Source organism: Calonectris borealis, chromosome 7 (genome assembly GCF_964195595.1).
Source record: "Calonectris borealis chromosome 7, bCalBor7.hap1.2, whole genome shotgun sequence".
NCBI classification, from domain to species: Eukaryota; Metazoa; Chordata; class Aves; order Procellariiformes; family Procellariidae; genus Calonectris; species Calonectris borealis.
This window is the reverse complement of record NC_134318.1, coordinates 35,003,745-36,157,177: the sequence shown is the minus strand read 5'-3', so window position 1 is coordinate 36,157,177 and position 1,153,433 is coordinate 35,003,745. Positions and strand designations below refer to the sequence as shown.

General features: G+C 38.0%; 6 protein-coding genes across 7 annotated transcripts; 3 read left to right on the top strand and 3 right to left on the bottom strand.

Annotated features, from left to right (window-relative positions):
• The first annotated feature begins 22,428 nt into the window (after window positions 1-22,428).
• On the top strand, window positions 22,429-169,461 carry GFRA1 (GDNF family receptor alpha 1). The gene is made up of 9 exons (XM_075155135.1): window positions 22,429-22,934; window positions 24,022-24,324; window positions 25,616-25,699; window positions 114,909-115,248; window positions 132,092-132,201; window positions 137,351-137,485; window positions 141,920-142,098; window positions 166,334-166,390; window positions 168,413-169,461. Exons 1-9 carry the CDS (start codon window positions 22,895-22,897, stop codon window positions 168,572-168,574), a joined length of 1,410 nt encoding a protein of 469 aa, XP_075011236.1. The 5' UTR covers window positions 22,429-22,894; the 3' UTR covers window positions 168,575-169,461.
• Window positions 169,462-228,393: 58,932 nt separating this feature from the next.
• ATRNL1 (attractin like 1) lies at window positions 228,394-771,401 on the bottom strand. The gene is made up of 29 exons (XM_075155134.1): window positions 771,066-771,401; window positions 727,713-727,796; window positions 725,568-725,681; window positions 723,019-723,147; window positions 719,625-719,833; window positions 707,616-707,790; window positions 706,380-706,467; window positions 692,764-693,019; window positions 684,872-685,055; window positions 680,329-680,483; window positions 665,750-665,834; window positions 663,692-663,900; window positions 661,073-661,191; window positions 652,761-652,893; window positions 651,252-651,433; window positions 639,769-639,982; window positions 635,737-635,925; window positions 629,609-629,827; window positions 624,655-624,792; window positions 597,047-597,140; window positions 562,177-562,229; window positions 538,261-538,355; window positions 537,542-537,620; window positions 536,159-536,316; window positions 481,817-481,878; window positions 459,837-459,915; window positions 360,027-360,134; window positions 281,961-282,075; window positions 228,394-229,599 (listed from the first exon to the last, which is right to left on the bottom strand). Exons 1-29 carry the CDS (start codon window positions 771,365-771,367, stop codon window positions 229,475-229,477), a joined length of 4,152 nt encoding a protein of 1,383 aa, XP_075011235.1. The 5' UTR covers window positions 771,368-771,401; the 3' UTR covers window positions 228,394-229,474.
• A 55,210-nt stretch (window positions 771,402-826,611) lies between these two features.
• On the bottom strand, window positions 826,612-861,920 carry TRUB1 (TruB pseudouridine synthase family member 1). Its single transcript, XM_075155133.1, is given in 9 exon segments — window positions 826,612-833,593; window positions 833,595-833,797; window positions 835,177-835,233; window positions 836,343-836,482; window positions 837,772-837,844; window positions 843,077-843,158; window positions 856,308-856,363; window positions 859,856-859,948; window positions 861,724-861,920. Coding segments are annotated over 9 exon segments (894 nt in total). The 5' UTR covers window positions 861,869-861,920; the 3' UTR covers window positions 826,612-833,548.
• A 27,043-nt stretch (window positions 861,921-888,963) lies between these two features.
• FHIP2A (FHF complex subunit HOOK interacting protein 2A) lies at window positions 888,964-925,543 on the bottom strand. Of its 2 annotated transcripts, XM_075155130.1 has the most exons (17): window positions 925,284-925,543; window positions 917,205-917,283; window positions 915,080-915,249; window positions 912,795-912,899; window positions 912,324-912,446; window positions 907,679-907,972; window positions 906,621-906,817; window positions 905,327-905,441; window positions 905,145-905,221; window positions 904,859-905,051; window positions 903,478-903,647; window positions 902,478-902,621; window positions 900,670-900,760; window positions 898,811-898,954; window positions 894,337-894,477; window positions 893,171-893,274; window positions 888,964-893,077 (listed from the first exon to the last, which is right to left on the bottom strand). In XM_075155130.1, the coding sequence occupies exons 1-17, from the start codon at window positions 925,326-925,328 to the stop codon at window positions 892,972-892,974; spliced, it is 2,298 nt and encodes a 765-aa protein (XP_075011231.1). In that variant the 5' UTR covers window positions 925,329-925,543; the 3' UTR covers window positions 888,964-892,971. The 2 variants fall into 2 exon arrangements, with proteins under 2 accessions (XP_075011231.1, XP_075011232.1); XM_075155131.1 differs by lacking the exon at window positions 894,337-894,477.
• On the top strand, window positions 925,413-943,132 carry LOC142084545 (uncharacterized). Its single transcript, XM_075155391.1, has 5 exons — window positions 925,413-925,539; window positions 925,586-926,177; window positions 926,356-926,457; window positions 927,714-927,797; window positions 941,665-943,132. Exons 1-5 carry the CDS (start codon window positions 925,413-925,415, stop codon window positions 941,687-941,689), a joined length of 930 nt encoding a protein of 309 aa, XP_075011492.1. The 3' UTR covers window positions 941,690-943,132.
• A 92,802-nt stretch (window positions 943,133-1,035,934) lies between these two features.
• Window positions 1,035,935-1,146,051, top strand: ABLIM1 (actin binding LIM protein 1). The gene is made up of 23 exons (XM_075155132.1): window positions 1,035,935-1,036,069; window positions 1,051,593-1,051,776; window positions 1,054,379-1,054,488; window positions 1,069,175-1,069,301; window positions 1,070,437-1,070,530; window positions 1,093,143-1,093,230; window positions 1,098,147-1,098,205; window positions 1,100,664-1,100,726; window positions 1,107,360-1,107,437; window positions 1,110,261-1,110,416; window positions 1,114,970-1,115,005; window positions 1,116,295-1,116,424; window positions 1,126,497-1,126,601; window positions 1,128,932-1,128,979; window positions 1,131,255-1,131,401; window positions 1,133,614-1,133,705; window positions 1,133,841-1,133,937; window positions 1,136,105-1,136,166; window positions 1,136,473-1,136,533; window positions 1,137,530-1,137,537; window positions 1,138,804-1,138,878; window positions 1,141,879-1,141,959; window positions 1,143,261-1,146,051. The coding sequence occupies exons 2-23, from the start codon at window positions 1,051,670-1,051,672 to the stop codon at window positions 1,143,372-1,143,374; spliced, it is 1,938 nt and encodes a 645-aa protein (XP_075011233.1). The 5' UTR covers window positions 1,035,935-1,036,069; window positions 1,051,593-1,051,669; the 3' UTR covers window positions 1,143,375-1,146,051.
• Window positions 1,146,052-1,153,433: the final 7,382 nt, after the last annotated feature.

The window sequence follows — 1,153,433 nt, the reverse complement described above, 5'->3', positions numbered from 1 at the left end:
TTTTGTGTGGTTGTCCTCCCCCTCCCGCTGGCCACCCATTGCACCACAGGGCGGGATGGAGCTGTTCTGTCACTTCCATTGCCTCTGTCCTACCTAGGCTGGGTGGGATGAGGGGAGCACAGGAACAGCAGAACAAGCACTTGGTGGTCTCTGCTTGAATATATTTGAGTTCCTAGTAATAAAAAGAAAAGAAAAAAAAAAGAACTCAACTACTTCTGAAAGCCTAGAGCAGGACAGCAGAGAAGAGGAATATTAAAATGCAGTAATAACCTATAATTTACAACCTATCTCTAATTTCCTGAGGAACTCAGGTTAAACACGGTCTAGTTATTATCTCTGGAAGAGTGAGAGCAAACCGCTAACCCACAGGCTGGAAGCTCTCCATTTCTAGTAGACTGCTCAACAAGGGACTCATGAATGGACACCCTGTTTTCTCCTTGTAACAGGGATGAAATAAACTACAAAAATTCATATAATAAAATATAAAATAATGGAAAATGTAGAAATAAATCCCTAGCAAATTATATGGCAAATGAATACAGAATGTTTCTCAATGCCCCAAATCCCTATTTGTCTGTTTTTTTCAGGTGACAAATTTGTGAGTTAGTGAAAAGCTGTGTGTGTTTATAATGTATTAAGGAACACGTACTCCCCCTAACACGTCTGGCTGCAATGGAGAATTAGCTATACTCTTTTCCACTTTGGTAGGAATATAAACAACTTCACAACAGATGTTCTTTCTAAGGACAGAGCCTGCTATTTGCATTGCGATATCTCCGTTTGAGTCTTATATCCAAGATTTTGTTTAATTCTATCTGGAAAGGCTTCATTGGATCCCTTTGGGTTACAAAAGCAAAGATTACTCTTTTATGTTTTTAAATCTAAGTTTTCTGTTGTCTTTGGTTATAATCACACAACGCCTGCATTCTTTGCTGATTGGTAACTATGCTGTTATATAGGTATCCACATTGTTCCTCTGTAGTGCTTGAGAGCCTTAAATATATTTCAGTTGTCTCTTACTGGATCTAAAAGTCTATCCTAAAATTTTTTTACCCTGCTATTCTGTAGTATTTGGGTAAGTAACAAATGAGGCTCTCATTTTGAAACATTTATCAGAGCTCTTATTTATCTTGGCATAATGGTAGTAACTTGTCTAATGGAGAAAGAATTTTTTGGATCTGGAGTGCATATCACAGTACAAAATACTGCCTTGGCTTTGCATTTTCATAGTAAATTTTCTTAATTATTTGGCTGGAAAACGGCAGTTTGCTTTACATCAATACTGGTTATCACTAAGTTGGCACCCAGCGGAAGCTACAACAGAAACAGTGAAAAAATACTTTTTAGATTTTAATTGTTTGTATCATCCATTTATAAAAGAGATTGGTTTTTTATTTTGTATTAGCAGAAATGTAAATGAATTATCGATTATATTGTAATGTCTTATAAGAAGATGGGTGCCATTAAATCTTCTAAATAAAGGGCTGTTAAAGAAACATTTTGAGGTCTGGGACTTTCGTGCAAGAGATATAATCTTGGATTGAAATGCATTAAACAATCTGTTGAAATTACTTCATTTTAATCAATTAAGTATAGTATGTTTCCTATAACCATGTAACGCCAGTGTGCTAGCTTATCTCTTTTTGTCACATAAATTTTATCTTAATCATAGGAAAATCTTAATGGACACTAAAACATAGAAAGTAATAATTTTACAGTTAGTTCATCACAGTAAAAAAAAATCTTTTTTTTTTTCATTTCAATTGATTCTCAGAAGTTCAGACACAATACTGCTAAACTATTACATGAGCAGCTGTGATTATTTCTTCTAAAATATTTCAGGAGTTTTAAAATGTTTATGTTTGTTCTTTAAGCTCCGTTTCTACTTGATGCTGCAACTGTAGGAAAAAGAGTATGTGTAAATGACTGAAATGAAACTACTTTATTGTCTTTATTCATAACAGGAGCGTTATTTAGTGCTGGGTTAGACAACTCTTATACTTTTGCTGTATGCATTAAAGCCAAAGGAGTTTCTCTGCATGCTGAAAATAACTCTTACGTGAAACCAAGAGTTATCCATTACACTTTTAGGCTTCTCTGCTAATAGTTTTCATAAGATTAATTTCACAGTTCCATCCATGTTCCTGCTTAAAAATATGACAGTTTTCTTAGACATTTGGAAGACTTGGATACATGCCCATGGCCTGAATTAGGCAGCAGTAGAGATTATTCCACATTCCATGCAAGTGCGCAAACCAAGGAAGTTCCACCTGTTTGAGGAAGGGCTATCTCTGTTTGACTAAAACATATATCCTGAATCTGAAAACCTGCTCTTAACATAACTATTGAAACTGCATGGTCTCATAAAACCTCTCATCAAAATTGGGCCAGATGGTATTTTTTAGTGACAAACTGTTTTGTAAGAAAGTTCCCAATTCTAATTATTTATTCACAGAAAAAGCTGTTGTCCCTACTCCTTCAAAATAACGTGAACAGTTTTCAGAATACTTCTTTCCTCCAAAATATTGTGGAAAAGGTATGTTCTACCTGCAAGTTTTAAAAGCTGCTTTGTAAAATCCAATCTAATAAATAGATCTCTATAACACTGTTCCCTCTATTTTCTGTACAGCCCTTTGTGGGCAGAGGAACATATTTAATGAAGACTTAACAATGATAAATAACACTATATAAATTTAACTGCCTATTGATACAGATGTTATGCTGTGATTTCGTCTTTTTTAAAGATGACATAGAAAAAAGAGAACATATAGTTGTGCTTCTATTCCTTCCATATTCCTTCCCACTGATGCTTCTGGGAGATTAGCTGTCTTTAATCCTGAAATATTCAAAGCCTTCGTGGCACATATCTGCATACATATGCTAGGACTCGGCGCATAGGCAGGATAATAAAAGCATTAAATTAAAGTAGAGTAGAAAATCACAGCTGCGGTAAGCATGTATTATCAATTGTACCACATTCATAAATTAATAATTTGCATTGTATTACAGTGACTTCTTCTCAGAAGCATTAAACATGTCTATTCACAGATTGTGTGAAAAGTATGTAAATAATTCTTGTGGGTTTGTCTTTTTAGAAAGAAGATAACAGAAAGAAAATGAATTAGAATAAATAGCAAAAATGTTGCTTCCTTTAAAATAATTACATTTTTCCTATTTTGATAATTAAATCAGAATATTTAAAATACCCTCAGTAAGCCAGTTCTTTGAATACAAAATTAATATTAATTTTTTTGGCGCCGCAGGGTTTACAAAAGTGAATAACACACAGCATTTTCATATGTGTTTTCACATATGTTTTGGCCTGTTCCTCTTCCTTTTGTAAAAAAATCATATCATAACTATGCTGCTGTTGGTGGGATGCCGCTTTTAATCCTTCTCTTCCACTGCTAAAAGAAATAAACATAGCTTAAATACCAGTTTAGAAGCAATTGTTGTTGATTGTGAATACCGTTAGATCTTCCAGTGCTGCAAAAAGAAAAAAAAAAAAAGAGAGTTCTTTAATCAAAGGACTTAATGATGAAGAGCCTGATGCATACACATATTTACATTTGTAATCTTTATTTATAGGAATAATCCAGTAAGACATACTGAGTAGATGACATAAGAATCATAGGCATGGAGGGCTGAAAAGCGTAGCAGGGGATTGTCTGTTTTAACTCTCCAGTTAGGACAGAAAAAGCACACTGGGGGCTGCCTGACTCATGGGGACAGAGAACTGCTGCATGGGCATAGGAGCTTTTCAGGAAGACCTGGCAGATTGCTGTCCTGCCTGGCGCTCCCTGTCCTGTGTTTATTATCCGGAGTAAACGCACCCAATTCCTCCACTCTTTCTGCATCAGTCATATTTTCTTAGCCGCTTGTCTTTGTTTCTTTCCCTGTATTCTCCATCTTTGGTGTTCTTAGATCCTTTTCTGCTGGGCAGCTTCTTGGCCAGACATTCCTTATCCTGCATGTGTGCATTAGATTTATTGTCATTAAATGTACTGTGTTGCTCTTGCCCTTAGTGAATATTCCACATAATCTTTCCCATTTGACATGGATTTCTGAATTCTGATTCTTTCCTCCAAAACTCTCTCTCTTCCCTTTCTCCAGCCTCTGTCCCCTCCTCAGTACCATACATTGAGTTGCACACATTTTATAAGTACACTATCTATTCCTTCTTCCAAGATGTTAAAAACACTGAATAGAAATTGCACCTGGCTCAGACTTCTGTGGGATCCCTTTTGGAAAGTCCTGAAGAGTAAATAATTGAAAACTATTCACCACGAGCAAGTTTTCAATCAGCTATGCACTCTGATAATAGTGAGTACTGTAGACCATATGGAAGACCAGGACCACGGTTATGCTGGCTCAGACCAAAGGAATACCTAGCCTCTCTGCGACAATGGCCAGCAGTAGAAGCCTAAGGAATGTAAAAAGAAAATAGGTATGAGATGCCTCTTGCCCCAGTATAACCCTATATTTTGCAACAATTTGGATTTAGAAAATAGTTTGCTTATAAGAATATGATATACTTATAAGAATATGATATAAGACAGTGTGAAAATCCAGTGTCAACATCAAAATCCTTTACAAAGTCAAAGCACAACACATTTACTGCTTCACTTTCATCCTGCTGGCCAGCTGCCACATCAGCGAAGGAAGTTAAATAGTGTGACATGATTTGTTCATGACAAATCAAGGTTGACTGGTGTTTTATATTTGTTAATTTTTCCTCCAAGTATCTGCAGTTTAATTGTTTAATAATTTGTCCTAGTACCTTTCTTAAAACTTAATCTGTCTGGTGTAAAATTCTTCCAAAGAATAAAGACAAACACTAAGTTTAGCCTGTCATATTTCTCTGGGAACTTCCAAGTCCTCTGTGAATTCTTTAAGACAGGCTCTAGCAATTCAGAAATATCTTTGAATGGTTCCTGCAAATTTGTAGGCTGAAAAGGATGAGGTCCTATCAGCATGAATACACCTAAATATTTAGCAAATTCTTTCTGTGTTATGGCCAGTACTCCATACTCCTTGTTGAAGTTTGTGTAATTACGCGTCAAGGCACAATTCACTTTTCTGGAGAGCACTAAAGGAAATAAGGAATAGAAATGTATCAGTGTTCTCAGTATCATACTCCACACCCTTTCCTAAGTCACAATGGATCTTCTCAAGAGTGATATAAAAATATCAGCATGGCCAAGAACTTAGCTGAGTTGGCTTGCACAATTAAACCAAATACAAAATCGTTCTTCAGACACATTAGTAAAAGGGAGCACAGAAGTAAGAAGTAAGAATACCAGGAATGAAATGGAGATTAACTACAGGTATGATTGAAATAGCAAATGAATATTTTGTCTCATTTTTCAGTAGGGATAATATAGTGACTAAGAACAGTAAAAAGATGCTTAAGAGAATGAAGACAGAACAATGGAAGTTTCCATAAGTGAGGTATTAGCTAAATGTAGCCTACTTACTGTGATGAAATGGAGAGGGTTAAATAATAACTGTTTCAGGGCACTGAAAATATCCGCAAATGCAAATGCTGATTTGCACAGAATGCATTTGCAGGGATTTTATGTGTTCAATTCAGGGCTAGCTCAATACAAATAAAGAATAACAAATTTATTCCTTGTATTCAAAAAAGGGAAAAGAGGTGGTCAAATAAAATGCAGGCATGGTAGTTTGACCTCAACACTATGCAAGGTCTTAGAGTAGATTTTGAAGGAAAAAATTATCAAGGACCTGGAGGTAAATGGAAAGTGGAAAAAACTACAATATAGTTTTATCAAGGGCAGATCGTATCAGACTAACTTAATATCATTCTTTGATAAGATAATTGTCCCAGAGAAGAGTAATGCAGTAGACCTAATCTACCTTAATCGAAATAAGGCATTATATTGTTCCTTGTGGGAAGTTATTTAAGGTGGAGAAGATGGGCTTTAATGCAAGAATTGTAAAGTGGAAGAGGAACTGAGTAAAGGGTTATATTAAAAGAGGGTTCTGTTAAAAATGGAAATATCGAAATGAAAGGAGTTTGCTAGTAGAATTCCTCTAGGACTGATCTTGGGACTGATTTAAGTAGTATTTTTGAACTTGGTAAAAGTAGGAGAATGGATATGGCACTAAGAGATGGCACAAAATCGGAATATGACTAGCATATCAGAAAAAAATAAATGACCTTATGGACTGACAAAATGGAAACCTAATAGGTAGGGAAAGTAGAGCTGGGTGCTTGGGGATTAATATCATGTTCTTTTAGTGTAAGCTGGTGTCTTGATAATTACTGGCGATACTAAAGGGAAGAGGTTTAATGCATTAGTCGGCTGTATGGTGACTATGAGCCATCATTATGTCACAGCCATGAAGCGGTTTCAGGGTATATTAGATGAAGGATTTTCAGTGAAGACAATAACGTGTTAATATTGCTTTACAAGGCATTGTAAGACAACACTCAGAATATTGTTTACAGTTCTCATGACCCACATTGATTCACAGCAGGTGCAGAGTGGGATGGTTATGGGAAAGGAGTACCTATTTTCTCAGCTGAGATGAAAATAGCTTATCTGGCAAAACAAAGCTTGAAAGGGCATATGGTTATATCTTTATAAGTACGTGTGGGGGTAGACGTGAGGGAAGAAGACTTTTATGTTAAAGGATAACACTATTTCAAGATCAGATACATATAAACAATTATGAATACATGGGAAATTTAAAAGAAGGTTCTTGGCAAGCTGTGCAAAGCTCTGGAACTGTTTTCCAGACAAGGTCATGGAGGCAGGGACCTGAATTACTTCCAGATGGAAATTTATAAATTAATGAAAGGATATGTGTGACATGGTGAAGAAATGATCATGAGTCAGAATATGAAGTTTGTGATATAAAGCTTTGAATATTTACTGACATTGCCAGAGAAGTTTAATGGGAAACTTGTTTGTGTACTTTTCTTACACAGTCCTTAAACAGAAATGTCTTTATCTGGTTCATGTGCCAGTTCTTCTGCACATACCAGGACTTTTATGTTGCTTCTTGGTGCATAGTATAGGAGAAGGGGACTGCCCTTTCTTAAATTATAAAAGACTGGCAGCAGGTAAAAATGGGGCAGTTGGTTACGGTCTCAGGTGTTAACTGGATATAACTTGCTTACATGCTCAGGGTTAAATTGATCACCTGATTGGGATCAGGAAGTAATTTTTCTCTAAGTCGTATTGGCTGGGGTTATGGAGGGTTTCCTCTCTATCATAAATTGTCTGGAATGAGATGTGAGTTTTTACCTTGTGAAGGACCTGCTCTTGCAGAATGCTAAGATGTGTCTGGTCAGGAAATCTCATGACTTTAGGATCTTCTACTGTCCTCTGGCACACTGGTGTTTTTCAATCTTTTATTCTCCTGAGGTACAAGGGGGTGTGAATATAATGTAGGACATTATTTCAGTATGTTACAAGACTTGATTCAATGTTTGCCTTTTCAGATCTTTCAAGAGCTTCCTCTGAATACAAAAACCTTACTTTTTTTGAGGTAGCATGGAGTTGAATAAGAGGCAGTCAAGGATACTTCATATGTATTGGTAAGTTTTGAAAAAAGAAAAGGTTGATCATTTTTGTGGTCTAAATATTCCTGAGACCTTATAACAGAAAAAGTCCTTTAATTGATGATTCTAGTTCAAAGAATTTAAAAAATTATTTAGAGGATATAATGTTTTGTTAACTGGGATTCTCAGGGCTTTCTAGTTTAGGTATTCCACTAACACACTTACAGATACCTCATCTTATTATTAAATGATTGAGGTTCTTTATAAAATCCATTTTACAGTAACTACAGACACATTGTTTTTCTTCCTAATTTAGTTTCTTGACTACTACTACCTGAAAAGAAATACTTGAAAAGTGAAAGTGATACTGCTTTATCTCATTAAATTTATAAGGACTCTATGGCAATTAGGTTCCTAACTCACCTGTCATAGCTAAGGATGTAAATGTACTGCATTTATAATGTTTAGTTCCAAAGATTGCTTTTTACACAAATATGGATCCTCAGACTAGAGGCCACAAAGGACGTAATGGTGTTAAAAATCTACTAGGTAATTCAGTGTGAATTATTGATATACCTATGCTTGTAGTGGCTATGCTGACATCTTTCTTGCCACTAATAAAACCGAGATACTCAGTTTATCTCCGAATTGCTTCTTGAATTCTGAATAAGTGTACTCTGAAATTGTGCAGTTTATTTCTCATAACCTGTACAGTGGTATCAATGTATCAGTTCTGTAATGTGGTTTATCTCTTACAATCCACGAAGCTGGAGTTTGAAAGTTTTTCTTAAAGCACAGATTACTAAACGTCAGTATAATCTACTGCTACTCCTTAATTTCCTGTCAGAGAAATAAAATAGCAGATTCATAAGTCAGGTCAAATCTAGTCTGTATTTGTTTTCTTGAGTCCTATCTTGACATACTCAGATAAATTTATCTTTCAGTGAAGAGATGGCCTGAAACATATATAGAAAATGAATGTCCCTAAACCTGCCAGTCCTCCAAAATCCTCATCCTAGTTACCTGCTAGTGATGCAAACAGCAAAATCACCAAATTAGGTTTTCTTTATTCTTTATATCAATGTCTCTGTGGAGTCCAGTGTTACAAGCCATGGAACCTTTTAAGAAATAGTTGGCAGTTGCATGGCATACATAACTTTCTAAATCCAAACCCCTCATAGATGGAGAATGGTTACTCCCACGTTTCTCAGTCCCTTTTGGGTACCATCTGGAACAGCAATAAAATAAAGCTAACTCTTTTTATTATCATCTTAGGTACATAAATCCAGCCTTTTCTAATAAATCTTGTGATTAAATTTAAGTTGAAAAGTTTCTGCTGAATCATTTTAAGTTTATTTGGTTTAAGTTTTGGTTAGAAATACAGGATTTTTGAAGCTGATTCTGTCAGATTGTTTTCATTTTAGATACCATAATACCCTTACCTCATAAACACACATTACCACCCTCCCCCCCCCCATTATTATTGTTATCTAAGTTATTGTTATCAGACATTTATTTTCGTTTTATGCCACAGGAAAGCTTTGATACATAAATCAGGATTTGGGAATCCTTAGGTTCCTGATATCAAAAAAAGTCCTCCTGTTAAACAGACACCAGTATCTGTTGGCAGAAAGTTAGTTACCTCCTCATCCTTTTACTTGTGTGCTGTACATGTGTCCCAGGTCGTCTCAGCCTGAGTAGCAAAGTGTCTAGCCATCTCCTTTCAAGGTCCCTGTAGTTTATATTTAAAAGTCCGCCCACAAGATGGAAAATGAACTCTACCATGTATAATTGAAGAGGAGTCAGTACAATATTTCAGTGTTCATTTTAATTGCCAAGATATTGTGTTTCCCTGCAAAAGTATTGGATTGAGATCTTGAAATGTGATAAGAATACAGTGATTTGTGTTGAGGGAGAGGGAAAGGAGAAAGGCTGATCTCTCTGAGAAGCCTGCATTGTTAGGAGCTCTCAGAGCACGTTGTAGCAGAGGTATTGTAGAGGCTAGAGTATTTGCCCAGGACAGGAAAGTTGATTCTGTTCTCTCACAGCACTAGGGAATTAAAAATCTTGATTTCCTGGCATATTACCAGGCATCTCTTTCAGATAGGGACATTGGACACCAAATTGTGCAAGAGTTATGGGGTAAGAACAACAACAACCATGGTGTGGTGCAACATGGTATGTTAATGTTTATGATACTGTGGTTACAGGACGGTTCTTATCTGACAATTGTGCAAAATATATCTAGAGTCTTCAGAATGCTTCTTCCACTTCTACGTATTAAGTCTGAAGTATATTCTTAGTTCATTATAGACCAGGCTTGTCTTCTGTGTAGTATCACAATTGAAATGAGATGGGCTTTACCCATACGACAAATGGTTTTAAGAAATGGGTTACCTTGGGGAGAGATTTAAGAGCATGGATTTGGTATTCAGTGGACCTTTCAAAATCTGGCATAAATTTTTATTCTTTGCCTTAGATATCAATTCAGTAACAGTATTAGTCTGAGTATATATTCCTAATTAAAATATAATTCTTACTTTTAAGTCTAGAGAAATTCACAAACCCAAGCTTCTAACAGATTCCAATTGTAATGGGGGGGAGGAATATATTTTTTTATTTTCTTTCCCAAGGAGGCCTTATGTTCTTGTTGTCATCTTATTTTATAGTACTGGGTTCCATTTGGGCCAAATATACATCTGGTACTCTGGAGTCAGCAGTAACTTGTATGCTGCTTGCTCTGAATCACTGGCAGCTGGCGGGTATAGAGAAATGGCTAGTATTGGGGAGGAGGAAAAGGGAGAGGATCTTTGAGCGTGGTTTCTATAAAGCTCTAAGATTATGAGTGTTGACAGGAAAGTATTGGTATAGGACTTCAACTGGGGGAGTGCATTTGAGACAAACTATAATCTTCCTTTTGATCCAGGATCAGGGTGCGCAATTCAAACAAAGCAGAACAACCCATTACAGTAAAACCAAAATGTGTTTTAGTAGCTCAGGCAGATGTTAGGCAGGCCATCTTAGATGTTCACCTTAGTAATACTTCCAGGCTTTGCCTAAACACAGGTCTATTATATGCCTGTATTTTCTTAGACTAACCTCTGGAGTCTATACAAACAGATTTTGAGGATGTTGGGCATTTTTCCAGGTTTTCTAGATATCTGGTCTTGTCAGTGCCTCATATAAGCTTCTAGGTATCTGAACAGCTAGAATAAATGGTCCCTGCACAGGAATACATTGCATGGCAAGCCCAACATTAGATTTATTTCATAAGAGCTGCATTTGCACAGCATAGGCATAGATACTCTTGTGAATCTTACACAGAAATGTGGTGACCCTGCCTTGGTAAAGTGGTTTGCAATACAGCACCTAGTTCTTTCTTGTCTTTAAAATTTTAGACTTCTCTGGGAAACCTGGCTTTTCTCTAATTATTACAGAAATAAAAACATTTAAAGTACAGTAAACTCAATTCAGCAACCGAGTGCTTTATTTTAGAAATAGTTTTATTTCAGAGGCCAATCTGTCTTCCAAGTTTTCTTCGTTTGTTTGTTTGTTTTTTTTTTAAGTACCATTTAAATGTTAAAAAAAAAAATCTTGTGCAGATAGCTTTGACAATCCACTCACATAAGTATTCAAACCATGAACACCACTCTATTAGTTCTTTATCACAAAGCTCAAAGTAGGCCCTTGTTGGCCCCCAACCACTGGAAGATTTCTGTTTCGACGTATTCCAAATTTACTGGCCAAGTCTGGGCTAGCATTGCAAATTATGTTCGGGAAGGTACCCAGAGAGCCTGCATCAGTTTGCCCCTCTGTCTGACTAGTACTTGTCAGCTTGGCCATGAAGTAGACAGCTGAATATATTTAGGCCTCCCAGTCATGTATTCATATCCTGGTAAGCATCTTCCTGTCTCAGTATGTCACAAGATTTTGGATACCAACATCTTAGCTGGATTCAGAACTGTAACTAAGTCCAAGTCTTTTTACCGATCTCTTCAGCCATTCTGTTTCACCTTCAGTTTAGGATTTATTTCCTCAGGACTCCTGATAGTTAAAGTTATCACTTAAAGATGTTCAAGGGAGTTAAACAGACTGAGGGAAACTTCTGTGTGCTTGACGCTTCTTTTAAACATTTTTAGTCAATATTCGACAACAGGGACATTCCACATAAAGTGGAAATCTTACAGAAAGAGCACTCGTGGCTATTTGTGGAAATCTTACAGGAAGAACAGTTTTGGTTATTCCTCTGGGGAGGAGGAATATTACATTATCTTCCTGCAGGGATTTTTTTTTTTTTTTTGTGGGATAAAAGATGATTGAAAAAGTAAGTTAATTTTTTTCATTTTTTAAAAAGGTCTAAACCTCAATTTTAAATTGATATTGACTGGTCAATACATTTTCAGCTTTCCTTCAACACAGTGTCTCTATGCTGAAGTGAGCAATTTCAGATGTCTGAAAAAGTATTGCTTAATGCCTGTAAGCACTGCCAGAAATCAATAACTTTGAAATTTGTGATATTTGTACTTTAAGTTTGGCATACCACTTTAATTCAGTCTGTTTACGGTAGAATAAAAGTGGGTATGAACAATTGTCACAAAGCACATAAATGTGTTGAATAATATTCCTTTAAATTGTAGAAAGAATATAATTTTGATATTTGCAATATTAAGTGTATCTATCTTTACTGAAGCTCTTCAAAAAAGTGCAAATTCAAAATATCATAGGAAATAGCATTGTTTTTGTGGTTACATATAACCTGTGGATAGTGACCACAATCACACTAAAATAATTTTTTCATGTTTAAAATATAGGACTTTGATCATCTATCTGGGGAATCTATTTAGTGATAATGGGATGATTCTAGGCATTTTCAACAAGTAAAATTTGAAGAAGTTAAGCATCCAAATGTGAGAATTAAATTAAAATATAACAGTATCCTATCTGAATGTGAATTAAAAGACTTAACCAATTAGGCTGAATATTTAGACATCTTAACACATTCCACCAAAAAGTGCAAAATATAAATTTTCAACTAAGACTGTGGTAATGCAGTGAAATAAATACACTGGGATGAACAGCTTTCTCCTTTCTGCTTCTCCTTTTGTTCTCTAGGTCTTCTAAAACTACTGTGGCCCAGCTAACTATTCCAAAAGCAAATAATTTAATGTGTCATCACTTACCAGTTTTGTTTGACATTTAGAATGAAGATTCTCTCTCTCAAAATGTTTTCATCAAAACTTTTTGTAATGTTATAGTAATTCCCACGGTTCTAGGCAAAACTGTAGCCTCCTTTCTTACTCTCTGAACAGTGTCAAAGTAGTGCCTGCTTCAAAGCACTTACAACATATGTAGTCAAGACCAAAATGGAAGGCAATTGTTATTACCCAGTTTACAAAGACAAAATCTGAATCTCAAAGATCTAAGTACAAGGATACATTCTAGGGAAATGCATAAGTTTCTGTTCATGAGGATGTCATGATTTAGGTCAGGACAGACTAAATGCATGCATGAACTAACATGATAAATGAAACTATGTGAGGTATTATTCTGTGCATTAATAGTCACTCCATCACAGAGGCCACAAATATCCAAAGTTATAGGAATGTGGTTAGTTCTGCTTCCCCTTTCCTTGCTGATAGGAGCTGTGGTTATTAATAATCTGGAGGAGCAGGGTGTTATGCGTGGTGGTTGTGAGCTTGGTCCTGTGCATCCCTGGAGGTCCTCTACACTCAGGTATCCCTGAAAATTCAGTTGTGCTGCCCCCCAAATTGAAACTCCTTTGTTCCTGTTTTTTTTTCTTTTTTTTTTTTCTTGCTTCCTTTTCTTGATGAATAAAGAAGGAAAAAGAACTCAGATGTGCTGTGCTGGTGTTTCACAATATCCTGACTGTGCATGTCAGGGTGCTCTGACTAGCTCCAGTCTCACGTTATACAGATCAGAATGTAATCAAGATCAGAAATCATTATATTAATCACAATTGCTTTGGATTTTTGTAACTCTGGGAACATCATGCTTATATTTCATACTGGCAAGATGCCGTTATTGTACATATTTAAACAAGTTTGCATTAGTTTGTTATAAATAGTGACCTACTGGATAATTAACAATTGACAAACTTGGAGTGGTCATGCTGTGGGCATGTAAATAATTTGTTACAGCTTTGAATTTATTAGAAAGTATTTACATTTTATCTTAACATTTTGTCTGCAACCATAGTTTTTTCTGCTTTCATAAATTAATAACTCAGAAATTCCTATTGACTTCATCAGAAACTTCCTTCTTTTCCTTACTTGGGGCTGCAGATTTCCAGTCTTTTTGCCATTTATAAAATAAATTATACAGCTCAATTGCTCATATCTATAGCTATTGCTGCATTCAGAAGTATGGCCTTTAAAAATGTTTTTCAGGTATGGTTTGTAAGAAGCAAACAAATAGACATTTGACAATTTGTATGCTGGATGCTCTTCCAGTTTATGTCATGGGATTGGCTGGTAACCATTTTTAGGGTCAGAACATTGTCCTTCCAAGTGCGTTACAGACACAGTATAGATGAACCTCCATAGTCTGGAGCACATTATTCCCGTTAGTGGACCAATAGTTATTCATGAGTGGCCAGGAAAACCTGAGCTAGTGTGATTTAAATGAAGTAAAATTGAAGGTGTAAATTAAAATAGATGCTTATTTAACCTGCATTTTTTTCAAAGAAACTGCTAATTGCTGGTTTCGAATGCTATGCCAAGTGTTAGAAAGGTGTTCCAGGACAACAGAAAAGATGCCCATGTGTTCTCCTCGGCCCGGCTCCTGCATCCAGGCCATCTAGAGGGAGGAGGAGCAAGAAGCAAGAAGCTTCTGCAGTGGATGGCAAGGCAGGCATGACAAAGTCAGCAAGGGCTGGGGAGATGGATACTGAGGGTTTCTAAGAAGCACTGAGGCTCCTCTCTCTGTGTACCTGAATAGACCCAGAGGCAAGCCTTGGAGGTGATGGCAAAAAACAAAAGAGACTTTAGTAACTCCAGGAGAATCTGCGTAAGCTTTGTTCAAGTCAGGAAACCACCTGGAGGAAAAACACTCATGTTCCATCCATGCAGTAGTGGGGGAAAGATTTGTTTTCAAACTCTGCATTTAGTCTGGCCCACCCAGCTAAAATGAGCTTTCTCTGCTAAAAAAGAAAGCTTAGTCTAATCTGTTATTTTCTGTTCTAATAAAATATGGTTTTGAGATTAGAAGGCTTTGGTGTGTCTGCTTAAAGAAAATGGCAAATCCACCTTCATATCCCTCATGGACGGACAAAAGTGTGGAGACCTTTACATTTGGTTACTTTTACTGCCAAGTTTGCATACAGTTTATTTAGGAATATTCAGGATGCAGTTACATGTAAATGACTTGAGTCAGGATCAAGTTTAGACAGTATCCAGGAAGTCTGAATAGTTCACCTTCATAATTTAAAAGTATGCACTGTTGTTTTTCATCTGAATTATGTCTGCTAGCAAAGCTGCAGGATAGATGCAGGCATTCCATTGTAAAAGCTTTTTTTACTGGTGTTACCGGCAGGTATCTATATCCATCTAAAGAAAGTGCTGTAGATTTAACTGCGCCTCACATGATTAAACCAGGAATGTTTCTTTAACAGATAGAGCTGTAGCTGATGTAATGAACGCTTGTAGAAAAGTGTGGAGGGAAGAAACTGCAAGTAACATCGGTTATGACTCTATCTTTCAGACTCGCCTTTCGGAGTGGCCTGTCGTGTTCACTTCTTTGGAGTGTACAGTCCCCAATGGGTATTCTGCTGTCAATAGAATTTTACAGAAGTAGTAGCAGAGAAGCCAAGTAATGGGATTATCTAGTATTTTATAGAACAAACAGGTCTTGATTTTCAACACTGTTTCCAGCTGATAATCAGTTGGATTACAGGAGAATTATCTCATCATAAGGTTCTTCCTAAACTATAAAAGTGCGTGTGTTAATTAAGGAGCCGTTGTTGCTGACTCAAGAAATATTTAGTCCTGTCATCCCATATGTACTGAATACTTTTTATGACTAAACATCTAATTTCAAATTGTGTTCTGTGCATTTATTTTTCCTGAAGTATTTGCAGCTATTCAGAAAATTGTGTAAAAAAACCAACCCCTCCCCCCAAAAAAATCCAACACCACAAACCAACCAACCAACCAAAAAAAACCCACAAAACCACCCCCCCAAGCCCCAACAACTCACAAACACCCCCTCAAAAAAAACTTAAAGCAAACAACAAAAAACCAAATATCACTATATCTTTAATAGACAGGCTGCTACATGCAGCTGATGGCAGATATCTGAGAATAGTCAGTTTTGCTTTCTCTGTGGGACAAATTCTCAAGGCATTTACAACATTAGTTTCTTCCACTCCCATTTTTTTTTCTTGATCTCCCTTCACCTCAAATATTTTGTACCCTAAATTTCTCACCTCAAAGGAAGACCGTTTGAACAGAGAGTGTAGAAATTAACACTGACAGAGTCGTTAACCTTTTGAGAAACTTCCAATAAAATTACAATTTTGGAGATATTCACCATCAGGAGAAAAATTTATTTTACTTGTCAGGGCTAGTCTAGCAAATGTACAGAAAATACAGTTTTGAAAATCCAAGGTGATAATTTTGCCTTTGGTCACAAAATTCTAAAATGACTTTAACCTCCATGCATCTTTTTTGACTTCCCTACACAGGGCAGAAGTCAGGGCAGATTTGGTCCTACAACTTAGAATAAGATATGTACAGTAAGTGAAAGCAAAATGTTCCTCTATGATTTAGTATTCTTTGCTCTGTAAATGTGTGCATATCTGGTGTAGCATGAACAGTGAAAACTGAATACCTATCACTAGCTAGAGCTGTGCACATTTGAAAAGAAAATCTTAGCGCTTTTTACACACCATTCTATACAGAGACATTTTATCACTTTCAGTGAAACATGGGAGGGGAATGAACCTATATGTAAGTGAAGTAGTATGCAAATGGAAGATACCAACATTCTCATTTTTTACATGGGTTTTCTCAGGTGCCGTTCAAGAATCTGATTGAAATGTTCTGAGATGTTAATGCTTTCCACAATTATGTTTTTTATGTTGCCTGAAATGTTATATTCCTACAGCAATAGACTAATTTACAATAAGTCATTTTCTAGAGCTTTAGTTTTTCTGCAAAGACTATGAGGTTCACTAACATAAGTATATTTTACATAGTATAAGGCAGGGTTTCCTTTCCTGTTGCTCAGGATTGCATGGTTTCCACAAGACCAAGTTGCTGGTAATCACAGAAACTTAAAAAGACAAAAGGTTTCAAGTTAACAAACTGGATTGTGACCTTAGTTGAATCACATGGGATCCCTAATGCCCATGGGATGCTAAAGGTTGATGCTGCTGGCATATTGTTTAGAAGCTGAAGTTTCAAATAATGCTGTTCTAGCATCTGAATTGTATTGCTCTAGATTTTATAGACACGTGAATTACTACTACTTAATATATGATATTTCATATTTTTTTCATCTTTTGTACTTTTATCTAACTGCGTCACATCAAGATTCTTTGCTGACTGTATCCTCTTGTGCTATGGAATTTAGCACGTTGTTTTGCTGTAGAGGTATGAATCACCTCTCCCACGTTAGCATGAATTGCCTCTACGAACAGCTAGGGGGCTGTATTATTCCATTTTTAAAGCAACAATACATAAATCGAGGGATACGACTATTATCAGTCTGTCTTACCAACTTTTTCCTTACCAGTTTGGGCAAACATCAATGTCTATGCCTGTATATCGGTATTTAAAGTTTGATGGAATCATTTGTATAAGATACAGAACTTCACAAGTGGCTGCAGTTTTGTCCATATTTTCAGATCTTTAAGGGTAACTTAAAGATCTTAACTGTGTTTCTTAACTACAAACTCTCTGAATTACATTGTACTGTTTTTATGTATCTATTCTACTGAAATCATAATCAGGTCACATATTAGATATGAATTCACAGAGGAATTTTGAAGCTTTTTTTTTTCTTTTTTTTTCTTTTTTTTTTTTTTTTCTTCCAGGTGGTCTGATACTACATAAACACAACCTCTGGTGAGGACAGGGAAGCAAGAGTTTAGGAAAAACTTCCTGGCCAAGAATAGCTGTGGGAATTCACTACCAGGTCTGATTAAAGCAGGGGAGGGACTTTCTTTTCTTAAACTTTTGCATCAATTAAGTCACTCAGTAATTTGGATTGCACTTCCACATGTTTTTTATTTGATTACTGTGTGAATGCTCATTGCTTACTTTGCTTTTGTTTTATGTTTTTCCTGATACTTGCTGAAAGCTCTAAACCCAAATAAATGACAGGTTCAGTAAAAACTCAATCTTGCTTTTGTGCTGCAAAAGTCCATTCAAGTCTTCATAAGCCCCTCAAAATTGATTTTTGGAGCACTGTTATTTAATCTGTCTTTACAAAACTTTAATGCCTTGAGCAAATCCTTCTTGCCTTATTCCCACCACTAGGCACTTTGACTTCATGGTAAGCAGATAAATGTAAGACAAAAAATGCCGTTCAGATTGTTCCCCCAGTCCCTAGTAATTCTCTAACTTGTCTGTTCTCCCTTTCTCGTTATTGAATAAAGCCTCCTGTGTAAACACTACTTTTTGTGCTCCCATGGCACACAGACATTTTCCCATCAGTTACTTGCTCTCCCCCACCTGCTATATCTGACTCATTAGTTCAGCTTCAGCTTTGCTTCACCTATTCATTCCCCAAAGAATTGTATTTAAAGTTCATGGCACTGTTCTTATTCTCAGCATACCTTCTCTTCACATATCTACTGGGCCTGCAGATAATACTGTGTAATGTTCCCTGGGCTCAGTGGCTCCAACTTCAATATTTTCCTGCAGGGTTCAGTCTTTAAAAGGAGGTCTACCGCAGAGATGGCAAAGGGAATCTGCAGGCTAACTGTGGCCCAGTCAATGTATTAATTCAACCTTCTTGTCAGCTTACCGTTACATTGTCATCTAAACTGCTGCCAGCCATGACAACCTAATGCAGTGCTCCAACACCGCAGCTTTTGCGTGTGGGACTGGCTGCAAAACAACATCGACTGCATTTGAGTCAGTTCTTTTTGCATGTGACACCCTTCTGAGAGTTTGCTGTCAACCGTTAATTTACATGCAAAGGAGGAGGCAGAAGAAAAGCCAGTAAAACTGAATGCAGAAAAAACAGTATTCTGACTTTGCACATCTTGTACGGCTGGCCTCAAGTACCATATGGTCCTGACTACAGGTGCAGTTTGATGCTGTTGCTGTATTCAGAGCATTTGGGTTCAGCCTGTAAGGTGACAGGAAGCTTAAAAGTGCCCATAGTTAGGGGTTCACTTATCTCAACCTACTTTGAAAGAGCAGTGTTTGAAGCACTGTTTTTTACAGAAGCTTTAGTATCAAATAACCCCTCTATCCTCATTACTTGTCTTTTCTTTATTAAAAGTTTTCAATGAAAGAATACCAGCTAATGTCGGTAACTAGAAAGAATCAAGTAACTAAAATTATGTAAGGACTGAAGTACTAGCAGTTAATGCTGGCAGTAAGTAGCTTGAAGTAGTTAGTACTGTCTTCCACATTATTTATATTGTAATGGCCTTTTGTCGTGGTTTAACCTGGCAGGCAGCCTCTTCATACTAAATCCAAAACACAGCACTAGGAAGAAATTTAACCCTATCCCAGCTGAAACCAGGACACCTTTAAACACTAACTCAGTGGTGATCATGTTGTCATCTATCTTCTAATGAAATGTCTGTCCCTACCAGCTGTACCTTATATTTTATATTAATTTTTCTGGAACTTTTTTATAAAACTCAATCACAGAATAGAAAACCAGCTTAAATATCTTTAAAATGTTCACATTAAGGACTTCTGTATGGGTTTTTATTATTATTATTCATTTGACTGAAGAGCCTTATGGTTTGAGTGACTGTCAGATACAAATTGTAAGGTGGACCTTGGTTTGACATCCATTGACTTAAATTTACCCCAGAGGAAGTAAAAGGCAATTGGAAAAGAATGTGCAAAGAACAGAAGGGTTATGACTCCAGCCACAGAGTGGCTTATGGGTTTTTGTCTGGCATCTTTTTAAATTCTTAAAAAAACTGAAAATGATTTGTAGCTACGATTTGCGGCAGAGTATACATAAGCAATACTAATACAACATGGCACTTCAGTTCAGGAAAGCTGCATACTTTGTGTGTTAATGTGACACCAGTCCAACACGCAAGTGACTTCAGCTACCCAAAACCACGGTGATCCTCTATGAAAAAAGTAAAGTAACTTGTGTTGTCTCAGTGGTAGCAGGACATGGAAATTAGTTTAGTGAAAAATGGAAAGGATGGCATACTGGAAATAAGTTGACAAAACTTATCAATAATTCCATCTCTGAAAGAAAAAAAAAATGGTAATTTCTGCTGTGGAACAAATGTCCTTGTGATTTGCAAGAAGCTTTCTCACACCTACAGTCCTGTTAAAGACTGCGCAGCGGTTGGACATTCGGAGCAACTGTAGGTAGCATGGACTGTCTCCTTGGATTTTTTTTTTTTCAGAATGTGGTTGCATTTTAAAGCTTTCTTGGATTAAGACAGTTTAACCTTTTTCCACTTTTCACTTTGGGTGATAGTTTTCCAGAGATGAGTCAAAACACCTGCAAGAAGAGTGTTTAGTGACAATATTCAGAATTTCGGATGCATGCTTTCCAACTGTCTTGTTATTTCTGAACTGTCAGTAACATTTTATTTGATTTTTAACACTTAAAACATGATTTCAGTTTCACTGTAGTAGTAAACACCCCACAAAAGCTGTGTTTTATAACAGCGAAAGTAGCTATTAATGCAGAGATTTGCAATGTGCTGCTTTTATATGCCAAACAATACTGTGTGTGTATATATGTGTGTATATGTATTCAGGACAGTAATGCATGAATGGTTTTGTAAATAGTGGCCTGGATTTCAGTCTTATTTTCACTTGCCTTGCTCTGCTGTGAATGTTGTAGCTATTCCTGACTTACTTAGACTTGTAAATAACAGGAGAATAATGCTACCTGTGCATTAAGGCGTACATATAACTTCTGTACAAAGATAATCACGTGCCATAATGGTGTCAAAATTACCAGTGAAGAAGTAATCATCTCTTTATATCACCCAGTTCAATTTGTATTGAAGTGTTTAGAAGGCCAACTTGTTTCATTACATACCAGCTGCTTCAAAAGCTGACCCTGACTTGTATCATCAATGCCATCACCAACTTAGCACCTTCTAATTATCTTGAAATACTCCAGAAATCTGGTCGTTGTCTTTGTTTCTCCAATTATATCCTTGTACATGCAGCAGATAATAGATTTTGTGACCATATAATAGTACATGCCCTTTCATATTAAATGAGCAAAACACAAACAGTTGTGACTTAATCAGTTGCAAATTGGCATCACTATCATGGCTTCATGGAGAGAAACAGGACTCTGGACAGTTTTGCTTTTTTTTTTTCTGTTTTTGGTAGAAATAGAAATCTATCTGCTAAGAAAAAGTGGCAGGAGAGGAAAACAAAAATAAATATAAAGCTTCCACTCGGGTTCTGTGAACGTCCTATTCTCTGAATACCAGGGCATATGCTAAGCTTTTCAGTAAGTGTTTCTGAAGTACCTTACAACAGTTTAGCTCCATGTGCCATCCAATTTTCGCTATAAAAGTGGCCAGCCTGATCATCTTCCATCTCATGAGACGAGGCAAACTCCTGTAGGCAAAATTTATTGTGAGGAGAAGTAAATTCCTTAAGTCAAATGGGCCAAATAACTTGTTGCCAAAATTGCCAAGTAAAGTATATACTGATTTTATTTTTACGTAAAAAAAAAAAAACTTGGTTGCAGCTAAAACATAAAAACACCTGAATCAAATTTTCCGCCTATGAAAACAAGGAAATCTGGAAACTGACGCTATTTTAGGCTAATTGCATTTTGTTGGGTTTCGGGGGAGCGCTACATAGTAGCAACTGTGGGAAAACCACTAAATAGTTCTCTGTTTGAACCATCTGTCACGAATATGGGACATATGTTCGCTTTGTTTATTCAGGAGCCAAGTGGAAGCCGACACACTCAGCTCGGCCCCGGCCGAGGGCTGCCCCGCGCCGAGCACCGCGCCGAGCACCGCGCCGAGAACCGCGGGTCCCGCCTCCACCGGCCGACGGAGCGCAACCTGCGCCGGGCGGCGCTGCCTCCGCGCGGCTCCGCAGGCGCGGGGCCTTGCCCCGAGGAGGGCTGCGGGGGAAAGACGGGCGATCCCCCCCGCCGCCCCTCGGGGTCGCAGCGGGACGCCCCGGGCTTCCCCTGCGGGCGGCGGCGGCGGGGCCGGCAGGGGGAGGCCGTCACCGCCGAGCCCCCGCGGTAGGGCGGGGGCGGGCGGGCAGCGGGGTCATCCCCACCGGGCGCGGGCAGCGGCACCCGCCCCGCCGCCTCTCCCGCAGCTCCGTCAGTTGGCGGCGGCTTCCGCTCGGAAACGCGCCCGCCGCGCCGAGCGCCCCTGGGGCGCCGTGCCCGCGGTGCTCCCGGAGCCGCGGCCGCTCCGCTCTGCTCGGCGGAACGGGAGCAGCCGCCTCCGCCGGGGCTCCGCGTCTCCCGCTGAGCTTCCTTCTCCCCCACCCCCGCCCGTCCCAATTTCCCCTGCCAAACTTTCCCAGTCGCTGCCGGCAGCGCGGCACCTGCCCCCGCCGCGCCCCGACCCGGCGGCGGAGGCGAGCGCGCCGCACAAGCTGCGCGGCCCCCCGCGCACCACCTCCCCGCCCCGGCGCAAACGACTAAATAAAGTTGCGGGCTGGGGGGTGGAAGAGGCGAATCGTCCCGGGGGGGTCGGACAGCCCTGGGGAGCCGCAGCCAGGGGCTGCAAGTGGCTGCGGAGCTGTCAGCGGCTCGCCCCGGCTGCGGGGCCGGGGGCGGGCGCCGCGGATCTCGTCCCCCCCACCTTCGTGAGTGCTCTCGGTCCCTCCCTGGGAACAGGCGCTGCCCACCCAAGGAGGCGACCGGCGCTCCTGCCCCGCTCCCGCTTGCTCACTCGCACACACATATACCCGTGCGTGCGCTTCTCTCGCTCCCTCACTTAAGTCAGTGCTTGTGTTTCCAGGTTGCTCAGACCTGAAATCTAAGGGAAAAAGCTCAGCGTTTGCGTCGCTGCTTCTGCCGCTGGTGGTGGTAGCGGTGAAGAGGAAGAGGGTTTTTTTTTTTCCTTGAATTCAATGGATCTGAACTTGGAGTCTTTGGACCTCGGCGGTTTTGGAATATCTACATGCTGATCCTCTTTGTTGTGGCACATCAGCTCGTTTGGGGAAACTATCCGAAGACAGCAAGATGTTTCTCGCTATCTTGTACTTCGCTTTGCCCTTAGTGGGTAAGTTGCTGGCATCTGCTCTCTCTCTGTACATTGCTTCATAAAGCAAAGCATAGGAGTTACGGGATCGGATGTCTGACGGTTGTCAGTCTATTGTTTAGTCAGAACAGTGAAGTTACCAGTAGTTTTTACGGCTCTGCCTCACATCAGTTAACCCAGTCTATATTTAAAGCTCTGGGAGATTAGAGATTTAGATACTTGCCTGTGTAGCCTCTTGTTAAATTGGGTTCTTGCAAGTTACAGGGAAACTTTTGATTTTAATAAAATAAGGCTGCTTGGGGAGGGTAGGGGGTGACAAGGGCCAGCTGAAGGATTACATCTTCACCTGAACCTGGTAACCTGCCTGACTGTGAGTGGTTTGCAGCCCAAACTGGTTTCCTTTCCACAGGAGATGTTTGCGTTTCCATCTGCGTGTGTCTGAGGGAGCGTGACAGGGGGCACGATGGAGAGGAGAGAGTTAATGTAATTTGCTTTGTTCTCCTGCAAAAGCATCATACGTGGAGAGAAATGGAGGGGAGGGAGTCATAAATTCTACCTTTATACATGTAGAATAAGCAAAAATGTGTACAGCCTTTAAAAAGTGACTGACGCAAAAAGAGGCTAATATCAATCAGTGAGGATACTTATCTCTTTGAGTGGGTTGTTTGTGGATGTAATTGAAATTTCAGCAAAGCTCTTGTGGAAAGTGAGGCCGAATATTTAACCCCTCAGTTAAACACTCGAATGGAAAGGTTATTTGTTTCACCAAAGTGGATCTAAGGAATAATGAATGCTTGTTTTGTCAGGCACATTAACCCCTGTGGGTTTTCTTTCCTTTTTGTGTTTTCTCATAAATCAACCAGCAGGGTTAAAAGGTACTGTTTCCTTGGACTCCCACAAAAGTGGATCTAAGACCATGAAAACCCCGTGTGCTTTTTCCTAAGGTGTAGTGTGAAGCCCTGAGGTTTGCAAGGTGCTGCCTGTGGGGCTGGCTGCATGTGCTGCGTCAGGAGGTGCCTTGTGCTTCCCGGATGCCTGCTTTGGAGCCCTGGTTAAATCGTCCTCATCCCTCAACGAGAGTTTGTTGGTTTGTGTCTCCTCTCTCTAGATGTACTTTTGTCCGCAGAAGTGAACGGGCTGCCTGGAGGGGACCGCCTTGACTGTGTGAAAGCCAGCGATCAGTGTCTCAGGGAGCAGAGCTGTAGTACTAAATACAGGACACTGAGGCAGTGTGTAGCCGGCAAAGAGAGCAACTTCAGCCGGGCGACAGGCCTGGAGGCAAAGGACGAATGCAAAAGCGCCATGGAAGCTCTCAAGCAGAAATCTCTGTACAACTGCCGCTGTAAGAGGGGCATGAAGAAGGAGAAAAACTGCCTGCGCATTTACTGGAGCATGTACCAGAGCTTACAGGGTATGTTGCAAAACAAAGAAACGTTACACTCCCCTAATGCAGTGTGTGATTTTGCAGCCCCTCGCATCCGCAGCTAGCTACCGCCACTGAGGCTAAACCGAGAGTCTGACCCCATAATTCACATTGTGCTCTTCAGCTGCAAACTGAGGACCTTTCATCCGACTCAAGAACAGCTGCTGCTCCGTCTCCTGTTGTTGGGAAATCCACAATGAGGGTTTCCTCCAGGGGATCCAGCTGACCTTTCTAAACCCGAGTCAAAAGATAAGGGCACTAGCAAGTGCAAAAGCTACAAAAACAACCATTTGGAGACATTTTCCTAATAATATTTAAACTCCTTAATTAGGACTCACCTAACAAGATCACAGGACACTGGAACTAGTTTCTTAGCTTTTTGCTGAAAGTTAAATGTAATATGAAGAGGAGCATTGTTTTAAGGAAAAGTTTATTCTTTCCTTTCCTGTATTTACTAGCAATATTCCCTGGGCGTGCTGAGGCAGAAAAAAAGAAGTTTGTGCTTCCTAGATGGCCGGTTAGAAGGCATATGACAGTGATTGACTCGGGACTTCTGTTCTTGATGTCACTGGCAAATTTCCCATAGTCTACTGAGAACAGTCAGGTCCTTATATAAGATAAATAATTTTTAGCCCTGTTTTGCTCTGGCCCTGGAGTTGAAGATGCAATCTGTCACTTCGGTGTGGTCCCCATTTAACTCTTTTCTGTAGCTGCTTCTGCAAAAAGGGAAGGCATCCCTTTCTATTCATTTATCCAGGCACCAACTGGAATGTCTTAATGAGTCAGTATATATTTTTGTTCTAACTTTCATAATAAATTACACTACTCTTGGACATTTTCTGCATCATAAAAAGTTCCCTTCCAACAGCATCTTGTTCGGAGTGTTTTATTCCAAAGATGCTAGTTTTTGGCTGTTACCTGGGCTGCTGCTCTAAAAAGAGCTCTACTGTTAGGGTGAATGAAGAGGAACATCCCTGCTACAGCGTCTCTCCTACTGGCATGAGATGGGACAGTCCCTGTGATGTCACAGGCTGTCTCTGCAAATTATGACCTTATCCATGGATGAAGGAGAGGAAAGAGCTAGTGTCAGGGATAAACAACTAGCTGCTTTCAGGTGTTTTTACAGATAATGCTTTGAGGAGAAATAGCCACATAAACAGATTAAAGGGGAGTACCTTTTGCTGTTACAGAGTAACTTTATTTCAGAGTAAAAGTAAACAACAAAATCTTATCTTGAATTCTTGTATAAGAAAAAAATCCAAATATTTTTTGTCTTTAGGAAATGACTTGCTTGAAGATTCCCCTTATGAACCAGTTAACAGCAGATTATCAGACATATTCAGGCTAGCACCAATTGTATCAGGTAAGCAGACTTAAAATTCTTTATCCAAAACATGATTACAATGCTGCTTTGTAGTGAATTATGGAACTTTCAAGCAATGGTCTCGTAAATAAAAAGAAATGTTAATGGCTTTCTGGATTTAGGAGTTCATGATATAGTTGCACAAAAGAAAATACTAATTGATTTTGAAATAATAACTAAAACTGAAAGAGTGCTTGACTGGATGGCAATTTGTATTCTTTTGGAGTCATTCTTGACAATAAATGCTAAATTTTCCTGTAGGTGGCAATCTGATTCCCTGCGTTCCTAATTTACAAATCAGTTCCTTTTTGGGAATGTGGTCAGTGCAAGTTACCTCCCATTGACATTAAAGAAGATCAGAAGATAAATCTTTCAAATGTTTGCATGAGGGAATGCTTTATAGTTTCATACATTTTTGTTTAAAAAAGAAATTTCAGAATTAAGGCTTATCTTCTTTTCTGGAACTGCTGCCTGTTTAAAGAGCCTATTCACAACTTCCTTCTTTTTCTAGTTTTCCTCTGAACATTTTTTGTTGCTGCGTGGCTGTCTTTCAGAACTTGTTTGTAGTAATTTGAATGCGTTGCTCGGTAATTAAACTATGCTGTTTGGTTTTTTATCAATCTAAATTATGCCAATTTTGGATCATATTTATTGAAACAATGATTTTTGGGCATTCACAGGGGTTACAAGTTGGAATTAATTTTTTTTTCGGAGTTTCAGAAAGTCTTATGAGGATGCAGTCGGTACTCAGGACCTTTATTTGCTTAGTTACCTACAAAAATTGAATGTGCACAGTATAATGTGTAAGTCTGACAGTGTTGAAGCTGTAGTTAACTGACATGCTACCGATAAGCATTAGTAGATGGCTTTTTAAGAGAAAGAAGAAAAGACCAGAGAGAGTAGCTTGACCAATTTTCAGAAGTACTTACACTTTTTAGGACCCTAAGTCTCATTAAAAGCCAGGAGGACTTAGGTTGTTAAGTATTTAATGGTACAGATTTTCAAAGGCATATAGACATATAAAATGTAGATAACTGCCCATTGGGATTTTCAGAAAGGACTAAGTGATTTAAATAGGCGTTAGATGCCCAGGCAGTTTTAAAAATTCTAAGTGCTTAATGCATCTTTAGGTATCTTAATGCCTTTGAAAATCAGCCCTTTAGTTACTTTTCAAAATGTGACTTCAGATCCAAATCACGTACATCTTTTGAAAGCATTATCCTAGTTTGGTGAGGAGAAACAGTAGAGAACAAAGATTAATTTCTGAAGAATCTTTGTTTATTTTATTTTTAATTGCTTAAAAACCGCAACTTAATACAAAATCAAGACAAAATCAATGCAGGGGAGTTCCAGGCTGTTTTCTCAAAGTTTATGGTCAACCCACCTCAGCAGTTTTATGATCTCCAAAGAAATACCCTATGTACACTCTGCCTTTCTGTTATTTTTTAGATTCCTCATTTACTTGCAAAGTAATTATCTTAAAAATGTAGTAATTTCTTTTTTCTACCTATTCTGTGCAACAATGAAATAAGACATAGTTGCCAACAAGTGATGTCCATCCTACCAGCCACTCAGATGCTGGTGGACTGGCTAGTGCACCCCAAATTGCTGTTCACTTTGTCAGAAGTTTCAGGTTTACAAGGACTGGAGGCCTAGATTCACAATGAGCAACAAACAAAAGTTGTAATACAGTGGAAAAACACCAGTATTTGAAAGTATTGTTGTCTGAAAGAAAAAGAGTAGCAAAAGCATTTTTCTTATCGTCATGGTTACTACTGCATGTTACATTCTTTAAAGCTGCCTAGTCTTACAGATTTTTTGCAGGGCTCTGCAAATACCCCGAACAGCAGAACTTGGTAAGATTTTTATATCTTGATTAAAACAAAACAAAACAAAAAAACCCTGTACAATCAGTGTTGGCAGGGGTTTCATAACTGGTGTTCTGCTAATGTCGTCATTGTGTTTATAGATGTTGCTGCAGTATTCACTCTCTTTAAAGTTACTTGGGTGTAATCAGAAGCAGTGATTAACCCTTTCATCTCACAAAGGCCATTCTGTGGTACTGTATGACTTCGTATATATCAAGTTTAATGCTTTTGCCATCTTTTTAATTTATTTTTGAGACAGTATAGAAAATCACAACAGTTGTCTTTTATGGTACGTAAAAGGGGAAAAACATTGGCTAAGATGACTGTTTTGCGTGTTACATAAGTCTTTCGTAGCGTACATAAGTATAAGAAATGGAGGTCAGTTTTTAAAAGCAGTTAAAGTTGATCTAATTCTATACTGAAAGATGTTCAAAATTGCATCCTCTATGGAAACAGCATGCCACTTTCTCATTAATCATTCAAGCATCAATATGTTGATTTAAAACAAAAATCAGGAATATATTGCTAAACCTGTTACTAAGTTTGTAGTTTCTCTCCAGTTCCCATTATGTTAATGGAACAAGTAATGCAGTTGTGTTACTAAAGTGAAGCTTTGTTTTATATTTTCAAGTGGTCTATGTTATACCGGGACTAGTGGTGTAGTTAGTCTAGAACTAGAAGGACAAGCTAAGTGTTCTATATGAAATTTAAAACAATGTCCAACAACACAGAAAAGAAAGATCTAAACCCATAAAATTATTTATCGTAGTACTAGCTGTTAAGCCCGGGGTATCATATATTTAGACACTAACAAGTGTAAATTTTGCATTTGAATCACTGCTAAATTTGCAAGGAAAGTGTCATTTTTTAAAACAAAAAAATAATGATGGCTAAAACAGGAATGCGAGTTCAGTGTTTGATTTAGTTGTGATGACGTATCCTGAGTATTCAAGGTTCTGATCTTCCTTCCTTTCCGTCTACACTTAAGTTCATAATTCAGCTCGTTCTATAAAGTTAGTCCTCTGACACCTCACATGGCCAAATCCAGCACTATGAGTCTTCCCAGCTGAAGGACAGGGCTGTCTTGTTTTTTTGTTTTGGGCATGTCTAGGTCTGAATTTTCTTTAGAACTACTATGTCTGATGTGGTGCTTCTGCCTCAAGGGTGTGAATTTTTTGCTGGTAGGCAGCTCTTCAAATTACTGAAGACTTGTGTATGTGTTTTAGAGAGTAACAGATTTAGGTTAGTTGTTATGATGTAAAGATTTTGCTTAAACAGACATTTTTGCTTAAACCGACATTTTTGCTTAAACCTTAACAACTTCTGAGAGGTGAAAACATTTTAAGGCCATTGACTTCTGTCACAACTACAGTAAATGCAAAATCTGTTGATTGGATTTCAGAGGTGAGTTTCACACCAAATTAAGGATAGATGCTTGAATCAGTTACTTGTTAAAGCTATCTACAGCTTTTTACTACCTGGGGAACAGTTTGCCGCTTGAATTTGTATTGTATTTGACATTGAGCCTTGCAATGAGAAGATATCTTATTGTTTCGGTATCAACTGATACATATAGTGGTCATCTCTGTGGCATGTTGTAAGGAAATATCCTGCATAAAAACGGTAGCTTCACATACCTGTAGAAATACTTACAAAATAAATGTTTCTGAAATGTCTCATTCTTTTCAACACAAAATGGAGAGCCCCTAAAGCTGAATAAAATGCCTTAACCCATGTCTGTGAAGTGGTGTAAATAGAATACTTAATATTAAAAAGAATTGACTATTTAGATTAGCGTATTTAGGATGACATAATGCTCTCCTCCCATGGATTCACTTTTAAGTTAATCACAGGCTTATTATCCCATTGTTCAGCTTTGTGTATCTTTTCTTCTTTCTTTTACATCTATTACGTTAAGAAATAATTTTAAAGAACAAGCTACATAAATCAGAATATTTCTTAAAATACATAGGTTTTGCTGGTAATCTGTGGAGAATTGGTTGGTTACATGCTGCTAGTTACATCTTGTTTCTAGTTACTAAAATGCAAGACAGGTAGAAATGAATTATTTTGCCAATATTTCTTTTTAGTGTAGTAAACTGTTTTTGCAAAGTGCTGTTTGTATCATTAACAAATGAGAGGAAGAAACGGGCTCATATGATTATATGTTAAAAGGAGCGTTTCCTGATTCTGCTGTTCTCATGAGAGGCTGTTTACTCTTTAAAAACTCTGGGAATCTTCTGTCGCAGAAGGTATCTGGAAGCTTATATTTAGAAAAGGGTATATTTTGTATTTATTATGGCAATTCGTTAAATAAAAACAAGAGTTCAGTAGACAGCACAGCACATAGGGCTTCTCACTGGAGTGTGTCGTTCCACATTATTACATGGGTAGCACAGCACATGAAGTTAGCATCTTTGATTTGCATGCTGAATAAGCTATAAGTACAAATCCAAACAATTATGGTCAGTGAGTTGGCCTTTTATTGTATTTAAAAAGTTGAGACTATAAAAAGTTAGCAGTGCTGGAATTCTCAGAAGGGTGTGTGTGCTGGTGGCATTTAAATCGGGCAGTCTCATGTACACTCTTTCAATAGGATTTTGTGAAGATGGATCTGGGTCTTCCTCTAGGATCTCTACGTTGTTCAGAAGGAGAGTGGGTTAGTTAGTAGTTTTCCCTTCTTCTTCAGAGTTTTTCACAGTCTTTTAGGCACCCTGTATCATTGGTGTCCACAGATCAGAAAGTCGATGCTGGGAAAGAATGAAGTCCAGTACGCAAAACTTCCTTCAAGATTTGACAGACTTTTTTAAGGGAAGACTTCCCTCTCCCCAGCATAAAACCTGCTTTGAGTATCGATGACAGCTATCTGGCCCCTCCCCATTGTTTTGTCCTTCCCAGGGATGGGGTAGAGACATCACAGAGAATGGACTGCAAGTGTTTCCTTTGGAAAAGTTGCTATCAGCAAAGGTTGGGGAGGAAGGTTGGGGTTTTTCAATGTGAATTCTCAGGATCCAGAGAAACAGAGCTTCCTTTTCTGCGTGCTTAAGGCCCTTTAGGATTGCTCATACCTTCTCTTTCTGCTACTTCTGTAAAGAGGGGCTGTAGAACCAGGAAACACTGTGTCGTAGTGAATTAATTTTGCCCAAACTTTCATAACCCCAAAATTCTTTTAATCAAGAATTTAATGTTTCTCCATTCATTTTTGCAATTCTTGAACTAATGTAAAAGCTGTGTTCTGGGTAGCCGGTCCCTGACACTTTAATTATCATTTGCCTCTTTCTTTCCTACCTGGTAAATTACTTTTCTTTTGTAGAATCCATATATAGCATTTTTTAAATTGTTTATCAAAAGGATAAGTTAGAGTCCCTGTCCTAGCCAACAGATTCACTGCTTTTTCCTTTGGGGGTTTCTGGCATGTGAATTAGTGGCTTCTCCCATGAATTAAACTGTATGACATCCCCAGTTCCTACAGCCTGAGGCCTCTAATCCTGGTTCTATTCCTAAATCTGTGTATATTTCAAATGCTACATATTTTTCTAATTTAACACTATGCCTTTTTCTGACATTTGTGTACGAATATTTGAGATGCCACTTTTCTACAAAGGCAATCGAATTTACAAAATATTAAAAATGTTGATTCCTGTTGACTGTTTACAATGCTCTTATTAGCTCTTACCTCCCATATTGTTGCAGTGTATTTTAAAAAACCGAGATACTTCATGTTGGGTACCTTGCACATTCACCCAATTTCATAAACAATAAACCAGATCTTATTAAGGACTCCTATAAGTTAATAGGAGTCTTGTAATCTGATTCTGTTCCCACTGAAGTAAGCATAACACATCAAAATCTTTTTATTTTATTATGATGTATTCTGCTTCCTGTTGTAATTCTTTGGCTTAGTTCTGGTTTTCTGAAGGTTGAGCCTTTTGATAACAGAAAAGTAAAAACACATTGTTAATTTAGCCTACATAAGATTGTCACATGCACAACTATATTTTCCTTTGTAAAGTAATACATTAAAATAATAGCCCTTGGACCAATAAATAATATTGTTTTTACAGTTATAAATCAAGACTAACTCTTCTTTCCCCAGTAAGAATTTGTGTCCCTTTGCCTGTTGCAAGAAAAAACCCAAACAACACAGGCATCTATTTTAGTTGCATTTAACAAAATGAAAATAGTTTGACAAAAATAAATCTAATACGAGCATGTACAATATTTGTGTTCTTTGACATTTCTGTCTGCAGATTTTCTTTGCAGAGACAACTAGGCTGGCTTCCAGTCAGATAACAAGTTATCAAGAGTGCATAGATACTAGTTGCTGATTTCCACCTCTGCATTTTCATAATCAGATTGGACTTCACAGAAAAGAAAATCACTTTGGTGACTGTTAGCTTGCAGGAGCTTTTTGAACTTCCTGTTTTCTACATTTCTTGAGCTAGATCTGATTATGAGAGGGGAATTAAGTATCTTGCTGAAGTAACTGGTTGACCAGCTTATAAAGGCAGTGCTTACACACTTTAACTTCAGCAGGAACATGAACAGGCCTTGAAACCCCAAATAGAAATATGTAAATATCCTCAGCTTAGTCCATATTTCTTTCCTTGGTGAGATTATTGGAACTTTTTTGCTAATTTCTTTGAAGACCTGTAAGACAGAAGAAAAGGTCTTTGTTCCTCAAGTATTTAAAATGCACAGCTTTGAGCAAAGGTAGTTTCTGCTTGTCCGAGCAGTCTAGGCAGGCTTTGTCCACCTGTTTAACAAGATGAAATCCATTCCATGGAAGGAGGAAGCATCTGGTGATACAACACAGAGTATTTATGCATGAATATTCAACGTCTCCTTGAATGCTGGGAGTAGTAAGAGAGTATATTTAGGAGTCTTTGAAGGAAACTCAAAGGAGAGAAGTATTCTCCTGAAGCCTCAGAGGAAAGTGTTGGGAGGTGGATAGTTGAATAAGCATGGCCATTTTGCTTTCAATGTATAGCATATACAGTGACCCACGTCTTTTCTTTGTCTAGAGTAGCATCTTTGGAGAGCAGACTTGCCATCCCTTTAATCTGTGTCTTCACAGGAAAAGCTCAATTATAATGTGGTGGGCCAGATATCAAATGAGCAAACGCGTATGTGCTTTTAAGCAGCAAATTGTATATTCTTCTGTTTCCCATTACAGGCTAGCTTTATCGTTTGCACAAATGCCATGCTAGTTCCTATGAAGTAGGAGCAAAAGCACACAGGTGCTGCTAGTGGTATTGGTGGGATTAAGTGGAGAGATCGGGTACTTACTAGTCACTGAGGAGGGAAGCAGAATCTGGTTATCTAGGGGAGAGGTACCACCATTTCAAGGACGTGGTGAGCAGGAACAGGCGTGGGCTGCCAGGGGACCTTAGAAACACAAAACTGGCCAGGAAGTTCCCAGTTTTGTCAGGTATCTACAGACTCTGCTGTCTTGCAGTTGGACACAACCAGCCTGCTAATGGGGCTGCTGAAGGCATGACACGGTGAGAGTGAGAAAAAGCCCGTGGTCCATGTGTCATAGCTTTGGTGCAGCGCTGAGCGTACTGTTGGGAATACTGCGGTGATAAAGACGGTGCAGAAGAGAAGCCTGCGCTGAGTGGGCATATTTCTATGGCAGTCTTCCTCGGAGGGGTCCTGAAGTGCCTCGTCTGTAAGCTGTGTCCCCTGGTGAAATGCAGAGAACAGTGCCCAAAAGAGCAGCATCCTGCAGCTTTCTGTCTCTTGATGGCACAGCAAAGTGCAGTTTATGGCAGGCGATTTGCACTCTGGCTCTTTACATTTTAAAATATTTTAAAACTTTATTTTTGTAACCCTATTTGTATTTGACTCTCAGGGATAACTTTGACAGTCTTAGAAGAGCCAGTGGTGTCTGTCAGGAGCTCACAGTATGTTAAAATCACTAAGAGTAAAATGTTTGTGTGTGATGAGAAGAAAGAAGAATTTCTGGATTGTAAGGCAGAACTTACTTGTGACGAGTATCCAACATTTCTTATTTTAAGTTGTACATTATATTATTTTAACCTGAGAAAGGAATGTGTTTACAGCTTTGATTTTTAGAAATGTGACCATTTTTGTTTATGAAAACTAATAATTCTATAATTTATTTTATATTTTTTGGGTATTATTTTTACATTCTTGCATATTTCTTTTATATTTCTTGTGGATGAAACTAATGCGGCAACAATGCTGTCAGTATAGTTAGGGCATTAACACAATGAAGTTATTTTTGGAATAGTTCTTTAGTTACTATGATGCTCTGACAATTTTTATAAATGTCAGGCTGTTGTCCTACACAATCTGCACTCAGCCTGAAATTTAACGTGAGAGATGCATGACACAAAGTGTAATGGCATAGAGATAGCTCTTCCTGCATAGAAATTTGCAGAAATGATGGGTTGTAAAGAGAGTTGAAGATATCAAACAATTTGAGTAGGAACCTATAAATAAAGATGAATCTCTGCATTCACTGGTTATACGATTTTATCACTGTCTGGTGTCCATAAAATGCATCTTCCCATTAAAGTTTTGTCATGCAGCTGATGAGGTTCAGAAGTGTTAAAAGCTTCCACTCTCTTCCTTTTAAATTCTGCACCCTAATTCAGTACTAAAGCTCAGTTCAGCAAAACCAGAAATCGCCGTCTCCGTTTCTCCTCCGCAGGAGACAGTATCTGATTCTCCCTGCTCCCCAGTCCCACAGCCTCCAGCTCACTGCTGACGTTTCTTACATTTAACCCTGACAGTCAGGCAGTGCTAACTGCTGTCGCCTCCTTGAGCTAATAACCACGACTCATTCCTGCCTTGACATACCTTTTCCATATACCGCCGTGCCTTCTTTGATTGTCGAGTTTGCTCTCTGTGAACCGTAACTCCTCCAACAAATCCCCTCCGGCTGTAGGACTTCCAATGGTTTCTTTCTCTGTCACTGCAGCATGGAGTGGCTCAGCTTTCCACCTCAGCTATATGTTTCCCAGAAATCTGACTACAGTTATTCCCTTTCCTTTTTTACGACAGCCTTGTCTTTGCTCTCCTGTCTGATGTCTTTGCTTTGTGGTCTGCCTCTGCCCTCCACCCTGCTCTCCCTTTCTCCGTTCCCCCAACGCCTCCCAGTCCTCCCTTGTTTGGTACCTCTGGTGAGGCAACGCCTTCTCTGTTCCTTGAAAGCTTCCCTTAAACTCTGCTTTTTCCAGCATTCTCCAAATTGTTCTCTCACCCTCCCTGTAAAGACTTTGAGATGTGGTCTAATAAAAGAAATTGTTCCTGAGTAATAGAACTAATAAAGCCTGGTTTCCTACCGGAGTCCTCCATCTCCTGGATGCCCCCGCTCTCTGCACAGACAGAGCTCCCATCTTCTCTCCCCGTGCTGTGCCCTTTCCACATGTCCCCCTTGTCTCTTCACTAGTCCTTAACTCTGTCCCACGTCTCTTGTCTCTGTGGGGCAGCACGTGCTGCGGCTGGCTTGGTGTTAGACACGTACTGAAGGACTGTATGGGTGAGCAGGCAGCAGCTCCCTCTTGGAATGGCTCAGAGCCAGAGACATGCCTGCCTTCTCCTCGGCAGGCAGGTCTACGGGGGTCTAAAAACTGCAGTTTTTCATAAAATTTGTAAGAACTTCATATTCATTCCTCTGTCAAATTTCTTTGAGTGTGTCCTATGGGTGAAAAAATCGCTGGGATCTGCAGGGGTGTGGAGAAGATAGAGGAGACTAATACTCAAATTACCTACATTTCCTTGGAAAAATTAGGATTAAAAAAAGCAAGTATCATTCCTGTCATATCGCTAAGCATTAGACTGTGACATATCTCATTTTACTCTAGTCTCATAAAACATCTAGTGTGTTGTGCAAGTGATATAAATAAACATGCAGTGGACCTGAAACATATAGCCAATTAAGTATAGTTGATGGCTGACAGTTGTATTAGATAATTGAGCATCTCAGGATTCTCAAAATGGGAAATAATTCATGCATTTACGTTAGTTGGTATAAAGATTATTTATTCAGATTTAGAAATGAAACAAGGAAGAAAGGACCCATCCAAAAGCTGTTGTATATGAACACATATATTGCATTTGACTATTTGGATGATACCACATTGTATTTACAAATGACACTGCACTTTTTAAAGTCATCTTCTTTTTCATGAGGAATATTTTTAGGATTAAGGATTAAGTTTTGTTGATGTTTATTGTGGTAAGGTCATAAACAAAATTGAGAAAGGTGATACTAGCATTTGGTAGTAGTTTCAAAGAATTCATGTCCAAATACCTGGACTTCCCCAGGCTTGTGGCTTGCAAATGGAGTGGAATGTATTCTGCACAGCAGTGGCTTTGCATTAATGAATGCTTAAGCAGCAGATTAAAATGTCTGTTTAAAAAATAGGTTAGGATTATATAATAACCCAAGTCTGGGATAGTAATAACAGTGAAGATAATTTTATTGAGCAGATTAAGTGCAATTAGATCTCAACTACAGAATATTTAAATACAATACCAGATCAAAACCCAGTCCCTGCAGCTTTAGTTGCTTTCCTTCACACCTACAGGATCAGCACCTGACAGCAAAGTAAATTATCATTTTTATTGTTGTTCATTTTATATTGCCATGGGAATGTACATCATGTTATCCATTAGGACCCAAACAAACAAGTCTTTTCTCCACATACAGAGTCATGAAACAAGACATGATTGAAGACAGCGAAATGTCTGCACTATTTGAAATTCTATTAGAAATTGATAAATTTGCTTGTCAGATTTCTTCAAAGGATTGGATAGATAAGAACTGCCTATAGCATTCTCATATGAAAAGTCGTGAAAATTACAGCTTTATAATAAACCCATATAGACTGAGAAAGTGTCAGTTCTTTCTCTCATAATCTATTTACTTAATTTTAGTCTCCTAAGTTGTGAAATGGAGACACAAACTTGCAGCGGTTGATAACGCTTATGACCTGATGAAGTAAACTGCTTTGATCCTTTGGGAGGTCAAACTGTGTGTATTTCTAAGCAAACATTCCCCAAGGCTGCTGATGTGTGAGATGTCTCTTCCCCTTGCCAAATGTCCTACCTTCGCAATAGAAAATTAAAGGAGACTTGCAAAGAAACGTGGTGTGTTAGTGTGTTTAATCTTGTCTACAAATTGGTGTGAGAATTGTTGAACACAGGGTTTGGTGGTTGTTTTTTATTTAATTTTTGCAGCGTTTAAAAATATCTGGGCAACTCTCTTCTGGGTTGGGTAGAAAGTGAATGTATTAACTCTAACTGCGCTAATGTTTAGGGAGAAACGCATACAATGTTTTTTAATTTAGTAAATAGAGAATGATTCTGAATCTGACTTGGAGCTTCATTTAGCTTTTTAAGATATTTCTGCTGTATAGCTAAAAATATCTTATCTTCATGCCCTTGACCTTTCTCTAAGAGCTACGGGAAGATTCAAAAGCATAAATGAGAATAAATTTAGAATTAGCCTATTTGAAGAAAAATGGTACCAAATGCTTTAGCTATCCACAAAAGGGTATTCAATCCTACAACATGTCCGGTCTGGCAGAGCTAAGCAAAGCAACCTGCTACTAGAGCAGGGCTGTGGTAGTCCTAGAAATGAGAAGGTAGTTAATTTTTCATTCCCCACTGAATCCTTCCTCTCCTTGCGGAAGCTGCCAACAAAGGTGCCAATTACAATGATGATTTCTGTAGCTCAGATATCTATCTCTTAACATACCTCTTTCCCCCCAGCTTGTTCTGTGTAGCTCACCGTGCAGCTGTATAAATACTTTCGGTCATTACCCTCTTGGACTGTATTTGAACTAGCAATTAAAAGGTGAGGTTGTCAATATATTAAAGACCTCGTTAATGGCATAACTACAGCCATAAACGGTGAATAATTGTGATGGTTGAGCTTTATTTATTTATTTATTCATTACAAAATGTGTCGGTATCTGGGCATCTTTGACATTATGGGGATACTTCTGAAAACAGATGACTTTTAGTGATATCCACTGCAAGCAGCCACTCTGCAGTGTTTTTAATTATCTACTTTAAATTATTCACTTAACAAGACAGAGAATGGTTGCACTTGTGAAGCTGTCATCTTTAGGGCTTAGGTACTGCATTGCTGTGCAATAATTATACAGTCTGATACTAGCTTTCATTTATGCTAATTGCAAGTAAGCTTATAAATTCCTCAGATTATTAAAAAGAGAATTATCTCCTTCCTGTTGCGTTCAGTCAAGGATTTAAATGTTGCAAACTTTCAGTCCTGCTTTAAAGAGAAAATATCACCATAAAAATATTTCAGATATCAATACTTTGTCAAACTAAGAAAACAAGAAACGTTACTCTATTTTGCCTTTCAAAATTGTATTTGTAGCACTGTAACTGTATATACTGATTTTTATCATTATTTTAAATTAGTTTGGTGATTTAAATAGGTATTTAATCCTACACAGGCAGACATAATAAAGCTAAAATCATACCTAAAAGGTAATTAATAAGTGACTATCCCTAGGACACTAACAGGAGCCAAAAGAAATTGATTTCATAAATGGCAATGTTTTCTCTAAAGCTGTTCTCATTAGGATCTTCAGGAAAAAAATCACAGATTTCTGTAATGCAGGCAGTATGCAATATCTGGTCTAGACTGTGAAGAGCAATGTAATTTACAAGTTACAGAATGAATTATTCTGTTGCAAAAAGAATAAAAGAGAGCCAAGAGTTAGCTCCCCCTGAGCAGCAATACGTGCTAATTGAGGGACTCAGGATTGCTTTGTAAGAGTCAATAGTCAAGCTTGTAGCATACTTAAAGTGACTAGTTTCTGTCTTTAGCCAGAATGAGAAATATAATAAATGATTCTGGACCTGGACTGTGGTGAGAAGAGCTACTTCCCACTGCAGCTGTCAGAATGGGAGACGTGTAAAGCACTTGTAACAGATAGCTCCTCTATCTACGGAGCAGGTTGTACTTCTTGTATGGCAAAGAGCGTCGCTGATAGATTAGGGTGACAATTCATAATGTTCCTGAGCGTGGATGCTACATGTTGAACAAGATCAGAGTCTCAAGGAGCATGTCACAGAGAATTAAGGTTTATTACTTATACTTCCCCGTGGTTTTCAGAATTTTAAAAGGATTTATAATATTTGAAAGATGTTTAAACTCAGAAAACCTTGGTATTTCAGAGTAATACTTTACAAATCATCTTTTCCCCAGACTGTAGCTGAGCGCAGTGGTCCAATTCTGGGGAATGACTTTTTGTTGTGTGACATGATACAATAACAGAAAAGTATTTTAATAAAATTCTAGAAATTACTGTGCATATTAGGAATGATTTATTATACTCTATAACAGGAAAGCTAGAAAGGTTGTTTGAAAGTGTTAACTTCTCAGATATGTATTATTAGTGTGCAGTAAATGTATTATTTTGAACTATTTATTTTTAAAGAGTGGCAAAAGTATTAAAATACATCTCTAAATCACTCCACAGCTATTTAGAGACAAGGTTTTGGCTAGCTGCCCAGAACACTGCGTAGTAGGTATTTGGGAAGAGAAGGTTTCTTTGAGGTATTTTTACCACTGGGGGACTCCTGCTGTTCACATTTCTTCCGTACAGTTTGGAGTCCCCCAGATTTGCTTTAAATGATTGAGTTCACCTGAAAGGTGGGGGATGTACTGGTGTTGGAAGAGGTGCAGCCAGCATATTTGTCATAAAAGATCCTGTTAAGTTTAATTGGCAAATGAAGTGTTTCTTTATTTCATATTATAACACCCAAATGTTAACCCAGGTTGTTTCTCTTTGTATCTAATGCAGGAGAAGCTGCACAGTTTGTAGAAGATGTGGCTGAGTTCATTCTTCTGACTGTTTTATCCGTAGTTGTTTTAAGACTTGACTGAATAGATGCTGGCAGGACCTTAGCTTTTTTTCATATTAAATGTAAAAGCTGAGCTAATGTATATTTGGCAGACACAAGCACTTGGAGGTCAGGAAACTTATGACTTCAACTTTTTCTCTTTTGTACTATTCCTTCTGACACAGGCTTGAAATGACATTCAAATACTCCTTTTCCAGTATGTGCTATGACTCAATATTGTACCAGTGCCTGAGATCACCTTTGCTGATGTACTTAAAATCTGACTAATACATTTATAAAAGGGAGAGTTAAGGTACAAACACATCTCTAATTCTGGGTCTGTCTGACTGGAAAGTTTCTTTTCATATATCATTCAACAGCAGGTTTACTGAAAGGAAGGTTAGGAGCTCATTTGTATAAACTTCCAGACCTTTTTCCCAAAATAGCTCTTTTCCATTGGAAAAAATGCAGTTATCCTAATTTCCTGACGGTACTCTAGGTTGGAGACTGCGTTTTGTTTCCTGTTAGGAGTTTTCAAAACCTTTACAGGTGGTATCAGAAGGGCCACCAGTTTGTGCCATAGTGCTTTTTAGGAAGGACTGCACAGAAGAGAGAGATGTGTCTGTCTGAATCTGTTCATACAGCTGAACAACAGTTTGCAATTTGTAAAGAGCCAAACCTTCCTGTTTGTAATACAATGTGGTGTCCTTAAACCATAGGATATTAGGTCAGCATGTCTTTAAAGACACTAGCAGCATAAGGCCAAATATTCTCAGAGCAGTATTTGTTGCTGTTGGATTGCAATCTACATCACAGTTTATTTCATTGGATTAATTCTTCTGTCTGTACCTGTTGCATCACAGTGAAATGAGTTCAAGGGTGTTAGTTGGTAGGAAACAAGGATGCGGCAGTCCCATCTCGCAGCTGGCTTTCAGAGCCCATTTATTTTATTAAAGTTAATAAAGTGAATTGTACTTCAGATAGACAATCACACCGCTGTTTTATTTAATAAAACAAACAAGGAAGAACCAAGTTGCATTTGCTTCATAAGGAAAATCTGTCTTTTGCTGTTTAGAGAACGTATCCTGTGATGACTGTCATACAACATTAATTTTTATGCTGTACTTAGAATTGAAATACCTGAATCTCTGGCAGTTTCTTTTCTTCATTGGTGACAAGTAAATGCTGAATAATCAATCAAAATATAATTTTTTAAAAAGTAACATCTGAAATGAGGCAGGCTAGTAGAAGGGAAGAAGGCAACATTTTGCGTGTGAATAAAACTCAAGAGTTTTTCAAACTCTAAACTGGAGAGCTTCAGGTAGTGTAAAAGACATATTTAAACAGAAAATCCTCTGATCGTTTTCACTCTCCTTTTACGTGTATAAAAAAGCTACTCCACTGAGTACCAAAGCTTGAGAGTTGGCAACATTTCCCTGGAGGAGAACGTGTATTGCCTCTATTTGGTGTTGGAGAGAAAGACATGACCAGTTTGCTTTCTAATGTGGTAGAATTCCATAAACTCTGGTGTTACGTTATATTCCAATACGATCAATCCTAACATGTAACGAAGCATAAACATTATTCTATGTGTTGCTATTTTCACTAGTTGTCAGTTGGTCGCTAATGGGAAACTCAGAGATATGTTATGGAGAAATTTGGTTATATGGAGACGAGTCAAATCGCAGCAGCCATTTTGTAAGCAATGTAGTAGTTCTTAAGGACACTTGGCAGAGGAAAAGAAGTGATATTTGCATGTTTAAACCTGTTTATTTCATTAGGTCATGTTGTTCTTTGAAGAGTATATGTTGCAGTAATTACAGTAGTATGCCAATTACTTCTTTTAATTACAGATTTTTTTTTAATGTGGGGGTTAGATCAGCTCCTGTGAAATCGGCTTCTCGTTGTTTTTCCATTCATATATGGTGGAAACACTGGGGCAAAATACATTTTGTATTATTTTGTCTCTTCATCTGAAAAGATTTTTTTTTAATCTGGAGAACCCATATTCATAGCATTAAATTATGACAAATATTTATTGTAGAATATGTTTTATAGTTAACTGCAGAAGAGTGTTTCCTCTTGCTTTTAGTCACAGGATACCCATCTACATTCTATTATCAGGGTCTTGTTATGAGTACTGTAGGCCCTCAGTTACCATTGAGTCTCCAGTTGTTTTCCATCAGAATTGGATCAAAATCAGCTTCTTTAGATCAGATTTTCAGTCCCTCCTTCGGCAAAATTTTTGATAAGATCAAATGAAGCTTTCCCAAGCAAGCTGCAGAATATAATCCCTGTCAACAATGATGTTTCTCTGTATATTCTAGATTGCAAATATACCTTGTCTGTGCAACCTCGAGGTGTTTTGATTAATTGCGTCTTTTGGAACTCCATATGTGTGTTGTGTCTGCTTTATTCACACATTAAAGGGACACAGCTATTACCTTCCCTCTAAGTTATGTGAGGAAAGAGGATTGCGTTTACTCTCTATGGTATATTTCTAAGCTCCGTAACATTTTAAAAAATATTTTTCATGCCTTTGGTCTAATTCTAAATGTTATTTTTCATTAGTCATAAAAAATACAGGTTAAAAGCTCTCAGAGGTTTTATGTAGGCGTTCATGCAGTAGTCTGATGCCTCTGACAGATAATCCTAGAGAGATCTCTTCCACAGAACAGGACTTGTTCTTGGTAATTATTCTCATATTACGACTACTGCTTCTTTGCTTTGAGCAATCTGATAAGGAGACTACATCACACAGAGTCAGGAAAATTCCTTCCAAGTAGAGGAGATTTTCCATGTGGGCAGCTCTTGAAATTAAAGATCTGTAATTATTTACAATGCATAGGATGTTCCATACCCTCTCTTACATTGATAAAAGTTCATCTGGTAGTAACAAGCGTCTGTCACTGTTCAATACTTTACTTCCTGATCTTCCATCTCATACTGCTGTAAGTTCTTAAAGACCCTTTCAGTGACAAAATAGGTTTTTGTGGAGTGCTTTAATGTCCTATTTGTGATGCTCATCATGCATCTTGTGTGTATTTTAAGCACTGCTGTGATCATCGTCTGACTCTTAAAATTGGTATTCACTTCAGGAGAGCAAGCAAGCTTTAGACAGTTACGGTATAGAAGCTATATGCCTTGCTCTATCAGGAACAAATAGTACTGAGACCTTGTATGAAATCCATTCATAAAGATGATGCCTGCATTTTGCAGAACAGAATTGGTGGCCTTATGTTTTTCCCCTAAACTTCATGCTACAGATGGAGAGGATTATTTATGTGGAAAACTCAGTTTATAGCTCAGCAATCAGACAGCAGCTGTATTTTCCTCCATTGCCAGATCCTCAGCAACATCTTGTCTTGTTTGTAAAGCCATCTAGTTTATGAAAGTTAGAAGGCTCCCAAACAGAACAAGCTGCTCGTATTTGTAAAGAATACAGCTGCTAGATCCAGAGCTGATGCACTGGGAGAGCAGTATTCCCATCTTTGTTTAATTGATAGTGTTGGCACTTTTCATGCCACCACTCTGAAAAGACTGCAGCTTAGCAGTCACTCTTGCCTGGCTTTATGCTGGCATGCACCCGAAGAAAAATAAGATAGCTCTCCTACGGCCGCTTCTGTTCTTCAAGATGCTTTAGTCAGTTGAAGTACACTGCTAACAAAGGATTTGAATTACAAGGAAAAGGAGAGAGAGTAACTACTTCTCCACCTTCTAGCTCTCTGTGTAGAAGCACTGAAAGTTAGAGGTCCTATATGTAGCAGTACAGAGTGCTGGGCAGAGACCTTAGAAGGTCCCAGGGTCAGACAGTTGAGGTGCTTGCCTACTGGCAATGTGTTGTAGTGCAGCCCCATTGACCACCATATTGCAAAAATCACAGATATCTATGAGGCAATTATTATTTTTCATATGGTAAAGCAAATTTGGGTATATTTGTCACAAATACACTTTTTAAGTACCTCAAATTTCCAGTATATAAATGTTATTTAGAATATATTTCTCTTTTATACTGGTCATTTTTGTCATTATAAAACTTGCCTTCATTTAAATCATTTAAAAATAGGTTGTATAAAACTTTGATAATTTTTCAATGTTTGATTTAAATTACAAAGTTCAATAAGGTTTCTTTGCCCAGCTTATCTGTAGAAAATATATGCTTTATAAATACCCAGTGTACCAATATTTAAAAGGCCATGTGTTATCTGAGAAAACTCATGCAGAGAATCAACGGCTCTACCATAGGAATCAATCAGCATAGTACTGCAAACAAGGGACCTTTTGTACCTCTACAAGTGCAGAACAGCATGAATTTTACAACTGCTGAGTGTACTCTTAAGTTAATTACCATTTAGAGTCTAAATAAAATAATTCTCTACAAAAAATTGTGTTGAAAAAAAATTTAGTGGCATATAGCATCCTATTTATTATTTGTTCAACTATAACTGAAGTGTAATCAGAAATCGGATTTGAATCACAGGCTGTGGGGAAAAGTGCATCTTTTCAGTGGAGTTAATGAGCTTGAGTAGAACAAAGTGCTAACACAGCTATCTGGAACCTGAGTTATTTTATTCAACATATGTTTGTGCTGTATAGACGCACCCTATGATGCCAAGGTCTTATATTTAATAAAGGGATTGAGAGCAACACAATTGGACCGCTTTAGGGATTTAATCAAAAAGAAGCAGCATCGTTCCTTAAGAGTTGTTTAAAACAGTGCGGTATATAGTGTGCACAGCACTGTTTTAGCGTGTATATTTAGTGTATAGTGTATATAGACTATACACTAAATAGTATATAATGTATATAGACTGCAGGAATTATCCTCTAGTGGTGGATATGTGATTCCAAATGTAACTTACTGAGGAAGAAAAGATGCCACAGGTGGAAGAAGGATTAGAATCATAGAATCATAGAATCATTAAGGTTGGAAAAGACCTCTAAGATCATCGTGTCCAACCGTCAACCCAACACCACCATGCCCACTACACCATGTCCCTAAGGGCCTCATCTACACGTCTTTTAAATACCTCCAGGGATGGTGACTCCACCACTTCCCTGGGCAGCCTGTTCCAAGGCCTGACCACTCTTTCAGTAAAGAAATTTCTCCTAATGTTCAATCTAAACCTCCCTTGGCGCAACTTGAGGCCATTTCCTCTTGTCCTATCGCTTGTTACTTGGGAGAAGAGACCAACACCCACCTCGCTACAACCTCCCTTCAGGTAGTTGTAGAGCGCGATGAGGTCTCCCCTCAGCCTCCTCTTCTCCAGGCTAAACAACCCCAGTTCCCTCAGCTGCTCCTCATAAGACTTGTGCTCCAGGCCCTTCACCAGCTTCGTTGCCCTCCTCTGGACACGCTCCAGCACCTCCATGTCCTTCTTGTAGTGAGGGGCCCAAAACTGAACACAATATTCGAGGTGCGGCCTCACCAGAGCCGAGTACAGGGGCACGATCACCTCCCTGCTCCTGCTGGCCACACTATTTCTGATACAGGCCAGGATGCCGATGGCCTTCTTGGCCACCTGGGCACACTGCCGGCTCATGTTCAGCCGGCTGTCAATCAGCACCCCCAGGTCCTTTTCCTCTGGGCAGCTTTCCAGCCACTCTTCCCCAAGCCTGTAGCTTGATTCTTCATGAAACTCTTTCATGAAATTCTTTCATGATTCTTCATGAAACCCTGAACTGAGTGGATTAATTGCGAGGCGGAGGTGCTGTGAGTGTTTTCCCCTATAGTCCACACACCGTCCAGTGAAGCTGCACCGGCTGCTGACTCTCACTGTGCAATCCTCAGCACCTCCAGTGTCTTTGGTTATGTTCAGGCTTGATTGAGATCGAACTTTGCAAGTGTAAGGACAGAGTGTACTTTCTGTGAGGTATCTGGCAATTGCATTTCCTTCTTCCATTGACTTTTAATTATTATTATATTTTTGCCAATATTATGGAGCTTTCAGATATTTTGCGTTGTTTCAAAGGTTTGCTTCCATATTAAGCTAAATAAAACTTGTCAATAGCATGCTCAATTTTTATTACTCTGTGTAATCAGTGCTATAGACTATATCAGATTTCTAGTACTCTCAAATTCTTCTCTTTCAAAGTACCAGATCTTCTCAGTCAATGTCTGTTGACTCACTTCCAGAGTTGTTTTTGTTTTTAACCGAAAAACTTTAGAACTACTTTTGTCGTAGTTTTACTTTCTCATATCTACTTTTGGAGAAGTCCCATTTCTCTCAAGCATTTGACTTGCTTGTTGTGTGGTTGAGCACATTGTATTGCGTCTTGCCATGTAAAGCCATGAAATGTAACTGATGTGGACAAATTGAGCACATTATAGTTTCTAGGGCAGTGACATTGGAAAGCACTCTATTCTATTGCTTTCAGGAATAGAGAATTGCTTTTAAAAGTCTATAAAATGGCTGTGTTTAGTATTTAGTTCCGACTGGATTTAACAAAAAATTCTGTGTTTTCAAGTTAGAGTAATTAATGTCTGAATTATTTTAGAAAGCACTTGACCACAAAAAGTCTTGCTTTGACATAGACTAGAAAACTGATGGAACATAGGAAGGGCGCATGGATAATTTGCATTCCTTTTCTTTCCTTCTGTTTTGTTTCTAGTGCCAACACATTTTGGTGTTTCTTTGTGTTTGGAGGCTTATGAGTATTCTATTGCAATGCCCAAGGGACTTGACTGGGCATATTGTGAAGTTAATATCATTATTACTGTTACTAACAAATCCTTGAGTTTCCAATTTCAGAAAGAGAATACGTTCTAGGATGTAAACATTTAAGAATGGGAAAGAAAGAGGCAAGGAAAACTAACTGAATCCTAACTGCTGGCACCTCAGGGTGACAAACAGGTTTCTCAGTCTTTCGGTTGACCTGCTGCTGTATTTGGTATTTCCTTGCTCAGGAAAAACTATGACAGTATATGGGAGAAAACAAAACTGGTCTCATTAAACATTGTTCGGGGATCTTCATCCCACAGACTTACTGAAACCAGCTGCATCTTGTGGTATTACTGGGCAGAGAATTCATTTATTCAACAGAAAAAAAATGTAATTCCTCATATGTTCTGCTAAACTTCCTAAAATTCCCATGAATTTGTATTTCCCGACTCTTTGTGGAATCTTTGCTGTGGTGTCATGTCCAAATTAAGATTTTTTTTTCTTCTGTCTTTTGAAATCTTCCAACTCCATTTTGTACAGCAGTCTTCATTTTTAGGCCTGTTGCTGCGTAGCAGGACTATATCACCTGCATCCTCTTAAAAAATGCTTGGGTATCAGTGATGTATAAACTGATTCTCCCATTAAATGTGTGTGTCTTTGGTAAAATACTGAGAATTTTTCTGAAGGAAAGGTGAGATATAAGTGTAAAATCATTATCAACGCAGTTACCATTTACACCAGTAGAACTTTCTGGATATCAATTAAGGCTGGAGCATGCCAACAAGAATTTGATACTAGGAACTGAATCAGTATCTAAGCTTTTATTGCATTTCACATCCAGAGATTCTGATTACAAAATATTTTGGTGCCAATTTAGTATCGTAATGATTACTGGCATTCTTCTAGATTTATTTTTGAAATAGTGTGTTGAAAAAAATGCTAAGTAAGAGCAAGACAGTATGTGCAGTGAGTGTCAGTCACCATCCTTTTTGAATTCAGACCTCACTTGCTGTAAACGTTAAATAGGATCTCTGAAATACCTCATGTATTCTCCATAGGGAATATAAAGATGTGATTTAATTATCAGTTGACTTGTAAATACAGCTGAAAGAGCATTTCTCAGAAAGTCAGAAAAAAGATCTGTGAAGTTTAGCAGCTTGAATTGTTGACTTGGGACATATCAATTGTACTGGAGAAGTATTTCCCTCTGGCTTGTGATTTTGGAGAAAGAAACGGAATATCCGTTTCAAAGCGCAGGGTGCTTAAACAAGGTTATCTTACTACAAATGCATGTTTATATCTGCTTGGCTTTTTGCATGTGTTTTTATTTTCATAGAGGATATCACATTGTAGTTTATTGTTTAATGAAACACTTGTATTTTCTTTTTCAGCGGCGTAACTTAGAGTAGTGCATGTTTCGGGAAAGATCTTATTCACAATACATGCCTTTTTGGGGACAAATTGCAATCTGCTGGTGTGCTGCATCTGTTATACTATGGAATTTGTACTGGTTCTCAAGTAATGTTTGACTATTCTGGATAGCTGCATTTACAGAAGCTCTTTTCATGACAGAAACTATAAACTATTGCCTTTCTGTCTGATGTGCAGCTGCTTCACATCTTTGTTGGGTATTTCTTTGATGCAGTTTCAACAATGATCAAATTTGTTGGTGACACAAAACCAGATGGGCCAAGAAAGCTCTTGTGGCCAGGCCAAAATGCAATGACCTTGAGAGATTAGAGTGGCAGAGGCCATGGGGAGCAAAGGGAGATTAACTGCTTAATAAATATAAAGTTCTGTAAGGCAAGGGTGAAGAAGGTTTGCAAATGGGAGGACCTGGCCACTTTGGTCACATTAAGGGAAACTATTTTCCATATCGTTGTCTCAGTTCTGTCCTAACATGTCTTTTTATGGAAACAAACATTTCAGACTTCACAATCCTAAAACAGCACAGATGGAGTGAGGGGGAGCTAATCCACAAAATGAAAACTTTTGAGGATACTGCTGTAATATAAGTAATTTACATTTCAACTCTCAAACAAGTGACATTGCCAAGGTATTTGGGAAAAAAGTAATCTATATTGCTTTGCTAGACTCAGATAAGTCATCAGTAGCTGCTAGAGGGATGGAGTTTGATATATTTTTATATCCCGGAGAGTTTAATAATACAGCCTAAATATTTGTACTTTAATTCCTTATGCCTGAATTACATGTATTGTAATTAAAAAGTAATTCAATTTAAGAAATTTTAAGTGGATATAAAATGTGGTATTCGCATACTTCTACTAATAACATGCCCTGTTCTGAATTGGGCTTTTAGTTTTTGAACAGAAAAGAGCATTGCACTTCAATGTCTGCATTTAAAAACATCACTACTAAATAGGGTTGTCTTGTAAATTTAGTATGATCCATAACAATGAAAGCCTTCCATAAAAATTGTAAATGTATTACTAGTTCAATGTATTTTAAATATTTTATTTTTACGTATGTAATCTGTTAAAAAATCAAAGCTATAAAGCATTATAGCAAAAACCAGTCCATTCAACATAAGCAAGTGTATGAGGGATTTCTTTTTGGTAATATGTTTTCTCCATGGTTCTTTGAGAGCACAGCTAGCATTTATAGCTCTTGTAATACAGAACCATACTTTAAAGATTTGAAGAAGGAGAAGATAAAACTATGGCAGAATGGTCTTGTATTTTGCACCATATTGAAAATGGGAAGTGTTTTGGGTCTGATATTCTGAAACCTGTGAATTGCAAGGGATGCTAGAAAAATGTCTAGAAAATGAGTTCTGACAGCACTGGACTGAGATAGTGGAAAACATATTCAATTGTACTACTTGGAGACAGAATAGACACTGAAGCAAAGAAAATGGCAAACAGAGGCTTGTTCCTAATTATAGAAAAAGAAGGGAGTTCAAAAGCAGAAAAAATGGCAGATCTTTTTACAACATGTATCAAAAAACATGATAATTCAGTGGAGCAAAAATAGAATAATACTGCCATAATTGGTTTCCATGAGGCAGAACAAAAGGAGACCTGAAGACCTAGGGAAAAGAATTGTACTTTTCTTGTCCGGAACCTTTAGAGTTACTAAGAAACACAGGCCTCTTCCTCAGAAGAAAAATATTTAGGAAACATTGAAATTCACAGATATTTGCAACCTAGCAGCCCAATAAATACAAATTAGTCTGATTAGTCTGATTTTTGAGTAGATGTATTTAAAAAAACCCTAATTTTTTCAATTTTTTTCAAAAATTCTGCAGTAGAAAGAATTGTGTTCTAAATTTTAAAGTAAGACTTTAAACTTGTCCTAACTTTGCTGCTGACTTATTGTGTCCTTGTGAAGAAATCATACAGCTCCTATGGTTGAATATTCTCAGTAAAAACAGGTGGGTATAGAGGAGCAATCTTTTTAAAAATTTTATGAGGACTTCAAATGATAGGCGAAGTGTTTTGTCACTCCTTTTCTGCAGCAGTAGTTATGCTGTACAGTGAGATTGAGCACTGCTATTTTTTTCTTTTAAATAGATCCACATTGATTCATCCTACTTCATCCTTTCTTCATTCAGATATATTTTGTATAAAGAGAAAAGCATGTTAGAATTTCTGTGATTTCTCTCAAATAAAATATGAAAAGAAATATAGTTAGTTAATGTTTTGCTTTTGTACAAAAGACAGATCCTGAGTGGTATTATAAAATGTATTTAGTCCATCTTTGAACGGTGGCAGAGCTTTGGCTCTCCAATCTAGGATACAGTGGAGAGAAGAGATTCTTCTCCCAAGATGCAAGTTGCAGTGAAGCTGGGATGCGGTTTGTAATGCTCTTTGTGTATAGGAAGAGCTCTTTCTCACTTTGTGCAGTGCTGTATTCAATACATAGAGATTCTCAGTCCCTCCCTCTCTCTTTCTCTCTCTCTGTATCTGCAGAGAGATATCTATATTTACATATATACCCATCTATACATCTATAAACAACTGCCATAGGCAACTGTGGGTTGCAAACTGAACAGGGTGCAGGCAGTGGTGTGTCACAGTGCTTCAGAGCGTATCAGTCTGAACTGACCATCTTTGCAGTTCAACTGCTCGGTTTGCTGCTTCTCAGACTAGGCAGTAGTAGGGGGCAGGGCAGGCAGGAATTGGATGTCTGGATCAGAGATAAAATATGCCAATCTTCGCTTTTTGTGAGTTGGTGTTAAGTATCATAAGCACCCATGCCCCTACATGAAAGAAATTGCTTCTCCTCCTTGTTCACAGACCCTATCTCTCATCCCTAAATTACATCATTACCAATGAATTCCATTTAATACAACTAATTTCTGGCAGGAACCCCATAAAGTCATAATGTAATGATCTGCAGCAGGGTGCTCTTTCCTCTGTTGTGTCTTGTTGTATTATTTCCTTCTGAATCTTATTTTCTAAAATGAACTGAAAAAGTCGTTGTCTTTTGGGGTTCATATTTTTATTTTATTTTGTTTATAAGTGCATCCTGTTCCATAATCTTTCTTTAGAATGTTCTTGTGGGTGGAAAGATAGTTGAACATACTTATTAAGAAGAGATGAAGAAGCTTTATCAGGTGCCTAAAATGTTTATAATGTCTAGATATTCTATCCTGTTGTCTTAATTAGCTTTATGAACTACGCCAATTTGCACACTGAGGTTGTCTGGATATTAGAAAGTATTCAAGTGTAAAATAAGCATTAGGCTGATGCTCTTATGCTATTGTTTTAGAAATACCTTTTGGTTTATTCTAAGAAAAGTGGTTTGTTTGGGCTTTTTTATCTTAAGTTACAGCTTTTATATCCCTGCACTCTATGATATGATTTACCATCAATTAAGTGGACTAATTAAATTAATATCCTAATGAGTGTAGTTTATTTTGGAAGATGGATTATCATCCTGTTTTGTTACCTTTCTAGATGATTTCCCATATTCAATCGAATCATTACCCAGTTTTGGGGGACTTCTGAAATAGGTTTAACTTGTATTATGTTTAACTTCATACATTTGAGCAATGTGTTCCTCTTTTTCCCCAGATCATGCACAGAAGCAATATAAGCATTCATTCTGATACAGCCTTTAAACATAAGAAATGGTCCCATTCTTGCTAAATCAGGATTTAGCCTTTCTGTGGAGACGATCAATAAAGTGATGGGATTCTCCTTTTGTTGCATGCTGTTAGCATTAGAAACTCACCCAGGGATACAGCTTAATGCTTGCTTACTTGCCAAATGTGATTAAACTCTGACTTAGATAAAAGGAAAATGAGAATAATTGTATGGTAGAGGCAGCAAGGCATAAGATGAACTACAGAGATCCTGTAAAAGAGCACATGAAACTATGAAATTTGTGAAAGCTCAAAATAGGGCACTGAAATGATCAAGTGCAAGGGGAAAGCTTCGTCTGGGACGTCATTTTGGAGGAAGAGAAAGGTTTTGTTTCTTTGCCCGATTTACTTGCCGGTGTTTACGGGGTAGAAGTTTGACCTTTGCCTGGTTGAGGAAGAAGGTAATGTTTCAGTATGGCAGGAGGAGATACTCCTTAAGCAAGGAAGTCTCCTTCTAGTTCATCTGATCAGGTTCATCTGATGCAGAAATGAACTGGTTTTGTGTTATGTTCCCATCCAGCATGACTTTTTCCCTGTGCTGCACCAGCTTCTTGTATCTTGTGGCTTAAGACAGAGAACTTTGTATCCAAATGTACATCTACCCAATTTACTGGAATGTTTTTAAAATTGGAGAGAAATCTTTTCTCTTTGACCAGACTGGTTAAGATCATGTGGGTCTTCTCTCCTGAGCTGCCCTGTGAGGATACAGGACAGAGAAACAGACAGAGAAAATCAGATCTAGGATTTTTTTTTTTTTTTAATACTACAGTTGGACAGAGGACATGTAGTTCATTGAGAGCTGCATCTCTGTTCCCAAACGTGAATGACCTCTGAGATTTTTTTCATGGTAAATCTCAATTTTCTTAGATAAAGCAGTTTGAAATGTTTGGGTCTTCTCTTGGGTACTCTTGATCCTTATGCTTATGGGAATGAATAGAGCTTGAGTGGGAGTGGAAATTAATTACTAGAGACAGAATGTGAAGGTGTGAGGGTGAAAGTTCTTGCAGGAAAGGGAAATTGTTATACTCCCTGAAAATAGGAGACAGGTGATATAAATATCCCATATAAATTTCGGGAGACAAAATATATCTGGAACAGGCAAAGGCAATTAAAAAAAACCCCAAAAAACAACAGAAGAACCCCCACATAACTCTTTTAAAAATCTCATGACTATGTTGTACACAGCTGTCTGTGGTTCACTGGACATGTGTAAAGGAAGAATTCTTCAAACAACTTCTGTACAGCAACTTTGGGAAAGAGTCCAGGAATAGATATTTTGTCTTCAGAAGACCCATGTCCCTAGGCCTAGGATTCATCTTTCATATAGAGTTACCTATGGTTACTTGCTGCCAAGATCATAAAATTTTACATTACCAGCATTTTAGAGAAAAACATTTTCAAAAGCTTATTCAACATACAAAAACCTTGTGCTCATGCTTTCATACTGTCCTCTTTGTTTTGAGACCAATAGCTTTATTGGTATAATAATGGATCTTTGGATAAATTAATCCTAACTGATTTATTGGTTCTATTACTATTGTATGAGAACAAAGGAGAAAATTTTGTGGATTGGAGTTAGTTCAGTGCCCACTTAAAAGAAGATACAGAGAGAAAAAACTGTGTTCTGGATTGTTGTTGTGTAAGGCTCTTTTTCTTATTCGGTCACAATTAACATTTTAGGATATTCTTGTAAATAGGAGGATATTTTTGTAAAAGCAGAAATGTAATTTTGTAGCATGAGTGGTGATTGTAGTCAAATCTCTGCTTTTTTTTTAAAGGCAAATTTTTGTTTTTTGAGGGGTGCTCATTGGCAATGTACAGCAAGTGCCATCTTGATTTACACAGAAGATCGAGACGACCTTTAGTGCTCATAGAGCAGGCAAGGCAGAATCTCCCAGAGATGGAAGATGTACTTGGCTATTAAGAAGGAAGTGGACCTTATGGGCAAAGGACTAAATTCGGCTCCCCAGCTATGTTGCCCAGCATATCTCCTGTCCTCTGACGGAGTGTTTGTTAAGCCAGTTGCACACGTTCTCTATTTGCTTAGGTCCCTGCAAGCTGCTTACAAAATGTACAGTGTGAAGTCCACCCTCCATCCTTGGAGGTTTCAAAACCTGCTTGGATAAGCCCTGAGCAACTTGGTCTGATACTGCAGCTGACCCTGCTTTTAGCAGTAGTTTGTACAGAGACCTCTTGAGAGCCCTTCCAACCTGAATTATTCTATGATTTTATGAACGAACAATCAACAACATTTGAGAATACGTGTATATTGCGTTTGTTAAATAAGGCAAAACTTGAGTTTTTCCTAAATGGTATCTGGATGTAATCTACAGATCGCTTTATGCTATAATATGGCATTACTCTGTGTATGAATAACAGATTGTAATAGAAGGCCAGTTCTTCATGGGTAAAAGTCATTGAAAGTTTTGCCATCCACAGAGGGGAGGTTCAGAATCCTCATTCACAATTCATGAGTCATATTCTCTATTGCCTTCTGCTTTATGGAGTCACTGTCCCTGTGCACAATGGGCAGAAAACATGTTATCAAATCAGACTGGGCCTAAATGTTTTTCACTGTGCTTTCCAAGGACATTGTGGGTAAGAGGCACAGAGAAGGATGACTCATGTTTCTTCTCTTCTCACTGATTTGCGTTGTTTCAGAGACCCTTCAAAAAAGGGTATATGCTGTGGTGGGAAGAACTGATCCACCAAACGAGTGGCGTAGACTTCAGTGTCTCCTTACTGCTATTGCAGATCCACGACATCCATTTCTGACATCCTTTTGAGACTAATAAATGCAATACCTAACTTTGGGAATGGATAGCTATAGACATGTTGATGTTTTCCCAAAGATTTGGGAAGCTGGTACGTTAATTAAATTACTTAAATAGTGAATACACTTTTCATTTATATAGCTATCAAAATGCAGTCCATAGCAGTCTATTTATTTACACAGTTGTCTGTCTGTCTTTTGAACATCAGGATGTATTAATGATTACTGGGGGCATATGGTATGGGAAAGAAGATGCTTACTGTTTCTAGGCTATCCATTATTTATTTCCAGCGGCTATATTATAATTTTTTTTCCTACAGAGACTTTCTATGTAATGCATATAACCCAACATGCTGTAAGTTGCATTAGAGGTTATATTTAGTTGAGGTTGAACAAACAAAACTGAAAAGGGGATAAGGCTGTTTTTTTAATGAACTATCTGTTGTGGGAATGCATATCTATTGGGAATCTTTCTAATTGGCTTGAGCCATCTAGACAGCTTTGGTTATAATAGATTTTATAAATTAGAAATAACCACAATCAAGAGTATAGACTGTATTTCTCATGTTACCACAGTATCTATTTATACTGTGAAACAGTCTTTCTGTGTGCAAAACACAAGACAGATTTATCATTTATGATGATAAAATCTAAGTGCTTTATTTGTGAGCATCATTGAAGTGCAAAGAATAAATTTAGGTTTATTACTAAATAGCTTGCCATACTTTGTAAAATTTGCCATTCTGTTGGCAGGATTTGCCAGTCAGTAACATGATATGCTGTTAAACATAATCTTATGAAAATTTCTCGTAATGGGAAACTCAGTAGCATTTTTTTAAAGACTGGAGCAGTTGTTGTTATACTGTTATTTCCTCACATTATTATATAAGAACAGTTTTCTTATTGGGAGGATTAATATTACTAACATTACAAACACTAAAGTACTAAAAACATTTTAAAAGTTTTTACTCTGTGCAAGGCAGTGCTGTAAGAGTCACTGTATAAAGGCATAGAAATTCTGGGTTCATAGTTTTCTTTGGTTTTTAGATGTAAGGCAGTTAGAGTTGCTGGGCTTGATATATGGTTTATTGCTCTCACTATTTTAATTCAATCTTTGCTTAGAACATTGAAAAAAACAACTAAAGTTGGTGTTAGGTTCAGCAAGTGTAATTGAAAAGTTAAAAATACAATCGCTTTCTGAATGACACATTGCATAGTAACGTGCTGGATGTTTGGCAGTATCATATAAAATCCAAACTTTGTATGTAACGACAGCTTAATTCTGAACTCCTGAGAGAAGAAATATTAAAAAAGCAAGGAAGAGTGGTGGTGTAGCTTGTGTCTGAATGAAAGGGCCATAGCCAGGCCCCTGAGCACTGCCACGTTTGCACATACACCCGCAGGTACATCAAACTATGACAGACACACAGCCAGTATTTTTAGGAAGTTTTCAACGTGGAGACACAGAGGACTTTTGAGATGATTTTTGGATATTTGAAACTGGTTAATTTTCAACAAATACTGAGGAAATGGTTTTTGAGAAACTTAAGAATTTTGAAAATTGTCTATATTTGTCAGTATCTGCCAAATTGCTGCTCAGTCCCAAAATATCGAATTGTCTCTTGAATCTGTAGTACATATTTTTTCTTACTTTCATTCCTTTTATCCTTCTTATTTCCTTCTCTGATAAGTTTCTGGAAGGAATGGGTTGATAATTGAAATGTCTAGAGTTCTGAAATTTCTCAATGAAATAGTAAAATTACAAAGTGTCAGAAGTACTCTTGGATGGGATGAAACCTCCAAAGAAGTGACAACTTGGGCAGGCCTTGAAACACTCGTGGGAGCACACTGCACACATGGACTGCAAGGTCTGCTGATGGCATTCTGGTGTTGAGCATCAACTGATGTAAGTACAGCCTCAGCTCGCTTCAGCAGCGACGATGAGGGTGCCCTTCCTCACGCCAGCAGTATTTGGTGTCTCCCCTTCCTCATGGCATTTGGTACAAGCTAAATAGGGGGAAGTCCTGCTCAACACTTTACTTGGGCCTGCAGGATGTTTGCTTTGCTGCATCACCTGCCCCGTAGCTTTTCAGGGCTAGGCGGCCAGCAGCGTGAAGGTCACATCAAGAGTTTTCTTTGGCTGTAAATGGAAGTAACAAAAACTTAACAATATAAAAGATGACTGTAGCCTGCAAAATAGCAATATCAATCTTCCTGTTGCCTAAAAGTGCTGAGCATATACCACTTTCAACTGCAATATCTACTTCATTCTTACTTGAGAGACAAGGCAGTGACTGAGCTTTCATAACTCCGGCCACTGAAGTTGGAGCTCTCTGGGCTGGTGACTCGATTTCTGCTTTAATGTTAGTGTGAGACAGGGATCAAATTACAGAGGGGAGTTCCTAATGCCAGTGAGAAATCTTCAATTAGACAATATTGTCAGAAGGCTACGGAAGACCACATGAACATAGGTGCAAACCCAATTTTTGGTTAATGACCTTTTGTGCAATAGCCGTCAAGTGGATGAAGGAGCACAGGTGGGCTTGTGCTTTCCCTGAATCTGAAAGCTACATGAAACTTGCCTTCTCCTTGTCTCTCTGGATGTCTCCTCCTCATACCCCTAGACCTGTACAAAAGAACCAACCCACTTGGGTGCCTATTTTTACTTTAAAACTTGTCTTCAGAGTATCAGGAGGACACCATTTGCTTACTGTATTTCAGGAGACTGCTTGAAAAAAGTTGTACCAACAGGAAATGTTACTTTTGCTGGATTTTTTGTACAGCTCTGTAGCCCAAACAGTGCCTGTTACAAAAATATAGTAAAAAGTGTGTTGATATGAATGAACATTTTTTGTTATCAGCCTATGCCAAAGAGCTAACAGATACGGAACCTGAGATTCCGGGGAGTCTCCTAATGTATCACTGCTTCAGTAACCTGCATTTATAGGTGAAGGAAGGATTGAGAAAGTTGTTAGTGACTCTTGCAGTCTACATATGTGCATCTGAAGCAAAGGAATGTCTGTTTGGGTTGGTTGCCTGCCTATGGTGAGTGAGAGTCAGTATCTAGTCTAGTATTTAAAGAATGGAGAGATAAATGCTGAAACAGTATTGCGGTTTGGCAGTATAATGGTTTAGAGCAGAAAGAATTGGGAGCAGGTAACCTTTGATAAAACATTGTAGAAAGTTTCCCCTGAGTAATCGATATGTATTTACTGCCTTAATTTTGTCTCAAGTTTTTTTTTGGCACATCTCCAAAAGTTCAGTTCCTCTCATTTTTCAGATCTCCCTTATTTCCCAAATGCCTGTCTGATCTATATTGAACAGTTTGGGGAAAAAAAAAGAATCCCAAGTCCACATGCCACAAATGAAAAATGTAAGACAAAAGATTTTAGTGAAGGAGGGAGGAAGGAAAGCAGAGTTTTAGTAATATGGCAAGGGGAAAAAAATTGAATTTATAAACCATTTCAAACTTGGCAGTGTAGGAATACATTTATTAATTTAGTGTCAAATTGTTACTTGAAGTGTTATATCAGCATTGGGACTAAGGAGGAAAAGACAGGGTAATGGCATCACCATCGTGCTGCGGAGAGCAAACTCGGGGCGGTACAATGGAGCCCGCGGCGGGGAGTAAGGAAGCTGCCCTGGATGGGAGCTCATTCATCTCGCTTCCCCACTGGAGGGAGGGACTGAAGCGTGACTCTCCTGAGGCACCATATCTTGCATTGCTGCCAAATCTACTGCTTTTGGCAGTAGTCTAACACTTTTATGAGTCATCTATCATCCTACCATTTTTTCAGTTTTTCTATCACCAGTGTGAAACAACAGATTGTCCCCTCCTCCTTTTCTAATCCTGCCCTCGCTCTCTGTTTCCAGGCTGCTGTATGAGCAACATGCATGTGCTCATCCGTCGCTGCCCAGTGATGGGAACTTGTCCCTTTGTCACCTCCCTAAGTGCTGGATGGGTTCCATTCAGCTCAGCTTCCCCATCCTTTTTCTGAGGAAAATAGCTGGCAGTTTCAGGTGCCGGAGCATGTGTTAGGATATAGGTTAACTTGTACTGCTGTGAAATGTATCCCAGTCTGTGTGTGTGTATCATCCATTTAGTAGGGACGGGGGCCATGCCAAGGGCAGGCTGGCACCTAGCCATCACATCGGCTACTGTATGAATTTCACATATTGCTAGGTAGGGGCATGGCTACTCAAGGTCCTTTACTCAGGTCTCAGGCTAAAGCCATGATCTGTCCTTAAGCATTACGGGAAGCTGCCAGTGCTCCTGCGATTGTCTGTGAAACTCTTGTTTTGACACCCATACCGTGTTCTTGTAAAACATGAAGATAAAAGTTCAGTATTCATTTCAGCAAACAGGAGAATTGAATTCTCTCTTCATTAGCAGTGCGTGAAACAGTGTCTGCTGGTTGGTTCAGGGCTTTGATTTTTATTCTAAACCCAGATGGAAATATTTGCATAAGTCCTACAGTAGTCCTTTGTGGGGGCTTTTTAGTTCTTCTCACCCCAGTTAATATTGCAAACTTAAGAAATCCTCTAAAATTAATCTTTTCCATTATGCCTGTTTCTGAGTATTACGAATATGACAGAAAGATCTAGAAATCACAGCTAGTGCTGCTTTCCAGCAGGCTGTGAAGCTGCAGTGATTATTTGTGTGTCGTGTGTGTGTGTGTTTATCTCTTTTGGCTAGTGAGACCTTCCATGTTTCCCCATTTTTATTTCCCCTCTCCACACACTCCTTCCCAGCTGCCATAACCAGTGCAGCACTTACCCTCTGGCCAGTATGCGGAATAAGCTGTTTGTGAGGCTGCTGGTAATGCCTCTCAGTCCGCCACTAGACAGGACACACGCAGAGACGCTTGGCATCTGCGCTCCAACTCGCTATCTAGCAGCCTGGTACCACCTGGTACCCTCTGGTCCAGAGTTTGCTGCTGTACTTGGTCCTGAGTACTCTGCAAAGAAACCCTCCCGGGGCCAAACGCATCCCCAGAGTAGCTTCTGCGGCGTTGTTGTAAAAAGGATACATTTGGCAAGTTTATGCTTTGCGCTGCTGGAGAAGCAGGACGTTGAATAATATTTGTTGTTGTTTCATTGAAATTCTACTTACAGCTGCAGCTACAGCTCTTAGCCTGCATGGAAAAAATTAGTGATTTCTTGGGTTTTCTTTTTTCAACACAGCAAATCCCCCTCCCTGAGAGCCACCATGCTTGGGGTTGTCTTGTCTCCTTCTATTCTCAGTGTGAGAGGGGAGTCTATGTATGCTTAGTGCCCCATACAAGGGGTAGAAACACTTACTGAGACAAGGCCCGAAGGATCCGGAGGTTGAAGAGGGAGGGTTTTTTATTCAACATGCTTTATTTTATTGGAATGGCTATTTATTTTACTTGTAAAACATAAGTGAATTACCTTTTCACTGTTGCCTCTTTTTACCCTACTAAGGATTTACTTTCCATTTCTATGTTGAGTAGTATGATGCCTCTACAGTATTTATTTTTAATTATGTGTTTGTATGTGTTTTACTGTTGAACATAAATAACAGCCCAGCGCCTCTCCAGTTTAGAAATTCTGCCGTCCAGGCTGTCACAGAGATCCTTTTATGAGCCATATCCTTCTCAAACTCCCTGCAATTGGTTTTCAAATGCTGCGGCCACTGGACCGTAAGTTTTAGAGTTGCATTTGTTGATGCCATTTTGCATTCACTGAGAAAGTGCTGTTGCATTTTGACACCATTTCCTGTTGCCCTGTCTCCTGTTTTAGACCAGTGTGGAACATATTCAGAGATGTGTTTTCTGAAGTGTAATAATAGGTATATAATAGCCTAAATTACCAGGCTGCTTGGCTCTGTATGTGTGTGTACATGTGTTTCATAAGCAAAGTCTGTATTCATCCTGAAGTACTTTCTGCATTACGACAGCATGGCAATCAGCATAAAATCAGGAAAGGACGAGATGAGCACTGTACATGCAGTAGTTGGTGGATTTTGAGTTCATTTCCAGTTGCCACATATGTAGCTGTTTTTAATATCTTTCGGTGACAGCTTTTATAACATTAGAGGTCAGAGTGAAATTGTTATCTATTTCATCCTTCTAAAAGCATATAGATGTAACATCCTTTGGACCAAATCCAATCTCTCTTTCCCTTGGAGTGCAAGCATTGAAAGTATGAAAAACATCACAGCTGCAGTGTTTAGATGTACGGGATAGGTGCAAGCAGTAGAGAGCTGATAACTTTCATGGTAGCTATTTTCACAGTGGTGTGTTGAAGATGTTGAGAAGGTTGGCAGTAGCAGTTAGTGAGCCTGCAAGCATACAAATTACTGGCCAGTGCCCCAGCACAACATCTACATAGCAGGCATAGATATGTCATAGCTCCACAGCTGTTCCACCCCTCCTGTGCCATTACATATGGTGAGTGAAGCCTATCCAATCTCTGCATTGAGCTTTTCTTCCTCAGGGGACTATCATTGGACTCTCTGACCTAGCAGCCTCAGTATATAAAATTTTTTTGCCAACGTTAACAATGTCCTGATGTCACATTTGATAATTCTGCAACTTTGGACTAGAGGCTGAGTGATATCCGTTGTTGTCCTCCTTTCTTTTTGCGCCTCCCTGACACCACAATCCTCCTTTTGCCCATTGCCTACCTTTCTCCTTCCTTCACATTTTTCTTTCTCAGCATGCCTTTCAACATAAAAAAATACCTACCCAAACTAACTCAGAAGTTGTACATATGTGATAACTTTGGGTTTTCATATTACTAGTATTATCCAAATCAGGTTACCCAGCTGGAAGATAAATTATGGGAAAGCACATCTCTGAGTGGAAGGAGGTGATGATACCCATGCAAAGTAGTTAACAGCCACACAGAGCACTAGAAACGACTCTTCCGAAGGCCCAAGAGGTTGTTCTCACTTGTATTTCTTTGATGCTCAACTGAAAAAAGGAAATTTCTCCACTTCTCTTTAAATAAACTTTTTATCTGGAATGTCATGGCTGCATGTCACCTACTATAGCTAGATTTGTCTAACTTCTTGTCAAGTCAGGGTTTATTTGTACAAACCTAATTTTAGGATTTTCTTTTTTATGTAAAATGTAAGGGTTGGTTGTTTCCCTTTGACTTAATTTGTCAGTATCATGTAGCATTTCTGCCTCCGTCTCTGTATCCATCTCTAGTCAGTTTGTGGATGATGGCACAGATTTGACATTTGGGTTTTTTTCATGGCTTATAGTGAACTAAAAAAGGCTGACAGTCACTGGCTGATTGGTGTGATAGGAGAGGTCAAATTTAGGATGAAGATCATTTTGTGTAAAAGTAAATAAAAGACCACTGAATTTTTAGCTATTTGTGGTATACTGAATTTGGACTTTGGTATACAAACTAATTAGAGATAGAAACACTTGATAAAGAATGTGAAATGAACTCAAATATAATCCATGTCAATATTTATGGAATTGCAGAAGCAATTTTTTTTTCATAATTATGGATGCAGAAACTATGGATGCATAACAATGTGAGGTCCCAGTAGGAGCATAATTACTAAAAGTCTTGCGCAAAAGAATTATTTTCAAATTGCAATAATTCTACCAAACTGACAGCACCAAAGTGCTGTGATTTGTTTTCCATAAGTATGGATAAGTATGGGATAAGAAAATGCATGGTTTTAATCTCCAAGTATAGTTTGTACCAGTGGTGTAAATACAATATCTGAAGTTCCTATTTCTTACAGGGAAATTTATACTATGTGCTACCACAGAGCCAGAAACTCTCTTATACTGTGTGAGCAGATTTTAACCTGAGACCAGCATCAGACAATCATTTTTGTCTTTGCCTTTATTTAAAATATGACATACACAAGTATAATTTGGTTTAAGGATCAGAGACCAATTTATGTTTGAAGTACTAGAGTAAATAGTTTTTCTGTTGGCTTTATGAGTTACACTGAACCCTTATCCAGCTGTCACAAGGATAAATCAAGCTAATATAAAGTAATCCTTTACTTTTACCAAATAACACCTTTTACTATTTTACTTTACTGGTCAAGTCTTGGAGAGAAACTTTCTAAGTAATCCTTTAAAAGAGGGGAGCTCGTGACAGAGCTATGAATTCTCTGTGGGTTTAGGAATTCATCATTAGATTGCCTATATTCATTTCTCTAGGAAAAGTAGTCATTTCTTGAGAAAGAGGTAGGAAGTTAATTTAAAAAAAAAACCACAATAACCCACCAACAGGTGCTTTGAGTCCCCAGTGATGAGACTCAATTGAAAAGGCTTTCCACACGTTGTGGATAAGTAAACAAATAGATTGTTGAAATTGTTGCAAAACCACAAGCTTTTGCCTTAGGATTGGTCCAGAAAGACAAGAAAAAATGTAAAATGCACCATATTTTGAAGTAGCATATGCATAAATTCTTGCCTATTGATTACAGGGTAGAATCACTTTAAATTCAGTTTCACTTGAGGATACTGGCTAATTCTTAAAAAAGGAAACCACAAATGATATTTTCTTGAATCACTTAGTGATACCAAAACACAGATCAGAATTCTAATTTCTCTTTGTCAGTAACAGATAATATAGAGATAAAAGCTGTTGTAGAATATGACTATTTAATTTGTTAACCATATTGAAAAAGCCCTTCTGACCACTTAGCCCTGTGTTTTTGAAGCAGTATTCTGGGAAGTAGCTGATTGAATCCCATTAATTTAAATGACAGTCTGTATGGACCTCTTTGAAAATTCGAGGTTTAGTTCTTTATTCTTATTTCTTTCAAACTATTTTAGAAGACTTTCATGTATTTAGTGGACTTTCAAAGGCAGACATATATAGTGCAGTTAAAATACTACAATTTAGTACTTGCACCGCCTAAGTTGTCATTTCCTGCAGAGTAAAAGAGTATAGTCAAAACGTGTTGTTTTATTTGATGTTCTAAGATTTAAGGCTTCTACTTTTTCACAGTGTAACTGGTGAAAACTTTATTGCCTGTTGTCAAAAAAAGCATTTTAATTTAATTTTTGAAACTTGAATCTAAATCTTAGATCATACTTCCTTTATAATTACACACGCTTATTGGAACAGCATATGGTGAAAATATATAGAACTTTGCGATAGAAAAGAAAAGAAGAGAAATGCTGGGCTTTTATGTTGATTGCACCTGTATGGGGGCTTTATAAGCTTACAATCTGAATCATTTATAGATACAGACTCAACATAGCTCTAACATAACTAGTACTGCAAGGCTTTTTTTTTTTCATTTTTTTTCTTTCTGCTGACTAAATGATAGGCAAAGCAATTTTCAACAAATGTCTCCCAGGAGGCTGTCATCATGGAAGCCTTGTAATGTTCCATTTTAACCTTAGCACTGGCGTCTATCCAGAAATTATTTCGTTTATGCCAAACTGTTCTGCACAAGGCACTTGCTCTTGTACTATACGGGAAGAGAATAAACTTTAAAACTTCACGTTCCCTCCATCTTCCCATTGTTTTATCAGATCTTTTTCATCCATGTTCTTCTATGCTTATGAAGATGTAGCAAAAAGGAAATAGCAACATGTCCCTTTTTTTTCTTGGGGTAACCTCAATTTCATTATGGAAGGAGAAATTTGAAAACTCCCAGGTGGCTTAGGTGCCTAATTGCCATTTGTACCTTTCAGAATGTTTAGTGTCAGAATTTGATGATTACGAGAATAAATTCTACTTCATTATATCCAAGATGTTTTCTCTTTAGTAGTTTGGTTTGTTTTAAAACTCTTATATATGCCCTAGTGCAGGGACTCAGGTGGTAATATTATTGCCTTCTGTAAAATCTTTTTTAGTTGTTGTTTTATATATACCCAATAATCCTTTAGTGCGGGCTAAGCTTTTTAAAAAAAACAAACTAGAAGAGAAATGATCCCTTAAATTAAACCTGAATCTAGATTTTATTCAGGATCAAGTCATGAATAAGCTGGTGTTCAGGTCTGGTAGCTGTAAAGCCTCATAGATTCTCTATGCCCTATTTCCTAAAACTTGCACTCCTAAAATTCCAGCAAGCAAAGTAATTTGGAACTGAAGGTGTACATTTTAGCTAATCTCTACTGTGAAGTATAGTTGTCCTGTGTAACTAGGTAGAAGATACATTTTGGGTTAAATTAAGAAATTCTCCTTGAATTAATCTTCCCATGTGATCTGCATTTCTTTATCAGTAAACACTGTAATAACTTACGGGTAGAGATGAGCAGGTATTTGCACAACATTATGTTATCCCATACATATGAAATCTATGGTGATAGACTTGTTGGCAGTATTTCACATTGATTTTCACATAATGAAAATGCAGTTTTGAGTTATTCCACAACTCAAAAAAACATCATTTCCAAACTCTTGACAAATAGCCTCTTGCTCTGTTCTGTGCCAAGGTAGTCTGAACTGCAGCATGGTACAAATAACAGCTTCAGAGAAGACCATGCTGGTTAGTACTTTTATTGCTCCCATTGTGGCAAGGAGATTGTGTCTGTGTTCTTGCAGATCTTCTCAAAGACAGTATTCAGAGAAAAGATCTTACCTATAAATAATGCTTTGTGTTAGAAATTGATCCACTCCTTGAAATTGTTGTCATATCACAATGGCTCAGGCAGCCAATATTTTCAGCTCCTTCTTCTACAGAATTCTTTTTTTTTCTTTTTTCTTTTTTTTTTTAACCTCTCTCTTTCCATGAGAGGAACTTTCAGTCATGCATTAAATGATTTCTGGTTAGACAGTGCTTTACCACAGATAGGGCATTGGCCTTAGAGTCACCACACTAGATTCTGTTCTGAATTTGGCTATTGACCAACAGAACAACCCGCAACTTATAATTAGATTCATTTTAAGTATAGGTCAAAGTTGTTGCAGAAGAGCCAACTACTATTTGCTTAAGTATTTAAATATGGACAAGGAAGCCTAATTTGAAGCTTCCTGCTCTAGGAGTCTTGATCTCTGTGGTTTCTTTGGTTTTATTTCCCCTTCAGTTTCCAGTGTTCAGAGACTCAACTACACATAATTTACCCACTGTAAAGTCAAATATTTTCAATCGGTCAGTTCACTTACTAAGGTTACTGATGCCATTTTGTCCAGTATTTTTTCTGGTTGCGGTAGTGGAAACATAAAATTGTCTCAAGAACAAGGGCATTTGATAAGGGTCAAAGCAGTGGCCTCTGTTGCCAGAATCTTTAGAGCAATACAAGTAAAAAAAAACCCTAAACCACAACCCATGAACAACCATGGTATTCCAGTGGCTGAGACCTTATGCTATATAATAGTTCACAGAAAAATTCCCTCACATATCTGAAGTGTGGGAACAAAGAAATTAAGAACAGAATTCACAGGCACCCAAATTCTCCAGAGATGACCTTCTGAGATTTGGTAAGTGGAAAAATAAAACCATGTTTAGTAAAAATAGAAAGGAAAGGAGAATTCTAGAGTTCGACTTTATTTATTTAAGAGACTTCAAACATTTTGTAGTCAGAGAATTTCCCTTTCTTTTTCCCTTTCCCTGTCTGTTTCTTTTATGTCAGCGTGTTTGGTTCCTGTACATGATTTCTACTGCCTGAAGAGTATAATTCACCAAATATGGTTGGGGAAAAAGGCAAAGTTTCGCTAATAAGAATCTTACATAGACTATTAACTTAAAACTTCCAGGAGACATTATTAGTTCCAGGGATAAGGGTCAGGTCTCTTTGTGGATATATCTTCCGTTGGCTTTCAGCCTAACAGCTTTAGGGGACATTAGCTTGGAACTGAGCAATATAAGCAGAAACAAGTCTGTTGCTGCTGCCTGGTGGGAGCTCACAGATGCTTGTAATAAAAATTGTTAAAAATTGTTTCATTAGTTTGCAAAAAGCAGATTTCTTGGAATACTGTACCCTCTTTTGCCAGGAATATTTAATTTCTTTTATCTTCTGTATGTGATAAACGCAAGCAGAAGCTAGCTCACAATTAATTATGGTGATATATAGGACTTAAAATGAGCACTCAGCATTTTTCCATTTGCATGCTGAAAACAAAAGATAATTGGGTAGAAAACAATATGGCATTTAATACAACTGTTCCTTTAAGCAGCACATTTTTCCAAAAGATAAAGAGATATCAACCTTCTGGAATTACATAATATCATAGACATATAAGTAAAACTAATCAGATATGCCACGTGCCCTCATTTTGTAAGTGCAATAGCTCATTTAGCTGTTAGCAAAACCTTGCTTAGTGATGCATCAATAATTAGAAACTGTCACTATCTATATACGAATAACACTTTTTCTCCCTTTTGCTATTTTTTATTTGGAAAAAAAAAAATCACATATCACATTTCATCTGTCCTGGAGTACAAACATAGTTGGACACTTCAAGATGTCTATACAGAATTGTTAAAATATCGCCAAGTGTAGAGTTTTTATATTAACAATTACAAACATGTATTTTTATCCAGTAGGCATATATGAAGGTTTGCTCTTGAGGTAACACATCTCCAAAGCAGCCTACCCTATGTAGTGTTTAATTAATATACTTAGTTTTCATACAACTGAAAGCGTGTATTTTAGAACTGAAAAATATGTTATTTTCTTATGTTAAAGGAATATTTGTAGTTAAACCTGCTTAGAAGGTCAATGGCAAGCCATTTACTGGTGATTTTTTAGCAGACGGGCTTCTGTGAGCTCATAGCTGTTCATCCATTAGGGGGAATGGGCACAACGGAGGGCACAGAGAAGTTATGTCTGTCAGTACCTAAACTGCCAGAAATCATTAAACCACTGTAAGCATGGGCTGCAAACAAGATAGACAATCTTGCTAGATGATAGTTTTTCAGTATCCTTTTCTCTGCAGATCAAAAGTGTGTCCTTGCAAACCTACCCTGTTACAGATCACCTTTTATGAGGACACAATTCCTCTGTTCTCCAAGGCATGTGTTTTACATGCAACAGCACTTTGTGCATAGCCTTCTTCACTGGTTCTGTTGCAGCCTTTCAACTGAGCGGCAAAGGAGGGACAATATATCTAGATGTACAGATTTGGGGTCAGGCACATTGCATGAAACTACTTTTAATTCATATTTGGAAGCCTATCCTGTTCCTTTTAAAATTTGTTGCATAAAGAAAAGAATCTCAACTAAACTATTATTAAAGTGAGCAGATTTAAACCAAAGCTACTGCAAACTTTCCAACAGCTCTGTGACAGTGATATACATGCGTTAGTGACCTACCCGTGGACTCCAGTTGGAGTAGGTGGGAGACTTTCCCTTTTCCTTCAAAGAGATGTGTAAGTCGATAGTGCTGAACATTTTTTCATCCCATTTTTAATGCTTAGCTGGGCCATGATCATTCCTTGGTGGGATCTTTACTCATCTATGTAAAAACAATGGGGGAAGAGTAAGATTTAGCCTAAATGACATTATGTGAGTGACTCTGAGCCATGCTCTTCCACTAAAAATGATGGTGGTGCAAAGACTTGCTTGCCTGAAGCTAGGCAAGATCAAAACCCAAGTGACAATTAGATAACTCAGGTAAATGGAGATAAAACCGTTTCTCTGGGAGGCGCATAAAGCCTAGCGAACCCTCCATGCTGGGGAGAGCTGATTTAGGATATTTACATCTATTCAGATTTGTAAACAATAACCCTTAAAAAGAATTTGTTGACACTATTTTTTCAGTCTACTCGCTGTAGCCATTTCTCTGTGAACCAGTTTATTTATACCCATATGAACCCCGCATTTCGATATGGCAGTGCACCAAAATGTTCTGGGATAACTCCAAAGGTTATTTGGAAGCTCACAGCTAGTCCTCAGTGCAACTGTTCACATTACTTAATGGTGGTACATTCAGAGAGTATATCACACTACTTCTCCAAAGGAAGACTTGGCTCCCTATTCACTTGTGTGCCATTCAGGCTGGTCATACAAATTTAGGAAGCCCTCCTTGAGAGACAGCTAGCCTCAGATAGTGCTACAGAAGTGTGGATCACCTAAGGTATATTCCAGCCACTATTTAGCTGTAAATATCTGGGGACTGCATAAATTTTAGCTGGCACTAAACCAACACTAAAAGATTTGGTTTTAATATATAAACTAACTATTTCAAATTCTTTTTTAATGGAAATCTAAAATAATGAAATAATAGTGTCGGACTTGAGAAATTCCCAGTACAACTTACTCACCTGTTCCAAATTCCTACTGTCTCCAGGCTGGTGGGATTTCAAAACTTGATTGAAAGACCAGCTGCCTGAATTTATAGGAAAGCTATTAAAGGTGCATGATGTCATGGACTCACATGCATACATATATGTATGGATAATTGGATGACTGTAAGAATATGGACATAGTCCCTTTGTCTCAGATGGTTCCATGACACACAGTGCCAAGACATTCACTCCCACACATGGGCTCTGGAGGAGAAATTTCCTTTTCCTGCTGCTGTATGTAAAAATATGAGAGAGGATTTTTTTTTTAAAGCAATGCTGTTTGTTATTCACAATCCGTAAATATTTATGGGCTGTAAGAAAATACACCTGCTACTTATTGCTGCATGTGAAACAAAAGCACAGAAAAGAAAATGCTATAAAACAAAGGAGATGCTGAAATATATTTTATCAATTACTGATAAGTACTAGAAGTTAAAATTAAATTTTCCAGAGACAAGATTAAAAACAGATAGCAGTGGAGTTAAACCCATGCCATTGAAGAACCTGGCTCCAAAGGCCCTACTTAGTAGAAGTCATAAAGAATGACTACAACATTCTCAAAAATGGATGACAGTTGAGTGGATTGGAAAAGTAAACTCTTCTCAGTACGTTTTCAGAGATGATTATGGGTAATCTGTGTAGACAAACCTGCTTGAGGAATCCCTTTTATTACAAAGCTAAGGGGATTTTATGATCAGGCTCATATGAATTGGTATATGACTGTGCACCGCTTTATAGATTAATCTGAGATCTCTCTGAGAGATCTCTTGGTTTAGATGGGCTGTGTCTACATTGCATTCAGTGTGCAAACATTTGAATTAAATTTGGATTTCGGTGCCATGTAGCCTCAGTGGCGTGCAAAATTGACTGGACTGCAAAAGTACATCTGGGAATTTGGGAAAAAACCTTTTTTGAATGCTAAACTTTTACTGTCTTGGCTACATGATTCTCAATACCAAAACTAGCTATTTGAAGCATTCGGGAGAAAATGTGTTTATTTTTATTAATGAAATGCCTACATGAAGAATTCATAATGTTTACGAGGATGAAAATGGTTAGGTAAAATTAAGCTATAATGTTATAGTAAGATATCTTCTCAGTTAGGAGTCTCATAAAAGAAAGCTTTTTTTCTCCCCAGATGTTAACATGACCCATAGGTCAGAGACAGCTGTTTGCTGTCTCTAAGGTAAACACAGTCATTTCCTACCCAGGTTTTCTGTAGATGGAGCTGGTGGAGTGCCATTTTGTTGCAGTTGTTGCCATTTCTAGTTAATGTGGATAGTCCTGCTTGTATTTTATGAATAACAGAAGACAATACTGTGTGTGTCTTGTATCTCTTCCAATGGCAACAAGAATGATTGCAGTGTTTCAAAATCTATTGTGCAGTAAAGGAGCAAGAATATGCTGTGATTATCACTTTTCATTGCCAGGAGCATCGTATAAACTGATTTGAAAACTTCCTTGAGTTGTTCTTGTCTCGGCTTCTAAATGTTTGCAATGGCATCTAATAGCTTTACAGTAGTGCAGTGCTTCTGACATGGCAAACTCCAGTCCAGGTCCAGACCACAGGCAAATTTTGCTTGGAATTGCCTCTGTTGTAAGTGTGTGATGCCTGTAACTTTCCCATGGGAAAACCTATATTTTTTACGTGTGACATCGGGAGAAGCTCCCGCAAAGTGACAGAGCTCTGAGCTTTGACATCAGCTTGAAGTTTTTTTTAGCAGGCCTGGTAAAGTTGGAGCTGGCTCATTGCTTTCCGCTGAGCAGACTGTGGTAAGGTCCGAGCAGACCTTGGTAAAAATTACTGGATGCTGGCAAAATTAGCTTGTGGGCCTTGGAAAATATTAATTGAGTAGTCTTCTAATAGTACATTGTAATTCAGCTTAAAGAGCTTAATCAGAATCTATTACATGCTGCTAAAGTGGCTCAATAATGGAGGGCTGATTCATAACCATCATAATCACTTCATTGCACTTTTAGTTTAGATCTATTTTTCTTCTTGCTTTAGTGCTCAATAGAGTCTTCATAGCTAGAAAATCCTTTGAATTAAATGTTTGTAATATTAAAATTTTGGGTTGTACCTATGAAATAATGAAATAGTAAAAGACTTAATTGAAGGGCAGTGCACTTCAGTGTTACTGCTTTACTTGCATTTGTGGTGTAAAAAGACTTTCTGACCAGTATACTGACATTTATATTTAAATCTTTTCTATCATCTTGGAAAATCCTGGAGTTGGACATTTTTGGGGAACTGTCTTTCATTTTTTAGAACGTTTTCCTTGCTGTACTGCTCTAAAAACACTGGCTTCCCGTATTGTCTGAGCTGATCAGGAGTTTGAAAACACTGCTGAATTGTAAAATAGAATATAATAATACTCATTTCGCTCCTTTCCAAAAAATCTTTTGCCCCAAGTAAGGTGTGGCAACAATCAGAAGTGTAGCTGGAGATCCCTCTGGTGTCCCCGGGGGAGCAGCTGGTGAAGCTTAAGAAACTGCTGGGCTCAATTATTCTTACTACTCCTTTGCTGGATGTTACCTTTCCCCATAGCTGAACTTCTGTAAGAGGTCATGGGATGATTCTGAGTCTTTTTTCTGTAGAGCTAACTTTGAATTAGTACTGCAGGGTGATTTCATATGAAAGACACATAATCCATTATAACGTCTCTTCTGTAGGGGTCATGTCAAGTGCCTTTTGTGGGTGACAAACCGTTAAGTCACTATAGCTGTTTCTGGAATTATTGTATATCCATGCTCAAATAATTTATCTGGAAAATGGTGATTATATGATATTGAATTTGGCCTGTTCTTGTAGTCTTTGTTCAGGTTTCATGTCTTCTGTTGTTGGCTCAGTAGCAATGTCCAAATGTGCAGCCAAAAGACACAGTGTTCAGGGGGGCTCAGCTGATGACCATCACCCTTGCTTGTTCTTTAGGGAAGGCAGAGCGGTCTGATCAGCAGACCTTAGTTCAAGGCTTTAAATATGCCACTGATTTACTGACTGATATCTCTGCCTCAGCTTATCCATCTGTTTGATGGGAATAAAATCACTTCAGCTTTCCTCCAGATCAAATTGTGTGTGAAGCTTTTTATAAAGAACTTTGAATATATGCATTGCTATGTAAGCAATGTAATGTACTATGGTATTACATTGGGCCAGAATGGATTAATTTAATTAATTAATCTTTATTTAAATCATGGCTTAAAAGTAGCCTCTATTTGCATAATTGATTTAAATTTTGCTTTGTGTGTTACTGTCTCATGATTTTTCTAAAGAAAATTGATTTTTAGTTGTTAGTAAGCATTGATTTTCAATGAAATACACAGTGGATTAAACTGATTATTTCTGTTTAGGAGGAGAGGGTTGTGGGGGTTTTTTGTGTTTGTTTGCTTGGGTTTTTTCAAATCTTTGAAGATGTCACTCTTGTAGAATGATTTGCTTGTACTAGTTTAAGAGAAAAAACTCCAGGCAGGAGCAGCAGAACCACTCTGGACAGAATAAGAAGTGGCTCAATTATGATGCTTACTTCCTTTTTCAAAATAAAGTTAAATATTCTGCTGTTTAACTGCAGGTGAAAGGAAGCAGAAGATTTTAAGAAGAGATACCCGAGTAAGCGTGACAGAGTTGTGTTTTGGAAGGGAAGAAACAAAGATATTTGTATATTCAGCATTGTGGTGGCATGTATGAGGCTTTGAGGGAAGCAGAAAAACAATAAGGAAATATTAAGTCAGTTTGTAGGAAACAGAAAGGAGCAGAAAAGGAGAGAAAAAGTGTGAAAAAAATAATTAAGAGTGGAGATGTACAAGACTTTGGAAGTAAGAGTCAGGACCTTGAGCTTAATACAGGAAGTAATGAGTAACTTCACGTAACTTTTTTTAATGGGTGACCATAGTGATATGGTCAATGCAGGCAAGGAGGGTAATTATTTTAGCAGCTGTATTTTACATTTTACATTGGAGCACGGGGAAGAATTTGCTGTAACTGATGCAAGTAATGTGAAGTCTTGGACAAAGATTTTAGTGGAAGGATTGGAAGGGAGAGGGTGGATATTGGAGATATAGAAAAGTACCGATAGGATTTGATGACAGCTTGAGCTGTGATCAAGTGATGGAGAAGAGAGTTGAATGGACCATGAAATTTGAAATCTAGAAAATTGAGAAAGATAGTGGTATTGTCAACAGTAATGGCAAGGAGGTGAGAATTGGAAGAAAAGATAAGAAGTTCAATTTTCAAGAGGCTGACTTTGACATCAAAATTGTGTGTTTGAGAAGCAGGCAAAGAAGTGAGATAGCCTGCAACGTAGGGGAAATGAAAGATGCAAGTGAAGATCGGTGATTCATCAGTGTCAAAATGGTGCTGGAAGCTGAAGGCAGGTGAACTCACTGAGAAAGGAGTAGGGAGGAGGACTTGGACTTTGCACTGGCTATCAATGAAAACAAAAGGAAGAAAAAAGAAATGCTGACCTGTCAAATCTACAGTGGACAACCATGGTGGGAAAGAGGAGCAAATACCAAGTATTATATAGCTGCTCCACAAATCAAATACAAAAATGAAAATCTTATCGAAGATGGAGTTTGGAAGGGAATTGTAAATGGAATATTTAGAATAATTATGGAGCCTGAAGACAAAAAACCCCAAAGTGCATATGCACTATACCTGAAGAGACAAGAGAAGAAGTATTTTATAAGTAGAAGACCTTCTCCATTACATATGTAATTGAAATGCTGGTTTCTGATTTTTAGGAGAAGGAATCTAGATTAATTAGTGGAAGCCCAAATGGGACATCCTGACATTCCATTCTTGCTGCTTAGAAGTGTCCTTAGATTTTGGTATAATTATTCTATCCAATGCGTAGGATTCATTCCTCAGGTCAGGTTTAACTTGATTCAGGTTATTACCATTGGGTGAGTAGAAAAAGATGTCAGATGTTGCTATCAACAAGTAGATAAAGAACTTCTAAATTTTCCTTCCATGATTCAACCACTTTATTTTCAAATATAACTGTAAGCTATTAGCAAATCTTGTATTATACACTAGAATAAATCAAAACTCTCACTTAGCAATGTTAAGATGATGTAAGAATTGAAGACTAAGGTTTTCAAATGTGAGTAGAGACTTTTTCTGTTTCAATTTCAGAATATTTTTTAAAATATATTTTAAAAGGGCCTTCACTTCTGTAAGTGGATACTGAGAAAATCAGGCTGCTTCGGCAGTGTCTACTAGGCACTTTTTGCCATGTGTAACATACCCCAAATCACTATGTTTTAAAAACTCTTGCTATGCTTTCAAAATCTTAAAAACCTTTCCTTTTCTGATAGTTCATTGTATTGGAGGGAGCAGTGCGGATACACTGCAATACTGGACTGAGTTCAGGTGCTGCACTGGGTGTTGCTAATGAAACTGGAGCTTTTTTGCCTTGCTATGCAAAACACAATGTCGGTGCATACGCTTGTCTGTCTTGGGTGCTAAGTTCCTCCCTGAGATCCTTTTCTTCGGCAGCACAGGCAAGAATTCCTGGGTTTTATCATAAATTGTAAACAGTCACCAGCTCTTTACATGCATGAAAATAATTTGATTAGAGGCCTTTGAGAGAAATGTACATGTATTATCTTTAATTTATGAAGCAAGTACATCTTAAAGAGCATTTACATGATCAGTTCCCGCTAAGTCTCAGATACCTTATGGCAGGACTTTTGAACACATCCAATAAATCCGTAATTCCTTCTGAGACACTAAATATTATTTTTAGTTTAAACATTGGGAAAGAAATCATTTTTTAAAGCTTATTAAAATGTTATATGAATATTTTTCAAATATAATTTATATTATCACTGGTGCATAACCTTTCAAATGAATAATTCATGGCAGTGAGTAGTCACTTTTGATAATCTATAGTGGTATATTATGTTGGTTCTGCTGAGAGATTAACACTTATGGCCTAAGGAATAAAACTGGAGAATCTAATCCATTTGTTTGCCTATTCACAGTGACAGATATTTTCTTAAATTAAAACCTATTAGTCTGAATTCTGAATCTTAAAATTGAATCTGTTTTAGCTCATTTTAGACTTATAAAACAGGATTATGATATATAACATATTGCAAGCAAAGAAGTATGCAGACTATTGATTTTCAGCACAGTTTTCCTATCATAGACAATGAAGAATGTTTCTAACAAAAATTTATAGGATATTAAGCAGAGAAATGGTTTCAAAAGGCTATTGGAAGATGCAGGAAATGGGATAGACCCTGTCTGTTAATAATTGGGTGTTATAATTTTTCTGAAAAGCACCTGAATTTGAAATGGTTTTTCATCACACATTATGATGGCACATCTAATACAAAAGTAAGCAAAAATGTAAATGCTATTTTAGTAATATTAGTTATGTTATAAAAGTATGCATTTAACTATAAATAGTTACCTAGTGGAAGTTAAGGTTTACCAGGGAAAACAGTGGGATATATGCAAATGATATCATTTATGTCTGTTTAACTTCTTCCATTTCTGGTCAATTAAATTTTAACTTCTGTAACTGAGAAATGTTAGTGATGTACATTATTGCCTTTGTTGGTTGGTTTTTGGCTGGAAGCAATGGGGCACCCACTGGTATTGTCTCCTGGCAGATACTGTGCAGTACTGCATAAATTTGCCAAATTTAAGGAATACGCAGATGCTTCTGCGTGGTGGGACAGGGAGATACTAGAGCCCTGGACCAAAAGATGGTTTTAGGAAGCACACTTCAGCAGTAAGGGGGAGGCTTAGGGAAAGCTTTTTTTCTGTTTAGATGTTAAGGAAGCTGCCTCATGTGAATTAAACCCCTTGTTCATCAACACCTTCCTCTTCACCTCATGGTGTGGGCAATGAAAACAACCCAAACGTGCAAATATTGATCTGCTTGAAAAAGTATCAAGGTAGATGGAGACTGAGTCTTGCAGCAGGGACATGTTCAGAAGACATGGATGTTGATTAAGGTACATAAGCTAATAATAAAAACCAACTGCTTGTTGATCTAAAAAAAACTCCAACAAACCAAAACAAAAACCCCACAACACAAACACTTATTTTCTTGCATTATGCACTTTTGAAGAGACAAGTCTTTATGGTTTTCACTATGAGGTAGCCTGTCTAAACAATATTGTAAATAGCCCTCAAATCAGTTGCTTTAAACACTTTTAGTTCCAACAGTTAAGACAAGTGGCAAATTAGAGAAAAATACAAGATTATATAGTTAGTGGAGCTGCACCTGCCGAAATTGATTGTGAATTTGGTCATAAATGAAGTTGGACAGACATTTGGGGAGGGGGAACTTTTTAGGACATGCTCCCAGCATACAAGTGACTTTCAAGCATAATGTAAAAAAATCCATTTCCTTTTAGGAAATAGTGGCTATTAAAACCACTTTTTAAAAAAGACATATTATATGAAATGTGGTTTTGGGTTCATTCTTGGAAAAAAAAGTTGCCCCTTTTTGGCACCTTATTATGGGAACTATGGTACCTGATAGAAGATATAATAGCTATCTAAACCTTTAATTTGAAAAAGGTATGCTGCTTATATTCCACAGCATAGAAATTGCATGTCAGTTTAGTTTTGAACAAAGTAGGTGGCCAAGTCATACAAGAACCAGGTAGCTACATCAGTATTGGAATTGATATACTGTGTAGTTCAGCAAAAGATCTTTCTATTAATTTATCTCTTCCTTTGTCAGAAATGCTTTGAATAACCTTGCAAACAGCCTGTTACAACAGGCTCCCACTTTTACTGGATGAACAGGGAACAATCTCTGGAAGTTGGTTTGTATTGTATGTAGTGCAGCTATTACAGGACCCTGGGTAAAATGCCAGGATTGTATAAGTCTGCTAATATTAATAAATCATTCAAAATGTACGGGTTTGTTGTTTTTTAAATGTCAAGTAAAGGCTGTGATTTAATTACCACAAAGTATTTCATAAAGGAACAAATTTTATTCTATAAGATATTACTTTAATAAGCAATGAAAAGGTAATTAAATAACTTGAATCTGTTTTCTGAACCAGAACTGGCATTCAATGTACACTTGAAAACTACTGGCAGAAGAGATGAAGCAGGTACTGTTGTAAGTTTTGCATAAAGAACAAAAGCTAAAGTTTTTTTAAACTGGATCAGAAGGATAATTAGAATTACCATTGGGTCACTGTCCTGCCTCTGCAAACCCCCCTTCCCCAACCTGATAAAACTTTTGAGTACAGTCCCTGATCATATGCTAAAAGAGAAATCCTCCTCTTTTAAAAAAAAAAAAAATCTGTATTATTTGTGAGTCTGGTCTAATGTGCCTAAATCAGAAGTAAATGTATAATTAACCTTTTTTCATGATAAATTAACATTAATTTTCTTAGGATTAGTGGGAAATAGCACAATATAGGGCAGGTTTAGCATTCACAGTAACTGTCACATGGGACCTTTAACACTCTTACAGGATTAGTGCAGCCAGTGATTCATCCTGTTACCATGCACACAGAAATAGTGTGCAGCTTCTGACCATCAAAGAGGCTTTCCTAATTATCAGCTTTTACAAGGGAGCATAGAAAGATTAGAATATAAATATGAGGAAGATGGCTTCAGAGTTCTTGCGGGAACAAGATAAAATGCACTCTTTCCCCAGCGAGTGGTTCGATTTTGAATGAAATTTTGCAGTATTGTTTGAGAACCCATCATTAGGAAGATAATGAATGAAAAGGCCTGTTGTTAGGCCTAAGTGAGTGTGCTGTCTGTATGTCTGTCCCTCTCTCTTTCTTTTACAAGGGCATTTCTTCCTTGTCTTACTAATCTGAACATTCTTTATGCAAGGAAAAAGACGAATAATTTTTGAAGAGTCGGAAAGAACAGTTGAATTTGCAAAGCATTGGTTGAAAGTGTACAGCTTTGATGATACTGAGAAACAGGCCAGCTCTGTTTAGGTACTGAAATACAGATTCAGTGCGTAATTTTTGGAATCCAAGAGCCCAGAAGCAGAATTCTTTTGCTTAAACACTTGAACCAAGATAGGAAATGAAAATACAGTTGCTTTAGAAGCATCGTTCTGGTAAGTCATATTAGCCGCCAGAAACTCCTCCCCGAGCTGTGCTGTGATTCATGTTTCTCTGCAGCCTGCCAGAGAAAACTGTGGTTCAAGAGTTAAGGACGGACGTGGTCTGCCCTACCTGACGCTGCTCCCCCAGAGCGTGCAGGCACACAGCGATTGCGGCTCAGCGGAGGTAACGTGCTAAAATGTTGTGTAATGTGCAACTCGATTGTAGATCTGAGTCCATAGATGAAAGAGAAATTTTTCAAGCAACCCACTCTACTTTACGTAGATGTAAAAATTTATTGTCTGTAATACAGCAACCCTGACCTGCTAAGCTGGTGCTCCTTTGTGCCTCCTTTGCTAAATATCAGCCCATGGAGGAGGAAATGTGGAACTGCAGCACCTGAGCAATACCTCAGGAAGACGAAACATGCTTATGCATGTAATGCACTCTTAATATATCGAATAAACCCTTTTACAACCTGGTGAGCTCTGCTTCGTAACTCAGAAAGAAAAATCAGTGGGGATCGTGGCTCCTCTCTGAATATAAGAGACTCTGGATTGTTTGGGCCATTAATCCACGTCGGCCACCAGTCATCTGCATTCTCCTGGACACATTCCCTTTTGCATGCAGAGTTCTTGTCCATGTAGATTTCAAGAATTTAACAGATTAGTCTGGGTTTTGTGGATGTCCTAGAAGTTTAGATGCTACTGTGTAGGCTGCCATATGTCCGTAAATCTCAGACATCTGGCAGTCCAGCTGGAACTGGTGTGCACATAAGATCTCGTATAGCCCTGCACAGCAAACACTGGGAGGAGCTGGATTCCCTCCCTCCACATGTGCTACATGGTTGACTTGTGCACGGAAATGTCCTGAGCTGTTGGACTGGTTAATTGCACATGGACAGGAGTACCTGTAATCTGTTTTTCTTCATGGTTTTCTTTTTTTCCCTAAACCCTGCTACTTTGTGCAGGACAGCCTGCGTGAATTTAAATAAATAAGGTAAAAACGTTTGTTCATATGTAATATATATGTGGGTTCAGGCCTTTGGAGGCCATGTATTTGAATATGTAGGGCTGGATTCTGATTTTACAGACTGTAAATTCAGAGCACCTTTTGGATCTCAGTGCAGTTTTTCTAGATTTACATCTTAGCAGCACAGATCAGCATGGGAACGGCTCAGTGGGACCTTTTTTCCCCTTTCTTTTGCTATCCTGAATATTCACCTTTACCAATATTCATGAAAACCAAGAAGGTTGAACTTGTATGGTGTGTGTTGAAAACAAGCCTTTTTGTGCTTAATGTATATTGGAGGAATTGTTCAAGAACCATTTATCCGTAGATTGTCACTGCAATGCTTTCAAGGACAGTTTCATCTTGGGTTATCGGCTGTTGTAAGTGCCAGTTGCACAAAGGCATTTTTAACTTGTGCGCTCAGTTTGCTTTATAGTCAGATTTTGCATTCATGAACAGATACAATTTGCTTATTGTTTGGAACAGTTCCTTTCCTTTCATGTAAATTCTTCATCTTCTCTTAGACTGCCATACCTCTATTACATGTCAAACAAGAATCTGATCATAGGGCAAGATGCCTATATGTGAAATAGAAATTGAGTGTAGGTTGGGGCAGCTGGGTTCCGTTGTCTTTTAAAATACAAATTACATGGAAAGTAAAAAGTGTTCAGCATGTATGTTCTGCTAGAGGAAGGCTATAGAACTGCAGCTTTCTAGGTAGATCCCCTCTGAATTTTGCACAAGGTAAAACCTACATATAAATATGAATCCTGATAATATGAAGCTAATTCATATGAAACCTAAATGGTTGCATGAGGTTATTTATGTAATTATCTGCAAACCCACAGAAACACCTACACATAAAGTTCAGCACTTTGTATATGGATGTATAGGGTAAAGGTCTTCATCTTCATCTTGTAGTGCCAAGGAGATGGTGGCTTTGTGTTGTAATTAAAACTTTATAATACCAAGAAGAAATTACTGTGCTCCAATCCGAAAATTCATTGTGCAGCTAAATGCTTCTCTTTGCATAGAAACTGTTTATAATTAATAATCTGTTTGATGGATTATTAGTGCCAGACTGGATTGGCATCTGCACTTTGGACATGATGTACCTGATTGTACTAACAAGTTATAACAACATGTATCAACTACTGTAATTATCATATTGCTGCTGTTTTCTACAGATGTAAAGATACATAATTCAAGCTGACAAGCCCAAAGATTTTATTGGAATGACCTATGATACCCTAACTTCTCATTAATATACAGCCAAATGCACAATATCAATTAAGTATAAGATACAACCTCAGGGCTTCTTAACATTAGTAGCAGTTAAAATTAATAATGCAACAGAAGTTCTTACTATTTTATTTTCCTACCATGTTGAAATGAAGAACTTTGCAGTATAAAAGCTTTCTTAAAAATGTGTGTTTTTAAATAGTCAGTTCTTTTTTGTGTTTTCGATTTTTACATTAGTATGGAGTAGGAGTAAATAGCATTTAAAATGAAGCCATTGTTTATTCACAAATCAAATAAGCTACCGACAGCTGCCCTAGTGGCTTCCTCATTCACTTAAATTAATGCCTAAGGCCTTGGGGTGAATAGTCTTCTGGGGAGAATGTGGGCATTTATTTTCGATTTCCATTCAATGTTGGGTCTTTTAATGCCAAATCCTATTTAATGTGCACATGTTATGTTGAACTGTGTGCAAATTTATTCAATGGACCACTTGACAGAATTCATACTATTAAAGTCACATACAATTTGTACTCGAAAAATAAGGTCTTTACTTCTCTTTTGAACAAGCAGCATACAGTTCTGTCTTTATTTTAGTTTAAGATCTACATAGCACTGAGAATAAGTCCTATACAATGGTAGGTACTTTTTAACTAAGCTTGAGGTTTGATGTTTTGGATTTGTTCCAAGCCCTGTCCGTTTAATCAGGATTTTCCTGTGCCCTCAAGTGTTGAGACAGTGCTGTGATGGATGCAGTTCAAGAACTTGAGGGGGAGGGTAGTTTTGCTAGGTTCAAGTATCCTTCTTTTCTTCCCCCCCTTTTTTTTTTTCCTAGTTGGAAACTGCTTAAATGTATTTAGACACATTATGTCAGCTTTGCAAAATTAATTAGGCCCTATGTCCACATAAGGACTTACACCCTGTGACAAAAAGGAGATGAGAGGATGCAAGAGTGATAATGATTCTGTAACCTAGTGGTCAGACTTCTCCTGGGGAAGTGGAGTACAGTTCCAGTTCTGCTCCAAGGCTTGCTTATGCATTTAACAGAAATAATTGAATCGGATGACTGTCACTATCTCATTTTCTGTCCTGGCCCCGTGTTACAATGACTACATTTTTTGCAGCACCCAGTTTATTAAGCATGTTCAAATAAATTCCAGTAGACTTTAGGCTTTTTAGGTCTGGGAGAGAGAACATGTCCCTGTGGATCTTGAGGGACTTTGTTATCAGCTAAATGGAAAGCTGCTAACCCCAGTAACAGTGAGGTTATGGACAAGTGCAGAAATTGAACTCAGAATACAGTTGAGTAACATAAGAGTGGCAATATGGCCATGACCGAAAGTCCAAGGTCTAACCTCAAACATATGGAAACTTCAGGGCTGTAAATAAAGTACTTATGGCCTTTATGTGTCTCTCTTTTGTAGCAGCTGAGCAGGGGCCTGGAAGTTCATAATTATGGATTAAAAGTGCTTAGTTTCCAGCTAAGAGCCAGCGCAGATATGTTTGAAAGGAAAGCTGGTTCTAAATGGCTACTAACAGAGAACTGCATTTAAATTTGAGAGAGAAACCAAGGGCCAAAAGTTTGATCTTCTGACAGCCCCTCAGAGGGAATGTAATTTTCCTTCTTTGCACTTGCACCTTTCAGCAGCTTTTGTTTCAGAGCTCAGTCTAAGCCTAGATTTGACACAAACTTTTAACTGGTAAATCTCTGATAGATTGCGCCTCTTTTTGTTGGTTTTTTTCTTCTTTCTGCTTTCTTCTGTCTATTCAAATTCTCAGATTTGCATAACCATGCCTGAAGTGGAAGGTGACGTGTCCTTCTTAGGTTGTTTCTCTGCCTTCCCATTTCTACCTTTTCTGCAGTCCTTCTGGCATAGGTAAAAGTCATATCCCCTCTACTGTTTAATATTCAGTCCCGCTTTATTTTCTGGATTTAGAAAAGAGGGGTCTCAGCCACTATAGTACTCCTCTGGCTCCAATTCTGCTGTGTTTTTTTCCCTAAAAAAGTGAAGTCGGTGCTAACCTGTGCTTCAGTTCCCAGATTTCCCAGTTTACAGCAGCATGAAAATGACATGACTTTTGAAAGCTTTGCAGAAGCCCTGCATAGTTCTTAATAGCATCCGTGTTATGACAGGAGTGTTGACAATTTTAGGTTTTTTTGCCACGTTAGAAAGTTGTAAGCAGCAGCTGAGAGGTGGAGGTTGTGTTGTTTCCTCAGTTATTTTTTGGTTTGGGGTTTTGATTTGTGTCAAACACCTCCACCCCAGCAGCTTCAACAGGACAATTCTGCATTTGCTTTATGTGCACTTCACTTTTAGAAGGTTATCTTTGTAACTGGGGCAACCCGTGGTATCAATACAGGCTGGGGGATGAAAGGACTAAGAGCAGCCCTGCCGAGAAGGACTTGGGGATACTGGCGGTTGAAAAGCTGGACATGAGCTGACAGTGTGCGCTTGCAGCCCAGAAGGCCAACCGTATCCTGGGCTGCATCAAAAGAAGTGTAGCCAGCAGGTCGAGGGAGGTGATTCTGCCCCTCTACTCTGCTCTGGTGAGACCCCACCAGCAGTGCTGCGTCCAGCTCTGGAGCCCTCAGCAGAAGAAAGACATGGACCTGTTGGAGCAGGTCCAGAGGAGGGCCACGAAAATGATCAGGGGGATGGAACACCTCTTCTGTGAAGAAAGGCTGAGAAAGTTGGGGTTGTTCAGCCTGAAGAGAAGGCTTCGGAAAGACCCCATTGCAGCCTTTCAGTACTTAAAGGGGGCTTATAAGAAAGATGGGAACAGACTTTTTAGCAGGGACGGTTGTGACAGGACAAGGGGTGATGGTTTTAAACTAAAAGAGGGTAGATTTAGATTAGATATAAGGAAGAAATTTTTTACAATGAGGGTGGTGAAACACTGGCACAGGTTGCCCAGAGAGGTGGTAGATGCCCCATCCCTGGAAACACTCAAGGTCAGGCTGGACGGGGCTCTGAGCAACCTGACCTAGTTGAAGATGTCCCTGCTCCTTGCAGGGGGGTTGGACTAGATGACCTTTAAAGGTCCCTTCCAACCCAAACGATTCTATGACTATTCTATGATTCTATGATAACCATAAGGGCTGGGAAACAGTGGACAAATCTGTCAAGCCTGCATACGTGAAGGTAGGCATTTCAGTTCCTCTCAATGTACTCAGATCAAAGTCATTTTCAGAGATGCCACATTTCCCCAGCTAACTCAGGATAAGCTCGGTTTGTTGAATATCTCGAGAAAAAATATTGCTGTTATTGAGAAGTGTAACATGAGGTAACTTGGTATACCATTTTACTCTTAATGTGCTTTTTATTTTAGTAAAAGCTTTTATTCTGAAAGAATTAATGGTTGCAATTCCTCTCTTGCCAAAGAGAGCTTCCAGCTCAGTCTGTAGTTGGAATTTGTCCATACTTGCTGGAATATCATTTGTCCTTGTTTGCTTTTTTAATATTGTAACTGTGTCCCGAGAAATGGTAAAAAGTGGGCAAAAATTCTGTACCTGTAAGAAAAGGGAGGAAAAAATGGTGTGTTTGAAAAACTTTTTTAATCTATGTTTTGTAAATCATATTTGCATATTCAGCATGCTACATGTAAAAAATGTGTGTAGTCTTTTTAGATATTTTTTCTTTTAAGCAGTGCTTCCACATATTATATGAATATTTTTCTAAACATCTCATATTGAGTGATCTGTTACCTGCTCATTGTCTTCTGTTTCTGTGTTAGTTCAGCATATCTTTACACATGCCATTTTCTACTTTCATCGCCTCTCCTCTGTTACTCTGTTCCAAAAATACCATCATTCTTCAAAGCTTACCTACCTTGTACATGAACTTAAGGCTGCCCTTTTCCATTCTTGAAAGTTACTCTGTCAGGAATACAGAATTCTGGAGCACGGGATGCAGAGAGACCCTGTTACTGTAATAGGAGTAATTCTATGGTAATGTGGTGCCCCTTGCTTAGGGTGTCTACCACTGGCGGTGTGTCCCTGGTGTTTCGTAGTTGAGCTGTGAGCTGCTGTCTGCATTTGCCTGTGCAGTGGCCCTTGCACCAAGTTGTTCTGAAGGAAACCACAGTCTTCTGGTGGTTAAAGTTGTTCTTTCTCCGCTTCTCTGGAGGATAGAGTTGTTTCTTTCAAGTGTGCCAGCTAGAAATATTTCCCATATTACATTAAACAATAGAAGTATTAAACAGTTTTTTATCTTAGAGTGAGAAAATAGAAAATACAAGTCGATGACACACCAGTGTTTTTACCCATAAAATCTATGGAATTCTTCTTTGTGAGCTTAATGAGAATTGGCTTAAACTCCAGATCCTCAGTCAGAGTACCTAGACACCCAGTTACTGTTTCAGCCGCTGTGTTTTCACCCTCTTGGGAGCCTAAATACTTTGGATCTGGACATAAGAAAATAAAATTAGTTATAGCTGTAAATCTCAAATAAGAAGAATCTTTCACGAGATTGAAAAGATGTTTTCAGGACATAAGATGACCAGCTTCCGTTGGAGCTGGTTTCAATGTCAGATCTATAGTATGTCTGACTGATACAGTCCTTTTGTGGCATTTACTCCAGCCCTAATTAAGTAGGCCTAATTAAGGTTAGACCAGATGATCTTTCGAGGTCACTTCCAACTTGGGCTGTATGATTCTGTGTTTCCAAATTATCCCAGATAAATTCCAAAAGGAGTTTAACCAAACTCATCTGTTCCTTGGAAGTGCATTACTCGTTCTCTGGGCTAGAGAGAGAGAGAATCTAGCTCTATTTGGCCCTTGGCCTTCTGCTCCCTAACAAGGTGGCCGCTGTGCACCGTGTGGGGGATGCACTACCTCCCACATGCTCCTTTGCTTGGGCTTCTCATGATACAGATCTTTATCAGTTCATTATAATGTGCTGAAATTTGAAATCTCAGAATGGACTGGACTACAAAAGGAATAAGAAATTTACATTAGCTCTTATCCCAACTACCCTCTCATTTGCATGCACAAATGATAAATTCCATCTTTTCTATTGCCTGGGATATTGATTTTCTTTTTAAATTCCTCTTTCAGGATACATATCTATTTTCCCTTCATTGCTCTTTTATGCACCTGTTTAAACACACCACCAAGAACCCCTAGGCTTGATACACAGAAAACAAATCCTTTGTGAATTTTTAATTAACCTGTCTATGTGATTTGAACCGAATAAACAAAATTTCTTGCATATATTTCCATTAACTGGCCTTTTGTATTCTCACAGATCTAAGCAAAAGCTTTCTGGGAGAAGACTCAATTAGCATTTCGATCTCTGTTTCACTTGAACAGTTCAGCCATGTTTTTAAGAATGTAGTCTTTTGTCTGCAGATAAACACAGAATTAAAATCCAACCTAGTATATCAACTAAATTAAAACTGGACAGATTACCCATAACCATCAGATGTGACCTATGGAGCATGTTTTCTCCTTGCAGCCTGACAACTTAAACTCAAAAGTGGCTGTGTGTGGCACTGCATTCTACAAGTACCACAAGGAAATGGGTTTGTGGGTCCTTGGGTGCATGGGAGAAAATCCAGACTAGGTTACCACACCAAAGGAAGATGGGAGCATATGTTAAACCTCCCTTATATAGGAATAGTCCCTTCCAATCTGTATACCTTTTTCTGTTTGTCCCCTTTCTGAAGACATTGGCATAAAAGAAAGGAGAAATCTGTAAGCAGATAAAAGCCCTTAGGCGTTCTTCTTGGAAACACCTTTGTATTGGGTAAAAATTGGCTTGTACAAATCCATGCAGTAACAGATGGAAATGAAAGTATGAATTTCTATAAACACAAGCTATGTATGCTGCTGTTTTAAACAGTGCTCTCCAAGATACAGTTATATTCTTCCAATAGAGTTTAACACCTCATTTACTCAAGCGTAAATGTTATTTTATAATGGCAATCAGTGTCATTCATTTCAGTGTTCCTGTGTACAGATGTAAACAGATCAATTCATTTTGGTTTTTAATTTGTCTTATGTTTTCTCTGCTGTGTTATAATTTAAAAGCAATAATTAAGTAAAGATGTTGCACTGTATTATTCTAACAGGCTGAGGGAAATAGCCTTAATTCCCGAGTTCCATATTCAAACAAAATAGTGATAAATATGGTGGCAATAGAATGAACACTAGTTGTTTTTCCTACAAAAAATGAATCCAGCAGCATTCCTTGACTGCAGTTAGCCTTTGGGTCTACAAATAAACATCCCACATCTACTTCAGATGTAGGCAAAATGCAGTTGACTAATTCTGCAGGCAGTTTATAAACATATTTTGATAGGTGTGTCCTTCTAAATCTTAAATCAAATGTATGTCACACAGCATGACCTAGCATAGCTCAAAGCAAACTAGCACATGCAGAATTCACATATGCATTTGCAGGAGAAATACAGTGTATTTGTTTGTACGTTGTCTGCTGCTCTCTATCTTTTCATCTTTACTGTAATGCTGAAGATGTTTACACTAACAGTCCAAAACACTTCACCAATGTTGTTTGTAACCAAAGAGCTTTTGACCTTTCCAAAAAGCCACTGAGGTTTGCTTGTTTGTTTTAGGGGTTTTTAAATTCAACGTGAAGTGCACGTATGCACAGATGAGAAGAGGTTGAATCTTGAGGCCCTTTACTAATTCAGAGTTCCCACTAACCTTGAATGCCTTTAGAAGATGTTTTTTGGAGTAAAGATTTTCTTGAGTAAACTGGGACCTGCATTTTGCTAGACCTCTGAAAACAAAGACTTTCTTTTATATGTGAAGTGTTTTTCAAATGCCACATCACTAAAATTCCTATTGTTGTCCTTTACTGCTCTTTCAGCCACTCGCTTGGCTGGAGTGTAGTTATCACGATGAGAATCTATAAGAGAAATACTTTGACGTGGCTTTTTTTGGCCCAGGAGAGGCTATTGTTGTACTAATATCCCTAGAACTGTGTCTGAGGCTTTCAAACTCTTTGGCTAGTGTTAAGCTGCTTTGCTTTTGTGAGTGTCCCTTTTTGGCAGGGAGGACATCCATGTGAGCACCCCTGGGGGGTTACTGGTTCTTGTGGCTATCAGTATCCAACACGCAGCTGTGAAACCTGCAGCCGCTCTGCTATGTAAACAGTGTTGCATAGTGATTTCAGAACACTTCAGTTTATAACCTTTCTTTGAAAACCAACTCCCTTAATGATATTTAAACATGGATTCCAGATGTGGCGGTTAAATATACTCACCCCTTGGGAAATTAGCAGTGGTTTTTTTCTTTATTCATTACTAAGTGCCCTCTGCCATTTTTCACGCTCTCCCTCCCATTGTCTCTCAATCTCTCTGTGTACTCCACACAGCAGAGACTGCTGTGTTTTGGTACTTACATTCTCATGAGGTAATGGAAGAACAGCATTATCAGCTTACTGTAGCAGCTGGACAATGTAAAGTCGCAGTGCACTTAATTCTAGTTACAAAATGTTACTACATAGCAATATGTTGAGATTCACGTTCCACTGTATACCTAGTGTGTGTATATGTGTGTGTCTCCGTATGTTGTTGCATTTATGCACAGTAAGAACATGACCTGTTAAATGTCCTTTTGGTAAAAACGTGCAATTTTTGACCAGCAAAGTTTCTTTTTTTCCTTTTCATTCCAAGTCAAGGATGGCTTAACTGAACAGTCTTAAAAATAAGTGGCAGCTGTGTAACCATGAGTTTTGATCATGGATGGAAATATCTTATGTCATGTCTCAGCTACAAAGTGGTTTGCCTTAGTTTTCAGAGTAGGTTTGTTTGAAAGACTATGCTAGAAAGTAACACATCATGCCAAGCTGGAATATTGAATAGCATGCTAATGGAGTTTTTAAATAATACTACCACAGAAGAGTATTAGTGACAAATAGGAATCTGATTAACTTCTTACGAATTGTTGTAGGATCCAAAGGCACTGAAATAGTTTTCCCAGATGCTAATGAACTTTGAGTATCTTTGTACTACTGAGAGCATATTTCACTTATCAGGCACTCAGTTCTCTATGTCTCTGGTTGATTTGGGCACGGACTGTTCCCTAGGCACCAGAGCTGATATATAAAGACCTACAGAGCAGACCTGATGCCATCAGACCTTTTGGCAGGGCATTGCCATCTACAGATGCTGCATTTTGGCTTCCCAAACCTCTGCCTATAGATGTCCTCCCCCTGACTCCTTCCTTCCTTGAGTTCTCTCACTACAAATGCGCACGTGGAAGGAGGTCATCTTTTTGGAGGTCTATTCTATTCAAACAGATTTCATCTGTTTTTTCAGAAGTCTTGGATTGCATGCCATTGAGATTACTTCTATGCAATGCAGTGCAAAGCTGAATCTCATCGATCTCTGTTTTCTTTAGTGTCCTTTCATCTTTTTTAATCTATACTTCAGGGAACCACATTTTAATAATGAAAAACATCACTTTGTTTATCAAATGAATGTAGACAGTGACCTGGCCCTCTATTAACATTTGTAATATACTTAGGGCTCAATTTAGACAAATTTATGTTACCTGCTTAGTAAATTAAGATCCTATAATAGAAGAATTAATCATTCATAGTTGTTATCGACATATGCCTTTCTGCTTTCAAAGAGAACATGTTAAAATAATACCTAATTAAAAACAGTATGCATAAGAATATCATGAATCTATGTATGGCTAAATGCCTAGTGGTCCATACTGCTTTGAAATTTCTAAATGTATGGTGGCTTAAAGACTATATATATATATGTTCTAAACTCTACATTGGTCATTGATTTTTAACCCATTTAGAATTATAACTCTTACAGCAAAGTAGACTTAAAGTAGTCTTCGTCATGCTGTATAATGTTGTGTACTGGTTTACGGTTTATGGACCATTGTTTTACCACTGGCAAGTGAAGTGTTCAGCCTTCTCAAGTTTGTTTCCTGAAAAACTGTCATGGCCATTTTAAGAAGAAAAGACTTAACTGGGGTAAGAGCTCATTTCAACTGTCCACATTTGTACAAAATTAACCTTGGCTTCCTCTGTAAATGTTACCAGGAAGTCTGTCAGACTGGGAATGTGGCTTTGACTGATGAATCACTAACTGGATGAAAATATAAGTTTCAAATTTACTTGTGACATCATTCAAGACTGGTTGGGATTTTTTTCTCTAAAATGCATGAAAAAGATTTTTTTAACAATGTATAAAGTTACCTTAAAAGCTTTATTAGAATTTGGATTTTGGGACCCACAAAAGAATAATTCTTTTAATACTGCTTGGGACAATGCCTAAGTCCATTTATTTGCAATGTCAACTAAGACCTTAGGATATATCAAAATTTTGTATGGAAAGATGGTGTTATGATTAAGAAATTACTGGAGGACCTAAGATTTCTGCTCAAGGTATCTCTTAAACCCCTTGTGAATACACAGATTTCACGTGTGGTCTGACCAAGTCATAAATACGTTTTCTGTGCCTAGAGTCTATAGCTATAAATTGGACTTATAATGTTGCCCCTCTGAGATGTAATGAGGATAAATGATAAATTCATTAATATTTTGTGGTAGTAGGAAGAAATATGTAATGATTAAAAAACCAGAATTACTCAAACATCAAATATAAAAATCTATGTTTAGATCTGGTGATTTGAACTATGATTTGCGTGGTTCAAATCAAATACAAACCAGATTTTGCAAAAATCCATTATGACATCTCATCTTCAACTTGCTGGATTTCATCAATCTTTTTTTTTTTTTCAGTAGTTTGAGTCAAGAGATGATTTAATTTTACTTTAAAGCAACTGCGGATAATGGGGCAAAATAATCGCACAGGAAGATTCCAAAACACCATGCTGTCATGCTGAAACCTGACTGCATTTGGGAGATGCTCTGTGGGGTGGGCAGAAGGGTTGTATAGCATGCAAAGGAGCCACTCTCTGCAGCAGCCTTCCAGGTGCAGGATAGCACTCAAGTATTTAGAGTACCAGCATGATGTGATCTGAATTGGTTTTAACTGACACATTTCTTTCGCACTGTGACTTGAGATGCCTGGATTTAGAGAAGTCTTGCTTTATGCCTTCCTGTGTTTGCTAAAGAAAAAGTAGTAGGCTCCCTCTCTGCCCCCTAAAGAAAACATTTGCATAGGTGTATATGAATAGATGTCCTCTTTCTCCATCCGTCACTGTCTTCTGGGGCATCCTCTGCGCCCCTGGTGGCTCCATGCTTCCCCTCTGTTAATGCTCTCTGCCATCCTCAGTAGCAGAGAAAATCTCATTCCTGCCATCCAGTTAATTTTTTAAAACTCTGTGAGTAGAAACGTATGAAATTATTCATTTTTGGCAGGCTAGTGGTTTCTTTGTTTTTGTAAGCTTTGTGCATCCTTTAGATCTTCTTATCTTTTACCAGATCACATTCAAGCTCTTTGTCTCTAGCTTTAAACCTCAATTGCTCTCACTCTCCCCTACATACATATTCTGCCCAAACTGCCTCTCCCCATGTTATCACATCCTTCCGTTTTGCTTTTCATCCTGTTCTTTTACATTGTACTTTCCCTAAGCTGCCTCTTCTGCCTCCAAAATCTTTGTTTTCATCCTCTAAACTCTTGTGCCTTGTCTTGCCTGTCATTTTTTGTTTGTATCTCCAAGGCACAAAACTTACCCAACTGTATGTTTACTAAAAATCTATGTTAAAAAAAGGGACTTATGTGTATAATTATATTAATAAAAAGAAGTTTTATTCATAGTAGATTCACGAGGGTTTTTTTTTTTCTTTTCTAATCAATCCAGATGTTGTATAATCCAACAAAGCGTTATGACTCACGCTTGTCGGTTTCTGAGTTAAAACTAGTTGGAGGCAAGAAGAATGGTGTGAGATTTTAAATAAAAACATAAGATATTCAGAGAAAAATATTTGATAAATTCTTAGCAAAATGAAGAAAATAATTTAAATCTATAACATAATTTTCACTTACACTAACGACCTGTAATTTCCTTCTTCTGAAATGTGGCCCCATTACATTAATCAAATTGACATTGTCATGATATATTACACTCATTAAAAAGGGTGATTCTTTTATTCTAGTTAGTTTACAATTCAGTATCCATGCTATATATCTAGTGACAGTGCTGTACAGAAAATTAGAATTTTGCGGGTTTTTTTGTTTTCCCATTTGGCTGAGCCAAAACAGCTGTGGTTAAGAGTTGGCAGTAATATCATACTGTATTGTTTCAACAGCTAAATGAAGCAATTTTTGAATAAGACATATATAATAGTGCATACTACAAAATATTTAAAATATATCAAATAGTACGAGATCGAGCACCAATTTGTTTTATTGTCTGTTGCTTGCTTTCAGCTATTGTGCTGGAAACTGATTTGAATAAATGTTTCTTTCTTTCTTTCTATGGGCCAGATTCATAAACCAAAGTTGATCTTTATAGCCATTTGTTTTTACCAACTCAATAAAGCTTAATAGATCTGTCCCAGTGAATAATTCAAGTATGTATCTAGGATGGTAACTGTGCCATGCGATACCCATGCCATCTTAAATTCAGGCAGCCAAGCTTTAAAATTTTCACAGGGCACTAGCTGAATTGTTGTTGAATTGAGAAATTTAACTCATTTATCACTTTCAAAGCAAAAGATTTGTCCACTTTTTATTTTATTTCTGTGACTGAAAACATTACTTAATAAATATATTATTGAAAATTAGCAATGAGTAGGGCAAGTTTTTAGAAGTTTTTCTGGCGATGTTTTTGTCCAAGTTTATTTTCCACTAAAAAGAAAAAAATCATAATGTTCAGATATAGAGTAATCACTCTGTTCAACCTCTTATGATTTAGGCATATGTTAGGAATTTAAGAATAGAAGGATTTCTGCAGTGAATCAGAACAGATGTCCATCTATCCCTGTCTGACAGCAGCCAATAACAGCTGCTTTCCAGGACATTTTTGTACTGTTTTCCTCTCCATTGAACTCCACTGTAGCAAGACAGGTGTGTATGTGGCATGGTATCAATTAGTTTGCTGTTAGTACAGGTGGAGGCAAGACAGGAAATGGTAATTAAGAACTAAATCTTGGATTCTGCTTATAAATTCAGTATTTGTGTTTGAGTTGAGGCTCCTCCATGGGTGTTAGAACAGACTTCTTCCCCAACTTAATATATAGATTTCTATTACGCATTATTTATGCAGAGAAAGAATAAATATCCTTATTTTTTCTGTGTGATGCTTAAAGAGCTGTATATTAGATTTCTTGTTCTGTGTTGGTCTCTTCTGAAGATGGGAAAAGGCTATGAAATGAGGCAGAATTTGACATCTTTCAGTGAAGGAACAAAGTTACTCTGGATTTTTGAGTCTAATTGCAAGCAGAGAATGTAGTTCATTGTATTCTGCAATTACATTGAGCATTTTACCCTCAAAATTCATGGGAAACTCCTAGACTGGAAGTTTACAATAAGTGTACACCATTGCTACACACTGCCACTGAAGTGTTGAAAGAGATTCCTTCAAAAGGTATTATCTTCTGTCACTCTTTGTAAGAATGGAGGAGATGATTCCCATATGATTCATGTTTATTGTATAACGTTCAAGAGCCATTTGGGAACGCGGTACAATTCTGCCAGGCTGTACACAAACATGGAATACAAGATAAACCCTATCCTGATGAACTTACAAAGTAAATCACTAGGATACACAGAGGGACAGAGCATGCAAGCAGTGAAGAGTGTGATAACTGCAAACACTATTTTAGTTCTATGATTGATTGATTTAATTTTATTAAACCTGCATGTTAGTGAAGACTTGTTTTTCTCTCTTACATGTCCACTATAAATATGTTTAATCAAGGAAAGGGAAGTAGAATGAAAAGACAAGTGTGCCTGACATTGATAGAAATCTTGTTTGGAGAAATTGTTCAGGAACAGTTCATCCATGTAAAAATATGATCCTTGTAAGACTGCCAAGGTCATCGAGGCCTGTGGTGATCTGATGAGTAAATGCTGGTCACGCCTGGAGGCAGCTTTAGCTTCTGAACTCAATTCTTCAAAAAATGTAAAACAGTTTTACAGAAAAGAATGTTTGTCATTAGCCTGTCAAGGCCATTTCCTCCGTGTTTTCTTGGTGCCCTTTTCAACAACTGTATACCCCTTTACATACCTGTCAGCTGTCCTAGATACATACAGATGGCAGAAGTGCTGGTACTGGTGTGCATTCTGCCATTTGGGAGGTAGCTCAGCCGCCTCGTGGGATGTGAAGATGTGCATACATAGCCCTTTTTAATGGCGGGTCATCATCAGTCTTTTGTACCAGTCCATTGTGGTTGGTATGCCCATACTAATGGTTACTCCCAGTAGATTACAGCAGTGTGGCCACCTTAATGAGATATGCCATCCTGATGTCTGAATGAAAATATATGGTAGTTCAAGATACTCATATATTCACATAGAAACAGGCCAAAGTCTTTAATGAGAACAGTACTAGGTTATTAGAAAGATTAATCCTTTCATTGCTGGTCCTCCACCATCCCTGCTGATTTGCCATCAACCATTGACATATGCAAATCCCCAAAATATTTGGTGCAACTCGAATGCATCTGCTTCTCTCCCAGACATACTAGGCACAGGCGAACAGTTCATAAAGAATGTTTTGTTCACTACAACTTCTGGAAAACTTTACTACACATACTTTGGTGCAAATGTGTCTTCATTCTGTAGTGTACCTTGATGTTTGAATTTGCACATGATTTAACATCCCTTCAGCATTCATATTTTCTTTGATCCCCTTGCTTATTAAAAAATGCAAATCTAAATTGTATCTTATTAATGTGCTTCTTTGTGCTAAAGCTGTGGGGGGTTAAAATCCCAGCTTTGGTAACGTATTTGGATTCTTAATGTGCAAAGTGCAAAGAGAGCTAGACTTTCTGCAGGCCATATTTTCTAATCAACTGTTATGAAAAAGATTTTTATTGTGCTTCTATTTCTTGCTCTCATGGAATTTACAGAAATAAAGAGAGTAATGACTTCATTGTTATACAAAAAATATTTTCAATCATGGATAGAGATCCTTATTAATTTGCCGTAGTTTCTCAAAAATGACAATGAGGATTCTTGGATGAAAATTCAGAAAAATATTTATTTTAATATATGAAAGCCTTTTAGCTGGTTGATTGAAGTAAATAGTAATTTTTTGTCATGGACCTAGGGCCTAGATTTTGTAGCAGTAAACAGTGGTCACTCGTTTTTCCAGTTAAATATAGTAGCTTTTAGGTACTGACTACATCCTTTCACTACAAAAAAAAGCAAATGCTGTAAAATTACTGATGCATTTAAGGCCATTAAACTGCTCCTTGTCTTTCCTTTTTGCAGAACTTGACCTATCCCTTTGCCCTGGTAAAAGCTTTCTCTGCATGTTTAATGGCTTTTTTCTTAGTGTTACTGCTTGTTTTCTGAATTGCTTCTTATACATCTGCTTAACTTGTTGGAAATTTGGGTGGGTCATTGTGACTTAGGATTCTGCATTGCATAAAAATATTATAGCAAAATGTAAAGCACCTGTGAGATTGGTTAAAAGAATGTAAGAAAATGTTAAACTTGATTTGATGTAGTGCCATGTTACTTCTTCACAACTTACTTTGCAGCAAGGTTTACATACAAATTGAGCTTTTCCAGAAGCAGTCCAATCATTAATGTTTTACAGAAATATTTGGATGAAGGTAAACTAGAAAAGTTGACTCTCTAATTTTTTACAGAAAGGCAAAGATGACCTTAGGAAACAAATAAAATAGGGAATTATGCAATTTGTATGTTTGTTGAAGTAGCTGATCCATGTGTTGTTTCTGCAGTAGCTGCAATTTTAGGACACGCAGATCCACAGTAAATTGTTGATTATAATAAACTGTGCTTCCTTTACTTTCCCCTTCCTGCTCTTGCTGCTTCAGAAGCCTTGAGGGATCCAGCTGTGGAATCGAGATGGCATGGTCTACCATAATGTGGAGTGGATACCCTGTTATTGAGCTTATTCTAAGATTTTGCAAACTCAGAGGAGAAGAGAACTCTTCTAAGAGCCATTCTAACAGTAGTAGCTCTATCCCAACACTTTAATTTGCCTTGAAAAGAATAACTGATTAGGGAAGGACAAAGTGCTTCATCCAGGAACTAGATCTCCTTTGTTTATAGTAGGACTTTCCATAGTTTTGCACTTGGGGGATCATTTAATGGCTATGGCCCTCATCAGAAGGCCATAGATTACATTTGAGTTGAGGTGGTATTCCCTGATCCCATCTCTTTTCAGCTTCCTATGGCTCAGGGGCTGAATGCTGAGCAGACTGACACTTCTTCCAGGAGCCCTTCAGAAATGGAAACTGATGCTCCTGGCACTGTTTCTTCACTAGCTTCGTGCGATTTTATAGATGAATAGGAAATGCTAAGAGAGTGGGTTTGGAGCTCCCTAGGCGCTGACTGGCTGACAGCTCTGCGGGGATAGGGCTTTGGGGTGCTGATTAGCTCCTCTAGTCCAGTTGTTTTCACTGCTTTCCTGAACAGATAGAAGAGGCCTTAATATCTGTAAGGCTCAACAAATCATCTAGTTTTGTGGAGGAGAGCTTCTGTGAAAAAGTCCCTTGCTGATCTGACTGTAAAGTACACATTGTGGAAGTCCTTGACTTGCTGGGTCCACAGCCATGTAACGCTGGGGATCATGACTCAGGTACTGTCTTTGCTGTGGGCAGCGAGTTATCTTATTTGTGCTGTCTTGCTTCCCATTGTTGAGATTCCACATGGATTTGCTGTGTTTCTTCAGCTGTATCACATTCTTTATAGCAGTAGCCTTAGCCACTGTTGTCCTAGCTCAAATAGTTTGCCTGTATGTTGACCAGAAGAGAGATTAAGAGAGATTCCAGCTTCCTGCTCAGGAAAATAGGAAGGAAGGTAAGCAGTTTCATGCATTTGAGATTCAAGAGGTCCTTATTTTATTCCTCCTGCTGGTCGGATACAAGTTTAAGAGAGTGACGGGGCAACTGGTAGTGGATAGGTTGTCCTAATCTGGTGGCTTTGTGGTCTCTTTTGAATAAGGACACTTTGGGGCTTTGAAGCTCTAGAGATGTGAGTGCACATTGGAAGATCCTGTTTTTGCCATAGGTGGCTTTAGTTAATTTGAATAGAAAGGCTATCCATTTATGTGTTTGATCATAAATGAAACAACAGTAATAAAGTTTTGGCCAACTTTGCTCTGTTTCAGAGTCTGCTTTATGAGAATGCGTCTACTTCTCTGGGCCACTGTGGTGAGACAAAGTCACCAGAAATCTGGTTTAACTTCTCAGTTGGGGTGAAAGTTTGTTTTCCTTCTCCAGAGTAGCAAAAAAACAACCAAAGACTGCCAATACTTAGGCCTGTGTCTATTTATTTCTTGATGACCTGTATGTATTGGAGGTAAAAAAGACAGATTTTTGACTTTGAGAACTACTATTCTCTACTGATAAAAGATTGTCTAAAAAGTATTCAACATAACTTGAAAAGCAATTTAGGAAGGCAGTTTTAAGATGTTTGACCTGCAACATACGGTATGTTATCACATGACGTGGCACCAAAAAAATGTTAAAGATTTATATTTCCTTTTTAGTTTCAAGTTAAACTGTGTCTTGAATAGAAAGGAAGAAAAACAGACAGAAATGTTAGGTTTTTTTTCTTCTGATGGCCTGAAAATACTCCAAAAGTCTGATGAAATTAATTTTAGAGTACTTAAACAAGCTGAAACTGTCGCTATACCATTAGCAATTATCTTTGAAAACTCAGAGAAGAAAGAGGGCATCCCAGGGGGCTGGGGAAAGACTAACATAGTATCTACCTTATTATAAAAATTTTTTTAATATAGATATACACACACACCATGAATAAAATCAAACTAGGAAAAAGGCCCAGGGAATTGTGATCCAGTTCCCAAACTCAGTGCTTGGAAGCATGATAGAATAGGATATTAAAAAAATTGATTTAAAAGCATCCAGGGATGTAAGGTGATAAGGAGGGTCAGTGTGGATTCATTAAGAACAAATGTCAAAGCAGTCTAATATCCTTTGTGACAGGGTAATTGTCAATTGGTCTGAATTGTAGTATGTGATGTTTAGGTTAGATATTAGGGAAAAGAAATCTAACTGTAAAAATAACTAGGCACTGTATGTAATACCCTGGAGGCTGTAGCATCACCTCCACTGGGAGATATAGACAGATATTTTGCAAAGGATGGGCTCGGTTTGGCTTGCCACAGGAGGATGAACTATATAGCCACTACAGTTCCTTCCAGCCTTGAATTTCTCTGATCTTGTTAAGATTTCACAGCACAATACAGGTTTTGAACTGCTTGGTAAAATAATTGACAATGGGGCTTTCCTGAATTTATTCATTAATGTTTGCAGTAGGAACGGACAATACTTTTTTTTTCTGCCATTTCCTATGGAAATTAATTGAGGTTTTTTTCTCACACATTTACATAGACTCTGTGAATGTACACTGTAGTCTCAGGTAGATAACTTCCATCAGCAAGCAGTTTTTCATGTTCAGTTATATATTTGTGTGATGGCTCACCACATGCAGGCCAGGGTATTATTTTCAAATATCTCCTTAAATCAGCAAACCTCTGTGTCCTTATGGACCCTGTTAGGTGACAGTGAGATGAGTGTGACTGTAAGAGCTCTGGCTATATGGATCAGATTACAAGATCATTGGTTTAATCCATTTTTAACTGGATTAAAAAAAAAAAGAAAAAAACCACCGCTCTTTCTACTATACATTTCATTTTGTCCAGCATTTGAGCAGAAGGCCCCAAAGTACAAAACTACTGTGTCACAGATTCCTGCAGGTGGGAGTTTTGCCTTTGTGTCCTTTCTTTATGCATTCTGCAAGAGCATAAAAACATGAACTTTATCATAGAATCATAGAATCATAGAATCATAGAATCATACAGGTTGGAAAAGACTCCTAAGATCATCGTGTCCAACCGTCAACCCAACACACCATGTCCACTAAACCATGTCCCTAAGCACCTCATCTACACGTCTTTTAAATACTTCCAGGGATGGTGACTCCACCACTTCCCTGGGCAGCCTGTTCCAAGGCCTGACCACTCTTTCAGTAAAGAATTTTCTCCTAATGTCCAATCTAAACCTCCCTTGGCGCAACTTGAGGCCAGTTCCTCTCGTCCTATCGCTAGTTACTTGGGAGAAGAGACCAACACCCACCTCGCTACAACCTCCCTTCAGGTAGTTGTAGAGCGCGATGAGGTCTCCCCTCAGCCTCCTCTTCTCCAGACTAAACAACCCCAGTTCCCTCAGTCGCTCCTCATAAGGCTTATGCTCCAGGCCCTTCACCAGCTTCGTTACCCTTCTCTGGACACGCTCCAGCACCTCCATGTCCTTCTTGTAGTGAGGGGCCCAAACCTGAACACAGTATTCGAGGTGCGGCCTCATCAGTGCCGAGTACAGGGGCACGATCACCTCCCTACTCCTGCTGGCCACACTATTCCTAATACAGGCCAGGATGCCGTTGGCCTTCTTGGCCACCTGAGCACACTGCCGGCTCATGTTCAGCCGGCTGTCAGTCAGCACCCCCAGGTCCTTTTCCTCTGGGCAGCTTTCCAGCCACTCTTCCCCAAGCCTGTAGCGTTGCCTGGGGTTGTTGTGGCCGAAGTGCAGGACCCGGCACTTGGCCTTGTTGAACCTCATACAGTTGGCCTCGGCCCATCGATCCAGCCTGTCCAGGTCCCCCTGCAGAGCCTTCCTACCCTCCAGCAGATCAACACTCCCGCCCAACTTATCCATTGTGTGCAGCTAAAATATAAAACTGAGTTTTGCTTTAATTGTCACTGTTACAGTTACCTCATTCCTCTTGTAAAATAATGAGTGAACGCACCCCTTTTGGCTTAAAGCAACAGATCTATATCCAGTTAATTTGTGGATAAATATGGGTTTCTGCTATTGATGTTTCTTGATCCACACAAAGTGGTTATATTAATACTGAAACATTATTAATCAATAGGTAGCTCTTTAAAAATACATCACTAAGACTAGCCAATTACCTTTAAGTATATATCAAAGGCGACAGAGCAATTTGACTTACACTCATGGTCCATTAGAGAGTTCCAAACATTTTAATTATAAATATATCTTTATCTGCAGTGAAACATACAAAGCAAATTTCAATTTCTCATTCTGGCCTCAAAAAATTAAAAAAACTCCCAACTGGTTCTTCAGGGGTTTTTTTCCATTCAGGAAAGTACAAAAATATGCTTAAATTCATCTTAGTCTCCTGAATTAAAACTAAATAAACTGTGTGTTATCTCATGCTATTTTTAAGAGAGTCTGCTCAGTAAGATCACAAAAGTAAGTTATAAAGACAGATCATGTCATTGAAGTGTATAGTTCTGTTTGGTTTTATAACACTAATTAACTCTATTGACTTTCAGTGAAATTGCATTATTTCCCCCTCTACCAAAGGAAAATCTGACCAAAGCATACAATCTACCTGTAAATTCTCAGAAATAGGTTCTTTATTCAAAGAATGTAGGCTGTAATTTTGAGAAGCCTGCAGTGTATTTTTTATACCTTGCTGAAAGTTTAAATACCTGTTTGAAATATAAAACCTACTCTTACCTATTTATGGAGACACTACTGATGCTTTTGCTTCTGCTTTAGGAAAGGAATGTGCTGGCTGAAGTAGAGTATTGCGTTGTGTTTTACAATCAGATGAGAAACTGTGTGTTTTCCTTTGAGATTATCATACCATTCTTCATATAATTTTCCTTATTTAAGTAGAATATTTCCCCTCTCGCTCATGCCCCTCAACGATTACCCAGCGCAAGCAATCTACGGAGAATAGCGTGAGATGTGGCTGATTGTCATTCAATGCAAGTGAAATCTTTAGGTGAACATTAGTCACTCTTTTAGACATGTTAGCTTGAAGTGGAAGCAGTCAATTATAGAGTAGAGGCTTTATGGCTACATTATTACCATAATACTATTAGGTTTTCGGCAGTAGCATTTTGTTTGATCGATCCGTGCCAAGACATTGATGGATAGTTTTGTTCTTCAAATGTCAAATATGTGGGACTTTTGTATTTTATTTATTTACTGGTGCACTACCGTACTGTGGATATCTCTCCTTTCTACATCATTCTAGCTTTAACAGCTAATCATGATTCATTTTATTTGAAGTTTTGGTGTTGATTTCAATAGAGTTCTTAATCTTTCTTTCTCATGCTCTTGAATTATAGAGGGAACTATACTATTGTATTGGATGTACACTTAATCAGACGTGTGAAAGTTTCATAGTTGTATGAGGGCCTTGGAGAGCAAGAGTTGTTGCTGACTGAGAAATGCATGTGCACGGTGGTATCCAATGTGTAGTGAAATTCGAGATTCTGTTCTCTCAATGCTTCTATGTATTGTGCTTGTTTGGGCAGTTTGGGTTCTTTATTATTTTATGTCTCTCACATACATCACATTAATTTTAGAACATCACTAGCTTCAAGATGCAGGTTTAGGTTAGGTCACAGGCTTTAATCTGAGTACTATTTTTTAACTAAATATATATGCATTTGTAAGTATATTCAAAAGTAAAAATACTGCTGTTGACACGAATCAATAGGTATATAAGCAAACTATTTTTTGGTTTGGATGGGGATGAAGAAGCATGTAAATACAAAGAGCAAATATACATAGGGTGCTGTTAATCTCCTATCACTGACAGGACTGAGAAGAAACAACTCCTCAGCCTGTTTGTGAGGGGCACTGGTTCTAAGTACTTTAACCTTCTGCCAGGATTTTCCTAAAAGTGTTACTGAATCCATTCTTCAAGAAAAAGAGAGTGGAGAACAATGGGAAACTGAAAATCGCCAGAGTTTTCTGCTCAGTTTGGTTAAACGTCAAGGTTTGCAGACAGAAATTAGCAATACAAAGGCTCCGCGCCCATTCTGCATCCGTGGGTTCTGTGACACAGAAGGTCAGAACAACTGTCTAAACTAGAGCTATGTTTATGCAAGGAGGTTCAGGGAGCTGTAATCTCCATGGTACCACATCATATAGTGATCTGTGGGCTGTGCCAGAGGAATGACTCTACCACTGTACAACTATTGTGCACTGTACAATTGCTGTCTCTGCAACACTGTACTGGCTGTACCCACAATGAAGGGAATGTGATTAATATTGTTAATACCTGTGAATTAGTATTTCAAAACCATCCATTTAGGTCAATACTGCACAAGTGTCCCAGCAGTGAGTTGGGATGTCAGTCTCATGGTTTGAATTCCTGGCAGCAGTGACACTTTTTACCTGATTGGGAGTGTTAATGTTGAAAAAAAATAATAGTGATTTGGATAAGTGTTATAGTTTTGATTACAGGAGTATTATACACTTTTAGTTCATCTCCTATCTATATCCCTCCAGTGCCTCTTGGACAGTGTTACTGGTGCTGGATAGGTATAATTCTCCACTCCAGAACACTCAGTAGTGTGCGTGTGTGTGAAGTGACTCTGAATAAAATAGACTATTTAAATGTAAATAGTGTTGTCATTTTACTTAGTGAGGATCACTCCTCACTAATTAGGAAGACTTTCATTTTACTTTAGTGTTTGAACATTGAAATAATTAATTTTAGTGTAACAATCGTTTTCTCTTTCAGGTTTTTTTACGTTACTCCTATGTACGTGTGCATTCACATATTTGTAAACATGTACACTAAATAAAAGCCAATGCATTCCATATGTATTTTAGAGTTAAAATGGAGCCAAGGAGAGTGTAAGCTGATGCCCAGTTCATGATAGTACTTAATCAAATGCTTAGTTGATTTAAATGGGTTTAAAGCACAGGCTGAATTAGAGCATAAAACCTGGATCCAGAGTTTATTGAAGCAAATGGAAGTCAAAATACTGTGTTCAGTGGGCTTCAGACTGGACACTAAATGGCAGACAGCTGAGGCATGGAGGTAGCACCTCGAAAAAGAGGCACGAGTGCTATAACACGAGTGTAGTTAACAATGAAGTCAAAATAATTTGATTTCCTGCTTGCCTTTTTTCAGGAAGAACTACTTTTTTACATTTGGAAAAAAAAGAGAAGTTGCACATTTATAAGAGATAAGTAAAGGTAAATCAGACTAGCTCAGGGAGAGGGATCAGCAGAGAACAGGGGAAAGACCAGACCGCTGAAGACAAAACAGAAAGAAGCTTTCTGTCTATTGCCACGTATCGTACGTGGCATAAGTGGAAGTGAAAGGTAATTTAGAGTAGACAGTAGGCAGTGGTCTAATTATTAGTGTGGTCTAATTTATTAAATAACATACTGATTTCAAGTTAATAAACCCCCAGTTACATGTATGTAAGTGATACACATCATACACAGCTGCCTTACCTTCATTTTGTACTGCTTTATCTTCTGGCCACACAGTAGGATAGTGACCATCATAATCATTATTAAATCACTAAGTCAGTATCATTTAAGTTACTTATTTCCAAAGTATCTTATTTCCCTTGTTCCATTAAGTGCACCTGCCTCAGTGCACAAATCTCCTTGATCATTGGTTTTTGGAGTCTCAGCAATGAGACTTAAGATGAAGTCAGCAGCAACACAGTGACTGCAGCTCACATAAGCTTCCTGAAGCTGATCCACAGCAAATCCATGAACAGCCAAGAGTTACCAGTGTTACCCTCTTCACATTATGGTGAATTTATTTGTATTCAACAGGATTGCGTTGGGACCAACTGATAGAGAAAAGAAGAGCAGCTGGTGGTGGATTAATGGAATGAGGCTCATATTGTTTGGTAGATAGGCCAGATAACTGCCCCAAATGGTTTTCACTAGCAGCAGGGAAAGGGGGGATGATTCGGATGATCCACAGCTGCTGTGACTTTTGCTGTTCTCTGACTCTATTGCTCTCTCTGCTGCCATGATGGCAACCTTTGTCCCACCCCTACTGCTGCTGTCACTAATTGAGCATCTGCCCTGTTTCTGTTACTGCTGCTTTTACTATGATTTTAGCCTCTTCTTTTACTTGTGCTAATGTACTTTTGTCATGACCATAGAGACATCTGTGTCTACCTGATAGGAGTTGCAGGAGAGCTTTAGAGAAGGTAGAGCTTTCCTCTTGTTATGCTGGAGAGAGTATCTTTCTGCACTCTCTGCTTTCAAATGTTTCCTGATTTATCCCATCAGCTGCTGTTGTCAGACTTGATTCACAGTCATTTCTCCAGCCCTCTGTCCTCTCTTAATTTTCCTGGTGAAAGAGTAATACTGCAGAATAAGCAGGATAGCTTTTCTACTAAGATTTTATATACTTTGACTCTTTTCTCAGGTTATAGCCATCAGGAGCAAGCTGCTGTCATAGATAAGCTAATATATACTTCTGCAGTAGACATTCAATGTGTGTAAACCATCCCTACCTACACTGGTATTGCTTGAGGCTGGAGTAAGCTATGCTTCAGCAGCTCTTGAATTAACAGGTTTTGTCTGTCTGTAGCGATCTCCAGAGTACAACTCGTACAGTAACTCTTGGACAATGGATCTTTTTGTAATCTCCATTTTTTTTCAAATCTGAAATAAAATAGCGTAAGTTTAGATATCTAGAAAACATGACTTAAGTTATGAAGAAAGAATTAGTAGATTGGGGAGGACTGGCTTAAAAGAAGAGTGCAGTGATGGGAGAATGACAGTCTTCACGCAGTTAAAAAGACATTACTAAGAGGAAAGGAGTAAAGTTAGGAAGGAAACAGGGAATTATGTTGCAGGAAGTGATGGTTAGATTAGATACCACGAAAAAATTTTAATGGGATGCATAGGGAATACTGGATAGCTATTTGGAGAGGCTGTGGAGTTACTGAAAAACAGGTTAGAGCATAGATTAAGCAGATAATTAAGGTAGGAAGAGACCTTTGGAGGTCATCGAGGTCCCACTCAAAGCAGGGCCAGTTTTCACCTTCCACCTTTCCATCCTCCTATCCAAACTCTGTTTTTCCAATTTGGCTGCAAGGATTAATATGGGAGACTGTATCAAAAGGCTTGCTAAAGTCAATGTAAATTGACACTGTGCTCTCCCTCTGTCCACTGAACCAGCCATCTCAATGTAGAAGGCAGTCAGGCCTGATTTGACCTTGGTAAATCCATGCTGACTGTTTTTCATCACCTTCTTACCCTTTATGTGAATGAATATGGCATCAAGGAGGGCTTGCTCAATAATCATCCCTGCAACTGAGGCTGGGCTGACCCACCTGTTATTCCCTGTATCCCTCTGTTTGCCTTTCTTGAAGATATTTGTGACTTTGCTTTACTCCAGTGTCGTGGTTTAACCTGGCAGGCAGCCAAATCCCACGCAGCCGCTCACTCACTCCCCCCACCCCCCCAGTGGGACGGGGAGAGAATCAGAAGGGTAAGAGTGAGAAAAACTTGTGGGTTGAGATAAAGACAGTTTAACAGAACAAAAAAGGGAAAATAATGATAATAAATAATGATAGAATATACAAAATGAGTGATGCACAATGCAATTGCTCACCACCCGCGCTGACCGATAACCAAGTAGCGATCGGTACTTCCTGGATCACGCCTACCGTTCATATACTGAGCATGACGTCACATGGTATGGAATACCCCATTAGCCAGCTGGGCTGGCTGTCCTGATTATGTTCCCTCCCATCTTGTGTACCTAGCTCAGTCAGTAGGCACAGGAGCTGTCCTTGGACTAGGAGGGCACTTAGCAACAACTGAAAACATCAGTGTGTTATCAACATTCTTCTCATACTAAATCCAAAACACAGCACTAGGAAGAAATTTAACCCTATCCCAGCCGAAACCAGGACATCCAGTCATCAGGAAGTTCCCCTGATCGCCAAGACCTATGAAAAGATCAGCCTCACAGTGACATAGGCCAGATCCCTCAGCACTTTTGCATGCAAACCCTCTGGTCCTATGGACTTGGGTATGTCTAAGAAGCATCAGTCAGGGTTTTTTCTGGCTATAGCTGGTCTTGCTGTGGGGTGGGAGGGTGGATTATTTTATGAAATGCCTTCCAACCTTGCAATTCTAAGATCAAATATGAATGCCAGCTTTATAATGTATGAGGTCTTGTTTTTCTAGAATTTTCTTCCTGCTCTGGCAAGCTCTCCTTCCTTGACATCTCCTTTCTCTGCTTGAATCTAAATGCTGCAAGTTTTTTAGGGCTTTGGGCAGACCAAAGTCTGCCCAGCTGAGGAGCACAGAGAAGTTCCTTGGTTCCTCTACTGTGCATTTATCCATCTGATGAGCTAAATAGTGTTCCCAGTTGAACATTTGAGGAAGAGTTTTTATATCTCCTGAAAAGAGTTGCTGTGGGTCATATTTGCCTCTTATTTAAAAAAAAAACCCTGAAAATCCTGCCAGTTAATTTTTACTTATGCACCATTTGCTGAGCTTCTACTTGTGCTTTGTCCATGGACAAATTTCATGTGATGCCCAAATTTGGACATATGGATTTATACTTTTATTCCTGGTGTTGGAGTTGTTCCCATTTCTATGTACATTTATAGTCTAAGTTGAGGGCTTTCTCAGCCCTTTTCCTGTTGTGCCAGACAGTATTCATGTTCCCATCTTTGACCTCTTTCCCTTTGGTTCACCTATTACTCTTTCTTTTGAAAGTGTGGTTCTGTTTGTCAAAAAGCACCACTTTATTTTTTTTAATATATCCTAACACTTTTAGCGTATTCACTTCCCACATTTTAACAGCTTTATTATTTAATGAAATGAAAAAAGTAAAACAGAAAAATACAGCTTTATTGCGAAAGCCATTCTTGGCATCTAGCTGAAACACTAAAATATGTGTTGGAAAATTTCAAAATATTAAACCTCAAAACAGACCCTATGTTTACATTTTATAGCATATATTATGGCTGAGACTGAAATAGGACAAGGTACAAAAAAGTAATAATCATAACCTTAATATTTTGCATATCAAAAATATATAGTTAGTTGATTAAAATGCTCTAAAAATCCTTGTTACTAATTTGAAGTCCAGTTATAGTTTTAGAGTTTTTCTGAAAAATGTTTGGATGTTTTGCTTGAGCCTTTGTGAAAGTTTGTTTCCTTTTAGTCTTTCCTCCTTCCATCAGACTTACCGTTCCAATCACGCCGAGTTCAAATATCTTAGAATCAGCCTTAAGTTAAACAAAAAGACTTGGGTTATTTCCCATACTTATTAACAAATATATAAGTAGCTTTCTTGTAAAATGAGACATGCAGCCAAACAGTATTGAAACATTCTATGCACATATACACGTGTGTATACAAACATTCTATGTACATATACACATGTGTCTGGTCTGTACACATATATATGAGAAAGATCTAAGCCATTTTAAAGTAAGAATATACTGTAGTCTCAGTGTGTATAATTGTAGAACTCTGATTTTGGTGCACCAATGTAAAGAAAGCAAAATCTCATGTTGAATTTAGCTTCAACAACAGGAAGCTAGTGTGGTTAGAAAAAATACCATATTCAGGGCCAAAAACCTTTCCTCGTCTGAAATCTGTGGTTATTTCAGGTTTCGATGTCATAGCTAAGAGCATATCTGGCCCCTTCTTTTCTGTAACTGGCATGACTTCAGGAATAAAGCAGTTGTTAGTGAGCAGAGAGAGGACTCTGGAATTTCCTGCACTCCTGCTGTGTAGATTCAAATGCTAAGCTTAAATAATGGATGAAGCTAAGATTATTATAATTGATCATTGTATGATTTATATGGAGTAATTATAACTAGGTTGAGAAAGAATTTTCAAAAGCTAGTTTCCTGGTAGCCAGAGCCATTAAATAACAGTGTGCTGCCAAAACAAAAATTAGGTGGGAATGTAGCCACAGAGTTCAGAATGTCTGTCCTCCACCTGATTTATAACTACCCTTACGATGACAGTATCAGCGGTATTTTCTTACTAAGAACAGTAAGAGTTGTTTGAATTGTTTTTCTTATCTTTCTAACACAACTCTGCATTGTTTTAAGCTTAGTCAAGCATAATAACTGGAAAACTGCAAAAATCTAATGTATAACAAAACTAAAAGGTGCAAGAGGTTGAAAAGGTTAATTAAAAGTGTAATGATCGCATTTACTGAGACAGTCCAATTAATCACTTTATTCCAGTGGTCATGGAATTGCTACAGAGAACTGATTTCTAGTGCCGGCATACATGGTCTGAGTTCATTAAAATATGTATTTTTCTATAAATGGAAATGTAACTTTTTATTTTAAGCTGCTTTTATTTATTTGAAAATATTTTAAAATAGAAGCTAATGTTTAACTCTCACATAATGCTTTCTCCAGCTATACTCCCTCTGATCAGTATGGGAGCATTGCCCCCTTGATACTTGTAGTCTTACAGCCCCACGGGAGGTTTGCTTACGGCTTAATGGGGTTGTAGGTATAGAAGAAATAAAGCCCTAGAAATAGATCATTATGTAATGTGATCTCTCTGAAACAGTGTATATGACCAACAAAGTGAATTCTCAAGTGTCAACAAGCATATCTAAATGTAATTTTTACCACGTCAACTGGAAAAAGGCAAAAAGAACCTTGAAGGATCAATTACAAGGGTCATAACCTTGTATTATCTGATTTGCTATAATATTCACACAAGCTTTATTGGAATGGAACATAAATTTGAAAAATAGTGAGATTAGAAAGGATTGCAATGCTAGAGCAAAGAGCTAGAAGCTTTCTCCTGGTTTATTTTGCTGGGGCAGCACTTTAGAGGGAGCCCATTATAAGCAGGAGAACAGTAGTTATGTTAACACGGTAATTAATCAAAGGAAGAGGAAAAGAGGAAACAAGTTGTGAATTCAGTTCTGCAGTAATAAAAAGAAATGCTGAAAGTTGCCCTGTAAATTGGCATGACTTTGGTAAACAGTCCCTCACTGTGTCTTGAGAACTTGCATGCAGTAAATCACTTCTCATGGCAACCGTGTAGGTTTGAGTATTTTCACAGGTTTATTCTGTATTTCTGTGTGTGCTAGTTCATTCTCAATTCTGTTGACTTAGTATTTAGCTAATAATAATACTGAACTGTATAACATGAGAGCATATGCAGTAACACATTTTCACTTTGAATATTTTAATTAGAAGAACTCAGCTGAAACCGTGGTGATAGTCTTCCACATCACAAAACCAGCCTCTGACTCAGTACAGAGCATGAATTGTATATGGAATGACTGAGATCACTCCCTCAGAAAAAAAAATATTCTGTATATGGTCCCAGTCATGCATAATCCATCCCTAATGCTAGTGCAGTGTAGATACGTTAAAATGACCTTTACACCCTAAAACTCTTTAGGGTAGAACTGAAATCGTTGGTGCAGTAATGTGAGAAACAGTGACTGGATCAGTTTGCAATTGGAAGTGTCTTTGTTTAGCAGCCTCTGATTTTATTCATACATTTCTGCCTCCTACATGAGATATCTTGGAGAGAAGAAGTAAAAGTAGCGTTAAAGAACCAAATTCTTGAACTTAGATTATTGGAAATTCAGAATAACTCTAGTGAATAAAATGGATTTAACTTTGCTGGCATGAATATAATGCAAAACTGCCATCCTCAGTGCCACGTGGAAAATCAGGGACCTTGGCGTAACCTTTCATTAGATTTGTAGCAGAAATGAAAGGTGATAGATCAGGATATTTGTGTGAGTGAAGACAGAAAGAATTTCAGCAGCAGACGGCAATGTTGTTAACACTGGGGAGCAGGGTTTCCTCTCCCTCGCTGCTCTCGTGGAACAAAAATGTAAACCGGTTCACTGTAGGGTTGCAAGGCTTTCCTCTCACATAACCTGAAAGTTGAGCAGATGTCCCTCAGCCAACGCCACCTGTTTTTTTCTGCGCAGCCTTTCCCCATTCCTTCCCAGAAAAGACTGAAAGTACCAAAGGAAATCTTAAGACATCATTTCTCCCCTTTTTCACCAACAAATATCCAGCATAGGAGTTTTCTCTTGCGGTCTTTATCTGTAACATCTATTAAATGCACCAGGAAATGGTCAACTAAAGGTATCAGGATCTAACTCTAAATGGAGACAAGAGTCCTGCTAAATGTTAGAGGCCAGATCCAGTGGTGAGCTTGGGCAATGCAAAATGCAGCATGTAGGGCATGTGGCCCTCTTAGTAGAATTAAACGTCCAGAAACAGACCAAGAGATCATAGAATCATAGAATCATAGAATCATACAGGTTGGAAAAGACCTCTAAGATCATCGTGTCCAACCGTCAACCCAACACACCATGTCCACTAAACCATGTCCCTAAGGGCCTCATCTACACGTCTTTTAAATACTTCCAGGGATGGTGACTCCACCACTTCCCTGGGCAGCCTGTTCCAAGGCCTGACCACTCTTTCAGTAAAGAATTTTCTCCTAATGTCCAATCTAAACCTCCCTTGGCGCAACTTGAGGCCATTTCCTCTCGTCCTAGAGATAGATTTAGGCATGTAAATTCAGGAGCCCCTGCTTCCAGGTGATATCTAAAGATGGCCAGAATCCTTATAAAGTGCACAGGGAATACTGTGTAAAAAACAAAAACAAAACAAAACAAAAAACCAAAACCAACCCCAAACAACCAACAAAAAAACCTGCACAATAAATCTCTAGATGGACGATAAGAAATACAGAAACAGATTTCTTGGAAGACTTTGAACCTGAGGAGCCAAATTCACAGCCTCAGGCAGGTGCGTCTGTCCACACAGCAATCGGTGTACGCTCCTGGTAGTAGAGAGCCACTCTTCTTTAAATGGGCACCTAGCAGAAGATATCATGGTGCTTTAGTCATTAAGTTAGTGATCAGAATAGTCTTTGAGGAACTGGGATGCCTGTGCTCTGTGCTCTGTGCTCTTCTCTATAGGTTTTCAGAAAGCCTGGGAGACTACCCTATGGATTAGGCAGTAGGTTGGTCTGGAAGGAAGGGGAGGAGCTGTGGTATCGAAAAGATTATGCTTTTTTAGAAGGGATTAAAAGAAGAGAGCACAAGTGGCATCACGCCTCTGCAGACTTACAATTAAGAGAGTCATCTTCAGGAAGAGTGTCCTGGTTTCCAGTCATTGCTCTTGTAAGAGAAATAACTCTCTTTCCTGGGTGCAGGCCAGAACCCAGCAATCTGCCTCCCGGGGAGAGCTCTCACCCTTGGGCTGAAACATCATGCTCTCTCCTGTGTTTTGCAAAACGCACTATTTCCTGTGCACCTTCTTGAGAACACCCTAGAGCGAGATATTTGAGAACCCTTCTGGGAAATGAGAACAGCGGTTCTGAGCCTCCAGGTCAGGGAAGGCATTGAACCAAAGTCTCCTAGATCCCGACTGATGATTCATCAGTGGAGTCTCATAAAAACAAAGACCTGGGTGTTTTGAAAAAGACTTTGGGTGTAGCAGTTGTGCAGAACATGGTAGTGATGAACACTTCCAAATCATGTCTGTTGGTTCACACTAAGCAATGTAAATGTTCTTGATCTCTATGGGGATTGGCCAGGAGATAGTCTTTACCTCCTCAGGTGGATTTATGGGTGTATTCAGAAAAGAATTCTAGGCATGTGTGGAATTTGCATTATCAAAGACTTGCATGACCAGCATTGGGGAGGACTGACTAGGAATGTAAAATGTTCCAGCGTTGGTCTCAGGAACCTAAAGTCTCAGTTTAGGCAGTTTTGTTTTAGGTCCTTTTGTTGCTCTAGCCCTGGGTGTGCTCTTCTGCACACAGGAGTCAGTCTCAACATCCTTGTCACCTGGTGTACCTACTGCTGCCATCTATTGTAATTTCAACATGCATATTGTTGTATTTGGTAGTACTTTGAAAGCCCTGGATAAAGCTGATAATGTATTAGCTTTAATTTTAAAAAGTAAAGCACCTGCTTATGATGATTATGGACAAGGTTTGAAGTAGGCCTGACTGTTCTCTAAAGGCTGAGTAGGAGACAAGTAGAACCTCAGGGTAACATGAACATGTGCATCAGTCTCATGATTTCTCAGGGATGACTTTTTTTTTCCCTGCCATTTGAGATTAGAAATAATTTGTCCAGGAAAATGGTAGTTTATTTGAATCCATTAAGATGCAGATGACAATATTTCCCATGATTTCCTTATTTTTATAATCTGTTCTTCTTACAAAGCAGAATTACTTTGGTGAACCCCATAGCAGCACTTTTGTTAAAGTGGGATCGTGGTTCTCCTCTTTATTCTGGTCGTTTTTTGGTTCCTATATGCCACACCTGCATTGAAATAGGCCCATATCTGTGTGGTCACCTCTATCACTTTGTAATTTTGCCTTCCATCACATTAACATTTACTGCTCTCTTTAGAGCATTCCCTTCACTAAAGACCCTAGAAAACCTACTAATGCTAATTACTTGCAAATAGTAATTGTAAATTTAATGGCAACCTTGCTTTTTATGTACTGTAAGAAAACTGAAAACTAAGTGTCCATTTTGCTGTTTAATAAGAATCTTATAGAACAAGTAACAGTCCTTTCACTCCTTCCATCTAGTGGAGCACGAGTAAGAAGCTACCAGTATCCACTGAGAGTCCCTTCTTGTGCACCATGGGGTGAGCAGGCGCTGAGGAGACAGCCACAGGCTCAGTAGGTGCAGAAATGAAATAGAAATGGAAATGCAAGGAAGATGAAAGATTAAGGTGAAGAGACTGTGAAAGAGGGTGAAGCATAAGGAAGGTCACACAGAGCAGAGGAAGCCCTATTAAAACTTCAGAAACATCTCTGGATAAAAGACTGAAGCACTGGCTTCTTTCTGCTGTCATACGGGAGCTTGAGTCCAGAACTGTTGCAGCTGTAACAATGTTGGGCCAGGGTTGGGGGCGGTTCAGGAGATAACAAATACCAAAGTGGTAACACCTTATACTATAATACAAGGCCTGTTTTTTCATCAATAAAATTTATCAGAAAAACATCTCACCTTGCATGCATGCGTTACATGTGCAGTAGAAGAGCTGATCCATGTAGGGGTAAGGTATATCAGTAAGCAAATTATTACTGCCCCAGAGTTTTTGCACATAGTGTTCAGCACGCTGCTTGGTAGGAGGATGTTTTTAGGCATCCTAACTCTGTGGATGTTGGGAGCTGCTGCTTTCCCACCAAGGCAGCAGCTCCTGGCTCTGGCTGTGTTCTGCCATGACTCTGCCTGCACCGCAGCAGGGTAGCACCCGTAGCGGCGAAGCAGCTCGCAGCTGCTGGTGACTTCTGCTGGGAGGCAGCATCCTGGTGTTTGCAGATCTGCTCTGCTGGGCCCCTTGCCGCGGGTGGGAACCAGGCCTCGCACGCAGGCGTGAGGCATCACTTATCACCTGTCTGGAAGTAACTTACCTGGGAGTCTGCAGTGGGTTGGCAAATTTCTAGAATGGACCCAAGAAAAGCAGGAGGAGAAGAAGCTCTGGGTGGGAAAATGGTAGTGGGAAGGAATCGTTACTTGTCCCAGGCTGCTGCTCTGACCGCCCTCAATCCATATCCCAGTGCTCCAAGAGAGGGGGGAACTGAAAAAGGATCTCCTTACACAGACCTTTCCCAAAGGATGCTGGCAGGAAAAGTAGCTCTGGATTAGATCCATTTGCTCTTAACATAGTCAGTACCTACTAAGAGCCAAACTCCTGCATGTCTTAATAATTTAAGCTTTGCAGAACAGAAGCTGGGTGAAATTTTGACCTTATGTATTACTGCTGCGTAAGTAATCCTCAGAAACTCTCAGTCTTGTTAACTGTTTGTAGTTACCACAGGACTTGGGAATAATTATGTTGTACTTTTGCAATAAAAATAAAGCATAAAATGTGTTCTGGATTGTAAATTTTGCATTAAAACATGATTTAAAAGCTTGGGAGAAGCTGGTATTAGTGAGAAAAGTTGGTTTAGGCAGTCTTGTTTAATTCAAATGCAGTTAATGCATATCTCTTATGTGCTGTATGTTAGTCTTGGTTTTAAAAGGTAGAAATAATTTGTATAATGTGATGACAATATGCCAGGAACAATAGCTAGAGACATATGTATCAAAATAGAAAAGGCAAGTGGCAAGTTACAGCCAGGGGTAGTTCTAGGGAAAAAACCAAAAACCACCTGGTCCATCCTCAGACTTGACACATAGTCATGCAAGTCTAGCTATAAATTGTATGAAAGATATGAATGAGCATAACTATTGTTTATGAACAATTTGCACCTAATTCAACTTTCATCCAAGATAACTTTCTCTGCTGTTCGTGTGGTCAGTGAGTTGGCTTGTGCTGTTTTTTAAAAAGATTGATTAACCTGTCCCTTTTGATTTTTGAGGTGTTCATATTCACAGTGCTTTTTAATTCTGTATCAGCAGTTACTACATTTTGGATCCTTAGTGGAAAACATGTATATGATTATCAACAAAGAGGTGCTTTACTACATCTTGGGTTTCTTTTAATGAATGCTTTATAATATATCATACAGTAAGCTGATGTCTGTTCGTATTAAAATGCGCCATTCAGAGCTCTTCCACGGAATCTTGTTTTAAGGAGTGGAATTCAGCAGTTGACTCCCAGGCACAAATAACCATGTAATTACTCTGCAATCACATAGTAATTAGCATGTACTATTCATATATTGCGTAATTATATGCCCTGCAGATTACATAGTAATTATATTTGTACTAAACATATAATTCTATATACTGTATAAAAAAAACTTTGAGAGTTCATAGTTAAGATTATAGTTGTATGCTAATGTAATACAACATTTTATATAAAAATGTTACAATTTTATGAGAGGGTTGTATTTTGGATACCTCATCTCTTTTGCATCTGGTGTCGTTTAAACTGTGGTAGGCTGCTATTATAAGAAATGCTTGGCTCTGTTCATTTATAGTCGAATGTTGCACATTTATAATTTGGGAATTTGTGAAGATAAGAAGCAAAAAATTGCAGTTTATTGTGCAAGAAACTGGGATTGGGAAGGACTTGGAGTATGAATGTTAAATATACCAAGGTTAAATGTACAAACCCACTGAACGTAGTTACACCATATCGCTAGAGTGAAAAATCTAATGCTACTTATGCATTGCGTTATTTCTGGATATGTAAAGTGCATGGGATAGTAGCAGGTATATATTTGTATAAGGTGAAGTGTGTGCTAGCATCCAAGGACCATCCTGAGCACAGTCAGTTCAAGCAAATGCAGTACCTTGGTGCACCACGTCAGCCAAGCTACATCATCTTTTCCTGACATGGAAAAAGAGAGAAGGTTGATGTCCTGATCTGGGAATGGGAGGCAGAGTAGCAGGAGAAGGGAGGGGAGTGGCACTGAGTTGTAGAGGGGCCTTGGACTGAGTTTTTGGGAAAAGGTGGAAGATCTAGAAAAAAAGCTTTTTCTAAGAGGAACTTAGAGCTTTTTAGATCATTTGAGATGTTTTCTCTTTGGCCACCCCCCCTAAGAGATTGCTGCAGAGTTTTAGTTATTTGCAAAATGTTTTGTTCAGCTTGCAAATTCTGTAGCAATGGGAAGTTAATGTATTTTCTTGGATCTGTGATGTTGGCATTCCTAATATCCAAAGCAGCATTATAATTATTCTTAATTGAATTTTGCATTCTAATGCCAGTTGCCTTCATTTTCAAGCAAAGCATATATTGGGTTTTAATATCTGGATAATGTATTGCAAAATTAAATGTGTAATTACAGTCTTAACTTTTATCTGAGTTTAATTTTTTCTATAACTTCTTGTAGTGTGTGCATATGTGTGTGTGAGAGAGACATACTCCTTGTTTTAAAACGTTTCTTTCACAGCGACTTATTAATTCTACATCAGCTTTTTCAAAGCTTGTGAACTTCATAAAACTTCCAGGGTTCAGGTGGCATCTATAGATCTCATAACAATGTCTTTAACTAAGCATGGAGCTTATCGGCCTGGTGGGTGGCCTTAGAGAGCTCACAGTCATGGGGCTGCACCTGCTTTCCTTTCTGCCTGGGTGGGCTGTTTTCATACCTCAAAAACTGTAGTGACAGGCATGTGGCTTTTACATTCTGCAGAGTACACAAATTACATTTAAATGTTGTTACCTGGTGTAGACACTGAATGTCATATATGCTGTTCAAGGAAAAATAAAAAATGTCAGAGCTTTACAAAACCAGAGTTAGGAGCCCACGTTCTCACTGTGTTCTTGTGTGATGGGCCAAACGTATCCCTTCCAATTTACCAGTGATTTTAATAGCTTTTTAATGAGGCCAAGTCTTACCCAATAGTCATCCTGCATGTCTGCTACAAAGAAGAAGTACAGCCTGCCCGGTGTAACTGTCATTTATTTGCCGGCATTCTGACCTTAACGCATGCCTGCGCTCTTGTTCGCTCGTTAAACCATTACCCTAAGAAACTGGTCGCAGTTTCTGGCACTGAAAGTTTTGTACGTAACAAATATATAATCAGGATCTCATTAACAGTGAAATAAACACAAACATCAAAACACAATATAAATGTGACGCATTTCTTACTGCTGTTGTGTTGTTTTTTCTAGTGGAGCCAGTACTTTCAAAGGGGAACAATTGCTTGGATGCAGCAAAAGCTTGTAACCTAAATGATACCTGCAAGAGGTTCAGATCTGCTTACATAACCCCCTGCACCAGCAGCACGTCTAATGAAATCTGTAACAAGCGGAAGTGTCATAAGGCCCTCCGGCTATTTTTTGACAAAGTTCCCCCAAAGCACAGCTACGGGATGCTCTTCTGCTCCTGTCGAGACGTAGCCTGTACAGAAAGGAGACGGCAGACTATTGTTCCTGTGTGTTCATATGAGGACAGGGAGAAACCAAACTGCCTGAATTTACAAGAATCCTGCAAGAAGAATTACATCTGCAGGTAAGATAGCACACGGCAGGGGAGTGATTAATGAGGTACCAGAGAGAACTTTTTGGTACTGCTGGGTTTGCCAGGACTAAGGGTCAGAATATCCACTAGGGAAAAGGATGAATCAGGGGCAAAAAGCAACCGCCTCCGACATCCTTAACAGAATAACAAAAGCCTGCGTCTGGTTACAGTGCGTGCCTTCTCCAAAATTGTTCACAGCTACTTCCTCGCATTACAGGAATCTTTAAACCCGCAGTTTAATTTTTACAGATTTTTGTTGGAAACATTTTCATTACCTGTCTCTTTGAAATGATGTCTCAGAATGATTTTTATGTCCCATTAGGGACCAGGTGAAAATAGAGTTATTCATTATAATGGAATTTATTTTCATTGTAATCTTACGTGTGAGCACTAATAACGGAATACAAGCCACATAAATCGACGTCATAAATAGTCACAATACACAGACTACTTGTGGGTTTTTTCTTCATTGGAAAAAAAGGAGTCCACACTTGTAGACTAGATCCCACTATCTTCATAGAGCTGTTTTAGCCTTGGAATTGTTTTATCTCCCCTCCCCTTTCAAGAGTGCTGAGCTGATACAACTGGAGGGTCATTGATTCACTGACCCGATTCCCAGCCTCTTTCCTCTGTGCGTTCAGCCCGGAGAGGCAGCGCAGGGCGCTGCTCCACTGGACAAACTGGGTCCTTTCGCCTTGTTGAGTTCCCCGCAGGTTGTCACACAACGCTTATTCAGTGACATGAAGAACCTCCTCTGCCCTTAGGAAATGCTTTATTCCTACTTAGGGACATGTATATTTATATTAGAACGTTACTGTGCTAATGTCGTATTTATGAAGTTACGCCCAAGAATCTTGCTCATTTCTAATGTGTAAATTCCTTCTAGATTATCCAATTCTGTGAATTAGCAAGCAAGGAAATAAACACTATTGTAAAATGTCAGGGACACTGAAGATATAAATCTTAACAAGTACTTACATATGCCTGGTAATATATTTACTTTGAAGCTTGTTTATGAGATCTCCACTGCTGATCTTAAGCGTTTAGCCATAGCACCTCAGATGTGCCCGAGCGTTGTTCAGAGGTGAGGAGGCGAGCAGCGCCCTACCCTCGATGGCTCAGGGGAAAGCTGGAGCCAGTTTCCTGCTGACCCAAATTAGAGCAGGTTTAAATCAGAGCAGGGTTCTCATTTCAGTCCAGTGAGTTGCATTCAGCACCTTCAAGATGATGCTAGTGCAGTTTATGAAAGCTGGATACATGTAGTCTCAGAATCACCTGTTTTCCATTTCCATGTTGTGCCATTAGTCTTTTTGCGTATATGTATTTTCTTCCCTACACAGGCCCTGTTAATTAGTAGAGTTACAGTATCTTTACTGTGTTTTCTGCCAAACTTCCAGTGTGTTACAGTGCCAATGAAACGGGAGAGAGGATTTTATAGGGAGATTGCTTCCTATTATTCAGGTTGTAGTTGTTCAGAAATTACTTAGTTAAATTAATGCCATTACTTCTCTCATGACTGTGTTTTCCTTTGGTCAGCTTTGATCTAATGTTGTCTCAGCAGCTAAGTTTTTAATGGCATTTTGTTTAGTTTGACTTCATGAGTCTGGTGGCGTGCTTTCTCCATTGCAACGCTGCAAGGAAAGCTTGGTAGAATCCCTGCTCCCCCTTGTCCAGAGTTGCGGTCAGCACTGGGGTGAAAATGGATTTCTTTGCAGGTTCTTTCTGTGGCTTCTTTTGCTTTAAAATGCTGAAATTAAAAAGTTTGGATTCTTCCAAACTCAAGGCTCAGTGAGACCTGGCTGTGAGAGTGAGGGGCAGCACTGGTAGAAGGGAGTGGGTGGGCAAATACCTGCGGGGTCTGGGGCAGAGTCAGTCAGTGCAGCACTTAGGTCCTACGCCTGGAGGTAAAGCAAGCTTGATGTGCTGCTGAGAGTCATCGCACATAGGTGTTAATACCTCCTGGGCTGTCTAAACTGCTAGTGTATTTAATATCTTCCCTCTCTACTGTCATGGAGAGGAGGAACCAGCAGCAGAGCTATTCCAGCTTATCCACAATACCATGAAAGACATTTTGTCTCTGTGACGACTTGTGCACTTAGAGGGAGTTGGTGTGATTTGTTCTCCCCTTGTCCCGCAGGAAAACAGGGACTTGGGCAGGAGGAGAGAAAGGGGAGATGATCTCCTCCCTGCTATTGAAAGTATTGGCACTGATAAATACCAGTCTACATAGTAATTCCAGATATGTTTAGAATAATTAAAAGCAGTAGTCAGTAGGCATATAATTCTAACTCTGATAACTTCTATTTCATTTTGAAATCAGAAAGAGTATCTAAATGGGAGAATAATTTGAGAATATGTTCTGCCTACTGTGAAACCGAGTCATTTAGCGACTATCATTTGAGTGCCTATTACATCTATAAAAGCTTCTTCATAATGCTAGTTAAGACAGGGGGGACAAGTTCTAAAGGGTTTCTGAAAGTATGCTCGCAAATGGTTTATGAATGCTGCTTCCTCAGAAATGCAAGATTTGAATCTGCCCATGCTCTGTATAAAATATCAACTGGGCCTGTGCAAACAAGTATTTAAACATTCAGTTTTGGATGCTCTTTAAAAGCTTTGTCCTGGATGCATATATCACTGAGTCTGTTTTTGAAACAAGATTTAAGAGCAGGGAAGCAATTTGGCCAAACTGCAGGTACCTCTAACTGAGACAGCAGGATGCTTTGCTTATGTTTTTCTTTTTTATTCATTAATCTATCTGTTATATAACATAAACTCTCGACTGAAGAAAAAAGAGACCAGAAATGTCAGGAAATGCAAACAAGTTCTGGCTTATGTAAACAATCCTAATTTTTCAACTTCATCAGAATATTGAATAGTTCACTTTCATTATCATTTTTCTGCTGCTTCTACTTGTACCCCAGACCATCTCCAGCTTTGAAACCGATTGGAGTCTCTCAGGCATGCCTGTCAATGCTCACTGAGAAGAAAAGCAAAAAAATAAAGAACAAAAAGAAGCCATTAGAGTTCCTTTTTATTATGAACATAAACAAAACTTCTAAGGAAAGTCAATATACTGTCAAAAACTTTCACCAATGATGTTGTCCTGGAATAGCCCAAACCTCTGAGGAACCTCCTGTTCTGATCACTTCAGTCACCAATTAAACATCAGAAAGTTGATTGGCATGTTTTAAAAATATCATTCTGCTGTAAATGCAGGGCAGTGTGCTTCATTTTTGCCACTATCACATTTGACAGTATTTCAAATACTATTTTCTTTGAGTAATGAAAGTGTGAGTCATTAGTTTGGTCTTTTTAATGATCTGTGTTTTGAATTTGCATACTTCCTCTGTCTTCTGGATATGTTCAGAAGGCACCGACCAGAATGATAATGATCCAGACACATTATTTATTAAAAGAACAGTATCAATCCAGTCATGTGCTGCAAAGATCTGAAAAGAAGGGTAGCATAAAATGAGGCATTTTTTGTTAATATAGGAATCTAGTACCAGCACGTTTCTTGTCCTCCACAATTACTATATTCAAAATGGTTGGTTAAATCATTGAGGCTCATTTTTAAGGTGAAATAGCCAGAAAGTAGTTCTTGACTAATTTCAGAAGACAGCTGTTTGGACCTTTTTTTTTTTTTTGGCTAAAATAAATACTATTCTTAATGTCTTGCCTTTAGTTCTGTAAAAAGCACATGTTGCTGGCTACAGCTATTTGACAGTGCAAAAAAAAAGATAAAATGGCTGCATAATATATTTAAATAACTTTTCCTCATGGGATGTCTGAAGGATAATAATGAAATGTTCTGTTAGGTTTCAGTAGATGGGTCATCTCCCTGAAAATACAATAAAGATATTTTCCGCACTGTGTATTCAGAGAGCTAAATCTTTATAAACGTGCTTTCAATGGTGTGTTCTTACCTCTTGACCAGTTTCTGGTCACCTATCCTATCCAGTCTTAATTCTGTTGCAACCACACATACAATTCTGTATGAAAGAAATCTGCATCTACAGGTATAAGAGCACTGTGTGAAGATATGCAAACACTTTCATCAGTGCGTAAAAAGTTCATCCACAGTAAAAGCTAGAACAAAAACTCAGCTGCTTGCTACGTTTCCTGAAAATGTAAGAAACTTGCCAAGAAATTAATTTTCCTTCTTTATATTCTGTTGAACATTTTTAATGATAATTTACCATGGAAAGGAAGTCACTGTATCTGTGCTCCTTTTCCATAAGGCATGTGCAAATCTGCAAGTGCTTTATTGCAGTACCTGTTTGTAAAAGTGGCTTCTCTGCGTAAGACTTCTGGGCTGTTCCTGCAGCGTGTACCGTTACTGACTGCTCACCCTACACCCTCATGGATAAGATTTGCCAGAGGAGGGGGTGGTTCAACGCTGTAGGCAAGTCTATGATGAGATGTTATAAATGTGCAGTCAGCCTTTTTTGTCCTGCTATAGGAGAGGGGGAGCCCAGCATCTTGTGTTAGGAGGGAGCCTTCTTCAGCATTCGTTACAGCATTTACAAGCAGCAGGGAGGAGAGCACTAAAGGGATTGGGGGGGGGGGACACGGAAGAGGGGAAGAAGAAATATGCCCTTTCCCTCAAATTTTCTATTCCTTAGACTTCTCTTTCATTTTTCTCACTTTCTCCCTTACTTTTTTCTCATGCCTCTTCCCCTGGCTTAGTCTCCTTTCGTCTCCTCTTTCCAGGTCTCCCAGTCATTATCTGACTTTCACCACCTCTCTGCCATGTTTGAATTCTCTCTGTTACGGCCACTTACAGTACCTCCTCCTCTGCCTGTCGTTCTTGTCCTCCCTCAATATCCTGCCACAGTCCGGCGATCGTCTGTAATTCAGCAAACGAGAGAGCCTTGTAGCTTATGTTGGTTACAATCCAGTTGGCCAGCTACTAAGCTCGACTGCTCAGTCTCAGACTGGTTCTAGCTTTACGTGTTAAAAGGACACTTAGTGGATATTTTCATGAAGGACACAGTAGCATTATACAGTTCTGTATAACGGAGCTGGATTTGCATCCCTCTGGGGTATTTATATCAGTTTGGCACTTAAAAGTGCCTGGCAGCTCCTTGAGATGATTGTTTTGTTGTGGGTATGCAAAACCAGGACAACATCATTATTTTTCTAATCCTGTTAAGGACATTAAAACAGGGACACTCTTGATTTCTAGAGACGTGCAGGCTATGCCTATACTCTATGTTTGGAGGCTGAGTCAGGGAGTGGGCAAAAAACCTCGTGTGCTGCCTGACTCACCCTGCACTAGATGTGGGATGTCTGCAGTGTGATAGGGTTAGCTTGAGCTCAGGCAACCTGCAAATCCTCCCTGCTCTCTCTGTGCGTGACATCAGGAAAGCTCCTGTGTCTGCAAAATACCAAGTCGGATAGGTAAAAATGTAAAGCCACCTTTCGACTCATATACTGCAGCATGCCCGGAAGCTCACCTCACATCTATAAGCATAGCCTGAATTTGAAGAAGAATGATTTTTATATGTATATACAAGAGTATGCATATATGTATATATTGCTAGAGGTACCATATTTATTTAAGTGAAAAAAACCCAGGTATTAATTCATTTTAATGAATTTTAATGAATTAATAGTGAGGAATGATCACAGTTCAGAAAAGTCAAAAAATGGGATCTGGGGAGATGTGGGACAGAAGCTGGTGGGCTCTGCAGAGGAAACATAATGGTGTAGTGGAGTATGTGTGTGGGGAATTGCTAGCCTGGAAAAAAATATTAATGCAGTCTCTGCAAAGTAAGCAAAAACCCTTTCAAGTCAAGGCAAAGTAAAGATAGAAAATGCTGCAATATTGTATTATTTTCTTCCCTTCTAGTCCTTTACATGATTCATTACATTGATGTCTTTCATTAGCAGGCAGGGTATTACTCTCCCCTTCCCCCCATAAACAAAGGTCATTTAAAATTTCTTCCCTCTGAATAAAACTCCAAATGAATCAAGCAGTTCCTCCTTAAAACATATCCATAAATCCCTTTGGAATCCAAAAATCAGAACACCCAGCAAACAAGACTGCTTTGTCCCTGTTAAAGTGTAGATGGATCTCATTCTGTGGTCCCAGGATCCGCTTGGCCAGTTTTCCTTTATACTGTCTGTTCTGCTTAAGAGGCTCTTGAAGATTAAAAACTTGGTGGGTGATTGACATTTCTCCGAAAGAAGCAAAGACGCAAGGATTGCTAATTAGAAAAATGGCTCAGGTTTATTCCTGCACCCAACTTTCACATCGCTTTGTGCTTTAACAACGAAGAGAGCCTCACGCACAGGGGGTTTATGCTCCAAGAAGCAGTAACTAGACAGTATCTTTACGCTGAGGTCCCTTGTCAGGCAAGCTTGAAATTCTCCAAGTGGCATCCCTTCAGCCGGCTAGAAGCTTTGCTGATTCCTGAAACCCAGTCTCCGCAAAAAGGGAGCGTAATTGTTTTGTGCCCATTATCTGTAAAACACAAGTTATGCCTCAACATTGGCAGAGCTGCTTGATTCAGACGACTTCTGATCTGCGTGGGGTAGCTTTGGCAGCATCCCTGAGGTGGCTGAGGTCCTGCTAGTCCTTCTGGTTACTTTTAAGGTTAAGAACAAACCGTGGCACTGAATACTCATTATTACCTGTCTACAGGGTTGAAAAAGTGAAAGAGGGAATAAAGTATGTGTGTGTGAACATACAGCAATCATAAAATAAACTTGGATACAAATGATTAGCGTTTTACAGGCTGTATTTAGATACCCTGCCTTCCATGTCAGTCCCTTTTTAGCCAAAACGATTCAGTGGGCCACCAGTAAACTTCAGCTCTAAGAACTTGGTGACATTTGTATCATCCAAATGTGGTCCTTCATCTCTGTGTATCATGTTGTCTGAAAAGGCTTGTTTTGTTATTCTAAGTGAGAAAAGAAAACTGGCTGTGTAATATAAGAAATAAGAAGACTACAGACTAGAAAGACGAGCCAGGAAGGGGCTCAGGGCAAATGTGACCCATTTTGTTTTGTTCATTTGTCATGGGGGAAAGATCAAACTACATATATTAATGAAGCAGTTTCACCCTTGTTTAGTCAAAAATATTGAAATCCAGGAAAGTTAAATCTGGCATTAAATTTTAATAGAGATCTAAATTTGGAGCTACTCATGTTCTTACGGATAAGCAAGCACTTAATTGCTTTGCTGGATGGGGTTCCAGTAAGAGTACTGCTACCGCTGATTTGTTGAATTGTTAGTTGAGAGATTTTTGAAGAGAGCAGGAGTTTAGCATCCACCGATTTGCATGAGTAGTTTCCACCCACTAATCTGTTAAATCTGGTGAACAGAAGATTTTTGATCCCTTTTAATGTACAGCCAGTCACATTTGGCTAACTTGCTGTTTCTGGGGCAAAGAAAGGGTGTATATATCACACAATAGCATTTACTTAAATAAATCAAAATGTTTTCTCGTTTACCTCAAACCATGTATATGCTACAGGCAAGAAGCTGCTGTATGTTTAATGTGAATAACAGAGCTATTATATCAAGTCCATTCCCAGTGTGCTTCCTCTGACATCGGTGACTTCAGTGGATTTATTCCAGGGATGAATTTGGCTATTCCTGTTCTGTGTAGGTAAATCTTCAGGCAGTGCTAATTAAAAGAATGTCAACTGATTTTACCATTCCATTATGCTGGACTTTGTAAAGGTTATTTATATCATTCTACATCAGGCCCCAGTGAGAGAATATTTCTGGTGGCGGTTCATCTATTAAAATAGCTGCAAGAAAACATAAGCACTGGAACTAAAAATAAAACTTTGTTTCTCACAGAGCAAGTGACAGCCACATGCATATTTTCAAATTTTAGCATTTTAATGTTTACTGAATAGAAATTGCATTGCTTTCATTATGTTTTAAGCACTACCATGTTACTGATGGAGTAACTACTGTTAAGTGGAAGCCAGATGTAAATGTGCCAGTATCTGCAAAGACTTCTCGGCAGAGGTGGTGGTTGCTTCCTATGCTTTCATTATCTGCTGGCTTTAAAACAAGTGACACAGAAAAAGTTTTCTGGTGTGTGTTTACTGTTGAATATAGATTTTCTGTGTGAGCTGACTGTGACCCTTGCCTAAGATTATTAATAGATGACCTTACTTTCACATGTTTATGCTTACACTGTATTCGTTCAATTCTATAAACCATTACAAAAAGCTTTTCAATTATAAACCACATATGACTAAGACCTCTATTAAATTAAAACTTGACTGTATCGTTTGAATGTTCAGTTCACTTTCTTTTGTTGCAATTCAAGCATAAATTACAGTGGTTGTCCTTTCAGTTACGATGCTCCCTTTTCTAATTAGGCATTGTGAAATGCAGGAGATACATCTCGGTAACTGGCCATCATGCAGCATTGCAAAATATTCTTCAGAATGGACAATGTCTTTCAGAGCAACTTCTGTAAACATCTGGATATATCACAGGCTGTCAGCTCTCAGCCTCAGTGGCCATGTTGAGGTATTTTGGACAGTGGAGACAAAAATACCCTCTTAAGACAGCCACATCATCCTGGTAAAAATGGTTTATTTCCCAGTCTTATACTACAAATCAGTGTTTTTTGTACTAGCATTATATATCCATATAGCTTCTAAAAGCAAGTAAAACATGTTGAATAAGATCAATGCTATGGTGGTTTGCTAGTGGTAGAACTTTTCGACTTGCTGTTTGATGGGGCTTGTTTTGTGCATGGAAAATAAGGGCTCTCATAAAAGAGACTAATCTCCTTTTATCTGCTGTAGTTCTGATTTTATATTTGTTGTCTTACTCCTGAAGTCAACAGTTTTTAGAGTAGCTTCAGGATGAGTTTCAGCTGTGCTGGCTGCCTACAGACTGAGCGCAAGGACACACTGGGCACCTTTTCTTCCCTTCAGCCAGGTCTCTGACAAGGGGACACGGAGCTTCCCTTCAGGAATGCCACCACACATATCACAGTGCCACTGAGGGATTTTCCTACGCAAAAAGCATCCCTACATAACCTTAGGAGACCTGATGATCCAGTGCATCTGCCAACAGAAACTTTTCTGGTAGAGAGAACTTGTATGGGACTTTTTAGATTATTTTCTGTCTCTAAACTCCACAACGGTTTCATGTTGGAGCCAGCAATATTCTATTACTGTTTATTCAAGTGGTTACAGAGAATATTATTGTCATGGACGTCTTTCTCAGGTACTTGGAACCACATCCTTTCAGTGTGCACTCATGATATAGTTGTTAATAAACACCTAGGCATCCAGTGGCACACTCAAGGACCTGCAGTGGCACTAATTTCTTTGGCTTGCTTTTTGAGAGTGACAATGATTTTCTTAGGTTTCCAGCTTGTAATTCAAAGACACTCCTGTCTGCCCAGCTAATGAAGTGAGAACAACTCTATCTGTAATGCACTAGTTCATTCCTGAGTAACATGTTATCAAGAGACACTCTGAGGCTTGGACATCTTTAAACATGACAGTCATTTATATGTAGAAGCTTCAAATTAAACAGCACAAAGGAAATGAAATAAAATGAAAATATACAAATTCACGGTACTTGGAAAGCAGCTAGTGGATTCGTTCATGTTATTGGAGAGCTTTGGTACAGAGACAGATAGACTAAATAGAAATCTTACAAGCATCCCCCAATAGAAATCACAGACTGACAGTTCAGCCCATCATTTTGTAGAAGATTCTCAGAGAAGTGTTTTCTTTGCAGCTGAGAAGACAGAAACGCATTATGCATGCTTAAAGTCAATGCAAGGAAACAGAGCCCCGCAAAACATATTTAATATAGGTTTGATTTCCTGTGGAATGCTTTCCAGATGTTCTCTCAAACAGGCCTCTAAAAAATGATGTGAGGTAATTTTTTTTCAAACAGAAAGAGAAAATTCTGTTTTGTGTCACTGCATCTGAGAATCACTGTTCTAATTCTTTATTGCATTACCTTGTGCTCAGGATTTGCACCGTATTTTTCAAAATTGGTTTTATTACACAAAAGGTCAGTAGTATAAAAATATTTATATTACCCAATTGCAAATAAATCATATTTGTTTAGAATCACATTTGAGCTTAGTAGTTTTCCTTAAACCTAAAGGAGACCTAATATATTAAATTAAAATTACTCTTATCCACAATCTTGAGTCATTTAGAGGATTTCACTAACATTGATAAACTGTGAGATTAGTGTTTTGTTAAGTTCTTTTGATTTTCTGTGGCAGGCATTGTGTAAAAAGATCTAACAGGTCTCTAGCAGATGACATGAGCAAGGGCAAAGGATAATATTGACAGAAAACGGTATATAACTTTATTTTGCTTTGCATAAAATACAGTAATAGAACACGGGTGTGGGGTATGTTTATTTTAGAGCACTTGTTACTCAGAAAAATTAGTTTTGTTAATAGAAGAATAGAAAGAACACAGTGTTTGTAATGTTAATTTTAAGATATAGATATGCATAGGTGGAAATATTTTTCATTTTGCATGACTGAATTTCTGATAGTTAGTCCTCCATTATCTGGGGTACTGGATGTCTAGAAGGCCCCTGGTAAACAAAAAGCCTGTATAACATAAGTACTGGCAGACATGGTGGGGAACACGGTACAGACAGTTAGCTAGCCAGTTTGGGTCGAGTGTGGGTGCTCAGCTGGAGGAACCAGCTTTGGTGGACTGTCGTGTCCATGCCTGATGCTCTGAGCAAGCGTTCGTGATGCTACGAGGCATCTGAATGAATTTTGTTGTCTCTGGTGTTTGTTTCTGTATCCAGTTATTCCACAATCCAAATCGGCTTCCTCTGTATAATTGGGGATTGTCTGTATTTTACTTCCAGATGAACAACACAATTTTCAGAGTTAAATTGGATCCAGAATCAAATATCTGCTTGGGCTTAGGCTGCCAGTCATTCAAAATAAAAAAGCAGAAGCAAAAACCAGCTTCTTTCGGTTAGTAGCTGGTTTAGTAGCTGGTATTTGGGGTCCAAGATCCTGTAATGGTTTCTGCCAGTGTTGCAAAAGATTTGGATCAGCTCATGTGAGAGAAACTGTTTTCAATATTCAGGTCTTGGGAGCCAAATGGTCTGCCATCAAATCTTTACTTATTACCCTTCCTTCCCACTTCCCCAAAGGTACAAATGCTGAGCTGTGTGTCAGGGCACAGCGTGGGCTGGGGGCTGCTGGGATCTGTGGGGACCCCCCTGGGACAGGCAGGGCAGGACCTTGCAGGCAGGGCTTGTCCCACCACCCCAGCGGGGCAGCTGGGGCAGCCCTGGGCACGGGGCTCCTCCCTGGGGACAGGCTGGGACATCAGCCCATGGGTGGACTTGGCTCAGTGGGGCCCATGGCTGGGCAAGGCAGGGCAGTGGGGGGCTGGAGACCGAGGTCCTACAGCATCACTGGGGCAGGGACTGAGGCTGGGGGGGCTGGAATGGGGTCCTGGGCCGTAGGCTGGGCAGGGGAAGCCCTGGGGGTGGGCAGGGACATTAGTGCCCTCAGAGCCCGGACACTGCCATTGTTTGAGAAGGAGGGTAGCAACCAAAGAAAAACTAACCTTTTGCTGAAAAAATTAATAGAATTGCTGTTTAATAAATATATGTAAAAATGACCATTTAAAAAAACTGTCAAAATTTATAGTTGCTCACAGGTGCTCAATAGTGTGTGTACATAACTAAGGAGGTATGAGATGGATTAGTATTACACAGCTCTAGTGTCTTTTAATGAAAAAAAAATGGGTCAAAGCTATATTACTAGGTGCTGGGAGGGTCAGCTCTCTTGTGGTGGAGCCGCTTTGAGGCTTTTTTCTGCTCACTGCTTGATAGAGTTTCTCATGTAACCTTTGCCTCATTTTCTCACTGCCCACTCACTGTGTGTTTATGAACCGAAGAGAAAATGAAAAGCTCCTCCAACAATGAAGCCACTGGTTTGGCCACGTATCAACCCCCCTTGCCACTGTTGCATCCCAGCAGAGGTAGCACCAGCCAAGCTATACGGGAGCTATTTGTAGCTACAGAGGAGGATACTGCATTTGACCCCCACTAAAGAAGAACAAGTATTTTGGCTTGTTTTTTTTTCTATAACGGTGTCATTTATCACTATGACACATATTCATCGACTTAGTCTGCATTTTTTCAGTGTCAGATTTATACTACTTTGCTGTTTTGAATATTGATGCAGCACTTCCCCTATGTGACTATACTGTGTCTGCCAAATGGTGTCTAGACGCTAGAGCAGCTTTGACTAATTAGTGTAGTCACCCCAGTCGCTCAGCTTCAGCATTTACGTACTCTTAATGTTACTGCTGTTGAGCCATAAATAGGTACCTAAACACAAGCAGCGATGTAAAGAGAGGTGGTAGTGAGCATGTCCAGTCTTCACCCAGCGTCGCCGAGGTGAGCGCAGAGGACAGCAGCCGTCACTCCCTGCATTCCCTAACAGGGCAAGTCGTAACCACTCACTTGGACATCACAGCCTACGGGAGAGCCGGATTCAATGTCTGTCCCGGTCTGAAGATCACCGATGCAAAGGCCTAAGGCTAAGAGAGGTTTCTCTCCCTCTCGGCTCAGCCCCTGTGTACCGGCAATTCAAGACGCATACAGCCAGAGAGAAGAAAAGAAGTAAGAGAAATCAACACCTGCCCGCCCAGCAGTGGGATCTGGGGAGGACTCGTGTCTGGTTCGTAGAGCTGCTTTCCAGCAGGCCATGATTTACACAGATCCAAACTAAAAATGCAGTTCTAGAAATTTTCTGCAACTTCATCATTTATATCATGCTTTTAAATATTGCACCAGTACTGAAGCTGAGTTGATCAACTTTAAAGAGAGAGAACTGATAAATGTGAAAGATAATTTTAGAACATCAAAGAACTTTTATAAAACCTTGAGAATAAAAAATAGTGAAAACCTAATCAATGTTGCCTACGCAACAGGCTGTGCTAATATAAAATTAAATTGCCTCAAAAATTATATGCAGATTAAACACAATACTGCTATAAACAAAGCTTATTTGTAAGCAAAATTTGAAAGTTTTGATTTATCCTGCTGAGTATTTAAAGAACCACTATCATAAGGAAAACAAATTAACTTTGTTTTCTTTGTGTTTTTAACTGCTACAAATGATTTTACTGGTGCTAATACAAAGCATTAGAGAATAGCATGTTTAGGATTTTTTTCTCTTCTTCTCAGAAAGACTGTTTGTTGTTTGAGCAGATTTTCTCTGAATTTGCCAATAGGATTATTCTTATTTTTTCAGTTAGGGGTATATAAAATATTTAAAGTAAGCTTTCCAGAAGACCTGCAGTTTACGCTGGGATTTTCCAGGGCTAAAACAGGACTCATTTAATTCGTGGGGTTTTTTGCCCTACGAAGAGGGGAATTTTTTTTCTTCCAAGGAAGAAAATTCTGTGTGGTTCTCTTCAGTTCCTTTTTTTTTATGCAAGGGAAGGGAGACAATCATTAATGCTGCTGTGCACAAAGAAGATTTGTGATTCTTCAACAGAAAAACAAATTAACAGTTTCTTTTACATGTGGTCCTGCTACATGTTATGTACAATATAAAACTGCCTGTTTCTCTCTACCCAGCCATCTAGCAAACAGATATGTACATTGCACATGTAAAATTGTGCACACCTTAAGGCACACATGTTGCAAGCTCTGTTTGTCCTCTAGGTTACCAAACTGCTCGGTCATGGGTTAGACACTTACCCACAGGTTACTACCCCACAAGTTCCTTCCTGCTGAAGGAACACGAAGTTAACACAGTATGCATATTTTTCTAGGACTGCTATCATCTGCTTGCTCTTTTTCAGCATACCGAAAAGGATTGTCTCTTTTACCCAAACAGTTCTTAATATCATGTGCAATACTTAAAGGTAAATGATAATATGGTTTCTAATTAGGCTAATTTGTCTCTCTCTAGATAAATAGCAGTACCACTGTTTTGGTATTGCCGATGAGCATGCTTTCATCAGTGCCACTCTACTGGAAATGTTTGGGGCTAGATCTTCAGAGTGTTAATCCGCAGATTTTCACTGATAATGATGGAGTTATTTTATGGCAGATGGAGGTCTGTCTCTGTTTTTATTTGCTGGCCTTGACTTCATCTCCAGTAGAAATGAATCCACATAAATATCAGGTGTAGTTAACAGCTCAGGAGAGAGTGAGAACTTTGATAGTATGAAGTCTGCATGACTCACAAGGGAGGAGATGTATGATGATACCCAGTAATGCTTGGACCAGAGCTATCTGAACTATATTTGGCTTATGAAAACTTAAATGTGCAACATTGTCAGATCATTACCTTTTATGACCACAAACATTCTTCAGAAATTAACATAGAAATCAAGCTGTATGCAAGAGGGATCAGCAGAGCAATTTTTAGCCTCCTTTAGGGTTTACAACAAATAAATTCTTTAAGCAGACTAGGTAGTAAATGACTGGTATTATTCCATAGTTATCAGTCCTTAAAAACATTTAGAGAAGAGGAATGTATTAAATGGTCTCTGGACCAATGCACCTAATAATCTATGGGAGAACTGGACGTTTAAGAATGATTAAATGATTGCCAGAAATGTTTTCAGGATTTTCAAGATGCTGATCGTCTAATTGCAGCTCCAAAAAGATTTATTTGTGGTCTCATAAATAATGAAATTTAAATCTGAGGAGCTATTTGTTCTAGAAATGCAAAAATACTGCACATAGAGCAGGCTTGCTCCTTCTACCATGGCAAAGGTTTTTCATGCTAGGTAGATGTAATAGGCTCTTTTCTGTCCTAAACCAGACTTCATCCAGGTATTATATTAGTAGAATTTGTAAAAACCTTAGAAACTGTCAACTGCCTTTTTTCCCAATTGCTCAGAAGGCTGGATCCGAGCCACTATCTTAATTATAGACTGAGAGAGGAATCACTGCAGTGACATACGGTTTCCTTGCCCAGATTTTCTTCATGGCGCTGCTATTTATCTCTTCCCATACCTTGGAATCCATTTCTTCTCAGCCTGTCCCCTGGTAGGTACAGTATATATTCACCAGCAAAGTAGAGATTTTTATGGAAATTTAGAAATTTATGTATACATATAGGGTATCTTGAAGGATCAGTAGAGAGCTTGACTTTTTAAAACTATTAAAGGCAACTGGGTAGAGATGTCCATCTCAAGGTTAAATGGTTAAATAAGGGAAGGGAGAGAGCGAAAATCTTACAGTTGACTGTGGTTTAAGGGCAACCACGGATTTGCTGGTGTCAGTACAGTTAACAACGGATGGAACTAAAAAGAGGTCATGAGATAGCTCAGATAAATTCAGGTACAGTTTGCATACAGTCTATTTATAGGATGCTTTCTCAAACTAAGCCTGTGAACCTTTTGAAGTTTGCCCATCACTCTTTCAGGCCAATTAATGATGTACATCCATTCCCATTGTGAGATAGGTAAAACAATAAAGCAAACAAAGATAATTAGTCTCTGGAGCATGTAAACAAATAAAGTAAATCACTTGCAAATCATTAGTTTCTGCTAACTTTTGTGTTTTTGTTGCAAAACTAAAAAAGAGCATTTATATTGCAAATCTACATAATGCTAGAGCAGTGCTGAAAATGCATAGATTGTACTATTCTGATTTTGAGAGGGCTTTGCAAAGATTAAGCACCTGATCCTGAAACATCACTGTGAGTTGTTATATGCAAAAGAACATTTTCATCCCTTTTTCGCAGAAGAGAAGGTCGAAGTACGGAGGTTAAATAATTTTGTTCACGGAGGTAAAGGTCTAAATGACACTTTATAAATAAACAAGAGTCACTGCTCCAAGTTTACAAGTCTAAGTGAAAGCACTAGTGGAGCTGAGGAGAGCAGGCCAAGATGGGCAGGAGAGCGGTTGTAGGATGTGGGACCTTGACCCACCTCAGTGATGCCTCCCAAATTTTACAGACCTGAATGGGAGCGTTATGTGGCCTTTAAAGTGCAAATAACCAGAAGAGTTCCTGACTGCTAGTCAGTTTTTTTGTTTTCCAACATAGTAGTAATCTATTAATTGCAATACCGCTTCAGTCCTAGTCTTTAAGCACTTTCTCTACGTAAGCAGTGCTCTCCCGCTCTTGGACATGGGGTAATTGAGGTAAGTGAAGATAATATGGCCATTCAGCAGCAGAACTCGATGCAGAGCACACACTCCCATCTTCTCAGGCCTGGGCTGAATACCGTAGCTTTTGGAGAAATGCACATTTTACAAGAACAAATAGATTCTCAGTACCATGGCTCCAAGGGCCGTGGGGACCATGCCATCTGGATCTGCCTGCTACCCCAGTTCAGCCAACTGGTTCTGCAGGCCTGTCCCGAGCAGGGGTAAGCCTGTTCCTTGGAAACTCAGGGCAGTACCAAAGCAGGTCCTGCCTCCAGTCATGTAGTAAGAGGACTCTGTGAGCACAAACATACGGTTTTGTGTAATCAGTAAAACAGCAGAAACTGTGCTTGGAATCTGTAGAATAACAGAGTCCAGTTAGAGTTCAGATCCAGGCAAAATGACTGCTCATATGATAAAATCGCTCTTTGTCTTTTTTTTGGCATGAAAACGCAGAGCATTTCTTTTAGTAAAGGGCAGGCATTTCCCTGTTGTTCTGTCCCTTTTTACTGTTTTCTTACACTTTTTTGTTCTGACTTCAAAAATGGATTCTGGAAAGAGATACGTCTTAGAAAGAGACTCTCATCAGCTGAAATGTGTCCAATATATATTTAAGTTAAAGAATATTAAGCCTTGTCCAAAAATAAAAAGAGTGTAAAAGGTAAGAATGCCTGCAGGCTCGATTTTTAAAGATATTCATTTTTCTTCATGTTGCAGATCTCGTCTTGCAGATTTCTTCACAAACTGCCAGCCTGAGTCACGGTCTGTCAGTAGCTGTCTGAAGGAGAACTATGCTGACTGCCTCCTCGCTTACTCGGGGCTTATTGGTAAGAAGTCAGGGAAGGGTGGGGGCTTGCTCCATCTAAGAAAAACACCCAAACTATATTTTGAAGGCCCACATGAAATAAAAACTGTGGAATATAATACTCTACAATATACTACTAGGCAAAATTCTCCACCTAAGTGTATTGGCCTTGTTTTACCTTGCAGTGATTCCTGGGGTAAATTTGTACATTGCAAGGAAATTAAGGAGAGAAGGTAAGGAGAGAAAGTACTCGAATTTGAAATAAGTTCAAGCTTACAAAGTAAAGCTTATTAAGATGGTTGAATTTGGACAGGACCGTGAAGTAGGAAGTTAAAAAGAACAAGTGAAACTGCAGCTTGGTTGATTTTGCAGCTGTCTTCACAAGATTGGGTAAATACCTCTTGGTCTTCAGGGAAAGTTTGCAAGACATTTGAGGAATGAAACAACCCAGCCTTGTTTCACTTCCAGCTGCTATTCTTTCCATGGTGTCCTTCTGTCCACTCTAAATGTTTTCTGAGATGCCTGTCAATGGAGGTGAACTGAGACCAAATTTATCTTCTGAAATCCTCTTCCCTCCCCAACATAATTCATTTTGTTTGCTGTCACCTTCCTGACTGTCAGCAGGCACAAGGATGCCTTTATGCAAGCCAGGTTCCATATACCACACACAGTATTTGATTCCTGAAAGAGAATCTCGGGAAGGTGAACTTGTTGTAGAAATACCATGGTTGGGCAATAAAGAATAAGTGAATGTCAAAACTCGAAACAAACAAATTTTAAAGGCCACCAGATAAGTTGTTTTTAAGCTTACAGCCTGCACCTGCTGCAGTGCAGTAATATCCCTTTCTGTTGGGCGTGAAGGTCCCAGCTGAGGCCCTGAAGCAGATCCTGCTGTTAAATAAATGTCTCTGGAGATAATATCCAAAATCAAATATTTCTAAAATAGGTTGGTTTTGCTGAAAAATGACTGAAAGCTATATTCACTGGCTTATTGTTATCATTCTTACTACTCTAGCAGCTAACAAGTGAGGTAAGTCCGTGTGGCAACTGGTAAAATAAGATGTGATGGTTTCAAAGGATATGCTTCTATGACTTAAGAGATGAAGACAGTATGCAAGGGGTATAACACATGAACAGTTATGACAGAATGTCTTTCGACTCTAAAACAAAGAATTGAATAGCCTTGAAATCTGATCTAGTCAATGAGATTAAGAAGTCTAGCGCTGGCAAAGTGTAACTGTTACTAATAGATACTTCTGGGTAAGAGCTGCCAAGAAGTTCTTGCTGGACCTAGTGAATTTTGCTGGCAGTTTTGTTGGATCCATTTTTCAATTTAACCCCAAGGATGACCCAGTTCCGATAGTCATGTGTTTTTGTGCTACTGTGGATGACCACGCAGCAAAACACTGTCACACATCAGAAATGTGGAATGGATCCCTAAGGAGTTAAAATCAAAAGTTAAAATCTAATTTTCAAAGGGAAAAAAAAACATTTTTCTTCCTTCCTGCTAGCCCCTAGACACATGCAAAAAGATGGCTCCTGACTAGTGTTACAAGAGTTTTTACTTCTTGGTAGTAATTCTGATAAACCAAGAAAATTACCAAACCAAAAATTCTATGTGCTGAAGCAGTAAATTCCTGCTTCTGATATCAAGCTAATATAAAAGTGGAGTAAATTATGTGAAGATCATCACATTTGTAAGATGCTGAGATAGAAATCAGAGATACAATCTTTCAAATGTCTGCTTAATATATATAAAACACAGGAAGAAGAGATAGATAGACTGTGAGTAAGAAGCTGTTACAGATCCATTCATTCATCAGAGCTTCAGGATCTCCAGGTGTTTTAATTAAGATAAAATATTGTTCATTTAGATAAAATATTATTTCATTTAGCCATTTCATTAAATGTAGCAAAAATTGTGGCTCCATAGAGTTTGTTCAGGAAATTGAGGATTCTGTATGGAAGGTACAGTGGATGTGATTCTGCTGCCACATACAGTGATGTAAATCAGTGTTAACGTCACTGAAAGAGTGTAATCCCACCTGAAATAAATTACTTAAGTGGGAATAGAGTAAGGCAGTTTTTGTATCAGGTGCTTTATCAGTTAAATGGAGAACAGTCTATATAGGATTCTTTAAGGTTTGCATCAGGGTGTTATATATATAATTTTAAAGTTATGCGTATTTTACAGGAATTTTGAAAATCTTAATTAGGCTCCTTGTTATAGTAATAGGGATAAATTAATATTAAAAAAAAAAGGAAAAATAAAAAAATTATTAATTGTAGAATAAGGTTAGAGATAGCCACGTTTGAGATTCAGTGTTTTGGTTACAGCCTAATTAAGCCATCTTGGACCTGTCTGCACTTCCACGACAGTTAGGTATTGCTCTAACTGCTGACTTCAAGATCTGCTTTAGCATTCACTTTCTGCCACATTTGCACTTTTTTCCCATAAAATCCAATTTTCCTGGGATTCCCAGGAATTCCATGAGAGTTTATGTGAATAAACTGGAGTTGCATTGGGCCAAAGGAACTTCAGTCACATACCCCTCCTCCTGGACTCACCATCCATCTCCTCATTCTTGATCCTCATTTGAGGAATGTCTTGGCTGTGTTCAGGTCAGCTCTGCTTTTGTCTAAAATATGGAGACCTGACTGCCTACTACTGAGACCATCACAGAACTATTTGATAGAGAGGACACAGAAAACCAAGCATGTCCTATTTTACTGCCAACTTCTCTGATTCGTTCGTGTCCTTCAGCAGAATTTCCAAGATGCCAGCTAGCGGGGGGGGAGGAGGGGAAGGTACACACATTGCAGGGAAAAAAGAAAATCCACCCCAGGAAACCAAGCATATAATCTGCTTGGGTTCACATCTGCCCCCAGGTTTAAATGACAGGCTGATTTTCTACTAGCTGCTCTTTCAGCCACTCTGTTTTTGCTGGATGTACAGTTTGTGTGCTGTGTATAGACATTCCTTCTCCTGCCTTTCCTGTATTCATCAACCCTAATCGTGGCTTGGTATCTCTTACACTTTTAGCCACTATCTTGACCCATTTTAGTTACCTTATTACCTCTCCGTGATAAGAAAGGCTTACTTCCGTTATCTTTTTAATTTCCTCAATAGCTTTCCGTTTTTTTTACCCTTCACTAAGCGTTTGCTACTTAGCCTTTTTTTTTTTTTGAAGCATTCTGTTTTCTTCCAATTTCCAAAATCCTCTAGATTTTTGTTTTCTCTCATTTATTTTCAGATCATGTCACATGGTTGAAATAGTGTACTGAACCATCACATGGATAATGGACAGACATTTTCATTTGTTTTATTTTAATTTAACATCATTCCTCTTCTTATTTATCTACTGTCAAGTTTTCATTAATGGTGCAAATGATATTTGCCTATTTTACTAAATTCTCTACCTGTGTTTAATAAATTTTGAACTGTGCTATTTACTCATGTGCTAATCTCATATAGAATTTGAGCAATTATTACTGCAACTATCTGTTAAAAGTTGGAAGTAGATAAAGGTATGGGATTGCATTCTAATTTAAGAACATCCCAAAACAAGACAAAAGATGCTTCTTGTGAATTTGGCAGTGGGACTGCATTCATTTTCACATACATTACTGCCTTTCTCAGACCAGCCCTTAATGTCTCTTCTCCTTTGTCTCCCACGTCATGTATGAAACAGTTTGCATGTTGATTTGTTCAGTTCCCGGGACTGCCCGGTGACCGAAAGCCCACTTGACGTCATTCTGTGATTTGTGTTATTTCTAATGTTCCTTTTTTTAGCTTAGTGTTTGATAGCCCTTTCCTGTGTGGTATTGCAGACTCTGGGACTCTGGACCTATAGACCAAATTTTCTCTGCTTTGGGTCTCTAATATTTACCCTTCATCTATTCCATCTTCTTAATGACTACTTTGATGTCAGTTTTGAGGAGATGTGATCACATTTCCTCATGATATATAGTCTGTCCTAGAACTGTAGATTACCAAGTGAGGAACGTGTTTCCTGAAACAGCTGTCATCAGTACAAGTCTGGAATATCTGCCCCTTTTTATTTAATTTTTCCTGTTTGGTCAGAGAAATAAAATAAAGGTTCAAACTTCTCAATCCTTAGGGAATTTTGAAATCTCTGACCTGCTGGGGCAATGCCTTTACTGAGACTACTGGTTTGAATAAGTGCTGATCATATAACAGTTGCCTGATCCAGATGAGTGATGAGTTGCTGTGTTTCTTTTAGGACAGAGAATGCATTTTTTGGTTTCACTTCATTCTTGGTAGCCTTGAGTTGACATATAAATGTGAGAATATTTACCCAAGGATTTGTAATAGAGTTAGAATGAACCTGTGGTTGCAAGTCGTTGACAATGTTTAGGAAACAATCACTGTACTGAAAAAGTAGTGACGCAGCAAGATTAATAGTAATTTATTACCTGCAAAGAATTTACTGTACCGTTTTACGCATGCTGGTTATGTTTTTGCTTTGTTCATCGCCATAACCCACGCTGTTGGCAGGTCCCTAATGAGCACCCTGGGGTCAACCCTCCTCCAAGATGTGTTAGGGCTCTTCTCAGCATGAGTAGCATTCTCCTTGCTCATGCATTTCAGAACTGTTTTTCTAGGCTGGCTGCAGACTCAAGGAGGAAGCTCAGGTCTTGATGTCTAGTTTCAGCCATTTATTTGCAGCTAGAATGAAAATGAGAAAAAACACAAGTGAGGAAGAAAAATTGGATTTTTAGAGTGCAACTCTAAGGGCGCAGGTCCACATATGTTTGATTTGGCAGCAAAGCCCTTTTAAGAGGTTCCCACCTTCTCCCAATCCATCCCTCCCCTGTCAGTTCTGTTGATGCAGCTCTTTGTGGGAATGCAATATAAACCTTTTTGGAGGAAAGGAACGGGTCTTTAATGTGTGAGTCATGTTACAGTCCCTAAAGTGGTTGCATTCAAACAACCGAGGGTGTGAAGTGCAGCACAGGGCTGGGTGTCAAAGGGCAAAGGGAGCCAAGAACTGTTAAGTTTGGGAGTTAGAGCCCTGCCATGGGTATGCATTGTGAATCCATCTCTGAATACATGACTTATCAAGTGCTGTTTGCTATCTTCTTAGTATGGAAAGAACATTTCGGTACAAAGGTTACTCACAGTACTATACTTCACTCTTTGTTAATAGGCACAGTGATGACACCAAACTACATAGACTCAAATAGTCTCAGCGTTGCCCCGTGGTGTGACTGCAGCAACAGTGGTAACGACATAGACGAATGCCTGAAATTTCTGAATTTTTTCCAGGACAATACATGCCTTAGTGAGTATAAAATTAGAAGTCTTTAAATATGCTTTAGCATGTTTTCTGGAATTTCTTTACTGTTTAAGTATGTTATGATACATCAAGGCCATCTCTTTGCACTTTGTAAGCATGGTTCTGCTGTAAGTGTAAGAAATAAACAGACCAGTAAATATTCCTGACACTATGGTTTATGGCCAAGATTGCAAACATAAGAAGTTATTGGAAAAAAATTCAAATAACAAAGTTTTATCATATAGAAATACGTTTACATCACGGATCGTGTTCGGACCCTCACAGTCAGGCAGCATCTGTACCAAAAAATTGCAACACCTGAGGGGCTTCTGTATAATTTAAGAACTTCATATAAAAAAAGACATGTGGTTTATGATATGAAGGATTTGCTGTAGGTAAGTATAAATTGGATTGTGCTTGCAATTTATAGCCAAGCTTCAGGTTTTTTAGGCTACTTGAACTCAGATACCTGGTTTTAACAGAGGTCTGGATGGCACCTATTTTCAAGATTTTGTTAAATTATTGATTTTTTTTTCAGTCAAACTCACTTCCAAATTAGGGACTATTATAAATTTCAGAATGGCTTAGTGGAGTCGATTTTGGCAGGTTCTCTTTTCAAATTTCCTGTCTGCCTGGAGCAGCATAATTGGATGATGTGGAGTGTGCATCAGAGTTTTAATTTCAGATAAATGAGGAGACCAAAAGAGCTTGGCTTCCCTAGCCTAGCAGAACAGAAGTTGAAAGGATACGTGATTGTCCTCTGAAATTGCATTAGAGGGGCAAGCCCAGAGAGGGAAAAGGATTACTTAACCTAGAGGACAATGTTGGCACAAGATCAAAAAGGGAGATATTGGCCGTACATATTTAGGCTCGAAATTGGAAAATTTTTAACCATCACATTAAAGTTGAGAAATAGGCTTCCAGCAGGAGTTTTGAGGGCAAAAAATTCTTACTGGTTTTAAAAGTCATATTTCATCAGCTTATGGAAAGAAGCATACATCGTTGCTTTTTTCAAAAATGGCGAATGAACTCGATGATCCCATCCAACCTTATATACTTGAGCTAATGCTAATGCAGGGTTCAGTCTGTATTTTAGTATAGAGTCTGAAAATCTCCATTGGTAGCTTCTCAACAGGCAGCATTGTTGCGAAGACATGGGGAGCTTTGCGTACAAAAAATGAGTGACTTGAGTTGCTATTTGACACACTATTTATTAAGCTTTGGAAGAATGAATCAATTACTCAAGATCATTTAACAAAAAAGCCCAGAAAACAATTCAGGCTATGATTGGGTAAAAAATAACACTATAGCATCAGACCTTCTTCAAACCTAATGGGACTGCTATTTATATATGCTGTAATACATCAGATTTTATTCATTTGTGAATGTAGTAATTGCTAGAATGTTACAGGTTCCTTTTAGAACATAAAGACAGAGCGATCCCTTGTCCTTTCGTTTGCTGTTGGTATAAAACCATTAATGAAGACAAATCAAAGACATTAGAGGTCACTGTGAGACAAATTGTAGTCATCCTAGCTGTAAGAGATGTCTTCTTCATGAAGAAATTAAAGATGTTTCTGGTTTAATACAAAGTTTTTTCTCTTACAGAGAATGGGAAAAGTTCCAATTTTTTTTTTTTTAATGGTTATTGTCATTAATGGGCCTTCCAGTGCCTGGAGAAAATGTCGTGTGTTTATTGGATGAGAGTAAAATCCCTCCCACTTTTTTTAGACAAAACAAAAATCGCTTTTCCACAATGGGATGAAACTAGGAATTTCTTGCTAGTCTGTTTTGCTAGTCTGTTTTTGTTTCCCCTTCAAACTGGAAAATAAACCAGTGATTTGGGGCATTTACAGAAGATGTGGAAAACCGAGCTGAAATGTTTATTCAAAAACCCATTTGGTTATTTATGCAAAGTAGAATAGCTGAGACTCTACCCTGAGGGCTAGGGGACTCAGAAAGCTGGAGGCTTAGGTTCACATTCATACTGTGCCTGGTGTGGAGCTGGGATATGAAGCTGAGTTTACCATGTCCCAGATACACACCTGAAATCCTGGTCTTTCTTGCACCTCTGTATGCACTTGCCTAGAAATTCCACTCTAGAGTTGAAAAGCCTTTTGCAACAGATGTTAAGTTGAAACCAGAGTGGAAATTTTGATTTCAAAAGGTGGGTGTGAAAATACTAGTGAAAATTCCAGTCTGTTTTTATAATTAGTCCAAATAAAGACAGACATTGCATTGTTTTCTTTTTACATATATTAGACAAAGTGTTTCTTTATCTCAGCATTGTCCTGCAGAATATGGCTTTATATCAGAACTGTGAAATTGGCCCACTGTCAAGAAAGCTAAAAATCCAGATTAGTAGGCCCCAAATAAAATATATTCCACCCTAAAATTTGAGGCTGTGTATTACCTTGCTTAAATTGTTATCCTCTTTATTAGAAGATGCAAGTTTATTGGTAATATTACAGTGGTCCTAATTGCTGCCTCTCTAGTTAGGGTTTGGCCAATCTTAAATTCTGGAAATCCATCTTAAGACTTTATTTTAGCTACTCTGAAAGTGAATGTCCTGACACTCATTTACATACTCGAGAATTCCTACTGAACTGAATGGAATTCAGTATATCTATCTATCTGTTCAAAGGATTTGTTCACACCTGCTTTATACTGCAGTAAAAAGAATTGGCAAGTGGGAGGAAAAGCATAAAGAAGTGAGTTAGTTAATAAAAATTATTGAAAGGACCTTTACTAGAGCACTTAGACACTTGAAGCACCTCCTTACACTCATTATATTTTTTGAAATATATTATGTATGAAAATTGTATACATAAAATACATATTTTAAATATGATTTATAGGTTTGAAATATTATGAAAACATGAGGAGGGATGGAACACTTCTATGAGGAAAGGCTGAGAGAGTTTGGGTTGTTTAGCCTGGAGAAGAGAAGGCTTCGGGGAGACCTTATTGCAGTCTTTCAGTACTTAACGGGGGCTTACAAGAAAGATGGGGACAAACTTTTTATCAGGGCCTGTTGTGACAGGACAAAGGGTAATGGTTTTAAACTAGAGGAGGGTAGATTCAGGCTAAATATAAGGAAGGCTTTTTTTACGATGAGTGTGGTGAAACACTGGGAACATTCAAGGTCAGGCTGGACGGGGCTCTGAGCAACCTGACCTAGTTGAAGATGTCCCTGCTCCTTGCAGGGGGGTTGGACTAGATGGCCTTTAAAGGTCCCTTCCAACCCGAACCATTCTATGATTCTATGATTCTATCATAGAATCATAGAATACCTCAAGTTGGAAGGGACCCATAAGGATCATCGGGTATGATTCTATGAAATAATTAAAGAAGACTAATTATAAAGACCACTTTTACTTAGAAAACTGGAAGCATTGCATGTATTTCTGTGATCCTTCTTGCAATAATGGAAACAAAGTTACTGTTAATTTAGGAAATCATAGGAAAATACTGCTTTATATATTGCCTTATTCAGGTAAAAGCAAGAAAAATTCATTCCACTCTCCCCACTTTGTCTCCATCAACCCAGCTGATTGTGGTGCCTTTTACAAATTCTTCTCTTTGCATGCTGGAGTTCTAAGAACTAATATCAGAATAAAATACATTTTTTTCAGATGAGAATTAAATGTAAATTCTTTTATCAGGCAAGGAATACCACTGAGAAGAAGTATTAATAACTTCCACATATTAGCCCCCAGTGAAATTGTTTGATTTCTTGTACAAAGAATTTGAAATAAGAAATCCCTAAATCCATGTTGAATCCCCAAAGACCTGATTAAAAAGTGTTTTTCTATTTGTTCATAAAAAACCCCAACCAATTTACTCTTGCCATAAACACACTCCTTAATCCCATGAAACTATGATAAGCTTTTTAACTTCTATATTCTAAAGTTTTAGTTTAAGCATGCTTCCCTCGCTTAATTATGCAGATTTTGATTGAAAACTGTAAGGAAAAGATTGTCTTAGTTAAACCATTTTGTAGTTATAGGCATATTAGTTTTACTACAGCAAGCTGTAGAAATAAGTTAATATTTTGCCTGCGCTCTGTTTTTAGTTTGCTATGTAACATCACCTGCCTGAATTAGGACATAACATTGAAACTGTATTTTAAATCTTGAAAGTAAATTTTTGAGGCTTTTGGATGGTAACAAATATGATTACAGTAAGTCCTAGGGCTTCTGTCAAGAATTGCTGGGAACATTACAAAGAAGAGGCTGCACCAGATAATTATGTGACCCCAGACTCTCAGTTCATGTTTCTGATATGTTCAAAATTAAGACACATTTTTCAGCATAAAAATTGAGTTTCTATAAATACACATTTTCAATGGAATAATAATAATAATAATCATTAAAAAGTCAGTTCTGCTTTCTGCCATTTGTTTAGAAATAGAAAATTGCCTGTAATTTATTTTTACAGAAAATGCAATTCAGGCCTTCGGCAATGGTACTGATGTGAATGTGTGGCAGCCAATCTTACCAGTACAGACCACTACAGCTACAACTACAACAGCTTCCAGACTTAAAAACACAGGTTCAGAGACCACCAACAATGAAATACCCACCCACAACGATTCACCAGCATGTGCAAACCTGCAGGTAAGAGAGTCTTGTACTTGCTGCAGTGCATAAATGAAAGTTTTTCATAGATATGTATACAGAGTAGTCTCCTGCTGCATAAATAGATGTCTGCTTAAATTGGAATATCTGTTTATTCCCATGTTGTAGTTACAAGCTGGATGTATTGTAAAATATCAGACACTCTTATTTTAAGTCAGAAAAATGCATGTTTCAAAGAGGACTTTATTGCCTCTCTCACTCAGAAACAGGGCATAGTATTGGATTTGTTATCACAGGTTTGGATATGAATGTGGCACTTTCCAAACCCTGCCAGAATATGTCAGATTAAATTAATCTCTTGAGTAATCCAAATTCAGAGGGAACTCTTAATGTCAGCTAGCATGTCCTGCTGCCTTCTTTCTTATGTTATTGGCAGTAAACTTAAGAGGTTTTTTGGCTGAGTAGGTCTGGATATTGGAGAATATGTGGTGCTACAAACTTCATGGTGAAAAAGCTGGACAAAGAAGCTATTTTCAATTGGGCGCTTTCCTGAGCTGGGGTCAAGGTCGTGATGTGATTTTGGCCAATGGCTGTAGTGATTTTCTTCGACACTTAATTAGGCTATTCACGGTGCATCATTGATTCTGGATTTAAAGAGTCATCACTTGCTGAAGGCAGTATATGCAGCCTTAGAAAGTTTGAAGAACTTGGGCAGGAGACAACGGCAAAATCAAGGCACGAAAGAGGTAACAGGAAATGTAAGATGAAAACATCCTTAGGCCAGATTAGAATCTTGGGTTATAAAAATTTCTGGTGGTTTAAATGCAAAATTAGGTCAGGGATAGATCAGCTTGGCCTGTTTATTTTTGTCTTTACAGAAGGAAAATTGTTATGTGACACAAATGAAAGTGTCCAAGTTTTACGGTCTCATCTGGTATTAAGATACTTTTTTTCTGGATTCCCAGACTCTTCCACACTTGTAGCATTCACATTTCACTTACTTATAAAAAATTGATTTTGTATTCTTCATATTAAACTGTATCAAAGTTTCCATCTTCACTAAAACGCACAGTTCTTATCCTTTGGAAATGTATTTTGCTTCTTAATTTTTCCTGCACCACTCTCTCATCTTCATCCTTTTCTAGTATCTCCATTTATTTTGTGTTGGCAAATTGCATATGAATTAACATTTTTCAGAGTCGTTACTGAGTCACAAAGTATATGGGACTAATGGTAGATGGTGCTGAGTTTAGGTCCTTCTGTTTTAATCCTATTTTTCATATCTGTGCGTTCATTATTAGTTAAACTTTGTAAGTTATTGATGAGGGGGAGACGGTTGTAAGCATATATTTCTATATGCAGTAGTCATTTGGCCAAATAGAATATGCCAAAAGGAAATATAACCTTTTAAACCTGGAACTTGGAACATCTTACATTTAAAGCAAGACCTTGATGAGATATTATTAATTCACTTCATGTTATATTAAAAAGTTGTTTTATGGGAGAGATCACATTTTCCTTCAGTGTTTGTACAGTCCCCTATAGAGTAAGGCCTCCAGATGCAACCAAAGTACATATGATAAATAATGAACTGAAGAAATGGCAAGTGATCACAAATCCCATTGGATTCAGTTTGATTTGCAAAAGTTCCTCAAGCCTAAATAGACGTTCCAATGTTTTGAAAATAAATGAAATTGTTCCCTGTCCTTACTCCTGTTACTCTGGTATTTTGAAGTCACATCCCACATGAGTTTATCAGCACTGGTTTAAAGTTATGTTATGACTTCAAGTGCATCCCTCATATACTTGACACAAGAAGAATAGGTCTGTTTAAATAAATGATCTCTTCTATTTTGTAGAAACTATAGATAAGTCTGCACTACAAGGTCACTGAAGTTATGTGAATCAAGCAGTTTTATTCCTATGAAATACAACGTTCTGGTGCTCGCTACTTCCTTGTGTTAGAACTGAAACGTGAAGAACAAAGCTCTTATATTTTAACACATTTTTCAAAAAATAACTTACGAATAGAGCCAAAACAAGCCCACACTTTTTTAAAAAGAAACCTGTGTTTGTTGGACAGTATGGTGCCACTTTGCGTGTGAGACTTAAACCTCAATGCAAATTTTACAAAAGAACTGGAGGCATTCATATCGCACTTGGAGAAGGGTATTCATTCCAAGGCTCTCCTCCCATGAAAAATATGCCTTTGTAGTATTTTCAAAACATGAACTAGTGCGACCAAAAGCAATCTGAAGGGCTTTGTTATACGCTTAGCAGTTGAACTGAAAGGTTTCAGAAAGGCAATATAACCTAAACACTGTGAAAAGTAGAATTAAATGCATTAGTCTCAGCACAAAAAGACAACGGCAGAGAGGGGATAAGGAAATGATCACTGAGATGCTACAAGACTGCATATCCTAGTTAGTGGGTTTAAAAATACAGTGAAGGAAGAAAGAGCAGGAAGTGATTGATTAGTATAAATTGCCATAGAAATGAACAAATACTAACCTCCTGGGGTTGTAAAATACAGGGCACTAACCCAATCTGCCAAGAATGTCGCCAGCTGAGCAGCTTTTGATACATTTTTTTCTGACGTGTTCAGAATGGTTGTATGAAAAGCAAGAATACACTAATGGTTTTGTCGCTGTGCCATGTTCTCCTGCACACATGCAAACCTGGGAATCGGAAGGGTTGTGAATGCTTAAAGAAAATATCAGATACTCTTTGTTTACCTGTACTCAATATCTATTTTGAATAGCTGTTGAAGGTTTGGACTTCTAAATAATTTTTGTTTCAGTGGTGCTGTTTAGAAATCGTTCTTCAACTTACCATTGCTACAAGAATTTACAGTTCTCCCATTATGGTGGTATTTTCTTATTTCAAATTGATACAGACAAATGTTGATTTCTGATATATGCTTATTTTATGTTTAATTTTTATTTATTTATCTATTTATTTTAATGTTTATGCTTATTTTATGTTTACCTATGCATGGATTTGTGTAATATACTCTTTTTTCTATCCCTAAATTAAATCAGCACTCCATCTTTGCTAGGAAGATGCTTAACTTCGTCAAGCATCCTATAAACTCTTTTATAAAGCTGGCTTCTAATGAAGTTTGCTAAACACAGAGAGTAAATAGTGGTTAGTTTTATAAAAAGTGCTGAATTCAAGTATTTTTTGAGGTGCTTGACATCTTGCAAAGATGTCCTCAGCACCACATAAAAATAATTTATAAAATACTGTGGACAAAAAGGAAGATGAATGCCAACAGTGTGCTCCTTATACAGTCATATTTTATGAAGTAATTGCCATCCCTCTCTTTTTTCCTGATAGCTTCACTCTAATGTTTTCTATTTAACTGACATATTTGTTTATCCTTCATTCTCAATCGTAACTTGTGTTTAGTATGCCAGTCAAAAAATGGTTACGGTCTTTCAGTCTCATGCTCTACCACCACTGCTTGAACCGTCATGTTGGATTATTTGAAAAGGACAAAAGAATGAGTTTGGATGTGTACTCACACCATGTATTCTTCAAGAAAAATGCTGCCTCTGCATTTAGGAGAGATACATGGAACTGAAAGATGATAATGAAATAAACTTCAAGTGATAGATTAGACTAGACTAGAGCAATTGTTACTACATCATCGGCAGAGATAAATAAAAACCTAAGACTTTCATACTGGGTTTGCTATAACATTTTAGAAGACATTTTGCACAAGACAAAAATGATAAAAGTCAAGATGGTTAAGGATGTTGAAGTCTAAATTTATGCATTGAAATCTATCAACTCCCTAGTTAGTTCTATACTTTGTTTTCCCACGTTTGTTATAAATGTCTTGCTCCAGTTAACCTTAGTTCAGCATTCAGAGAGAATTTAAGGTTTTTGTGCTTTGGAAGAAGTGTGAGTAGTGGATGCGTGTAATTGGGATACATGGCCCTTCAGACTGAAGGCAAGTACTTTTCAGTCAAGTCCAGTATGTGAATTTCTCTGTACTCTCAGAAGCAAAATTAAAAAATTATGAGACAGGAATTAAAAAGCTCCAACATTTTGTGGGGAAAAAAGAGGAAAAGAGAAATCTAGATACTTAAATATGTTGATTCTTTCTATTTGCATGTAAGATTAGTGAGTGTTTAGAACAGATGTGGGTCATATTGCAAGCTTCATATAATTCCACATAAACTTGGGACTTTAAAAAATATCTATTATGGCGAGTCTTAGGATAAGAACAGGAGACAGGGCTCACAGTTCTCTGAGGGGACTAGGACTTAAACGTGACTCACAGACTGAAAATGACTGTGCTTTTCCCTTGTAGGTCTATCTGTTGCAGATCTTCAGCACTGTGTAAGGATCTGCTAATCTGGTGTTTGAAGTACTGTCTATAATTATTTAATGTAGCTTCCTGTGTGCTAAATATTATAATTATAAAGCACTGTGTAGGTGTTTGGAGAGGGTTAAAAGCTTCAGCGTAGTGTTCTGAGGATCAAGACCCAGCAAGTGTGGAGCTTCATGGACTGATAATTGGGTGGTGGGTGAACATAAGCAGGAAACATGGTCAGCATGTAGGTGTGTTGTTGATGAGGGGGTAGTACAACTGCTGAGATAGTACACTGGAACAGAGACAAAGGGAACTTGATTTATCCCCTGTGCACCAGTATTAGCTCGCCCATATGCCTGGCACCATCTTTTCCCCATCCCTTCACACAGCCTCCGATTGTTCTGTTTCTTTTTCGTTTTGAGAAAAACAAGCACTGTCCTTTCAAATGCCCTGCCTGCTCTGTCCCTTGGGAGAAGTTGTACTTGGACCTTTTCCTCCAGACATTGCAACTACGCAGAAAGTTATATTCTGGGGAAAAAGATGGGCAGGAATATAAAACTCCCAATGCTGTGCCAGAACAAAATAAAAAAAAAAAAAAAAGAAAAAAAGGATATTGACTAAATGTTTCAAATGAAAAGATTTAAATTTGCGTCCTGTATTTCCAGGATAGCTGACATAATGGGGTCAGCCTGCTAGTACAAGTGATTTAGAGAACACCTATTGGCAGCTTTTCTCCTGAAAAAGCAACGTCTTTAATTTGCTTCAGTAGCAATTCCGTTGTACCTAAAGAAGTCTTGTGTGCTTTGCGTGTTCAGATTAAAATCTGACAGCCAGAGATAATTTAAAGTTTCATCTTTAATCTTATACTCCTAATTTGGGGAACACTGAGCAAAATTCTGTGTTTTACCAAAACAGAGACTGCTTTGTCCATTGATTTCATTGACATTGATTTCAGCAAATTTAATCCTTGTTTGCTTCAGCACCACGCTGGAGTGGGTCCTCAAAAAATGTGGAAATATAAAATTCCCTGAGACTGTACTGATTTACTTTATGGCTCTTGCACCTTTCAGACAGAACCAGAAAAGGTCAGGTCACCATGAGTGAGAGACAGGTTCGGGTTTTCAGTCTGTATGGCAGTCTCGGCGTTCATAGGCAGGAAAGCAATCGGCAGTCCGCCTGCATTACTATGCAAACAGTGGACCTCAGTGGCAAAAGGCTGCTTTGCAGTGAATGTATACATACATATGTACTAATGCTATAATCATGCAGACTGCTCCCACTCGGAGCAAGGCTGCACTTGGGTTCTTCACCATCTTTGCCAAAGAATTTCAGGACCACACAAGATAGATCATTTTCAAGCTTGTTGAAAACCTGCTGAAGTTAAAGATCTGATTAATACACCTGATTAATTTCTAAGTACAGAGAGTCTTTGCCTCTCTTTTGAACATCAGAGGAACAGTTTGAAGATGTAGCCAAGTATCATACCTATAGGCTCAGATGTATCATATTCGTGTCAACGTTGCTATGAGACATCAGCCATCAGTAGTCAGTAGAAAATTGTTCTCATTTACCAGCCTCGGTTGAACTTCTTAGTTGAACATCAGGCCCCCTTGCAAGATCAGTCACGATTTGTGGAGTAAAATACTGGCTAAAGCTCTCCGACAGTGTAAGTCAGCACATCTCTGTGTTCTCATCAGAGCTACACAGATGTACACTGGTCAACGTTCAGTCTCTTTGGCATGTAGAGCTCTCTGTAAGACCGGACCTTATATTTAATGATCAATAGTCCAATGAAACATTTTTAATGTTGGAAGTCGGGTGTAATAAGCTTCTGTTTAGACAGCAAAAGACAGCAAAATGGTTTATTTTGCATATTAGAATTACAGTTTAATTTATGTTTATTTGATTAGCGTGCTTTTCATTATACCAAAGTATTGCGCATGTATACTGCTGGAGAGCCTAATATTTCATCAATGATAAAATATTTTACAGTTCATTTAAAAAAAAAGTTTTAATAGCCTGAGCATCTTTAGTGTATTATAATAATACAGCGCTTTATAGCAGACTGTAAAACTCCAGACTACAGTTTTAGGAATCATGCAATTTTGTTTTATAGTTTAATAATTATTCAATTGAAAATGAGTATGAGGTTACTAAAAACCAATTTAATGACTTACAAAAATACAACTTTATTAAAATGTACTACACACCTTTACAGAAAATTGAAATTTCTATGGACAGATTATAGTTCTTATCCTCAGAAAGAATTTTGCAAATTATTGCTACTAAAAGCAGATGTAGCATTTGCAGTGTTCCCCTAAGCCACAGTTGTTTCTACATTTCACATCAGTATCCACTTATAGGAATACCCACAAAAATACAAAGTGCTAGAATAAACCAGAATCAGAAAATTGGATCACCTCAGATAAGCCAAATCAAACTATTCATAGCCCATGTTATTACTTCATCTGGTTCTTCATCATATTAAAGGTATCCCTAATGTCAGCCAACTTTAGTTCTCAATCAAATATCTAGTCCATCATGTATTTCCCTTTTAAAACAGATAGCTCGCTATAGCCTGCAAAAAACAGTCATAAAATGGAGTACAGTATTATAATTTAATTTTAAGGCATAACTACTACTAATAAAAATTTTAGGTCATTGCATTGTGATGGTAGATGTTTAATCATTTTGTCTTTGGAAGTATAGTTCATAATATATTGTGCGTTTATGGGACTTGACAAAGTGCTTTGTGTAAGACATATTGTTTGCTGTTAGCAAATACTAGTTTTAGCCACGACTCTGCTTCCATTTATACTTGTGCAAGTGAAAGTAACTCTGGTTATGCCAGCAGGCTGACCCTGTGGCAAAGCAAGGGCGGGCAAAAGCGATCGTGCCACCAGGTTTCTAGCGGAACAGGGAACAAGAATAGAAACCTTGAAATCATTAGTACTTTTAAATGTTAACTGGAATAGCTTGCAGGAGTCCTACTTATAGCCCCAAATCCCATCATACTAGCTATTCCACAGGCTCATAATGAAAAGGTACTCCTGATTTTAAAAACCTAATGAATTAGAGTTAACTTCGGTGAAGCTAAGATATCACCTCATAGCCTTTATTTATTCTGAAAACCACAGAGTGTATTTGAGTGCTCTAGAAACAATAAATATTTTACTATTATAAACTATGTTAATGCACTATGTTATCCTCAAAAAGTATATCCGCAGAGATACATGAGGAAAACCAAAGTGAAAGACTGGTACTATCTCAGACAGTTGATACAGTTGCCAATACAGAAATGTTTCTTTCTGAAGTACGAAAATAGCTCGGCAGTTGCCAGAATTGATCCAAATTTAACAAATAAAATCTTTCTTTATCAATTCTGCCATTTTTGCAAAGAATTGTTATTTTCTAGGCAAGCAAAAGGATTTCACAAGACTTTTATAATTGAAATGTATGTTTAAACACTGTTATTGAAGCAGGTATTGATGTTTTTGTTTTGCAATGTGACAGTTTAAGACAAATGACAGTGTGGAGGCTAAATAATTTTGGATAGCAAAGCACTTTAATCACAGATGCATACAGTTTTATGAATTACACGCCTTCTCCGTCTCGTGGGTGGATAGTGCAGGGCGAGTGAGAAGTCAGGGGAACAGCGTACCAATTTGTTGCACAACCTCATCATTCCGTGGGGGAGAAGGCTCACTCCTGAGGGGGACCCTGATGCATTGTGCACAGTCCTGGGACAGGGTTATGGGTTTCCCTCATCTCTTTTCCTCCCTGAAATCCCCAGAGGTTGGAGAGATGGTCCCAGATCCTGGAGTAGGGTTGTGGGGCTGCCCAGAGTCTTCCCAAAATCTTTGTTTTCTGGTATTTTTTATGAGTCCTTAAGTATATGAGTGGGTAGAGAAGAGCTCACGGATGACTACTGCATTCAAATTGTGCTATAATTCTCTGATTTGCTGTCACCCTTGTTGGCTCTTGCAATCTGCTTGTTGCAGACACTTCTGGACACTTGCGCTTCGTAATGATCAACAGGTTGTTTGCATAGATTAGCTACCTATTTCCTAGAGCGCACCAAACCTATGCTGTTATTGGGACAAGTCGATTGTATTTTGTCTACTGCCACAACAAAGTTCAATTAAAGTTCACTGTCTTATGCTGACAGCTCTGTCTGATTTATTTTCAGTCCAAAATAATTTTAAAGAAGATAAGAATTGGGTAGTAGGCAGAAGCCACTGCCCTGTTGTGGTAGGTCATGAGCAGTTATTGGGCAAGTAGAGTTCTCCACAAGCCTCAGGAGCCTTGTGCACATGTTTAATTGTCTATTTCTTAGTAGTTTCAATCGTTCAGATTGCCTTGTTGCTGGTTGTAGCTGAATCATTAGGAAGAATGTAATAGAGTTAAAGCATTTGAGGAAGGTGTATGAATTTGCGTACTCCACTGCTCAGAAAAATAGAAAGGAAAACCTGATGTTACCCACTGGATGAAAATGGGCTTGAAGGTATTTACCATTCTCTCCTTTTACGCATCTTGCAGAACATGCCAATTGTGGAAGTGGATGTGACAGCTTTGTTCATCCTCTTACACTCAAGTCTCATGGCAACATTACTTTCCCTAGCACAGAACTGTAACCTTTCCTCTGGAGGTCTAAACACCTCTGTAGTACCAGCAAAGAAAATCACAATGCTTTTAGAGAGATAGATTCCCTTAAACTCATACACGGATAGCAGATCTAAACAAAGATCCTTTTTAAACACCTTCCTGTACCCTTGGAAACCCTCCCTATTGGAAATAATAGAAATTCAAGAAATAGACTGTTTTATCATGGAGGAAAGTTCCCCTTCAGGAAACGATAACCAAGACTAGTTCTGCCTATTTATGTGACGTGAGTTGTTAGACTATTAGTCTCAATTTACTGGCATATCTACTCCATCTCTGAACCTCACTTCCAGTTAAGTCTTTATTAGGTCCTTTTCCTATCTGTCCTTTCATCTTTTTTTTTTTTTTTGTCCTTTCTTCTTGCAGATCCCCTCTATAATCTTTGGGCACTCAACGGCCTCATAGACTTATGATATGAAATTTATCAGTATATATTTTTCTATATTCCCTGTGTCTGACGTAATGGCTAAATGCCGATTCAGGGGAAAAGAAGTACTGCACAAGACTGAGCAGAAGGGATGTTGAGCCTGTGTGGCACAGGAGGAGTCACCGTGCCATCACTGGCTTGGCTGCCTTGGAAGCTACAGTGGGCAAAGGGGAAGGGGCTGGGGGTTGTGGCCATACTGGGGGTGCAATAAGAGATTGGAGTAGGTCTGTGTTTTGGTTGGAGAAAAAAAGTCTGAGGCAACTCTGCTTCCTTATCCTTGATTAAAGAGGATACATTGCCTTCCTCTGCCAACAGCAAACCTAAGTACATGAAGTATGTTTACGCATATAAAGTCATTTAATTTGAGTCTAAAGAGGCAATCACACGACCTAATCAAAATCTGCTTTTGTTTATACACTCGTAAAAATGGAATAACTCCATAGTTGTGTACATTGCAATTATCCTTAAGTATACCTTGTAATTATCAGTTACTCCTTAGATATTTATACATCATTCCTTGATATTTCTATGTAACCCATAAACTAATGTTCTTAAAAAATAAACTACCCAGACTCACAGTTATCATGTGGCAGATATGATCAAAAGCATTTCAGTGATAATAAAGAAGATTTTTTAAGAATAGTTTCCTCCTTGTAACCAGGAGCAAATGAAATATAGAAAAGCCCAATGGAAATTAGAATACAATAATAAGTAATCATTCTAAATCATACATTGGTGACAAGGCAGCATAGCTGCAAAAATAGTATACTGTTGAAGAACTAAAATTTGGAACATTTTCCGTAGCGTGCCTAAATTTTTCAAGTAGTCAAACCAAGTTTATAGGACAGAAAATGAAACATAGCCTTTTATCCAAATTGGCTAACATATACTCTTAATAAAAAAAAAAATATTAATGATAACAAAACATCTGAACATAAATATATTTTTGTTCTGCTTTTAATCTGTCTGCTTATTTTACTTATATCTTCACTGTACATTAGTAATCAAATAGTGGGAATAAATCACACCCTTTGTCTCCTACTTACTTTTTATCCCTATGACTTCTAATCAGCCGTCTTACCTGAATAATAGATCTCTGTGTTACCCTCAAACCATCTATTCTACAGCTTGCTACTTTTTCAACTTGCTGTTGAGTTCCAGAACATGAGACGCTGTCACCCATTTCAGTTCCTTGCCTTCAAAATCAATAGTTCAAAATGTTTATTTTAATCTGTACTTTGGAGGCGAGCCTAACAATTCCACACTAAATTGTAGTTCTAATCAGTGGACTTGGCCTGATAATCCCACCTCAGGTTAAGCCCTCCTGTGTGCTTAGCCCTTTCTGCGAGCCACAAGCAGACTGACTATTGTGCATAATGCAGGATATTTTTTCATAGGTTCATTCAGCATGTGTCCTAAAGAATTACAGGATTATCCTCCCTCATGTCTTTCTTAAAACAGAATTAGGTATTCTGGGCAGTAATTTACTAAATACTGCATAACATGGTACTACATTATTTTTCCAGATTGACATTTTCAGAAGCCTCAAGTTGCCTCTAATTCAAGACTAGATATGCATTACCACATGCACATAAACATTTGGATGTACTGAATTCATGCTCAGATTTGAAATGTGTGCATTCAAATTTGTTATGTAAGACGTGTACCAGGTAGGATCTAAATAGCTACCTGCAGTCATAAGTACCTCATTTGTGCAGAGAGTCGGATAAGTGGGCATATAAAATAAGTGTGCACGGATGAAAGCAAAGCAGTCACAAGTATCTGTGAAAACCCATTCCTAAATTTGTGTCTGCGCAAACGTAAAAAGGTGGTTTGATCAGAACTTTTCAGATCAACAGTGTTTACTATGTTTTTTACAATGGCTTGCCCTCCTCTAGAAAAAGTAGTGCATTAAAGGTTGCACGCACCTGAGTTAAATTCTTGAAGACCATTATATAATGTATTCTATGTTAGTATGCTACTCTGCACACTTCAATAACATATGCACTGTAATTATCTGGTTCTGAGGGCAAATTTAGGGATCTGTTCCTGCAGGGAACTAACTGCCTGTATACAATTTCAGAATTCAAATGCAAATTCAGAAGGAAAAATTGTCCCTTTTTTCATACTGATTTTGAACATAATTAGTTTGACAAATTCTTGCAACTATCTGCAGAATCCTGCTCTCATCAAGAGTTGGCCTAAGCCCTATTACTTTTAATTAAGACTTCCTGATTATTCCTAAGGATTCAGTCACGGTTATTTGCAGATGAGAAATTCAGATTGTTATAGGCACAACTGAAAAGGTTTAGATAAAAAACACACCCGGTCTATACCCAGAGAACAGCTTAATGAGGATACTTAGGAATCATTAATTAAGCAGAGGCTTTTCACCTTCAGGCTGATGGCTGAGATACAATATCGTATTTAGTAGCAGTACAACTCTTTGGTAAGTGCCCTTGGTGAGAGAGCTCTGCTCTTTGGAAGCTGAACTGATCGCCCTGGGTCCACATCACAGGGACAGCCCCTAAAATACAAGTCATGCTGGCTCATGTCGGTGTAACAGGAGACTGGACTCTGGTGTTTCATGAACATTTAAAGAGAGTAACTGGCAAAGCTGCAGCTCCAAATAATCTCCAAGCCAGTGAGATGCATCTGCTCATATATGCTCTGCAAGTCCTCATTCATCATCTGCTCCCCTTTGTTATGTACAAAGCCTGTTGTAGTGCAATTATGTTCATCCATGCACAGCGTATCAGAAATGCGATGTCCTATGCTGTTCAAGTGGTCACTGAGTGTGAGCAGCATAGTGATATCCCACATCCCTTTTAATCATGCTGCTCTCCAATACTAGAGAGGCTAATCCCATCTTGGCCACTGAACATGGCATCTCTTCAACCCATTAAACTCACTTCTCACTGGGACAGCTCAATACACTAGTGCAGTATCGGTGCTGGTGTGCATATGCAGCCTGCAAACACAATATACATATGTTAATATACAGTGGACACCATCTGCATTATACTCATCTCTAGTAATGCTCTCTTAGTTCTGACTTTCCACCCACTGGTCTGGAGGTAGGACTAACACAAGAAGCCATATTGTTGCTGTAGTTGACACACACCCAAGATGTATTTTTTTGGAATGCTTCCTCTTTGGAAACTTGATGACAACGTATTGACACTGAAACTTGCTAGTAAGACAAAGCTGATGCTTGCGAGTATTAGATGCATGAGTTGGTAGTTCACAAAAAACACCCCTCACTTGGTGCTGTTTTCTACTTGCCTCAGCTCAGTCCAGAACTATTAATAAAACTGTTATGCATTCAGGGAAATATTTGCTGCCAACCATCATCCATCAAGATTCTCTTCAGATAGCACTCTCAAGATGTTTTTCTAGATGAAACCTTCTAATCTCTCTCTTGAGTCTCACTAAAGGATGTTAAAATTTGGTAGCATAGGGCACCTTCAAGATTTTTCTTGTAGGGTTTGCAATGGAGGGTATAGGAGGACTGTCCCTTTTTAACAGAGCAGCTTATCTCACAGAAAGGGAAATGAAGGGCATGGGGAAACATCCTGAGTGCTTTGCGATGTTATAAACCTATATCCCATTAATTCTTCAGTCTCTTCGATGAAGTGCACTGCCTGAGGTGCAAATTAGTGCCACTTTTGTGCATTGAACCTGTCCTCTTAAGAGAAGAAGTGCTCCAGAACCGCCTCCTCATTTCAAAAATACTACAGACTAGTTGTCAGTATTGACCTGAGCTAGATTACACTAGCTACTTCGGAATATAAAGCTGTATATGCCATTAATAATCCCCTGAACTATCCAGTCTCCCACAACATAATACTTCAAAAAGTAGGCAAACTACTCACAATAAATCTGCTAAAGCTTCTTCCAGTTTAGTATGGAAACCTTACAAGATATACCCAAAGTGATCCTGTTGATCTCCATTACTTGCATTATTAGCATTCGTCTATCTGTATTTTCTGGCTTATTAAATGTAAATATAAATGTAAACCTTCTGTCCTTCTGTGAATGATTTGCGTGATGAAACAAAGCAGGATCATATCCTGTGAATACAGTTTTGCATAATCTGATAATTATTTGCATAATCTGTTTATTATAGGCTCAGATTTGTTTTAATAGGGTTATAATGGTTAAACATCTAACATTCACAGTACTTTTTGTGTCTTAGAAATTGTTTCAGTGATGGAAAAAATTTCTCAGTACTTCTTACTGAGCTCAAATTTGAGGCCATATATGCAGATGATATTAGGAAGTTACCTTTCATTTTCACTTGCTGCTGCCTGGCCAGTGGAAGAATTCCTGTTGGTGCAGTGGGATCAGGGCAGTAAAGAATAAGGCACCTTTCAAATAAGGTCAGGGTTCTGCAGTGTCCTCTTACATGAGAGTTTCTCTGCGTATCTGAATAGCTTCATTAACAACAGTGTAACTGTTGTGTGTGAGATCATCACTCATGTGTAAATAATGGATATGAGGTAGGCCACTATAATATCATCCATTAAAGTATAGTCCGCTATAGTATAGCCCATTAAAGGGAATTAGTGTTAGGATTTCACTCCTAGTATTTTTGAGAAGGGATGATTCTTCTCTCCTTCACTTACTTTAGCAGGGGAAGAATGAATGTAGGATGCTACATCAAAGTCTCTTGCAAGTATTGAGTTTTAAGATCCGTACTGCAAGGGCCTTTTAATAACGTTTAGGAAGCTGACAGGACAAACCAAGGTCTAGCTTAGCTAATGGAGATCTGTGCACAGGACCAACTGGGTGGGTTTTTTTTTTCAGTCATGACTTAAATCTGTTGAAACATATGCTTGTCATAGAAAATAAAATGCCAACAATCAAAGTTGTATGATATTAATTCACTTTTAGAAATTAAAATGCTATCAGAATGTATTAATCACGAATAGTAACAGTGAATTTGAATACCTTTCTACAAAAGTATAAAGGCATATATTCTAATGAAACTAAAAATAACCATAGACACAGCTAGCAGCTATGCTTAAAGTCGACATTGTCTTACATTTCACGTTAAAAAAATCCTGTATTCAGTGACTTTGAACTTTGCCAAAACATTAACTATTGGGGTGAAATTTTTCATATTATGTGTGTGGCCCTGGCTGAATTCCTGGGGAACAGCTGCCTGTCAAAACCACAGTATGCCATAGTGTCGTGATTTAACCCCAGTTAAATGGGGGACCAGTTGGCAACCAAGCCCCACACAGCTGCTCGCTCACCCTCCCCACCCCCGGTGGGATGGGGGAGAGAATTGGAAGGGCAAAAGTAAGAAAACTCATGGGTTGAGATAAGAACAGTTTAATGATTGAAATAAAATAAAATAATAATAATCATCATCATCATCATAACAATAATAGTAATAATAACAACAACAATAATAATATTAATATTAATAATAATAATAATAATAATAATAATAATAATAATAATAATAATAATAATAATAATATTGTAATGAAAAGGAAAACAACAAAAAAAGAGAGAGAGAAACAAAACCCAGGAAAAACAAGTGATGCAACTGCTCACCACCTGCCGACTGACACCCAGCCAGTCCCTGAGCAGCGATTGCTGCCCCCCAGCCCTCTCCCCCAGTTTATATACTGAGCATGACGTCATATGGTATGGAATATCCCTTTGCCGGTTTGGGTCAGCTGTCCCAGCTATGCTCCCTCCCAGCTTCTTGTGCACCTCCTCGCTGGCAGAGCATGGGAAGCTGAAAAGTCCTTGACTTTATAAGCACTGCTTAGCAACAACTAAAACATCAGTGTGTTATCACATTATTCTCATGCTAAATCCAGAACCCAGCACTACACCAGCTACTAGGAAGAAAATTAACTCTATCCCAGCCGAAACCAGAACACATAGCCTGGGTTTGTTATAGATTCACCTTGGTAAATTTGATTGCATTATTTAAAAATAATCTTTCTGATATTTTTATTCTGAATGGTATTTTCAGTGCTAGAAAGGAACGTGGATATTGAGGCAAGTACTGTAGCAACTTCACTAAAATTTTAGCCCTGCCAGTTCTGAGGATACACCTGAGCACCTGCAGAATTCAGCTACAGGGTTAGAGGAACAGGGAGGAAATGCTTTAAATTTTTATTTCAGTGGCACTTCTGGAGAGCAGATTGTGCCAAAAATGCAAAATTCACCAATTAATCCAGATGACAGCTGTTCAAGATGGAATTACTTTAAAAGAAAAAGAAAAAAAACAGTCTCTAAATGATGTCATGATTTAATGGGACTCGGGTACAGGCAGAGTCACAGAACTGCGGATGTAAGGAAACTGATACACCGGGCTGGAAAGGCGTAAACAAAACTGAGGAGGGGAGGGCATAGCTGTATGATGGGCACCTCAGCTAAGCGGCTAGTTTCTTCTACCTTTCTGTGCAAGGTTACTTTAGTATCTGCAGCCTTTGCTTTTGCCTCCCTGTAATTGCAGCGAAGGCACTTGTTATCTGAAGTGTTTTGAAATCCTTTTAGGGCTTTCTGTGTTTTCTTTCCGTGCGTAACCATGCCAGTACTCACAACAAACACACACATACACATACGGTTAATAAAGAGAAAAGTCTTGAACATTTTTAGTCACTTAACCAAAAGCAGATGTTCATGGTCATTCTCTTCCCTTCCCTTTTAAAATTTATGAGTGAACGCGGTGCTCAAGAAACCAGCAGTAATATCAGTTGCTGAAGGTTGCCACAGCACAAACAGAAGCTTCCTGTAACGCTCAGCGCTCAAGGCCTCGTGCAGACTGGTGTTCAAGCAAGCTTGCCTGATCTTTCCTTCCAGCTGCAGAACCAGAGGACACCACCCCTGGTCCTGCTGCCCGAGTGCGGAGGCAACACGTGACCTTGTTCTCTTAATCTCTTCCACCTGCTGACAGCTCAGAGCTGGATGTCTCATGAGACCGACCGATGCGGTGAGCGTCCCTACCGAGCTCTCTCCCTGCAACTCTGCTTTTGGCTTGGGAGGCTCCCAAGTTTTTCTTAGCAGAGAGCCCCAGCGCAGACCGTCCCGTCACCCGCTCGGTGCGAAGGAGAACTTGCCTGCCGGTAGCAGGCGTAGCGCACGCTGCCTCGCGCAGAGCAGCACCTCGCAGCCGCCCTCCAGCCCGGGCACGCCTGGGGGTGTGGGATGCGGTGTAGAGGCACTGCAGAAGTACGGTGCCTCTTTTCAAGGCTCATTAGCGCAATGCAGGCCTGGGCTGTTCTGGCTGAGCTGCTTTTAGTCCCCTAGTAGCCGTGGCTGACAGCTGCTCAGGAGTGTTTACACCACACTCCAGTGCACCGCGTAGCCCGGTCTAATAGGGGAGGTAGGTACTTCGCCTGCTGCCAAACAGAACAACTTTGTTTGCATATTCGGACACGCAAGGGCACACACTCCCGCCTGGGGAAGTGTTGTGGGATCTGTAGTTCTTCAATGGCTTACCTTTGTTCAAAATTAAAAGCTGAGTATGTCTTTTAACTGGGATTGTAATGGCTTTGTGTTCATACTGCTTTTCTTTAGATGCTGTTCAGTGCGCGACAGCCAGATGCTACCTGTAACCGCTGTGTATGGCACTGGGTTGATAGCTGTGGTGAATCACTAGGGAAATGGGTTTTAATAATAAAATCCCAAACATCTCGTCTTTGGATTACGTGGCTGTTCAGCTTTATATCTAGAGAAGAAAAAAAAGAAAACCTAGGCAGCCTATGCCATTGAGATATTAACCTAGCACAACTTATTCCGTCTATGCTTTTTAGTATTCTGTTTTCTCCTCTGCCCTTCTTAGTGCAGAAATATTTGCTTGAGGCAAATCCATAAAAAGACCATATTAGGAGAATTGCATAATATAGCCTAAAAATAGGAAGCAAGAATCTAGGACTATAGAAATTCATTTTACTCAGATAAATGAATGACTGAACATGAAAACAAAATTGTTAGCAAGTTACTTGCCATGAAAGGCAAGTCAGTCAGTTCAGTTGTCTTGGCTGGGTGTCATGTTTTGTGCTGTGCTCACTGGGAGACTAATTGCTTGAAATAAATATTTGAAGATCTCTGTGTCTGATCCTTGTAAGCTGTTTGATCAGTTTGGTGTTTCTGATAGGATCTGTTTTTTATAAAACCTTTAAGATTGCTGTTAGGCAGTTTTTGTACCATATTGTCCCAGCCATATAAGTGCAGTGAGAGGTAGGGCTTAATTAAGTCTCATCTTTACTAACATAAGGATCTGGGAATGGTCCAGCAATAATTCATACGGCACAGGTCATCTTTCCTTCTTTCCACACTTGTTTCTGCTCGTTTGGGGAGGATTACTCCCAGCCCCCCGACTTCACCCCCCAATCAAATTTTGTCTTAATTTTAAGATTGAAGAGGTTGGAGAGAGGAGGTTTTTCTCTATCTGTATTGCACTTTATCAACTTTTAGGACTGTTTCTCAGATTTCTGAAGTGATGTCTGCTGCTAAGTGTGTTTCCATCTACAACTATCAAGAGACCCAAGTCTCTGCACTGGACACCTGTTAGACCAGAGCTAATTTGATCCATCATTACCCACTGGTCTGGGGAAGAGACACCATTCCCAGCCCACCTGGCCCTGTCCAGAAGAGACTGGGCAGTGCTAGCTCGTTAGTGACTGAAGAGCTGGAAAGCTGGTTTTAGCAAAACAGGGACCTACATGCATCCCAGCCCCTCTTCCCAGAGGATTCCTCTTGCCTGCCCTGTGGTGAAGCCTTTTCTTTTCAACCCCCTTTCCTCCTGAAGGAATGTGTGGAAACGATCTCAAGAGACCCACCATCCCTTTTTCCCTTTCCTGACCTGAAAATAAACAAACCTCCCTGCTTTGAGGTTGCCCTCTATCCCTTGTTTCTGATGCTTAAGTACTCAAAACCAACAAGAATCTATTAATGTTGAGGGATAAGGGGACTTTTTAAATGCCATGTGCTCTCTTAAGAAAGCCAGAGCTTTGTGAAGGTGAGCTAGATGGCTCTGTCACTGCGCAGTGTTGCCCACTGAGCAGCTGTCTGCTGGTTTTGGATGGGAATGCTTGAACTGGCAAACCAGAGGGTGGCTGCCCGAAGGCAGTTGGGGCGTCCTGCAGTGCTCAGGACTGCCTGGGGTCCGCCGCCCTGCCCAGCTGCGGCAGAGCTGTGGGGGGAAAGTCAGACAAGACCCTTGTAGGAGAACGGGGCAAACTGTGTGATTTTAGGACAGGTACAAAGCCATGGGGGACAGGAGCTGAGGGATGGGATCTGAAGGGACTGGCTGATAAACTGTTCATTGCACTGCACTGCAGCCTGTAAAACTCTCTGTGTGTTTCCCCAGTGCATATTTGGGCACAAAGGGATAATTGGTTTGCTTTATTTAATGTCTCCCAGCTGAAAAACTTGTGATTTGATTCTTACTGTGCTGGGTGTTATCTATATAGCTTTGCAGACTAGTGCCAGCAGTGTCTTGGTAATGCTTGTTTTTAAAAGATACTTTCTTCACTCTACAGAGTGGGATGACAGCACTGTCGTGCTTTTATGCAGAATGACGACCAATAATTTCATGCCCCAAGCTTGTATCTTGAGGGCTGATTCAGCACAAAAAAAAAAAACCAAAACAAACAGAAAAAAAGATCTGACTTCTTTTTTATAGGTTTGTGCAAAGCTGATTGTTTTTATAGCTTAAATAGCTTTGTACCCTGGCTGTATGGTATGGGTTTCAAAATTACTCTGTGCTGAATTGGATCCTTATTTTAGTAACCTGTGTCTCTGACCCGCACTTTGCTTATCTTCCCTGTTGAAAGTAATTTATACTCCAGCATGGCATAGTATTACTGTGTAATAAGAAAATACTATTGACGATTGTGATAGATGCCCCCACCGCTTAGTGAGTGCAGAAGAGTTAAACTGATTGCATTTTTACAGTCTCTGTATTTCTGTGCTTATTGTTTGTGTCCTGCTGTTGGAAAAACAGGTTAGTTGCAAGTAAATATCTCTAATTAGCACAAGAACAAAAAGAACAAGCACCCTCATTTGTTACAGCTACTTCAGAAGCGTGGTCATTTGAAGGATGTATTCTGGGAGATTTGTCTCTCTTCTTCAGAAAGGCTTGTTAATATGGGCATAACTAACCAGGCATCTCAGGAGAGGACAAAGGCACACTCATTAAAATTAGCTAAAAAACCAACCCACATAACAGATATCTATCGTAATGATACTTCTGTTGTCTCTCACTGTAATGTCTAAGCAATATGTTCCATAAAGCACATAAGGCCCAAAGTGTGTAGCTAACAGGAAGGGGCTGGTTTCTGAGTTCGGATGCTCGCTCTGTGCCTGTTTGCATTCAGGTCCAATGTATGCAGCTCCCTTTACATGCTTCTCCTTCCCTCCCCTCCCTCCAAATTAAAGCTCACCTCTGTTTGGAGCCGTCCCCAGTCAGACCTTTTGCTTGCTGTGAGTAACATAGGTATGCATGCTGTAGTGGTTATATAAACATATTGCTGGATAACAAGCCATAAATAATGTGTGTAGGACTCCTAGTGAGACAGCGCTGCAGCGTTTAATGCATTTATTAACCACATAGTGCTGTGATTTGTAGAAGCTGGATGCATAATTGCAAGAGAGCATTTCTGTCTGCAAAGGATGAGGTAGAGGGATTTGGGGGACGGGAAGCAGAGAGTTACTAGGTTTGGGAGGATCTTACGATGGTTATTAGGTGCAGGACAAGAGAAGACTAGGTTAGGGTGTGTCTGAGCAAGGACATGTGACTGGACTCATCTAGGAGCTACTGGGATTAGAAGGAAACATGGAGGTCCACAGAGTCCTGTGTCTGGAGGAGAAATATCTCTATAAGCAATATTCCTTTCTCCTTTCAGAAAACCACTAGCTCCTCTGCTGGCCCTGATTCTTCTTTCTTTCTAGGAAAGGAATAAGTGATATTCTGCTTCTGATCATGAGAGTTTTTTCTTTTCTGGACATGCAGTTCGTTTCTCTACCAGCCCTTGACTAAGACCAACACTTTAGTTTGAATATTAAAAACTAAAGGTTGCGAAGACCAAAACAAGGCTTGTGTGACTAACGTACAGGATACTGAAGAGCTCATCGGGAGGTGCATGAATATGATTAAATATCATCTGTTGCTTGTGCTACCACAGTGATAAGCTGCTCTGGAAAAAGCAGATGTTCATTTTTACAGAATATAAAAGCTTGAGTGAGTGCAAGGTTGTTGGCAGTATGGGGGCAGCTTCGTCAGAGTAGCCCACGTTACTGAATTATAGCTCCCTGCGAAGCCGGGGTGAGTGTCAACCCATCTTACATAACTTTGTTCTACAGTCAGAGGCATGTCACAGCGGAGCGTATAAGTCATTAGCAAATGCTGTTTTACCTCAGTAGAAAAGAACTCATACCTCTTTCCATATGTTTAACCAGTTATTTTAAGCTGCTTTTCCTTCACTGGTTTTTTATTATTATTTTTATCAGCCCAGCCCTGCTTGTGTTTTGTTTAATGACAAAATTCCCATAGATCTTTTTGTCATCAGATAAGAGCTTTATATTAAAATTCAAAAAAATATAAATTTGAATACAGACTCATTAGCCGTGTGTGTGCTATTTTACTCCTGTGGAACTAGGTACTTCTAGCACATTTGAAGGTACCTTCTTGCCTGTATGTTAGGCATGTAGGAGACCTGAGAGGGGGGTTGGCAGTGAACCTTTAACATCTTGCATAAGAACAGCTCTCATTTCCCAAATTTGTTGATGGCATAGATATTCCCTTCAGAATTGTCTGCAGCTGTCCATGATGGGCACACTTTTCTATTGTTTAATTCTTTAGGATAATGGAAGGAGTTGTAAGGTAAATATCCAATGGCTGAGGATATCTTTTATAATTCAAATGCATGTCTTCCAGTCTGGTTGTGTTTCCACCAAGGCTATCACTTCCAAGCCCTGATTTTTTACCTCTAGTAAGGTGTTCACTCACTGTAGCACAAATACAGCAGTTCTGCTACATGTAGAATCCTTTCTGCCCGAGAGTAGGGCAGGAAGAATTGTCTCCTTAGGTTGTAATTACAGGACATACACTTTCTATAGCACTCTCCTCAACATGTAGGTGGGTTTTTTTTTTTCCATTACTTGTGATTTAGTGATGCACTGTTGCATTATAGTGGTGCAGCCTATGCCAGCATTTCCATTATAACCTGTTTTTACAGGTTTATAACTCAACAGTAAAAACGTACTCTTTCAATTTGAAACTTGGCATATAATGTCTCATCTCATCCTCAGAATGATAGTTTTTTCTTTCCCTCTGCCTTCCACCTGCCCTCCCTCCCCCCCCCAAAAAAAAAAAGGGGTTGCGTTTTTGCTGTATTTTTAAATGGAAGATATTGTCCTTTCTGTTTTGATAGGAGAAAAGCCTGCCTGTTTATTAAAATTATTTTTCAATTCTAAGAAAGGAGATATAATAGAGGATGCATGTGAATAATTGTTGTTGCTGTTAAAATGACTACATTAAGTACATGGATACAGAGAAGTATTACCTTCCAAATGAAAGCTAGGGAATATTGAAAAGCTTTTTTTATGTTGATTTTGTTTCTGTTGATTTTACCCTTAAAATAGTGTTCTCAAAGGTAAATATGTTTTAGCTCTTGCACTCTATCAGGCTCAATGAAGTAAAGGAAGACTGCATATAGACAAAATGATGATATTTTTCTCTTTTCTCATTTAAGAAACACAGTACAGAAGGAACGTAAATTCCAACTTTGGCGTTGAGACCGACTACAAAGAGTAGACTTGTAGTTAGCACAGTGTTATGAATCCAAAGCAGGCGTAAGCAGCAAAGAACAATGTTTCCAACAGACAGATGCTTGTGTGGACTAGGAAATTTAGCACTGAATGACAAACTAAGAAATACAAGGCTTGTATGATCCTTACAGTTTACTCTGTCACGATCTGAACCTCTGAACCTGAGGCCTTCTCTGAAGCCTCACGTTCCAATTCAATATAGTATGGGTGTTTAGGATATAAGAAAATCAGGATTGAAATCCAGTTTCTCCTTCTTTACCCGTCTCCTTGGAGCCAACCATTTAGGAGTTGAAATCTACCCAGCTGCCATTAAAGGAAGTTTCCTAACCTCTGTGAATACCACCACCACTGCAAACACCGCAGGAAGGCTTCACTGTGTTGCTTCTTGTTATAGCGCACTTACTTCCAGGCATTTCTTTTTCCATTTAGATAGTTAAATTTATGCTTACTGTAACGACTTTAATGGTACTAATTAGAAGAAGGGGTATGTAAGAGAGAGATTCCGTGGGGGGTGTTTATTAATGAATTGAGCTATTATTTTGTCATATATTTGAAAACTATCAACATATATACAGTGTGCATTCTACGATAGCTAAGCTGTCTTTCTCTTAAATCCCAGCTGTTTTAGTTTTTCAGTTGTCTCTAATATATCTATCTATAAATATAAAAGTATCATGAAAAGCAGGGAATGTGCTTCCTAATGAGAAGTTCAGTTTCTTCATTTGGATTCTAAAATCAGTAATTAGGTCAAAGAATATTTTATATCCATAGGCAGCATCAATGGCTCTCAGATATAAAATAAAATAGCTGTACGTGGAAGTGAATTTGTTGAGAGTATAAACTGAGAATGCTCAGCACTTCCTTGCATCAGCCTCAGTCCAGTCCATCTCTGCCAAAACCAGTGGGATTCTGCAGTGTAAAATGAATGCAACACAGTGAGATTCAGATCGCCATTTTTTGCAGGAAATAAATTGCAAGTCCAACAAAACTTCCAGGAAGTGTCAGACATGCTCAGTGCAGTCAACAGTTTTGGTGTGTAAATCCAAGTCTTCTGTTAGAAGACTTGATTGTACATTTAACACTGGTAGGTCCATAAAAGACTGCTGTTTATGTTGCCGGAATATACAAAGAAAGAAATGATATTGAGAATCACTGAACCACAGCACCATTTATTGAAAATATCTTCAGCACCATGGGGACTGCTATTGCTATTATAGAAAAGCAGAAAACTCCCAGCCCAGTCATGTTCACTTGAGCAATGGAAATATTAAAACCTTATGCTGCTAGACAGAGTGCACACTATTGCTTTCATTTTGTATGATGCTGCCACCAGAAATGTTTCTCACTTGCGTCGGTGTGGAGAGCACACAGTTATAGCAACAGATGGATGCTCAACATAAGACATGGCTGAAGATATAACAGATTCATTTTTTAGTCTTTGATCATCTAAAATATTCTTGCATTTAATAATATTCCATGTATAATAATCGGTGAACGCAATGTAAACAAACAGCTCAATTTGAATTACAGGTATATATTTTAAAAGACATTAAATGTTCCTTCTGGAGGAGACTCTGTGGCAGCCATGCAATGTATTAAAATTATATTTTCATAATAATACATGGAGAAATTGCAAGAATCATTAAGGATAAAATAGTCCTGTGTTGTATATTTTCCTGAAACTGAGGCATCTGATAGATTTTTTGTTAATTTGCAGTGGTATTATGGTAATTATTAACTGTCATATTTCATTTCTTCTTATGAACATCCAGCACCATTTTTAAGGGGCTACAGAACATAACATGTTCTCTGCGGCTGATGGCACTCATCATTGTAATTACTAAATACCGTTAGCTGACTGAAGTTTTGCTGTAAATTCAAATCAGAATGTGAATGTTACTGGAAAACATGCAGTTACATTTGGAGAGTTTATTTGCTAATCGTGCAAATCACTGTCAAAATTATAGGAGTATGACAACCCATGCGAATTTATCTAATTGTTTTGTGCTGCTGTATGGATAAATTGTACAGGGAATAAATTTTGCATTTGTTCGTAGGCACAGAAGAAGCGGAAATCCAATGAATCTGTAGATACAGAGCTCTGTCTTAATGAGGTAAGAATGTGGGTCCTGTACATTTCACAGCACAGGTGTCTCCCCATAATACAAAATGTTCAAAGTCTGGCAAGATTATAATGGGCTTACCTCACATTAAAGTCTTGTTAGCATTGTTATGTTTGGATACCATAATGTATTAAAAAATGATCTTACTCAGAAATCTGGAGCTGGGCTCAAAATGGCCTCCACTGACTTTATATTTTAATAGCTGTGTAGTACATGTTTAGGCAGATCCCATGGCAATTACCATTGCACCTAGCAAGTATAATTAGTTAATAACCTGCAGGAAACACAAGATGATATGGCTTTTAACAAATACACAGACATCATTCTGTGGCTAAAAAAAATGACCAATTTAGAGCATGAGATGGTGTTCACATCAGGATATGTGATGCTCCTACGTCAGGAGACAGATTGACAGCCCCAAGAGACATGAACCTCCCAGTGCTGTTTGAGTAGTCTGCTCAGCCTGACCTCCAAGGCCCGCTTTCAGACGTAAACATTACATCAGTTTCCATGTCTGTCAGTCCATATCCTTTGTACCGAGTCTCTCAGGAAGCTTAATAATTAGTGATGTACATAAATTAATCTTCACAATGTGGAAGCACATAGCCTAGACATTGGAGCAAGACCAGCTGAACAGGCATAAGCCACCAAAAGGATGTGACCATATCTTTCAGGTTCACCTTCACCAGTCCAGATTTGCCCAGTTCTTCTAAACAATGACAGTTCCATAGCCTATTCCTAATTCTCTAAGTTCTATTAAGAATTTCCTGCAGATACTAGAATGAAGCCTGATAACGTGTGAGGGAACCATGCAGTAATGTTAACAGATCTGTTGACATCTTGTGCTGGCTAAAAGACCTTACACAAGAAGGCCCTGGTAACTGTAGCTTACCATAAAAACCACTGGTCCGTCTTATCCCATACTCTGTCTGTGACAGTTTCCAAAAAAACAGATGCCCAGGGCTGCGTATATGAAGGAATGTTGTGATAATTCCCCCAATGCCTCTACTACCTCAAGAGTTTGCATCTCAAGGCCTTCCAGTTAGCCAGTCCTAGCAGGTGATAGCAAAGTGAGGGAATGGCATGGAGATTTATCCGTGAATGCCTCTCTGGCTCTGTAGACAGTCATTCCTGTGGAAAGTGATGCTCATCCTTTGTATCTGCTCTTCTGGGTACTTCGAGCTTGTACCTTGGCCCATTGCCTCTCCAGGACAGGGGGAGGCTTGTCCCCTCCATAGGGTCTGAGCAACTTTGCATGGAGTAGGTTGGACTTAATGACCTTAGAGGTCCCTTCTAGTCTAAATTGTTCTGATTTTGTGATTATACCTGTTTGTTTGGTTTTTTTTTTAAATGAGGATGATAAGCAATGGGAAATACTCCTGTTGCACCCCCTCCTTAAATAGCTCGCTATAATCTGCCAATCTGTACTTGCATATGCATACTGTTTAATTATTGGTAGCAAAGACGATAAGGAATGTAAATAATGCAGCAATTAAGGGAAAAAAGGCATGAGAAAGATAATTTTTCATAAGCTAGAAACCTCTGTCTTTTCTGATCCCATAGATTAGATTTTATCTATTGTTATTCAGAAGTAACTTATCAAAAAAAGTTGTTCTGTTGACTGTGTGAAAGTTGCAGTTTCTCTGCGGGTCCTGGATTTGCTTTATAAAATAAACTGGCATTGATAAACACAGATTGCTAAAAAAATTGCCGTACTTAACAAGGGTAGTTTTACACACGGAACCACTGCTAAAGCAGGGATTTTTTAATACTTTCTTCTTTTTTTTGAATTGTGCTGTACTGATGGTTTTATTCTTTAAACTAACTTTAAAATACTGTCATTTTAACATCTGGTTTTATACCTTTTGTATCTTTCGATCTGTGACAGTGATATATAGGTAAGAGTGGAGGGTGGGACACGAACAAACTACAGATGAATTTTGTGATGTAGATTTAAATATTTTTGCAATGAAAATGTGTAATGGTGACCAAAGAAAGTATTGTGTCTTGCAGAATGCTATTGGGAAAGACAGCACAGCAGGAGTCTCCACCAGTCACATATCTTCGGAGAATTCGCTCGCTCTTCCTAGAAGCTTCTATCTAAGCACACCGCTCACTCTGATGACACTTGCACTCTCACTCTGTTTGTTCCTAAGCTCATCAGTCGTCTTGTAGCTGCATTACAAAAGGACATGTTAAAAAAAAAAAAAAAAAAAAATCTGTTTCCTGTCCTCTGTTGTTTATCTGGAATTCCAGGTCTGGGAGCTAAGCTGAGGCACTCCTGCTAGAACAGTTTCAGTCAGCTGGAATTTTTTTTTTTTTCTCTCTAAAAAAGCTTCTTGTGATATTTAGAGGCTTTGTGAAATACTTGGTGCAGTGCTACATTCCAAACCCAAAAGGCTTTTGGGCATGCAGTGTTTTAAAGAGACAGAGTGTAAATTTGCCTGTAAAGCAACCTGGTTGGATTATTTTAATAATTATTATTTTGATTCTGGCTTTTACCTGAGAAGGAGGATTGCAGTTTTCTTAAGATCCTATTTATCTCATTGAATGGTTTTGGTTTTCAAATTGATGGAACTTCAGACTGTCAAGGATGCCAGGCTTTTGTCTAATGGTGAATGTTCTCCCAGAGAGTGGACTTTATGAAACTTCTTCATTTGATAAATTGCTACTGATGTTAAACTCTTTCAGTGTATTAGCATTTTCTCTTTAAATGTTTATGTACTGTAAGTGATTCTGCGTTCCCTGCTGAGAAGCCATTAATTCGCATACAGGTGTAATGTACGTCTTTCAGTTAAATTCTCATAAAAATAGTGTGGCATAGAACTTTCTAACAGTACATTTATCTTTTAATTATAATCATCTAGCCTTAACAAGGGTGAAGATTCTTTAAATTAACAAGAAGCAGCCATTGTGAAAGCTTGATCAATTTGAGGATAAGCAGTAGAAACAAATTTTGCGACAGGGTTTCAGCTGTACAGTCTATGGTCTTCTATGCTTCCATTGTGATAATATAGTCCCGTTATTATACTGTTCGTTTAATAAAAATTACATACAATTTATTTGTTCTGCTAAAACAGCATTATCTGTTTATACATAGCTGATAATGTCAGCTCAAAAAAGTTACAGGAACTTCATGCCTTACTTCTCTTATCGCAACAGTGTAGAAGGAAAAGAGGTAGTAGGATATAATTTAAACTGTGTTTTATTTCTTAGATTGCTAAAATCAACACAAAAGAATGGTTGATCCAATTACAAGGCAGCGTCATGCACACTCTCCCATGCGACAAGCTTTTCTCACCCTGGTAGTTCCTATTGCAGACCTTGGCATTGCTGACATGATGAACTGTTTGCAAGACCAGTTCCATAAATTGTTTTAACGGTTTCGATGGCAATATTGCCGGTATACGTGATTTGATCGCTTTGGTTTTCATTCAGTGACATTGACAGCCTGTGCTGGCTCATGGTGATTTTCTGTGGTATCTAGAAGGAATTCTTTAAAGCTTTAAATGTCATCAAATAGGCAGCATTTCTCCTAAGGGCTGTCTTTATACCTTACTGTGATGGCTTGTTGACTGTTACAAGCAGTTATGTCTCAATGATCAACAGTAATCAGTTTTTGTTTCTGTGGAAAGTAGAAGATAACTTCACCAAGCAAGGAGTTCATCATGTTGAATTTACAGATTTACATTGAGACTTACACCATTATGCCCAGGCCTGCTCTGAAATGTCCAGATCTGTTATTTGCAACACAACTATGAAGTACAAATTACTGTTTTACAAACTTCAATGAAGTTTGGGAGTGTGCAAAATACACATCTTACTAAGAGATTATTAAACCTATTGATAAGTTCATCTTTTGAGCTTTTTCTTAGCTAATAATAAACGCTTTCATAAATTCTGAAATTTACTTATGTACTCTTCATTATGGTCAAATAATATAGGTTTCAAAGCACTGTGTATGTGATAGAATTCTGGGATACTCTGTGCCACTGAACATAACAAATTAGACAGTATTACTCTTTAATTCTGTACTGATAAGAAACTGCAAATTACTTTCAAAGGCATCAGAGCTGCTTTCAGAGAAGAAATATATAGCACATCATTACCAGCAAAGCCCATGTGGTTCCTGTTGCTCTTCTTGTAGAAGCTAATCAAATTATTGAAAACTAGTGACAACAGAAAAAAGATTACGAGATTCATGATTTAAAAAATAAATCAAATTATTTTATGTCAAAAGGAGTTGATAATATAACCTATTGAAATGCTAATGAACATAGCATTGTAATTCAAAAGTCTGACATTATGCAATTAAAAATATTTTCAAAACAAATTTATAAACATTACAATTATTAAATCCATCTTTGATCCACAAAGCTTTCTTTAAAATATCATTTGTATTCAGCACATTAAACATTTTAAGCAGTATCGGGAATTTTAATAACCTCCCAGTATAGTACATACTTTTTGAAGATTTTTTACATTTGTTTGATTACATTATCTCTATTACATTTAATACCAATTATTAGAGCTTTGACACTGTGTGATCCAGAATAAAAACTATTGATCACTTATACTGTAAACAACAACCTAATTAGGTTCTGATTACAAAAGAAATTGCTGATTCGATGAGAGTTACCTTTGGAAATACAATTATATATGTAGTAGAGGAAGAAATGGCGTTTCATATGGCTAGCCATGTTACCACAAACAAAACAGAGCACTCAAGCTTTTTTCCCTGTGTAAATTAAAAGCATACTGAATTCTTAATTAAAAAAATAAATTGCTTATTAAACAGGCAAGAGAGAAAAAAACCCTAAGAGTCTGACACTTAATGAGATTTTTACAGGCATCACCATGCAAATATTGGAGGATTTTTAGAAGTTGGATGTGGTGTGGATGATGTCAATTTAGCATGGTGACCTTGTCAATGCAGTCATTTGCTACAGTACTGAAGTATGCAAATTGTTTAATTTTTTTCCCCTTTCAGTCACTAAAATGCCATGTGTTGAGTGCTCAATGAACAAGCTTAGGCTGGGCTTTATGTATTCCTTTAATACATTAATTTTATCAATATAAGAATAATATAGGAGCTATCTAAATACAGAATGTACATACAGATGAACTACTGTTTAAATTGTAAATTTAACCAGTTCAGTTGTGTGTGTAAATTAAATCATGGGTTACCGTAAACACGTATAAATCATCTTTTTCATTTAACATAATGGAACAGACATTGTCATTAGTATTATTAGGAGTGTGTATACTCTGCTATGTCAAATAACCTGATTACCGCGCTTATGTTTCTCCTTAAAAGTAGTACACACAAAGAAAAAATTCAGACTGAACTGAAATATATGGCTAAGCTTTGCACTATTTAATATTAATTCTACAAGCTAGTCCAATGAAAGAGGCACTGAAGATGAACCTTTCCGTTATTAGTAGAAATAATAGCAATTGAGGCTTCCCCGGCCCCAGTGCAGGCAGTGACAGCCACCAGCGGCAGCAGATCTCCAGGAGTGTCTGTGCAGTGACTGGGTCAGTAACGAGGAGCGCAGCCTCGTTTCATTGACTCACGGCTGCTTCAAGAGTGCAGGGAGGTACCGAGCACGGAGCAGGAGCCGTCCATCTGTCTTCACTGGGGCACTGGCTGCTTTCCACTGAACAGCTTCATTCCCACTGTGTCGTTAGGAAGAATTAGGAGGAACAGGAATTCTTAATCATTTCAAAGCATTGCATAGATAGACTCTGTCTGGAGACCTATTCCCAGCCTTTTCTTTTAAGGGAATTATGTCCCTCTAAGACCCAACCTTTTGAACACGAGGCTGTTCACAATTTGAGGGATGTTGCAGTTTGAGTCAGTAGACTGAGAACATGAAAATACACACCTTTGCTAAGCCTGTGCAATTAGTCTGGAGATGAAGAAAACAGAGGAGGAATCACCTTGAAATCTCAACCTAATTTTAATTTGTGAGTGTTGGCTTAATCACGACGATATTTGCATGGAGGGGAGATGGTGAGAAACCACTGAAGGAGAAGAGCAAAACTCAGAACAGCTCCCTGAAGGGACATACATTTTGTGTATGTCAAGTGACAGGAGTATCTCATAGTTAGCGCTGGGACTCACTGAAATAAAAGAGCTGGATTCTGCTAGGAACAGCAGCTCCTTCAGAGCAAGCAGTAAAAGATGGAAGGACGAGAATTTATTTGTACAGCAATTATAACTTTCTTTTATCAAATGCAATTGTCTGTCTTCAACACCAAGGTGGATCTACCTCACTGAAAAATACATGTTCGCTGACAGGACTTCTGCATTAAAACTATTCTGGGCTAAAGAGGCCTCCAAGGTTGTTTTATGCCCATAAGGTTAGTCAGATTCTACCTGATGTCCCTGACATCAAATAGAAATATATTTGCTTCTGATGAACTTGGCAGAGAAATTAATCCAGTGACTTGTTAAATATTTCTCATCTTTAAATATTTGCTTTTTCTTACCAGCTCAGTTCCCCCTAGGACATTTCAATTATTGGCTATTTCAGCTTCTCCTTTAACTCCGGAAGGTCATTTTCTCCATACTCTACAGTAATCCACTTTATAGATTTGCCTCAGTGTAGGGTTTTTTTTTTTAATTACAGCCTTCACTTCTGAGAAAAAAAATGTGATCAGGAATATGTCTCTACTGAACGACCAACACCTTTAAAGGGGGAGGAAATTGCAAGTTCCTATTTTATCTGTTTAGCGCTGGTTTGACTAGAACAAGCTAAAACATGATGTTGTTATTCCCCAGATGGAATTTAAAATTTGGTACTGAATAAGGATGAAAAAGTTTTAAACTCTCACAATCTTTTAGAAATATTTAAATACTTCTAATGTATTTTCCAGTTGGAATTTCAGTCAAAGAGATAAAGTCTCACTAAGTAGTATTTTTTTCAAGAGTAAGAAGTTTCATTGGGAAATTTTGATGGGTCCATTTTTAAGGTAAAATCAGGGAGGATGGTGAATTCCCATTTTTAACTCAATATCATCTTGACTTTCATACACCCTTGTTCCATGTTCTCTTCATCTGAGTATGTTTGCCTTCAGGGGACGGTTATGCTTAATAGATACATATTAGATATGGTCACCTCAATAATCAGAAGCCAAGTCCTGCAATTCCTACTTAGATGCTCCATCTCTTTTATCACTCATGAAAGCCAGAGCAACAAATCCAAGATGCGGCCTAAAGATTGTCTGAAGTTTAAAAGAGCACAACCAATTTATCAGTAGCATTTCTTATCAACACAGATTGTGGTATTATAAATTGGTACCATCTAGACTACTCACTAAAGTTCTCTGAGCACATTTAACCAGAGCAGCTGCAGTTTCTGCTGTTTTACCTTTGCCAGGTGCCAATAGCTGAACTTTGCCGTGCATACGCTTAGAGCTGAGTGCTGCCTAGATTACAGCAGCCAACCTGATCCCTCTTCAGCAAGGGTTCCCTTTAGCCCATTTTCCCCTGCTTTTAGTGATTCCAACACAGTTTAATTCTTTTGCACTACTTTTTAATCTGTCAAAAGGAGAATTTCCTAGAATCTAGGAGAAAATGTGTCATAAATTTAAGGGCAATTTTCTTCAAATTCCTCCTGCCAAAATACCACAATAATTGACCTCTTACGGACTTCTACCTTCCAAAGCATTGAATGCCCCCTGCCCAGCACCTTCAGTCCTTATGAAACCGAGCAGGAGTTTTGGGGATTCAGCTTCCAGTAAATGAGGCCATGTTTGTTTTCAGGCTTCTTCAAGCCACTCATTCTGTGAATTGATGTTATGGATAAACATAAGTAATTAGAGATGGTGGCATTATGCTGCTCCCCATTTTGGCCAGCTCATGCCTAACAGTTTTGCAGCGTTGGTACCAATGATGCAAAGTTCCTCATGGCTCCTTCAGCTGGGGTTGCTTTCAACAGTAGGAGATGACATTCTAAGTCCTGCTGTTGTAAGTGCAAAAATGTTATGCCTTTTATTGTTTTATTCTTGTCTGAAATATAGCCCTCGTCCCACCCTTTTCTGAGTTCATTCTTCTGATCTACTTGGAAGTGCCAAAGAGCTCAAAATGGTTGACTGATGCCACCCAGTTCTTGGTATCAGTCTCAGTAACCCAAGTCCATCTCAGATCATTAATCTCAGTCCGTATTTACTGACCAGTTGCATAAAAGCAGTACCACAGTGGGCACTAACAGGCAGCAGAATTCTTCTGGCTGACCACAGATGCCCTTAACACGCGGTATGTTGGCACTAGCTGGTCTGTATTGTACCTAGCCTTTGTGTCTACTGCATCACCCGGGCCTGTCTAGCCCATGCGAAGTTCGCTCAGACCAAACTAATAAACCTTTTCAGAGCTACAAGCTGACAAGTAGATCATGCCAGGCTTGCTAGCTCCAGCTCTTCAGCTGGTCTGCAAAGAATAAGAAGTTGATTTTGACCACTGCACTTGTCCTTAGGTGGAAGCTTAAAAGGTACAAAAGCTAAACCCCATAGATTTACTGAATCACAGGGAGATGTAAACTCCTTCAAGCACAGAAGCCAGCAAATCTGCTGAAACTCTGGAGTAATTTTCAAATTAAAATTAAAGCATCATGGTCCTCTCCTGATAATGTTTATGGAATAGGATATATATGACAGAAGAGAGCTTTTGTCAAGAACAGGAGAAAGCCTGAAAATGCAAAAATTACTGTTTAGGGAATCACCATTTATTCTAGCAGGAAATACTGCAGAGAGCACACTGCTGGGAAATAGAGATGTGTGTCCCGATAGGTAGAAGACAGATAAATCTTTTTTTTTTTTTTATTTGACTTCATGAATTGGCCTGCGGAAACTGTTCCCCTTTTTGGGAGGTGAAGCAGTTCTCTTACGAGTATGCTAACCAAAAATGCAGCTGATGGGAACACAGCTGATTATCAGTAATGACATCCTCTGCATGCTTTGAGGTGGGGCAAAGGCTTTAACCCTTAAGTGAAAGTTAATTCAGGAAGAGTGTTGGTAAGGATTGTTAGCGGTGGAACAAAGCCCCACAGTGGATTGCATCTGGCAGTCGGGAGTGCGCAACCCGGACTGAGCTGAGTCACACACTGCTTGGAAAGAAAAGTAAGTGGAGGTAAAAACTGAAAGCAAAAATATGGTCTTGAATTTTACATTATGTCCTCCCTGGGAGGGTCACAGTAGAAGTGAGGCATAAACCCAACCTCTACCTCTTCCCAGTACCCTCCGTTGTTTCTGCATAAGAAAAAAAAAAAAAAATTCCAAAAGGCAGGTAGTAGAAGAAATTGCTTCAAAGCACTGCAACACGTGGGAAACTTAACTGGTGGCAATTACCAATGTCCGTGTTCTCCCCTCCCCCAAAATTATTGCTCCTGAGTTTGCTTAACAGGGTTTGTAGGAAGGTTTGTGTAGCATTACGTAGTGCTGAAATGATTAGCTGTGATGAGTACCGCTCATGCTGGGAAGGTGTATGTGTCTTTCACCTGAGGGTATGTCTGAATGTGCACTTTTTGATTAAAGTGCAAGTTGAGAAGAGCTGCAGCAAAGAGGAAATAGCAGGGGAAGGCTCAGGTAAAAGTAATTTTTGTTACATCGCAATGGTAAAGGGACTAATTGAGGGTGGGCAGACAGGGTGCAGATAGAGGTAACTGGTAGCATTTGGACCCAGGAAGACTGGCATTCACTGTGAACTGAGGATATCCAATGTTAGTATTTCCCTGCTTTTTTTTTGCTTTTTTTTTTCCTCTTTTTCCAAAACTTTCTGTCTAGAACACGCTTCCATTTTCTGGAGGAAATTCTTACACAAATGGTTACCTTCTTGTGTAAATTCTATGCTGTCTTATGGATTTCTGTACATCTCACTGCAGGTTATTATGTGTCAGGTCTTCAGTCGTAATGGCTGGTAATTTGTTGTAAAAAAAAAAAATCACTGTTCACTTGTTCCTGTTGACTTAGACATTGCTCTGAGGACATTGCTCATTGCTCTTTGGACTGTCCACACTTTGGAGGTCAGTTCATGATGTTTGGCGTTTTCTGTTAGCATAATCCTCCTGCATTAGTATTGTACATATCCAGAAAACAATCCCTCTCAATAAAACATTATTCTCTTTTTTTATTAAAAAGCATGTTTTTGTGAGAAAGATTTCCTGGTTGTTTGTTCTGTTTTGATTTACACAAAAGAAAGGAAGCTTGACTGGCAAAAAAAAAAAAAAAAAAGGAAAACAAGCTTATTAAAGGTTGATCTCATTGTTCCCTGTTGTTTTACAGTCCACGATGATCTAAGAAAATAAGAAATAAAGCTTTTCCCTTTAAATATCCATGCATTTGCTTGCTCCCTAGTCTTTTTGTGTTAGTGAATGTGGCCTGCAAAATTACAATGAGCAGGGAATATCAGATGGAAATGATGGAAAGACGGGTACAAGAGCGGCCAGCTGGCCCTATTCATACTTGTTCACTCTCTGGCACGCAAACACGCCTCCACACCCATCCCACCCCTTCATCCTGCCAGGCCAGAAAGAGAGGGCTCGCTCCTATTTTCACACAATGGGAGCAAAAATGCTGCAAAGGCTTCGAAGACAAAAGGGTCTGTGGGGTGGGGGGGATATTTTAGGAAATGCAGAGTGTGCTGGAAGGGGAACGGGAAGGTGGACAAACAAGCGTTCATGATGCACTTGCTCGTGTTGATGACTAGAAACCAGGAAAATTATTTCAGGATTTAGTCATATTCAAACTGAGACTTAACAAATGAATATATTATGGGCAAAGAGCAATCACACCCACCCGTGAAAAAACTGCTGCACAGCAAAGGGCAGGCCAGAGCCTCCTGCCATTTTAAGGCCAGACAGTTTCAACTGCTGTTGTCTCAGAGAGGGAAAGCAAGGTTTGGGGGCAGGATGCAAGAAGGAAAGATGGGAGTAGTAGAAATGCATGTAATCCAAGAGGAAAGGGCTGCTCTTTTAGGGCTGAAAATATTTTCCCAACTAACACAGCAGCAGGTCACCATCCCACATGTTCACCATCAGGTTTTGGCAGCTCCAGAAGGGGCTGGAGTTGCATGGGGTGATGCAAGCAGGAGATGTTTAGCTGTCCTGGCATCCTTTGCTGCTCAGATGATCTGTGTTTTTGGAGGGGAAGGCAGCAGAATCTGTATGGGAGTATCCAACAGCTCAGCTTGGGTTCCTGGACCACCTATTGAGGTTGCTTGGATTTAGGAGTCACTCTGCTGCTATCACGGTCCTGAACATAAAGTGCTGCAGGTACTTCAGCTCCTGCAGTGCCATCTCCAAGTGTTTAACCATTTCAAAGGCACAGAGTTCGGGAATGTGATGCACAAAAGCAATCAAAATATTTGACAGTACGAGTTAGCATTAGGCTTTCCCTCTGCCTGCTTTCCCTCTTTCTCTCTGCTGCCACAGCACCAGCGCTGTGGAAGAGGAGAGTAGGGAGGGAGGGACAGCAGCGAAGCCTCCGTTCAGAGGGACAGCTCCATGACAAACTCGCTGAGCAGCAGCCTCTCCGGGGACAGAGGAAACCAAGCTGTGTTCGACACCACTAAGCAGCCAGCTATATGTGACCAGATGGGTTCTTTTGTGTGCGTCATCTGTGGGTTTAATTTTTAGGTTTTGTTTTGTTGATTTTTTTTTTTTATTTTAATTGCTATTATTCACACACAGGATCCCTTTGACAATTTCCCTCTGGGTTGAGAGATAATGGCAACAGGGCTACTTCTACTGGACAAAGGCCAATTGGGTAAATTAGTACCAGGGTTCTGCCTAGAAGGTGCACAAACATAAGCCGTTGTGCCCCATTGCCCTTCTTCTGCATGTATATATTATGCCATTAGTAAAGAATGATGCCTCATAGCATCAATCTCTTGTCATGCCAGAAAGGACCAGTGTTCTCGTGAGGAAATTGTATTCTCTCTCCACTGTCCTGGATGCTACGTGTTAAACAAACAACGCCCATCGCACCAGGCAATTTGTTTGACTTTTGGTAGGAATATTAGTAAGGGCTAGTGATGCCCAGATAAGTAGGGTTATCTACTTTAGATGACGTTTATAGAATCATTTCAGTTAAATGGGTTGAGTTATGCAGAGACATTTTAAATGACACCCTGGTAAGCAGATGAAGAAAGCAGTTTGACATCTTCAAAGCAGGCACATGTTGGACACGTTAGAGGGGGCAAACTGGCCAGCTTCCCGCTAGGAGTTTTCTTAGAGGTGCAGTTCCAGCATGCCATTAAATCAGTAGAGGGTCTCAGCTGCCTAGGACATGGATTTTGAAAGGTGGTCTTAACCCTTTTCCAAGCAAGCTCCTACAGCTCTCCAAACCACTCTGCCCAAGCAATCGGCCAGCCCTGACACTTGCACAGCTCCTGCGTTGGCAACAAAAACTGTCTGTGTTATTGTCTGCTTCATGCTGAATTCTGTTTTGCATTCAGAGACAGGAGTATGATTTCCTGAAACAATTTTTTGGTAACAATAAACTCAATTGTTTTGGTGATATGCATGTCTTTTTTGGCCCCGAGTACAAATTACACCCTCTAATTCTGCATAGCCAAATTTTTTTATCTATATTAATTACAGAAAACTGCAGAGCAACAGCCAGGAACAAGCCAAAACAGGGTCTGGGAAATGTTGCTCCAAAGTAATTGTGCAGAAGGTTTTTTGTTGGGTTTTTTTTTTTTTTTTCCCAAAGAGTCTGCTAGAAAATATGCTGCTTTGAGGTAGAAAGCATAATTCACAGAGTCTCTAATAAAAAACACATTTATGTTTTGTAGCATTATAAAATAAAGACTGGTAGTCAATTGCTTTGGAAGGACCTGGCATTCAAGCCTCTGAATTGCTATTGTATATATTTTTTAAAAAAAGAACAATATTCCACCAACATTCTCAGTGAGGTTAGCTAAACAGATGATATTTATCTCTGGGTTTGCAAGTGTGCCACATCCCTCTTGCTTTCAAAAGAGACATTAATGCAAAAATCTTAAAGAGAGGCAGTTGCGAAAGTGTCTCACAAAGTACCCACACAGAGATATAGAAGCATAAAACCAAAAATTAAAAAATAAATCTACATTCACCAATGCACCACTGGCTTCATTCTGGATTGGAGAGGCTTCAAAGGTAGTATTAACCTGGCTGAGCAGTAATATTTGCCTGTTTGTCAGAGGTCAGAATCTGTGGCTGTAAATACAATTTAGCTTTTATTTGTCTCCAAAACAATATTTGTCAATACTGCAGTGCTGTTTTGAGCAGATCAATGGCTGCACATAACTCACTGCCTGAGGGCTTTATTATTAATACAAATGTAGGTAGGCTAAATATTGAGTGACATTATTAGAAAGGGATTGTCCTTCCCTCTCTGACTTTGACTGATGTCAAAAGCTCCCTAACACATAGCCAGGATTCTGTTCGTACTTGGAAGAAACTGTCTCTGCCTCTCTGCCCGTCATGGGAGTTGTTGGAAAATCTAAGGAAGATTACTCAAACTGAGTTTTGGAGTGTTAGCAACCTGAGTTAGCATATAGAAAGACGTTTGCCGCCTTGGGTGAAGGGCTGAGTCATCTCCGCTCAACATCCTCAGTGGGACGGGATTAGACCAATTTCTGAGAGGCTCCAGAACCTTCATCCTCCTTAAACATAACACGCGGGGCTGTGGCATAATTAAGAACTAGCGTGTCCTGGTGTCTCTGGTTTAAAGTAATGTCTCATTTCAAATAAAGAACGAAGCACATGTAAAAAAAAATATTTACTGCTGAAGCAGGAGACTTTTCCACTTACAACCTGGTACCCATGTCACCTGAGACATTGCGACCCTTGCACATCGGGGTCCACATGGATGTTACACTGCCCCATTAATCTGACCCGAGGTTGGTCACAAGACCTCTTAGTGCAGTCCAATGCCTACTGCGCCTCAAATGCCACCACTTGCTGCAGCCCCAGTGAGCATCAGAAGCAGCCAGAAGCGAAGCTAAGGAAGATGCTTTCCAGGCACACAACTGGCTGTAGAAACCGTCCTGTCAGGCCCGGTGGTGCCCAAGTATCTGATACGTGATTAGGCGACTGACTGGTGAGCTGTGCTGTGTTGTTCCCTTGAATAATATTTAACCTGAGTTCATAACAGAAATTCTGTTGACCAAAAAAGAGATAAATAGCTACATATAATGCCCTTGGTTGCTAGCACATTAAGTATTACTGTGAGATTTCCTCCTGAAGTAAGCATATATATGCATGTTTAGATAACCCTTTTTTTTTTTTAACCAATTTTTATAATAAATGAGACAATCTTGTGCTTACTTGAAATGTAGCAGTGAGATTTTTAAAAATGCCACTCAGTATAGAAAAGGAATATTTTTCTGCTGAAGAACACAAAATTTGTGTAGTCAGGGGGTTTCTCTTATGATTACAAACTATCTTAACTTAACTTTCAACACCCAGTGACATTAATTTCACTTGACTTCCTGTCTTAAGGTCAAAAACATTAATCAGCACTTCTATCATTAGCTTGGTTTCCTTTTCTATTAAGCGATTATGATCACTTACTATTAATGAGTCGTGAAGTTTTAATAAATTTTTGCTAGTGTGAAATTGCTAAACAGTAATTATGGCATATACTGTATGGATGGTTTGTTCCACAATGTACATTTTGCTTAATGTTGGTTAGAAACATCTACAAAAAACAACAGAAAATAATTAACTAGTTACGGCTGAGGATGTAGAATGGCCTTTTTCACCACATTTATAGTCAATAAAAAGACAAAGCAGGTCATTTTTTTTGTCATTGCTGGAATTATTGTATTTCTGGACCTTGTGACTTTTGCAGTTCTTTATATGATTATGGCACCACCAAGGCTGCTTGCTGAACAGGAGATGAAAGAAAATATCACATCTTTTAAGAGCTATTGTTTTAACTTGTGTTATATTTCTACTGTTCTGGCATTGAAACAACAAGGTTAAAAAACAAAAGCCAGACCCTTTCCGTTAATACAGAAGAGAAATAACACAGCAAGTCCCATTGCCAAAAAGTAATGTCTGAATACTGGCTTGGCTTTCCTATAGCTTGCCATTACTCACAGACCCATCTAAACAACCAATGCCAGACGCTCATTTGGAGCTTGGCTGAGGTTTTTATTGGTTAACTGACTTTTTTAAACACTTGTCGACCAGGAGCTGGACTAACAGTGGCTGATGAACTGGAAGGTAACTCTGAACACTGAACATATCAAGAGGGTATATTAAAGAAAACACAGGAGGTTGCAGCAATAACACTCTACTTTCTCTACTAACTGCCCCCCGTTCCCAATTTTCTGGTTTACTGACATCAGTGAAATTTGCTGAGAAGACTATATCTGCTAGAGCCACTGCAGACGTACTCCCTTTTGTATTGAAGCCAAATTTTCTGGACCACCCAAGTGGAGGAATGGAGTCAACTGAGGCACGCTGGCTTCATTGAGCGCTATTTCTGTGACATTACGCCCATCTCACAGCAGTCAGGTACTTAAAAATGTAAGATTAAATCCTTTTCAGTGTTTGCTGTTATACTGATAGTAACATGCATGGAATGGAAGTTGTGTTGCCTGTTTTGAAAGCCCTGAGTGGGAAGTCATTTGGGTCAGTACTGTCCTTTTTCAGTAAATCTCATCAAACTGGTGCTGAAAAATTGAAGATGGTTGCAAGAAGAGCCCAAAGGATGATGCTAAGAGTCTGTGAAAAGCGTGGCTAATAGTACATCTCTAACAGTGCAATCTCATCACAAAACCACTATGTATTGTCTTGAACGCTGACTGTAGTACCTAACAAGGAACAGAAATTAGAAAATAAATAGAAAGTTTTCCATCCAATAGACAAAGCTTTAACAAGGCTGGCTGGTTGGATGTTAAATCTAGACCAGTTCAGAATAGAAAAAAGTGTCACATTGTTTTAGCAGAGAAGGTAAGTAAACATAGGAACAAGTAAACAAGATTTGTAGTGTGTTCTCCACCATTGAACAAAATCTTTAAAACCCAACAAGGTGTTTTTCCCAGAGAAAAGCTGTGTCCAAAAAATAATTCAGGAAAGTCCTACACCTTGCATAGTGCCAGAGGACAGCCTCTTAGTCTATAATGGGTAAACCCATTTCTCTAGTATATAGTTCTCTAGTGTTTGAGGTTGCCACTTTGAGATGTCAGAATGGAGTCTTTGAAGATTCTTTGTATTCTAAAATGAAAGAACAGGACGCTATTCTTCTGGTTATTTCAACCATGGGGCAATCACAGCAGATCTTGACTGACAGCATACGTGTATGCATGGGAAGGCTGCCATTGTGTAGATCTGCAGAGTGTCTCATATTAGTTCACTCCTGTACCGGAGAAGGATAACACCAGCAGGGTGCAGTCAGAGATGTTGCTCCAACAAGTATTCTATCATACCACTGTAGAACTCGGTGGCATGATTCACAGCTGTATTTCAGTTCAAACCTAGGGTTAGTCTATCAGATATTGAATAGGGCCTCGCTTTCCATTATAAAAATAGTGGATGCCCTGGATCAGCAGAAGACAATGTCTTGCATAGCCTAGGATTAAATAGAAGTAAAAACAAACTAATCAGCTTCCTGTGTCTTCAGCAAAAGCTGTAAATAGCAGTTCTGTCCAAAGTACACCTCTGCACCATACTGATGGGACAAGGTCATAACTTTATTGGTAGCTGAGTGACCATCTGTCCTTGCAGATGTTAGAGTGTCAACTCCTTGGAGAGCTATAAATCAACATCAGTCCATACTGGAGGAGCTGCATTGCTCACCAGCAGTTACTGGGATCCCTGCCTGTATGACTTGTACTAATCTGAGGAAGATTATTAAAACATTAATTCATATCTCTTGTCTTCGTCTTCCTGGCTTGATTCTCACAATGTTCATTACTAGGTAATGTGCAGCTATATCATCTAAGTTTTATAACTCTCTGAGGATACTTTGGGTCAAAAATGAGCTTGACATTCCAGGGCACAAGAGAAATATAATTTTTATCTGAAGAAACAACAAAGTGTAGGGAGAAATATGACCAGCAAAAGTCATCATAGCCAAGTATCTACCAAAAGCAATTTTACTTTAATTGCACCTGAAACTGACAATTCCTGAATATGTAGAAAGGCCAGTAATTGCTTTGTGGGGATTTACAAGGAGCCACTGAACGGTGCCTTGGTTACATGCACTGTATAGGATTACTAGGAAAGCCCAGCCATGCATATAAGGACATCCAGTTAACTTAAAACACATAGTAACTCCTATAATCAAATTTGTTGCATAAAGATTAAGCAATCTCAAGAATGAGCAGGTGATATTGGATCATTAGACCTTTCTCTCATTCATTAAAGATCCCAAGACTCCTTAGTAAGCGTGACTGGTGCTGTTACAACACAGTAGGTTCCTTGCTCGATAGTTGAGGTGCATGACACAACATTCATATTTGTGTAGCCGTGCTCTGAAAATGCCCCTTGGATAAGTGGGCAGCCAAAGCAGGTGCAGCAACATGCAGGGCTTGAGACAACTGCACAATGACGTTTTCAGCACTGTCAAGAGTTGAGCCCTAAGCTTCTCCAAAAACCATTCTCAGTACCTAGGGACTGCTGAAAATGCAGGCTCAATCCAGTTTTCAGGGTTGGCAGTGGCTGAACAAGGGTTCAAAACACTAAAACCAGGCTTGGAAACTTAAAGCACTAAGAATGGGGGCAAGTCTAGGCACATACGTCTTTTAAAGAAGGAGCACAAACACCTCTCAGACGCAATGGGCAGATCACAGGACTGCTTTTTATCCATATGTAAAAGGAGGTGATAAACACAACAGGCCTTTAATGGAAAGTTGTCACCAGCATATGGTGACGTCTGGCTAGGGCGTGAGATTGTTTGACCAAGCAAGTGATGCTGAGGCAAAGTCAAAGCTTGTTTCAAAGCTCATTCCTCACATTTGACAAGAGTTTGTGTTGCCAACTTCATTGTTTCCTCTCTGTATGCTAGTTTCTGTCTACTCTTTTCATGGCTTTGTACTCAATTACGGGATGGCAGAGTATCTCTAGGTTTAAAATAACAGTGTATATATTTGCTGTAAATTCACATTAAAACAGATGTCAAGTTGATAATACTCCCTACACTTGCTCAGAGAAAAAGCTCTACATTTTAATCCCCTTCAGTTTTGAAACACTTTCAGTCCATTAGAGCCGCATAAATACAAGGCACAAAACAATAACAGGCTACAAATCAATACGTTTGCACAGCCAGACCTAAATAAATATGATCCAATTGCTGACTCGAAAAACTGAGAAGAGTCCAAAGTTTCCAGAGTAAAATGCCGTTGATGGAATAACATTCAACTGCGTGCAAGAAACCCTGACCCTCTTGTCAGGCGGCACATTCGGTACAAGGTATTAGGAAGGTATTTGTCAACAGGGGAGACCAATCTTCTGATAAAGTAATGGAACAGTTAAAATTTACCACGGTGTGAAGTGGGCATGGTTCAGCGTTAGTGTGGACAGTATGCTGATAAAGTGGGTTGTTAAGTGGAATGAGACACGTTCAGTTCAAATATTCAACAGTGATTTCTTGTGAAGCAAGCATTAGGCCTAGCAGGAACTTTATAAATAATACACAATAAAATCATAGTCTTCAGTTAGGAAATTGGTACTAAGCATACAGACATAAACATACTCACTGTAATCACACATGATTGGTATCGCTGCAAGGGAACCTCAGAAAGCCTATAGGAAGAGACAAATCAGAAAGAATGACAACCTCTATTCATTTTGCCTTATACATCTTACATGTTTCTGCTCTGCAGCTGGTTTTGTAATAAACAGCAGAGGATGCTTCAAAAGATCGTACTTCAAACACCTAGGAAAGAAAACCAAAAAAAGAAGAGAGTGTTTTGTTCGCTTTCAAATTACAAGCAATAAAGTCCATTGGATTCAAGCCCCAAGTAGCAATTTAAAGTTCAAGTCATTTTATGCCATGATATTCCTCTCGTGCTTAGAGTTATCACTTCCCGATCCTGACACAAATTAACATTTTAGTGCATCATCCATTAGTAATGGGCAGAAGCATCGGAAGGGATACACACATGAGTAAAGGGCAAAAGGCAGAGCAGGCACGAGCGGAATAGCTCCTTTGTACCTCTGGGCAAGCAGGTACCGTCTGCTCTTACGTATGCAGTTCAAACTCATGTGTGTCCCTTCTTCTGTACGATAAAAATACTCTGATAAAGAGTAGATGTGGCCATATTTCACACTGGTCAAAGTCTATAAGCACATATCATAATAATTGGTGGATTTGGATTAAATAATTTGTGTATGAAACAACAGGGTCTTTTTCTTCTCTCTGTTTCCATGAGAAAGGGAGGACTGAAAGGCCTGGGAATTTTTCCATTCTTTTTGGGGCTCAGAGCCCAAAGACAGTGATCTGAGGCATCAGCTCTCTCCCTAGTGCAGTTGCCCCTACTCTAGTCTTCTCGCTGTGGAAAAAATAAAATAAAATAAAATAAAATAAAATAAAATAAAATAAAATAAACCAAACCAAACCAAACCAAAACAAATGCATTCCCCAGGGTGAAAATGTTGGACTGCTCTATGCATATTTATACATGTACCTCTACATTTGATGGGTTCTGGCCCCACTGTTTCTGCCACAAAATATAAAGATTTCCTCTGGGATACCCCCTCAAAAGTGACCTTAGTGATTCAGTTCTTTCTGGCAAAATAAACAAAAGTCCCCTAGCTTTTTAAACTAGAGGGTACTTATTTACAGTATTCATAAGATCTCATTCGTTCTAAAGCACACCACCACCTTTATGGGCTTATTCAGATGTCTTGAGAGGCAGGCAAATGCTGTTAAATCCTTTTTATGGATGAGGACATAAAGATTCAAACAGTCTAAATAGGGATTAAATTGAAGTTAGGAGCCAGCCTCTCAGAAGGTGATGTACAGTATTTGCTCTCCACACTGCCTGGTTCCAAAGATTACTTAATTCAGCCAGCACCTTCACGCTGGACTCCAGGGCTCATTAAGCACTTTTGCATGCTGGGAGGCTCCCTGGGTGGAGCAGAAAGGCGCCTGTCTCCCTCAGCTAAAGTGCTATCACACCTCAGGGATACATGGAAAAATACCTCAACTCTGCCCAGGATCTCAATGGAAAATGCTGCTGGGGCAGGGTGCTGTGTGGTGCTGCCTCCTACTGCTAATTTCTATTTCTTAAAAACTTCTGCAAAATGTGACAAACCCAGAGACTAGGCCCTGCTTGGCCTGAAGAAGTTCAAATTCATACCGTGCCCTTCAGCAGAGGCCAAACCATGGGGCTGTAGCCAAAGCCAGGCCCAGTCATGTTGCGTTCCTGTGCTGAAGCTGGTGCAGAAAGCAATGCTGGTTGAGTTAGGTGTTGTTTCCTTGTAGCTGGTGACCCTCACTGAATTCCTAATCCGAGGGTTTCAAAATTCACAGAAATCACATAGAATTTTCATTGAAATCGGGAAGAACGTCTACAAGTGTTAATCAGTGTTGTAAGTGTTGTACAAGCTACAGCAAGATTATGACCACTGTCTTTCTGCCTTCTCCTGGGAGAAAGAATTCCGATACATTCAAAGACGACTGACGCCTTTGTTCTTCATTTGTTTAATTTCCTTTTGCATGACTTCGCATAAGAGATGGATGGTCTGCAGTGAATTGTGTCTCTGAAAGTTTCCCTGAGTGGCTACATCCTACAGAAGATGCAGTTAAAACACATTTTAAAAAATACAGACAAAGAGCATAACTATCATTGGTGCATACTGTAACCACTTTAGGAAAATTATCTGGTAGCATATAACTCATGTTAGATGACAGCGTTTTGAAAAGGACAAGATAAAAGGTTAACTCATGAAAATCCATTACTAGTGGCCCTTTTTTGACTTCTCAGAGGAGTTTGCAGGCGTTCTGGAGTCCGACCCAGTGAGTTTTCGTGAATAGGTACTACCCTTTCTTCTAAGCTTTATACACCACAGACTCTCCTAGGCTAGTCATATCTCTAAACACAGTAGATGAAATCTGGCCCTATCTACCTTAATAATAATTTGAAAATCTTCACAGGCCTACATGTCTTTTGTCATGGCTGATGTCATCACAGCTTTAGGAAGTCCCACTGTGTTTATATCGACGCAGTTCAGCTCAATGTATAGTGGCAATACTCCAATTATCTTGGAAGGAACTGTACCGGGTGCTCTACAACTAACCTGTGTGGTACCTTAAAATAGTCATAGTGCATGCAAATACTGCATTTTCTTGCACAAATATTCTCTTAATGACCCCAGAGGCTTGAGATGCACTAAGATTTTGGCTCTATGTCTATGATCTTTCTTCATGGAGAAATTCTTCTAGTTCTAGTGATCCATTGTGACCACACTGGGACAATCCCCGCTGTGAACAATGAAGGGCACTGTCTTTACTAGTGGACCTCATCTTGATTTCAACAAAGCAGAGGTGTAAAGGCGTGCCCAAACCATCCACATCATTCTGCAGTAAACAACATATTACAGTTCTGGAAGTTCTCAATATTGTGGGAGGCTGCCCTTTCTTCATAGGGTCTCGAATTCACTATCCCTCTCCTCTGCAACACAGAAGGTTATTAGAACAATTTCCCTTCTGTTCATTTAATGAAACCAGTCATCAGGAATAGTTAATTAAAAATCCATCCTTTGAACTCTCAATTTGGAAAAAAGAAAAGAATTCCAAGTAGTTTAGCTCTCTCAGGAAATGAGGCGAGATGAAAGGAGTACAGGCATGATATGGAAATGCATTGATAAAGGACCTGTGGGACAAATGAAGTCATCAGCCCAAAGAGAGAAGAATCATTGTGCAAACCCCAGAGTGAAGATGATTTTGGCTCAGGTTTGAGACATCTTAAATGCTTCTAATCTTCCGAGGTTAGGCATTCAACGCTAGCTGAAAGCCAGATCTTCTTCTAGGTACCTCTTATCATTAGTCGCTTCTGAGAATCCAGCCTTGCTCTGCTCTCTTCAGCCTGTTCTCTCCTCCTGGACTTTGATTCTATCATTTTAAGGCTGCATGTTCCACCTGTGAGAATGCAACTGCGTGTCATGCACACCGTTTGTCACAAAGCTCACCAATTTTTCCGCACAAGAAAAGCATGGATATAATAATTTTCAAATAGATTCTGGAAGTGACTTTATTCACAATAGTCAAATCAAGCCTAGAAGCCCGAGATTAATGATATGATAACTGACAAGGAATTCTTTCTACCCTTGCTGATGGAAGTAAGTAAACAAATAGGCATAAAATTCTATATAATTCGTAAGAGACGAAATGCTTTCTTAAACTTTGCAACTAAGAGAAAAATAATGCAAAGAGAAGCAGAAACAGAAGATTGTTAATGGGCTTATCTCTACAATTTCTGTTGGGAAGTTTAAATTTAGCAATATTCTCCTTATGAAATTATTTCCTTCCCCTGCCAGTAATTTTCATAGCATATATCCCCAGGTATGGCTTTTTTCTGATTAAAAAAATGCTTGCTGACATTGGCCAAACTGTTGATCAATAGGTGTATTGTTAGTAGCTCTCAGTCATTACCCTCTTGTCCTGCATGGAAGCTGAGGTTCCATTCAGCCATTCATTCTGATTCAAAGCAGCCCCAAATCTCAACCAATTTGCCTACGGATACAGAACAAACGGATCTAAAAGATGTGACCTTCATCTGTCAAAACAGCTACCATCTGGAGACCATAAATGTTGTGATCCTACCTAGCATAAGCTCCTGCACAAGCATGCAAATTGAAGTCAATTTTGGTAACTCGGGCGTAATGAGGTTCAACAACGTTTTAGTAAGATCACTGTTAAAATTACAGGCTACAAGCTGGAAAGCGGGCCACCATCCCCATTCACTCTCTAAAAAAGAATAAAAGGAAAAATAAAAATTCATGAAAAGTCATCTTATATAATTATTCCTTTCTATTTGATGTCTTTGTTTATGATTTCTCAGGGTCTGTTTTCAATGCCCCTCCCTCTTTGTCACAGTGTGTCACATGTGTCCAGGTGTCTTATGTTTCCTAGCAGTGCCTCCAACTCCTAGATACCGTGAGATGAACATTTGAATTAGCACAGATATTCTCCCAAGGAATGCTATGCCATGAATAGCCTTAGGAATTTGTTATGCACCCAAATTCTTAGGAAAGCACATACACTCAAGCAGCTAACAAGATGACATCAGGCTGCACGCAGTGAGACCTGGGTCATTGCACTGCGTTCTGGTTCAGCAGCAATCCCAGCCTCAGAAGTCCCTGCTCCCCAGCTGCTCGTTCTGCACGTCCCCTCCTGACCCCCGTGTCTGATATGCCTCACTTGTGCCATCATCGTTGTTTGTGCAGTTGAGCCGTAACCTGGATTCCTGAAACGAACAGCCTGAAAATAACTGTTAATAATAAACTATTGTATCAACACAGCTGAGGGGTGATGAACTGCAAGAAGGTAGGTGGGAATCGGCCAGGGGGAAAACGCGTCGTCGGCCAGGTTTGCTGCTGAAACCCATATCTCCCTGATTGCTCCTCCTCCCAGTTACAGCAGGGGTGTCAGTGAAGTAGCATTGATGGGATATTAAGATATTAATATCCACACAGATATTAAGAAGCTGGTTCACGGGGACATTTAAACCTTTTATTGCTGTTACTGCTGTGAATTTAAATAGCACACCGCTTTCTGCTACACTTTCTTATAGTACCTTTGAGGACGACAGGGAATTCAACGCCAGAGCAGCCTGTGATCTCTGTAGTCCAGTCCCTTGTTGTAAACACTGGTCAGCAAGACATTTCTAAAGAAAGTCTCTACAGATCACAGCTGCAGTTAAAAATGAACCTGTTGCCTGGGGGGTTTCTTACTGGTTTCAGTGTTCTGAAGGCGGCTTAAGATTATCATGAACACCCTGCTCTTTAGAGACGGGCTCATACCTAGTTTACTGTTTTAAAAGCATGGATTGTAACTGATAGGAAGAATACAAATAATCAAAAAATCAGTAACACTGAGGCCAGGTAAACTGTGCTGTTTCTTCTAATTTCAGATTTTGAAGCTCAGGTGCAGTCTTACATATTTACATTCCTGTGATTATGCTTCGAGAGGAACGGCTGTGGATGTGTTTGCATCCACACCTAACACCAAGGCTTGAAGAGCTGCCAGTCCAAATAGACTAGAGAAAGGAGAAGACATATGCTTAGCCTTACTTTACAGATAGAGATCTAAGACAGAGAGAAATGAGAGACCTACCTCAGGTCATAGAAAGAGTCAATAGCAGGAATTGAACAAAGATTGCCTGAATCATGCCCAGCGCGCTAATATCTTGACCTTTATACCAAGACATTTACACTTCCATAGGAAAGAGTTATATAGATGGCTGAGGGAAAGCAACATACAGACAATTAATTATGTTTTACCTGCCCTTTCTTTCCTTGTCCCCGGTTGCCTTCTGGCCCCACAGCCTGAATCATGAATTCTTGAAAAATTTTCTTCATTCAGGGAATCTATCCATAGAAGATAAATAGAAGCTGGAGGAAAAATGCCGAGATGATAGAGTAGGTGGAGGAGGTTTTCTATGCTACTAATGTATTTCAATATACTTCTCATCTAAGCTCTGTGCAGCTACTCTGAAGAAAGAGAGAAAAAGCCTGAATACTAGGTAACGGCTACAGACTGTAGGTGCCGAAGAGAGCATCCCAGCTCTTTAAAGAATGACTGATAAGGAAAGAGTTTTCTTAAACATAACAGGAGAAGAAAGCCCCTCTGCTATATTTCTTGCCCTGAGAACTTCTAGACATTCCCCAGTAGGTGCAAAAGACCTCAGGAGACATTGGCAGTGGTAACAGTAATGGTTGAGGGGGCCAGTGAGGATTTTTTAAAGCACTGATGGGATTTAGCAGCATAAGTCCCACTGACAGGTATTATATTCCTTAGGTTCGCCTGAAATGCCTCACCGCAATTAACACCTGGAACAGCAGATTTTGTGCATTATCCTTCATAACTGCAGGTGATGTTGGATTAGATTTAATTTTTTATTACACTAAGAGATTTTTCACTTGTACTGGGAAAGAAGTTCTGCTCTCTCAGCCCTTCAGAGGCCCGCCTTCACGTTTCTAAGGGCTCTCAGGCACGGGGTGGCTGTGACTTGAACCGTACACTCATCAGAAACTCCCACTCCCAGCCTTCCTCCATATTCTCTCTCCCTGGTGATACCATCTCTCCAGTGTCTCCTCAAAAGACACCGAACCAAATAACAACATATTTAGCCCTCAATGCCAGGTACACTGAATTGTGTTGGATGCTGCTCTTTGATTTACAATTTTGCGTAAAGAAATTCAGCACTAGTTTTAGCCTTCACAGCCTCTTTGTGCTCTACTGTGCTCTCACTTGCGTGGATGGAAACCAGGAGCTATACAAGGGCGATCACAAGTGCCGCTGGTTTGAATAGCTTGTTAAAAAGTTTACATCTTGCACAAAGGCACACGTGCATGTGCAAACTGTACTGTCTGCTTCTTATATAAACCATATCTGGGAAAAGAGAAACTAATTGTAACAGACGAGTGGCTGCTTCGTCAGTGTCTTGCCCTTCACATGGGGAGCCACGGCACTTTCCTGCCAGCAGTCGTCTGTTCATTGGAGAAAGCTTTGAACAGCTACAATTCAGACACTGATCCCGCTAATCCCGCAAATCCCATGCCCTGATGGGCTCCATTAGCCTGTGACAGACAGACTTGGACTTTCACAACTAGTGGCACTCTGCGCTTCAGAGAGGTGGCTCATACATTTCCCCAGACCCAGCCAAAAGGGGAACAGTGAGGCTGCAGCCGAAGGAGCTGCACAGCGATTGTGCCAGCCCGTGGAAGGAGCTCCCGGAGGCCCGTGGAGGCTGGTCTTGTTTGTAACCATGCACCAAAAGTCACCGTCGGTCTCTGTGGCAGCTACACGTTTACATGGGAGAAACTTATTATTTCGTGACACTGTTAAGAGCAGAGTGAGCCAGCACTGTCACTGGAGTAAGTATCTGCTGATGCACAGGTCTGGCCTTCACCTTAGTGCCACCAGTTTCAGCAACAGCTTTTACATGGAGATACATATCCAACGTGGACTAGGTACAGTGGCTACGGTAGTGGAGCGAGAAAAACATTTCCATTTCTCTTTCGGCTCTCAATTGGCACTGCTAAGCACAAGTGTGTATTATCTTAGCCCACAAATGCTGCGAGCTTTCAGTTAAAGACGGCAACGTCTGTGTGGGAACAGTAAGTGAAAGAATCATTTAATCGTAAGGAAGCTTACAGGTAGCTAAAAGAAGTGAAAAGGTGCTGTGTGGATGCTTTATATATGTCTGAGAAAGGCACACTCTTCGTACTGATAAACTTTAAAATATGATTTACTCTGTGCAGGCAGCAGTCTTAGACATCAAAGCTTCAGACTCAGTGCAGTGTCGAAAAACCATGAAGCTTTAAGACTTGACCAAGCATTGACACCAAGCTGAGGCAGAAGCTTTTACTCTTGAGACCGCTGACTGAATGGATTAGATTAAAAAAACCCCACAACTCTAAAACTGTTTGTAGAAAAATAAATTACTAAATGTATGTTTGCTCAAGTACATCTTTATCCTGCTGCACTCTACACACCAGTATTTAAACTCACTGCATTTTAAATAGAGGCTAAAACCAGCTGTATATGCACTAGTCAATGAACTAATGATAACAAATGCATCCAGCGGAGGAGACAAAGGTTTGCTTTCAATCAGAGAAATGAAACAAAGACAACGTAACAGTGTATTAGGGATTTTCTCTCTTGCTGCAGAGTGAGTTGGCCTAGAGCCATGCAGCGAGGTACGGCTCTTTCCTTCGTGCATGCATTTTTACAGAGCCATTGATGATCCACCCAGGGTTATTGTACCAGATGTGTGATCAGGAATGGATCCAGTGGCTGGGCAGAGAGGGAAGGTGTTCTGCTGTGAGTGCTGTGGTAGATCCTGGTAACTCAAGGACAACAGACTGCTTAGGCCCTGTTGTCCGTATAGTAAAGCTGTGCCTAAAACTACTGTGGTGCCAAAAGATGGGACCTCCTTGTGCCAAGTGCTCTGTATGTGGTTGGAAAAAGCTCATTTAGCAAGGAACATACAGATCTAAACAGGCAATATACATAAACAGGGGAAGCAAAACCTAGAAGTGCTATCATTTCTTTTTTATATATCAATAATAAAACATGGCAGAGCTCCTAACGTTACTTAAGGCCTTTCCCTTAATTTCAGTGGGAGTTACATACCTCAGTGGCTCACAGAACCCTTGCCAGATAGATACCCACCCAAGGTTTTCACACAGTCTGTGAAAGAGATGGGAAATGACTACGAAGTCCTCTTGTAGCCATTACAGTCATATATTCTCCTCTTTAGAGCCGCATGGTTTTATCCTCAGATTTTGCCACCAAATGAACACTTGAGGAAGATGCAACCGGAGAAACTCAGTTCAATGTTTTGGACTTGTGACACCCTCTACTCCTAATGTTCCTGTTGAAAAGGGAGTGAAGTCAGTTTTATCTGGATTCTATACACTTGTATGAGAAGGTGACTGAACTGCTAACGGAGGACACTGCCTCGCTTTCAACAGCGTACTCGGATTTCCAAATAGCCCGCACCAGCTGGTGGGCTGCAGCTGAAATGATAGTTGGCATTAATGCTGCTTGCACAGCTTATCTACAGGTCTACTTTGAGAGGGTTTCATTATCTGGGCTCGAATTGGGCTCCTAGTATTCTGCACAGAAAAGGATTTCCTCCTTTCCATCAAGATTTTACAGACTGATTTCGTGTTAAGGGACACTGGTGACTCTTTCCCACAGTTTCTTTCCCCTCTCCACGTGCTCACAGATAGCAACCTCTCTCTGTGTACCTTCGTGGCAAATTTGCACACTTCAGAGCCTCTCACTTCCAACCTGCCTAGGGCAAATTGACAAAAAAAAAAAAAAGGCAAACAACAACAAAAATTGATTTCCTGCAATACAAAAGAAAACGGAATCTCTTCCTGTTGGTAGGTAAGCCCTGCTGCTGACAAAGAACAAGATGGAAGGGAAAACAAAGAGAAAGATAAAGGATTGAATGAAAATCCCAGCTAGAAGGTTGGCAGCCTGCAAAACTCCATCTCTCTGCAACTTATTAACACTAAGACCATTTAAGAGGCACCGCATTGTTATTGTTGTTGCAGGGCAGCAAACCAAGCTTAGTGGCATGGAACAAGTTGTCAATAGGCCTACAGATCTGCAGGAGGACTTTAATTGGGTAAGAACATATGTCAGGAAGGAGTGGAGACTGAGTTGTTCTTAAAAGATGTTACTAGGCATGTTAGCCTTTGAAAAGGAAAAACTTTTATTCCTTTGTCTCTTTTATCATAAAAATCTACTAAACCACAAACCGTTCAGCTTTGCAATGAGAGAGTGTCTTTTGTGTCATTTATATTACCCTACTGTGCTCTTATTATTAACAGTTTTATGCCTAAGAACAGCACTTGGAAAAACGTGCTCTTAAGACCTTGAAAACACTCCCTGCAAAGCTTTCTTCCTTTGCTCCCACCCCAGAATCCAAGTCAACAAATGGATTTTGTATTCAGGCTCCCCCCCTCCACCTACCCAGTCAGTTTTGTGAAATATTAATTCCTCCTCAGGTTCCAAAAAAAGCTATTGAAAAAACAGCTTGAGACACTTTACTCCCTCCAGGATATGACATCCAAGACCCTTAGGGTGTCTGGAGAGCAGGAAGGTTAGGGGGGTGAGAGGTAGGAAAAGTTATTGCCCTTTATGAAGGAATGATGAATCTGAGAGACAGTCAAGAAAAACCTGTCAGAACATGCAAATTTGCCTCACTACACTGAAGCGTATTGTCTCTGAGAAAGGTGAGGGAAATATGGCAATCCTAACTCTCTCTCAGGAAAAGAGGAGCTTGCCTGAGCATGTGTGCTGTTTGAATTCACAGCTCCCGTGCAGCTGAGGAATGATAAGTTATCACACGCTCTAGACTAGAGCAGACATATTTTGACCTTCAGCTCACTATCCTGCTACATGCTACAATAAGCATCTCTTCTCTGCCTTTCTTCCTTTTTTCACCTTAAGTTAAATTATTTTTGTCAGTGAAAAGTGTTGGCCTATCTGAGCATCATGGGATAGACCAAATTTTGGAGATCTACCCTAAGAAATAGGAGGAGAAGGGCCAGGACTGGCAAGTGATGATCTCTACCTATTTAAGATACAAGCAATAACAGTGGAACGTTTTCCACTGCCATCCCACAAAGTACTCACGAACACAATTGTTTTGTTCAGTAGAGCAGTGCAGTTCTGTGCTTCAGTTTGTTTTGTGGAGCAGTTTTGGCGCATGCCAGCTAGGTAGCATTCGGAGGCAGCTAAGCCTGAAGCTCCAGTCCAGGCATGTACCAAACACGTGCCAACCATTAATGGGGATGTGACGGTCTGCACCAACAACCGGGCCTTTGGAGAGCTTTTAAGAATGTGCCTGGTGGGGAAGTCCTATCGAGGAGACCAGGCAGACTACATCCGAAGTAAAGCCTTCAAGCTGCATACTGTGCAGGTGTACAAGTCTCGGCCCGCCTGACTCTGAGTCTGCCTGATAGATCCTCTGACTGATCTGCCCTAAGGATGCCAAATCATTATTGTACCTAAGGCCACAGCAAGTCTCCCGTGGCAGAAAGGAAGCCTGGAAAAGGACAAGAGGACTATGTAGTTTCCATTTTTTTTTTTTTTCAGACTACAAGCAGGGAAGTCAGATGCTTCCAGTGCCACTTGAAATGCTGAGGAAGAGCGGGTCTTGCTATGGTCTCCTCAGAGGCTTGACTGAGTCTCTATTCTGCCAGAAACTAATGCAAGAATCTTAAAGTAAGATGAGCTAAGACAACTGCAATGAAAACGTGGAATGGGCAAAGGATTGATGTTTTGGGGATCTTTCTTTTCACACTGTCCATATCTCACAGAGAGTTCCATAGTAAATGATTCTTAATTTCCTAGATGAACACTCATTTCCCCTGAGTGTGTCTTTTCAGAGACTCAGATAACACAAGCTCCCATGTATCTCTGGGTAACGTTTTGCCCTTTTTAGAAAAGACTTTGGACACGCAGCTCTGAAGTTAAAATTGCATGCAACTGATCAATGTTCATGGTTAAATATAATCAAATAAGACATTTCTTCTCTGATTAATTTCAAGTGCATTGTCAAAGGTGGTACAGATAATATCAAATTCACATTGCAAGGCAAAAGAGGCAGCACAATGTCTCTGTACTTTTCAGCTGTCTGGTTTGATGAGAGGGTAAGGATTGTTCCACTCTCAGCAGGGAGGAGCACATCTCACGTACATATAAAAAACCAGAAGGTGGTATTCTTCATGGTTCACCAATAGGGAACAGCCTTTCGCATACTTGTCAGATTAACATATTCTCGGATGGCATTTCCCGGAGGGAATAAAGTGTCTCAAGTTGTTTTTCAAGCTCCTGTGCACTGTCTGAACAGATAGTTATGAAATTGCATTGCTAATGCTTACAGTGGAGAGGCTTTCTATTATATGCTACAGTGAAAACATTCAAGACGTAGCTACACGTATTCACTGTCTCTAACGGTACAGAACAGTTTGCTCTGTCCTAAGCAGAATGCCATGCTGTTAAATGATGGGGCAGCAACCAGAGAATATTTCATGTGATGGAGGAGCCAAATTTCATTGTGAAAGCCCGTGCCAGCTCACCTCAGCCGAACTGGTTATGGTGCACTCTACCTACAGCTCATCAACAATATATCTGCTCTGCCTCTTCTAGAAATTTTCAAATCACCGTCTCTGTCCCTCTCTCAGCCCTTTTTCACTGTCTCCTTCCTTCTTCCCCCAAATGTTGCTTCCCAGCCTTTTGCCAAGCACTGTAGTTCTGTACCCAGAGAAACAGAAACATTTTAGTCTCTCCAAAACCATCCCCTCTCCCCTTGCTGTTTCCCCCTTTCCTCCCATCCTATTGGCATTTATGAAGGGGGAAAAAGATTCTAAGGTGGTGATGTTAAAACATGTGTACTTGGGTACATGTGTTTAATAGCTTTAATCTCTCCCAAACTCAGAAGCTAACAGGGTTACAAAGGTATACTATTTGCCAGACCAAGCTACTCAAAGGACAGTTTCTCCTTCCCCCTTCCTCCAGCCATGTAGGTATGTCCAAAGTCACTGTTTGTCATTCCTGGGTAGCATGGCTTTTTCATTACAGCCATCAGTTTCTAAGGTCACAGTTTGTTCTGTCTGGGAGCCACTTACAGGCTCGAGGTGAATGTAAAGGGACAAGGCTTATTGCTTCAGTTTAGTATATATTTTTATGAAACCTGTATGTCAGTAACAGTTGTTGCTTTGACTGATTAGACAGTCTCTAAGTACAATGATTAAATATGAATACGATGGGATATTTATTCAGACTTAATCTCTCTCTCTCAATCCTCAAGACATTATCTGTAGAGAGTTGCTAATGCAGAAAATGTTGGTGCTATCATCCCGATAGCAATCTGAGCTACCCCATGTAAAATTTGATGGATATACTTTCTAACAATGGGGTGGGAGATGGGCAGAAGGAAGGGTTTCCAAAGACCAGGTTTGAAACTCTATGCATCAGAGCTGTCAGCTAACTGCATATCAGATTTACTAACAAGCCTTACTGGGGCAGGGATTTCTAATTTATCACTGTCTTACACTGGAAGGAATGCTTAAAATACATGGACTGGGCTATTTTAGGTAAGACCTGGAAATTAATCTCCATCTTGTTGCATTCCCCAGATCTTTACAGTGAAAACACCTGCAATGACTGTAGTTGACAAAAGGCTGCCTGCTTCAGATCTGCAAATAGTATAACACCTATTGCAAGGGAAAAAAGCATGTAAGGTAATATCCCGCTCCCGTAGTTCAAGCCTACCTTAATTTCATAATGAAAAATACCCTGTATTTTGAATAATAAGTATCCACATCCATGATAGGCAGTCCACTACATTTTTCAATGTAGTTCAGTTCAGCACCTACCAGTCCATTTCTCAGACAGGCTAAAATCTTTTCAGGTCTCTTTGCCTAAAAACTTCTTACATTAGGGCCAGAAAAGTTACCCAGAAAATTCCCTCTGGCCAGAAATTTTGTCCTGTCTGTGAAGAGCTGGTTTCATGGCTCCTCACTGACTCTCCTTCATCAGAAACCCAGGGCTGGCCAATGTGCATTTAGGGTTTTGCAGCCACTTGCTTCCTTCCAGCCCCCAAACCCATTCATCAGGAATATGTACCTATTCTGCACCGATGGAAGAGCAGAAAATATGGCCCCCAAAAATCCCAAAAGCCTTAAAGTTATCCTTGACTTCTTCCCCTGTGTTAGATGAGATTCAGGCTCTAAGTAGAGCACAAATGCCAGGTCTCCTGTTCCTTCTCACTGCATTTCATCAGCAGAGCTCGGTGTTTGATCTCTTGTTGAGTGATTGAAGGCGGAAACAGTGTGGTCACCCTCGTGTTATTTAATGCTGTTTTTCCTCAGTTTAGCAATTAGCACAGTCACTGAGCTGTTTTACAGGAGGTGTTGCTATGCTGAATTGTTCTACAGCTGCACAGGATCAAAGAGTCACAAAGGGAGCCCAGTGCGTAGATCTGCCACATGTTCCTTTAACTCGGCTTTGGTTGATGTTAATAGTTCTGACTGTGGTCATTAACTCTCTCTCTCTCTCTCTAAGATTTTTTATTTCTTGCAACATGTCTGAGAGCTTTGTTCCAGACTAGCAAGCCATGACAGTGAGCCAGGGAAGATGAGACTGATGGAATATAGCCAGGGCTGTGGCACTGTCCTGCAGAAATATTTTACCCAAGAAAGGAAAGATCTCCCACTGTTTCAGTTACCATTATCGCTAGTGTACTTAAGAACCCTTAAGGATGTGTTACTTGTTTTCAAAAAACTAAATATGACTACATAACTAGTGAGCCTTAAGAACTATAGTTTTATAGGTATATCATAGAGAAGCATTAACGGAATGGACCCAATAAGGAGAAAACAAGTCAAAACTGAAAGAGCCAGCTGAGAAAAACAACACAAACTTCCCCCTCCTCCCAAAAACATTATAGCCATACTAGTTCCCATATTTTCTCAAGTTTAAAGCTTCCTCCTGTAATAAAGGTTTTGCATCAATAGATTTGTCTCAAATTGCTGTAAACTTTCAAAGCCAACAATGATAAATATGACATCCTAATAGTTTTGACCAAAGGGCTTTCCAGAGCTTTATGAGTAGGTGCTGCTGCTTATCTCTATACTCTCTTGTAACTAGGGCTCCAAAACATAGCGCCCTGTATAGTCTATGGCAAAAGGCGGGGGGGGGGGGGGGGGCAAAATGCAGTGCTGAGGGTAGAGAAAGGGGAAGGAGAGGAAAACAGTGTCTACGGTTACAAAAATGACAAGGAAAGTGGGAGAGGGTTTGACAGCACCAGCACATGGGGAAGATAAAGAAAACACATTAAAGTTGGATAAGATAATATACAGCAGATAGCATGTAAGCACAGCTACGAGCTATTGCTTTAATTGTTTTACTCTGTCAAGTTAGCAGTGAATATATATTTTACCGATTTAAATGGCACTATTAAGATTTTACAGAATTCTGGGCCTTCCTCAATTAACCCCATAAGGCAATATGCATTCTAACAGCAGCTTCGAACGTATGGCTTTTCCACACTATTAAACTCTATTAAGCTTGTACAGGTCATAAAACTGTAAACATGACAACCTGATTATCATTCATTTTATATTTCTCCTTCCTGTGTCTTCACCAAAGTCTATAGCCACTATTCATTTACTCCTGTGTTCTGCCACTTGACATGATAAGCTTTGCTCTCTTACTTCAAGGTCTGACTTACTTTTTAAAGACGCTCTATGTCCTAAACAACTTGACAAGATTGGGAAGCCCAAAGTCTATGGCTGGACTGTGACATAGAACAGGAAACAAATGAGCCTTGCCCATTCCATCATTTTATCTCGTGCTCTACACCTTTATCAAGGCAATCATCAGATGAAGGCTTGAGACAAAATAAAAACAGGGTATATTGCCAAATAGTTTCTAATAGTATTTTTGGCTTCTCCATTGTTCATTATTCCTTAGGAGGAGTTTTGTTCCTTGGCAACTAGATGTTGAGTGTTACTTCCATGCTGTGCAGGGAATTAAGACTTCTGTTCATAACCTCTTCTTACCTCCACAGGACTAGGGCAGCTCAGGGAAAGGTGTTTCTTAATTAGCAGAAGCACCAGAGGAAGACAAAACGTGGGCCAAATCCTGCTGTGCTACCTGTGAGCCAGGAGAGCTTGCCAGAGCCCCACAGCCTGCCTGGGTTCTGCTCCTGAAGAGAAGTAATCAGCTGTGGTAGAAACTAACCTGGGGGCTCCTCCGCGGTCACTATCCTCCACCAAAGAGGAGGTGGCCAAGACATTACATGGGAAATGTCACTGCAGCCACTCAAGCTCCAACACCTCCTTCTGGCCTGGAATAGGACAGAACTTTTCCTTCCCACCACTAAATGAAGGAAAGAGACATAATGAACGAAATCTAAAAAACTAAGACATGCCAGAGACTCCACAAAGTCCCCTCAAGACTACAACAGTGGACAAAATTATAAACTCTAAAAACAAGGAGGGAGGGAGAGAGGAAAACCCAGTCAGATAATGGACCAATAATTCACCATGTCTAAAAAATGTATACCATCTTGTTATTTGGTGCCCATTTTCCTTTTTCTCCAGTCTTCTAATGACTTGCCAGATGGACCATCCACTGTGCAAGTGACTATGTGTGCAGCTAGAGTTCCTTTGAAATGTCATTTGAATCTTTTTTAATATTGGCTTAATTTGTTGTCTGTATTATGCTCACCCCACTGCAATCCTAAATGGTTGTGGAAAAGGCTGCCTAGCATTTAGACACAGAATCCTATTTAAATTGAGTTCAATACTGGATACTGAACACTGTTTAAATACTTCTTGTGTTCCTCTGCTGCTTGAGCTCACGTGAGTCTTTTTGGGTTTCAAACAGTTTTAAACTTAGCCTGTTAATGAGACGCATAGCAGATGAGGCACGGGGTGTGGTACTTACACTCTCTGGATATAGCTGTAATTAAGCACTGCTCTGCTTAGCACCGGGACTTCCCCAAAATTTCATCTGGGTAGTGAAATCCTCCACCCCAAACATGGAACCCCATTAATGATACACCGGGGGAATCCTCAGTTCTGGGGAGGCAATATCCTCCTCCTCTTCAGCCAGAAGGTAGCTCTGCAGAGGGGCACAGCCACCACAGCAGCTCCCGAGAGGAGCTGGAGCACCCTCACGGCCGGCTGCGGTGCCGCCTGCCGGATATTGCCTCCGGGAAGACTTCAGATGGAGCACCCTCAAGAACCTGCTTCTCTGCAGCCCTCTTACCTCGGTGGCCGATGAGAGGGAAATCAGGCACTCAAGAGACATATGAAAGGATGAAGAGAGTGTGTTGGACTCACCGAGCTGCCAGGAGAGGTATTGATGTCAATCAACCCCACAAGAGCTTTTGAAGCAACTTGTTCTCTGACAGGCTGTGTATACCCTGAAATGACCGTGGCCTAAGTGACTAAATTAGATCAGTTCATTCAAAGATTTGAGGGCATGATGTTATTATGGTTTATGTGATTTCTCCTGAATTTCATACTCTTGAAATTTTGTGAAGAGAAACCTTGGGTACTACCTCTGGCAAAGCTGCATTGTGGAGAAGGGATGGAGAGGGGTGATGCAGCAATACCACAGCAACCTGCACACTTAAAATAGTCTCGCTGAAGTGTTGGAGCACTACTAAAACTCTGACTTAACAACCTCTCTCTTGTATTTTGTTTGCTCATCATTTCCACTCACTGTGCCCTATTTCAATTCAGATTGTAAATACTTCTGAACGTAAACTATGTCTTTATTTGTTTCTAACATGCACTGGGTGCCCAGCACTAATGATCAACACATCCATTAATGACTCAGAGGATTCTGAGTTCTGCTGTACTTAAAAGAACCTCAAATATCCCAAAGTATGGAAATAAGTTGGGGCTTTCAAAGTATTAATTAATATGTACCCCACTGCTAACCCCCAACTCCCCATCTCTGTTCCATTCACACTTACTTTGTAAGATGTGTTTATTTTTTCTAATCAGTTACTTTTCTTGCGTTGTGTAGGAAGGCTGCAGCAATACACTAAGGATATATTCCACACGGAAGAGCCACTGTAGTTGTACCAATTATTTGCGCACCACAGAGCTTTCCTTTTATAATTGACTTCATACATTCATGTCTTCAATGCTAAGTGCACAGCTTCATCACCACACTAATCTTTGTTCTGTTCAGAAAGCAAGTGCAATAATTTCCTGATCTGGGCCTGGGAGGTTTATTTATGCAGACATACTGTGTCCTATATCTAATGACATTTGTATAATTGGTGGTCCATGCAGAGGGAGCATTAGAGTCGTTGGAGCCCTCCATGGTGGCTCGGGCATGAGCTCCTCCCTGTCTCACTCGCTATTTGCAGGGTCTCTAACAATGAGTTGCCCCCAGATCTTCCTTCTCCTTGGCTGGAAAGCCTCAGGAATTGCCCCAATACCTCCCTCTCATTCTGTTCTGGAGGACAAAGTCTGAACTGGGAAGGAAAGCTTGCCGAGCCCACTATTTTCCTGATTGTGAGTGTGGAGTATATGGCCCCTACTTTTCTTTGGTCTGCATCTCTGGCCATAAAGAAAATTAGGGTTGGCAGAACTCTACTACAAGATTTAAAGTAAGTCACCAATAAAACAAACCTGTTTGTAACAGAAATATGAGATTTAAAGTACATCACTGATAGATAAAATAAGCCTGTTCGTAATGGAGATAAAAGCTGTTTATATTGCTGTGGTGCTGGGTAAACATATTTTTTTGAGTCAATAATAAAGTCACCAAAAAACACATTTTCCATTGTCCAGAAACTATTTCTGAATTCAGGTCAAATTTCCTAATGGTTCCAAGTGAGAAAAAAATATTGAGCCAGGACTCTCAGAAGAGATGGTAGATGGTTTTGTTACCTTTTACCCAACAGTTTAATGCAGACCCACTCAATTAATTTTTACTGAGGTCCACTTCCTCTCAGCAGAAAGCAGTATGCCATCTCTCACACTGCCAGGATTTGTGTGTTGTCTTTTCAGCCAAGACGGACCATTGCAGCTGTTCCCTCATTTCCCTGCCTTCCTGCCTAGAAAGGCGTTAGAGAATGGTAAGCGACAAGAAATTTGGGGTCTCTTGCTTGAATCGTGTATCTGGAACTGCAGTGATGCCTAAGGGAAGCGCACACAGGATCTGATTCAGCCCATGCTGGCGTGGCCTTGCTTTAAGGATTCATACATCCCTCCTGGGACATGAGGTAGTTTGTTCCGTGACATTGTCCATGCATATGTTAATTGGATCAAGACCTACAAGGCAGTTCCACATCCCAGCTGAAAATCCTAGGTGTTACACTGAGGTTTGCATGTTTTCCCTTCCTTCCCCACTCTTCCTAGGAGCCCTGAAGTGTTTCACACAAGTGGGACAGGCTCAGCGCATGGCATCCAGCAGCTGCTTCTCCTGGGAGGTGGGGAGGTGCTTTCTATGTCCGTCACGCAGGAAAGAAGCTAAATCTGGATCTCTGTCTTGTGGTGACTATTTCTAATCAATGACCTACTGAATGAGAGGAGGATCTAAACCCCTCCTACCTTTGTTAATTGACCATCACCTGCTTCTGTAATTAGAAAATGACAGATTTTGATTTAAATTCCATAGAACTAACTAAATTACTACATTTTATAAATTTGCATGATTTCTCACACCAGAGTGATACTTTGGTTCAATATTTCAATTTTGATTTCTTCTGCCTGAAACAGCCCTACATTGCACTCATCTTGACTTTTTACTGGACTTCTATTTGTACAGGGCTAGATGCATTACAGAGATGCTTTTAATAGCAATTTTCACATTTCTAATGTCTAAATTTTGGAAATGTTCCTGATAAATTAGCCTTACTGGTAGCTGGAATCTTAAAAAAAAAAACCACATATAAAATATGAGAATGATTTTTAAAACAACCTTGACAGAAGGAGCAACGTATCCTAGAGGGAACACTAGGACAAGTTGCAGGTGTACTCAGGAATTGAGAAAGTCTATATTACTTCAGCTTCTCAGTCTTCATGAGTTACCTGGGATTCCCTTCACTCGCCCTCCAATTCCATAACCCATGTGTCTTCTTGTAAATATTAGAAGCTGCTGCAAAAGTAATAGCTCAAGAAGAGATAATAATAATAATAATAATAAACAACTCCTAACCAAATCTACTCACCTACATTGACCGAAATCATAAGCAGTTTTGCTCTCCCCTTTTAGGTGCAATTTTCCAAAGAGTCTGTTTACTCGAAACACTTCTCCCAGCTTTGATCAAATGGCTGAAAAAGGGAGAGGCTGAGAACTGAGACAAGCAGTGAGATCTCAGGGATGCTTAACTTTAGCTTTGCAGGTTTGAACATCATCATTGTCAGAATATTAATTAAGGACATTTCTGGAGCGCCCAAGTGGCCATCTGAGGTCTGAGGCTGGGCTGAACATCAGCCGCACAACTAAACCCTTTGTGTCCATTAGCTTGAAGCTGTGAGTGAAGAATGCACTGGGCAAAACACTGACCTCGGTGAAGTGTCCCTTTTTCCTCTGGAGGCGAAAGGGCAGGTTGCAGGAGTTCACCTAGGATACTGTGTTGCCTATGGTTGTGAGATGGGAGGCCCCTGTTTTAAAAACAAATGTGCAATAGTTGAAATTGAGCTGGCAGAACCTGCCTGGGGAACAAACTCACCTTTTATTAAAACAAAAGAAAACTTGCCAGAGCTGCTAGGATCAACAGAGCTTGATTAAAGCCATTGGGGAATTTACCAATCAAGGAAAGGGCAGAGCATGGAAAAAATAAGAAGTGCTAGATCAGTTAAAAGTAGCTAGAGAAAACCCTGAGGCTGTGCAGCTGGTCATTACTGATGCAAGAGATAGACTGCCTCATGGAGAAGCGATATAATGGGAGAAGAGCAACACATTAATCTACAGAGTTCAGCATTAGGCTGACTAATCGCACACAGCACTGGCAGCTGTAGACCACAGACCACCTTCTCAGAGTAGGGGCACTGATATAGATCCCTGTTTGTCATCAAAACTACGTGTGTTACCATGTCTGCATGCCTTAAGCAATCAATGCAGCTCACTACTAACCTTTCACGCCAAAGAGGATTGGTGTGAAAAGTAACTCAAGACTGTCTCCACGCTAAGTGCAAATTGAACGTACTGCAGCGAGCTGCGCTAATCGAAGCATTGCTTAGTACTTTGGCGGCAGGTTATCACTAGCCCCGCTGGGCAGTCAGCCCTGCTGGAAATCATTATCGCTGGAGAGGCTTCAGCTAAAAAATCTCTCCTAAAGCCACTTTAGTGAAACAATGTTAATCGCTGATTCTGATTCCCTGCCTCCCCCAAGACAGCAGGACAGTGATGGTAAAAGGAGGATGAGCAAGGGAGCTCGGGTGTGTGCATTTACCTAGGGACAGATAAAGGGATAAGCACATACCTCTCTAAGTCCTTTTCACTCTCTCATCAGTAGCACTGGGATAAGAAATTCGAGGTTTCACCAAGCAGAATCCATTTCTGCCTTATTGAAGAACTACCTGACTCACATTCACGCTATAAACTAACACTGATTAATAACAGGACTTTAAGGCACAGGGCCATACACCTGGTCAGACCACAAACTTTCGCCAGGATCCTGAACTTGCTATATGAGAGAGAAGGAAGGGAGGCCACCGGGGCCTCATATAACTCAGTCGCTTTGTCCATGCCTCTCATGAAGACAGAGTTAGGCAATCTCTGTAGATGCATTTCAGGCCTGATCTCCTCTGCCAGAAAGGACGTGCACTGAACTCATTGTAACCTGCCTCCTAGTCACAGCCAAGAGACTCTATACCTGTGCTAGAAAGCAATTATTTTGTATTTGCCAGTGTAACAATACAAAAGAATGGCAACAAATCTTTTTTGCCCTGCCGCATCTCAGAGCTTGTACAACATTTTCTCCCCCCATCCACCTCTCCTTCTGTCTGCCATGAGAAGTGTCAGAAGATGTCAGATTCCAATGTCTAAATTAAATGTAGTAATCTGATCAGGATGAAATGCCAAATGAGTCACCTCCTCCCGCATCAGCCTGTGTGCCACCTGCCCTTTGCTCCGCTTCTTGGCTTTCATAGTTTGTTGCTCGGCACAGTGTTGAAGATAAAGAAGGGAAAAATGGATAAAACCTTCATGAGAGCTTTCAGGTAGAAGACTTTGCAGTATAAGCAGATATAAGTGATGACATTTGTGGGGAACCTGCCCTATACTTTTCCTTTTTAATGGGAAGAGTAAAGTGGATAGAATAATTCTCAATTTTTTGCCTTCTCTCTTCTAAATGGCACATCAGTGAGACACTGACAATGTTCTGACCATTAAACCTGACAGAGAAATACATGTTCCCTGATTCCAGAACGCTGCAATAATGTAAAAAGCGGTCTGAAGCTGAACCAGATAACCAGGTGGGGACCCAAACACAGAACAACATGGGATCAATAGCTTTTAATAATCTTGCTGAATTTGGCATCAGTGGTTGTTCCTGAACATCAAAGAAGAAATTAATTTAAAGAAGGGATCTGGATTTAAAAAAAAAAGAAAAGAGAGAGAGAGAACAACATGACAGTTTTTTTCTGCATCTTCTTTGACTTTACAGAAGTATACGAAATACCATCACCCGAATCAAGTTATTTTAGCTATTCTTTGCTTTCCCCCCTCTCTGAGGCCAGAGCTAAGTTTCCATATGGGCAAGATAGCTTTTCATAACCACTCATCTGTGGTATAAGCTAAGTGAAGGTTAGATCATTTAGGAGTGCTGTGCCTTAAGTTGAAGATGTTCAGAACACTGAGCTTTGGTGCTAACTGAAAAACAGAAGGAAAACTTCAGAAAACTGTCTGCCACCTTTAATTCCTTCTCATCAGCAAGCCAAAAGAAGTAATTCTGCACTAAAATTTAAGAAAACTCAAAAAAAGACCCCACCCGCCTACACACCTAATTTTTCTCTTTGGTTATGCACTGTATTAAGTTCAGTGTCACTCACTGCTTAGGCTTTCTGAAGTAGGACACCTTAGTAAGACACCACTGTACCTCCCAGGCTCTCCTAAAAAGCAGATGAGGCCTTTTCTCTTTTTAAAGGTTCCTCTTCTAAACCAAGATCTCTCCAAAATGACCAAAAAAAAACCCCAAGTTCCCCCCCCTTAAACAGTGTCTTTCTTGCTTCACGAACCTGTTCCCCATGCAGCCACAAGTTCTCAAGTCCCATGGCCAACACCTCCCATAAAATAAGATTTTATCAGTAATAACCATTTGCTGTTATCAAGGCTAAGGAAAAAGGCAAAGCAAGAGGAGGACTAGATGATGGGAAAGCCTGCTGAAAGAGAAGACCGATTCAGTGGAAAAATGGGCCATGCTAGGGGAAGATGAGCCTTTCACACTGCATACAGGAGTTTCCCTTCCCTGTATTCTTTGTCCTTTCCCTGTAGCTGGCTGGCTTCCTAAGGGTTAAGCCATCTTTGATAACAGGAAGGTAAAACTGCCCTAAATGTCTTCAGAAATCTGCTTGCCTATTAGTAATTCCCTAGTGACAATGTAAAGAAAATCAAACACCAGACTTCACATCCTGAGCAAGCCTGGTTATGCATATTTAATAAAAGGAAACATACTATAAGATAAAAATGGGTGTCCATGGAAACTGCATATCTAGTTTAAAAAAAAAAAAAAACCACATTAAATTTTACATATGACTTACTTTCACATACACTCTCCCTCTACCAGTTTTGGTGTTATGTATTGACTGTCAGAGACCTTCACTGCCTGACTGTTATTTTCACATCCCCAGGATGATCTCAGCATTGTACAGCTCGGAGATCTGTCATGTACTGTACACAGCTCGGGCTGCACATAGGCTTTTCTGCACTAGGCAAATATGGGCTGCAACAAAGCACTGAGCAGGATGGCTTGCCCCTAGGATTTAGAGCTCTTCAGTAGTTTTTGGTAAGGGGTTAGATAAGGGGAAAACAAAACAAAACAAAACAAAACGGCATGGGCAAGCCAGAAGCAGTCTGTGCTCTCTAAGGAGGGGAGGGGGAGCTGTGCTCCCAGCTCTCGCTGCTCCCTGTCCTCACACTCTGCATACACAGGAGACAAGAAATATGGGTATATATCTTCTCATGGAGTCATGGGCATCATCCATGGGTGATTTTTGGAGGCTAGCTTGAGCCCATGGTACTGTAACCGTTCAAACCTACAACCAGCAGTTGTCCTGGTGCTTTATATGGGGTAGCTGAACTGCAGCTCTGAAAGCTGGGGTTCAAGCTCAGGACAGGGTGTAGAGTGCAATGGTGGGGAACAACAGACACTGAATCATCTTGCGGTTCTCTCACTCCAGCCACCAGAGCAGTGCCCAGCATCAAGAAGTGCTCAATAAGCCTCTTTGTTCGCAGCACCAGCTGCTAGGCACTGTGAAGAGAGTTGCAGTAAGCAGTGGTTTGCAAGAGATGCATGTGCAGGGACAGCAAAAGAGCTCTGTTACAATTAGCACAGGATGTACAATCAAATTTTTATCAAACTGAAAGCAACAGTTGGCTTCCTCAACATTTTACCTTTAGCAAACAGGCAAATATGCCGACTCTACCAGCTGGCCCTAGTACAGCTCTGGGAAAATGGTGAGATGTACAACAGTGGGCCACGCTGAGCGATACACCGAGGCACCACCCGACTGGTGGTGATAGCAAAGGTCACCATGGAAAACTTGACCTCCTCCGATCTGTTTTCATACGGAGTCCCACTGTATAAATTGCCTTAGCACTCAGCAACTTTGAGGATCAGGACCCTACCAAAGAAAAGCCTGCGGCAGAATTGTGAACTATCACCTTATTACCATTGTTTCCAATAGAGTCACCATTTTCTCCTCTTCAGTAATGAGGCAATTAAATTCGATCCCCACTGCATTTTTTTTAATAGCAGTAAAGAATTTCCACGGTGGGATCAGACATTTAAACAAAGAGCAGCAGTTTCCCACCTCTTTCTGCAGAACGCTGACAAACCCAACCTCAACCCTCCTCCTCCTCCTCTCCACGTCTCTGCACACATTCGTTCTGTAACTGTTGCCTTTCATTTAACTTGCTCTTAGGGAAAAACTTCCCAAAGGTTTTAGTTGCCCAATTACTAGACAAACATAACCACACACAGCTAAGCTAATGCAAATAGGTTCTCTGCTCCTTCATCCAGTACACTTGCTTCAGGCTTTACCATGCATTCATAAGCAAATTCTGTTTCCTCCTTCCTCCCCTCCTGTGTTCATCCTGAACCAGTGAGCAGCTTTTATCCTGTTCCTTTGTTATTATACCGAGCATCCATAAATCCATTCCACTGCTTGAATCTCCTCATATTCCTGAAACTAGGCACCTGCAAAGTCTGCATGTTGAAGGTCCATTCCTGCAGGTAGAGTCATTCGAGAACAGAGCTACAAGCCCGTCCAGCAATGCAGAGGCTACCTGGCATTGTCCACATCGTCCTGTTGTAGTGCTCCCATTCGTGCCGTTTAGATCTCTGACTTCCCACACCCTTGTTCACCAGTATAAGGTTTTTGGAAAACACTCTGGCCTGTATGTCCCTGCTAGGGAAGGAGAAGATCTGGCCAAGGCACCCATATGTGAAATCTGCATGTTCCATGCTCTAAGACTTTCGTGCTTAATATCCACCACCATACATCTGACAAGGCCAATTAATAAGGCCTGCACAATCAAAGCACACACCGTTAGTAGCATGCATCTTCTTGTACACCACGGCATAAGCAGGACACATACTCTTCTCATTTTTAATAGGATGATTCCACCACGCTAAACCAGCCACACTGGCAGCTTACAGCCTGCAGTGCAGGAGTGCTCCTCTGAAATATTGATTGCACAAGTGTGGCGGTGTCCAAGAATGGGAAGTGCCCACAGAATCAGTCTCAGGTGCAAGCTTCACATGGTCACAGTCACTACCCACAGCATTTTCAGTTTAAAGATAAGGTGTGCTCCTAGACCATGGTTTCACAAGTGGTACTTTTTGACCGTGTGTGGAGATTAGGATACACGAGCAGATTGCGTATGGCTGCACTCCTCCTGCCAAGCAGAGCATGCCATTAGACTCACCAGAAGATGACAGCCTTGCTCCATGACCTTGCCCCAGAGTTTGCACAGCCTGAAGGTTATCAATAGTCTACTAAATTATGAGGAGGCCCACAGAGTACAGGAATGCAGGTGAAGTGAGCTGACACAATGATAGCTGGGTCCTGGAGGTCATGGTGCAGGGGCACAAGCCAGCCAGATCTGTGTGCCAGGAAACACACAGCAGCTCTAGAGGAACACCGATACCGGCCCTCGGTGAAAACAGGGTTTCTGGCCACAGAAGTAAATATGAGTCAGCAGAGGAAAGAGCACAACAGCATTTCTGATGAGAACTAGCTCTTCCTTCCCAGCTGTAGGTGATCCCATGCATTAGGCATGGCACCACCCATAGGCCATACGCACTGGCCTATCCCAGGACCATGGGCTTGATGAGTCCTGGCAACCTATGGGAAACAGGTGATCAAATGCTTCTATGAAGCTTGCAATACCAGTTATGCTCAAGTAAGCATAATAGGTAAGGAGGATGGATGGCAGGAGGAAGGGAAGAACTGTACTTTGTGGTCAGCAGCAAGGCTACAATGATACGTATGAAGCTGCTGGGAACCCAGAATTTTGGACTGTGTGTTGACCAGGACACCTCATTTCACTTATTATTCCATTTGCTCTTTTTTGCCATCTGTTTTGTTCCCAGCACCAAGCTCTTTCTATGTGACTTACCAAGGGTACATGCTAAATATATTTCTTCCTGTCAGGGTAAGAAATGGGTTAAGTAAGCTTAGAAGTGGGTTTGTTCTCCAGCTAGCATCTGTATGCCCTAATAAACTCAGATAACTGTATTACTGGGGTAGCTTGAAAACAGACAAAATCTGCTTTCTGTTTTTGCTAAATCCACAGCTAAATGATTTTTGAGGGGGATGTTTTCATGGGAGATAAAAGACAAAAATCAATGATAGGACTGTCTGAAGACTGAAGTTTCATTTTATCTCCACAAAAAAATCAGAAGTCAGCTATTCCAGTCGCTCTCTATTAAGTTTTGGTTCAAAAATGTCACTTGTACTCACAGCAGTGCTGAAAAGACTATTTATCTGAATCCAACAGTAGCATAAAGATTCTCTTGGAATCTTTTGTTTATCGAATTAGATAAGCATATGTAAGTAATGCTGTTTATTACAAGAAAGGACTTGTAGGTGATATGAAACCCAAACTATGATATGTGACAAAAATGAATAACAGTAATCATAAATGGTTATGAGAATGGCGTGAGGTCTAAAGATAACACATACATACACTCAGATATCAGTCTGTGGTTTAGGGAATTTAGGAGAAAAGTGCCTGACAGTTCAAAAATGAAAATTACCATCTCTTCCAAACACTTTTCAAGAACTGCAACAACAGTTTAATCCTCTAAAGTTTTGAACTTTACTGTCTAACCATGGTGATGGGTCTGCATCACAACTAAGTCAGAATAAGAACTCTGAGAAGTGAGAGAACAGTACAAGATGGAAGATAGTTAAAGACTTCACGATCTAAAGGGATCTATACTACATTGTTTTACCTTCCTGATTGTACACTACTGTGACATCTTTCCCAGAAATACAGCTTCTATAAAATGCCACCAAAGACTTGGTTTTGGCCCAGGTAACCGGGCAGGCCACTGGCGATGGTTCCTCCGTTCTGGATCTATCTGGCCACTAGACCCAAAGAAGAGCTCACAAGGGTTAGGCGACATGGTTGTCTACAGTAATTGGGTGACTAGAATTGATGGTCCTTGATGTGCTGGTCCTAAAATCCTAATTTCCCATCAGTCTTCCTTTGCAGCTGGCTTTGTCTAGAGAGTCCTGCAAGAGGAATTAGGATTAACTATTTATTTCTAGACACTATACTTTTTAAACACAGATCTAGCTGTAAAGCGCAACTAAGTAGAAATGAACCCCTGCTCATTTTCTCTTTGCCACTAACTTCTTTTTTAAAGAGCTCAGTCTCCAGTTCAGCTAAGCCTTTAATTGTGTGCTTAACTTTAAGTATGTGCTTAATGTCAATGGGACATATGGGTAAGTATGAAACTGTGTGTTTTGTTGAATAGAGTAAGTTACCTCAAACATTTAAATGTTTTGCTGAACTGAGGCCCTGGCAAATAGAAAAAGAGAAGACATTTAATGGGATACTGAAAAGAAATAGGATCCTAGTATCAGTTGGTAAAACTAGTATTTTACGTTTTTTCCCCTCATTGGTATAATTATATCAATAACTCATTTCTGTTCATCCTAGAAGGAAAGATTTCTTTGAACGTTAATTGAAATGTGGGAGCTTAAACTAAATAACTGAACTCTTTGCTTTTGGGTGTCTTTGATCAGAATGTCAAAGATATTTGGATAATTATTTCTATTACATCAGTGTTCAAGACCTTGCCATTAAAATATATATACATATCCTCTCATCTTCACTGCATTTCTAGGACTACTACATTCCTGTAGATATTCAGCCAGAAAAACGATTAGGGGAATATCATGCATAAGAATACTATAAAACCAACTTATGCACTCACTAGGATTTCAGGGCTGTTGTGATGGTACTCTGCTGAGATCCTTGCCCCTAGTTTATATACATTCTTGTTACCTAGCAGTGTTAATGATGGCTCTAAAGCAAGAGGAGAGGTATGAAATGATAAACTCCCTTTTGCTGCTGCTCCTGTTCTTGAGTCTGGGAAATTTATCTTCCACAAGTTTCTGTACTTAAGCACTTTCTTTCACAAGTAGTTCAGTTATTGCATTTACCATCATTTGCTCTGAAACAGACGCTACCCTGAATCAACTGAGGTGAGCAGTTTTTGAAAAGCTATACCTGGTAGACAAAAGCAGTCTGCCTTTTGGCAGCTCTCTTTCCTTTTCTATCCCTGAGCTCATCCTGCAGCAGAATGAGGTGTTACCCTGTAAAAAAGAATAAATGCTACATGCAGGGAGAGTGTTTCTCTTCTCTCTTGCTGTATCCAAATGTGTTCTACTCTTGTCTGTCCTATAGCTATTGCATCATATTCAGCCTCTAGTTGTCCTCTAAATCTTGCCAGAATCTACATTTTTGCCTCTTCAACTGAAATTAATGACCACACCTATTCATCCTTCTGACATGTCTGTTCTCATTACTTCTTCATCCTTTGACCCTTCCATGTGTCATTATCACGCTAATATCTTTTACCTTGTGTGTCTTCAGCAATGGGAGCAGTTCTTTCGCATGACTTAGTACAGAGCATTACTAGAGAATCAAACATTTTCTAATGCCTCACTAATATTTTTCTTCATTTCTTTCACATGACAAGCCACAGAAATATAGAGCAGTGATACCAATATTTCAAGAAATGTTTCATCAAAACTCTTTCATCTAATGGCTATGGTTTTATGTCACAATCTTGGCTACATTTCAGTGGTAAAAAGAGAAAGTCAGTGGCAAGTTAAAAAGAGCAATAAACAAGATGTATCATAAGCAATATGCCAATAATTATGCTATTACTGCATTCAATTCTTAGTGCCATACCTTCCCAGTTTGTTATTGTCCTTCGGATATTGGGACAGCTTAGACAGTTAGCAGAAAGTCACGTCACCGCTTTTCTGGTTTCCCTTTTAAATTCTGATGCATCATATTTGGGTTGCAGCTATCACTGGAGGTTTCTTATTTCTTTTAAACACTTCTCTTGGAGATTTAAAATGAATCAAGCACATATTCCTATAGGTCTTTCATTTTGTAAACATTTTCTTCTCCAAATAAAAATCTGCATTCTGGGTCATATTTGGAGATTTGTAATGTCTCTTTAATGGATTGTAAAACCAAAGGGATTGTTACGATAATCTATTTTAAATTAACTTCTGTTTAAACAATAGTACATTTTTCAAAAAGATAATCAGAGGGGGAAAATACATTCTGATCCTAGATAAATTGTTCTGGTAATCAATTACCCTCAGTTTTAAAACATTGTGTGGTTTATTTATGTCCATATTTGTTTAGCTCCAGCTTCCATTACTAGATACTGTTAGCCTTTTTAGTGATGTATTCACACTTCTTCACAATCATAAAATAGCTATTTTATGTAGATATTGAAGACTGGTATCAATTCACCTATTAACCTACTCTTAGATAAATTAGGTAGATTAGTTTTCTTAAATCACACATTATTACAATTTTTTTCCACAGGCTCAGAATCATTCTTTTGTTCCTCTCTGAACCTTTTCTGTTTTTCAGATTTTTTCTTAATGGGTGAAAACGAGATCTGGACAGAGAATGCTAGCAATTATCTCAGTCATACCATGAACTCATCTCCCTCCTGCTTGACATTCACTGCTTACCCATTCAAGGCTAATGTTTTTCTCTTAGCCCTTATATTGAACAGGGACCTCATATTCAGACACTACCTATCACAAACTCTAAATCTTCATCAGTATCACTGTATTTCAAGGGTACTTTTCTGCTATTCTGCACATGTGATTGGAATTCTTTGTTCCCAGGCATATGACTTTGTACTTGACTGTATTATAATGCATATTGTTCAGATGAGCTCACCTTATGGAATGATGCAGATCCAGAATATAGAAATGATCTGTCCTGTCATTATTTACCACTAATTTCTATGTCATCTGCAATATTTACCAGCAGAGATTTTGTATTTTTTTCCAGTTCATCGCTAAAGAATAACTAGCATTAGGCCAAGAACAGATTACTGCAAATGTCTCCACAGGATGCAGATTTTCAATCACAGTACTTTTGAAATCTATCTACTAAGTACATCTTTCAGTAAAGTATAAAAGGGTTTGGAATAAGCTCTATGTACACTATAAAATGGTAGGGAAAGGTTAAGCTGTTTTAAACAATAAAAATTTAGCTGACCAGGCAATAAATTGGAAGCTATTGTTGCCATCTAACAACATTTTAGACTATCCAGTCATAAAGTTTGAACATCAGCATGGGAATAAATACAAAATCACATTGTACAACTGGAAGAAATCCAGTCCCTTAGAAATAATGCAAGACAGCTTTCTCCTTCAAATGTATTAATCTGAGTAGCTTTGTGATAAATATGACACGATAATATTCAGTAAAAGAACTTTTAATATCCTACGTATTTGATAGAGAGAGGCATCTGCCTACTTTGTCCCCAAAATACAAGCAAAACTTGGGGAGCTCTTTGACTTCGGAAGGGCTGCACAGAAGCAGCACTATATATGCATCTCACATCTCAGCAATGGCCTAATATATATGGTAGCATCACAATAACCTAATTCTGTCCTTTCTTTTTCTTAGTCAGCACAGTACACAGTAATCTCACATGAGCCTGCCTCCTGCAAGTTATGTAGGGTTTTGGAAGAACTGTCACTTCCCTTACAATACAATGCATTTTGGGCTTGGATTCATTATTAAAGAAATACTATTTGTCTAGGATTAGTCAGTCCAAACGCAACGCTTCAGGTTTAATTTTTAGTGATTTATCTGGGTCATATATCAGGGTGTGATATACAACAAAACTGTATGTTTATCTAATCTTGTAGTAGGAGGGATACAATTATTATTGCAATATGGAATAACTCTAATAAATCATGTTCCCTCTGGTTTGGACAAATTTAGGAATAATTTTCAGCTGAAAAAAATAATTGACAAAGGTTTTGTATGGATTTCAAAACTGCTTGCCAAGAAAGTCCTCTATTTCCACTCCTCCAGCCTTCCAGGACCAAGACTCCAGTCTCTCATAATTCAAGAAAGTCAAATACTCTAGATGCTTTGTGCCTTATATTTTTGGCATTTTAAAATGGACAAAGAAATATTTTTCACTTTTTGGCTTTGCGGTAGTTTAGTCAAATAACTGTGGTTTGTCTTGCTTGTTACTATGATCCATATGCCACAGTTCAGACAAATAAATACGCTATCATGTTATTGTTAAAAGAGAGGTCAAAACTTGCTCTTTGTCTTGGTTGTCTGCATTGATGTAGGGCTCTGTCATAATGCATATTAAATGGGGGTTGAAGGTCTAAGCCTTTGTACCTTATCACCATAGTTTTGTTCAGAAACTCTAGAAGTCTTAATAGGTTAGCTATACGCAATATTTCTTCCCACTTCTATTTTTACTTGGTGTTACAGGATTCAGTAATCTATATGGTAAAAAGGTAAATATAGCATTCATAACAGCTCTTTCCTTCCCGTATGCTGTACATCTGAAGGGAATTAATATCATGAATAAAAACATTTGAAATGCGACTTCAGAGTCTCCTGGTTTTAAATATTACAGACTTTCTTATTGCCAATAACACAATGTAGGTATTTAAGTATTCTTCAACTTTACAAGCTTTTACTATGTTAAATATTTTTACTTAAGGCATATATATGTTTTAACAACTCTAGCATGTGCAAACCATTTTATAGCCCTGAGCTTCATGGAATTAATAGAGGTTTAAAGGTAATAAGGCTCATCTATTTTATGAAGGGGTTGAGCTACCTTGACATGCTTATATTTTGCAGGTACTAGAGTTTCCAGGTGCAAATAGAATTAGACAGATGGGGTGGAACTGGTAAGAAAACTGACTGAGTTTAGTCACATGAATTGGATTTTCTAAAAGTAGAAACATGAAATCACCCTTTCATTATCCTTGCATCTGACAAAATACATTATCATATGTTTTTGCTTGAACAGCGTAAAGATCATTCTAAACAGATACAATTGCAAATCAGGAAAGATCACACTTACGTGGAGCCCTGACAATGTGATCTCATCAAGCTAGAACTTGAAATTGCAAGTGTCACTTCAGATAAGATCAGAGAATGCTTCCTGTCCCAATGATGTGACATTATCGGGTTTGAGACTGTAGCAAAGGCACATGCACTGTTTTGTGAACTAACAAGGCAGATTGAGAGCACACTGGTTGGCAGGATATTTTAGATCCCGAGATTGCCTTGAGCTGGGCATAATTACAGCTCATTTTTTGCACATGGGAGAGCCATCTCGAAGAAGAGCAGAGCAGGGTACTCACTGAAGAAAGAAAAATGTTGATCTTTCAATTAACATAGGTTCAAGCATCTGAACTGTGTTTCACAGTGTATGGACAGCTTTTGAGTGAAAAAAAAGCCATCTTCTACAGAAAGCTCTTAAACAGTTGTGCTTCCATTTGTACAGGAATCATTTAACATATAGAATTCTACTTTTAGCTGTGGTGTATTTAAGCTTGCTTAAAAACAAAACCTGTAGAAAATTGAGTTTGCTGCTATTATATTGCATAAAGCTCATCCTTAATATAGGACATTAGGAATTTATTAGCAGGGTTTTTTCTGTTGATTTGGACTCCTGAATTACAAAATAAACACAGTGGTTCACAGTTATAAAGAAAGAAGGGCAAGGTGGCAGGAAGCCATCTGGGCTCTCTGCGTATTTTTGGCATTGTTTAGAGCTTAGTGCACAGCACTTCGCCAGAAAACGATTCAGAACTAGAAGTTAGGTACCAGTCCAAAACAGAATTCAAGCATTAAAAGCAGTAATTGGGAAGATGCTGGAGGTCACATGAGAATTTGCAATCTGACAATGTTTCCTAACACTAAAAACCTCAAAGCCACTAAATGCCTCTCATTCTAATCTGGAAATTCCTTAGCACCTACAATTTGCCTTTAATTGAACAGGTGCCAAATTACTGCTTATACAGGAAGATCTACTTTTTGGATTTAGGTGTCCTTCATGGCTTTAACTCTGTCAGATGGCTGAAGACCCCTGGAAGTCAAGGCTAGGGAGCACCCCCCCTCTGTTGAAACCATGGGAGGAGAAGATGCACATTGGTACTATTTGCATGGTGGAAGACACGAAGTCTATCGTGGTAAAGCAGCTGGAGGAGGCAGAACTGTGAAGTGCTTTTGCCTCAGTGCTATAAATAAATGTACTTGGGAATAAAACATTATTTTATCAAGCATATACATGGTCTACTTGGAAACCATGTGATTTCATGTAGCACGGGCTGCAGCATTTGAAATACTAATTCCATGTGCAGAAAAATACAGAAGGTCACTTTGCCCAACCTATGCATGTAGTGTGATACCAAAATAATTAAAAAATTAACATTTAAATGGAGAGCATCCTATCCCCCACAAAACCATTTTTTTCCTGTGACTCCCCAGCATATTAAGACCACAACAATTGACAACTTTCTATACTATATTTGACAAAACATGAAAACATAACTTTAGTGCGTAAGTAAGAACCAGTGGTGAATGTTTAATATCATGGCTCTTATTCCAGCTCCTCATTTTTGCACAAATGTTCACATCAGCTGGAGGAAAAAATACCGCACATTCTTCATCTTAACAAACTTTCTTGCATTGATTAACGCAGCGTTTTATGAGACCTGAAAGAACAAAGTTAAATGAACAAGAAGTGAAAACTTATGATGGATGTGTCCCTCACAGCATTTAGATCTTTTCCACTTGATTAAAAATTCCTAGTTCCTCTTCACTGAATTGTTTAGTTTTTTAGCAGTCTCTGTCCTGATTAAAACAAATTAGCATCAAAGATCCCCAGCTGAATGAGGAATCATTAATTGAGAAACATGCAATGATCCTTAATTACCTTAGAACAGTCAGAGAACAAATAATCTTAGGTTTCAAGGGGGTTTGCATGCACTGTGCACCATGGACTTATTCTCTGTGTCTGCTGGAATAAAAGTAGACTCGCCTATACCGTTGAGGGATATCAGTACAAGCCTCAGTAAACACATTGTAGATTGTTTATCTAAAGTGAAAAAAAAAAATAGCAAGGTAATGGCTGACTGGAAGAGATAGATGTTTCAGTTTATTATGTTGATCATAGCTTTCAATTTGCTTTGCATATGCCAACACTGACAGAAAGAATGAAAGCTGTTCGTTATTGATACCAATTTAAATACTTCTGGAGCTGGAGCATTTTACTCAGAAGCACCTAACAAAATGTCAGACACGTAGGTACAGAGAGTAACTGTGCAGCTTGAAATAGCAGACAAAAAGGCAACAAACTTTCATAAAACCTGGCTCAAAAGGAATCCAAGAAATATTTGCTATTCCTTGGTCACTTGTTCTTTAGTACACAGTTCTTCTGACTGTTGTTTTTTTTAAGCTATGACTCAGATTCCACAGATCAGCACAGTTAGTGCCAGCCTTCATAGGAGAAGGAGTAACTGACTTTTTTAAGGGCACAATATACTTACTAATATGAATATCTTAACATTTGTTTTACTTCACCAGCTCATAGAAGAAATCCTGCAGAAAAATGTCACTCAATAGCACTGAGTGTATTCTTGGAGTGGGGCTGTTATTTACACTGCTTTGGCACTAAGGCTAATCCAGCAAGTGTTGCTAACTTAGAAACTAGACAGCAAAATTAAGCGCTGTGTAGAACTACCTGAGCTAGCTGGGAACAAGCTGGCTTGTACCTGTGCCAGTATCCTGTGCTCTCTCACTGAGCTAATTAGCTCTGCAGAGCAGTAAGCTATTAGCAGGGCTGCAGTACAGTGCTGATGCAGCTATGCCCTTCTGGTACCCAGAGTAACTCACCTAGAGTTACCTGGAGAGATCTGCACTATAATATGTTATGTTATATAGGTGCATCCTTACAATCTTTGGCATACAAACCCCTGATGCAATGTAATACAATGTATGCAGGTGACATAACAAGATGATCCCAATAAATATAAAGGATAAACACCATAGTAATAAATTGAATAAAGAGTCCCTACACCACAGGAAAGCTTTGGGCTTGCTCCCAGTTCTTATAAACCTGTGCCATTCCTCTGTCATCAACGAATTTTTGCTGACGTACCTCAGAAGGGTGATTCTAAGATCCATTAAAGAAGCTGATCTGAATGTTACATTCTGGCCTTAGTACTCTGGCACCTGAAGGACAAGAGTGGCACGTTCAGCCTCTTATGCGAAGTCCACTTTGCTTGATCTTTTTTCAGTCCATAGCCATGAATTTCTGTCTAACTGGAAGCCTGAAGATTTCAAAGATCTCATTGAGGCTCATTCTTCTCCTAGATAAGGAAGGATAGTATCCACTCATAAAGCAAACCCCCTTTTTAGCTACAATCTATGTAAAAACTAGAAAGGAAAGTCAGAAAAATCCTTAAACCCCTGGAGGACACTGTTCTCTTTAAGCAGAAAGATATATATATATTTGCAAGCATTTAGTCAAACTTGAGCCAAACTAACACTTCTATAGATGAGGCACATATACAAATATGTGTGTGTGTGTGAGCACAAATGTAACATTTGGGGCAAATATGAGTTAGATTAGCACTTTATTTTTTCCCTCCTCCTGTGAAACAGAACTTCACCTGTACATCACACTCCTAACAATCAAGTGAGAAATCAGACGGAAAATGTCATGTTGTTTACTGGTTTAAGTTTTACTTGTCTAGAGTTTAGTGATGCTGGTTTTGTGGTTGTTGAAATGATAATCTGTGTGTGTACAGCTACTGATGCCCTTCCTGTTGGCCTTCAGTTTTAGAGTCTATGAACCAAACAAGTTGATCTTCCCAGACAGCAAAACTACTGCCTGCACATTCATTGTACTGTCACAGGAACACAAATAAAGAAACTTTTGCAATTCTATGTTGTTTGCCATCAAAGCATCACAGCAAGGTTTTGCAACGCAAGCAAAAGCCAACCAAGCTTTAAAGCACTCTTTTTGGGTGGTAATTTTTATAATAAAGGCAGTTTGTTGTAACAGAAGTTTGAGAAAAGACAGGGTAGATCCCAAGTTCTGAATGCTTCAATTTTGAGCTACCATTGAGCCATACAATTTTAAAGGCCGCTTCTGAAAAATGGATTAGTTTATAAAATAAACTAAATAATAACATAAAGTCTACAATTAGTAATATCAGTGGCTCAGTGGTGAAGAGACCAGAAAGCTGTATGTTTTCCTGTTGATGGGACTGGGAGAGGCACAGTGGGAGGCAAACAATATAAAATGGCCATCAGGTTAAGTAAGACGAGAACACCTACACAGCAATACGATTAATTCACTTAAAATATTTAAATTTGTCAAATATTCCCCCCTCACCCTCCAAGTATTGCACAAAACAACCCCCAGATCTACAGTACTACAGAAACTAGGCAATGGTTTAGCACACCTGCTCTGGCTGGAGTTGCCTGGATCTTGACATAACAGAATACCTTGGATACATGTGTGACTCCAGAAGCTCTGCTGACTGTGAAAACCTGGCAGGCTAAAAGAGTGGGGTCATATTAAGGTAATGTTGCTTGGATTTGAAGGCCTTTTCTTCACAAAGAAGCACAAAATCTTAGAAAACACTTGAATAAGTCTTGGGAAAGCAGATAAAACTGCAGAGGTCAAAGGAAAGGGTGGACACTGAGGACACGGAACGTTTTGAGTGCGGATGGTGCAAGAGAAGCCAAAGTGCAGGGTTGGGGAATGGGAACAACTATCTGGATATCAAAAATTTAAGGGCCTATACAGGAGACAGCCTTGTCCCAGCAGAGTCAAATTAAACATATATATGCTGCAAATAAAACTTACAAATTCTGAGGGATTCAGGAATCACTGAGTAGCAGCTAAGGACAGGTTTGAAGCTTTGGAAGATTTCTGTGTGAAGTGAGCAGATGATGCTGATACTAAGTGTAAGATGATTGGAGATACAGTAGGAGAACTGCTGAAGAAACCAGCATACTTCCAAGAGGAAAGATAAAAGAACTTGGAAAGGAATCAGGATCAGCATGCGGCAAGGACTGCATGTCTTCAGAACCTGGATCGGTTTCATGATGAGATTGAATCCAAAGAAAATGCCAAGAGAGAAAGCCAATGTGAAAGACAGTATTTGAATGGCATGGTGGAAAGGATGGAGCAGAGGAGGAACGTTAATGCCTGAGAAGAAGGCAGAATCTAAGCCTGAAGAAAAGGGTATCGTTTTCTTGCGAATCTGCTGAACAATGAAAACCTTTTATTTTCAAGGAAGGAAGTTACAGAGGGATGGACCCACATTGTTTGTGGAGCTCTGTTCTGAAGAGATCCAAGAAACAACTACAACCCTTTGGGAAGAGCTTGGCACCATGTGTTGACAGGGTTGCCATTAAATTATTGAAAGCAGGAGGAGGTAAATGAAGCCAAAGGCTGTACAGAGTAATTCTGTTGATTTCAAATATCTGAAAAAGTTTCAGAGCAACGGAAAGTGGTTTTCATAAATGCAATGTAAAAGCTAGTGTGGTGCCTGTCTTCTTCTTAAAATCTATAAAGCTTTCTCAGAAGGCTTTACTTTTTTTTTTTTTTTTTTTTTTAATAAAACAGGAACTGTTCAATAACACCGGTGGGGATTCTGGAGAAGAGTTCTACCAAATATTAAATATTTTCATGAGATATTTGATAAGATATAACACTATAATCAGAACAAATACGCAGACTTTCCGATTTTAAGAAATCTTATGATGTTATATCATGGCCTTTGAGCTACATTGGAGGAATTTATAACTCCATAAAACATTTTTAAAAAGGCATAGTCATTATTTGCAATGAAGAAGATGGACCATGAAGAGGGTGTAAAATCTCTGGCCCATTTAATATAAATGAGGGATTAAGGCACGGAACTGCATTATCCCCGATGTTCTTCAACATGGCTAAAATGGTACAATCACTGACATTTCAGACTACAATGAACGTCAAAATAGCGGAGCACCTTTGGGATCCTATGGTCTGGGCAACGGAGAATGAAGCAGAAGGTATTGTACAAAGAATGGCTACTTGAAGAAGAAAAACAAAGAACAAATAACATAAAATCAGACATTTAAGAAGCCTGATTAATCAAAGATATCAGTAAGCTCAGTAGATTAGTAAAATGATTTACAAACAATGGGAGAATTACCTCGATAGGAGAAATTGAGATTAAATTTTGTGACCACTATTGTGTGAAAAACCACAGAGTACAAATTATTTAATATCTGCCAGCAAATGTTTATTTTCTTTTTTTTTTTAATTATGCCTCAAGTTGTGATATAGAAAACTGCAACATCTAGCACTATTAAATAGATCTGATACTAAATAACTTAATAACTAAATATACTTAGCACTCATACAGTGACTGTTATTTTTAAATCACTAAAGAGCTCTGAATACTCTCTAAACATTAATTAATTAATCTTCAATATTCCCATGTCATTAGTAAGGTTAATTTTATCATTGCTAAGTATTCAGTTAGGAAACTTAAAGCAGAAAAATGATTTGCCATATTCCAACCATGTATTTAGAAGCAGAAACAAAATTACCTACTTTAATACATTTAGAAAGATTTTTATACCTGACCATTTGGCTCTTTGTACTTTGGGGAGGGGGGAAGAGGAGACTTGCAGGAATATTAACAGATTTCATGTCTGAGAGAAAGCTTTGGGACACAGACAATTTGGGCAGAGTTCTGTCATAAGAACATCCATAGTAGTTATTCTAACATTATGTTCCAAAACTATGTTTATTTTTTCTCAGGTATATTTTATAACTGAATATCATAAAAGAGCTTTAGGACCTCACATGAAAAAAAAATGTCCTTTATTAACCACTAAAAATCATGTTGTAACAATGATTTTTAATAAATACTGACCTGGAAAGGCATGTTAAAAAGACTCAGGCTTTCAGTATAAATAAGATGTTTAAGATATCTTCTAGGTCTGGAAGTGTATTTGAAGAGCTCCATCCTATTCTTTTCTTGCTTCTTGTCTAATAAAAGGTCTTTTGGAAAAAAGCATTTGCTAAAATTGGAAAAGAACATAGCTAAGCATTGTTTTGATAACATAGAAAGGTAAACAGTTACTGTTAAATGAGTAACAATTCTCTCAAACTTCAAATTCATATAAGCTTTCTGTATTATTAACTCTGACCTTAGCATATAAAAACTATTACAGGAAAATGTACTAAAAAATAGAGGATATAAAAGGATGGAAGGCACTTGCCTTACTTTATGCACTCAGTCTCGGGCTTGCTGAAAATACTGATAGCCAATTGATAAGCCCCTGAAATAACAATCTCTATACAGTATTTCAAACAGACTTCTATATCCTCACTTAGAAGGCTAAATACATTTAAGGTTTTATTTCTGTAGAAATGACCATTAGTATACACATAAATAGTCACTGATTCAGTAAAAGTTTTCATACTATTCAATATAAGATGTGAGAATATGTGCAGAAAGTGAGAAAATGTTCTGATTTAGATCAGCCGTGAAACCAATTACATAATTCCATATATATATATATGTATATATATGTATGCTTCCTGTATGTTTTAAAGAGGGTTGTTTGGTTTGTGTTTTTTTCTCTTTGTTCAGCATTCCCACCATTGCTTTCTTATTTTAGAAAAAGGAAATTTGGAACGTATCTGCAGAGGTGCAAAGAGGTGTGTTTTACCAAAACATGACTCAGCTTCAACTTGCATGACCAAGGAAGCATCATTTTAAAAAAGCCTGGGGTAATAATAGTCCCCTTTCAGTTTCACAATAAATTTCAGAGGGTCACTAGAATTTCAACTAAATATACAAGATGATGATTTTTTACATGAAAAATATCTGTAGCCATAGAAATGGCCACATGTGGCCATATATGTGGTCATAGAGAAATATAAGCATTCATTTTGAAAGTGAAATATCATTAAATAAGGAAAAGCTGAAACAACATAACGGCCCAGAATTATACAAGCCCAGGTTCTGCAAGGGTTTGCTTTTGCCAGCTTTGTTCTTCTTCATTAGTACTTAGCAAACAAGTACAGCTGAAGATAATAAGGGAAGTTCTGGCCACCTGTAGACAACAGTAGTTTTGCTATGATTTGCTATAAGCACCTAAAATAGCCTTAGGTATTCCATACTTTGCTCTAGAGATGATCTGAAATAAGTATCAGTAAACTACAGCCTTTCAGGTAATGCTGCACCTTAGAGACTGAAAAAATAGAGTTAACTTATTTAATTTTCCCCAGTAATGTCAAGCATTCTGGATAGGACAACTTTGCTTAAAAAAAAGAGAGGGATTGTTAATTACCTTTACCAGAGACTTTTCCTTTATTGTCAAGAAACCTTTCAGATGCTTTTTAAAAAACTGGTAATGAAATTAGATACATAATGATTTTATAATTTAGATGAATACTATGAAAGTTATTATGCATAAAGACTGAACATCTGTTAAAGTGATCCCAAACTAAAATTCTTACCATCAGGATTCCAGCTCTCTACATTAGATTATTTAGAAAATAATTATTGCTGCAGATTTTATACATAACAAATTCCACGTCCTGATCTGAACTTGTCCAAATGTTTTTGATTTGGGAAGATGAGAGGGGACTTTAACTATAAAGAAAGCAGTCAGCTATGAAAATTTTCAAATCAGATGAACCTGAATGTTCCTAATTAATGGTATCTACATGCCTTAATATATCTAGAATTTGGCCGTTTTTTTTCAGATATAATTTTAATAGTGGTAACATACAGATAACCATTCTTTTGTATAGCTAAACTAGCATTTCACTGCATTTCATAGGAATGTAATGAACGAAAGCAAGTATTCTAAAGTGTAATTTATATGTGCACAAATTTGATTTAAGTAGTTTTAGGACTTTATATAAATATACAAGTACAGAGAGGAACGGAAGGACTGCTGAACCCATGCTACCATGGACAGTCTACCTCATATTTTGAACAGTAATTCATAGCTGCTGAATTTCCATCAGCAGAATCCATGGACTGAGGGGGTGGAGATGGAATCCTGACAATTAGAACTTCACTGGGGCTTGCTTTCCAGAACAGCGCTTAGTCGTTTATTTTTCATCCAACATAAATCACATTAGGGGTAAAACAGGCCATTCAACATTTTGTGACTGTAAGAAAGAGTTCAAAAGTTGAACTGGAGAACAGAGTTTTTAAAAAATTGGCGTTTTCATGAAGCAATCATAATGTGACAGTTGATAAAACATCTCATCTGATCTACAGTGGTCATTATTAAAAAGTTTGGACTTGCCAACAACTAATAACATGTAGTTATCAGATATTATGCTATTTTTATAGCTTTAAAATAGAAAGCTGTAACAGTTACTCTGCAACTTTGGTTTGAGATGTGTTGGCAAACTTCTGGTATTTAAGTGTGGCCATTATATAAGTATTTTTATGTATTTATTTTATTATTATATGTCTTTACTAATTTTCATGCAATCAGGGACCCTGGGAGAAGAAAGATACTTTAGGAAAAAACATTCTCAGAGTGCATGAAAATGCTGAATGATCTCATGACAAACATGCTTTTTTTGTACAATTAAAATAACATTTTTAACTGTTAACACAATAAAATGGCTGATAGCTATTTGCCCATCTTCAGTGTTGCAATAAAATATTTTAATCCCTTTAAAACTCATACCTGCTTTTCGAGTAATTGTCAAACTGCGGTTGAGATACGGAGGAATGTAATCCTTTATGAGTGAGTACAGTCAAAACTGCTCTACAAGACTACATGGTCTTTCTGTGTATGGGGTTTCCAGTACATTCACAAAACACACACTGTATATTTCTTATGTGAAATGTTTAGGTTGAGGATAATACAGAGTTTGGAATATATTCCAGACAAGTGGTTCTTTCCTTTTTATAAGTGTATGCATCATATAAACCAGTTCTATTGGTTTATATTCATTTGACCAGGTCAACTTTAAAACAGACAGAAAGGGTTGTTTTCAAAATACCATTTTTTTCACTATGCTAAGTAGCACTCATTTAAAGTTCCCAACAGAAGCTTTAAAAAGGAATCTTTAAAGTTTTAAGATATAAGAGACTGAGGTCAGAATAGGCAATAAAAGCCACAAGATTGTGATGGCATTATTTTAGGACAATAATCTTATTTTAAGATATGAAAATACTGAAACAATCATGCCATAAGAAATAATTATATCATAATTCATAAGTGCATAATTTATCAAAACAATAGAGCAGTCATGGTTAGACGCAACCTAATATTTCTGTATAAGATATAACTACATACTGTACAATCATTCCTTTTTATAGTTATTTTTACATTTAGTCCTCATCCAAATTAAGCTGAGTACTTCTATGTATGAATGGCGTTAGGAAATAAACACAACTCACAACAGGGCTTTATTACTGCTACTGCACCACCATGGCATGCAAGTAACTATGTAGTCAACTATAAACAGTAAAATGTCATCATCTTCCTGAAATAAAAAGAACATGAAAAATACAGATATAGTAGTAAACATCAATTATCTTTTTATATCTTTCATATTTACCAAAAGTCTATCATTACATGAGGCATTTATACCTCTGTATCACTCTCCTGTACTAATATGGTGACAAATTTGGAGTTGAGAAACTATAACTTCAACAAGCTTGTACAAAACTACTAGTTTCATATTATACTGCTGTCAACATGTAATGTGTAAGTGAGAACATGACACACCTGCTACCTACCCCTTAGCATTCTCTTACTCTTATGTATATTCACGAATTCTGAGTAAATAAAAAGACTGAGGGCCATTAAAGCCGTTTGCTAGGTTATCTGTTGTGGTGACCAAGCCCCCAAAAGACTAATGTCCTATAGAAAGGAAACTCTCTCATCTGCTTTTTGCTGCTGAGTAAGGATTGTGTGAGGTCCCATAGTGGATGTTGGATTTGAGAACCACTGTTGGAAGCAACTTGGATTTCTGAATATTTATTTATTTGATTTTTGTTATGCAGGGTAATTCCTTAACTGGTGTGAAAGTGAGGATGAGACGAAATTCTGCAGCTGGGAGAACAAAAACCATACACATTTTATTATAAAAAAAAGGGTCAAAGTGCTGACTGGGATTCATTCTTCTGCTTGGAGGTCAGGACAATATATAGATACTAGCAAATTTCAGTATTGAAATGGGAGCAGGTAGAATAATAGCAAGTTAAACTCTCCTTAGACTTGCAGTCTTGGAGACTCTCTTGGAAAAAACAGCAAACTTGATTGCAAAAGAAGGTTTTCCATGCTCAATTAATTTTGCTAATCAGTTAGCTGGCGTGGAGGCCCCACACGTGCTCTTTGTAAAATATATTCAGAATTCAGAATAGGGTCTTAGGTACAGAAACATGAAAGCCCACCCGTCACTCTGCTGTAGCCCAGATTATGTTTCTGAGGCTTTTGCAAGGTAAAGAAAAATAATCATGAAATGCTCAAATCAAGTTTTTTTTTTATGGAATTATCTTTCAAATATTACACGTGGTGTTCTTGGGTTATACCTATGCTAAATTTAAAAGCTGCCTACATATTTTGGGCAATGACAAAATAACACCTAAATCCAAATGATCCTCTTTAGTTCCTGCTTGCTGGAAAGAAATCTTAATGTTGATTACAAGGAAAGACCTGTACAATTCTCATTGTTACATTAAGCTATACAAAAATGTCCTTTAGTTTCCTGGAATTTGCTTAGTTTTCAATTTTACAATTTCCTTCTACATTACAAAACAATGTACAGTTTTTCCTAGTTCTGTTCAAGGTTTTTCCCTGCTCTGATATGTTCAGGATTAAGAATACTAGGTATTTTATTTCATATTTTGTTGATACCAGGATCCACTCTTTTTATTAAAGCTCATCAAACATATTCATACCTACCAGAAGTTTGTTCTGCTTTGGGGTATAGTAGGCTGTGTGACTATAACAGAGCGCGATACCTCATATGTTCATTCATAGATTTGCCTCCATAAAAACTGAGGCTGTAGTATAGCTTTCAATGGAAGCCATTTAAAAAGAAAACATTACAGAATATACAATTGTAGGTTTTGAATCTCAGACACAAGTTCCTTGACGTGTTGAAAGATGATGTTTTCGATTTCTGACTCCTGAACTCTTATCTTTACAGTCCGCAGGCTTCTGTTGTGAAATGTCTATCAGTGCGCTTGCAATTGCAAGACCTGTAAGATAAAGGAAAAACAAAATTTAATGCCCAACATTCCTGAGAAAAGTTCCAGAGCTGTGTGATGGTTCCTTTCATGACAAGTTTTTGAACTTTCCCAGAAGTGATCAGTTTTAATTCAGCGTTAGATAACAAGTTCTCACTTTCTAAAATGCTACCAGGTAACAGTGAAGAAACAGAGGAAGAAAAAAAGTGCAGTAAAGACACTAGAATGGAAATCAGAAGAACTGAGTTCCATTTAAGTATCTTATTGATTTGTTGTGTGATCTTAGCATCACGTCTCTTTATCACCATTTTCTTGGTTATGTGGACCAGCAGCTCTCTGACATGGATTTTCTCTTATTAAATGTTTGTGCATTGCATTTAGGAAGGGATGAAACTATCAAATCAGAAAATAAAAGAGAAATGGAGACCGCAGTTAAGACAAAATTGTATCCTTGAATATTTCCCTTTGCAAGAGATATGCCTTCGTAATCTGGAAATACTCAGAGGTTAGTATTTGTCATGAACAAAAAGACATGAAAATATCTTTCCAGAATGCATGGATTTGTGAACAGACAGTGTACTGTGATGGTATTGGCCTGGATAAACTTTAAACGTTGTCAACTCACCAAAACTCTTATTTTTCAAATTCTGGTTAAGTTGTTGATATTTCACGACCTGTTATAATCTTAACAGGGTATTACAGAGGGCATGGACAGGCATGCTTAGGAAATTAGTAGTTTAAGAATTTACTCTTCCATTTGCTTGTTACTGCACAGTTGCTAGAAATTACTGACTTCTGCTGAAATACTGTGATTGACAACACACAATACATGGTAGTCCTGAATTTTTAAATTCAATAAATTCACAGGCAATATTGCAATGAAATGGATTAGGAGTATTCACATCATTCATATGTTCTACTCCACCATGGCTGCAATAAAACCATGACACTTAAATCTGCAAAAGCACATCTATATATACCTATAGCGTAGGCAAAGATGGTGCTGGTTCTCCATACTGCCCAGGTACATCTCAATATCTAACCAGTAACAGTACTACTCCACAAGGAAACCTTTGAAAATACTTTTCACCATGCTTAACAGGCAGTCTCTATTTTTTAACTCAGGCCAATATAAAACTCATTTTATCTATTACATAATCGAATTTTGGCAATATTTTTAATGCATTCCCTCATTACAACACTTACCTACTAAGAAACTGTGAAAAAAATATTTTTCACTTACAAGTGTTTCTACAGGCTTCTTTTTTAGTATATAGCATACCGTCAGATTTGGTTCAGGTTTCCAGTATCCTGAAAAAATCTATGCTATTGCACACTGTAACACCACCTTTCTGAATTCACAAAAATGTTGCAAGAATCAATTAATGTGCATACAGTTTTTTTGAAAATACTCAGCATTATGCTGTAAAACCCTAAGTACAATTATCATTGCTGCATTTCAGGATATGTAAGAGCCAAGATTAATTAAGTCGTTTTTCTCACATACACATATATTTCCTGGCATGAGTTAGCGATGCCTTAAATTGGACTTTGATAAATTGATTTTTTGAAATCTTTGAGGCACCTTTAAAGTACCAGCAGTACCTGGTATTAGCAAATTCAAGGATAAAAGCTAAATAACATTTTGATGGTTGCTTACATGTGATCCTTTCTTTAGCAGCTAGGCTTAGGGAGTATGCTAAATGGAATGAATATTACTAGGAAAACAGGTTTTCCATTTTTTATAAGATATTTTAAAACATACTTCGATGTATGATGCTAACCTCACTTTACATAACAATTAACAAAAAGGAAGAACTATTTCCTTTAAAACTAATGCTGCATACTGGAATATACTGGCATGCTGTTAGAGTTCCATTAAAACCGGGTCACTCTAGAAGATCATTTTTCAAAACGTCACACAAATCATCTGATGAAATTCATTTATTATGTTCTCTACGCCCAGCATAGTTCCTTGTTATCAAAGCAACACAATTAACTGGGGGAACAATTCATTATTTCAGAGTGGCAGTCTGAAGGAATTTCATTTACCAAGTCAAGCTGATGCACAGACACTGCAAGCAAGCAGAATTTACATCAAAATACAACAGAAGATTTGATTAAAATGCTGTGGCTTAAATATTTGTTAAAAACTCCCAACAAAACATTCTCTTTATTTTACAGGTTTTGTATATAAACAACAAATGTGAATACATTTATAGACATTAAAGTTGGAACTGTAAATCGTATAGTGTTCTATATCTGTAACCTCAGTTCATGAATTATTTCATTTACCTGCCTTCCCTGAATGCTGCCGTTTAAATATCCTACCTACCATCCAAACTGGTATTTTGCAAACCAGTACACAGTCTCTAGTTGCTTCTGACTCTTGAGTAAGGTGACAGAAAGGAACAGTGGAATGAGTAAACATGCCACATGGAGAATCAATGGGTCACCTCTAATAGTCTAATTTCTGGAAATTCAAGCCTAGCTGCAGAACCGGACCTATTTTTAAGTTTAGTTTGTTTTTCTACTAAATGTTATAGAAATAACCTGACCTAGTTCTATGCAGCTAAAACAATATCTAGCTTGTTTTAAGGATATGTTTGGAAAGATCATTAAGAAGAGCCCAGTCAAACACATAAGTGGAAAGTATATTTTTGTGAGAGATAATTGCATCCACAATGAGAAAAATACCAGAGAAAGCAATATGAACTTGGTTATCTTTAGCAGAACTATTGTCTTTCCTAATGGAAGTTAAATGGTAATAGTTTATTTTCAGGAAGTAAGTGTCTAATCATAAAATTACTGGTGTGTGAATTTTTTGTCTTTTTTTTACAATTATGCAAAACAATTAATAAGTACAGGAATAAAATATAGCACATTGAATGAGATTGCCTTGAAAAGTGCATTCCCGATTTATACACAAGCAGCACTTTAATTCTGCATTTGAACAAAAGCATCTGAAAAAGTCATTCATTTTGAGATGCTCTCCTCCCAGTCTCTGTAAAAACAGGCAGTACTATATATTTTAATTTTGCAGCAAAACAGCTTCATTAGGCGTGAAAGGTTAATTGCAGGTTTAAGTGCAGTTCAGGGAACAGTGCACGGGTCTGTAGTGAATAGCACAGTCTGCTATAGGAAGGCTGAGTGCTATAAACTGTTTGCCCTGCTGAAATGTTTTACTACCTCATTTACTAACTGTCTTCTTTTACTGCTTGTATTTGTAGTTCTTCTAAACCTTTAATAGCTACAGTTTTATTTCACTGTAATCAGATTTAAATGGAAATACCCATGCTGGGATGTTTAAACGTTTTTTCTCTGATTGTATACAGCTACATTTGAACTGATGTAAGGCTACATTATCTCTCAAAGTAGGAAAAAATCCTAACATTGAAAAAGTTAGTCTTACATGCTGGCATGCATATTTAAAACGTTTTTTTCCTCTTCTATTGTTCATTTTAATGAGAAATGCATTGAGTTCTTACTATCCCCTTTGTCAAAAGTAAGGGAACAAAGAACGACCTCAGATTCATGGTTGGGCAGGTAACTGGAAATGGTTTTTTCAATTTAAATATGTATTATTGGGAGATAACATTTGGATAGATGTCTTAATTTGATTAAATTCTACACGTTTTCATTATTACGCAGAATCAGAACATTCAGAAAGCTGAAGACAATAAAATAACTACAACTCAGGTAGATCAATTAGATTTGTTTGATATTTTAACCAAAATTATAGTCATTGCTTAAGGTGACCTTAAGCAACAAAAATAAAATCACAGCTGCCATACAGAGAGACTTAAACAGAAAAGACTGGGTAAATGCTATATATTGAAGTAATACCTTCATCCTTCAGCACCCAGCAGTCTTTGTGTCACTTCCATTTGTTGATTCTTTAAAGCTGTGTTACTGTACATGCTCACCTAATAGTGGACAGAGTCCTTTTATCATAAAGGATCTGTTATTCGAAGTCTTTCCATTGTAAAAGATGCAATGCCCATGAATATCCATACAAATTGATCTAAGCAGTTTGAAGACGTACTGAGTAAGTGATGAGAATTACAGCCTCTAGTGCCTCATGAGGATGACCATAGCACAGTGAAGCCAGTGAAGAAAACTTCGTGCTTATCAATAAAACTACCAGTTATTATGTGGGGAATTTTTATGAGTTCTGTCATTTATAATTATTGTAAGCCTATAAAGAAATTTTTGTAGATACTCAATGTATATTATATGTGTATAAATGACATTTATATACAAAACTACCTTGTTAAAAATGCAGTTTTTTAATCATCCATTTCTTAATTTGATGAAACAAGTCACATTCACCATAAACTTTGTGGATGCATACCAGGACTGCATACATTTATTCTTCATAGGAAATATATATGGTAGCTACAGTGGCTATAATGGCGGAGGAACATAACTTTCAAGAAGGTTGTTACTAGGCAAGTGTTTCTGAGTACCCACTGAAAAAATTCTTTCACTTTCTATGAGACATTATGCTAGGAATATTCTTATTCAGTTTGGTTGTTTGGTAAAATTTTCCGGATTGTCTCATACTTCCTATACTTTTCCTGTTTTCTCCACTGAACTTTTTCCAAATAGACTAACTCATGATTAATTTTCATGACTGAAAAGGCCAGAATGTTGTTTGTGCCACACACTCCTGTGCTATAGATCAAGTCATGTCTGGAGATATCCAAAAGGCACATAAAATGGAACCACAACAAAATTTGGGATTCAAAGGAACGATCCATAAAACCTTCTCCTAACCACATACAAACCTGATACTCAAGTGCCTACTTTCCAGGAGAAAAATTAAGAGTCATCTGAAGTTCAAGACTGTACATGGCCGGAGGAACCACTGTGTCTCACAATAGAGCAATCCAGTTCATTTCAAAGTCAGAAAATAGTCAAATCCTTCATGTGTATCTGAGGGTCCTGATATGGCAGGTGTGCCTAGACAATATCCAGACATCATGGACTTAGTCACAGAGAAAAACAATCATAAGCCACTGCCAAGAAGAGTAAGTAAGTATCTTCATGACCTGTCATATTGTGGTTTTTTTTAATTTGAATTAGAATTTTTAAAAAGGACAAGCTGACAGCACCTCAAAATCACAAAGTCTTTTTATAGGCTTCTCTTCCTGTTTGGTGCATGCATGTGTATTTTAAGTTGACACCACTCTTACTATGAGAAAGATATATTAAACAAACTAAACTAACTAGGAAATGACTTTGGGCAAGTAACCCCATCATTTTTTTTCAGTGATAATTTTTGCTAGATGGGAAGACAGCCAAGACGCCAGGAGGTATGTTTTCCTTTTCTTATGCATATAACTTAATTAAATAAGTAAAATATGAGACAGAGCTTAAACCATAACAATAATAAACTAAATAATGATAGTGTGGAATTAAATAGCCACACACTAGTAGAAAGGAGATGTCATGCTCCTTTGTATTATACCCTTGGTATTTAGTAATAACAGCTATCTATAAGGGGCTAAGAAACTCTTATTCCCAGAATAGACTTATAAATTACTTGCTGTCAGTTTGTGGGAAATGCAGACTATACAATAAAGGATCTTTTACGAAACGTTCAGCCTTTCCCAATTTTTCTCATTTTGAAAAGGAAATGGCCCTACATATTTGTGTGAAATATTTGTGCTCCGAGGAGCCGGGTAGTGATTTTTTTTTTTATACAGTCAGGCAGTTTCCCCTTCCCTTTCAGTGTGAGATATCTCTAGTTTAGTCTGTAATCCAAGTCTGTACAACATCTGGTGCCTTTAAACTATCCAGCCTGCCAGTGGCTAAGAGACAGCATGGGCTGTTTGGTCTCTCTGGCTATGGACAGGCAGGGATTGACAATGTGACCATGGTGCACACGAACTCCCGGAACAATCGGAGTCCACTTACTCCAGGCTAATCCACACTACTTTGGGATAGCTCCTGTCTGTTCAGCAGGGCAAACAAACACTGTAGTGATGAAGGGGACCTAGTGAGATGTTGGAGACACTATGGTAGTAGGTTGGCATTGGTCAATATAATGTTGATTAACTGCAGCTTTTTTCTCCCACACGCTTTTCTCAACTCAAGCCCTCCTGGAACACAAGAATCATAGAATAATTTAGGTTGGAAAAGACCCTTAAGATCATTAAGTCCAACCGTTAACCTAACGCTACCAAGTCCACCACTAAACCATGTCCCTAAGCGCCACATCTACATATCTTTTAAATACTTCCAGGGATGGTGACTCAGTCACTTCCCTGGGCAGCCTGTTCCAATGCTTGACAACCCTTTTGGTGAAGAAATTTTTCCTAATATCCAAACTAAACCTCCCCTGGCGCAATTTGAGGCTATTTCCTCTCGTCCTATCACTAGTTATGTGGGAGAAGAGACCAACACCCACCTCACTACAACCTCTTCTCAGGTAGTTGTAGAGAGCGATGAGGTCTCCCCTCAGCATCCTCTTCTCCAGACTAAACAGCCCCAGTTCCCTCAGCTGCTCCTTCACTGATTACTTTTAGAAGGAGCTAATATGAGATCGCTGCATTTAGCTGGACTGTATCGTCGACCTGTACACTAATCCGACCTGTGCACCTTGCCCAGGGAAGGCAGCACAGATGGAAGTAGAAATGCTTACTAGGTGGGAGAGAAAGACTGAGATAATGGCTGATCTGAGCTGGAAGAGGACTCTCATCTGAAACTGCATAAGAGATGATAGGCGGGGAACAGTAAGTCATGACGGCTCTTGAAGATGAATAATGATATTTGAGGCAATAAAAAAAGGAAGTGCGTGGAGCTACCAAAAATGATTTCTGTGACAAAAAAAAAAACTAGTCAAGAAAAAGGATCTGAAAGAAACGTGGTTAAGACAGCAGTTGTTCAATGTGGCAGTAATTCAGAAGTAAGCTGCAGAGATCCTGGGCAAGGGCTTTTGTTTTGGCAATGCAGAGAGAAGATGGCTGCTACATCAGAACTCAGCAAGACTATGCAGTCTGGTGGTGAGGAAGAAAAAGAATGACAGTCAAAGAATAGTTGGGCAAGACTGCAGGGACAGCAAGGGTGAGAATGTCATTAACAGAGACTCAAGGGAAAACAGTGGAATACAAACTAATATGAAGACATGCAAAATGTTGTGGGAATGAAAAATAAACTACATAAAACTGGTCTGTAACCTAACCTGTTGGTGAAGGGTAACCCAAATCCAGGTGTATGGAATACAGACTTCCATTAAAGTCAAATAAATGCATTTTCTACAAATAAAGGAAGAAATTGAACTACAGATACTTTCCCAAGATCTCTGACACATTACTTTGTCAAAAACTCTTTAAATTTGAAGAGTAAAGCACACCTGAAGCTATGATGGTTGAACAACATTACTAGGTATATTATCTGTTTCTTGGACCTTATTTCTTGGGGCTTCCTGGTAAAGCTCGTCACAGTTTTGTCCAGTGATATTAAGAATATGACTGACTCCACAGACTAAAAAAAAATAAAAAAAGAATTGTAGTTGACTGCTGAGTCTGAAGATAAAACCTTCTTCTCAAAATCTCTTATTGACTCACTTTAGATATTACAATAGGCTTGGGGAATGGTTACACTTAGACTAGTTTAGTAGAAGGTCCTAAAGCTGCAATACTTATCAGTACTAAATTTCAATTAATAAAACAGACATCACATTTAGTCAGGAAATATATTCTCACAGAATAGCAGAGCTAAGAGAATTAAAGCATCTAAGAAGTTTTACCTTGGCAGTAGTTACAAACAATATATTGATCTATTGTTAGACCATTATTTTAGTCCATAATTGTAATTTTTGGACCTTGGACCACAAAGGGTAATTACTGAAATCTGAGAATAGCCCCAACTATTCCATTGTCTTTCTCAACATGGCTTATTTTATACAAAAATGGTGGCAGATTTTTGTGTGCCTTTTTTTTTCCTTTTACATTAAAAAATAAGCAACAAGTAATAACTGCATGAATAATTATGCATGTGACCAGATTTTCTCTATCCTGCATTTCTTGAATACAAGTTGCAGAGTCTCAAACAAGTTTATCAGTAGCAAAACATGTTTACATTTTTAGGGGGAAAAAAGCAAATTTATAGGATACATAACATTTTCCGAAAGCTATCAATCAAATACATGAATGGCAAATCATCTGTAATTCACAAAATAATTGTTATTTTAAGTTATTAGCGAAAAAAGGGTTTTGGTTTTTAACTGATGGCTATTAAAAACACCTAAAAAGAATAATCTGCTTAGAATATGTGCAAACCTCATGCAGATTAATTCCTTGATGATCTCCCACTGCATATTACACATCATGTGTTAAAATGCAAGTAATTACACAGGTTTCTATAATGGACAGTAATATTTGAAACATTTGGATTTTTTTTTCACACAAACTATTAAATTTTCAGTTTGATTACATCTCCTTTCCATTGAATCATTTATCCATATGTTATGAAAAACATCTCTGTTCTTGTGATGTTGTGCAGCCGTTTAATTTGTTTTCAAGAAAATCACTATAAACTAATTTGCTACTCTGCAAGAATTTGGTGAGATGCATTAATCATGCCAGAATCTAATTTGGTCTTGTAAACCCATTTCTGTAGAAGAGAAAAAAAATCTACTTGGAGCACTGAAGAAACACTATTTTCACTTACTCTTAACAATACTTGGGTAAATACAAAAGAAATTATAATTGGTTTTGTTTAGAAGCCAGTATCACAGCTGTAACCCAGTTGGGGTTAGTTTATGAACCTCTCTATAGTAATTAGACACATTTGGATTGCAAAGGCCTCCTCAAGACCAGTACACTTGAGGTTACTTGTCCAGCATTATTTTATTCTTTGTCTCTGTCCTTAGCAGTCTCCTTTTATTGGGATCATGCATGTCAACCCGAGAAAAGTGCAGATCTGAAAACTGTAAAAAATTGTGAGCTTCAGTTACAACATTTTTAAAACTTTTAACCCAAATCCATTCATGCAGATTGGACTCTTCAACTACTGTGATGAAAGCTAAAGCCTTACTAAACATCGTGAGTAGGATGAACACGTGTGAGACAGAGATTTATCGTTTGTACAAACAGAGCGTGATCGACACTCCATTAATACAGTGCTGAACTATCATTTAATGCAATTAATCAATCAGAATATCTGCATATGCGTGTGTGCATGTATGTGTATGAGTATCTGGGAAACTCAGATACAGAAGTTTCAAACACAACCGAGCAATCAGAACAGTTAGGAGACAGGGCAGAGGTATTCACCAGGGTTTGCTTCCCTCCAGAGGGACCTTACTTGCAGGGGGTGATTTAAAGCAGATATCTTCCTGTCTGTAGAGGAAATCTGGGGTGATTAACCTCACTAGGTGAAATTCAGTTTTTGTGAATACCTCCCTAATGTTCCATCTGGGTCATAATGTATATTGTTAGATTTGCAGCTTTACTACTCTCCTCCACAAGACAAAGCACACAACCTTAAAGACAACAGGTTTAAGGGCCCAAGAGGGGCCAATTCTGCCCCCAATGGAGATAAAAAAAGTACTGCTTATATTATCATTTACTTTCAAGGGAGAAGATCAGAGTAATAATCCTCAAAGATGCTGTTTCTCTCTCTTGCACATTTATTTCGCAGGTGCTGATTTTTTTTCCACTGTCAAAAATTTTTATTTAAACCAGAAAGTGATGAATATGTTCATACAAACAAATGATTACAGTTCACCAGAAATTCAATAGGACTGCAGCTTAATCAGAAATAGGCATGCTATCTGCAGTGTTTTCCCATAATGCATTCTCACCTATAAGTTTTGCTTTCCAAGGTTGACGAAGTACTGGACTTTTTTTCCATTTCCAACATACTGCTGCAATATATCATCGCTCTAACCACTGTTTGGCTTGTAATTTGGTTCTGGCCAAATAACAATGCCAGTTTTTCAGTATTCTGCTGATTTCCACAATTAGACATTCAGTACATCCCCAGCTACATAGCCAGCAGCCACTCTGACAAAACAAACGATCTTGGGAGTGTAACACAGAATTAAGTCAACAGGACAGAAAGCGTGCCCAGAATTTTGAACCATATTTTGAAATATTACTAAAATGACAACTTTAGGGTCCCCAGGATCTCTAACATAAGGCTACTGGTAGTTTCAGTACCTATTAATGTCTGAGGAAAAAAGAAAAAGAAAGAAAAAAAGACACAAATGCCCTGCTGTCACTGTTAGGGTGGCTGCATCAACAAAGCTAGCATCAGCATATTAATTCTAGCAGAAAAGCTTGGTAAAAGACTGAAAAGCTCAAACCATAAAAATATTTTTAAAAACCCAAAGATTTTATACAAATGGCCCTACCAGAATCCTGGTCAGCACTGAAAGAGAATAATTCTGAATGGGATTCTAGCATATACAGGCAAGCTATATAGCTACTCATTTATTCTTTCCTGAATCTTCTATATTACAGTGAACACACTATATTATGACTTTAACAGGCAAAATGACACACTTAGACCTGGTTACTGTCAAACTGTATGGAAATAGGGTTCCATTTCAAACACTGCGTGTTCATAATTGATTACATATACTTGGTTCTGAACAGTCAATATAGATAAATATCAGTAAAATTAGAGTAGCAGAGCACCATTTCTGTTTGTGTGACATATGCAGGTAAAGCAAATGCCTGAAACAGTGAGATAGTAATACTATGACTGTATCACTGAAAATATATTATATACCCTAAGCACACTTCCTAGTTTGGAGAGGAAAAACTAGAACACTGACAGTAGATAGTCACAGCTTGTTACCTAGCTCTATGTGTACTTACACTCCCACAAGTAGCACTCATTGTCTCATTTATCAATCCCATTAAAAGATTTGAAAGAACTATTCTGGTACAAAGATTACGAAACCATAACTTTTGCCATTTAAAACATTCCTCTAGATGCCCCTTTGTATCTGGAGGATGTAACTGGAAAAACCCGGGAAAGATCCTCCTGACACACCAAATTCAGGTTCAGTGTTTCTCCTTTTAGGAGCCACATCCACAGGAGCTATGAAATATTCCTCCCTTGGGATCAGACTTGGCATAAATCTCAGCCTGATGTACACACCACCTTTTTATACAACAAAGTAAAATCTCTCACTCATTTCCTGTTGAACAGGACTTATGCCACTAAATGGATGTGAAAATAAAAGGTAGAAACCAAGTGAAAGATACAGTCCAGAAATTCTCACAAAGCCCATTTCCCAGCAATGTCAGCTCCCAGAAGACGCACTCAATGAAAATAAACCTTCAGATACTGAAGAGTTAGCACAGCAGCCCTTCCTCATCACTAGTCATGGGAGTAAGAAGTGGCAGAACTGAAACCAGGGATTTCACTGGCAAGAGATACACACTGCTTGGAGTTTTCCAGTGCTGGGATGGTTCTTTGAAGCAAAATTTAGATCAATTCTGTGCATTGTTTTCACAATATTTTCATTAAAAACAGACGTGCTGTATAAAGTGCCATGCTGGCTTTGTATTTTCAGGATGTGATTAGGAGTTAGTTTTCATTTACGTATTTTCAAAAAGTTTTTACTCTGTGATGAAGGAGAAACAAACCTTCAGCAGGACATTAGAATTCCTTCACTACAATTTTGCTAAGTCTTCCATCTGTTTTTTAAAAGCAGAAATTATGTTGAGTCTTCTATTTTCTATTTAACTGCTGACCTTTTCCCCCCTGTATTTTTTCCCATATGCTTTTTGATTACATGTGAAAAACTTGGCTTCAGTTCTCTCATTTCCTGATTTTCTATATTTCATTTATACTTTAATGGCTATATATACAGTGATGATGATACAAGAGTGTGTTGTGAATGAAATCTGCTTTGTACTATCCCAGCTTCTGAGAACTGCTACAATTTGAGTTGCTTTCTTCCGTAGCCTCTGAAGTGCCTTCTATAATATAATAATATAATAAACCCTGAATCTGCTCTTCCCTTTGCAATGTAGTCCAGCATTGTTTCCCATAATGCTGCTACATTATGATTTGCAACTATAAATAATTATCCTAAGTTATAAAGATAAAATAGAAAACTTTAAAGCAATACCATCAGACACCATACTCTTGAGACTTTGAAGCAGCCATAAGCAAATATTTATTTTCATAAAGAATAGAAAAAAAGGTGATAATGAAAAGCATGGTTCCTGCTTAGGATTAGTTCATCAAAAGCTTGCTGCAAGCTTGGGTGCAAAGAATGAAAATAATAAGTAATCAGTGGCAAACTGCACCTTGTTTCTAACAGGTGGGGAACCACATTTTATGACCTCTATCTTAAAAGGTGTGTGGGGGGGGAAACAGTTGTGGGAATGGGATTTGACAACGTGTGAGGTTCAGTAATAGAAGGTATTATTCCCCAAAGGGAAGCGTCAGAGACAAGAAGGACTTATCTAAACCTCTGTAAGGCTTGTGTTCAGATGCGTGAACTTGTGAGTTGATTTTTGTTTGTTCTGTCTTGTCTGGGCAAGCATTCAATATAACGACAGTGGAATATATAGGATTTCTCGTTTTTTCCTACACTATTTTTCATTGCCTTCCTTCCAAATAGCCCTCCATTTTCCATTTGTATTTTTGCTTCTTCTAGTTCTATTAAGCTTGAGTTGCCACATTATTTAGCTGCCTTTACAAAGTACTTGTTTTTCTCTACCTAGATTTCCAATAATCAGAAATTGTCTTTGTGAATCTGATGTTAGTTACTAAGACTACCCTGATTCCATTCCACGTTCTTTCATCTCTTTGGATTTTATTAGTGGGAGGAGGTGATAGTATGGCAGGTTTTAAAAGCTGCAAATATCTTAATAATCATTTATATCATTTGTCCTTCTCCTGACTTCTCATTTTAGTAGGCAATTCATTTCCAAGAAAAATACACGTGTCCACAATTTACAAAAGAGAGATAAAAATAACTGTTCACATTTGAACTATGATCTAATTATTTCTTTAAGTGCGATGAAGTAGATTGTGAATAATCTAAATACAGCCAGCCTTATTTCATTATTAGAGTCCCACATGTGCTTTAAGAACAATATTTACTTTCGAGATTTTAAAAACTGTGTGCTAACTAGCGCATATTTTTATGCAACTTTTCATCTTTGATGTGTTTAACTGTACTTTCACTAATCATTCTGCAAAAGTGACAGAAATATGATTTTCTCACAGGGATGGCCTCAAGGATACAGTTATCCTTTGTGCCAGTGTGAGATGTGCACGAAGCTGCTGAAGGTCCACAGAGGCTGAGGCAGTGTGGTTTAAGGCTTCTCCAGATCCACTGAGATGGATTTCAAGGGGAGAGAAGTAGGGCCGGGAGGCTCTCGCAGGAACAAACAGCCTTAAGGGTGAGGTACGTCATTGCTGTGCTCTGCTGAAGCTGCGTATGCTCAGTAATTTAGACAACTGGGTGCTTCATCTAGGACAAAGTCACGATGCAGTCTTTACATTTTCATGTGGCTTCCTACTCTTTGCCTTTCTATTTACCCAGGTAAAATCAACTCATTGCCCTGAGACTTGCCTCTTCTGGTCCATACCACCAGTTGCATTAGGTCCAGACAATGAGGACTTTTTAGTGAAGCAAATGCTTAACCATATATGAGCCTGTTAAGAGATCTAAAGCTTGGTAGGAGAAATCTGGTCCCCAAAATTGAAGGCCTGACTTAAACAAGTTGAATTTTCACTTTTTTTTTTTTGTCTTCCCCAAACACTAGTTCTTTCAAGTCATATTTTAGAGCTTTAATTTACAAAATCAATGTTTACTGACCTTTCCATAGTCGTTTAAACATGAAGAGATGTGTCCAGGGAGGAAAAATAGTATTAAAATACTGAGCTTGTTATCTCCAAAGTGCTACACACAAATTAACTAATGCATGCTAATATAGTGATTAGCTTGTTTGCCTAGGTTTAGTGCAATGACTATGTTTCCTAACGCCATCATTCAATGAGAGATGGTTTGGTATCACACCAAAGCCAGGACAGCTCTTCTTAAAATATAATGTGCTTAACATTTGTGTATTCCCCACTGAAAATAATGTAAATCTATTTAGAGTACTGATATTATTTGCAAAAGACAACTACTTTCGAAGAAACATTTTGAAATCAAGATATGCTTTTGAGTTACTGAAAGATTGCAATACTAGACAAAACCATAACGGATTGTTGTTGGCTAGGTGGGATGAGGATGGAGCTACAGACATTTCACCTGGGACGACTACTGTGTTCTTCATAGGCATTGACCCCTCACAACATCTTCTCAGGAGCAAATAGCACAGAGAGTATTTAAAGAAAAGTGCTGTTCCTTCTGTGGGGCTGTCCCTTCCCTCCTCCTTTGGAGAAAAAAGTAACAGACCAAACAGACTTTGCCTGTGGACTTCCCAGAGGACCACACTCCATGGACAGTTGCATGGCATGTAGAATTCCAGTGTTTGTGGGCTAGATTAGGTACATGTTTGTACACCTCGCAATGTAATGAGGTCCCAAGCCACAGTGAGGCCTCCAAAAGCCTCAAGAATATAAATAATAATAACAAAAAATAGTCATAAATAGAAATGAAACTGGTAGCATGACAGGTATTTGTGGAGCTTTGGAACGACCACAGGAAAGCTGGCACAATATCACTGGTACAATGTATACTGAAACAGCTTGGAAAAAGCAATCTGGAAAAAACCCAGTATGAATATAATGAATGAGCCTTTATTCCACATATGAAAGTGTTTCTGATACTGACAAAAGAAGGTACAATATTTATCATTCTAGGATCACAGGGGACAAAACAACAATATTAAATCATGAGAGGTTTTATTTGTGAATTGGCATTGTTTTCTGTCCCTTGTGTTACCAGAATGATAAATGCTTTCCTTTGTGTAGGAAAGAAAAGGTTTGATACCGGCTGTGCATTCTATATATTCATGCTACAATTTCTTGAGAGGTTTGGTTAAATCCTCAGAAATACCGATGTTTACATTAAAGTTGCTAATAAGCATTTTGGCGTGGTTGTTGTTTGTTTTTTTCCTCATCCACATTTTTACTTGAAAGTCCCCTTCCTGATATTTTATTTCTAGGACAGATGAAACAAGATTCAGTTATCAGAGTTCTTAGGATAACTGGTGGGAATATTGCAGAAGCACAATGTGATCAAAGCGGATGGAAAAGCAATCCCCAAAAGACTAAGGGCAAAACTGCACCAGTCCCAGAATTACAGAAAGAGCTGATGTGTAGGAGACATACTAAACACTTGCATTTGAATTTTTAATATCGAAAATAAATGTCACAGCATTTTCATGAAGAATCTATTTGTCTTCAATGCAGCTCATCTACTACTCCTTGCTATGGATTATACCTTTTATCTACCTTTAACTCCTGCTGAATGCTCTAGCAGTTCCAACATTTGATAGGAGGTTATGGGTTCTTTCATATTTTTCTTACATTTTATCTTTTCAAAAGCTAGCACGGAGCATTCCAGTGATCACATGAGAGTTAACTTTGTTGCCAATATTTTCAAATGCAAGTAATATCTTCTGGTTTGCACAATTCAGGTTGAATATGGTGCATCACTATGCCATCTAATGTGACTCAGCTTTGAGAGCTTCAGGGCTTGGCTATGCCTTCGGTGCCCTAAGTACACACGGCTGAATTTTTTTAGCCAGTAAATACTGAACGTGTAAATAAATATATAACTAGTAATCTGATTTCCAAAGATACATAACATGACCCCAAGAAAGGATTATTTTATAACGGTATAATTCTGTGAATGCTTTGAGTGCTGGGGAAAAATTCCTAGAACACAGCCAATTTTATCACACAGATTTCAATTGCTAGGTTAGATGCACTTAAGAATATTTAAAATTACACAGAAATGTATTCTAGGTATGTTACGTATTACAGCATGCATGGATAGAATGGCTCTTCAAAATAGCGTGATGGGTTTTCATTTCTTTTTCAGTGCAATTGCTATTACTGTTACTCAGACATCAACCTGTAACCTCTATCAGCCCCAGTCAGGGATACAGCTCCCACTGTGTTGGGTGTAATATGTGAGCACTGCACCAAAGAGCTTACAGTCTAAACAACTTTTCACTGTGCTTAAATTTTCATGTGAAAAGAAGCATATTCACAGACCTCCTTAACCCCCAGATTTCTAAAGTCAGGCTGAACATGAACATTTAGCTAGACTTTTCTTTTATGCAATAACCTACTAGGTAATAAAAGTTCTGCAAATCACTATCAGCTCTCAGCTACCTTGTGTAGTTCAGAGGCTTCAAATTGTGTTTCTGCCATCCTGTTACACAGCCACTACCGAGTAGACCTTTGTAAATAGCTATATTAATGATGTACAAGAAAGAACACGATCTACCTCATTCCTGCCTACCTACATTGGCCCTTGTAGTTCTAACACAAGTAAAAAACCACTATTTTACATTAAAAACTGTGAATATAAATACTACATAGATCTATGGAGCAATAAGACTGCATGAACCAACATTCTTTTTCAGAGAGAACTGGACTAAATTATTGTGAAAACTAATAAATGAATAAGCTGCAAAATTCAATGATTTGTATAGTTAATTTTAATATCATAACGAGTAAGTGAGTTTTATTTAAAAATAGTTATGCTTAGAGTTAAGCACAGAATATCTATGTAAAAAAAGATTTGTAGTTTTGAACAGATTGTAACATTAACACAAAATTTCTTGGAAATTTTTAGGACCTATGCAAACAAAGTTTTGTGTGAAAAGTCAAGAAGTTTCCAGATTTTGATAGATTTCAGGCTGCATGTGTCAAAAGATAAGCCCTGACACTGGCAGGCCGTCTCCCTTGAAAATTTAGACTCTATATACAGTGATCTTCAGGTAAACCAATTTCTACTTTCACCTCTGCCTCCAAATGCTGGTCTCAAAGGACTTCATTTCAACCAAGACCTGTCAAAACCCCCAAATGCTTTTCATTACTGAATTCCTTCTGTATGTTCTCTGTCAGCTGTGTTAAAATAATAAATTCACAACCGATTGATTTTTGAAAAGGAAGAGAACCACTTGAACTCACACACTGATCTTGTTATTTCAACATGTAAATTTTGGGGCATATTTAAAATTGTTGTTTGAAGCCCATGCTTCCCATGCCATTTATGGGGTTTAAAGTAGTAGCAGCTTCAGAAGAAGTTATAATAAAAAACATTTTCAGTAGGATGACTGCAAGACGTTTGGGGTGCTCCAGACAGTGCATATTCTTTTAAATCATTACTATTAATGGTAATTCACTCACAAACGTCCAGTACAGACTGGGTGCTTTGGTGTTCTTAATTGGTGCTTTGCAATAATAAAATTATTTTTTATATTCTGTTGTATCCTGGAATTCAGGACATTTCTAAAACTCCTTTGAGAGGTGATTCTATTCAGCTTTTGTCAGCATCAAGGGAGGAAAATACACAAAAAACATACTGCTAGATTAAGAAGGCAACAATGGTTATACTACCTAAAAAGCAGAAAAGAGTCTTTTCAAATTGTGTGTGTAGACAAGGAGCTTAGTTTGGATGAAGTAGTTGCAAGAACACCTTAATGGGGGACAAGAAAGCAATTAACAATGAAAAGTCACTGATGCACAAGATAGTCCTAGAGATTAAAATCTTATTGAAACAAATGCTTCTCCATTTGATCATAATGAATTGAGCTGAAAGATCTGCAAAACCAGTTCACTGAACACATGAGAAGAAAATAATAATTTGTTACTCAATTAAAGTACAAAGCTTTCTGACCAACACACTGCTCTACAGCATTAGTTAAATAGAAATAAGAATCTTGGGTAAACTGAATAACACAATAGGAGAATTAGGCATAGTATTATTTGAAATTGCAATGTGATAATTACAAAAAAATATACAGATATATCAATTTGTACAGTGCTCTAAAAACACAGGAAGAATGTGCTTTATCCCAAATGGATAAACAAAACAAGGGAACAGAGATTAAATGGGCATAGCAGGAAGGATAGGGCAGGGATAAATGAAGCTAATAGTGCAGGGTAGAAGGGTGCAGTGGTGGAACTAAGCTGAGCATGGGGCAACTGGGGAATATTCTGAAATGAGAGAAATGGCAGAAAAGGAAGTGTGAAAGAGGGAGAGAAGATTAAGAAGTGAAGATTGAGAGAGGTACGTTACATGTGTGGGAACAGACTGCTTAAATTAGAGAAATCCATCAGATCAAGGTAGATTGGACCTTTACAATGGGGACAAAGATTTCAAATTCATCCCATCGGCCTTTAGGTACCTAGCTGAGACACCCAAATCTGGGGAGTATCACATCAGTTTTGAAAAATCAGTGGAAAGGCATGTCCAAAGAGGAGTCAAGATTGTAGGTGGGCTGAATTGGCCTTTGACAGAAAATTTAAGAAAGAAACGTAAGTGATCAATTTCGTTACACATATAAAATAATATGAACGCATCATGTGAAACCATTGGATAAGATGGGACTGCTATAAAAAAGATTAAAGGAGGGAACAATAAACACAAATATCAGTGAAAATAGCTGTCACAGGGAATTGGTTTTGAACTTTTTTTTTACAACGCACCCTTAACAGGCCCTGTGTTTTTCAGTGTTGCCATTTATGGTAAAATGTGCTGATGACAGAGGCAGAGAAAACAGAACAGCCAGCAGTGGTGAAGATGGCGTAGGAAAAAAAAACCCTCTTTGTTATTTAAATGGTTTCTATTTAAATATTTTTTTCTTTTTAGTTGCTTTGCCACTATAGCCAAATATGAAGTTACACATCTGGAACAACAATGTGGGATATACTAAAATAAAGCAATGGCTTCAGAAAGGCTCTCCAATTCATAAGTCAGGTAAGGGGAAATGATTTTATTACATTTTGGAAGTTCAAAGAAGGAAAGATCATGTGCTAAAAGGGCTTTTTCATCCTTTCAGCAAGAAAGATTTAACATCCAGGTCTAAAGCCTGAACTCGGGAATGCTAAATGAGGGGAAATTAAAGGAATTTTGATAAACAAAATCAGAGTAGGTAAGGCAATGATTCATGTCTTAAACTCTGTGAAAATAAGGAATCAAGCAGATACCCTGAAAGGCCAACAGACTTGGAGGCAGACCATCAGAAGAAGAAGCATGGCAGTAAAGCACTGGAAGGAACATACATAGGTGGGAGCAATTACGAAAAAGCCAAAGTGCCTTATTAAAAATCAGTTATATATATGTACATATATAGAGAGAGTTATTCCAAATGAACATATTTCACTAATAATTTGCTGACAATTTATTCTGTCAACATCACAAACTGAAGAACTGAGAAAAGATATTTCAGTAATTTCAGGATGAAACAAATTATCTGAAAATGTGGATTTCTGCACTGTCTAGGTAAATAAAATATGAAATAAGCTTCTAGATGAGAAAAACAAAACTGAAATCATCAAACTATCAATACATTTTGGGTTTGTCACGCTGTGACAATTAATATAAATCTAATCTGAAATTAAGCTGTAAATATAATCTATTTTCAGATCACCCTCTACTTGCATTTCAGTCACCAACGTTTTGAAGAAACTCGGTTGTGTGTTTACACTGCAACTATGTTTCCTAATACTCCTGGTGATGTGCTACAAGCTTTATGTAATTAGGCCTGATGAACCTTGTCCCTTAATAGGGACAAACCCAAGGGTTAAAACTTAAGTACGAACAAAAGACAGGGTAAAAGGAAGGAGAAAATGTATTGCCTACAGAAAGGTCTACTCAGATTTGGAAAATTATGGGCAAAAGCTTGCGTGCATCAAAAGATATCAAAAAGAAGTTGTAATTCTTGTTTAAAAGAAAAAAGTTTTTTAAAAAAAAAAGTAGAACTGTAGCCCTTCAGAGATACCTTATCTTTATCTAGTGGTCTGCCATTAAAAAAGTGCTGTACTCCATGCCAGGAGTGTACAAACCCTATAGAGGGACCAGAGGGTGAACGTATAGTCGTACGTTGTGGTTCTTACTGCAATAATGAAATTAAGGTTTAGACATTTTCTGCATGACTAATCTCTCTTGATTACATCTTGAAGTTTTTCAATGAACATTTAATTAATGACGCGCAAAGCCTCCTCTGTGGTTCTGCTGTCTCCGGTATGAAAGGGTCGCTGGACTTTGATGCGTGGGCCTCCACTGTCTAGACTCGTCCCTATTAGATCATTCCTTGCCTTCCCTTGGAGGTGTGCGATAGAGGTACAGTGAACCTCAACACTGGACTCAGCACGCTGTGGAGCCATCAGCAGATGAAGTCCATTTCCACCTCTTGAAAAGGGAGCTTTTAGGGGAATTGTTGCTTTCCAAGACCAACAGCCTCCCCGCAACCCGCCAGATCTAAAAGGGGAAGAGAGGTGGGTGTTCAGTGCTGAATGAAAGGACAGGGCCTGCATGGATTTCCTATCTGTTGGACTTCGTTCCTCTTGATTTAAGAAGTATTCCTCATATTGTTAATCTCTTCCTGGAGATATGTACACAAATGCTTACCATCAAGACAATGCATCCTGCTGCATGCTTAAACTATTACACAGGCATCTTGATCAGGACCTTAAAGAGACTTATCCCGTCAATGGGGGAAGTATCTATCCCTTAATGGAAGCATCTAATAACACTTTTAGGAGAGCCACATTATTTTTTCCTTCCCTACAGTTGTCTTCCACAAATATATTTGTGGAAAGAGATGATCTGCCCACAGGTTTCAGGACACTTAAGATCAGAACTGCAGAATGACCCTCAACCATAGCGGACATTTGCTTCAAAACAATTGTCCATCAGCCTTGATGCAGCTGTGCACACAAAAACTTTCTCCTTGCAAATCTCTTTCACAAACTGAGGCTAATACCTGGCGTGTCTAGACCAGAAATGCACAACAAGGATGTGAAGTGCTTTATAAAATCTGACAGAAGGGAAATCAATATTACAAACGTACCTATAACAAGGGATCCATTACTGCTACAATATATAAAACAGCACTGTGCCATCCAGCAAGCACTTGTAAGGTACGTGTCAGGAGTGGGAAATTCTTTTTTCAACTCTCTGGGAATATACAGTGATACAATATCACTGAAACTGGAAAATATTATAAGCATACCCATATGTTCTTGTTCTTAACCTTAAACAGAGTTATCCACCACAGTATATTCTCCTGTGCTTTGGTCCCAGTATGGTAAAGTTTAATTTAGACTTTCAATCTGATCATGCACACCCCTAATTGTTTAAACTATAATTATAGATGTTAAATTGTTTTGCCTTCTACAAAAAATGTGCTTTGGAGAGACCAAAACAGAAATTAAATGCATGTAAAATAATAGAACTATTTCAATGGCACTAATTGCAAAACAATTTAAAAAAGCATCTTTTGATGAAATAATTGTTTTAATTATACAGTATACTTAGGTTTACCAACTATAAACACTTCTGCTTTTAGCGTTAAGATAATTTCACGTGTACTGTTTCCCACACTTCATTTCAGAGCGTAAATAAACTAGAAATATAAATTACTGCAAAAGGAAATCAGAACAAAACAGAAGGAAAAGTGGTGATCTCTCTACATATAACAGGGTACCATCATAGCATATTGTTAATGGATATAACTAAATGCAAACAGGCAATTCATGAATTGCCTAGGAGAAACCTTAACACTGGGGCACTAGTAGGGAGACCAAACCTTAGGTCGTTCAGAAACGCCATCTGCCCACGGAGGGCTCTGAGCGGAGCTCAGCAAGGTTCCTCCCGTTGTAGAAGGACTGCACCAAGGCAGGTCTTCTGGCAGGAGATTTCCTAAGTGGAAGTCTTCGCAAAGGACAAGGTTCCCATGCCTGCCTGCCTTAAATTCACAGATTCCTAGATGGTTCTTTTCAAAACCAAAATGAGATGCTTCTTGACTGCACACTGTGGCAGACCATAAGTTCGCCATGGTACATTGTCCACTGTCTCAAGAAAAAAATAAATGCAATAATTCTTATCTACGTGGCAGCAACTTTCCACTGGGTTGGTCTTAAAGTTTTCTTTGAGGGTGAGACGTCTAGAAAAGATGTTAAAAATAAAATATTGTAGTAGGGAAAATTTATTCAATAAAATGACTACTAAAGGTAATTAAATGATATCCCTAGCCAAATGTCTCAAATCTGGTATTGTCTTTATTGTCGAATAGGCATAGACATAATAAATGTCGTCTGACATTTGGTTAGAAGGGGAGGGGAAGGAGATATTTGTGACACAGAATGAACGTTGAGAGGAGATGTTAGAGAGACATTGCACTTGTAGACATGCTCTGGCAGAATTGCAAACATTTTTACAGCTATAAAACACTCAAATCTCTTCTGAGTTTAAAAATATGCCTGTAAACAACTACTTTATATTATTCTGTGAAACGACTGCAGTAAAAAAACGCTTGTATTCTCACTGCCTGCAAAAGCTCAACACACAGCAGTGAGGAGGTTCCTGCTTCAGTAAAAATCACAGTACTACTCTTATGAAATTTCAGAACTATCGGTCCTTTGTAAGACAAAGAAAAATCCTTCTGTGCTCTGGCTGCTGAATCAGTTAGTGTAAATAGAGCAAAAACAAAGGAACTGCTTGGCAGGATTTTAAGTAGTCTCTTATCTCAACACTGCATTCTTGCTTGTACTGCACCTCGGTACATGCACAACACTTTCGTGTTGGTCTTGCTCTCACCTTGTAATCCACCAATGAAACTGGTTGAAGAATGCCAGAGACTAACGTATCTTTAAACTTTCCCACCTGGTAATTGCATTTCAATTTTTTCCTAGCTGAAAAATTATCTCATCGAGCCTTTTTGTGAGGAATGTTATTTTAAATAGCATTACTGATTAATTCATATTTTCAACTCATTGAATTTCCACACTGCCCTTGAAATTTGTTCCATTATGAGGAAAAAAAAAATCTTCTACAGCGTGTTTTATTATGAAAGATAATGTTGAAGCCTTCAGAAGAGCTACGGGTCATATCTTCAGCTGGTATTAATGGATGCTCTCTACTACAGACAATAGGTTAATCCCAAATTTTGCTAGCTGGGGTTCTGGTTCTCCTTCTGCGTAGCTAGCAAACCACTAAAGCCCTAACTGATGTTACTTGCACTATCTAGGTATTGGAAATATATATATACACACACATATATATGGGTTTATTTCTGCAATTTTCAGCACAAACTTTGATAAGAAAAGATATCATTACTGTCTTGTACCTGTTTTCTTTAAAGATTATAATTTCAGAGAATTTGTGCTCCTCAGCTGCAAAAGTGTTATTTTTTAATTTCGCTTTTTGACTTTCTTTCCATTGTTTGTCAAATATTCCTTTTCTGGAATATATTATGTGACACTGGTCAAAACCGTGCAACAAAAATGTTTGAAAATAAAAAATGTTCTAAGACTGATACAATCTCTTTGCATAGACAGAGGTACCTGATCATTATGGGGCACATATTCATCACTAACAAAAGTTTATTGGCTGTATCTTTAAAACAGACAGTGTCTTTCAGGATCTATCAAATGTATCATAACATAAGCTATCAAAATGAATAAAATATAAAGTGCATAGTTCTTAGAGACATCATTTCCAAGCACGTAAACTTTTATCTTACTTTTGAAAAAATGTTAAATCACTTGGAGCAGCACTTTTAAAAATATGATTTATGAAAAAGGGTTATTTTAAAGGCTCTGAGAACTACATAAAAGTCCTTCAAACAGCAGGACTACCACAACTTTTAACAGAGAAAGTAGTAAAACAGGTGACGAATGGGAGCAGGTAAGACAGAACCATGGCCCCTGCACTCAATCAAATGCATCTGTGATTGGTAAAGAATTAAGAATTAAGTATGTTACAGCTGATGAAACACTCTTGCAAGTTCCCAATTTGCATTCAACAGATCAGGTGTTTGTAGCATAATAGATGCTGCCACACTTAGGTGCCAGCAGTAATCTAGTGCACAGAAGAGTGCTCTGAGCATACAGATAGGTGAAAACCTCACGGCTGAGGTAAAGAGGTTGATATAAGAACAGCCCAGTCATGCAAAAATATAGTGCTCTTTTAAGTAAAGCCTCTTCTTAATGTAGGAATCAGTGTATGATATTATTATTTACACAGCACTCCATATACTGAGTTCTTAATATATTGTTCTTACGTTACCTCAAACATTAGAGCTTGTCAAGGTGATTTCCTGTTAAAACTAGTAGTCTGTAGTTAAAACTACTAAACCTGGCCATCCTTTTAGCTGTATAACATCCAGGTTAACTAATACAAGCTATTTACCCCAGCTCTGATACAGGCTCTCCTTACATTCTTCCAATACTTGCTGATCGAAGATAAGTCTGCGAACTGCATCACCGTACTACATTTGACAGGCTGAAATAAAAGGCAATTCAGCTCAGTTTCAAAGGCTGTTTTTAATCTTGTCCAACTGGAGTTGCCTAGAGTGAGGTGACTAGGCTAAGCTAATCATCTAGACTCCCTCTGTAAACATCAGAGGGACAGGGCCACCTCAAGAGTGAGATTTAAAAGACAATTTTATTTTAAGCTCATGTAATAAAATAGGACAAGATGTCCTCTCCAAATGCTTCATTCTTTCTGTTGACTATCAAGGAAACTTAGATTAACTTAGATTAGAAATCTAACTTCCAGATGAATGTGAGTGAGACAGCTCCTGGTTATTTTGATATAGAATTGGTTAAGAACAGCTGTGAGAGCAGCCTATACAGACAGCATTAAAGATAATTCTTGCTTCAGGCAATTCACAAATTAAGCTAAACTAAAATCCCATTTGAGCTATAAAACTATTTTAAAAGATGCTTCTTGGGTTCATATTATACATCTTAATGGGAGAAGGGTGCCATATGGAGGGATTTCATTTTGTTAAGAGATACTCAGTGCTCTTATCTTCCCTACGTACAACACAGAAATTGAAAGCAAACATAAAGCTTATCATATATTTTTGCAAGCAATTGTCATTTTAAATACAGAGAACTTTATTAACATAGCAGTGGGATACAGAAATACTAAAGTGAGATATCTCAGAGTAAAGGGTCTTTTAACTCAGTTAACACCATCTACCTGTATGTGGTTCTCTTGCATTTATTGGTTTGCATATATGGATCATGGCTCTTTAAAATGTCATATATTATTTTCCAAAGATTGTTTTCAAAGAGAAATTGTAATTTGCCAAATACAACTGGCATATAAAATAATAGCTAATGTAACCGTATGAGGAAATTGCTGTCAAGTTGTTTACCAACTGTCCAGTACAATCAAACATGGTCTTGTGATTATTTTCCTCTTCTCCTTGAGAAAAGAAATTTATTTGACTTCCAAATCCAGGCTTTTGAGTTCTGGGAGTACAGAAGTATTTTGTAACCTCCTTGGCCAAACAAAGGATTTCATGCACTCAAAAGTGAATCTCATCAAGCTGTTCATGGCCAAGAAATGTCTGCTGATATGATGGGGGAGAAATCCTTCAATGAGGATGAGAAGAAGGAGCATTCTTCGGAGGGTGCTCCACACTTACAAAGTAGATCAAAGGCATGCAGCTTTAGCTTGCTCCTACCTATACAGAATACTGCTGCAGAAAACACGTACTTATCTAAAAATGTTGGTGATATTGCCACTATCTGTGTGCTTTCTACTGGTTTCCTACTTTCTATGCCCTAAAACCCGAGATGCCCTTCTGCATCAAGCTGCCTCATTCTTAGAAGGAGTTCCCTGCAGTCATCTGCAAAGCTGTCTTAATTATCTCATTTCAGATCCTGTCTTTGATATGTTGCTTATAGAAAACTCATAGCTGGCCTGTTGCTCTCCTTTGAACACTGTCTTTTTGGCTGACCAGTACTGTCACATTGCTTCCTTATGTTCCCCCGTCTGCTTAGCCCCATCTGTCTCTTGTTTCATACTTAGATTATAAACTCTGTGGAAGAGGAACTGCCTTTTTGTTCTGAGTTCATTTAGTGCCTAAAACAATGCAGGCTTGACCTGTGATTAGGGCTTCCTAGCACTAAAATAATATAAACAAGCAAACATTCTCACAAATGACCCAGCTGGAGTGCCGGATACAGATGCTGCCTCGCAGACACCACAACATGGAGGAATCAGATTCCATCACAACTAAATTACCTGGAAATACTGGTCCATTTGGTCGTCACTGCAAAATAGCCTTCATGTTCCTCTTGCTTTTCAATCTAGCTTGCAGTTGTGGCTTTTAGCTAAATAATCTCTCCTCTGAATAAAACTTAAGTTGTTGCATTGTGCTCTTTAGGTACAGGGGCTCCTCTTCCTGTGTCTTGGCTCTTCTAAAGTAAGCAGGCTCAGAATCTCCCTTTCTCCATTTTACCAGAAAAAGTTGGAGTTTGAAACCAGCTCCCTCGAGGCCAACTTGAATGTAAGGAGATGTTCACTCACAGCTTCACTGGTTTAAGGCATTGCTGCCTTCTGGTGTGTGTTACCATGCCTTGGTCCATATCTCATTCACAGAAGAGATGGAAGAACAGCATGTATGAGTACTCCTCAGCTGCTCTGTGCAAGGTCTGGGACCTTTAATTTGAGCTACCTCCTGTGGCAGTTTTAAACTACACCCTTTCCTTCCTCCTTCTGTCTGTCTTTGACTTGCCTGGAGTACTGCTCTCTCAGCTGCCTGGGTCACCAGCTCATGTGTTGGTTTCTCTCCACCCCTGGCCAAGTTGGATTCTAAGTCTAGCTCCTCAGGCTTTTCTGCCTAGATCCTCACGACAGTGCAAGGAGTACGCATGGTCATCCAGTCAAATCTCTACTATGTGGGGGGGTACATAAAGATTAAGAAGCCACTGTGAGCAGGTCCCAGAAGAACAAAGAAACAAAACACCACATGTGTGTCTCTGGATGCAGCAAATGATAAATCCTGTAGCATCTCTGAAACTCCATGGATGCAGAATCCAAGTCCATCGGGACTGACTGACACAACTGGGGAAGTTCCCACCGCTTACAGCTATCCTTACAAGTCGCCTGCAGGTTCTGGCAAGGGATGTGGCATGGTTATATCCTCATTCCCATTTCAAGGCTCCCTGTATACAGATGAGCAGAATTTGGGACAGGATTTCTCTTGTGGTTTAGATTAGTTTAATTAACTTTTTTCATGAAAGTAAAATAGGGAATAAATTTTAGCTGTATTCCTATGAGATCAGATTATTAATGGGGCTCACTAACTTAGATTTCTTCAAGCACGTCTCTTTCATATTGTCAGTATTTTGCTGATTTGATTACACAGAAGAGGCAGCATGGCGACTGCTAATTAGAACTGAACTCTCAACTTATTACCAGTCCATCTTTTTCTGGGTTTCATATTAGCAGATCAATACAAAGACATAATGTGTGTACAGCTGTGTTTACCTCTAATACTGAAATCACTCTAGTTCATACACGTCTCCTTTAAAATCTTTTAGCCTGAAGAATTGATATGAAAAAAAGAATACAAGGCAATCCAAAAGTTCAGCTAAAAAAGGAAGTTTAAAGTTTTATAACTCTAGTGATCAGGAATGTCCCTGAGCTGAGAATTTTTGATGATATCATTAACAAGCAGTGCTATTACTTGTATGCAGGCACCAGCTGTAAATTATGCTTTACGTACAGTCACTATAGAGTCCTCAGGGATTCAGGACCTCCTCCAGGAGGTTCCAGAGATAATCAGCACCAATGAACTTTAATAGGAACTGAGGATGTTCAGCAGCCTGCACTACTATGACCGCAAAACACAACTGTGCAGTGCATGCTGAAATAATCATGAGGTACATACCTGGTAATTTCTCTTTTCTAGCCAAAGTGCACATTACACACTAATTACAGTTAAGCTGCCTAAGCACAATTATCAAGTATTCTACAGAGACATGTAATTTCTATGCAGATTGTATTTGGCAAGAAAGCTCCATGAATCTACTCTGTTATTCTATGTTGTCACATATATGTGGACAATGCAAACCAAGCTATTAACAAACCAAATAACCCCGAAAGAAAATTTAATAATTTAATATTTATTGCTGCCACAGACTCACCTTCTAAGAATTCCAAAATAGTTTAAAGCATGGAAAAGAGTAGATTATGAAGGACGTATAGATACATTTCTTTATCTGACATGCAGAATGCCTAAAGAAGCTAAGTCCAGTACTCTGGCTTCTCATCAGTTGCTTCTGAATTTTACAACAAAACAATAGTGATATGTCCAGGTGGCAAAAATTCTATTTTAACAGCTGCATCGACTGCTCAAAACTCAAAAGCACCACCTTAACAGATAAACAGTTCTCCATAATATTATCTTTGTAGCATGCAATTTGTTCCCAATGATAATTAGGTATTTAGAGACACACATAATTAGAGAGAACTGACTGGATGGTTTTTCATTTGCTGAGAAATCTACTGTCAGGAAAGGAGATCCACTATGGGGACTAATGTGATTCTAGTGCTAGAATTAGTGTCAGAAGGATATGAAAAAATGTGATTTAATCTACCTAGATGGTAAAATAATGTTGTATCAATACAGACCTATGCACAGTTAATTTGTGCATGAAACTTTTTTCCCCAAATGGAACAATTCTGTTCCTAACATGCATTTCATAAGTGTGGGTACTGAGGGGAATATACAAGATCTAGTAAAAGATGAACTAGATTTTTTTTTTCTGTTAAATAGATCTTTCCTAGTCTAATTTGGGATAACAAAACATTCAAGGGACCATTAGTTCTAGAAGGCATTTTTTTCTTCTTTCTTCTTATTTTTGCGTATCTGCTGCAGGGCTCTATTGCTGTTTGTCTTTGCTGCTGCATTGCCTGTCACTAAAATACATCTTTAACTGTATATCATTTTTCCTCTGGATTTTATTTACCATGTCACTCACCAGCTAGCTTCATAAAAGTACACCTCAAGCTACTGGAAAAGAGCATTCTCCACATTCACTACTAATATCATTCCATAGACTGAGTGCAGTGCTTTATGAGAGATGCTGCTTTCATCCAAAGACAAATCATCTCTATGACATATTCAGTCGGCTTTTACCCAGGGCTTGAAATCATACATCTACAGCACTAAAATGTTTAAGCTGACCCTATAGCATCCTTCTTCTGAGAAATTGATAGTTCTTTTTGTGCCGCAACAAAAACCTCCTCATTTCCTCAATGACAGGTGCAAGCGTACGCACACATACATACCCCCACCCTCGGGTGTGCATCCAACAGCATCCACACTCAAAAGAATACATTAAAACACATGTAAGCGGCAATACCAAGCATTCAAACATTGCAGCTGTTTGTACAAACATAATTTTGTCCTTTCTTATGTCCAACCTATGCAATGAATGTTGCAGGTGTTCTGCAGAAACATACAATGATATAATGTTTTTGAAGGCTGTATCACAACGCGCTCACCCAGGGGAACTGAATAACAGCTGCACAGCCAAATCTGGCAAATCATTACTTCCAAGAACTTGGCTTTCCAGTTTCAATGATTTCCTTTTAAAACACCTTTTGAAGCATTTTTTTTTCTGGCTTTTGCCATTTGTTTGTTTTAAAGGAAAAGACTTTAAAAGTTTGCTAGCTCAACTGCAATGTTCTCCCCGAAGCCCCAGTACTTGATACCGGACCCATCAGCTGCATCACACAAGTCTTCAACTTCATGTTCAGGACCAAATATATGAATTGTCAACAATAATCCTGTGGGTGAAAATTATCTTTTTATGGCCCTCCGGATGGGGCAAGATCATAAGGCTCGGTGGCAGGTCTAGAGAGGTATGGTTGTAGAGCAGAGCACCTTGACAGTGCCTGCTCCTTCCTCCCCACTGCTCCAGCAGCTCAAATACTTTACAGTACAGCCTGTGCTGCTACAACTGCTCTGGCAGCAATGTGAACCTGAATCTTTAAAAATGTTTGAGTTCATTTATTATTTTGGCCTGCTGCCAATTTTTCTTATGAAATGCAGCTAAAAGAAAGAAAACTGTGATGTTCTACAGTTTATGATTCCACTAAACTGGACTGAATTCAGGATACAAAGAAACGGCACTTCTTTAGTTCATGGGTTTTTTTCCTTGACCAAATTTAAAAGTCTGCTGTAAACAACAGAAGTGTTAGAAATTGCCTTTGAAAGTAACCATATTTTTTTCTGCAAAAATCTTTCATTCCAATGTGCTTGGAGCTCTCTTTCTAGTCAATGCAGGGAGATACCCACTCAGCAGATAGCCCTAAGTTTGTCTAAATATATGTTTTGTATATAACTACACAAGCACTTCACAAACAAGTTTATAAACATGGTAAAATGTGCACCTATGTGACAGCAGTTGCATTTAAACTTGTTAATTGCTTCAAATAGCTAACTGCAGGTACAGACAACCTTAGGTATAGTTACTAATGCCTTATACACAGCCCGACTGAATCAGTAATAGTATTAGAAAATAAACTGCTGCTTAGTGTCTAAGGAATCAGAATTTGAGCATAAATAAGTGCAAGCAGTCAGTTAACCTTGTTATTTACAATATTTGAAGTAATTCCCACAGCTTGTTCAGAACGGCAAAGTTCGGAGTGCTGAGGTACTTCTGTCCACTTATTCTGAGTAGCTCTCTCAAGATCCGCAAATTGTACTATTACATATTTCCAACTTCTTCATTTCTACATAACTTCTATTTAAAAGATCAGCATCACAAAGTGTTTCTTTCTTGTTCCATATTGGGAAGTTCCACATGTTGTTCCAATATGGAACAACAAACATGGCCAAGTTTCTTGAGTCTTTATGTACAGCGAACAAGACTAAGTACTGCAACACTTACATACCTAAGGTTCAATATTTAATGATGCGTACAGTGATACATCATTGAATGATGTTGAGGTAGGATTTGTATGGAGAAATTATATTGACCAATTGATAAAGTTGTAAAATCACAGACTTTCTTAAACAGGAACCTGTCTTCAGATTTTACCTTTCTAAAGAGAGGGTTCCCAAGGGTGTTATGATTCAGCTAAGAATCATGAAATGTTATCAATTTTTTATCTATGCACCCACATTCCCATGCATACACATTTAAAAATACACCCAAATGTCTCAACATTCCTAAAATAGTACAGGTCATCTGGATTTTTTTTTTGTTTTTAGCAAAATGCATGGAAGGAATGGCACTATGCTATGCAAATAATTTCTAGAGCATCTGCTTAAGAGCACTTAAAACTTCATAACTCATTTTTTTGATTACCCAAGTTCACCCGAAAAAGAAATCCTTTACCCTATAGAGCCATACATTCTATCATGTTCTCCAAAAAATGCATATGCAGGTATGTATAAAAAAACCTTGAATATGTAGAAAGATGACCTAACTTACTAACACCAAATAATACTGTAAGATTCTTGTCTTTTCCATTAAAATAATAAAAATAACCGCTTCCACAAATAAAACATAGTAAATTCCATTTTCCCACATGTGTAGGGAAGTTTACTTGCAGCAACATCTACCTCCTCATCAAAGTAGTCATTTTCTTGTCATTTCCAATAATATGTCATAACTTGCTCAATCTCTTGAATGTTACTTTCCATAGTCACACCTTGAAGTGTCCTAAAAGTCTGGGAAAAGTCAGAATATTTTATGCTGTGTTAACAACACACAACTCTATATGCAGACAATGAATAATTGAAGTTGCTCATGAAAGAGTGGTATGTGTTGTTAAGGTTGACTTCATTTTCCTTTTCTGCTTCTGTTTTTGTTGTGCATAAGAAGGAGAAGGCGTTAGCTTGAAAGATATTTGTAAGTGCAGGACAGTGTCAGAAGTTTCTTCCCAATTAAATATTTTTCAACTGGAAGATCACATTCAATTTGAAAAAAAAAAAAAAAGCTACTACTTCTTATCGCATTACTACACCCATATGCAACACCACAGTTAAAAAAGCCGTCTACTGTAACACTTTGATCCCATGTTGGCATTTCAGCTTACAAATGGTGTATTTAACTTTACAGCCTCATCTAACAATGCCTTCTCATTTAGTCAGGGAGAGATCCAGGAAAACGAACTGTAGCATATCTGTCTTTCTTTGTGGAGTCAGTGTTTATAAGACTGGATGCTTTTTTTCTTCTTCACTAATGGGAAATAAAATTGGTTTCAACTGTATCGAGAATGAAACAAACTACAAGTAGACCTGCAACTTCAATCAGGTTCATTTCTTTCCATTTCAACCTTACCAGTCTGGGACAAGAAAAAAGTATTACAGTATACTCAGACGTTACAAGAAAGGCACATAACTATGGAGACAAAATCAGCCAGCTCTTTAATTTGTGACTGGTCAGGTCATAAAATGAGCACAATTCATAGCCTTGCTTCCAAAACGAAGAACATTTTAAAGTAAGATTCCAGATGCAATAACGTGTAGTCTGCTCCTATTTCTTTAAACAAAGATCTATTCCTCTGCATAAATTGTTTGGCTTGAAATGCTGAAAATGTTTTGAACAGAAAAAAATGTTTCTTTTTCAAGCTCTGGCAGAACAGCATTCCAATTAGAGAGTGGTAGATTTGTGGTATAAGTGGCATCCAAAAGCAAAGAAGATCAGAATGCACTTCATGAAACATTGCCAATTAGGTACCTCACCCCACTTTTTTAAGCTCTTTCATTTTCTAACATATGATTTCTTGAGAAATCAATATTCCATTCTCTTCCCTATACTTTGAGAGTGCTTAGAACTACTGATTTGAAGGTGGGGCTTTTACCCATTACTGCCTTTTCAATGGGCCCCGTGTATTGCAATCCAAAAGGTATAAATAATACCAAAAAAAACACCCAACCAACAGTTAAGAGCTCATAACTTCAAGTTATGATTAGTTCAATCTTGCAAATACAAAGCAGGTTAAGTGCTCAGATGTGGTCCTCCTCTTCAGCTACAGATTATTACTACTACCATCTGATTATTATTTGGTGCTCTCTGTGACATGAATGTGGTATTTTTTTCATTTCATTCTACTAAAAAAATCATTACAAGAACCTCAATAACCCTTACTAACCTCCATATTTGCCGGCAGTTTCTCTAGGAGCATTAAGGAATAAGTGGAAACAGCTTCCTTCAAAGTAAGGGTCCAGGCACATCGGTGAGTCCTGCTGGGAAAACTGCACCAGTGCTGCCAGCGCTCAGCTGAATAAACAAAAGTTTCAGCTCCCAGAGCAAGAAATGCAGCATTAAAATTCATGCATGCAATTTGATATCAAAAGAAAAATAATTTGGGGAAGCAAAATCTCTTGACTTTTGCTTTTCTAAAGGGAAAAGAAAATGCATACAGTAGCTATTGCAATTAGATAGGGAAATTCGAAGAGGAGAATGTAACAAGCACTTTAGCAAGATCACCCAAGCAATGCAACACAATCCAAAGAAGTCAGATCAAGTACTGTGCAAAAATGGGTGTAGTCAAAACATGGAACAAACACCAAGTGGAACATATAAGCTGGTAAATTTGAGTGCTTACAGAAATTATTTGTTTTGTGAAGTTTCTTGGGACTTTTCTAAGGGTTTTTTATTCAAAAACCTAAAGTATTTTAATGGCACCGGTATCACTGTATATGATATAATTCCTCATGTGGAAAAAGTTCTGGAGATGTATCTATAGATATAAAGGTGGTCATAGCAGCATATCTTACTTCTGAAAGAGAAAGGTAATAATTTATCTCAGCATATGGTGTATTTGCACACATTAACTCTGTCCACACAGGCTGCACTGTGCAAGCATAGATCTTTTGATTGGAACTTATCTTTTTAAATATAATTGCTTTGTTAGTTTATTAAGAGTGTGCATGTCAAGCTTTCATTTATGCTATTTTTATACTATTGGTGAATGTGTAAATAAATAAAAATTTTACCACAATTATAATTATGTTCCATCCCTTAGTCACTTATAGGAGATATGGTTGAAGGGAGATTAACTTTTACTAGAACATCTGAAATAGGCTAGAAAAAAAATTTACAAGTTTACCCATAAAATAGATTTTAAAAATGAGCTTGGGAACTAATTTCATAATTTTCAGGTGGCTAGATATCTTTCATTCAGTGAAAGCATTGATTTGATGAGGGACATACCCTTTTAATTTAGATAGACCCACATTAACATAGTTCAAGGCTGAGAACTAGAATTTTGTAAAATATATTATTTTACTGGTAGCTAGCAATTTCTGTCCACAGATTGTAAATTCAATCTGATGCACTGTGGTTGTTTAGTTGCACCTATGTGTATCTATAGAAATAAATGAATTTATACATTTGAGGATATAAAAGCATAGAATACATGTAATATGATGTTACAGAACAGGGCACTTGCTGAGGTGAATTATTTTATGTTGATTGTATCTTCTAGAAATTCGTTGTCTTTATATCACTTTCCAGTTTGATGGATAAGTGGCAGCTACAGGCTTTGTGTAGAAATCAGTCAGGCGCTCCAGATTAGGTTTGCTAACATTTCCATGTTTGAACATTTTGGATAGGATCTAATGAGGGATTAGAGAATAAGGAATGTTCAGCACCCCTTGGAGCTGTTGAGTAAGATTTGACAGTGTAATTGCTCCAATATGAAGAAGGGTTCTCGGTCTTCTTTGAGCTTTGTGTAGCACAATGTCAGGATGTTGTCTGGCTGATGAAAACTCTCTTTGATGGTTGGGCTATATAGTCTGAGTGGGACAGATTGTGACTGTGGTCATATTTGTTGATTATTACATTATTCATATTCTAGTCCACTGTAGGGATTTGTCTGGTTTGGGATATAAAATCCAGTATGTCTTGAATTTTCATAGGGACTGTCACAGCAGGGAAGAAGTGCAAAGTGGCCTCCCATAAGTGTAGAAAAATTATTTGTGCTGAAGTTGGCAAAACCAAATTCTAAATCTAATGCAAAAACTGAGCCTTAAACGCTTGACGTGTTTTCTGATTGTTCATTTTACTATCTATCTGGAATATTTTCATGTACCTACCATCGAAGAAAAACCCCAATAATTTATGATAAGAAGATGCAGGAGAATGGAGCTTCCTAAAAATCTCTTTTCATATCACTATTTTTGATCAATGGAGCAAAATCAGAGAAAGCATCACTGAAGCATAATATTAGGGAAACATCATTTGAATAAAGCTCTAGTCGCCTAAAACAACTGATGAAAGTTTATTGCAGAATTTCTTAGCACTACACTTATGAAATAGATTATCAGATTACACAGCTATATGCGACTCTTAGGAGACAATATTTATCCCACAGGTAAGGATTACCTGAATAATTTACAAATTCCCTTATGAATGAATTACACATCCTTGTAAGCAAAATGCACATCATAGATCCTAAATTGGCGTGCACCACTTCTAGTAGGAACTCAGTCACACTTGCTTCCTAAGAAAATTCCTCTTCATTAAATGCAATGTTCATTGCACCTTGCTACAAAGTGCCATAACCCTGCAGGAAGAAATAACTGATCCCTGCTGGCTGACTGTACCAGACATGAATCATTGACTCCTCTGTGTATGGAAAGACATGGGCATGTTTGTGGGAAGAAGGAATTAAAGCCCAGGGCCAAGATCTCTGCAGGAAATCCTAAAAATAGCCAAACTTCGGAAGAAGTGTGGAGTAAGCTTTCTGGTTTCAGTGTCAAGTCACTTAGTAAAATTCAGATTTGGGAAGTAGAAAATCTAAACCAAACACAGCCTTGATTTTCCTGTTGCTCTATAGGTCCTGCACATTGCCCAAGTTCAGAATTACAATGTCACGTACCACGTACCTCTCATTTTAGGTATGCCAGCCTTTCAGCAAATCATTTCAGCTATATCAGACATCAGTAATTAACAGTGTAAAGAGGATGGTAGTTGTGCATGTGAAAAGGTCACACTGAAGAAGAGACTGAAAGATAAGCTGATGTACTTGCAAAAATGCTATTGAATGCCTGGTATCATTTCAGGAAGATTTCCTTTTAAAATACTCGATTTCCCCCTCCAGTCCTCAGTATTCTATGCTCCTGCTGTATCTGTCTTTGCATAAGCATAATATAGAGGACTAACACAAAACAATCAGGTCTAGAAAACATGACCTTGACCAGTTTGGAGGAATGGGGATTATTTTGATATAGAGAAAGGTGATAGAGGGGAAACATAAAAATATAAAAGGCTGCAGAGAAGAGGGAGCAAAGAAATAATCTTTTTTCCATGCTCATTTTGGGCGTGATAAAAAGTAATGGGCTTAAACCATAGCAGAGGAAATTTAGGTTAACCGTTAGGAAAAACTTTCTAACATTTAGCACAGCAAAGCATGGAAAAAAAAATCCTAGGTAAGAAGCAGAAATTCCATTTTTGTACGCTTTTATGAACAGGTTAGACAAACATCTGCCAGGAATTGTTTACATGCAGCTGATACTGCCTTGAAGAGGGGAGATGGGACTAAATGATCTCCAAAAGTCCTTTCCAGCCTTATTTTTTTATGATTCTGTAATCAACATTGAAAGGAGCTTGGCATCACTCCTACTGAAAATAATGGGAGTTTGCAGAGTGTTCTGTAATGGCGTTCAAGATTTCCTCCAGTACAAACCAAGGTGGAACTGTATGCATTTTAGTGGAGGGAAGTGGGACCTCGAGCTCCAGTAGCTGCAAGAAGAAAGGGTGGTAATTTATACCTAGCTGCATTTGTCACACTCAGTATCTTGCATTACCATGCTCTTTACAATGCAGAAGAAATTTGATGCCTCTTTCGGGCCATTCTTCAAATTCTGTTCTGAACTGAGGCTGATGGGTAGCTTATAATGTTTCTTAGGTGGATGAGTAACAGATTTTAATGCACTGTTTCACATAAATTAGAGCTTTCTCTATTCTAAATATTTTTCTGAGGAAATATTCTTAAATCATCAGAAAACAGTAATTAAAGGATATATTTTAATTTCAATCTAACAGACCATATAAAGCTACATATAACTCCTCCTATGTCAGTCTGAACACAGGGACGTGGCTCCCTGTGCTGCCAGCCATGGTTTGCTGTTTTCTAAAGAAAAAAACCCATTATTTTCATCCTCTCCATATACAAATACAAATAGAATTTATTCAAAGGATATTTCTTCAATAGTTGGTATTTAGAATTTAATAATTACAATCTCCAGAAATTGTAAAGAAAATTCCATCTGAAGTTCACATTTATACTTAGTTCATTTTGCACATTATGGCCAACATTCCTTTGCTGTTTCCCCAGGAAAAGATGCAGTCTCTTCTTGAATGTGATGTGTTATGCTCTAATAGTTTGTAGTGTCACTTGTTATGCTTTTTGCATATTGATACATTTTCAGGTAACAAAAATATCTCTACAAAAATCTTCATTGTGTAGTCTCAGCTGCAATGTGCTGTCTAAGATTCTTTATCTATTTTCCCCCATGATGACTAATCAGTATTTCTCTACTGTGGACAAAGATTCCTGCATAAGTATATTTGACAGGAATCATTTATCTACAGGAAGAATAATGGATTAATCTGTACTTCCCTGGAAAAAAAAACCAGAACAAAACAAAACAACACAACAGACTATCTTATATATTGAGATACTGATCTGAAAATTCATCAACAAATACTGAAGAGTTCTTAACTCTATCCTTGACTCAAACTTTCCTGCTAGGGCAATGCAGGGATCTGGAAATTAATGAATTATGTTATGCACTAAACCATGTTATGAATGATTGTTTATATTTTTTCTATTATACTTACAACAATGAATCTGAGAATATCTCAAACATTAAGTCATTTAATCCTACAACATCCTCACAAAGTAGTATTCTCATTTTACAGAGAGCATAGAGAAACACCATCCATCCACAAACACATGGGGATCCGGTAACAGAGCAAGGACTAAAGTCTGCTTTGGATACAAGTTCCAGAAAGTGCAAGTCCCAGCAAGTCTTTTCTTCCTTTTTGACATAATTAACTACAATCAGCCATCTAAAACTTCCATGCTTACCTCTAGTCAGTGAAACCACTTCACTACAGAGCAAGTTCTGCTGAACCCACTGTTGTGTGAATAAAGGAGAGGCAGATACAGCTGCAAATATGTAGGAAGGGAAGCATTGAGGAGGAGAAGACAGCACAGGCCTGAAGCAGTTATGTACCTGGAAAAGTGCCCTGAATGATGCTACCAGGGACAAGTCTGAAGCCTTGAACTGCAGTTTATGGGTATCGTGCTGGTATATCAGTCTCGGAGGACAAGGATAAGGAAGGTTACCCTTTGATCACTGAAATCCAAGTATACTGCCTTACTTGGTTTGCCCTACGGCAAGGCACTAGATATTTTAACTTCCACTTACAGTCAGTTGCATTCACTGAGGACATTGTGTATCATTGAATCCTGAATTACAAGTAATAAATATATATAAAAATAGTAGGAATTAAGTACAGAATGGATGAAAAGGGTAGATACATTGTCATTCTAAACTTTCCATGATTGTGTCACGTTGAGTCACTCTCAACCCTAAATATAGTTTGCCATTGTAATTTTCTTTGTAATCTTTCATTTACACCCTAGCATGTTTTGAGCACTTAAGACAACTTTATTGAAATAAAAGACTTAAAGTGACAAGAGTGGTCTTTTTCTGCTACTGTTCAGATTCAAGCTTCATGCTTAGCAATTTGGAAAATTCACTTAATATTAACATTTTTCAGATCCAAGAATTTTAGAAAAATTAGGTTTATAAAAAGGGATTCTTTGAAAAGTGATTCACATACAGGTACTAGTTTAAAATGTCCCTCTTCTGGATGGATTATTTTGTCTACCATTCTTCCATATTAATTAGCTCTCAGTCATTTTCAAGCTCATTTTCTCCAGTACAAAAAATATATACATTTTGGTGTGTGACTTACTTGCCAATAATATTTACACAAACCTAGCTTCATCTCATTTTATATTTTCCTTATCTTCATTTTTAATGTATTTACTTGGTCCTTGGTTTTTTGTTTGGATTTTTTAAAAAAGCAATCTTTTAAACAGCCTGTTTTTGTTTTATGGACCTGCTAATTCTGTATGCCTAAACTTATCCTCGTGTTGTTTCTGCAGACCTTTGTCTTCACTGTATTTTGTAAAGAAGATCAGAGAAACCACCTTCCAACTCTTTTTTTTTTTTTTTTTAACCTGAGTAATTGCAGGCGGGAATAGTCCTGATACCAGAGAAGCCCATCTAGTGCAAGTACTATAGAATGTATAGTGGTGCGTCCTGCAGAAATTCTCGAGCAGCTCTGCAGTCAGGTATGATTCACCAGGGTGTACGAGTTCTGACAGCCTTGCTAGGTTCAAACTCATTCCAAAAAACAGCATTTGGTGGTTTCTACACTGTTCCCCATTGCATGTGTCGCAAAGACTTAGTCATTTGGATGCACGGTTTAGCTGGTTGTATGTGTAGGCAGAGTGCCGTGCCTAGACGCTAAAAGGATAGTGCAGAGAGATGCAGAACTCAGCCCTGGTCTTGTACAGACAGTACTGACCTGGATCTACTATATTCCTACAGAACATGAACTGACATACAGTCTCTGAACTATATTCCCTACACCTCTCAGTTCCAGAATTATGAAACAGAACTATCCAAGGCACATGAATAAGAGAAGTTGAGAAGCTGTCACTGTAAAGGAAGATGTCATAACAAGCAACCTCTCTAACAACCGTGAGCTAATTAACACCAACCTTGAGCTCTCAGCTATCTGTGGGTGGTTTGAGTTAATATTTTTGCTGGATCCAGAATAGCTCCTTCAGAAGGACATTTCCAGTGATTTCATAGTTACCGGACAGTTAATCCACAACCAGAAAGGGTGCGGGCAATAACTGAGTTCACTGTTACAAACTCACTCTTATTACAAGAAAGAAAGTAGCCCATTAAGATGTATTTCCTCAGTTTGCTATTCCATTTTATTAACAGAAAGTTTTGAACTTTAAACCCTATGTCTTTTCTTTTGTACTCACAATAGTAATTGAATATATAGAGCACAGAGAGTAGTTCATCTCCTATCCTTCATCTTAAAAGTGTTTTACTTAATAATAATGACAGTGATATTAATTTATTTGCATCCATAAGCTTTAAACCTAGCCACCTACAGTAGTTGCACAATATTGATTGAAAGGGGTTGGATCAAACAATTCTAGAAATTGAGCAGCTCCAAACTTTTAAGAGCTACTTTTAAGCAAGAACTGTCCCTATCATGCTTTTAAACTGCTAACAACAGAAAGCCCTGACATCCTTCTGTCAACATTTTCCTGAACCACAAATTGCTCACGCATTAGAAATTCACTTGAAATGGCATAGAAAAGCTGTGAAGTAAATGTATTCCTGAAGCCTGGGTCTGCAAGCCAGTGTAATTTCAGAAAACACCATACAGGCTAAAAAGACAGCAGATGCAAGGACTGAATTTAACTATAGATGATAACTCAATTTATTTTCTCTGTAGTCTAGTAATCCAATAAGTCTTTAATGGTTTCGTAAATAAACAGATGGATGCCATCAAATGCCACAGAATGATAAATCTGATTGGTGTCTGTATAATTTTGGATAGATTTATCCCAAAAATAGACAGTAGAAGCATCTTACCCCAAGAGTGTGATAAAATAAATGTGGGAAGGTAGATTATGGGCAATTGCATTGTCCCAGTGATGAATGAAACTTTCCCTGATGGTGTGACTAAGAATCAGGACAGGTCTCAATGTAACTCTTTCTAGTGGAACATTAGAACAGATTTGACTTCTGTTGATAAAATAAAAGATGCTTCTTTTCAAGGAATTCAAAGTTAGACGAAGGAGAAATAGGTGATGGGACCCCTGCTGAAAGATTTAAATCATATATAACTTTATTTTTGAAAGCTTTATGGTTCTAATTTAACTGTAAGCCATCTGCTCCACCTAGTATGTGTTGACTGAATATAAAACCAGACCACCAATTTCAAATAGGAAGCGCACTTATCATCCAGTGTGTCACTTGCACAGGGATTTGTTCACTTTACCTAATTTTGTAACTCTAACTAGACATCTGTTGAATGTTCAAAGTTTAACAGTAGAAAATTAAAATAATCATCTTGGTTTTCAGGAGGAACATGGCCAAATAAGATGCTCTATTAAGGTGAAGCTGTACATTCATATGGGCTGAATGCAGACAAGACAGTCCCTATTACTGCACATTTTCTATACAAGAAACACTGGATCTTTGTGTCAATATCAAGAGAGTAGAACAAAACACTGCTTAATAGCATTACCTGATCACCAATGTTTCCATTTGGTGGAATAAATAATACTAGTGAAATTCTTTTTTCCATGAGATTTCTATTAAAAATGACATAAGTATTACATAACCTTTCTCAGCAAAATTCTCAAGTGAAAACTTCACGTTTGTTAGGTGCCTTTATCACTTTTCTGGGTTTGTTTTGGTTTGGTTTTTTTTTTTCCCCCTTTCCTTGTTGGCATATGTATAGTTCATGTCAAAAGAAGAAAAGCACTCTACAATTTCTTTCGACTATGGAAAGCTAAGCCTTGCAGAGTGCCTAAGGATCTGCCCGGGAGACAATCAAATTTGAAGACCTAACTTTACAGAACATTTTCTTCTTCCTATTCATGAATTACTTTTCTTTGTACATCGTATCAATTTTACTCTGACTCTCCAAACCCTACTAATCCTGTGGCTTTCTCATTACAGAACAGGCAAAAAGAAAAAACAACACATCCAGTAATACAAGTATAGGATTTCACAGCCTAAAAAAGAAAATAAGACCAAGCTCTGTAAACTACCACTTTGGTTAGAGGAAGTGATTATGGTGAGGAAATTAGAGCTGTGAGAAGAAAGGGGCCAAAATTTTAAGGGACAGCAGTTTCCCACCCCTCCACATGGAGCCCATTGGCTGTCCCTGTCATTTGACAAGGTAGGGAGCACAAGGTCCTGGCTACCATAAATCTTGCCCAGACCCTCCAAGGGACAAATCACTGCTAAAAATCTGTCCCTTTCTACATCAACAGAAAAGCACGCTGTGCAAAGTTACTGCTGACCTGCAATACATTCATCACGAAAATTCTTGACTCTTCCCTGATTTCCAACAAATTCTTTATAACTATGCTATATGGAAGCCAATGACCTTCTAAAGGAAGGAGGCCATGCACATTTTTTAAATTCAGAAACCCTATGAAAATAGATAAAAAGCATCAAGCGACAAAGGAGGCTGTGTTTTAGAGGTAAAGAAATGTAAGATTAAAGTAAGAATTGCTAAAAGTCAAACTGAGTTAGACCTTGCAAAGGTTTATTAAAACAAGCATCTAAAGATTTTCACTGTATAAATAAATAAGAGACCAAAAAAAAGAAGACTCATTATGTAGAAAGAATGAGGCGGAGATCAAGTATTTTCTAGATACTGTCCCAGGCGTGAATTATTTGATGGTTTTCAAGGAGGGAGATAATATTTATCAAAGAAGGTACCATCAACATGGATAATGGAATGAGGATATAGAAACAACAGACGTTTTATGCATTGACATTAGGGTAATCAGAACACTAGTTCTGTAAGAATACAAGAAAACAAAGGCTGGTAACAGGGAAATTTAATAATCTGTCATGTCAAATGCAGTGGCATACAAATTGAGAACAGTAAGTGCTGTTTATTTCATACTAAAATTGTCTAGATTCAAGAAAGAAAAAATTATTCAGTTCTTTATTGATCTATTAATCAGACTCAGCTATATGGCACTTGGCAAGAAAGAATAATTAAAGACAGGTAAATGGAAAATGGGTCAAAATGCATCAACATTTCATCAAAGATTGTGCCAGACCAACCTGATAGTTTTCTACAATAAGTTAACTGATTTTCTGGGTAAGAACATGCGGAAGATTATCTAGATTTCTGAAAGGTATCTTATACTGTGGGAAATTATCAACAGACACAAAAGATGAGAGGTTAGTACAGGAGTTAAGGAAAGTAGACAATTGCATGAAGGAGAGAAAATGAAGACTAGTTTTGAAGAGGAAGAAGGTGACTGCTGAAGGTATAGCACAGCAACAAGAATCAATGCTTTGACCAGCCTTTTTTAATATTTTCATTAAAGAGCTTGGCATAAAAGTAGGAGTATGCTGCTGAAATTCAATCATGGCAAACATTGGTATGTATCAACAATACAGAGAAGTAGAAGAATATAAACCAGAAAGAGATGCATGACCTCAGGAACTTGAGGAATATAAATGTACTCAGATTCAACAGTGCAAAATTCAAAGCTATGTATTTTGGAAACAAGCCGAAACTTATGCACTAGAAGTTAATTGTTTGAGAAAAAGAAGAAAGGCAGGGATGTAAGAAGTTGGCCACAGAATGACCGAGTTGGAAGCGGGGGAAATTGTTTAAAAAAAGTAAAAGTTAAATGGGACACAGCAAGGAAATGTTAGTGCCATTGGGTAAAGCCAGATGGGACTTCCCATGGCACTCTGAGTACAACCTGGTCATGCAAGGTACAAAAAGCTGAACTGAAGCTGAAACTGGGACAGTGTTACAAAGGTATTCAGAAGATTGAAGAACATGTTTAAAGCAGACCTCATTTGCTTTAGCCTGGCAAAATGAAGGTGGAAAAGACATATGGTTGCTGTGTTAAAACATTGTGGGTGATAGATGTCAGGATGAAAATAGGATAACTCCTGAGTACTTCAGCTGATGGTCGGCAGACAGGCATGGTAGAAGGATGAGGTTTCTTTCCCGGTTAGAGCCTTTGCTTTGAACGTTTGGGTTCTAGTGTGTCTGTTCACAGCCAGAAGCTTAGGACCATGAGCATCCGTCATTGCCTTTCTATACCCCATGATGAGTGGAGAGAGGAAATCACCAACTTGCCATCTGGATGCAACCTGAAAATGGCTCAGCCAACCCCCGTGAACAGTGGAGGAGATGTACATGACTGTACTTACATTTCACAATGTTCAGAACTTTTACAGCCTTGTCAGACATTCTTTCAGTTCCCTTTATGCAATTAAAACTGCAAAAGCCCCCCCCCAAAAAGCCTATTTCTGATACTCTGGAGGAACATGACAGCTTTGGTTTGAACAATGAATAACTAGTTGTCAAAGAAATGTTCATGGTATTTAACAGTTTTTATTAATATGTCTCATTTTATTGAGTCCCTGGCAGGAAATCCAGTGATAAAGTTGTAAAACAATCATCTCTAGTGCCTCTGTTCTCTTCTTTTTCTTTTCTTTTCTTTTTTTTTTTTTTTTTGTTCCCCAGTTGATAGCTCTATAGTATGCGGTTTTTACTGTCCAATCAATAAGTTACTTTTGCCAAGATTTGTGGAAGACACATTGCTAACATTATACTGCATGCTCTTCATATTAAAGTGTTTATGTCCTTTTCAAATAAATTCTTCAGAATATAAAGGAATCAAGATTCTATGGCTAGAATGATGTAAAAAATAATTCACAAGAGAACCACCTAAAATTCTTTAAAAGACCAGACAAGATCAATATCCACCTCATTCTTCATCACTTACAAAGCTTACCATGCTAAGAACCTCTGTGGTTTTCAGGTAGACTTTACCCTGCATGTTGCAAAAATAATTGCTTTGGGTTTGGGCTGGAGGAGGGGTGGTGGTGGCTACTGGGTCTTATTATCTACTTTGTTTTTGCTATTGCCATAAATATTTTTTAAGTAATCATCAGCACCATCTGCCACTTACCACTGTGTTCTTTTCACAGTATCGATACTATAAACACAGTCTGCTCCCTCATTTGATGCAGTGCAGAAGAATGGAATTAAGCAGAAAATAGTCACTCCAAAAATAGGCCTTACTATTTTAAAAAAAACAACCCCTTCAGTAAAATGATCTTCAGAATAGATTATTTCAGTTTCCACCAAGTCTTAAAGAGCTATTTTGCTAAGCATCTCCAGTTAACTAAAAAGAACTCCAGTTTTTACTTCTTTTGAGACCATTGCACTCGACAAACCAGTCTCTCAGTGTCAATAAGTTGAAGTTACTGCTTAATATATTCATTAGGAGTTTAGTTTTAGTTGTAGTCATCAAACTCTTACAAAGACCATTTTGATTTTCTCACAAAATTTCAACTTTTTCTATTTTTTGAGCATTTAACTGGCAGCATATTGGTAACTAATATGGAGTATCCCCAGTGCAATTACTAAAATTACATTTCTATATGAAATGCTCTAATCATACCTTAGGTTAGTGAGAAGGATTAAACTCAGTCTTCACACAGTCTAAACAGTAAAGGTAAACTTCCAAAAAATTCTGTTTCTCACTGAGTCTTTTAAAATAATCCACCTTATCTGCAGAGCTTCTGTACGGCCATGCACCTTTGCAAGCTGAGCTACGTGAATCGTCACTGTGATTTCCATCATGGAAGCATCATTCGTATAATGCAGATGTATAATATTTTCTGGAGACAGTTTTTTTCTAGGAATGGTGAATTATATGGCACTGTAAACTCTACTTTGGTTTTGATTTCAGCCTGATAAAATGCCTGACTCACCCCTGTATTTTAACACAAGTTCTAGACATCCATACTGTAATACATAGTTTGGCTTATTTCCAGCTGCATGTTGGCACTTCAGAGAAGATTAATAGAATTGAGATTTTTTTCAATATTTCATAGGGGAAATCTTGTTATTTATGATTGGGGGCAGTGTCCCTTCTAGGGGTATTGTGAAGTTGGTTTTGCTCAGTGTTTTTATAATGTTTTCCCTGTTTACATGTCACTTTATTCTACCTAAATAATATTGTTAGATTATAGATATAAAACCTACTTCTTTGGTGCATCAGTAAAAACCTATGTCAATAAAACAGCAAATAATGAAAATAAGCCAATAGTCTGTCTCCAGAATTACAAAGAAGGAGAAATGATACTCAGTCTAGGGATTGGTACTCGTACAGAACAAACAGGATGATGCAGAGAAATATGTTTGCTTAAATACACATGTGGGATGCCCAGATACTACTTTGATGGGACTAATAAACGGGCTGGGAAAAAACAGAATGCAGAACTATGTTTTATCTACACTTACATCCTTTCACAGATTTCCTTTTCTCTTTTGCAATATCACTTTTAGGTTTCTTGTTTATATGTTTAGGAGTCTAAATAACCTACCAGTTATTAATAACTTCCCATTTCTACCTCTACATCCCACTTCTCCCAACATTGATTACTCATGGTCTTTATTCACTAAAGCCTGCTATATACATGAATAATTAGAAGTCCCACTTGTAAATGAAGGAACAAGAGAAATAAAGCCTTTTTATATAATTTCAGTACCTCTTCTCTACGTTAAGCTCTTCTCTTTCCCTGGTTCCGTTTTGCTTTGTTTTTGACAGTAGGTATTAGTCTATACATGCCTTCAAAATGCTGTGTGCAATACTCTATAAATAGTTAATGCCACATTTTATATAGCATGAAATATATACTTAGTGTAACCATTATTCCCAAACAGATACCTTGCCAACGCTCCTCTCTACTAGCTACCTGACATTATACCATACTTATAGCTCTTGAACTCGTAAGTCGTTGTTTTCCAGTTTGAACAGAGACTACACAAAGGACAAACAAGATTAATGATCTGGCCTAGTCCTCTGCTCTAAACAGAAATAAGCCTCAAGCCCTTTTTTTTTCCCCTCTTTCTGAGTATAAGAAAAGGTCTACAAAGAGGTGAAATACTGTACCAGAATGTGTAAGTCTGAGAAGACAAGGGGTTAAGTGGTCCTTAGCAAATGAGCCTCTGAAGTTCACTCTTGACTCTTCAGCCTCACTGCCGCTGTGAGGCAGGAGCTTTTCAGTAGGCACACGGATATACTTGCTAATGCAGAATCAGATTCAGGTGTTTCCCCGTATTTCTCTTGTCTTTTCCCTTTGAGTACATGAGAAATGCTAGACCCCTCAACATGCACACACAGACCCTTAAAAATGTGTGCTCCATACATCACACTGTACAATTCAATTTAAATTCTTATTAACTTTTTCGTTAATTAGTCTTGTATTTTCACTCCTTTAGTATTCTGTAAATACCCTCCAAGATGAGAAAAGGCCATAGGAGATTCAACACAAAGATACATAATATATGTGCTCACAGTAACCATCTTCTGTAAGTCTTAATTACAGTATATTTTCATCAACAACTTTAACATATTTCTACAAGAAAATCTTTACTTATCTTTGTAGCCCTACTGACTTTCTTTCACAAGTATGAAGGGACTTAGCAAGGAATGTTTTTGTAGCAGGTAGAAATTCATGGGACTTACTCGCCCCTCGTGTATGTCTGCAACTATTTCACAGCATACTGAGACAAGTACACTTATGAACCTATTTCACATACGGAAAACCCTAATCTATGGTTTTGTTTCCAAGGGTCAGAACAATTGAGCAATATCATTAAATATAACACTTTTTGTTAAAACTATTTGGTTTTTTCATATTTATATAATGTGCCTCTTGTGATATGTATTACCTTTTTTTGTATTTTATTCCGAGAAAATTAGAAATGGAACCAAGAAAGGCTTGTTACTGAAAACCGCCATCCAGAGCTAATTGTCTTGTAGAACACTTAATGAGTTGTTATTCATTATGATGGTGAGTACAGGGAAGGCAGATGGCATGGTAATTTTATTGATTCTGTGATCCTACTGTAGCTTGCTGATTAATTAGGATTGAACGCCACAGTTAGTGTGTCCAGAATTACATGAAGTTCTGTTTTGATACAAGGATAGCAGAGAGTAACTTTCAGATAGCACTGTTGGAGAGGCCTGCCCAACATGAAATTTTACTATCTTCATTTATATTTGTAGCAACAGAATATTGCATGCAGTCTTCCAGGATGTACATTCCACAATTTCCATTGCAAAATTATTTCCACTGAAGTTGCTCTGTTAATGATTATATTTTACTTAGTTCTTGATTTTAATTTGCAAATGTCATTTTTGACTATTAAGTTAGATTCACCTCACCTCGTCATAGCCATCTAGATGTTAGATGTCCTCTATGGTTTAATAGAGAGATACTCATACATGTACACCTTCAGAGACCATTCAGCTCACTGTCTTGATAGGAAAGCACCTTTACTGGGTGCTCTACCGCTTTTACCTGCTTGGTAGATAGGGAAATTTTGCTGTGTGAAAGTAACATAACCTGTAAATTATTCACAAATTACATCCCTTGATTCTGAATTATTTTGAAACACTCTAATCTTCTCATTTCTCTTTGTGCTTTATTTACTGGCCTTATCCAAGAACAATGCAAACATCATAGACTTTTATAAACTTATTGTACAATACCTTGATACCTCAAAGTGCGGGATTTAGTTGGCTTTAATAATAATGATGACATGATCACTGTTCTTTTAACAGAATTTATCACACTGCCAAGCTATTCTTTCTGTATTACCCAATATATTACCAGAGCTGTATGAAGACCTTGAAGGAGTTATTCTTGGTCTTTCCACTGCTGGTAATTCATTGGCACCTTTTTCTGCATTAAGTAATTTATATGTTATCCTCTGGTTCTTCTTTTTTTTTTTTTTCTGTCTAGCTTGTTCTGTTCAATACCCTTTAAGATGTATAATTTAGTTCTTTCTAGAAATCAGGTTGCAGCTGCTCTCATTATTAGATCTCCTTTGATATTAAGAAGAGTTTAAGCTATTTAAAGCATGGGGTCAGACACTACAGCAATAACAGACGATCTGTAGCTTCCAATGTGTCATAAAATCTGTAAGACATACATGTGCATTGTATATTATAATCTGCCCACAAGCATTTGAACAAGTGATTTTTCTGATATGCACATACATTGATACATGCATACTAATATACACATGAATTGTACAGAGAATTGCCATTTTTTTGACCCTTTGAATTTTGATCTGATTACTCAGGTACAATGCAGCCAATGAGACAACTGAAGAATGAGGATGCCACATGTTGTATCCGTCAATCCAAAATTGAGAAATTTAGTTTTTATCACTGCTAAACTTCCTTAATGTTTTTCATTGATCATTCTAATTTATAATGTGGTCCTAATTTCTGCCTTAATCCAAGCAAAATTTCATTTAAAAACAGCTGTTACTCTAGAGAAGTATAATTGAATTGTTAGGATCCTCTTCAAAACTTACACCTAAAAGAAAATGTAAAGTCTACTGTGCTACACCTAACCTACTATGATGGTAATATTTATTGACTTTCCAGATTTTCAGGATGTTTAATTCGACAAATTGTTCCTTCATTGAAAAAGTCCCTTTTTAAAGCATGAGTCACAATGAATAGTGGATTTTTTTTTTAATAAATTCATTTTTAACAACATTTTGTCTGAATCTACATGACCAATCTGTATAAAACCAATCTTAATCCACGTATTAATTTTAAGCATTTTAATTGTGTCAACCTAGCTGTTATTTGTATACTTATAGGATTAGCACTTAGAACTAAACAATGCTGTTGAAAGTCTGTAAAGTTCTGAGTATTTTCTGCAGCAAGTAGAGAGCACTCAGATCTCCACTGGGACATATGGTGTCTCCTAGGGAAGTTTTTGCGTTGCATAGCCTTTGGCCAAAGGCCACCATCTGTAGTTTCAACTTTTCTTCCAGCTGCTGATACAGGTGAAGTATAGAACATATGCTGCAGGAAAAGTAACCTTTACATTAGTTTGTTGGGGTTTTTTAATATTCAGAGATATTTTTCAACAAAATATTTGCAAATGTAAACCTTGAAAACAAGGAAAACTCATGTTTGATCAAATTCAGATCTTAAAAACTTAGGAATACAACTCTCAACTCCAGTAGAGCGTAGACTAGCTATTTGTGGAAATAATTAGCTTTCTTGATTTTGGAGACAATGTAATGCAGAACAGTACAGGCATTTCCTTCCTATATTTCAGACATATGTATATAAGAAATGAAACCCATGGTCTCCCATTTTGAACTGAGAATCGGTGTCGTTGACGTATCATTTAAACAAATATGTTTGACACGCCGTCGGTTTTATCCTAGAATGATCCCAATGAGCTTGAAAATGGTTATATGCAAGTAATAGAGGATTCTAAAATTACTTGGCAAGACATAATTATGGAACACACTACTTCCATCCACCTAAATATCATTGTTTTAACCTAGCTTAGGTCATAAGAGAAACCAACTGCATAGCAAACATATGTCTGCCGCACAAAGCTTCCACATCATTTCAAATAACTTGGCACAGTTCACAGCATCTGCTCCCGGGAAGCCCAGGAAAGAAGCAGCAGGTAGTGCTGCAGGACAGGAATGAAGTGCATTAGTAGAGCTACAAGTATGCCAACAAACTTGCATAATAGCTTCTGCCTAGACTATGCATGGTTACATAGAGTGAAAGCAGTCCATGAGTACCAAAATTCATTACACACAAGAAAAAATGATTATAGCAATATAATCTGATATAATCTAATGGTTGAATCAGCATGGTTGCACACCTCAAGCATTTCTATTTGCTTTTGACCCTGAACGAAGTGAAAGTTGTGGGACTAAAAGTTTTACATATTTTTGAATACTAAATGGCTGACAAACACCATAATAACAAAAGGAGGAATAGCATTTGAAATATAAGCCCACAAAGCTGATGGAAGGCAAAGTAGTAAGAGGACAGAGCAGAACAGGAGGACACAACACGTGTAAAAAAGAGGTGTATTCTTTCATAGATTGAGAAACATTCAAAATGACATATCTGCTGTGTTGTTGAACCCAACTCTTGTTTCAAAAAGCCTATTCAGTCCATGTTTTACACACAACAAAGAACAGCAATTACTTTTTAAAAAAATGAATATAGTAAATAGAAGCTGATTATGAAGTAACTAGATAAATACTATTATGAAGTAACTAGATAAATACATTTTTACTGCCAAGAAGCACATCATAGGTAAATTTGAGAACAACATAAAAAAAACATTTTAAGGTCCAATTTCAACAATTACTTTTAATTTCCTTTCATAATGTTTTTCCTTATTGTAAGACTATAAACACCTTCGTTTCTTTTTCATTTCCTTAAAACATGAACAGGGAATACGCTAAACATCCTTCCTGCCTCATTGCTCTCTTTAGAACATTTACACTTATATACTTCTTCCAGGAAATGTATTTGACAAAGCATCAGTAACACTTTTATTTTCATAGCACTTCCAGAAATGATATTCCAAGCCATAAACAGCATTTTAAGAACTAAGTCCTCATCTCAGGACTCAGGGGAAAAAAAAAATAACACACCCCCCCCCAAAAAAAAAAAAAAAAAGAACTAAAAAACCCAAATAAATAACAGATAGTCATCAGACCAAAAGGAGGAGAAAGAACACTCAGCTGAGCTTATTTCCAACATAAGTCAACTGAGTTTGCCCTCATCATCATTACTCAATACTTTTTAATCTTTTAAATGGATTTTTGAAGGTTAAAAGGATATCTTTTTGGCTCTTAATAATAAAAGTTAGCCTTAAAGTATATTTTCTGGCTTATAGGAGCATTTTGGGCACATACTGTGCAGCTTACTGTTCATTACAAAGGTGTTCATTTTGGCAACAACCCCGGAGAATTCTGAAATAGTAAACTGGTGATCTGTGCAGTGCCACATACTGCCTAAACTTTGCTGTTATGATAATTTTGTATCATATCATTGTATGCAATTATTTAAAGGATTAAAAAAGTGTATTTATGTACCTCCTGTTCAGGAAGTATTTTATAAGAATGGCTATAATGGTTTTGTACAACGATCTAGCATAGATCAGATAAGGTAGATTGCCACGAGAAGTGCTTCCAGATAATGCAAACGCTGCTTTAAAATGAGCTGGGATCCTTTCCAAAGTGAACACCTTCCTGAAGCAGACACATTCACTCACACAATCCCAGGTTTCATCTGACCGACGTTCTGGGAAATGCTGAAATTTCAATTGAATCCTGGACAGCCCAGCATTGGAATTCATAGTGCAAAGGAACCTAACCAGAAGTTAGTGCACTAAACATCAACTTGAATGGAGGATCCTCCCTGGTATTTCCTATATAGCCTCATTTATAGCAACTTGAACTGAAACCATAGAAGTGGCTGCATATGAAATTTTTTTGCCCTGAAAGAGAGTGTTGAAGCATATCGGTATGCACACGTATTGTTTCAGGAAGTCCTAATGAGATGTGCCATCGTACACCAGCCTAATTTGGTCACTGGGCTTTTATGTGGGATACCACATCAAATTCCAAACAAAAATTCTTCATTAGTATTGGCCCTAAACTTAACATCAACTTGACTGAGTGGCCCCTCGTATTCATCTGATGTGCCATTATTTTGGATCTGTGTGGGTGCATTTGTCCAAGTAGACTGCCTTGACGAGGACAGACATGGTGTTCACCAACACAAACCTTACCTGACTGACCAGGGGGTGGGACTCCTGATGATCCTCTGGGCAGACATAAAAATACCGTGAGGACTGCGGCTCTATTTCCTGAACATGGCTCAATGGCAATTGGTTTAGGAGCACCCTGAAAAAGGAAGATACCTATGTAAAATCCAAGATTTCCATTGCATTTTTACTTGTACATCTTTAACTTATTTTAAGGTTCACTGTAACAGTAGAAAGATTTTTTCCTAATTAGTTCTTTGCATTTAAACAGATTGTCCTACCCATGTTAATTGACTTAAAAATGGGCTTTAACAGCCCACACTGCAAATCTTATCAAACAGAAAAAACAAAATTATCATAAAGACAACGAAATTATACTTTTTATTTTATGGCTCACTAAATTTAGTGATATCAACTTCTTAAAGCTTAGAAAACAGCAAAACCTTTTGGTATACACACTGGTATCTGAGAGTACAAGAATTTCCCCTATTCTAATAAGAAATACCCATGTGAAAGAATTGTGCTTCAACAGCATCCATTACCTAGCCCTCCTAGTGCCAAAACCATAAAATTAGAGCAAATCTATATTATATACAGATATATAAAGATAGCAAATCCCTCCTGAGTTTTGCAGACCAGTAAATCTGTTTTCTCTGTGTCTGTCCTGGTAAGCAAATAATTTCTTTGAGGCAGAACTTTCTTGGATTTTTTTGCATACACAGGAGACAGGTTACTATATTTAAATAAACTTAGGAACTCTCTGAAAATGTTGCCTGTGTGATTATCATCTTACTTTGTCTTATATAAAGCTATGATAATAGTGGTTTTGCTGGCAGGAGGTATGTGCTGTTACCAAGCATCTCTTTCTTATTAGCTATATAGATCTTTTAATTTGCAGTTAGCTTTCGACTAAATGGTTGCTGCCATATCATTCTCAAGTTATCAAGACCGAGGACACTAGGAGCTAGAAAAAAGCAAAACAGTCTACAAAGCCATAGAATAATAAGTCTCTAATATGACAATTTACAATGTTTCCATATTTACAAGTTTCCATGTTTTGTGCTCACTGAGAGATAGACATTTCACTTTTGAGAGCTTAAACATTTAGTCAAGCGCTAAAGATATTTCTAAAAACATTAGGTCAAAATCAGCATAAGCATTTGTTTCTTTTTTTTTTGTTTGTAAATTTTTAGAATGTCTGTCATGTTCCAAGGCAAAATACAAGTTTGATGTTTTGATTCAAAATTCAAAGCCATAAAACTTTCCATTTACATGCAAAATGCAATGTATATATAAACGTCAACTGATTCGAGTATCCTAAGAAAAATGATAGTTTAGCCAAGTTAAATACACTGCAAAATACTAGATATAAAGAAAACAAAGGCACTTCCATCATGTAAAGCAATTATCACTTTCTATTTTTCTACCTCCAAGTAACAAACATTTACTACTGCTCAGTGAAGATAAGAGAAAGAATACAGCAATAAATCGAACAATAGATAAATATACTTATTTTTTCACTTCATGGTCATATTTGAAAGGCATTTCTGTAGATTCATTTGAGGCAATAGCATTAAAATAACTTGGGCAAGGAATGTCATTTAATTTAAAATTGCCATGACATAATGAATGACAACTTATATTCACTAAAGCCTTACCAAATGATGAAACAGAAAAGTAAAACCCCAAAAGCTTCAGCTAAAACCAATAACTTTTTAAAAAACAACATAAGAAATATTTTCTAAACTGAGTGCACTGGATTTGTAGCATTTAATTTTTTTTTTTTTTTTAATGTATTGGCTCAATGTAGGCCAAAGGAACAGATGAAGAGAACAGATTCTGAACTTGTGTAAGCTACTGTATGTCTGTTGACTTCCATGGATCTATTATCAGCAAACCATTTAGACAGGCATTGCTGGATGATACGATTCTGTAGTAAAAGCAATGCAGAAAAGGGGGAAAACAGACTAAGAACCTTACTAATATTAGCAGCATTGATTTCACATGCACAAAAGTAGTACCAGTGGATTGTTGGAAAAGAAAGGTGTGGGAAAATTTTCTTAATAAGGTTTCTTTGACTTACATATGTTGAAGGGCAATGTAAAAAACCATACAAAAATAGTAGTAATTCTTCGGATCATAGCATTTAATATAGAACAGGGTCTTGATGGGGTCATTCAGATTAGCAGCTAGTCTTCGCCCCAGGTGGTTTAAATCTAATCAGACAAGCATAGGTATAGAATAATATAATATAACATACCAGCACTGACAGCAGTCTGGTGTAGACCTCTGTGCTTACTTCTCCCACTATTACATGCTTTCATTCACTCCTGCCTGTTGCACTTTCAGTTGTCAAAAATCTAAGGCTTCCCACCTGTCACGCACTCGTATCACACCTCCTGTTGCACCTAAATACATGCCCCTTCATTCCAGCATTTCTACCTATATCTCTCTTCCCAGCGATCCCAGACAGGGATGCAGCTCCGTGCCAGTTAAGTTCAACGCACTTCGGCCCCGCCCTTCGTACTTCACCCTGCATTGACCCTGCTCCTGCACCTTCAGTGCAAAATAGGCTTTCCAGCTCTAGGCAAGTTCCTGCAGCAGGAGTTGTGAACGGAGCAGACCAGGTGCTCTTCATGTCCATGGACAAAGTGCCATAAATTGTGGAGACGGTTAGCCAGTGTCTCTTGTGCACTCACTAATATGGTAAATAGATTTTACAAATAAATATCTTTGCATGGGATGTCATGGACCGTCTTCCACTATATACTAGAACAAGAGCACCTGAATCCTTATACAGCATTTGCGATTAAAATAGTTGGTGTTACTAATGCAAGCAATAGAGCATTTAAGTCATCTTTCCTGGTTTGTCACAACGGCAAATCAAATAACATGATTCCTTTCTATTTGAAAAGGCAGACAAAATGAAATCTTCATTTTAAAATGTAATTTGAAATACAATTTATGCAGACACATAACTGAAAGGAACAAATTTACCATTATGCCTTTTAATTTGGTGAATAATTACTTTATTATAAATCAAAATGATGATATTTTCTATTGCTGTGTAATATAAAACCCTTCATTAACAGGCCCCGTCCTTTTCTGTTTGAATTTTACACTAATACTTTTCAAAACACAATGGGAGGAAAGCAGTTCTGATAAATATTTTTCAGAGAACTTCATCCAAAAATCAAATACAGTAAGAATTTTCTATTTGTGCTTATTTGTTCTTTACAGAACATTATGACTGAAAAAGCAGATGTCTTATCTTACCTCACATCATTCAGATTTGCTAGCAAAAAACCACGGAAGCATAAGAGCAAATGATAATAATTTAGATACCCTGAAGTTTGTCAGTTGTTTAAAGATAAATACATAACCATGAATCAAAGTTATTTCACAGTGACATAACATGTTCTCTGAAATGTGCCATTTATCACGCATTTTCCACGGCTTTTTTGGGAGAGATAAGGTACATGTTTGTTTGCCCAAAGCACTTAGCTACCATGATTTACTTGCTAGAATTATCTTCCCACCCACCCCCCCCCGCCCCGTACAGAAAGTGACTTATGTTTTTGCCAAAAAGCACAAATGACAATCACAGAGTTAATAAAACTTTATCAGTGGAAGACAGAATAAACAAACACTTCTTTATTAAACAACCTTTTACTCTTAGATTCCCTTTCTTACACACACTATGACAGAAAGAAAGAGGTATGTCAGTTGGGAAGGTGAAAAAGAAAGGGGAAGAAAACCGGGAAGGAATAAAAGGGTGAAAGAGCATATATTATTATTGATGGCGAGAAAAGAAGAGTAAGTCAGTGGATGTAGAAAGGGGGAAAAAAGTGGAGAGGGTAGGGAATAAAATAAAGAATAACAAAAAAAAAGAGATAAGGTTTTATCCACAATTTAAATGTATAGTCATATATTTATTCACAGAAAACAAGCATCAGAAGTCATCTTCCTGGGATCCCACATTTTTATCAGAGAAAAGGTTCTCCATTCTCCAGATATTTTTTCTGAAAATCCTACAAAGACCTAAGCAAAAACCAAAGTCCAGCTGCCTGGGTGATTTTATGAGGAATTACGGAGCTTTGGGAAGATTCTTTGCTCACCCTTGATCTCTTTCTAAAGAAATAAATTTTGGCTGGATTTTTTTTCCTATACAAAGGACAGATGACAGTACTACCTTTACTGGCATAAAAACATATGTCAGTATATACCATATTCATACCTGTATTTGTTCCTAAGTAACTTAAAATATTTGTTTCTAAGTAACTTAGCACAACTGTTTTATAATGACAAGCAAGTAATAAAACAGCTTTATTTTTTATTTAAGTATTGAAAAACCCAGAAAACCTTGCATTGTGTTATTTGGCTGCTTAGGAGCAACACAAATGAGCAGCTTTAAGAGTCCAGACCAAGAAGAAGCTCGGAAGTGTATCCTGTCACTCTTGGTGGGCAGGACGGGCAACAGAAGGCACCAGCAAGGAGATGTGACAAGAGCAGAACCCAAGGATGACTAAGGGGATGTTCATGGATCTGCTGTAAGGGCTTAGAACCTCACTGGGGAAATGCACAGAAACTTTAGCATCGATTCTTATCTATCAGTGAAAATATTTAATACTGTGAATACGGGAAGATGGAAAGTGTAAAGTGTTTTGGCTTTATCTGTATTCCAAGAAGTGGTGTCTCACAGAAGTGCTATAAAACTTTGGATTTTCAGTACTAAGTAATATCTATATATATTTTCCGTTCAGCATTCTAAGTTAGGTGCATCCAATTTTTAAAAGTGCATTATTATACCATAAGACAAATAGATCACGTAAGACTAAATGGCTCCAAACTCATGCCAAAAAAGCAATTAGAAAATTGAATCAAGGAATTAAGGATTAATGTGAGCATGTTACACCTGTCAGCAGTAATAAGTATTTTGACAAGAACAGAATAAAGTTTGACAGTGTGCACAAATACAGATCTGATATATAAATCAAGTATTAAAATGCAAACAACTATGCATTAATCACTGTAATGTTTCTTAACTAAAATGGTCTTAGTACTACTTACGAGAATACGTTATAAATAAAACTTCATCTCTTTTTCTTAAAAAAACAGCTTGACTTATACTTTTTGTTTTAGTAATAAATGATGCCAATTTAAACTTAGTTTTTAATCATATTATTAAAACAGAATTAGTCTGATGAATTCCACATAAACTAAGATTGAGGGCTTGGCAAATAAACAATCAAATCTGTTGTTGTGGCAGGATTAGTACCAGACTCAGAATGTAAAGAGCCACTTTCTGGAGTTCAATGTGCAAGACTTCAGAGGAAAAGAATAGAAACAAGACTGTCCTCTGAAGAGGTAAGGAATGTAGAAAAGGAGGAAATGTAAAATTTAGGCTGTTATATTACATGTATTCACATCTTCATTTTCTCTCGGCTTCAGGTTCTTTTCCTAAATTCTTTGGTTATTTTCTGTGATTTATTTGTGATAAGCAAGTCTCAGAGTCAGAAAAGCACTTGAGTACCTAAATTGGATTTTGGTCAAATTTAGATATCTACATGCAAACTCAAAAATCTCAAAACCTTGTTAATCTTAGTTTCAGTATTAACAATTTCCCAATAGCTGAAGCTCTCCTGTACTTCCCAGGCACATCCTAGTCTCTCTCACACCCACTCAGGATTCACTGGCATTCCTGCAGCTGCCCTGGACGTAGAGCTCAATCTAGGTAAGCTGTTTTCAAATCATGCTTACCAAATTAGGTTTTTACAATACAGTTGTGGCCATTGCCTTTTAAAACACAGTTGAAAGCAGAGGTAGTTCTTTGTGGAAAGAGGATTAATCCTGTTTTCCTATTCTGCTTTTACTAAATGCTTGTTTGAGGTGAAATACTCTGACCTATAACTAAAGATGCAGAGCAAAATGCTGTGATTACTCTGGCCATTTTCAGTGCAGTAAGGGCAGACTTTTCAGCAGTGCAAAGGAGGAAAAGAAAATTCATTCTCTCAAATTCACAGAATTCCATAGATGTCATTTGGTAGGGGCTTTTTTGGCCATTTTGCTGGAGAAACTTCAAATGTCCCTAGCACAGCTATCCTGCCAAGAGAAGGAGATGGGAGACTCCCAATTGTAGCCAACCTCCATCCTATCCCCACCTGATTTTCTCCATGGTCACTTGCCAAGAGAATCAAAACCAACAGTAATGTCAGAGGAACGAAGAAACACTGTCTGCTCCTCCCAGCAGATGCCCACCGCTTTGACAGCACCCGCTGCTGCCCTGAGGACAACCTGGCTCTTCTTCCAGAGTGCTGAAACTAAGGCAATGCCTCAGACAGAAACAAAGATTGTAATCAGTACTGCTGTTTTCTTAGACTATCAATGTTATACTGCATTGCTATTCTAAATGTTGGGTACATATTAACTAACGCTCATTAACATACTTTTGAGTATGAGCTTCCAACCCACCCAAAAGTTTTGACAATTTTCTCCATAGATTTATTCAATGAGTAATGAGCCTTAATGACAGTGCATCAGAGGAAAAAAAAAAAAAAAAAAGCTTTTACCAAACATCATTTGTGTGCCAGGAGAAATATACTTTAGGAAATACCACAACAGAATAAATAAGCAAGGCTCGAGTTCTGAACATTGCTTTGCGGCTGGCATAGGAAACACCCGTTCTTCATATAACCCTAGGGTTTTACCAAAATTATAAGCATTCACTACAGATTTTCATTTAATCCATCCTGTAAAGTTCCTCTCTTGCAATTAGCGAGTGGAAAGTTTTACCTCATCTAAACCTACAGGAATGGCCCAGAGCCTGAGTGTTCTCAACGCTTTGGGCTTCTACACTGCACCTTCTTTTGCCTGAGGATTTCTCAGTGATTTCTAACTTTGGTTAATGAGGTCCCACTAACCCATGTGAGGTACATAACTATGTTACCTACAGCAGTAAAAGCTGGAGAACATTTTGGAGTATCTTACAATTCTTCCACCTATACTAAAAGACACTTGAGGTAACTGTCTTGCTTCTGCAACTGAGTCATCCAGCCAGCACTGATTTACTGGGAGGATTCTACCAACTCTACTTGACCTTCAGAATGAACCAGTTTTCCCTGAAAACTTCTATAGTGTCCAATGGAACTAAGACCAACAGGCTTATTGACAATAAAATGCAACCTGACCAAAATTATACTAATATTTCTTATTAGAGGCTTTTTTTTTTTAGTGAATTATCTTTCCACAGTAATTTTGCCCCATTGTTTTAGCAGAATATAAATCTCAGTTAATTTTCTTGTTTCAAAATAGCCATGAAAATCTTAGAATATATTGGTACATTATTTTCCACAAGAAAAACAGTCGGAATTAACAATAAAAAGAACACATTATGATTACCAAGGTGTGATTATGGACACAGTGAGCAAAACACATTGTTATCCTTCAATTTATTTTCTTACTTCTCTATCTCAATTATATCAACATGCAGTGATAGGCTGCATTCTTTTTTGCAGTCTTTTCTGAGTAGGATATGGTTGCTAGTCATCAAAGGTTATGTACTGATGTTAAATTTATGTATTTATCTGAAAGTGTTTATGCTCAGAAGAGCCATATTTTTATTATAAAAAGTATATTTACTTGCAACAAAGTTACTCTCAGTTAATCTAGTAAGAGACTTCATTTCAAAACGTAATACTGTGTCATACAGCATTTCATTAATAAGAGAGTAATGAATTGACATTCTGATTAAAGCTGATTTATTAACACAAAGCTATGAGAAAGACCTGCAGATGCATTTATTTTCAATGGGATTTCCAGAAAGAACCCCTAGTCAGGTTTCCTATTCAGCTTTCATCCTACTGCCCAGAGGTTGCTTTTTCTGAACTGTGACACTACTGTGAACCATCCTGCAGGTTTCTTGACTTTCACAAGTGGCTGAACAGAACACAAGGCATTGAAGTTTAATCAAAATATCAGGTAGCTGCAAGGCACGTTGCATTTCATTTCTTTTCCTGTGTGTCCATGTATGCAGTTTCCTGTCTCTTCATACTGTTAAACTTGGTTTTACTTTACTGTTCCATCTTGCCCACTAATAAAAGCAATTTCAGGTTACTCTGGAAAATATTGAACGTAACTTACAGCGGATGGTGTGTGTAGTAGTTGTGTTGGATTACTGCCAGAGGTATCCCCAAGAGCCTCCAGAGCATTCCCCTATTAAGCTGTATGAGTCTGATTAAAGGCTGGCAATCCTAGTGTCCAGTTCGTGAAAATAAATTTATCTTGGCAGCAGCTAGCTAGATCCTGTTGGGAAAAGCACCTGAGACCCTATGTCTGTGGCATATACCAAGCATCATGTATCCCCAGATACTTTCCTGTACATTCTTCCTACTGCCATTTCAAATTCTGTAAGTCAAAGTGGTGCTGTGCAGTGAAGTGATGTTAATGGGCATTTGTTCCCCAGATAGGTATATCTGTTGGATCTCCAAGGATTAGAAACAAGAAGTGGAGAATTCTGTTATTCCTTCACAATTCAACCTTAAAGGCTCTTGTCTATGAAAATTCACATTTCACTGGTGACAAATTACTGACAGTCCATCACTGTTTGAACTTGGGCTGATCACTTAAGACCAGATCGTCACTCCCGTATATCACAGCAGGTTAACTTTACCCCAGGCTGCCTGACAAAAGAGGACATGGTCCCTCCAGAGCCACTACTAACTTTTTAGGGTGGGAAAGATGAAGTACTAGGCGCAGTTTAAATTCTGCCTAACTTGCAGGCTAAGCAGGGTGGCTATGGTGGCAGGCAGGGGAATGCTGAGCTAAGGATGAGCACAGTTCAGGTTACTTTCATCAGGAGCAAGCAAACTGAGTCAGCTACAGATTTCTAAGAAGTCCATGAGGTGGATAAGGACAAAGGACATTGGGCTGTCCTTTGCTCGGGGTGGATCATAAAATTTCAATCTGTCATTGCGACAATGAATCTCAGACAGAAGTCAAAAGTTCTGACTAGCAGGTGGCTTTTGTGACCACAGAGATCTCATTCCTGTAGCTGTGCAGCATCCTAGAACCATTAAAGAAAAGATTTGATTATTATTTAGGAGATCTATGCCAGACTTGAGGGTTAGGAAAGGCAAGTGTCCTGAAATTATTATGCTGTATTTTGCATTTCTTGCAAAATTGGAAAGATAATATAGTACACCATATGTCATCCAAAATACACTTTTAGCGAACTTTTCTTCAGCAATGCCTTTTAAAGTTCTTTTGTAACCTCCTGACCACATGCAGGATGTCTAGTGAATGATAAATTAAAACATTTATACCTGGAATCGTAATAATAAAAAAGAGAACTAAATCAAGACACATTGTGAAAACTAGCTGTCAGCAGAAGGGATTAAAGTGCAAACTTGACAATATTCTTAATGCAGGAAAAAATGCTAATGACACCAGAATAACAAAGTACTTTCTATCATGACAACTTACACAGATCACAGCCTACTGAATGTAGGGAAGACACGAACCGAATGTCTGAAAGCGTGACATAGCTTTTATTTTGACTGTCCTTGCCATGGTCCAAGGACAGCTGTAAAATGTGTACACCATAACCAAAAACATTCTGAAACAAATTATTCCACTGCTTAAGATTTGTAAGTCTATGGAAGTTTTCATCCTAGTAACTGGGTGTGGATATTGTGGATCAGATCGTAGCTGCTCCAGCAGCAGGAAGAAATAACAATAAGAGACTTCTCTATCCCAATGAAAGGGTATGTGACGGCAGCAAAAGGGAACCTAGTTTTGCTCTATTATATACTCGTAGCAACGGCATGTGTTAAACCGACCAGCAGTTTTGGCAGTAGTTGCGGCCAACGAGGTGGAAAGGGAGAGGGCAGGCTGGCAGGCTTGTGAAAGCACAAACCAGACCTTTTTAAAGGTGTTGCAAGACGTGTCTCTCACCTTCCTCTCTCGAGGACCTCTGTCACCTACTCTGCCCATTCAGCAATTTGAAAGCATAATTGGGTACAGTTTTGCACTTGAATCTTATGAATTAATTTAAATCTCAAATAGCTGTGAGATAATCCTCAGCTGCCTAAAACAGCACAACACTTGAGTAACAGCAGAACTATGTTGATTTATACCAGCTGCAAATCTGACACTATATTATTAATTTCTCAATGGTGTCCTTGAAAAATCCTGCAAATAAACTCTAACTCAAGTATTATCACTTAATGTTGCTTTCCAAGATGCTCCCCATCGAGATTGTTAGTATTTACAGTGGTCACAACCATATTAGGAACTTTACTGAAAATGCACAAGAAATAAAACTTACAGGATCTAATGTGACAAATAATTAGACACATGAGAATTAGTGCTTGGAGAAACTGTTGCATTAAAGCAAACAGGATTACTCGCATGAATGAAATTATTTATGCATGTTACTCACGTTAGCTTAACATAACTGACAGAATATTTTTTTTAAAAAAAAGAGGCAGGATTTTTTTGATATAACAAAATAGGTAAATGACTGCTCGTCTAAAATATTACAAAATCTGCATCATTTTTACTAAACTAGCAAAGATCTACTGTATAAAGTGTTTGCTGAACTTGGATTTGCTGAATCCCACTTACTTATTCCACTGACATGGAAAGTGTGTGTTATTTTTTTTAGAAAGTACCATATTCCAAGCCTGCTTACCCCCTTGAGCACTGCTAACTGAAAATGAGTAGTATGGAAACATAGTCCAGCTCAGCTTACACTTCTGTTCCATGTGTGTTTCCTAGCGCACGGCAGGAACTTCTAATTATTTTATCTTTTATATTTATATTTTCTATTTGTATTATTTTCTTCACTAAGGTGGTACACAGTTACTAACAACAAAAATCATTATTTACATTGAATTCTATAGTCCCCATCCTTATTGCATGAAAGTACTTTTGTTATTTTGCTTTGGGAAATGCTCTCACTTTAAATTTTACATTGTAGAATTTAGCAGCAGCAATGACATTCGAAACATCTTTTCTTCAAAAGACGTACCATTTTCACAGCAGATTGACCATCTTTTTTAAAGAGTTTCCTTGAAAAGTCACAGATTTGTGAACTTTTCATTGGAGTTTGCTTCAAATCCTTGCATTCCATGTAGCTTTGTCCTCCATCTCATATATTTTTCATATCTAACCAAATCATTTCTCTTCCTCTAATTTTATGCATAGAGTTTAATCCACTGCCAAGAGTAAAACACAGTAATGTTTGTCCTCTACTTCACTCAACAGAATGGTATAACACATTTACTTTTGCACTGTATGTAAACTCTAATTTATTTTAACAGCGACTACTATTAGGGTAATGAGGCAAATCTTGCATTTCACCATTGTTTTCCGATTCCTCTTCCCTTTTCCCACCCCTTCCCAACACCTTTCCCAGTCTTATGGTGCTCTTTCCGTGGAAATAAATGCCCCATATCAAATACCACTGACTACTAATACAATAAGCAGAAGGAGCAGGATCTTATTTACTTAAATAAGGGTTGAGATTTGAGATCAGTCATCAAGCAGATGTTATTTCTGAAGCTGAAAGTATTCACGATGATCGTTACTATAGAAACCAAGCTTTGTAAGATATTCCAAACAAATACTTCTTTATTAACCTGTGCTGTAACTACAGCAGTCCGCATTACACTGCATCCCACGGTAAGTTATCAACCGTGCATATTTTCTTTCTGGCTATTTGCTTTCAATAGTAACTACAAGACAGGATTTCTATAGGTCTTAAAAGATAGTGTATCACAATACCAGCCATCCATAAAATGACAAACACTGTACGCATTCAGCACTAAACTCCCGTCTGTTGCATTTCCCCCCTCCTGTGGGCAGCCACTCAAATCAATGTTTCCCTGTTCAGCAACAGTGAAAAACAGGAACCCACTGCTAATTCCTGTGGTTAGATCAGCAGCACAAAACCAGCAGTGGTTATTAAATGCCAGCCCAGCCTCTTTAGCAATTAAACCGTTCTTCATTCTTAGTAGACTTTGTGAAGCCCGTGCGTCACTCAGAAAGCATCTTTCAATGGCCTGTCATATAACCAGAAGTTTCAGACTCGTTGCTTTATTTGTTAATCATACTAGAAGAAGAGTAAAAATTTGAATCCCGATTGCAGTGAAGTCAGTGGGACTCCAGCAGCGCATCCCCAGGGAAGAGGGCTGGAGCAGGTCGCAGCCATCCCTGCCAGGTGACTCAGAAACACCACAGCCTGTGCCAGTGGGAAGGGGCAGGTAAAGTCCCATTAGCCCAACCTGTGCCTGGTATTTTAACCACCTCTCTCTCTTGCTACACTTAAACTACCCATAGACAGGTAACGGCAAACTTCTATTTGAAGTTCAGCAGGTAAAAACTGGCTTGTTATTATAACACGTGGTAAGGAAAACTGTATTTAAGGCTATGCAAGGAAATTAGAAGGGATTTTATTACAGAATGAATGCATCATATGGATATTGGAAATATTTCTTCTCTGAGACCTTTCTGTGTCCTTTCACAGAGAAATTCTAGGAAAAGATAAAATGCTACTAACATTTCAGAATATAGAGATGTTCAAGACAGGTATGGTAGCAACTTCTGATTATTATAATTAAAATTCCAAAGCTGTTTTCATTCTCAGCTTATTGTCACGTGCTTATAATCTCCTTTAACTTTCTAATACTGTGTTTCTGTTTAAAAAGGACAATTTTGCCCAAGTCTTTCAGAAACTTCTCAGCTATCTTTGAGATGCGGGACCATTAACATTTTTTCCTCATACCAGTTCTATCCAAGGCTTACAGTTTAATTTAAAACTTGGCCTTGACTCAGGTAACATTGAGGATTCCTACCTTTCATTATTGTAAAACAAATCTGTTTTAAAATACAGTGATACAATCAGAGTACGATTAGATTTCCACAAGAATATACAGAAGTATGGAACTACGTGTGCCACTGGTATCTATTTTAACGCACAATACTGCCATAGTGAGGAAAGTAAGGAAAACAACTAAGGAGCCGGTTAAAAAGTTTTAATTGTGGTGTTTTGTGCTGTCAGCAAAAGTATGCTGAAGATAACAATAAAATAAAAAAAAAAATCTATAAAACATTTTAAGTGTGAGAAATGTGTGGCGAAGGATATTCTGGAAACAGGTCACAGAGAAAGCAAGAGATCACAAAGCAGGCATGTTTTATGAAGACAGTTACAATTTAGAAGTGATTGTGTGGGACTGAATACAAAGAATGCAATTAAGGCGTGGCACAGGTTCTGATGGACCAACATCCAGAAAGAAAGTACTGTAGTTAAATGCTATAGTTACAGGAAGGTTAAGGGTTCAGAGAACATACAAGCTGTTTAAATGGCAGTTACCTATGCGCTACACTCAGAACATCTTAACAGATTTTGCATGTCTATGAAGTAGGTCATGCTTTCTTCATGATGGAGAAGTTATAGGTAGTTGTAGATAATTATAGATAGCTGAGCCTAACATGGTGTATTGGGTTTGCATGGCAAGGTTTTGGTAGCAGGGGGGCTACAGGGGCGGCTTCTGTGAGAAGCTGCTAGAAGCTTCCCCTGGGTCCGATGAAGCCCAAGCCAGCCGGCTCCAAGACGGACCCGCTGCCAACCAAGGCTGAGCCCATCAGCAACGGTGGTAGCGCCTCTGGGATAATGTATTTAAGAAGCGGGGAGGGGGGAAACGGCGCAACTGCAGCCAGCAAGAGGAGTGAGAATATGTGAGAGAAACAGCCCTGCAGACACCAAGGTCAGCGGAGAAGCAGGGGCAGGAGGTGCTCCAGGCACCAGAGCAGAGATTCCCCTGCAGCCTGTGGTGAAGACCATGGTGAGACAGGCTGTCCCCCTGCAGCCCATGGAGGTCCACAGTGGAGCAGATATCCACCTGCAATCCGTGGAGGACCCCACGCCAGAGCAGGGGATGTCTGAAGGAGGCTGTGACCCCGTGAGAAGCCCATGCTGGAGCAGGCTTCTGGCAGGACCTGTGGACCCATGGAGAGAGGAGCCCACGCTGGAGCAGGTTTGCTGGCAGGACTTGTGACCCCGTGGGGGACCCACACTGGAGCAGTCTGTTCCTGAAGGACTGCACCCCGTGGGAGGGACCCACGCTGGCGCAGTTCATGAAGAACAGCAGCCCGTGGGAAGGACTCACGTTGGAGAAGTTCATGGAGGACTGTGTCCCGTGGGAGGGACCCCACGCTGGAGCAGGGGAAGAGTGTGAGGAGTCCTCCCCCTGAGGGGGAAGGAGCAGCAGAGACAACGTGTGATGAACTGACTGCAACCCCCATTCCCCGTCCCCCTGCGCCGCTGGGAGGGAGGAAGTAGAGAAAATCGGGAGTGAAGTTGAGCCCGGGAAGCAGGGAGGGGTGGGGGGAAGGTGTTTTAAGATTTGGTTTTTATTTCTCATTATCCTACTCTGATTTGATTGGTAATAAATTAAACTAATTTCCCCAGGTCGAGTCTGTTTTGCCCGTGATGGTAATTGCTCCCTGTCCTTATCTCGACCCACGAGCCTTTCGTTATATTTTCTCTCCCCTGCCCAGCTGAGGAGGGGAGTGATAGAGCGGCTTTGGTGGGCACCTGGCGTCTGGCCAGGGTCAACCCAGCACACATGGCCAAAGCATGCCAGGTCCTCTGGGTAGGGGCCCTTGAGGAATTACAACAGCAACAAATCTGACTCCTACTTCCCAGCTTAGTTGAGCAAGTTGGCATTTACACCTACATTGACTTAAGGGAACCTTCAATACCTGCCTATAACAAGCCAAACCCATTCGCCTTTATATATGTGTGGCAACTTAGCTTTTCTAAGGGTTTTTGTTTGCTTTTTAAAATTTTTCTTAGCTTTTTCTTGCTGTATTCCATGTAGAGAGGACATGTAATGTAAAAAAAAAACAAACCACCATATGCATTTATACATACATGCAGATAGACTACACACACAAGTACATGTCATTATTTCTAATTGTGCTATCAGAAACCTCTGGAATGTTATGTTGAAGCAAAAATGTAAGCATAATAAAAACCATGTCAAAGACCTTGAAAGAGAAATCCTCTTGAAAACCTCCTCAGTCCCAGACAGAGCAGTTTCTCATAATTCCCCAAATGTCTATTGAAATGAGTTGCACTAAGATGTTCTAGAGCTATCAATATATTTAAGAATTTCATAGATGTCTTTCAGTTCTCTTTGATCATAAATTGCCAGAATGGTTTCTACTCTCTCCAGTTCCCTTGTCCCTGATTCTTCTGCTGTGACATTTCTGGATGACTTCCAGTTCTGATTGTTGTAAAGTCCTTGTTTTTGCAGAATCACCTCGTGTTGAAATTTGCAATTCCAAACACTATCTTTTTTGGTCTGTTTATCAGCTAACACTCTTTGCTCAAGCAATCTTTGCCCTTCACATTCCAATTGGTTTTGTCCTTATTCAAACTTCTATGAATTTACCATAAGTAATATAACTTAAAACATAGATGAATATTTTTCTCCATTTAAGAAAAATTTGATCTTGGTGTAACCTTCAGTTATGGGAAGTATCTGAACACATACATAACATCAAACTTAATTTGGGGGATTAACATTTCATCCATTTCATCTTTATATTATCGAGGTTTATTTTTACATTTTCTTTATATATTTAAAACAATTTTTCCTGTCCCCATTAAAGGCCTTTTTGTATAGGTTTTTTCCTCCAGTTTGCCTGGTTTTGGTCATTAGAGTTTTCTAATTTTCAATGAACTGCTGAGCAAGCTGAAGATGTTAATTGGATATATCACTTTATTTTTTCTTGTAAGAGCTTCTTATTAATGGCTGCTCATGTAGATGATATAGATGTTAATCAATTTGCATCTGTCCTTCTAAAAGATTCAGTTAGGTCCTTAATTAACCATCTGTAAACAAACCCTTGTTCAGTAACAGGGTTCAGCCATTTATTGTGAGCTAGCAAAGGCTAGTAAGGGCCTTATGCTACCACTCTGCCCTGCTGTAAATATTTGACTTCTCGCAATATACTGAAAGTAATTGGAAAAAGACAAGCGACTCGCAATCTAGATTGTGTATCACTGGATTCTCTCTAATTGAGTCATTGTTATTACGAGAAAGCATCAAAAATTGCAGGTATCTGTTGCTCCCATGAAGTGTCTGGTGTTTTAACAATACTAAGAATGGTGTATTCCATAGCTATAAGAAGTGAGGATAATGAAGATCATACATTCCTATGTCGAAAGTAACAGAGAGAGTGTCTTTAAAAATAAAATTACTTCCTCAGACAAAAATGATATGTTTTCCCCCCAAAAGAAAGGCACATTATTCTGAGCATTTGCAAAGTTCCTGGCCTTCCAGAACACCAATGGTCACCCGTTAGAAAGTTCTTCTGTATTTTCGAGTTTTTAATCAATAAAGTTATCAGTTATTTTCCTTTAATATTGTTTTCAAAGCTGCCGCCTACCTAATTCTATACTGTAGAACTTTCTACACTCTGCAGTGACCACAGGAGTTTCTGAACAGCTTCACGCAGGGTAACTAACCTCCCTGATAGATCTTGTCTCCCACCGCCTCCTGGCGAGCATGCTCATTTGAGCACGTCAATGCAATGAGGATATCTTTTTTTATTATAACATGCATGGCATTATATATTTAAGGCACTATATATTTTTATATACATCCCATTCCCAGTATGCTGTTATGGACCACATATGCTCACAAAGACTTGATGCACAGCCTCTAGCTCTTCTCTTATAGGCTGTTCACAGCCATGACAGAGACAGACACTAAGTTATTGTCCGTACTTAAGAGCAATTTCTAGCACAAAAGGAAACCATCTTCTCTATCCTTACAAGCAGATAACTTACTGATGGGTGTCAGTAGGCATTATTCATTTTTACCGCACAGAAGCAGATCAAGGGTGCCACTCAATCACATAGAAGGGATTACAGCTACTCTGAGGCAGTTCCAGTTCTGCCATCATATCTATTTCTCATCCTTCCCTCTTCTGTTCAGTACCTTACTATAACTATTGAAAATTACGGGTATTACTTACATTCCTGTTAAGCCACACCAAAGAAGAATTTGTGTGATGACCACAAATACTGGACCTTCTGCACAAAATACATACGTGGAAGCGACCGCTTTTACATAGCATGTCATGTGAGTAGAAAACATGTCAGAATCTATGTAACTTGGCATTATACAGCTTTAGAGGTGATACTCACAGTTCGATTTAGTGCTAATATCTCAGTGATAATATTTTATGCTTTCCACCAATATTTCAGCAAGGGATCATTGCGAAGGGGGAAAGCAGAGCCACAAATCAGAGATCTACCCTGAGGACTTTCATCTTCCTTTTTCTGCAGTTCTACTTTTCTCTGACTCAGTGATCTCCCTCAAAATCCAGTTTTGTTATAGCACATCTATTTCATATTGATTGCAACAGATTGCATATCATGAGACATGTCTTCGCAATTTTCCAGATTCTTTTGAAAGTAAACTCATCAAATAATCTAAAAACATGTTACCAGGGCTCTTAAATATGGCACCTACCCCTGTCTTCCCTTTGCATTACCATGTACATGCAAATGATTAAATTAATGTTCTCCCACACAGGCCATTATCATACCTATTATAATCCATTGCACACCTCTGTTCACCTGTTCCATAATTAAAAGAAAAAAACAGCCTTTTGGAGACCTAGTCTGAATTTTAAAATATCTAAATACATTTTGTAATAGTTGTTCCTAATTCAAAATGTCAAGGCACTTTTCTGTTCTTAAGATCTGGAATTCATCTCAAAGCTCATGATATGTATGCTTGATATTTCATTTAACACCAGTGAGCACTTTTGGGCCTGCTATCTCATGATCCTAGGAGCTGGAAATTAAAGGGTTGGATAACCTAAATTGGGAGGTTCACAGCTTTCCACTGAGATACATAGCACCTGCTTCAGGACTTCAAATTTAGACTGATACAAATGAAGGAATTAGCTTTATAATCTAAGAATATGAGAACTAAACCCGTACCACAGTTTTTAATTTCTGTTTCTTTCTGCTGTGAAACATGTGGCATATGCATAATGTATGGCAACACGATCTACAGAGCTTTTATTGATGGCTGTTTGGTGTGATCTATATAACTCATATATTGCTCATTTATGAGTAATGCGGTCCTCCCAAACTCTTGCTCACACACATAAAACATGAAAACATTCAATGAATATCACTTTAGGAAGGCCACATTATTCTTGAATGTCAGAGCTTATGCAAGTCATGCTGAAGAAGGCATAACACTAACTGACATCACACAATTACGCACTCTAAATACATTATGCATTTTAGAAAAAGAAGTAATTTAGAGAAGAAATGTGAAATTTTTCCTCTCATACTAGTTTTTGTATACTTTGGATCTAAAACCAGTGCTTTAGCTTCCATCAATTCAACTGCATAATGCTGAAAAATAGAAAACTGGACTGTAAAATTTTCTGGGTTTATAATTTCATCTAGCAGGGACCATTTTTACTGTTTGATTTGCATTTAATAAATAAAAGGGTTTTTTATAGCATGTATTTCTAGTTCCTTTTTTTTTTGATGGTACCAAGGTTCTACAACTTCCAGTATGCACAGGCATCTGATGGCTTCACCATCAATGTCTCTGCAATATGTAATGGTTAGGGGCAGATTTTTACATGCTCATTTTTTTGAGTTTTGAAAAACTAAGGCTAAAAGATTATATAGGGTTTTTTTTATAGATGGTCACTACAATTTCTCTAAAAATTCCAAATATTCCAAATATTAAGAAGCTGTATTATACTATCCCCAAAGGCCTTATAGGTTCTTATTTTAATAGAACTTATTTGATGTACAGGAAGAATATAATTATATATTCAATAGTTAAGTATTCACTGTGAAATATTGAGCAATAAATCAAAGTTTATTATTTTGTTAAAGAAGTGTTTTCAGTATATTAAATACCAAATACAAAATTTTAAATGTTGATTCATAAAGTATCTAATCTATAGATCTTTCAGTTTATTCATAGGATATGATTTGTAAATCTTTAGGATATACATTTTAAATTATTCATAATCAATACTAAAATAAAAGAGTTGGCAGCTAGCTCATTCTAAAAACTGCAGCCATGCAATTCATATTCTGCCATAGGGGTCAGGTCAGAGTAAGAAAACAAAATGAACGATGCAGCTAATTACAACCTAATCCCAGCTTCCCAAATTGAAACAAATGATTGAACTGTATCTGCCACATTGAACTTAACATCACTCAACCACTCGATGTTGTACCAGCATGATAACCTCTAAGAAAATGGACACTGATTATGAATAAGCCCATGGTGAAGTGCTTTACAGATTTGAGACCTGCCTATTATATTGTTTTGAGCAGCTCTTAAGAAAGATTTGAAGGTATGAAAGTGCATGATAGTATTCTTTTAGATATATCTGGTTTAATATTTCCAAATGCTAAAAGTCATTTCTCTCGTTGCATGTAGATTTCCTGTCTCTACATTCAATCTCATTATGATACCTATTGCAATACAAATCGGACAGGTTTGCTTCCAATCAGTTAATTTATATGTGCAAGCAGATAATCACGAGTATGTAGTGTGGCTAGTAAAAGAAAAATTACAAAATTTTTCCTATTAAAAAAAATTAGGTTTGTCTTCAGAATGGAATAAGAAAGAAGATAGAGGCAAGGCCAAATAATTGCAGGAATTCTTCTACCAAGAATGTGAGAAATAAGGAAAAAAGTCCTGCTTTGTTTGTTTAAAAATAAGGAATAGCACCGTGTCTCCAACATCCTAGGTGTGTGCCATACCACCATATGATGGTCAAACATTAACTATTGATGAATATTTATTTAATTCCTTCCAAGTGGGATGGATCACCTAAGATACTAATTTATAGCATGTTAATCAAGGCACTTTCCTAGGGGATGTGAGACTACTGCTGCAGGGATGAGATCTACCATGGTTCCCTGATGCCTCAGACTTCATCAGAATTTAGACATGTAATTTAAGCAACAAGATTTCCTTGCCTATGTTTCTGTGCTGCTTTACCTTGGAGGGTCCATCAACTCACTGAGCATTTCCATCTAGGTCAGAAACTATTCTGATCACTTAAGCTGTCTCCATGCAGGGAAGAGGTCCTCGTTTGGGCTAAGTGTTAAGTTACTACCTATATCCTGCTGAAACTGGAGTCTCTTAGGAGGGGCATCTCATCACCGTATAAACCCCATACAGGGGTCTGATTTGTTAAAAATGTATGTTACCTCATGTTAAAAATGGATATATTACATGTCTTTTGCATAACAATCTTTAAGCTAAAGTACTCATCCAAGATGTGTAAATCCTGGATCCAATTTCCCATAACTCGGGGCACTCAAATACAACTTTACCAATTTTCTGGAGAAAATTATCCCACAAGGGTATGCCAAAGGTATGGCATAGTCCTCACTGGGGAAGTTTATTATTCTAGTGACAGGACGCATGGACAGATACTATAATCAAGACCGCTTGCAAGATTTAGATTAAAGAGTTAGTAGGAGCAGGAACGGGACTCCTCTTATCTGAGTGCTTAAATACTAGGATAGAAATTAGCCCCTCTTCCCATTTTTTCTTTGGGATGCTTACATTTTGTAGTTATTTAATGGCCCACCTTCAACCTCTTTATTTTTAATGAAATCATGACTTTTATTTACTTAAAGTCAACTTTTCTTGCCAGCTGCTGCTGTCATTGCTAGTCAGTTTTTGATTGCTCATTCATCTGTAGGCACATATAGGTGCATACTGCACCTGCAAATGAATAGCCAATAGTAAATTTGGCCCAAAAGTAATTGGGGGGAGGGAAGGTTTCTCTTCCACTAGTCCTGATTAAATGCAGAACACAGAAATCAAAGAATAAATTTAAATAAATACAATTACCTCTTTGCTACTAAGCAAAATTTAATCTAAACCAACACCTTCATTATACTGCATTCATGACAAAGACCGAAATGATGAAATGTCGCTATTCATTCAATGCCTATGTTCAGCACAAATTAAAGATAGTACTTTAATATAATTTACAAATATATGTTAGCTATTATAACATCATTTGTTTCAGTCACTCATTACTAATACTTAAATACAAAGTAATAGTTCAACAACTCCATTGACAGCGTGATAAATTACAAGAAACCAAATGAGTAAAAGGTACTATACTTGCCATCACACAACTAGGGAGATTGTAAAAATAACAGAAATCTTTAATTAACTCAGGAAATTAAAAGGTGGCTTTAATAAAGAAACTTAATAACAAGACACTCAGATGAACTCAGAAGCACATGTTAATCAAGAACAAGAAATAATTTCAGGTACACAAATGACTGGATGCTTATACACAGCCTAAATTAAACAAAAGACAAATGTTTTAAATTGATATCCACATAAATGATGAATCTATATTAAAGACTATAAACACAGGCACTGACCATAGGTGTCTAATAAATAACCACTGGAAGCAGAGCTGATTCTTTAGTAAGCACATGTTAAATGACAGCAAAACTACATTGAGACTCATTCTGCAGTTTATGCCATATACAAGATACTATAGGTTCAGAGCCAATAGCCCTATGTTTACCTGTAGATAATAAAAACTTATGTAGGTGGGTTTCTTCAGATGAGAAATGCACTAGCATTCAATTAATTATTGCAACAAATGTAAGATTGTTATGTTCTTAAGTTTTATTTCTTAGGATAGCTGCCTAACCATGATTCCTTTGGTTTCAACAATCATATTTACTGAATGTGCAATATAAACACAGGAAATAAGTAGTATTTGTGGAAAACTCACCATATACATTCAATAGGTGTTTTTGTAGAAAGAAGTATGATTCTTTCCTATTCAAATATATATAAAAATACCAATATTGGGAATAAATGTAGGTCCTGCAATATTTAATTTGAGAAAACAGAAAATTTTACAGTGTTTGAGGTGTTCAAACACACAACGTTGCTATTTCAGTGGTATTCTTAATTGATAACAATTGAAAACAAGATATTTCAATTAAGAGTCCCTACAATTAATTGAATGACTTAACTACAAAATCTCCCTATAAATAAATGATAACCTCCTGAAATTAGAGCATTTAAAACACAGATTCAGAATATAAGTATACTGAATTTAATGGGCAAAACTATGACTAAACTATTCATTAAATAACATCAAACGCTAGTATTGCCCTTCTTCATCCATGTGGAAAATGTTTGGAAAGGTTCAGTCTCTCTAGTTTTCATGCAACTTTCAAGAAGTAGCCACAGGCTTTAGCAGTTTACACTTCCACGGTAGATTTTCAGTTCTAAACAAAGGTAACTTTTTAAAATCTAGTCCAAGCCTTAAGAAATTTTTAACAGCCAGAGCATTTCAGATACTGCTTTCAGTGACAAAATGCAAATTCAATGGAAACAATAGACATTACATTCAAAAAAGTGAATTATATTTGAAATATGTCTCAATATCTTATGTAAATATAGCCTTGATAGTGATAAACTACCAAACGAGTTTTAATATTAGAATATTATTTTAATGAACATTTAGACATGATCCTTGGCTTTCCTAATCTCATATTCAGTTAAAATTAAAAATTCTTCTGCTTTTTTTTTCCTACAAAACACGTTGCGTGAGTTATGGAATTAAACTTACTCAATTTATAAACCATGTTTGTTAAATTATTCAAATGAATTTGGCAATGTATAGTGGTACCACGTTTATTCTCAGCAGCCATGCGCTCCACTCACCACCACCACCCCCCCCCCAGTTTATTCATTTCCTAAAGGAAATTGCAAGTTAATAGAAAAAGCAGCACTGGAACTGCCTCACATCCTATAGTTATTAATTAAGTAAAGTCTGGTTCAGTAACTCTGGATACTAAAAATACAGAGTTAAACAAAGCCCAGTGCTTCTTGAAATGAAGTTTCAACTTCGGCAATCATTCTACAAAATTTAAGCATTAAGATTTATATCTTTCTTTTAGGGAGTTTTTCACAAAATCTCTGAGTAAAAAAATAACAGTGCTTGACCATTTCTTCTGAAGGACTCATGTACGAAACACAATACAAAAGCATGAAAATAAGTTATGTTACTGTTGTGCAGAAGCCACTAACTATATAATTCTCCTTTATTCAGATATGCAGATTATTATCCTGCAATTAATAAAACAAGAAGGTGCATTACGTGCTTAATTGTTAATATATAGTAGCTAGTAAAGTTTAAAATGCACTAATGTGAGAAACTTTTAAATGTTCCTGATATCTGTAGATCTTACGGGATAATTTATACTTGCAGTTAGTATTGAATGTTAAGTGAGTAGGTAGCATGCTGGGAAAAATGCACATAAACTCAGGGTATAACGAGTCTATTCCTTTATAGTGAACCTTTTCTTAAAAGTGAACAGGTTATTATTAAAATGATTTTTTGGAATCGAGGACAATAAGAGGTTCAACAGTTATGTCAAATATCTTTTAAATTCTGAACAGAATTAAATATATAAAAAACTTATTGCAAGTTTAAAAGTTGGAAACAACTGATGCTGTAAATGTGAGACAAAGTGGGAAATATTGATGAATTTAATCTGTGAACATGTATGTTATAGTGAATATTTGAAAGCAAATCGGTTTGTATTCTATGGAGGAATTGAGTCCCCTCTTCCTTCAGTCAACTTAATGGATGGGAGCCTCTAACTGAAAAGCGATGAGAAGGAAAGAGATATGCCCCCATAGCCTGGATTTTATGACAGATTAAATGAAACCGCTTATTATTGATGGACTGGCATTCATCTTTGATTAAGTAGTAAATATTTAGTTTGTTTTGCTCTCATTCTGCTTTTTATACTCTAAACAAAATATTTGTGTCACATGGGAGGAGGTTGTTCAAAGTTAAACAGTAAGTGATATTTGCTAGGACCTATTTTCAGAGGCTGAACTGTGCCCTCAACATCACAGCTTACACCTTGAGAAGGGAAAAGGAGAGGCACTTATAGAGAAAGGAGAACATTCCTCATGGGAACAAAGAGGAGCAAAATTACTGGCGAGTGAGCGCAAGGCAGATGCAAGGCAAACCCCCTGCGTTTACCCCTGAAGTCACAGAAGCTGCCTGGGCAGCACTAGCACTTCTGTTCAAAAAGAGCTGCCAGCTTATGCTCCTCATCTTCAGCTAGAGGGTTTTTTGGGCTTTTTTTTACAAAATAAGCAGAAGCCTGTCTCCAACCTTGTCTCTAGCTATTAGCACCTCCATCTGCCAATTTCTGTAATAACCAAGTATCTGTGCTTTGGCAGGCTAACTCCTGCAGAAACACAGTCCGTGCTGCTGCCAACCTTATAGGCAGTAACACACAGGAGACTGAACTAATGACACCAGATCAGAGTTTACAGCAAGAAAGAAAAAGGGAATAAAAGATCACTCATAACAATAAAGCACAGAAGTTACATGATAGCCAGCGTCAAGATTTCCTTAACTATTAGCTTAAATGGAAAAAAAAAAACCCCAACCACCCAACAACCTCTAAGCCATTAAATATAAATCTGAAGCAACAAAATGTATTGTATTATTAACAAGTTTTCTTGTAGAGGTTTAAAACCTCTTCCATCAACTTGGCTACATCTAATTTGTGTGTGTTTATTGAAAAGGGATGAGCAATGAATGAGTGCTTTCAGATTTGCTGTTACTTTTCTTGTATTGGGAGTTTTAGCCCCCCCTTTCTCCTTCCTCTCAAACAGATGTAAACAAAAATGTTGTGTTTCAGCAAATCTTCACATAATTTATATGGTGCGCCTATGGTGCACAGCAATTATGACGCCTTTAAGCTTACTTTCTTGGAAAAGCTCTTCTAATGAGCAGAGGATATACTGAATACCTCAAATAGTACGGAAGTAAAGCCATTAACCCAAATTAATTTCAATGTTTTCATTCCTTACAGACACATTTGCTCTACTGCACCTGAGCTCCAGTTCTCTTCTCCCCTGCCAAACACATTCAGATCCTAAGGTCCTTAGGATACTTTTGAAAATCTTTTTAATGACAATGCTGAAATTCTAGTTCAAAGGCTAAAGGATATATCCCTGTCTGCAACAGGTACTGTGCCATACCATGTGTGCTGATGGTTCTTTACTGTAAAAATTACTGAAAATTATTTCATACAAAAACCTATAGTCTTAAGATATCACTTTTAGATCCTTTAAAATTCTGCGTGCACTAACTGCTCAGCTGTTGGGCTGGGAATTGGTGTTACCTTCTCATCTCTGCATCACAGCACACTGCCCTGCTAGGTTTCCCAGCCCAACTATTCATGTAGTCATACCCTGAGAGCTGGACTGTTGAAATGATCTACCTTAAAAATAATCCAGGAAAATAAATAAAGCAGGTTGAGGTTTCGGGTGGGATAACTTCCCCGATTCATTTAAAAGAGTGGTTGTTCAAGCTGTGTTGGGGGACACAAGCAAAAGTGTACAGGTAAAGGGCGTGAGTGATAGGGGCTTGATGCAGAGGACTGAAAATATTATAAACCAGTACTGCCACTAACCATCTGAGAACATTAAACTACATATTCCTTTGCTGGCATGCCTCTCTGCTCGCAGGAGCTCGTTTCTCTCAAACTAACCATTTATGTTAGTTATACTAATCAAACTTAGGCTAATTGTTTATAACCTGTATTTAACTTGAAGATTGCCATTTCTTATTTCAGACTGAAAGAGGGCTTGTTTGTCTGAAAGCTGGCCTGTTTTTTATTTCAGAAATATATTAGCTAGTTTAATAAAATACATGGCTTTTCTGGGAAATCTTTATTTTCCTACAAAGTATGTGATTAACAGGCTGGAGAGTTAAATTTTATGTAAGCAGGATATATTTCTCCAACCTCCTAACCATCTTGTCTCAGCTTTCTCTGGAAGACTAGGTCTGTTGCAAGAAAAATGACCACTATTTCCCTCCTAGGGAAAGGGTTTTTTTTATATTGTCTCTTTATCTTCCTTGATTTAAAAAAAAACCCTCAACTTTACCAATGAAGAAAACCAGAACTTAAAAGTAACTCCTCTCGCTACTTGCTCACAGAAAGGTATAAAGCACTACACTTCCAAAGTCCTGTGGCATCATCTCACTTTTCTGCAATTAGAAACAGGTTCTTAGGTACTGCTGTTTCGGCAGAGATTGCATAATGCAGACATTTTTAAGTAGGGAAATAAATTAGACACAGCCTGCCATAATAACCATCAGTTATTATGAGTGAAATAATAACTGTAAGTTTTTATTGGCCTGGGACATGGTGGAATAGAAAACGTAGAAATGGAAAGATATCACTTTCCATGAGGCTTCCGAAATCCTAAAATCTTCCACATTGTCATCATTGGTTTGGTTGTTTTTTGAGACATTTTAAGAAATCAAGTTTCCCCATCAGCTAGTGAAGTATTCCACTTTTGGGTTTTTTTAAATTCTTAAAAAAACCTGAAAGGTTAATTTCTGCCCCTCCCCTTAAATGTTCAGGAATCTATGTATATGACTCAGAAAAGAAGAAGAAAAGTCTAATTATTCCTTCTTTGATGAGATAAACCTATATTTGAGGTAATTTTTCCCCAAAATCTTATTTTTATTAGCATTTTAAAAGAAGGGAAAATTAAGAGAAATCAAACAGCTAGACGAGATTAATAATTACAATTAAATTAATCACAATGATGGGAAGTTCATGCTCTCAGACCCTTCTATTTATACTATCTATACACTATATGGAGATATATATATTGATATGGGGTGCACTTTCAAAGAGGAAAGATAAAACTGTTATTCAGCATCAAGATTTTGCGTTGGTAAAATTTTTGTGGCACTTACAGTTTCTCCAGTTCCCAGAGACTTTGACAACCAATATCTGCTGCATAGTACAACTGCTTTTGCCAAGAGAGCCAAGTGGTGCAGTTTGGCAGTGGACAAATTGTAATCAAGAGTCAATAGAAACAAATATCTTATTATCTGTGTCTAAATCAATGGGTTGCTCTGTTTTACTAGAGCCAGACCTAGGCAAACAAGTGGAAGTACAAGGGAAAGCCCGTATCTACTGGCAGGTAAACCTGTCAATGAAGGGACAAATGTTCATCAAGGATATTCAGATACTACAGTGATTGCAACAAAGGTCTAGCTAATGAAGACCTGTGGCAGAAAGGAGGCAGCGGTCAGAAGGAATGAAGGGAAAAGGATTATCAGCCACACAGGGAGTAAGAGGTAGATGGGAGCTGGGGGAAATTGCTCTGGGAGAGCTATGTGGTATGACAGGAAAAGTCTTGATAGGAGCTACTCTCACTGATGAAGACGAGCTTTATCACAGTAATGGTTAATGAAAAAGCAGCTTGGACACCAGGCTACCAAATTTCCTGAAAGAAGCAATGCAGTGAGCAGAATAAGGCTAAAAATGGCTGCCGAGGAGATAAACCCAGGTGAGCAGTCTTTTTCTACCAACAGAAAAAACAGTAAAATCAAAAACATTCAGTCCTTTAACTTGCTTATTACATCATCTACAATATGTTCCAACAGGTTAACGCATTTCCTCTCAGTAAGTATATTAAAGAAAAAGAAAAGAAAGATGGAACAATAAATTCATTCATATAGATATGACACAATTACTTAAAATAGCTGCTGATGTGCTTGCATTACTGACTGTTGCCATGCTAAAAGAGTAATTAAAAGGAGAAAGAGAGAAGATACTACCGAAATTTTGCATTTCCTGCAAGGTCACTTCTAAAAATTATTACTGTAATCCAGGTAAGATTGCACACCCTAATGCTTTTTTGGCTAGTTCGTTCACATTTTCTTATTTAATGACAATACTCGGACCAGTATTATTTAACTCTATCCTTCAGACAAAATGATGCGCCATCTAAAAATATTAACATAAATTTCACTGTAAGAGGATTAAAACCAAAGTAGTTCTATCCAAATTAATTTAGGTAAGTACACTAGATAAATAAATCAGCACCCTTCAACTCTCAGAAAGCACTTCAAGCAATTCCATGTCATTAAAAATACTTTTAGTTCCAACATTTTGGCTCTTAGAACAGTCTTAATGGTTATATCACAGTATGTTCTACTACTGGCTGTATGGCTTTTATTACACGCCCTGATCTATTTGATGATCATGGCAGCTTTTTAGAGAACTACAAAGAAAGCTGAAATAATGAATTATTTTTCAGACAAGTCTAATAAAAGTGTTAATCAAAAATACCATAAATGTCAGAAGCTCTCATAAATCCTACATTTTATATATTCCTCTTTCTAAACATTCAGCCAATGGAAGAACTATCCTAAAAGGCGGGGGAGAAAGAGAGAGCAAGCCAAGAAAGAGAACAAAAGCACTCCACATGCATTTACAAAATCTCACCGATTTATTTATCTGATCTCATTTACTGATTTATGAACTAGTATTATTTTCCTATGACTTAATTTCTGACAGCTTATAAACATCTCATATAGATGAATATGATTATGTTTGATTTCTGGTTAGATTATAAGGTATTCCCATATGACAAGATACAGTCAATTATTTCCCCCTTATGCTACTATTATGAAATATTAGTGGGTTTTAATATACTTCTATCAGAATAAGAATCACTCCCCAGCCCATTTTCCAGTGACTTGCACATCACTGATCCCGAGACAACAAATAGAAGATGTTTCAGAGTACAACTTGAAATGTATCTATCTGATTTTTAATGATAATTTTCCTTTTTTTGGTGACATTTTTCAAGACTAAATGTGATTTGACCCTCTTTCCATCAACTTTTAAAGCCTCCTTGAAAAGAAATCCTCATTGGTAAGTGAGGAGAATATAACTACATATAACATTGTAGATTTGTTAGCAAGAATTCATTTTGCATTTTTATGAGGTTCCAAGAATATTATGTTGGAAGGTGAAATTATAGAGCTGTCAGTTACATCTGTTGGTTCCTGTACTGATGTTAGTATGATGCTATGAAGTTTCAGGAATTCTTTGTGGGGTTTCCATAGAGCTATGCAGATGCTTTTTTCTACCTATGGTGCAAATACCTGCTTATTTGCTTCACTTTCTAACAGAAAGCACTGAATTGAATTAAAAAAAAAAAAAGTAAAACCTGTTAGACGCATAATGCACAGGCAAAAAGATGGAGCTTTGTAACAGAAAGCAGAGAGGCTTCCAGATCCCTTGGTAACAGTAGTGCAGTAGATAGCCATTTTCAGTCACAACTATATTTTGCTCTACCATCAACACATAAATACTTCTAGCAACACCTAGAAAATATAAGTTGCCAATTGACTTGAGCATGCATTAGCTATTGTTTCTCTTACAGTATATTCCTCATTCAAACACAGACTGCGCATATATATACACAAATATTTTACACCTTACAGAGATTCCCCAGAATTCTTCAATAATCTTCATACCCAGAGGAGAGTCCAGTTATTTTAAATGCATGATTCTTGGTGTGAAAAGTGAAATCTATACAAAAAGCTCTATGGAGTACTTTTAGGAGTACTGATGTGACACTTCTAAGAGTGCTGCTCTAATATGAGAGCATCAAAAGATATACACAGTCCCTACGTTTGAAAACTGTCTCTACAGTTCCTCGTTTTATAAAATAGCCAATGGCAGAAATTGTCACCATATGCTTGTTTCATCAAACATCCAACTCAGCTCATTTTATATACTTGTACTTTTCTCAAAATGTGTAAATTTCTCAATTTTATTTTTAATCAATGACTAATTCCTTTCCGTATATATTTCCCACTTAATATAATAAATTAAATAAAGTTTACTGATAAACTTTGCAAGAACCCAGAAAAATAAAATTGAAGATTTTTTTCTCCCTCCCAGCCTTTTTCATCAGTATAGGTTTAATGTTTTAACAGGTGACTCTGATAAGGACAATTTGTTAGCTAGTCATTGAAAAGAAACATGACATCTATTGAACCTCACTTTTTTCCAAATTTTGTTGAAGCATTGGTATGGAAGAATAGGGTCTGAGAATTCAAAGAATACTGTCATTCGAATATTGCGTAATCTTCTTAAGTAAGGAAGGTCTGTATTCATTACCTGAATAGTTGCATCCATACTTTATTAAGATTTGATGGATTTAGAGTGACAGGATCAATACATTAGGAGAAATTCATACATAAAGGGGCAATTTCAAATAAAACTGTTCATTGCAATTTTGACCATGATGTTTTTCTCAACGTATGTTCAACTGCATGTTTTTCTGAAGAACTATGACTAACCAGAAAAGCAGCTTGGTTTCATAGATCAAAATCTTGTCTCCGGTCAGTTGAGAGATGAAATGCTGTGCTTTTGGTTGGCACAACCTATGTTAACGGGGACTTTTCAACTCAAGCTTCACCTCCTTTATCTGCTATAACAGCAGTTCCAATGGGACACAATCCTTTCAAGCTGAGATTTATTTCACTTCATTCTAATTAACCTGATCACTATCTAGCCATATACAACTGCTAACATGAGACACCAAAAAAAAAAAAAGTTTCTATTGCTCTATTGTCATCTGCAGAAAATGCCATGACACTGCCTAAACATAGGATGCTGTCAAAGATTTAAAATGTCAGAGGAAGATGGTGAATCAAGACTATCAGAGTGACATGAGTTAGGAAAAGGACATTAATGAACATTGCAAAGTTACTGAATTCTGCTTAGATTATCAGATAGAACCCAGCATTTAAGTTTGAATAATACAATACGAATAGATAATGGACAAGTTCACACATATTGATTGCAGCATTAGCCCAAAGAGCAAAACATACACTTAAACCCATAAATAATTAGCAAGATGCAATATCGACCAAATTACTAGCTGTCAAAATTCAGTTTCCACTTCCAATGAAATAAACAAATTAAGTGTTTGGGGATTTTTTTTGTCAGTGTCAAACTTGGAGGGGGAGCACACAAAGAAGTGTGTTATAATATTACTTGTAATTTGATATGAGCCTTTCCAAAAACATTGGAGGAAAGAACAGGATAAGCTTTTATACTGATTTCACTGATCTTAGAAGAAAAGTAAGAAGGTAGCAGTATCATAGGGTTATTACTAATTATTTTAAATCTCAGGAGGTACAGGACAAGAATTAGAAGCAGCTGATTATAATCACTTTGTAACTTTAAATATGATGGAGCAATTTTATATATGGAGGCAATATGTGAATCTTATAAAGAAAAAGAAAAATGGAGGAACAGAGAAGCCAAGAGAGGAACTTCATAAAGTTTTTACTTAAAATGAGTCAGTGTTTTGCTCTATGCAAGTTTATTTTGTTTTAGCAGATTTCTACCTAAAGCAGAGCAAGAGATTCCACACTGCTGAGTTCAATCTCACCTGATTGGATCAATCTCAGGAAATTTTGCTGAAAAAATCTCTGCTCTGCCACTTAATTGTTCTGTGACCCCGGCCAAGTAACTTCACCTTTGCATGTTTTTATTTCCTTGCCCACTTCTATTCAACTATAAAGCAAACAGTTGAGGGTAAAGGTTCTTCTTACCACATGCTCGCACTGTGTGTAGTCCAATGGGAATCCCAATTTCAGTTGGGACCGCAATGTGTATAATAACCCAAGTAAAGCATAATAGGAGTTCACAGAATTATGTAGCCACATAGATATGAAAGAGCAGCAAGAGAAAAAGAAGTAATAAATTAATCTTATTTTTACAATTAGATGACAGTTTGGATAGTGCTGTCAGTAGTGCTGACTAAATGTAATTTGCTGAAAACCTTATATATTATTTGATTATTCCTATAAGCAGACATGTCAGTTCTTAATGAATGCCTCCTTCCAAGATGACACAGGATAACCTGACTTTTTGTAATTCTAGGGACATTAGCCTCACCAATATCTGTCCCAGATGGAGGTCTGGTGGCAGATGTCTGCTTGTATGCAGAGATCATTGATCTCTGAAATCTGAGCTCCATATTATAGACTTTGAGGAAGAATCTTTGTTTTTGAGTGAGAAAATAAGCTCCCTTTCAGAAACAGAAAAAAAAAAATACCCGAACCTTAATTTATCATGGCCCTAATCCTCATTAGAATGTATTCCCACTGACTTTGATTTGATAATAAAAAGCTTCACTGTCATTCTACAGAGGGTCCAGGCTAACGAGTGCAATTTTGAAAATTTAGGAAAGTTTTACTTAAAATTTCTATTTTCATAAAACCAGATTCCCAGCAAGATCAGAATTACAGTATTCTGTCTCAGACCTCTTGCGATTTAGAAAATCTAAAAGGTCTACTGTTCTAACCAGCAACATTTCTAACTCATCACCCCTTATTTTACTCATCCTATCTTTCAGTCTGGCAGAGATCAGGCTGCTGTGAAGGGGCTGCCATGAGATCATGCAAAATGCACCAGCGAAGCTTAATGTGTGCAATCACAGAAGTACAGGAAATAACTAATTTCTCATTTTCTGCCTCTTCCTCTCTTTCCTGTCAAAATTCTAATTATATGAAAAAATTGCATTTTACTGACATTGTGTCAAGTAGTCATAACTGTTACCCAATATAAGTGTTTGACTCTGGCTCCCAAATAATAATGTTAATGAGATAACACAGAGCAGAGGGAGTGTGGGCTGCCAAGCCCGTGCAGCAAGCTAGAGCGAAATTTCTAATGCAAATGATTTCCTCCTGGACACAACTGCATTTGAGTTGAAGATTTCTTAGCAGCTTCATTTTCAGGCTATATCATCCAACACGCTGCTTATGTCATCAGCATTTTGCACAAACTTGCTTTCTGCCAATGGAAGCCTCTCTTTGAAATGTCACAAGAACTAATCCTATTTGCACCTATGACCGTAAAACTCTGCTTCATGACAGAAATACACGGAGAGACCCAAACAGACAAAATCCTGAGGACTAGGGAGGCCAGCACTGAACTGGATGGGACCTCTGAAAGTAATTTCACACTATGGGAAAAAAGTTTTGAAAATAAAGTCATGATAGAAATTAAACCCATATCGACAGGCCGCTTCATATGTTTTTTCAACACTGACTTGCTCCAGACTCCATATTTTCAACCATAATTTTCAACCTATGTTATTCACCTCTCTCAAACAGCAGTACTTTGGAAGCTATTCTACCATGTTGCACCATTATATCAAACATGCACATTTCCTCCTCAAAAAAAGTGTGATTTGCCCTCTTAATGTCTTTGGATTTAACTGTAGCATCATCCTCTGTTCTTTCACTGAGTAAAAGAACTAAGTAGATCTTATTGGACACAACTCAGCTTGCATCAGACTTCAATTTCTGAAACAAAAAAAAAGAAAAAAAAAAAAGAATCGCATTGCCTCCCATTCTGCTTTAATCATATCCACACCAAATGCCTTCAAGTAAACTAGTTTAAAAAAAAAGAATTTGTAGTAATTGCACTCTCAGCTGGGCTCTTTGTAATTCTGTCTCTAATGGCACTTGGAGGTCCCTTGACTCCTAGAATTCTGTACAAGCATCAGGGACAGGATTAAGGGACACAGTCCTGTTGGTGAAAATGTAAAACTGAACAGAATCAGCTACTTGCCATCCTTTTCGTTGCTTTATAAGTGCAGGGTCAAAAGAACAAACTACAAGTTGCATAGTATTTGCATTCCTTAATGAACTGCTGGAGGCAATTGCAACATTGTAATGAAGAAGACAACCTAAACAGGACATAACTAAAAAACTTATTTGTCTGTATTTTTTAATACTGCAGTTAACCCCCGAGACACAGAAAACAGACCTGTCCAGAAAACGCTTTTACAATGACCTTTTCATCCTCAAAAATGCATACTGTATGTCAGGCAATCTAAGTAAGTATCGATGTTCTCCTGATTTACAATTAATTTGTTTTCTTTCCAGGTAGGTTAATATATTAATAACAGGCCTTATGATGTTCTATACCTTCATGTTTGTTTTGCTATTTGCTCCATTTCAACATTCAGTAACCACCAGGGATTTTACAACCACCCTCTCCAGGGTTCCTTCTATCAAATTTTTCATTACATAGGCAGGAGCTGCACCCCTACAGTTAGGGTAAAATTCCACATTAAAAGCAGAAATTACATTTCTTTCTTACATATGAATAATAAAACAAATAATTACATTATTAATATCACAGTGCTTTCCCTTCTACTATGGCTGAATTTTCCCAGAGTTTAGATTGAAAGCCAATGATTACTTTGGAGTTAAAATGAATTACAGTTGGGTCCTTTGCCTAAAAAAAGCAAACCAAAAACATCACGCCAAACAATCATCACACCATATCCCCCCAAAAAAACCCCCAAACTAGGCTTTGGTTTTGAATGAGCTAAACAAAAAAAATCCCCCCTCCCTCCCCCAATCTTTATAATTTAAACTCTTCAAGTCTTGTGCTTATTTCACTTTTGAATAGTTTTCTCTGAAAGCAACAGTGATTTCCCTACAGAAGTCTTTATAACTTTCTTTTTTTTTCCCTCCAGTATTGCCAAATAATCATGTTCTGTTCCAGAATTTCCACGAGGAACTGCTCTGGACAAAATACTTATCTCTCACTGCTCTCCCTGGAAATTAAACAAGATGCTGCCTACAAGTGGCCACTTAGAGGAAGACTTCCATCTCCTACAGTTCTCAGAGAAGCTGTTTCTCCCTCTCCTCAAAGCACAGGAGATGACTAGCTAAGGGCAATGAAAGAAAAATCGAAGGTGATGGCCTTTCTAAAGGAAGACAATTCCTCATAAGCTTTTCAGACAGGCAAGATTTTTTATTTTAGCCTTTCCTGACATATTTCTGACTCCTCTGTTTAGGACGGATGTGACTGCTGAGCACAGGCAGCATTCCTGATCTGCCTATCAGGAACTTAACAATAGAAGGAATTAAAATACAGGATTGTGTAGAACATAACTGGTGAAAAGGGGGATGCTACATTGGAAATATTCTGTAAGGCACTGAGAAAATAAACCAATATTTTACATGTAGATATGATTTTCGTTTTGCAGGAAGAATGTAAAATACAAAATATGAAACTATTTTCCTTTGATTGAAGTTATTAACAATAATTCTGTATCAGCTTTTATTTTTAGCAAAGATGACCTCAGAGAACCTTAATCTTTTTTCTGCAGCTCTATAGTGTAAGCCAAGACAATTGAACCCTTTTAGTAGTAATGCTGGGCGCTCAGAGAGGAACTCTCAAGTACTATTATCCCTGATACCATCAAACACACTATAATTTGTGCTGTGTATAGCAGTTTTGAAATGTGTCATGGAGATGGAGTGATTCATACTTTTTATTTTTCTTGACAATAGATGTTAATATTTTCTGGTATTTAGAGTGTCAGCTTTTTGACAACTTACATTGCATTTTGGGTTTGGGGTTTTTTTTTTGTGTTATCTGAAAACTAAATTGTATGACTTGGTACAAAATAAAGCCTATCACTTGACTACCACTTCTATCCCCTCTTCTTGTGGATACTTTCACAAAATAAATACCTTGTGAGGAGGCAATGGAATCTTGGGGGTGGGGGGGGTAGGGGATGAAGGAGAAAAATAGGGGAAAATTAGGATCATGAAAACATTTGGGTCTCAATGTGAACAATGAATTTTGAAGATGGTGTTCCTAGGGGAAAAATTCTGCTAATTTGTGATTATTAAAAACACTTCACATCTTGTTTTCAGAGATATTCACATCTATAAAAATCCTGCTATGCAAGTACTAGGTATAAGATAAGTCATAAAATAACAAAAGGTCTTCCTCTGGTATCCCACTTCAGAATATTCAAAAATAATGCTGAAATTGCCAGAGCAATACGTGAAAATTTGGTAGAAGCTTCCATGGAAAAGATGGAATAGAATATCTGTGGACACACGATTTCCCCAGTCAACTTCAGAGTGCCCTTGAAGGCCCCATGCAAAATTTCCAGATAACCCTGACTGTACTTAGAAAAGAAAAAAAAAAAATAAAAAAAAAAAAAATCACAATATTCAAGTCTCAGTTCTGCTCTTTTAAAAGTTGTATTTTACCCTTCTTGCTTGGAAGAAGAAGTATGGAATAACTCAGGTGTTAGGCTCTGAAGCACATAGCTTTTTTGAAGCATTGTTGAAGAGCAACAGAATACAAAAGTTCATACAAAGGATGAAGTATAAAAATGTGACATTTCTAATAATGAGGAGGTAGCATGGCTTGTTATGAAGCTCAACACACAAAGTAGGATTACAGGCTTATTTCAGAACTGCAGCACGGTCTCATCCACCCTAAAGGAATTCAATTTCAAAGCTGCCTGTGACATGCTATGCGCATGTTGGACAACAGAAGAAAGGGACAACGAGACCCGCAGAACTGCCGTGTTTGGTACTGGTGTCAAGATCGTTTTATGGTTCGTGCTTTCCCTGTAGAAAGTATCCAGGAGCAAACTGCCTCTTTCAGGCTCTCAAAAAAAAAATGTTACTGTGATGAAGGAAAGTAATTCCCCAACTCCCAAAGGAAAATTATCCTCTGCAGATTCTTTTTACTCTCTCCCTCTCTCTCCTTTCTCCCACATCACATAGCAATAGTAGTTAATGAAAACATAATGGTTCCACCTATCAGAAGCAGGAATACTGGACATTTATCAATAAAAGTTAATAATGTGACGACATATACAGTAACCAACTTTCGCAATAAAGTAACACACAACAAGGTAAAAAAAGGATCCAACTTTCTCAGGAAGGGAGAGAGATGTAGTAGGAGAAAAGAACGATTATTACAAACAACATTATCACCTGGTAATTTCTCTGATATCTCCCATCTAACAACTGAGGCTGTAAAAGTAAAGCTAAAGAGATGAAGCGTAAGTAATAGCACTGCTTGGAAGAACAACCCACAGATATTCATTAGACAAGGTCAAAATCATGGGATAAGGCTAAAGGAAAGGCCTATAACATACTAAGTTTGATACTTCTTATACTGTAAGGAACTTTGTCTCTGAAGCCTAGATTTCCCAGAAAGACAAAAGTGGGTTCAGCATTGCAGAACTTTTCTGGTTCCAGTTGTCTGTGCGCAAGTCAGACGCAGAAAAAAAGCAAGATTAGTAAGATCTGGTAGATCAGTGACCATCATATATCTCCAGGAATGAAAGGAATTACTACCCAGAGCAGAAAAATCCTCTGGACTGTCTCTGAAAGTGCAGAAAACAACTGGAAGTGTATGTATTTAAAGTGTGTCCTTGTGCCTGGAAGATAAGAGGGTGCCAGTAAAAAACAACAATTTGAAAATAGCCTCATTTCTGACAGTAGTGGGCTCTGTAGCACTTGAAGATCTTATTAACCATGTCCACTAACAAGAACTCTGAAGAATAAGATATTACAACGGAAATACCATGATGGTACGTAAACATTCGTAAGACACGTAAGTCTGCAAAATTAATTAATCCTGTGAACACACATGCTTATTTGGGCACAGATGCCACAGGGAAGGCAGATGGAGGAAGGGGAAAGGGAAGAGAAAGGAGAGAGCTGAGCCTTTTAAGGGGTCTCAAGTCCTTATAAAATCAACCAGGAGAATTAAGTACCTGCGAAAGCTGCAGAGGGTGATCCATTCCACCTAACTGAGATATCTTCCTTCTCCTAGCGCCTAAGGAGTACCAATAGGAAATGCAAGCTTCATGTACCTAGTTGAAATCCAGGCAATTTAGCTTTTTTTTGAGCAGGGGTGCCACTGCTGTAGGCCTGGCTCTCAGCTGTCACCTCACGAGAAGCACGTCCCAGGCACCAGCCTGGGGAGCACCCTCCACCCCACCGCCAGGCCATGGGACAGAAGCAAGTGGAAATGGGCCAGAAGGAGTGCAGGCAAGGCGCAGCCTGATTCAGCTAGAGGAAACAAGGGTTTTGCACCATGCTCCATGCACCATGCATGTATGTTACATATCTGACAATCTCATTTGTCTGTCATTGAATAAAACCAAAAAACCCAAAAATAGTCCCGGAAGAAAAAACTTGGACTCTTTGCTTGCCAGCAGAGGTTAGTGCCCTAACTTCTAGTCTGCCAGGAGGTTCTCTGCTGCTGCTGTGCTTCTGACCACTGGCAGCTATAGGAGCCCAGCATCAAAAAAAGGAATATATCATACTCATACAACATATATATTGACATGATAGCCGTGGCCCTCTCCTGACACTTAGGGTTAAACCCTTTGGGCTGAAAAGAACATAGAACCCAAATGTTTCTGTGTAAATGTTTTAACCGTTAAAGAATAAAATCCACAGTAACATCATCCCTGTGAACTTATAGCTCTGACCTGTGAAACTAAAAGCTGCTGCAATTTTTTTCTAAGTCTCCTGCCTACACGAAAGCACCCACCTGCCTCAACAGGCATTTCTGAGATCCCGCAGACACAAGGTTACCTATAACAAAGTTAACTATAACATTCGTCATAGATGTTTTCTGATGCCAGCACCATGAGATGCAGTTGCTTTGGGCTCCATTTTAATAATTTTCTCCAAGTACCACTTCTGTAGCAAAAGTCTAATCTCACTTTTCTACAATAACTACTACTATTTGTGGTATTATGGTACCCATATCTGACTCATCCTGCTTAAAAAAGGGCAATACTCCCTCATTCAATAATTCTTGCATCAGGCTCAGCTGCTTGCTTTTGAGGCAGCTCTTCTTTTAGAAAGATATGCAGTTTTGATCAAAGACTTCCACTAATGGAAAATCTATCATATTCCCTGAATGATGCATTCCAATAATAAAATACTTTGGCTTCTTAAAATGGGCATCATCTTTCCTGATCAAATTCTCTGACTTTCAGCCTCAGCCTCAGGATCTTGTTAGGTTTTTGTCTTCATGATAAATGAATCCCCAATACCAAGCATCTACTCAGTGTGGAGTAGATATGTCACCCCTTACACTTTTCTTTGACAAAGAAAAGCAAACAGAATAAAACAGAAATGAAAAGAAAGCCCCCATATGAATTTGTTTAAGGTTGGCTCACTGTTTTTAACAAAAGATAAGTTTAGATCTTATCTTAAATACAAAATAAATGTTTTCCACCTCCAAATCAAGTGTGAAGTGCAGAGGTTCAGATTTAAAGAAAGACAAAGGGAGATCCATTCCCCACCCACCCCACCCCCCAAAAAGAAAAAAAGCAAAAAAAAAAAAGAGGCTCTAATAGAAGTTGTTTCCCATGTCCGTTTTAAGTTAAGATAGACCTATTAGAGGTGACTGAAGTAAAGAACTTCTAAGGACACGCACAAAAGGGAAATATAAGGGGAAATCCTCACACACAGCTTTAAAACTAGGAATTATCCCTCTGAAGTTCCTTTACAATTATATCATAAATTTATAGTGCTTTTAATTAGTTAAAGTATTAGTAAATAAGCATGGTGAACTCCTATTAAAGTTAGAGGATGCCACACTAGTGACCAGGGAGGTGAATACACACACCATTTTCCCCGTTGAGGAACAATGAGGATTTGCCAACACAGCAGTACTACCGATGCTTAACATGAGGTGAAAAAAAAAAATGGGCAAGAGGAATTCCTGGAAAACACAAGAAAAAGAAAACACCTTGTGGTCTAATCCTGACTCTGTTATTCACCTCTTGGGAGCAGCAACAGATCTTTAATAGAGCATGATAGCACTATCTGCAGAAGAACAAAGCACTAAGCTAGACTGAAAGCCACATACCTAACCAGAAAAGTTTACTGTTTTATATCTTCAGTAAAGTGTTTAGAACAATCACATGGAAAACAAAATGGCTCTGTAATAACAGCAAATACTCCCGTGTTGCCTCAGAAATAGATGTAGCCCCAATCATAGGGAGGGCTGCACAACCACACAAAAACCTTATCTGACATGGAAGAAACATATAAAATCAGAAATGCTGGTCAATTTTAATGGTGGCCAGAAAAATTAAGTCACTTAGCTTTTCCAAGTGAACCCATGACTGGTTTGACCTCTTTTTGGGCATGATCACTGTAAAAACATGTTGCTTTGGTCAAGTCAGATGTGTCTTTTAGCTTTTTGTCTCCTGTTAGAGAAATACCCTGGGCCTCTTTGCCATACACACTACTCAATAGCAAAGCATTGGTAAAGGTTCCATTTATTAGGGCAGTAACAAAACAGCATCAGTACATTAATAATCAATAGTAAACAATGAAATTTAACTGTCCAGCATCTAGATAACTGAAGTTCTAGTCACAGCTTTCTTTACATATACACACATTCCAATAGTCTCAATGCATATTTACTATATGCAGGTAGCAGGTTATATTAACATCTTGCACACACAAACACATACATATGTATGTCAATATGAATTATTTTATATTAATCAGCCCGGCACAGAGACTCTGCAGTAACTGACACTTCCAATAGCCATGCACAATTTTTATGATCAGTTAAGGCCAGATAAGAAGGGTGAGAGAGGAAGAGACACAGGGAGATGTGAGGACAAAAGACAAGCAAGCAAAATCACTAACTGAAGATAGGCTATTGTCTCCCAGTTCTTCAGGTCAAAAGCTAAGGGTTATTAAGCGTTGTCCACATTATCACTTAGAAAAGTCTACTTCTTGGCTAAAAACAGCTTCCAGAACTGTGTTTGTAAAGCTAGACGGGTGGGAGGGCAAGAAGAAATAGCTGCTGAAGAAAAACTTTTAGAAATTGCAGAGGGCATCTAGGAGAAGTAAAGTAGTATGTCCTCATCTGATAAGGCTAGGCTCACCTAAGCAACCCTGGTGGAGGATGCATTTTTCAGTTAAATAGTTTCTGTTCAGGTCTGTCCTTTGAGAGGTCTGTCTGGTGACTGCATATGCTAGTGGCCACATTTTAGAACAGAAATACTGTAAGTGCCTGAATTCTGGCAGACCTACTGAGCAAGCCCAGTTGGCACAAAAGGTACTATGGTGTGGGAGTTGGTATGAAAAAAGAATTACAGAATTCTACCCAGGAGAGTGAAAATCACTAAGCCTCTCTCCATGTGGATTGATTCCAAGAGAGACAAAGGCAAAGTAAGCCCTTTAACTTTGGTACAGCATTTCTCTCTATATAGTATTGTTTTTTTAACATGTTAGCAGAATTACTTAGGTAACTAACATGTTAGGTAATGTGTCCGTATACAGACACATTTTGAAAGTCAACCTTAGCAAACACTGTTACATGAAATTTGTGGTTCAAATCATATTCTAAGATACTAAGCAGAATCAGCCTAGTAGAACTGCATTTTATTATAAAGTGAAAATAAGGACACTTCAAGAAGTGAAATAGTTAAATGTATAATCACGTTTCGAGTATATTGACTAGTAAGGAAACTTCCCAAGTCACTAGATGCCTTCCTATTGACTTAACATAGTTCAATATGTTAGAGTAAGAAATCCATTTGAATGCCCAGGTATCTGTGGCTGACCATATTGTGAATGTCAATTCATTGCCTCAGTTAGTGAACTCTTGTCATTTTAAACTTAGGCAAGTCATTAACCATGAAGAAAAGCAAAGATTATTACTTAACTACCTGTTCAGCTGCAGGTACAAGCATGGTATTATAATCTGATGAAACAAGCATAATAAGTATTTTCTGCATTTACCTTTTTAACTACACATGATATACATAAATCCCAGAGGTACTAATTTCACTACAGAAACTATGCAATTAAAATTTGCTAATATAAGTTGCAAATAGAAAGTGGGGGGTGGGGGGAGAAATGTGAGAGAGGCTTTTGGGGAGCCATGGCAGACTGGTAAGGGGTACAAGCATGTGACATTCCACAGTAATGAGGCAGGCTGGCTGCGTGCCAGCGTCAGCCACTGTAACTGCACCCTGCAAGAATTCAGCTGCAAATCTTTGTTTCCTTTATGTCTTTCATATCTTTGCAATTCTCAAGGCAAAAAGCAAAGACAAAGTCTTTCAGCTGGAGTTCTTTCATCCAAGGCCAAAGGTTCACCACATCCTAAAAAGCCTTTGGATCTGCATGTTCAGTCATCTTCATCCAAATGTATTTCTTTGGGAGCATTATTCAGTCCTTGTGGTCGATCCTAAAAGAACACCAATAAAAACTATCTTCATTCCTTCAAATACAATCTTCAATGGTTTTATCTCTAGGACCACTGTATGAGAGTATTGTGTCAAAGGTGCAAAATGGTAAATGATTCAGAGATATTTCAATTAAAACCACAGCACATTGAAACACTTCTTCTATAGTTTTGGGGGGGTTGTTTTTGGTCAATTCTTTAGATAAAGGTTTCCAAGATGAAATAGACTTTCTGGAAAACAACACATATGAACATATTTTTCCCTTATGCTGACAGCAGTTTAAAAAGACTACCTATTAGCTTTCCCTGGACAATATTTCTAAAGTGATAAAAATTGTGATAGAAGACCATACCTGTATGCTACAATACTACAAAGTGTTTTGAATATAAAACTCTAGAATATGAGGAGGTTCCTGTATCCACTTAAATCGCTTTATTAGAGTAGGGAAAAGCGGAGTTTCCTCTGTGAGGAAACAAGGCAGTTATTTAACAGTGCATGATAATGTTATAGAAAGTAAAAAAAAAAACCCAAAACTGCAATTGCAACTTATTATTGCCAAAAAAAAAAGGGCAGCTAATCACGGTTTCAAAACCAATCCCACTTTCTAACCTGCCCTTCATTATTCCACATCATCTAGCTTGCTTAACTTTCCTCTTTTTTTTTTTTTTGATATGAAGTTTTCTAATCCTTTCCTTGCTTTTTTTCTTTTCCCTGATCTACCTATTCAGTTCTTCTGTTCTTCCTTCTGTCCAAATATCTTCCTTCCTTTTTCTCTTCTGGCAGCCTCTCCCTGCTACCCTTCTCTTCAGGTCCACAAGCCCCTTTATGATTTTAGTCTTTGCCTTTCTCCTTCTGCATCAGTCACAACCCTGTTTTGGTGTCCACAGTCTCTCTACCAGTTCTGGGTCTCCTGCTCTTTTTCAACCTATTGCCCCAGTCACCTCCAATTCCTCTTTGCCATTATTATTTTGCTTTATTTTGCTAATATTCACTTCTCTTCACATCCTTCTTTCACCTAAAAACCAGTCATTTCCTATCTTCTCAATTATTTTTTTGCATGCTACCAAATTTCTGCTATTGCACCATCCTGCCAAACTGGGTCACAAACTGTTTCTAGAATAAGGGACCAATCCTGCCTTGCTCTAACAGTATAACAAGACTAAGTTGGAGGAGAGCTGATCTTCAGCATAATTTTAAAAAACACAAAACCTTCTCTCTGCAAGCTGCGCTGTCAGTTCTTACCATTTTATTACAATACTTTAAATAAGTTTATTACTACTAAATTTGCAGCTTCTGAAGGAAATTCATAAGAAACCTCTCTCAAAAGAAAATTTCAAGTTTTGATGGTTACAAGAAAAGCATGAAAAATGCTTCTGTCTTAACTTAGTGAATCACAGGTGAGAAAGGGTATAATTCAACCCTAATATTTTAGTCTTTGTAATGGAAACACCTTTAAATTGTTGCAACCCATGATTTGAGTTGCATGTTATAGCAATTACTGCAGCAGGAACCACCTGAACCAATGGAGGACAAGCCTCACAAGACGCAGTGCAAGTGCAGCAGTGACCCGACCTGAGCCGGCTTTGATAACTCCATGCAACACACCACCTCTGCTGACCTGAGTGACCACCATAAGAGATGGATCCCAAAGTCATGGACTAAATGAACTCAATGGACATTTTAAAGGCATTTTATAGGGGTAGTCCATAGACTAAGGGAATTATACCTGTGTATTATATTATACCAAAGGATAGGAAGGGGGATGGTGGTTTATGAGGTTGTATTGGATAGTGTGGTACCTGAGCACGATGTAAATGGTATGGAATATGGAGTGGAGAATGTGCTAGGTTTTGGCTGGGATAGAGTTAATTTTCTTCATAGTAGCTAGTATGGGGCTATGTTTTGGATTTGTGCTGGAAACAGTGTTGATAACACAGGGATGTTTTCATTACTGCTGAGCAGTGCTTACACAGAGTCAAGGCCTTTTCTACTTCTCACCCCACCCCACCAGCGAGTAGGCTGGGGATGCACAAGAACCTGGGAGGGGACACGGCTGGAACAGCTGACCCCAACTGACAAAGGGATATTCCATACCATATGACGTCGCGCTCAGCATATAAAGCTGGGGGAAGAAGAAGGAAAGGGGGGACGTTCAGAGTGATGGTGTTTGTCTTCCCCAGTTACCGTGATGGAGCCCTGCTTTCCCGGAGATGGCTGAACACCTGCCTGCCGATGGGAAGTAGTGAATTAACTCCTTGTTTTGCTTTGCTTGCGTGTGCGGCTTTTGCTTTACCTATTAAACCATCTTTATCTCAACCCATGAGTTTTCTCACTTTTGCCCTTCCGATTCTCTCCCCCATCCCCACGAGTGAGCGAGCGGCTGGGTGGGGCTTTATTGCTGTCTGGGTTTAAACCATGATAGTCCTTTTACAATTGTTAAGCTAGCTGTGTAACTACTAGCATTCTGACTCACAGGGACAGACATAACCTGATCTGAATAGAAGAGCAGACTGCGTAACAACAGCTTGGATTTTGAACTATTCTGAGTTAATGCTACATACTGTATGGCCAGAGTATTAAAGGAAGGGAAGGAAAAAAAAAGGAATGCTAATCTCAAGCAGTCACCACATGAATGCCATTAAAATGTCACTCATTACACTAAAGTTGTGAAAACAGGCAGCAATGTTGTCTCAGTAACTTCTATTCAGTTTTGGATGGAAATGACCAGAAGTGACAAGTGTTTGGTACTTGCAGATTTCAAACTAGTAGCAAACGGAGGAAAAGCTCAATTTTCCTCATCAGTTTTAGAGATTTGTTCTTATCAAAAGTCATTTCTTGATCTCAAATTAGAAGCCGTTTTCGCTGTAATGGGAAATGGACAGGTCAGATAAAGAATACTAATGAGGATTACTTTTTCCTTGGATGAAATGTAATCAATACCCCTCCTTAATTATCTCAAAGCAATACGATGGGGAAGGAAAAGGGTTGTTTGGTTTCTTTTACTCCACTCAGCCTCCACAAAACCTTTAATTGTTGTGATTTATATTTTCTAGAATTAATACAGTTAAATTGCCCTCGAGATTCTTTTTTTATGGTCCTATCTAGTTTTTCAATGTAAGAGTAGAAAGGATTAAAATTTTGACTAGAAACCATTCAACATTGTTGAATTGGGTTGAGATAAAGACAATTTAACAGGACAGAAAAGAAAGGGAAATTAATAATAATGATAAAGAATATACAAAACAAGTGATGCACAATGCAATTGCTCGACACCCACTGACCAATGCCCAACCAGTTCCCGAGAAGCGAACCCCCAGCCAGCTTTTCCCCTAGTTTATATGCTGAGCTTGATGCCATATGGTATGGAATATCCCTTTGGTCGGTTGGGGTCAGCTGTCCCAGCCGTGTCCCCTCCCAACTTCTTGTGCACCCCCAGCCTACTCGCTGGTGGGGTGGCGTGAGGAGCAGAAAAGGCCTTGACTCTGCGTAAGCGCTGCTCAGCAGTGACTAAAACATCCCTGCGTTATCAACATTATTCTCATCGTAAATCCAAAACACAGCACTATACCAGCTATTAGAAAGAAAATTAGCTGTATACCAGTCGAAACCAGGACAGACATTCATCTTTTAACATAAATGATACCCCCCCATGACTAGGCTATGTTTGCATAACTGGGTTAATTACTTAGAGGAAATATTTCTCTATCAATTCTGTGCTGAGGTGAATTTAAAGACACTGAAGGATTCAGAAATCAAATCTTTTATAACCTTAACTTTTTGAAAGATGTTAACAAGACATATTAGCTCAAACAGAAGCTTCCTATTGACTCTTTATTCTGCCTTCAAGGCCTGACCAAAGCAGATCTCAGACTTTAAATCTGATAAAACTCAGATGGGATTTGGTTTGTAAAAAACCAACAAGTCTAGGCTTCAAAGTTTATTAATTCTTTAGTGTCCTCTGTTCTTCAGCTTTTTATGTGTAAACTAGATTTCTGTGCACCAGAATCAATAAACAACTTTTAGCTGAAAGGGGATAGTGATATAAGGTAGCATGTATCTCTTGTAAAAGCAACATCATAAACTTGTTTTAACATCAAGACAAATGTAAAAAGAGAAATTAAGGTAGATTGTGTCAGCTGCAGCCTGGAGGAAGATTGAAGGCAAAATGAGGGAGTGTAGTCTTAGGTCAATTTTTCCTAACAAATTTCAGGCCTATCAGATCTCGGACCTAGTATATTATGCAATTAAGGATCATTTTCTGGATGCTCGGGCCTTTCAAAATTTATTCATAAACACATCTAAGCTATTGCTTTCTGTCCTGGCACCTGACAGTAAGCAGTCCTTGGCTTTCCCCTGCTGATTCCTGAAAAATGCAGTACAAAAAAAAAAAATGTACCAACAGTGAGCTTGGTGTTGGTTCAATGTTTTCCCTGCAGTGGTGAAATACCATGAAGTGCTTGGAAGCACTCACAAACAATTTTCTCAGTGTTCAGTTCTCAGCACTGAAGCTAGCTGTGGGTCAAGTCAATGCTAAGACAAATCTAAGCTTTACAGCTGTTGAAATACTTAAGCCATACCAGATTTTTAAAGTGATGTCATAGCAATGCGGTTATTACTTGCCTGCCACAGAATCTGCTGATGGCAGTTGAAGTTCTTATTCATCAAGGGGCCCAAATAATTGAAACAATCCATCTGCTGTATGTACTCTCTTTCTGCCTCTACTGTGATTACTTACTGCCTTGTGATATTTGCCAGTGATGTCATACTTAATCAAGCAATCGGTGGCCTGTTAGATCTCCTGAGAACTGCACTGCACTCCTGCGATGGAGCATAGGTAACTAAAATAATCCACCTCTTCCAAGCTTTCCCTTTGCAAAACCCGATGGGACGTGATATTTGGCAGTGACTGTCATAACTGATCAAGCAATTGCCAGACTCGTGCATATTTCCTGAAAGCTGCTGCTGTTTTTCATCATCAATTCCAGATAATTGAAATAATTGACCTGCTCTAGGGCCCTGCTTTGACTCTAGCATTTTTTGCAATGGGACATTTGCCTATCGTCATATTTGTTTAAAAGCTGCAGTAGGAAGAGGCTTTGATTACTTTTTCACAAGATGTCATAGCACCACAAAGGAAAGTGACATTATTTGCACAGTTTGTATTACTGAACTTCCAGACACTACGCTGCTCTGTGCGCTCACGCCATGACTCACACGTGCTATGCTATATCCATCCAAGTGTTAGAAAGGTATAGGAAGAGGAAATGAGGGAAAGCATGCAAGCTCAAGTTTTGCAACCAGGCTGACAGCGGGAATCCTATTACTGCTCCCATGTAATGGGCACCAAGTAATTTAAACACTCCAGTGCTCTGTTGGTTAAATGGACTTTTGTAAAGCTTTTTTTCAGTAGTTAAGGAGCCTACAAATGTTTTACAGAGGAGCAGGTACCCTGACTTAAGCTTTTCAGCACTTATTACATAGTTAAAGGACAGACTTGTCTGTTGATTGATAAGAAGATTTTTAGAATAGTCCAATTAAGTGTACTAGCCGTAAAAAGCTTTTATACGTTCACCTGCTATTGTGAGATTAGGGGTATAGATCTTACTTGCAGTCAGATTATATTGCTCAGTTTTATTTGAGAAGGACAAAAATACCACATTCACTCACTAGATCACATCCCACTCCTGAATTTACTGTATTTATCTCAAGGATGGATGTTGTGTTCATTACTCTGCTTAGCATCTGAGCAGGTCACAGACTGACTGAGAGTGACTGCAGAAGTCTAGCATATCCGCAATAATCTTGCAAGTGTCAGTCAGATTTCTAGCACTTTCATTAAGATCTAACATTTCTGCAGCTGTACTTTTTTAAGGGGTTCAGTATTTTGCCCTCCACAAAGTACAGCATATCGAACTATTTTTAAAGGACTTCTTATAGCATCCACCTCTAAAAGTGCTCAACTTTTCTAAAGTCCAAGCTTTTCTTTATCTGTAGCTTTTTCTTTTCAGCTCTTTATCTTCAAACAGATAACACTGACATGTCTAAAGAGAAATGCTGTTTTTAAAGGGAGAAAGCTGCCAAATCTTATACAGATGTACAGCTAGGAATGTTATCAACATTAGAGCTACAATTATCTACCTATTTAAATAAAATTTTGATTTTTTTTTTTAATTTGAATGAAAATGAAACTAACTCAGAAAGTTAAGATGATCTGTTAAGAATAACAGAGTTTACAAGTAAACTATGCGGTAAAAGGAATATATTTTCCTCATCTTACATCAAACATTCTTTAGAAAAGAAAGTGCTAAGTGTCTCTTGATTAGTGAGGTTTGATGTGTATCAGTGTAAAGTTAAAGCCAAATCTTGACATCCAGAAGAGATTTATGTTTCCATCAAAAATGAGAGTCAGTACTTGCATACAGGGACAGGTAGTCACTGGAGGTCTGTTGTCCAGAGAGCTGCTAGGGATTCCCTTGCTTCCCCCATGCTCCTGACCTTCAGTGGTACCTTCTAATCTTCAGGTCCTAGTAGCATCACAGCACGTGCAGCCCAAGCACTATAGCACTACTTGCATGCATTCCGCTCATTGAGAAGTATCTTAATTGTAAGGAGGAACTAACTTAGTAGCAAAGTTTGAATTTCAAATTTATAGAGAGATAAGTTTATGTAGGAAGACTACTCTGGTGAGTGTCTGTCAATCAACACTTACTTGAGGAAAACAGATGACAGAAAGGACACTCTTGTATGTGTGCACAAAACTGTGGGGTGGGGGAAATCAGCCTTTTGATGAAATAGCTTTTTTTTTCTTCACATACATAGGTGATGATTGAATGTAGAGAATTCAAAAGAGTGACTTTACAGATAATTGGCCCTGACTAACAAAAGAAAACAACACTGCAGCTTTTTGTCAGGAGTGGGATGTAATTATGCATCATTAATTATACTGGCATGTCAATGAAAGGTCAGACAACACAATATAAAGGAGGAAGAAAGTAGTCCTATACCCTGACAACGTTATTGTTAGAAAATGTTAGTGCTTATATAGCACTCTTGGGGTGGGAGGAAATCATTCTTCATTTAAATCAGGTGAAAATCTGGGGTCAGATTCTGATCTGACTTAAAACCAAGAACATGAAATAAAACAAGGTGATGGGAATAGAGGAGGTGTTGCAGATTTTAATATAACTGCCTACCCGTTCAACCTGCCAGACGGGTCTGCTCACGAATGGGTATATAACACCAGGCAGCAACATTTTCACTTAGTAGGGGATCAGTAACAGCTTGCCAGCAGTAGTACAATTCAAAGCAGAAGACCTAGCTTTCCTTACCACTGCACATGCTTTTATTAAAATAATCTACTGCTCTCAATGTTATTTTTATTTGGTGCCTTCTCCCAGTCACCAATCTGATTCCTCCCAGGGCCATCACTTCTAGGAAGTAGTTTTGCCATTTGTGATGCTGTGCCCCACTGCAAATAAAGCTGTGCTTTATTTGTACGTTCCTATTTGACCCACCATTAAGAAAAAAGGAAATTTCAGCGTTGTTAGTAGCGAATAGTGGTTTTTCTTAAGAGAAGCCAGTTTTAGCTAGATTCTTCTCTGTCTACTAAATTGCTTCCCACCCGTTGCTTTGTTCACACAGACTAATTTACCAGTGAATGATAAATCGGAGCAAGTTTTGTGGGTTTGTAAGTGTATTTCAAGTAGCCTAGTAAATAAAAGACACAAGAACTTACATGATGTCATCTCTGCATGCAATATAAACTGCTTTTCCTGATTCTTTCAGTTTTTCTTAATTGATTAGAAATACATATACAACCTTGAAGGCCAAAAGCTTCGGCAGTAAAAAGCACACAGTGTTCCAGTGTTTATCACTAATGGAGTCAACTATGCCTCTTTGCCAGGATGAAAGAGGCTAGCAAAGATATTCCAATACTGCTGCTTCTTTTCCCAAAGCAGGACTGAGACTTGGCAATGGGTAGAGATAGGGGAAGTTGTGCCAAAGAACATCTCAGGGATGCACTTTCTCATTGGAGGGCTGGAGTTGGGTTAGATGATCTATTGGAAGGGGAATATTGTGGTCTAAGTTGACAAAATTTGCTTCCTCAAGTTCAGGCTACCCTTTCCACAAGGGAAAGTTTGGGGTCTTTGGGGGGGTGGGGTGTCTTTAAAAAAAGAATTTACCCCTATCATACTCAGATATGAGGAGATACCCTTTCCCTGCCAAAAGGAACACAAAATTCAGTTAAATATTGAAGTGATTAGAGTGTTGACAAAGAACAAGAAAGGACTGGGGAAAAAATATTTTCATTTTTCTTTCCAGCTCTGCAGAGAAATCTTGTTTTCAGCAGTTCCATTTCACACACAAACCTCCCTTGAGATACTAAATTCAAAGCCTGAAACTGTCTCCTTTCCTCATGCTATTTTATCTTTTCACATAATTACAGAGAAATTGCTAGTGGTCACACTGAACACTTAAATTAGATTTATCAATAGGGCAAATCAAATATTTACAGCAAGTTAAGTTATGCAGGATACGTATTTCAATATAGCACCATACCATCAGAGTTAGTAACTTAAAGGCAAGCATTTAATTCCATGAGAATTTTGGAGAGAGGGTGAGGAAAGTGGTGTAATGAGACAGTCTTTGAACAAACTTAGTGGGATAAGCATTGACAAAAATATCAAAGAAATAATGTTGAAAGTGATATTAAGCCAGAATAAGGAAACTCCCAACTCCTGGATTTTAACTTGGTGCAAAATGTAAGCAGAAGTGAACTTTAAAACTAGGTTAACCTCCCTTTCACTTTGCATTTCTTTTTATAATGAAGTTGCAGGGTTTTTCAAACCTGTGGTTTTGTCTAACTGCACAGCTCTTCTAATGGCTAATGCATCTTTCTTTTCAAGTCTCTCCAAGCTGCTAGAGAACAACTTAGATACTATTCACTGTATCCAGCCTTCTGCTTAGGCAGCAAATGCTGCTCTTCGACAATGGTTATCTTGAGTAGCTATAGCATCATTAACTTGTCTCAAATGCCCCATTTTTAAAGATTGTTCTTGTTAGGAACAATTTCGGAAGAGTACAGAAGAGCTGAAAAGGGCTGAGTGTTTTAGATGAGGCTATTATAGTAAAATTGAGCATCCCAATCAAGTTCTCTGGTATCTAAACTGATTTATTGCATCCTAGTTCTTCTGTATTAAAAGAGGTCTGACAAAAAGTATGCACCAGAAATTTTGTAGTACTGTTTCATGTTAAGCCTCCCCCATCGCCACTGGTCAGATTTCAATTTAGATTGCACAATTTACTACAAAAATAAAAAAATTCTCTACCTCAATACTATATGACTATATCAATGAGATGTGTCCAACATCTCTCATGCTCAATCTAGTAGGCGGTAATTAGCAGACAGTGGAGGTGATTTTGAGAGAATCCTTGATTGTTTCTGAGGTAAGCTGGCAACAAAGAAAAAGATGCTTGGGAGAGTCCTTCTAAGACAGCACAACTACCATACCAACTCTTGTTCAGATACATAGTCAGAGCCCCAGTCTTCTCTCCAGCTTCTACTCCTGCCAGTTCTACGGGAAGAAAGCAGGCATTTGGATGACTTCAGTGTACCTTACACCTCCCTGAAACAATGTCTCATAAGATGAAAATTATCTTGTTTAACTGGTAAAGTTCTTGTATTGTATTCAGCTGTTTAGTGGCCAAATAAAGGAGGTACCTCCCACACCTTATATATCATTATAATCTTTGAAAAAGGTTTCAAAAATATTCACTCAGTACAAACTGCTGAAGAGAACCAGAGGTAACCCGAATAGTACCCAAATGTTACTCAGGGACCCAAATAAGACATATAAACTTCTTGATCGCCACCTTGACAAGACCAGTATTAGTTTTTAATCCTAGAGTTCTCTTGCAAGCAGCAAGCTCTACTTCTTTCCATGAATAAGGGCATTTGTGGCTTGACAGCAAAAGCCCTATGTCTACCCCTGCTAATATAGGTTAAGGTGCAAAATTACGGTTCCATGGCCTTCATTCCACCAAAGAATTAATTTAAGCAGATGCTTTCAGTGCCAATCAATGTTATGTTTTCAGGATCAGCTACTTTCAGGCAGACATACCAGCCTTTTCCTTAAAAAAAAAAGTGAAATGGAGATGGGATCAGAGCTTCCTTATAAACAACCTAGTTGCCACAAGATTCATAGAAATGGGAGTTGCAGATTCAGCTGCCTCTGACAAAGAGTTAGTAACCTTTATCTCCCCAAAAGCTGTCAATGTCAACTAGATCATGGCCTACTCTGAGAGGACGTACTTGCCACCATTTTTTTTTTCCCCTCCCCTCACAACAATGAGAAGAATTTAAATTGAACGCATTGACTTCAGGCAAGTCATTGCTTACTGCACTGTAAAACCCAGAGTAATCTCCATGACACCCAGCTTTGTCCATGAATCGCTCTGCCAGCCATGGACCCTCTGAGTCCTCTCCAAATACCAGCAGCTACAAAGTCCAGCAGTGCAGCACACTCCTCTAGGCTCCTACATGCTCTATTCCATCAATTAATTGGAAAAGGGGGTAATGGGAAGGGATTGAACACCATCACCCTGGTTAGTCCTGTTCCCCTCCTCCCCTGTTAATTTCTCCATGGGTTTCCCAACTGGAAGAGTGAATTGTTTTTACTTTAGAAGTACTTATAGTGACCTTTTTAAAAGGGGAGTGTCCATTATTTTAAACTTTCTCTTTGGACTATTTATTATTCTGTTGATACAATTAATTACAATCTCTTATTAATTTTCTGGCCATGGTAACATGTTATTTTTAATACAACTGTTCAGAGTACCAAGAAGTGAAGATAAAATTCTTAGATATACCCTGTATCTTGGAAGTTTTTAATAAGTAAAAAGGGGTTTTTGATAGCAGTGGTCAGGCACATAGCCTTGACCTTACTGACATAAAGGAAAGGGCTGTGTGAAATCAAGTCAAACTGTGCAGAGAGAAAGGAAGACAAAAGGCATTTGATTCATCAGATTAATTTGCTTCTGATGCTTTTTGCCATTATTGGTTTTAGGTGTCTGAGAACCTGGACAAACCCAGTTCTACGTCCCTGTAACTTTGATCCACAGAAGACTCAGATATTAATTTTTATTTCATATTTTCAGCCTCAGGCCAATCCTTAAGGAAAAAAAAATCCAAAATATATTCAATGAGAATAAGAACCCTGAAGAACAAGATAGTCATGGAGGAAAACAGAGAATTAATTCTTTTGGAAGATGGCTATTGCTGCTGGTTCAGTCCATGCCAAAGGTCTCCTGTCACAGCAGTCTTTGGGAATATACCCATGAAGGGATTGGCTTTGTTCATAAAATTCAATATTTTGTCTTAACTATTTGAGGAAAAAAAGAAAAAGAGCTCAATCAAAAAACTCTTAATATCTTTACAAAGCAATAATTACACTTCCTTGATAAACTAATGTATTAATGGAAGTCTAATTTATCATTATTCTAAGAAAACTGTCACTTGGCAAACGAGATCCAAGACACAGAATGACTGGCAGGTTTTATTTTACCAAGCTATCCCAGGAAAAGGAAGACATACAAGTTTTTCAAAAGACAAATAAAATATAATCTAAATTTACATTTCAAAACACTTCCCTGAGTATATGAGTTGGCAAACAAGTTTGTCAGTATTACCAGATTACTTTGTATTTTGTATATTCTACATCCAGTGTTACGACTATTTATTGAAATAAAGGTGACCAGGGCCATTCTCCTAATTGGTAAGAGGAATGCTGCGCTCACATGGGCAAAGTAGGGCTCTGGGCCAGGACTTATGTTTATTAAGGCAAGAGTTCATTTAATGGAATTTAAGGTTTTAATATTATGTAATTAAATTTATGTCAACACAAATCAAAATACATAATGTAGGTTCTGTTACTGCAGAGACAGGTGAGCTGACCCTTGCTCTTCAGGGAAGCCCTTTTGACCTAAAGGGCACTCCAAACTGATGTATCTTGGCATTCTCTGGACAGCCACCGTAGTCAGTGGAGCACACATACTTAAAGCATCTGTCCAGAATGACCTGGCAGTAGGATGGAGTTACCTCTTTGCAATTTTGACTTTTAAGAAAGCCTTATTTAAATGTGAAGGAAGATGCAAATATTTATTAGATAGCCTTAGAAGAACTTTATTTCATGGTGCTTTTCATCATAATATTGTTCACGATTACTACCTCAAGTCTTTTCAGAAGTGCCTAAGTCTTTCCACATGCACCCAAGCAGGTTTCAAGAGGGAATGCAAGATTAAACATTCTGTTTTGAAATACTGCATAATAGTAAGTATAATAGAATTAGGATTTGTTGTGTGTTTTGCAATTTAACATATATAATTTTCAGTTTTGCTAGTAATTCAGAAAGCTTTAACACTTATTTAATTAGTCTAAGCTTGGTAATTCAGTCAATGAAAACTAAAATGTTTAAGTTATATTAATCAAAAACAATGTTAACAATTAATTTTCTGAATGATAGAGCAACATGAAAACAAACTTGAGCAACGCTATGATTGATTAATTGATTAGCTAGTTCCTGTTGAGAAATTATATTCAATAAGGGTCTGTCAATACAAATTGCTATCAATTGCCACTTTATGAAGTGCCAGGAATAATGGGTTCAGGTGCATATTAAAACTAGTTGTCATGAATGCCAATTTACAGCAGAAAAATGGATTGTTTATCACCTAATTTATTTTCAGACAGCTAACTTACTTGTAATAACTCATTTTAACATTGAATTTTCAAGAACTTGAGTGTTGTTAAAAGCAGCAGCTTGTTGTAATAAGTTTGCAAATTTAAATTTTTCTGTAAATAATTTAAAGCAGCTTATAAGTTAATTTTGCCATTGATTACTTAAAAAATATTTAGCAATTGTATTCAACACCCAGATATCCCCATTCCTCGCACTGGCAGCGTGTTTCATTACAAATGCTCCCCTACTGCTACAGTATTAGATTTGACTCTGTGCTTTTAATAACATTGAGAAAGATGCAGTGTCTAATGTTGCTTCTGGCCGACTCAGCCAAAATACTTTGTGGGGTCTCTTAGGTCATGCATGCTAGCAGATATACCACACATGGAGGCATTTACTACACTTTATTTCAGCACATCTGGACAGTTTGATGTCCGGATGCTAAAGAATAAAATGCAGAGAACAGAATTCTGCTTACAGGTTCATAAGCAGAGTGAAAGGACGCAAAGTTGCTCTGGTTTGGGGCAAGGGAGGGGTTTAGTTCATCCTATACTTTCTCCATCCAATTTCTGAAGTCTGTTAGGTTATTTGATGGCAATTGTGAACAAGGAAAATTTTAAGAAAAAACAATCTACTTGGAGCCTTTGAAAAACAATGCAAAACATCAGTTTCTTAATGGAAGTTGTCAGCTAGAAACAGTTTAACACTTATGAAAAGACATCCCCCTTCCAAATTTAACAAATCCACTGAACTTCAGTTAGCACCGCCCAAGTACAAATATGCAGTTACATTATAACAATAAAATAAGATGACATAATTATTTAAGAGATTGTTAATGTGCGTAAAGCTTTATACCTAGGAACCATGCCAATCCATGTCTACAATTGTAATACATGTTCTTGCAACAGTTTGCAGTTTCTGGAAATCTATATACTCTCAGCCTTTTTCTTTACTTTGCAAACAAGGCATCGAAACCAATCATGTTCCAGCAGGCTTGCAGTAAGTACCTGACGAAATCCACCGACTTGCACTCATCTCTGTCAAACACTAGTGAGCAAAAAGCTTACTGCCAGTTTCATTGACCTACTGCAACTACCTCACACTAAGATGCAGTACGTTCAGTAGTTGATGCAAATCACTTTATATTTCAAAATAACTATTGTATTAATGCTCTCCTGTAATCTGTGACTTCAAGAAAGATCAACCATAGTTGCAAACAAGCAGCAATAAACTAGAAGATTTCAAAAGCCTTTTCAACTTTCCTTTAATAACAGGCATTGATTTAATAAAGAAAAAAGTTCAACAGCAAAGTCTTTGAAATGCCACCTCAAAAATAGGTCAGATTCTTACTTCCTAGCTTCTCTTTTACAGCATGAAAGGCTGCTTGTGTTTTGCCTCATGACTTTTCTCCTTATGGGAGCTCTCATGGATCATTTCTGTTAGCAAAAATGAATCCATTGACTAAGCCTATCCTAGAGCTAACAGACTGAGCTTCCATTGGGAAAACGCTGCAGGCTGAACACAGATATTGACCAAGCTAGTTAAAAATATAACAGCACATAACCAGAACTACACTAGCATCACTGTTTATTAGATTTCACACAACACTTTTTCATAAGTGAGGAAGTATTTTAGCTTTACCTTGAAGTCAGGTTAATAGCAGAACATTTTACTTTGACTCAAAAATTCTTGTTTTCTACAAGTCTGATATTTCCCTCCCAGAACATTTAACTGCATTTTCTGAGATCCATTTGCTCTTACTGTTCCAGGAACAGCTTAGGATGACCAGCTTCAGGAAGTCACTCTGTTCTTTCCACGACCATTTTGGAACACCCTAAACTGCTGTCAGCATACAGCAGAGCAAGGACAGATTACAGAAGCCCATTTTGGAAGCAGACCATTGCCGAATAGGTATGGCTTAGCACTTTAACATTGCAGACGTAGAACTCAAACTTCTGAAAATTCAACTCAAAAATCCTGTCATATAGAGAGTTATTTTGACCATGTTCAAAGAGCCTTTAATAATAACAGAAATAACCCTTTGCCTGGAGGATTAGTTTTGAACCAGATTGTTTCAGTGTTTTACTGTATTGATCCACAGCTATACTGACACAAATGAAGAGATGGGAACTTCTTAATTACCAAAGCTAACACCTCACATACCTATGCTGTGAGGAACCATTAATACCTGAAAGGCAGGGGTTGGAAATATGGCATTCGAGTTTTTCCTTTTAGGGGGAAAAGGCAAGTATTCTCAATTAAGAGTTTATATATTTATTATAACCACACTTAGAGGGTTCAAAAAACTATTATATTCACTGAATCAAGATAATAGTGTAGTAGACTTAAAAAGCACTCCCTACCACCCCCACCCCCACCCCCCACCTCTCCACCCCCTAAGTATGTTGTAAACTTAGTGAAAACCACTTAATGTTTCAGTTTTGAAAATAAATTGTTTGGAATAACTTTTCCATAAAGAAATGTGGCCATACTTCACTAGTTTGAAGTCTGTATCACATCTTAAACCCTTATAAAATTAGAACTACAAGAATCAGCAATTACATCAGAACAAAAAAGGGTAGTATTCCAAAGGTTGCAAGGCATTACCACACGTCTGAAAAACCATGAGTGGATCTTACTTTCAGTTCAACACCAGAATTGATTGATTCAAGTAATAGTACACATGAAAATACAGGCAAGTTATAATAAATTGTATTTGTGATGAAGTATCAACTAGTATTTCTATTGGCATCCTATGACAACTGATATTTGACTCCATACAATCCATTGCTTTAATCATTACATGGTAATAGCGCCTTTCTAATAAAGCTTTCAGATGATAAATAACATTGATCTGTAAGAAATTGTTATTTACCATTGATAGACACTATGTAGCAAGACAACTTTAAGGAAGATGTATGCATCCAGCACAGCTAAATGCAAGGTCCTACCTAGACACAGGGTGTTATTCACCCTTAAGGGGGAACTGGAAAACAGTAACAGATGAGTGCAGTGATGCTTTTATACAGCATTTGTAAGATTGTGTTCATTTTTGACCAGAGCCCTACCAAGCATGAAGGATTAACAAAACCATACCAGCTTATGATCAACTCTCAGATTTCATCCTTTGGCTCCAGTCCTAGTCCAAACAAGGAAGACAAAAGATGGAGAATTGCATTGCATTCAGAGAAGAGCTCCAGAACAATCTATGGTCTGGGAAACATGTTTTGCAATGTGAAGAACTCAATTTGCTTTACTGAACAACTTTTAAAAGACTATTAAATCAAAATCTACAAGTATCAATAAAAATAAAAGACACTGAGACCACTTCAATAAATGAAGGTAAAACAAACTTAAGTGGCTCTTAAGTTGAGGCATTATTTTAAAAAGACCTATAAAATCAGGTGAAAAGTATTAACCATTGGAAGACTGTAGATCCAGATCCAAAAGGGTCAACTGTGACTGGACTGAAGATGCGTAGAATTTAGATACCTACTCCTATGATGCTTGTCCCCACCCCTCCATCAAAAAAATTTCTACATTATTTTACTGGCACCTAAGTCCAAAACCAAATAAAATCCTGTTGGTATACAGAGAAACTTTCACACGTTCAGAATTTACTGCAGTCTCAGCAGAGTTAATGGCTTCAAACGTTTATATCTTAAATAACCACATGCAGGAATACTAAAGTAAACATTCCTCTGCTTAGGTTTCCTACAGAACAATGAAAAATTCAGGGTTAATTAGGCCAGAACAAAGCACAGTTTTGCAACCTATTGTTAATAAGTTACTAGGGAGAGACAAAGTTTTTGATTCTACCTCAAAGGGCAATTCATGAACTACACATTACAACAGTACAATTGGATTAAAGGCTTGGACATCACTTGGTGCAGAGATTAGAAATCCCATATGCGGTATCTTCCAGGAGAGCAGTCTAGGTCACAGGTTGTTGTGCCACCAAGCTTGTTGAGGTCAAGAACCCTTTTCTCTACAATAGCAGAGTCACAACTATGACAATAAATGACAAGAGCAGCCCACAGCCTTACATTCAGGTCATAGTGATGATTCTTTGACTCTGTTGGCTGATGATGGCCTATAACACCCATGTCTTACATTTTCAATGACTATTTGAGGCACTGAACTACTGTGCAAAGTATAAACACAGCAGCACTCCCTCTGTTTTTAAAAGCGGAAACACGAGCACCTAACTCCGGGAGACCATTTTCAGATGCGAATCCTGACTTGACACAAGAAGGTTTCTGCTGCCTATTTTAGGTACTTTTGAAGAGGCATCCCTTTTCAGTATTCCCTGTGTGCTCTGCTCCACACATGGCTCTGGATTCAGTTCTGAGTCAGGCATCTAAAAATGGATTACTATAGCAATTGGCATTACAATAGCAAAATCTTTTGGGAGAAATTTATCCCAACAATTCATTTGGTGTTTTTAAATCGACAACATATTTCTGAATGAATTCTAGTTAAGCCTCATATTTTTAGGAAAAGCTGTAGTAATTACTGGGTTATATTTTATGGCTTCTGCTATGCTGAAAGCTATATCTAGCTTGATGATAGAAAGGGCCAATATAAATACTGTCATTTACGAGCAGGTCACTGGATAGGGAGCAAAATAAAAAACCAAAAACAAACCCAGGCTTGCTTCCAATTTTCCTTTGTCAGTTTTCCTGTGTGTAAAGTGGGATGGATATCTACTGATATATAAGAAGCACTTTTATACCTAAAGACGACAATAAACGTCATTTACTAATAGACTGTTTCAAATAGCTACAAGGCTACCGAAATATTGAATTACTATAATATTTGCTTTCCCTCAGAGGTTCTCATCTGCATTGTACAGAATTTACTACTTAAATAATGCAAGACTATAAGTCAGCAAAAGGACATTCACACTTCAGGGAGCTTGACTCCATACCCCACAAATACCACTTAAATTATAGCAATGACTCTTAGATAATACTGGAATAACCTCACATTGTTAATTCTGACACTTAAAAACAAGATAAACTGGAGCCTTGCCAGCATTTCGAATACATTTTGGGCCACACCATTAGCACAGTAATAACTCAGCTTCATGTTATAAGGAAGGAAACATGAAGTATAACAGTGTTGATATTCTCTGAACATGCAAACACATCAACAGGACACTTCAGGTAGTGTTCATACAACAGGAATGTTTGTTCCATTACAAAGAATACCTTTTATTCCTTTAAAATCACTCCTTTTAATTTTGATCTGTGCTCACATCATATTTGTACTATTATCTGAATCTATCACATGTATAAATACTTAGACTCCATTGCAAATACTGCTAAAGCTATGTATCTTTTCAAATGCAATGTCTGTTTAAACAATACTGTGATTTATGAAGAAAACACTACATTTCATGCATTCCTTTTTATAAAAAAAACCCTTTAATCCTAGAAAAGGCTGTATAGATTACCTTTATAGATTTTAAAAGGTGTTTTTTTGTTTTGTTTCTTTTTTTCTTTTAGTTTGTTGTTGATGGTTTGGTTTTTTTTTTCCTGAAAAGAAGTTACTTGGGTTTTCTCCTTAGAATCAGTAACAAAGTCTTATCAGGAATGCAGATTAAGGGATTTCAGAATGCTAAAAGTATTGATATTCTCCCTCCTTTATTCTATGCAAGGGTGAAATTCCTAGCCAAACAATTGTTAAGAATCACACGTAAAAATCATAGGCATGACTGACTATTTTCAGTAAGATGCTATTAAACACAGCCAGGTATGCATTAATTCTGCTTTTTAACCTTGAGTTTCTAGAAGTTGAACACAAAAACATACTGAGAGTTACATTTTCACATGAGAAATCAAACAGGGTAGTACTATAGTTTTCCTATGAATAAGCTTAGATTGTGCATCTTAACATCAGAGAGGATGCTCAGTCCTGCACAAAGCAGCATAAACTGGTTTGTGTCCATCTTTTTGAAGTGATGGCCCTTTGTAGCAGTAGACTGCACCCGTACCACATCTCACTTGTGTGCATGTTCCCAGCACTGTGTCAATAGCTGCTCCACAGCCTTCTTACCACCATACCCCTTCAAAATGCACCACCTTTCTCACTCACCTATGTTACATGCATTTTGTGATCACACAGGAATGCTTTGCATAAAGGGTATGCATAAGGGAACATAAAGAGGTACATTTATGTTCCCCTCTTCTGCTGCTTTGCAATAGTTGTATAGATATGTTACTTATTGCAGCTACTGCAATGGGCAGGGCTTGGCTTAGGTCACAGCTTTTACTCACTCCATTGCTCACCATTTCTCCTTGCACAACTTTCCACCCTTTTATTTATGGTGGGTAAATGGACTCAATTGTATTTACCAGCTACTCAACCTATTCACTAGTTTTAGAGACTGGGGCAAAATACCTTATGGTATTAATCAGCTATTTGCTATTGAACCTCAGACCACTGTAATCTTGAAAGGGAAAGATTTGGATCTCCACTCAATGTGGGAAACCTCATTCCCATTTCATAGATCATTTCCAAGGCCCCCATATCATAGGGTCAGTGATGCATACTAGGCTTCATAAGCAGCAAAGAATTTTTAGATACTTAAGAACAATTGTTTTATTCGTAGCCTTTTTAAAAAGGCAAAGCTGGTACTGTTTGAGTCACTGTGGAAGTGACCAGAGATGAACCAAACTGCCATTCCCTCGTTAGCAGTGGAGAAGACAACACAGCAAGGATATATAGGGTTTCTTTAATTCCCATGAGTATTCCCTTAGTTCTTATCAAAGTAAATACTAATGCTGGCTGCTCACCAAAGCCATCAATTTTCAAAAGTTTCCTCTGCCTTAAAACTTACTTTACAAGCATCATTTTAATATTATATTCTGTGACAGAAGAGCTTATAAAGGAGTGTAATGTGAGAGTTCATTTGGCCTTACATCTCTGGTAATGGCCACTGTATGAAATATGAACTATCTTATCTATGATATATTATCTTTTGCTTGAAATATGGCTAATTACTGTCATTTATTAGAGATGAGACAGTTCTGAGTATCATTTCTTGTGTCACATTGACTTCAAGTTGCTTACGATTGCATGACATTAGTGACAGTGAATTTCTGAATACAAGTTTTAGAAGATTCACTATGTACCTCGTAATTATTTATACACTGCCTTCACTGAAACTTCCAACTGAGGAAAAGGGTATCAATAGTAACATTTAATAACTTCATTATCATTCATTGTAGATTAAAATATCTATAGAAGTAGATCTGTGGTCTGCATTAGTAATGTCACATAATATACAGAGGGAAGTTTCTCAATTTGTAGTTTAAATAATTCATTACTTTTGCTTTGTTAAGTATTTGTATGCAATGGTAAGATTCACTTTCTCAGATAACCACTTCTCCATTTTCCAAAGCTGTTTTATATCATGTACTCAAGAGTTTGCTCCCAAGATACAGATACAATAATCACGTAAGTAATTATGTTCTAAATTCTATCATGGTGCAACCGATTATAAAATTGATCCTGCTAAATTTTATGAATATGCTTAACTGTACCTGTACTTGCTTTTAAGTTTGATGGAGTACTTTTGGAAGGACAATTCTGCACGTGAATTTGTTTGAACGATTAGGATCTACATTACATTATTCACAGCTACAAGTTAATATATAGCAATCATTGTCATTAAATATAACTTATCTCTTGGAAGAGTGGAAAAAGAAGATATGGTAGTTACATGAGAACAAACGCAAAGTGATTGCTAAGACTAATCAGAAGACAGATTGGAAGGATACTACTAAACAAGGGCTCAGACTGCATGACCACCTCTGTTGTGAAAGCAATTAGAGCATTCTGTTAATACACTGACTCTTTTGTTCATATAGCTTAGTGATCTAACATGCTTAGGAGAAAGGTATTTGGGATGACTCACTCTACAGTACCTGAGAGTACACAATTTTATCATCTCTGGTTGACAACCAGAGCCAGTAATAAGATACAGTTTATGCTATTCAGATGTTTGTATGTATCAATTATATTTGTTAACATACTTGTTGACCTAAAATATACAGTCTAGACACTTAAGGACTGAAATGTGTCAAGAAATCACTGAAAGAAGATTATACCTTTATGATGTGGCAGGGATTTTTTCCATTAGCCAGATGAACACACCTATTCCAAAAAGGAGGTACTGTCTATTTAAGTGAAACTTTATTATGATTAAGAAGAGTGGCCAGCCTATTTCCTGAAGAACTAAAATAGCATTGCCAATTTGTACAGCGTATAAAACAGCTTTAGTACAGTTCACTTAACTTCACTGAACTCCAGCCCAGGCACCCTGCATTAAACAAGAAAGAGAAACTTTTCTTTCCACAGCTCACCAAGTATCCAGGCTACTTTCTGTGGTCAACCATCACTCTTCACACAAAGTTCTTCCTTCAGCATCTCTCAGCACAACTCTACAGCCTTTTCAGGAGAGCCTGCAAATTTGTTATTTATTTGGATCTAGGCTTTTAGAGCTGCTGTTTCTAATTGACTAATTGGTCAAAGCTGAGGATAGGTAATAGCCTGTGAGTGGGATCTTCATTAACCCTTTCTGGTTTGTTACCCTGTGAACTGTGCCTAGTCTACCACAAAGCCTCTTAAAAAAAAAAACGCAAAAAACTGAACTCATCTCACCATACATGAGCCACAAACTCATAACTGTGTTTTGTAACTGCACGTGCACTGCCAATATTTAAAGACAATCATTAAAAATCACTGCACATAGTTTACAAAGGTACATATTGCAACTACTAAAATGTAAACGTCAGGAAAGAATTCTGGAATTTATGGGATGGCATAAGAAGAAAAACCCCAAAAATATGTCTCATCAAGAAATATCAGCAGAAAAGCAGACATCGACCACTCTTACACGCTGCTACAGAAGGAAGTGCCTTTACAGCAGTTCTTTGATTATGTTAACATCAAAGCTTCTCTAGTTTATGCAAGAACTTTATATCCAGCTTTTTTCCATGCACAAAAAAAAATCCTGAAATCCTGAGAAACACAGATTTGGGGTTTTGCTAATGTTTTTCATCTGGTTGAGTTAGTAGGGAGTACACATAGTACCCATAGCAGAGAAATAATGAGCCGCGGACCACTTAAGCAAATTGGATGTAGGCAAGTCCACAGGACCAGACGGAATACTGAGAACTCACCAATGTCATTGAGAAAATGCTATCATCTTTGACTGGTCATGGTGATCAGGGGAAGTTCCTGATCTCTGTAAAAAGACAAATGTTACACGCATCTTTAAGAAAGGCAAGAAGGAAGATTAAAATTCAGGCTGGTCAGCCTAACTGGCTTCCCACCATCCCTGGGAAGTAAATCCCCCTAAAAGCCATGCCCAGGCACATGAAGGACAAGAATTTGATTAGGAATAGCCAGTATGGATTTATGAAAGACAAAATTTGCCTCACCAACCTGGTTACTTTTGGTGATGATATGACTAGCTCAGTGGAAGACAGCAGTGGATGGCATTAACCTTGACTTTAGCAAGACTCTCAAAACAGTCTTCCATGGTATCTTTGTAAACAAAACAGTGAGATATAGGTGGCCTAGGAGTTAGGAGGTAAGCCTGACAGTACAGTATTTGTTCAGGCTTAATAGGAGAAGGCTAAGTTGGAAACTCCTTGCTGACTCTGACTATGTCATGCTTTTCTCACAGGGATAAGAAAACAGGCAGCAGAAAGAAGTTGCAAGGAAGATTCTGATGAGATATTAGGAAAAGGCTTTTCACAATGACGGCAGTCAAACATTTGAACAGCGTCCAGCGAGGCTGCGAATCACCATCCTTAGAAATATTCAAAACGCCATCGGACAGGACCCTAAGCGATCTGATCAAAGGTGGCTTGACTTTGCTCAGGGGTTTGGTTCATCCCCAGTCTCTTTGACTGACAGACTACAAGAGGTTCCTTCCAACCTAAATTATTCTATGATTCTATTGTGCATGATGAATGCTGTTTTCTACAGATTAGGTTTACCGCCTAACTCAAATGCAGTAAGTAAAAATATTGAATTTCAGCTTAACATGAACTCTCCTAACTAGGATCAGTTCCTTGGTCCTATTAACGTAGTCTCCAAAACAGCTTATGAGAAGATGAGGTCTCTAGTGCTGTAAATATTCAGCTAAGAAACAGCTGCATTCATCTGTCAGAAGTGCTCGCCGTGTTACTATCTTAGCGATCATAATGCTGAAACAGAATGGTGCTTGAAGAAGATCTTCATACTGGTGAGGAAAAACTGGTTAGAGTTAAAACTGAGTAAGGCAGAGGTGAGCAGGGGAAAGCTTTTGGAAGACCCTACAATCACACAGAAGGTGTTCCAAACAATGATCAGTATAACCTGCTGTATAGAAGAGCTTTTGGATTTCTCATTCAGTCCCAGCTCTCATTAAGCAGCATTTCTGAATAATACTTTCTGCCTTTCCCAGTTGATTTAAAGTTGTTGCCCCACATTCTGGAAGTTACTGAGTTGATTGTACTATTTTCACCTCTCAGGGCGACTGCTGTTCTATGATATACTTGGACATTTTAAGCCCTTTGAAAAACTATATCTGAAACAGAGCAATGGAGTACACCTCAGTAGAAAAAGCTATTGCAGAGATTGCTGTAAAAACGTCAGAGCTACCCTTTGCTTTCTGTGCTGGCTTTCTAAAAAATACAAATTCAAGGTTTCAGACCTTATCCTCAAGATACTCAGGGGCTAACATGGCACATCTAAAACACTGCCTAAAGGTCTGTGATCAAACCGTGGTTTTTTTTTTTTTTGCTCATCTTGCATGACAGAACTTTTTGGAACAAAACCAATTCTAAGTATCACAGGAGATGTAAGTTCCTTAGGATTAGGTCAATAATGTTACTGAAATATTACTTGGTCTGCAGACTCTCACAAACTTCCATATCATTTACCCCAGATTCTAGACAAGTTTCTCTGACTTTGTCCTCTCTTACATAAATGCAAGGCAAAATGTATACACCAAACAAAACAAAGCATGACATCTCACGCTCCTACCCTAACTGCACTGGTTTTATGCCATTTCTTGTTGTGAATATCAATGGCTATATGGAGTGCATATGCAAATTGTAGCATTATGTCGAGGCTTTGGGAAATATGGTTTGGGTTGCATGCAAATTTTATCAACATATGACTCAATGAAGAGGTCACATTAGGGGAGATATCAAAGGAGTTTTATGCCATTTTATGGATGTGTATTTTGTGAATTTTACGGATCCATAATTGTTGCTCCCAAAGCATCAAATCATCTTCCTGTATGGTCCCACATTAATTATTGCTTTCCTTCAGGGTCCTATATTGTTCGTGCATGCCCTCCAGTTCTCCTCTTACTTCCTTTTCACCTTGAGCTGTTACATGTTCATATAACTAAAAGTAAAAGAAAGTCACTAAAAAGACAGACATCTGGGTTAGAGAAGCTTATTTAAAACCTTCTTTAGCTATTCATATTGCGAAATAGCAGCAAACTGGTTATAAACTGTTGCTAGATCACAACAACACTGCGCTTTGCACTCACTTCAATGGATATTGTCCATGGAAGTTTCCTACTGGAACAGAAACAGATGCTGTAATTATTTTGGATAAAAAGAAAATTAAATATTCAGATTGTAGTACTACTTCTACCACTTAATTATACTGGGAAGTGAGAAAAATTAATTTTTTTTTCAATTTTTTAAAAATATATTTCTGTAATTACTCTGCATTTAACCAGACACACAAATCTACTATTCCTCAATAAATCCATCAGAGTAGGTATGCTATTTCACTAGTCTAGTTTTAATGGTGCTTTAGCAGATATACTTTGTGCTGGATTTGGACCTGGTGCAACTCTACCTTTCTTGAATTTAGCAAGTGAGTGATGGGAGAATGTAACTCAAATAACATTCATGATTAAGCCCTGAAGGTACATAGGAGTACATGACAGTAAGTTTTGGAGATTTTTTAATGCATAGTCAATTTATGATATTTGGCTGGCTCTGTTTATAACAAAATGGTAATATATCTTCTTTCTTTTAATATGATTTTAAAATATTCTTCATGCAAAAAAAATGAAATATGCACTTTACGGCATCCATATGCCCAGAGGAAAATGATCTCACTGGATGTCATTGCCAAAGTCATGTCAGTGCCTCTTGGTATATTTAGTGGCGATCTTAAAGAGTGTCCTATGCTTGTGTGTTTTGTGTTGCAAAACACAAATTATGTTTGTGAGTCACTGGATAATGTTTTTCTTTTCTGCACATAAACTGATATTTAAGTGTGTTCAGAAGGGTACATTTGATTCCTTCTGATTCCTACAATTTGAAAAACCTCTCAATATAAAATAAATTGCTTGTCTACTTTCCAAAAGCCCAGTGGCTTTTCCTTTAATAACCATTAAGTTGTTTGTAGAACAGAATAACTTTATTTATTAACTCCAGCTGGTTCAATATTTGTACATCTTTTTCAAAGACCTAAGCAGTTGAGACAAGAAGCTGACAGCAAGTGTCTTTTTAAACTTCCCAGTTTCTTACTGAAAGCTGGATAATAAAGATAAGAAAAAGGTCATCTTGCCAAGGATATAGTATAAGGAATAGCACTTGGAAAGGCAAAATTCTACTTTAAAAATAATTCCAATAACATGAATATATACCAGAGATGAAAAAAGGAAAAATTTATTTCATGCATATCTGTTAAAAACGTTACTGTTTCACACTAATGAACAATAATGTTTTACAGTCTTTGTATAGGAAGCTCTAATAAATTTGTAAAGTACATTACATTTATAACTGGAAGTGATCACATATCACAAATACTGCCTACTTTTTAAAGGAGTTCCTCTTGTAGAGATGGCCCTGATACAAACTTACTGATCTTCCCAATTTCACTGCAGTCTAACTGCCTTTGTAACTTCTACTTTACTGCAGCTTCTACTTTACTGCAGTATACCACTTTACTGCAGTATACCATTCATAATCTTTTGATTTCCAAAAGAAATTGTACAAGGAGATAGCTCCTTCAAGACCATTAAAGAATCATACCATTGGGCCCCAAATCCTGATTGAGCCCACTCATTTTTCAAGTTCTAATATTATGGTATTTTCTGTAATAAAAAAATTATTGAGATTATTACTGAAACTAACACCTCATGCAATGTTTCTTCCTCTGCTTTGCTAAAGCCAGTGAATGGAATCCATGCCCTATAACTTACATACCCAGCCTCCACATAACCTCTTTGAAATTTTGGGTTCCTCACACCAAAGAAGTGATCTAATCTGCCTGTAATTACTACCATACCTTTCTAAATAATCATTGTGAAAAAAGAAACTGCCTCTCCCCTTCTCACAAGGGGAAAAATAGTCCTCCTCCTCTTCCACTGAGAACATAGGAAACAAAGAGGAATGCTATGCAGCACACATATTAAATTCCCCCAGCACTGATGATGGGCACATAAGAGTAGGACCCACATTTACCTTTTGTACGGTAGAGCAGATGTCAGAACAGTGATCCTCATCCAGGTAAGGAGATACCTGAACTTCAGGCTCTACTCAGTCCAGAGGGCTCATGATCTACCTAAACAGGAACACGCTCCATCCTTTTTGTTGAAATTGAGCCACCATGCAACCAGAAATTCAAGAGCCATGATGCACAAAGCGCAGCAGGCAGAACCAAAGTTAGACACTGAGATGGAAAGAGCATACCCTGAAGCACTGGATCCTGCCCAGAGGGAACATTTTACATCTGCTCCCTTCCAAAGGAGTGTCCAGGTCACCTGAGCAATCAGATTCCCTCTAATCTGTTCTCCTTTCGCCATCTGGTTAATCCACTCTTGTAGCTGTAAAAATAAGAGCGTGTGCTCCCACAGGATGCCTAGGGCTATGTAGGTATAGTCTCCCTCAGGCTCAGTGCTTTCTTACCTCATGGAAAAATGCCATTCTCACTATACTGTGTGCAAAAGGTTGCCATCTTCAAAATTAGTTTAGTTGTAGTCCTGACCAGACATAATATTTCAGTCTTTTCTGTAGACTCAGGCAAAGCTCAGCTAATAACTCTCTGAAAGCTGAGTCTGTAGACCAAGTAGCACAGTGCCTGCTGGGTTGAATAGTCTTGGAAAGTAAGCAAATTGGATGGTTCTCTGAAGCTTAGGTAAGGTTTAGGTATCTGCTGTCTGGGGCAGGTGCATTGCCTTCTACACAATGAATCCACATTCACTTCAGACTTGAATTTAGTTTGATAGAAGTTATAGAATGATAAAACTTCAGCGAAAACTGGCATAACCTATTAGATTATCCAACAATACATGCAGGTTGTCACGTTCTGTGAAGAAAAGCAAAGGCACTGCACTTTTGCCTCCTGTCTGCTGCAGTTTCAATATGTATTTTTCGTGGCAGGAAGAATTGAAACTCAAGTACAGAGCTAGGAAACAGCATGCAGGTAAAGCCTCTGAAGCAAAGCTAAGGAATAGAAGTTGCAAATATCAAACAACACTATACAGTAGCCAGTTCCACCTCGAAACATGGGAAATAGCTGATGAAACATTAGTGTTTCTGTATCTATTTCTTCTTTTTCTCCTTTCCTTTTAAAGAGAGAAATTTCCTACTTTAAAGATGAGAAATAACTTCTGATCTAAAACCAAAAGAAATACTAAGAAAATATATATAACTAGAAAGAGCAGCCTGTCAGAGAATGGCATGTGCAAATCAGATGCACAGAAAAGCCCAGTCAATCAAACTGAGAAAAAATTAAATCTATGTGCTTTTTAGTTATCCTGATAGTATAATTATTTCCATGCTTTGGAATGTTCAGTTTAAACTGGACAAATCTCATTGTCATGGATTTGCTATCCAAAGACGAGATTCCCATAAGCAAGCCTCATTCAAAGACAATCCTAGAGGTACATAAATATATATTTTCTTTGGCATTCACTGAATTTTGTATCTAACTACTTTATGAAATAAGATGTTGGAAAAACTGTATTTATTAATTTTAATGAACATAGGACATGTACAGTGTCATTATTCATAACATTTACAGACACATCTAAACACTTCTGCTTGAAAACAATCAGAGTATTTATTTTGATACTTTCAATTTGCAACTACGCGTAATACAACAATTTAACAATTTCTATTCACAGCATGTCAATACCGCTGAAACACCTACATTTAGCTAGTCAGCCAAAATTCCTGCTAATTGTTCCAATCGAGCATGAAATTTGTCGGCAATTTTGTTCAACACAAATCATATATTTCTATCCAAACAATTTCTATAGTCATCTGATTATGCAGTACATGTGCCAAATAAATTTTGTGAAGTGGAAAGATACATTTTTGTCAAAAAAACAGAACAAAATCTGCTTTTCAGAACTAATTGTGAGTTCACAGATCCTATAGCTCATAAGCTAATAAGCAGAAGCTTTACTCTTTTGTTAGTATGAAATATTAGGACATTAACCTGCATGTAGAAAAATCTCCTATACATCGTGTTTAAGGTGTTCTTACAATGTCTGTTTGCCCATGAGCGTAAATTGACTCAACAGAAATAAGCAAGCAAACGAGAATATAGGGCTTAAAAATGTGTTTTCTCTAAATTTAGAGACTAGATACATTCCAGAACCAATCTAGAATTTTTTAAAACTTTTTTTTAAGTTAAGGACTCTGTCAAAACATCAACAAGTTTTGAGGTGTTAGTATATATTTTAGCAATAAACACACACACAAAAATTTGGTCTATATGAAAAAACAATGTGGCTTATTCCAGGCAGCATTCCTCAGACTATTTTTAGATTTCCCATATGCTGAAGGAGAAAGCTATTACTTAGAAATCTTAAAATATTGTTAACTTGATTCTGTGCAAGGAATTGAACATCTATACACTTTACATTGAATAGAGTTAGTATACACAACACACACAAAGAATCATAGTTGTGACCAGTATGCATGAGCAACTAGATTAGGTATTTGTTCTGAATCACAGGCTCAGAACATTCACACACTGTGAGACATAAATTTAAAGAGAAGAACAAAAATCTTATGCAAATGTAAAGATATTTAATTGAGCAGAGCTACACTGTTGTATATGACCACTGAACAAGGAATTAAATAGTGTGAAATCTAAAATTCTTATTTCATGAAAAACAGGAAGGAGTTATCGCAGGGACCAAACAACGCTGCTTTCTGGTAAACGCTTTTCTTTAATGGAAGAATTACTGAATGTGAATTTTGCATATGATATAACATCCCTCACACATGGTATCACAAAAGGATACCAAAAGTGAATCAATCATTTGCAAAGTAGAAAATAGATTTGAAGGTAGGATTTAAAATAAAGTGACTCAATGGTTTAGGAGAAAGTTTTCCATATGAACAAGACTGAGGGAGTGGGCAGAGAAGAATGGAGTGAGCCATCAAGGTCAAAGTGTAGCAAAAGTAATGGAGTTCTTGAGGCAGTGGACAGCAAATTTAGCATGATCTTTGAGTAGTACAGAAAAACAGAAAATGTGATCCAATATAGTTTCTTCTCTTCGGTGTCAGGTGTATCATCTGACTACATTTCTCTGAGTTCTAGTAATATAGGATGCACGGATTTTGAAAGGCTATAAAAATGGTAATGCACTGGTTAAGATAAAAATAATTACATCATGAATACAGACTTCAAGGACAATATTGAAGTTATTCCAGAATGGATTGGAGATCATATTAGGCAGACCTACAGTCATGGAGAGACTGGGGGTCAGAGATGACTTAACAGTTTCTGATCTTGCAAGAAAACTGAGGACGTAAATTAATGAAGATAACAGCAAAAGTGAAGAGAAGGGTCAGAAATATCCAGTAACAGAAAACTAATAGTTCAATGAAGGTAATTAAGGTGTTCAAACAACAGAAATGGAAAATTTTCAGAGACTATGCAGAAGGAAGAGCTAGGTGGCAATCAGAATAATAATAAAGACAGCTGAAAGGAAAGAAGCTAATGTCCCTGCCCATGACAGGGGGGTTGGACTAGATGACTTTAAAGGTTCCAAACTATTCTATGATTCTATTCTATGAGTGTAATGGAGCTATGGGTACATGGTACCTGAGAAATGTTTGTCTAACCTGTTCTAAAAAGCTTCCAATAAAAGAAATTCCATCACCTCCCCAGGCAATTGCTTCCAGTGATTCAGCTTTATTATGAGTTTTTCCCTGATATCCAGCCTAAACCTCCTCTACTACAATTTAAGTCCATTACACCTTTGCTGCCTACAGTGCACACAAAGAAAAGATTGTTGCCCTCCTGATTGCTACTAACCTTTTGCATATTTGAAGGTTATTATTTTGACTCTTTTCAATAGTATTCTCCATTTTCCTCGCCTTTTCCTTGTAGTTATATTTTCTAAGTCTCTGATTGCTCACATTGTTCTCATCTAGATTCTCTCTCCTCTGGTCCTCCTTGAGCTGCAGTGCCACAAACCAGACACAGTACTTAGTGAAGCCCTTTCCAACGCCAAGCATAGCTTGGCTTACAGACATAACATACAGACAATATGGATAATCCAAACTTGGAATTAGCAAGGGGTAAAAAAAAACCCAACTTTGCTAGGAAAGAAAAATATTACTTAGGAAAATGGCAATTAAACTCAGGGACGAGAGCTCTAAAAACAACTCCTCCTCACATCCAAAGCCTTCTAAGGGGCAGGTTACAAAAGAACAATGCAACCTTTGTTTCTGAATGACATTGAAAAGAACAAATGGTGTAGGGGTCTCTAAACTATGTTTCTGCTCCTTTGAGTCTAGCTACAGCTTTTGCAGTCCCTGGAATCATTCAGAACAACCTGCAACTTGTTCTACGTGATCGTGGCTGAGCTGGCTCACAGGCTGTATCCTGCACTTGGCATGACAAAGATGGAAACATGGATTAGCGAGCGAAACTATCCTTCCCCATTGAGGAGAATGTCTGGTTTTCCCACAAGTAGTGTGGGATAATGTCTAGTTATCCCACCGTAACAATAAAGAAGAATCAGCTTTGATCACATTTTAAACAAAATATAAAATAAATAATTAATATAGTATACTAATATCTTCTTTGAAGTTCCCAGAGTTCAGCTCCCCAATAAGCTTATGTGAGCAACACTTGCAACTTTGTAAATCATATAGCATGACTTTTTAAGTAAACGAGAAGTGCAAGTATGATGGTCTTTGATAGCTCCTGTTGCCAAATATGTATTGCCTTTATGGTCACTGAAAACAAGATGACCATTCCAGGGACCATTTTGTCATTTTCTTCAATAAATTGTTACTTTCCTACAAGGGGACTGAATTTATCCTCTGACACTGAGACTAAAATTAGGAACTGAGAATAGCAAGGGGCAATCTGATGACCTGTAACAGAGTTGGGAAGAGTCTGTTCCATGATATTAGACATTATGTCATCAAAATAATGCAGGTGCAATACTGATGAAGCATACAACTAGTTTCATTTTGTACAAAATAATGAAGTATGCTTAGGTTGGAGTTTCAAAAATTACTCACTGAATTATTCAAATTAAACAAGGAAATGAACCCAATTTAACTGGATTTATTTGTAAAGCAAGCTGAAAAGTCCTGACATCTTATTGGCAAGAGAAACCAGCAACACAGCTTATTAATATAAACTTCAATTACCTAAACCCCACAAACCTCTGGTACAGGATTTTAATGTATTTTAATAAGTCACTCTGATTTCCAATAGCCATTCTTGGTACAATTACAGCTACTGGTGTTGGTGCATACTTTCCAATTATTTTACTCAAATAAATGAGAAATAATGGCCGATCTTTGCTTTATATTTATCAAAAGTGCCTGAAATTCAAAAATTATTTAATGTACCATAAATATTACTTACTGCTTGCTAGAGAAACAAAGCTAGACTTCATTTGAAATTCAAAATTCTTGAGAACATCTTACCTTGTCAGAAATAGAGAACAATCTAACAACTGTGACAATTCTACAGGAAACACAGTAACTTGATGGAAAAATGATTGAAAGTTTTACTACATGTTTTTCTGCAGAAATAATTATTAAAGAACATCGATTTGCAAAAAAAAAAAAAAAAAAGATATCCAAGTAATACTGCAAAGATATCAAATGGATGATCATCATAAGAGCAAATCTGCACTTGGTTCTTATGCAGGCAATAACATATCTGTCTTTACTCCAGCAGATGTAGCACAGTAGATGCTGCTGTCCAGAGACTTAACATGACCATACATTAGAGATTACAGTAGTGTCCACCTTATCTCACAGGCCTAAAGAAAGAATCTGTCCCTGTTTCAGAAAAAGTCATGGGCTCTGAATGAACAGAAACACACCCAGAAGTTAGGCAAAGCAGGACAGAAAAAGCATTTTTGTTACTTTTCACTTAACATGCAGATTAACTAAAATGACTGTCAGCAGCACAGTGGAAGTGACTCTTCAAAAGTGATTTATATTTTGGGGAAAAAAATGTTGCCTAAAGGAGGCTTAGACTATGAAGATAGCTTAAATGATTTAGCTTTTGGGATAGACTGAGCAGCAAAAAGCAACCAGGTCTGGAAATGGCTTAGATGTCTAGAAAAAAGAAATGAAAGGAATAAAAATTGTTTTAACACTGAGGGCACTGAGTGTCAAGAAGCGTTGTATCTATTGATCTATGATGCTACTTTAATTTTTTATGATTCTGGTATTGAAAAAAATTATGGTGGTATCACAAAATATCACAATATTCTCAAACTCTCTGGACAGGGTGCTTCTGGTGTTTTCTCACTCTGCTCCTTAGCAGCCTGTGCTATGTGAAACTGCTAACAAGGGGACCTTAGGAATTCTTTCTCTTCTTTTACCTGCCCCAGGGACACCTGTAGCCCCCGTTGACTGTTTCCCTCTTGGGATCCAGAGGTTCACTGCCTTCCAGACTTCCCTTCCTATCCTCCACCGGAGTAACTTTAGGCTGCTCTTTTTCTTCCTGAGAGAGAGGAGGAAGAGTGAGGGGTGGCCTGCCTCCAGCCTCACCTTCCCTTGTCAGACCTCATGCAGATTTCATCACTTCTAAGCAGGGAAATGGCAATCATAATGGAAACAGATGAAGATGTAGATTAGGGCTGGCATGGGTTAAATAAGATAACTGTGCACAAGATTAGTATCATGAATATCGTACCACTGCAGGAGTAGGTATTGCTTCATAGATTTCAAATTAGGATACTACCATGCTATCAATATCATTAGCAAGGTAGTGGTTGATGTGATACCAAGAGGAAAGGAGGGTAAGGGAAAAACTAAGTTTGATTTCTTCTGTGTTAAGTTTAAGGTGACAATAAGATATTTAATAGTTGACATAAGGCCAACATGACAGAATGGATGACAAGATGAGTCTTGGTAATGTCATGCTGTGATTCAGTTACACAGAAAGGCACCCTGAAGAAGTAAAGATTGATGAATAATAAAGTTTAAATTGGGAAGAGCAAAGGCTATTACCAATGCCTGAAACCCACTCAGACAGCAGCAAACAGGAGGAATACGATGCAGATTAAAGTTTTCTGAAGGAGTTAATATCAAGATACTGTCATTTTGTTGGCAAAATATTAAGAAAGATAGACTGGCTGGTAAAGACTCCAAAGCAGAAAGAGAGCCCAAAATATCAGAGATTCAACTCTCTTCTGTAGTGTTTTCAGGATTTGTTTTAATCTGTTGCAAATTGCTGCCAACTGAAAATAGACCCAAATATTATCAGTTGTATTGTAAGTATCTAAACTAGGCAATCATTTTAAGTGCCGTATTCATACTCTTTATTTTTTTAGATATGCTTTCCAAACACTGGGCAAAAAGTGCCTTACTACTGCAAACTAAAACTTTACAGTGAAACAGTTGCTGTGGATATTTACAAATAAATGCAAATAATAAAACAAAAGCTAACCAAATGGCATACTGGAATTACCATGTAGATAGACATACGAATACTGACCTGTACTAGACCATCAGTATTAATATAAAACACCAGCTGTACAAAACCAGCATCATGTAAACCAGATGACATTAGTGAACATCAGTGTTACTATGCAGTTGAATGTGAGACTTGCAGTAATGTCTGGAACAGTTCAATGACGTTACACTGTGCCCAAAGGACCATGGATCAATACAATGTCATTGGAAGTGCCGGAGTTATTACAATGTCAATAAAAGTGTACCAACAATGTCCAAAGTATCAGTGAGTAACACACAATCTCAATAAAAGTATGAGGTGAGGGAATGCAATGCACCACCGTTAAAATTGGAACCCCTGGTATATCAGTGCAAGATGTCCGCAATGCTGGTGGAACATTTTGAAGAGAGTTGCTATATATTCCTCATTTTTACCAAAAGATCTCTAACTTTAAAAGATCCCAATGGGCATCAGATATCACAGAATTATTATAATAGTTTAATGATTCTAACTTAATACAACAAAATGAAGTTATAGCTACTTCACACTATCCTATTTTTTAAGCATTGCATCCTGGAAATACATGTGTGATCCAAATTCCCTTCAGTCCGAAAGAGAGCTGAGAATGAAGAACAGAATGGCAACTACAACTTTTAGTGTCCTTTCACAAATTGAGGATAGACTGGGAACAGAAGGTTAATATAGCTCTTTCGTACAGAATATACACCAAAGGGCAATCAATACCCTGAATCACATTCATTTAATCGTCAGCACAATGCTTTGTTTTTATATAGATCAGTATATTGTAATTCCAAGGAAACTTTGAATGGACTTCATTCCGTGTATAACTATGTATTAATTAGGAAAAAACACTATGGATACTGAATACTAAACAATTACTAGAAAAATGCTAGGCTAGGAAGAAAAAGCTAATAAAAACTATAAAATATAATTAAAATATTTTAGCATCTACCTCTTTTAGTGCTAAATAAAAGATATGAGAAAAGAAATTGTGGCAATTAACTTGTGATGTTTACTTCCAAAGTTTAATTAAATAATCAGTATGTACAGAATTAGAGTTTGGATGCCTCAGCTCCCACTCATTGCTTCCCTCTGGAAAGGCAACAGAGAAAATGTTCCCACATGCCAGCACAGAAACAATGAAATCACATTCAAAAAAAGTTAACTTTTAACTACAGTGTAATGTCTCCTCGGCCTAGGGAGCTGGAGGGGTCTTCTGTTCCAAGATAAAAGGAGACAGAAATATGATGATACTGGTGAAGAATGTGGGGGTTCTAGTTTTTGGTCAGAAAATAACAAAGCTTCTTCAAAGAGACATGGCATTTTTATTCACTATCTATTCCAACTATTTAAATTATGTCAGCAAGAACAATTGTGATTGCTTCCTATACAGTAGCAGGACAGAGCACCTCAATTTCAGAAGTACTCAAGAGCTGATTCTTTTTCTTTCTGCTATGAATCTGTTTTTCACATTGCTCACTTCTCCATGAACCTTAGAGATTTGATAGAATGTATTTAATCTTCCATTGAAAGAGGCTATTGAGAAAAGTAAGAGAAGCTTTGAATTTAAGAGGAATTGGCAGCAATGAAAAGAAAAGTACAATCCTGAAAGATTTCAGAGCTATCACACTTCATTCCCAGGTCCCACCATAAATAAGATAAAGTAATAACTGTAAACACAATATTGTAAATAAAAGTAAAGAAAGAGGATTACGATCTACCAAAAGCTCAACTTAGATTAGATATTCATTATTATCCACATATTGTAATTCTCCCTCTATTTTCAGGTGAAACCTCCAGAATCCATTTCATGCATTATTACACTATTCCAATATCACATTGCCTTGCATATTATTATTTCTTTTCCAATGTACTGCAATTACAATAAAAGAATGCAGTAATGTAGCCATTATCTATGAACGAAAATATGCAGTATACTCTCTATTCTTTAAACCTGTACATATAAAACACAACACTGAAATTCGACTCACAGCTGATTTATTTATTTATTTGTTTATTTGTTTGCTGTAATCTCCTTTAATTAAGATAGATGTTAACTAGGGGGCACTGTGTACTCGAAGGACCGAACATGAGGTTTGCTCCCTCCTTAACGCCTGCGTCTTGCGTTCCTTCAGCTCACATCCATCACAAAAGGACTGCCAGGTGAGCTGGCTGTCACTCCAACCCAGGCTAATAGATTCTCCAGTGGCTTTTGTTACAGCTCGTGTCATGCTATTAAAACTATGCGCCTTAAAAATGGCATAACATATGTAGCTGAGACTTGTCAGCTCCAGGTAATCGGACGCTGCTCGGTTTCAGAAGCAGATGCAGATGAGACTAGCAATATAAATATGCAAATCACAATGGTCCCTTGTCAGCACCACTGTTCCTACCTCTAATGGCCCTCGTAGAAAGTCTGTTTGCTCAGCTCCTACTTCCAGTGCTACATCGACAGAAGCAAAGGGGCGGCTGGCCATCTGCTGTCGCTCCCGCATAAGTTGCTGATGAGGAAAAAATGATGTTTTAACAAAACGTTAAAAAATGCACCAGATATTAGTCTGCCCTACTATACCTCCCATTAAAACATCAGAATGCAAATAGCATGCAAATAGTCATATTTCTAATATTAAAGGGAGAAAGTTATACTAAATTATCGTCTATATTTACTCGAGAACTGAGCCCGGAGGCCTTATGTTGTCTACAAATGATCTTTCAGCTTAAACTCTGATGAAATCTCCAAATGAAAGCTTCCCTAACTGACTAAATAACTTTGCTATTTGTGCAAGTTGCAAGCAAATATGGGAAATGGTTGGTAAAAGCAGTTGAAGTTTAATTCCACTGATAATGCATGCATTAGAACACCTGCCAAGAACAAGTCCACTTGGCCTTCAAATTTTCATACTTCGCTACTAAGCCAGATGGGGTTAATAGTGTCAGGACTCATAATTTTACGCAGTATCTTTTCTGCAGTTACTTATAGATGACGAATAATGTGCCAGGATTGGGAAGCCTGCATCAGTGTATTTGAATACGATCAGCTATGCTCACAGAGCTTGTATAATCCCTTCCAATCATACCAGTGTGCAGAGAAGTCCCAAGCAAAACCATAAAGCTAACTCATATTTCTTCCTCAATCTGTAATTATAATGCTTATTAAACTATGATGAATAAAAATGATGACCAGCACTAGATATTGCAGATCTTACTTCACTGGTTCAGTGCAACTAATAAAAGCATTATTAAATATTTAAAGTGAATGAGTCGTGCAATTAAAGTCGTGTGCTCCTTCAACTGAACAGGATGTCACAGCATCTTGAAGAGACAAAATGCTTGCAAAAATGTTTTATTAGAAAAGATCTAAGTTTCATTTTCTTAGCATTTTTCCCCCTATTATTTCTCTGTAAAGCTTAAAACATTAGAAACTGGTATTTGAATGTAAATGACACTAGCATTGTGACATACTGTTCATAAAAGCCTTTGAAATAATAAAAGGTATGCAAGCAAATATTTGCTGGCAGCTTACTAATAAACACTCTTGATTTAAGGTCTGTTACAAAGCAACAAGCTCATTTTGTAATACTTCTCATGCATTTTTTCTTGATTGCACTTTAAGGTAGTCTACAGAAATCTAAAGAAGCACTCGTAATGTTAAAATCAAGACAGTACAGGAGTCTCCCAATGCATACCTAGTACATTCCTAAGGCCTGGTTTTCATAAACATGAAGTGTATTAGTCAGTAAGCACCTGCGCAAATGTATATCATGGAGTATATCATACCAAGAGGATAATTGAGGTGTCTGTGGGTGAAACTGCATGTTTTAAATTCAGAATAAATAAAAGCTCAGATGGAAATCTAGATGGTTAAAAATTATGTTTTTAACCCTTCATTTAAAAATGAAATTGGTGGTCTCTCTATACTGATTTACATGAGCACTGATTTGCATCAATACAATATATTCATAGATTTTACAGCCAGAAAGAACTACAGTCTTACCAACAACTTGACAAAGACCACAAAAATTTAAAGCATAAAATACTGAGTCACTCCATGCTAAAATTACTATATCTAGCTTATTTTCTTCCTAAAATAACAAAAATTAAAGAAAATAATGTTATTGGAGCGATCCTGCCATATGGAACTCATTACAGTATTGTAAGTTTACAGAGCTATTGGCAAACGCTTACTTATAAATGGGAAACCAAACATTGTTTTCAACAAATAGAATTGCTTGGGGAAAGTACTTAAATGAGCAGAATAACCTACGCTCCAAATGCACAAATTATTTAAAAGATTTACTTAATACAGACTATAAAGGAGTATGTATTTGATATGCTCTCCATTTTTTAAGGCTAGCATTTTTCTTCACCTCTGCTCCTGGTCATGCGATTAGTAAAACCTTTTCATTCACAAGGTAGTCACTGTAATTTTGATTCTTTGTCATTTGAGAAGAGTACTATGAAGATTCTTAATTAGCTCCGTAAACAAGAATGAAAACTTTAAAATATTCAGCTGCCCATGAAGCAGTGCTGAGTTTGGCAGCTGAGCACTTGCACATCAAAGAAAAGTGCTCTATTCAAAATACTGCTTCTTTCTGTTCAGCATTCTAAAGCTCCCTGTAAGGTGCAGAACAGGAAAAATAAGATGCAATGAGGAGAAATACCCGAAGATATTATGATGTTTAAAATCAGTTTTGTGGCTGGAAAAGGTCACTAACTCCCACCATCTGCAGTTGTCTGTGCATCCAAACTGGGACAAAGGCAAAGTTCCAGTTATAGAAGATCTTGTGAGTTAGGTTATCGCCTGGCAGGTGGCATTCAGGTGTGACACCCTGTGCTCCAGTCACACCTGTGACTGTTTTCACGTAGCCCATACGGGTATGGGGAAATTCCCATAATTCAGCCATAGGCCAAGAAACAGAGAAACTCTCCAAACATATATTATGTATTATAAAAAGAGTGAAAAAACTCTTCCTTACCTTTTTCTCATCAGTCAAATAGATTAAAAAAACCACACAAATTTCATCATAGCTCAAGTAAAATAAACATGGGATAATAGAAAGTGGAACTATGCTGGTGTTACTTATATACTCATATCCAAAAAAATTTACTGAATTTAAAAACTATACAAACAAAAACTAAATACATACTTCTTCAATAATTAGGGATATTTACTTGGAGACAAAGAATAGATGACATTGACATGTAATACTTGAATATTTTATCACACATTTCATTTATAATATTCAGTATTAAGCACAGGCCTAAATATTCACTTAAAACTGGGAAATTCAAAACATTACTTTCTCAGCATAGGACTGAGAAATTCAATGAGCATTTATCTGACTGAGCAGACAACAGATTTCAAGGTCTACCATAATTTTAAATCTCATTAAGTCCAAGAGTATTGACAAGATTAATTTTTTAGGCATCTCTATTATTTTGCAACAATTTAAAAGTATTAATTTGTATCTTATTAAAGTATTTTTCTTGTTAAGTATAGAATTATATTTGTCATCAGTGAATAACAATAAGATGTTAGGATATTATAAATTAGTTCACCAATTTTTTACTCAAAATCCATATAATTTGAGAACATTTCTTAAAAAAACCACAATTTTGGCATAATTAGTGCCTTGTCATGGAAATACACATTTCACCTGATTCCCCATGGACATGTAGACATCTTTGCCCATAGATTATGTTAATCTTGAGTTTTGGTGTGCCAGTCAAATAAGTACCTTTGAAATAGGACCTGCTTCCCCATCTAGAAGTATATCACAGGAAAGTATTTGCCTGGGTATACAATTCAATTTTACCATCGATCAAAAAAATTCCCCTGGGGGATACTTCTCCTCTGATCAATGCAGTTTGGAGTGAATTAAAATGTTCCATAGCATCTTGTATAATCTTCTATGAGAAAATGTATTTGTTGCAAAGTTCTTATTTAAGTAGAGATGTTTCATTTGATTTTTTCTATTTTCATTGATAATATTTAGATTTACTTTCAAAATATTTTAATGCTTATATTGCATTAATGTACAATAAAACACTCAATGCAAAATACATATTACAATGATTTAACATTATAGAACACAACATTTCAGCAATCCCAGGTTGCCATGTTTCAAATCTTTTGTATTTTAGGAAGTGTTACCATTTTGCTTCTTTTTCCTATTTAGAAGACTTTTTTCTTTTTCTTTTCTTTTTCTTTTTTCTTTTAAGACTTGGACTCTCATGTGGACTAGGATACTGTTCTTTCGACTAGCACTGCTTTTTTAATGCTCTTCTCTTCACCTTCCAGCATAACTGTCCTAGAAAAGCCCTAACTGAAAAAAAACCTAGTAAAGTACATAAGATGTTAGGAACTAGGAGAGGTGTACTTTTTCTTTATTATACAGTAACAGGCATTCTTGAGAGACTGATAGATTAGGATAGCTGAAAAAGATAAGACCATTTTAGTACCATAATAGGATGAATAGAAAAATCCTTTCAAAGATCTTTCTATTGGTGTTTGTCACCCTTATGGGCTAGTTTAGCCCATTGGCGAGCAAGATACATGTTAGAGTGTGCCATAAAGTATGCACAGACAAGTTCATGGGGCAGCTTGACATCTAGGTAAGGATAAGCAAGGTGGCAAACGCTTGTAAAAATGTTAGGAAGACTTCCAACTGCCAGACCAAAAAAGCTTTCCTCTTGACTGTTTAGAGCTAGGCAGTCTCAGTACCCTATTTCAGAAATAAGGAAGGATATGGCAGTTGAAAGGGTGCCTATTATTTCAACAAAAGCAACAACTGCCTAGGTTTTCTGGGTTTTCTTCCTTCACATCTTAGATTTTTTTTTTTTTCCCCATAGATCAGATCACTACCAACATTGTACCAGGACATCCACGATTTTGTCAAGGTGAGTATTCAAAACCACAAAGAATGGTAATTCTACAATCTCTCAGGCAACTGCTGTCCAGTCCAGTGCTGCACTACCCTCCTGGTGACAAAGATTTTCTAAATGCCTAATCTGAAATTCCTATTCTGCTTATTCATCACCCAGCTCTGACTTGTCTGCAGTTATAACTTGGTCTCCTCCTCTCCTGTTTCTGTGCCATCAACTGCTGATGTGAATAACATCAAAAGGCTACAACAAAAGCGTTAACAATGCCATGCATTAAATCTGAGTTTTATAGGAAAAATGTTTGTAATGAGGAAAAATGTCAAAACCTCATGGAGAGTTGCATTGACTAATTTCTGATCACATTGCATCTGACAAAGTCCAAGGCTTAAAAAAATTAAAAATGTATGTAAATGGACAGCCCTACAAAAACAGAGTGTCTCTATTGCATATTCTTGAGGTTTCTTATTGCCATATCTGATCAACAGAAGTAACTTAAATGGGTTTAAATGACTACACAGATCTGAGTGGACCACAGGCATTTTAGTTAGAAACACAACTTAATTCTCTTCAAAAATCTTAAATTCTCATTCTCAAACTGATTTATACATAGTGATATTTCAATGAAGCTCCAATTATTTGCTTTAATTTGCACAAGACAAAGATTGCCTTCCCTGTAACTTTTCTCATTGTAACTCTTGGTGTTACAAATCTCTTCAAATTAAATTAGCTATTTACATAGTTGGAAAGGAGAGCAATTTATCATTTACATGTTGTATAACCTATTTGACTCGGTTAATTTCCAAATCAGCTGATTTCACTGGAAAGGCATATCATAGTCATTAAAATATTTTGTTGGGTTTTAGGTGAAATAAGCTCACTATTCCATGATTGCAGGAGATATAGTGACTTTAAGAGATGGACAAAAGCTGGCTTAGGAAACCAAGCAGCAGAAATAACCATACTTATGACAGTATTCTGAAAATCAGGATTCATTCATTCTCTCCATCATGAACTTCCTAAATAATCCTGGTCACTTGCTTTCCCTGTGCCTCATTTCCCCCTCTGTTAGTGGAAAGTGCCCTGACACAAGACTGCGTTCATGTAGGCAATATCACAATGATGGACATAGTATAACAGGCTATTTCACTGCAAAACACTCTATGGAAACTTCCTAAGATATCAGGGCCTATTCCATGCCACTTTCTTTTAAAATTGCCTGAAGAAAAAGTACCCTCAGGTGTGTGCAAAGGTCTGTCATGGGAAAAAATGAGGAGTTATACTTCTTGTCCTAGCTTTATACTGAACAAAATGAAGGGGTATTTAAACTAGACATAGTCCAGCAAACAACAGCTAAGACATACTTAAAATACAGTGTACACATCCCAAAAAATAACAGTTCCAAAAGGTCAAGTTTTTATGTATCCCTTTTGGAAACCAAATACCAGTCGTCTGTAATTTCCCTTGAACAAATCAAAAATGAGAAAAAAAGATGAGCCCTGAAAAGGTCATTTTGTTGCTAGATCCAAGGAACAGACATTTAATGTATTGCACATTAGCAAGCAAAGAGCAAAATGTGAATTTACCGTGACTTCAGGTTTTGGACCTTTTTGATTCTGGAATAGAATTCCCATCTCTAAAACACTCAGAATATGAAAAGCTGCTTATTACAATGGAAATGGCACTCTGATTTATGCTTATTTGCCAGTAATTTATGGAGCCTCATGTTACAATAAAGTTGTGATCAATCCTTCAGAATTTTTCCCTAGAGATTAATTTAGCATAGGAAGATTTGTTGGGTGCTAAGAATCAATAATAAGCTCAAAATTCAATTCACTGCTTTCAAATTTAAGAAGTGCTAAACAAGACCTAATCCTATCGTCTCTTTCACTTAGATCACTATGAATCCATGTTTCACATTTACACAGTTCTGTAACCATAAACATTTGAAACATTCCTCTAGAGGTACTTAAGTATTTCTGTAGGCCTTGCTAACCCCAGAATTGCACTCTTCATCCTTATCAAGTGGGTTTAAAAAATCCTTTCAGCAAACTGTTGATTATTTTGCTGGTAGCTAGCAGAGCCATTTTCAAGTCACAGGAAATTTCTAAAAATACTTAATCTGAAAACTAATTCTGTATACAGAGAAAAAGAGAGCCAGATCCACTAATTATATATGTTAAAATGTTTCCACATAAGACATTCTACTGTATTTGCCCAAGGACAGTTATTTATAAATTAATATATTAAAATATGTGTTAAAATTAATTGTTTCAGAATATGAAGGAGACATTCAAGTATCATATTATGCAAACTACTCCTCGGAACTCTTTCATTTACAATGGTGTCACATAAATAATGCTTTTCAAAATGTCTTCTAAAGAATTACTAATACTGATAGTATAGTACTTTAAACGTAAGTGCCATCTTTATAAGTGGACTAGGCACAGTATGAAACTACCTTATATCAACAAAATCTCAGCGCATTCTACCCACATTATTAAGCTACTGCTTTTGAAATAAGGCATCATGGATATTATCCATTATTATCACAACTGTTAAAAACTGCTTTAGTTACTTACCTTAGACAACAGATGTCAAGCTGATAATTCCCAGCTCTGAAATAGAGTTTTAGACTGTTCCTATAGCAATTCAGATTGCTTTAAAGGTAGTAAATATGATCTAATAAAAGAAACTGGGAATAAGTGGTACCTCATGAGATCACTTTGTCCACCTCTGTGCATTGGTCCTACACAAAGGCAGGTTGCAGTGTGATTATGATCCTTCTAGCAGATGTATACGTTTCTTAAAAAGACCCCAGTGATGGAGGTTCCACAGTCATTCCAGAAGCCCAGAGTGCCTGATGATCCCCATGCTGGAAAGGTCTTTTCTAAAATCTAAATTAAATCTCCATGCTGACATTTAAGCCAATTGCTTCTTGTCCTGTCTACAGTGGAGAGCATTCCTTGTCTACAACTGAGAAGAAAACCCCACCAAAACTCTCTTCTCCTTTACAGGAGTTCTTTATAAATTTGAAGTTTCCCTTTAACCTTCTCAAACAAACGGGGGTATGTAAGTATTACCTCACCACTCCTGCTCCCATTTTCAGTGCTCCCCTCTGTACTCTCCAAGTGATGGACACTCTTGTCAAAAAGTGGGGCCCCAAACCTTACACAGCAGAATAGAAGGGTCACTTTGCGGGTCTTGCAGATCTTTTTGTTGATAAATTATGCCAGCATCTTTGCTACAACAGAAGTATGGTGACTTATATTTACTTCTGATTAATGACCATTCCACCGCATTTTTGAATATTCTTACCAAGCTCATTGCCCATTTCCCCCTACCTTTTTTTTGCAGATGGTTACTTCTTTCTCAGTGCAGAATCGTGTATTTGCCAATTACAGAATTCTGTAATTGCAGCTTTCCAGCCAATTATTTCAGATTCTCCCATGTTCTTTTGTACAGATTATAATTCTGTCCTATAGTATGTTTGCAGTCTCTCTTACTGCAATGACAGTTACACATGCAATAACCATGATCCATCTCTTAAATCAACACCAGAATCAGATACCAGCAGAAACCCACTTGGTATACCTTTCGCTTTTCACAATGAACGACTTATAACTATAATTACTCCAAGAATACAGTTTTACATTCACTTCCTTTTTATCTAAAAGGTCTGCTAGTCTGTCGCATCAAGAAATCAGTTTGGCTTGTCATGATTTGTACTTGAAAAAACAACATTGAATGCCGCTCACATCTTTGCTTTCTTCTAAATTCTTATAGATTATTTTTAAAATTGTTTATTTCAGTAATTTCCTAAGAATTAATGACAAATTGGCTGGTGTCTAGTTGCCCAGCCTTCCTGTTTCCCCTTCCTTTCTAAGATAGGAGTTACAATCATCCCTTTCCTGAACTTCACTTGTCCTAGCTGAAATCTCAGAGATAACCTTTACAGGCTCTGGGATCACATGCATGCTTAGACAATTCCCTAAATATTCTAGAATAAATTTAATTAGGTTATCCTGTGATCCCCTGACAGAGGGATCAAGTGCACCCTCAGCAAGTTTGCAGATGACACCAAGCTGAGTGGTGCGGTTGACACACCTGAGGGACGGGATGCCATCCAGAGGGACCTGGACAAGCTCAAGAAGTGGGCCCATATGAACCTCATGAGGTTCAACAAGGCCAAGTGCAAGGTCCTGCACCTGAGTTGGGGCAACCCCCAATATCAATACAGGCTGGGGGATGAAGGAATTGAGAGCAGCCCTGCCGAGAAGGACTTGGGGGTACTGATGGATGAAAAGCTGGACATGAGCCGACAATGTGTGGTCACAGCCCAGAAGGTCAACCATCTCCCGGGTTGCATCAAAAGAAGTGTGGCCAGCAGGTCGAGGGTGATTCTGCCCCTCTTCTGGTGAGACCCCACCTGCAGTACGGCGCCCAGCTCTGGAGCCCTCAGCACAAGAAAGACTTGGACCTGTTGGAGGAGGTCCTGAGGAGGGCCACAAAAATGATCAGGGGGATGGAACGTCTCTCCTGTGAAGAAAGGCTGAGAGAGTTCGGGTTGTTCAGCCTGGAGAAAAGAAGGCTTCAGGGAGACCTTGTTGCAGCCTTTCAGTACTTAAAGGGGGCTTATAAGAAAGATGGGGACAAACTTTTTAGCAAGGCTTGTTGCAACAGGACAAGGGGTGATGGTTTTAAACTAAAAGAGGGTAGATTTAGAGTTGATACAAGGAAGAAATTTTTTACAATGCGAGTGGTGAAACACTGGCACAGGTTGCCCAGAGAGGTGGTAGATGCCCCATCCCTGGGAACATTCAAGGTCAGGTTGGACGGGGCTCTGAACAACCTGATCTAGTGGAAGATGTCCCTGCCCACGGCAGGGGGGTTGGACTAGATGAGCTTTAAAGGTCCCTTCCAATCCAAACTATTCTATGATTCTATCCAATCTGAAAATATTTAGCAAGAATTCTATAACCCATCTTTCTACATTACTGCTTGATATTGTATCTTTTTTTCACTGTAGGTACTAACAGACTTTTCAAGAGGCCTTTATTAAAGTGCTTCTTAAAACAGACTCTTTTCCTAGCACAGACAAAGCCAGAAAGGTCGGGTGTACATACTATTACTTTAAAGAGAGGTTCAAGTGCAGGACAAGTATATTTTAATTTACAAATAATGTCAATGCAATTTTTAACCTGCAAGACAACCAAAAGGGTAGACACTGGATCTGTTTCCTATGTGAACTGATGTGAAAACATACAGTCCAAATCACAATGACTGAATCGAAGCTACGCCAATTTAGAAAAAGCTGAAGTTTCTGAAACATACCTGAACCCTAGACGACATAGTCACTTCAGATGCTCAAAATCTTAAGAATTTTTTTCAGATTACATTGAATACAAGTTTTATATTTCTTTTTCTTCACTATTTTTTCTACTTTTTTTTTTAATTAAATTGTAACATATAAAAATTATGAAAGAAGAGAAATAAAAAATACTGAGCAGGAAAACTGGGCTGTACTCCAACAAAGGTGAAGTTTGCCTTCATTATTACCTCTAATTCTTTAAAACCATCTATTATTTGAGATTACTGGTACACTGGTAAAGTGACAATGTAAATGAAACATTTTAAGTGCAGCATCATTGCCAATTATACAGCTATTCTAAAGCGGTACTTCAGAAGCTGCTTAAAGAAAAAATGACATTACCATTAAGGAAGGTAAACTGGTGATGTACCATGACTGACTGATGCCTTTAAATGTTTTCAAGCTTTAATTCTTTAAGTATTAAGCAAAATAACCATCATTTTCATTGCCTTGCAAAAGGGACCAAAAAGAGGCACACTTACCAGTAGTCCTGCCTGTCTCAGGATGGAGATGCCCTGTTCTACATGGATTCTCAGTGTAAGGAGCTGAATAGCCTTGCTATTACAAGTTGAACGGGCATGTCACCTTGTGCTACTGTGTTGGGTGAGTAAAGCTCTTCTAGACTATCCTTACAAAAGTTGAGCCCGTGTTACTTGGTTACCTACCTCCCTTTTCATTAAAAAATGAGGCTCATCCTGGCACTGATAGCTTTTTATTTCAATTGCCCTATCCAGAAGAAGCTGTAAACCCCAGTATTTTTCACATCAACAACACAACTACGAATCATTAGTAAAACCATAGTTTTAAGTTATAACCAGGATCAGGAAGTGTGAAAAAAAAGTCTGGTCACTCAGAATGTACAGAAAATCCTTACAACAAATCCTGTCCATGTGGCATTTTCAGAGAGAAGGGGGTTAGCTAACCAACATAAAACTAGGATACCAATCTGAAATCTGGGTGCTTTTCCAATGAAATATTCCAGACTTCGCATATTTGCTCACTGTACCTAGTACATTCAGGTCAGGAAGAATTTGGCGCACTCTGCTAGTGGGAACGGCATGTGGCCACAGCCAACTCGTTTTGTGCAGGGCAGCAAACGGCTTTGAAACAGATGCAGCTCTGCTATCTGATCAGAGTAATAATGTGAATTAAAGCAGCTCTCCATTGTTCATGTTGTTTCTGAGTTTGAAACAACTGATTTAGCAGAAGTGAGATGTTACACCTTTTAATGGTGGTTGCTCAAGAATACTTGAACAATAAGTTGATCACAAAGCTTTCCACTCCTGCTATAGACCTAAGAAAGCAAGGCCACTGACCATCCCTTACCTTTGAAAGAAACCAAGAAACTGGGGCAGTTTGCTCTGAGTTCAAGTATCTTGAACAGGAAAGTATCAATAACAGGAAACTGCTGAGAAAAGTAAATCTGAAGCTTGCAATATTTTAATGGAGAATTATTTTAAGAGTTGAACTGCTATCTACTAAGCTCCAGCTACTGAAGGGACTAGAACCTGTCTAATCTCCTAAAATATTTAAGCTACCTCAGAATTTCAGATATAGAGGGCTTCCAGGCATTAAAGACCCTACTCCTACAGTCTAAAATTCAGTTCTGAAATAAGAAGCACAACACGAATTCCAAGAGAATGTCTTGGCAATATCCGTAGCAGCAGAAGTCAGGTTGTTATTCTCTTTATCTTAATAATAATTTTGTGCACAATCCAGCTGCAAACAAGGAAATCCGACTTTCCCAGTAGAGTTCCTACAAGGGGTTGCACCAGTCTGGGTGTGTACATACTCTACAGATTAGAAAAAAATACTGTGAAGAAGTTAATCCCTCACTGCTGCCACACTGAGACTTTCAATATAAAAGTGACAGAGAGTGTAAATCAAAGTACTCTGGCATTTTGAGCTCCAGTCAGACTGTTTCAAGAGAAAGAAGTGGGATGATTTAGAGTTCATCAATTATATCACATCAAATTAGCCTCCATCACTGGCTTGGCTTGACAGCTTTCATCTATTCTAATTTACAACAGAGAGGACAGCCAAGTACAGGATTGTGGCAATGACACAGTCAAAGGGAACCACAGCACTTTTGCTTCGCAAGAATGGTAGGCTTTTCTGGACAGACGCTTCAGCTGGGTCAAAATCTCCAGCCACGTTTAGTTTCTTTCATTTGCTTTGATCTGACAACCCCCATCCTCATTTAAGGAAGCAATGTGCTGAACATCTTTTTAGCAGTCCTGCAGTCACTGCCTTTCTACAGACACTGTTCTGTATACACCTACCTTACGCAGTGATTTACCTTTGCAGTTCAATCCTTAAAATAGAGGAGTACACTACTGGAATGCCATTGTAACTGTATGTTGTTAGAACTTAGGCTAGCTATTTTAAAGGAAAATCACTATCAGTAAATTGTTAGAAATTTGCCTTCTGACGAACAGACTTTAAATTTGAATTTGCCATGGTTATTTGAAGACACTGGCAGCACAGTAACTTAAATCACAGTGAAACACAGAAAAGCATTGAAGAACCTTACCCAGATACTACTTTACAAAGTACTTTATATTAGGAATTCATCCCTTTGCTATGGATGTGATCACAAGCATCGTGCATCATTTAAATTGCAGTCTAGAGGCTTAGGTGGATTCAAATGGAAAATGAGCCTTGTGCTGGCCCTCTGCATAGTGGTGAATTTGCACAGCAGAGATGAAAAGCCAGCTTTACTGTTTCTATCACAATAAATACTAAGAAAGAAACCAAAAGAACAAAAAGACTGTTTTCCACATATCCAGTTTCCCTCTTCTCTTAAAGAAAACATTTTTTAATACAGGTAAATGAAAATAGGCATCTAAAAATGCACATATTGCAATGATTATTTCACCAGAATGAGCAAGCTTCCAAAAGTATATTTCCACACTCTTCCATCAGTTTCCGTGCATATTGGCATTATGTGCGTATCTCTTTCACCTGCTTTCTTCTAACATGACCCATTTCCAAACTAAATATTGCAAGCTTTAGGCAAGTCAAGGTCATCTTTCCCATTCCTTTACTTCCTCCCCAAGCTTGACTTTGCTGGTAGGATTTTAAGTAGTGAACTACTAAAAGGCTTTTTTTATGGCAGTCTTAAAGTTGTTTTAATAATTGTAACAGATTAAAACGCTTAGGGGCAAGTAGATTATCGGAATTTCTGACTGCTAATTTTTAGAGACCCTCACATGATTTCAGAAGGGATAAATACTAAGTAAAAATGTAGAGACAATATTGTCTTTTACCTGGAATCTTAATTGGCTCCTTTTCTTTATATGCAGTCTTATACAGTTTGTATAAAGAGCAAATGAGTACAACAAAATGTATTCATGACTTTCCTCTTGCAAAACTGAAAACATAAGACATTTTTATATTCTTCCACAATATGCCCCTTTCTACATAGGAATCTTTTACCTGCATTAGAGAGTGCCATAAATTTTTCAAGAATGCAGACTTGTTTTCTGCTATTTGTTCCAGCCGGAGACGTATTGGTTTAAAATGTCAGAGAACCTGCTATGTGTTAATGGATTTTTATATGGGCATCTGCTAAATGCTTTCAAATTTACACCACCATAACGTATGAGACAGCTGGAATTTCATTAATTGAAATTTATTTACAAAGAAAAAACCAACAACATCCTTAATTGGGAGACAAAAGAAAACAAAGATATGATCTATGAGTCAAAGGTGCCACACATCTCAATGCTTTTCCTCAACAGACCTATATTTATCACAATGCATGCAAAGAAAGGAGTCACCCTCAGGGGCTTCTTAAAAAGAGCATGACAACTATGATTTGGCTAATTAATTTTCCCTACTTCTTTGGAATTGAGGGAAATATTCTAGTATATAATGCTCAAACCCTCCAACATAAATTTTTATTTTCTTACTTGGGGCTGTGGTGGTTGCTTGATTATTAACATGGAAAAAGTTATTTCTTGATTACATGAACTATAGTTATTTAAATAGATGTGTTTTAAAAACACACATGAATTAAGGATGATATTCACCTCTGAAGAGACACATTACATTCTCTCTGCCATCTAAATGGGGATCGACAAACCTTCTATCGTTGTATCTGGGTAAGGAACACTCAACGTTAGATCTAGCACAGTTTCAATATGCCAAATAATAGCAGGTAAGTCTACCACACTGCAGAGGAGGCAGTTCCTCTCTGTGAAGCAAAGATTAGACTCCTCTCAGTAAAGGTGAGCTGAATGACCACAAATATGTGAAGTGCAAGAGCAGTGGTGGCGTGTGATGATCTGAAAGGATTCTCTGATCCTTCCCTGCCACACATAAATAGAGGTGGAGTACAGTAGTCATTAAAGGCCCTACAGGAAAAAATTCTGGATAATGCCTCCATTCCAGCTTCCCTGCATTCATGGAGAACTCTTTCTCTATCAGTATTGCATACTTTTGACAGTGCTCAAGAAAAACTATTCAGATTTGGCACTGGGAATTGGATAACACTGCAAATAGGTCCCTATGGCCTCAGCTAATGCCATCAGGAGATAAGAAAGATGTTTTTCCTTAGCTGGTTACATTGAATCATGTAATGTGGCGGGGGGAGGGGGGGGTGGGTGTTGCAGCTTCTCAACCACCAGGAAATATCGCTTTGGTTGCTGAATACAATTATTCCTCATACCCCAACTGCAGGAGGAGTGCAATGTGGAGTACTAATTTGAAAAACCCAGTTAGCAATAAGAGACCAGAAATCAATACAGGCAGCCTGGCGTTGTCAGGATATGGATCTGAAAGACTAGCATTAGTTGTAGCTCTAAAGAGGTCCTAACAAATAATTTGGTTATATCTGGCAATTGAGTAGATTATTTTTTCAAACTTATCCATGGTTCAAAATACAAAGAATTATATTGTGCCTACAGGTTATTTCTTTAACATGTTATGAATACTCAAATGAAGTAAGAAAAGTTTTAATATTTTTGTTTTCTGACAATATATATATTTAGAATCAAGTTACAATCCCCAATATCTGTGAATCAAATACAAAAATCTACCTTATGTAAGTACAACAAAATGGCTGTTTAACATTTATTGCTTTGGCCATGCTCCAACACAGAAGATGGGCAAATTTGGGCAAACATTAGCAAATTTGGTTTCATACAGGAATACTCTTGTACCTACAAATCATTGATTGTAAGACTACAGCCTTATTAGAAAAGAAAAATGAATAATTTTTAAAAAGTATTTGAATATTTGCCTTGCTTTATAATTTGTCAGCATTTTGATTCTCTTCCATTTCAATTCTGATGAATGCATCTTATGATTTCAACAGTAAAGATTTGCTTGCAGTTATACGTCACTGGCCTTTACACTAACATGCATTCATTCCTGTCCTACAGGCAAAAGTCATTTTTGAATTTCTCAGTCTTTGATAGAGGGAAATTTTGACCTAATTCTCTACAGCTTTAAAGGCAAAAGATGTCAATGATTTTTAAACATGACTTTTTAAATGCAAGTGCCATAAAAGGTGCTCCAATAAAAATAAATACATTAAAATTGTGGTAGATGAAAGTATTTTCTTTGAAAGTGGAACCAGGCACATCCCATAAATGTAATTTTCTGTTTACTGTACCAACACTTTAGATACATAGTGACCACACCAATTAAAACAATCTGTTTTTCTGTATTATATAAGGTGGTACCAGAGTCCTCATGGTTTTTCTGAGAAAGGCAAAAGTTTCTAAAATATGTAAGTTAAAACGTATTCTCAGCAGTAGTCTCTTTTCCTATGTTGAAAATAAAATAGGTCCCGTTGACCTGTTGAACACCCAATATTTCTGACAATCAGTTTATGTATGCTCCAGCATGGATATAAAAGTATGGTTTTATTTTAAAAACTCTGGCTTCTTTGATTGCAAAAGTACAGGTTGTACGATTTAGTGCTCAACTAGAAAATGAATGGTGTTTGTATCTAAATTAGTCCAGAGGAAAAGAATCATTGGAATTCACAGATGCAGGAACACAGATTCATATACACTAAACACTTCAGCTACTTAGTCCTCTTTTCTTCATTTATATTCAATGAGTCAAGGCTTACTGCAGCTGAGTATCTCAATTATTTTTTTTTTTAAGTCCCGGCATTCTAACCACATTATGTACACAGCAGAGATCAGGTCCTTCCCTAGTCATGTCCTGCCCAATTTTCAGAAAACGAAACTTGAAACATATAATGTGAACTACACTGATAGTAAGAGTTGGTGTCACTCAGACTGACAAGGCCCAAGATATGCTAAACCAGAATCATGTACACCAGAAATAAAGTTAATGATGAAAAGCAGAATCAAGGAAAATGCTCAGCACAAGCTGTGAAAATCTCACATTTATTTTTCTCAGATGTTTACCTCCTACGTCACCAATGTGGTAAAAAAATATGTGATGGCATTCCCTATCTTATCAATGAAAAGTACCCATGTTTTAGTTCTCAGTTAATGATAAATTCTGATTTGTTTTTCTGATAAATTTTAAGTTCTGTTTCTGCGAATATTTTTTGCATTCAATCACACATAGGCAACATGGGGACCTGTAGATATTATTTTACAGTTTGATTGACCTTGTCTTGAGTATTAACATAATATAATGTTATTAACTAGTTACAAGGATTTGTATAAAGGAACAGTCTCCAGTATTTAGAAGTAAATAAAACACAGTTGAATCTCATGGAATAAAAATGTTGCCTTTACGTTTTCATCCACTACCTATATTGTCCATCTAAATAGTTTTTATTTGGTTTAATTAGAAAATTAAAAAATTCTTCATATTCATCAATGTAAAACATACATTGAATATTCACAATATATAGGAACTTATTATTATATACAGTTATTTAAGTGGCCACATCAGCATGTCTAATAATTATACCAGCATTTACTGCAACTACAAGTAGGAAAGAATAGCAGGATATTGGCATTCTTTTTTCCCACAGTGTAAAATGGGTTGTTTCAAACACTGAGTTAGGTCTAACATATTTAACATGACCTTTTTTAATAAGTCAAAGTAAGCCTTACACAGAACGAATGCAAACAATTTACATACATATAGATGTCCCAAATTTCATGTATTCTATTTAATTCCAATGCATATTAGGCTTTCACTGCTGAGTGAACAGGACTTTGTAATACAGCTGGAAAGTCAACTGAAGAATCATGTTGGCTACAGTCTGCTAGACAAGCCAAGATGTCTAAGTTTCTGTGTAAGCCAGTTTCCTCTTCTGGAAAAAGAAGTGTCAAGTCGCTCAATAATACCCAACGGAGAGCGAAGATGGGGGAAAGCTAGAGCTAAACCGTGTAACACGTTCTCGTGTGGTGCATGATAGTGGGTAGTAATGTCAAGCTGTCCAGCCAGCTAGTGTGGGATAAGAAATGCACTCTTTCGGATGGAGTGGCATCTGAACCACAGGAAGAGATTGCACCTGGATGTAACCCAGGTTTGGAGCTGGACACAGATGATGGAGAACAGCACTTCACGCTACCTGGGATTACAGCTTTCAGAAGGTATAGCAGCCTTCTGAACATTTCAGAGATCAATGTTCACCTGACCCGTAACAAAATCATTTCATTTTTCATCCACTCATTAGAAATTTTCCCTGAAATATCTCTTTTCTCACACAAAGCTGACATTTAGGTAAAGTAATATTTTTGAAAAAAAAAATATGCTATTTAGCCTTAGTAACAAATAATGAGAAACATTTAGCGTAGGGAGCACTGCCATCATTTCCAGGATTTTACTCATTCTATACATATTTTGAAGTCATTCGGAAATGTTTCTGATCTTACTGTACATCACAGAATAACGTGAACTGTTATGCACAAAATAAACAAAACTGAACCGTGTGGAGTAAGGCATAGCTAAGATGAGAGGTGACACCCAGTCTACTGAATTTACTCTGAGATTTTTTTCCTAATCTTGTATTTCCAGACAATGTTTTGGCCCTTTTTCATACAAACTGCAGATTGGCAGCTGTGACTCAGCTGTACAAAACAGCTCTCATATTTTCCTCTCCTGGGGCACTTCTTCTCCAGAAGCAAACTCATTTAATGTCACCTCAGCTGCCACTGGCAAACTCACCAGCAGTGCAAAAGAATCAAGCTGTGATGTGATGAGATCTAGCACTCCCTGAGCACGTCATTTATTTTTGTGATGAAGTAAAAATAGAGGCTGGACCTACAGTTTACTACATGTGAAAGGGACATCTAACGCCTCTTCACCTGGACATAAATTACATTTACTTTTCAAAGAGTGAACCTCTGTGCAAAACCTTACTCTGTGCCATGCATTCTGTGGTGTCAGCTGCATTTCTCAAAGTCAATTTACTTGTTTAAAAGAAATACCATCAGCAACTGTACTGTTTACATGCGTAGTTTAATACAGAATGTTTTTTTAACACTTTCATGCAATTTCTAATAAAAGGTCCAATTTTTAGCTGTATTAACAAATCAACCTGCACACCAAGTTGATACAAACACCTCAAACAACTGGGCATTACTTGTGGGCATATCGTTATTTCTGCTAAAAATATACAAGGCTTTGATGCAAAGGTTTGCAGACATCAGCCAGACTTAGGATATGTGAAAGTCTCCTGAAATATCTGCCTGCTTTCCGTAGAGGTGGTTTAGGAGGGTTGCGTTTTGACTTGATACAGCACTACAATTGTGTGCTGTTTAGTCTAAAACTACCAGTGCATAACACAGAGCTTGGCTACTGTGTTTCCTAATGCAAAATGACACGGAACATTATTTGCCACATCAGGAAAAGCTGAAACTATGCCCTAAGGCAAAACAACCTGAGTCATAATTATTCAATTATGATGTTTAAGATCATCCTCTGTTGTGTGAGCACTGTGAAAATGAGGCATAATGAAGTGGGTTACACCAGGTCTGACATTTCACCCTTCTTTCTGATCATGCTGACTTTGGGGATTTTACTCAGTTCTGTTGTATAGTTCCTTGTGGCTTATTATTATTTCCATTTTAATATTAAACTAGAAAATGTCTGAATCTGTTATGGAAGTGTTTCATGTTACATTAAAAAAAAAATATATCCCAAAAGAAACACACATACATTTAAAATACTTTAAAATATTTAAAATCTAGGGAGCTAGAGAAATAGAAGAATTAGGCATTCATTATTACTGTCAATAAAACCAGCACATACTGATCTGTACAAGATTGTCCACTTTCTTATTATAATGCACTACTGTGGATAAGATCATTGGGGAATGCTACCAAGAAAGGGATTATAACCACAAGAATGTTTGTGCAAAACAAAAGCAATAACAAATAAAAACCGAATGGAAAATGTTTACAAGATCCTTTCTCAGCTGCCCAGCTCTCTTGTAGCCACTTTAAAACATATTTAATATTGCGTGTAATAGAATTCCTAAGTCGCAAGACGGCTCTTAGCTAGTCACCCTTACAACACAGATTTCGGGAGGGGGCACTTTCCACCCCGCTGGGCGGAGGTCCCGGCTTTGCAGCCCTTGCTCTGCCGCCCGGGTGCAGCGCTGCAGCCGTGGGGAGCTCGGGGGCTGCAGGAGCCGTCCCTCCTCTCCCCTCAGGAACCCGTGCTGTCCCTCCTGTCCTACCTTTCATGCAGATAATACAGTAATTCGGTTTTCTGCCATGATGCCCCTTCCCTTTCTCTTCTCCCTCAGACAGGGCAGGTTTGGGATGATTTTGCGCTTCCCTTCAGAAATAGCAGAACACGCTCAGGGCAGGCTTTCTTTGCCCTGCTTCCTCGGAGACCAGTTGTTCTGAGTTTTTGACAGCCAAGGATGGGTGTGAGGAACACCTCTTTCTGCACTCCTTCACACCTTCCCCTCCCTGACAACCTCCCATGTTCATGATGCAGAGGCAGCAGTGGTACAAGCTGTGCGCTCGACGGTGGTAAGCTATTTGGGTTGGTTCACCAACTATTCCCTCAATTTAGGAATAGAGGCAACAAGAAGAGCATCCTTTGTTTGACCCCACTTGGGAGCTGCCTGTTGGACCATGCTGGTAGTGTACACAGAGAGAAAAAATCAACAAAACAAAACAAAACAAAAAGTAGGAGATTTAATCACCAACATAAGAATTGCTTGACTAGCAAAAAGATACTATTCACCATTCTTCTCCTGCGACTATTGTGAGAAAAAAAAAGAATTATAAAAAAGAATAAATTCATAATAACTTTTCCCTCCTCATGGATAATGCTCAAATAGGAAATAAATACGCTGCAAATATACAGATGATTTCCAGAATGGCAAGCTTTTCCCAGGACCCATACACAGGCCATACCACAGCAGTAAATATTGCTCAATGCATACAGATAGACACATAGAGCAGTAATTCTCCATAGAAAATAATATTTTAAAAAATTTAATCTGGTTTCTTCTTAGCTGTGGGGCAAAAATTATGTGGATTTTAATAGAATGCTGAGATAAATGAAGACTACAATAAATAAATGTACAGGTAGCTGTCTCTTATTAAAGTAGCACATAAAGTGTGAAGCCAAAAAAGGGGCTAAAAAGCAATTTAGTTGAAGAACAAAGATTTCAGGTATTAATTTACTGCCACAGATATGAGCCTACAACTAGCACAAGCACAGAACATTTCCTATGCAAATAAGCAAGACAAGGTAGTTTTATTTTCCCTGGACATGTTCAATAAAGGGCAAACATAATATCATGGGATGAGTAAAAATCTACTCACTGATTTTTATACTGTAATGTTTTAAAAAACTACAAGCATTTAAAATCTAGCACTTTTGGTACAGAGAAACCAACTGGGACATGTTCTTAAACGTGACACGATACTTGCTTCTGACATTATCCTGTGAAACATTTATTCAAGGTCCGTGGCTTTTGATAACAGCGCAGCATACTGCTGCTGTTCTCCAATTTATTCTTCAAGTTTTTGATCTGCCTACTGATTATCTCTGAGCCAGTGGTTCAGAATCTTAGTTTTTCCATCCTTACCATCAGCAAATTCCTTAAAGGAGAGAGGTCTCAGTGGATGATCCCACCTTCTAACAGCATCCTACATGTTTTTAGCAAGACCAAGGCTGCCACAGTAACAACAAATGAAGGCTCTTATGTGAGAATTCACTGCTTGCAGGGAAAGAAAAATAACTGTTTTTATAGGCAAGCAAGAAATAAGAATCTTCTGCTTTCTGCCAGTGCTTTTAGCCACAGAATTAAACATAATATATGTGTACTTATCGAGGGACTGTGCTACATGGAGTATTACTAGACAAAAGTGATGCAATCAAATCGAATGCCTCCCTATTTTGGCATGTGTTATGCAAAAGCAAGGGAATGGTTAAAACCATGACTTTGAGAAAAAGATTAATTTGCATCTCCCTTCACTTTGGGAATGTGCATGAACTCTGCCATGAAGAAGGTGCCAGGAATAAATTGAAAAGAAGGGAGAAATAGTGAAATTACATTCACATCCTGGTGTTGTGTAAAGAACTTAAATGGCAGTAACATGGATGGCGTGTCCTTGTACCATCCATTTTGTGGGACAATCAGTATTTATTTGGAAAAGCTTGCAGACTCTAGAGTAATTTGTGTGAAATTTAGTAATTCTAAAGAAATCAGACCAATAAAGGACAAATAACAATCCACAGAGGCATTCCTCACTCGCATCTTTGTAAATAAAAAAAACCACCGTATGAATATGTGTAAAACCAGCATAAAAATCAGCATCAGGGCCTTCTTATTTTGAAAAGCTAGAGTAGTAATACAATAGCAGGCACCAGAAAAAGGAGTAGACTAAGACTCCAATAATAGGTTGGTACTTCTTATTTTGGCAAAGCCAAATGATTAAAATTTCTGTTGATCTCCACTGTATATTAACATTTGTTCTTCTTCAGTAGCTTTGCCTCAACAGCAGCAGCAGAATGGGAAGCAATGTGTAAAGGCAAATTTCAAGAAAGAGCAATGCAATACTTCTAATAAAATGAAAGGAACTAGCATTTCACCTAATACGTCTGTTAATAGAGGCACAGCTCCTCGTCACGGATGTTGACTGCACATAATCTATTCACTTTAAAGTTGAATTTAATTGTATTATTATTTTTATATACAGTATATTGCCTAAAAATCATGAGCCAGGACTTCTCTGCATTAGCTGCTGTGCAAACAAAGGAAAGAGGGGATTTATGGTCCAGAGAGTTTATATTATAATTTGTTAATTTTTGATGAAGAGCAAAAGATAATCTGAATGAGGCATTCAGGCATTCAAAAACAGAAAGCATTTAGCTATATAATGCAGGTCCTATTACAATTCTCAGTCTGCGTTCAGAAAACACCATTACCAGATACACTGAACATTGCTATAAACTGACAGTAAAGAGGATAAAATTCTCTTTAGGTATAAATGTCTGAACTACTACTAACGGCAATGGAATCGTGCCTATTTACAAGAGAATTTCAATCCACTATCAAAAAAAGGTGGCAGCAGAAAAAAACTACAGCTAAACAAACAAAAACTACACACAGAAACAACAGACTGTAAATTACTAATATCCTTTAAAAGAATGTTTTTTCCTATAACTGCAAAATTAATTTTCCTTCAAAATAAAATAGAAGTAGTAATTACAATTATGGCTCAACTGCTCTTTCCTGCACCCAAAGTCTCTCTGGAGGTTCTGGGTTGGTAAAAAAGAAATCTAGTGGTGCTTGCTGCACTTTTCCATCTGTAGGGAACATTAGGCACTCTGTGAAAAACCTGCTCAGAGCTAAGGAGGTATGATTTTACGTCCTCTGTGAAATTAAGGAAACACAACTAAAGGTATTTGATTACTATAAACTAATAAAATACTTTTTTCCACATACAATATATGCTCATGTACACTTACTATAAAGATTTAGAACAACTGGAAATGTCTTAAGCTGCAAATCAGAACATTACTTAAGAGTAGAAAATCTTTATCTACTGTCTTTGAAGGATATCTCTAAATTCAAAACACAATAATCTATCCACATATCAGTAATTTTCTAAGTTACTAAGCACTTAATCAGGTAAAATACATTGTCACAAGTTCCATGTCCTGACACGCTAGATTTATATCATTTCTTGAAAACACTGATAACATAGGGTAGGTGTTATTTTACATTAAAACTTTGTACATGATAGTAGCCATTACCCAATTTTATTTATTGTAATGATAGAGCTAAACAAGTAATCATCACTATTGAATTTTATATGCAATACTAATCTTGAACTCATTTATAAGTGATTTAATCAGATTCTCAAATGAGTAACTATCCCAGGAAGGGAATCACAACCACTACTGAAACCTCGTGACTAGTGAAACTGTTGAAATTTCAAAATCTAATTAAGTATTTTTAAAACTGAAACACTTTTAAAACCAACTCCACTATTAAATGAAAACATTGTGGATCTGGTTCTCATCCCTCATGGTGAAAAACAATATTTCTTTAAACTGACTAAAATATATTCTCCAGATGAATTGTAAGAGGTAGTAAATTTCTTACCTGGCCATTATTCCCATCAAGTAATTTCCTTTGAACAAAATAGGAAAACATTGTATTTTCAAGAATTACGAAAGTAATAGAAATTTTTAAAACTATGGAAGATAGAATGGGATCTAGTACAAAAAATATGATTTTAATAATAAAGCAACTATTCTTTCAGCATGTGCATACAATAGTTTTAAAATTCATCTTTAAAATTACTTTAAGATTTAATAATTATATGTAAGTGAAAATGAACATGCAGTGTGCTGTGATAATGCCACTACTGGGTGATATCATCTGAGTCTATTATTCAGTAGAGCAGAGAAATATCAAGAAATAATTGGCCCGAAAACTCTCATTTTAATTGCTCTGCACAGCCCTGGAAAGCAAGTTTGATGCCTTTAATATCAAGGAACATATCCAATTCTGAAAATGAAGCAAAATGGATCAGGCTGGTCATAAAGAAATTATAAGCATTGAGCCAGGGTATGCTAAAGTACCTTCAAAACAAATGGGAACAATTTTACTATACCAAATGACAACAAAAGAGACAGCTCACATAGGCTTGGTTAGCATTAAAAGAATATTTAGACTCAGGAGCTGGATATGGGGAAGTTGTTCAAGGCTGGAAATTAAGGCTGGAGTAAATCGGGACAGCCATGAGATCTGGGGGAAGCAGCTGGTGGTGAGAAATACCAGAAGAGACTGGAGGCTTTTAGTCTACACAGAAAATTATCAATATTCTGCCGCCTTCTAAACTGGAGTCACTACAGATAACTGAATGTGTCGCTATACATAGACGCATCTTTCCTAGTATCCCCTTCTTTGCCACATTTTCCCCCATCTCTAATCAACTTTCCACCTTAGAAAACAGGCTACAGTCAAAAGTCAATTTACATAGACACAGGTTTTATTTTATGTTCTTAAAAACTGTCTGTGAATTTTCCAAGATACAGTTTTAAGCATCTGCTTAGTCTAAGCTATGGAAAAAAATATTTTTCTCTTTTTTTCAGCTGTAATTTTGTAGATACCATTACTTCCCACCTCCCCCAGGATCAGACTGATTTAAAAATACACCACAACCTCACTTCAGGGTGCTCAAGTTTCAAAGTTCTTTGTATTACTTCTATCAAACTTTTCATAAAATGTTTAGTCTGTGGAAAAAAAGTACTTGGCCAATTTTCAGACACTTAGCATCTCTGGGGTAATAAAGAGATGTTTAAGTCAATCAGTTCTATAATGGAGAACTAGCATCAATGAGAACTTCAAGAGTGACTCTTGTCTCTTCATTTTAAATACCAGATCTGTCTAGAGACATAATTTTATTTCATTATATGTTGTTTGCCATGTCAGAATAAAAGTGTTAGCTGCAAAATAATAAATCTGGGACTGAGTGATTAATAAATGTGCTTTAGGTTTCACTGTGTGAAAAGTATTGTTGCAATTGTTTTTTCATCTCAGAGTGCCTGTTGTGTGAAAGCTTGTTTTGTGTGTCTAGAACCACTTATACAAAATGCATTTTTAACTACCATAGTTGATCATAAAGGCAAAGAGGGAGAAATAAAAAGATACATTATGCAAACAACCTTGAGATTTCTTTTTCTTAATACAAAGACACCTCTGTTTCTTTGCTCGTTCACTAGATTCTACAGCACGGCATAAAGTTGATTTAAGAAACTTCATTTTAGACTGGTTTTTATGTTCTAAATGAAGGGACAAGTATTTTTTAAGCCTACTGGATAAAATATATTGGTTTTGGTGCCTTGGAAAAATAAAGGGAAAAGTGGATCCTGCCAGGATGAATAAATTACACTGGCATGGAAAAAGGACAGAACAATGCAACTGACACCAGATTAACATCTGGGGTTAACTGCCAAAAACAATGCAATGCTTATTAGTATCCGACTGAAAAGCTCATCCTCTGTCCTGGGCCACATTATTCATTTGCTTAAGCCAAACAGGCTCTTCATCAGCTTCTGTCTTGCCTTATGTTCTCATTTCCCTGGAAATGTATGGTAATGAAGGTCCTTCTAACAGATGTTCCTTTAGACTCATTAACTTCTGAATCTTGTTGTTCATTTTATCCACCAAAAGTTAGTTTATTAGAACAATCAATTATGGGAAAATAGAAAATCACAAAGATACTTAACTCCAGATACCGATACTAAGTGAATGTATGCAGATGCTAATAATTGTAAAGTACAATACTTAGAGATTGTCTTAAGTGATGAGGGAGTTCCCCATGTCTCAAAAGACAAAGATAGCCTGTGTGACTTCAAGCAAAACATCATAAATCATTGCTTAGCAAAGATTCAAACAGCAACTATCCTGGTTACTGACAATGACTAAAGGCACAAAGAACTTTGATCCTACTTGCCTGAGGGAAAGTTATTTACTGAGCTAAAATAACACTATAGGACTATAAAATAGTACTACAGCAACCAGCTTTGAGGAAAACATTAAAGATGATTTCATAAAAAATGCATGAAATAAAGACCTAAGAACAATGAAACACAACTATGCACAGGATTTACTTTATGATACATAGAACATGATAAATAACAGACCTTATCTAAAATAGATAAAATTATTTTAATGTTTCACTTCTGTGGCAGAACAATTAATTTAGATTTAGCTGTTGAATTGCTATATGAAATTCTCATAGAGGGATGGTACACTTTATTTAAAAAAAAAAAAACAACAAACCTGTAAAGATATGTCACTACTCTTCCATGTACAGACTCCAAACAGTTCAGTGTTGATAAAAATCCTGACAGTTTTCTAATATTTTAATATAATAAATTACTTTGAAGGAAAGGTAAAATGTCTTCCCCAGCATGAATACTTTTAAAATCACATTTGTACTCCTATTAAATCTCAGATTAAAAAAATTGTACATGATCTTATTTGAAGACTGACAGCAACGTGAAGCCAATACCTACCTAAAAAAAGGAAAAGGTATCTTTTCTGACTAAGCTATGTAGTAGATTTTAAAAAAGTTATTACTTAAAAAATCCCACAGTTTTAAAATGTAACATGCCAACACGTGAAATGCAGCTACACAAGTAATACCTGTAACTTGCTTCAGCTTTTCTAATTAAAACCAACCCTAGTCACAGTTTAAAAGTTCAAGTTCTGAAAGCACATACTGTCAGTCAGTAATTCTCAGGATTCTGCTCAATAAGAGACATTGATGAGATGGGAACAACAGTGTCAGGCTATATCAACAAAGCTAAGCTATAACATCTGGTGAAACTATTCCATGGACTTTTGAATCAATTGTCAGTCTGAGGTTTTACCTGGAAATGCAAAATGAAAGAAAAAAAATCTTTTCGACACATAATTTTACTAACTTCCTTTTCTATCGTGTGCTTTGGCTTTATTTACCATCTGGAATATCCTCTAACTGTATGTACCTAACAGTTTTCTAATATTTTAATATGATAAATGAGTTTTAAGGAAACCCATCCTTAAGTTCAGAAGAAGCTACATTATGCACTTCCACAACCAGTGGGACAGCAGACTATTACATTTCTTTCAGGAGCAAATAGAAGTCTGTCAAAAGCAAGAAACAGTTTTATACATATTTGATAATCATGAGTAAAGATGAAAAATATCATACAGGCAAATGTCTGTGATGCATTTTGGAGTCATATAATTGTTTCTGTACGCTTATGTCTTATTAAACAATCAGCTTATGGTTTGATTTACGCATTTACATGAGCTAAGCAGTCTTCCCCTGAACAAGGCAGTACTGTATTATCCTCACTTACTAAGAATCACATGCAGTAGCATTTCTCACTTGAATGAGGTAGAAAGAGATTGTCAGCCAGTTGCTTTCCTTTGAAATATACACACTCATGGCACAAAAATCCAAAATATTTTACTGTCTCAGTTGATCATCAGATAGCTGGTAAGATTGTTTGGTAGAGTTAAGACAAGCAAAACAAACGAGTACTGTGTCCTAGGGCCTAGTCATACTCTCTCAAGAGATCAAGTTCATGGAATTACAAAAATGTTATGCCTGCCAGTGGCACTGTTGTATGTGAATAGTGCTAAGAAGAAAGACTGAAATAACCCATTCTTTCACCACGCCTGAAAACATTTGACACTTGCATTGACTACCCAATATTTGGTTATATGCAGCTGTCAAATATTTTTGCAAGGACAGTATAAGGATGACTTATTTCTAAGTATTTTGTCCCACCTTCTTTTCAATTAAAATATAACAAGGCATTCACATTTCGTAGTCAAGAATAAAATCTTTAATCACAAAAAAATCAGAGAGACCTCACTTTAAGGACATTCTCATACTATTTAGTCAATTTCCCTTAAACTAACATATAGGAATTAGTTACAGTTATTTTCTCCGAGAATCATTCCAAACAATGCTTTGCCTTTCTTTAGGAGGTGAAGGGTGTGCAAACAAAGAGCTAGGAAATCAAATTCTCTATAGTTTGTGGAAAGAAGACAATCAGTTAAGCTTTTACTTAACAAAAGTATTCACCAATTCTATGTATACACTTGCTACAGCTAACCCCTGATTTTCAAAGAGGGACTGCTGCTTCCATTCTAAAACCCTCATTCACTTCCATGTGCATACGGACATTCTGCATTTTGTAGTGTTGAACTTTCAAGTCCCACATCTCACCCATGTCTCATGTCATGGCTGTAAATTTTTGAATTTCATTTTTTTTTTCCTTTGAAGAAACATAACTATCTTTACAAGTGAATACTCATACCCACACCCATACACAATACTTTAAAATACATGAGGAAAAAGTAGAAATGAACTTGTATCAAGAAATGAAGAAAAGGTGTTCAAATACAATCACACAACATTACCACCAATTTAATCAAAATAATTTGGTTTTGTGATCCAATGAATATACAGAAGGTGTTTTTCTTGGCAGTGCTTCTGGAGAACTGTTACAAAATGATGACTGTCTGATTAGCAACCCAAACTTTTAGGAACTATTTTGTGAATGAAAACAATGGAAACATACAAGTTGGACTGCAACTCTGAATATAAAATGTCCACAAACGAAAACATCCGTATAAAGGCACTGTGTTGAAAATGACAGCACTCAGCTAATGGTAGCACCTTCAAGCACCATTTACAAGCCCCAGATTTGTTTCCTCAGCACTAGGTGTCTTACAGACACAGAAGAAAAAACTAAGTCCTGTCTCAAAGAGCTTGCAATATAGGCGTAAATCAAAGACAATAGGTGAATATCACGGGATCAAAAGTAGGTCAGTCATGGTTGGTAAATGGACAGTAGGTTGGTAGCATTACCAGCATTGAGTCATGAAGGCATCACAGTAAAGTGGAGCTGACAAAGTATATTTAATGTAGAAAAACAATGTGACCGAGGAGTTGTTCAGAAGAAACTCCTCCTGCTTTTTCTTATGGTAGGATAATTGTAGAAATTATGAAAACATAATAAATGTACATATATATATAAAAAAGATAATTTCATATATAATATATGAAAACATATAAATGTACATATATATAGGGAATTCTTATTCTGTTGAAAAATATTCTGCTCTTTGTTCAAATGTAAGTGCCACTGATCAGTCCCCAGTCTTAAAAATACACAGAATAACAATTTAAACCAGCAAGACTAACTACCACTTAGCATGTGTATTGGTATACAAAATGGAGAAGAAAAACAGCTGTCTGCATTTTTTCACTTTAGAATCATCTTTTTATGCTGTGTTATGTATAGGGCAAATGTGTGTGTTAAATTTCATTTTCATGGATAAATGCATAATATCAGCCATCAGGCTGTTAGCTTCACTGCCTTAAAAAAACAAAACATACCTCACTGATGGGTCAAAAAAAGGTAGGACTTTGTTAAAAATCAGGCTGTGAAAAAATGACAGAAATTTCCTTCTGAGCACACTGTCTTTTGTAGCAGTAGGTATTGTGTTTGGTAAAATTCCAGAAACTTAGTCCATCTGCATAATTTCTTTTCCTAGTTACAGAGTGCTTAAATAAAAATATACAGTCTAGCTTCCAAAACAAAAAGCCAGAAATTTTCTCAACTAGTTATTTAAGCCAGAAACCTTGTAGAGGAATTCCTCCAATGCATGGTTTAAATGGAAATCATTTTAACAACAAAAGCAATCTTACACACCAGATCAGATATTTTAAGGACTAATTTTGAACTCGTTCTGATATTTGTACAAAACCACAAAGATTTCCGTAATTAATGATTACTATGCCAAGGGAGAAATTATTTCAGATCAAAGTCATTTTATTTATTAAACAAATGAATTGTATCATATTAAAAAAAAAGGCTTTTACTGCAGGTCATATTTTCTTACTGTTTTAAAATTGACTGGTAAACAGGTGTAGCAGTAATAGGTTTAAACTCTGCCTAGTACTTCCTTTTGGCTATCTCTAATCACAGCTAAACCTTACTCCCTACTCATCTACTCGTCATGGGGCCTTTACAGATTGCCTTTCAAAGGCACACATATCAATCTCTCAGATTAGCTGCACGAGGAGTCCAGGTGCCTAACTTCAGAAAATTAGGATCACACTGTTAGAGGTTGTGATGTCATGTTGTCTAATTCAGGCAGAAGCCAAGGTACTACAGTGCTGGCCCTGAGATAATTGCAATCAATATTAAAGATTCTAAGACTAAAACAACAAAAAAAAAATAGTAATTAACATGAATATAATTTAAAACATATTTCAAGAAGTATATTATCTCACAGTATGCCATACCAGCAAGTAGTAGCTCATTGTGATGTGTTGTAATGATATTAGATGCTACCAAGTCCTTTTATCAAATAATATTGTTACATGTTCACACGATAATTTACAAAATTAAGCATTAAAATAAACATTAAAATCATACATACTCAAAAATAAAGTTTAATAATTTTATAAAGTAAATAATTTGTAAATATTTACTTGGATAAAATTAATTGTTGACTAATTCTAAAGAAAATCTTAATGACATCTTTCAAACCAGGTGGCTGAACAGTAAGACCAGTACAGAAATGTAGGTTACTTAAAATGAAAGATTTTAACACAAAAGTATACATGAAGAAAATTCCATTAGCTCCAAAGAAGTAATTTCTGATGTACTTTGCTGCCTGACCTGATAAATCTGTGTTGTGTCAGTTTTCATTCAACAGTTACTATTTGACTACACTAAATTAAATTGCAGGATGATAACGCACTCACAGATCTTCTTACCCTTATATTTGTTATATTTGTCTGTCTTAAAGCTGTGTATTTCATCATAGCGAAAGCAAATAATTATTTGTCCATGGTTCAATCTCTATTTTGTACACATTCTTTATAGTGCCTATTCCTTCCAAAATATAGTGTGGATCGGAGCAAAACAGATCTTATCCTTTTCTGACAAATTCCATGAGTTGAAGATCCTACAGTAAAATAACACCACTCTTGAATATACAGCTACTTCCAATATTTCTTCAAATATCTGTATATTATAGAGGAATTAGATGGTAGCTGTTAAAATAAATAGCTCAGCTACTATCTTGTTGCTTTGCTATTTGCCACATACATGCATGATACATTGATGTGAACACAGGTTTGAAGGAACTGGGAAATCAGTAACAGGTTTCCATGCTACAGACCACACCCTCAAGGCAGTAAAGAACTTGAATTGAAGTGTTTAAGTCAATGTAAGTTTAAGTTATATGCATTTTAAGCCTGAAACTTAATGTTCTGTGTTTGATAATACCATCTTCATCCCATCTTGAACTGGGATCTGTACTTTAAAAATAAATTAAAAAAAAAAAACCTGTCCATTTTTAATAGTGGCAACCAGCCCAGGTGGATTATGGAAAGGCCAGTGGATTATGGAAAGGAAGAGCACAAGACACTACCTGGAAGAAAAAAATAACAACATAATATGACCCAGTAATTTGCTTTCATTGGTGACTTTGTAAAATGAAATGAGTAATTTGGCTATAACTATGTTAACAGATTTGGGCCTGGTGCTACTGTAACTGAAGCGTATATTTAGAGATATTCTGCTCATTCAAACAGAATATGCTTTAGAGAAAAAAGGTTGTGATTTCCAGTTGGGAATGTTTATTCCATGTAACTTCGGAAAATCACTAAAAATTATAGAACAGATTACCTGTAGAGTTTTGAATGCTCTTTACTTTCTATGAGGTGTTGGCTAGAATTACAGAATGTAAATCTGGAAGCCGCCCAGCTATTCTGCTGCCAGGGCACAGTAAAAAAAAAAAAAAATCTTAAAATCTTTATTAAAAAAATTGTTGTAGTAAAATATAAGACAACAAAGACCCTTCAGAAAACAAAACAAAACAAAACAAAACAAAACAAAACAAAACAAAACCAAACCACAAAAACCCCACAACAACCAGGTCTGCTACAAACTTTTTTCCTGAGGGGATACACAAAAAATATTTAAGAAAGAACAGCCTTTTATTTTTTTTAAGAAGTAAAGGAAAAGAACTAGCTTTATCTTCTTGAGAGGAGAGAGAGATTATGATTTATGTCTTAGAAGATCATTTTTCTTCCACTGAGAACGCTCACTTGCCACAACAAAGACGTTTAAAGCACAGACAGTTGGATCAGCAGTCTACAAAGATCTGTGTAGGTAACAGGACCTAAATCATGTAAGACTATTAAGGATCCACTGCAGCCCCTGCACTTCTACAAAAAATAATTGAAAAGCCAAGGGACTGCCCAAAGACTCAATGTCAGACAGCATCCTTAACCTGCGTAACAGCCACACGGTAGCACTCTGCCTTTGCAGCAATACCTGAGTGCTCTCTGTGGCTTCAGGAAGAACAACAAATAAGGTCACTGCAATAATAAAACTAGCAGGGACATAAACTTGGATTAGTGTGGCAAAGTACAAATTCCAGTATAAAAAGTTTTAGATAATTACCCAAATGCATGTCAAAAACCATTCTTGTCCATCAAGCCTATTAGATGTCAGTGAATAAACTCAACCTTTGGTGAAGCTCCCTACAGATAAGAATGAATCTCAAGTTCCCAAATGATCAGTGTCTGCTTTTCCTAGTCGGAGCATTAGCCAGCTCATTGTCATCCAAATCCAATTTCACAGACACTCTGTGAAGGCGGAGACAAAGGAGACCTTCCACTGATAAAGTTTAGTGAAAATAAATCACAGAGCCCCAGGTCATCAGCATACTGATGACAGTGAAGTCTACACTGTGTGCTCCCTTTCCTGGTGACATCATATTTCGTGTATGATAGGTTCCACTAGACCCTTGTAAAAAATCAATCTTTGGAGTGGAAAAAATCCTCCCAAAATTACCCTAGAATCTCAAAGAGAAACTAAGGATATCTATTTAAAGAAAACAATGTAACCCAGTGTGGACCACGGCCAGATAAGAGGAAAAATAAATATTACAGTTATGTCTAGTGAATGCGTCACTGCTTCAGAACAGCAAGATCTGGATTCATGACCCTGTTCTTCTAAGTATACCTGATATAGAGTCATGGATTATAAAAAAACACAGTGGAAGAGACTTCATGTAATACTGTTCTCTGGATTCTCTAAAACCAGATTGCACCTTGAATTGCAGAACTCAGAAGTTAGCATAGGACTTTGCCCAAACCAAGTAGAGTGGAAAAAGTACTTCATGCCTTTTACAGATCTTATTTGTCAATATAGAACTTGCCTTCTGCCCCCCTTGGGCTTTATAACCAGGCAATATAGACAAGAATATCAAAAATTGATGACATGTAAGTTCCTAAAAACAACCCTTACAGTCAACCAAATATAAACAATGCTATATTCAGACCTGAACCAAAGAATCAAGTAAGTGCTAGAACATTAGACTGTGCTTGGCCATTATTATTTTACAATACTCCATAATCTTTGATATTTTTTAAAAAATCAGACATTCATATAAAATGTGAAATTGGTTCCTGAACAGAGCACAGGTACCCTATCTACTTCTTCCTCATGTTCTTGAGAACTGCGCAGCCCTTGAAGAGGACAGTGCTTTCCTACTACTCCCTAAACCCACTGATTGGGTAATAAAAGAGACAGAAGCAGCATGAATAAATATGAAAGCAAACTCAACAGCCTGCACGATAAGTTATACATCTATCATATATATACACAAATGACCAGGTGAAATTGAATTAAATCTTAAGAAAATGGATGATGAGGCTAGCTCACAACAAAATGGCATATATTTCATTGCCACTGATGGGAGATGGAAAGTTTTTGCAGAAGCCCTCATATTAATGATAAAATTCTGCTTTATGAAGAGAATGTTTGGGGACTCTAAAGCCTATGGCTACAACTTTTAAACCATAATGTAAAAGGTTCAGATAAGGATCACATGGTCCAATTATCAACTTCCTTATTCATGAATTAATCTATTTATGTGATATGTTAAAGACGGAGTGAAAAGCGAAGTATCTTTAAATGCTTAATTACAATACTTGAAGGAATTTTATGTATATTTATATAAATTGATTATTCATTATTATAGATATCATCATAAATTTCCTCATAAGTATGTGCTGGTTTTGGCTGGGATAGAGTTAATTTTCTTCATAGTAGCTAGTATGGGGCTATGTTTTGGATTTGTGCTGGAAACAGTGTTGATAACACAGGGATGTTTTCATTACTGCTGAGCAGTGCTTACACAGAGTCAAGGCCTTTTCTGCTCCTCACCCCACCCCACCAGCGAGTAGGCTGGGGGTGCACAAGAACCTGAGAGGGGACACGGCTGGAACAGCTGACCCCAACTGACAAAGGGATATTCCATACCATATGACGTCGCGCTCAGCATATAAAGCTGGGGGAAGAAGAAGGAAAGGGGGAATGTTCAGAGTGATGGCGTTTGTTTTCCCAAGTAACCGTTACGTGTGATGGAGCCCTGCTTTCCTGGAGATGGCTGAACACCTGCCTGCCGATGGGAAGCAGTGAATGAATTCCTTGTTTTGCTTTGCTTGCGTGCGTGGCTTTTGCTTTACCTATTAAACTGTCTTTATCTTAACCCACGAGTTTTCTCAGTTTTACTCTTCTGATTCCCCCATCCCACCAGGGGGGAGTGAGCAAGCGGCTGGGTGGGGCTTAGTTGCCAGCTGGGGTTAAACTACGTCTTAAACCAAATATAAGTAACATTAAAAATCCACATAATTCATTTTCAAATTCAGCAGCAAAACTCTTTTTTTATTCATATCAAATGTATCATTCCTCATTCTTGTTTAAATGGAAAACTTACGCTGTTTTTTTTTAAAGGAAATTATTTTTAGAACTGTCAGTACTTAATGCATTCATGCATATCTGGTATGATATGATTTTAATCAAGTGACGGCACTACCATCAGTATTTAAGATTAATCAGAAATCCCTGATACTGAAGACTAGGAAAGGTTCAGAAATTGAATTTACATTTGCTTTAATATTTCTTTATTTTGTCAATCGGATCTCAGGTTAAATGTAACAGTTTGCTTAAACATTAGAGCAGGGTAATCTTCAAAGTTCATTTCAGTATTACAGATATTAACATAAATCAGTTTGGTTTTCATTACACACTATTAAAAAAACCCACAGGTGAACTAGATTCAGGGAATGTTGCAATTACATGCAATCACATAGCTTTCCCAAAGAAAACCTGAAGTCCTTATTCAATTTGATTAATCCTTACTCTTGCACATCTCCCACTGTAGCCCACTGCAATCTCAGGGTTTCAATTTCTATTTGAAAACAAGTAGCTACTATAAAAGAATTTATGCTTTTTGTAAACCACACAATCTGCCACTAAGAGGGGAGAAAAGGTAGAACGACTATTGGGAAAGGTAATGACTAAGTAACTGAAAACTGAGGGTTTGGGGTTTTTTTAATATCATGCTTCACTCTTTGAATTGAAGATGACTTCATTTTTCCTAAGTCATCACCATTCAGTCCTGATAGCATCATCATATTTCCTACAGACATTCAGAAATACGTTAAGTTCTAGTGTGGCTGTGACAGAAAAACATGTGGAGAGTCTGCAGTAAGAGGACAGGGGAAAGGCTGTGCTGTTCCATACATAGTTTACTTAAACTAAATAAAGTCAAAGCACCACGCTCATGTGACACAAGTGATACAGGCCAGAGGGAACAAGGGCTGTCTGCAAATAATCATCTTTATCTGACAACTGGAAACTAGATATTGAGCCAAAACGTCACATGACATACTGTCATGTTCAAAAGTAACTCAAGTTCTTCAATTTCTGTTTAATTGAGTTTTCCTCACATATGGCAGCTAACTATATCAGGCTTATTCATGTTTATGAATTTACCTTAGAACTTTCTTTTAAAAAAACTGTATATTTCAAATATTCCCTTTTATTGTAATTATATTATCATACATCCTGAAACACTGTTTTTAGTTTTTAGGGGCCCAGTGATCATTCTGGTTAAGAGAATACCTGTAGTCATGGAAAACGTCAATGCTATATTACTGTCTGAGAAACAAAGAAGAAACATCTGAGTTAAGATGGGATTTTCTGTAGGAAATTCTGGGCTCATTTCTCCCACGTGGTTTCTGCATAGAAGGAGGGAGATTGAGACAATTTATATTGATTATATGCTAGAGGTAGTCAGGAACAAAACAGGCCATAAAGAATTGGTGATTCATTTACAGTTGATTCAGTCTAAGAATGGGAAACAATGTAGGCACTCGTACTGTATAGCTTTATGGTTGAGTTTCCTTTGTATTCTACAGAAAAAGGCAAGGTTCTCTACAGGGCAAGTCAAAACACCTGAATCCAGCTCCTGTTCTACATGAACTTCTAGGGGAGCCTTTCAGTCATCATCAACTATAAAGTTAAAGAAAAACCCAACACAAAAAACCTGCTAATACAATGACTTCCTACTTTCACGGTTACTTTTTGAAAATGTATTTGTTTCTATTTGGGCTAGCCTGAGATGTCCCTAAGCCTCTCCTCTTTAAGTTATTCCAATTCATATCTATAATTAAATTATTCTTTGGAGAAAAAAAATGGAACTTAGCATCTCCCCCAGCTGATGAGGGCACTAGTCATCACTTCCTGCTATTTGGTCCGATTAATATCTTCTCCTGGTGAAAAACATTAACAAGACAGGCTCAGCGGGTGTGATGTTCCAGAACGTTCTAACTTAGCAATCAGGCCACTCTTTTAAGAAATGGAAAGTTTTATTTCCAGCTCTCTGCTCTAGATAAGACAAAGGAATAATTCTAATTGTGGTTTCCTATCTTACACATACGTGTGTGCCTTAGGAATTAAAGAAGGCACATAATTTGGATGAAAGCTCCTCCTCCTCTGGACTATGAATGGCATCGAAGTCTAAGATTCTAATTTTTCATTTCCAAGCTTTCTTTGCTTTTATTAAAAGTACATGTCATGTTAAACTTGGCATTTAATTTCTCCTGATATTTTATAAAACTGAGAATCCTAGAGAAAAAAAAGTCACTTGGGTTGACCCAAATACATTTCTTCTCCGTTTCTAGGACTGCCAATGAACAACAGCAACAAAATTGACAATTTCAGTATTTCAGTAACTACAAAACTGTAGTTAAAAAGGACTGGAAGGATTAGTTCATCTGAGTTCTGGCTATGCAAATACCAATAACACAGATTAAAATGCAACCACAGAACAGTGTGAGCGTATTTAATAACTCTCACAATTCTGTTTCTCACTCACGTGGTCATCAGCTTTTACCTCAGCCACGGCAGCCTTCTCACTAGCCTTGACAAATGCAATCCTGGCCCACTTACGTCTATTCACAGCATTTCTAGAGAGATCATTATCTTGTCATCACTTTGATCTTATCATCCCTTGCTTAACATCCTTTCACTGGTTCCTCGGGTTCCCCATCATATCAAATACCTTTTACTTGTCTTTGCAATTTATTCTCTCCTATCTAGCACTTCTCATATGCTATCATTACAGCTCCTGAATCATTAATGCTGCCTTCTGAAATTAGAAGACCATTTGTACCTTCCCCTACACTCTTCCTTAGGCTACCCAAAACTTAGACCATTGTCAGCCTTCCCATCAGTCCTTAAAATTCAGCTCTGACACTACATCTCCAGAAAACTGGGTGAAACTAGGCCACTGGTGTACTGAGCTGAATGAGTAGTATGGGCTTCCACACAGTCACAGTCTTATCCGATAGCCCACCTTCCAGTGTGTTTCCACCTGTTCTTTTTTTGACTTCTTTGGCTTGACTTTCCAAAAACTATTCGGTTTAAAAGCTCTGTCAGACACAAACAAGTTAACGCTGCAGATTCATATGTAAAAGAACAAAACACTGTAAGTGTTGACCACTTGGGAATCCCAGATACTGAGACTTCATTGACTTAGGAAACGTCCAGTCTTTAAATTCCTTTAGTACCTTATATTTGTTGGCACGAGTCAAGAATTGGCATGAAATGTGTGAAGGTTGGTACACTGCAGTAAGTTAAAACAAAAAATTCAAAACTAGAATGGGTTGTTTACGCAGAGATTGTTTTGAATTTTGTTTTTATTTTAGTGTGATGTCTGTACCTTAACTCTGATGAATTTACTGTGTGACATCATGAAGAATAAATGATTTTATGCAACACTAGTAGAGGAGATTACAAGCAAGCTGAAATACTTACAAAATGAAAACACTTATTTTCTAGTACCTGTAGTTGTACTAGAGGGCAGGACTTCCAGTCCACTAAGAGATATTCATTTAAACGCCTTGCAGCCGCAAGTTCCCACGACAGATCCTGCCCTTTAATTAAATCAAGTTATTCCTTTTAAAAGTTATTGGCATTTTATAGGCTGTTAAAAGGAACCGAGCTCAGAATGTTTATATTGCTCTGAGTCTCCCTGATCATGTCCCATTCTGATAACCACCTGTCTGACAAAGCTTTGATTGGGTATGCATCTTCTGCAAATAATTCAATAGGAAGCAAACATGTTACTGTTGTATTAAAAACAGAATGTGTACTGGGACCTAAGATTATTGGTCAGTGCAGGAATTTTCCAGGCATCTGGTCTGTAGCTCACATTGCATGCAGTGAATTATATCCCAGTAATTGAGAATGATGAATGATTTGACCCTCTTAAATATATAATGAGGGAAAAAAACAGCACAGTAAGAGCCAAGATTTAGGCAATTTTAGCCTCCAGGAAAAAACAGTTGTAACCCAACACCACCTACAAATCTCAGCGGGTGCTTTGGTTGGGTAGTATGTCATGTACTTTGGGTAATACATCTTGCATTGTGGGCAAGAAGAAACACTAATATTGATCTTCTACACGATGAAAAACCATATGTAATGTCAAAGAATTTAGAGGTTTACACACTAAGGTTAAAAAAACCACTTAATCTTTTGCTTGGGGATTTTTTTTTTTCTGCACAGGAATTTTATAAATCCCTATAAAAGGCAGAAGTATTAAAATAAGTGTTACAAAAGACTGCTAAATTACTCTCATACAATTTAATGTCACAATGGCGGGATAATACCTCTTTCTGCACATACCTCTGTAATACTATGGTGACTTTACAAAAATATAAATTTAGCAGCATATCATGAAGTTAAAAGGCATGATAATTAGTAATTTCATGCTGGCATTTCACACTGGGATATCCTGCTGCGGTAAGAGACTGTCCGAGACCAACCTCCCATTCGCATAGATACTGAAGTCAGAGGTCACCTCACTTCTGTTACGATTTGTCTCTCTTCCCAGCTGGCCACCTTCCTTCCTGCTGCACCGAGTGGAAACAGCAAAATGCAGAACCTCTTGTAAGACTTTGGAAAAGATGCTGTCTACAAAGCAGCAGAATTAAGTACACTGATGACAAGGCAGCTATGGACCTTCGGGGCATTGGCCTTGATTTATTATTTTGCAACACGAAATAGGAAGAGGGAAGAGGAGAGAAGGAAGTTCCTATACTGTCCTAAAATTTTTATTGAAAAATACCAGGGAACATTGTTGGGGAAATTTGGTTTGTATAGTGAGAGAGGGAATTGGAAGGCAGACAAATGATGACTTGATAAAAAGAAGAAAGCTAAAAGTGAAAAGAGTTTAAAAATTACTAAAGTAAAACCACCCTGGCATTCTTGCTTCTTTTACCTATTTTGCTTATTTGGGCAACCCGTTGCTAAAAGCATTTTCTGGTCACTTTAACTGCTCTCCTTTGCCTGTGGTTCAGAGACAAGCATGCTTAACACTGTAGAAGATGAGCACGTGAACAGTCTGCATTTCTGTTTTGGCACAAGGACTAGATTAAATACAAATGGGGAGATCTCCTGCAGCTGACAGGAGTGCTCACTCATTCCACCACTGCTGCAGAGATGTTACCACCAACTCCAGGGTCCCATTTTTCAGAGCAGCAATTCAGATCATGCATATTTGTAACATTTTTACAGCTGAATGAGTTAACAAATCACAAAGCACTTGAATTACACAAGAAGTAGCAAAAACCAATTGGTTGACACTTAATTTGATATATCTGTATTGTGTGATGGGCTCCATTGTATGGACTCCATGCTGCTCCATGGCAGATAGAGCATGCATTGAAAGCCCTACATTTGTGCTCTGAAAGACAGCAGCTGCTTCCCATCTTCCATAACATCAGAACAGAGTTTTACATTCAGAGTACTCACGAGCCAAGAACACACATCTCTGATACAGGCTGAGGGGGAAAGTATTTCTCTGGATACCCAGACTCTACCTGCTGTTCAGGAAAACTACGTGTGGCAAACAAAGGAGGATTTGCCAAGGAAATATGTTGAGCTGTTAAACATATACTCCAAAAGAAAAAGACAACACAAAATTTTACCAATATTTCTAAATGCTGTAATAGATTTGTGAAACTTTGTAAAGCACATCCATATTTTCAACACTGGGAGCCAATTTCCACAACTGGAATGATAGTTTTCTTCCAGAGCATTTTCTGTTGTGCTAACAAAATCAAAACACAAGAAAAACAGAGAAAAGTCATTTTCTCTAAGACTACTCTTATTCAACAAGCTCTTATTATCTGTTATGGTAGCTTTTTCTTATAATTTCTAATTTGTAGTTGATTTACCTTTTTTTATAGTACATTTTACCTAAGTCTCTTGCAGTACACAGCTATTAGTGAGACAAAAATACGTCTCACTTTTCATTTTCTAGATGAGACAATTTTTTCTTTTCTGATTTTGAACCTTTGTGTCAATACCTTTCTTGTTCATCCATTAACCAGTTTTCTACACAAACATCTTAGTTCTTTCTTCCCAGCTACCCCTGACACACATATCTGTAAAATACATTCAACACCTTTTTCCATATTTGTTTCAGGGCTGTAAACTCCATTTCCCAAAACTGCTTCTTGCAATGATTATAGAAAAATGATGAAAACAATGGTTTGAAAGAGAGAGAAGAGATACAACAAATATTTTATTTACATTGTTGGAATGAAATTATGCATTTGTGTACCATCATATACCATTTTCCCCCTTGTTTCCTCTTATTTTCCTCTTATTTTTTAGAACATGCATGTTTATGTGTTGCTATATAGAACCTGGCACCATGGAACTTTCCAAGAACAAGTGAGATACTTATTTACTAGCATAACACAAACGATGATTAAAAAAAACCTGCTGGTTTTCTGTAAATGCTGTCTTTACATTCCCAAATCTGGTATCTCCAAGTGTTAAACTTAACTCTTAGAGACTAGCACTCCTGAGATATTGTTTACCAAAAGCTAGACATAAAATATCCAGATGAGTGTTAGTATGCTTTTATCCCATTATTTTGTCTAGTGTAAGATACCCTATTACAAAAGCAATACTGTCTAGATACGAGAAAAATCAGTCAGATGCTAACAAACACCACCAAACAAAAGCCAAAACAAAACCAACCACCTGGTAATTTACCCATTTGTGCATATTACCCAGAAGATTTTGTAATTCATAAATGAATTAGAAGCTACCAGAGTTCTCTTTTCTAAAGGCTTTTATGTTAATTGAGTTTGCTCTAAACATTTTCATATATCACATCAAGTATTCGATGAGGTGCCAAAGCACTTTGTTAACAAACTTATTTCCCAGATGTGGCTAAAGCAGGGACAGAAGGCTTGAATGTTCTAACATACCTAACAATTCAATTACAGTTATCTTATGGTGCCATCACATATTTTTCTTCAACAATCAAACAACCTCAGCTGGAAACTCCAAGCAATAACATAAATAAAGGACCATCTGGCAAGAATAATTAAGGAAGGCTGGAAATAAAACATTAATTAGTGCAGTAGTTCAAACGACCTTCAAAGGCCTTATTATGAAATTATATCCAAAACAGATAATCATTTATTTCATGTTACAGTTATATTTAACTAAGCATGAATAAATAATAATATCATTTTAGGATGCTATTACACTGTTATTGACTCAAACTGATTTTGAAATTGTCTTATTTTTCTATAACAATAAAATTAGAATGGAAAACAACCTACATCAGTTTAGAATGGCAGCCTTGGTTTTCCCCTGTTTCACATCAATGAGTCAGATGAATCAAGCTTGCCTCAAAATTTACATACTAGAAAGGAATAGAATGGTTTGCCAGGACAATATGCATGCAACTAATTGCTTTTAAATCATTTACATTTGTTGTCTTGATTTTGGAAGAAAAAGAATGGAAGTCTAGAATTACTTGCTTCCTGATCTATGAAATGAAACGAAATGCCAAATACTAAGGTTTCATGAAATATGCATTGCCATCACAAACTCAGGGAAGATATCTTCTTATATTTTTCAAAATCTTTGCTACTTTTACTGATGATCTTAAGTTAGTTGCAATTAAAAGAAATCAACATATTTCAACGTAATCTGCAGATAGGTAATGGTGGTCTCAAATGCCTTCATTATTCTCAAAGCAATACAACAGGAAAAAGATTCCTTGAAAATATAATATAACCAGGTTGTTCAAAAGGAAAAAAAAAAAAAAGGGCTCAGTATTTCCTGTGTTTCTGTGCCTTTTCCAAACCGCATTTAAAAAGTATGTATGAATTATTAAAGTTACATCTGTATATTTTCTGTGTTTGTTCTTTCAGTTGAGCATTATTGGGAAAATATGCTAAGGCAAAGGATTTTAAAGAGGACTATAATTAAAATACATTAATTATTTTATTTTATTATTGTACAGAATTGCCATCCAGCCAATAAGACTAGACTCTTCATTATTTGGTGGAGTCACCTTCTCCTTATCCCCAGGCTACAGGACATCAAGCAACTGAATGAATTATCTTGGAGCACAGCCAATAGCACGTCCTTTAGTTACAAGCCAGACAATGACAAAGCTCCTGGAAGTCTCAGACATCATCTGGATAAGTAGGCACAGGGGACAAAATCTTCCTTAGGGAATCTGAAGACCAGATCCGCTTATGAAGATCCATTACTAACAAAAGAACTACAGGAGTCCCCAATGCCACCCAAGGCCAAGGGAAGCTGGATGAATTTTTACCGATATGCTATTGTTTCCACTATTGACTTGTACTTAACACAGCATGTCGTTCACAACACCAAATGATGCAAACAGTGAAAGTGCAATTCTAACGGTGATACTGAAGTCAGTAGTTTAACCCGGCAAGCCTTATTGGGATCACAGATATGTTGCTGATGTGAGAAGATATTGCTTTTTAGACTGAGAAATTACAATGGGATAAACTAGCATGTGAGTTCACCACTGCACCGACTGTTTAGGAGGTAAGTTACTACTAGACCCTGCTGTTATTCTGTCTAAAAAATAATTAAATTATTGCAAAACTTGGGCCCACATAGTAAGAACAGAAAAAAAAGCCCACAGAGAGAAATAGCTGGCCCTATGTTACTTGCCAAACTATGTCAGTGGGACATCAGAAAGACAAATTAACAACAGCTGATCAGTAACTTTGCTGAGGGAAAGTGAAACACAGACAATATCCATCCATAGGGAAAGATGCTGAAAGGAAGGAAGAAAGCTCAGCTATCTGGGAAAACAGGAGAAAGAAGGATCTAAAAATACAAAGGTCATAGGCACGCAGTACTTACAATTACCTAAGGGACAGAGGGCAGAAATTACTAGGGAACAAAAGAAAGGTGAAAGGCCATGGGGCAGACGTTAATAACTCAAAGACAAAAAAGAAGGAGATCTGGACTCAATACCAGCATGAGCTATAAACCAGTTGCAGGCTAGTGAGCTGGGAACAAACTTATAATGAGACAGGGAATACAGATCCAGAAAGTGGAGCTATTTCTCTGTAAGAGAGCTTACTTAGTTAACGTAGAGATCTCCTCAGAGTTCTCTGATCACCTCCCTGGCTAGCTGTAGAAGTGCATCTCTAGTCAGGATGCTTTAGACACTGTGATTCCGCACATGGGTAGGGGAAGGCAGATGGTCTGACAGTCTGTGCAATGATCTGAATGAGTCCAAGTTTCAAGATCAAGCAAAGGATAGTGAACAGGAGAGAGACTGGTGCTTTGTTGTTCCTAGCTCCTGGCCCGATGGCCGCATTGTTGTTTCTTCTGTGGAAGAATAGAAGAGTTAGGTGTATGGTATTCAGGCTTATGAAAGAAAAAGACTTATTTTCCAGCAAAAAGCTGAAGCTACGTTAAAAAAAAACAATGCAGGATGGGCCAATATAACCATAAATATTTTTTCATTATTCTCATTGTCTTTAGTCCTTGCATCTCCCGAATAGCCTTCCACAGTACTTAATTTCTTAGGAACTGTGCAGGAGTTGAGGCAGTCATATCCTACAATGCCATTAGCTAAGACTGCAATAACAATCAAGGTTTATGTGCCCCGTCAGTCCCCAAGACTGCAAACGAATGCTGTAACTCAAGTGCACCAGATACGTGTATGCCTTGAATGGAATGGACATAGTAGCATCACATCCCAAAAACCTATCGCATCCCCAAAATATCCCAAATTGTTTCAGAGACATGTAACCATTCCTCTCCTTGCATAGTCCACATACATTACTGAAGCCATCTTTGTGGGTGGAGGAATTTCAGACTGCAGAAACACTAAACAAAGGACTGACCTGACAAAGTCTGCTCTGCATCAGGAAGTCTGACCCACTGAATGATGTTACATAAAGCAATAAAAGATCATGCTGCAGCCTCGTGGGGGCAAGGGACTCTCAAAGAATTTGCAAAAGAAGCCCACATTCTGAGAAGACAATAGTCTTCTCATTTCACAGGATAGCCTCAGATGACAGGAATGAAAAAAGCGCTTCGATAATCTCACTCTTACCTAACTGAGGGGAGTGTATGGCATCTGATTGAGACTGGAAATCCATCAGATATTATGCATGGCCCTAGTTGTTATGTACCACTTCCCAGGAAAGAAGAAAACCTCAAAAATAAACTGTAAGACGGTAGTGAGGTACTATTATAGAGACACAAGGCATGCTTCTGATGAATTAGTGATGATATTACTTCCGTTGTAAATCTTACTAGGTTTTATGAAACATACAGTAGCGTTTGTATGAAATATATTTCTGAGAATATGAAAAGAGCCTTTTCTGATTTTCAGCGAGTCTTTTTGGAAGGTGTTTTGGTGTTTTTGTGGCCCTTCTAGTGAAAAAGGTAGAGAGATCCCTTGCTTAGAAGAAATCTGTAAAGAGCAATGCAGACTTCTCTTGAAGCTTCTGACTTTTTCAGAGATTTGCCAAGGGCTGAAAAAGAGCGTATATTATTTTCTTAGAAGTGATAGCTTAACGAAACTGTACCTTTTTTTCATGTGAAATAAGGACTTGTACAGTGAAAGGTTGCTTTTCAAATCTCTCTGGCCTAAACAAAATAAACAGCTTGAGTATCTATCATTAGCAAGTATAAGCTCTGCAGGAGATACAGCTCAAAACTTGGAGAGCTATGCTCTCCAATTAAAGCTAAGAAAATGCAGAAAAATAAAACAGAATAAATATTCCCTTAGGGAACTTTTCTATGAAAAACTATTAAAAACAATTTTCACTAATAGTAAATTATATTGTCTGACTCATGGAAGAAAGGGTATTGTCAGAATGACATCTTTGGCCACACATACCAAGACAACACTGAAAGAAAACTCTTAAGATTTCTTTTTCTATCTTCTAGTCGCCAGAGCCACCATTTTACATGTTCAGTTTATGCTTCTCTCTCTCTTCCTTCTTACTCGAGGTCAACAACCTCTGGTTTTCATCATTATGATTGTGAATTACAGGGAAAATTATGCCATCAGACTGCTTTTGTCGCGAAATAGAAATTATTGACAATTCTAAGTTCTCTCTTGCACATTTATCTTCATATCTTTAAAACATATAATTATGAAAACAGAAACTTTAAAAAGAATCTTACTGATATAAAAAAATGCTTATTAACCCTATGATTGCATTGGGGTGTTTTTTATGTTTATAACACAATCCAAAGTTATTAAATTCTGAGCCACATGAAATATTTGGACTAAACATTTTTTTATAAACACATCATTTGATTACCTCTGAAAAAGACAAGCAAAACACATACAAATGAAGCCACAATTCTCTGCAAGCAAAATCAAACAAAACTATTATGAGACATGATAATCACTGGGGCTAGAATTATGACCTAACTTCACAACAAACAGGAGTACATCAGCACAACTAAGGTTCTAGAGGAAAACTTTCAATCGCTGATCCCTCATGAGTCAACACCATTCCTAGGAGAAGAGCACACTCCTCACTCTGGAAATTCCACATTGTCCATCTAGCTTTTCAACGAATGACAAAATAAATCCTCTATACAGAAGACAGACAATTTTATATCTACTGAAATTAAATAAACCCAATAGGAAACAATGGGCTTCTAAAAGGGCCATACAGCCATGCAGCAGGAAACACCACACGCAACTAGATAATTTACAACATATTGTCAGTATAACTGTAGTGAATAAATAATGTAAATCAAAAGCATACAAAAAAAAAATTTCTTACTTTATTCCCTGGAAAATAAACATCAAGCATAAAAACAAAGCCAATTTTCTTCTTCAGTTTGATCAGAAAGATGAACTATAACTTCTTTGAGTATCCCAGAAATACGTCCATTTACTCTAAAATTTCTTTCTCTGCAGTCACCTCTGTATAAGGAAGGTAGAGTGAATGGAGTAGTCTAACATGATACCAATAAAATTAAAACATACATTAATTCATTTTTCTTATTCAAAAGACGATGGTTTGTGAAAATGCTAACATAAGCATTTCACAACATTCACTCAGTTCTGTTAGAAGAATATGAACTAGCAAAGCCTAATGACTGGACCTAAAATGTGATCCGGCTAAGGATTCTTTAGTGTGGGGACAGTAACTCCATTAGGTTTGAGGATACTCAATTATATAAATTTTTCTGCATACTATTTGCTTACTAACCAGTGGTCAATTAAAGTCATTGTTCCAAGATGATTTCTAGGAGCTATAAAAGACTGAGTTTAACTTCTAGGACAGTGGAAGTCAATCTAAATCCAAACACATGTGTCTCTAAGCCTTTGAACCATCCTGTTAATAGGTCACTGCTTAATATGGTTGATTGAATACAAGCACTGTTATAGGAACTAATGAACTGCTTTTTGTGTTGCATGAAATGGAAAAATCTGTCTAGGTGAAGTCATTCAGAGAACAGCAATGATCATTTGCCAAAGATAATAAAAGTTGATGGTAATTATGGCATACCACGCATCAAAAAATTGGATTTGTTAAATATGCTTCCATAGCTGAATTGTTTCAATAAAAAGTACAAAGTGGTTTTATGTATAACTTTTTCCTGACAAAACAACTATTAAGCATTTTTCACACTTTCATTTAACATCCACATTTCAAATGTCATTAGCAATGACCTAGTGACAGGAATACACTAAAGCTGCCATTTGTCAGAGCTGACAGTACATTGGAAAGAAGAGAAGCAATGTTCTCCCATCTCTGCCCAGATTTACCCTGTGAACTGCATTTAAAAACACAGACCTTATTTTCTCCAGCTGTTAAACTGGAATGATAGACCTCATTTTTGTGTAGTACTTTGAGATATGTGAATGAAAAGTGAGATATACAAAATTCTTATTTTTCTTAATCTCTATATGATCTTATAATTTACTTGGGAAAAGAGAAGAGCCTCTTTTGTATGACAAATATATACACATAGATATAGGCACACACTATACTGTCATTACAAATTATTATGATACAAGATGAAGTGTTCTACGTCAATTTTTGACCCAATTTTTGCCCCAATTTTTGCCTCTACTGCTTCTGTCAGAGTTCCTCAACATACATCAGCAATGTTCTATTTTTTAAACATTTTTCTCCTTTCCTTCTTACCCCTGCAGAAAGAAAGGAGATCTAAAATGAAACCAAAAGGTACTGGGAATTTTCCCTCTATTTACTAATTAATATTAAAAATGTTGATTTTTGAACTTCTAGAATTAAAAAAAATCCGTAAATATTTTCATGTTACTTTGATTTTGAGATTGATATCCTGACAAATCTCTCAAATGACAAATATTTCAATGTTCTTAAATATTTTAATATTCTAAAACAGGACTTCTGCAGCTCTTCTTCAATAATAAGTCAAATGGAGGTATCAATAAAGTAACCCACAGGATAAAATTATGCAAATATATCAACCTATTCTCAAAATATACTTTTAAAATACTGTAACTGAACTGAAATAATTGTACTCAAAATAACAAAAGTCATATAATTATCTACTACCCTAGCATAATATTTATTGCTTATGGTGTCACTTAATTTCCAGTCTTTCCATGCATTTTTTTTACCCTGGAAAGATAGTGAGGTGAAAATGGAGATTCTTTCACTCACATCCCAAAGGTCTTAAAATTAAAAAAATAAAAAAAGTAAATTTTTTGGAACAAAATAAATAAGAAAAAATTTCTCATAATGGAAAATAATAACATTCTATATTCTATCCACACACAAAATATCAAGATTTTGGGTCATGCATCCACCAATGGCAGAAAAATATTCAATAGGAATTAAATATGCAGACCACAGCTAGAACATACTGAGAAATTTTTAAAAATTAACTCAAGGCCAGATGCTTTAACAGAATATAGTCCAAAAACAAATAGCTTGGGCCAGGTCTCTGTTAACTGTGAGTATTCTAATTACTGAGACAGATGATGTTTCAAATGAATGTAAGCCACTTTGGCTGGGGTACAATTCCTAAATGTTGTATAATTTTATTATGCCTTTTTACATTTACAACAAACAGTGAACACTGACGAAAATTCTACCAGAAGTAATGTCAAGTATTAAGTAATATAAAGCATTCCTATTGCAAAAACCATAAAATACGCCTTGTGGTACTGTACCTGGAGCACTGTCTCCAGTTTTGGACCAAAAGGCAAGGTTATTCTCCTCTGTATGCCACCACTTCTTTTTTTTTTTTTTTTTTTTAATAGGTCTGCATTTTCTGGCCAAATAATTTACCATAATGAGGAACCGCAACAGCTACATTGCTTTCCACAGGTAGATAGTATGGCCTAATTTACAGGGGCAGCTGGGATTCCAGGTTGTCCCTCATACACACATACAGTCCAGCACAACTGGTTTTGATCACAGAGGGCTGAGTCTGCTCCTACTTAATGCCTCGTGTTTTTACAAAAGGTGCAGGATTCTTCCCCTTGGTCAGAAACATTATTGTTCTCCATTTCAGTGTTGGTCAGTAAAATTACGCACCTGCAGACACCATATTAACTTAACTGCTTAGACAATCAACAAGAACATACTTAAAATTACACTGAGAAGTAACTATTCCTAGCAATTTCCATTCAAATCATAAACTCTGGACACCAGGGAAATGCATTCTTCTGCCACAGGCAGGCAGTCATTACAGACTTCACTTATAAATGAATATGTAATATGGTGAATATTGGTCACAACAGTAGAGCTGGCATAACAACTACACATATGTACATCTTATAGACGGTCACTAACTTTGTCTTTTCCCAGTGAGACCAAACTGAAGATAAGCATAGATTTCAACAGCAGCAAGAGAAAGAAACCACTTTCAGGGCTAGCATGCAAAGATGTTATGATCTCATTCTGGAATGTCATCTGTCAGTCCATTAACTTGAATGGAATCCATTCTTGAAGATGTTAGTTTCCTGAGATCTTGGAATATCTTGGGTTTAGCCCTCTTTTACTTCTGAGTCCTAACAGCATGCTCGTGTTCACATTAAACTTCTTAAAAATGCTTTATAAGCCTTCAAAAAGTATTTTTAATAACAATAAAGTATTCTATATGGAGCTGAAAAAGAAGAAAGTAAATGACTATTCAGCAAGAAAAATGAATAGTGGGCATATTACCAGAAAACCCACTGGAGGATTTGTAAATGTGTAATTTGGCATGGGTATTCCTTCTGGCTGAAAGAGGTGATGGGCTCTCTCACATTAACGAAGGTACACGGATGGTGTGGTACCTTTCAAAGAATTCTGTACTGACAGAAATCTGCAAGTCAATAAACCACCCTAAAATTTCAAATTCAGTCTTCACATTATCCCCTTTGTAAATCTTTTCAGAGTGGAGTAGCAGCCACATTCTTGTCTACCTCATCTCATTTCCTATTGGGATTAAATTGCGTACTCTAATGCTTTATGTTGATTGTTTTCAAGTATCAGTGGAGTAACTGTATCACAACAGCCACAAATTTGATTCAGGTTTCTTACATTATTTGTCTGCATCAAAATTTGACATTGTCTCTTCTCATAACACATAATAAGCAATTGTTTCATAAACCAGAAATAGAAAATATTTCATTAATTTTGTAGAAAAATTACCCGGGAGGCTAATATGTGTAGTTCATTAAAATGATGGGAGTAATCACTGTATGCAAAGGTAAGTAACTCTGCAAATCTGCAAATCAAAAATTTACTTAATTCTAGTATTTTTAGTAAGTTACTTCCACAAATGGAAGTAAAGTTAAAACAAAATATATAAAAAGTAAAAAATCAGCCATTTTCATGTATAATATATAAAGCCATGGTCTTATATGGTCTGGGCTTTCGTTAACAGTCTCTAGCTACTTTTCCTGAACTTTGTATCTCTCGTATATGATCACTCGATTCTTCTTATCGCAAGGAAATAATTTTATATTCCTCATAATTCCACCAAAATTTAACTATTAAGATAAACATTTTCCATATTTCCATATTTAACACTTCAGTCAAAGTGAATTTTTTTCAAGAGTACATAAATAATATCTCTTTAATATCTTCATCAATGATATAGACAGTGGGATCAAGTGCACCCTCAGCAAGTTTGCAGATGACACCAAGCCGAGTGGTGCAGTTGACATGCCTGAGGGATGGGATGCCATCCAGAGGGACCTGGACAAGCTTGAGAAGTGGGCCTGTGTGAACCTCATGAGGTTCAACAAGGCCAAGTGCAAGGTCCTGCACCTGGGCCAGGGCAACCCCTGGTATCAATACAGGCTGGGGGATGAAGGGATTGAGAGCAGCCCTGCCGAGAAGGACTTGGGGGTACTGGTGGACAAAAAGCTGGACATGAGCCAACAATGTGCGCTCACAGCCCAGAAGGCCAACCGTATCCTAGGCTACACCAAAAGAAGCGTAGCCAGCAGGTCGAGGGAGGTGATTCTGCCCTCTGCTCTGGTGAGAGCCCACCACCAGTACTGCATCCAGCTCTGGAGCCCTCAGCACAAGAAAGACACGGACCTGTTGGAGCGGGTCCAGAGGAGGGCCACAAAAATGATCAGGGGGATGGAACACTTCTCCTATGTAGAAAGGATATTAATATTATGACTTTTGCCTTTTTCATGAGAAAAAAATCAAAATCTGTGATCAGATAATAAAAGACTACTTTAACACAAATATGAAGGACATGAATTATGCAGGAATTGGGGTAACCCACATTTAGGACTTCTTAACTTTGGAATAATGTTCTCTGAAACTTTTGAGGTCTTCCAACATATGGGTCTATATTAGACTCTTGCTTTTTAGCACCTCTGCTTAGCAGTAAAACAGTGGTAGAGTGTCGTGACTTTCAGGCCATGGCGATTCCTTTCTAATTAGATATAATTCCACAAAACAAAATAGTGACTACTTCACTTGCCTATTACAAATAATACTTTCTTTCCTCTTTCACCCAACTTTCTTTCCAGAAAGGTGTGCCAAAAGACTCTCAAATCTGTATACAGGGGATAATACACAATTTTATAGAAATCTTAATGCATATCCCAGTTGACTTTGTTACTATATTGGTGTAAAATTCTATTACTAAGACATCTTGATTTTCTTTTACTTGTGTTAACACTACATGTCACCAGGCAGAGTGAAATTTGCACTTTTGGAATGCACAATACTTGGAGAAAATCAAGACCAGGGTAGCAGATAATGTTTCCCTCAGATAAGATCGATAGCAAGGATCCTCTGGAGCCCTGGCAGTATTTTAAAGTATGTCTAGTAATGGTTGCCAAGAAAAATACAAAGAGAGCATTCTCTTGCAGAGTAAATTCAGTGCAGAACACAACTCGCTCTCCTGGTGTATGCAGAATATTTTGCCCTCCCTCAGCCAGAGCCAGAATCAACACGAATAAACAGGTAGGGCAGCACAGAGAACGTGTGATAGCATCTAAAGTTGGAAAGTGGGGAAAAGAAATCTGTCTCTTAAAAGGCTTTCCTGAATGCCACATTTTATTATGAATGTAATTACTTATACTCTACAATACCTTTCTGTCAGAGATATTTGTATGAATGTTTTTGAAGTCACAATTTTATCCGATTTATGCAAAATACATATGCTTGATTTTGATAAGTTAATGAACTCATTCTAATAGGTGAAAAGCTGTCATTTCATTTGACTTTACTGAATCCTAGTGACATTGCTTGAGTCCTCTTATGATGAGGAATCAGTTCTGATTTTTTGCTTATTTGTGTTTGCCTGCTATAAAGGCATACAAAATTGAACACTAAAATCTGGTCTCTGCTGTTCTGCACTTCTTTTTTGGAAATGTATTTTAAATAATTATTTTGAATGCAATGAATTTTATTTTGTAACTTTGCATTGTAATTCAATTCAAAGATATCCCAAGGTTTCAGAGTGAGTTACAGTGCAAGCCATCATATCCATTGATCCTAAAGAGTAACTACAGACAGAACTAACTCCTCATAATAGGATGCTTCCCCAGTATCTCATATTGTGTCAAAGTAAACTCACATCATTAGTGCAGATACCTAAATCCATCCCATTCTGACTCTTAAACTTCATTCTGACAAACATCAATGCCAACACATTAAATCATCTTGTGTCCACTGTTAGCACTAAGAAGAATCAATTTATCTTTTACAACACATTGGTAAAATACTAAAGATAATGAGTCAGATCCTCCTTGGTGTAAACCATAGATGTATTTCTGTTAACCTAGAATCCTGCAGCGTTTCTACTTGGAGAGTATTTTCATTACTGCATGTTTGTTAATGCTGGCAGATTTCAAAATATGATGATTTGATGAAACAGCTATTTTCATGATTAACAGAAATCAAATTACATATACTGTGTGTTGGTCTACAAAGGGACACTTGTGAAGAAACTTGTAAGTGTTAATTCACATGAAATAAGACACTGTTATGGCAGACATCCCATGTAAATTATCGTAAATCCAAAATACTGTGTAGCTTCTCAAAGCATCTTATCCAGTTCACCATGAAACAGTGCGGTAGAGAACATTTCATCAAATCAGCTATTTAGAAATCTGTTTCTAAAATTTAGTCAACATTGGTCCCAGGGGAATATTTTTTTAATGCTCAAGTGATACTTCAGCTGAAGTTCATTATCTTTTATGCTTGCTTCCCTTCACTATTCAATGACGGACTAACCACTACATAAATACTTCATGCTGAATAACTTTTCAGCCATTTTTTCTCACAAGCAGTTTGTTCCTAATGCAGCCTAAATTACAAAAAGCGAAATTCATAATGTTACATACATTTCCTGTGTGAAAAAGTCTTTAGGAAAATACTGTTTCATTACCACTTAAATGGGCTAGCTTTATTACCTTGCTTTGCTATTTTGGGGGGGAAAGAAAAAAAAAAAAAAAACACAAACCAAAAAACAAACCACGAAAAAAATCTCTTGAGAAAAAATTTTGATTTTTTTTTTCCTATGGTGCTCTCAAGTTTTTTTTATTTGAGTTAACTTAAATGGAATGGTCAGGTCCAAATATAATGCTTATAAATAATAATATCAACTAAAGACCTATCAGAAGGGATGATAGAGGATTGTGCTGGTGACTGTGTTTTTTGGCAAATTGGTAAGGCAAGAGGAGAGATGAATGAAGAATTCACAACTCACAGAAAAACTTTAAACAAGGAGGAGAAAGTTTTAAGAAATGAGATGAGCCTATGAGTGCACCAATTGCTTTGAGAATCAGAACAGAAAGAAGGGAACAGTATTTGGAAATGTACACTGAGCACCAGCAATACGAGGTGAAATACTAGATGTCATGAATAAAGGAAAGACAGATGTCAGACTATAGTATGATGGATTTTGAGTCTCAGGATGTGTACTTTGAGACAATCTACATATATAATTCAGTTTGTTAGCTGGAAGTGATGAAGCAAATCATCAAATGATGTAATAAGTAATTAAAAAAAAACAGTAGGTCATGCCCCACATATCAGCTGTTTCACCAAGGTCTTTTCTAGCCAGCTCTGAGGTGAAGCTAGCCTCAAAGCCATGCATAGCCCAAGTCATGCCTAGCACTTTAAATGAGAAGCACTGCTTTTCAAGCACATCTTTGCTTAAATTAGCTGATATAGATTCTGTTATATAGTATTTCACTTCAGTACCCTAAGTATATCAAGAAAAACCTTTACCCTGTTATAAAACCATTTTCAGAGAGGGCAAAATGATCATGTGTGGCAGGTGCACCCGCCCTGATGAGAGACTGGGGGCATCAGGGCCACAGCATCCTCACTTTTCGTGCCCTTACTTTCGTGCCTTTAGGGTGGCGTGTGCCAGCTGTCACATACACACTGTAGGTGGCGTGTGCCAACTGTCACGTACACACTTTTGGTCATGTATATACATCAGGAGAGAAGTAAGAAAGTTAAGGCCCTCAGCCAATCAGAGTTGACCACAGGTCAGATTCGACTAGGGTATAAATAGAGCCCCACCAGAGGGCAAGTTGAGCTGGTCCTCCTCTGAGCAGTGGGTCTGCAGTCAGGGACTCTCCCCTTGAGTCAGGACGCTGCCCAAGGAAAATCCTCAAGGTTGAGAGCCTCATCATATAGGTGAGTGATTGTGCACATTTTGCTTCCTCATTTCTAAAGATGGCCATGTACTATTAATTCCTTGTACATCATCTTGAACCTGTGGTTTACTGATGTTGTCAGAGTGTTAAATGATTTTGATGAATCTTATTTCTAGTTAGTTTTCTGCTAAACAACTTTGGTTTAAATAAAGTTTATTTTTCTGTTATCTGCCTAATTTGATTTTTGTGAGCCTCCGTGACATCATGTGATGCTGAGTGGTGTCACTTACATCCTCCTGACTTCTGAAAACATAAAAAAAAAAGAGGCACTGAAGCCCACTTCACTTTTAGGAAGGAAGCCTTAATTTAACTATTGTTGACTACAATGGTTTCAGAGAAGCATACAGCTTTGGAGAAAGAGAGCCCCACCTTCTAAGAGAAAAACATTGTATGAGACATGTGGAAGCTATCTGGCCCTTGCTCTTCAGGATGTGTACACAAAAAAAAGACATCACCTTGGGCTGAAATTAGTATCACTCTCTGTGTACTCCATACATACCTGATCATGGACAATGAAGAATAAAATCTTACATTGACTAAGTTTGTTATAAGCATGTCAGTGATCCCAACTGCCTTCTTCACCTGCCATGTCCACTTTCAGTGGTGCTTTAGAGACATTATTTCTTGTGATGGCACAGTGCTATGCGAGAGACATATCTCAACTTAAAAATGAGACTGCCACAACCCATGCAATATATGTGGTCCTATATTTCCTTAACCACACTGCAGTGACTCTGACCAATTAAAGTGCACACCATATACAATTCATTCAGATTCCCCTTGCACAAGTCATGAATTACCAGACCACTAGCACTATCATGAACTCTTAACGTGTAAAATGATCTAGTCTTTTTATGTTTAACCTGTTTATTACCTCAAATTCTGTGGTGACTGCAGAAAGCAAAGAAGCTGGCTTGGAAGCAAGATTCATTTCTATCACCCCAACTCATCTAATTTACATGTAAACAAATGAAGGCAAAGCAAGAATCATAGATTTTTGTTCAGTTACTGTACAATCTTTTCAAATGAACAACAACCACCAGCACCCCCCCCCAACATACAGACTACATGTTTTCCATTGCACAAATACTTTGTGGAATCCCCCTGTACCCCCACCCCACTGCGAAACTTCTCATTGGGATATGCGAGCTTGGTCAGTGCCAACATAGTTAAAGAAAAGTCTCCCTTCAGTACAACAGCAAGCTGCTGTCCAGGATCATCTTGAGGAGTTACTGAGTTGGATGGATTAACCAAATAATGAGAAATCAAAGGCTGTAGACACGTATTTTTTTCCAGACGTGGTGACAGCCAACCAGGTCAATTGTCACCCTTTTTGCCAAAGATAATTAGCCCCAGGTTAGCTTAAATGATTGAAACAGTACGTCTTTGCTAGCCCAGATCATTTTGATTGAAATGGGCTAAGTGAGCCCTGGCAATTCATTCAGCACAGCTGAGAGATGATAACCTTCAGCAGACGGCAATGATGAGCAGCTGGGGTTAGAAACAGGATTATAACCTTTTCCACTGGCACAGCTGGATGAGAAAGAACAGATGCATTCACATCTGAAAGAGACCATCGTACCTGAATGAAAAATCAATACTGTGTGCATTCCTGATCTGGACATCTATCAGTCAGCCACTCATTCTGTGTATTCGTGAAATAAGATCACAAATGTATCCTAAACTTTTCTCTGTTACACCTTCCAGGTGTACCTAAAGTGTCAACAAACATTTCAATTAATCCATGAATTCTTGCATGTCTTAAAAGTCACGCACAAAATGTATGTACCTGAGAGAAATTCCACTATTGGTAAACAATATTTATTTTGCTTCCTTCAACAAAGACATGAAATGTAAGCTTTCAAGCATACAGCACTGAGTGTAGAACACTATAATTAAGAACTATATATTAGAAACAAAATTATTTTTGTGATCTCTTATAGTTCTCTTTCTTGTGTTACTCAGTTTATATTAGTCTGCTTATTTAACAGCTCAATCTCATGGACAATTAAACAATACTCACAGAGGTATACAAATGTCTGACCCAATCAGTTCCACCTTATTAAACTCTTCTTTCATTGTTTTGTTGCATCCTGAATTACACAGTCAATAAGTCTCCTCGATAGGTCTACACTTCTGAATACATTTTAAAAATAAAATCTCAAACTTGATAGATTTCATTATCAGATTAACTGCATTTGCTCTTTTAAATGTGAAACAAAAGTTGCAGGTTTTTTTCCAAGAACTTCCACAGTCTTTCCTTATTTCGTTTCTGCAGTGATATGAAAATTGCAGCACTAGAGATCTTGAAATCATTGCTGTCACTTCAGATGCTATCAGAGTTTATGGTAAGATACAAACTCACAGTCTTCCTAGCATCGGCTACAATGACAAAGTTATTTACTGCACTTTATGGAGGCACTAATCTCGTTTTCCATATTCCTACCGAAAACTGGTGACATTCACTATCTTCCCAACCACCATGGCATGACATGCAAATCAGTTTGAAAACTGTGTCATAATAGCTTGACAGTAACATAAACATTCTTTCCAAAGGTAACAGCAGACAGAGACTAGAGAAGGCAAATTTTGCTTTCCCACAGGAAAGCAATAATTTCTTTTAGTTTGTGTCAGTTCTATGGCAGACACAGACACTTTCTTATTATATATTTATTTTGGCATAGTACATTTCTTTTCTGAATTAAGAATCTCAAAATAAACTACGTATACATCTGAGAATGTTATTTCAAATTCAATATCTTTGGCCATCATAAAAAAAAAAAAAACCAACTTAAAAACCAAGACGCTTCAAAGCTACTTTCTCTTTTCATTATGAGTAAAGGGTCACTTGTTTAAATTAAAATAAAACTACACCTAATCTTCTCATGTTTCGTATTTTGGGGACAATCACCTGAATATCTAGAATAAGAACCACTCAGCAAAGTGGTGAATTTAGTTCTTTATAACTTATCCTACATTCCTCTCATTTTATACAGCAGATGAGTGATCTGAAATTTGTCAAAGGAAAGGGATAACTCTCATATTTTGTTATAGCAGCATACATCAGTGACAGGTCATGCCTCTTTGCAGTAGAGACCTTTAAGTGATACTAAATGAAACTATTATATACATACCATATTTCAAGTGACTGCCAACATTAATGCATTGTTTCAGTAATAACCATGAATCTACTGTGACATATTTGGGCTATTTCTCTGTGCGGTTATAATAAACTTTTGTCCAAGAGCATTTAAGTCTGTAGCGCTTATTATCCTTGTTGTGTGACCTAGAAGGGTCCTTGGCAATCAAAATTCTGACATAGAAGTTCACAGTTCAAATCTGCCTTTCAAGTTGTCCCTTGAGACTACTTGTACTGATCCCAAGTCTTTTTTGACAGCTGTGTTGAGGTTTCCTGATTATAAATTCCCATCTTCTAATCTTTTCACTGGAAAGGGCAGCTGCAAGTAATGGCAAGTTAATTGCAGCATATGACACAGATTCTCTAAAAGAATTGCAATCTGTGCTTAAAAAAACAATTTGGTGGCAATAATTTCAGTGTAAATCTCCAAGTGCTCAAGAGGTCTAAGTTGCTCCTAAACACTGCAGGGGGAGAAAAAATTAAAGTACATTTTATGGCATATAGGTCTCGGTAATTGTCATTGCATGGCAGGGTTTTATGTTACACCAGTGAAAATGAAATTGTTTCACACATAACCTGGCAGCCAATACATAGTTCCCTCACAAAAGGAGATCAACTCAAACTAACGACATCTACTGTTAATATATTCCAGTATTATCCTTAGCGATATGACTGCAGAAGTTTGCAATGTTTAAAGTAGAATAGGTTATAATGTGGTACAATAAGGCAAAAACCAGAAAAATACTTACTTGTATTGACTATAAACATAATAGAAGACATACAAACTAATTGTAGTTATTTGGCAGTTGCAATTATTTTCAAGTAAGCTCTGACAACTGTAACACAGACCTGTCAGCAGTTGTCCTACCTCGTGATAAGACACATCAGATCTCATAAACTAAGAAAATGCAAGAATAGATCAGTATGTGCATAAAAGAAGAATGATGCATACTTTCAGAGAAGGTGACATTCTAATGCCTACATAAGGACCAAAGCAATGGCCCACCAAGGAGCTATTCTAATGATCCAGTCTGACTTGATCCGTAACATACTTTAAAGAATTGCCCCCCGTAGTTTATGCATCAACCATACAACATTTATTTAGTGATAGAGAATCCCTGAAACCTTTGAGAAGTTATATTTCTCTTTATAGGGTCTTGCTATACCATTTCCTGCTACATTAAAGACCTCACCTTAAAGCTGGTAATTTTCTCCCTAAAGAGGAGATAAACTTTAATCAGATCACCTCTTAACCTTCATTCTGTTAACTACATTGAGATCTTCAGTCTCTGTCTGTATAAGCATTTTTTCAAACCTCAGACAAATTCTTGTCTCTCTTCTGTTGATCCCTTTACAATTATCCAGCCAAAGAAATTTCAGATAAATATTTAAGTAAAGGAGCAAACATGGTAAATAGATTAATGGATTATAACAAAAGTAATTTGTAAGCTCATATATGCCATTGGTATCTTCTCTAAATGATTGTAAGCTTTACTGTAGGACTTCCGGGTTCAGGCCTAATATTACACACCTTCAGTTCATGCCCGTACAGCTCTTTAGGGTTTTCTGTTTTCACGTCAAATAGCAAAATACATAATGGACATCGGGTTGCTTTTCAATAAGCAAGACAAATGTTGAGGATAAGGGTAAAGTTTTCAGGGCTTAAAGCAGTTCAGTTCTTCAGCAAAATTTATACCTTAAACTAATCTTTGTAATCTCCATAGCAAACTTTTAAGTTATTCAGAAACTTCTGATGTCAACATCAGTTGATGTGTAGGTGAACTAACATACATTACAATCAAAAGCAAAAATACACCAAAATCCGTCAATCTTGCTACCTTTTCAGGTCTCAATAGGCATCCATGCTTCCTTCTATGACATAAGCAAGAAATATACGCTATTTTTTTCCCTCAAATCTGTGAAGGGACCTTTTATTGGAAGCTGAAGTCCTGATCTCCTATACATCATTGCCCTGGAGTTTAAAGTGATACACGAGGAGCCAAAACCTGCAGCAAGTAAGGGCACATTTCCTTGTTCTTGTCCCACGTGAGTGCCCAGAAAACAAACTGACCAAGCAAGTTGCTGACTTTATGAGTCTCAGGTAGACTCTTTTTAAACTAGCATATATACTAGACTATACATCATGTTTCAGTCTGGCCCCACTTCTCCTCCCCTTTTATACTCAGTACAGTTTAAAAAACAACAACAAACAAAACCCTTCCCCAAAACAGAGCAAGAAAATATGATGTCTTCCTCTCAAGTCTTGCAACACGAGACAAAAGACAGATGATGAATAAAGACATCAGGAGAGTCACAACCCCTCACTGCCCCAAGAAATGTTATGGAGTTTAACACTTGGAAGTGAGAAGGATGCACAGTAGTAGACAGCCCACTCGGAGGATCTCATCCACCTCAGCCCCGGTGGCACCATGGTGTCTGTGCTGTACCTGGTTCATTTGCAGGTTTGGAGTGATGCCACCCAGGAGCTTCATGAAAGCTGCTACTGCTACTCAGTCACAACCCACTGAGGTGATTTCATCAGACCTTGTCAAAGATGTATACTCTTCAGAAAATACACAAAGCTTTTTCATCCCTATTGTGATTTAAAGATGTTTTTTGTAACAATTTTCTCTCAGATTTTCAAAACTAGTTTCTGAAATGGTTTTGTGTAAAGGATTTTTTCTATTGCATGATTTAATTTTTTTTTTTCAAAAATAAAATGTTGCTAACGTTTGCAGAGCTATAGGTCTTTAATAGAAAATTGAAAATTTTTATGTATTTATTTAGATGAAAAAATAACTAAAAAGAAGCCTTTCCAAGGATCTAAACACCTCAATATGCCATTAATAACGCAATTAGTCATATCTCCTTTATGGCCCTATGATTTCAAGGGAACAGTCTGGGAGAAAAAAATGTCTCAGGACAACAGTACAATAACAGTACCTCTGTAAATTAGCAAGTATTTTTATTAGATAATTAGCAACTGGAAAAGTAGCACATGCAAATATTCTAATGGAATAACTCACACTAGCATGTGTTTAAACGGCATTCACAAAATAAGTCAAGAGCACCTGAGGTTTTAAAGCCCTAAAATTGCATATTTTAGCAAAACAGAAGAATAAGGCTAATGATTTAGTTGTATATTATTCTTATATGCTTATAGTAATCCCTTAGCTAGCAAGTTTTAATTTTTTTCAAGGTCCTGTAAAAATTACCAGAATAAGTATTCGTCAGAGGTACCCCTTCAGTTATATCTTCAAATACCAGCAGGACTAATCCTCAGGTAAAATAGCAAAAGCTTAATGCTATCATATTTAATTTCAAAGGATTTGAACAAAGAAATAACTTCAGATGATTAAATCAGTTCATTTTGAAAAACAAATTGTAGGGAAAAATTGCACTTGTTATAAAAGTTTGTTGTATTTCTCATAAATACCCAGAAATATTTCCATAAAATTATAGATATATTAAAGAAATTGGCCTTGCATCCTAGAACTCAACAATTAATAGTGAGTTGTTGAACAATACAGATGAGTTTCTTTGTACTGACCTTGAACAAGGAGTCATTGTGAAGTATCATCACTGCATTTATACCGTTAGTAGTGTAGGAAGACTATGTCCCTCACACTTCACCATGCATCACTGAACTGTAACAAACTCTGACAGGTATAGAGAGAATCTCTAAATATTATGACACTCTGCTAGTGACAGCTGGAAAAGAAAAGCTGGACACAATCACAGTTCTCACATTTACTGGAAAAGATGAGCAGCCATCCATAGCAACCATATTTCAGGAAACACTAACTAATAAATTTTAAATATTTTTAAATGTCTTATTTCCTGACATTTTAAAATGCAGAAAAGCATCAGTTACAATTGCAGAGGCTTTCACTGTCAGCAATTAGTCTTTGTGTCTTATGTATAACATTGTCACAGAAACCACTACTAAAAAAACAACCAAAAACCTAAAAATCTACAGCATTCAATAACCTTGCTCGATTATAAAGCAACTGATGACAAAGGTCATTTGCCAAAGCAATAATATTTGCATAATAATTGCATATGAGGAATCAAGCTTGGAATGTCACAAAAGTATTCCAAGAGTACACTTTCTGCAAATTGAGTTTTCTCATTAACCATAAGTATTTCTAAAGTAATTCAATTAAATATTCAGTTTAAAATCAGAAAATTACATTGACGTGCTGCACCTTATAGAGATGACAAGTACACAAAGGAGGACTGCATCTTCCCACCAGTGCTAACTTTAGCTTACAACTCTTCTTTAATTATTTTGATGAGTGTGCATTTAATTCAAAGAATATAGTGTTGCAAATTCAAGCACACTGTTCAAATATATATGCTTTGAGGTGTACAGCTACCTACTCTTCTGCAGTTTACCAGAAGGACAGTTCTGCCTTGGTACCCAAAGAAATACTTTAATCTGTGGCCAAAATAACATGAAAATCTTATGCATTATAACTTTCCTTACAGTCAATATCAGGTATGTGCTACATATAAATGTTGAACCCAACATTCTCTGAAAAGCTGTTTTTTTCTTGCATGGCAAAAAATAGAGCATTTCCTTCATAAAGAAGAATGTTTACTTCTAAAAAGGATTGTAAAACCACAATTTTATTCAGGAAAACAGAGTTTTAATGCAGCTATGCAATATGATATGAAATACTCCCAGGAATAAACTAGCACTCTGGAACAAACCAAATTCTTAATCATTACTAAGTGAGAAATGAGCACTCAAAAGGTTTCTATTTATGCTTTTTAATTATTTTTTTTTAATAAATACATTTGTGCATGTATGTAGATACACTTATAAACACATTATTCAGAAGTGATAGTAATTATGGGTATGTCGCTACTTTAAGTGATCTTTGCAGCATCAGAAACAGCTTGGTTGTTTAATATTATCAATTCATTCTATTATATTATTAGATTTATTGCTTTTAACTATTTTGATAAAAGCTTAATTTCAAGGAGCATGTATGTGACTACAAATATTTCTGTTCCATCTTACCTAAAATGTTTTCCTGTAATTTACAACTATATTATACTAAACATTTTGCCAAAATGTTACATTTGGTATTTCATTCAAGTTTATTTTAAGCAGAACTTTTCCAAAGGATATCTTTCCTTATATTTTGTGAGAAGTTTAAAAAAAAAAAAAAAACCACCAAAAACTGCTTCAGTTGTTCCTTTGATTATTATGTATATAAAAGGAAATACATTTCCTGAATGTTCTAATTCAACTTTTTGGCTCTCTCTTTACTCAGAGAAGTTGAAGCTAAACACTTCAAACTCAAATCTGACTTACTGACCTTGCCAAGAATGGCAAAACAGCTCACCTTTGAAGAAAATCAGTTCATTTTCATTAACTTATAAACATTTCCAGCCAGCACACATATGTTGACAGTACATTTCATACTACTTAGGGTATGTGGTGCTTTTATTTATATCTATTTAGAATGCTGATCTGGATGCAGGAAAAGAAAAAATGGGATGGTTCATTTGATGTCTTTGGCAAAAATGATATCTTAAGGGATATTTATTAGAAATGTTTCATCTCAGGTTTCCTGAACAACCATTTAATTTTCCCCCCCCCCCTATTTTTCCCTTTTTCCACTAAGCCTTCCTTACTCATGGGCAAATTAAGTGGGGAGGGAAGTAATAATAAAGTAACAGAGAGACAAATAAATCAAATGTACAGTAGAGATAGCTGACAATGTCAATACTGAACCTTTTCCAAGATCTTTCCTTTTCTTTAAGTTGGTAATACTAAACTTAAAATTCCTAACATGGGGTTTTCAAAAGTGTTCAGGATCCATCAACCTGAACAAATAGAGGTAGCTTAAAGTGAAAGAGAAGTGAAGAGTAGAACAGTAAAAGAGTAGAGAAGGATAGGAGGAGGTAAAAACACATAGTACAGAGACCATGCAAGGAAACAACAACATTCAGTAGATAGCACTCAGATCTTTACCTAAACTTGCTCACTGTATGTGCCAATTCATCTGTAGCTTATTACTGTCACAATTCTGTCTTCATCTGTAAAATGACATGATACCTACCTACTGGTGTAAAGTGCTTTGAGTCTTATGGTTTTAAAGTTCCTAAAGGAACGTTATTTATGGAGTCAACAAGAGATGATGAATATATACCAGACAGTTAACTCCCCCCCCCCGATTTTCAATTGCTTATTTATCTTCTCTATATGGATTAAACACTAAATGAGGAAATTGCAGACTTGTTGGGTGAATTCATAATAATTCAACAAACAGCAGCAGAACATGAACAGAACTGAATTCTTTTCAGACTCCATATGATAAATCTATGTGCTTGACTGCTTGGTCTGTAACAACGCTTTTAGCAATTAGATGGCCACATTCTTTTTAAGCAGATGGAACAGAGCTTAATGATACTTGAAACTGCCATATTAAAGGCATTTTTATGGTGACCACTTTTTTTCTTCACTTAGTGCAGTGGAAAATGGAGTTTGACAGAGATGACAGGTGATTTGAGGTTCATTTGAAAGCTGCAGTTAGTATTGTGTGTTCTTGGTTTTCACTTCCGAGTGCTTCTCCTAGACAAGAGGTCTTCAGAGAAGACGACGACTCTGCGTCCTAAATGAGTTTAGCATTCTATTGTGGCAAACACAAAAAAAAAAGGCTTTATTTTCTTCTGAGGTTCCTAAAAAAATCCAACATCTTAATTTAAATTTTTTAGAATTAGAAATACTTAACAGTAGCTGTTTGATAATTTCCTTCCTTATTTCAGTTTTCAGCTTTTACATCCAATAAAGATGTAATGCTAATTTTCAAGATATATTTCTTGCATTTTGCGGTTGTATTTCACTCAAAGTAGGGGGAAAAAACAACAAGATTTTTCTTTTTTTTAAGTCTGACTATATATGTGTTAGAAATATTTGACTACCACACTTAAAATTCACATCACTGTGTACTGAAACTTTCTCAAAGGTGAGATCTGTATCACATTAAAGGTACGCTTGATACTACCCCTATAGTTAATGGTCTGTTAGATACTCTTTTATGTCCCTATTTCAGAGGGTTTATAACTTCAGGACAAAATTTTTTGCAATCTGAAACTAAGCATATAGAATAGCAGTCCAGAAAGAATTTTATTAGGCACATACTCAAACCTTCTATAAAACAGATTTTAAATAAAGAATTCTTTTTGTGCTCTTAGCTAAAAGCAAAGATTAAAAAGAATTTTTTGGCACCTATCATCTATAACATTTTTTCACAGTAAAAATATTTCTAATATAAAAAATGACACTGCAGAATAAAAAAGAAACATACTATTTTTGCTGCAAAGAATTCAGTATGTATTGATTTTTGTTATTACCATTTAATTAAATATTACAGCAGTGGTGAAAACTACAAAACAGAAATACAGTTTATGTCCCAAATAATTTCTAACTCAAAAGAGGCACAGATATCAAGTTCAAGATTTTTTACTGTAGGTCCAGTTGTGAATAAATATCTTGGATGGAAGTGTTGCAGAACTGTCTAGAGGAGCTGAGCGAAAAGGAGTTGGCAAGAGAGAGGGGAACATATAAAGAAACTACCATTAGCCTTTTGGTCAAATACAGTAGTGTGGTTTTGAAACTAATGCCCCGTCATTCCCTCTTTCTGTCTTTGGCTAGGTTCACAGAGAAGTTTTTGTGAACTAAACTCTTTCTGGAGGAAATCAAGCAAGAAACTCTGTTTCATGTATGCACCATAAATGCTACAATCCCAATGGGTCTGCGAGTGTCCTGAGCTACGGATGGTCCTTTGGAAAACTGAACCGTACACAGGGTAGGAATGCACAGTATGGGAAAGCTGACTAAATCTGGTTGAAAATCTCCAGAACTCCATACAAAGGATATGTAGAAGCCTCAGCTGCTTCTACTGGTGTACCCCAGGTGCTGAATTACTTTCTAACATAGACATAGCCTGTAATACTCAACCTTATTTAAAAAAGGTTCTTTAAGAGGCAGTACATTTGCATGCTATAACCGAGGTATGCAATCTGTATGCTTTGAGAGCTACCGGCTGTTGCAGTAAGTTAGTTGCTGCACCAACCGTAGTGTTGAGCCTTGCGTCTTCTGCCCTGCTCCAAGCAGTTCAGCTGCCCATGCTCAAGGTCAGCTCTGACCTGGGGCAGCTGTGTGACCTGGGACCAGGCCTGGAAGAGAGCTGCACTAGCCTGGGGCATCTGCCCCTGGTTTGGCAGCTGCACGTAAGCCCAGGATCTGGTCCTTCCTGAGCTAGGCTGTAGGTATGCCTGTGCCTGGCCTTGTACCTTGCAGAGTCTGACCTTCCTTGCTGACTCAGCTTCATGGCTTGACCCCTGCCACCGCAGGCTTGTCTGGTACTCACTGTGTGGTGGCTGAGCCCGATGGTGGTCACCAGCCCTACTCTGCTCCTCTTGTGCCCGTACCAGTACCATGAATGTCATCCTCAGCTTCCAGCTCATCTTCCCCTGCTGGGCAGCCCACTCCCGCTGCTCTTCCCTGATACCTCAACAGATTTACTATTTCAAGATGAAAAGACATTTCGGCTTGAGAATAATGCTAATTTAATCCATATTACTCAGACTTCGGTAAAGTTTCCTCATTAAGTCAGCAATCCTAAAACATGAAAGAAAATACCTAACCAGAGCTACCTAAAACAGTGGAATTGCCCATGTTAGTAATGTTATATATGTCTACATGTGTCTGCATGACCAAGAAATATATTCTTAGGAAAAATTGCAAAACTTTTCTACAACATAAACTGAATTCCTACTTATACCAGTAGAATGTATATTGTTATCTTAACATAGCATTGCTATTGCTAGTTCTTGCTAAAAGAAAAATATATATTAATCATCCTTAATTTTATCATCACCATTGAACCAATATATAAAGCATTTCTCGGTATGCTAATTTTACCATAAGGATGCAAATGTCCCAAAAGCACTCTACCTTCCCGCAAAATGAAACAATGCATTGTTAGATAATAGGTCATTTGACTCAAATGCTTGTAAACCTCTATGTTATTCTGGAAAGTGTAATTTTTTTTAATGTGTCTGAAATAAGAATTATTTATGAAACATCCTGGTCTTTTGAGTCACATAATGCAAGTGTGCACATTAATGACATTTATAGAGTTCAACCTACATAATCAGCTAGTTGATGTATCCATCCATAATTATCATCATTCTTTCAAAGAGTGTTTATTTTCATTTGGATGGAATTTAGTGCTCCCTAAGGTGATAGAGTGGGCACAGGCTGCTCTTCTGAACATACGTTTCAGTGGCACACAAGGATTTCTTTTTTTGCTTTGTTACAGAATGATGAGTCTAAAATATATTTGTCAACATTTTGTTGACTTGAAGCCTGAGAATGCTCCAAGCCTCTACTAAACTTTTTTCATCAGAGACACAGAACTACATCTCTGGAATCAATAACAGCAGCTATTACTGTCATCCCTGTGGCTTGGAAGATGGGAGTCCTCCAGCGGGAGGACGGGAGTTCTCCTCTCAGCTCTGCCACTGACTGGTATTGATTGCTCTGTCCACTTAGAGCCCTTCGTATTGAAGAGATCTTATTTCTCTTACCTACAAAACAGAAAGTTTTGGTTGCACAGTGTTCACTTCTAGCAGTGCTAGGATTACAACCTCAATTTCCAGTACAGCAGGTCCAAGTTTTATTCACTTAGCCACTAAGAACAAACATTCCTCATTTATGAAGTTGTATTTAAGGCACTTGGATCACAGTACAGAGAGTTCCCTTTTGTACTAGTCAGAGTATTCCTACATGATGCAAGGAAAAACATATTAATGTATATGCAAAAGAAAAAAAAAAACAGGTTGTTCAGTTAAATGTGAGTTTAGGAAGTCCCAGAGATGCTGATTTAGCAACTATTTTTGTGCATGTTGTTAATTTTCAGCTGACAAGCAGCATTGAAACTTGGAGTGAGTGGCAAACATTTGCAAAGCAGTATATCTTTGTGTGGGTTTAATGGGTATCTAAAGCTTTGCTTTGACATCTTTTGGAGACCTGAGCCCCACTTCAGGAAAATGAAATTAATCATGTATCCATTTAGACCCCAGCATAAGCTGTTAATGGTTTAATTATGCTACTGTATAAAGCTTCCCTTCTTTCCCTTTCACTTTAATCCATCCCTCTAGCTTGTCCTTCTTCATGCAAAAAACCCAATTAACCTATAGTTCTTTTTCTTCCGCTCACAAAGATTTTTAAATACTTCCTTGTTAATAAGCATATTGTTTGTTATGCTCAACTGAACATTGCTTTCAAGTATTTTCAAAGAAGTAGAAAGCACATTTGGAAACTGTGAAATTATCGATTTCTATAGATGCAATGTAAATCTGAATGCTTTTGGGTACAACACAAAGCTTTTGGATTCATATGCCTTTATTCCTGTATGATAAAGTCCCACCATTCTTAGGCACAGATACAAAAACACCTCTTGCTCGCAGTTCCCAGGGAAACAGAAGTGGAAGCAGGAGAGAGGAAAGATACGATAATAGTTTTTTTAAAATTCTTCCATAACCCCTATAGCTTCATCACTCTTAAACCTTCCGCAAATCCACAGGCCTTCTAAGATCTCTCCACACCCATCCTACAAGGCCCCTCACATAACCCTCGGCTCCACTGTATGTTCCTAATACCTCCCAGGAGAACTCCTCCTCCTCCCTGCCGTGTTCCCTACCATTTTAGTTGGGCAAATGGCATATATACTGCAGCCAGTGTGTGGTTGTGTTGCATGGTTGGTGTTAGGGTTATGCTGATGGTTTGGGTAACACATGTTCCCGAACTAGGGTGCCGGTTAGGCTACAGAACAGCTAAATGCTCAGCTCTCTTGGCTTTGCTCTCACAAATCTAGGCTTTCTTCCTCTAAGCTGTTGTCAGTTTTAACAAGACTTGGTAGAAACTGAGCACTTTTGGACATTGTATTATATTGCCAAAGTAATCCAGTTGCAGTTGGAGGCTGGGTTCAGAAATTATTACTGACAGTCAGCAGACAGAGTATTTGCACAAGCGTATTTTTCAGGCCACTAAGCTAAAATGTGATATTGGAAGCTGTGGAACTGTTTTAAAGGAAAGAAAATGAGCATGGTTATGAATTGTGGTGGTTTTCAATGTTGTGACAATGAAACTAAATGCCAGCTTTCTCTCTTTGTATTGCATTCAAAACTGCTCAGCTGAGAAGTGAACTTAGCAGTGGATGGCAAGCTGCTGTAATAGAAGCCTCACACTGCAAAAACTGTTGTTACTTTTTTGATGTTTCAGTTGTCTATCCAAATAAAATCATCTGGTGCGAATGTTCATGAGGAAGCATATGGTATGTAAATAAATATCAGGAGGCTTATGCTAAACAAACTTCTACTTTCTCTCTTCCGACCTTTCTTTCTTCCTTTCCAAATTGACCTTAAACATACTTGGAAGGAAAAACTGTTTCTCAGCTACGTGCTTGTACATGATAAGAAACAATAAGGTCTAGTCCAGTGAGGTCAAGGTCTCCATTGCTTTTATGAGTGATAGTTAACATAAATAATACTTCCAGCCTCCTCAGCTCTATATATCTTTTCCTAAGACATAGATGACAGGAATGTGTTTAATTAATTGAGGAGAAACAAAAGAAGGCATACGGGACTGCAGGATTACGAGATCACTCAGAGGGTCCTTTCTTTGCTGTGTCCTCCCGATTGCTAGCAGACAGGTAGAAATTTAGACTTAGTGGATTCTTTCCCATCTACCCACCTGACTGACAGCCAGGAAACTGTACAGGACTGCGAGGCTCTCTTAACTCAATTCAAGGTTTCAGAGAGAGCTGATGCTAAACACAGAGCTGAGATCTGGTTTTGACTGTCTACTATACTGTACCTTTGAGGGAATTTGTTCTATTACCATTTTCGTTAGGCAGTATGTGGTTGTAATATATGTCAGCTGGAGGTACCTTAAAAGTGATGCCTCACATTTCATATACGATATTGCTGCATGTTCAAAAGCTTTACAGGTTTGAGTTTAAGTAAAACACCATCTTCTGCATTATCTCAATGCCAAATCTGAGCAGGGTAAGAACAACTACATTTTGTCACTCTAAGGATGAGGGAGTCAATGTCAAATTAGCCTCTTGCTGCCCTGTTCTTTAAAAAAAGGAGGAGAAAGACTGTGCTGGGATGGAGAGCTGGAGGTGTCCTCAGAGTCAAGCTTACTGCCACTGGGGCAGAGTCTGGTACCAAACCTGCTGATGGTTGCCTCATGTACCCTCACCCCTCATTTGGCAGCAGGTAGCCCCAGGCTTCCCAAGGCTCTGAACAGGTACAGTAAGCAGCAGGAATTCTGCCATACAGCTGATTGCTAGCTCAGACATAAATCTGTATGTTAAAGATGTTTAAAGTCAATTTCTTTAGCTTTCTGAATCTTCCAAATATTTAAATTTAGAGAACACAATTTAAAAAGTCTTTCTTATCAAGAACATACCATGCCTGTGCCAAATAATGCTAATACATGTTCATTAGCCCATTAGAATAATTTTGTAAAAAAAAGAGGTTTTGCTTTTCTCAATGTTCATCCTTTCCTATAAGTCTAAAGGGATACATATAGACAATTAAACCAAACCAAAACAAAACAAAAAAAGAAATAAGAACTGGTAATACATCTGATCACATGTGATTTCATTAGACTTACTTGAGAAATGAAGATGGGTAAATCACCTATGCAACCATTATAGAATAGTTTGAAAGAACAATTGAGGGTACAGCTCATCGGAGTAACACAGACGTACTTCAGTTAGCTTTGAAGTTAATAATCAAGTTTTTCACAACACTATAGGTCAGCAGTATGGAAATTAAGTGAGTTGAAATAGCTAGCTGGTATTTAGGTAAATATTTTGGTAGCTATCCTTAATGAGCATCACAAGGCAGCAGCTCTACTCTTTGAAGACTTGGACTAACTCACCTAACTCAGCATACCAAAACAACCTTGCACGGGATTTGAGAAGGAAAAAGACACAGATAAGGCTATAACAACATTCTGCAGAAAGGAAGATTTCACTCCCATTTTCTATCTAAGGATATAACCTCAGGACAGGAATAAAAAAAAAAAGTCCAACAGTTTAATGAACTACTGACTAACTCACGCTGAGAGATTCTTTTTTACATGTAACAATAAGAAAATGTTGTCTTAGGTGGTCACACAGGACAGTGCTTCATCATTGCACTTCCTCGTCTGAGCCACTTGGGAACGCACACACGTGCATTCAAGATTCCAAAACCAAGAGAGTTCTTCATCCACTCAAGCACTTCAACACAAGCAATACACTTCAAGATAACTGTGTTCTACATTAATTATGTGAATTAGAAATCTATCATTAAATTGTTGAAATAATTTAATGTATGAGAAACAAGATGAATCAGTTCACAGAAAATGTGAATCATAAATGTCACCTCTGGAAAAACACTGACTAATCTAATGTTTCTACTCAAGCCAGAAAAGATCTTGCTTAGGTTTACATCTTGGTGATTCATTTTGTGGAAGGAAAAAAAAATTGATTCTGCTCTTTCACAGAAATGCAGTATATGCAGTGTCATCAGTACGTCAACAATTTACATTTGTTTTACTGTACAAAGGAGTTTCAAATCAATTTCAAAGGCTGTACATTTGAAAAGCAGCCAGCTGGCTATTCAGAGCTTTGAATGTGGTTGCCTTTATATTACCAAGCAAGTAGATAGACAACTGAATGTAAAGGAAATTTACAGCAGTTAATTAGCAAATGCCATTGTCCTGCTAAACAAAAATTAATTCCACATAGTTGGACACCACTCACCTTAACAGACCCCCTTCATGATACGTCTTTCATAAAAAGTCTACATATTTCTGTACCCTTTTAACATATTTGTTGAAAATCTGGCTTTCCCATGGCTATCTAAATGTGTCACGACGGGCAACATAAGGCAACAAAATGTTTATTTTCTTTCAAATGCTATAATAAGGCATTTGCTAAAGCTTGGCAAAAGATTCAGAGAAATGTTTTGTTCTGCAAGACATACTTATGGTACAGTGCAACTTCATGAAAAGAAAACAATTCAGTCTCAAATCAGTAGACCCATGTCAGCATGGGGCTACACCAAAATTAATAAGATGTGTCTCTTACTGCAGCTGTCTGATCTCTAGCTTTCATGATAATTTGTTAACTGCAGAACATTTTTTTTCTTCTTTTTTTTTTTTTCCCCTCTTGGAAAATCCCAAGTGGATGAGGATGCTGCCAGGGAGTAAGCAGGCACACAATATGAGGGAAAGAAAAACAATAGTAAGGTCTACTAGAATGATATCTCTGTTCTTACTGCTCTTCATTCATTGTAACTGACCCAGGCTTTGACCACCAGGTGCATCAAACAGCAGCGATATAGCTGAGGCCTTGTTCCAGGCTGGCTTTGAATCCCTTGGAGGTTTCATCTTCAGTCACTTATGTACTCATATATTTTTCAACAAGACAAACAGTATGTAGGATGTCAATCAGAATAATATAAAGAACCTTGAAGAAAGTATAGGTTTTAAAACCTGCCCTTGCACTTATTTTTCATCTTTTGCATAGCATTTGGCTTCCAGTGTCTCCTATCCTTCTCCGAGCTACCCAATCTCTCTCCCATAGTCCAAGGACAAACAGCACCTTCATTCTAATCAAGACAGGAACAGATTTCTCCAATCACTTTGTCCCTGACACCATATTCGAAAGCTCATTCACCTGCGCAGAAGACTTCAGTTTCTAAAGGCAACAGTACCTCAAGGGGCCAGGTTTCTGGCCTAACCTGAAATTTGAATACCTGAGTTCAAATCTTACATCAGAAGGCCTGGCATGTGGCTTTGTGATACTGAGACTGAAGTGCTGCTATGGCTAACAGGGATGTGGAACTACTCACAAGTCTGTTTTACCAGCTACCTCTTCACAGGAGACAAGTTTTATTGCTTGGATATGCTGATACTTGTATATAGAAGCCTCAACAATGAAGTCAATAAAAGCTGTGCTTTGCTGATCATGGATAAAAAAAAAAAAATTCATAAAGCAAGCCACAAAGGTGTAAATTTGATCTCAACAGCTACCCTTTACTCAGCACCTCATCTCAAAATCTGGCTTATCTGGATTTTGAGTATGGTTGCTTCTGAAGACCCTTTGGAAGACTCATATAAATGCAGAATAGAGCAACTTTTTCCTAAACATAAAGCTCACTTGAGAAGAGTGAGGGCAATACCGCACCATACTCTAGGATGCTGGTGTTGGTTATAATATGTATAGTCATATTATGTAGAGTCAATATGCATAATATGTATAGTCAGTATGCATAAGCATTTGGCCTCTTCTTAGACCTGTCAGAGTAGCTGTGATGAGACGGATGCTGCATTCATCAATTTCTAAAGCTGTTCTCAGATGGGCTACCGGGCAGCTGCTATCTCAAAGATCTGTATTCACAATTTGCTTCTTTTCACGGTTCATGAGCAGTGGAACATGGCAGATATCGTAGAAGACATCATCATACAACTAATAAACCAGTCTACTTCTTAACTGTCGAAGATCAAATTGTTAGGGAGGGTTACACTGCAGAGGTTTCTAGTTGAGAACTAACTTCTCAAGACAGTTGATGAACATCAAATATTTTCTATCTAGGTGCAGAAAAAGATGTCCAATGTTATGTTAAACCATGTTCACTTAAAACAGGAATGTATGTCAGACTTCATTAATCTGTCCTTTCTAGACTTAAAAAAGTATCTGAGCGTCAAAACTAAAGCAATTTTTCTGAGGCGGATCTAACATTGACTGTTAGATGTTATTGTGCTCCTTTTTTATTACTATTTTTAATGCTGTTTCCAGTACTCATGTATGATTTTTTACCTTACTTACTTCCCTCTATATCTTCTCTTGTATTATCTATCTAGTTTGCTTCTTCCTTTATGTTTCTTTTAAGGCACAAGATGTAAGATTTAAACTTTCCAGTTTGGCCAAATGACAAAGGAGGAATGGAGTCAATAGTAATAATAAAAATAGGGCAAAAGAAGAGGAGGTTTCCAAGGTATCCAAGATTTCAAATTGTATTCAAAAGAATACAATTAAATGTAATCAGATGAAACTAATACAAAAATAATATTATATTATGCATTATAAATATTATTAATAACTGTTATCAAGTTATTACTGTTATAAGAACACGCAACATAGAAACCTTCTCGCATATGAACTTTTTTATAACAATTGGGGTTAGTAAGCTTTATCATTCTTTCTTTTGTATCTAACGTCCATGAAATTTTAAATAATGTAAGCAAATTATTTGTCATTTTTCTAGAAAAAAAGTGGAAAGGAAATGAGAAATCAGCATAGTTTAGCACCCAGACAATTTCATAATAGTAGAAAAATGCATCTGTGGGCACACATACGTCCATATGCACAGGTTTACACAAGTGGCTTGGAAAATGACATGCCCTACGTAAAGCAACTATCTCAGTGAAGCCTTGCTTAGGTTCTAGGTACTAAAGTTCACGCTCATGACAGCTATTGCTACTGCTAAAAGTAAGTATATGCAAGCTGGTAAGAACACGAAGTGACGAAAACAGGATGTTAAAAATACTAGTTACCCATATACTTACTGATCTGGGATTATTAAAAAATCAAGTTATTAAACGAATATGTGTTTTCAAGTTATATTAAAAATATGAACTTTCTAGCTCCTGTGAGGTGATGCATGACATGTACTAGCCTTGAATTTAAAGGTGAGGTATAAATTGCAAAAGTTGAAAATAAGGAAAAAAGAAAACCAAATTTATCCAAAACAAAATTCTGTTTGGCTCCCTTAAAAATATATTGATACATATATTACAGAATTTTTAATCCATCTAAAATGGCAAAAGTATTAGTGCTTTTAATGGTTTTTCAGCCAGACTGCTTCATAAAACATAAAGAAGCACATTGCATTTGATCTTAGAAGCTGAAGAAATTTCAGAAGAATTGATTTTTTTATATTTGCAGTAATCTAGTCATTTTTAATGTTTCACCATCAATAGATTAACCAACATATAAAAAATCGATCTTTAATTACATGAAGGAAAGGAATTCTTTGTTGCTTGCATAATTGTTGTAGAAACAGAGGCTATCCTAATAGCACCACTGAAGTAGATATATAGCATATACTGAAACAAAAAAAAACGCTGTTAAAAATGGATCATTTCCATTCTTTCATCAGCACAGTGTTACTAAACTATAGCATCATTCTGCATTATACACAGGGTTATTAGTAGAGTTATATGTCAAAAATAAAGAAACATAAGCATAGAAAATGAAGAATCCAAACTGAGGACAAATAGCAAAGGTCGGCATGAAAATAGGCAAAACCTCAGAAATCTAGCATTAGAATAGCGAGACAGAGGAAAAAAAAGAGTGAAAGTACAGGCCTGATTGTGACCATGATAAGCTCCGAGTGGCTCTGATGATACAAGCTTGTTTAACACGAAGAACAGAAGTGCAATTCATACGCCTGAATAAGCCAGCTAATCTTGTTAGGCTATGCATTCATGTAAAATTAGTCTCCGCATCTCTGTCTGAAAGAAGCACTTAGACCTTTTTAATTTTTATAGCCTATGGCAGTAAACGATTGTAATCATTTAACAATCAGACTCTGTAATTCAGATCTGTTCTTAAGGCTGCTGTAGTCCACACTTCCAACCCAACAATGGTCAAACTGAACTCATTTGTTTTGACTCCCTATGTGCTATGTTTCACATTATTGGAATACATCTCTCTCTTAAAGCTTCCTGACAGAGATCTAGCACACACACTGCATCAGCTACAATTCTGTCCGTCGCATAAAAAGCCTGATAAACTGTGGCAGTGTAGAAAACCTGCTGCCTGAAGTTGCAACATGATCACATAATTATTGACCATGTTCTCTTGACCTTTCTATTGCTAGTTCAGGGCCTTGTCTTATGATTATTCAATGATTCAGTTATAAAAGACTTCAGTACAAATTACACATTTTAAATAAAAACATTTATTCAAGAGCAGAGTGTGTCACAGTATCTTAAAATAAAATCTGACTGGGGAATCTAAGTGTTTATTATCATAGTAGCTACGCTGCTGGGCTTTTGTAGATTATCTGGCCCATGAGACTTCAGCAATGGGATGGGAAAAAAGTAAGTAGCTGAGTAAGCAAAATCTACCTTAAGCTTTCAGAGAAACTTAAAACTAACAGTAGTGAAACAAACTAAAACCTTGCAAATTTTTATTAAACTACTAAACTACTTTGCATGCTTGCAAGATATGAAGTAAATTATATTCACCATTAGAACAGAGAATGTTTCCTAACAGGAATAAAGCAAATTATAAATAGAAATCTGTATTACTTCAAGTGTTATAAGCGCTCTTTTGTATACTCACTGTGGATACTAAGATACAGATAATAAGGATATGCAGGTTAATGTTGCTACTAATTTAAAGGGGCAGGTTAATACCATGTAAATTCTCACTAATGTTTCAAAGGGATAAAATTTTCTAAACTGATATACAATTTCTTTATTAAAAAAAAAAAAAGAGGTCAGATGGGTGTCTCTTACAACACTGACCCCAATGGAAACCCAGGACAATCTACATCCACAGAAGTTGATGGAAGGATTCCTCAGTGAATCAGTGAAAGAGGTCAATATTCCAACACAACAGAAAGGTATGAATTGTTCATTGAATATTCACAGTTCCTTCATCTACCCCCACTGAACTATGATTCTTTATCCTTTACCCCACTGTATAGGCAGATATGGAGCATCTTTGTCAACCTGTGCCAGTACCACTCAACTATTATCTTCAAGATCTGGTCAGAGAGAAGTAACACAAACTTAATCTCCCCTAAATACAAATGAACTACCACAGCTATATTTTCCATGTGCAATGGTTCCATTTGGTGGTTGTCTTCAGTCTGCTCTTGAAGTTTTTACTCTTTTCCACTGTTTGTTGAGGAAAATTTTAACAAATGTAAAATTGCTGCAGTGAGAGAGGAAAAGAGAGTAAAACTGAGGCTCCAAACATTTACGAAAATCTGACTGCATGGCAAATGGATGTATGATCAATAACAGAGAGAGAGAAACACATTATACAAACACATTGAGAAATATTCCAGATGTCAGCAACACTAAGCCTCAGACGTCAGATAACAAATGCAAGAGTACGCTCACACTTTGATGTTCAGCTCTACTTTGGGCTGAAGATTGTTACTATTCTCTTTTTAGCAAATAATATTTGCTAATACAAATTTGAATACTGTGGGTTTTCCTATGGTATTTTACTAGTGACGTGGAAAGTTATCTAAGTTAAAATTGGTTGTTTCCTCACAAGTATTTATTCCTGAAGGTAAAATTGAGTTGAATGTGGCATAATTTTATATTTACATACTTCATATTACAAAAATATATATTATTTACAAGGCTTGTATTTCATTTTAGGTATCTCTTTCAAAATTTTTCTTGTGTAGCTTATAATGTGTTTTAGCTAGAAAGGAAAATGAATCTATAGAATCACCATTATATTGTTTTATGGAAGCAAAATTCAATAGACCTTATAGTCAAAAAAGTTTCACAGGAAAGGCAAAGCTGTTAAATCAGATGACTATCTAAAAAAAACAGTGAAATTAATGAAAAGCACTGTACAATATTTTAATAATAGAGCCCTGATGAATTTACATAGCAATATAAATGTTTCTAAAATATATTATGCCAGTTTACTCAGCAGTTTGATTTAATTCCAGATTCCTTCTGATCTTTCAGAGAAATAAGAGATGCCCCAGATGAATAAGCAAGAGGATGTCCTAGAATCTTGATGTATGCAAGGAAATCACAGCAGCAAGTTAAACTATCTGTGATGGCTTTGATGCTGACAATGCCTTTCAGCAAAAGACTATCAAGACCACCACGGAAATGCAGGCTAAGACCAATTCACAGCATTTGAAGCCTCAAAGTAAACCAGATTATAATGCCTCTATTATGATGAGATGAAATTTTTAGCATGCATTTACATTAAAAACAGATTAAGAATTTTTATTTATACTAATGGAAAGTACCTCTTTACCTCTGTTAAAACACAAAAGATTCTATCCCATTCCTAGTCTGCTCTACATATTGCAAGTGAAAAACCTATAAACACATAAGTCATTGCTATGCATATTGTGAGATGGACTTTGAAAATCTCTAAAGAAGGTCTGCTTTTCCACTTTGAGGAATATTTACTCTATCAAAAGCTACAATATCCTGTATGATTAAGATTCTCCTACTTGGACAGAATAAAAGATGTAACACATAAATTACATTAAAGCAGAACTAATGAAGCTTTGATTCCTTTCAATTTGTGGGGTTTGTCTCCTGACTCTTCAACTTCCTTCACTCATAAGGATATAAAATTCCCTACGGTTTTCTTTGTCAGTCATGCTATGCTTGGGGTCTGGTTATTGTATCTATGCACAGAGTGGTTTGTTGGTTACTGACAAACACATCACATGTAGGTGTGCTGGTCCCTCCCTCAATGAGAGAAATAGAATGGGTCTCTGTCCTCTAGCCATCCATTGATTTTCCTGACATTTTTTGAAGTTAATTATCTTTGTGATCTCTCCTTTTTTGTCCAGTAAGTGTGACATTGACCGATGGATTACAAATTTTGGGAGGATACAGAAGACAGAGAAAGATCACATAGTCTCTATTTCCTTAGGCAAAAATTTGTGAGAAGGTTCTCTGAAGTCATACATTAGACAATATTCCTTGAACTACTCATAGTTCCTCTCACAGTTCAGCAGTGATATTCCAGAGTTGGTCATCCAGAGTGACAGGAAACCCCATGAAGTTTGAGACTGGTACCGACAGCTTGCGTAATGATACCAGCTCACGTCTGCTGAACAGCAAAGGTCCGAACCGACAGACCCTGACCCCTACCACTGCTGTGCTGCTGGAAGCTACAAGACAGCTGGAACAGTCTACTGGCATATAAAATCCTCTCAGTACAAATCAGATGTTTTGTGCAAAAAGACCACTTTTTGGCTCTAATTATGAATGGAAATCTCTCTGCTTATATCTCTGCTACGTGCATATACTACAGAAGATCTATGGAAATCACAGAATGGAAACCTTTGATTTATTGCCAAATACATTTGATATTAACATTTGATATTTAACATGTGAAACACATTCATCCAACAATTTGTGTTCTAATCTCACTGGCATTTGTTGCTCAAAAGGGGTAGAATTTCCAGATTTTGCTTTAACCATAAGAAACACCAGTATCCTAGACTTTCTGCCACCAGCATTCTTCTGCCTGTCTGGATTTATCAAAGAGTGCAAGCTGGTAGCAATATTCCACATATGTTCACTTTGTATAATCCTCAAAAAACAAAGGACCTCAGATCTGCAGACAAAGTGAATGTAATTCTTGCATAGACCATTTGCAGTATTTCCTCTTCGTGGGTAGTAAGAGGAAACACTGGCTTTGCTTACAGAATTTTGACAATCTTCAGTAAAATCTTAATCATAATCTTATACTTTTTGTATATTTAAAGCATTTTTTTGATCTATAGAAAACTACAGAAAATAGCAAAAGCAATAGTCCCAGCACAAAGGTATACAGGTTTACAGTGATATATTAATCTTCAGTTTTCCTCAACCTGAGACAATAGAATTATATTCAAGGATAAGCCGACATACCATGTATCTAAATCTCTATACTGTGTATCTGTCTCTAAAACCAAGAAGTACTACAAGTTGTTCTGTCTCAAAACACATGAAATGTGCTATACATAAATACAAGGCAATTATTTATGTTTATGACATTACTAATCAAAAATAAATAAATTGCAAAATCATTCTGGTGTAATAAGGTTACCTGAGTATATGCTACAGCCACTAAAAGAACAGCAGCAACATTAGAGACAGCCACATCAGCATATGCCAGTTGGGGAGGGACACAGGAAAGGTGAAAGTGCACCTGTGTGAGCATGAAAGAATTGGCAAGGCATTTTGGCTGCAAGCGAACATAATCTGATTCCTGTAAAATATAACTGCGTAGGTTTGCTTTACCTAACATTGAGCAAAAAATGGTAGCTGCCTTTATAAGAATTCAAACAATGTATAAAATGTAACTGTCATCCTCCATGAGCAAATAGTGAAAGTGGGTATTTAGCTACGAGCAAGCAGAATTTATCAGCAAGTTTTCAACTAAAATACATTGGAAAAAATGTCTCTTTGTACAATATATGAAACGTGAATCACGAGTTTGAAAAAAAAAAAATCAAATCAAAGCAACATCATTGAAAATAACAACCATCTTATCCTAACAGATGGCCAGGTGGCAATATAATGCTTTGTTAACTTTGTAGCAAGGGCACAAATGGTTTTTGCCTTTCTAATCATCTGAAAAAAACAACCCTCTCCCACAAACCCAAAATCTATGAGCTATTTGTATATCGGTGTTCGTCTGCTGGGTAGAATTGTTGTTATTCACACACCTCTCATTAAGGTACATTTTATGAAACTTAGATGATGACATTTCATTCAGCTACAATAAAGGTATGAAGAGTACTGTAACAGTTATTGTCCTGCCTAACAATGAAAAATGTGATCATTTTCAATGATGTCAGTGTTCTGTTTTTATAGTGTTGTTATTTAAAGTATGTCTGGTATTGATGTGAAAGGTGATGAGGACATCAGTCCAGATAACGGGGCAGAATCCAACTCTTACTTAAGTCACCAGGACCTCATAAATTGATTTTAATTAATTTTGGACCAAAAGTACTATACATAATTCTCTGTGCTATGAAAATCTCAAACAAACTTGGTACAGCTGTAGGCAGTTGATAAAAGAAACTGAATAAAGGGACTTGAACACTGATTGCAAAGCAAATTCACTGGGAACTGTAGCTAAAGATCTCTGCTGCCTTTGCTACATCCCATTTTAAGGGTAAACAAGTCTTTAGTTTTCAGTGATGTCAAGCTTTGAAGGTTTAAAGATTGTGTATCCAAAACTATTCATTTTTAAGAGACACAAACCTGTCTATTTCACTGTACTAAAAGAAAAATGTCAATTAGTACTAAACATAAAATGTTAAGTACACCAAAATATCTGAAAGTTGTGAAATATGTGACAAATATGCATAGATTTCATTCTAAAGGTTTTAAATCAGAACAAACACATACCAAAAGTAATACAGAACAGCACAAAATACCGCTTCAGGTGTTAAAATACTTGCTGCACTGGTAACTTTCATTTGCACTCTTTTAAAAATGCTGTGCTATGAAAAAACAAAAAGAGATCTCCAAGGTGCACTGTAAAAACATTCTGAACCTCTGCATGACCAGATAAATGTTCTCAATCAAAGATACCAAAAAAACACAACAACTTAAAGCAAAACCGGTGATCATTATTGCCTGTTTTCTTTGTGTAACCCACAATAAAATTCAACATATAAAGACTGGGAATCATGCCAATTACATAAAATATATAGGTTATGTATGGTTATAATTGTAAAATGAAACAATTTAACTGTGAAGACTTTTCAGATTTTTTTGTGTTATACTGATGAATAAAATTATTCTACAGTGGCAGAATTTGCCACAGAACTTAATCCCTTGACATAAAGTTGTGTTTCAGACCTGTACTCCCAAAATTCATTAAAAAAAGGATAAGAACACACACAAAAGATGAAAACAATATTAATAGAGTCAAAGTAGCAAATGGCAACTTTAAAATCTAATATGAAGGGGGAGCTGACTCTCTCCCAAGCTATTGAACATTTATTGGATACAGTATGCAGTGAAATCGAATCAGCCTTGATACTAAATTCAGAATACAACCTGGTTTTGGATATTAATACTCTCTTCCAAGAAAAACAAATGAGCATATGGAACAGAGAAAGTTCTAAGGGTAAGGGTGTAAAAGAGTCTAATATAGCCAAGTAATATCCTCAAGAACCAAACACTTTCAATAGTTCCTACTATAGAAGCTGAAAGTTGTATGAGTATTTATTGGTATTTTTGCAGCCCTTCAGTCCACTCCTTTTGTGGTGTCTTTTTTTGGGGGTAAAGGACTTATTTTGTGGGGGGGGATTTAACATATGGAATACCCTTATATGTATATACAGACAGAGATACAAGGGTAAGCAGTTATGATGAGAAATTTGCATCATATATTACTCTCAGTTTATGCTGCTTCCTATAATACAGGGGAATTCCTATGCTATAATTTTAGGAATCTAAATCAAGTTTCAGGCCTCAGTGGAAAGAAGCATGCTACTTCAGAGGGCAATGTGAGCCTCCTGCCAGCCCCAGCTGGCCCTTTACTTTTGCAAATGCACTCTTTCTATGTGTAGGACAGTCACTGAGACACCATGATGGCAGATACATTTATACATTCAAGCGGCTTAAGTTGCAGGAGCAAATAACTGTGGGAAAAATATGTAGGTAACGACCTATAAATTCATCCCTAACATCAAACAAAATCATGGGATGAGAGTTTTCTGCATTTTCTCCTTCACCCGTACTCCTCAAAAAAATGCATTGACTTGAAAGAAACAATCTTAACTTGCTAGCTGTGTCTGAAATTCATGTTAATAGATTGCAACTTGTTTTTTTCTTATTTAAGCCATGTATTACAGTTTGCTTTTTCAGTTTCTGCATTGCTTCATATTCTGCTGTATATGTACCACTAATGAGGAGACAACTTTTTAAATTAAAAGCATTAATAAAATGTTGCTTGTAGTTATTTTTAAATTAAAAAAATGTCAAATGTAAATAACCATCTGGGGATCCAAATAGTTATTCCTTTTATTTCAGAAAGCTTCCAGCAAATAAAATATTTCTGGAGAATTAAAGGTATAATCCTCTACTAATGCACTGACAGATACTTTATGATGTTTGTGCTATATTGACCATTCATACCCCTGTTATAAAAGAACATAATCACATCCAACTGGTGTAAATCTCTTCCTTTTGGAACTTGTTTGTATTTCCTTTTATGCCCGCCCTTCAAGTGGATACTAAACCATGGCTTGCCCAACTGCTTGGCATAAATGAAACTGGAAAATACCATTCCTTGTGGTCATACTCAACTCTTAGGTTGATCCCCGTGGATGAGGAGAGCCCTAAATGTTCATGTCCAAATTTAGAGAGGTTGATTCCTCAGTTTCCTATTTCCCTTCCTGCATTGGCCGTGGGTAGTGAGGCAAGGGCTTTCCTGGGACAAGACAATAGTATTACGCTGCTGCTTTCTCTCTTCTTCATTACACCAAGTGGCACTGTCCCTTCTGTCCTCTTAAACCTTTTGTATGGTGATTTTGACAGTCAAGAGGTAATTTAATGATTATTATGTACCAGCAATGCACTCAGGCAAAAGCAGTGCTTTCTCTAAGGAGTCATCAATCTAAAGAAATCATTTTGACAATTGAGTTCAAGTATAACAGCCAAAAGGCAGAGGCCTAACCTTTTAGAAGTGCCAATTTTAACAAAAACACAACACAGCTGAGCTATGTTTCATAAGAGCATATTCAAGTACTAGCAAAATAGAAAAGACAACTAATGATGAATAACAGAAGGGAGAAACTGATGTATGGGACATGAGAGGGAAAGAGAACAGGGGAAAAATCAAAGATAACAGCTCTACAATCAAAATCAGGAGGACAAGGGAAGAAAGATATAAAATGAATTAATACACTTATTACAACTTCTTCCCATATTTTCTGGCGGAGACTAATATTATAAGAAAATGAATATAACTGAACAAGTTTGTCACTTGGAGAGGCTTCTCATGAAAAAGCTTTGCCATAGCTAATTTTTTCTTCTGGAAGCTCTCTGAATAAGTGGTAGATAGCATGTGCATTTGTGTATTTGTATAACAAAATACTAGGTATAAGTCAATTACAACTAAATGTGAAAGAAGTGATGTTATAGCATGATGATAAAAATACAGCAATATTTCTAGAGAATGTGAACATTATTTGAAAAAAAAATATGCAGTTGAAAACTTATACTGTTCCTCTTGTCTAAAATCTTGGCAACAATCTTCAGGGTAAGTGCCAGGACCCTGAGGGCACTAAGACGTCTTAATTGCCATGGACCTGCTGACTGGATGGATTCAGACCCATTTTTGGGGCCTTGTCTCCAGCCCTGTGTCTGGCCCTGCACCATTTTTCACCTGTCTGGATACCCTGGATGGCCCTTGGATTTGGCTCATTGCTGGGGCCATCAATGTACCCCATCAGGTTCTGCCCCTGCAGGATGGTACCAGGTGGGTGACAGCACTTCCCACGCTGGGGTCACCCTCAGCTCCCCTTCCTTGGGGCGTTTATGGCTCCCTGGCAGTAAGTCGGTGGCCAACTGTTTTTAGTCTGATTGTGCCAATTTGTTTTTTCAGGAACACTCTTTGTCCCAGCATCCAGATAAGCCCCAGCCGTGCCTAACTAGCCGTCAAAGGCATCTCCCATGAAGCAATAAACACTGAACAGATAGTGCCAGAATAATCTACAGGTGTAAATATTACTGACACAATCATCATAATAAATGTCCCCAGATAGCTGTAACCTTTTCCCTTGAATGTCTAACTGATTATCCACACAAAACTCAAAACAACCATCCTCAGCCTGTTTTTACCTTCAAGGTTGCCACTTCTGTTTCAGCGGAACTTGAACATGCCAAAGCTTGCCCATGCTTTCCAGCAGTTGTGCAGTAAAGCACATCCCTTTATTCACACGAAGGTAATACAGTTAATGGTGTATATTTAAGTATAAATATTAAGGCAGCGACACAGCTTTTTCTTTCTGGGAGGATGACATTTGATACCAATATCATGGAAAGACAATAAACTTGGAATTTTTTAAAAACTGCTTTTCAGTATTATTTTCTGTTGATTAGAAGATTAAATACAAACAGCACACCACTCCATCAAGGATGAGTTTCCATTTTGAATAAAAGTATGATTATAACTCCCTAAGACACCGGGAAGATGGATTTTTTTCCTTATCTAACCAGTGGGTCCCAATGCATATAGCTACACAATCTCTTCAGAGACTTGTACTAAGTATGCTGGCCTCACACACATCTAACAATGACCTGCTGCAAGACATGATTGTACTTGAATTTGCACAAGTTACTACTTCGTTGTTATCACAAGCGCCAGCCATTCAACATCAAAGGCACCTTCACTTAGGATTCAACAAACATTTATCTTGAAGAAGAAACTCAACAAGTACATTAATGAGACATATTAAATATGCTCAACAGCTAAAATGGGAATGAAACTCTCCAGAACCTCAGAACTTTATTCATTATTATCAAAATCACATAAGCACCACTTCACAAACTTTTATGTGAGTATGGGGGGACATTGTCACAGTGTAATTTTTTTGAACCAAAATATTATTCTAATTTAATCAGACAAAAAAAACCCTACTTAACATTTGATTCACTGTCTTTCATAAACAATTTTACTTTCTTACCTTTTCCCTTTGTTCACTTAATTGTTGGATTGTTTTAACAACGTATGAAGATCAAAAGCTGATGTTATGGCACTTTGAGGTGTGAAAATCAAAGACAATCATAAATAAAACATGATAAAAAAATACAGCTTTTTGCCCTCCAAAAATAAAAGATTTATTTTTAGAATACGTTTTTCACTGCTTAAAATAAAATTAATGTTTGGGAATGGTGTGAACTACAAACTGTATTGGATTTTCAAAGCAACCACACCCACGTGATGGAAAGCATAGCCGAGGTAGGTACAGAACAGCTACAATATGAAGTCACCATGCACATTTTACCATATGGCAGCACTTGCGTATCTCAACTTTTTTCAAAGGCTAGAAGGCTTATATACAATATCACGATGGGGCATAACACCATCTAGATTAGAGCCAGTCAAATAATTTTAAAGGGCAAAGTTTTAACCCCACTAAATCAATAGGAAATCTGATAATAGCTTCTATAGGGTTCCCCTTCTAGCAATTTTATCTATTCAAAATTTGTCTGCCTCCTAGCACATCTAGAAAAAGCATTAAATATAGGTGCAGTAATGCCTGCATATTTCTTATTTGCTCATTACCCGTTTGTGCCATGTTATTATGGTAAACCAGAAAAAGACAGATACTTTCTGTTCACGATATTACAAGCTACCTCACCCCACAAGGCAGAACTAACTGGCAATAACTAATACTTTATTCAGAAGACTGTTTACCTATAGTTTGAAAATCTCTATTGTATCTGATTTCTTTATGACAGTAATATGAGGGCACTGATGAGCAGATAAAGCTAGCTCTTAACATGAACTCTAGGGAAAATACTGCCCTGAGTAAAATTGGGAAGAGTTTTCATATGGGAACAAATGTGTGAACCAAGTCAATGTTTTTCATATGAAATGTAAAAAATACAATTGATTTCCTACAAATACCTCTAACATATGTTTGACAGACTTCAGCTTCAAGTAGGTTCTTCAACTGATGGGTAGCAGTCCAGTAAATACTGCTTTTGAAATTAATTGCATCCCAAACTGCTAACAGAGGGCCAAGTCCCATTGAGGGACTAAGTCTACAAGGAGCTGAATCTCTGATCAGAGAAACATTTTGTGAACACTTCCACTACTTTCCCACCGGAGGACACTGAGCAAAATAGTATGAAAGTGCTGCATGACAACTGGTTGCCTGAGGCCTCCCTCCATTATGGGGAGAAAAACAAAGCTAGTATTTTCAGACAGATATATTCTGCAGCTCATGTTGGAAAGAATCAAACAAGAGAAGAAAGGAATTTTAAAAACCCACAGACAGGCAATACTTCCCTTGCTCTTGGAGTGAGAAGTCCCATAAACTATGAACATCTGTACCGTATGTAGGAACACTGCAGGATTGAGCAGTAAATGGCCACTTACAGAGCTTGGGAATTGGGATGCAATGAAAAAGTGAAGCCAATGCTCAAGCTGGTCGCAGAAATAGCATCCCATAAAATATTTGGATTAAAGAAAGATCCTTCAAAGATAGCAGAAACTTTTAAAAATTATTATATCAAACTGACCCGAGTGAGATGCGTGCAAAATAGAGGGATATAAACTCTTCTTCGTAACTCTTAGCTATAAATGAGAATTTTATACGGGTTGACAGTGAATCTTTGACTGTATCAGCTACTTGAAAAACTTATTTACTGCTGGGATGTTACACTATATTTCTTAATATCCTATTTTGCTAGCAATCCAGCTAAGTCACCTTATTTCTTTATGTTAGAAATATATAGTTACTTGCCTCTTCCATCAAAAAAGTTTAATCTAAATGAAGTTGCTTACCTTCCACTAAAAGTGAGATTTTTCAGCCTGTAGATAAATATCTTTGTCAAAAAAGGTGTTTGGTAATGGCTTCTATGCCATAGTATTATTTCCAATTAATAACAGCCTTGTAAGTAGACATATAAAAACCAAAATAAAAACCAAATTGTAGGTCTTTTATTCATTTGCTATTTGCATGCATTTCAATTGGTAAAACAATTTAAAGCAATCTAATAAAGCTATAATTTAGCTCTTGTGCCACACTGTGCTTGATCAAAATTTTTTACCCAAAACCACTTTTTAGGCACAAAAGACATGGAAAAACTCATAGCATATTCAAATACTGATGATGTCCCAAACACTATATTTCAACAACACAAATGTCCTAAATTAACACTATATTCATTTTAATTACAATTTGCATTTCAAAGCATTTTTGCTCAAATTGTATGACTTTATGTAATTTGTATCAATGATTCAAGATAAAAGGAAAGTCAAAGGTTACATGTAAATTATGAATTTTATAAAGGAAGAAAGTATGCTTAAATTATGTTAGCTTCATGTTAGCAAACAACAAGCCGTTCTGAAAGTAGTGGAAATATAATATATTGTCCATCTGCAGGATAGATAAATCATCTGTCACAAGATACAGGAAAGCAAGAAGAATGACTCACAAAGATGCAGTATTCTAAGATGCAAATTCTTAATTTGATAAGAATTCTGTACATGTGCTAAACAGCGCTGTTGTAAAAAATGTGCACGTGTATTTTAAAATACTGGTGAAATTGGTTCAGCTAAAGAAGAACTAGAATAATAGCAAAAATATGTATTACAGAAAAAAAAAAAAAAAACAACAAAAAACTTGCTCAATTTCTGACCTGTGTATGGTTTTCAATTTTAATCTCTAATAAGCTATCTTGTCTTGCTTGCCACTCTTGCATAGAAGCCAGTAGAATTGCATAATGAAAGGGATATCAGGTACAGAACAGTTAATCCAGCTCAAATCATGAAATAAAAAATACAAATAGTAGATTAAGTGAAAAAAAAAATCACAGGGTGGCTCAACCAGTCAGTTGGATGAACATCATGGATATGAACTTAAGTGGTATAAAATGTAAGGAGCTAGTTCTGACTAATTTTCTAGTATCTGAGATTTTGCAAGTTTTAACCATGGTACACAACATCAATAACATCAAAGGCTGCATTTATGCATACAAGATTTATAAAGAAGAAAGCTGCCATTTAAAAGCCTTTTCAATGGAAAAACTGAACTTCTGTTTAATTACTTGCCTTTATCATCATTTGGGACACAATTTTGCAATCAAATACATATCAAATACATATCAAATACATATCAAATTCATGTAGATTTTAAAATAGTCTTTAATGAGGAAGTCCAGGTACTATTACAGCACTATTACAGATATATGCTGCTGTAATTTCATATCACCTAGCTGTAGGCAGTCTAAGAGAAGTTGTGGATGCCCCATCCCTAGAAGTGTTCAAAGTCAGGTTGGACGGGGCTTTGAGCAACCTGCTCCAGTGAAAGATGTCCCTGCCCATGGCAGCAGGGGTTGGACTAGGTGATCTTTAAAGGTCCCTTCCAACCCAAACTACTCTGTGATTCTATGATAAATAAAAATGTTACTGGTATGTACAAAATACCTCTCCCTGACTTCAACATGAAGTGGTTTTTTTTTTAATCATAAGATGATATGGTTCAAAGAGGCCTCAGGAGACTGTCAAGAGACCATCCACCCTCCTGCAAAGCCATATTTGTCTTCTACTTTCTGTCCCATATTTGCCTACCCCTTTCTTAAAGGCTTTAAATGACAGAGAGTCTCTGGAATCTCTAAGACAATCTATTCCAGAACTACACTACCATAATCATAATTTATTATTTTTCATCGTGTTACCTGAATGTTCTTTGCTGCAACACAGGCACCTCACTTATCCTTTCTACGACAGATACAGCAAATACATTATTCCATTCCCTACCTTCAAGGCTGTTATCATATGTCTCCATGTCCCTCTTTTACACTATACAACTATAGACAGCCATACTTTCCAGCTGCTCTCCTCTGAACATTTGCAAATGTTCCATACACTTTTTGAACTGGAGTGTCAAAACTGGATGTGATGCTCCAGTTAAGGCCATACTCAATAAAGCATAAGAATTAGATGCTTTAGAGTTACTACTTCTACCAATGCAAGTCAGTAATATATTCCTTTTTTGTAACTAGGTTGCTGTTGACTTACATTCAGCTTGTGAACCTTTCTAAGCCATTGATCAGTTCTGAAGAATTGTAGCAGTGTCAGCTTTTTCCTCATGCCGTTTCTGTGAAGATGATTATTTTTACTAGGTAAAAAACTTGCATTCGCCAGTATGGATATTTTCTCCAATTTGCAAAGATTATTTTGAACTCTAATCCTGCCTGCAACACACTTGTGACCCAGCTCCTAGTATCTGCAAATTTAATAGATGTATTCTCTAATTGCATGACTTAGGTCATTAATAAAAACACTGATGAGTTCTAGAGCTAGGCCAAATCTTTAAAGTTAACCTGTAGTTAATGCAGTTAGCTACAGTCAACATGTAGTTAATACCTCATTTTACTGATAATGAACATCTAAGTATGTTTTTTTCTGACCAGTTTTGCACCTACTCCACAGCTATGTAATAATGCAATGCTTCCTTGCCTTACTTATTAAAGTATCATGTGATAGATTTTTTAAAGCCTTCATAATGTCAAACCTTACAAGCATCAAATGCTTTCCCCTCCACTTGAAAGGACTTTTATCCTACCTTGGAAGAAAAGCATAATCTTTTCATATGATTTGGTTCCTGAAAAAACATTTAGCCTTTTAATCTTTTTTTCATAGGTGCTTACAAACAGCTTAGTTTTTGTTCAAGGATGTTTCTGGGAATTTACTGACCATAAATCTCTGGCTCCTCTTTTCCTCCCTTTCTCCCGAAATGATTTATGTTCATTGTTTTCTATGAGCTTACAGTACACTGTATGCTCTAACCAGAGGTGAAACTCGGACATTTCATGCATGGTTGATTTAGTCATTAACAACATTAACAATGTGGACTTGCTTTCCATGTGAATGAGGATGAGGACAACTTCAGGAATATTACTAATGGACCCTGTTAAGGTATTAAGTCAAAATGTGGTGTGTCTGATACTTGCATTTGGGTTACATATGCATCGGTATGGTGTTTTTGTAACATGCCTCCACTGTGTTCTGGAAATATTTTTCCTTAAGTTTCTGAAGGCATAAATTATTATGGCAGGTCAAAAGCAGTGCAGAATCAGTATTGTACATTATTAACATACTCAGAAAGCATAAAACCCTAAGAAATGGGTGATTGGTTTTAATGAAGCTGAAAATGAAACACATATGAGATATTTCATACTTTCACAATGTATTTTATCAAATATTGAAATATGAATTAAATATAAGACATTAAAACAATAGACTGTATTTCACAACATGTTTGTATCTTTGATTAGTAGCAATGCACCCAGACAACAATTAAGAGAGTCCATTCTACAGATGGGGAAACTGATGACCCAGGCAGCGAAGCAATTTGCACAAGAGCACCTGTAACACCAGTAAGCAAATAACAGTCTTCCAAACCCAAAATTCTCCTGACCAGGACATGTCTGCCTGCCTCCTGCAGTAGTATTTCTGACCATGGCTGCACAAATATAAAAGACTAAGAAACTACAGCTATTTATATAGAAGAAGTCTAATTAACTGGGATTTTCAAAATGTATGTGGAGCACAGAAAGCCAAAAAAGCTCAAGCTACAGGGTTCATTGTGGTTTCATTTTTGTTTTAGTATTGTTAATTACATGTGTGTCAATTGATTGTTAAAGCAGACTAGAGTGATTTACTGATGTTACAATTTAACTGCCATGGTGCACTCAAGCCAATAAATTCCAACCAAAATATTAAATGGTATTCTGTTTTCCAGAAATTACTTGAGTATAAATTGAACAGCATGGATAAAAATAATGGTCTATTCAAATATTCATATTCCCCATAGTACTTTTGCTACTATACAACTGTCCTAAAATAACATTACATTAATTTTAATTAAGTTTTGCATTTCAAAGCATTTTTTCCACACATAGTATGTTTTTATGCGACTTCTGTCAATACTTGAAGATAAAAGGAAAGCCAAAGGTTATATGTTAATTATTAATTATCTGTTGAAAATGAATGTAATGAGCTTAGTTTATATCAGGTCACACTAACTCTCAACTATTGTTTGTGAACTGTTGGAGCAATAAAAACTATAGCTCCAGGAAGGATAAATATTGCATCATTATATCCTTGAGAAAGAATAACTACTCTACCTTTTTGTAGACTGTCGTACACCCATGCTTTCTTCTAAAGGGTTTTGGGGGTATTTTTTCCAGCCTAAGGTTCCACTGCTACTTTGTATGCGCAGGTTTCTCAAGAAATAAACATACATATGCCAATTTTGTCCCCATGAACCTACTATTATTTCCTTCTACCCAGAGAAGAGGGAGAAGCTTAGAAGGTGCCCAGATGAACTGCACAGCCACCATTTGCTCAGAGGGATGACAACAAGGAATGTTTGAATGTACAAATATCTTCAGAAAGTGGAAAAGTTCCTCACAGAGTTTGTTGATAGCAACAATACTCACATTCATGGCACTGAACACGTTCTGATGAGAGAGTAAAACAATTAATAGGGCAGGCACTGAAAAAAGAAGTTGGTGAAGTTAACTAATTTCCAGTTGCATTGATCATTGCATTCTCTTTGCATTGAAAATTATTAAAGTTCTGACCTTACCAGGGGGTTCTCCACATATAAGAAACTTCAGTGCCTTCAAAAAAAATTTTTTAAAGGAATAAAGAATAACTGTGTATATTATGAACACTAACTTTAAGAGAGAAAAAGGTCAAGGTGGTTATTTTAGAAGGCACGTGCTATCCATGCTGGGCAACATGAAATGCAAACATTTTGGAATAGATTCAGGCATGGTATTAATCCCTCTTTACTGCTACTCAATTGCACACATACAGAAATGTACCTAAAAATCAGCTCTGAAAAAAAAAATATTTGATATATTGGCAAGGAGAAGTTGGACGTTTGTGGAAGCAGAAATATTTGTGAAAGAACATCAACAATATTGACATCAGCTGTCTACAGACCAGTAGCAAATGTTCTGTACATTACAAGCAATCAAAATTATTGTTACCATGATTTAATATAATTTTTAGAAGACATGATTAACATTCAACTGCAAATAAACAGAACTTTAGGTAGAAAGGAGGAGCAGAATAAGAGAGAGGAACTATATATGTCTTCTACGCTTGGACTCTGAGTTGCTTCCCTGCTCTTTGGAGGAAGGACAATTCTGACTTAGTTTCCTTTATGCTTCTGTTGCAGATGACTCACCTGGGCCAAAGTTGTCTACCCAGTGCCACTAAAATTGCTCCCAACTCTGAGAAAAATTAAGGAGGAATTAAAGAGGAGTATTTGCATTTCCCTCAAAGAACTCTTACTGTAAACTCTCAAACCTTTTCACTCTCTCCTCATAGCAGAGTTCTTCCAAGTTTCTAATAATTTTTGTTGTTTGCACCTAAATCCACTCACTTCTTTCTTACAGGGCCTTGGGAAATGGGAGGTTTGTTTGTGTTTTAATAGGGGACAAAAAATTGACACTATACTGCAAACACCGAGGAAAAACAGATGTAAAGTAGAGTCTTACAACTTTGGGCCAATATTCAACACCTGCTCTTTTGTTTTTGTTAAGAGACAAAAACGAATCATCTATTTTGGTGCAATCCTCTTTATTTACAAAGAACATATTCACTGTCCTGATTCTTAACACCGTATGATGTTTTGAGATATCTACATTAGATCAACTTTAACTCACCCCCCAAAATAAATCTCTCCAATATAATATTGAGTCTGTCACTGGTACCATTTAATACTTCTCTTTACAGAGAATAAGCATGATGTCAGCAGTGCTAGTATAGGAATCAATCAGATGCTTATTTTTATGAAGTGAAAGTATTATAAATATAACCTTAATTTTACAAAATTAAAGCAAAGATTAAGCCTCAGTATAGGAGATTTGGGTTATTTATATTGTTAACAACAAGTCAGCCCCCCACAAGTATCAGAGTATAAAGTGAACACTGCGAAAATTGGGTGGGATGAGTTGTCATTTGGAGGTGTCTCTTACACTGACTGCAGAAGGAGTCCTGAGACAAAGTCTAGTGTCAACTACCTAGGCATATCACTTGAAAGGTTCATTCAGAGAGGAACCTAAATTTTAAGTTGGAGAGAATGCACAAAACATCAGCCTAAAATAAATGCCCCAGTTATCCTCAATAAAACTAGATCCACAGTTGAAATAAGCAGCCATAGCTCTATTGATTTCAGAAGAGCTTGAGCAATATAACAAGTTGAGATTCTGGTCCTATGAATAGCTCCTTTGACTTCAGTAGGATTACTCACACAATCTATAAGTAAGTACATATAGATCTGTAAGACATTTGCTAAGCAACAGACAAGAAGCTACCAGAAAAGAAAAGTGATCTGTGAGGTTAACAACTTTTAAACATAAAGCATATAATCCTGTAGATGCCTACGCACATGAATAATATTACGCATTGGGGTGCTTTAATGATATGTATTAACATTTCTTGGTTTCCTTACACGTACTATTGGTGGTTCCTTGCCCACATTAAAAAATACAGATGAACCAAAGTATTCCTTTTGTTCCTTCATTTGTTGTTCAAGAACACACCGCATTCTATGTGTATTAATATTGCTAAAGTAAACATGTTGCATTCCATAAACAATATTACATACACCAAAAGCCATTATTGCCTTTTCTAAAAGGAATACTTTAAAAATGCAAGTGTTGTTACAATATAAAGTAAAAAAGCTCTAGCTGAAATTCACATATTGTCTACATTCATTAGTACTATCGACATAACTGAACTTTCTTGGTCTTATTAGGGTTACCATAGAAATGAGCCTAGAGCTATTACATGAATTGTTACTGTTATTAAGAAGTAGTCTATTTCAGTTTCATTTGTGTGTTTTTAAGAATCTTTGAATATTCAAGAGAATAAAACTATCTTGATATTAAAATTAAGGCTAGAAAGGTGGGGGGGTTTTAAACAAACATAAGCTTATTTAATAAAATGAAGCAATAAGTTGTATGGCACCCACACACTGTATAAAGCAAGCATTCTCTATAATTCCATGTTTTTATGCTTGTATATGCTATTCTTTCAGACAGGCAAATGGTGCACAGCTGACTGTATAATGAAATGCTATATATAAATATGAAAATTCCAATAAAGGAATGATATTAACCTTTAAAGTTAGGCAAGCACTTTATACATATAATACCATGCTTTCAAACGTTTTTACATGCATTCATGCATTACTTCCTCATTTCTCAAGAGACTTATAGTGTATTACGTGAGGAAATAAGATTCTAAGTCATCTTTTTAAGATATGTAAGCTCATTCTAGCGTGTAATTATAATAATATGTAAAAATGAGATTTTCATAAGAAAATATGTAAAACTGCATTTTAACTAATTGACTGATCCAATATACACAAATGTATGTAATGACACACGACACATTGGCACATGAATGTATTTTGTGTGTGTTTCTGTGGGGAGAAGATGACTACGTCTGTATGGACATCAGTGATTACATGATTCTGGATTAAAGGTGACAATTCTTTAAAACATCTGGCTGAATGAATAGTACAAAGTGTATCTGAGCAGCAAATGCTTTACCTTATGAAGGACAAATACTTTGCTAAAATACCTCAACTAGAAGCTTTAGGGTTTATAATCCCATCTGTACGAGCTTTGTTAGTGACCTCAGTGTAACCTTGTCAGCAAAAAGAAAAGTTCGACACACTATTAATAAGAAATCATTTGGATGCAAATTTTATCTGCAGTGTGCTGCCTTTCAATCAGAAGAAGTTCATGAAACAAAACCTTTGAGCCACTACAAAACTGGCAGGCAACCTATCAAGCTTTTCAGTAAAATGATCTATGAACAGATTCTCTTCTACCCATTCTCAACAGAAGATTGAATGAATACTTTAGATATGAAACATGCAGAGACAACAAATAATATTCTCTTCAATTTTCTTATTTAGTAAATCTGGGTGATATATCTTTTTTTTGTATAAAGAAGGAAAACAGAGTCAGATTGAAACTTCATAGATGGGGTCTTGGGTGAATTCTGGGTATAAAATGCAAGAGGACTAACAAATCTTTTGGGAGAAAAATGACAGCTCTCAGTTTTTCATCCAGTGAACTAACAAGTGAAATTTCACTGTGAAACATACTGGTAGAAAGATTTGTGAGTCTTTGGAGGAAAAAGAAGGATGAGAGATTAAAACCTAGAGTACATATCTGATCTTTTTATGTAATATAAGACTCTTCTAAAAATGCTTTTCTGCTCCTAAATTTTGCAATACTTAGGAACTCCTTTAACTTATTTGACAAACAAATATATCTTATCCTTTGTCTTCTCCTACATGAATTTCCATGCTTGCCTGCAAATGCTATCCTGCTCTGTAAGTAGGAATTTGAGCTTTGGTACCTATGAGAATGTTCCCAGTTCCTTCTGGTTTGTTTCTCAAGAAAGATAGTGCCACAAGAATAACGCTTTGGAAATCATCTCATAATATTCTGTATTATTCCTTTCAAGGATCAAGCTCTCTCAGATGAGCAATATTTCACTATCTTACTTCAGCCTTTCTTAAAAACCTTTTTTTAAATGTCGCAGATCCATGGGAGGGATGGGTGGGGGAAGGTGTCAAGGGATGCCAGGCAGGAGGTTGTTCATGTTCTCCTGTTCAAAGTTTCATTTATCTTTTTGGAACTATGAAATAAAAGAATGACACTTCCCATTTTCTTTCAATGCAGAAGGTGAATAACTTTGATGGTATAAAGTGAGAGAGAGTCTATCTGCTGTTTCTTGCTCTCTCAGAAGGCAGGAAAGAAGAAGAGAAGCTCAGCCAGGAGTTAAAGTATAAATATAGATGTTCAAAAAGCCTTAGATAAAATATAACTTAAGAGGCAGCAATGTAAGTAGGAAAAAGATGAGAACCAAAATTTTGTTATGAGTCAAAAAAAATTACCAAAACTCAAGGACTTGGCTTAGGGAAAAATTATTTCAACTAATTAAGGCGAAAGACCAATAGACATGGGAAAAGGGAAGTTAAATTCAGTGTTGACAAACATCAGTTAAAGTCTTTTGGAAGACACAAATTATGTATTTATTTATTTATTTATTATTTTCATATACATATAATAGTTTCTTACATGTACATAGATTAGAGCCGAAATTCAAATGAACTACTCAGTAAGATTTGGGCAGTGCTCTGAGCAGTGGAAAGCAAATATTTGCTTGATGAGCAATGAATTAGAAAAGAAATTAGAGAGAAAATTTCTAAATTAATGGGAAAATTGAGACATTCCCACCAAGGTAAATAACTTGCTCTTGCTTTGCATTGGATTGAGGCCATGGTACATTCAATTTGAAATCAATAACGGCCCAATTTAGCCAAGCATTAAAGTCAGAAGGCAAGAAAGGACAAAGTTCTGAATTTTCATCTACACATAGAAGCCTACAAAAACTTAAAAATATTATTTGCTTACCTCAACAGCCTGATAAAATTCATTACTAAAAGATCACAAGAATTGGATAGTAAAATTTCTCCTCCTTTAGGGGAAAACAGACTGGGAGGAACAATAAATGGATGAATAGCTATTAACAGCATGCTTCTTCATGCTGTTTGTTGGTGTTCTTGTTATATTTCATTTCTTACTGTAGTTTGTCTCCATATTGAAAGTAACATCTAAAGAGTCGAACATTCCTGTCTTTCAAGAATAATGAAAGAGATGGAAAGCTCATCTGCCTAAATGGGTGGGCTTTAAAAGTAGGTACTTCAGAATTCTTTTCAACAATAGATTGTCTTCTACTTGTCTGTTATTCATACAATTTATTTGTAACACTTCATTCCAAAATCTTACAAAAAATGCTACCTATAAAAACAAGTTCTCTGATCTAGATTAAAGGAAAATATTACGTGGAGCATTATCGAAAACTTGTTTTTGACATGAACTGCTGCTGGTGTGCAATAGCAGACTGAAAATAAAGGAGATTTGCTTAAACATTTACAATTCGTAACGTTACCACATTTGCAGTACCATAATGCTAGGTACTGTTTCACACCTCATTTAAAATAGGAAGAAATATATACTCATGTAATTTTGGAATTAAACAAGGAACATTTCTGAAAGAGAAATAACTAAGTTTCTCTAGTTATATTCAAGGAGAACCAAGGATCAGAACTGAAGTATGGACCTCTTAGAGTTTTAATCCATTTGCCAAGAATTTCTTTCTATTTTGCTCTTCCAAAGAAGCTGATTTATGTTTATGCTGTATTTACCAGTCAGCTTATATGAGGTTTCATACAGTCATAGAAATGCTTTTGATGACATTAGGAAAATAAAACTTGGAAAACTTCAAAAACTTTTTATATGAGAATGTGTTCTTTATAGGATGATGCCTACAGACTACATTAAAAGTATTATATTTCAAACATCTAGGAGAGTAAACATGGAAAACAGGTTAGACCCCCTAGATCTGTAAACTCATGTGTTCTTATTTGTTCTCAAACTTGTCAATAAAACAACCTTATTAACATGAGAAATGAAATCAAAGAATTGCTACATTCCATCACAATACAATTTTGCACAGAACTATTAATGAGTTAAGTATTGAGACAAATTCAAATGAAATATTAATAAGTTGAATAGAATGCTGTAGTTTAAAGTAACTTTCATCTGTATTTTACAAGTAATAACAAATATCTGAGCTTTTGCCCTTAGAAGGAGAATATGCCTAATAATATCCATCTGAATAAAAAAATACCTAAATGAAATAGCTACGATAATATACATTTTCCTTTGTAGCAGCAATTCAAAGCTAAACTTGGGCATTAGTACACTGTAATGTCAGTGAACAAAAATTGTAAGTGCTAGTTACCTGGCACTTTTAAAGCATATATAAATTCACTGTAGATCTACAGTAAAAAAAAAAAAAGTTATTTAAACATTCATGGTGCCAGTATACTAAGAAAAAATAATTAATTAGAGAAAGAGTTGGCCTTTTTTTTTTAAATCTAGATTACAGTACCATTAAGCAAGTACTGGTTCCAAAAATTATCAAGATTAGAAGCTTCAAGGGGAAAAAATCACTGTCTAAAAATTATACATCTTATTTATGAGAACAAAATGAAATATGGCAACGACCAGTATACATCATCTGAATCATACTATATACATGTAGCAGTATGCATAACCTAAACTTAATCTCATATGCATTTAATAATTTGTTAAACAGATAAGAACAAATATTTGGGCCAAATTTTCCAACACAGGTATAACGATTTAGACAACAAAAGAATAAGGTGACCTTATGTGTGAGTATTTATTGACGAGCTTCAATTGTGCCATGGTTTTAATGACAGAACTACTGATATTAATACGGATAGAATTTTGCTTAGAATAAAAAAAACCTGACAAACAAAAAAGAGAGAATAAAAAAAAAGGAAGTATAAGCTCTTTGCAGAGAGGGTTGGCTCTCACTATATTTTCCAATGACTACTGATAACAACTCAGCCTAAGTCACAGCATCAAATAGCTTCCTAGAAAGTTTGAGATGCTACACTTGATCCTCCGTGTTCACTCAACTTAACAATGTTTTTGCACTACTATTTTGAGTGCAAAATTGAGATTATTGAGAATATTGGGATGCATTAAACACAGTATAACTAGCTGGTCAAAAGCAGTGATTATCCCTCTGTATTTAGCACTGGTGCAGCCTCACCTTGAGCATTGTGTGGAGCTCTGTGCCCCACAATTTAAAAAGGATGTTAAGGTACTTGAATGCGTCCAGAGGAGGGCAACAAAGCTTGTGAAAGGAATGTCCTGTGAGGAGTGGCGAAGGACTTTGGGCTTGTCTAGTTTGGAGCAAAGGAGGCTGAGGAGCAACCTCATTGCTCTGTGCAGCTTCCTGAGGAGGGGAAGTGGAGAGGGAGGTGCTGAGCTCTTCTCCCTGGAACGCAGTGACAGGATGTGTGGGAAAGGTTCAAAGCTGCATCAGGGGAGGTTCAGACTAGATATTAAGAAACATTTCTTTTCTGAGAGGGTGGTCAAACACTGGAACAGGCTTCCCAGAGAGGTGATTGGTGCTCCAAGCCTGTCAGTGTTTAAGAAGCATTTGGACAATGCCCTTAATAACATGCTTTAACTTTTGGTCAGGCCTGAAGTGGTCAGGCTAGATGGTCCTTGTAGGTCCCTTCCAACTGAAATATTCTATTCTATTCTATTCTATTCTATTCCATTCCATTCTATTCTAAATGTTCCACCATAAAGAAAATTTAGCTTTCTAGTGCTGCAATTTCTTTAATTTTTGACAGGAGGAAGAAACAAAGTTTTCTTCTTTAGCATAAAAAGTCCAGGGTAAAAAAAAAAAATGTTTAGAGGAATATTTAAATTGTGTATACAGGAGAAAGTGGAAGTGTGATTTTTCATCAAAACTTTCAATTTATTCTGAAAGATAAAGCTACCACAACAATCTTAAAGTTATTGATACCTCTCTCCGTCGAGAAGCCCAACAGGTTTGTTTGATTTTCCAAACGACAGCAGCTACCAGCAGTAAGGATAAGAAACAACTGCAATTACAAACAAAAAAAAAAAGTAATTGTAACATAATGGTCTGAAAAAGCTTATGTTTTTAGGGTATCAAAAGTAACGAAAATACATTTAAGCGTGGAAAAAAACCCACAAAAATAGAGGAAAACTAAACTCTACCAGGATGACAAACAACAGTCAACCATCCAAGTTCAAAGTCAAAAGAGAATGCACACCTCTGATGCTGTGGTTGTTTCCATAAAATGTTATTACTGTCTCCATTACTATGGAATAAACTCCATTACAACCGTCCACATACCCACAACAGTCTCAACAAATATGCATTGCATGTTCCACATTCAGCAGATGGAAAAAGAGGGTGAACTATAGCAAAAAAACGATACCCATTTATACTTCTCTCAGTTTGTGAATTCTGAATAATTTCCTGGGATGCAGGAATGATAGCTATGCAGGGAGTATAATTAGTTTGAGGAACCAGGTTTGCACATGACAATAGGTCTGTTTTATCAAATTGAGTATTTCTATAATGATTCACCCAGGGAAAACATCCCAAAGAACATTACCACATTACAGTCCCAAAGACACAACAGAAGAAGAAAAAAAAAAATCAAAATTATTAAACTTCTACAGTTAACAATCAGAGCATATGCCTTCTTTCTTGCTCCAATATTTTTGTATTTGTAACATTTAGTCCACAAAAGATTTTGGTAGAAAGGTCATTGAACTCTCAACATCTTTTAGTGAATTTCTGGAAACTGACAAAAGGCTTCTAAAGTTGGCACCTAATATAAGCAGTCAGAACATCTTATAATTTATTTAGACAGGTTTTTATAAAAATATCTGGATTTTCTAGTTGTGTGAAGAACTTTCAGTCATGTTAGCACATCTGCTGTGCACAGTGTTTGCAATTAATACAACCCTGTAACTATTGAACTATACTAGTCATCCTTAATTTTTTTGCCAAAAGGCTTCAAAATGTATTCTTTAACTAATATGGAAAATACCAAGAACTTCCTCAAGTAGTATAGTTCAGTGGAGTACTGTGTATAAATGCAAAATATAATAATTATCCATACAGTAACACCAATGTTTCCCTGTATCATGCTGTAAACAGAACCGAAATTATGACTTAGAAGATACATCTCCAGAAATAACAGCTCATGGCATTCAATATTTATCCATAATATGGAGACTATTAGAACACAGTTTATGACAACTGTAGTTCAATGTCACTATTAAGGTAATGGAATAAAAGCACCCAATCATTCCTTGGTCTGCAAGCAACAGAATCAGTTGTACCACTGAATATTTAACAACAAAATGTACCATTGCTCTGAGTATGTTCAAAACTCACTCTCCATAACACAAGCTTTCCTTGATGGTTAAAGTAATACAAATCGATATGTCTGTCTATCAGCATCTTATTCACTTAAAACTTTTCACTACGAGCTTTCAAAATTCTTTTTTATCAATTTCTTCTTTGAACACCCTTGAGAAAGCCTGCCAGACTGAGACCAAGTTTGAAAGATAAAAGTACCAAATATATAAAGTGGTTTGGGCATAGAATTCTCAATTACAATTAATAGCTTGATTTTTTACTTAAGAGATTTAATTCTGTCTGTTTAGCTCCAAGAAGGCTGATTGTTCTGAACCTGAAAGGAAAAAAATTGTTAAAAGATCTGTTTCTAGATGCAAAGTTTGACTTTCCTCTCAACAGCCAATGTCAACTACCAGCATTTTTTTAGCAGTTTTTTAATGCTCTTTGGGACTTAGGGATTTTTATGGAAAGGAAGATATATTCTCCCTCTCTCCTTGCAGGGCCATTTTAAATATTGCGTTGAGCTTTTATTGGTTCTTGGCACAGATCCTTTAAAAAACAAAGGTATTTAGAATTTTGATGGTTCTGATCAATGGATCAGAACAGTTCAGCATATCTAAGAACCATTCTGCCAATAGAAAATTGTTGGAAGAGTCAACAATCTGTAATAAAAGGATGTGAAAGGGTAAGTGCTGGTTCAAGAACCTTAAGGAATTCAGAAAAGAAATCTCAACCTTACACTTTAATGAATCTCAGTGTAAATCATCTTTCTACATGGGTCTTCGCTGAAAGGAACTACTGCAGTAAGAACATTTTAATTGATACACTATTTTATTAACAGAGTATTTCTTACTAGAAGTGTTTCTCTTATGAGTTTTTTTAACAAAATATCTAAGTAGCACAAAGAATGTTATGACAGAAATTGATCATCAGAGAATGTTCACTATTTTGTTTAATGCATCACTCCAGTTAATGCACTGATTTCACTTTTTAAAATTTGTCTTTGGTTGTTTCCCTTTCTCCAGTCTCCTTTGAAAGCAAGCACAAGTTGACTGTGAATTTATATTTGGTGACTAGGAAAAAGCAGAACAAAAAAACCCACTGACCACCAGAACAAATCCACTTCTGCAGCAACATCTTTTAAGCTTTTTAAACCAATAGCTGTTTACAAAACCATTTCCCAGAAATGTTTTCTCTACCATATACTGTACTGTCTAGCTAGTAACTGCAACAGATGCTTAGGGGCAACATCAGAGTACTGACATGTTGCTATAAATTAGCACACTGTGCATGAAGTAAGGGTGAGTCATCTCACTTACTCTTCTCCTCCTCTATAGTCCTTCCAAAAAAATAAATTAGGGAAACATCAGCAACTTTGTTTAGAAAGATGAACTCAAAGCTCCTGGAATTTGAAAAAGATGAATGCATTCAAGAGAGCTGGACACAAGAAACTGAGAGCGCCTTGCACTGTGCGGCTGCTTCATTATGACCAGGAATGGAATGTCTTTCCTTAGAAAATTCGATCCTTCATATTTATTAATTTCTTGAATAATTCTCTTAAGCTAGTAGAAGAAAAAAACTTGAGAGTTCTGGCTGAAAAACTTCAGCCAAACTGCTTCTGTGCTCTGTATGTCAATGGAGCTGTGTCACAGATTGAACTTTCCTGTCATCAGTCAAAACATCATTTAGTTTATGTGCAAAGTCAAAATTAGAAACAAGTGTTTCAAAGACACACCCATAAAATAATATACATCGTTGGAAATTACAGCATTGATAAGGTGAAATATTTACTTAACTCTTTTGTATGATCTTTTCTTGGCAAGTAAACATGAAATATTTTACTTTCTTCTCTGTTTTTTTTAATATACATAACCAAAAGGAAAAAATATCAAAATTCATGTAAACGAAGAAAAGACAGACATGGAAAATAGATTTTGTCAAATTAACCTGGTTGCAGGCTGTGGTGAGATAATAGCCTTGGTTTATTTAGGGCAATAAAAATTAAAGCTGACTGCAAAGGATCTCACAATATTGAGTGACTTGGCAATAAAATAAGAGAATGAAATTCAGTGCCAATGAACTAAAGGCAATGTGCACAAGGAAAAAAACATCTAACTACAAATACACAATGATAGGTTCTAAATTAGCAATTATCACTCAAGAAAATGGTCTTGAAGTCATTGCAGATAGTTCTTTGAACATATCAACTGAATGTTTAGTGGCAGTCAAAACAGCAAATAGGATGTTAGGAGAGATTAGAAAAGAAATAAAGAACAAAACAGAAAGCATTGGGATGCCACTGCATAAATCTATAGTAGGTCTGTATCTTGAAGCACCCATCACCTCATCTCAAAAACACAACGTTGAACTAAAAAACGTATGAGGGAGTACAGTCCACTTCGCTAGGGGAATGGAATGGTAGTAGAAATAAGCTCTTTTTGGTTTTGAAACAATAGGGAGTTGAAAGGAGGCATGATAAAGACATTAACATCATAGGGAAACAGTGTAACAGCAGGACAAATACAGATGGATGCTCTCCAATCCCCCAGTATACTACTTAGCTCCTTCTTGAGACAGAGATATAAGAGAAGAAAGCACAATCACAAATAGTGTGGTAAAACAGAAATCAGTGCAGTGCAAAATAAATGAATTAAAAATTGGCTAGCTGAGAGTTGAAAAAGAAATTGCCAGAAGGGGACCAACATCAGAAAAGGAAATTTCTAGATGGGTTTGCAAGGTTCCCAGAGTATCAGATGCAGCCAGTTTTGATGAGACTGATATATAATATCTGAGAGGTCTATGCATGACACAAAGACTGAAAAAAAAATGGTTAATGGTAATGAGGACAAAGAAATGATACAGTGTGCCAATTGGTCAATTGCACCTATTTCGGCAAATGTTTTAATTTTTTTTTTTTAAACACAATGACTACAAGGACAAGGAGGACAAGGAATCCAGGCCTCATTTACAGAGCAAAGGATACGTATTCCCCTTGCAATGAAGGAAATTCTCAAAATAATTTCAAGATCAGTGTGAATGACCAACTTGCTGCTGGGATGCTAAAATAAAAAGGATTAAAACAACCTTAAATACTCAGGTGTGCAGTAGTAAGCAGCACTTGGGAGATGAATTTATTCATTGCTAAAGGTATTGCCAAAACAGATACTATCAGACTTGTTCTTGAAATTCTGGTATTTGCATTTTTTTTAAAGGAAGTTGGAAACATGGAGAGAATAGAGAGGAGAATCACAAAAAATATTCAAAGGTTGGAGAAAATCTTTTACTGACGGTGATTTACAAGCTCAGTCACTTCACTTTTCAAAAAGATCAAGTGGTAACTTGCCTACAGTTTCCACGGGGAGAAACTACCAAGGCTCTCATTCACCTGGCACAGAAATGCATGGTAAATAAAAAATGGCTGGAAGCAGACACATTTGAATTAAACTCAGACATAATTATGATTTATTTTCTGTATCATAAAATTATGTTACATATACTGAAAAAAGAAGATTTGACTATGCTGCAATGACCAGGTAATCTAAGATACAGAAAATGGATGGATGGTAAACAGGGAGTACAAAAAATAAATGTGCTTACACAGACTCATTCACATGATCATAGATTTGGTCCACTATTTCTGACTCTTTAGTTGAGACTCTGAATGACATCGAATAAACAGATAAAAGCCTTTGCAATGTACATGGCTTATGAAATGCTGACCCAGAGCAGAGAGTGAATGACTTCCTGCACTTGTGAATGTAAATCTTCCCAATAAGACAATTATCATGCTAAGACACACTTAAAGCCACAGCAGCCCAAGCATTCTCAGGATTTTGTAGCCTCTAGAACAACAAAATGATCTGCCAGAAGATAATAACATAGCTTTCCACAGCTGACCCTTCAAACCATGTGGAACAAAATAGGGGAAAACACTAAAAAAGCATGCTTGAAAATGAGCAATTCGTCACCAGTGGCATGCATTACAGGCTGATTGGAAGTTACCAGTATTAAGTAGGAGACAATAAACAGTTAGAGAACAGATGAACTGAAGAGGAAGCCCTGGATATAAGTAGTTTATGTCCAATGCAGCAGAAGGAAGTGGCCAAGGAAGAGCTGCAAGAGAACAACAGGGTCTAGCAGAAAGGTCTAGGCCAGCCAGAAGGGCTCTAGGTACTATGAAAAGAGAAATACTGATTTAATACAACACAGAAAAGGAAAAGTGCAAGGAATTGCTGCCTGCATAACTATTTTTACAATGTACACAGTTAATTTTTAACTTACAGAGGTCATACTTAGACATATTTATGCAGTTCACAGACCTGGCTGAGGAATGGGAGGGCAGTGTTTTCCATAACTGAGAAATCATCTTCTGGGTGTGTGATTAGGAGGGAGACTAAAAACTAAGATTAATCACTAGCAACTGTAAAGGAAATTAGTGGATATGTTGCTGCTTGGTATCTGCAAATTAAAATGAAACCTGTAGATCATCTTTAAAAAAAATCTCAAATTACAGGGATAAATACAGGGGAAAATCTGTGCAATGTAATGGTCAGTGTGGTTGGACTAGATGAATTAACGACACATTTGTGCCTTAAGCGCTATGAATGCATTATAAATACACTATAGAATTCCTTTTTCTTTTCATTACATATTAATTCCTGTGAGTAAGTTACATATTGTATCAAAAGAGTACTTGCGTTAAAATGAAATAATTTACTTATTTTTGCAGTGATGTAAAAGGAACTATTTCATGAATTAAATATAAATATTTTAAGGACCAATATTCTAAATAGAAGGTAAACAGAACAAAACAAAATATTCCATCCTTTGCTATTTCTTTTCTCATTTTCTTATTATTATAACATGCAAAGAGAAATTAAAATGTCAAAAAATGTATGTAAGCATTCATGCATGAATAATTGTTGTTTCTATGATTTTAGTTAAGCCATTAATTTGCATAATAATTCAGTATAAATTTCCATATTGGATGAAAGCAAAGACTTTTCAAACTTTACCTTAAATCTAGTATACTTTTAATTCTATTAAAATTAAAAATTGTGTGGGATTCTACTTCAAGCACCTGCCACATTTATTCATCTTGCGACAGGGGCCAAAGTACAGCAGCTCCACACAGCTGAGCATGGGACAGAGTCCCTAAGCCACCCCCGGTTAAGCCCAGCATATCTGTGCCAGCACAGTTTGTCAAGACTATTCTGACAGCTCACAAGAAAACTGATGGTCTGTTAGCTCAATTGCAGCATCACATTAACATTGTTATACTGTCACCAAGCTCAAACACACGTGGCAGACAGCTCCTTAGATTCCTAGGGATATGTCTGCACTGCTGGTTTAGTCTGGACCAGGAGTGGGCTTTGGAACGAATCTCCTGACTGCCACCACTGTTGTGCTTTGGCTCATACTGCGGAGCAACCTTGGAGCTCGTGATGTAGAAACTGAACTGGAAGATGTGCAATGTACATTCCAGACACAAACGGGCTTTCAGTCCATGGAACTAAACTAGAGCTAGTCCAAAGCGAAAAAATGACAAGATGCATATAAGTGTGGATGTCAGGTCCTCGGCACCATTTTACTCAACAGATGATCTCTTATTTGTCCACACAGTTTACTAATAGAGATATAAGCACCCAAAGATTACGTTCATAAAGTTATTTAGGTGCATAGCAGTCTCACTGACTGCCCACATGTATATACTTACACATATTTTAAAAGCTCCTCTCAAGTCTTTTTTTGAAAATAGGAGTTGGGCCATCAAGGCAACTATTGCTTAATTACTTGAACCCTGCTGTGCTGAGTGAGACAATAGTTAAATATCCCTCTACATCCACAAACCTTGCGCCACTTAATCTCACTATCTTTGCCAAGAGCACAAAAATGTACACTTCACTAAACAGCAATCTTAACAGTGACCCTACACTGTATTAATGTTTCTCTTTAATACTAACAATGGGGTTTTTTAAATATGAACAAAAAATAATAGTATTCAGTAAAAAGAACTGATGACAAAAAGCTTTTTAATGTAGATACATGCAAAGAAAATGAGCCTCTTAGATAAGTTAATGTTTTTAAATTAATATTGCAAAAGTTTCCTAAGAGATCACATATACTGTGTTTCTAAGAACTGCTTTCCTGACGTATTATTTACTATCTTTTTATTGGCAAATAAAGCACATTTTAATTGATATGTTATAAAGCAAGCGCAACTCTAAAATGAAAATAATTGAACAATTATTTTTCTAAAACCATGACTTTGAATAGCAATTATTGTCACAGCAATTGATTTCTCTCATTGTACTTGACAAGAACATTTTGTTTATGATTATGATTATCTGCTGGGCTCAGCCATCCTTACTTGTGTTAACTACTAATATACACATGACAAGCAGCTCCAAAGGTTTCAGCAGTATTATCTGAAGTACAAAGCGCTGTAAACATACTATTAGGAGCCTGATATGTATGAGAGCAGTATAAATTTTTTTATGTTTTTAATGATTAATTAAATTGCTCTGAATCACACAGTTTTACAAACACTGTTATAAGTAGGAATATTTCAACGGTTAGCAATTCTGAATGATTCTGGGAACGAAGTGTTACAGTTCCAAATTAAAATGTGTGAAGACGTAGAGGAAAGTAGTCTTGGCTAGCAATGGAATAGGATAAGCAGCTTCCAGTCCACGGTAATGCAGTGTGTGGGGTCAGGGAAATAAACCTTGGCTGACCCTGCAGAGCCAAGACATGTCAGCCAGTGGTGCTTGTTTCCTGGTCCAAGAGGGCTCTGGCTGCCACAGCCAGTGAAAGACACCACCTACTAAGCCAGCATTCCCACCTAGGTGATTGAGGAATGTCCTTCTCTTATTCTTGCTAGTCGTGAGAAATACTACCAATACCAGCAGTTCCATGCACTGGCTGCACCCCACACTTCTTTCTTTGGAACCGATCAGCTAATAGCTGGGCAACCTTTCCCTCTTCAGCTACACATATTTTATTGTTGTACATACTTAAATATGGCAGGGCTTTTTTCCATCAGCCTAGATTTATGTCCCATTCTGAGTCAGATTTTTCCTGCCCCTGTTGTTTTAATGAAGCAATAGCTCCTGAGCTCTAACTTTTCCCCCACAGTTTCACCATGAAATAAAGGAATCCAAGGGAAATTTAAATCAACTGTGAACCCTCTAATCTTAAAGCCATATAAAGCGTTCAAGCCCTCAGTTCATGCTTTCCAAACTGGAAAGTGAAAGAAATGTCTGAATATGAAGTAAATTATCTACAATGGTATTTAATACTTCAAGTATTTCTAAAAGTCATTTAAATGCAAATTTGTACTTATTTATTTGTCTCTCAGATGGAATTTATACAAGTTAAGCATACCTTTCAAGTACATTTGAAACTAATTACATGGATAATTCTTCTTATCCAGATGACAGTGATTAAAATGCTATTTTTTTGATACGGTCCTGAAAACCCATATATTCCCATAAATAAATCTTGCATGAAGTGTCTCATGAAAGTCACATAATTGCCCCTAAAATTCACTTCACACATGTCCACAACTACCAACTTTATAAGAAAAAGAATAACAATTAAAAAGAAATATATATGGCCTTCTACTAATCTGGTCCTCCCAGGCAGAGCTCTATCTTTGGTAAGAATGCAAGGTAAAGGATATCCACATCAGATTTGTTTTACTGTGTCATGGTTGATTAACAGGAATGGCATCTGCACAGACATGCAGTTTATAAAATTACTGACCAAGGTTTTAAATGAAGATTTACAAGCATTACAAGGGCATAATGGAAATACCTCAGTCCATGGATTAAAAAATACATTCATATATGGAGAGTCAACTGAAAGCGTTTTTATTTAATATATGCAAAACTTCTTAAAGATGGCAATAGAAAATCTGTATACCCTTTTCTGCAGTTCACATGGCAAAGTAATTGCCACGAACAGCTCTGCAATTATAGAAAACACTAATACATAGTTGTTCTAAGGTAAGAAAAGGCTGACAGTGTATACAATAGGGATCAGAATTTAGAATAAACTCAACTGTTAAATGGTATAAGCTTTTCTATTTATTTGAGTATTTAACATGTATTTAAAAAAAAAAGGAAACCCCAAAAAATAGGTTTCCATGATTTCAGATTCCTGCATTTCAATATAGTGTTCTTCAATGCCAGCCTAACACCTATCAAGTATTGTCAGTGCACTCTAGTTATACCCCAAGGAAATATAAAACCTTTGTGAAGATTTCCACCTAGTATCAGAGCAGTCCTTTTAACTGAGGGGAACAGGAGACCACATCTAAAGAATTTCCTACTCCTGGTGTAGGAAAATACTACAATTCTTACTTTCATAACATCTGTGTCTTAGAATGACACACAAACTGAATACTTCTGCTTGTAACTGGCACTTATCTCACTTAGAATAAAATAAAAGGAAGAAGGAAGGCTGAGATGGAGCCACAGACAGAGTACTCAGGCTGTGGAGTAAAAATTCCGTTCAGAAAGTATGTCAACACATCCCCTTTCCCTGGCAGATGAGACATTGATTAATGATGATCCCAAGCTTTATAAATGAAATATTTTCAGAGACAGTGGGCTGGGGGGAGCTCTACTCCCACATAATAAATTTCTGTTTTTCTGTACGTTAGAATCAGAGAGCTTAGATGTTTTTATGAAGCAAAGAGAACTTTGGCAGATCAGTCTAACAGATCTTTCTACAGAATTTCGTCTCCCACAGAGTAGATGGATGTGAAGATGAAAATTTATTTCTATCTTGGAGGACTATTATTGACTATGGCAGGAAGATCATAAAGGAATTCCTCAGAAAAAGATCTTATTCCCTGGCCTTATGAAGAAAAATACCTGGAAAACACAGAGATATTTTAATTTATTAAAATATTTATTTATTCTTATTTTAATGAAAAGAGCCCTAATAAAACCTCAGCCACAGCCTAGCTTTAAAGATATCACATAACTGCACCACTACACTGGCCACTACAGGAGGCACACTCACACATGAGCAAAAATTCTTCAGTGATTTTTTTTTAAATGGCAGATAGTGCTTAAATCTCAGAACTTGACATAACATTTTTGAATCAGTAGTACTCAGGTCGTTGTGGAATTTCATATACTCTAGCAGTATCTGATCCACGCATCATTTCTTTTAGTGTATTACCTGTGTTACAGTTGTGTCTTAAAAAATATTCCAAGTAAAGCCCCTTTAAGAAATCACCTCCTATATGGCTACATGCTCAATCTTCTGAAATCCCAAATCAAACAATTTATTCCAACTCCACAAAGGTAGCACTAGCTTTTAGGTGCTTCCTCAGCCACTCGAACCTGACTCTGATAATGAGATGATACCGTCCATCTGCTGCAGCTGGATTCTGTTGCATAGTTCATAACTTTTTTCTTTTTTGAGGAATTCTCATTAACTAACCGTCAGGCCGTCTCTAGCTGCCCAGCCAAACAACCACCAAAAAGTAAGGAAGCACATGTGTGATCCAAGCTTACTATTACTTCCACAAGGTAAGTCTGAATTATCCCAATGACACTATTTTCTAAAATATCCAAGAAGTTTGCACCACAGCACCTGGACCACTTGTGTATGTACACTGCGACTCCCCTCAAAAAAAATTTAAGTATACCTGTGTGAAATATATATGAATATATATATTTTTATAGATAAAAATAAAATAAAATTATGTAGGTATTATGGGAGAAGAATGGGGTTATAGAATGTGATTGTTTTACTGCTTAGATAAATAGCAATATGAGTAACAACAACGGAAATCAAAGAAAAATGTATGAGCTGACTCTACTCAAGTACTTCTACCCAGAGCACCTATACTGAATGGGGCAGCACAGTATTCATGGTAGGTATTCATGGACTGATTCACCCAAACACGGACACTTAGTAGCACAATGAATTCCCGTGTATACAACAAATTATAAACAAAGGATTAGATGCAGAGGCTGAGATGTTCCAGCTGTTTTGCATGTAGAGTGTAACTTGTTCTGGAAGTAACGAAGATTTATTGTAGTAGGCCTTTAGGTGGCCCGTTGGCCGCGGTAAATGTTTTTGATGATAGCAGCCTTTCTGTTTTGAGACTGGTTTTGGCAGTGGAGATCTGTAGCATTGCAGAGGAGCCAAAATAAAGGTCATGGGCAAATTAAAGCGATACCCCTGTGCCATGGAGCTTTCTGACTGGTTTCCACAGGACCACTGGATGTTGTGGCACAGAACATTTGGGCGGCTCTACTGAAGTTAAGAGAAATACATGAAAGGGAAATGAACCTTAAAAATACAGTATACTGCCAAAAGCACACTGTAAGAAGTCTCAAGAGCAGCACATTTAAAATTACTAAAAATGTAACCAAAATAATTTTGTTGAGGAAGAAGAGCAAAATTAAGTACAATAATAAACTAAAACTTCAATAATGGTATTAATAAAGCTTCGCAATATAAGCTCTGAATGCACAACTGAAAACAGGGAGATTAAAGTATCAATGATATCTACTGCATTTTATATAAATTATATTTTAAAGTAAACAGCATCAATGAAATATCAATATAAAACATATTAGTTTGTTAGTAAGAACAGCTACCACATCTGCGTAAAATCGTTTATTGATATATATTGAATGTAGAAAAACAACTTAATCCTTCATCTCCTGAGGCATAAAATCCTATAATAGTTTAAAATCATCTCTAACAACTGCCCCTACAAAGCCTGGGTTTATTGGTCTTTGTTGTGCAATGAAACATCAAAATACTTCTTGAAGGTAAGGAAGAATTAAATGTATTTGGGCGGGGAATTTGATATTTGCAGGAAAATTATTATGAAAAAAAGGTATTGATTTTTTTCATTATGTACATGTGCCAAAATGTTATAGAGAATATGGGGGGGAGGGTTAAATAACTTTATTAAATAAAATAATTATTTAAAAGTAACTATATAATGTATAAAAGCACACATACGTATTTTATATTTTCCTACATACATAAATAATTCATGTATATATACATAAAGCTGTCTTTTCATATTAAATATACCACAAGCCATACCAGAAGCTACTATAGTAACGTATGAATGAACGATCATTTATGTACAACTAAAAAGGGAAAATGGATATAGTGTACATCAGGATGCTATTTGTAAGACCAACATTCACATTTCATTCTGCCAATACAATATCAAACAAAAGTGAACCATTTAAAAGGACTCTGAAATATATTACGCAATAAAGTTCTAGATGTGAACTTTAACTCTCAGCAGTTCTTCCTTTCTCCTCTTTGAAGCAACAAATAAAGAAGATTTACAATCAAAGGGGTTTAATCTAACATAAACTGAAATTAATCTCCATAGAATAAATAGAACATCACACCCATAAAGTGTGATTATGTTTCTTTTACTCATGGGAAAGACTTTCATATTTCATATAATTTTATGGTTTTGCCCTTCATGGGTGAAATACTCTATATTTCTCTCAACAAGTGATGTTGTATATAAAAAATCCAGACCCAAAAAGGGGAAAAAAAAACCAAAAACCTGGTCCATTAAATTTGCAGACAAATTATGAAATACAGAATTTAATATTTTCTGCAGTAACTTTCAAGAAGAATTAGAAATTGAATAGATCGTTTCTACTTAAAAATAGATGTGCTGTCAATTCAGCTTTTTTGCAATGATTTTGCTGATTTTGAATTATAATTTCAGTTTTTAATTTAAGGGGGAAAAAGACTCATTTATTCTAATTACGGTCAGTTAGTGAATTTGGGGAAGGAGGACTGCCAACCAATGCCACATTTCAGCAGCCTTCCAAACGAAAAGATTCACATTATTTCAAGAATTTTTTTTATGCTTTCCCCTCATTCTTTTTTTTCGCTGCACTGTTTCTCTAGTGCAGACATCCTTTGATAATAAATCACAGAAACATAAAATACACTTAGAGAGCCACCAAGCCATGTCAGCATTGTTTAGCATATTAGACTCAAATATAATCAAGAAATTTAATAAATTGCTAAAGGATTTTTCCCTTCATTATTTAACATTTCCAATACCTTTTCCAAAGAGGCAAATATATTTGAAGTGGTAGGTATAAAAAAAATCATAAATCTCCTTATTGAATGCCCTATTAACATGACAATTTCCTGAAGACAGAATAAGGATTTTGCGATTTCCAAGCCAAAGAAGCATCATTATTGTTCTGTAATTGCACTATGTAAAGAATACAAAAGCCCTGATACCCCTCAACCTGACATTTATAATTTCGACTGAAAAGACTCAAGACATATAAGGAGTAGAGGGTTTTCCTAAAATATCACAAAAAACTGAAAACATAGAAAAACAGTTATGATATAAGACATAATTGGGCCACATATTCAGATTAAATTCGGATTTAAAAATATAAATAGATGATGTCACTACTTTTTAATGTGTAATTTTTAGTGCGGCTTTTGGAATCCACAGCAGAGTTTTCATAATTTTGCTTCTTATTGACCAAATTTAGCTCCCCACTCCATTGAACCCCAATGAATTAAAAAACCCAAAATATTCCACACAAAATGCTTCATTTGGTACCAGGAAATTTTACTGGAATATTTTATTAATATTCCATTTAAAAAGCTCATTAGATGAATTCCTTTGAATTCAGATGTCTCTTCTCCAAAGTAATAGTTACATTCAATATTTTAGTATCTATGAAATCCACGGCATAACACACAGTCTAGTACTTTTCTCTCTTTTCTGTGATTTATTACAACTGAACACAAGGACTCTGAATATTTCTCTACTGCCATAAACAGATTGCTCATTTCTTCGATGTCACTCACTTCACAGCATGCCATACCGACTGCGTCTGCAAAGACAGACTGGCAGAGTGCTTGAGAAAGCTGCTTGTCACTTGCTATAACGGACAATGACATTATTGCTTAAAGGAAAACCCTACTATTTTTTATTTCCTTTATGTTTTGTTATTATTTTTCTTCATCAGCTTTTGCCCCACTTCACTATATACTTACATCTGGAAACAAACTCCTGAAGTTTGCAACTGGTACATATACCCTGTCATAAGAAGACAGAATTGCTTCTTTTTTGAATTAAAATAACAAAAGCAAAATTTCAAGTCCATTTGTCACAGATAAAAACCTGTTCTAGTTCTTTTGTTTAAAGTACAGTGGACAGGATTTTCATAAAAAAGTGACGAGGATTAAGACTCTAGAAGACAAATAGCTGTGAGCACCAATGTTGTTTTAGTCTAAGAAAACAATTGACTAATTGGATTTAAAAAATACAATATAAAATGTGGAGAATCAAAACACAAACACAATATGAATTATCTATGATGTTCTTAAGAAACCAAATACAATGCAGCTGTAAAAAGATGCATCCCTGAAAGGAGAATATTTCAGAACTGTCTCAGAGTAACGGAGCCTGCAAAGTATTGAGTCTTCAAAAAAGACATACTTTCTTCAGGAGTCTTGGGAAGTATATTTCAGGTGCCACCTTCTGAGACCTGTGGGGTGCACACTACTACGTAAGTGGCAGCTTTGATTCCAATGAGATTTTATAAAAGCAAAAGAAGTGACAAAATGTTTTTTGGAGTGCTAGGCTACAGCACCATACACAATGAAGAGTGCAATTTAAGATTTTCTTTTTTTTTTTTTCTAAAAAAGACTAGAAAAGAAAGAAATCTTTCAAATCCCGTTACTGTCACTCAAACCTTCACCCTATAACTCCCCTCTGCACCTAATCAACTCCAGAACTTATTTCTAGTTATTATGAACTAAGCAGAAATTGGGATTAAGCACTTCACCAGGCACACCGAACAGCTCTCACTTACTGTATTTGATACACAAAGGAAGTGAGAAATGCAAAATTTTAAATGCATCTACTTGAAGGAAGGAAAAGCCCGTATCTGCTGCATATCAAGCAAGTACGTAGGCCACCTTCACATATCAAGCTGAGCAACTATTTTGTACTTTGAGGAACAATGTATGTTAAAATCAAAATATGGCAAGCACTAGTGTACTTACATACACGTCCAAATGACTCAAAGGACAAACACAGAAAGAAGAAAAACAAGAACGAAATAATGGAAAACACTTCTGTTCACCAAGGGATTAAATGACTCATCCATTGTTTTGAAGAGCAACTGATCCAGTGGTACTGGGGAATCTCCTTTGCCTGCAGGCCAATAACAAGTGGTTGCCTTCTAAGGAAATATGAATATATCAAATAATTCTAGTGATGACAAAGTCTCCGGGTGATTCAGAGAGTGGAAGACACAAAGCTACATTCCACAATTCAAAACAAAAATTTAAAAAAAAAAAAAACAAACAACTCAGGTTGCCCACTGCAGTACAGACATGCTTATCCTAGTGGAAGTCAAACAACTATTTGCTTCTAAGTGAGGTGAAAACTGTTTAATGCATCACTAAGTAAAAATCAATTTTATTTTAGCCCCAAATGTAAAATGCATTTTGCTATGATAACTTGATTTTCATGTTACCAGAAAATATTCTAATTTAGATTTATAAGACTTCTGCATTTTCTGAGAACCTAGCCATGTTGGATGTGATCTGATCCTGACACACTGTGCCTTGTCTTTCTTACGGACATCAATATTCAATCTCATAAAGATAAGCATGCCAAAATCTAGCGTTAATTTATCATCCTTTATTTTAACAAAAACGAAACACGAAGCCAGGCAGACACACCAAAGGATGCCGGTAAAGAGAAGGAATTCACCCGTCGCAAATTTACACCCAGAATGGCAGATTCAGGTACGGAAGCTCTCGGGAGCTCTGATACAACTTGCTAAAACACAGCCATCCACTCCCACTGTGTGAAACCCAACTAAAGTGACTGTTCTGAGATTTTGGCACACGCAGCACACATGGGGGTGATAAATCTGGTTCTTCAGTAACTGCTGCATTTCCTATTGTAGCTCATGCTAATAGTCCTCGTCCTAACCTAAATGCCCATCCCTTCCTCCTGCAATAAACACTGGGTATATTTTGAATATTGTTTTCTCTCACTCCTAGTGCTCATAGAAAGATTTGTCAGAAAGAATGTACCCCTGATCCTAAATGACCATAATTTTTCATAGAATTTCTTAAAGCACATACAAAAGAAGGATTTTCAAACTTTTGAAGTGTCCATATTTCCTAATATCACTCTACTTATTACAAATTGGAAATTCTGTAATTCATAATAGAAAGGAGACATGTTAGAAAAGTGACTGAAGTGCACCGCTCCAGCCAGTCAAAAAATCCACCAGCTGGCAGCTCCACCCCAAGAGCTGAACCAGAGGCAATGGAAGGAATCATTCTGAGAGCATGAAGAAGATGTACGCTCAGAGAAAGTGTCTGATTAGTTAGTGGTTGGTATTAGGTATTTGAAACAGGCTTTAAAAAAATAGTTATGACAGTAGCAGTTGCATATCATTACCTATCACAAAAATACTAATAGTTAACCTTTGTCACCTGTATCAATTTCATGTTTGCCTGGTTTTTGATTATGAGACAAAACCACTTTTCTTACCAGAACTCCTGCTTCAGGTTCTTGATACAAAGGTTCTTGATACAAAGGACCTGGAGAGGCTGGATCGATGGGCCGAGGCCAACTGTATGAGGTTCAACAAGACCAAGTGCCGGGTCCTGCACTTTGGCCACAACAACCCCAGGCAACGCTACAGGCTTGGGGAAGAGTGGCTGGAAAGCTGCCCAGAGGAAAAGGACCTGGGGGTGCTGATTGACAGCCGGCTGAACATGAGCCGGCAGTGTGCCCAGGTGGCCAAGAAGGCCAATGGCATCCTGGCCTGTACCAGGAATAGTGTGGCCAGCAGGAGTAAGGAGGTGATCGTGCCCCTGTACTGGGCACTGGTGAGGCTGCACCTCGACTACTGTGTTCAGTTTTGGGCCCCTCACTACAAGAAGGACATGGAGGTGCTGGAGCGTGTCCAGAGGAGGGCAACAAAGCTGGTGAAGGGCCTGGAGCACAAGTCTTATGAGGAGCGGCTGAGGGAACTGGGGTTGTTTAGCCTGGAGAAGAGGAGGCTGAGGGGAGACCTCATCGCGCTCTACAACTACCTGGAAGGAGGTTGTAGCGAGGTGGGTGTTGGTCTCTTCTGCCAAGTAACTAGCGATAGGACAAGAGGAAATGGCCTCAAGTTGCACCAAGGGAGGTTTAGATTGGACATTAGGAGAAATTTCTTTACTGAAAGAGTGGTCAGGCCTTGGAACAGGCTGCCCAGGGAAGTGGTGGAGTCACCATCCCTGGAGGTATTTAAAAGACGTGTAGATGAGGCCCTTAGGGACATGGTTTAGTGGGCATGGTGTGTTGGGTTGACGGTTGGACACGATGATCTTAGAGGTCTTTTCCAACCTGTATGATTCTATGATTCTATGATTTTCTGAGAAATGCGTGAGTACTGTTATAAATTTTTAACTATAATTTTATTTAAAAGCAGGTTTAGAAATCAAGAGTTTCTTGGCTTTCAATTCTGGATTTACTCAAATCATATATAATAAAAACTAACAAATATTGAACATTGTCGATTTTTATGCATTATAAAGTATGATCTGAAGAAAAAGTAAATAATGTTTTCAGAAACTAAAGATACTTCATATACAATTATGAAATGCCTAAAATGTCCTGGCCACCTGCTCAGCTAAAACAATATATTCATGTAAGAACTGAAAAGCCTGAAAACTTCTTTATCACTTATTGTTTAGGAAAAAAAGCCAGGCTTTGGCTTCTTGAGTGTTTTACTGATCAGGGTAATACAGGAATAGACTTTCGTTAACTGTGGGGACTGCATTTCTTCAGTATAAGAAGAAAGATTGTTCACATTTGCTGCCTGTGAAATTTTCTAATGAGATCTGTACTGCTTCAAAGCAGGTGGAAAAAAAAAGTCACACACTTCTCAATTTGTGTGACGGCTAAAAGTCTTCAAGGCATTGACTAAAGCAACACAGATACCACAGTTTCTATAAGACTGTTAGGAATCTGTTACTACTCTTACATATCCAATTGCATTTCTACTCTTAGAGAAAAGGTCACTGAACCAGTCAATACAATGAAACCTTCCCGTATAAAAAGAATGAAATTAAATAAGGGTTTTTTTTCACTATGAATATCATGGTCTGGGGAACTACAGTTTCTGTAATATTCTGCTTATTTTTTCAAAATAACTTTTATTTCTATAACTTTTCTGTTCTAGGACATATGATAACAGTATCTTGGTAGATCAAGCATTAATTGCAGATCTAATTATAGCTTTTGTGCTTTATTATGTATAGTTTTAAATAAATCCCTTACAGAACAATATTTTTAAAATAGATGATCTTGATACATTGAGAGAATTCTAAAAATTCTTGTTATTTTGATGTTTCTGATTCAAGAAGTAAAATGTGCATTTCATCTTTTACTCTGGAACACACACCCTATAAAAGAACAGTTTTAAACTATACTTTTGAATGATGAAAAAAAAAAGAAGGAGTTATTGCTACATTTTCCTATCAGAAATGTTCTGCAGCTTGTTTAGACAAGTCATCCTATAGAAACAACATCCAATTTAATACCTACTGAAAGTTTTAATGGTGTCTAGGCTGGAAACATTTCATTCTAAATTTCTCAGTCCGGTTTTCTGTAAAAGAAATACTAAGTATTTTTCCTACATTCATTTACAATACCTTGCAACTACTAATCCGGTGACAAACAAACTGACAGTTTCTTCTTTGGATCATTTACATGGACTGACCATTTGCTAGCTCTGATCTCAGTGAGGATGCTGCGCTCGCAGCAGTTACGAGTTGGGAGTGTCGCTGTGACATTTTGCATGATTGTTTTGGTTCTGTGATAAGAAAATAAATGGACTTCTAAAACCTATGAAAACCCCACGCCTCTGGGCATAACACTGAAAAAAAACCACACAGAAGGTACTGGTTCGTATCTTGGAAAGAGCCAGCTAGCCAAGCAATAGGTCTGGGCTAATCTTCCTAGCAGAGTTAATCAACGTGGGAACACAATGCAATTAAATAACCATTTTCATGCAGTCGTTTCATTCAGAACCAACTCAAGCTTCTCCTCTCTTCTCCTCTCCCTTCCCTTCCCTTTTCCTCTCAGGTTCTACTTTGCAAAGTGTGAATCTACTGTGTGCTATTCTTTCCATTTCTACTTTTTTCTCCAAAACACAATATGAGAGCTCCTGTTCCTAGACATCCTACCTGTCTACAACACCTTAATACCAATTCAGTTGTAGAAGAGTACTATACAACCTTACATCAAGATTTTAAAATCTATTTTGATAAACACTCTATTTCACATCATAACCATCAAACCTTAGCATGATTTGTATGTGCCTTTGGAGGCTGCCCTCTCATTAAGTTTTGTACCTTGCTTGGATTACAGCAATGCACTACTCACAGCATTTCCTGATTCCTTTACATATTTCTGCAGCTAGGTTCCTAAGGTTGATTATTAACATTATGCTGCAGACATCTACAGCCCCTATAGAACTAAGTGCCAGCTGAAAGCCCTGGTTATACAATTAGACTCGGGCTGAGTCAAAGGCAAGTGGCAGGATAGCTGCCGCTATCCTACAACCCTTCTCTCTCTAAGAGGGATTACATTGGCCTTGGCTTCCAGTTAGCTTACTGTTCAGGCAGAGACATCTCTTCTTTCATCGGGATCACGGTGAGTTTGCATTCATCCATAACAAACCATATCAGATAGACCATCACACCAGAAGCGCTAATGCAATATATATATAGAGATGGCTTCACCATCAAAGAGCCTATAGTTCACCTTTTCTAAGCCTGCATTAGGGCACAGAGCAGAAACAAATAGCTTTTAGACTACCTCTGCTATTTGTCACAGGGTCCCTCTGTTCTATCATACTTGGACAGACTTTGCTTTCTTCTATAGAAGTTTGTTGTCTTGAGGTTTGTATGAGCATCATCATTTTTTACATCTTGCTGGCTTCCCAGGAAAAAAAAAAAACACAAACAAACCAACAACCAAACACCAAAACCCCAAAACACTGCTAGACTGACCTTTAGGCAACCAGCACTTTATTGTTCTGTTTGTGGTAAATGAGGAGAAATGGGATGCTTTGCATCAGCTACTAAACCACTTGTCCTGGTTTTGACTGGGATAGAGTTAAATTTCTTCCTAGTGCTGTGTTTTGGATTTAGTATGAGAAGAATGTTGATAACACACTGATGTTTTCAGTTGTTGCTAAGTACCCTGGCTAGCAGGACTAGTCAAGGACATTCAACTTCCATGGTCTGGAAGAGGCTAGGAGGGAGCATAGCCAGGACAGCTGGCCCAGCTGGCCAATGGAGTATTCCATACCATGTGACGTCGTGTTCAGTATATGAATGGTAGGCATGATCCAGGAAGTAGCGATCGCTACTTGGTTATCGGTCAGCACGGGTGGTGAGCAATTGCATTGTGCATCACTCATTTTGTATATTCTATCATTATCATCATCATCATTATCATTATTATTTTCCCTTTTCTGTTCTATTAAACTGTCTTTATCTCAACCAACGAGGTTTTTTCACTCTTACCCTTCCGATTCTCTCCCCATCCCAGCAGGCCTGGTGGGGGGGAATGAGTGAGCAGCTGCATGGTGTTTGGCTGCCTGCTGGGTTCAATCGTGACACCACTCTCCATTAGCCAATACATTGGATACAGAATACTTCAGGATCTGCTCATTTCTGCCCCCTTTTTGGTGACAGCAATTAACAGAAGTTGGTCTGTTCACAGCATTTAAGAGTCAGATTCTTCAGGTACAGTTCCTCAGAGCACAGTGATAAAAGCGAACAGAAAAGCTGTACTGTGAACTTGTCAAATAAATGCATGGCAGTTCTAGAAATACAGCAAGTCTGATGAACATACTTGTGTGTCACTGTTCCCATTTTGCGTACACTTCATGGTGAATATCTTCACAGCAAGATTTCAAAGTACCATAACTAATCTGTGTATATTCAAGTTTGTGACATTTTATAAGACAGCTGAACTTTTAAGAAGTCTTTCAGTGGAGTTTTGTTCAGGTCCTAGAAGAGTTGTCCATTTTGAAGTTGAAGCCAATTCCTGCATTGCTGCCACAACCAAATCTCATGCATCACCTACTGCCTTTCACAATTTATCTCCAACACATGAAAGCATTAGTAGTGATTTGGGGTGCTTTATTAAAAATAACAAGCTATTGAACAGAACCATAATTTCTAATACTTTCAGAGAGTTTACAAAAAGTTCACCCACAGAAATTACTAGTTTAAGTCAGTATAGCTGGCTTCTCTTAATCACTGTAATATGCAATACATATCTAGCTAATCTTTATGAAGTAAGTGTGAAGATTGTACCACTAAATATGAAATATATGAAAGATGCCAGCACTGCCTGTAGTTAAAGTGCAATGGCCTGGATCCTCCACTGGTGCAAATTAGAGAACACAGTTTAAAGGCTTCCTTGCAGGCATTTCTTAAGATTAAGAAGCTGGTTAAGATATTGGTTTGATGAAAAGAATCAGCATGATTTCAGTCAGAAGGCAGAAAAAGCAATTTACCTGAAGAAGGTGACGAAGAACTGCACCAGATCCATGATAGTATTGTGCTGTGAGAAGGCAATCTGCAAATAAAATAGAAGTAAATTACAACATTTTCAGAGCCAACAGCTCTTTTTTAGGCTAGGGCTTTATGGCTCCACAGATGATTAGTTTCAAGTGTAATTTCAGTCTAGTGTGCACACACCTGCATTTACCATAAAGTAAGATGGGAAACTAACTCCCATGTCTGTGTCAAAATACAAACAACAGAATACAGTCTTTCTATTGAAGTGGAGTTAATAGAAATATCCACATAAAACTTGCTTGATATAAACAATGAAAACAACCTGCAAAATATTAAGAAATCATATTGATATAAATTGTCATCTTTATAGTTAACTGTTTTAACTATCACCATTTTCCATTTTAATAACAACACTGAAACAAGGTTTTAGAAATGACAAAAAACATCTTGTGCTTAAAATTAATACATTTAAAATATTTTAATTTCTTAATATTAAAATTAATGCATATGTTAATTTAAAAAAAAAAAAAACCAGATAAAGCTGGTGCATAATAAAACAAACTGTTTCAAAGCAAATTACTTTAAAGACAAAATAACAAATATTCTTTTAGGCTACATTTTTACAGCCTCACCAGAACACACATTAGTTCAACTCCTTACTGTAATTTTTCACAAAGATTTAATAATTATCTCTAAGACAGCATATACACACATATGCACATTCACACTTGCATGCAATAGAGCTTATAATTATTATTATAATTACTTTTTGCTAATGTTAAGAACAGTACTTAATATTTAAGTTATATCTACAAATATCCTTCAGTCCTTGTCTTGTTCAGTTTTTCATGGTATATAATTATAAAACTGAAGATATACAGAATCTTCTACTTTAAATTGCACAAAGTATTTACCTAACTATATTCCCAGCCTGTTCAAATAACTGTTGTTTTTAGAGATCTTTGTGCATTTAAGATCTGATCTTGACTAATAATTACACCAAATTACTCTGATTCACTTTCACAGCTGACTTGTGAACTTTTGAAATGATAACTCATGATATTCAAGATTTTTTTTTTTTTTTTATTTGAGGGCAAAGTTATAATGTCACCTTTAGTATTATAATGGTGTTACTGTGCCTTGTGCCAGCTAAATACAGCTAACCATAGGTCAGATTACTTAAAAGTCTAGGGAAGGAACAGCATGTAAACTGCATCATTCCAGGAATAAGCATAGGGGGCATCATCATGCAAACACATCTCTCAAGTGTAATTTCTCCTTTCTCTTCACCAATAATGCACAATTGCAAGCACTGCAAACAATTTTAGGAGCTTTGGAATTCAGTACAAAAAGCAGCTATTTCAAATTTCTCAGCCTAAATTATTAGGAAAGATACTTGATAAATGAATCAGAATATAATTTAGTGTATAAACTCCTTGAGAGCTATCATCTGTCTCCTCCCTAGAGAGGAAGTCTAAATGTGCCTAGCTTAAGTAGATTGCTGTGTTTGGATCAGGGCAAAACCTACATTTTGGCCTAGGAGCCTGTGGAAAACCAAGAATCTGAAGACCATGTGGGAAAGAATCAGGAGTGAGAAAGAACTCTCTGACTCACTACTCAAGTTTAATCTACAAATGTTTTCACATTTGTCCAATATAAGCAAAAATTGTAAATTCTCAGAAACTTTAACTTAGACTACTGTTATGATGAATACTGTATCAAAATGAAGAGAGATTAGGAGTAAAAATATGAAAAAGTTGAAGAGAAATTACAGAGTGGACAAAATTGTCAAAGTAGCTGTTAATGCCAATGTAACCTTTATTTTACATAGAAAAGATAAAAACTGAGAAAAGATCTAAAGATTTCTTTGGCCCAATACAAAGTGCATCCCAAGCATAAACAATTGTTTAAGAATACTTTGTATGAAAAACAAAAGCTTTCTATATTCAATCTTTACTTTAAATGCAGACTGGATTCCCTTCAAATAATATTTAGTATTCAAATTAACTGCTGACTTTTCCAGAATGTTTTTTACAAGTACCATACTTCAGGAGATGAACTAACACAGAGAGAAAAAAACATGCCAGTTTCAACAAAGTTCACCTTTTGTGACTTGTTAAAAAACTATTTGTCGAAGGAGCATTCATATTTTGCATTACTTCAATTATTTTCATTCAAGGTGTCAGCATTCATTAACAGCATGTGTTAGACTAGAAACAACTACAGCCAAGGGAAAGTCCTGCAATCAAAAACCATAATCTGATCACGTTCATGTCAGGAAAGTTTTATATCAAATATTTCTAAGAAGCTCTAGTGCCTTTATTTCTCTTTTTCAACTAACAGCAAATATGAAGTAGGCAGATTTACAAAAATTGCATAATTTTATATGCCTATTAACGATTAAATATGATATGCATATCCCTAAGCTCAAGATGGGATAGATTGCTTTTGCACAAAAACAGACTCAAAAGCAATGATTTCACATTTTCCACCTTTTATTAATCAAGTCATCTACTTAAGACAATTGTGATGTTCTTTTGCTGGAGTTCATGTTTGCAAACCTATGGAAGAACTTCTGTCTGTAAAACTTACTTGTTTGGTTGTATGGAATATTCTTGAAAGTACTCATACTTTAGAGCAAAACACAGTAAAATATAAAGTTCCATCCCAGAAGTAATTTCAGATTTTAATCAAACATTATCTTCTAATGATTACATTAGAGTTCATGTTTAAAAGATGAACTACAGTATTTTCTGAAGAAATAGTATCATGCATCTTAGACTAATTTCAACACAGAATATTAACAAAAAGAATACATATTTTAATTATAAGTAGATCACAAAGGAGCAAGTAAATGTCATGAATCTAAGCCTGACACAAAGAACCATAATACAATTAAAAATATTTACTTCCATTGCATTTTCATCTAGATATGACTGTTATTGTCTTTTTTCTTGTGCCTACATAGACAAGGGACAAGACAAGGAAAATTCTTTCAACCCCAGGATTTCACTTTGGACTTAAAGATACCGGAGATGAATACCTATTTTGTTAATTTGTATCATGCCTAAGTAGCCCTCAGTTTCACCAAAATGTCTAATAACAAAGGTGGTGAAGGGTCTGGAGAACAATATCGTGCTCTACAACTACCTGAAAGGAGGTTTTAGTGAGGTGGATGTTGGTCTCTTTTCCCAAGTAACTAGTGATAGGACGAGAGAAAATGGCCTCAAGTTGCACCAAGGGATGTTTAGACTGGACATTAGGAAAAACTTCTTCACTGAAAGAGTGGGTCAAGCATTGGAACAGGCTGTCCAGGGAACTGGTTGAGTCACCATCCCTGGAAGTATTTAAAAGACGTGTAGATGTGGCACTTAGGGACATGGTTTAGTGGGCATGGTGGTGTTGATTTGACGATTGGACTTGATGATCTTAGAGGTCTTTTCCATCCTTAATGAGTCTATGATTCTATAAGCCTATGGATCCCACAAATACTATCTCTATATTCTCTTACAAATGAAGATCAAGATAAATATCATCTCTATCATTTCCTATGGAATAGAATCACCAAGTGCCACGTGGAAAATAATTTTCTATGGCAAAGAATAGCCTCTATGAGAGAACACAGAATTTCCAGCCTAAAGCTATTTCCCTTGAAGAAAGAGGAACAATAACACCTCTGCTTTACACAGCTTAACACTGAAAAATGGAAGTAGGATTACTTATAGCACTATAAAACATTCCTTGAAATACAATTTCAGGTGCAGATGCTAATTCTTTCATTCACCAGCATTAGATTTCTAAAAGAGAAGTTAGGACTGACATCAATATGGCAGCTAGAGACATGGCTATAGATGCAGATACGTTTCACTAACTCTCTATGATCTATGCTTCTCTTCAAAGGCAAGCTTATAGACAGCTATCTGTCATAAATGTTACGGAACAGTTTTCTCACCTTCACAGAAACCACTAGAAAAATTCTCATCAACTACAACAGTTGAAGTTTTTTTCCCTGTTTGGCTAGTGTTAAAAGCTTTGAGTGGGTTTATGATCCAATACTGTTACAGACAAATTGTTGCTTTGCAACATGAATAATGGCAGGTTTTGCAAAAAACTACAAAATGGATGTTTAGTTTTCTTAAATACTCTGCTATTGACAGCAAAGAAAAATAAATTAATTAGAAAATTTAAGGTGAATCAGAATTTATCATTTTCACAATAAAGACATCCAAACCGTACCACAAACAAAAAAGAAACATATTCTGAGGGCTTCAAGATATGCAACAAAATCTTTAGTCTGATTTCATAGAATCATAGAATCATAGAATCATACAGGTTGGAAAAGACCTCTAAGATCATCGTGTCCAACCGTCAACCCAACACCACCATGCCCTCTACACCATGTCCCTAAGGGCCTCATCTACACGTCTTTTAAATACCTCCAGGGATGGTGACTCCACCACTTCCCTGGGCAGCCTGTTCCAAGGCCTGACCACTCTTTCAGTAAAGAAATTTTTCCTAATGTTCAATCTAAACCTCCCTTGGCACAACTTGAGGCCATTTCCTCTTGTCCTATCGCTAGTTACTTGGGAGAAGAGACCAACACCCACCTCGCTACACCCTCCTTTCAGGTAGTTGTAGAGTGCGATGAGGTCTCCCCTCAGCCTCCTCTTCTCCAGGCTAAACAACCCCAGTTCCCTCAGCCGCTCCTCATAAGACTTGTGCTCCAGGCCCTTCACCAGCTTCGTTGCCCTCCTCTGGACGCGCTCCAGCACCTCCATGTCCTTCTTGTAGTGAGGGGCCCAAAACTGAACACAGTATTCGAGGTGCGGCCTCACCAGTGCCGAGTACAGGGGCACGATCACCTCCCTATTCCTGCTGGCCACACTATTTCTGATACAGGCCAGGATGCCGTTGGCCTTCTTGGCCACCTGAGCACACTGCCGGCTCATGTTCAGCCGGCTGTCAACCAGTACCCCCAGGTCCTTTTCCTCTGGGCAGCTTTCCAGCCACTCTTCCCCAAGCCTGTAGCGTTGCCTGGGGTTGTTGTGGCCGAAGTGCAGGACCCGGCACTTGGCCTTGTTGAATCTCATACAGTTGGCCTCGGCCCATCGATCCAGCCTGTCCAGGTCCCTCTGCAGAGCCTTCCTACCCTCCAGCAGATCAACACTCCCGCCCAACTTGGTGTCGTCTGCAAACTTACTGAGGGAGCACTCGATCCCCTCGTCCAGATCATTGATGAAGATATTGAACAGGACCGGCCCCAAAACTGAGCCCTGGGGAACACCGCTCGTGACCGGCCGCCAACTGGATTTAACTCCGTTCACCACAACTCTCTGGGCTCGGCCGTCCAGCCAGTTTTTTACCCAGCGAAGAGTGTACCTGTCTAGGCCGTGAGCCGCCAGCTTCTCTAGGAGAATGCTGTGGGAGACAGTGTCAAAGGCCTTACTGAAGTCCAAGTAGACCACATCCACTGCCTTTCCCTCATCCACTAGGCGGGTCACCTGGTCATAGAAGGAGATCAGGTTGGTCAAGCAGGACCTGCCTTCCATGAACCCGTGCTGGCTGGGCCTGATCCCCTGGTTGTCCCGGACATGGCTCGTGAGCACCCTCAAAACCAACCGCTCCATGATCTTCCCCGGCACCGAGGTCAGGCTGACCGGCCTGTAGTTCCCCGGATCCTCCTTCCGGCCCTTCTTGTAGATGGGAGTCACATTGGCGAGCCTCCAGTCGTCCGGGACTTCCCCAGTTAACCAGGACTGCTGGTAAATGATGGAGAGCGGCTCGGCAAGCTCCTCCGCCAGCTCCCTTAGAACCCTCGGGTGGATCCCATCCGGCCCCATAGACTTGTGAACATCCAGGTGGCATAGCAGGTCATGAACTTCATCCTCTTGAATTATGGGGGGTTTATCCTGCTTGTCGTCCCTGTCTTCCAGCTCAGGGGGCTGAGTACCCTGAGGATAACCATTCTGACTACTAAAGACTGAGGCAAAGAAGGTGTTGAGTACCTCAGCCTTTTCCTCATCCTTGGTGGCAACGTTCCCCCCCGCATCCAATAGAGGATGGAGATTCTCCTTGGCTCTCCTTTTGTCATTAACATACTTATAAAAGCATTTTTTGTTGTCTCTCACGACAGTGGCCAGGTTGAGTTCTAGCCGGGCTTTTGCCTTTCTAATTTCCTCTCTGCACGACCTAACGCGATCCCTGTACTCTTCCTGAGTTGCCTGACCCTTCCTCCACAAGTGATAAACTCTCCTTTTTTCCCTGAGTCCCAGCCAGAGCTCCCCGTTCAGCCAGGCCGGTCGCCTTCCCCGCCCGTTCTTCTTGCGGCACATGGGGACAGCCCGCTCCTGCGCCTTTAAGACTTCCTTCTTGAAGAACGTCCAGCCTTCCTGGACCCCTTTGCCCTTCAGGACCGTCTCCCAAGGGATCCTCTCGACCAGTGTCCTGAGCAGGCCAAAGTCCGCCCTCCGGAAGTCCATGGTAGCGGTTTTGCTGGCCCCCCTCTTTACTTCACCAAGTATCGAAAATTCTACCATTTCATGGTCGCTAAGCCCAAGCCGGCCTCCGACCACCACATCTCCCACCAGCCCTTCTCTGTTCGTGAACAGCAGGTCAAGCGAGGCATCTCCCCTGGTGGGCTCGCTTACCAGCTGCGTCAGGAAGTTATCCTCCACACACTCCAGGAACCTCCTCGACTGTTTCCTCTCTGCCGTGTGGTATTTCCAGCAGACATCCGGAAAGTTGAAGTCCCCCACGAGAACAAGGGCTAGCGACTGGGAGACTTCTGCCAGCCTCTGGTAGAATATTTCATCTGCCTCCTCTTCCTGGCCAGGTGGTCTATAACAGACCCCCAGCAGGATATCTGCCTTGTTGGCCTTCCCCCTCATCCTTACCCACAAGCACTCGACCTCGTCATCACTATCATTGAGCTCTAGACAGTCGAAGCATTCCCTAACATACAGGGCTACTCCACCGCCTCTCCTTCCTCGCCTGTTCCTTCTGAAAAGCTTATAGCCATCCATTGCAGCACTCCAATCGTGCGACTCATCCCACCACGTTTCCGTGATGGCGACTAGGTCATAGCTACCCCGCTGCACAATGGCTTCCAGCTCCTCCTGTTTGCCGCCCATGCTGCGTGCATTGGTATAGATGCACTTGAGCTGGGCTGCCGATTTCTCCCCCGACAATGGCGTGCGGACCCTAGGCTCTTCTCTAGAGAGCCTGGTTTTATCCCCGTCCCCCTTCGAATCTAGTTTAAAGCCCTCTCGATGAGCCCGGCCAACTCACACGCGAGAATCCTTTTCCCCCTGCGAGACAGCTGAACTCCGTCCGTCGCCAGCAGGCCCGGTGCCATATAACAGACCTCAATTTTATTTTCCTTAGAAATTGGTTATAGTATTGGAATAGCCCTTGAATTCAACCAATGCCATTCGATTTGTAGCTGACCTAAAGTTTTGTCATTTGCTTCTAAAAAACTACAAGCAGATGTTTATTAGATTATCAAGCTATAATGAATTTGCTGAAACAAAAACATTACAGGACGTAGAAATTCCTAGCTTTGTACTCCAGTAGGGCAAAGTCTAATCTTAACACCTGGTTCACAGAAAAACCCAGAAGTTCTTTGAGCTTTTTGTGCATTTAAAAAAAAAAAAAATTGAGACGAGCTCCATCAAGAATGAAAGCTGACCTATCATTAGAGGATCTCTACCTTGAGCAGTGTGACAAAAGATGAATTTTTGTGAGGTAGTTTGGAATGTTCTAATGGTGGTGAAACTCCAACTATGAGGACCTATGATAACAAGAGAGAGTTCTACGCATCAATATTTTTTTTCACAAGATAAGAATTAATCAAGTTCTTGAACATACAAGCTCCTTTTGATGCCCATAATAGAGGACTTCAAATCAAAATAGAAGTTGGGAAGATGGCTCATTTCAGTATATTAGATCATCTAATATCTTTCTTGTGTGGAGTAGGGAGGAAGAAGAGTTGATAAGGTAGGCAAGTTGTAATGAAAAAGAGAGATGGATAGTTTATAAACTGAGAAATATGAAGAGATAAGCATGTGCAAGGAAACTAAAACGTGCCATAAAACTGATACTTCCACTAAAGCCAAAGCTTTTCGTATCTTAGTCTCAAGGTTCATCTTGTGAAGGCATTGTAATGATCAGGACCTAGAGGTAAGAATAAGAACTGCAGTGAAAAATGCTCTATTATTAAACTCTGAGCAATTGCTTTCAACTTGGATTTAGCTTTGAAGTCTCATGCTTCTGTATCAGACATGAAGAAGGACTTGCGTGTCTGAAAGTTTGCCTCACTTCTCCAGGTATCCAGCTGCCTTAGTAAATAATACAAACTTCTATCTACAAAACCTGCCTTGCCATTTTAACTTTAGGAATAGTGTTATCAGAAGTGCTTTTTCTATGAATATTTCTGCCTGGATTTTTATCTGGATTAACTAAAATATTAAAAAATTAATTTTCATGTACAGTCTTAGATCAAGGTAATACCAATACCAATATACAGAATAAATGTAGATACATTCTGAAATCCACAGTCATAAGAATTCAAAGAGAGAATTAAAAGATTCCAAAGCAAAATGTGTTATATATAAGTTCCAGCTCACAGTCTTAAAAGATAGAAAGGTACATGAAGAAAAAGCTGATGGGTGATAACTGGGCTGTGGTGATTGCTCCAACAAGCATTAATGATGTGTCTATCCTTTTTCTCTACCATGTTCAGGCCTTTGAAAAAATATGTTAAAAAAAAAAAAAAAACCCTCACAAACAAAAACAAAAAACTCATAAAACCCTAAAAAAGCACTTAAGTTCTTTACATTACGTGACCTAATTGGAAGACAAGGCATTGTGACTGCTGACAAATCTTTTATAGCAATTGAGGATTCAAAAGTCAAATATTCAGCAGAATATGCCAGAGCGCACTGCATACAAGGATTCGTTGCAACGAACACATATGATGGATATAACAACAATAATAATAAATGGAATAAGTCTGTTAAAACAGGAACAACTTTTGAACACAGGGATTTTTTCAACCTTCAAAAGTTAATGTCTGCAGGAACAGATTTTTTTTCCACTGCTCTAGATACTTCATTTCATGTTCACCTTGACTATCACATGCAGCAATAATACAGTCCTACAGAACAATAGGTCAAGATCTGTTCCACCACAAAAATAAGATAATCTTGAAAGTCTAATTTAGGGACAACTTTCATATGGAAATAGTAAGTCTGGCCTCAGAATTTTGTGGTTTAGTTTGAAAAAAGATAGCAGTTGAGAAGCTGTCTGCAATTCTAACAAAACAATCTAGCAAAAGGAAAAAGGAAAGGAAAATTAGGCACAACAGGAGTGACTAAATCAAAATTCCACATTTGCAGTAAACATGAACCTAATCCATGAAATGGCTCATATATTCAAATAACGTAAACAAAAAGCAATTTTAATCTATGTTGCATTTCATGACATTATCCACTAATGTAAACTTTTATCTGCTCAGCTCTCAGACAATGAACAAATACTTCTGTTTGTTAATACAATTCTTTCATCTTCCACTGTTAATAAATTAAGAATGAACAAATAGGAGAAACTAAAATAAATACATGGTAAAACTTTGCTAGATCGTCTAATTATTAGACCTGGAAACATAATACAATAAGGTCAGACATAACCCAAACTAAACTGTCTGATTATGCATACTTAAACCCTACAGAATTATTACTTCCTTCAGTATCATCAAAACGGTAATTGAATTTCTTCTTGAATAAAACTATTATACACTCCCACACTGGCACTGTGTATGTTCTGAAGCAAAAGACATGGATATTGACTGGACATGAAGACTGACTCATTTTGTTGTCTGTCCTCTTTTACACTTTCTTGAGGAACACTTTTTGACTGAGGTAACTTTAGACAACAAATATAAAAGACAGCTGAGGAAAATATTTGTGTAGATGGGTACATTTTTGTGTATAACATTTTTATCAGGAAAATGGGAAAGATCAAATACTGTTGGTAATTTGGAAACAGGATGTTGGAAAATTTAGATGCATAATAAATTTTCACATTTACTATTTGTTGTATGAAGTGAAGTTTAGATATATACTGTGCAGAGACCCAAATATAAACTATTTTAAAAACATTATTATGTACTATATGATAATTGGGTGGAAAAAAAACTATGGATGTCTTTAAACTCAGTAAATGTATGATTACTGAATAATCAGTAATCACATAACAAAAGATCAGTGACTCTGATTTTTTGCTTAAATATAACTACAATTATGTGGGGTTTTTTTAGAGAGGGTAAAAAATGGTAATGACTGTTCTTTCACATTGGACTTTGAATATGAAAAGTGACATGCACTAGTGAAAGGCAGATGGTAGGAAACTCTGTTGCTTTCCCAATAGAAATAGTTAACAGGCAAAGCACAAAATGTATTTTCTTTTTCTTCGGAAAACAAAAATTCCAAGAGAACATGATAAGAAAAGGACAAATTTACCAACAATGAATCTGAATTTCTTCTGTCTAAATTAAAGAAACATTAAACATTTTCACACGGAGGCTAAAAATGCCACATATTTATTCTATATATTGGCTTTCCTAGAACTTGAAAAGGAAATTTTAAAGAATTTATCTGAATTTTGCCATGTGGAACATGTCAAATCTAGTCAAATGTGTGAATCTAGTCAAAATTAGTCAGCTAGTATATAATAATCAGCAGAGATAGGAAGGCATTTCATAGGTGAGTGACTCTAAAATAGATGTGGGACTCTCATAACATGGAATAAATTACCCTATGGAGCTGCCATTTCTCTCTGCTAACAACACAGGGAGTCTATGATTAGTTTAGACTATAGATCTAATGTCAAACTTAGAATATAAATAATGTCAGGTGAGATAAATTTCTCCCATAGTTTCTAAGTACTGATTGGGTATTTCTGCAAAGTAACGTAATGCTAAAATAGGAAAAAGAAATATTTCTTCTTGCTGGGGTGAAACGATCAGAGAAGCAATATGGAGCCAAGTGCTTGCTGCAGAATGCTACTGCTTTCTACTGTGTTGATGCCAGTAAAGAATTTAGTCTAATGTTGACAAACAGTCCTCCCAGATGATGAAAATTAGTGATAGTAAAACTTCCATACTGATAACATAAATAGAAAATGAAAGATAACTTAAAGAAAATCAGACTCAGAATCACAGCCTTCATATCAAAATTTGATAAACAGCTTCCATAGATTATCTCTGCATGCTAAAGTCCTGTCTCTCATTATGGCATACACTAGATTATTCAAATACCCACCCCTTTCTTTCTCAAACAATGTAATAATTACAGGATATTATTTCCACTATTCAGAGTCACGAGAGGCTGAAAGAGAATCCAGGTTTATATTTGAGATAAATGACATTCTTAAAGAAGGTTTTTACAGCTGATTTTTTTCCTACCTTGCACTTTGCCTATTAAATTCAATATGCATACACCGCTATTTCACTGCTTTATTTAATTTTGTGTTTGTGTACACATACGAACAAATGCATACCACACAGAGAAACCCTCAGTTAATAACCTCCAAGAAGTGAAGGACAAAATCTGGGGAAGGGGAACTGTTATCTAACTTACAGTTTAATTCAGCATGCAAAATATCTTCATAATGATTAATACAGACAATATTAAGAAATTGAAATATTGAGTATTAAAGTCAATGAGAGAATGAAAGAAAATTAAAAGGCATAGACAAGGGAGAAACGACGTGTTTCAAAATTAAATAAAAAAAAAAGATGAAAAATAATTGATGCAAAGGCCTATAGTACCGGAAAGTTATTTTAGACATAAATCTTTGCAGGATTGAGTTCTCCTACAAACTGAGTGTGAAACGGCAGATTTCTAGACAACATCTTCCGAAACTTTGTTTTTTAAAAGCCTGGCTAGATTAAATGGACAGGCAGGAAAATTAAATATAGAAGTGAAGGGAATGGAGTCAGGGAATTTGTCAGGCAGAATTGAACGAAAAAATTCTACTACAAAGAGAAGCATTCTGTGATGATATGGTTTTGTTCGTCAAACTACATCAAGGAAAAACCATTTCTGTCACTTGCTAGAATCGGATTTCTCTCTCTCTTCAGCTTTCTTGTTATGTCTTCTTATGACATCTTATTATGACTTGATAAATTTAAGAGTCTCCCGCTAGGAAAGCTGCACCTGTTATGGAGTGCTCTCTTATATGTTAGCATCACAGAGTCATAGAAATGTGGACTGGAAGAAACATCGCAAGCTCATGTTGTTCAACTTCCCACTCAAAGCCAGGTGTCCTGGTTTCAGCTGGGATAGAGTTAAATTTCATCCTAGTGCTGTGTTTTGGATTTAGTATGAGAAGAATGTTGATAACACACTGATGTTTTCAGTTGTTGCTAAGTACCCTGCTAGTCAAGGACTCTTCAGAGGCTGCGAGGGAGCATAGCTGGCCCAGCTGGCCAATGGGGTATTCCATACCATATGACATCATGCTCAGTATATATATAAGAGGCATGGTCCAGGAAGTAGCAGTCACTACTCGGTTATTGGTCAGCACAGGAGGTGAGCAATTGCATTGTGCATCACTCATTTTATATATTTTATCATTATCATTATTATTATTATTATTTTCCCTTCCTTTTCTGTTCTATTAAACTGTCTTTATCTCAACCCACGAGTTTTTCTCACTCTTACCCTTCCGATTCTCTCCCCGTCCCACTGGGGGGAGGGTAGCCAGCAAGTGTCTGCATGGTGTTTGGCTGCCTGCCAGGTTAAACCATGACACCAGGCTACTGTCCACATCAGATTAGGTCAACAGTGTCTTTTTCCAGATAAGTTTTGAAAACCTCCAGGAATGGATATTCCACAGCCACTCTGGGAAACTTCAGAGTGCAGTTTCAATGCAGCATTGCTAACATAATGATTTTTTCTAATGTTCACTCCGAATCTCCCAAGGTGCAGCTGTGACCACTTCCCCTTGTTTTACCACCTGTTACTACAGAGAAGAATTTATTATCTCTGTAACTCCTCCACAAGTAATTGTAGCCTACTATTGGAGGCTCTCTGCCAGACTAAATAAGCCCAAGCTCCACAGCTTCAGCCTGGCTTGTGTGCTTCAGGCCCCTAAAAATCTTTATGGCACTTCTCCTGGACCCTCTCAGTTTCTCAATACCCTTTCTGAACTGGGGCACCAAAAAATGGAGTCTCATTCCACAATCTGCCTCACCAGAGCTGAGTAAAAGGGGATAATTTTCTCTTAATGAGGCCCCACTTGTGTATTGCCTGAACTCGAATGAGGGCATACTGTTGGCTAATATTCAAGTTGACAGTAGGGAATTCCACCCTGGTTAGGGCTTTGCACTTCTTGTCAGACTTCATGGGGTTTCTGTTGGCCCAATCCTCAAATTTCCTAAGGTCGTCCTGAATCAAAGCTCTACGGTTTGACATATCAAACCCTCTCCCTCTCAGCATCAGGCCATCTTGGTCTTCTGATAAACAAAACACATTTAACGTTGACATTTTTCAAAGTAAAATAGATTCTTGATCATTTTCAGATCCTTGATGTAGCGCTCTTTTTTTTTTTTTTATCTGTAGAAGCTGGTACCAATAAGTGTCACACTAAGGATAAAACAACGACAACTGCATGCTCGTCTTCAACCCTCTTAAAAAAATTCCATGGTCCTCTGACCTACAGTGCTACCCTTACAATTCACGTTCAAATACGCGTGTGTTCATGTTCCTTTCTGATTCACTCCTATTCAAAAAACCATCTCCATTCTGACAACGTAATTTGGTTTTTTTCCTGTCAAACCTAAATTAGCTCAAGCACAGGCTGGTGATATTGCGTCTAAAGAGTGTGAGAAACTACCTGGGTACTGCACAGTAATACCTTCATTCTCATCTAGTGTAGCATGATCGATGGGCTTGCAAAACATCAGGAATCCTTGCCCATAATAGAAAATCCCATTCAAACAACCGGCAGACTACTATGCCTCTGTAAATTATATTTATTCAAAAAATAAACATAGGATATCTCCAACTTTATACATTGTTTATGATTCTACACAAACCTGTTGCCCACACAGATTAATTTCACTACTCAAAATGCTGTATATTTCTGAGGAAAAATGGTTCAATAAAAATATTGCATTAAAAAAAACAGTAACATGACTCTCATTTAACACAGCAAAACGAAAGTGCTATCTCTTCTCTTCTCAAAAGGGAGTCTAAAAGATACCTCCTCAAATGCAAAAGACCCATATGATGTTTTCATCAATGTCAAAATGGAATTAGTGGTGCAAGTTTAAATCTGCTGGTGTTGTCACATTAGTATCATATTGCTCTGTCAAACAGTGGCTAAGTTGATGAAGCAATTTGGATTTCTTCCAGGGGTCTTATATCCAGGAAAATGCCTAGCCAGTACCACTAAACAGCTAATTTTTAAGTCACATTTCTGTAATTATTGATGCGATGGGATGAGTATTTGAAATATATATTTTATGGAATCCACATAGATTGTCAAAAGAAAAATTTCCTGGAAGATGAAGTCAGAATCACAGAGTCAATGCTACTCTGTCAGGGTATATTTAACTTTATAAAGTAGTTTGGCGAATCTGAGAACATCTCACTGAGGTGAAAGGGTCACTTCACAGTTATCGTAAAGTGCAGAGGGTGACTCAGAACTCTTTCCCGCATGAAGAGTTAAAAAAAAAAAAATCTCTGAAATTCAAGAAATACAAAGTTCCAGTACACACCAGTCAGCACTGCAAGATGTCTCTCTACTGAACCTTGGACAGAGCACTGCAGGCACAGCTAGAAAAGCCACCAAACTCTATCTTCTTAAGTTGGGCAAAAGTTTCTGTTAGGGCAGCTAAAAGCAAATATCTGTAATGCCTGACCTGCGCTAAGCCACTTGACATGCCAACCCAAAACCACCTATTCACTGCCCCTTGACTCAGGGAATCCTTCTGCATCACCATGTGCACCCAACACCGTCCTGCCATACAGCACAAAATTCTACAAGAATAGGCTGTGTGTTCCTTAGTTTGCAGAGTCCACAAAAGTTAGCATTGAAGCAAATTGTATACATTTTTTGAATGGAAATGCTCACAGACTGAGCAGAAGCAACATGTGGAAAGTGCATGCAAATGAAAGGGGAAACATAATTCTGTGGAACACAAAATGTCTCCTAAAATGGCATGCTTAGGTAGTCATCCCCATGTCTATTGCAATGTGTCTTTGCTGGAAATACGATTACATTAAAGCCCTCACTTGCTCCTTACAGCTTACAGGAGAAAATTAACAGTTTGGGGATAAGATGCAGACATCTTAACTCTGGTAAGCCTGTATATCCTGCTCTTCTGATCTAAGCAAGGGGTATTGGATGTTGTGGAAGGATACACAAGTGTCAAAATCTTATACTTATTTAAACTTGTAGGCAGTTAATAACCCTGTACTTGGCTCTACTAAAATGCATACTGTTCAAATGAGTTTAATTTACAAAGTTATCCAGACCACTTAGCATAATTGACCTTTTATTATTTATCAATATGAAATTTGTTTACTGTTGTGGACTATTAAACAAAATAAAACTCAAAAGCAATCAATCAAATTAGAAAACAAGAAGAGCTTTTCAGGGGCAGGGAGCTCCCTTGAGTGATCATAGAGCAACTGATTCTGGCTTTTCATCTTTAATGACTGGATTTCAGTTTTACTGTGAAGTAAGTAGACTGGAGTTCAGAAGCAACGTTACTCTGTATAGAAATCTAAACGGTGGTAGTGTACCACATCAAATGTATTTTAAAAGTATCTGAGATTCAAGTTAAAATGTCTGAAGGAATTCAAAGTGTGTTGAACTATTTTCTGTTTTTAAAGAGGCTAATAGCAGTCTTGTTTCTACAAAATGTCACATTTAAACCTAAAAGCAAAATACAATCTTATTTTGTATGAAGAGGGAATTAGTGGTTTGTGTGAGTTGTCAGCTCACCAAAAACTGGACCCTGATTTTATATTCATTAAAAAAAAATCAGTTACATATGCAAGGAGATATATCTACATTATACAGTTAATTTGACAAGCACAAACCTAACACCCTGGAAAACACTATATTGCTCAAATTACCAGTGTTTAGATTTCAATCCTTCAGGCACCTAATACAAAATCGTAATTACTGATTACAGAAACTGGTAAATAATCATTTTTGACAGGTATTTCATATGAACCAAGGAATAAATAATTTCAGAACTGACTGATTTTTTTTTCCTCCATTTTTAAAGTAACTCAATTTTCTTTAGACATGGATTAAAAACAGGATTACTCAAAACAAGCCATGCAAATATTAGTATTACAGTATCTGGGAACTGAAATATCAACTGAAGAAAACTGTTGATTATTTCTTGAAAAGACTGATTTTTAAACACAACTGGTTTTATATACAGCATTCAGTGAGAATTTCTTAGCACACAGAAATTGCACCTCCAAAGAAAAGCAGAATTCTCATATTCTGAAGTTTATAAACATGAAAAATGTCCTATTTTTGTTCCTGCATGGAAGATATTTTTCACCTTTCTTAAAAAAAAAACCAAAAACAAACTACCCTGAACTATTTGAATTACTGTAGAACTTAAAATGATGGCTATGGCATTTAAAGTTCATGCCTATGTGTATGTGTAGAAATACATATATCAGACACAGAAAATGTGCTGCTAAAAAGCATAAGATTTTTTTCAAAATCCACTAAGTCTTTATCTTCTTAAATATACAATAGAGCTGGTTTTGCCGGACAACCTACTAGTTAACCTACTGGTTGGTTGCCAGCCTAATAAAAATGATAATAAAAATTTTTATAGGGCTAAAAAAGCTGAATTTTTAAAACTTATGCAATGTTTTTTTCATTTTAGAAATCAAATACTCGGTTAGAAAAGGCAAAACATGCACTGAATTTTGCATAAAGATCATGCCATTCAAAATAATGTATGTAAAACTCATTGGTGAGATGCCAAGAAAAGGGCAAAGCATTTTCTTAAACATGAAGAGAGTAATTTCCCAAAGTTTATTGTTATAAATGTAGAGCATGCTATAAAGCTGTTGGAACTGTGGAATAAAAATTTTGTATTTGCAATAGCACTTTTCTTGATTACTGTGGATTAGCATATTTATGAGGTTACTCAGCCTCAGGTTTAAACCCACAAATCAAAGGTTTATATCAGCATGGGTAATGGATTACACAGAAGTCTACGGCCTACGATATCCCAAAGGTATCTGTCTTTCAGAAGATTTATGTACATAATACCACTTTGTAGAAATTACATTTTCTGATCTTTTGCGTGGTGCTTGGTGATTCCCCTCTCTAATGTGTAAAATAACCAAAAAGCAGCATTCCCATTCAGCAGAGAAATTCATTGAGGTATCTTCCCATTCCCCTCCTCACCTATTGATAAGACTATGAAAGACAAAGTCTTTAATTCCTTGAGAATTCTACTACAATGAGAGTAGAAGTCATTGTGAGCATATTTTATGCAATTAAACTTCTGAAAAGAGGAAAGAATCTGTATTCCAGCAGCTGTTCAGAGAACAAATAATCGAATTTTGTTCATCCTATAAACAGCATTATCATAGAATAAACCTAAAATTAAAAAAATAGTCTCACTTTTTTTCTCCAGAGGTGAATGCTGACTACATTACTAATAACGGTAAAGACCTACTGACTTCCTTTTGGCTTCAGAAAGACCCGGATTTCAGAGCAGAATGCTAAGACAAGAAATTGAAATGCTTAGTCCTGCCTCTCATGAAAAACTATAACCAGCCAAAAGATAAGTCAGGAAGGTAGCTCATGCAGAATGGCTTTTTCAAGACTATGGGTACGCAAGTGAAACTTTTTTATCATCATTGTGAAATGATGACAAATGAAGACACAGAAACCTTATTAAACTGTACAGAGAAAATGTCCATCAGCTTTACTATTATTTCATTTTTTTACTGAAGATCCGCATCTAATAGTAAGAGAAACTGAGGTACTCAAAGAAGAGTATGGGAGTCAGTTACATGTGTGTGCATGAGAGTGAAGATAAGAGGACACGTAATAACCTATATAATTTAGAATATCCAACCTAAAAAGATAGGAGGAAAAAATAAAACTGATCAAGCTTTCTGTATTGTATGTATATTCCACTGAAGGAAAAGTGTGGGGTTTTGCATGTAAGGGATGATGTCCACTTTCCTATACAAAGCACAAGACTATTCTAACAGATCTGCTGCTGAAAGAACAACAGATCAAACTAATGTGAAACTATTAATTGCTTCAAATAAAGTGGCAGTGGTTAACTGACCTAAAAAACCCTCAGCATACTAAGAAGGAAAATATATAACATGTAAGGAAGAAAATGAGTTTAATGTTCTTCCTTGAAGAGGTGATCAAAATCCAGAAAGTGACAACTGAGACTTTTACAAGATAAAATGAAAATTAAATGATGAGGATTAACAGAACACATTGTGATCCAATTTTGTTATGTTAATTTTACTCTCTTTCATTTAACTTTTATCCCTCATTTGAAACTCCTATTATATTGCAAGCTGTAATAAATTTGAAAAAAAGCAGAGACAACTGACAGCTCTAGATTTTGCTCAACCTCGTAATACATTCTGTAGAGTTAGAGTGATATATCATTGATATATCATATATCATATCATTGCTGATACGCTGTCAGATCCAGGAAAATATTTGTAAAAGATGCAGAGAAATGTGTAATGCTAGTAAGTAGGAACCTTTGACATCATATTTTTTAATAACTTGCAATAATTAGGTGGGGAAAGGTGGATGAGTAACTGGGTTTCAGGCAGATTCAGAATGTTGTAAACCAAAGAGAAGAGTAGGACCTGCTCAACTGAAACCAATTTCCAGGAAACTAGGCTAGCCATGCTAGCATTTTGGCCATGACACAATGAACTACACTGAGAGGTACTGGCAACAGTCATTTCCATGAAACAACGTTTGTAACAAAAGCTCTATAACTGAAATATAGAAATGACAGTGTAATATACAAGATGTACCACCTAGAACTGTGATCTTGAAGGCTACCTGCAAAGTTCAGAATGGGCTGTTCCCACGGCAAGGACAAACGGCAAGGCACTTCATTCACATTCACTTCAATTCATAAAGGCCTCAGTTGTTTAGAAGAAAAAAAATATTCAAAGTTGTCAGCACTGAGAGTACTTTTTAGTCTCAGTTTTTAAAAACTGTATTCCCAAGTGTCTTTTCCTGAAGCTCTAATTGTTTAATTAGGCATGTGCAAATGAATAGTAACCATTCGGGTGTTGAATAGCTTTAACAAAATCCAAATCCAAAGAAAATAAACACACTTTCTCTGCTAGAGCACTTTATGCTTACAGAGAGCAAAGGAAAATATTTTTCAAGAGCCTACATAATTATAATGCTGGCCTGAACTCTGTTGAGACATAGGTAGTGCCTTTCCCTTTCTCATGTTGAATACTTCATACCAACTTAAGGCAGAAATATTAAGATCTGCTTTTGGGGGTACTTGTTCAGCTATCTAGATTCTTTTCATTTGAGTAGAAACAGAGAGGGTGTCTGCAGAGCAGAATTTGATCCCAAAATAATGAATAACATCTTCTGACAAAGCAAGTATATGAGTCAGGGCAAATATCCTGCATGAAAAAAACATTTGGAAAATAATGAATTCAGATTCTCTTACACAGAAGTATACTTTGGAATTCTGAAACACCTCATTTGCTGTACCAAATCTGTATGGCAGGGGAGTTAGGCAATGAGTAAGAAACCTATTTGGAAGAGTAAGTCAAGTGAAGACTGGGTATCTTCCAGCCTTCCTCTATGCCTCAGTAAAATAATTTCTACTTTTAACTAGGGACATGTTTCTAAAGTGCAATACAGTAATTTCTAGGAAATCCTTTAACAAAACTTTGTTTCCTAATAATCAAAGCTACAGAATGTAGCTCTGCCTGTCCTGCATGAATAGCTTTGGACTCAAAGACTGATTTTAAACACCCTGCATAGAAAATTAAGGGTCTTAAAAATTCAGTGCCTACAAGATTCGTAACAAGATTACAAGAGAAATGGCCTTAAATATGCCAACTAAAGGAAAGACACCTACACAAATGCATACATTATCAGACATTACAGAAGCAAATGGAAGAAAATACTTATAAAAACATCAACTATTCACATTTATTTTAGACAGAGTGTCAGGACGAAGTATCCGGTTTTCTGCAGATACCCAGGAAATTTGAGTTTGCTGCTTGCTTCCATAGCTACTAGTTTTGAAAAGGTTGCTATTGGCTGAGCTGGCCCAAAAAAACATAAAACACTTTTGAACAGCATCTATAGGGAAAAATTACTTTTCTAAAATGTGAAAATTGAAAAAGTTTTTGCTTAAAAAAAATTGAAGTGAAAACTCGGTTTAACCTTGAAATATTTTCCTGGAAAATTTTAGAAATAAAAAAAGTAATTTTCCCCAAAATTTTTCCTATAAATTCATCATATTTGACAAACTCCAATTACTGCAGTCTATAAGCCTAAGCAGGCTTTTGTAAGAGTGGTATTGAGCGGGGCACAGAGGAACAAATATTAACAATGCCATACCCAGAGATTAATATCTTAAAAGACAATCCAGACTATCTGGCTTCAAGCGCAGGAAGGTGTTGAAAAATGAAGTTAAGAAATTAAAATCATACTGTTTACTCCCTGCAGGGTGAACTTTCTCATGTACAGATTTTAAAGGTATCTTTCTTGCCAACAGCCATATGTAACAGATATTCTCAGAGTATTCCAGGAAAGATTTTCAATATGCTTTCTGGGACAATACTACTGCAGAAAGATATCTTCAACTAAATACATGGACTACACTCAAAACGGTTGTTTATTCCCCACAAGGGTTACAGAAATTCCCAAGATCATTCCGTTGTACCCTACACCCTTTTGTCCAAAGGAGAACTTACTTTTCATTGAGACAAGTACACACTTATAAAAAAATAGAGAAGATTTTGTATTTTTATTATTTCTGAGAAGTAATGCTTAATTGCTTTCTAGCTGCAAGTGAGTTTGTTTTGTAATTATTTTATGCATCTGTAGAGGGCTTAATGCTGATTTATGTTGTTTACTGAAATCTTGACTTAGCCTGTTGGAAAACAGTTCAACGAAAATAAACCATGTGACCATATTCAAAGGTTACAGGTGATTTTCACAAATGAGATGTTCTATAAAGCAACATTCTTTGAGTACAAATACATTCTCAATAATAATTTTTAAAAAATGGTAAGGTAAAGTTTTTTATATACCAATTGCCTTTTTAAACCTGAACCTAAATCAGATCAAACTGAAATACAGAAAATTCTATTTAAACATAAGAAATTTTTTTACTGCAAGGATGATAGGAGACTGGAACAGGCTGGTGAGATAGGTTTGGTATTGATTCTCCACCCTTAGAGATATTCAAAACCTGACTGGACAAAGCCCTGCACAACTTGTTTTAGCTGACCTTGCTTTGAGGGGTCAGACAATCTCCAGATGGTCCTTTCCAACCACAAACATTCTGTGATTCTATGATTAGGCATGATTATTTTCCTTCTCACAGGTTGGGTTATTAGGGCCCTGTGCCAGTAACAAGAGACAAGACAGAAAAAGGATTTCTGAGAACTTTAATTTTCTCTCCATTCTTCCAAAGCTGACAGTGCAGAGACATCCACATTAGAGGTGTTAATTTAAAACAACAAATACTATCTAATACAAACCAAACTTAACTTTTCCCATGTATTTTACCAAATACACCTATGCTTTTAATTAATTTCAAAGCAGTTTCATAAAATAAGGGACATCTTGCGAATGTCTATCGATATCACAAAAAAAAAATTACCAACTGATATTTTGATAGAATCAGACCGATCATTCAAAGTTTGTTATATCAAAAGTTCCTGAAAACAATGCCCTGATTCTGTTAATGACAACAAACATTTAACACTACTATCTAACCTAATATATTTTTACTGCAACATGCTATTGCAGAAGCACCAATAAAATGCTTATAGTTTGTAAAGAGCACTTCTATGCTTTTTCGTTATTGGTCTGAAGAATTGCATTGTGAAGTGATTATCTACTCAATGACTCAATCTTTGTACAACACCATTCATTTAATTTTAACCTACTGTATTGGGTTTATGTGGCAAGGTTATGGTAGTGGCAGGGGCTACAGGGGTGGCTTCTGTGAGAAGCTGCTAGAAACTTCCCCTATGTCCAATAGAGCCAATGCCAGCCGGCTCCAAGATGGACCTGCTGCTGGCCAAGGCTGAGCCCATCAGCAACGGTGGTAGCGCCTCTGGGATAATGTATTTAAGAAAGGGGAAAAAAAAAAACAACTGTGCAAATGCACAGACAATATGTGAGAGAAACAGCCCTGCAGACACCAAGGTCAGTGGAGAAGGAGGGGCAGGAGGTGCTCCAGGCACCAGAGCAGAGATTCCCCTGCAGCCTGTGGTGAAGACCATGGTGAGGCAGGCTGTCCCCCTGCAGCCCATGGAGGTTAACACTGGAGCAGATATCCACCTGCAGCCTGTGGAGGACACCACGCCAGAGCAGGGGATGCCTGAAGGAGGCTGTGACCCCGTGAGAAGCCCGTGCTGGAGCAGCCTCCTGGCAGGACCTATGGACCCATGGAGAGAGGAGCCCACGCTGGAGCAGGTTTGCTGGCAGGACTTGTGATCCCGTGGGGGACCCACACTGGAGCAGTCTGTTCCTGAAGGACTGCACCCCGTGAGAGGGACCCACGCTGGAGCAGTTCGTGAAGAACCACAGCCCGTGGGAAGGACTCACGTTGGAAATGTTCATGGAGGACTGTCTCCCATGGGAGGGACCCTACGCTGGAGCAGGGGAAGAGTATGAGGAGTCCTCCCCCTGAGGGGGAAGGAGCGGCAGAGACAACGTGTGATGAACTGACTGCAAAACCCCCATTCCCCGTCCCCCTGCGCCTCTGGGAGGGAGGAAGTAGAGAAAATCGGGAGTGAAGTTGAGCCCGGGAAGAAGGGAGGGGTGGGGGGGAAAGTGTTTTAAGATTTGGTTTTTATTTCTCATTATCCTACTCGGATTTGATTGGTAATAAATTAAACTAATTTCCCCAAGCCGAGTCTGTTTTGCCCGTGATGGTAACTGCTGAGTGGTCTCCCTGTCCTTATCTTGATCCACGAGCCTTTCGTTATATTTTCTCTCCCCTGTCCAGCTGAGGAGGGGAGAGATAGAGCAGCTTTGGTGGGCACCTGGCGTCTGGCCAGGGTCAACCCACCACACCTACCTACAGAGTTAAAATTGTTTTCTTAATAGACAAGCTGGAAAGCTGATCACATTTTATGAAAATTAATTGAGCCCACAATCCTGATGGCACCCTTTTGGCCCCTTTTGCTGTTTCTTGATTAGGGATTTATTAAACTGCTTGTTATTAAACTGTTGTAATTTAGAACATTTATAACAATTGTGTGCCGTAATTGAATGTTAAACATGTCCTTTACATGAATTTTGTGGATGTGATGGCAGGTCTAGAAAAGTTAGAACGTTCAAATTTATGTGATATAGGAAAATAGGAATGTGAAGAACAGAACAGGGTGATCAGATCTAGTCTGTGAAAGGCATTCCATCATGATGGCTAATTTACCAAGGTCTACAGAACACTCAAGACTCATGCTGTAACTCAGACACAAGCTGCATTTGCTGGTATTCAAAATAAAAATCTTACATGGGAATAAAAAAAACCAGCAACTAAGGAGGGAGGGAGGAAGGGAGGGAGGGAAGATACCTGATAGATATCTCTGGAGATATTAAAAATCCATCTGGACATGGTCCTGGGCAACCTGTTCTAGCTGACCCTGCTTGAGCAGGAGGGTTGGACAAGATGACCTCCAGAAGTCCCCTCCCACTTCAACCACTGTGTGATTCTGAGATACCAATAAAATTAGGAGACAAGAGACAAGAGCTGAAATTGCTGTAGTAAGAATATCTTTCCCTATCCTGATTCTTGGTATGCATAAAATCTTAACTACAGTATTAAAATTCTTAGCACTTAATAGCTGCAATATTCAATACAGAATGGTAATGAAAAATAGTACAGATTGATATATTCTATGCACATATACACATGGGTTGCTTGAAATGTCCCAGATATCAATATCTCTACAACTGGATCTACCAGAAAATCTATTAATAAGGCTGTGGCCAGCATAAACTTTCATAAAGCCACTACATTAGAACCCAAAAAAAGGAGTTGAAGATAAAATGCAATGGCAATCACTAGCATGTTCTTCATGTGAGTCACAACCATGAAACTTTAAACCATCTGATTTGCACAACTAATCCCTGATTAGTGATTTATAGTTCTTACATTCAATCAAATTCAGAAGTTTAATAAAATACAGGAAAAAAAATCCCTTCGCATGTCTGCATTTGTGTTATACCTTAGCTAAAATTTCTCTTTATTAAAAACAGGAGTCTTAATTTCATCATCATCGGTATTTGAAAATGTCTTGTGCCAGTTCAAAGAATGGATAAAAAAAAAAAAGGACAGAGAATGTACCAATTAAAATAAAGAATGACTACAGAAAAAAGCAGAAGAGAGAACACACTAGGTCTGCTTTCTATTGAGCGTCTTCATACATACACACACACGTATTCTCCTTTCAAAGAAAGAATATTTATTAATTATTGTCAAATTAAAATTGAAGGGAAACCTGTATACGGTGTATAAGCACACCAAAAGCATAATTATTTTCAGACAAGACCAGACCAGAATTTCATTTTTATGGCAAGCCAGTTTTACGTAGCTTAAATACTGAAATGTCTAGAAGGCAAAGCAAAGCATCTAGAACTCCGTTTTCTTTCTGAGAATGAACACTAGAAATGAGAATGTAATTTGCTTGTGTTCTTTTTCCTTTTTTTTTTTTTTTTTTTTTTTTTTTAATTTATGTTGTAAATTATCTGAACCAGGATTGCCTTATCTTTCCATGGACGTTCAGGATCTTGCCTTTTGGTACTCTGGTGTTTTAAATACGTATTGACCTTCAATTTCCAACAATGTTGATATACAATAATAAGCCATAAGCATTAAAACTTTAAAACTCTTCAAGATTATCTTAAAAACAAAACAAAACAAAAAGCAAGCTTATTCATTCTTAACTAATACATTTCCAATCTTAGTCTTAAAAAAAACAGAAAAATATAATTAATTGATTCTGCTTAATATCCTTCCAAAATTAACCAACTCAAATGACAGATTTTAAGTGTTCTGAAATTAAAGATTAATAGATGTATTACCAAGAAATCTTGCGTATCTTTTCAGTCAAAACTATATAAAATACAAACTGCTGCTCTGTTGTAATCTTTATGTTCTTTGCTTGTTTATTTTTGAATAATTTATTAACTTTTTCTTTATCATGAAAAAAATCTTAATGCCAAGGATGAACATATCTCAACATTGAATCACATCTCTACCATAAAAATTTCCGATGCAGCCTTCTTATTAAAGGAAGAATTTCTCCTTATTTTCCTTTGCATCTTATCTACTAAAATTTTATCTATAAATTTTAGTGACTCTTCAAGGTCTCCAAATATTCATTGTGCTATAATTTAAAAGCCTGACAGGAATCAAAGATACCAGAACTCAAGTGCAATTTCAGATCAACTCCTTCTTTATTGAACTTTGATAGGTTTTGATCTGTTTCCTAGGTGAAGTCATTATACCAGTATTCCATCTGACACATCTGGTAAAGATGTTGGTTTTGGAATGTAGGAGTTCTGACTAAGGTGAAAGGCAAGCTACAGCTCTCAAATCAAACCAAAATCTTAATAATTTTCCATAATGTTTTCAACACAATTTATCACAACTGTGTTTTTTATTTTAAACTCCAAGCCGCCCAACAAATTTCAAGATCAAATATTTAAGCAACAATTCGTCTATTCTTTAGGACTGGTAACTTCAAAGATAAGAAGATGATCTTAAATTTTATTCAAAGGATTTGTAATAAAATTGCACAATACACTCCTTAAAAAAAAAAAAACTAATGTGTTATCTTATGAAATAAGTGATATTCTCAATTTCATATTTTTACCCTACTAACCTGAGCTTATTTACTGCATTTTATGTTATATCTTGAATTTGTAAAACCTGATATTCAACTGTGGATTGTGACCAACTACTGCGTGTGTCTTTATATGAACCTCCAAATTCCAATTTATTGTCTGAGTATCGTAGAAAGAGTAAACTAGTACATTCACACTGCACTTTCAAGAGGAGAGAGAATAAGCTCTGAATCATCAGATAGGAGACAGAAAAAAATTTAGGGAGTGGTGGTGACTTGAAGATGATGAGAGTGAAACGCTGTGGAATGGACATTCGCTGGCAGCTTCAGAAGATGAGAACCAGAAGACACGATTCTGTACTAAGGACAAGTTATGATGCTAAATGGACTTATAAAAAATTTGCTAGTGTTGAGGAAGCCAGGTTTTTAGGGTTATGGTATGAGTGTTTGTTTGTCCACAGATCTCCGTACTTGTAGTTCATCCATAGTCAAGACTGATCTAGAATAGAAAATCTGTCAGAAACCTTTATTTGTGTGGATTTGACTGTTCTAAAAAAGCTGGTTGCCTGAGGGAGTAGATCTTCCACAAGATTTGAATTGCAATTGAAGATGTGCTATCATAGGCAAAGCCTGAGTTCAAAGATGAAGCTGCAGTCTGTAAGCAGATCAACAATTAGAAACTGAGGCTAAAAACTTGAGTTCCAGAACAGTCAGAAATTGACTTTTTGGACCTGTGTTTGTATAATCTCCAAAGCACTAGCAGCTCTATCAGACTGGAATAATCAGAAACTGCATCAGACTGACCAAGAACAGACTTTTCATTCACCTGTTCGGGAGTAAAAGTCACACTCGATGGGCCAAGAAACACCTTGTACCTCAGTACTTATTTCGGATGCAAAATTGATGGATTTATATATTTTTTTCAATTAAACATCTAAAGGAGAAGCTCACTATTTTATAAAGAATAAAGATAATAGCTACATAAATGTTACAATATTTAACTTGTTGAAAGAGAAATTACACTTTTATTTTTTGAGGTCTGTTCCAATGCTGCACTTATATGTCATATAACAGAGCTTGGTTTAAAATATAAGTATCCATAAAAAGGTGATATGATAATATCTTGTGCTAATGGTGCCATTATCAAGCTATAAAATGATGCCATTATTTTGCCCAACTGTGTGGCTTCATGCCCAAGGCTGTTGTTCCAGCTGGGAAGAACAACTCACACTAATATGGCATATTACGAAATTTCCCTAAATAAGTAAGAGGTTTCATAAATGGAGTGCATTTATGCAAGCCACGTTATTATGTAATAAAACAGTCCCCTGATTTATATCTGAGAGTAGGAAATCATCCCTTCCTAGATTCCAAAAAATAAAATATATATTTTGAAGGCTAACTAAAATGGAAAAAAAAGTTGATATGGACCTCATCCTCAATTACCTGTTATAAAAATAATTTCCCACACATTCTGCAACTAAGACAGCTGTTAGAGTTTAGAGTGATAAACCTTAAACAGGTCAGTGGTCAAAAGCTAAAAATTCCTCAAAGCTCACAAGATAGAGTTTAATGCATATAAAAACAGCGATTATAAATACAGCTCAATATGATATCTGCAGTATTTCTCCTACATCTTGAATCTTGTCTGGTTTACATACACAAACCATAACACATCTCTTTCTTTGAGTATTCTTGAGAGTTATTGAGTCCCAACCTTGTCTCTCAAGTTCAAGAAAAGATGAGCTGAAAGACCTATAATGGCATCTTAACACATTCATCATTAACATCTGGTCAGTTACTAGTTTTGTACTTCAAACATGATCATTAGCAAAAGTACATTCCTCTTCACACTCACAAATTGAAACTGCAAAGGGAAGAATAATTATTGGCATCATTCTCACATAAGAAGCAAATCTAAATTATGACATCAGTTGCAGATTGACTCAATAGTAAATTACCAAATCCAATTTACTCAGGACTTTGTAATTTAGTTTCAATCCAATTTAATTCAATTTTAGCTGTGATATATACATGTTGATTAGTAGACCATTGCATAAGAATATAAAGTACTTAAGTTTCTTAAGTTACTACTGTTTAAGCTACAGTAGTTTTCTTTTTTTTGTTCTTTCAAAGACAGAACTGAATGGTATTAGGAACCATAAAAACAAATGTTAATAAAATTAAATCTGGAATCCATGTCAATTAACTCTACAGCATAATTTTCTAGCATGCAGAAAAAGATATCTTCCTTTGCAAACAAACTGGGATGCAAACGCACTCCATATTTTATGCAACAGGCAACACTGACGTGGGCTTATCCTGTAAAGATATAGTTACAACAACTGCTCTTCAAAAATGCACTATACTAATGTTTGAAATTTAGATTTTTTTATTATGGGGCTATAAAACATGCTTTCAAACTTAATTCAAGCAAAATATTTAAGGTATTTTAATTTTTACTTTTTAATTTTAACAGAATAAAAGAATCTTTCAAATTATTAGAAAATAGAGGAGATTTTTGAAACAACCCAGTTTTTGTAGCCTACCTCCTGGGAAGATTAACTTGCAAAAGCTTTTTCAAAAACTTTTTTCATAAAATGATGGGAAAAAAAAAATACTCTCAGCTCTAAATTTATGTTTTAGAACAATCAGCAAATATTCAGATTCATCTTACTTGGACAAGTTTTCAGATGCTTTGGCTGAAAAATGGTTAAAGAATTAAGTTAATTCAAACATTTAATAATGATCCACTGTAGTTAGAAAAGAATGAGATGAAGAGGGAAAAGCTTTTCATCTGTAGCCAAGCATCTTAGCTGAATGAAATCAACAGCAAAAATCCCCTTGTTTCCGTTATGATAATATCCTTTAGTACTCTATAAATATCTGGTTATTGCAACGATGTTTGCTGCCTTTATAGTCTGGAGGCCTTGTCACAGAAAGCCTGAACAACGTATGTTCTTCTCTGCTGCTTAGAATTAAAAAAAAAAAAAAAAAGAAAAGCATGGATCTCACAACTACATATTATATTGAGAAGCAAAGACAATGGAAACCAAAGACTTCGAAGACCTTACCACATTAGGAAATCAATAGGACCTTCTGGATCACAATTCTTTGCTAAATCTCGTCACAAACTTTGAATACACGAGGTTGCAATATAAGCACATACCCTCACTGTCTACTCTTTAGTTTACTCCACACAAAAAAATTGAACACAAACAAACAAAATACTCTTTCAGCCCTGAGCAGTTCTGTTCAACAGTCTCTGAAAAAACACGCTGCCCTCCATATCCTGCAATAGTACCATTAGGTACCAAGGTATAATGGTACATTATACTTCTGTGTAGACTTCAGAATAATGACCCAATGACCTCTCACTGACACGATTTTTTATAAATCTACTAGTATTAAAATGCACAGCCCAACTTATACCCAGAGTTTTCATACTTAATCTGCTTGAAAACATCAACACAACACAACATGCATCTTGGATGCCAGCCATAGCAACCGTAATGTCACTGAATAATAATAGCACATACATAGGTTTAACGTCATGGTATATAACCATTTTGCTAATTGTGCTGATGACAAATATTTATTGATATATACATAAGATGCAACTTCTAGTTTATTCAGAATAGATGTTTTTATTTGTGACTGTCTTTTGTTGCTAACCAGTTATTTTCTCAAAATGGTTTGAAGGAAATGGACAGGAACAACTTAGCTGTGCTTATTCAGAAACAGACAACAAGGATTTTTTAAGAGAGAAGATTTAAGAGAGAAGATCTTCTCAAAGGTTTGCCACTGAAACCAACCCCTTGGGAACTCTCTGCAATCAAGAGGGCTCTCCCAGGCTTGCTGCTTGCCAGAGGGCCTTCTGGTTATCCAGAGACAATGAAAGAGCCTCTTATTCCTCCCACATCCATGATACCAGCCCTCCCTCTGGACGATAAGAATATGCTTGAACTTTGAGATCTTCAGGGAGTTACTCACAGTGACTTTACACAGTTCTATGATCTTTAGCTTTTGAGATCTTCTAATATTACCAAGTGAAAGTACAATGAAAGGACACTTTAAAGAACAGTACAGACATACGCCAAATTGTCGGCTTTTTTTTACCCACAGTATTGCACTTACTGGTCTTTACTTCAAGACAGGTGTACATCAGTAAAAACTAAGCTATGACAAGCTGTATCTAACACATTTTCCAAATAAAAGTATGTTAAAAATCAGGATAAACCCATCTGTAACTGCCATTTGCTATTTACATAGCTGTATTTTTGATAAAGTTATAAAGGACAATTAAAACATTTAATCTGGCAGTTTAGTTAGAATTTTATTTTGCAATATTCACTAAAAATTAAAAACTGCCATGATAACACTCAAGGTGCATGATAAGAAGCTCTGCCTCTGGGGTACAAAATAATCACAAAATGTATCTACAGAGATACATATTGTACAATTTAAAGTTTTTTTCAGTTTCTACACTAAGTGTATTAAACATTTGATGCTTAGGGATATAATTCCTTCATTGTTTTGCTCACCGTTTGACAAAATAGTTTGCCCTCAAGCAATGATACATTTGTCTGCGATATATTTGTAGCACTTTGAAAATAGTTGCTTTACTTGTGGAAATATATTAAAAAAAAAAAAGAATGAAGGATTTTATTAGAAAAGCAGCAGAAGTGTAAGGGACAGTTAAAGAGATTGTAATGGGGTGATTCTTTTTTCCCCTCTTACCACTTCATTGTTATTGGATAATACAATAAGATAGCTGGATGTTTTAGTGGCAATATGGCAGGACAAAATTGTGCATCTCCTGTTAACATATTTTTACTGTATTCAAATTTTAACCTGCTCAAATCTTTTTACATATATCAGGGTTTCACAGAGCGGTTGTGGTTGGAAGGGACCTCTGGAATTCTCCAACCTGCCCTGCTCAAGCAGGGCCACCTAGATCATGTTGCCCGGACCATGTCCAGGCGTGTTTTAAATATTTTCAAGGTGGCAGACTCTATAACCTACCCGGGCAATCTGTGCCAGGGCTCAGCCCTCACAGTAAAAAAAGTGTTTCCCGACATTCAGATGGAACCTCCTGTGTGTCAGTTTGTGCCCATTGCCTCTGGTCCTGTCACTGGTCACCTCTGAAAAGAATCTGGCTCCATCTTTGCACCCTCCCAATATATATACATTTGTCATGGTTTAACCTGGCAGACAGCCAAATACCACACAGCCGCTCGTTCACCTCCTCCCCCGCCCCCAGTGAGATGGGGAGAGAATGAGAAGGGTAAGAGTGAGAAAAACTCATAGGTTGAGATAAAGACCATTTAATAGAACAGAAAAGAGAAAATAATAATAATAATAATAATAATAATAATAATAATAATAATAATAATGTTGATAATGATAGAATATACAAAATGAGTGAGGCACAATGCAATTGCTCACCACCCATGCTGATCGATAACCAAGTAGCGATTGCTACTTCCTGGATCACGCCTACCATTCATATACTGAGCATGATATCACATGGTATGGAATACCCCGTTGGCCAGCTGGGCCAGCTGTCCCAGCTATGCTCCCTCCTAGCCTCTTCCAGAGCATGGAAGCTGAATGTCCTTGACTAGCCCTGCTAGCCAGGGTACTCAGCAACAACTGAAAACATCAGAGTGTTATCAACATTCTTCTCATACTAAATCCAAAACACAGCACTAGGAAGAAATTTAACTCTATCCCAGCCAAAGCCAGGATAACATTGGTGAGATCCCCCTGAGCTTTCTTCTCTTCTCCAGGCTGAACAGCTCCAGCTCTCTCAGTCTTCCCTCATAGGAGAGATACTCCAGTCCCTTCATCATCTTAGAGACCCTTTGCTGGACTCTCTCCTGTAGGTCTTGTACTGGGGAGCCCAGAACGGGACACAGTACTCCAGATGTGGTCTCATCAGTGCTCAGTAGAGGGGAAGGATCACCTCCCTCGACCTGCTGGCAACACTCCGCCTAATTCAGCCCAGAATATCATTCGCTGCCTTTGTCACAAGAGCACGTTGCTGGCTCATGGTCAGCTTGGTGTCCCCAGGGCCTTTTCTGCAAAGCTGCTTTCCAGCTAAGCAGCTCTTCATCATGTACTGGTGCATGGGGTTGTTCCTCCCCAGGTGCCTGTCAGCCCATTTCTCCAGCCTCTCCAGGTCCTACTGGATGGTGGCACGACCCCTACCATATCAGCCACTCCTCCCAGTTTTGTGTCAATGGCAAACTTGCTGAGGGTACACTCTGCCCCACCATCCAGATGAATACCTTAAAACCCAAAACATTATTCCACAAATGATGATTTCACTAAAAAAGTGTACCATAATGAACAGCCTAAATGGAGAGATTTTAATTTAACCGCAGGACAAATAGGATTGTAACATATACACTGAAATAATTCTGACTTATATATGGAAATGAATATGGAAATGTATGGAAAAGAATTATGTCAAGGAACATACATATATATTCCTTTTATATATATATGTTTATATACATATATAAATGAAAAGTAAATGGCATCAGGAAAATGTACCCACCAGGCCACATTAGATATCTGTGTCTCCCATTCAGTTTCTCTCTTCTCAACTTACTATCTTCTCATGCCTATCAGCAATTCCCTGACATACTTTCTTTCTAGTACAACAGAACAGGCAACGGAAGGTATTAAATAAAATTGAGTTAATATTGTTGAACAAGTTTATTTGAATGTTGATGACTTGTGAAAAATTAGTTTCAGGCTTATAGTTAAAATCTGTTTTGTAACTAAATGAAATCTGTTTCTGTTGAAAGAAGGATTAGTAAATTCCTACTGCAGAAAACTGATGCTGCTTTGCAGCAAATTGTTATGGTTGTGTGATGAGGAAAAATAGCTTTAAACCTGAAATTAAGTTTTAATGTCATATGAACCTAATTTTTCTGGCAGTCATGTCTCATACAAGGTCAGAAAAAAAGCATCTTCTGAAAATGCCTCAGAATGTCCTATAAGCTTCATAATCCACATAGTTTAGCTTTTCCTAACTGAACAAACACTTCTATCTTTTTTCCTGAGAGAATAAAAGGACCAGTAATTCCTTATATCATTTTTTCTATTAACTACACTCATTCCTTTTTAAAAGATAATATATCTTGTTTAGCTGATCACAAAGCAAAAATAGAGTTCATATATAAAGCAATTTGTGAGCAATCAACATGCAATATTCAGGCTATTCATCACAGCCCCCAACCACAAGAAGAATTTGTTTTCATTGAGACATGAATACTGAGTTAATGATAGGGGTTTGAAAAGAAGGTACTGAAGAGACATCAAAAAATTACGCTAAACTAACAAAAGACGACCTTTGACTAATTCTAAAGCTAAATTTTCTACAAAAACTGAGCTTAATACATACAGTAATGTTTTTTAAAGCTGATTTGGAAGGTTTGCATTACACATTTCTTAAATGAAAGGGTTTCTACACAAATTTAAAGTGGATGATTAAAACAGGTCTTCAAATGGAACACCCAGGGATCCAATGACATTTCAACAGAAGCCAAAACAGAAGATGCTGTCGCACAGCTACAGTCAATGATGTACCTTCTACCACCATGAAGAGTGATGCTGCTGACGTGACAGCCACCACCCAGGAAAGCAGCTGGTGAAAGGCATTTTGGATTCCGGACATACAAGATATCAGAGAATCAGGAAATAATTTCCTTTTGTTGTCTGTTCACACAGGCCACCACAATGACGTTTTGATTCAGGACTGGCACTACATCACAATCATTCTTATTAATAGAATAATACTAATAAATGCCCATGCTTAATCCCCATTGCTTGTGTGAAAGGGAAACTTTTTAAAGAAAATTGATAGAAAGAAGGTGCGACTATTGATAGAATGGGAACAGAAAAAGGCTTATTTGACAGCAGGAAAACAAGACAGATGTTATGTGATAAAATAGGTTCAGGCCACAGATATCAAGAAACAGGAAAAAACTACTCTTCTAGCATGCACACAAACACTACTTGATTTCTTCAGAAGACTTTAGTGTATGATAACTATCAGATCAGAAAAAGTAGTTATGTAACTACAAGCAGGATAATGATGCTTAAACCAGAGCAATTACCAATATTGTGTTTGTAGAGACAAGGGATGATTCAAAGGAAAACAAAACAATCAAAAAGGATATTTTTTACACTAAACTTCTACCCAGAAGATTAGAGATCTTCGTTTCGGAAGACAAAATGACTGATGAAGACAGAAAATTCTTTTGTTCTTTCTGCTTCTGAATAATGGAATGCTTCACTGAGGGAAATAATATGTACAGAAATATGGGACTGTATTATTACAGAAATCTGGAATTGGAACAAAGAATTTAAATTGGTTAAACTTTGCTTTGAAAATTTCCTTGATGACTGTGAGGTTTGTTTGACTGAATAATATTCAATAGATCGATTTAATCTTCTCCTTTACTCACATGATGAATGAAATGAGGGCTGATCTCCTTTAATAAGAGATAGATGATCACCTTCATGAGAAAGACATAGGAAATACTTCTAGTACATCTCCTGGAAGAGGGTAATTCAGCATACACATAAGCATGGTGAATATCTAAGGAATATTTTGGCTCCTGGAAAATAACCCATTAACTAACAGCTCCTCAATCACAGCTAGAGATGCTATGTATTATTATTTACTATACTCTGACATCCTTCAGAACCTTTTATACTCAGTTTAGACCACAGTGTGCCCTTAACTAATAAAATACACAGAACTGAAGTAAAACCATATGGAACACTTATCTGATTTTGCAATGATGACCAAAAGCTAAGCTTCAGTATTGAAGAAAAAGGAGAAAAACCTCTGAGGAACTAATATAGCTTATAAAAATAATTGGAAAACTCACCTCTTTGATGAGTAATGCAAACTACATTAAGTTAATGGAGTCATGCCTTAAAATCCTAGTAGCAATTTTGATTAACTTTTGGGCTATGATTTATTTTATTTCACTGATAGAAGGGTTAAAAAAAAGTTATGCTCATCTGATTAATAAGCATTTGCTAAGCATCTTCTCAGACTCCTGGAACCTTTATGAAAAGAAATAGTTTAACTAAGCTTCTGTATATCCTGATGAACACAGTTATCTTTGGTGAGGGGTTAATCAAATATTATCTCTTGCAACAGTGGGATATTTGGCAGTTAACTCCCCAAAATGTCTGGGAGTTATAAGCTCATAAAAGCACAAGGGCAGTACAACAGTTTAAAAAAAATAAAATGGACACCATTCCAGGAAATACATAGTACACTGCATCTGCCAAAGGTCACGTGAGTGTTTTACGCACTTTCAAATGGAAGGTATAAAAACACATTTTTAGTGCATTTCCTAAATGAGTTATAATCATGAATAATGTCAAACACATATCAAACAAAAAAGCGTGCCAAACACACCCACAAATTTCCCAACTGGGCGTAGCATAATGATGTGTTTTTCCTTCTATGTTAGTGAGAACTGTAGTCTGTCTTGGGTGAAACAAAGTAAGTTTAAGCTTTTCCTCAAAAGGAAAAAATCCATTTTAACATTTGCTGAAAGCATGTTTACTTCATACAAAGACAGAGTAAAGTGTACTTACACAGACATCATAATTGGGGGAAAAAACCACCACCACCAAAACAAAAAATACTAGGAGAAACTGGGAAAAGGAATGAAAGCTATTTCTTAATTTTCAGCAGCATAACATAGCTTCCTCTTCTTTGAGAAAAGACTTCTTTCCATCACTTACTAAATCATGTTTTCATGTTGACTTGGACATGGTTTTGACTAACAACTGTTAAATTATTGACATATTAGGATTAAAGTAGATTAAAAAATTGTAAAGATAGATTTGTATGTAAGTTTTGTAGTCTGACATTAAATCCCCCAATATATCCAGCCATGGATTCAGCTGCAGAGGACACACAAACCCACAGAGCTCTCCAAAACTCACATGGTGATTCTACAAAGCAAATGGTGGTGGTCCCATTGTATCAGTGGATAAATGGGTAACCTCTCCACAATAGAGAACTGAATGACTTAAGGAAATGACATGGAACTGAAAAAAATTAAGTGTCTGCAACTATTCCCTCTTCTCCTCCCACTTCCCCGCCCTCTTTGATGTGCTTCAAGATCAAAAGGTTGTCACTTAAGAATGATCTAACTCCTCCTTATGCTTGATTAGTATGTGGATCTACCCTTATTTCCCCAATGTATGTCTTCAGGCAAAGCAACACCTTTAATTTCCTCCATTTCTTCAAAATAACTGGAGAGAACCTAGTCATTACAAGATATGAAATAAAATCAAAGATAAATAATCGTTGATATTTCTAAAGTCATCCACAGTACCCAAATGCCCCAACCTCTCCAGAAAATGAGCATCCAAACATCTAGATGACTTTAAAAATGCTACTTAACCATGATCTGCGACTTACAGAATTCGAGAAGTGGGAAATGTATTTCTGAAGAAGGGGGCAGGACACTAGCAATTACCAATAAAAATATCGATTTGGCTGGGGAAAAAAAAAAAATGTTTCCTGACATATTTTCTTGATTAAATAATAACTTTGGGAACTTCAGTTAACCTGCTTAATAATAAAATGTCATTCAAATTGTGTCTGCAGATCAACTGCCTTTTACAAAAACAATATTAATATTTACCTTATGAGGTCAAGAAAAAACATTCTCTTTAACAATGTTTTCAGGTCAAAGAAATAACTTTGCGTTGAAAGTTCAAAACACTCAGTTATATTCTACCAGAGGTGGCATATTGAATATGAAAGTTTATTTTACCTATGTGATTAAACCAGAAACAAAAATGATGGTAAACACTGATTAATTCCTAAAATATTTCACAGAACTAAGACTGCAATGATATCATTAGTTAAAACAGATTCAGTGATGTCTTTAACCAATTCTGAATGCTATTTTTTCATACTTTCTTTCTATTCCTAAAAGACAAAAAACCCCACCAACTTTCAGAACAGAAGGCTGTAGCAATTTATCAGTTTGCTGAGCAGCAGGGCACAATAGTTAATTCAATTAAAGAGTATGTACTATACCAATTGTATTATTGTTCCTTGTGGAGCAAAGGGCTCTAAGTGTCAACAAACTGGCCGTGAAAGAAGAGTCAATTAGTAAAAGACCAATTTCATTTGTTTTTGCAACGTTCATACAAAACTTACAGAGCTGAAAAACAGACCAGTTTAATCCTGCTTTTCTGAAGCCCATTAACTGCTTAGTTCTATGAAACTTTTTTTTTTTTAAAATTGTGAATTATTGGTCCTTCGTAACAGCTTCAGAGAAAATTGTAAACACACTTCATCCCTACTACTTTTTCCTCTACAATTCCTAATAATGACTAGGTAGGGCACCTGCCTTTCACATCATGAGAAGGATGATTTAATTCCTTTATTAAGATGACACCAATGGAGCCACTTCACTTTTGTTGTTACAAATTATTCACATCAAAAAAGAAGAAATATGGAATATTGAAAAAAGAAAATTTTATTACAGAAAACATAATAAAAGCACAGCAAGTCCAGCAGATGGGACATACCTGCTTCCCCAAAGGAGAATCAAACCTATCCAGATAGATGGTTATATAATTTCTTTTTAAAACCTCTAATTTTAAAGATTTCAGAAACTACCTGTGCCACCTTTCCTTTTAGCATGTCTAAACTAATATTTAGGCCCATTTCTTCTTCTAGTCCTCTTTCTCCATCTCCTTCTCCCATCATCAGTCAGAGATTTTAGCTGCTTGACTGCAGTATCACCCTTTAAATCCTCCCTTCATGAGATTAACAAGTGAAATCATTTCAATATTTCAAGTCATTTTTTTCTAGACCTCTTAGCAATTTTTACTATCCTCTGAACTCTCAAGTTGAAACCAGAAAAAGCTGAGTAGAGCAAAAGGACTCCTTTACAAGTTTAACTTAAAACACTGTTCTTCAGGGTAACTAATCCTGTTTTACATCTTTGTATTCATTTTCATTTTCTTCCCTTTGTATCCTGAGTTACTGTTTGAACAATATTAACACAAGAAGTGTCAGTTTAGCAATAGAATTTTAAAAGTATAATATTATTTAGTATGACTGTTTAAATAACAACTAGCTCTTGCTACATTGTAAGTTTAAAAAGCCTTTTAAAATCTTATTAATATTATATATCATTAATAAAAATTGAATTTCTTTCCCTCTGCAAACTCTAGAAATATTATTGCAATGATGTACCATTTACCATTAGGTTTCTTCTGATAGAAAACACAATTAACCTTAGAACACCTGCTATCATATTGTTAGTAAATTGTCACTACTGTATCTTGTATATTTGTCAACTTAAATTGAAAATACCAAAATAAAAAAATGCCTTCCTCCATAATTTGCTTGATTTCACCATACTGACTGAGGTTAAACAAAAGTAATCTTTAAATATCATGAAAATCAGTTTAAAAAATACAAGCAAGTATTTAAGCGGTAGGGCATTTCATAAAAATTCACACACAAAGCAATTCATCCATAGTGAATGCAACCCCACTAACTCAGTATTAATGTTAATGGAGAGAGTATATACGTGGACCTGAACAGAAATTGATGGTTTGCTATCATATTATCATGCAGTTTCTCACTGTGAATGATAAACTATGTGAAAGCATCCCACAGATAAAATTCCATTTAATGATCTGATTAAACATTTGTAAATTCAGAAGCATCAATTCACATTGGTAGTAGCATGATAAGGAGTCTACGCATTGCAATTACACACACCGATTTTCACTGATTGCTTTAAAAGATTAAATTCTGTCATACTAGAATATCATTCGAACTTGTCGCCTCAAATGAAATCAGTTCATTATTGTATGTTAAATTATTATGCCTTTTTTTTTTTTTCTTTTTTTCTTTTCAAAAATCAGAAGTCCTGGCTTTTTTACATTTGGCTACTATAACAGATGTAGAATAATTGCCACTAAAGCAACTTCCTCAAACTACACCGGCCAAGCATAAAGGAAAACACAAACGGAGTGTGAGGCATCTTAACGGAATAACCGAAATTGTAACAGTAACAATGGTACTGTGCAATTTAATCTTCTAACTGCAAAACGATATCTTGACAGACTAATAACTCTACACTGCACTGTCACACTGTTCAAAGATGGATTCAAACTGAAGGTGAAGAACCATTAGGGTGGCCAGGAGGGAAACAGAAAATGAATCTTATCAAAGGCAAAGAATAGAGCTTGCTTAGCTGGGTAAATCAAAGGCTGATAGGGAACATGATTGCCGTGTATAAATACATGAAAGGGGGTAAACACCAGGAAGAATGAAGAGCTACTGATGTCATAGAAAATGGCTGCACAATAACACATATGTATAAACTGAATGATTACATTTGTGGAAATAAAGGAGCTCTGTGAAAATATTTTAAATTCAAATAGTGATGAAATCTGCTTTTTAAACGGATGAGTTTATGAAAACGTTTGCTTGCAACATCAGGTAATATCATCCTGATGATGGAAAAGGTTCATGCCAGCCCTAAGCCTATATTACTAAGATGTCAGAAGACCACTTTAATGTACCATGCATATTTCCAAGACTTGGAGCCCAGCACACAAAATTTGTAGCACTTCACTTTTTGTAAATTACTACATAAACCAGCAGTTAGTTAAAAATAAGTAAAATTTATTTTAATGAAAGGGTTAATAATGCAATCAAATCTTGGATAGAATAATACTTAGTATGCATGAAAACCAAGGGCTTAAAAGTTACTGTATCCTTCCCTTCCAAACTTACTTTAAACACATAATTTGAGACACCATTCAGGTCAAAATACTTAACACAAAAGATGAACATTTAAATATGCCAGTTCCTAAAGAGAGCCAAAATAAGACCAAATAAGACAAAGGATTGTCAAAAGAACAGGGTGATTATATCCATGTTCAAGGTGTTTTCAAGTAGCCCTTATTTATATGAACTCTAAATAAAATTCAAAGGAAGTAGACGTAAAGAGATGAGTATCAGTCTTTACAATGAAACAAAGACAAGATCCAAGCATATCAGATTACTGTAGTTCTTCCCACTCTTTGGGATGCCTCTTCTAGTTAGAATGCAGAAGTGAATTGATTACTCTGCAAATAATACAGCTGCAATTGATTTTGTACGACCACTGACCTTACCACAGATGAATACAACTTTAAAAAGGATTTTCAAAACACGTGAAGTTCTGTGGTTAATGCCCATAGAATATAAAAGAAGTGTTATTAGTTTAGAGAGAAAAAAAAAACCAACACACAAACAAAACCAGTGTAATCATTTTACAAAAAAAGTATTATCAGCTTACAGTAGTTAATACAGGTATGATGTGAATTCAATAGCTTTTCGCCTTTTCTAATGCCTAAAGGGAAGGCAACAGCTAAGGAAAAGTCTATTCTTACTGATGCACATGGGACTTAACCACAAGAGTGCTAATATATCTGTTATTTAGGGCAGAACTCACATCTTTTGTTGTATCTCTCACTGAAGAGTTGACATAAGCACTTCAAAGAATGCCATTGAATGCCTTCACTTTGGCATGGACGCAGTGATACAGTTACGCCACGCTCATGTTAGTGAGTGATGCTCATCCCCAATGAGAAAGCAGAGCCAAAAAGTTCCTTTTAAACCTTGTGAATATAATTGTTATGAATACTTTCTCCACCGACATCTCACCACTAACTCTGCAAATTGTAACTGTAACGATAAAAAATTTTAAAGCTTCCACCCCTGTATTTCAGTTTAAATGCTGCTTTACACTACTTCCCCTTTTTCATCCTTGCTGCTAGTGAAGAGATGCACTTCATCCTTGTTCTTTCCAATCTCTAGTGTGTACACAAGCACTGTTGAATTTTCAATACAGGAATGTATATTTAAATAATCGTATGCTAGAAAGGGGGAAAAAAAAAAACCCCAGAGTTTAATAAGGACAATGATTATGCTACACAGGAAAGATATCAGTTGAAAAGAAAGATTAAACTGAAAAGGCACTTCATACGTTATGCTTTGTACGATGGATGTGGCTTGCAACTACAAGTAGTACAAAGTCCCCTCCATGGTAAGAGTTACAAGTTACTCAAGTGGTTTTTGGAGAGAAACATCTGATTATATCACTTTCTAGCATTACATGTTAATTCATCAGGCATAATAAGCTTATGGTCTTAAAAGAAGCCACTCACTGGGACAGCAACTCCAAAAGGGAAAAATTAAGATCTGACAGGATAAAGTTTAAAACTGCATTTATCTCAGAAAATATTGTCCACACATTTTGTTTTTATGATGATTAGAATTAGTACCTAAAAGCCACATCTCATTCTGTCTTAGGAGACTATCCAGATGCCATTTAAGTAACATTTTTTTTTCTTCAAGAAGGCAGATATAAATATGGAGCTCAAAAGGCCTAACAGCTGTATAAATACCAAAATAAACTATCTTGTATTTATATTATATAAGTTCTTATTTTAAATAATGACCTCAAGATTTATAACCATTTTCATTATTTTTAAATCCTTGGGATTGGAGGAACTTTCAAGGCAAATGCACTGAATTGCGTTGAATTCGTGGGACTGATCTTGGTGCCTTCTGTAAATTCATCGAGCTCACAGTTTACCACATGGTAATAAGTCATTAACATTGAATGTCTTGAGGAGAGGGCAAAGAAGGGATCTTATCACTGTCTCAAACTACCTAACGGGTGAGTTGCAGAGAAAATAGAGTTAGGGTCTTCTCAGAGGTGCACAGAAAGAGGATTAGATAGAATAGACAAACTGCAACATGAGATACAAGGAAAAAAATTGACTAGAGAAGGATGCGAGAAATCAGATCTAACTTTGAAGCTGGCCCAGCTCTGAGCAGGGCGTGGGACTGGAGACCTTCAGAGGTTCTTCCAACATAAACTATTCTGTGTTTCCCAGACTCCAAACTTCTGTATCCACAGCAACTGAATTTTGTGCTATATCTATATTAATTTGATAAAGAAACCCAATATGAAACACTTCCGTTAGAGATAATTAATACAAAAACTTTGTTATCAGTGAAAATTAGTCATTTCTGTAAAACTCTCATATGTACACAGCAGAGAATTTCTCAGACACTACCACTGGGAATAAAACAAAAATAAAATTACCTTAAATGAAAACAATTCAAAGCCTGCACAAAGATGGTATTATGAGACAAAGGAGTAATGATGATTCTATATACATACAAACAGCTTTTATTTCACTCATTTGAGAATATCTGACAGCTTGAATGGTTTTTCACTACCTGGACTGCTAGTTAATATGGCAATTTTAACAAGACTGCAATCTGTAACAATGTCAATCTTGTGTATTTTTCTTGTCACAGTGAAGAAGAATAATAAAAGGAAGAGACAAGAAAGTAAAATGAGGACATCATGAAACAAGAAGAAAAAAGGAAGGAAGGAAAGGCAGAAGATTCACCTTCCCCAGTTTTGTGTAAGGTATGTTCATCAAGGGGTAACAGAATGAAAGATTAGAACTATGAATAGAGTTCAAGTAAGATAAATAATAATGTAGGAATAGAATAGCAAAATTTGTAGAGCATATTGGTCTAAAAATTCATTTTATCAACTTTAAGAATACCTGTGTTCAAAACAAGTATTCTATAACCAGCAGTTCTTACACGTTTTCACAGGAGACCACCACTCTCCAATTCATGCATTCATCTCCTAACAAATTCCCAACACCACACATATCAATACAAGTAACAGAACTCCTACTCCTTCTGGATATTTTCCTGTTTATACATACAAAGAGATTGTACTAATCCTTCTGGCAAAAGCACCACTTTGAGAAACTAGAATAATACAAATTTAACATGGTATGTATTAAACTTTAACTAATATGAAATGTAATTGCAAATAGAGATTAGCATTTGTACACATGTGTTTCTAATGCAAGGCACAGCAAGACCCTTGGGTCTTTGTTTTCTAGTGTTATTTAAAGCTTTTTTCAATAACAGGCAACAAAACAATCTCATTATTAATATATTTTTATTTGGCATGCTGAGGGAAGAAAGTGAAAATAATAGGTCACTTTTACCAAGCCATTTGTACAGAAGGATAAGGGGAAGGTAAAAGTAATAAAAACTGCCTTTGATAGTATAAATGTGGAATCAAAGAATGAAGATCATTTTCAATGATGCTATTCTGGACTCACTGAAAAGTCAGTGACACTGAAAAACATTTGGGGTTATGGTAGATAAGCATTAAATTCCCAGTGCTGTGATGAAAGGGCTATGGCAATGTTGGATGTACAGAGGAAAATACTGAGTGTAGCAAAAAGGGTGGACTGGATTCACAAGACGAAAGAGCAGGAAAGGTGGTGCTAAGGTTGTTCTGCTTCCTTCAGCAGCACAACGTGGCCCATGGGGGAGCTGCTGAAAAGCACCCTTTTTCTGCCTCCTCAAGCACATCATTAACTCTGTATCCGAAACAGATGTAATGACGCTTGGAAAAGCGTATCCAATTCTGGCATCCATAATTCCCAAGGGATACTGAAATACTGGAGGGTTCAGAGAAAAGCCACGAGAATGACAGTAAGACTGGAGAAACACTGAAGAAAAGGTGATGGAGTATATGGTAAGAATTTACAACAGCAGCACATCTTTTATACGAGGAAGCTCTTCTTTCTAGCATAAAACTATATTTCAAGACTAGCCTGTGGAAAGCTACACTTACCATGAATCACATGTTTTTAAACAGTGGCAATAATTAAGTCAGAACTATTTAGTAGCAGTCTAGTGCGTATCCCATTTCTAGAAATACTTAAGCCAAGACTGGATCTTTTTTTTTTTTTTAAATACACGGTCTAGTTCAAACAGCAATTAATTTGTGAAAGCCCATGCTTTACTTTATGTCTCATTTCAGATTATATGATCACAGCATCCCCTTATGGATTTATCATCTATGAGATGTAACACCAAGGTAGCAATGAAATCAAGTGCTTACATAAAAAAGCAATGACAAGTAACTAATGTACTTAAAGCCAGATTTTTAAAAAAGCAGATGACCTGCAAGCTTTCCACCCTCTTGTTTAATATGCTTATCTGGCTATCTGTGCCTGCTAGTTGTTTGTACTGCCTCCCTGAAGGCACACAATATGTTTGTCTAATACAGACCAAGCAGTTTTGGAGGTTTTTTTCATGTTTCTTCAAAATACCCACAATTAGCTTCCATATAATAAAGAATTCAAAATATTTTTAAAATGACACCATTACCACAATTTAAAGGTCCTTAAAGCATTTCAAAATAAAAACTAACAATCAACATTTTGTAACGAAAACAAACAGAATCACAGTCCTAGCATCCTTTTGCACAGTCTAAAGAAGTGAGCATTCACACTATAACCTAAGAAAGAGCACAGTAGCTCCCCAATATCTGCCCAATTATCAGCCAAGTTTGCAGGTCTGAGCTGGTCATCTTGCTAAAGAGCGAGCTTGTGATTCTGCTCAACTTTGTGCTATTCTTTCCTTGTTTCTCAGGAATGACATTCATGGATTTTTAACTTCCTCACATCTTCACATGAATTAGCTCTGTTCAGACCATATAAGCATTAGTTAATCCATGAGGAACCATGGAATGGCTCTGGATTTGAAAATCATGGAGTCTCACTGACTAATATTTTCATTTTCTTATTTCATCATAGAAATTAATACATTGACCATACGGTTAAAAAATTAATACCTAGCTTTGCAAAAAATAGAGGTCTACGTGAAATATCTCATCACAACAAAAATACCTTGGACAGGGTCTCAAAGATCAATATAAGGCAACTATTTTCCATTCTCAAGGATTGTCATCCAGCAGCACAAGTAAAGTTTAACTCCTTGCATCTGTGACTGCAGTAGCTCCTACACATTAGAGTGCCATCAAAAATATTGATTCACTAAAAGAAACATTCTCAAGCATGAATGTCTGCTTAAACTAAGGTAGGACTCCTCGTGCTAAGGATGCTGATGAGATAAGGATGCCCACTTCTGAGAATGATCCTGCAGATAAACAGCCTCAACTTTTGAAGCTTCAGTGCTTTTGGAAAGCTGGGAGTTACAGAGCTCTGCAAACTCAGCTGTAACCACCCCTACAGTTTCTTGCTAACTTGCCACAGCCTGAGGAATTAAATTCTGAAGTCCTAAACAAAATCCCAGAGCTATATTTCCAGTCATTGCTGTCAAGTTTACTTAGAGCTGGAAACTGCTTTTTCCAGGTTGCTGGCTCAGAGGCTGTTCACCATGACATACCTTGTTGGTTCAGTGCTTGGAGGTCAGATCTGGAGCCTTCAGTTCATGGGACAAGTGACCATGCGCTGCTGCTGAAGGGCAATCATATGACGTAAACGAGCTCTGGTTTGTGTTTTTAGACGGGGGATCCAGTTATTCCAGATATCTTGTAGCTCTGAATGACAATTCAGAGCAGCCTGATCAGCAAAAATACCTGTAACCAGAAGACCTTAGGAAACCCAAAAGCTACCCTAACTTGGAAACCTGAAATTCCTGTCAGTGTCAGGACTACGATCATGTTGGTGAGACTGATAGGATATTGTCATCGCTACTCAGCAGATGTGGGGTTCCCAAGAAGCCTACTTCACAAACACCTTACATTGGAATTTTTAAGTTGATTTTGGACCACTGAAATTTTGTTTATTAAGAAATGTTGAAAAACATGGTTTTGGTCCAGTTTGGCACAAATCTAAATTTAAACAAAATTATGAGAAACAGAAATCCTGCACGTTGTTCACATTTATTTATAAAATCCTGGTTAGAGAGGGCAACTAAGGCTTCTAGAACTGACAGTCATGATAAATAGGATGAAAATATCTGTTCCCTACCATCATCTTCCTATTTCTATTCTGATTCCCTATGAGCCAAACATTTACTTTGGCAATATTCTGACTATGGGAGCCACTGTATGACCTTTATAGGCTTCTGCGGTTCAACAAGGCATGGATGTTTTCTTCAGGGAGAATCTTAATCTTTGAAGCGTTTTTTCTTATTATTAAAAAAACAAGTTTCTATATGTCATATGTTCCCTCCCAAAATCCCAAGATGAATAATTGATTTATTTTCCTATAGCTAATCAAAAGTCCTGAATGAATAAAAGCAGTATTTTCTATTTCATTCTAAATGTTCTAACTACAATTTACTTAATTAAGTAGATAGGGGAAATGGAAATTACAGAAAAAAAATCTCAATATCTACTTGCTAAACATCACAGGGAGATAACTTTTATTAGCAAATACCATATCCATACATCTCTGTTGTGTTATACAGCTACCAGTAGATGGAGCCTTGGTCTGTCTGGAAAAGAAAACCCTATACAATTAGCTCATCAGTTACAGTTCTTATTTCAGACATTCAAATTATACACCAATTAAAACTATGCATCTTTGAGGTCTAATTGGCTCTTAATTAGGTGGTTTGTTTCCCTTAAATCATTGGCTGAACTATTAACAGTTCTTCTGCTTTCTGATAAATATATCCACTATGTTAAATATTTACAGATATTCTGGTGGCTCATATTAAACCTTTTCCAAGGTGATTGGAAAAAGAAATGTACCAGGGAGAGTCATTAAGTTAACATTTACATTATTGGAGTGGTGTAGAAGTTGGCACAATATGGTTGGCAACCTTGTTCCGGTATATTTTAAGACAAATGTTAACAGCTCTATCATTATTTGTTAAAGAAAAAAGGTATAATCTAATTATCAGAAAACACCTCCTCATTTTAGCAATACTTCATGATTCACAGGAAGCATTTTGCAAAATGCTATATTGTATTTGGGCAGATTAAGTTTTTTGGGAATATTATACAGTCTTATGATTTATTCTCCACACAATTGGCCTTGCTACAAGGAAATAAATTATAGATATTATAGAAAGTCAATTTTCCAAGGCAAGAACCAGTAGGTTTCTGGTATTATATTTGATTACCTCAGAAAGAAAAAAGGTAATCATAATTACTGTAAGAGTCCACATTTGGGTAGTAATTTTCAACTGCTTCATGTAATGCAATAATTACACATGTAACAGATATACCTGTAATAATGCAACTACGACACAGAATTTTTAATAATGATATTTAATATGTTGAAAAACAGAATGGAATTTAGTTTTAGAATCTAGTACTGAAAGAAATGAATCTTTACCTCCATGATGCTGTCCCACTGATTTCAATTTTAAAATAATTTTGAATTCCTTCACCTAGTGGACCTGTTTTTTCTAAAAAATAATTCTAGAGCAAACTCTATTTACATTGAATTGAGAAATAATGACAATATCTTTTCACACATTTCAATCAGATATAAGAAACAATCCTATGCAAGATATAAATCTGAATCTCCAGACTTTTTTCTGCCAAACAAATTAAATGTTTCCGCTCTGCCATGCCTAGAAAGGTAATTAGATGAGCCACTCTGACAGAATATCGAAGTGCAAATGTATCATGAGCAGCCACGTGATCTGTTACCAAAACCTGTTTCTTTAGATCTACATTCTCCTACTTTACAATTGTCAGCTAATTCCCTTACTGTCCAACTTAATGCTTACAGTCAGTGCATAAAGCCTGACAAAATACTAAATACTATACTATAACCTTTCTCCAAAATCTTTTTCAAAGCACTGTATACTACTAAATCTGATGTTACCTGAATCACTTCTTTGTTATGTTCAGATAACAAACTTGCATTTGCTTTTCTCCAGTCTCATGGTCCTACTCTCCTGCTTCTGGCCCTGCAATTTCACATGTCACTTCTTTCAGATTCTAGGATGGATATTACCTGGTGCTTAATCTGAGCACATTAAGCTCGAGTTTTGCATCCAACTCTGTTGAGGATAATTTTCATAAATATATATTTATTTTTATTATTGTTATCAATCCTGACTTTACACTATGATCAATATCATCATCCCTATTGAAAACTGAAGCTAAGTATATATTTACATTTTAGGTTATACCTCACTCATCTATAAACTAACCCACCCTCTACTGCTAGGTGCCTTCTTTTCCTGTTGGTTTTTTTTTTTTTTTTTTTATTCCAAAAGAATTTCCTGCTCCTTGTAGAATTGTAACTAAACAGTGGTTTGGTGGATTTCCCAAGTTTTTGTTCTCGGTACTACCTTCAAACATCTTTTTAAGAGGGATTTTATATTTACTGTAAAAAAACTTCAAAGTCATTTTGGAAGCTAACGTATCCACTTCATTCATCAATACCTGTTTAGTGTTTCAAGAATTATAGTGTCTTCACACATAGCTATAGGCAGTTACTCAGCAGCCTCTATGAAGACCATTAAGGCACTTAGAAATCGAATCGTTCACCGTAAATCATAGAGATTAGATTTAGGCATGCAATCGCTGACAGGAGGAGGTTCTGTACAAGCACAGATACATGTGGATAAATACACATATTCCAAGCAAAGATTCCAGAATCATGACCGTTGCAAAATTTGGAAAGGTCTTAAAAAAAAAGAAAGCTCTGATTTTTATTTTTTAATTTAGTAATTAAGTTTGTGCTGCTGTTGTAACTTCTAATGGCAGTGACTGACAAGTTTTACTTCTCAAAGCTTTTACAACAGTATAAGTCATTCATGAATGTTAAAAATTCAAAATTAACTCCAAAACAAAAAAAAGCTGAAATAAATTATGCTACACAGTAAATTTTATTACAAGGGTAGATATGCTTCTTGATTTACATTACACTCCTCCTTCAGTTGCTACAGGCAGGCTATTAACAGGGGAAGGAAAATAAATTCTGAAACAAGAGCCAGTAAGCTGAAGGAACACTAGCTTCCCCTTTAAAAAAATAATCCCCTGAAAATTTATATATGAAGTAATTTTGATTATTTGTTGTGCTACATCAAATAAAATGTAAATCTTCACCATAATTCATTATTCTGTTCTGGCATACAAACTAATACAGGGTGCCAAAGATAGTTTTCCTCAGAAACAGTGCAGAAAAAAAGAACCCAACAATATGCTACTAAAGCTTGCAGTAGGCTTGTTTAAAATAATTAAATTCCTTCTTTCCAACACATTTGGGCACTCTACATGTACACTAATATCATGTCTAACTTCACTGTAAGAATAATTGTTCTATGCTATGGAAACATGGAAGTGATTAACTATTCTATGATCAAAAATGAATAACAAGGTTTTTTTTCATTAAACAAACCTAATTTTGCCAGGCAGTGCTTTGCTGCTGAGGTTGAACCTTATAATTTAAACTGACCCTCTCAATTAAAACTCAGACACTTGTGAATCTTTCATTTACACTTTAGGGAGGAAAGGAAATAACTAGTAGAACAGTTATGATCTCCTGATACGGCTTTAAAACAGGAAGAAAATTTTGGTGCTCAGGCACAAGTTGAGAACAGACTTACAAGTCTGACAGTTATAAAGAGATATAGGTGCATGAAAGCAGCTGATCCGGAAGCAGTAATGCTATTGCTGTCCTTAGGGACAGAGTACATCAGCCGGATAGCCAGGACAGCATTTTAAGGGTATTTGCTTGTTTCATATGCACTTGCTACTTTTCAGAATAAGGGAGCAACTGATGAAAAGAAAGGAAAGACATCTGTTAACAGCTTCAATGACAAAAATCTCTTGCCATAAAATTAGCTTCCTGAGACTGAAGAACGTGTTGTTACTGCTGTTATTAATATTTGCATAGCTGTCAGAAGCCCAGGCTTTATGACTGCTTACTACTTCAGGGACCACTGACCATTATTTGAGGTGCTGAGTGCTGGCTACAGTCTGAGTTACTGCTTTTCCATAAATGTTACAGCCTTCAAATTCCATTACCAGTGGAGTCTGAATTACATCTACTCTCAAAATAAAATAAAAATGAGCAGAAACAAGTTATGGGGCTTTGCCACAAATTCTGTTCAGAAATCTAGCCTATTTAAGACAATGGCATTTTCTCATGGAGTCCTGTTTAATAGATATGTAAGTCATGGTACACCTAACGGGTTGGATCTGTCAAAGACACTCAGTCAAACGTAAGGATAGTAAGTCTGGATAATAAATCATGTCCTATTACTTGGACACTTGAACCCTCTAATAACAAAGATACTTTATACAGACTTCATCTGAAAAGATACATAAACTACTGTTGCCTATGAAAGTCTGGAACAGCTAAGCTTATGGCTCTGTATTCATCCTTACTTTCCAGTCAACCCTGCATTACAGCAAATGGAGAAGTAGTGTGGGATAAACTCTTCCCATAATTCAACAGGAAAATATCCAACATTTGTGTGCCAGCATATAACTACTACATATCTCTGAGAAAAACTGGTAGCTGTCCATGTTACACCCAATAACAGGTCTATTTGTGGAAACAGCTCTAAGCTGACGTTGTCCTATAACACCATCTTTCTAATGACCCGTTATGCAACTATGTCACATTTCTGCTTCTCCTTTGATGTCAAGGAAGAAGAGATCTTATAGCTAAATAAAATGCTTTTAGCATCAGGAAATTCAAATGCAGTGTTTTCCCCTGAGGGTTGCAGAGCTCTCTTCCTGACTGAGCACCCAGCTGTGTGCCCGTAGCCATTAAGGACAGAAGAAGGGTGCTGACTAATGGGAACTTAGAGTACAATTTTACAAACAGAGCAGGACTTCATCTGAAACTAAAACTTTCCTACATAGTTTCTATGATTGGCAAGTAATTCACTGCTATCCAGCGCTGAAGAACTTGTATTCTGAGGTCGTTAGGCTCACCACTGACAAAAATAAAATGGGTCTCTGGGTAGCTGCTGGCAAAGAGTTATCACAGACCAGCACATCTTCCTTGGAAATTGTTGTATGGACACAATCATCACATACCCTTTTTTCATATTTCAAAAGAGGATATTTTGTGTTAGAATCACCAGGGTTTTATTAAGATTTAGGAAAAAAACTCCAAGCTTGCTGAATATGTAACATGCATAATAAAAGTACTTGAGGAAGCAACTGTGAGCCATTGATCCAAATAAACAATCACCTGCTGGGATGTACAGTTTTTCCTTGTAGTCATGAAAATCTTGAAGAGAACTGAATGCAAAAATAGAGATAATATAGGTAACTTTGACAGAAAATGAAACTAAGTGTCTTGTATAATGAGGCGTGCTGTTCCTTCTCCTACAGAAAATGAAATGGTAAGAGCAGTAACTCCAACACCAACAGCCAGACCTTCTCAATGGAAGACACAAATAATCTTAGCTCCAGTGCCAGCATAACAGGAGGCATGAAAGGACAGTAGTGAAATGCATATCAACAACACAATTTGAAATATCAGTTACAAGGGAAGTAAGGTCACTATTTCTGCTTCCTCAGGAACTCATTCTTTTTATAATTATAATTTTTATAATAACAAGTCACAATGAATAATATAAATATAGGAGTCTGGTACTCAGATTGTATTTGAAAAATGCTAGATGTGCTGAAGTGAGTATTTAGTCCTCTACAAAAGTATTGTGTAAAAGGCATGTGCCAAATTTCTTGTTGCTATCTTACTTATTCCTATGAACAGAGTACTCCTCAAGGAAGCCACAGTAATTTCCTTAGCTCTAACAGGATTAAATGAAACCTTCAGTACTGAGTTGATATAAAACATCACTACGTTTTTAAACCAACATGATCTGACCAATGCAGCGTGACTGAGTTAGTGGAAAGGACTACGGTGCAAATAGTTTTGTGTCTAAGACCATTTATGCATAGGCCAGCTTCTCTGACATCCAAAGCCCTGCACTAGAACACAGAGCTAAATCTCTAATCACCACAGAAAGGCAAAAGTGGTTAACTCATGAAACTAATTTCTAGACCATTTGAAAATTAATTCAGAGACCATCTAGAAGAGTTCCCCATTCCGAACCAGAACTTGAATCCATCATCAGTATCTTGACTCTCCCGAAGAATCCTTTCATCAGTATAACAGTAACATCATTTTTGTAAGAATTATCATCCTTTAAATGGACGCTAATACAGTAATAGACTGATATCAACCACTTTTGCATATTGTGAAGGTGAAGTCTGGTATGCTAAGAGATGTAGATGTAGAATATCATAAATATTAGAACTGTGAGGCCATTTAGTACTGGCCTTGGAAAATTCAGCCTCTGGATAGCGATGAACGATGACTTGCCTCTCTTAACCCTAAGTCCTAGGAAGACTCATATATTTTTTAAATTTCCATTATATACAGAATCGTAATGTTAACATATAAAACTAAAATTGTTTTCTCTGAAAAGCTCCCTACTCCATTTAGCATTTGAAGATCTTATCTACTGCTAGAGAAACATAAGAAATCTATATGGTACTGTGAACTTCAGATATTTCCTTGGAAAAGAACAAATCACAGCATAAAAAAGTTGAGAGCTAAATAATCATCTTGTTGATTTAGGAAGGCAAATACAGAGGACAATATTAACATCCTGAAATAGTTTCCATAATTGGACCTTAGCATTCCTTTTCCACCGTAGAAAATTGGAGTGACTTCATTTCTAGGTGGAAGAAATTTTTTATGAAATATTAGCAGCACAGGAAAGGAATACTCAAGCACCATCATCTCTGAGACAGAACTGTCTAGACTGATGAATTTCAATGTGCCTCAAAAATAAATACAAAAAAAATCTGTGCAACTGTGACAGATAAGGAAAAGTCTGATAAAAAAAAAAACAACAACAAACAAAAAAAACCCAACCCAAACAAAACAAAACAAAAAACATGAAAGAAGGGATGTAACCAATGATCAGAGATTCCCTTTATCAAGCATTAAAACATGTTGCTATTCAGGTGTTATGCTGCAGTGGAAGCAGCACAGGAAGGAGCTGCAATCTGCCGACATCTGACAAAGAATTGCACTTCTTAGGAATACATCACCTTAATAACGTTTGTCTTACAATGATGATATAGGCACCTTCCAATCTTAAAGGTGAAAGGAGCTTGTAATGCATTTACAGCTTAAATTGCTTCATGGGTTTGTTTAGGAAGGCTATCTGGCAATTGAAGTTGTTCTATTCTTAGAAAGTGGGACTGGTAAATGTAAAAAATACCCCTAATATGAAGAATAAAAGAAAGTAGTTAACCTTTAGGGCTTTTAATATAAAACAGTACATGCATAAATGTTAATAAGTTGCTGTATTGTAATATGTCAAATTCATCCTTTGACACTGTGTTACACATATTTACAGCTAACATTCATGTATGATTAAGAAAAGTCTAGCTTTACTTAACACAACACAGGAATATTTCTCTGCCAGTTTACTTAGAAGATGACTGCTTTAACCCAGGAGGCTCCTCAGCAGATAACTTTATCATATATATATATATGTATGAGACAGGCTCTGTATTTTATAAAAACAGGGTTTTTTTCCCACCAAAATGGAAATCTGTAGAATATTTGTAATTATGGTTAACTGGCAAGTATTTTGAGCTTGTCCGGTTTCCTCAGCAAATCACTAGGAAATATGAAATTTTACTATCATTTTAACAATTTAATTTTTAAGAATTAATTCCGTAAGGGAGCTATAGCCAAAAGCTGGTCATCCACATAAAGAGCTCCTTGACTGGTTCAGGGGACACAGATTTTATAAATGCAGCTATCGTAATGGTAACTATAAATATTGCTGAAATTTCAGTGGAGGGGTGGAGGAGGGGGATAACCAACCATTGTTGCATTGATTTTTTTGAGTTTGCCACTACACAGTATGACTATTCCAGAAAATACTCAGTGAAATTGATTCCAGTGAAGTCAAAGAAGAATATAAATTCTAAGCAAATACACTTAGTGTTAACTGAAGTTTGTAATATTGCAATATCATACAGACATTCAATCTTTAAAAGAATCAGAGGCTAAGAAAGCTAATGATTAATGAAAGATTAAACACAAATGTCTAGGTACATACATACATATTTGTATGTCTTTTTTTATGTATACATCTAAATATATAAGATATATTACAAATAAACATTTATGTTCAATAATTTTAATTTCAGATTTTAAAATCTACAGTCTGAAGTCTGATTCACTACCGAAAGCACGATTCTTATACATAGAAAATACAGCATGCAAATACTACTATTCGTATACTTTCTGTATGAGTGAAAACATGAAATTCAATGTAAAGCTAAGATGTCAACATCTTTATAAGCACAAGAGAGCCATACTAACCTGTATTTTGATTGGCCAGGAGAAATTGCTGACATAGACATAGAAAGTGATGTTTGGGTTGCTCCGAAAGTTAAATTTTTCACAGGAAAAGCTATCCCTGTATTCCTTAATATTAGCCTTAGAAACAACAGGAATCTCTTCTCCAGATATTGTTCCAGCTAAAAAAAAAAATGTATGTAGATATATATATTTATGACAAATATTAGTCATCATTAAAGGTGCCAAAGTAAATTTGCACAAGAAACTTAAATTCTTGAATTACTTTTGGTGTCTTCATTCTATAACTTTAATAAACCTTTATTGTAGCTTACATGGCACATCAAGTACATTTCATATACATACAGAGAATTCACAGAAACTATTACTCTGATTTCAAAAGGTTATGAAAGAATTATAAAATTGATAGACGTTACATGAATTTTAGAAGAAAGTTATTATGGTCAGCTAAACAGATAATATGCTTTCCTCTAGTAATTTAAATTCCGTTTCAACCAAAACTCATAGGTTAATAAAGCTTGAAAGTTAATTTTGTCTGCATCTTACATTATTGCTGCAGAGTTTTAATTGTTCATGAAAGCTTTAATAACATACCTACTAATAAACATGTATCATTTTTTGCTAATATATGTATGACTGTGCTAAGTCAAAATAAAGGAATAAATAGAATTTACTAAGCAAGGTATGTTAAAATACTTCAGAATTACATTGATGAAGAAATTAATGAGTTTGTGTAAGACAAACTCTGAACCTTCTTTAAAAAGATTTTTTTTTTTAATTTTAGTATGATTTCATTTTAAGCATCATGCTTCTCCTTGGATGTGTTTTCAGAAAGTCAATAGAACCAATTCAGAGAAACTGTCTAAATAGAGATTTTCTTCTTTCTTAAAACAAAGAAGTGTAATGGGGCTCAAAGTTGGAGAAAAATAGATAAGCAGCTCCTTTTATCAGCATACACAGAAGAACTTTATTGTTTGATATCAATGTTAAGGTTAATAATTAAATTTTTAGCTTGAGCACTGAAACAAAGAAATAAAATCTCAGTCTTTGCAGTAGTTAAGGAAGCAATTTATCTTAATTAAAATCACAGCATTTCATAACACTGTCATTTTAAAAATTTAAATAGACTACAAGCTTTTCCTACCAAAGTAATTTTAATTGAATAGGAGAGAAAGTTTACATATTAATGAACCTTTGTTCAGATTGCAAATTATCGTCTGAGGTTTAAATAATATAATTAACAATGGCATAACGATAATGGCAAAAGAATACATTTGGTAAAGTTCTATCATCAAAATTAGCAACAAAGAGACAAGCAGGTTAAAATAGCTTAAAGGATCATGAAATCATATGGGAAAAAGACATCATACCAAAATCCACCCTTACCTGTAGAACCAATAGACCATGTAATATTGAGGTTGAAGTTGTTTGATGCATTAATTGATATATCCAAATTTTTATTTGACTGTAAAAAAAAAAAAAATTGAAGTTAACAAAATATATCAGAATGTATTGAATATAACTCTATTGCCCATAAGTGAATATAGCCTTTTCATCATCTTCAATTTTTCATTTTAAAGATAAATAGAAATGGTAATAATTCAGAGCCAAAGGCAATCCTCTCTTTTGCTTCAGTAAGAACAGGGAACAAGTAAAGCATATAACTACATCAGTTATCTTTTCAGACTGTGATAAAAATAACAAAACAACTTTCTTTATAAAACTAAAGAAAAAATACATGGCAAATGGCTACATTTTATTTATAATTCAAAAATTACGTTTCTCATCTGCTAATAAAGATTTCTTAACTGAAGGGTATACTCCTTTAGTTCACCTCAGGAAGACACTAAAACTTGTTATCTATGGGAACAACAATAAAATAAACCAGCTGATAATTTTTTGGAGTATTTGTTGATCTGAAGTACATCTACCATTTAGAAAGTTTTCTCAGTGAATACACTGGAATAATTTTCAGTTTTCAAAAAGATTTGAAATATCTCTAATACCTTATAGGCACTTGGCAAACCTTTAATCATGGTCAAATACAATGGAAATCTTAATCGTGACTCTCCAAATCTTGTCTAAAGTTAATAACATTTTCCTACCTGTTCTGGATTTGCTATAAAGTTTATGGCAGTGTGATGGCGATCATCCTCTTGTAATAAGCTGAAGGTAAACTGGTAATCAATCAAAAGACTGTCTGTAAGCAAAACAGAATGTAAAAATAAAATAGATTCAAGTGTATACCTATTAATAAAATGTTATGCAAGCACCTAAAAATTTACTGTTCACTTTTATTTTAAAAAGCATGGAGTAATCTACAAGTCAGAATTATTCACATGCATTTCACTGTTTAAGTATTTGCACTGTAATGTCTTGAAGCAATAAAAAAAAAAATTAAGTGAAGCAGTAACAAAAAAAAAAACAAAATTAGGAAAAATAACTAAATTAAGAAACATCACGGGGTCAGAGCAACTATTACACATAACCTGAAATAGTCATTCTTTGTTAAGTAATTATTCCAAAATACAGTATCAAGTATTGTTAGAGTGTTATCAGTTCACTAATTTTACTCTGATACGATTATTCAAATATTCTGCATTCTAAAATGCATTTAAATATTTAATTTTACAGTCATACACTTTACTGTGTTATATAAATAGTTTACATAGTTACTATAACACATTTTAGAATTATTAGTTTTAAAGTTTTGGGAAAAAAGTTGCATCTACAGAAAAATTATATAGTATGAAGGCATGATACTAAGTAAATAAGATTGCTAATAATAACATGGCATAGTGGAATTTTGAATAGAAATTATTTGACTACCAAGCACATCCTTTCTAAATTGCCAGAATTCTGAGAGATTTTGTAAGTGGCAAGTGATATAAAGTTTTCATACAAGAGAAACAAGTGACAGTTTAGTATTGACTCAAAAAGATTATATTTCACTTCCAAATAACATTTGTTCTACGCATTTTTCTTCCAACCCATGACACGAATGGAGTCTGCAGGCAGTTCCTATTCCCACCATTTCTGTCACTGCACACTAACAGCAGTCCCCTGATGGCCAGCTACAGTTGGCATAGGTGCAGAAGGGAGAAAGGGCCATCCTCAGATGACCCAAACCATGCTTAACCCTTCCTGGAAGGAGCATAAAATGATGGGGAGAAGTCGGAAGATGTAAGTTTTGAACCAATCCATTGTGTTCCTGAAGTTGGAGGAATGAGATTAACCCTTAGTTGGGTCATAGCACTAGGAATGACTGAAAAGGAACTTTTCTGCAGGCGGTGGTGGGTAGGGGTGGGTGGGGGCTGCATTTGTCAAGGTGAAGCAGGTTTCCAGCACCTCTGTAATGTAAGAAAAAGAGCCAGTCACCAGGGATGATTGTTGCTGCAATTCATAGAGGGTGCCATGTAGAATCCCAGCAGGCAATGTTCAGTGCAGTCAGTCAAGAATCAGCAGAGTCTTCAGATGTAAATTGTGTTAGCAGATTAATAATCCTTGTGCAACAGTCAGTTATGAACCAGAGGTGGGTGTGGTGGATGGATCTTGAATGCTCTGTTACAGGGGCAGATATCTTCAGATCTAACAGAATAAATCTTCTAACTCTTTGACCATTATGGTTCTACAAAGATCAAAAGATCCTGTTTTTTCCTCTGCCACAGGAAATAAGGAGGTGCCTTGTAAGTGTACATGATTCAGATTATTATATTGTGCATGTTAAAATATGGTTACATGCAAGTCATATTTGATGCTACATCCTAGTGAATAACTTTGAAGCCCTATTTTGATCCCTCTCAATGACATTCTGCTAGTCACCAACACCACATGAGCAGTGTGTTACAAATAAAAAATATGTGATCATAAAAACAAAATCAGTAAATACAAAGAGAGTGAAAGATTAAGTCAAAGCAGGAAAAAGCTGTGTCAGCCTTTTGTTGGATTCAATAGTTTGCTTAATGTTGATAATCACCTTTTCTGCAGCAACACATCATCTGAAAAAATATACTCTATTGTATCCCATGGGAAGCCTGACGTAGGAGAAAAGCATCTTACTGCTCAATGAAGCATGAATACAGCCCACTGTATTGTCTTAATAGTTAAAGAAAATATTGGGGTTTGCTTGTGGTTTGTTTTGGTTTTTTTTTACACTGAGCGTGGAAAAAGAATTAGAAAATAAAGGAGTTACATGAAAGGAATTACCATGACCTTCAAAGCTGAAAAGTCCACTTTCTCTATTACTAGCCACCACAGTTGCATTATTCAAATAAGAATAAGTTCATCTAGATGTCTTAGACAATGAGTTTTGATCAGGTATTTGCAAGCTTATGATGGCAAAAGATGAATAAATATGAAATTAAAAGACCCCATTTATTTATTAATACTACTCTACACTTCTCTAGCTATGCAAATCCAATTAATAAAGTCTCATTGACTCTATTAGTAACAGTTTGCCATATCTACATATTTAACAGCAAGATTACCATTGCACCAGAAGATATTTAAAGGTAGCAGGATAGCAAAAGATGGCAAGTAGAGATTGACACCTGTTAAAGGCATTAATAAACGCTTTAATAATCATGAGTAGCAAGGCCAAAAGGCTAGGAATAATGTATAGATATGCTAAATTTCCTGATCTGGTCAACCTGGGGTCCCATGAAATACAAATTATTGCTTTAGCATGAATCTTTGCAAACAGAGTTATTGTAAATATATGGTGGACAAGCACCACAGCATGCACTCCTATGGAAATTCTGGCTATTGCAAAGGCTACAAGATGCAAGAAGCAGTATAGACAGGCCTTCTGAACAAGATAATGTTGATTTGCTCATGTCCTGGTTTTGGCTGGGATAGAGTTAAATTTCTTCCTACTGCTGTGTTTTGGATTTAGTATGAGAAGAATGTTGATAACACACTGATGTTTTCAGTCGTTGCTAAGTATCTTGTCAAGGACAACTACCCTCGAGGAAGCTACCAAGCTAGACTGGGAGGGAGCACAGCCAGGACAGCTAGCCCAGCTGGCCAACAGGGTATTCCATACCATGTGACGTCATGCTCAGTATATGAATGGTAGGCGTGATCCAGGAAGTGCCGATCGGTACTTGGTTATCGGTCAGCGCGGGTGGTGAGCAATTGCATTGTGCATCACTCATTTTGTATATTTATTATTATTATTATTTTCTCTTTTCTGTCCTATTAAACTATCTTTATCTCAACCCACAAGTTTTTTCTCACTCTCACCCTTCCGATTCTCTCCCCGCCCCACCTCGGTGGGGTGGATTGAGCGAGCAGCTGCGTGGTATTTGGCTGCCTGCTGGGTTAAACCACGACAGTTCACAATATAGGGAAAATGACCATTTAAAAATGCTGTAGTCATCTTCTAAGCCCAGATTGTGCCCTCTCAGAGATGCAGAGTATCAGCCAAAGACCAGCAGTGATATATAAAGATCTCATCATAAGGCAAAATTGAGAAAAGACACAAGACCCTTGTCTCCCAATCATATATGAACGAACATATTTTCTGCACACAAGTTTAAAAAATTTCAAAGTCATTTACTCTTAAAACAATATGACTACATTTTTTCTGAGGTTTGTTGTCATTGCTGTTGTTTTGTTTGTTTGTTTGCTTTTTAATTTATGTTTTACTTGCTAAAAGCCAAGAAAATAGGAACTTGTTTTTCAAGGAATGCAGGAAAAGTCCTTACATTGATAAAAGATGTTAAACTATACAGATTTTCATAACTTTACCATCTGTAACAAATCAGAAGAATACCACCACTTTTTTTTTCTTCTGCATGTTTACCTACAATACAGTTGAAACACTAAATCATGAAAAACAGTAACAGTTGATTGTGTATGGCACCTTTATACTCAAAATATCCCAAAGTATTTTATGGAGTTATTAATAGTAATCACTCCGTTAATAGTATCAAAGACAGTTATATATCCCACACAGTAACCATTATCTCCTCTGTAGTACTCAAAGAGTCTTAAACAACACAGCCTGTGTTATTCAAAAGAAGAGAGAGCCAACACATGTAACTTGCCCCAGGATTCTTCAAAGGTGCCAAAGGACCTTTAACTTATGCCAAGCCAGCGCTACAAAATGGGAAGAGAAGATCTTCACCAAAGGAGGACATTTCTTAGCACTAATGGACACAAATTATGAAGGTTTTATTGCAGCGAGACCTGCAGTAGAGAGGGACAAATCATTAAACCTATCTTGGCCACAGAGTGGATGCTGCAGGGCAGAAATAGATGTCTCTTCATAGACGATTCTAATTCAGAGAAGATACCTAAAGTGCATATGACTTGAATGAAGCAGAGGGCACTGCCTAATGTAGTTATATGATTCAACAGTGCAAATGAAGTCGGGTGCAAACGACAGGGCTGACACTAAGCAAACACTCCTTCCCATCTTTCCGAGGACTGCAAAATCATGCTGAAGAAGTTTCACAGCTTGGAAGAAGGTTTATTTTCATCGTGAGGATACTTCTGGTTGGCCAAAACTTTGAGAAAGATTTGCCTGGACCTATACTTAAATCAAACATCCCAAATCTCTGGAAGGCTCTAAAGCTAGATTTTATTAGAATATAAATTAGTAGAAGTAATTTAAGAGGAAATTCAAAGTGAGAGTAGAAATGAAAAGGGATTGTGAAGAAGTCTCTCCTCCATCTACTGCATCCTGCTGCTGCCTGTCTCTCTCCCCTTCCTCCCTCTTTCCATTTGTTTCAGTCTATACATAGGAAAGCCTTCCCCCACATGTATTCAGCAGCTCCCAGGGAAAATATCACCTCCCTCTCCTCCAGAAGGCTTCACCTTCAACAGACTGCAGCAGACAGAACAGCTTTCCTTCCCACTGCCAAGCCCCATCCTGAACATAACCCTAAAACATAATCCATGCCAATAAATCGTAAGTGCACATAAACAAACTAAGCAGTTACACAGTACATCACACCGTATTTCCCAATTCATAGTGCCATTCAGCCGAGACAGCTTAGCCTGGAAATAAATACAAAATTAAGTAAAATTTAGTTGTAAGAGTATGACTTGTTCTGAATAATTAAATGTATAAATAGCCAAATGAGCCAAATGTACAATAGCTAAATATAGATGTAGCTATTTAAAGTACATTCAGTATATCCTGTTGATATATATTGTTGTGTATATTTACAATCAGGAATTTAGAGAAGCCTGAAATTTTACTCCATGTATTTTTGTTTCTACTGTAAACTTTTAACTAACCACCATAAGTATTTTTACCCTTTACATAAACACATGAGACTTTTCAGAAGTGCTTCTGTTTATAAAGACACACACAGAACAGATTGCTTCAATTAGGAAAGAAATTTGTATCACATATAAACAGAAACTAAAAAAATCTCACTGCATTTATATCGTAGCATAGGATGACAAAGATAACAAATATTAAACATAATCATCAAACTGCCATATGAGCAACACCTGATAAAAGCAATCTTATAATTTTCATCTGGCTGACCTATGAAAAAAAGATTTTTAAACTGTTTTCAAAAACTGAAAATAAAATAAACAAATTTAAACAACAACACTTCCATAAGAGGTGGCAATCAAAATATTATCAATGGCCATTAACATCCAAAAATTAAATACACAAACTTATAGAATTATTTTAGTGAATTATAGAAGAAAATTTTTGATTCTCTAGAAATACCATTGATGTACTCTGTGGTTCATTTTGGTGACTTTCATTTTTCTGTAAGAATTTAAAAAATCAAGAATATGAATCCCACCTTTTTTCAAAACATATTTCCTCAATCTAAACTTAATTCTCAACACATTTTAAATTCACAAAGTGTCAATTAGCTATAATGATTTTCCAAAGAAACTAGGTAGTTAACTATCTTGAGCACTGCATAGACTCTTAACTATGGAAAAAATTTTAATGACATTACAGAATGACTGTTGCATTCTTTTATTTTTAAAAAAAGTTAACTGAAAAAGGATTTACCTGAAACATACCATTTTTTTAACAATTCCTTACTTTTCTACATATACCTGACCTTTTGGAAATATGCAGAAGACAGTTTCATCTTAGTTTTGGATTGTTTCAGTAAAATCTTAATACCCAGCGTTTCATTTTTTTTATGCCATCAATATCCTCCATGTTTACATTTTCCCACTTAATATGTTTGAAATAAATTTTTTTTAAAAAAACTGATGTTCAGAGTTTCCCTACACCAATGAGCAAGGGAAAGAGACAGAACCAGTATCACATTACAACAGCAACAATCCCTTCCTACTTTGTGCTAGTACAAATGACTATAAAACATCTAGTGTGTTGTTGGCTCAGATATGCAGCCCAGACCTTCATCTCAAATCTGATATAAGATACAGGTGACTCAAGTGGCAGCCAGAGAGAATTTAAACAGCCACACTCTAGAGTATCTCTAAACTCCCTGAACTTTTATGTCTGAAGTTTCACAGGAAAAGTTCTTGCGGACATAGAAATCTCCTACACAAACTCAGAGCCCACAGCTCAGATCTTAATACTCCACCACACACAGTATTTGGAATCCACAAGCTGGGTATTTTTGAGTCAAAGTTTCTCTAGGAGTCAACCCAGTGCATCCTAAGCAGAGCTACTACAGAGTTCCTCACAAACATTGGCCACCACGTCACTGCGGCATGGCCTCCTCTTCAGAGCTCTCACCAGGAGAAGTTGTAGGCTGCCTTCTTTTGGATAGTATTAAACCCAACTCCTCCTATTTTTGCCTAGCAGGGTGTGTGCCCCTGTTGCCTTCATGTAGTCAAGGGAGACGCAGCAGAAGGATTCACACCAGCAGGGAAAAAAGATTCAATTTGCACACAGAGAGACAGAGACCATAGGAAGTCAAATGACACAGGCACTCAGCAGGGAGAGGGGAGTCCTACAGTGTAATTTCTGTTCCCCGGCATGTTGCTTCATTTTGTATTAAAAATCATTGAATAAAGTAGAAAAAGAACTTTGGGAGATAAGACCACAATACCATCCTGACATCACCAGCGGTCAAATATAACAAGGACTTATGGTTATTGAGGCTTTTCGCATTTCTATTTTGATTTTTTCAAAACCCTTGACTGCTTTCACAGTCAAAAGGAATCATTAAAATCAATTCAAAATGTCAGAAATGAGCGCATGTGAGAACACAACAATAATTAGGTGAAGAAAGCCACTTAATTAAATGAGGAAAATAAATTTCAAAGCAATCGTTTAATCCTAGTATTGCTGTTAATTTTCAAGAAACTGTTCTCTTTCTATAATGAAGGCCCATGAATTTTAATATGGTTAATATGGGAGTTTTATACTTATATCCCACAAAGAACAGACCTATTCCCATACTCAAGCTTTTGTATTAAAAGCAAACTTTGTTTTCTAAAATGCCAAAATGTTCCCAAAAGAACAAAGGCCACACAGAAGTCTTGATTTGAAATTCTACTTCAGTATTTCTGAGTGCCACTACAACTCTCTAAGAATATTTAATTACATTGGTAATTATTTAAAAATATATTTTTTTTTAATTGGATATGTTTAGTATAAATTAGTGATAAAGTTATATACAAAAAGGTATGTTAAAGAGGAATATTCAAGACTGTAAAATGAACCACTGCAATCAAGGGTACCTGTGAATTATTTTTGGGTGAGTGCTCACTTAATGGGCAGCTATTCAACGTTTTGTTCTACATTCAGTACTCAGTGTTGGGCCCATGCCTCATTTACTACATGCTACACAAACCCTTTTCTAAAGATGAAATTAATTTCTAATGTGGCTTTCTATAGCATTCATCACTATCATTTTCTAAGTTCTTCAGAAAAGTTAATGAATTTGTTACAACATTACTGTGAAATGAGCAGGCATTATTAGCCCCATTTTATAGGACAGGAAATGAAACAAAGAGATCAAGGACAAAAACATCCATTAATCTTGAGTAGCCAATCTGAAATACCTAGAGTTTGATTTTTCATAATATTTTGAATTATATAACACTATATGTGATCATTCTTATTTTGCAGCTCCTTCCGTCATTTATTGTAATTCTTTCCACTTTTACAACAAAATAGGAAAGGAACACATATTCATCTTTCCATTACATGATCACTGATTCATCCCCCGCAAAAAAATTCATTCCACACATTGTAGAGGGAAAGTTCTTTGGGAAATAGTATATACCAGTGTTATTAAAAATTGTACAATTGTGCCCTAATAAAGAAGCAAATAAAAAATGATTGTGCCAGTAACCTTAATTCCTCCACTTTCCTGGCACCCGCTGCCTAAATAGCATATTTCAATGAAGGGTTTTTATTAAATAATTTTAAGAATCAGGCTGGAGTAAATTCTAGAGAACTGCTTTACCTTTGAGATGGCTTCTCCCTTTCCCCAAATCTTTCCAGTAGAGCGTTCCAGTTCACTTCTTCTCTCAGCAGAGAGGGAAGAATGAACCTGCGTTCCCAGAAATGGAGCAGGAATGTACATAACTGAACACTTCATGGGTTTTCTACCTTTGGCTACTGGTCATTCTCCCATGGCTCCTGTCACATAGTTTCTTAATACACATGTCTAAAGCTGATCAACATGGCAAAAGATTTTCATATATATACAACATTTCTGAGAAATATGTGCAGCATTTGGCTCCAAAAGTCAAAGTTTAGCAAAAATTCTAAGCCAAAAGTACTGCAATGTATGTCAGAGAGCCATATGAACAGAGCATGCAACCAGACCCACTCACAACATAGTCTTGTTCCCAACTACAACCTAATTATCACATTTTACAAATGTTGGGTGAGGATTACATGATCATTACCTGATCAATTAACAAAGTGGGTTTTTCACTTTTTTTTCCTGATAACTAAAAATAATATTTAAATTATGCTCAAAACTAATGTAATGGACATAAAAATATGTCAGCATGTGCTTACGCAAAGGGAATCCTTATGGCCAACTTGAAATGATGATGGAGGGATAATCACTAAATCTGAAGGAAGAGATGGTACCCTATTAAGAGTACTAGCCATGATACAGAAAATTAAAACATTTAATAGCAAAGGATAGGTAACAAAAAGATGGAAAGCTTCTTCATTCACTAAATAAATGGCTGGCCTTATGTACAACCATGTACGTATTAATAAAAACTTTTAAGACTACAATTAAGAAATTATATTTCAACCATTCACTTCCACCAGTAACATGATTTCTATATCTTCATTACACTAAAAGGCAAACAGACAATTACGTGCCTGAGTTGGTACATTCTCATCATAATTCAGTATTACTTAACTACAATAACTAATTTTGTGAATAGAAACCTCATAAAATAGTGTTGTTCTATTTTTACTTCTTGAAATAACTTTTAAAGTTAGAGTAGGAAGCTCCCTCCCTCATGACTGCAACATCAGACCCATCGCAGTCAGTGTTCCCACATTTTTCTAATTAGAGAACTCTCTGTTCATGCTGATTCTAAAATTCATACTCGCACCTCCTCATTGCACAGGCAGTTTGTCTCTCTCCTGCTCTTTCTAGCGATTGTTCTCTATTTCCAGTAAGAGTTTGCTGAGAACAGTCCTATTCATATTGCTCTCTATCAGCAAAAATGTCACTTTTGAAACCAAGTTCCATTATCAAATGCTATAAATCATATTCATTTGTGACCAAAATAAATTCTGCTTGCATTACATCAAAATTAGGGGGTTACCACCAGACCTATTTTCAGTCAGGATAATTATTTTGAACTTTCAGAGCAGCTGCCTGATTCATTCCCCTGTTGTCTGTATCTAACAGTCATCCACTGCCTCATTTTCATTGTTATATTGAAATATGTTGGTGTCCAACATTACTTGTCCATTGTGACAAAACAAAAAGTCATTTACTGTGAAGTCTTTACTATAAACTAGCAAAACTTGCATTTTTGCTAAATGTAATGAGAGCGGAATGAGCTTCAAAATACTCCTGCACTTACTATTTATCTGCCTTTTTCTATGTAAAGAAAGAGCATGTGAGAATGAATTTCACAGCAATTCAAAGTGTTCAAAAAACATACGGCAATAACAATTCATTGTTTCTTTTACTGTACTTTAAAAAAATGTACTAGGCTAAAAAGCCCACAAAAAGACATAGCAATTAGTGTCATAATCAGCAAATCGGGTAACTAAATTTTATTTTAAACAGAAATCTTTTCTCTTATGAAATTTCCAGCTGCTATTTGGAAAAGTCTAATAAGTTGTCAATTTTGATCCTAAGGGAGGGCCAGATACAGAAAAATCTGACCTGTGTTAAAATTTATTCAGCTAAATGTTACTAATAGCCTAGGCTTACTCTGTATTCACTAAAACTTTCTGAAGATTACTATCTCTTTCTAAGACAGATGCACAGAGGTCAAATGAGCAACCCTTGACTATAGAAAGACCTAGAAGGTTAATTAAGGCTGGACGCTTAAGTTTTAAAAAGCTAGTTAGGTGAGATGCATCTTACTGTAACAGCCATAGAAGTAAATATGTAGGTATGTAAACGCTATGGTAAGCAAGAGAAGACTTGTTGCTGAGATCTAAAACTGAGGAACATATATAATTACCTGGGGTCTTTTAAGAATACAGTCTAAAGATGATGTTCCTAAAGTTTTTAAACCATACACCACAGCCAGATTTCATTTTTTTCATAGATTCTTCACCAAACTCTTAACTGAAAACACTGCAACTGATGGGGTTTCTGTGAACAGCTGCAGACCCTCTACAAGTTCTGCCCAGCACCATGGTCCATAAACAGAGTTTGGAAACCAATGAACTAGAGAATTATGAACAAAATATTAGTAAAAGAACAACAACAAAGAAAAGTGAGTGCATCAATTGGCAGTTATTTAAACATCAATTTTAGAAAAAAGGTCTAGATTTCTCTGGTGATGGAGCATTTCAAAGCTCATGGCACAGGCATTATGATTAGTCAAAAATACAAGTGTTATTACTTGATAGTAAGAACTACTCAGTAAATGAACTTTTGTTTTGTCAAATGGATAGTCTTAATATCTTAATTCTTGTAATATTCTTGAAGTATTAGAAAAGTGGCAGAAAAGTACAAACAAAACCAAGAAAAAAAAAAAGTATCTCATGAAAATTTTATGGAAGAAATTCAAATTCATCTCTACAGGAAATTTTCTTCATAATTAACTAGATGCTTCATCTGCTTTACAACACTCATATTAATATTACACTCTAACATGCAACATCATTTTGCAATATACTAGCATCAATACTCTCTAACCCGATTCTGATTTTTTCTTTAGTTATGTAGTCTATATGCATTGAAGAGATCTCTGATTTGCTTGTTCTGACAACTGAAATGGCACATCTAAGAAAAGAAAGAACAACATTAATTTATTGCTTGAGTTCATATGTTATTGCCAAAGAGGGATGTTTCTTGTCATATAGTTAATGAGATCAGTCAAATTTTAACATTATTTTAAATCTTGCTCTTACAACGTTCAGTTTATTGTATAATCCCTACAAATAAGGTACTTTATTTCCTTTCAGAAATAAAGAAATTTATTTTTATTTCTAAAATGGATCAAAGCCCATAAAATTACACTGGACATGGCAAAAATATAAGTACTATTTTAAAAACTGTTTATGCTTATATATCTGTATATGCTCAAGTTTTCATATAAATTCAGAATATTCAGAAGTTATTCACACAATAACTTCTATGTGGATTATTAGCAGAATTTTTGTCCTGGTTCTCAAATAATTCAACACAGATTTCAGCAATTAAAGAAGCAACTACTGGTTGATCAGGCTTTACAAGGAGACAGAACATGCACTTCGTGAATTGGCTATAAATACACAGATAAGTAGGTGCCCCTGTAATATCTCAACATTTTCAAAATTCGCTTCCTTCTTTTTTCTCATTATTTAGTTGAACTTTGCTTAAGAAACCTTAAATCTACAGTCCAAATGTCAGATCTTACCCCGCGTTTCTTGACTCCACATGATTTGTACAAAATACACAATGTAAATTGAAGTTGAGATGTTTCAACTTTGCTGATATCCTTTGCTGTTTCTCAAACAATTTTAACATGTTAGTTCTGAGAACTAAAATCTCTCACGGCAAATAAATCCAGAGCACTTTCAGCAAAACTGCACTTCATACTGGACAGAAATGATGCATGTCATATACCTCACTGTGCAGTCTCCTCTATTTTAAAGTCAAGAATTGCAACAGATACTTGTATTGTAAAAAGTATATACTAAATCATCATCCTTGCACAATGGACAATAGAACGCTTTTGCATTACAACTTTGAAAAGAAGGTGTAACACAAGCACCTTTTTATTTAAAATACCATCACGTATACTTAAAGTAAAATCTGTTGATTTAAATAATAACATTCTCACTGCTTTTTGCTCATGCTAAGAATTAAGTGCCAATTCATCAAAAAACATTGATGGAATATTAAAATTCCAAACATTTACAAATGAGAAGAAGGAAAAATGGATCCCAAGAGGCTGTTTTTCTCAACCCCAAAGCAGTCACCCACTCTTCAGAGATATATTTTTTGCCTGAGAGAGGGAAGTTGGCCACCACAGCAGGGCTCACTGACTCCTTTCTAAAAGTGACTTGGAATAGTCAATTTCCACCTCAAACAGCTGCGAGAGATGAAAAGAAATATTCTGTTTTCCTAGCACTATTTTTGCTATAAACCAAGAACTAGATTCAGCTGTGCTTTCATTAATTCATGACTTTTTTGGCCATGGAAAGAAAGTACTGTTAGCTGAAATGCGTAAACGGAATAAACCTCTTCCTCATTTATTCTTTTTTTCAGATGATTAGCTTAATACAGAACAATTGATAGACATCACTACTTTTTGATAGATATCAGGCACAAACTTTTTGACACCGCTTTTCTAGGAACTGGATAATCATGTAAAAAGGAACAACAAACTGTAATGAATACTGACAGTCTGTTTGTTCTTGGTATTTGAAAACCACTGGTTGTTCATATTATCTATACCTGACCTTCATAGACCATAGATTGTGGTAGGGAATCCTTGACAATGAACATGAAGATAGTGTCATATTTGCATGATGTAGTTTTACATTATCTTTCCCAGATTAATTTCATTTTTCTCTTTCTACCATTTAGTCTACTGTTCATTCTAATAATGACCTCTCTTCATCTTCTCTTTCATTCCTCACTCATTCCTAGTGCCATGAAAGGCTCTAACACTTTAAAATCTGTCTAGACATGTTTTCAAAAACCTGTACAGAAGTGCTACCTATTTCTACTCAACAAGAGTAGAATTCTAAAATTCTCATTTCATTGACAAGAAAAATGTGAGATTTTTGCCCTTTTAAGATTTTTCTGCCGACATTTTGCATAGCTTGTCATTTTTCCAAAATTATTCTGATGGCTGTGGCATTTCCTTAAGGGGGTAGCACAGTAAAGCATATTTATTTACTCATAACATAAAAAGACAAATCAAATATAGTCTATCCTCATATTCCTTGTCAGTTACATTTTTCAGCTTTCCCTTACTGTCTTGTTTGCTATTGTATCTATTTTGCTAAGTATACTGCTGCTTTTTGACCTCACACAGTTTGCTCTTCCATTTTATGTCAGCATTACCCTTTATATCAAATGACTAGCAAATTACACTTTGCTGTCAATGGATTGTATTTCTGCAACATATTTTAAAACAATATTCACACTTCAAGCTAAGAAAAAGTGACAAGAAATTAATATTAAGGACTCATGGGCTACTTTACAATATGCTGAAATTGAGCCAAGTTAGCCAATCAGAAAGTTGAACTTGACAATGTCCACATTTAACCTAATATAAGACGACTTAAACTTTATATAATCCAAGGTTTTGTTGCCATCTTGAAATAGAAATAACCCTCGATTTATTTAAATGATTCTACAGAGCCCCTCACTCAAATACCCTGCAAGGGCTTCACAACACTAATTCTAAAGTTGAAAATATTACTGACTGCTCTCTTGACTTTTACAAATATGTGTGCTAAGATTAGATGAGTCAGCACACAAGACACCTGAATAGCATACCTCACAATAACTAGACAGTTGCATTAGTTGTTTAGCCTGCAATAATGGAAGAGGCTAAACTATCCTCAAGTGCTTCATATTTGCCAGTGGAGAAAAGTACCCCAGCTGACATGGAATGATGCGCTAGTTTGTCCAAGAACTCCCAAAGGAACCAACACAAACTCTCCCATAAACCATAAGCCACTTACTGATTGAAGTTGGGGGGGGGTGTTTCTCTTCAGTTGGTTCAAGATTTCACTACAGATCTTTCCTTGAAGTCTCACTGATCAAGAATTCTCTCTTTTCCCTGGGAAGTCAGCACAGAAAGCAATGCAACTGTAAAACCATCACAAAGGTTTTCCCTTCACTGTCAGAAGATAAAGTAAAGGGACACTGATGGATCCTTTTCTATTGCGTTTGCTTCTTACAACTCCAGTCTTGGGGAGCTCTAAGGCCTCCCAGGTGTTTGAGGAGTGACAGCTCCTGTCTTTGTGGACATGTTAGGGAAACAAACACATACACAGCACATTGTATACATAACACAAGGATTCAAAAAGTATTCATCCCTATGAAGCCCAGCTCAATATATGGAAAAAATAAAATATTGTATATTTTAGATATTGTATATTGTAGATATTTGTAACTATTGTATATTGTAGATGTTTGTACCCGTTTCCTTCTCATTTAAAAAACTGCTTCACGTATGGGCTAGAGTCCCCTACAAAGCAAAGTATTTCTTCTGAATGAGTTCTCCAAGCCATCAAGTCTCTCTCACTCTTGCCTCATCAAGTTTTTAAAAATGTATAGTTCTATAAATAATCATAATTTATACCATTTAAATTTTATACTAATAGGTATTTTACTGTAATACTACATATTATATTTGCAAGATAAATAATAATATAAAAAATAATTATAGGATCTGTGGAACAGTCTATCAGGTGATGAAGGCCTCTAATTCAGACTTTTATTTGCATACATTATAATGTATATTTATCTATTATTTTCTTCTCCCTAGGAGTTAGAATGCTAGTTTGTCCAGGGTAGTGGCCATCTTCTTTTGACTTAGGGTAGTATATCTAAATGAATAGTCACTAAAAAGACTTTATCTCCTTTGGCAAAAGTTATTAAATAGTATCTGTAAGGGGATGCCAGTCAGTAAATTCACTGATACATCAGCAAAAGCTATCAGAGAAAGCAAATAATCCTCATTTCAAAAATAAAGCCTGGGGTTTTTTTTAAACAAAGAAAATCCCCAATATTTTTTTTTAAAAAAAAGTCAATACATACATGGAAAGATTCTCCAATTCACAGTAAAGTCTGAAAATGATTGGCAGCAAAACTGTTTTTGTAGCCTGCCCAAAAAAGCTGCAAGCCAACCTAGCATTTGGCAAATGAGTACGCAGAACCTGGGGTGAGATCATAATACTTTATTACGAGCTTCAGATTCTTGGTGTGGTTATTGTTTTAATTCTCTGGAAGGCGACAGTTGGTTTGTGTGGTTATTTTAGCTCAAGGCAAAGACTCCGTTTGTCTGTTGCTCTTTATATGTTCTGAGTTGATAGGTTTGTTGAGGCTAATCTTTTCTCAAACCATTCTAGAATTGTCTGATTTAAACTATAATCTGTTCCACTAGATTCTTTAAACACTAAGAAGATTTCTTTTTAAATAGAACTTATTTGTATAAGCCCATATATTCAAAAGACAATGTGAGTCATTATTGTTACTGTATTTATATATAATAAAAATTGTTTCAGTCTGTATCAAAGTCAATCAGTGTTAGATATAATTGGTGGAACTCATTATTTTAAGTCAAGCATGACAGTTTTACAATTACAATATGTATTTAGTTTAAATTAATGCTGTCCCAAAAAGGAAACACAAATTCTACAAATCAGTAGCGAAGCATCTAACTGCTGATATACATCTCACAACTCAACTAAAACAAACACCTTTTCAATAGCTAAAATTTATTGCTTATGCCCTTTAAGTTTCAACATAATTTTTAAATATCTGGAAAATCTCTGCTAACAGTTTTATTAAAAGTGCTACTTGCTATTTATCTTCTAAAATACTCTCCTTGGAATGTTCTTGAGTTTAATTTTTCTCTAAGTATAACAAGTCTGCCACCTAGTGCTTTATGGTCACCTCTAGTACACATTTTATTTCATTTTTTTTAATTTGATTTGATTTTTTTTATTTTATTTTTTAATAAAAGATGTCATGCTCTAAGTCCACGAATGCATATACGTGCATTTTTGCCTACACACAGGTTGCATTACATGTTTCACCAGCTATTAAACCATATGTGCATTTCTTGACTAGCATACAACCATCTTATAACAGTGCTCTTTTGTTGTGAGATCTAATCGGTGCAAGTGGAAAAGGTAAAACCTGTAATTTATTTTATTAAAAAGAAAAGAAAAAATAGATATCATGTCAGTATAGTATGAGAAATATTAGGGAAGCCAATGTTTCTCTGGCCCTGTGCAGCGCTATACACAGTCCCTTATTCGGTGAGGAGTGCCATCGCAGTGTAGTACCCTCAACATTGAAGACAGGCACACCTCGGAATGGGCTCTGAACTAAATCCTGCTGAGATTACCTGCTTGGGATCCAGGAGCAACAACTCTTTGGAAGGGGCAAAATAGTAGTGGCACCCTACATGGAAGACAAATGCTGGGGAGCGATGAGGAAAAGGAAGCATAAACAGATTCCATTCACAAAAAAAATTCCAAGCCGCAGTGCTGGAGCAGCCCAAGAAGCAATTTATGGTAGATCCCAATGTGCCACTCACAAACTGAGAGCAATCAGACCAAAGTGTCAATTCCAGATCCAGCACCCATCAGCCCCTAGAACAATTCCCTTCACAGAGGTTGCTTATGTCTGCTTATGTCCACTCTTCTGTGAAGATGACGACCTAAGTTTTGGCCCCTTCATTCTGCCAGATCCTTGCAAGGCAGCTAGACCACAAGAGAAAATTTGGTATAGTATTTAGAGAGATTTCTTTTAATGGTTTTAATTCTGCCATTTTTATGAAATTAAAACATTTGTAATATAACAACTGTTACTGAAAATTGGCTTATATCAGAACTTTGACTATGAATAATTCCACAAAAAAAAGAAAAGAAATTATATGTTCAAATAATAAGGAAACACCAGGTGGGATGAATTATCAGATCACATCAATAGGTCAGATTAAGCCTAAACTGTATTTTGACATAAATAAGGATGTATTATCTGACCCTTTTGCTCTGAGACAGTATTGAACCAATGTTTCTAAAAAGTCATTAGAGGTACTATGTTGCCATAAATTGTTTACTTTTAACAATCTGTCCTCTATCAAACAATCTTTCTAGTTACTACTACTGCAAACAAACAAAAAGTCAGAAAGGAAAAATACAAATAACACCTCTAACGGAGTATCAGAACCTTTACTCCAAAGCCCAGATATCAAAAAGTAATTAAGACTTCTTTTCTTAATCTTTATCAAGTGAGATGAATTTTAAATAAATGGGATGCAAGAAACAACTGTTTGTTTTTGTTTCAGGCACCATACATATTGCATAACAATATAATTTAAAAGTTTTAAATTATAATAAAAATTTACTATAAGAAATGGTAAGGACTATAGGTAAGGACTAGCACTTTCCTTCACTTTGCCCATTTTGAAGTCCTGGTATGTCAACAGTGATGGGGCTAATGCAGCTCGAGGACTGGACTAGAACCCTTACAAGGTTCTACAGCCAGAAGCAAAATTTCCTTCTTCCTCCCCAGCTCCCTGCACAGATACCAGATATTATCTTGAGAGTTTTCACTGAATGTACATTTCATACTGCCTCACCAATTTTGGACAGGAAAGTATCATTCTTCATCTTTGTGAGTTGCTGACATACTAAGAGAATTGCTTATTGCTATCCTTTCTGTATGTATACCAAGGAAACAAGCAAGAGTGTTATGAGCGATAATGATTTTATAGCTCAGAGTTTAGAATGCCATGGTAAAGCCATAAACCAATTATTCAGGTTGCTGCAAAATATTTAGTAGCTCACATACGATTGCATATTTTTCCTGCAGTATACTTTAAGTAGAAAAAAAACAGCTAATAAAATTTATCCAAAGACAATTAAAAAAAGAATCTATGAATATTATTTTCTTCCTAGTCATTATGTTGGATTTTTTTAGAGATAAACATCTGAGAACTCAGCAATGTTTTCTCTGGCTTTCCATTTCCTCCCTCCATGCCCACAAGGTTGACTAGAAAAGCTCAGTGGTGCCAGTGCTCTGCAGTACACCTGACCCTTAAGGCTTCTGCAGATGGGCCTGCCATCATCCTATTTTGCATGCTTCATCCCAAAAGAACATTTGATATAGTGGCTGATGAGTCACTGTGTGAAGCCATCCACAAATGACTTTTCATAAAATATTGAGGTGAGAGAAAGATTAGAAAGAGCTGTGGAAGGAAACACAATGAACCTATGAAAACAGTTGAAATAAAATATGTACATTCTTTCAGCCTCTTTTATGTACACACATTCATGCTTCCTCTTTTTTAAAGGCTCTAAAACCAACAAATATCTCCATCAGAGGCATATATTCTTGTGAAGATGTGGAATAAATGATCAGTGCATAGGGTTTAATACTACAAAAAGCCATGAATCATTTTCTTCATAAGTGACCCATCCCTCCTGACCTCTATTCATTCCTGGATTCTCTAATCCTTCTCAAAGGTCATGTTCTAATCTCTTACAAACTTAAAAGTGGGCCTGCTCTGCAGCACAGTAAACTCTGCAGGGTTACCCTGGATACATAATGCACTCTTGAATGCAAAAGGCAAGCTTCCACTTCTTTTTGAGTTCACAGGTAGTCACAGACCCATGAAACTGCCTGTCCACTCCAAAGACAAGCACCAGATTAATCAAAATTGTTAATTTATTGCAATTTTATTGCACTGTGACTACATTCTTGCTGTGCATTGCTGAGAAAATCTTCTCAAATGTCTGAAAGTTTCATATGCTACACTGTGCTCCCCTGTAACCTACTACTGCTGCTTATTTTAAAAGGGCAACCAATCTGCAGAATCGAATGGAGAAGCTACTTGTTCCCTCTCTTCATTGCTGATGGTAATACCCAGAAATAATAAAAAATGCTTCTGAAAATTATTATTTTTTAAAGCATAAAAAGGAATAAGAAACTATGGTATGTAAATCCATGTACATTTTTCAACTACATTTTCTTAGCTGGCTACTAGACTGGAATTCTCTTGGTGGAGTAGGCAACTCTTGAGTGCTCAACTCATCTGGAAATTCTAACAACTATGCAGGCAAACAATACAATTTACACTCAGAGTACTGACCTGTTGTAAACTTTTATACTTCTGCATGTAGTAGTATTAGAATCTATCAGTTGTACTTCTTGTTTGAAATGTAGCATAGGAACTGTGGCACTCAAAGTAATGTACATAAACCAGACATTTTGGAACATTTTTGACCTTAGAAATACAGATATCTAAAAAAGGTTTATGAAGAGCAGCATCACATCCTTTCAAAACAAGTGATTTTAGCAAGCTTATAATTCACCCTCTATATAGTAACGTATCATGAATTATAAATTTAAACTCTCATTTTCTCCAGAACACTGGTTTAACTATTTCTCCATTTATGATTTAAAGCTTTGTATCTGTATATAACCCAGGTCAGAATCACAGAAGTGGCATTTGTCCCAGTGATTCCTCCCAATCAGTCTAAAACCATCTGGTTTTGCTGCATGTTTCTTTGCACCCAGGAGCACCGATTCCGACAGCAATGTATTTCTATTGCTGGCATGCGAAGAACTAATCCAGCAATTTGGATGCATACTCTGCTATCTAGGTGTCACTGTTATACATCACACTGGCTGAGATACCAAAGAACAATAACAACAACAAATACGAATGCATCATGACAAAATGTTATATTTATGGTTTGTGTACATGCATAAGTCAGCTGCACAACCATCTCTGGCCTCCACTCAGAATTCATCTATATGGATTGAAACACCTTCTGATCATTCATGGAAAGGTTCGCTTCTAACAGAAAGGCCTAGGAATACAGAGCCTCCCTACCAGAAACACAGAGACACAATCCAGAAGCAGACTTGTACTCAACCTACAAGAATATCTGGACATATTTGAACACGGACAAACAAAACCTTTTAAATTATGAAGCTTTCTTTTGTATTCATATTCTTCTTTTTATTTTGCATAAAAAAAATCTTTGATAAGATTTTCTCTGATACTCCTAAACAATAGCATATCAAACTCTTCTGGCTCAAGAAATCCTTCCTCTCACAAAATTCCTGAGATGAAAATTGTTGGATGTAAAGAGAGAAATATCACTGTATGTTTGTCTATTTGCTATACTCGTCCCCTGGCATTCATATTCAGCCACTACTGACAACAGGGTACTGGAATAGATAGATCATCATGCAGCTGCTCATGCATTCTTATACATTCAATATTTTTCTAATTTTTAAATCTGTGAGGCTTGTTCTCATTCTCTTACTCTCAGAGAAGTTTGTTTTCTCTGTTGTGCTTTTTCAATCATACAGTGAAGTCATGAAGAATGAAATGGAAATAATTTTAATAGAAGCAATGGACGATGATTTTCACACAATCTGGATAATACACTATTGCATGCCCTCTCTATTATGCATTTCCTACTCTAGTTTTATTAAGTTCTGATAATTTAAAGTAGAAAAACTACCCATGTCCAGTGCTGCCATGTTTTGAAATGCCATATTAGAATGAAATCTGATGCTTAACAAACTGTTCCTGTTATCTCCAGGATTTGATGGCTTTGCTGCTAGCTGTGTTTATCCTTTTGGCATAGTATCTGTATTTAGATGAAGTCCCTGCAATGCTTCAGCATGTTACTTCCTATATAAATCTCATTGTTTTTGATCATGCTAGACCTATCTGTAATTTTCCTGTTTTTTCAATCATGCTCGCATCACTTCTCCAACCACAACATGATCCATGTACAGCATTAATATTCTGCTTACTCTCCTACATCACTACTAAAGGAGACAAATAAGAAAGAAACTAAAACAATCTGTGCTATCCCACTGGCTAACTCTATTAAGTTTAGAGTTTACTTACTATCTTAAACAGTTTATTGATGTTAATGCCAGTGCCTACGTCAACACCCCTCTGTTCCCCCTTCCTAGGCTTGAGGATAGCAATGACAGGCAAGAGGGAGGAGAGGACTAGGCAAGAACTAGGTAAGCTAGGCAGAGAGCAAGAGATGGAAACAGCTGAACTTTTATAGGGCAGCGGGTATTCACAATATCACAAGTTGCAGAAAGTTCCTCTAAGGCAACAAGTATTCTCAATCCACATCCTGCAGTTAAAGAGAAATTGAGGTCATCCAATATCATACAAAAGTTAGCCATACACTCAGGATTGAATTCTAAGGTTTTAGCTTAGAAAAGCATTCCAATTTAAGGGCAGTATTTACACAAGTGAAAAAAAAGATAAAATTTGAACACTTAAAATTGGTCATTTCGAAGATGGTTAAACTCAAGCATGCGACTAAAAGCTTTCCTGAAGAAGATCCCAACCATAAGCAAATTACTAGTTGTATTCCTATTTTCGTACCATTCACTGATTTTGATTCTAAGTGGTAGAAACAAATGTGTCTAGAATTTTTATTTCTCATAAATTTATGCTGCTCATAAGTATATACAATTTGTTTTTCCTCAATATTTTCCTCCCTCTTGAGCAATAACTATTCCTGTGCTGTAAAAAATAAGAATATTCTTCACTTCAAGGAGAAGCAAAGCAGCAATATAAGTGTCTAAAGAGAAAGTTTGTTACAGAGTAGTGAAATAAGCACAGAAAAATACCATCCAAATGTCTGTCTTGTACAAAAGCGAAACATTTTCTTATACAAATTATAGTCCATGGTAAGGCCATATTTTAAAATACTTATATAGATAAGAAAGTGGAGCATCTCTTTATGACATATATATATTTTAATACATGATTTAGCAGGTAATGGTCGGTGCTGATAAGAAATTGTCATTGAAATCTTAGGTCAGTCAGTTATCCACAAATTAACAAATTATTTCCCATTATGATGCATCAGCCACCAAATGCAAGAAATACAGAATTCCATTATTTTAAATTAGCACAGGCTTCTTATTACCTCCAGATAAAATAACTCTGAAAATCATTTATATACAATATTTGAAATGACTGAAAGTATTAAAAGAAGATTTGTCATTCCAGAACAACAAGATCTTTAAAATATTTTGAAATCTGACAGAAGACAAGTAATAGTAGTGAGTTAAAGGTGAAAGGGTATCTTGAATATAATAGAATTTGTCTCCAACATGATTTATAGACCCAACCTGCAACACGAGAGCAAAAAAGTAAGGTTTTTCATGGAGGTGCCTGAGGTCTACAAATCTCATTACTGTCATTTCTTTTCCATCTCTTAAATTTAATAACGTTTATTTTTAAAGGACAAACCAAATGTTGATACACATATCCAAAATAGCCTATATAGCACTCTCTTCATAGCATGAACTTCTCAAGTACTCATTATCTAGCTTTAAATCTATAAAATTTATAAAATTCATAGATACAAATATTCATTCTTCTAAATACTGAAGATTCTGTTTTGAAATAAGAAAAGTTTCTCATGCAACAAACAAATGGAATTGAATTTATTTGATCAACAATATCTTCAGAACACAGTTTTAAGGAGTATTTTCAACTTGGTGTATTTTGTGTAAACTGTCAATGATGTCAACAGTATCTTCAAACTACAATATTTAAAAATTATCTTCCAGTTTAAAGTATTACATTTCAACTTAACTTGTCTGTGAAAAAAAAGAAAAAAGAAAAACAACCCACAGCAAATTTCTTTAAAACCTGGCAAGAGGAATAAATGTTTTAGGCCTAGGGATATGTCAGCATTTGTAATACAGTATGTGTCAATTTTGTTCTGTAAAACATACCTTGCAGATGCAAACCATTTAAGGTAGAAAAGAAACATTAGTAAAGACAAGAAACATTTGTTTATTAGGTAAATGATGCCTTCAAGAGATTCTAAAACAAAGCTTTTGTGTACATTTTAAAATGAAAAGCTAAAAAACAAGGCCAAAGATCAAAATGGATGGTATAAATATATTCAGAGGTATGTCTTTATGTAGATTTAAATTTGATGTAGGGATGATGTTAGGAAACAATAGACAAATGGATCCAATTGTCTGACATTGAGCAGGTATGTGCAAAAGTCACAAAAGGTAAAAGAGTGTTCTCCAAAAACACATACATTTTTATGATGATTAAAATTACTATTTAACATCGATATTGGCACAGCAAAATTGGCACAGCTCACTAAGGGATTTCTGCACATGGGTAATAAGCATTCCCGTCCCTCCAGGTCTTTCACTATGACTATCAGAAATTTAATGCTTTAAAGTAAATTTGCCAGAGGCACCTTTTCTACAACAGTAAGAACAAGGAGACAACACACAGTATCATTTTATGATACTCTGGAGAGCAGCTGTGTATCATGTCCCTGGGAGGCAGACTGGCTAAACCATTCTGAAATGTCCCCAGGAAATACTGCTGTTTAGCCTATTTGCATTTCCCCACCACAAATTCCATCTTTGAAATGACGACACAATTACTTATTCCTTTTGTTCACATTTGTTGAGATACAGAGAATAACCCAATGGCTTGGTCAGTACCTCTAACCTAGGCATAAGAAATTAACTTTTAGTAGACTTTAATTTGCATTCTCGTGGACAAAGTAACAGACAAGCCCAATGGGGCATTTTATTTTTCAGTCAAAATATCAACGTGTGTAACTTCAGAAAAATCTTAAGAAAAATATTTTTTTTTTTTACCAAGGGAATGCAATTATCACATAATATGTAAACAGCATTTAAGTACTGAACATTAAAAATATAAGTACTCACAGTAGCATGTTCCCCTAAGCGGATTTCCAAGATACCTATTTTCAGAGTCACAGCTGCAGGGGGAAAAAAAGACAAACCAAACATTCCCATTAAACACACTATAGTTTTAATAAAAATGCAGCTAGAATATTTATTCCAAATAGCATGAGTTTCATTACTAGTAGCACAAACACATGAAAATAAGAAGTATTTTATATAGTTTTTAATTAGGGTGTGCTACTTTCCAGAGGCACCTCTCTCTTCTCATAAAAGAAGCCTAGAGTGACTAGGTTCTTGAATAAGGCACTTCAGTCATATGCTTAAAGTCAGTGCCCATTGCAGGACTTACCGCAGGTGATATGTCTCCACTAATGAACAAAAGAGAGCCAGGCAGGGAGGACAAGCACTGGATCTCTAATTTTCCATGCCGCTTCAGTGATAGCTTACTCCCTTGGCTGGTTTTGATCCCTCCACTGGCCCTCTCCAAGACAACTGCTGAGCGTTGACGGTTGGACTCGATGATCTTAGAGGTCTTTTCCAACCTTAATGATTCTATGATCAATCAGGGGGATCATTCACTACAGAAAATGTTCCTAAATATGTCTTCCTCTAATATACACAGTCCTGAAACACTACCAGACAAGGCTTCACACCCCCAGACACTTTCCACACCTCTTCATGCCATCCCTTCAAGGATGGAACATACTCTCTCTATTTCCAACCACACAAACACCACACTGGTGGGCTGCAATACATCTTTCATGTTATTTCCAACCCTTTAAATGAAAAAACAACAACAAAAAAAACCCAAAGCCCAAAATAGCCCTAAGCATAAAATAACGATTACTCTTTTGCAGCACCACAGAGAACCACAGCTGTGCTGTCTGTCTAGAGAGGCTAGTCCTAACAATGTCGCTGCAACTAGACAATGCCAACTGGCCCTGGGTCCAGAAATTGCAGTCATATATGTAGCACTATAAGCACAGCAGTGTCTCAGCTACTTAGCTTCTCTGAACTTCAGAGGCAATTGCTTCTCTTTATTGACCACCTAGGGCACCAGGTGAAATTTAAACTGAATACAACGTACTGATGTTGCTGACAAGACGTGTACGAGATAAGAGCTGGAGAAATACCTTTCTTACTGATAAGATATATTTTCAGAGACATGAAATATCCTACAGAATTTCACAGTGATCAAATTGAGTTATATAACATTTCTCTAAAAATGCCAAGTACCTTAATAGAAAATGATTATCCTGCTTTTGGTTTTCTTGGCTATTCCACAGAAGTCTCCAGCAAGATTATAATTTTCTATTAAATACACAGAATGACTTATAAAACAAAGAGAAAGCTTATCGCTGCCTATTAAATTCCATATAAATATTTTCCCAGAGGAAATCTGGATCATTTAATAGCTTGGACTAGCTTTTCATTACTTTTTTCTAAGAAACTTAAATTGCAAGGAAATTTTTTGTGTTATTTTATTTGTGACTAATATAAAACTTTCTAACTTGGATGTCATATCATTTAACAAGTTGCAGACTATAGAATAATGTTTGTATTTCTGTTGGTCTCTTCATTAGTTTCCAACTGGTGATTCTTAACATGCTTATTTTTATTAAAAAATAGGCAGAGAATCTCCTTGACTCTTTGTTACAATATCATAAAGGAAATAATCAACAGTAGCATTAAAATGGAAAAGCAGAAAAAAGATGTTCTGGACTCTGCCCTTACCCACACCTTATCTCATGTCAGTGTGAAAACTCTTTGCATGGTCAACTAAACAGAAATTCAACACTTTTTTTATATAGAAAAGCTTTTGCTTAAACTCCAAGAAACCAAAAAACCATATGCTTCAACTTTAACTGCAGCACACAATTTGTGGTCTTGTCCACACAGACACTCTGGCCCTACAGTCCTTTCCACATATTTTAGAAGAGGCATTGATGCTGAAGTATCTCTCTTGTATGTACTTATAAAGAAAAGGAGAAAATAACCTCAAATAATAATATTGGTCTGCCTGACACACTTTTTTCTAAACATCACAAAACACTAACTAAATTCTTCAAAGAACAGCTCACTACTTAAACAGATTAGGCTTGTAAAAATAGACTCATGTCTGAAAGTGTCTTTAGGTTGGCAATTTTGAAAGAAAGAGCTAAGAGAAAAGGATCATTTTTGAATGAAGAGTTTAAAAGAATTTCCTTTTCTTTTTTTGTATGTAAGATTGTCACATAAACGAGACAGTATATCATGCAACAAATTATAATAGCATGATAGAGATTATTGCAAGAGGAATTTTTTTTTTCTTCCGAATTATTTCAAAGGCAAAGTAGAATATTAAATGCAGGCAATATTCAGAATATGCTGGGGTTTTATACCAGCACACAAAAATATATTTTATATAAATAACTGTGTATTCAGAGTCTTTTCTCAGACAAGACAAGAAACTTTCTCAGAAGGCAAGAAACTTACTCTACTGCTCACTGATAACGGCACTGATTTATGTACGACATGGAAGAGCAATGTCCGACCACCAGTAACAATAAGCTGTACAACTTTCCATCAGGAGAGACTAAACAAATTCTGCTGTGAACTCTTGCCAGCCACAGCACTCACCTGTGATGAAATCTTTTAGACCCAGGGTCTAAAAGAAGCTTAGTTTGCTCCTGACACAAAACAGGACTACTTTTTTTTTTTAAATCTTGAAAATCTTTTTGAAAAGGAAAGCTGTTTCCATACAACTTCCCTTCTCCATACAACTTCAGCTACTCTTCTAATCAGATGAAACCCATCTCTGTGGATCAATAATTACCAGAACCTAGGGATTTCCAGCATCACACATAACTTTCTGATATTTATATTTCTATTTCTATTACAGAAAAAACACAAGAATATATAAAATAAAAATACTTATAAAATCCATCTAACGCACCACAGGTTTCACTACTTAAAAGAACACACAGAAGAATGTTTAATATGAAAATTACTAGGTACAGAATATTTTGCAATATACAAGTATTCATAAGTATTCATTCAAATCCAAATAATTACTAATTCCCTGACAATTACAGAAGTGACCTTCAAGAATCTTGAAGAGAAAATGGCAATGCAATTTTACAGCCAGCCGTTTCAGTTGTTTCAGCATAATGCATGATGAAATGATAAAATATGCATAACAAAAAAAGAACAGTGTATTACACCACAGCAAAATACTTTGATATATTATCATATATGTTATACTTTCTGTATTGGGAGCCTCACAGAAGACATTGTACTCAAGGAGCTAGTGATCTTGGGCTCTGTAAGCATAACTAGTTGCTGTAAGGCCCTGTACCAGCCTGGCCTGTGTGCTGGTGGGTGTTATCAAAGAGAACCTTCCAGCTTGTCAAGAGGAGATACATGGTTTTGTTTTTTACACAAGATAAGAGGCACCATGGTATGGGAGGAACATCTCCACGGATGGGATCTGTGCAGCACACCAGGGGAAAATCATGCTGGGTCCATCCAGTGCTGCATGCACATAAGGTTCCCAGCAACTGAAGGGGCATAAGACTTACCTGCTATCTGTATTCCTCTTTTTATTCCACCTTATTAAAACAGCTAGTTTATCATGTCATTTGTTGCCAGGCCTTATTGACATATAGAAAGAACCCTGCACCACCTCTCTTACGCTTTCTCCTCTGTCCCCTGGTGCAGAACACTTTCATAATGTATATTAGGAATAGCATGAGGTGGAGTTCTTACTACTTAGGGAAGCCTGCTTTAATTCAAATGAAAGATGCTATTTAAACACTTAGTTTTCAGCAGAGTGAAAAGATGAAACTAATAGGATTAGGCATACGTTTAAAATTGTTCACGTGAGTATGTCAGCTAGGTTCTGACTAAATTTAGTTTTGTCTTTTAATCCTATCCTATTTCATTAAGCGTATGTATTGCTCTGCATTAGTCACTAATTATGGCTCCAATCACAAAATATCCTATTCGCTGAATTATTTCCTTATGAGCTTTACTCATTGTAGTAATTTTTGTACCTTTTCCAAAAACCAGCACACATTTGACCATATGTGAAGCATAATATATGCCTCGTATCTGTGAAATGGAAGATATACTCATTATTTTATGTGCCATAGGGCTATGATCATTTGCTTTAAGTGGTAATAACGAATGGGCAGTTCCACTCTGGCAAGCCTCCAAAGAGACAGCTCGCATTTACAAGGACAAATGGAAGAAGGCTCCTACCAGGTTATGTACAAGTTCTACGGTTTGTTCCAATACAAAAGTATTCAATTCATCAAGCTCACTGACCTTCTGATGGTCTGCTATTAGCAGTTATTCCCCAACCTCTCCCTCAATTATCCTTTCAAAACTGAACCATTTTCTTTCACTTTCTTTTTTTTCTTCCCATATTTCCTAGGAGTTCAAAATAAAAGTTATGGACAAATGCATTTAAAAAAAAAAACTTTTCCTATGTTATGACCAAATGAATGATAAGTTCTGGCTTTCTCTTTAAATACCATAAATGTATCCAAGAGTACATGTTTACATTAATATTCACAGATTTAGGGTGGGTTTTTTTTGTTTTAATGAATGAAAGGCTTTCCTGTAAGACTGAGAAGTTAAAATGACCCTCTGCTGAAACTTAGCAATGTATATGATCTTGTGCACTATATCCACATCTTCCGATGTTAAGAAAGTTCCTTAACTGGCAGTAGAGGAATATATATGTCTAATTTTATTGTGCTTACTGGTATCTCCCTTAAGGAAGGGCATACCTTCAAGCTTCTCACCTAAAGAAAACCGTCAGAATATAACACCAGCCTAGATCTTCATCTTCCTAGACTAGTGATTTGATCGGGTAGAAACCTTTTTATAACAGTTCATCTAACCTTTGATAATGAAGGCAGGATTTTCTGCAGTTCTGCTGCCACCACTAATTGGTAAACCTTTCTTTTCAATTAAAAGTGAAGCAAAAAAAGAGGAACAGGGGAAGAGTAACCTAAGTACAGTTGGTCTTTCCTCTAGCTGAGTTTGTTTCTAATGTCAAACTCTCAGGGAAGACAAAAATATATGTCAGACCACTCTAAAAGACAATATTCTTTTATTCAACTGATTCCCTGCTGAGGCGGTTGTATCTTGTTCTGGCCTAGGCACAGGCTTGTCAACTATACTGAGTAGATATTTATGACCCTTACCTCATATTTAGTCCTTGCAAATTAACACAGGCCACTTCCACAGAGTCTGGGGAAAAGCAGTCATCTTTCTGATCTACAGTTGGTCATAGACAGGTCTGGGATTTTGCCTAGGTTGTCAGTATTGCATCTACAAGAGGTTCATGAAAAATAAAGACTGATGGATTTAGCAGACTGTTGCTGGGCCCTGACTGGTGGCTTGCCCCAGCTTTTAGATAAGTAAGAATATCTTCTAGGATCACTGTTCAACTTCTGCTCAACTCTGTTCTAACCTTTGCTTCTCATTCTGTCCCCTATACAGACAGTGGTCTTGCTTCTGCTGTCCTCCATCACTGATTCTTCTTTCTGATCTTCTTGTCCCTGTTCCTGATCTTGCACAACAGGCTTCTGTTTTCATTCTACTTTCCTGATACCACAGTGGCATCATGCTATGGGGTTTCTGAATAGTGGAATACTATTTAACATAACGTAATTTGGTTACTTGGGACACCTCGTAACCAAAGTTTAAACAGTGTTTGTAAAGCTAAACTTAAGACTTCTCAGGTCAACTGGTTAGGCCTGTGGCATCATAAGTGGACTATGAAGCATTACTACATACTACTATATATTACTACATCCTCAGCTTTAAAAATATGCCCATGGTGCTCTGACTGCAGCTTTTGCAGATACTTACGAGATAGCTGATGAACCTTTAGTAATAACAATGTAGTAACACAGAGCTCAGCCCAGATTCACACACAGGTACTTACCCTGCTTGTCGGTTACCCTTTCTTGAAAGTCATGCAAGACTTCCTATTCTAAATACTTTCCAGCAATGAGAAAATTAGCTGAGGTATATGATTAACTATAGTCAATAACTGTAATTGGCTGTAATACATAACAATTTGGAAGTGATGCCATAGAAACTGCAGATTTTCAGCTCAAGAGTGGTGACTTGTGACTGAAAGCACCAACCTCAGCTGTTCTTGGGTTATTAACTGGCCCAGAACAGTGAGTGACTGATACCTGGAATCCCAATTCAGACTCGTACATGGATGCAAGGGGACAAAAATCCCCAGGTCTTGACTTAGGCCTGCTTGGTTTCAATACCTTTTACACAGAACTGCCAAAGATCAGCCACATCTTCTAAACATCAATAACAGTTAAATAGACATGGTCAATAGCAATGAAACTGAGTGACCTCACAACCAGCAAGGTTATGTTACACCAGCCTGTCTCATGTATCCGGGAGTTCAAGCATGTGTAAAAGATTCAGAAGCGGCATCATTCTTCCACAGAAGTGCTAAGATTCAGATGCACTAATTGAGCTCAGATGATATATTTAATGAAAAATAGGTATTGTCAGCAAAGTTAATGAGTGCTTTGTGATTTTCAGAGAATGGGTTTGTTTAATTGCTATTATTGTACTTTTATCCTGCTACTATAATCTTTATTTTGCTGCAGTGAAATACACAAACTAATAATCTATAAATGCAAATATATCCCTCTTATAGGTAAGGGTCTGCTTCTTGACTGTATTGACATTGCACTATGTTGTCCCAATGTTCTCCATTAATATTGAAGTATGTGAATAGTTCTCTCAATTTTTTTGAGCTACAATAAAGCATCTTTTGTTCTAATGTAAAAATTGGACACTTTCACTTCTCTCAGTGCCAAGATCCTTCCAGTCATGAGCAACCTTTCTGCTTTAGATATAAAGAATTTTCAGCCTACCTCTTAAGATAATGATAACCTAAAAGGGTAAAAGGCACTAGGATTTATGTTTCCAGTTAGGACTTTTTAATAATGTGGGGAAATGATTTATTTGTTTCTTCTTGTAAGTGCATGTAATGATGTCTTGAGACAATGTTTTTTATGCTGGCCTAGGGAGCAATACTTTTTTTTTTTTTTTTAAATCTAGGCTGATCTCACCAAAAGAAAAACTAAAACATTCTACCTTCAGAAGCAAATTTTCCATTTCCAGATTTCCCTCATGCTATTCAAATCCTTCTTCCCCTCAAGATCAAGAATAATTAATATTATAGCAGTTTTTTATACTCTTTGAAGTAATGATATTTCAAAACACTAAATACATTGCACTACAAGAGAAAATAAACTTTCAAACAGTGACAAACTTATCACATAATTATATAACTAAGAGAAATTGGTTAAGAGATAAACTAAGATTTTTCTAATAAACTCTAGATTATATTTTCATCTCATCTTCTACACAAGAATTAAGCAACCTAAAGCCATCATTTTGAACTATCTGGACAGAAAAATATCTTTGTTAATCTTCATGAATCAAAGACCAAATGTATTTCACATGCCAATGATTTGATGCTGCTTACTCTGAACCAGAAAATCTCATGTCCATGGCCTTACCCTTTACCTCTGGCACTTTCCTTTCTCTATGAACAAACATGGTTTTTGCAGTGATGCACACAAACTTTTATACATGTAGAAGGGTGAACTTGGAAAAGCAGAATTCCCACCTATCAGAAACTGTTCTTTCAAACTGTGGGAGGAGAAATATGCACATTTCTACTCTCGCATTTTGACCTATTTCAGACATTTTTCCAGCCCTTAGAAAGTAAATGTTAGATATATCCCAGACAGCTCAGAGTAAGACGCTATGTCTACACTGATCTGAACCACATGTACAAGAAATATTAGCATAGTTTTCTCAAGTATTTCTTTCCTTTTAGCTAGAAGAATTAGATAGAAGCAATGGAAAAATAATCATCCACAGTTTATGAATACTTATTACTACTTAAACCGAAATGCACCTCCGCCTAAATTTTTATTTTGCAAAAATCAGTAAACAGTTCACAACATCTGCATATGTTTCATTCTTTTAAAAGATAAATATTGATGAAATGTGTTAAATCTTAATATCAACAACAGAATATTCATGAATCTGCAACCCTAAGCATAAGCAGTTTGTAAACCGTTTCTTTTGCAATTGTTTTTAACATAATGTTCTCAGTGGAACATTTTATTTTCACTAAGATTTCATGGAAAGAATATTCATGTAATTATGAAAACAAGAAGTATAGATCTTTGGTTAAAATTACTAAACCTCTTCATATTTCAAAACGTCCCTGTTCAAATAACATTGTTAACTACATTTAAAAATTTATGCTCATATGTATGAACTCTTCTGCCAGTAATTTCAAAATGAAAGAGGTGTACTAAAACAAATACAAATGACATACAAAAAAAATTCTTTCATATGATCATCTCTCATGCTATTCGCTGCTGGTGATGTTCTGGAAGTTTCCAAGGGTGTTTGTATATTTTTGTTATTTAGAAACCAATCCTCAAAAAGAGCAGGAGAGGTAGGCACTTCAGCAGCATTAAATATTCTGACAGGCCCTGACAGTCAGAGCGAATGTATTGTAAATGTCTACAGCAATTAGACCAGATGGAAAAAAAATATATATATATACCAAATCCCAAGTGTTTTACTGCATTTTTATTAGTCATCACTGAATTGTAAAACTGCACCATTAATAAGTGTATTTGTAAAAAGTATATTTAACTATTAAACCATTTACACCTTGTTTTTAAAAAATGTGCATTAAATATTACTATTTTATTATTTTTGAATTTAATTTGTGGTCAGTCACTGAGGGAAATGATTGCAAAGAAATACTCAAAATCTTCAGGCAGAAAGTTCAATGCTGTAGTATTATAGAGTGCTATAGAGTTTTCATCTGATTTCATTTGATCTTCCTTGCATTCATTTTACTTTGCTTTCAAGATTTTGGGGCAGGTTTTTGGAGTTTTTTGTTCTTTTTTTAAACAAAACCACTATTTATGTAAGACTACCAAGGTTTCTTTAATTTTGATGTAATTTAAGGAAAAGGCAATCTAAGAAATATGTACTTGAGGATGCCATACATACACTATAATTTCCAGAAGATGGTATGAAGACAGGCAAGTTACTTTTTCTCTTTCTACTTCAAATTATGTAAAGTAACTTTGATCATTTTCTTGTCATTTAAGTCTACAATTTACCACAATATGGTAATTAATACTTTCAAAAAGATGATAAATTCTGATTAAGCCAAGACAAAAATGACGATTCAGAAGCAAAGCGCATCACCATTTGGGAGTGGAGGCTGCAGCTTAGCCATGCCCAAATGCTGCTTATATATTGAATGTTCAAGAATATTAAATGCAAAATGAAGACAAAGTATGCATAAATCAGAATGTCATGATTTTCTTTAGGCTGCCATCTATACAGTACTAGGGAATTTTAGAAAACAGTGATGTTATCTAAATTATTCTTCTACCTGCAACAACAACTTCTACAGTGTTAATGACATGTTATAATACGAACATGAAGAATAAATATTACAGAGGTTTAAATATAATATATAGTGCAACAGGCAAGCTATCATTCTTACTTTTAGGAGGCCAAAACTCTAGCTATTGCATGATATTTTCAAGTTACTTTCAATATTCCTAGATGACTGAGGGGTTTCTACCTAGATATTCAGAAAGTATATTCAGAATATTTACTTATCATACTTCCTGTGGCATTGACAGAAATTATCAGAGAATCATACCTCCTCCTTGAACAACAAGGGGTGAGCCTTCAAAAAAATACCACAAGTGACCCATGGGAGAGTGATCATTAGAAACCAAATATGGAAGCATGGCAGTTTCCAGACTCCTACCTTCCTTCTTGTCCTTCTGGTTTTTACAACCATGTTTTTGTCCATCAAATACATTTTCAATATCTATAAATGTATCCAGTATGTTGTTCTGACAAGTTCCTTTCCTGCCTAAAAGAACTAACTTTATCCCCCTACCCCCATGGCAATGTCCATCAAATTCATGCCTTATTGCCTACCATTGTTCCATCATAACTATGTCTGGCCTCTTTTTAAGTCCTTTTTAATATCTAGGATATCAACTCCATCTAACCTGCACCATCTTTTATTTGACTTTATTAAAAAAGATACCAATTCAAGAGATACAGAAATATCTATTAAGAACAGAACACATAAAAGAGTATGGGTGGTTGGAGAAAGTATGAAGATAAATAGACACATTCACTTTTCTCTGGTCCTTTTCCTACAAAGAGCCCCAATCTCCATTAGTCCATTGTAGCACATAATCTCATGAATTTCCTGGAGCGGAGATGACACTGATACTTCTTTATGAAATGCCAAATAAGTGGAAATAAATGTTACTGTCTATGTTGCAACAACAATACTTTATCTGCCAACACTTCCAGTCTTGGCTGACCCTCCTTGAAAAGTTATCTGCCCTTTAAGAAGAAAACTTAAAAGGAATGGCTGTAAAAAAAAGAAAGAAAAGTTGGCTAAAATGACACTATAGCCTCATGGCAGGGTACTGTGAAGTATTTCATAACAGCAGTCCTGGTCTGTCAGTCTTGATCTGTTTATGTTGGTTTTGATAGGCAGGCTGCAGAGTACTACTATGAAAAGCAATGCTTGCTGCTGTGTGAGTATGGTGCAGAACAGAGCCTTTAACTCTGTCAGTAATCCCAATGACTTCCCAAAGGGCAATTCACAAAATAAAGCATTTTTCAAAACAACGGGCACAAAACCTCACCCTAAACAATGACAGAATGAGAAAAACAAAATATATGATTTAGCTACTACAAGAGCTCTGGTGATATAACTTGCAATGGATGAGAAAATCCTTGCATCCCAGATGAAAGTGACTGGGAAAGCTAAAGATTACACTCCTCAAAAAGTTATTTTATCATCCCAGTCTGTGTACCTCAAAGACTCAATCCCTCTACAAAGAGGCTATAAGACAACAGCTTTAGTTGGATTTCTGATTAGTAATTGATCTCCTATATTTTGTAAGTGTCACACTAGATGCTTGAACTAGTTATTGCTAGAATTACCTGAGATGTATGTATTACACTAGATATGATCTGTTATTTTACAGAAAAGAAGGTGCTTTCTTTGCTTCCTGGGCTATGCCAAGGGCAACCAAGCTGTCCAAATATTTTTGTAATGTTTCAAAATATTCCAAAACTTAGCACCTTTCCATAGATATTCTGAGGAGACTGAGACACGTCTTTTTGATTTTTAAAAGCTTTCAGTGCAAAATTTGGTATTTGCAAAAAAAACAAATACCGACCACTGAAAAATGAAATAGAATAATAAAAAACCAGGTAAATTGTCAGAATGCAGTCCTAAAAACAACAAAAAAAAAACACAACACCTGATCACCTGAAATATGTTACTTCTAAAGAGCCACACTAAACAAAACAGCTTACAGTTGAAAAACCTGAGAGCTGATTATAGTTTACTATTGTTTAACTTAATACTCCAGTAAAAATAATAGTTTCTTGCTAGCAATGAGCCCCACAGACATGCTCAGGATCAAAGACTTTAACTATTTATGTGACCAACCACTTGCCTCTGTGTGATAGCAAATTTAAAAAAAAAAAAGAAAAAAGTAAAAAAAAAAGTGCTGTAACAGAATGCTTTACCGCATCACTAGGATGGTAGATGAAGGGAACAAAAATCAGGATTAGAGAGTACTGAAATTTACTAAACAAGGACCTTTTTTGACATCAGAGAGAAATCAAGAGAATCCAAGAGACATACAAAAATCTTGTTTAGTAATCCAAACATACGGTAGAGGTGGGATATTACTGATGCAGAGATTGTGTGGGAACAGTTATGGCATAATCCCTTCACAAGTCTCTATTTCACCAGCCTTGAGCATTTCTATTTTCTATCCATCATTTTCTGACTGTCTGTTGGTTTGCTTCTTAACTCAAGCCTGCATAGGATAATAGGCTACAATTACATTAACCGCCTTTCATCTCAGTTTGAATTAAATTTGTTCTGCATGCCAGCATGAAAATCTGTCCCAAGTCATTTTGCTTAAGTCAAAGAATAATAAACTCTCTCAGTCCAATAATTTAGCCAATGGCTTTAATATTGTGAAATATTCAGATTTTTTTTAACTGAGAGATCATCTCAAAATTAGTACTTAAGAGGAAAAATTCAGTTACAATATTTGTCAGTAAAATATATATATATATAAAAAAATGCATTATGATAATGATTTTAAAATGACTTAAAATATAATCCTATCCTCAATTGTTCTCATGTTCCTAAGGTCTTTTTTCTCACTTTTTTCACTTTTCAGATTGGGTTTCTAATTTATGCAAAAGTAATGCTATAATTTGTAACATTACCCACAAATTAGAAATGCAAAACATTGCAATGTCATTTGAAACACAATTCTGGTGACTGAAATGGTCCATCATGTCAGAAAAACAAAGTACTTGTCACATTTTCCATAAATAAGAGAAAGAAATCTACAGAGAACACAGCGGAGAAATGCACTCTGATTGGATGGGGCTTCACATTTCATTAAAAAAAGGGAAAGCTGGACCAACTACAATCCATTTCTGGATGCACTAAATATTTCAGATGCATGGTGGAGTGGGAGGGTGGAATCATAATTTTTTTTCTTAGAAAAATACCTGTCATTTGTTTCAAAAAAACCCTAACAGCACAACATATCTACCTTATTCTTCACCAAGTGTGCAGGTGAATGCTCTTTTGGAAAGATCAGAGTGGAAAAAATCCAAAGAATTCACTCTACGATTATTTCATGCAGAGCATCCTAATGCATTATAGCAAACATTTCACTCTTGTGACCACCATGAGACAGGCTTAAAAAAATGGCATCTCTGTACTACAACTTTAAGTTTTCCATCTTCTTTCTCTCACTCTTTTTTTTTTTAATGTTCCCTTTTGGATTTTTATTTTTAAAGAAAATATAACTGAAACGACCCTGTGATTTCAAAGCTCTGCTTCAAAAGTTGCTTTGGAGAAGTGTCTTAAGCACCACATCATTTTTTGAAATAGCAGAATGTTTTATAAGCAATCTTGGATTCGTTTATTCATTTACTATCAATAAGAATGAGTACACATGCAAAAGACAAAATGTCAAATTCACATAAACTACTCATAAGAAACATACAAAGCCTATAGTGAAATATTCTGTTTTAAAAACAAAAAGTGATTTTTTTTTGGTTTTTTGTTTCTTTTTTTTTTTTTTTTTTGCCAGAAAAGACATGGTTTCCACGTCATTTTGAAAAAAAAAAAAAATCAAGATTTCCAAAACCAGGAAAAATCTTAGTTTTTGTTAACTCCAGTTGATAAGTAAGACTATGCAACATGGGGGGGGAGGGGGGGAGAAAAAGAGTGCACCATATGACCTACTGCCATAACAGAAGGAAATTTTGGTAATCAGGTTAGATTTTGGAAGAAATATTCTGTAGGAATATTAAGGAATGTTCATGACTTCTAGCTATGACTGGAATTTGCAGAAGAAAATACACAAAATGTTACCTGGTACTTTTCATTACAGTGTGTTAATAGAATGTATGACAATCTACTGCATTATGAGCAGACAGAAAATTGGATACAATATACTATTTAGAAACACATAAAAATGGATATATCTGGTGTATAGCTCGATATATCCACTCTGGAGGAAGAAGATGTATCAGACTAATACTTGGGTTCTACTATTCAATGCTTCTTTTTTTGCATTTAATTGGAATAATTTAATTTGAACTTCTATCACATTTATAACAAGACTACGTTAGTTACCATTTCTTTCACTCTTTTTTCCCCAATGAAGGAACTACCGTTTGCTGAACGTTCACTGTAATTTATTTTAAGGTCTGTACTTAAATGACATCTGTGTTGCATATGATACAAACATAATAAAGACAAGAGACAAGAGATTTCTAGGTTGCAGAAATTAAGTGTCAAAGGATGGGTGTAGAGTATGCATGGGTTCAAATATTTCAATTAAAAGAATCAACATCCTGTGGCATAACAACTAAGTCTCAAAACAACTTGCAGTGTTATCATAATTTTAACTGCACAGAAATACTTAAGAACATTGAGTAGATGATAAAAAAACAGGCAGAGACGATTCTACAAAACTGAGCACAGAGAAAGCTCTAATCAAAGCTTCCAAAGAGTAAATGTCAAACCATTTATTAAATCATGTAGTTAACTATTTTTCAAAAAAGCAACTATTTTCTAAAAAAATAAGAACAAAAGCAACAAACTAATGGTATAGGAAAGGTTTCATGAAAGTCAGTGACAAAAAGACAAGAGCATTATGAAAAAAAACATAATGAAGTTTTATCCTTTTTCTACCCTAAAAGCAGGGTTGGAAAATGCATTTGATTTTATACATGCCAGGGTGGTTTAAATACAACAGAAAAAGGTGAAAAAATCCTTCAGTACATTTCAACAATAAATGCATTTTCCTTAAAAAAAAAATAATAAAAATAATAATGCATATCTTCCCCAAAGAATGGATTTACAGAATTCCCATTTCGGAATCTTAGAGGTATTTTGCTTTTATGTGGATGGCACTGAACAGCAGTAAAGTTGTTCATCTGTTAGATGTGCTTTTACCTCTTCTTTTATTCATAAATATAGAGGAGGCAATCTTTTTGGTCAACATGAAGGATTGATTTATATATTTTTTCATTTCTTACAATCACCACTTGTCACCTTCAACATTACCTTACCTCAAAAAACCTTACCTTTACCAAGTCCAGAAAACAACAAATAATAATAAAGAGAAGGAAAATGCATGAATGAAGAGAAGCAAAGTATCAAGAGTGGATGGGAAGAACTTTGTGAACTAGTGAAACTCTTGATGCTATTCTGTGGATGACAATTCACAATTAGCCTCCCAAGAGCAGAAGAAAGCAAAAGTAAACTGTATGTTCCCCAATTCACACCAAATCAGGGAAATATCCCCTCTTAAACTTCAGTAACAAGGTGTTATTGTGTAATTAAATATTTATGTCAATCAGGGCCCAAATCTGTGATTAAATCAAGGCTGTACGTAAGAAAGGATAAAATGACCTAAATGAAAACAAGATTAGAAAGTCATTTTGAAGCATCAGTTAATAAGTAATTGCTGCCCTCATCTTCTTCTGGATCTTGTAAGAACTCATTTCTAGGCCAAATGTTTTTTTTTTTTTTTTTAAATTAAATCTTCTTTATGAAATCTGATTTATTAAATTTCTTTTAGCATATCTGACTGTTCCTTTAAACTTTAATTCTCATGACTTCTCTGTGAGCAGCCTAACAACATTTCTTCCAGGACAATGTGCCACTTTGGACACATTTCTTCTTATGCTAGTTTGGCAATCTCGCTGCTCTCCCTTTGGCCTCCTGCTGTAATTTAGTATTCCTAAATTTATCATTGCTCTGTGTAACAGTGAGTGAAAGAAAAGTGTTGTGGCAGATCAAGTTTTCAGATCTGATTATAAGTTTGCTTTGATTCTAAATCAGACTCCTGTTGCTATTTAAAACAGCTTTTCTAGTTAAGTACTTACTTTGACTTCTAGTACTTTGTTCTTTTTTTAAATTGCTGAAAAATTCCTTTTCTCGTAATCTAAAAATAATAGCTGGAGATGGAGAACTAAAGCTGTAAATCAATCCTTCTGAAGTGATAATCTAATAAACCACTCAGACTTCACTGTTGAAGTTTAGGTTAATCAGGGCTCTTGGATTGATTTAGGCCTCTGTAATCAAGCTCCCAGCCCCATTATCTAGTAAATACCACTTACTTTTCAATACATCCACAAAAAAAAAAAAAAAATAGCGCTCAAAGCATGCAAAGGTTATGCAGCTTAATTTACATTTTATACTTTCTAAAGGTGATTCTTCAGTACAAAAGAAGAAAAGAATAAGGGAGCATTTCTAATATTAAGACATTGCTATCTTTCAGCTGGTGAGTACAGATAGGATTGGTCCTATGCTATTTGTTGTTGCCCTATCAGTTATCATTCCCTGAAAATACCTTGCATATGTTGGAGAACTTGCTTTTGGTGCCAAATTTTGTTAGTTTATATTATAAAAGGTAAAATATTACAGATACTTTTCTGTAATACTGTTTATTTTAACTTACTGCCTTTTCATATTTTGTTTGTTTTATGTCATTCACATGATAATCCAGGCTAAGAATGAAAAAGCAAAGAAAAAAGGATGTTTATGTAAGCATAGATGCTTACATATGGTCAGCCTGCAGAATTCATTATCTCAGGTAGTCTATCTCCAGATTTTTAAATAAGAGTGAAACAAATATTCCTCTTAAATAGACAAATCTGCAGCAGGAAGAATAACAATATAGGTAATCACATCAGATTTCACCGATCAACTATTGAATAGGACTTTAACCCCATTTCTGAAACAACATAGTTTTTATAGCCTCCTATTTTTCTTTATATTAATTGTTAAACTACAATTCAAATATTTAATGTTTTCTAAGCAGCTCTTGAAAATGTTGCATGCAGTACCCTTATCTTCATAACAGAATAAAAATAATATATTATTTTAGTTAGCCCATCATTAATACAGAAGCTAATGTTACAGAAAGCTTTTCTAGCATTGCCTGTACTTGGGACATAGGGAAGCAGGAGAACATGGGCTCTTCCACAACAATTGCAGATACAGAGTTGAGATGGAAAGAAGATACAATATGTAAGAAAACCTCCATGACTTTTAGATGTCTGCACATACAACTGCAGAAGAATGCAATTTTGTTGCAACTGGAAGGCTCCCCAAATTGAGGACTCTTTAAGCATGATTTAGCACTGTGTAATTGATGTGCTTAGTCTATATAATTATCAGCTTCATGAAAAAAGAAATGAGAAGTAATGCATTTCTCACTCCCATGTCTTAATACCAAAATATATTTCTTGGTTCTATCTATGTATAATTTTAATCATTTATGTGCAAACTTCTTTTAACACTCTCAGCAACTACTGAAGCAATTTAAAACTAATAACTGGCAACAAAGTGAAACAATGTTTTAACTTTAAAACCAGAAATATAACTACTGCAGCTAAATTTTCATCTATATGTAAAGGTATACGATCTACTGAAAGAGAAAACAGAAAATGAAAACAGCAGTAGGAAGATGCATATTACTTCTATTAGAGACCATAAGAGGAGAAGAAAAGCAATCTTTCCATCACCAGATTTCTAACAAATAGTATCAACAGTACCCATCTGACCTAGCATTTCCTTATTGGTGCATAAAAACTGTTTTTCCTTCCCCTTTCTTAGTGAATAAAATGAATAAATATCACAAGCCAAAGCTGATAGATGCATCTATCAATAGAATTTTCACCACAACGTAGCTTCATTTCTTTTACTTATTTGTAAGATTTTGAAAATAGATTTAAAAATAAAAATAGGACCCAGTATTTTGTGCAAGTTGAGTACTAAGCAAGCCATATCAAGAAACACAAAGAGGCACTATTTTAATTTCAAACTTAGCTATGTGTTGATAGCTTATAGGGAGCCACAAGCTATCATACTGGTATTTTCTTTTCCCACTGCTAGCTATATACTTGTACTAACTTAATGACAAATTGATTAAACCAGATGTTTATTTCAACTCTAACAATTCTTGTACCAATTAGTAATTACCATACTAATGGCCTATCAGGTGTAAATTATAAGACCAGATCTACACTGCACAATGGATAATATTTTATCTGAGGACTGAGATCTGAGAATACTGAAGCAATTTTCAAGAGCTTTGAAAAGTCACAAGCACTGTAGATCTATTAAGAACAAATTAAGATTCACAGAATCTATTTCATTAAATTCACAATTCATTTCATTAAAAAGAATCAAATGTTTGGATTACTACATACTTTAAACTTGTACACTGAAAATAAGGAAAATGTGGATGTTCAGGGCAGGTCTACCTTAGAAAACTGCTTTCCCTTGAAATAAAAACATCCATGCAGATCCCTTCTCATTTCATAAGACAAAACAGTAGGCCTGAGCAAATATTTATCATCAATATATTCTTCCTGCTTTAAATATTTCTACATTTAATACAAATTAATTCATGCAAATCATGACTGAACTAGGTATAGAAGTATATCCACTGCAATGTATTGACTTGGATAGCACAAGCCCTGACAACAGACACACAAAGGCAGTCCCTTGAGCCTTTGCTCAGTCCTGGTCAAAATTATGTGATCAATTTGCTGGATTAAGCAGCATCAGCAACACAACCACTTAAAGCTACCAAATGTTTACTCCAGTATTAGAAAACTCTTTTCAACAGAGAACAATTATTAATAGCTAATATTTTCAGTTACCTGTCAATTAATAAAATCAGTATCACCTTCAAATCATTCAACCTGAGGTTCTTTTAAAATAGCAAACTTAATACAGATTCTATTGAAAAATATTATTTTCATTGTAAATGCTCCTTGAACACATTCTCTGCGCAGCTTAAAAAGGAAAACTGGAGGTATAAGAGGTGTGTGTTGCATTAGTTACACTTAGTAAAGAAATACATGTTGTGATGGTTAAATTCCAACTCACCTCCCATTAGGCATACAGTTTGAATTTTCCACAATGTGAAATAGTAAAGGAAATAGTTATTTTGATAGGCAATATCCTAATGTTTTTATTTTATTTGTAAAATGGCCTGACAGTTCAAGAGACAAATTTACTGAAGTAATTCCTATATATACTTCCTACTGGACTTAATTACAAAGCTATTTTATAGTTAAAACCAAATCCATTTTAATAAAGTTCAGACTACATTTAATCTACATAAGTATCTCAGATGAAAATGATGGATATTAACAATATACAGACATACTAAGTTTAGAACAGGTCAAATAATTGCTTACTCATTTCTATTTAAAAGGTTGGGGTTTTTTAATTAAAAAAGAAAACACACCTATTTTTAGTCATTTAAAAAGCATAAATGCTATTTATTATTTACTGAGAATCGATGCCTTGTGCCTCAGTGAATATTGCCATCTCAGGAAGAAACAGCGTTATTTAAAAAAAAAAAAAAAAACAACAAAAACACACCACAAAAGGTGTTTTGGGGGACATCCAATACTATTAACAATCTTCCCAGTCACAAACCTCCAAAAAAAGTCAGAATTTACATAGACATGCAAAATTAACTATGTGCAGAAACAGCTGGGATTCCTTTGAAATCATCTCATTTTTATAGATCAGTTTCAGATGAGAAGAAACCACATCAACTGTATCAGAACTCAATATACCTGTGGCACACCACTATTTTCACCTGTTTTGCTCACAGTTGGGGTTTCTGTTACAGACTATTTGAAGTCTAACAATACCCAATGAAATATCAGTTCTGCATATTGAAATCAATGTCTGTATTTAAATCATAATGCTTTTTACAATATAAGTCTACTCTCTTTAAACTTCAGCCATCCAAACCTCATTTCTGTTGATAATCATTTAATGAAAATGGATCAATTCTCCTTTCTCTCTAATAAAATACTGTAAAAAATCTTTTTAGCTCCCCAATACAGTGCTACCACGAATGATTTAGGGGAAAGAATTTCATAAAGGTTTTTTACTACAATATTTTTAAGTGCTTCTACCAGAAAATGTTAAGTATCTATTTTATGCTTGGTAGAAACCACAGGAGAAAAGTGAAGCTGTACAAAGAAGATTATAAACAATGAATGTATCTCCAGATGTAGTAATCAAAATAGTCTATCAGCATCTGCTACTTAACATCTCATGTTGGTGCCCATTTGTAAGTAATGAGCAATTGCATTGCACTGGGGCAAGAAGCAGCTGGTTGATCCAAAGCACTTGCAGGGGACAGCAAGCCAACAAGGCCAACAACAGCAGAACATCTTGGGACCGAGCTGCACAGCCAGTACATCTCATCTTGCAATGGAGAAGTGGGATTCCCAGGAAGCCAAGGGAGGGGGAACATTTCTTGGAAATGTTCACAACGCTTTCACTCCCCATCAGGCAAGCAGTATGTCCTTACGACTCTGCCACATGAATATTTGGGTGTATGGCTGCTAGAATCTGACAGACATTTTACCTTGTCTACTGATTGGCTGCTTCTTGTTGCTGTTGTCATTGTCACCACCCAGTATCATTCTAAGTATTTTTTTCAGTCACAATTTTGAAAATTTTGATTGATTTATCTTACCCTAAATTGAAAACTAATGAAAACAGCGTGCTTGTGTATGAAATACCTGAAAACTGATGGCTTTACACATCCAAAACTGTATTCTTTTTCACCACAGTTTTGATTAAGGTGACAACAATATTGTTGTAAACCTTTCTTTTGCCTTATTTCCCTTCTCTCCTCTCCCTACAACTGACAAACTGCCTTTGTCTAAAGTGCTGATATGGACTATAAGCAACAGCAAGGATGGGGGCATGTCAGGAAACTCTTTGGCTCTCCTCCTCGGATCTTTTCCAGCACAAAGGACCAATAATGATACATAAAATTTTGATAAACCATTTTTAAGGCTGATCTGTATCTCATATACTAGCCAAGATCTCCTTAGGAAGACCAAAATATTAAAATCACTCTGATAGCATTGATTTCTCAAATGCGTACATATACTAAAGCTGACCAGTGTCTGCGTTTCATGAAGGCAAAAATAATCATATATGTCAAATTCTTTGTTCTAGAGAAAGGGTCCATGAAAAACTCTACTAACAACATTTGTTTTCTGGAAGATGTTCACCTTAACAATGTTTTGTCCTCCAGAAAGTTTTGTAGGACTGTTTACTCTTAAATCTTTGAAAAAGATTCTCCGTAAATATTCCCTTTCCTCAAAGGAAATATCACTTTCCTCCCTTCTGCTCCACAGTTAATTGTCCAAAGCTGACTCTGGTAGCAGCAGTCAGCAATAATAATAGTGATGCAGAGGGTTATTACTATAACATAGCATACTTTGAATTTAATCAGTTACAATATGGCAGTATATACTAGAATTTTTAAAAAGATCTCCCTCAAATATCTGGTTTTGTCAGTCACAACTCAGCTGAAGGTTTTTTCCTGATGACAGCAGGATCAGTAGCCAGAAAGGCCATCATTTACTTTCTTTTTCTTCTATAAAGAGAACCCTTATCTTTAACCAAAGCAGTAGGAAAGCCCAAAAAACTTCATTCTCCACTGGAAATCTGTGTTATTTTTACTCCCCTGCCTGCAGCAAATATTCTAACTTTTAAAAATTGAAGTGGGGTTTTGGGTTAGGAAGAGATGGAGGATTAAGCAGTCATCTTTGAGATTTAGAAAAAAATAAGCTATCTTTTTAACTCTTAAAAAGCAATCTGCAGGAGTTAATTTTATGGTGTGAAGTCTGTAAAGAAAGATTTATCAGACTTCAGAGAGGGACAAATACCTAGGGAGAAGACTCCAACTTCACTGTCTCCTTAAGAAGGACACAATGGAACAAAAAAAAGCATCAAAACTGAATGGATTGGAGCCCAAATCCACAAAGAGACATATGTGCGGTAATGCTTCTTATCGCACCATCAAATTGTTAGATGCCCAGTTGCTCGAGTAGAATTCCCAAACGCAGAACAAGTACCGCAAACTGCCCGCACAGCAAACAGGTTGCAGTTAGGTGCCTAGAGGCAACACAGTTGGAGAGTTTCTTAGCTACCCGTACACTCGCCTAGATGTGTTTTGTATGACTGGGAGTTACAGATCAAAACCATTTACTGGACTTAGGTGTGTTACAGTTCCTCTGGATAGAAATAGCTGGATCAGAATATTCACCAGGCAGTTGTGAGACATACAGGACATCAGGTGGACAAGCTGTTACTTCTGAAAAAGAGCTGGAATCTGACAGCGGATATAGTGAATAGTGAACATTGAAGATGAAAAATGGTTAGGTCAGGCACACAGTGCCTGGCTATATTGAGGCACAGAAGTTCATTAATAAGGCGTCGTAAAAAGTACTATACTAGAGTAATTCACAGATGTTATCCTATACATGACAATTTATGATCTGTGAGATTTATCATGGCTCCTGTGAACAATCGCAGTTTATAATCCAAGCACAGCAGCATGGGAAGAACAGAATAATTATATTAATGGTTAACAGAGTTAGTGATCATGATACTCAAACTGGATGTATTTATGATTTGTGGGGACCCCAGATCTGGACAGAAAGAATAAACTATGGGGGTATTTGGTTCATGCAGATTAGGAGAGAAAACTGGCTGATAGAATTCCATGTTGAAAAGAAGCTGCTCTCCACTGTCAGCAACCTCCTGTAAGTTTTTTCTGGAATCTGAACCACACTTTATGTTGGCTGTCTTACAAGAAATGCTCCCGTCTCCTTTTACATCTTCTCAAAGAAGCAGTGCCAAGAAACGGTGTAACTGCATGCACCTCTCCCACTGGGCTGGTTTCTTTATAAGAAGAGTTGTTCATTTTTTATTTTTGGCTTATGTTACTTTTCATAAGCCTTGGCCTTTCTAGCTCTTAACTGCAGTTCTAGTCCTGGCCACAGAGAAGCACTCCCAGATGCCTTCATTGCATACCCCAAAGGATGCAACGCAGCACAGCCACGACATAATCTTCAACAGCTTGAACTGGGGAAAAAAAAACCTTCAAATTGTAACTCTTAGCAACCTATTGTGACCCTGTCTGAGACTAAGGTGAAGCATTGTGCCATGCAGATATGTGCAATTCTGTTTTAAAGTTAGCCCTAGGCAAGATGTAAAGCCAGCCTAAGCCACGAGGCCCTTCACCCTCTCCTTAGCTGTATGGAAACAGCCTCAAAACCTCCCAAACGCTTTCTAAAAACAAGCGCAGAAGCTAAGGTCACAATTTTGTTGGATAACAAAAAAATCAGACTCAATAATAGAGCAGTTTTAGGGCAGTCATAACCTCCCTTCCTCTCCTCTCTCATGTGGCACAGGCTATCCCTGTTTCTCTTTTTCCTGTATGAGAGTAACCATCACTCCCATGCCTAAATTCATCCCAGTCCAGACTCAATACATACCTAATTAAAAGTACAATTGTCTTCAGCTTATATTTAGCTTTAAATCTTTATAGGTCTATTTCAGACCTAAAGAACTTGCAAACTTGTCTATTCGTTTCAGCTGTGCTACTCTATTATAATAAAAATAATACATAGAAGCATTACCTTACCTATACATTCTTAGACAATCAGGACTATAGCAACACTTAGCACTAAAAATTACTAGCACTCCTTATAAAAGGGCTTTGCTTTATAACAGACGCGTCCTGAGCACTGGAATTCAAAACAGGTCTCACTGGCATGCCATCTGTGAAAGACTTAGGCAGCCTGCCCTGTTCCACTGCTTCACTGATACATCCTGCACTAAGCAAAACTAAGATTATTCAAATGCCAATCACTGAATGGCATGGCCATGGCACAGAAGGAACAATTTTTAAAAACAAGGTATTTTGATTCATTTATTTTGAAAGAAAATCCAGCACCATATATTTTTCAAATAGGAAACAAAAAAGATATTACTTAATTAATCTATATCCAGCACGAATACTAACATGAATCAGTTGGCCACAAGAGACAGGTACACTGCTTGCATTCCTATCTTACAGCCAGGAGTGTCTGGAAAGTTGTAAAGAAAGTCTGTTTTGCTATGCAGTTTGTATTTTTGGAGGTAGTCTGGAGATGAAATAACGAATATAAGAAAACTTAGAGAACGACTGAAGCTCTGTGGTGAGTAGATTCTGCTCTGTTGAGCTTGCCAAACCAAAAGATATACTTTATATGTGCATACAGTCAGTTATGGAAGAACCTAACTTAGAAGCCAAAAGCAAAATTACTTTATTCTGATGAAAGAGAAACCCTCACACTCAAACTGTTTCCCATTTTCGAGACAATTAGTACTGAACTCAGAAAGATAAAAGGGATATTTCATCGGAATGGAACACCTCAGAAAATTACATGTACCATTTTTAATTCAGCTCTTGGCAAGAGACATCTTGCTAACATAACTAGTTTTACATTGCAATATCAATATTGCAGTGTTCTCCAGATTTAACACATTCACAACTGACCCACTATGAAGTACCAATATACAAAGTCCTTGGCTAAGGGCTTGCATCTGCTCCCTTAGCCACCAGCTCCTTCTCATTTCTTCGCTGAAAACACTGCCTTCCAGGATACAGGACATTCAAACTCCAGTTCTTCTCTATTTTTACAAAGTCGGGCAATTTCCTGAATAAAATGTAATGTTTGCAATGTAACAATGCTTGCAAAAAGTGTTGTTTCACATTTACAGAGAGCCTGCAACTCTGAAAGATCCCAGAGCCTCATGAACTTTACATATCATATACTGAATATACCGAAGAACAGAAAGTGAGCCTTCGGCAGCACACAAAAAAAACAAAACAAAAAAAAAATCAATCAACAAAAAGGCTGATAGTGACATATAATACTGCCAAAACCCATTTAAAAAATACTGCACAAGGCCCGTTCCAAATCACAAACTTTATTTTTCTTCAAGTTTTAGATTAAAAGCTATCTCAAACATTTTAAGTTCCTGATATACGTCTTCTGAGTGTTTAAGCCATGAGAGTGCATTTGGGTCACGTTCTGAAGCTTTGATATTAGATATATTGTTTAAACAAAAGCTGCAATTTAAGCAAAAATGATTGATGTCAGAAACATGAATTAAAGAAAAAAAGAAGTATCTCCAGTCCTTGATGGATGTGGCAATAATTACTACATGTAGAGCAGAAAATTAGTACATTTAAAACATATATTTAATGTTGAAGTGGGAGTTTTATTTTATTGTTCTCCTTAGCAACCTAACGATCTAGCTCTTCAAGAACTAGCTGAGGGCTTGAACCTATCCTTACAGAAGCAAGATAAAATTTTCAGGCCATTAAATAAGAACAGAGGCAGTTGCTAAATCCACCTAGATCAACAGGCCAGGTTTTGCTGGAATTCTCCTTGAAACACCATAGCTAATGGAGTAACATCCACAGGCAAGTCAAAGTTTTCCGTTGAATGGAAAACTGAAGGACTGGACTCAGCATGAACAAGGAAAAAACACCTCATGTCAAACACCACCAAATATGTAAAACTAATGGTGGAATATGACCAAATGACAGAAAAAGGAAAAAAAATCTTGAAAAATGAAAAAATTAAAATTTAGTTTCCTTTTGTATTTTAAAACATTAAATATTATACTTTTAACGTCACTTTAGAAAAACACAGGTCAGCACAGTAACTAGTGGTAAATGGAGTCTACCTTCTCTAAGGAAAAACAATTTCTTAGCAACTTTTTTATTAAACTTCCAGTAACTAGAACCTCGACAGGTTGGTTTTGTTTGTTTGTTTTGGGGGGTGGGGGTGTACGTGTCTTTGGTAAAGGAAGTTCTAATAACGTGAATTTGTTATATGATCGCTGTCGATTTTTCCCCTACCAGGAGGCAGAAAGCAGAGCTCTGAGAGGAAACAACAGGGAACAGATTTACTCTGCTATCAGCAAATAAACCTGCAGTGATATCAATAGAATGGTGAATTTGACTCATAACCCAGTATATTTTTACCTGCCTTTCCATCTGGTAAGAGGAATTATACCATTCTGTGGAGGGGAGTTATACAGAAGAGGACAGCTGGATATTTTAAAACCTTATTCTTATGTAAATCAGACTATCAATAAGTGCTTATTATTTAGGCACAGATCCTTACATTATTAAATAGTTTTTTAAAGCTTGCATACAGTGAAGATTTTACCAAATAAATAGGGTATATTTTTATAAATAAAATAGTATTTCTTTCACCTCTTCAGAAGAAATAACAGTATGACTAAGAAATGAATAGTCTGAATATTTATTAGAATTAAAATGAGCAAAATATTACTTTTTCATTCCAGAATACCCTGGATCTATATATTTTATACTCTGAAATTTATCCTTCTTACAACTACATAAAATATACAATGAAATATGATATTAAAAATAAGGATTTTTTTCCCCCTCAATATTTTATTTCCACATAACAGTTCTTCATTACAGAAGCCTTGAAGCCCAGTTTTTGCCCAGTTCTTACATGTTTTTTTGGTAGTTTTTGTTTGTTTGTTTGTTTTTGTTTTTACACACCACAGCATACGTTCTCAACATTTTAATGTTTCCTAGTTAGGCAAAATAATTATTACTCTGATTTATGCCTGGGAACTCAGATACACTGAAATGATATCTAACCTGCCCATTATTCAAAGATACAGTTCCAATATCAACAGGACAGGTCCAATAGCCTAAAATCTGCCACAGCGGAAAGTTCTTAACAAGAGAGATTGATTTCCTTCCCCCAAAACTACAGCAATGGCTGTAACTGGGAAGTACAGTGCAATAAATGTTACAGTACATCCAGTAAAAACTGGCAATATGAAAAATTCACTATTTCCGCCAAGCATTTGTAACCCTGTGACCTTTCCAGATGCTCATAATATAGAATCATAGAATCATAGAATCATACAGGTTGGAAAAGACCTCTAAGATCATAAAGTCCAACCGTCAACCCAACACCACCATGCCCTCTACACCATGTCCCTAAGGGCCTCATCTACACGTCTTTTAAATACCTCCAGGGATGGTGACTCCACCACTTCCCTGGGCAGCCTGTTCCAAGGGTCTGATCACTCTTTCAGTAAAGAAATTTCTCCTAATGTTCAATCTAAACCTCCCTTGGTGCAACTTGAGGCCATTTCCTCTTGTCCTATCGCTAGTTACTTGGCAGAAGAGACCAACACCCACCTCGCTACAACCTCCTTTCAGGTAGTTGTAGAGCGTGATGAGGTCTCCCCTCAGCCTCCTCTTCTCCAGGCTAAACAACCCCAGTTCCCTCAGCCGCTCCTCATAAGGCTTGTGCTCCAGGCCCTTCACCAGCTTCGTTGCCCTCCTCTGGACACGCTCCAGCACCTCCATGTCCTTCTTGTAGTGAGGGGCCCAAAACTGAACACAGGATTCGAGGTGCGGCCTCACCAGTGCCGAGTACAGGGGCACGATCACCTCCCTACTCCTGCTGGCCACACTAGTTCTGATACAGGCCAGGATGCCGTTGGCCTTCTTGGCCACCTGAGCACACTGCCGGCTCATGTTCAGCCGGCTGTCAATCAGCACCCCCAGGTCCTTTTCCTCCGGGCAGCTTGCCAGCCACTCTTCCCCAAGCCTGTAGCGTTGCATGGGGTTGTTGTGGCCGAAGTGCAGGACCCGGCACTTGGTCTTGTTGAACCTCATACAGTTGGCCTCGGCCCATCGATCCAGCCTGTCCAGGTCCCTCTGCAGAGGTGGTCTTGTTTTAGGGTTTTTTTTTTGATCTTGAGGTGCTTCATAGAATCATAGAATCATTAAGATTCGAAAAGACCTCTAAGATCATAAAGTCCAACCGTCAACCCAACACCACCATGCCCACTACACCATGTCCCTAAGGGCCTCATCTACACGTCTTTTAAATACTTCCAAGGATGGTGACTCAACCACTTCCCTGGGCAGCCTGTTCCAAGGCCTGACCACTCTTACAGTAACGAAATTTCTCCTAATGTCCAGTCTAAATCTCCCTTGGAGCGACTTGATGCCATTTCCTCTCGTCCTTTCACTAGTTACTTGGCAGAGGAGACCAACACCCACCTCGCTACAACCTTTCAGGTAGTTGTAGAGCGCGATGACGTCTCCCCTCAGCCTCCTCTTCTCCAGGCTAAACAACCCCATTTCCCTCAGCCGCTCCTCATAAGACTTGTGCTCCAGGCCCTTCACCAGCTTCGTTGCCCTCCTCTGGACACGCTCCAGCACCTCCATGTCCTTCTTGTAGTGAGGGGTCCAAAACTGAACACAGTAGTCGAGGTGCAGCCTCACCAGTGCCGAGTGGGAGGGCATGATCACCTCCCTGCTCCTGCTGGCCACACTATTTCTGATACAGGCCAGGATGCCGTTGGCCTTCTTGGCCACCTGAGCTCACTGCAGATCGTTAATAAAGATACTGAACAGGACTGGTCCCAATACTGAGCCCTGGGGAACACCGCTCATGATTGGCCGCCAACTGGATTTCACTCCGTTGACCACAACTCTCTGGGCTCCGCCGTCCAGCCAGTTTTTTACCCAGTGAAGAGTGTACCTGTCTAGGCCGTGAGCCGCCAGCTTCTCTAGGAGAATGCTGTGGGAGACAGTGTCAAAGGCTTTACTGAAGTCCAGGTAGACCACACCTACAGCCTTTCCCTCATCCATCAGGTGGGTCACCTGGTCATAGAAGGAGATCAGGTTGGTCAAGCAGGACCTGCCTTCCATGAACCCGTGCTGGCTGGGCCTGATCCCCTGGTTGTCCCGGACATGGCTCGTGAGCACCCTCAAAACCAACCGCTCCATGATCTTCCCCGGCACCGAGGTCAGGCTGACTGGTCTGTAGTTCCCCGGATCCTCCCTCCGGCCCTTCTTGTAGATGGGAGTCACATTGGCGAGCCTCCAGTCGTCCGGGACCTCCCCAGTTAACCAGGACTGCTGGTAAATGATGGAGAGCGGCTCGGCAAGCTCCTCCACCAGCTCCCTCAGTACCCTCGGGTGGATCCCATCCGGCCCCATACACTTGTGAACGTCCAGGTGGCATAGCAGGTCATGAACTTCATCCTCTTGAATTATGGGGGGTTTATCCTGCTCGTCGCCCATGTCTTCCAGCTCAGGGGGCTGAGTACCCTGAGGATAACCACTCTGACTACTAAAGACTGAGGCAAAGAAGGCGTTGAGTACCTCAGCCTTTTCCTCGTCCTTGGTGGCAACGTTCCCCCCCGCATCCAATAGAGGATGGAGATTCTCCTTGGCTCTCCTTTTGTCATTGACATACTTATAAAAGCATTTTTTGTTGTCTCTCACGACAGTGGCCAGGTTGAGTTCTAGCCGGGCTTTTGCCTTTCTAATTTCCTCTCTGCACGACCTAACGCGATCCCTGTACTCTTCCTGAGTTGCCTGCCCCTTTTTCCACAAGTGATACACTTTCCTTTTTTCCCTGAGTCCCAGCCAGAGCTCCCTGTTCAGCCAGGCCGGTCGCCTTCCCTGGCCGTTCTTCTTGCGGCACATGGGGACAGCCCGCTCCTGCGCCTTTAAGACTTCCTTCTTGAAGAACGTCCAGCCTTCCTGGACCCCTTTGCCCTTCAGGACTGTCTCCCAAGGGACCCTCTCGACCAGTGTCCTGAGCAGGCCAAAGTCCGCCCTCCGGAAGTCCATGGTAGCGGTTTTGCTGGCCCCCCTCTTTACTTCACCAAGTATCGAAAATTCTACCATTTCATGGTCGCTAAGCCCAAGCCGGCCTCCGACCACCACATCTCCCACCAACCCTTCTCTGTTCGTGAACAGCAGGTCAAGCGAGGCATCTCCCCTGGTGGGCTCGCTTACCAGCTGCGTCAGGAAGTTATCCTCCACACACTCCAGGAACGTCCTCGACTGTTTCCTCTCTGCCGTGTGGTATTTCCAGCAGACATCCGGAAAGTTGAAGTCCCCCACGAGAACAAGGGCTAGCGACTGGGAGACTTCTGCCAGCCTCTGGTAGAATATTTCATCTGCCTCCTCGTCCTGGCTAGGTGGTCTATAACAGACTCCCAGCAGGATATCTGCCTTGTTGGCCTTCCCCCTCATCCTTACCCACAAGCACTCGACCTCGTCATCACTACCATCGAGCTCTAGACAGTCGAAGCATTCCCTAACATACAGGGCTACTCCACCGCCTCTCCTTCCTCGCCTGTCCCTTCTGAAGAGCTTATAGCCATCCATTGCAGCACTCCAATCGTGCGACTCATCCCACCATGTTTCCGTGATGGCGACTAAGTCATAGCTACCCCGCTGCACAATGGCTTCCAGCTCCTCCTGTTTGACGCCCATGCTGCGTGCATTGGTATAGATGCACTTGAGCTGGGCTGCCGATTTCTCCCCCGACAATGGCGTGCGGTCCCTAGGCTCTTCTCTAGTGAGCCTGGTATTATCCCCGTCCCCCTTCGAATCTAGTTTAAAGCCCTCTCGATGAGCCCGGCCAACTCACACGCGAGAATCCTTTTCCCCCTGCGAGACAGCTGAACTCCGTCCGTCGCCAGCAGGCCCGGTGCCGTGTAAACCTCCCCGTGGTCAAAGAAGCCAAAATTCTGTCGATGGCACCAGCCCCTGAGCCACGTGTTGATCCGATGAGTTTTCCTGTTCCTTTCGGTGTTCCGCCCTGCCACTAAAGGGATCGAGGAAAACACTACCTGTGCTCCCGATCCTTCTACCAGTCGCCCCAGCGCCCTGAAGTCCCTTTTGATCCCTTCGGGACTTCTCCCTGCAACCTCCTCACTGCCAGCCTGTATAACCAGTAGCGGGTAGTAATCGGAGGCCTGCACGAGACTAGGGAGTTTCCTAGTAATGTCCTTCACCCGGGCCCCAGGGAGGCAGCAGACTTCCCTGTGGGATGGGTCCGGCCGACAAATTGGGCCCTCGGTCCCCCTCAGAAGGGAATCACCAATGACAATTACCCTCCTTTTTTTCTTAGCGGAGGCAGTCGTAATTTGTGGGGCTGGCTGCCTCGCCTCGGGCAACCCCCTGGATGGGCCTTCATCTTCGTCCTCGTTCGTCTGGCCCTCAAGTTCCAGAGCCCCATATCTGTTGTGTAGGGGCAGCTGGGAAGGTTGAGGCGAGGAAGGCCGGCCGGGGGTTCGCCTGGCACCCCGAGCAGGGACCTGTGTCCATTCCCCTCCGTCGCCTGGGTCTCCTCCTTCTGCCTGGTGGCAAGAGGGCAGGGGTTCTTCCGCTTCTTGCGGAGCCTCCGTGTGCTGCCCTTGCCTCAAGGACGGCAGGGTGCGGCTCCACCAATCTATCTCCCTCTCGCACTCCCTGATGCTCCTTAGCCTCTCCACTTCCTCTTTCAGCTCTGCCACCAGGCTGAGCAGATCATCCACCTGGTCGCAGCACACACAGGCGTCGTCTCTGCTGCCCTCCTGTACAAGGGACAGCCTCAGGCACTCCCTGCAGCTGGAGACCTGGACAGATGTGTGTTTGCGTAGGGGCTCCATCTGGGTCGCCACGTTTCTCCTGGCGATGGCTTTCAGATTTACACAGATGTCCAGATTTACACAGATTTAAAAGGGATGACAAAAGCTACAGACACAGCTCCAGGTGAAAGCTGTCTCTTGGAAGAGCCCAGACATACTGAAACTTCTCAAAGAATGATTTAACTACTCGGTTAATTCTACAATTTTCATATTTTTCTTCCTTGCATCCAGTAAAAGTTCTCTCATTTAATATCAAAATTCGAACTATGAAACATGCCCTTAGCATATTCCTTACATTTCCATAGGCCTATTCCTGAAAAGTTATCTGTGTATATAATCCTGCATAAGGATACACTGAAACCTATGGAAATTTTAAAACCTTTGCAGACAAAATTCTACGAGGGAATGAAATGAGCAGCTAGCAAATCAAATATTACAGAAAATTAAATAAAATTACCTTAAAGTAATAGTTTTCACCTAAAAATATATTTAAAGTCAATATGATTTTCTGTTTATTATCAATGGCACATTTCATCATTAAAATTAAGGGAAAAAAAAATATAAGTATTTTTATTTGTGTCTGTTTTTATTGTTTTACAGTCTAGTTACTTTGAATAATCAAACCATTCTAATCAGTTCCTCCTCATTAGGAAAGTATTACAGGTTTTTACCAACTGAAACTACCTACTTAAAGGAAACAAAAATATTTCTTTTTGGAAAAAATATTATCATGTGTCATTACAGAAACATTGTAAAATAGAATGTAAGTGTATGCTCAAAGCTGCTTTAAAACACTAATTTTGATTTAAAATGCCACTGTGCTTCATGTTATCCAACAGCACAATTCAGAAATTAATATAACAGAGATGGGTATGCTAAAAAAAAAACCAAAAAACAAAAACAAAAACAAAAAACCCACACCAAACAAGATCCTCCATAAAAACACGAATAAATAGCTGTTCTTAAACTAGGGAGGGGAAGGCAGGGGGGAACGGGGGAGAGAAGGAGAGAGATAACATACTACCCTGCAGCTATGACTTCCTAATCAATAGGATTCTTGACAGGAATATAAATCTAACTTTCACACCAAACAGCTAGAGTTTGGAATTTTCACAGAAATCCTTATTTTAGAAATCACAGGGTTATAGGTTTGCTGCTGAGATTGCACAACAGCCTATCTAACGAGTGGCAAAAACCAAATTTTTATCCAGAGTTATGGAGAACAGTATTCACACTTTGAATCAAGTTCCAGATGATTTATACAAAATATATTAAAGTAATAAACACAAGTAAAGCATTTAGCTGATTTAAAATAATCCTCATCTTCTAGATAATTACTGTATATGTATTTTGACATTATAATATGATCCTTTCAAAACAGGTTTTGAGTGTAAGGATAATTTTTACAGAGGAAATAGTTTTCTATTTTTTCAAACATAATACAGATCTGATCAAGTTGACACTCTTCATACGAAGTTTAAAAATTAGATGGCAGTACGGGACTGGATTTGGTGATTCATGAGTGACCTATTTTTTATGGTCTTCGTCTCCTGGTGTTCTAAGGGAAATAATTAAAAAACAACATTTGACTGAAACTTCCATACATGAATGGTTCAGTCTCCCAAACCAAGCATCAGAGTAAAATGACAAATCCTAAGCGTATCATCTGATGACAGGTACTAAAACTCTAAATCTGTGGTTATCGGCTTTTCTTAGGATATCCAGTGATAACAATGAGTCTCTACTACTGAAATTTTATCCTAGATAGCCTCCTAATACATTCAAAGTGTCTATAACTGGAACTGGTCTCTTTCTACATGTGCTGTCATAAACTAGATAGTCTACATAGCCTTTTTTTTATTATTATTATTTTTTTAAAGAACAGAGTTAGGAAAGGACTTAAGAGCAGAAATTCAATTTTTATGCTAATATTTGTGTCTATGAACCCAGCAGATGTGAAGCTCACAATCTGAAATGTGATCACAGCCAAAACCAATTTGAAAATGGCAGCTCTGCAGAGTTTATTTCATCCAAAAGAAAGCATTTGGAATACCAAATGCTTTAACACCACAGCTTGCCCTGGATAAGCCTTTGGGCTGTGTAAGAATCTAGGAAGGGCAATGTATTACATGCGACAAAACCAGGGATTTTCAGTCTGAAATTGCAATTTTAAGTTTACTCTGGAACAGTCAAAATTCAAATCTCCGTTTCCTCCATTTTGTGGAATTGCTGTAACTCTTGACCAGGACAACCTCTTCTCTTCTAGTTCAGTAAATGGGATAAAAGAACCTTTTATGACAGACATAAACTCAGGACAGCAGACTGATACGGCTGTGCAGCAGAACCGACTGTATGAGACAGAAGTCCCAAATCAGAGCAGAGAAAATGATGAAATGGATACAAGACAAAGGGAAAGCAATAGCAAAAGAGGTGTTTGAAATACTGACTGGGGAAAAGGTATCCAAAGTGTGCCTTAGGCTGAATGGTACTTGGAAGAGGATTGGAGTAATGAGCAAAGAAACTTTCCTGTAGTTCGAGTGTTACGATGTACAGGGGAGTAGATTCCCCCCTGCACCCCCACCTCCATTCTTTGTAAGTAGGTAGAATGGCATCAACATATATCCATAGCACACTGGTAATCAAACCACTCATTAACATCTAGAACTGATTAAGTGTTTGGACATAAAAAGAGGAAAAAATAACTTCTCGGTGAAGGCTTAATTCAGAGTTTAAAGATATTATCACTCTTCAGCTTTTGTCATGATAAAAATTCATCTTTTAGTCCCAATCTTGGTTTCCCATCCCATCCTGAGAGTCTCCAATGAGCTAGACAAAAAGTCCCAGACGTACCACTGAAACAGCATATCTGCCAGCACAGCTCTTTCTCACGAGCATACACATAGCCTCTGCATCAGATATTTTTGTTTCTTGACTATTTTTCAAGCAAAGCATTAAGGGCAGGATTCAAGCCAGTTCATTAAGTGTATCAAAGATGAATCCACAAATCTAGTGAAAGAACAGGCCTTGCGGCAGGCAGAACATAATCTTCTGGTACATCTCCCTGCTGGAGAGGAATAAACTGTATTTCTGCCTCTCCCCTAGTTCCAACCAACATTGCTAAGACAATTTTGGGGCCAGATACTATTTAAAATAACGATAATCATGAAAGGAATAAGGTTCCTATTGGATAATGCAATGTACAGGATAGAATGAACTAGAAGAAATATCTTTAATGTGTTATTTCCTCTACTTGACAAATTCCTCCAGTAATTCCTTGTTCTTAGTCCTCCTATTTGTTATGCTCTATCTTAAGTTGCAAGCTCTTCCTCTAAACAAACACAACAAGCTATTCCCGTATAAAACAAGATGCACTAATTGTACTTTCCATGGCAGATCTACACATTGCTCTGTTCTCTATTTAATGACATGGAAAAATATCTAAAAAAACATGCACCTTAATATGTTTCCAAAACTCTAAAAATCTAATCACTGTACATTCTGATCAAGCTATGTGACAAATGCACTGAATTTAATTATCAATTTTGCAGATATATTTTACTTAGAATAATTTAAACAAAATCCTACAAAAAAGAAGACAGTTACAGACAATTCTCCATGACTTCTTTTTACAGAATATTTTTTAAATCTGTAGTATCTGAAAAATATTACTAATATTTGTGATGTAATTCTTTAACAAAAGACTAAGTAACATTGAAATTTCCTAAGAAATGTAGGGAACACTAGATTCACCACTAAACCATTGTCAGGTCAATCACTAAATCTAAAAACAAAAGCAAAACAAAACCAGGAAAAAAGCGATTAAACACTAGGCATGAATTGCAACAACTTTGGGTTACATTTAATTGTACTCACAGTTGACACTGGTCTCCTTTGATTCCCTTAGTTGTGCAGAAACATTTTCCTGTTTGCATGTGACAAATGTTTGCATGTCCACTGCATGTGCAAGCTATAAAATCAAAAAGGAAAAGTGAGTTTTCTTCACCCATATTTTTCTTTATAATTTAAGGAATTTTCATGGATTTTAATACTTCATCATAAACACATTTCCTACAAGCTGTATTAAAAAAAAAAGATATTACTACTTCAATTATAAGCTGCTTTGAAGAACATTTCACTAGCACATCATTTAGTTTATTTTCTGTAGAGTTAAGAACTATGCATGTGACATTAGGGGCTCTCCTATACACCTTAAATAATAGCAGTTTGAGAAAGCTATTAAAGTCTACCATATCAATGCGCAATATAGAAAATTAGTAACAATACATCTTTTCTATACAAGGTGAAATCCTGACCAATGGTAAAATTCCATTGTTTAAAATGTCTAATTAAAGAAATTATTATTGCAGATGTTTGATAAAATGTCTAATATAATTGGAACTCTTGCTTTTGACAAAAGCGAACAAAAAGAAAGCTTTGAAACCATTTGAACGAAGGCGGAGTTAATACTACAATTATGGTCCACAACAGGAATATTCTAGAAGCAAAAAAACAGGCACTTTTAAGAGCTCCTGAAATTTGAACTGGCGCAGAATCACAGAAACATCACCATCACTCCACTCCTTTTAAACTCAGTGGCTAAAGTAAATCTCTCACTGCTCACTGCCACTCTTGCTGCCTGATTGATTCTCACCTCAAAACAAGCGTTCATGTTGCCAACTCTTGAGCTTTCTTTTTGCTTTTCTTTCCCAGGTTTATATGAACGACTATCTTGTTTAGGCAGTCCTCCCTTCTTTTCTAACCAAGTGTACAAAATTTAATAACTTCGCTCTGGTAAATGTGTCAATAAGTTCCCACAACATACTGGAATAATTACTTGCTAATATTCACACTACATTTAAAGTCTTTCTTTAATACAAAGTAACTCTGAACCTACCTTGATGATCATATTATGATTTCACTGAAGTTTTAATTACGACTAAGGTAAAAGATTTAATATGTGGGCCCCTGCTTGGGAACACATATTATACTAAGTGGTGACCTGTATATAATAAAAGTTTATTTTCCACTTTATAATCCTAATATTGAATTTCTATCAGAGGGATTGAGTTTTAATGTTCCTATTCTACTGATAAGGAATAATACACAATGAATACTTCTGTGACAGTGTCCCATACCACACACAATCTAACCTCTTTGCCCCAGCCTAAGATAAATAGGGAAAAAGGTAATATAACAGCCAGACTAGAAACACAATTAAACATAAAATATTATTGACAGAATATTTCAATGTCAGGAATTCTATGCTTTGTTCAGCCTTCAGAACTTGTTAAATAGCCAGCTGAAGCTGAAGGAGTGGTTCTTACTAAAGAGGTACCAGAGATTCAAACTGTCTGGAAGAAACACATACCAGAAATTTCTATGCAGCTTATAGTGATGCGTGACATTTTTTTCTCTTTCGTAATACAGCTTGTAACAACATTTCTGAAAAACACCTACAGTTACTACAGAGTGCTAAATTTTGTAATTTTGCTATGATCTTGACACTCTACAATAAATGTTCATTGAAGTGCTGCTACTATATAATCAGTTATGTTTTCCTAAATCCGTTCCTGTTTTCCCCTCTACATTTATGGAATGATTATTTAGGCACTTCAAGCTGGAAAAGCCTCTTCTCAAAGGTTAATTTTAATTGTGTAAATCTTTGCTATACTTTCAGTGAAAAACAAAGGAATATATTCTTAACAGCTTATTCTGCTTATGGTTAATTGCTCTTAACAGTGATGTACTATTACAAAACAGCACAAAAGTTATAAAGGAGCTAAAAGGCTGAATTCCAAATCATATTCCAAAAGCTGTCAATATATTGACAAATACAGAAGCTATTGCCAACCAACCTTAATTGATTACTCCCATAGTTATTGCTCACTTAATAGGAAGAAGATCACAAATGTGAAAGTGGAACCTCCTTTACTTCAGTAGCTTTTATTTAGTAAAAGTATTTAAACACTAAGTTATAAAAGCCTTTGGACACTACGCATCTTTATCACCTTCTTGAAAAAAAAGGGGTAAAATGGATTATACTGTAAAAGTAACTGATGTAGCCATATGAGACTTTGTGGAAGGACAAAACCGTTTCCTTTGGCAGCTCAGACATGACTTGTATACCCAGTCCATGGAATTACTGATAAATCAAACTCTTCAGCACCATTTATCCCCAGGGACATCTAAATCAAATCAGCACCTATATAGTGCTCTTTAGTGTACTATGTGCTCACTCACACAGCAATTCACAGATGAACTCCTCTCCAGTCAGCCGGGTATCTCCTTCCATTTAAACTGCATCATGTTTTAGTCACTGCACTCTGTCTTTGGAGTTTCCTGGATTTATACTGGAGAACTGTTAAATAACATAAACATCTGATGGAATTTATTTTCCCATGGATTCATGTCTAAATTTTGACCTGTGTGTATTCAAAGCACACACAAATAAAGGATACGTTCATAATTTGGTCTCTCTCACCAAAAAATACCAACATGGCTGCTCTACCTCACCTGCATTTTTGTGACATATGTGAAGCTTCCATAGTGCTAAGATCAGTATGTTTGGAAAAGGAGAAGAAAGGAGGAGTTCAGAAGACTCGGAACCTCGTATTCCAGATTCCTCGTCAATGAAAAAGCTAGTTCTGACAAGCCCAGCAGCTAATTTTCTTCTATTAAAAGATGAAGAAAGATTACTCTCATTGATCAAGTTCCTAGTAATTTAACTGTTCCCTGGATAATACCTTGAAAAAGGACATCAGGAGCTAATCACTTTTACATTATTTTTAAAATCTCATCTAGACAAATTTTATTTAACAGCAGTGAATGCATATTTTAATTAATCTCAGGCTTGCAAGTCTGTGATGAAAAATGGATTCCTACCAATCTGTGGACCTCTATGTGGGGAGTAACTCAAAAAACATATAAGCCATCACTGCTGTTACTGAAGCAAATGCGAATATATGTTATCAAACAAATGTGAATATATGTTATCAAACAAATGTACGAGCAGAAGCAGGATGATATTATACTACATTCAGTGGAAAAAAACGTAGATGCCATTATCTTTATCACTGCAGGTTTTTTCCATTGGTCTACTTCCGAATAATACAAAAGAAATTACGAGCGTTGAATATGAAGTATGTTTACTAATTAATAACCTGCAACCTAAAGCTACATTTGATTTCAAAGTAACAGAAGATTTACGTACTTCTGTTACCTCCTCTTTCCATATTTTCTTTAATATTTTTTACTTGTTTTTCTCTGCTTAACCATTCTCAGTGAATGGTTTCTCTTCTGCTAGTACTGCAAGTCAACAGTTAAAACTATAGCTACAGTAATCTCTTTCACATTTTAATGCTAGTAGAAATATGCCAAATCTTGGAATCAGTTTTAAAAGCATATTTTGGAACAATCATTCTCAGCTGGTAGAAGTCAGCACAAGAGTTGCAATTTATATTTCCATATTTTTTTTGAGGTCCCACGCCTCTTCACACCCATGCGTTTGTTTTCAAGGAACGAGGCTTAAGTTCCAGCAGCAGCATGGCAGATAAAGCCTGTGTTAAGTAACTTTTTTTTTCTTCCAAAAAAGGACAGTTATCATCCTTAATGTTGATCTAATGCAATGCTTAACATGATTTTTCTTTGGAAGAACTCCCTAAAGCTGAAGGAAAAGGAAATAAGAGTTAAGAGTTAAAATGAAAGCTATACTTAATACTTCACATTTCAAATGCTTCTCTCCCCTCCTCCTCTTCCCCCCCTTCCCCCCCCATGTATTTAATGAAAGGTTTAAGAGTTTGAGTAGAACTGCATGGTGGTAAGCAGAGATTTCTGACTGAAAATCCTAGGCTCAAACTACTTAATGCTAGATGGTGGGAGGATCACATTATCGCTTTTGATTTTCTGGGCCTGTCTGCCACATCTTAATTAACATATCTGAGACACTGTCAAGGAACATTTCTGAGATCCTGTTTTTGTGCCTTAGTGTTCTCCTACAACATCGTATTTTCTGTGGCTGTGTGGGATAGCTAAGCCGAGATTCTCAGCCAATAAGGACAGTTTCAGCTTCTGCCACACTCGAGCATTTTACTAAATTTCAGCGTCTTTTAACTGATTTCCTTTCTCCCATTTAGTTCCCCTGTTCTTCAGTGTGGATTTTCCACAGCCACTACTCTTTCACACGTCTAGTTAGGCACAGTTTGACTCTTTTGTATTGTCACATCTCTCAAGTGATGTTAGGTTGACAGCAACTCATTCTCTACCATCATGATTATATTTTAAATAATGCCCAATTCTTGACATGAATTATTTTATTTGGGACACTGACAGTGGGCTTAAAATTAGAGGATGAAGCAAGCACACCTACACAGATTTGCTGGGTTAGGAGAAATTAAATATAAGCAGAAACAATCTTTATGCTTTTGGATAGGGATATTGCATCCCCAACAGAAAGACAGAAACAAATAGAAAGATAACAACACTTACAAGCCCAGTAGGGAAAGGCTCTCTAAACCTGATTTTTTTTTTCTTTATTTAAAAGAAACTCTTTTATTTAAAGAAATCTGCAGTCAACTTTTGGCCTAATCCTCAAAAAAACCACACCATCAACATAGAAAACTAGCCTCACCATTATATGAGGTGCCATTATAATGCCATTATACCTTTTGCTGAGTACTGCCATATGAACAGTTGTATAAGACTGTTAGAGAAGAGACATGATTTTCTACAGGCTACATCAGATTCAGATTCCACTGCTGTACGACATATTCCAGCACTCATAGCAGCATCATACTCAAACACTTTCAGGAGGTTATGATGACACTAATCCTCTCTCAAATCTTCCCTGACAGTCATCAACACAGAGAATAGCTTGAAATCCTGCTTTAACTTTATAGCAAGTTTAATATACAATAACATTCTAATAAATCTTATTAAATTCTGTTCACATTCTTTATTTCCTCCTAATTTAAGTACTCATACTCAGTATCTAAAATTCAGAAATGAATCTGCAAACCAACTGGTTAAAATGAAATATACAGAATTTTCTTCCCTTTAAAAAAAAAAAAGTAAAAATCTGCATCCTGAAACACTACTGACTTTAAATAATAACAGTAAGTTAATTCCAAGCGATGTATTTTCAATGAGATAATCACACCTCTAGGATACAACAGGAATTGATAGTATATCATGGCTCCTTTTCCCTCACGGAAAAGTAGTACATCTGTCATTCTCTGTTTCATAATTCACACAGTGCTAACAGTTTATAATTCGAAGGACAAGCTTAAGACTCAAAATAAATACCAGCTTGTGCTGGATTACAGAACCTTCTATTAGGCAAGAATTATCATGAGCCTTACACCTTCTAAAATAAATTGCAGTCCATGAAACACATTGTTACCAATGCTCATATTTCACTTAAAGGTACAAGAAAAGATGGGAATTAGAATTGTCACAATTTTGTGTGTGAAAAGGCACAGAATATAGACAGAGATAAATTTTAATTCAAAATATATTGTACAACTCTGATGGAGACTTTATTTCACGTTGCAAATTCCTGCTCAAACATGTGTACATTCTTCAAATCAAATTTCAAAATTTATATAAATTATATGATATGTTTATTTTAAAAAAATTGTATCAGCTACAAAAATTCTTCGTGCAAATAAGACTGGAAACTTTAGATGCAGTATTTTGGAACCATTCATTCACCCCCATCGCAACTGAGAAACATGAGTTAAGTACACAAAATTGTATAAACTGCCTCCAGGTTGAGCTTTAATAATGAGTTCTGTTCACTTTTATGTTCTAGGTATAGATACACCTTAGAATTTCAATCCTCTGTAGGTGCTGGAAATGATCCCCCAGATTGACTGGCAAGATTTAAATTTAATGTCTCATGATTTTAATATCATGTATTTTCACACAGATAATGAGTTGACTTTTGTAACAAATCTCCCAGTCATCCCCCTCCTACCATGCTTTGGTTTGTATCATACCCCATGTCCATGAACTCAATTTCAGAGGGATGAAATCAAAACAGAAGATAGCCACAGGACCACAAAGGTGATTAAGGGAGTGGAGCATCTTTCATATTAGGAGAGGCTGAGAGAGCTGGGATTCAGTCTGGAGGAGAGAAGTCTCAGGGGGATCTTACCAACGTGTATAAATACTTGATGGGATGGGACCAGACTCTTAGTAGCACCCACTGACGGAACAAGAGGCAATGGCCACAAATCAAAAAACAGGAAATTCCATCAAAACACAAGAAAACACTTTTTTACTGTGAGGGTGACTTATTGCACAGCTGTAGGTGCACGTGTACTCTGTGCTGCACCTTTGGATAGAAGCAGTGAGTTCAGCCCAACTTTGAGAGTCTTCCCATACTACTGTATGCTCTCCTCTCCAACTTTGATTTACATTATGCACACACGCTTTTGATTAAACAGTTATTTTAAATACTTAACTACCATGCAAGCATTTTATCAATCATTAAATATTTTAAATGAATAAATAATCTATGGCTTACAATAATAAACCTGCTTAAAATATATAATTTTTTAATCTATTTTTGTGATGTTATTTTTACTTATTAACTGAAAAGATAACATTAGAACTTTAAAAACAAAACCAAAAAGCCCACGACCCTGGCAATTTCTACTCTATTTTTAGGGAAATAGCAGTTCACACTACTCTTTTGTACGACATGCAGGTTCTAAGTGGAACATAAAGATTATATGAAAACAATATAATCCAGCAGAGTAAATCCGTGCTGTAAAATCATAACCCTATAGAATTTATTAAATAATAAATCCACAGCATGATTGATTCCGAGTTGCTAGCTCAGCATATAAATGTTCTTGCTGATGCTGACAACAAAAAAATACCCATCACTATTTCCATGAAGTATGCATTTTAGACAATTGAATTTAAAAACACTTATTGCTTAGCCCCCATCTCCAACACATAGCTGCAAGAGCAATTTTTCTCTCAAACGGAGCTCACTAGAAATGGTACTTTAACTTAATATATTTGCTTACTTCAAAGATTACTAAACCAGTAGCTGCACATAGATAATTCCTTTAAGACACCTTGCTGATTTTTTTAAAACGGAAAGCTATGACAATGCTATTAAATATTGAGGTGCACTACTTTAATTTTGGTAATGTGCAAGGTATAAGTTGTATCAAAAAACCATACACATTGTATCAAAAACCATACACATGTCCTGGTTTTGGCTGGGATAGTTAATTTTCTTCCTAGTAGTTGGTATAGTGCTGTGTTTTGGATTTAGTATGAGAAGAATGTTGATAACACAGGGATGTTTTAGTTGTTGCTAAGTAGTGCTTACATGGTCAAGGACTTTTCAGCTTCCTATGCTTGGCCAGGTGCACAAGAAGCTGGGAGGGAGCAGAGCCAGGACAGCTGACCCAACTGGCCAACGGGGTATTCTATACCATAGGACATCATGCTTAGCATATAAAGCTGGGGGAAGAAGAAGGAAGGGGGGGACATTCGGAGTGATGGTGTTTGTCTTCCCAAGTAACCATTACATGTGATGGAGCCCTGCTTTCCTGGGGATGGCTGAACACCTGCCTGCCGATGGGAAGTGGTGAATGAATTCCTTGTTTTGCTTTGCTTGTGTGCCCGGCTTTTGCTTTCCCTGTTAAACTGTCTTTATCTCAGCCCAAGAGTTTTCTCACTTTTACCCTTCTCATTCTCTCCCCCATCCCACCGGGGGGGGGAAGTGAGCAAGCGGCTGGGGCTTAGTTAAACCATGATAATGTATCAAAAAACCCATACACATCAAAACACATATACATTGTATAAAAAACATATACATTGTATATGGATATATGAAAAGGAGATATAGGCTTTCTCATGCAGCTAGGCTAAGTAAGAAATAGCAAGTATAAACATATATTAGATATAACATTGTAATGCTCAATTTCACTGTAAATGTTCACTTATGTAATCCGTTAGTCTACTCATATGAGAACTGCCCTTCTGAGACAAATTTCTACACTGGTAATATTACAAAACTGTCTAGTCACTTATTTTTCTAGAAACATATATTCAACTGGAAGTCCCTGATACCCTTTTAGCATTCAACAATTACTTTTGTAGGAAATACATCCATTCAACCTTTGAGACAGACAATGTAAAAGCAAACAGATGTGCCCAACAACACTTATGCAATATCACTAATTGAGTAGCATTAAAATTAAGCTAAAGAACTTCTGTGAAGCAATGAGCAATAAAAATAAGTGTTCAAACAAACAAAAAAATTATTAGAAAGGACTGCTGTCTTCTAGCAAGCACGCCAAAAGTACATGCAGGTCACATGCAACTGTCATTTTATAGTGGCACAATTAACCTTCATGATAAGTCAGTCTAATTAGACTAATTAGCACATATATGATTAATTTTATTCTCACCCTTCTTGGTTTATCTTGTGATTTATCTTTCTTTGGTCTCAAACCAATTTATTTTTTATAGTACAATAACAGCACAGAAAAGACAAAAAACGTGTGTGTATTGACACAGTACTAAGGACTGTGAGACATCATACTTGCTAGAGAGAGAAAACGTAAAAGGAATAGATATAGTATTAGGATTTATAAAGGTAGGATATGGAATCTGTATATGCAGGATATACAGGAGTTCTGCAACCACCCAAATCATATATATATATCATGTATGTATCACTTAAAGCAAAGTCAGCTATTCCCAATATTCATAAAAATTAGATAATCATTTTACGAGATCAATACTGGATATAAATTTATTCTGGAAAAGGCAAATATGCCAAATCACCCCGATAACCATTTTTGTAAAATTAGACATGCCTCACAATATCGCAATTTTTTCAATAGGCACCAAATTTGTTCTCCAGACTGCAGTGCAGCCTGCCCTCTGCTCTTCCTTGGCATTTTAGACAGTAAGCTGGTGGTTACAGAAATGCTCTTGTCCTTAGCCCCTTCCCATTCCAAAAGAGCAATTCACCCAAGCCTGAATGTGATTTTAACTTTTTTCTGGAATTTATAGTCACAGCAAAACACAGACAATTTCACTTGACCATGACCTAAGCCTACTGAGATCATTTGATTACTAGTAAGGCAATTATTTTTTTCCTGAAAAGCAATACTACGTCACGCACTCAAACAGTCTGGAAATCACAAGTGAAGTTGCCTTAGGATATTTATTCTAAAAAACCCAAAACAAATCTGGGAAACAACAAACAGGCTGATTTTCTGTTGCAGAAAACAAAATTTAGTTTGGTTACACCAACACAATGCTATGGCAACCTTCTCCATTTAACGGCTTGTATTTATTTTTAAGCTGTTTTTACACTTTGGCAAAATAGCTGCGCAGTGTTTGTATATCATTATTTCTTCTGTTTAAAGTATTCATCCTGAAAACTGAACTGATTTTTTTTGTTTGTTTGTAATAAATACATCTCAAGCAATCATTCTAAATCTGTCTTTAATCATCAGCAACTAACATTATAAAGACAGCTTGGAAAACCATAATTTTGTTTTATACAAGTAGATAATGAAAATGCAACACAGAAGGTTAACGCTGAAAGACAGGATATTTTTTCTTGTTATGAACTGAACAGAATCTTAAACAATTAACAAGAGTCTTGCTGCGCCTGACTCTTTCATACCAATACTGAACTATAGTGCAGAATTATTATAGCTTGTTCTTGGGATCATTAAGGAATAATGTGGACAGTACTTTCTACCAAAAAAATGTGCCAAACCAAAACATTTCCATGAGAACTCATGAATTAAGTATCACCAATTTCATTTTCTCCATGTTAATCTGTGTGCAGAACTAAAAGTTCCAAGAGAAAACATTATTAAGAGCAATTTATTTGGAGATAAGTTTAATATGTCCTACTTAATAGTTTCCTTTTCATTCTTGCTACTTCTTCTTTTCATTTTTAAGCAAAATACCATATGTTATTAAGAAATAAATAGCCTTCAAATTCAAATTTTACAGTGGGTTAAGCTGCAGGTTTTGTGAGTTCAGGTCAAAAACTAAACTCTATATCTGATGTGTTCTTTAAGCATGCAAGCATTTAAAGTGACGTTTCTTCCCCATGCCTATAAGATTAAAAATATTATTCCTTAAATTACTTTTAGTTTTCTTGTTTGTGAAGAGGCTTCTCGGATGAAAACATAAGATAATATTAGAATTGCTTTAGAAAGAAGTAATTACTAATCTGGCAGACTAAAACTTTTACTAGGTTTAGTAAAAACTACAACAGTGGGGTTTGTTGGGGTTTTTTTAAAAGAAAAAGACAAACTGATGATTTTGGATGCCTTCATCTTTACATGTCCAATATGAGATATGATGAGATGTGTTTAAGATGACTTTTTCAGGCACCAAAGGCTTAGTACTTCTTTTTTTTTAATTGGGTCTTTTTAAATTTTCTTGAAAAAGACAGCAGCTTCTCTACTGGTTATTTTGAAATTTTTGGCCAAATACCTCCTTTCATCAAAAGACTGCTATTTTTTTTTTTTCCTCTCTCTAAAGAGAATGTATAACCTTCCTAAATTATAACAGAGAAAAAAAAAAAAACAACAAAAAAAAAAAACAAAAAAATCAAAGATTATTATAAGGCAGTATGAAAAGCAAAAGAATTTAAAACCACTCAGTAGTTATTCATAGCAGCTTTAAATGTCAAAAAAAAATTCCAATCTAAGGTGAAAAACAACTGAAATCAACAACTGGTGATTGCAACTATTTGTGTGTATTTGGTCATTCAGAGTAAAAGCCCAAAGAAGAGAAATGCCTTATACAATTTATCAGACAAAAACATCACAAAATGTAAAGAAGTCAGCAAATCATTTCCCTGTGTTAGCCATTAAGAGGTACAAAATATGACTGATTTTTAATGCATTCAACTGTGAGTGAGGGGGTTTTTTTTCCCTTAAATAACTAATGCGGTCTGCCATTGTAATGTATTGCGTTTACCGCTCAGAAAATGAAGGCAGAATCAAATGCAATCAAACAGAAATGCCATTACAAGAGTTTTCTGAGAATCTTCATTCTACCAGTTGGAAAATGAGTTGCATGGTGCCTCAAAAGCTATTTTCTCAGCAGGCTGTAGGGGGTTTCCAAGACCCCTAAGGGAGAGGGATGACCATTTCAATGTAAAATGACTACTTCTTGACTCTTCTGTCCTGGTGGCATATTCACTTGTAGGCATTCAAACAGATAACTCCATGGTCTCCTGCTACACTGGGAGGTTCTGTCACACCCCTCTGATTTATGTGCAGTCTCTGATCTAATTTAAACTGATGGGTACATAACCAAATTTAAAAAAAAAAAAAAAAAAAAAAGAAATTAAATTCTTTTAGGCTGTAAAATTGTAGTCCATGATGGAAGATACCATGCTGCATGTTACATGTCAGACCGACCAGCTATCAGGAGACATATTTGTGAGGTGTTCCTGGGGAAGGATTACAGACAGAGATGCTGGAATTTCTGACTGACTGCAGATGTCTCTGCATCTAAAACTATGAGAATAATAGGGAAGCTGTGAGTGGTTGCAGTAACAAGAGATATAATGAGAGATTCTCAGCACCTAGAAACATCTAGAATGGTAGATTCAGAAGTTACAAAGAAAATGCCTACGTTTTTATTTGTATTGTATTTGGGACAAGAAGACTATGGCTGTAGTCAAATGCTTATTTGAGGATCAAGTAATTTAAGAAAATGTCATCTTCAACTCACAATTGCCAACCCTCAATCAGAGGCTAGCATCTTCTCAGCCTAGACACAGTAGCTACGTGAGCCCTTGACATCTCTTTCAACACAAGGGAAAATATGTTTGCTTATAAGTGGCAGACAAAATCACTATATTTCTAGACAGCTGTAAGTTTCTAAATCATGCCCTGCCTATCTCCTCTGGGAACATCTTTTGGAAACCAATGACTTTACAGATTTCATTAGGAAGGTGAACATACTGATACACAGCTCAGACATCAGAAATACATTTTATAAATATTCCTTATTCCATAAAATAAATTTATAGCATGTAAACCTGAAAAACACAAAAATAAGAATGCACAGCAATTCATTTGTCATTGCCAAAAACTATGTTAAACAATAACATGCAGGAGGACTTGATCACCAACATCAGTGAAAACAAAAGGATTGTCATTAATCTTCATGGAAAGATAAAATAAGCACAGAGATAAAGGAATATAATATAAATCAAACTGCTGTATCTCTTCAATATCTATGAAAGTAATAAGTGGTGATGAATTAAAGGATGCCTGAATTCTTAGTTCTCATGCTAAGATGCTGAATAAGCACAAAATGCCTGCTACTTAAACAGATTAAGATAGCACAAGTTGTTGCTATTCTTTTTACTATTTCAGATACTTTTATGGCATCATAGACCTAAAAAAACTTTAGATTAAGTTTATTAAATACACAGTATTGATTATATATTTGTAAAAATTCAGAAATAGGTTTGCCTTCTTTTATTTCTCTTTTTTAAAAAAAAACTATCTTGTTCTTACTCCACTTGCATAACTTGGAATCAACTTTGCTGAATGGTGAAGTTACATTTATACAAAGCAACACACTGTAGCAACCAGGCTTAAGGAACAGAAGTATTTATAGTTGATAAAATTGATTACTAGACATATCATGTTTGTGCAGGGTGGAAAGAAAACTTTGTTACATATGAAAATATCTCCTTCAAAGGAGTAAAAAAAAAAAGTTCAACTAATTTATTTTACTCGTCTTTAAGACTAGTAAAAGGAATTTTGACGGTCAAGAACCACAAGCGTGGGTTGAATTTAACTTACTACCTTTTGATTATGGTGCTAATAAAAAAAAAACACATATAATTTGGAGGGGAAGGTATGCCACCTGGACAGCTGACCCAAATTGAGCAAAAGAATATTCCATGCCATATACCATCATGTTCAGCAATAAAAATAGGGGAGGGGGGGCTGTCTGGGAGATAGCCATCACTTGGAGACCGGCTGGGCATTGGTCCACTTGTGGGAAGGTGGTGAGTGACTTGGTTTTTCCCCCCACTTTTTCCTTCACTTGTTAAACTCTCTTTATATCAACCCACGAGTTTTCTCACTTTTGCTTTTCCTATTCTCTCCCCATCCCACTGCAGGGGGGTAGGGAGTGAGCAAGTGGCTGAGTGATGCTTAGCTGCTGGCTGGGGTCAACCCACCACACTGTCAGTTAGCTGTTCTGCACAAACACCAAGTTTTTCAATAGCAATCCTAAGCTCATGCTTGAACAAGTACTTTCCCATGCTTGCTGTTCCTAAAATCAGACCACTCTGCAATGAACACACATATCCTGATTTAGTAAGTAAAATCAAATTTAGAGAATCAAGCATTAACTTAAAAAATTTGTGCTTGAGAAGAGATTTATAAAATTCTTCTCTACGCAATCAAGGAAAATCATCAAAAAGATTAAACATGCCAAACAGACATTTTGTCAAAACCTTATGAAATCCCACAACCACCCAAATAATCTCTCTCTGGAGGTTAATCATGAGGAAAGTTACATTCAACAGTTTCTTCTTCTTTTTTTCTCCTATAAAATTATAGACATCTAAACACAGCTTGACAATGACACTTTCCTTGAAGTATAACTCCAGGTCCTTCACCTAGGATTATTCTGAGCATAAGTAGGTTATGGAATACAAATGTATCTATAAAAAGGTTCCTAGTTTTAGTTGAGTTTTTGCTTTTAATTTACAATTAATTATTCTAGAAATAATACATTATAATACAGGTTTAATCTACAACAAAGCAAAAAGAAAATTATATGTGTACACAACGATTAGTAGCATACTGAAGAGTTTGTTTAGCACATTTTGATTGGCAGTCAAAAAATAACTGGAACAGTAATTTTTAAAGATGTCTTTTTCCAAGTTCCTCAGCTAACTTTTTCTTATGGCAAACTACTTTTCTTCTGCTTTAGTAGCATGGGACTTATTTGGAATATGTTCTGATTGGAGTGAATTTAATTTAAGTTCATAACTAAGCCCAAGTGCAGGCATTTTATTCACTCATTTAGACTATCTTGAACACTGTTCAATAAACAGCATTCACTAAAGGAAGGAAAATAAATTTGCAGATCACCTTTGGGGAAAAAGGTAGTCTTAAAAAAAAAAAAAGAGTGCTTATTCTAACACTCTCTCTGCAAAAAGCAACATGAAGCTTCTCTTGAATACCTTATTGTTCTATGATCTCTTTTCTTTTTATTTCATGTGTATTAAGAAGCCCTCTACCTACTACTAAAAACAAATTCCAGCAATTTAGTTAATATTACGTGTTTTTATTCTATAATAAGGTATTATATAAAAATGAGCAATTGGTGTCATTATCTGTATTCAACACTTCAAAGAAAAAATTAAAAAAAAAAAACAGCAAAAACCCACCACAACTACTGCAAAATGGGATTTCTTGACAGCCACCTCATTTGTCAAAACCTTTGGTTATTTTATTTGTATAGGATAAACAAAATCTTGTTTTCTGTTGGAATTTAGCACCACATGGGAGCTTTTCTTTTTATGAATAATCTTAAATTATAGATTCTCATCACAGAGTTTTACTATGAACTTGTGACCCAGTGTATCTTAGAAACCGAGGTACAAGAAAAACTGGATTTTTTTTTTTAATTTAGTTCCATATTCTAGTACCCGAAGACAGTATGAAGCACATGATATCTTTTTTTCACTGATCTCCAACATTTATCCATTTTTATATAAAATGTCTTTATTCACATAGACGCCTGGGGTCTGTATCATAAGCCTCCAATCCACTGAATATCTGTTATTTATGTGAATAACCGTAAAGTACCTGGACTGAAAGATGCTTTTGATTTTTACAGACTTAGTCACTGTGAAAAGAAGGCTTCCAGAACATAATATTTAACCCAATATAAAATTTCCTCTAAAATTTTAGACATCTAATAATGGAATGCCCAAACCCACAATCTTTAATGCATCGGTGAATTCCGTAAATGCAATTCTTTACATGCTAGACATTAAAATGGCTAAACAGCAAAACTGTATAAAAACTCTGTATTCCAAATTGCCATGTCATTCTCTAAGAGTCAAAACTTCCATCAATTCATGTTCATTCCTAATTCTGCTTTAGGAAGAAGAAATGCAGAAGAAAATGCTTTTGCTGCTGTTTATACTGCTAGTCGAGGATACAGTTTTCCTTTAAGCTTTCTACATTTCTGTTAGTTTTTCCTGAAGATGACAGTTAAAAGCTCTTTGTCCTCATTCTTAGTCCTACCTTACATAGGACTCAAGGTGCCCGAATATAAGATTTTGGACCAGAAACCTTTTCAAAAGAGAATTCTCCTGTAAAAGATAAAATACCAAATTTACAGCTGTCTACAACAGTAGTAGAATTCACCTACTTAATTCTTTTTCGATACCAAGTTAAACACTGAATATCACTCTAATATTTTTATTAAAAAACTAATAAAACAAACTCTACATAGCGATAGAGATCATTTTTTGCCCTTCTCATTAGTTTCATAACAGCGCAGGTGCTGACCTCTATGGACAACACTGGACAAAAGCATCCAAACTCCAGGCATTATGGCACAGGCAGAGTCAGGATAAAATGTACAGGAACGAACATTTTGAAGAGTAAAATATCATTGCAAACAGAGGTGGAAATTATCTTTTGGGTAGCGGAGTTGATCCCCACCAGAACTTTCTAGCTCTCAGGATCCTGCGTGTGCTAAATGCAGCACCAAGCCCGTATCCACATGAACCAGAGTTTTAGCTAAGTGTTAAGTGCTAAAAACACCAGGTGTAAGAAAGCTACAGGGTCCTGTTTTCCAACTACTAGCAACTAAGTATTCTTGGCTTGGTAGTGTTATCTTGATAATTAATATCTTTTACTACTTCTGTATGATATTTTCCTCTTGGCCCTTTGCTGTGTTCTAGGGACATGCGTGCACAGACCTGTCTACTGCAAAAATAGCTGCTGATATCACCACCAGCCGAAAAGCATGAGAGACATCAACGATTACAAGACAGCTTAAACTATGAGACTCCTATTAGTACTAACTGGACTTGTGTATCTGAACACATCACATTCCCCATTTTGAAAATTTAGATACAAGAGAGGAATCATTTAAAAAAATGCAGAAAATTGTGGCTTTTTAAAGTCTCTTAGAAATAATCTATACACCATTTATTACAAAATTAAATGTTGTACTTCAGCTTGGTTTTAATTTACCTGACTTCAATAAGCAGTTTTATATGACTGCCAAACTCAATGGGAGGAAAGACTGATGATTGCTTGAGACCCAAAATTTAGATGTTCTATTTTAAATTTCTACCTTCTTCATATAATCATTTCATATAGAAATGCATTATGTTATATTAATTTGGACTGTGAACATCTGTCTTTCGTTTCTAAATAATACATGGTATGAGCAAAACATCAGGTCATTGCTCACTGAAGATTAATAGTTAAAAACAGCAGCTTTTGTGCTATTAAAACCAACTATTACTGCAGGCTAATAAAAACATGCTTCTGGACACATATCATCACTTTGTGGTCATAGCAGCAGAAAAAGTTAATGCAAATAAAATAAAGAAATTAATACACTAGTTAAACTAGCTCTATTTTTTAAATTTTGTTCCAACCACAAGCATATAATTTTCTAGAGGTTATAAAAAATGATCAATTAATTTTCTTTAACATGTAGCCTTATGGAGCTCAGGTATTTTTTGTTTCCTTGGTTATCACAGCTTATAATAATTCCTACATATTTTCATTAAAAAGACAGTCTGTATGACTGTTCCCCACAGAGAACTGCTATTAACAGATGTTGGAAGTGATGCCAGTGATGGATATCAGAGGCTGGGAAAGCTTCAAGGGCAGGTTACCAAATGAGATTTTAGTACTAAGGCATTAGGCTTCCAGCTTTCGAAGTTTGACACCTTGGAACTTTGGGAGTTTGACACCTAGATTCCCCAAAGAGCAAATGATTTCGTCTGCTCTGACTATGAAGGTTTAGTCTATACTAAGGAAGTGCAGTTTTGAATCAACTGATTGTCGGGATGGAAATGACCCTGGGTGCACTAATCATTAAATTCTTATGCAAAAAGGGGATGCTCCTTCCAGCACCTTGATTTTAAACAAAATCAACTGTAGTTCAGGTGCTTTTAGCTGATCTTAGTGCTGGCCTTATATATGGATAATCCAAACATACTATGCACAAAATTCAGGCAACATGCACAGAATGCCCCATTTCAGAGTACAAAATCAGTTTAGGCAGTAGGTGCTTTGATGGTTAGTTCAGCAAGAACAGTAGCTAGATACATGCCAGTAAAAACTACTAGATGCCTCAATCTTCTGGAAAAAGCTTATTTAGTTATTAATTCAAAAGCAAACATATGGCTCACTTAGGTCAGATCTAAAATCACATGCAAGAGAACAGGGATACAATCATAAAGCCTTATAATAAAGGCACAAAAGAAAGATTACAGGGCTATAAAAATTAGCACAAACATTTATGCTAAGTGAGAATTGTAATGAACAATCAGGCAAGGGCTTTCTGTTGCCAGTTGGGTTTTTTGGGTTTTTTTATTTTTATTTTCATTTTTTGTTTGGGTGTTTGGTGGGGTTTTTTTGGCTATTCTTGTCTCTTTGATTTGGCCACATAATGTTTGACAGAGCTGCACATGAGTCATTAAATGCTCTTTTGGATCTCTCAGTATGAAGTCAATACTGTGATCCTCTAACAGCTATTAGTTGACAGTCTATCTAGCATTTACAACTTTTCAGTCCACTGAATGTGTTCAGGGGAGAAAAGCTTTGCTTGTTTTAGTAAACAAGAAAAAAAAAAAACACCTTCCAAGTGAAGAGAGGATGAAGGAAACTTGAACTTTATACAGAAATGTACTGGTTGCCAGACTTCAAAGTAACTTTACTTTGGTGTAAATAACTTCCTTAGAAGCACATAATTTAAATGAGAGAGTGCACTTGCATCAGATTTGGATTTTGAATGGCCTTAGTGCTAGAGTGATTCATGCTGCAAACCAGGGAATAAGCGTGGATAACTGTAGTGTAACAAGAAAGGTATGGGGAATCCAAACATTGGATCAACCCTTCCACAGTACAAGTCAGGGCAAAACCGATGGAGTTGCAGAGCCACTCACAGCAGATAGCAGCATGTCTCCTCCCCATCCAACTGTGTTAATTCCACTTTGCAAAGGAGACAGAATTAAACAGAAGGGATGAAACAACATAAAGAGCATCTTACTGAAGCAGAGAAATAATTATTGTATGAAGCTCCCCAGCTACTTGTACAACACATGCAGTTTTTGCATGCATTTCTAAGGAAACATAGATACAATCATAAATCATGATAGTGAAAGGAGCCAAAGAAAACTTAGAGCTAGAAAAAATAGCATGAATACTCATACCAGCTGAGGTCAACTTGTAATCAACCCTGTAAAAAAAAAATTTGCTTGGATCAAGGTATTATGAGACACTATTCCAACTTTGCATACTGAAGATCTTCAACTGGCCAATCGAGAGATCACTTGTAAATCACTGTTTAAACACTTGACAAAGACAGGAGCTTAGTGGTAACTTAAATGCAAATTTAAGGAATTCTTGCAAGGTTTTCAGAGATAGGCATTATCCTCCCTAGGACTGGTGTGTGGAACCAAAATGTGATGAGCCTAAAGCTACTACACAAATCTATTACAGATGCCGTATTCCTGTAAAATAACAGGACATAAATAATAGAAGTTTTGAAATGCCTGGTCTTTAATGCCTCAGTAATGGCACTGTTTTCAAAACACAGAACAGCTGAGTTGGAAGGGATCCCTGGAGATCATCTGGTCCAACTCCCTGCGCAGGTAGGGCCACCTACAGCCGGTTGCCCAGGACTGTATCCAGAAGGCTTTTTAATATCTCCAAGGAGGGAGGCTCCACAACCTCTCTGGACAATCCGCTCCAGTGCTCAGTCACACTCACAGTAAAAAAAAAAAAAAAAAAAAAAATTTAGCACACTAAAATGGCCTTTTCAAAAGCAGACTATAAATCTCATCTTAACCAAAACAGTTACCACCTTCCTACTGTTCAGACTGCTGGCATGAACTACCTCCAACAACCGGAAATGACTAGGTGTGTTGTTAAAGAGAACAAATCCCTCAATTGTACAGCCATTTTGTGACAGCCCTAAAAAGTACCCGACGTGTCTCTCAGACAGCGGTCAGCAGTGAGACTTTCCTGACAGACAGAGTCTTCAATTCCCATTTTAGCTGAAAATACTTACAAAGGCCAGGATTGCTGCAGAATCTGTTTGTGAAGTTCTGAATCACAACAGAACTAAATTATTTCAGATTACTGAAAAAAAAAACCCTGATGAAGTTTTAAATGTAAGATTTTATTCCTCCTTCCAAAAACTATTTCTCAGGCCAACTAGGTGTCTGCCTGGTTTTGCCTGTTTAAAGTAGCATCATACAGTTCCTAATACTATGATATATTAGTCTCCGGGTGTTTTGAGACTAAAAGTCAAATTTAATATCATTGTGCTATGATATTTACCAAAAAAAATTATTCTTAGGGAAATAATTTTTTCCACTTTGAAGTTTACTGCCACAAATACAGTCATAAAATATTCATATTCAGAATATTTAGGTTGATGCTTCTCTACACCTGCACTATGCAATCCCAAACTACAGGTAATTTAAAAGCTACGTAGTGATAGTGTTGAAGTGAAAAATTAAGACTTCTGCTCTCTGTTCCCTCATTGCTTGTATAACTTTTTGAAACCTAGAAAAATAACTCTAAAGGGAAATTACCAGGTACCTTTCTATCAACTAAGTAGACAATAGTATACTTTAGTTCAAAAAAGAAACCGAACATTAAATTGTTTTCATTGTCACCCTATCACCTTTTTCTGTTAGGAAAAGACAGGTTGCTTTCTGTAATGTGTGAAATTATGTAATTTGCTGTATTACAATTTAACATACAAATACCATGCACTGTGTATGTATACACACACACATATATGTGCCTGTATATACATTCTAAGAACATGGCTGGGAAGCAAGCAGAAAGATTGCCTCTTTATATTGTCCTGGGCACAATGGATTACTTTATAATCTCTAGATGGAAGAGGAAACTGCTTCTTCCTTGGATGCAAATGAAAATTACAAGCTTTGCAAAAACTATTGGGAGCAGTAGTCAGGGTTGAGAGAAAAGATGACAAGAAGCAGAAAACCTGAAGCAGGAGTAGAAACTAGGAGATGTTTCAGAAAGGAAGAGGCCTATCTATATCAAAGAGCAGAATCAAAACAAACTGGAAGAGAGGAAAAGGAGACTTTCCTAAAATCTAGTGTGGATTGTGTGGAGTCTGATTCAGCTTGGACACAGCAAGAAATTGTTGGATGGGAAAGAAAACTAGGAAAGAAGGACACCCACCTTGAAATATTTGTGTAAAGGTAAGGAAGATCTGTTTCCAATGAGTTTTCTTTAGTACACCTCCCCTAGTTTTTCATAGATAATCTTATTCAAGTTGATGTTTGTGTTCTAATGAATCAGACTACAGATTGCTTCAAAGTAATGATGGGTTTTCTTAGATGTGCTGCCTAAAAAACATCCACTCTAATGCACATGTGCTCCTTGTAAATGGGACTGAATTTTTTTTCAAATATCTAACACACTGATTGCCCTTTGTGCACTATAGGAATAGGGCTCTGTTCTTGATAGTCCCCTTGGCAGCTTTTAACAGTACTTCTTCTGGAGGGAAGGAAGTAAATCAGTATCAGTTCCTCCATGGACTGTCATGAGAAAAACGTGTTATGAAGGTTACTACTGCTGAATAGGTAAAAATGTTAATAACAGTGCCAGAGAAAAATGATCTGTAAATCTACCCAGTAGACATCTTTCAAAGTTAGATAAAACCTAAAAACGAAGGAGACCATTTTCAATTAGCTGCCATGATGAGTCTCATCTTTCTCATGTCTCTTTCATAGACACCAGGAGTAATGACTTCTGCCATCCTCAGCCTCTTCTCTCAAAACCTCCACATCTCACATTCTTTTAGCAGCAAGATTTGAACATCATGGATTTTCCTCCTGTTACTGAAGATATATCTTAGGTATCAACAAGTCACTAATGAGGTTTTTTTTTTCTTCTTTTAACCAACAGAAACAATCACAAATATATCTAGGCAACTACTTTATTGCTGGGGTCAACTTCACCTGAGTCAAGGTACCTTAAAGCTACTCTAACAGCTTAGACTTTTTTGTTGCCTTTTTTTTTTTTTTTTTAATCTCTTGAGGCACTTACTGTATATGTATGTAAGTTGGATGGCTAAAGCGTAGATGCCCAAATTCACGTGGAACGAATTCAGGGAGTAGTACGTGTAGATGTATGCACATACACACACATATATAAATATAGGTGAAAAGTCCTCAGTTACACAACGTGCAAAAGAAGCAGACACCGCACAAGATGTGCTCTTACAGAGAAGATGCTTTAGAAGAATAGCAGAGAAGCTCATATTTATTCTGTCCTTCACACTCAATGTACTGGAGGAAGAAAAAAGGCATGCAAACCTCTGACCTTGCTGCAGCAGATGCTACTGACTTGATGCGCACATGGTGTACACTCACTAGAAACATGTTGGCTTTTGCTAACAGTTTGAAGATCGGGTAAAAAATTAAATGTTTCCAATAAACAATTAACTTCACATTTTCAAACAGAATGATTCCAAATCAAATATGGGGGGAAGCTGTTGCCTTTAGTATTGAAAATATCCAACTATGTGATAACAGAGAAAGGGACAGACCTATAAAGGGAATAGAAATGCTACAGACTTGCTTACAAAACTTCACCCACAGAGCCTATCTGGTAGGAGGCTTTTACCGAATGGTCATCAGCGTCTTAAACACCACACCTTTTAAGGCCGTTCAGAGAGAGAGCAGTGCCAATTAAAACACAATATGCCTGCTGTGCTGGTACTCGGAGTTTTAATCCTGCTGCAAAAGAAACAGCAACGGTAGTACAGTTATGAGAAAACTGAACGCTGTTTGGGAAGTTATCACTTAATGAAAAAAATGGCAATACAGCAAAGTGCTTACATAGCCTTATTATTAAATGTATTATACATTCACAGTGTGTGTCATAAGTTATTGTAAAGAATTCTCTCCTGGCATCTCATACATTTTAAGAATAATTTAAAAAAATACCTTGCATAAAGAAAATGACAAGATGATAAGCAGCTAGAGTATTTTTTTTTTAACATTGACAACTAAGTAGATCATTAATAAGTTTGAAAATAATGCTAAAAATGTTGCCAAGATGACACAAAACTGTTCCAAGCAACCTCCCATACTGTTTTCTCCTGGTACTTTTTGCTGCAGTCTTTAGTACACATCTTGCTCTATTTTTTCTAGAATTTCTACAAAACGGTTGTATATTTCCCAGACATGCAGTACATGACAGAACAAGATCTTGAAGAAAATATAACACTAAGAGAAACCACCAAGACAGCAAGTCAGTATCTGTTCCCGTCTACAGTTAGCGCTGCTTTATTTCCAAAATCCATCAATATTTAATGATGAATTTCCTATTACATGAATTTTTATATTCATGCCTTCAAAATTGTACCTAAAGTGGGACTTGAGCAGAATTTAAAAAAAGAATCAAATTGATTTGGAATATCTTCCAACTCCTCAATATTTCAGACTACAAGTCTTCCTAGGTTTCCTACATCTGGATAGCTTTACCTGGTCAGAAGCAAAGGCGGCTGAGCTGTGCATCTCTGTCATCTAAGCTTCACCACGATACAGAGTGTGAGTGTGCCTTTTTCTGTCAAATCACTAGAGGGTTTGATTCCTTAAATATTTCTGGCACAGACTGACAGCACTGCTTTTAGCACTTCAAGGGCTGCTCATGCATTCGCACTCAAGACCAGTCAGATAAAAGGAGTAAACAGAACTGGAGCTTGGTCTGGAACCCAAAACCTGTCCCTTGCTAGAGCGCTCTATTCCCTCGTGTTCATAATTCACCTCTGGCTTCCCTCTTATTTTCTTGCAGATTGAGCCAACTCTTAAAATGGAGGCTGTAACTTTGCGTGGTAACTTTGATGGTATTATCACTTTACACTTTTCTTTGCCATACAGGGGTTTTAGCTTACAAATCTTAAGCATGTGCACAGGGTCTGGACTTACTAATTTGTGCATCATTCACTAATTTGTGTTTCATTTATTTCCAACAAAGAATGCAAATCTTTTTGTGTAACTAAAAATATATCATAATGTAAGGTAACAAATTAATTTCTTTTTATATTTTGGCTACCTGTTTCACATCACAGACATAAGAAATACCATTTTTAATTAGTGTGAGAACAGATATCTGTAATAAATTACAGTCATAGAACTTTCAGTAACGTAAAATAAAAGGTTTTTGCAATTTATTACTGATTTTGTATAGAATGCAGCAATGAATCAAATATAAAAATAATTCAAACTAGATATTTGTACAATGAAATGTCAAAGAATTGAAGGAGTACATACATCTTTAATGCAAGCCACATTTTAGGTCTACTGAATATAAGATCAGGTATACACCAAGAATACAAACTCTAACTCATTCTCTGTATAGAAGAGAGACTTCAAGTGGCAGAATTTAAATGAATAATTGGTATTAGGCATGGTTTTTTAAGACGAAAAAGTACAATAATTAATTATAAAAAATATCATCATTGTCAAACTATCACCCATCAACAACCAACATATCACACTTCTGACTCAAAAATATACTAGGGCAAGGGTCAATCACAGAGTAAACCTGCATTAGATGGAAAGCTTTTTAACACCTAACAAAAATGCTACAGATTCCAAAATAAGTAATATGTAAGACTTGGGAACATCTTTATTAAGCACTCATAGTATGGCAAATATCCATAGTCATTTTGCTATACATAGATCATTTTCTTATATAATCAGAATACTTATCTTTACTCAATACCTCCCTGCATTCTAGATCTCAGTCTCCAAGAATCTTTCGAAAATTAGGACTGGAGAAGAACATGTGGCATCAGCTAGTCCGCTGCCCTTTTCCAAAGCTAGAGAAGTTTGAAAATTTTAAAAATATAGTGTAGGTGATAATGCAGATTCCATAATGTCTTCAGGCAATCTATTTCACAGTTTAACCAGTAGAAAGTTTTCCTTATATTCCACCTTAATCTTTCTTGTTGCAACCTAATCCCATTACTTCTTTCTCAACCAAAGTGGGGGCGTGAGGGAAGGCACTTTATCATCATTCTCTCTTTTCAGCCTCCTTTTGCATATTTAAAGTCTGTTATTATGCCTCCATCTTTCCTTTGCCCTTCTTTTTAGGTTTGTCACATCTGCTAAGCCTGCATCATATCAGGATGCAAAGTGAGTCCTTAGAAAGTGAGTCCTTAGATTTGTTTTAAAGCTATTGAAATGTCAGCAATTATAGTGAGCAAAAATCCAGAAAAGTCAAATTTTTTTATCCATTCTTTAACCACAACTATTCAAAACCTTCTGAAACATGAATTATATCTTTTTCCTATAACAACTGTTACTTATCCCATAGTAATTTGATAGCATAACACTATGCAATACCACTATGAATATATCAGTTATGTGATGACATTGTAAAGGCATCATTATTCCCAGAGTAAAATAATGAAAATAGTTATATTTGTACAGAATTTTCCATCCCTGGACAAAGGTCAGAACAGAATTGGTCACTCGGGGTGGACAGTCAGCTTCTTTCAGAGTTTTTTTAATAACCTCCTAGAAGTATAAACAGAAAGCATTTAGGAAAGGATTGGCATACTTAAGGGGGGCAAAAAAAAAAAATTTTCCAAGGACTGAAAGACTTGATATGCATCTCCTTCTCCTTCTTTTCAAGATCACCAGGGGTCTAAGGAACAATGAGGACTAATCCAGCCTATAAAAGAAAAGGAAGTTTTTCTTGCAAATCTTTTTAATCTATATCACCGATAGTCAAACTAAGTTGGGAGGTCAGATTTTACCTATATTATCACAACAGCACAATACATAATACGTGTACTGAATACATAAGTACTTTTGTCAGGACACTGGGAAAAAGTTATTTTATGTAATAAGTCATGAGTATGTTAAGATAATAATTCTTAGTTTTTAATTCTTAGTTTTTCTCCTAGTGTACACCACTTTGCCTCTCAACTGTAGAGATCGAGTACAACCTCTTTTCCCAGCTTCAACTTCTCTCCAATTCATAACCAAGTTACATTCTTGTAACTTTAACAACTTGTTATATGAAGAATATTAGAGTATTACAGATGTACTTCAAGAGTTATAGTCATTATCTTGTCATCCCTTTAAAAAGTTTTCAATCTGGATACTCAAAGAAATAACTCAGGAGCTTTGAGCAAAAAATGCACCATATGCTCAGGCAGTCTCAACCCTCGTACAGAAGGATGAGTCTTAATAGAAAAGAAACGTTGGTAGGGTCCAGCCAGAAAGCAGCATAGAAAAGGGACACAAGAAAGGACTACGAGGATGACTGGGTTTTTTTCAGTTCTTCGTGATTTTTTTTCTTTGATTGGCTATTCCATACCATTTCCTGTCTCATTTTCTATTTCAGTCACACTTAAGTTCAACTTCTGACAAGGTTGCCCTTTCTTCCACTCGTATTTTTTCCTATGCTTTTACTTTGATTATGGTTTTAATTTGCAGCTATTTTCAAATTTTTTCTGTGTTACCTAAAAGCATTACCAGAATGAAGGAGGAAAAAAATAAAAAATAGATCTCTTTCTTACTTTATATTTGCACACTGCCTGATATCAATTATGGTTCCAAAATCCTCTTAAATCCAAGTAAAATTGATTTGACTTATCTATGGATCACTGGTATTTTTTCCTGCAGAAATCCCTGGCCCACAATTTGGCCACCTCTATCACAGGAACAAAAATCATGATACTGAAGAAAATCTAACAGTTCATAATGACTACATTCATCATACATCAAAATATCTTAAAGACTTAAACAGATTTATGGGCTCTATACCACAAAATATAATATACCAATGCAGATAAAGCCTCAAAATAATTATCGTCTTTATTTTTTAAAGCATTCTTTAGTCCAAATAGCTCCTGTTAAAATCATGTCTACCAATAAAAATATGTACTCTTACAGACTAGGGTTGAAAAAACAAGTCGTAAAATTTATAATTTTACTGGTCTTATAAATTTATTTTAGCCGTTATTGCACTACACATAATTCACTAAAGGTGATGGAATGCTTATTTGGTTGATAGCTAATGTATCCCTGAAGAATAAAAGCTATATTAATACATCATTTTGCCATAAAGGTGCTATAGACAGCCAAAGAACATTTTGTCAACTTCAGGAAATAAGAGAACTATTAAGAATTATTTAAAGCATCATAAAGCACCAGCAAAATGTGCAATTGTCAATATGGGTAGACATTAATCTTTCCATCCCCTTGAACACACTTTCTACATATTGTGCTTGAGTTTACCAGATGTGCAGCTTTATGCATTGGCTACTGCATGTTAAAGTGCTAAGTAACAAGTGAATCCTTTAAATGAATAAATATTCCTTGATAAACAAAGGTCCAGTTAAAAAAACATCAATAATAGACAAGAAAAAGTCATGGGACAAAACTTTCTAGCACCCTCCTAGACTCAATCTCAACTACCTTAATGACTTTTCATATTGAATATATTCCCCCTTCCCCCATTTAGTTATAAGGGAAGGAGTTACTGTCAACTTTAAAATCACCAATGCAAGGAAAAAAGCAGCCCTATGGCAATATACAGAAACCATCTGGAGTATTAGACTTCATTCTCTCTTTCACTTCAGTGAGAATCCTCCAATGCAGCAATTACAAAACTAAACAGATTGAATAGGTTAGGGAACCTTACAATCCCCAGCATACCAGGCTTTTCTGTTTGAACTCTATATGAATAAGGCTTGTTGGTCTGTTAAATGCATAATTTTTCCACTAGCATCACACATTTATACAAATCAGTGCTATCAGACATTATGGTAGATACCGAACTTCATTTATAAGTACCTTCTCCCTGTTTTTAAGAGCTTTGTTTACATGGAATGAAATGATGCCTCTGTGAAATATCAGGATTTAAGATGTTGCTCCCACAAGAAAGTTTCTTTCTTCTCCTGTCCCTAACTGGGAGAGCATCTTTAAATTACCATCTTGTCCTTAGAGCATCCAGACAACAGTAAAACGATGATTCTGAATGCAAAGTTTCTCTTAAAAATATTAATCTGATTTTAAATCATTAACTTAGCTGATCAACTCATCTGTATTATCAAATAAACATTTAACCTTTAAAGAAAAGTTAATTTCATGTTACATTTAAAAAGTTAAATTCATATTACATAAAGTGTCATTTTAATTTTTATTTCCTCCCAGCAGAACGACTTACCTGTACACTGTCCTCCATTTGTGGGATCCCCATAATATCCTGGCATGCACGTTTCACATTGTTTTCCTGTTGTTAAGTTTTTACATTGATCACAGACATTACTGTTGATGCAGGTGCTGTGGCCATTACACTGGCAAGCTAGAATATAACATTTAAAAAGCCATTACTAAATTGCTCTTGGGAACAAAATCATTCCTATGTGATTACCAAATTGCAGTAGAAAGTAATCCTGAGGAGTTTAATCCTGACGACCAGCATATATATTTGTACTTTGACTCAGAACCTCTTTAAAATAGCATTGTAACAAGACATGAATTCAAAAAGACCACAGAAGTTGACTATGTAGTGACATGTGAGTTTAAGGTGTGTGAAAATGTCTTTTTTGCCATTGCGAGTGACTGAATCCAGCCCTTATAACTTTAAAATGCTGCCCAGTCACTTCAGAAATCTGTCAAGAGGCAGTAAGTCATGAATTGAGACCAAATGAAAACCCCCATACTTACATGCAACCTGCTGTGAAGCATTTGAAAGGCTACTGTGATGGAGAACATGAACAACTCATACTCAAACTTATATCTACTGGGGAGAGAGAACTTACAAAAAAAATTAACAAAAGATAGTCTTCTTTTTAACAGTTCTGATCCTCCCATTAGCTTTGGCACACTAAGGTGTTTTAAGAACATCAGGACCACATCAAACATCTCCAGTCCCTCCTCACTATGGTTGACTTGGTGGAAGTAAAAAAACACGGACACATGTTGACATAATTTTTTTTACATCTGACCCTAAAGCCATAAAATTCCTTTTTGTCAAACAACACCCTACGAACCACTGATCCTGTGCCACATCTCCTCTCCAGTGCTCCATGTTTTGGAGAAACTCAGAAAGTACTGATCACTATTGCAGTAAAATCACAACGTGAATTCTGCCAGAATCTTGCTGCCAGGACTCGGCTGAACAACCGAGCAGTTTTGAAGGATGACCTCTCTATAGAGTGGGACCTTAGAGGTCATAGTGCTCAGCAGATTAGCAATCTGCCAATTACAGCAGCTTGTCAAATGTCAGACTATGTCAAACCTGTCGATCCTTTACAGGCGAAGGGTGAGTAAGGCTCAGCAGAGGACAGCTATCTCAGTAACATCATTCTGTTTAATTTTTTTTTTTTTTTTTCCATTTGGATTCTTAATCCAAATGTCACAGTGACGGGTGTCTTGGCTAGGAAAAAAAAAAAGGAAAAAAGATTCTCGCTGCATGATTTAAAAGTTTTTAGAGCTGTTTTAGAATTTAGTAACTTAATACATTTACAGCCATTGCGAGGCTTGGCTCATAAACCATTAAACCCCACAAGTTTACAATCTCTTCCTTTTTCTGTGGCTATGCCTACAGAATCTTGTAAACAAATATCAAACATTTCTGTACTACTGGGCAAGAAGTTTTCTCACTGTCTTGAATAAATCTCCTTTCTTCTTCCTAAGAATACTTGATTTTTAGACAACTCTGTAGTGTCTTCCTCCAGGCAGTTTGCCATTCTGCACTGTTGTCGCTTTTCTCAGAAAAAGCTACATGAAAATACCATGAATTGCAGCTCATTTTGGGTTTTGTTTATATATCTTACACATTAAATGACTTAAAGCAAATGTTTAAAAAAAAAAATGTGGCCTAGTAAACCAAAAGTTCTATTAAAGTAAATTGAGATTGCCTAATTAAGACTGAAAAAGGCTACTGTGATGGAGAACATGAACAACTCATACTCTGATATTATCTAACTAGTAGATCATAGATTTATAAATTTTCTATTCTTTCTAATGCTTAGTTTTGTATTTCTTAATTTTGGTGTTATGTAAAGGATAAGTGAAAGCAAACCTTAATCAATTTTTTTATCGTGAATTTTAGTTTGTTGCAAGTCATATATCTGGTCATATATAATAGCTTTTAATTCTTACATTTTGTCAAAGCAAAGAAAATGGAAGAGATTTTAAATCAAATTCAAAAAATATATCTACAATAAAAACCAATACAATCTACAATTGACATGGCACACCATTTAAATATGATATTATATATTTGGTGATTTTCCTAAAAATATGTATCTCATTGAGAAAAGTGAAAAGTCAGAAGAACTGCACAATTCAACAACTTTCTGTGACACAGATGAGTGCAAAGTGGTGACATCAGTATTAAATAATTATTTTAAAATAATTTTAAATAAATTTAAAATAATGCTGTAACGATCATTTAAATAAGAACTAGGAATTAAATTTTAAATAAATTTAAAATAATGCTGTAACGATCATTTAAATAAGAACTAGGAATTAAATTTTAAAAAGTCATTTTCTCCTTAAGTGATTTTAATGTACATCACTGGCAGCCACAGAGTAATTTTCCTCACATATACAAATGTGATTTAGCTGAATCTTCAGTGGGGCTGCCCTGGAGATAAGCAATTAATACGTCTAATTTGCTTTTGACCCCTGTGTTGAAATGGTTGGTGATGCTTACAAATGTTGATAATTATAGTTTTAAGAAATACTTAATACTAGGAAAAATGCATAAAAAGCATGTCTGCATTACAATCTAGATCTAGTGTAAAGATACTTCAACCACTTTTAAACAAACTAGTCAGAATAAATTCACACCACTATTCAGAGGAGAAATTTAGGCTTTAAAGACAAACTTGGGCTTGCATTCTACCTAAACTGCTCTTCTCGTAAGAGAAAGTCCCAACACTCTTTATTTTTCTTCTTTTTTTTTTATATATGATATTTGCAATTTTATTTATAGTAGTTCAGTTAAACTACAAATCTGATGAAAAAAATAAAAATGTATTCATATCAAAAGAAATGTTATTACAGCTGCTTTGAGGAATATTGATTTCAAAATGTCCAGTAACAAAAAGAATTTTTTTTATGTTACCTGTTGAATATACTAGTTTTAAAAATTTGAACAAACAGCAATTGAGAATGAGTTTAAAATACTTATCAACAACACAATTGCCGAGAGGCACTATAAAGAGGATGGATATGTACTATAAGAAAAACTAAGTGCATACGTGAATGAACATGAATGGTTTAGCCAAGTATTTATCAATGTGGCAGAACAATCTTCAAAGTATATGTTATAACGTATTTATTTTTATTCCATCCAAACAACAAACTGTTCAGTAAGTTTATATACATTTAGTATCAATTCTATCTTATTTCAAGTACATCAGATGATTGCTGTGATTAAACTAGCTGTGTTGGTATAATCTATTACAGATAATATTTTAAGAAAATGAAAAGAAAAGCTTTGGAACAAAACCTACAGCCTCAAGCAATCAAAATTAAATTTTACATCAATTGAAATTTTGATTCTATGACTTCTGTAAGATTTGCCTCTTAAACTCATAAAACTAGTAGGTTTTTAAACTAAACTGGAAATTCAGTGAATTCTTGGTCAGAACATACAATGAATACAGAATTTTATCCATGAAGAATAAATATTAAACAAATAAGATGATGAAATCTTCTAACTCAAACATTTTAGACAAGCAATATATATATCCATTACAGTTTCATCAGTGGTAGATACTATGTATTGCAATGAAAGTCTAACAATGCACTTCTTATCAACATACCTGTATTTTAACATACAAAGTACTGAAGTTTCCATACAATGTAATGTCATTCTATTGTTTCCAGAAATTTACTAGAGTCTCCTCTGTTCAGAAAATGGTATTAGATGGTTTGGAGATTTTTGGTTTTAACTTAGAACATTTAACAGTGTTCACTTGGTTTTACATTTCACTTCATTATTCTAAAACTTTAAAAAAAAAAAAAATCTACTCTCTACCTATGTATTTAGTAAAAAAGTTACCAAAATAAAACTTTCTTCAGAGATTCTGCTTTCTAAATAATAGTGATACACATACTTACATATAAATATGTATGTATTAAAAAAAAAAAAAAAACCCACACATATGTATGCATACATACATGCACAGAATATATGCTGATGAAAAAAGTATCCAGGAAAGCAAAAAAACATAGCTGCATGTACCCATAAAAGTTTTGATCCTAGAGAAGCTCCAGCTTCCAAATTTATCAGCAGTAGGAACACTTTCTGGTAAAATAACTTTAGCACAATTACACATTTATTCTAAAAAAGTTTTCAAGCTGTCTTTTAAAATGTATTATTTATTGTAAGTTACCACTGGAGGTCTGTCAAACTCCCCAGTGTGCTTTTCATTTGCCTGCACTACTACACTGTTGCAACGACACTTTCAGGATTTGAGTATCTCCATTCAGGAGGCTGTTCTAGCTCAGCTTCCACTGTCGTAAAGCATCTTATGTCTTGCTTACTTCTCCGATAAACTTAAAAATTAAAATACTATAATCAGATTGGTATGGCTTAAATTTAGACTTCAGAGATTCTCTTTAAGATTCCGAAAGCATACATTCTATTTACTCAAAATGTCTAAAAGGTAAACCGGAGGCACAGCTCAGATATTTAGCAGCCTCCCATTCTCACAGCCAACCAGACTTTTGCATGAAGAGTGGGGATGCAGGACGTCCCTGCTCCTGGCCATCAGCAGTTGCCTATAGATAATTTCTCCCCAGCTGCACTCTTCTTTGATGGATACAGAAGCCAGAAGAAAGCAAAAGCTGAAGCAAATCCATGTAGTTGGATTTGAAAAAGTAAAAGGATAGGATGGGTGAAAACTTATTTACAAATAAATGGCAATTTTGGTTAAACTATTTGCATTAAATTTCACATGTGAACCTGCATGACAGTGAGCACATTTGTGTTCAGTAGACAGAGACTAAGAAACCTACATTTAAGAAATATTTTAGAAAAACATCTCTCTCATGCAAGTGTCATTTGTATTACTCAAAATAATTATGTTAATCTGGCATGCTTAAACAGAGAAACATCTCTTATTTCACATATAAGAAAGAATGGAAGCAGACCTTACCTGGACACTGGATAAAAGACCACTCATAATTTTTCTCTTTGGGACAAAGACCAGCATCAAGCACCATTTCATTAGAGTGCATGCCAACAGGCTTCATTGGGCCTCTTGATGATCCTTCCAAACATTGCCCTTTTCCAGTGTTACTGGGGTCATTACACCATCCACACCCAGGCTGTTCCAGACATTGTCCACAGGTCCTCAGTCCAGAGCAGTTTTGAGCTTTATTACATGGAATACAATATTAATGCAAGGAGTTTTTAGGTTTGGGGTTTAGTTTGGTTTTTTGGTTGTTTTGGGTTTGGGTTTTTTTGTTTGTTTGTTTTTTTAATAAGATATTAGGATTTTACAACTGTTGATGCAGAAACAATTTTGCATTCCTATTTCCTTCTGCAAATTAAAAAATTTCAGTATCATTAGTAAGAATATTTCTGGTTTTTTTAAAAGTTGTACTTCTTCAGGGATCACAAAATACACAGCAGGTGTTTGTAACACCACAATGCAACACAAAGATTTCAAATAAACAAAGATACTGAACGGAACAATAATATTAGACATCTTCATTAAATCCCATGATAAAATATATATTCTGTGCTTATAATTAATATATATTATGGGATGTGTATATTACTAATTTTACTGATGTAAACAGTCCTTCCAACAAAAACTCTAGAATTCAAGACAAGGTCAATAATCCAAATAAAAGTTATAATAATCTAAAAATTATGATAATTCAAATTCAAACCAAAAATTTATTTGAGTACAAAGTATCCCAGGATTGCTTCTGAGTATTCATCTATAAACACGACTCAGTCTTCTTATATAGAACTTTTGAAACAAGCTAGCATACTACACATCTTTCCAAAAAAAGGATTCTTAAGCTACAAGTCATAATTCAATGAACTACATCTTAAGAGTCTCATCTGTTAGAGTAAATCAGGTTTCATTTTTTAATTTGCTAAAAATCAAATCTCCTTCTAGTTCTTTTATACTCTACTCTTTATTTAAATAATTTAATGTCTCATAGAAATGGTCTTCCTCATATTTCAAGAAATCTGTTTAGAACCAAATAAAATTCATATTCTGAAGTTACTGCCATTTCTTATTAATAACAAATTAACAATTTAATATCTTCAGGAACACCATTAGAGTTCACAAGTTTATTTGAGCTTTTTCTGCTACATCTTAATTTTTTTAAATTAATGCTGTAACACTGAACACATTACATCAGAATCGTTTGAACACTGATCACTATGAGTCCCTGTCTCTTCTCACATTAACTTTGTAGACACATAAAAAATAAATTTTAAAAGCATACATGAACTTGAGGAAGATCTTACCAGGAAGCCAGAAATAGTCTACGTTTCTTTTTAAAAAGAAAGTATTTTAAAGGTTTGTGGAGTTTTTTTGGAGGACACTCAAAAGGCTTCTACATGAGTGTAACCTCTCAATTTGGCTCAGTTGCAGCCAGGCCACTATATCCAACTAATATTCACAGCTACCTGGACCACTCTACTTCATAAAGACAATACTTGAATCCATGCTATAAAGGCTATACTAAGCAGAACAATTTCATTTCTAATTAAATAAACTGACAGCAAAATAAAGCTACTTACTCTGACCTCAGCAACTATTAACATTTTTTAAAAGTAATGAAAGTTGTCAAAGATACTCCAGTAGTGTAAAGATGCATGCAGATATCAAGAAAACAGGCAGTTAAAAATCTGAATGAGATCTCAAAAGGACTTTAACAGTGCAGAAAGCTGAAGCACGAGCTCTTGTATGATTAGTTTTGGAAGAACCCAAATAGGAGGAAATGTTTCAAGTTTCCCAAATATGGAAAAAGGGGGGGCAGGGGGGAAGGACCTCAACTGTTCTTGGAAATCAACGTCAATAATCATGTGACACAAATCAGTTTTAAGCCAAACCTCACGAGATCTGAAGCTGAATGATACAAATTTTGTTTTCTGAATACATTAGAAGATCAGCAGAAAAAAAATCAGAAATATAAAGACCACCATTTGTGGTTGAGCATTTTCCCCCCTCTCCTGGGCCACTCTACAATCTCAGGAATTCCCGTTAGGCAAGGCCTTTGTGTAATGAGTTGGGCGGTTAAGCATCCCTTGACCATACCAGAAACTCTTGCATGGCTAAGGTGGGGAACAGCACTGACTGTACCAGGAACTTCTGTTTCCTGGCCAAGGTGGGGAAAGAGGGCGGGGATAATTCGTCATCTCCTGACATCCTTATCTGGATCATAGCTAAGTGGAACAGTACCATTGTTTTTGGAACCTTGAGAATTCTAGTAACTACTGACTCGGACTGTGGCCAGGAGGGAAATTTACGGATAACTAAAGCCAATCATCTTGCGACCCTATAAACAGCGGTCCTAAGTGAGGCCCTTTGAGCTCTCCTGGACTGCAGTGGGCTGTGACCAGCATCTCCCTCTGAGAGGGACGCCTCTCAGAGCTGGCAAACTCTCAAGTTTGCAAGGTTTGGAGGACCATCGCCAAAAGTTGATGATGGGACTTAGGCTGATACCCTTCACTCCTCGAGGCTCAACCCTCACCCGTTGAGAAATGCCGAGACATTTGATGTGAATATTTCACTGAACTTGAGGGGAATTTTAAACAGGTATTCCTTTATACATTTATATCTCTTTGTGCCTGTGTGCTTGCATGTGTGAATTGATTTAGTTACCCGATAATAACTGCAGTATAAATATTGCCATCTCGGATCTGTAAGTCACTGTTCTGATTGTAGTAAATTCTATTAACTCACTTTGTAAACGTTAAATTAGTTAATGATTAAGTGTTGCTAAAATCTTATGATCCACCTTAAAACTGTGAATGAATCTTAGACTGCTGCTAGACACATATAATCCCTTAGACATAAACCATTGACCAAGTCTAGGACTAGGTGTGGATCCAGCCACACCTAAGATCTATCAGGAGTTTAGAAAGGAAGGTGGTCTTCTCTAAACCTCATGACTGAATGGGAGGGTCTCCCTCACCCTTTTGTATAAAATTTTCTAGCTCAATTCTTACTCGATTTTTCCTTTGTATGTTTCATCCATTTAGTAAGTGATAGAGTGAACCTTGCCATTGAACTTTATTAAGTCACACTTGTATAAATTCCTGTTAAAACCACTTTTTGCTAATACCTTCGACAGTGATTCTTTAAGCGATCTAAATCAGTCATCCGCAACACCATTCTGTACTGGCTGGCTTGCCCTTTCAAAGATGCACAATTCTCATGCTGCTATTTATAAAGCTAGGAGAAAACAGCTCTGAAGTATCAGCTGCACTATCTTCATGGAAGATAAAAAAGAACAAAAAGTGAAAATCCTCAGATATTCTCTGTAGTGGCATTCAGCTTAAAAATGGAAGAGAGCTAACTGAGAAGTTATTGTTTATGGAAGAAGGGGATATTCAAGCAGAAAATTTTTTTCTTTGAAATTCTAGAGGTGGTCCAAGATTGTTCAAGTGTCAGCGATTCCATCAAAAGTCATAATGGATGGAAGATGTGGGGAAGAGTGGAATGCAACTTTTTGGCAAGCAGGTATTAAAATGACAAAATGCCTCCAATAAAATAGTGTTCGTCATTTTAATTCCAAGTTGTGAAAATAAATGTGAAGTTCTCAGTTATATTTTTTTTCTTATAAATCACACATGCTTGTGTGAAGTTTTTTTTTTTTTCATTCAGAGCAAAACATACAAAAACTCAGAAATCGGTCATTCAGAATATAAATAAAATAAAAAGAAAGAGGATTTTTTTTTTAAAGGTATAGTTACATTCCAAAATCCAAAGAGGATTTTTTTTTTAAAGATATAGTTACATTCCATTCTTCAAGTAGAAACACTATCCCCCACCCTTGATAAGGAAATCCACTTAATACTTCATTACCTAAGGAGCAATAAGGATATATCTACCTAATAAAATTTTTAAGTCATTTAGACTGAAACAATGTCTGAACCATGTTTCATTTGGACATTCATTTTCTTGTTTAAATGTAAAGTATCTAATGCTTTAAACTCTGAAAAAAACTGCTTAAGGACACAGAGTGTTGTTTTTCTTTAATTTGTTGAATAGAAAATACATTTTCATACAAAACTGTCTTTACATAATGATGAACTGGTATATAGCAAGTCCCATTTGCCTGATTTAATATGAACTTTTACAGACTTGACAAAAATGACAATTAAATTAAAAACAATTTTTTGTGTTCCCCAAACAAATTGAATCTGCATGATATGCAAATACTACACAAACACAAAAACAGAATTAAAAGTTCAGGCTGAAATAATATACGTTATTTTAAAAAGCTAAGCATCATTCATGTGGCGTTCTACCTATTTTATCTCCAAATTTTTTATCTACTTATCTTCTGCCACAACTCACTATCAATATTTTATAAGTTGCAAATTGATTCCTTATAGGAGTGAAAAAAAGTTTAGTGAACTGTTATGAGAGAGAAATCTTTACATAATTACAGTATTATTATTCCAAATATATGGGACAAGAGATTAAGTGTTCCTATTTTTTTTTGTTCTTAGACCAAACATGGGCTGATGGCTGGGTTTAGAGAACATAAGGACCCAAGGAACACGTAAACCCCACTTCTAGTCCACACTGAACCTCGACACTAGAACCTGGATTAATATCTGAAGTTTACTAAGCACAAAAATTTACCAGAACAGCTCAACATTGTACTGATTCATTATATTTTATGATTACTAAGGATGAAGAAGGAATCTCTATTAAGTTAGGAATACAAGCTCTGCAGGTTCCGCTATCCTTGGACAGTTTTACCTGAAAGAAAAGTTTTCCTATGCCTTCTTTTCCTTTAACCCACATATATGTAGTGGCCTGGTATGTATAGCCATTCTTCTCTCCTAAGAGTAGAATATATCAATGCTTCCTATTACAGATATGGCAGGACCTTATTTTCCTTAATATTTTCCCAAGGCTTAGGTGACAGCAAGTAACTACTTTTTGTATTTGCATCCATAACGTATTAAATGGAATCATGATCTAATTATGATCCTAAAGCAAGTTGCTTCTTGTTGGACAACATCACCAATCCTGCCACAACATACCCAGAAATAAAATGTTCTGGAGATGCTGATATCAAAAGAGCCTTATGGAGAGAGAAGGGAAGTCGCAACTAGAAAAACACTCTCACAGAGAAGAGCATTAAAGAGAGTTCAACAGTACACTTCAGAAGTCCTATATATTAAGTTTAGATTGGAGTCCTTTACAGGTAGGAAATATTTTAATCAAATCTTGAAGGACAGTAAAAATACTAAGAACCAGTCTTCTGTAGGACAGCAACTGAGGAATTTTTCCAAATAAACCATGACTGAGAGAAGAATCTAAGGCACCAGGCAGCTTGCCCCAGCATCTACATGAATTATGGCACCGATATACACTGGAACTACGTGGTGCTGAACTTAACAAGGTCCAGTCACTACAGACTTGGGAAGAAGTAGCTTCAGCTGAATGGTATACTGAAAGGTACATTAAGTAACTTACTTACTCTCCTAAAGAGGCATTGTATCAATTTCTGGTGAAATGTGTTTGCAAAGGGGACATCTGGGGAGCACCTTCGCGGTTTGACGCAGAACTCACCTGCCTTGCTTTTAACTTTGCATGCTAGGAAAATGAACTTCTTTGAATCTACTGACAAAATAAATCAATCTTAAAAACTCCAAATTCAGCTCATCTCCTTTTTTTAATAACTAGATGTGGTATAAGTCTAAGGTCTGCATATTATTTCTCTAATTTTAACAGTATTTTGTTCCAACTCATGGCCATTATTTGACACGATAATTCTGGTCACACAAATAACCATGGTATTTTTTCTTTATCTGAAAACAATAAACACTTTTTGCTATCTGTTTTAACAGACTAAGTATGTTTCATCATAAAAGAATTACCAATATTTTATCTGTATCTAGAAAATACATACACAGTAATGACTGCTCACATTAGTAGCTATATAACGTGACTCATCTGAAATAATTTTTATCTTTAGTGAATGTGCTAAATCGTATTCATATAGATGCTCTTTTGAGTGGAAAAAAATACAACAGTATATTTAATAGGATGAACATTCATTAAGTACTCACGGGAGCATGTGGCAGTTTGCCATTCTAGACACTGTCCATATGGGAAGGAGATTATATAGGCGTTTGAGTCAACACATCGTTTTGTACTGCTACACCACATACATTCCATACCATTACTCGTGCAGTTAGAACATGTTGTTCGCAGGGAGCATGGCTTTTTGCAGGGTCTGGCATTCTGGTTGGGACTAACTGGAAAAGAACCAAAAATTTATAACTTTGAACACAAGTGCAATCTCCTTTTTATTTAATCATATGTTCCATTAGAAAAATCCTTGTTAAAGTGGAAGTGGTTCCTTCCTTAATTAGCTATAAATAATTTAGTCCAAAGTTATGGTGCAGTATATAAATACAATAATATTTTATAAAAATTATTACGTAATACTCAGCATGAGTCATACTAGAGCTCTAAAAGAGTCCATTTAAAAATTTTCACAGCAATTTTATCTATATACTGAAATAGTAAATTTAATATTCCTTGCCTGGTAATGTCAGCTTAGTTACTTGCACACACATGACATAAAATAAGTCTCAAACTTCTACAGCAAGTAGAGTAGAGTTCTGGTTCTATTGTTCTTATTACTTCAACGGTGTATAAGCAACAAATATTCTTATGACTTATCCCCTAAAATTTTGCCTTATAGTGTACATAGGGAAAGTAACAAAAGAAACATTGCTCAATGCAAAACAGATTTGATTGGGGGTTTTTTTGTTGGTTGGGTTTTGGTTTTTATTTGTTTTTCTCTACTAAAGACCATATTTTGACGAGGTTAGTGGTGTATGTCATCTCAAAAAGTTGTAACACACAAAAAGAACTGTATACCTTAACTCCTGAATTTTGCTTTGATTTCAAATAAAACTGTAAAGTGTACAAGAACAAGAATATAGTAATTCTTAGGTAGGAACACAAAAGTATAGATAGCACTATATTTTCCATACAGAAACATTGGGATTAAGCCCTCCTGTGTATTGCCATGGTTTTGTATATTGTCGACTCATATTCAATACAAGCCAAGTTCTCAAGCCATTCTTCATCTGCTAATATAGTACGCCAAATCACTTAACCAAGGCTGTTCCTGGATTTGACCTACGATGTACGTATTCAAGCTGTGGTTTGGAATTAATAAATAATACAAAGAAAAAACTAACAAAAATCAGCTGAACTATAAAAGTATTCTCATAAGGCTGAAGTACTTTGACTTTTATAGTCTTTGAAGGGTAAAGGGGTCCAGGAAGGCTGGATGTTCTTCAAGAAGGAACTCTTAAAGGCGCAGGAGCAGGCTGTCCCCCTGTGCCATAAGAAGAACAGGTGGGGAAGACAACCGGCCTGGCTGAACGGGGAGCTCTGGCTGGGACTCAGGGAAAAAAGGAGAGTTTATCACTTGTAGAAGAAGGGGCAGGCAACTCAAGAAGAGTACAGGGATCTCGTTAGGTCGTGCAGAGAGGAATTAGAAAGGCAAAAGCCCAGCTAGAACTCAACCTAGTCACTGTCGCGAGAGACAACAAAAAATGTTTTTACAAGTATATTAATGACAAAAAGAGAGCCAAGGAGAATCTCCATCCTCTGTTGGATGCCAGGGGGAATGTTGCCACCAAGGACAAGGAAAAGGCTGAGGTACTTAACACCTTCTTTGCCTCAGTCTTTAACAGTCAGAGCAGTTATCCTCAGGCTACTCAGCCCCCTGAGCTGGAAGACAAGGACGACGAGCAGGATAAACCCCCCATAATCCAAGAGGAAGCAGTTAACAACCTGCTATGCCACCTGGATGCTCACAAGTCTATGAGGCTGGATGGGATCCACCCGAGGGTACTGAGGGAGCTGGCGGAGGATCTTGCCAAGCCACTCTCCATCATTTACCAGCAGTCTTGGTTAACAGGGGAGGTCCCAGGTGACTGGAGGCTTGCCAATGTGACGCCCATCTACAAGAAGGGCCGGAGGGAGGATCCGGGGAACTACAGGCCGGTCAGCCTGACCTCGGTGCCGGGGAAGATCAATCATGGAGCGGTTGGTTTTGAGGGCGCTCACGAGCCATGTCTGGGACAACCAGGGGATCAGGCCCAGCCAGCACGGGTTCATGGAAGGCAGGTCCTGCTTGACCAACCTGATCTCCTTCTATGACCTGGCGACCCACTTAGTGGACGAGGGAAAGGCTGTGAATGTGGTCTACCTGGACTTCAGTAAAGCCTTTGACACTGTCTCCCACAGCATTCTCCTAGAGAAGCTGGCGGCTCACGGCCTAGACAGGTACACTCTTCACTGGGTAAAAAACTGGCTGGACGGCGGAGCCCAGAGAGTTGTGGTCAACGGAGTGAAATCCAGTTGGCGGCCAATCATGAGCGGTGTTCCCCAGGGCTCAGTATTGGGACCAGTCCTGTTCAATATCTTTATTAACGATCTGCAGTGAGCTCAGGTGGCCAAGAAGGCCAACGGCATCCTGGCCTGTATCAGAAATAGTGTGGCCAGCAGGAGCAGGGAGGTGATCATGCCCTCCCACTCGGCACTGGTGAGGCTGCACCTCAACTACTGTGTTCAGTTTTGGACCCCTCACTACAAGAAGGACATGGAGGTGCTGGAGCGTGTCCAGAGGAGGGCAACGAAGCTGGTGAAGGGCCTGGAGCACAAGTCTTATGAGGAGCGGCTGAGGGAACTGGGGTTGTTTAGCCTGGAGAAGAGGAGGCTAAGGGGAGACCTCATCGCGCTCTACAACTACCTGAAAGGTGGTAGCGAGGTGGGTGTTGGTCTCCTCTGCCAAGTAACTAGTGAAAGGACGAGAGGAAATGGCATCAAGTTGCTCCAAGGGAGATTTAGACTGGACATTAGGAGAAATTTCGTTACTGTAAGAGTGGTCAGGCCTTGGAACAGGCTGCCCAGGGAAGTGGTTGAGTCACCATCCTTGGAAGTATTTAAAAGACGTGTAGATGAGGTGCTTAGGGACATGGTTTAGTGGGCATGGTGGTGTTGGGTTGACGGTTGGACTTTATGATCTTAGAGGTCTTTTCGAATCTTAATGATTCTATGATTCTATGAAGCACCTCAAGATCAAAAAAAACCCCCTAAAACAAGACCACAGTAACAGATGCATATAATATTGATCTAATTGTAAAATTCTGCATCTTAATAATGCAATTTGTGTTCCACCTAGTGTACCTTTACATTTTGAGATGTCTTTTCCATTGTGATATAGCTTTTACTATTCTGAGAAACATCTGGTAAATAATTAACTGTTAACCCAAAATTAAGAACACTGTGAAAGATGAAATTTTTAAGAAATATAGATGGCAGTAGCAACAAATGCACAATATATACTTTGCAATTACATTACTACTTAGAATTGCTTATAAGAACATAAACAATTGGTAAGATCACACTTTGGTTATGCAAGCTAACAACTCTGACAATTTCACAGCCAAACCATTAGATTGATAGGCAGTGTTCCCAACGCACCAACAATACAGCTATTTTCCAGTTTTGCACAGATAATGCACAAAATAAATCTAAAAGGGAAATTTAAAGAACTTCATGTGCTCAACCTCACAGCTATGAAGAGAAACATAGGACAATCAGAGCATGAAAATGATAATTTGAACTGTCAGGTGACTATTTGCCACAGTAATCTTTACACACAAACAAACCTAAAAGATGGAAACAAGAATTTTGGTTTTGTCAGTCTTTTAGATCATTAAAATGTTCATTGATGTTCAGCAAGATTCAGAAAGAAAACATCAGCCTTATTGAACACTTCCACAAACACTTTCATGCTACAATCACTGTTGTCACTGACTACTACTGATTTAGAGGCAACTTTGGTGTAATGCAAATTAAGCTATGTAAACTAATTCACAAATAAATATTTGCTGCTTTAGGAATATTATTTGTTTTCTAGATTAAAGCTCCCTATTTTTAAAAAAATGAAAAAGTAATTTTTTTTTAATTATCTAATCCAAATTGTCCAAAAATCCCTCTTAGCCAAATGAAAACCCAAACAGCTTGCTAATCATGACAGTAACAGTAACTGAGTATAAGAGATTTCTTACCAACAGGTTTTTCACACACAAGACCATCTGCCATTGCAGTGCATGGATTCGCTTTCAGACCTGCCACCTCTGCTCTTTCTAGATAGGCACAGAAGCCAGAGTCATTTGGCTCTCCAGGAAGCCACTGAAGAGTTGTATTTGTAAAAGGAGACATGTCATCCCATCCCCAGTAGGAGATGTTGATCTTGCGTAAACCTACCCAAGGTGAAATTTTCTATGAATCAGAATGAAACAAAAGTGAGATAATTAGTTAAAATGTTGTTTTGGGTTTGTTGTTTTTTTTTTGTTAAAACATTTCAAATAATAGCTTAGCAGCAACAACTTCACATTTTGAGAGAATTCACCATGTTCTCTTCTCACTTTATCATCTCATCAGTCATTGTCCATACAGTTTTTATCTTAATTGTTCTACCTTGCTGAACCCTCCCCCCCCCAAAAAAAAAAAACACCCAACAAAAACACCACCCACTGTATGTTTCTGTTGTACTAAAAATCTATGTTTGTTCTGTTCAAAGTCAATTCTGACTAATTCTGATACAGAGTCAGAAACCAGGCCAACTGGTCATAATGAAATTGGGTTTTTTTTTTCCCAGTGGCTACTGATTACTAATTGCTAGGCCAATGCCGACAGCAAAATATACATAAGTTAACAGCAATTCACAGAAATCAAAGTTCAGGAAAAAACAGGATAAATATTCCATCCTCTAAAATCTGTATTGCTGATACTGATCAGCATCTTTAGGCAATTCAGAGACAGAGACGAAAGTGGCACATCCACAACTCAATGCCATTAAATACACATTGAATACACTTTTAGTATTGATTTATAAGCTATAAAAAACCTAGTCAGAAAACATAAAAAGCATTAATTCTCAAAAAATATTTAAGATGTATCAGTAAAACTACATCATACAAATTCTACTCATTTTTATCATTTCGTCTTTATACAATTACCAAGAGAAAAAGCTGGTTTTGAGGAATAAAGGCCTTTGCCTGTTCCAGGATAAATCTACATACATTTCTTGCTCCCATCACTGCAAAAATCTGAAGATATCGAAAACAAACACATTTCCTCATGTAATCTCTGTGCAGGCAGTTTTCATTAACCCCAGTTTAAACATAAGGAACAGGGATATAGAGAGACTATGGGCTGTGACAGGTGTGTGGTAGTAGGTGAGTACCAGGGAGCCAAACACCACAGCTATCTGCATCAGGCAAAGGACAGATGTTGTCAGCTCCAAAGCAGAGATGTTGATCTGGTTGTGAATTAGGTTCTCAACTGATTTAATTTACAAGCCAAGGTACATAAAACACTACAATATACCTAAAGGGAACCTGCCACTGTTCAAGATCTATGTGGTATTTCACAAGTGAACCAGGAGTCACTGCCATCATCTCTCAGAGAGATCTTTCATCTTTGGTCTCACATCTTTCTTTGGCCACTCAGGTTTAATCCATGGCTGAAAAATCTTTCAGAGCTCTTAAATCTACACCTGATCAGAGCATTTCTCTTTTTCCCCTGCTTCATTAGACCAAACTGAAATATGAAGGATTATTAATTTTGTTTCAGAAATACCAGTGGTAATTTTTTGAAAAATCAGTAGGTAGACAATCAGTATTTTTGACCTCCCTAAAATGTACTCCCTACACTCTCTTCTTCTTCTGACCTATCAGTTGGGAGCATGATCAAACAAAAATTGCTACAGCAACTAACAGACTTACAGATGCAAGAATAGACTTAAATAAACAAGAAAACGACTAAGAAATGCTCCATTCCATAAGCAGTGATGCACTCTGGGAGACTCTTGAACAGCAATGAGAACATCCAGCAAAAATGCCACCACCCACTCTTGCGTCTTACTTCTGTATTTACTTCATAACTTCATTGCTACCCCAGGGGATCAACTTTCCAGGTGTCTGTGAGAGCTCCCACGTTCTGGATACTAGATAGAACATGATGCAAGCAGTAAAAGTGGAACTTGGGCTTCTGGAAAGTGGTAGATATTACATCTGTTGTCTTATTTGTTATTTAGTTGCCTAGATTGCTGTATATGTACGTGGTCCACATGCCTCAGAAAACCTTAGATATTTATGCATGTCTCTAGACATCTCTCTGCAGAATGCTAAGTGTGCATACCAGACACGTATAAAAAATGTCAGGGGCTTAGGCACGATAAATTGCTGACAAACACAGACCTAAAACAACCCTAAATCCCTACTTTGAGGCTGAGGAATTCTAGCCAAGAGAACCTTCAACATATTACTGACTGTTTCGATTGCACTGCCAAATAATTTGGCCTCAGCATCAGTATATGGAGAACAGAGATCCTATTCCAGCTATGGTGAAAAGCATGTCAGGCCAATAATGAAAACTGACAGTGCGGCAGTGACATTTGGAGAGAAATTCTTCTATTTGAGTAGGAGAGTGTCTCAGAACCCCTTTAATGAAGAGAAAGTCCCAGGGAGGGTCATGAAAGCCGGGAGCAGCCTTAGGAGATAAAAGCAGCACCCCTGAAATGAAAGACTTCTAGCAAAAGCAACACATATCATAGTCACCATCATTCTTAATAGCTGTATTATCTGGACAACTTATAATTGTGTCAGATATCTCAAATTCCATATGTACCATCTTTGGCTCTTTGCTAGTGTAACATATCAAAATACAGACCTGAACGCTGATTAGCATGCCATCAAATACACACCATCGAAGTTACCACCTTGCAGGCTCACATACGCTGCTCTGGGCATGTTGTTAGAATGCCAAAAACAGATTATCCAAAACATTTTTTTAATGTCTGATTAAAATACGGTAAATAGCTGAGAAGTAGGCCACCAAAATTCTCCACGGATGTGCTTAAAACACATATTCAATTATGTGCATTAATTCCATGATGTGGTGGACTACAACTGAAGATTGCTGGTGATAGTAGAGATTGCATGTTGATATCACCAAAGCTTATCAGCAAAAATGACTGCTGCTGCACTGCACAAAAGCCAACAGGAAAAAACAAATAGTGAATAGAGTATTCAGGAAGTTCCACCTGTGACACCTGCAGCCACCACTGTGCTGTGACTATCAAACTAATTTCTTCACCAAAAAAGCATAAATCTAGTCCTTATCTCTCAAACTGGTGAAAGGTTCAGTCATAAGAGCTGGGAGTCTCCAAGTACTTGAAGCAACTGAGGGACTTCAAAGGTGCCGAATGAGAATGCCAATCCAGTTTCTTCTTCAGGCTTAATAAATAATGAGAGTTAAAACACCCTTCACTCGAACTCTACGGTTGTTTCATTTAATGCAAAATGAATGTAGGAAACCGATTCCTTTGCTTCGAATATCTTGCCAAAAATGCTTCTGAAGAGGACCAGACAGAAAGGAAACCAGACTGCCTGTTCTCTGTATCCAGAACTCACTGATGTAAGATTCTAGTTTCCAGGCCTCTTGAAAAATATTGTTATCAAACCAGGTGGGTGAAAAATACAGTACAAATCAACTCTTCACTTCAGAAAAACACTTGCTGACATGAAATCCGCCCCAAATATGTCTGAATTTTTCTTCTCAAGAATACCAGGTTCTTTATTGGAAGGTCAGACAATCTTTGCTCAACATGTAAGTGGGAAGAAAGTTACTCCTTTGAGAGTTCTGAAGACTTGTTCTTTCTTCCTCAAGGCCTTGATGACTGTGTACTTTCAATATGTCCAAAAACCACAACTGAGAAACCCATCCTGTCCTCACTGTATTTGGCGCTTAGTAAGTTGTTCAGATTCAGAGTTGAAGAGGAATCTGCAACTCAGTCAGAATCAGTTCCTTTTCTATTTGAGGAAGGAGGAAAAGCTCCAACACACAAGTGAATGAGTACACATGTGAACATGTACACACGTGAACATGTACACATACGAACATGTACACATGCAAGAACTTGTCAGTAAACGATGACATGACCTAGTTCAGGAAATCATTCTTACTCAGGACGCCTTTGTCTCACCACATCAGAGCCGTCCTGCTGCTTAGCTTCCTACTAGGGAGCCAGACATCAGGTGAGTGGAAATGTACTGTAACTTTTTCTAAGTGATTTAACTGTGCCTATCTCAGTTCTTCAGGCTGACTATTATAGTATCTAATGTATGTCACAATTTTCCTGGGTGCTTTCAAGTAGTCCACACTTGCTGGAGTTGCCAGTCCATTGGGGACAGAAGTGAATGGGAACTCCAAAAGCATGTGGCTCCTACAGTTACTAGAATTTTCCTTTCATGTCAAATGCATGATCATCGTGTGTTGCACTAGTAAGGAGGCAAAAAGGTCATCTGAAGACCTTCACTGTCTGAGCTCAGCAGAACCTATTCCAGCTCTTGCCTCCTAGCAGAATCTGATTTCAGCAAGGCTGATACCTTTTGCTAGAAGCTAAATGTTTTATCAGAGCTACCTCCTCCTTCATTGCTCCGAAACAGAAAAGGAAGGGAGCATTTGCTGTCTCTAGAGAAGGTGTAAGAATTCCTTAGTGCAAAGTACGCTCTGCAGTGCTCTAGCTTTCAAGAAAAGAATGGACAATCTAGTCCAACTTGGGACTCTATCTACCTTCGCTCATTTAGAAGCCAAAGAAATGGTACAGCTCCATTTTACACCTGCTAGTACCTAGAAACTTGGTAAAAGTTGTGGTCATTCTGCCCTCCCATCTCTTGATTAACAAAGCACTGGCAGGCAAGCAGGGTGGAAGTAGACATTGCTATTCATAAAGATTTCAGTCTCACAGAGAGGTAGTGTAAAAGGGATGTCCCTTCAGATGTTACATGCACACATGCAGAAACATACAAAGACAGACCAGTGAATTTTCAGTGACACAGTGCTACAACAAGGCCATGAGGAAAATGTATTACTCATGTTCTATTTATACTCTGCTCTACCACCCTTCCATGAATATGGAACAATAAGACAGGCAATATCTCCTACTTCTTTGTTGACATTATAAAACCTAAAATTATTTCAATTGAAGTTATTTTCTAGCTAGCAGAAGTCATTTGTCATGTTTGTTTTAAGAAAGTTTTTTTTAATATCTTAACAGTTGGAAAAATTTAATAATTAAAATAACAGCACTTCATATTTTTAGACATTAGCTATCAAAATACTTCTTTATTTGGTGTCTTCAGTTCCCTAATACTTGAGCCTTATTACCTGCTACTACTGCTATTAATAAATAATGGAAAAGCTTCTGTTTTGCATAGCCATGAGACTAACCATTTGCTTTGAATCATAATCTTAACTTTGAATCTCTTAACCAAGATTCTCAGCTGTATCTAGGGAATGATCTTCTATTTATGCCTCTAAAATTTTTTCACTTCTAAATACCATTATCTTTTTAAATAATGATTTGTCATTACTTTGGACATCAGTGTTGAACATTTTTATTCCCATTTAAAATCGTTAAAAGCTAAAAGCTGCATCTCATCTACATCATGATACAACCAGAAAAAGTCACGAGAACAAATGATAGCTTTTTAACTAAATAATACAGATAATTATTCTTTATGGATTTAGGAGTTATTTCAATTACATTATAGATTTCTATGTGAAATGGCAAAGTTCAAAAAACTTTGCCTTAATAATTCTTCCTTCGTGTGGGAAGAGGAAAGAATAGGGAGGAAACAGTGGCTCATAGGAGCAAATATGAATTCCAATATACTGTTTTTCTATTTTTATTCAACATGTATAGGCCAGAATTTGTTTAAACATGATTATTGAATACCACTGCTCATATTCTGGCTGTTGAAATTGAGACCATTTTTTCTGGAATAATATCGCTCACCATATTCTGAAAAATTATGTATACTTTCAAATGTTTCAGTGGAGAATTTTTAAAAAATCAGGCTCCAAGGTATATCTGTGAAAACTCCCATTATACATTATATACAATTCATTTTAAAACAACATCAACAACAACCAAGCTTACTCAATAGCATTCTAGGTAAGTTATCAGTTAAAAAAGAAAAAAAAAAAAAAGAGAGAGAGAAAGAGAGGAAAATACCCAGAAATTATCAAAGTAAAATTTTACAGTGAGACAAAGCAATGCAATACACAGCAGGTGGCCAAATCCATCTTGGGAAAGCTTGTAACAGGCCTTACTAACGTTGCACTGGACAATGCAATCAAATACATCTTGAGACCTATTCCATAGCTTTATCGCACTACACTATTTAACATTTAGAACCATTCTCTAGAATATGTTTCTCCTCTCATCTATTCCTTTCTGGGCCAGTTTTCAGAATTCACAGCCCATCTTAGAAGCTATATACTTGTGCTTGAAATGCAGCTGGTCACGCTTTATCTGTTTTTATAGAACAATCTTTTATAACACTGATAACAAGTTGCCAAAAACCCTTTTAAGAGAGAAATCAACCTTTATGTTAAGTTAGAAAAGATTTAGGAATTATTAAATTCTGAGACAAATTGCTGGACAGGGCTTTATTTTCACCTGACAGAAGAGCAAAATTACAGTCATACAATGCATACCAATAGAACGTGATTCTGCACTCACCTCTACATTCCTATTTAATTGAACGTAAGGCAAGTTTTTAGCCATTACAGGAATTCATTAAACACTGATCACTAATAACTTCAAAAATGTGCTCTTCTCTTATTTTAAACCACCTAATTTTAATTTTCTTTTAAGTAGTAATTATGGAACTATGTTAGAAAGGAAAATTGTGTAACCTTAACTAGAGAGCTGATACTTCATGTTAAATCCACTGTTTACTCAGAAAATTTAAGTCAGACTAAGTTGCTTTGAGATCTACAGTGAATGTGATCATTTACAGTCATGACAAATTTTCCAGGCACTACTGCTGCCTCAGCACCAATTTAATGAGGGCTGAGTAATTTGCAGATGAGTGAAGTGAACAAGTCTACCTTTATTGAATAGCCAATTACTACTGAGGCTCAAAATTTGCCTCTGTTTCTTAATTATGCAAATTGCTAAGGAATTATCTCTCTCTCTCAGAAATTTATCCCCATCTTTATTTAAATTCCTTTCATTTTGGATCTTAAATTGTCCTGGAAGTGTACAACACACTTCTGACTCATTTTCTAATGTGTGCATCACAATATGTTATTACCAAACTTCAACAAACTTTTCAAGAGTCGTTTGAACTCCTCGATTTCTAGGAAAATAGTTGTCCTAGGAAGAAACATACAATTAAACTTTGAAAATACAGTGGCCCCTTAGTGCTCATATTTCCACAACATTCACAGTTTTGAGAAGGGCTTACAGTTAGTTTGCCTCTTTTCTGCATCATTATGAACAAAAAAACTGCTTACTGAAAATAAGAGGTATATGAAGAGAAACCATCCATTCTATTTACTACCTCATTGCTTGGTTTCTATTCCTTAACTATGCATCGATTTTAACTATGCTAGATACCTACACATTTCATGTTTTGTAAATATTTACCCAGTGAATGACCCCTTATAAGCAGTGGAAGCAAGCTTCATGGTTTTTAAGTGTCTCAGTATCTATTAGACACAAATCATGAAATCTAGATGGAATTAGTAGTAGGAGTCATGTATTAGGTCATAAGAACACTTACTTCTCCTATTCTTTTCAAATTTTGCTGTTGTGGCATTGGTTAAAAAACCATGTAAAATCTGGCAAACTGAAAAGACTCCAACTTCCCCAATTCCCATCTACAGAGATTATAGCTACTATTCCAGTGTGACTTTGGTTTAGATACCCTTGAGTTTTCTTCTTTATAGGGGACAATTTTTTTGGAAATTCAGGTTCTCTTCTCAGGCATCTAAAGTGAGTTGAGCTCCCCACTTCCTGAAAGTAGGAAGACAGTTAAACTAGGGGTGAACAAATGGGCAGTCAATGCAAAAACCCCAGTATGGAGACACAGTGCTGAAATAATTTATTAGACTTCCAAAACCACTATAGTAAAGTGGGACTGTTGGAAACTGTAGTAAAGTGGGACTAATTCAGAAAAAAAGTAGATGTCAGCTTCTCTACAGCCAAACATATGATAAAACCATAAAAACATACAGTCCTCCGAGAATACTTTGAGCTAACAAGGAATAACATCACCATGCAAAGCTCACTAATTAACTGCAACCTACACTCAAGTGTAATTTATAAAGGATGCTTAGCCCTGAGAATACTGAGTTAAAGGAAAAGTTGCAACAGTTTACATAATGAAAGGCATTGTTTAAAACTGTTCTCATCTTTGTTTATGCTTACTACACCAAAACTAAATCTTCTCAGAATTTATTGCATGCTAACAAGAAAATTATTATTTTTAGTTAAATCCCACACTCACACAGTGAGCAAACTCCCAAGAGAACTAATTGCACTTTTAAATGAGTATACAACATTTGAATATTAGCAGGAACAATTAATTAACCTCATATTGCTGTTTAATCTACTTCGCAGAAAAACTTGAATCTTCCCTTTCATAATATTTTGCTTACTAGGTCAATAAAACAGCATATAAGAAAAAATATCAAGTGTCGTTTTACTTTAGTACAGGAATCTGCAGTCTATCGATTGTATTTACTTTGGCATTCTCTTAAAGAATTTCATTTATTTTCAATGAAAAATACAAATTAGACTTTAAATTATTGGTGATAGTTTTAGAATACATCTGCAAATTCAACAGTGTTTTGACTTCATATTACAAAGGTCTTTGTTTTGCCCCTTTCTTTAGTACCAAATAAACCTTCTCCCTATTCTTTAAAAGGAGGCAATGTATTGATTTCCAATTTAGTATTGGAATTAAGAGAAATTATTGATTCTCAATGAGGTCTGGACAGGCTGTGGAGACAATGGCAGCCTCCTCCCTCTGAATCTTTCCAAAGCATCAATGATTTGTATTATTCTAAACATGACGAACAAATTGTCCTAAATTTGTCCCAGAATAAAGACTTTGTGTATTAGAAAACAAAGTCCCACATTGTTTCTATGAACAGTAAATTATTCTTAAATTCTTCCAGGCTGTAGTATTTACTGACACTATGTTAACAGTTTGTAAAATACACAACAGTTACCAATGTTGTTTTTCTTTTCTCAGTATAATATCAAATAAAGCAGAGATAAAAACAGATCCATATTCTTATTTCCAAATGTTGCTCTGACACATTCACTAATCCTGAAAGCTTTTGTTGCACAAAGATGAAAGATTTTAAAGCCTTTGATATTAACCACACAAGTCAAACTCCACCATAGATAATACAGAGTAAAGGCATAGTGTTCACCTTACAGTTGCTCTGACTACATTTGTGAAGTCCACACCACCACCTGCTACAAAAACAAGCCATCTAAAATGAAATCTAACTCCTTAAATCATTATGATTGCAGTTTGAGAGGAAAAGGCAGGCAAAAGAAAAATCAAGAAGTTTCAGAAGAACTTCTGTCACACCTGATAAGTCATTTAGGCTGTCTCACACAGAATAAATGTAACTGGACAGACAGATACAAATGAAAAAAAAGTATTTTTTTCCTAAATGCCACTGAAAACACCAGGATAAGTCATGGTAGCATTTCATTAGAGATTCTGATAATTGAATGATCATTTAACCCAAGATGTACTTTTAAAGTGCATACATTTGTTTACAATTGCATAAACTGTATGTGAAGTATCTCAAATTTACATCACCACATTGGCTCAGGATATACTTCATTTAAATAAAGATATGCTCAGCAGGATGTCACCTTGTAGAAGTTCTAAGCTCTGAAATGTAAGAAAAATCCAGCTCCCAAACACTAAAAAAAAAATTATTTCTCATCTACACCTCAAGTCAGTCAGGTAATATCAGTCATATCAATACTCTATCACACACTATTAGATCTGAAGGCCTCCTGTGCAGTATTTTAATAGGAATCAGGAAGAAAAAAAAAAGAAAAAAAAAAAGGCGGCAAAATAAATAACTAGAGAAATCATTGCCATTTGTGATTTCGTTAATTTGGTTTCAGTTACATTTTTCAACATTATCTCGTATCAAGTAGTGGACAGACAGAATGTGTTTCAAGGCTGTAGTAAGTACAACATCAGGGGACATCTTCTGACATAGAATTATTACTTCTCTCTCTCCTTTATTAGCAAATAATAGAAAATACACGTCTTTCTAGTAAAAAAATATTTTGCTCTGTCCAGGGCCTACATTTGTTGGGAAAAAAAACCAAAAACTGAAATACATAACCTATGTTTGCATCTCCTTCTTGAAATGAAACACTAAAGAGGATAATATAGAATATTTTGATTCACACTATATGTCCCTAAACTCTTGCATTCAGATTTAACATAATACAAAGGCAACCCTTAACTGCTGTTTCCTTTGTATGCATCTCAATTCATCTGCAACACAACAGCTTTGCAAACCAAATACTAGCTTTACAGAAGGTTTATTATTCATAATTATCTTTCATTTTCCTGTAACTGTAAAATCCTAAGCTACATAAAAATTAGGGGTTTTTTCTACAGACAAAGAAATGCTGCATGTTCTACAAATCAAAATACACACTTTTAAAAATGTCCTTTGCTAAGATGAACTGATTTGCTTGTAATGGAATCTTATTCTGCTAAGACATCCCGTCTGAGGGTACACTGTGGGGTTTGACATCTTTTGAACATTCATGTATTTCACACACGTGTATCCATGATGTGGGTAGGCTTTCCAACAGTTTAAACAGCAATAAGCATTTGAACACTTAACTGCTGAAAAACTGAACCTGATCACCCATGGACAGGTAATTAATCTTCAACTTCCCTTCTCTTGTCCCACAGTTAACAGGTTAATATGGATCACTTTCCTAAGGAATATTCTGATGGCAGCTTCCTGTATTTGCCAGAGGCATGTAAGAGTTTTCAGCCCCCTCCCTCCCCCACCATTACCACAGAAATCTAATTAGCTCCTGGCTCATTCTGGTGCTGCCGTACAGGGAATTTCCACGTGCTTCACATACTAGTACAGCTTCTCTGTGACCCTTTGATCCCACACACCAGTTACATAGGGAGCTAGGGTTTTATGGAGAAGAGAAGTACACATCTTTAGTACCTTCCTGTCCTCAATTGCTTGCAGCCTAAATATTCACCACCCAAAACCAATCCTGCAAGCAGTTTTATGGATATGAAAGTTGGGATTTCTTTCTCTGTTACAGTGAAAATTATTTTGTCTTTGTTTTGATTCCTGCTGTCACAGTGTATTGAAAAGGGCTGGGATTTCCCAGATCAGTGTTCCAGCCATTCTCTTGAGTCACATCTTGAAAGTAAACAGTAACCTGTAACAGTTAAATCTGGTAAGGAGAAACACTTGGGAACTGCTGTGTCATTAGCTTTAAACATGAGATTTCCTTAATATCCTACACACGACTTATATCAGTCTTTAGCACCATGCTACATTTCTTTGAAGGCATAAACTTTCCTCTCTTTGGACAAATCCCTAAAATAGATTTCTCAAAGCAAATTTAATTCACATAAGCATCAATTACAGTTACTCAAGTTACCTGAAGTGTATACTTCTGTATTTCATCCAGGACAAATTCCACTTCTTTTGAGGTTGTTAATGAGGCAAGATTCCCACTTAAATTGTAGCAATACAGTTTGGCATTGTCATAGCTTTCACGACTAGAATTTATGCGGAGGCAGGCATCTCCAATATGACTCCATCCTTCCCCACACAGATGAGCTAGTGTAAAAAGGATATCATTAAAGCGATTTCAAAAAACTTTTAAAAACCCAAGGGAGTCTGAATTTTATCTTCCTGACATCATAATTCAAAATACATCCCACACTCAATTTCCCTTTTCACATCACATAAATTCTAAAATACCAAGTAGTATCATATCGATTAGTATATTTTTATGAAAAGAAACTTTTAACAACTTACAAAATATTTATAAGGTATATGCTAAGTTTCAGCATAACAATATCATCATGACACTATTTCTTCCCTATATTCAGATTTGAGCACAACTAAATATAAAATATTAGATTATGTACATAATTAATAGTGCTTTAACCAATCACTTTACTTAAGTGTTATATAAACAACTGTCCTAGAATTAAGAGATCACAACTTTATGCTATCTTTGCTTTATCATCTTATCTTTGCGTTTAGATTTCCCTAAATACAAATGCAATCAGAATTGCATTTGGAAATTCAGATGACATCTTAGAAAATATTTCCTCTTCAACATATTTCAGCATTACTCAGATTCACATAACTATTAAAAGATGAGTAAGGAATTCAGAACAACTGTTATAGTTAATCTTTACAAAGATTATACAAATGCAGTTTTAAACTGCACAGAATAAGTTGATTAAAGATATTTAATGAATAAAGTTATTTAATGAATAATCTCTGTGAAAAAAAACTTGTGTTCATTAACTTCATCCGGACATAAAGATCAAATAGAGAAGGTTCTAATATCTAACTGCATATATGTAGTTATGAATATGAATTACAGAATAAATATTATTTCAGAATGTTAACAGTCACCTTCTAAGGATATTTTATATTAGCATTTTAATATTCACTGCTTTCATAGTATTACCATCATCAGACAATCAAGAAACTAGATCTTAGGGCCCTATCTGCACAGGGAAATTGAAGTATAATTGAAATATAATTTATAAGATAAGACCCCAGTCAACAAAACTAACAGTGTCAGTGAATATGTAACTAAAGGACTCAGTACGGCAATTCAGCTCTGCACTCAGTGATCCCCACAGGCTAGAACTCGTCACTGGCTTGTGCAGAGATACATGCCATTATGCCTTCGCTAATATTATTATCTCTCCTAACAAGTTTAAAGGTAGCATTGATATATCAATCAGCGATGTAATTACATCTGTGTTCACCTGCATAGGCATGGTTAGGTGGGGAGAGTCAGCACAAGTAAAACAAATCCAGGTCTACTCATTGAACAAATATTCTCTGGCAATAATGGAGAAGATTTACTCAGTTTTGAAAACAGCAATAAAAAGCAGCGTTGCTGCCCCACAGCCCTTACCAGGTAGTGCCTGGCACTCCTGCTGCCGCTGGTCCCACTGGCAGTTCAGGTGTAGCGAGCAGCTTTTGCAGCTGGTCAGTTTATTGCAGATCTGTTCATTTCTCACATGACATTTGGTGTAGTTTTTAACTGACTATAAAAATAAAACAGACAAAACAGCATCTCAAATATATGTCAAACTATCAACAAATCAGAAGTCAAAACTGAAATACACAGCAGGTGGATCCCTCCCAGAAAACCGCAGCCACCTAAAAGCTAGGCTGAATTTAAGCTCTTCGTCTAGATTCCCTTATCAGTTGTGGAGGGTACGAAACACATCTCTAGAGCACAAATCACCCCAACTTGTCCTACACAACTAACTTTGAGTGGGTCAAACAGTACTTTGAAGATGTCAATTCCCTACACAGAGCCCAGGAAGAGCTTAAATAACTAAACTAAATCTCTATTTCTTAGATACTTCAGGGATATTTCATCCTATGCAGGTTAAAGCAAGCAAAATAATCAAACAGAATATAAAAAATGGTGCAAGATATAGGTGTAAAATAATTACACATCATTGACTGAAGGTGCAAGAATATGCTCTACTTTGTTTTAAATTGTTAAATGAAACAAAAATAGGAGCTATAAACCAGTAGTCGTAAAACACAAGAAGGATTTATCAAAAATTTCAATCATGTTATTTTACAGATTTAACTGCAAACCTGCATGCAACATAGCTAGTATAAAATTTACAGAATCTACAGGAAACCATTTTGTCAAACAGTGACATAAAACCAGGAATAACATTATTCCTTTGGTACCTTAGTATACAAGAAAAGGAGTAAATACTGAAGAAATTTTCACTTGGGTTTTTTGTTGGGTTTGGTTTGGTTTTCTCCTGAAAACTGAGGTCTTCCTTTCCAAGTTAGGCATTTTGAATACAAGTCATCCTTTTTCCGCCTTGCATAGTACTTTTAATTAAGTCATAATATTGATATCTTATTTAATAAACTACTCAAAGTCCTCAGCCAATTCATCAGCTTATCCATAAGGCTGTCTCTAACTTCATTTCAAGGTAATAATTAAAAGTAAGTCCTAATACAAGACAGCTTTATACTCACAGAATCACAGAATGGTTGAGGTTGGAAGGGACCTCTGGAGGTCATCTTGTCCAACCCTAACAACTCTTGTCTCTCTCTAACAACAAAAGATTCATTCATGTATAGTAGCAAAAATGGATTGCACTTAGAGAGCAAATGTATGGTTTACATGACAACTTTGGTTGCTTTCCTTTCTAATAGTCTCCTGGACTACGATAAAGCACATCTAAAGGGGCAATATGACAATAAGTTACACAGTTGTTGGCACTGGAAAAATGATGATGATAGGGCATCAACCTACTGCAGTCAGGAGGGAAGACAACCAGCCTTTTTTTTTTTTTTTTTTTTAAAGTCCTGAAATAATGCAATTGTTAAAATGAATTTTCAATCTTACACAGGACCAGCTTCATTCCTGTTGAAGAACACTGCTGTTTAGTTGCCTTTTGTTTGTTTGTTGCCTTTATTGGATCAGATGCCCATCAGTGAGCTTATCATAAAAGGTACTCACTATTTTTCTGCTCTATAAGAAAGGCTACTGTGAAACAAAAAGAACCAAAGAAGCAGTTCTAGGAGAAGGCATCTACACCACAGTATGAAATAGAGCCAAAGGCAATGCCATAAAGTAATAAACTGCCTATCTAAGCCAATAAATGCATACAAACAGTAAAGCACAAAAAGCCTTTGGTACAAACCCACATTTAGTTTCACTCAGTCATGATGCATATTCACAAAACTGCTTGAGAGATGCTTTAAAGTGAATTTTAGAGCACAAGTAACCACCATCTGCTCATTTACAATACCTCAATACTCACTTTTAACACTTCAGATGACATAATCAAAATCCTTAAGCATTCAGATTGTTCTTGAAAATTATATACTCTTTAGTGATATTACACATAGATTACAATTTTCCAACAAAACCAAGATATTTGTTCTATTACTTTCTAATCATGAAGCTTGTTGTGCACTGGTTATTTAATGTTTAAAATAAAATTCAAAGTACTAGTGACTATTCTGTAATAATGTTCTCTGTTGTATTCCCTTATTCCCAGCACTTATTTCCCTTAAATCCAATTTAAACATTGCTTGCCTGAAAATCTCATTAGTTCAATGTAGATGTGAATCCAATAGGTAATTCATATTAACACAATATTAAGGTTATAACTTAAGCTACCAAAGCCAATGAAATTCAGAAATATGACAGCCCATCTGTTACTGAAGTTCTATATTGCTGTAGGATATTTATAATGTTTACACATTGAAGTATGAGTAAATCATGTTATATATACAGTTTCCCACTTATGTCTGATTTACTTAGATTTTTTTAGTACTGATCTTGATATGGTGGTATATAGACAGACTTATGAACTACAGTGATTTTCTGTATATCCACTGTAGAATGAAAATATTACAGTAGTCTATCTTAGAATTTTGGAAATTGCTATTAAATAATGTACCTCTCTCCTCCTCCTGGATTTTTCAGGTTAACAGTATAATCTTGTCTAGTTTGCCTAGTCTAACTGTAAATTATTAATCTAATAGATTTGCTACTATTTCTCTGAAGCTACTCCCAAATCTTACCATTGGGTACTCCTTAGTCTTAAATTTTCTTTTTTTCCTCCAAGATAAATTTGATTCTATTCATAATTCCTTCTACTACTTTATACATTTCCTCTTGACTATTCTTTGAATTCCTCAAATGTAGGCAGATTGCTATGCTTATTATTATCATTGGTATTAGTGTGGCATCCAAGGACTCCTAACATGAAAGAGGACATTAACTTTCTGGAAGCAGTGCAAGCATTACAAAAAGACAATGATTCTTGTCTTTAAGGCACTGTGTAAAAATATTTAACAATGTAGGACTATAGCTCTCTTTGAAGCATCCTCTGGTATCCTATATCCCTCAGCAAGATGTCCTTTATCATACCCTTCATGGGTTCTACAACATTTAGTTTATGTTACCACACTCAGATATAAAATACTTTTAAATCACATACCAATTTGGGTGGTATTTATGTTACTTGCATTAACTGGGGCTTTATTGTATTGCATGTGTGGAGACTGACACACAAGAAATTGAGGGACTGCTACTGGAGGTAAGGGTGTGGTTGGTCGTGGTTACAGAAGGAACACATCCCCCTTGTAGGAACACGTCCCCCTTGTAGCTTTTGAAAGCAATGAGGCTTTCAAAAATACAGTACAGACTGGATGCAGGAATACTTCAGCTGTGTCTCTTCCCATCACAGTCTCTTCAAACAAGAAAATTACAGGCACTCCACTTGAAAAGACACATCAGAGACTATACTCTGACCAAAAGAGTAGTACATTCATGTGCTATTGCCTGGTGTTCTTGATCCCAATTGATTAAGTGTTCTCAATTTATTCTGCCCTCCCATATGTCTGCTGTTTGTTACAGTAAAAGAGCAGGTATTTTAACAAGCTTAATGTGAAGATTCAGAATAAGAGCTGACATTTTATAAGGAAAGTGGGTTTTTTTCATTTTTTTTCCCAAGCACTTTTATGGTTTTGAAAAGAAAACATTTTCTCTCAATCAACATTTTTCAAGTTTAATGTTATATTACCGCTGCATTTCAAGCCTTCAAAATACTTTCCTTAAGTAAAACAGGAATAAGTTACTTTATTTGCAAACTTTTAGTGTGGGCAGTTAACATTTCTATACACTGAAGGATTATAGGCCAACATTGTAGACAACCAATGGAGCATATTATTAAAGCTACCCTATCTGCAGTGATTACTTCAATTTTTACTGTAGAGGAGTAAGACAACAGAAGGGGAGAAGGAAGCCATTTCTTGTTAATTCCTGAAGTTTGCCTTTCAGGACTGCTGTTTGGATCTGAAGTGGAGTTTGTGTGGAGCCAGGAAATGGGAAGAGTTATTTTGAGGATATACAGAATCAAAACCAACTTATTTTGATAAGTAGTGCAAGCATTTCCCTCTGTTTCCCAAAGAACAGGGTGGAGAAGGAGACAAAGAGTGGGTTGGAGGAAAGAAAGAAAAAAAAAGGTAAAAAAAGATACAGAAGGGAAAACCTTCAAAATTCTTTCACATTATAAATATCACAAAGAAGCCAACACATTGTCCAGTAACAACCTACAAGGGCACATAAATATTTTTACATTTTTCAGCCTATAAGTCTGTCAGCACTTGAGCCAATCACAAATATAAGTGGCATGATACTTCTCCAAACCCAGCTCACCCTCCTCTTTCTCAAGCACATTGCTTAAAGAAGGCTGGCAAGCAGGAGGCATTCCAGTACTTTCAGGGCAATCACACTTTTTGAATGTATCTACATGTGCCTGCAAAAATAAAACAGCTTTATGGCCATAACATGGACTTGCTATATTGCTATCCTTAAAAATTATTACTCTCTTAATATATTAAGGCTCTCTGCCACTTTATCAACGAATATTTTGCTCTGTTTCTGAAGAGCAAAAACCAAGCGATAAAGTAAATTTTTTTACTCTAAAATTCAGGCACTCTCTAGTCTTCCTCAGTAAAGAAAGGTTTGCCTTTTATTGCAACTGGTGGGCCCTCTTCAGTCATTTCCTATTTTATTTGCCACAAGGTACAAAAAGATTTTCCTTTCATGGCATGGCTCCTCCCTGAGGAGCAGACCAATTCTTTGCTTACTCTTCCATGCTACTATCTGAAGAAAAATGACACCTTGTAAAGGTGCAGCAATTTAAAAAGAAATTAATCTCTCCCCCAAAGCCTTTTTTTTGTTGTTGTTGTTGTTGTAAAAACTGGAAAGTAAAATTGTAAAATTAACAGCTTTTCCTGAGAATATTTCCATTACAAAATATTAATAGTCAGTTTTATGAACAACACAATCAGCAAGGGGCTATCATTCTCACAGGATGAGAGATAAAGCTTTTTATGTGCAGATGTACGAAGTCAATACAGTTTCATAAACATAAGCAGATCCAGATCGGGTGGTTTTCCTCTATCAAGAAACAGGCAAACTGCATTAGAATCAGTGAGGACCAGGAAGACGCTTTGGATATTATAGTGTACAAATGAAAGTGTCAAAGTGCAAGATCAATGGAATGGACTTAAGGGCAATGAACTACTAGCAAAAGTCAATACAATCTACTCTACAAACCACAAGCAGGACACAGAAGTTTTTTTGAAAAAGCAAAAGCAAGGAAGATGTGAGACAGAGAAGCTAAGGAAAAAAGGCAGATATGAGCATGACAGAAAGCTGTTTCTCCCAATTTTAGAAGAGGAAAGAGTGATATGTAGTGCCTAGGTTTTACAAGTTAACCAAAATATTCCTGTCTAAATTTCCGTCTTTGATGCAGACATCCAGTGAATGGGAGAAATAGAATAGGTACATCAATGATGTCATTTCCTTCTTTGTGGCAAAGTCTTATACAATATTCTATATTTCAAAGCTGAAAACAGCCCTGGATGAGATGCAAGAGGCTCCATGAAAGAGCTTGAAAGAGGAAGTTATACAGATATTAGTATGTCATATTTCCTGAAGTCTGTACTTGGCATAAGACAGTATTAATGACAGTATTATAGTTGCTTTTGCCCCTAAGGCAAACCAGTATCTGTATTTGCACATTTTTAAAAAAAAGGTAGAGTAGGTGTTCTTACCATTTTTAGCATCCAATCTCAACAAAGATAATTTTTTTTTTTTTTTTTTAATAAGCACTACATTTTAATATGGAATAACTTCAGTGTATTATGTAAAAACACTGTAAGCAGTCTGGGGAATTTCAATGGTGTAATTTCTCAAGGCAACCTTCAAAATCCTTATTATAACAGACAAAATCTTTAAGATATATTTAATGGTAGAAAACAGACAACAAGGCACTACTACTAGCATGCTGTTCAATCTACTCATGAGCCAAATTTCAGTACCATCTTGAACCACTCCACATATTTTAAAGTAAACTGTTTCCCGGTTGGGCAAGACAGGATAAGCATTCACCCCTCAATATTTGCATCAGATACAATGGGGTCAACTAAAACTATAGTATGCAGAAGTATCCCACTTATGTGAGTTTTTATGGGAGAAAAACAAACCAGCTTGCTAGTGCTGAAATAAGCCAGACCTCCAGAATGACCTGGCACTGCAAGCCTCTGCTTGCAATTACATCAGGTATGAGTGTAATGATATATACCTTGATGATCCGTGAGTCTGCATAGTAGTGGAATATAGTGTTCTGTTAATGTGCTGACCCATATCAGATGGTGAGCATAGGCAGGTATATGTGTATCATCAATGCATTAGTACTACTTATGAAGTCCATCTGTCCAAACAGAGTTATTTCAGGGAAATTTCCATATTTTACAGCACTTCCAATCAGCAGAACAGTCACTGCTTTGCAAATATCCATGACCACGAGGCCAATGCCAAACTGATTGCCAACATATCTTTAGTACTCTGGCCAGTTTCCACGAAGCAAAAGTAACAGATTCTAAAACATTATTGTCTGTCTAATCTGGATGTTCTATGATCTAAGTAATAAATCAAGGTCTCTGTACAGCTGCAAAAAATGGGGCCTTCTCCTTGTGATATTTCTGCGTCTACAGCTTGTTATCCCATATTACCATCACAGTATTGTCACAACATTTTCATTTTGTGGGCCTAGTCCAGAAGTAGCAGTCTATGAAAATGGATAATCAGCCTGATCAATTCCGTTTCTCCACATGGTGCCATTCTGTTGATGCTGGTTTGGTGGGTTTATGTCGATAGCTGCAAAATTCTGTCTCTATCGTCTCCCAGCCAATACACTAATTTTGCAATAGCCACCTTCAACTTATGATAGTAACTCTTTTCAGAAATCATTTCAATGAATTTTCACTATCCCATTCTTTAGTAACTCCACTAACAACCTTTGCTATCCACTTCAAACCCTGAATAAAAGACAGGTAATGATATAGAGAAGACATGCATCAGTTGCTAATTATGCTGACAATCTTCGCCATGAAAGGTTGTCAAAGAAGGATACTGAACTGAGATGCTTGTGCTAAAATACCCAGTGCTCCACATTTATTAGGGATGAAGATGGTCTGCTCCTTAGCAACTGTTCCTTGCTTAAGAGTTGAAAACCACGATTAGAAAATTGGCGCCTAATGTAGAATAATGTGTTAGGAAAGGAAGAGCCTTTGAAGATCAAAGGAAACTAACCATTAGTGCCTGGAATGTGAAATCACTCTGACAGACTTGTAACATGGCTGCTGATGAAATTGTGTCTGCATTGCTTTTATTAGCAGGGACTAGCTACGAATGCCAGTGATTAGAGCTGGCTCTGCTCACTTTGAAGGGGCAAGATTTGAGTCAGAGTCAAGCCAACTCACACCTTAATTTGTCTGTCTGGAGAACAAGATTGATTTGCATCAGGTTCAAACCAGAGCACAAGCTACTTTTACTAATGGAAGTGTGTAAAGAAAGGATTTTGAACTCAAGTACAGTCAGGTGTCGGAGCTAGATGAAAAGTATCAGGAGGCAAATTTTATAAAGCAAAAAGACTATTATAAGCTTGTCAAAAATCAAATGAACAAGCAAGAGATGCAGTAGCTGGTGGACAACAACGTAAAGTATAAAACATGGCACTAAGCAATATTAAAAATCAAAAAATATAAACTTGTATGAATCTATATGTTCTTATTGCTTGTCTATACAAAGATCAGAATAATCTTACCAAATTAACAAGCCAGTTAATCTCACAGTGACAGAGACTCATATTCCTTTAATGAGATGACAAGTAACTCCATGACTTAAAGGAAAACATTTCTATGATGATCAATGATCAGAATACCAAGACTAATGAGACTGACCTGGTCCTGTTTGAAAGTAGAAAAAAAACTGAACAGCCACCCTTCATGGGATTCCACGGTTTCTGCCTGCATAGTGTACACCGCATACGCACAAAATCCAAGTGGATAATGTCTCTGGGACATTCCAAATGTCATTAATTAGGAGATAATAGTATTTGTCCTGAGAGATATACAGTGGGCTAACACAATCCTAAAGAATACATTAATTTTTTTCCCTGGAATAGATATCTTTGCTGCAGTCCAACTCTGCCCTCTGCAACACTTTTACTGCAAGAGCCAGGCAAACATGTTTATGTTTATGTTCAAAACAAGCTACTATTAGTCTACTATACCCCTTTCCTTTGCTGCAACAGGCCACTAGTTTAGCTACAAAAGAAACAGTATTAATAACATGATCATAGATTTGCAAAGACTCACCATGCTACAGTTACTATTTGCTGAAATGCACTTCTTGTCATCACACCACTGGCACCCGTTTGTATTGGCAGTACAGCTCGCACAGTCCGCGTATCGGTAACATCTGTCATCTGCAGCAGCTGTAATACACATGAAAGTCAAAAAGAAACATTGCGCAGAAGTAGAATAATACCACATTTTAAACGCTTGCTTAGAGTATTTTCTGTTACACCCTTCATTTGAACTCTAGCCATTCCTAAAGGTTTAAGTTACTGTAGGAAATTAATTCTATTCAGTTAATAAGATTTACTCCTTTAAAAATTCCTTTAGTAACAACTGTATTTGAAGGTTCATAAGTCTCATATCAACTAAAGGAATATTCACTGATTTGCAGCATACAAACTCTCTTAGCACAGTGCATAAATTAAGAGTATCAGAAAGTTTCTAAAACTATTCATTCTTCACTTCTCTAACACAGAATAAAGATTTTCTTCAGATGCAGGTTTCTGACAAAAATATTAGATTGCTATGCGAGAAGGCAATGGTAAAAGTAGTAAATAAAAAAATCTAAGATATATATTAGCAACACACAGACATTTTAAGTCTTTATAAATTAATTTATAAACCTAATAATGATTGGTAAGTTATAGTTCTGCCCTTTCTCTACAAAAAATATTTGAAGAAGAGTTCCTGTTAAATCCTCAATACAAGCCTTCAGGACTTGGACTAAAATTTATGTTATTTAAAACAATTTGGGACACAAATGATTCCTTCTGTTTAAAGGAGGCAAAAATTTGAAAAATCACCATGACCCAAAACAGGAGAGTTCCTACCATCTCCTACACTGATTACCGTATTTAACTCCTGTGTGGTTTGGCTTCTTTAGTCCTGGGATTGTGCAAGTTTAAGAGATTCTCTTGCCAGGTAAGCCTTGCTATTGAAGAATTAATCTTTTGAAAACCCACTAAAATTTCTGCTTATCCTTTAATATTGACTATCAGCAGTTTCTCAGATAATGCTCTCAACCAGATAATAATTGACCCAAGTGGTATAAAAGAATATATGAAAAATCGGCTTTTGGCAGAATATTACCACTTGAAATGGCAGCAGTGAAGCAGTGCTGTCCACACAACTTCTTCAGAACGGGAATTCTACACATCTACATCTCTTGCAAGTTTAGTTGTAGTTTATTCCCACTGCAGCAGCTGTACTTTAGAAACTGCTCTAACTTTTTTATTTTCCTTCAGGCTGTCTGTCCTTTGTTTTGTTTGGTTTTTTTTTAAACACCTGTTGATATGATCAGCTTTTCATAAGATCCACTTTCATCTGTATTACTTTTTTAATTTAGTGTCTCAAGATTTTTCTTTTTATAAAGAGCTGGAACTTTCTAGACTCTAGATCTCTAAATGTTACGAAACTGTACAAAAGCAGTTCTTTAGAAAGCTTTACCTGGATAACCTTTTTGTTATATAATGCACCGTTTTTCCAAGTTTGCAACTTTATATCCCATTCAGAAACAAATAAAAGCTAACAGAAAAATAAACTGTCTCGAAGCATTGATTAATAGCAGACCTAATAATTTTTTAACAAACATTAAAAGTAGACTGGCAGTTTAATCGTATGGTAGTTTGTACACATAGCACACAGCCAAAGTTTGATTAGCAATTTTATACTGTGCTGAAAGGAAAAATATAAGGTGTATGTAGCAGGGATGCATATTCTGTTCATGTGAAGTATAAGAACAACATTTTCACAAGCAATTTATCTATGACAAGCCAAAATACTTAGGAATAGGGTGCAACTGTTATTCATAACGCTAAATTGCTGTTTCAAAAAATATGGCTATCACAATGCCACATAGAAATTCATGTGACGAACGTGAACCCATTTTGACATACTGCAGCAAAGGGCTTGTTTGCTTCCAGATGTGACTGTACTAGACTGTACTATACTCTTCTATACAAATACTCCTGTTTGATAGGTAATCTACTTGAAGCAGTGATGCTTTCCCTCTCTCTCACTGGTATATACAGACATGAAAATGCCATCTGCCTGTAGTGCCAGATATCACTTGCAGCACCCATCTGTGCTCTGATTGCTGTTATGCTTTCCTGGAATCAGAAAAAAATCAAGGCTTTTAGATAGATAGATGGGGGGGGGGGTGTGTGTGTGTGTGTGGGGGGTGTGTGTGTGTGTGTGTGTGTGTGTACCCTGAAACAGGAGAAGGTGGAGAAAGAGGAAAATTAATTTAGTTACAATATTTCAAAGCTCACCCTTTTATAAAAGCTTCGAACACACTGAGCCAAATCCAATCTAAAGTCATTTTATGCTTTAGCTCCCCAATGAAGTAAACTCTTTTCTTTGAACCCTCTTATGTTTTGTATCCCTTGGCACCTTAAACTTGTGCTCTTCTGCACCTACTTCCCTGTATTTAAAATAAAAAAAATTTCCACAATTGAATGATTTTAAAAATTAATCCATAAATCTCTTGCATTGGGTATTCTTAGGGAGGAATATTCTTAACAGTCCAATCACTAGTTCCACCTGGTTGGTATTTTGGGGGGCATTTTAGGGGTTTTTTCCCCCCTATCTCCTACATCACATTGCAAATTTGACACTGTAAGACTAAAATTCACTTACCTGTTTTCTTAGGACATTTTGCTCTAAGGATGTTATTAGCATGTCCAGATTCCCAGGATTCACAATGTTTCTTGTTCCACAGACACCTTATCCCTGGACGAGCATTTTTACACAGCTCTTCATCTCTGAATGCTTCACAGTTTGGAGGCTTGTACACAAGGATGTCGTTCAAAAGAACACTCGAAAAACCCCCAAATATATACATGGACCTATTAGGGAAAAGCAAGTAAATATAACTAGGTTTTTTATTGTAGTTATAGATACTTTTTCTTGATTTCTTTAGCTGTCTTGATATACAATAAAAAAAACCCACATAATATTATAAAAAACATTCTTCACCTCTCTCTAATAAAGACTCTGTCAGTGGTTCCATTATAAAGATTGATAAGTTTTTCAATGTGTTTCTCCATGGAGGTTTAGACTAACAAAAAAATTGCTCAAAGTGCACTGTGCTATATGTATTAGTGAGTGACATATACCAAATATCTGGAAAGAAGAAAGAAGAGCTATGGAGGAAACTACTCATTTTTGGAGTTAGATAATGAGAACAGAGTGTGAAATAATGGGCTGCAGGAAATGAGAACATTTTTCTTCAAGAAGATTTCAAAGACAGCCAGTAATAATTGGCAGATGGATATTTCTTTTTGGTAATATTTCTGGTGCAGTAGCTGTTGCCATCAGAACCAGAAGACTAGACTTAGGACCTTACCCTTCTCATTTAAAATTAAGAACATCCTCAGGTAAAAGATAATAATAAAGAACCTGTACACCTGTATCACATACTCTTAAAACAGAATTAATCATACAGTTACCAATAGCAGAAATCTTTGGAGAGTATCTTGTATTAAACTTTTTTGTACATAAAACCCTAATAAAAATACCATTAAGTTCAGGGGAAAAAAAAAAATAGGCATTTTCACCTCGAATCTAATTCATTGAAAGTGACGGTTCTCAAAGTATCAGACAGAGCTTAGATGTCTTAACAGAAATCACCAGTTGCTGAATTCATTAGTTTCAAGCAATTTTCTCTTAATGAAGTAATCTGTTCATTGATTAATTTCAAGTGCTCTGTGTTCAGAGTTACAGCTTACTGCTATTTTTGTTAAAATCAGTCAAACTCTTTTTGTAGTATTACTTATCACTGCCATTATTTCTGACCTATACAATATCCGTATGTAGAGGATCTGGAAATTGCCTGCATATACTTAAATACTGAGTTTATGAGAGTGATGAATAACGTAGAAGAGGGATGATCAGTAGTACAATGACCTGTGGTACTGCAACTGTCAGATATTAGGCCATTCGGCAAAAAGCAATAGCAAAACTGACAGAAGCAAACAGTAGAAATTTCTTTAAACTTGACTACAGTTTTCTACAACTTTTCCACTAAAAAGGAGATGTTTGTCTTACAATTTTTTCTTTGGGGGTTGGGGTGGGGGAAGCAGAGAGTTCAGCCACCAAATCCAGCAAACTCCAGATCCACTCCATTTCCTGTTTCTAGATGATGAAGCTTTACTGAGCTCCTCTACTTCACAAATGACATGAAAGTATGCTACTTTTTATAGGGGATAAGCAATATACTTAATATAGTCTAGATGCTGGCAGGCTTTTTTTCCTGCAAGTGGTTAATGATGATCACTGTATCAATACCTTTTTCAAAGCAAATTTTAGTTACATGTTTTTGATTTCATGATTGTAGAAGGACAAGGAATTATAGCATGCTGCAAAGAGAAAAAGATTTCTTCCATTACACCTAAGTGAGGATTATAGTTGGTACTGAATTTCAAATTCAGTGTAATTCACAATACTGAGGAAACACCTCAGTACACTAGAAGGTTCATATAAAATGTCATTGAATAGATTCCACAGCATGTCAAATTGATAATTAGCTGTACTGATTACCTAAGACAAGTAAAGTCCCTGATGAGCACTACTTTTCATGTCAAAAAATTACATCAGCTGTATATCATTGAACATACTTCACATAGGTATAATTTCTGCCACAGTTTCTATCATTCAGTAAAACGGTCAGGAAAATTTAAAATACATTTCATTTACCCATTACTGACAACAGCAGTGTGACCAAATCTGTTGACATCTCGATGCAGATTAGGTTTTGGTAAAATCTTCCATTCATCACAAGCTGAAAGATAAAACAAAAAGCATATGAAAACATATATAAAATAATTCCAAAAGTTTTCAGCAAAATATATGTAAAATGGATGTTATCACTCTTTTGTATTTTAAGTGTCAACTAACTTTATTGCCTATTTACCCTCCTTTCCCAGAGGGATCAGTGCAGGTAACCCCTGCTGTCTCGATTGTAAAAACAGACCATCTATACCTCATGACCCTCAAATGTTCTTAACATGCTTTCATCACCTACTGGTCTCACGAACTCTGAAACAAAATTTGACTGATGTATTTAAAACCATTCTTAATATTAATTTTTAGGGGTTTTTTAAATTGTTCTGCAAAATCAGCAGGATTTGACAGACTTTTTTTTTTCTGTTGTCACTAGGTGAAAGCTAAGCTGCTTTTTTCTACCGATAATCTTCTTTATTCTGTTGTTTAAACATGTTATTTATTTGGACTTCATAGGGTCCTTCTAGAGTCTTTATTTGCAGTGATATGCATTTATCAACGTATATCACAGATCAGTGATATACACACTATCAGTCTTTAAACACACTCCATTAATGCCATTTTGTAATTTTTGGTCCTTCTATTCATTTCTTTTTAGTAGGCTTTGGATTTTTAGGTAGATCACCCTTTTAAAAGCATCACTGATGGATTTTCTGGAGAAAAGATTAATAAGCATAAAGATTCTTCTACACTTCCAGAAATTGTAGGATTTGAACTGCAGTCACTAGTTCTGAGAAGCTTTATTTGCATTGCTCAAGAATAAAATCAACAGGTACTCCTTTTAGATGCATTTGTTGAGCAGGTGCTCCAAGAATCTGTCAGCAACACTTATCTATCATGGCATTTATCAAGGCCAGAGGACACTCAGAGAAGTGTCCCTTTATTACACAGTTCTCTGCCTTCACAGCCCGTTTCAACATCCACAAGAACAACCACTGCCATCATTGTCATCAAGTGATCAGTAATATTGCCCCAACATTATGCACTCTCAAATTAGCCAAAGGATTTCAATTCATATGTATTTCATTTAACATCTGTGACAGTAAACTTCTTTTCATAAGTGCTTTAACATAAACTACCAGTCCTCCAGCTGTGCAGCCCATCTCATTTTCATCTTACTTTTGGTATCTTGATTTAAGTATGGTACTAATTACTTTCACCAAGTATTTGAGATGAATGTTGTATCAGTATCTTCACTTCAAATTAACTATTCAAGCATATTTCTTTTAGTAATGCAGCAAGAGCATTTACAAATGTGGTTTCGGTGTGGTTTCATTTTTCTGTCCTGATTGGGTTTTTATTTCTTTAGAACAATTAGTCCTTTCTTCATTATTTCCTACTTGAACTTTACTGACTTCAAATATTCAAATCCCACAGTTACTTCAAATCACTTTAAAACAGAGCAAAGAAAGTACTTTTCTACAGAGCAGGCAAAGCATTTCTGGAATTTGTCTTCATAATGGGTTTTGGAGACAGGTAGGGTAAACTTTCAGGAAAACTTTTATATCAGACAGAGGGTTACTGTTTTTTCATTTAAAAGAACACACAAAGGTAAGGATTAAATCCAAAGTTGAAAACAAGTTAAAGAGAGAGCTCTCCAATTTAATCCAAATAAAACTGTGGCTTTATTTTTATATAAATATATATGTATACACACACACACAAACACATATATAGGTCTTTGATAATTATATTGTCCTTTCAAGTATTCTGAATGAAAACTTACTTGTATTTTGCCTTAATATGGTTTGAAGCCAGAATAACAAGATGACACTTTTTCTTTTAAACAAGTTGCAAAGCTATCAATTTGGACACTAAGACACAATAAAAATTACCTATTTGCTCAGCATACTCTCCATAGTATACAGAAGTAAATAGAGTACATGCCTGTAGAAGCTGCGTAGTCAGAGTTAGTACCACAAAGAAGCAGAAGTGTCCTATAGAGACCAACAGTCAGAAAAGGCCACTGGCATAGAGCAAGACTGTGGGGAGCACATCTGAAACCCTGTTGCCAGGATCTGAATGCAATTATTACACAGGTTGATTTTACCTAATATTGCTGAATTTATTTACCTGTAAGATTCTAATGACAGCCACATCTAAATAAGGTATACTTACTGAGTTTTAAAATTTGGAACAATTTATGCAAGTTATAGATATTATTAAAAAATAAAGGAATATCACCGACAGATCACATATTTCAAGGAAGTCTGCTTAAGGTTAAAAAATAAAAAAAAAAAAAACAAAAAAAAAAAACAAAAAAATTCAAACACCCCTCCTCCCTCCCCAGCTTAAAACAACAATGGATATTAGGAGATCCAAGAGGAACAAATTGTCTTCCAGGCTGGTGTCACACAAAGCCTAAGTCACTCTAACTGCTGGCTACGCTGGTCCTGTTCTCGTTCCCACTGTCAGAACAGTTCATCCTTGCTAGTGCTGCTGTTCTGGCACTTCCAATGCAGAAAATTATTCACAGCAGCACTTTGTCCAGTTGGCTTCCTGTTAGCATATGATGCTGAAACAGCTCGGTGCAAGGTCACACAAGGGTGGGCTCGGCACATGAGAGGGGGCAGGACAGCATGGCTACGGGCAAAACTGCAGCAATACGCCGCTAGATTGACTTAGGCTTCCACAGAGTCACAGCCTGAGCCCATACAGGGAGTCAGAGTGAGACTGTGGCTGTGATAGATAAATAAATTACATCTTTTTATAAATTGGAAACAGAAACTAAAAGCACATTATTACCAGAGTAACACAGATGGTCCAAACAGCAATAATTTTAACATCAGATGGTGGACTCGGAATGGATTTAGTAGTTTGAAGAAAAAGTATAAGTTTCATTCACTGTCTTATAGGACCAATGCATCCCCAAAATCTTGCCTCTTTCTCAACTTCTACCTTTATCACTATCATTGTTAACATTATATTATCATAAAATTATGGTATTATTAATACCTCATCTTTCACAATTGTTCTTTTTTTTATTTTCTCTACTTGAATAGAATGGTGAAAGTACATATATGCCAGAGAGATTTTGTTCCTGAAACAGTTTCCACAGGAGAGATCACAGTACTAGGGCAACAATTAACTACTTATGATCACAAGTTTCAGATGAAGGTAGGAGTAGTATTAAATATAAAAGTTGTGTATTCCCCATATGCCAGCATAACACTGGCATTTGATGCCTCTATGGTGTTTGAACTATGTAAGAAATTCAGACTAAGAGCAATATTATTTATCGGAAATAAATGATCAACAATCATGAATTTAATTTTTATTTCAAAAAAATATTTCCATTTTAAAAGCTATAAAAAGCAAACATTTTAACGCTACAACCAGCCAGCAAAATCTTGCTGTTATACTTAAAAATCAAGTTCTTGCTGCTGTAAGTCATTGCACATTAACAGAAACAGCATGTTTGAGCTCATATGCCTTTGATGGTAAAGGAAACAACTTAAAAAAAACCACACACTAAATTTTAATCTGATCTTGGAAAGTGTTGCATGTTATTTTTTGCATTTTTACAAATATATATACAAATACATACTGTTTCCTGTACTTAGAAATTTATTTAAGAAAAAGTGGAATTTAATGCCGAAGGAAAACCATAAAACCATAATAAAGGCTGGTTTTGAGATAAGAAACCCTTGAGGGCTGGAGATATAATAATTCCTTTCCTTGCTGATGGTATTTGTCAAGCTGGCAGGTCTTTTCAACAGAGTACAAGAAAAAAAGGGGGAGGGAAGCACGTTACAAATAGCCTTCCCTCTTATCTCCTCCTCGCCTTCTCAATGACTACTGAACACTGAACAGAGCATTGTGCAAGAATACTTTTGCTCAGCTTTAAATTCCTGATCTGAGTTTCTCTGTACAAATTGGTTAATTCAAAATACAGATAGTTAACCAACTGATTTTTGGTGGTTTTTGGTAAAGAATCAGATAGAATTCATCCCTGCCTGTCATGTTCACACTTCTTTTGAACATTTCAAAGTACCCAAATTTCCAGACTTACTGTACAGTTCCAAGAAGAAAGTGACAAACAGCAATCACAGTATGAGTTTCAACATTGTTTATGGCTATTACAGCCTCCTGTGTGTTGTTTTTGTTGTATTAAGTCTAATAAGGACGGTAAGCTCTATGGAGTAAAGAATAAAATACTTTCCTCTGTAAAATATTATGCACTCTTAAAGTATTATATAGATAGTAAGTGGAAGGTATGGTATTGGTGTATTTACCATTGTCTGTGTATGTATCCGGGTATAATATATTGCACATGGAAGTCTATACTGCTTTTAACAGAAACAGTTACTAAGCAGATGAAGGAGTGATACTATTCATTCCAAACTGATTAGCAGAATTTTTAGTCACTGAAAAATTCAAGGAGGAATACAGGGGCTGTTCTTCCTATTAGTAAGGCTTCAACCTCAAGAACAAGTCCTACTGCATTATATCATTATTAGAAGAAGATTCATATACTCTTCCCTAGTGTAGATTAAACGGTTACCAGATGATACAGAATTGGCTTTGAGAGTGAATTCACCAGCCATACAAATTACTTACGTGATGAAACACGCCACAGAAATGCACCAGATTTGAGGTCATCCAGCTGATGCTGCCAGAGAAAAACCCCAAATGAACTTTGCATGGAGTAGTGCTCGCCAGGGTCCACTCTCCAACAGGACAGGCCTCAACACCCTATACTTTGTCCAGTCACCTATATCCTTCTCATATACATCCTACCGGCAATATTGCATTACTGGTATCAGAGAAGATGACCAAGGCATTTTATAGAAAAGTTCTCTATGTTGCAACAGTAAGGACAATTTCACAGAGCTTGAACTGAGATGGGAGTCCAGGCTGTCTATGGGGGACGTAAAGACACAGAGAAGGAGTCCCTGAGAATTCACTGCAGCACAATTAAGGATCCATTGCTCAGATCACTAAAAATACAACCAGTTACATCAATACAAAGGTACTCTAATAGCATATACAGTAGGGTAAGAGGAATATGCTATACCAGTATAATATATTCATACATTACTAGAATGCATCCCATGAATGTATCCATGATTTTATAGGAAAAATAAAACCACTATGTTGATTTCTAATCAACATATTCACATCAGTAAAATACTCCAATATAGACTTGCTTTAAAATATTTAACTAAGATCAGATTTACCAAAATGTGACTGAAGGAAAAACAGGGGAAATATAGCATCCTAGCTCTACCCTGTTAGTCCTGCAAGTCTTTTTATGAGTGACTTTTGCTTTTCAGACATACGGTTGAACGCACCATTAAAAACCTGTTTAGGAGCGGAGGGCAGTATAAAGTTTGCACTTACCATTCACATCTGATTTTGAACAATGTATTTCTTAAACATTAGGGCAGAACTGGAGCAGACACAAGTTAACACAGCTCCATTAAATTCATGTCTGAATTAGGTTAATAAAGCAATTTCAAAAATTATACAAGTTGAGCATCCAACTACCTCCAATTCAAATTTTATTTATGAAAATCTAAAAGAACCGCACATCTACAAGCTGTTTTAAAGGTAATTACTCTCCCCTTTCTTCATCTGATTTATTAAATGTATTATGGACATCTCAATTATTTTCAACAACTAAAAAGACTATGAGAATGATTGTCCTGGTTTCGGCTGGGATGGAGTCGATTTTCTTCCTATTAACTGGTATAGTGCTGTGTTTTGGATGTAGTATAAGAATAGTGTTGATAACACACTGATGTTTTAGTTGTTGCTAAGTAATGTTTACGCTAGTCAAGGACTTTTCATCTTCCCGTGCCCTGCCAGGTGTGCAGGGGGCTGGGAAGGAGCATCACCAGGACAGCTGGCCCAGCTGGCCAATGGGCTATTCCATACCATATGACGTCATGCTCAGCATATAAGGCTGGGCGAAGAAGAAGGGAGGGACATTCGGAGTGATGGCATTTGTCTTCCCAAATAACCGTTATGCGTGATGGAGCCCTGCTTTCCTGGGGATGGCTGAACACCTGCCTGCCGATGGGAAGTAGTGAATGAATTCCTTGTTTTGCTTTGCTTGCGCACGCAGCTTTTCCTTTACCCATTAAACTGTCTTTATCTCAGTCCACGAGTTTCCTCACTTTTACCCTTCTCATTCTCTCCCCCATCCCACCTGGGGGGAGTGAGCGAGCAGCTGTGTGGTGCTCAGTTGCCGGCTGGGGTTAAACCACGACAATGACCCTGAAAATCTTGACAACTCACTCCCAAATCTACAAAATTTTGTAAAGAATATAAGAGAACATAAAGGAACTGAAATATTCCCTTTGCAGAAAACACTACAGAAACTCAGATGAAGAACTGTAAGCATTGAGCAGGAAAGAAGCTTACTTACACCTCACCTTCATTTTCCTCCCCCACCATGCGATGCCCAATACCAAACTCTCTCGAAGTGATACTCTCGCTGTTTTCTTTAAAGAATGTAAAGGGCTCATACTTCCAAAATATGATAAAAGGAAGGAGACTTATTTTGTATAGTTTGATAGTAGTTAGAGTAATGATCCAAGATGTAGGAGAAACAGGTTCATTTCCTAGCCAATGAGATTTAAACCTACAGCTTTCATCTCTGTGGAAATTGCCCTAACTGTTCAAGCTAGGTAACTCTTCACTACTCCAAGTTAATGTTGTCCCACTGAAAAGGGGAAAAAAAAAAAGCTAGAAAATAGGGAGCAAAAGTTGTTAGGACAGTCTCTAAAAAAGGGGCAACCAATGTTATATCCTTTACTTCCAGGATCACATTTATATTTTTGCACTGGCAGGCAGGTTTAGTGACAACCTCTTACTACATTTGGAGCTATGCTTTAAGAAAAGATACACAAAACTACATACGTTATGTTTACATTATCAAATCATTTATCATTTTTAAACTATTCAAATAGATTTGAAATGCTAATTATACATTATTCTGCTCAATCACACTCTCTGTAACACCTGTAGTGCATCCTTACGTACTGTGTAGAATCCAATATCAGATTATGCTGGTATGTTCTCTTTACGTATTTGCAATAACTACTCAGTTTTATTCTGGTAAAAGAAGAAATGTTGGTTCACATGTATGGACACACATTATACTTCTGTCCAGTTCTCTTTTTGTTCTAACTCTGGACCACTAAACACTATAAACAACTAAAGCACCATGAAAGTTAGGTACAAAAAAAGACACTTATTTTCTAATTCATTCCACACTGCATAAATATTTTTCTTTACTCAGATAATAAAAATCTCCTTACTCTTAGGAAAACATAAAGGCAAACATGTTTGAAACAGCATGAATTGAATTTAAATTATAGATCTAACACCTACAGCAGAGTCTATATACACAATAGTGACTCCCCAAGCAATATTAAAAAAACCAACAACCTTGAGCTTTACTATTAAATGAAGCAATTACTGCATTATATTATTATGGGTTTGCTCTTCTAATAGTACAGTGATATGGAGGTAATTGCTACTACAGACTGCACCAGAACTACGTTTATGACTTAAGTGCTCAGGAACGCATAAAACTTAATCTATCACAGCCGCTGCTTTACATTTTCTTTGTGATAGCACATTGATAATCCATTTGTAAATCCAGAAGGAGGGAGAATTGTAAAAATAGATGGGTTTGCATTGAAAAAAAAAAAAAAACTTTACAGACATTTAAACTTACTCATTTTGTTGATGACAAAGACTAGAGTTGAAACAAGTTATTTTACAAGCAAACAATTTATGAATAAACAATTCATTTTATTAGAAAATACAAGCAATATGTTTGATTACAAGAGAAATGAAAGTTAATCTCATGAGATAATCTTGAAATTTTTTTCCAAACAGGAAAAAATTTTTAAGCTTTGTTTGAATGCGCTAGAAGAAACTTAATATTTCACATGCAATATTGTCTTTCATAAGCAATTGAATTTTCATATTATTTAATCCATAATAATAAATTGAAATCCAGACAGTAACAAGACTTACAAAAGAAACATTGCAGAGTATATTATTACCTTAAATGTATGGGTTATTGCACTTCTCCCATAGATACAGACAATGTTGAAATACAACTATCACTAGGAGAGAGCATGCAAACAGCTGCTGTGTTCCAATGATTTCAGTTTTTGGCTTTTATAAAGGTTCCCTTTCAGTCATTCTGCATACATTTCTAGGGCATCCAGACACCTTAGCAATTGGCATATGTGAAACAAAAGGACAGAGACGGAATACTTCATACACTGAAACTACAAGAACTGCTTTAGGCATACAGAAATGTAGTTACTAATATTACCATTTGGCCAGGAACTAAAATCAATGTCCTTACCCTTACAAAAAGCATTTTTTTCTTTTTTTCTTTTTTTTTTTTTTTTAAATAGTAGTCTCAGTAGTTAGAATCTCTGTTTTAAATTCTGATTCTGTTTGTCCAATTAATCTATTTTTATCTGCAAATTTTGCATCTGAATACTCCTAAAATATAATGTAAATTTTTTTCCCAACCTCTGATTGAAATGCAAGTGTTTTAAGCACAGCGGGGGCTCCTGTATCATGGTTTTGCAATTAAAAAAAAAAAAAGAAAGAAAAAGGGGTCCTATTAATCCCAAATGAATACTTCAAAAATCTATTTTAAAGTTTTAGAGTACAACTTTGAAATTTTTTATTTGCAGGTGGGCTGAAAACAAGTTCTTCAACATGCACATGTGTGCATTTGTGTATATTTTTATATATATAAATATGTATTTAATACATATGTGTATATAAATACATAGTGTGGTGGTTGGTTTTTTTTATTTTTTAGTAGTCCTTCAACAGGTTCCCCAGGTTGAAATTTGAGCTCTCCTTCACAAAATTAAAACCCACATGGACACAGCCTTCCAACTACCCATCTGCACATTTAGAGAGAGAAGTTTTCCAGTAATGTTAATGTCATAAAAATTATAAATCAGATTTATACAATACATTTATTAGTACTGTAACATTAATTATAAGGCATCATAAGGAAGAAAGACACGAGATGTTTTTTAAATCTTCATACCAGCTACAAAGAATAAGGATAAAAGTGAAGAAACAAAGCTGTAATGCTGCACCCCCCTTTTCTTCCCAAACCTACAGGAGAGAACAGAGCAAGGTACGATTCTTGCTCCAAATCTGGTTACCAGATATAATCTTGTTCCAAAAAGCTGGTTGTTGCTATAGCCCAGAAGAAGGAATGTGACTGAATATTCACAGTGTAACTGCTGGTGTTTTTCAGGGCAATACCAGAGAGTTCTATTTTCTCTGGGAGGGCTTTCCATGATTATTGAAATACCAGAAGGCCAACAGCAGCAAGCAGAATTCATAATACTTTTTAGTATTCGATTACACTGGAGCCCATTTGATAGCTGATCCAAGTATGCCACTTTTGCTCAAATTCATGTAAATATATGTAAAAGCTTGTCCTTAGATCTTCCTAACTTGCACCAAACAATCCTTAGTCATGGTCAAAGAATGAGATGTCTTCATGAAGTGGTTTCATTTTGTTTATAAATGTTTAAAAAATTAAGAACTACTTTGCCTAAAATGTTATTTATTTTACTACTCATCCTTTCACAGAATTAAGCCCAGTTATTGACATGTGTACTCATTAGACTAACTTCTGCAAAACAATTATACTTTGTTTGGAACAGGAGTTGGTCTAGAACTTTGTACAGTACACAGATCACCAGGGCTTCTCTCTGAAGTGTATTCTATTCCTTACCCAATGTATATAATCAAATTAATCAAGTATTCAGAAAAAACTCCCCAGCATGCTAGCCTGGCTGAACCACTTTATGTAGGCAGAAAACTCAGTGGTGAATTTGAAGCCAACAGTAACTGACTCGTGTGATTTTGTTCCTGAAGAAAAAAAAGCAGACAGACCTAATGTCAGACTCCGTACTAAGAAGAAAACATAAGCAAAACGTCAATACTGACGCGTGTCACACTTCCTCTCTAGTTCTACTACACATATATTTAAACTAATCTCTGTGAGGTCTAAGCACTTTGTAGAATTTAAAGTCAGCGGTGATTATCTACTTTCTTTCTACCATGTCTCAGTCTCCCTAAAGCATGCACTTTTTATATATTACAAAGCAGGAATGGGGAGAACTCGGCTCCTAACATATAGTTTCTCAGTTACACAGCAAAGACTGAAGAACAAGAAGATATTTTATTTTGAAAGATAAACCCCTATTCATTGATTACAAGTATGCAGCCATACTTCACACATTCATACACATACATCTCAGTTTGTATTAACTGTCATTAAGTATCTTTCAAAATGCTATAATGGAAGAATTGACGGTTACTGACAGTTATACCTGGATCTCACCAGTTGAAGCCCTTCAGCTTCTTTTTATGTACTGAACAGGTAACTACAGCAGTCCAGTGAACAGCACATAAAGAAAAGCCATAACCAACATCAGTTAGAAAACCACATGTCAACCAGAGCATTAAAGGCTGAGCCCAGTGGCAGCCCTGTTCCCATCGCCAAGGTTCTTCTTTCAGCATAATGTAAACAATAACAGCACGGTCAGAAAAATGCCTCATCTCTGGGAGGATAACCATTTGTGGATCTTTAAGGAGCTGCTAGAGCAACTTGGTGGCAAGTCTGGTGGCAAAGTATCAGCGGAGGACAAAAGCATACCAAAGGCCAGGTTTCTAAAGCTCATTTTATGCAGCAGTCTTCTAATCATACAAATATGTTTACTGCTATTTAAGTAAATACACCAAACGATATTAAATTATGAAAATTAGGGTATCATAATAGTTTTTATAGCATCTCCAGATCTCTGAGTCTTCAGCTTTAACTAATATTCAGATGCAGTAAGCATTTAAAATGACTCAATTGAGCTCTTGGCTCATGACACTTACATTTAACTGTCTAAAACTTATGCATGTACACTAAGTTCAGTACCTAGAGAGCAATGGCTGATTCCAGAAAAGAAGAAAAAAAGCATCTCTGTCCTAAGCTTGGTAAAATTAATTGCTCTCTGGAAATACTTATCTCCCTCCTTTGACTAGACGAAGAGTCTGGATTACCAGATTGCATTACAAACCAACCTTTTAGACAGCTAAACTTAACTGAGATGAATCCCCCCAAATAGTTATTTCACATTAATATGAAAAACAGTAAGCGTTTTCATGGATAATAAAAAGCTGAAGCAATCCATCCATAAGACTACGTCACATATAGTAAGAGATACCATCAAAAGTACTCTGTAGCCCAACTTGAACATAAATAGTATAGGCTCTATCTCTAGGGTTCAGCTGGTTTCCAGACAGGACCCATTTTTTCCAAGGCAGAGCATAGCACTCCATCACTTACAAGGTATCTAGGAAATGCGATACTGATAGCATCAGATATTTTGTTTTCCAAGCATTGTTCAAAAACTCATGATACAAGGTAAATAAAATTCTGAAATATATCCAATTCCATAATTATGTGTGCTGTGACACTGTATTTTTAATTTGGCCAAACGAATAATACAGAAGATTAAGTTTGTATCAAATCAACCTTCATAGATTTATTTTTTTTTAAAAAGAGTAATTACTACACCTGTTTCTTTTGTACTTCATCAGTTTGATAACACACGGAGAATGTGACTTGCAAGAAAATACGAATACCATATTAAATATTGTAATCAACTAGAAAAACAGAAATGTTGTTTCACAAAAAAAAAAAAATTAATGAAGTACGATAAAAAACTCCTGGTGTGAAAGTCAGAAAGCTACACTTATTCGGATCCTGGGACTCATACTATTGATTCTCAAGTGCAGATTCTCCAAATAAATTTAGACCAATATCATCCTCTAAAATAAGGAGGGAGCTCTGTTTCATTAAAAATTAAAACCAGATATAAACTGAAATTAGAACAAGATCAATAGCTCACACCATCAGATGCCTACAAGAAGCTACAGAATATGTAATACAGGGATACAGTCAAAAAAATTCAACTGTTCTGAAAAGACATTATTGGCACGCTCAGTGAAACTGGCAGGAAATAGCACATATATGTTCCAGGTACCTAATTTACCAATTATTTTCTTATGAGAGCAAACACAGAGTGGTTGGTATTGATACACAAAGCCATAAAGATCCATCAACTAGTCTTATGAAAAGGATCTTGTCTCACTCTCTTCTACAACTGTATTTGGATAGTAAACGTTTGCCAAAAATGGATCCAGGCGCTATCCACAAGCTATTCTCAGCAGGATCATGCACGAGTCCATTTCCCAGACTGCTCTGACATATTTCCCAATTTTTAGTTCCCAGGACAAGTGGCTGTGTTTTTTGGCCCAAATATGACCTGTGTGTTTATATTTGCACCCTCTGCATAAAATACGGACATGAACATTAGGGAAGGGAAAAACTATTTCTGGTAAGAACAACAGTGGCAATAAACAAGACAGGAAACAGATTATGGACTCATTAAATTCCCTTAGATTTACAGCCTCCACAATCCTATAGGGAGGCTTTTCCATAACTGCACAGCTCTAATGGCTGGAACCATTCTACAGACTGAAAGCTTACACCCATCTAGTTTTGTCTCAAGACTGTCTTTTACCTTAAACAGCTTTTCTCCAAAGTGTATTCTTATCACATATTTATAAACAACAATCTTTTCTGCTCTCAGGCACTCTCCTGCAAAATTAAATATACCACATCTCCTAAAGGCTCCTCATGCTTCAGTCGGCCTTAATACCACTTGCCATGCAGAGCCCTGTTAGAGTTTGTCTTTCTTAAATGTGTGTTGCCAAAATTGTACAAAAATATCCAGGGCCTTGAGAATGGCTTCGATGCTTCTTTCTTCTTTTCATTAGGACTGCATAGGCAACTTCCACAACCACATGCCACTCCTGGCTCGGACACACAAGACGCTGTCATTTCCAGCAATGTGCCTTCAGTTTGTAGGAGAAAATTCTTATCATTTCCTAAGTGCACCTTGTTCCATTAAACATTATCTCATGTCGACTGTCATTTCCAATCATCTCATTCTCCCTGAATGACAGCCCAGCCTCCTCCAAGTTGGTTGTCAGCAAAGTTTTGTGGGGTTCTTTTGTTACTATTCACCTGTACTTTTGAACTCAGGTAACTGGCAATGAATTCTGTATTTTGACATTTGTACTGCATACTAGCAGTCTTTGGTGCTTCAGAAGTAAACTTTTTTTAGCACCACCCTCCTAAAACTACTTTCTGTCCCATGAAACTAAGCACAAATAGCTTAGCCATTTTCCTCGCGCTGTTGTCCGTAGAACCACAGTTTATCCTTAACAAAATGATGCAAAAGTATTCCATACTCTATTATTGCCCTGATTCATTTAAAGTAGTTATCCCATTAGTCTATATGGGGGAGTATCGTCCCGAATTTTCTTCCTACTCGGCAAGACTACTCATGCTAGCCCGTGGGTGGGGTATTGCTCCATGTGAAACAGACATACACCAAGGCAGTTATCCTGATCAAGTAATGTATTTCAGTCTCAAAGGCAGGAATCTTTTAATTAATACTCTAATCTGGAATGCATAGGAAGAGGCAGGAGGAGGGGAGAGCAATTTGTCAGAGGAAAATATCCAGCAAAATCCATGCATCTCAGCTATCTGCCCCAATCTGTGTCTATTCAGCTACCAGCTAACCAGCTATCTACCACAATCAGTCCCCCAAAAGCTGTTTCTCTACACTCTGCTTCTTGTGGTCTGGACTTCCTATGTTTCCAGATTGCCCTTCAGCTTGTGGCAACTGACACTTTCTTAGTTTCTGGAGCATCACCACCTGACTACCCCTGCCTCGCTTTTCAACTGCTGCCTAGCTTGGCTTCTCCACTCCCTGATTTTCAATTCAGGGCCATTGTGGTGCCGTGATATAAGCACTGAGCAATGCATTTTCCAAACTGCTGCCAATTCAAAACCTTTTTAGCAACCTCTCAAGTGTTACTTGTGGGGAAATGTTTTGGTTTCGGTTTTGGGGGTTTTTGTGTGGTTGGTTTGTTGGGTTTTGGATTTTTTGTTTGTTTTGGGGGTTTTTTTGTTTGTTGTGGGGGTGGGGGTGTTTTTTGGTTTTGTTTTGTTTTTAAATTCCAGCATTATGTTTTGTTAGTACTATGTAGACATTCAGTATGAAAAAAATCAATCAACACTTGGAAGCAATAACCATTAGGGTCTCTGTTCAACACACTTTCATAACATCAAAATGCACCGGTTCTTGCAATTCATTTAGTAACATATCCGCTATTCATATAATAAGACAGTATTAGGCCCATTTTTATAAATTAATAATTTTAGCTGCTACGCTTTGTCCCACAAACCAAAAACTTAAGACTATTATGGAACAAAAGCCTGTTTTTAATTTTATAATATAAATTATAAATAACTTGAAGGGATTGTTTGGGATCAAGGGATCATATTAGCTGACTTGAGAAATCAACACTGTGATATTTAAAACTCAGATGAGAAAAAATACAATACATACCTATATCATATGCAAGAAAGTCAGCAGAAAAGCACTTTGCACCATTACTCAGGGAAGTATCATTATGAGTGTTTCCACCAAAAATAAGCATAGCTCCATTGATTAAGACAGCTGAATGAAGATACCTTGCAAAGCCACTCTCTTTCAAAATAGTCCTGCAAAATATAAGAATAAATTAATACATACTAACATCTGAAAAACTATATATAAACATCAAGAAAATTTATAGAACAACAACACAAAATACAAGGAAAACACTAAACTCTAACTATTAGTAAATATGATGAAATGCATTCTGATTGTTTCTAAGATTATGAATTTTCTCATGTAACAACAAATATATTTAGCATTCATTTAAAATGTCATGCTTTTTTTTCTACTTAAAAAGCCAGTTTGTCAAATAACTTATTGGAAATAAATTATATCATGTTTACATTCTTCAGAAGTGATTAATATGGTAAATTTTACTCAAAACTGAATGAAAACCCATTCATATTATTGATTCCTATTCTTATATATCCTTAGCCAAGTTGGTTTTTTTGCTCAAGAGATGCAATAAGAATTCTTTAGAAGGCTAAAAGAATCTTTAGACTATCCTAAGTATTGGAAAAGGAGAATTTTTTTTTTTATTATTATTAATTGAATACTCAGACTTGGAAAAGAAATGGTAGAAGTCACTCTAGGTATGATGAAAAACACTTGCACTGCTTCATAAATATATTCAGGATGGCAAATTCAACCATACAGAATTTCAGTACCAAAACAACAACAAAAAAAAAAGTCCATGCACATTGAGACTTTGATCTCTCTTCATTCATTTTAGCCTGTGTCTGTGCGGTTTGCTTTGTGCCAGAACAATAACATGGGCCCAACAGTAGCCAAGTGCTATCAATACTACAGTTTTAAAGTGGCAGGTGTGGGGCTAGTAGAGAGAACAGAATACAGACTTGATTCAATCACAGCAAATAAATTTCACCAAGGGAGAGAGTAACCATTTGTGGGTTTTGCTAGCTTGAATTAGTTAAATAGACCAGCTGTAGAAATGTTTGTGAAGAGCTGATTGTATCACCAGTACAGAATATTATTTACATTCCCCTAATAACCTTTTGTCTCAGTAATCTAACAGTTTTCAAGTTTAGACTCTCACTTTCACTTGTGTTACTGCACACTGCTCACACCTGCAATTAAACTGTTTTGTCATTCGTTTCCTGTAACAAACATACTGACTTGACAATCTTTCCTTCTGATTGAATAATACTGTCTCTCTTGAATCACACTGATAACATTTGTTCAATATTTTTACATCATCATAGGGTTTGAGGGAGAGGGTTTAAAGTATGTTTCATTGTTTTGACATAATGATGTAAATCAATCATAAACTCAAGATATTTTTTAAGTGATAAGTGATTGTATGTTTAAACAAGCTGAGAGGAAGGCATTAAACTTAAGTTCTCACATTGTCATTTAAATAGTCCCCCTACCCCTAGAAAATAACATCAAAGGAATACAAAGGAACACCAAAGAGTAAGTCAAAGTAAATGAATTTTTTTTTTTTTTATTGCTTAAAAATGCAATGATTCCTTCAAGCCACCAGCATACCCACCAAAGTGCTACTGTTTTTAATCCTTTTTTTTGTTCTGTTAAGTGACTTGCATTTTTGTTGTGTATTTCTCATTAATATACTTTGAAAATAGAGCACGACGTAAGTGTGTTTTTCTAACCAGGAATTAGCTTGATACAGAATGCTCATTGTACCTACACAGAAAAACGTGATATTTGGTTTCAACTCATCAGTTAACAACATACAAAATTAGTAATGACAAGGAAATAGAACAAGACATTATTTTTAACATTTATTTTCAACTAGTAATGGAGGAATACTGCTGCTATGAGTTGAAAAAATGATAATATACTAAGAACATGTTGTCCTTATCCATTCGGACTATAGATTTCTTTCTGTCTTTTGCTTTACCTGTTTTCTACAGCTCCTACCTCCTATTTTACATAATTGCTATATACTAGGCTCTGTCTTGATTATCCTGCCTTGCAGCTGTCTACAAATAGTTGTCTTGCTCACTAAAGGCCTAAAGAGCCATACACTGTTCTGGGGAAAACTAAGGACTCTCTTTTCTCCACAGTGGATATAACAGCAATCCCCGCAGTTTTTCTTTGGGCTATTCACTTTTCTACTTGTCACCCAACTGCATTGCCCCAGCCCTGGTCCCCACATCGTACAGGGGTTTTTGCCCCTTAATTTTTGCATATTGTGTGCTGAGTTTTATTCCTCCTGATAACAGTAACTTTTCCCCAAGATTCAGCAGAAGTGGAAGTGTAATACAGACCGAGTTTGTTAATTTGGCCATGATTTTCACTATTCATTAGCATCACTGATGAGAGCAATCTTCAGAACTCCCCAACACATATCAACCCCATGCAAATTATGTGAAAGGCTCGGCATACTTTACACTGAATTCATTATTTATGCACATACACGTGCATCTGCAAACATTAGTCCATGTTAACTATACCAATGCCAAGTGTTGCATACAGCAGCGTGGTATTATAATGGTAATAGAAATACCCAGGAGCCAGCAGGTGCTTCCACTGTTTCAGGCCATTATCTAAGCGCAGGACCACATTGCCCCCAATTGCCAACTGCAGCAGTATAAAAGTAATGCAAAGCAATGCAGGTATTACAAACACTGTAATTCTCCATTGTATATTAGAAATAACGTTTACACTAGGAATTAAAATATCGCCCCCTCACATTCAAGAAACATAAAGCTTATGCCTAATTGATATGAAGAAATGAAAACCCTCATATCACTGAATAAAACAAGTAATCAGCTTTGTATATCAAAATTTTGTATACCAAGAAGGGGGCTACAAGAAAGCTGGAGAGGGACTTTTGACAAGGGCATGTAGTGATAGGACAAGGGGTAATGGCTTTAAGCTGAAAGAGGGTAGATTTAGATTAGATGCAAGGAAGAAATTCTTCACTACGAGGGTGGTGAGGCACTGGAACAGGTTGCCCAGAGAAGTTATGGATGCCCCATCCCTGGAATTGTTCAAGGCCAGGTTGGATGGGACTTTGAGCAACCTGGTATAGTGGAAGGTGTCCCTGCCCGTGGCAGGGGGGTTGGAACTAGGTGATCTTCAAGGTCGTTTCCAACCCAAACCATTCTATGATTCTATGACTGAGTGAAGCATATGAACCTCAGCCAGATCAGACAGAGAAACAGAGAGTGAGCGCAAGAGAAAAATGGAGACAGTGAGGACAAGCAAATGCAAGTGTGAAAAAAGCCATGTACGTGGGCATGAGAAAGTCATCATGATTCCACCTCTTCCTCATATCCCATCTAGCCAGCAGCACATTCAGTTGCCTCACTGAGTGCTTTTAATACTGAGTATAAGATGTCACAAATACAGTAAACAAAGATTTTATTACTACATAAGTGTCATCACTCGATCCTCTCAGCCAGTTTTCAGTCCCATAGTACAATTGACTTCCAGTGTAATACTCAGGAAACGAGTAAAAGTTAAGTTCTCTACAAGCTGCAGAGAATACCACATTAGTATAGGGTAGATAGAAGCATTTGTTATTAGTTTTTATATGAATAATGAATAAAAATATTTCAATAATTATTATTATATTGTTGAACAGACCTTTAAAGGACACAATATCATTTTGTTCCAAGAAGAGAGTATAATAAGAGAGCATTAAAATTCCAGCAATTTAAAAATACATTAAAAGGGACAAAAATTTCTTGTAATGATGTTTCCAAGTGCCATGAGTTAGTGACATTCAAAATTAAGAGCCTCAGTGAAACAAACCCACGTTTCCAAGAGCTGAGAGCAAGTCTTGTGTGCTTAAAGTTAAGCCATTAGTGCCCAACACAAATATTGAATTGCAAGAAAAAAATGTTCCAAGAAATAGTTCTTCATCTCAAATCATCTCTGAGGTAAGAAAAAACATTTAAGGTCACTTTCTATACATAACATATAAGAAGCATTCATAAGTTACAATAAACTTGAGGGACAAGGAACTGACAGAAATAGAAACACCAAGAACATTAATAACTAAGGATCCCTATATAATACCAGGAATTTTCTCTCTTATTTCTGATAGTTTTGTGAAAAATAACCTTCCACAGTTCTTAGATTTCTCCGCTTATTTATACAACAGGTACTTGAATGTGCATCACCCATATATTCGTACCATGAGGAAACAGTTCGCGTGTACTATTTCTGCATGGTGGTTATGTCTGGATAGGAGAACCTTTTCTTAATATTTTTAGAACATGTGCAAAGCTTCATCCCTGCCATTCCTTCGATGTGTAGCTCCATTAATCTGCTGGCTAAAGTCTAATCTCTCACCACAATTCTTCCGTTTTGTTGCAGAGAATGTACTGTTCCACAACATGCAAAGGATATGGAGGCGCCTACGTGACTTTACTAGAACCTTACTCTACCTTAATCTGTGCTTATGTTTTCTTCTTCAGTAACAAACAACTTAGTTTCCTACATTATAAATCACACTTACCATGTCCGAGTATTAACTTCGTATCTGTAAAGATCATCCACCAATCCATATTTATTACCAGGTAATGCTTTGTATCCACCATGGACATAAATAGATTTTGTCAGTTCATCATAGACACTAGTATGACCATATCCACCTTGCACAATTGCTCCTTTTGTTTCTGGTACGAGCCAAGAATTAGACCCTGGAACAGAGGTACAAAAGACATAGGTTTAAGGCTTACTATTGTTAACACACAATACTAGGAGTTTCAAATATATAAAATCATTTTCACTATAACTCTAAATACAGCAATAACTAGGGACTTGTTTTAAGAAGTAATTTTATACCAACGTATCAAAATATCTGCAATTGGATATTATTATTAGACTATTAATGCTATTCTTAATTAAATCACAAATACATCGTTGTTACAGATGCCAGGCAGTATCTCATACTCTCCCAGGTGTGAGTTCAGCACACACACAACAGCTCAAAAAAAAAAAAAAGCCCAAACCTTTTGGAAAATAGGAAATTAAGGGTTGTGATTAATTCTCTCTCAATCATAACTTTGTCCCGCAAGAGATGGCTGATGAGAATTCAGCGCTCCAGCTACTGCAGCTGCATTAGGAACACCTGTACTCAATCATGAGGAAAGTGTCTGGAGAAACCTGGCAGAAACTGAACTGCTGTGAGTTGTGAGAAGCGTGTAATGTAAGGTAGCTCAAAGTACACGTGGATACAGATAGACACTTTGCTAGTAAACTGTAAAATTATTGAGCTAAAATCAGTTTCCAACTACTGTTTCTTAGTTACTTAACTGCAAATATACCTACTCAGTTGCTGAAAACTCACAAAAGGATAATTTGATAGCAGCTCATTAAACTGGCACTTAAATCCACATTTTACATCACATCATTAATAACTGCAATGAGACACCAAATAAAACCATTCACAATAGCTGTTACGACTGAAGAATAAAACACAATTGGAAACTATTTTACCATAGCAATAAAAAAGGCAGAGAGGTTAAGTGACTTCTTGTTGCCTGTGGCCCTGAAATTTCCATTTTTTTCCCATCCATCTTCCCGGCTGATGCCATAAGCCACAAAAAGAGCAAGCTAGGAGGTAAGTATTTCCTGTAGAAGAGAGCCTATTGAAAAGAGCCTATGATGATTAGGCAGCCAGTTCTATGGATGTGAAATGGAAGAAATAATTCACTTACAGTCTCTTGAAGATTATGTCAGACGAAAAGAAAGTGTGGACAAGGACTTCCAAAATGGAGCAGTCTCCTAATTCTTAACCTAAATTGGCTGCCATTATGAAGTTATTTATCCAAGCCTAACACACACCACCATAGACCTTGCTTCATCTAAAAGTTAGTTTAAATTCCATTTCAATTTTTATCTGATATTATGTAGGTAGTTTCAGATTACCTCTTTTTCCTCCGGATTCTTCTGTTCAGTGAAAAGACTCATGACTTTCAGTTATTACTGTTGCTATTCTATTTTCATTAAATGGTTTCCAGGCACTGCCTCTATAAGCAAGTTACATTATTTTTTCAATAATGAGTGCTTATAGCAAGTTATAAAGTACAGATTAAACTGGAAGACTTGTGCTGATTTTAGTGTGTATGAATCCTGATATTTGTGTAATACACTATTTATATCTGACACAGTATATTTACATTATTTATATGTAGTGTAATATAACTAGTATTTTATTCCAATCTCTAGTTGGATATTATCAAGCTATTAAGAACTGCAACTCTGAACACAAACATCAAATTTATACCAATAATACTGTATTTTACATACATATTACCTTGCTAAAAAATAGTTTTACTTGATACAATTTATGTAAGAGGGTTGGTGAGGAGTCAACCTGCAGATACATCTTTCTATCACCAACACCATCCTCATTTTTTCATTTAAATAGTGATCAGTCTAAAGATTGGCATATATGCTTTTCAGGGGAAAATTACTATTTCTCCACATAAATTTACACAATGGTGTTGATCATATGCATAATAGAATATTTTGCATTTATATCTGACTGGTTCATGTAGCATTTAGAACATTGTCACAGTAAAATTGCATATTGCATAGCTTTACATGACTTGCACAGAAATTCTTGTGTAATAAAAACTATATGTGATGGATAACTAGCTAAATTTGAAAACAAAGGTCCAGCAACATCTTTCTGAAATAAAAGTCAAAAGTAGTATTACAGTTTCTCCTTCTATTTCCCATTCTAAAATTTAGTTGAGCTGCCTGAATTTTGAACACTGGAATGTATATATGCAGTTTTGATCTCTTTCACACTTCTTCAGCATCTTGAATATTGCATCATTCCGACAAAAAAAATACACTTCTGTCTGAATTTAAAGACATTACTATGCATATGATCTGGTTTTTGGTTTTTTTGGTTTTTTGGGGTTTTTTTTAAGCAATTCATTGATATGGATTTCACCTATCTTTTTTTTAAACATAAATCCAATTTTTGTTGAAGGTATTTACATAACACTTCTCATACTCAAAGAGATCCCACTCTTTCTATCATTAGATCAGATTAAGTCCTCGATTGACCAAATCAGTCATGTGAAACTCTGCATCTTCAACAGCTTAAAAGCCAAATACAGAAAGAACTCTATAAATAAATAAAGCAGAAATAAGGAAATAGGATTTTTTTTTTATTTCCCAGATTTCAATTTGTAAGTATAATAGACAGTGTAAAAATAAGGTCAAATGAATTTTGAAAAAAAAACACAAAAAAGAAAGTCATTCCAGTAATAGGGGTTTCTACTTTTCATTTGTAATTTGACGTTTTTCATCATCATCTGGGCAATCTTCCAGAGAATTCTACCACATAAAGTTTCTCTTGAAATGCCTAGGCAAGTCACTATGATAACTTCAGATAATTAAATCTGTTAGATACTAAACAGCTGGACATAGTTACATGCTGCAATATTCTGGTCACCTTTGTCAAACAGAATCATGCACTTCATGTCCAGCTTTACCACGACCATTTCCAAGAGACTGGTCAAGTGAAAGAAAAAAAAGAAAAAAGGCATCTACAAAAACATGTAAACAGAAAAGCAAATTACAGTTGAGATAGAAGCTAAACTCATTAATTTAATGTACTGAAGCTGGGGGTATGACTCCATTCCAAAATTCTGACAGACACAGCGAGTGAAATTGCAGGCCCAGTAGCAAGCATTTTAAACAAAGCTGCTTAGATATTACCAAAGAAAAGCAACCATAGTGCTGACATTAAAGATCAGAGGGGGGAGACACAAGATCTGGACGCGTAGGTGTTTTCAGTATCTGGGATTCAGTAACGTCCTTACTATAGCGTCACAAATTATTAGTAAAATTTGTAAAAATTAGTAAAATTTGTAAAAATTAGTAAATAAGCCATTATAACAGAATGGGATTTGGGCACTGAAGAAGCAGCAATGAACAATGTTGAAAGGTGCTGGGAGACTTCTTAAGGATCAGAATGAGGGCATTTTATGACACTGTCACAAATTTAAGGTGTAATAATTGCATAAATTTTGACACTATCAATTCACAGAAGCAGCCAAAAAACATGCAGAATGAACTGGATGATCTTGGCTACTGGAAAAAATGTATCAAAATTCAACAGTAACTTAAAGATATTGTGCACTGGGATTAGCAACATGAACTTCTATAAAATGGAAGTTCATTAGTTGATAATGATTGAGAAGAATGAGTAGGAGCACTGCATCATCAGAGCAAGTCATTAATGGCTCATAGACTTTCTCATGGATGCAGTACAAATGTCATTTTACTACATACCAAGTGAGGTGTTCCTGATAAAGTAGGGTTAAGGTTATTTAGCCACGCACTGGTGAAATCTAACCTAGAATATCCCACAGGCTTTTCTAATCATCCATGTTCAAGAGAGATGAACTCCTTGTGGAAAAGGTACAGAGATGAACTATTAGAATGAGAGCGGAATAGATGAGGTTGCCTTAATTAGTCTTGCAAGAGGGAGGATTGGTATCTATAAATATAATTCAAAGAAAATTCCAGCAAGGGAGATGAGTTGCTTACATTAAATGTATCACCCAGAAAACAAGTGAATATAAACTGGCCATTGATAAAGGTGGGCTATGAATTAGAAGATGTCTCGTCGCTAAAATTATAACCAATTTTGCAATCACATCCAAAGATGTAACACCATTCCATCATCAAAGAACGCAAGGCAAGTGAAATAAGAGATAAAACCTTATTCTTTCTTTTAGTTCATTTTTTTGTATGAAACTGATTAAGAAAATCAAAGAAAAACTGCAAATTTGAGCAATAATCATTTTATCATTCAAAATAGAATCATTAAAATAGCATTTTGAGATAAAGTTGTTCTAAAAAGATGTTTGAAAAAAAAAAAAAATTTAATATGCAGTTATATATCCACTAAAAATATCCAAGGTAGATACATTGGCCTGATCTGCCCTTACCACAACACAACCTTCGAACAGATTAGGTAAAAAGAACAAATGTCCAAGAAACACCTCAGTGCACCATCTTCATTTCATTGCAGTGACAAACTTTAAAATTTTTCGAGCAACCATGGAGCTTATGCTAACTTACAAAAAAGAGGAAACACATGTTACATCATAGGGCCGTTTCTTTTAACACTATTTCAAAGAAACATTTTTAATCAAAAGCAACCTATAACCTACTTCTAAAGTCATAAAAAAATTCAGCCTAAAAACCAACGTGATATGCTGCTAATCCAAACAAATCTCTGTCTTCTAAAAAAAATAAAATAAAATCACAGAAGACTTATTCAGAAGTTTCTTAATATACAAGGAGCTTTTATAAGCCTCAGCTAAAACAAAACACCATTATTATATTCACCTTGAGACTCACATTGAGATTCTTAGAAGGTTTATGAGGTATTGCTAACCTAAAGGGAAATAAATTTCCCTGGGGAGTAACCCAGAAAAGCTTTATGGTTCAAGTTAGTAAAATCATTCACATAATCCCCATACCAGGATTTATTGGTTCCTCAAAAGTCGTAAGTCAAGGTATAGCAAGAAAGGACAACAGGAAGCTCTTTTGTTCCTGCAGCAACCACCATACCTTTGGAGTAGAAATGAATTCCTGTACTTTTGCATGGTGGAAATCTGCCTGCAAACCACGTCCAATTTTTCCAGAACGTATTTGACTTTGATAGAAATCACTTTCTTCACTAATCTGAGAAATTTTCAGACCACACACACACATTTGATTCACATGTTTTGTTAATGAGAACTACATACCTATGTGAAAAGCTAGGGAATCCACAAATAATTTAAACTTCTTTGGATGTTTCTCGACCCAGACCACATGGAAATCAGGGTCACAGTAACTAAAGAAGGCTTTAGCAACAGAATTCCACATATCAAGTTAATCAAAGTTAATTAACAGGATTGGATCACTAGAGGTTTCAATTCATATGAACCAAAGGGTGAGTTGCCTCTTTCTATGCCTCTTTCTTTCAGTAGGCATCTGGTAAATGCTTGAAAAATAGCCTTCGTTAGAACTAAAAGCCATGGCTGATAACATTTAGAAAGAATAAAGCAGTACAATTTGAAATGTTAAGGCAATGTATGTTTTAAAAGCAAGCAGAGAGAGAAAATGGGACTCTAATTTTTCTTTCCATAACGTCAGAAGCCCTTTTTTATAACAATTTTTTTTTCCTATTCAGGTGCACAGCAATACTTCTACCACTTCCTGTGTCTTTTAAGTTTGGATTCTGATCTGCTAAAGTCCCAAAAAACTAGTCATTCTTAGTTCAAACCGCCATCTGGAATTTTATGGTTAAAAACGATCCTACAGCTGCAAAACTGTAGATAAATGCTACCGCTGACACAGAATTCAGGAAAGTTTACCACAAAATTTATTTAACTTAGGAGGAGGGGAAGGAGGGAAGTGTAATGCGGTAAAATGAAACATGAGAATTATCCACAGCAGAAATGGTTCAGTTACAGCATATAGACCATATTCTGCAAAGCACTGCATGCAACAATGATCTTTCATCATGTGAGTAGACTCACTGAAATCAATGGGTTTCCACAGTAATACCCTATATTGTTACAAATTTACTTTATATTTGATGCAAGTGAAGCATACGTTTTCTAACAAACTAAATTTCTCACTACTGTGTGATAAAATTATCATCTTAGAAAGGAGACACAAAAACTTGAGAATAATTCAGACCCATAATAACTGCCAGAGAAATAAGTGCTTTCTCCTACTCAAAGCTTATTGTCATGGTATGAAAGGTTTGGGGGTTTTTTTCTTCATTTGTTTGTTTTATATATGCTTAGTTATAGTCTGTTTTATTAATCCTCTACAAACATAGCTTTATAATATTAAAAAAAGTTTAAAATAGGAACAAGTGGTACATTTTCAGCCATAAGGCCAGCAATAAAATCCACCAGACAGAAAATTTTACACTACAAAGTGAATCGTGTACTCGTCCTTTTCATTTCCCTCTTCATAATTAAACTAACCACAATAATAGGTGAAAATAATACCGGTACTTCCACTCCAGGCTAAATAACAGCATGCAAAGAAGCGAATAATTCAAAGTTCCAATAGACATTAGAGTGAATGAGCATGCAGAAAACTAGAACACCATATTTTTATCTTCAAGAACAACAAATTCTCTCTTGTAGATGAAAAAAAGCTTTCAGAAATTAAGTTTTTCAAAAAAACTGGCCTTTAATACTTAACAAATCTTATAATATTGTTGTGAAACATCATTCTAAGACCAGAGTTTTATAGTAGTTTTATGCAGTACAATCAAATTTTTCAGTGTGGATAAAGCACATCATCGTGCTCTTCCTCTTATTCCCATTCTCTTTTATTCTTTTTCAACATTGTTATAAAATTTCAGCACTACCATCAGGAAGCATAAGAACCTTCTAAGTTTTGATTTCCCCACCCCATAAATCTGCTTAAACAGTGTTTATAATACATATGTATACATGGAAAAAAAGTAAAATGGAACAATTTATTATGCCTTAACATACAAATATTACTTTGACATTTTGTGTTATGCACTCTGTGATTGCTTAAATAACTGAGGGAACTCAGATCAATTCTGTAGAAAACAAGGAATCCAAAAAAGTAAGAGAAGATTATAATTTGAATTAGTGGGCATATAAATATTCCTAAAAATGTATCAGAAGGTGTAGATTTTCATGTTTATTCTATTGAAATAATATCTTAGATGTACCATGTATAAGATAAAAAACTATCTTGGTTTATTTAATTCTAGCATTTAAAATCACCCCCAAGAAAAGCTTGCCAGATTGCAAAGGAAATCCCAGACAGACATGGCAGGTTATTTACAAAAATCAATGTTAATTTTCCCTTATTTCCTCTAGTAGCAACACGTATACACTTTACATTTTCGAAAATCAGAATTATTACAGCAACTTTAAATAACCTTCAAAATAACTAAATTATTGTAGTAGGCACTGTTCATTGTATTCTGTTTTGCCCTTTCTTTTTTTGCTCTACTTATTCTTTTTCACTCTATCTACTCTGTGGTAAAAAACAGTAAGTCTGTGTTAAAAAAGTAAGTTTCAACACAATAAAAGCCACTGGCTGGAATTTCTGGTTTCAACATTTGTCCCCCGTTTAGAGTCCTACGGCCATGATCGCAATAAGACATAGTCAAAACATTATACTCCAAACATGTATGAAATGCTACTGCTTAACAAAAAACCTGATCTACATAATTTGAAGGAAAAAAGAAGAGGTTTTGTTTGTTTCGCAAAATACATATTTTTCTTTCCGAAAACTGGTGTGTTCTTCACTTTAAAAAAAAAAAAAACAGGATTTTTTATTTTTTAATCAGTACATAATAGAAATGATTTGAAAGTGACTTACTGATGTAGTATTCTTGCACAATGCTTGTGTAACCATATATGGCAGAATATCCAAAAATTATAATCATAACCACATCTCTGCTGTCCAGCTCTACTATGTGTGCTGAATGACCTTCCACAGCATATTGTTGGCCATGTACAAGCACTGCAGGAGTTCTGGTACTCCATGTTTGACTGGGTATGTTGAAAATCCACAGCTCATCAGTAACATTGCCATTATTTGTTTCAATTTTGCCTCCATACATGTAGATGTCTTCCTGTAAAAATTAGAAGGGAGAGAAGATAAAACAAATAATGGATTACAGAAAGATAACATCTGAACTGCATACTTCTGTGCTTCGTAATATTTCATAACTGAACAATCTGATTTAAATCTTCACATTTAACTAATACTACATTAACCAGCTCAATATCAGACACTAATCCCAGATAATGATATTTAAACTAAAACAACAATGATAAGGAGACTATTTCTCTGAAAAATAAACCCAGCCATGAAAATGACACCAAAATGAATCTCAACCAGATTACTTCAAGCAGAAAAACTTTAATTACATGGCTTTTCTAATTCATACTGCAGCATTCTATTAGAAAAAAAAAAATAAACAGAAATTATATTATATTGTCTTCTTAAGGAACAGTTCACAGAACTAAAAATGTGATTTTCCACACACGCAGTCTACGGGGATTTCATTCAGCATGTGCACAAGAGACCACATTCTTTCTTAATAGCAAAGTAACTCAGATCCTGAGAAACTTCACAGTAATCAGAGCCCAAAAAAAAGGGACAATGTGTGTATAGCATCCTCTTGGGCACATTTGCTAAAATCAAATCCCATAGAAGTGTACTTTGAGTTCTTTTAAAGGGATGCGAAACAGATTTTCCAGTCTTCATGAACCACATAAATCAAACAGCAATGCCATCTGTTTTGATAAGTGATTAATGATTTACTTAAATATTGACTGAAAGAAAATCCTACTAAATCTCAAACTTCATCTAGAGTAGCAAACCAAGGCATACAAAGTCACAGAACAAATTCCAGCTTGTTGGCTTCACAGACTGGCTCAAGGACAGTTTATCCTGAGTAAAAAAATCTGTCTCTGGTTCTGAGAATGATACTTAGTCTTTGCTGGACATACCAGAACCACATACACTCTGCATCCCATCTGCATGGTGTTTGTACAGTTGGCAGTTGTCTTCTACATAATGCAATGTAATACTCCAGGATTTACCCTAAATTCAATCTTACCTGGTTAAAAAAAAAAAAAAAAACGGAAGCTGCAGGCTTAGCACATTTGGCAAAGTTTTGCTTGGCATGGAATACTGAGCTTTAGAAAAAGGGACTAGAAGATAAAGAAACTACCTAATATAAGAAGTTTGGATCAACCATGCGGAAATTTCAGACTTATTGTACAAGGAGCTGATGGGATCTAAATTGAAATGTAAACTGCATGCTATTATCATCATACACATCAAGAAAGATGAACTCAAACTGGCAGGCATGTAAAATACAGATGATCAGAGGAATGACAGTCTATTTAGTCCAGCAAAACAAAGGCTTGAGTGGGTTATAATGCTGTTTACATACCTACAGTTAAGTAGGTCTATAAACAACATAGTCCAAGACCACATGAAACACTTCCTCATTACTCAGAGAGATTAGTCAGACTGACCAAACTGTCTGACCTGTCTTCAAAAGTATGAAATTTATGCAAGATTTTCAACTATATTTTCATTTGAGGCAGGGAAACGTTTCTTGATTTGGAATTTGAAGTTGCTCCTATGCAGTGATTCACTGTGTTACCGATTAGTTTGGACCGGTGGTGTTTGAACAAAAGATGTTCACATCCTTCAGTAGGAATTTGTAGTAGGATTAGAGAGAAATATATATATGAACCTATTCTTTTCCTATGAGATAAAACAACATTTCAAAGAGCTTGGTGAAGACCCACAAAAAGTGTAAGGAGGCTGTGCGCTGATCCAAAGGAATTACTTGAATAAATATTCTTAAAAGGATTGAATATGGCTCATTTGTTACACTGCCATATCAATCTCAAAAGGCAAATCAGCATTGCTAACATAGTGGACTAATTAATTATTTATTTATTTATAAATGCAGATAACAGAATACAGCAGAAAGAGGGAGCTAATTAGGGAGTTGCAGGTGCTGTATAACAGTATTTGAAAAAAAAGATTTCTGACACTGAGGAAAGACACTACACAAAAAAAGGTGACCTAAAGAGCTGCGTGAACTTCGAAACGATTACTCAGACAGCTGACAGTAAGAAAGTCCTCCTCACAGTTCTGCTTAAATGATTCAAAGTTCAGATAAAAGAACACTTCTGTGAGGAGCAATCTTTATAAATGACACAGCAGATCCTGTACACAAGGCTATTCACAGAGAAAAAGACAAGAAGGTCATGACAACTGCTTTATCAACACAAAAACAAATTTAACTAAGCTTCGCTCAGGGCTATTTCTGAGATTAAGAAGCTCCTAGCGCTGCTGAAAAACACTTTAAAAGTTAGCAATGATCAGCTGAACATGGAGAAAGAAAGGCTCACAGACCAAAGCCAGTAGCAGAAATACAGAATAAAAAATAAAAAATTTTTTTAAAAAGTGTCGTGCATAGTTATACAGGACAAAAAACAACATCGTAGGCACGTAAAGGCGGACATTTATCTGGAAAGCCTAATCAGGAAGAGATTGTAGGAAGCGTACAAGTGCAAATGGTCCTAAGCAGCCTAAAGATTGTGAAAGAAAAGAAGAAATCCCCTTATAAACTTATACTACCTTTATAACTTACTTATAAACTAAATATAAATCAAGGTATATGCTAAAGGTGAGGCTTTCTGACAGACACAATACACAAGATATAGACCTTCAAGAGTGCTAGTACACAAAAACTGCTGACCTTTAACTTAATAAAGCATACTAGATATTTGTTTATAATAAGATGGCATACCACAACAGGAATGAGATGAAAAACAATACACAAAAAAGTATAAAACAGAGTCCCTGTGAAATTAGTGAGGAAAAAGTGTCAAGAATCTGGCCCAGGTGGAAGATGTTAAAAGTTGTACTCCTCAGCCTGGAGGAGGGACAAGACCAAGAGGCAAATTCCAAGGAACAGGTAACAAAACAACAGGCAGATAAGCACCAAGAAGATACAAGCTCTCCAACACACTCATATTTTAAAGTTTTGACAGCACGTGTCAAAAGCAACACTTTTAATCACAATGTCAGGTAGTGAAGGTGAGTATTTACTCAATAAATTAACCTTGGTCATTTTAGATATATTACTTCACATTAATAAAATTATTTAAGAGGTTACATAAACCTTTAAAAACCTTGTGTTTTTTCAATTAAAATGTCATATAAATATTACCATATGAACATGGAAGTATATAAAACTACACTGTATACTGAACTTGTAATTCAGAACTCCTGCTCAGTAGGGAATTCCAGCAAAAATTAGAAACTGCTGTAAACCGAGCAGGTAGGCAGCTCATTCATTCATAATATTCCAACCTAATATCACATCAGCTGGTTTCTTGGCAACTGTGCAGGTGCAAGCCAACAAAACAGCTAGTATAGCTCCTGTTAGTTTCAATGGAACCAAAACTTTCCAATAGATGTTTCGATTTTCTCAAATCAGCTTTTTTCCCCTGAGAAAATTATTCCAGTAGAAATTTTTTATGAACCATGATGATAAAGAATGGTTCAAACAAAAGGTATATGATCTGTAAATAGTTGACTGTGCATGTTGGGTGGAGAGGATGAGAGCAGAAGGCAGGAATCATAAGAGCAAAGCCAGGATTTGAACAAAACAGTTAAATCATATTTCTCAAGATAAGAAGAAAATATTCATTTGATCTAGTATTTCTGTTAAGAGTAATGATTGACACACACATTTCCACTAGCCAAAATGGAAACAAGAGAATAACTCTCATACAGAAGGAGAACTCAAAATAAACTGTGACAATTTGGAAAGCCTGCTGGAGGAATTAAGACAATTTAAGGCAGTAAAATTCCTCTTAATTTCTTCACCTTATTGATATCATCAGCATCTTTGGAAAATGTGGTTTTTTAAATAACCAAATAATTCAAATAAAATTAAATGCCTGGTGGGAGAGGGTAAAAAAGAGAGAGCGAGACTCTTCTCAGTATTATCCAGTGAACAGACAACAGGTGACGGACACAAACTGGATTACAAGAAATCCAGTTTAAATGTAAGAAAACACATTTCTTTTTACAGTAGGGATGGTCAAAGACTGGAATAGGTTGCTCAGACACATTGTGGAATTGAATATCCTTGGAGCTGGAACCAAACCCAACTGGAAGAAGTCTGGAGTAACCTGCTGTAGTTGACCCTGTTTTGAGTGGAGAGGCTGGTCAAGATGATCTCCAGAGGTCCTTTCCAACCTCAACTATTCTTTGTGAAAACAAATTTTTAAATACAGCCACATATCTGGAGAGCCTCTTCCTTATTTAATTTTCTATTACAAACAATAACAAAAATAATCCATTGGACGATCATGAATAATATCCACACTGTAAAAGTTAAAATATTTTTCTTTAAAAAAAAAAAAACACCATAACACCAGAAATTTTGAAAAGTCACTTACTTTGTGTGACTAAACAGATGACACAGGAAAAAGAGTTCTGATTAACAAACGGCAATTGGCTTAGCAGTCTGAACTTTACAATTTGAGGGCAAAATTCTTTTAGAAGCCGGAAAGAGAATAAAATCTTTCAATGTGCATTTATCCTTAGAGTTACAGTAACAAAGAAAGTCAGGATCTACATGAAAGCACTAATTTCTGTAAATTAATATAGGCTCCAAATTCAAAAATAAATCCTCCTTTAAGTGAGTAATCATAAATTAATATGGTAATTTGTGCATTCAAAGTTTCATAAAAACTGACAAAGTAACCCACAGAATTTCCACAAAATAGGTAAATGAATACTTATTTTTAATAGAGGTAAAAAGATAAAAAATTGCAAAAATGACCAGTGATCCAGTATGCTTTACTTCAGCTGTCTCACGTTTCCGATTTCCACGAATGTGTACTTGGTAATTCCTGAAAAATCATGCCACAACAGTATCACCTAGCTTTTGCATAGGAGTTTTAGCAAGACTTCAAATCGCTTCATAGAGGAGCATTTTACAGTGAGAAGAAACTGAAACAGAGCAAGGAAGTTACTCAACAAGATCACCAAAAGAGCAAGTAAGACCAGCCACTTGTCTGATAAGTCCCAGTCAACAAACTATAAAGCAGACCAGAGTACTTCACATTGAATCCAGAACAAACAGACGGCCAAAATTGTTAGTTCCTTTGATCTTGGATCTTTTCCCTACACCATATCTCAGTGTTAATATTGATTTTATATTTCATATAAATGCAGTAATTCACTACTTTTCTGAAACTTATATTTTTATTAACTTAGACTTTGCAATTTTTCTTTTTTCCTAAAAGAACAATACTTACCACATGCTCTGACTGTACCTGGGAACACTACACTGTTATGCAAATCCTGCCTGCATTCCAAAAGAATCTTATCTGGTAGTTACCACAAAAAAAAGAAGTGTAAAGAAAATGCATAAGGATGTAATAAATAATCCATTTATAATGAATTGGAAGTAAATTAATCATGTTAAAATAACCACATAATTTTAATTTTATATTAACCATATCATGGCTGCACAGAAAAGTTTATCTCTCAGAACCCAGTTTTCTGCCTTAATTCTTAGTCATTCTCTATTTTCTTGAAACAAGACTATCAATCTGTTTTACTCCCTTAGACTGTATCCATGCATTAGTATATAAATTAACTTTATGTAAACTAACAGGACTCAAAAGTTCATCAGAACTTTTCTTCTCTACGCTTACCTGAAATTTCTAAAAGTTTAGGCAAATCTGTACATCATTAAGAAATTTCTGGAATTTTTTTTTCAAGCAAAATATAAGTAAGACTCAAAAAAAGTTATCTGGCAATAACTCATCCATTACAAGCCTGTTTTCTGCATTCAATACATGCCACCTGGTTTAGGACTGTCTAATACCTCCTCTTCCTTTCCCCAGACCATTACCTCCTTTAGTATGGTAACAAAATCTTTTATGTGTCTTATCAAAAAAAAAAAAAAAAAAAAAAAGAGAATAATCAACATCTCTACTTGATGCCATAATCTTCCCATTAGATCAGGGCTAACAGACTGGAAAGCAGCCTTCACTTAACTCTTCCTCCTGCAGCATGATTTATTATGCTTAACTTATTGTGGAACTATATCCTCACTGCGTAAGAACCTGCGTAAGAACCTGCGTAAGAACCTGCGTAAGAACCTGCGTAAGAACCTGCGTAAGAACCTGCTAAGTTACACGAGGAGCATATTATAATCTAAGCTTCCCAAAAGGACCAAATTAAAGACAGTACATAGTGCAGGAATTTGTATATCAGGAGGTTAACCTAATCAAGAGTGCTCACTTTATTTCTTCATTATTTCCATAGTTTTCCACATTGTTGCTGGCTACAGTTAAAGGTATTAATTCATTGAAGGATTCAATTAAGTCGGTTCCTATATATCTTAAAAGCCAATAACTTTTTTCCTGGACTACAGTGGCATTCAAAATGTAGGACAGGAAAATAAGGTAGTGTGCTTTTGGCAAAAAAAAAAAAAAAAAAACAAAATTTGAAATTTATTTGTTTGCGTGAACATTCCTACATTTACAGAAAACTAGGCTGAAGAAAAGCACACAAATAAAACTATGCTAACAGACCTTTAAAACTGCTGAAGGTATAAGCTGGAATTTTAGCAGACATGTCAGTCTGATCTTTTGTACATTTAATATTTGGATTAAACATGTTGGAAAGAAGGAATAAGTAATGGAGACTGCATAGAAAAGTATTAACTAGGCATCTACTTTTAGATCTGCTAGACATAAAAACCGATCATGCTTAGACTTCGACTTTCAAACCAATTGGAATGAATATAATGTTTAAACAAGGAATGAAAAACATCACACTTTTATATAAAAGAGCCAATCGCTCAATGAATAAGGTTCACTTAATTGAAGAGGAACTCTGAGTAGGCTTTTATCTAGACTACATGCAAAAAGTGTATGACATCTCATCTAACCTACTTCTTATATACTTCTGAGATCTGCAAATCAGAATTAGAAAGCAAGTTGTGCATAAGATGTAATTTAATGTTATAAAAGAATAAAACTATGCAACTTGGTGGTACAACCTGCTAATAATTATTAATAGAATAGTTAGAAAGGACTTTTACATTCCTGGTGCTATTCCAAATTATACTACAATAGCCAAAAAAAATAAGCATATAAAATAATAAAAACAAAACAATTGGTGAAAGATTTTGTCTCACTCATATTAAATCAGAACAATTTTTTACTCTTTTGTGTTTTGTTAGTGCTAGCTTTTGATTAGTCTAATAAAAAATACCAGAAAAGATATACAGACTCAACATCAATATCAATTAATTCGGAAACAGAATCAAAACAATTACCCTTTTTCAATAAAGCTTTAAATTGGAAGTAGCATTCATAAAACTCAAATGAGACAAATTAAATTTGACTACATATAAAATGGTCCATATACTGGAAAAAATCTTTACAATTACCACTATGTTAGCCTGCCTGTTTGCTTCATTCCTGTTCCCAGTCTCAAAGGAAACAAATCTCAATGCCTAGTCATCCTTCCACTGTTTTGGGACTACTAGCAACAGTTTAATTACGAGGTCGAATTCTGTGATACAACCACAAGCTCACTACCACATAAACTCCCAGCAGTGACCATATACTTACCCCATATGCAACTCCCTTTCTACTTTATTTCAGGGATCTAGTATTTTTCCATTTACTATCTACCTCCCTATCTAGTCACTGGTTAGCAAAGCTATATGTACCAACTTGAAAAACCTCACAAGCCATTTCCTCCAGTCTCTTTATAATCCTATTTCTTATATGAATTATTTCAAACTATATTGACATTTTTCAGTATCAAGATGCCAGGAACTATATATAATCTTTGGGATACAGGAGAACCAATTGCCAACAAATATAGGTAGCACCTTTCCAATAACTACTCTGAAGAAACACTGAATGTAATACTATCTAACAGTTTAGTTGGTCTAAAAGCAAGAACACTTTTATACTCTCTCCTCTATAAATGCATAAAAAGTCTTAGTCGCTTGTTATAACTAAACATCAGTGGGAGTCTTCTGATCTTTTTTTTTTTCCCCAGAATAAAGAAGTACGGTACTTCAATTTTAACTAAAGAAGCTTTCTGAGGGAAATGGGCACAGTAACTTACTGCATTCTCCACAGAGTCAATTATACAGCTTCAATTTACCTTGCACCACAATCAGGCAATACTAGCTCTGTGCTCCAGTCTAGTGCTAGGCTTTGAAATCTCAGGAGCTCAAGTCAAAAACTTAATCTAATTTCTTCTCTGTGGATATTTTTTCTCTCAACTATAAAGGAAACGTTACACAATGACTAGTACACAGCTCAAAACACAGCTCAAAGCTGCCATCTCTAGGTATTACGTTCTACTACTCTTCACACAATTATTTTTTCTGTTTTTTTCAAGAGACTGAACAACTGAAAGGAAAAATATCAAAAGTTTATCCTAACAAGTTAATTTAAGCCCTTACTTCAAAAGGATTTACTTTTTCACTTGAAATTTCTTCAGCTTACATGATCGGTTCCTTTCGGTCCATGTGATTTTTGACATTTGACGTAATCACCAGCACAAGCAACATATTAGTTAACTATTTGACATAAGTGGTGCTGTGTTCATTATTAGTGAATTCTAATTACTAATTAACATGTGCCTTTGACAACAGCAACAGCTTCTTCACTACGCACTTCCTTGTAGCTTTAATATTAACAGGAGTTGCATTTCCTCACTGAGATCCAAAAAGATCTCTGAATTAACGCAGGTCTATTATATTTAATATTTGCTGGTAAAAGTATCTCTAAAATGGTTACCCTTTAGTCTGGAGTATCTCAAGAAAATACTAGCACTGTCAAATAAAAAGGTTAAATGATATTTTAAGCCTTTATTCTGAGCTGCTAAATGATACATTACTTGAATGTTTCCCAACCAAAAGGTCCACATTCTACAAGAACTGTAATAACCAAAGATACTGGTCAGAAAGATCTGACCTTTCAAAGAACAGATAATACATTAGTAATGAATCAGGGAACTGACGAGAAGAAAAGCAATTTTTGAGTTGATGTTGGGACATGCACAAAATCTAGTTCATATTACTACTCAAAAACATCTCTGGAAGAGCAACAGACGCCGGGGCGGGGGGGGAATCTACTTAGTCCTACAATTCTGCTTAACTTCAAAAGGAGCACTACATAAAGAGAAGACCAATCCTAAAAAGAAACCAACACCCAACAGCATAAAATCTGTAATGATGTAATGATAATATGAAGACATTTTAAGGACATCTGCTCAGACCACATGAATGTTTCCTATTTAAGAAAAACAAAACTTCCCATTACAAATAACAAAATAAATAAAGCTTAACTTAACAGGAGGATAATGGCGACTGTTAGAAGAAAAGGCTCAAAAACTCTAGCAGATTAAAACACAGAAACATATAAAGGCAAGCCATGAAACAGTTTAATGAGCTGCCTGCAAAATTATATATAAAGTACTAATACATCATTTTTCAAATGCATTAGAAATACAGCCAGCTAAATAATTTGTGGTGCCAACAGACAGTCTGAAGGAGTATTCTGAGAAGATAAAGCAGAGCAATAAAATGAAGTTAATTCTCCCATGTGATTTCTTCATGGTAGATTTTACAGGTATTTCCATGGCAGAAATTAATACAGGAGGTTATAGTAAAAAAAAAAAAAAAACCAAAACCAACCCAACAACAACACAAAACACCACTGACAAAATAATCAGCAACAAGTCACCAGGATCAGTTCTGAAGGATTTTAAGAACAAAACAGCTGACCCATGTCTGTAATATGTAACTCCCTCCTTAAAAATGTGTCAGTACCAAGAGACTGAAAAGCAACAGGCAGAAAGGACAGAATTCAGTGAACACATGGATAAGACAGACAGACTGAGGAAAAGTCTAACAACTTTTGAAAACAGAAGTTATATCCTGCAAATCATTGGATTTTCCTGAAGGAATCAAAGGTCTGGTTGATACAGTTATCCGGAATTTCCAAAAGATGCTTGATAATGTTCCTCATGCCTTGAATAAGCTAAACTGCTCTGGGAGGAGCAAGGCAGATAACACAAGGGTAAATAATTTGATAAAGAAAATTTTGGGAAAAAAATGCTCACTTCTTAAATGAATAGAGGTCATTAGTGATGTCCCACAGAGATCTACAATTGGGATTTGTTTGTTCAACATACTCAAAAACAATCTGGCACAGGAATGAATGGAAAAATGATAAAGTTTTTTTGACAAAACTATGTTACTCAAAATAGCTGAGACAGTGGTCAAAAGCAAAGAATTGCAGAAGAATCTCATAATACTGAATGGGCAATACAAGGACAAATAAAAGGGTAAATAGAAGTTCACATAGATAAGCATGAAGTCATGCATACAAATAAAAAACAATTTTAAGTCTGTACATAAGATGGTGGGGTTTGAATTGACTAGAATGAGATCTTGAGGTTAGAACTGATAATTCTGTGAAAATACCAGTTCAAAGCCAACAGCAGATTTTCAAAAAGCCAAAATACCATGAAGAATTAATAGCAAAAAATTAGACCATTAATTCTATGACATCAATATCTGAGGTACCAATACACTAAAGACTATGATTCCCCCTATCTCAGAAGGGATATAACAGAACTAGAAGAGCTAGAGGAAATGACACAGTGTTATCTAAGGTATGAAATAGCTTCCTTCTGGAGGATTATTAAAAACACATCTAGCAAGGAATTTTCAGCATGAAAAAGAAATGATAGAGAGAGGATATGATACAGAAAATCATGAGTGGTACAGAGAAAATAAATGGAAAACAGTATAAGAAGTAGGGATTATCAAAATTAAACCAGTTAGTACCAGTTTCCCAAAGGGTGGTTTTTCTTCACAAAATACACTGGAATTCTTAGGCACAGCATGGTATCAATGCCAAAATAAATATATGGTTCAAAAATTTGGAAAAACATAAAACATGGATTCATAATCTTTCCACAGAAATACTACCCTATCTTAGAAAATCCCAGCTGCAAACTAGGACAATATTTGGAGGAAGCTTCTTTGGCGGCTCACGGCCTAGACAGGTACACTCTTCGCTGGGTAAAAAACTGGCTGGACGGCTGAGCCCAGAGAATTGTGGTCAACGGAGTTAAATCCAGTTGGCAGCCGGTCACGAGCGGTGTTCCCCAGGGCTCAGTTTTGGGGCCGGTCCTGTTCAATATCTTTATCAACGATCTGGACGAGGGGATCGAGTGCTCCCTTAGTAAGTTTGCAGATGACACCAAGTTGGGTGGGAGTGTTGATCTGCTCGAGGGTAGGAAGTGCTCTGCAGAGGGACCTGGACAGGTTGGATCGATGGGCCGAGGCCAACTGTATGAGATTCAACAAGGCCAAGTGCCAGGTCCTGCACTTGGATCACAACAACCCCATGCAACGCCACAGGCTTGGGGAAGAGTGGCTGGAAAGCTGCCCAGAGGAAAAGGACCTGGGGGTGCTGATTGACAGCCGGCTGAACATGAGCTGGCGGTGTGCTCAGGTGGCCAAGAAGGCCAACGGCATCCTGGCCTGTATTAGGAATAGTGTGGCCAGCAGGAGTAGGGAGGTGATCGTGCCCCTGTACTCGGCACTGGTGAGGCCGCACCTCGAATACTGTGTTCAGTTTTGGGCCCCTCACTACAAGAAGGACATGGAGGTGCTGGAGCGTGTCCAGAGGAGGGCAACGAAGCTGGTGAAGGGCCTGGAGCACAAGTCTTATGAGGAGCGGCTGAGGGAACTGGGGTTGTTTAGCCTGGAGAAGAGGAGGCTGAGGGGAGACCTCATCGCGCTCTACCACTACCTGAAAGGAGGTTGTAGCGAGGTGGGTGTTGGTCTCTTCTGCCAAGTAACTAGCGATAGGACGAGAGGAAATGGCCTCAAGTTGCACCAAGGGAGGTTTAGATTGGATATTAGGAGAAATTTCTTTACCGAAAGAGTGATCAGGCCTTGGAACAGGCTGCCCAGGGAAGTGGTGGAGTCACCATCCCTGGAAGTATTTAAAAGACGTGTAGATGAGGTGCTTAGGGACATAGTTTAGTGGGCATGGTGTGTTGGGTTGACGGTTGGACTCGATGATCTTAGAGGTCTTTTCCAACCTTAATGATTCTATGATTCTATGATTCTAAGTTCTTGTCATTTTTTCTTATATTATTCCCTAGGCATTCACTGTTATCCATTATTCAAGATGTTACCAGGCTAGATGAACACACTGGTTGGTCCGACTTGATACAAACTTTTTTGTTCTTCCCTATTGGAGGTGTCTTATGCAAACAGCTGAAAATTTGGGATACAAGTTCTGTATTTCTCTATCACAGTTAACAGGTTTTCCATCATCTGTACATGGCTAAATTATGCACTGCATTCACTTTTGGTCCTTTATATTTTGGAGACATGACTAACACAAGCCAAAAATTAACCAATTAACAAAAGGCAATTTTTTTTTTTTTAATACAAATCATTTCTGTCTCTATATTCTACCAGTACAAATAATCCTTTTTTTCTCCTTCTTTTTTTTTAATTAAAGTAAAACTTTAAAAGTGCTTTCAATAAAGCAGCATGCAGACTACATGATACCAGTAGAAGCAAAACTGCCAGTAGTTCATATTTATTTGAACTCACAGTAAAACAGTGCTACAGAACAACAGTTTGTATTTTAATACTGGTCTGGTCCTTTACTAAGAATAATAAAACAAATAAAAATTTATTTTTTACTGTCATGGCGTTTAGGTCATTAACAGGCCTTAAAGGCCCTGACCAGCCTTACCCAGGGCTCAGCCATGGACCTTCAGTCCCCCACTGCTTGTGATCCTGCCTCCTGGATGGACCTGGACCTGCAATGTAGGTAGCTTGTCTCCTGGATGGACCCCTCAGGCATATGTTGTAGCCTTCTCTCCAGTCCTGTCTCCGGCCCTGTCTCCTTTTGCTCCTGACTGGACTCCCTGGATAGCCCCTGGACCCGGGTCATCGCTTGCCATGAGGCTGTCAAAGGACCCTGCTACCAGCACCCAGCTCTACCTGCTGGGCTCAGCTCCTGGGGATGGTGCTTGGTCAGTGAGGGCACTGCCCACACTGGAGTCACCCTTGTCTCTCAGCTCACCTTCCATTACTGCAGTTCCAATTATATTAGCTCCCTTTTATTGGTGGGTTTAGCTTTGAGGGTTTATGGTCAGCTAAGTGACTTAGATGTATTGCACAATTTTTGGAAAAAGATTGTGCAATAGTTCTAAGTACTGAAGAAGACACTAATACAAAATGCTTAGGGACTAGAAATTAAATTATCCTCAAAAATCTATGTTCACGATTAATCATTTTAAGATCGCTAACAGCACACACAGAAAGAAATTAATTAAATAGGATGCTGAAGAGTCCAAACCTGATATAAAGCAAGAGTGTGTCCATATCTCTGGAGTGGCCCTTTGGATACAGGTACTACGTTCCATATACTGCTTTCCAAATTGTAGCTAGAAGAGAAATAGAAAAGTAAACATTTTCTACCTGCAGAGAAATAGGGACTTTTGTATGTTTGAACTAATTTCTGTTTGGCCAAGTGTGCACACTTAATGAGTCACTGTTGTTTATCTGACATGGTAATTTGTTAGCAGCAGTAACATGATCACGTTTAACTGTTACAAGTGTAATAACTAGTGACAGTATACTAAATGCTTATCAATAAAAACAGAAGCAGGTCTTTCAAGGACCCATCAAAAATCTCAGAAAATAGGACTGTAATAAAAATCACCAGACTTACAAGAAAGTTATGAAACTTGATTGCTAAGCTCATTGTTATCAGTCACACCAAAAAAAAAAAAACACCACTAAACTGCTTATGCCACAGTCTTTTGTACTACTTTGAAAACTTATTGTTGAGCTCCCTCTCAGCTGTATGATTGATTTTAATTTCCATTAAATTTTAATTAACAATTAATCCATTAATGGATTAAAACACAACAAGATGGAAGGGAGGTAAAAAATAAGAAGACAAAGATAGAAAAGGAAATCACCAAAGATGATGGGATTTGTTTTGGATGATCGCAAAGGTGTGGAAGAAAGCAAGAGGTAGACAAAAATAGAGTAAACATGATAATAAACATATTCTAACACTTACATTTACCGCATTTAGGGCCTGTACACATATACAAGTCACCATACAAACTGTCATAAATATAAAGAAGTGAAATATGGATGACCTGCCTAGCCCTCCTGGCAGGGCACCAACAGAATAAGTGCATGCATTAAATACAAGTCTCCTATAATTATAAATTAACTTCAATAATGTGAATAGCATTCTAGATGTACTATCTGAAAATATCAGCACATGGATTTATTTTACTCTTTTATCACTACAAACATTTTTATGCTTTGCAGCAATGTATAGCAAGTTTTCACAAAACTGAAGAAATTACACATTAGTATCACTTATAGATTAATACTACCCATATTTTAACTTTTTTTAATCTTAAAAAAATTACAAGCAGAAAATAACACCATTATAGAATCTAAAAACATATAAAACTTTCAGTTAGATTACAGGATAGAGTCTACCTCCCTGATAAGATCAGTTTTCCCTAAGCCACATCAGAAGGGATCTGACAAAGGAGAAATCACTTACTTCAACACCATTTGGAATGCACTGTAGTTAAAAGTGTATCCACCAATCACCCACATAAATTTCCCATGTAGGACTGCCTTATGGGAAGCCCGGCCCACAGAAGGGCTGAATGGCTTTACGTTTGGTAGAATCCAGTAAGACTCCGTGGAAGGGACGTTCAAAGAACAATCTGGACCTGTTTTGTAAACAAATGTGCAATTTGTACAATCTGTTAGACAGGGATGTTACAGCCAATAAAGCAGAAACAGGGGTGGCTTAATTACAGATGTCAGGATTGCTCATTCTGATAAAATACAGTACACACTTTTATGTTTAACAGATGCTCAATGAAAAAAATTGCCGACAAGGGACGTCAGTCAAATTGAAAGCGTTAGATTAGCTCAAATAATGATACATTTCTGCATTCTACTCAGAAAACATACTGTATGAGTCACAAATTAAAAGAAAGGCATGATGCATCATATTTTTAGATGCTGTATAGGTCTAAAATGTGTAGCACAGTATACACTGCATGTTACCTCTGGAGAAAAACTATACTGCATTTGAACTAATCAGAGTAAGCTTATATCAAAGCAAATAACATTACAGTAAATTAAGTTACAATACAGATTATACTATATTAAATCTCAGGAATCAAAACTTGCCCTTTGCCAATGCCATTCTGCATTGTCTTTCAAGAGTAAAATACACTGTAAAGTGCTTTATAAAAAGAATTATTTGAATATTTAAATTTTATTACATTTTATAGATTATTCTACAAAGCTACCAAAACCCACAACTATATACTATTTTAGCCAATTGTTTCTGCTAAATAAGGAAAAGTCAGCAAAATGCATTATTATTAAGTTATATTACTATTAAAATCATGAATAGCAGAAATATTTATTTTTCATTTGTTCTGTAATAACCCAAATGTGATCTCTTCATCATTAGTTTATGCTCTAGATGTTGGAAGAACTTTAAAATCTTGTTATTAAAACCTGAATATATTCAGAAATTTGCTTTAAAAAAAAAGCATATGCACTATTTGCCTCTTGTCAGTGACTGTACATCATTACTGACTGGCTTTATTTCTATATGGGGAACACTGAATTTTTAGGACACCAATGTGTTCTACTTAAAGCATTATCAATCATGGAATTGAAATTTTTATCATCAGTGATTGCATACAGATACTGTACGACAGCTAAATTATTTCTGTAATTTGATGCTGATATGACAGCAATGTTAGGTCCCTCTGGGCCTTAAGTTGGGCAAATCCTTCCCTCAAGCTACTGGACATTACGAAAAATCAAAGCTGTTGAAGTCAGACTGGGCATAGCCTTCTTTGAAAACTCAGTGACAACATGCTAAAAAAAAAATACCACAAAAAAAAAAACCAAACACACACACACCCCAACAACAAACACACACACACACACACACACACCCCAACAACAAACAAATATACAAACACCAAAAAGGCAAAAAGCAAACACACAGGAAAAAAAAAAACTAGTCTGCATCCCAAATGTCACAGGTGACATCAACTTTTTAAAAAGGTTCCAGGGAAGATCTGGAAAACTACTGGCCTGTACGTTCTTGTTTCTACCAGACAAATCAGCAGAAACTAAAAGAATGGACAAAATTAGTCAATAGATAGATAATTGCCATCTAGCTTTCATAAAGAGAAGTCCTGTCTTCCAAACCTGTTAAAGTTCTTTGAAGATATCAAGATGGGGTGATCCAATTGATACACTGACAGGGATTTTAACAAGGCTTTTTACATAATTCCTCACCAAAGACTTTTAAGGAAACTTGACTATTGTAGCAAGAGGATGAAGGCCTTTGCATGGCTAAATAATTGACTGTAAGATATAGTAAGAAATAGTAGACAGGAGTAAATGGCCACTTCTTAAAGGGAGGGAGGTCACCCGTGGAGTCCCACAAGGATTTCTGCTGGCATCCAAGGTATTCAACATACACATTAATGATCCTGAAAGAGGATGAGCAGTGAAGAAAGTTTAGGCAATTACTGGAGGGCAGAAAGAGTAAGATCAGGTTTGAAGAACCACAGAACAAGTTCTTGTTTGACCGTGTGGCTGAGCAATAAAATTACACATTAAATTCAACATAGATAAATTTAAAACTCTGTAAGCTATGTTCTCTATGTTCTAGCTTAACTAAAAAGAAAATAGTCTCTTAACTAACAATCATTAGTCAGTAGTAAAGTCTCATCTATGAGATAACTCATGATAATATCACCTCAACACTCAGCAATGGTGAAAAAAACAAATCATATGTTAGGAACAGAGAACACTGTTACCCCACAATGGTTTGCCTACACTTAGAAAACTGTGTGCCCTACTCAAAAAAGAAGATAGATTAGAGCTGGAGACTGTTTACAGAAAAGTAATAAGGATGTTCAAAGGAATTGAATGGCTTCTGCGGTTGGAAATACTGAGTTGGCTAGGACTTTTTCACTTGGAAAAAAAGAAAATGTGGAAGTGAATGATAAATGCCTGTAATGGGAGGCATAATGAGGGGAGGTTACATTTTTCCAATGTGTATTATCATTTTTTTGGCAACTTGTTATAATTACTTCTTATACACAATGACCAGGCAAATAATCTGTACCTAACCAGTTGTCAACTTTTCCTAGTACTCTATAGAAGAATGATGTCCACTTGTATCCAAATTACCCTCCATTCGTTAAATAATGGAGACACTCAATTCCCATTGTTCATTATACCTTCTACTCAGAAAAGATTAATGGTATTTGAATGAGGTCTAATGAGAGTATGAACAATTCAGTATATTATTTCTTAAGCATTAATAATAGATACCGTAATAGAATTGTAACCTCAGCAAGATTCTGATTTGGTAAATCACCACAGGAAACACTTAATTTGAATCTAAAAGTGCTTAAAAATAAACAATTGATTAAGTATTCTTTGATCGGGGAAGAGCTTAGAATTATGAAAACGGTGCCTCCAGTCAGAAAATGAAAACACATTTATGTCTTTTATTACAGCCACCGTTCTTGCACAGACATGTAGTGGTCAACAGTGTCCCCTAGTGGCAAATAATGAATAAAACACACAAACAATTCGCATGCCAATCGATTTGAGGTTTTCGTTTCTGGAGACAGAGAACCGCAGGAATTCATATAGCCAATTCAAAATATATTTAGATAACATTGACTGTAGTAAAATGAGGACAAGCAAAAACTTTGTATAAAAAGTTAACAAGGCAAAAATCTTAACAATAATGTTCACCAGATCAGTGATTGAAAGAATGTCGCAGATAACTTTCTTACAGCCTCAGTGCTTCATTGCTGGTCTACGCTGAACAGGAAAGGTGAGATAGAGAGGAGAAACACCGTGTACCCAGGTCTTGTTCTGGCATGGAGGAAGGACACATTCTAAGGAGACACACCTGAACTCAGGAGCTTGAAAGCAGCAGGTTTTCTTCAAAGAATACATCAATACCCTGTTCCTGACGCACACATGCATTAAAGTGTCATCAGTTGACATCGCCATCAGAAGAGGCACCCCTGGCCTCCCCTCATTGTTTATTCTTCAGCTATCATCGCTACTGGCACCAGTTTTCGCATGGCTGCACCATGAACCAGATGAGGGAATGCATCCAGGTTAAAACTTTCTTTCATTTTTAGCCAGGCTAGCTTTTAATCTGGATGTGTTCCCTTACATGTTTCACCTTGCCCGCATATACATGGTTGTGCCAACACAAGTAAGTGCACGGCCAGGACTGCCTCTTTAGGCAGTGAAAAGTGACACGTGAAAGTGTAAAACATTCATGGAGTTATCACAGTATGTATCAATCAGTACAAAAATGGAATTTATAGTTGAAAAAACCCAAAATGATAGAATACTGACTTCTGCTGAAACATCACTTAAAAGGCAAATGCTTTTGTGTGGCTATTGCCTTATAAAGGCAAGGTAAATGTAGGACTTATAAATATCATTTACAGATTTTCCTACTTAAATACGTATACCATGAAATATCACCATTATTTCAGCATAAATACATTTTCTCTTCAGAAACATCACATTCACTAAATATATGCCTTTTGTGCAACAGAGAGCACTACAGCTGCAGAACAAAGGTAATGAAAAATTCATTTTATTATTTTCTATGCAAATATGATTTTTCTCCATTTATTTAAAATTGGATTTCTTTCTTATCTTCCTAATGTGTCACTCAATCCACTGGGGGGCGGGGAAGGAAGCTTTAAAAAAAGCAAACAACTTTATAAACCTGAATTGGAAGTCAATTACATTATCCTCAAATGTAGGAAAAAATACTGTCGGTTTAAAAAAGTGATTTACCCACACAACACAAGAGAAGGAATCTAATTTCTATTTATTGAGGAGTTTCATGAACTGCCAAAGTAACAATGTGTTCTAGTAGTTCAAGTTATAAGATCAATTTCCACCTAATGAGAAAACATCATCTACTGTCTTCAACCCTAATCTTTTCCTATGGGATCACAGGAAAAAACTAAGAGTATCGATGTGTTGAATAGAAGTGTCACAGTCCTGTTTTTCATACAATCTAATCAAAGCATTTAAATAAAGTATTTGCTGTTATTTATTCTGTATTTGTTTGATATCTGGTCATTTGAGTTGAGAATTATTGCTTTAACATAATTTTTCAACCACCACAAATACAATAAAATCTTCATATGATAATGAATTTGAGGTTATGAAAAATATATTTGAGAAAAGATAATATATCTGAATATGCTTTCAATAAAAATTCTATTGGAAGTTTTACCAAGCAGTAAATCACCTTTCTTACAGGAAAGTGAGGAGATAGTAACTACATAAAAATACAAAGTTGTATGTAAATGAAAAGATAAATGTTGTTCAAGAATGGCTCACCAGCATTCTAATAGTAGGTGTATTCATGTATTCCTACACTGCCACTGCACAGCTCCGCAACATCCATACGGGATGTAATTATTTCCCCCCTCTTGCAAATAGTCTTGCTCCAAATGAGACTTAATGGTAGGCAGAGAGATCCTGGATAGATCTCCAGCTAAAGCAGCATGGTAGCAAGCTGTGCCAGGACTCAGCCTCCTCCATGAATGAAATAGTCAGAAATCCTAATGCACACGAGCTGATGCAACTCTTGAAATGCCATCTGGTTGCTATTATTCAGTCCCATTTCTTTCCTCAGCCAGGAAGAGTGGATCATCCAAGGGCGATCTGGCCTTACGGAATCTGCAGGGCAAGTCTGAGCAGGCAAGCCAAAAGGGCTGCGCTGCCTGCCACTGGTGTGTGCTACTCAACAGCACCCTTTAACTGTTTGACTTCAGGTCTCAAACTCAAGATCACCTAGGTTGGCACAGAAGAATAAGGCCTGATGCCACGGCAGTCTTTACTGGAAGCACATTGCATGGAAAGCCTTCCTAGTCTTTTGTGACTGAGCACAAGTATACTCTTTGGTAGACTCTGCATGAGATTTGTCATCTTAATATTAAACAAAAAAAATGTTTTGCTTCTTACTCTCTAAAAGAAACAGGGACTTTTCAGATTAGCAGTAGCTGACAGTACCCATTGGATTAGAGATTTTGAGACTCCATGCTAATGCCAGCAGGATATCAAGCTCTAATATCTCTGCTAACAACTTCTAGAAAACTTCACAGCTCTAATAGTCAAAAGCCTCCTTCCAATTTTCAAAGTAGGTGTATTGATGGGCAGTTTACCCCAATTATTCTTCAACCAGTGTTGATATCGCTGGACTTAAAGAGCTGGTCTGTCTTTTAAGTCTATACACCCCACACATGTTTATAAACAGGAACATTATTCCCTCCCAGCCTCCATTTTTCCACTTTAAACAAACCATGCTCTGTTAGTATCTTCCATAGCCCTGATCATCCTAATGGTTCTGCCTGAGCCTGTTTCAATTTGTATTCATAAAAGTGTAGTAACAAAAGTGAAATATAGTACTAATGTTTTCATATATTTAACTGTAGATTCTGTGACTGATCATCCTACTAGTGCACTTGACACTTTACAGCCTAGAGTTCATAGAGTATAAAAATTATGAATACGAATTAGTTAATATTTAATTGAGATAGAGAAGCAAGTTTTCTCCCATGTCACCTTCCACACTTCAATCCAAGATTATAAAACAAATTCTTAATACTCTTAGTCTCTAAATGTATGAATTTACAATTTATACTGAAGTAATTACACCCCACACATTACTCTAACCCTTTTTTGCAGGATATTCTAGTTCTCCTTCATATTTAAAGTAACTCCCACCTTTGTATTACCAGATTTCATTAGCAGTCTTATGAGTAAATTATAAAAATTATGTAACGAGATCAGTCTTTAAGTAGTACTGATATCTTTCCACCCTAAGTTACTTGTTCAGCACAGCCACTCACATTTCACAATTAACTTGAGTTCCCGTTACTGTTCCCTTATGTATTCCCTGACTTCTTCCGTTTCAATGATTTCTTATCATCAAATGCTGAGGTTCAGATAAAATATATTGCATTTTCTTGTCACTTTTCTTACAAATTACTTTAGTATGAACTACATTGATAAATCCACATTTCAACTGTTTCAATCACACCATATGTTTAATTATTTCTTTCCTCAAATTATGGTCTAGATCTTCACACACTGCTGAAATCAAGCTACCAAGTTTTGAGCTGCCTGAATCACTTTCTTCCTATTCTTAAATAAAGGTGCGACAGATAATGAGCTAAATTTAGTATCTTCCCTTACCAGGGGGATCAGCACTATCTATTCCCTTCTTGTGTTCAGGACATAGTATTGCATTTGTTCATTAGCTTAATCAAGTGTTTGCATGTTCTACCTTGCTATATTTATGTGCATACCTTTTAAATAAATATTTAGAAGCTCATAGATTTATTTTAAATGGATTACATTTTTCATTAAAACTCACAAACAGTAGGGGACTTGCTTCCTAAATCTCAGCCTAATTGCACATACAGAGCATTATTAACCATTTTAATGCAGCCAGCCATTTATTGAAATGAATCCAATAAATTCTACTAAACCCTGCTTTCACTAATCGTCAGATGACACCACAAAGGTATTTAAATCTGAAGTTGGCTCTTCATTTAACTGTGATGTTCTTTCTTTTGGGATAAGGATACTTAATTTTCTCACACAGAATTTTCAGACCCTAAATTTCTAATTATGATAGCTATATTTTGTATACAAATTGCACAGAGTCCTCCAAGGATGCTTGACAGATTATGAAATTCAATCTGAACATAAAACTGAAGAACATATTTCCAATATATATGAAATAACTATTCATGTTAAGTCAATTCCTTCCTACAAATTCTGTATATGCAAAATTTCCTTAGACAACTCTCATTTCTATGACACACATAATGAAATTTACAAATACGGAGTGCAGAAATTGGATTTTAACTTAAAATTGGGGGAGGAAAGGATTCCTTGGGTTTGTGTTTTTATGAGCATATATAGTATTAAAGCACATATATTTAACAGGACATCTCCCAGACTGTAAAACTGTAGTTTCTTCTGACTGAATTGATACTTGGCCAGAAGAAAACCTGAAAAGTAAAATCTAGACAAAGAGGGGGTTATCACAGGGCAGAACAGTTATAAGACACCTGCTTCTAGGGTTTTTTTTTCCTTCCAAAACCAGGTTTGTTCAAAGCAAATGTTACATCATAAGTCCTCTTCTCTGAAAATACTTACTTGTATGCCTTCTGTTCAAGAACATCCAGGCACAACAGGCCAAAATCTCAAATTTCAGACTTCTCAGCATTTGGCACAAGCTCTTTCCAGCACTGCATTTCAACTGCCAGTGCCTGAGGTCACATCTCAAACCTTCTCCATCGGTTTTAATAAACCGCCACCACGCAAGCACAGCTTTGCTAAATCTCAGCATTGAGGAAGGCGGAAGGTCAAACAAGAGAGTATGACCTCAAAGCCTTCCACTGAAGCAGTGAGAATGAACTCAACTCTAGCTAGTCCTTTCAAGATAATCTAAGTCAAGTATAGACACACATTGACATAGTAGTTCTGGCCATACTCAAGATGCTGTTAGAATAAACACCATAGTAATGAGCAAGGCAAATACAGAATTTTACAGTGCAGTAGTTATAGCACTCCTTTTACACTTTCATTGTTTACTTTTCTCCTTACATAAAGGCTCATTTTTCCCTAGAGAAATGTTACAGAATTCAAGCTGCCTGAACTACTAATAGACTTATTTCAAAGTTAATTAGTTTAATTTCAGAATCTGGTCTTCCGCTACTTCTCTATCTGCTAGGAACAGATCTCTAGGGAGAAATAACTGACTATACACATTCCAGAAATTTTACTGGTGTTTTAACTTTGGACTAGATCTGATCCGTAGGACTGAGTACTCATTTGTGGCTGGTGTGCATTATGTGCAATCCTGAAGCTCATCTCTGGTGTAGTTTCACCTAAAAAGAATGCAGTTCCTGTGTTTTCAAACCACCTCACGATGCAAGCCAAAACATAGTACATGTGGAGGATCAGATTTGCTTCAAAGGTACCCTACTGATCCTCTTAAAGACTAATGTAAACACACCCTGTAATTCCTCCCTGTTAGATCCCCGTTTCAACGGGGGATGTTCAATGATCAAAGTACCAATAAAGTTTCTCCTAAATTCAATAGAGTCTTCAACTCTTTTTTACTTTCTACACCCAGTGCGAAAGGTACCGGCACCAGACAGAGTGCTGGTAACACAGTGTTCCTCGTATCAAAGAGAATTTGCTGGCTGTAAACACATATTTGGCAAAAGGTAACATCTTTCTATAAACTATCTTTTAAACTTCTTAAACAGGTCAAATAGTGCAAGAGCCACCACTTTTGTCTCAGCCAAGTCCCCATTTCTTTTCGTCTGTGCCTAGCAAAGAAAAAGAGAGCAAGTCGGTAGTTTTAAGACATCTTTTTTTCCTCTCTGAGTTACATCCACAGCCTGTATCAGCAGGCATCGGCACATGCTGCTTTAGAATATCAAGACAGATTAGCCAGTAATGGAACAGCGTAATATGATGTAGTACTCATAAAAGGAATCACTCTTCAGGAAAAAAATTCAGCCTCCTTTATGTTGCCTGAATATTTTAAGTTAACCAGATTTCAAGTAAATACTAAATTTTCTTTCCTGTATGTACTTGAGATCAACCATCTCAGAAACACTTAACATTATCAAACATTATTAGCATTATTTAAAATAATGCTTTTATTTTTAACAAAAAGTACATTTAACAAGTACATTTTTATTAAATATACATTTTGTTAAAAATAAAATTATTATTATTATTTGCTTTCCAAGCCTAAAAGTTTTTATTGTCATGGCATTATTGTATATTTTTTACAACTAGCAGCTAACTGCAAACATCTACAATAACCTTCTTCCACAAAATGTATCTAATAACGAGAGGAACCTACTTTTTACTCAAAACAATTATTCTATCCCCAAAAATACAATGTTCTCTTTTCTCAGAATGCTTGTTTTAAATGTGAAATTTTCTTCAGAGATGCTCCTTCCACAGCATCCACAAGATGTCACCATTGTAAAAGAAAGAAACCCCATGTGTTGTAAAATATGAAATACCCTTTTTATGTTCTGAACCATGGGTTTTATTTATTGTACATCTCAATCAATGCAGTCCAATGGGGTTTTTTTAATACAGGGACTAAACACACTCAAAAAAAAAGTTAAAAAAACCCATAAAATTCTCTTCAAAAACATAGAAATCAAGACCCTACTTTACCCAGTTGGTTTGAATTACCAAACACGAGAAAAACTTGATAGACAGCAAGAGTACCAAGATAAGTAGAAACATTTATGGTTCCAGCATTGCAAATAACCTATATAAAAGATATTGTCAGTGTAGAAACTATAAAGAGTATATAGGTGCAAATAAATAAATACATAGAACAGAGAAGCAAGTAGTCTCCCAGAGAGCTTAAGGAAAGTTTTGTATTGTTTTGTATTTAATAAGGTGTCGTGGTTTAACCTGGCAGGCAGCCAAATACCACGCAGCTGCTCACTCACTCCCCCCAACCTCCAGCGGGACGGGGAGAGAATCGGAAGGGTAAGGGTGAGAAAAACTCGTGGGTTGAGATAAAGACAGTTTAATAGAACAGAAAAAGGGAAAATAATAATGATAATGATAAAATATACAAAACGAGTGATGCACAATGCAATTGCTCACCACCCACGCTGACCGATAACCAAGTAGCGATTGGTACTTCCTGGATCACGCCTACCATTCATATACTGAGCATGACGTCACATGGTATGGAATACCCCATTAGCCAGCTGGGCTGGCTGTCCTGATTATGTTCCCTCCCACCTTGTGTACCTAGCTCAGTCAGTAGGCACGGGAGCTGTCCTTGGACTAGGAGGGCACTTAGCAACAACTGAAAACATCAGTGTGTTATCAACATTCTCCTCATACTAAATCCAAAACACAGCACTAGGAAGAAATTTAACCCTATCCCAGCCGAAACCAGGACATAAGGAAAAACAATTATGTATGCATGCCAGCTCATCTGGCACAGAATAAAAAAATAATTGAAGACTATGTAGATTTGGTGAAAACCCAAAGAAAACTAAGCAAGTTATCTCTATATAATCCTACTCACTGTAGGAAAGAATAGGAAGCTAATATGCACAGAAATGCTAGATGAAAAGAAGGTACTAACAGTGAAAGTTAGAATTTTAATTTTATTTCATGCTAAAAACTTCTAATAAAGATTCTAGCACTGCAAATGAAGGTGTAGCCTAAAAAGTGTTTCCAAAGTTTTGAGATTTTTCCACATTCTGTACACAGCTATCTGAAATTGCAAGGAATCAATGCACAAATAAAAGGGTGATATCCTTGCTGCAAGTTCTATTCACAACTTCCTTTCAGAAATTAAGCTTTCAGGATCTTTTTTTGTGCACCACAATCATGAAAGGTTCTAGGGGACTTAGTAACAAGTCTGCACTGTTTCCATTCAATGACCACATTGCTAAACCACTTCCTTTCTGTGGGTGCACTGACTGCCTTTTAATGAACAACTTCATTAATTATTAAGAAGAGAAATATATTAAATCTCATGGTGTCTTTGGTCTAATAGGTGCGACAGCTAATAGGAGTAAAAAAGTCATTTCCTCTGACATGCAAAAAGAAACAGCAAAAAAACAAAAGTAGAGGCAGGAAGTAATGGCAAGAGGACATATCAGCTAAGTAAGCTGGTGGTATTTTAATATTTCTTTTAAGAGAAGAATGGCAATTTCAATGCATAGCAAGCTAATCCAATTGAGACTTTTAATGGTAAAGGATAAAAAGAAAAATTTCACAAACATCTAGCATAATTATAGTAAGTGAATTAAACATTTAGGATCTTAAGTAATTCACCTTTAATAAGAAACAATAATTTATGGTACCGGGAGTAAAACTACAGCACATGCTTACAGTACATCCATTACTCCACACTACATGTCCACATACACATTCTTGTACCATCACAACAAAACGGCTTCCCTTCCTTTTTCATTGAGAGACCATACAAATAATATACAACTAAAAACCAGTGAATACTTACTTCATGAACCACTAAAAATATGATGTGATGATGTGACATTAAGAAACGGGGGAAGAAAATCAAATCTATCTAGACATTTAAAAAATTAATAGAATAGGAAATTAGGCTATGGAGGAACTTAGTCTCCAGAAGTGCTCACAACTCTTGAGTAATTACTGCCATTATTTTTTCAAAGTAATGATCCAAAAAGAAGAATGCCCACTACAAGAAAGTTTAGGTCAGATATTTCCGCAGTATCTTCAGACAGAAAATATCAAAGTTGAGAGCCTTTTTATGTCATTAAAGTACACACATCTAGGTCCACATGAAAATTTACTCCAGAAATTCTTTAAAGATGCTAATTTGCATACTAGATAACATGCATTAAAAGCTGTTCTTTTTTAAAGATGAACTTGATTACAAATAACAAAACCTTACCTTGCCAGCTATCATTGCAAACACACAGCTTCTCGCCTGTCAAATCACAGTACCCATGATCTGGACTGCCACAGTTGGCTTTACAATATGGAATATCACAGGCTTCTCCTTTCCAATACTTGTCACACTCACAGTACACCCGGCTTGGTATGGACACACTGGTTGTACACTTTCCATGTTCTGAGCAGTTATTAGGGCAAGAATTAATTCTGAAAAAAATATGTAAAATAAGAGAAATTACAAGCCAAGGGTTCATGACAGTAGTTTTATCTGACAGTATTCCAACAGTATTTATTAGATAAAGTACTTTTTTCCTTGAAAAATTTCTATGTAGTGATAAACCACAAGTTTAATTATGATTTTACAGGCAAGTGAGCTGAAAAGGTGTTCATCCAGGCTTATATACAAAGCCTGTGATGCAGTCAGGATCACAAACATCTTGTACTTTACCAAGAAGTATCAACATTAAGCAGAAGGACAGGCCCTGCCTGGACATATCACCATCTATTTTTTCTTATGTTCCAGTATAAGCACTCTAGTCCGTCCCTTCAAATACTTATTATCTCTAGGAACATCCACACTGGAAGTGACTGAGCAGTAACCCTTAAACTCTCCACCATACAGTTAAAGGGTCTTCCTGAGTGGCTTTGGTCCATGCTATAAAACAGTATGTCTAACATTCAAGAGGAATAAAATTGGAAAAACCGAGCAAGGAAAAATACAAGATGGCTAATATCCTGAAACTATGTACAGGCAGCACTTCTTGCTTTGACACCTTAATAATAGAGCCACCTTAACCTTGCCTCCTTAACTTCACAGTTAGAGATGCAAAAAGAGGGAAGATTAGGCTGGAAGAAGTCTGTGACTGTTTTGGGAGTTAGCATGTCTTTGATACACCCTACTAAACACTGAGATCACAGACAACTGGACTGCAAAATTATGCCAACTGGTTCCAGAAATGCAGGCAATTCCTTGGAGACGAGGAGGGATGGAGGACATTGAAGTATGTGGCTCCAAGAGTTTCCACAAACAGAATATGGATCTCAGGCAGTATGTGCCTGATGAAGTCCAAAAAGGATTTGAAACCTTTTTTGATGACTCACAGCAAAGGGTTGGGTTGAAACTCAGAATAAACTGCCACTACTCGCTCTTACCAAAGGAAGAAAGAACTGAAAAAGTTAGGGCCTTTCGCCAAATGTAGCTGTGGTAGGACAGTCAGGAGACACGTTTTCATTTCCTAAAGACTCACATCTCAAAGGACTGATTGTGTTACAGTACAGAAAAAAAAAATCCACTTCTGAACTGCAAGTGTCCTGGGGGTTTTGCCCAGTACACCGATGGCATTAAAACCATTGATAGCATTAACTGCTGTATACCACAGCTGTGAGGAACCTCTCCCCCAGACTTCACAGGGAGAGTGTTCTGCAGGAAGGTGAACAGTTAAGTCTTTCCAGCAATAGAGATACCAGTTTAAAAGTAGACATATTCCCACTCCAATGGGTTCGTTAAGGATCCAAACAGAATGAGAAAAACTGGATTGGCAGGGTTGGAAGCAGGTTGCCTGACTCCAAGGAACACAAAATTTACTCAGAGAGTTCTGAAGTAACTATTGTTATTTGCAGCTGGCATGGCATTTTGGTCACAGATGCAGTGATTCTGTCTTCCTTAAAATAAAGGAACACGAGTGGCCCTCCAAGATGAAGTCAAAGGTGAAGTCAAAAAATGCTTTGGGTTACCAAACCAAGAAAGAAAGAGGGTAACAGAAGCAGAGTGCAACAGATCAGTGACAGAAAAAAAGTTAATACAGCCAGTTAATTGCTTTTTAGCAATCATAGGTACTTATTTTAACGTAAAAGGAGTTACTGTTGGCTCACTAAAAAAAAAAAAAAAAAAAAAAAATTTAAAAGTATCCATTGCAATAGAAGAAACAAAAAAACAGAGTACATAAGATTTCGTGAGCTATATATATAATGGAATTTAAAACTGGCAGGCTTTTTTCATTTATTTTAAATCTTCCAAAAAATTTGGTAATGATATGCAGCATGCACCACATTACCAAGTCATAAAAGAATGCAGAGCACATACACTCATTTCTTAAGAATGCTGTGTCATATTGCCATTTGCTCCCAAAACAAACAAAAAAAGTGCAATAAAAGCTTCAGGGATAACTGAAAAATGTATCTAATTACAAGTAGAGAAGTCTGCCAGGTGATTGCATTTTACTGATGTCAACTGACAAAAATTAAAAATACCCAGTCTTCTAGACTGCCATTTCCTATACAACATATTTAGTGACTCTGAATAGCTGTTTATTATCTGGAAAAAAGGTAGGCAAACAGCTGCAAATTACAGAAACAATCTTTCCATAGACAATTTAACAAAGAACTCTGCCAAGAGTAAAACTATGGTCAGGAGCACAAATAGGAATTCTAAATTAATAAAGAATATGACAAAAATATTACATGTACTTCCACATTTGAAGTGCAGTGCTGGCCACCCCATCCCCAAAATTGGTATTTCACGATGTGAAGGAATTGAAAGAAAGCAACAAGAATATCTTCAATCACGGGAAAACTATCACATGAAGAAACAGGTCCAACAGAACCAAGCAATCCTCTCTTGAACTAAATCATCCAGTATAAGGAGACACTGCATCATGTGTCACAAGCATGTCCCAAATGAGAAAGAAGTTGCAATCAATAGCATATAAGAAGGAAAAGGCTGTATCTTTAAAGCTGTTGACACAGAAAAGCAGACTGGAGGAAAGCAAGCATAGTTATACCAGACTAGACTTTGCCATCAGAGAAACTAAAAGACGGACAGTCCAGATAAGAACTGTGAAGCAGAATGTAGTCTGAGATGGACAATAGGAGGGGAAGGTACCTGAAAAGTAGAGAAGAAATGGAATAAAACCTTTGTGGCTGGCACAAAAATAAAAGTAGGACTTTGTGAAGGTGTCAAAAGCCATAAAAGTACATTCAGCAAGAAAAATCAAGCAACTCTTGATCTTAGTTCAAGAGAAAGGAATTGACATGATAGCAGATATAATCTCCCTTCTATTCCATGTGACAACTACTTGTGTTGGGTAAATACTGGAAGGCATACATTCTAGCTCCATATGGCATAGGAAAAACATACTCTTGGAATGGCCATGTGGCTTCACTCAGAACAATATACTGTATCTCATTTTCTTTTTCTTTCTTTTTTTTTAAACTAGTATCTTAATAACAATTCATTACAACCCCAGCTCCATGGTTTTAGAAACATAACACAAAGCATAACTCTTACGCTATTAATAAAATCAATAAATAAACACTTTCACTGGGTTTGTCATTTTCCTGAAAGAAATGATAGGCTAATTAACAAAGTAATTACTTATTGAAAAAATACTTACGAGTAAAAAATGTTAAATCCAGTTAGGTTATAAGCAGCATCACTAAAAAAGTGTAGCAATGCATAGCCAGATGTAGTAACTACTTCAGGAACAGTTTCATTTCCACGCACTTCAGGGACTATTAGACCACTGGAGAAGAAAATGAGAATAATGTTTTTAATCAGTCTTTGGGGGGGGGGGGACGTGGGGGGGGGAAGAGGAAAAAAGGAGTTAACTATTCTAGTTGTTAATTATATAGACAAGATAAATCTCATAAATCTCATTTTTTAAATTCTTTTTGAAAAATAAACAATAAAATGCATATAAACTTGTCCATGCTTCTGCAAGGTAAGGTAGGGTTTTCCAGGAAAATGAAACAAAAAACCTCCTCCCTCACACTGTAGTGCAAAATTTCACATCAGATTATTCTGAGGGTACATGCACTGTCAGTATAATTTTTAAAACTTATTTTAACTTTCAAAAAGAGATATATATCCTTCAGAGAGGTGCTTAACACTCACTGCCTTTCAGCACGAATTCTATTTCCACATAATATTTGCACCTTTAGAAGTTTATCTTATTAAAGAATTTCAAACCTGGAAAGTATGATAATTAAGTAATTTCCATGAAAAGGCAACTTTCAATGGAAAATAAAATACTTTTTAAAACTTCAGAAATATGTTAAGATGTCAGTCTTAAATAAAGACTGAAGTAGGAAAAACAAGCAATATATTAAAATACTTAGAAAAAGGATCACCTGCATAATAAAAGTGCCACATCGCAAAATAAATGTTATAGGAATCCTAATGAAAACACTAATAATCAATAAACTGAAGGACATTTGAAGTAAAGAACACAGGAAGAGTAACCTCCTCTTTCCTTCCATTCATGCTACAAGTCAGGCTCCTGAATAATAGCCAGACACATTTAACAAATACAACTTTGGGAAGGTGGAAAGAAAAAAAAAAAAAAAAAAAACAAACAAGCAATCATGTAACAAGGAAAAATTTCTTTACTGAAAGAGTGGTCAGGCCTTGGAACAGGCTGCCCAGGGAAGTGGTTGAGTCACCATCCCTGGAAGTATTTAAAAGACGTGTAGATGAGGCGCTTAGGGACATGGTTTAGTGGCCATGGTGGTGTTGGGTTGACGGTTGGACTCGATGATCTTAGAGGTCTTTTCCAACCTTAATGATTCTATGATTCTAATTCAGGAGAATTAGGAGAAAAGGTGGTGTGATTGCTATAGTTGGGCAGGAAAGAGGGATGACCTGAGCTTTGTTCTCTTAGGAGAAAGCACCATCATTTATGCAATTAGTATTTCTTAAACTTCAGCAGCATAATCAGTATTTCATAACAGAAAATGAAGTACAATTTCTGCCCCACAGAGCATGTGTGTATATATGCACAAACAGTTTCTGTTTTGTTGGGTTTTGTTTTTTAATATACCTTTGCACTCAATGGATATCCCAAGAAAAAACTTTTACTGACTTCAAAGGATCAGGATCCTGTGCCTTCTCTCTAATAAACTATAGCTCACTTGCTTAGAATATTCTTTCTGAATGTTTCTCAAAATTTTAACATAAGATAGGAATAAACCAACAGAAATATTTTGGTAAAGTCCACAAATGGAGGAAACAAGTGTTAAAATTCATATGCCCTGCTTTGTCTCTCTTGGACACATAGGAAATGCAGTACATAGACCTAATTCTTTACCTCAATGGTTTATTGTCATTTGAAAGGCAAATAATTAGTCCTTATTCAGTAGTAGTTGTTATGCTTATTGTTTATTGTTATTGGTTTTATGTTTATTTCTAAACCTTGCTACAGAGTAATACTATCATTCTAGACAACAAATATTAACCTGAGAAAAAGATTTAGTTGTATAGCAATTCTCATAAGCTAATGATAACATAACAAAAAGGAAAGCAATTCCATTATTTCAGCTGATAGCAAATTTGAGCTCTTCTCCAGGACTTTGAAGAATTTGATAATTTTACCCACTATGACTTAGTCAGAATGATGCCCAGTTTAGCAATCTAAGGAAACATGTTACAAAGTTAGTGCTTAAGAGAGCCTTTGTATCAAATGCCCTGAACAAGCCTCTTCATTCTTCATACAAAAATGTAGAAGGCATTCAGTAGCCATGCTTTATAACTGACACACAGTGTAACATCGCCTGAGTCACAGAATGCAATTCTCCCTTAAGTAGGATCAGACACTGACACTATTGGCCAGTGCCACATTTAATGCACATTAAAATTCAGGAGTCACTATTGGAAGCCTATTGGAAAATACATTTCTGATTGCCCGTCTATGAGCGTTAACACTCCATGCAATGTCAGCATGAAGTACAAGCCACATAATGTGCCACATAATGCTATGATCACCTAACCAAAAAAGTAGTGTTTTGCAATTTATTCTAATATAACTTTACATACATGCTCCCATGTTATTAACAAAAGAAAGCAAGATATTTAACAAATTAAAGCCTCAAATGTTATTTTTTCCCCTGCAAACTAAAGATGTCCATACATGACTACTTAGACTAAAAGACTAATAAATACACTCACCTAAATACAGCTATTAAAGGTGCATATATTGAATCTCCATCATATACATACATATGGTCCCAACTACATTCTGTGGCAAAGTGATTAAATCTTAATCTTAGTATTGCATTTGGGCTGAAAAAAAAAGAACATTGATGTAGAACATAATTTACAGAAGTATTGAGCTCATAAGATAAAGAACTTAAAACAAAATTGATCATGCCAGCATAACTCTATTAAAACATTTTGAGTACTAACTAAACATTTCAGAGTTAAATAACAAAATTCAGGGCAAGCAAATATTTCACTGTATCTTAGAAAACTTTAAAAATAACATCTTCAGTCCAAGTCTAATAATCCCTAAAGTTAACAAGAGACTTAAGTTTACCAGGTTTTATCAGTATTCAGAACCACGGATTTAGAGCTATTAAAATATCCCATTTTAATATATTAGCTTTACTTTACAGTGTCAGGACTATGAGGTTTAAAGAGTCTTTCAAGACAAAATCACCTACACATCCTCATTCCAGTATTATACAAGTTACTGAAAATAAAAATCTTAAAACACAAATTTAAAATAGCAAGCAATATTAGTGCAAGATTTTTTTTTTTCTTCCTTCCCCCCTTCCCTCCCCCCCATCTGACACCTGGGAGTCAGATTTCACCAGTTTTCGGTAGAGATTCAGATGGGGACTGTAAGATTTCTGAAAGGGGAATTTTCTCATAGACAAAATTAGTAGACTCCTTCCATGCAACATACTGATGATTTTCTTTTACTTCATTCTATTTTTTTTTTCCCCTACTGACAGGCTCGAGTGCAGTTTGTCAGTTTGGAAAACATATGCTTTTTTTCTGTGAGAGAGCATTTGGAGAGAGCTCTTTGTTCTTTTTTAAGAGAGAGTATTTTATACATATGTTACTTCCGTGTGTGTTGACATTTTGCACTATGTTACTGGGTTGCATTACTCTTCCACATACTGTGCAGCATATTGTTTCCTCCAGCTACCCACTCTACCATCTCCTGCAAAGAGGAGGAACAGAGTGAAGACCAACTTCAAAGCAGAGTTTGCATACAGTCCTGAGGCGTGTTTCTGCTTTAGCATAGTATAGTGCAATGCAAATATCCCTGAGCTAGCTTGGGTAAAAAGAGCTAGCTATGTCAGAAAGATATTCAGCTATAGCTAACTCACCTAGATATTGAAGATTCTACTTAAATGATTTTGCAAACTATCCGTAACTTCATTGCTGTTGTGTTTAAATTACTATCTGCCTATAAGCAGACCAAAATTAGATCAGATAGCTCATTACTGAACTGCAGCGACAGAGCAGACATCTAAGGTAACTGAGATTATGAAAATATGGAAATACAGAAGGGGGTAATATTCTTGTAGAACTTTAGAAGAACTCAGACCTAGCTGAATTCTTCAGCAAAATCCTGACCCATAGCCTGGGGGAAAAGAGTCCCACTGAAATTTAACCAATCTGTGCCTTTAACAGTTAGCCATACTAGTGCATGTGTCTCATTTCTTTGTACATGTCTGTGTGTTTCTGTGCTGCATAAACTGAAAAATTAGCAACAGACATAAGACATCTGAAGTGTATAAACTGTGGGCACAATATGATTTTAAAATTAAGCACATGAGGAAAACTAGAATGCAAAAGAAAAAACTTTATAGAAGCACTAACTTTTGAGCAACATGTAACTGCATAATTATCATTAGACTGGAAGCATTCTGTACTTGAAGCCATTCCTGATTTATTACTGATATGAGTTAAATAAGATAAATAAGTAAGATAACGAGTTAAATAATAGGATTCTGTAACCACATTTGGAACTTATGTAAAGGTACTCAAACAGGCAACAAATTTATCATAGGGTTTTGAGAGCTTGCAGCACAAATTCCAATGTCAGCCTAACTTTTGCCAGCAATTTGAATGGGAATGGAATTTGGCCAACTCTGAGCAATCCTGAAAATCCTACTTCAACCTTTTTTTCTTTAATCTTTAAAGATTTAACATTTAAACAAAAACAAAACAAATGAACTAAAAACCCAAAACTGTTTACATTGTATCCAGATGCAGTTTCTACTTGAGGAGTTCTTTAGATCTCTAGAATACACAATACTAAACTGTCAGAAAATTTAAGCTATGAAAATAAATACTTACTATCCTTCAATTAGCCATGTACATTTAGTTTTATATTTATAATTTATTGGTCCATCTGTTAAATATCCAGAAGGTTCTGTTAACCTACAAGAGAAAAAACAGTGTTGTAATAAACCAGACAACACAACAGAATACACATCATTAACATGTCAATAGATTCTTTCTGGATGGAAAGAAAATTGAGGGTGGGGGAAAGAGTCAAGTCTCTCTTCATATTTCTTGTCACACTATTTTTGCTCATAAAAACTAGAATTCTGATTATTCTATATCACTGATTTGCTTTCTTCCCCTAGGCAATCACAAGACTTCTAATTTTTCTAGTTCAGTAGCAAGCAAATACTACATATAATTTAAATTATCCTTCACACAAAATGGATCCAATTCAACGTAAAGGGTTTTTCATTTAAGAATATTTTGGTTTGCTTTGCTTGTTTCTTTTGCGATTGCCTTACATCTTGCTTTTGAAATTAGACCACAGCAGCAGTGGGAAAACTGTTCCAGATCAAGAGAAATTAAGACATAAATTATAAATTTAAATAAGCATATCTGCCAGCCTGTCCCTCCCTTATTCCTGGTCAGTGATGAGACTGGGAAAACAGAACAACACCGGACTACGCAGAAACTAAATAAAATGCATACGAACAGCTATAAAAGGTCAGACCAAAATGCCAATGTAGCCCAGTACCCTGCTGACCATGGCCTACAGTGGATACCCAGGAAAGAATTTAAATCCCGACAGATACTCCCCACAGTGTTACACCACCTTCAATGACTTGCAGCTCAGGGACATTCTCAGCCAGAAGTTATGCCTTTGTATTGGTTTTGGGTTAATATTTCTCCTAGGAGTTTGCCCATGTAAACTCTCATAAATTTGCAGCATCTAGAACATCCTGCAGGAATGACTTCCACACCTCAACTGTTTTTGTCCTGAGCCTACCTCTTGGCAATTTCATCTGACATCCTTAGGTCTGGCATTGGATGAGAAGATGAACAACAGTACCCTAGTCACATGCTTTATGCCACTCAAAATATAATGATCTGTGTTGTTTCCCTCTCTTCTCTCCACTGTCCCTTTTGCAACCTAAGAAATCCTTACTCACAGCCTTTAATATATCTTTTTTATTCTCCTATACCCTTTCTCAGATGCAACATGGAGATCAGCATATCAAGATGTAAGTGAACCATGAATCTGTACAGTAGCAAAATAATGACTTCCACTTTGTTCTGTATTCCCATCTTAACATTTTATTTGCTCTTTCAACAACTACTATGCTGACATTTTAAACACAACTAGCTACTATAACTTTTTTCCTAAGTGATAATAGATGGTTCCAGATTCATTACATATAGAAATTTATTTAATGTAGAAATAGAACCTTTTTCCTCCGTTCATATATATTACTTCACATTAATCTATACAGAGTGATAAAACAGCAGATGAAATTCAATAATCTATTAACATAAAAGCTTTCTGAAAAAGCTTAGTATCTTCAGCACACAGTAACTTCACTAATTTACCCCATTTTCTGTATCCTTTATGATTATGTTCTATAGTTCAGGCCTTAACACACATCTTTGGTGGCCTTACTCCACTGGTAAAACTGACCATTCTACTCTTTAAAATGTTACAACAATGATAATGAATATAAATACATACTCAGAAATGCTCGTTTCTTTCACTATAGTGTGGAAAGATAATAATTAAGAATAAATATCACTGAATAACAAAAAGAAAGCAGTTGGGTTTTCTGTTTTGTTTCATTTTTTTTTAATAAATCAATAGATCTAAGTCCAGAGGCAATGCTGAACAAGCTGACCAAGTTGCAGCTAAATTTTCTCACCAGGAGTCTAGCTGAACAGGAATTCAGTATCTGCCATCCTACTATCTTTGAAGATGTATATACCAATTTTAAAAATATTCACTACCACATCTACTGCAAATTATTTACATTTGAACTCATACCAAACACTAATTGCATACTCATTAACAGAGGTCTATAATTCCAAACATAAAACTATAAACATGTGGGAAGGAAAAAAAAACAAGGGAGCAAGAAAGAATTTAGGAGACAAGGTCTGTGAAAACTCTTAGGTTTTTAAACAAGTTCCTTCACCTGTCCTGTAAGAACTAGTATCATTTGTTAGGCACATTGTAAGCCACTCTGTTCCAATCACTGGTGAATGAAGATCTTTACCTGCACTTTTCTTTTGATGAAATGGGACAAAGCTCTCTAATATGGGGAGCTGTCCAAATAATTGTACTTCAAAACATTTTCAAGGCATAAAAGCAATATCAATGATGTATTTTATGTTTCTGAATAAAAAGAAGAAAAACAGATAAGCAGCTGATAACATAAGCAACAGACTGGGAGGAAAAAAAAAAATAAAAACAAATAACAACTATATACTTCAGTCAGCTGATAGCTGAGAGAAAATTTCCCTAATAAAACCCAATACATTGAGCTGGTCTGAATGCTGCAGTAGACCACTCCCCAAAAGCAATGGTTCCTGGTAAGTGCTATACAAATGCTGGTGTAGCTCATAAGCAAAGCAATGAATGATGAGAGGCATGGCTGGTAACTCCCACTCCTCCCTTGCCGCACACTGGAGAAGCCGCAGCGATGGCCATGGGCAAAAGCTAACCATGCTCCTGCCAGGTGCTCTCATGTGAATCAGTGCCTGGCCACAGAAAACTTTTGCTTAAAGAAAGTAAAAGACACATGTAGTTTAAGTTTACAATATTTCTTTTTGTTGAGAAATATCAACTTTACCTAAAGGTATAGTTTCATGTTCATATACATGAGAAATAGTTTTTTCAGGGTTATTTCTCGCTTCTTTACATATTAATTACATTGTTTGGACAATGCTGAACATAATATCAACTTATAATTTAGCGGTCTAAGTTGCACATCACTGATTTTGAAATCAAGCTAATATTGATGCTTGGCCCCTAGCAGAACCGTAGTAGAGCTGATTACAGGAGCAGATCCCATGTTTCAGTGTGTGCTAGATTGAAGGCATTAATTTTTTTTGAAAAAAAGGCAGTGACGCATAAAATTCCAAAATAATTTTAGTGCTGTCATATGGTTTATATACATATGTAAAGTCTTACATAGCAAGCCACAGAATATTTATTTTGCTGCAAGAGGTGTGAAATATCATAAGTATTCATTTGCAGCCATGAGCATTGCCTTCTTAGTAGCTGTATAATGCAATGGAGGTGACTTTTTGTTAGTTGTTTTTGTTAGATCAGCAAAGTGCGAACAGTTTCCCTTTTCACCTAGGTTGATAATTTTTTTATAAATAGTTTCTTTTGGAAGAGTAGATAGCCTTTGAAGCAGCTATTGCATTTTGCTGAAAAAAGTAAAGAATAAATAAGAGCATGATACTGCTTTGTAATAATGATTGTGGAAAATGGTAAGATAAAAGGGCTATTCTATTTAAAATAAATACATAGCAAGACAAAGGGGTATTACTTTAAGTTTCTTGAGTCATACCAAAAACTTTCCTGTATCATTTTTTTTCCAGACATTATCAAATCCCAAATCCCATAAATAACACATAGATAAGCAGTACTACTTTCACGTAACCTTTTACCGAATCAAGGGCAATATTCTCTGCCATATAACGCCAGGTATTCGTGGTCATAGTTTTGCTCTGTGACTAACAGTGATCCTGTCAAATAATCAAAATCCAGATGAGCCAACATGAGTACTTACTCTTTAGCCACAGAAGTGGAATAGCCAGAATGATGCCTACATGCTGCACCCCACTCCCTGCTCATTGATGAGAAAGCTACAGGGATGAGGGGACAGCCAGAACAATTTGTGTGGCCCGCTTAAGCACCACAGGTTTATCACACCTAGACTCCAGCTTTCTAAACAGAAAGCACAGGGGAGCAGCTGATGTTGTATATTGTCATTTTAAATTGCACACCAGCTTTCATAAACACAACAATATTTTTTTAGTTGGCAGGGTTATAAACAATACCTATAAAGAATTAGAGGTGCGTGCCAAGAGAACATGTCCCTTCTCTATATACTGTAAAATAGATCTACCAAATTATGGAAAAAAGTCAGGATGCTGCACAGCAGAGTTAAAGACATTCAGAAGCATCAGTGACAGATTAATCACTCACCAAGCTAATCAGTCAGTAATAGCTTATGTGAAAGATATGTGGCACTATAGGTTGTTTCATCTAGCAGACAGACATACCAGAAATGCAAGGGCTAAAAGCTGAAGTCAACATAGGGCAAGCAAAACATGAAACAAAAGGAAATCTATATTCCCCTGGAATATTACCACTCTTACAAAATAACGGCAAATATAATTGAGTTAGAATTCACAGTGGTAACATTTATATTTAGCACTGCAGAGACTTTAAATCAAGACTGATGCATTTCAAGAAAAGAGAAAAGTATGTTCTAGTTCAGTCAGAAATTATTGGTCTAAAATGAAGGAGCAGTCAGATGAAACCTATGGCCTGCAATACATAAGACATCAGAGCAAGTTATTAAAATGGCCCTTCCTGGCTGTAATATTTATAGATGTGTGAAAAATGCAGTCCTGTCATCTCCTGTGTCTTCTTGTAAAAGAATAGTATCATCAAGTCTTTCAGAAAGGGGCACTAATTTAAACCAGAGAAGTCACTGGGTGTTTTCTGTCACCAGCAGAACATGAAGATCCACAAAACTGCTGGTAGATGGACAGACAGAGCTCTGATTTATAATACAGGCAATATTAAGAGAAACAAAGCATAAGGCACATTCATAATATTACAAATATTCACTGTTAAATAAAAGAAGGGATTATGGAGAGGTTCATTTATCTCTATATTACTTGGTGTCACATTTCTATTCAGAATTTTATGAAAAGCTGGATTACTTTGCAATTCCTACTTGAGATATATCTGAATATAAGATACAGAGCGTATTTTGCTATATGGATTCATCTCAATATCAGTATTTGTGTGTCAGTCAAGGACTATTCTCTCCATTGTTGCAAAATTTTGCTCTATCTCCTTTTCATCTTTTATGAAAATTTGTTTTATTAAAAAAAAAAAAATCAATAACTGTGCTTCAAAGTTATAAGATCAAATCCTTCATAAATACAAGTAGGAGCAATCTTTCTAGCTTGAGATCTTATGCCTAACCTTCACAGCAGGGAAAGAGGCTCTTCATGTATCCCAGATGAGATCAGCTGAATACGTTAAGAAAGAAGGAAAAAAAATTTGGACCACCTTACAGGAAAATCCAGAACCAGTGAGTACTATGATATCAGAAAAAAATACAGAAGAGATCAAGAGGCCATTTGTCAAACCAAAATTTTAAGTGATAGACTAAGAAGGTTTTTTTAATATTTTTTCAAAGGAAGATCTGAAAAACAACATGTTGTGAAAAACCCACAAAGCCAGACTTTTATTTTCCAAGCATAAAGCATTGATTGGCACCTGACAAAAATCCTAAGAATTTGCATTTGATTTTCCTGCATTTTTACATTTATTGTAGACCCTTGCTGTTCGTCAATTTTTTTCACAATGTATATTAAAATAGAATATACTGAACATACTGTAGTTCTAATTTTTCTTCAATGACTAATCAAGAGGAATAAATATTTCATACATTAAGAAAACATTTGCATATGCCAATCATACTCCTATACTTGTTACATACTGCTTTGCATTAATAGAAGCATGTATATTTAGAAACAGTAAGGACATTCACAACAACTTTTCACATGCCAACTAATCAAAGGCATGCTCTTAAATAGGCCCCACTTTATCTATTGAGAAAGTAAGTTTCTTTTGTAAAAAGTCCCTACTGCTTAATTCAAGTATTCAGTTCCTCTCTCTAACTTACTTTAAACAAAACAATCAACAAATCCCAGAAAAGTAAAATGAAGACTACTTTTTCCCCATATGAATATATGCTGTATTTCAAGAACCTTAACACTTATATATGGCACAAATCTATTTTTTCTGAGTGTTTGTTTTTTGTCTTTTGGGGATTTTTTTGATTTTTTTTTTTTTTTTTAAATAAAGTTAGTAGGGATATAATCGTTAATTGGTGCATGGTAACCATTTGTGCAGTGAGATTACTGTGCCTGTTCTTCACCTCGTCTCTTGGCCTCTGTTGATCAAAAATTCTGTTATTTGTTTTGTCAAAGAAACTTGAAATAGAGCATTTTGACATGCTATTGCTGGAAACTAATGGGAAAATTTCTCTGCATGCAGAAAAAGTAGAAAGCTTTTTTCTATATGCATGTCAATATTTTTCCTCAGACTTACTATTAGAACTGTGAGGAAGGGGAAAACCCTGTGCGTTTGCACCTCTAATTCGCAATGCTGATGTCTGGCAACTGCCTAGTTTAAACCAATGCAAAAAATGGCACCATGTTGTAATTGGTTGAATGACTTGCATTATAGTATACAAAATTAATGCAACTGTCATCATAGGGACCTTCTACATATGTGCACTTGAGTTTTAATTTTTGTTAGTACTGACTTTATGTTAGTGCTTTGTAAAGTGAATGAATAATGAATATGAATAATAATTCAAAAACTGATGAGTAATAGAAAAATGGCTGCCATGGAAAATGTGGGAGTTTTTTAAAAGAACTTATGATAAATATATACAAATGGAATTTCATCTTTTCTTGTGGAGTCCATTGATTTTTAAGTAGGATTTCTCACTATGCAGTGTGGCCAGGAGTTACCATCTTTTAAGTGAATGCTTATATCGCAGAAGCAAAAATAGATTCTCCTATTGGGAAAGTGATTATAAACGAAACTTTCCATGCAGCAAGTTCCAGATCATGCAAGCTGCATTGATCCCATATAATACTGCCTGAAAAAAGTCGTACTGACAGAATTGGATTCAAATTTCTACACTTCAGTAGGCATAATTAACCCTAGTAAGATGAACTAGAGTAATATTGTTTAGTTCCTCCTGCGGAGGAAGTTAGCAGTCACAGGGAATTACAGGTTGTATACAAATCAGCATGCATAAAGGCAGTTATTCTGCTGCTTACATTCAGGAGAACTGGCTGCATTAAGGTCATTAAATCATTCTTCTTCTCTGGTTGCTGTGCTGGTCAGATTATAGCTGGAGTAGTAAGTACCATTTTGAGATGCAGACAAATTAAAGAAGTTCTAGAGAAGGAAAGACTAGAAAATGACATGTGAGGAACGCTGGATTAAATTCCTTAATTCGGAGAAGAAAAGCCTGAAGGTAGATGTTTGTAAAAGGTAAGCAGAAAGAGGAAGGGAATTACCTGTTTTCCAGGTCCGCTCTGAGTAGGACCGGAAGTAATATGTTTAAATTGAAGTAAGAAAAAAAATTGTTAGACATTTAGTAAAACTTTCTAACAATATGGATGAGTCAGTACTAAAATAGATTGCCTAAGAAGATTGTAGACTTCTGTCATTCATAGAATCATAGAATCATTAAGGTTGGAAAAGACCTCTAAGATCATCAAGTCCAACCGTCAACCCAACACTACCATGCCCACTAAACCATGTTCCTAAGTGCCTCATCTACACGTCTTTTAAATACTTCCCTGGGCAGCCTGTTCCAAGGCCTGACCACTCTTTCAGTAAAGAAATTTTTCCTAATGTCCAGTCTAAAATTATGGAATTATGAAGAACAGATTAGACAAATAACTGTGAAGAAAGTTTTCAGTGTAGTTGATCCTGTCTTGAGGTAGGCATTCGAGCGTGTCCTTAAATGCATTATTACCTGTCAGTGGATTCTTAGGCTTTTTGAATAGTGATATTCACATAATGTAACGAGAAGAAAACCACACACAAAGATTTTTAACAAATTACTTGGATTATCTTCAGAAAAACTGCTCCTTACCTATAGCGCTCATTGTGCCACTATTCCTCTCTAATAAATACAGTAGATATCTATCAGGAAACATTTTTTTTTTTTTAATATGACTTCAAAAGCACCTGATTCTGTATCTGTGACATGAACAAAAACAGATTCTTAGAGATTACAGCTCAATTGTTTAATACCATACCCAAGTACACATATTTTACTGAAAAACGGTTGACCTGTGTTCCCGAGGTTTAACCTGAAGTCAGAAAATACTTTCTAAATGCAAACCTTTCCGTTTGGGGGAGAGGGAGGAGGGCTGTTATGCTAATTTTAAGAAACCCAAACTACTAAATACTGTATCACCCCCAATCATTTATAAGTTATCAACAACTAAAAAAGTTTTTATGCTATCTAATTTTACACAGATGGATTTACATATAATATTTATGGAAAGTTTCTATAAAAGGGAGTGGAGTTGAGTCAATCTACAGAGTTCAACAGTCAACCGCATACTTTCTACAGAATTGCTACACCAATTAACAGTTCAAATCTTGCCAATATTTTCCAGGTGGCAGTGGAAACTTGGAAATCAGTGTCTTTTAAAAGATACTGCAAATAGCACAATATCCTCCACTGACCTGGAAAAAACTTCAAGAAATGAAGCTTCATCTCTCTTATCTGGAATAATACACACATTTGGTATTTCCTGTTTTAGTATCATGGTTGGACAAAATCATGAGACAGACGTCTGCCCTATTAGAAATGCCCAGGCTAGTTCATACATGTCATCCAAAATTGTGCCACTATGCTTAAAATTAAGAATTGATAAAAAATCAAGTTGGCATTTGATACAAATACAAGACATCATATATGTCCCTGTATCACTATCTCATTTAATTATGGCTGCAAATGCTACTTTAGATATAAAATCCAAAAGGTTAAAAAGCTGTATAAAAATAACTCCTGTTTTAAGTAAAAGGCAGACCAACTACCCGATTCATTGACTGAACTTCTTGCACTCACAGTTTCATGTCATGGTTACTCATTTTCTCAGAAAAAGAGTAAGGTTTGAAATATTCAAAATTCTGACTATTCAGTCCTGATTCAGAAGAATATTAACAGTAGTCCCAAAGTTTTCTCATGTATCCATCCAGATAGCTACTATTAGAAGCAAATAGGAATTACAAAAGAATCTGCCAGGAAGCAAGGAGACACCTCATTGCTCTAACATTTTACAATGTTTGTTTCAGCCAAGAGTTAATTTTATGGCCAAACGTTGCCAAGATAATGAAGAAATAAATAACAGAAGCAAAAACACCTCACACTCTGACAGACTGAAGTGGTCTTATTACTTACTTTTTTCCTACCAAATTAATATTGTTATTACTTAATTTAGAAAAGTTCTGTACCTTGAATAGATTGTGTTACTTTAAGATTTCCCAGAAGTAACACATTATCCTTATGTTATCGCTACTGTTTAAAAAAAAGGTTATAGTTTAGGTTTCTTTAATTGCTAGAGATCTTTACTCTAGGCTTATTTTCTACAAGGCAACCCTCCATTTCTAACATTTTCTAATGTATTATTTACATTATTTTGCTAACATCTTTCACTTCATCTCTGCTGCCTAAAATAGATTTCAATCCAAGTAGGTTCTATGTTAAAGTAAGATTTAGTCTACAGGTTTTGATTTAATCACAGATTGACATGAGTGCAGGATAAGGTTACTTATGAATTTTTATGTATTTGTATATACTTTAAACATGTATATATATTTATATACTGAGCCATATATATGTATTTTAGAAGACTCCTATAATTAATCAAACATACTACAGTATCTTTAAATGTGGGGCATAAAGCATATAGACAATGCAAACCGAGGTACTTGGCAAAAAGGTAATGCACTGTGCCAATTTTTCACTGTACATCACTATAAATCTTTTTCATTTGTGACCTAGTTCAGGGTTTTAACTTAAGCTTCCTGAGGTAACAGCCAAATGCTCGAAATCCAGTGTGTCACCTACTCCTAAATTTCTCATTGTCCATTTAAGACAAATTTCTAATAAACACCTGTGCTCAACAAGAAGCAGCTATTTCTACCTTTCAGTCATTTAAATTGATTAATACCTAACCATCAAATTGTTTGTTTGTCAAGGACAGAGTTCTCCTGGCAGGAAAATACCTCCTACCATAAGGCTGCAAGCACCAGCTCACACTAGCCACATTAATTCTGAATTATCCAAATGCAGTAAACTTTGACACACACACACTCCAAAGAAAAATAAAAACAAAGACATCAAGTATCTCTTAGCATCCCGAAGACTACACTAACAGAAGTTTGTTTAATTTTATATTATTTATGTTTGTTTGGTTTTCAACTTTTTTTTAATTCAGCATCCTCATTCTATTTTTATTTATTTTTATATATATATAAAAATATATAAACAGCAACTCCTTCTTCCTCTCTTCCACGAGCGCACATGCTGTTTCACAAGAGATTCCCAGTCCCTGAACACAACCTCAGACAGTACAAATGTTGAGATAAGAAGAGAGAATAGTTCTTTTAAAAACTTAATTGATTAATAAATTCAAAGGGCTGGTTGCTGACTAGGTTTCAAGTACTGTCTTTTAGATAATTATATAGATAATCACTTACTTTCTGACTTCTGTGGCTATGGCGATCATCAGGACATTACACATTTGCCTTAAATACAAAGCACATCCCTCTTTTTGCTGTAAAGAACTGGAATAATTACATTCATGTCTCTGGGGTATTACAAGGCATTCCTGTTGGGGGATATGAAAGATTCTTACTAGTAATAAAAAAGCATCATTTTAGAACACATTTGTGGCAGATGTCATTTCACTCATATTTTCTGCTTGACTTTTTAATTCACAGGTAAGTCATAACACTGTTAGCAACTTCCAATACTCCCTCTAGAAGTGGATGAAGAAATACCAGAAAGGAAAGACTACGAAATTTTGAGTCCTAATTATTCCAGCTGCCAGTTTCACAGAATCAAACATTTCACACATTGGTAGAGGCGTTTGGGTTTTTTTGTTTGTTTGTTTAGGTGGGTTTTTTGGTTTTGGGATTTCTTGGGGGGAGGGGGAAGATCTCTTTAGCCTGTAATTTGTTCTGTATTTAAATGCAAAACCTCCAGAATTAATTACATACTGAAGTCAAGTTTAAAATTATAAACAAAACTTGTTAGCAATTTTAGCTTTGAGCTCATAGGCTCTCAACTGAAATGAGACATGAAGAACAATTTGTGGATAATCATGAGAAATTTTAGAAGACAGGGGCACACAGAGAACTGTATGTTATATCCACCAGTTACCAAACTAAATACAACTTCCCATTTACTGAACTGTTAACAGAAGACCTGCTAATGCAATCTTTTTGCGTCTCCGAAGCTGGTGTTGTGAAATATCCTGACAACTTCAAAACTATACAAGTCTTAGATCCTTCTGAAATAAGTCTTAGTCTGCATTACATACATTCAGAGCAATTTTGTTTGGGTTTTGGGAGAAGGTATTGTTGTTATTTTTACTATCCACAGAAACACAAAAGAATACAAGACAAAAATTAATCATGCTATTTAAATGATAATAGCTTCATTTTCCCAATATTTTCTCTCTTAGCTCACTTTTTTTTTTTTTTTGCAATGAAGCACAAAATAGTGAAAAACTATCAATATACAACACAAAACTAATGGGAATCTCTGAAAGGTGGCATATACATTTTTAAAGCTTTACACCAAAAAAGACACATCCAGGAAAATTAACAGGTTGCATCCTGCAAACTGACCAATGTATGTGCATTCCTGTAGTTCTAATGAGAAAACTCAGCGGAGATTGCACATGCTATTCCATTTCAGAGTCTTATACGGGTTTAGGATTTAAATGAGGCACCATATTAGTATAATTATGAAAGATACAACTCTGAAGATTTTCAATGTAACGCTCCATGGGTTTATCCACCACACAGGCATTGAACCAAAAAACTTTCTTTTAGAATTTCTTTCTGCTAAGCAGAAAAATTACAACAGAAAATTTGGTCCCTTCAAATCCCATCTTGATAAGGACACAGCCAATTCAATGAACAAAAACATAAAAGTTTCTGCTAAGATTCCCAAAACCCTTCTGCTCTAGATTGCCAAGGCACCAATCAGTATCAGCCAGTTGCTCAAAAGACATAGCTGGAGCTAGGAACAGGGAAAGAGGACATACGGGAATTTGTCACAGGGGCTGTTGCCCCCAGTCTCCCATGAAAGGAGAATATAGGTGAGGGGAACATCGCCTGGAATGCCCTGCTTTCCCTTTAACAGGGTACAACAGCAAGATACACACCTACAAGGCCAGAGCTCTTATAAGCCTATTCATGCTATCCTTACAGGGATATAGCACGGCATGCAGGACACGCAGCCAGCCTGGCTTGTCTTATCAGTGAGAGGGTACTGAGGGAGCTGGCGGAGGAGCTTGCCAAGCCACTCTCCATCATTTACCAGCAGTCCTGGTTAACAGGGGAGGTTCCAGGTGACTGGAGGCTTGCCAATGTGACGCCCATCTACAAGAAGGGCCAGAAGGAGGATGCGGGGAACTACAGGCCGGTCAGCCTGACCTCGGTGCCTGGGAAGATTATGGAGCAGTTCGTCTTGAGGGCGCTCACAAGCCATGTCCGGGACAACCAGGGGATCAGGCCCAGCCAGCACGGGTTCATGGAAGGCAGGTCCTGCTTGACCAACCTGATCTCCTTCTATGACCTGGCGACCCACTTAGTGGACGAGGGAAAGGCTGTGAATGTGGTCTACCTGGACTTCAGTAAAGCCTTTGACACTGTCTCCCACAGCATTCTCCTAGAGAAACTGGTGGCTCACGGCCTAGACAGGTGCACTCTTCGCTGGGTGAAAAACTGGCTGGACGGCCAGGCCCAGAGAGTTGTGGTGAATGGATTGAAATCCAGTTGGCGGCCGGTCACGAGCGGTGTTCCCCAGGGCTCAGTTTTGGGGCCGGTCCTGTTCAATATCTTCATCAATGATCTGGACAAGGGGATCGAGCGCTCCCTTAGTAAGTTTGCAGATGACACCAAGCTGGGTGGGAGTGTTGATCTGCTTGAGGGTAGGAAGGCTCTGCAGAGGGACCTGGACAGGTTGGATCGATGGGCTGAGGCCAACTGTATGAGGTTCAACAAGGCCAAGTGCTGGGTCCTGCACTTGGGTCACAACAACCCCATACAACGCTACAGGCTTGGGCAAGAGAGGCTGGAAAGCTGCCCAGAGGAAAAGGACTTGGGGGTGCTGGTTGACACATGAGCCGGCAGTGTGCCCAGGTGGCCAAGAAGGTCAATGGCATCCTGGCCTATATCAGAAGAGTGTGGCCAGCAGGACTAGGGAGGTGATCGTGCCCCTGTACTCGGCACTGGTGAGGCCACACCTCAAATACTGTGTTCAGTTTTGGGCCCCGCACTACAAGGACGTGGAGGTGCTGGAGCGTGTCCAGAGAAGGGCAACAAAGCTGATGAAGGGCCTGGAGCACAAGTCTTATGAGGAGCGGCTGAGGGAACTGGAGAAGAGGAGGCTGAGGGGAGACCTCATCGCGCTCTACAACTACCTGAAAGGTTGTAGTGAGGTGGGTGTTGGTCTCTTCTCCCAAGTAACTAGCGATAGGATAAGAGGAAATGGCCTCAAGTTGCGCCAGAGGAGGTTTAGATCGGACATTAGAAAAAATTTCTTTACTGAAAGGGTTATCAAGCCTTGGAACAGGCTGCCCAGGGAAGTGGTTGAGTCACCATCCCTGGAAGTATTTAAAAGACATGTAGACGTGGCGCTTAGGGACATGGTGTAGTGGGCATGGTGGTGTTGGGTTGATGGTTGGACTCGATCTTAGAGGTCTTTTCCAACCTGTATGATTCTATGATTCTGTGATTCTATATAGAAAGCGTAGGACCATCTTTCATGAGCAGAAATTCTTAGGATTGCTCCTAGGATAACAGGCTGCACCCACTTCCCTCTCAGAGACTGATGATCTAGCTTCTGCTATGAAAAGCTCTCAGAGCTTCTGCTGATCTTTTCTCACTCAGTTCAAACACAAAGCAGAATAGACTAGAAACAAGGACCCACTCTTCATCAAGACAGTATAAATAGAAACTATACCTGTCCACAGAGAGGAGCTTCTGTTACACAGCATAGTGCCCAAAAGCCAGCAGGAATCAATGAAGCCATACTGAAGTCTAAAGCCAGTAAATTAGACTGTAGGAAACAAGTAGAGGAAGAGAAACGAGAAGACAAGTAATCACTCTGAAATGGGGTCAGAAAAAAAAGCAGTGACCCTAAGGCTTAGAGAAGAAGTGATGATTCAGGTAGCAAAATGCGCTAGAGCAGAGAATTGCTTCAACGCAGCTGAATGGTTAGGGAGAATGAGAAGGATGGGTTGACGCTGCCCCTTCTCGAATTTCATTAATCATATGCCAAAGGAGAAGTACTAGCAGCACGTCCTCCACGGGTAATGCTGTGGGAGAAGCTTTCCCAACTTTCAGCAACTGTAGACACAGAATCATTCAAAAGAGATACTTCTGTTATTTAATATACCAACTTACAAACATGCCATCAAGTATGCCTGTCAGCATTTAACTCTTTCAACTGTCATTTAGTTGTTTCTTGCAATGTATCAAACCAGAAATCTAACTTGCCCTGGTCACTTCACTCACCAAGTCATCTAACAGTAAAGCACAGAGTGAATTTCCTGGCATTGATGGAATTCTACAAAAAGGCCTTCGAAAGATGCATAAAAAAAAAAAAAAAAAAGAGAGTAACTCTTGCTTTATTTGATGGGCTTAAACAAAACTGCAATACATGGCAAATTCAGCAAGAAGTGCACTGGTTTGCGTAAAGAAGACATACATCTAAAAGGAAAGTATTTAGCTGAAGGAAGGTTATTAGTGCAGGAAGGATGACAACTGAAACCAATCTTGTTTAAATAAAATCAACTTTCCTTGCTTACATGACTTTACCTGCTCTACTGAATGGTTTCTTGAGTACCTTTCCAGCCCATTATTCCAAACAACAGGCATTCACTGACATAAGCAATACCTTCTATATCATGAATAATTGGATTATAACAAACAGGATGTTCTTTGGTTGGTTTTAATTAGAAGGGAGTAAAGATCATTTATTTTTAAATGTTTTGGATGCTTAGTTTTGCCTTTCAGAAAGTTTAGCTACAGGTAAAGAAAAAAAAGTGAGCAGATATGACAAACTAACAAAACCAATTCTCTGTCTAAATCCTAGAAAATCACGAAAACAGCAATAAATGTTCTTAATTTTTAATGGACAAAAGACAACTTATCAGATATTCCTTGAAAGGTTCTGTGTCACCAACATGGTCTGAAAGCAGTATTCATCCAGAATCTCAAAATTGGTTTAGAATCCAGATCAAAAGAAACCTCTCAGAACAACAAAATATTGCTTTTATTCACCTATCAGTTTCCAGACTAGAATTTGGCATTTGTGCTCGTATCTCAAATAACTCAAGACTCTAAAGCTGCTATTGATCAGCTAACATTGATGCTAAACTGATTCAATATTTATCAATACAAAAATAATTTCTCTTTTAAAGAAAATAATTCCAAGGATGAATTCACACAAGCTTAATAGCTTAACAACAGCAACAAGTCACAGCAAAGGAAACAGAATTTTCCTTAAACTTTCCTTTCCTTAAACTTTCCTTGACCCTCAAACCTTTTCAATACTTTTGCAATACATAATATAACATCGTCTTCTTTCAATATGTGACACTGTTTCCAAACCAAAATGTTACAAATCAAGACAGGTGCAAATGGAGTTATGGCCAGAAGAATATTCGATGCTGTTTCAGGAAAAAAGCTACATCACCTCAGACCACAGCTTGACCCTCTATTTCTGACAGAGTTTCTGGTTATTGCTACTCTTTTGTTAGCTCTTATCTAGCATAAGCATCTGTTCAGCAATGCTTACAAACAACAGAAGAGATTAAGAACTGGTGGACGAGGGGGGGAAGATGTTCTAGAGCAGAAATGTTAAAAAGAAAACTATATCCCAGTATATCCTCCTGTACAAAACATATCAAATTTGTTTTCAGGATATACTTCTGGATACATTTCTAAACATGCGCCCCACAGTCAAAATAAGCATTTTTTTGGCTTTTTATTAGTCACCAGAAGGTGCTCTTAAATCATTAATCTGAGCTTCAATCACTCCTGACCTCAACTCTCCGAGGACAGCATTGTGCACAGCACTGTTAGTAGGTCATTAAACTGGAACATACTACAGTTAAAGCAAAACGCAAACTAATTCCAGCGTGGCTCATTTTTCAGTAAGGAAGCTAAAGGGTTATCATCAGCCTAAATAGAGCCAGAGTGTTTGTTGAGTCATCCCCAAAATAAGCTTTTATTCAAAACTGCAAAAAACTAAAACACACTTCTATGGATGAATACTCTTTATCAAAAAGAAAAAATAGCCGCTGAAAATTCCAAAGAGAAGAAAATTACTCCAAGACTAGACATATTTTACAGCACCTCAAACTATACAATTAGGAAGCTGATACTTCATTCATTGCTTTGAGACAAAAGTTTAAGACTTGGGATTTAAAAATATAGCTATTTTGATAAACAACTTATTTAGGGGAAGAAATTAAAGAGAAAAAAATTGTTTATCAAAACATGTGGTAGCTTACTTCCAGTGACTATATAAATTAAGGTCAATAAAGTATATTGAGTAAATAAATTACATACTTGTGAAAAGTTTTATTTTGATCTGTGAATTTTCTCACTTTTGTCCACTGTTCATAAAATCCACACCTGCATTTATACTTTAACATGTGTACTCCCCCAAAATAGGTGCCAGGTATGGACCAGGCTGTATAAAACACTACCAACCAGCAGAGGCAGAACAAGGCACAGTCAGAGGTTATTTTGCTCCATCTCTGCATCCCATCTAACAAAAACAAAGTAGAACCCCTTTTCCCCTGGTTTCTCTGTCCAGGATGGAAGCTGGACATGAGCTGTAATGTGAACACATTGACCCGGTCAGCTGCACCTCTCCATCAGGTAGCACTCCACCACCTTGGGGAGTCTGGAGTCAGATCCAGAGTGACAGTAGACTAGGTTCATCTCCTGACCAAGGGAGACACTCTAGTTCAGTTTGAATTTGTCTCATTTTCTCCCCCTCAAATAACTAGCTTACTGAAATAGCTACTTTTTAAACACCAAGTCTAAAAGTTACCTGTATATACAAGATTGAGATGGCTTCTTCAGCCTGGATTTTGGGAATTGCCAGCGTAATGTCAGCTTTTGCATTTAGTTAGAAAATAAGCTAAACCTTTGCTTACAAAGTCACTGGGAATACAAGTTTTTAATCCCTTTACATTTTAAAATGCTTTTTCCTGAATCAGCCTAAGGATCCAAGTGTTCTGATTCATAGAAGGTCTTAGGCTGCAAATCCATTTACTAAGGATAGGATTATACAGCACATGTATACCATTTTACATACGACACCTTTAGGGAATTTAAACTGACAAGGCTGCTTTAAAAAGCTTTCAGTTGCTAAGTGAGCTTTATGGAAGTATTTACTTATATTTCTTGAGTTTCAGTACATACCCTGTACTATCTCAAAAACTTGAAGAAATCAAAAATTTTACTAAGCTTAAAAATGGACATAGTCCTTGTCTCAGTTACTTTGGTATAAATCTGCAAGGGTTACTTGTTACAAAGAAGATACAAATACTGTATTGTTGTTCCAATACTAATAATAAAAAAATCACTCACAGCAGAATGTATTCACTCTTCACATAACAAAATCTCACTTTAGAATCATATTTAGGCTAAGATGGCTGTGTGGAAGAGGACCAAGTCTGGCAGGTACTTGCAAAAGTGAGCTTTTCTGGTCCAGGGAATCTACAGAACATCAGACTCAATATATATTCTCTGTAAATTTACCATGCACACACAGAGCCACCCTTCCTTCTCTCCATCCCTAGTAATACCCTGAGCATGTTACCCTTGGCATAGGTTTGCAGGCATACAGGATGGGGTCTTATGTGCAAGACATGGCAAAGCCCAGCTTCAGAAACCTGTTGGAAGGCTCTCAACACTTTTGAGCTGTAGTTCTGAACATTCTTCTCATTAGTGTTTCTATCACTCATTAGAGAAGAATGGTATAAACACATAAGAAAATTTGCATATGCCAAAAGAGGAAGAGGGATCCTTTCGGTAGCAACTGAGAAAACTGGAGAAAGTTAGGCTAAGTGACTTGTCTCTTGAGTGGGTGGCTAAATTGCAAATAAAGATATTTAAGACAGAAAGCACTGATCTTCAGAAGCAGATTTAAGCTACTAAACAGACAATATATAACTGGGGAGGGGGGGAACAGGTTTTTGGTAAGCTTTCAGCGTCATTATGCATTTGTACAGATTAGTAGTTTCCCATGTTGTTCCATTTATCCAGCTTTTTTACCTTTTTTTTTTTCTTGCATGCTATGCACAGCCATTCAGATCTGTGCTACTCACCTGTAAGTGTCTGGATTTCCCCAGCACCACACTGCAGCTTAGTCTGCATAAAAAATTGATACATTTGCTGTATATACTAGATAAGGTAACAGCCCAAATGAGGTCAGTAACTTCTGCCTGCTTCAAAATAGGAAAGAACCCTCTTTAGTAAAGCATTTAGTATGTTGACACAAGTGAATACTCGGACGTATGAATAAGTCATAAGGAAGCTCTGAGTAGCCACCTGCTATTCCATCAGAAAATAGGGTGGCTACATATTGTTAGGTCACAGGTTACCTTGCATAAATGTCTGCATAAAAAGAATTTAACAATTTTAAGCAGCCCCTGGTGATGGACAAGACCAGAATGCAGAACCATGTCTCTTATGAATAAGGTTGAATAGAGTCCTCTTCCACACATTGATCTTAAAATAAAAGTTATACATGAATTCCAAATCTGCCACATTTGTATCAGAGTTTTGGAAAGATCTTTAAATGCTCAGCACTGACGTAAGCATTCTAAAACATTGCAACAACTCAGCTGTCCAACATGCTTCATTAGAGAAAAGAAAGAAAGAAAAATAAGTCACAAGGTTGAATTAGGAAATAATTTTACTTGAACATTCAGGAGTATGTGATAATATAAAGGAAAAAAAAACCACACTATGGCAAGAATTGTGGACTAAAACACTCAAAATCCTGAAAACAGACATAGCTTACAGACAAATCCTCCATACAAAGCATAGTCCATGTATAATAAAGTTCAAATAATCCTGAATGCCATGATGTGTTCTGAAAGTACTTTTTCATTGATACATTAATGATTGTGTTAAATACGGAACATGATCCAACTGCGATACGAAACTTAAGCTATGAGAAAAACATAGAAATTATTTTAGAATCAGTTAAAAAAAAAAAACAAACAGGAAACGCTCTAACATTATGTTCTGCAAAAATTATGCTGTACTACAATGGTAGGTACTCAATAGAATCTATTAGGTAACATTCTTGTTCTCAGTAGACATACGCTTGAGAATATGTTTAGTACCACAGTTCTTTAAGCATATGAGCTTTCAGAAATTCATTAAAATTCAGAGATTCAAAAATTCAGTAACAGTTCTAGTCCACAGAAGCACTGCAAAACTGTATCAGCATATTCTACTCTTTGAGGCAGCCAAAATACACAACTCATTTGCCACAGCCACTTTTAAATTTAATAGTAATGTTAACACAAAGTCCTCAGAATAATTTTGGTTACATGGCTTACAATTTCTGTGAAAAATATCATGACAATTTGTTAACACAGCTCTTGAAGGTTTTCTTTTTAAAAAAGAGTATCTGAAAGACTAAGTTTTCTTATATCTACTTGCAGATTTTTGACTCTTGAACTGTGGATTCACTCCTAAGAGATCAATAAGACAATAAAATACTGATTTTGTTACCTTAAAGGTGTGGGAGTTGGATTAATTTACAGGTCAAACAATATACTAAGAGTCTATCTTAATGCCATCTGAGAGATTTGCAAGAAATGCTAAGTACACTAGTGAAATGTAGGACATTTAGAGTTCCAGACACTTCTAAAATTATTTGATTACCTCAGTGGGCGGGTGGACATGATTATTTAAAGAAATAAAACAGGCTGAGTTGGAAGAACCTATTTTAAAATCAGCAGCAAGCAACAGCGTATGCAGACAAGCAATCAAGTGGAGAATGACAGTTAAAAAAGGATGAAGAGTAGTTGTTTCAATGATTTTTTAAGCCTTAGTGAGGAAAATAATCCAACAATACACTGAAGGAGCAGTAACAGTAGTTGAGAGTCTCAAGTCAAGAGAGACTTCTATCGTGAAAGTCAAGAGAACAAGCTTCAAGAAAACCACACAACCAACAGTGAAGGTACAAGATTAAAAAAAAAAAAAACCACCTTGAAGGAGACTTCTTTTCAAAAAGCAGCAATGTCAAAGACAAATTAAATAAAAAGTCAGATTAACAGAGGATGGATGGCATGATTTAGGCCAGCATTGAAAAGTCCCAGTTGCACGCCTGTTGCATAGACAAAGAGGCCAAAAAGTTCCCATCTTCAAGATCTGCAGGGGTCAACATGGAAAGAAGTGCCAAATACAGCATCTCGTACATGTTGACTCATCTAACCATATGTCTGCATAGCCTTTGCTTTACTCACTTCAAAACCAGAGCCTTCCTAAAAAATTATAAGGTTAAAATAATTATAAAGTTAACTTAACTATAAAATAAGGTTACAGAGATCTTCAAGTTTACCTGTCTGGGGCTGTTTTTACATGCAGATTATGTCATAGATCACTCACAGGCTGCAAGCTTTGCAAAAGCTATGATTCCAGCTTAATATAGCAATATTTAACAAAGACAGTATGCGTTCTCTATACACCACTGGTATTGCAAACAGGGATTTCTGCACGGGAAGCATGTTGCAAAGGGGAAAAAAAAACATCATATAATCAGGCAAATGGGCTGCCTAAGGATACAGAAAGGGAAGTCACTCTGCTCAATTAATGCAAAAAGGCACAGTCAGCCTAGCCCTCTCATCTCAGGACTAAGATGGACATTCCTGCTAATATTTCATTAAATTGATCATGAAGGGTTACTTTATCAAATGAGAGATTTGATGAGAACAAATCCAGATGCTTTCAGATAGCCCTCTATTCAAAAAGATGTCAAGGCTCAAAATTTTAAGTTCCCAGTGGATGCTCAGCTGCTGTACTTATTTCAGAGTTATCAGGAATAGCTATTCCCTGGCTCATGCATCCAGTAGTAGTCAACTTTCACAAGCAGATGAACAGCATAATATCCTGGTCTTCTCTCTATTGCTTGGATTTTCCCACCTTTAAAAATGAGGTAAAAATATCAGGACGACAGACATCTTAGGACTCATCATGACATTGCTAGTGAACCACACACACAGAAGTCATCATCATCCAGAAAGTTGCCTGCTACACACTGCTCTAAATGACACACAACTTATTCAATTAAAAAAAAAAGAAAAAAAAAAAGAAAAGAAAAGAAAACCACACCCACAAAACTCAGAAGATTTACAGTGTTTATCCTGGGTTTATCTGCTATGCCTGCCAACTTGCTCTAGTTAGATGCTTCTATTCCCTTTAAATTTCCTTTAATCCACTGATCTTAGTGTCACAGTTAATGAGCATGTAAAATACATCAACAGCAAATTTTAAAAACTCTCCAAAGCTGATTTATTTTCTTCTTACAAGTGTGGGTGGAGGGTTCCTTCTGTAGTAATAAGCTGTACCTCTTTGCTTTTGACAAGAAATAAAAGATTGAAATATAAACCAACAGAAACACACAAAAGAAGTGATAAATTAGTTTATATTTCAGATGTACACTAACATAAAAACTTCCATTTTCTTTGGATTACAGAGCAGATTGGTTTGTTGGGGTTTTTTTAATGATCTGTGAGTAAACACGAAAGAATTTGACTTGAAAATCTGTACATTTTACCATCCAAAGAGTGAGGTGTGAATAGATTATGCAAGGTTTTTTTTTCATTCATACATTTTCAGGAGAGTGATGTTTATGAAAATCAGGTACTTGTGAACAGTACTGTTGGATATATATACACTTTTTTACCTTCTCCTGTATAAACGTTATTGTTGCTCAGGGACGGATTTGGTAAAAATCATGTAATTCATTATAAATCTCACCTCCACCAAAAAATTCCAATATAAATACTTATTTTGACAACATATCAACCAGAGATACTAAATCAGATGTAACAGGTGCATAAGTACTTAACAGTAGGGCCATTGCTGGAGCATATAACAGCACCAGAGCTTTTCATATTGGGTAAATAGCTTAATTACTTTTTAAGTACCAAGTGTAACTAATTAGCACTTTTTAAGCCAGTATATATGATCCTTAAGTCTTAGATATTTCCATTTAAATTTTCCATCAGTGACTACTTTTCTAGTGCAGGGAAAAAAGAACAGACAAGATGGAAGAGTGTTATATACATGCATGATGTACCAGTATCAATTTGAGTACCCATATGGACATAATAGAAAAGCCAAAGCAGCTGTACGTACTCATTAGCACTCCAGCTGTAATCTGAGATGAAGATTAGTCAAATACACTGATTAAATTGTTACCTTTAATAACTAGACAAGCACAAAAATAATTCACCTTTACAAACTACTTTGCAAAATACATGCCATGGGATCATACATCTGTTATAAGTAGATATTTCTTTGATATTGCCAGTTAGAACTTGCTCTCCGAGTGACAGCTAGTGTTTTGTTCACTTCATAGCATCTTATGAAGTAATTCATGGTTTCATTTACACAATTAATAATTAAAATAATTTATAGAAAGCAAATAGGGAAGCAGCATGGAATGTGTGTATTTCTAGCAGTGTTCAGCACAGTTAATTTTCCATTCTAAATAATTTAAAATTTATGGAGCAATGGAGATTAACTTTGTGCTATTTACCTTATAGCCAACATGAAAATTGCTTTATGAGGTGGAAGTTCAAGTCAGAATTAAAATACTGCCCAAATTCCAAGTGAGGCTAAAATCATCATATCTAATGAAGAACTCTAAACAAGCCTTGAATTACTTAATATCTAATTACATCTTAAAAGATAAACTGGGATGCTGTGATTATAATCTGTAACTTTGTTAGCACTACCTCCTATTCTAATTCCACTTTTTTTTTTTTTTAAATTAAGGAATGGATACATGACAAGGCAATCAACCATAAACCCAAAACTTCTGAGCTTTAGCATGTAACACTAATAACCCTAGAGGAACCAATTCTTGTCCAAATTTTAAAAAAAATAATGTTCATAGCTAAGGAAAGTTTGTTAGATCATGTGTATGTGCGTATCGACGGTTTTCACTCAGGATGATGATGTAAAGTATTATATTGCAAAAGCAAGGCAGCTCATAGGAATAAGTGTATAAAATTGGATATCATCACAATTTTAGTAGTAACAAAATTCAAAGAACTTATTGTCCTACCAGAACAGAGACAAGAATCTCTACACAAGAACACTGGGAAACAAAAGACCCAAGACATTAACTTGCAAGTTAAGCCGTAGACACTTTATTAAATATATTAAATTATACCATTTGTCATATTCTAGCAAATATTGTACCTAAATTTAATGCAAAAAGGGAAGGAATTGCTCAGAATTAATAGAACCTATTAGTCTAGCTTCTCATTATTCTATATTCATAGTTTAATCTAAAAATATGGATGTGAGAGGAAAGTGGAATAAAATGCATCATAAATTTATTAACATCACACACTTTATCTTTGATAAAGCAACTATAAAGAAAATTACCATTATATGAAGACTCAATAATAAGCTGTGCAAGTTAAACCTGGAGACCAAGTTAATGAGAACCATAATGCTGGATAGAAATTGGACCAACAGGTTGCCCATAAGCAAAAATCTCAGCCTATATAGGGATTAGCATTGGATAGTGGAGGTAGCCAAAAGCTGATCTTAAAAAAGATACTTAACAATATTGACACAAGTGTGCTAGAGCAATTTATTGATGGCATGAAGTTGTTCATACTGTTAGAAATGAATATACCCCATGCAAAGAGCTAAGTGATGTTGATGCTTGACTAACAGAAAAGAGATTAAATTTAGTAGTTTAGCCTGTAAAATCATGCACTTAGAAGTGAGGGGTATAATTATTTTAAGTAGTCCACTGGAGAAGAAAGAAGATAATTAAAACAGTGGCAGAATGCCTATACGCCACCAATGGAATACAGCCAGAAAGGGGGGGGGGGGGAGTGGGGGAAGAGAAATGATCCTACAGTGTGGGATTTCCAGAGGAGATCAGGCAGTGATCCAGATGTGGGATTTCCAGAAGCGGTCAGGCAGAAATAGTATCACAGCACAGGAACCAGGCAAAGCCATATCCAAGAAACAGAATAGGAAAGATTAAACTGGAACACGAACAGAGAACGCTATTTGAGTGACTAGAAGTAATAAGAGCCTAGTAAGAAGACACTTGCTTATCCTAGCATAATGAAGTCCAAGGTAAAAATATGACACTCTCTGTACGTACAAAGAGGACAAAAAGAAAAGCAAATGGAGAGAGAACAGCTCTTTTGGCTAAGTGACTATATGCACACAAAAATAGACATGGGTCAAGGACATTGTATGAACAAATTTAGAGTAACAGTCTAAATCCATAAAGTCAGAAAAGTGAGATTCAAGAATCTTTGAACACATTTATGGCATATTTAGTTACAAAATACTACCATTTCACTCCACAGAGTTTGGGACTTTGGCATAAGAGAGAGAGTTTACTAAAGATTCTTTTATCTAAATCATATATACAAAGTCATTAAAGCATGCTTTTAAAAAATATCTGCTCAAGTGTCAAATTTTTCTGCTAGAGTTGTGTGCAGGGTTTTGGAGTGGTTTTTTTGTTCTTTTATTTACTTTTTTCTTAACACACATAACACCCCCTCCATATAAAATGCCCCCGAGTATAATAACGGAGAGCTATGTGTTTGCCACATACAGGTAGCCAAGACTTTGTTTTCCTGCAATAATTAAAAAAACAGAAGCATTATATTATGTTTTCACACAGTTTTTAGGTCCCCGCAGACAACTGATGCCTTTGCCCCTAAAATAGTCTACATAGACTAGTGCAGTAATCCTGCAAGCGTGAGGGAACAGAAGAAAAAAAAGAAAGAGATGAACCCTTTGCAGAGATGTGAACAGCCAGCAATTTCAGTCACTCTGGCTGGTAACGCCAGACAGAAATCTGGAGGGAAAGGAAGAAGAGAGTAGCTTATAGACTGAAGTAGTGTAACAGCAGTATTCAAGCCTAAATTGCAACTCAAAATGATTAGCCTTGCTGTCCAGTCCTGAAGACAGCTATTCTTGACAGCTGCCTTATTTTTTCCCGGGTTGCAGCTTGTGAACTCTTCAACAGCTATGTTTCCAGGCATTCATAGAAGGACATAATTGGTTATATGAAGTTGGATGCCATGTCTACCTTGACACGTGAATCTACCTACCTAACTCCTCTGAGATCTTGACAGGCAATCTGGGAACACAGCTCACAGAAATGCAGTGGCAGGGATTTTATTTTAAAATATGAGCACATGAGGCGAAGATGATACTCTTCCTCCTCCTCCCCACTCTCATTCAGCAGCACAATGACTAGAGACACTGAGCCCAGATAAGGGAAGGTTTGCAGTACTCGCGTAGCTGCCTCAAGTCAAAGAGCAACAGCACGGAACCTGGACTTTCACGCAGACTCTAGTTAAGTTCTGTTTTCAAGTATATTTGTATATACATACATAGATATACAAGTAGATACATACACTCACACATATATACAGACCTATCTGTTTTAGAAATATTTTGCTTTTTTATGCAAGACTTCACCTTTAAACTCATACAAATCCCTGCTGCTTTACAGACAAGACTTTTTAACTAATCCCAACTTCCCCACCTTCTTAATTAATCCCAACTTGCCAGAATGTTGAGAAGGCAGGCAAGTCATTAGAAAAATCAAAGCACTAAAAAAAAAAAAACCAAACACTACAATACTTCAGGAACTAGGCATCAACAAAAAGCTTCATGTTAAAATAAAAATTCACAAGTTGAGGCAAAAGCACCTAGCAATTTTAAAAGCTTACATTTAAGTAACAGAAAATTACAATACTCTACAAATGACAACTATAAATTAACATACCACAAGAACCAAATAATTTTCATTTATCCCATAAGAAATACAACTTTAATTGATATATTTAATTTCTAATGCAAGACCCAATAATTCCTAGGAAAGCTGAACCATAATAAAAATAATAAAGAAATTTCAACATTTATGTTCGTTCAAACTTGACAGTTCTAATATTTATTTTTCATTCTCAATGTTGGTCACATTTTTATTTTTTGGTAAATTAAAACTCCCTGCTGCCCTATTCCCTCCTCCATAAAGCTCAGAGTTACCTCTTTACCCCATTGTTTGAGGTTATGACTTTTTAGCAATTTCAGACAACTGCAACATTCATCTAGAGAAGAAAAGAAATTAAAAAAAAAGAAAGTAACAGAGCTTTGATGATAACTGGAGAATTATAAATTAAAAACATACTTTACAAATCCTACTTATTTTCTCCTATTAATAATTTAAGTCACTAATTTTATCTTAAACTTACAATAATAGTTCAGTCATTACTTAAACATATCATTTTGGTGAAATAACTATACACTGGGGTAAAAGACCATCATCAGTGAGGTGGTGGTTCATACTTGTAAACTTGTATCCAGAGTGAGCATGCTCCAGTATCACTGAACTCCCCTCATAAGAAAAAAAAAAACACTACACACAAAAAAACACACACAAGGCTTGTGGCTCCAGAATTAGAGGTTAGAAACAATCTAATGATTATTGTCAGTCTCCTAAATTGTGAGGAACTAAAATTAAAATAGAGCTTTAATGGGGCTACATGGTTTCTTTTTCTCCCATTTAGTAGAGAACTGAGGTGAGCAGGAGTCCTTATAAGAGATTCACAAGTGGCTGACAGACATCTAAGTCATAAAGCAAAGTATTTTATTTCAGCGCTTATACATGCTGGAGAGGAGCTAGCTCAAAAGAAAACCAAACTGCAGTAGTTGAGACAAGAAATGACAAAGCATAGGTAAAGTTTTAGCTATGCTATGAAGGGTGCTACGAAGTCTTCTGTCATTTAGACATTTCTTCTTTATATGTAAATTGTCATTTACAACTATTTAAGTTAAAGGAAAAAGAAAATAAATATTTGGTTCTGCATTTCATAAGTACTGCATTGCTTGTATAGTTTAGTAAAGAAACTTTCTCTCCTTTTATCTGTTAGTTTCTAATGCTATTTATGTTTCCTCCCCCTCTTCAGTCCACCTCCCCTCCCCCATTAGATTATGCAATTAAATCTATTTATGACATAATAAGCAGTTTCATTGCAACACAGCAATATGAAACAAATTCATAACTTCTCTGCAGATTTATACAGCAGTAAAAGATATAGGAATAGAAAGCATATAATATATTGTAAAGGCAATAAAAAAACCTCCAAAGCATTTTTCATAGAAATGAAATTCTCAAATTCACTATCACATAGCAGTTTTTAAATAGGGACAATCCCTAAGTACTCATTTCAGAGCCTTCAAAAAAAATCAATTTGATTACCATTTTGCAAGGGAGGTTTTTTTGATTGTTTTACATTTTTTCCCCCCCTCAATTTCATGATGATCTTACATCTGTATTGATTGTTGGGTATTTATTTGCTTTCAAATTGCTTTTCCCTAAGATTTGATATCTCAGGAAGAAACAAAACCAGACTCTAGCATCAAATACTGAGCTTTAATTCATCCAGATCACCCCACTCTCTCAGACTCTACTTTGAAAAATTCGATTATAATATAATCTAACTATTAACAGTTCATAGCACTTTGATACACTTGTTTGTGTATCCAGCCAAACAAACAGGAAAAGCTATATGAAAAACTACTTGAACTACTTTCTCAGTTTTTCTGAGAAAGTTAGCATTTATCCACAGGAATGTTAGATAAGCAAATAAAGTTTTACGTGTAAATTACCTGAACATTACATAAACTAGAAGTTATTCTTCCAAGAATAATAACTGAGACCAGGCAATCAATGCAGAGTCACAACTGAGTGTTAGCCATTGCAACCTGGTCTATGTGATGCTTAAAGAATAATACAACTGTATATGGGAACGATATACGACTAGCATATGAAAGGCCCTGCTTGAGGCTTTTTGTCCCGAATAAAATAAGAAACTATAGCTTCTCTGAGGCACAGACGGGAAAAAGTCTATGACTCTGAAAGGCTGACAGAAGTGGCATTAGAGTGTTCAGAGGACTCTTGAAAGACCTTCCTCGGTCTTTGAACTGGACAGAGCAACGCCCTCAGTGGAATCCTTCCAAACAGAATGAGACTCCTTCTGCTAAAAATGGCAGTTCCAGAATACAGGTAACAGGATCTGCACTCTCCAAAGTATAGATTTATATATGAAAAAGGAAAGCTGGTCAAATCCATTGATCTTCATAAACTTCAGGTTTTTTCTACTGTTTTTTCCACCCCCTGCCAAATGCAGGAAAACTTGAAATCTTTGGAAGATATTCAGTTACCACACATTTCAGTCAGAAATGGCCCTCTATATATATATAAATAAAAACTCTCTGGTTTAATGCTTTAACTGCTGATACTTGTTGGTCAGATGCATTTGTCAAGTTATCTAATACAAAAGGCCTTTCTATTCATACAATCCTGCAGATTCAATCCATCAAACACAAACAGCATAATTCTGCTTCAGATATGGTCCTGGCATCACTAAATCATTCAACTAAATGCACTTTGATAACATTTTTGGACACCTACAAAAGACTGTTACTTGATTCTTAGAACATCAAGTTATGTCTAGTGCCAACAACAGAAAAGATTAGTTGACAAATAAAAGTCTCCCATGACACCGATAACTCCAGACATTCCTGACAAATACATATACCACTACTGAGCAATGCAGACACTGCTATTTTATTGCAAACAGAAGGAAAATTAATAAAATAAGATGTTGCATTATTCGATGAAACAAGAGAAACAGGCTTAAACAGATACAGAATCAAATATTCATATTTCATACTAGTTGTACAAAAAACCCACACTCAAAGATTTTTTTTCTCCTACCCTTCAGTACATAACTCTAAATCAAAAAACAACATTAATCCTGAATGTTTTTCCTTCTGTGCTCTTTAGCATAAATTCAAAAACCAACTACTCCAAAATAATGGTCACATGCCATAGTCCAGTTACTGTTTTGTTTTTCAAGTGCCCATTCCATTCCGAGGTAAGATTCTAATTTCTCTTCTGCATCCACACACAGTAAAGCTCCCAGAGATTTCATAATAGCAACTGTTTTTATGTTTCTAAAGAACCTTCTGACAAGGATAAGTTAAAAATATTTTAAGAGAGGAAAGGGAATTTTACTTGAACAGAAGCTAGCATTTCCCTTTCTTCACAGGCATAAAACATGCTTAAGGAGACCATTCCCTTGGACTTCTCGAACGCAAGGAAAATATTTGGAACCACAATCCTAACTAAAAGCAGACAGTTAATAATTATTTTTCCTTGTGAGTTCAACATTGATGTAATTAAATCACATCTACAAGGACTATTTGTATAATAAAGACCTTCTTAGCATGGGACACCACCTTAACATCTTGATTTTAAAAGTACCAGGATGATAAAGTCCCCAACAGTTCATTAGGTGAAAAGATTATTTCACTAGCTTACTTCTTATTTATATCATTTAAAAATCCCTCTAAAGAGGACTGATTGTATCCAGCCACACAAACTTCAAAAGCATATGGCACAAAGTATCACAAACACTGATTGTCAATGTCATTCTTCCCTATTATTATCCTGACATTCTTTTATTGGGAAATTTCCTTTTTCTTCATTTTGTTGTAATTTAAAAAAAAATTAAGACAAACACAATAGGTAAAGTAACTCAATATTCTACACATAACAAGGTGATTCATATGTACGTACATACACATTATATATAAATAAATTGCAGAATAATAAACATTTCACCACCTATACATGAAAGATGCACTGTTGTCATATATGCATAATTTTAAGAGTTTGATTCTCCATTCCATTATACGAGTTTCCTGAAGCTTACCTTCAGTTTAAAGAACAAACCCTAAAGAAAGTAATTACAACATCTTAAGACTATAGCAATTGAGAGTCAGGTCTGCAGTCTAACTGCAAGCGCAAAATTATGAGCAGTCTTATTATTCCTTGTTATACCATAAATATTAATTTAATAGAAATTAAATAAATTTAATAGCATTTTATTTCTTAATGATTCTATTATTAAATATTCATTGATATTGATTAAATTATTAAATGAAATAGTTATATTAAATTTTTATCCTGCAACTATCGCTAAGTCCATGAATGCTTTCTGATGGTATATACCTTCATAAAAGTTAACCTGTCTCCAAAAATAAGCAATGCTTCCCATCCTGAACCAATTATAAGCCCAAAATCCTATTTTGTGGACGTGCTTAAATTTCACCTGCTTCTACAACACTCCTTACTTTGCATAGAGTGACCTCCTTAGAGACAGTTTCTTTCAAATGCCGCCTCAAGCCAATACTTCTGCAAGTACATGGAACCTCTGAACCGAGTTCATTATCCGCACAGTTTCTGAAATTACTTTCTGAAGAAGTCTATTTCCCTCCCAAAACTTCAACATGATTAATTAGATGAGCAAATATATAGTATTTCTGATATGCAGACGTCACACGTATCCACATGGCTATGCAATTTTCTCTTTGCTGCCTGAGTGAGTAACTTAGGAGTTATAAAGCACACATGCACACAAAACCCTAAACAACAAGTGAATCTGGACTAAGTAAAATTCAACCTTGGGGAAAAAAAAAACCTAAAAATCCTTCTGATACTCTTAAGCACAGACAATATCCTCCAAAACTCTCATACCTGTTATGAAAAAATCCACCCTTAAGATTCACAGCAGCAAGCAGGCCAGATTTATGCAGCCTGTAACCCAAGTTCCCGTTGAAATCTAGTACAGAGATACCTTGAACAACATTACTAGCTTATGCTGTTGAGCACACGCACAAATAGAAACATGTAATGCTAGTATGTATTGACCAGAATATGCAATTTTTTGTGTACAGCAACATCCTTACACACAAACCTGCTAACCTCAGTTCCATAATTCCCTTCAGAGCCATGGTTTGCAGGCCCCCAGACATTTCCCTCCAGATTTTTAAAAGCATTTTCCATTTCTTCTGTGGAAGTGATGAAAAGATCTTTTAGACTAGAACATTTTCTTAACTATAAGGCAAATATATCCTACCAAGAGGAATGTAATGAGCAAAGAACAGAGAATTCAAAGAGGATGATCAGCTGTCCTTAAAAACAGAAACAACCACCAAAAAAAGCATCCTATCACTTAAACTATCTCATCAAAACAAGTATGCTTCATAAATACATGATATACTGAAGATCACCTTGCATAACTTGTTATCTTACAGGTTGACATCATCTCAGAAAGCCTCCTAAATACTCCTGGTCTGTTAAACAAACAAAACAAAAAAAAAAAAGAAATTGAGAAATTGAAAGAGAGAAAGACTCAAAAACATAATGAGAAATTTCTCAGCGGGGAGGAAAAACCCAGAAGTTGCTTTTCTCATTAATTGTAGATTTTTAAACATAGGATACCTGAGAATGTCCTTCATCACCTAGTGTTTTATTCAAAAAAAGTATGCAGCTCTGCTCATAGTCACCAAAATTAGCATACATTTGTTTTGTCATTCTCCCAGCCTTGAAGCACAATAATTTACCTCCATACCCAGCAAATTACATAAAGACAATAAGGAAGCTTGTAGATTAGAAAGTTACAACATAAACTAGAATATCACACATTGCACAGTGCTTTCCTTGATCATCACAGAATCTTTGCTGTATTTAAAAATAAGGAGTAAGATTAAGCATGTCCTTCATCTGCTTTGGTTTTCATTTGCAGATAGAAATAGAAAGAGTCAAATTTATCAGGATGATTAAAAAAAAAAATAGTGACTGTGAAGAGCAGCAGGTGATGTGTCAAAGAACTGCATAAGACTCTTTAAAAGGAATGTCCTTAGCAGGGAAGAACTTTAACCACAGGTTTTTTTAATAATAGTAGGTAAGGCTTTTTAAGATCTTTACTGAGCATGACCTCAAAACTATCAAGACAATGCAAATTCAGAGGAAGATGTTCTCAAATTCCATTTCAGTGCAACGCGCGAGCCTCCATCATTCCAAAAGAATCTAACGTACACTGGCTCTGCTTTCCAGTCCCATTACTACTTATAAATGCAGTCCGTATAAATTAGAAAACCTAAGTCTAACTTTAAAGCAATATTCTACTTATGTTCAGCTGCCCGTCACCTCAGTTTTATGTTAGAAAACAGATTTCTGAATGCATACAAACCCCAAAAGCAGTAAGTGCACTTCAAGGATGTATATAAAATTGAAAATAAAATAATCCAGCAATGTTCCTGTTAATGAACAGCTTTTGTGAACTCCATATATTAAACTGTGGTTTGCTTGTTCCCTGTCTCCCCCCCGCTCCCTTTAAAAACAAGAAAATAGACCAACTACAAACTCAGTCCAGCTTTGATGTCCTGGCTCATTTGAATGGAGGACACCTTTCAAGATCAATTCTCTAAATATTCATCAACCTCTAACCCATATTGGCATTTATACCTGCACTAACAGAGCCCCCCTTACCCCCATATACTCATTGAATGACATACAGTATGTGTTTGGAATAGTCTAAAATATCATCACAAAACTCCTCAGCTATGTATCCATACCTGAATAATAAGCTTCATATCCTTTCCTACATCTGATGATGTTACATAGTAAAGGTCTCTGAGAAAGCAAAGCACTTCAATTTATATTGTATATTTGCAGAAAACGAATGTACAAGTTGAAAATAATTCAGTCTTCCTAAAACAAGGACTAGGATAGAATTACAGAAAATTGTATAAACTCCCAAGCTTCCATTGCAATTCAGTCACTTATTTGTTATGTTACCTTAGACAACCACACAACTTCAGGTTTCCTACATGTAAAACAGTTCAAAAAAATGTCTATTTCTGAAGGCCATTGTGATGACTAGCTACCTAGTGCTTAAATAAGATATCCAGATACAATGTATGATACAGACGTGTAGAGGTAAGTACTTCCTTGAACATAGGTAGGGGTTTTTTTCCCCATGAAAACTAAAATAATATAAGCAATTTGGAAATTAACAACTCCAGAAAAATTGCGTCATTTTGATTTTAAAATAGATGCTCACAGATTATTCCTACAAAGTGCTACGCTATTAAAAATACCCAGGAAAAAAACCCAAAGCTTTAAAGACAAATGTTCTGGATTTAATACTTATATAAACATTAGGTTTTAGAAAACATCTGCAAAAATATTTTCTAACACAGGTGGCTTAACATCATATTACACCTGTGCACGCAAGTGCAAATTTGTATGTTTTCAAAAGCAGCCGTTTGTTTGTCCAGTATTTGTCATTTTTCAAGAATACCTTCCAGCTCCTGTTCAACGTTTTAAGTTACCCTTTAGAAAAGCCTCAGCTGACTTAGGAAGCAAACAAAACAGATCTGCTGATATGAGAGAACTACAGAAGCACACAGCTTAATTACAGCAGATCTATGATACTTCCTAAAAAACCCACACAGTTCATTTCCTCTTCCCCATAACTGCTGTGGTACATCTTGCATATACCACATATACATTTGATTATCAAGTATCCTCCAAAGTACATTCATCAACTGGGCTTGCACGCACAAACATGAATGTGAGCTATTTTGTGTTTGTTTTGGTTTATTGTTTTGGATTTTCTTTGTGAGAAATACATACTTATACATACACACACTCTTCCTCCATAGAGTCAAAAAAGAACAATTAAAGGTGCAAATTATCCTACAGTTGGATTAATCAGTATTTCAGTTTTTTTACTGAATTACTTTATTTTACTAATAAAGTTGGAACTATCAAGTATTCCTTTATACAAGTCAGAGTGTATCAAAGAGTTCTTGAATTTTGAAAGCTGAGATGCATTATCAAGAAAATTAAGCTTACCATACTTTATTCACCACTACTATCCATTACAAAAAGGAAAGTATTTTAAACTGCAGCATGACTAGCAAGATATTTTTCTGGTTAATTTATCTCGGTCCTTGGAGTGGCGGCAACAATCAGCGAAGCCCATTTGTCTTCTTGTCCCACAGTGCCTTGTGGTTTACTTACACCTTTAATAGAAAGTTTCTACAAAGCTCACCAGAATATTTAAAGACATTATGCAGCTCTCCTCCCTGGCTTTTGACCAAAATCATTGCTGCTCACATTTTACTGCTGCAACGGGTAATGTACATAGTTGAAGTCTGGTCCTTTTGTGATATTTCCGATTGTTCTTCAGTCCCAGCTCCTACATCCCAATAGTTACACGACATCCTCAACATGATCCACTTTTTCATTGAAGGCAAGTTATTAGCTTTCAAGGTAACAGAACAAGCTGAAAACTCAAAAACACGGGGACAAACATACATCTATGCATAAAATAAAAGTGCATGTCTATAATAAAAATCTACATTTAAAGAGTGTGAATCCAGACTCACAATTCTGTAATAACATAATGCAATCATCCTGCAAATGCATGGTTCTTTGGTACTGATATAGGAATGTAATAACCAATACAGAACATTGTATTCATAAAAGTAGACCAGTAACTCCTCAAAATATCTGTTAAGTACTACAGCGTATCACCATATTTTGTTTGTAAGATTTAATTCAAGGTTGGGGGTTAGGTCTTTGGGGGTCTTACCTTCTGAAATAAAATCTTATCAGTGACAGCCAATGTACAATTTTTTCCAAGGATTCTCTTGAATAAGAGAACAATTTATTCTTCAAATATTCTGCAATAATACAGACTGCTTGCAAGTTTTAGGTCCATCTGACCTAATGAAGAAGCGATTTTACTCATTTGTTTGAGAAATACGGCACAGTTTGGACAACAGTACTTCATGCCATAGTATTTATCACATTCTAGGAAGAAATGCATTCTCTAAAATTGTACCTAGCTTATTAGCTGTCCCTCATCATTACAGTAGTGGGTCACCTCAAGTCTTTAACCTTACAGGAAGTGTTATTTCCTTTTTACAGATGAGACATTGAAGCACATAAATTATGGAAGAAACCCATAATAAAATGTAGATGCTGAGTGTCATTTTCTGTGTCTGCATCCAATCTCTAAGTACTTCAGTGCTTGTTCTGTTGCCAAGTAATCCCAGAATATCCTGGCTTCAAAATTCCCTACCCAAATCACGATTCTCAGGTATGTGCTGCTTAAAACTTGGAAATAGTCTATGGCTAGCTTGTTTCTAAATATCATTAGCATGAACAAACTAGATATTTTGCCATCATTCAATGGATGTAGCACATTTCCATCCTTAGCTAAGAAATATAAAATACTGATTCAAACAGATGCTGGAATGCATTTCTTCCAGATGAGTGATGTAAACTCTAAATTTGGGGAGAGATTTTATAGTGAATTCAGTTTTTGCAAAATGCTGTTGCTTTAACAGGGAGTTTAAGATGTTTACCCTAGAATATTCTATAGAGCTGGTGGCTAAATTACTTTTCAGAGGTCTAAAAGCTTTAGGTTTTTCTGTCTGCCGGAGACTTCAAAGCCAAACACAGTTCTCCCACCTTGTGAATGAACTCTAAGTAACAGAGAGCGTTGAGCTCAGTTCCATCATTTCTCAATAGGGTCTTACTCCACATGGAGCTCTGAAACCAACAGAACTCTTACGTCCACTCATTAGGCTTTTAATAATATATAGGGCAACCTACAATACCAGTTTGAAAATTCCTACCGCTCACCCACCTTACATGAAAACATACACTTTGCTTATAGTTTATTATTGTTCCTTTATTACTGTTAACTGCTGCAGTTCACTGGAGTGCCCATGTTTTCAGTATCATCATCATTTATTCCTCCTTACATCAACTTTGTAGCATGTTTTCCAAGACTATACAGCTAATAAAAAATTCCATGGACACTGACAGGTAATTATTCTTCAATACTGCATGAGTTTTCCAGTGCATTTTTTTTTTATTGTCTATGTAGTAGTGTTTTAAAGTAAGGTTTTTTTCACCAGCACTTCAGTTAGTATGTGTAAGAATATCCCAAGGATATTCCTGTAGTAACTCATATTACCTCCTACCTTTTCTGCCTACACTTTGATACAATTAAATCAATTTCTATTGCACTGTGATAGACTGATCTCTCAAAAAATACTTATTTTAAAAAGATGACATGAACTATGGTAATGCCTTCCAAAATATGATCATCATTCCTTCTTTTTGGTTAAAGTAAGTAGATAAAGTAAGAGATAAACAGCATGAGACTATTTATTTGCCAAATTAAATTTAAAACATAATAAATATTAAATGCTATAACTGGTACAGGCATTTATGTAGCATTTATGGATACATTTGATACAACTGAGCTTTTTACACACCCATAGCAATGGCAACCAGCCTTTGGTGCTGTCTGAAGGCCTGACAGGGTCATCAGCCATCTGTTCCAACACTTATTTGCTTAAGTAACGAACTGCTTAGTCTGCAAACAAACTAGACTCCAGAATCCACGAGCCCTTTGCCTAACTTGCATTTGGATTCAATCCTATAGATGGTCTCAGACTTACACACAGGAAAGGACTCTGTACATTGTTAATTATCTACTGCTTGAGGGGGGAAGAGGGGTCTTTTTAAAAGAACATAGCTCCATCCCAAACACATACATATTTGTAGCCCCACAATTAAGTATCACTCTGAACAGGGGAGGCTGTGTTCATTTCACGGACTAGTTTGAGAAAAGCAGGGCCACGTATCAATCACTTGGTATGGAGGATGCAGCAACTCTGAGAAGACTTGTGAGGCGAAAATAATGGACTGAGCTGCCAGCACAGTGCTAAGCTTAGAAGCATTCTCTGCAGCTGCACGCAGCAGGACACCAAGCAGCAGGGGAGAGGTTGCTCTGCTTCTACATTTCACCAGTATAACCATTACCAAAAGACAAGCATCTAGTTCTGGCATTCATTGCTCAAGAATGCTGATAAAATAAGGAAGGCTAAAAACCAAGAGAGCAATAACGGATGGAAAAACTTGTTTTATGCTGAGACGACTCAAGGAGCACCCCTCCTCCATTCTCAGTGAGGAAAAGCTGACAATAATTTCACCTACACAGGAACATAAGCCTGACATACTGACGACTCTGCAATGAAGGCATGACTCACAACACAAGAAAACAGGGCAACTCAGAGAAACAAAAAATGAGGTAGGGTAGATTTTCTGGATTAGGAGGATTAAGCATTTGGTTTTGCTGGTGATAGAAAACGGTGAGGATAACTAAGCAATGGAAGAATTTTGAAAGCCTGTAATGGACTTTCAGTCACTGGAAGTCTTTTCAGACATATACAGATGCTTTTCTAAAGCATGTGTTCAACTCAAACAGGAATTAATTCAGAGTTACCCTACAGCCTGCATATGGCAAGGTGGAAGAACAGGTAGTCAGAGAGTTCATTTCTGGTCTTGTCTATGAAAACCCATAGAAAACATTCCAATGGTTTAGTGGTAGGCTATGGTAGTGTTAGGTTAATGGTTGGACTCGATCTTAAGAGTCTTTTCCAACCTAAATGATTCCATGATTTTATATAGGAAGTATTAAACAACAACAAAAAATACACCCTAATAAAAATCATTTTTTAAAGTTTTCAAAGATTGTTTTCCTTTCAAAAAACATTTTTCAGTGCAGATTGTTTAGCTTGTAAGAGGAGTTCAGTATGCTCGTGTGGCTTCTGCTTCTACATTTCAAAACAAGATTGTAATAAAAAATATATTCCTTACAAACTCAAAATCTCTTTATCATATGAACTATTGCTGTATTTTAAAATTTTAATACAGACGGAGAGAATAACTCACATTGGAAGAAATATTTTTCAGAGCATCATCATTAAAATCAATTTAAATAAAGGTCACATTTTATAAGGATAAAATCATCATCACTGATGTTTCCACTAGTTTAATTATATCAACATTCAAATGTTGACTTATAGAAAGGCAATTTGCAGGTGTAAAATCTCACACACAATTCCACTGATATCAGTAAAAGTAATTATGCATATGTCTTGAATCAGATACAGGCCATGCTGATGACAAAGGCAGTTTTGCAACTGATAGCCTGTATAATAGAAGTTGCACCAGTTTAATGGGGACGTTGTTTCACATTAAAATTAAGGCAATCTATGTCTGTACCATTTCTAAAAGGGACAATTTTCTTTTCCCATCCACATTTGCCCATTCCTGCTACCTCCTTTGGGTCAGCAGGAGACTTACACAAGTGGAATAACATGAGGAAACTGAGCTGGCTTAAAAAAAAGTTGGCTGGGAGGTGGGGAGATATGTTACTGTTGATACTTTTCTACTTTCCGCAGGAATATTAATGCTTACGTAAGAAGCAGAAAGATGTAACCAAAGAGAAGTGTAAGGGATAAAGTCACCCCTTTTCACAGCAGCATGAACTTCAACTGGCTGCAGCTAAAACTAACTTTTTTCTAAAGATCATTTCTTATACAACATTATTGTTTGTTTACAATCTGCAATTTAAGGACACTTTCCTTGCGTGAGTCATTCTGCAGACAGCAGAATTCAGAGTTTTAGCTAGAAATAAGGATTTTGCCTGGAATAAAAAAATTTGATACCCTTTTAACATTTCAGTTGTGAAGGTTCTTGTACTTGGAAATTGTTTCATCCTTGAAGAACGCAGAATCTTTTATAGGAGCTCTAGAAACTAAGGAGAGCATGCAGGAGGTAATTTACAAGTGCAATAAAAACATCTAGAGACAAGGTTTAATAATCAAACAGATCAATTTGCTCTTACTCTTTCCATAAGAACTAGGTATCTAGGACTAGGAAAAGCAGATTAACTGAAGAGTAGGTACTCAAAGGTGCTCACCTACCCTGTACAGTCTGCTTCGTTACATATGTCAATTGGGACTCACAGGTTACCAAATAAACAGTGATAACTGAAGACACAATCTACTTTTTTAAAGACAGTATTTTAGAAGACTGGATATTTCCAGTCATTCAGGTACTCAAAAACTTAAGAGGAAGAGCAGTTTAATGCACAATTTTTTCTCTAATGCTCTTCCACACACCAGTGTACAAACCAGAGCTAGAGAAAGGGGTAACTTTTTTGCTCTAACCTGAAGGAAACTTTTTTTTTTTTTCATTCTAAGAAGTCATTCTGTGAGTAGCAAAACTAATGAAACCTGTTTTCCCATAGTGCTGCATCTCGATTGATTGACTTTGACATCTAAATACATAGAAGCTGTGACTGCAGCTTTTCCTGCAGTTGGGCCATTCATAATGTTTGTCTCCCTGAATTCCCTGGAGTCTCATAACACAACTGATTTGGGCAGCCTTTCCCTCTCCCTTCTGCCCAAACTCATATCATCATGAAAACTCTAACTGACCAAGAAATTCAAATATAGGATAGGGGAAGGAAGAGTGGCAGATGTAGCATTAAAAACTTCATTTCCTTAATAAATCAATCTATCAGAATAAAACTGGACACTGTGCTTTTATGCTTGTGTTTTTGTTTACATCTTGGGAACTGTGCTGTCTGAAGCTCCCTGCTATAAAAACAGAACCTGCTCACCTTTTGGCTTTCTTATCTTTCACCTGTCTCCCGTAAGCAGGTAGACAGAATTCCTTTCCCCTCTCTTTTTATAACTAAATTTCTCTTTTTTATTTTGGTACAAAAAAAGGAAAAAAAAAAGTTTTTGCATTCTGTCAGCACAGAAGGGAAGAGGGGAGAAAGAAAAAAAAAAAGTTTAAGAGAGAAGTCAGAATTGCACTCAGATATCCATCCTGAACAGAGAGTAAAATAATTTACTGCCAGGCAGAGATGAGGCCTAGATCATTTTGAAAAGTGACTGACATGGATGTGAATGCAATGCAGTAATAATAACAACATTTCCATTTATATAACGAGTTACCACATGCTTCACAATACAAGGAGTAAATACAAAAGTTGATAAATAAGAGTAATGAAGTAGTGCTAGAGAATCTTTTTGCCCATTTTTCCTCCCATCTGCCCTTCTTTCATCCAGTCCAGAGCAACATCTGCAAATAGTCTACTTACTCAGTAGTTCTCCTACAGGGAAAAGGCAAGGTTACCATAGCATTGTCAATTGACACCTGCTTACTAAGATTGATCAATTCTTTTTGATGTCTCTCTGCTATGTTGTTATTTCTCAGTCCAGAAAAGAAATAAACAAAGCCAAAAATACTACACATTTCTCACCAAAGAATTAATGGTCCCAAGTTACCCCTAAGTAGATTATTTCTCTTTCGATAATGTTTCTGATGCTTGCTAATGCAAGTCATTCATTCCCAGAAGAGCAAAAATACCTCGCTTATATGCAGAAAAATAAAGACCCTTTTATTTTCAAGTGTTTTAAGCCTACCCTTAAAAATCTGTTTCCTCAAATAATCTAGTGACAGAAAACAGGCTTTACACGTGTCCAATTTAGGTCATTAAAAGTTCAATTTTAATCTTGCATAACAGAGACGCACCCAGGCACTTGAAACTGCTGAAACATTGAAACAATGTAAATGTTTAGAATAATAAAAAAGGTTCTATTAACACTTGTATACATTGTATCTACAACCCATAAATTAATTGTTAATGCAGTTATAATAGCCAAACACACTCTTCAATCTTTATGTCATTCTGAAACATCCTTCGTAATAATTCTTACTGACAGAAGCAAGTGCTGCAAAAGTGATATACATCCAACATAACTTGTCAAATGAAAGTACCACTGCTGCAAAAGTCCAGCCATGGCTACTTGTGTATAAAGCAGATATCCACGCTTCACAGACAAACAGAAACAGTATGCAAATGTTCCACGATAATAAGTCAAACCATCAATTACCACAGCAGTCAGAAAGGTCTTCAACGACCTGGCCATAAGGCAAACTAACATTCATTTTCCAGCTCTTCAGTTGGAGATGCATAGACTTGACTCATCAGCCATTCAACACCCATCTGAATTTTCAGGATTCAAAATACAACCACTCCGAGTTGCTGCTTGCGTTGTAACGCACGTTAACATATTTCATGCCATCCCCAACTCACAGGACTTGAAAAGCTTTGAATCTTAGAATGCTTATTTTCATTTTTGCTTCTAAGAACAAAGATTAAAGATGAGCTATCAAAGATACCACTATGAAAATGTCCTCGCTAAAAAAATAGATCTCCAAAATGATAGAAACAGCTTACTTCCATGACAAAAATCATAATGCAAGCATCACTGTCATTTCTAAAGCTAAGCATGAAAGAATATAGAGGAGTTAATTGATGTGCTGTTAGGAGTTTGGTGAAATAGAAATAGATTTCTCATTAACCACTGTGTTAGCTTAGCTCAGAAGAGGTGCCCTTTCAACATTCAGACAGAACTTCCTCTAGGTGGGGATGGATTATTAACTTTGTACCAGAAGTGAAAACATAACCAGTGTGCCTCCTCACCCTTCAAATACAACCAATGCAAAGAAGCATAAATGTTTTAACAGAATATCAAGGAAACACCTGTAAGGACTGGATAAAGGCTCCAGTAACCATTCAGAGAATATGCTAATTCACAACAAGCTTTGAAATTGAAGAAATGAAAATTTACTTCAGCCCATGCTCTGTCAGGGTCTGTTGTGAGTGGCATCAAGACAAAGGATACAAGTAATCTCTTTAAAGCAAGGAAATAATAGCTCTGCAAGCCTGTCTCCTGCAGATCATCACACACAAAGAAGATTCACCTGGGCCTCCTCTCCTCACTCTCAATCCCTACGCAATTAGCCCATTGTTCCACAGCACAGAGCAGGACAAACCCCAAATCCTCAATACAAACAGGCAATAAATGGCCAACTTTAAAATCTCATTACCAAGTTCATATGCAGGTAAAATGTATTATATTTGCCTTATATTCCCTTTATAACTCAGTTATAATCTCACTGATGCAATAATCCACCAGATATTATCAGTGAATTGTTTCTTTCTCTGCAGCACGCACATTACTTCAGCCAACATGTCTGACTCCCAGCTACTCAACTTCCCAAGCTAACAAGTTACTGGATTTACTTTTTGTTTATTTAGGGATGAACGACCTCGGATTAAATGTTTAAGAGAGATGTAAATTATATAGCTTGATTTTAGTACTCCAAAGAGAAAACTGAACTTAAACACAATTTAAAACAGACAATTATTGATACTTTTACCTATTAAAGTACTTCCCAAAGATAGAATTTGAATTCTGGAAGACACAGCCTCACCAATATATTGTTATTAGCGAGATATTAAAACTGTATACAGCTGTATATGTCAATATACTTAATAAATAGAGTTCCAGCTTTTAAAGGGTGTTTTACAAGGGAATGAAATGAGATGTCCTGTCCAAGGTTATATAGCGAAATAACAGCAAACAGTATTCTTCACAGCCAGTCTTTATACTGATAGCAAAGGGGGCGGGGGGGGAAGTGACAGCCCTATAAATTAAGTCTTCTTTTCCACTACATACAGAAAAGCAAGTGTCAGGGTGCGCTTCCTTCTCACTGATCAATGACTCGGTATCACATCCACTTTTAAGAATGAAGAAGGTAGTTCTAGCTTCACTGACCACTCACTCCTTTGAAAAAATATGTTATTGTTTTATATTTACCAGTCTCTCCTCTCCTGCAAACCCTGTCACGAGTGATGTACATTTCACTAAGTTACACTTATGTATATTATTATATAGAATTACTTAATAATATATATTATGTATAAGTAGTATGTATTATCCCGAATGTGCCTGACTAATGCCCACTTAGCTAAAACACCTGAAAGAAAGGGAGGAAGACTGGAACGAGCAAAACACTTTCACTCTCCAGAAGGAAAGAGTCATTGAAATCTACTACTAATTTTTGCTCCCTGGGCAGCCCCATGAAGTGCACATGTCTTTTCCATGACACTTCCAGAAGAGACAGCAGCAACACAGCTTTAGGCTGATTTCTCCTTGTCTCTCAGTTTCCATCAAGTGGAGCAGCCTATTTTCAGCGGTAAGTCAGCGGGTACAATTTTCCGTTGGAGGACTGCGTCCTGTGTTCTTAGAGGGAGGGCCCATGAGGTGGAGGAGCCTATTTCATCCTTAACTTCTGTCACATACTTCCACCACACATGAACAAAATCATAGCAGACACATGCGGAAAAAAAAAAAAAAAACCACCAGGCAAGTGAAAACAACAGGGTGTAGGGAGGAGAAAAAGGGAATCGTAATAAACAGAGACTTACTTGAACCTGCCCTGGCAGTGTTGGCACTGGTCTCCCACCCAGCCCTGGTCGCAGACACAGGTGGAGTTGACACAATGACCCGAGAAACAGGAGATTTTGTCGCAGGACTTGGACTGGGACACCTGGGCATAGAGGGCCAGGTACAAGAAGCCGTAGAAGAGCAGCCAGCTGTTCACATCCAGGAGCGAGGAGAAGCAGCAGCAGCAGGAGGAGGGGAAAGGTCTCCAGACGCCCAGGGGCGCGGGGGCAGCTCCCGCTCTCCTCGCAGCGCTGCCCAGGTCCATCTTCGCCGCGGGGGCCATGGGCCGAGGCGCGGCGGGCAGCGATGGCAGCGCCGCCCGGGCACGCCGGGCTGGGGCAGCTTCCCCTGAGGGGAAATAATCCAGCCAGGGAGATTCAAACCCCCCGCTTCCTTCTCGCCTTCCTCTCCTCCCTCCCTCCCGACCCCAGCGCTGCCTCCTCCGGCCCCTTCAGCCCTCCGCGCCCCGTCACTCCCGAGGGGAAGCCCGGCAGCGGCAACCCTCAGCCATCCGCCCCTTCTCTTCGTCGTCCTCCTCAGGGCTCATCGCTCCCGTCTTCTTCCATGGAGGAGAACTGCCTCTTGACCTTGTGTTTTCTCCTCGCCAGATATGCCCCCCACCGGCGTGCAGGCACACGCACCACCCTCGATCATGTAGCCCCCCGACTCCCCCTTCTCCTTTGTAGTCCCTCTGCCCGCACGCAGGCGGCAGCGAGGAGGAGCGCGGGGAGGCGGGGGCCGCCGCTGCCGTCCTCTCGCCAGTCAGTCAGATGGGAAGTGAGGGCGGCCGGGCCCCGGAGCCGCTACGGCATCCCGCACCGGCGGGGGGAAGGGGGGGGCTCGGCGGCCAGGAGAGGGCTGAGGAGCTCTTATCCCCGCTCCGTTATTAGCCCTGCAGGGAAGGGAGGCGGGAGGAGGGTGGAAGAGGAGGGTTAACAGCCCCTCCGTGTCCCAGCTGACAGCTTCCAAGCAGCCATTTTTAAAGGCTAATTGTCATCTCCTCTCAGAGCCGCCTGCTCGCTGTAACGTCCCCCGCCCCCCGGTCCGTTTGGATCCGTCCCTCCGCCCGTCCGTCAGCGGCGGAGGGAGGGGGGCCCGTCCGGCGGCGCGAGGAGGGTGGGAGACCACCCTCCCCTCCGTCCGGAGCGGGGACGGTGCAGCCGGGGTAACCGCGCACCGGCAGCTCCCGCGCCCCGCACGCCTCTCCCGCCCCTTCCCTGCGCCCAGCGACGGCAACCTGCGCTCTGTGCTTCAACAGAAACCTCTCCCGCCCACGCTTACAAAAATCAGGCGGGGGGGGATGAAAGGGCACCGGGGCCGCCCGCCGGCGCCCCCCGCCGCGGGCATGCAGGCCGCCCGCCGCACAAAGCCGGCGGAGCGCTGCAGCCGCCCCGACCTCGGAGGCCCTACGGCCCGGCGGGGGGGGCAGCGGGCGGGGGCGGACCCGCCCCGCCCCGCCGCGCCGGCGTCCGTTAGCGAGGGGGGGCGGCGCGGGCGGCGGGAGCCCGCGGTCAGCGGGGGGAGCCGGCGGCGGCCGAAGGCTCGGATGTCCCCCGGCCCGCTACCTCGATCCCTTCTCCACGGGAGCCGGGCCGCGCCGGTACTTGCCTCAGGTCCTGCGAAGTTCAGAGGCGGTTTTCTTTGAACTCATGAGGGTTAGTGCTAGAAGAGATGTCACCGGTTGGTTTGAAATCCCTACCTTCCTCCATCTTCTCATTTTGTGGTTCGAATCAAGACGTTGCCTTCCACTTACAGCCTGATGACCAGCAACAAAAGTTCCTAGCTTTGTAAACAGAGCTGTACAAAAGTAACCGTTGTAATGAGGTTGCCTAAAATGTCCTTTTTTTTTGCAAAACCTGCCATACACTGCGCATCTTTTCCAACTTTGCTATAACCTGTTTTCATTCTACAATTTTTTTACAAGAAAAAAATAATGAGCCTTGCTGTCAAGCAATGAAGAAAATAACAGCAATCAAACCCTCTAAAACTTTCTCCTAAAGCTGAAATTGAGAATTTATGACGTGATGTCTCTATTCCAAGAAGATAAAGAAAAGGTATTTAATTTCATCTCCTGGTACCATCTCAAAACAGATGGGTCCAAAGTGACCCGTGTCAGAGTCTGAAATCAGATCCACAGCGACCCTTCTCCAGATTCTGCAGCCCTTACCCTTGGAGTGTGGAGGAATTGTTTGGGTTTTGGTCTAACCTGTTTCCCCAGGCATACCATTAAACCCTCACCTGAATTTCCAAAAAAATCAAAGTACACAAGTACTACAGTAAAAAGCACAGTAACATCCAGCAGTATCTATTTGTACTTTGTGTGATATAAGAGTCCAACCAAGACCAGGATGACAGAGCTAAGCGCAATACAAATATCACAGAGAAACTGTCTGTGCCTTAAGGAGTTTACAGTCTTGACGGAGGGAATACCTGAAAGTGCGTGGGGAAAAGAGAGGTGAAAAGTGATTTGTCCAGTTTCATTCCAGAGGATGTCACGAGGACCACAGCCGCTCTTAGTCCAGGAGCCTGTACATTGTCCTCCTAACAGAGCTGAGATAGATCATTTCATTGTTCTGGATCAGACACATTTCTTAGCTATTAGACATCTCTTTGTATGTGTTTTGTAATGAATTGGTGAGTTCATGCAAAGAGAGGAAATGGAAATTGTGTTGCTGCTTTACATTTTATGAAAAAAAGCTGAGGCTGAAGCCTTTGTCGAACAGTCTGCTAATTGTACAACATTACATGTGATTAAGGCTGCTGAACAACTGTCCTCTGTTAAATAACATTATGAGAAAAGCAGTTAATACGAGATTACAAGTCTAAGACTACTCTTTAATGTCAGAAACACTTTAAGCAATAGTTTTGCTTACCATGGCAGGGAGATACATTCCTCCTCCACTTTCTCAATTCCTTTATACCAACCAAAAATGTTCTAAAGCCAGCACCATCTTTTTCTCAGACTGAGGGAAGATTTTGCTTCAGATCTACAGAAGTCAGCCAAATTTTTGAAATTAACATTCACAGCAAAGCTAAGCTCTCAACAGTCCTTACCAGGCAAGAGATCTATTCAAAAGCACAATGTTCAGTGTGTATTTGTCCATTAAATGCCAAATTTCTTCTCCAGTAATGAATGCAAAAAAAAAAAAAAAAGACAAGAAAAGATACAAATTTACGTTGGGCAAACTTAAACAGCGCTTTAGGTAATTCTCTGAAGCTGGAGGAAAAACTCAAATAGACCATCAGAAAAGGACTAGGATTGTTATAAGAGGTGCAGAGAATAGTATGACAGTAATTTTACTGCGTAAACAATCATAACTAAAAACCTAAACACAACTATAAAGGTTTCTAGATTTAGAACAGTGAGGAGGAAACATTGGACAGCTATCTCCTGGCTAAATGTAACAAGCTACAAAAATGAAGGAATACAAACCTTTTGGCTGGTGTATGTCACATCAAGGCAGCAGATTTTTCATAACCCTAAGAAATGAATGATGTGCAAATGCCAATATTGGTTCTTTTCTATGCTGATTTGATGGGATTTTTTTGGTGCTGGATAAGTTAACAGATCTGGCTGAGAGAAGTCAGATCTGTCAATCCTTTCATCGTTACATGCATCTCTGTAAGTTCCACTTTTCTTGGAAGTGTAACATTTTACACCTTTCATCCTTCTGGTTCTTGACACAGAAATCGTTTACACTTTTAAAGGACTAATGTACTAAAATGTCTTGGGTAAAATTTACAACTTAAAAGCATTTGAATAACTTATCAAAAGTTTTAAGTTACTGAAAAAAAAAACAGATAATGAGATTACAGACTAGAGTAGTGATGTAGAAGGTTATGTAAGCAAGACCTTACAAGAAAATATCCATCGTAGTAAGAAAGCAAAATAAAAAGAACAAGTGTAAAGTATAAGGCTTCTTAGCTGTTACTATCAAAACCTAAGCACTAGTATACAAGGAGAAAAACACTGATACATTTGTGTTAATTCAACAAAACAGCTTAAAGTATATTTAAAGATCTTTATGGTTGCTGTTGTGAGGCAGGGTGGAGTGGGTAAAGGGAAACAGCCCTCAAACACGGACTTCTTCAGTTGTTCAGAATTTCTGCAAGACCCTGGGGACAAGACTATAGCAGAGTCCATCCTCTCCTCCATACACACACCCCCCTCCCTGCTCTGCTGGCCCTCTCCTACAGGCCAATATCAATCAAGCCTTGCTTGGGATAAGAAAGAGAACATCTTTCCTTAAGGATGCTTAGTCCTACTTAGGGTATCTAGTGCAGATGTATTTTTGCAGTGATGTTGAGAAGAACAATATAACTGGATGACCAGAAGAGGGAGGAGAAAAGATTACCTTTGTGGTTGACCTCTTTGCAAGGATATTAAGAGAAACAAATGTTTTCCATGCCCTTTCCCTTCTCCTTGGGACAGACATTATCAGACTCATTAAGTAAAAGGGGCCAAGCTCTGCACTGCTTCTGGGCAGGGATGTATAGATCTGAGCTGGCCTTATGACATATTGGTAAAACTAGCATGTAGATCGCGGTAGTGGAGGTAATAGCTGCAGAGTGATTTGATATAGTTTCAAGAGCTCTTCTAGCTTAACGCATCAGAGGAATATGCAGGCTTTATGGTGTGCAGTGTACAGGCTTTTTACTGAACCTTGCAAGTATAACTTGGGTGTAGGCTTTCCATTTTCTTTCCAAATATGCACACAACACTTTGAATGGAGGACAACATAAGGCTTTTTTCCCTAAATCCCATGCTAATTTTTCATTGGGTGACACTGAGTCACCTGAGCCATTTCATATAACCCTTTCTGATATTATGAAAACCAGCAGTCTCTTCCATGAGGTAAAACAAATTTATCCCTACTCAGCAGATTCTAGTGATAACAGAATAATATGTGTTACAATTTTTTGTTCATATTTGTCTTAACTGGTAAGTCAATTTTATAAGATTAAAAATATAAGCCTTCCCTTGCCTACTCTTTTTTTTTAAATTTAGAAAGAAATAAAGTTCACAGAAGATTCACTAGCACCCTCCTAAAATGAAACCTTGATAGAAAATCTTACCTTTCTTAATACCCATGCATGTATTTTGCTACAGCAGTAAGTCTTGTTTGCTACCATCATCTCCAATAAGTATTGGCGAGCAAACTGACGTATGATAAAGACTGTAAATGCTGTAGGAAGCTTACTAAACTCAGAAAGAACTACAAAACAAAGGAAGGGAAAATTAATGTTTATGTTATTTTATCAAAAGCCAATATCTGAAGAAAAAAATGTTAGGGTCAGTTCTATATTTTTTACGCATGTGCATAAGCCAAGGTGTAAAATCTATTCTACAAAGAAAGAGTTAGACTTTTACTGAAATGTTTGTTCCTTTGTAGAATTTTTTCATCAGGAAAAAAAAAAAATTACATTTTTACACACTTACTTTAAAATTGTGGACTTTGGATCAAGAATAACAGGGTAAATTACAAGATGGCTTCAGGTCCATTTAAAGATGAAAGAGGCTTCAGAAAAACAGAGAGACCAGACAAAACCAAGTTCTATCAGCACTGACAATGACATTGTCATTATTTGAAACACCTGTCTGCTGTCAAATAAAAGTCTACTGAACCAGGAAATAAAGTCAGATTATGTTTTTATACAATTTCTGTACACATGCTAAAAATTAAATAGCCAAGCTATACCTGATAGCCTTTCCATCTATGACGGAATGAATCTGTTGACATTGATCTTGACTCTGAGTATGATTCTTTGATTTTTTTTAAATAAAAAGTTTTTAGACATCTTTCCATTGAATAGATGTGTAATTGTATGCCATGCTGAAACCTTGATGCATCCTGCAATATATTACAAATCATCTGGAAAACACTGACATTTTCCACTGCAAATGTCTCTTCTGTTAAGTATTCTTCTGCATCCGTCCTGCTGCTTTTCATTTTCACTGCTATTCCTTCTGGAGTTTCTCACAATCCTGTTTAATCTTGACTAAGCTAGGGCATTTTTTCCTTGTCAGCAAAGCTCCATCTCACAATTCAACCTTTCTTGCACACCATTAGTAGGTATACTGAATTTATCCAATACCCTTAATGATCCCAAAGGGACACAGCTATTAGACTTTTGCTAGCTGAGAAAGCATTTACTTTGAGTTATTTTCTCTCATTCTTTTCTAAATCAGGAAATGATCTTTAGGATTCATACCACTGCTGCCTTTATTTCTGTATTTGTTCTTTTTATTCATAAGTTTCAGCAAAATGCTGAAAAATTTATTTGATGGTAATGAAATTCCATTGACCTTACAGGGATTTACACCCCTCCTTCAGAATTTAGCAGAGGTTTCCACATTTTTCTGGATAAGGCTAGTTTGCTGAATGATGTCAAAAAAAGCCTTACTAAAAGATTTTGAAAATCAAAATAAACCATATGCTCCAATTTTCTCTTATCCACTATTTTTTCTTTGCAAGACTTAGGAAGAATGCATTTATTATTAGTGGCTTACTGGGTTTTCCTCATCACATTATACTTTACTCAAGAGCTTTGTAAGTCCTACACCAATTTCTTCTAAGGCTACTGAAGCATGACTTTTCAGTCCATATTTTCAGGCTGACAAATTTCATCTCTTTGGGGAAAAAAAAAAAGTAAAATGTTGGGTAACAGTTAAATCAACAGTACAATCAGTATTTTGATTAATAACATTTCCATCTTTGTATTTATATCACGGTACAGCTCCTTTGGGGTGATATTGCCTAGTCTTAGTGATTCTATTTCAATATAATCTCATGTTGATTTCTTACTCTTCTTTTAAAAAACTTTTAACAGTGGCTACTGTAGTAACCTCTATAATACTTAATGTCTCAATATTTTGTTTGAACACTGTAATGAAATTAATTGCTTTTTCTAAAATCACATTTTCCTTTCCAGTTACTATTTTTGGAGCCTAATGAATTTTCCTGTTCATTCCCTTTTATGTATTTTAAAAAATCACTTCTTTCTTTTCTCAGTTAATACTTGAGTAGTTGTGCCATTAAACTTTGGAAAGTGATACTTGCAAAAAATGGAAGAACAAGTCTTAATACCCTAGTGTGACTTAATTGGCATTGCAGAGGTGTGGCTGGGTAAACAGCAGTGCTGGAATGTAGTTACAGAAGGGCATAGCATATTCTAGAAGAACAGCCACAGGAAAAGTCAGGTGCTGTGGCTTGTAAAGGGCGTATTTACTTCTCCTGAAGTCTAGGAAAAAGTGACAGGAAGATTTGTTGAATACCAGTTGAAATAGGGGAGAGAAAAGGAGTAAAGTGAACATAATGACAGGTTTAAACCAAAGATTTTCTGATCAGGAGGCTTTTTCAATATAGCAACTATTGGAGGTATCCAAGGGGCAGAAACTGGAAAGACCTACATGGCAGGACCTAGTGGTTAGATGGGAATACAACTATCTGAGGCTCTGTTTGAAAAAGCAGTAAGACAGGACATAGATTGTCTATTCAATTCTGCGAGTGTGCTAGGGACGGCTTTTTTCTTTCATGAAGTGGAGGAAATTACACAGAAAGTATCTATTTTAGATTTAATTCAAATTCCTTAGGAGGAAGTGGTTGAGAATCTTAAAGTGGAAGTTAATTCAAGTGAAAAAGATCATAAAAATGATAAGTCTTCCATTCTTCCTTTAAATTGCGAATAACAAAATAAGGGTAATGGACTTCAAATAGCTCAGGGAAATGCAAGTATCGGAGAAATGATAAGGAAAAAAGGAATGCAAGAGATAAAGGCACAACAGCAAATTATCCTAACATGGAAGAAAGATTAGAAATACATCAAAAATTAACATGATTGCATCAAGAACTCTTTAATGATCTGAAAATCTAAAAGAAAATCATAAAATACAGGAAAAAGGACACATATATAATGATAAGTATAAAGAAAGAGCACAAGCAAGCCAGAATAAAATAAGAAATGCTGAAGCACAGAATGAGTCACAAGTGGTATGATAATATTCATATTCAGTTCAAATGGGACAGATCTATGCTTGAAATAGTAATAAATCCCATACTGCTTTGTATCAGAAGACTGCTGTTTTCCACAAGGATTATACCACATTACAATGGCTTGTCAATCATTTTTGACCCGTTTTCCTCTCCAAATTCTCCATCTCGTACTGATGCTGTACTACTTTAAGTCCTTTAAAAGCAACTTCAACGAGCTGGAAGCAAAAACAGATGGTGGAGTTTCATTTTCTCAGGTGCCTTTCCCAGCCATCTTGACTTTAACTGTCTGCTGTCATTACAAGACGAGGCATGCACCTGGCCCACTGAAATTAATTCCGTGTATCACAGTTTACTTCTGTCAGAGTTGCACATGGTCATACTAAATATTAAAATTATGTTCCAAACAACATCATGAAATACGATTTTTGACTACATCTCACGGAGCAGATCTGTGGCTTCATCATTGCCAAGAAAAGTTATTAGCTGTGCATCAAGATCGAGAACGCATAATCAAAGGTAACACTCTGGATGGGTTATTCTGCTAACTACAAATAATTTCATCATTCTGTGAAGATAAATAGCTTCAGGCTATAAGAAAGTCTGAGAATAAGAAGGTATAATAAAATCTCATTGAAAAAAAATTGGAAGCAGAGTATTCTTATTTCACAACACTTTTTTACACAGCAGTATGATTAAGATTACTGTATTTAGTGCTTCTGTAGTTTCTCCCACTCCCTCATTTTTCCAGACCACAGGAAGACTGCTTTGTCGTTTATCAAAGAACAAAGTGAGAAAAATCATATTTTGGTCTAAGCCACTTTCCATCTGTTTAAATAATTCAAATATCTAATTTCACTGCCAAAAATAATTTGTAATAAACTTTGTCTAGATAATTTACTGAATGAAGAGCTACCATAATGTCAGACAAGTTATAAAGTTTTCACTTAATTTTTCATTCTGACCTTTTCTGTTCACTTTCTTTGTTGTTTATATCAACCTGAATATTCTTTTTCCATTCTTTCCAAATTTGTCCTTTTATTTATCTTCCATGTCGGCCTAGAAAAATACAGAGGTTTTTTTTTATTAATCTGAGAGCAGTTGGAAGTAATTCTAAACTAAAGGGAATGATACAAAATACTCCTCACTTTTACATGAGGAGAATTTTAGAGTGCACCCTCTTAAAGCAAAATGTAGCATAGTGAAACAGAGCTTATAGAACTCTCTTAACAATAATTAGAGACCAAAATATTATGTTTATGATATTTGAAAGAGGAGTTTGTCTTGGGTGCATGAGGTTTTGTTTAACAGATCAGTCTACCTTTAGTTTTAAATTGGATTTTAAAATAAATGTTCTTCAACCTGTTTCATGTATCCACCTATTGTTCTCTCATTTTGCATTATCTGAATTACTTTAAAAACAAAACAAAACAAAACACAACACCCGGAAGATAACCTGTATTCATTTTTTTAATTAATTTTTCTGTTGTTAGCGTTCATGGTTCTATCAAAGCAGCATAGTACAGAGATCTCATGTAACGAATAGGGCCAGTGTTTATGCCTCACAAAAGGTCACTGTATTGCTACCTACACCACCCATCAGTCTGTGTTAGTCTGACACAGTCCTGTCAGAACATACATGTGCACACACATGAACATGCATGTGCACACACATGCACATAGCAGCACACTTTTAAAATTTTGTAATTGTTCCAGGTTTGGTTTTTTTTTTTCTAGTTCACATACCCTCGCCTACATACACACCTTATTCTAGAAGCTGCCTATATGAAGAGGAAAGATCTTGGTGTTACTTCCCCAGCTGAAAGGGACTATCTTCAGTAAGGCACCGATAATGCCTCAAATAAAAAGGTTGTTTGATGTCCAGCATTGTGTATGAACACCTGCCAAACATAAAATGAATGCCAATTTTATAAAGAGCAGACAGTATGGATGTTTCCTGTGGGTATTTTGGGCAAAAATGAATGCCCACATCTCTCTGAAGAATGTCAGAAAATTATACCAGCAGAACAACAGTGTATCATGTGAAGGGTAGGTTTAGACCCTGAGCTTTCACAGGTTTGTATGGCCTACAATTAAAGAGAATAAACTCAGGAATTACAGTCTGGGCCTCAAGGGAAAAGTATTATGTGCCTTTGATGCCTGTTTGCCTCTTAACTAGAAGAAAACGCTGGTAGTACAGTTAGCTGCCCATAACAAAGAAGGCAGAAACGTCTCAGCGGGATGATGGTAGCAGTTCACACTGAGGACTTCTAAAAGCAGCTAAGCACCGTGTGGTTCAGCACTGGTTAACTCCTGAGCAGCTGTCGTTGTCTTGACCTTCAGGGGTAGCATAAAAACAGAGGTGATGAAATGAATGTTGGAGAAAAAATTTATCTTCATGTTTAGTGACCTCAAAAGGAAGATGAACATTAAAAAGACAAATCTTATCTGAGCATGGAAATGTCATGACATTCATTTTAGCATGTCTTCATCCAAATCTGTGAAATTCTTGAGCTTGGTTGGGGTATCTCCAAGAGAAGACCTTTCACACATGAAATTAATTTGTAAAGTCTAACAGAAAAACTTGAATTTAAGAAACCACTACCTCATACTTGTGTCTTTCTTGATCATCCATTTGGGATCAAGAATCAGATCATAGAATTCTGTGTTCACATATTTGGGTCTAAAGTTAAGATCTGCCCATCTGCTGGATAGCAAGGGAATAGCTCTGGAAAAAGAAAATAAAAGGAGTCTTCATAGAAAACAATTATGAAGGGGAAAAAGTACGTAAACAGATCGGTACGCTATTTGAACTCTGGGCAAAAATAGAGCCCACACTCCCCAAACCTCCAAAATACAGTGTTTGTGCACATTTGATCTGTTTCGTGCCTGATGACCGCTCTCTGGCCTTACTTCCAAACCTTTTGGTATTGTGACTATGCAAAAGTACCACATTACATTTTCATACAAGGGCTGTCTTTCATGTGCCTGTGTCAGAGGATATCTGCATTATGGAGCAAGACCAGAACAGTCCCTAAATTAAGGGAGAAAGAGGGAGGGAAAGCAAAAGTTCTGTCACACTCTCTATTATGGTAGCTGATTGTCACATCTGCAGAGAAATATAAGCGTAATTCAGATGACTTGTCAAGGGAAATATGTTTGAATTATCTCTGTAGCCCAGCTGAAAGGTGAAATGATGAGCAACCTGGAATTAAATTAAAAACCTAAACCCATTAAAGTATTCAGATTTCCCAGCCTAAGATAAAAGTGAAAACCTTTGAAATTAAGCAGTCTTCCTACCCTTATCTCAAGCTGAAGACGCTGCTGCTTTGGATAACACAAAGGAAGCCAGACTGGATTATTGCTCATTTGAACACTGGTTTTCAAATGCACCATATTTTCCTCAAGAAATGAACATTATTCATTTCAGCTTATACTGGATATCAAAGTAGCTGTAGAAAAGGACACAAAATAAATTACCAGCCATCCTTTGATCCCAACACACTCCCGCTGCTCTGCTTCCCCACTCCAGAGAACAATGTGAAGGGACCAAATTTCTTCCTTATTCTCAGCAGTGTTGCACATCCTGAGTCTTTCAAAGCTCATTCCTTTTCTGAAGAAGGTCTTTATTCTTAATAAATTTTAAACTCTGCATAAGATTTCTTCAAAAGCCAGCTTTCTCACATGATGTCTCCCTTGCCTTCAAAGTGATTCCTCATAAAATGTAATTTATGAGTCCCACCTTGTCTGGCTTGAAGAGACAAACAAATAGTTCTCTGAGGAATCAAAGTCTACTCACAAGGAAGTACATTTCTGTACAGAAGTATTCCTTTCTTACATGCCATATAAACAAGAAAACAAACATGTTTTTCTGTTTAAACTGGTTTTCATATTGGGGCAGTTACACTTTTGCGGCATTTGAAATGAATCCTTGCCTGCTTTCATAAAGGAATTTAGATAATAATAATGATTCACCTTTATTCTCAAGAGTTCAGTTAAAGGCTGAATCACATCCTGACAACTTAAATTACTGTAAAACCATATAATAAACTGTATCATCTCACAAAGCTATAGTTCAAATAGAGCCAGAAGGGATCAAAATCAAACTTACTTTATGTATAATGAAGTGAGACCCATTCTTCTGTGTATTTATTTGTTCAGGTGATGCACCCACATCCCTTTCCTTATGTATGTTTACAAAGACTTCAGGCCAGACATTTTTTCTTTGAAACTTGCATGGCATCAGAATAATGAAGCCCCAATCCCAACAATGGAAAGAACAGGAATAGAAATATTTACCAACAGTACTACTGTTATTATTATTGAAAAAAAATGCACTTTTCAACTGTATTTTGAATACAAGGAAAATCAAGGCAAGACTGTTTCATAGCTCCTGATCCCTTCTACCTCCACAATGGAACCAATTCCATCCTTCAGCGACTGAGGAGCAATAGCAAACTTCCCCTGATATGAGCTGTATCAAAGGGCACAAAATTATCAGGAGGAAGCTAAGGGAAGAAATAATTATTATAATCAGGCTTCTACAGTCAGAATTTTCCAATAATATTTGTAAAGCCCTTAGAAACTCTTCAGTGGAGGAAGGTTATTACTCTGCTGTATTATTCCTCAAGCATTTACCTCTATGCTAGATAACAGTGTGGATATCAATGGAGATTCCCTCAATAAACATTTTTTTAAATGTTTTTAAGCATTAAACGTAAGACCCTTAAAATGGGATTGCTCCTTCCATCATCAAAATATTATGCTGGTGTAGTTAAATTTCCCTCTAGCCTTGGGTTTGGATTCTACAGAATTAAATATTCCATTTCAAACCCACATATGGTCGTTCACTGATTTACACCTCACCTAATTTGGCTAGACGTCAGAAGCCCTTTTAATGAGTGCTTGGAGGGTTTCATTCCATTATAGTTCTAGAGAAGCTGATGCTGCATTTTCTTGCAAATTCAAAAATTTAGTTGGCTGACATCCAACTTGCAATCAAATAATAATGAATTTTTAAAACAACTCCTTCCCAAGCAGAATATCAAGAATAAAATTTTAAAAATACAAGAACAAATGTGCCAGATTTATACAAGTCTCTGCAGCAATTGTCTGAAAGACGAAGCACATTGCTATAATTTCTCAGAAATAGAACCAGTAACCTTTGGAAAGTTTCTGCATCTAATCAACTGAAAATATTAACAATTTCATATGTTCAGTGTTCCTGCTATATTAAAAAAAAAAAACCACCAAGCTAAATGTGAACACAGTCTATTTAAAACATTCTATACTGCTAACTCTCTATTGCATTGGACAGGTTGGAATTGCAGAGGCAGAGTAGCAACTATATATATAAGCACAGTCAAGGAAGATAAACAGGATTGGTTTTGAGAAACCATGGCAGAGAGTAAACACTAAACAAGGCATCAAGAGACTTGAGTCCTAGGCTTGATACTCCCACTGATTTTCTGTATGGGCAGGTCACAGCATTCCATTTATCTCCCTTTATTTTCTAAACCTGGAACAGCCTTTGCAATACACCCTCTCTTCCATCCGTCTTTTCCCTCCTCTGCTTACCTGTTCTCACAACATCACATATGCAATACCCCCCCGCCACCCAAAAAAAAAAGCATCTCTCTGTACTCCTGTAAACAAAGCAAAAAAAGGACCCGTGGATGTTATCACAGACCATTTGGAGGACAGTGAACAGAAAAGAATTTCCCAATTAGTTTATACCAGTTTTGAATGGGTTCACTTTCCTCCACTTTTTATCTGATTGTTTGCAAGAGTCATTTCCATTTTATAAAAATTACTTTCATAAACTAAAATACCATTTATTATCCCAGTAAAAAGTATATGGCCATATGAAATATACTTCATGTATATTATTGATTAGGAGTCTTGCTAGAAAGTTATGTTGTCAAGACTTGCTGAGGTGGCCAGGTGCTTCTTGTGAAGATATTTGTAAACACATTTACCACCCACAGTTAAAAACCAGTTATTTATTTACTGGTTTAATACCACATAGTTCCAAGCATCATCTGATCTATTAGCTAAATATTTATATAATAAATATTAATAAAATAATAAAACAATAGACAAAGAGCACTGTAGCAAAAGCAAGAATTTAATCGACACCCCACTCTCCTGCATAAAACAAAATTTTGCCATCCCATGCAAGATGCTTTCCTGCTCATTCTGGGAGTAAAAGGACACTGATGTCCCCTTATTTCTTTATATAAGTCTGTAGGATAGGTGACAGTTCAACTTTTATACAGAAGTAATTTTCATTTTCTGAAAGGTAGGATTATGTCTTTGGATACCAGTGATCCTCCTTCAGTTCCCTTTATTACCATAGAAATATAAAGCTAGAAGGGAGGTTGCCTAGCCTTCTCTTTTTTCATCTAGAAGAGCCCCAGTTCACACAGTCTTTCTTCAGAGATCATATTTTCTACACCTCTGACTGGTCTCTACCATCTCTCACATCTCTGTTCCAAAGCCACTTTCACAGTTATTCCATCGTACTGAAAGGGAATTGATTCTAAGGCAAAATTACATTTATTATTTAACTTTCCTTTTCCCTTTACCTTTTTCCTTTTTTTATTTCATCAATAGTAAATGCAATAATTGTAAAGATTTTTTTCCAGTTATAATATGTCCTAAGTGTCAAAACAACTTCTTTCTCAGTGTTAATCATGCTCCCTTTCTATACGTCTGCATAATTTACTAGCACATAGCTGAGTAACAGACTTATAGTTTAGCATTCATAAACACACTAATGATTTCTTTTGTGAATCGCCCCAAATTATGTTTTTCATTATTTCAGTGTGCACTCCTTTACTGTGGCCTGGAATTCCCTTGACATAAAGCACTTTGCAAAGTGCTTTTTCTGTGTTACCACATGCACTAAAGATGAAGAAATTGAGCAATATAATTTTTACCATTGGATAACTGAGATAAATCTTTTCTTATGACTGGTTTAAGAGGATAATGCACTGACTCAGTATATTTTTATTATTTTCATGAAATGAATATAGTAATCAGCCCTGGAATCTTCATAAACATCCTAAAACAGGCACAAATTAGGACATCATGAATGACTGTGATCATTTCTATGCAAATGCTTTTCAGTTCTTTCTGATCTTTGCATTTTTTTAGAATGTCACCTTGAAATGTTCTTGAAAATAGACCTGTTATGAAGATATTCAGGATCTAATGACTCTATAGATTTCTTGTTTTAGTGAACATTGAAATCTACGGTCCTGCAAAGTAAGGATTGGTCTTGGTTTCAACTATGTGGCTAAGTAGATAGGACGACAATAAATGTTGCTAAAGATCTCAACAGAAGTCATTATTTCCTTACTATTCTCAACATCACTCCTTAGCTCAATTGCACCGGTCCTTTATTGTAGGTCTTATGGCAAATTCTGAAATACAAACTACACAACTACATATTCTAGTGCTCATTTGAAATTAAAACAGATGGCAAGAGGATATCACCAATTACTCCATAAAGCTTATTGCAAGTCTAAGACTCAGTCCTTCTCAAGTATAAATGTTCTCTTCAAGAGAAAGATATATTGGAGAAAGCAACACAGTACAAGCATAGGCATTGAGAATCCCTCACTGCATCACAGCAGGAAAGGAAGTACTTTCCTTGTATATTTTCAAAAGCCGATGCCATTCTGGAAGCACAAGTAATGAAAACCGGGGTTCTGCCTTCTAAAAAGACAGCACAACATCTCATTCTTCTGTTTTGTATCCTCAACTCATCAGCCTGGTAACTGCACATGGAGTTAACCTCTGTTACGTGCTACTGTTTCAACACAGATTTTACCAGTTCAGAGCTAGTTGGCCACTGAATTTAGCATTCAGTTTAATTTGTGCTGGACATCAGTTTGTAAGAAAAGAAAGCAAAAGATAACGGACAAGTTAAGCACCTGGGCTTAAGGAGTATTTGGAGACAAACGCCCTTATGCTTCTAGAAACGGTTCTTCCAGAGCAGCACATTTTTGAGACCATGTAGAAGTTCACAGTGCTACCTGAAGCTCTTTTCATTCTCTGGCTCACTGAAGGAATTTTGTCTCTAAGGCTCTCAAACTAGAGTCAGATTTTTCATCTTTAGTTTTAATCAAAAGGCATCGCTGCATTTTGCAAATAGCAAACAATATTTTCCAACATCACTGCAGAAAGTTCCTGTTTTCCCTCTTCTTCAAAGTCATTTTTTAGCCTGAAAAAATGTATTTATTGAGATATGTCATGCCAAAAAATTAATTATGATGAAAAATGGGTAGCAACCCCAATGGTAGTCATTATTTTATTGTACATTACAAAAATGCCACAGGTTTCATCAGATGGAAAACACCATTTTTTAAAATGAAAAAAGCATCTCAGAGGAACCACTGTAATGAAATTATTCTTGGAAGTCTGAAGAGTTCAGCTGGTTTTATAGTGGGTTTTCAACATGTGAGGTCTGTCAATTTTTCTTAGATTAAAAGGTATGAACTTGTTATATACTTCTTTCTGATGGCAAAGGAAAACATACCAAGGTGGGATATTAAAAATGCAACCTACTGGATTAAAAATGAAAACTGGATCTTCAGGAGACTTCTTTTTCCCTTCCAAACTGCTTTTCTTCTCTGTTTCCAAGAACACTGAAGCCAATGACCTTCCATCCTCTGTTAGGGCTGCAGTACCTTACATGACAGCATATTAGGTATAGGTATCGAAAATGGATGCTTGCTTTCTTTGGATTTGAAACCAAAATTGTAATGCTCTGAGTTTTAAGTAATAATATAAAATATCTACTTCAAATGCACTTTACAATAAATTCTTTTTAACGAAGTGCCTGTATAATTGGGATTCTCCTTTCTAGCTACCAGAGAATAAAAGTTCAGCACAAGGAACTCCGCAATCAGAAGCTTTGAGTGAATTTGCCCATTTATCCCTTTGTGATTCTCTGAACCTGCATTCCTGCATCTGCTGCATCCACAGTTTCAAAACCAGTAGTGTGGAACAAAACCTGGCTCAATCACTTGGCTCAGAACTAGGCTACCAGGAAAAAAAAAAACAAACAACAAAAAACCCCAAACCAAAACCCCCTATGTAATTCAGGAGGTAGTTGAACTATCTTCAGTAACAGAATTGCTAGAACCACTCTAATTAACTGGCAGTTAATCAGAATCCTTGACTGCCAATCATGCTAGGTAGCCTTGTCTTGTGCATATCTCATATTCTCACTTTAGCACTGGACAAATTCCTTTCAGATATAAAAACAGTCACACGTTTTCTAAGTAAATTGTTGGGAAATAACTCAAGTGAGATTATAAACAATGTAATCTGAGAAACTGGCTTGATGCCTTCGCAAAGGCTTTGATACGGGCTGTTGGCTCACTCCAGCATTTTGAAAATAGTTAAACATATTTTACTGGTAGCAATGTTTTTCCATTGTTCTATCATCCCAGTGTGGGATCATAAAAGTTAGTGTCTCTTTCTAGGCATAAAATAGAGACTGACCAAAGAGAAACTGGGTATCAGAGTGCCAGGAGTCTGCGATGTACAGAAGAGGGCAAGAGTCAACTCTGAGCATGATGAGAGGTAGAGACCTGCACAGAGAAGGTTTAGTGTCTTCTCCGGCACTGGATTTTTCTTGAACTGGTAGAGTAAGAAATCACTATTTTGAATAGTTGTAAAACTACCTGCTTAAATTACTACGTGGCTTTGGAGTGAGAAATAAACTGTAAGTTAAAGAGACCAGAAGGCTGGAGCTCTAGAAAGGAACATGGATACACACTATGTGTATCTTTAAGAAGAAGGTTGCTTTGGGTCTGGGAGAAAAGTATCGTTTTCTGGATTATAGACCCAAAAAATACCATAACAATTCAGGGGATTAAAGGTCCAATTCAGAGGAAAGCAGACTTCAATGAAATCTAAACCTGGGCTATAAGCAGGTACTTAAATTGCTCCTTATTAAGCAAAGGACTTAGCAATTTGTTTAACTTATATCCAGTTAAAAGGAAAGAAAGTTCATCATATGCTTAAATGTTTTTCTAAATTGGAACTTCACAACCTTTTTCTGGAAACTGATAAGGAATATCTACAACAGTGTAGACTTGCTGTAGCATTTTTCCATATTTCAGTATAGTCACAGTTATACAGCTGCTAAATGCAGCCTTTGTCTACTTTTAAAAATTAATGCTCCCTGTGGGAGCTTTCTTAATAGTCAGAACTTAATTGCTTTACAATGCCTTTTCATTCCAATCAAGACCATTGCTAGCAACTTACCGGATTGTAGTGCTAACAAATCATTCGTCCCAGCAGTGAGAGTGATTATCCAAAACTGTTATACAGAACTGGGAAGGTTTCCCTCCAAGAGAGTCCAAATTGTGGATTTTGTTCCTGTGTTTGTTTCTACTGCACATCACTTTTATGTATGAGAAAAACTGAAGTAAATCCATATTTTTGCTGGTTTGGATTTCTGAATTTAACTACTGCTTGACCTTTCTTGTCCTTGTCAGATCCATTCTGCTCAGTAAGAAGGGAGTTCATTTAATTCTTGCCCATGTGAAGGTAAAATTTTTAACTAGCTGAATAAACAAAATAAACCAGGCAAATTTTTTTCTCTAGATCACCAGTTCTTTTTAAAACAGCCTGTCCTGGGTTCTACATAGTGAAATACTTGAAAAATCTGGCCTACCACTCACTGCAGTAACCAAGAATTTTTTCTTGACTTCGGTGGCCTTTGGATCGGAGTCTACATGAAACTGTGGCTTTGTGTTTTAAGGCAAATAAGAAAACAGAATTTAAAGGGACACATTGTTTCAAACAGACTCATTCGATTCCTTAGCAACAATTTAAGAACTCACAAGGGAAATGAGTTTTTATGGTCTCATCATTTCTTTGATGTAAAAGTGCACACTCCATCTTTTTGGCATTTCGTTCAACAGCGAAGCACATGAAAAAAGAGCCCCACTGTGCATAAAGAGAATAAAATATGTTCAAGAAGAAACAGGAAAAGAGATTCAGGTTAATACGAAGGTCAATCTCTTTCTGTGTTTTAAATCTGCACTTTGCTGAGATCTTAAAGAGAAGTAAAAAAAGCTTTAATCTTCAATGCTGTCATCCCTTAGCTGGAGAAGAATTAAAATCCAAACAGAGATGTTTTGGCTGATGTTAGAGTGGCAAATTGCTGTTAGATTTTAAATTATCTGTCCCTGCAATACCAGACCTTATATGACACACGTTGCACTTTATATTAAATAAAGCCAATACCTCATTAAGGGTATTAACAAACTCCCAGACCATTTTTACGCTCCCCTCACCTCTTCCTGCAGAGGAGGCAGTGCCCTAGCCTAGCCCAGGGAGCCTCAACCACAACACAGCCACAGATCTGGACCAGTTTGGACAAACCAGCCCATCTCCCTGGCTGCTTCCACACCACACCTGAACTGAACCCCGAGAACCAGCTGTAGCCTGATGTGGTCCCACAACTTAGAGATTTCAGTGCCCTTCCCCTCCCCAGCGTGCGCTGGCCAGAGGTGACTGTGCACCTTCAAGTGGGCAGCAGGTACGGACATCGAGTCTGGGCTCAAGATCTCTCCACGAGCGCAGGCAGCCCAAGCTTTCCACCTGCAGAAGGGGAACGCAGCACCCCTCCGCCTCACCGACTCGTTGAAGAACAAGCAGGCTGTACCGCGTGGTTCAGGTACTATGAGATTGGGGACAGACACTAAAGAGCAGAGCACTTCAACAGGAGCTGTGTGAATGGTGGGTCTGGAAAAGTTTCCGTCTCAGGTAATTTGAAGAAGTCTGTCTGGGGACAGACTTTTTAGTAGGGCCTGTAACAATAGGACAAGGGGGAATGGTTTTAAACTAAAAGAGGGTAGATTTAGACTAGATATAAGGAAGACATTTTTTACAATGAGGGTGGTGAAACACTGGAACAGGTTGCCCGGAGAGGCCGTAGATGCCCCATCCCTGGAAACGTCAGGCTGGACAGGACTCTGAGCAACCCGATCTAGTTGAAGATGTCCCTGCCCACAGTAGCGGAGTTGGACTAGATGACCTTTAAAGGCCCCTTCCAACCCAAACTATTCTATGACTCTATGCTTCTAAGTATGGGACATTCTCACACTCTCCCTAGGCTCAGGTATTTTAGTTTTGGGGTGGTTTTTTTACTTCTTAAAAAAAAACAAAACAAAACAAAACCAAACCACCACTTGGAGCATGAGCTGACAGGACTGCTGTAGAAATATTTCATCAGCTACTTTGAGATTTAACCCAAAATGTTTTTTTAATGCCAATATTTTATTCATCTACTCAGTTACCTCTCCTTTGCAGGAGAACTGCTAGACAATGACAATGTCTTCTATTTATAACCTATCAAAGCTGAAAGGGAATTCTTTCATTCATATAACGTAAGTACGTTTTACTGGTAGTGGTGGAAAGAGTGAAAATTGTCTCTTCTGCCTAATCGTATTCTTTTCCTCCATAAAAGTGAAAAATTAATATTAAAAAAGGAGTGACCAATTAAAAAACATACTCAAATCTGTCTTCCAAGCATTGTACTATCTGGGCTGTATTACGTTAGACAAAAAAAAAAAAGCAGGCAAGAATCTGTATTTGTAGTAACACAAGGATGAGGGAAAAGGTTTTCACATAGACATAAGCATTTCCCTATTATTTAAAACATGAACATTTATGAACACACAACTTGGACATGATAATTGGAAGTATAGGGAAAAAAAGAATAAATGTTACCTGCAATACTGTTTAATGGCGAAATATTAATAAATGTAATAAATCAGAAGGAGCTGTTTGTTTGGCAGTTTCTTAGAGAGATGACAATAATAATAGTATATTTTGCTATTGTCTTTGCATATTTACTTTAAGTAGTGTTCCGTAGGAACAGACTACTGAACTGGGAAGCTGTGTTTCCATGTTTTCCTTCTGCTCTGTGTCCACAGCTGTTATTTTTCTTTTCCCTTTCCGTATTCAACTTGGAGAGAGTTCATATCTCAAAAATTAAGAGCTTCCAGTTTTAGTCTTGTCTCTTTCTTGCCTGCATTACAGTCTGCCATTATAGTTCACCAGAGGACAAAATGGTCTATTTTTCCATTTTTTTACTCGGGGGAGGTCCATGATTAACAAATTTTTTGAAATTTAACTACTAGTGCAAGCACAGCTTAGGGCACCCTCAGGAAGAAAAAAAGACAGAGTTCATAGATGCTTCTATTTTGCAGCTCATAGAAATAGATGCTTCGGCTCCTAGTCGTGGAGTAGGAATCACTTTAAATGGATCTGGAAAGGTGGCAAGAACAATTGTGTCTGCTTCTACTCCATAACTGGCTACTATTGTGCCCCAAACGGCCCATCAGTCCTTAATTGAAAAAGAAGATAGTGAATATCACTGTCTGAATGCTGAATACCAAGTGAAAAGGAGTGAGAAAACGCAGCCCTTCTGCTTTATTAAATCCATACTATAGCAATAGTGGCTGCTATATTCTTTGCTATTTGTTCAAGAAAAAAAAATCCCAAGAAATGATAGCAGTATTAAGATTTTTCTAACTCTGATCCAGATGTAAAACACGTTTCATTTAGCATGTCTAAAGCCAACAGCTCTCTGCGTGAGTACAGAGCTCAGAGCTGTTACGTTAGCCTTGAGTATCTCTGAAATTTAGTTCTGTTCCCATTGATTTTTTTTAATTGTGTTAATCTTCCTTGTTCAAAATGGTGGTGTTTAACTGGGGGAATTCACCAGTTCAAGTGTTTGACGGGAAGACGCTCCCTATTTGGCATCGTCTACGAAAGAGGTTGATTAAATGCACCACTAGCTGCAATGATTTTTAGAACAGAAGAGGGAATAAGCAAAGTCAAAGGTTGAGATAAACAGCAGCATGAGATTACAGCATCAGAAAGAAATTTATTTGGAATAGAAAACAAGGAATAAATATTTTTCTCTCCACCGTGAACAAACTTTACATTTCAATCCTCTGGCTTAGTACCTTTAGCGCTCATTTTAGGCTTCTTGTTCTACTGAATATTTTTGCATCAGAATTCTGCAGCCTAATGTCTTTTCAGTATCAATTTAAAGTTTTTCTTCACCCTTTCATCCTTTAGTAACAAGCGTAGACACAAACATACCTGTTCTACTTTTTATTCCTCAGTAGCTCAAGTGCAATTTATACTTTTGCTTGTTCAATCTTCAGTCCCTCAAGCATATTTAAATGATGTAGCTGACTGGATTCTTTATAAAGAATTTTCAAACTATTTCTGAGGAGAATATTTACTCAATGACTAGAGAAAACCTTTCCAATATTTGTATACAAAATATTTGCACGTGAAGGTGGCACATTTAAACTATGAAGAGATCATATCCCTCTAGTTAAAAAATTCATGGGTGCTCTACAAAAATATCAGCTAGTATTTTTCTGTAGCTGTATTACTTCTTTAATTAAATGCGTCTTGTGAGGGTGTGTAGGGGGTATGAAGAATATGCCCTTTATAACGCAGGCAGTACCCTGCAAATCATGGACACCAGAACTGATGTGAATAATGGATTTATAAGTGGCTGCAAAATCTGCTGCCTCATCCTGGGAATTGCACCATTATTGATTTCCTGCCCATGAACCCTTCTCCCTTGCCCTTCAACTCTCCTCCACAGTGAAGTGCACTCATGAAGTATATTCAATTGAGAGCACCGAAACTGCAAAGCAACACCAATATGCAAATATCTGCTGCGGTTGGGTTTTTTCTTCAGGAAAACTGCTTTTTAGGATTGCTGTTTTCCATACTCGCGCTTTCCTCTGCCTTTGGACATTGCAGGGAACGTACAGATGCATTAGGCATCCTGACAGGTTGTTATTCCACTGCAGAGGGAATGTTTCATGGACCTTTTTGGCATTGATTCCTGGCCAAGTTTTGGAGAAGGTCACTGCAAACTACCCCTTTGCTATTACGTCACCACAAACTATGCTGGTTTTGGCTTTGAAACCCACTAGTGGAAGGCAGTAGTGTGCCAAGTGTTGGAGAAAGTGTATTTATTTAGAGATGACACTTATCAACAACATAGTGAGTGCCAGAATTCCTTCTCTGTAGAAATAAAGAAGATACCCTGCAAGTGACTGGCTACAGTCAACAATGCACAAGCAGCAACCACTTGAAAGAATTCCCCAAACGTCCCAATTATAGTACATGGACATTGCTTTTGCAAAGCAGATAATAGCTTTGCTGATACTTGTGAAGAAGAAAAATTGTCAAGAACCTACATAACAGTTCCTAATATATAAACTGTAATTCTACAATGCTTTAATAATGTTGGTGAAAAATAGAGACACAACTGGCAGAGGAGGAAGAAAGAAAACCATCATCTTAAGAGTGAAATTGGCACAAAACCAAACAACAACGTTATTTTAATAATAATGCTGAGGTATATCACCCTTTTAGAATTCTGCACAAATTATCTACCAGATTATTTAGGAATAGATGTCTCGTCTTAGCTAGAAATATTCATTCAGAGAAAAACAAACTAACCAGCTGCCAATCCCCTGCTCATGATAAATTTGGAGAATCCTACAGATGCATTCAGCCAGAGAGTCAGAAGGAGGGCCCTGCACTTATTGTCAATCAAACTGCTCTATAAACAAGACCGAGATGATTGTCAGGCCAGTTACAATGAGGCATTCAAATGGCAGCCCCCTGACTTATTGTCAGTCAAATTGTATTATAAACAAGAAAGATATGACTTTCAAATCAGTTACAGTAAGATGGCCTTCAATATATAATACAAGACAAAGGAAAAAATTATATCTAACCTATTATAAGAGAAACAGAAGATCATTTGAAGTGAAGTGAAGAAATACTATCATAAACAGTTTCCTTTCTCCAGTCTTTTTGCTTTTTCCATGTCCCCTCTCTCCCCCATTTAGTAGCTGAAGAAAAAGGGGAACTACCTCAGTATTACCACTCATGCCTGTAGCAGGCATCTCGTCCACATTAAGCTCTGTGGTGAAGAGTTAGTTGCATCTATTGCAACAGTAAATAGCATCACTAATCTGTCTGCACCTTGGGAATCCTTGACAGGTGTTTTTTAGCAACCTCCGTGACTTGTCTCCGTTTTAAATTCTTCCCCTTTTGGTAGCGTGCTGGCCAAATTCTTTCTCACATGTGTGAGGCCGTCTGGAGAGGGACAGAGCACCGATGGGGACGTCAAGAGAGGCAAAGAGATGAGAATCTCTTGCATTGGTAATTAGTTCTGATCCTTGTGATGCTAAGTAGAAATCTGGTGAGCAGAGGAAGGGAATGAGTGTGGACCCAGACTGGTGAAGTCCAATTTGGGACCCAAAGAGAACGAAGCAGTGAAAGCAGGATTACAGCCAATATATCCATCCACATCTTTCCGCTGTTCCGTCTTTTTTCCTACACCTATGTAGGGTCTAGTTTCTTCTGTGTCACTATTTCCCCCTCCCTCAATCCTTGTTTTTGTCTAAGATGTTAGTCGGCTTGAATTATATGCAGTAATGCTGTCTTTAAAACATCAGTGTAGTTGAACAAAAATGCTACATCCTTTCATTCGTACTTAACCTTTAAAGGACACATTTATCTAAAAATACCCAGCAGGGCCCTCCTTTTGACTCTCTGGCTGAATGCACCTGTAGGATTCTCCAAATTTATCATGAGCATAATAATGCAGGAATGAAAAATATGATAATGCTTAATTTTTTTTATTTTTAGCTGAAAATGCAATGTTCATTTGTGGAAAATGTCAGGATACTTTTTAGAGTTTCTATGTTGAATGTCACGGTTTTCCCACTTTCCAATATACTATTTATACAAAAGAAGATGCAGTTTAACCTGGTTTTCACCCAGAAAAAAATAGTAGGGACCCTGTGAAATAAGAGGAGTCGTAGACTTGTTGGGCAAGGAGACTGAGACTCATTTCTGCACAGGGAAAGTAGGAGCCATGTGGCTCTGGGAAGGGACATTTTTGATAAAAAAAAATTGAGTCATGGAAAGAAATTAATTTTGAGGCTGACTGGGCAAAAGGACTGGAATTTTAAACTTACATTTATGGTGATGCCATGGCTGCAGAAGCTTCAGTATCATATTATCAACAGTAAAGTAATTCATGAGCTGCTGAAGCGAAAGGAGATTGCTGGGACTAAGGGAAAACCTCTCTCACTGTAGTTGTCTCAGTCCTGAATATTCTCTCTCCCAGTCAGTCTCAAACACCATCCTGCAGGTAGGTCTGAATGACCATCCCGTCAGAGGCACTGGGTGCGTTTTTTTTTCCTGCTAAAGGCAGACTGACTAATATTTGTAAACTCTTTGCAATCTGCTGGTGTCATTGCTACATATCTGCAGTTTAAATATTCAGTATTTTAAGTAAATAGAGGATTGCGATGCTGCCAGCCTGATAAATATCAGAGGATTAAATTTGCTTAGAAAACTGAAGTAGTTGCAAATTAATTTAGTATATTTAATCTGCGTTTAGGAGAAGGAAAACCCTTTCATTTTAATATTGAGGCTCTGTGTAATTTTTATGTCCATACTGTTCAACTCTGTTCCAAAGTACGTAAGAGGCAAATAACGCTGCTTGCTTGGGCAGATGGATACATTACTAAAAATGACAAGCCCATTAGGTCAACAAAGACTATACAATTATCATGGGGAAATAAAGCCAATAAATCTATCTGGTATAAATCATAGGCTTATGAAGTCATACATAATGAAATAAATATTTAATTTTTCTAAAATCCAAAATCTCGCTTTAGAAATGGGAATATTAAAAATTAATTTCCATTTCTTATGACGGGTGCAGTGTGGTTGAGTGGTTTCAGCATGGGCATGTACTCCCAAGCACTTCTTGATCCTATTCCTGGTTCTGACATTGATTCACACCGTGGTCCCAGACAAACCTTTCAACCTCTCTGCACTCCTTTGCCCATCTGTAAAGCTGAGATAATGCTCACCCGCTTCACAGAACCATTAGGAGAATTAAGAAACATCTGTTTCTGCATCTCGAAGACAAGAAATGCTCTAAAAATGCAAAACAGTATTATTCAAGAGATGGATAAAACCTTCCAGGGTTTGGAGATTTTCGCTTTGTCACCACGTTTCTTAGTACCTGGCAGGAGTGATTTCCTTCAATAATTTGGTCAGCTCCCTCTTTCCATAAGATTCATTATTTCACTCTCCTAGCTAAGTCTGTCACTATTAAAAGAGAGATGTTTACTGTAAGTCGGCTCTTCCCTAAGAAATAATTGGCAGCATGTTCCTTGCGGAGGCACAGCAGAGAGCTCATCCTCTGCAAAAGACTCAACCCCTGACAACATAGGTCCTGCTCTACGAACAAAGATTCAAACAGTGTCTGCTTCCTAATTATGGAGAAAAAGTGGAGGAAAAGAGCTATCGAGGGATATAAAATTATGCAGTGGGAGCAGAAACTAAGAAAGGTTTAATAATTAGAATTTTTGCTATGTATCTGAATAGAAACAGCTTCTCTACAATGAATGAAGAAAATATTTCTTTTCATCAAGAGTTTTGCAAACCACATGGAATAGTGGGTAGCAACTCTGTGAATAAGATTGCAAGATTTGTATTTCAAAACAGAAGTGCAATTGGTTTCCTTTTTTAAACAAACATATTTTAGGCTATTCTACATATTAAATCTACCCATTCTATGCAGCATGCTTCCAAAATTATTTGATTTCTTTGTCTGCCTGCCTGCCTCCTCAGGCAGTATTTATTTATCTCACTTCATTATTTACATACTTTTCTGAAGTAAAGGACAAATGAACTTAATGATATAATTTTTTTTTTTTAAAGTTAAAAGAAGGGCATATCTTCTGATACAATTTCAAGTAAATTCTATTTCTACACCTGAAATTCCAGGAAAATATTTTAGATATGTAGGAACGGGCCTTGTATTCTAAAGTAGTCACTCTAAAAAAATGTGTACAACTTACAACAACAAAAAAAAGTAATGTAACACTTTCTAATTGACTAGGGAGAAAGATGAGATTTGCAACCCATTTTTGTCAGAGGTGGTTTAGAGGTGGTTTTACATGTTCTGCTGTGCTTGAGTGGCATTAATAATGCCCTTTACATGATTAACTCAAAAGCCTAACCTGGAAAGATAGCCAGCTATGCTTTAATTGCCATTATTATGGAATTCACTTTGGCCTTGAAGTCTTTAGTAGGCTGTAAAATAGCATCTATTCCAAATAGGCTCTGTTCTCTATACCTGTCTATCTCCTGTACGTACAGTCACCGATTCCAAGGGCAGAAGAACTGTTATCCTCACACCTCCTCCTTCAGACTGATCTTTTGCATATCCTTGGTGGTAAATCTCCTTTAGCCCTGATCAAGCTGTGGCTCAGCTAAGTTCCTCCTTCTAGGAAGTCAATGATCTTGATTTAAAGATTTCAAGTATCCATTCTGCTTTTGGCCAGTTATCTATCTAATTAGAAATATTGTTTCTTATTTTTAGGCACTGAGTAGTTTGGTTGGATCTTGTTATGCTTTTGTGTGAGAGGGAAAGAAGCTGTCACTAGGAACGACAAAATAAGTATTTGTAGGCTGATCCTATCACTTATTAATTTTCTTTTAAAGAAGAATGAGTTAATTAAGCCTCTAAATATGTGACAGGTTTTCCAAACCTTGAATCACTTTTGTAGCCCTGTAGCGAACCCTCTCCCTTTTGTCAGCTTACTACTTTCTAAAAAACCCTATTTTAAAATGAATTGAATCATTTCACTGTGGTCTCAACTAGAAGGTGAGTGTTTCTAGAAAGTAATCCTCCACTGCAGTTTCTATAGATATGTAAATCCATGCTCCCAGGAGAAAGATAAAATGACAATACCCGAAATAATCAGTTTACTGTACAGCCTCCAAACTGCTTCCCTTCCACGTACGTCATATGCAGCACTATTTCCAGCAACCGAGGCAAATCATTGAAAATACACGGGCTAAGCTTTGACCACCCGTAACCACAACTGTCCTGAAGCTACACGGGCCAGAAAAAGACCTCAGAAGTAGTTGTGTCTGTTGCAGTAATATCCTTTCTTTCTGAGGCAATTCACAGCATTTTACAAACACCACCTCAGGATTCACGTACCTGGGGCACTTTAAACGGGCATACAGCTGTCGCGCTTCGGATTTGGATGAAGGATTGTGCTGACGTAGCTGAGGGAGCTCAGCGTTGAGCATTATGCTCAGCAGTGTTTGCAGAACAAGGTCACAGGGCAGCTGGAGTCCAGCAGCATCTGTAAAGGATGGGGGCAACCCAGCGGAGCACAAGTGTGGGCTGTCAAACTTAAAGGCAAGGATACATGGTATTACAACAGTGTTTTGCTTCTATGCATTGAACGTTTTGTATGCTAGTGTACATATCCATACCTCTGTGGCTGTTTATCTATATATTTGCTCATCCACAACACCAATATAGTGCCCTAAATATGTCATCATTTCTAAAATATGTGAGTGCTCCAGCTAACCTTATGAACAGCTATGAAATTGTAATGTAAGGAGTTTGAAATCATACACGAAAAAACAATTTCTGAGAAGTCCTCCTTTTGTTGTTTGTTTCCATTTAAATTTAAACAAAAAAAGGTAAAAATCTATCTCCTGTTGTCGCAGATGGAGCGAGAGAGAGAGATGCACTTCACTCATAAGAGAGAAGTAGCAATAGGTTTATTGATGTAAGACAGCGATTTAACAAGTTTGATAGTAAATGCGACAGTGAGTTAACAAGATTCGATGGCAAGGTACACTTGATTATTTACTGCATAGAGGACGGGGTCAGAAAAAACTGTCAGGGAGACTCTCCCTTTGAGTCATGAGGTTCAGAAAGGACCCCCTTGCTTTCTAAACTCCTTCCCAGAGAGGAGTCCAGGTGCGGCTGGATCCAATCCTGGTCCCAGACTTGGTCAACTTTAGTTTATGTCTAAAGGATTATACACGCGCAATCAGTCCTTTATATCACTTAGCTAAGATTTCCAAGTTTAGCATGCTATTAGTCACTTACCGAGGATCTGTTGCAGCAAGGAATCTCTCAACCTCGAGGAGTAACCATGAGAGGTGTCCCTACTCAAGGGGAGATCCTGGCGTGCAGCCCGCTGCCGTGCAGGAGAGCTCAAAAGCCCCTTGGGCTGCCCACTGTTTATGGGGGTAAGATGATTGACTCATAGTCATAGTTACATACCAACTGTGGACATTAGTTTCTTCCAAATTTGGCTTGAGTTGGACATTGACCAGCACTGTCATTAGGTGGACACGTTGCTTATTGTGTTGTTATCTGTCTTCCCTGAATCCACTTTAAGCTGGATGCATCCATCACGATCAGACACATCCATCACAGGTGGTTATCTCTTGAGCAGGGTTTCGGGAAAAGGTCAGGTCAGGACAGGGGAAGCGCACCATCACACCTCTCTGGGGGGGGAAGAAAAAAAAAAAAAAAAGACAAAAATACATTCATGCCTCAGAACAAATTTCAAAGCCCAGAGAAACTGGAGGTCATATGGCAGCCATTCCCAACCGCACTGTGAATGCTACCTACAAAATATGCTTCAGATAAATTTTGCAATTCCCTTTTGCTACATTCTCTGGGAGTATTTTACATTCTCCCTTGGGCATAGATCTCGACACAAAGGACTGGATAATGCAGCCCCAACTCATGTCGGAGTGTACCTATGCCATGAAAAATCTCACTGCCTTCAATGAGATGTTGGTACATCTAAGGCATACTAACATGAGCAAGAGTTGATGACTAACATGAGCATCTGCTTCAAAAATACCACAGCTAGAGCTGAGATATTATTATAGACAGTCTATTGTACTTGCAAAAGACAAGTAAAGAGTTCTTGGTTGAGAATACATGTCAGAAAAATGACATGTTTTCATCACTTCCAGCCATAGTTAAAAGACTCTGAATACATTAACCAGCTGAAGGAAAAATACTTTCAGCTTTTGTATCACAGTGGGAATCTGTAAATGCAAGTTACAATGTAACAGACAATTAGTGTGAATTCAACCGTTTATCATTTCTAAAAATTAATAATTTTTTTTTTTTTTTAATGTACACAGAGAAATGTAGCATTTTTCACCAAGTTTACAATGCTCCAGTTTTGGGGATCCAAGCTAGTGAAAGAAGAAGAGTGGGCAGGACTGACTCAGTAACAGTAGCTGAGTAGTTAATTAAGACAAAGCTTTAGATCATTAGTTACTTCAACCCAAGTATACATTCCTGCATCCCACTTCAAAATGATCCAAATCCTTTTGATGAAAATCTGGTCGATAATTCAGCACGCCAACTGGCATGAGATCTTGGGCTTTGCTTTCAATAACTTCTTTTCGGTAGTAGCTATTTCTTCTGGTTTCTTTCCTAAATCAGACTTGTTATTTTTTTTATGCAGAAACCTTCAGCCATACTCCAGGGACTGAATTCCAAGCATTTATACGGACGCCTCTAGGAATGCATGGCATCATTTCTGAAAGGGATTGCTTGTGCTGGCACTGGCAAGGGTCTGAGGATAGCTGTTTTGGCTAAAGATTTCCTCTTGTAATCGGGTACTGATTCAGAATCATCCTTTTGTGAAATGAGCGTGCCCATGTGGATGGACAGCACTGGTCCTGCTCAATTCCCGACTCCACGTTCCTTAAGCTGACTTGGACATCTTCTCTGAACCCAGACTGACAGCACAAGCCTGTTATACTCTTTGGTAGGAGTACGCTACCACTTCACTAGATGAGAGAATGGAAGTTTAGGGTCCAGTCCCTAGTCAAATTAGACTTTCAAAAAAAGAGAAAAATTTAAGAATTGAGTGCAAAATAACAGGCTAGTTGCAAATAACACAGTCAAAAAAAAAGGAAAATTACTTTCTGATTACTTGTAGGAAGCACAGCAGGAAAAAGGATATAAGTGGCTAGGAAAGATGTGGCCACAGAGGCACAAGGTGTGTGCATCCCTCAGGCTTCTGTCAGAGACATATCTACAGCCTTGAGCATTACTGACATGGCTAAAAGGAAGCACATGGGGATTTGTACTACAAAAAGTCTGGAAACAGGAGTGTGTGTATCATCTTTACCCAGAAAGAAAACCAGCAATTTTCAAATGTGTATATGTAAAGAGAGAGAAAGTAAATTGAAACCTTTACACAGCCAGGTTTGTCGGTTCCATTTAAAATACGGCATTAAAAATGGGGAACCAGATCCCTGGAAATGTTCCCTTACCTGTGCGGATTCTTATCCGGCCCATCCATGCTGGTACAATCCTCCGCTGAGCTTTACCTTCCTGTCACAGATCTCATTTTTCTCATGCATTTAGAGCAGCACCGGTTTCGCTATGACATACGAGAAGTGTTAATGTAAATGTGGGACTGGGAAGCAGGAGACCTGGTGATTATTCTCTGCTCCTCTGGTGCTCCGCAGAACAGCATTTCTGCCCCGCAGGCTCTGGGAAGGCTGCACTCCTTGGTATCTGTGAAATCTTCAGACAATGTCATACAGTAAGAAACTAAACGATAAGCAAAGAATTAATATTAATTGTCACCAATCATCTTTTGAAAATTTTATCACTGTATTTAGTTAGGGTTTTTTCCTTGCTTGAATTATCGTAAGTAGATCCCTTATCATTTCCTCCATCGGCCAGCCTCTTCCCCTCTTTTACTTTACCCCCGCAACTCCCCTAAAAAGGAGACAAAATTTAGTATAAACTTTGTAATGGCCAAATTAACTGGCATTTCCAGGCTGCCTCAGCTGTCAATGTCTGTGATGGCAGGAGATGTTTTGTCAGCACCACTTTCATGAAAAGATATATATACATATATATAGCCAAGAACAGTGTGGGAGCTGTTTCCCAAAAAAATGTTGAAAGTCACTGGTGGCATGAGAGTTATTAGTATATATCATTTCTACAGTGTCATAAGTGTGCATGGCAGACATATAAAAGAAAAGGTGCTTTCCCAGAAAGTAAATGTTATAAAGCTGTTTAATTAATATGATGGCTTAGTAGGTGCCATTAAGAACCTCTTTAGGTTAATTTTAGTCTCAGCAGGGGTGTGGATAAATAGGAAGTAATCTTACACCTTCTTCCAGATAAAGCATCATGTTATTAGATCAGAAGGATTAGGCTTTTCCAGTCCTTGCATTTATCTTACTGCACTATGAGGTGACAAATTCTCTCTCTGTTTCAAGCCTTACAATAGCATTAAGCCCACTATTTAAAAAAAACCAAAACAAACCACCAATAAATAATGGTTTAAGCTTACACTGCCCTTTCACTCACACACTAAAGAATTTGAGAATTGAGGCCAAACTTCAAGCTGAAGGGCACTGTCCATTTCTGGAGTGGAATTATATTTTTGACCATTCTGCTCTTAGCCAAAGCCAGATCAGCTCATTTTTATTTAAGCCCATAGCATGCAAAAGAGGACGCAAGAAAAAACAACAATCCATCCATATTGTGTTTCCAGTGAAGAGCTCTGTCATTGCCAGTTGCCTCCAAAGACAACTGTCTACAAGGAAACACAAAGCCACATCTATGGCAATACTTCTCCAGTTATGCCCTCAGCATTTCCTAAGTAAGTACGCTTGACGTATTCCTGCTATTTCACAGTTAAAACCATATCATCTAATAAATCCTACAGACTCTTCTTTTTCAAGCATTCCTTAAATATTACGCAGAAAGTAAAAGAGCACTTATTTTTCTTACAGATTGCTTTTCTAGTGAGGAGACCTATTTCATATGACTTTGCAGCAGTAACTGAGACAATTAAATAAACACATTAAAACGTCTCAGCAGTTGATTTTGGCAGAAGTAAAATACTGCACTGGAAGTGCAAAGGAAATGCTATGGTATAACTACATTACCTTACCTTACACACAGGCTGACAAACAGATTTCCAGGGCTTCAAATTTACGCATTAGTGTTCAGATACTTAAACATTTAAAATATTTAAATCTGGATTTACTTGTTATCCTAAGAAGCCTCCTGCAGGTTTACAGGCCTAAGTTCTGCAGATTTGTCTAATTCTAGGCCGTCTTTGCATGACACATTGGAGCAGTTTTTAGCAAACACACGTGTTCCTGAGTTGTTGCAGCAACCTCAGCCTGTTCTGAAATCAAATGTGTCGCTGGCAAAGCGTGGCCAAGCCTTGGACACGGCTCATCCCGGGCAATGCTAAGTAACCTGGAGGGCCCAAACCTCCAGGTTAATGATTAAACCTAAAGTTGCCCTAAGGCTCTTTGATATGCAAGGTAAAATATGAATTGAGAAATATGTCCTGTTGCACCTATGGCTTGGCATCTGCCTGCTCTCATCCCCAGCACCACAAGGAACTGAAAGAGAAAAGTAAAAAAAACTCACCAAACTAAAAAACTAAAACCCCCCACCTTTTAAAGAGGAATTAATTTTTTATACCTCCAGCATCTCAAAATTGGAATACAACAGTATGTCAAGCCTTCTTAACACATCAGAGAATAAAGGTTATATGGGACCGGTTTAATATGGCATTCACTATAAGACACAATGAAGTGATAGGAATTTCATAGAAATGAATCATAGAATTGTTTAGGTTGGAAAAGACCTTTAAGATTGTTGAGTCCAACTGTTAACCTAGAACTGCCAAGCCCACCACTAAACCATGTCCCTAAGCACCACATCTACACGTCTCTTAAATACCTCCAGGGGTGGTGTATTTGTTTATAACAATCAAAATAAAAAGAGGAGAGAGATGAGAGCACAACCTAATACACATTATTAGCATTATCTACAGTCCATGCCCGGCTAAGTTCCACCGAACGGTTTCTCTGCTCGCTTATTATCAGTAATTTTTGTGGTATTTAAGTGTTGAAACTACAGAGAACTTGTATTCCTTTCCCCACTGCAGTGGGAGAGTTTAATATAGAAGACAATATCAGTGTTTAAAGTCCTGATATGCTCTCTCTGAAGGTGCACCTGCTGTGATAGGATGCTGGTTTCTGATTCTGAAAGAAGACTCTTTGTCAGACCCATTCCCAGAACTTCTTTACTCATTATAAATAGTGCACATTGATAAAGTAGCCACTGCTTACATTCACACACCTTAGGACTGACCCTGAGCAAGAAAATCCTGCTTTGTTCTAGCTGCCTCCTTGGACTATGCGCTGGTTTTCAATCTGATGGCGTACTTTATAGTCATAAACTTCATTGTGTCTCATGACATGACAACATTGGGGGGGAAAAAGGGGAGAGACTAATTCCACACCCTGTCGTAAAGAGCCTTATAAGTGTCTCTTTCTAAACACAATAAAATCTTATTTTTTTTATCCTGACTGCAGGCCCATGCAATCAATACAGCAGCCAAAGATGTTATTGTTAAGCCACCCCTTCAGTGCAGCTACATTCTTCAAACTCTTGAGCGCATTAAAAGAAGCATTGAACTTACACCTGAACGTGTATCATTCAGGTGTCTCTCTTCTTAGACTTAAATCTATTTTCATCCCACATGAACGCAGTGCTGGTTACCAGCAGGGTTACTGGGGATCACTTATTTGTATTGGAGGGAAATGGCAGCTGAGGAAATGAAGATGCAATGTAGAAAGTTATAAATAGTTCTAGCATCGTTTTAAGCTTCTTGCGTTGGCACTTTTGAAAAAAAAAAAAAACAGTTGTTTTCCTTCTTTCCCCCTTTTTTCTGTAGGACACTGGACAGTTTGTGACAGAACCTGAACTCTGTAAATACCATATTGCTGAAATTCAGGATCTGCCTCCTCCAGCACATACCTTTGCTTTTGACATTTGCATGAGATCCAAAGGCTGAAAGCTTCTGGAAACTTAGGACTGAACGGGGCCTTTTGGGTCCTCTGAGCCCAAGCTGCCTGCAATTGCAAGAGAAATGCCATAACATTCCCAATGTAAATTCATCATTAGCCATTCTAACATCTGTTGGTAGTTTGCTCTTGCAACTGCCGTTATAAAACCATTTAGAATCATAGAATCTCTGAGGTTGGAAAAGACCTGTAAGATCATCGAGTCCAACTGTAAAAGTCAAACCGACTTTTGCAAAGCCAAAGTCTTTTAATCATTAAGAAATTTCTGATTTCCAACCTAAGTATACTTGGGGCAAGGGGTTATTTATCTGCGCTCAAGCCAGTGTTATGGTCTGTTCTACCTCAAGTGCTTTCTGTCATTCTCTGGCGTTTACTCCTCTTCCCCACAATTTCTTCATAGCTATCAATATTAATATTTCTCTGACTTGACTTCACCAAGACAGACAATCCAAGCTCTCAGGTTTTTATTTTCTGGGTCCAGGTTTTATAAGCCAAAGACAGATATCTATGTCAGGAATTTTTGAGGTGGAATAAATTTCAGCTTTTCAATCTAAAATCTTGCAGGCCAATTTACTGAAGTGTAACACCATCCGCTGTCTCCTTGAGGCCCCCAAGTTCAATAGAATTGGAGGAAAGCAATAATCTTCCCTCTCCCCCCCAAAAAATTAATGTTAAGCAAATATTTCTAACAATTTATTGAAACAAGTCCTTGAAAATTAGCTTTAGCCCCAACGGGAACCCAAAACCTTAGGGAGTTACTTTAAAAATATTAATGGAGGAAAATAAGGAATTTTAATGAATATGTGCTAAATATCTTATGACTTGAAGCACTTAAGATGCAATCGATCTCACCACAGTGGTGACAAGTTAGGGAGCAGTGAGCACAGAGACTTATCATCAGATAAAAAGCTCAAAACAGAATTACATTCTTTGCTTGTCACCAAAGCACTAATACTGAGAGGGTGTGGGAAGGCAATTTACATACAAAATTGGAGCCACATAGCTAATGTACTCTGATTTTTCACTCAAACTACATTTCACTGACAGATGGGTCTTTTTCTGTAGCCACGCGCTTAGGAAAAATGGGTGATCGCGTTTCTCATCCACTATCCCTTTTTCTATAGCACTGGAGAATTATTTTGTGTTCTGCTGAAAATTGTAAGGTAGTCTAATGAAAATTGGCCAGCCCCCATCTTCTCATCATTTCAAAACCCCTAAAAATACTATTTACAAAGTATGAAACTGGAAAGCTACACTGAATAATGTATAAAGAACACATTTCTTTGAATTTCATAGCTTTTTGATGGCAAAAAATTGACAGACTGAAGGATGCTGTTCTGCCATGTAGCAAGCTAGATGAAGAACTCCGTAAAGTTTTCTTTCTTTCAAGCGCATCCATCTCCTGGAAGTGGATACCTGGAGTGTAATTATGCTACTTTTTTTTCTTATACATACATTTGGTGGTGATTTTTTTTTTCAGAAATCTTCTCCCGAATGTTAAACTGACTGCCTAGAATCAGCCCTTTCTTCTCTATCATGTGCAATCATTTCCTTGATGACTCTTAGCCATTCATACCTGGCAGGACAACTGGGGGATCTTCTAAATTCAAAGGAACTCTGCTGACTTCCCCTTGGTGACTGCAATGCTCCATTGCAACAACTCACCTGCATCTCCTGCGTCCTGGTCCCCGCAGCAAAGGGATTTCCCACTGCCAAGGGCAAGGCCATGCCCAAGAGGCAAAGGAAAGTCCTCACCTGCAGACGAGACAAGGAACGCAGAAGTGGCCGACGTGCTCGATCCACCCTGCCTCTGAGCAGAACGCGCAACCAACAGGCACGCAAAGGGACAAGGAGTGTTTGTCCCAGCGCAACACCTGCACCGGTTAAACAACTTCGCTTTCCCATCGATTCAGTTGCCTTCCTCCCCTTCCCTCCCCTCCCAGCCGTGAGGCAGGAAAATCAGTTCAGGATGAGCACGTATTACTGCACAATTGAGTCCACAATTTCAGGAAATTCCTCAACAGTCCTCTCTGTTAATAGGCATATTATTACCTGTGTTTTATTCCCACTCTAAAAATTAGTCATAATATACCATCTGTTTTCCCCCTTAGTCAGCAGCTAGTGTATAGCACTATGTGCAAGAGCATCAGTGGATTCTTTGAGGGTGCAGATATATTTTTAGCGATCATTTTGACTTTTTAATTTGTAGAAAAGTAGATTTCTCCCTTTTCAAGGATGATTGTTATATTGTGCTTTTTCTGAGAAAGCAGAATTATTAATTTAACCCCTGCAGCAGTCTCAGTTACAAAATGCACATTGCATATGAGATATTTAATGTGCACAGCTGGTGTGACCATTTAAAAAAATTAGGGAGAAAATAGCTTCTTGGTTTTCAATTTCCTCCCCAAAAGAAAAAAAAAGGGCACATTTTGTTCTGCTCTAATTAGTATGTGTGCCAGTGCATGACTTCCAAAGCAGGCAGATGCTTTGAATGAAGTGTAATGTAGATTTTCATTAATCTTCTTTGGCACAAGACTTTTCTTCTGCTATGTGTATGCAGGAAGTAATGACTAGAAAAGATGAGCAATCACAGGCAGTTCTAACCAACTTAAGCTGGCTTTTGTAAAGGGCAAGACAGGGACATAAAAGAGTATGGTTACCTCAGTGTCTGACATCTCTCGGTTTCTGGTTTTCCATTATAATGAAGGGTTTGGGGTAATTCCTTTTTAATACAAAATATCAAATTCAGCTATGGGAACTCTAAAGAAATTAAATATCAATCTACTGAAAAATGGATGCATTTCAATCAGTTATGTGACTGATCCAAGAGAAAACCGCAGATATGTTTTCCTTACAGCAGGCAGAGAATTAAAAATTGTACTTCCTGAAACCACTTTCCGTTTAAAAGGAAATAAGGAGATGTCCTGGTTTCGGCTGGGATAGAGTTAATTTTCTTCCTAGTAGTTGGTATAGTGCTGTGTTTTGGATTTAGTATGAGAAGAATGTTGATAACACAGGGATGTTTTAGTTGTTGCTAAGTAGTGCTTACACTACTCAAGGACTTTTCAGCTTCCCATGCTCTGCCAGGTGCACAAGAAGCTGGGAGGGAGCAGAGCCAGGACAGCTGACCCAACTGGCCAACGGGGTATTCTATACCATAGGACATCATGCTCAGCATATAAAGCTGGGGGAAGAAGAAGGAAGGGGGGGACATTCGGAGTGATGGCGTTTGTCTTCCCAAGTAACCGTTACACGTGATGGAGCCCTGCTTTCCTGGGGATGGCTGAACACCTGCCTGCCCATGGGAAGGAGTGAAGGAATTCCTCGGGTTTTTTGCTTGCATGTGCAGCTTTTGCTTTCCCTATTAAACTGTCTTTATCTCAACCCATGAGTTTTCTCACTTTTACCCTTCCGATTCTCTCCCCTGTCCCACCGGGGAGGAGTGAGCGAACGGCTGGGTGGGGCTGAGTTGCCGGCTGGGGTTAAACCACGACAGGAGAGTTTTCCCATCTTGCTGGAAATGAGAGCCTATCAATGAAGAGTTTTTGAGTAAAGTTGGAATTACTTTAATCTTTTCCCACCTCAATTTAGGGATATTCTAGATTGCTTTAGCTATGGCTAAGGAAGAAAAAAGTTTGAGGCAGAGACTGTGCATGTTTCCTGTTATTAAGCAGCCTAGCCAGGTTATTCTACCAAAGACGCAGATTCCACGTTTGGTGAAAGTCCATGTGCCACAATAAGAACTGAAGATGCTGCAGCTCATTTGCCAGCAGCAGAAAGTGCTCTCTTGTCAGGAAAAGATTGACACAAAAAGTGAAAGTCGAATATGAGCTACCCTTCAGAGATACTCTCTTAATTACCAGCACATACTGAGGATGTGAGTTTTCCACTGTTGTGTTGTCGCATTCAGAATAATTCAATTTTTTAAAAAATCTGCTCCTTTTTGGGATCAATGCTATCATTACCTTTTGCTTTTCTGTAGTCTCTTCCATGTCTTTTCTTTTTCTTCCACGAGACAGTTGCTGATTCCCTCTGCACTCCTTCCCTTCATTTATGAGCTCTTCCTCTTACGCTTTCCTACACTTGTAAGAAGAGAGTTAACAGATTGCTGGTCTATACATTAGATTTGGGGATTAACTCCTAAATAGGAGTAATGGGCCTGGGAAGTTCATGCTCCCTCAGAGACACTGACTTCCGCAAACGCTGTTGCTCAGCTGTTTGATTTCCACTTTCAGAAGAATCTTTCTTGCAAGTATGAGGTCAAAAATGTAGCTTCTTACCTGAAGCTTTGTCTTCAATAAGCAGCAGAGCCCTAAACCCATTATATGGGATAGTTCTAGGCTAAAGATGGCATGTTTGACATCTATGCATAAGAGAAATTAAATTAAAGAAAAAAAAAAGTTCCTGTAATAACAAAATCATTAATTACACAAATGGATTTCTATTTACAGTGCAAGTGAAATGATGACTTAAGAAGATTACACAGCAACGTGCAGTACAGAACATTGCTTTCAGGAAGAGCACAAGCCAGAAACAGAATGAAAAGTGTATGCCATCATTTGGGATAATACACAGGGGATACAAAAATAAGTTCTAAAAATTGAGCAGAAGGAAATATGTTTCTTTCTGACCTCTTTAGAAATGGACAAAACCATTAAGTGATGGGTCAGGAGCGTTAATGTTTCCTGCCAAAGTATTAAAATAAAAAGGGAGGAAAGAGTGGATTTAATGTACTGTAAGTACTACTTTTTCCGAAAGCCATGCAGAATAAAACAACACTTTTTCCCAAAAACAACATGCGTCTTAAATGGTGAATATTTCCAGGAAAAAGAAATGAAGGCTATTCTGTTTGAGAAACATACCTGCTTTAGGATATAGGTTATGATGGTGGAACTAGGCAAAATGTTAGGTTTCCTACAAGTAGCAGAATTCAGAGATTTTATGATACACCTTTCATTTTCTCTTTGCAGAGTAGAATCATTACAGCTTAGTTTTCAGGTATTAGTTAGTAAGTACAACGACCTTACTGAAGACATAGGGTCCCATTCTGCTCTCAGGCTTCCAGCCTTCTGCATAGGAACCACCCACTTATGGCTGACAAAACTGTCAGAGCTGCTGTGAACACTTGTCTGAATGCACATTTCTCAACTATAAAACAGTGCGAGGCTCTTCAGTTTTTGCTTTTTCTTCTGAAATTTTAGAGACTAGGGATAGGCAAGCTGATAAAGGTAAGAAAGCAAGCTTTCTTGCAAGCTGTCAGGCCTCAGATCTCATCTATTTCTGTATTCGTTGGTCTAAAATCTTAAATAGATGCTACCTCTCTCCACTGGCTTTTTTTTTTTGGTACCCTTAAAAGAACGAGCTACCACAGCAACGCTGCTACAGGAGCTGAAACATCACTTGCTGCCCAGATTTTGTAAACACACTACAACCTGCATTTTGGGTTAACTCCACTCAAACAGCTCCTGTAACGTATGCTGAAGCTGGGCAGATACACGTGTGCTTTGTCAAATAAAGGATTTAAATTCTAAAAAAAAAAAACCACCAAAAAAAAGGTATTCACAAGTTAAAACAAAGTCCATTGAAGCTAGTGTTTCTCCTGTTCGGTCAAACAGTAAAAATGATTACGTTGCACCTTGTACTGATTTGCAGCAGTGTTATTGTAATTAGTTACTGGAAATCTGGCCTTGTTGGCATCAGGACACCATGGCAGAGCAGGCAGCAGTTTTGATCTCTGCCCTTAAATGTTTTGTTAAGGGGCTCACAGGATTTTCTTGATAATTTTTCAGTATGTGACATTATGTAAATCGATTAGTGGTTCATTTTCATGTGTGTATCTGTATCTATTCATCTATGTGTGTAAAGTAATAATAAATTTGTCAGTTCCATGGACACAAAGTTAACTTGACATTTAGATACATCAATCAGCATAGACTCACCAGATTCTATGAAAATAAATTGATGACTCAAGCTCGGATAATTTATTTAATATTTGAAGACAAAAAAAAAAGAATCCTCTGCAGAAACAGCTCACAACTTTCCTGCACCTTCACTGAGATCAGTCGCTCTACTCAAAAAAGCACTGCAAGTGAGACCCACTTCATAATTTAGGCATTGAAAACCGCTGGCTAATGACAGTTGATCCATGAATGTGTACTTTAGCTTTAAAACTATTTATAGAAACTATTGATTCAGTAGATTATGCTGAAGGAGAACACACTGAGGCTGGATTTCCTCTATATGTATCTTACCACAATAAAAACGTTCTAACAAAATAATCAAAGCAACACCAAATGATTTGGTTTAGTTAGATGTTTGAGCCTCCTATGCTGTTATATTTCATAAATAAACACAAAAGTGGATGGACATACGCTACTGTATATCTAAGAGGATGTAGTCATAAAGGAAAAATCTGGCTTTTAAGGCTAACACTGTAAATGTGGAGTGCTGCATTGGCTCAGATAAAGAATAATTCTCTAGCTACAGAAGAAAACTCACCCTACAAATAACCTTTATTTCATAAGAAAAAAATATTACATGAAACCCTACAGGCAAGAGAGATTCATATGAGTTAAAAGCTTCAAGGCAGATAAATCAAGGAAGCAGCAGGGGGGTGGGCAGGTTAAGGAGAAAGCGACACTCGCAAGCGGACCGTCAGTCTGACGGCTTACCTCTTGCAGGAATATTTTGAATTCTTTCAGTTGTCATTACCTTGAGGAAGTTTTCACTTTGATAGCATAAATATTAAATATTTTTAAAGCTGGAAGTGCCAAAGAATCTGTCTTGAATTCTTTTTCTTCTTCCATATAAAAGCAGCAGTCATTAAATAGACTGCTCATGGGCTACAGAGAGATAAGTAAACCTGCCACGATGTGACCTTAGAAATGACTCACTCTGCATGTCATTAATGTAACTCTAAATAGAGCTTTTAGAATGGCAGCTTTGACCCTTTGTGACTTCAAATATTTTGGCTATGAAGCCTCCTAAGGGTGCTCCATATATAAATATCGTTAATGTGCCAAGAAAAAGAACCAGTCATAACTACGCAAACGATTAAGATTACCCAAATCTCAACAACAACAAAAAAGACTTAGCATGTCATATGTTCATTTATCTATATTTAAAATTCCATTAGGGAAAATTCTTTTAAAGACTCAACATTAGCTTCAATGTTAAAGTTGTATTTAGACTATGCAATAACATTGAGATTGGCAAATGGTGCATACTTAAGGGTGAAATTGTAAGAATAACACAGTATAAATAAATATTCTTCTCTGAGGAGTTCGGTATTTCAGCATCTCAGAGCTTTTTGCAAACAAGTGGGAGATTTAGCACCTGTATGCTGTTTGAATATTATTTTCCACCTGAAAGCTGAAGAAAAGAAAGAGTTAAGGTATTTCTTAGGCTCCTAAAGTGAAGCTGGGGCAGAACTTAAAATAAACAGTAGATATAACAGCTCTCCTGAGAAGGAGAAATGTGTGGTTCATTCGCTGAGTCCAGACCCTCCTGGACAGGAGGACCCCTCTCTGCACACCTCATGCAAGCTCAGCTCCTTTCTGCTGGGCCGAACTGATGTTACAGCTCAGCTGTGACAAAGAAGAGAGCTCCTGAGGAGGGCCAGCCCCGTCAAAAATAAAGAAGAGAGCGTGGAAAGCAGAGGACAGCAAAACAAATGAAGCTGCCAGCATCACGACTGGGGGTAGGGCAGGCGTAAGGAAGCAGCTTGGAAGGGAATCCTTGTCCTATGGGGGGGAAAAAAAGCCCAGACAGGACACGGGATGACATTATGGGATGACATTAAATACAACTTTAGTAGCATCAGCTACTATAGCCTCCATCTACCTTCACTACCAAATGTTGGGCACCACCTTAAAAGCTGTTGCCCTTAGTGGTGGAGGGGACTGTGTCCGGGGCAGAATTCAACCCAGCACAGACGAGGCGTTCCCCAGAAATATCCCAGGGAGAGATGAGATGGGAAATGGAGATTGGTGCTGGCGTCAGATCACTCAATAACGGGAGGTAGAAAGGATTCATTCCCGTGGCTGCCAGTCACCACCTGAGGAAAAGCCAAGGCTACTTTGCGTCGGCCAGAAGAAAGGTCCTAGTTTGAGTACAGCAACAAGAGGCGTGAGAAAACACTCCTGGCAGAAATCTGAGCACAGAAATAAAAGAAATAGAGGAGCAGCAAGAAATCACACACATCCCACAGATTGACAGTCTTGTTTCTGCAGCCAGATCAACTAGCAGAAACCCACTGATTTCAGCAAAATCATGATTTTGCAAACACTGAAAACAAACAGAAATTTGTGCTCTAAAAATGTAAAAAAAAAAAAAAGAAAACTGACCATTTTTATTACTCAGAGGTAATAAAGTTACGTTTCAAGCATACGAAACAACAATTTATCAAAGCCCCAGCCTCAGCTGGAGAATTCATGACTTCTGGAATACAAACAGTAAAATCCTTAATGAGACAAGTACCACAGATAAAACTGCTGCTTCAGAAATACCCTAAGCATCTGCAGTTACCCAATTAGTGATCTGGCAGGAATGTGAGCACATTTCCCCATTCAGCTCTACAGAAGAAAAATAAATATTTAATATATGTAAACTCAGTCACTGACTGATCATTAAACATTACCCTAAAGAAACAGGAATATCTTATAATATACTCACCCACATTTTCTCAGCCTTTCTACACATCTTGGTGACGATTAAGGAACAAAAGCAGGGTTTAAATTAAGAGCTCCGAGTTTTCATAAAATAGCTTTGTGTGTTTATTGTCTACACCAGAGTACTGCAAATGACTATGCCTAAAATATAGTTTATGACTGAGAAAAAAATGCACGTGATGCTGAACACCCCTACATCTTCTGCAGGGTTTTCTGGGGAGCTAGGGAAAAACATTCTTCGCTTCTCTCTTTAAAGTGCAATTTTGCTTCTCAGAGGCAAAGGACCATTTCACTTTCATTGCCTTTGTCCCACAAGAAGACATCATGAGCGACGGTGGATCAAGAAAGTGTGGACTTAGGTCACACACTGCTGGGCAGCTCTGCTTACTGCCACCCAGCAAACCACTGCAAACAACTGGATAGCCACAACGGGCTCGATGACCTGCCCCTTCCCCGTGAGCTGTCAGCATGGCAGGCTGCGGTTGGTTCAACCGAACGACTAGCTGCTGGACATCTCATTACACGTTCCCACAGCTTCTCAGAATTGCTGATCTGCGTGTCAGCTCTGGGCCTCCGGCAGGGAGCTGCTGTATCATTAGTAGCTTTCTGCTATGGAAAAAATAAAAAAGACTGTAACACCCCTTCAGCACGTACGTGACTCAAAATGCTGAAGTTTTCAGGACACTGGCTGCTCACATGAAGAATAAAAAGTTTATTCTTGGTGAAACAATAGGAAGAACAAAGAAATGGATCAGGAGGTCTCCTGAAGTTGCTCCTACAACCACAAGCTACTTTCACCTCACCGTTCACCTTTGGAGCCTTCCTCCTGCCAGCTCCGCAGGACTAGACTTGCATGAACACTCTCTGCCAGCAGATCCTGTCGTACTAAAACCTAATGAAACAAAATTTTGTGCAGGTGAAATTAAAATAGAGCTTGATCTTTTATCGATAATTTTGAATGGATATTATCTTCAAAGATCACTAAGTTTTAAAAGAAAAGTCACTCTCCTATATCAGGGCATCCACACCCATGTTAAGCAAAATACCATCTACTCCTGCAGCAGTGTCGTAAGCCGGAGCAGCCATCCACCTCTTCTCATCAGCAGCACCACTGCTCTTCATGTTGCAGCAGCTGAATAACTTCCTCACAACCCCAAAGGAATTTGCTACTTAAGGCACTTCTTGTTTCGTGCATAACATCCAGAGCACGATGAGTTTTTGATTAATCATACAGTGATTAATTACTTGCACTCTTTATAGTTAAAATTCAGCAGAGCAATCAGCTTCTCACAGCAGCCTATTCCCAAGTTCTGAAGTTGGGCAGGTACCTGACACTAGATGTATAGGTACCACATTCCTGTGTACATTCCTCTCATGTTTAGATTATGTTCTTAGAGCACTTACATGAAAGCAGCAGAAGTTAGCCCGATAATACATCCACACACTGCAGTCAGCACTATGTAAAAAGACACATTTTTAACATGTATTAAAATGTAACTGTTCTTTCCACAAATGTTGTTGAATCAAGAGGCTGATCCAACAACATTTGTTATCAGATGATAAATATATGTGGCTTACCTAGCCAGACAACGTATTTTGAAAGCAAAGTTGCCTTGTATACACAAACATCTATCTTAGTTAATAATGTGAAACATACACCTTTCTCCTTAGTATAGCTCGTATTTTAAAGCGGAGACTTGTATGAGTGAAGACAATAATAAAATATGTGCAACTTGGACATGTAGTATGTGGGAAATATTATTTGTACCTCAAGTCCAGCCTGGACACATTCCCATTAGGCCGGCAGGCGCACAAGCACAGGGTAACAGGCCAGTCCTTCCAAGGAGCGGTGGACTGACAGCTCCAGGAAGGACAGACGTTTGTCCCTATATAAGCCCGGCTGTGTCAGGTCAGACCCAAGACCATCGAGCCTGGTAAATGACCTTTGACCATCCTGTCACAACAACAAATAGCCAAGGACCGGGCAGGAGAACCAGGACATGGAAAATATGCAGTGATCAAAATATTATCCCAATCTGCAGGAGCTTGTGGCCCAGACCTACTCTGCCAGGGAAGGGATTACAGTATTTGGGTAAAGCGCCTGCTCAAGTGCAATTGGAACTCTCTCTTTTACAGGTTTCTGACGTTTGCTTTAATCCCAAATGTTCTTTCTGATTAGCATGCATTTAAATATGCATGAATATGTGTCTATACTCTTACCTTGTTCGGGGGCTCAGGGGTGGCAGAGTGCAGGGTATCGTCTCCCATTAGTTTCTAGTAGCAAGTTACAATTTTTGTGAATTACTTGTTAGAAACAACTCTGCTTTTCTTAGTATTGAAAAACAAAACCCAAAATGGAGGTTAACAAATATAATCCTGTTAAAGCTATTGTCTGTATGAAATTTTAACAGAACCAATGCTTTTTACTTCATTCATGCTATTTTCCTGGTTTAGGATTGCAGAGCTAGAGACCCTGTATCATCCTGAAGCTTTAGGGATTTTTATTTTATTTGTATATAAAACATCCCCGAGTCTTACACAGTGCTGCTTTCTCAATCCATGCCTGTTCACTTGGTGCCATTTCCCGAAGATCTGATATAGTATTTGAGCGGAGACATTGCCAGTGTAATTTTAGAAGTTTCCCTGGTAACCGCTGCTGACATCTCTAACTCAAAATTTGAGACTAGAGCTCTCTGTAACACCCTTACATGGCAAACTGCCTTGCATCAGTTGAGCTAAGGAACCTCACAAACGACAATTCACCTTCTTCTGCTTTTCAGAGAGTAAAGGTACATGCCCACAGGCATCTCTTTCGCTTAAAGAAAGCTGCCGTCACCTTCCCCAGTCTGCAAGTAGGGAAAAGGCACAGAGAAAACTCTTGGAAAGTGATTCGAAGAAGGAAAAGTGAGACTGGAAAGAGGTAGATGCTGGAGAGAGAGCAGGTGAGAGACACAAGGAAAGGGAAGAGCTAGAAGCAACAGCATTTAGAAGGCAACGTGAACCCCTGGAAGAAATAGTGAGCTGGCAAGGAAGAACTGAAAACAAAAGAATTTAAAGAAATGAAGAAAACAAGGAGAAAGGGAGAAAAGTATTCCTTTAATCCTTAATCACTCCTTCAGTACATTTTTTGGAGGATGCTCATCTCCCTCTCCAGGTCTGGAAGGGAGGTAAAGTGAAAAGAGGGTCACTGTGAGATGCTATTGTTGGTCCCCCATGTCCCTCAATGCTTTATCTCTGGGCAATCTTGTCTGAAAAAAATTCTTCAGCCGTTTCTGTTGATGACTCAGGTCTAAACCAGAGAGGCGAATTTATCTCCCTTATTCAAGCAAAGTCACAGCCCAATAGCGCATCACAGATATCTAGCCATCCCTTCTAACTAAACAGAGTTCAGCATTTCCCCACTCACAACCCCTTCCCACAAGTTCCCCTCCTCTTCCCGGTTCCCAACACCGCCTTCCTGGTAGGCATTCATGATCATGAGTTGGTTGCTCTTCTTTTGTTTTGTCTTTCAGACAGCCAGACCGCATCTATATCTTGCAAATTATTTCACAAGTAATACCTTTAAGAAACAGTTCTCCCAGGCGCATCTAAACCTTGCAGCCCATTTCTGTGACCTTACCACTGTCAGCTTTTCCCACTCCTGTTCTCCCCAAAGGCTCATCCTGTTCTTGTGCCCCTGACTGTTGCCCGGCGGTGGCACGGCCCTGGGAGCTCTCTGGGGCAGGGACTGCATTTTTGGTCTGAGTTTATCCAGTATCTAGCACTTTGGGATCCTGGTCCACAGTGGGCTCTTACTGGTATAGTGATCGTCGGTAATGGTGAGACAAAGTGAAGAACGGATACCGAGAGACAGAAATAAAGAACCAAGGAAAAAAAATCACTTTGAAGAGCGAATATTGCTTTGTCTTCATTCTTCCATTTTCCCAGGTACATGGGTGCATATTGGAAGACATCTCTAAGAATGTATTTTCCTCCTCAACACATATTACTACTTTTACTTTAACTCCTCAGGGACTGTGGTGCTATGTATCAGCACACAGTGTTAAAAGGCACCAGATCAGGTGTCAGAAAATTTCCTCGGCACCACCGACCAGTGCCACCCCACTACTCCGGGCACCATCTTTCCTCCCATCCTCCATCAGTCAAGTTCCAGCTTCTTTGACATGGAGTCTCTGTCCCTCTCTGAGCAATGCTTATCACAACTGGAGCCCTGTTTTTCTTTTTGGAACCAACGATAAGGAGAAAGAAAAAGCAGTAAATAATAACAGTAATACAGCTAAGGGCAGTAAAATTTTAAAAAAAGGCTGAGAATCCCTGTCAATCACCCTCCATTGTACAGGAAAACCTATGGAGTGTGGTGCTCATCAAGGTGAAAAGAAAAATAGGCAATACAGAGAGATACAGGAAAGGGGAAATCCAGCTCTTTGGGCCTTTACTACAGCAACAACAACAACAACAAAAACAACAGAGGCAAAACACAGTGCCAAGCAGAGACAGAAAAAAAAAGATTGTGTATAGAAACAGCAGAGCAGGGTGAAGGAGAGAACCAGAGAGCTATAAGTCATTATAAACAGAAAGTGCTTTGAGGAGCAAGTGCTGAGGTAGGGAAATAACGCTGCCACAGCAGAGGTCACGAGGAAATGTGCTCCGGGGGGGACCCCTGGTGCAGAATTCACCCTAGAAAGGGTCAAAGATAGTTACTGCCAAAACAGGTTAGCTATGATTAGTGCATGGGAACAGTTATAGAAGGACTGTGATGGTTAATGTCTGGGATTTTCAAAAGTATTCAGAAAGCTTTTTGTCCTTGACCACTCGAAGCCGTTCATTGTCTTTGCATCCCAGGTTATCGATGGTTTCAACTACAATTCTGAATAAAAAGGATTACGGAGCTGATTATGCTTGCTGCTGTAGCTGAGCTCACCAGCTCTTCTGACTGAGGAGCAGGTAATGTCTTCACGGACAAACATTCCCCCTCTAAAATTTCCGAGCCATGTACTACAGCAGCAAGCTTTCAGCGCTCTTTCAGTATATTTTAACACATTTTTTCTTAAACGACTAGAAGGGAAAATGTGCTTTCCACTATTATTATTACATTACTGAGCCTTCTTTCCATCCACTTCTTTATTTTCTAACTGCTTTAACTTGTTTGAGAACGAGCAGTGCATAAGAGTGCAACTCGCACTTTAACAGACACTCATAAATTTAGGTTTGAATTACACTGCTGGTGCCATGGTGTGCAGCTGCTGGGAGGAAACTAGGCCAGTATATATTAGTTACTGAAAGAAAAGAAAACATTTTTCTGTAACGGTACTGTCAGGTACAATTGACAGGTCAGCATCTCCACTTTCTGAGTATCTATGAAGACACAAAAACCCTCAGCATAGCTGCATTCCAATATTACATAAAAGGAAAACCAACCAACTTATCTTTTCCAGAAAATCTAGTTTCTGAACTTTATGTGATATAACTCCCAGGGCTGCAAAATCAGAATCACACTCATGAGCATACGAAAAATCCAAGTTTTACATTCTGCGATTCATATGCTATTGGCCTTCCCTCTCTTTCCTCCTGCACTGGCCTAAAACCAAGTGTAACCCTGCAGCAGCCTCCAGCCCCAGGCATCCAACAGCAGGCTAAGGGAGCTGCAGGTTAGGACCTGAACTAAAAGAGATCTAAGCTAGACTGACCTTTGAACTCTGCTTGCAGATGTCATCTTGTGGAATCTAAATTTAATCTTCCTAACAGAAGACACAATCCTGCAACCTGGCAGTGAACCTAGGAGGAACTTTGGCTTTTCCCCCAGGATAATGCTTGAACTTGTTACAGGCTTTAAACCTCTCTCTGTGGTAGGGAGAAGGCAGGAGAAGATCCTCGGGGAGTCCAGGTCAGGCCCCTTCAGAAACCATCCACAAGGATGTTAGGAACCAAAGAACAAGTTTCCAGCCATGAATTTTCTGTTCCATGTTCTGCTGGCTGAAAGCTGTAGCTGCTGAAGGAACAGTCTGAAGCGTACCCTTCACCACCCACACATTTCCAGAGTTCTTCAACCTTTTCTCAGCCACTCTGATGCTCCAGGGCATCGCAGCTCCTATGGGTCACAAGTGTCATCTTCCACATTTTGTACAATGCAGGCAGTCTGACAGCGTAGCGAGGGCTGGGTCACACAGCTCTTCCCTGGTCCCTCTTCAGAGCTAGGAACTGCTCAGTGTCTTCCCATCCGAGGAGCCTGACACCCCAGGAATTTGCAGCTTTGAGTTTCTCCTGCCTTTCTCCTCTGCGTGATGGCATTTTCTCTTGGCTATATGGACCTAGTGTAGCCCATGCTGCAGTGGTGTAACTGCAGAGCTGTTACGTGCAGGTACCAGAGACCTTTCTTTTAAATAACGCAATCCCTCACTATTCTTCCTCACTGCTCAGCAAAATTCACTACCTGCTAATCACAAGCTGATTACAAGCTTTTCCTTAGACTACTGATAAACAGAGCAGCGTAAACGGGCCATTTCTCAGTGCCTATTAGGCAAGATAACAATTGAGCACCATGCCAGAACACAAACCAGAGTCAGAACTGCAGGCACTGGGTTTGCAGCCAGCTGAAGACTTCCCCGGTTTCTGCAGTTGCAGGGTTGAGCGCGCCTCATCCCAGCTGCTCACAGCAGCACGCGTATGACGTGAAGGTGTTCTCACCCCCGCCCGACACACAGATCGCCTTCAAAAATAGAGAAGCAGGCTGTCTAGGCACCTAAGAACCGAGCACGGCAAACCTCAGGGCGCGGAGAGGGCGTTAAGGCGCAGCTCTGGCCTGCCTTCCAGGAAACACAACATAAAGCTCAGCCTAAGCTTTGCTGAGTTGCTCCTTCTCAGAGATCCACCGGCAGCTACACCATGGCGAATCCACAAGCAAAAATCCATGTATGTTGTGGTGTACCTGGAAACCCAAAATGAAACTGGGGCTTTATTGTTCACATTGAGAAGCTATTTTTGCCATAAAACGCTTCAGACTAAAGAGGCACTTAAAGGGAGGGTAAAGACACGGACAGTAAGGTAAGGTTAAGTACGTCAGTAAGACACTACCCAGCCTTATCGCTAGGACCCTGTACTGCTCATCTGCCAGCCATCTCCTAACTCACTTTTTCGCAGGGAAAATGTGTTGATGTCTTACCACTTGACTGGGGTGGAATCCTTAGTTAACATTTGCAAATTATTTTTATATCCCCAAGTAAGAGGTTCAATACAAATATGTGACATTATAAAAGAATAGCCCTTATGTCTGAACTTTAGTAGTGCAGAGAAAAATTAATTGCTTTTGGAATAATTTGCTCCTTAGCAAGTCCCTTCTTTAAAGAAAATAATAAAAGACAGACTTTTAAATTTCATTTGCATTTTTGACCACAGAAACGTAAAAGGATATTCAGCTGGAATATTTTAAAGAATGCCAGAGTCTTTCCATTTTAACTTTACCTTTACTGAAAACAGGACAGAGGTCAGTGTTCACTGCAGCAGAAGACGACTTGCTAAAGTGCGAAATCCTTCGCAGAAACGGAGCTTCAGAAAGCACTGTGCTTTGAAATAATATCCTCAATTACGTTTTAAAGTTGCAAGTTAAACAAGATTGCAGATAACAAGTACTTCCAGCCAGCAAAGCCTAAGGATAGGCTGATTTAAAATAACTCCGAACAGTAGCCTGCAGAGATCAGACTACTGCTAGGAAGATATTCCTGGAGGCACTGGGCTTTCTTTTTGAACTACTTTTGAACTAACAACTAACGGGATAGCTTTCTTGCATTCCTCCTTTAAACTAGATACAAGCGAATGGGAGACAATGACAAATGACCTTCAACTTTGACATCTTTTTTTTTTATTATTAAAAAAGAACGGGTTTAATGAATGCCTTTGGGGTTGCACGTTCTCTAGGGCAGATTTCTGCTCTACATCACACCAATATAAATCTAGAATAACGTCAGTGAAATCAATGGAAATATTACACAGACAATTTTGAGCAGAACTGGTTAAAACTGATCTAACTACAAGAAGAGACAAGCAGATATTTTACAATTAGTTAATGGGCGAGGGGAGCACAGCAGTATGCATGCGCTGAAGAGGGTGGTGTTCTGATCAAATTTGCAAGCTGGAGGCTTTAAGGCACGTAACACTGAACTATAAACTACTCCCAAAAATATCTTAAAAATAGTTTTATACAAAAAAGTGCATTTCCTACCCCGTGATACATGAATCCTAAATTAGATTGCAAGTTGCATTTCAGCTTGGTGACAAGAGCCACGATCCAGGTAACTGCTAATCTCGTCCCGACTAAGCGATCTGTTGAGCTTAGCTGCTGTTATGAATTCACATCCATAAACATGGATGTTTATTTCCTCTCCTCATGATATGCCTGGCTTTCTGTTTAAACTGGGAAACATATGGAGAGGTAAAAATTATCATCTGCTGTGAAATGTGCTCTGGGAAGGAACACTAATGTTTCACATTAATGCTGTCTCACATTCACATGCCAGATCCTATTCTAAGTGAACGAAATGGCTCAATAATTGCCTTAAAGCCCTGCTTGACACCCTTGTGACCACAAGTCAACAGTCCTGACCCTACCATTTGCTTCTAAAATTAAAGCATAATAATATTATCTTCGTTTCCAGGGCTCGCCCTTTGTGATATGTACCTGGGCAGATGAAGAACTTTCAGATGTGAAAGATGAGCAGATGCGTATTAAGTAATACTCAAAAGTGCCTTTACATGATGCACGCTTACGACACTGACAGTTCTTCAATTAATCATCATACTTTTGACCTGGAGAACTTCTGTGAATTTGCAGTTTCTTTTCGTTCTGCCTCCAGCCTGCAATAGACTGCACAGACTAATGCAAGCTTGATCAACCAAAGCCAGGTAAGTTACAATAAAATCAATTTTTAAAGCAAAAACTAAATTTTCCCTTCTCTTCACACATTTTTTTTCTGTGTACCCTTATGCCTAGTACATCTTGTGCTTTGATAAGACGCATCTTTCCCACAGAGTTAATTTTGATCACCTACATTCAGCCAGCTGTGTGGCAGCTTTCAAGCTTTGATACATCAGGCTGTAACCTTGACAAACCAGCCAACACACTGCCCAACTCAGCGTGACAGAAACACAAACTCGAATTAAGTATTTGGGACTCAAAGGACCCCAGTTAGGAACAAGCCCTTAGCTGGCAGTCAGGCCCACAGGGCAGTAGTTCATTGAACTAAATGACCAGAACATTCAACAGCATGTCTAAGAATCCTCCTCTCTAAAGAGATAAAATACAAATATTTTTTTCCTCTTTCAAATCATTCTTTGATACTTACTTTCTTTTTAAGGTTTTTGTTGTGGTTTAACCCAGCAGGCAGCCAACCACACAGTCGCTCGCTCACTCGCTCCCCCCCCTCCCACCCGCAGTGGGATGGGGGGGAGAATCGGAAAAAAAAGTAAAATTCATGGATTGAGATAAAGACAGTTTAATAGAACCAAAAAAGAAGGGAAAATAATAATAAGAATAATGATATAATATACAAAATGAGTAATGCACAATGCAATTGCTCACCACTCGCCAAACAATGCCCAAAACAGCGATCGCTACTTCCGGGACCACGTCCCTTATTCATATACTGAGCATGACATCATATGGTATGGAATACCCCATTGGCCAGCTGTCCCGGCTATGCTCCCTCCCAGCCTCTTGTCCACTTGGCAGAGCATGGGAAGCTGAAAAGTCCTTGACTATGTAAGCACTACTTAGAACAACTAAAAACATCAGTGTGTTATCAACATTCTTCTCATACTAAATCCAAAACACAGCACTAGGAAGAAATTTAACTCTATCCCAGCCAAAACCAGGACAGCTTTTCATACTTATCGAAGTAAAAAAAGGCAGCTGTGCTGGGGTGAAGCTTACCATTCAGCTCATCAGGTCAGATGCTTATGCTGTAGTCAGTACAGATCGTACATTTTAGAGGCAAGAACTGAGTCTCTCCCTACAGTCATTCTTATTCCTTTATGTCAATGAATTCAGATAAATGTAAACCTGAATGTAGCCTAAAATTTTTTTCATTGTGGGCACACATCCGGTGTTTTATCAGTTTTGTGCAGCACAAAGTGTTTTCTTCCCTTGACAACAGCTCCTCACTGGTCTCTCTGGGTCAAATAAATCTCCAGAAAGGAAAAGGAAGCATGTTGCTTGGCTTATATATAATTAAAAAGTCGCTGGGTTGACTTCACTTCAAAATGAAAACTGAAAAAACATTTTCCTCACTGAAGGATTAAACATACTAACACGGAGTCTGAAGATTTCTTTTTCCTCACAGCCACCCCCTTCCTTAAAATGCCGTGCCATCCTGAGTAATTACTCTGCACCCCATAAAAAGGAGCTGCAGGGGATCCACAGGGCACTCGCTCCTCTTGGAGCTGAGGTCCTTGGAAAGTGCACCGGAAAAGGTGCACGTGCAAGTTTGAATTTCAACTTTGCCGACTACCTACTGCATTTTATTTAAGGATTTATAAATACATAAAAGTTTGCCAGAAATAAACAAATGCTGTATCAACTGAACTTCCCAAAACCTGCAACTGGATTTGACTTGGTACCAATAAAACCACGATTCTGAGAGCGCTGTAACATTGTTAAGAAAGAACAAAGCTAAATGCTATAAAAATACCTCAGAAAGCCGAAGCACACTTTTTTCCTCAGCCTTGTACCGCACCAGTGTTTTCAGACACCAGCCATTTTTCTTGATTTACCAAGAATTCCCAGTTGTTTCTGCCACTTAAGAATTTCTTGCTCCTGGCCAATTTTTTCCTCTCTTCTGGACCACAGGCAGCAACATCCCTAGACTGTAACTTTGCTTCATAGCCTTGGGCCAGTTACAAAACCATTGGATTGCTGCAGTGAGAGATAAATGATTCTTGGGTACCAGGGAGCAGAAAGGCTAGGGAAAGGCTCTCCAACTAAAGAAAAACAAGCATGCACATCCTCCAGAAATGACAAGAGAAAGGTTGTGGTTTTCTTACACAGGGCGACTAGAAAGGCACTCCAGGAGAGATTCAGCTGTGGAGTGCCCTCTGCCATTGCCAGCTTTATCTTACACAGAAGTCTGTGCCTGTAACAAAAAAGATGCTGCCAGGCGTTCCCTCTTATTTTTTTTCCAAACTCAACGAGCTAAGAAAACCAAAAGGGAGTGTCAGAGGAGGTCTCCCAACCACATCTGGTGTGTATACCAGCCACCAAAAACTGCGGAAATTTCAAGAGCTGATTGAAGGGCTTGAAAAACAGCCTTGCAATGAAAGAGTAAAACAGAATCAGTGAGCTCCTTTAGCAAAGGAGAGGTGGAAAGTTTACTCAATTATTCTGACACACAGAAAAATGGTGGAAGCTTTACTCCTGTGATCCAACAGCTGGACGCTCTTCTAAAAGATGCACTTCCTTGGAAAAGCTGTCTGGTTTGGTGTGTTCAGGATCAGATTGCACAGGCATGGGAAAAGCTATCCTGCTGGACATTCTTCGTCTTCCTTTGCAGCCATAAAACATGCTCTGCCTCTAGATAAATTTAATCTCCTCAAGTCCTAATCATATACTGCCTTCTCTGTGGCACGATGGTTTATTTCTGGGTTGTTTCTATATAATTGTGAGGACCAGCCTGGATTCGTTAATGCAGGGGGACAGAGTGGGGATGAGTACTCCGTATTTCCACTGATAGAAAGGAATGGCTGAATACTAACTCAGACTGCATGGTTATGCTCTTCTTTCCAGTAATAAACATCTACAACACAGCAGAGGAGAACAGATAAAACTGGTGCAGGGAAATGGTATACAATTCAATAAAAGTTACACATTCTTAACTCTAGAAACAGATCACTAACACACTCAACAAATAGGTTTATCCATTCTGCACAGTCTTTAATAGCACACTAGAGAAATGCATTTCCTAGATAAACACATTTTTAAAAAATAACACTAATTTTATTCTGACAATTTTTGTGTTTGTTTTTAAATAGAAAATAAACTGTTACATATTCATTAGACATGGAACAACTCTAAGTGTTGTGCCACACCATTAATGTTTATTTTACTCTGTCTTTTTTTTCTCCTATAAAAAGAAATACAATATTTCAATCCATCGGTTTGTGTTACTAAAATAAAAAGAAAAGAAAAAAACAACAGAAAACATGATAGGTGAAAATGAAATACATAAGGCCTTAATTCAGTGAGTAATAATTTACATAATTTAGTAAAACAGGGCAGGAGTCCTCTCACTGAGGTCAAGAGAAATAATCACATGCTTTAAGTTAGCTATGTACCCATACACCTCGCTGACATTTTCCACCGACTCTTCCTTGGAGGGAGGAGTACTAAAACACTACTATTCCCGGTTGCCCACTCTATCTTTTGCTGGAGGTCAGCTGAGCAACACGATGAGACATATGGTCTTCTCCTAACATAATCTCGTTTATTTGCACAAAATTTGCACCATCAACACTTTACGTGCCAGCCTATGAAAGGGACAGATGAGGTGGACACACACTTCTTTCTGCTAGCACTACTGCGGGTAGTCTCTGGCAGAGGTGCTGAGCACAGTACTCGGAAATCATAACTCGTAAATACAGAAGTTAAAGCCAGTAATTTCTCTGTGTTTGAGCAGCAGCTGAGTGAAATTAATCACCCGGACAAGAAATCAACAGAGTCTGCTAGTGCCCTTTGTCAAATTAGAGTATAAAAGTAAGAAGAAACTGTATACAAAGCAATGCAGCAAAGCAGCAGCTACGTTTAATAGGATCTGGATAACGTTTTACTAAAAGAGCAATCTGCATAGCAAAGATAACAGAGAATTAATCTTGTTTTCTAAATATATTTAGTGTTTGTACACAATGTTCCATTTACACTGGGAATGCGTACTACGTACCTGCAGAACTTGAAACAGTTTTGTTGACCCCTAGAAAAGCCAGCTGCAGGAAATGATTTAATATGAACATACCACTCACGATAGAATAAGTTATGCTAAGGATTTACGGCAATTCAATATAAGCAAAACAAAACACTGCCTTTTGAAGGGCATCATAGAAGACTCTCTTTTCAACTGCTGAAATGAAAATAAATGCCTTTTTTCACATCAGCATACAGTAACAACCTCTCATGCATTTCCACATAAAAGCTTCTTAAGCTTTGAAATGATGTATTTAAGCTAATTGTTTTATGTGCTAACACAAAAAGTAGTAAAAATTGTCCCTTCTCTTTACCACTTCTCAATTAGAATAGTTAATGTATTTTCTTACATGATTACCTAAAATGAGTTCATCTATTTCAAAAATGTAAAAACTGAAATATGCATTTACCTCTTGCCATTCCTTTTCTACCCCCCTCCTTTTAAGCTATAAAATCATGTTCTGAAGCCACTAAAAGTAGCGTGACATCTGTGAAATTACGTATTTTGTTTTTAAAGCATGCACTTAGCTGCAGATCTGACTCTGAAGTACTTAATTCCAAAATATCTAAAATAATCCTATGTCCCAGAGAAATGGCACTAAAGCATTCAGGACCACGTCTTTCTTATGAAAAGGGAGGGGTAAGAAACGGACCAGACACACCTCATCCTTTTCAGTTCTACTTTGTTACCAGCCTTCCCGTCCCCCCAGAAACTACACAGCATTTTTGCTCCATGCTTTCCCAAGTCCCACATGTACCTGGAGAGGAGTTCAAAAGAGAGGATGAGAGAGTTTTAGGTTGCACAGTCTCAAACAGTAGATAAGTTAACGGCATGCAAAGTGGAAAGGCCAGGCGCAGAGCTGTAACCTAAGATGAATACATATGGTAAGAGGAAGGCTATTTTGTAGGCTGTAAAGACATTTGTGTGTTTACACTACAAATTCCATTGCCTCATTTCTCGTCCTACTCATTCTCAGTTACTGTAAACTTCACTGGGACAAGCCACGTAAGCCCTTTTACGGCCCAGAGTTTGAGCATAGGATCGTTTCAGCATCCACAACACACACAGCAATGTGACACGGAAAAGTCTGGGAGAAGCTCCTGCTTTGATTTGACCTCACTTCTTTGAGCTAGAGGTGAGGAGGGAAGAGGATTAAAGTCCAAGACATTCACACCCATAACAAAAACCTTAGGCTTCTCTTGGGCAGCCATGTTAAAACTTTCTCTGAGCCATGGCACTGTCTTCAACACTTCTCCAAACACAGAATTGGAAAAAATATGGTTTCCTTCTTGCAATATAGTCCATTTTTTGTCCTGAGCATTAAAGCATCGACTCCCAATTACCAACTTCTTGCTTTACCTGTTTAACACCTATACAATCTTAGCAGTTGATCTCAGAGACAGTAAGAAAAGATGTGCCATCGCATCACCTAGAGTGGAGACATGAGCATCCAGATGACAAACGTGCTTGTCTGACATGCTCTTAAGGATTGGTGATGTACTTAATCAGATCTCACAAAGAAGCAAATTAAACCCATGGCTATTAGAAACAATGACTGCTTTTTAATAGAGACAGTAATTTTGCCCAAGCTGGCTGAATCCATTCACTGTCTCCATGACTTCCCTCTGGTTGTATATTGTAGTCACACTCTCACATATACACACGTGCACTCTTGCTTTGTCTCTCTAAGGCCTTTTAAACAAAATTAATACTGTTGCCAACTGATTCCTTGACTCTGCCAAGCAAACGGAATGACCCTACCCATTAAAGTCTCAGAGCCATTCACGCTCAGAATAGCAACTTCACCATCTATTACACTAAAAAATAAAATCCTAAGGTATCCCAGAATTTGGGAAGTTATTCAAAGTTTGACTTTATTTTCTTCTAATAAATGTATAAATCAAAAACAGAACTGCAGGGTAAGATGCTAAATGCTTAGTTATTGATGAAGGCGCTCCTAGAATATTTTGCTAATGACTCAGACTTGATTAATATAAAAAAAAAAAAGATCCTATTGATTTTGCTTAAAAAACATTTTAAGAGTGCTCAACGTGCTGGCAGCAGAAATATATTATGAAGCGCACAGGAAAAAATACCATTTAAATAAGGAAGAAAGAGAGCCAGCCAGGCAGAGACATTAGAAGGAGATAAATTATGAAGCCCTTGTCAATCTCATTGAAGCAGCACCAGCACTGGAGGCAGAGTCAGGGCCAGACCATGGGAGCATACTGGTATGGACTAAAGATCGCAAGTCCAAATTCAAGACAGACAATATTCAGCTCGAAAAGCAGGACATGCTTTTCTAGCAGGACTTTCCCCATGAACAATGCTCATTAAAATGAGACAAATCTTTCAGTCTGTGTCACGGATGTATTTTAAATGGTAAATCAGACATGCATATTTTCTGGCCAGAGCAGCATAAAATTCCTATTACCTATCGTTTCTCTCAGCTGGGCACTCGGTACTAACTCTTCTATTAGTCTCAGAAATACTGTATACACACTTTCCCTCACACTCTAAATATCCCTTAATGTTGAGATATTATGACTGTCAATAATCAAGATCCAGTTTGTTCTGGAAAAAACTACATTTTTCTGCGGATATAGCACAATTCTGAAGTCTGGTATTTCAGGGACATGCATGTTAGTAAGAATAAAGAAGTTACAATGAGTATTTCCCTAGGTTCCCATGGGAACACAACACTTACTTCCAGATCTGGATAGTTTCAAGATACTGAGTTAAACACTTATTAAAATATATCTAAAAAACCTATTCCTAGATTTTTCAGTGGCTTCCCGCTTACTACTCATGGGACTAATGGCTCATGGGGAAGAGACTCATTAAAGCACAAGGGTACCTAGGAAAAAGCATGCAAGTGAGGCCGAGCACCTGGGAAAGACACTGGGAAGTAGCCAGAGGAATCTGAATGTTTGAAAAGATAGCTCAACTGTTTAGGGCTGGAACGGGGCTGACACTCATCAGTGGTCATATTGCGTGATTTGTTCATGACTTTATGCATTCTTTACACCTATCTGCTGTCTGCCATAGTTTTGTGTGCTATCCGGCCATTTACAACTACAACCAAACATACTTGCCACCCAACTTGTAAGTGAAATAGCTTCTGTAGTTCAGTACAAGTTATGTGGGGAGAAGTTCATCATTAATTTGAGATAAAGTCGTTCTGCCTTTATTTCTGGAGGTGACAGAACCTAGCATTGGGGAAGATGAGAGGAACTCCAGGAAAAAAGAGTCTAGCTAGAGCTGGTGAAAGTCTCTCTACTTGCTACAGAGGAATAAAAGCATTGAGGGGAGTTGCATTTGTAAATTGAAAGATACCTCCAGTCTTTAGAAACACTATCTACACACCTTATGCAGATTCCTGAATGTGTACAACTGCATTCCTTCTCTCCCTATACTTTTCATATGCCTTAGGACTTGCAGCCTAAATCAAAACTTGCTGATGTCAACAGGATGCTTTCTTTTGATTGCCATTTCACTTCTCTCGAGTGACTAGACTATGGAACAGATACTGTCTTCTCAGGATCACAGATCTGTTAGCAATAATTACAGCAGACCAGTTGCAAGCTAACCTAAAAGCTGATGAAAATATAATTCCCCTTTTGAAATTAAAAATATCAGAGGGTCTTACATGGAATAGCAAGAAAGCCATGCTAAGCTTAAACAAACAGATGAGATAAAAAATGTGCCAGACACTTATAACACTGTATACAAATGTACCCTATTAATAGAAAGATCTCTCAATTGCACTAAATTTTAAAGAAACAAATCCCCGTAGATGAAACAAGAACACTAATAGAATTACATCTACTGGGCTATTTTTAAAAGAGCAGAAAGATAAAGAAAATGAGAACTTAATCCAGAAGACCACTGGGATAACATAAACTAGGTTCCTGGAAAAAAACAGATTTAGACAATAAAAGAAGCTGTGTTTCAATCAAAGTTTTTGATCATTCAGGACAAGTATACTGGAAAATGACATTTTCTGCTTTATTTGATTTCTTTAGGAAATAATCTCTTTCTTCTCTGTTCCTACCCAAAGTACCAAAAAACCCACTCTGGAAAGAAACAACTAAAATTTCCCACTGTTCTCTCACTGAACACAGCTCTTTCCTCCCATCTCTGAAATCAAAATTTCTTACAATGGTTACTTCATCCATATTGTACATTAAATATGTTGCTGCTACAGTGCTTTAACATTTCAATTTCCTTGTGATATTTTCAATATTTCCCTTAAGTTCCTTATAAGAATATACAAAACAAGAAAACTGTCTGTTTACTGAACAATAAAACATAAACTCTATCCTCTCTCTAAACAAAAGCTTCATTAATCTTGCACAGACTTCAGTTTCTTATTTTATAGAAAACAAAAAACGCTATAGATATCTGGAAAGGTATCCTGCAATGAGAAACTTCAGGATATTTATTTCATTTCTTAGGTTGAAAGTAAGGTTGGAACTTGATCATTTCACTTAATACCAGCACACAGAGAAATTACTTTTTGTAAGGTGCAGACAAAAGACATAAAATGCAGCATGTGGAGATTCAAGTCAAGTTGGGAATAAAACACAACTTCTTTTAAGCAACAGAGGTAATTAGCTACCAAGATAACTTACCATTGAAAGTAGCGAGTCCATTAACACAGAGTATTAAATTAAATTTTCATGTCTCTCTGTAAAAGTTACACCCTAGTATAAGCACAAACTCTTGGCTTTACAGCATTCAGTCACTCAGAGTAAGAGAGTCAAGTCCCTGTACTCCAGAACCAAAAGCTTATAAAGCCGCAGCAGGCCACTTGGTCAGCAGCAGCATAAAACTATAACAGCAGCCAGTCCATTCCTCTTTGGTGACATTTCAGTGACAATTTCAAAAGCAAGGCTTTCTCTCAGATATCAGTACATATTCAAACTACTCCTCATGTTCCTCATTATGACAAGAGGAAAATAGAGCCGCTACTGACTTGTATGGGGACACACAGGGAAGTCCTTTTAGGGTAGTCCATTACACACACAGAAAAAAACTAGGGTGCTTTCTAGCATTCTCAAACCACTGTCTTTTAGTCATTTTGAAAATCCCAAGGGAAGCAGTGGTGAGAAATAATCAGTGCAATCAAATTCTGCTGACTACATGAACTGCGGAACAGGCCCTCGCTGCCCCAGTGAATTAAAATGGTTTCAGCAAGGATCCTTGATGGTGGATCCCTCTGTTGCCCATACAACTTCTAGTCAGGACCAAATCAGTCAATCCCAGAAGCACATCAGCCTTCTACCCAATCCATGGGAGACAGCTCAAGCAATACCCAGATGGTAAAAGTAAAGTCCATAAGCCCTATGAAGGGCACAACAATTAACTATACTTTAAATTATGGATGGTCACCAACTGGGACGTTGTACCAGAATAAGATATGTACACCTGTAATGACTCTTCAGAGCATTTGTTATCAAACAGTTATCTTCGGGGATTGTTTATACTTAAAACTATTCGCTTATACTGATATTTCAGACTTAACGTAAAATATTAGCATCTACATTTAATGCATTATGGATAACATTTGACTGAAAGAACAATCTGCATAGGAGAAACCACAGTAAAATGGACATATCCTGAAACGGATTTCAAGAAAGCAAATTGCCACACCACATTCTTATATAAGCTATGACAGTCTTGTCACCATGGTATTTCAGGATTTGATTACCAGCTATAAAGAAAAAAAGATTTTTTTTTTTTTTTGGAGCACATTTATCAAACCTTAATGTTTATAGTTTTTTATTGGGGAATTAGCAACAACAGCTATATTGCACCCTGCAAGTTCTTTAAAAGTTTGTGAAGATTTGACATCGCTGGCAGATCCATTTACAGTGTGCAGGAAGGAAAATAACAGATCAGCAAACAGCAAGCGCTGGATATTTTCAGTGCATGTTCTAACCCCAGAAAACAAAAGAACCATTTTTCTTGCACTGCAGTTTGTCACCCTCCCAGTACAGACTTGTAAATTTACAAAGGAGGCGAGACAATCCCAATCCAATCTTAAAATGTCTCAATCATTCAGTCTTTTTCCTTGACCCAACTTATCACTTATCTTCACAGCTCACAGCAGTTTCACCAGGATGCTCTGTCTTCAATTTTTTATGAGATGGCTCTCCTGGGAGAAGAGACGTGCAATGCTCTAAGGATCGTGCAATTTCATCAATTGTCCATTTGTCTTCATAAAGGGCATGCTCCTCTAGTGTAAATGGCCCATGTTTGGTTCGGGTCAGCTCTTGCATAGTGGCACAGGTAGAGAGTTCTACAGTAAAGGAGAAAAGAGGATTTAGAAAAAGTGCATGATCAAGTTGAACTATTTGCAACTCACTTAAAATGTGTTTTTACATGTAGCCTTCTACACTATTCTGCTTTGGTTGAGAAGGAAGTTTATGAAGATTCATCACTCATTTACATCTTCTAAAATCTGAGGCAAGGAATTCCTTTGATTTCAATAGATCTCCAATGTAGTGAAGAGTTCAAAATCTGACAGTAAGTTGTCAAAAGGTTTTCCAGATTTAAATCAGAATGAAAAGAGACGAAATAATGACATAAGATAGAAGCAGAACATTCTGTATTCACAAGTGACTTAAAAGACCATGTACTATTTTTCAACAGACTTTGAGGCCTTAGGACTTCTCACCTTCAAGAAGGATTTTTGACATTTTTATCCTGTGCCACCTATCAGGACAATATAAACTAACATAAGGAAAAATAAAAATTATAAACAAATGCTCTGCTATGTTAAATACCAGTAGGACAGAATTACATAAGGAAGGGCTACAAAACGTAACAGCAACCAGAGCTGACTTGTAAGCGTACAGGTATACGAAAATATTCTCTCCCATCCTTTCTGATGCAGAAAGATTTTTACTGCATTTTAGATTTTTAAAAAGAAACCAGCTGAGGACAGACTTTATCTTGGTTTGTCATTAAAGGACTAAACATAAGCCAGTATGCTCAGAAGGTAGTAACAGAAAGAGAATCTTTGACTTGCCTAAGCACAAATAACAACATTGAAATTCATAGGGTTATCCCACATAACTTGCTTTGTTGATCTGCAAATGTATTATTTAAAAAAAAAATTGCAATAGATTATCTGTTCTCCATCATGCAGTTTGACAGATATAGAGCACAAGACAAATAACCCTGTGGGAAAGCAAAACCATTCAGTTCAGGTAAAGGAGAAAGAAAACATCAGAAAAATCATCACAAATGTAGAAGTCTTTCCAGCGGATGGGGTTTATTATGTGCATGGTAATGTTCTGTGCAATCTGTTTTCAAAATGTGATGAATAATGTTTAAAAAGACAGTATCTTTCTTCTTCTCACCCTTAATCTGAGTTAGCTTTAACATACGGAGGAGGAAAAAAAAAAATCCCCACCTTGCCTTGTATTATCTTGCTCAGTGCTATTACTTGCTCCATTTTTATCCCCCAGCCCCCAAGGTCCTCTAGCAATTATTTAGCCTTCATTCCCCCATGCTCCCAAGGAAAACACCTTAGTATATAAAAACAAGTGATAGCACTACAATTCTGCAAAATAACACATAGGTCTGGTCACTGGAGATATAGAAAATGACAAAATTTTTCCATAAACAAACATATTCATTCCTTAAACTGTCATGGGTTTTTTTCATGCCTACCTTTGCCAATGTCACTGACCAGGCTCCTGACATAAAAGCCACCACCACATTCAACATCTGGAATGTTAACAGTGACATGGTAAATTGCCAGTGCAATGTGAAATCTACTTTACATAGAAACCATGCCCCCACATAAATGTAAAATGCGCTAAGCAAACAACCCAGTGATAAAATATTTATAGGATGCAACATCAATTATTCATCCTGTAACATATGTGCGGGTGAGATTGCTAAGCCAGACAGGAGGGAAAGCAAATACAATGGCAACTGAACCAACTGACTAGAAATTAAGTACTTGCTGTGGTATGTTAACAAATGCTAAAGTCCTATTTATTTTAAAGGTTTCAGAAGGTTGTTTCGTATTTCTAATGATGAAAATGTATTTCACACATAGTCTAAACTGACTATCAATGCTTTTAAGATACTGCACACAGGCAATAAAATTTTGAAATCCACCTTTAACTTTCCCTGCTCTTTCAGCCCTCCCCTTCCCTCTCTGCCAGTGATCAGCTGCTAGTCACCCAACCATACAGTAAGGGCTGAGGTAACACAGCACTGAGTTCTGTCACTCATACCTGCTCATCATATAACATTTGGTCCATCAGAGGACTATGGGTCAACTAGGTAGCTGATCAATGCAAGACATTAGCTTGACCTCCCAGTAGCATCAAACATTTACAACAGTCTTTTTGGTTTATTTATTAGTGTGCTTCTTAATGTACTACCCAAGTTTCTTCATGTATGACAGAAGGAAGAAAAGATCCTGCCTCCTCAACCAAGAAAGAGGCCTGACAGTAACCAATACTGGTCCTTGCTGCGCCCTGGGAGAGATGCCAGCAGGTCCGGGCATCTGGGTAAAAGAATGGGCAAAGTGAAGTAAGCAGACCGGAGAAAGGAGTGAGCTGGAGGTTGCAAAATCATGGACAGATGCAAATAATCCCCTGACCAGCCTCTCAGAATTTTACTTCACAGAAAGATTATATGTAATCAGCTTAACTTAAAACCAAAATACAGTGCTTTTACTGCAAAGTGAAAGTCTCTGCACATGGGCTCACACCAAAGCTGAGGGAAATGAAACCCATTTCACTATCTTATTGCCATTCTGAGTGTAAATAAGCACTAACAAGCTGGGAGCACCACTCTATGTAATAATCTTTGGCCTTTACCCAGTGTGAACAGTGGTGGCTGGAACTGTTGGAGAGAGAGGCTGTACACTCTTACTGGCCGAGCGGGCTTTGCTTCAACTGCTTCTCCTCTCTTCATCAGAGTTGATAGCCTTTCTCCACCCTTCTTCAAAGCAGAATAGCTGATCAGATAGAGCATGAAAATGTGTGTCATACAGTCATAATAGAACAAGCTTCCCATCCTCCAGATCCTGTTAATATTGTGCTACAGTAGCGTACATTTTACCCTTCTAATCCTCTCCAAGTGCTCACAAAAAAACCCCACAACCTAGTAAGCGCTTCTGAAACCTCTTAGACACAGAATCGTCTCATTCGCCAGTAGCTATGTAAACTGGAAAACAAGAGACGCTCTTGTATTTATCTCTTGCTATACAGATTTAAAAGTGTTTCATCACTCAGTTTGTAGCTTATGAAAAAAAAGGGTTTCTATAAGGGGTACAACACTTGCAGCTGCCTCTAACATACAGTCTCTCAGAAGTCTGCAGGGCGTACTCTGATTCAGTGCTATGTTGAGCTGAGCACTGGGAGCTGCTCAGGCAACTCCTGTAATTCTGCCTTGCACCTTTACTCGTCTCACACCAGGGTCTTCCCTGAACAGCAACTGCCAAGTTATGTAGCCTTGTTCTAGTGTGTTTAGGGGACCACTAAAGAACAACAACAACAACAACAACAACTTTCACTGATTACATGAAACTTTATCCAAAGCTCCAACTTTGGTCTTGACAGAAAGATGACCATAGAAAAATCAAAAAAGGTCTTGCTCAAATTAGCAGAGGGTAATTTGAAACAGGTCACATGAAGCAGAACACCTACTGAATTACTGACCTTACAGGGCTCACACTGGAACCACAGTAACTGACCCATTGCAAATGCAAAGGAAAGCATGTTAGCTTAAATCACCATAAAAGCCATCTGTCACAAGCTAAGGGCTTACACGTTGCCAGCTACTATGGCTCACCTGACTAGAAGAAATTTGCTAAGCTACGGAAGCTCAGTCACTAATCACTCATTCATATTCTAAGTTTTCAGAAAACTAATTCGAAGTCATTTAAGGCACTTCCATACAGATGTCAGTAAGCTCCCCCTTACCCCGCAACTAAAATTAAAGACTTGGAGCTTTGCTTTCTTGTTGGAAGACAGGATAGAAGCCACCAAGCCCTGCAAAGCTGTTTAAGACTGCTTTACATTTACCATAAAAAAAAAAAAAACAACAACAAACTCCAGGTTACCATTTGTGCTTGATGTTCAAATGGGCATGACCTGCAGTTGCAAATGTTAAACTCCTACGTCTGCCTGGCCTCTATCCTCTTGCCAAAAGGTGTCTTTTTATTTCTGAAAGAACTGACTTCTGTTGGCAAGTCCCGACAGCTGCACACAACTGCCAGGAGCGTCTGAATATTGTAGAACTTACAGTGGAGGAACCTGCATTATGTCCCCTGTGAACTTTTGCAGCACATTTTCAAGATCTCCTTTTGTTATCTGGTCTGTAGAAAGAAAACAGTAAGTATGTTAGCATTGATTATTCACATGGCACTAATCAAAATCAATCATGTTCTGCAAACGTACAAATAAGAGGTCCCTCTCGTCTGAATTTAGATTGGGTGAAAAATACCAAAGAAAAGAGATAAAAAACAGAATGTAGGCAGGAGTGCAAATTATCACAAAAAGAGTGGAACAAACTGTCCAAGGTGATTAAGACAGCCTGGATGCTTTCAGAAGGGCAGAAATCCTAATATACACGCTTTTCTTTTGCAATTTCTCTCTCTTGGGACTGCAAATTAATTTTTCTCGGGAACTATGCAAAAACTACAAAATTTGCCCTATTCTATTTTTTCTTAAAGGACCAAAAAGAATAAAATGCTCATCTAACCTTGGCAACTTCTCTTTAAGAGTACCTAAATGCGGGGAAAAATACAACAGATTGTTAGAGAACAAAAGCATTGTGGTTTTTTCCTAGCGAAGAAAAAGACTGCATCTGGAACAACACATCAAATTTCCGTATCAAACAACTAACCTGCAAACGCACACCAGGGTATTATTATATATTAAGTAAGGCAATTTTATTGAAGAAATCCTGTAAAAGAAAGATAGCTGCTTTAGGCAATCTACTCTCTTTTAAGAGTACACATACACATCTGTCCCATTTTTATTAGAAGGCTATAACTTAAGTAGCTGATTGCATTGGTCCTTTGAAATACTATTCAATAGAGATGATATTCGTCCCTAATTTGTTTAGAGAGTACAAACATAAGATCTGTAATCACAATGCACTTCAGTGCATTTCTACAGTCTAGGAGTTGACTAGTCCTGCTTCTCATAAGTTATATTCAATTAGTGTCACCCTGCTAAGTCAACAGCATCCTGGAAACAAACCAACCAAATTTATTTATTGAGCCTTAAGATCTAAGCATAAGTGTCACTTGGGGTTCTCTTTCAATTTTCACCCCATAAACTGCATTTGTGGCTAGGGCATTTAATGAGACACCTGAGTTCAGTTCCTGCTCTGATCTCATATTCCCCTGATTGACAGGTTACATCTAGCCTCTGAGGAAATCACTCATGCTATAGGCAATCTCTACCTCGGGAAAAAAAACAAAATAATCCCCATGTGAGGAATGATGTATTAAGCCATTAACAAACAAAGTTGTATGGTGTGCTATCAACGTAAATATTTACAGATGCGTTTGCTAAGATCTAAAATAAATCATATTTATCTTCTGGATACATCATGGCACAAGCTGACTAGTATTACACTCCGAAAACCTAAAACCATGTGCTGTGCTTTTTTGGTTTTTTTCAGCATGTACTGCCTTTGTGTTAATGGACTGTATTGGATTCTTGCCCTCTCCTAGAATAACACACAAGCTGGTGGAGCTTTCATCCAGCTTTCTGTCATAAAGAATGCACTATTAGTTTCATCCCAAACAAACAGTTCCACTATGTCTAAATTGTGTATTTGTCCCAGGCATCTGTTTGGACTCGTGGCTCTGCAGGGCACAGCCCACACTGTGAACCAGCTCCGTCACTGCCTTCCAACTCCCGCAGTCATTACATCCACAGCGTAGGTGGGGGGAATGCAGTCCTGCTGCCCAGGAGAACTGGTTCCCTTCAGGCCCTCAGCCCACCAGTCTCCCTCACCCAGCTGTGGCCTTGGGTTTAGTAGGTTAACAGCTTGCTGGCCAGCAAGTTTAGGACAGCATTTGGACTCAACCCTCCATCAAGCGTGAAATATGCACATACCCATAAAAGCTAATTAGTATCAACAGTCCCAAAACTTTCCCCATTTGACTTTCCTTCTCCACTCCCTGAGAGTAAGGGGTTGAAAGATGTTTTTGCAGCACACATCTGTCATTGCCCTTGCTACCAAGAGTTAGCCTTCCTCCCAATATCCTCATCGCAAATACCAAATATCCTCATCTGCTGTATCACAGACTGTAAGTTTTTGCTAGAAGTTGGACTTAAACTGCAGCTCTGTGTCCTTCCAGGGAGGGGTGTGGAGGCTGCCACCCTGTTTCACAATTATTTCAGTGAGGATTGTTGAGCTTTGGCCCTCAGGATGATTGCATCCAGTCCCCAGGAATGACGACAGCCTTAGCTTAGAACAAAATGATTGTACCTGCTCTGTGAGTACACTATTTGGAATACATTCAAGTCAACACTATTTTCTAAATTTTTTCCTAAGCCTTTAGACTGACAGTGCGGTTATGTGATTTCTGCACAGGCTATGCAGTGTCTTCCAGTGGACCATTCCCTACGATTCTATGCGCATCCCAAAGCACCCAAAACTTCTGGCCTCCAATGCTTCTAAAAACATTTAGTATAAGCCTATTAGATTCTAACACAAAGATTTTAAAGAACAGTTGTGCTGCTGAACACTGGTGACTGTTGATTGATTTTCCTGCTATAATCATAAAGGAAGTTAAATAAAGTTACCAAACCAGAAGGTGCCAATCGTGCCACAACCTCAAGAAGCCTCCATTGAAGGGTGATATTGCCCTGCGCTCGTTAACAAACTACACCAAAACAGAACACAAAAATTACCCATGACAGTCCAACAGAACTATAGCAGATAACCTCAACTCAATCTAGGCCAGCACAAATTATTCGCAAACAGACAAGCAGAACGCTGAAAGGACTACTTTTTCCAAATTATTCAGGTAGTGCTATTAAATACATATTTCAGCATAATCAGCAGAGATCTGCAGAAAATCCTCGTGAATTTTGTTCTCCATGTCTGGATACAGTCTGTAGGCAGCTGGGAAGAAGTGCGTTTCAGAATACACACTCCTGTGCGTAGTTACAAACATTAAAAAAAGGGCAATAAACATTAATGTTCTCAAGAAAGCATCAGAGGAAAGCGAAACGCTACTTGCTTCCAAAATCAGCATATGATAGCCTAGGAGCAGTATGAAACCATAACCTAATTTCATGTGGAAATGCAAATTCATTGTCTGATAAGAACCAAACAAAAAACTATGAGAAGTTCAGGAGGGGTTAAACCCAAGGAGCTCTCTTCAGTACATCCTTTCACTGCAACTAACTGTAATACACAACAGTTTGCTTTCTAAACTGTCTAGGGACACTTTAAGGACTAAAATGTAACACCTTCTTATAGTTAATATAGCAGGCAACTTTCTGCAGGCACTTTCCTCTTGAATGACTCCACTGGACCACAAGAAGAGTTTTATATATCTTGCAAGCTGGTTTACTGCCCCTTCTCTGCACTAAGGCCCAATCTTGGATGCTGCTGGCACTGCAGGATTTATATTCCCTAGCAGATGCTCTGCTTCTGCCAGGATCCTTCTAGCTGTCAAAGGAAAGCTGAAATTCAGCTCAAATATCAGGTTTGTCTGTTCTTGGAGAACCAATTGGGATTAGGGATGGTGGGCTACTCAGAGAATCATGCAGAAAACCAAGCTGCTTTGGAGAAGACACTGGAATATAGAAATACCTGCTTTATCAGAAGAGGAGGAAGGAAGGAAATACAAAACACATAGGTAGTATGGAGAAAAAAGAGGAGTATGCATGTTCTCTCGTTCTTCTTTCTGAAGAATTCAATTCTGACTGATATGCACTAACATGGAAAGCAACTGAGACCAATTTCACGAGCATTTCTTTCAGCTGTCAGCTTCAGCAAAAGGAAACTTTGTCCAGCACCCAAAACTGCACTGCCCCAGCAATGCCAATACTGCTTTTCACGAGACCGCATGATGAACTGGATCATGCAACTGGTCTCAGTTTAAAAAGATAAGCAACTCAAAAAAAGGGGGTATTTTTAACCCAAATCAGTTCCCCAAGCACACAGTCTAACAGAAGGCTAAACCACCATAACAGAGGAGGAGGTGCAGAGGAGGGAACTACTGTAACAAGAGCTGCCAGTGAAAGAAAGGCACATGAAAACAACACTCCAAATTCTGTCTGCAGTAAACAATACAAAATAAAAAAAAGCAAGACTAGTGTCGCAAGAACACTTTCTTTTTAATTAATCGACCATGGGAGTTGCATCTACTTGAAATGATATTTCACAGTTTATATGTAAGCAAGTATCTACAATGAATACTACTCAGTGCAATAGAACCACAGCATTCCACTTTCTTGTTTTTTATGTACACCTCCCTGAAAGTGTTCTCCAACCATCATCAAGTGTTGGCAACTCTAACACTGTGTGGATGCTCAGTCCTTCAGAAGCTTAGAGAGAGAGACTTAGAACTTGATCCTGAAGCAGAAGCAAATGATCCAACTGAATACATTACCTAGTAAATAATACTATTTAGAATGATCCATCAAGTTACTGTGGACAAGAAACTCACATTTGCCTGCCTTGTGCAAAAAGAAACACTGCAAAAGAAAGGAGATTGGCGATGAGGGGTGGAATCCAGGCTACCTTTTTCTTCCTGCTATTAAAAAAACGATAATTTACTTCATGTACCTATTACCAGGTACCACAAACAGTGTGGGACCTGTAAGAGTTGCTAAGCAACCAGTCATCTATTGGGTTTTTTCACTTTTTTCCCCAGGTTGTGAAAGAACTAACGGCAAATACATTCGGTGTGTCCCTGGTTAGGCCAACATTGTTTCTAAGACGCCCTGGGTATTGTGGAATGTCCACTCCAACAAAGCCACAGTCAGGATTAGTTCTGAAGCCTTAAACTCTTGCACTGTGCTCCATGGGTCAGAAAAGTTCATTTATTAAAGTTGCTAGGACACGGACTGCAAGCAAGAGCAAGATTTGGTAGGTGAACATATGTAGAAAGTAGTTTATGCCATCCTCATTTTATGTTGAGCAGTGTGTAGTTAAAGGGGCGGCCTAGAGGGAAGATCTTAAGTACTTTATTCATCCACCGGCCTTGAAGGGTGTTACTAAAAGAGCACTCATGGGACTATACACTGAAAGAGGAAAATTTTACTGGACACAGCACGTCATTTGTCAGCCTGTCAAAGATTTAAAATGACACAGTCCTGCCCAATTCTATTTTCTCCTTCCTAATCTAATGCCTGGTTTGTTTTTTTCCAACAGAAATGCACACTTGCACTGGACGTAATTGCATGAAGCTGGTCTGAATTATACAAGCACTGAAGTTGAAGATGAAATAATCTTAGTTTGATTTCACATTTAAACTTAATTCACAGAGTCCCAAACATCTCTTCCGCTTTCCTATGATAAAGACCATTTATGCCTTCAAATTACATCAAGTATATGATACATTTATGCTTACCATAAGGTTTTTCTTCAGTTACTTTTCCTGTAGCATCTAATGTATCAGTAGCTTTGCCCAGTAGTCCAATGGCAGTGTACTTCTGGGAAGGAAAAAGAGAGATTAGTGAGTCAGGTCTTCAAGGTTGTTTCTTTTTTCGTTTTTTTTTTCTTTTTTTTTTTTTTTTCTTTTTTTTTTTTTTTCTTTTTTTTTTTTAATAAAGACTGCAAGTACCAAGTACTTCAAATCAGGACAGGAAGAATACTATCTGAATAGTCAATCCAGCAACTTTGGGTAAGCAAAAGTAAAGATGAAAAGACATGGAACTAAACAAAAATTAAATCCTGCATTACATGCACCTATGATTTCAGTTTTAGCAACCCCAGGAAGAAGCAACATGGAATCTAATTTTTACTATAAATACATCAATACCATAAAGAAAATAATAGGGTGGTAAAATCAAAGTCTCTGTGGGATGTCACGTCACTGTTGAAGCAAGGCACATAGAGTACCTGTCACACACTTTTCTGTTCCTTCACAATTTAAAAAAAAAAAAAAAAAAGACACAAAGACCTTTACTTGTGAAAGCAAAACACCAACTTCCAAGGCAAAGCATTACAACAGTTCTGCCATGAAATGCAGTGATATGTAATAGCCTAAAGCTGCAGTTTTGAGCATCTGGAATCTGGTAATGACCCTGCGACCAGCACAAGGAGTGCAAGGCCACTGAGTGACATCTCTGCTCGTCATGGGTTCTCCAAATATTTCTGTTACAGAGTTTTTCCTTACACAGTTCTTCTCTAAAGAATTCTTCAGTGTAGCTTGCAAGAAGGAATTAACCTGTTCCCAGGCCAGTAGCCCTTGTCCTCATTGCATTTCACCTAATGTCCTTCTCTTCCACATTTTTACCCTGAGTACTGCATACGGCAGAAACTGCTGAAGCTGACAGAAGGCTTCCCATGAAGCAGCTGCCCCACGTCTTTTCACAAGGCTGCCAACACATGAAGAACTCACTCTGTAACATGAGTTTGGGCCAAGTTCAGAGATACGTTCAGGTATTAAAATCTGCAGTTTGACCCACTGCCTATCCCATTCCATCCCATTTCCCTCAGCCCTATGTTAAGCCCAGGGGCCTTCAAAGTAAAGCATTTATATAGCCTGGGAGAGAAAAATCAAGGTGTTCCACATGCCTAATTCCCAGTAAGGTTTCAATAAACTTACTCCCAACTGAGCTAATACATCCTTTTACAACTTTGTTGAAATTTGTATCTTCTAGAAGTTGGTTGACCAAATTCTACTGGAACGCATCCAAACAGGTATAAGCACTAACATTTTACTCTTTGATGCAATGCATCCTTTTTCATGTACTTGCAAAGTACAAACAAGCTTATGTAATAATAGTGTAGGCATATAAATCACACCTACAAAATGGGACTACTAAGACATGCCTTGATTTTGTTCCGCGTGACAACCTGCCACTTGAATATATTTCTTCAAGCAACTGCCACGAAATGGAAGCAGCAGGAATAGTCAGACAAAAGGCAGTGAGTGCAGACTTTAATATAAAAATAACCGTATTCTTTGCTTACCACATTAAGGCTACCTTTTTCCTAAATAATGCAGATGTCTGAATCCCCTGACAACTCTCCAAAATTAGGCATTTTAAAATCAAATTCTTGAAGTTTACAAGTTTTGAAATGCATGGAAAAGAAATGAAAAGAAGAATAGATGAAGGCTGCTCCACAACAAATATTTAAATAAACTTTAAAAGTATATTATCTGCTTTCAGGACCATAAAATTGCCTGCTTTCCAAGACATTTAATGATCTAGTTTTTAACTTTTAATAGCATAGCTAGAAAGAGACACTATTCAGCCAACTATTCTAGGGGTTAATAAAAACATGTGAGCAGATCTTCATAATTCTAGCATGATGAATGATCTCAGCAGTTCAGTAGAACTCTAAATCTGAAAGTTTGAGACACCACACACTGTCTTCAGATGTTTGCAAATCGAAGTACTAATACCACTTCAGTTTGAATTACTTTCTTCCTCTTAATTCCGATTTTGGCTATCTTGCTTCAGGCTGTCTGTTAAAATAGCATGTTACATTTGACCTCCCAGCAACGGAGAGATAGTATCATCTGTTTATATGTAAACACAAACTGTATGAACAATACAATCCAAATCTCGACACTTGACTTTCCCTTTAATTTCTGCAAAAAGCCATCCAATTTGTAAAAAGCACGTCCTTAAAAGTTAGTCACAAATCCCCATTCCTTACAAGAGCCTTTAAAGAGTCACAAAAGACTCAAACCAGCAATGCAATAATCCACAAAGGCGGCTGTAACAGGTCAGGAAATTAAGAATTACAGTTGGTTTATGATAAGTCTCTAAAGTGCCCTTGGGCATCTACAATTATATATCATAATTCTTACTAGCCACTTAATAGGGTTTACTTCCCCTTTGTTAGTGTGCAGGACCTGGAGCTTGTAGAAGATAACATGAGAGTCCAGATTTAATCTATTGTTCCTCTTATTTTGTGTCAAAATTCAGCATTAACTCTCTTTAGACTCTAACTCCCACTGCCCTCGGAAGCGCCCAATGGATTCTGAGTCATTTAATAGGTCTTTGGTGACCTTTTCTCACCTGTGTTGGCAATAATTTATTTCTTCCAGTTTTATAAAATACATCTAGGGGCATTCTTCCTGTACTCTTAAATTACAAATCACTGCAGGAACACAGACAGCAATTGTTCACAACCACGCTGCCTTAAACCCACTCAACCTGAAACAAAAAAAGCAAGCTAGTAGGTGTTGCGGGCAGTGGAAAAGCCTAGCAAGTGCAGACTGTGACAGGAAACGTCCCTGTATTGGCAGCTCGTCAGAGAACACTCTGCCAATCAATAGCCCCTACGTCCTTGCCCCCTACTCATCCCAAGAGATCAGGACCCAAACCATTTAAACATTAAAAGCAGCACCTCAGCTTCCCTATGGGATTCCACAACATGCAAGTGTAGCGCATTAAAAGCTAAAATCAAGCATTCCCAGTCACAACTTGCAAGCACTGCAGCATCGTGCATTAATTCCAACTTTTAATAGTGGTCTGCATGGTCCTAAAGCAGAGCCTCACAATTGTACATCAGTACAACAATCCTGAGGGCATACAGACCTTCCCCAAACTATCCTGCATCAGGGAATGGCTACAACTCTCAGCCATCTAGAAAACCATTTTCTTGACGTTATGGCAACTGAAACAAAAGGCAGCAAAGTGATCAGAAGCCCTCAAGTATAAGCAACTCTTTCATTCACACTAGTGGGGAGACAGCCTTACGGAGATGCTTTACAGTGACAAACCACTGCACTCGGTCAATGATGATGTAATGCGAAAACCCTGTCACACAGACTGGGGGACATGGTGGATGTTAGCTCAACAATACCAGACAGACAGTAAAGTGCCCCAGCAGCCATACATTTACTACCATAGCCATGACTAGAAAGAAACATGCCATAAAAGCCAGGACTGGAGAAAGAACAGGATGACAGGAACCCCTGAGAAACAAATTACAAACCTTCTAATAAATCTGACAGATCTTGGGAAGAGGAATTTTGAGAGTCACAACCACAGGGCACAGTCAAAATTCTCACAAACAGTAAACCATATGATGTTTACTTAGTAAGAGAACAGCTATCATTTGGCTTTTTCATTTCATATCCAATTTCAGAGAAATCCTTATACTAACACGGAAAGGGAAAGTATATCCATAAAAAGGGAGAGAAAAAGGCAAGACTTTATCAGTATACATATTTAACTGCGAAAGGAGGAAGAGGAGGAGAAGGAAGAAGAATCCCCTCCCGTCAGAGGGGTTGTACAGCCAGCACAGCTATTAGCTGCACAACCACCCGGGGAGGCTCCTGGAGGCTGAAGCCCCTGGGCTGACTGCCAGGCATGTCTGCCCCACTTATCAGTGCAAATGCCAGACAGACCATGGAACAGAGCTTCTCAGTTTTAACTGTTAATATATCAAAGTTTTATGTGGCAAGAAGCCAGAGACTTGAAATCTTAAATTATAGCATGTTTTAAAAGCTTTTTCAAACATGGAGAAGCAACACTTTGGAAGAGCTAGACAGAAACACAAGTAATTATGAAATAAGGTCACTAGTAGCTGTCAGGAAGATTTTAAGATGGCTCCCACTGCAAGAATTTCCCAGGCAAGCAAGCTCTCTGGAAGAGGCAGTTCATAAGAGTTCATCCAAGGATGACCCATTTTCTAATCACAGCAGCAACTGAACACAGAAGTGTAAAAGGAAAATAAATAAATAAAGGCTACAGTCCCCTGTGCAAGAGACTGAAAGCTAGGAGAGAGAAGCCATATTCGATAGGAACAGAAAGTCAATTTATGTAAACTGATGTCTGCGTGTGGCTGACAAGTTTGAGGGAAAATAAAAAAAAACCAAACAAACAAAAAACCAAAAAACAAGTGCTCTAGAGAACCTGAAGGAAATCAGAGTGAGTGCACAGCAGGCAAGCACTGATCAGAATTGGTGCTCCTGCACCTAACCCATTCAGTCTGCACGCTTGGTGCAAGCACTTAGTTTTTGTAGACTTAGGCCACTGAGATAGTGAAGGGACCTTAAACTCTCAGTTTTACAGTGACATTCAGTTTGTGTGTAATGATTTCTAAAGCACAACTAAGGTGATCTGGATTTAATATTTACATAACTTATATTTGCTGTTTGTATAACATTAGCAGCTACCAGTGGTTTCCAGTATGCTAATCATCCACCAAACCAGAAGAGTACACTAGGTAGACAAACAAGCTGGAAAAAACCCGAGGGTTGCCATAGTTTCAATTATTTTCCAAAACAAAGCACTCTCGCTAAGCAGATTCCAATATATTAAAAAAACAGAGCCCTAATCTCTTAAAAGCAGGTTGCACAGAGGCAAAATAAAGACTGCAGGATGATGGAAGAGTTCCCTATTTTACGATAGAGCAAATTCAAAATTATCAAACACCAAACATGTCCTCTTAATATATACAAACATTACAACTTCTATTGTCTACCACTCATTTTTTTCTCCAAAAAGAAAAAGCTGACTTTGTGCTAAGCCTGCATTAAATTTTATCTACTGCTAGATGCTGTAATTGTACTGTCATTGCTGAAGAACTATCTGATCTTTACTCTTGGACTAACAGGATTTTCCGACCTCTTATGTCAGCTTATTTTAAAAGTTCAAACATATGGGTAGACTAGATTTTCAATGTGAAGGACTAGAACCACCTGTAATAGGGGAACCCATAGAAGATACTTTACCTGGAGTTCAGAGAAGCTTTAAGGTGGTAGCTAAAAACTGTAGTAAGTTTAAATTTTGGTGTTAGGGGGAGGAAGGGGAAACAATCCCAACACTAACAGAAACACTAAGTCACCCAGGATAGCACCACGGCCATGTGTCACTTATAAACACAATACAGCCTCACAACATCCAAGAGGGAATGCAGGCTAATGGGCAAAAGTGGCTGCTTATAACCCGCAGTCTCTTTACGCAAACCTTTCTGACACTTGCTCTCTGTGGAAACCTATCACACTCACCAAAATGTCTCAGGCTGGCTCTTAAATTTCATCTTCAGCTTCAATACCTGTTCTTTACCTGTTTCCTCATTCTGTCTTCTAGCACCTACACCACAGATTATACAAAATAAACAAAGACGACCTTCAGCTTCTATTTGAGAAACAGATTTTTAAGGGAATTCATAATTCTCTGCCCAGAAATATAAGATAGTCCTTCCAGAGGGGTAAGACTTTATAGGTACATACAAATTCACAGATAAAATTGAACGCATGAAAGCCTTTAGGTGAATTCAAAGACACTGCTAAGGCTAAGATAAAGTAAATTCTAAAAGGCAGTGCTAAGAGCTTCTCCAAATTACTAGAAACGAACACTACAGAAAACAATGGAGAATGGTTAGTTTAATTCTGTTAACCTTTTTTTTTTCCTGTGATTTTTATTAAGAAAGAGAAAAAAGCCTTGCCATGTTGCATTCTTGATTTTTTTTTTTAATGAATGCAAGCGAGAACTGTACATGTAGCATAGACAGATACATAATTATAGAAAGGTCAAGAGGAAAGAAGGCGACACTGACCTCGAGAATGGAAGAACAGAAAAATCACACTAGAGCGTGTTCTTAAAACACTCTGCATTTTTGGAGGAAAGAGCTTCTGCAGCACAATAGGTGCAGTCTCCTCAAGATTTTCAACAATTTTTAAGAAGTGTGAATATTAATAGCGCATGAAGCTGAGCTATTAATAGATGAGGCCTCTGGGGTGAGCATAAAAGAGACTCGAGCAATACAGAGCATGTTAAGCCAGCTTACTAATGGTACCACCGCAGGAAAGCGTATATCTATACTATTTAACAGCTGCTTCTTCTACAACTTTGTTTTGGGGACACTGGGCAGGGCAGGAAAGAGTAAATATTCAAATCAGCCTTTTCTCTTCTTAGGATTTGTTACCAAAAAAGCAGGTTAAAAAAAATGTATCATATGTTTTGCAGTAACAGGTAATTAAAGATGTCAACAGTGTGTAACATGTAAGGGGCACATTTAAGACCATTTTATCCAGCTAACACTTTAGCCCTTCCCGATTCCTGCATCCTCCACTGTGTGGGCTTAACATTCTCTCAGTGCATCTTCTTTTCTACAGACACCACTTCAAGTTTTGATAACACCTTCTACACATTCTCAAAACACATCAAAACCAACATCATTCATGCATTTTCCCAGCCTTCCTTTTATATAAGCATTTTCCTTGTGACAAAATAAGGAAGACGACAATACTTCCATAAACTGACATTGATCTCTAGTCAATATCTTGAGGCATTCAGGGAACAAGAAATTCCTTGTCAGTAACATAAAATAATACACACAAGATAGAAACCAATGCTAAGTTTGCATAAACAACGATGGGTATCCAAACCAACTCCTCTGCTCTGAAAAGAGGTTGTGGAATTACAATAGAAAGTTCTGGTTCTGCAAAAACTTTCTCAGGTGTCAGTAGTGGTTAAAAAAAAGCTAACTATTATAGCGGTGCTTGGATATAGCTGTTACAGACTACAGACATAAGTAGGACAAGTTTTATTAATAGACATGACATCTTTGCACTGTATTGTGCAAACATACAAGGAAGTATTCCTTGAATGTTTGCACAATGCTGTAACAAATACCATCTAACAGAAATGTCAAGACTTCTCTGTCCTATACCTTTATGTCAGGAATGTAATATACTTCATCTAACACACTAAATGGTAACTAAACGAGTGAAATTAAGTAACCACTGCATGTCAGGAAGAATTCACCTAGCCAGTCTACGAGGGCTGAAACACATCCATCTGCCCGTGGGTTAACATCTCTCATAAAACAATCAATCCATCTCCGATCCGCCACTACTGTTCCTCAAGGGAAACCTATAAAACACCTTTCAAAACAAGCCTGAGAACTAAAATTCATAACTCCACTGAGTTCAGAAAAAAAAACCATGGGCTCAATAGAGATATTGGATTTATGGCACACTATAACGTTACCTCACACTAACCCCTTCACATGTCACAATGTATAATCTACAAGGCTCTCTCTTTCCCCTAGGAGATAACCTTATCATCTCTTTCTTTCCTCTCCTACCTCCCTTGTAAGGAAACAATAATTTCTTTGGGCTTGAACAGAGGCAAAGTAATGACATCTTGTGTAGCTACAATCCATTTTGCTTAAATGAGCAGGTCACATACTGCAGTCTTTTTCTGTTACCTCTCCCATCTCAATACAAATAGAAACTCAGTCTGTGGATGGGATACCACAAACAAAGAGGTGTGAGAATGTAAAAGGGCATGAACCATAGAGTGAAAAATGAGAAGGTGTTGCAGATGAAAGATTTCCTAGGGAAAGAGCTAAAGAGCAAACAAACCACTTTTACTTGGATTCCTCCAAGACATATAGACAGCTGGATATGATAATACTGCAATTTGGAAGAAAAAGCCCAACTAAAACCACAGATGAACACAAGCAAGATGGGATCTGAAGAATCATTAAGCAAGCAGTAACAGCCCCCCCCTCCTTGTGACTGGAAGCTTGGCTGATTGGTTGTGAACAAAACCTTGCTACCCCACATAGGAGATAAATTGTTTTCTTACTCTATTTTATTAAAGCAGGTAATGAAATGTAGCCCATCTGTGTGGAACAGTCCTGGGGTCTTACCTATAACTGCTTGCCCACCCAGAACTGTTGGTATACCATACCTCACAAGCATTAACTACTACTTCTTTCAGAAATGGTCTACAAGATACCTACTTCACTAAACTCTAAACAAATCTGAAATACACTTAGTTTTAAAATCCATGGTTTCTATTTTAGACCTGAGAAAGGGCTTGCATATCCAAATGCCTAGTTTTCTGCACTATACTGATTAGTCTAATAAAAAGTATTACCACTACCCACAAATCTTGCCCTTCTGAGAGAATGTTAAAATTATCAGAATATGAAAAAGAAAACAGAACACAACACTATGCACTGTATGAATAAGCGGTTTTAGTTTTACCAGCTCCAAAAGAAAGCAAGATGAAGCAAAGAGCTCAGCTGGTAATACTGTAAAGAAATTTTTAAGATTAAAAGTAAGGGCACACACCACCAAGAGGATCTTTCAAAAGGAAAGTCAACTCAATTTTCTTGCACTCGTAACTCAAATACATGAACTGGAGCACAAACTGCTTTTGAAATACATTAAAAAAAAAAAACCACAGCAAGGCTCTTTAAAAAGAAAATTAGGATTTCAAAAGAAATAGTGCTTAGACCATCATGGTGTGCATGTTAATGTGCAAACACACGAATGTTGGCAGAAGAATAGAGGTCTCAGAGATGCCGAGTTCTTATAAGCCTCCTGAAAATAGCCAGATAGAGGAAATAAATCTATTATGGCTGCCACTAAGAAAAAGGCTCCAGAGGGAGCCCCACTGTATTACTGGATACCAAAGAGTCCACATGGGGCTTTGGTGTCTAACGAGCTGTAAACAAACGAAGTCACAAGAAAAGGCTTCATTAGTTCTGCTCCTTATAGAACTACTAGATGTGCTTTTTAATGCATTATTAATTCATTGAACTCATTGCCAAAAGATAGAAGCTAAGGACTTAATTCAAAAAAAATGAATTCAGGAAGAAAGCTAGCAACCTTTATGTTTGAGGGACACAAATTAAAGCCTAATTTTTAGGACAGTAAGATAATCACAGGAGGTGAAGAAACAACCTTCTTTATGGACACTTTGTTCCGCAGCATCTGGTGCCAACCCTGTAGAGAAACAATCTAATCCCGGAATCACGCTGCAAGAAGTAACTTACATGTGTCTCAGAAATTCTCTTACATGATTTGAACCAATTCCTGCTCAGGCAAGCCCTCTCTCACAGGATACAAGTGTGATTGGCAAGTTTTGAGACCTGGTCACTGAACTAGCACTCATTTTCCATCCAGGATTCGTAAGAACTCAAATTTTTCCAATTACAATAAATCGAAGTTGCCACATATCAGGTCACTGATGTATCTTCATTCTGCCCAAAATCTCTTTTTCTCTTTCTAGTCCTTGTGATCATTTGGAGTTTGGGTTTTACTCTATCCAGTGATTTTTTTTTTTTTGGATAGTGTTTCATTCTGGAGAAGCCACAACTTTTGAGATTAAATTTTCTATTTGAACTAGTCCCTGCCCAAGCTTGTGCAACCAGCACTCAGGCAATTCCCCTCACATCACTGAGCGCTTGGGGTTTCAAATTATATGTGGACCGTGACAAGAAGTTGCATCCTCAGATAAAAACAATATGCCCATGCTTTCTGCTCATGGAGAGGCAGATTTCAAGCACAGTTTGATGGATGGCCAGGTTCTGCTTCATTCACATTAGTATGACTCAAATTCTCTTAGGGTGAACCCAGATGTTATCTCACTGAAAAATACGCAAATTAAGCATGGAACTGAAGTCTGAAAATTTCAATTATCCTGTTTTATTCCACCTAAAAATAAAGGCTGTATATGTTGTAAGACATCTCCTCCCAATGGAAAGTATTTGAATAATGAAGAATTTCATTGTTTATTGCTCTTCCCTTTTTTCCTCTCTGACGAGTCCCTGATCATTTCCCTCATTGCTTCTATGTAACAGCACATTCTGGTAGATGAGAAGTTTTAAAACAGGATTACCGCTTTGGAAACTGTGCTGCTAGCTAGCATTTTCTAACCCATTTCCCCCCCTCAAAAATCATTTCTACATTGTGTTTGAGACAGACTAGCCACCCGTAAGACTGAATCCTTCAGAAACAATTTACCATAATAAAAAAAATCGGTCCACACCCATCATATTCATTTTACTGGTGACACAGGAAATATTTTCTCATTCTGCTATCTTTATTTTGCAAACACGATAAAACAATGTCTCTCAAAATAATGCGGTGCAAATAGTTCAAGCAAGACCAAGTCCAAGTCCCAGAACACAAGAAGGAAAAGTGATTCTCCTATGGAACACATACTACATGCTCAGTATTTAAATTCCAGATCCAAGAGGATTCAGCTTCTCCCCCTCATTTGGAACATTTGAAACAAAATAAAGCAAACAAACAAAACCTAAGCCAGCTTGCACATATTTTTATTTCTGGGTAAATATTAAGAATCCAATGAGAAATCTGGAACACTAAGTAGGTATTGCCCTTGGCTGCACATTTCTATTTGTTTTGAGTTAATTCATAAGGAGGTCAAACCAATGGAGAACTAGATTTACACTGAAAGAGTAACACTCCTTGTATAATGTGTATGAGTTGCAAATCAAGTGATGATGTTCAGAGCTGCCACACAGAGTCAGGAAAGTTTCACACAACGTTTGGGAAAAAATCAGAAATAGTCCAATCTCTGGCAGAGCCACCATATGGAGTTTACTGCAGGAACATACGTTTTGGCCACTCAGCATAGCTCTGCTGCCAACAATGATAGACTGAACTATTTCTTTACAAGATATATTCCTACAATCAAACAGTAAATCCTAACCAGAGAGGCTCAGACAGTTCATCTGAATCTTTATAGTAATAAAAGGAACAAAAGAGAAACATCACACTTCAACAAACACTTTAGCATCCACTATGTTAAAAAACAATGAAGTAAGAGTATAAACTCCCAGCACATGGCATGGGATGCAAAAAAATACTCAAACCTATTTAGATAGTCATGGATTTATCTGTATCAGATCTCTCACTACATTATGAGCCTTTGTTGTCAGTGAGGTCAAAAAAACAAATAGGCAGATATCTGTCGGAGATCCTTAAACTTCCTTAAGCCTCTCAAGTTATTGCGTACAAATTTATTGTAGTACAAATTTATTGAAGTACAAATAGAAAACAGGAAAGCAGAGACAAGACAAGCTCCAAACGAAGGCTCATGACCGCCATGCCACCTGGCCTGGATGTTAGCTACCTCACACTCTCCACCACATCACAACACACAAACAGTTGCAGTGGAAGAGCTGATCTACTGTAAGGATGTAACTTTGCTTGCCTTACTGAATCATGTGCCCTCAGCCTACACCAATCTAAGGCCAGGTGAGAGCTGATGGATCTAGCTGGGGTAGCTTACCAGACTGCCCCCACTGCCCATTTCTCCTCTGTGTTCCCCTCCCTTGTCCCTCAGCAGCAGCTGTAAGCCTTCTTGAGCTATCTGGGCACAATGTTTGGCTAGATAACACTCCTACCAGCTACAGGATTTCACAGTGAAGTCGCCATGGAGCTTGCATATACCCTCTTCTGCCAAAAAGGTTGAAACTACTTCATCCATCACAGCTGTTTCCACTGTGAACATCAGCTTAAGAGATACGTCAATTGCTTTACGTGTTTTTAAATCAACAATTTTCACACATTTAGCTATGATGACTTAATTTAGCTGAAGTATCTCAATGCCATTTTTTAACTTAAAAGTTCTTGGTAACTGCTTACACTTCCGCTGTAAATCCAGCTCCAGCTGCTTACTGCGTGTTTCAAAACGCAGATGCCTCTGAAATCTGGTCCTATAAACCAAATGCAAACCCTTAACAGTCAGTGCAAAGACTGACATTGACTACAGTAAGTTTTGGATCAGACTCTACAGACTCTACTCTTTTTATCCTGGTTGTATTCTCCTCTGTCAAATTGTTTTCCTTTGAGTTGAACTGAAGATTTTCAATCAAATTCTACCTCAAGTTACCAGTTCAGCACCTGTAAAGAGCTTAAGTGTTCACACCAGAAGAGAATGGGAAAAATAGCAGACTAAAATGCATTAGAAAGGCTATCAATTTGCTGAGCCCACTATTGACTTTCCCTGATATAAGATGAAATCTGGAAGGCTTAATTAATTTCTGCATCTGTCATTCTTACCTAAACTTCTCATTTAAAAATAATGGCTAAAACCACAGAATTTTACTTGCAAAAAAGGAATCAACACTGGTAGATTGTTCTTGGGAGCACACGCACTTGTTTGTGTATGTAATGCTTACAAAATGGAGTGCGCTCACCAAAGACATAGTACAACTAATCAAAAGCAGCAATGAACAAGATTGCTACCTGTCAAGGCTCCAGTCTGGGTTATCTCATGCAGCCACAGGGCTTTTGTTACCTTTGGCTTCTTACATGTGCCTATCCATGAGTTTGTAGAGCACCCGTCTACAGGAGCTGCAATCTGGAACAATAGCTACTATCACAAACACAAACCACTCTTAATTCCAAAAGGTGCCTCTTAAGGCCTCATGGTATTTAAGAAGAGAGAAAAGAAACAAAGACCATCTGTTACTCCAAGCTAAGTAACAATTATGTTATCCTCACATAAGGAAAACGACCAAAAACTGAACCATCATACACAACTACATCCCGAAAACATCATTTACAATGCCATCTTCATTACAGTTTTTCCTGGTTTGTTTTTGTTGTTTTGTTTGGGTTTTTTTTTGTTGAAAACACTAAATAGTATAGAAATGTTCCTGTAAAATAGGGATTTCGTCTTTATTAACATTTTGTAGAAAAACCATAAAATAACCATTCTGGACATAAAAATCTCAATATCAAATTTCTGACTAAATACAAAAAGAAACGGAAGTACATGCTTAAACTACGCATGATGGTTGAGATATCTGTATGTTGATGCAGCTCTTCGTTGGAAGAAAAAAGAAAACAAACAAACAGAAAACCCCACTAATACGAGTCATTTAGCATTCCTTACCTTGGAACCTGCCAATATAGTTCTCAGCATTTTTGTTCCTTTTCCAATACCAACCACTGCAAAGACAGAAGGAGAAATGCCACTTCAAAACCAGCTCTGCAGTTCCCTTATTCAACACCATTCATTACTAAATATTACGCAGAAATACAGCCTTTCATGCTCCATTAGCATATAAAGAGAGTCAACGCTTATGAGAAAGTATCTCTGATGTTCAAACATGGGACTAGAGAAAGGAAAAAAGTCTAAAACAGAAGATAAATAAGCTTCACCTACTGTTAAAATGCTTTAATCCAACCCCTAGATTTATTTATCCTTTAATCACCAAAGAAACGGATAGTGCAATTAACACTGTCTCTGGTTTGATGAAGGCTATGGCTTACTAATAATGAATCTAGCCTTCACTGTAACTAAATAGCCCTTTTAAAGGTTGATAGTGACCAAGAGTAATACAGTCAAGATACTATAATGAAATTGTTTATCAGGTTTACAGCAAGAAAATAAAATAATCAAAAGGTCCAATTGCCTCTGTCAAAAATCTTTTATAATCAAACCTTCCTATTATTGTGAATGTACAGACTACTGTCTTTTCAATCTTAAACCAGTATTCTGCAAAACAGCGGTCAGCTTTTCATAAAAGAAAGAGACAGAAAAAGAGTTCTATTTTATATTTTACTTTAAAGCTTTTTACAGCAAGGTGCTTTCCTTGAATATGCTTTCCTATTGATTTTCTCCACATACAGCAATCCAAAGAAACAATGAAAATTTTAGGAAATTAGTTTTGTGTATAACTTGTGGAATAGTAACAGAACATAACGTGAGGGAGCTTGCAGGAAATCAGCTTTGTGTTAGCCAGGAGCCAGTACCAAAAGCATCAAACTGACAATGAACTTTTTTTTTTAAAATAAATACTTGTGCTCTAATGCTTCTCAATTTTTACAGTCTGAGACTCATTAGATTACTTCTTATTCTCAATTGCTTCTCCTCTTGTTCCTGAGGGTTTTTAGTCACACATGCCCTTGTGCTTGTGCCTTTGTGTACCTTCAGTTCAGCCTGTTCCTCTCATATTTGCCAGATAGGAAAGAGCTGCAACACGGCTGAGAAGAGATAAGCACATAGATAAAACTTTATAACCAAGCACTTTTCTTGCAACGTGATGACATCACTGACACTTCAACATAACTGCTGAGCTGAAATTTGCTGAAGAGTGTCAAGAGATTCAACAGAATAATTTTAAAGAGACATTGAATGCTTTTGTGAACAAGACACTAACAATTTTCCCCATTAATCATTAGCTTGTGTAGCATGTGTATTATTGAAAGGCGACATAAACTAAACTTGCCAGACTACATAGAGCGTAACAAGGTTTAACTGAATTTTTAATTTTGATACTTTTTCATCTTTTCTTCTACTATGGAAGCATAATTCATAACTGCCATATATAAACAAACGAAATATTTACAACTCCCATTGTACAGCAAGAAACACTAAACTGGAATCACAGCTCTAGACTGATATTAAAAGAAGATATTCACTAAGACTTGACCTACAGTTTCTTGCTTCTTGTATCTAAAACATGAGACCTAACGTTGAGAAGTAGTAGTTGAGTCCTAGCTCCCACCACCTTCCAAATGCAATGGAAGCCACAGATGGAACAGACAAAAGATTTTCCCTCTCAGAAAGCAGTCACTCCAGGCTCCTACCAGTGCAGGGCCATCACATACGACCTGGTCTCTAAGTTGCCTTTCACTCACATGCCACAGATCACTGACCTCTGTTTCCAAGGTCCTTCCTCATCTACATTTGCTCTCAGTAGGAAAAGAAATATAGAAGTATATTTTCTGATGAAAAGCACCGCCCAGTTATTTGCAGTACACTTGGCACACTAAGCAAGACTTTGTATCAGCTAATTCCCATGAACAAAGTTATAGCTATGCAGTACATAAAATTTGGGAAACAACAGCATAGATCAAGAAAGGTTAGAGGTTTCAGAAAATAAATACTTCTATTATGCTACTGTCCATGAGGAAAGAAAGCTTTTGGCTCCACCACCCTATTCCAAAAAGCAGCACACATTTTCTGAATAACTTATTTCTGTTGTGCCCTCCCCTCTCTCCTCATTATCCTACCCGAACCCACAAGAAATCTGGGCACATTCCCTTTCCCACTCCTCTCCAGTTTTGTCCTTTCCAATCCAGCTACCATTGATTTTTCTCTGTGTGTTTTGTATGGCAGTGGAATGAAAGATCCTGTGCCTTTTTTAAAAATCGATCCATAGCATATTAAGGTGATGCACTTCTCTGTCTTTACCAAGCACATCAAGCCCAAGTACTTTCTGTCACGCCACAGAAGCAGGCTTTGGAGACGGCTGGATATCAGAGAACAGTAGCAGAAGCAATTAAGAAGCACAAGTGATTTTTCTTTTCCTATGGATCAATGCTGTTGACTCCCCACAATGAGCAGTAGCATGTTCAAAGGGAACGTCCGTGTAAAAGGAAAACGTCCGCTTCAGCAATACACACAGTATTCTCCAGTGAGCGGCCACACAGTACAGGAAATTCAAACAAAACCAGCTTACTTCTAGCCCAAGAATGTTACATTTTGCAATGTTCACAGATGACAGAGAAAGACAATTACGAGCCTGAAGGCTTCTACTAGCAACAGTCTCAGCAAACAACATCCCCTTGAAGCACAGCTCTTCAAGAGAGAAGTCATTACATCAGAACTCGGTGGATTTACTTTCAGTGTATACTCATAGTTGTACCTGTTGATTTTCAATACCAAAAAAGTATTGCTGTTATTTCTTCTAGCCAAGTAGAGCTACAAGGCTATGATTTAAGCAAGCTGTAGTTTGCATGTTACTTATTTTGGTGACAATGTATGATGTGGGAATAATCCAGCCCAATGGTCACACCCACAGCTGAGTTTTCAACACCAGCAATTAACACATCCTGTTCCTTAATAAAACAAAGGAATTCGATAAATGGATTGCTATCAAAATTAAAAGACAAAGTCTCTTTGATGACTCTTCTTTATGAACCAAGACAGAAGAGGAAGCGAAAACTGTTTCTGTGCTGAGCCTCAAAAAACACAGTAGCTGAATTGCTCTTATACATTTTTCATTTGGTGAGTATTACAACCCAAAAGGCTCCCTCAAAATCCCAGAAAAGTATTAGTTTAAGAACAAATACTTTAGAAAATTATGATGACTATAAATCCCCAGCTTAAGTAAAAAAAGCCATCAATTTCTGAGGTAATTTAGAATTCATTACACAAGAGTCTGTATTTTCATGTAATAACCAAAAAGTTATTTCAGGAGTTTGGGGGGGAGGGGGGGAATGTAGCCTTCTGTTAAGAAACACATTATATGCTTGTAAAAGTATATGCAGAGGAAATTTAACCTGGGCCACTCTTCCACAGCAACCTGTCCTTCCCGCAAAACCACAAAGCCTGCCATGTGTATCCCAAATTGTTCCTCCACATCTGATTTCATGTAGGCATGAAAGTGTTTCCTAAAATCTTTTGATGACTGTATTTATATTTTTCATTACCGAGAACTCCTGCCGCTGCACTGTCCAAAGTTCCACCATGTCCAATTTTCAAAACCTGGTTTCTTTTGTTCCCAGTTGTTTGCACACCAGCTTCTGCAAATAGAAGTTGAAAGCAAGCATTATAGGAAAACCTTAGAACATAGGAAAAATAGCACATATTTCCAGACTGCTAAAGGAGATAAAAATCAATTATTTAAACTATGAATTAGTAGTGCAGAAATTGCTGTACTGAGTAAGTCCAGTGATTCATCTAGCTCTACTCCCAACCTCAAACAACTTGCGATCTATTTTCACTTAGATTCTAATCAAGTCTTACGTACCGTTATAACCGTTATAACCAGATGTTCAGAAAATACTACTAGAAAACCTAGCAGACAGTTCACCTGTGAAGTTTCATCAACAAAGCATGCAAGAACTAGCAGCAGAGTCCCTGAAATCATCTATTATAACAAATCTTATGCTACATAATCTGAGCAATTCTTGTTGTATTTACTACCATGTAATGGGCCACGTTTATTTGCATGTATGCACCCTACGGAAACTCTGCAATGAACTGAACTTGCTCACTGCTGCTTTCAAGCTCAGAGCATCTCAACCCATCACGCTTCCTATGCAGCTGACGACTCCAGGAATTTTGCAGAGTCCAATGCCCCTTATTTTTCAGTATTAAATATGACAAATGCTCTAAACTCCCTTACCTATTCCTATTCTCTCTTCATTACACCTTTCACATGAGGGAATCAGACATGATCCAGCTAAATCTCTTCCGTACAAAGATGAATTGAAGTCCGTGCCTATGCTACAGTTCACTACAGAGTAAATCAACCTGAATAAGCACTCATTACTCTGAAAGTATGTTCTCACTTCACCAGCAAGTGCCCAAAAGCCCAGATTAGATCATCAAGTCCCCATACCCGTCATAAAAAGAATCTAGGCCACAGTCCCTCACACCTTTGCAATGACCAAACTTTTGAACTTTGAACTTTTTTCCCTAATATCTGACATCCAGGCTTCCCTATATTCAGAAAAAGCAGTTTCTGCAGACTGTGCCCAGGACTTTCAAACTCCTCGAAACACTGTGGTTTTCACTCATCTGGTGATTTTTTTTTTTTAATGGCAATAGGCAGTGGGACTGAAGCAGAGCATCCCGCCATTGCTGTGCTGCAGCGGTGTTGCTGACACCCATTCTGGCAGATGGGTGCACTCTGTCCCTGGGACCATGCTCGAGAGCTCTTCAAGCAAGCTGGGATGGACTGCAGGAGTGGAGCTTTCTGCTGGGGCAAATCTCATCCCCATTCAGAACATCATGCTGTACCTTAGGCAATAACAGATGCCTGCCCCAAATAAGCAAGTGGTGAATATGGCCTTACAGCTCACCGTGCAGCGTGACCAACACACTGAGTCTTGCAGGGACCCAGCAGCTCCACGCAGCGAGCCAGAACGTATCCAGGAACATCTCCACTCCCCAACCTGGGCCACGCCATGGCTGTGAACTATCACAAAAAAAAAATCAAAAACCAGTTCTCCTTTAGTTTTCTGAATGCTGAGAAAGAGGGTGCAGTGGTTTGACAGGGGTTGTGGTTCCGACATCCTAACGAACGCACACGCTACCGCGCAACGCCCATCCCACAGCCATGCCGGGGAGGGCATCCCTGGCCGCAACACGCGAGGGCCAAATGCGCGTTCGCTGTGGCCGGCCTGCTCCTGCCCTGGGACCGCGGGCAGGGCCTGCCCATACCTCCCTGTCACCATCTCCTCGCTTTACCACCAAACCCCCACCTCGGCCCTCCAGGCCCAACTTGGGAAGCCCGCGCCTCGCCTCGCCTCGCCTCGCCTCGCCTCCCCCGGCCCGCAGCCCGGCCGCCTACCTGCCAGCAGCCTCTCCTTCAGGAGGTTGAGCACGCCGGCCGAGGTGGGCCCCTTGGGCTTGTACACCGCGAACAGCCCGCTCAGAGAGAAGAGCTTATCGGCCGACTTGCCGAGCACGACGCCGCCCGCCTCCCTGGCAGCCATGCTCCCGGCAGGCCCCGCCGACCAGGGCCGCCGGCCCGCCGCGACCGCCCGCCTTCCGCCCCGCCCGGGGGCCGCTGGGAAATGTAGTCCGGCGGGAAGGCCATGAGGGGAGGCGGCCGGGCGGCAAGCCGGGCAACCCCCAACACGGCCCGGCAATCAGCGGGCTGCCCCGTGGGGTGTCTCGCGTGGGACGCCTCCCGCTGGAGTCCTTCAGTCCAAACGAGCTGGCTTTAAGTAGCTCCACCAGACACAGGGGCTTACGGCAGGCATTGCTGGGGAAGTTTGCTAACCGGTGTGCCCCCCCCCATCGCAGTGTTAGTCATCGTACCGTCGTTCTTGGCCAGCTTGAAAGAATTATATTCTGCTGACTAGTTTCTGAGTCCGTTAATCTTCTGGCCTTTGTATGTGTCATGTAAGAGAGTACTGGGAAGGCAGGCTTCTCTCACATCTCTCGCCTCCGTGCAGAAGCGCAGCGTGTGGGTTTTCCTCTTCAGGCCTGATTTGTACAGACTCATTTCTCTGACAACACTCCCAAGGCATTTAAGCAAGCTATGCTTGAGCAAGGCACCGAGAGCTTGGATGTTTCATTCATGTTCATTTGTAAAAGCCTGCAGATGAAACTATGAAAAGACACCGTAACGGGGAAATTAAATACATGGTTAGCTAAGGGCTATGCATGTTCCCAGTCCTTCCCAGAGCTTGAAAGAAGCAAATCTTCCTGCTGAAGTCCATGGCGCTCTCTGCACAGAGCGGGATCAAGGTCCCTGTGTGGTTTTTCAGCCTGTACTGGAGTCAACAGCTCGCTCCGTGCCTGCTCACGCCTTCCACAGCAGCTCCACGGGGCCCAGAGCTGCCAGCTGCGGGCTGCTACCACCGCATCCACGAGATGGGTAATGGCTGCCTGTCACCGGCAATGCCGACCAGCCTCCCCTGCACGCCTCTTATGCGTATTATTAATTAGGCACCTTATTTGCTTAGGTCTCATCTACATAGCTGTAATGTGGCTGTGGAAATACTTGCTGTTACCATAAGCTGCGAGGGTGGATTCCCTGTTGAGTGGTACAGGTGGCCATCATTGCAGGACATAGAAGCAAGGTATCAGAGTCCTTCTCCAGAAGGTAAAAAGGCAAAGCCGCACCCAGGTAAAAGGTCAGCAGGGAAATTGCTACTGATTTACATGGAGTTAAAGTTTAAGCAGAGTTGTGGAAGGCATGTTGTAAACTGTGATGGAGTTTTTGTTGCAGACATGGTTTAGTCAGGCTAACTGTTTGAAAACTATTCTCACCAATTCCCTGCTAAAAAGAGCTTAAACACAGATTGCTCTGTAAGCAAGCTCATGCAAATCTATTTAAACATTACTATTAAGAAATGGTGTTAGTAAGCTTCCGAGCAAGGAGATTGCAGCCCAAGGACTGAAATGCAAACCTGTCACACCGTCATGGCCAGCAGTATCGTTGGGTCAGCAAACTGCTCTGAAAACATCACAAAGGATCAGAGGGAGATTGTGCAGAAATGAGAGCTCCACTGTTGTCATAAAGATGTCCTTAATGCAAAGAGCACCTCAGCTTTCCGGTAATGCAGATGGGGCCTGTGAAAAAACTCCCTGTACTGCATTCTCAGGACTGACCTAAGCAGAGGATTGTCTAAAATTATGTAATTAACCTGACACAGGCATAGGGCATGAGCTGAAGGTCAGTGTCTGACCCCCGGTACTGTTTTCGCAAATTGCAGAAAGCTTTTTTCTTTTTTTTTTTTTTTTTTTGAGGACAGGGTTTCAGGTGTCTAAAGAAACTACCCCCTACTTTCATTTTTAGTATTGAGCAGGAAGTTCTTGTAGGTCTCCCAAACTTCTGCATCAGCAATTAAAACACAACACTTTGTTACTGCAGCAGATGGAGTCTTTGAAGGCTTAGAAAGAAGAGGTTTGCTTTGACTTCAGTGGGCATTGGATAAGGGCCCAAAATAAGAATTGTGAAAAACTATTAATGACTGTCAGTATTTTAGTGAGCTGGAAGTATAAGTGTACATAAATCACACATGGCTTTCTTCATGGGGCAAGGTTATTCAGCATTCAAAATGGTGGGAATGATGTTCGAAACTGTTCATCTCAAGGGCATTATTTCAGATTTGCCTCATGTTTCTTGTGATTAAAAGTCATTACCATCTGCTCAGTAGCCTATTTGAAATGAGGTGTTTATCTCCAACAGTTCCTAGCCGAGCCAGGATCCACAACAACCAAAAGCATGATTAGTGTTACTGACTATTTGCAACCTTAATAAAGGGGCTCAGTAAATGGCTGAAAGGACAATGTTGCTTTATGCATGGAACATGGTAGGTCTCGTAGAGGCAGGCTAAATCCTCCACTCAGGTCACAAAGTAATACCTCGAGGATCTGGTGCAATTATGCTTTATAGAGGAGAGATAATGGGTAGTAGCTGTGGCATGTGCAAACAGCAGACGAGTGCTATCGCAGAAGAGGAGAAATCCGTTACTTGCTTGTGCAGAACAGAGATGCAAAATTTCCTTCTACCTTCTCCAGAAAGATGCTCACTTCTTTGTGTGCTTTCAGACTGGCTTTTTCTGAGGTAGTGCTCACAGACCACAATGCAGAAGAAAATGATGCTGCATTACAGCTTTTAAAGTAGATTCAGTAGCAACAGGCCATTTCTGTATTTGTGTTCATTTTATGATTCCAGCTTTATCGTCTGTATCCAAATCAGAGCAAATAATTGCAAAGAGGTCAATCACGGCTCATGTTCTTCCTGTAAAAACAAAGAGTTGCAGCTGTTTGAAAGTTTAGGTCCTAGACGTGTAAACTGCTCCCCTGTCAGCTAGTGGAATTTTGTCTGTAACAGGAACTATCAAAGCCTGAAATACACAGATTTTTTTTCCTCTAACTGTTCCATCTGTTTGGATAATAAGGCATAGATAAATAACTCTTCAACTTGTTAGTTCATTGAGTCCCATTCAGATGGGCACGAAGCACATAATTCAGCACGTTTGAGTGGTTCTTCTGAACAAAAGTAGGTTCTTCAGTATCTTGTTGAACTGCAGCAATTTTGAAAAAAGAATGTAAATTATTGCATGCAAGGGAAAGATATAACTACCCGTGGCATACACTAATCCTAGGTTTGGCAATTTTTGTTAGTCATTCTGCCCATGAAAAAAGGTTCCTAAACTGCAAGTATTTCATGAACAGATTTTTGTATTTTGTTCAGAACAAATTGGTAGTTAAGGTTTACACCAATTTGGATTTTACGTCTAGGCTTTTGTTTATTTTTAGGAATATTTTCTTTCCACCTTTATTCTGGCTTCTCTGATATTAGAGGGATTATTTTTAATTGAGAATAATTTAGACAAGAAGAGCTTTTGGTTAGCTGATTTAATGCAGATTTATAATGTCAATGTGAGTTGAACTGGACAGAATATAGTAGGATTCAAATGTTTTTAGCTGTTCCTTCTTTATGTGAAATGCAGTTCTAGCAGTTAGCTAAACAAGAGAACAGCAATTTTTCCTGATCACTGATAGGTCACAAATAGTGTAGAGCTACGGAGAAATATGATACAGATATGATTTCAATTGCTCCTTATGGACCATTTCTAAACATATTGCATTAGTAAGTGAGGACAGATCTATTATGGACTGGGAAGTTACTTTTAATCTCTGATACATGCCAAGTGTGTCTGTAATGACAGAGGACTAAGCATGGTCTGGAATCATAAGATTCAGTGATGCTGAGGGGAAGAAAAACAAAATACATTTTGCAGATCTTTGATTTTGTTGCTAATAAAAGTCTCAGTGGGATTCTCAGTTCTTGTTTAAATTTGCACAGTTTCTTGTAACAATTGCTGTCAATTTCCAAGAAGCTGCATCCTAATTAGGAACAACGAAGAACTCACCAGATGTGCATATGAAAGAAGGCATCACATGAGGGATTGTTTATATGGACAATTCAAGTCCAACTTGCCCCTTTGTAAATTCAGAACATAAGGTTAAAAGGACCTAGACACTGTTAAATCTGAGAAACTGCTAAATGCCACGGCTAGAAAATGAATTCAGCAATATGAGTTGAACTGAAGTGTGTTTTCTTGAAAAATATTCAATCTTGATTTGAAGATACTGAGAGACAGGAAAAAAATAGATCTGTAGCTTCACTAGTAGTTCAAATTTATACCTGTTTCCTCAACTGGCTTTGTACAATTTCAGCATTCAGATAAATGTGTTCATAATCAGCCCTTTGACGACTTGCTCACAGCTTGTAGGCCCACATATAGACTGATTAATGGTTTGTGAGATGGATGCCCAGTAAAGAGAATACCTGAGCTCCAACACCTCAAATGACCTCCTTTCCTCACCTACTCATTTGAATGAAGGAACAGATTGTACCTCCAGAAAAAAGCCACTGTCAACATGTAACATTAAAGCCACGTCGAAGTTAAATAAATATTGTGTAATTTTCTCGACACAAGAAAGCTAAAGCCTATGAAGCCCCCATCTGTGGAGAGTTAAGGACTTCTCTTCCAAAACATTCCTGGACTTCCAGATTCAACGCGCTCTGGCTTCAGCAGTGGCAGAGCCATCTCCTCTGCACAAACAACTGGGTCAGTTCAGGTCCCCAGCCCACTTCTGGAAGCCTGTAGCGAATGCTTAGGGAAAGCATAAGAATGAAGACTGCAAGGAGTTTCCTTCTTCCCTTACATACCCAGCTTCTTGTTGTCAGCAATTGGAGGTATTTTTAGCCAAAGCTTCAATGTGGACTATTATATTTCACCATTATCAATGAATCTTCCATCCATTGTTTAATCTGCTTAATTGCTTTGAAGCTGTATGTACATTCAGCTTTTACTCTCTGGCAATGACTTTCTCAAGTTATTTGGAGGTTGAATGAAGGAGTCCTATTTATTTTGTGCTTTATTTTGAGCTACCTTGACTAGCACTAGGTACCTCCTGATTTTAGTACAGTAAAAAATGAAAAATTCACTCATTTATTTCCTCTATCTGTCATGATTTAAATCATACCTCACTCTCTTCTCCTCTGTCTCTTCTCAGTTTGAAGAATCCTGTTAAGTCTTTCTGAAGCTTTCTATTTAGTCACTCCTCGGACAGAGGCTATTTGTTGGCTATAATCTTCATTATGATTCTAACTATCTTCTCCATCTGTTTTTATATTTTACAATATCCTTCTTGATATGGGGTGACCAGCAGTTAAAATATGGCCATGTTATGGTTTTATAGCATGGCATGACAAGACTTTCTGTTGTGCTTTCTATTCCTTCCCAAAATTCTTAGCACCTGATTCACGTTTTTGATCTCTTTACAAGGTGCAAAGCTTGACCTCCTGGGCACAGCTGGAGAGCCTCTTTCTGCACCAGTAAGATCATATAGCATCATTAACAGAGCTGGAGATAGATGGTAGCGGGTGTCTCAGACCCTCACCACGCTTTCCTGACTGCCTGACACTTCATGTATTGCAAGGGAAGCTGCCTGATGCCTGATAGCTGTTCTCTTTCTCCCTGCATCCTCCATCTTCCATTGCATGGATGCTTTTAGGGGGTCTACTGGACCAGCACACAAGTTATATTATTGGGGGAAAGAATAATTCTCTGCAGAAGTAGGATAGCACGTGTCATTATTTGCTTTAATAAGCAAATTAGTCTTTCCTCCCAGTCTGACAAGTCTTCATACCCTTCCCAAGAATGACCCGCACTGAGTGACTCACAGCAATAAAGTAAACAGCCAGCTGAAAAGCATTTCTGCAAAAGGCAGTTAGACGAAGCACAGAGATGAAGCTCTCTCCATTGTAGGGTCTTGGAGTTACAGCCCAAAATGTAACAATTTCTTAAAAGCTCTGGTCTACCATATGGTCATAAGAAGAAAGAAATATCTCTTCTCACACTGAAGAAGAAGGGCTGTGCAGAAACCCTACAAAGGGCAATGGCTAAGCATGTTAGGCTCTTCATGTCAAGAAGAGTGGGAACATAAGTAGATGACCTCCCCCCAGATATGACCTCAATCAACAAATCTCTCCTCTAATTGGAGACATCCCCACATCATCCCACACAGAGGCAGAAACTGGCCTTTCTCCACCTAACTCTAACCTGACAGTTTTCTCCAAGCCACCTTCTTTTTTTTGTTCCCAAGAAAGATTCAGTCCTTTTGGCTCTAACTCGTTCAAAGAAAGACACACTGCCCATATTCATCTTCTACCTGATCATTCACCCCTTGCAACTGCTCCTTAATGTCTGCCTAGCTTAACACCTTCTTTGCTGTGAGAGGCTTGTAAACATCACCAGCCTAAGCAAATACCTATGATGAGAAGGTCAAAGGTGTGGTTTTGCTATCCATTGTCCCAAAAATGAAATTGGAGCCGAGGAGGTGTTTGCTGTGTTCCCTGGCCAGAGGAGTCAGTGGCCATTCTGACAGGTTTTGCCTGGAAGATAACCTGCTGGCATGAGAACAACCATAGCACACCTCCTCCATCCTCTTTTATTGGCAGAATCTCACCCTAAATAAGTGCAAGTAACCATGGATTAGTTCCAATTAATTCAGAAGTGCAGACAAACAAAAGTAGCCATTGCCCACGGGCAGGGGCTGCCAATTGCATCACTAATGAGAACTCCAGAATCAATAATCAAGCAGCTCCAGGCAGTGAAGTATGTTTCTAATGCACATTATACTGTTGACAGAAATTATTCCATTTGCCATAAATTATTCAACTTTTAATTGTTTAGGCTTTGGAGTCTGTAAAGATACTAATTGCTAACTGTAAGATGATAATGTCTGCTTTTTATTTTCATAAAGTTGGACTTAAAATTGCAGAGAGAAGAAAGACTTTGGTTTTACAGATACCTTGTTAAAAATAAGGAGATCAAAAAGATAATGAGTGTTCTGCTTTTTTATTCTATTGTGATCATTAAAATGACGTTCCATATTTATCATGTCTGTGTGAACAAAGTAATAAATATTTTGAGCAGCACACATACCTAGATCAATATTCCACTCTATCTGGGTTATCCCATCCCATATCTTGATCATGGACAATGAGCAACCCTAAGATGAGACTGTATTTTTGCCTGTCACATCTAAAGTCCTATACTTTTCTTCGAAATAAGAAAGTAAGATGGAGTATTTGTCAGTTGTTTGGCACTTCTTCCAGGTTTTCATGTATTTGTATCATTCTTTCATTAGCTGTTTTATCTTGCAGGATTTATAAGGATATCGTCTAGACAGATGGACAAAGAGAAAGTTTGCTTTTTGTAGTAATCACTATGGGGAAATTATAATGAGAAGTTTATTCAGAAATATTTTTGCTTAGAAAAAAGACTCTATTTGCTAGAACTATAACTCCAGTATCACCTAGAAAGTCAGTCTGGATCTTTTCACTTTAAACTGATTTAATTTCATTTGAACCTGTTTAAACTGTTTGATGAGGGAAGGAATTGCTATTTGTGGTATCCTGATTCACGTTCCACTTCTGAAAGGAACATCAGGGCATCCAATCCCAAATGTAAAAAATAAACTGAAATAAAGAATGTTTTCCTCTGTTAGATGTTGAAAACTCCTTCCTGGAAAGCTGAAAAAGGCCAAAATGTTTTTTTTCTTTTAGCTTAGAAGTTCGCTTTGAAGCAGTATTCACTTACACAGCTGAAGAGCTTGATCCCAGGAGTGCTATCTGTTGAAGTCAGCGAGAGGTAAAGGATGCTCAAAATCATGCCCTAATTGCTAACTTGGCTTGAAGGTACGTTCTGTGTCCTACTAAGAAGCCAGCCCTACAGCTTACAGCAATCATCCTGTGCTGTAATAAAATCATGGTAGGCTGTGGTGGCTGAGATACCAGTGTATAAATGTGGCATTGAAAAGAGGCACTAAATGTATGTACCATGTCAATGATATTTTGGCAAATGATAATCAGGAGGTGACCAGGGATGTGCAAAAAAAGATGATCTACTTGAGTTACTGCTTCAATAAGGGTACTCTGCTTGAGTATCCTTTAGTTTAAGCCGTTTTGTTCATAGGAAGGTCATTAAGTTACTTTGTTTCTGGAGTATATTTATTACTTTTAAATCCAGTGCAGTCTATTTAGTCTTTCTTGATGCTTCTTTGTGAAACATTAATGAGAAGCTCATGCACACAGTCATAGAATTTGTCTGATTATTCCATTCATATTTAATAAGCTTGCTGCTTACACTTCAGAGTAACAATAGAAATTAGATAATGCAATACTTTAGTCCTGGAGTGCCCCTAAATTTGTCTGTAAATTATTCATTATACTGGCTGAGGGCAAGAGAGCTGTCGTAACCCTAAATTTATCTAAATCCTACATTGTCTAATTTGTGCCTCTTTGTTGTTATTCCCACTTTAAAAAATAACTAATTTTTATTGAAACTGAAAACATCCAGTTTTTATTTGCTGCTGATTTGTCATCATTCTCTGCAGAAGTACTGCAGTCAGCTAAAAACAAAGATAATTTAGTTGGACCTCAGCTGTATATACAAAATGTGAGGGCATGTGCAATAAGTAAGACTGGGAAGATCTGTTTTGTTAAAGTAGTGATTGTATTTTCTAGCTAAGACAGTATTTTTTTTAAAACTGTCAATTAGACAAGAACACAGATATTAACCAGCTGCACTCCCATGTTTTCAGATTTTTATGGTTTCATTCTATAAACTAAATGTCTCTTTCATATGGGTTATATCCAGAAACACACTATCGATGTAATATTTTTAGGATCTTTAAAGTAAATAAACCTTGTAAGGTAAAAAGTCTAATCTAAGACTAGGTGGCCTCTCAAGCAGAGTCTAAAATTACATCTTAAATGTTGGTAGGCTCATTATCTACTTACCAAAACAGACAGAATTTGTCATACCTTCAGATTCATCGCTGGCAATGTCCCATTCCTAAAAGTCATGTCTGAAAACAGGACCACAAAATATAGCTCAGTTCAGATGTATCCCAAGTTTCACAAAAGCAGAAATTTCATAAGAACAGCTCACTTAAGGAGACTTGCATCCTCTGATCCGATCCTCTAGTAGAGGTTTCCTGTTCTTACGGGAATGGTTCATAAACCACTTCTGAGTTTAAACCTTTAATGGAGTATGTACATATGCCCGACATCAAATTGGATCAGGTACCTAGGGCACTGGCTCTGAGGTTCACCTCTAAGTGTTACTATAGACTAGCTGGCTGTCTAACAACATGAGGCAAAACCAGGCTCACAGGAAGGGGTACCGGAGCATCAGTGAAATGCCACCTCCTTCCAAAACATCTCAGGGGAAAATAAATACGAAAAATAAAGTGGGGTGTAACTATGTTACACACAAGCAAGAGGAACTCAGAAGCAGTGCAGCAACCCCCACTTTTTCCTCATTGCCTGCACTGCTGAGTGAAATGGCCCCACTGTGGAAAGCCCCAGTCCAGACGAGTGGCAGCACAAAAACTAGTCACTCATTTCCACACCTCATCTTGACCACACAACCTGGTCTAAAAGGCCAAAATGAGGAAATGCCGTATAAAATATTGTCATACTGTTCCTAAAATACAGTAAGTCCCCATTAAAAGTTTGGAACCTCTTTGTACTCATTGCCTTTCAGGTGACATGCATGGTAATGCATTGTTATCATCACCTGTTATTAAAAAAATAAAGTAACACATGTAAGAGTCGGAGGCATTTTATCGCATCTCAAGTGCTGTCTCACTGGAACACTCACAGAGACAGATTGCATATCCTGACAGCAGTCCAAGGGGGAAAAAAACAACTTTGGGAAGGCAGCACAATCTAAATTTCTTAGAGTTGAGCCAACAGACAGATGGCAGGAACTAAACGTCCTTAAAAAAATCCCACGGTCGTGGCTGTCCTGGCGTCAGTCTGATACTCGGCCAAACTGAGAGCCCCAGTGAATGAACTGCAAGGAGCTTATAGCCATTTCAGTCCAAAAGAGCTTAAAGGGGAAAGAGTTGGAATAGATGAGCGGCTGCAAATGACAGCAACTCGGAAAGTTAATATGGGAACCTGCCCATTCAATACTGGCAATGGCAGAGAGGGACTCTGAAAGAAATCCATAATTTGATAGTCAAATTAATAAGTTATTTTTCAGCAATAGCAGAAGAGTTATTGTAACTGCTCCACAGCTGGCAGATCCAGCTGCTGGAAACTTCCCTCTTGTGCAGAAAACGAGGGCAAGGCCTTTCCCCACTTAAATCCTCAAAAGTAAAGCTTGAATTAGATTTGTCTAGGACATGACAGAGGCAGATTTATGGAATAGCAGCCTCTCTGCTCTTCCCTCACAGGGCTTTCTGCATGCAAACACACACTCCTAGGCAGGTACCAGCCGTGCGGCTCGCCCAGCCACCCACACTCCTCATCCATAGCAGACTTTAAGGATTCCTCTTTCAGATAAATCCCATTAAATAACATCTTAGCTTTCCCCTGCATTTTGGAGAGCAGAAAATGCCAGCTGGAGGAGGAATGAAACCTAGAATAGCAGCTTATATTAAACAAGATTTGTGAGACTTTTTCCTCATTCTTTTAAGTACAGCTTAAGTACTCTTCATTCTCTTAAGTACAACTGGTTCAGACAACTAAAAGAGGATCTGCTTTCCTCTTCAGAAGCATTCATCCAGATTTAACTTCAAAGTCCGTGTGTTTTAACACTGAAAACTGTGGGTTTTGTGAGATTCAGCAACACAGTACACTTGCTTTTCCCCAGAAAGCTTTGCGTTGTCTGACCAGCATAAAACGATAGTGGAGCCAGACCAGATGCTCACAGGAAGATGCTTGTGTGTTAGAGAATCACCATCATGTCTCCAAAATCAGCTGTGCTTTGTGCCTGGGGTCAGCAGCCAAAGCAACAGCCTTGTATGATGCTGGTAGGCCAAGCTCAATTCATAGGCGCACGCTCCTAAATGTTTCTGAAAATCTTCTGAGCTCATTTCAGAGGTTTCATGGGGCAGGGAACAGATAGAAAGGATGACCTTCCCTCAGAAGCCCTTCCCTCAATGGGTAGAGTTGGCAAGGTCTCCCACTCCTAATTCATATTTCCAACTGTCCTCCCATTGAAGGATGAGTGTGAAAACATGCCTGGGGCAAGGCTGCCCATAGAGCTTTTATTGGTTTTCCCTGCATCATTGCTGTCCAAAGTGAAGGAGACAGGCAGGCAGAAGGGGCTGCAAACACTTATAAACCACTGAGCTGATTAAACTTGCTTTGATCGTCACAGGAATTCTGCATCAAAGATGCTGTGTGGCAAATCACTGCATCACACAAATCACTGCGCTGGAGCCAGTGAACATTTTTCTCCCCAAAGCCTGCAAGAGGGGGTCTTTATTCCACAGTAAAAAGTGAGAAATTGAAGCAAACTGTCGGAGGAGTGAGCAGGCTGCAGGGTCTTCTCATTTCCGCTGGGGCCAGCCTTAGACAGCCAGTCCAGGCTCAGGGAGCAAAGAGGACACTTAAAGCCACTTTTCTACTTTCTGGTTTTGATTGCTGTGTGCTTCTTGCCCGCGGATCCAGGCCTTTGCTGTTCTATTTACCCTTCCCAGAAGTGCACTTAGCAATAAATGGAAGATTCGAATTCAGGCATTCACTCTGGGGAAAAAGTAGGTTACAATAAATAATGGTCACAGGTTAAGTCATCCAGGTATTGTGTATGCTCTTAATGGATATCTGAGAAAAAATATCATTTTTTTTCCCCCGCAACAGCGTCCATTTTAAATTATATCTCATGAGAGATTTCAGATATTTTCTTTGCTTTCAAACACAGCTTCCCTCTGTGTCTCTGACTCTGAAGTAGAGAGCTGAATTCAAACTGCAGAGAAATCTGTTAGAAGATGCCTGGAGGTATATGTGGCATAAAGACACAGGAACTTTATCTTCTTTTCTGGGTGCTCTGAACTGATTGTGAGGATTAATGATTTATCTCTCTTTAAAGAACTCTTGGAGCTACATAGTCTCAAATCAGATAAAGTATATGCCATTCCCTGACCAGGCACCTGCCAATTTAGGTTTAGCCTTTAATCTGGGCACATCTAGTTTTACAAAGATTTGACTTAAAGAAAAGTTTCTTGAGAGATATCATCAGTGCTCATCAGTTTTCCAAAACCTGTCTGATATTTCTTCTGAGAGCCCTACTATCCTGGAATTTTTTTGAGAAGAAAGGAGAAATAGCAGAAATTTACCTTTCTGCTGAGAACAATCCGATAACATACCTCTGTCCTGGGTAAATCCCTTGAACAGTGTGTAGGGCTTGAGCTGGCTTCTGACACAAGGACAAAGTTTGCCTTGGATTATATCACAGTCATATTTCATCTTGCCCTCAGGACCAATGTAGGTTACCAGCAGACACAGAGAAAGCGGGCAGCTCCCTCATCGAACTAACATCTGTTCAAGTTTGCTGCAAACTTACATATCTGTGCAAAAAGGGAGTAAGGGATTGCTCAGAAGCAGAAATACACAACATTGGTCCATAGACAGGTCTTTAAGAGATCAATACGGATGTTTCTGGAAATACACCAGAGACGATGTGGCTCAGTGACATTAAATCTGATTATTAACTCCCTTGTAACAAAGTCAATGGGAGTCATCTTGGTGAAAGCGTGTTTGGACTAGGTACTTGTCTGATTCATGTCCTTATTTATATGAATCCAAAGTGGGATTTTTTATTTGGGGTAAAAAAGAAACTGAGCAATTCATTCACATATACAATAAAAAGGAATTCACACACAGTCAGGAATCTGCCAAATGCAAGGCAGCTCCAGAGAAAAATGGCATTGTAAACCACTTCATAGCTTAAAAGAAAATAAGCTGGGCGTACAACAAGGTGGGAACCATCTGCTTGGCTTCAGTGGGAATTTCCCTGGAGTAATCATTGCAGGGGTGGATAGATCATGAAATAGAGGAATTTTTTTCCTCCTCTTGTAATTAAATTTACTGGGTTTCTGTAGAACAGTTCCTGGCACAGAGTAAGACATGTATATGTAATACCTTATCATTGTAAGGCTACATAATTACAGTGATAAACAAGCCCATTTAGTTTAGCAGAATCTGACATTTCATCTGATTGACAGACCTTCATTTGCTACGGATCGTAAGTCCATTTTTTGTAGTAATGTCAGATTTCCCATTCAGCCACTGGTCCATGCACCAAAATGCCTTTCCCTTCCCACAGCATCCAAGATAAATATCCGTTTGATGTAGTACCAGATTTCTCTAGGAAGCTAGAATTTGAAGAGGTGACCATATTTGATCATTCTTCTTCATGACATTCAGACTAAGCAATTGGCCTTTACACAAGTCTACTGTAAAGCTGGGAGCAAAGAACATGAATCGAGGAGGTACAGGTCTGTATGACCTTGTAATAAATTAATATTGTCCTTTGACTCGATGCTTTTGGACCCGCACCATAAATTCTTGATCAGGATGTAAATTCAGACCTACTGCTAGTTTTCTTCTGCTGTGGTATCTGGAATTAATATTGCAGCTAGTGATTCAGTTTTAATGCAATTGGAGTTAAATATTGCTGTCAATCTAAGTACATTTAATTAAGCAATATTCACAGAGCAATTGGATGTTCTGAGAATTACAATATAGTGACCGGGATTTCTTCAAGTCTTTTTTTTTCTTACTTTCTTATTTCAATACTTTCTTTTGCATGTCAGCTTCTTTTGCACTGGCAGTTTAACACTGTGTCACACCCTCACAGCTGACTTTTAGAGGACAAGAAGCTGGGACCATTGTGTTGGTTCTGTGCTTTTGCCCTTGCAGTTTCAAATAATACATATTAGATTTACTTTTATTTTCCATGTGAAATGAAACCAACCTTGAGACTTACACAATGTAAGAAGGAACATTTTTTCCTGGTTAAATTTTGTTGGATCTTTTAGAATATGCTAAGCTTTTGTTTTCCAGTTCTCATGCTAAATGGAAAAGGCCAAAAGAAGAAACAATAATTGTCCAGTATTTTCTGTACTGTGAATTAAAAATTAATAAATTACATGTAAAAACAAAGATGAATAATTTATCTCCAAGTAGTGGGCCTGACAAGGAAAATCCATATTCTGGCTATATTTTCTCAAGATACACCAAGTAAAGAAACTAATGAACTCCCACAAAGGAGTTTAAAATTATGTTGATTATGTATCTTGAATGTAAATATAGTCAGGTGAGTTTACAAAGAGAGACAGACAGACAGAGAAAAAAAATAGAAGTAAGGAAAGAAAGATTTTTAGAATAGGCTTTTATTGTATCTTTTGCAACGTTTGATTGACTTTCTAATGTCCTCTTTAGCAGTATCATTCTGCATAATCAGAACCAGAAGGAAAATTATCAATGACCAAGGCAATCTCATCAGCATTTTCCTTCATACAGTGGTTAAAGAAACCGTATAAACGGAGGCAGGGGTTAGTAGTGTTCAATATCAGACCCAGCTTGGAGACACGGGTCAATCAATGAAACCACGCTCTTTAAGGGAAGGGCGGTAGCTTGTTTAGTTGATTGTGTCTGGACTCAAATTTTGGTCATACCATCTGCTGGACAGCTGGATGGTTCCTGACCTCTAAAGTCTTACTCTAAATATACTACCAAGCTTTTCTAAAATGCTCCACGCTCCACCAGCAAAGTCTCTGAACCTCGAGACTCTGACAGCATTTTTCCTTCCAGGAACACAATGGGGATTTTTTTGTCTCCTGGCTGTGGGGCTGCGATGCACGGAGGCTGGCTGAGCTCTCGAGGACACAAGAGGAACCAGTGAGCCCTCAGACGAACACAGAACTTGAGATTTTGCTCCATTTCCCTTTCTCCAGGCAACCTGATGCACATTTAGGAAACATAAATGTTAGATGAAGTTAAGTTGAACTGTGAACAACCTTCTGATTTACAGGGCAGTCCCACTGCTTGAATCCATCCGTAGAAAGAGTTCCCAAGCTGGCATGTACCCTAACTCACATGGCTTGAGTGGTTTAAAGATATGTCTGTGTACATAATATTTGGGCCCAATGTGACTTTCAGGGAGTGCATAGCTGCATGGTACAGCCCAGAGTCTTCAGTAATTTCACAAGTTCTTTATCAATCTTTATAAACATGATATTTTGCACTACAGGCTGCTTAAGAGGACTGGGATTCCAGCTTCCATTAAAATTAGTGGAACAAAGATGTTCCCATCTTTTCAGCAAAGCTGAAAGCTCAGGCTGTCCATCCTGCAGTGCAACATGGTTGTGCTACAGTTCTGCAGGATATGCCAGATGTATTTCGGGCAGTAGCTGAGCTGGGAACCAGGGTTGGTGAGGAGCAGATGCATCATCCCCTTCTGCTGCCTCTGCTCTGGGGACAGATAAGCTGGGGGCAGTGGGGGGAGAGCAACCTCTTGAACAGGCGCAGCAGAAATCCCCAGGGTACACCAAATCGGTGCTTTGGATCATTAGGGTAGAGTGTTACAGATTTTTTTCTATAATGCGGATTTTGACATAAATACCAGTTGCAGTGAAGCGTCTTCTATGAAATAGTCTGTTAGAAAAGGGTCAAACTGCTGATGTGCCAATTACCATTATAAACCACTGCTGGTGAGTGTCCACGCGGCCATGTGGAACGTGGCTCACGCAAACCAGTTCAATTACAATAAAACAGTCAGATATATATTGGGCTGGATTTAACAGCTGCAAAACTGCCTGGAAATGAACAGGGTTTGCAGCCTTTGACTGATGCTGAACCGGCTGTGTAAGCTTTAATTAGCCAGTGACAAGGCAGAGTAAGAACAACCGTTTTACTGGTGCACAGTAAATACTTGCTCTCCTGCTTCCCCCATCCCTGAAATTTATTACACACTTGGATGTGTCCACATCTGAGAGCTGGGGAGGCAGCCGCTGGGGGAGTGAGGAAGAGGCTTTTGCAACCTGACCCCTCAGGAGGAATTGCTGCAGCTAAGCCTTTTACACTGACACATTTTTCTGATATATTTATGCCTGATCATCCGCTGTTGTTTACCTCATGGTCTCCTCTCCTTGCTCACCAGAGCTGCCTTATCAGACAGCCTCCACTATTTAGGAAGCACAGGAAAAAAGTTAGGAATCTGAAATTAGAGAAAAAGCTTTTTGGCATGTATTGAAGCATCCACTGAGAGCTGTGGAGAATTAATTGGGCAGGCAGAAAAGGCTGGAGTGGAGACCGGCGGATGCCCCAGCAGTGTCATGCAAGCATATAAAGGACAGAGTTCCCCTCGCCTTGGCAGGCCTGACTGCTGTCGATTTTAGGTGGGAACTGCTTTTCAGGACCAGTTATCAACTGCCGAGTGGTCTGGTCGGTTGTTTCACACAATCCATGCTGGATGCCTTCCCCTTGCCCGTTTGCAGAAAAGGCAGCCACAGCCTCAGTAGCAGCTACAGCAGCCGCCAGCAGCAGGGACAAAGGGAAAAGCCTCAGAGCAAGCAGCAGAAAGTAGGTTAGCCTGAAAGATGTGAATGGAAACAGTGCTCTTATAGACATCTTTCTTATAGATTTCTGTATATTCACTTTTTAGTGGCTCAGAAGCAGATGACACACCTTTGCATCATTTCCAGTGAGGAGGAAGCTGAACTCCCTCCCTTCATGCTCTCCCCTCTGACCTGTCTAATTACTGTAAGAGAAGGGGAGCCCAAAGAAAGTCAATATGGAAAAAAACCTGTTGGATCCTGATACCGGTCAAACTGCTGGTGGAAGGGTACGGCCTCCCTGAGGTCATAGATTTCGCTGAGAACAGCAGATCTGTCCTTTTCAACAATTTTGCAAGATGAGGTGCTTTTGCCGTGTGATTTTTGGTTTCCTTTGGTCAATTGTTGTGGTTTTTTTACTGTGTGTAGATCCAGGTTGCCTGAAGGTAACTGTGGTTTTGCCAGTGATTTTGGTGTAATAGGAATTTGATCTTGAAATATGCTGAGTTCACATAGTATATAGTAAACTATAATATTTTGTACATATGCTCTAAATCCAGACAGCCAGAGGGCTGAAGGTACATTTCCCCACTGCAAACAGATCTGCTGAAAAGCATGAAATAGATCTTGATTTAAAGGAGAGCCACCATCGCTGATTGTGTGTCGTATCTTAGATGGGGAATGGAAGGAGAATCGTGATCAAACACACTTTATTGACTTTATTCCTTCCTTAACTAACAGACAAACTTCTGAAAAGTGCACAGTAGCCATTTTATGAAATATGAAAGCAAGTACTAAATTACAATCCTCAAATCACCTTCAGAAATATTTTTTTTTCTTTTCTTCCACTATAATTTCCGGGCTGAAGCTCTAGCCATTAATAGCAGCTACATCATTACACTGCCGTGACACTTCAGCAGCACCCTCATCCATTTCAGTCATTGATCCACTAATGTGTGCGGGATGAAAAAGGAAAAGGTCCAGCTCGTTCATCCTCCCCCTCCTTTCTCCTCCTCTCACCAGGTGGCAACCACTCACCCTTTGCTTTAAATCCCTATCAGATTTCAGATGCTCGGTGTTAATTGTCTCAGTACAAGGACTGACCCCAGACAGTGAAACTAAAATTAAAGTAACAGGGCCATAGAAGTGAGTGAAATGCTACAGAAGTGAATGGATCTGCAGCTGCTTCCCGTGGCCCACAGTCTGCTGACAGCACTGGAGACGACAAGTTAGAGCTGGAGCCGTAAAGCACACTTGTCAGCATTGGATTTTTCCTGGAATATGAAGGAAAAGAGTAGAGAAAGGCTAAAGAAATTAGGCAATATGCAGATCAAAGGTACAGCAATGTGCCGCTGCAGAAATGGTACTTTAAGTAGCATCAACTGCACAAGTAATTCCATAATTCCAGTTGCATACAGAGAAAAAAGATATCCTTCCTATGGACATCCACGGTTAATCCATATTGCAATTCTGTGTTTAGGTGATTTTCTGAGTTACAGAGATACTGAGCTGAAAGACACTTTGCTTATGCTTGTAGCTTGTTGGGGTTTTCTAATCCAGCAGCCTGTTTGTTTTTTTTTTTTTAAATCTATCCAACTAACCTGTTGGCACATTCTTGCTTTCCCTTTTCACTCTTTGCTTGGTACATCTGTTCTTTTGTTCTGCTTTTCCTTATCTTTACATTGCTCATTTTGGGGATCAAAAGATAAAGGAAATAAAAATCGTGTTAGTTTTCAAAGGTCCACACAGCAGTAGATAATTGGTTTCTAATCAAGCCCAGACTGTCTTTGATCTCCAAAGCCCTTGCAAAGACCATTTTGCTAAGACACAAGTATATGTGTTCAGTAGCACTACCAGGAGATCTAATTTTGAAAGTCTGCAATTACCTGTGCAGTGGCACTTATAAAGATGAGAGGGACTGATAACAATGCTGTGTTTTTATACCATCTTCCATTAAACTTGCATTAATGAGACGTAACTACACCCTTCTGAAGAGATACTTTCAGTAGTGTTTCTCTCATGCTATAGTAACAGAGGTGATGGGTCGTGCAGCAGAGTCAGAGACAGGAACCAACTTCTTCCAGCGTGCCAGAGCACGGTTCAGCCATGCCACCATCCTTCCTTGCCAGAGATTGCTGCCCATTACCTCTCTGGTTCATCCTTCCACCTCCATGCAGCAGTTTATAACCTTTGGCTGTGCTGGTTGAACTTTTTGGTCTGTGTTGCAATGGTCAGTGAAATGTTCTTGTTTATATATATCTTTCAACAGGAACAAAACATGATGGCTGGCAGCTAAGAATACTAAGTTATTTAAACCAGCTTTGCCAGAAGAACCATAACGTGGAACTATACCCTTGTTCATCTTTGCAAGCAGTTAATCTATTCTGTCATTTTGAACCTTAATGCCCTTCACTTTACCTTCCCTTATTAAATGTCCGTCTCTCCACCCACGTTTAAATCCACTGAAACTTATGAAAAAGCAAAGTGTGTTCGTGCTAGAAAAACATGAGATACTCAGGGTGAAATGACTGATCTTGGGTTTGTAGGAATCGCTCTTTTCTTTTTCCTTTCTTTTTGTTTTTCTTTCTTTTTCTTTCTCTTCCTTTTTCTCTTTCTTTTTTCCTTTCTTACGCTTCATGCCAGGGCTGGCCAGAAACAACAGATTTTTTTTCATGTATCAAGGCAGAATGATTTTGTGCAATCTGGAGAGGCAGAGCGCACGAGACACACAGGTATATACTTATTTATGCATACCAAAATCTGTAACCGACTCTGCTTCTTTAAATAAATAGTATACATTCATTTAGCTTAAAATAGGACTCCTGTCAAGCTCCTACCCTAGAGCAACTACCAATTGCACTGTCAAAATCACTCTCTGTGGTTCTAAATAAGTTTCTTAATGAAAGAGCAACATTAGCTCTTTAGAACATTTTGTCCCTGAAGGATGCAGCAGCAACAGCCGCTGAATGATTTCTGGCTTAGACATGCTTATAAATGGTAGGAAACATAATGGTTTAAAACATGAGTATCCGCTCCCTGGAAATGCTTCGTAACAGTGATTCAGGGAACCGAGAGACCGATGGTTACTAAGAATGGTACCCACTGATGAGCACTTTGTTTCCCACATGCGCACCGACCCCCTTAAGAACAATTATGCTGTGGGTATGTTGTCACTGGAACAATGTAATAACTGGGGAATGAAATTATTTGGGACCCAATCCAAAGAAAAATATGTTCTGGTAAAATTAAATTTTAATATCCACTGGTTGCTGGATTAAATAATGATGAGCATCTGAATGAAATTCTGTGTTTCTATTTTTGCAGTCTGGTCATACCAACTGTCATAGTGGTCATTTTTTATTCTGGTTAAACCTGGAGGCAGTAGCAGAGTAGAATTTGATTTGAGTAGAGATGTCTAGATTCAAACCAAAGAAAAAGAGCTTTTGTTATAAAATGCTTGGTTGGAGGCAGGACTCAGGTGTTCTCTTGTTTCTTTAATAGGGATGATGTGGCTGCAACTCAGCTAAAGTCTCCAAATTGGGGCTTCAGCACCATTTCAATGTTGAAGAATGAATTTACCAACAGCCTCATGCGTATCCCCAGTTCCAGGGGGAATCTCGGTTCCAGACAGATATCAGATCAAATGTCACTGCAGGCAGCTTTTCCACAGCATGGAGGGTATCAGGATCAAGAACAACAATAAAATAGATTACATTTTTCATCAGAAGATAGAAGTATCTGTCCTTGCTTTGTCAGAATCTTCTCTCTGGCAGCAGCAGGATGAACTTTTCCTGGTGTGTTTGATCATATTATTTGCTCTTTTTTTTTAGTTCTAAAATGTATTTGTTACTGTTTTGCCCCAAAATTTGTTTATAGGCAAAGAGGAAACACACCTTAAATATGAAGCCAAGAATTTTTTATAAGTATAGTTGAAATCCTTGCAGTCTGTTCCAAGAGCCACTATCAGCCCAGATCTAATTATTACAGAAAGAAGCAGCTTTGTCTAGGCACAAAAAATTTCACTGCTAATAATAAACCTGTTAAAATTGTTCTTCCTATATTCTACCCTGTTTCCTGATGTTACAGCCCCCTTACCCTGTTCCTCGGGGTGTTGTGGTCGGTGCTGTCATTCTGGTGGTAGTGGTGGGGCTGCTGCATCAGGTCATCGACATCTGGAGTCCTTCGCCAGGAGGACTATGATGTTCATGTTGTTTTGTCTTCCTCACTCTAAGATCCACTTGGATTCATTTTAATATGTTTGCTAACCTGTTTTACACCTTTCCTCTTTCTTCATTGTTCTGCAGCTCTGCATCACGTCTGAATTTGCTATCTACAGCACCTTTTAAGTATGCTAGATACTATTTCTTTGTTGGTTTTGTTATCCCTAAAACCAGTTTTGTCCAGGTCCAGGTCTGCATTTCTTTAATGGACCGTGGGTGAGTTTGTCGCCGTGGGGTCTCCAGTGCGAAACATGTGCCCCATCTCTTTTCGTCCCATGCCAGTATTCCTCTGCTCTAATGCTCTCAAGGCCTCAGCCATCGTACCAGCCCCGTATTTATTTTTCTGTACTGCATCATGTTGTTAGAGTGTGGAACTACAGCAGTACCATTGCAGTGATAAGCAAAGTAAAAGAAATTAGCCACCTGGTTAGAAGAAAAATTGCTGTTACAGCTAAACGGAATTAAAACAAAGCCGCGGGCAGGTCAATAAAAGTTCAGACAAAGCAAGCCTGACATGCCTCAACCCTGAGGCCTTGCAAACTCAGCACAAAACCTGTGGCCTGTTATTAGCAATGGCAATACGATATAACAGGGTTACAGGGCTGCATTATTCTGTTCTTAAGTTTCTCATTTGCTTCCCATCCAACTCAGACACTGCTAATACCCAGCTTCACAGCCCAAGGTAGAGAGCTGCAGGCATGGGGATCAGCCCAGCATCAGGGAGTTCACTGATGGAGTGAACTGTTCACCTGCCTTAATGAAAAACAACTCATTAAATACTGCATGCGGGATTGGTGCCTCCTTGGCTGTGTTTATAGAATTTCAGGGAGCCTTTGGGATAAACGCTACTGAATTAATGTAAAGCTATAAATAGGTTAATCAAGTGGAGTCTTCAGCTGCTGGAATAGTTGAGTTACACAATTATACTGACCTTGGCTCATGATGGTGCAAGTTTTCTTTATCAATTTTCAGTTTCAACCTGGAGGAGGTCTTTACCTGGCATCTGGGTCAGCTTGCTCTTGAAGTCCATACTTTTCCACTGAAGTAACAAACCATGGGGCCAATGTTGGAGCAATTTCTTAGGGGCTTCTGATAATTGTTCGTATAGCTGCTGAGCATAAAAAGTTTCTGTAGAAAACTGAGCCAAGACTAAGAAGTCAAGCCCCTTCCGCCGCACAGTTTAATACCTGAAGAGCTGAAAAAAAGAACTGCAACTATATAGCTTGTACTTTAAAAAGTTAAAAGAAGTCTATATATGTAATTCCTCTGTATCAGCTTCCTCTATTAGGACTGTCATCCAGCTGTCACATGGAGAAAAAAACGTATTTGTCACTCAAAACTGCAGACCCAACAAAATTGCTAGGATTACTCAGCATCACCTCAGTGTGTGGATAGTAAGCAAACTGCTTAAAAATAACTAAACAATTAGCAGAACAAGACACAGTGATCAGGGGTAAAAAGTAATATGTTCCTTGAAATGGCACCAACTGCCACATATGCTGCCTGGAATTATTAGCATCACATTATTTACTGTTCCCACACCTTTACTTCTTTCTGAAATAAAATGAAATAAACAAATAATGGTTTACAGGATAAGTATATATACCATAATCCCAAACTATCCATTATAATGTACTTCCACTTTCTACCTCAGAAGTAAAAGATATAAACTTTTCATGTTGCAGCTTTTCCCTCTTAGACAAAACCAGCCAGAACGCTCCTTATCAGCACCTCACTGGAGAGACATAAACTTGAGTGGTTTTGAAGCTGTGGTACTGTCCCACTGCTTGAACAGATCACATTTAATCATATCAAGGCATTTGTGTTTTCATTATTCTGTTTGGTTGATATTTAGAAACAAAAAGGCAACCCTATTTTAGAAATTTGGCAATTAGAATCATATTAGTAAATTAAATTGACATTTGGAATTAATTATAAAAGGGGAAAAAAAGGGTTTGTGCTCACTCTTGATCTTTTAGAATGTAAAAATAAGGTCTGATAAATCTAGTTTCCTGCATATTTGCCATCTTGGAAACATCAAGGTTTATTGTGATTTGTTGGTTGATATTAAACCAATTCCTTATTTAATGATCCAAGCTGAGATCATGGCTCTAGAGAAGCAGACATTTAATATATAGAGCATGAAACTGCTTGCACAATTTTGATGCATGATTTACCCAGTATTACTATTACTTTTCCTAAATTTCAGCAAAAAGTCAGGGAACAGCAGAATTCTAAGCTGCTAATGTAAGGTCTTATTTACCACCAGCAAAGCTGTCTTCTGGCATACGGCTATGAGAGGGTAATACTTCAGTTATCACTGGCTTACATGTGTATCTTACACGATCCCGACAAGTTTTTGCCTATGTAAGCACGGCCAAGAGATTTGGGTGACTGAATTTTGATCCCAAATTCTTCAGGCTTTGGTTCCTTAGGAATTTGTGTTTGATTATTTGAACAAAGAAGCACCATCAACACAACAAAATTTTGAGCAATCGGAAGTATGAAATATATGAAGTATATATATAGGAAATATGATTCTCCTGTCCTTGGCTTGTGCTTTAGTTCTGTGGTAACGCTGTAAGAACCCCTCTGAGGGTTACAAACTATTGCACTTCCCTTGGTCCAAGACATCAGTTGTCCCACACCTGCCTGAGCAGACCCTCTGTCCCTGCGCTGAGCTGGTGTCAAATACGGCTGTTGGCAAGCTCAGAACTGTTGCCAGGTCACTACTTGTGCAGACGTGTTCTTTAAATCAGTAGAAGGTGTCCCCTTAGATGTCTGTCTTTTAAACATGACCAAGCTATGCAATTTTCTTCAGGCATCATAAGAAACTCATGAACCCAATTTTTTCTTCTCTGATTATTTTCATTCCTGTTTTCCTTCTGAAAAGCTTAAAACATTATCGGAAATGCGAAAATGATTTTGCGAAGCAGAGAGTGAAGACTTCGTATCGTTTCTAATGACGGCAAAATTCCCATTCACTTCAGTGTGCTCGGGTTTTCCTTCTGATCCCACATTTGCTATGTAGATAGGATTTCTGTACAGATCCTGCAGCTGGACATGGGTGGGCAGAAGCAGCCCTGCTTTTGTCTGTTTTGTCCTTAACACTCCCTGCCTGCTGAGCTGCACAAACTGCTGACTGCAGAATCCCCAAGGTGAAGGACAAGACAAAAAACATTTTCAGGGATTTGAAAGGAGGGAATTAAGAACGCGGGAGAACGTGAGTCTCAAGAGGCAGTACAAAGATTTCTTTCCCTTACAGGAAGCTGAGAGGAAAATTGTCACTGTGAAAATATGCACAGTGTTGATGGACATCCTGCTAACAGTAAAAACAGGAGTCTCCGAAAACCTTAGGAAATAAAAATTCATGACCCAAATTAAGAAGTACAAACTTGACAGGTGCTTCCTGTGGATGTGGAGATGAGGGAAGTAGAAGTGGGTTTCTCAAGTGAAGGATAATGACAATTCAGAGCACAGGTAATTCGTTTCTTCTCTCCAAGGCAGCTCAGCATGATGGGGATCCTGGCCCCGCTAATCAAGCTGTACCGCCCGCTGCCTGTAATGGGTGCTGCTTCTGCAAAGAGTTTATTACGTGAGTGGGTCGCATTTTGGAAGGCTGAAAATTGCTTTTCTCAGGTTGCAGCAACTTTCCTCATTTACAGGAGACGCTCAAGTGGATCAGTCCATTTCACTGCTTTCTAGCAGAACAAATACAAGTTATTCAGGAGCTGTTAATTAGCTGGGAGCCTGAGGCTGTAAATGCATGTCTACGTCATCTCCTCACCGACGCAGGCTGGTTTCCTCCTGAAACATTCAATGTTTTGTCCAGTCTGGTTTTAAAAGTGTGAGATTACAGGCTCCTTCCACTTCTGGTCTAGCAGCATTCACGGTTGGGAAGTTTTCACTGAGAATGAGTATCAGTTTTCCTTAATGACATTACTTAATTCTTAATTGCATCCTGAAAAATTAGGCTCCATAATTCCTTCGGTCTTGGTGCGTAAGGCTTTCAAATCTTTTTATTGGGAAGTAATGTTCCTCTAACCCTAAACCATAATTTAACTCTGCTAAACTTATTTACCGCTCTTGCCCTCCTCTCTTAAATCAGTTTAATATCTTTTGCTGTTTTCTGCAGAACTTCCTGTAGTCTTGTTAAATGTTATTACTCAGCACAACAACTTACATTTTCAGCTGAAAACTGAAATGTGAAGTGTGAAAACACCTTGAAACTTATAATGCGGATGTCTTATTTCTGCTGTCCCCAGTGCAAATTTCCAAAGCAGGTTTATACTTACCACCTAGGGCTCCCTGTGGAGGATACCCTCCTTCTTTTCAACAGTTGTTATTTCAGAGAACTGTTCACTTTAGAATATAATGATGTTCACCTTTTTTGAAAATGAAGGTGATTACGAAGAATATGCTTTTCTTCATGTTCCTACAGCCTAGCACTGTAACGGGATCCTTCCTTTCACGTGTTTCCGTATTTTTCAGTACGTAAAATGTTTTACCAGAGGGAGGGGCCACCATACAAACCCCTACTGAATTATGCTGCTGTAGAACAGAAAGGCAAAGCCAGCAAGATGCATCTACTTCATCAGAGTTACAAGACAGTGACAAAGTTGTCAGTTCCACGGTGCTATTCTAGCAGATTTTACACCACCAGCAGCATTTATTGTAATAACCAGCAGGAATTTAATGGAATATAGTTCAGAATATATACACCATCCTAGCAGGGGCAATTTAAATAGCCTGGTGAGATACCACATTCCAAGATGCATCTCTTTATCTTCACAGATCTGACTCCAGAGGCAATGCCAGCAACCGGTCCAAACTTGTAAAATTTAACTTTTCACACTTTCTTTCTTTTTTGGCATTCCCAGGAAGCTTATGACACCTGAAAACTTTAATCCACCATATGCTTCACTTGTTTCCTAAACTGCTCTTCAGTTCTCTTTCTCATCCTTCAAAGGGAACCTCGGCTGATAAAGGATGCGCCAGGAACATATGGGTTTAGGCTGAAAGGGCTCATACAAGTTGTGACAGATTCACTTCTCTGAGCATTAATCCACTTTAATCCAATTGGATCACATACCAAACTAGCGAAATCCTTGAGGCTTTGACAGCAGCAGTTCTGTTAGTATTTAAAGGTTAACAAATTCAGTAGATCCTCTGCTACTTGTATCTACATTGAGAGCTTCGACTGAGAATCTGTAAAATGAGTTAATGAAGTAGAGACCACACACTGATAATACTCTGTTTTTTTTCCAATAGGATGTAGAGCCCCAAAATCTTGCCTGAGAATGCAAGTGCCATAAAATTATCATGCTTCAATAATCCAGTCATTTCAAGGATATCAAAGTAAGAGAAAAATACAAGATGATACAAAATGTGCAATCTTGATACAAGTTCCTCACTGCTTGAGGAAGCAAAGTGTCCCTAAACCTCTAAATGCCTCATGCAGGCACAGCAAATAAATGATCTGGGGTGGGAGATGACAATCTCTGAAACCCAAGAGGATGGGGGAAGGATGCTGAGAGCTATAAAAAAAGCTGTCAAGTGTATCATCTTGTGTAGCGCTCTTCTTGTTAAAGATGCAAGAGCACTTGCAGCTGTTAAATACTGAGGAGAAACAGCTTAACATCCAAGTGTCGCCCTCAGAGGGGATCTTACAGAGCAATGAGGTTTTTAAAAAGCTGATGAAAACTTTAAGGACACCGAAACTAGATGAGATACTAAGAAAAAATACCCAGCAAATACAATTCTAAAATATATAAAAACATATATAAAAATCTATGTATAAAAGCCTTCCTCAGAGGCCCTGAAGTAAGAAATGATGCTTACTCACGTACATGACATTTGTACCCAATTCGATAAACTAATGTTGTGACTGACGCACTCTGCACTCAAATGCAATAGAAAACCAAGGTCTTGACCAGCTGCAGTCTTGAAAGATATTAGGGCTCTCAGGAAGAGCAGACGTTAATCTGTGTTCAGGATGACTCCATCCTGGCCATTTCCCTTAGCTTCCAATTTTCATGGGCAAGAGTATGCTGATTCACTCCGAGCCCTGCACAGTACAGTACAGTACAGGAAACAGGTTTATTCCAGAAGACGCTGCAGTGACAGACTCAAAATAAATGAAAGGACTTCAAGATGTAATAAAAATACATGACAGGTCTTCAGGATCAAAGGCACGATGTAAAAAGTTAAAACATTTTCTATCCCAAGGTCATCCATACAAGACCTATTACGGATTCTGTAATAATAGAAGCAGTCGCTTCATTGAAATTAATTTATTTTGAGAATATCCCTTTTAATCCTCCATGCATTTTTTAGCACAAAAAGGTGGATTTTATCACAACCTCCTTCATAAAACTTAATTTGTATGTCTGGTAATGTGGCTGTTTCAACAATTCCTCATTGGAAATCCCACACCTGTGAAACCGTGGCAACACTGTCAGTAAGTGACCTACACAAAGTTTAATAGAAAAATTTTACTGAATATCCTCTGTTTAATGTAAACAAGGCAGGAGGCAAAACAAGGAGTATATATTTTATATAGTTACACTATTTTACAGGGCACAGAAAATATTGAGGATCATGGTTTGAAACCCCTGTATGATACGCAATATCAGATATGGATTTTCCATGTAGCCCCAAGTCTACTAGATAATCCTTCGATTTTACTTAGCACTTCGGTTTAGTATTTATTTTAGCAAGACAGATAGCAATAATAAAATGTTATCTGTGAAATTACACAGCAGGTTATGATAGAAATTACCATGCATTTACAAAGCCATTCCACGATTACTTGTGCCCTGTAAAATCAAGTGTGACAATCTTTACACTAATCGTAGTGTAAGCAAGCTCGGGATTCTGGTCCTTTTATATATATATATGTATATATATACATAGGTGATGTACAACCAGACTCAAGCTGTGTATCAAATCACAGCTTTTATATTGCACAGACAAATACATAGTAAGAACATTACACAGACAGGATCTGAATACCAGGAATATTACAGTCATATGAGAAACTAAGGACAAACTTGTTCTACCAGAGCTAGCACATGGCTTATTACAAAGTTTTCTCTATCCGAGTCTAAATCAAATACATACTATAAATGGAAAAAAAGTAAAAAATGTGTCTATTTACACACATGTGCATCATGGTTAAAATGTGGTTTGGATCTGCTTTTTGAAATCAGAAATTATTCTAGTATTACCTCTCAAGTATTTCAATCTAATACTAGAGGCCATATTTTCTAAGGTGATAAGCACTTGCATTTCCCACATCTGGAGGACCTGCATATGCTGTGAACTTCAGGCCATATATTTTCTCAGGTGTCCATCTCTGGGTAATAAATAACCACATATAAACACACGCACACAGAAACAAAATGGGCACCTCAATGACATGCATAGTTTGGAAAGGTGAAAACATGGACCTGAACTAAATTCTAACCTTTTTTTTTTTTTAAAAAAAAAAGTGCATGAAAAATATCACCACAAAAAATAATCAAACGAGTTCCACCTCTTCAGGAGGATTAAATCACTTTTACAAAAATAAAAGTAATTGTCATTATGTATGGTAATTAGGGGTTTGTAGGCAGCACTCACAAAAGCAGTTTAGGCTAAAGCAACTTTAAGGATTGCTTCACTTCTATCAGGATGGATCCATGTCTTATAAATTTATCAACTAAACAACATTTGGTGTGCAAGAACATCACCGATGTTGCTGGAGACCGAACAATTATACCCTGAATTTAAGAGTTCTTATAGTTATATCTACTTATTTTTCTCATGGACAAGCATGAAGGAATTGTGTTTGCAGCTCAGTAGACTGTTTTGCATTAAAATGCCACAGAGGTTGCAGCAGTCCTTCCAGAAGCTGACTGATACACTCCTTACAGTGTAATGAGCTCAGGTATCAGTGAAAACAACAACAACCACCACCACAACAACAAAAGAGGTGATGTTAATGCTTTCATTTGAGATCAGGCATCTCTTGAATGGCTTTATAAATTGTTGTATTACTTGGAATGCTCTTGCAAGTTTTGTTTAACGTTTCTCTTACTTTCATTTATAGCAGTATTATCACTTCCAGTTTCCACTGACATTGGGACATTAGAAGTATTCTGGAACATATTCTTAAAAAAAAATAAATAATGAAAATAGAAAATTTGAGGAAAAAGTAATTAAGCTCAAGCAAAACCAACAAAGACACAAATTCAGTAAAGCATCAGCATTTGTGCTCAACAGCTTAACTTTGTTCATGTAAGAGACTGTGATTTAGGAATAAAATTCTTGAAATTAAGCTTATGTTTAACTGCTTTGCTGAATTGGGACCTTATTTATAACAAATGTATGTATTAAACATCACTCTGCATAGACATTTACATGTTCTGAACTATGTGTCAGGTATGTTACATTAATGAAGCTTCTAATACGGACTGACTGCAATACATATCACTAAAAATTATTTGCTACTTTCAAGGTATGTTTTTAAAGAACAAAAATGAAAGAAGTGTCATTTTTTAAAACTTTATCCTACTATGCTACTTTGACCTGAAAACCCTTTGGGGCTAAATTCAGCAAAAAAAAAAAGGAGGTGAGGAAGTAAAACATGCTTTTGTTTGCCAGATAAATGCAATGCTCTGTACAAAAGCCTCCCACTATAGGCAGCCACTGAATACAGGTTTTACCTGCCAAAATGTTTCCCCAGTTCCAGAACTGCTCTCTCGAGCTGAACCTGTACTGGAAGCTTTTACAGCAGGACCCTCTTCACTGTTGTGACAAGAATAAATTTAGCCCATTAACTGTGACACTGTTCTAATTAACCTGCTAACTTAAAAGGTCTTTCAACACGAGGTTCCATAAATATTAAAAAAAAAAAGACTTCAAAGGCATGGATTCAGAGCAGAATCTGATTCTAGGTACAGTCATGTAAATCCAGAAAAATTCTAGTGACTAAGTAAATTAGACCATACTTGCATATGAGCAACCACATCTGAAACGGGCATTAGCTGTGCAAATAGGATAGAAGGAAAGACAAACAAAGAAATACAATGTAAACACAAGGAGGTAACCTCTACCGTGCCTGCCTATGCTATTACGTTCATAGGAGGGGAAAGAGGTACTACACACCTGTGCGGAGAGCAGGACAGGTCTCTCACCCGAGTCACTCGGTGTGACTTGAGGGTTAAATCACAGCCACCCGCACCTGCCAATGCGTAGGTGGCAGTGAGCAGCAAGAACTGTCTGCAGTGCAGGCTGCCATCACGCTAGAGGAACAGACGCGAAGCATGCTGAAGTCCGAATGGCTCTCCACTTGCAATCCAAATGCCTGCCCTGACTGATAGTGTCCATATTAAAAAAAGATTCACCGAGAGACATTTCTGCATCCCAGCACTGTGAAAAGCAGGCGTAAATTTTGGTCCTATATATGGTATCAACGCTTTAACTGAATTGGCATCAGTCAATCTTTTGCTGGGCACTACTGCTATGGTTAGATAAGCAATAAAAACACTTCTAAAAATGATAGAATGTTTATGCTGCCAATTTTCAAGGCACAAAAGATTCTTAAACCAATGCAGGCTAAATACCAATTTAAAAGAAATTAAAAATACTGTTTCAGCAACAACTACTAATGACCTATCATTAACTGTGAAGGTGACATGAGTCGAGTAACTAGAGTTCACATGCAAAAATCTAAAGCAAATCTAGTTACACAGATAACCTGAAGAGCAATCACTTGGAATGACAGAGACAAACATGCTAGAAACATGTACACTTCAGATATATTTGTTATGGATGTGATGCTGAATCAGGATTAATTCCATTAGTATTGATTTTATACTATCTCTTGGAGTAATCCGTTGGGGAATCAAGCTCAGAGTTGTCTTTAAGATTCACCAAAACAAAAATGATCCCTCATTAATATATCCCACTGTATATGGATTGGTGGATTTTTTGAACCTCTCTTCATTTTTAATAATACACATTGCAACTATAGTTGTGATTTCCTTTCACATATCCAACTGAAAAGAAAAAGAATTAAGACATAAAAATGTTATAAAATTAATTTGCTTTTTAAAAGTAATATGGTCACAAAAAGCGAATTGGCGCATGTGAGCCCCAGAACATACAAAAGACCCAACTCTCTAAACATGTCATTATAACAGAATAACCAAGGTCTGATGTCTGCAGTTCTTCATGCAGCTTTTGCAGCTCTTCACACAGTGGCTAGAAATGCTATGTATTGGTTTCTCCCAAAATGCCTTCAATCATATTCTAGGTCCATTTGAATCCTTCTGTCTTGCAATGTCAACATCTGGTGAAAGGAACTTTGTCTTCCAATTCTGCCAAGTGTCAACTGACACTTTGCCAGGAGGCACCACCTCTTCTTGTCTGGGTGTTGTCAACAGTCTTTTCGACTGAAACAGGCTAGGTGGTTTTACAGCCTCGCTACTCATCAAGGCTGCTTATGGTGTAGATGAGGCATGATACTTCACAAATGCAATTGCTGCCAGCTCTTTGCAGAACTCTTCCAGCACAATCACGCCCTCTAGTAACGTCATGTGGTCAATGCTGAGAAAGAGAAAAAAAATGGGCAGAGAATCAGGAGTGGCACACACAAAAACCAGCCGGGGGTCTTGGAGAATATGCAGTATATTTACTCACATGGGCCCTTCCGGCTCCAAGCCCAGCAGGCGTTTTCTGACCAGCAGAAGTTTGGGAGTGAAATCTGGGATGCGCTGGATTCTAACCATGAGGTCCCCAACGACCTGTAAAGCACAATACCATCAACACACAAAATTAACACCTTTGCAGAGTGCCTGGCAGCAAGGTTAAATGACAGCCTTCAGTGCCCAGGATGCAAACCCACTTCAGCATCCTCACAGGCTCACAAAATAACATGCACAGTACCTGCTCTGCCCCCAAAAAGGGTGAGCGGGCGCAGAAAGTAAAGAGATACAAAAGGGCAGGAATTCTTGAGCCTTACTTGCTGTTGCCACAAATGGCATTACTTAATTATGTCAATGATTAATTTGTCTTAGTAAATGTTGACGCAGGCAATTGATCAGTAAATTCCTGAGTTTAGGGAAAGCACAAGGGGAGAGACTGAAGATTATATTTTGAAATGGTGAGGGCTGCTGGGAAAAAGGGAGCTAAGCCCTCTGTTAGTATTGGGCAAGCACCATTAAAAGGCTCCTGATCAGCTTAATAACAGCTGGTGCGTGGGATGTTTGACTTGAGAAGACTGCAGTGTGCCAGGCACCCGGCCAGCACTTCTAGGATGCAGGTCTGGCAGGAAGAGATGGAATCGGAGAGGGAAAGGAAGGGGACTTTCGATAAATCCAGGACTTCATTGACAAGAACAGCCTTCATCGGAAAAAAAAGAGGATGAGCAGAGGTATTCATCCAGACACAGTGTATTCAGGAGTGTCCTTTGCTTGTGTGTGATTTAAAGCCATGTCTTTCCCATCCAGGTGCAAACCTGTACTTGGCCTGTTCTTACAGCACTGCCTGACATTGCCTGCAAGTGACAACAATGTGACTTAGTCCAGCTTAAAGCAACAACATTGCCAGAGGGGATGTTCTGATCTATACAATGAAACTAAGCAAACAAACAATTTTGAAGACATCAGGATACAGAAATACATTTTCCAATGTTTTTGGTAGAAAATCCAAAATCTTGATTCAAATCAACAGCATAAGTATCTACTTTCAGTGAGAAGTCATTTGCCAACTTAAACTAGCCAGCAACTACTACCAGCAACTACAAAGTTACTAAATATATCGCTGCTCTATAGCCATATGTAAATATTAACTGTGTGTTTACTCACCCTGACAATAACAGAGAAGAGAGACCTGCAGCCAGAAGCTAGGTTTACATAAGGATCCAAAAGGTATTCATGTATATGAGGGTGGGGAAACAAGGACAGTTTGGACAACACTGACGTAACTTGTAAATTTACATCATAGGGCTGCAAAGAAAGGAAAACACAGTGCTTAGTTATTTTCATGCTGGCTTCTTTTCATCCAGCCAGTGTTTACTTAACTACTAGAACCTTATACACAGGGTTATGAATAAATAAAGATAGAAAGTTAGATTAGAAGACAGGTCCAAAACCTCTGCTTTCCACAAGAGGAGTGATGTGAATATGACAGTTGGGTATTAGATGTTATTATCTGTATAACTGCTACGACCATTTGAAGCTTTTGCACACTTGTTTATTGTAGGATAAGTCCTCTTCCTGTAAAACATTTTTTCAGCTCAGTAGCTAAACAAATAGCATAGAATCAGCTTAGATTAAACATCTGCTTGCTTCTCCTGGATAACTGTAAAGTATATGAACTCAGGAAATTGAGAGAGACAAATCCATGTTTACGGCTAATATGGTATTTCTCTTCTTCTACTTTCTTTTTCTTGGAAAGAACCATTGCAGAAGGCCTGGTCGTCTTGTGGCAGCGTGCTATGGGAGATGAGACAGTCCTAGGCTGGGAAAGCAGCATGAAATTCTGAGCTTCTCTACCTCCTTTCCGCAAATCAACTAAATGGGAGAGGTAACACTGTCAGATGCTGGAGGCCGCTAATCAGTCATAAAGAAAAAAAATAGTACCTAACTTTCTAGGAAAAAAATAGTGCCTAGCTTAAAGGATTTTACCATTCCAGTGAGAAACTCATTTCCATAAAATGGAAGCTTCTTAATGTTCTAAGTACTTTTTTTTTCCATCTTTGATTTTCTCATCACGATGAAAACAAGCTGACATTTTAATTCGGCCCCAAATTTGCAAACTAGTGGAATTTCCTTCCATCTATTCAGTGGTGGAACAGACTCCGTTGACAAGAGATGGACAGACATTCCCTTGGTACACCTCTATGCCACTCTGAAGATGTTACCAAGACCCAGGTGGTTTAATTTTGTTGGTTTTACCTGAAGTGGATTACAGGGCCTCATTCAATCTCTTTGACTGCATATTGGCAGTAACATCCTCAGTGGCATAATCACATCTAGAAGAGGATGATTTCATGGCCTCAAATTATCATCTCTATGCTCTCAAGTTAGCATCCCACTGAAGAATCAGAGAACAGATTCTTCACTTTTCCAGACTGTAAGATTTGGAAGAATTCAGCTTTGGATTAAGACAGATATATTTAGATATGTCTACATGTCTAAGCTCGCATTAGCCTACTAAACAGAGATCTGACACTTGATACACTTGCCTACACACAAACATCCCGTGCCATCTCAGATGCTCAAGAGTATCTGCTGGTCTCTTGGCAGTTCCACAGAGGGTGGATCCTGCAAGATCTGTGTTGTAACTGCAAGCTTGTTGGGAATATCTTGGGCATCACAAAAATGGCAACAGATATCTCAGTTCAGTTCAACTGAGTCGAACTTTCAGTCAATACAGTCAAGGAAGCTGAGATGGTGATTCACTTCGCACTAAAAGAGACACCTACTTACTGTTCAGTCTAACAGCTCCAGAGACTACTGGGGCTGTTCTGACAAAATTTCCACTGACTAGATGTGGACACCTAACTAACATTTAGGTACCTTATTACTGAATTCATTACCACACACTGTTGCATTGCAAAGAGATCTTTTCAAGTGAAAGCACGTATTTCTCCCAGTCAGTAGCAGTTATTTCTGTACTTGATATTCCAGCACTAGATTCATCCCAATCTTCTAACAAATGAAGCTTTGAGACCCTGGACCAGAGATGTTACAGGTAAAAAAGATCACTACATTTTTAGTTATTGTGGAAAAGTTACTCTGCAGACAGAGACACAAACTCCTTCCATAAATCCATTCCACTGTCTACCTAGCTGAGCTGTAGGAGAAGGTCTTTAGAGTTGTCTGAGTCAGTCAATTCATTAGGAAGCCTTGAAGCGATGAGCATTATCTGGTGTTCACAAGAAGAGAAGGAAACAAAGTAGTAATACGTGCTGCATTGTTCAGACAGATTGCTGTTGCGATTTGAACTAATTGAGAGCATTAAGGAAAGCTGCTTCTTCACACAGAGCTTTTATTTCTGTCCATATGTCAGCAGACTCCATAAGACAGCCTTGTATCAGATAACATCCTAAAAAAATTCTCTGTTACTAAAAAGGTTAAAACCAGCAAAATCTGCAGTTCAGGAAATTCTTACAAAATTCTTAGGAAACAGTCAATTCCATAGAAATGTATAATATTAACAGGAGGAAGGAAGCACTGTCTAGCAGATGAGGTACTGGATTTCAACAGCCTTGAAACAAGTTGCTTCACTTGTCTTCCTTGGCTATCTTCTGTCAGAAACTAGATTAATGGTACCTACCACCTCTGCAAAGTTTTCTAATATCTACTAACAAAAACTGATAAAAACAGAAGAACTACCTTTGTGACAAAGCAAAAAAGACATTGAACACAATCTGGAAGTAGTACTGTGTCCCCACTACAGGCTTTTCAACATTTTTCACTTTGTTTGGACATTAGCACCCATCATGTCAAATTTTTCATTAATAGGACCCAGGTTTTGTTGTTTTGTGGTGGTTTTTTTTTTTTTTCGCCTATGTGATTCATGTGTTTCACTGTGAATAACCCCTAGGAATTTCAATTTGGTTTTTAGGACAGGGTTTTGGTACGATATAATAAGAATTAACCCCTTCTGTCTGATTCAGGCAGTTCATTTTAATTCTTCTGGAGTCAAGAACCATTTTTGAAACCACAGATCGTAACACCTTGCTCAACTAACCCAAATGTGTGTCAAGCTGACAGGTAGTCTATCAAAATGGGCACTGTGCTTCCATGCCAGATGCTACTTTTGTTGTAATCGTATGCATCTGACACTCAGGTGTTTCTCAGGGGATGTAACTTGGATTCTTTACTTTTTGTAATTTATGTGTCATTGCTCAGACAAGGTTTTCATATGCATGAGGCTTGTTTTTCCTAAGAGCTAATGATGCCCAGTTTTCTTCATGACTCTAATCTATAACCATTTCAGCTAGTGAAGTGTGCAGAACATGTTTACTGGAAGCAAAACCCTGAGAATACACAATATAGCAAAGGAAATATTTGGCTTTCTTTTGTGACTTCTGAATTGTAGAAGTTGGTACTCTCAAACATCCTTCTCCCCTGAACACTCACAGAGCTGACCTAGAGGCTACTACTGGCTTCCTGACATGTTTCCTATGCATTTATATGTATGTGGCACTACCACAGCTAATTGTTTATTCTGTAGATAGCCCCACATGCAAAACGGAAAAGAATTTACAACCTTCTGAAACTGGTACTACTGCATCTGTAGCAACTCCAGCTGGTATTACAGGGAGGGTAATCTAAACTTTCAGGGCTTTTTTTCACAAAAAGTTGCATCTTCTTGATCTAAAGCAGCAAGATTGACTTGACTAACTTAAGTCCAGAGTTTAGAGAAGGCAAAGAAACGTTAAGTTTTCACAGTGGGCAACCTCCTTTTCGCCTCCCTGAGCCTTCACTTCGCTTCTCCCTAGAAAGACTAGGTCATGCAGGCTGGCTAAATACAGAAACAAATACACATCGGGAAAATTCACCTTCTTTAAAATCCTTTGTATTAATCTGGGTCTGACATGTCACACCTCCTTTTCAGAACAAGGAGCCAGTCAGATCATCTCTCATTTGTTTGCCCTTAGCAGCTATACTTTTATTATTTGAAGGTAATCAAACAGGAAAAAAACCTACTTTACATTGCAGATGGAAAAGGATACCTTCTAGAAACTTTCCATGCACTGATAACAGTTTTTTCTAACTGTGAAAAAATGGGGGAAATGTTAGTAGTGACACAGTAAGTTCTTTTCATCTTACACAGTGATGTTAACTGCTTCCAGAACACGACTTCAGATTGAAGTTCACTGAAATATGGCAGAAAGGAGCTGTACAGTATTTTATTCACTGAAAAATGTACATGCTTTCTAAGTGTAAATGCTAGAAAATGAAAACAGAATCAGTGATGCTAGTATTGAAAGATTCCTAAGATACTATCTTACCCTCTTCTTTTACTTAAAGGATATTCTTGCCTTACTCATTAATTTAAACTATATTTCTGGTCAAGAAAACATTTGGTATACAAAAAAGTGGGTAACAAAGATAAGAGGGTTTTTGTTCTCTACTTTTGTTCAGAATGCTGATCCCTGTAACATCCTGCAATCTACAGAGACCTGCACCAAGGACATGGACATCACACAATAATATGATGCTATAATAGACATCTGAGTGATGGGAATCCATGGGACCTTGGAGATCAGCCCTTTAGTAGTGATGAAAGTATCAGAAATAGAATTCATAACCTGCTTTTCCTTACCTGATCAAGAATCCTGCCCATTCTTTCAAACAGGACTTTCAAGAAGTGTCCTTCAAAAAATGATGCTTCTAAATTGCACTTTTCCAAAGATCTGGGAGATCCAGGCCACTCCCACCGTAAGCAGATGACACAATAATCCCGGAACTAGAAAAAAATAGTGAGGAAAACAGATTCAAACCTCCATGGAAACCATTTCTTTCCTTTTAATAGTCCATACGCCTTAAAACTATAATCTGTAGCTACATGAAAAATCTAAGCCCAAAAAGAACAGTCATTCTAAAATAAACATGATCAGTTTCTATGCCCGCACCTCATTTTCTTCTTGACATTCATGCTATTAGGGTAGTTTCAAAAACACAATGAGTGGAGAACAGAGCTCCCAAAGAGCGCCTGGGGCCAAAACACAAAACAAAGCCAACAATACACATCCTGATCAGGGTTCTTCTAAAGCAGGAATTGCATTCATATACATTCTTGTTATCCGTACGTTACCACACTTTCACTGTGTTATGTGTAGCTTATCTTGCTATCCAATTTGTATTGCTCCCTAGTTCCCAGGACAGGAAAGGCACGTGTATATGCAAGAGATACAAATGAAAAAAGTACTTCAGGGCTTCCTCTTCCCTCTCTTTGTTTCCTATCACCCATAACAGTCTTTCTCAACCTCTGCCTCTGCCTGTGATTTGCTGTGGGCTGCCTGATGTCTCACTTTCAAGGAATTATACCTTGAAAGGAACATAGGTTATAGCAGTGAAAATAAGGAACACAGGAATAAACAGTAGCAAAAGAGAGACAAAACAGACTCAGAAATTCTTCACTGCGTGTAGCTTACCTACTTGTGCAGGCTTCCAGGAATAGAAATATGGAAGCAGAACAGCTGTTTGGATGTAATAACAGCAATAGGCAGGGCTATTCTTAGGGGGGAAATATTTTAAGAGTAGCCATTATCATTGTCAGGAAGTGACAGAAACCAATTCTACTCCCAGAATACTCTTTTTCCCAAGGCATGAAAGAAATACAAAGATGATATGTGTTTTCTGGCATCCAAGAATAGAGCATAGGGGAATTTTACATCAACCTTTGTTACCTTATTCTCTAGTTTCTACTCCCTTTCTTTTCAGGGGAGACTACAGATAAAACAATACAATAAATACAGAAGTCCAAGCTTCCCATCTTAAACTGCTGATATCATAATTCAGAGGTTATGGAATTTTTGAAGTATCGACTAAATATAGCGCTCTCAGTTACTCTACTCCTTTGCATAAATTTTTCTATTCTAGAAGATTCACAAGGCTTCAACAAGAAAGCTGCAAATAAACATGACTGTCCTCTGACCAAGGAAACTTTAGATTATGTTTGCAAAAACAAAACCCACATTTATTTCAAAACAGTAAACCATAAAGCCTTCCCTGCCTACCAAAACTCCCAACTTCAAACCTGAATGCCTTAGGCTGCGCATTCCTTGTGATGAGCCTTTATTTTTAAAGTCCCAGATTGCATAACTCCTATGCAGCATTTTAATTTCCCTTTAGTCCTTTCAAACAGCTTGGCAGGCAATTCTCCAAGAGAATGCAGATAAATGCAAAAGCAAATTAAGAATCTATCTGCAGTTCAGATTTTCTCTCAGTTATATGAATATTAATGCATTTAATGTCATCCATTATTTCCACTAGGGTAATACAAGGTGGATTCACTGTCAAAAGATCTCCAAAGGTAAGTTTTCATTAGAAAATAAAAATTTAATTTTCCCATCTTCCATTACCAAAAGATGCATTTAGTAGGACTATTTATAGAACCATTTGTATATTCTCATAAGCATTTCAAATGCTAAAGGACTAAAGAAGACTTCACTGACTTACTTGTCTGTGTGCATCTCTGAGGTAAGTATCATAACCTGTACCCTCCACATGGTATGATGACTTAGCTTCATCAGGTACAAGACAGAGAAAACTAAAGAGAAAAAAAGTACAATGAATATCTATAATCCACAGAGCACCAGATCAATACTTTCTCATCATCTGTAACAGTGTACACAATACTGAATTGTCTGGCCAATTAATCCACAGATTCTACCATAAGTTTATGTGAAGAATAGAGAATGCAAATCTATTTAAGTGCGTCTATTCTAGCTACTGTTCGTAATTGCAAGATATATACTTCAGAACTTTTGTATCTAGCACTAGAGGTAAAAACCTCAGTGGAAGCATTTTCCGAGAATTAGCAGACAGAATGGAGATGAAAAGGAATATTCGTAACCAGGTCAAGTATTTGCTAAAGGTCAGACTCCATCTTACTAGAGCATATGGAAAATTTACTGGGGAATAAATGAGCCAAAAGAGAAGGAGAATTACAGTTAATATTCTTCTTAACCTACTGCATAGGCAGTTTTATTTACCATAGTTTGTTGTCTTAAAAAATGAACATCTAAGAACATATTGGAATATTTGCATATAAATGTCCCAGTTACAAATATCATTGCCTTTGCCAGGTATGTAGTGCAAATACTATATGTCCTTATTACTTCACCAATATCTGACCTAAAAAGCATCAGGAAATTTTGATTCTTATTCGAGAGGAACTCTCTTTGAAAAATAAATATAAAAACCTAAAATTTCTGGACAGCAAAATAAAACTCAGTCTTTGGATCCTGTTTCCAAATTTCAGCTTTCTCCACACCCCAAGAACTGCTGGAGGATCCTGTAAGATTTATATGCAGAGATATGTAGTAGCTGACTTTCTGTATGGAGCTCATCTTATCTGAAAAAATACAAATTTGCAAAACACTGCAAATCCTGAAAACATTTTTATTCACTGATGGAGATTACACAAGGTGAATTTAGGAGAGCGTTCTTTGCATCTTTGCTCCAGACCATGTCCACCATAAACTATATATAGCAATACTGGGGGAAAGAGAGCAAGAAGCGACTACGCCATTCTATGCTGACTGTCCTCAGGCTGCTTGCTTCCTTTGGTTAACACCTTTGATTATTTCTGGGTAAGTAGATAGGTCAGCACTGAAATACCAGTGCTGCTTTGCTACCGTGTATTAACAGAGCAAACAGCATTTGTCCTAATATTAGTTGCTAAGAGAATTACCATCACTAAGAGCAGAGCCTATCCTCTTTGTGATACCCATTTTGCAGTACGTCTAACAGGCACAAAGGTGTGTTACAGGTGACAGGGATGCCCCTTGATCGTCAGGGAACAGCAGGTTATCTCTAGCATGGCGATTATTTACTTTCATATATGAGTTTAAGGAACTTTAGGAAGTTTGAGGGTTTTTTTCCCCTAAAATGTTTATGGCAATACACCCCAGACTTCTCCGGGAAGGTCAAGTCCTGTAACAGCAATTTAAGTATGGCAAATATTTTTGAGAAAATAAAGTTTTATAATCAATAAGGCTTTCATCATGAATTCTGAGTATTCAACTAGACTATTAGCTGCAAATTTGTTTTATTTTTCTCATTTATGTTTAATTATTTTTACTTATTGTAAGCTCTAATCTTTCAGGACTAGCTTTCTGATAAAACGCCACATAATTTCCTTCTGTGGAGTCATTTTACCAGCTGGCACAGAATAACATCTATTACAGAGTACATTTGATTTGCACAGTATGTGCAGACACCCACACATTCAGAGACTTCTTCAAGTGTTTGTTTCAACTTACCTATTTACAATTTTATGAACTTCAGTCTTCCCATCATTTTTTGGATGTTCTGGACTGACAGGTGGAGAAGCACTGAGCCACTCTTGAGTTGACAATGTGTTATCTGGAGACAGATCAGTAAATAACGGATCTTCCTCCAGGTCTCTGCGAGATTATATTAGACAAAAACATAATCATTCACAGAATGTTATGGAAGGCAGGAAAATCTCTGGGTCAAAAGGCATGCTTTCTATCTTTCTTCTCTGAACAACTAGGATGTTTTCCGGAACACTATCATATGCACATCTTTTTACCCAATTAATATCAGAAATACCAACCTTTACAAATACCCAACAAACTTTGTTTTGAAGAAAAATTGTAACTTCTTGATCTGAACAACAGAGTAGACATTTTTGACTCGTACAAAATCACTGCATTAAATCACTTCAACTCTTTAGCCACATTTTTTATATGAGAGAGCGTTATACTCCAGGAAATTATTAGATTATTTTAGAAATATTCAGAAATACCTAAATAGCCGGTGTGACTAGTCCTTACTCCTCTATCAGTAAAAAAAAGGAGTTACAAGAGTTATGTAGGGTATTTAAAAGGATTTTATGTAAAGTGTTCCAGAAAAGTTCTTCCATCAAAGAATGGTTCAAGAACATAAATGTAAGCAAGACACCTAAGTGACTGACTTCAAGAATAATCTCACTGAAAACAATACAAATATGCACAGACTTAAACTAGGTAGATGCGTAAGTAAATTGATATATGAAGACCTTTGAGTGCCTATTGTTCTGGAAAGAGGTTTTTGATAATTTTAGCTTTTCTGTTACTGTTCTAAAAATTTCCATAAGTTGCTGATATAATAATTTCTGCATGACTTTATGGATACAGATTAATACATAGAGCTCAAAGTGCTATTTATGCTCACTTACTGAAAAAAAAACTTGTTTTGTTCTAAAAACAAGGATCCAAGTTAGCTGTTGTGAAAACTTCCCTTAAAAAAGAAACTTACACTGCTCCTGCAATCTGTCCATTCTCTACCACATCTTTATCTTCTTGACAGAGAGGCTTGTATTCCATATAGTTTCTTTCTTCTAAATTTCTCAGAACTAAATTATAAAGAATGTGCTCATTGGGTTTTTGCAAAAGATGCTCAAACATTCGTAAAGTCATTATGCTGATCTGCAACATAAAAAGTAAAAATTCAATAAACTGATGCACCGCTGCCTTATATCTGGTTTATACATCCTAGAACATTGCAATTACTTATTTACATTATGGAAGGAAGCAAAAATCCTAAGAAAAAGTAGGAAATTGTTATACTGAATGTGGTATAAACACGGATGAAGAGTTCACACACATTTGAAAATCAATATGATGTATTTTTTTCCTGTAAAACAAAAATTGTTCTAGAATCTGCCAAAATAACAATGCAAAGAACATCCAGAGAACTTACAACTTAGCTTTCCATATTACAAGCAGATCCATGCTGGCAGATGGTTATCATTGTGCAAGTGAGACACAGAACAGGACTTAAAGTTAGTAATAAATACCCAGAATAAAACAAAGTAATCTGGGATATTGTGACTAGAACAGTAGGCTAAGATTTTTACATGGAGATATTACGTAGGCTTTTAAAAGGAGACTGACTTTAAGCAATACAGAGAGAGTTTTTAAAGACAGCTTTAGAGTGCTTAGCTTTGCAAAGATCAACTAATTTACACAGATAACTGATTTTGACAGGGTGAGCAGGTAAGCATACTGAAAAAAATGGATATGTGATAGACCTGTATTTCACACAAGCTTGGTTTTTATTTGAAAAAGTAGAGGGTGGAGGTTGTTTCATGGAAAAAATGAAACAAGCAGCTCCTGAGGAGGAATTTTACTGAAGTAAATTATTTTAACAACGTTTACTATGTATGAAGTGCTTAAAGTTATTATATCTTCTTTTAATTGGCATTGTGTATATTCTCTGACCACAGTTACTTTATATAAAAAATAGTAAGCTTTTAACTATACCTTATGTGATAATATGACAGAATTAACATGTGCAAAATAACAGCAATGCAACATATAACAAAGCATGAATTAAGATGGAATTATAGAAACCGATTTTGGCCTATCTTACAGATGAGCAAGCCCAACTAGATATGCATAGGGGGCAAGCAAATTTAGCAAAGAATCTTTATTAATGGGAACAATGTGCTACCTGGAGAAAACAGGTAACTTTCGTTTTCTAAAGGGAATTTGTAGGTCTGGCAGTCAGAACTCTTTTCCTTGGCAAAAAAAGTTAGCTGACACAAATATGAAAAGACCTCACACTGGCGTTTTTACAGACTTTACACAAGACAGAACTGGCCAGCAGACATTATTATATCACTACCACTTCTCACCTCGTCAGAAATATGATCACAGTGTTCGATTAACCTGTGTCGCAACGGATGTCTGTTGATGTCTGTCAAAGTTTCTGGCTCTCTGTGTTCTCCAAGTATAAAATAAACTATTTCCTGCAGCAGGACATCTGAAGTCACTTGACGCACCATGCGATGCAATAGTGCAGTTGATGTGAGGATTCCAATCTCTGAACTGAACAAAAAATTTCACGTCAGTGGACTTCAGCTGAAAAAAATCAGCTTGATTCAGATTCTGTTCTGCTATGTCTTGTAGGATGCTACTCACGTTTGCATCAGCTGGGGTTCCATAACATCAATGAAAAATCGTTCCCGCACAGCTTTTGCCATAGCAACAGCAGCAGTCTGAAACAAAAGTACAAAATGGTATGTCTCAAACTCAAAAGCTAAGAAACAACTGGAACTACTTATTTGCTGAATATATTTGTATCATCTGCAAACATTTCAAACCTTTTGTGCTTCTTTGATGAGTTGATCACAGTAGTCAAACCATGAAAGAAATGAAATCAACGCTCTTTTCCCTGGAAAAGCAGATGCATCTTCTTTGTGGCTATAGGAATCCAAACTAGAGAACACAGGAAAAAATACTTATTTAGTCTACAAGTAATTGAAGAATCTTGGACTTTATTCTTACTGAACTTAACAGAATAATTAATGATCTACTTGCAATGAAGTGAACATTAAAATAGCTTTTCTGCCAGTCTCTACTAATCTGGCAGTACTATTATTACACAGGTTTTCAGTGGCATGCTAAAGGACACATAGTATGTACAGCAGAACTCTGTGAGTCAGAAGGGAAAACTGAACCTAGCCTGTTCTCCCAGGAAAGACAGACCACAGAAACTGAATCAATAACTCCTGTAGTCAGAGAACCATAAAATGAAAGCAATTGTTCTTCTCTACTCTGTATGCGACCTCAATCAAGTCCACCAAAACAACAGTATATACCTGAACTAGATATTGTATCTTTCAGAAAAAAAAACATGTATCCCAATTTAAAGGCTCTACAGAATAACAAATTCACCATTTTCTTTGGTAAAGCAGTCCAATAATTATTTATCCCATTATTCAAAGTTGTGCTTTTTTCCCTTCTAACTGCAAACTCCAACCACCAGAAATTTCAGTCGTTATTTTGCATATACCTACTTTTTGTCTCAGTACTAACAGATCACAAGCAATTCATAATAATGAAGGCAGAGTGGGGAAGAGAAATGTTTTGAGAATCTAACATGCAAGCAGTTAGGATAACAGGCACGTATCTTTTGCTTCATGCTGATGAGTTATGCAGTAACTCTTTCCTTCTTCATTTTACTGCAAAAATTTTGCAACAACAGCCTGTTATCAAAGACACCCTTCCTGCTCCCTGCAGCAGCTTACAGCGTTCACTGTGTACAGTGAAAAGTTTATGTTTCCTAAATCCTTAACATCTGAACAAGAAAATAATTTGTACCTGATACTGCAGCTACACCACTACAAATTGCTACCGTAATTCAGTGGAAAAACCTGCCCCCTGAGGAATCTCTGCAAGGGACCGGCAGCCAAACCCGGCCCTGTGTCAGAAATCACGCGTACATTGGACGCCTGAAGTCGTACCACTATGCTGCAGCTGGGATCTCAGCTCTGCTCTTGAGTCTTTAGCATAGGGGTGTGAATATTTTATACATCTCATCTATCTACAGAAAATTAGTTTCAGGGAGGGGTGTAAAGTCACCTTGGGTATTAAATACAAAAATAAAATTCTTACCCCCAGTTAATTGCCTCCACTGTTTCAATGTCTAAGGGATCCAGTGACTGAGGCAGGGCTTTGTAGAGGGTGGCCAGCCTGTCTGTCAACAATTCACATAAACAAGTGCTTTGAGTCAGGCACTTGGCCGCTGCTGGTTCTGGCAAACTCACCAAAAGCATGAGGCCTTCACAGGCCTTCACTGCTATCCGGCCGTCCTGGCAGAAGGGCATGGAAGAATTAATCAGAGGGTGAATGAAGCTCACTTGAAATCAAGAAGCAAACGTCTCCCAAATAAAACCTCTCTATTCCCCCAAAGTGAGTGAATACCTATATTTTTGTTGCCTTTCCAGTGATTACAATTTATTTCTACTGAATTTGGACAGTACAAAATAAAGAATCTCACCTGAATCCATGTCAAATACTAAGAATGCAACTGCAACCTTCAGGTTGACAGAACTAGTGCTGTAGGGCAGCTTAAGACCAAGATATTAAACAGTGTAAACTATCACTTAACAATAACAAGGTACCTCGGCAGATTCAGTTTCCTGCTCTCAACACTGCTGGAGCAACTACAGGCTTACCCGGCCCTCCTCTAAGTTTTCTGAAAGAATCTGAGTATGAATTTGAGGATGGAGCTGGGTACAGCAGTTGTTTTTAAAAGAAGTCAAACCCCTAGAGATAGCCCAGTGCCTTTATAAAAAAAGTGGCTTTGGTTAAGTCAGTACAATAGAAAGTAGTTTTTAAAATATTCTTTTGTGGTATATTTAACCTAATGATTATTCTATCATTAGCTTGTCTGTGAAACATGCAGCATCCTATACAAATTGCTCAAAAAACACCTACATTACCATCAACAAACTACTATTAATTTTCTAAAACTATATTTTTACTTTAATCTTAATTGGCAAAGAAAATTGCCCATTTACAAAGCTGCCTGCAAAACAAACCTCGTTTTACTTTTTATAGTTAAAATACAGTGTGTACATACATGTAGATCCACTCCCTCTGCCCACTTCACACAGCATCTAAACTATTTCATTTTATCACATTAAACAGAACAAAAAAAAAAAACTCACGGGACTTTTAGTGAGGTTTAGTAGAGAATTCACTAAATTATAGTCTTGATTTGGACAAACAGCGGAGGACTCGGGTGATGATGTGACATTTAGTTCATCCAGACTGAAAGAGAGATCATCCGCCTGTTGCGGGAGGTCATCTTCCTTCTCCATTTGTTCTGCTCCAGCAGGACCAGGTATTTCTTCAGGCTGAACGGGCTGTCCCGTGTCTGTTGTCAAAGAGTCTTGGCCTTTTAGCATGTCTTCTGTGATTACACTTGCTGATCCTTTGCAAGCCATTGCTTTTAACTTACTCTGCAAAGCATTTTGTTGGAATTACACGGGTGAAATTACTGTTCATCCTGAAGCAGAAATTAACTAAAAGCCAATTTTTTACATCAGCGTTTGAAGTAGTTCTCTACAAGGCTGGATACAGTAACTATGTAGAATGCAATGGGTTGCAGGAGCACAGGAGTTTTTAGACATAGAACATTTTTTAATCTGCTTAAATTTCTCTTAAGCCCTGTACCATTTTGCTTCGAGGCTGAATATGCCATTTACAAAGAGATGGCATCTTTTTCTCTCCACCACTGAAGGCACACATTCACTTGATTTGCCCACTATTTGATAGAAGTTTTTCATTTACCTTATGAGTGCACCTTTAGACCTTAGCACAGACTATAAAATATCCCTTTCTAGGTCAAGGCCCCGAATTCATCTAATGTCTGAAACACCACTTCCAGTTGGAGTCATACAATTCAACTCATTCTAAACTTCTTGAGATTTTATCTTCAACGGGAAAGAGAAAAAAACATCTTTTATGACAGCAGAGTACTCTCAAGTTGCGTTTCTCATGAAGAATTGAGATTGAAGTAGATTGAATGAACAGAAGATACTAGAAGTTAGCATTGGGCTCTGGATACTACAGCAGATCACAGAGAACCTTCTCGGAAGCTACAAATATCTCAGCTTGAAAGAAAGCAACCCATCTGTCTTCCCATAAACCTGTCTTCAGCACATAAAAAGACATTTAAATTTGTGCTCTGTGATACCAAGAAGAAACTCACAGCAAGCCAAGAATTCAGTGTTCTTCTGGCATAAGCACAGGTGAATAATACTTTATTAGAATCATAAATTAGACTTCAGCACAAGGCATTTTTTCAAGTGAGTACAGTAGTGAGATTATAAATCCAAATGGTTTCCCTCTTCTATGATAACACCAAAATTATTACAAATATATCTCAAGCATTAATAATTTAAAAACAGTAACCATTTGGGGTTAATGGCGTTTAGTACATACAAACCAGCAGGGACTAACTACATGACAGTCTCAGGCAGCAACTAGAGAACTGGTGTGAATGCTTGCTTGATTGATGTGCATTCTTTGTGGAGAATTTGTACTGAATGTTGTGATACGCTCACATAACCCATTCCCTGGAGAGGCAACCCAGTGGCAAAAGCAGCACACTGCATGCTATAAAATAAGTACAATTTTTGACTACAGTAGAAAAATAACTCCTTCAACATATGGGGTTTTTTTACAGTGTGAAATGCATAAGGCTGCAAAGCAACCAAAATGGGTCTGTCCGAACCATGTCTGTCTATCCCTAAATCTTCTAAAGTCCTCCAGACCTCCAGATAAAATATATTCCCATATATTTTATCAATACATGGCAATATCTGAATCACAACGATGAGCCTGGCACATAAAGCAGAAATAAAGGCTGGAACTGCATTTCAATCCTGGATTATACACTGTTGCTGGCACTACTCAAGTAGCAGGCAGTGTTGCCAAAGAGAAAAGCAACTTTTTTCAAAAATTAGATAATATTTTGTAAAATACTTGTTTTATCTTACACCGGCCTATTACCTCATGTCTGGACGCTTCTGTCATTTGAAAGGCCATAGTTTGTTTAGCTAAGGCATTGTTGAGAAGACCTAATATATATAAATGCATAAATGCGCCTAGAAATTTGTCCATAGCTCATTAGTCTTACATTGGCAGGTGACACAAAGCGGTCTGTACACTGAACAACACATAGGCAAAGTTTTTGCGTGTATTTAAGCTTCCTATTGTCTAATCATGCAATTCTGCAGCTTAGCTGCTCACCTGCCTCTTGTAAAGGTGCAAAACAGGATCCTGAATGACCTAATAGAAAAGGTTACATAAAACACATATTCAGTGCTTTCTAGACAAAGTACTCCTCTAAGTGAATTCAGCGTCAACAGAGAGCAGACAATATAAAACTACATTTTTATATTTTCGTGATATGTAACTATCAGAGTTGCAAAATCTGTGGTTGATGATGCCATGTCTAAGTTCAGATAGATTTAAAAACAATTCTGTGAAAAAATCAAGTGATATCACAGCTAATGAGAATCTCTACTTAATTCATGGTGAGAAATATAAAGCTGGTAATTTGTAGTAATGAAAGTAGAAGTGAATAGTGAAACTATTGTTCGTTTTATAAAATGAAGGTACAACTTCTTAATGAACACTATATTAGAATTTGTTTAAGGTCTCAAGAGCAGAAATTGGAACACAGAGAATCAAGTGTCCCTTTGCATGGAACAATCAGTTGCAAGGAGTATCTCGCATAAGATGGAATGAGATGAGACAGGGCAACTAAGGAATAAACGAAAAAGGAAAAACATGAGGTAACAAGTTTAGCATAAAATAATGACTGAGATAGAGGTGATAAGTCAAACATTCCTATGTATGTTCTTTCTCCCTACACAAGAACAGAAGAAAAGAATAAATTAAAGCCAAAATAAAATTAGTATATGGATTTTAAAGTTTTAAAAAAGTAGAATGCAGTTATTTCAATTCTTATTTCCACAACAAAAGTAACTGGCCCAAGAGATACAGTTATGCCATATAGCCTCATTGGTTACGCCATATAGGTGAAAGATTTTACTAAAATATAAACCACATTCTATCAACAAACTATTTGGTATGGAATCATACAACGGAAATCCTGGGTTTGTACATACTCGTATTTTTATGTTCATAAAATACTGTAGAAACTGATCTGGAAAAGTCAAAGAAGGAAGCAAAACTAACAGATACGGACAGACTGCTTTGGAGAGATGTATCTGCATTTCAGTTTATATGTGTTGGAGATTGAGAGATAAATGCCACACAGAATTCTGTAAATTTACCCTTTCATGCATTTGAAGGTCAGAAACAGCTATCAGGTCACAACAATTGCACCTCTAAGAGACATAGATGTGAACAACCAGAATATCCTATTCTAATAAAGGACAATTCTGCACCCCAAAAACCTTATCTGGAAACAACTATCAGAAGCTGTAAAGACATATGCCTTAGGCTACGACATTTAGAATAATGTTGTGAAGGAAACAGGAGATACAAGAAATGTTCTTTAGCTTGCCTGAACTTTATAGCCAGCATTTTGTGAAACTAGAGATCTCTTTGAAATGTGGAATCATCTGTTTTTCCATCTCTGATTTTTAATATTGTAATCTTGCTATTTTGGGGAAGAACACTAGTGTCTGACAAAACACTTGTGGCTCTTATGATTGGGGTTCTCAGGTCTGATTTCAAGGGCATTACTTGAGTGTAAGAATCATTCGGAGGGTTCTTTTCATATCATACAACTTACATAAATGACATTAAAAGTAATCCTGGTTTGGACTTCTACCATATTCTGCAGGTAATATATCTAGTAGTTTGCTTCTGAGTGCTTCTAATGTTTAAACACTAACGTTTTAATCCTTACACCATTTCTACTGCTTGTACAACTACAGTGGATACAATGGCAATCAGGGTGGTATTTAATTAAGGTAAAAATAAACTCAAGATGGATTCTTTACTACAGGCTTATAAATGATACTCATATACTCAATGCAAAGTAACGTCTCATTGCAGTTTAACAGCCTCTTGTTTGCGGAAAGCTTGTAAAATATTCCTGGAAGACACTGTATCTACATCTTTTCACCTATGTATCACTTGCTCCATAGATACTGTGTCACCATAGGAAACATCAAAATGGGAGCAGGGGGCATTTCTAAATGGACTTCTATAAATTAAACTTTTATATGCTCCTTCTAAATTTCTAGACTGACTTCTAAAAGTCAGTCTAGAAATTCCTTCTCCTCCCACTCTGATTTCATCAATGCCCACATGTAAAGTTCGAAAAGGGAGTAAAGATATTTGGCTTTCTTACAGATCGAAAATAATGTCATATTGTAGAATGTGAGCTGGCACTGCAGCTAGACCATATGTGCCACTACCAAGTAAGGGCCCGATCCTGCAGAACACTTAGCAACTTGCAAGGGTTCAATGCCCCAGGCAATCTGTCCCTCAGTCTTTACTGGGCTGAAGACAAAACACCACCAGAAATCCAAGGTCTCCCTCACACAGTGTTCTACATTACATTCATATCCTTACTCTAAAGGCACTTTCACTACAAAGGATAAGGACCTCAGGCAGGTATATTTGTGAGCCCTGAATGAAATTCTAGTAAAAGTAATATCAGATGTATCTGGAAGCAAAAAAAAATGTTTCTAATATCACAGGAAAAACATCACAGAGTGAATGAAAACTACGCTATGAAGCACAATGTGTTACCTCCAGTTCTCTATTAGATTTTGTCAGTGACACAGTAAATACACCTGGAAAATTTTGATTTGATTTACTCACCTCAAGGAAGAAGTTGACCAGGTATGGATCCTGTTTCAGCTTTGCACATACTATACAGAGAAACTGAATTTCTTCATTTTCTGTTGGTGTTGCCAGAACTTCACCACATAGCCTGATTAATTTCTGTCACATAAAGAAAAGTGAACAATTAAGACAGGGTGTAAGTTAGAGTTTTTTCTAGAATGATGGACTGAATTCTTTTTCTATATATGTACTACAATGATGTATGATTATTGACTTGAACATTTGCTCTAGATTTATATTGCTATGAACAAGATTTCTTTATTACTTATGATTTGCATTGCAGTGGCAGTTCAAGACTCTAATCATCAATACATTAAAACTGATATTGCACTCGAGCAGTTTCTTTAACTCACTCGACAATAGAAGAATTAAAGATACCATTAGCTACAGCAGAATTAGAGAAACTTGTCATATAAAAATATAGTTTACTTAAAATTTGAACAGTACCTGCACTGGCCTATGCACATTTATGTGGGGAAGAAGAGGTTGCCGTATTCTTCCAAGAAGTTTTGTATAAAAAGCCAAAACTTGCTGTTTCATTCCTGGAGGACACTGAAACAAAAACAGATGAACAATAACAAAAATATAACAAGGGCGGAGAGAAATGTAGATGCAAATTTGTCACTCAAAATGGCTAATTAAACTCTAATAATTTATCCAAAAGTATTTAAAAAAACCATCATCTGTTAACACATTACTTTTATCAATATTAACAGAGATCGACAAAAAATGTTGCATCTCATTACTGTTTTCTTTTTTGAATTATTCATACTTTCAGTTAATTGCTCTAGTGAAGACTTCTACCAACCTTTCCAAAAAATATTCCCTATCAATGCAGCGCTAAGGGGAAATTAACTCTGAATTAATTGGCTACAGGTCAGCTGTCTTTTACGGTACCGTGCCACAAAATCCAGCAATTCAGTGAGTCAGTACATACAAATATATGATGATAAACTATAAACATTTTTATGTCTACAAAAGGTTTTTTACATTCATGAGCAATTAACCTTAGACAGATAAAGTGTTTCTAAATGCACAGATGTTCCAGGACAAGAGAAAGCTGTTGTTTTCCCTGAGATTCAACAGAATGTAAATCACAAGTGGATGTAAATCACAAGTATCTGCGGAACATCCAGACCCATGTTCTACTGTCCCTAATGCACCATATCACATGAAAGTACTTTCCTATCTCCACGAGATCTGATGGCTTGTGGTCATTTATGTACCTTTGTTTCTCACTAACTGACTCTAACGTGTTCTACCACGTTGATAAATGCTGTTATTCCATAGGTTAATTTTAACCCACATCATTTCCCTTATCTGGATCACTGCACAGGTGAATGGAGAATGAGCGGCAACAGCCAGGAATGACAACTGCCTAACCTGGTTCTCCTTCCAAGGTAATTATCCCTCGATTATTAATCCCTAATTATCACTGAGTTGTCAAGCAATCCATTGAAAAGAAAGGCAAAATGTCTACCATCAGGATGCATCTACAGTAATGCACTAAGTCTAAGGGATAGTTGTGAAGGGATATTATTTTTTTGCAACAGATCTTTGCAACATCTTGCAAGCACTGAACTGTGTGTTTACTTCAGATGTATCAACTCACAAGTGGTGAAGTATAAAGACAGGCTGTACAAAAATTGCTTGTAAGGCATATTTGCATGCGTGCAAAATGACTTCTCTCAAATTCTTAGAAACATACTACTAATTACCCGCTTCACATATGTCTCCGTTTCATCTTGGTTTCTTGACGAAGTTTATAGATTACTGAACGAGCTGTATTTCTGAACAAGTATTTTCAATACATCAAGTATCTTGGCCTGATCGTAGGACAGCTGGTATAGTAACAGGAATTGTAGAGGTCTGGTCCTTCCAGAGCAAGGAACATCCCAGCCTCAGATGGTACTCTACATGGTCTATATATGTAAAACTGAGCAGATTAAAAACTCACAACAACGTGTAAAAGGCTGACTGAGAATGAAACCATGGAGAGCTCCATTTATCCTTGGAACAGCACACACCATGCTTTCCTAACTGCATCTGTACCATGATACAAGAAGTTCTAGCACAAGGGCTGCCAAGTTAATTCACCTCATGATCCATCCAACCCCATACATTTCAGCTCATAAGTCTGCCAAGAAAGATGTCAACAAGAACGCACCAAGACCATGAAGCTGATTTCACTTGTGCCACAAACCAGACATGAGAAGAACCAGACAACATTGCCAAGGGCTGCATTCATACCAAAGACTCGGATGTGAAAGCTGCCTGGGGATCAGCTTAAATTAATGCTTTCTGACATGGCAGTCTTTCTGAGCAATAACTCATCACATTCAGAAAAATTAAACAAAATTTGTATTTAATGCATCACTTCTCACTCAAGAATCTCCCAACACTTAACAAAGGAGAGAGAGGGATAATACTGTCTTGTAGAAGCCAGAAAAACTCTAGATGGAACAAAAATGTTTCTCCTACTTCCAGCTTCACAGTCAGTATTATCAGAGTGGTAAGTAACAAATCTCAGGGTTCTGCCTAGTCAGCATCCCACTGGTTGTCTCACTTTGATCACACTTGTAAAAGACTTATTTGTAATATGTTGGTAACATAAGCTAACAGCTATTTGCTAGAGTTCACTGTCCCACACTACCATCTACTGTAGAAATTCAGTCCCTATTACAATTAGAACCTCACACAAAAGAAAATCTGCTTTGCAGAGAAGTACATACATCAGCTTTTCCTAGTGTGTAGAGTGTCTCCAAAATCTTGTGATGTAGCAAATATTCCATACATGGTCCTGTTTCGCCTGATTCCCTCTCATTTTCTTCTTGAACTAGAATATCCAACATCTGTTCCAGGTGAGAAGGAATGTTGGTATCAGTCACAGGAGCTTTGTCATCTAAATAGAAGAGATGTGCGATTAAGAATGATTAAAATATTGCCCTCACTTTTCTTAGTTCAGTTCCAAATTTAAGATTTAAAAATGTGACCATTCATTTAAAGAATCTTATATATAGTATTTAAGTTTTTTAACACGTCTTAAATAATTTTTCAGAATTTTCAGAAACCGTATCTGGAAACGTAAACTGGAATATGCATCAGGCAGTTATCTAATCTTGCAATAAGGAAAAAGTAAAATGCCAAATTTCAAAACACGCATTAATTACACAGTCAAAAAGGGCAAGTTTTACAGCCAGAAACCAAGCTTATGCAGAGAAAGGTTCAACTCTCAATCTTCTGGTTAGTATCCACCCTGTCTCAATAACTTCCTCTTTGACTCTTCACATAGTATTCTGGAATCTATAAACAGCTTCTAAGATCAGCTTAATTTGCAGCTGATCAGTTCCTTTACAAACTAGATAACCAAAGAAATAATTTTTCTAATGATAACAACAAAGAAAATCCAAACTCTATGCTGTTTATTCTTCAGAAGTTTTTAGATTTGTCTTTTATACTTTCTGCATTAAGATAGCATTCTGTCAAACCTTATGAAGGAAAGGGTAAGGCTCTGATTTCATTATACTAAAGTCATGAAACTGTTGTGGATTTATGCCACTGCCACTGGGAGCTGGCACTAACATGTTGTAGAGCACGTCCACACGTGGAGATTTCCCTTTTTATTCTTTGCAGCTAAATTCTACTTGAACAAATATCCCACTAGGGAAATGATTACTACTTCTTACGCAATAATCTAAAAATAACTGCTACTTGCATGCAAATGGCAACAAGATCACAACGGAAAACTGCCATATCGGAGTGATTTTGGTCTCTACCACAACCTCCAGTTAGCCTACAGTGTTTTGCTTGAGTTTCCTAGATGTAATTCCGCTCCCACTGCAGAGGATAGAAATATATCCACTGAGTGGAAACTTGTTTTTCACAAGACTTGAAAATCTGGGAGAGAGGTCAGCTTTTATTCTGCACCACATAATTGCAGGTATCAAGTTTTCCCCTACCACCCTGTCATTTCTACCTTAGGAAACATCACATAGCGTTCCAAAAGATGGGTATTTAGAATCAAGGCTCAAGTTTCAGCCTGTAAGAGTAAATACTGATATAAACAAGATCACCAGTCCCAGACACAAACACAGATTCAGTAGCTACTCTAGCAGAAATACAGAACTAATAAGCTTGAGGAAAGCATGGAAACATTCACTTTTAAAATTTACTAGTTTAATAACTAGGACCAAAAATTAAAAATTTAAATGTTGTATAACTGTTGTAGGAAACTAGGGAAAAGTTTAAGAAAAAGCAACTACAGGCATATTTCATCAGAATACTCATTTTTTAGAAGAGCAGAATAAGGTCTGGATAAGTTTCAACAAAATGTGTTCTAAATCTGCTCACAAATTCACTTTTCAGAGCTATGTTATTAAAATACCTTTCATGGAGACAAGAAACTAAAGAAAAAATACCTAATACTGAGCACACAGAATTCAGATATATCTGGTAAAATCTATGACCACAAAATTACTTTTGTTAAGATCTTGGAAAGAAAAAGAAAATCCCTGATGCAAAACAATAAAAAGCTTAACAGCAGGGACTACATTTCTGTAGTTGTCTGTTTAGATTAAACAGAATATGTGAAGACAGAAATGGGGTTGGACGTGAAAAGGTACAATTCTCTACATGGTACTCGGAAAAGACGACCTTCCCTCGATTGTTTTTCATGCCTACTTTTTAAGGGACGAATGGAGGTACACGTATTTTTAATTACTAATTATTATTGTTGGTATTTTGATAAAAGACATGACTCATTTTAGTGTTTCTTAATCTTTACTTTTAAACAACACTGAGATTGGGAATTTTAGTTTTCACAAAAAGAGAGAAAACCAGAATGTTTTCTTGTTTTACCTGACGTCTCTATGTAGTAATGGGTGATTGCTTTCCAGTGGTAAACGAAATCTTCTTGTAATGGAAGGGAAGGTGCGAGCTATGGGGGAAAAAAAAACAACAACAAAAACCAGTTAGGAATGAAAGAAACATATTTCCTCAGAGATTAAATTTAATTTTACCTTATAGTCAGAAGTAAACTGCTGCAGACTAGTGCTACAATTCTTACTCTGTGCTCTTTTACCTTTAACAAGCACTACATACATTATTTATGGCATGAGCCCCATGTCATACTGCCTAGCTTGTGAACATCAGCAATAATATCTGTGATGTCTCTATGACCGATCTATTTGAAGCAACGAAAGGAATTGTTCATACAGCAAAGCAACACTAGAAATGTAGGTTTGAATTGTTTAGATCTCAGAGTTTTGTAGGAAAAAATCATGTTCTTTTACATCTGTTCTTGATGCCATCTTCCCTTTCTGTACGCTCTGTTCTCCTCTCTGCCTCTGCGCCCTTAAAAATACCGATTAGCTGCTTCATACAGTTTTCGCCATGCCTTTTTTTCCTGTTAACCATGACTTTTAAAAGATCTTTGTTTCATTTTTTTTGCACATCAGACCCATCCCCAGAGCTTGACAGGTTGTGCTTTTTTATAACAAATACATTTCTTATTTCATTTCTGAAAGAAAAGGAAGTTTCTTCTTTTTTGGAGGAATTTGGGATGGCCGGTTGGGCGTGACTGGCATCCAGGAATAACATGCTGCAAGAGCGAAACACAGCCTCCCACCCAGTCAACATCAGTACTGCTCCTTCCTCACCGAGCTTGAGAACTGGGTGCCCTGCAGCCCTTTACACCACAGGCACAAACAACTGCTACACCACAGGCAGCATGTGAAAAAAGGACCGCGGTCATTTTACCACCCTGCTCTCCAAAGTGAGAGTTGAGGCAAACACTGAATTTGTGACCACAATATAAAATGTTCAGAGCTGGTAAAATCAGGAATCCTATAGGGAAAACCCCCACCACTCAACAGATCCTATGAGGGTCTGTTGTTACTGAGGCCTAATCCTACTTGCTTGAGACTTTTTTTTGACAACCAAGTTCTCAAGTCATTCTTTTACAGGCAATCCTGAAATAAAGGATTATCACTTGACATGATGGTAGCAATGAGACCTGCAGGCAAACAGAAAGAATCCCATGTATAAGTTGGTGTGTCCGTTTTGGAAGGATAAGGAGTTGAACCATGTTGTCCAGTCCTTCACAGAATCACAGAGTGGCTGACTCTGGAGGTCATCTGGTCCAAGCCCCCTGCTCAAGCATGGCCACCTAGAGCCGGTTGCCCAGGACCATGTCCAGACGGCTTTTGAATATCTCAAAGGATGGAGATTCCACAACCTCTCCGCGAACCTGTGCCAGGGCTGTCACCCTCACAGGGAAAAAGTTCTCCCCCCAGAAGCTACAGATACCACATTAGTAACTCTGAATTCCTCTAGTGTCTCCTCGTAGGGCCTAAAAAGTGCTGAGTTGCCTCAACTCTTGGACAAACAGAAGCATGGGGCTCAAATATCTGTATACTCTTCACTGGGTAGTGTTGATCTCTTTGAAAAAGCCTTGGAAGTTTTCCACATCAGACTTTTCTTTTCCTCGAATTTAATAACTTAAATTTATCTTGGTAAAGACGCAAAGCCCAGCGTATGAACAGCATGCCCTGCCGTGATAAGAAAGTGGAATGCTAATTGTTAATGACCCTTTGCACACAGGACTTTGAAATGCAAGTCTTTAAAAAAACGTAGCGGTGCTTGGTAACTATCTATGCCTGCATCCTGTGTGGAAATGTGCCCTCACAAATGGCAACTAGGAAATCAAGCTTACATTGCTTATCCGTTCCCTGACAGTCTGTGGACTCATTAAGTCTTCCATATTTCCGCGGCTGGGCACTGAGATTAGCACTTTAGCACACCAGCTACCACAGAATAAATATCAGGACACCACAGACTGGACAAAACTAGTTTATTTTACTATGACGTTTACTAGGTTATTGAAATTCAGAAGAATAACTGAACTGAAGACTGAGGACATGATATCTTGTATCATACTTTGTATGTCACACTTGCTGCTGCGGATGTGTATTTCAAGCAATGTAATGATCATTTTGCATCTTTCTGTAACAAAACTATACCGAAAACTCAACTCTGGCTGATGAATGGCACAGAGACCGCTTTTGAGAATACCAGGCCTTTCAGACCACTCTATTTCCAAAGTACCACATGATAGATAACATTAAAGATTTATCCTTGACTGATGTGATTTTCCTCTCCACTTCTTCTAGCCTCATCTGCCTTGAGATGAATTTAGTGCCTCTGAGCAGTGCCAGGAAAAGGATTTCACTTCTCAGCACTGCCAGTAATTTATCCACCACAGGAGAGAACTGTGCATACAGACATTCCCTCTCCCAACAAATGCCTCCAGAGACTCCTCTCAGAGGTGAAAAGGTAATTCAGGGATAGATCCTGCCCTTTTTAATTAAAGCACTCAGTGATTTCACAGAGCCTTCTCTGATCAAGAACCGCAAGACAGATATCAAATAGAGATACCATTACCATGTGTGTGCACCTATGCATGTACATGCACATCTATTTGGAACATATGATCAGCCTTGCCACCAGCTAGACCTGGTGATACAGAGCTGTCATGGCTTCTCCTGCATTGGGCTACCAGACTCAGCAATTCCTAACAATATAGAAAAATCATATTTCTTTACTTGTTCAGTTAAAGTATCCCCATCCCCAAATACTCCCACCCGCAAATTCCTCTTCCCACCACAGATGGACCTAGTATTAAGTCTGCTTTTTACAGCACAGCTATTCCAGGGAATATTTAACAGAGATGTAACTCCAGCAATGCTATGTATTATTCTGAGATAAGTGTTTTACTGACAAAAAAATGAAAAAACCCTCCAACCCTCTTAACTTAGTTATTCAGACACAAAATCAAGGTAAAGACCGAGACCTTATACACAAACAAAGCCCACCATTAGAAAGCATTAGAAAAATGTAAGCTCCCAAACACTTGGTTGACATGCTTTAACCCTACTAGCACAGGTAAGTCTAGGATGAAGTTGTAGTTTCTATTTTAGGATGAATTATTAGCTACCAGCTGAGATGAAATACATGTTACAGTTGCCAATCTTAATAATCACTCTTTTGTAAAAGTACACATGCTTGTATAAAGATTCTGAAGCAAAACAAAATTCATTGTGAAGGCCATTAATTCCTGCTATTTGTCTAATTTGAAGGAATTACCTTAAAAGTGCAGTTATTTCTCACAGTTATATTAATTCCTTTTGATGTAATTACATATGTTCTTACTAATTTTGAGCTATCGACTCCTAATCTCAAAGTGAAGTTCTCCTCCTTTGGGGAAAAAACCCCAACATCTTAAAGACTGCAGTGTAGGTGTTGGTATATCAAATAGCCAAAACTCACTGAACACTACTAAAAACCAGCCCATTTGAGCAGACATTGATTAGCTCTTCCATCTGGTCCCCAACTTCAACAGTCGAGCTTCCTGGGAGTAAGCGAGTGAGTGTTCTCATTTAGGAGCTAAACTTAACAGATGCTGCCTTATCATTCTGGTGACAATACGTTACTAATGATCAAACCCCACTCCTTCCAGGAAAAGTGCTGTTCTCGGGAGAACTATAGATCTTTAACCAGAACTACAGTCTGCTCGTTATAAAATCTGTCCAAAATATAATTCCACGCAGTTTTCAAAAGTATATAGAATTTGTGTTTAGGCAGGAAAAAAAAAAACATCGAGTGCAAAGAAACCTATAAATAGTCAGTATTTAACAGCAATTCCTTTGTGTTAAAAATTATTGTCATATTTTTAATGTATGCTTTTCAGAAGTGCAATTGAGTACTGAAAAGAATGGAAACAACCGAAGCTGGTGACATCCTGCAATATCTTTTGGACAAGTTCACAAAGCAAAGAAAACACTGTATAAAAGAATAACAGGTACTGTCTGGTCAGAAAAAGAAACCGAAAACTGGGTCAAAGAGAAATGAAGGGGAAGGGCATGCACACTCCCCTGACTGAAACAAGGAAAACTACAGCAGTCACTCGATGTTTTTCTTTGCTCTTACTACTTTACTAGTGTGAAGGTTTGCCCTGAAGGAAAATCTGAAAAAGGACTAATGCTTGAAGGTTTACCTTATTTCTTCAGCTGGTGAATAAACAGAGTTTATAATGGTCACTGCTTTCAAGTATAAAATTAAGACTGCATATGCTTGCAAGCCATGCATTAAATTTTGTCATCATAATTTGTTAATAACAGCACAATATTAAGACAATCAGTAATGTGAGGTCACTACATCAAATAAGGTGGGTTCAAGAAGAATAAATCTTGTTTTGAGCAGTTATGCGGTCAGTGATTATGGAGCAGTACCTGTAGCAAGTCACTCTGTTTCTTTCAAAGCTCAGTTTTGCCTCAAAACATGAACAGAAAAGAAGCTACTTAAGAGCACGTTAAGGTACCAGTGTAAGAGATACACTGGAGTAATAGGTTGGTAGAGAGGGGTCCCCAAAATGTGCAGCAGATACCAAAATCTAAATTCACTCCCAGATACCAAGAGAGTGATACAAATAATCTTGTTTGACAGCAAATTGCAAAATTCAAAACAACCAAAATCGTATTTTTCCTGCTCAAGGTACACAGCTCAAAAACATCCTTTTGAGTTCACTATTAAAATGAAACATTTCCTGAAAGTCCAAATCAAACACAAAAAAAAGTCCTTTGAACACCAAGTGACCACTTTACAGACAAGCTATTTTGTCTAGGGAAACACGAGTGAAGAGCACAAGATAAGAGAAAAAACAAGTCTGACTTGCTGCTTTGTTATTGCACGCTACATTTTGTACGTTGCTGAGAACGTGGCACTCCTGGAATATGTTTGGGATAAAACTATATCAGAAATGCAAAGCAAAGAGAAAACATCTTGGGGACAAGCTATATATAAACTGTCACAGATTCATTGATATTAATGCCATAAAGCAACAACATTTCTGTTCTACCCAACCCAATTTAAGGATGCTCTGTCGGAATGATACCACAGTGGTGCTTGCTCATCTGGATGCTGCACAGAAATCCAGAAAGGGCAAAAATATCTAAAATACTGGCAGGACTGACATATGATAAGAGGTGGCAAAAATTAGGGTTCGGTTGTAATGAAAATCAGGAATACGATTTCACACACTTGGACAATTTAGGCAGAAAAAATGGAAAGTTTTGAGTTATTCAAGGTAAGAAAAAGTCTTAATAAAAAGCAACTGGTCCCTTATGTTTGCCTCATCACAGTCCTGTCATGAAGGCAGTCAATTAAAGAGCAGTACACTCACAACAATTGAAAGGCAAATACTCCTATGTGTATTAGACTGTCAACCTTTGGAACTCCTCGTCATAGTTCAGGGAGATGGCATACTGAGGGTAAGATAACAATGATTATCTAATAACTCTTACTATTTAAATGCATCTCTCTAAAGTCTGCGGGCCTGCGGGCCCTGAGGCAGGACAGGAGCATTATAAAAGTGATGTGCAGGAGAAATGACAGGGGAGAAAGGCTACCCGAACAATTCTGATTTAAAGTAGTCCTACCAGTGAAAGCTAAGCCTAGGCACTTCAAGTGTATTTAAGTGTCCAGCTCAGCCGAAAACTGAATTCCTCCGGGAGGTAGGCACCCAAAACCTTTGAGAATTTACATCTTAGTTACCAGCTCTGTTGCTGATATTCAGGGCTGAAACAGTCCACACAGCACAAGCTATACTTGCTCTGCAGCAGTAACAGCAAGTAAAAATGATGCGCCGAATTCTCTAGGTTCTGAAAACAGCAGGCAGCACCAAGGTGGACTTACCTAATATTTAGGATTTAGACCAGTTTTCATTTTCAGAGTAGCAAAGCTAAGTAGCCCACGTACTTTTATTAAGGAGAGAACAAAACAACAATTTAAAGTCACATACAGCCCCAAAACAGGTTAAAAGTTTCTATTTCTCAGTTCTGTCTTTGAATCAGTGGGTCAAACTTCCTAGATAAAGTAAGAAACATTCTTAATATCCTCTTGCTTTTGTGATTCCAGGTTTCATTCCTAGCATGTGGTGCTCGGTATTTGTCACAAGCCTGCAAATGCAATTTAGTGCAGTGTTTATTATCAGGAGATCCATCACAGTGGTGTTAGCAGGATGAGGCAATTCTAAAAGGGACTCCAGAGCTGAGCAAGGACATATAGCATGTTGTTTGATAGCATCACTTGCAAAATGATGTTATCAATCTGTTTCTGTTTTTTTTTGGTTTTTTTTTTTTTTAATAGTTCCTACTATCTCTACTTTTCCCCTTTTCCATTCAACTAATTAATTTTTCCTAGTTTTTTATGGATCTCAAATAAATGCAGTTCTTTTTGTTTATTTTTTGTACACATCAATGATGTATTTTTTGTACACATCAATCCTATAACAAAAGGAATAACTTTTGTTAGATATCTTGAACCAGTAGGTCTGAAAGAATAACTTCTCCTCCACTCCTGCATCTCTCAGTCATCCACTGTTATTCAAAATGTGGCACAGCTCACCATAATAAGATTTGTTTAGTCAAGCAGCCACTAATTTCTGTTTCTCCTCCAATGAAAGCACTGTCTATTGAAGGCATTCATATGTGGTCATAGACAGTTTTCAAATAAGTCATTTCATCATTATTTAAAACATTTCTTTCCAATTGTCACTCTACCACTAAAAGAGCAAACTAGGAACCTGCAATTAATTAATGCATGCTTAACTTTAAAACCTGAATAGTCCTGCTAAAGACTGCAGAACTACAGGCAGACATAAAGTCAAGCATATGCGTAAGTATTTGCAGCATCGAGGCATACGTTAATGCTCAAAGGGTGCCCCTCACATGAGGTAGGATTTGGCGTGCAGGCTCTTTTTTCAACCGTTTGAACCGTTTTCCTTCAACACTTTCCGCCTTCACTTCCAGCAGTATTCCACTGCCAGTTTTTAGCACCTAACCAAAGACGCACTCTTCAAACTCAGTCTCGTAGGTGCCTTGGCTTACTGAGAAAGGTGCTGAAAGCCAGACACGATACTACCAGGACCCCACCTCACCGAAAAGCTAACAAAAATGAATGTGAGGACAGTAAACGAGTCCTGATAAGCAGCCAGCCGAACGCGGCCTACAGAAATGGCAGCTTCAGAAATAGGCCCTGCTGCTTTCCCCTCCCCAGCGCGGCGATGGGCACGGCTGTGTGAGGCTCCGTGACGAAATCTAACTGGACATACACAGCCCCGGGAGCCCTCGGCTCCCTTCCCACCCTACCCAATTACAAGAAACCAGGCACGAAAACGTCGGTTTGGAAGTGACAACATCACACAAAAGCACCGGAGACGGCGACTGTCGTCTGCTGGCCACGACAAGATGAAAATCCTGAGGAGTTTCCTGATTTCGCCTCCTTTCTTACTCGTTTCGCAGAAACAGCCGTCACGGCCGGGCCGGGCCGGGTAAGGGCTGCCCTCACGCCCGGCGCGGGACACCGGGGCCTACCAGGAAGGCACGTTACTGGCGGGGACACCCCGGAGGCTGCTCCCGCTGGCCGAGGGAGCCGTGCTGGGGCCGCCCGGGCCCTCCGCGGAGGCCCGGGCAGCAGCCGCTCCCTCCTCTCCCAGCGTCTCCGGCTCTCGACAGCCCCGGCCGGCTGCGGCCCGCGCTCGGGCAATTCGCTCTCTTCCCGGGCTCCGCGCGGGGCCCGCCGCCGGCCGTGGCCCGCCCGGGCAGCTCGGCCTCCGCCTCCCTGCCCCGCGGCAGGGGCGAGCCTGCATCGGCAGGGCCGCGGCTGCCGCCGGATATGCCGGCTCGGCGGGGCCCCTCGCCGCCAGCCCTGCCCCGGCAGCAGGCCCCGGGGGAGGCGGGGAGGCGGCGGGGAAGGGGCGCCGCGCTTAGGGAGCGGGCCAAGCCCCCCGCCCCGCGCCGCCCCTCCCCGCGGGGCCCGCTCGGCGGCTAGGCCCGACTTGCATCCCCGGCGCGGCGTGGCCGGGCCCGCCGGCGGCCTTACCGCCTCCACGGCGTGCTGCAGGATGGAGGTGAACTTGGAGAACATCCTGTCCCGCGACTGGAGCAGCCGCTGCCGGGAGGACCGCGAGAGCTCCTCGATCCGCCGCCGCCGCTCCAGGGTGAGGGCTGCATGCGGGGGCCTGGCCGCGGGGATCGGGCGGGCGGGCGGGCGGCCGCCGGCTCTGCCTCTTGCTCCCCGGCGGACACCGTGGCACTGACACCGCCGGGCTGCGGCGCCGGCTGCCGAGGCTCCGGGTGTCCGCCCCGGCGCGGCCTGCAGGGGCCGCCACCCCCCGCACGCAGCCAGCCGCGCCGCGGGGAGGCCCGGCCGGGCGGCCCGGCCCGGCCCAGCCTGCCCGGCTCCGCTCGGGGCGGCCTGGCCCGTGGCCCGTGGGCCTGGGCAGCGGAGAGAGCCGTCCTCCCGCCCGGGCGGGGATGCCGCTGGCCGTGCCCCTGGCATTGTCGATCGAATCGGGCCGGTTGTGCCGGGCCTGCCCAAGGCAGGGACCCTCTGCCGGCCCCCAGAGTGCGGGCAGGGTAGGACACTGCCAGGGCTGGGCGCGGGCAACCAGCTCTGGGTGCCCCGAGCCAGCCCCCCGCCTCTGTGGGCAACTCCCGGGCAGGGGGCCGCGAGGGAAGGGGCGAGAGTGGTGGGCGCCATCAGGCTCCGACAAAGGCCTCTGGGTCTACACCTCCGCTTCGTGAGGGCCGAGAGACCACCGCCTCCACCCACGCCCGCCAGCATGGCGGTGATAAGGAGCAGTCCTGGCGTAGGTGGCCGAAGGCCTGGCTTTGTGTCTGCTGGGACAGTTGGGATCTTGGGATCTGTGACTGTCTGCAGGGACTGTGAGGCCCTCAGGGAAACATTGAAATGCCCGGCTTTCCACAAAGCAGCGTAAGGGTGATAAGCTCAGAAAGTCGGTGACATCTTGTTGCTGCTGGGTGAGGGGCCGGTGGGGCCAGTGGTGTGGTCCTGGCTGACTGCGGTCCTTCTAGGGCTTGCGGTGTACCACAGCATGAGAGGGCTTGCAGCAGTGCACGTTACCTGTTTCACTGCTGTTTTTTTTCCCCAGAGCTTTGAAGGAGATGAAGGGGGCTTTACTTCACCTCCAAGCCAAATGCTTCAGAGGAAAAGATCATCCCTGCCATTTTCCCGTGCCACAGGAAAAGCAGAGGTAAGGTGGGATAAGCAGAGGTTATAGATGTAGCTGGAGGGACGTGTAATGTTCTGGGAACAGCTGCAGTTCACGGGATAGTGTTTGGGCACTGGCCAAATGGAAGTAGGGGAACAGGATTGATTTGGCACTGGGGGAGCAGAGTGAAATGTTGGGAAGGTGACAGACCAGCATGGGAAAGGGAAGAGAACCTGTAGTACCAAATGGAGAAAAACTTTCTCATAAATTTTTGGAGATGAATGAACACCAACTTCCTCATATACTAGGAGCAAGCAGAGAGAGACGAATCAAAAGACAGGACAAAACTCCTATTCAACTGCTGTGTTTTAAATTGTGTCATCTGGGAAGTCTGACTATGACTGTTGATCTTGTGGTGAAGTCTTACTAATGATTCTGCTGTACTGATTCTTGTGACTACCTCCATGTTTTGCAGGCATGGACAGCTACAGTCCAAGTACTGTGCAGAAGTAAATACTAGTTGTATGTGGACACTTTTGCTAAAGTGGCTAAGGAGCAGAGCTAGCTCTTTCCTTCTCAAAATCCAGACGTACCAAATAACGTAAATTTAACAGCTAATTATGTTTTTTTAGTAAATCTGCTTATTGTGGATTCGTCAAGTTACAGTCTATAGATGTTCTTAGGAAATGTAAATTTTTTATGTGGGTAGTCATATGATGAAATATATGTACCATCTCTGTGTTTAGGTAATTATTAACTGGATGGATGCTGCATTTGGAAGGTGCCTATCTTCTATGATTTAACATTAAAAGTTCTATTAGACTTTTAAAGTGTGCTCTAGGAGGCAAACCCTTCTTCAGATGAATTTAAGTGGTGTCTACTATAGTTTTGCAATACATCCACATTATTAGTAATTTTTATGTTTATTTTTTATGTGTAAATACTTATATTTATTTTTATTTATATTAGTATTTTTATATTATAAGTACAGTTTTGCAATACATCCACATTATTAGTAATTTTTATGTTTATTTTTTATGTGTAAATACTTATATTTATTTTTATTTATATTAGTATTTTTATATTATAAGTACAGTTCAGGGTCTACATCCAGCCTGCTTATATAGTTTGTGTTGCAGGTTTATATTGCTTTCATTAAAACAAGAAAAACAAACGATGAGTTGTTGGTTTGAATGCAAACATGTCAGCAAGTGGGCTGAGTAGTGGTACAGCTTTTCTCCCATCAATGTGAGAGTGTTTACCATGTTAATGGGGACCTTCCCATTCTCTCATCATAGATACCGTTTTGGAGCCTGCATCGTTCCTGAAGAAAATGTGAATTTAAGGCACACGTGCTTGATTAAGGTGTCTAAGAGAACATGGTAATTTAAAATGCTCTTTGCAATCCATTTGTTTTTGCAAAAATGTCTTTTGGGTGTGCCTGGGGCTTTCCATCTTGGAGTAGCAGAAAGAATAAAGAAAGAGTAAGGTATCATGAAGATATAAAAGGAGACAGTTTTATAACAGTGAGAGTATTCCTAAGTGTACTTCACAATTTATGAAATCGTAAGTCACCTCTTCACAGACGGTGAGGTAAAGCTTTTCTAATGCTTGAGGGCCTCTTACTATTCTAAGAGTGCCTGATGTATATAAAAACTTTTTTTTTAAACAGCACATCTCATTGTGGTTGGAGTTCACGTTTTGGTTGTAAAAGTGACTTACTAGGACTCCTCAATATGACATGCCTTGCAGTAAAGGAAACAAAGAAAATATCACAATTATATGATTATCCCTAAGCTTGTTAAACAAATTGAGTCTCTGCAAATAACCTTGCATTTACTTACCAATATATTGAGCTTGAATTTGTAGCCATACTGCAGAGTCCAGTCTGTGGTGCTTATACATGTTGCAAATTGTAGATATGGGGTTTTTATGCTCTTTTAAAGTAGTCTCAAATTTCTCAAGTATATGGAGGTATTTCTCACTGCTGGGAATATTAGATAAATACTGGCAGACCAGTAGTAATGCAAATCACTGGAAACTAATGGAAAAATTATTTCACCAGTGTCAGTGCAAAAGAACTCAGCTGAGGTTACATTCTGTTTGGATACTTCTAGTTCTCATTGGAGATGATTCAATTGGAGATGACTCAGTTACAGAGAGGCTACCAATGTCATGTCATATGCAACAATACATCTTCACCTGCTCATGCTTGTGTTGTTTCCACTGAAATAAACACAAGTATTACTACCAATTTTAATACTCTTGAGAGTGGAGTTCAGCTGTTTTGGGGTTGGGTTTTTTTTGGCAAGGTAGTTCTTTTTTGGGGTGGCACATGCAGTGAGTTAGCGTTTTGCTTGAATGTGAGTTAAGACACAGCTTGAAAGCAAGGCTGTTTTAATTGATACAGCTTTTGGGAACTTTTCTCCTTCTTACAAATTAATGAAATTGTCTAGATTAAATCAATTTAAATGGAGTGAGACAGTGAGATAATGTGCTAGCCTTTCTATGTGAAAATCTCTCTGCTATTTAGATGGATGGCACCAGGCCAGTCTCTAATGGGTGTATTTGTCTACGTTACAGAAGAACTTCCTGCAGTCTGGACTTTTGTTTCAGAGAGGTTGAGGATTTGGAAGGTGCATTTTTGTACCCCAGAGTGAAAACACGCTAGTAGAGCTATGCGTAATACCTGTTTATATTCTGTGCAGGAATTTATTGTGTTTATAATAACCAGATTGACATCTATGTTTTCAGTGATTACTTGGATGAAATAAAGAATGAAGTGTTAGTGGCTCAGCATGATCTCTGCTTTTGAGGAGGGCTAAATTGATGTTTAGAATCATCTTCACACCTTTCTGATTCTGGGCTTTATTATAGAAAGCAAGTATTCTGTGCATTGGATACCAAAGAGCATACAGTGGGATTGAAGTACAAACTATGCTTCTCCCAAGTTTAATCAGTGTCTTATATGTAGTATCATACGTGCTTCTGTTTGCTGTCGTTTTCCATCGTGAATTTTCTGGTTGTCTGTGCTTTCAGCTGCGTGTAACGCCTCCTTCCTTGCTGAATCGCTAGTAGCACCATGTAATCAGCTCATGCAGTATTTCTTTAAAGCCCATTTTCAGGCATTTCCTGGTCTGTGCATCTGCATGTCTACTCCTTCTGTAGAGACATTCATTTGTCTTCTGACGAGTTACAAACTTCCTGGTCATTAATCTATTATCTAATTGCTTATCTGTCACATCTGCAAGTGTCTTTTTATGCCATCACTCATTGCTACTGTGGAAGACCCAATACTGGGCTGGATGGACAAATATGCATGCCCAGTAGGCTATTTCTTATGTTCGTACTTCAGGAACACTGTCTGTACTACCCTGCTTTAGCTTATATAATGGGTTGTAAGGGAGACCACAAGGAGTCAGAAGTACATGTCGTCAGTGAAACGAGACATTTATTTTCCAACACATCATGTTTTCCTCAAATGTTTCTATTCCACTGGAAGCATTATAATCCAAGCTTTCCTCTATAAGTAAATATATGCATGTTCTGCCATATGGTATCTGGAAGTGTTAGCATATAATAAATTACTGAAACCAGATAAAATACTCTCAAATATGATCAGTCAGAGCTTAGCCAATTTCACTGAAGTCTGCAGGTTAGCAGGACCACAAGTTTACTTAATTGCGTGGTAGTGGAAGCTTGAAGCAAAGAGATTAAGGATATACTTCTGGATTTGTGCTATATTGCAACTGTAATGACTGCAAGAGTCTGAATGTGATATAAATAGACATAAAACTGGATTTTGCCCCAACTATTGGAAAAAAATAATTGAGTGGTCCAGCTGCTATAAATTGGGTCCCTCAGTCATTTGTCTGTGTACTTGCAGAGAGTAGCAACCAGATTCTAGCAATCAGAATCTGCATGTATTTCTGGGGAGAATTTTGGTGCTTAGTCTTGACCGTACTAAGATTTCTGAATAATTTTCAGATCAGCTCTGATGGCATTGTTTGTTTTCTAATGCATAATAAGATTTCATTGTTACTTACATCTTTGGATTTAGGGCTATAATCTGTTAATCCCTAAAATGTCATCAGATAATCTGTTTAATCATAAGCAAAAGCTGATCTTGATAGTCAATATGTGTTATGCAAAATAGTTCAGGCACACTAGTACTATGCAAGTATAGAACTTTCAGATCTCTCTTTCGCATTAGTCCACAATAAAAGTAGGTTTTTGTCAGAGTTTCATTTCAGATATCTTTGTCCTGAGGCATAATTGAAATCTTTCATGGAGTCTGATATTAAATTTTGGCATTGTAAAATGTCTTAATTTTGAAGCAAGTGTCTTAAAGTATTTATGATGCAAGGTACTCGGTAGTGGCTTCATGATTAATTTTAAATTATTGATAGCACAGTTATCTAGAAAGGCCCAAATACTAGTGTCACAACGCTCTCCAGTGTTCACTATCCATAGAGTTACATGACAAAAGTCCAGTGATGTTCTTCAGTATTTTGTTACACCAGGAAGGTGGCCAGTAACTCTTGCAGTTCTGTGCATGGCTTCTTGGTAGGAACCTGCTCTCACCAGGAGAGGGCACACATGACCTGGTTTCATCTGTAGGACACAAAGCAGCAAGGTTCAGAGAGAATCCCTCATAGCTGTTTTTTAGGGAAAAAAATAACTCTATGTGTCCTGTGTAGAATGAATTAGTATATGAACTAGTGATGTTACCTCTGGGCTTAACTGCTGCATGTTACTTGGCTTGTAAAAGCTTCGGTTGCTACACATGACAGCCCATCATCTTAGCAGTTCACTTGTCGCACTTGGTTTTCAAATGACGTTATTTGAAGCTACAGGATGGGTTTGAGTTTACGAAGACACTGACTTACCCCTGTGGCTATCACATCCCACATGATATTTGCATCTTTGCAACAACTAAACCCCAATGAATTTAGGAAGGCTCTTGTATTCAAAGACTTGCCCTGCTTGACAACGAACTGAATTCTTGTGTGGTTCCCAAAGAGGTGAGAGTGACCATGTACATCACCATTGCATTATCTTACCCATAGGTGAGGGTAGCGGGAGCCATCTGAACACTTCCAGCTAGAATTTCATGGTCAGAAGCTATCCTCTGAGCCAAACTGCATTTGCAGAAAAAGTATGTACAGCTTGATCCTTTGTAATTCTTTCTGAATCATCAGCCCTGTAGGAACGAGCGTCTGCACTTGGATGAAGCCTTTAAGGAACTGTGTTGGAGGCACTATTGACAGCAAGCAAAGAAAATGAAGTCTCTAGTAGACCCAGGGTCATCCAGAAATGTTTCTGTTGCTCATCGCTGTTCTTTTGCCTCAGGCTACTTTGGACTAGTTTGACATTCAGCCCTTATGTTGTGAAATGCTGACGTAAGCAGACCTGTGTTTGTAATATGCCTGTTCCTGATTAGATCTTGGAGTGGTGCTGTAATGCACCGTCCTTGATTCCTGCCTGGCAGCTCATGTGCCAAGTGAAGTGTTTCCATCCATTTAGTTTCTCTGGTTTTATGTTCAGAAGCTGTTATTCCCAGTCTCTGGGTCTCCTGGGAATTCCCAGGTGGTGTCATATTGAGCTGTTGTTTGTACCTGGAGTGCTTGACTGCTGCAACCAGACGTGCAGTCTGCCTTTCCTTCTTCCTCTCCAGCAGTAACAACTAGGCAGCAGAAAGTCAATTGTTATATTTGGCATTCCATGTACAGCATACGTCGAAATTCTGTGTTCAGACGTAGAAATCTTGTACTAGCATTAATCAGTTTCCACGAGCTGTTGCAGAACAATTCATCCCGATGCTAGATCATAGCCCGCAGAGGGCAGCCTGACCTCGTGTTTTACTCTAGCAATGCGCTGAACTGGAGAATTCGGCTGGCATCTCTATCTGTCAGCGTGACTTGCTGTGGAATAAACAACTGAATGTTGTGGAGAATTATCATCAGCCCTAAACTCAGCCAGATTCAAAAGTGGACGAACAAAAATAATGACTTGACTAAATTAAGCCTTCTGTTTTTTTTTTTTTTAAACATATTGAAAGAAAAAATTTGCATGAGAAAACTCAGCTAGACCAGAGTTTTAAATATCTCACGTGTACAACAGATAAGTTTATTGGTAGATGCCAATAGGCAAGGGAAAGAAAATACCCAGAATATGTGTACCTGAATGAACTGGACAAGACTAACAGGAGAAGAAAAACATTTTTCTTTTTTTCCAAATCTCTTCAGGAATCTTTCAAGATTCGAGTTACTGTTACCATGATTGCAAGATTGTGCCTTTGGCTGCTTGGCCCATGTTCTTTCCCACGTGTGTCCTGAGTCCTTGTGAAACAGCCATCACAATTTCAAGGAGATTTTGTCTAAGAGGATGTGTCTACACGCAGGCATGTGCCTTAGCTGATCAGTGCCAGGTTCAGGGCTAGGGGTTGCTATCTTGACTTAGTATGACAAGCAACAAGGCATTCAGTTTCTGAAAAAAGCCAGTACTTTGCATCTCTCAAATCAAATTGCATCTACCAGCTAATTAAGGAATGATCTTGATGTGCTCTGAAGGAAGGCCTGTCCACTTCTATACTTCTCAGCCAGAGGGCCTTGCAATACAGTGTTCAGAGTAGAAAATAAGCGTAAAGAAAATAGCATTTGAGGAATTAAGACAGCCTCAGCAATGTCTGAACTCTAGGAGTATGAGAAGAAACCTAAGTTTCTGTTATGATCAGATGTCAGATTACTCACTGATGTACTTTACCATTGATTTAGGTAATTAATTTCTCTGGTCCCAAACTTTCTACCCCACATAAGCATGGCTGTTCAGAGCAGAATGCATACGCTTCTCGGAGTTTGGCTCATTGTAATTGCAACTACAGGTGAATTTTTGCTTCTGATTCCTAAAACTTTCTCCACGTACAGGAGTGCTGAGAGATTTTGACTCTGGTTTATTCATAATATTCTTTGTTATTCTTGCTATGTTATTCATAAACATCTTTGTTAATGTGAACTTTGCCCAAGGAAATATCTGTGACATTTTGATAGCATGATATAAAAGTTATTCTACGTCAAAATGCTTGCACTTTTAACCAACTCTGATGGCATAATTTAATTCAGTTTGGCCACAGCAAATTCTTTAGGGTAAAGGATAAAGTAGGGCACACAGTGAGATAATGCCCTTACTTGATGCAGATCTAAACCCTCTAATTTTATAAGTAACAACAAAGGCAGTTTATGGGATCATCTCTTTATCTCCTGTAGACATGCACTGAATACAAAATTAGAAGAAAAAATGATTTAGGAGTCAAGATTCACAGCTCCAGTTCGTGGTACATGCTCCGCATGTGAACCTGTGAGAACCTGATGCAAAATCTGATTAAGTTTCTGACTCTAAGCTCTTTGTTGGGATCTTCCTAATAAGGATACACACATAGGGGTGATGCGGAAGTTCTTCAGCAGTAAATGCTGGCCAACATTTAGCTGATCTTTCCAAACCTGACTCTCAGAAACTAATTTGTCATTTTGGCCCTTGTGCTCTAAGTTCCCACAAGTACGTTAGCCATTTTGGTGCAAAAGCCACATAGACTAGATATTAACAGGCTTATTTGGGGGCTTTTCCTTAGCTGCCAGGATCACCGATATTTCTAATACAGCATTTATGTGATAGCATGATCTTACATGATCTGTGTATAAAACGTTGGTTTCTTGAGTATAGTACTCAGTACTAAGGATAACATAGGTTCAATATTATTTTTTTTGCCATAACAGTGCATACATGCAGGGTCGGATAACATGCAGTGGATTAAGAAGATTGGTTCTACACAATGAAAAAAATAAGGAAGATGACTTTGGGCTTTGGCTTGCTCAGAGAAACTATAATTTTTTTTTCTTTTTTTTTTGTTTGATGGTTAAGTCTCTACGTATATTTGTGATATTTCAAAAAAAAAAACTTCAGTAAAACATTTCTATTAATATTTGGTGTAAGTAATTTGGAGCTCAATTCCCTTTTGAAAGATATAAATGGGAACTTTTCTCAAAAGATATTAGTGGGAGCTGGCCTTGAAGCTCACTGAAATCAGGGAAAGGCCATGTATTTATGTGAATTTGCTGTTCACTACTGACTAATTGCAGATTGTAGTAAGAGTCTTATATTGAAAGGAAGAGAGCTGTCTTGCTTTCATGCCATTCATGTCACAGAGAACTATTTTTTGTGAGCTTATTAAAATTCTGATTACATCATAAGACTTAGCGATGCTGTAGATTTTGTTCCTTTCTAGTATGACTGCTATAGATCTGATTTCCCTAAGAAAGGAGCCAGTGAGTTATGGTGGAACATGTGATAAAAACTTGTAGAAAAACCCTGTAGTTTCTGTCATTCTTCAGCATCCCAATTTCAGTTCAGTGAAATACAGTTAAATAGATTATTCAGGCCAGTCCTGGCCATCCTTGCTCTTTGCTTTGCCCACGGAAGTTGTTCTTTGAAGCCTGCCTCTGTAAGAATTTGTCTTTTGTTCAAAAAAAAAACCCTAACTTTTGTCACAATGATCTGACTTCAAGAGGAAACATTCTGTGTTGTGCAAAGATGGGTATGTTATGACTGATGAGTTATCTGCTGACTTCTACCTGCTTTTTCATCCATGCTATGTCATTCTCCCCTGATTTTAATGAAAAAAAAAAAAAAAAGATTTTCATACAACTGATGGGATCCTAATTATTTTTAAAACTACTATCCTACTTTCATATGTGATAAACTGGCTCAAAAGTAATGAGGGACAAACAATGAGATTATAAACCTCATTTTCCTGGGAATCGATGCTAGAAATATCAATAGTTTATTTCTTCTTTTTGAGGGGATGGGGTAGGGATAGGGTAGGGAGAAGGGCAGGATCTGTAGGGACTGATACCAGCAAATTCTTGGAAAGCGAAAGCACAAAGCTTGGAGTAATGCATTACACATATACAGCATATTACAAAGATGGTACAGTATCCGACATGAGGTGTCTGAGTCTTGGTCCAAAAGCTACTGAAAAGCAAAGGTAGAGATTCTCACCCATGTTGCTGTGCAGGTCACGAGTGGGACAATGTATTGGCTGTAAGACTTCAGTAAAAAATGATAAATGTTTTCACATTTCAAACTTAGGAATCCAGCCTTCAGTGGGTTAGCTGGACACTGTCATTCTTCTAAGAGTTTTCTGTTTGTCTAAACCCAGTTAACTTAACGGAAAGAAAACTGAATTTTCTTTTATATATTCACACAGTGGCTAAGTGACAGCAAGGTATGCTGCACAGAGAATACAGTCCAATATTTAGGATACTTTTCTTCAAAGAAGAAAACTCTAGTTTTCTCAGGTTCTATTCTTTGCTCTGACATAGATTTTCTCTGTGACCTTGGACAACATACTTAGCTCCTCAAGGGCATTTAGGCATCTGAAAATACCAATAGGGGATTTGAAAACACCTATTGTTTGGTAAAATATATTAATCTGTTTGGGCATCTCTAAAAAATCCTGAGGTGCTTGTTTGCATCTCTTAAAGCCCAAATACCTTTAAAATAATTACCGTAGTGGATCTTTTTCCACTATCTAAGTTAGAAGCCTAGGCTGTCTGTTCAGTCAATAGGAAAATGTAGGAGGTAGGATCGTTCTTCCCAGCTGACTAATTCAGAAGCCTCAGGTAGATTCCTGAAATAAAACAATGTCAATCACTGCTCCTTAATGGACTTCTAAAGTAGTCCGGAAATGGCTTAGTCAAGCAGCTTGCTGCTGCTCAAAAGGATCATCTCTTTTCCTTCTAATGGTTCCTCCTCACCCCTTCCTGGCTGTGCAGTTCTGTACTCACCTTCTGTCAGCTCCAGTGTTTATCTGAGCCTTTGGTTTCTTTCTCTAGTCTTCTGTATCCTTACCTGGCAGAAATCTAACCCAATGCAAGAAAGTGAGCAATTCTTTGCTAATTAATGAGCTAAAGTAGTTCCTTGAGGATCAAACCAGTGGTGATGGTGTTGCAGTGAGGGAAGCAGGAGCAGATGGGTTGGAGCGAGTAAGAGAAGAGGGAGCGCATAGGAGGGTATGTGACCACCCGTTGCAGAAGCAGCAGTGAACTCTTGGATTGGCTTGTCCATCTTCTTTGACTCAGCATCTCTTATCTAAGTATCTGAGGTCTTCATCTGTAAAATAGTAATAATGGTGTCTCACTTCTTCTCTGTACCTCCCTTTTCCACCCTTCCACGTTCCCTAAATACCGGCAGGATCTCAGACAGCAACTGCAGAGGCTGATTCAGCTGCAGACATGCGGATGGCCTGACTGGTACTTGTGGCTAATGAAGACATGCGCTCCAGAACTGGTAGCTGTTGAGTTCCCACTGCAGCTTTTCTCCTTCGTTTTAATTTCTCTTCTTAAGTGCTAATTGCTACAAAACTTGTAGGAATGTAGAACTCTTTCTGAATTATACCTTTTAGTCAACTGGAATTGATACTCTCCCTATCCAAATCTGAAAATTCTTGGAGGGGACTTGATGAACAGACAGGAAAATAAAACTCTGTCACCCTCAATTCCTCTGGAAACCCAGCTGAAAAGCTCTTTTTAATAAATGTGTGCTGTATCTGATCCATTTTAGCATTCTCTGGCCAACATGTCTGTTGAACTTCTTTGCCTTAGAGATTTTATACAGTGGATGGAATAAACTCTTTGTGTTCTATAGAAACCCAAGTTACAAATGCCTTTCCCTTCCTACTTCCTAGCAATATAAAGAAAGGAAGTTCTTCATTAAAAAGCTAATTTCTGCATGTTCCTGAACCTCCTTTTTAAAGCCATCTATTAAGTATCACACAGGAGAACCCTTGATAGTGCTAGTCAGAAACTCACTGAAGGAAGTGCATAGGAAATGACTCAATTAAAAATACAAAATGCTGTCATACTACATTGACTGAGGAAAACCTTTGCTTTTTTGGACAAGAAGGAAAACTTGACTTGTTTGCATGTGGAAAATCCTACTCATTTCGGAAAAGAGGACAGAGAAAGGAACTGGTTTTTAAGTGGATGTCAGATCACCATCTAAGGATAATGCTATAGGAGTTGGAAAGGAGAAGAACTTGAGATTTATTTCATTCCTGCTGCAGGATTTAGAAACATTTGCAATGGGCAAGAAAACAGAATGACATAAGGAGCATGACTGAATTGAAGTGTGGGGGACACTGGGGTAATCCATGGCAAATAGAGACGAATGTGACTAAAAGTCATTACTGCATGCGAGCACGAACATGAATTCAGACAAACAGATGCGCCGATTCATTTTTTGTGCATATATCACCCGATGCGAAGGCATGTGTGTGCTGTCCATTCTGCTGCTGCTTCCGTGCTTTCTTACACATACGCACTGCCTACTCGGTGCGATGGGGAAGGTGAGCGGCATAAAAGCAGTGCCAGAGGGTTGGTCTGATAGAGCAGATACGCTGGCTAGGCTGCACTTTGAAATGGCAGTGGGAACGTATGATACCTCTGTTACTAGCATCCATTTCTGCTCTGTGGACACACTGTTTGCCACCTCTCTTAGATAGGAAGATTTTGGTAATTGGTTTTTTTTGATGGAAAAATTGTGTAGGCTTCTTGCTAGTATGAAGATATATTGTGTATGGTAGAGCAGAGTGGAGGAGTGTGATTCAGTCTCTCCTGTCATTTAGTTTGCATGCTGGCTCCTCACTGAACATCACAGATTGCGCTTTCTGTTTCTTACTTCATAGTTGCCCATTCTGAAATTGATAAGAGTCTACTCTAATGTTTTAATTTCACTATTCTGATGTGGTCTTCTAACCTGTTATTCTTGATAAACTAAATCGTTGTTTTGTTTAACTCTTGCCAGCATCTAATAAACTGGTGGCATAGGGGTTTTCTTCGTAGCGTGGCTTGGGAGTATTTGGCTTTGTTAGATCGGAGGCGAGGCTACCGTGGGGAGGGGTGTCCACTAGATACTGATCTTGTTCTTCGGTGCTTTGCCGTTGGTTGCTTGCTGCTTTTATTAAGGTGCCAGGAGGAAGCTGAATACTCTTTTCTGTATGTTAATGCCAAGATTGTTTTGCAGACAACATTGCTATAATTTTTATGTTTATATACTATTTGCATACAGATATGCAGGTATATAGTTGCTATGCTCTGTTGCTGTTCGGTGGGTGAATTTCAAGTCGAGCCACAGACTTCCGTGTCAGATCATAAACGAGCTGACCCGCTGTCGGACAGCGCTGTCGGTGATTTTAGAAGACGACCCGTCTCTCCGGCACTTTAAGGAGCAGAAGGTCCGGCGGTGCTTTTTCTAGCCTTGCTTTTGCCGCCCGTGTGACTCCCCCCGAACGCATCGCCGTGCGACGACCCGGCCTGTGACACCTCCCTGCAGCCGCACCTCCCGCCGATATCGCCCTATTCCCCCGCCCGCCCCCCGCCCCCGCCGCCAGCGCGCAGTCACGCCTCACGGGAGCCGCCGCGGCCGCGGCCCCTCCGCCCTACCCCCGCCCCGGCAGACCGGTCCGCGGCGGCACACACGCACCCCCACGCACACGCACCCACGCTCACGCACCGCAGGGAGGCCCCCGGCGCCGCCCCGCACCGCGGCGGGCAGGGAGGGAGGGAGCGCGGCGGCGGCGCGGACCCGCCCGGCCCTGCCCAGCGCCGCCGCCCCCCGCATCGGCCGCCGCGGCGCGGAGGGCGCAGGGCGGTGCGGGCCGTGCGTCGCCGCCGCCGCCGCCGCTCCGCGGCTCCTCGCCCGCCCGAGCCATGTCTGCCAGAGGTGGGTCTCTGCCGCGCCGGGGTCCGCGTCCCTGCCGGCCACTCGGGCGCGGGCGGAGGAGCCGCGCTTGACCTTGCGCGTCTTGCCGTGCTGCAGTGCCCCGCTCGCTGCGCTCGGGCGAAGGTTGTGCGGGCGATTTCGGAGCAGGGGGAGGCGAGGAGATTTCCCCACACGGGCCGTCGCCTGCCCGGTACCATTTTGCGGCTCGGCCGTGGAAGGGGCTCCGGAGCGGGCTGCAGCAGGGCTTGGCGCCGCAGAGCATCCTCCGGGGACGGGCAGCCAGCATCCCCCCATCCTTCAGGGACCCCGCTTCGCCTTTTGCCAGCGCCCGGGGGGCGGCCGTGGGAGCGCAGGGGGGCGGCGGCTTGGTGCGTTTTAAGTGACGATGGGAGTGTATGTATGCGGAGAAAGGAATATGGTGGTGAGGGTGGGTTTAGGGTCAGAACTCGGTGATTATTACTGCTTAGGAAATACTAACTGGTTGGTGCTGGTAAGTCTGCTGAGCGCTAGTGAGGCATCTGGCTTGTTCTGCCATTTGTAAAGCAAGTGCTCCTGTTAGGGTGTGGTGATAAATCCAATCGTCAGATTATACCTCTGGTGGACATTTGCATCTGGCTTGAAATTAAGGTTTTGAAGTTTTAATTCAAATTTGCATTTGTTTTTATAATAGTCTAAACTTGAATAGCCTTCGTCCTTTGCATGCATTTGTGCATAGACTGTGACTGTGCGTTTGGGAATTCTGGGCTGGAGATGAACAGATCAACCCTCATTGACTGCAGATCCTGTCTTCTCCCAAACTTCTGCTTCCGATTTGAGAAACTGATGCAGGTGTGGCCCAAAGACTGGTGCTTTAGTTTTTTTACTATAGTAAGTACCAATTAAAGAACTGGAGGCATAAAGTTAAGATTTTCTGAACGTTGTCATAACAAAGCAGAAATACTTGTAAGCATCTCCTGAAGAGAGAAAATTATTTGCACAATAATGACAAGTAAAAACATTCCCCGGTTATCTCGGAATTGAAAAAATACTTTGTCAAAATTATGTATTACAAATTAACAAACCCCTGAACGTAGGGATACGTCTTATTTGTTCCTCCCTTTCTTTCTCTCCACCTTCATGTATTAAATACTGCTCAGCATGGACCAACTCTTTCATTTGCTTGGATTCATGTTAATGTCCAAATGAGCTTCATGGACATGGAAGGCATCGTGCGACTGCCGAAAGATTGTCAGCATTTGTGGATAGGACCATATTCCAAGAGCATCACACCCATTTTAGATATAAATAATAAATAGTATTAGAGCAGCATAATTCTTCGTGGCACAGTGTTATTCTTGCTTTAGGAAGAAATGGACCGTATCAGTCTCCAAAGCATCTATTTCTGGAAGAACACTAAGTATATTAGCATCAGTGCTGTGCTAAGGCTGCATTAGTACTTGGGAAAATCCAGCAAAGCTTTATAACATGGATTAGATTTGTTGTCTTCAAAGGGATACCTGGATTTGAGGAAGCAACAGAAAAACTTCGCAATTTCAGCTCTGCAGATGACTCCCCAAAACTGAGCCGTACAGAATGGGAAGCCAGGGAACGTTTCCACTGGCCATATTCCCTTTTCCTCCCCCCACCATCCCTTTTTCCTATTCATCTGCACAACACATGATGTTTGATGCCTGCTTGATTCTGCTGGAGAGCTGCCTGGAGAAGAAGGGTGAATTCTTTCTCAGCCTCTCCCCTGCCATCTAGTTTTTTCAGAGTAATTAATTGGGGAGAGAGAGAGAGTCTGTAGGACTTCAGGGAAGTAGTGAATAGGATTCATAAAAGAGATTAAGATATTAATTTCTATCAATGTTTGCTTTTCAATTTTAACAAAAGGACTTACTTGGAAAATAAGCATGTCTGTGCGAGTAAACAGAGTTATTCAGTACTGACCAAAGGCTATTTGTGTATAAAGCAGTATAGACCATTGTTATTATTAGACATTTTAAACACTACTGCTGTTAAAATCTTACATGTGAACTTACTTTTACACACTTATGTGTAATGATGGGTCTTAATGAGGTTGGTCATGAGAATGTAGCTCGAATAAGAAGTAAGTCTTTGAGGGGTTAGGGCTTTGTTCAAATGTCAGATAGGGACCCTTTGCTTATGAAGGCAGATTACCTCATACATACGCAGTTTCATTAAAACCACTGTATCGTTAGGGTCTGCATGCTCAACAAATAGTGATTGTTAATATTTTACCTTGTGTTAGCTGTCCAAAGGTGATCATTATTATTCTGAATGCATCAGACACTTGGAACTGCCTGCTTGTTGATTATATACCAAGCATAACAAGAACAGCAAAAGAGTTAAACATTCACCTGTGCCATTTTTATTACTAAACTGCAGAAGATATTCAAGAGATAGTAAAAAACTTCACAATATTTTTAGTGTTCAATTTGTGCAGCTCTCTATTCATCTCTTTTGCTCCAGGAGGCAGCATGGTCTAGTGAACTGATTGCAACAGATGACAGAAGAAACTCCTGAAATCCAGCAGTACCTCTGTACTTTTGGACCGTTCCCTGTTGTTATTTAAACAAAACTACCCATATAGTCAATGACATTATGACAGATTGTAAGTCAGTACATAAACTATAACAAATAACACAAATTCATGTAATTTTGCCTTACATGGAACTCCGGATGAAGAGTTTTATGCTTCCCTACTTGTACAATGGAAATAATGGTAGCTAACTTTTTCAGTGGGGTTGCTGTGAGGACTAATGGCTCACCTGTGCTTTAAGATGAATTTTCTGAAATTTTCCTTTATTTTCTTCCACCCTTCACAGACTAGGTTGTTGCAGTCCTTCAAACCTGTCCCTCACTTCTTGCTGTTATGAAAGTGTAAGGTCTCTAACATTCTTCTGCCGTTTTCCTCATAGTACAGCTCTAGCAGATGTTTTGACCAAATGCCAGATGAAGCAGCACAGGCGTGTATTCCCAGAAGCTTGAACAAATAATCAGTTTGGAAATCTGGTGATTGAACAGGGAGCTGAAACGAACTTTGAAAACTCCTTTTCACTTCCCTGTCAAGTTGGAGTCCTTCCCAGGGCACTCTCACGACCTGTTCTGCAGCCTGTTGGGATCAGTGGAGAGCTGCCGTTGACGTCAGTTGGGCTTTTCAATTTTGCAGTTTGCAAAAGGCTTCATATTCTACTTTCAGCTGTTGTTAAGTAGTTGTTATTAGGACTCATACATGACTGAATTTGGGTGTTGGAGTAAGCCTTATAGAGTGTTGCTTACCTAAGGGCTTGTTTGCGAAGAGCTGTAAATTCTCTGGATGAAAGACATTTTTCTAAAGCCAAGTATAACTGTGACCTACTTGTGCATGTTATCTAAAGTGCTTAAAAACTGTCAAAACTACTTGTTATCATGAAGGTCTAAGTTAATGGGAAAATGGCTATTTTTAACTATTATAATCTTCAGTTATGCTAGAGCAAACAGGCACAAATGGTAGTGTTTGGTATGGTCAAATATAAAGATCTTAGCTAAAAATTTTTTCTAAATGTTGAAAGAATTAGCATGAGCTGTATTTAGTCCAGTAGGCAACTTCTTCAGGAAAACGAAGGCATGTAAAAAAGGAGTTTTATCAATAGCGGTGTCTTTTCAGCCTTTTTTGTGCCGTAACAAAAATCACTGAATTTTGACAGAAGCCGGTCTTAAAGAAATATTATTGCTGTCTGATATTAACAGGTTGTACTGTGCCATTCTGATGCTGCAAGTGTGGGTGTTGTAGAGAAAGTAATTACATTTTTTAGCCTACTCAGTAGTCAAAGTAGTAGGGTTGTTTAGCTTAAGAATTTACTTTACGCTACAATCCTTGTCTTTTCCTATCTGATTTTGTAACAAATGTAGATCAAACACTTCTCATTTCAGACAAATAAATTACCGTAACACTGGTGTGAGGGGGGTTTTGTCCTCATTTTACAGGTGAGACAGGAACTGAAATGATTTTTTTCTCTTCTCTGAGCCAGGTCAGAACAGGGGAATTTCTGCCTTCTGGGCCTCTTCTCAGGCTCCTCATTTGTTCTTACACAAGTTGATAATAGATTTCTAACAGAAAAACTTCAGCTCATTATGTTTTGTTCTGGTAACACTTCTTTCTTCATCTGCACTGTGCACATCACTTGATTGATCCGTTTTACAGTTGTGAACTTTTGTGTGAGGAAATCACAGATTTTGCAATGAGAAATTTACATACTAAATCTTGAGCTCCTACATATTCCACCAATAACCTTTATTTTTCTTTTCCAAATTTTCTTGTCCTCCTCAGATAGCTGTAGACATGGCTGCCGTTGCTGGCAGCGATGGTTTTGGTTGAGGTCTATGCTGACTGGTTTAAAAACTAGCTGCTGGGAGCTTCTGGTCAACGTTTTATTATGGTCTGTGATTTTCACAGTAACATTGCTCATATCTAAAGGAACCAGCCACTTAGGAGGTGGCAATATTGTCGTGCCATATCCTTTCTGAAATCTATTGCTGTGTTTTTCTACTTGTTGTCAGAGGTATTTCTTTCAGGCATGTAATAACCTCCCTAATCTGTGCTGTGACTAGTACGTGGCTATCACCGAACGCTCTCAGGCCAAACGACCTAGAGATTGGGGCTGTGCGAGCTGTCTGGACATTTCCTTAATTTTAGAAGTAGAGAATTTTAATATTTTTAGAGTAGTTAATTATTGTAGCTTCAAATGCTTCTAGTCCTAGTGATTTCCACCATTTTCCTTGGTATAATGCTCCGTAGCCCGAAGGAGCACGTTCTTGGCAGGGTTCAGTGCTCTGCAGTATTACCTGAGACAGAGCTGTCTGTGCAGTCATGCCGACACAGCTGTTTCCCACTTTGAATACCTATGCAGTGCTGAATTTGGAACTGACTCTGAAGGTTTTTCTCTCCCCAGCTTTTGTCCTGAATTTCTTCTGTACTGATTTCATGCTGTTATTTAATCCTATCTGTTCTTTCTCTTTATTTCTTCCAAATACATGTAATGACTTATGTTTTTTTCTCCAGTTACTCGTTTTAGGGCTCGAACCTCAATTTAGTGGCTTAAATAGCTCAGGATGAGCAGCTGGATTGTCACTGCAAGCTGTACTTACTTATCTGTACATGAGAATCAGTAGTTGCAGCCAAATGCTTAGGCCTGGTAGAGCTTTTGTTTTGATGGGGAAGAATATTTTACTGAGGTATCTGGCTTAAACAGTAGTATCTCTTCTAAGCTGCTTCTTTGTAAGTTTTGCCTCTTCATCCCATCTTTTTTTCCCCTCAACAAAGCTTCATCTGTGCAGTTTAACTTTTGTGATTAATGAAAATTAGTCCTGAATGCATGGAAAAAGTTGCATAGGCTAATGGCAACAACAAGAGGAAACTGGGACAATGAGGTAGAATCTATTTTAGATGCATGGCTCTGAAAGGAATTGCACAGAAGGAAAATAAGCATCAGCTTATGGATGGAAAAGCCAGCAAAATTGCTTTTAGTGAAGAACACCAGAACCTCATGTGTTTTGCAGTCTCTGAAAACAATCTTTTGGGGATTTCTTTTTTTTTCTTTTAATAGGTTTGAATTGAATATTTTGAATTATTTTTAATCTAATCTGTTAGTAATTGAAAATGAAAAGAGCACATGGTTAGTTCATGTGACCGGTGTAGTATTTCTTAGTTTTGCAGTGCAAAGCTAGAAACACACAGTGGAAAGCAGACTTTGGTCTGTAAGTTCTGAGATCAGCAAGTAGCCCCTAATTTTTTTGTCACATACTGTTTAGGCTACGATGTCTTTATAAATAGGTGTTGTTCTTCATTAAAACCCAAAGAAAGCTCCTAGACATTAGACAGTAATTACAGAGAAAAACTCTGTGAGACACACATTGTCCTGGTTTCGGCTGGGATGGGTTAAATTTCTTCCTAGTGCTGTGTTTTGGATTTAGTATGAGGAGAATGTTGATAACACACTGATGTTTTCAGTTGTTGCTAAGTGCCCTCCTAGTCCAAGGACAGCTCCCGTGCCTACTGACTGAGCTAGGTACACAAGATGGGAGGGAACATAATCAGGACAGCCAGCCCAGCTGGCTAATGGGGTATTCCATACCATGTGACGTCATGCTCAGTATATGAATGGTAGGCGTGATCCAGGAAGTACCGATCGGTACTTGGTTATCGGTCAGCGCGGGTGGTGAGCAATTGCATTGTGCATCACTCATTTTGTATATTTTATCATTATCATTATTATTTTCCCTTTTTTTCCCTGTTCTATTAAACTGTCTTTATCTCAACCCACGAGTTTTTCTCACTCTTACCCTTCCGATTCTCTCCCCGTCCCGCTGGGGGCGGGGGGAGTGAGCGAGCGGCTGCGTGGTATTTGGCTGCCTGCCAGGTTAAACCACGACAGTCCTTTTTGGCGCCCAACGTGGGGCTCAAAGGGTTGAGATAACGACACATCTGACCCGAACGGGTTAAAACAAATTTGTTATAAGCATTCATTATATCAGTTTAGTACTCGATGTTCACAATGTTGATTTATTTGCTCTCAGAGTTTTTGGATCTGTTTTTGGAGTTGTGGTATATAGCACCTTACTGGCTGTCTATACTGCTGATTATCAGTTTGTATGTGGGGTTGGTCATCTCTGGGAAATGGATTAAGGTCATTGCTTTGCTCACCCCTTATTGTGGCATGTTTTGAGAAAGAACTTATTTTTTAAAAGCTCAAACCCAAATAAGAGTCCCAATCCTGTAAACACTATTGAGCATTGCATTCGATATGTTTACCAGTCCCATACGTTATGTAGGGAAATCCTTAATTTGTAAACAAGGTTGGACCAGACGGGCTTCTGCAAGGTATACCTGTGATGGAGGAGTTTTACGCTCTCCTTTTCCTATTTGTAAGCCAGAATTAGTGCTTTGGTGAGTCAGTTTGTTTCATGTAAACCGTGAAACACAGCCACATCCACAATGCAGCGCCTGCTGTTTATGTACACACATTGGAGTTAGACTTAATCTTAGTGTGGCGCTGATTGTGTAGAGCTTTAGCAAGAGCTGAATATGAGCTACCTGCCTGAGTACCTGCCCGATTTCTTGTGTGGAATTTGCAGGCTGTGTTGACTTCTGTGCTGTTGCGAACAGTGTTGTGGCCAGTCTCAGCAAAGTCAGTTGTGGTGATGAGTATGGTGTAATTACACAGCCTTGGAGTTACTTCCCCATGGCTAGAAAAGATTGCATGCACTTCACGTTTGTTGAAAACTATTAATCTGTTCATCTGAGCTCTACATTTTGAAGGGGAAGAAAGATCTGTTGTCATCATTGTAGAAAAGACTGATGTGTAAAAAAGTACGATGAGCCAGAGTGTTGTGTGGCACCAGTGTACTCTCTGCCTCCGGAGAGGAGGTGCTGGGGTTTTCCTGCTGTGCTGGTAGGAGCGCTGAGAGACGCCTGTCTGTGCAGCTGTGACTGAGGGGCACCCTGGACAGAAGCACCCAGAAGACAACGTGCTCAAAGCTGAGGCAAAAGGTACTTTTTTTCCCCTATGGTTTTTTGCAGTTTCAACTTACAGGGGGGTGAAAGAAAAACATCCAAGTTAGTCAGCAGATTGTGAGCTTCTCACTCCCTGAAGCCCTTAGACTGGTGCTTAGCTCTTTCTGGAGCTTGCTGAAAACTGCAGGACATGTTGCTGTTCATTGACAAAGCCAGCGATGTCTTTTTCTATTTCATGGTCATGGACGTTTTCGTGGTAACTTACTGGCATGGCACTTAGTAGTGATCCTTTTGGAGGTAGGTCAGAGAGGTGAGTGGCCTTACAGTGGACTTTCTGAGGACATCATGACAAGAAGTTTTGGTTTATTGCTTCCTTACTAATAAAGATGGTTTATTGTATTTCTGAAACTGCACAAACAGATCATGTATTGATGTAGAGATGGATACATTTTAATCCAAAGTGCAAAGTTGAAACAATTTCTGTAACATTTTCTTAGAATTTATCATTCCGTTTGCTACACCTGGAACCTTAACTTAGTAGTTTTTAATGTGCTTTTAACTACTGTTTCCTCCAATGTAAGTCTTGTATGAGTAAGGACTGTGGGATTTCACTCAGTGAAAGGATTCTGCTTTAATTACTGTTATTATAAAGCTGATTTTGTTTCTGTCGCATCAGGCTAGTATGAGGCATCTTTGATCAACAGATAAGTCAGCAAAACTGCTGTTCAAATTACAGTTTCCTTTTAACTAGTAATGAAAGCTTTAAGTTTATTTTTGGCATTAGAAAGTCTGGGAGACAACCAGGTTAGATAAGAGCTGAAACCTAGTTATTGATAAAGGAACATAGCTAAGAGAGTATAATAACAGCTCTGAAAAAGACGTTCCAGCTCTATCTCTCTGTGACCCTACACGTACAGAAAATGCAAGTTTATGCCGAAGTACTGGCTTTCTCTGTTCTCCTAGGTTGCCACTTCTGTTGATCTACATTTGTGGAAGAGTTGGCTTCAATAAAGACTGAGAAAGGTGAATGAATTTCATACAATTAGGGTGTAAAAGAAGAGACAGATTTAGGACTTGCTGTTTCACTGAAGACAATAGTAAATATCTTGTTCAGTGGAACAGGAATATACTTGAGCCTATGGTCAATAGACAATGTGGAAATCAATGGTTTTCTCAGAATGAAAACCAAAAGGAGAAAAACCTTTTTTTCTTGAATGAAAGCACACCTGAGTGAAGCACAAATCTAAGCACCTTTAAAATTAGGTTTAGTTGCAAAAGGAATTGTGCTATTACCCATAAAGTAATATTTTATGCCTATTAATGGAAGTCGACATAATGTAAGTATACTAATTTTCTCTGCCGAGGACTTTCTTTATTCCAGTTGGGAGGGTATGTACATGCATGAACAGGCTGTGTGTGTCGAGGTATGTGTGAATGTCTTTGTTCCACAAAAGGAAATCTGCAGATGTCTTGAGTGGTTTATAATGAGCAGAGCTGTAAGACCCATTACCTTTCACTGGAATTGTGCCCAGTTTTATTTTTTCATTCTTAGTTTCACCTGTTCTCATGAATATCTTCTGCATATGAACGTAGATACACAAGACAGGATTTGAATATTTCTATGACCTTCTGCTGCTGTTGTATAATTTTCTCTTTTATAGTCTTAGTAAGCCAATAAAACAATTACGTGATAATCAGACAATCCACTAAGAACCTGTGGCATATGTAAATAACAACAAAACTTATTGCAAGAAGACAGTGTTGTTATATAATAATGTGGTTATCCAAAACTGTTTATTCTACTTCATGAGCTGGAGATAATTTCAAAATTATTCAGTCCAGACTTTGATCTAAGGAAGAATAATAAAACTTTGATCATTGTTGAATTGGCAGCTGCTATAAAAAGCCTATGTTATATTTCTCTCTTAGTAACACTGGCTAATCCAAAATAACTGATAAAAGAATTTGATGATTGCAGCTTAGGGATGCTTCCTGACTTGACCTGAAGTAATCTCTGTCCAAAAATATCTATAAATATTTTTTCTATTGCCAGATGTTTTGATATTTGAGATAAACAACAAAAATGTTTTGTGTACTTAGATGTGCAGTGCACATTTGTAATCCGGTGTTTCTCTGGTTAACTGATTATGTTCATACGTAATATGATTAATTTACAATAAAATTCTGATGCCATTATGTTGCTTTCTATCTTTCTGAAAATGTCTATGACTGTATTATAGTTACCACAGTGAGAGCGTATTTCTTTCCATGCTTGCAACAGTCAATATTTTCCTACACGTTTGTGTAGGAAACACCACTTGTGATGTTCTTCCTTTAAAGCTGCAGCTGGACAGTGGCAAATTTTTCTAGGTTTAATATTTTAAAACTTAAAGGAGAATGTAAAAAAACCAAAAAGCCATCTAACCTTTTTTTTCATCATAAATTGAGATTTTTGAAAATTCCAGAATTGTACGGGTCAACAAAGCTCGCAGACTTGTGAAGTTTCTTTGGTACTTTTGAATTTCTACCCATAATACATGCAATGAAGAAAATGGCTGAAAACTTAGACTCAAATGGCAGTTGATTTTAGGATCTTTAATGTGTTTTGTTTATCTAGATATAACATGATCTCAGTCCCTAGATAATGCAGAGGTTTTTCAAATCTGTGTGGCAGGGATGTTGAGAGGTTCATGTAATGTTTGGTATAGTGTTCCAAGAGTAAAGTGCCACGAAAGGGTTACACTTGTTCTTCCTTCGGCCAGGCTGGCATGGCACTGTGCATTTGGCTTGTTCTCTACAGTTTGTGGTGGTACAAAAGTTAAGCAGGGCAAGATTCAACCTTTCCCTTCTTTTGCTGTGAGTTTTCCAGCTGTCTGGCTCCCTGCTTGATGTAGATAATCTGCAGATCTAAAGTCTTCTTTAATGACACTACTCTTGTGTTTTGGGCAGTAAATCCTATTGAGTTAAACATGTTCAAAATTTAGGTTTGGGAGATTTTATGACTTTTTGCAATAGCAATTTCCCCCTCTTTCTCTTGTCCTCTGGTGACAGCTTTTGTGGATACCGGGAGTTCTCATTTTTCCTTTCTGCAAGGCACGCAAGCCAAGCAGACCAGTACTATAAGATGCACTTCATTCTCTGTCCAATTGTTCCCACTCCGTATTTATCAAAAGCAAAAAGACTATGTGCCTGAAGGGGGATTAAGACTCCTACCATCTTGCTATTTATGATGCTCAGGAGGTATTTTTAGTAAAGGTTGTTGGCGCTGCTGCCCAAGGGAATGGCTGAGAGAGGGTAAGCCAGCTGAAACTAATGAATACTATGGCTGGAATTGCGGGGAAGGGGTGACCCCAGCAAAGACCCCTTTGGTGGTTGTGTGTGTGCATATGAATGTGTATGTGTGCACATAAACAGATTCGGAGTCTACGTATAGAAAACAACTAAAGAAACTATAATCGGCTGTGCTCAGTGCAGCCATTTGAAAGAGGGGAGGAGATTAGTTCATGCTCTGTTCCACACAATTCCTATTCCTGAAAGATTATTGGAGTTACGTGGAATGGTTTTTATATGATACTCAGTTTCCATAGCTGAACCCTCCCTCCAAATGTACAGGTCCAGCAAGATCTGTTGCTAATACAGGTTATGACTCAGTTTTCTAAGGAAGCGAGGTCAAGATTGACCCATGTTCTGCCCTTGTTAAATTTGCCTCCTACACTTTCCTCTGGAGACCGAGAAGTCACGAGAGCAGTGGGTGAAGGAGATGGTGAGTAAGAGCCGTAGAGAGTGGAAGAGGAATAGAAGGGCACCTGAGAACGGTGAGCAAAAGAGACATATTTAAAGCAGAGTGAGGCAAGAGAGTGTCCGAGGAAATCCTTCTTCAAGCTGGTACAGAGGCAGAACTGACGCAGACCAGAACTGGCCCTGAACCTAAGAAAGATTAAAAGAGATGGGAGTACAGAACACTTGGAGAGTTACAGAAAGGAGTTGTAAGTGTTCTGATGTCAAAAAGCTTTCTGTTTTTATTTCTTTGGGTTTTGGACACCCCAAGTAGCCTACCAGTCAGTCAAGGGGAGTGTGTGCTGGAGTAACTGTCCTTACAATTGCTGCAAATTATTTTGTGATTTTCTGAAGGGAGTGGAGGGAAGTACTGGTTTGTAATCGCCTGAGGAAAAACTCTTAGCTGCCTAAAACCTCTGAACGCTTCACAGACTGATCTAGGAGCTGGTGCTCTGCCAGATCCTATTTTTAAGCAATTATGTTTCTCTCCCAACTTTATGAAGTTATGCTTCTCTAGCAATATCACACAAGCGTAGGGCCTGGAAAGGGAGGGAGGGGACACGTGGGCAAGCATATGACTTTTGAGGGGAGAAATATAAAACTAAGTTTGATGCCATGTTTCCATGTTTGCATAGCAAAGAGCTAATCTTCAGTGAGACTGAACAGCTCCAGCCCTGGTGTGTTTCCATCCTGCTGAGTTACACAGTCTCTGTTGCTACTTAGAAGTAGAATCTGCTGTTTTCCTTGAATACATAATTCTTTTCTGCTAATGCTTTCTTTGCACTGCAAGTTGATGTTTCAAACAGAAGTATTAAGAGATTTCCTAGGGCAATTAGGAAAGCCCATCAGCTGGGGCATTTAGAAAAACTAGAAAGCATAACGCCAACAGAAGTCCCATGTTAACTCACTGGGAATGGATTAATTATGAGATCAGCTATGATGTCCTTTTGATTTCTGACATGTCTAAAGAGCCCCATAGATGCAGTCAGAACTGATCAAAAGTATTTTTGTGAATGTAACAAGTAGTTTTTCTATTGGCAAAATACACTTCATGTAAATGAAATTGGGAAGACAGAAAGAATAACTGGAAGAGAAAATAAAGTCCACAGGAATCACTGCTGCTGCCTAAACACCAGTAATGCTATTAACAGTTCCAAACTTAACAGTTTTATTCAGAATATATCTTCCTTCATGCTGGCAGGAAAGCTCAGTTTACTTAGTGTGTTCTCATTTTCTGATTTCCAGCAATAAATGTTATACCAAAAGTGTGGCCAATGGACCACGTAAGAGTTAGTGTGTCTGAGATTTTTCCAAGTTCTAGGATAAAAAAATGATGTTTTGACACCAATAAGGGAGAGTGTTGCTCCGTTTGAAATGCATGTTAGTGTGCCTACTCAGAATTTCTTTCAAGTGTGGAGTTCTTAGTAGAACATTCATTGATGTTTCTTCCCCAGACCGTATTCCAGAAACAATACTCATCATGGACTGAAATAATTCTTGACTACTATTAAGTTTCATTTTCTGCCCCACCCTCCTTCATTTCTGTAATGCAAAATAACCCAGTAGTAGGAAATCTTTAATTCAGCTTTTCATTCTGTCCAACATCATTTACTGCTAATATTTATGGGTTCTGTAAGCGTGCTACTCTTAATATTAATAGTTCATCTTGGGAGCACAAATGTTCAGCATCAAATTCATTTTCCACTAAGAACTGGAACTTCCACTGGAAGTTAAAAGCCTTTCTAAAATGGTTATTTTCCTGTTTTATATGTCTTGAAAATGTCAAGCAGTACTGTTGGTTACACTTGAGCACAGTATTCTGCAGTATCAGAGGGTGAGACAGACACAGCAATTTGATCTTTCCTGAGTGCTTCAAAAAATAATCAGCATGCCTTTTATTTCTGATCTATTTCTTGCCTGAATGACTGTTTAGAAACTGCAGAGGGCAAAGAATATATTGACAAAAAGTCTTTTTTGGTAGCGGAGCTCTTGGAAGACAAACTATACTCTCTTGTGTTGTGTAAATCTAGAATAACTGTGAAGGCCAGCAGAATAACTCCAGATTTGTGCTAGTCAGAGAGATGAATTGGTCAGATTTTTGGTCATGATATGAAGTAGAGGAAGACATTGAGCAGAGGAATGGTTGTAGAGACAGTTCATCCTGCCTTGAGGCAGGAAGAGGAACACAGCTTTTTCAAGTCCCTTTTACCATTAGCATTTTGTAACTTGCAGGCTTCTGTGCTATGGGACATATGGGTTTATTAATCTGTGTTCAGTCTGAACCCCTGTTTTGGACACTTCCTCTAAAACAAGTTTTTTTGCGTGTGTGTTAGTATATGAAAGCACAGAGAACCTCAACAATATATTGTTACTTAGAAATTTAGTGGATAATGAAGATAGTTATACTTTGGCATGTATAAAAGAATGTTAATTATATACAGTGATTCATAAGATACATTAAGCTGAATAAGCATTCCCCCCATTTGAAAGTACGAAAGTGGGCATTGTGGTCTTTGGGGAATTGTTCATCCTGGCAGTTACAAGAGTCTAGGTAAAACCTGTATTTCATCCACAATCTGCTTTATCTCATCTAGGACATGCTAGATAACATGCTATCCTAGAAGGAAGGTGTGAAAATTACTTTTAGCTGCTTCTAGAGTGTTATGGCTGATGTCAGATGTAGGTTAGTGCAGGGAAGAGAAGTTGTATAAAACTGGAAATTGATCCTACTCTTAATGAGTTCCAGTTCTGTATATTAATCAAAATATTGCTGTCCCTTCCTCCCTCTCTCCCTTCCTCCCTCCGGGCTAAACCCGGCACTGAATTGAGTAGCTCTGTTGAATTCTCTTGCCATCCTGGCAACCACATTGGAAAACTGCTGGAAACATGAGGAACTCTACAATTTGTAAGTGCATGTATATAGATGTTTTTATTCAGTTATTGATGATCAGCTGCTGCTGACGATGATTTCTGGGTTAGCTGAACCACAGGCAGGTACCCATTTTTTTTGCCTAGTGCATAGTTTGCTTTCTAGTCATGCCTTATCTTCTCTAAAGAAAGTGCAGTATCTGAATATAGTTGTTTTTTAGTTTTAATACCTCTTCGGAATAGCTTCTGTGCCAGTAGGAGCATGGAGGTCTTACCCCTAATCTAGAGCATGGTGGCTTTCTGTCTTGGAGGACATAAACACTGTCAGCAGAATGAAGAGAGCTGAGACGTTGTTCAGTAGCTGGGGGAAGAGATTTATTGCATGTTTTCATGACCTTTGCATCTTTCCATTACCTTTTACAACGTAAATACCCTGTAAAAGTGAGCTACAAAAGGGAAGGCAGCGTGTTGCATTATGTTTGCTGATGCTGAATTCATGCTCTCTCTTTGATTTCTTCTTTTTCTTTTTTTTTTTTTTTTTAAGCAGAGATTTGGCAATCGCTGTTTTTCAATTTATTTGACGTTTAGCCATCTGGAGCTGAGCAGAGCTTTAGTCACACGCGTTAGCTGTGTTAAGTGGAGCAATGTAGGATCTAGGGACCGAATTCAACTCCAAAGTAAGCACAGTGGAATTAGCAAAGTTACATCAGGATTGGACTGGCTCTTTCAGCTGGCCGTTTGCTATGCGGGTTACTGAGAAGTTTCATCTTGTTTTCTCAGCTCTGAGGGAGCTTAGTGTGAAGATGCCTGGGATGCTTGAGGTAAATTGCTGGACAAGTAAATGGAAACCACTCAAATAATTTCCAGTATTTTGTTTCTATCCAGGTTAAAACAAATAATAAGTCCTCCTCTCTTGGTAATGCTCTATAGGGCACTTGGGACCTGTTAGTGGCCCCGCGCTAGTGCTTACAAAGCTTATACTTTCAGGCTGCATTTAGGGTGCATCTTATTCCCTAGATATCTCCCCAAGCCCTGCATTGCTGTAGCTCTCTGCCCCAGCTTTTCCAGAAGGGATGGCTCCAAAAGCAGAAGAGAGTGAATACAGTGTTATTAGGTGGCTGAATGATTTACTGCCGGTTTGTGTGTTGACTTCAATTGTGTACTGGGTACAGGGGATGGTATTGGATTCAGTGGACAAGCTCTCTTATATAGGAGCGGCTGTATGGTATTGGAGCGGCTGTGTATGGTATTGGATTCAGTGGACAAGCTCTCTTATATAGGAGCAGCTGTATGGTATTGGAGCAGCTGTGTATGGTATTGGATTCAGTGGACAAGCTCTCTTATATAACAGTATCTCTATTTCCTTGAAAATGAGGCTGTCAACACTCTTCTGGGCAAAAGTGTATGTTCCACAAACATTATTATTGGTGAGGTTTCCTCCTTCCATTATGGTGATGTCCAGCTTCCTTCTGGGTCGCATGAACAGCCCATAATTGCTTTTTGTACCTCCCATAACAAGGCAGCGATGGGCCCGTGTCTCCAATCTGCTAACTTTAAAGAAGCTTGTATTCTTCTCCCTTTAATATTAGGACCCTGAACTCTTTGATATCAGTTCTGTGTTTCAGGTGTATCTCCATGTGAGGCAGAATATTACTTTCATGACACTTTCCTTCTACTTATAAGTTGGCCTTGTGAGTGTTTTGTTAAGACCAGAAGGAGATTGTCGTGGTTTCTTGAAGGCAGAGCCTGGTTAGGAGACTGGAAATGATGCCATGTACAGGAGTGTGAACTATATTGCTGTTGCTGAGATTCATTTCAGAATTCCTCTATCCTTTTTGGTTGCATTCTTGCAAATTTCTACCCAGTATGCTGCCCAGCCTGTCATTTAATTTTTTCTCCATGTGTGGCACAGCTGGACAGAATGAAAACCAGTAGGATTATAAATGTATATAGCTTCAGGTGTTATCTTTATTTTGTCAACATGTAGTCTAGCTAACACCTAGTGACTTTCTTTCCTCTTGCCCTTTGGTTTCTCTGCTGAAGACAGCTGCTCACGAACAGCTGTTTTGGTCCATTTTACAAAGCTTTGAGGATTAATGATTTTAACGCACAATACAGTAAAGGAACTCTGTTAAATCAATGCTCCCTCGTTTGGTCATCAAGCTTTTTAATAATTAAAATGATTGCCCATAGTGGTTTTCTGCTTTTCCTGATGCCCAGAAGAGCAGTTATAGCCTTGACACAAGTGCTTCTATTCTTGTGCAGATGAGCTGAGGGCTGAGCCTAACCACGGCCATACGGTGGGGTCAGGACCTTTCAACAGCTCTGAGAAATGCTCAGGCAGATTGTAAAAGCTGATCTGCAAAATCACTTCACCTGTGTTTTCAGGTTTGGTATAGGAGAAATGGTTAAGAAGTGCAAATTGTGGGAGATGCACTATAGGCCACGTACAGAATCACTCAGTGAGAAAACATGCTTACACTTGTGCTAGTGTTAGTGAAGTTCATTGTAAAGTATCTGGTTAGCGGGCATTTCCTGAGACTTATGTGCACCATCATAAATTTTATTGCCGAAAGTCAGACTAGGTGATGGTAGATGCCTTAAAATCAGTGAATTGTGGAATGAAAATAATTTGAGACAGCAGTCATGGAACACATTTTGAGTGCGACCTCTCACCGTTATAGCCATCAGCTGTCACCTATAAGTTGGTCTTTTCCTTTGAGTGCAAAGTGTCATGCCAATCTGGTGAACAGAACTGCCTGTTGAGGACATGGGACAAATGAGGTGGCTCAAGGCCTTGTCTGGCAACATTTAGTCATGGTCCAAACTCAGACTGGAGTTTGCAGTGTGAAGTGGCCTGCATCACTAGATTTCGGGGATTTTATTTTAGAAACATTTATTACTTAGTTCTGTCCACTTCCTAAGTGAGCCTGAATTTGTGGTTTACTAAGCAAGTATGTAATTTAGAATAGTTGGGTCTTTATAGCAAGTCATCGTTATTAGTGTGTTTAACAAGATTCAGAGCACCGAAATTGGGAAGTTTCGTGTCTGTAAGTGTTACCACTGATGTCATTCAGAGCCGACCCAAGTTCTGTGATGCTCCACTGCTAAGTGCAGGCTAACTCAGGCTTTCCTCAATGCTGCAGCTTCTCTCCTACTACGTTATTCAACACAGCAGGTGTCAATGGCTTAGCATGATCTATGATGGCAGGTGCAGGTCATGGTATGGGAGAGAATATGTAAGATGAGGCTGTTACATCCAAGGGGGTTAGAAAGCACAGATGATAGCATAACCTAGTAATGCCATGTTGTTCCTTCTCTGTCATCTAGACCAGCATGCAAAGCATGTCTCCCATTACCTAATCCAGAGCGGTGCTGTCTTATTTGTGCAAGAAGAATGTTAATGATATTTGGAATAGGCTTAAGTAGGATTTAAGTGTCATGCAGATGTGAGCTAATCCTTTGCCTGGAGTTGTAGTCAACTTTTTACGCAAACACATAGTTAGCCTTTTTGCTCCAATGTAGATAGGTACAAAAATCAACAGTTTTGAATTACAAATACAAGTTCTTTTAAGTCCACTTGGTAGCCTAGGGCATGTCACAGTATCTCTAACACGCTGCCCTGAAAAGATATAATAGACATTTACCACAGCATTTCATGATGCAAATCTATTTCTAGTTAGGTGTCATGTGATTATAGGGAAAAAGAGAGAAGGGTTTTTTTGCTTTGAACAGGGTAAGTTAAAAGACAAAATCAAGTTTTCCAGCTTTACTGCTTTAAAAGAAAATATCATTAGGAAAATCTCTGTAAATGTATTTTTGCTCTTACCCGCCCAGTTATAAATTGATATACCAGATGATCAACTTGGAGGAAAAAAAGTACGGGATAACTTACAACTAGAGGCTTGTATTGAGGCTACATTAGGGAGCAAAATAGAGCAGGTTTAAAGCTGTGTTTGGACGACCTTCAAATCCCATCTGCGGATTTCTTTTTAGCTTCGAGTTTCAAATGTCAGCTGCAAGTAGATCATTGCACCAGAAACACTTAGGCAATGAAAGATCAAGGATGTCCTCTCTTTGCATTTGTTTTAGAGGAGAGAGAACTGTGTCCCTCATTAGGAGCTGCTGTCTGTGGGCAGACCGATGTCTCCGGGAGGAATTGGGAAATCTTGCACACTGGGTTGATGCATTAATCAAGGGTGAAAATGGGAATATCTCCACTAGGTAAAACAAAAACATTAAAAATCCATTATGTTAACATACTATAAAATACTGCTTCAGCCTGGTGTTTGGGTTTTATGCCATGAGGCATGAATATCCGTGGCTAAGAGCAATAAAGATTTAGAGAGTGTGGACATTGGGGGGAAGAAAGCCAAAACACTACTAGGGTGTAATTAAGTATATTTAGCCAGCATTACGATCTTTTGCCGCCTTGAACTATAGAATTTACCAACAAATCCAAAAGGCAGGCTGAAGGGAGAAATCTCCCCCCATCTCCCGTTGTAGTTGTGGACTTCCCTCTGATGCTTTTTTCATTGCTTACATGAAAAAAATGGGGATAAAGGGGAATAACACAAGGCACTGTTATTCTAGAAGCAAAACCTTAGGTCAGAAGTTTCTGTCAGCCAGGATGATCCTTGAGTCCAGTAAAAACAAACTGAGCCTTAGCTGCCTCCAAGAGGCATTTGGCAGAACTGAAGGGTTGCTCAGACAACTAAGAAGCTGCTCTAAAGTGCTGTAAAAACTTCAGGAGCTTTAATTGTTACCACTGATGTCATTCAAGCCTGATTCCCACTGGAACTTCCTCTGTGTTAATTATGGTCCTGAGGATGATAACTTGGCAAACGCAGCTGCAGCATTGCTGTTGCATCAGTTAATTAATCATCCAGGCTGGATTGGAGAGAAGATGTGTTTCTGTACTCTCATTATAAACAGCTGTAGAGAAGTGGAAAGGTTTTGATGACTGAAAGTCCCTTTTCAGCTGTGTTACAGTGTGAGGGCTGCGTGATCCTAATAGTAGTGTCCAGTTCTCGTATGTTCCTGTTTTCAAAGACATGGTGGTGCTTTTTCCCAAAAAAGAAATCGAAACACATCAAACTCTACAAAAGCAGGTGATCTTCGACTCCTCAGTACAGCTGTAAGAAAAAGCTTTATGAATGAAATTAATCCAGCTGTAATAACTTTTTAAAAATAACTTTCACAGGTGAAGGAGACAGATCATATTAGGAATAAATTGAAGATACCTGGAGTGGTTTTCTTAGGCAAATGTAGAGAGATTTTTTCTGAGGTGGCTTTGGGAATAGCTTGCATGCTCTGGTGATGTTGATGTCACTGTAGGGTTATTAGTCTTTCCTTAGTGCTGCTTGCTGACCTGCTGCTTGAAACAATGCAAACATCTGAAGAATACAGCTCACAGGATTCCTAGCAAAGCCTCAGCTGTAAGAACGTGGCCTTTGAAGTGACCTCTGCCAGTTTGCCCCTGCAATGATCTGACTGTCTCTTTATCTGGTCCTGTTAATCATAAGGAATATTTATGGAATTTGTTGTCTGAAGTACAAGCTGTAGCATCTGAATGTTATTTCAGCTAAATTTTGAAGCTAATGAGATGGCATGTATTTACATTGCTGAACTGGGTCACTCTTTTTCTTTGTGAAATTTGATTCTGAATGTGCTTGAGAACAGAAGTAACACTTTTCTAACACCATTATTTGGTTGTTTAGGCAGATAAAAGCCTCAAGCTGCTTTGTGTAACATGCCTCACAGATCCTCATGCTGGCTTTTTCTAAGGCAAGAATAACTTCCAGAAATGTCAACAGAGGTGAGAAATGATTATTTTGGAGCTTTTAAATTAAACTAACTGCACTGAAGACATGTTCTTCTTATGTGGTGACAGGAAACAGTGATAAATATGATGACATATTCATAGTGATAAAGATATCCTACAATCTGCAATTATGTTCTTCCTAGTTTGTTAATTAACTGATTTCCATTGCATTTTTGTGGGGAGAGGAAGGCTGTGTCTTCTTAGTAAGGCATTGCAGATTTTGGGTTTTGTCCAGTGATTTTTCAGGACAAATATGGCTAAAATAGTGGTGTACATTGTCTGTCCTTGAGAGCACACCTGAATCTGGAGTGACCTTCCTGGTATTACCTGGGGAAACCTCTTGCTGTGCCCCATGCTTGGAGTATTCCCCAAGATGTACTTAATCACGCTACAGATGACCTGCCTTTGTGGTGATAAATTAAAATAAAAAATGACCTGGCATCCTGCCTTGTAGGGTGCTGAGGTATCTGCCAGAAGGGCCCTGGTATCTGCTTTTGCAAAACCAGTAAGATTTGTAGGAGACCTGTATTAAGTTCAGGCTTCCAAAAAGATGTTAGGGAGAGCTGGTGCTGCGTTTTGGGAGCCCCTTGTAATCCAGAGCTAACTCAGGAATCATCCGTTTGCAGCTGTATTGCTTTAGATGTGAATTTACTTTGAAACAGTAAGTGTAATTTCAGTGTTTTAAGATGGACATGATCAAGGTCAAGATATTAAAAATAAAAAAAAAATCTGAATTTCCAAGCCATTGTCCCTTCTTTGACACTAATCTGATCTGTGAAGGCAGTGATTTTCTCAGTACTATCTTTTTTTGTTTGTTTGCATCTGGTTTAGGTCACATGCAATGAAATTTACTTTATGACTGAAGTAAACCTGTCTGCTGTGGCTGCACTCGTAGGGTCATAGGGATTTTGATGGTGATACATGAGAGAGCACTTGCCCAGCAAGGTGAAGAGGCTGAAGATACACACAGTGTGAAAATGCTGCACAGATTGCTTCCTTTGGAGTGGTCAGGCCACCGCAAGAGCCTACGGCGGGGTTTGCTCTGTGGTGGTCCTTTGCCTGAGCAGTGTTTGGAACCATCGGTCATGGCCAAGAGCGTGCTGCCAATTGTGTCTTTATTCCTACAGTTGGTTTTTTTCTTTCAGTTATTTTTCCACTTGCTGTAGCCTAGTAGTGAGGGTTGACCATGAAAAGCTTTTCCTTTTACTCCTTGTTTTAATCTTTTACTGTAGGCTACTTCATGGTGTGTTGTGATTCCCTGCATTAAAGTCCGAAAATGTCAGTTGCTGAATGGAGAAATAGTTTTAGTCGTGAGATTAAAAATTACTGGCTTTTTTCAAGATCTGGATTTTGATTATTAGAAATATACTTACCATGAAAAGTTTGCCTTGTGTATTTAAGGATTCACTACAGAAAAAGGGTGAGGAATAATACCATTTTACTAGTGTCACAGGGTTTCATTTTTGAGGAAGAACAAACTTTTTTGGAAATGTGATTTAAGTTCATTTAAATCTGTTAAAGCCATTTTTTCCACATTTTTAAAACTGTAGAGATTCCTTTAACCCTAGTTGTGTTGAGTTGACCTAAGGCAAGCATTTAGCTTGTGGACTACTTTTTTTGTTTGAGGAAACTGACACTGATACATGGGCACATGACTAAAGTGGCATTTACTGTGTCTGGTCTGAATGGAACAAAAAGTGTCATTCATCCTGAAAGATACATGACAAGGGTGATAAATTAACATTCGTAGGTACTTTTTTATGTTAATTGGAGAGAAAGCGTTGATGATTTAGTGTGGAGGAGATTCTTGTCTTTTTGGCAACTACTGATAGATAAGGTGAATCTTGCTCTAAAAAAAATGCTTTATGTTGTTAGATACGCACTGGAAAGCCCAGCAAGGCTGGGGTGAATGATGGACATTGTGCCAACGCCCATCGCATTTACACACTGTGAAAGATCCGTGCCCGAGGACTCGCTAATCTAAATAGGCAGCAGAAACAGAGAAACAGTTTGTAGCCTTTATTTATTTACTTATTTATTAATAACGCAAAGTATGTAAAGCTTTTTTAATAATTTGGACTCATTATAATAAGTAGTTGTAAAGGAGCTGGACTGGCAGGCAAATTGCTGAGAGTTCATCAGAGAAGCACAGGTAAATGCAGTTCATCAAATGGATTAACCATGACATATATTATATTTACATGAAAGATGTTGAAAAATGAGTGACAGACCCTGAATCAAGTTAATTAAATTCACTTTGGCAGAGTAGTGGATTCTTTGTTGCAGGTAAAGGGAGACGTGCAATTTTTCAGGGAGTGCTTTTAATCAGAGGTGTGCGCTGGCGTTGTGCTGCGTTAGGAGGGTTGTGAGACTTTAATATCCGTCAGACACATTTTTAGCTTTGGCCAATTACAGCCTGGTGCATAGGGGATCCATGTGAAAACGGCATTTTAAATCAACTTTATTTTATTCAGATCAGAATGTTGAAATGAAGCTACACCTTGCATGATTTTAGCTGTAATATATGTACTGATCTTTAGCAAAGCAGTAAGAATCACAAGATTTAGAACATCAGTCTTAAATACATTTTCCACAAAAACAGAAAGCTGAAAGTGATGCATCGAGGCCATTTGCCATCCTCAGACGGTGGCCACAAATTCAGGTCACTTCTGAGTGTAAGCATTGAGGCTGTCCAGTTCTTAACCATGACTTGGCCGCCAGCAGAGAGGGTAGAGGAAGGTACCTCAGAACTAACTGCCCGGCAGGCCGGCCTCCCTCCTCCTCAGGCGGAACTTCTGGTGGGCCCGGGCGAGAAGCTACACCGGGATTCATGACCGGCTCCTCGGAGCCCTCGCAGGGATTTCCCCGCCACGGGCTCCGACCGCTGCTTGCCGGGCCCACCGCCAAGAGCGCCGGCTTCGGAGGGTCGGGCGCCAGACCCCCTTCCCTCAGCGGCGGGAGCGGGCGGAGGAGGCGGGCGGTGCCTGCAGGCGGCTGCGGCGCCGCGGTGGTGCCCCCTGCTGGCGGGAGGCGGGCAGCGCGCGGCCGCGGGGGGCTCCGCCGGGCGCTCGCGCCGGGCAGGGCCTCGGTCGCCTTCCCTTGCTCGGGAAGGGCCCTGGTGCCAGGGCCGGGTGGTGGTCGGCCACCCTTGGCTGTGACCAGACAAGTAGCCACGCTGGGCCCGCACGTGGGGAAGCAGAAGGTGGGAGGCTCACCCGTGGTACGAGCGGCTCTCCAGGCAGCGGCCGGCCCCCTGAGCTTCCCTCTCAGCTTTCCTGCGGGACCCCACCATTAAGGTTTTCTGCACTCAAAACTGCAACCAAATAGTTCTCTGCTTTTTGTTGGCGCTCAGCTCACACGTCCCTTTTTTGCATAATTCCTTGTTCTTCCCTTGTAGTCAATTCCTTGTTCACCTGCTATTTTCCCGTCTTCTCCAACTACACTCGTAATTTCCTTTGTGGTGCTGTATGAAATGGCACTGTATAAAATGCTATTGCTAAATTACATATACTGAATTTTCCTCACCTAAAAATAATTATCCAAAAAGATATTGGGGCACAGTCTTTTTTTTATAAAGTTTGTTAAAAAAGATTGTGCATTTAGGTCAGAAAACCAGGTTTAGAATTGTTTGGGTCTCTGTTTTTTGTTTCTTAACCACAGCTACGATGTTTGTTCGTGCATATTCTTATGATATGCCTCTTATTGAATAGATTATTAATTTTTTTGCTAAGTAGTTTGTGATTTTTATATGCTAGTCCCTTCATTGTTCCAAGGTCGTCAGGTTCTCCTGGTTTGAGCACATACACGGAGTGTAATGTGCCCCTGGTTCGGTTGGAATTTCCCTTTTTGTACCTGTATCCTCTTCAGCTTTCTTCCCGTATTGCCTGTATGTTCAGCACTGGATGTTATTGAAAATTGAGGTGAAGTGATTGTTTAGATACTAGACTGCACATACTGACCTCTCAGTGTTAGACCAAACTTTCCAACCACTCTTTGCTGGTTCAGGGTTGAGTGCTTACCCGAGTAAGTATGGAGCCTGCCCTCATCAGATTTTTTTCACCCTGGCTTTCATTGCAGATAGTTTTTGCATGTTTGTGTTGAATCTCAACCTCCTCTGTGTCAGTCTGCAAGGCTTTTGGATCTCTGGACGTCTGTAAGTAGTTCTCTTAATTTACCAGATTTGGACTTCTGAAACTAAATAGTTGCAGTCCTATAGTTGTATTTTCACTCAATTCAATCACGTTGCTTTCATGCTGTTCTGGTATGTAAACAGCTTACCCCATGGGAACAAATGATTTGTAGGTGCTGATTTGATTGGCATTAGCCATCCCAGAACTCCTGTGAAATAGTTTTGCATTCCTAGCTATAAAATGGGTTTGAATGAGAGAAAGGTGAAATGACTTATGGCCACTGTTAGACATTCTTGTGTCCAAAGGAACTTGCTGCCTGTAATTCAGTTTCTGAAATCTTGTGGAGCTCTGTCTGCAGCTTTCCTGCAGGTGGCTTAGCCCTGGAGCAGGTAAGCTTTGGTCTTTTTTAGCTCCAGACATCATAGCATTGTAATTGCATTGCATGACCTCCTTGGAGCACCTCCATCCTTTCAGGTGATGACTCTGGAATTACAGGCTTCACCTGTAAAAGAAACAGGCAAGTTAGTTCTTCTAGCAAGAGGTTGATTTTATTTCACAGTGTAGTAGGTATAAGGAGAAATTTTAGGCTCTACAGATCTTCGCACAATGTTTCACAAGTTCAGTTCAGTCTTGGAGTGGGAAATCCACATCCCAGGTATTTCTTCAGAGTCGTGCTCCCTCTGTGACTCTCCCAACTCCTTTAATCACTTTTCATGTCTCTTGGCAAAGAGGGTCAGTGTCCTACGGTAGAAGTCATTTTCTACAGCACCTGTGTTTCTTCCCAGTTAACACTGAAGTGTCAGGGGTGAGTGGTCTGCCTGTTTGGGCTAGGCTGGTACCCTCACCCTTTCCCTCAGCTGTGAAATTCCACATGCTTCCAGGGGAGAGAGTAAGGAAACTGCAGTGAACCTAAAACGAAACACTAACACTTCCCTATCCTTCACCCATTGAGTTGGACTTTCCTGTGCTGAAATAGATCTGAGAGAGCAGATAATGTCGTACTGAAGCAATAGGGTGGCGAGAGTATCAAGGTACCTGTGTCTCTGTCGCTGTAGTGGTATTCTTGTTTTCCTTGTTATATTTTCTTTTTCCTGTTCTATTCTTTGGTGTAATAAAAGCAGCTGATCTTCAAACAGAAAAGAAAATAATTTAAAACAATTACAGGTTTTATTTGCATCTATGTGCATCCTGTTTCTGCGTACTGCTTGTAGGACAACAGTGTGAGAGGGATTGTTAAAATCACTTGTACTGCTTTTTCTGTTGTCAGCATGAGCTGGTGGCCTGCTGGGATCCTTTCTTCTATGCCCTCAGTTCTGTGTTATGGGAGAGAAGCAAGCAGTATTTTTTTGGATCTCTCAGTTTAGTTAAACACTCTGGCATGGATGGTATCCCTTTTCTCTGTCTTGCAGCCATTTAACAGTACCTTGTTCTTTCATTCCTCTCAGCAGTGCAGTCTGGAAATCTCCAACTGCTTTGTTCTATTTTCCTGCCAGTGCGCAATTTCGGTGGCAGTAAGGGAGCAGGTCCCTCTGTTTTGGGTAGGGAAACTTAAACTGCAAGACAGTTTCACAGCAATACGTTACATAATACTGCGCAAAGCGAAAAGTAATTAATGTGGAGGTGGAAAAGATACCCTTACTACTCAGTGCAAAGCCGGCTTGCCTTTCTGACAAAGATAGTTACCTCCTACCTCTTCATTTCCATGAGAGGCTCTCTCAGAATCCCAAAGATAAGAAAAAATAATTGGAAAATTGTCTTTAATTTTTAGCAGAATCTGGCAATACATGCAAAAGGTTGAGGCTACCTTATTTTGTCACCTCAGCTGCTTAATATTTGGAAACAGTAAGGAAATAAACAAGTGAAAAAAGACCCAGTGCCCCCTCCTCAAGGCTGCAGAATTCTACGTTTTTCATCAGACCAGCCACATTCTCATCTCATGCTGCCCTGGAGAAAATCTGAAGTAACCTTGTGAAACTAATGAATTTTCCCAGGACGACTAAAATCACAGTGTCACAGTGTGTGGAACTCAGGAAAATGTCAGTCTGTCTAGCTACAGTTACTGTTGAGTTACCGTTATTATTGCAGAGTCTAAAGAGATGAAGCTCTCCTGAAGACGTTCCCTGCCCAAGAAATGATAGGACTGCTCAGTTTTCTCTGTTACACCCTTTCTTAAGCGGCTCTTCATAAAGATTTGTTTTGCAGCAGTCTAAAGTTATATGAGGGTATGGTAACAAGAACAGAGTCTGGCTAAACCTCCTAACTGATGCTCATCTGACTTAGACAATGTATAATCATAGATTAAAAATACCGTGAGCTTGGTTACATCCTAAAAATACTCTTCAAAGTTCTTAGGAGCTGTTGCTAGAAATAGTTTACTATTGGCTAGGTGGTACAGTAGAGGCTGAAAATATAAAGACTAGGTTTCTTTTTTTCTCTTAAATATTCATCATGACTTGAATACTCTGTGTTCAGATTAATATCTTTCAAGCACTTGCTCTTCTTAGGCTGCTTATAAGGACTAAAGCGGTGAGTGAAAGGGAGTAGGCAATGTGGCATGTAAAAAGTACTGTTCATTTATATTGATCGGTGATGCAGGGTTTCCTGGAATATTTTGCAGTTCTGATTGCTTCATCTTAAACTAGAGAGAGTTCAGAAAAGGGAGACTAACATGATCTATGCTGGAAACGCATGATGAAAGACTAACCCCCCCTGGGGTTATTGTCTTAGGCTCTATTCTTCATCCCCTTTCTGTGTCATATCTGTTGCTAAAATTATAAATGGTGTAGAAGAGATAGATAAGGACCATCTATTTTCTTTCCTCTTAAGAAAAATATCAGGGCACTCAGTTAAATACAAATCATGGGAAACCTGTAGAGGGGAAAAATGAGAGTGCTTGGTTAGACTTTGAAACTCATCGCAACAGGCTTTTGATGAAATCAGGAAATTAAGGAAATGAAGAAAGAAATTGAGCCTGTGAGACTGATCTATCCAAATGCCTAGTTTTAGTGAAATTAGAAAATTATTGGTTCTGAAGTCCTGGTTCTAAGGTGAGAGGGTTATGCTTACACATTATCTTAAGAGCATTTTAAGACTGAAGAAAGTAAGGGAAGGTGCTATAGCTATATGTAGTATTGCATTTTTTTAAAAGGTAAGAGTATGTGCTAGCAAACAGTTTTTAGATGCCTGTTCTGTGACCAGCCCTGGGCATGGCACCTGTGCTTCTAGGCCTGTCCAAACCTGAGCTGCATTTCTTTCTGAAATATGAAATGCCGCAGATGCAGTTGATCAGGCCAGTACTTTTTCTGCAGATTGCCATTCCATATTCTCCCCTTGAGTAATCTTCACATTAGCTTTCTTTGTGGAACCCTGAAAACTATGTAATTGTCTGTATCACAAGAAATGCCATCCTAGGAGTGTGTTTTTCTGCAGAAACACTTTCTGTGTCCTTCTAAAAATTCGAAGAATCATCAATGGAGTATTAACATCAGCACAGTATTTTTTTTGACTGAAAAATTCTGTACATCCTTTGCTTTTCTTTTTAAAGTTTGAGACTTTGCTTTTCATTGTAAGAACTTACTTGAAAATCCAGAAAAGCTATATATTATGTATTTATATAGTATTTACATTTTCTAGAACAGTTTTTTTCTTCCGTGATTGTTCCCCCAAGACCAAATTAGTGTATGTATTTTGTAAATGTCACTCTTCCACAATTTTTGCCTTATGACACATCTTTTAAAATGTGTTATGCACTTCACAGGTGTGTGTGTGTTCTGAACATAAATACAGTTTACTGGTAGAGGTCCTATAATACTTTCCATTGCCAACCCTCTAAATTCACTAAAATAAACTGTATTTTGTGGGAGTCTTGGCAGAAAGAGCCTTTTGTGTACAGTAAAAACAGATGATGGCAAGCATGCTAATCGCCTTAAAGAACATACTGCTCAGTCAGTGGTTTTGGGGTATTCTGAAGGAGTAGCAGCATTAATCTTGTTACCACCTTCAAATTGCATTCACCTTTTGCCTGTGGAAAAGATGCTTCTGTTTGCAGAGCATAGACATGCTGTGGACATGTGTGGACATGTGGACATGAGTGTGGCGTACTCGCGTCAGGATCTAAGTGGTTGAATGTGCTGTTAAATGCCTGCTGTGCAGCACTCTACAGGCAGCTGCATTTGCCCAGTGATTCCTATTTGTGCAGGGGCCATAGGAGTGATGGTACCGCATAAGAACAGGATGCACAGGCTAAGAGCTTATCAACCGAAGGCTTGTATGCCTCCTGGCACTTGCTGGTAGTCTGAAGCATGTGTTGGCAGTTGGTGAATTCTTTAGTCCCGTCCTACGTCTCCCTTCTCTTTCAGTGCAATGGGGAAGGTGTGTTCCAAGCTACATGAGACCTTTAATTTATATCTTCTAGGATTAGGAAGCTCGGCAAGCCCACCTTGGATGGTTGCTGGTACTCTGAAACAAAATGCTACTTCATTCATAGTAGCATTTAAGAGTTTTCCACGTAGGGATTCTAAACTTCCACATGCCATCAAATGAAAATCAACTGCGAGCTTAGAAGAAGAAAATACAAAGTGTATTTCAGTTACTTATATGTTCTTCTAGAGGTTAAATCTTCATATGTTGTGTGAAACTTTTAGCTACTGATCTGTACATATGATAATGTTTGCATCCTATGTCAATTAATTGATGTTGCTGATACTAGAGGTGAAATGAACAGGCTTGGAAATGGTGTCTTATCTTTGATTTTGGAAGTAATTTTTATGAATCTAAGGGGACTAGAATTACAGACATGTAAAGCAGACATACATTTTCCATAATCTCTTATTGACCTGTGTTTAATAGAATTGAGGAGAGAGGATGTGTTTTTCAGGACTATTTCTGATGCAGAATTATTTATGTATCCTTTTCATTCCTCTTTCCTAAACACTGTCTGGTGTTCTGGTTGAATTTTTTTTTGTTTTATTTACTTATATATAAATTATAAGTACGGTTAGATTGCCATCCTGTTCTAGCCCAGGAAAAGCTGCCTTTAGTGGCAAATAATGCCAAAAGATCACTTCACTGGTAGCAAAATATTTTTAAGATTTGGGGCACTTTTTGAATAACTCATTAAGTTTGTAATGCTCTCTGGGCTTCATTTGAGTGAAAGAGTATAAACATTACATCTGCCATTTATATCCATTTCTTCTGATTGCAGTTTGTTTCTAAGTTGCAGCAGAGTAGAAGCTTCATGAAAGCTGGGACCATGGTAGACATACCTCAGTTTACAAGTAGCTGCAATTATCTAACTGGATGTACTGAATAATTGTTATCTAAAGTATATTACATTAGGTAATCAATAATATCTTATCTGTTCCTATTTTTAAAAATATTGAGATTCTATTTTTTAAACCATTGTGTTTTATTTCACATTCAAATGAGAGTAAGAAGATTACCTTCTTTATTTTTGCAGCTGCATGCAAATGAATAGTATTTTCTTTACCAATTATAAAAGGGATTTGGCAAAAGGCAGACTGTGCAGTAGCTGCATGGTTAGGTGACAGATGAGACAGACATTAGGAAGATTTTTTTTTTTTTAATTATTGTTTTGTTTTAAACCTTGTGTCACTTATGTCCTCTTTATTTTTGGCTTGTGAGTAATCATCAAAGTCATAAATGAAAGATGCCTAAACTTTTCTGGACTCTTTACAACATGGACTCCATAACTGTACAAAACGTATGACAAAAAACTATTTTCTCTCTTAAAGAGAGTAACCTTCCCCCAGTATTTTTTTAACTGTAACTGCAGTAATTTTTTTCCATTTTGGAAGTTCAAAAGCCTGGGAGTTGTGAAAATTGTGTGTTTAATAATGGCCTTTTTGTTTTGAAAGCTATACTGTGTTACTGCAGTATAAAAAACAAACAGAAAGAGCAGATACCAATGTTGTGCTATACAGTTAAGTTTTAAAAAGTCACAGAAGAAGCCAAGGTAAAACCTTACAATTCATATAGGAGAAACAGTGCATAAGTAGGCAAACAGATGGGGTCAGCTAAGGAAGGGAAAAACAGAAAGACTTAGGAATATTCCCCTGCCTTTTGGCTGTCTGGTTAAATTAGGCAGATACTGCTTATATGGCTTTCTGTCTGTAGTGCCTAATGTTATTTTATCTTGTCCAGAAAATTCACCTGATGAATGAAGATGTACAGGTTTAATGCCAGATTTATAAAACTTTCCTTTCTGCTGTTCATACTCCCTTGCTGTTGCCCCATGGAGTTCCCAGAACGCCTGTAACGGGGAGGCGGATTAGACGGTTGTCAGCATCACTTTTCTTCATTTCAGAACAACTGACTTGCCATTGTTGATGACTCTGACTTCTCTCTCTCGTTTTAAAGATTTAAATAATTGGCGTCTTTTCATTAAAAGAAATGCAACTTGCTTTAATCCATCACTAGTGAAGCGTATAGCTGCTATCAAGTGGCTAGCACTAATATATGTATAATAGTATAGCATGGAGTTGAGAGAATATGTATAAGCCTGTGTGTATTTCTCCAAAGATTTTAGGGTATTTTGCAGGATTAATATTGAAAGCTGCTTTGAACAAATTTGAGTACTCTGGTAGCTGGATACTGCAGTGACAGTGCTATATGAAGTTGTAAGAGAGCAGAGAAGAGAGCAGCACTTTACAAATGAAAAAGCTGGAGTACTAAAGAATTTAGTAAATACTCCCAAATTATATTTCTGTCCGTATGTGCATTTTTTGCCTTGAATTTTGTTTTAACTGAAATGGAATGATGGGAGTGGGTCTTTTGTGTCCCTTAAAAAAACTTTGAAAAACACTTGGTTAAATTTTTTAGAATACCTACTAAAGTTGGGTACCATAGTTTCTGGGTGCCTATTTCAGATAGTTAGAATTTGATTTTTGAGAGATGACACACAGGCTGTCTTAATCAGGAAAAGCAAGAGATTCAATAGTTTGCCTGGAAATTCTGTTTTCCAGTTCTGTTGGCATCCCTGTCTTGTTCCTTTACCATGCTGCATTGCCTGTTTTAAGCAGTATCGGGGCGGCCTCAGAAATATGAATACGGTGTTATATTTGGCATGCTCTCCAGGGAGGCTTCTCATCCAGTCCTATATAAACATTAATTTACAGAAAGAAAATAATTTAAACCAAATGCTTTAAAGAAGTGTGGGCTATGTATCTGTTGTTGTCAACCTTTTTTATAAATAAATAATTCCTATTCAACTGAAACGGTCTCAAAAAAATCCCAAGATGAATCTGTACCCATGAGCAGGATTACTTCCCAGCTTTACCTGAATACTTGCTGAATACTGATAAGGTGAAAGGAGGAGCAACATCACGTATGTTTTCCTTATGCAGATATACCTGACAGTCTCCCTTTTTGCCCATGACGGTGATAAGTACACATGAGTTTGAATTTGAAACTGATAATGTCAGCAATGCTTAGAAGAGCTTTTAGAATTTGAGACTTATTAGCAAATTACTGATGCAAGAGGGTGGAGAAAAATAAACTTACTGTTTTCTCTTGCGGCCTCATCATGACAAACAGCATTTTAGTTTTCTCAGGCTTGCTTCTTTCCTTCCTTGTTTAGTCTTTTCAAGAGGAGAAAGTTACCATAAAGTACTGGAGTACCAAAGCCAGTCAGCCTGGAAGCAGTACTTCTAACAAGTGTTTGCCTGCCCGTTGACAAGGTGTACTTCTAGAAGTACATGAGAATAATAAATAGACATGATAGGGGAAGGAAGACATAAAATTCACTCCACTACACAGAATACATTACTTTGGGCTTTTTGGTTTTAGCTCTCACCAGGAAATTGCTGCGAATAAGGAACATGACGGATGCTTGGCCTATCAATGATACACACATTGGATATTTGTCAATTATACTTCAAAAATTTTAAAGATGTTTGTCTTCTGTTCTCTGTGGATCTTTTTTATCACGGCTCTCATTACCACATGCAATTTTTGTAATGTAAGGCAGTGTCAGGCTTGACTCGTCCTCGAATGAGCTTGGGCAAAGGTGAAAGGGTATGGCTGCCTGCACTTCTGCAGGGTCACGGCTGAGGTGGCATTGCAGCATGTCAGTGAGCTCATTGGGAAATGCTGTTTGATACCTTTTGGAATCAAGATTCTGACTGCATTGAAGTTCCTGAAACCATTTCAGGAATCCCAGATCAAATTTTAATGAGGTAGTTATTATTTGTTTTCCTAATCCACATATAACTCCTTGCTGTATTTTTAGATGTATCACTGAATAGTTTACTTTATAGGTATCACAGGCTCTGGTTACTGGATTACGGTGCTTTCCACTTCTTGTCTCAGTGTTGCAAGAAATTGTTGTATTCCATGTAAGGGACAGCTTCTAGTCTTAAGCATTACAGTTTGCTTATACAGTTATTCCATATGCCAGTTAATTTCCTGTTGTTTTGTTACAATTTTACTAGTAGAAGTCATCCCACACAAGACTGTCTTCCTTGAACTTGTCTTCAATAGGCTATGGATTTGAATGCATGCAGGTAGAACACTCAGCATAGGTCACCTTCGTTCTTACCTCTCTTCATCTCTGCTTTTTCTCCCTGATCTATCTTCGGGTTGTTTTTGTCTTGAAGGGGTAGGAGTACCTGCATGTTTCTGAGAGTCAATATTTGACCTCTTTTCATTCTATGACAAATTGTAGATGGACAGTAAAACAAAGAGAAAAAGTTGTTTGTGGTTAAAAGTAATTCTTTCAATCACACTGTGAAGTTCATAGGCTTCAGACAGTCTGCTCTGCTCTCAAAGGATTTACCCTGAAGCAGTGCTCTCCTGCTACTGCATTTGCAAGTCCCATCCGGCAGGTTCTCTGAATGTGAAACCCCTCCTGCTCACCGCAGTGGGAGTTCTGCCTGTCAGGACTTTGTATCAGCCTACTTCATATTCCACTGAAGGTTGTAAAGTTCTTTGAATTCTTTGGGACAAATGGTGCTACGTGGGTAATTCAGAGGACAGTGTGGATGGCTGGCATACATTCTGTAAAGCAGCATAAAGTTTGGTCTGTTCCTCCTTCGTCTCCTGCATGAGTGTTACATAAGAACTTCCAGGAAACGTGCAATTAAAGAAGACAAATCACTCTTAAGGATTTATAGGTTTTTGTCTCAATGTTAGACCTAAGGCAAGTAAAAACAGCCATTGTTTTCCAGTGCACATTCATTTTAACATGTGAGAGATAGAAATGATGTGCCCAAGATTACTCAAAAAGTCTGACAGAGGTGGGGTTTGAGCTCAGACATCTTGGATGCCATTGCATTACTTACCACCTCCTTCTTGCTCTTACATGCTTCACTCTTGCTGCCTTTCTGCTCAGAGCTGTGTACTGGTAATATTGGCACTTCCACAACACCACGTAGTGAAATAATGCTAGAGATGCAGAGAGAGAATAACAATCATCCCCTCACACTTAAATACACACACTCTGGCATGCATGCATATTGCAAACCAACGGTGATTTAAATAGGTGGCAACATAAGGACAAATTCTCCTGGGTTTATGCTATTTCAAGTTTCACTGACAGTACAGCTCAGTCTCTGGAGTCCCAAAGGTTTACACTCATCTGAATTTCAAAGTAACTGGTGAAGCCTTCAGTTAACACGCTACCACCGGGCTGATTTTCTTTAGGAAGTCAATGTCACACCGATTTGATCAGTGAAATGCTGCTCAACTTCTCCAGTGCTTTACAGATGCATAGGGGATAAATACAGATTCCTGACACATGGAAGAAAGCTACTCTTCCAATTAGGCAAAAAGGTTATCTGACTAATTCTGTTCTTTTAGTAATGCTGTAAGAGAGTAGAAGGTGACTTAAAAATCGTGATCCTAGGGAAGATGTGATATTTGAGAAAGTGGGGAATACTGCTTACAGCTTGTTGTGGAAAATATTAGAAAGATGCTTGGCAAGCAGCATGAGTTTCTTCTCAGCTTGTTTTGCCTCCCATCTGTCTGCTTGAGTTTGTTCCACTCTGCAAATGTAACTTCCTTGCATTGTCAACTGGTGAAAGGGTGTTGTTTGAAGGAAATGGTTCATAAAAACTTCATTAAAGGTTTAAGGGGAAATGCCAAGAGCAGTAAATCTGTCAAAACAGGTTATTCCTGTCCCCAAATGAGGCAGCTGGCAACCCTGGTTGTAATGAAAAGTCTCAGTGCTCAGCGACTGCTACCTGATCCTTGAGCCTATTTCCAGCTCTGAAGACATCTGTAAAATGCAGGCTGTTTCGGTTCATAGAATCATAGAATCATAGAATCATACAGGTTGGAAAAGACCTCTAAGATCATCGTGTCCAACCGTCAACCCAACACACCATGCCCACTAAACCATGTCCCTAAGGGCCTCATCTACACGTCTTTTAAATACCTCCAGGGATGGTGACTCCACCACTTCCCTGGGCAGCCTGTTCCAAGACCTGACCACTCTTTCAGTAAAGAAATTTCTCCTAATGTCCAATCTAAACCTCCCTTGGTGCAACTTGAGGCCATTTCCTCTTGTCCTATCGCTTGTTACTTGGCAGAAGAGACCAACACCCACCTCACTACAACCTCCTTCCAGGTAGTTGTAGAGCGCGATGAGGTCTCCCCTCAGCCTCCTCTTCTCCAGGCTAAACAACCCCAGTTCCCTTAGTCGCTCCTCATAAGACTTGTGCTCCAGGCCCTTCACCAGCTTCGTTGCCCTCCTCTGGACACGCTCCAGCACCTCCATGTCCATCTTGTAGTGAGGGGCCCAAAACTGAACACAGGATTCGAGGTGCGGCCTCACCAGTGCCGAGTACAGGGGCACGATCACCTCCCTACTCCTGCTGGCCTCACTATTTCTGATACAGGCCAGGATGCTGTTGGCCTTCTTGGCCACCTGGGCACACTGCCGGCTCATGTTCAGCTGGCTGTCAATCAGCACCCCCAGGTCCTTTTCCCCTGGGCAGCTTTCCAGCCACTCTTCCCCAAGCCTGTGGCGTTGCCTGGGGTTGTTGTGGCCGAAGTGCAGGACCCGGCACTTGGCCTTGTTGAACCTCATACAGTTGGCCTTGGCCCATCGATCCAGCCTGTCCAGGTCCCTCTGCACAGCCTTCCTACCCTCGAGCAGATCAACACTCCCGCCCAACTTGGTGTCATCTGCAAACTTACTGAGGGAGCACTGAGGTTCATTTGCTTTGAGCTCCTTCTGCAGTCTCTGTATATAGTCTGCACTTGAGGAGAAGCTGAGGGCTGTTGAATGCAGCTCAAATAGAAGTTGGCATCGTCCACAGCCTTCAGCCGCGATTGCCTTTGGAGTGAGGCCTGACAGATGCGTCATTTGCTTTGGCTGTTTTTTCTGATGTGAAGGCATGGGACCCTGTCACTTCTGACACCCTGTGTTCATTGTCCCTCGCTGACCTCCAGCCGTCACCTACCCTTTTCAGGGGACTGGGGTGGGAGAAAGGCTGCACCTAGCTATTGCTAGTGTTGCTCTCCTGGAGCACACGAGGTTTTTGCTGCCAAGTATTCATGGGAAATACTAAACAATTCCCACTTTTCTGTAATACTGTAACTGCAGATGGTATCTGGGTATGCCGTCCCATATGTATCAGTATAGTAACCAATATAAAAACAGCTCTGATAATGGGATTTAGGAGACAGTGAATTTGCATGACAGAAGGATTTTAGATATGACATTCATCAATTGTTTGCTGCTCCTGTTGCTGGCCTGAGACCTTCTTGGGGAGTTATAAGGGCCCGAAAACTTGAGTGGACATCAGAGCCCTAGAGAAGAAGCTAAAATATATGAATGGAACAATGGAGGTGGTGTGTCCAAGCGACCCAGTAGCAATGTATCACTTTCAGATGTTACTAGCATATTTTCCCTTTATCCAGAACAGTAAGTTTTACAGCCATGGTTATTTTGGTGTTAGAAACAAAAATATAACAGCCTTGTGCAAGAGCATGTTGTGTTACGGGGGCTCACAGTATAATGACCAGGAAGATAATGCAGGAATGTTTGTTTCTTTCCATTTGTTCTCCAGCCTCATAGTTTGATACAGTCTGATGGAGAGACATAGGAACAATTAATCCAAATTAAATAAAGAAGTGAACTCAGAGTTGAAGGGGCTCTGATCTGATTGATCTTGATTTATTCTTGTAATGAGCTAACTGAAAAGATCTCTTACTTATGAACGAGAGTGTCCACGAAAGTATTTTCTGTAATCCATTTCAAAAGTTAATTTCAATTAATTTTCTGAAATGTCTGCAGGCAGAAAACCCATTACAGTCTCTGTATGAAGACTGCAAGCACTCAACAATAAATCTACCTGGCTACATGTCCTCAGTGCCACAACAGGTAATTATTACAAAGAGGGGGACGCTGCAGTATCCCAGTGGGTTGCAGGCAGCACAGTATTACACCACAGTGCCATGTCCCCAGTGTCCAGCTCCCTCCTCTGTGTGAAACCATTGCCGTGAGCTTGCGTCAGGGGCTAAGGACTCCTCCTAAATCTGATAAATTTTACCTACCTCCTACTCCCAGTGCAGAAATTTACATTTGCTTTACCTTGGCGCTGATGTATGCCACCTTCACCCACAGCTGAGAGAGCAAGTCTTTAAACACTTTTTCCAACACTTAAGCCAGAATTATTCTGTGGTTCAGCTGCTGGGTGAGACTAATGCCAGGTTCCCCAAGGAACGAATGCACCACCTGGCCAATGAGCTCCAGTTGTCTGGCCCGGTGCCTTGAAGGCTTCCTGTCCTGCCAGATCCTGCCACTTAGTCCCAGCGTGTAATTTTTTGTTGTTGCTGCTGCTGTTCTTATTAGTGACTCAGCCAAGATTGTTTTGAAAAAGCTGTATCTCCCTTTTAAATTAAGGAAGGTTGTGAAAAGGAGGAAAGGATAGGTGCATGGGAATTGCTCTGAGCTGTTTGTAATGTTCTCTCTCTAAATTACAGCTTGAATATCACTCTTGTGCTGTGCCGGTGCTGCTCTGCCACATGGAAAAATTGTTTGAGAATATTCTGATAGACTCCTTTCTCTGCTGCTTGGAGTAGGATGTTTGTTTGAACATCTCTTCAAATTCAGGGCCCTGTCATATGCTGTAATTAAAGGATTGTTCTGGTCACAGGCACTAATTCAGCAGCCCAGGAGATCCCTTTTATTCTCAGAGCTGCCTAGAAAAGGCCTCTGCTTTTATGGGGTAATTCTAAGGGATATGCAGAGGTGTTTTTTTATCTTCTGTCTTCTCAGACGCTAAGTGCATTGACTTCCCAAGAGTCGCAGTCCCTTGCTATTGAATTGATTGTTTCCACAATAGTACTGCTGTGGAATATGACAGTATGAGATATGCTGCAATGAGGTGGTGCATTAGGATCACAAATAAAGAGCTGGCCTCTGTTGTGATAGGCACTACCAAGTCATAAAATACTCTGATACCTTAAAGCCGTGCTTGTGAAGCCGTAGCTACACTGGGTTAAAGACTGAGCCCATGCATAGAGTTATATGTGGAAACTGCCCAGGATCTGAAGTCAGTGTAGACTGTGGCTGCCCGCTAATGAAGTTGTTTTTGTTACTGCCGTGCGGGATGTGTGCTGGCAGGCTGTCAGCAGCTGCTGCGTGCCAGCAGTGGTCCAGGCTGGTTAATGCCTCTCCGCTTCCTAGCTTGTGTAGGTGATTCTCATACTGTTCTGAGGACAGCTAAATCTTCTCTCATGTGTTTCAAAAGCAGAAGCATTTGTCCCCAGTTCTGGAATAAATGCTGTCATCTCGGAACACAGTGCTGTTTTTTCTAGTCCTCTGGTGGGGCAACCAGGGACATAACCTGGAGGTCATTTGGAACCTGCAGGTCACTTGGACTGGCAACAATGCAAGCTTGTTTGTCCAGCCCTAGTTTGTGAGTCTGTGAGTATTTGTTTGCAGAGACCTTACTGCTCCAGTGTGTAATGGGGCTTAAACAGTGAAAAAAGTTTAAGTGGGAATTCATTTAAGGAAAGCTTTGAAGCCATCTTCCCCAAGAGTAGTTCTTTCCGTAAATAGAATTTTTTTCAGCTACTTGTAAATAAGCATCTGTGTTATTTAGTTCTAGTTCTAGGACAGTTAAGTACCTCTCCAAGGCACTGGAGCCATTTAAAATATTTCCAAGGTATTTCTAACTCATCTCCTGTCAGATTGCCTTACGTTAGTTTTATTCATAGCGTGCATTTAAACTTATGAGAAGATGCATTTAGATTTTGGTATGTGTGTTTGTGTTGGAAAGAAGCATGGATTCTGGTATGGCAGAGTTGAGTAGGAAGCAGTGCCTTCCAGAGATCCAGGATTTTTCATCTGCTTTAACTGCATTATATGCTAGAAGTTTTTTATTTTTTAAACAACTTCAACAGGACAGAAACACTTAGGCTTTTTTCTGGTTTTAGTGTGGTTTTACCCAAAAGTAACACATTTGCATAGAGGAGCAGTGTTTTTGATTTCTGACAGTGTGAGTAAAATGTGTATCAGGACATAGGTACTGCTGATTATTCCCAGGATTAGATTTTTTTCTTTTCTTATGTGATTATAATTGAAGAACAATAAGAATGACTTTCTGTGATGAACCAGCTCATTTGTTTAGTTTGGAAGCCGCTTGTACTCTCAAATTTGCTAAATCTGACTTTTTGGAAAATCGGGCTTTCATTCTAGAGTTCCAGGAATTACTGCTTTGCAAATTAATTAATGGTAATAGTGAAGAGTATGTCTATGTTTGTCGAGACAGATGACTAGGAAGTGAGGGGGGAATTGGTATGGTCAGATCAGTTGGAGATTTTAAAAGACAGTTGTATAAGGTATTCTGGTGCCTCTTGGAATAGGGTATGGGTGGCCTGTGGATGAGGAATATCTTGTATCTTTTGATACAAAATGATCTCTCTTGAATTTGGAGTCTAAGACTCAATGCAGCATTTAAGTTTTTTTGGCTTTGTTTTTTTTTAAGTTGATGGGTAACACCATAGTTTATTATTATTTTAGTATTTTAGATTGATGAAAAAAGAATAGTAATTGTAAATTTAGTCCAGAGATCACCAGGATAATTTTCTTGGCACTGCAAAAGCAGATTAAAAATAACATTTGATCTGAAGCTGAAAATAGTTCTGAGCTGGAAAAATTAGTGACACTATAATAAAGCTATCTGGAAACTGAGCTTCTGAGAACATGTGATCCATGTAAAGGTGTCTACGTAAAAAGGACAAATGCTCAGAGTGGAACAAAGGATTTGTGTTTCCAGTGTAGGTGTTTGTAAGGTATGTGTTATCCAGCCTTTCAAATCTCTGATCAGAGACACGTACTCTAGGTGGAATTTGTTTTGAACTGCCTTCTTTGGCAACACAGTTGACCTTGAGTTAGGCTTCTGATTCCCTTTAGCGTACATAAACAACCTGCTAAAAGGCCAAACGATTTATTGGGTGGGGCTTTTTTTTCGCTTTTCATTTGTCATGGAACTCATGGTAAAAATTAGTAGAATTAGTGTGTGGGTGGCATCAGTGTGCATAAACTGCTGACTAAGTGCTCAGTTAAATGCCGGGTAAATCTCATTGGCTTGTATTAATTTTTGTTCATAAAATTGTTCCATGCCAAAGGGTAGAATTGTTTTCTGATTCATTTGGAATGGACGGCTAACTATAACAGCTCATTCTTTAAATAGAAGAAACCGACCACATCTTAGCTGCTTTCTGGTCTTTGCAGGAGAGTGGATTAATTAATAACAAGAGAATGAGGTGTTAAAAGGCCTTGCTGATATCCCTTTAGTGAATGTAATAGGCAAAGAAATGGACAGAAGGAGTAAGTTGTTACTAGTAATACAGGGGAAAGGGAGGAATTCCCAGCTGGTGACCCAAGTGTTGATTGTTTCCATTTGGGACGCATGCATGTGAGCACCTTGGGCTTCTGAAATGATGAAACAGCTTTTCTTAGCACCAACAACTGCTAAGTTTCACGCAGTGATGATCACCCTTTAACCTGTTCTGTCTGGACTTCGGTGTGTTGCAGGGGTGCAGCTTTGAACTTGAGTGCCCTTGCTATCAAGCCAGTACACAAAGAAACTGATCCTCACATAGCATATTTGTAGCCAAACTGGGGGTTATGGACCAAATGGGTGGACTACAAAGTTTGTGAAAAACTGGCTAGACCTTCAGGCTCAAAGTATTGGTGTTTTGAAGTCCAGCTAGCGGCCTGTGACAAGCAGTGTACCTCAGGGCTTGATGCTGGAGTTACTGCTGTTCAACATCTTCATCAGTGACCTAGATGGTGGGGCAGAATGCCCCCTTAGCATGTTCACAGATGACATCAGGTTGGGAGAAACAGTCAATGCATTGGAGGGAGAGCAGGGCTGCCCTTCAGAGGGACATAAGCAATCTGGCAGAACGGGCCAGCAGGAAACTTGTGACATTCGGCAAAGACAAATGCAGTCTTGCACATTGGATGGGATAACCAAGCAGGCTGGGAGCAGCTGGCCAGGTAGCACCTTTGCAGAAAAGGACTAGCGGGTCCTGATGGGCAGGTTGCATATGAGTTAGCTGTGTGCCCTTGTGGCACTGAAAGCTTTACTGCAGAGTGGAGTAGGATTTACAACATTGGCAAGAATGTAGCTGGCAGAAGTGATTGCTCCGCTCTGTTCAGCACTGAGGACTTCCTCTGGAATGGTTTCCATTTTTTTCCAGTTTTACCCCCACCTTCCTGTGCAAGAAAGATACTGGCAAATGAGCAGCTGCAGCAGAGTGCTGATTAGGGATCTGGAGCTTGTGACCTGCATGGGAAAGCTGAAGGAGCTGGCTTTGCGTAGGCCTGGGGAAGAGAAGGCTACGGGCAGATACAATTGCTGGCTTCAACTACCTGAATGCATCCATGTTTTCTTTATAGCCCCCTTCCTCGACTGTCCTTGGTGCACAGTGAAAGGGCAGAAGACGGCAGTCACAAATTGCACCAAGAGAAATTCCAGCTAAATAGAAGGAAATTTTTTTCACAATGAGTGTGTCTGAGCCCTTGATAAGATTGCCCAGAGAGGTTGTGCTATCTCTGGAGATTTTCAGAGGTTGATGGAAAAGGCCCTGAGCAACTTCATCTGGTTTTGAAAGTAGCCCTGCTTTGGGCAGAAGGTTGAACTAGAGATCTCCAGAGGTCCCTTCCAGCCTGATTTGTTCTGTGATTCTCTCTTCTTTCTTTTCTCTGGGATTCTGATGGCAGTAGACTGCTGAGGGTAGGGCCTCCTGCCCTTCAGCCATCCAGTCCATGCACTGCAGTCTGCACTTGGTAGGCACAGGCTGTACTTTTTTTAGGCTGAAATCTTTTCATCCTTACTCATATCTTAAGGGACAGTAAGGATATCAGTGGGCTGCTTGTAAAATAAAGCTCTAGCCATAAGGTAGAATCTGACACCGGAAGAGTTTCACCGTTCACGTGAGCAATGATCTTCTCCATCCCCCAAGCATTGCTCTTGCTTGTCAGGGCTCTTCCTTTTAAACTCTGTCCTCCTGATGATGAATGACCTGTCAAATGAGTGATATCAATGTGCATTTCCATATCTTTGGTCTCTTGTCCCACATGGAAGTCCTGGCCAGAATTCTGATTACTCTAGCAGAAAATTTGGGTGGAACAGAGGAAGGAGTTGCACTCAGATGAGCTCTCTGTGCTCCCAGTGCGTGGTTTATAATGCATGGGGCACTGAGTAATAGGCATAGCAATGTGGAACTACTGGTTAGATGTGGCAGGCAGCAATGGACACGGTTCTCATTTTCTGTCCTTTGAAACACAGGTAATAAATAAATAAATAAATAGAACCGCTGATACTGCGGTTTTAACTAGAAGCAAACGCTATTGCCCTACTTCTAAATAAAACTTGCAGGTATAAAAGCATGTGAATGTGAGTTAAAAGAAGAATAAATTTCCCTCTCTTTTGACTTAACAACCTCTATCAATTTTAATCCTGCATATTTCTGACTGTTTAACTTTCTTTACTGCTTATTTGTATCTGAGTGCAGATACTTCTGAGGTCTGTTGTGCTAGCACTTTCGGTTTTCTCTGCTTACCATAACAAAATAACAACAACAACAAAAAACCCCAAACATTATTTACTCAGGTTCACTTGTGGCTAACATCTTGATGTTTTCAGTGAGGCTGTTGACTAGACAAGTGTTGAATTTAAGGTTGTTTAAAAACCCCTCTTGTTTAGGTTTCTGTATCACCTTGCTTTAACCACTGTGATAAGAAAGAAAATTTTCTTGGTCTAGAGTCACATCTCAGTGGTAATAAAATTTTAATGAAAGCATTTTTAATATAGTCCAATAGGCTGTGATAAAAATTGCCTTGCAGCAAAAGAAAAGAATTATAAGGCATCATTTGAATTCTTCCAGTATTCTTGCCTATCAACTGTGCTTTATACTTAAAGCACATGGAGGACTCTAAAAGCCTTTAACTGTTTCATATTTGCTCCTTCTAGCAGATTTTTGAGCCTTGGTCTTCAGATAGCGATAGGACGAGAGGAAATGGCCTCAAGTTGCACCAAGGGAGGTTTAAATTGAATATCAGGAAAAATTTCTTTACTGAAAGAGTGGTCAGGCCTTGGACCAGGCTGCCCAGGGAAGTGGTAGAGTCACCATCCCTGGAAGTATTTAAAAGAGGTGTAGATGAGGCGCTTAGGGACATGGTGTAGTGGGCATGGTGGTGTTGGGTTGACGGTTGGACTCGATGATCTTAGAGGTCTTTTCCAACCTTAATGATTCTATGATTCTATATATTGGTGATTTATCTAAGCAACAGTTATCATAGAGAGACAATTATTTTTTTAGTTGGACTATATTGTTCATTTGTTCTCATTTTTAATATTCCCATCAGGCACATCTGTACTTCAAACAAACAAACAAACAAAGTCGAAAAACTGTCTTGTGGGCTCCTGCCTAGAGTCTTCTAAGACCTCTAGGTTCTCTGTCTGGCTTTGCTACTGATCTGTGGTGTGCAAATTTAGACTAATTAATTCCTTTCTTTCTACGTCCTAATTTTGTCTCCTGTCCAGTAGTTATCTCACCTGTTCAGATTTTAATTGGTACAGGAATTTTACTATGTGTTTACAGATCTTAGCCCAGTAGTGTCTTACCCTCTGTCGAAGCCTGTAGGCATTATTGAAATAAAAATGAAAATGGCTACACCTCTTGTTTTCTCCTGAAACAATGCTGTGATTATTCTGGAAATGTAGAGGATTTCAGCTGAATTGAACACTTATTTGAAGAAATTCTTAAGGACAGAACTTAACCATTGTTTTTTTTTATTCTGGGTACAGAATGCTTTTGACCCGACTTGAGGCACCAGAACACCTTAGTGCAAGAGTGACTGATAAGGGGTCTTTTTTTGACATGGTAATATAAAACAGGGCAAATGAAATATGACAAATCCGTAAGCTTGAATATTTATTCTTGAGAAATTACTAATTAAGATGGAAGAGATTACAGTTCATACATGAGTTGTAAGGTGGACAAGAGAAATGTAAGGGTCTGCTAATGAAGCGTACTGGTGACACACATTTGGGAGGCGTATTCAGTGTCAAGTGGGAATTAGCATGTTGTACAGAGGGGTTTAGGGCAAATCGTAGAAAGAGGTTGAAATTCAGTTTTACTAAGTAAGAGACCTTTGTGTGCTTGGGGACTAAGAAGAAGGATTTTTGCTGTACAGTGGGAGTTTACTGGGGGAGAATGACCGTAGAGAAGAATTTTGATGCCTTGTTTGATGACAGGATGGTGGTGGATAGGTTTCTAAACAAGGATGTGTTGCTTCAGCCTAACAAAAGAGAAAATGTACCTGTCAGCACATACATCCAGAAGTATATGACGCTTGTGAAGGGAGAAGAGCCGTTTTAACTAATGGAATTATGTTGTCCCAAGAAAATAGTTTATGAACATCCCATTAACAAATTTAGTATAGGAGCTAGAAGGAAATTAATTCCTACACCAGCCTTCCAGTGGAACTTGCAAATGTTACATGTTTTAAGTTGGAACTTGATCAGGTTCTGTAAGAAGTTGTGTGGTGTTATAGCCTGTGATTGCTGACAGCTGAACGTGATACACTGGAAAGTTGCATCCATTCCTTCCATCTGGGTATGATATTTTTCTGCTCAGTGCCACACCTGAATTTCTTAAAAAAGAAGTCAAGTCTTCACTTTAGAGATTGCATTAACATATTCTTTTCATTCTTGCAAAGGATGTAATATCACCAAGACACCGGTAAATTAAATAAACTTCCATTTTGACTCCCATGAGGTCATGTGGGAAGCCGGCTGCTGGGAATGGGCACAGTCTCAGGAACCCATGATAGTGAGTATTGCGTGATACACCACGTCCTGGTGTATCATGTCACAGACGGAGGAGTTCCTGAGCTGACGGTCGGGTGTGATGTATTGTACTAAAAATCCTGATACAGATAATGCCACTTGTGTTAAGGCTGAAGAAGAACATTTGCAACATTGACTTCTGCTATCACTGCTTATGCTGCGGGCTAGTAACGTCTACCTTTTCATGCAGAAAGTTTTCATAAAGAAAATGGGTTTTACTTCCCTGTTTTTCTGTGTCTCTCTGCAGTGCATAAACAATCCTGTCTCTCTCTGAACAATACTCGTGAGAACATGAGAAAAAGTTTTCCCTGACGTTAAAGAAAAAAAATGGACAGGAAGAATGGAGGCACTGTTTAAACTGTCTTCTTTCTTAAAAAAAATGCTTTTTTGCTTGCAGTGACATACACTGGAAGTAGCCTTTTGCATTTCTGGTCTGGTTTAGCTTGTTGTAGCAAACATTCACACATGCAAGATGCATGCGTGAGCATCAGTAAGTTTTCTTTCATGTACAGTGCTTACAGGCCTAGGCTTTTTTTAGTGTAATAGAGACCAATTTTTTGTTTTCTGACAATCTTTACATCTATTACTCATTGTGAATTAATCCTTCAGCCAGGCCTTTCATTTACGTCTTAGCTGACTTCTTTGAGGGTTGAGAGTCCTCCTTGAAAAAATCAAGGATGTAAATATTATTCTCGTATCAAAATTTGGACCATTCAAAAAAAATCTGTAGTAAATTTTTCAAAGGCAGTGACTGAAACAACAGATCAGGATTTCAGTACTGTAGTACATCATTTAGTAACTCCCCAAAGTTGAAGGAAAAAAGGATGGCAGGAAATTAGGATTCAGATTGTCAGCTGATGTAAACTGATCCCTCCACTAACATCATCTTCCTCAAAGAGAAAGGGTTTTTTTTTTTAGTATTGGGGAGCAAAAGCAACCGTAACTAGCTGAGGATCTGGCCCAAAGTTATTTATTGTGAAGATCTGTTAAATGCCAGCCTCTGATAGTACTAAAAGTCACTCCTTAAGCTTAACACACTTTCCTCCTGAAAGAAAAAGCATTTGCTTAACCAACAAGATGCCAATAAAAATAGAATTATAGAAAAGTTAATTAATGAGATGATTTTAATAGGTCCAATTTTGTTTCGTGGCAACAGAAAGCATCTGACAGTCAAGTGTCTGCCAAATGTTTTATCTTCATGTTATCCATTTGTGATCCGTTGCCTGGCGCCTGAATTAAAAGCCAAGTCAGGGGAAAGCAATCAGTATCAGCAAGTTCCCAAGCTACCTTTCAGTGTGGAAAAGCAGAGGGAGGTTGCACGTTATTGTAGCTTTGCAAACACTTAGCTTAGCTTAAGGAAAGACAAAGTTGTTAAGTAAATCTTTAAATGAAGTATAATGGGAGACTGCCATTTAAGTCTTAGAAACTATTTAAAGCTCAGTGTATCACAACTGAAATATTTGCATTTCTTGCAAGCGTACATTGAAATCCCAGCAGAATTGACTCAGACTCCTTCCTTCCTGTATGGATATCTTGGGGAGCATGCAATTTACTCCTTCTCTTTGCCTTCTGATAATGATTGTAAGGACAAGGATGCCTGGGCTTTTTCATCAGGGCTGTCACTAGCTCAGTGTGTGACCTCGGAAAATAACTTAGCGTCTATATGGGTGGAATTTTTAAAACTAGCTGCCTAAAATTAGACATCTAAAAATAAACAGTTTGTATTCTTGCAGATGTAAAGTCTTGTTTCAGATTATTTTGTTGGAAAAATTTGGCTTCTATGTTTGTTTACCCGTAAAACTGAGTGGTGTTGAGAGACACAATTAAATATTCTAAAATCTTTGTGCAGAGAAAGCATGTAGAGAATGATTCTTTATTTTATTTTATTTTATTTTATTTTATTTTATTTTATTTTATTTTATTTTATTTTTTCCTGAGGATGTAAGAATTTTGGCCTCAACCTGATCAAATCAGTAGGTGACAGGCTTAAAAGCAAAAAAAGGTATTTTGGAAGTGTTTCTTCATATAGCACTGGAATACAGGATGAAACTCACTACTTCAGAGTGTAAAGCAATGAAAAGGAGGGAGGTATTCCAAAAGGAATTAGAAAAAAAAATAGAGAATAGGTGCATTGGTAGCTGTTAAACACTGATCTGGGGGCAGTCTCCAGCTAAACCACTGTTTTGCTGCAATGTGAGAGAGAATCTAGAAGGATCGCTCAATATTTGCCCTGGTTCATATGCTTTTTCCCTTAAGCACTTCCTCTTGACTACTAGCAGAGGCATTGCAGGTTTTAGATCTTTATTTATGCCTTACCTAATTAAAATGCTGTACAAGTTAATTAATGTTTTTAAAACATTGAGATCATCAAATGAAATGGATATGCAAGAATTTCAAATGATGTCTGAAGGGAGAGGGAAGGTCTTTATCTAACTACAGAGATTCCGTGTTCTGCCGTTGGCCCAAATCTCTCTCATAATGAATTTATCTACAGGCTGCTGCACTGGATTCTAGAGATGTCTGGGTACTAGTAGTTCTGTGTTAATATAGGCCTCCTTTTAAAACCGTGTGACAGTTTACAAAATGCTCTGGGATACACTAGGATGAAAGGTGCATAAGTACATGTAAAATGCTATCATTACGACGCAATTAGCAATGCACAAGAAAGGAGTGTTTGCCTGGCTATGCTTTATATGTCTATAAAGTTTCATTTTCTGCAGCACAGAATGCATGGCATAACACTTGTTCGAAGCAGTTACACTTGAAAATAATTGCTGTGCACAAGCTCTGAGGAAGTTATTGCAAATTTGTTTCTGCTGTGAGACAGAGGCAACAGTGATGTAATAATTTCACAGGATGGGGAAAAAATTCTGGAGGAGTCACCACTGGAAGCTGTAAATGAGAAGAAGAATTACTAGCCATCAGGAGTCTCAGCCTAGATTGGGAGGTGAGGGGAAATTGCTGAAGTAACGAGGAATTGTAATTTTCCTGCTTGTAATTTTCCTCCTGTTCTGCTGCTGTCACTTATGAACCAGCTCTGGTGAAAAGGCTGTGGCATCCGCAGGAACTGTATAGGGGCATTTTCTATTATGTGGGACTTGGAGTGAGAAGAAATAAAGAGATAAGCTATGAAGGAACAGGGTAAGTTAATTTCCTTTGATAAGAGCTTATTGGTCTCCTTTAAAGTCTCTGTCTTTTCTTTCTTCTGTGGTTTTGTTTTGTTTTATTTTAAATAAATAATTTTCTTTAAACAGAAGGTGTAATGGCTAGACCATTTGGTTGGGATTCACGAGACCTAGGCTCGGTTCCTTAAGCTGGACATAGAATTTGTGTGGTCCTGGACAGATCACTTAGTTTGCCCAGTGTTTTCCTCACCGTAGTATGGAAAGAATATCTCAACAGGGATAAAATCTTCCAGGGAGCAGGCTGAGCTAATATGGTCTAACGTTGTCTAGGAAGAACTGCTTTTAAAACCTGAAGGAGAAATTGTGATGTCTTGCGTGTCTCCCACTAGACACAACAGGAACGTGCTGCCTCATGAATCTGTGCCTGTCTGAAGTAGCCAATAACATTCTTGAGTAGTAGGTTTTCTGATAGTAGGTAGTTTTTAACTGTAGGTGCTTCTGTTTGGGTTACATGAAATCTGGAGGAAAAAAAATGCATTAAAAGAAAATGAAAAGCACACAAATGAACTCTTAAGTTTAAGAAACGTGGGATTGTTGATCTGTGTAATGGAGTCATGGAGAACACTGTTGTCTTTCTGTTTTTCTGGCACCTGTGTAGTTCTGCATATCCCGTGCAGCATGGGGATTGATTATTCTCAGTCACTTTGTAGGAATTACAATAGGCCTGAGAACTGTGTAGGATGGAATAAGCTAAATCCGATGAAATTGCTGGAGAACTAATAGCCAGCAAGCCTCTGCTGAGCTTTAATAGCCAACAAAAACATCTCTCTGCTGAGCACAATGGACTGTAGTATTTCAAAGTCTTGTCACTTGGCGAGATTTACATGGGAATGTTTATGACAGCACACTGGCAGATTTCGAATTCTCCAGAGTTTCTGGAGGCTAGACCTTCAGCATCAGCAAACGTGTACAGAAATTCCTGAGATGAGACTCGGGACTAGCACAATATGTGAGAAGCGATCACTTCTCACGTGGTGTACAAAACTACTAGGTATGGTCAGTTAATTTAACATAAGTGAAAGTCAACATATAATCAATTGTATTACAGAGGCGATGTGTACCTACATACATAGCCATATAGAAGACTTAAATTTATATGTGTCTCAAATATAGGGTCTAATGCTATAGCTACTAATAATATATGTGAGTGTGAGCGTGATGACTTGTACAATATGTAGATGTATATTGAATCATTCTCATCTTCCTTCTCTTTCATCTCTTCACCTAAACAAAAAAGATATAAATGTGGTTAACTGCAGAAGTCACACTGGCATACTTCAGGAACTTGTCTCTTAATGAGGACTGAAGAACCTATTTCTGGACCCATAGAGCTCCTTTTCACCATTTTATCAGAGACAAATACACTACACACTGTTGTATCTAGGAGTAGGGTAAATAAAATAAATAAATGCTAGTGGTCAACACTTCCTGGGAATATAGTGCTTTAATTTTGTTGTCTGTAGAACAGGAATAATTGTATCTACTTACCACATCAGAGTGGTACTAATGGTAATTAAAGTGTGGAGTGTTTTGATTAATAAAAAGAAGAATGAGAGCAGAGAGAAAGCAGTGTTTCTGATGAGCTAGTAATTTTCAGTCAGGCATGTTAAAGTCCAAACGGAGTGAACGCCCTGTCCTGCACTCCACTTAATTTGGCAGCAAATAAAATGTATAAAGCCAGAGGAGAATGCCAGACTGAGAATAAAGGTAGAGAGACCAGATTCTGTGCCTGTGTTTACATTTGCCTGTGCGTCTGCATGAGTGTGTATTTTTAACAAGCTGGCTGAGAAGATGACAATTCATTGTGGGAAAAATTAAGTCAAGAGTTCAGGAAATTCAGGATTTAGTGTTTGAAGCAGGGAATTAAAAGCAGTTGGCCAAAATTTGGTTGGATTTAGCAGTTCCCACCCAGGAACCTGAAAGTTTTTGTATGTTTCTGGAATCTTTTCATACATGTTTAGAGGACAAATAGCATTTTTTTGTCGTCTAAAGTGAAATCTTAGGGATAAAATGGGATTCTTGTTACAGCAGCATCTCTCAGTCCATAATAATGTACTGAGTACAGTAAGTGTCTTCTAGGGAGGGCTTCGGGTTGGAAGTTGTCAGCTTCTGCACCTTGTGTTTGGCTGCTTTTCAGTCTCATTTCCTAGGACATGAGGGTTGTACAAGTGCTCTGTCAGTCCTCCCTCTCTCCTCCTTTCAGGGAAACAGAACTTAAAGATACTAACCAGAAGTTGGGGTACAGAAGAAAGATGAGAGAGTGAAAGAAGAGAGTGTGCGGTTTAGGAGGTATGGGTGGAAATTGAAGGTATTGAAGCAGTTAAGGAAGACAGCTTAAGGGTTCTGTGGTTAGATTTAAAGGACATGGAGAGGAACTGGGAAAGCAGACAAATGGAAAGGAACTGAAAGTATTTCTGAGAATGATATTGCCAAGAGGATATTACACGGAGGTAGGGCAAACCCGATGGGTGTTGAGGATGTTGGACGCAAATCTGTCAGAATAAAAAGATTCATTAATTCAGCTGCTCATGGAACAGTTTGTCTCTGGATATGTACAACTGCGTAGAAGGAAATGCCTGGAAGTCTACACTTACAGTCAGCCTAATTGCCTCTGTCCGGGTGGGGTGTTGTGGGAACCGAGGGAAGGTGCCTGGGACTTTGGCTTTCCCTGCTGGAAGTGTGTGTGGAAAGTGGCAATAGTGTTTCTTTGATCCCCATCTTCCATACGCTCTTACTCTTTTGTTTAGGTGCAATATAGCCATAAAAGAAAAGCAGTGGAGTGGAGGTGAGATGCAGAGTGAAATAGAAAGACAGTCTCAGGACAAAATCAAGTCTGTTTGCAGTCAACCTCTGAGGCTGGTTAGGATCCTTCTGTAAGAAAAAGAAAGTTATCAATATCAGCTGCTTTGAGATGGTCAATACATTGGAACATGTCACTGTTTGAAAGAACATACCATGGTCCTGATGACTAATGGAATATCTAGAGGAAAATATTCACTCTGCCTTTAAACCGTTTGGGAACACAGACACACCTATTTTGCTCGAGCCACTCCCTTTAGTACTGTTCAACCCAGGAAATACTAGGAGTAAAGCCATAGAGTGAGCCACCTCTGAAGGATCTCGGTTGCTCTTCCTGGGCTCTGAAAGGCTGTAGCTTTTGAGGTCCAGAAACATTACTGCTTGAGAGCACAAATGGAACTAGAAATACATCAGAGCTCTGCAAATGGCAAAGGTTTGTCCTGGGATATAGCTCTGCTATGTAAATCTCTATTGGTAAATTACATAGGTTAAGCCATCCACAGGACATTAGTTCTTGGATTTACAGAAACAAAACAGGCTGAGGAAGTTCTGTTGGACTGAAATTGGAATGTTTCTGATAGAGCAATTTCTTTATTTTAGTTGTTTTTCTTTACTGATTTAACAGTTAAACACCTTCCCAGTCTGCTGTATTTTATGAACAGTGGACTTTGTTACACGGCTGAACAGTGTGCGTATGCACTCATGTGTTTCTCCTCTGGACTGGATTTTTTAATACAAGGAGCAGAGCACAACTTGGTGGAATTAAACAGGCATGTTATCCAGCTCTGTCTCCATGTGTATTTTTGTGAGAGGTAATTCACTGCTCTGTTTTGCAGTTCCTCTGTCTTACAGGTAAAGGTGATGACAGCATGCTATTGCTGTGGGGTAGGTTCTGTAAAAAGAGGTTGTAGAGTTTTGTAGTGGAAGGTGGCATAAAAGTTCAAAGTATTGTTAATTAATGCTTTGAATGAAAAGCTGATAACTGATCTCTTTTAGGGTGCTATTGAGGGCAGCTTTCTTTGGCATTTAACCTGAGGAAACATTGCTGTGCAATCTGTGACTTACTGACTGAGCACACCTACAAGTTCTTGGCTGTCCTGCACCCGTCTGTCACTTCTGTTTGCTTTTGCACAGAGGCAGGCAGCAGGATGTTGAGCTGCTGTTGCTGGTGAGCAGCACTTTTTCCTTGTTCAAAGGTGCTGCAGGTATGACTGTGCAGTAGAGAATGCCAGCGTGTAGCAACCTGCAAGAAGTTACTAGGAGATGAGACTCAAACCGCTTTGCTTCTGAACACCAAAAGCACATTCAGCACAGTTTTGGTGGTAAGTTACAAAAAAGTGATGCAAAGTGGATGCCCTTTGCATCCAAGAGGCATGCAAATCTTAGTTTGCTTAGTAAACATTTCTCGTTTTTTATACCACAATCTTAGAAAAAGGCGGGGGAAGAGGCATAAGTATAGAAAGATATATTTAGCTTTCTTGGTAACTCAAGTGTGGGTAGTTGCTTTCTCTGTTATGCTTGGATGGATAAATAAACCCTTAGGGTACCCATTTGACTTCAGGGGTTAGAGCTGGAAGAAGTAAAGTCTTATATTTTCTTTGCATTGTCTGATCCAATATTTGTCACTTAAAAATAATGTCTCACACAGATATCATCTATCTTTATGGGTCTGGAGCTTAAAAAATGTGCAGGTAGACATATTAAAGAACTGTGTACATCTCTTTATGAAACGTATCACTTTACCTTAAAAAAAAAAACCACAACCCAAACTCTCTACCAACTGTTTATAACAGCAAAAAATATTTTTTCCATTGCTAATTAGTCTTTGTAGGCCAAACACTTAACCTAATGTTGAACTAGATATAACAGTTCTATTTCTGATGTTTCTCTCAATGTGTGCTGAATTAGGTGTGCAAAATTACTTCTTTTTGCCTCCTTATTTCTTTACTATTTTATGTTTAAAATACTATTTCGGATTTATTACATTAATATAAATTAGCCTCCACAGAAGAATGCATGCAATAGCATTTGGTTAAAATCAGCTGTTTCGATATTGTTGTGATGTGGGAAACTACCATATCATTATGCGAATGTACTGATCAAATGAACATTTGTCCAAGTCCTGTGGGGATTCATTTTAGTGAGGTTAGGCTGAATATCTGGTTCTCCATTCCTGACCAGAGACACTGAGAATTGGGAAAGTCTTGCTTGTATCTCTGACTGCTTCAGCTGGTGCAGGTGACCTCTTGTGTGGATATGGAAATCTCTTCTCACTGTGGGTCCTAGTAGATAAACTCCTGACTGCCACACTGATAAAGCACAGGAGAGAAGACTGATTACTTCTCCCTGCTACTCTGTAGGTGCTGGCACTTTCTCTTCCCTAGCGTTAGGAGGAGGTTGAGAGTCTAGCCCTTCTGAAATCTAATATATAGAGAGATACTTTGGGGGTAATTGTTTGTCCTTTCGTTGAAGTGAGTAATGAAAACAGATTGTTTTGTTTTACTTTTGTTTTTAAGCAGTTTCACGTGCTGGCTTTCACATTCTAGAAAAATGATCCACTGATTCTTTTTGTCAGCTGTCTATTTTGAATTGGAAGGCCTGACCTTATTCTGATGATAACCCAGTAAGCAGCTGGAGAACTGAAATTTTTTACTTCTTCAGAATCCATTAATTGATTCTAGGAAAAGTACTGGGAGGGTTTGGATTGCAAAGAAAGTGTAAATGTGGGGAAAAAACTCAATAACAAAACAATGAGAAAACTACTACAAAATAATGCATTATCTTGAAATTCATTCATAGTTAAAAAGGAAATAACTGGAAGCTGCCAACTAGTTTCAGTCTGAAAATATGCAGAACATATGTTTATAACATAAGGTTCTCTACTGATAAATCCTGTGGTGGTCAGCACCTGTTTTAACTGATTCATCTGAAAATATTGCTCAGTGCTGCTAGAAGTTGTTCATCAATCACTTTTTATTAGCACAGCCTGACAGGTTGGCTGGCTTGCCTACTTTCTTTAATTGTTGTTGTTTTTGTTGTTGTTGTTGTTTTGCTGTTCTGAATTGCAGAACTATTCCTAAATCATACCAGGGCAAAACTCCTACCAAAAAATTGAAGATGCGTAGAGAGTGTTAATACCAGCTGAACTACATGGAAAAGGGATTTTTGTTTTGGTCATTGATTTGTATCAGTGATAAATCTGTATATTAAACAAGTACCACAGTGGTAATGTCAACACAAATAGAAGAAAACTAAGCTTTACTTTAGACTGAGGGAGTGTTTACACTTAAAAAACACCAAACAAACCAACCTCCTACTCTGCACTAGTAATAGTTGTTTGCACTCTACATAAACTGAAGAATCAGAGCTCCCATTGTGGAGTAACTGTCTAGATGCAACATTTAACGTATTTTAAGTACCAGGAAGTATAGGGACTCTGTGATGATGACTAAGAATGCAGCAGCAGATTCTGTCTCAAAGATGGCCAGGGCCATCTTGACTTTACATTATGTTTTAGTTACAGTTTATTTAAAAATAATTTAAAAAACACACTTTTGTTTAAAGTTCACCTGCTGGAAAAACTACTTTTGTTAGTAGCCCACGACACACATGACCTTAACTGGCGCAAACAAATAACCTCAAAAGATGGCATTTGGTCAAGCAGTGGCAGGTTTAGATCAAGAAATTCTTGCTGAAGAAATACTGCTGTAAATCGTTGTTGCAAATAGAATATGTTAAATATCAATCAAACAGACAACATAGTGGTCTTAGATTCTTTGTAGCTATTCCATTTGACTCATTCACCATTCCTATAGTTTATGATACCACTGGAACGATTTTTCCCAGTATTGTAAGACCTTATTTCCTACCTTCTGTTCCAAAATTGTAGCCTGCTAGATGCCGAATGCCCTCCACTTCCACTGCAGGATCAAGACTCTTGATTTAGCACTATCTTTGAATAACTCTCAGAGGATTTGATAGGCAGAGCTTTGCAACGTTGTACATGTCAGGGAAGTATCATAAGGCCTGTTCTGTGTTGGGTGACACTGGTAAAGAACAAACCCAGCTGTACCTGTCGTCAAGTCAAGGATGTTTCTCCTTTTTCACGTCCTGTCAGCTTTGGAAGTTTGGTGTGTTTCTCTGACTGTTGCTTTTCCTGTTGGTGCCAGATTACAGAGCTTATTTGAGTAGATTCCTCTTAACTATCAAGAACAAACAATGAGACCATGGGATACCCAAGAGGACCAAAACCTCAGTTTATCAAATACTAGTGATTATATGGTACGTTATATGCCATTTCCTGAATAAGTTGAACTAAATTCCGAGTCTTTCATCTGCCCCGTCAATGTGTTTTCAGATGTGTCCAGGCCCCATTTTTGCCCGTACAGATCCCTGTATGGGAAGTCAGCTGCTCATAGAGTCATAATTTTGCTTAACTGACAGTTTCTTAGTTTTTAACATGGCTCTTGATCACTTGTGTGTGTGCGTGCAGCTGATTAACCAGAAGATAGTGCTGACCACAAGAGGAAGGGTTCAACAGGGCTGTAGGATTTATTTAATTACAAAACAAAGATTAGCCAACACAGCATATTTAAAGCTGCTTTTAGTAGGAATGTTGGCAGTGGATGATCTGATCTGATGTCATTTCTGGCATCCTGTAGCAGTGCCATACTTTCCACTATATAGAAAGGTAACTTCCTATTCTTAGTTTTGACAGACATTGACAAAAAGTTTGTACTGGCTTCTGGGAGGTACTTAGATTAGTCCTTATAATATGAAGAAGGAATCTCTTTTAGGGCTTCACTGGAGCTAGGAGAGGGCAGTATGACTGCAAAAGTTGTCCTTTTGGAGTTATGCCATGCTCTGAGAATGGCTATGATGTTGGAGACCTTCAGAGTTTGATTAAGTATTGAGAAATACTTAATTCTCCTTATGATCACGTGTGCTGGTTCTACATCTACAGTAGAAGATCCGCTGTTAGGAAAGAATGGGGAATGTTAAACGAAGATTTTCAGGAAGTCCTGCAGTGACCTAGAGAAGACTTTCTTCCAATAAAACTCTTCGTTCAGCATTTGAGTAAAGTTGCTGTGTATATTTCTGTAATCATGTGACTTGTCAGAAGACAGAGTATAATAATATCCAGTTTATTTTAATACATAACAAGAGGAGTGGAGCTTTCTTTGATGTCATGCTTGTAACACATGGCTCTTTATAAAGGTACAAAAAATAAATATGAGGAATGAAAGAGCACTGAGCTTTCAACTTTGATCTCTTTGCTTCCCAACTTATTTCTGTCTCAGTTACTATGAAGCCTACATTGCGAAGAGAATGTTACACGGAGTTTCTCCTCTCAGCTGGAAGAAAAATTGCAAAGGTCAAGAAAGGAAAAGTAAAGAAAAAAGTCTGAATAAAGGAATTACATTTATCTTGAAAGTCTTTGCTCACTTGAAGCTACATTTGTGATTGTCTGGAAAAGCAAAATGAATATGAAACACAATGGGGAGCTATTTTAATGAACCATCTCTAGCTCTTGGGGCCTCTAGCTAATATAATTTAGTTTTGATTTTTTTATTTATTTTGATTGTTGTTCTTGAAGTCATTCTTTACAGGCTATTACAGGCTGAACGGTTACATGGTAATGACCACAAGTAAGTAGAAGAAAATTTAAAATTTTAATTTTTCCATAGTTTTTCCATAGTACGTACTTGCTTCTCAAATATCTGTTTAAATAAAAGATACCTAAACATTGCTGAGGAGTAGGAAAAAAACCAGTTTCCTACTGAATATCTGAAGGACTGCCAGCTTCTGCCAGGATCCTTTTTGCTAATTATTCCCTAGAGTGGCTTAGGCGTCTCTTTAACTTCAAGCATAGTGCGCGGCCCCACGGAAGTCATGGGGTTATTTATAAGCTTTGAGATAGGCAAGCGCTTGAAGTGTGTTGTTGAGTCAGTTGTTCAATCATACAGAGTCTTGGGGGTGTAGCAGTTTTTATATTTATATTTCATATAGCTCTCACTATATCCCACCTACAAAATTGCATCAGTTGTCAGCAATTACAGTTGTTTTTTTTCCTATGTGTAAGTAAAAAGGATTGGTTTTGCCGTAAGAATACATGGTGCAGTGTTCTGACATTATAGATCAATAGATTAGCCTTGTGCTGCCAGGAAATAAAATGCTGAACCACCTCATCTTGTAATAATGCAGTAGATGGATCCATTAATGCACACACTATTATTTTGTGTCTGAAAATAGTCGAGGACAGAGTTGTTTTTTTTCCCATGACTAGTCTGAAATAAACATTGGAATTGCTAAAGTAAGGTAAATACCTTTAGTTGAATCATGTCTTTTGTCATAACCTGATAACTGTGCACTCTTCTAGTCACAGCAACCAGATTAACAGTCATTTTGCTTGTTTGGGTCAGAATAGCTAAAAATGGAATTTTCAGATCAGAGAAGATGTATGGGATTAGTTATGTTTGCCTTATCTGGCAACATGATTCTCCAGGGGAAGTAAGCACTTTTAGTATTAAGTAAGGGCTGCAATCTATTGGAAAATTATTAAGAAATACGGTAATGAAGTTGGAAGGTAGTTAAGATCAAGGAGGAGCACTCAGCTATGCTTTGATGACCTCTTTTTTTAATGCTGACCAGTTACTCCCTAGTGTTATCATCTGTGGTACTTCTATAGTTCCCATTATCATAGAATCTGAAAACTTCAGTCTTTAATGTACCTATTGTTACAAATCCCTTGTGAGGGGGGAAAGTGATACGGGGAAACGCAGTGAAAGAGATAGCGGGAATGGCTCAGGGACAAACAGCAAGTCTGTGGGAGAGCAGAGGCTGCACGTTTCTCAAATCCCAGGTTAGCATTCCAGCCCTTCAGTCTTACTTTCTTACTATTAATCTCACTATTTATTAATAATTTGAATAATTGATTATGGAAGCAGATGCTTTGGTAGCTGTGATGGCATTAAATGCTAAAAATGGATTTCAGCAAATTGTTTTGCTGCTTATTTAAATAGAGTAGAATAGGATCTCCATAGGCTGTTCTGGATGTGGCAGTAATTCATCTGGATGTTGGTGACATTCTTCACTAGTACTTGTCTTAGTGTAGCATCATACCTGAAGCCTTTGGTCATTAACAGGAAAATAAATCGGCATTGCAGGTGCAGTGCCACAGAAATAGCACTTCATTTCTGGGTAGTGGCAGTAGCCAGCCATGAGCAGTGCACAGTGGTAAATGGAATGGAGACCTCAGTGAAAAAATGCCTTTAGGCATAGGTGTTAGAAAGCGTGGACACGTCAAGATTCAGTAAACGTCATTTTTTGTTTTGTTTTGTTAAAGGACAGCTATAGCCAGAACTATTGCAGAATTAATTTTGTGTGAAGATCAAATGATGGAAAGGGAGTGATGAAGCCACTTGGTTTGGTTCCTTTGGCAGATTGAGATCTAGTTCTGAATATATGAATTTTCAGCTTTCTGCCTCCAAGAACGCTGCCCATTTTGTATCACAGGTTGGGGGTTATTTGTTTGTCTCTGCTTTAGCTATAAACTTGGTAGAAGAAATAATTTTTAAAATTAAACTGGATAACCTTCATAGATACCAGTTTCCTGCAGAAGGTAGAAAAATCATTTGAGAAGTCTTTTTATAGATTTAAAAAACGTTTCAATTGGTGAGTTTGGGAATTACAAGGGAAATGAAAGTTGTTGGTTTTTTTTCAAGTTTCACAGAACAATGTAGAGAGAGTTAGTGTTTTGTTTTATGTTAGTGAATTTGAAGTTCTACAGATAGTTTTGTTTCTTGCTTTTACATAAGCTTAATAGATGCTTTTAAAAAACAATTTATGTTTATTTATTTGCAACATTCTTAGTGGAAGTGGATTATCCAATATAGAAATGATGTAGTTACGAAACTGATTTAAACCATTCTTTCATTTCCAGTGGATGTGTATCTGATCCCTGACGGTGGCCAATACCTGATGCTTGAAAGGAATGTTTTAAGGCTTCCAGAGGTAGAAGTCAGTACTTTGCTAACTGACATTATTGGGTTTTTTTCCCCTAACATCATTTAAATATTTCATTCGGTGATTGATTTTTCTGTGTACTATTTCAGCCCAGCTATGTGTACTATTTCAGCTAATAATTGCACATGATGGTAAATGGCTGGTATTGCTCTCTCTTTTGTCCAAGAAAAAGAAGATTAGATGTAAATTCAAGCATTGTTTAGATATTTTTGTTTGTTTAATCTTTATGTGCACTGCTTCACTGAAGGACAAACTTGGTGGATGCTGGCGTTTAGGGAAGTGAGTCAGATTCAATTTCTGAATGTACAGCAAAGGGAAAAGCATTCCCAAGAGCTTGTTATGCTGCCTGTCCAGCTTCACAATGCACTGCAAAGCTGGTCTTTTGTTACCAAAGGCTCATGTGCCATGAAAGTTATCATACGTAGCTGATAACAGGAAGCTGAGCACAATGCTTTAATTCAGCTGAAAGATTTTGCGAATGTCATCAGTTGGGAAAGGAAATTGTCACCATGTGGTCTTAGTTAAGTCTGAGAGAGAAATGTAATTGTGTTTTCTCTTGTGTTTTTTCTTGGTTGCAAATTGTAACCGAAGAATAAAGGGCAAAGCGATGTGTGTTTTGTTTCCTTTTCATGTGTGTTCTGGAATGATCACCAAGAAGAAATCAATACATAAAATAACATTTGCTTTCTTATTTCTGGGTTAGTTTAACAAAATAGTTTTGTGCATGCAAATCTTGCTGTTAATGTATAAAACTGGGATCCAATTTGCAGTGTGCCACCTCGGAAGATCCCCAGATGGGTTTTCAAAGAGTTAATGTTTGATGCAGTGTAAGGTGATACAAACGTAGCTTCATCCTATTCAGACTTGAACTTGCAACTATCCTTTCATACAGGCATCCACAGACTTCATGGACATGCCAGACTTCATAACAGTTCTTCAATACTGTGTTTTGCATGTGTGTGCTGCAAAAACAGGTGCTTTGGATGGAGTTTGGCTAATGATCAGTTAAATGTCAGTTATAATAGCAATGAAGAAAAAAACTTGACTTGGCAGCTTGATAACAAGCCTATATGGGAGACTCGTGCTTAACTGGGTTGCTCAGCTGAGTTATAACACAAATCATTTTACCTCTGATATCACTTTAACCTGAGTTAGCCCTTTTCAGTAAGCCTCTCTTTTTTTGCCAGTATAGAGATGCTCTGTGGCTTTGTGATCTTTATGTTCCTCCTGCCACAGACAGCAGTATAGCTTACATTATAGAACCTTGTATGGGTTGAAATCAGTAAACTAACTTGGTAGAGACCTGTGGATTGTAAAATTCATATCTATGTGGATCCTTCATAGCCTTTAGCACAATAAAAGATACCAATGCCCCCGAGTTATTTTTTAAATATATCTTACGCTTTTATAGACAATAAATTGTTGAAGTAATATTAAATATTAATAACTAGGCTTTTCAATCTGTTGTGAGTAAAATTTACATCTAGATGTACTAGCACAGATCTGTTTTTAAAGTGTCTGCTTAGTAGTAACTGCTTAATATGGATATCAGCAGTCATTATATGATCTCTACTAAATATTTTTGCTTGAGTGGATATGATCTTAGTGAGGAAGCAGCAAGCATTAAGTGAATGGAGAAAAAACAAGTGTGGAGGACAAGGAGCATATTTGTCTATGAGGAACACCTATTCTTTACTGGTAATGGTCACCTGAGTCAAGAGAGGATAGCCAAAGCCATTCTGCAAGTATTTAGCTAAGTAGGTGTCATTGATTGTGTGATTCGTAGTGGATTTTCTTATGCTCTTTCTCCCCTAGTTGGTCTGATAGTGCTCTGCCTTTGTCTCTGAAGAGCAGAACAGAGACAGGTATGTGTGGCCACTGCAGTTGGCCTGGAGCAGGACTGCTGAGTCAGTTCTCCTATTTTCTTCTCAGCCAAGATAACAACAAGATTAGATGAGCTTCATGCTCCGGTGAGTGAGCTGAGAAAATACCCTCTTCCTGTTGCTCCTGGCTGTGGTGCCTTAGTTCTTCTGAAATATGTTGTGCTAGAAAGTACCAGAAAATATATGATGTTAGTACCTGGGCTCTTTTTTTTTGTTTTTAGTCCCCAGAAGATATATAGCATTGAGAAGTGGTGCATGGTGATATATGACGAACTAGTGGTGCTCTTATAGCAGTGGACATGTCTGCTTGCTGGAGTATAACACATTTCAGTAGTGGTGGTAATTCTGTTTCTGCGTTTGAGCTGGGTGAATATTTTAAATGCCTCACTGACCTGAGCATAATCCCAACACTATTTTCCCTTGTGCAGCAAGAGAATGCATTTTGTTGCAATTTGAAAATATTTTCTGTAAACTATTGGAATATAATCAGCTGAGATACTTTTTAAGGACTAAAACTTGATTACTTCAAAAGCCACAAAGATGCTTTGCACTACCGGTTTTTAAAGCTCAGCAAATTTTATGTAGTACCTGAATTATTAATGAAAATAAATTGGAAAAGGAAGCTCTGTTGTCTTACCAGTCTCAAGCAAGCAGTAGTTGATTGACTTTGCAGAGAAAGGCAGCTCCTTCTGAAGCAATGAGTGAACAGGTCCTTGGTGAGGAACCGTACAGTGAGAATGGCTTGTGTCAGTATGCCCAGAAGATGACTGCCTGCTTTGGACATTTAGGTAAAGAAATTAAAGATGTGCATGTGGATTTTTTGGTCTCCGTTATGTGGATGAAGTGTTTCCTCAAGTTTACAGTAAATAGCTGAGTGTTTTGTATGTCAGCCTGCAGTCTTGAGTAAGTGAATTGTGTGTGTCAAAAGTGAAAAAGCTGCACGTATGGAGTAATTTTACTACAAGTAGAAAGCTTTTGTTTCTTTTTTTTTGTGTGTGAACTTGAATGTTGGAATGATTTTTTGCTCTCTCTTACTGTTTCAGTTATTTTATTGCTTGCATAACTATATTTCTTGGTATAAATAGACGTAGTGCTTGCTCATTTTTCGTTTATGTGAAGGCCCTTTGTTCCCCCCCCCCCTTACTCTCAATATCTTTGAGAATTCTTACATGGGAGAAGAAGATAATCCTGTTGCCTTGGACAGATGCGTGAAACATTATTTGGGGCTATCTACCTGTGCAATAAATGTGTTGAACCCTCTGAAGTAGTATGAGAGAAAAGGAAATTTTTGTTTTGTTTTACCTTGTTTTCTGTGTTTTTATTTTGATTTTTCTTTGCAGCTAGGTTTTGCTGAACTGCTATGACTGACTTTGGTTTCTTGGTTTTTTGGTTGGGGTTTTTGTTGCTTTCAGTACAAGAATAAAGTCACACTGAAAAGCATTTGCAGGAAGTTTAATTCTGATGGCAGAAGCAAACAAAGACAGCATTAGTGCACTATACATTTCTGCCTTTTATTTAGCTGAAGGGCCAGTTTAATCCTCAGTGTTGCTCGGGAGGATGAAGGGATATTTCTTCTGCTATGATTTTAGCCCTTGGTGTGTAATTTTTGCTATTATTCAGTGCCTGCTATTCTGTTGCACAATTTATTTGTGGATTGCGGTCAATTTTTTTTGTTACTTCTGTTCTGTACCATTAGTACAGAAGCTTCTATTCCTGGTTGTACATGAAACATATATGTATTTTTATCATCGGGGCAGCCAATTGGTTTGGTGAATTCAAAGGGGATTGAATAGGAAATGGTCTTGAGACGGCTGAAAATATTTATAAATAAAATATTTATAAAGTTGGTAATGAGAAAAAATATTTAAAGTAGCTAGTCTGCCTAATTCCTGTCTCAAATCCATTCCCTTGTGAAAACTGTCAGTCTGGAAAGTGCCCATACCTCAAACTGTGCTCTGTAAAGGCTCGAGCCCCCAGCACTGAATACTTGGATTAGGCTCGACTTTGAATTGGCAGTGATTTAAAAATATTTTGCTACTTGGCAGATACTGAGGAAATTTCCTCAACACTACTTCTGCGTTGAGTGCCCTGGATTCCTGAGAATGTGTTTCAAGAAACATAAGGACAAGGTAGTGCCCTTGTGTTTTCTGCCTTTTTCTTTTCTCTTCAGCAAGAATACTAGAAATCAATCTTTTCCACTTAATCGAGTGCTTGACTTAGTAGCAATCTTCTACCACTTGTCTTTTTTTATTCTGGCTAAGGCTAAATCCCAATGCTTGGTAACAGTGTGTTGTACAAAGCTGTCTCAGGCCTTGTCCTTTACCTTGGACACAAGGATCTGACCCTCGGAGCCAACTGTTCCAAACAGCCCTTCGACTGACTCAGGAAGCCACTGTGATGCTTCCTCGTCTTGGTTTGCTCACTTCTCCTTCTTATAGTCCTCTTATATTACATATTAACGGGATGGAGGCTCTCAAGGACATACCCTGTACTTAAAAAACGCTAACAAAAAGTCATCTTGCTTTATAACACTTGCTGTGTTATAAACAGCAGCAAGTATACGGTCTTTGAGATTGTAATTATCAGCCAATGACAGCAATAGCCAGGGCTGGAAAGGAGCATCATTAGAGTAGTCTTTCTCAGAGGAAAGAGGACCTTATTTTTAGTTAAGCAGGATGCTTCTACAGTGACATGTTAGGGTCACAAAACGCTAGTCTAAGCTGAGCTGTTCCCATGGTCCCCCACCAATCCCACGTGTCTTGGTGGCGGAAGGAGACTGGATTGCACTTCACTATTTGAAATAAGAACAGTGGTTCGCAGGCTGACTGCTTCAGTCGTGGAGATACTGTGGAAAAAGGGGACTGATCTCTGCTGCCTCCCAAGCTAACGCTGGAGTTGCTCTACCTGCAGAAGTCATGCCTGCTGAGTGCAGGAACAGATCCCTGCGTGGGTGGAAGTGGGTTCAGCCTCTTGTGCCTTTGCTCTGTCTTAAATCAGTGTGTTCCAACTCCAGTGACGGACAAGCTTTTCTTCTAGGATTTAGGCAGCCAAGCTGTAGCAAATGTTGCAACAGTTTAAAAAGTCACTCACCTTTCTGCTTTCTGAGGATTAACTTCTGCAGCAGAGTTAATGTCAGGGCAATGTGTATTTTTGCCTCACCTGCCTCAAAGGGCAAAGTCCACCTTGACGTGTTGGTGAGGCTGGATAGTTGGCACTGCTGTTGTCAGATGTCAGCATCCTTCACCGATTATCCAGCAACAAATGATACTCTTATACTAAGCTGAGAGATACTTGTGTTAGAGTGCATCCAGCCGTCTCCTATGAGTCATCCCTCTGCTTTAAGCACAGAATGGTGATCCACCTTCAGCTGAAGTGGTAGAAGCTTTTGGAGTTTCAGAAGATCTGGCTTCTCCACTGAGTGGCTGTGGTAGGTTGTGAAATCTGGGAGAGATTGAAAAATTGCTGCAAAGCTTAATTTCCTAGGGGGTGTACTTACAGCATTTGCTGGGATCTCTGACCTGATAGAAGATACTCTAAGGCAGAACTCGAATTGCTATATTTATCGAGCCAGCTCTTCCTCAAATATACATTAGCATCACCCCATTAAAATTAGTACAGAGGTGCAGATTTATGCTGGCTTTGTTCCACTGTGTCTGTGATTGATTATAGAACCCAGCAGAATGGCTGTTTAAGGGGAACTGTGATTTCGGGCTTGTTTTCAAGATAACACAAAAGTCGTAATACTTGAAAAATAAAAAGCAATTGACCTCATAGGAGGTGTGTAATAATAGATGATCCAAGTCTGAATTTGTGAGATTATATTTGCTCTTTAAAATAGTAAATAAAGCAGTCTTCTCCTCAAAGCCTGTCCCCATCTGTAGATCGTACTTGAACTCTGGGTTTTGAGGGAAGAATTAAATGAGTTTCTCACTGTGCTCAGTAAGCCTATTGGTGTTTTTTTTCCACCTTCTAATTTAGCAAAAGCCTTACTGGAAGCAGTGCAATTATTACACCAGGTCTTTTTGCAGCTCTAGCTAACTTCTGTATGTTAAGGGGAATTGAAAGCCTGGACCAAACACTGCGCAGTTGTCTCCGGGAGTTTGGCTGAGTAAAACATCTGAAGCTGTCTCTGAGCAGGTCCTGGTCTGGGGTCTACCTGTAACTGTCTCTTACAGATGATGAATGTTGTTTTAGATTGGATTTTTTTTTTATCTTTCGCTTTGGAATTTCCTGTGACTTTCCAGTGCCCTGTTGATGATTAACTCTGCCTTTACCCGGGGAGAAATATTCATTAGATGATTAGATTAGCAAGTCACTGGAATTGGATTAATGTAAATACTTTTTGTAAGTGAAGCAGGAAGGATTGGCACAGTATCTGCAAAGCTTCTCCTGTCAGCTACACAGGAAAGTGGAGAGGAAGAGCACAAGCAAACCAATCCTTAATAGTTAGGGGAAGCTTAAGTGCTTTTGTTTGGAATAGGCAGTGAAAGCTGCAGAAAGGATTTTTCCAAAGAAATCTGCTTATGTAGTAGTGCTAGCCAGCCTTTGTACATTCCTCAAAAAGGAGGACCAGCATGCTCTACCTTTACTATAACCTTTTTGCCGTAGCACACGTACAGACCTGGCATGGAACAGGGGCACGGTAGATTAAATGCACAGATGTGCATTTGTAGCTTATGATGATGATTCTTCCATAATAAGATTTGTGATACAGCATGGTTTTTTGATTTTAAACTAATCCTCTTACATACCTCAGTTACGTTCTTTCTCTTGTCCTGAATATTAATCTGATTTTCAGATACTCTTGATGTTTTTGCTTCCGATTTTTGCATTCCCAGGGATGAGTTGCAACTGATTACAGTAGTTTTAGATGGCAGTCACCTGATCAAGCATACTGTCATAATCTCTTGAAGATAATCACTAAAAATATATCTTCCTTAATCTCCTTTGCTGGATAAGAGAAAAAAGAGAAGGATTGGTAAGGGCAGTGTGCTGTGAGTAGTAGACTGACTACATACGCTACAGGTTGCTTTCCCTAGCAAATAGAAATGCCGTCTTTCCCCATCTTAAACAGCTTTGGGAAGCTGTGTGGATCAAGTAAAACTGAAGAATTGGTGCTGGAAAAGGTGAAATTCCGAAATTCAGTCAAAAGGATGTCAATTATTGAGGATGGGGATATTGCAGAGGTCTTATATCTCATTCCTAAGCAGAGCTTGCTGAAGCAACTGCCCTACTTGAATCCAGATGACTACTATTTATGCGAGCAGTTATTTGACGCTCCTGAGGGTCTGGGTAAGTGAGGACTGATCTTGATTTTTGGTTGGTGAATAGGCTAAATTGCTATACAGTTAGCTTATTTTTTGTGTAGCAGCAAGATGCTTTATGACAGCAAGTGTGCTCAGGTGTGGAGAAGTATTTTATCACTGATAGAGAGGAGGGAAAGAAGAGTAAAAAGGCAAATTAGATTCTGATGTAGTTGATAGATATAGGTGCAGCTCTCTCTATGTGGCTGTCCTGGGACAAAGGGGCCCTTAATCTGCAGAAGTACTCAAGCTAGAAGAATACCTTTTGAAAGCACAACATCCTGTGGTAGTGTGTTCCAGAACTTTCCTATGGGTTTTATGAAACTATATTCCCTTTTGTTTGCTTTAAACCTATTGCCAAGTAGTTTCATTTGAGGCTGCCTCATTTTTGAATTGGAAGAGGTGATTAAAAGTCTTTCTGTGTTCACCTTCTTGTCACTTGTGAGTTTATTAGGGTTCTGTTGTATCTTTTATCCAGGCATCTCCTTTTCCAGGATAAGCAGTCATAATTTATTTAGATGCTCTTTGTGCAGGAGCCAGTCCGTGCCTTTGATTATCCTTTTGACCTTTATTTTTCTAATTCTACTATAACCCTTGAAAAATTGGGGAATAGAACTGTATTCAACATGTAGCATAACGTGGGTATATGTACAGAGTCATAACAATGCTCTTTGTTCCTCCCAGTAGTTCCTAAAATTTGGTTTGTGTCTTTAATTAATATTGAACACTGGTTTATTCCTTCATAGGGCTATCGGTGGTGGAAAGACTTATATTTGGAGTTTATCAGCTTAACTGATTTTTTACAATCTGTTAAAAATTTAAAAAAAAAAAAAGTTTTCTGGAAACTCCAATCTATGAAATTGGCTATAAATGTTAAACTGAAACTTTCAGGCAAATTTCAAAGATGTTGTCTTCTAGGACTTGCTTTACAGACCTCAGTTTTGATAACCCAAACTGCTTATGTGCAGGAATTTTGCCTGTACTTAGCAGATCAAGAAAACTGCTACATACTTGTTGCTCTGCTCAGCTCCTCCAAATGTTAATACTGAGTGATTGTACATGGTAGGCAAGTATTTTTCAAAGATCTGCTTTCAAGTTTGTCCTTTTGTCAGTGCCAGATAACACTTTTTCTTCTGTGCAAATAGCTTTTTGCTCGTCAGCTCTGTACCCAATGAACTTCACACTGTAAGAGTAATACTGGCCAAAACCCATATGCTGTTTCAGATGGTTACTGCTTCTGAATAATCAGTTATTTTAAAACTAAAATTTTAATTAAGGTGTTGCTAAAACATGAGGCAAATATATAATATGACTGTGACCCACAAAAAGCAACTATCATTCTGCCTTGCCAGCCCCCCCAGTGTTTCACATTGGTATTCTGGAGAAAGACAATTTAGGCATTTTTATAAATCACAATTTAGGGCAGAAAATTAATTGAATGAACAGTGCCACCTTTTTGCATAGGTGCAATTTCCTTCTAATTTGTATAGGGCTTAAATCAATCTAGAAATCTGCAATTTTGCAGTTCTTCACTCATTTGTAAGCAATCACATAGGTAGCGGGACAGGTTCTGACTAGCATTTTGCTGCAATAGATAATGCAAATAACCACTGGGTTTTTTTTCCTTTCATCCTACAATTTGGGTGCTACTATTCAATAGGATGGGTGTTGTGGTCCTGCTTTCCAGTGCCATGAATAACGCTAGCTGAAAGGTTGCAAGGTGTCTGGTGTCTGAGCTTTACTTAAATTACAGCAATTGGAATCACCTACTTAGAACAAAAATTGTGGCATGGTTATTGGAAACAGCCTGGTTGTAAAAGCTGTATTTGACCATCCCATATGATTTTAAGATGCAAAACGCATGAGTCTGTCTCTTAGGCCATGTGCCTGCTTGGGGATTATGGTGCCTCAAGTACTACAAGGTTTAGCAGCTTATATACCCTGCTGAAAGGCAGTTTGCTGTCTGTATTTGGCTTTACAAACAGAGATTAGAAATGACTGTTCAAGGCATTTGGAGACTCACTAAATATTTTCCTTGCTGCTCATAAGTGGAATCATAACCATCAGTAAAGGCCCATATTTTAGGTTTTTGGAAGGTCAGGAATTATCAACAAGTGCAGAGCTATTTAGTATTCAGGAAGTGAGTCTCTTGAGTCTCACCGATTTAACCCGTGACTTGCTTTTACTTAGCACTCGTGTCATGAAATTCCATCCCCTTCATAAGGAGAACGTTGGAGGTTAAACTTGTCGTATCAGGTTAAATGGTGGCATGAACTGACAGTTAAAAGTACTCTAAAAATTGAAGAAATCTTAGGAAAAAAAAAGTTCAAAAGAGGCTTTGAATCACTGAAAGGACCCTCATTCTGCATTTCCCTTGGGTTCATTTGGTCAAAGACTGATGAGCCGCCTTCCCTCCCGTTTCTAGGGGAGGTGGTAAGGGACTGCTTCCCACAAGAGGGATTGCCGGCCGCAATGTTGTTTGCTGCAACAAAATCTGTCTTAGCCTAGAAGTCCTGGTTCGGCAAGTGGCTTTGATTCTCTGGAGACCAGACTCTGATACCAAGGATTCTGAGGAACAATGTCTGATATTCAGGACTAGCAAAAGTTGAAAGTTGGTTGCAAAAAAGCACTGGAATTTTAAAGAGCAAATTGGCTTGGAACTGTGTGATGTTGCTTCTTGTATGAGATACTGTCATCTGTCACTTGTACACCTTATGCACCCCTCCGAACTGATTACTCTTTGGATACAGCAATGGTATACACCTGAGGGAAAGGAGATATATACCATATTATCTAACCGACCTCCTGTATGAGTTTAGTAACTGTTCATGTAACAGTCTTAATTTAAAGCAGCGCTTGTGAGAATGGCTGCTTGTGTTGGATCAGTTGGATGTAAAGGAAGACAGAAGGAACCTGAGAGGATGAGAAAGACATGGGGAGAATCCAGAGAGCATGAAAACAGCTCAGTGGTGAGCCATGGAGCAGACTGGACTGGTGCAGGAAAATTTATGAAGCACTGAGACCCTATTTACTCTTCGGTGGGTTAAAAACTGGCTGGACGGCTGAGCCCAGAGAGTTGTGGTCAACGGAGTTAAATCCAGTTGGCGGCCGGTCACGAGCGGTGTTCCCCAGGGCTCAGTACTGGGGCCGGTCCTGTTCAATATCTTTATCAACGATCTGGACAAGGGGATCGAGTGCTCCCTCAGTAAGTTTGCAGACGACACCAAGTTGGGCGGGAGTGTTGATCTGCTGGAGGGTAGGAAGGCTCTGCAGAGGGACCTGGACAGGCTGGATCGATGGGCTGAGGCCAACTGTATGAGGTTCAACAAGGCCAGGTGCCGGGTCCTGCACTTGGGTCACAACAACCCCATGCAACGCCACAGGCTTGGGGAAGAGTGGCTGGAAAGCTGCCCAGAGGAAAAGGACCTGGGGGTGTTGGTTGACAGCCAGCTGAACATGAGCCGGCAGTGTGCCCAGGTGGCCAAGAAGGCCAATGGCATCCTGGCCTGTATCAGAAATAGTGTGGCCAGCAGGAGCAGGGAGGTGATCGTGCCCCTGTACTCGGCACTGGTGAGGCCGCACCTCGAATCCTGTGTTCAGTTTTGGGCCCCTCACTACAAGAAGGACATGGAGGTGCTGGAGCGTGTCCAGAGGAGGGCAACGAAGCTGGTGAAGGGCCTGGAGCACAAGCCTTATGAGGAGCGGCTGAGGGAACTGGGGTTGTTTAGCCTGGAGAAGAGGAGGTTGAGGGGAGACCTCAGTGTGCTCTACAACTACCTGAAAGGAGGTTGTAGTGAGGTGGGTGTAGGTCTCTTCTCCCAAGTAACAAGTGGTAAGACAAGAGGAAACGGCCTCAACTTGCGCCAAGGGAGGTTTAGATTGGTTATTAGGAAAAATTTCTTCACCGAAAGGGTTATCGAGCATTGGAACAGGCTGCCCAGGAAGTGGTTGAGTCACCATCCCTGGAGGTATTTAAAAGACGTGTAGACATGGTGCTTAGGGACATGGTTTAGTGGTGGACTTGCCAGTGCTAGGTTAACGGTTGGACTTGATGATCTTAAAGGTCTTTTCCAACCTCAGTGATTCTATGATTCTATTGCTCTCTACAGCTTCCTGAGGAGGGGAGGTGGAGAAGGAGGTCATGATCTCTTCTGGTATCCAGTGATAGGACGCGTGGGAATGGTTCAAAGCTGCGCCGGGGGAGGTTTAGACTGGACACTGGGAAGCATTTCTTTACTGAGAACCCTCTCAGGAACAGACTTCCTAGGGAGGATGCCCCAAGCCTGTTAGTGTTTGAGGCATTTGGACAACGCCATAATAACGTGCTTTAACTTGGTCAGCCCTGAATTGGTCAGGCAGTTGGACTAGATGATCGTTGTAGGTCCCTTCCAACTGAAATAGTCTAGTCTGTTCTATTCTATGAGAAATTGGAGTCTGGGGAAAAGAAGGTCTGATTTTTCTGTGTGTATGTTGCAGGGAGGAGGGGTCCAAGAGATCAACATGGTGATGTGAGGGAAGATGCAGAGGTAGGGCGTTCTTGAGAGGAGTGGGCTTCACAGATTTGAAATAAAAGGTCCAATTATAAAACACTAGCTGCAACATAAACATTTGAATCTTTGCCCACCGTTTTGCATCTAAGTTCCCACATGTCAGCTTGCTTGCATCAGTAGGGTTTTCTGGCTGTGTTATGGCAAGAAAGCTAGAGCCCCCAGCTAGGGAAATGAACAGGCACTGTTTTGTGCCCCGTTGCCATTTTCCATTCTTAGCACCAAGGAGTGCCCAAGATCACCCTGAAGACTGCAGTTTCTTTTAACACCAGTCCCTGTTGTTACCTGGGCAGGAAGAAGGAAGGCATGGAAAAAAGATGGAAAAAAAGAATTCCTATTTTAACCTTTGGTCTTGCCTGCTAATGGTATTCATAGTGGCTCCCCACAGGAATGTATACTTGATGTGACCTACACCCGTAGGATTTTAATGATGCTGTGTGAACTTGTCAGGTGTCCAAAGCTAAGCAATCTTGAATGTGGCAAGTGGTGATCTGAGAGAGAAAAATCCAGGTTCTGTTGGCATTGTAGTAGGTGGTACTCTTTAGATTTTGAGAGGTGCTGAACAGACTGCTCGTGTACTTCAGATAAGGTGGTTCTTCTTTTTGATAGCTTTTCAAATGGATTCCTTCAAGTGAGTGATCTCTCCTGGCCTCAGTCCCTATAATTTTTTTTTTTTTATAATGCTGACTTATATGATTGAATAGCGAGCATGCTTTTAAAGTTTGTGGTAATGCAAGTTTAGAAGCGTTATGTCATTCTTCTGCAGGACGATGTCTGAATTCAGAATAGTCCTGATAAGTCAGCTAGATGGTTTGAAATCATGCAGTTGAATTTCAGTGACTAAAAGTATAAAATGTTGGACTTGCACAGAAAAGAAATGCAAAATAACTAACACTACTCCAGAAAAAGTATATGGAGGATAATGATACTTATCACAATGTACATATAGATCAACTGTATAATACTGCTGCAAAAAAAGCCATTCTTTTTCTGGGATGTGTTAGCAGGAAATATATATAGCAAGGTAGATAATTTTTCTCTGTTCCTGTTAGTGAAGAGGACTCTGTTAGATACTGTGTCTAGGTTTGGACTTTGCATTTTGACAAAGATGCTGATAAATTGGAGGGAAACTAGTAGAAGGCAGTAAGAATAGTATTAGGAAAAAAGACTTATGAGAAAACATTAATAGAATTAGGTTTGCTCAGTCTAGAAGAGTGGAGATAAGTGAAGGATTTTGTCAATCTTCAAATGAATAAGGGGTTAATGTCAAATAAGGGGGTAATGACAAATGGAGGTGTGTTTGCATTGTCCTGAGAAGCACAGACTAATATGCTTGTGAAAAACCACTGAGTAGTGGTTTTGTGTTTGAGTAAGAAGTATAGCTGAAACTCCCTGTGTTACGCCCTAATAATCCTTGCTTCTGTAAATATGCACAGTTAGCTTGATTTTTTTGGTTTTTTGAAAATTAAATTTAAAAGGAAAAAGTAATCAATTAGGACCAGTTCTTCATCCTCTGCCCGTTCTACTCCGATTTAATCACTGCCACATTTTTACTTAAAGTATTTGAACATTTAATGTCTTCTTAACCCTTGGCTTCCTGTTTCAGGTTTCCATTTGCTATGGGACAAGTGGTTGCCAGTGTTCAAGATCAATCCAAGCCAATTTGCTTAGTAGTACATCAGTGGTTTAGCATTAATCTGCATTAACGTAGCATGGTTTAGAGCAACTGAATTCACCTCTCTAGGGCTCACTGCTCCCTCTCCGTCTAAATTCTTTGTTATCTGTTATCCAATAAACGAACAAAATTGGAGTTCCTACTGTTACTAGATGCTAGCAAGAAAGATAAGCTAAATCATCTTTAAGTAGAAAGAAATAATGAAAATTTTGTGGTTTCCTCTGTGGTTACATACATCGGCAATAGCAGTAGTGTGAAGGTTGTTAAGGGGAGTTGAAGCAGAGACCTCCCTTGCTCTGTAGCCCCATAATGCTGACTGGTGCAGGCAGCCCTGACTGGAAAGAGGGTATTGTGGCTACACATCCCCCACTGTTGTTTACAGGGAGTCCTGCTTTTGTTCTGTATCTGATTGAAACTTCCTCTCCCGTGTCCGTCATTTGCAATTGTATAACCTTGGTATTTTAATCAAACAACGGGGAGAGAAATGCAGTCCCCTTCCTGGGCAGGGCTGAAGCAGGACAGCAGGTGTGGCTTGCCTTCCACCGCTCCGAGAGGCCCCTCTTCCCGCGGCCTGAGGGTGTTCAGAGCCACCACAGCCTCCTGCAGGCAGGAAAGATACAGGTAAATCTGAAAGGGAAGCTGGTTTCAAGCTGAAGAAGTTCTAGCCTTCCCGCCAGTGCTATTTCTTCTCCTCTGAAAGCCATTCCTTGGGCCCGCTCTGCTTATCCAAAAGGTGAAATAGTGGGAGAACTTCAGAGCAGAGAGAAGGGCGTAGGAAATGGCTGTCCTCGCTCACTCGAGCTTTGACTTTGGGGCATGGAGGGAGTAGAAGAGGAGAGAAGCTTGGTACGTGGCCTTTTCCCTTGCTTCACCCACTCCCGTACGTCCCTCATGTGCTGGTTGAGGGGAGGATGAATACTAATTGCTGTTGGCTCCTTCTCCTTTATGCCTGAGAGATGGGGATACCACTAAGTAGACTTTTATATACAGGGACCTTAAAAGTGGCTTTTAACTCAGAGAATGATAGACGTTTGGTAGACCTCTATGGGATTTTTTCGGTAAAAAGGCAAATAGTCAATGGGAGGAGAAGGGAAGAAAGGGAAGCAGGAATGTTCTTCACCCAGGTGATGCAGACAAGGTGCAGCTGAGAGGGAAAGAAGACATGTTAGAATGGGAGATTGTGATTACACTTTTTGCATTAACCCACTTTTGATTTTTCAGATATTTTCCTTTAAAGAGCAGGTCTTTATGGTGAGAGGCAGAAACACCGTAGCACCAGGGAATGTTTATCACTGGTTTGTTACCATGTGAATTACGCGGTGAAGCTGTCTGTGCAGGTTTCAACGTAAAACATAGAAGCATTAAACTGTAAAACACAAAAATATAAACCCAATTAGCTTATCAGTATACATCAATACTTGGAAGATTCAATATTGTTTGGTTTTTTTTTAAGTTGGCAAACTCTCCTTTAAAATATGTGACTCTCTCCTTTGGAGCAGAGGCAATAAGCCGTCCGGTTTGGTGTAAACTAACTGTGAGCAAACCTTCTCATGGAGCAGCAGCAGCAGCAAAATAGCTTTTGTAGTTATCTTTTAAAAATTCCAGTCGGTGCAGATGTTGGAATCAGTTATGCCTGCTCTGTTTTGAATATCAATTTGTTGTGTGTCTGCTTAATATTTTTATGATAATCCTACTATTGAAACAGCAACAAATAATTTAAAAGAAAGCTTCAAATATACAAGTGTTTACATACTGAAGCAAGTGACCTCCCTAGCTAGCAGATAAAATCAAAGAGCCACTAATAGGAAAGTTCCAGAAGCTGGAGTGAGGTGATAAAAAGTGGGTTTGTTGTAAAAGCTTGTTTGACTATATTAATATTACACTATGTAGCTAAATCGTGTCTGCTTGGAAAGCATATTTTTATCTTTCCTTTGAGGTCCTCTGTGGTTCATTTGATAGGACACTGGACTGGGAAATAGCTGTTTGGAGTGAGATATGTTTGCAGGACAGATTTAGATGCCTTTTTATAGAGTCTTATTTATAGTTTAATATGGAATCAGAACAGAAGGAATTTGTCATTTGGCACAGTGAAAATTGATTAGTCCAGTTTAAATGTAAAGGTGGTATATATACAGTGTCCACATGATGGGTTGCCTCATCTTTAGGGATCATGGACTTGCATTGGTGCATGCTTTGCTGTATGTTGTATTGCTGAGGCATACACTAAATGCTGAGCGAGATTCTCTGTCATGTCTCTCGAGACTGCAAAACGAAGAATTTGTTTCTTTGCTCTGCAGATTAACTGATTGGCAGGAAGTGGCTTCGATCTGGTGTTTCATGGACATCTCATGGAGAAGCCCTTTAGACTAGTGAGTCTTTACTGTGTTCCTGCTGATTTCACTGAGACAAAAACTCCCAAGACAGGCTGTGGGGGTTATTCTGCAGAGTTAATCCAATTCTGAAGTGGATTATCAATATCAAATCTCCTTAACTTTAGGCATGCACAGTAAAGCATGGCTCTTGCATATATGATTTCCTGTGAGGATTCCTGCCTTCATGCAAGTTATTTGCAGTTTTTAGCAGAAATTGTGGTTACTGTCAGTAATGGTTACACTCATATTTTTATCAGTAACAGTACTGGTTGTGATCATGATTTTGCTAGGTGAATTCAATTTATAGCAGGTGAATAGTGATGATTTTATATGGTAGTTTTAAAAAAAAATACTGAGTTTAAATGGCTGTCACTACAGGATATTATGGTACTATATCTCAGTTCAGTGCCAAGTATGTGTGCATAGTATAAAGGTTCAGACAGGTGTTAAGAAAGCATGATCTCCTTTCTAAGGATTAGCAATAACATAAGCAGTTTGGAAGCCAGTTGTTATATCAATAATATAAATGTATGTTCAGAGGTAAATGTTTGTACATACCTAGAAGATTACCCAGCAGTGAGCTTTGTATATTTTTGGGGCCACTGCAAAGAAGTATAATGTAACCATCTTTTCTCATCTGTTTCTAAAGATAAGATGATCTGGAGGTTTCAGGTGCTTTTTACGTAAGCATGTGTGTTATAGGCTTCTTAATGTTTAGAGAAAAGCCAAGTGTCCTTGTTTCCTTATTTGGTCTTGCAATAAATTAGACATTACTCCTACTGTTCTATCTGTATTTTGCAGACTATTACTGTTATACAGAATAGCAGCCTACTAAGAAAATCTTGCTTGCGAGAACCTCAGAAAATCAAATTTTGTTTTAAGAAATTCAGACCTCTTAATAGGTCAAAACCTGAGAAATGTTTTATTCCTGAGGAGCCCGATTTGAATGAATATTAAATGGTTCTATTGAAAAAGCACTAAACCCCCAAATCCTAGCAGATCAGAATGAATACACTATTATTTTGCTGAATCAGGTGATGTATTTGGTAAATTTTAATTTCATGTACTCTAAAAGAATGATGACACATGACTGTAAACACCAGTCTTACAGACTGATTGTATTCAAAGTAGCATGACGTAGGTTACAAAGAAAAGCCTAGCATAGCGGAAAAGTTGTGGGTAGGACCCAGGCCATCAGGCATTATTTGCTTGAGGATCAGTCTTACCAGTAAGGATAACGTGATTATCCCAAGATGTAGGATTGCAGGACTGTGGTATGTCCTAAGAAAGAACCATATTCCTCTCTGGTGGGTCTGTGTGCCCTCCTCTAGGCTGTTTAAAACTTGTGATAGGGCAACATAGAGGGTCTGAGGTGGTGAGGTCAGTCTGTGGGGCCTTCATAGCTCCTTAACATTCTGCTGGTTCCACACAGGGCAGCGCGGTGAGGAGATGGGGTTAAGGAGAGGTTGGCAGCCTAAGACTGTTGCACAAGCTGCAATATGAAGTCATTACAGAGCAAAAACTGTGTGGAGGGTATGGAAAGGCCATAGGATGACTATAGGCATGAAAAGGCTAAAGGAACTTCCCCTACAGCTTGCCTGCAGGCTTGGGAAGACTAGTAGATGTACTGAGGCTACTGTGAGAACTGATCAGCAGTGTGTCTGGGTGAATCTGAAAAACTCCACCGACGTCATCAACTTTGCCCGAGTCGGCTGCCGGCCTCCTTTTATACTACAGTCCTTAAGAAGCACTGCTGCTTGAGCTGCTTTCAAAAGACGGAAAATGTGTCAGTTGTCCAAGTGGCTGAGGGAGAAGCATCAGAGGAATAGGTTGCTGGAGCAGGGTATATTCAGGAGAAGCAGAAGCCAGAAAATACTTTATCGTATAGCTTTTGAGAATGCTAAAACTGGAAACTGTAGGCTTCCCCGTCAGGGCACTGGGACTGCTGCTGGGTCACAGGTCTTCTGCAAGAAATCGCATGTTGACATTATTGGTTTTCCTCTGAGCAGGCACACTTAAGTCAGGATAACAATTAGAGCAGGTCATGAGAGAGCGGCATTTCCTTCCTGGAGAAGGGAGCATTTTGCAAAATGCCATAATCAAGACTTACAGAAGTGGTGGCTCTTAATTGACCTAGGTTGCACAGTGGTTAAGCTGTGGAAGCCTGTGACAGGCTTTCTTGTCAAAACTGTTTGTGCCAAGCTTTTTGCCGGAAACAAGGACATCAAACAGAGGGTATTTTCCTGGATGTTAGTTGATAGAACAACTTCTCCCCTTTCCCTTTCTGTTTTCTAGCAGACTGTTTCCTTCGTTGGTTGATGAACAAGAGGTATCAGTCAGTTTTGAAGAAATTGTATAAAAACTGTGCGCTGATACTTCTAAGCCATGATCTCATCTGTGAAGAATGAGAGCAAGATAAAAATATGAGAGCCAGTTCTTAAAATGAGAATAACAAATCTTAAATCATAGCTAAACTGCTTAGTATCTTACACATACTTTTTCAACATTATCAAGGTACAAAGAAAAGCAAAAAAAGCCTGGTTTAACTCCTTCCCTTTGTGGAGTGATCTCAGTATGGCTCTCATGCCTCTTGATGAATGCACAGGATATTTTTCATCAGAAAATAACAGCAACATAAGCATGCTGTTTAGCTATAGTGTAATCATTGTGACTCTTCCACCCACACTGTGTTCAAGGGACACTATTTAATTTGTACAGTGCAAAAGGTTATTTAAAGAAAAAAGGTTATTTTGCTTTCCTTTAAAATATGCACCTCTAAATAACAATAAGTACCAGGGATTTGTTTCTAGAATTGCTACCCATTCCTCTTTCTTCTCCAGTTTAGGATATCTGAGTAGATTCTGAATTATACAGCAGGGTAAATTTTAGTCTTCAGGCTTAAAACAATGAGATTAAATGCAAAAACCATCCTAGATTTTATTTACAATACCAACGTCTGCTCTTTGTATCTCTTTACTCAGCAGTAAATTACATTTGACTCCTAAATCTCCAGTATAATTTACTGCAGGCTGTATTTTTAAATTTATTTTTATGTGCATGCTGTGGTCTAACATTGTGGCTTTCCATGGCTGAGCGATGTGAGGAAAGGCTTCTATTCAGCTATGGGTGAGACGAGATACAGCAGTGCTAATCTCTAGCACATGTGAAAAATGGAGGTAATGAACTCAGAGAACAGAAAGTCCAGATGCTGGCAGGCAGCTTCTCTGTCAGCAGCTGCTGGAACAAAAACCGAATTATAATCATTGCAAGCCTTTTGAGGGTGTCCGAGGACCACAGGAAGGGGTTAACAGTATCCATGGTGTGTATCCATAGACTGTGCTCCGCACATCAGATCAAATATTTATGAATGAAGGTCAGATGTGCCCCTTTCAGGAGGCCGTCCCCTAACTGTTTACAAAATACCGTTTGAAAAAGAGCACAGCCAGGTTGAGTTACAACCCCACATCTCTAATGTGTCAGAAATGTGACATAACGGATTATGCCTCAGTGTTGGTGGGGTTCAGCCCAGCTCCCCAGTTGAGCCTCAAATGCTATTAATAGTAGCACACTGAGTCATAGAAGCAAGAATGTCAGACTGCCTGGGCTTTGCTTCTCTTACACGTTAGACTGCTAACAATAGAAAGCCAGCCTAGATTTGTTAGAATAGAATAACTATTTTTTTCCATGCATGTGCCTGAATATCTCTCTCTCTCTCTCTTAGTTATTTATTTATTAAAGAATGTCACTGAATAAGAAAGATCTTTAGGGTGAGGCAGACTGGCATGTTTCATTTCTTTCTGTTGTTCTGGGTGGCATTTATACAAAACATTTAGAATTTATTTACTGCAAATATTTTTAACGCTGCGTGCATGCTCTGATTTTTTTCCAGCAGGTATCAGCCATCTGCTGCTCTGTCTGGCTGATGCCTACAGCTTGTTTCTTTACATTAATTTCTCTCTCCCTACATATAGTAGCATTGAGAAGGAATTCCCTTGTGGAGGTGTGAGCTCCAGTTCAAGTCTAGCTCTCAAAAAATAGGGGTTCCTCCAACTCTGGGCTGGACATAGCTTTTGTTTTAGGGTGCAGTATAAATGTAATTGCACCTCCATCATGTAACCTAAAGCACATTTTGCACTGAGTTGTGGTCTAGTTGAAGCTGTAGCCCAGTGAATCTGCCCATAATCTAGCCCAAAATACCTTTATATTTGACCCAGTTCTCTACTACTGAGGTCACCTCTGTCTTTGGCAAGTGAATTAATTTCCTGATGTCATTTTCTCCACCTCTAAACCACAAATACTAAAATTTACTGTCAAGCAAAGGCGTGACGGCATAGGTTTGTATTGTGAAGTCACTGGTAGCTAGCTAAAATGAGGAATGAAGTCATTTATAAATATGGAAAAAGCGGCCTGTAGTAGTGGTGATAGAGGTTCCCCAAAATCTTGATAATGGCAGTATTTATGTATTAAAAATAATACATGATAAGTGGTTTTTAATGGCCATTCAATGTTTTGATTAATCATATTTCCAAGCTTTTCCTCATATCTGTGAATGAAAGTACGCTTATAAAAGAAAAGCTTTGTTTTTCACCTGACTCTGACCTGTATCTTTTAATAGAAAACAGAAATATTGTGAATCTTGCTGTACGATGATGAGACTTGACAATATTGTAAAGGATTGGTTTGTTTGTTTTTTAACATCAGCTTAATATCAGTCCTTTCTTAGGTAGAGTTTAGTGTCTGGAAAACCATAAATTGGAAGGTCAGTTTGATGCCTGATTCAACACTGCTGCTTTGTCTTGGGGATGTGTTGGGGGGTGAAATTCACGTGTAAGTGCTGCTGCTCTCTTCTCAGTTCCATGAGTACTTATGGCTATCATTTCAAAAGGAATAACATAAAAGGAGTAGTTTACAATTATTTGGTATTTCAGAATACAGTGCTTACCTTGACTCACAGCAAAAATTTTGTCTGTGGTACTCCCTGGCTATGCTTCTAAACCCAGGTGCTCACTGAGCGGTGACAGTTCTCATTTTTATAATTTTTATTGTTATTTCAAGGTAGTGAATAGAGTTGGTATTCGCAGCTTGCACAGATTATATGTGACTTTACTCTCTTCTGTACTATGGTCAGAAGGCGTTGAGAGACTATTTATTAGCATGTTTTGTGGTCTAGTAATTGGCATTTGGTGACAGCTTTAAAGTAAAACCAGGAGCAGATAAACAGTGCTCACCATAGAAAAGCCACTGTGCCACAGCCTGCCTCAGCCCTTGCCTGCATTCATCTTGTATTTCCCCTCTTGATCCTGGCTCAGTTTGAGTAAATAAAATAATAGGAAACTCATAAATACCAGTTTAGCTTTCTGTGTGTGTTTGAAGAGCTCTCCTGTTCTCTCTCACAACTTGCAGTCTTTTGCCAGTCATTCGGGAGCAAATTACATTGCCAGCTCAGTTCTGCGAGGGCAGAGGAATGCAAGGTGGTGTCAGTGGCTGGAAATTAGGGACGGTGGAATTCAGCATTTGTTCCGCAGCAGCAGCTGTAGCTGGTTGTTTCAGCACAAGGGGCAGAGTCCACGAGCAGGGTATGCGCTGCCATTAGCCATAGGAAAAGACCACGGTGGAAGAAGATAAGAGGCACAAGAGGAAAAGAGACAGTGATGAGCAATCGGACCTGATCAGATCTTGTGGGAAATCTGACCGAGGAAGATAATTCTCTGGAATAAGCCTTTTCTTTTTTTTTTTTTTAAATCCACCTCAGCCAAACACTGCTGGAAAAGAGATTGTGTTTAAATTACTTCAGCTAATTCTTGCTGCTTCTACTACGAAGAAAATTTGTTTGCCATGGTGAAAGAAAAAGGTAATTATGTTTATTGATAGACTGGAGCTGAAACGACCTGATGTGCCAGCCATAATCATCTGAGGTTTAAACCTTCAAATTTAAAATGAAGTGTGCTTTGGTTGACAGTCGCTGTTTTCCTCTCTATAAAAGTGATGTGCCAAAACCTGCCGTGGATTGCATTGATTATCTTTGTACCTGTTTTAATAAGGGTAGAATCTGGAACATACCTAATTCAGAGTGTTTGCACAGCTGAGTTCCTTCTGTGTATACATGTCTGGGCTTTTTTTCATGTGATTTAACCCAAGTTTGCTGTTGACTGTTTTTTACCTGTATTTCCTACAGTTCAAAGAGCTTTGACCACTGAAGCAGTTACCTTAAAATTTTAAAGATAAACATTGATATATTCAGCAAGTCAGGACTTGAGAGGGTCATATTTTACTTTCTAATGAAAAAATGGATTATATGAGATTTTGCATAATGTTTGAATTTTGCAGCAGTAAATTAGATACCAGTTTCAATTACCTATAAATAATATTTTAAGCCTCCTACTGAAGCATTTACTAGTCAAAGAATTTAGAAATGGTTGTGGGGTCTTTCCTTGCAGTAATAGTTGTCTGTGTCATTTATTGCATTATGAAGATGTGAAATACGTTCTGAATTGTATTTGAGTAGTGAGTTGTGTGTGGTTTTGGAGCATTACATTATCACAGATAGATTCACACTCAGTCTCGGTTTTGTGAAGAGGAGGATCTGTGTTCTTTACTTTTCTGAAGGCTCTGTAAAAGATAATGTGGGATAAATTCAAACCAGGGAAGAGCAGTTTTTCAACTCTGAACACCCACATTAAGATTTTTTTTAATGCTGTAAATGAAATAAATTGAGTGAATTTAGCTTCATAGATGTTTAGATTGAAGAGAGCAAGACAAATGCCTCAATAGCCTGCCATAGTGTATCAGATGTATCAAGAGAGTTATAGTCATAACCGTTGTACATTCTACTGATAATTTTTGTTGATGAAAAGCACCGGCCCAGCACAAATAGTATTGGCTACTTAACAGATTTGAGATCCATTACTTCAGATTTACAGGATCATTTTTATAATGTCAGTGGTGAACTGTTGACCTGCTACCAGTATCAGTAAGCCATACCAGGGATGATTTAAGTAGCAGTTTCACCCCAAATCCTTGAAACTGCAAGTTTCAGAATCATTGGAATCAACTGTGCCACTTATCTTTTCAGAAAAGTGTATTATCACTCAGCTTATCATAATTATTGCTTGTTTTCTAAGATACATTTTGAAATTGGGCTGCTGATTTTCTTGAAGTGTACATAAAATATGTGTAGCTTTTTTAGCTGTGCGTTCAATTTTGATCCTTTGATACGTTTCTGCTCCCCACCCAGCTGATGCTTGGTTGGTTGGGCTCCCCGTGTTGCATGGGGCTGTACCGTAGGAGTACTCTGTAAATACAATTCTAGCATCTTGCACCATGACGGGTGCATACCTGTAAGAAAATTGAAACAAGCCCATCATTTTTATAAAAAATGCGAGGGAGAAAACCTCCTAGAATCGTGGGAAAAGTTGACAATAAATGGTTGAAAATGTGCAACAGACTTGCATTTAAATTGCTTCCTTTCCCCCTCCCCACCAAGTTTAATGTATTACTTACAATGGCTATGAATATTGATGTTGGATACAATTTTTTGTTTCCTGTTCACACAGATAATGGACTAAAATAACAAAGTGCCATCTTTAATTTTGTTGTACAATTACTGATATTTCAACAGATAATGGACTAAAATAACTAAGTGCCGTCTTTAATTTTGTTGTACAACTACTGATATTTCATATCTCATGGCTGCAGAGTCAGAAAGGATAGTACCTGTTTAGTATTTTGCTTTTCTACCTTATTAGTTTCAAATAATTTCTCCAACAAATTTTTTTTTTTTTCTTGCCCCCCCCCCCCCTTTCCCCCCCCCCCGCACCCCGCTGTAGTCAGAAGGTCAGGAGTTATTGCTACTTTGAAGCTGCTACAAATATCTCTCTCTAGAGTGATACTTTTGCAAAATGCAGGCCAGCATGGTACAGCTGGTACCCTCCCTTCCAGCCCCTGCTGGAATTGCTGTTTGAACAAGCTGCAAATGCATTCAGTCCCGTCTCAGTTCATCAACATGTTAACTAGGCACTGGAGGGGCTGGTTTCTACTAGAAAAATGCAATTCCAATTCACTGAATTGAAAAACGGTTGGTAACAGTTTTTAGCAAATTAACATGCTTCATTATGCTCATATTGTAGAATGATTTCAGTGTCTGCCTGGTTAGTTCATACACAAAAAAAATCCTGAGGCCAGGGTGTTTTCTGCTGACACCAAATGGCGCTTCCTAAATTATGTCTGACTGATACCACATTTTCATGTCTGACTGTGTACTTATCTATTTCCAATTATGAGCCCTTATTATCTAGTTACTCAGCTAAATTATTGTCACAGTGTTGCATCCAAGAGCAACTTCCTCTCTTTATATCCTTTAACAGAAAGAAAGTTTATATATGTGTATGCATGTCTTCTTGTTAATTCTCTTCTGCAATTCAAAACCCATATTGAATAATCTGCATTCTTAGTCCTTCTATGTTGAGGTCAATGTGTGAATTGTGAGCCTGCTAGCCGCATCGCTGGGTGATACAAGTGTTGTAGCTTCATTTTTACCTCCATTAGTTCACATAAGGATTTAGCCCTGATTCTTGATTTCTTGACCAGTTGATAAGAAGACCGTCCTAGCATTCACCTGCTAGTCTGTGAAGGCATATTGGGAATCAGCTTTGTACCTGATGAGATCTTGGATTGGACCATACATGGGCAAACCTCTGAAAGTGGATTAGTATCTATTCATGCCAAACTTCTCCATGCTTGGAAGGATAAGAGGAGAGAAGAGGAAGGGTTGAAGATTTTTTGGATTAAGGAAGTGGGTACAGAGGCTTTATGATTTCTGTTCTTCACATACTGATTCTCTTGAAGGGTAGGTGCTGGCACGTACCGGGTACCAAGTTGCAGTAGGCTATGTCATGTTTACATATTCTCACAACTGTCTCTGTGGGTATTCAGTTGGTGCTGGCTTTCCCAGTAAGCAACACAGAAAATGTAGTTCACCAAAATGTTAACAATATTTCCTGTATGATTTGGCCTATGTTCTAGCTGAGTCTGGCAGAGAGATTTAGTTCTCTGTTGTTTTTTTTTCATACTTTTGATAAAGGTTGATACTGATACCCCTTAAGGTTATGACCAAGAGGACTGTGTTTATGCTTACAGTAGCTCCAGTCTTGTCTTCTCTTCCATTCGCATAACCCAAGAGCAGTGAGCCTCCAAAGCAGCTTTTAGTCTAACTTTTTCTTTTGATGTAATTGGAACTGCTTTAGATGAAATTATCCTTGAAGAGCATGCAAAATGTTACCTGTGTGTTAATTTAAAGGTGTTCTCTATCTGGAACACTGTCTCTGCAGTGCTCTGTGTATTTGCAGTCTTAAGATCTATTCCCAGTGTGAATCAAGAAAATGTTGAATAATGGGATTATGGGTCCTGGCACTGTCTCAGTGTCATGGTTGTTAATGAAACATAGTCTTGATCTGAACTCATGACTTTGGAACTTTTAACCCCAGGTGACCTGGGAAAGTCTCCAAGTTTGTTGCTTTTGGAGCACATGACAAGATTATGGAATCACACGTTGGCAGGGGGAGGACTGGGGAGTTTTATTTTCTTTTTACTTAGTTTACTTCAGTTTACTTAGTTTTAAGTTTAGTTCTGCTTGACAGTTTGCTTTTGGGGCTGGGCATTTGGGATTTTGTTTTGATTAAGTCAATGTGCTACTTTGTACAAGCCACAGAAAAGGCATTTTATAAATATGCATAGTAGTAGATGTTAAAAAAATACCCTTGTAGTTAAAGTACTAAACTATAGAACAGTTCTGTGTGAGACTCTTAAGGTGACCTTGGGGAAGTAATTTGATCTCTCTTTGTGTTAATCTGTAAAATGAGGATAAGAACATTCCTCTTGTCTGCCTTGATTATTTGAATTAGAGGTCTTTGGAGCAGAGAGTTTCTTTTACTTTGTTTCACAGCTATGACAAGGAAATCTCAGTGTTGGGATTTAACTACTTTCACTTGTACAAAAAAAAATCCAGTCGTATGTGAATATCTTATAAACTCTTATTACTTTTTTAAGATAAAACAACTGTAAAGGAATTATGTTTTTATTGGCAAATTTATGGTGTTGCTTGTTGTGTACTTTCTCTTTCTAAATTTATTTTTAATATTAAGTTTCAAATTGCAGTTCTGGTGTGCAGCATTGATATTGAGAGAAACAAAAATAACCAAGGAGATGCCAGCTCAGGCACTGCGTGTTTGCTGGAGATTTTTTTTTTTTTTTAAATAGCACTTAGTTCACATGAGGGTACGAATATTCATATCCAAAGAGTCGGGCAAGCACAGTGTGCAGTCCTGCCATGCCTGATGGCTTCCCATGTTTCCCAGTAGTGAAATTCCATACATTCCTTGCATCCCAGCTGCCTGTAGGAGCCAGCTCCCTGAAGATACGATGGCAGCTTGTTTATATTGAGAAATGGGAGAACTTTTGTGTGGATCTCACTGGAGGGGAGGGCTTAGTGGTTTTAGTCATTAAACTTGAGACCACAGAGTTCATGGGTTCAGATAGCGGTAGGGGCAGTTAAGCTGTTCCTCCATCTGAAACAGTGAGTGTTCTGGGCCAAAAAAAACGAGTTTTGAGTAGGGGAGATTCAATCAATTTAATTTATGGGCAATTAATAAACTTTTAATTACTGATTCTGGTATTGAAAATAAAAGCAAGCAAACACACGCTTGGAGAAACACACTTCAGCTTCTCTCTGGGCACTTCTCCTTCCCCTTTCTCGTCTCCAGCCCCCATGCCATACATTGTGCTCAGTACCTTTGCTGAGGTAAGGGTGGCACAGGAGACTGGGGTCAGTGCATTGTTGTTCCTTCCATTTCATTGCTTCTTTTTTCTTACTCAGTTATTTCACCGTGGTTCCTCTGCTGGCCGCAGTCCTTTTGAGTCGTACCTCCTCCTGAGTCTCCTCTTTGTCCCTGCTTCGGGCAGCTAGTTTGCCTCAGCATTTCTCCCGTCCTGCTGGCCCTCCTGCCCTGGCATCGTTTTTGTTTCTCTCTTACCTGTGCTTTGGTGTCTCTCCTGCTCTGGCGTTGTCTCCTGTGTCTCCTCCATTTTTCAGCATCCCTGGTGCCTTGGCATCTCTCTTGTGTCTCCTGCTGAGTGTCTGTCCTTTCAATGTTTACTGCCCATTTTTATGTCTATGTTTTTGCAGAGGTGCTATGTGCTCTTCTGGTTCTGTTTTGATGTGCAATGGGTCCATTTTGTCCATTGCTGAGCTGGTTGGAACCGACTGTGACCAGTGCAATGCAGTCCCTGACCACCTCCTACACAAGTCACCACTGCAGCACCCTTGCTACCAAAGCCCTGCTCGTTATGTTGAATACAAGTTATATTGTTGGTTTTCTTGGACAAGAATTCAAAAGGCAAGGCTTTTGAAGATAGAGTCTTGGCATAGTGAAATTGTGCATGTTTAAAATACATCAAGCCTGGGCAAAGAAATATTTTTCCAGAGGGGAGGTGGGAAGCTTGGTAGGAAAGAACTTGCAAGTTAGGACGATAATTTTGCCCGCCACTGTAGGAGAGTCAGTTCTTTTTGTGGAAAAATTTATGCATACCGGGGGAAAAGACCAAGTTCCACTAATCAAAATGGGCTGTGCCCTTTGGGTGGGAGAAGCCAGAGAACAGGATTTTGTTGTTTCTGGGGGCAATCCGTAACTAATTTAAAAAGGATTATTTATAACAAAGTTGGTTTTCTACCTAGAGAACAGTCAGTATCCCCAAAAGGATGATTAATCCTTGCCTTCGTTGAGCCTGGATAGCTTTCAGGTTCACTAGGGATCTGGCTGAGGAGAACACTTAGGCAATGTCTTAAGCCTATTCTGTTCAGCAGAGTATCTTGTTGAGTCTAATTGAATCACTGGGATTTAAAGCTAAGCAAGTGCTTCAGTGTTGTCTCAAAGTCAGACTCCCATTTTTGGAGGCTTTGTGATGTTTTTGCAGCAAAGTTGTGTATTTTATTAATGGCGGTCATTTTGTGTTGTATGTTAGCTGCATTGTTGTGTAAGAGACAACAACGAGAAAAATAATACTGGCTTTTATGTGGGCTTATCATAAAGTGCTATAAACCCAGAAATGATAGATGCCTTGTGTGACTCAATCGTGTATGTTATCTGTAATTCTATTCCATATAGACAGCAAAACAGAAGCAGGGAAGCTAAGGAATCTCCTCGAAGCTGCAAAGGAGCAAGTGCTAAAATAAGGATCAAACCAAGTAATGCCAGCTGTTCAGAAGTGAAATGTTGTTGCGTTTGTGCTATATGAGAGCCTAACGGGCAAGGTTCTATAAACAGTGTCAACGGGATAGCTCCCTAATTCCCAGTGCTGTTAGCACCAGTTTGATATCACAGATGTTAGTATAATCTACATGGCAGTATTGTGGAACTCAGTTCAGGATCTGGTACAGAAGCAGGGTCTTAAAATGATATCAAATTAAAGAAGTGATCAAAATATAAATGCAGCCTTGCAGAACAGTGAGGATTATCTTTTATTACCGCTGGGTCAAACAAGAGTCAATAAATGGCTTGCTTGTTCAAAGAAGCAGTTGCATTTGTATTTTTTTTTTCTCCAAAGGCATCTCAAAACAGGATTTGATGGATTTGAGAGCATCTACTTGCTATCCAGCACTTGAAGTGCTAGGCAGAGGAACAGGCTATATTCAGGAGTACTATATCGATCATTAGTGCTTTCTCTAAGATAGTCCATTTACATACAGCGTTAAAAGTTGATGGACTTTTAGGGCACACGGTTATTTATTGTTGAAATAGTATACCTCAAGGAATTTACTTCTATGCTGCAAATGTTTGTAAGGTTTAGGTGCCAACATGGGCAGTTAACCACAGGGCAGGGCCTCTGAAATGTCTCGTTTATCAGTTCTGTACATGGCAAACTATCGTGGGAGTTCAGGAGCCATGTGAAGAGTTATGTTGCTCATGAATGTGGCTGTCTAGTTTTAGTGTGAGGCTGTGTAGCTCAGTCCTTAGAAATGCCAGAAGTGACAGCGGTACAGAATGATGGGCATTTACAATATCCTTGATTGAAGGAGAGGTTCTAAGTGTGGGGGACAGAGCTTCCGTGGTTCAAAAACGATGGCTGAGGACAGGTCTCTGTAAGGGTCTTGTACAAGACCCTTGGTGAGATTGCTGGTGGTAACTGAGGGGAGATTTTAGTACAGATTCTGTTTTGAAAGATCTTTATGACAGGCCTGTTTCCGTGCAGGCTTTCCCTTATTTTTCATACACGCATCGAACTGCAGCAATGATAGGTCATTTTGAAGACACCAAAAGGTATCTGGGAGACCAGTGTCTTAAATATGTCAGTGGTCCTCCTCAGATAATCTCAGGGTAAACAGTGGGAGAATTGGTTTATTAAAATTAGCATTTTTATATTGACTTACCTCAAAAGGGAATTTAATTCCTTTTACTGTATGGGATACTTTTGGCAGCCTCAAAAAAGGAAGCATGGGGGAACTCTAACTAGAGTTTGTTGCTGCTGACTAAAAGCCCCATGTGGGTTGCTGTTAAGGTAGCTAAGAGGCCTGTTTGACATTTGAGTGCTATTACGGGTAACCACCACTCATAAGTAAGCCAGAACTTCCATGCTGTCTGGAAAAAGCAATTGCTTTTTCTGCTAACTTCAGCATCTTGCTTTCGTGCAGCCTTGAGGATCCTTGAGGATTTGCAGTGAATAATTCTGTTTATTCATTGTTTTGAGTAAGATTTTTATACGGACATCAAGTGATGTGTATGAGATGGTTGCTCAGAGTACTCTTAGGAGGTCTTGAATTTCTAATTACCTCTGTCCTATGTTACAAAAAAAAAACCAACAAAATACTCTTTTGAAATAGTGACTGGATGTTCTTGTGTATCGCGGGTGTGAAGGCATAACTCAAAAAAAATTATTTTACCACTTACAAGGCCGATAAACAGTTGCTACGTTACAGATTTGCAGATGTTAGGTGTGAGAAACATATGCTTAGCATGATCCTCCAACCCTTCCAACTCCAACCCAAGGAGTTTTGAAGGGTGAATTGATTATCTTGAAGTACTGTCCCTTAGTAAGTCAGTTGTATAAGTAAATGCAGAGAACTTTTGTGGGTGTGATGAAGATCAATAAGGCTGTTCTCAGAACATTAGGTAAGACAGTCTGGGTTCACTATTATTTTATCACCAAATTTGTATCATAATCTTTTTCGTGAAAAATTACTCTGTTCTAATGTAGAAATATGGCAGACTAAATTCACTTTATGCTTCTTCCCTTTGGTTTGCTAACCACTAATCAGTAATCCATCTGTTAACAATCATGTTGAGTAATGCAGTTTTTGATTCAAAGACTGGCTTAGCTTAGTCAACATTTGTTTCAACATCATCTGTTTCACAGCACATCTTAGCTTGCTGCATAGTTCATTGTAAGATTAGTGCCTTTTCATTACTGAAAATAGTTTTAAAACTGCCTGTTGCTTTCCCTGTTTGAGCTTAAACCAACTGCTGATCATACTCAGTTAACAAGCTGTTCATGACTCTTCTTTGATAGGATTATAATTTTTCTTAAACAGTAATTGTCATATAAGATATGTCATGTAACAAATACAAATGGACTAATTTTGTCAAGTCATTTTGTTTCTGGAGTATAGATGATGCTATAGAATGTGCTCTTGTTCACCTACTAAGTGACCAAAGGCAAACACGCATGGACAGACACGGTGAAAGTTGTTGTTGCTCAGGAAATGAAGGATAGTACTGCTGCTGTTTTAAAGATAGATTCTTCTAAACAGGCTCTGATGTTTTTGCCTTGAGAACAGCATCAATAATACTGCTACAGTTTAACTGACTCTACAGCTGAGTTAGCAATAAGGTGTGTTTGTACCTGACAAACTGAGAGAGTGCTCAGGCTTCCGACGGGTTTGGGTGCCGAGGTAGTCAGGCATAAGTGCCTACTGAAAAGCAGTAAGATTATGCTTTGTCACTGAGAAGCTGTGAAAATTGTACACTAAAGCTATAGAATATCAGAATCTGTGCTGTAGTCCTCAGTGAGTCCAGGTAAGGTTATAACCCTTAAGTAAATGCAACCAAATTTTCTTAATTTCTCAATCACTGTCAAAAGCATGGCAAACTAGATGCATCAAACACATCTATTTTAATCACAAAAAAATCACAAATTTATTCTAGCACACAGACTTTTTGTGTATGTTATAGAAGGTGATCACTTTTCAGATAGGATCAAGCAGGTGCTGGTGTTAAATATTATCCATAATACTGAATCATTCATACGCATAAATCTTTATAGGGCTGAGGCCTTAGGCCCTGATCTTGCAGGCTGTTCTGTGCAGAATTAATTGTGGTATCAAAGCTCTAGATAACAGAAGGGGGATGGGAGAAGGATAAAAAACAGCAGGCAAAATACAGAGGCAATAAACATGTTTGCGGTTGTGTTCTAAAACTATGAAACGAATGTGATTTTTTTTTTTCCTGCAATATTTTAAAGTTCATTATTTACTAGCCTTTTTACACGTATATATGTATGTGGCACAAAGCTTTTTATTTTTGTTTCTGAATAACATAGGAGTCTTCTCACTTTGATTTCAAGTTAGAGTTGTTAATATTTTGGGTTATTACCTGACACTTGTCACTCTGAATTTTTTATTTCATTCTGTTAGCTGCATCAGCTCTACCCATGTGTTATGCATGCTTACAAATATTTAGGAAAGTATTTAAATACTGGCTTTCTTATTTAAAATAGTATATGTTTCATCTTTTGTTTTTAAAATTTGATTTCTGGTATTGAAATCTTTGCATCCTATTTTCATGCAAATTGCTTTTGATATCTTTACTTACAACATTTTCTCAACTGTTTTCTTATGAACTACCCTAACCTATCCTAGTTTAACTAGTTAAACTTGTTAATGTCTTTACAGCTTATTTTTCCATTTAAAGAATCTATTTCTCAAGATAGCAATGCAACCCATTTCTATGCTGGACGTGTGCCTCTGTTCAGCATTTTGTGAAAATCTTTTAGTTGCTACAGTGTCTGCCAATGGGTGTGCGGGGTGCTGTGGAGAATGTTGATACAAATCTATTCCTTACTATCTTGTAGTCAGCCCCACATCTGGCCGTGAGATGCTGTTTTGAGGATAGATACCTTGGTGTACTTTGTGTATTCTAGCTGAAGAACTGAGGCTGAGAAGCATATGTTATGGTGATAATTGAATAGGATACGTGTGTCAGTTTTTCTTAGGTCTTCTTTTTGTTAAATAAGTAGAGAATAAGACGAGAGACAGAGAACTGGGGGGTTAGCAGTACTTTTTTCTGGATCTAAGCCAGAACAGACGTGGGCTATGCTATCCATCTTTACATGGCTATCTCACATAATCCAGCCTTTTTTCCTGCGCTGCCCTACTTGCTAAGCTTTAACTTTCATCCCACCAACACCCCAAAAAAAGGAATGTGAGTTAACGCATAAAGAGCTGCTGGTGCCTTGCCCTGTCAGTATGAATGCATTGGCCAGCTAGCATGCGCTCAATGCGTGTATGTACCATGCATCGCCATGACTAGGGCACTAGTTTTAGCAGTGCCAAAAGAGATACTGTCCTGCAGTGTTCTGATTGCTACTGTGGTCCGGTTTGCATCTGCTGCTTTCAGCAGCGGGCTAATTGTAAGGGGAAATAACAGTACTTTTATGGAAAATATCAGAAAACGTTTAAAAATTATGGCAAATAACTACAAGTTTAAGATTTTTTTTCCTGCCTTTTTTAAAAATAGCTACTCTGGTTATATGTACACAGCAAAAATAGTTTTAAGACAAATTGGTACACCGTAGGAGTAATACAGATAAATTTACAGGAAGAGAGAGTTTTAAAATGGTTCTTGAGGTATGATTTGAATGGCAATAGTATGAGCAAGCTACAATCTAGGATTTTGCCTTAGGCTTTTTGATACATGTGTAGACATGCAGCTCACTAGTATCTCTTTATGGGAGTGCCTCCTTCCGGGGTATCCTGGAATTCCTGAAGATCCCTGTCTGATACCTGCAGCTAGTGACTGTGGTAACTTCTTTATCTGTCCCGACAGCTGGGAGGTTTGGTTTCAGTCTTGGTCGCTGTTTGGTCACGTTAGCTGAGAGGTTTCTTATAGATTTAAGATTCAAGAACTGAATCTGCAGATAAGCAAAATGACACTGCATTTTTCATCCCTTCTTTTCAATAGGCATTTCAGTAGCTCCTCAAGGCTCCACTGTGCCTGGCTTTTATGAAAGAGGAATTCCTCAGAGAGTGTACGGGCTATAGCAGACAGGCTTTACAAACCAGAGGTTACAGATGTTCACCACTGCGAGAAACACAAAAGACGGGAGAAAATTACTTCTTCACCTCTCTTTACAAAGAGAGCACGGAGAAGAAGTGATAAGCCGAATCTGGTTCTTGAACTTGGTTCTCTTCTGTCTCTCTAGTGCCTTTCATCCCAGAATAGCTTTTTTCACAGCTTGTCGTCCTGTGCACAGTGCCTACCTGCCTACCTCTCTCCTGTCCCAAGCAAGCGGCTGCCCATCTGGAGTAACAGGACAGCCGCTTGACAGCATCGGCGACTGAGAGAATTTCAATTTTGAAACCTTGAAATTTTGAACTTCAAATCCTGTAAATTAATTTAAGAAATGATGGCCTCCAAAGCCATATCAGCTATTACAGAGAGAGAAGGCAGAGAGCACTGCTGCCTGTAGGAAGACTGTTGCATTTAGTGCCTTGGCAGTCTCTAGCACAGTCATCTTACCTTCATTCCTGGAAGCAGAAAGGAGTGAGGAAGTTTAAAGCAGGCTAGCAAAAAAACATGCAATAGTTTCACACCATTAAATCTTTGCTTTCTTTTTCCTTCTTAATAGTTCAGTCTTCAGCCAGGAAAACACAGCAGCCAATTAAAAGTTACCATTTCAGAGCCTGCTGTCTGTATTGGGCCACTCTTAAGATATAAAGAACACAGCTGTGAAATCCTGAGAGTCCCTTTGCCTGTGCTGCTATGGGCACAGCATGATCTCAGTGCTGTGCAAGACAGCCCAGAGGCTGTGGAGCTAGAAATCATAAAAATTGTATATCGTAGCACGAAGTTTGAAGTTACACCTGCTACAACATGGTTAGAGTTGACTGAGCGTAACTCCAAGGTTATTTGTGAAGGTGGGCATGCAAATGTGAAAACTACAAAAATTCATTTTTAAAAGAACACTAGCCCACATCCTCCTCCTGTTTAAATTTAGAGGAAGCTGTTTTTTACTTCAGTTTAGAGCAGAACTGAACCCAGCATATTTTGCTGTGACCTCTACTTTGCAGCATACGCACAGCAAGGCGTTTCCCAGAAGCTTCTTTCTGACTTCCGATAAAAAGCCAAAGTATTCTGTGGCTTGTAGCAGAGACATGGAGTCTTGCCAGCAGAAATCTGCAGCTAAGAGTTACTTAGCTCGAGTCTTTGGTTTCCTAACAGCTCTGTGTTCAGGGAGAAAATCATCAATAAGGGAGGCTGCAGTATTTATTTTCCTTGTTCTCTTTTATTCAACAACAGTTACTCTTCAGGTAGTTGCTGCAATTTCCATTTCAGAAGGGTTTGGTGTGAGGTTCTTTTTCTGGCTGATGCAGCAAAACATGTAATTGCTATTAAACCTTTGTACAATGATCTGCTCTACGTAAAGAAGCACTGACAGGACAGTTTTAAACTTTGCACAGCAAATTAATTCCTTCATTTTGCTCAGAAAGTGCCTTAGGTTTCTCATATGAACATTGGGTTGTAATTGGTCTTTTCTATCTCTTTTTTTTTTCAATTGTTTCTTTTTCTTTGCAGATCTGGATTATTTTGAGATGTTTTGATAAAATGCAGTAATGACTACTCTCAAGCTGGTAGAGTTGCTTTGAATTTACATCAATATAGTGCAGTTGCAAAATGTAATGAAATCAACATTGCATGATTCACGAGCGAATGTATGGAATGACGAAAATCATAGTGATATGTCTATGGAGTGATGGTAGCCGAAAGCAATACTCCAATGACAAAGACTGTCTTCCTCATAGAAGAAGGTGCTATTGATTTCTCTTTTTTCCTTTCCTTTTATTTTCTCTTTTCGCTCTTCTTTTCGCTCTTCTTTTCGCTCTTCTTTTAGCTCTTCTTTTCGCTCTTCTTTTCGCTCTTCTTTTCTTCTCTCCCTCAGAAAGTTGTTAATTTATGTTCTTTTAATTTGGAAGATAGTCGTAGTGTTAATATATTTGGATTTGAAACATCATTAAAGGCAATGCAGCTCCTCAAGCTAGTGTTTGTGCACTTTCCAGAATGCTGCTTCCAGAAGTATGGCAGATGTGGCATATGTGACCATCAGGACTGACTTACTGCCTTAGGTGCTTATGTGACTCTTTCCATCCCAGTGCCTGGGAACCTTGTCCTCTGTATTTATTCTCACAGTAGGATAAGGCTAACAGTGCTGTTACATCTGGTTTACAGTCAGGGACACTCAAGACACAGAGAAACTAAAACATTCAGATAACCTGATTTTAAGCTGATTGATAGGTTGCAGGCTCAGAGACTTAGCTGAACTTCAGTGTCTGACTTTAGTCCTTTAGAGTTAAGGGCACACCATCCAAAGAGCCCAGATACCTGTTGTGGAGCAGGGATTGGAACCTAAGTTATCCAGGTCCTAAATTAATGTTCTGTCACTAATTATACTGGCTGGAGTCTGTTACCATCTTAGTCATGATATAGGGCTGCCTTACTGCACCATCGCTAGTGGTGCACAATGCCTGAGAATATATCCTCTAGCATGCAGTTGATGTGGGGAGGGTTGGTGCAGGCAGAGCCCGAAATATTTACTGTGTCAAGATGAGAAATGCCTGTAAGGAGATGAGCCTAGCAGCTAGCTCAGAGTTTTCAGACCCAAAGCAGCTCACAATTTAAGTGTCCAGTAAGCTGGCTGGACTTCAGTCAGAAACATTTAAATAAGCTGCTTGTAAAGGTATTTCTCTTTCTTTTTCTTTATTTCCCTGTTCTGTCCTCACTGGTGACTATAAAGGGTCACCTCTGCCACTGAGAAGCCTTGTGTGTATTGCATATATCCGAAGGAAAAAGCTTGCAAGCAATTCCTTGCAGAAGAGCAAAAGTCAATTACTCAGTCTTGACCTACAATGCCAAATTGAGGCCAGTAAGACAAGCACCATAATTAGCTTCACTTAAGACATCAGTCTGGAAACAGCAATTAGCAGTACTTGTATTCTTTTAAATGGCTGTAAAGGCAGAACTGGAAAGAAGCTGCATTATTGGACCAGTCTTGAAAACATTTATTTACTCTCTAGTAAAGAGAAAAACCTTGTCTTTCAGTTCAATACCAGAAGATCTGGATGCTGGCATGCAGAATATGTTAGGGTGTCCTCCACATGTGAGTTTGAGAGAGCAGAATGTTGCAGGTACAGATTTCACACTGCAGCATTTAAGTCCTAGGAAGCATTTGCCCAAATCCTTGATACAGTTCCTCATTTGAGCAACTTTAAACATTCTGTTACCTTTTCTTCAGTTGGCATCAGGCTGTCTGGATCTGAGAGGGAATTTTCCTCATAATAATTTAATTTACTAGCACTTGTCTCTATGTTTGTCTCTTATTTTCTTTCTTCCTCATTGCATAAACTGTGTGTTTCCTTGGTTACAAGTTAATAGTTAATAGTCTTGTTTGGAAGAATAGTAACTTCTACTCCAGAAAAAGTATTGCATTGCAGACTATTAGATGAGGTTCACTCAAGGCAAGGCATTTACTGGGCTCTTATTTAAATGGAGCTGCTAACTTAAATACTGATTGGCACTGCCAACCGCATTCTGTTCACCAGTATGGACATTCAGTCCATACTGCTCATGGATGAGGCTACCAGAGGAGGAGGCATTAAAAACTTTGAGCTTGAGTAGAAGAATTCAGCAAATAAGAAGATTGGGGAAGCGGGGGGAGAACAAACTAGTAGCTGCCATATTAGTTTGGCTGGACTTAGAGCAGAAATTATTGCTTGGAATATTTGTTATCCTCTATTCTTGATGCTTTTACTCCCCTAATCACATATTAGGCTTTTTTGTTAGTAGTCTTGTATTTACTCTATATAATGCAGAATGATAGCAGCATTCTTCACTAAGGCATTTATAAAGGAGAGTAATATAGAAGGACTTCATGAAGCGATGGGGCTTTTTCCCTTAGAAATTCATTGAGGAAGGGGAGGAAACTGGTGCAGTAAATATGAGCAAGGTATCTACTATGTTGCTGCATAAGCAGTAACCTGAAAAAAAGCATAATCCTGGCTGGGGAGATAGCAGGAATTGATCAGCAAAGGAAAAGAGAACTCCAGAAAACACTGAGATAAAACAATGAAGATGATTCCCAGTGACAGTGAGAGTGTATGAGCACACAGTCCTTTCAAGCCAGGAAAAGCAGGCCAGGAATGGTAGGAAACATTTCTCAGAAATGTTCTGATGAGCGTCACTAGTTTGAGAACAATATTACAAGGAGGACAACTTTCTACTGCTAGAATGGGATGTGGGAGGGAGATTTGAAGGAACATAGTTTTGTCTGGGAACATTTTGGGTAATAGTTCCACTTCAAATAGTACAGTGGAGACTCAGTCTTGCTCTAGTTTACACCCGTGCCTTTCTGTTGGGGCCCCCAAGCTGCCACAAGACACATCTGAAGAGGAAGTTAAACATTTTTTACGTAAGCCAAATGTGGAGCAATAAAACTTTTATTACGGCAATGAAATACACAATAAAGCTGACACAAACCTTTCCTGTTACTACAGCTCAGGGCTGTGGGGTAGCTGATCAATTACCAGTACCTGGAATTTTGTCTCTCTGACTCTATTGCAGATGATTTGGTCATTTCTGTCTACTCATAATATCTCTAATTTGCATGCAGAGAGTCGTTCCTGCTAGAAGTAATGGGAGTTGAAACAAATAACGTTGGCTTCTTTTCTTTTCAGATGTGCTTTCCCTGTGTTAGGTATGTGCTGTAGCAAAATGGAGATGTTTGTAGTTCATATTTAATATAATCATTTGCGTGCAAAGTCAGGCTACCTGGTTCATCTGGTTTCCCAAAACATGATTTGAATTGCTTTCCTTTCATTCTTTTTGCTTGGATTGTATTCTGTCTTGGATTAAAATAGCCCAGTTCTTGTTGTTGTGTGCTATTGAATGTTTACACACGCTCATGTTCTTGGAAAGAAAAGCTTAGGCAGTCTGAAACACTCTGTGGCACTGAAACTGCGGAGGGAATTTTTCCTCATCTTTCCGTGGCAGCCTCAGTGGAAAGAGGTAGTAGTTGATGTGAATGGTTTAAACTACTGGTTTATGAAAAGTTTATATTTTAAAAAAATGGTGGTGACTCTTTAGATGAGTGTAAAATGTGAACAGATACACTTGTATCATGATGAAAAGTGTCTGAGAATACAGATTTATGTACTGGAGAAAATATTCTTTTTGTCTGGGTTTAAATCATATTTTTTTGCTTTACAGTGGCCCATCCTCAGGAGCCTCACCACCCCTCTGAAAAACGGGTCATCCACTGCCATAAATGTGGGGAGCCATGTAAAGGTGAAGTACTCCGAGTTCAGGCCAGACACTTTCACATTAAATGCTTCACCTGCAAAGGTAAGACCTTGATATTCATCTGTTAGAAATGAGTCAATTTGTGCAAATGTACCTTGAACCAGGTACGCTTCCTGTGATCGGCCAGTTACAGGATTCACATTGCTCAGTATCTGAAGGATTTGTGGGTAGGTAGAGTAAAGAAGGGGGTGAAATGGCTGAACTGCACACGTACAAACAGCAAGGTTATTGGCACCATGCAGAACAAATTCAATATGCAAACATCAACAATTTAATTGAAAAGAAAGATTATATGAGACATTTGATTTTATGGGGAGGGGGAATAAATTTGCCACCACTAGAAGACTCAAAATAGCACATTCTGCTTTGAATACTTATGTGTTCATTCTTTTTCTTTTCTACTGTTCACTGGATGCAAGCTACACAATGGATAATTATACCTGAAAGAGATGAAAAAAAAAACTTAGCTCTCTTAATATTATTTTCAATTTTATTTGCTTTGTACAGTTCTATGTAGACCATCAGTTTCACATATTTCCTGAATAGTGAATTAGGCCATAATTAGACTCTGGCTGCTTTGGTGAATTTCTTGTCTGTTTATTTGGGAAACAACAGAACAACACTGAACATCTAAGATGAAATGCTTTATGGAGAGTCACAAAACATAGGAAGAGAAAGTATAGCCGTAGCAGCCACTCAGAAATCGTGTAAATAATTGACTTGGTTTCAAATATTGTGTTGTATGTATTTCCTGTTATTTCCATATATGGGGCGAGCGTATGTTTAGATTGTATAGCATGATGTGGTGAAAAGGAATATGGCGTAAGAATACTTAAGAAAATTCTGTCTTTTTGAAGTTCTTGTTCTAAGTGCTTTTTCAAGGATTTGGATAAATCTGGATTTTTTTAAACTAATAATAGCAACCACTGCCTTTCATTAGAGAGAGTTATGAAAGTTAAGCTCCTTTTAACTGAATTGATTGCTGAAAGTAAGTACCTGCATTCAAAAAAACCCCTGATGAATACTGTCATCCAAGAGAAACATGTGGGGTGGTCACTGAGGGGTATGTGCTGGGACGAGGGGGAGCCTTAGCCACACGTTTTAGGAGAGGTGCCTTCAGTGAGCGAGCAGTGCAGAGGATCGTGACAAAAGGGAAAGGAGCAGGAGACAAGGGGTGTCTCCAGCAGCCGCGCTGACACCGTGACCCTTGGGAAAAGCTGAGCTGGAGCTTTTAAGGTGAGTGGCTGAAAAAATTTTCTTTACTTGCTTTTCTTGTGGTTGGATTTTGCCCAAGTTCAAGAAATACCAGTATGTGCACCTACACACACATCATATATGTGTGCATATCTATACATACTTGTGTGTATAAGTGTATACAAATACGCACACACACTTGCTGGGGGCCTCCCTTTTGCCAGGCCCTCAGTCTGTGGGGCTGGGCCTCCTCTTTCTCAGTGTGGGCCTCCACCTCTCACTGGGTCTCCACGCTCTGGGTCTCCCCTCCCACGGGCTGGGATTCTCTGGGCACCCCACCCTTCTGGGCCTGCCCGACTCTCCTTTGGGCCTGCCACTCCCTATGGACCTCCCTGACTCTCTAGGTCTCCACCTCCATGGGACCTTTTCCTCTGAGCCTCCCGCTGCTTCAAGCCTCCCTGTGTGAGCCTCCCTCCCTTTTCGGCTCCCCCTCACTTCGTCTCCCGTGTTTTTGGGGCTCCCTGACTCTCTGGGCCTCCCCCTCCATGGGTTGGGATTTTCTGGGCCTCCCACTTTTATGGAGGCCTCCCCTTTTTTGGAGCTCATTTGCTTGGGGGCTCCACAGTGTGAGCCTCTCGCTCTCCCCGGGCTTCAGTGACTCACTTGTTCTCAGCCTCTGTGGGCTTTGACTCTGTGGGCCTCCCAGTTTTTTGCGGGGCCTCCAACAATTTTGGGCCACCCTGACTCGCTACGAGCCTGCACTATGTGAGCCTCCCATTTTTATTGGCTTCCAATGCTTTCAGGCCTCCTGCTCTTTTTGGGCTCTGCTTCCCCCCCTCCCCTCCCCAGTGGGCCTCCCACACACACACTCGTCGGTCTTCCACTGTATGAGTCTCTCCCCTCTGTGGGCCGCCATTCTCTGTGCCTCCCCCCTCTTTTTGGCCTGGGCCTCGTAATCTCACGGACCTTCACTGTGTGAGCCTCTCCCACTCCCTGGACCTGCCCCTCGCTGGGCCTGCACTCCGAGCCTTGCCCTCAGATATAAATACCTCTATATTTCTGTATTTGTATTTATATTTGCCCAAAAGCTGTAAGGAAGCTGCATGGCAGGCAGCTGGGTTAGTGCAGAGCTTTGTCTCCTGTCAGGAGAGGCCTCCTGCCAGCCCCAGTTCTGCAGGGGGGTTCTGAGGCTTTGGGTTGTGGAGCTGCCTTGGGAATGGGGCGAGCCCTGCCTGCTCCTCAGGTGAGGACCTGAGGGGCTCTCAGCAGCTCCTGCTCATGCCGCCAAGACCTCTGTGACCACAACAAGGACTCGCTGTGGTTTTCTACAAAAGAGAGGTTTAATGACGCATTAAATAATTGTAAAACTACTCTGAAATCATCACCTTTGAAGATGGGTGTTCTGAAGCAGGAGGCAGTCCTGACTCCTTCATACAGTTTCTGTTTAATGGACAACGATACGGAGTTGGCTGAATTAAGTAACTCTCTCACCGCAGTATGTAGGATGGAAGGTGGGAATATGGAGAAATGTACAGGCCCGTGTGAAACAAGGGAAGGGTTGCTCCTGTCCAGCCTGTGTCTGCCACATTCAGTCCTAGCGTAGCATAGGATAGATTCAGTGAAAGGGCTTCAGGCTTGAGGTGAACGTAGTGGAGCTGGTGGCGAACATAGAGAAAGGTGCTAATGAGGGTAACTGAGTAACTGAAACAGAGTAGCGGAATCTATACTATGGAGATTTTCGCTTCCTTTAAACCCAAGTTATCTTTTCTGAAAGTCCATATCTAGCACGTATACTGCAGATCCAGACTCTGAAAAGTGCCTCAAGCCCAGTCCCTGAGTTTCAATTATATTTTTCATGTTCCAAATGCAGGTGGAATAGTATAGTAGTGTGATTGCTATAACTCTGTCCTTCTGCTTCCTAAATAGATGGGATATAACAGAAATTAGAAATATTTGTTTTCCTATGTTACTAAAGGTTTTTTTAAAAAGTCACTTGAGTTATTTGTGTGCTGAAAAATGAATGGCTAGAATATAAGAAATTCTGTGTTGGTGTTACCTGTGGTTTTTAGTTAAATACAGCTAGGTAGCTCAGAAAATACTTAACTTTCTCCTGGGTATTGACGTCTTTCAACTGTGTCAAACTGGGATTGGTATCAGCCCATCACGGAAGGCAGAGAGGACCATTATCTGCACTATTCCTGAAACGCTTGGGGTAATGCATATGTCTTTCTGTATTACAGTTGCTGTATTTCAAGCAGTACTTAATGTTACATAATCCCTAAGCAGTTCAAAAACAGCAACAAGTTGTTTCTTTTACTATTTCTGTCCACAGTGAGTAGTGGTCTCAAATTACAGAAGACACTGGATTAGGGTATTTCCAGCAGCAGACCAGCTGAGACCCTTTGAGTCATGGAGAATGGTAATTCAGGCCAGGGGCAAACAGCGTGCCTAGGACCTCCCGACAAAGCATGGGGGCAGATGGAACAGGGCTCTGGAATTGTTCTCCTGCTGAATGCAGCAGATTAATCTTGCTATTTTTGGGGGGTGTGATTTCTTCTTTCACTTATTTTTTACCTACTTACTCATACGCTGCTTTTGTGCTTTGACGGTTCTGTTGAAAGGCTAGGATTACCAGGATACTTCAGCCACCCCCCCCCGCCCCGGGCAATATCTGAACTCATTGTGGCTTCTGTTTATGGAGATACTTCCAAGCTGATGACAGTTTAATATTCTCTGATATTATTGACCTCATGACTGCTTGCATGAAGATCACCAGAGATAGGAGAGCTATAGAAATATCTCTGATGGAAATGAAACTATGATTTTTATCATTAGCTTGTTAAGGAAACTTTGAGCTTGTGGAAGGTGACTGGTTGCATGTGTTTGCTTATTGTTTAGGAGAAGGGGGGTGACAGTGTGGCTTCTGCTTGTTTGTAGTATTTACACATCCCAGTTTGAACTGAGAGAGCCAGTGCTGAATCTTAGAGACTTTTCTGTTGCTTATCATTCAGTCTGTGCCTTATTAGTTGGGTTTGCCAGCAAGTAAGTGTCATCTTTTTTGTGTTCATTTGTCTTTCACTGAGAGAAGGGAAAGGGGTGTGTATGGGAGGTTGCTCCAAGTCCTGTTTTGAATCTTACACCTGAACTGCAGTGCTTGTTTATTGTTGGTCTCTCATATTTAAGTGAATGCACTCCTTGTTTAAACCATATATTTGTTTACTTATATTGCATGTTGTCTGACCATATGGTTCATATAAGCAGGACACAGCTGTTCAAGTAAGCATTTTTTTCTTCTTAGTCTATTGGGCTTTTAATTTGACATGGCTGCGACTCTACAGAAGGTGGAGTTAGGCCCCCTCAGCTTATACAGTATGTTGTTAGCCAGAGGAAACAACTCCTGATACTGGGACCAGAACGTATCAGACAACCAAGCCACCTGTAGATGCAGCTTTCTCCTTTCTGTATACTGAAGTTTGCTCTTGAGACTTCAACTGATACATCTACAGTGTGAAAATCTGAACAAGCGCATACTTGTCTGACTGCTGTCATACATGCTGAAAATGTTTAAACTTTTACCTATAGGCTGGTGAAGATATGGAAAAAATCCATTTCCTCATAAAGCTGTGACACTAGTTGTATGGTAGCAGGGCTTCAGTGTGAACCTGTTCCACGCTCTCAGCTTTGTGTTTACATCACAGCACTCCAGGAGCACTATTCAGAGCAGTTGTCTTTGGCTGTTCCATAACAAAGTCACTTACCTTGCTAAGGAATTAAGTGTATTTGGTATGATCGTAATCCTGCTTCCCTAGGTAATGTCAGAGACGCATAAGCACTCTGTGATTGCTTGGTATGCACGTCAGTGGTGGTTGTTGTCCTGCAGGAACACAGAGACTTAAGCCTCCATGCTGCATCAGCCAGCTTGGGACATGCTCATGTGTCATGTTACGTGATCAGACAATTGTCTTCCCCTATGGTTTGGTGCTGCATCCATCTCTGGAATCTTTCTCAGAACAGAGTAACTGCTTCCTGACAAAGACGACAAGTAAAACCTCCACCGATTGACGTGTTCCCATACCCCCACGATAAGGTGCAGCTAGCTGTTACTCCCTGCCTGTTGCGAACCAAGTGTATACAACTGGTTTGTCCTATCTGCCTGGCAAGGCTGGCCAGTTCTATTTGTGGCTCCAGATAAGAGCTGATAGAAAAACAAAGAGCTGAAAATGATGTGGCCTGTCCCCCAGAAGGTGAGCTCTGCGGGCCTCCCGATAGGCAAAGAATCTCAGGCAGTCAGCAGCTGACTCGGAGCTGGAATTAACAGGGGAATGATGGACAGGGGAGGGATAAGGGACATTTAGGAATGCTGCTCCAGGAGCTCTATTCAGAGCAGTTGTCTTTGGCTGTTTTATAACAAAGTCACTTACCTTGCTAAGGAATTACACTGTTGTGTGTTACAAATGCAAGTTTAGTTGGATTCTGCATTATCTCCAGTTGTAATAAATAAGTTTTAACTTCTATTTTACCAGGAGGATGCTGCTCTTACCGTACCAAATTGCTAATGCTTACCAGGCAATGGAAGCAGCAGGCTGAGAGGAGGGAGGGTCAGATGTGGAGCTTGGAGGGAGGACAGGTGGAGCTGGAGACCTCATTGGTTTACTTTTTGTCTTTAATAACCATTAACATTACAAGAATGAATTAATAGCTTATAAAGAAGTAAAAAGTTTTTCTTGTAAAGCATCTATGTACGTGAATATTTTTTATGGAAAAACTAATAATCTTCACTGCAATGTCTGTTATATATGTAAATGTGCGTGGGATCAGTCCCTAAATTACGATGTGCTTGAGTGGAGATTTTAATATCTCAATTTAAATTGTGATCTGATACAAATGATAATTTTCTATAATTTTCAGTTGATTACAGTTCATTTTACCCTATTGCATGTACTAGGAGAGGAAACTTTGAGACTAGCAAAATTGCTATAATAAGACTTTATTATTAAGCCTGTGATTCATTTTCTGGGTTAGAGGGAAATGCTGGTTTCAATACAGTGTATTGCTTAACAGAACAAGCTTTAAGCTTTCATAGTAACAATGTAAAAGTTTACATAGCTTGATTTTGGTACATGTAGAGATAGATTGCATTATCTTAACAAGGTAATGTAGTATTTGTGGTAAGAGTATTTCAAATAGTAGACAGTGTCCCTGTTCTTGATGTCGAATATAAATTGGAAAACATAGTTAGCTTCCGTATTGTAGCCTAAACTAAAAAAAAAAAAAAAAAAAACACCTCATAAATAATCAGTCCTGCCATGAGAATGTGGATGGTGTCCTAAAGTTTTCTAGTCCTCACTATGTGGCATAAATGTCTGTAATTTGATTAGGCTATGCCAGGTGGAAATGTTTCACTGAGTATGAATGTTTTACATGCTATAGCGATATCAGATATCAAAAGGCAATTATCAGCTAATATTCTTGCTAATTATACGGCAAAGCCAAGTCTTGGCATACAGGAAGCATTCCACAAACCCAGAGTATCCCACGGAGAAGAAACATTTAGCTTCTATTAAAACATTGTTATAAATCAACATAAAGCAGTTTCTTCATTATGGAGCAAATGTGCTAATTTTCGTCTTTTGAGTTAGATGTCTTTCAGGCTTATTTAGGAAAGCCCACATCAACATGTATTTCCAGAATCCTTCGTGGTATGTTTAGTTTCCAGACATGGGTCTGTTTCTTCTGTGTGGTGACTTTTGCAAGGCTACATCATCTGTAGTTCAGTGAGCTTGACGGGGAAGGGGGAGGGTTCTTAAGGTTAGATTTTGGGATGCTCTGTAATCTTTGACTTTGAACTGGATCTTCCTCCCTTGAAGGACTGGGAAGAAGTTAGGGTCATGTAAGCAGACACTGTATCAACAGGCTGGAATGTGTTTTAAATCATTAGTTCTTTGACCTTTGATCTGTCATCAGATTCCTTCGGTGGCGGCAGAAAGAGGCTGCAAACTGGCTGCTGGGTAGTTAGTACTATTAATAGTTTGATGTCAGCGGATGGAAAGTTTAAATATGAGGACATTCTTGTAGTAGATATCTAGTGCAGTGTTTGAAAAGATCTCTGCATTTTCACAGATAGATACTTCTGAAACAGAGACTGATCTGTGGACCCGGTAATATAACTGGTGGATAGAACGTGCTCCTTCCTGAGCATCAGGAAATTATATGAGGTCCCTTGAAGCTCTGAATCACTGAACCAAAGAGCCTTCTTTATATAAAAGCTCTCCAGGCTTGTAATTCTCTTTCAATACCCCATGGTTCTGCTTGCCAGCTTGTGAACTCCCCTTTTCAGCTTGGTTATTGAAACAGCCTTTAACATTATTTAGTCTTTGGATTTTTCACAAGAGTGTTTGTATTTTCATTTTTTTCCTAAACCTGAGTGTCTTGGCTTTCATTTAAAGAAAAGGGCATTTCTAGTCATTAAAATACAAAACATTTGAAAATATGAACCTGAAATGCTCTAACAGCAGAATACAAATAAAAAGGACAGAAATGTTACAATATGCTGGTTTGGATGGTCAGGACTTTGGGGATCTGACCCAAGATCTTGAAGGATTACAACTCTGCATCCTTTATCCATGGTAGAAAGTCCCATGAAAGGGAATGAGGAAGAGTAAGTTGAGATTTTAAGGGTGAAAATGAAAGAGAAGTACTTGTTGCTGAAGAGATTAGTACACAAATCAAGTGAAAAAGCAAAAAGGGGGGCATGCTGTTATCTGTGTGCACAGGGAGACCTAATGAGGGAAAGCGAGAACATGTTTAAGGGCAACAAATCAGGTTTGAACAGTTTGGAAAATCCAGGGAGCAATGGGATTCTGCTGTTCCTGGGAAGCTAACGGAAGTTAAAATTTCTCCCATGACAGGAAATGGGATTCAGATGTGAATTCATGCATTCAAGTAGCTTGACATGAAAGCAAGCCTCAGTTGCAGCTGTGAGAGTTACTGCCATTTCTATATTTGCATATCTTAGCTGCTCTTTTTCTTGCAGTGATTCCTATTGGTATTTCAGTTCAGGTTCAGGTAAGGGCCTGGGAAGTTTGCTGTAAGATAGACTGGTTTCCTGCAAAAGGACCCTAACCCTCCCGTAACCCATAAGCAGCAGGGAGAGCGCTGTCTCATTAGTGGCAGTAGCCTTTGGGATGGCAACGGGCTGTTTCAGGGGTGCAGCAGACTTTAAACTATAACCAGCCCCTTGGCAGTGAAAGCCACCGGTCATCCTCAACACTTGTGGAAAACAGTCTCCATGAGAATTCCTGAGGATCCCTCGCTCACTGCTGAAGAGGCACGGTGGGTGAGGTGACTGTGGGCTTTGACAGTAGGGCTGTACCCATAGTTCTACCTCACACTGTTCTCCCATCCTCTGACCCTTTCCTGCCCTTCTACTTGTTTTCAGTAGCAATGTCCTATTTTATTTGGGTCTTTTTTTCATACAAAACACTGAATTGTTAATTTTTGCTTTAGATGTTGACAGGAAAAAAATCCCAAGCAGTTTCATCCCATTCTGAAGTGGATCTTGTTTTGCTTTTGGGGATTTAGTGCTATTAATGGCAATTGGTTGACACTGATCTTAGTTTAGTTGGGCCTGAGGTCTCTTTCAGTGACCAAACATTTGACAGGAAATGAAGTTAATTGTACTACTTGGCTGATGTTGATGAATGCTGACAGATGCCATTTCAGATTTTAAAAAGCTACTGGATCCCTTTGAACATAGAGAGCCAGCAGAGTGCTTTACAGGTGCTTGATGAATGGGGCAGATCATCCTTATGAGAATACAAAAAGTTGCTTGGGTTTGTTGTCAATGTATCCTTCATTTGCCTGGCTTGTTTCATAAGTCTATAGATGAAGTAGATTTGGTTTTGTTCTATTCTTACATCTTTGGTTTGCATATTTATATTTTTAGAGAGATCTCTCGTCTAGATACTTGTAGCCAAGCTATCCCAGGCTAAACTTTGACATTTTTCCACTGATTGCATTTTCTTCAAGGTTCATTTCCCACAGACCCGTAAATGACTTTGATCTCCACCTAGTGCTTAGTTTAATGTGAAAGGTGTTTTAAATGGTTGAATGATTCTTGCCATTGTTTCCATCCTGGTGCACAAAACATTGATATTTGAGTTGGGAAGCTGTCACATTGCTACATTATATATGTCTGGTTTTTGCTTGCTATTGAGCTCAGGTACTAGTTATTGTCAGTTAGATTGCTAGAAAGACTGAAATATATGCGTATCAGGTGCAGACAGGCAAGTTTCCCCTGTGGGGTATTGTTTATATCTCCAGTGATAAAGAGAAAACTAAAGAAAGCTGACCTCGTAGGACTAAAGGCAGTGTCATGGTATTGATTGGGAAGTTGGTTAAGTTAAAACCCTGAGCTCATCTGAAACTCAGTCATCACTGGTGGTTTCAGTTGAGTGAATGCTTGCATTAAATGCTTAGGGGTTTCACTGAAGTACCCCACTGAGAATTACTTGTGTCATAGTGACAGTAGCACTTGGTAGTCATGCAGGCAGGATGTTTGAAACAGAGGGTCAAGATTTTTCAAGGGAAAAGGAGAAGGGCCTGGCTGGAGGCTAGAGGATGCTTCTCATGGGTATCCCAGACTAATTTAGGGGAAGAGGGGAGAAATGCAGTCTCATCTTTTGCTCAGGAGGTATTTAGCTGCTAAACCTTTTTTCCAGCTGGTGACTAGATAACAAAGCAAATCTTAACATCACCTGTATTTGCTCCATGTATATAAAGCTCTTTTGACTTCCCAGGGTTGTTTCTAAAGTCAATCTGTTGAAATGAGAAGATATTCCAGAACCACTGGGAATGCTGGACACAGTTCCAAACAGCTTGGATCAAAATGCATCTCTCATCATTGTATGGCAAAAAAAATCACCAGTGACAGGAGCATGACAAACAGTTATCAGGATCTCTGTTACAGCTTTTCCAAAAAGGTATATGCAGTTTCTTAATGGTGCCTTGTAATCTTTCTACAATAGTAGTGCTGCAGCATGGCTTCTGAGATTCACCGTTCTCATGGGTCTTCTGATGATACTTTGACATACATTCGTTCTTTAAATGACTTAAGGAACTGGAAGTTATGCCATCAAGAAAATTGTTGGTAACAGGAATAAAACAAAGGCAGAGAAAGATTTAGTTCATTTGAAATGTGGAAACTATAAATTTTAATAAGAACCTGAACCTTGCTTTCATCAATACAGGATTTGTTAAGCTTTCTCTTAGGCAAAAAAAAGAAAGGGATTTTTCCTGTCTGTTTGTTTAGATGTAGATGATAAACTGAAACATTGCCAAATTCCTTTCTACCTTCAAACAAGAAATCCATTATGTCATAAGAAATGAATGTTGTATGAATATTTCCCTGCTTGAGAACAGCACCATTATTCTATGAAGCTTAGAAATACAAGAAAGAAATAAAACCCCAACAGGAAATTGAATTTGCACCTTATTTAATGCATGGTCATAAAGCAGATCATTAGACTTTTCTTAATGAATAGCACTCACTTCTGCAAACTGAGAGCCCATGCTCATAGAGTCTGCTTGTGTGGTTTTGTTTCTTCAGTGTGGAAACAATTTTTACTTAACATCAACATGGAATTATTTTACTAAGGGTTTGGTTTTTCAACTCTCACTGACAATAACCCTATGGAAATCCTACATAATGCTCAGTAGGATCAAATCCTACTTCCATTCACTTTGAAAAAATCTGATCTCTTCATTTTCATCATATCTGTTAAAGCTTGGAAGTGACTCAGCTTAAGAATGATCCGAGTCCCTTAGAGATCACAGGCAATTGGATTGCTCTTGAGCAGCTACCTTTTGTCGTAATAGCTCAGCCTTGCATACACGCAGCCTGTAGCTTTGAGAGCTGATAGCAGCACTGACGGTATCTCCAGTCGTTTTGTGCTCCAAGGATGCAAAATAGTAGGTCCAGAGAGTAGTTCAAGTGAGAAAAAGCTCGTAGGTCTGTGTTTTCCATACAGTGTGAGGCAGGACTGTATTCCAGCTTATTCCATTCACAAGAGACGCAGGATTCGTATGTTTGGAATATCATAGTCATAGAATCATAGAATAGTTTGGGTTGGAAGGGACCTGAAATCCTTTAATATACAGACTCTGAGAAAAAGGCTGAGTTCCTCCTTGTTGAAGAGAATGGTTTTCTTTTTTTATTTAAAGAAGAATGCTGATATATTTGTCTCTGTGCTTGTGGTACCTCAGGGAATAGAAATGCTCCCTAGTGTCTCCTGTTTCAGAAGGGAGATTCTGGTCATGTAAAACAGAATTTCTTCCATCGTGTCGGGCAGGAAGGGTTCTTGGGGAAATGTTACTCTCCTGTAGAACTATTTCCATGTGATGGATTTACAGAATACCTCTCGCTTTTTGCCTTCTGAAGCATGATTTATGCATTGCTATTGGCTCCACTAATTAATTCTTCTGAAGTTCTTTTTCCCTTCAGCATAGGAAAAACCAAAAGAATATAATTTGGCGTTTCCTATTAACTGTCATCATTTTGGTATTCGTTTTTCTTTGATGACATGATATTTGTATCACCGCAATTGCCTAGATCACACTATTGGGATTTATTGTACATATGTAGTGATCACAGCTGGTTTCTCTTCGTTGCCTCTGCTGTTTGTGGCATGAACGATGCTGGGCAGATGGTCTTTAATAAAAACAATCACAATTGGTCCATCTTTTCTGTGATATTTCTAGAGTGGTCATAAATATGTGTGCTAAGGCAATATATTTAAGCTTGAGGGGATTTGTTGTCAGAATTATGACTTCTGCACAGTTGCAAAGAGGAAAAGAAAAAAAAAAGCTGTTTTAATCCTTTCCTTGTTTGTACACCAAGTGTGGATACAGTCATGTTCACCCTTTCTGATTTGATCTCTGACTCAAAGTGAAAGCAGCCTGCTGGAACAGCATTTTTCCAACCATGGATGTTAACAGTCTGGCTGACCCTTGTTTCGCCCATGTAGCTTAAAGCTGTGATTAGTGATAGGAACACATGTGCTAAATTGACTGCAAAAATCCGTTGTAATGTGGGGTTGCCAGGACTTGTCTTTAATTCTTGCAGATTGGTGTGTGCTTCCTGCTGTGAGTACGCCAAAGATGATGAATCTGCTGGTGGTTCACATCATAAGCAGTTCTACTTGTGCCTGAATTCATGACTTGCCAGTATGAGAGAATTTAACTCAGTCTGAGTTATTGACAAAAAGAATAAGAGAATGGGTAGAAAAGAGACTTCATAAAGAAAAGGGCAATAGAGGGAGCTTCTTTTTAATAATAGTAATTACTGTCTTTAAAAGACTTGCCAAATAATTTTATCCCCAATTTTCGTCGCTAGGCTTGAATCCCTGTGGCCATGCAAAAGGGATAGAGCTTAATAACTATGAGTGCATGAACCCTTTCATTCGAAGTTTGTAGTGTTTTTTGCAAGGAATGATCTGCCATAGACCTCTATATGGTTCGTTGAAGCTGGATTTTCAGAAGCAGCTTGAACAGAGGCAGCACTGAAAGTTACTTTTGATCATCCTACCTTATTGGACCCAGTGCCTGGGCAGGTAAAGAGAGCCACAATGACTAAACAAGTTTTTCAAAACGTGACTCATTGGTAGAACTGGGGACTATAGTAAAGAGCCAGAGAGTTCATATATGCAGCTTCTGAGGCACATGCAGTAGCCTGCTGAGTACCTTCAGCTTGAAGCTGAAATATATATAGACTTGGATGTTAAAGCTACAAGCTAAATTACAAACTGTAATTTAAATAATCACGTAGACACATGAGTACTCCATAGCTATTTATGAAATTTAGCAGCTTCTGAAGCATCTAGTATTGACCACTCCATGACAATACTCCAGTTCATACACTGTAACCACAGGATCTAACGGTCTGAATACCAAAGGTAATCCCTAACAACTTTTAGACATTAAAAGTAGAATTCTCAGTTACTCCATGATTTAATTGTAAGGATCCACCAAAGGTAACTTTGAAAAGCAAACCTATGTAAGTAGGCTTAGGTTTCACCTCTGGACCTCCAGTGGAGAATGTCCAGATGGTCCCCAACTCAGGAAGAGTCTAAGGTGATGTGGTGTAGTGGTCACAGTATTTTCTGCCTAATGGTTACATGATATCGTACCGTTAGTTTGAAAATAATATTTTAAACAAAATGGAGATCAGTAGAAGAAAACGGAAGAACGAAAACCAGCTTGGAGCATTTTGCAGCATTATAATAGAGCCTTAACAATAGTTCTCTGTAATTCTCCTAAGTCACTGATAGTTGAGTTTTGGCTGCTTGTGGATTTAATGCCACCATGAAATGTAATTTGTTTGCACATGGAATATTAACACTGTTGTATGCAAAATGTGAAACCGGAAAAATGCTAGTACTGATACTGCTTTAATTCTAAGCTGCATTTTAGTACATTCTGTTTATTGTTATTCTATTAATTATTGTTACAGTAACAGTCATTAGACCTCCGGGGCTTGGCAACAGACAAACAGAGAATTTGCAATCCTTGCCCCAAACACCTTGCAATTTTAATTTTCAAGGCAGGTAGCTAATAAGATTTTATCCCATTTTAACGGGGGAGAGAACGAATGTTGTACACAATATTGTGCTTGGAATTTGTGGCAAGAGAGATGAATTGAACCCAGTTCCCCTGATAATCTTTCTGTATTTCGTATTTTAATTTTTCAAGGACTCTGTAACTGCAGGGACCTAGAATGCTGCTTATTTTTCCTTAATAATCAGAATTTCTGATATTTGATATTTCTGATATTTGATCTGAATGTACTTGAATGTTATGAAGAGGGGTGAGATGGAATTGCTTGCAGAGTAAGAGTAAAACTAGCATCCTAGACTGCTGTGAAGAGTAGTTTCTCTTACTGAATTACACACATACAGCAATAGACAGAGAAGCAGTAGGAGTGGCTGAAACCAAAATGCCTGGGAGCAGCCGTGTATGTATTTGTTTAAGAATTCATCTAGTAGCTCCTATTTATGCTTTCTCACTGAGGTGAATAATGCGACTTTTGAAAGCTCGCATGAAGCAAGTAGTATTTTTGGTGCTACTGTGGGACATTAAATAGTTAGGTTCAAGTCCTTTGTTTAACCCAAGCTAAAGCCAAAGTGTGAAATCCAGTCTCCCATCTCCCATGGCACTTTCTCTTCATAGGAGTTGGGTGTTATAGGATGGATCGTTTTCTGTCTCCTGTGTTGACCAGAAATGCCAGTGTAGCACTATGAATATTTTCTTAAAGCAAAACAGACACCTGGTTGTAATGTGTTTTGGTTTGGTGAATAAGCATTTAACAGTGGAAAAAATGCCAAGTCACAGAAATCCTTGACTGGTCCTTCACCCTTTTACTGATACAATTATTTTTCCCAATAAAGTTGTACATGGCCACAAGCCTATATCCAAATATTAGAGTTGTTTATCCAATCCATGAAGTAGAGGGAGTATAGTATATAAAAGACTAACACAAGACCAATGCAGATTAGGCACTCAAAGGTAATAGTAGTTCTTAGGACATTGATTTGTTCAGAATACAGGTGGGGAATACTCTTCCTATTGGCTTTATTCAGTGTCCAATATACTGTTGTATAGTTTGACTGCACGTATCATAAAGTTTATATAGTGGAGATGTGGCTAGATTTTTAATGCTTGATTGTCTCTTCACTGCAGCTTTCTCCCAGTATTTGTGTCTAAATTAATACTGTAAAATCACCCTGAACATTTCAAAGATCATACTTTTTAAAGCAAAATGAAAAGCATTGATGCAGCTATGGTGCATCTGCGATTATGGAGTTAATCTAAACCATACAACATTTCTAAAATATTCATTGTTTCAAAAAGAATCAGCACGTTGAAAGCTTTTTAAAGCACACGGGTGGCAGGAAAAGTGTATGCTAGCATATAAAATAGTAAAATCTGTCCTATTTATGGAATCATATCTTTTCTTCTGCTCACCTCCAGTCCCAGAAGTGAAAGCAAGATTGCATTTGTACAAATAACTCTGATAATGTAATTAACTGGATGATGCGAGTTAACTGAGGTCTTGGTGAGGACCAAGTACGTGGAAGTTATGATTATGTAGATTCCTCCAAGGAAAGTCTTTATTACAAGCTCTCTTGTAGCCAGAGGATACCAACCATCTCCTGGGATGTCCAGGCATGTAGTGACAGGAGGAAAAAGCAAAAATCTGATAGAAGGGAGCAAGACCACCAGGGTCATCTCATTTGTCGGCAGCATAGACTGTTGCTGACATCCTTAGTAGGTGTATTTTTCCAATCTATCATCTGTGTGGTTTTTTTTCTTCCAGTGTGTGGCTGTGACTTGGCACAAGGAGGCTTTTTCATTAAGAACGGGGAATATCTTTGCACCTTGGATTACCAGCGCATGTATGGTACCCGCTGCAACGGTTGTGGGGAGTTCGTGGAAGGCGAAGTAGTGACAGCTCTGGGAAAAACTTACCATCCAAGCTGCTTTGCCTGTACTGTTTGCAAGTAAGTCATACCTTTTCAACTAACATGGCGTGAACCCAGTACAAGGAAAACAGGGAGAAAGGTATCACCATGAGACATAAGATCTGCTGCAAGTCTGACTTTGAGGGTCTTCAAAATACCGCTCGTTTATTTGGGGGACACAGCTTCTCTGTTACATATAGTTCCCTGTTCTCAGAAAGTTACTCTCATGTATGAAAGAATTAAGTGTCAGGCTTACATGTTGAGATAATGGACATGGGTTGAGTTGAGTTCAGGTGATCAGCCCAGCTTGATGGGAGAGATGAGGTAAAGCAAAATTCTGGATGCTGCAATAGAGAAGTCATTTGGGCTATAAGAACAGTTAAACAATTGAAAACATACTGGAGACTCATTTTCACATCATGTAAGAATGCACGGCTTTGAGACAACTGTGATCCCCCTCTTCTTCCCAAATACTATTTCTTGTCCCCAGTAAGAGAACCAGTCTTCAGTTCTACAGGGAATAAAAAGAAGTTAGCTAAGGCTGTGTGGATGGGACAAAAGGTGGCATTTTTAGCTTGTATTTTTGTTTAAACTCTAAGATATTAATTCAGAATTTAGGAGACTACTGGGCAGATCTTCCACATGCTCTCATAGCCTGCTCATTTGAGCAGTTATATACTTGAAAATCTCAGCTGAGCTTTATAGCCTAAACTCAACCCAAAGTCCCTGCGCATAGTGTTCTCTATTAGCTGGCTCTAGGCACTGAGACTATGCTAGAATTTAGGCTGACTTAGCATGTACCTTACTGCTATGGAAATCAGTATAATATTTTGGATACACTAGGGGAAATAAAGTTTCTGTAGGTTTTTATAGGAGTGGCACATTTTTATAGTAGTAAAAATAATCTAGACATAAAGCAGAAGTAAAGTGATATTATGGTGCCATCATGATTCTACAGAGAGCCAACTGTGTTATGTGCATACTTACTATTTACTAAGCTGGAATTAAGATGGCCATCAGGTTGTTCATTTCTGCAGTTCTGAGCCTTGCAACTAAAACAGAAGTTTTCTTAAATAAGTTTCAGTGTAATCCTGAGGGACACATAAGAAGCATCAGATAGAGATGTAGGTAGATTTCACAGAGAGGGAGGACCCAAAAGACAGGGCCTGTTCCTTTGTAGACTTGGAGGGAAATAGGACAGTGGAGTTCTCCAGAAGACAGAATCTGACAGTAGTCGAATTGTCTGAAACTTAATGCAGGGGAATGACATGAACAAGAAAGGCAAGAATCTACGTTCTGAGATAGTACCTTCTCGGAGATCCCATCATATGATGCGTCTGAGTATTAGGGTGGCAGACTTGCCAGGTGCTACCCTAATCTTTCACAGCTGTCTCTGATGAGTAGTTTAAGTACTTTGTCCTATAGCCTGGTACATTTTTCAAGACCTTTTCTATTGAAAGTATTTTGATTGTTTTTCCGGTTGGTTTTAAATAGTGTGCAAATTTACTGCATGTTGGTAACCATATGATGTGTATGTTTCAGTTTTATTTCCCAAGGACAGTGTGAAAGTAGATGATGCAGTATGAAACATGACATCAATTTTCTGTATATTGACTTGCATCAATCTTTCTATGTTGAATGAACAAAAGATGAGTCATTGGAATAGGTTCATGAAATGTGGTATCGCTGCTGATTTATTTATGGCCCACTTGGAATGGCAGTGGAAAGGAAATTAGAACAATGCCTTAAATATTTTGTTTTGTGGAAACAAGCAGATGTTCATTTGTTAAGCACAGTTTTGGAGTGAGGTGTGGTGTAGGGGGGTCTGTACTCAGCAGCTAAACTACTTACTAGAGATTTGGAGTTACTGAACCTTCTCATTTTAGTGAAATGCTCATACGAAATGTTGTTCATCCTCTGTTTTATACATCAAATAAGAGTTAACAGCAATGTCAACTTCTGCCTAACACATATGCTTAACATTTTGTTGGGTGCAGTAAATAATCTCAAACTTCCATAGCGCATTCAGCCTTTATCTTTCTCCTAAGACCATCTGCACAGGTAGCAATTACAGTGGTTCTGTAATGTAGATACCTATTTTAAATCTCTAGGAGAATGAATGTGGATAACATTTCATTTTTTTGCAAACTGCTACATCCACTGTAATATAGTCATGTATTTCATTGCTGAATACAGATGAAATTAGTGTATTTATTGGAGTGACTAGCTCCACATTCCTTCACTAGTCTCAAGGCCAATTCCAATTCTTCCTTTGAGTTCTCTTCTGTACCACAGAAGAGTTCTCTTCTGCTATCCACAACATCACACTGAGACAATCATAAATGTAGCTGTTGTGTCTAAGTGGATTTCATTGTCGTCTACTCTTTAGATAAAGTATGTTTGATAACTTTTTTTAAACCAAAATACAAGGCAAGTCTAACCTCTGCTCTGCTTGCATCCACGGATTGGATTTCTTCCAGTGCCTGGCTTTGCCAAGGCCACATTGCAGAAACTATTTGGCCTGAGTTTCTGTACAATATTGATTGCACTGGGGGAAGGCAGCAAATTCAAGGCATAGGGAACAGAGGAAAATTTCTGGCATAACCTTTGCTAAAATACATTTTTCTCTTTAACTCTCCAGGCGTCCATTTCCACCAGGCGATCGAGTTACCTTTAATGGAAGGGAGTGTCTCTGTCAGATGTGTGCTCAGCCAATGGCCTCCAGTCCAAAAGAATTGTCTGCCTCAAGCAGTAAGTATGCCATCTTCTTTCTGAAGCCTCTCACTTTCCCAGGCTCATCAACATTTGGTTGAAACTAACTTAATGCAATCTTTTGGGTTTTTTTTATTTTTCTTCACCTTTAGAAATGTGAACTATCTTTGGGAACCATCTGTTTTTTTCTTTCCCCCTTTTTTTTTTTCCCCTTCATTAAAAGTGTCTGGTACTACAGGTGAGAAGAGACACTTACACACTTCAGTGTGAACAGATGACTTTTCCCCAATGACTGGATTTTTAAAGGGGCTGATTTTTCTTTTATAGGCACTGGAAAAGTATATAATTGATGAAATCTGAGGTTTCAGAGTTGATAGATTCCATTTTTTTCATCTATAATTGCACAGGTTTAAGTATTCAAAAGAGGGCAAAGTCAGAGGAAATTAATTTTCTTCTACTATTTAACACCTCAATTTAATTAAATTATCCTTTAAAAGGAGTATCGCCAGGATTATGCTTCCAGTAGACTGATACCGCAATGATACTGTGATCAGACCCTCAAGAAACCATTATAAAAAAGAGGGAAAGCAAGTTAAGGGGAAAGAGAGAGAATAAAGAAAGTTTGGGAGGGAAATTAACTTGGTTTGCTGCTGCGTTTTAATGCTTTTAAAAGATAATTTGTGTATTACTGATACTAATCTCTGGTAGTTAATTTTTTAAATCTTTGGGGATTTCTGATTCTTTCTCTGACTGCTGGATTGTATTCGGCACTCTAATCTGTAATAAATTACCCAGGATAGTTTTATAATTCAAAATGGCTACAGATTTCCTTGTGACACTAGGTAGTTTTCCACCAATGTTGGTCTCCCTCAGGGAGACACTGTGTATCTTGTACTGGTACTTGGCTTTGAGATCCTAGGATTATACAGTGCGACATAAAGGCAAAGTTGAATAATGTTTGTGCTCAGCAGATGAGTCAAGTGAATCTCAGGTTATCTGGTTTCCCTGAGAACATGTAATCAGATACTTAGCAAAATGGAAAATGAGAGACTTTTTTTATTAACATGCCTTTTTCTGTTAAGTGATACTTTTCCACTATAACTGTAGATTTGGAGCTGAAAATGCACAGGCCTAATCAGTTAAAGAAGAATTTAGGAACCTGAAAAAAGCCTTACAAGACTTACAAACCAACACAGAAATGTATGAGGTACTTCAGGCACCCAGAGGATCCTTCTGAGGCAAAGGAATGATGTGGAAATTGTATTTGAATTACTATTACTCCTTACTATTTAGGAGGCATAATGAGCAAGGAGTTGCAACGCATAGGGACCCTGGACAGTACTGACATTCTTTTTCTAAGCATGTCACAGGACTGGTTCCTAAACCGCTGGTGTTCAATGATAGAAGTATCTGGATCACACTACATCGGGTTCTCAAAAAGCAGCGCACTTATCCAGCAGTGTGGCCTCTTCCCAGATATGTGACTCCAGGTGCCAAAATGCTCCCTCGCAAATGATGGGCTAGAGTTGTCTGATAGTGAGCAAGCAAAAGAGCTGGAGAGTCGCTTCCTGATAGCCATAGTCTCTGATTGAATTGCTTCTTGGGTTCCACGCTGAAGTTGTAGGTAGCAAGGATTATAAAACAGTCTTACCTGCTACTTGTGATGAGATTTTTTTTTTTCTTTTTTTTAAATCAGAATTGGGTCCTGCTGGGCAAACTGCCTTACCAATACACACAGCGAGAGAGCTCCTGCTTGTAACAGTTCAGCACTACGAAAGTACCTGCTACTGTGCATCTTTTTCCTTTATAGAGAAAGACTTGTAGGAAGATATATAGTATAGTGTTTCTGCTAATTTTAGAGCAAAACTCTCCAAAACAGACAAATAAAAGTGAGACTAGCATGTGTTTATAAGTTCAGAAAAACTCGATGAAAAGAATACTAATGAGGCATCCTCTGCCTTCAAAGATATGCCAGCTGCTGCTTTAGCTAACTTAGTTGACTTAGCTGCAAAAGTTGACTTAGATACGGAGAATTCTTTCTTGCTGGCACTGAAGAGTAAATTTAAGCTGTTCCAGATTGCTTCCACGTCTCTTTTGCTGGCTGAATCAGACACATCAATTTCTTCTAATGCTTTGCCCTTTTTTGAAGGGATGGGTTTTTTTAATGCAAGTTCTTTTAGAAGAGTATCTCATTCATACTGTGCTTCTATTTTATATCCTATATTGCTGTCAGTTTCCCCTGATTACTTCCAAGTAGATTAGTAGAGGAGGCTTTCCCTGAAACAAAGCAAGTTGGAAGTGAGACTTCCAACTGTTGACATGCCATTTTCTGATGTCTGTAACTTCACATAAATGAAAGGCTTATTGACAGCTTTTGTTGGATGATTTCAGGGAAAATCAAATGCCTCTAAATACAGGGGTTAACACCTTGAATAACATGAACCTGAATATTGTTACACTCTTTTATAGTGCACACCAGTGAAAATCAGAAGGAAAAATACCGAATAACTAATTTTCCTTTTTTGTTTAATATTAGTTGGGTCTGTGGTACTTATTTACCTTATTTATATTAATAATATATTTCTTTCATTGCACATATATTACCTGGAACAATTATAGCTATTTTATTGAAGAACCATTTCAGTGACTCCATTTTATTCTAATTTTCTAAGGCAGTCTTTTTCAGTATACAGATGCTATAGAGTAGTCATAATTCATAATTTAGTCAACTCTATTCCTTAGACACTGCTAGATGTGCACTAGCTTTGGGATTTTCATTCATTCATTTCATTCAAATCTAATACCAAATACCTGTAAATAGCTTTGCAGACAAATTAAATAGGTGGTGTTCTTTTTTGTTATTGTTTTATTTCATATGACTGCTTGATAAATGAGATGTGATCTGTAAAGCAATGTGACTGGAACAGATGTAAAACAGCACAGAAGCAGGGGACAACTAGACACACTGACTAAAAGTGTGATGTTAATGGCTTGGATAGTTCAGGGTTTTCAAGATTCTGCCAAAGACAGGAAGTCATTTTCTTTGGGTCCTGATAAAGGAGTAATATAAGTAATATATCCCGATAATTACTGTTTATGTTTTAAACAGTGTCCAGCTTTTGTATACAAAATCATGATTGCCTGGTTTGTACTATCTTAAGCTCTTTCTACTTTCTATTGTGTTCTAGGTACATGCTAATATACCTTTGTTTGTTATAGTCCATATTGTCTTTCCAGAGAAGCAGTTGTGCAGGCATCTATTATTTCTAAATTTTAGGCAAGACTGCAACTTGTGTGCTTGGCTATTTGGTGATGGGTGCCCTGCTTCCCCCTCCTCTCCCCCATTTTACCTTCTTTTAATTAAGATCTCCTGTACTGTAGCTCTGTTTCATATATGACAGCCTCATTTCACCATCCCTCAGCATTTTGTATCGCATATTCAGTGGACTGTTTTTGAAGGCCACCTTTAAAAATCTGCAAATTATATGGATTTTTTCCCCACTTTCATGCTGTAATTTAGAGTGAAAAAGAGTCAAAGCCGAAGTCAAACTTCTGAATTTTTTGTCATTGTTGTTATTATTTTATGTTGTTTGGCGATTCATGGTTTATTGTTTCCATGTTGTCAGAGGAGTGATTATCCAGTGGTTACTTCCCTTGGACCTGGCAATTCTGAGTGTAGCTTTCTGCTTTTTTCATACATGTTTTATGTATCAAGGTAGGTACTTAAATTTCAAGGGTCGGTTCTCTACCAGCAAAATGAAAAAATAATGCTGCTTTAGCTTACTAGTATGTTGTGGTTCTAAGCAAATTGAAGATTGTATGGTGCTTAGATGATGCAGTCCTAAGTACTGTACTGCTGCCTGAGTCTTACCTATTGATGCTAAAGTCATAAATAGAAAATCTGTGTGGTTTTAACTTATGTAAGGAGAAATTCAAGAACCTAAAGTCTGCCTAAATCCTTGTTCTTCATCCATGTTAGGGGTAGGTACTTTTGAAAGAGTAGCGTGAGCTTTATAATACGTCTTTCCAGCGTCTCAAACTCTTTTATTCCTCTAGTGGCCAAATGGGTAGTGACTGAGGGTGCGCACTCTGGATTTCTATTCACAGTAGTGTGTGAAGCAGAGATACTTCTCCATTAGGGCATTTTATCAGTGAATTCTCACCAAGGCAGCTAGTACGTGGACATTTGAACATAAAAATGCCTAGTTCCATCAGACCTTCATTTTTAAAAAGTATCATGCTGGCTTGCGTTTCGTCTTGAACGCACAAGAGGCGTCCAAAGTACAGCTGAGAGCAGAGCAGCCGTAGAGAGATCCCCCACACTCGGGGTAGGCACGTGAGGTGGTGCCAGCAGTCTGCACTAGTGGAGCCCGAACCAGCAGTCTTCTGGCTCAGGGATCATCTTTGAAATTCTGAAGAGACTACGTGTCTTTGAACACAGTTTAATACATTTCCCTCTTCCTCAAACAGCGATTTTTCCCTTAGGCATTCCACTTCACTATTTCCATGATAAAGCACTTCAATAATAAGAATGTTATGTTATTTCTCTACCTGAGATTGAGCCCTTTCTCTGTTGGTTCCTTGTCTGGGTGCTGCTAAGGAAGTTTCAGTTATTTCTGATTACCTTTTTGCTGAAAGGTTGGATCATTTTAGTGATGTGCGTGAACTAATAAATTGCATTTCAAATGGAAAGTGGGCTTTCTAGATGGATAGGAAAAAACTCCCTATCCAAAAGAAACTGAAGCGTTACAATCACCTAACAAGAGTTTTCATTTGAAAAATTCATCTTCTTTTAAAATGATGGTGGAGACTTTCACAGTTTCCTCATCTTCAGTGAAATAGATACTTCTGTCCTATATATGCCAAGCTATCCAGTGATGATACTGTTTGGAAAGAAGCACGGGGAAGATGTGTCGACTCCCCTTTCTTTGTAACAGTCTCTCCTGTGAGTTAAGAGCACTACGGTACAGCCAAGACATGGACCAGAGTTTTCAAAACGGCCAGTGTTACATGTGCATAAATAATCTGTGGTGCAGCTGTTCCCCGGCCAGCCGGCATCCACGTGGAGATTTCACAATACTGCTTTGCATGTTTGTCCTTGTCTGTTTTGCACATTATGTTCTGGTTCAAAGAACGTAAGTTCTCCGGGACAAATGCTTTCATGCCTATCAGTACAGAGTCTAACAGAGTTGGATCCTGGCTCACAACTGGGGATCTTAGCTCTATTGTGATACAAATAATAAGCTTAATGCTTAATGAACTTGTGGGAGAAAGATATCTTTGTTAATTATTCAATAGCCTTATCTCTTCAAATAAGATGCAGCAAAGCTCCCTGTAAATATCTGAAACTTCCAACAAGGTTTCTGGTAATGCTGAAGTAGAGCAGAGCCAACATACCTTACCTATTAAAGAAAAAGGTGGGCAGGAAAAAATGGGAATCATCTTTTGCCTCACTGCCCTGAAAGTGGGGGGGAAGTGAGGTTGTTTTTGAAACAATACAGCATCAGAATGGAGAAGAAGCAAGTTTGCTTTGCAGTCCTCCTTTAAAGACTCTCTAACTCTTAATGCAGTTTTATATTTGGGACATAACTGTCCTTTCATTAGATAAAGGTGTAGATGATTGTATTCAGTATTCAGAAATAATGTCTGAGCTGATCAATAGGCATCACAAACTTCTCCATTAGAAGTTAGCTGAGTGGATAAAATGGATAGAAAATTCCTTTTAATCTTAGATCTTGTGAAAAGTCTGCATCTAGAATTTGTAACTGTTTAGCCACATTTGACTCAGTTTTTGTTATTTTGTACTTTTTATCCTTCTTTCCTGAGCTGGCTGAAAACTCCTTCAAGTCCAAAGGGAAGTCTTAAAAAGTGAAGGGGAATAGTTGGCTGGCTATTTGTAAGCAAGCTATCTGCAGTGATTTTTGGCTTTAAAGGGTATTAAGCAACATCCAACACATGATTTTGAGCTCATTCTTAGGAAATATCCTACAATTTCACACTGTGTGTCAAAGCTACATAGTATATATAGGTATTGTACAAATACTTGGCACAGATGTGGATAGGCTTTAGCGTAAGACACTGAGCCCAGTTTTGCCTTAAGGGGATACACACTCACAATATCCATAAACTTCAGTGAATGCACTGGGGAACTTAGATGGGCTCAACAATTTTGGTTTTGAATGTGCATTTTTAAAATGTAATTTTTAAAATCCTGTGTATGGCTTTGAACCTTAAGGGTTTAATATTTTTTGTGTGCTATAACACAAAGATTTTCTCGTTTCATAATTCCTGGCTTATTTGCTAAAGATACAGAAACACTCGCATATCTCTGTGGCATTCAAGCCTGCATACGTATGTTTAGGTACTGGAGATTCCGTTGAGGATTTGGGGGACTTGACAGAAGGGGCTCATGTAGTCCTATACCTCTTTTTTTTTGATTTAGCATAGAATAAAGACATACCACAGACATCATTGTGGATTGATTTCAAACACTGTGATTTAAATCACTGATTTTAATCATGGTTTGCCTAAGAACCCAGGAAACCTTGATTAGAATAATTGATTGTAACCTTGGTTTACATTTAGATTTTTAATTATAAAAGGCTAATTGATAAGCACGAGGATATTCCGTATCTGTACACATTTATTTAAACTAATATAGCTCTGTATAAATTCATCATATTCTTTAACATCTATATTTTTTCCTAATGACTGTTTTTGCTCATGATTTATGTCAAGCTCTATTTGAATTGAAACTGAAATTTAATTAGAATGCATAAAATAGCATTGTGGATTTTTTTTTAATTTCAGAATCTACCTGGAATCTGCTAGACACATGAAGAAAGTAAATGCATTAAAATATATTTTCATTTTCAAACTGCTGATTCGTTGAGGGTTCTGTAGCTTATAAAACCATTTACTTTGGATCATCATGCCCTTAAAGATTTTAAAAGTGACAGATCTAATCGTACCTGATTTTGTTCATAGATAGGAAAAGGAAAGCAAGTTTCTTCTCTGTGTTTTCAGATCCCATTTGGATTTTTAACTTTGATTTAATTAAAATTAAAATTTAAAATTCTGATTTTAAATTAAATCCTTGATTTTTAAATATCAGTGTTTAATTCTCCTTACTTTAATCTAAATTTGATTGTAGTAACTTTGCAGGGCAGCTACATTTGTGACTTAATATATTGAGAATACAGTGGGTCTAAAATTTTACCCTGCCCACCTTTGCAAGAATAAAATAAACAAATCAACATGCATGAAATGATACAAAATTCAGAGAAATGATGCAAACTCAAGCACAGTTCCTTTCTGGCAAAAGCCATTAGATTATGCCTAAGAATATGCAGCTCTTCCCTTGGTAAATCCTTCCAATGACACGGGCCCATTTTTATGATTACTCTAAGAAGATTTATTCTTTTGAAGAATGTTTGCAATTTTGGAGGCATTTTCATAATTTAAATTGCTTTCTTGGATCAATTTTAGTCCTTGCTTATGTTTCATAACAATGGCTAAATTACTGGAGTAGCCTCCGTTTACTCTGCTATTTCTTATTTTACAAGGACGGGTATTTTCATTGCTGCTTTATGATAAATTGCCTTAGATCCTTCTCTGGAAGTGTATATTGCTACAGACTAACTTTTGGTTGATATAGAGCAGCAACTGTATTGAGAATATAGTTGTCGCAGGGCAGGAAGTTTCTGATTTACGAGTTTTCTATCAGAAAATGTTCCTTCACAAAAATTATTGTTTTTCAGGAAGGTGTTTTCAGTCCAGTTTGCCTGTTTCTTTTGTATACTTTTGTGTTACATGTAAATTGGGCAGAAACAATTGTGAATAGACTATACAAGTGTACTAAATAAATATTGGTTCTTACTTGCCTAAGCGTAACCCCATCTTGAACTTGGAATCAAAACATGTCCATCTCCTTAGCTTTTACCAGAGAAGTACTAATCAAAAGGTAATTCCAAAGAAAGTTCTGGGGGAAGTGCAAGGAATTGCTCAGTAAATGGGTGTTGCATGAGGAGGCATCACTAGCTTGGAAAACACAACTATCAGAGGAGATCTCCAGAGATAAGAGTATCTGGGAATTGTCATGTTCAGAAAGCCTGCCAGATAGTAAGTCAGGAATCAGAGGTCACTTAAAAAGAATGTGAAAAGTGAATTAGTTGTTAGCTAGACCTTAGTTTGCCGTGGGTTATCAGGGCATAAAACTTCCTAAAAGTTACCGTATGTTTCATTCCTATTGTTGGAGGTTGTACCCTGTTTGAATTAGTTGTTTTCCAAGAGTAACAATTGAAAATTACCCAAAATAGTCTGCAAATGAAGAGACACAATGTGCTGTCCATGAGCTGGGTATTAAACAGTGAAGCTCGTTTGCTAACTGAGCAATTCACTTGGGGTACTGTGAGTTGGAATTGTGAATTTGAGTTCAGCTGGAACTATCCGAGTACTGAAGTGTGGCAAAAGAAATAACAGGGTAAATACTAGCCTCAGCTTAGATATACCTGGCTGTAGTTTATCCTTCAGAGTAGTTTTACAGCGGGGACTCTGGGGCTGCTAAGCTGGAAAAAAAAAAATCTTTCTTTTACAGAACAATCAAAAACTCTTCTCTTAGATAGTTTGTAGCACATCTGGTCTTTCTTCCTCCTCCTATTTCATTCACCCTTTGGTTTTCAGTTCAGACACCTGTATGAAAGATTGGGTTGGAGAAGGGACTGAGGTTGATGTCATGGGAAAAGGCTAACTTGGTGGTATGTTGCTTGCAGGGACGTTTGCAGGAGTAAGGGGTTAAAAGGTCAATTGGTTTGGCCTCCTTTGGGAAGGAGGTGTAGAAAGATCTGGAAAGAAGGGAAATTCTGTTTCCTTTTCCTGTGTAGAAGACTAACACAAATGCTTACATCGATACAGGGGGGGGAAATAAAAACTCCTGTGATAAAATAATGTTGTGTTAACAAAGTAGAGTTGGGGAAGAGCATTCATCTTTCCAAATGACTTTAAATTACATCAGATGAGGAAAGAGCTGTTTACAGTAATAAGATGCATATTAACCCGTTTCTTAAAAAGGCAAGTCAATGTTAGGCACTCACAGATGGTTAACAGGGGCTTGTGTTGCAAGCAAAGAATGCCAGTTCATGCCATTGTGATTTCTTTCCATATTTAATCAACTAAAAATTATTTTCTTTAAATGGTTATTTTGAAAATATCAATTTTTCCCAACTTGCCATTTATAATAACCTGTCAAAGCTATACTCCACTTCCCATGGGAAATTTATTTCCCTCCATTGTATGCACCCAGCCTCTTATTGTTAGATTTCAGGAGTACAAGGCTGCCCGCTGCCCATAAAGGTTTGTTTTGCCTTTAGCAAAAGGGCAATAGTGCATTTTGTTCTGACAAACATTTCCCATCTTGCATTGGCAAGGTCTGGCAGCAGATTTCACTGAAAAATTGAGTTACATACTCAGATCTAAATTCTGGATGTAAAATTCACAATATTGTATGTCCTTCTCTGACTTCCAGAACTCATCACTGCCCTGATGATCAAATGCTTATGCTTTAACCTTTGAAAGCATTTATCATATTGTAAACAGACAAAGTGGGTTTGTATTTTTACCTTTGACAGAAATATCTTGATGATCTGGAAAAGCCTGCATGGTATCGTCAAGATTTTTAGTTTTAAAAAAGGCTTTAAAAGGCATTGCCTGATCTGTGGTTAAAGGGTGACTAAGGAAAAACTCTGGTCTTCCTAACTCTATGAGAAATTATAATTACACAACCTTCAAATTGCCACAGAAGAATTATTGGGATGTAAGTTGTTTTTCAAGGTGGCTAAGAGTTATTTATGATTAGAGATTTCTTGACCTTGACTTCAGTGATAATATTTGCCTCTTTCTTCACTTCCAAATCACTGTTCCTCATAGCTCCTCATTGCTCTTTAGGTCCAGCTATGACAATGTATTTCTGTGTAAGTCCAATGAAAACTTGTTTGTTTCTTTTAAGAATTAAACTAATAGTAAAAAATCCCCCTCATTCTGCCTTGCTCTACCTGTTTCAGGGCAAAAGCCTGCTGGTGCTGTCTTTATAAAACTAGTTTACCTGTGTTTTACAGGGAGGGGAACCATAACAAAAGGAGCATAAAAAAAGTATTACTCCTGTGACTCGTAAGGGTTGTGGCAACTTCAGACTTTATCTAGACATGTGTAATGGCCATCAGGATTGAAAGGAACTTTTTGGTGACTTATGTATACATCATTAAGTCAGACTGCAATTAGCTCTCATGTAAAACTCTCCCTGCACATGACTTTGCATAACCATGTTCATAAGGACTAAAGCAGGTAAAGGTGATTTCCCTTTCATAAGTTATATGGGGTGAGCAGCGAATGTGAAATAAAGATATAATTGCTAGTAAATTTTCAAAGCAGCCCAAATGGGAGTGGCTAAAGTTGTTTGCAGTGTGCTTAGGGTTAATACAGCTGTATCAGCTCCGAGCCCACCGCCTGTGCTGTGATCAGGGCTCCCTGCTATTGGCTGAGAGCAGGGGAGGGAGGCAAGAGAAGAAAATCCAGAGCTTAATTTAGGCAGTGACGAGTGGGTTGCTGTGCAGGATGTTTCACTCCTGGATGTCTGGGGTGATACAGACGCTAAAAAGGGAAATGCATTTTCTCATCACATCTTTACAAGCAAGGTGTCATGGATGGCAGCTCACCCTGGCCTACACCTTTTAGTGAGGCTGCTTATAGCGCTTGGGGGGTGGAGGTCTTAACCATGTATAATATCATAGTGCCGTGCTACTTTCCCTTGTCCTGTCCCCCCACTTTTCCATGCTTTTGGGCTGGCTGACTCCACATCACAGCCCTTTTGTCCAGGCGTTGGCATTTGCTTTTGTATCTGGACACATCAAATATGACACCCTTCTGGGCTATTTTATTCCCGAGCTGGAGCTTAAATATGTTAGGATATATCTTCAGATTGAGCAGGCCTAGCCAGAGTATGTGAAAGACACAACAGGTATGTTCAAGCATCTCTGGCAGGGAATTGTGTAAGAAGCTTTTGCTTGGCTAAAAAATGATGCTGTCAGCTAATGCTGTTATGAGAGAGAGTGAATTTGATTTTTATACACCATGTCTGAGCAAGTGGACATTGCTTGTGGAAGCTGCAGCTGCTGGCGTCACAGGCAGCCCAGGGAGGCTACATCGTGATTTGGGTAATTATATGTCCAGTGCTCTCAGATACAATCTTTTTTCCCCCACTTAGGATGGATTTTGGGGGAATACATTATTTTCCTGACATTCCTGGATAACCTTCTAATGATCAGGTTCTTATTGAAGTCATACTGCAGTACTTTTATTGAGAAATGGCTGTCATATAGCTGAAGATTCTGGGCATGGACACAATACATATGAACATGTATTACTTCCCATTTCTTAGGAGGATCAGTGGAATGTCTAGTCTTAAGTCTTCCTTCAGCTCAAATGTAATTCCACATAGTGTTTTTTTGTAGTATACTTTTCTTTAGATCATAAGTGCATATAGGAACTGTACTGCTCACTCTGCATTTTAACCAGTACACTGCACTTTCCTCCTCCTCCTCTTTGTTATACTGGCACAACTGAATATGTGGATGTCCAAGGAATGGGACCAGGGAAGAATCCGGGTTACATGACAAAAAGAAAGCACAAGAAAGCTCAAGATCAAGGGGTACAGTCTGTTAGACTCAGGTATGAAGCCAGAGAGAACCATGGTGGGAACCATTGCACAAAATTTTGGGAAGGGTTTTCAGATTTTTTAGTGGAAGTCTGCTCTGGCATATGGTTGTGGACCGCTAGTCTTACCTCATGGCCCTTTTATTTGCAGCATGTGCTGGTTGTAGGTTAGGCTGATGTAGATTGTGTGATACTGAGATCCTGCCTGCATATGCTGTGTGCTGATGACATTCAACTAAAGGCTTTAATGTGCCTCATGCAGGCCTGAGATCATAAATGGCTTTTATTTAGAATTTGGATGAACAAATGGTGTTTTCTTAGCCCAGCCCAGCCCTATTTGCTTTCAGTTTTAGGAAATAATGATAATTGCTAGCTTTTCATGTATATACCCAACTGTTTTGCCAGAGTTAAAATCAGGTTTAGTTAAAAGCTATCTCAGCCTAACAAGGCAGTACTAGGCTATTAGTTTACTTTGATTCTAGACATTCAGCATACCAGTGATATTAGCAGAACGGAAATAATGATGTTAATTTACTCTTGCAAAACACTTCAAGGAACCCAGAAAGAGTAAGTAAATGTCATTGTTGCTATTGAATGATAAAAGCATGTTGTCAAGCCCTTGTATCACACATGAGCACAAGAGTAAGTGTGGCAACATCACCTTTGGCTTACAAGAAGCAATTAAACAGGTAGAGATACTTCATGGATCCTTACTTCCTCCATGTAACTGGTTTTGGCACCAATAAAGATGTTGGACTAGGAAGACCTTTTGTGTAAGGCAATTTTTCTATTCTGACTACTTCAGAAATTCAGTTAGTAGCAAAACTAAGTGCTTTAAAAATCTCTTACTTGGTTCCATATTGGAGCAATTTCAGCTTCACAGAAGCTTCTTGGATAAAGCTGAAAAAAGCATGGAAAATACAGCAGATTTTTTGAGGGATTACTGTAACAGGGAATGTATCACAGTTTGGCAGGACCCCAGGCCAGGAATGTGGAAGCTGGCACACTAGGGAGAAGCAGTAGTGCTAGGAAGCTGAGAAACGGGTGCTGTTTAAAACTGCAGTGCAGCACCCACTGAGACTGGAGGAAAGATCCCATTTGTTGTCACAACTGGAAGGCAAATTCCATGGTTTCAGATTCAGCATAAGAAAATGCAGGCTGGAAGGGATCTCAAGAGATGATGTAGTATCCTCCCAAAACCAAAGGCAAGATCAGCGTACCAAAGCCATGCTGACAGATGTTTGCTTGTCCCCTCCTCAACCGCATGTGGGAAATTCCAGAGCCTTCCTCCGTGACTTGTTCCAGCCTTTGCTGTCGTTATGGAGTGGCATGGAGCCTTGAGCTGGCACGGAAGAGCAGAGGGATCCATTACATGCTGTCAGTCCTTGTCATTTCATTATTTCAGTTTGTAACATTTGTCCTCTAGAGCACAGTCCTGGTATTAGGACATCTCAGGGTTGCTTTTCAAGTCCAAGTCGTGTCAACAGTCTGTGACTAGCATTTTAACACAAGATACCATGGTGCTTAGTCCCTTTTTTAAAGGGATTTGAGGAGAAGAACGTTGACAGAAAGAGGCACGTGCTGCAGATGGTGACCTGGATAGCAGGAATGCACAGCATATATTTGGGGCTCTCTTGGCCTGTTATCCAGCAAACAAAAGTCAGTTCCTTTAGTGACAAAGGAGTGACTCTCCTCTCATTATCTGTTGTAATAATAAACTTGGACTCTCTTTTGCAAGGTGTGGTGTTGCCTGGGCTGTCAACCCATGAGGAGATGAAGGTTTTCAGGCTATACCTGTTCAGTCAGCTTGGGCAGTGCAGCCAGGATAACCTTTTCCCTGGTGCCTGGGCTTTAACTGCTCAGATTGCTCTGTTCCTGTTGGTCTTGGTTTGTTGCTATTTTTTGATATTTGAGGTGTGTGGAGAGGATGTTACAGTCACCAAAGGAACACTGAGTTTGGGGATAATAAAATATGGAAAATCCTTTGTTCCAGGCTGTCTCCTCTGTGGCTTCCATGTGTGCCTCAGCTGATGGGCATTCCCTTTCTGCTTCACTGGTCTTCCAGGCCTTCCCTTCCCTCAGTCTCTCTGTCCCCTGAGGCTGGGCACAGAAGCTGTCACACAATCCTTGCAGTGCAGTACTGTCTGCCACATCAGTCTCTTCAGATCTTACCATGTGCTGAATTACCTTTTACCAGGAAATTTCTTTGAATGGAGAGTAGTGGGAGCTTGGGGCTGAGCCAAAGATTTCTGATGTGACATAAGTCATTGTGGCATCCTCTGGGACAGAGGGCATTCAATGCTCCTGGCTTCAGGTTCGCGTTCTGCCATCAGAGTCTTTCAGAATCACAGTGAAAAGTGAGTGTTGACTACCAAGGTAGTACCAAGATCCCTGAGCGAGACACCATGAGAACTGGTTTCCCACACCTGCAGGTGGAAGACAATATGCCCTGCCATGCAGCCTTCACTGCTGTCGTACTGCTGTCACCCTTGCCTTGGGCCCTCCCTGAAAAAAGGTCTTTCCCCCTGGTCCCGGCTGAGATGTGCCACCGCCCCGGAGTTGGGTGGACACATTGGGCTTTGCTGCCACCCAACGGGGAAATGCAGCAATCCTGATGGTGCTCACTCAGGCCTCCTTATTTAGCTTCATGTAAGCAGTCACGATCTTGCTAAAGCAAAACGAGAAAAGACGCTGATTGCTTTAGAAGACAGGAACTTTTTGCAGTGATGATTTTTGTAGCTCATTCCTAACGAAGTCTGAAGTTTGTACAGAGCTTGCCTGGCAGTCTTTGAATCATAAACAGCATGAAAAACAGAAGAGGTACTTTCCCTCTTCTACTGAGTATGTCTATAATGACGAAGATCGAATCTTTGTACAGGACCTGGGAAGTGTTTGAGGAAAGGAAGATGTACCTTTGTATTGCTGTGTAATTCTCCCCTTTGGTTATCGAGTGTGGCATCAATGGGTGGGTGGTTAATGAGGTAACTGACAAGAAGTGCATTTCTTTGTTTATTTGCAGATTGTGCTGGCTGTGGAAGAGACATAAAAAATGGACAAGCATTGCTAGCTCTGGATAAGCAGTGGCACCTGGGGTGCTTTAAGTGCAAGGCCTGCGGGAAGGTCCTGACTGGGGAATACATCAGCAAGTAAGTAACCTCTGCATCTTTCTGCACTCTTGGCATGAGTTCTTGTTGCCAATGGAGATGAGCTTGCAGCGAAGTTCACCTTTCGAAATCCAGCTTTGACCACCTTTCCGTATACACCAAAATCTTTGTTCCCAGTGAGAGCTGAGTTGGGAAAGGAAAGTAAACTGAAAAGTGCAACTGAAAGGTGGTGTTTAATGATAACAGTCTATGTTTAATACCAATACGGAAAGGGGTGTATCTCCATGTTCCACAAAAGATTAAGTGAATTCCTGCATGTGTTTTCTGTGTTAGCCAGATTTTGCTTTTTGAGGGAAAAAAGTAGGAACCTGTCCATTGTTTGCCTTTGCTAGAAAATAGAGTAAATGTGATTATGTGATTGACCTGACACTGTGTTTCTCATCTCCATATAAGAAACTAATGAAGAGAGTTTTGAGCGAAAGGAAGCGTAGAGGAAGAAAATGGGGAAAAGTGGTGTAATGATAAAATAGAGGGAATGAAGATACAGTCTCTGTTCCCTCCTTCAAGCATATAACAAAGAGAAAAAATAGGGAAACAATTTATGTTTTACAAACCTGTCATTAAGGGGTGTATAATATTTAATAAAAAGTAGCATCTGTAATTCCTCAAAAAAAGTTCAGTGCCCAAGAAATACTCCTAAGCTGAATAGTGCTTCCACTTCTACTGTATGTTCCTTGTTCATACCAAAAAACTACATAATCTTACACTTAAAAGTAACTGCTTATACACTTGCAGACTACGAAAGATTTTTTTGCTGAAGTGAACAAAAAATACCTGCCTATGATTAAGACTGTGATCTCCTCTCCACTGATAGCTCCACTGATTTCCTAGAATTGCACCTCCTGTAGGTGTAGAGAGTCTGTTCTAAAGAATGCGATTTACTTCAGTGGTTTGTACTCAATGCCTTTTCTTAATGGGAATTTAAGGAATAATTCTAAGAGGCACTAATGAGAATATGATTTTTTTTCTTCTACCACAAAATATTTCCCTTGAATCCTCTGCCATTTGCCTATTGCTGTGTGTAGGAGTTCCAGGCTGAAGACAAGGGAAGAGTGTAAGTCATGCTGTAACCTGTTTATTGAAAGGTGGCTTGTAATTTGTGGATTTTCTTTTTCAGAGATGGTGCTCCTTATTGTGAAAAGGATTATCAAGTTCTTTTTGGAGTCAAATGTGAAGCATGTCACCAGTTCATTACTGGGAAAGTTCTAGAGGTAGGTGTTTTGTAAACTAGAGTTTAAGAATTGGGCCATGTGCCGTTATGTCCTCATGCAACTGCAGAGAATACAAAAATCCTCATAGGAAAGTTTTTTCTGCTGATTTTAGAGCGAAGTTGCTAATTTTCAGAAATATTTTCAGTGTTTTAGCTTTGCAGTCATCAGGAAAAGTATGTGATAGGGAATTAATTGAGCTAGTTTCTATGGATCTGTGGTTTCTATGTTTCTCTTTTAATGATGGTATGCAAAGTCTTTTGCATTGCTTATTCTGTGTCAGATTTGATATATTTATAGAGGTAATTTGAGTATTTGAGGATCAGAATCACCTTTGGCAACCATAAGTTTGGCATGAGATTTCTCTTCTCACATGAGGCCAGGTGATCTGAATGATGCTGAGAAGGTAAGAGGGAGAAATTTGAGAGGTAAATTATATATTCAGAAACGAGAAGGCAGAAGACATCTGAACCATCTCTTTTGTTGAGTCTTAGTTGGAGTCCTCAACATTCTCATTGAAACTGGCCAAATCTTTTTAGAGATGTGTATCTTTTGTTGTCAGTACTGATCTCCATCTCCCATGGCTGTGATGAGTCCCCTTTGAACTGGAGTCCTTGAACTATGCATGGATCCCTCTGTGTCATCACTGAAATGTTTAAGGGGCAAAAATGCAGAGGACCTTCCTTGTCACACTGTCATTGAGATATGAGAAGCAAAACTGTTATCTCCTTTCCCTGCAGGAAACTCTGTTCAATGGAAAGAACCTAAGTTTTGAGCTCAGGTCTGGAGCTGGGCTGTATGGCTTGACTCCAGCTTTAGTGATTTTTAATAGTCCACTTTTCCTGGGAAAAAACCCTTTATATAATAAAGTTTGTGGAAGAAATGGGGAACAATGAAGAACTTCAGTTTCAGGTGTATTTTGTGAAAAAGAAACTGGATGTGTTTATGTTTTACAGTGAATAACAGAAAATAAACCTGAAAGTGTTACAGAAATAAAAGCAGCTGGAATTTGCTACTGGATGTATATTACAGGTTCTCTTCTTTGTGTCCCATTTACTACAGATATAAGACTGTGTCAGCCGTCGTTTGAGAAGTTTCAGGTTTGACTTAAAGTGGTAACAGCCTGTGGTTTTAGTTCTGGAGGTTTCTCTGGTTCAGTATTCAGAATATTAACCAGGGTGGTAGCCACCAAATGAGGGACGCGGAACGTGTGTGGACATCCGGTGCATTTGTCACTGCATCTACTGGAAGGAAGTACAATTTTTTAATTAGCCAGGCTCTTAGTCTGCCTCCTTTGCAATGTGTATCTAATTCCTTTGGAGAACCACATAGATAATTAGTGAGAACAGTCTGAGTTTTCCCTGGAGTAGGAAGGCTGTGTCTGTGGCTTTAATCTAGTGGTCTGCTACCATCTGCTTATCTATTCCTGTCTACTGATGAGTGTTTCAGTTTAGTAGTATGTATTGGTTACACCATAGTTGCATTCCAGTGCAGGAAGCACTGCAGGAGAGAATTGGATTTGTGAAGCATAAAATAATTCTAAAATTATTTTAGATGCACATGATAGGTGCTCTAACCTACAAGCTGCAACCTATTCAGAGGCATGGAGATGAAAATGATAAAAGAGAAGGTTATTGGAGCCTGTGGAGAGCTGGGAAGAAATAAGCTATTCCTATTTGGAGCCTTTGGAGCAAGGTTGCACTCATGTTACTCTTCCTAGCATCAGTGAGAAAGAAACCTAGCTTTTTGAGAGGATCATGAGCTGTATCCTTTCAGAACTGAATAAGTTGAGACTAAGGAAAGATTAGTGCAATTGAACTAGGACTTAGCTGTCCATCATAATCTAAGCTAAAGTTCAGGTTATCAGAGACATTGTGTTCCAGGCAGAACCTTGATGCAGTCATTTTGGTCCCAAGGTTGGTTTCTTGCTCCATAGTTCTTACTCTTCTGATGGCTATTTATTATCAGAAGAAGAGACAACATTTTGCTGAAGCAATGAAACATGGCCAACCTCTTGCAAGGATCCACCTCTTCTAAGAGTCAAAATCAGATAAAAAAAGATAAAGATTTTTCCATTTTACCTAGCTCCTGCAGAATCAGAATATGCTGATAAATTAGAAACAGACCCTTTGAATGATCTGAACAATACATGGAAATATTAAGCATGCTAAGTTCTGGGTAAGACTAGAAATTTTGCTTGAATATTTGTGGCTCCCATTGATTATCAGAGGCACAACCCATAATAATACAGTAGAGGGCAGCAGTAGTTCTCAATATGTAAGTAAGATCAAACTCCTCTAAAGCCTGTAGAATTATTCATATAGTGCAACTCTTTCCTGATCTGTTTAAATGACATTTGAAGGCTGACTGCTATCTGAAAGGTGTAGATTGGACAAGTCCTTAAAAACTTTCACCAAAAAAATTAGTACGGTGTAGTCAGGGCGGCCATTCAGACATTGGCTTAACTGCATTACAGTATGTATTAACAACCTGGGTAGTCCATGAATAGAGTTCTCCAGGTATCATCTGTGAATGCAGATGCAGGAGAGACATTCAAGCACTTTCTGTCATTAGGTGGTGCTTGAAAAGATTAGAAGATACAGGTGAGCAGCTAAGGTTCAATAATCAGAGCAATTTATCAGAACTGTGGGCTCGTTTCTTGGCTCGTCCTAGAACCTTTTACACTGTCAGAGATGCAAAGTTCCAAAGGGGCAGTACTAATGCCTTTAAATTAGACTAAAGGAACCAGTAAGTCAAAACTTAGGCTGAGAAAATCATGTGTCGTCACGTGTGTCCCCTTTGGGCAGAGAAGGTAGTCTAAAGGATGGGTTCAGAGCATGACATAAATCCTCTGGTAACAACGGAGATGAGAGATCGGAAGCAGCGACGGGGCCATGAAGATAATTCACAGAACAGGATGCCAGAGTTCGGCGAGGGCTGCAGACCTGTTTGAGGCAGGACAATTAACAATCTCCTTATCTAGTACAGGAAATCACCCACAACCTTTCAGTACACCTGCAGTTTTAATTTAGATGACACATGAGACTCTCACAGGAGGATTACTGTCTTCCCTCTTTGTTTTCTTTGGCAACATTTCTTTGGCAAATTTGGGTATTTTTGATGATTTGTATTATGTGGGTTGTCTCTTGTCCTGCTGCCTCTTTTGGGGAGGAAACCACATTCTTCGTGTGATGTAGCACAGTTGTAGGAACTGTCTAGATAGCGACTATGGCATCACTGACCAGCCCAAGTTATACCTACTAATGTCCATTGGGAAAAAAAGGAAAACATTCCTTTGTTAGGAAAAATGGTTGTAGTAAATTCACTGATCAGTATCTTTCATTTTATTTGTCAATAAAATGATTTGTTATGTCAGGAGCAGAGTATACTATTTCATCATCTTCATCCAAAGAAATAATTAGAAGTGATTGGAGGGAAGTATATAGTACATTGTATACAAACACTTCCCTCTAATGGATCAGAAGTGATTAGCAGCATGCCATTGTAGTGCTGCTTTATTTTCTGCATATTACATCTGGAGCTGCTTATTTCTTCTATAGAAGAATATTCGCGGCTTGTCTGTTGAAAGATGCCCATCTGATCCTAATCCTGCAGATTTCTGTGTAGACATGTGTAACTCCACAAATCTAAGTAAACTTTAGCACATATTTAGCTATTTGAAAGATGCTGGCCTAAATAATTTTTGTCTAATGTGGTTATCATACACAATGTAATTATTCCTCCAGGGCTTAATTCAAAATATGTTAAATCAATGAGACTTCAGAGAATGGTGGATCATGGCTATATCCATGTAATTCATCTCTGCTCATCCAAAGTGTGTTACAAAACTTCTTAGTAGTATTCTTTTAGTTCTGCAGAAAGAAGACATTAGGGCAGAAACAGGTGGATAATTTGCATGAAATCATACAGAAAGCCCGAGAATAAGATTCGGGTCTTACGATTTTCACTTCTTTTGGCTGTTACTGATATGAAGAGGATTTGATCTCATGATCTAGAGATCGAGATATATATATATCTACTATCAAATCCCTCAACCATCTTGCTACTCTATCTATTTATTTTTATAATACTACTTGCTTAATATTCATTTGCAAATAAAAAGCAACTGTGTGATTTCTCCTGGCTGTGCATAGTTCCTGTTCTGATGGGCTGCTGCCTGCCCTGTGTTTGTTTCCTGTGCACTGTTGAAACTTGCACCCCACCTTGTGAGCAGTGGCATAATGCCATTTTAACAGATGGACCTGAAAAGAGAAATGCCAGGGCACCAGAAGGCTCCCTTGACTTCAGCCTGCAAGGTCAAGTTCTAAATGTGTTTTTGATATTGTAATTTATGCTGAACTTCCCCTGATTTTAAAGAGGAGTAGTAATTTAAGATGTGGTATTTAATGTGAAGGAGGTTTAGTACTTGTAGATATTGTTACTTTAATGTGCCAGAATCTTAAGATGTCTCATCTGTGCTGCAACTAACTCTGAAAGATGTCAATTCTGAGACACCTTGACTTCTGAAGTTAGAAATAAATAATAATAATTATGGGGGAAAAACCCAAACAGCGAAAGTGGCTATGGTTGTGTAAAGAAACTGTATCCGTATTTAAGAGGCAAAGAATGTGAGCCAGAGGAGTCTGTAAGTTTCTTCCAAGTATTGTTTTCAGAGCTAGATTTAGAAACCTGTGCTCTGAGAGGTTCAGAGAAGTTTCTGCTCATTCTTTACATGTGAATGAGTCTGTTCTAAATAAATGACAGTAGCAACATTGCTGGTTCCCATACAACTGTAAATGATTTATTCGAACAACACCTGTTTATGTTGTCCAAGGATGTGCCTTCTGCCAACACTTAACCATGCTAGCAGCTTTGCTCATATGAGTATTAGTGTTCAGATGCTTCAGTTGATTGACATTCAGGGAAACTCAGTAGCCTACATGTTTAAGTAATTTATTTTAAGGAGATTTAGGCTTATAGCTCATGTGAAAACGTCACCCTTCTCTGCAAAGATCCATGAAGTACAGAGTTTACTTTGGTACTTCAGTACATTCATGGGTCTGGTCCTGTGTTCTTATACCAGTATGCTTTCTAGATTGAGGAACCATGTATAGAATCTCTTAAAACAACCAGATTTATTTCAATTCCATTCAGAAATGTTAAATGAAAGACTAACTTACATTCTTCTGCTGAATGAAATATTTAGCAAGGCTGTTTGCATAGTAGTTATGCAGGAAGTATCTCAAAATGTGTCATTTACTGGATTTTAATGATGCAACCTGTACTGGTAATACAGGTTGAGGTGATGTAAAATCTTAAACACTTTTATAAATGAAGCAATTGATGAATTGAACAAAGACTGGTGATATGATGGATCCAAATGGGTTTGGTTTTGGTGGTATGTTAAAGTTGTGATAAAATAATATCTCTGAAGAATGTATTACCATTCTGTTTTCATAATACTAGGTGTCTACTGGTTTGGGTGTCTTACAGGCTTGGGAGAGACTTTGCTCTCAGCCGGTATCTCCCAGTCACCTTTGTCATCTTCACACGACATAAAAATGTAGGGGAAAAGGCTACACAGCTAATGAGAAGAAGCAGTGGGAGTAGTTCATGCTTTGTTAGTTCTGTGATTTGCTTTGTTTGTGTTTAATTTTACTGCTGTTACAATAAATGAGAAAACATGAACATGTTGCCTGAATGTCCCGGGTAAATGATAAGAAAATACAGAAGCACATGCTGTGATCGTTTGCTCTCTTAGTTGGACAGGTGTATAATGCAGACCACAGAGCTTTTTTGATTATGGAAAATACCTGTTAAGAGATCAAATAGGGTCAGTGCACAGGGCCCACTGTAAATTCATCAAATGTTCATAGAGTATGTCTGAAGCATCATCTCACCCAAAATGTGCAAACAGGATAAAGGGATACACGTACCGGTGTGAGAAGTGGCCCCAGCACTCTGCCTGCATTAAGCTGAATTGGGCTACAGTACAATCTCACTGCAACTAAGTGTTTTTGACCAAACTAGACTATCACTCAGGAGGCTGTATAAATTCTTCAGAAGCCATGGAAGTAATATTTAATAACTTGCAGAGAAAGAGAGCACTGATTTCATACTCAGCAGACGCCTCTCCCCAAGGGAAGAATGTTCTGAGTTGTATCAACATCAAATAGTGACACACAAGTGATGAGAAATGGTCCTGCCCCTGCTTGGGCCGGTATTCTTCCCCCTTTTCCTTTTTTCAGAGTGGGTTGGCTGAGTTACTGCCGGAGTGGGTTTAGTGTGCAGGGAGGATTATTTGCTTGTTTTGGTGGGTGTGTGCGGGAGAGCGTGTGAGTGCGAGCAGAGGAGGAGTGAGGCTCAGGGCTGGGTGCAGTTACAGGCGCTTCAGTGTGAGCTGTTCGGTGAGAACACAAGCAGTCTGCACATCGCTTCTGGTAGTGCTCCGAATTCGAACGGAGGTGGAGGGAGTCTGCCCGCCCAGCTGAGGAGGGAATGGACTTAGACTGAAGAATTATTATCAGAAGGTAAACCCCTTCCTGTGAAACTAGATCTGAACTGAAAGGGGTCATGGCTTTCTTCTGGGGGGAGGAGGGGGGTACAACTTATGATGTGACTGAATAGCTTGCCAGTGATACCAGAATAGGGTACTTGTACTTTTGTTCCTGTGCACCAGAAGGACTTTTTAAAAGGCTGTGTGTGAATCTGTGGTTTAGATAAAGAGAGTGCAGCTAACGTGTTTTTAAACTGCCAGGAAAAGAGGAGAATGGCACAGAGCTTGGGCTGTTTCTGATTGCAACTGATTGCTGATGTATGGAGGAACAATATCATTCTTTATCGCAAATAATTCTTAATACAGTTTCTTGGCTCTTTTGATCACTTCTGGAGATTTGTTGCATAGAAACAAGGTTAGAGTTTGTTTCAAGTTTCCCTGCCTTTTTGCTGAGAAGCATGTTTTATCAGTTAATGTAGAACGCTGATTTTTTTTTTTCCCCCTAACGTGGGGGGAAACGTGCTTAAAAATGAGGAAATGAAAAGTTTCATAATAACTCAGGATATGGGTAAATGGTTCAGATAGGTTGTCTATGTAGCTGAGTAGCAGCATAAATTTAACTTAATTTAGACTACCCTTCCCTGTTGAAAAATATGCTATTGTAATTTCCTAGAACACCACACCGTGCACAGGGTCAAATAAATATATAAATACAGAATAAATATACTTCCAGAAAAATAACGTAAACTGCTTCATGTAAAAATCTTTCCGCTCCCCCCAATCTCAAAAGATTGAATTTGGCAAGAGGGATATCTAGTTGGGAAAGACCTGACATATAAAGATGACAAAAGAGTATCTGAAGTTGACAGAGCTCTAACAGAAGTTCAGTTGCTATGGCAGCATAATCACAAGGCATTAACTTCTCAGCAGTGGTTTGGAAACCCTCCTTCAGTCAATTTGAACATCAATAGGAAGGGGAGGAATGTTAAGAGGATGTAGGGATGGTGAATAAGAAGAGCAAGTTGTAACAAGTAATTTGAAAAAATAACCAATTGAAGCTTCCTTATTGCCACAAAGGGATTTGTGAAATCTTGCAGGTGCTTATAAAAATATGGCTTATCTGTATAAATTGCTTTTGTGAGTACGGTGTTGCTGATTAGGATCTATATTTCCTAGCACAGCATCTTTAGCTTTTACCTTTTTGATTTAGTTAAGTTTTTCTAGTGTGTTTCTTGCACTAAATATTACTGAAAAACTTTAGCAGGCTGATAAAAATACTTTAAAATGACATTTCAGTAGAGGAATTTATATTAGTATAAAGTTTCTTGTCACCAACAGCAGCCTTTGTGATATATAGCCATTGCATGTATTCCAGTAACACACAACAGGTACTTAAAACAAGTAGCTTTTTCATGTCGTAGAGGTGCACATAACACATACCAGTTTTTAGTAGAAGAGTAACTTACCTGGATGACTTTATTTTTCTTGTTACATAGCTGTATTAAGAATTCAGTTGCATGGTTGTCACTGAAGAACATGTCTTGTTCTCCTCTTGGAACAGTCTGCTTTACGGAAAACATAATACTCTAGCTACCATTGCTTCTTCTGTTCATCTTTTAAACCTTTGCATTGTGCTAATGCTACGTGCCACGATCACCCACAACAGAGATACAAAATTAATAACGATCCCTGCACCAAAGTATTTACACTGAAAACAAAACTTTCTCCAGTGTCGCAGTCTCACTGTCAATTGGGATGCAGTGACAGGGGAATGTGAGGCACTGTGTAGCAATATGAAATTATTTCACCCGGTTACTCTTTGTTTCTCCCGGACTGAGATCACAATGAAAAATGGATTAAGTGCTGAAATATTTTTTTTCAAGATTGTGATCTTTCATTTTTAAGTTCTGCTTTAATTCCTCCTATCAGTGGACAGTTTGCTACTGACTTCTGGAAGAGCAGAATAGGACTTAGACCTGTCCCCCATAAAAAGTAATTGTTGGGAAGAATGCAGCAATAACATGTTTGAAACTTGAGAAGTGGAGAAGAGCCTGTTGGGGCAAGTCTATGGCTGTCACCGCTTGTAACAGGCTCCAGCCAGGTATTATGCTTAACGTTCACTCTGTGAGGACTCAGTCTCCTCTCTCTTTTGTCTGCTTTGTCAGGGTGCTTTCCAGGGCGGAAAAAGGAAAGAAAAACAAAACCAAAAGATATGTCTGGAATCTCTAGGATCTTTGAAGTCCACAGAATTAACACCTGTCTTTACTGAGCAGGTGCTTTACAGATGAAGAAATATGATACATATGAGGATTTTGTGGGTGATTAAATGTTTGAAATGACCACCTGGAGCACAAAATGGGTAGATTTTAATTACATGCTCATGCTACATTAGAAGACATACAGGTCTAATAATTCTTTGGATAAATATCTGGGATGTATAACATTTATTACAAGCCTTTTTCTTTGTAAGAGGGGAAAAATAGCACACAGATGCACCTTTTCATCACCAGCAGCACAGATACTCTGGCATTTAAACTATCTATGAAACTAGCTTGGGATGTTTTGTGGTTTGCAGAGGTCTCTGAAATGAGCATCATAAATCATTTGAGTACAAGTTAAAATATTAAGAAATTGACTTTTACACATAGGGTTTGGAGAGAGATATTTGTTATGTATACAAACGGATCTTCTCTTGCTTTAAATTCTGTAAAGCAATTGCATCTTGGCTGGCTAATGTTTTTTCCTAGCAATGAGGAGAGTAAGAACTGAGGCAGGAAAAAACTTTAAGCAGACTTATCTCAGCAGCACCCTTGAACTACTGCTGTTGAGGCAACAACCGTGGAGACCCTGTACTCAGTTGAAAACTGAATGGCAGCAAATGATGTTAGGTATCCCTTTCTGCTTTATGTCCATCACCTCCTTCCTGTTCATCACCACAGTAATATGTTGTATCATGGTTATTTTGTTGGAATAGTTTACCGGTGTTAACTAGAAATCTTGATTTTACACGGAGCTGAAGAAAACAAGGTAGGGAGTAAAATCTCTGACAAACATACTCTGATGGGATGTTCATGCCAGCTAGGATTCAAAAGTATGCTTGCATAATTTTTTTTGCATCTGTAATTGGAAATCACATGTATCAGCAGTGAGAATACTGACCAAAAAAATGTATTTCTGCCAAAAATAAAAGGCTTTGCTTTTAGTAGAGTACATGTTTCTCTGCACTAACTACCTGGTTACCTTGATGTCCTTTGACACTTCAATTTCAAATTTAGTGTAACATAAATACTTTGGCCAGAATTACAAAACAAGGATTCCTGAGAAATGTCTGGATGTAGTGAAATCCAGACTCGTAATTACGTATTGGTGACTCTGGAGTTAAGACCAATGTGGTTGGGAAGAAAAATATTTGAAGAAAATCTGTCACTTCCCTAGATTGTCATCTGTTGCTTGTTGTGACCTCTTGCTGGAAGAGGTTTCCAAAGGTAGCAGGTAACATTGCAGTTAATCAAGGACTTCAGACTTTATTTAAAGCATTATTGGATCAGAATAGTTGGAATGACAGTGACTTTTAGGATCAGTTTGCTACAAGAGCAGGCTCTAGTCACTGAAAGAAAAAATATTCCCTGCTCAATTCACTCCTAACATGTTTTCCTATTAGAACAATCTGTGGGTCTACCAGGTACAAATTGGTATATATTGAGTGCTTCATGTCTGCTTTGTTTCTTACAGGTTACTTTTGTTTTCTATTCTCTGGTTATTTTCTATGGATGTACTATGTGTGACCTCATGATTAGTTTCTTTCTCCCCTCCTTGGGCCTTCGTAACTTTTATTTCTCTGTTGTTCTTGGGACGCTCCCTCTGAACTGAATGCAGACATCAGAATGGAGGCCAGGCTTTGCTAAATCACATGCCAAAGTTTGCACAGTTCCTGAAACAGCCTTCTGACAGAAAATTGGAAAGACAGTTTTGTGTTAGATGAACAAGAAAATCAGCTACAGTTATTTGGATCTAGTGGTGTGCTACGCAGCGATCCGGCAGGGCTGGGAGTCTGAGAATTTGAGTTCTCTGCTTGGCTCTGCTGCAAGCATTAATTTTGATCCAAGGTGAGTTGCTTAATCTCCCAAGCTCTCACTTGCTTCATCGGTTAGAAAGTGGTTTGCACTTGCCCACTGAATAGGTTAAATTGAGTTTTGCCTAGTGCTCTTCTGACCTGTTTTCTCCTTCTTCATGCTACAGAGCCCTTTCTCAGTGCTGGACCCTCTGGGTCAGTAGCAATTCCAGTGCTGATGCAGCACACCCCACCCCAGAGCTTCTCCTGGCATTGCACTTGAACTGTCTCTCTGAACCACAAGCCACATCAACAACAGCTCCCTTCTAGCAGCAAAGCCCCTGCTGTACAGGGATTTTGCTGCTTAGCCAAGACAGCTCTCAGTGAACTGATTTAACCCTATTGGAGATTTTTCCAGTGTAACCTTAGACTCTGACTCTAATTATTCTGCTGTTTCGGACCAGACCTGTGCTCCCTAGGAGCAGCCTGATGCATGTGTAAAAGCTGCTCTCCATGTAAAGCTCATTGGGGTGGATTTTAAGGTCAGAGGAACTGCTAAAATCATCTTGCTTGACCTTCTCTTTTCAAAATCAGAGTTTTCCCCTGGAAACGAAATGAAAGTTTATCCTTTGGGAAATTATCCTGCCTTGTCATGAAGACTGCAGGGTGATTGTGAGGCCACAAGTTTTCCCTCTTGCTGCTTTTTAGAAACCTTATTTTGAGGTTAAATTTGTCTAACTTCAGCTTTTTGATGTTGTCATAGTTTTTTCAATGGGGTTGAAAAGCTCATGCTCTTTCCTGCTATTATCTACTTTCTTTGCTTTTAATCACCTGTCTGTTGTGATCTAGTCATCTCTTGAGCCTCTCTCCAAACAGTGATTTGATTCTGAGCCCTTCAGGTTCACAGCTGAAGACTCGTGTTTTTTTGATGGTTCTCCACTAAACTCTATTCTGTAAACGCACATGTACGCGCTCGTCAGTGTTATAATGGTGATGCTACAGTATCTGTAGTCAAAAGCAAAGCCTTTTTTCTGCTTTTCCTTTATATTCTTTGTATACATTAAATGATAAGAAGAGCCAGCCATTTCAGATACTCTGAGAGCATTTTCTGGGAGATTAGTAATGATGTTCTCAAATTGCCTCTCTCAGTTGCTGTGGTCCACAACGTACCCCTCAATCTCACACGCCCCCCTTTCTTGATTTGCAGGCATATTACATTAGACTATTAAAACATACTTCCTGTGTTTAGATAGCTTAAACAAGCATTGTCTTTGAGTCACCTGCAGATTTACTGGGAAAGGTTTTGTATTCGTATCTTGGCCAGTAGCAGAGGTACCTCATGCTGTGGGTAGAAGGAAGTGATCTCTGAGGTATCTGGCTCAGCAGAGCCTCCCCTGCTAACACATCCATCTGTCAGAGAACTGCCTAGCTATAGTTTTCTTAAGACTCTTGAGTACAAATTATTCACGTCTCCTAATTTGTAAATGTTGAGTCATGGCAAACACTACTCAAAAATCTTGCTCAGTAAACAGTATCAAACAGGAAGAATATGTCTTTCAGCATTGTCAAATACAGACCAGAAGGATACATCTCCTGAATATTCCTGCCTTTTCTGTGTCATCTTTCATCATTTTTCGTTTAGAGCTTACAAGGTACCTTTGCCTGATCTGTGATTTTTTTTTTTTTTTTTTTTAATTTTCTGTTGTCATGCTTTAATAAAGACTCTTATTGCTTTTAAACATATTGTCCATAGTTATCTCTTTGGTAACTTTAGCTTTCTTATCAGATATCTTTATTTCTAACTTAATGACTTAGTCATTGCCTTTTTTTTTTTTTTTTAGTTAATAATATCTCAGTTCTTATGATTTTTCTGTGCCTTAAGCATATGGACTATGATAACTTTTTTGTTTGTATTTTAGAATACAGAATTTGGGATATTCAGTAGGATGTCTTAAAAATTCCTGGTTTTATCCTTTTATGGTTACTTTAAGATCTAAGAATATGTTCCTTTAAAATTCCACATGCACACACACATATATATATATGTATGCATATATAACACTGCTCTTTATTTCTGTCTGTCTATAAATGCAATCAAGTCATGATCAGAATGGAAATAATTGCTAATTTTTAGAATTGCAAATAACCTTTTTATGTTAGGATGAGGTCTAGTATTTATTACATGCTGTCAGGTGCAAGACTTTCTGATTTATGAAATAATTCTGTTGGGGTTTTTTTAAGATACAAAGGAGGTTTGTTACTGACTTTTCTAGCTGAATTTCAGCAGGTTGAAGTCAGCTATAGTTCTACTGACTGAGAAAGTGGTTTCTAATTCAAGAAACTAGTAATATCTCAGTCTTCCAAGATACTTCCCATTGTTTTGGAGATACCGTTGCAGCACTGCAAATACAACTTCAGTTAACGTGATCTGCTAATGCATATACATCAAGCTCTGTTATTAGAAGTTCAGTCAGAGGGACAGGTCGAGGGAGTAACAGTCACTTCGTGCAGAGAGTTAAAAGGAGAAATGTGTTTTTGTTTCACTCTTATACTCACATATTCCTGATAATTCAGCAGTCCTGTTATCACCTAACGAAAGAAAACATGAAGATGACTTGGAAAGCGGGAGATTCCTCATGTTACAGAAGATTGCATATCGTATGCATGCGGTACATAATGCATTCACAAGACTCCATGCTGTCCCTTGACTTATGCCATATAACTAGCGCTCAGCAGCAAACCACGCTAAGGGCTTTACTTTGCTTTCAGCAGGCTAGAAGCTGTGGCTGGAATGGCTTTCTCGCCGTGCTGCAGAGAGACTGATCACTCAACTGTACAGCTTGGCAGACCTACAGAACAGTCTTGGTAGTCAGTAGAGGTGTTTTACTGTCTGGTTGAGACAAAGGTATAGTTATGCCAGTATTATTCGGCTATTTGAAAAGGCCCTTGGCATTATGGCGAAGCTACTGTAACGTAGCTTTGCTGGTTGATTCTGATTCCAAACTAATCCAGCAATATGAATGTGGCTGTAATCAGGTCCTTTAGGTGAAGTATCTTTTCATGTTAAAAATCCATGCTGGACAAAATGCATACAAGATAAAGGAATATTTAGTTCTCTAATGCTTTGTGAAGCCTAAAGATTACAGAAGATGTAGAAAGTCCACACCTGTACTTATGAACTGGATCTATTCTAGCATTGTTAAAAAAGGGTTTTGTATCAGGCCTTGCCAAATACTTACTGTTGAGAAGTTCAAAATTAAAAAAAAAAATCTGTGCAATAAACATGGTTTAAAAGAAAATTGAATGGCAGATGCTGGATTTTGCCCTCATATGCACCTAATATAAGGTACTGAAAGTAGTGAATTCACAGATTTGTATTGTAATTAGATTAGAATGAAACTACGTAGAAAATCCTGTCAATTCACTTACCTCTTCAGTATAAAACAGAACATGCACCTAAAGAAAACACTGCATGCATTCAATGGTTAGCCTTCCGTTTATTGCAGAATATACACATTATCTTAATAAAATCTAGTGCATATATTTCCTCTGGATTGTCTCTGATTAACTACATGTTCAGTCACTGGGATTAGGTTTCTCTGTGCATTAATGTAACCCAGGATCTTAACAGAGATGATGTTGAAATCCTGGCAATAGGCAATAAAGCTGCGTCTGCTGTTGCTATGCTCCTCTGTACCGCCCAGAGTATTCTAACCGGCTACTTTGAGCTACTGTGGCTACATTTCTTAGTTGAGTGGAATTACCTTCTTTATAGTACCAACATCCTGCTGTGAATTGTGTAGATAATATAAATTCATAGCTTTGGTCCTGTGTGTAGCAATAGGTGGATTTGCCCACAAAGACCAAATGAATAGCTCCCATAAAGACCATAGTTGTTAGTTAAGCATCTCACCTGCGTGTGCAACTTGCTTAACGTTGGGTGTTGCAGGAAAGTGAGAACTCAAGGCAGAGCTGACAGTGCAGTCACAAGTGACTGCTAAGATCTTGCTAAAGTAAGTCCAGTTGATATTCAGCTGCCATGAGGACTTTTTCTTCATGCCAGCAGAGCAGTTGCACAACTGGGGGTTTAGCTTGAATCGTTACTCACATCTTTGCTATAAGGAAAAATTACATTCCAAGCAGCTAATAGTTGCATTGCTATTAGCAGCAACTAATGGGTATAACAATAGTGTATGCTGACGGAATTAATACTAATAATTTACAAAGTTTATTATAGTCAGTCTGTTAAGGAATATACTAGCGTAACATTGGCAGTCATTGTTGGGATGCTGGGAAGTATTTTTGTATAAAAATCAGAAACCAGGCGTGAATTAACAGTGCAAGTGTTCATAGCAGCAGGACAGCTGCAGTTCTGGCTTACCCAAGGCAGCACAGCAAGCGATGGAAGGCTCAGAGGGTCTTCCATGTCTCTTGCATGCATGTTGTCATTCAGATTTACAGTCACGGCCTCACGCTCCATTTCCCACTGTCCCCCGGTGTGGTGTCTTGTGTCTTGCAGCCCCGTCAGCCTGGGAACTGCCAGTGTGAGCTCTGCTTCCTGCTGCTCCGTCCTGTCTCAGGTTGAACAGAGGCAGAGACTGTGCTGAGAGCTGTTTCTATTGAGAAGTTGCAACAGTAGTGTTAAAAACAGCTTTATAATGGCCTAGTTTTAAAGGTACATATCAAACAAGGATTTATCAGGCTAGAATTTTTTCAACGTTTAAATTGTATTACACTTTCCTTCCTTTGATAGTAATAGAGAAAATTATGGTAGATTCCGAAGTTCTTTGGAAGCAAAGGATCTGCACTTTTATTTTTGTATATGAGCACAGATATTTGTAGTGGCTTGCTAAACATATAAGAGCCTGGGAAAAATGAGTGGACAGTTTGGGTCAGGATGTTATTAGAGGCAAATTTTGGTCTTCATAGTATTTGTGCTGTTCCAGCTGCCCATGAGATCACAGAAGCCTGCAGAGAAGGAAACAATGGAATTTGATGTTATACCAAACATCAAACAGGGTTGAAGATTCTGTGACCTCTGCAAGTAATTAAAATAAAGCTTCACTGGAAAATGGTAGGCTACCGCCACAGTTCCTGTTTTACAATTCACGACATTCCTTAAGGGGTTTAAAAGATGAGGCCGAGTTATTCTTTGTGCTGCTCCTTAGTCCTTAAGAGAGTTAAGAAATCAGGTCATTCTCCTCAGAATCATGGTAGAACTAAATATTTGATTAGGTTTGTCCATGAAATGGGCCCATTATACCTGTTCATAAAAAATTAAAAAAAAAAAAAAAAAGAAAAAGGGCGAGGGCTTTTACTCTTAAATGTACTCTTAAAACTACATAGCTGTTTTTGTGGTATTTAAATAGTATTAGAAAAGTAAAAGTTTCTACATGTTTAATAGCTGTTTGTCAGGTGATTGCTAAGATATCTTTGAATGGAGAGTGAGTGAATGCAGCTGTGCAAATGTAATGCAACAAATATGCTCTTAATTGTGTCCTTTGGCCAGCAGAAAATGTCTGTTGGTAATTAGTTCTTCCTCTACCAGACCCACTGGCATGTGAGCTCTCCTAGCGGGATTCTTGTTATTGTTCCCTCTGGCTCTTGTTCATTGTTGTTCTGGAAGGAAGGACAGAACTGAAGGCATGAGTAATAGGAAATCTTAAGGTCTCACGTTCACCAAAGAGGAAAACATTTATTTAATCAGACTAGAGCTCTACTAGCACTCAAGAGAATAAAAGTTGGTCTTGTGGGAAGTGAGGACAGAGGGGATGGACTTGGAAAATACAGTCCTTGGCTTTTGAAGTACTATTGCCATGGGGTTAAAGCTGCATGTGTGCTCAACGCAGGTACTTTTTATGCTGGGTTTCTGGGGCATGTTACATCAGCTTGCATGCAGCTGTATTTGTAGTCCTGGCTTGGAATCATTCTTGTGATACCCACCATTGGCTTCCTTGACACCTGTGAGTACCAGTACACCTTCGGCTTCAGGAGGTCCCCAAAGGTATCTTGATAAAGAGAAGGCAAATGAATGTTGTATGCGTTGGAGCGTCAGCTGTGCAAGAAGGGGTTGTAGGACCTCAGTGCATTGTGTTTAAATGGTGCTCCAAATAACTCCCTACCTCCCAGCCTTTTAGTTTACCTTTTGAACTGCAGGAGGTCTCTCTAAGCTTGACGCACGCAGTGTGTAATGTGATGGCTGTGTTCTGGGATCTTCCCCATTCTGGACAATTGTACAGGGTTATTACCCCTCCATTAGAGGGAGCCTTCAAAGCCCTCTGTAGACAGCACACAGTGGCTTTTAAAATGGCATTGCAGACTGGTTTAATCAGCTGAGAAGGATTCGTATGTTCCAGTTGAAGTTATTTAAGAGAATAGTATGCTTGAAGAAGGCTGAAAATTGATAGCTGCTGAGTCTGAAAAGGTGATCTATGAAAAATCTGGTCTCTCATTATTAACTATTATTATAGGTCTTGGTATTGTTATAATACATAATAGAGCTTGTACTTTTGCTAATGTTACTTGGGACATGTCCTCTGCATAATGTACACATGAAGCTTCCCTATGTAGCCCATCATCCATGAATCCTGACTACTGAGGCTCCAACCATCATTCATAAGCCTTAGAGGAGAGATGATTACGTGGTTTCGTTCTCAGGCCTGGTCATGAGGAATACATTTCTGTAATGGTTTTCCTTGGTAGTGTTTCTTTAAAGTATTTTATGAAGGACATTAAATGTTATTTAACCTTCTTTGTAGATTGGGAAACTGAAGCTCAGTGTTGCTAAAGCCTTGATTCCAGTATAAGTCTTGAAATTACCAGAATAAATAAAATCTTAATACTATGTAAAATAATGTTAAAACCTATTTTCTGTACATGAATATGCATATAATGTACATATTGTATATAGTAGATATATTTAGTAATATAGAGAAAATAAATAGAACGCATATATCGCTGGTCAGCCATGAATCAGAAGTGAGACTTGCAGAACCATGGAAAGCTACTCAAATTTAACCTCCATATATTTACATTTATAATTACATTTATAATATACCTTTGGCCACTGTTCCTTCATTGTGCAATTCTAAGACTCTGGAAGTATTTGATAAATGAGTATATACTACTACTTTTTTTTAATCTATATTTTTCTGTCTACTGTGTTCAAATGGGATTTAATCTGAGAACCTATTTTAGATTTGTCAGTGTGGGTAGAAGATAAATAGGAAAGTCAGAAGATATTGTATATTGTTACAAACTGATAACTGATGTTCTTTGCTTCTACTGCAAATGCAAGTGCCAGCTGATTTAACAAAGAATTTATAAGCAGTGACAGTAACACATAGGTTTAATATTTCATTTGACAAGAAACTTCGCTGTCAATTCATTCAATTCCATTTAAGAATTTGTATGCCAAGTAAGAGTAATGATGTTCAATATTACTTTGGTTGGTTTTAGCACTTCTAGCTAAGCAAAACCAAGGTATTTTCAGCAATGAATTCAGCTTACTCACACTTATTTTAGGGACAGTCCTCTAAGGTATGGGTCATAGTTTGCACTTGATGGTTTGTATTGTGCTGAAGACCTCACCTAAAGGTGAAATAATTCAGAAGGGATCAGAAGCAATATGATAGATCAAAACCTAGTGGCTGCATAGGCGTATTTTGAACAAGAAAGTGATTTGTTGCTGATGGCAGGATGCAAGATGCCACCTGAGAAGTCCTTGTTTAGCAAAGCTAATTGTAAAGGATTTCTGGACATGAGGTGAACTTGAGAAGGGGTAAGTAGAGCTAGGCATAGTGGGAAGGAAGTGACTGTAACCCTCTTGCACCTCAGCTGAAGTATGTTCAGGGCAAATGGGCACTGAATTAATGCTACTTGCTACAGCCAACAGGATTGAGATACAAGCTTTACAGTCCACAGCACTGCGTAAGATTACAGGAAGCTACACATTGGCCATACTGAATGAGGGTTTAGTAGCCTTAGAGCTGAGCAAGACCAAATCTCTAAAAAGTGTGAATATTTCATCCCCTTGTAGATCCAAAAGGTTTTCCTAATGCATTCTAAATGGCTGATTTTTAGCAACCAGTTTTCTCAGATGATTACAGCAAGTCAGGCGTGGCAAGATTAACCTTGAGTTAGTTGAGATGCAGATTGTTTTCCAGTGGATATCCACCGAAGAAAGACTTCCACTTCTTGAGTCATAGAAACATTACTGAGGCGGCAAACTCGTGAAACTGGTTTAGAAGCGTTCAGCAACTGCAGCTGCTGTGGTATGTAACTCCCCCAAAACCTCTCCAGTGCAGGATGTGTTAGCGCTTCCGCTTAGCAAGTTTGTGTTATCTGGGGCGTGGTGTTCATTCATCATCACTCACAGTGGGCTAAAATTTGGCCAGTTGTTTTCAGCCTTGGGGAGAGATCCGATAAACTTGAAATCAGTCTCTCGCTGTTTTGAAAAGACACGTGTACATCGTTTAAACTATATTCTCTTGACAGTAGCATATCAGAAGTTTTTCCAGGAAAAAAATCTTCAGAGAGGCCACGGGTCTACACATAATATTATGATGAATTCTGGATTTGTTTCTCCTATAAATAGCCTGGCTTTTAAAAACATGTAAATTGCTTATAGCAATTAACAGATGAGTACTTGAATCCAGGCGCCTTTTTCTAAAGGATCCTCAAGAAAAGCTTTGTGATGAGGAGAAAAATAAGTGGAATGTTTATCGGATGATCACGGCAAGTGAAAGACTCATTAATATTGGCATTAGATGGACCGGATACAGACCCTTTTAGGATCAAGCTAGTACAAGTAACTGATCAAAGTTATTGTGAATTAACTGCAAAACAAGGAACAGGAAACTCAGAAGCCTGGAGTAGGACTGCCAGAGTAGCTACACAAAACCCAGAGGATTGGCATCTTTCACTTATGACAATTAAATGCAGCATTTGATTAAAACATAGGTGCGATATGGCTTTCTTGTTCCTAAACAGACAAACAAAAACAAACAAACAAACAAACAAACAAAAACCTCAAAAACAAAACAAACCAAAACCACCACACCTCAAAGGCCAGACTGGAAGAACAGAAGCTGAAACTGTACAGGTGTGAATTGTGATTTTCTTTGTCCACATGCCATGGTCCTCTCACAATATAGATATCTCTGCTGGATCCTAACTACCCTTCTTAAAACTACATTGCCTTAGATGCACATCAGGATGCTTGGTAGGGAATTATTTCTTTATAAAAGCTACTTCATCTGATAATACTTATGGCCAAAGGTTTCAGTCCTTTGTGTCTGGGAATTTGGTAAGCATCTCACAGGACACAATCCCACCTCAGGTGGGATATCTCAGAGGTTAATTAATATATAACAGGCTCTGTACTCTTTCCAGTTCAGACTATGTAGCTACTTAGCTACCCTACTGAATACCTTTTGAGAAGCTATGAATTTTATTTCAGAAAAATCCATGTACCTGCAGAAGATTTGCGCTCTGTTAAGCTGCGGCACAGTTGTGCCGCAGAGATACTCTTTAGTTGGATGAGACAGGCAGAGCCCAGATTCCTGTTGTGTTATTTCAAATCTATTTTTCAATTACTGTCTTCCTGTTTGGAGAAGACCCTTTCTGGCTGTGGTTCAGCCTTCGTAGGAATTTTTTATATGTCATTAACTGGGAGCGGTTCCCAGGACATCAGATTTGCCATTTTTGCCATTTACGTCTGAAATCACTTATGACAAGCAGCTCTGTGGGCCCCACTCTGCTAAAGAACTTTAGGAATGCTCAAAAGTTGGGATTTTTTTTTTTACTGAACACAGATAAAATTGCGGTTCCTCTGTATGCACAATATTGTTTGCGTGAGGCAGAAAGTGCAGAAAAGGATGTCGGCTTCTGCTGAGTGCTGAGCTGTCTGAATTTGAGATCTACCTTTGAGCCCTGTTCAATATTCACAGCCCTAAGCTGCATATGTATACAAGTAGCTGTTCTTTGAACATCTGCATTCAAGATCAGAATGTGGTTTGATGCCAGCATTACATTTCAGATGCATTCAGAGTTTCTTCATTTTCTTTTTCTTAAATTCCAGTCTTGAATGGAACTGATGGGACACCTCAGGGGTTAAATAATTGCTAGAGAGAGTCAGAGACGAAGAGGACAACCGATAATGAAAATGATAGAAAAAGAATGAGCATTAACTGTGTTTTTCCTTCTCAGTTCAATATTGATTTTGTTGCTGCAAGTCAAGCATCAATTCTGTGTTTCCTCCCTCATTAGCTTTTCTTCCTTGAATAGGCATATCTTGTAGTGACCTTTCATTCTCCCTTTTACCAGAGCCCCTTTTTTGCCTGATAGGTCTAAATCTGCTGTGCAAGAAATACTAAATCACGTTAGTCTCCCTGTTTGGTGGATGCTGCCCTAAAAGGAGCAGGAATCCACAGCAAAGGCAGTATTTGAGTAAGAGAATTGCAGGTTTTTTGCAACTGAAGAGTGAGTGTACAGCTAAACTAACAGCACACTGAGTCCTCTTCTCTGGCCTTGTATTGCTGAAATTCCTGGACGGGAATTGTTCTTAGTGATAATGAAAGATAAATAGTCATGTCCACAAACACCATTGTCTCTATGAATAGCTGCCTTTCCCATCCTTCCCTAAAATCAAACCCAGGTACTACACTACTAAGGCAGGAACAAATGAGATCATTAAAATTAAACGGTGCAACTTTACCTGTAGAAGGGCTGGGTGGTAGATCTGGTTATCTGTTTGTTGTCAGGTACTTTAATTCATATACTTCATCATGTCATATAAATACTTTTAAATATTAAGCCTGTATAATGAATGTCAAATGTGAACCAAAAATACGTTGTTATTCATCTCAATAGACATAAGGAAAGGTTGAATTTAGTAATGTTACAGTCTCAAGTATAATGAAGTAGGAAATGGATTTGATGACATTTTACAAGTCAGCTACAGAGTAAACAGATATTTTATGCATATAACATCTCAGTGGATATGAAAAAGGATTTGTGAAAAAGGATTTGAGGTTAACTTGTTTGGAAAGCCAGATACAATTTTAAAGACTTTTAGAATTCATTACTTGTCATTATTAAGGGTTGTTTCTAGGATTAATTACTTTTCAATTAAAAAAGCCTGATATGGACATTGCATGCTTAGTTTCTGATGCAAGGAAGTTAATACATTGGTCACTTTGGTCTCCTAAGAAAAAGAAATCACATTAATATCTGTGCCTTGATTTTTCCTGTCCTTATAGGCCTGATATCTGATCAGCTTTGTTTATTATGGGTATCAAAGTATTTATGAGAATGAATGGCTTAGTGGATTTAAATTTGGGTAACAGGATCTAGAGTGTTTAGCATCTTTACATCAGTAGTTCGAATTCATTTCATGCTGTCTGTGTTAGTGTAACTTCTGAAGTCAGGCATCTATGAATTAAGTTAATGGTCCCAGAAGTAGCTCTAGAAAGTTCTGTCTATTAATGCCCATATCAGCAGTGTCAGGAAGAAGGCCAAGAAATGAAATGGCAAGTTGAAAACTGTCGTCCATTGTCTAAATTCATCCATAATAATGGAGCAATTGAGAAAATACATGTTGTTTGACAAAATGAAGAGGCAACAGGTTTACACAAATATCTAACTGCAGTGTGACATTCTTGGACTGTTAGATAGATGGAGATATAAAAAGGTGTTGGGCAAACCATAGAGAATAGATAGATTGTGGCATAGTATCTAGCCAGGAAATCTTTAAACTACTGATTACTTGAAAGCGAAGGTGTGAAGAAGAAAGGCTGTTCTGCATTGTCTTGTTTCTTACAGCCTTTTACCCCAAGTAGTCGCTGCTGGCCTCTGTTGAGGACAGGATACTGGACTAGATAGACCTCTGAACGGAAGCAGTATGGCAGATCTTGCATTCTCATAGCTATTGTCACATCATGAAGGCAATGTTGTATCGTAACAGGTGAACTAGAAGAAAAATGGCAGTGGTCTGTCAGCAAATAATGAGTGCTCACAAAGCAGTGCAATGCATTGATCCCTCGTTTCCCTTTTTTATTTTTGTTCAGGCAGGTGACAAGCATTATCATCCAAGCTGTGCACGATGCAGCAGGTGCAACCAAATGTTCACGGAAGGAGAAGAAATGTATCTGCAAGGTAAGGATGTCTCCATTCCAAAACAAGAAAATCAGACTTTGTAATTTTTCTGTCACAGACCTCTGTGCCTTGATTTTTCCTGTCCTTATAGGCCTGATACCTGATCAGCTTTGTTTATTATGGGTATCTAAGTATTTATGAGAATGAATGGCGCAGTGGATTTAGATTTGGATAACAGGATCTAGAGTATTTAGCATCTTTACATCAGTAGTTCGAATTCAACTCATGCTGTCTGTGCTAGTGTAGCTTCTGAAGTCAGGCATCTGTGAATTAAGTTAATGGTCCCAGAAGTAGCTCTAGAAAGTTCTCTCTATTAATGCCCATATCAGCATATGGAGTTTATAAACCGTCTCCATGTAATATGGGCAAGGAGGACTATAGCCCTCCTATCTTCATTACAGTGTTCTCATACTTTTTCACTTGAAACCCTTTCACCCTAGTAGGTGGTCATAATGGTGGCTTTGCAGTGACTCTGCAGCCTAGCTGAGGCAGACTGTTTTCAAAAGCCGTGTAGCAAAAATGAAATTTATCAGGCTGCCTCTGAATTTGGCATCTCACGGATAGCTTAGCACACAGACTGGTATATGAGATGCCAGACAAAGTTAGAGGGTTTCCCCTGAATTCTGCTGATCAGTTTCTCTGCTCTTCTGGACCACACTCCAAACTGTAAAAGGAATGGAAAAACTTCCAAAGACTGCAGTGAGCTTGTTTTGAATCATGTAGATCTCATTCCCCATACGCATTGACAGATTGTCTCCTCCAGTTCTTAATCATATTTGCTTGCCTTGCCTGTTTCCCTTTTATCTGGTCACATTTCTCTTTTTATTCCCATTTACTTTATTTTTATGTCTTTCTACAGTCACTTCTTTTTTCTATGTTCATTTTCATCTCCTCTTTCTTATTAACAGTCTTACGCTCCCAGGTATTGCCAAGCACATTTTTTTTCATGATCTTTTCACATAAAAAAGAATGTGCTCTTTTCTTTGATTGAAAAGTATCCTTGATCTGAATTCCACCTACTTTCCCAGAAGGTAGCACATTAACTGTTAAGCTACAGTTATTTTTATTGCTTGCTGCAGTATTAATTACTGTTGGTAGAAAGACGTATAATAAACATTTATGCAAGCCAGAAATCAAAGAGAAAAAGACAGATACATATTGGGATTTTGTATATTGTGCTTCTGTTAGAAAAGTTGCTTGATATACCTGAAAGGACTGTAAAAGAATAGGAAAAAAATTATGGCAGTGTGGTAACAGCCATTTCTTGAAATCCTGAGGAGAGATTTCTTCTGGAGGAATTCCAAAATAAGATAATATTGTTAAGGAATTCCTTTGAAGCTAACTTGTGTTATTTTGTAGTTTGTCCTCCCTACCAGTCCGTCTCTCTCATCTCTCACTGACCTTATACCTTAGTCGTCTTATTCCAGCTGTGCACAGAACTGGGTATCGAGTTGTGTAGCAGCTCTGCATTGCAAGAGCAAGGAGAGGCTGAAAGAGGGCTGGATAGGAAGTATTGCTTTCTGACAGCAAGTTGGAAAGACTAATTTGAAAATAGCAGTTTCAGCATCTGACAACTTGTAATCTTTGTAGTTTCCTCACATCATGGTATGACAAAGTACAGGCAGAGTTCAAGGTGAGCATCAGTTCATCCTTTGCTGTTATTAATAACAGCTGTTCGCAACTGATGCCGTTTGTACCAGTCTAGCAGAGAGTTGGAGTTCATATTGAGTGGGCAGGCTGTGGTGTAAATTTCTGCAGATCCAAATAAGACAGAAATCATTGCTTCTACTTAAACAAGGCTAGATTTTGTCCTGGCCAAGTTCAGGTGATATGAAAGAGGAGAGGAGAGACACCTGGCTCCTTGATCTGCCATCATTCTCTTCTTGGCTGTAATCTCCCTTTCTGTGGTTGTCAATTAATGTTCTTCATGCTCACTCTGTCTCAGAGGACCAGCCCAAGTTGCATTGCTTTATTGTTCACAAGCTGTTTTCTGAATAATGTTATTGCTGAGTGTGCTCCAGACAGTCCTGCCAAAGATTTCCTTGCTGAATTCAGCATGCTTGTAAGCGTAAGGGACCTAAAAGCCTTTACTGTGCAAAGCTCTCAGCTGAAATGTATATCCTGACTCCATCCAAATCATTTACCCTAGGGTGCAGAATAACAGCATTCCAAGCATTTCTCTGAAATAAAAATACAACACCAGAACACTAAAGCTAGAATGAAAATCACATTATTGATAAAATATATGAAAACAGGCAGCTTCCATCTCACTTCTAATTGTCCTCTCCACAGGACGTGAAAGCACTGTGTTGATATTGCTTTGTATAATAGAGGAGCCTGGCAGGTTTGTGGTAGCTACTTGTATTGGAAATGTGTGGGAAACCTGCAAAAGGAGAAAATGGAAAAACAAGCTGTCTGTTTGGGGACTTTCTATGTTAAGGATGGTTTGAATAATGTTAGCAGAAGCACTCTGGCTCTGCCCTGCTCCAACACAGGAAAATGAAAAGGAAGCATCATCAGAAACTTTCTCTTTCCCATTGACTTCTTAGTAATGTATTACTATACGGACTGCCCCAGAAGACTGTTGCTGAGCTAGGATGTTGCTCAGCATCTGGAGGGATGCTTCACTTGATTCTCACACAGCCTTATTCTATGTGTAAATAATAGCCTGAGTTAGTAATTTTTAGAGAGCTGTGTGTTGAAACAGTGGTATGTGCAAAGTAAAAATCTGAATAAATGAACATGTTCATTGGTGTCTGCCAAGTGAGCAAACAAACATATGTTAAGAATGGGAATAACCACAATTTGCTGAACTGTTTCTGGTAGGATAAAGAGCACCGATGCACCTTTAGAGTTTGCAAGCATTTCAAAATAGGTTGACATGTTTGGATGAATAAAATCTACAAGTTGTAGGTGGCTCAGAGTTCAAGATCATGAAAAATATTTACATTTAACTTACTTAAGCCTGCTCTACCTGATTTGGGTTTTTAAATTTCACATATTTCAAACCTTTTATCACTTTGTGGGGGAAAAAAAAAACCTCACAACCCTTAGCTAAGTTTCACCATGAAAATGATATCCAGACTCCCTTGCATTTCTTGTTCACTTTCAGCAGCTCCAGCATTCTCCTGGGGTGTCCCTAAAATTGTGCCAGTTTGTGCTAATTACTGCCGGAAAATGCAGTGACAGCTTTTTCTTTCTTGGTGGAGATGATTTAATAGAGAAGAAACTGAGTTACAGAGGAACAGAGATAATTTTTCTCAGGGTCACACAGGAAGCTCACAGCTGAATTTGAGAATTGAACCTAAACCTTCTGAGTATCAGTTCATCAGCCTTATAACATGAACTCCCTTCCTCCTGAGTGCTTGGATCTGTCTGACCTCCTAAGCAAATGCACAGGGCATGCTCCTCTCCTGATCTCGCAGGCTCTGTGGGGTCCTGGCTCTGAGGCTGCTGTTTGTTTACAGAGAAGGCTGTTGGTACACTTCTCCCTGTTGTTTGATCGTCCCCCCCTGCCAAATGGACAGTTTCTTCTTCCTCGGCTTAGACTCAAAGCCAAACATCTCAGACCCCTGATCCAGAGTCACAGCGTTCTCTCCAGTCTCCTGATGATGATTATACTGTGTGCTGCTGGGAAGTGAAATAATTCCTGCTGGTCTTTACTTCTGTACTGAGCCATGTAAGGGCTCGTTAGAACAAAATTTCCAGGGGCTCTGACCCATACCTCTCCTGGGCTCTGAGGGTGGGATTTCCTCTGACTGCGCTTGAGCTATTAGTCACCAGCAGGAGATGTGGATTTCGCTCTGTTTGGTTTCTTTGTGGACAGAGTGAAGAGGTGACATTCCCCCCCTGCAGACAGACAAGGTGCTGTATTGGCTTTGTGGTGACTGGAATGAAGTTTGAATTTGACTGCAGCTGCAGTCAGTGTTAAAAAACAGCATTAGCTTCTGCTGCATTTCAACTTGGCTAATACCTGCCAGCAGCTTCCCAGCAGTGACCACAGTTTACACTCGGTTCCAAAGAAGAACTGAAATGGGATGGAAGCGCTCCTTGCCCTTGACACTGCTGAGCCCTTGGGGACAGCTGGATATTTCCATTTTTACATTTGCGACATAAACAGAAGAGACTTTGCCTTTTTTAGTAGGATGTGTAGATGGAATATACCATGAGGAAATGCCAGTGCAACACATGCCACTGACCTTGCAGAGCAAGGGATAGAAATGATATGTGTGCCAATTGCAAGTACGGTACACTGTGGTCTACAGAGAGGCTCTTTCACATGCTTTGTACCAACTGCATCATACTGGCCCCTCTAGCTTGGTGCAGTGGGTGAGATACAGCCCTGACTTTGCTGCGTTGTGAATTTTCTAACTTTGCTTTTCCTGTTGCATTTTGCATAATTGCAGGGAGAGGTGATCTGAGTAATACTTTACAGTAACTGAATATGACACCTATTGTTCAAGGAAGTCATAGGACTTTACCAGTATTAATGGACTTATAGTAGGACTTCCTTTTTACATGTGGTGCAGTACATAAGGGGAGAACAGATCAGGTAACGGTGACCCAGTTCTTTGGCTCTTACTCTCTATCCTGCCCAGAGAAACCCTCTGTCTTTCAGTTCCTCCAGCTGGTGCTTGCTGACTTGCTGCTTGAGGCTGTTCGAGTTTTAATTAAGAATGTGTGCAAAGTGCTTTGACAGCCTCAGGAAGAGGCTGCTGTAGATGGGCCAAAGATTTGAATATTTTTTTTTGTTTCACTTGTATTTCCCATGAGCTAGAACTGAATGTGAATTACTTGCATAGTTCATACAGATTCACCGTCTGATGCAACGAAGAGATTCTCTTTTATAACTGGCTTGTCATGACCGGAAGTCATCTGCTTTACTCTGAATAAAGATGGTTTTTTACTTCCCTCAGGTTCCACTGTCTGGCATCCCGACTGTAAGCAATCCACTAAGACTGAAGATAAGCTACGGGTAAGCTGAATTTGTGGCAATGACACACCAGATATTTTGCCCGCACAATAACTGAATGCTGTTTTTAGAAGAGTGACTTTTCCCATGTTTTTTTCACATAGCTGTCATCACTCTGGCAGAATAAACAGTGGAGGCACTTCAGAGGTATTGCTCTGTTTTTTAGGCTCACCACCTTTACATACCTGTCTCAGTGCACTGCCTTAAAGATAGTATCATTTACTGACATAAAGACATGGCAAAGTCACTAAAACACTTAATTTCATATCTCAATTATTGTGAGAGAGACTCTTAAGGAGAAAATGTGAACAGGGCAAATGCTATGATACATTTTAGTATTTTTGCACATCTGTATAATTGCTCTATAGTTATCCCCTGTTCTGCGTGGTTATTTACACCATTTAGACAATATGGACTCTTCTTCCTTTGCCATCCAAATAAGCCCCAGCCTAAAGTGATCCTAATTTGAATGCCAAGAACAGCTACAGTTACCCTTGGAGGGTATAGCTAGACAAACTTTCTGGATCAAATCCTTGATGGCAATAATGCTGCACTGATAAATGCTGGAGCCTGGCTTTTTGCATGCACCAGGCAATTCTAAGCCCATATTCACTAGTTAATCTTCTGTTCAATTTACTCTTTTTGATGTCTCAGTTGGTCCTTTGAACTTCGATAATTTTTCTGGATATGAATATTAGAGACTGTATATGAATAAAATGTCTTTCAGACAAGGAAACTAAGAGGTACTGGCATGGAAATATGTAGGATATCCTCTGGGTTGTGTTTTATGTGTGCCTCATCCACAGGAAGTCACGTCCTTTAGAATTTGTTCAGGTGCACTGGTCTGTAAAACATCCCCTGCAGAGAATTTACTATGATCGTAGGTAGTGTGCAGATAAATTCTTGCTGAGCAGCGTTCATGTTAGTGGGCGCTGTACTGATAATACAGAAGTATAATTGGCCCTAGATGGGCATGGGATCTAGCACAGCCAAACATCACAGTAGGTACCATCCAGCATTCGCACATTGTTCTCTCTTGACTTTCCATAAGAAAATGGAAAATTATGCTGGACTGGATTTTCTTCCTCATTTAACAATTTGAATGTAAGACAGTGTTTTGGCCCTTCTTAAGTGTCAGAACGCTTATGCTTTGTAGTGAGTGGTTGGGGTACAATACCTCCCTTTCACTTGGACCCAAGAGTCTTATCAAAGCACTCCTGACTACACTGCGGTCCTTACGAACCTTCTCCAGCTGACCTTATAAATCACTTGGCTTATTTCCATTCCCCATGGAAATGGCCAAAGTCCTCTTCAAATATTTTCCTTTTTATCGTCACACATTCAAGCATGTCAGTCTTCTTCCCCCTCGGCTAATTTTAATTGAAGTGAGTGAAGTAAATGAATTCATCCACCTGCAAGACTTTGCCTAAGTGAGTTGTTGCAGGAAAATGAAGTGAAGCGAAGGAATGCATGTTAAGAGAACATCTGAGAAATGTTATGGCACAGCTATCCGAGGTTGCCTTGTTCCTGGATGAGAACTTCGATGCAGAGATTTAATATGTCTTTAAAAAGGCATTGAAAACTGCACTGTACTGAAGCTAGCTGGAGAGATGGAGAATTTTTAGCTTCAACTGTACATCACAGATAGTCTCTGTCTACTCCAGTGCAAAGTCAGACATCTTATTTTAAAATCAGTTTGAGCTCACTTTGATGACTTTGACACGTTTCATTCTGCTGATTCAAATGAAGGTAGTAGCAAACAGGTAGGTACAGAAAAAAAATGAAACTGGGGGAACTATGTGCTATTTGAACATGTCACCACTAAATTATGAACTGTACTTTGATTGACTTTCAGTTTCTTGATGACATACACTTAGACCTGATGTGAGAATCAGAATCTGGTTTGTGAGCTGACAAATAGATGATATAGCCACTTTCAGGGTTAGGCCTAGATTTTCTGGTGATTCTGCAAAAAGCCAGTGACTTGGCCTGTTTGCTCTGCTGGGTTTCCTTTCCCTATAAAGCAAAACAAAACAAAAAGCCCTTTTATCATTGAAGTCGCTTTAGAAATTTTCAGCAAGTTCTGTTTTCTCTCAGTGACTGAATTGTGGCATAAACTAATCAGCACTCTAGCTGGTCAAGATCTGAGAGGGAGTTCATAAAAACAACGGTTGCTTTAGATCTTCCTCCCACTGGATATTTGTGGAGGATTACAAAGCCAAAACAAGCAGAAATAAAGCAACCATATGTATGTTAAAAATATACATTGCTTAGGATTTTTTACAACTGTCTGCTGGTTTATGATTCTGTAGGGATTAATAAGTAGCATAGATATTTTAATGCACAGATTATTATCTAGCAAGTAGGTATTAGTAACTTGATTGAAAAAAAGAGCTTAACCATTGAGCTGGGGAAACTGCTTTCCTTTTCACTCTTTTTTCCCTTTTGTGTTTCATGACAGCATTCCTCATCTGAGTTCTTTTATCCAAAGAGTCTGGTTCTGCGCAGGCCACGCTCTGCAGAGGTTTGCTGTTGTGTTTTCATAGTGTTGATAATGGTCTTCTTTACTGAGAAGATTCTTCATTATTATCATTTGCTGTGCTTGCTACTACTTCTGCCACACAGCTTTCCTGCTAGCACTTGCCACTCGGGGCACTGACGCTGTATTTTGCATCATGTGGTGCAGTGTTGTTTGTTAATTCTCACATTTTTTATTTTGTTTAATGAAATGCTTAAAATTAATATTTTTAGGTTCGTATGAGCTTTTTGGGGCTGTAGTATTGTTCTTCCAGTGTTACAGAAAGTTTTTCTTCTAAAACAAAAAATTAGAATGCAAATATGAAGCAAATGAAAATCGTGAAAAACATCTGACTTTAAAGCGATGGTTAAAAAGAAGTAGTTTTTAATGAACAATGGCTCATGCTTTTTAGAGAAAAAAATGCCATCAGTTAAATCAGTTTTTTATATGTATTGACCAACTACATATGAATACTTCAGTTGAGAAAATATTTACAAAATTCCAGGTTTGGACATGTTGTATGTGCTGCCCGAGAGATTTGCCTCTCTCTAATCCGGGGCACATCCACTTGATTCTGAACTTTCTGCTTTCGGACTTCCCCGGGTTTGCTTTGCACCTACAAACACCACCCACTTCCATTTCTTCTCCTTCAGGGCAGTTCTTATTTATTACTTGTGTGTGCTGTGTGGGGACATGTGGCTGTACTGCATGCAGGCACACCTGAGGTAGCTTTCACCTGATGATGAAGTAAGAATGTACTGGTGTGGACTTAGTACAGGCTAGCAGTAGGCAGACAGACTGATAGAGTCCATGCCACTGGATTTCCATTGTGTCTGCTCATGCTGACTTCGCATCTCTAATTGCAAAGTAGACGTAGTCATATCATCAGCCAGGGCAGGATACCTGTGTTAGATGCAGTCTGTAGGGTAGTGTTACATGCCTGAATCCAATGCTGTGATTCAGTGGGAGTTGATGCAAGCCCTGTACCCTTTGTCCTGCACAGTACTTTAGTCAGTCAACTTAGGATGTTGCAATGCATTAACCACTCTTGAACGCTGCTCTTTCTGTAAGCTACAGAACTATGTATTAAGAAAATACAGCTATAAAGATGTGTTATCAGTATTCCTAAGGAAGGCAATGTCTCTGCAGTCCTAGGCTTTATCGAATCGAGTGTTGGAGTCTGAGAAGAGCAAACTGTGGGACCATTTCACTCATCTTTTAGGCCAGTGTAGTGGCTTTTTGTATTCAGCTTAGCATGCACAAGTCTGTGTTTCCAGTGTTGAAATCCAAGAACCTTAGGATTAAAAAATCAAATCCTATCCAATGTATTAGAAAAATATGCAAGACAAAACAGGAGTAGCCCATGTCAAAATAAAGGTATGTTCTCTTTCTTGCTTTGTAGACTGTGTAGGATACAAATACCTTAACATCAGATGAATATCCTCTTATGTAAATTTGGTCAGTATTAAATTCTGTTTAGATTTACATGCTGATTATACAAAGTATAATTCAAGGCAGATTTTGCCTTCAAGTGTTCTTCTGCAGAGTAGACCCAAAGATACTATCATGGCTGTTGCTATAAAGATGGGCCAAAGGCTTGAATCTACATGCCAGTTGTACACTGAAAATTGTAGGGTGAAATCTGGTGAATTCTCTGAGAAGTTTGCTGTTGAATTCAGTATGTTCTGGACTTCCCACTTTATTTCTTCTGCTTTCCACTTAACTTACTCTTGGTGAAGGCTACGTTTGCATGAGTAGTCTTGTAAAAGAGTTTGTTTGGTAGCAACGTGCCTTCAATGATTATGTGCTGAAAATTCATTCTCCTCTCTGGCCTTTGTGTTTAGAAAGGAAAGAAAAATTAGTGGTAACCTATTAATATGTGTGTCTGTGTGAGTTTGAACTAAACCTGTTCATTAGTTTTGTCTTGATGCGTACATAGCATAGATTTTTTTAGGCAGAGAAATAATGAATGCATGCATTTGAAGGAAACACTCTTGTAAGGAGAAGGGTACAAATAAACTAGCAGACAGGCACAATATATGCTGTAACATTGAGGTGCTTTATTGGTCTTGTACATAGCAACTGAAAATTACTGAAATCCATAGGAAGCCTGTGTTTAATGAATCCTGGTTCCAAGTCCTAAATAACTGTAAAAGCAGGTAGTCAGAGCGGCAGGTGGTGTACTGAGAAAGCCAAATTCCTTGCTATTGCAAAGTTGTGTCTGCCTAGTAGAATAAATTACATCCTAATCTTCTATTAGCTTATTTATAAACACGCTTCACTTAAAGTAGCTTCTGAGGTTTAGAGAATTTGCTTAAGCTATAATGTTAAATGTTAAGTGAAAACGTATTCATTCTTCTGCAGCTATTATCACCGCCTTGCATAATGAACTCTATCAAAAAACTAAGGCAGGTACTGTAAACAATGCTGGCGATGCCTTTGTTAAACAATAGTGCATCCGTTTGGCCAGATGTTCTTGGGATCGGTTTTGATCTGGTTGCCTGCACTTGTAAATTTTTATAGAGCATGATTCTGAACATCTGTACTTGAGAAAGCCAGAGCCACCACATTGTAGCAGCATCTGGATGATGTGAATGGCTCTAGCGTGGATTTTTTTTTTAAGAAGTTATTTATTTAGATGATGTGCCATGCATGATGACATGACAAACTGAGGTGAATGCAGATGAACATCTTAAGCTTTGCAATCTAATACTGAAATAACAAGTTAATCAGTTTGGGGCATATGCATGGGTGATATGATAATTGAGCATTGAAATTCACAGTTAACCTAAGAGATGAGCATGACAGTTGGTGATACTCTGCCAATCTGCAAATGAAGTTGGTAAAGAACTTTTGCATTGAAAACAAATGCATGGAATGAAGAACAAAAACATAAAAATAAGAAGCCTGTGATAAAGTGGGAAATACTGAGAAGTATCGCAGATACTTTAGATACGTTGTGATCTGGTTCTTTCCTTTGGCTCCTTTAATGACATGGGTGAATTTCTATTGACTGAATTTCTATTGATTTTTTTCATGTACTTCACAGACTTCCTGTATCTGGTACAGATATCCCTTATTGATATATTTACTACTGTTACATACATTTGGGTGGAAGAGGAAAGAAAAAAAGAGATGACTCTTCTACTGTCAGAAAATGTGGAGAAAGGCCATGCACCTCAAGAAAGGAAAAAAAGATTAGTTGTAGTTCTTCATAGAAATTTGCTTTAAATTTCTCTGCACAGAGGTGACATTATGAAAAGCTCTATTTGAAACCTTCAAGAACAAAACCAATCATATAAAGAGTGTTCCAGATCTGTTTGTAGAAGAAGTAAGGCAGCTTAACTTGTTTTGTTGCTGGGAGTGTAGAACAAGTGTCATAGGACTGTTGTGATGGAAGGAAATACCTCTAAATTAATGCATTCGTATTAAAGGATGTTTCCTCTAATTTCTTTACCTGTCTTCTTCCAATAATGTGTGCAAGAGATGCTCACATATCTCCACTGAAGGTTAAAGGTGAAATCAGAGATAGCCACTATTCCTGTTTTACCTGTACTCTGATCAGCTCTCCTCTAAGGTGGAGTTTACACCCCATTGCAGTTAAATCAGTAGAGAACTTGACCTTCCAGTGTGTCTCTTGCCACTTGTTTAAGATATAAAGTCACAACAGTGGTACACAGGGCCAGGGATTCTCGACTGCTAATGAAGATGTAATGTACAATCTAATAAAAGCCATACCCCGTCACAAGTTTTCAGTCAGGAGCTATTATAGGTCCCTTAGGAGAGGAGCCAACCATAGCAACTAAAAGTATGTCAGAGGAACAGCTTATCTCAAGGAATCTTTAGTGTATGTTTATTAAGGCAAGCAGCACAAATGTTTTTAAGTGCAAGTCTTTAGGGGAAAGTGCAAAGCTGTGAAGGATTCCAGACCATATGGGAGCAGCAAAGTAGGAAATAGCCACCTGCGATGGAAACAGCCTGTGTAATTCAGAACAAGAAATAGGGCAAAGTGAGGCAGGAGGGGTGAGTAGATGTAGAAGTCCTCTTTTTCATGCACTGTCATCAGGGGTATGTTGTAAACTTAAGCAAGACACAGGACTGAGGGCAAATAGAAGAGCCACAGAGTTCCAGGTCTGCTTGGATTAAGCTCCCCAGGAGAGGAACAGTGTGTGCTCCAGCAGTGGCTGGCAGGATGGCATCCTGCCCAGGGAATGTGGAGCTTTGCAATAGATGGAAGGTAAAATTTATATACGCAGAAAGAATTACAGAAAATAGAAAACCGGTTTTAAAGGGTGTCATATCTGGCTCATGGCCGTGTTAATGGGATGGTAATGAGGAACTTGGAGCAGAAACACAGTGAGGAAATGAAGAACAGGTGCTGCAACTTGCCAGTCCATCTGACAACTGCTCCTGTACTGCAGGGTTAAGAGCACCTAAGAAAGTTGTTAGCAGGATGTGGCTAAAACTATGTCCTTAAGGTGTCTAATTTTATTTAATAAATTCATTGAAGTGATAAATACAAGTGGATTTTCCTTTGCTGAAAAGGTTTTTAGCAGTGACACTAAGAGATGAGACTAAGCTGATGGACCGAGGGCTGAGAATTTCTTGTTTTCTGAAGTGATTATAAAAGATCCAGAGTGAAGAGCAACCCAGAGGGCCTGCCAGGTGGGAAGAAGTCGTAACTGCCTCTAACGCTTGTTTTCCTACAACAGGGAGAATTGAGCAGACAAAACTCTTAAAGTATGTCTGCCAAAAGCCAAAGGTAACAGAGACACCCCTAACAGTACCTCAACTACTTAATACTTTTCCCTATGTTGTAATGAAAACAATTGTTTTCCATAGCAACTGTAGCAACATGTTACATGTGTCTCCACTCAAACAGATAGTGGTGTGAAATGGCAGAATGGAAGGGGGGATAAAGTGTTTCTCAACAACAGCCAGATTTTCCAGTTTAATTCTTGTAACATTTCCATGAAACAAGTGGTTGTTGTTGGGTTTTTTGCTTTGATTGCATCATGGGAGGAGCTTAAGGGCAGCTGAGAAATTTCTGTTCCCTTTTGGGATGTAGGAATTTGCAGCTATATAGAGAAAAGGAAAGAAACACATAAAGGTCCAGATGAGAAAGTGTTCTCAGACATGCTCTGGAGAGGATTTGTGACTGTGTCAGTCCACGGCCACATCTATTCTCTGTTTGATCTGAATCTTCATGTTTTTTGGTGGAATATGTTCAAAGCTTTTTATTCTTCTGATGACCCTCCCTGAATGTGATGATTTCATTTCTGCAACTGAAGTCAGAGAAAGCCTGCTGTATGATCCATGACTAGTCTTCAGCATTTTTTATACGGATGGTTCCAATAGCTTTCCTGGCTATGAAATAAAAGGTAGAAAGGCTCTGAGGTCTGTTGAAGGATCCTTTCAGGAAATGTATGCTGAGAGATAAGAAAGGCCCAATAGAGTTGTTGTGTTCACTCCAGATATTTCCTAAGAAAAATCAGTGAGCCAGGCTGTCAAGCTTTGTTTCTCTTCAGTGTGTGCCTGAAGGTCCCTTAGTTCAATGTCACAAGCTGACAAGGTAAGGACTATTTACCAAGACTTAATCTTCAGTGACTTTAAAGTATCCTACTGCGCTAGTGTCATCAGAGCAATCTGCTGATGCATTGCTTTGTGATGGGATTTGGTTCTTTGCAGTCAATTAGGGAGCAAAAGTTGTTCATGGTTTCTCAGTTGTGAGTGGGATATCGTTGACTACCTTCGTGTGTCTGCTGCATGCCGAATTTAGGAGTAATTGCCACAATAGCCTGGGTAATTTTTGATCAAATAGATGTTTTTCAAATTCATCAAGTTTTCAGGATCCCCACATCTCAGTGATAAGTTATTTTTTCTCCTCTCACAAAATTTCTCCCAAGCAATGAGTGTCTGTTTAGTCCTGATGAAGTGTTGGAAAATCTACTAAATGTGTAACAGCACTCACTCTGTAGGGATGTGACTGTTCTCATGAATTTCAGTTTGCAGGACATTGTCATTAAACATTAGGACTTTTGCAGTATGGGGAATCATGACATTTCAATCAACAGTTTATCTTTCATGTTGCATCTAGATTGGGCTGCAGATGTAAGGAACAGCTCCAAGCCAAGGATTTCTAGTCCTTCTATTTAGAAGGATTGAATTCAGTTCTGTATTCATAATGGAAATCCAGTGATGGAACATCTGGAAAGTGATAACATGTGTGCTGTGCTCCTCTCAACAGTTTTGTCTGCTGAACTGCTGATACCTCTAGCTGTTTGTGAACTAACGTTTTGATAAAATGACCAGCAGGACTATCCTGGATTGTACTTTGTATGGCTCCTTGCAGTGTCTCTGACAGGTGTTGTTTGATTTTGTTCATTATTGTTGTCAGTCTTTTACACTGTATGATTTAGAAAATCTCTTTACCCTCTCACAGCACTCCTTCCCCTACCAAAAAAAAAAGCCCACTTGCCTCACAAGATTGTGAAATTTGCCAGAATGCTTGCATTTGTGTTGACATTTTTTCCTAAATTCAGTTTATTTCAAGATGTATGCAGATTTCTTCACTTAAAACCAAAATTACCAATGTTAATGGCTTCAGGTTGCTCTGAAAAGTTACTTTTTGTTTTTCAGCCTACAAGAACATCATCAGAAAGTATTTATTCCAGACCAGGTTCCAGTATACCTGGCTCTCCAGGCCATACTATCTATGTAAGTATTCCTTCTGATGAATAAGCTGCTGATCCCTTACTTGCAAATGAAATACTCCATGCTGAAATAAATAACTTTTATACTGATGCTAATGCCTTTATTCTAATGGTTAAATTGTTAAAATTCTCGCCATGTAGTTTTTATAACTACAGAATTTCAAGAGCAAGGTAGGCCTTTTCCAGGTCACATTTCCCTTAGAAAGATACAGTAAATCTCCTGAAGTCACTTGGTGATGTGAAGAGGGACAGAAGGCAGACAGGTCATTTGACTTTGTTAGGGGTTATGTGAGAAGATCTGTGCACCTCGATATGCAGTTCTTGAGAGATCTGCTGTCTGCAGTTGCAGGATGTGGGGAGGAGCGTCAGCTACACTAAAAGAAGCCTGGCTGGTACAACACCTGCCATTTCAGAAGTCAGATGTTTTGGTTGTGGAAGGAAAGGTGCTTTTTATTTAAGAACAAAAATGATATTAAGCATCCTTCTTCTACTGAAGAACACTAATAGGGCTGAAAATGCAAAGCTATTAATATACTATTTTATTTGTCGTTACCTGAGATGTAGAGTTTAATATGATTCCTTCAGTAATCAAGACTCCTCTTTCATTATTTTAGAGGATCTCTTTCACTTCTTGGCCTCATTATTGGTACCTTTTGAGCCCATAAGATCTTAGAGATTAAAAGTGGAAATACATTAGCAGAAGATTGGCCCAAAATTTTCAAAGGAATGATGTTTTTCTCCTATTTTCATACGACTTTTTCAGGCATTTCAGTGTTGTAAGCATCAGTACCTTTTTTTTTTCTTGGCAGAGAAGTCCACAGGGTCAAAAAAAGTCATCTTTTGTGGCTGAACTAATCTGGTTCTAAGGAGAAAGAATATCAACTCAGATGTACTTTGGTGAATAACAGAACAGCTCAGCCTTCTCGAACTTGCTGTATTTCCATGCATATAACTTACACTTCCAAAAATTCTCATCCATTTAAGAGTCCTGTTCCTTGAAAGTCCGTATAACCTTTGTCCTCATAATAAATGCTCTCACATAACCTGCAAAAATCTAAGGCAGAAGTGGAAGATAACAGCTAAGGAAGAAAATCACAGGAAGGCAAGTTAGTGAGATAGAGTCCATTATGAGGAGAGCAAAGATGAAGGTATGTTGGGAAGAAGATGCAGACTGCAAGGCAAACTTTCTTTTCTGTTACCTATGCATAATGCTGAATCACTGATTTTATAGATCACCTTAAGAAAATGTAGTGTAAGACACAAAAAATTGTCAGTTACATGTATAATAGTGCAGCAAATTACAAATCTCAAGTCCTGAGTTTGAGTTAAAGTTGTTCAGTGCATTTCAACAACAACAACAAGAACAAAAACTAGCTGATATATTAAAAATGTTCACACTGCAGATATCAAAACACAGAGCATGTCCTGGAGAACTGCCATTTTGCTGTAATATCAACTTCATAACCTGTAGCTTATGAAATTTAACGGCTGCTCAACAGCACAGTCTGTAAGGCAATGTGGTCTACAGCGGGGTCTACAAAATATCTATGGTAATTTATATTGGATTAAGAATATCCAGACATATTTGCAGGTCATTAACAGACCGGTAAAAATATTACAGAAATAACATACACTGATATACCTAAGTATTTTAAGGATTCAGTTGGCTTAAGGTATTTTGTTATATCTGGTGGGTCAAAACTAAACAGATTTGTGGCTATTTTTAGAAAGTGAATTTCAAACCTTGCTTTTCTATCAGAAAATGTTTTCTAATTTGTGGCATTGCTTAAGAATGTCCAAGACCAGTGGTTGTTAGGAGAGCTTGGGAAGGCAAATGCACTTAAATCTGAAAATACTAGGTGCTAGTACTCGGGAAGAACGGAACTGAATGTGAGTAGAAACAGATCAGCCTTGTTTCCTTGTGCAGTCTACTATGAATAAATAGAATACCTAGTAGAAGAGTTGAAAACCAATTTGAATATTCTTTTTCAGTTGTAATCATCAAATGTATTTCTGTAAGGTAGGTAAGAATGTATGATGATTTTTTTTAACAAGTCTTCTTTTAAGTAAGGAAAGATACTACTATCTAAATTATAAGTAAGGCCTCTTTCTAGCTCCTTCTGCTGACTTTGGAACTGATTTCCTACTTCCATTTTTTAACTAGTCAAGAGCTCCTTGCAGTTTTAGTGGAAGAAACAGTCAATGTTAGTATTATGTAGTATGCAGTTAGTAAGCAACATATGCCTTAGTCAGAAGCTTGGGTATAGGCTGAGTAATGAGTGCAATATAGTAATTTCAATTGGGAGTTTGGATACCCAGTCCTGACAAATAGTCCTGCTTGCCTTCTTATTTCCTTGTAATAAGTTGTATTTCCTCTCGTGTGCACAGTTGTAAGTTGGCTTTCTGTCTGTGGTCTTCTGCATGGAATCCTCTCATAACCTCTGTAATCTGCAGACTAAGTTGATGTTATCACACATTTTTACATATGGGAAAACAAGAGCAGAAAGGTGAAAATACTTGCCTGAGGCCACAAAATGAGTCATTTGCAGAGCTGAAGTTTCCAGCTCACTGCTGGGGACAAGAAACTTTTGTATTCGATCTATATACGCCATGTTCTTTCTTTCCTCAACTGAGAAAACACTGTGTGCTGTTGCAGAGGAGGCCTATTGGAGAAGAGCAAGAAGCAATCACTTCGCATGTCAAGTGCCAAAAAGGGTTTTCCGCAGCAACAGTGTGACAAAAAAGACACAAAAATCATAAATTGTGTAAAACAGAAATTACCGGTGCATTTGTGTAAGTTAATTTATCTTCTGTCTTTGACCTTCAGGCAAAAGTAGACAATGAGATCCTTGATTACAAGGATTTAGCAGCCATTCCCAAAGTCAAGGCCATTTATGACATTGAACGTCCAGACCTAATTACTTATGAGCCATTCTACACTTCCGCCTACGAGGACAGACAGGAGAGACAGAGTCTTGGAGAGGTAATGAACCGACAAGCAACCCATTCTGCTATAAGCTTTATTCAAAGCCTGCTTCGCTTCTATCCTCTTTTGAAACAGTTTCTAATTGACACTCCTTGGTATTGTTGCTGCTGCTGTTCAAAGTGCTTTTTGTCTGCTTGATCTGGGTTTAATGGGAACAGTCACGATGATGCCTCATGTGCGTAACTGCACAATCAAACACACAATTAAACACCTACATTAACACCAGCCACTGGCAGAGGAATGGCAGGGGGGAGGTTTGCAGCCTGTCTGCATGTGCATTCTCATGACTCACATGGATATCCTAGTCTTTGGGTACAGCAAAGTCCAGAATGTGAGGCGAAATCCAACCTGGTGTGCTGTAGAGCACCAATATTCACAACAGCGTATGAGGAATACCCTGGTGTTCTGTGGCAGTAGAAGGATTAAGAGCAGCAGGATGCTTTCTCTCACACATATTGAAGGGAAATACATTTCCAGAGCACTTTGCCAGACATACTGGGTAAAATCTGAACTAGGTCAGGGTGAAGTGCTCTTCCACCTGGGAAAGCAGGTTAGTTGTGTTATGGAAATAGCTGCCTCACATTTTAAACTGCTGACATTTAGTAAGGATTCTTGTATCCTGCAACGATAGAAAAAAACTGTCTAATTTATTCTCTTAAATTTGCATTTTAAAATATCTTTCAGGTTGTACGGCCCCCCAGTTTTCTCAGGTGAACTTCCATAGCTGCAATTACTATTTACATGGTTTCAGTGCAGATCATGAGGCAGGTTTTGTCATGTAATACCATCTGATTGTAAATCAGACTTCCTGAATGCAAATCTAAATGGACATGGAAATGGATTTCCTTCCTTGCAATCTCAGTGACTTTACTGACTGTAACTGAATTGAGTATGAAGATGAGCTGAGGAAAAAGGAAGTATAGTAAATCATTCAGGCACCAGTGGTCTGAAGATGCCCCGATCAGTGACTGAATCTGCTCTCTTAGCAAAGTATTCTGTCCATCAACAGACCAGAGCTGTCTCAGTTTTTCTACTTTGTTCTTTAATGTTTTATAGGGTTAGTCTTTTAAATTATAAGCAGTATGTTGGAAGCTGATAAAGCAGTATCGTGGAAGCTGTCTGCCGTCATGCTTGTTCTAGGAATAAGCAAAAGCCTTTGGGGTTTTCTTACCTTGTATTTTCACCAGCATTAAATTCGATTAATTTCTGGTGACTACAGAAATTTGTTCTGGAAACAAAAGGGCTCTCACCTTCTTTTCAGAGGATCTGGGTTTTCCACTCAATGCTGCTGCTGACTTCTGTCACCTTGGGCAAGTTACCTCACCTCTTTGTACCTGTTTCTCCTCCCTTCCCTTGCCCTAATGAGAACACAAGCCCATCAGGGGTGGAGTGATCTCTTACTTTGTGTTTGTGTTGTGGTAATCGAGTGACACCTCGATCTTGGTACATCATACATCAGCCACCATCATCTTTAGAAAGCAAAGGAGGTGGCATGTTTAGTCATGGCAGGGATTTGCAGATTTTGAGTGATTTAACCTGTATTCTCTTTGCAAAGTGTGTGTATGTCGTGGTGTTACAGAAAAGGGGAGCCTGAGCTTAAGTTTGTACCCTAGAAATGCCTTTCACCATGATTAAAAAAAAAAAAATCGCCGAACTCAGCTAAGAAAGATTTCTGGGTGTACAAGAGAGATGTGCAAGAGCCACCAAAGTTAATCCATCGGTGGAGACACACCTTAATTACAGGGAATGGGCTACAAGGAAATTATATACTTTAGCTATAGAATGTGAGAAAACATAGCATGAGACTTTCTTCTTTATTGCAATGGAAGGGAAGTGCTTTGAAAAGTTTCTCACTCATAATCTCTCATGTTCAGTTAAATCCCAATCTTGTTTTTCTGGAAGTCTGTGATGAAAAATGTTTTCACATAGCACCATCTAGCGGGACCAGGCTTTGTGCTTGCAGATCCGCCAGCAGCTAGTGGGGAAGAGGAAGGCAGCTCATGAAGAGCTGGTTTAGCTTCTAATATAAAAGAGATGAAGAGATAACGAAATGAGATCTGTAAATAAATTTTCTGCTACTGAGACTGATCCTTAATGTAGTGATAACAATTTCCAGAAACTGTTACTCAGGTTCTTCATGTCCTATAACTTCTGCCCTGCTAGCAGCAACCTGGTTAGCACTGAAATTGTCTTTTCTTAGCTCTGACTTTTGCTACATCAGTATTGAGAGAAGCAGCATTTTACCTGCATGTCCTTTATTGCTAGTATTCTATCTGTTGAAAGTATTGAATGTCTGTAACAGCTTTCAGTAAACAAGCTGTCGTAAATCGAGAAAAGTATTTTTTCTAATGTGATAGATGCTTCAAAATGAAGCAGGCATCCTACCTGGTAGTTCAATAAAAAGACACTTAAAATGACGTCGGTGCAAAATGCTGGAATTTGTGTTATAAAATGACAAAAGTAAAAGTTTGCAGAAATTTCCCAGAGCACAAAATGACCTGTACAACTTTAGGTATTAGAGCAGCCCCTTAGATCTCAAAGTGATAGAGCACTGAGCCTGTGGCAGTGAGTAGAAGTTTTACTGTAAATTTGGTCAGAACAGGCTGTCTAGCCAGACTTTTTTTTTTTTTTTTTTTTAAATCTGAAGTCATCACACTGTATTTCCACTGGCTTACTATTCTGGAACTGAGCTGTTTCTTCTCAGTCGACTGCAGAGTGTATTGCGAACTGACTAGTGTAGACTTCTGTGATAGACCAGATTTTAAAAGACCTCATAAACCCTGAAGAACCAAGCATTCTTTGGCAAACTCAGAGTTTGAGATGTGGCAGTTCACCTGTGCATGATAAAACAGTAAGTTGGCTGCAGAGTGTGGTTCCATTTTCCAGAAAGCAATGAGATGATGTCAGATAGTGATGGAGTAAAAATACATGAAAGGTTCGTCATGGATTCAGCACGTTACTTTCTGGGATGCCTTCCCAGTCTTAGATTCCTCTGACTACCTTTTACAGTAGCCATTACCTTAGCATCTAGGCAACCACAGCAGATTATGAAAATTTGTTTATTCACTAACACAAAAGTTACTAGTGGGAACGGACATCACAACGTGTGTTTTTTTCACTGATATTGGAAGTTTTAGATTAGCTCTCAGTTGTTTTTGTGGAGAATAATGCTACAAAGCACTGTGTATGATATGTTTCATGTGGAGCAAAGTTTTTATGGCTGCTGCTGTTAGATCTATAATGAAATGGTGGTTTGCTGTATAGAACTTGTGCAGTAATAAGGATTAGGAAAACAAGAATGTAAAAGACATTCAAGGCTTTGATGGAAAATAACAAAAGCAGTCTTTAAAGAGCTTTATGGAAACTTGTTGAAAGGGGGATGTTCTGTACCCAAATAAAAAATGTTGCTCCTTTGTTTGGATACTTTGCTTTCACAGTGTCACCAGCTCCATAAGAGTTAATGATCTCTCAATGCAAAATGTATAGCTGGATATTTATTACCAGAAATTCTGCATACGTTTTACACTACTGCTGCTGTACATTATTGTAATAGTTAGACCAGAATCAGCGGTTTTGCTTCTGAGACATTATCTTAATAGCTGTATCATTCTATAATAATTGTGGTCTTATTTAAAAGCGTAATCTCTTGCTCAGTTTATTATGGCAATTAAATAATATTGAAGTTTAGTGCATAAAGAAAATAATTAAATCCTGATTTTCCAGCTTCAAATTGTCTTGTGATTAAAGGGCACATAACTGGTAATTATACATAGCCTTTATTCTTGTTCGTACCATCAACGTATGCATGATCTTATGCTTCATTTCTAAAGGTATTTCTTGCCTCAGTTTCCCTATCTCTGTAATACAAACTTTTCATAATATTGTGCTTATTTCTGCCCACTGGCCTTTGCACAGTTCTTTCAATATACATGCTTGTAATTCCTGTCTGTTCTCCTGACGTAACCATGGAAAAACACAGAGATTCAAAGGAGATCATATCAAAGAAATGTTGATGACAACTACGTACTCCTTTGCATGGGTGTGAAATGTAAGGCCTTGGGGAGAAGCACATTTTTGCCAGAGTATGTGTGTTGGAGGAAAAACATGCTTCATCCTGGAATTTAGTCTGTATTTCTGATGCCATGCAAAGCTCTGAGTTAAGATTATTTACTTTTGATTTCCACTTTAAAGATTTCTTCATAACAGGCATGGTTATTAAATTAATAACCCTTTCTGATTTTGATCTTTACAGCTATGTTTTAATTGCCACAATGATTAGATGGCTGAGAGATGATGTTGCATGATATTTGACTGAATTAATCACGCTTATAAAGATTCTCCCAGAAACTTTAATTGCTTCAATGATTTATGGACCAGTTCCTGAGCAATGTGGAAAAAGCAAGTTCCAGTGCTGCAATGGCCTCAATAATTTCTACATTGCCATTTTATGTTGCCACATATCCATGTATCTGCAGCAATGTTTAGATTGCCATTTTCTGGTCCAGCACATGCAATGATGTTTCGGTAACCTTATTTTTATGTCTTTGCAGTCTCCAAGGACATTATCACCTACCCCTTCTGCAGAAGTAAGTTTGGTGGAATCTTTGGGGGCAGTATCTGTGATTAGAATTATTCACTTCAGCAAATGCAGGTGTTGACTTTGTTATCAGTCTGATCCATCTCTGTTTGCCACATAGACATGTTTTCTGAATGTTGAAACTTAACAAAAATAAACTCTAAAAGGAAAACATTAAGTTCTTATTGACAGATTATACAAAAAAGCTACCACTCCTACCCGTTTGTTGTCTATAAAGCAGAGTCATTTCTCCAGCAGAGGTCACTTCTTATACATTCATCCTTGTGGCACAGGCAGACTCAGATCTCAGGAGCTGGATGATTTACATGAGCTAAAATGCTGCTCTAAGCATCTAAATAATAAGCCATATTTGCTATTAAAACATTGCAGTTTTGTCTTGAAGAAAACATAACTATGGTTTGGTTTGGTTTTGCTTTTCCCTAGGAGTTAATTTGAACATCACAATAACATGAAACATTTGGGAAGTCATTTGTCAGGATACAATAGATGCTACTGCAGAAGCATTATTGTTTTGGGGCTGGGGAGTGTTGCTTATTTGCAACGTAAAAGTTGCAAATCATAGTGATTGCTATGTGTAAAAAAAGTGATTATAAAATTTCTTGTAAATCTTCATGCATTAACATCAGTCTTATCCCTTGTGTCCTGGTTTGGTTTGCTTTGTGGGTTTGAGGGGGGGCGGGGATTTGTTTGTTTTGAGGGTTTTTTGTTTGATTTGTTTAATTGACTTTTTTTTTCCCAGGGAAACAAGTAAATTGAATTATATACGAGAAGGTGTCATGTTTTCAGATACAAAGGGAATCTAATTTTGATACTAAATACCTTTTGATGTAGCTAGTTGAGACAGATGGTAAATTAAGCCACAGAGGAGTCTGTGCTGCAGCTATTGAACTCTTGCTGGTCTCCAAGTTAGCTAGCTGAAAGCTAGCTCATGTATCTTGTGCAGCACGCTGCATACTCTGAATGTACAGCTGTACTCTGAATGCAGCTGCCCTTATGGAGTCACAGGAATGTGGGCAAATCTAGGATTATACAGAATTTAATAGAAATCACAGGTGGAGTTGGAACTTCCAAGACTGAACTCTTACCCAGACTATAAAAATGGATTGGAGTCTTTGGAACAGATCATTAGAGAACGGTAATAATGAAGTAGGTTGAAAGCTTAAGGGATATTGTTATTTCAGTAGCTTCTGCTGATGTCTTCAGATCCATGAAAGTCAAGTGCTACTAAAAATGTGTAATGTGCATTTACATTTATTAGTGAATGCTTCTGTTCTACAGGGTTATCAAGATGTTCGGGATCGCATGATTCACAGGTCTACTAGTCAGGGCTCCATTAATTCTCCAGTGTACAGTCGTCATAGCTACACACCCACCATGTCACGTTCCCCTCAGCATTTCCACAGACCTGGTAAGGGCAACTGCATTAGAAGTATATGTAAAACTATTTTTTCTTTATTATGTCACTTAGTGGTGCAGCGAAACACTTGTTTCTCTTAGCAGTGGAAATTTAGGATTGAAAATAGTTGCATATTTTAATATCCTTTTCTACCTGTTTTTTGTGTTCTTGATTGGTGTAGTCTTTTGCACTAGGCTGATGAGTGTTTCCTACATCATAAATATGGATCTTCTGGTTTTGTTTCTGATGAATTATTTTTTAAATCTTTATACGTTTCTGAAAGCGAGCAAAAATTTGCAGCAGTGAATCACAAACTTCATTCTGGAATTTGGGAAAAGTATCACATATTGGAAACAAAAATTATGGCTTGACTATACAGAAGTCAGTAATGTAGGATTCCTCCCTCCTAAAAAACAATTCATTTAAAGCTTGGTGGAGCCATGGAATCTTCAGATTCAGCAGCAAAAGCCCCAGATATTCCAAATTGCTAGTCATTTTTTAAAACAGAGATTCATGGTTCGCAAGGTAGATTTCTTTAATTAAAGCCATAGGCAATTGCCTGGGAACATTTAAAAAACACAAACTTCATTTACTGGTTTAGCATCGATGTACAAGTTCTATGTACAATATAGAAAATGTACAGGTCATTCAGGTTCCCAGTGCATTCAAAATTACTGGTTGTGTATATAAAAACAAGATATGAAAATGAACTGTTCATCCACACCCAAATTACATAAAAATTTATCTCTAAATGCTATTCATTGAATACTTTTCAAGACTGATTTTATTGTTTATGGTAATGAATTAAATCGTTTGTAATCTGTTTTTACATTAAGTGATACAATCGTGCAGTTCCATCTTCCTTGGTGATTACAGCTGAACAGTTGGGATGCCAAAAGCCCATATACAATAGGAGCTGCATTTTTGAAATTAAAGATTTATAATAGAGCCACCACTGTGGAACTTGAATGCTGTAGCCATTTCCTAGTGGGGGTGGGCTGAAAGCAGCTAATTGTGTCTGTCAGTGAATGCCTTATTTAAAGGACCCAAGGGAGGTGGGACAGAAGCAAATTGTGTCTGATACTTCGTGCTGACAACATGACTGTGTTTTAAGATGACGTTACAACTGAAACCGAAAGAGACTTAAAAGCGTGAAAAAGCTGCAAACTTCTGTCTCTTGATTCTGGCAATTCTGAGAGGATTTTTCCATTTGTATCAGTTGTATCAGGGGTATGAACAAATCCAGGCCCTATTCCAGACTTCACTGTGATTGAGTTTTACTGTCTGTGTTCAGTCAAGGACCTTCCCCAGAAGCAGTCTGTTTATGTAACTCTTGTGATGGGCGGATGGGCTCAAGCCAGAGTTTGGATCCAAATGTAAAATCTTCAAAAGTTTGCAGCCTGAGGGATTTTCTGAGAAGATGTTTCTTCAAACTTACCTCTGTTCAGATGATCTCATCTTTGGCTCACCTGTTTCTGTTTCTCATATGACACAGAAGTAATTTTGTAGAATTTATCATTTTGATCTTTGCTATCCTGCTTTGGGGTAATTGTTAATGCTACTTTATAATTTTCCTCCAGTAATTATTCATGTTGAATAATAGCACATGTATATTTACCATTTTTCTCCTAATGGCACTTCTTATCATCATGTTATTTGCAAGAATAATTTCTCTCTGAATAAACACAGTGGCCCCAGATAACTTCTCTTTGGCTCCCAGCTAGCCCTTGAGAGAGAAGTGAACCACTGTGTTGACGTTGTCAGCATAAGGTTCTTCAAAAATTTGAGTGCTACAAGTTTTGAAAAAGTTTGCAGCCTTTTCCTCCCACAGTGCCCTAGCTGATGTTGGCAGCATTTTGGAATGTCTTAAAACAATAGAAAACAGCTTGCATGCTGCTTGACTGACATTTTTTGGTCAGGCACTTTTCAAAACAGCTGCTTTCTTAACTAATTGAGCGTCAATGTTTGTGATGTTTGCATGCTGGTAGCAGACTACTTTTTGGTAACAAGGCATAGATCAGAAGCTCATTAAGCCAATAAATGTTATGCCAAATTAGCGATGCAGTTCAAATCTAAGCCTCTCTTCTATACTTCCTGTAATTTTGTCTAACATTTATGAACCCTTCGGTACGTCTTTAACCATTTTTTTTTCTCCTTCCTTCTTTTCAGAATCCTAATTGTTCAATGCCTTTTTTTTTCTTCCTTTGAAGCCTCCTTCCCGGCCTTTCTCTTATTGTTTTTCTTTGTTTTCATTTTGTTCTGCCCCCCGATTCCCTGCTGCCGCAGAGCTGCTCTCTACTGGTGTGCAGCGCTTGTCATACCTGCGCACTAGCAGTCTCAGCTCCACTCACCATGACTCCCGCCCCAACTCCCCCTTCCAACACCACTTCATCCCCCATGTCAAAGGTAAGGAGCCAGGCCTCGCCAGGGAGTACCCTCCAGGCTGGAGATTTATTAGCATTCTGTCAAAGCTAATAAGGTATCTCCGTAAGGTTGTCATTGGCTGTATAGCTGAGCATGCCTCGAAATGTGCCGTTACACTTAAAACTACGTTAGAATAGACATAATGTCCTTTTTTCGGAGGAAATATGTCATTTCTAAGGGCCCTAGTTGAAAAGTCATCAAGCAATTACCTATTAGAAATATACAGGAAAGCATTATCATTTACTATTTAGAACTTGTACGTGCCTAATTTAGCTTCTTTCTAAAGCAGTATATAACAATCACTACAGCAGTTAGTTAGCATATAAATTTAATTATTATTTCCACATTCTTAAAACATGCATTTAGAAATTGACTACAAATATTGCCCGGATGAGAGCAAGGTGATCAAAAATATGGAGAAGAAAAAAAAAAAAGATTATATAAAGATCAATGGCAACAAGGAAGTTAATAATTGTTAATTGCATTGGCAATAATTAGTGCCAACAAAGTAAAATTAAAATCTCTCAACTGGTGAGAATAGGCAGACTCTACTGAAGGCAGTAGAGTTGCAGGGATTTACACTACCTGAGGATCTGGTCATTTCTCTTTTTTCCAATCTGTAATTTTCCATGGTTTGATTTGGGGGAGGGTTATTCTTTCTTTGTGATCCTTCAAGGAGCTCATTCAGTTCAATAAGCTTTTAGTTTTGTTTCTTGCTTTGTGTGAATGTGGTTTTACTTTTATTTCTATTGGAGCACTCTCTGGCTGTGCTGTCTCTCCTGTTGGGGGAGAAGGTCATAGCTTATATCACCTACAGGAGCTCAAAAAGAGGCAGTTGAGTAAGTTGAACGTAGATTCTATGCTGGCACCACTGATTAATGTAGATAATCCTAAACTGGAGATAATCAAAAACAGTTGCAAGGAAGTTGTTGCCATGAACTTTCAAGAAATGCTAATAGATCTCAACGTTATAGCTCTTCAAGCATTCAGATCACCATTACTAATTTTACTCTTGCCTTTTCTTAGAAGATTTTTGTTAATATGCACTTTCAACTTTCCTATTATGTCACTATAAAAGAAAATAACCTCACTTCAAACTTAAAAGATTGGGACCCTTAAAAATAGATACACTGCTCATTTCAGCATGCAGTTTATTCATAATCCTTGCAATTTCAACATTTCTTTGCTGTAAATCCAAATTAATGCTCACACTCTTTCAAGTGGCATTTTCATTCTTTTTCTGTTGAGAAAATAGCTTCAGAAGAACTATTGGAAATCCATGCCTATTGTTTTCAGATTTCAAAGAATTACCTGGCGTGTAAATTAGGTATGTATCTCAGTTACCAGTACAAAAGGCCAAGTGGGATTACAAGCACTGTAGACAAAGGGGTGGGTATGGTTCTTATCAGATATGTCACATAAGACATCGTAAGAATCCACAATTTTCTGAAAATTTTACATAAAGGTCTTAGGCCTGGACAGGATTCGTGTGTTGTAACTCAGCAAAGCCCCTGAAAGCTCAAATTCATATCTCTGTGACAGTGCACGCCATCCGAGGATGTGGTACATTGGAGAAGGGGCAAGTAGCAGGTACCCACATCTTGTAATTCACATGGCTGAATTGAAAGAGTAGTCTTTTAATAGTTGGTTGAGAGAAAGAAGCACCTTCTTAAGCGGACCTAGGTGTTGTGCTTAGGTTAATATGGTGGGAATATCTGCATTCATTCCCTGTGGAGGAAGGCAACTACTCAAAAAAACCCAAAAATACACTTTTGTGTTTCAGTTCAACACTGCAAGCTGAGTTCCCATAGAGCATTGAGCCAAACTCAGACATTTATAAAACATACACAGATAAAGTAGTTGGGGTATTTTTGATGATGATCTGGAAGAAAACATGACAGAGTATTGCAGAGTTCCCTTGATGACATGCAGGGAGAATAGGAGTCAATAAAGAACATGAGCAACAGTTTTCTCACTGAACAGTGCAGCCAAATGTAAGTCATGCTTCTAAGTGATGTCCATCTGTACATGCTGGGAAGAGCAGTGACTCCGAAGAGGATTTGACTTCTGCAGTGGATGTTAGGATGGATGGAAAGGAGAGCAGAAAGAGATGCTGCAGCTAAAAGAGCTAAGTAGAGATGTTAGGTACTTCAATAAGATCTACAGGGAATTGAATTGGTAGGTCCACAGTCCCAGCAGGATGGGTGACATAAGAAACACTGCAGAAGCTTCAGAGAAGGACCATCAAATAATTCCAAATCTCATAGTGAAAAAGTTATGGCTGTTAATGTATTAACACTGTCAGATGGAAGGATTTGGTAGTGATTTGTTCAGTGGCTGTGTACCTGTGTATGGTAACAGAAGGTTCTCCCATATAGCAGGCAAAGATACAATCAGATCCTATGTTACACTTAAATGAGATAAAAATCATCATTATTTCCCTGACTTGTTTAAGACGAAGATAAGTAGCTATTGAAACAGCTTAGGAAAAGTTTTTGTCTTCCCATTACTACAAAATATTGAAAGGTACAAAAGGTCCTTTGTAATTTTTCCAGCATGTTAAGTGATCAATGAAGTGCTCACAAAACATTAGATGAACAAATGTTCATAATGTTCCCTAAGTCAGAGCAAGCTCTGGCTTGTTCTGTAAAAGGAATATGATGGAAGATAGTTCTTAATCAGATATACTCTGAAAATACACATAGTGTATATATGCATATATATACTAAGAGTGCACACACACTTAAAGAAAGACAAGATGATAGGGACTGCTAATATTTTTGTTACATAAACCTCTCTACTATTACAACATGTAAGTGTAAGTGTTTTCATAGGAAGAGATAATATAGCTTGCCCAGTATATAATTTGGGGGGGTTGTGTCGGGGTTTTTTTAACATTCGAGTAGTGTTGAGAGAAATCCAGTTGCACTATATTGTGTGTCCTCTTCACTACTTCACGTTCATAAATAGGTACTTTGTTAGCAACTGATGAGGTTGATCTGGGTTTCCCACATGGTTCTTCATTTGTCCTCCTTGCATACCATGTGTCCAAGAACCGCCTTTTTACGTCTGTTTGGCAGAAAAGGGAGATTATTCTGGCACTGGCTGCATCTAATGCAACTCCCTGATATTCTTATCTGCAGGGGTTTGCCTTGGGTATTCTAGGTGTCTGTTTTCAAAGTTTAAAGAACTGCATTATTTTACCTTGAGAGTAGCATTTCTGTGTCTACTAGGGAATTACACCCTTGTCAATATATCTGAAATGAGAACTATAGCACTGGAGGGGTTAATTGGATGTGACGGATACGTTTGCAGTGATTCAAAGAAGAGGTATCATGTGATCTCCATTTTACTTGGTCAGCCTTTCTCAAAGCCACTTGTACTTTTAGCAGGAAGGTGAACTTGGTGTAAATTTGTAAGAAGGATTTCATAAAGCTATAGTTTTGGGGGTTTTTTCCTTTAGGAGTCAGAGAATATGGATCATGCCAAAACTGCTTTGGTAAAGGGGCATAATTTCCAAACAGCATAATGATAATGAAAGTGGCATATGACACATTACGCCTGTGTTATTTTGCATCATCAAGCCAGAAAAGTAGACATTTAGACTGGTTTCAGTGTGTTTTCATACAACATAATGCTTAAACAAGCGTAATGCTCAAGCCTTGTAGACAAGGCCAAATGGAAAGAACTTTGAGGAGTGAAGGGGCTAAATATGCCTCAGAAAGTCTTAGTGAGAGTTTGGTGATGTAATATATATGTTGAACAAGCTGGAAGAGGGTGTAATATGCATCAGCTTAGACTTCATTTAATCTTATTTGGACTCTCCATTGAATTTGGTCTTGTCTCAATAAAGTACTGTCTTTGCTATGAAAGAATCAAAACAAGTCCATGAATGAAAGAAACCCTGACCCTACTGAAATCAGAGACAAAACTCTCATTGAGAGCCAGGATTTCATCTCACATGCCTAGAATTCTTGCATTCAAGAATATTGCAAAGCCCCCGTAAGATTTCCGCGTAAAAAGAGCTCCAAAGTAATGTGTATTCCTCTGCTCACAGACCTTCCCATAAGGAAACTACCCACCTTCATAGTGAATTAGGGCCTTGGTTTTCACAGGTTCCTGCTTTCTTTCCCTGAGGTAGGTCTCTGAAATCAAATGCTCTGTGTGTGTTATAACTGTTTCCAGGGTTTTGTGGATGCAGCTGAAAGCTCTGCTCTGTAAAACAGCTGTGCTTTGGCTGTTCCGTGACTTTCGGTTTTGTGCAGGAAATAAGGGCTACACATCTGGACAAGATGATGAATGATAGTTTGACAAAACCTGAATAGGACTTAGGGTTTCAGGTGCTGTTGAGCTCTTTCCTATGTCTATTCAGAAGTAGAGCAACTAAATTGCAAGTTGACAGAAGGCTCAGTGTTGGTTGCATATGGGTTTTTTGGCCTGGTTCTGTGAACTTGGCTTGTGCATCACACAGTGAGCCCAGTGGTGAACACTTCAGAAGGCGGCAGGAACCTGCATTACACTGTGCTGTGTATAGGCAAGCAATTATATTCCTGACTGCTAGGGGAATGTTATCGAGCTATAGAAAACAGGAACTACCTGATGGAGCAAACAGAATGAAAGAAAAAAGCCTCTGAATTTCACTTCTGAGGCTGCTGTGCTCAAGTGATTGATTTTTATATTAAACTTACTCCGTTATCTCTTAACATCCCCCAGCCACCTACACACACACACATTCAACTTCATGCCAGGGGTGTGGGAACTGGTTTTTCCTACAGTGTTGGCGAACTGGAGTGCTCGTGTTGCTTTGTGGAGTTAACACTAGTTAGGGCATATCTGAGACAGTAAGAGAGACTTTCCTGTGCGGGCACAGCAAGGAACCCAAATTCAGAGCATGCACAGCCCCTACTTTTATGTAAAGCTGCAAGCAGGCTGGCCGTGAAGCCCTGGGACGCAGGTACAGGCAGGCTAGCAGCTCTGCTTTCCTGTGTGCATATGCACGTTCCACAGATGTTGGCACTGCTTTCATAAATTGTGGGTGATTTTACAGCAGCATCTGAAGCATTTAAGCCTCGTTATTAGAGTGGGCTCCTCAGGGATGATCTAATGAGAATCTAAGTAGATGTACCATTCCCTCCTGCAGTGGTTGGAGGTAATGAGACTGCCATCCTAGAAAGTGTAACGGAGAGTAATTTGTCAGTACTAGTAGGAGTCATTAGGAAGAGAGAGACTGCACAGGAACTCCAGGAAATACAAGCCACCAGAGACATCTGTAAAGCAACACGTGCAGGATGATACCACGCTAATTGTCTGCCTTGTACTGTATGCATTATACAACATCACCTGTTCTCTATAAACAAATTATCTGTGTACCAGATACAAGATTAGCCAGTGTATATTTATGGATGTGAGCATACTTAGTTGCCTCTGGTTGAGATAAAGAGGTGGGTATAAGAAGAGTTTCTTCCCTGTATTTGTAGCATCGGTGATAGAGGCATTGTAAATTGAACATGCCCACATTTTGACTACCTATTCCCAACAGGTAAAATGTACTTGTGACTCCTCTGTTATGACAGTCCACAGGCCAATAAATCCCTTTTGATTCTTCTCTTTCATTGAAAATACTAATTGCCAACGGAAGCAGAAAGGCAAAATAACATGTCTCTATAAAGGTTATAAATTTTAGAATTAATTATATCTTGAGGCCATCTCAATACTTATGGTTTTTTCCCTATGAAACAATGATTTTGCTGAGAAGTAACTCATCATTTCTCAGTAGAAACAAAAGACGAGTAAAATCAGCTTAACCAAGTTAGGTGTTTCACCATCACAGTATTTCAAAGGCTGGACAAGTAGAACACAATATCGGAATTGCCAAGTAAAGAACCGTAGATTGAGATACGACAATATTATTTTCAATAGTTGTTCATACTGCTTTTCAGAGTTAGTAAACTTAGCACTTACTGTTACCTGGCCAGAAGCTCAGCATCACTGCACCCAAAATAGAAAACCACCATCAACTCATGTGGTTGAAAGAACATCATGTTAGGGGGATATCATGTCCATTAAGTCATTCAGGGCTGAAATATCCAAGCGGTAAATAGAGAATTTTGCACATGCCTTCTTCTGGACAAATTTTGTACAGCCAAGCCTGCTGAACTGTGCATGTAATTTTTAAAGCACATATGTGCAGATGGACTAACTTGTATGCTGGCAGAGGCCTCTGTGGCACACCTCTCTCAGCGAGGTTTGTAAAGAGCATTGTTTTTTCTCCCTTCTGGTGCCTTTTAGATTGGCATATGACCATTCAAGTAAAAGAGGAACTTTTGTGCAAAGAAAACTTCCTTTCCTCACCCTCCCCCAAATATATAAATAAGAATTGTGCTGAGTCTAAGGTTTTGTGTCCTCTAACGGGACATAGGAAACCTGTAGCTGAAAGTAGGCCTGCAGTTTCTTTTTTGTTGTGTTTTATAGCCCTCCTGTACTTCCCCCCCCCCTTTTTTTTTTCTTGCATTGTTAATCAGCTTTTCTAGGTTTCTTTAAGCCCTTGTGCATACCTGAAAAATTGAAGGGGTTTCATGCCCCCTACTTTTCACCATTGTGGTCACTCACACTGATGTAGAATAAGCACCCTTGTGGATGGTTTTTGCTTGTGCGAGTTTGCACTAGTGTGAAGAATGGCACAAAGTAAAAGGCAGCAACATTCTTTTATGGTACACACACAGTCATGTGTTTGGATATCTGGCTATTAAGTCTTGATGTCTGGGGATCAACCAGCATGGTTCTGCAACAGCCTTCTCACCCTGACAGACACGGGAACTTTCAGGGCAGTTGGATTGCTGTGGTGGATTGTTAGGAGGCAAAGAAACAGTCCTGGTAAGAGTAATCCTACAAATGGAACAAACCGTGTGCGCAAAATGGAATTTAAGTTTTTAGTCATTAGATTCAGATTTGCCAAATCAGCAGTGGTGAAGTATTGTCACCAGAGCCAAATTTGCCATTGACAGAGATTTGGGATATGAGTGCAGCCACTGGATGGGCTGCATTGCTTTACAAATTATTTTGCTATATCAAAAATTTCCTACCAAAGAGCTAAACCAATGAAAGAGTGTGTATAGAACAGTTATGCCTTTTGATATGAGCCAAGTGACCTAACAGCTATTTTCCATCTCGAGCTTCTGTATGCTTTTGGGTTAGGGAACTGTAGTAACTGCCAGCATCTGCTTCTATCTGCTTGGGAGTTGGTTTCATTTTGGGTTTGCATATCAACTACTATGCTCTGTGCCTGCGACTTTTAACTCCAAATATCAATCTCCGTACTGAATTATTGCCAAGTAACCTTCCATTCTTCTTTTCGACGCTGCCCATCTAATCACCCGCTGCGAGCACACAGCTCCTGCCTGCATGCTGTCAGAATGAGCCTGAGCTGCTCATACCTCAACTCCAGCCTGAACATGAATTTTTGTCTCTGCAGGAATATCAGGGGGAAAAAAAAGTCACCAGGGCTACGAGTTCTCGTTATTGTTTGTATTTATACTTTTGGTTCAACTTCTTTTCTCCCTGGAGGTTTTGATTCCACCGATTTTGTTTGGGTTTGATTGGGTTTGCTTTTTTTTATTGCTTTCCCTCTTCTCATTTTGTTTTCTCCATTCTTTCATTGGAGGCAATGAGCCGTCCAGCGGTCGGAACTCCCCTGTCCCCTATCGGCCCGACAGCCGCCCTCTCACTCCAACTTACGCTCAGGCCCCTAAACATTTCCATGTTCCAGGTAGGAGCTGGCACTGTATGTGTCTTGGTGTCCTGTCACAGTGTAGAATGTAGCCTTTGTAACTTTTGTCTTGTCTCCATCGTTTCATGCTGTTTACCATGAGGTGCACCCACAGGGTTTGGAACTGCTCCTGGGCTTGCTGAGAGGGGTAGTGCCTTAAGAAATGGAGGGGGAGTTTCACCATGATTTTTACCTAGTCTGTAGCTCAGGTGTTTCACTGTTAGAATGCCTTGATTTTCAGGGTCTGTCGATGGCCATGAGTTGGATATGAGCTACGCAGGGCTTGATTTTTCTCACAGTTGCATCAGCTGAGCACCGGCATAACTCTGCTAACTTTGGAAGAGTTGGTTTTGATTCACAGTGGCATGCAGAAGAGAGTTGACCAGTGAACCATTAGATATGTTGTTCATTCAGATTGTTGTGACTTGTTTTAGTATTGAACCAAGCAGTTCTAGTTTAGTGTTCTCTTTTTTTTAAAGCAGATGAGGATGTTTCTTTACTTGTTTTGTGCAAATGGCTTGGTGTCCTCAGAGAGACCTGCAGATCCACAAGGATACGTATGTCTCAGGATGTCCTCTCTATAAAGGGCAGTCTCTGTTATAAACTGAGCTGCACAGTTCTTACAGCCTCGGAGAAGCTCATCTGTCTTGGATTTTGATGAGATGAAGGTGGTGTGTCCCTAGCGTTGTTGACATGCATCTTCTGACTGCATCAGTGCTAGCTGAAAGCCTTATTATATCCAGTTATTCTTCAGGTCCTCTTCTGTCTAGTATCTCTTCGCACTGCCAGAGGTTACTGCTTTTCCTCCTTTCCTCAGATCTGGCAGATAAACTGTCTGTCGGAACTTCTTTTTCAGTCCGTGTGACCTGGCTTGGCTCATGTAGGCTGTTTTAACTGCTTAAGCTAACCTGGCTCACTTAGACTTGCGTAAGCTAAAGCGCACTTGCGTGAATAGCTCTGAGTAGTAATTTCTAGCGTGGTGGGAGAGCTGTCCTCTTCAGCTGGCACAGTGCAGCCACAGAAGGAGCTGTGTTCCTATCCTCCTTATAGCTTTCTGGTACAGATGTGCGCAAAAGTACTGCATGACTACCCTTGTAATTTTTATACCTATTTGCTGGTCAAGTAGCCATAACACTAACAAGAATGAAATACCTCGGTGTCTTTGGGTGCAATTAATTTGCTTGTTTAGTCAAGGATGTAGGGTTCTGCAGACTAAGTTTTGCCTCTATTTCAATAGATTTTTAGGGTTAGCTTTCCTTAATGCCAAAGACTAAGTTGTCTCCTGTAGCACTTTAATTGGATCTGTGATACACAGCTTGTATTTCTAAAATGCTTTTTCACCTTTCATTCTAATGTAACTGAAAACTTTTTCCAGGCAGTATGAAGTACCAAAATGGGTTTCTGACATTAATTTTCTAGTTCCCAGTAGCTCATTTTGGTCTTCTAATAAGATTTTGACAGATCTTTGCACTGTAGCACTGATTTTGGATTAACTTTTGTATTTGTAGCTGTGCTGAATACATGAAGTGTTGGCTTGGGTGGGAAAGTAGTTTAGAACAGTTTCCTGTCTTAGATTATTATTTGTAAAAATATGATATCTTTTAGACATGCTGTAGATTTACTGCACTAGAGTTCTGGGACGTGTTTTTATTCTGATTTACATTGATAATGTGCAATTTGGGGGGCCTTACATAAAAAAAATCACAAAATACGAAATAAAATCTATCCTTGTGGTTTTAGAATTAGTACTATATCAGTTAACACTGCATAAAGCATCCCTTTGACTCACTGAAGTGTAGCTGTTGTTGACTGTTCAAAACAGTGTATTAGGCAGCTATTTTGTTCTCTGGATTTTGAAGTGAATTGTAGCCTCACTGCATTCTCCTCTGCTCAATCCAGCCAGCCAGCTGGAAAGAAAATTGAGCTGTTATGAATGAAGCACAATTTTCCACAAAAGTTATTTGGGGTAGTTTTCCCCAAATGGCTTGTATCTTCACCATTTAAATGTCTTGCTTGTTTGCATTTCTTCTCTAACTTTTATCCCACTGATAATCTTGTGAATGTTTAAAACAAATGGTTCATGACTTGGATGTATCCACGTTACAGAATCAGCTCCAAAGGACTTCATACCACATGTCTTTGACTTTTCACTTGTTCTTATGTTTTCTTTTCTTTAAATAATCTGATTTTGCGTAATACTGGAAATAGCTTTCTGGCTTTTGGTGCTACATCCTTGATTTGGTCTGTCTGTTGTTTTAGTGTTGGAGTTATCTTTAGCTACAACTGAAGTAGTTTTCATATTCTCATTTTTCTGTTTCTCAATTTCACAGATCAAGGTGTCAACATTTACAGAAAACCGCCAATCTACAAACAACATGGTAAATTATCTTTCCCTTTTTATTTCAAAACCGGAGTGTCAACTAAATTAAATGGCATGCAGACTAGTGAAAAGCATTCAGTGTTTACTTTATAAGCATTAAAAATTAGTAGTCTAAGCTTGAAACAGCTGTTATTGCATGTCCTGCTGAGTGATTATGTTTTAAAGCATGTTGTTTCATTTGGATCATATGGTTTAAATCTTAGCCACGTTGATATTAATGGCAAAATTGCCATTAACTGGGATTTTGCTGTCTCTTTAGCATTATGATGCCTTCCTGTATTTGACTTATTTAAGTTTATATTTTCAGAATACAGGTACTGATCATGATAAAATGGATTAACAACAGACTGTTCTCTGACAGGGACTTCATGGAATATCCTTATTTTAAACAGACAAAGTACAATAATTTATTTCAACAGCAAAGACGGAGATGATATTATCAGGCTGGAATTCCAAATGTACCTGTGGCTTTAAATAAGAATCTTTAATTATTGAAGATAATGTAGGTGACTTATCACTGACAGGGCTAATTTGATTCTCAAGCCCTGTGATATAGCTCAGGTGGTTTGGATTCTGAGTTGGACAGCAGTGATAGTGCTCTAATCTTTTCGGTGTAGATGTTGTGATAGCAAGTCTGAAATAACAATGATGACAGAAGCCCACTGCATTGCCAGTCTTTAGTACTGCAGAGCGAAGTCCCGGTTATAATGGAGTGTGTTCACTCTTCCCTTCTACTGTGAATAGAAGACTTTGAATAGGAGATGATTTTTACGTAATATGGTGAAAAACAGATGACTCCACTTTTTAAAGACTTTGAGTTTGCATTCCTTTGCAGACCCTTTATCCAATGAAATGTATTTAGGGTGAAGTAGCAAATTAGCAGTACTCTACAGGGTTTAGAAGAACAGTTGGCTGAGAGTCATTGAGCTGAGATGATTAGGAAAGTCCTGGGAAGTCCCTTCTGTAGTCAGGAGTGAGCACTGCAAATAACACTGCTGTGGTTTTACATCAGGGTTTTTTCCTCTTTCTTTTTTAAGTTTCAAACCACATGCTCATTTTGGAAAAACTCTTAACATTATTTTTGTTTATTTTTATGGTTTTAATGTATCTCCTCACCTCCCATTAACATGTGAATGTTTAACCACTGACATCACCAATTCTAATACGTAAGTACTGTTTGAAGTCATGCTTTTGTAAACTCTGACCAGCTTCTTCCATATTTGCAATTATGCTTAGAGTTTCCCAATCATGAAATGCTCAGAATTCCCAATGATTTTTAATACTGATGTTCCTAAACTACCCTGAATGAGATGGATGAGCAACACAATGTTTCACTTCGTTAACAGATGTCTTTCTGTTTAAAAAAAAGAGAAAAGGAAAAAAAAACCCAGAATTATTGCTTCTGATATGATAGCTTCATATAAGAGAAGGCGATTTGAGCTAACAGTCTTCATATAAGAGGTAGTTAAGGCTGGTTTTAATGTAAACTAAATCCTATTGGATTTATTCTTTTAATGTCAGGAAGTGAAAGGCATAATGCACATCCTCACACGCTTTTAAGAGACTTTGGCTTAGACTGGAATCTCAAGTGGATGCCCCACTGCTGAGATACTTTATTGGTGAGGTTCATTTCATTGCAAGTGCCTTTCCCTGCCAAGATGATCTGAATGGAGTTTAGTATTTATTAATAAATTCACATCTGCTTTTACTACTACTGCATGCTAATAAGCAAGGGCATGCAGCAGAAAAAATCCACTGGTTAAATAAACATATTTGTTTCAGATTTCTTTTTTTGTTTGTTTTGCAGCTTTTCACAGAAACATAGGAAATAATTAGCATCAGTAGAGTTAAAATTAGTGCTGTTCCTCTAAACTATTTGTTTTCTTGCCCTAGAGGGAACACAGACCAGTTCATAAATCTGATTTCATCTTCATTAATAACCAGCTGTCCTTAGGAGATATTGGCAAATACTGTTAGATTGAATTTTCTTACTCTTGCCTAATCATTCTAACACTGTGCAACCCTAGTAAAATCCAAAGCTGATTTGGGGTTATTTTGGGTGTGGGGATGAGGGAGGAGAGGAAGGTTTGATTCCAATCTATTGGCAAGAGAAAGACATTACTTTGTTTCAAATTGCAATTAGAAAAGCAAAATATGAAAATGTTTTCTTTTGAAAATTAACTTCTTGTAAAGCATAAAATTTTGCCAAAATAAGGAAGACCTTTATATTGATACAGATTATTACATAGCTAAGTTCCCTGATTGCCATCTAGATGCAGCTGCTTTGGCAGCACAGAGCAAGTCTTCCGAGGATATCATCAAGTCCTCCAAGTTCCCAGCAGCTCATGCACCAGCACCCAACGAGATACCAAAGATTGAGACGGACCACTGGCCAGGTCCTCCCTCCCTTGCGGCCATAGGTATGCAAAAAAAATGATACAAGCGAAGCGGCTTAAAACGTACTGGTAACCAAAGTAGGTTAATCCTGGAGCTGTAAAAATGGGTGGTGAAGATTGTGTCCACTCCAGGTGTTCGCCACAAAGTGCATTTCTTCTGGTGGGACCTCGAGTGTCTGTGAATTTAAAACGACTGAATAGCGCTGAGTAGAAGAGGTTTTGCTGAAGGACTTTGGAATTGATCACACAGATATTAACCCATAGACAAATTATATGAACTCCCGTGCAGTAGCTTAAAAAATGTGGTGTGTCACACAAGCCTGACTTCTTTCAGTTATTGTCTATTTAATCTTTTAGTCCTAAGCTAATAGCAAATATTCCACAGAAAATATGATTGCTTCCAACCACATGACTATTTTCATGGCAAAAAGCGATGACTGAAGTGGAACAGTTAACGGACTAAAAAAGTCCTGATTTTCAGAGTTACTGTTTCTACAGACTTTGTATTTTTCTTCTTGTTGTTGCACTACAGGTATCTCATTTTCTTTTCTTTAAATCATGTGCATGATAATTTTTTTGTTTGTTTGTTTGTATTTTTTATTCTCTGTTAATTTTTATTGACCCCCGTAGCATAAAATAAGCTATCTAGCCTGGTTCATTTATGAAGTCATGTCTGAAACACTGAAGGTGTTGCCTGTTTCAGGTTTCTGTGAAGGAATGTATGGTTTTCAGCATAACGGGATTTTCATAGAAGTGCTGGGAGAGAAGACATGGGGTGGCAGAGCTCAATGGCCAATTGAAGGGGCTGCATATGCAGTGGCAATTTTTTGAAAATGTCCTTTATATAGGATTGCAACTGGACAAAGGTTACAGTCATAACAGTGATACATCAACATACATACAGTGATAACATCAACATACTTGAAACTCTCCTGACAATGCTTGTGATAACGACAGCATTATTATGCCGTATGTCTGAGGTGGGGCCTTTGTTGGAAATTTTGGCTCTCAGCTCAGTCTCTAGGCAGTGGATGACAACTTTTAATGGTTTCCATAAAACTGCTTTATATATTGGCTATCAGGTGATTTTGTTACACCTTAGAAACTAAACGGGACTGTTTGGAAACTATAAAGATAAAAATGTGCTCATGGACGTATTTTATTCAGAAATAAAAAGGCATCATACAAGATTAATCACTAAAAAACAAACCCACAAGCCCCAGGTTTTTCAGCTTGTTGTCTGATTTTCTGAGTGTGATATTTTGCTTACAGAATTAGAATGAGCTCAGCTGTCAGAAAAATGAGTATTACTGCTATTGTACTGAAAAGTCTTGCAAAAGCCTGAGACACCAAACAAAATAATAAATAATCCAAATACAAACAAATAATTTCTCCATAACTTTTTGTCTCTCCATATTAACATCAATTTAACACTGCTGTACAAAACATTTAATTGATATAAACCATCTGATACTTTAGTTGCAAAATTTAGTCTTCATTCAAATAAAACACTGAACTTGTCTAGCATAAGATTGGTGAATAACTATATCAGGATATAGCCCGTGCAGAAAAAAATACAACTGCTGTCTAAATGCTTGCAGCGATATCATATTCTATGTATTCATGGAAGTGTTCTGATGGCCAAATTGGACCATTTCTTAAGACTATTCAAGAAAATAATGATTATTCAATAAAAAGTAAGAAACTAATGTAGAACACAAATTAGTTTGCTTCATTTTAGATTAAAAATTATGCCTTGTTTATTCCAAATATGAGTGTCCATTTAAGAGATTAATGTAGTTTAATTTTCCATTTGAACTGTTAATTCAGATTCGCTTTTCTGAGTCTAGATAAAAGTATAAATGTAAATCAAATTTTCTGTTTTCTGGTACAGTTACTGGTGCCATTAAACCCCACATTTCCAGAACTAGCAATTTGAGCTCCTTTTTTCTATTACATTGATTCATGGCTTTTGTATTCAGGACTGTTGCTTGGTTGGGAACCCACGTGCAGTTTAATTTCTTGTTAATTTTATAAGAAGCCTGGTAGCCATAGAGCAGGCTATCTGAGTGAGTTTTATTAAGGGTGATTTTTGAAAGTCTTTGAGTCTGCAAGAAAATACTGCTTTGTTTATTCAGTAAATCAAACCAACCAGTACCTTCTAGCATTGAAATCTTCAAACTGCGGTTGAACTGATACACAAAGCTCTCTCTGAACTGTGGTTTTATGGAAGCAGGAGCTGACATGAGACGCAGATCAAGTGGAAGAGAGGAAGATGATGAGGAGCTACAGAAACGCCGGCAACTGCAGGAGGAGCAGCTCATGAAGGTGGTTATAAGCTTGTCTTCATGCTGTTTCTGAACACCACCCAAAAAGTGCCCCTTTGTTTTCTGTAAGCCATTTCTACTAATGCCTTGATCAGCTTTATTTTATTGATTTTTTTTTTTTAATTGCCCTTTATAGCTCAACTCTGGTCTGGGACAATTGATATTGAAAGAAGAGATGGAAAAGGAGAGTCGCGATAGGTCAGCCCTTTCTGCCAGTCGTTACGATTCTCCAGGTAATTCATATAGGCAATAAAGCTAATAATGAACAGTGAATGATGAACACCACATATACATATATCAAGCAGTCTCCCAGAAGAGAGATCACTGGGAAGACCGCTTGATATGTGTATATGTGATGTTCTGTCCTGAAAGAGAGGCCTAATTCATTAGTCTGTTTTGGTGAGGAGTGTCGTAATTGTTTTTTAATTAGAAGAAATATAAGGTTGAGGATTTGCAGGCAATTTTGAGGAGATTTTCTAGCATAGATAAGGAGTGAGGTAAAATATTCAGTGACTATTACATCACACGTATGCTAATAGGCTGGGTTATTAAATTACAATAATACATTTTACTTGAACTGGTGGTTCCTATCACTGTTTAGTCTCTCTTCCCAGGGGCAGAAAATCAGCAACATTTACCAGTGGGGCTGCATATTCCAAACACAGCCAATGTTTTGGCCTTGACTGACATTTTGACTGGGGGTATTCTGTTCCAGAGCAAAAAGCGCAAAAGTCAACTTTGGTTAATTGGTGGCTTAGATTCTTGGCCTCATTGCACATTTATATATGGCCTTCTCAGTTCTCCAGAGAAGGGTTTGGGGGTTTTATTTCACTCTTTTCATCCACTGGTCATTGCAGCACAGCAGCTGTACTTCGAGCCAAGAAGGGACAAGATGAGTCTCTTTGGAGTCATCCACCAAAGTAGCTGCCAGGCAAACTAAGATTTCCTCATGTTCCCTGTTGTATAAGCGTGTTGCCTCTATTTATAGTCTTGGAGAGAATGTCTGTGGCTCTCCCTCACTACCTGTAATGTTTACAGGGCCAGAGTCTACCCGCTCAACTCAAAGCTTATGATTTTTTTATTAACCTTAGCACAGGTTGGAGGACTCCTTTACTGGAGATGTGTCCATCCCTTTTTGCAGTGGTAGTCAGTGCAGTCATCAGTTGCCTTTTGTGGAATCAGTGCTACCTTTCCCAAAGCCGCTTGTTGCTGGCAACAACAGTGCCACAAGTTCTACATTCGCTGCCCTTCTGTGCTAAAAATAACATTTGAAAAAAACCAAAATTGCATTCTTATATGGAGGATCTTGTCTGAAGGGGCTGTATTAACTGTAGAGGCGCTATTGATCATTATGCTGACAATCTTCCTGTTTCTCCATCTTTTTTCTGTATTCAAAAACACACCCTTGACATTTCCACATTGTCTTTATCTTGCTCATGCAATTTCTGAGGTCAGTGCAAATGCTAAGTTGAATGCCCCCAGATACCTTATTTCACTTTAATTTCAGATGAAAGCAGAAGTCACAGAGGTCTGTCGAATCATGTCATGTTCTCAGAGGTGTCACATCATGTAGAGGATAGCTATAATTTTGGATCAGAATGCCAAATTCTCAAACTTGTTTGAGTTCACTCAGCACTGCCCATTCTGATTGTTCTCCTGGTGAAGTCAGTACCAAAACATCTGTCAATTACAGTGTTACAGGACCAAAACTAATAGCCTTTTCTCCTTTGTAGCAAAAAATGGCAAGCTGAAAGCATGTGAATACAGAGAGAATGGAGTGTGCTAGTCATATGTATCTTGGCTTGTGCAGCAGCAGAAGCTGGGAGCATGAGTGGAGTAATAGTTGCAGTGGGAAGGATAGAAAGGAAATTCATGAAAGGTTCAGGGGGTATGATGATATATATACCATGTGTGCCACTTAGGAGAGTGGAATTGAATGGACCTGCATGGGAGCCTTAACAGGGAACCTAGCCAGTCAAACACTGCTGATGTTGGATTCTCCTTGTCCTATATCTTGGTCCTATCATAAAGTGCACAGCAATACTTTATCTAGCTAAGGACTAAAAAGTTATTTTGCTCTGTTGTCTGATCCTTGAGCATTACTTTCAATTTAGTGGAGACCACTTTGATTTTGAGCCTGGCAAAATCAGTGTCCCTTCTTGATGACCTGCCACCATGGCATGATAAAGCTGCGGGTAACTTACAGAATGTGTGGAAGGTTGTGATGAGTCTGGGGCTGAGATGTTAGTTTCTTAAAGTTCGTGTGTCTCAGTTGGTTATGTATATGCTTAGCTCCTTCAACTGTTTTTTTTTTATGCTAGTTGATTCCTCAAATGTTCTTGGGTTTGAGTTTCCATGGGATTTTTCCAGTAAAAGATTTTTCCCTTTCTCATTCAACAGCACATGCTTCAGCCTCCAAAACCTCTTCTCTTCCTGGCTATGGAAAAAATGGACTTCACAGGGTAAGGTGATGGCGATTTTGAGAAGCGAAAGGTGGCTTTAATTATCCATGGTATTTATTTCCATATTACCTGTATTGGATTTTCACTTTGATCAAGCTTTCTTATAGAACCATCTGAAGTCAGACAAAACCTAATTTCCCTTCCCACAAACTACATTGTTAAAAAGGCAAGAAAACAATGCAAGAAATGTTGTGAAAATTGAGGGGGGAAAAAGGCTTAAAGCAATTTGTTACTTCCCATATAACAACCTGCTTGTGAAGTCATGAATTGTGAATTTATGTGCATGTCCCTCTCTTCCTGTTACAGCCGGTGTCTACAGATTTTGGTCAGTACAACAGTTATGGGGATGTGAGTGGTGGTGTTAGAGGTAAGGCTGAGGAGCCTTTTCACATGCCACTTCATTACTGAACATGTTATGATGTTTGTTTCTGCTGTTTTATTTTAAGGTTGTGGATGTGGTTACTTTGTATTTGCTCAGTATGTTTTAACTTCCTCTGGTAAACTCAACAATTAACTCAAACTCTGCAAATACCTATTAAAAAGTTTGGGTTTATTTTGCTAAATCTGCTATGTGGAGCTGATCCTTGTTTATGCCAAGGGAGTGCTTTAGCATTGGTGCAAATGGAAAGCAGGTAACGTATATTATCAGGAGTACGTACTGAGTTCTGTTACGGTGTTTTCCTTCTCTGAAAATTACCATCCACTGCACAATCTGAAAGAATGTGCCACAGTGAAGAAAGGAGGATAATGCCTTCTAATTCCCATTGCTGCTCATGATTTTCATTATCACTTTGAGCTAGATGTGATATCAGTCATTGCTTAATAAAAATTGACAATATTTATGAAAGTTATGAAGCTTTAAGAGTTAATGTTTTGAAATGGTTTGAGCTGAGAGAGAGAGAGAGAGAGAGGCAAGTTATCTCCAAAGATTGATCCCGACTATCTTAGATACCCTACGATCAGGTATCTTCTGTTGGTGCTTGTGTCTCTTTATAGACTATGGAGGAATCTAGACAGCTACCTGATGGCAGTGGTTAGGTGAGGTGAATCCTGCTCTACACATTTGAATTTTAGTTGGCTATTTATTCACTTGATTGTGGTTTTGTGTCTCTTAATATTTCCAAAGTGACTTGATTTTCCTGAATGAGAAGCCTGCTTGAAATGAAAAAGGCTGCAATGTTTGGAGCGTTTGACTCTTTACAAACTAAAGTCCAAAAGTAGGAAGGTTGCTGGCCTTAGAGAATCAGGTGGGATTTTGAAAAGATCAGGTAGACCAGAAGACACAAGGATTATCTGGTAGATTGTGACTGATTCCTGTTCTTCCACACTCTAAAGCTGATGAGATTTCTCTTTTGCTTTTCAGATTTCCAGGTAGAGTACGGGTTTTCATCAATCAACTGACAACAGAACTAAAAGCATCTACTTTCTTGTTGAAGTTTGAATTTCTGTTACAGGGAAGGGTTTCTTAAGACAATAGCTTTGATTTTCCTGCATGTTTAAGCATAATCGCCAATGTAGGCTCTTATCAACAGAAAACAGGCACAGCCTCAGATTCCTCCTTGTTACCTTCCCAGAGCTGGCTTGAGACTGCTCACACCAGTTCTGTGACTTGCTCTGTAAAATCCACTGTCTGTTGATATATGAGTTATCTGTAATAGTCCTTCCTGGACAGCTGACGGTGGATTTATTTCCAGCCTCTCTAGTACCAACCCTAGAGACATACAGAAAGTCTCTTCTGGAGGCAATTATCTCCTATACCAGGAGCATTGAACTCCACATTTTTACCCTGGAATTTGCTCTCCAGACAAGATGGCTGATCAATAGTTTTCAACAGTGCTGCCATCACAGATGAGCCAGTAAGAGGTGTGCTTGCAAATATAAACCCTTTTACTCCAAAACCTGTCTGCAGGGTTTTTTCCAGAATGGTTTGAGTCTGGCTGGCTTCTCAGCACAATCACAATATGAAATGGCAATTTAAGAAAGGGTTTAATTACTTGGATAATTTTGTAATGGTGTACCAAAATCATGATGATTGGAAAGAAAATAAGATTATGGGAGGAGAGAGGAGTTGTCCATGTATTGTGTTCAAAATGTTACTTCGATAGGAACAGTATCTGTGTCAAAACAGCACCTTTTTACCCTATCCCTCTTTGTGTTCATAGTAAAAATTTCCCATTGTAGAGACAAAAAAAACCCTCAGCTGATACAGTAAGTGACAGGAAGGACAGCCCAGAGGTGTAGAGTGCTTTGTATGCTGTGGGGTGGGATCTGAATTAATGCTTCTGCGTATTGTCCAGAGGAGAACCCTACTTAGTCACTGGGGTAAGAAAGGGCCCACCACTCTCTTGGGGTCCCCAGGTCCACCTGGGAAGTGATGTTAGTAGGTTCGGTGGGGAGCTATTGCCAGCCTTAGCAGTGAGAGAGGGCTGTGGTGGCAGAGGGGATCGAAGGATCCCTCTGCGTGCCTCAGAGAAGTGGTAAACAGTAGCCATGGCAATGATCTATATGATAAGACTAAATATTAAGGCTTGAAGGAAGTCTCAGGGCAAATTCACCTTTGTTTTCACCACTACTTGAGTGCCTTTACCCTCTGTGTGTGTAACCTATGTGTCTGATGTATACCTGTATCTGATGCAGTCCCTTCCGGATGGTCATGTCCCTGGAATGAGAATGGACAGAGGAGTATCTATGCCTAACATGTTGGAGCCAAAGGCAAGTGCAGATGTTATTCACTTTCCTTCAAGACAGTGAAGATTTGACTGTGAAATGCAGATAAAATACAGGAAATGTCTTAGTTCCCTTGTTTTTCTTTACCTCACCTCAGTCCCTGCTCCTTATGTGCCGAACCTCTCCCTTTGTTCTGGGCTTTGCCTGTTACAGGTGTTAGTACTTAGGCAGGCTGAGGGCAGCCCAGGTGTGCTTCTTGGGTTAAGGAGGCTTTTCCAGAGCCAAAACAAAGATACTGAAGATGCTCAATAGCTAGTTCTCTGTCAAGCTTCCACTAGCCGAAACAGCAGGCCAAATTCGATGGGAAAGTCTCAGATCTGTCAGATTGGAAAGGTGATGCAGAATATTGTGGCTCATAACACACTGTTGAGGCTGTCTTAATTTAAAAATTAATGAAATACATGGATCTTTGTTTCAAATTGGAAGTTAGATACCTACATGTCTGTCCGGATCTGTTCTTTAGCTCTCAGCACTGTTAGCTGACACCTTTCAATAATGTTGAATTCCCTATATAAGAAATTCTTCAAGGGATTTATTGGAAAAAGAGGCAATGTCAGCTGAATATAATTTAAGATATAAATTAAAATGCTTTTGCAGCTATGTCTAGAGATGTCTGAGTCAAAAATGAACATAATATATAGAGGGGATTCAATGAGGGCTGTGTTTTAAATCTTACAACTTTCTCTATTGCTGGTGAACCTTCCGAGAAATCATGATTTTGCCAAAGTTACAAGGATCAGCATTTCTGCAGTTAAGTGAGGAGCTCGTTTTGCAAACCAGATTACTACTTGTGCTTCCGAGTCACCTCCAGACAAACTGTACAAGGCAATAACCCTAGCTTTATAAGCTGAGACCCCAGTGCAATGTATATTAACAAGTGTTTTTATATATTGTATAAATAAGACCTTGGGGACATCCCCAACTCCTGAGGTACTACTTCTTATTCCAAATTATTTTTCTTTCAAATGCAATAGAAATTCTTACAGCCACCACTGCTGTTGATGCACCCAGTGATTTGGAATGTTACTTTGGGTGACAAATTCTGTCAGTATTATTAGTGATATAATTTATGGGAATTTTCATGAGATAATAGGTCACTTTCTGTTGATGTATATAAAGATGATGCCAGACCCTCAGCTTGTGTGAATTGGCAGTATTTTTATTCATGTCAGTGGTCCAACACTTAACTTAAACCTGGTAAAGTAAAAGAAGCCATCTCAAAGTCAGCACGAAACGTGTGAAAAGTGAAAATTAGTAAACTTAAAAATGACCAAATCTTACCAAATGGTTCTCCAGAAAGGACAGAATTTGTGCATCCTGCCACCCCAGATTGAGACATGCCTTGTGAATATCTAAATATAAAATGTACTTACGACCGTAGACCTTGACTTCAACTCTGCCTGTTTAAATATGAAAAGTTACATTCTAGTTTCCTATAATGCTGTATATGGTAGCTGTTTCCAGTATCAAACATAAACAATGTAATTCGAAGTATAGACTTAATTGTACAGTTGTGACAATGTCAGAATCTCCTAAGAATCATATCTTACAATTGGTATGTAAGCACACGTTATTTAAATTATTATTACTTACAATAAACTCAGTGGTGTGTTCATTGATGCCTGAATCTTATTTATTATATTTCTGAAAAGTTCTTTGGGATAATTATTGACAATGGAATGAACTTAATTGCTAGTTCTGCACAGAAGTTGATTAGATTGACTTTCTTCTGATGTTAAAATAATGGAATTAATAGCATTTGATAATAGCTCAGCTGTCTCTCCAGGAGAGTTTTGGAGGTCTCACTCTTGTTCCCAGTGGGCAAGTAAAACAAGACCCATAAATAACAATAAAGGCTGAGCCAATCCCCACTGAAGTCTGCAGAACTTCAGTAGGGGTTGGATGAGGACCTCACTGGGAATGCTGTTATCCTACTCTGCAGAGACATGCAATGAGAAGGGCTATAGGGAGGCTCTGTCAGATGGAACATGAGCTCTCCTAGGTCATTCCAGGCATTCATGGAACTATCTGCCCAAGGAAAAAAATCCTAAACCAGAGTTTTATTTGCCAGGGGTGATTGCAGAAACTGATTTTAAGGCACACGGTTTTCTGAAATCCTTTCTAAGCAGCATTGTTTCCGTTGGATTAAACTGATTTGAGACCCACTGGCAGTAAACATTTTACTTCAAACAAAGAACCTGTAAAATGAAAGTAAAATGCATTCAGGATTTGGTTATTGGCCAATAACTGATTTGTATAAATTCTGGACATTCTTTGCAATGTAAATGGAAAGCAACAGAAATGTTAATGGGAGATGTGCTGGACACATACTCCTCCAAAGGCGTGTAAGACAAATACGTCTACAAAAGTATCACCTTTAATCCATGTATGTATTGCACAGCCAGCAAGCACCGTGGGCAGTTGTTCGAATTCTTTAACTATCCAAAAAGGCAAAGAAAATCATGTGATGAATTTTGATGAATGCAGTGGCCCACACTAATCAATATCTTACTTATTCAGAGTTGCTGCTTTTTCTGATATACTTTTGTGTGGTTCATTTTTAAAAGTCCACTAAGTGTCTGTTTCCTGAGAGCTGTCCACGCTTTGGCAACCATCAGTTAGACCAATGAGTGCCAAATATATTAACCTTAACAAACTCTTAAGTTTATACATTGCTGGTTGAGAAGGTACCTTGACTAGAGAGGACTGTCTGACCAGAGTCAGCTGTATCATATGCACCATAAAAATCAGCGGGGTGGGCAAGTACACAGTGGCTCTATAATATGAGGCAGTTTGATACTAAACAAGTTCTTGCTGTGTCCAGATTAGCTTGTCTTTCATGCAACTTTAGCGGAAAAAGTGCTGTGATTTCCTTTGGAAAAGAAACCAAATGTTTGTGTGGTTATGAAAATGAGACACATTGTGTTCTTTTTGCTTTAGAATGTAAATACATCTCTTTTTCCCCCTTTTATACATTGTTAACAGATTTTTCCATATGAAATGCTCATGGTGACCAACAGAGGGCGAAATAAAATACTAAAAGATGTAGACAGAACCAGGCTTGAGGTAAGAGAAGCAAGTTCCTAAATGCTCTTTCCTGCTGAAGTTGTTTGTTGTTGCACACTTGAAAGCTCAAACACTGAAGTGTGGGTCCTTGTTAGACTGGGAAGATTTCTTAGCACTAAGTGGGGAAGGAGGAGTCAGGGGGAGGAAGCAGCCACAGCTCCATGAACAGTGCTGGGCCAGGAGTCCCACATCTCTGTCTCCCTGCTCCTGGACTGAGCTTCTCACAACCCCCTTATGTTTTCAAGTAATTAATTACATACTTGTAAATTGGTAAAAAGCCCAAAAAAGGTGAAGCGTTTTGTAGACATAGGATCCATATTGGAATGGAGCAATGCTTTGTTTAATCTTGGATCATTTCTTAGCTAAGAGTCGGTGTCAGCCATCCTTGAGGATCAAAAGTCTAACTTTCTTTAACTCATCCATGAGTCCTGTGAGTTAGTTAGACTGGCTGATATCCAAAAATATGAGGATTTAAATCTCTACCAACAAATAAATATTGTTTACAGCTTTGTGGATTAGAAAGACTTAAGCAGCCCAGTGGAAGGCTGAGGATGTTTAAGTCATTTGTAGTTAGCGAATCTTCTGTGGAGATGAATGGAAGGGTCACAAAAATTTGGGTAAGTAACCATTTATCCACATTTTCAGACTAGCAGATATGTGATCACTAATCAGAATTCAACGCTGTATTACATTAGTGCCACAGGAAGACACTTTCCCCATTCAGTGCATTCTAAAGCAGCTGAACAAGAAGTAACTTGTACACAAGACAGCACCAAAAAATGTTTCATTGGCAGTAGAGAAATGTGCTGGACAGTTAGTTGGGCCAGATATCTTCCTTCTCAGAACTTCAAATGTAGCATGTCAACCTGCAGCCCTTCTGCAAAGCTCTCTGGCATCTGTTTGGACTTCCATATGTACACAGAGGTGACTAGCTAAAGCCTGGGACAGGGGCGTGCAGGAGCTGGTTTTGTTCTCTGGTCTATCACTGCTTGTTGGGTGACTTCAGACAAATAATTTTCTGTCTCTTGCTTATTAAGCAACTGAAATAGTTCTCCTGATTTCCTTTGTAAACTTCTCAGACTTAACAAATTGCAAGATTTTATTGATTCATTGAGCACCCACGTTCATAAGGAGTTGGATATGTGTATTGCCAAAGCATTATTATTTCCTGCAATGGCTCTTACACAGCAACATGAAGTCCCTAAGGCACTCCTGTCTCCTGTTGTGTCTCTTTGGCTTTGACTGACCATTGCCTTTTCTCTTTTTTTTTCTCCTTTTGTTTTTGTTTTTTTTTTTTAAAGCGTCACTTAGCACCTGAAGTTTTTCAAGAAATATTTGGCATGACGATACAGGAGTTTGACAAGTTACCCCTCTGGAGACGCAACGACATGAAGAAAAAAGCAAAACTCTTTTAATCTCCCTTTAAACAAACCAACAAAAAATGATGCATAGGATATTGTATCATACAGTCCAAACTATTTGGAAGCAACTACTTATCCACCAAACAGGGAAAATCACATAGTGGCACCTCTGTACACAGCAACTGAACAAGATGAACACTTGCCCTCCTGGAACATAGGGAGAAAATATCTGGACTCAGAAACAACAATGATAGTTTTCAGAGGTGTCGACCTGTTACATATTATACAAGATAGGAAACTGTTCTGTTCTTCTCCCTCAATGATATTCCCTTTACTTCTCTCCACAATATGATGGACTTTATTGCTAGAGCCAGGAAGTGCCCTTAGGATGCCTTGTAGACTAAAGTAGTTGTAACCACTCCAAGAACTGGAAAAGAATATATATATATATATATAAAAATACATATATATATATATATAGGTATACATGTTTGCGTGTGTGCGCACATGTATTTATATCTATCCATCTATCTATGTGTGTGCGTGTATGTATGTGTATAAATGTGTATATACATGGAGAGGAAGATAGATGCTCTGTAGTGAAGGAGAAGCCCTCTGTAACATATCCACATGGTCACCTTAAGTCTTTCACACAACTGTTTCTTAATTGGCACTCTTTTGAAACGGCATCTTCTTTGTGTGATACAATCTGCAAAGGTGGCCGCTCTGCTCACTTACAGGACATACCAGTTGAATTTCTGGAAAATGGAATCCTTGTACTTGTATATATTTGCTAGGATTTAGGAAGTGAATTGCTGTGTCTGTTGTCAGTCTTCCCTCTTCCACACTTTCTGCTTGAATTAATAAGTCTGGAGCTTAACCAGTCATTTGAATAATTTAAGATCACTTAAGTAATGGGAATGATGGAGAAGAGTCAGTTTTCTTGTAATTTAGTCCAGGAGGTTCGTAGATGGGGTGGGAGTGACAGAGTGAGAAAAGCTTTTTTAAGTGTGCCCTGGTTCACATCCAGAGATTTTGGGGCAGACTCCCTGCTAGTAATTACTAGTACAGCTCATCAGACTGCAGTGGAGTTGTAGGATTTTACATCAGCAGGGAATATGGTTCTTTGCAAGCTAACACGCAAATTCATCCCTCTTAGGGAGGAATGTTTATGAATTAAAAGGTACCATCAAGGTGCCATGCTCTGCCAATAGAGGCTTTTTGATTAAATTGCAGTTGCTGTTGTCAATATGGCACAGTGCATGGGGCCAAGCACTCTTTTTAGTTAATGTAGTTTTTCACTTGTGCTTGGAAAAGAGGGCACAGACTTTTTTTTTCCCCTCTCTTGAAGCGTCAAAGCTCCAGCCTTGGTTATTTTTATTTCCCTTTGTGCCTGACTTGGTTTTTGAAGACAGAGTAATCATGCAAGACAGTTTCTAAGCTGCATTGAACTACTTATTGCTTTCAGTCTTCTTCCAATATGCTGCAGCTTAAAAAACTGCCTGTATATACCTTAACTGCTTCTGGGCAAGTCCTATACAGAGGAGGACATGAGCACCAAAGTAATTGAATGAATGCATTGTGGCTGCAAGGTCAGCTTTTTCTCTTCCTTGGTGCTTAACTGCCAATGTGTACTGCACTAATGAGCCCGTCTCCTGATATGGGAGAGGGTCATTTAGGTTCTGTGTCTGTCAGAGAATATCAAGGTTTCATTTTTAATGCAGAAACTTTTGGCACTGGAGACATCAGAACCTTTGTATTTTCTGTTATATGAGGCATTGGTGTTAAAATCTGGAAGTCAGGAAGGGGAAACAGTCCCATGTAGTTGTGAGATTCAGTATCACTGTGTTGAGTTCTCTATATCACCAAATGGCATTTCACCATGAAATATGCAGGACAGCCCAAATCCTGCCTCTTCTTTGCTGGTTTAGGAAGTCCTGTTGCAATAGATCACTGTGGTTCCTGTGATAAAATCTGAGTTGAAGATTCAGTGCATGAGAGACAGATACAAGGGGTCAGCACCTGTCCCATGTCCCTAGAGCTAAGGGAGTGATGAGTCTGTGGGACAAGCTGAAGAATATGATACCATGCAGATCTGGCATCACAGTCCCCACTGAACAGAAGTCCTCAGTGAACACTGTGACACACGCAATTGTGAGTAAGCTCTCTGGACATCACTGAGATTGCAGCAAGGATTGGTTCAACATGTTTCATTTCATTTTTCAGAACAAGCATCTGAAAGGGTTTTAGAGGAACACTTGAGAATCAAATGGGAATGTTAGGGGCACTGGCAGTTTGAGATGCGTTTTCGAGTGACTGCTGAAACCAAATCCATATGACGAAAGAACAGTGTTTTACCGTCACAGGCTTTGTGAATGCTGGAGTCTCAGAAATTCAGTGTTTGTCACCTGCAGGGTGTGGCTTAACTTTGAGATGAACATTTGAGTTTTAATGCATTTAAAGTATTAAAATTCTCCAAATTTTGTCAGCCCACGTCCTTTAGACAATACTGTGCCTCTCAAACATAGTAGGCATTACGGGTCTTTTAGCCCAAGTCACCTTGACAATAAACCTTTTTGACCTGAAGACTTGCTCTCTCAAGGATGTGAGCTGCCAGTCTGCATTTTTCTGTCCCCATCTCTAGATTACTATTGAACTTCTCACAGCATATATGAATACAGTACCCAGTCATTTCAGAAATGACTAAGCCAGGTTGTTTTCTCTCCTCTCCCTCCTCTCCAAAAAAAAAAAGAAAAAAAAAGTTCAAAAAAAAAAAAGAACCCAGCCTCCTAGCCTGTGAAGGTAGGGTAGGGTAATTTGTATCCCCCTCATCAACTGAGAATTTAAAACTGCAATTGCAGCTTGGGAAGGAATGAAGAGAAGCCAGCTTAGATGCTGCAGAAACAATTGATCGCTAACTGGATTTTTGGGCCACTGCTGGTTCACATCTCACTGGTGTGGAGCATAGTCAGTCAGTTCACGGCCCTCTGCACTAGACTTAATACTGCTTTATTTCTGATTGAGAACATAAAGGGTTTTGTGAGCTTCGTTTTCATGCCTGTAGTTAATTCCCTTTAACTATCCCAACAACCTACATGTAGACTACACCCCAAGAGATCGCCTGTCCATAAAAACCACGCTGCAGCCAGCTGCAGAGTGTGTGTGTGTTTTCTGCAGTGGGCTGTTAGTGATTGTCACTGCAACATTTTCTGTTCTTTCATCTGGTCTTCCCACCTAATAAAAACAGAAATGTAGCCCCAGGGAGAATTTTCTTTGTAAGCAATGAATCATTTTCCTAGTAACAATCAAGTAGCATTTTCTTGGGCAGTTCTTGTAATTCCCCTCTTCGATATTCCCTTGAGACATGCAGGGGTTGGACTAGATGATCTTTAAAGGTTCCTTCTAACCCAAACCATTCTATGAATATGCCTTAAGTACATGCTTACATTCTTCTATCTCTTGCAAAGTGTTTGAGCTTCTGATAAAGTCCCATCAAACTCAGTGCTGTCAACAGAACGTCATTGCCAAGAGTACTGAAAACTGATTGCTTTTGTCTTGTTTTTTCCCCTTTTCTGCTTTAGGAGAGAGCAAAGGCCTGTCAAAACATGGCAAAATACCCACCCACGTGTGCAAAATGGGATTACATACACATGCAGGTTCTCAAACACAGGTGCAGATTGTTGTGGTTTAACCTGGCAGGCAGCTAAACACCACACAGCCGTTCGCTCACTCCCCCACAGTGGGAGGGGGAGAGAATCGAAAGGAAAAAAAAGGTAACACTTATGGGTTGAGATAAAGACAATTTAACAGAACAGAAAAGAAAGGGAAAATAATAATAATCATAAAAGAATATACAAAACAAGTGATGCACAATGCAATTGCTCACCACCCACTGACCGATGCCCAGCCAGTTCCTGAGAAGTGGATCCCCAGCCAGCTTTTCCCCTAGTTTATATGCTGAGCTTGATGCCATATGGTATGGAATATCCCTTTGGTCGGTTGGGGTCAGCTGTCCCAGCTGTGTCCCTCCCAGGTTCTTGTGCACACCCAGCCTGCTCGCTGGTGGGGTTGGGTGAGAAGCAGAAGAGTCCTTGACTCTGCGTAAGCACTGCTCAGCAGTGACTAAAACATCCCTGTTATCAACATTATTCTCATCGTAAATCCAAAACACAGCACTATACCAGCTACTAGAAAGAAAATTAACTCTATCCTAGCCTAAACCAGGACAACATGTAGCACACACACTCCCCATTTGGAGTTGAGATACTATGTGAGTAGTTAACCTGGAATTTCCAAATAGTGTGCAGTGTTGAACAGATAGCAGGCATTGAGTTATGAAGGTTGTCACTTGTCTATGTGCTTGTACCTGCAGGGCTTGTGGATACCTGTGAGGTATTGAGTGAGCAAAAGGCAGGGTCAGTTTCCTGCATCATGGAAGTGCCAGGCTGGACACAAGTGATACCATTTAAAAGGCATATGTGGACATTTGCAGCACCCATCCCTGGCAGTGCTTAGGTGGAAGGGTAATACCCCGTGCAGTAATCTTCATATTAATGGGGAATCCAGAGATCTGACTTACTGGGTTTTGTGCCCTCTCCAGATACCGGTCTGATAATTTCCATATGAACAAGTAGAGAACTGTTCTCCGTTACAGTGGGAACAGCTGGCCATACCCTCTATACCCGTGCCTTAAATTAGTGTAAGCTCCAGCCTACTGTGAGTCAGAGGTTAAAATAAATATGTTGAAATAAATATGTTTTCATCATCTCTGAAGATAATAGAATTAAGCCAACTTGAAGAGCAGATTTGGAAATTACTAAACTGTCCGCTATTTCTCAATGAAGCAATGATGTGATCTATTGTGGCTTCAGTTCAGGAAGCTGCATGTAGCATCTCAACTCTGCCAGTGTCCTATCCCAAACCTGCTGAACTTTCTGTACAACTGGAAGAGTAAGTTCTTGTGAAGTTTGCTCACAGAATTTCTTTTTTTTTTTTTAATTGTTTGTGATCATCTCATGCTGGTGTCATTTAAGACAGGTTTTAGTGGCATCTCAGAAACATACTTGTTTCAGCTTGGTTTGTAGCCTTTCATTAACTATGGTTTGTGATGCGTTGGGGATGTAGCCGCAGCGTGCTGTGAAAGGTTAGACTAGGAGAACAGTACGTTTCTTAAAAGCTGTATGTGGGACAAGATAGCTCTGTGGCTCCAGTAGTGCTTTCACTTCTGTCAAGACAGATGTCATCTCTCCTTACAAAGTCCTATAGTCCTAAGTCTGTGGGCCGAGCACTGAAGTGCTTGTTGCCCTTTCCCTGTTGCAATTTGGAGATCCTTTCTCAGCCATGTAGTTCAGCTGTCCTGCTGTTCAGGGGAGGTCATTAGGGGTCTCTTTTGTAAAAGTTTGTTATGCTGAAATTAGACACATTTTGAAGTGAAATCCCTTTCCGCAAGCCATGCTTCTCCTGGTCAGGTAATATTGATGGATGGAGAAGGATTAAGTTCTGGGAAGGAGGGCTGGCATAAGCGGGATTTGTCCAGGGTTTGCCAGGGTGGTGGTTAGCAGACTTAGAAGAAAACGCAGGCACATGCCTGTGGTACCTATTTCAAACTGTGGGAAGTCAAGTTTGGAGCCCAGAGCTTATGAGCACCTACACTGAACTTAATGGTATGAAGCTGTTACAACAAGTGACAGAAAAATTAACCCCCAAAACGGTAAAAATATGAACATCCTCTAAACTCATCTTGGAATGACTTATCTTGGCTCATCCTGACTGAGGATGGCACATTTGGGCCATGGCCTCGTAGGGTAGACTAAATGGAAACCGGCATTTCTCCCACTCCATGATTCATTGCTTTCCTTTGGAATGTATTGGTGGAGGAGGATGTCCACATCCTGGAAGTTACCTATGGCAGTGAAAAATACCAGTCAATGATAATGATGGTGCAATAAAACACGTGCAGGAAACAAGAAAATCAACTAATCTGTCCTGAAATGCCACTCATCTTTCCATGTCAGAGAGACACTTAGGGCTTGACTCCACAGCCCCCTTCCCTGTTCAGTTAGCCCCAGGTCATGGTCCAGTTCATGCCCTGTCAAACTTTTTGGCCCTGTCAACACACCTGCTAGAGTCCAGCATAGTCTTCAGGGTGGACACCTAGCAAGGGCTGGTCTTGACAGTACGTGGTGCGTTGTTACCCCATTGCTACGTAACGAAGAGCTAGAGCGAGCTACTGAGCACTGTGATAGCAGTACAATGCGCCTGCCTCTGCTAATGTAGAAACACCCTTATCGCTGTGGGTTGCAGGACTGCTCTGGCTAATGAGTTTTGCCTTGTGATTTCTCCCACACACCTTTTTTGTGCTTAATAAAATCGCAATGCAAAGATACAGAGTTTTTAGTCAGACAGCTCTGCTGGCAGGCGCTATGTGATGCCCGCATTTGGCAGGGAGAGGATAAGTATTATTAATTTTAATGTAAGCATCAGTGCAGGAAGTGGGAATGTAATTGGCCATTAATGTTGTTTGCCTGTATGCAAAATAAATTATTTGTTGCCCAAAGGGTTTCTAACAGGGAAATAGATTTCGGCTAACCATTTCCTAAAAAATGCTTGTCCATGCGAAGTAGTAATATTTCCACGTGCATTGCGGTCTTTCTTTTGAGGTAGAAAGAGATGACTGAAGGCAAACAGTAACCTGTTTTGTCAGGATCACCACAGTTAATACAAGTGTTGCTCCCAGGACTTGCAAAGCTGAGGCCCACAGGACCTTGCTCCTAGGCATTAGGAAACGAAGCGTTTCAGGCAGCAGAAGCAGCTATGGGAATTCCAGCGGTGCCTTACCAGGCTGAGTCTCTAGCTCCCTTAGGCGCTTTGACAGGTCCCACTGGACACTTGCCTGGGCTTTTATCACTGAACACCCTTCAGAAAGCACTTCCCTCCAGATACAAAACCACTGAAATCAGCGGAGCCGCTCACTGACATCCGCACGCTTTGGAGCAGGCTCTTTCTCGGCTGGCTAGACAGGGAAGTCTCTGACTGCTGTGTGTGCCCACAGCAACGAGCTCTCTAAGTCATTACCGGATCAGTCCTGTCCAAGCAGTGCGGCTTGGTTGTTGCTGACAACTCTTCCTGTAAGGGGGCCTTACAGCTGGGGGCTTTTTTTTTAAGCTTTGGAAACTGCAACTAATTTTTCAAAGGTATATTTTCCTTTAAATCAGTAGATTTTGGCAATAGGATTTTTTATTATTTTATTTTTCTTTTCTCCTCCCTCTACATGTTACAAACCAGCATTTTGGGGAGGTGTCCCTGTGTTTCCCATTCACCTGTGAGACAGCTCTCTTTCTGAGTCTCTGTAAAAGTGAATCAATGTCTTGTCTGTACAGTAAGTCTGCTTGTATGCATAATGAAAAGTTGAGCTGGGTTGCTGTTCTGTACAATTAGTGTTTCCACTGTCATACCGCAAACAGCACATATTGCACTCCTGTGCCACTGTAATCTGCATCACTGTTGTACTCAAGTCAATGAATAAAGTTTGGAGCTTTATTCTTAATCGCTGGATTCATGTTGCCTCATTTGTTTTTTTTTTTCACCTTGCAGAGTTATATCAAAATCCTCTTACAAAACAGAATGTGCTCTCAAGAAAGAGAGAGGTGAGACATGAATGACCAGAGCAAGACAGATGAACAGCTTCAGTGAAATTATGACACAAGGTTTGAAAATGGACACAAGGCTTCCTGTAACTAAGTCACTAGAAATAGATATTCATACAAACCACATAGGAGTGTTAATTTTATGTGGTCAGTTTGTGGTTTAAAAGGACCTGACATATCAGCAAGGTGAATGGGCCATGCTGTTACATCAGCTTCACAGTCTAAATGGTTTCCTTTCTTTATCCTTGCAAGTTCAGCTAAAATTTTAGTCCCCGACTTGAAAAGATATTTACGTATCTTAGTATTTAAAGTTAGGTGTTTGCTTAATTACCTGGAGTTATACCTGCCCGGCCTTGGTCTGGGTGTGGAAGGTAGGGGATGATGCCGTTCAAGGAAATAGGGCTATAAAACACCTATGAATGTGCTGAATGCCTGAGTCTCCAGCAGACCATAGTAGGAGCAGAATTAAGCACCTCAGAGGAATCTGCAGCAATTCCTGTCAGTGTTGCAGAAGAAAGACATGTCAAGGGACTTCACTCATTATTGCACATAGATATTCCCGGGAAAAGAAACCACTCATACACAGCTCTCTAGGTGACCTGCCGAACATCTTCACTGAATTAATTTGAGCTTCATGCAGTTATGGGACCTGGAGCAACCAGAGCGGGAGCCTCGTTAGGATTGGCCTCTGGGCTTGTTTGTTAAAGCTGGGGGAGCGGGTGTGGTGGTGGTGCTATTTGAAGTGAAGCCACTGGGGATCAATCCTAAAAAAAACTCAAAGGGGGTGGGAAGGAACCCTGCTTCAGGCCGTTGGATCATCTGAGCTGCAGCCCTTTGCTCAGGGGCAGGAGCGATGCAGCACACATCCTGCACAGCGTTTGAGCCTACAGAAAGCCCCTGCAGCATCAAGATCTGTGTCCTGCAGATAATGTGTTCCCCATCTTCTCTTCCACTCCTAAGCCCTCTGAGACTCATCCCTGCTCTTGCCCTACCTTGATAACTACACGGGTTCTCTCTCACAATAGAGTTTCCCCCAGGGTTTTACTTCAATGTACTATGTCGGGTGTATCTAAGGACTGAGTATCAGATGAGGAGAGGGCTCAGGTTCCTGCTTGGAGAGCAAGAGGTGGGGAATTCAACACCACCATGAAGTTAGCCTTTAGCAAAGTTCATATCTGCCCCATTCACTTCCCAGGCCATGCCTAGATTTTTGTGGTGGTGTATTTGTGCTGGAACTTGCACAAGAGAAACTTTTCTATCGACAAATCCACCAAAGCTACCTGGAGGCAGTTAGATGCTTCCTTTCTTTGGATGGCTTACTCCAGAGATTGTACTTTTGCTGTAGGTGGGACAAAATCAAATCAAAATGAGAAAATCAGATTCATCCATTGCAACTGCTGGAAATACAACACAGCGAGGGGCAGAAGCACACTTAAGCAAAACATTTAAACCCAGTTTTTTTGTTATCTATATTGCTGCAGTGCCTAGCTGGAAGAGCCCTAATCCTGAACTGGACCATTTGTAAGAACAGGGTGGAGATGACCCCTGCTTTGAACGTTTAATGGGCTAATTTTCAACAGGCGTGTAGGCCCATGGACTTCAGCAGGTCAGCGCGTGTGTTCCAGTATCCCTTGTTTCTCTGTTTCTTCCATGTTTATAGACATTTCCTGCCCAGCCACTTTACAGCCCTCATTGCTGTCAGACCAGGTATGAATAAGGACATAATAACCCATTTTCTATCTTCTCCTTTTTAGGACCAGCACTGAGAAACTTCTTTTTTTTTAGGAAACCGTAGCTCTTGTGAGCAAACCTCAGCTGGTAGGACATGGTGCTGTGCAGGTTACCGGTGGGAAGTGCTGGGCAAACCTGAGCCAGAGAAGAGTTAGGCAGACACAGGGACATTTTTAATGGATGCCTGTTCCTCTGAAAAGCAAACATAGAGTCTAAGGGAGACCTTTCTTCAGAATAGCTTTGCGCTGCTTATTTCCCCTTCCCCTGGACAACCTGGCATCAGGGAGATGTTATCCCACCGCTCTGCAGGGCAGGACCCCATTCCCTGCCTGCAGCCCCCAAGCACCTCCATGTTAGGTGCTCCCCGGGCATCTCCTGTTGGCCTCCCTGGGCATCTCTGCACGGTTAGGGAGTAAGGAAGGTCTGTGCATGGAGTATCTGCTTAAAAAACCACAAGTGGTTGATTTGATCTATGATTTGGCCCTGGAAAATTTCTTGAAAGTTCCCCAACCATAGAAAAGAAAAAAACAAAGTTTCCCTTTTGAATCAGTCTCACTCTTGAAAATCCACTGCCTGAACCTCAGCTCCTTCCCTGTTACCATGTAGTGCCAGCCCTAGGACGTGTCCTGCCAACCCAAGCTCTGGAGGTCCTAAGCAGCAATCCCCCAGCTGGGGATCTTCGACCCAGCAGTGTAACGGAGCAGTTGCTCCATTACGGCCTTCCCCAGCCCAGGGC

Excerpts from the sequence above, each read along its gene's own strand:
- LOC142084545 (XM_075155391.1), top strand. The coding sequence starts at position 925,413 with ATGCGGGGGCCTGGCCGCGGGGATCGGGCGGGCGGGCGGGCGGCCGCC. Across the intron at positions 926,178-926,355 it reads CCGGCTTTCCACAAAGCAGC|AGCTTTGAAGGAGATGAAGG; the intron begins GTAAGGGTGATA and ends TTTTTTCCCCAG. Across the intron at positions 926,458-927,713 it reads GTGCCACAGGAAAAGCAGAG|ATACCGTTTTGGAGCCTGCA; the intron begins GTAAGGTGGGAT and ends CTCTCATCATAG.
- GFRA1 (XM_075155135.1), top strand. The coding sequence starts at position 22,895 with ATGTTTCTCGCTATCTTGTACTTCGCTTTGCCCTTAGTGG. Across the intron at positions 24,325-25,615 it reads CATGTACCAGAGCTTACAGG|GAAATGACTTGCTTGAAGAT; the intron begins GTATGTTGCAAA and ends TTTTGTCTTTAG. Across the intron at positions 132,202-137,350 it reads CGCTTACTCGGGGCTTATTG|GCACAGTGATGACACCAAAC; the intron begins GTAAGAAGTCAG and ends CTTTGTTAATAG.
- ATRNL1 (XM_075155134.1), bottom strand. The coding sequence starts at position 771,367 with ATGGCCCCCGCGGCGAAGATGGACCTGGGCAGCGCTGCGAGGAGAGCG. Across the intron at positions 719,834-723,018 it reads GGATTTAACATTTTTTACTC|AATTAATTCTTGCCCTAATA; the intron begins GTAAGTATTTTT and ends TATTTTTTTCAG. Across the intron at positions 635,926-639,768 it reads TGTGTGTGAAAAACCTGTTG|TTAGTCCCAACCAGAATGCC; the intron begins GTAAGAAATCTC and ends GTTCTTTTCCAG.
- ABLIM1 (XM_075155132.1), top strand. The coding sequence starts at position 1,051,670 with ATGTATGGTACCCGCTGCAACGGTTGTGGGGAGTTCGTGGAAGGCGAA. Across the intron at positions 1,115,006-1,116,294 it reads CACCTACCCCTTCTGCAGAA|GGTTATCAAGATGTTCGGGA; the intron begins GTAAGTTTGGTG and ends TCTGTTCTACAG. Across the intron at positions 1,128,980-1,131,254 it reads GCCAATCTACAAACAACATG|ATGCAGCTGCTTTGGCAGCA; the intron begins GTAAATTATCTT and ends ATTGCCATCTAG.
- FHIP2A (XM_075155130.1), bottom strand. The coding sequence starts at position 925,328 with ATGTTCTCCAAGTTCACCTCCATCCTGCAGCACGCCGTGGAGGCG. Across the intron at positions 907,973-912,323 it reads TGGTCAACTTCTTCCTTGAG|AGTAAGTTAAAAGCAATGGC; the intron begins GTGAGTAAATCA and ends AATGCTTTGCAG. Across the intron at positions 906,818-907,678 it reads TAAACCTCACTAAAAGTCCC|GACGGCCGGATAGCAGTGAA; the intron begins GTGAGTTTTTTT and ends CCCTTCTGCCAG.